This window comes from Schistocerca gregaria, chromosome X (genome assembly GCF_023897955.1).
Source record: "Schistocerca gregaria isolate iqSchGreg1 chromosome X, iqSchGreg1.2, whole genome shotgun sequence".
Lineage (NCBI taxonomy): Eukaryota > Metazoa > Arthropoda > Insecta > Orthoptera > Acrididae > Schistocerca > Schistocerca gregaria.
The window spans coordinates 676,297,941-677,451,373 of NC_064931.1; the positions used below are offsets into that span (position 1 = coordinate 676,297,941).

General features: G+C 43.0%; 3 protein-coding genes, 1 non-coding gene and 1 pseudogene across 5 annotated transcripts; 1 reads left to right on the forward strand and 4 right to left on the reverse strand.

Annotated features, from left to right (window-relative positions):
- Window positions 1-548: 548 nt before the first annotated feature.
- LOC126299763 (5S ribosomal RNA) lies at window positions 549-666 on the reverse strand (annotated as a pseudogene).
- Window positions 667-21,404: 20,738 nt separating this feature from the next.
- Window positions 21,405-56,988, reverse strand: LOC126297869 (GDP-fucose transporter 1). Its single transcript, XM_049989160.1, has 6 exons — window positions 56,711-56,988; window positions 35,647-35,851; window positions 35,423-35,561; window positions 35,265-35,351; window positions 28,222-28,514; window positions 21,405-21,923 (listed from the first exon to the last, which is right to left on the reverse strand). The coding sequence occupies exons 1-6, from the start codon at window positions 56,770-56,772 to the stop codon at window positions 21,717-21,719; spliced, it is 993 nt and encodes a 330-aa protein (XP_049845117.1). The 5' UTR covers window positions 56,773-56,988; the 3' UTR covers window positions 21,405-21,716.
- Window positions 56,989-57,151: 163 nt separating this feature from the next.
- On the forward strand, window positions 57,152-110,660 carry LOC126297870 (carbohydrate sulfotransferase 11). Its single transcript, XM_049989161.1, has 4 exons — window positions 57,152-57,565; window positions 68,280-68,468; window positions 104,642-104,823; window positions 106,565-110,660. The coding sequence occupies exons 2-4, from the start codon at window positions 68,282-68,284 to the stop codon at window positions 107,234-107,236; spliced, it is 1,041 nt and encodes a 346-aa protein (XP_049845118.1). The 5' UTR covers window positions 57,152-57,565; window positions 68,280-68,281; the 3' UTR covers window positions 107,237-110,660.
- A 31,450-nt stretch (window positions 110,661-142,110) lies between these two features.
- On the reverse strand, window positions 142,111-669,408 carry LOC126298749 (uncharacterized). Of its 2 annotated transcripts, none has more exons than XM_049990194.1 (7): window positions 669,182-669,408; window positions 550,870-551,033; window positions 243,582-243,704; window positions 195,370-195,603; window positions 184,095-184,485; window positions 150,100-150,347; window positions 142,111-142,345 (listed from the first exon to the last, which is right to left on the reverse strand). In XM_049990194.1, exons 1-7 carry the CDS (start codon window positions 669,342-669,344, stop codon window positions 142,127-142,129), a joined length of 1,542 nt encoding a protein of 513 aa, XP_049846151.1. In that variant the 5' UTR covers window positions 669,345-669,408; the 3' UTR covers window positions 142,111-142,126. The 2 variants fall into 2 exon arrangements, with proteins under 2 accessions (XP_049846151.1, XP_049846152.1); XM_049990195.1 differs by lacking the exon at window positions 550,870-551,033 and adding an exon at window positions 398,459-398,619 and having other exon boundaries at window positions 669,182-669,393.
- Window positions 669,409-748,833: 79,425 nt separating this feature from the next.
- Trnaa-cgc (transfer RNA alanine (anticodon CGC)) lies at window positions 748,834-748,906 on the reverse strand. The gene has a single exon. It is a non-coding gene; the product is annotated as a tRNA-Ala (tRNA).
- Between the last annotated feature and the right edge of the window lie 404,527 nt (window positions 748,907-1,153,433).

Sequence of the window (1,153,433 nt, forward strand, 5' to 3'; positions counted from 1 at the left end):
CGGGTCATTGATGTGTGTTTCATGTGTAACTGAGACAATTTAATGCTTCATGTTAATTTTGAACGAAGACGTTTCTTTAGTTTTGCCCCAAGTGTGTAGAATTTTCTGAAATAAATGTGCAGTAACTGAACTTCTTTGCTGTCATTTCGGTAGTTAGTAACCTCTGTCACTCTTTGATAACAGGTTAATCAGGGCCATCAGCTATACTTATATATGAAAGACATGTTTCTTTGAGAATTCCGTTGTGCAAAATTTATCCAAATGATAGTGTTTCAATTAACCTTCCGTTGCAACGATGTTTCACTTTTATATACAGTGACACCCCCCCCCTCCCCAAACGTATTAGTAGCACTCCGTCTTCAGGCCACGAGTGGCCTACCGGGACCATCCGACCGCCGTGTCATTCTCGGTGGAGGATGCGGATAGGAGGGGCGTGGGGTCAACACACCGCTCTCCCGGTCGTAATATGGTATTCTTGACCAAAGCTGCTACTATTCGGTCGAGTAGCTGTTCAATTGGCATCACGAGGCTGAGTGCACCCCGAAAAATGGCAACAGCGCATGGCGGCCTGGAGGGTCACCCACCCAAGTGCCGACCACGCCCGACAGCGCTTAACTTCGGTGATCTCACGGGAACCGGTGTATCCACTGCGGCAAGGCCGTTGCAACCTATTAGTAGGGACGTTTCATTTAAACTGCCAGGATATTTATTCCCTATTAATAGACATTCGTTTACCTCACCCTGTCAGGATTGTAATGATTCTCTGTTAACAGATATTTTTCAAATGTAACTACAAAAATATACTGTCTGAATCACAGTTTGAATTCTTGAAGTGTTTCATTTTTGAAAAATTAAGTTTTACTGCGAGAATGTACGTACCTCATTACATAGCAAATTACATGCTACTGGAGTTGATATGAAAGGTTTTAATCATATAGGCTCAAAGTTGTGGCGACATCGGGTGTGACGAGACCTGCGACACCTTTGGTGCGGCTGGAATCTCCTAGTGACCCGAGTGTCGCTGCATCTGCTGATACGCAAACATCTGACCGGTCCGTCCACACTCAAGTGTGGGTGGCAGGCATTGGTGAGTTCGTGTGTTACTGGGTGGAAGGTGAAAGAAGGAGTAGGTCGCGCAGCTGGCTCCCTACACCATAGCAGTAGGTACGAGGTGCTACTCAGTGTTGGTGATAACTCTGAGCCAGCACAGAATGCCACTCTTGTTGGGCCAGTGGCCGATTTTCCTGCCCACTCCAGACATGTTCAAATGGGACTCAACATCTGAGGACATCAGTACCCTAGAACTTAGAACTACTTAAATCTAACTAACCTAAGGATATCACACACATCCATGCCCAAGGCAGGATTCGAACCTGCGACCGTAGCGGTCGCGCGGTTCCAGACTGAGTGCCTAGAACCGTTCGGCCACTCCGGCCGGCTCCGGACATGTGCAGAGGGTGGGTGCGCTTGTCATTGGGAGCCTAAATGTTAGGCAAACTTTATCCAAATAGCATGCAGGGCGGGAAAGAATGTCAGTGTGCACTCGGTATGTTTACGGTGGGGGGGGGGGGGGGGGAGAAGGGGGCTCGTCCGTGATGTGGGAGGATGCCCTGCCGGGCAGCTACCGAGCGCACTGTGCGCAACCGGTTGGATACACATAAACACATATATCGCTTTAGTACTGAGGGCATCCTCGGCTCCTTTCAGCGGACGGCTGATTTGGTGAATCATGTACTGTGCGGCTGGTCCCGGCGGAGGTTCGAGTCCTCCCTCGGGCATGGGTGTGTGTGTTTGTCTTTAGGATAATTTAGGTTAAGTAGTGTGTAAGCTTAGGGACTGATGACCTTAGCAGTTAAGTCCCATAAGATATCACTCACATTTGAACAATTTGATTTGGTGAAGGCAACTAGCATCACACGCAGTGTGCAGGCTAAGCTGCTTATTTGTGGCATCGTACCCAGTGTTGATGTGATGCTCTGGTTTGGAGCAGAGTGGAAGGTCGACACCAGAGGTTCAAACGACTCTGTGACTGTATCGGAAGCGGATTTCTCGACCTCCACTATCGGGTGCAGAATTGTAGGGGTCCCCTTATTAGGTCAGGCGTGCACTACACGCAGGAAGCGGCTAATAGGGTAGCAGAATGTGTGTGGCAGGCACATAGGACTTTTTTAGGTTGGAGAAACACTCCCTTGCGATCAAAGACGATTTGCCTGATAAATTAGCCACAACGTCCTCAGGGAATGTTCGTCGTCGCAGGTCAGAGATGGGAAAGATAAATATGATTTTAGTAAACTGCAGGAGCATCCAAAGAAAGGTCCCAGAGTTAGTATCACTCGCTGCAGCTTATAATGCACCGATAGTATTAGGATCAGAAAGTTGGTTTAAACCGGATGTTATTGACAACGGAATCCCAAGTTCGGATTAGAATACACTCCTGGAAATGGAAAAAAAAACACATTGACACCGGTGTGTCAGACCCACCATACTTGCTCCGGACACTGCGAGAGGGCTGTACAAGCAATGATCACACGCACGGCACAGCGGACACACCAGGAACCGCGGTGTTGGCCGTCGAATGGCGCTAGCTGCGCAGCATTTATGCACCGCCGCCGTCAGTGTCAGCCAGTTTGCCGTGGCATACGGAGCTCCATCGCAGTCTTTAACACTGGTAGCATGCCGCGACAGCGTGCACGTGAACCGTATGCGCAGTTGACGGACTTTGAGCGAGGGCGTATAGTGGGCATGCGGGAGGCCGGGTGGACGTACCGCCGAATTGCTCAACACGTGGGGCGTGAGGTCTCCACAGTACATCGATGTTGTCGCCAGTGGTCGGCGGAAGGTGCACGTGCCCGTCGACCTGGGACCGGACCGCAGCGACGCACGGATGCACGCCAAGATCGTAGGATCCTACGCAGTGCCGTAGGGGACCGCACCGCCACTTCCCAGCAAATTAGGGACACTGTTGCTCTTGGGGTATCGGCGAGGACCATTCGCAACCGTCTCCATGAAGCTGGGCTACGGTCCCGCACACCGTTAGGCCGTCTTCCGCTCACGCCCCAACATGGTGCAGCCCGCCTCCAGTGGTGTCGCGACAGGCGTGAATGGAGGGACGAATGGAGACGTGTCGTCTTCAGCGATGAGAGTCGCTTTTGCCTTGGTGCCAATGATGGTCGTATGTGTGTTTGGCGACGTGCAGGTGAGCGCCACAATCAGGACTGCATACGACCGAAGCACACAGGGCCAACACCCGGCATCATGGTGTGGGGAACGATCTCCTACACTGGCCGTACACCTCTGGTGATCGTCGAGGGGACACTGAATAGTGCACGGTACATCCAAACCGCCATCGAACCCATCGTTCTACCATTCCTAGACCGGCAAGGGAACTTGCTGTTCCAACAGGACAATGCACGTCCGCATGTATCCCGTGCCACCCAACGTGCTCTAGAAGGTGTAAGTCAACTACCCTGGCCAGCAAGATCTCCGGATCTGTCCCCCATTGAGCATGTTTGGGACTGGATGAAGCGTCGTCTCACGCGGTCTGCACGTCCAGCACGAACGCTGGTCCAACTGAGGCGCCAGGTGGAAATGGCATGGCAAGCCGTTCCACAGGACTACATCCAGCATCTCTACGATCGTCTCCATGGGAGAATAGCAGCCTGCATTGCTGCGAAAGGTGGATATACACTGTACTAGTGCCGACATTGTGCATGCTCTGTTGCCTGTGTCTATGTGCCTGTGGTTCTGTCAGTGTGATCATGTGATGTATCTGACCCCAGGAATGTGTCAATAAAGTTTCCCCTTCCTGGGACAATGCATTCACGGTGTTCTTACTTCAATTTCCAGGAGTGTATTTATAGTTAGGATAGGTCAGTTGCTAATGGCGGCGCCGTGTTTATTGCAGTAAAGAATTCGATAAAGTATAGCGAGGTTATCACTGATTCTGATCGTGAATTAATCTGGTTGAGGTTAAGTATCAAAGATCGGTCAAAAAATGGTAGTCGAATGCTTTTATAGACCATCTGGGTCAGGAGCTCTAGTGGTAGAACCCTTGGGACAGAACTTGCAGAATCGTTAGTAATTTTCCTGATCAGGCCGTTGTAATAGGGGGTGACGTCAACTTGCCAGGTATGGATTGGGAGTGTCATGCTATCAAAACTTGTGCCAGACATAGGGATTCAGGTGACATTTTTCTGGGTGTGCTGACTGAAAATTACTTTGAGCAGATAGTTAGAGAACCAAATCGTGATGGTAACATCTTAGACCTCCTGGCAACAAACAGACCTGAACTTCACTAATCAGTTAACGTACAGGAAGGCATCAGTGATCATAAGTCTGTGGTACCTTTTACGACAGTGGATCTTACAATGAATGTTAAGAAAGGCGGGAAGATATTTTTGCTTAGCATAAGTGACAGACTACAGATTTCAGATTATCTGAGCACTCATCATAAAATATTCGGTGATAAGGACGAAGATGTGGGAAACAAATAGAAAAAAATGCAAAGAAATAATGCAACACGCTCTAGTCAAGTATGTTCCGAGTAACGTCTTAAGGGATGGGAAAGACACACCATGGTTTAATAGCTGTGTTATAAAACTGCTACGTAAACAAAGAGAACTTTATCTCTGATTTAAGAGAAGTAAAAACCTAGCTGACAAACAAAAAAAGCTGAACGAAGCGAAAATCATAGGAGGAGAGCAATGAGAGAGGCGTTCAATGACTTTGAAACTAAAACTTTGTCAACCGACCTCAATAAAAACCCTAAGAGGTTTTGGTCGTATGTAAAATCAGGAAGTGGGTCAAAATCGTCTATTCATTCACCCAGTGACCATACTGGCAGCAAACCGGCAGATGACAGAAAGAAGGCCGAAATGCTGAATTCTGTCTTCGAAATTGTTTCACCGCGGAAGATCGTTACACAATCCCTCTCCCCAATCATCGTACGAACGTCGAAATGGTAGATACTTAGGTAACCGATCATGGAATAGAAAAGCTACTACAATCGCTTAGTAGTGGAAAGGCGTCAGGACCGGACGAGATACCTATAAGATTCTACACAGATTATGCGAAAGAACTTGCTCCCCTTCTAGCAGTTCATCGTAGAATCACTTGAGCAACGGAGGGTGCCTAGCGACTGGAAGAAAGCGCAGGTCATTCCCGTTTTTAAGAAGGCCCGTAGGACAGATGCATACAATTACAAACCTATATCGTTGACATCAATCTGTTGTAGAATTATGGAACATGTTTTGGGAGAATGAAAATCTCTACAAAAATCAAGATCTTCGGAAACTCAGCTCGTTTTGTTCCTCCATGAGATCCGCAGCGCCTTAGACAACGGCGCTCAGGTTGATGCCGTGTTCCTTGACTTCAGGAAGGCATTTGAGACCGTCCCGCGCTGCCGTTTAGTTAAAAAAGAATATGAGCTAATCGAGCGTCGGAGCAGATTTTCGACTGGATTCAAGACTTCTCGTAGATAAAACTCAACGCTCGCTCTTAACGGAACAAAATCTACAGATGTAAAGGTAATTTCCAAAGTACACCATGGAATTGTGACAGCACCGTTACCGTTTACAATATATACAAATGATCTAGTATAAAGCGTCGGATACTCTTTAAGGGCGCTCGCAGATGATGCGGTTGTCTATAACAAAGTAGCAACGCCAGAAGGTTATAACGATTTGCAGAATGACCTGCTGAGAATTGATGAATGGTGCAAGCTCTGGCAGTTGACCCTCGCCGGCTGGTGTGGCCGAGCGGTTCTAGGCGCTTCAGTCTGGAACCGCGCGACCGCTACGGTCGCAGGTTCGAATCCTGCCTCGGGCATGGATGTGTGTGATGTCCTTAGGTTAGTTAGGCTTAAGTAGTTCTATTAAGTTCTAGGGGACTGATGACCTCAGCTGTGAAGTCCCATAGTGCTCAGAGCCATTTGGACCAAGTTGACCCTCAACGTAAATAAATTTAACATATTGCGTATACATACGAAAAGCAATCCACTACTGTACTGCTACACTATTGATGACAAATTACTGGAAACAGTAAATACTGTAAAATATCTAGGAGTAACTATCCAGAGCAACATTAAGTTGAACGACCACATAAAACAAATAGTGGGGAAAAGCAGATGGCGGACTCAGATTCGTACCCGGCATGGATGTGCTATGTAAGGCCATAATACTGAGTGAATGTGAGGGTGCTGAATCACCTCCCTACCAAGCTCCTCGATAATAGCTTCCGACATTTAACTGCACTACCATCTTGCCCCAGCACTTAATGCTATCTCCTCTTTTTTTCCCTTCTGAAGCGCTATTAAGATGTCCGAGCTGTTGCCAACAACTGTCAGTTAAGATCACACTCTTAGAAAGCAGTTCATACTACACGACGCCAGTGTTGTACCACCAGACACACTGAGCCCTCTGCAGTGAATGGACCGATATTTTGATATGGGCTGTTGCTTTGTTGTTATTACTCAGCCACTCCCTACTTTTGTTATTATTCGGGGATTAATAGAATATATTTCGACATGAACAATAATGTTCAGGTTGGCTGATGTGAACAATCACTGATTAAAGCGTTCAGAGAATCTACGTCGAAGTCTGACTGCTCACATCAATAGGATCCTCTTTGCAACGATAGTGCTCTGACCTTTCTCCAATAGCATTTCTTGAACCTCAACCTGATAGTTCATCTCAGATGATCATGCTGCAGAGCACCGATTACTGCTGTGTTCTCGGCTGTTACGGATGCAAACAGCAGTATATAATGGTGACAGTTTGCTTTGACGCGTCATAACTCTCATTCCGGGAAAGCTGCGTCAGAGAAAACAGTTTATCCGCAAGGCGTGTCGGACGCAGTTGCGTTCTCCACGGAAGAGCAGCTGCACGTAGTCAGGTGAGCCACCCTTACACAGAAACCATCTCTCCCCATCGGCGTTTCACGTCACTTTATTGCAATTCATCGTACCAAAACACGGCTAGATTCCGAGAGAGTTTCGAAGCACTGGTGTTTTGAAATAGCATATATCCATAAGACGTAAGTTATATTGGTGTGCAAAACTTATAATTTTCGCACGCTTTGTCACTTTACCAAGTAACATGGGTCGATGAAACTTGGACCATGCACGAAAAGAACTACTACATTATAGTACTGAAGATAACTGAAAGAAATACGCAACGAGACGAACAGAAATGAATTTTTTTAAAGAAAATAACAACACTGAATTCACTGCTATTCATTACGGTCCGCTAGACATTACAGAAGGCGGAACCCGGTCCTTAATAGAGTGTGACATCGCCGCGGACGGCAGTGTATGCTCTGTAACGGGCTGCCATGCTGGCATAAGGTTGATAGGGAGTTCTTATGGTACGGAGTTCCATTCGTCCACCAGCACGGTTGATAACCGCTGAATGGTCATTGCTGGCACGTGGATGTCCAGAAATACGTCTCCCCAACATATTCCACAGGTATTCGATGGGATTTAAGTCGGAGGATGATCTCGTCAATCCATTCGCCGAATATCCTCTCGTTCCAAGAGCTTCCCCGCCTGCGCTGTTCCATACGGTCGTGCATTGTCATCCATAAGAAAACCGAACAAGCGCCAATGGGAATTGCGCTCCAGCGGTTATAATTATGTATATAGGTCGTTCATCCATCCCGAGAATATTGGCTGTTCTTGACTTATTGATATCAGTCCCAGGAATACCAAAAGCCGGCCGTGGTGGCCGAGCGGTTCTAGGCCTTGCAGTCTGGAACCGCGCGACCGCTACGGTCACAGGTTCGAATGCTGCCTCGGGCATGGATGTGTGTGATGTCCTTAGGTTAGTTAGGTTTAAGTAGTTCTAAGTTCTAGGGGACTGATGACCTCAGATGTTAAGTCCCATAGTGCTCAGAACCATTTGAAAACCAAGACTTTTGATAATGTTTTAATTTTAAATTTTTTTGTTTAATTTCGAATTCGCTATGGTAATTTTTCATTTATTTCATTAGTTTTGGAGTTATATTAACAGGCAATGCTAACTGGAAATTATAGATACGTTGACTTCATCTGCTCTCGTCCCTCTTGCGATTTCTGGTAAGATTTGACGGGAGGGTCCGGCGAAGATAACGGTACGGCCGACCATTGGGTCATTATTATTACGCTAATATCAAATTGTTCAAAGGAACGCTTTGACGGATATTTTATGGGATATTGGAACCCCATCCCAAACAATGATCTGAAATCCTGCATTCATTACTAGTATTACTTTGTTTTGAAACATAGGCTGGCATGGAAAGTTGGCCATCCTGGCACGATAAATGGGCGGCCTTATGCACAGCTCCGCTGGATGGCAAAGGCATAGTTTTCACAGCAAACGAAATCTTTGTAAATTATACACACAAACCTTCGTTGTGAACCGCTCTACCTATTACTAAAAACCAGATCATAATCATAGTTTCAGTGATTTTTGGCGAATTACGAATGCAATATAAGTTCGTAATAGCAAAAAAATATTTTATGTGATATAATTACAGATTAACAATTTCCTGTTTGTTTTCATGTACTGTTAAACCTTGCTTCTTGCCAAACTTTATGATTCGAGGTCAATGAGAAGTACCCTATAGGTTTTGAATTTGTGAATATCAAAAAATTGCCGTGTCTTTTGATTGCATTGGCTACGAAGCTTAAATCTTTTACGCCACCAAGCGACCATAGACCTTGGTACATAACATAAACTCTAAATTGATACCTCTACTCGTTCCTGAGAAAAAGGAGTCTTAGCAGCTGGACAGGCAGACAAACGGACGAGCAGACAGACGGACGGACAACAAATTGATACTATAAGGGTTCTGTTTTTACCCACTAGGGTACGGAAACCTAAAAATGAAATCAAGGAAGTAGGCCTACAGTGTCACAATAACATTGACAGGTGGGTGTACCGTGTTTAAAGATTTGGAGGTCAGTGTGCACATGCAAGGTTATGCCTACTCACATCGTAGCACCTGGACCACACGTTCGACAGTGCTGGGCATACCCCCATACGGCATTAGTGGGAACACGTAATACACCCACTAACATTGTCGAACATGTCATCTTGCGATGCACTGGCCACGCCCCCTTCACAAAACAATAATATGGCTTGTCTTACTTAGTCCTCTACTCTTCAGAAAGCTGGGTAACATGAAATTACACGTAGTGACGTCACAAAACTCGACCAGCCCCTCGTCCTCGAACGATTTTAAGTCCCGTGTGAGGACAGCTACCTTGGGTATGGCAGCCAGGGCACGTGTTCTGGGCCTGGGCGCCATTTCCATGGTGGTGCAGTTTTATGACAGGCCAAAGGAACGTGGTTGTCAAAAGAAAGGGGGAAAATGAAGTGGCAAATAGGATGGGAAGAAGACAGAGGAGGAGGATGGGCGAAGGTAATAGAGTGGGGCACTAAAATGAGAAAGGGCCGACATATATGAGGGGGAATCTTGAAGAGATTCGAATTGGACTGCGCCGGGCAACAGTTCCACATGTAAAAGTCCGTGTGTATGCGGATATGTACAATAATATTGACTTTGCAGATGAAAGCTTGCACCAATTAGGATATATGTGAGTATATCCGAGAATATCCGCAATACTAATTACTTTTCAGTTAATAGGTAAGCGATGGTGTCAATTTTACGATTTTTGTTTATTTTTGCGTTACAGCCGCGCGGTCTAGGGCGCCTTGCCGCGGTTCACGCGGCTCCTCTCCCCCCCCCCCCCCCCCCCCCCTCCGCTTCCCCGTCGGAGGTTCGACTCCTCCCTCGGGCATGAGTGTGTGTGTTGTCCTTAGCGTAAATTAGTTTAAGCTAGATTAAGTAGTGTGTAAGCCTAGGGACCAATGACCTCAACAGTTTGGTCCCATAGGAACTTAGCACCACACAGACTTTTGCATTACAAGAAATCAATAATAATTTTTATTGTTTCAGTCATTATTACTACAAGTACCCATTCAGGACAGAGTGCCAGTTTACTACTGGCTGGAATGCACGGTATCTTGAAAAGGGTAGATGCGTTGTCGACATCTGCAAGGGCTAAAGATAGCGATTTCCTGCAGAATTGCACATACTTCCTGCTTCCATCACACCAGCAGCTGCCTTATGTCTGGATCATTCCTGTTTAGCTTACACTAACCCTCCGCCACACACCGTTGGGTGGCTTGCGGAGTATGAATGTAGATGTAGAACCGATCACTCACTCAGTCACCAAAAGCTACGTGAAGGTTGTTGTAAGACACCATCTACTGAAACCTTCACTTTATGGTCTGACCCCTGATTGTGTATCACATACATCATCAATAATTTTCAGTATAAAAATCAGTGATGGTATCAACATTTCCCTTAAATATATTTATAGGTACATGATGCAACACTTATTGCACTGAGAAGTGTAGCACATTAACAAGACTGTGAAATAATGTTCATTTGGTAACACAAGAATGAAGTTTCATGCCAGAAACATTGAATAAAATGTTCTCAGGCTCCCAGCAGCAACAAGTGGTCAAAGTGCCATGAGCTTTCAACCAAGTACTCCTTGTCCAATGTTAAGTGGAATGACTGCTGATGGGCTGCTGCTACTCCCTTGCACACTCTACCTGTCAGATGTGACACCATTGGTGCCTGCAGTATCACCATATATGGGAATGCAATGACTCTGCTTTCAATGTGGCTACTTCAACCTTGCAAGGTTGAAGCTCTCTACTTTGATTTATAACTCTGTTAGACAAATGATCTACCTGCCTGACTTGGACACTTCTTCAGTTGCACTAGACTTTAAAAGCTTCAATTCTCTTCTTGCCTATACTGTTAAATGTCCACATCTCACTTATAGGTAATGTTACACTTCAGACAAATACTTTCAGAAAACATTAATTATCGGTACTTTTAATTACGTTCAAAGTTACGCTATTTCTCTTTTCAGAAAATCTTTCCCTTCTGTCAATGGTCTACATTTTATATCCTGTTTAGTTCTGCCGCCTACAGTTACTTTGCTGCACAAGTAGTAAAACTTGTTCCTACATTTCTACCCATGAAAACTGCAACATCATGAAGACAGCATGCAACACGCATCCAACTGGCATGATGTGTAATAAATGCTTGGATGTACAAAGGACCATTTCAGCATAACTGCCCAAAGTATGTAGGACTCATGTTGCCTACATAAATGCATACATGAAATAAAAGTGTACGTACATTCCACATCTCCTTCTAAACCACTGTATCGATTTCAGCGAAACTGGGTACACATGTCATTTGCTGTCTGGAAAGAAACATCGTGGAGATAAGAACTACCTACCTCTCAAAGGGAATGGGATGGGCAAGAAAAACCAGCAAAGCTCACAACATGCAAATAGTTAAGACTATATTCATCCAGTATTGGAGAATGAGAGCACTTAGTGACTTGCAACAAATTTTACACATAATTTCAAACCTTTATGACTCTTTTTCTTTTTCATACTCATTGTATTTCCAATACATTTCACAGACAGTATCCACATACACCACTGGATGTACCTGCAAAATTATATCATTGTACGAAACATAGTTCAGGAGATATGGCATCATAAACATTGAGCCGTGTGAAAACGAAGTTGCAGGGTGAAATTCACTGGAGATGCAAGTGAAATATATGTACAAATATGTGAGAAATATCTTAAATAAATGTGAACTACATGTGACATGCATATGTGTGTGAAGCTGCTGGTAAAAAGCTCCTCCTAAACCTGTAGGTTGATTTCAACTAAACTCAGTACACACGTAACTTACTGTCTGGAAAGAAATATTGTGCGGGTAAGAATTGGAGTGGTGGTGGTGGTGGTAACATGGAGAGAGGAGTGTGGAGGAAGAGATGGATGGACAGAGCATAGGAGGAGGAGATTGGTAGAGAGGAGGAATGAGGAGATGAACACAGAGGGGTGAGCTGAAGATGGACTGAGTGTGGGAGATGGACAGAGAGAGGGAGGAGGAAGAGATGGACAGAGAGAGGTGAAAGAAGGAGATGGACTTTGAAGTATGTAATTGTGCAATCCTGGGTACTAAGCTGATTCTTGGTTTTTCAACTCACAAGTAACATTTGAATGGTGATTAGTTGTGAGAAGATTGTGTTCTGCCTCATGTAGGAAAGAGAAACATCAACCAGCATGTGTCAGAATTTGACAGGGCAGGACTTTGGCCTAACAAGACTGCAGTTTACCATTCCTTGAAACTACCTGCCTGCACTGCTCAGGATACTATGACTGTCATGAGAACATTGAATCAATGGGTTCATGAAGCCTGTATTCAACATCATGCAGATTCTCAATGGCTCCACATGACTAGTTCCTTAGGGGACTGAGATATCATTTGGTGCACCATGTAGGATGATGCAGTTATGTCATGTAGTCACAAAGAAAGTGGACGAACATCTGGAACATCACAAATGGACAGAATGGTGACTATTTTTGCAGGTTTCCTGTCATGATAGTATGTGATATGATGCCATTGGGTACACAATATCACACAACCAGTAATTAGGATACTAGCAGCTCTATTTCTGACATGTTAAGGCTGGTGGCTTGTTCTATCTTTGAGATCATAGTGACATCTTTCAACAGCATTCTACAACATCACTTCTGCTGTACTGACAAACCTCAATACACAGGGGGCTTGACTGCTGCCCTGGCTAGTAAATTCTCTAGATATGTCAGATATTAAAATCAAGATCATTAGTCTCCGAGACACTGGCAGACCATCCCCATTATATTCAGAATTTCAAAGACTGCATTGCAGCTAACACTGTCAAAAACTCTCTCTAAACCTACAAATAACATAAATGTAGATTTGCCATTTTGCAATATGTCTTTCATGATATGACGTAGGGACAAGTTTTGCTTTGGGCATTCCTATAAGTCAATGGAAAATAAACTGATCCTCATCCAAATCTGTTTCTACCACTTTTTCTACCACTTTTTCTATCACTGTTTCCATACTTGGGTAAACAATTCATGATGGTTTGTTAATGCTTTTACATGACAGGGTCTACCTTTCTCTGGTATTTGCCTAATACATTCATCAAGTCAGAGTATTAAGGCTGCTTTGTACAGGGTGTCTCTCCTAAGAGCCGTCAGGCACATTTTCTCTAATGTTTCAACAGATATCTGCAATTTTGTTTTTGCATTATGCAGCTGGAGTCAGCCCAAACAATTACTGTTCATCACGTCTTTCATGTGGTACCCAGTAGTGATGGAAAGTGTTGATTTGTTCCTCATTACAAAGAAATTGGTTTTTAAAGTGGAATTTTCAGTCCTAATTCAATAGCACAGTCCCAAATTAGTTGAGTCCAACATTCATTTTATCAATATGTATTAAAACATTAAGAATAACCAGTACTTTACCAGTGACAACACTGTCCTGGCCTGCACTGACTTTACCGCCAAGCACGCAGCACTAATGAGTCGCTGCTGGATTGCTGTTCCATTCTTCTAATTGCACTGTCCTTGTTAATATATATCAATAAAACACATGTAGGACTATACTAATTTGGAAGTGGTGTAACGAATGGAAATGTAAAATTCTGGTTTAAAAATAATTTTATTTGTAATGAGAAACAGACAGACACTTTCTGTTGGTACAAGGGCTTCACAGAAAAGATGTAACAAGCAGTAATTGTTTGGGTTGAATCCAGCTACACAATGCAAAACAAAATTGCAGATATCTGTAAAAAAAAAAAAAAAAAAAAAAAAAAAAAAAAAAAAAAAAAAAAACCACAAAGAAAATGCACCTGATGACTCTTAGGAGAGAGACAATGTATATACTACCTACCAAATGAAACAGTTTGTCTTGGCTGGTTTTTCCAAAGATCATAATAAATCTGGAGGAATGTCGTCTATTCCAGGTGCCTTGCTTCTATTTAGATGTCCAAGGGCTGTCAAAGTCTTCACACATCATCACAGCCACACCTCATCTCCATCCATTTCCTTATCTGTTTTCATAATGTTGCCTAAAAGTTTCCTTCCTTTATCTAGCCATTCTACATGTTCCTTCCACCATTCACACACCCCCCCCCCTCCTCCTCCTCCTTTGTTTATTACTAGGTTGTCATCTGTGATTTTCATGCTCATACAGCTGCTTCTCTCTTCTCCAAAGGTTTATTTTGTTTCCCTCTATATTGCATCTGTATCTCCTATAGTTATTCATGTACCTAGAGTTTTGTATACCTCCTCTAACCATTACCTTTGACAATTTTATATTTGCTGTTGATCTAATTTTTCTGACATCTATGTTCTCCTTTACTTTCCTTTTTGGCTACATATATTATCCACTGATTCCTACTGGCCATATCTTCTTCGTATCATTGGTTCTCTGATGTCTTCATTATTCCCGTCTCATAATGGTACCCATCCATCTTCACCTGTATTCCTTTCCCCCATTTCAGTCAATTGTTGCCTAATGCTCCCTTTGAAACTCTCAACTACCTTTGGGCCCTTAGATTTTTTTGGGTACCATCTCCTTAATTGCCTACATTTCTACAATATCTTCATCTTTGATCAGCTTAGGTGAATAATTTCTTGCGTCTTGTCATACTTCTTTTTTCTAATATTACCATGTGCAGAGATAGTAAGCATAAGTGCAAGAGTGGTATGTTGCAGTTTTGCATTTTTATGGCTATGATGATCTGTTCACTATTTTGTCCATATAATTAACCTGGGTTCCTATTTTATTTGCTTATTATTAGATCTACTAGTGCATTAACTGTATTTGATTTTGTGTTGATAACCATATATTCATCTGACCAAAAATCATGTTTTCCGGACACCGCACATCACTAATTGTCACAATAACTGGCTTCAGCCTATCTATCTCTCTTTTCAAGTTCTCTTATCTATGTACTCGATTAAAGGTTCTAACATTCCAAACTCCAACCTGTAAGATAAAAAATCTGTTTTTCTTCTGTTAACAAAATCCTCCCAAGTATTCCCCACACAGAGATTGGACTGGGGGATTATTTTCATTCTGGAATATTTTACCCAGGAGGATGCCTTCATAATTAAAGCATTCAGCAGAGCTACATGTTCTCAAGAAATATAACAGCTTTAATTTCCCCTTGCGAGGCCAGGATGGCTAATGTTAAAATGCCAGATTAGTTGATTATCCAAACTTTCCTCTGCAACTTCTGTAAAGGCTGCTGCCCCTCTTCCAGAACTACATGTTAACTAGGGCTCTCATGAGGTATCTCTACATTAGAGCAGTCTGTATCTTTGAGGCATGGAAGCTACCCCACTGCAGTAAGATCTATGCTTAATGGGCAGTGTGATATGGTTAATAAGATTACAAATAATTCCAATGAAAGCCATTTCTCTAACCACAATGACAATGGTCATGGTGAAGCATTCCTAGAATTGTTACAAATATCTGAAACAGTCAATAACTCTCCTCCACTTCTGAAGTGCAATGAGAACACGAGTTTTTGCTCCAGTATCTCTTGAGGATGATGTGGATTTGCAATAAATGGACAGTGGCTTTATTCCAAAGCACAGTTTCTGTTCAGATGTAAATTAAAGTGGAAGGATATGGTACTACAAGTATATTATTCTGAAATGACATTATCTCACATCTCCCACTATTTCATCTTATCTGACAGGAGCAGAGTGAAAAGACCTGATCACAAGATGGGATAGGAATTTAAAAAATATCATAGTCTTGTCCCGCTATTCAATTTAAATGACATGTCACAAGAGGAAGGTGCATAATTTGAAAGAAAATGAATTATGTTTCTCAGGATCAAAATAAAAAGTTTTTCTTTGTGTCAACCATGACAAACTTCATGAGATTCCATTACTAGAAGACTGTGTTTCTAAATAACTTCACTGAAATATTTTTAAATATATCCTCATAATTATCTAATTTACAAATCACAAATATGATTATAAAATTTCTTACCCACACCCAACCATTCCTGTGAATCAAAGTGGTAAATATGTGTGACGATAGTTAAATCGTCCAAAATCAAAACAAACCAAAAAATTTGAATAATAATACTAAAACAACCTTCAGTATAAAATTTATTACTGTGTATCTTAAAAGGTTTTCTTCATAGGAGGAATCTGATTCCTAAGCATGTTTGCTGTAGAGAATATTAAATAAATTGTCTGATGAAAGTATTTTTCACGCAGAGAAGAAACAATTCCTTGTAGCTCACACAGAATGTATCATTTTTGAAGTGCAGCAACAGAAGTAGAGCCTTTTATGGGTTAGTATAAAGAATGGAGTTCACAAAAATTAACTGATTTATGGCAGTCTGTACATGTGCGTGTGACTACTGCTGTAACCGCCCAGAGACTAGACCATCACACCTCGGGCTTGGGTGAGCCTTGGCTTGGTGGGAGATGGGCTGTTCTGTGCCTGAAGGCAGTAATACAACATCATTAACAAACAAACATTTACTGTTCCAAAATACAATGTGTTTTCATTCACGGCTGCCAGCAGTGGTGGCCGGCAGCAGGGTGCTAGCCACCCTGGAATGTGCTGACACATGCATGTGCTGTGTTATATCGGCCATTGCAGTTGTGGAGACACGTATTCAGCACCCTGAAATGTCACAGCACAAGGCCACAGCTCAGCTGGTATTGTTGGCGCTGACTCTGTGCGGAACATTGGGTTACCAGAGAGCTCCTATTGACATCACAGACTGCACTCTGGTAAGCACCCACTGGCCCTGCACAGTGTGCGGCATTGGACTGGGTCACACTGTGTCCTTTAACAGGAGTAACGCAAACAGCGTCACAGTACATCTACGAGAATGGAAGCGGCGGCAGCTGCAGCACGTTCCTCTGCAATGATGATTGTGGACTGCTCCCTGGCCCCATCCATCAGGCCTCCACACGGCCCAATGGCTAATGTCACCCGCAGCTTCCCATCAGTCTTGACTCAAATGGGAGCACTAGAGCTTGCAGTGGCAAAGTCCACCTGGCAGGACTCCTTGTTCCACCAGAGTTTGAAGACATTCTCCACTAACAGAGGATAGGCAGACACTGGTCCTGGTTCAATGATTGTCAACTGTGAAATGTGTACAAGTAATTCAAGCTACTGGATATATATTAAAAACAAAGATTCCATGACTTACCAAGCGGGAAAGTGGATATATATATATATGATTCCATGACTTACCAAGCGGGAAAGCGGATATATATAAAGATTCCATGACTTACCAAGCGGGAAAGCGGATATCTTGTGTGTATTGCTATTGCGAGGCTATGACTACTTAAGTTTTTTGCTTTTCTCAGCTGGTCAGCTTTCTTGACACTTCAGATATAGCTGAAAGGTTTCTAAACTTCACCTTTCAGATGCTGTGGTGGACTACTCTGCAGCATCAGTACTCTGAATAATGTCCAACTTACGGCTTGTTACTTCACTCTGTGTGGTCAACACAATGACAGACTGCATACTCCTGTCTGTATGATGTCATTCTGCTGTGCTGGCACTTAGGACACTCAGTTCTTATGCTATGTAGCAATAACTCCTGTCTTGTGGCTGCACTTTATGCTACATCAGCAGTCCTTCCTTGCTTGAATTCTGCCTGGTGGTTGAATATTGACCCAATTTGCTTGCCTCCTGCGTTACAAAGGGATGACTTCTAAAATTCTACTCCATTCCCAAGCATACTATTTCAGAGCACTTCAGTACTTTATTTTCATCTTGTATTCAGTCCTGAATGTAAAGTTTATGTTTTCTTAATCCATATATTACATATGACGGAAGTTCACATAGTGAACTTTGTTTGTTTCACTAAAATTTCTTATTTTATCTATCAAATATTACCACATGCGCCATCATAAATTTTTGGTTTATTCACTGTTGTAGACTTTTGATTTCATTGGCTTGTATCTCCACACAAATTTATTTATTAAGTATAATTTATGGTTATAAGATCATTCATTTAGTTTACTGGAATAAAATTCCATTTCCATATGACAAATGATTTGGCTGGGTACTGTGCACAATTGCCTCGACTGCTGTTAAACAACTGGAAGCCGATGCAAATAGATGTGTCAGTAGGCTATCCAAAAGAACATACCTTTGATACCAAAACTACCTTAAGTACTGTCCACTTTCATAGATACGGCTTCTTCTTCAGAAAAGTGTATCTTGCAAACTGTATATCCACTTGACTATGACTTTTGTGTCACTAGCAACACTAAATGGTCTGTAAACAGGAAGATGTATCACAGGAGATACCAACCTTACCAAAAACTAAAAAGTGTTGTCAGAAACTGACAGTGGACCAGAGCTGGCGGGTACACTTTTCCAGTTAGAAAGTCTCCAACACTCCATGCCAAGTTAAAGCAAATGTAGAGGAACACAAGTTCTACTGATACAGTGAATAACAGTAGTAATAGACAAATATGAGCAACTGATGAACTGGGAAATCATGGACACTTAGTATATATGCTAGAGGGTCATTCAAAATGTAATATCATCGAACTAGGAATGAAGGTCACAAGATGCAAACAACTGACAATTGTCGTGCACACTGTAACTAAGATTTATGTCATCTGAATTCCGAGTTAACACTTGTATCCTCTCGATGACTCGCAGTGAAGATTGAAATCTACAGAATTTTTTGTGGTATTATGAAAAACCTTAAAGTCTGCAAATGTTGCTCCCAGAAGTGACCATCAATCCCTGGTAATGTCGTAATGATGAAAGCTGGGTTCCCCCTAAATGGCTCAAGGGTTTGTTACACACCAAAGGCAACTATTGGTGGAGCTCACACTGGTGGTGGTCAGGGAAGGGAGTGGGGGTGGGGGTGGAGGATGCATGTAAGTTTTTTTTACTAACACATTAAACAGGATCATGTCCAGTGATGATACTATGGTTCACTAGTATGTAGTTCTGGAATCAAGCCCCAACAACTGAAAGATACTTCACTATCAAACAACTAACTGAGAAAATAAATACTTAAGTGGCAGTCAGTGTCTGTTCCTTCTCCCCCAGCCTCTCCTCAAGACCCATGGACCTTGTTGAGATTGGCTGATTTGTGTTCTTCAATTATACACACAGCCGTACCGTAAGTACAACCACAATGGAGGGATATTTGTGGAGAGGCTAGACTAAACCATGGTTCCTGAAGAGCAGTCAGTAAAGTGTGGTGGCAGGAAGAACAGAATTTATAGTCTGGTCAAGGAATATCAACACAAAATCAGTGCAGGAGGCAGCCTAAAAATGAATAAGAAAATAGGAAGATGGGTAAACTTCTATGAACAGCACAGTGATCATGCTATCACAACCAAGATGGACACGAAGCCAACACACATCACACTACTACACATTTCTACGCCAACTATGTCCACAGATGATGATGATGATGAGATTAAGAGAAAATATGAGAATATAAAAGAAATTATTTAAATTGTTATGGGGGATTGAAATTTAATTCTAATGGCGGACTCGATTTTATAGTAGAGAAAGGAAGAGAATGAAAAACAGTAGGAGAACATGGACTGGGTGAAAGGAATGAAAGAGGAAGCTGCCAAGTAGAATCAACACTTGGTTTAAGAAAAATGAAAGAAGATTGTACACATGGAAGAGACCTTAAGACACTGGAAGGTTTAAAATTGATTATATAATGATAAGGCAGAGATTTCAAAACCAGAATTTAGACTATAAGACACTTCCAGGGTTGGAGGGGGCTCTCACCATAATTTATAGGTAATAAACTCCAGATTAAAACTGCATAAATTGCAAAAATGTAGAAATTAAGGAGATGGGGCCTGGATAGATTGAAAGAGCCAGAGGTTGTCGAGAGTTTCAGAGAGAGCATTAGGCAATTTTGCACTGTAAATTGAAAGCAATACAACTTAAGATTAATGGGTAACTTTGAGAGATAAAATATGGAAGACAGCAGAAATTCTTGGGCATTACAGCTCTTAGGTAAACCTAATGAATTATTTCACAGAACAACATTTTAAGATGATGATTGCCTTCACACAGTTGCTAACCTGTAGCTAGTATGCAGTAGCACATGTTTTGTAATGTACTGGGTTACAGACCATAGTTACAATTTGGTTGAAGATAACCTTGGTCAATGTATTAAAAATTATTTGCAACCAATTGGCTGTGGTATTTCTCCACTGAAACATATGTAGAGTTGCTAACAGACACCCCTGTTCAAAACTGTAAGATTTCTACTGGTCTAGGTATCTAAAACTAAAAAACTTAACTCCGCCCGAACAGGTCTCTGAAGATCCTAATGGCTGACTGCCGTCTTACCCTCAGCCTACAGGTGTCAATGGATGCGGATATAGAGTGGCGTCAGCACATTGCTCTCCTGATCGTTGTCAGTTTTCGTGACTGGAGCCACTACTTCTCAATCAAGTAGCTCCTCAATTTGCATCACAAGGGTTGAGTTGAGTGCACCCTGCTTGCCAACAGCACTTGGCACACCGAGTGGTCACCCATCCAAGTGCTAACCAAGCCCGATAGTGCTTAACTTCACTGATCTGACAGGAACCAGTGTTACCACTGCAGCTCAGCTGTTGGCCCTCCAGGTATCTAAGGCTATATCAAAATATAAAGACATAAAAATAAAATTGTTGTGGTTGTTAAATTTCATTCTGATGAAGAATGATGTACTACAAATTATTTTCAACCTGTTGGCTGTGGTATTTGTCCATTGTAATGTTAGAATGTGAAGATTATGTGGGGAGACAAGATTCTGCTCATGCAGTGCCTAAAATTTTATATTAATACCAACAATGTAGAATCAAATGTTTAAAGATGGCATGTTTCTTCTTTTATGGCACCTGTTCAGGTTGGATATTTTACTATTATGCCATCTCATTCATTCACATTTCACATTCTTTTTAAATAACAATAATAATGCATGACTATGTGAACAAGCACTGTTAAACAATGTGATGATGTGCTACCTGGTGATGCTGCTGGATACCAGACATACATATTGCTGCACTAAATGAAATATGCAGTTATCAGACGGTGTTCCCACGCTATACTACAATGTCTATAAACTGGGTACACACACTGTGACCAGTAGTAAAAACTCTTTTCTCATTCACTATATTAATCTACTTACATGTCACTCCTCAGACCTCTTTCTACTGCCCTTTGGTCATAAGAAAGATCTACAGATGACATAAATAACTACTATGGTTCAGAAAAAACACAGTGTTACTTATATCATATTTATGCAGTAAAACACAACTATGTTTGACCCGACCCATTATATATGGCAAATGGCTGTCAGTCATCAAGGTAGGCGTTGAGAATAAAGGGTAAAAAAACACCAATTTTCCCTGAAAATGTTAACATTTCTTATGACATGTGAAAAGTGGGCCTTCATTCTATCTTTTTTTGCAATAAAATTGAAAAAAGTAGTAACTCACACATAAAGACATAATGACTAAATTGCAGATTTCCTTTTACAAAGAAAAAGGCTAATTTATTTGGTATGAAAGCTACATTACTGTACATATTTTTCACATAAGGAACTCTTACCACTCAGAAATAAAAATTAAAGATTAACACATTTATCTCAGTTTCAACAACTCAGTACAGTACATACATTTTACTTCTTTTGGTACAAGAAGTCATAAAATACTGATAAAGGTAAACTAACACACATTTTCTCTTTAAGTATCAGTTGTGTGTTCAACAAAACAGTTTAAACACAATAACTTTTTAAGTGTGCTAGTCAGTAAAAATAAATAAAAGTCTTAAAGACGTTCAGTTTTCTGAGCCTTATGCTCTTGCTCCATTTCATGCTGCTTAATTCGCGCGTAGCTTGCACTAGCCACAAGCACTATCCAGTTAGATATCCACCACAAAAATGGTCTATTTTCATCATACCAGTATGATGCAATTACTGTTTGTGCACAAGCTTTTGCAGTCCCTGAAATGTTGTGTGTTAGTGGAGATGTCACCTGCAGAAAATCACATAGGATTTACATTCCACACCTAAACAGGATATATTTTCATAACATGTCACCAGGTTAACACACACAGAACAACAGACAAAAAATCTGGTGAAACTGCTGATTACTACATATATTGACATATGCAGGTAAAGAAGGTGTACACACATGTGTGTAATCTGAAATCAGTGTAGCTGTTACTATGAATTTCTTCATCCAACATAACAAATGAGAGCTAGTAAAGTGAAAGGGGAGTGGAATCCCAAGAGAACCAAAGAGAAGAGAAATTCTTCATTATAAATCTGTTTTGCTAGTTATACTGAGATGGCATAGACGACTTTAAACTGAATGCATACTATCTCCAGATGATACACAAAAGAACACAATAATTACACCAGTATGCCTTACATTATTACACAGTTGGGTGATCTGTTGTTCTACTTTGATAATGGAAGCATGTACAAATGATGATGAACTACTAGTGTGGTTACCAGTGACCTGCATAGTGCTGACCTAGCAAGCACCAGAGATAATGAGACTGCTCTACAATATCTGCAAGATACTCTTCATAATAGGCAGGCATCATCACAGACAAACTGCTATATGTTTGCAAACAGTACTGGTATGAATGCAGCGCATACGAGACATTCCTGCAAATATTTTGATCAGTTGCTCATCACCTCTGTTGTTTTCTACCGCTGTTACTTGATTCTCTGTGGATGGCAGTAATTCGTTTCTGGAGCTTTTGTTAGTAGTTCTGTATTAAGAAATATGTTTGTAAATTCTGAGATGGTAACAATTTCATAATGTAGGAATTCTATCATGGTAAAGATGGAAGTTAGTTGCACTGATTGACTGTTCTGTCAGTTCTTGGTAGAATATTTTATAAAGCATGAACGAAAGTACAGACATCACTGGTGGAGTATTCTGCGATATTTATTATTTATCTCTCAATCTTGTTTTCAGTTGTTACGCTATCATCAGGTACAAAAATATTTTTGTATGGTCATAGATTTTTAACTAATGCATCTCTAAGTATCTCCATTCCAAAAGATAAAAATTGTTACTGCTAGATTTAGGATAAAATGAGAGAAATTATTTCAGTGAAAAAGTGATGTACGATTATCTAACTAAGGTAAAATGTGTAACGCATTAACTAATGAACTATATAATAAATTACAACAACTATTCTTAGAAGAAAATAAATTGAAAAAACTTGTTCCAAAGGAGAGGTTGAACAAAATAAATTTGTCTTCAACAAGTCTTAAATTACAAACTGATAGGATATACTGGTGAGATTAAGCAGGCAAGTGAAGCAGCTGTCATTATATGAAGTAATTTTTTTCATAAGTTTTTTCATTTTCACTGAAATAACTCCTCTCATTTTATTCCTAAATCTAAAATTAACAATTTTCATCTTTGGAAAGAGAGATACTTTGCAGAGGCATTAATTTAAAGTCTTTGATCCAACAGAAATTTCAATGCACCACATATTTTATCTGTGTACCTGATGACGGCTTAATAACTGAAAACCAGTCGGTGAAATAAATAATAAATATTGTAGAACATTACACTAGTGTTATGTGTGCTTTCATTCATAATATAGAAACTAGTGCATATGCATTAAGGATAAATAGAGGCATGTGAGTGAAACATGTTATATGGAAAACTATGGCCTTGATTATTGATAGTTTACAAAATTGTTACACAGGTTCAGATGGAAGAAACTAACTGCACATTTTTATACATAAAAAGCAATAACTTTATGAAATGCAATCAACATCATCAGCAAAGCCTCAAAACTCTCCTATTTTCTGAGTTGTTTTCTGATAGCTGAGTGCAAATTGAAATTACATGTAGGACAAATCTGGTACGTATACTACAAAATGAAAAGTTCCAGAAACTTCCACAGATCTTGTCAAATATTCTGCAATCACAGGGACCATTATGTTCAAAGAAAGCTTCTTATGACAAAATATCCACAGCACTTATTTTCAAATGGACACAATTTTATCAAACAATGTTAAATTTCAAAACTTTGTTTCTATTATACAATCTTGTACAGATTTTGTTAATTTTTATTTATTCAAAGTGAATAATAAATTGTTTGTCAACTATCTTAATCATTCTTCCATTTCAGTATGTAATGGTTACAAAAAGGAACTAGAATTTCTTTTGATTACATATTAAATGTGCCAAATCTATACAAAGTCATCTGTTTGAATTAATGACAAATGTACTGAGAGTACCTGAGGTGCCAAATAGATATATCCCTTTTCTATGTATATATTCATTGATAACGGTATGCATTCAGTCAAGATTCCTGTCATACTTATTTACGATCTCCTAAACTAGTAACGCTCAATATTTTACTCAAACCAGAGTCCATAGTCTTTAAAATGTTATTAAGTTAAACCTTTGTTCTTTTATTGGCTGTATTAATTAGACACACATCTACACATCATACACTGCCAGCTGATTTCAGCGACAATGGTCATTTTCAAATGATCACGTGCAGACTTATGCCTAATTAGTACAGTCAATAACGGAACAAGGACTTCTTTTAACAGTAACCCTCAAGCAATAAGTGCATTATTATTATTATTTTTTCTTTTTACAAAAATCAGTCCTGCAGATGTTACACCAACTTTGATATGACTTATCTAAATGTTAAGCTTCAGAGTTCACCGGACACATTAAGTGATTCAAGGAAAACTTTCAAAACATAGCGACAATTACAAACCTAACTAACATGAAGGTAAAACGTTTTCTAAGTTTGCATTTTATCCACAACTCCTCTTACAATACATGTAACCAGAATGAATCTTTCAGTCTGCAGTGGAGTGTGCCCTGTGGGGGCAGGTCACGAGTCATGACTAGACAACTCAGTAGGTATGAGCACAGCTTCAAAAAAAAAAAAAAATAAATAAATAAATAAAATAAAATAAAATAAATAAATAAATATATAATGCACCCAGAAGGAGATGAGGAAATGAAACTTGACAAGTTGAGAGGGTATGTGATCTTATTTCAGTGATTACCCACAACTGTTGTAACTGGTCCTTGATATTATGGATACTGGGACAGAGTTGACATACAAGCTGGACCCAGACATGTTCTATTGGGGAAAAATCTGGGGTTTTGCTGGCCATGGGAGGTTCTCAACATAATTTGGACTATCAACAGACATACATGCCATGTATGGAGAAGCACTGTCTTACTGTAAAATGGTACCAGGATATTGTAGCATGAGAGGTAACACATGAGGACAGGATGTCCTTGACATACAGTTGTGCCATGTGAGTCCCCTCAATCATTACCAGTCATGAGCTGAAATCATAGCCAATGGCTACCCACACCACGACATCATGAGTAATACCACTGTACCTCTCCAAAACACTTGCAAAATGGGACATATTCCCAGGTCATCACAATCCATGCCAATGATGGTTATCTGGGGTAATGTGAAACTACAGTTTGTTGCTGAATACAAAACAACACCCATCATCAGCAGTCCGCACTTCCCGGTCATGGTATCCCTTCAACCGCAGCCGTTTGTATTGTGTTAACAGCAGCCTGTACATGGAACAGTAATTTCTCAGTCCAGCTGTTTCAGGAAGTCATTATCTGTTCTCATATGGCACGGGTAGATATTAATGGGTTGTGATGAGCTTGTGCATAATGCAGCAATCATCCTTACATAGTTGACTGGAACCTGGACAATTAGTATGCTTGTCTTCATGTTCCCAAGCAGACAAACATTGGGTCACTGGTACAACAAAATGCCCCACAAAGGTGGCGATTACACAATTTGGCCAGCTGGCCAAATGGAGGCCCACAATAAAACCCCCTTACAAACTCTGTCAGGTTCTGATAATGCTGTCTCACATGAGTACATGGCACCACCATGTCCCCCACAGTGATTATTCACCATTTCATGCTGTCCATGCCCTCTTATACAGAGGATAGGTACAATAATGTGAACAGTGGTAGTAATGGGATGGTTGTGTTTGATGGTCAACAACGCAGGTAAGGCATGTGTCACGCTGGACTGTGTGTGTTCAGTAGGCATCAGTGCAGGTTGTTTACGAGTAGTGCACACTTCGTATTTGCATTCAGAGGCTGATGTCGACACGCAATGAAAGACCTAACAGAGTTCCTAAGAGGGCAAATTGTGGGGGCCTGATTAGCTGGAGCATCAGTAACCAAGACAGCCAACTTATTGAATGTTTCAAGAGCAACTGTTTCAACAGTCATGACAACTTACACAAGGTATGGAAAGACATCATCATGTAAACGTAAAAGTGGGTGCAAATCAAAACTAAATGACAGAGATCGTCGTATGCTAACACAAATTGTGTCAAAACAACACAAGACTATTGCAGCTAAAGTGACTGCAGAGCTCAATACCCATCTTTGAGACCCCGTATCTATTGACACTGTCTGCCGAAAACTCCATAAGGCAAATACTCATGGACGAGCTGCTATACCATTAAAGACAACAACCACCACAAAGATGCATATAACATGGTGTCGGGAGCATAAATATTAGATGGCAATCAGTGGAAGTATGTCACATGGTCTGATGTGTCAATATTTTCATTATTTCCAACATCAGGTCACGTTTATGTCTGGAGAATGCCAAAAGAAGCCCACAATCCTGATTGCTTAATTCCAACGGTTAAGTGTGGAGGTGGAAGTGTGATGGTGTGGGCAGCCGTATCATGGTATTCTGCTGGTCCCATCATTACTCTCAAAGGCTGTGTTACAGTCAACAATTAAGTGAACATTTTGGGTGATCAGGTGCATCCCATGATTTGAATATTGTTCCCCAACAATGATGCCATATTTCAGGACAATAAGGCACCCATACACAGCCAGAACAGTACAATCATGGTATGAGGAGCATGTGTCTTTGCTGACCAGCACAGTCCCCGGACTTTAAAATTGTCATACCCTTGTGGGTGGTACTGGAGTGCAGACTCCAGAGCAGATTTCCGCCTCCCTTGTCACTACTGGAGATAGAAGAGGTTTTGATCGAAGAGTGGCATAACATTATATGCCAGTATTACAAGAAGAATCACAGCTGCATTATGGCCAAATGGGGGTCCAAGCCCTATTAATAAACTATTCCCAAGTAAGTACAGATGTTTAAGTTTATTTTGCCTATCCTCTGTATATCCTATCAGTCCTGGTAACAACACTAAACACAAACAACACTATTTCACTCTGGTAAATGTTCTATCTGTCAGAGAGAATTACAACACATATCCGCTCATGAGGTGTATGTGTATGAATATACGTTTTCATCCCACCATGTCTTCTGGGTGCTTCACTTTTTTTTCAGGTAGTATGGATTAAATGAGAGGCTAGCTGAAAATTCACTTTGAAGAGCACTGGGAGAACTTCTTTAATGCAGCTATTAAGCACGCTGATATATTAGCATTTTATTCCAAGTTGCCAATTTGAATATTTTCACTCCACAATTCTGAATTACCAAAGAGTGCACACTTAACAAATTGTTATATTTTGTAATGAATTAACCGTAAATTTACACACACACACACACACACACACACACACACACACACACACACACACATTTCCCCCGAGATACTTTTCTTCTAATAAATTTGAAAATACTGTGTGTGTTGTTCACAAGAAAAATATGACAACTAAATGAAAAACTAATCTTGATCATGTTCAGCACCACAGCTGACACTAATGTTAATGATTAATGAAAACCACCTCAGCTGTAATATTTCACATTTCTTGTGTTACAACCAGTTTCATACATTGAAGATCTTCAGGTTGCAACCCGATGATGTCCAATGAACAAAACTAGTCATAAAACAATAAATGTGTAATAAAACAACAAAGTTTCTTACTATCCTTCAATCAAGCCTAGTGATACATGCTAGTTCTATCTAACAGTCATTTCTGCTTCAAACAGTAACTGTTTAGCCCAATTGATAATCCGTACTATCTACCTTGCCCGCTCCCTGCATTCAGTCTAGACTACACTGACCCACAAAGATGTTCTAACCACCTGGGCACTGTACGACACCACCTCTTACACACTGCCTATACATTAGACTGTAAGAATGCCCATTGAAGTTAGTAATTCCCTGGCACACACATCAGGTTTATTTCTAGAGTATAGCTGTATATATAAAAACAAATTACAACAACATTATTATAACATGATGCACTGAAGAAATGCAGTCATATAGGGGGAAAAACTTTTATCACAAATCAGTCAGCACACATTATTTTTTGGAGTAATACAATAACCAGAGGCACCTACCTTAATCTGAAGCGCTGTGACAAAGCCAATTGCAAGTCCAAAAAATCCACCAATTGTCATCAGAAACCAGAATAATGGACTAAGCAATTTATCATATGCTAAAATATTTGAAATTTCACCAGTCAGAGCAATGAATGGTAAAAATATGATACAAGAATAAACATTGTTGAAATAAGACAGCAACCATATCTCTTGATTTACAGCTGGAAGAACTTTCTTGGTGTATATAGAATAAAGAGAGAGGAAAAGTGAGCCCAGTACACCAAACAGTGTGCCCACTAATGAAAATGATCCTGTGAACAAAAAAAAATTATTACTGTGGTGCTTCTAAGCAACAGTAATACTGAAACTAAACAAGTGCTTAGTACTTCTGAAATAAATTGATATACAAATCATTCTTGTGATTGCAAGCATAAAACAATTTAAAAATGCAATTTCTGCTGATATCAAAACAAAACAAAGCCAGTAACAAAGAAATTAAATATTGCATTCTCACTAAAATAGCACCTGTTAAAGGCAAAAAAAAGTGTGTGTCTAACTGTATGATTTACTGTCCCTATTAGGCACACAGAGTGACTCTCCAATCTAGCAATGTAAAAAGCAATTATAGTACTGGCAAAGTAAACTAATTAGATCTACAAACAAATACTCCCAAAACAACATGCAAATATTGACAAAATAACAAGGGGAAAAAATTACATTAGTCAGCGTGAATGTGAGGATGCACATATTCAGAGAAATTACGTGTCTTCATGGAAATATAAAATTCAGTTGGTTCAAGAAAACTTGTGATGATTTTTACAGTATGTAAAATAGAGAAACTACATTACGAGTATCAAATTTTATCTCACATTCATTGCAGTAATTTCCACACATGCAATGACAGGTTCCTAAGAACTTAAAGTAATATTGTACAACTGGAAGATGTAAGGTAATTACATTAAAAAAAAGAGCAGCCATTTAAATACCAAGAATGAACTACAGAACTACCCTGAACAATTGTGGATGAGATAAATTAACTCTTTCAAAATGCCAAACAGAAATTTGTCTTCCCTGGTATGAGGAAAAATAAAAAATGACCATTTAAAATGAACTATTGAGCAACAGATATTTCCCATGCAAGCCTTGCTGCTTAGATTCCACTCCAGAAGACCAAAACAACCTCTAATGCCCACCTAAATTCTTACACCCATCCCAAAGTGGTTCACCTAAATTCAAACATCCGTACTAGCCCATTGTGACAGGTTACTGTGGTGCCACTGATAGGATTTCTGCCATTGTTGACTACTACCTTTACCTTGCAGCCTACAAACCTAATATCCTACATTAAAGATGCCAGTGTCCCCTTTATGCAGTCCTTATTCTTGTATCACCAGCCTTCCTGTTTGATGCGGTTAATGCTGCCTCATTATTATACATTATACATATCCTATGCGTATAGTTTTACTGCCATTACCTTCCCCAATATACTGCCAGCTCTAAATCTACTATGTCCTTTCCTGTAAATGTGACTGATTACATTCTCTAAGATATATACTTTAGCCAGCGCTTTTAATATAAGCATCCTAAACGGCAACTAGTTTATCACATTTTCTGCTAGGGCGTCAATAGCCTTTTGTAGTCCTCTTGAATGAGATCTTCCTCCAAATTAATCCTAACCTCAAAGAGTTTTCAAAATCCACCAGTCTACAAGATCATTGTCTATCCTTATTCATTTCCACTTCAAATCCCTTATACCACATAGCATATCTCTCTGACACTAATGTGAAAAATGTCTAACTGCACTACAGTTTGGAGTCCATGTTAAACTCTATGTTCCACTACAACTGGCTGACTAACTCTATTTCAAGGTCAGGGGAAGGTTAGAGCACACAACATCCAATAAGGTCACGACTGATAAAGCAATGTGGTGTTCAAAACAACTTTCTGGTTGATGACAGCTTTACCTTTAGGATCAGTACATATTGTACATCCACCCACTGCCTGCCTAGACAGCCGAGTGGTCAGTGGGGCAGAATGCCATGCGAGGGCCCCGGGTTTGATTCCTGGCTGGTTTGGAGATTTTCTCCACTTGGGGACTGGGTGTTGTGTTGTCTTCATCATCATGCCATCCTGTTCGACACGCAAGTCACTGAAGTGGCATCAACTAAAAAGACTTGCATGAGGTGACTGGTCTACCTGACAGGAAGCCCTAGCCACTCAACATTTCATTTCATCCACCCACTATCTCCTACTCAACTCCTGTCACAAAAAAAAAAAAAAAAAAAAAAAAAAAAAAAAAAACCTGTCCAATTAAAGATGGGGGCCCCAGTACAAATTGCCACATGATATACCTTTACTGTTACAACTGTATAAAAATTCCTCGTAGATATGGTCACAGACAAAATGCCAACCCCTGACAACTCTAGTCAACGGCAAACTTGATACCCAATTCATTTGTCAATACTTACTGCATGCGTCAGAAGGACAGGTCGAGGAAGTGGGCATCCAGTAATAGTGGTAGTTTGAAATGAGAACAGGTGAATTAGATAAGTATAATGCATTCTGCGTTTCATGTATCTATACAAGAGGCATACCTAGTGAAGGTGGGCAGGTTTCCAGCAGCTAGGAGGAGCTATCAAGGCTAAGATACAATGGGCCATCCATCATGGTTAAGATACAGTGGCCCAAGGTCAGGAGTGAAAATTAGGGCATGTGTTGTCATGTTGGAGGCTGTGGGCAGAGAGAAAGAGAGAAAGAGAGAAAGAGAGAAAGAGAGAGAGAGAGAGAGAGAGAGAGAGAGAGAGAGAGAGAGAGAGTTGTGGGAAATGGTTCCCGAAGTGGAGGGTGGTGGTAGATTTAGAACGAAAAAAAATTGTGATGGGGTGGGAGGGGGTTGGCAGCAGTGACTTGTGTGAATGGACATCATGTTGACAGGATGCAGGTATTCACAGTTTTTTCTTGCCTCAGTATATGACAGGGGGTAAAGTGGTTTATACCGTTATATCTGCTCCTGCTCCTCCCTCCCCCCCCCCCCCCCCCCCTCTCTCTCTCTCTCTCTCTCTCTCTCTCTCTCTCTCTCTCTCTCTCTCTCTCTCTCAATACTGGGCAAACTGGTTAACATGGAGGATGGTGTTCAGTACAACCGATACACAATGGTGTCTGTTCACAAGGATGACCTTCGTGGACTGACCATAGACAGTTTCCACATTTTGAGTTTGCCATGCGAAAGGGAACATCACAGCCATCCCATGGGCAGCTGAACATAAGGTTTCACATCACACGTGAACATCATAACTAACTTTTCTAAGAGGACATTTCCTTGAAAGGCTAAAATGAAAGCACTCGTATCTATTCAATTATCCTTGGGACCTTTTTGTTTGCATTGCGCAAAACATATACTTTGCCATCTGAGATTAACCTGTAGCCCCTTGTCTGCTTGGCATATAAGGTCTGTATGAAAGATAACTCCTTGCACATACAAAGTTTTATGTGGGGTATTAGACACTGGTATGTCACCCAATCATTCACATGCCTGTGCAGCTGACTAGGCCTTAATCAATACTGATCCATTGCAAAATTTTTCCCAATCAGTCAAATTCTCCAAATTTGTCTTGTGTATTCCACAAAATATAATGGTCTTATTGTCACAGAAGTACCTCCATTTGATCTAGGGCACACCAGGTACTGAGTAAATTGTTGTTTCTAGTCATATGCCTAGTCTCTCTTTCCATGGGGTAACCAGGGTAGGGAAAACACCAGATCTGTAACTGTCCACATTGACACATGTAGACCTGTCTGTTGGGATGAATGAATCAGAAAGGCCACTGTGTTGATTCAATTTTATATGTTTCACGTGCAAAATATCCTCGCTGATGCCACCTACTCCAATTGATGGCTCTCCCCAAGAGCACCACCTAGCCATATCAAAGACCATCTGGCACAATGGCTACTGCCAGGAGTCCTGATGCCCCTGTACAGCGGTACTCCTTGACATGCATAAGAATCTACTGCTCAGGCATCAGAAATGTGGTCCCTGTGTTGTCAGGGGCCCCTAACAAAAGGGTACATGATGACCCCACCACTAGCTTTTGACCACATACAGGTATATGAGTCTATGCAATTATTGTGCACATAGGGTCACAACAACACTGTAGGCAGTAGGGAGCAGTTAATGTGTTCTTCCCCAGTTGGTCCACAATGCAGAAAAAAAATTGAAAATGGAGGACAAACCAAGAAGGGGACCAAAATAACTTCACCCGAAAAGTGATTTAAGGTAAATGAATGTAGGTGTCAAAGAATGCATAACCCTGGGAATTGGCTTGGTCGACATCAAAGGCTGCCAGCATGAGAAAGAAAGGGAAGCAAGGATGGTTGGAGATAGTAAATTGCAGCACAAGAATGGAAGCAGGTCCTGCAATAGCTCGAGGTCCCAGGCTTGCCATACACATACTTGCAAAAAGAGTTGTATGATTCCTGGGAGAAATTAATTCTGGAAACAATCCTTAGGTTGAGATTAAACCAACATTGATATCCATCCGTACAGGAAGTATGCAGGACAGCTTCTGTGGAGTATGGCAAGTGGGGAAGAAGTAAAGAGAGAACTGACACTATGAGGGCGAGTCTTGAGTCATTCTTGGATAAATCAGTTGATAAGAGCATGTACTGCGATAGGAGAGGTTCCAGGTTGTAGTCCTGGTGTAGCACACAGTTTTACTTTGTCAGGAAATTTCAAACAGCACACACTCTGTGACAGAATGAAAGATTCACTTTGAAGGATTTTTCATGACTAAAGGAATTCATTTTCAGTGTTGACCAATAGAGATCTGAGAAGGATATACACAGAAAAAGCACTTAGATAAGGACTTGTAATATAGTACTTGGATGAGGAGTAGACTTCAACATTCATATGCATCCCTATACGTTTGTGCTATGATTACCAGTAACTTAGGAACTTCGGCCCATTTCACTGACCTAGGAACTACACTTGTGAATGTATATCTCATCACACACTGCTGTGAAAAACAGTGTTTTGTAAAGCTGTTGTTATTGAATGAAGAATGTTTCTTAGTGCAAATCCAGAGACAATAATATATCACTGACTGACTTAGGGGCTACTCGTAAAATTCAAACAGTTCGAAAGAAAACTACCTATTGTGTAAATTACTAAAATTCATAACAGATGTAGCCAGTGTACAAATTAAGCTTCTAATTATTCCACCTTTAGACATCACATATTCACCCATATACAGCTATGTTACAGAGGACAGCCATTTCAAAGGGAATATTGCAGGCTACAGTTTCCATCAGGCCTAACTGCCAGTTTATACTAGCGTGACTGTTCATGCACTGTTTATGACAGTATACATAGCTGATCATCTCAAATTATGAACAGTTCACCAATTTATCTCTGGCCTTGACAACAACAACACTTGTGGGCATTGCGGTGCAGTAAAGTTCATTTGATGTTAATTATATCATAGTTTTACTTTGGGCAACTTGTGAATGCTGATAATATTATGACATGTACCACATAACTCTGAAGGCAGTAACTGTTTGCAAAGTTTATATATACACTTTTTATATGTAGGTAGTGTTGGTTCTTTCGGACAGGTGTGAAAGAAACATCGTTCCTGATCCCAGAGCCATACAAACGATGAAATGATATAAATTCCGACATTGTCTGCAATTGGGCATTGAAATAAATTTAATGGTGACAAGTGAAAATTTGTGCCAGACTGGTACTCAAATCCTTATTTCCCACTTCACACAATGGTTACCAGCCTGTGGCCTGTCTGCAGCATAATTATTCTCTGACCTCGCTGGCTGTGGATGACCGCCAGGATCCAGCATTAGTGGCAACCAAAAACTAACTCCTTCCATGTGCAGGGGACTGGACTGGCCTGCACTGCCCCACACTCAACTCTCAGGCCTTCCTCCTTCCAAGTGTCATGATCCTCCCCTCCTCATCCATCCTTGGAGCCTGCTTCTCTGTCTGCACCTCCATCTCCTCCACTGGGTGTAATATTGCCTCCTTCGCCCACATCCAGTTTTTTTTTTTTTCCCCTCTCCTCTCCTTCCCCCCATGCATCAGGAGCTGGATGTAGATGAGCTTCAGCACCAACCAGTGGCATCAGATGGTCAGCAGGCACTTTACCAGCTAGTTCTTGTTCCTGTTCCCAAGGCCTCAGATGATGCCCCCCCCCCCCCTCCTCCCCCGACCTGGTGCCAAACCTGAGTGTCCACCTGTGACAGAGCCATCACTGCCAGGGTCATTTATAGCCCTACTGTCCTACTCCCTGGTGGCAGTAAACAGGGATCTTTTGGCTGGTACCTGCTAACAATGTTGCGTTCATTTTCCTGGGTGTCACATGCCATCCTATGTTGCAGTGGAGAGGGGCACTGGAGGTGCACCATCTCACAGTCACCCCGCCAATGAGAGTGAACTGTGGTACCTCACATTACCACATCTACCACATCAGTGCCTCGCCAGCTGTGAACTTAACAAGATGTGAGGTGCTCATCTTGTTAAGATTCAATTCTCCCAGCCCTGCACCTGTGAACAACGGTCTGGCCATCAGGCAGTGGCATGATCAACCAGTGACAGCAACATCACATTGAGGTTGGCATTTGCAGCCAACTGACAGTTTCAACTAGTGAGCTGTACTAGAAACCTATCTATTACAATCCCAAAGCAGAGGTCAATTTTCCTCATTCTGTTCTGGTTCATTTGTGTGGTCGCTTGACTGTCCTCTCAGGATGCTTGTTATTTGTTTGGTCTACTGTTTCACATTAAGTGTGGGTGGATATGTTAAAAACATTACATCAATGTAGTAATGTAATTTTTATGCTCAGATAAATGCTACTATACTTTATTCTCAGTGCAGATGGCAGTAAGTTTTATCAAATTATAAATGATATGAATTCAGGGGCAAAGCATTTTATGCATAAATTTAAATGCAGACAAATGATGTATTAAAATTGTAAGAACAGCAGCTGTTAGTTATTAACTAAAAAAAGAGCCAAAATGTTTTAGGCATAATTTTGTTTCTTCGCATACATACCTATTCCATTTTCTTGATCAATGCCAAGCCAAAAGCCTCCAACAATGAAACCACAGCAAGCACCAACTTTAAAGGATGTTTTCTGACCTTATAGGACAAAAAATACAATTAATTATGATAAATGTTTTTATATAATAAACAAAAATCATTTAACTTACCAAGGATTACATAGCTCAGAAGTACATTGAAGACCGTAGTTAAAGAGCGACCAATGTAATAAAATGACACATCGACATATTTCAAGCATAAATTATTGAATGCTATCATTCCAGTAAACAATATTGACAAAGGGAGTACCTGAAAATTGAAATATTTTACAGTTACATACATTTTTATACATATATACATAAAAATACACAAGTTAAATAGCAATACAACATACTTTTAAAAATACTTCATTTTGAAAGGGGGACCCATTCGGGAAGGACACAATGCTTGGAAACCACTTGCTAAGGGTACTCAAGGAAAAACAGACAAATGATGATACGACACACTGGTACCAGGTGACAAAAAGTGGTGCATTGAGATTCACAGTTTCGCCACTTAGGAGTGACTTGTTGACAAACACAGTTAAAATGGACACAATCCTGTAAAAAAATCAGAGAGACAAATATTTATTAATATTTGGCAAACACTGCAGTTTTAATATTTACTATCTCTGCTATTATAATTATGTTCTACTAAAGTTTTAAACAATACATCACAGATCTTAAACAATTAATATGATGACAAATTTCAAAACTATGAACTTTACTGACCAATAGCTAGCACCACCTACCAGTCAGCCACTCAATGACATATTTAATTATGGTATTACCCTGACTCCACAAATGGAATAAAATACATGGTCCATCATGGAAAGATGAAGTTCTATAATATGAACTACTACTCAGTTCCATTTGAGTCGGTGGCTGTGATGCTTACTGATGAATCCAACTGCCATGTAATTAAGAACTCTATATTTATTTCTTGAGAAATAAAGGCACGCCTTAATAAAAGCTGGTAAAATTGATTACAGTCCAAAGTGGAACTGTTAATGAAGTGTACAATTCATTACTTAATTTTTTATGAAAAATGAATAAATAATCCTAAAAATTAAGAATACTGATAATTTTATCATGTAACATGATACGTACAGTATGGGAAAACAGCTAAATAATATATGTAACTGAGCTATACAGCATGCGTGGGTCAATGTCATGCTTGAATATAAATAAATACCGTGGAAAGCATGCAAACTTTGTCACTGTTTAAAGTTCAACATACCATTAACCACAGATTCCCACAACATGTCAACAACTTTAATAGAGATATGGGATTCACACCGAGCAGTGCACGGAAGGCAGTGCTTGATATCTAGAGTCTGCATAGGAATCTGTCCTGTATTATAGACTGTGATGGATACAAAGATGCCGTGAGTGAAGTTCAATTGTTGGTGCAAATGTAATCTTTAGTTGGAGCAGTACTACTGTATCAGTTTACACAGAACTAACACAAAAAGTGCACTGAGAACAGTTCATACGAAAAATCCACTGGGGAAGACTTTGTGGTTGTCCTAGAATGTCAGCTTGTTACCTATGTGATCAATGATCACTGTTGGGATCAATGAACCAGTCCTCCAGAACTCTATAGCTGCTCCCCCTATGCAGTTAATCTTGGAATCCTTGAGTCAGTTTGTCAGACCTACCAAAAGCCAACCTTTATAAAGTGCTTCCATTTGGACAGTAGCCATTGTGAGTTCTAAGAATTATTTCAGTAAAAGGATGGTGTCAGCCACAGCTGTCCCCCTTACTTCTTCTGGCTGGTGAGATGTTTTGTATAATAGTGGTGTAGACATATCTTGAGTTTGCAGTTCTTTGTTGCTATAAATTCTGTGTCATATCTGTATGCTGACTTAAGTTGCATGTTATATGATATTCATGTTCTAGCCTTTACTCTTAGATTCATAGTGATGTGCCTTTCATAATTATTCACTTTAAAACAAAACATTCATTGATCTTACAATGATCATCCATTAAGTTTAAGCAGATGACCACATGTTTGCACGCATGGTGATTGGTGGGCTGTTTTGGGACCTATCCTGCACACGCTCATTGGGGCTGTTCTTGTACTAGTATCAAAATCAATAATATTCCAATATGTGTATAAACATAAGCAGGTAGCATACCTCAAAAATGTTTACATTTAATATTACAAAACATGCCACACCCATGCAGAATGAAGAGTACATCCCAAGCTACTAAAATATCACTCATAAATAGAACAAATACATACATCAAAAAAAGTTTTGCATCGCCTCTGTTCCGGGAGTTCCAGAACCCGTACAGAAAATTGGAACAGAGATCAACATAAACATCATTTCTTCCCTTTTTATTGCTCGTGAAAACCACACATTGCATGTTGTACCACCATACAGCAAGTCCCTCGTAGATCCCTCAGAGTAGTTGGTGGGTATCATTGTCCATAAACAGCCCATTTCGATCTATCCCAGGCATGTTCGATAGGGTTCATGTCTGGAAAACATGCTGGCCACTCTAGTCAAGTGATGTCATTATCCAAAAGGAAGTCATTCACAAGATGTGCACAATGGGGGCGTTAACTGTCATCCATGAAGACAAATGCCTTGCCACTATGTTGACGATATGGTTGTACTATCGATCAGAGGATGGCATCACGTATCATACAGCTGTTACGGCGCCTTCCACGACCCCCAGCAGTGTACATTGGCTCCACATAATGCCACCCCAAAACATCAGGGAACATCCAGCTCGCAGCACGCACTGGACAGTGTGTCTAAGGCATTCAGCCTGACCAGGTTGCCTCCAAACACATCTCCAACGATTGTCTGGTTGAAGGCATATACGACACTCATCAGTGAAGAGAACATGATGCCAATCTTCAGCGGTCCATTCGGCATGTTGTTGGGCCCATCTGTACTGCGCTCCATGGTGACGTGGTTGCAAAGGTGGACCTCACCATGCACATCGAGAGGGAAGTTGCGCATCATGCAACCTATTGTGCACGATTGAGTCTTAACATGACGTCCTGTGGCTGCACGAAAAGCATTATTTAACATGCTGGCATTGCTGTCAGGGTTCCTCCCAGCCATAATCCGTAGGTAGCAGTCATCTACTGCAGTAGTAGCCCATGGGCAGCCTGAGCGAGGCATGTCATCGACAGTTCCTGTCTCTCTGTATCTCCTCCATGTCCAAACAACATCACTTTGGTTCACTTCAAGACACCTGGACATTTCCCTTGTTGAGAGCCCTTCATGGCACAAAGTAACAATGCAGACGCGATCGAACCGCAGTACTGACTGTGTAGGCATGGTCGAACTACAGGCAACACTAGTCGTGTATGCCTTAGTGTATCACACACAACAAATCAAACCATAGCTGCTCTGTGCAATAGCTAAGAGGAGTGCATTCCTTCCAGAATCAGCCTCACCTAGTTTCCCTTTATTCTGTCACCTCATGTCCTAGCAGGCATTTCCATAGGTGCCAAATAGCTTATAGTAGTGTCCTCCGACTAGTTCGTGGCAGTAAATCGGAATAAAATCTTTGCAGTTTTCAAGCCGCAGCAATTAGAATAAAATTCTTGAGCTTTTAATGGCTACCTCTGCCATTGTTGTCAGGAGTGAAACTACCAACTGCCATGGCTGGCACGATTTCCTGCTTATATACCTATGATTACTGCTATTGGCACTGATGGTGAGTTGGGCAGCTCCAGCCCACAATGAGACCGCAGTGATGTAAGGTGGCACGAGGGGGTCGGTGCCACGTTTCAAAGTGCTGCTCCTACCTCCCTACAAGAATTAAGCAGCCGTTGGTGCTCCCTTTCGACATCCAAAGACTGCCCCAAGCCTTATTCAATGTGTACCCTTGGTGTCTCTTAAAACTGTTGCCATTCATTCTAATCTCAGCAACCTCTTTTGCCACCTGAAAGCATTTGCAGTACATCTTTTGCTATAATCATTCTCTCTGAACACGTCTCTCAAGTGCTGCAATTCAGACTGCATGTGGCCATTGTCAGAAATAACTTTGGCTCTTTGTATTAACACATTCAGGACCACTTTCTTGTCTACAGGATAGTGAAAACTATCGCATTCAAATATCAATCATGTGCATCAGTTTCCCGTATACTGAATGACCAAGCCAGCCTCCTGCCTCGCACTCAACTAAAACATCCAAGAACAGTACCTTGCCATCCTTCTCCATCTCAATGGTAAATTTAATGTTGGGATGGACACCGTTCATGTGATCCACAAACTGCTGCAGTGTGCTTTCACTGTGAGGCCATATCAGGAAGGTCTCATTGACATACCTTAAGAAGCAATGCCGGTTCAGAGCCTACTCCTCAAAGTGCTCTATGAAGAAATTCGTGACTGCAGGAGACAGTGGTGAGCCCACTGCTGTGGCATCCGTTATTTCATAATATTTGTCACAGTACAAGAAGTATGTTGTCATTAGAACAAGATGGAACAACTTGATGGTTCGAGGTTAGAACTGTTGGGCCAAAAGATCCAGCATATCTCGTATTCGCACCCTCGAAAAAACTGACACCACATCCAGACTAACCATTAGCACCAAAACTGGAACACTGTGAACACCATGTTGTAAACTCACATACTTCTGTTTAAATGCTCAAGAAAATGAAAATGGTCCAAAATGATGTAATGGTAATTGATTCATCCAGGGATCATCTCACAATGATACAGGATTTGCCATCATAATACTATGAAAATAAATAGCTCAAAAAACACAGAATATATTAGTACGTTTTATGAGGATAGGACAGGTGGTCAGCCATGGTCTTGATGAAGGACCCTTCCTGGCATTTGCACGAAATGATTTACAAAAAATACAAAAGCCCTATGTTAGGCTGGCCAGATAAAGAAAGAGCCATCCTCTCAAACATGAGATGAGTGTTAACAACTGCAATTTATCACTATATTGGTTCTTACTATACAATGTTCTATGATTTACAAACAATTTGCTCCAGATAACTTATAATACAAAGCACAATTACACACTTCATCATTGCAGAAACTAAGGTCATCCATTGATGACTCCAGGACAAAGGACATGCTACTATGCCCCTTACCCTAACTCCAATCTGTTTGAAGCATCTGCATCTACATGATTACTCAGCAATTCTGATTCTAGGACCATAAAATATGTAACCATACACTATGCATATTTACATGTCCTCCCCTCAGTCCACCTGAAAATTTAAAACAGTATCCCCATATCATGAGTGAGATGTTGAGCTCAAGAGAATAACACACCATTACTACCATGCACTGTAAACTTTGGCACATGATTTTCTAGTAAAAGTTTCACACTGTGATCACATATTGTAATGAGACAGTGTGTTGTTATTAAATACTACTCTAGGTAATATTTGATTATGTAGTATCCATTACCTACATTGATCTACACCTACATGGATAGTCTGCAAATAACATTTAAGGTTCATTGAATCACCTTCACAATTCTCTATTATTCCAATTTTGTATAGTGTGCGGAAAGAATGAACATCTATATTTTTCCATACAAGCTCTGATTTTCCTTACTTTAGCATGGTGATTGTTTCTCACTATGTAGGTCAGCGTCATCAAAATATTTTCGCATTTGGAGGAGAAAGTTGGTGATTGGAATTTCATGAGAAAATTCCTCCACAGCAAAAAACGCCTTTGTTTTAATGATGTCCATCCCAAATCCTGTATCATTTCAGTGACACTTTCTCCCCTATTTTGCAATAATACAAAACATGCTACCCTTCTTTGAACTTTTTCGATGTACTCCGTCAGTCCTATCTGGTAAAGATCACACGCCACGCAGCCGTATTCTAAAAGAGGATGGACAAGTGTAGTGTAGGCAGTCTCTTTAGTAGATGTGTTACATTTCCTAAGTGTCCTCCCAATAAAATGCAGTCTGGTTAGCCTTCCCCACAACATTTCCTATGTGCTCCTTCCAATTTAAGTTATTTGTAATTATAATTCCTAGGTATTTAGTTGAATTTACGGCCTTTAGATCTGATTGATTTATCGTGTAACCGAAGTTTAACAGATTTATTTAGCATGCATGTGAAGAACCTCAGACTTTTTGTTATTTAGGATCAATTGCCAATTTTCACACCATACAGATATTTTTTCTAAATCTGTTTTCCAATTTGGTTTTGTCTTCTTATGAATTTACTAGTAGAGAAACGACAACATCATCTGCGAACAACCTAAGACAGCTGCTCAGATTGTCTCCTAAATCGTTTATATAGGTAAGGAACAGCAAAGGGACTATAACACTACCTTGTGGAACACCAGAAATCACTTCTGTTTTACTATATGATTCTCCATCAATTACTAAGAATTGTGACCTCTCTGGCAGGAAATCACGAATCCAGTCTCATAACTGAGATGATATTCAATAAGTACGCAATTTCACTACATGCTGCTTGTGTGGTACAGTGTCAAAAGCCTTTTGGAAATCTAGAAATATGGAATCCATTTGATATTACTTGTCAGTAGCTCTCAACACTTCGTGCAAGTAAAGAGCTAGTTGTATTTCACAAATGTTTTCTAAATCTGTGTTGACTGTGTGTCACTAGACCATTTTCTTCCATGTAATTCATAATGTTCGAACATGATATATATTCCAAAATCCTGCTGCATATAGACAGTAATGATATGGGCCTGTAATTTAGTGGATTACTCTTACTATCTTTCTTGAATATTCGTGTGACCTGTGCAACTTTCCAGTCTTTGGGAATGGATCTATTGTCAAGCGAACAGTTGTATATGATTGCTAAGTATGGAGCTATTGTGTCAGCATACTCTGAAAGGAACCTAACTGGTATACAGTCTGGACCAGAAGGCTCGCTTTTATTAAGTGATTTAAGTTGCTTCACTGCTCTGAGGTTATCTACCTCTATGTTACTCATGTTGGCACCTGTTCTTGATTCGAATTCTGGAATATTTACTTCATCTTCTTTGGTGAAGGAATTTCAAGAGACTGTGTTTAATAATTCTGCTTAACTAGCACTGTCTGCAATAGTATCTCCATTGCTATCATGCAGAGAAGGCATTGATTGTATATTGCCAGTAGCATACTTCACATATGACCAGGACCTGTTCAGACTTTCTGCAAGGTTTCGACACAAAGTTTCATTGTGGAAACTGTTATAAGCATCTCACATTGAAGTCCGCACTAAATTTTGAGCTTCTGTAAAAGATCGCCAATCTTGGTGATTTTGCGTCTGTTTAAATTTGACATATTTTTTTGTTGTTTCTGAAAAAGTGCTCTGACCCGTTTTGTGTACCATGGGGGATCAGCTTTGTCGTTTGTTAATTTATTTGGTATAAATCTCTCAATTGGTGCTGGTACTGTTTCTTTGAATTCAGGCCACATCTGGTCTACACTTACATTGTTAATCTGGAAGAAGTGGAGATCCTCTATCAGGAAGGCACAAAGTAAATTTTTATCTGCCCCCCCCCCTCTTTTTTTCTTTTCTTTTTTTTTTAAATAAGCATATTTTTCATTTATTTTGGCAGGATTTGGGGGTTACAATATTCAATCTCTCTACAACACCCCTGAGCACGCTAATCCCTCTATCCATTTTGATGCTCGTTATTAACTCAGGATTATTTGTTGCTAATAGGTCAAGTGTGTTTTCACAACCATTCACTATACGCGGTTGCCAAGAATGACCTCTGCCCATACTAACTCACAGGAACTACCTATTTCAATTTTGTGACAAGATAAACTACCTCTAACTGCAACAAACACACCACTGCAAACTGTGTTTAGCCTATCCTTTTAGAACACCATTACATTCTTCACAAAAATTTTGGCTGAACTTATCTCTGGCGTTAGCCAGCTTTCAGTGCCTATCACAATTTGAGCTTCAGTGCTTTCTATTAGCGCTTGCAGCTCTGGTACTTTCCCAACATAGCTACACCAATGTACAACTGTTATACCAATGGTTCCTGTATCTACGTTCATCCTGTGTTCGGCCTGCATTCTTTGTGACTGAGGCCCTTTTCATGTTTTCCAGAGACCCACTAATCTAAACAACTGCCCAGTCCACGGCACACAGCCCCTGCTATCCTTGTAGCTGGCTCCTGCGTGTGGTGGACACCTGACCTATTCAGTGGAGTCCGAAACCAAACCACCCTAGGGTGAAAGTTGAGGAACTTGCAGCCTACATGGTGGCAAAACCGTATGAGCCTCTGATTTGGGCTCTCCACTCGGCTCTGAACCAGAGGTCCGCAATCGGTCCTGTCGACTATGCTGCAAATGGTCAGCTCTGCTTTCATCTTGCAAGCAAGACTGTTACCACTTCTGTTAGCTGCTCCAAACCGGAGAGAATCTTTTCTGATCCAAAGTGATACACATTATTGGTACTGATGTGAGCCACCACCTGCAGTAGACTGCACCTTATGCTCTTCATGGCATCTGGAATGACCCGTTTCATGTCTTGAATGACTCCACCTGGTAAGCACATGGAGTGCACATCTGGCTTTCTTCCCTTTCTTGGCAGCAATGTCCCTAAGGGGGCCCATAATACGCCTAATGTTGGAGGTCCCAACTATCAACAATCCGACATACTGTGATTGCCCAGATCTTGTAGGCTGAGAGGTTTCCTCTGAAACACGACAGGCGACTGTGTCTGGCTGAGTGACAGTGTCAGCCACTGACAGCACCTGGAACCTGTTGGGCAACCTAACCAGGGAAGTCTTTTGCTGCCTGCCATGCTCCAGGGCGACCTCCCACTCACCCAGGGGTCAACCTCAGTGCGAGTAGTAACTGGGCTGGCCAACAGTGAGGACCAATTGGAGGACTCAGACATGCTCAACATCTGTTGGATTCCCATGGTCAGCCCACAATAGTGATGCCCATCCCCTGCAGCTTCAAAGTGTGTAATTGAAGCCATCACAGACTGGAGCTGAGAGCAAAGTGTCACCAACTCAGCTCGCATCCACACACGACAGTCACAGTCCCTATCCATACTAAATACCGTGGATAACTATACTACCGAGATAAACAGACTATCGGCATGTGCTGCAGAACTGCACTGTAGACCCTGACAAAAATGCAGAAACTGTATCTAATAAATTAGATTAATACGCAGGGATTCAAAAAACTAACTACTGAAGCACTCGGGTGAAACTACATTATTTGTCCCTTGTAATATGTCACAAAATTGGTTTACTTTTCAATGCAAATGAAAATCGAGAACTGTGGCAATTAGATATTGATTAACACACAGAAACTCAAGAAACTAAACTATCAAAACTACAGATGAAATTATACAGTTCGCTCCTGCTTAGGAACTTGTAAAAGTCACAAAATCGGTTACTTCCTTGTTGCTGCGTCTGTCTCGGGTGGTCTCTGCTGCCTGACTAACGCCAACATTATGATCACTGCCCAGCACAATGTTGGATGCTACCTTGTGATGTTGCGGAGATATGCTGCAGTAATGAAGGTATGTAAGCATAGTAGAGACAGACGGGGGATCACCCTAGCAAAGATATGGGCTACAAATGGGGAAATCCATTGAGACAAGCAACTTTGACAAAGGGGAGAATATTATTACGCAGAGCCTGTGATCAAGTATCTCAAAATGAGATATTCACTCTGCAGCGGAGTGACGAGGTACTGGCAGAAGTAAAGCTGTGAGGACAGGGCGTGAGTCGTGCTTGGGTAGCTCAGTTGGTAGAGCACTTGCTCGCGAAAGGCAAAGGTCCCAAGTTCGAGTCTCGATCCGGCACACAGTTTTAATCTGCCAGGAAGTTTCAAGTATCTCAAAAAACAGCAAAGCTGGTCAGATGTTCCTATGCTGCTGTCATGAGCATTTACAGAAAGAGGTAGGACAGTGAAACTACCACTAGGTGCTAATGGTTGGACCTCTATGACTCTTCACAAAATGTGAGGTTTGGAGGCTTGTCTGCTGTGTAAAGTAGGATAGATGGTTACCTAGGCATATCTGCCAAAACAGCACAACGTTGGTGCACGCACAAGTGTTTTGGGGCACACCATTCATCGAACATTGTTGAACATGGAGCTCTGCAGCAAACACCCCCCCCCCCCCCCCCCTCCGTTATGTGCTCACATGTTGACCCAACTACAACTTCAATTATGATTGCAGTGGGCACAGGACCATTAGCATTCGACCATCGATCAATGGAAATGTGTCACCTCTTCGGCCGAATTATGTTTTTGCCACATTAGGTCGACGGTCGTCTCCGCAAATACTGTCATTGAGGTGAACGGCAGCTCGAAACATGCACAACACCATGGATGCAGGGTGGTCAGAGCATTTTCATGTTATGGGAGACATTCTCCTGTGCTTGAATGAGACCTGTGGTAGTAATCAAAGACACACTGACAGCCACAAACCACCCCTTCATACTTGATGTCTTCCCCAGAGGCGAGGTCATCTTTCAGCAGTATAACTGTCCGTGTCTCGGAACCAGAACTAAGCTACAGTGATTTAAGGAGCATTATAGTGAAATCATGTTGGTGTCTCAGGGACCAAATTCACATGATGTAAATCCGCTGGAACCCATCTGGATAATTATCAGGTGCCATCACCACGTACGCAAATCAGCAGCCTGTTATTTATGCAAATTATGTGACTTGTAAATAGACATCTAATGCCACATACCTCCACAAACCTACCAACAAGCCGTCAGATCCCTGATAACACAGAATAAGTGATGTATTTTCTTCCAAAGATGGACAAACAAGCTATTAAGCAGGTGGTCATAGTGTTTTAACACATAAGTGTATGAGGAACATTTTAGCAGCCTTTTTGAATTGGTGTACTTTAGTAATCTTTATCATCTCCTTGGACAATTTATTACACAATTTTATTCCCTGGCAGAAAATGCTCTTTAGATCCTTGTTTGTTTTTCCTTGGTAAATGTAAGTTCAAACTGTCTATTGTTCCATGGTTATGTCTAGAACTATGACTGAAATACCAATCTTTTTCCTGATATGCGTAACAAACTGCTAGATGTACTCACTGGTAGACTTCCCATATATCCAGGATTAGCATGTTCAACATAGCATTTTGAAACATTCTCTTACATCTGTCTGTCCCTCAACCAGCCTGGGAGCAAACTTTGAAGTCGATGGGGAGGCCTGGCTACCAGTTCAGCGACAGTCAGTCAATTGGCAACATTACAGGGGCAATGTGGTTATGTTGTTTAAGAGTGTGAAGTAAATCATCTACATGATTGTGATTATTTGTTCTCTGTTTTCTGTCTCATCTTTCAGCAATGGGCGAAAGAAAGTATGTGTGTTTAATGTTGATCTGCAACAGGAATACAAATTTTTGAAAGAGTGTAATGATAGTAACAATTAACTTGTTTATTGCACACTGTGTACTGGAAAATTTTCTGTTGCACGTAAAGGAAAAGATGATGATAAAAACCATCTGAAAACAGCTAAGCAGAGCAGTGCTAAATGTTACTGTTTCACAAAATGTTTTTTAAGCAAGGATGGGAATAATAGTCACATGGAGTGTGCTGCTAGAGAGACTACATTTTCATACCACACTGCTAGACACAAACTCAGTTTCAAAATATCGGAATGCATATCAAGACTAGTTAAAAAGTAATATGACCCGAAACTTTCATTTGTTACAAACAAAATTGAGGCAGTTATTGTTAATGTTATTTCACCATTTATATCTGATAATGTGTTGAGTTCTTTGGAAAACACTAATTACGTAACAACAACAATGGACTGTACAAACAGAAGTGAAGTAAAACGTGTTCTGAGTGCTGCGAGATATTTCAGTCTGGAGGAGCCAATTCAAGTTGACCTTTTAAATTTCAACGAAGTGTCAGGTGAAACTGCCCGTATGTTGACTTAGTATCACTTGTAGTCTGTGAAACTTGTAGAAAAAGTTTGTTTGTTACACTTTCGATACCGAGTGAGGTGGCGCAGTGGTTCGCACACTGGACTCGCATTTGGGAGGATGACGGTTCAATCCCATCTCTGGCCACCCTGATTTAGGTTTTCCGTGATTTCCCTAAATCGTTTCAGGCAAATGGCGGGATGGTTCCTTTGAAAGGGCATGACCGATTTCCTTCCCAATCCTTCCCTAACCCGAGCTTGCGCTCCGTTTCTAATGACTTTGTTGTCGACGGGACGTTAAATACTAAACACTAAATACTAAACACTAACCACCACCACCACCACCACCACCACCACTGTCGATACAATTATGGGAAACATTGTATCTGCAGGATGTGGTATATTTTCAGCACCTGTTAAACTTCTGATAAATGTGAACATTAATTCAGAATGTTCTTGCTGTGCGTTTTACGAGGTAAATAAAACAAATAAATTATTTCTGAAGAAATGCCACGAGTGTGCCTGATAAAGATAATTAGTTCTGCTGTTCAAATATTGTGGATGTCTGTCAAGATAATGTAGCTATTCACCTGAGAACTCTTCACTGAAAGCTGGTTGTTTACTTTTGGCTAACAAAACAAGTAATGAGAAATCAGTTTCTTGTTACAATTGTTAACAAAAATCTTTACTACCTGACAATCTTAACATTTTTTTCATACCAACAAACCACTGATGCTACAACATCTATTTGGTTGCTCATTCCATCCTCCTTAGCAACTGATTTGAAAATTCCACGTATGTTTGTTGACAAAATATATGGGGTATCATAATTTTTTCTAGGTTGTCTAACTACACCATAATAACTTTCAAAATATACACTTCCTGGCAAAAAAGTGAAGTACCCAGAAGGGAAGGAGGAAATGAAATGAAACTTCATGAGTGGTGTTAGTTCTGTGATTGCTAAATTGAGACAATTTTGCAAGCCCACTTATTAGTATGATGTTGCATTCTTTCTGGCCAGGACCAGGTTTGTTCTGATGGGTGTCAAAGTAGTCGTATTCCCACAACTATATGACTACACCTTGATATACTGGACACTGGCACTCCAACAGAGTTTATGTCCAAGCTGCTCCCAAAAACGTTTTATTGGGGACAAAACAGTTAATGGACGCATGTCATATGTAGATAAGCATTGTTCTATTGGAAACTGGCACCACATAACTGTTGCATGAGAGGTAAAAGATGAGAATCCAAGATGTCCATGACATGCCACTGTGCCTTCGAAGATCTGTTTAACACCGTTAGCAATGACCAAAAGTTATACAAGATGGTTACAACACCATGGCATCAGGAGTAATGCCACTGCACATCTCCAAAACATTGGATGAATGTCACCTATCCCCAGGTTGCCACCATACTTGCTGACAATGGTCACCCAGGGTAGTGCAGGACCACAATTCATCACCCAACACAATGCGATGCCATTCATTGGCAGCCCACACTTCATGGTCACTCCAAATGTAGCCGTTTGCCTTGCAGTGGTAATGGCAGCCAATGCATGGGATGGTAATTCCCTAGTACAGCTGCTGCTAGTCTCTGACCTATGGTGGGGGATGACACAGAATGTTGAGGTGAGTCCACACTTGTTCTCGGATGGCAGGCACAAATGTGAACAGGTTACAATGTGTCTGGTGACAATACAGCGCTCCTCCACTGTGGTGGAGAGACATGGGTGACCAAACACTTGCTGACAAATATGCCTGCTGTCATGTTCCCATGGAGTCCAACACTGGGCCAAATGTCAAATCTCAATGCTCCATAAATCTTAATATTGCACGATTGGACCATCAGCCAAAATGGCGACCCATGAAGCCCCCTTTCAAACACTGTCCGATGCTGATAACACAGTTTCAAAAGAGTACATGGTACTTCCATATAGTTTACAGTGATTACTCAACACCTGATGTTGTTCGACCCCTAATATACTCTACCAGGCCTGGCAATAACACAAACACATTCTGGTGGTTGAGCTACTATCAGAGAGAATTGTTACTCAATTTACAAAACTGCTGATGGTATGTGTGTGTAAAAAGTTACAATGACATCCGATCATCTCTTCTGAAAGCTTCACTTTTAATATCAGGTAGTGTATATCCTTGGTCAACAGCTTTGCCGCAATGGTAAAATTGGTCCCCATCAGTTTTCCACAGTTAATCTCTGTCAGGTTGGCTAGCACCGTCCGGGTCTGTTGAGTACTGTTGGCAAGTAGGGTGCACTTAGCCCTTGGGAAGCCATTTGAGGAGCTACTTGATTGAGAAGAATTGGCTCTGGTCACGAAACCTGACAACAGCCAGGAGAGCTGACAACATACCCATCTATATCCACATCCAGTGATGCCTTCTGACTGAGGATGATAGGGCGGTTTGTTGATAGTATTGAGTTTTCTGACACCTGTTCAGACAGAGTTTGAATGTAGGTCTTCAGGTGGTAATGATGGCATTGAAAATCCTGAAATTAATTTTCTATTTCACAACCGACTGTGGATCTGCTGGATTTAGCTGACTTGATCCTGGACTATTTTCTTTAGGGTGCATATCAACACCCACATTTTGGAGCCAATGGTCAGTGATTATGAATAATACTATTCTATTGTACTGTATCAGACTGATAAAATAACTTGCTGAGGGAAATTTGAACTACAAATGGTGTTTGAAATAATGCATGTCTGTGTTACCATCACTCCAGGAGGGTAGACCGAAGCGTCCGATCCCACCCGTCGGCTTTGACCCGTGACGTAAGGCTGTTGTGGTGTGTGACGTCATGACGGTGCAGAGTTTGGTTTGTGAGTGTGGTGTGTTTGTAGGTGTCGTCGTGTTGCGGCTCGTGGTGCCCTCTAGTGGTGTGTTTAAGGGTTTCATCTTGTGTGGTTTAATGGGTTCAGTTTGGTCTTACTGACTAGTGGCTGGTTCACGTTTTGGCTGTATTTTGAGCGGAATTAGTTTCAGTGAGTTAACGGTTCAGTGGTTTTGTGTGAAACTTATTGTAGTGCTGTTCGCTGTAGGTCGTATGTTAATGTGAGTTAATGAATTTGTTGTTGGTCTTGTTACGTATGGATATGACCAATAAAATAAATAGTGTGCAACTCGATGCTATGATGAATGTGACTCAGTTGGAGCTGATCAAATTTCTACAGCTTTTTGGGTTGATTGCGGAGGTGGTCAAGTGCGCTGTCTGTTGGAAGGAAATGACATTGGCAAAAGTTTCAGTGTCTCGGACCAGGGATGGTTATATGTGGTGGTGCCGTAGGGATAACCTATGGCGCTCCATACGTTGCGGTTCCTGGTTCAAGAAGTCTAGGTTGGGCATGCGTGAGATTGTGTTGTTGACGTATTACTCTTGTTATAGATCCTTTCAAAGTTTTTGAGCACATGAGACTGGCGTGAGTAAGAGGAGTGTGCTTGACTGGTTTTCGTTTTGCCGTGAAGTATGTTCTGAGTTTATTAAGTACAGGGGTAAGTTGGGTGGGCCTGGAGTTGTGGTGGAGGTGGACGAGTCGCAGTTTGGGAAAAGGAAGTATGGCAGGAGTAAGTCTGTGGTTGGTCGCTGGGTGTGGGGGGCTGTTGTACAGGGGGGGGGGGGGGGGGGGGTGTTCAGAATTCGGGGTAGTGGAGGGGCAGTTTAAGGTGGAATTAGTGGGGTTAATTGAGGCGTTTATAGAAACAGGCTCCACTATAGTTTCAGATGCTTTTTCTTCTTATATGGGGTTGGGTGAGAGGGGGTAAAATCGTCTAGTTGTTAACCATAGTTTAGAGTTTAAAAATTATGAGATGGGGGCTTGTACGAATACCATAGAGGGGATGTGGGGGGCCGTTAAGTCATTTCTTGGGAGGGGGAAGAGGCGCTCTTTCAACCTTCGGTCTCATTTAGATGAGTACTGTTGGCGGAAGAACGTCCCTGAGGGCTATAATTTTTTTTTTCGGGTTTTTTAAAGGGCTATAGTAAGATGTACAGGATGAAGGTGGTTAGTTAGGGTAGTTTGTGTGTATGGCTGCAGCTCAGGGAGGGGGGGGGATTTAGTTGTTGGTACTGTTTGGGGGAGGGGGGAGTGTGTTGGTTTGTGATTTAGTTGTGGAGGACCTATTTTATCTATTTTGTTGCAGTTTTTGTTGAGTAGTAGTGTGTGATTGAGATTTTTTATTTTGCGTTTGGTTTTTGTTTATGGATATTTTATTTTGGGATGAGGGGGGAGGTTGGTTGTGGTCTTTTAAGTGTTCAATCCACAATAGCTGTTGAGCTATAAAGGTCAAGGGAAGTGTCCGATTCCAGAGGATATTGTGTTTAGTGGAATTTGGGAAGTTTTGTGTTGTCAGTTTTTTTCGTAGTTGTGTGTGGTTTGGTACAGGGATGTGTGTCTAAATTTGTTTTTTTTCCACACCCAAAAACCCCCAATTTCCCACACTTGTCCCATTAGAGTCATTTGGTTTTTTTGTGAAATGTGTGTGTGTTGGTTTTTCAATGTAGTTTCGTGTTTGTTATCATGTTTACGTAATGACTTCATAGGTGCCATATTGGAGTCATGGTGTATGGGCGTTTCCGCCACATTTGTGACGTCATGGGTCAAAGCAGACGGGTGGAATCGGAAGCTTCTGTATTTCCCTCCAGGAACAAGAGAGCAAGGGGATGACAGAGGAGTATGTGTTACAGCCATCAAGATACCTAACACACATTAATTTAGTAAGCAGTAGGCCCTATTGTACCGCTATGCAAAACTTAAGGACAAGATAGACCATGTAACAGGACATATTAACTACTTGGTTTAAATGTTTAAACTGCAGGAGTGTGTTGCCAGAGGTCTCCCAGTTGTGCACCTCCAAAAGTTTAAACACAGCATACTCACTGGTGCCCCCATGAACCATGGACCTTGCCATGGGTGGAGAGGCTTGCGTGCCTCAATGATACAGATAGCCGTAAAGTAGGTGCAACCACAACGGAGGGGTATCTATTGAGAGGCCAGACAAACGTGTGGTTCCTGAAGAGGGGCAGCAGCCTTTTCAGTAGTTGCAGGGACAACAGTCTGGATGATTGACTGATCTGGTCTTGTAACACTAACCAAAACGGCCTAGCTGTTGTGGTACTGCGAAAGGCTCAAAGCAAGGGGAAACAACAGCCGTAATTTTTCCCGAGGGCATGCAGCTTTACTGTATGGTTAAATGATGATGGCGTCCTCTTGGGTAAAATATTCCGGAGGTAAAATAGTCCGACATTCGAATCTCCGGGCGGGGACTACTCAGGAGGACGTCGTTATCAGGAGAAAGAAAACTGGCATTCTATGGATCGGAGCGTGGAATGTCAGATCCCTTAATCGGGCAGGTAGGTTAGAAAATTTAAAATGGGAAATGGATAGGTTAAAGTTAGATATAGTGGGAATTAGTGAAGTTCGGTGGCAGGAGGAACAAGACTTCTGGTCAGGTGAATACAGGGTTATAAACACAAAGTCAAATAGGGGTAATGCAGGAGTAGGTTTAATAATGAATAAAAAGATAGGAGTACGGGTAAGCTAGTACAAACAGATTAGTGAACATTTTATAGTGGCCAAGGTAGACACGAAGCCCATGCCTACCACAGTAGTACAAGTTTATATGCCAACTAGCTCTGCAGATGACGAAAAAATTGATGAAATGTATGATGAGATAAAAGAAATTATTCAGGTAGTGAAGGGAGACGAAAATTTAATAGTCATGGGTGACTGGAATTCGACAGTAGGAAAAGGGAGAGAAGGAAACATAGTAGGTGAATATGGATTGGGGCTAAAAAATGAAAGAGGAAGCCGTCTGGTAGAATTTTGCACAGAGCATAACTTAATCATAGCTAACACTTGGTTCAAGAATCATAAAAGAATGTTGTATACATGGAAGAATCGTGGAGATACTAAAAGGTATCAGATAGATTATATAATGTTAAGACAGAACCAGGTTTTAAATTGTAGGACATTTCCAGGGGCAGGTGTGGACTCTGACCACAATCTATTGGTTACGAACTGTAGATTAAAACTGAAGAAATTGCAAAAAGGCGGGAATTTCAGGAGATGGGACCTGGATAAACTGAAAGAACCAGAGGTTGTACAGAGTTTCAGTGAGAGCAGAAGGGAACAATTGACAGGGATGGGGGAAAGAAATACAGTAGAAGAAGAATGGGTAGCTCTGAGGGATGAAGTAGTGAAGGCAGCAGAGGATCAAGTAGGTAAAAAGACAAGGGCTAGTAGAAATCCTTCGATAACAGAAGAAATATTGAATTTAATTGATGAAAGGAGAAAATATAAAAATGCAGTAAATGAAGGAGGCAAAAAGGAATACAAACGTCTCAAAATGAGATCGACAGGAAGTGCAAAATGGCTAAGCAGGGATGGCTAGAGGAGAAATGTAAGAATGTAGAGGCTTATCTCACTAGGGGTAAGATAGATACAGCCTACAGGAAAATTAAAGACACCTTTGGAGAAAAGAGAGTCACTTGTATGAATATCAAGAGATCAGATGGAAACCCACTTCTAAGCAAAGATGGGAAAGCAGAAAGGTGGAAGGAGTATATAGAGGGTCTATACAAGGGCGATGTACTTGAGGACAATATTATGGAAATGGAAGAGGATGTAGATGAAGATGAAATGGGAGATACGATACTGCGTGAAGAGTTTGACAGAGCACTGAAAGATTTGAGTCGAAACAAGGCCCCAGGAGTAGACAACATTCCATTAGAACTACTGATGGTCTTGGGAGAGCCAGTCCTGACAAAACTCTACCATCTGGTGAGCAAGATGTATGAGACAGGCGAAATACCCTCAGACTTCAAGAAGAATATAATAATACCAATCCCAAAGAAAGCAGGTGTTGACAGATGTGAAAATTACTGTACTATCAGTTTAATAAGTCACAGCCGCAAAATACTAATGTGAATTATTTACAGACGAATGGAAAAACTGGTAGAAGCCGACCTCGGGGAAGATCAATTTGGATTCCGTAGAAATGTTGGAACAAGTGAGGCAATACTGACCTTACGACTTATCTTAGAAGGAAGATTAAGGAAAGGCAAATCTATGTTTCTAGCATTTGTAGACTTAGAGAAAGCTTTTGACAATGTTGACTGGAATAATCTCTTTCAAATTCTGAAGGTGGCAGGGGTAAAATACAGGGAGCGAAAGGCTATTTACCATTTGTAAAGACACCAGATGGCAGTTATAAGAGTCGAGGGGGCATGAAAGGGAAGCAGTGGTTGGGAAGGGAGTGAGACAGGGCTGTAGCCTCTCCCCGATGTTATTCAATCTGTATACTGAGCAAGCAGTAAAGGAAACAAAAGAAATATTTGGAGTAGGTATTAAAATTCATGGAGAAGAAATAAAAACTTTGAGGTTCGCCGATGACATTGTAATTCTGTCAGAGACAGCACAGGACTTGGAAGAGCAGTTGAACGGAATGGACAGTGTCTTGAAAGGAGGATATAAGATGAACATCAACAAAAGCAAAACGAGGATACTGGAATATAGTCGAATTAAGTCGGGTGATGCTGAGGGAACTGGGAGATGAAGCAGCTTGCACAGGATAGATTAGCATGGAGAGCTGCATCAAACCAGTCTCAGGACTGAAGACCAGAACAACAACAACAACAACAACAACACTCCTTTGTAATGTGCATTTTTTTTCAGAGGTGCATTCAGCCCTCACTTAATTTTTATGAATGGAAATGCACAACCACAATGAACAGTGCAAGTGGAGCATCTCTTGGAACAAGAAGATATTCAACAAACAGACAGGTCTGCGGATTCTAATGACTTGAATCACATCAAGCAAGTGTGCAAGGAGACATTCTTCAGCATGTCCACATGCACCACTGACAATCAAGCAGTTGTCAATCACGCTGGTGGAGGAATGGAATTCCCTGCCACAAGAACTGCTTACCAACATTTTGGTCTGCATGAGAATGTGTTACAGAGCACATATTGTCATCTTTCGTGATCATACACCCTATTAAGAACCATGTCCCACTTTTTATAATGCCCAGGAGACTAAAGTGTTATTTCTGTTCATCTCGGTGCATATTTCTTTCAGTTACCTTTCCTACAACTTTTTTGCCAGTTATTTCTATGTATGGTCAACGTTTCATTGAGCTATATCACTTGGCAATGACACACAATGTGGGAGTTACTTTTGTCCATACGTTTTGCACATCAGTATACTATAATATTAGCTGTTTAATCAGGTATCAGTAAGAAACACCAATTATCAATAAATATCCAATTTTGAATTTTTTGCTTGAATAACAAAGGCTCACAAGCAACAGTATTCAGTTTACAGAAAAGCTCTCCTCTGTCAAAATGCATGAGAATCTGAGAAATGATATAGGCATGAAAACGTTTTTCCACTACCATGAATTTAAGATTTTTAATGTTGAAGAAGTAACATGGAAAAAATTAGGTCAAATGCAATAGTATTCTACATGTTCTGTAGGAATAATTACTAATACAAATAAAAGGTAAATCTTTTAGCATTTTCACATTAGGCATTGCAGTGCATAAAATGAATAATCAGAAAAAGTACATGAAAAGAAGAAACTCAGGCAAAAAGTTTGGTTGGGAATGGATGTGGAAGGAGACTGGCCATTCTCTTTCAAAGATGCCACCCTCGCATTTGACTTAACCATTTTACATAAACCACGGAAACCTAATTCAGAATGGCCAGACTGGGGTTTGAACTTAACAGTCTCTAAAATGCAAGTCAATTGAGCCACACCACTTAGTAAACATTAAAGGAGAAAATACATCAGTGAAGTGTTAGCTCTGGAGCTATGCACTGTTGATGGGAAAGTGTTTTTTTGCAAAAAGTATTACATGATGAAACTCGCACTCATGTTTTAAGCCACAGGCAGGCTGATGAAGTGAAAAACCAACAACAATCTCTAAAGTAAATCTGCTGAATGCAGCCGAAAAACATTTCTGCTACACCTAAATGACAGAAAAAATGTGTGAAACAGAGACACCAAACTAGACTTAAATTTATAAGGTCATAAAGCTAAGAATGGTGAACAGGAGATGGCAGAAAATTAGCCAATGCAGCACAAATACATTACAACTCTTCTGGTTCGTTCTTGCTGTACAGTGTCACAGGCTGAGAGACTGATCCACACAATCGTCTCACATAATATGGCATTCTGCTACAGAACTGAACAGTGGCAGAATTTAGGCAGGCTATACAAAACCTTAACATGAAATACATCAGAACCTATGGCTGCATCTAGCAAATAGCATAAATTATAGTTAAAGCAGTATGTGTGAAAAATGACTACTATTACGATGAATGGCATATCAGAAATTGGACAGTGCAACAGATGTTGAACACATTTAATTCACAAGATCTTGGCAATCACGCTGTGGATATATACCGATAATGTAAATTTATTTACTTTATTATTATGTGTGAACCAATAAAGGAAAAAAAATGTACACATAAGCGATTATTATCATCTTCCGAAGAGATCTTTTAAATGATGATATTTTGGCGCTGTTGATAAAATGAACGAAACACTTTGTAATCATACCAATAAGCACAAACAACGAAAAATATCTTCAGATATTGTGCGCACAACACGTTGTCACCCATGGTGCCACGTCCACCGAGCTTGGTCGCTATACACACCCACAATTCACGAATGTAAGCTTTATCGCACACTTGCCGGCTCCATTATCTGTCAGCAAACATCACGACATGAACCTCCCTCCTCCTGCTCTTGTGTCAAAACATTTTTGCAAAGCTCTTCTGCGGAAACAGAGGGCTACCAATGTTAGACATTGAATCTAAGAACCAGCAGAAAGTTGCAATCTACAGCAAACATTTGTACAAAGCTAACCCAATCAACAATATGCCATTACATCAGAGTAAATGTGTCACACGAATCTCATGTTATATATATGAATGAAGTGAGGTGAAACAGAGAATTCACGAGCGTAATTTTAGATGCAGTTGGCAGTTCTGTGCCACAATCAGCGATGTTGGTGGTATGTTTTCAGTGAAAATATGTAGTATATCACAATGATGTTCTGAAAGAAAGTGGAAATAGTGTCGGTCGTGACTTGTGACATTATCGAAAAGTTTGTTTCTGAAGCTACAGTATTTTATATACTCTTTCTACTGACATTGTCTAAACTGTTTACATTCTAACGACTATTGGGAGAAATACCGAACTTCATAGAGTGACCGATCGCCTGAACCTTAGAGATCATAGTAGACTGACAGCTGAACATAAGCTGTTGGATCTGTTAACTTTAGAGAATATGTCAAGAAGTTAATTTTCGAAATTAGAATACATTGTGGAGCATTGGTACCCAGTAAAAATGTTCTACGAATTTTTCTGGCGGACTGTGCTTTGAAAACGTCCGGATCTCCTTGTTCACAGGTAATACGAGCATAATTGCAGTGTGTAGTTTTTGTTTCGACGCTACTGAAAAAATAAATATTTGTACTGGTTGGTTCTATTTCTTCGACACAATGTAACAAAGTGGGACACCATCACTGTATAGACAATTAAAGCAAAATTCGTAACAATTAGTGTTCAGTGTCTTGCACTACTGTTGCCTTTATACGGGGTGACGGAACTTCGACATGTTAAAACTATATGCTTATATGTTCGTCATGCCGTTTTAATCTGTAATTGAGTTTTATGATAGTATGTACACTCCAGTGCTTGACGGAACATTTATTCTCTAAATCTTACAGTTGTTATTATTGGTTTGTGGACCATTTTGAGAACAGTAGGAGAGACTTCAAGAAATGCATTACATAGACGCTTAAATTTAGGTATTTCATACAGGTGTGTGGACAGACTGGTTTCAGGTGCTGCTTTAATTTATTTTTGAAGGCAGACAACACTTTGATATTCTTTGTTCGTTAGAAGTTATTGTAAAAAATAGTACCTGTTGCTTGCGCCTTTACATTACTTTCTATGTGATAGTCATAGTGTTCTACTCTCATATGTCAATTGAAATTGGCTGAGCAGTGAAGCTGTAAGAAAAAAAAAGCTCCTTATATGTACAACAGTGGGACAGAATTAATATCTGGAGCTTTTTAAATTTGCCTCTACAATAATTTATAGGAGAAATTTTTGCAATAGTTTCAACAATCTTTCTACCTGCAGCTCAGTGATCAGGATGCAACAAGCTAAGTATAGGTGAATGAGACCATAGCACATATGTAATAATGTGTATGAGTTATTGGAAGCGTCCGATTCCACCTGTCTATATTGGGGAAAAAAGCTAAACTCCGCGCAAACAGGCCATGGAGGCCCAACGATACCGACCAGTCACCGTGTCGTGGATGCGGGTATGGAGGAGCATGTGATTAACACACTGCCCTCCCAGCTGTATGTCAGTTTATGAGACCGGAGCCACTATTTCTCAATCAAGTAGCTCCCCAGTTTGCCTCACAAAGGTTGAGTGCATCCCGCTTTTCAACAGAGCTCGGCAGATTGTGGATGGTCACCCATGCAAGTGCTAGCACTGCCTGAGAGCGCTTAACTTTGGTGATCGGACGGGAACAAGTGTTACCACCGCATCAAGGCTGCTGGCTCCATCTGCTTTGACCTGTGACATGATGATGATGTGGTGTGTTACATCACTATAGCACAATGTTTTGGAGTTGGTTTGTGTTTGTACATGTTGTGTTGTATTTGATGGTGGATGTGGATGTAGATGTGTTGAGTGTAACATATGGTATTGGGTTCATTTCAGTCTTGGTTATCACTGTGGTAATGTGGGTTTGTTTGAGTCTGGGTATTCAGTGCCCCTATGGGCTTCATTTTAGCTGCCATATAGGTCAAGGGAAATTTGCAGTATCAGATCTTTTTGCCACACCAGGTTTTCGAGTGGTGTGTGGATTCCTGTTATTGGGGGCGTTGTTTCAACTATATGTGTGAAGTTAAATTCACCATACCGGTTTTTTGAGTTGTGTGTGATCTCCTGGTATTGAGGGCTTCAATTGAGGCATATGCATGAAGTAAAATTTATGATACCAGTTTTTGTATTTTTTAAAAGAAATTTTGAAGTTATCCACCTTGGCTATTTTTTACAGCCAAAGTGGATAACTTCAAACTGTCTTTCAACAAATATACGGCTCTGATACTCCACAACAATAACATATGGGGCATCCCTTATTGCATTTACAAAAAAAACACTTGTAGCTCTTTGGGAAAGCTGTGTACAGAAGTGCCTGGTGATCTGTATAACACAAGAATCAAGCATGTAGGTCGCTGTAACTTAAATTCCAGTGCTGCTGCCTCAAAAAATGTTCCTGTAGTGTTTGCATCTGCCCATGAAAGACTTTCCAAAGTATCATTTTTGATGAATATAACAGTACCATGCCCAGTATGTTTCATTTTGCTAAAAGATTCAGCTCTTTGTTAACCAGTTGTTTTAAGCCCTTATTTTCTTTTCTGTCACACCATGGTTCTATGATAGGCTAATGAAAATGTCGGGTGAGTCAGAAACAGTAAGCATGTCTATAACTTCTGCTTTCCATCCAGGATACTGGATATTTTGACGCAAGGTTCTAACGTAACAGACTTGTGCCTTAGTATCCATATTTACTATTTTGCGTTTTTTCCTACTTGTATGTATAAAATGTCATAGTAGAAATAAATATAATGATTTAACTGTTTGAATTGTCCACTAGAAGTGTTTTCAGAGAACTATACCCAATATATAAACATAAACATCACCCAATGATTAGGCATTACACCTAATACAGCTGGACAGGTGCTGTCTACTAGGCAGTACGGGGTCAACCGAAGCGTCCGATCCCACCCGTTGGCTTTGACCCGTGACGTAAGGCTGTTATGGTGTGTGACGTCACGATGGTGCGGAATTTAGTTTGTGAGAGTGGCGTGTTTGTAGGTGTTGTTTTGATGCAATCGGTGGTGCTCTCTGGTGGTGTGTTAGGTGATGTTTTTGGTTTAGTTTGCGAGTGTGATGTCGTGTGTGAATTTTGGTAAATTGCTCTTTTTATGTCTTTGGTAGGTATGGATATGACTGACAGGGTCAACAGTTTTTGGTTGTCAGCTATGGTGAGGGACAGTGTGTTGTCTGTAATAAAATTTCTTCAACTATTCGGATTTTTGGATGAAGCCGTGAACTGTTCAGTATGTTGTGAAGAAATTAGGCTTACTTAAAGTTCTGGCGTCTCGATGGACGGCTGTATGTGGAGATGTCGTAAGGATAACAGGTCAAGGGAAGTGTTCGATCCCAGTGCGTGCCTGTGAATGTTGGTATTGGTATCAGGAGGTTTTTTTTACAAGCTATATAGGTCAAGGGAAGTGTTAGGTCCTAATTTATGGGATTGGGAGCTGCTGTTGAGCTATATAGGTCAAGGAAAGTGTCGGATTCCAAATGATATTGTGTTTAGTGGTATTTGGGGAGTTTTACAATGTCGGTTTTCTTCGTCGTTTTGCATGGTTTTGTCTGTGGGTGGGTGTCTAAATTTGTTTATATTTAGTTTGTCCCCACCCAAAAACCCCCTATTTCCCATGTCTGTCCCGTTAATGTCATTAGGCTTTTTGTGGAATGTGTGTGTGTTTGTTTTTCTATGTATTTTCGTCGTCATAACGTGTACGTAACGACTTTATGTGCCCCATATTGGAATCGTGGTTTATGGTTGGTTCCGCCATATTTGGGACGTCATGGGTCAAAGCAGATGGACGGGATTGGTCGCTTCCGTATTTCCGCAGTATGAGCTGCTATCTATGATCGCAGGACATGTGATCAGCGTGCCGCCAATCTCTCTGGCTGTTGTTGCCAGCAGATGAATCCTGATGATGCGACTGCTTCTTTATTGCAGCAGCTCCCTCATCTGGCATCACAAGGCTGAGTAGGCCTCATTCCAGACCTCCCTACATCAGAAAAAAAAATCATAGGTGGTAACGGGACTCAAACGTGGATCCTTCCGCACCAAAGGCAACAACACTAACCACTCACCTACGGAGATGAGGTGGTGTGTTTTCCGTATACTTCTATACAATTTATTTACTCCATGAGGGAAGGGGAGGTGGAGGGGGTCGTGTTGTTGGGTAGAAAAAGGTTTGCTTTCATGACTTGGTGAACATCACACTGCAAATTTCCAGCTTCGGGTTCAGTCCCGATGCAGTCTGTTTTTATTTGTGGCTTTGCTTTGTGTATGTCAATAATCACACTTATTGCAGTGATTTGGACTCCATGTTAAGCAACTATATTAACTGAAGTGTTTGATACTGTCTCATCTCCACTCACAGCCTGTCTCCTTTCATTCTAACATAGATGTTGGCCAGCGTTGTAGATCAGTATATTACCACGTGTAAAATTTCATATGTGCATTCATTATCCTCACCAACGCACCCCTTGTACTAGCTGTGTTAGCTGTTCAAAGAAGGCTAACTCGAATGTGCAAAGATGTTGAGTTATTTGATGGCTGAAGAATAATTCACTTTTATCCTATAAAAGTTTCAGATGTTAACGTAGTCATAATCTAAAGACCTCTCTTTTCTGCGTAAATGTTGATACAGGAAGTACAGGTAACAGTGGAGACTAAGAAATCCCAAAAAAATACATTCAAACCTCCCTTTGTCCAGAATTTTATTTGCTTTTGCAGTGAAAACACTCGATACTTGTGTCAATTTTACAGCACAAATAAAATAAAATATTGTTGGCAGCAATGTGTGTGTTTTTAAGTGCAGCGAACAAGTTGCATCTATGATGAAGTCTGACATCTTCTCAAAATCCATTGTTATGTTTATTAATGCAAGCATGACCCAGCTAACTGTGTTACTTCTGCTGCCTAACAAGTCATTGTAAAAACTGCAAATTGTTCTCAAAGAGAGACAGAATTTATCAAAACTGAATGCAGAGCCTTAGATTTTACATATTCTGAGATTTCTGATAGTGAAGAATCTACCACATATCTGAACTGAACTGAAAAAGGTGAGTAGTTGAAAACCACTCATATTATCATTTGGGAGTCTCTCACACTCCTCTTGATGAAAGAAAAAGCTATAGTTATGGAGAAGCAAATTGTTAACACGTCTCCCATATTACAGTGGAATGTTTAGTAGTCTCCCATATTACAATGGAACATTAAGTAGATTCAGGACTTGTGGGAAAAATTGAAGCTCCTCCTGGCACATTAAATGCTATTTTATTTCCACTTACAGGAAACTCATTTCAAAGACACAGAAATTCCTTCACTAAGGGGCTAAAACCTGCGCAGAAATGATGACCTTAGTGGAGACAGAGCTAACAGTCAAGTGGCTCTTTTTCCCTTCCTGTGCTGCATATTATTTCTTCCCAGTTCCCCATGCTACAGGGAGGCATACAATGCTGTTACATATATTATTCTAATAAAGCAAATATGTTTGTTATACCTGCCACCACAATGCCGTCTGAGTAAAGTACCACCGTAAATTACTATGATGATGGAACCCCTCTCCCCATTTCTCCTAGTTGATTTGAATGTACCTAACATTTTATGGGACTATTGTATCACCAACTCCTGTACTTGGTTGTATGGAAATTCACCCAGGAACAGTATAGAAGACTTTTGAATTGAGGGCAGATGGCATTTTTGCATAGAAACATGATCATTTTCTATTATATAAATGCTGCTTTTATTCTCCAGTTCTTACAAGTATTACGGAGTGAGAAGTGGCAATATCAAGTGACTTGCAGACAGTTATTCCCCACAGTTCCTGGTCTGCATCCAAAAAGACTGAGACTTCTTTCTCTCTATTAAACCTATTTTTTTGTGTTAATGTTGAAAACATATTTGATGACCTGTCTTCCCATAGCAAACTGCTGAGTAGTTCTATCTTAAGACAGCAAATCCTACTCAGTCCTGGGTGTTATCCTCTTTCAGGCAACTTGGGGATGCTGATGTTAAAATCTTGGGAGAAGACTACTCTGGTGATGCTGAAGGTGCCAGATCCCCCCTCCCCGTTGGACTCTGAATTGATGTTTGTTAGTGTTATGCCATCCCCACCAGTGACAGTGATCCTAGGTCATGAACTGTCTTCCTGGCCCCATTCCGCCTAAGCAGGTCATCCTCAGTGTGATAATTCAATGGAACTGCAATATACACTCCTGGAAATTGAAATAAGAACACCGTGAATTCATTGTCCCAGGAAGGGGAAACTTTATTGACACATTCCTGGGGTCAGATACATCACATGATCACACTGACAGAACCACAGGCACATAGACACAGGCAACAGAGCATGCACAATGTCGGCACTAGTACAGTGTATATCCACCTTTCGCAGCAATGCAGGCTGCTATTCTCCCATGTAGACGATCATAGAGATGCTGGATGTAGTCTTGTGGAACGGCTTGCCATGCCATTTCCACCTGGCACCTCAGTTGGACCAGCGTTCGTGCTAGACGCGCAGACCGCGTGAGACGACGCTTCATCCACTTCCAAACATGCTCAATGGGGGACAGATCCGGAGATCTTGCTGGCCATGGTAGTTGACTTACACCTTCTAGAGCACGTGGGGTGGCACGGGATACATGCGGACGTGCATTGTCCTGTTGGAACAGCAAGTTCCCTTGCCGGTCTAGGAATGGTAGAACGATGGGTTCGATGACGGTTTGGATGTACCGTGCACTATTCAGTGTCCCCTCGACGATGACCAGAGGTGTACGGCCTGTGTAGGAGATCGCTCCCCACACCATGATGCCGGGTGTTGGCCCTGTGTGCCTCGGTCGTATGCAGTCCTGATTGCGGTGCTCACCTGCATGGCGCCAAACACGCATACGACCATCATTGGCACCAAGGCAGAAGCGACTCTCATCGCTGAAGACGACACGTCTCCATTCGTCCCTCCATTCACGCCTGTCGCGACACCACTGGAGACGGGCTGCACGATGTTGGGGCGTGAGCGGAAGATGGTCTAACGGTGTGCGGGACCGTAGCCTAGCTTCATGGAGACAGTTGCGAATGGTCCTCGCCGATAGCCCAGGAGCAACAGTGTCCCTAATTTGCTGGGAAGTGGCGGTGCGGTCCCCTACGGCACTGGGTAGGATCCTACGGTCTTCGCGTGCATCCGTGCGTCGCTGCGGTCCGGTCCCAGGTCGACAGGCATGTGCACCTTCCGCCGACCACTGGCGACAACATCGATGTACTGTGGAGACCTCACGCCCCACGTGTTGAGCAATTCGGCGGTACGTCCACCCGGCCTCCCGCATGCCCACTATACGCCCTCGCTCAAAGTCTGTCAACTGCACATACGGTTCACGTGCACGCTGTCGCGGCATGCTACCAGTGTTAAAGACTGCGATGGAGCTCCGTATGCCACGGCAAACTGGCTGACACTGACGGCGGCGGTGCACAAATGCTGCGCAGCTAGCGCCATTCGACGGCCAACACCGCGGTTCCTGGTGTGTCCGCTGTGCCGTGCGTGTGATCATTGCTTGTACAGCCCTCTCGCAGTGTCCGGAGCAAGTATGGCGGGTCTGACACACTGGTGTCAATGTGTTCTTTTTTCCATTTCCAGGAGTGTATATTACTGTCACCTGCTAAAACTACAACTAATTTCCTCTCATTCTGCAATCTGTGTTGCTCTCCGACAACCATACTTCACTTATGACCATTACCCAACTATTTGAGGTTATCATGTATTCTGACTGTCCCCAAGAGAGCATCTGGAGGGATCTGTACATTGGTTCGCACAAATGTCATCAAAGAGAGGATTCCCCTCCACAGCACGTTGAAAAGAGTAGCACTGTGAAAGAAAGTAAACAACCCTACAATTACCTTTTGTAATGTTTACCTCCAGGCAGGGCATTACTTACCTTGAGAAGACCACCTTAATCCAACAGTTCTCTCTGTTTCCCGTGTCTTTTCTCTTGGCAATTCCAGTATGCACAACCTACTATGTGGAAGTCCACTTCGTCTTGTTGGGGGTCTTCTGATTGAACAGCTTCTTTCCAATCCTTATCTGTGCTGCCTCAATAACAGTATTCCTATCCACTTCAGTGTCATGCATGGTACTTTTTCAGCTATTGACCTTTGCAGATCTTTTTCCCCAAATCTCATGCCTTTACTATATTGGTAGCTCCATGTTGATATTTGCAACAGTGACCACTTCCCAGTGATCTTATCACTTCCTTGTCGTTGCCCAACAGACCAGCTACCACAATGTACTCGTTAAAGAGCCAACAGGCAGTTTCATATGCTGTTACCTTTGCCCATCTCTGTCAGATTGCACTGAGGAGGTTGTTGGAGATATCTCTGATGTGATCACCTGAGCTGCTGGAACTGCTGTAGTCCTTCCCACTTGCAGTCTCATCTACTGACTGGTGCCACGGTGGGTCAAAGTCTTTGCAGCAGCTATTTAGGATGGTTGAATGGCCTTGTGACATCCTTTACAGACTATCCTCCTCTCTTTTAAGTGGCTTCATGCTAAGCCTCACTATCTGATTAAATGCAGTAAGAAGGAATGCTGAAAGAGTTAAATTTCCTCCTTGGAAATGTATGGCCCATCATCCCAGGTGTAGGCCGAGCTCTGTAGTATTCTCGGCTGCCAAAGATCAACAACTGTCTTGGATCTCCTTGTTTGTAGTGCTATCTCAACCAGTGTGCCAGTTCTTGCTGGACACCTTGCCACCCACTTTGTGGCAGTGTCTGCATCCTCTTCTGACCCAGTTATCTTTCAAACACACAAACGACAAGGTGAACCTTCATAACCTATTACTTCAAATTACTTAATGAACAGGGAACTGCGTCAGGTTCTTGACTCATCACATGATATTGCCCCAGGCCCTGATTCACTTCATAATTCGATTATTCAACATCTGAATGTTATTAGGAGACTCCATCTATTCACGGTCTTCTACCACATTTGACTAGAAGGTGTTTTCTCTTACCAATGGTGAGATAGTATCATAATCGCTACCCTTAAATCAAGCAAAACACAATGTTTGTCGACAGCTACTAACCAGTAACCTCACCAACATACTCTGGAAATAGATTGAAGGGTTGCAAGCCCAATGATTATGTTTGGTTCTTGAATCATAAAGTCATTGGTTGACTCTCTATCAGTGTGGTTTGCAGGTGGGACAGTCACAGCTGACCATCTCATGAGGTTGAAAAGAGCAATCCAGCAAGCTTTTTCTAAACACCAAACACTTCATTCCAGTTTTTTTGACTTGGGTAGGGCATACAACACTGCTTGGTGGTATTGGATTTTCATCATCTTTTATCCCACTGGTTGTTTCAGGTTAGACTAGGTACATCACTCAGCTCACCGTGGGTCCAGGAGAACAATGTGCTGAGTTTACTGTCTTCCTCAGCACCATTAATGGACTTGTAGCATCTGTTGGACCACTTGTCACCCCAACATTGTAAATCAACAACTTTTGTGTTTGACAACTTGCAATTTGTAACCTGAGCTGAAAGCTAACTCCACGGTGCCATCCGAAAGGCCTCTGCTTGGACCCTTTCCAAATGCTTTCAGTTCTGTCCTGTCCTGTGAAAGTGTGGGTTGTGAATTTTTGTCGTCATATTACAGTCCATTCTGACTCGGAAGTCTACTCGGGTAACCAGTGCTTGAGCATTATTGCGCTGTCCTGCTTTTTGGGATTCCTGTTAGATAAAAAGCTGACATCATTACTCCATATTCATCAACTAGACTATGTGCATGTGAAAGCTTAGTGCTCTGCTTCCTTGCCCACACCTCTTGGGTGTGGATCCCATTACACTCCTCCATATTTACTGGGCCCTGGTCTTGGTCTTGTCCTGATTGGGCTGTGGCTGCCAGCTTTGTGGCTTAGGAGCACCTTCACCTTGGAAGTAGTAGGAATAGCTTAATGATGATAGCACCCTCTTGAGTAAAATAGTCTGGTGGTAAAATAGTCCACCCATTTATATGTCTGGACAGGGACTACACAGGTGGATGTCATCATCAGAAAAAAGAAAACTGCTATTTTCTTTGGCAGAGCATGGAATGTTAGACCTCTTAATATGGTTGTTGGGTTAGAGAATGTAAAATAACTGGGTAGGTTGAAAATAGATATACTAAGAATTTTTGATTGTGGTGGTGCTGAGTGAGGAAGAACAGGACTTGAAGTCAGGTGAGGGTTCCAAGCTGAAGTTGCTCCTAAGCCATAAAACTGGCAGACATTAGAAATACAGGTGGACTACTATGAACAGAGTAGAGAACACCTTATTGCAGCTAAGACAAACACAAAGTCAACATCCACCACAGTAGTAAAAGTTTATATGACTACTAGCTCCACAGACAATTAACAGATTGAAAGAGTATGTGATGAGAGAAAATAAATTTTTCAGATCAGGAAGGGAGATGAAAACTTTTGATGGGGGACAGGAATTCAATAGTAAGTCAAGTAAGAGGGGGAAGAATAGAGGAGAACATGGACAGGAGGAAAGAAATGAAAGAGGAAGCCGTATGGTAGAATTTTGCAGGAAGCTAAATTTAGTCATTGCTAACACTTGGTTTAAGAATTATGAAAGAAGGTTGTAATTGTGGAAGAGACCCGGGGACACTGGAAGGTTTCAGACTGCCCTCCCATTGACTGCCTCCAACTTGACATAGCAACACACTGTCAAATCTGTACTTACTAAAATATGTTGCTTGCATATATTTCTTTTTTGAACTGTTTCCTACTCCTGTTTGCAGGACTATAGGACTCTTCCCTTATCTCTGCTTTGAACATAAAGGTAAAACATATTACATTCATCCAACAAAGGCCTCAAGCTGACAAATAAGATGCAGATTCTTTTTGTATTTTAATAATTTGTAGAATGATCTGTACAAGTTACGAATTGTAGGGATTTTGATACACTTTTCATTAATAAATAGACTTATTTTTGGGGAAGGTTTGTGTGTGTAATTTATTATTGCTATGCCAGACAAGTTGTTTCGTCATAGATACTTCGTGCTATTCTTGCGAAGCCAGGACAGGTCCCTAGTAACGTATGAGGGAAACTTGTGGTCTCTTATCTAAACTCCCATGCACCTCTCAGTGTAGTAATGAAAGATAAAGGAGAAATAAAGTAAAGCCATTGTGTTCATTAGTTTTATTTTATGAGTAAACTACAGGTACACAAAATTAATAAATGAATTTATCTTTCAGATATGCAAATAAATCTTGGAGGATATACATCATTGGTCACATTACTGTTGAATCCCAGCAAATTATATATCAACAATGAGATGGCACATAATCTACAGATGAAGACACTTCTGCTGTGCCTAGTAACATTAAGTTGCACGAGCATGCTGTTTTATTTTGGAAGCCTGCCTCGTATAGAAAATGCAGCAGGTATGTATGAGGACTCTTGGAGGGTTTTCCCAGACAGGAAAAAAAGGACATAAATAATCATGCAGTCAGCTAATTCATACCTACATTGGTCCTGCCCACACACTGTTGAAGAAAAGGAATAGGCTAGCTCAAAATCAAGTTTTATATTTTGTCAGCAACATCATTTTTGTAATATTTGTAGTACAGTCATCAATAAGACAGCAATCCCTAAATCATTTTCACAATGAAACTGTTGCTGTGCCCAACATAATTAAATAACCGTGGATGCTGTACGTACAAAACAGTTGTGATGCTTTACCACAGCAACTCGATGTGGTGACCACAAACGTTGTACATACAAAGCATGTTCTGATACACTCTCTCCATCCCACCTGGTGTCTCGTCAATTTCTAGTTCATAAGCCAGAACTTGTGTCAGCAGAGCTTCCTCTGTGTCTACAGGAATCTCGTAAATTAAACTTTGCGTACAATCCCACAAGCAGTAGTCCATAGTAGTTAAACCCAGCTATCATGACAGCCTCACAGTTGGACCACCTCAACCTGTCCCTTTTTCACATCATCTGTTGAGATGTCTCCGGACTGCATGTGAAAAATGAGGTGATGCACCATCATGCTGAAATAACATTTCCTGATGGATATTCAGTGGCACAGCCTCAAAGAACAGGTCCAGTATACGTCATCCTGTCTACCGTATCGCATATCAGGAAAAGCAGCTCTGAGACTTTTCTCTTTCCCTCAGCAGATGTGGACGTATTACACATCTGAATAGAAACCTTCATAGAATGGAAACTGTACATTTCTGGACATAGGTTCCTATTAAAAATATTATGTACTCACTCCCTTCTATAAGTCCTAGAAGTTTCTAATGGGACTTTACAAACACCATGTATATAACTACCACACACTGAACATTGACAGGTGTATGGCAGGTTACTTATTTCTTTTCAAGAATTTGTCTAAGATGTATGTAGAGTTGTCAAGGGAAAACATCCTGAATCTTTATTTGAAAACACATGATGTTGATTAGACGTTTTATTTCTGTTGGAGGATTGTCAGAGTTTTAAATTTTTGTATTTTACTCTTTGCAGGACAACTGGTAGATTCACTAGAGTGCAGTGCAGGTCATTTTTCATTGTAACAGTGTGTTTGTAAATAATTCTCATTAGTGTTAAATATAAATGGTTTGTTAATAACAAATTTAATGACTGGGTAAATTTGACGTGCATCTGATGGTCACATTCAAATCAGTAGACTAAAAGAATTCCTGAGTGATATGTGTAATATAATCCTCACAAGTATCAAAAAGTTAAGCATGATCATTATTTACATCGAATTTGCAGCAGAATTTTGTCCTTTCCTAGGTCATATTTATCAAGAATCTATTGTCCAGCGAATACTTCCACATGACTTGGAAAGAGCTTGCATGGGTCACTCCTGTTTACAAAAAATGGTAAAATATCAGGTGCACAGAATTACATGCAGAATTATGAAGTACATTCTAAGTTTAAACATAATGATTTCGTCGAAGAAAGCAAACATCTCTCAAAGAACCAACATGGATTCAGGAAAAACTAGTCATGTGACACTTATCTTTCTTTATTCAGTCATGACATCTTACAAACAGTAGCTGCAGGTGAAGAGACAGATTGTAGTCTTGGATCCTCACTTTTTCACAGCTGCAACGCCTTTTCTTCTATCTGCTTCAGTGGTCCTCAACCCTATGTGCCACCTTCCTGGATTTTGACCTTCACCTCTTCCATCCACACCTCTGTCCCAATTAAACCCACTAACCACCAACAGTACTAACATTTCAGCAGCTGTCATCCCTCCCACTCCAAAAAAATCTCTCTCATACCGTCTAGCTACCCATGGACTGCATAGCTGCAGCCTCAAGAACTTCCATGGCCAATATGCTGAAGATCTCATGAGGGCTTTCACAGACAGGCACTACCTCATAAACCTAGTTAATAAACATATTTCTCATGCCATATCCTCACACGCCCCCAGTTCTTCCACCTCCCCCAAGAATCATCCTCAAAGGGTATCACTCTAGACTGGAACAGCTAAACCATATCCTTCGCCAGGACTTTGATTACAGTATCTGTTGTCATGCCCTGAAATGAGGGGCATGCATCCAAGATCCTTCGCACCCCTTCTAAAATGGTGAGTTGTCTCCCACCCAACCTACACAATATCCTAGTACATCCCTAACCCACTCCCTCTTGCCACAGGGGTCACACCTCTGTGGAAGACCCACATGCAAGACCTGCCCAATTCATCAACCCGGCACTTCTTACTCCAGTCCTGCCATAGGCTTATCTTACCCCATCAGAAGCAGGGCCACCTGTGAAAGCAGCTTTGTCATAAACAACACAGCTGCAGTCACTGCTCAGCTTTTCATCTAGGTATGAAAATGAACCAAATGTTGACCGGAATGAATGGCCACTGCCAAATTATGGCCAAGAACAAAGTTGACCACCCTGTGGCACAACATGCAGCTGAGCACGTGCTCAGTTTCCATGGCTGCTTCTCTTCCTGAGCAATCTGGAATCTTCACTCCACCGATGTATTCTCTGAGCTACACAGATGGGAGTTATCCTTGCAATACAACATTTGCCCCCACAACCCTGTTGGCCGCAATATCCATTAATCCACTGCCCCTACACCCTCCAACCAACAGTTTTCCCTTCCTCTGGTTTATCAGCCCTCCCAGTTCACATCTATACTTCCCCTTCATCGCTTGCTGCTCCCCACCAGCTCCAAAACTTGTGCATCACTTGCTTAGCCCATGCACTGGCTGCCCCTCCCTCCTGCATTCCTAGCCAGCAAAACAGCTACCGCCTTCAGAGCCGGTAGCTACCTACACCCAACCCCTCCTCCTTCCTCATGCCTCTCTCTCCCTTGACCCATCCCACCCCCTACAGCCTCCATCCCAGTGGTGCAGTGGTTAGCACACTGGACTCACATTCAGGAGGACAATAGTTCAAACCCACATCCAGCCATCATGATTTAGGTTTTCTGTAATTTCCATAAATCACTTCAGGCAAGTGCCAGGATGGTTCCTTTGTAAGGGCATGGCCGACTTCCTTCTGATGGGACCAGTGACCTTGCTGTTTAGTCCCTGCCCCCAAATCAACTAATCAACCAACCAAATAGCCTCTACCCCCCCCTCAGTCCACCTGCTGAACTGCAATCCAGGCATTGTGCATCCAGCTGGAACTATGGAGGGGTACTGTTGTGTACTCTAGATCGAGAAAGCAGTCATACTAAAAGCTTGCAGGTTTTCTTTCCTTTATTGTGTCGACCTGTTGACTTGGTGCTTCTGCTGCTGTGCTGCTGTGAGTGGCTGCCTTTAGTCCTAAATTATTTATATTCTACCAGAACTTTCCTACTATAAATGTGCAACTGCAATCAATTAATCATCTAGACCTCTGCACTAGTCTTTCACAGGAGTTGCATCTACTGTCAACAGTGCTCTTGAACCATGTCATGGAGTTGATAACTGTCAAGTGTATGGGATAAAAACATCACATCATTGTCAAGCCTATGTGAGAACTCTGAGTAAAAATATCGCAAATTAATTTTGTTGTTGTGTAAGACCTTTTACTGTGGCTTTCTTTTATATTAGGGTGTTCTGAATCTGTACGTAAAAACTCTTGTAGCTTTTTAAATAAAACAAATGTTGTAAAAATTCGACATCTTTATTCTTCATGTCCGCATATTTTTTCCTCTCATAGTCACTGTGGTGATCAAAGTATTTCTTCTAACAAGAGACCAGTTTGTTGATGCTGTCACTGTAGAATATTTGACTTTGTTGCCAGAGCCACAACCTCACCTCTGCCTGCACCACTTTTTCACTCTCAAAGTGAAGTCCTTAAGGTGACCTTTAAGTTCTGAAAACAGATGGGACCAAGTCAGACTGTGTGGAGGATGATCGATGATGACAGTGAAGCCAAGGTGTCGGACTGTTGCAAGTGTCGCTGTGCTTGTGCGGTCTGGCATTGTCACGCCAAAGGAGAGGGTGCTCCATGTGTGGACGAACTCTTCAACTTCGTGCTCTCAGTTTTCTGATAGTCTCTTACACAGTGACATGTTAAATTCTACAATTCGGAGCCCTCTAGCAGCATAGGGTTCAACTTGTGTCCATGAAGAGGGAAAGTTGACCAAATAATATGAGAGACACATAATACCTCAACCAATGTTGAGAATAGAATAAAGAAATTCTGGTGCGTTACTTTTCAGCACAGGCTTGTGTTCTTACATGCCTCTTCAGTTTCAGAGATTGGACTCTGAAGTATGGACCTAGTGATTAAGCTGTATCTTGTTCTATAAATCCTCCAACCTTAATTTCAGGAAAAATACCCCAGTTTCTTTATATACTTAAGCTTTGAACACTGACGTGATCCTGAGTCCATACATTCAGACAGGAAGTGTCCTTTTGAGAGATAAAGACAAGTGTGTCAGTTGAAAAAGGTACATGTCAACAAAATTGATGAGATCATGAGGTAAAAAAAAAAAAGTAAGTGTTAAAGATCAACTTTGAAAATGTTCCTTGAGACCCTTAGTAAAGTTTGGAAAGTTGATTGACTAATTGAAATAATTTTATGTAAACTCTGTTTAGGGGATAGTGCTTTTCTGCAGCAGAAGAGATTATGGCAAAAGACTCTGGCATGAAAAATGATTATGTTTAAAGATCTGAGCTAATTCTGCAGCAGCAGAAAATGTACCTCTATAGTTCTCACAACCGTTACAGGAAATATGATTACTTCTTTCATATTAAATATAGTAATGACCTACACAGACAGCTGCATGTGTTGGCATACCACTCCTGGGAGTTGGGGAGGCGTACTGGCCCCAAATTGAATGTGCCCTGCAAACTAATGATGAGGGCTGGTGTTGGCCTGCCTGGATACAGTTTTTAGGCAGTTCCCACTCTAACTAGATGAATACCAGCCATGTCCTCATTTACATGATCACAGAAATTCTGGAAATGTTCACACACTTTGAAATGGGATAACACTAGATGCAAACAGATGGTATGCACAGGTTCTGTCTTTGAGGGGGGTGCAACAGGAAGGGAATCTGACCACCCATGTTATAAGGCCAGGAAAAAGATTACTTTTACATATACTAAATTCTGTGAAGTGTAATAATAATCATAAAGGGAATACTAAAGACTTCTTGTAAGATGTGTGAAGCAGAAGTAATCTCCTAAATATGAGAAGGTAAAATGCACAAGGGAAATAAAAATCAGATTATTGGGAAATCTGAATGTTGGATTGGGAGAATGAAACTTTCAATTTAGAATTTGTAACACTGTGAACATGGATGAAATGATAAAAATTTCATAGATAAAGCTGCATTGTGTGTACACTACATCTGCCTTAAAAATATCAAGTTTGAAGATCATGTGCGCTAGACAGATGTTTCATAAAAACAAAATGTTGCACTTAAGACAGAGGACAAATTGTTTTATTGACATCACCTGTTTCCCTGTTTCAGCTAGTTAAAAGCATGCAAATAAAATTTACGTTTTCGTTATATGCCCTCTGTGCTTAAGAAATACTACTACTACTACTACTACTACTACTACTAATACTACTGGCCATTATAAATATGAAATTATAAATTTTACCCTAAACATTTTATCATTATTAACATGATTTTTTCCTGTATGCAATTTTTTGTTTCAGAATGCAGTGTTTGATAATTATTTCCTGAGAATTCTCTCTCTCTCTCTCTCTCTCTCTCTCTCTCTCTCTCTCTCTCTCTCTCTCTCTCACACACACACACACACACACACACACACAGTATTTTTTTAAAGGACAGAAAATATAATTTCTAGGTTTTTTAAGTGTGGTTTTGGTAATGTGAAACGTAGTCACAGATGCAAAACTCATAAGATCATTGATAATTTCTGCAATTGTGTAAAGCAGACTGTCAGAGTTCAAGTGAGTCAAAGCTCTGTTGTCTAATTTCAACAATTTACGTTCATAGATTCACATCAAACTTCTGTACTTGTAAAAAATGGGGCACAATTTTAAGATTGTGTTGTACAAAATGTAGTTAAAGGAATGACTACATCAAAATGAAATCAAAACATGGGGGGTTTAGATTTGCAATTAATCACAGTAAAATGATGTTACTGAAATTTACTGTATCAGTTACTTGAACTTGTTTTTCTGTGGATGAGTGCATCTGTCCTGACTTAAATGGTTTAACTATCTGCAGCAGTGAAGAAGAAATGAGAAGGGGAAAAGAAAAGACGATTCCTATGTTAGCAGTGAGATACGAGTGATGTTCTGAGTCCCACTGCAGATTTTGTATTGAAATGTCAATTAAAATGTCCTATTTTTGATCCTTTTGTAGGGCTATAATTATTTAGAGAAATAAATTAAAAAGTTGTGCATTGTCAAAGATATTTAATCACAGTTCACAGATATGTTGTTTTTGAAATACTTGAGAATATAATTTGTGTGTCTCAGACTAAATGACTGTGTTTTGTTACTTGTTTTTCAGGCAGTCTGTTAAAACAAGAAAAACTGAAAACTCTCTCTGCATGCTGGCTTCTATTTAACACAATGCTAACTGAAGCTCTTCTTTCAGTTAATCCTGGTTGAAAAGCTGTAACCAAGACAAGGAGCAGGGTATGTCACTTCTCTTGCTGTCTGCTATCCAAGTGTATATTATACCACTTTTACATCTCTGTAGTGTAGTAGTATATTTAACTATCTAAATACTGTTAGAAAGTGAGCTAGAACTCTCTGTTGTTGGTTGAGTATCGTGGTTTTCATGTATGAGACTAAAATGTTATGTAGAGTGTTTGTTATATTACTGGATATTTCTCAGAATTTGAGTGAATGGATTTTACATAAATCTTAACACCTCATCTCACCAAATAGATACATAATGCTTGCTTAACATCACTTTTGCTGCATGCAAAAATACCTGTATATGCTACAACATAAAAATGTAATTGCTCCGTATAGTCTGTCAGTAAACTGAAGTGCTAGCAGAGCTTGTGGTGGGGGAAGTACCCTTTCCAGGAAGAATGCTACAGGATGACTCAAGAATCAGTTTCCCATCTGCTGTGTGGTACAGCATAAGGGGATTTACAAAGATACTATTAATGTGCGTTTCTTCCATTTGACATATTAGTTACTAATTCTGTATTTTGTATAGGTTTAATACATTTAGTGGAAAATAAATTCTCTGTGTGTCTGCACACTATGTTGGAACTAATTTAAAGGGTGCTCTGTGGGACCTTCTAAAACAGCATGTAGATGTTTCTTGTGATGTAGTGGGTTACAGATTGGGAAATCACGTGCTCTCTCTTCAGTTTGCAGACAGACTATACTATCCAAGGTATTTCTCTTCCAGGTGTGTCAGTTTGAATGTTTTCTGGCTCAGAGAAGGCACTTCTCTGTGCTTTATCTGATTTACCACCTCAACAGAATTGGTCTGGGTAATATTTGATATTTACAACTTTGGTGACAGATTAAAGTTACAGTATTGTTTGAGAAACTGTACTAAATACATTCAAGATGAAGTAAATACTTAGCTAGTCATGTCAGAAGCCATGCATATTACAGAAGAATGATGTGATCCATTGGTACAACAGTTAATGTTACATATCCAAGTGTTGTTAATTCAAATTATAATTATCAGTTACATTTAATGGTCGTGCTATATTGGTTTTGTTGACTTAACCAATGTGGAATATTAATAAGCTGCTGGAAAGTTATGGACAGAACAGCAACAATGGAATGAGTGAAAAAAGCGACCCCCTTTATTTGGAGACACAGAGGGGTGAGTAGTGACTACCAAAAACGTGCACACATTAGCTCATCTTAAAAATGTGCTATCTTCTTTAGCACACACACCAACACACAGCTGCGTTGTTCAGGTGCTGTAGGATCATCATGCTGCATTGCTATATTCAGGTTAGGCATAAAAATGTTCACTTTCAAAATGCATTGCCTATTCTTTAATATAGGTTTGATAGTACTTATGTAAGAAGTGACCAAATTCTCTCTTTGATGAAATTTGTATAACAACTTTGTTGACTTAAATAATTTGAAGGCATCATCTTTAAACTGTCAATGCGGTCCTTTTTTTTCCCAGAGCATGGAATTTTCAGTGGAAGTACAATGAATTTTGCTACCTGGATTTAGTAATCTTGTGGCAACAGCACTGATTTTGTAAATATACTTTCATGATTATAAGTCTTGAACAGGATGCCCATTTAATATTAGGTCTTACTTTTCCAGCATCTGTGCTCACTTTTATCTAGATTGATGGACCAATCTATGATTCTCATGTATTTCTCTAGCTTTAGAGCACAATGTGGCCAGAAAATAGTACTATTGACAGGTGAAGCTTTCTCTATCCACTACTTCCTCCCAGAGTGAATGTTTCTAAATCATTTTGCCTCAAACCAGACAATGTGGTAATAAATAACATTTGGTTGCTTCTTGCAGAACATTTTGGAACCAGCAGACTGTATCGATTGTACTACCTGAGCTTCTAATGTTCAGGATAACTCTTCCAAAATTCGAGGAAAGTCTCAAGTACATGCACAAACTTTATATCATCCTGACTGTATTCATTTGTAGGTTGATTATTCACTCTGTGCTTCTTGCCTACATGCATTAACCCACTCCCAACATACAGTGTATATGTGACTGTAGTAAGCATAATCAGTAATGTTTTAGAGATTGTGTTTTATGGCCTCTGATCTTAAGTTGAATCTTATTGTTTATTGAGGGAAATACATTGTCAAATTTTCAGACCATGTCGTCTTCAGTCAATGTGAATTCATTATTTTGCTTATGTATCCTTTTGTTACCCGTGAAAACAATATTATATCTCTCAGTTCTTTTCAAAGATAAGTCCAATACTATTCAAGTGCAGCACTAGTGGTGTGCTAATAGACTTGGCTACATTAATTAAATATTTGTCTGATGTTACAAAACAGTGTTAAAGGACAAACTATTAAATCAGTCATAAAAAAAAGGGACAGGAGGCAAAAAGTCAGCTTTATTTATTAGGAGACTTATGAGAAGTTGAGTTATTCTACAAAGGCTCTCGCATGCGAGTCTCATATGCAGGTATTTTTATTTTTATTTTATTTTATTTTTTGCATGTTTGATATCTTCACCCAGTCAGGTAAAAAGAGGAAACAAAGGAATTTAAATATGTGCCACTAACATTTTATCCAACCAGTTTGATCAGTGTGAGTTTGTTTTGGATGTGCTCAGAGGTATTAAATGGAAATTTCATAAAATGATGTTGGAGAAGTGTAAAGAACAAACGTTCAGAACAGATTGTATGATGATTCTGCTGCCTCATTACTTCCCTCACGTAAGAACCACAAGAACAGTATAAAAAGAAATAGAATTGTGTAGAGGCAGGTGTACAGCTAATTTTCCTGTGCTCCAAGACTGGAACAGAAAAGGTAATCATCAGTACTGGTACGAAATATCTCATCATGTGTTGAACAGTGACTTAGGTGCAGCTATAAAAACTTAATTAATTAGCTGCCAAGGTAGAATGTAACTCTTACACACACCTGAAAGAGATGACTTTGTATGAGCTTCCACTTCCATGGCAAGTCTCATCTGCCACTCCTCTCACCTGTTGAACCCATCAAGTACTCCTCAAAAGTTGCCATATAGTACATCAGAATAACAGAAACAGAACTCTTGTGAGTAAGGGCAGGGCTGGTTTAAGGTTGCACTGGGCTAGTAGCTCTGCAGTAAAACAACATGCACCATAAACAACTAGTGCCAACACACAATGAAAATTAAAAATGTGGTCACCTCAACTCGTGTGGTGGTGCTAGTCATTTATGGTTTGTGTTGTTCTTCATACGCCACCTTGGTTTCCTCATCATCGTAGCCCTGCTCCACCCACCAAAGGTTTACATTGTTGTGTACAGTGATTTCTTATTGCATTTGCGCATTGAAAATGACAGGCAGTGAATGGACAATGTATGTAAAGGAACATGGCAATGTAATAATTATGGAGGACTGGAACCCTGTGATGGGTAAGAAATAAGACAGAGTCACAGAAGAGTGTGGCTTCTGTATCGGGAATGATAGAGGAAGAAACTAATTGAGTTCTGAATAAAGTTAAGCTAGTAACAGTGAAAACATTATTCAAAATTCACAACAGGAGGATGTGTACTTGGGAAAGGCCTAGTTGACAGCGGGTACCAGATGGATTAAATTGTGGTGAGATAGAGATTCCAAAGTTAGATATTGGATTGTAAGATGTATCCAAGAGTGGGTATATACTCAGATCACAAATTAGTAATGATGAAAAGTGGGTAAAATCTTGAAAGAATTACAGGAAAAATCAGTGTGGAAAGAAGAGGGATACTGAAATAGTGAGAAATGTTGATGCGTGTTTTATAAAGTTCACTGAGGCTTTAGATACCAAGGTAATGAATACCACAGTATGGAGATCAGTTGAAGAGGAATAGACATCTCAGAAAAGGGCAGTAACAAAAGTTAGAGAGACAAATACAAGTACAAGGAAGGTAACTGCAAAGAAACTTTGGGTGATGAAGAAATACTTCAGTTCCCAGAATGAATTTTTAACTCTGCAGTGGTATGTACACTGGTGTGAGACTTCCTAGCAGATTAAATCTGTGTGTTGGACTGCAGGAGTAGCACTCTTGGAGGAAAGGATATTGTGGAGATGTGACATAGCCACATACTACTACAAGTTAGTGGCCAGAGTCCAGGGCATTGACCACCCCTTCATGAAACTCTTGTGTTAGCCATTGTGTTCATCAACCTGGCAAAATGTGGCAGTGATATCCCTTCCACCTGGTCAGCTGACAGACAGACAGCTCTATTTATACCCCCAGTGGCCAGCGAGTCATTACCAGGACAACTGAGTCGTGTTGGGCCGCCCAAATTGTGCCATTTGCTCCACTGAAGTCAAAACCATACTGATGATGTAGCCACCACTGCCCTAATGGAGCTTCGAACTGTGGACTGCTGCCTGAGTGCCTAGAAACTTGGCAGCTCTGCACTCTGCCACCTCTGTGGGATGATATTGCTGGGATCCCGCTGCTGCCTCATGGTCCAAGGCAAGACTGAGATTCCTCTCAGCTCTGTGTTACTGGGGTCCACCAGCTGCTGCTCTCCAGCAATTGTTAAATGCCCCATCACTGACTGCCACATCACAGAGGCACTGTTCCACCACACTAGAATATGTCACCTGGATGCTTTGCCAAGCCAATCCAAGAGCTGTGTCCACTGTTGCTGATTCAGCATCAGGTCTGGCTACATTCACTGAGTGTGCATGCTGCCTTCCAGCTGTGCTGTGTGTGTACACCGTGGGGGCTGTCACCTGTTTTTGCCACATCTACTCTAGGACAGCACGGAATGATACCAGGCAACAACCAGGATGAGGGCACTCGCATGATATTGCTAAAGTCAATGGAATAATAAAGAATTGTTAAGTTCGCATTCATGTCTGTCTGCAGCCTGTCATCCTCACACAACTGTTTTTCTGTTACAATTTTCTGTAGATGCAGAAATATCACACAAAATCTGGAGAAAAAAGATTGGATACTGCTGTTGCACTATCTCCTTGAAAATGTGCCAGTAGAATAAAATCCTTCCTTTTTCATACTTTCTAAAGTGACCCTTGCATTGTTTAAGATAAGATCCTTGCAAAAAATTATTTTGATACACTTTATATGTATCTGTTGCAACATCATTAGAAGGAAGTACAGTAACACTGAACTGACCTTTTATGAATTTTGTCTCGTAATGTAGTAGGACATGAGGGAGATGTACGGGTCAGTTACACCAAACAATACTTCCATCATTTTGCAATAGTTCATTTATTCACTCCTTTACACAAGCAAGGCTTACAAAGAACTAACATGGCCGTTTCGCCCAAAGATAATCTTACTTTAGTTCGAAGACGATCCTCAAATGGATGCTGGTGTTGACCTCATCGGTGCCACATACCCCCTCCCCCCCCCCCCCCCCCCCCACCTGCAGTACGAAGTACTCTTGAGGCCGGGGAGAAGGGGGGGGAGGGGTGACTGGCGTCAGCAGGGATGGTCCGCGGGAGCCAGACCACGGTCAGCTCGACAGCGTCGTCAGGAAGCTGTGTCGGTAGATGTCGTGAAGGAAGGTTCGGCCACCGAACCTGGAAGTCATTGAAGTGCGTCGGGCGTTGCACTAGGCATGCTGGTCGTGTGGCGACAGAGAGGCCGGCAGGTTGCGGGTGAAACAGAGCGATGTCTCCGGTGGGTGTGGTGAACACACGAAGGTCGACTTCAGGCAAGAGGGGAACACAATTCACATGTGGCAGGGAATGGCGGAGGTTGTGTCATGAGCACCGGATGAAGGGAAATACGCAACGAATAGTGTGTCATCGCGTAGTATTATAGAGAGATCGTGGATTATGTCCAGGGGGACAGGCACAAACACCTCAAGCGAGGGCACGTTCAAGATGGGGGGGGGGGGGGGTGAGAAACCTCAACAGGGTGAGGCAGGCAAGAGGGGAGAGGTCAAAGGGACCAGAGAAGGGCCCGGCGGCGAGGGTGTGATCGTAGGTAAGCTCGACGTGGGGGGCATGTGATCATTCAAGCGGATCTGTTTGTACCGACATGATCAAAATAAAGTTAATTCATTATAAATGAGTGAATACTTACTTTCGGGTTCGGATATTACCGTACATAACATCTTGATTTTCACACTGGTTCGGAAGAACAGGTTGAGTTGAATTCGTTGGGGCACTGCCTGAAACAAGCTGTTGTTGCTGTATATTCCAGGAGTGTTTGCCTCCCTGGAATGTGGCAATGACAGCTGGTTGGGTGGCAGCGTGAAGGTGACGCGTTGTGGTTGAGCTTGATCTGTAGCAACGCGGAAGGCCTACGCAGGTGAGACACCGTAATGTGTTGATAGCGGTTGCAGAAGCTCAACATGTTGCGGTTGTGTTTGGATTGACGTGTCGCGGAAGACCGATGCGGATGAGGCACCGGGATGTGCTGAGAACAGTAGCAGAAGCTTGACTGGTGCCATCTGTCCAGAAGCACATTGTGGAAAATGATGTCAAACGTCGGATGGAATGTGTGAATGTTCACAGTTCGTAGTCACTCCACTCAAAACGGTGTGCGGATAAGGTGAATGTCGTGGCACAAAACACTGAGGCGTAGCAGTGGGAGGGAGATGGAGGTCAGGCACAGATAACAAGTTATTGTTCCTGTTTCAGGCCGAAGTATCGAAGCTGGAAGGCATGTACTGATACTTAACTGAGGCGTGGGTGTGGTCAGATGCTGAGGAGATTGACCTGTTAACAAAGCCCGGCCACATGGCAGGAATCCGCGTGGTACTGCACGGATTGCGGCGTGGCAAATCGTTGTCCTGGTGGTGGTAGGTTGTCCAACAAAGCATTTGCAGAAATTGGCATTGGTCCCGCACTGCACAGAGATCTGTAAGAGGTAACTGCACCGTCGATGAGGGAGGGCGCATGTGGTGGGAACAAAGGCGTCAGATAGCCGAAGTCATGCACTTTCCTAACCTCACTTATTGTTGCAGGCTCGAAAACGTCCGACGAAATCGGCGTAATCGTCGAGTGAGAGGCATCGTGGTACAGTCCTGGCAGGTGTACATTGCCCGCAACACGATGCATGTCGCTCACCAAATTCGGCGTTAGGCGTAAGTCATTGTTAGAGTGCTGTGTCGAAGTAATACACGTGAACATAACCGACGCGGAGGCCGCGGACACAGTAAAACGGCGGAAACGGAAGACGTTACAACTCGGGGTCACCAGTGAGGGAGATGATCGGGTCGGTTACACCAAACAATACTCCCATTTTGCAATAGTTCATTTATTCACCTCTTTACACAAGCAAGGCTAACAAAGAACTAACACGGTCATTTCACCCAAAGATAATCTTAGTTTAGTTCGAAGATGATCCTCAGATCGATGCTGATGTCAACTTCATCATAATCAGACATAAACAAAGAGGTGTAGCACACATCCTAAATTTATTTTAATTCGTCCATTGACTTTTTAGTGTGTCACACCTTTTAATCTTTCTGTAGTTTTTATGAAGCTGTAATTTCTGTTCATTATTGGACATGTCCAATGTTTAAATTTAATTCTGTACAAAATATTCTCTTGTGATTGCCTAGCGCATTCTTTCCTTTCCACCTATCTTATGTGCTTATTTTATGCTTTTTCTTTCTATCACACCTACTAACAAATGTTTAGAGTGAAAAAATTGGAATTCAAACACCTGCACTACCTTTGGAATAGCATTTATACATTCCATATGAGCAGTGGAGCTGTACACATGTATTCCAATTGTTTTTAGTCTCAGTTATGTGTATTTGTAGATTGCATGAATTTTTTACTGTTTTGACCTTTGCATCACTTTTGTGCATGTTTAAAGTATTTTCAAAAATTAGTGCTGCTGCCTCATAGCAATAAGGTGCACAATTTATTTCCTTCATACAGAAAATAGAGGATTTTGTGTAGAATAATTTCAGAGCCAGTAAGAGAAAGATGTCACCAAATAGTTTAATCTTTCAAGAGTGTTTTGATGAGGCATGTGGCGTCATGGTTTAGGAGTTGCTGGTGTGATATTACATCACTCAGGTAATTTGAAAATGTGCGTTGCCATGTTGAACATGTCATAAGTGATAAGACCTTACTTGACTGTAGTAATTTCCTTAAAAAAGAATAGAACAAAAAATCCAAAGCACTCAGAGACGCAAAAAAAGACCGGTGTGTGAATAAAGTGATTTGTAAATAAACAAATAGTGACCATTTTCATAATCATTGTAGAGCCTGCAATGATGCAAACAAGATGGGAGGGAGACTTCTGAAATAGTGATGCAGAAGGAGTGCATAATCTTATAAGCCTAACAAAAGTTAGGGCCAGAGTATACTAAGCAAGGGGGATAGGGGTGAGTAGGATGAAGGTAAGAATTAGCAGAGGTGAATGGTTGAAGAACAGGTTGTTTGCAGGAGTGAAGGGAGTCTCATATGCAGTTTCATCTCTACAATTCAAAGAAGCTAACAGCTATACAAATAACCTTGTCTCTAATGGAAGAGAATATAGCCGTGACAATCACTGGGTACTATCATTGGAGGAATGCACAGAAGAGGTCTTACATCTGCATTTTGAAATGGTTGTGATCCACATAGTAATGCTTTGAGAGCTAACTTAAAGACAACACAATATTTTATGTATTGAATAGTTTGTGGAATACCCTTTTATTAGTGGTTTGGAAGGATTTTGGAGAGATCCTCTTCATTTCAGGGCAGAATGGATGGTGGTCAAAACCATGGGCACAGTATGGGGTTATAGTGTCCCAATCTATCATGGTACTGTGTAATGAGGAGGAGGAAAAGGAAGATGTGTTTTGGGCTATGTGTTGAGGGTTAGTGTGAGGGGAATCAGATTTGGGGAAGGGCTGGGGGTAATGCCTTGTCTGGGAAGGCCTTGGCAGAACCTCAGCATAGTGATAAACTTATTGCTTGTACCTGTAGATGTTTTATCTGTGTATTGATTTGGGGTGGGGGATTCTGGCTTGCAAAGAGGTAGTTACCAATGTGGAGATATTTTGGTGCTTGTTGGGTTCCATATGAACAGAGATTTTTGTGGAACCACATCCCCTCTGACTTGCATGCTACCCTATGTGCTAAAGACATCTCAGGTGCCTCATTATTGTTGATTTCTGTGATCCTGTATTAAACTGACCACCACATACATCCCATTGACTGCAGCCTTCCTCTGTATGTTAGTGATACATATCAATGCCTCCATTGCCTTTACAAAGTTAATGTCCAATTACTGTGCCTCTCTGTTTGCCATTGTTGATGCCACCTGCTTGTAAACTAATATCTCTCATGCCAGTGACCTTGCTGCCATCAAACACTATCTGTCCAAATCTCAAGTGAAATGAAATGTAAGGACCATCATTACATGGTACACCTCTGTCAGTACATCTTAACTACACAATCTCTGTGCTTCATCTATCTTCCATTGTGTTCTGAAATTGTGACCATCCACCTCAGAATCCTTCATACCATTCCCAAAGCTGTCATTTGTGATGGACCTAATTTGTACAAATCTTGGTTCATTCTTATGATATTCCTGCATCGTCTCCTGATGAACCAATTTATCATGAGTGTTCACCGCTAAAGTAGTAAGCTAACAGTCATTCTCACACTGAATTACACCAGCCCTTTACTGGATGTGGCTAGGTGACACTCTTTGCCACCTTTCATTTGCTTTCACCTATTTCCATGATAGATCTTCTAAAGTCCACACCACATAAACTGTTTTCCATTGAAGATATTTGGCAGACGTTCTAACTATAATTCATACATCTTAGTTTAGTTTTCCCTTAGCTTGACTAAATCAGTTTAGTAGAACATTTTCTTTAAATGGGTCATAACCAAATGGTTTGTACATGCTGCTCAGACTGAGCAAGTAATTTGTGATGAATAATTACATGGTCAACAGTGTGTTAATCATAACCAGATTTAAAGTTTGAGTACAGGTTTCTACTGTGCTAGTATAGTGATATGCCCAGCTTTTGAAGTGGTGACTTAACAATATAAACAAAGTGCTTTGGATCGGTGGTTTTTCTTATTTGATTTTAAAATGGTTGCAGTTTTAGCTTAATTGTGGGAAGGGTCTTTTTAAATTTTAATAAGAAGAAAAATACTGTAAACATTATTTGAATTTTGTCTTTATACCTGCATACATTTATCTACTTTTCCACGTGATGCCTATTGTTGTTCAGGTGTTTGTCATTCCACTCAAGAAGTTTTAGAATTCTTACTTAATTCCTTTGGCCCCTATTGTGGGGCGGCGAAGAAGTTGTCGAATGAGTTGTTTGAATGTTCATTTCACGTAACAGACTTGCCGATGCAACATATGTGGGACGGCAAAGAAGTCGTTGTTTAATGTTGAATGAAAGTTGAACATTGCCACCTTAAATCACGCGAGCCTGGCAACTAATTTGGTGGCCAGTCAGAAAGCGAAGGGAAACTTACTGACCTTAGTTCCCAGTCTGCACGGCCACATTCCTGTAGAGCCCAGCTAAACGAAAAATATCCATAGTTCTTCACGGGATTAGGGCTGCTTCAATAAAATTTAAAGTTCCAAACAAGATTTTATTATCTTAAAGGCTCACACAAATTACTCGAAACTTCTGAAAATGCTAAAGACATTAAATATTGTTAATTCAGCCAACCGTTTAATAGTTCAGAGGCGACTTCTACAGCAAGTTCCTCCCGAATAGTTCATTACTCTAACTAACGGTGCTCTATTAATAGTTCGCAATAATGTTAAAAAAAAAAGATTAATGCTCGCCTTAAAAGTGGAGTTAGTCACCACTTGCCACGCGGAATTATACTTCACACGGACGGCACAATAACAGTTTGTTACCGAAGTCTAAACGATCCAGGACGGTGTACAGTCCTCGCGATTTTCAATGTCCGTTTACATTGCTAAGTACGCGCATGTCACAGCCCGCTATGACGTCACCCGAGGCGAGGCGCGATCGGACGTTAAGCTCGCGTGGACTAGGTGTTGGTCTAATGCGGAGTGAGCTTACTACTGCCTCTGCCGCTCTTTTTATATAGCTCCGGCGTGTACCGCCAAGAGAGCATCTGTTCTTTCCGTTCATATGCAGATGCCTGCGGCCTCCAAATGACCGCTATCTCAGGCACATAATCTTAAATATCACATTTAATAATAGCTTTACAAACTTCTCAATTTTTGTATACATACATCTGAGCAGTACAGAAGCACGTAGAAAATCTCAGCCCGCTAAAATTAAAACTTTACTCTCTAGAATTTTTACAATGGAACTAACGGTAGATTGTTACCTCTGAACCATAGCTTTATCAAGACTTGTATCAGCTGTTAATTATGCTACAAGACTAAAACTTGGTGTAGCTTTGTTAATTGTCCTATCTGATCATTGGTCTTAAAGAATTTGTTTTATCATTAAAATTTAAAGTACTTAATCTATAATGCTTATGTACATTTTACTCACAAAAGTAGTTTTTACTAAATTACTAAAAAACTAGAAGAGGTAACTGATTGTGGTATTTCCATTATTATTATTAGGGTGAACTGAAGCATCCTACCAATTTTCAATATTGTAGCTCTATTATTTCGCGCCTCTGATTTTTCCGAAAAACGCGGATTCTGGAGTCAATTTTGGTTTTATGGTTTTGGAAACCAGCACCACTCATTAATGACTTCTTACTGCACCTTCTCACCAAATTTTGGCTTCCTAGCGTCATTATTTAGCGCCTCCTATTTTTCTTTCAAAACGTGAATTTTACGTAAACTACTAATTTTATAACATTAAGATTTGTTACCTGAAACATTATTACATAGAACTATACTTTAACAAAGTTTTACACACAAATCTTAATTTTTACTTTTATGTTAAATGTGGTGCAATACTATATGCAGGCGCGTTACGATGACGTGACGCTACTAGCAGTGAACTAGGGTAAGTCCCGTGCACTCGCTCGCCTCTGTATCTTATACATGATACAGCGCTTGCTTTGCTTCATCACCCCCTTTTTAATTTTCGTGAAAATCTATTTTTGAACAAAATTAAATTTCTAAAAGAACAAACAAGCGATGGATTACTTTAGTATACCTCTTTCAACTTAAGTTGCTTCTTCTTAGGAAATTCCTTATTACTACATACACAAAATAACCATACTCATATACACATAGAAAACCTAGTACAGAAGACATTCACAAATTATTTACATACATTTACATGGAAATATAAATTTTTCAATGGTTACAAAATAGTTATTTTTTTTTTTTTCTTTAAAATCAGTCTCTTCCTGAAAAAGAAAATACACACGACTTTTATCACTGCAACGCACTCACATTTTTCTTTTACTATAATACTCGGCACTGTGGTGGGTGTCCTATTGTAACACTCATTTAATTTCACTGATTGACAAAATTGTGGGAGGAAATTGTATTCACTGTGGTTTGCGTCTCTACTTCCAATCTCCCTACCACTTGTTGTCAGTCATTCATGCAGCCTGCATGTCCCTGAGAAACAGACAATACAGTCTAAGTTTCTGTTTTCAACTTATATCTAAGGTAGGACAAAGTACATTTTATAGTTTATATTCTGGCACTATTTTACTAATTGTGAAGTTGTCAGAAAGACATTTAGCACTAAGTCGTATCTGATACAATAGCTCCTACTTTCTTCTTTCATAAATAATCTTTTAGGTTCCTAAATAGTGAAAATTCTTTTAGCAAATTAATATATTAAGATCTTGCTTCAACTTAGAAAATTGAGTAACCTTTTAGTTTTAATGTACTCTGGCTTAATTATCGTATGGATTAGTTCATCAAAGAAGTCATTTGCTGACCAGCACTTTGCTTTATTGTATGAATTACTAAAGAAATTAGTTATTTTCAGTATACCGATTCCAAATTTCTGCATTTTCCAATATTTGTGTGTTTCTGTTGTCTGTTTAACTATTTATTTGCCTCAAGCAAGGTTTAGCGTTTTTCACCATTTCACGAGACGTGAGGGAATTATTCTTTAATCCTACATCATTTACTTCAATTTACTTACTTCACTTCTTCACCTTATTCATTTTCTCCCTTTTCTTCCAGATTCAAAAATACTTCATTTCTCCACTTCTTTCTCCCTTTTCCTTTTGTCAGCCTATTGACGTCCTGTTTCTATATATTTGGTGCGATCCTCACACCACTTCCACACATCTCCATTTATTTAATTCTAAAACGCCATTGCTTGCCTCTATGAGCATTACCTTCTTACGCTGTTTTCCTTCAGACAACCTTATCTCTAGCAACATACTACCTTCTGCATAATCTCATGGATTATTCATATTCATACCGTACTTCGTATACTGCAAAGTGTCTCTCTTAGTTGTAGTTTCTAACCCTTTACAATTACATGAAATATTTTAATTTATTTATTTTAGCCATGTTTGCCTCTTATTGGTACTCAGACTTTTGTTTTGCCATTCACTAGGTAGATCCTTACTAAGAATACTTAAAACCTAATAGCATATATACAACATGAAGACATATGTGATTCTTACCTGTTATGATAGACCAGAAGAAGGGAATGAAACTTGAAAAGGAAATAAAGTTTCACCCAGCTGGGACTGCACGGTACGCCAAACCGTGTATCCGCCAGAGAGTGGCAGACTCCCTACAGTAATTAATTACTGTTAATTTTAAATTCCTTTAGATCCACAATATTTCTTAGACCTAGTTCTCTCTTACTCTTTGGATATTCCAAACGATAGGCATTTGCATGAGGTTTACTTACTATTCTAAATGGTCCATGATATACATGCATAAACTTTTTAGTTTCTGCAGAAATTTTCTTTGATTTTTCTTTTGTTAACACACTCTTTAACTCTGATCTTTCTTCGTCAGCAATTTGCTTTGTTGATTGTACCTTTTCCTCTATTTCCTTTAGGATGTGTCTCTCTTCAACCTTAGCACTTTCCTCATTCTCACTGAAAACCAAATTTTCCTGCAAGTATCCTTTATTCTTTATTACTCTAATAGACAGTTCCCAAGTTTCATTACTACCGCCTATATGACTTCCTATAAAAGACTCTCTTATCACTTTAGAGTCAGGTAAAGTTAAAATTAAGTTGTTCTGATCAAAATTGATCTTTCCCTGGTACTTTGATAAGAAATCAGTACCAATCAACATATCAACACTTAAGCCTAGCACAATCAAACAAGGATGATCTATTACTACGTCATTTATACCAATGGGTATCAAAGCTTCGTGTTGAACTGGTCTAGAGACTTTTCCAGTAGCACCTATAATCTTTAAGCCACTTACTTTCATAACTGTTAACTTCTCTTTATTGGGTATGGTGTCAAAAAATGTTTGTGATAAAGCACTTGCTTCACTGCCACTGTCAAGCAGACAACGCACAGTGACTCCTGATATGTTTACTTTGATAACAGGGTGAGTTATTTTACATTGAACAGGTTGCTCACACACCTCGTCTAATAAATCTCGTTCTATGTTCTTCCAGCTAAAGTAATTCTGATCAGTTGCAATTACATTTACATTTACATCCTGGGGCTCATCATGCTCTATAATCTTAGCTGCTTTCTCTAATCTGTCCACTAACTTTAAATCGAAGCATCTGACGACTTTTTCTACTTTTGTTTGCTGCACATCAGCCAAACTATCCTCTACCTCTGAGCAACTGCGTCCCTGCGCAATATTGCTGTTCATAAGAATGTCGTCACCTTCAACCATTGGTGGCACGTTTACACAGCTACTAGATTCTTTCACCTCGTTACTATTTCTACCCCCTTCATTCATCATTTCCTCCTCTCTAAAGTTTTGCAGTACTGATTCTACTTCTGCTACTTCTACTTCAGCTTTTAGATTGCCATTTTCATCGAAGATGTAAGCTTTTACTTCATCATTATTCCCATCAGACTCAAACCCATTATCTATTTCTTCCCCATTATCTACCTTGAGTTCCTGTTCTTCCTTGACCCATTTTTCTAGTGTATCCAAAATACTACTCACTATTTTGTGAGAGTGGCTTAACACATCACTGGTATTATCTGTATTTATTTCGTCATCCATGTTGTCTGTCTGTGTATGTTGGCTGATTGTCTGTGTTTCCGTTACTGGCTGTGTTACTGTTACCGCCTGGTGAGCGCCAGTTTCCTCATAGACGGGATTTAGTTTCCCACACGCGGCCTGTTGTGTTCATCTGTGACACCACTAGATATAGTAGCATCATGACTCCCTTCTTGTCTTAATGGCATAGTATTTACTTCTCCACTTTCGTCGTAGTAGTTGTTACGAAAGCGTGGTGAGTATTTACCCCCTCTTCCTCTGCCACGGCTTTGGTTTCGATAGTTTGTTTTGGTGTGCCCAACTTCCATATTTCTAACGTTCACGTTTCCATTATTTTGTACGTGATTGTTAGAAGATTTGTTATTCTGCTGCACCTGCTCCTCAGCAGCAGCTACTCTTTCCACTCTTTCCAGATATTCAATAAATTTGTCTATATTATCTCTAGGGGCGGAAATGATCCTCTTCTGCCAGTACCACGGCAGCTTACCTTCTAAACCCATAATGATCATATCTGGCTTCATCTTTTCTGTCAAATGTGACAGTCTTGAAACCCACTTCCTAGCGAAATCCTTTACTGATTCACGCCCTGGGAAAAACTTCTTACCACTCCAGAATTCCCTTAACACATCATTTTGTTTGTTATGTGACCAGTATTCGTTGAGAAATGCAGACTTAAATTCAGATAAAATTTTACATTTGATCATTACATCCGCTGACCATCGCAAAGCATCACCTGACAAATGACTTCTTATAAATGAAATTTTTTCTCTTTCTGACCAAGTGTTGGGGAGAACATCCTCAAAGTCATTCCAAAATTCAAGAGGGTGAATGTACTTATCAGGATCAAAGCGCAAAAACTGTCGACACCCTATAAAAGCGGCGTCAACTGAAGTCGCATGCTGTACAGTAGAATGACTAGAATTAACAGAGGTTACTCTATTTTCTAGGTTAGCAATGTTAGTATTTAATTCCTCTACTTGTGACTCTACTGCTTCTATCCTGGCAGAACATCTTTGTTCCACTGCACCACGAATTTCGGTACAGGTTTCTTTTACTTTCTCAATGTTTTTCTGACAAGTATCTACTTTAATTTGTACCTCTTTAACTTTGTTAGAGCAAAGTTTGGACTCGTTGCTCAATCTTTCGGACAACCTCACTTCCAAAAGTTCATCTGCCTCTTGATAATTTTTTTGAATTTGATCTATTTCACATTTGAAAGTACTATGCATTTTAGTTAACTGTTGCCCTACTTTTACTTGAATGTCATGATGAATAGCATCTATCTTATAATTCAAACTATTCCATTTTGATTGCAGTTCTTCTTTTAGTTCTTTATTACTAACCTCAATTTTATTCTCCAACTTTTTATTACTATTTTCAATTTTATCCTCAATTTTATTTTGGTTTGATTCGAGTTTGGCAAACAGTATTTGCATCCAATCCGGAGCTTCTACCTTGATACTTTGTATCTCTTGACTTGACTGAGCTGGAGATATATTGAGCTCAGTTTCACTACCTGACAAAGTTAGCAACTCTACTGGCTCCCTTTTGACTTCTATTTCACTTATTGATTGCATCCCTGCACTCTCATTTAAATTAAAGTCATAATTTACTGGTGACAAATTACGTTCTAGTTCAATATTTGAGGGATTAATGGAACCATCCTCATTAAACTCAATTCCTGATCCTGAGGATTCTTGGTCAGAGACCGGTTCCCTTCTGAAATGTACACTACTTTCCATATCTTTTAGTTTGTTAGCAGCAGTTAATAAATATTTTAAAAGTCTTTGACTTAACTTAAATGCTTGATTTCGACGAATGATGTCGTCGCGGTGTACCAGCAATCGTGATGCGACGCGTCGCGACGTATTGAAGGCAGCAGCAGCAGCTGTAGCGTCGAGTACCGCCACAGGAATCGCCTACTGCAATAGCTCCAGGGGGGGGGGGGCAGCAAGGCACCGTTGACCGCTCGGCGCAGCCGGCAGCTGTCTCGCAGATCAGCGCAGCTCCGCGATGACGCACCGTCTTCCTTTAGTCTCAGCGCCGTCGGCAGCCACGATCCAGCATCGTCGCCTTCCTCACCATCGTCACTAACCAACGTACAGCGGTAGACACTTATTGTTATACACTACACCCGCCTTTACTGGTAACACTGTTCCCACACTAGTTCAATTCAGTGTCCTGTTATTGCCTACCGAGTTCGTTAATTTATACCAATCGCTTTCACACATCGAGCACTTTTATTTGCTTTTAATTCAGTTTTCCCGGCCGATAAGCACCATATGTGGGGCGGCGAAGAAGTTGTCGAATGGTGTTGTTTGAATGTTCATTTCACGTAACAGACTATTGCCGATGCAACATATGTGGGATGGCGAAGAAGTCGTTGTTTAATGTTGAATGAAAGTTGAACATTGCCACCTTAAATCACGCGAGCCTGGCAACTAATTTGGTGGCCAGTCAGAAAGCGAAGGGAAACTTACTGACCTTAGTTCCCAGTCTGCACGGCCACATTCCTGTAGAGCCCAGCTAAACGAAAAATATCCATAGTTCTTCACGGGATTAGGGCTGCTTCAATAAAATTTAAAGTTCCAAACAAGATTTTATTATCTTAAAGGCTCACACAAATTACTCGAAACTTCTGAAAATGCTAAAGACATTAAATATTGTTAATTCAGCCAACCGTTTAATAGTTCAGAGGCGACTTCTACAGCAAGTTCCTCCCGAATAGTTCATTACTCTAACTAACGGTGCTCTATTAATAGTTCGCAATAATGTTAAAAAAAAAAGATTAATGCTCGCCTTAAAAGTGGAGTTAGTCACCACTTGCCACGCGGAATTATACTTCACACGGACGGCACAATAACAGTTTGTTACCGAAGTCTAAACGATCCAGGACGGTGTACAGTCCTCGCGATTTTCAATGTCCGTTTACATTGCTAAGTACGCGCATGTCACAGCCCGCTATGACGTCACCCGAGGCGAGGCGCGATCGGACGTTAAGCTCGCGTGGACTAGGCGTTGGTCTAATGCGGAGTGAGCTTACTACTGCCTCTGCCGCTCTTTTTATATAGCTCCGGCGCGTACCGCCAAGAGAGCATCTGTTCTTTCCGTTCATATGCAGATGCCTGCGGCCTCCAAATGACCGCTATCTCAGGCACATAATCTTAAATATCACATTTAATAATAGCTTTACAAACTTCTCAATTTTTGTATACATACATCTGAGCAGTACAGAAGCACGTAGAAAATCTCAGCCCGCTAAAATTAAAACTTTACTCTCTAGAATTTTTACAATGGAACTAACGGTAGATTGTTACCTCTGAACCATAGCTTTATCAAGACTTGTATCAGCTGTTAATTATGCTACAAGACTAAAACTTGGTGTAGCTTTGTTAATTGTCCTATCTGATCATTGGTCTTAAAGAATTTGTTTTATCATTAAAATTTAAAGTACTTAATCTATAATGCTTATGTACATTTTACTCACAAAAGTAGTTTTTACTAAATTACTAAAAAACTAGAAGAGGTAACTGATTGTGGTATTTCCATTATTATTATTAGGGTGAACTGAAGCATCCTACCAATTTTCAATATTGTAGCTCTATTATTTCGCGCCTCTGATTTTTCCGAAAAACGCGGATTCTGGAGTCAATTTTGGTTTTATGGTTTTGGAAACCAGCACCACTCATTAATGACTTCTTACTGCACCTTCTCACCAAATTTTGGCTTCCTAGCGTCATTATTTAGCGCCTCCTATTTTTCTTTCAAAACGTGAATTTTACGTAAACTACTAATTTTATAACATTAAGATTTGTTACCTGAAACATTATTACATAGAACTATACTTTAACAAAGTTTTACACACAAATCTTAATTTTTACTTTTATGTTAAATGTGGTGCAATACTATATGCAGGCGCGTTACGATGACGTGACGCTACTAGCAGTGAACTAGGGTAAGTCCCGTGCACTCGCTCGCCTCTGTATCTTATACATGATACAGCGCTTGCTTTGCTTCACTATGGGGCGTAGGGCATCTAGGAGAATTTGCCATCTATCTCTGTCTCTGGCCATTTCCCTCAATTCCACCCAGGTCTTGCCAACTCTCCGTGCTTCCTCTTCCATGTGCCTTTAGGCCTGCCTGGGGGTAAGAATAGGCCCACGGTATTCCTGCCTGTCGTAAGAGGCGACTAAAAGGAGTCTCAAACGTTTTGGCCTTGTGAGATGGTCCCCTAACGGGTTTGACCTCCATCCTTCTAAATTTTCCGAAGAGCGAGCCGATTGGGGAAGGGCGCCTTACAAGGAGCGATGTGTCCATCATGCATTACCATCTCTAGCCAGGTTTGTCGTCATCGCTTAGCAGTCCCGCTCACCTACCATCTCTTGGGCGTGGATTTGTTCTTGGGTGCAGTTTATTGCAGTCTGCTATGCTGTGTCGCTTTATGCGCCAATGACGATATTGGACTACATCACCTGAAATCCAGCACGGTAGCCAGTCCGTTGTGGTGGGGCCGCCATGTACCCTGTTGGTTGTAGCCCCCTGACTACACAGGGATCGCTCTGCTGATGCCAGCGCCGTTAACTCCCCACGTATGCCAAGGAGTAGATGCCTATCTCCTTGGGGCATTGGGACTCCCGGCAATGGCCATCCTGCCAGGTGGTCATTGCTGAGGCTGGGTGGCGCCCGTGGGGAGGGCCCTTGGTCGGAGTAGGTGGCATCAGGGCGGATGACCGCAATGAAGCGTGGTACATCATCTCTTGCTGGCGGCCAGCCGCCAGTAGTCTCTAAGCGTTCCAGGGCTCAATACCACGCAACTACATATGACCCCAAATCGTTCCCCTCCCTGGCTACACCATGGGAGGAACGAAAGACTAAGGATGCCAGCGAACCATACTCGCCCCGCTACCTGGTGTTTACGAGAGCTGATGGTGAATCCTTTACATCCATGAAGCCTCAGTTCTTCGTCGAGCACTTAGAGGACAAGTTTGAGGAGGTGGAGGGCTTGTCCAAAATGCGCTCGGGCTCGGTTTTGATCAAATCGGCGTCCTCCGTCCAGTCCCGCCGGTTACTCGATTGCAACAAGCTGGGGGATGTTACGGTTACAATCACGCTCCATAAGAGTCTTAATATGGTCCAGGGCATAATATTCCATCGGGACCTTCTATTGCAGTCCGATGACGAGCTTCGCGCCAATTTAGAGCGGCGAGGTGTTCACTTCGTCCGGCGCATACATCGTGGTCCAAGGGATAAGCAGGTTGCCACCGGTGCCTTCATCTTGGCCTTCGAGGGTGATACTTTACCTGAGAAGGTCAAGGTGATGGTCTATCGTTGTGACGTCAAGCCCTATATCCCTCCCCCGATGCGGTGCTTTAAGTGCTGGAAGTTCGGGCATATGTCTTCCTGCTGTACTTCCAGCCTCACATGTCGAGATTGTGGACGCCCATCACATCCCAATACTCCATGTGCTCCGTCTCCCATCTGTGTAAACTGCGGAGAGCACCACTCGCCTTGCTCGCCGGACTGCAGGATCTTCCAGAAAGAGCGCAAAATCATGGAGTATAAGACCCTGGACCGCCTGACATACACTGAGGCCAGGCAGAAGTTCGAACGCCTCCATCCTGTTCGAATGACTGCCTCTTACGCCGCGGCTACTACTGTTATGGCCCCATTAGCTCTCCCTCAGACTGCCACCTCTCAGAGCCGGAATGCTACACCTGCCCCCTTGATGGTGGGGGGCACTTCACTCCCTGCTGCTCCTGGACTACCTGCCTCAGGAGCAGCAACCCCCCAACCATCGGGGACATCAGTCCCCACTTCTAAGCTTGGGAAGCCTCAAACTTCCCTGGCTCGAATAGCACGGAAAGGGTCCCTTGGGTCCCTTCCTTCCCAGGTTTCCGCCTCTGGGAAGGGTGACGTCAGCCAATGGAAGAAAAGCAGACCAGCGGCTGATCGCAGGGCTTCCCGCTCCTCCTCCGTCTCGGAGACTGACTCGCTGGAGCCCTCCCAGCCAATGAAACCCAAGGACCAGAGAGACAAGACGAAGAAGAAGACCTCTAAGGCCAAGGACCACGCGGTGGCATCCACCCCACTGCTCCCTACAGGCTCTGCGTCCGAGGATAAGGTGGAGATCCGGGCGTCCGCTGAGGACCTGGATCTCGCCGGACCCTCAGACACCATGGAAGCAGATTGTACTGGTCCTCCATCGGTGGCAGCAGGTGACCCAGTGGCGTGATCTGCCTCCCCGGCCCCTTCACGCCTTTTTCGGACATGGACAAAGTGATACTCCAGTGGAACTGCAGCGCTTTTTTCCACCACCTTGCTGAGCTTCGCCAACTCATCAGCAGTCACCCTTTCCTCTGCATTGCCCTACAGGAAACTTGGTTTCCGGCAATGCGGACCCCTGCCCTACGTGGGTATCGGGGTTATTACAAGAACCGGGCAGCTTATGAGAGGGTATCTGGTGGAGTCTGCGTCTACATCCTTAACTCTGTCTACAGCGAATGTGTACCTCTTCACACACCTTTAGAGGCTGTCGCTGTAAGGATGTGGACGCCTCAGCCTATTACTGTCTGCAGTTTGTATCTTCCGCCAGATGGTGATGTCTCGCGTCATGTGTTGGCTGCATTGATAGCACAACTGCCTCCTCCTTTTGTGTTACTGGGCGAATTTAACGCCCATAACCCCCTGTGGGGTAGCGCCGCGATTACTGGCCGGGGTAGAGATGTCGAGACTCTTCTCTCGCAGCTTGACCTCTGCCTCTTAAACACGGGAGAGCCGACACATTTCAGTGTAGTCCATGGCACATTTTCGGCCATCGACCTTTCTATCTGCAGCCCCGGACTTTCACCATCCATCCACTGGAGTGTCCATGACGACTTATGTGGTAGTGACCATTTCCCCATCTTTCTGTCACTACCACAGCGTCACTCTTCTGAATGCCCCTCCAGATGGGCTCTGAATAAGGCTGATTGGGGCTTGTTCTCCTCTCTCGCCACTATCGCACCTCCTTCCCATGACACCATTGATGCGGTGGTTCAGTCGGTCACCACCGGCATCGTTTCTGCGGCGGCATCTGCGATTCCCTGTTCATCCGGGTCCCCTCGGCGGAGGACTGTGCCTTGGTGGGCGCCCGAGATCGCAGAGGCGATTAGAGATCGCCGGCGGTCTCTTCAACGCCATAAGCGGCACCCGTCCTTGGAGAACCTCATCGTTTTTAAACAGCTCCGTGCCCGTGCCCGACGCCTTATTCGCCAACGGAAGCAGGAGTGCTGGGAACGGTATGTTTCCACCATTGGCGTCCGTACCTCTGCATCGCAGGTTTGGGCTAAGATTAGGCGACTCCATGGCTATCGGCCGCCTGTCTCTGTCCCTGGGCTTTCGCTGAATGGAGTGGTGTGTACTGACTCCGACACGATTGCGGACCGGATAGCAGCGCATTTTGCTCAGTGTTCCGCATCTACGAATTACCCACTGGCCTTCCGCTCCCGGAAGGAGCGGTTGGAAAGTTGGAGGCTTTCCTTTCACACGCGCCACGCGGAGTCGTACAATGCTCCTTTCAGCGACTGGGAATTCCAGAGTGCACTATCTGCTTGCCCTGATACGGCTCCTGGGCCAGACCGCATCCACAGCCAGATGCTGAAACACCTCTCTGTGAATTGCCAGCGACGCCTCCTAGATGTTTTCAACCGCATCTGGGTTGAGGTTGTGTTCCCGTCTCAATGGCGAGAAAGCATCATCCTACCCGTGTTGAAACCTGGCAAGAACCCGCTGGAGGTGGACAGCTACCGCCCCATAAGCCTCACCAACGTTCTTTGCAAGTTGCTAGAACGTATGGTGAGCCGGAGGTTGAGTTGGCTCCTCGAGTCTCGAGGCCTTCTGGCTCCGTCTCAGGGTGGGTTCCGTAAAGGCCGCTCTGCCGTCGATAATCTGGTCTCCCTAGAGTCTGCCGTCTGTACAGCCTTTGCACGCCGCCAACATCTGGTTGCCGTCTTCTTCAACATGCGGAAGGTGTACGATACGACTTGGCGATACCACATCCTGGCCACACTTCATGGGTGGGGTCTTAGGGGCCCGCTCCCGGTTTTTATTCAGAATTTTCTGTCATCTCGTTCCTTCCGCGTGCAAGTTGCTGCGTCCCATAGTTCCTCCCGGGTCCAGGAGAAAGGGGTCCTACAGGGGTCTGTCCTCAGTGTCTCCCAGTTTTTAATTGCGATCAATGGGCTCGCTGAGGCGGTGGGATCGTTGTATGCAGACAACTTCTGCCTCTACTACAGCTCCGCTGGCATTGCAGTTGCTGAGCGCCAGCTGCAGGGCGCTATCCGCAAGGCGCAGTCGTGGGCTGTAGCGCACGGCTTCCAGTTTTCGGCCGCTAAGACCTGCGTTATGCATTTCTGCCGGCGTCGCACGGTTCACCCTGAGCCACGCCTTTACCTTGACGGTGAACCTCTTGCTGTGGTAGAGACGCATCGGTTCTTGGGACTGGTATTTGATGCCCGGTTGACTTGGCTGCCTCATATTAGGCAGCTTAAACAAACATGCTGGCGGCATTTAAACGCTCTCCGTTGCCTTAGCCACACCGGATGGGGTGCCGATCGGTCCACCCTTCTCCGGCTGTATCAAGCGCTGATCCAGTCCCGCCTTGATTATGGGTGTGTGGCTTATGGTTCGGCATCGCCATCAGCGTTGCAATTGCTGGATCCCATCCATCACTGCAGGATCCGACTCGCCTCAGGAGCATTTCGGACAAGCCCTGTTGACAGCTTACTTGTGGAGGCTGGTGTTCCTCCATTGCGGATCGGGCGCGACAGACTTCTGGCCGCTTATGCTGCCCACGTTTGTAGCTTGCCACGGCATCCCAACTACCGTCTCCTGTTCCCGCACTCGATCGTCCATCTTCCAGACAGGCGGCCCCGGTCAGGGTGTACGATCGCGGTTCGCATCCGGGCTCTACTGTGTGGGATTGAGTTTTTTCCTCTCCCGCCTGTTTTCCGGGCCAATCTCCGTCTGCCCCCTTGGTGTGTGCGCCGACCATGCATTCGGCTGGATTTGGCACAGGGTCCGAAAGACTCGGTCCCTCCTCCGGCCCTCCGCCGCCGCTTTGTTTCTCTTCTTGCCGAGTTTCCCGGATCTGCCGTGGCCTATACCGACGGTTCGATGGTCTCTGGTCGCACTGGTTACGCTCTTACTCTAGAGGATCATTGTGAGCAACGGTCGCTGGCACCCGTGAACAGTGTATACACTGCCGAGTTGGTTGCCATCTATCACGCCCTAGAGTATATCCGCTCCCGCTCAGGTGAGTCCTTTGTCATCTGTAGTGACTCCCTGAATGGTTTACGAGCTCTTGACCAGTGCTTTCCTTGTTCCCGTCTGCTGATGGCCATCCACGAGTCGCTCCATGCTCTTGCCCGTTGCGGCCGCTCCGTGGTCTTTGTTTGGACCCCAGGTCATGTCGGCATCCCGGGCAATGAGTGGGTTGACACGCTGGCTAAACAGGCAGTGAGTTCACCGGCTCTGGAACGTTGCCTTATGGAGTGTGATCTCCTGTCGCTTTTGCGCCAGAAAGTGCTTGGTGCCTGGGGTGACGAGTGGTGCACCCTGCCCACGCCCAACAAACTTCGGGCGGTGAAGGAGACGACCGGAGTGTGGCGCTCCTCCATGTGGGCCTCTCGGAAGGACTCTGTCATCCTCTGCCGGCTGCGCGTTGGCCACACGTGGCTGACGCACGGCCATTTGTTGCGCCGGGAGGACCCACCGCTATGTCGCTGCGGGGCAGCTCTGACGGTGGTCCACATTTTGGTGGACTGCCCGCTTTTAACAGGACTCAGGCAGACGTTTGCGCTGCCTGATACCCTCCCTGCCCTTTTATGTGATGACGTTGCTATGGCGGACCTCGTGTTGAGTTTTATTCGGGCAGGGGGTTTTTATCGTATGATTTGAGTGTTTGTCCTTTTATCTCCTGTATTGACTTGGGCCTTTGGCCTGTGGTTTTAAACTGTGGGTTTTAATGTCATTTGGTGGTTGGCTTTTCCTTATTTTTATGGTCGGCCAACCACCTTCACACTCGGTGTGATTTTAGTTCTGTTTGTCTGGTCTTTGTCTGTCTTTCTTGTATTGTGTCGTCCCTTGTCTCAGTTCTCCGTTTTTAACGACTGACAGTTTTTATTTCGTGTGATTTTATCGTGGAACAAGGGACCGATGACCTTAGCAGTCTGGTCCCTTCAATCCCACACCCAACCAACCAACCTGCCTGCCTCTCTTCCTTGTTTCTTGAGGATTCCATTCCAATGCTGTCTTTTTGATTGATCCATCTGGTTTTCGCAATGTATGCTCCAGCTATCTCCATTTTCTATCACGTATCTGTTCTTCTATTGGTGTCTGGATGGTTTTTCACCAGAGATATTCATTACTTATTTGTTCTGGCCACCAGATGTTCATTATACGCTTGAAGATACCTATTTGTGTAACTCTGCAACTGTGTTGTTATCTTTTTATCAACTTTCCAACTTTCACTGGCATACAAGACAGCCTTCACATTTATATTAAAAATGCAACTGTTAGTTTGCATGTGATGTTTCTGTTTCTCCATATTGGATACAGTTGCATGAAGGTAGGATAGGCCTTCTTTACATGGCTCTTCACTTCTCCAGCTCCACCATCTTCTGTCAACACGATATCCAGACATCGGAATGAATTCACAATCTCCATTTGCTGCTCCGCTACAAGCAGCAATACTTCTACAGTCCCAGAATGTATCCTCATTTCCTTTGTTCTACCTTTATTTATCTTGAGTCCAGCAGTCTCTTCTTCTTTTTTTAGTGAGCTTAATTTAGCTTTCATATGTCAGCCTTTGAGCTAATAAAACTATGTCATCTGTGAAATCCAAATCCTCCATACATTCATGGACTCCCCATCTCCTACCCACAGTGACTCTTCTCATAACTGAGTCAAGGACACATAAGAAGAGTATAAGTATAAGCTGTGATATTATACAGTCCTTCCAGACTCTAGTTATTACAGATATTTGATGAAGATTAGAATCTTCTGTGGTGTACCATACTTCAACACCAGCCACAGCACTTGATGTTTCACATAATCAAAGGCATATTCAAAATCAATTAATTCCATGTACATGGTTGCCTGAAATTCTGTGCTTTGCTGTAATATGATCCGAAGAGCACTAATAAGATCAACACAACTGCATTGTTCCCAAAACCAGCCTGTTTTTTTATGCAGTCAGTTTTCAACTGAATCCTTAATTCTATTTAAAATAAGTGGTGAGGGCCTTATGGGCACTGACAGCAGTGTAATACCATGCCAGTTGTTACAAGCCAACAAATTTCCTTTTTTGGGAACTTTACTACCAATCCACTTTTTAATTCCTTTGGGGATTTCTCTTCCAGCCTAATATTCTTCAGCAAGGGGTGAAGCATTTTAACACTACTTTCGATATCGGCTTTTAACAGCTCTGGTGCTATGTTTTATAGCCCAGTGGTCTCTGCATTTTAGGTTTCTGAAAGGACTCCTAGTTTCGCCCATTGTGGGACTTTGCAGATTATCTTCATCTGCTTTGAGTTCCTCTGGAAGATCCCTCACCTGTTCCTCTTGGTTATCTTTAACAGCTCCTTGAAATGAACCTCCCATCTCTGTAGCTGTGCTTGTTGGTTTGTAATCATCACCCCATCCTTGCTCTTAAATGCTCCTTCACACCTACAGTTCTTCATTGGGAGTTGTTTGATGATGATGTACATTATCACCAAGAAATTAGAACAAGTGGTATTAATCGTGTCCACAGGCACAGTAATAGTAAGTTTAATACCACCACATACTTATTACATTAAAATCTGTACCAGTATTAACAGTCTCCATGTTCGGATAAATAATAGTTACATTAAGGACAAATATCACATGGAAGAGCGTACCCAGAATTGTAGCTGATTTGGGAGACGGTAATGGGTACAACTGCTGGGTGTACACAGCATTGGGAATAGAAATGAAAATGGTGAACTGCTGATAGATGTGTGTACTGAGCATGACCTAGTCAATGGAGGCACACACTTTCCACATCACAACTGCCATAAGGTAACACGGGTTCCACCAGATCATGTTACTGAAAATCGGGGAGATCACAGCCGTAAGCTGCAAGTTTTAGTACTGTGTGCTAAATATCAGAAATAAGAGATGTGCGGATGTTGTAAGTGACCACCAGCTAGTTTTGGCTGAGTTCAGATTGATAATAGTGGCAAATAGAACACAGTTCAATCACAGTAGCAAAATAATAGATGTGGTAAGGGTAAAAGACCAACATATAAAAGAAAGATTTGCCCTTTAACAACAAAACAGCTCCCAAGTTCTCTCTGATGAAAAAGGTTTGCAAAAATGTGAAGACAGCTATCTAGATGTTGAAGAGAACAAGTTAGGATATAAGTCGCATCAAATGGAAGAATGGATATCTAATGATACATGGAATGAAACTGGCTACAGGAAAGAACTAAAACAAAAGATAAATTTTTGTAAGACAAGAGTGCAGAAGATCGAAGGGTATTCTGTGATGTTTCGTGCTGACATTGTCTGTCTGGCTTTCAGTCTTGTTGGCAATGTCTCCATTTCATTGACTGAAGTCGTGTGAGGCACCCAAGTCTTATCTCTTGTTACAATCATCATCATCATCATTTAAGACTGATTATGCCTTTCAGTGTTCAGTCTGGAGCATAGCCCCCCCCCCCCCCCCCCTTCTTATAAGATTCCTCCATGATCCCCAATTCAGTTCTAACATTGGTGCCTCTTCTGATGTTAAATGTGTTCTCAAAATTCATGTCTTTCCTGATTTATTACGTCAAATACAATAAAGTGCAACCAAATTTGTTTCTTTTTTGGTCATCAGAAAGCAGTCTTGGAACCCACCAAGAACATAGCTTTCGATAGTTCAGTTTCTCCAAAACAATGTAGAAAACTGACCTTGAAACCTGTGGAAATTCAATTGATAACTTTGAAATCATGATTTGTCTTGAATTTTGCTGTCCACATCACAAACCAAATCTACATAAATTGGTCACTAAGTGTGTGGCTCATCATGCTTATTAACCCACCCATCCTTGAACATTCTCACCCACTTTCAAACTTTACTGTCACTCATGGCATTACTACCATAAACTTCACAAATCTGACAGTGAATTTCTGCTGCTGCCACCAAGTTTCTTGTAGTCAAGTATCTAATTACTTAAATACTATGAACTTGTACAGTTCAGTTCGCAGACAGAGACTAATGCTGCAATTGACATCTAAATGCATTAAAACATGCTGAGAGCAGACATGAATGCACACTGTGGTAGTTACACATCATTCTCACTCTTGTTCACTGAGGGACCTAATATAAAAAATACTCCTTGTATATAGTATGACTTCTGTATTACTGTATAGCTACTCATTAATTTCAAAATCTGCAGAATATTTGTTGGTGAGTGTTCGTCCTAACCAACACATATGATGTTAAGATCTATTGACATACCTTTTTATTCTGATTTATTGCTATTTCTGTTATGATTAGACTGGTTGCTTCCACTTCCCTCATGTCTATAAGTTATCCTAGTCATACATACTTTTCAGTTATTCTCTGCATATCATAAATTACTATTGCATCAGCTACTTTTGCATGACATGTCGTTTGCATCATTAAACAGTTTTTGTAACTGCATTATGTCTTGGGTAACTTTCTTTGTCAACCCTTTGTATTTTGAGAACATTGTTGAATGAATGTCCAGTTGATTCAGCAGACAGAAGACTTCGTCACTGTTTTGAAGTGTGTTTCAGAACAGTAGTATCTCTCTAGTTATATTTCTACTCACAACTAATATTTTAACTAATTATGATAAATACGTTTGGTCCAAGTAGAGGTAAATGCTTTTATATGTTGCAGAAGACACTACCTTGTCTGCTTGTGCACTGTTAATTTTCGTTGTCATTAGCAGATGAGGTTATGACTGTAAGAATCATTTAATTAGTAATCCTGTCATTAGTATTGCTCTTTATGTCTGTGTTTGCAGTAGGGTTTGTAAATGGAAATATTAAATTTTCAAGCCTGTTACGCGTAAAACTGAACATATGAGATCATCACAGCCGAAAGAGATATTCTCATCGTGAAGAATCTTGAGAATTTCTCAGCAGGCTCTAAAATTATAGCAGATACTTCAGTTACATGAATAAAATGGCATGGGAAGAAAAGAAACATAGTTGAATGTAGCACTGAATATATTAAATAAAAACCAACTTGTAGTGCAAAAAATTGCAGAAACATATTTGGAGAGAAATATGTAAGAAATAATTGTTCTGTAGAAAAATATATAGGTCAGTTTGACATTTGCCTTAATTATAATTATGGGTTCAAACTTCATCTGTTACATTGTTTTTCTTGTTTAGGTGTTAAGATATTATTATTATTAGGCATCTGACTCCCTTAAAAGTAAATTTTTTCATGAATGAGTGTATTTGTACTTCGAAACTGTAACTTGTAATTTTTTTAATATTTCAGATGTTAAACATGAATATTTGCATTATATTTCAAAACCTGTGTCAGTTGATGATCTCTATTTGGAGAGAAAGAGTCATTTAGAGAGAAACTGCCCTGTGCAGCATCCACAGTTGCAGAAGGATCTCCTAGATCATATTTTAGTTGACAAAGTACATAAACTTCTATACTGTTATGTTCCAAAGGTATGTTTACTGACTGTAAATACTTACGAAAGTTTGTGTTGGACATGAAAATATTGTTTTGACAAACAAATTGATTCATTCATTATTCAATAGAGGGTCAGTCTGACTTACTTTTCTTGGTTTTGCTTTGCCAAGTTTGCAGAATACCTCAAAAACCTCTTTAAACCTTCAATGTATTTTAGTGTTGGCTCTAAGTAATTCATATATATGTGGCAGAACTTCATGTGGACATAATCTTGCTTTTTGTGTGTTGGTATTATAAAGGTATTACCTTTTATGAAAAATTACCACCAATTACCAGATTCAATAAAATTCAGTAATATGTTGTACATGCAACTGCCAGGACTTGTGAATCATGGTGAATCATCTAATATGACAATGGCATCAAGCCCCACAATTTATTTAAGGATTTAAAAGCTATGCATGATGACAAGATAAATACTAAAAAATAGTTGTGTAGATTTTACTGTAAAAAGTTCAGTATATTTAATGAATGTAATGCAGTTGTTAAAATGATGGAAATAAATTGTACATAATATTGGGGAATATTCAACTTACTAAAATTTAGTTTCTTTGTTTTAACTTTGAAATCTTCAACAAATTCATCAAATTCTGTACCTCAGGAGTGAGAGTAACTACCTTTTTTTCCAAATACAAATGGCTTCCAACTGTGTAATTTGAGGTCTCAAGAGGCAATAAATTCATAAATGAAAAACCTTCATATGACATTACAGATGCTGCAAAGACAATAAACAATACAATATAGACAATGGAAGCACTGAAAGTATGTAAACTGGAAAGTGTCTCAAAGCAGAAAGAATTCAGTGCATCAGCATCAATGGAAAGGTATTGAAAGTGAATATGTCGTTAAATACCCATCAAAGAACTGTAATAGTTTTGCCATTATTCATTGAACAATAATGACAAGGTAGATGATAGCAATTGTTCTGTAGAAATGCTAACAGATGATGATGATGTTGTGTACAGAAGTGTATTGGTAGATAATTAATGTAGATCACGGGAAGACTATGTAATGAATACTTGATGAAAAGAGTGGCAGCTGATGTCCAACACATGATGACCGAGCAATGTGGTGCAGTAGTTAACACACTGGTTTGCATTTGGGAGGATGATTGTTGGAATCCCTGTCCGGCCATCTAGATTTAGGTCTTCTGTGATTTCCCTAAGTCTCTCCAGTCAAATTTTCAGATGGTTATTTTGAAAAGGACATGACTGATTTCCTTCCACATCCTTTTCTGGTCTGAGCTTGTGCTCCATCTTTTCACAATTCAAGTTTGTGCTTCATCTCTAATAACAATGTTGTCAACAAGACCTTAAACTCTAAATCTTCTTTCCTTCCAGTGTAAGAAATTGACATTTTTTAACATATTTAAGCAGCTTCAAAAGCACTATTGACAGGTACTCCAAGAAATTTCTTTTCCACTTGCCTTTCAGTTGCTATTGATGATATTGCTTTCATTTTAAAGCAATGTTTATTGTAAGTACATATAAATTTAATCCTGCAGCATTTTTCTTTATAATTCATTAGTTATGCTACAGATTAGTGTGCCACATTTGCATTTGAAATATTAGTATGCTTAAAAAGTTCCATAAAAATGATTTAAGAAAATAATCTTTCAGTATTAAATATTTTTCTGCTGATTTTTATGTACTAATTGTCACATCCTTTCCTTCGTCTACTGTGTTTCATGTAATTTAATTACACAATTTTCTTCTGCAGGTAGCCTGTACGAACTGGAAAAGGATTTTTATGGTTCTCTCTGGCAAATCAAATACAACAAATATACTTAGCATACCAGCAGATGCAGCACATGATAAGAATTTGTTATTGAGGCTCAACAGCTTCTCAGATTCTGAAGTGGAGTATATGCTGAAAACATTTACGAAATTCATTTTTGTTAGACATCCATTTGAACGATTGCTTTCAGCCTACCGGAATAAACTGGAACAGCATTATCTCAGCTCCCAATATTTTCAAGCACGTTTTGGTCGGTATATTATAAAGCGTTACCGTAAACACCCATCAGAATATGCATTACTTCATGGTGATGATGTCACATTTGAGGAATTTGTTGCATATGTTACAGATCCTGAGAACAAAGCATTCAATGAGCACTGGAAACCTATTTATAGTTTATGTCATCCGTGTAGTATACACTATGATATTATTGGAAAATATGAAACATTATATCAAGATTCAGATTATATCTTAACGAAAATAGGAATGAAAAACTTAGGATTTCCATATACTTCTAAACCATCAAAGACTACTGTAAATATGCACAAATATTATAAAAATTTGACAACTGAAAGTATTTGGAAGCTCTATAATATCTATGAATTGGATTTTAGGTTATTTGGTTACACATTTCATGATCTTACTGAAAGCTGATGTCAGCTTGTGATATAGTTACTATTTTTTGTACATACAAATATAAACCAAAAGAATGTAGTCAACAAAAAGACATAATCTATCAGGTCATCATTTGCACAGTAATGAGTGATCACATTTATTCACATTGCATTTCTTCTCATGTGTCCATTAATGAGGACTTCAGAACATACGGATGATGTTCCATAGCTTTTGATGAATTCATATACATTGACAATAAAACTTCCCATTGTATTATGAAACTCTCAGATAGTGTGAGAGGAAAAAATTTGTTTTCAAGATTCAGATATTGTATTGAATGTTGACAATATATTTCTGTGGCAGCTGTTTTAACAGATAACTATTCTTTGAGACTGTGATTACAAGTTTCATTACTTGCTAAATGTTAGTGTTTCAGGATTAAATAGTTTTCAGTGTACACTGAATGTAGGTCATTTTTCGGAATTCACTATCGGAAGAGAAAATCATACGTACCCTGTGTATTTTTCATATAACTTTTACTTAACTGCTGTTGCTTTCATTTGTGGATGCAGTGCTGAACTTCGAAAAAGTTTATTACTGTGTTTGATACTTTGTTACTAGAGTGTCTGGATATTGGAATCATCCCAATGGTGTGAATTGCTGTAGATTTAATATATTGTAAGAAATAAAGGTAGAGAAATCCACTTGTTCTTCGAGCATAGCTCGTCCAGTGCAATTAAGGTTTTGTGCAAAGTAGTATTCGTTTTCTTATTTTAAGCTTATTAATTGCAGTTGTCTCCTAAATATGAAAAAGCCCTCCTGTTATTTGTGCAGTTATCCATTCCTCTGTTAGTGTCATATATTGTGTAAGCTATGAATCTGAAATCAGCACGCAGTTAGAACTACTAGTGTTTTTTGAGACTCAACAAGTCGAAAATCCTGATACGACGTGAGGATGTATTGCTTCCCATGCCCTGCTCTGATACCAGTGAGGTAAAGCTGGACTGTCAGCTGTATTTTCTTGCATTCAGTCGCTTTATTGCAGTGCTAGTAATTGTTGCTTGTCTTCATGTGCTCTTCCTACATGAAAATTTAAATATTTTTTTCTGATTCATTCCTGGAAACAGTATCAGCTACTTACCTGGTATAGCAAATTGCTCTGTACGAACTGTCATAGAGAGAATGCCCACATAATATGACTGTTGGCAGACATACTTCATTTGAAGACCTATGTCCCAGCCAGGATGTGAATCATCCCATTTTGTGGACCTGGGTGCCTAATTTTTCTTAGTTCCCTTATACTCTTTCTTAATGTTATGACACTACATCCATCCGAAGACATTTGCATCGAAATTGCAGTCGGGTCTTTAGAACTTTTGGATGTTAATGTTTAGACCTAAATAGTTTACGGTTTGCTCCTCTGAAGTCGTAAGCTTCTACAAATACTAGTTATTGTTATCTCAACATTGTGGAGGTTACTTTGACACCTATTGCATCCAGGCCAAAATATTATTTGCAGTATAATGGTGTGGTGAAGGAATGTCTCTTTGCTTCTGCACAACTTTATCATCTGAAAAGTGTGTTCTGCAATGCTGTCAACAAGTTCTACCCCTCGCTCATCTTTTTTGTAACACTGCTGAGGTATGGGATTGGCATTAGTATTAGGCATAAAAATGTAGTATTGGTGTCTGTTTAATACTGCAGCACCAGTTAACAAATCCAGCTCTGGATGAATTTTGTGAAAACATTGAAAGTAAATGTTTCTTACTGAATATTTTCCTGTTGTTGCTATGTCTCTGATAGTAATTTCTAGCTCATTGCACAATTAATGATTTTTTCTCGATATTAGAGACAACTGTGATTTCTACAAAGTTTTTTTTCCCTAGTATATCATCTAAGCTGTAGATGGTGTTCGTGCAAATTTCTCAGTTTTCATTCATGGCTCCAGAATGCACACTATATCTATCTATAATTCTGCAGCTTCCTTCAAAATCTGTTATTTCAAAGGTACATTGTGTAGCCTTCATCTGCTCCACTTTCGTCAATCTCTTTCTGCAGTCCATCATTGACATCTAATGTGAAGATGGTCTCTTGGAACTGGCTGCACACCTTCCATGCGAAATTGCCAAATAACTGAAAACATGTTATTTGTTTTCTTTTTCTTATTGCCAGTGTCAAGTAATCTACTATTTATTTATCTCATTACTTCATAGAATGTTTTTAATTCTGCTGGTTGGGGGCTCCCTTTGCTTTAATCTGTGCTTTAAATTTCCATTTGAAGCAGTATTTGATGTGTGTTTCCACCACAAAAGTACTTTTGACCTCTTACATAAAGGCGATGCATTTAGTGGGTGCTTGACATTGACAGTTTTTGGTGTCCTTCCTCTGCACATTAGTTATGAAGACTGTTTTCAGTTTACAGAATTTAGCAATATAATGAAGGTTATTGCAGTTGGAGGACTTTTGAATCATGAGTAAATGTTTTCTAGTGATTGCTGTAAAGTCAGTGTAGCTGTGGTTCATCTTCAGTAGTAGCTTTCTCATTTTTTGATTCATTTTTATGATATGGGTGGACATTGTCCTGCTGTCTCACATTATAAATGTGTTTCAACTTGCTCAAATGAATATTCCACTAGCTCAACATCTTTCATCTCAGTTAGTTGATCATAGAGGAAAAAAAGTTGACATCTCTTGTGTGATAGTTGGCATTGTATTTCCTTGTTATAATTTTGAATTTTACATCTTGCTCTTTGTTCCTGTGATAGCACTCTCCTTTGTGTACTGATGATAATTATCTTTAGTTTGTCTCATTACATAAATAATGTGCTTGTTTGTTTCTTTTTTCTGCTAGACTCTCATATTGGTGACTGGCTTCTGCTTAGTATAGGTGACTGCCATTCTTGCATATTATGTTCGTATTTGCCTCGTATTTAACTTTTCTTGTAGTCAGACATTTTCTTTTTCAAGTCGTGAGTACTATTTGGTATTAGTTTCTTCTTTTTGTTTGCTTCCTAATTTCAATTCATTAGTCTAGTCTGAACAATTGTCCATATAGTGCTTCTTAAATTCAGCAAGTTTCTTTCTATACATTTTCTTATTGGCAGTATCCACTGTGAATTTCCTAATCCCATTATAGTTACATTCTAGTCATTAAGAAAGATGTCAGAGTTGTGTATTTTTTCTTCTATGTGTTACTGACTTTCAGTGAGAAGAACCCAGATTATTGACTAGGATTACAGAGTGCCTTTCAGATGTCAGCTATTCCTAAGGCCATTTTTTCTCGTAAGAGCACCTACAGGATGTAGTGCATAATGATCTCACACTCTTCTTGTGGTGTGATGCACTGCTTGTTGAATGTATCAACCATCAGCTATTTGACACCAGTACCCCACCATACAAGCTTGACAGCAAGGACATTACATTTCATGACCTCTCACAAACAAACAGGAAAGAAAGAATGAGTAGCCATAACATTAAAAAAAAGAAAATGCAGTGTCAGTCAGACTCCAGAATACTCCAGTGTAACACCCATTCCACTACTTGGAAGAGACAAGTTAATGATTACTGCTGCAGCACCATTTCTTGCCAGTTACATAACTAATATTGTGAAGACTTAGTAACAGTGTAACAGTTGTTGCTTGGGTCACTTCTACAGAAATGTAAACACAAACACAGTACATAGTCTAACTGATACTGATCATCATCATATAGAGCATGGTCTTCCAATAAGCCCTAAGCAGTTTAACATGAATATTTCATAAATGGTGCTTGAATAACTATTGCTACACTTCATCTACTTTTGGCATAAGTTCAGAAATATCATATGCGATGTGTCGAATATTTGTGTGTCTGATCAAATAATAAGAAGCAGACAAGATGAAATGGGGTAGATCCAAGAAATTGCTGAGGAAGTGCATGGTATGTTTTGAAGGCAATGAATAAAAATAAAAATAAAGTTGAATTATTTCAAAGTAACTGTGAAAGAGAATAATGAATTCTGAAAACTGAATTGTCATACTAGTGGTAATTTGGTTGGGAAAATATTTTTGTTTTATATCAGAGCTGTGGTGTTTATTAGATGCAAATCATGTTCTATTATTAACATTGTGCAATGGTTTGGAAATGAGAGAGGAAAATGAAAACTTCATGCCACTAGTAATGTCGTATGTCATCAAAATACATGCATAAGTACTTTTTTGTGACATGATATAATGATATAATGTAATAGTTATTTAATAGGCTATGTTTCTGTAAAATTACTTGATAATGAAGTAATGTTTACAAGCCATGTCTTATTTATTCAGTTTCTATGTAGGTGATTTCTTTTGTATTAGAAATGTGATATTCATTGTGTCTTTCATGTTTCTAGATTGAAAAAATTTTCATTGTATTCTTAAAACTCTTGCCTAGTGTTGATACATTTTACAAATTGGAAACTTGATTAGCAGATATAGTGTCATAGTTAAATCCTGTTGCCAAAATCAAGATTGTAATGAATTAATGTGTAGGTGATGTCTGTTGCTCATTACGTATTTTAAAAAATAAATATATATCAGCAAATTGTATTCAATTTTTAATACATAAATTTTGTCTTGTGTTCTGTGGGATATTATCCTCTCAGTTATAGTCACAAAATTCTTTGAAATGACATTCAGGAAGTTGCTGTCAGGGCTTCCACACAGCTGTCAAGGACTTCCTTTATATTGTATCATACAGGCTTTTGTTTGTTTGGTTAGAATAGCTCAGTGTCGGTCAGACCGTCATTGAGAGCGCACTGCTAGTTCGTGCTACTAATAAGGCGAGTACACGATTCACTTGTTACATATGTTTGAGTTTCAAACAGGAGCGAATGCAGTAATGGATAGAAACTGTGATTGTTGTGTGCAGATGTGAGCTGAGTTGGCGACCCTTTGCTCACAGATCCAGGCTGCTTTGGCTTCCATCACACAGCTTGAGGCTGCTGCCAAGGGGCGTCACTGTGGGGGATCGAACGTGGGGATGCGAGGGACGTCGAGCACGTCCCACGTGTCCTGCGATCGGTTCACTGCTGTGGCCGCCCCAGGTACTGCATGCACTGGTTGACCCCTCATACGTGGTTGAGTGAGAGATCATTCCAAAGTCTGGCAGGTAGTGAAAAACTTTCCGAGGAGCCGATCATAGGGCCTTCTCGGTTCATTTGACGAACAGGTTTCGGGTGTTATCTGTGGCTCATGATGTCTCTGAGTTGGATGCAGTTGTCCACCCTGTTCCAGAGTAAGCTTCTCGGCCCGCAAGGTCTGCGAATTCACAGAGGGTGGGTTTGCTGGTAGTTGGGAGCTCCAATGTTAGGCGCATAATGGGACCCCTTAGGAATATGGCTGCCAAGGAGGGGAAGAAACCAGTGTGCCCTCCGTGTGCATTCCGGACAGAGTCATTCCAGATGTGGAAAGGGTGCTTCTGGATACCGTGAAGAGTACAGGTTGCAGCCAACTGCAGGTGGTGGCTCATCTCGGTACCAATGACGTGTGTCGCTTTTGATCGGAGCAGATTCTGTCTGCTTTCGGGCGGCTAGCGGAAATGGTAAAAGACTGCCAGTCTTGCTTCCGTGATTAAGGCGGAGCTCATCATCTGCAACATCGTCGATAAAACCGACTGTTGTCCTTTGGTGCAGAGCCGAGTGGAGGGTCTGAATCGGAGGCTCAGGTGGTTCTGTGACCGTGTAGGCTGCAGATTCCTTGACTTGCACCATCGGGTGGTGGGTTTCCGGGTTCCGCTTACTAGGTCAGGAGTCCACTACCCACATGAGGTGGCTACACGCCTAGTGGGGGGCTGTGTGGAAGGGACTGGGTGTTTGTTTAGGTTAGAGGGTCTCGGGGAACCACAGAACGGATGCCCGTCTAAAAGTGGGCAGGTGAAACTCAGTAAGGTGTTTGTAGAAACGATTGGTATTATAGTTGCAAATTGTTGTAGCTGTGTTGGGAAAGAACCAGAGCTTCAAGCCCTAATAGAAAGCATTGGAGCTCAAATAGTTGTAGGTACAGAGCGCTGGCTAAAGCCAGAAATAAGTTCAGCCAAATTTTTTTCAAACAATCTAACAGGGTTCAGAAAGGATAGATTAAATGCAGTTGGTGGTGGAGTATTTATTGGTGTCAGAGGTAGTTTGCCTTGTAGCGAAATTGAAGTAGATAGTTTGTGTGAAATTGAAGTAGATAGTTTGTGTGAAATTGAAGTAGATAGTTTGTGTGAAATTGAAGTAGATAGTTTGTGTGAAATTGAAGTAGATAGTTTGTGTGAAATTGAAGTAGATAGTTTGTGTGAAATTGAAGTAGATAGTTTGTGTGAAATAGTATGGGTAGAGGTTATATCTGACAATCAGACTAAACTATTAATTGGATTGTTTTACCGACCCCCTGACTCAGAAGATATAGTTGCTGAACAGTTCAAAGAAAACTTGAGTCTCATTTCAAATAAGTTCCCCACTCATACAATTATAGTTGGTGGTGACTTCAATCTACCCTCAATATGCTGGAAAAAATTAGACGTTTAAAGCCGGCGGCAGGCATAAAATATCATCTGAAATTGTACCGAATGCTTTCTCAGAAAATTATTTTGAACAATTAGTTCATGAGCCCACTCAAAGCGTAAATGGTTGCGAAAGCATACTTGACCTGTTAGCAACAAATAATCCTGGACAAATAGTGAGTGTTGAGACGAATATAGGAATTAGCGACCACAAGGTGGTTGCTGCTAGGATGAATACCGTAACACCTACAACCATCAAAAAGAAATGCAAAGTATATCTATTTAAAAAAGCTGATAAAAATGCTCTTAACGCTTTTTCAGAGACTGTTTTCACTCCTTCCGATCTGATCATATAAATGTAGAAAAGTTGTGGAATGCTTTCAAAGAGATAGTATAAACAACAATTGAGAGATATATACCACATAAATTAATAAGTGATGGTACTGATCCCCCATGGTAAACAAAACAGGTTAGATCGTTGCAGAAGCAATGAAAAAAGCATGCCAAATTTAAAAGAACGCAAAATCCCCAAGATTGGCAAAGTTTTACAGAATTTCGAAATATGGCGCGTACCTCAGTGCGAGATGCTTTTAATAATTTCCACAATGAAATTTTGTCTCGAATCCGGCAGAAAACCCAAAGAGATTCTGGTCATACATAAAGCACACAAGTGGTAAGACACAATCAATACCATTACTACGCGATAACTATGGTGAAGTCATTGATGACAGTGCCACTAAAGCAGAGTTATTAAACATGGTTTTCTGAAACTCCTTCACCAACGAAGACAAAGTAGATATTTCTGAATTCCAGTCAAGAACAACTGCCAAGATGAGAAACATAGAAGTAGATATCCCTGGAGTAAAGGCAAGGCCTCCGGTCCAGATTGTATACCAATCAGGTTCCTCTTAGAGTATGCTGATAAAGTAGCTCCATATTTGGCAATTATATATAGCCACTCGCTCACAGAAATATCTGTACCTAAAGACTGGAAAATTGCTCAAGTCGTACCAATACCCGAAAAGGGAAGTATGAGTAATGCGCTGAATTACAGGCCTGTATCACTAACGTCGATTCGCAGTAGGGTTTTGGAACATATACTGTATTTGTAGATTATGAAGTACCTCGAAGAAAACAATTTGCTGTCACGTAGTGAGCACGATTTCAGAAAATATCGTTCTTGTGAAACACAACTAGCTGTTTATACTCATGAAGTAATAAGTGCTATCGACAGGGGATGTCAAATTGATTACATATTTTTAGATTTCCCGAAAGCTTTAGACACCGTTCCTCACAAGTGTCTTCTAACCAAACTGCGTGCCTACAAAGTATCACCTCAGTTGTGCGACTGAATTCGTGATTTTCTGTAAGAAAGGTCACAGTTCGTAGTAATAGACAGAAAGTCATTAAGTAAAACAGAAGTAATATCCGGCATTCCCCAAGGAAGTGTTATAGGCCCTCTATTGTTCCTGATCTATATTAACAACGTAGGAGACAATCTGACTAGTTGTCTTAGATTGTTTGCAGATGATGCTGTCATTTACAGTCTTGTAAAGTCATCAGGTGATCAAAACGAATTGCAAAATGATTTAGATAAGATATCTGTTTGGTGTGAAAAGTGGCAATTGACCCTGAATAAAGAAAAGTGTAATGTTATTCACATGAGTTCTTAAAGAAATAAGCTAAATTTAGATTACACGATAAGTCACACAAATCTGAAGGCTGTAAATTCAGCGAAATACTTAGAGATTACGATTACAAGTAACCTAAATTGGAACGATCACATAGATAATATTGTGGGTAGAGCAAACTAAAGACTGCAATTCATTGGCAGGATAACTTAGAAGCTGCAACAGGTCTACTAAGGAGACTGCTTACACCACGCTTGTCCGCCCTATTCTGGAGTATTGCTGTGCGGTAAGGGATCCGCATCAGGTGAGACTGACAGATGACATCAAAAAAAGTACAAAGAAGGGCAGCTTGTTTTGTATTATTGCGAAACAGGACAGAAAATGTCACAGACATGATATGTGAATTGGAGTGGAAATCATTAAAACGAAGACTGGATCTTCTCATGAAATTTCAATCACCAGTTTTCTCCTGCGATTGTGAAAACATTCTGTTGGCACCCACCTACATAGGGGGAAATGATCATCATGATAAAATAAGCGAAATCAGGGCTCGTACAGAAAAATTTAAGTGCTCTTTTTTCCTGCGTGCCGTTTGAGAGTGGAAAGTTAGAGAGACAGCTTGAAGGTGGTTCATTGAACCCACTGCCAGGCACTTTATTGTGAATAGCAGAGTAATCACGTAGACGTAGATGTAGATCTATCTCATTAAGTAATAAGATTCAATTTAGTTGTAAACCATCATAACAATTTATTATGAATTGACATTTTGATTTGGAGAAACAACAAAAGATGATTTATATTCACACAACGAAATGTGGATGAAGCTTCAAGTATGTTGATAACGTACTTTATTTCATATGGAAAGACACTAAAAAAGGAAGAAAAGTTATTTTACTATGTTCTTTTGTAAAAACCGTATGCAGGGGAGTTTTTCTTCCTATTTGCGCATTGAAGTTTTGCAGCAGTGTGATGTGCTGTGCATGAAGGCAAAGTAATTGAGTCACATTAGGAATATGATTACTGTTTAGTCAAATGAGGAATAAATTAACTTTCAAGTATACTATACAGAACTGATCACTGTAAGAAATAGACATTGCCGACATCTGAAAGAAGTGGTTATTTTGACAACCATAATGTATATTTGGGTATCCAGGTGACATGTAATGTATCACTAACATTAAATTTACAGTTTTTTTACTTCATTTGTATTTATTTATTTATTTATCAATTTATTAGCTTTTTGGATGTGCCCATATAGTTGCCTCAATAGTGGAATGTCAGTTACGACAATAAAAAATGTGAGGACAACACAATACTCAATCCCAAGTGGAGAAAATCTCCAACCCAACTGGGAATAGAGTTTGGGCCCCTTCGTTTAGTAATCCACCATGCTGACCACACAACTACCGAGGCGGACTTATCATAGAGTTGTGCTGAACGATGTTCTCTTGATAGAAATTTATTATTCTTTCGTCCAGATCAGCTAAAGTTTTACTAGGTTTAGGTCTTCAGACATTTTTCTGTCACTAGTTTACATAATCTTTGCCTATTAGAAACGAAATTTTGTAATATAATGATGTTTTGAAACAAAACTGAACATGAGGACTGCCTGATCAGGTTTTGAAGCAGGTGTGTATGCGAGATAGAGATATTAAGACAATTTTTGAACTGCATTACTTTCTGTAGCAACAATCTTGTTTAGATTGGAGCAGTGCATATTTGAAGGAGGAAATATTATATACATTACTTATAGAATGCAGAAATGAATTAATAAAAGCAATAACAGTCCCATTGACCAGGGGACTTAACACTTTGAGCACGTTGCCTGTGCGCCATACAGGTGAGTGTCTACCGCTCACCTGAATGTCATTTAGTGTCTCGTGAAAGCCATTTCCTCACTTGGTGTGGAGTTAGTTCATTGTTCTGGTGCCAGAGGGCATCACTTACTGACAATCTCAACCTAGTGGCAACTGAGAGAAGTACAAGGTCCAAGGGTTTCATAGTTCATTCATGCATGTTTACGAAGCTAAAAAATGGCGCATATCAAGCTGACGGAATCTGATATCTTGGATATTTTATATGGGGATCTGGGATCAGAAATTGGAGATACTGACAGGGAGGATTCATACTATCCAGAAGAGAGTACAAATGTCTCTCTTCCAGTTTTCTGTAAAGTGAGTATTTATTCCTACATTTCGTATTGTAAGCATTGCTAACTGCTTGTTTTCCACTTCTGACATTTGGCTATTGATGTACACATTTATTTCATGTAGACATTGGTCCAGACCATCAGTCTGTCTATCAGCAAGGGAAGAGAGCAAGATTGGTCGGAAGCAGATGATCAACCACAAATGCCCATATTCCAGGAAGAAGTCGGTATTGCATTGCATTTACAAGATTTCAGTGATGAGTTTCAGCATTTTAGTTATCTCTTTGATGACTGCACGATTCGACCCATCAAAAGTGAAACAAATCAGTATGCTGGGAACACTATTCAACAATGAGGCGTAAAGGCAGTCTAAAAATAAACTCTGTGTGGCATAAATGGTCTGCGAGAAGATTACATGAAATTCACTGGTTTTTCAGTATTATTTTGCATATGTGCGTCCTCAAATTGCCAAAAATCCATGATTATTGGTCAACAGACCAGTTTTTGCAACCAGGATTTGTGAGCAAACTGTTGAGCAATGATTGATTTTATACTATATTGTCGATGTTACATTTGAATGACAATGCTACATATATCAGTAGAGGCGAAGAAAAGCCTGACCCTCTTCATAAAGTGAGGTCTTCCCCCCTCCCCCTGAAAGCAAATTTAAGAGTAGTTTTCATCCAGGCATGACTCTTACAATACGTGAGGCAATGTCTTCTTTTCGTGGCAGGATTGGCTTTAGTGTGTATATGACAAACAAACCCAAATAAGTATGGGATAAAACTGTATGCTCCCTGCGATTCAGCAAGTGAATTCCTGTTAAACTGTAACCTGTAACCTGTGTACAGGCTCTACAGGGAATGTTGAGAAAAGTATCCAGAATCTTGTACACAGTTTGTGTTCAGAGTACCTGGCAATATATATATATATATATATATATATATAGAGAGAGAGAGAGAGAGAGAGAGAGAGAGAGAGAGATATACTACACCGGCTCCTCTCTCGTGGACTTGCTGTGACAAAATAAAACACTTGAATTGGGAACAGTGATGAAAAACAGGAAAAGTATATATATATATATATATATATATATATATATATATATATATATATATATATATATATATATATATGGTGAATAAAAAAAAAGGGGGGGGGGAGACGTCCTTGGCAGTAAAATGAAAATCAAAACAAGGGATTTATTGTCCATTAACAAAACATTCCAGTGGCAACTATTCCACTGCGAGCCAAGGGAGGAATAGTGTAAGTCATAAAGCCTGTCGTAATCACTGAATACAATGACAATAAATTGTTTTGACAGATCGGATCAGCTCTTCAGCTACTATCCATGTGCCCAAAATACTGTGAAATGATGAGAAAAAACTATTTTTCCACCTTTTTATTATGTCAACAGTCGACAGCTACATCCTATATAAAGAGATCAGGAAGAATATATCTGTAGTAGACTTTGAGTGTAGTAAGAAAGAAACTGGCTGAAAAGGGAGGAGACATTTTTGTGCAATAACCAACTTTATCCTCACAAACGGAAAGGACATTTCCACACCATTTTCCAGAGAAAGTTCCACCTAGTGGAAGTAAGGTGAATACAACTCGATATTGCAAGGTCTGTTCAGACAGAGGGAAAAAGAGTCTGGTAAGTGCATCAGAAAGGAAAGTAAATGGTGGCGCATGATCTGCAATGTTGGCATTTGTGTCCCACAGTATTTCCAGGATTACCACGTGAAAATTAATTACACATGAACAGAAAATACTCGTAGTTACAGATATCTACTTTTAGATCTTGTACTATTTTTGTGACTATAGAATGAGTAGTGATTGGGTCACTCAACGGACAGAAGACGTAAAACTTTTCTTTTTCATGATTCTTAGAGGTTTCTACTTCTAGTTATACCCTTTGTTTGTATTGTATATTCTAAAATAAAATAATATTTGTGCAGTGTTGAAAGTGTTAACCTGTCCTTTTAAAAACCAGTAAAATATGAATTGCAAACAATTACTAGCATCAAAAAAATTTTGCAAAAAAATTTCGTTGACCTCACACACTTGGTAAGTTACTTCAGTGAACCATTCATGATCAAATCAAAATTTTCTTCTGTAAATACAGTCTGTTAGATATATACAGATGAATTCCAATTAAGGTGAATCATAATAATGGTAGTAGTAAGTTTTCCTCATGAAATGTTGAGCAGACAAGACAAAGTAAACTGTCATTGGGACTTTGAGATTTGTCTAAGACTTTTAATTCTTTGAATTGAGCTGTGCGCTTACAGAAACCAGAAACTTTCTATAAGGGAACTAGCATTAGTTTCATTAAATTCTTATGTCTGTAACAGTTCACAATATGCCAAGCTATATTATGAAAGCAAAGAGAGAGACTGGCTGGCCAACATTAACCTTCAGGAGATGAAATTTCAGTACTGCTGATACACACATTTAAAGGTGATAGCACTTCATAAACTTTTACATCTAGATCTATACTCCACAAGCCACCTCACGATCATGATGTATCATTATCATTTTCCCCTTCTGTTTGATAATTGTGTGGGAGTAAATTGCCTGTTGATAAACTCTCCACAAACTCTAATTTCTCTTATTTTCTTGTTGTGGCTGTATTACGTGACATATATGGGAGGAAGTAATGTACTGCTGGACTCTTCTTACAACTTTCACTCTCAAAATTTCAACTGTAAACCTCTTGGTGGTCCAAAATGCCTTGCTTGTAGCACCTGTCGCTGGAGTTTGTTGAGTATCTCTGTAGTGATCTTGCACTTACTTAATGATCCCACAATGAAATATGCTGTTCATTCTCTCTTTCTCATCTGCTAAGTAGCCCAGACTAATGAACAATACTAATCATTCTGAAAGCCATTAAAGAGCTTAACTGTTCTATGGTGGATGAATTATATTTTCATAATATTCTTCCAAAGAATATCAGTCTGCCATCTACTTTCCTTACAACTAGTTTTATAGAGTCATTCCGCTTCAATTTGCTTTGGACGTTACTCATAGAAATTTTACAATTCTCCTCTGAGATCACGATATTTCTCTAATTACAGTAAGTAATCCAACACCGACCCTACAGGGGGTTCTAACATTTTTTTAAAATTTTTTTTATTTATTATAATTATAAAAAGGCAGTGAGTAGGACTCTACTCTGAGGATTCTGTACAAACTTAATTATGTATGATGATGATATGATGATGATGATGATGATAATGATGATAATGATGATATTATGATGATGATGATGATCATAATAATAATAATAATAATAATAATAATAATAATAATTTCATGTGGCTCACTGGCTGAGTGCATGTCGTCACATTGCATGCCACTTTGGTGACTTGCATATCCTTAATCTATCCCAGTTATCCAACTGGTAAAAGAGCCCTACAGTTTAACATGGAATCCAAAGCGCATTTTGTTTCTGTTGACTCCTCACACCATTGAGAGGTAAGGGCCTGGTTAAATCAAAGACTGAAAAGCCTATGGTTTGACCAAGATTCGATATGACGACCTCTTCGTTTCCAGGCACACCCTTTACCCCTGGAACACCAGGGGCGATATTTGTACACACAGTTTCGTGAGTGAGTCTGAGAATATCAAGATGTGTGACAGACATGGACGTAACTTTTGATTGCATTGACATAGAAGCTTAAATCATTTTGACTGCCAAGGGACCATAGATCTTAGTATTTGACTTAAATTTCATCTTTGTACCTCTATCCGTTCCTGAGAAAAAGGGGTCTTAACAGACAGACAGACAGACAGACAGGCAGATGAACAATAAAGTGATTCTATATGGGTTGTGTTTTACCAGCTGAGGTACAGAACCCCAAAAATGTGAAAGCCACACATACTCTGCTAATCAGATAATCACGTTCTATGGGTGTTACACAGCCAACCTATTGAGAGGCCCTCCATCTGATAGCAGAGGTCAAGGAATTCACATCTGAAATTGAAGCAGAATCATCTAAGCCACAGATTAATTCTAAGTACAAGGGTGCAAATATCAAGCCATGCTTCCACCCTCTGTGTGAAGCTAGTGTCTTCACCAGTTCAGCTAATCATCTAAAGGATAGCTTCAGAACCCAGCCAACAGCCTCATTCATGCCAACGCAGGCTACTATTTTCACCTGGTTGCACCCAGTGTATTAAATAGTCACCAACAGAGCCTTCTCCATATATCAGATGAGACCTACAAGCAAGCATCCACATAGCACATTACCCTCCTTTCCTGGCCACCATGTAGTTTCTTGAGGGCCTCCATTACCTGCCCAATGTTACAACTCCTAATAATCAGCATACCAATCATACTTGGCAGGAAAATCAGGTGCTGGCCTAACACCTGCGGAATCCTGTGCTGATTCAGATGTCTTCTCTATACTGGGAAGCACCTTGTGGATGTCACTAGGGTAGAAGGGAACTGCTGTCTGGTCAGTTCCCATAATTTCCTTCTGCCCAGATATATGAACCCCCCCTCCCCATGCATCCTTGAGTGAGGAGAAACTGGTCAGACACTGCTCATTGGAAGAAGCAGTGACATTGGGTTTTCCAAAGATTTCCAGTGGCGACAAAGGTATCGCATATTTTGAAACTAGTGCCCCAACATAACTGCAGCTTAGTGCAGCTGCCAGAAGCCTGTCAGCTGTGGCCAACACAGCTTCTGGACGGCAGCCAGATCACCTGGTCATTGCACACAAGTGTCATGGTGCCTATCCACTTCCAGCTACATAAAAGTAAGTAAAGTCACAGGAAAAAAAAAATTACTGCTAAATCAGTCAGAGATTATCCAAAAAACTAAAATAAAAATGCTGCAAGAGATCATACCACCAATTGTGGCACTGCAGGAGGCATAAATCTGAACTAATAAAATTGCAATACAGTATAGCTCCACTTTTAAGTTCCTGGAATTACTGTTTTCCCCCCATTTACGATTTTTTACCATTCTCGTCAAATTTCGTATGTCCACAATGCTAATCTGCACCGAATTGTGTCAACCTACACTCCTGGAAATTGAAATAAGAACACCGTGAATTCATTGTCCCAGGAAGGGGAAACTTTATTGACACATTCCTGGGGTCAGATACATCACATGATCACACTGACAGAACCACAGGCACATAGACACAGGCAACAGAGCATGCACAATGTCGGCACTAGTACAGTGTATATCCACCTTTCGCAGCAATGCAGGCTGCTATTCTCCCATGGAGACGATCGTAGAGATGCTGGATGTAGTCCTGTGGAACGGCTTGCCATGCCATTTCCACCTGGCGCCTCAGTTGGACCAGCGTTCGTGCTGGACGTGCAGACCGCGTGAGACGACGCTTCATCCAGTCCCAAACATGCTCAATGGGGGACACATCCGGAGATCTTGCTGGCCATGGTAGTTCACTTACACCTTCTAGAGCACGTTGGGTTGCACGGGATACATGCGGACGTGCATTGTCCTGTTGGAACAGCAAGTTCCCTTGCCGGTCTAGGAATGGTAGAACGATGGGTTCGATGACTGTTTGGATGTACCGTGCACTATTCAGTGTCCCCTCGACAATCACCAGAGGTGTACGGCCAGTGTAGGAGATCGCTCCCCACACCATGATGCCGGGTGTTGGCCCTGTGTGCCTCGGTCGTATGCAGTCCTGATTGTGGTGCTCACCTGCACGGCGCCAAACACGCATACAACCATCATTGGCACCAAGGCAGAAGCGACTCTCATCGCTGAAGACGACACGTCTCCATTCGTCCCTCCATTCACGCCTGTCGCGACACCACTGGAGGCGGGCTGCACGATGTTGGGGCGTGAGCGGAAGACGGCCTAACGGTGTGCGGGACCGTAGCTCAGCTTCATGGAGACGGTTGCAAATGGTCCTCGCCGATACCCAAGGACCAACAGTGTCCCTAATTTGCTGGGAAGTGGCGGTGTGGTCCCCTATGGCACTGCGTAGAATCCTACGGTCTTGGCGTGCATCCGTGCGTCGCTGCGGTCCGGTCCCAGGTCGACGGGCACGTGCACCTTCCGTCGACCACTGGCGATAACATCGATGTACTGTGGAGACCTCACGCCCCACGTGTTGAGCAATTCGGCGGTACATCCACCCGGCCTCCCGCATGTCCACTATATGCCCTCGCTCAAAGTCCGTCAACTGCACATACGGTTCACGTCCACGCTGTCGCGGCATGCTACCAGTGTTAAAGACTGTGATGGAGCTCCGTATGCCACGGCAAACTGGCTGACACTGACGGCGGCGGTGCACAAATGCTGCGCAGCTAGCGCCATTCGATGGCCAACACCGCGGTTCCTGGTGTGTCCGCTGTGCCGTGCGTGTGATCATTGCTTGTACAGCCCTCTTGTAGTGTCCGGAGCAAGTATGGTGGGTCTGACACACCGGTGTCAATGTGTTCTTTTTTCCATTTCCACGAGTGTATTTATAATTTTACCACGATTTATGCATTACGAAAAACTGTTCGTGGAGAAAAAAAAATGATGCTGGCATGATGTAGTGCTTACATCCTGTAGTGCTTACAAATATTATGTGGTTAAGTTTCTTATCAGGGTGCTATATTCAGCAGATTTTAATTGGTAAACATGTAAAAGTTGGAACAATTGATGCTATATCTCCTGCAGCTGCCAAGCTCTACTTGGTGTGATGGCTGATGGGAGTAACTGGGTTTGTTCGAATAAAGACATTATGTCCGATCACAACCGTTTCCAAACTGAGCATGTACTGAGTTAGAGTCACAAGTACCAGCCAGTGTCCCATGTACTTCACTTAGCAAACAAAGGCCATAAACTCACCCTGCTGGAAGCCCTGGAAATTAACAAACATCTTGCTCACAGTCCAGATCTCATCCTAAATGACAGCTCAACACTTCCTCTCTCCTAAACTTCATATAAACATCTTTGTTGTTCATTACTTCCCACACTCTCTTTTCATGCATATGCCCATTTTCCTGTATTCATTAAGTTGTTTTGTTTGTTGAAGTTGTCTTATTACACATAGACTGTAGTTTCAATAGTTAAGGCTTTCTTTTAACTGGTACTTGTATTACTGTCCATGTTTAACACCCCTTGTAGTGGTCTCATCAAATACTGTTCATATTTTACTTTGCTCATTTATTTAATGAAAACTGGTACACAGCAACTGCTTTGCTTATAATGTTAATATGCAGTACCACCACACTCTCAAACTGTAGGTTCCCCTCAAACACCTCCATTTTCCTGCATTTATTAATTTCTGTTTATCTTATTGATATTGCTTAAGCTCCTCATGTATTTTGTATTTACATTGATAACTGTCCTTTTAATTGGTTGTGTCTCACTCTCCATGTTTCATACCACCTGATGCAGCCTTGTCTAGTACTAATTTTATTTTAATTTATTAGTTTTGTTTATTAATAGAAACTGTTATGTAGGCATGCTATTCCTATTTTGTGCTAAAGGTTGTCCTGTCTACTCCATTGTTATTTATGTACTCTTCTGTTTTTACTTTTCATTGCAAAGATGTTACTTACTGCATGTTTCTACTTCAGTCTAGATGTGTTACTTCTCTTCCAATGTTGTCTGCTAACATTTAACTTCTTTGGTGATAATAATCAGTAAATGTCTGAAGATGGTCTTGTAATCCGAAAACCGGTTAACAATAAAAGTAATATTGTAGAACAAAAGCAAACTGGTGCTTTTCATTTATTATAATGTTGTTCTACCAAGAACCGATGGAAGATTCTGTTAATATGATTTCCAAACTGTCTTTGCTGCACAAACGCAGTTACACGATTGTTGTGATGATCGTGGCATCTTTATCGAAACATATTTAGTGTGTTTCGGCGTTTGGCCCCTTGTAGTGCTTGTTGATACCGTCATTCACTTTTGGGTAATTTCCAAGAATGTTTTCCTATTGGAGCTGCCGGCTCCAAACGATAGATATCGAACGTGCATTTGTAAATTGAAACTGTGACTTTGGTGGCGGGCATTATAAGCAGTGTTTACAGTGGTCACTACAACAACAACAAAAAAAGACCGTTGACTAAAATACTTGTAATTACAAAGAAAAAGACTTACCTCACTCGCCGTCGATGTCGTCGTCATGAGAAAGTCGATTTGATGTGTATGCTACAGGAAGCATTCATTCCCTTTTTGCCATAACCTTGGTTAGACTTTGCCTATGTCGTGCAAAAATGTGTAGAGTGTCACATGCGTCAACTTTTCCTTGCAACCACAAGTATAGAAATACAGATATTGAAACATCTATGTACATCTACATCTACATGGATACTCTGCAAATCACATGTAAGTGCCTGGCAGAGGTTTCATGGAATCACCTTCACAATTCTCTATTATTCCAATCTCTTATAGCGCGCGGAAAGAATGAACACCTACATCTTTCCGTACGAGCTCTGATTTCCCTGATTTTATCGTCGTGATCGTTCCGTCCTGTGTATGTTGGTGTCAACAAAATATTTTCGCATTTGGAGGAGAAAGTTGGTGATTGGAATTTCGTGAGAAGATTCCGTCGCAAGGAAAAACGCCTTTTTTAAAATGATTTCCAGCCCAAATCCTGTATCATTTCTATGAAGCTCTCTCCCATATTTCGCGATAATACAAAACGTGTTGCCCTTTCTTTGAACTTTTTCGATATACTCCGTCAGTCCTATCTGGTACGGATCCCACACAGCGCAGCAGTATTCCTAAAGAGGACGGACAAGCATAGTGTTGGCACTCTTCTTAGTAGGTCTGTTACATTTTTTAAGTGTCCTGCCAATAAAGCGCAGTCTTTGGCTAGCCTTCCCCACAACATTTTCTGTGTGTTCTTTCTAATTTAAGTTTTTCATAATTGTAATACCTATGTATTTAGTTGAATTTATAGCTTTTAGATTAGACTAATTTATCGTGTAACCAAAGTTTAACGAGTTCCTTTTAGCACTCATGTGGATGACCTCACACTTTTCGTTATTTAGGGTCAACTGCCACTTTTCGCACCATTCAGATCTTTTTTTCTAAATCGTTCTGCAGTTTGTTTTGATCTTCTGATGACTTTATTAGTCGATAAACGACTGCCCCATCTGCAAACAACCCAATACGGCTGCTCAGATTGTCTCCCTAATCGTGTATATAGATAAGGAACAGCAAAGGGCCTATAACACTACCTTGGGGAACGCCTGAAATCACTTCTGTTTTACTCAATGACTTTCCGTCAATTGCTGCGAACTGTGACCTCTCTGACAGGAAATTGCAAATCCAGTCACATAACTGAGACGATATGCCATAAGCACGCAATTTTACAACGAGCGGCTTTGTCAAAAGCCTTCCAGAAATCCAGGAATACGGAATCGAGCTTAAATCCCTTGTCAATAGCACTCAACACTTCATGTGAATAAAGAGCTAGTTGTGTTTCACAGGAACGATGATTTCTAAACCCATGTTGACTGTGTGTCAATAGACCATTTCCTTCTAGGTGATTCATAATGTTCGAACACAATGTATGTTCAAAAATCCTGCTGCATATCGACGTTAACGATATGGGCCTGTAATTTAGTGGATTACTCCTACTGCCTTTCTTGAATATTGGTGTGACCTGTGCAACTTTCCAGTCGTTGGGTACAGATCTTTCATCGAGCGAAAGGTTGTAGATGATTGTTAAGTATGGAGCTAATGCATCAGCATACTCCGAAAGGAACCTAATTGGTATACAGTGTGGATCAGAGGACTTACTTTTATTAAGTGATTTGAGTTGCTTCACTACTCCGAGGATATTTACTTCTACGTTACTGATGTTGGCAGCTGTTCTCGATTCGAATTCTGGAATATTTTCTTCGTCTTATTTTGTGAATGCATTTCGGAAGGCTGTCTTCGATAGTATCTCCATTGTTTTCGCGCAGAGAAGGGCATTGATTTATTCTTGCCGCTAACATACTTCACCAGTATCTGTTTGGATTTTCTGCCAGGTTTCTAGACAAAGTTTCGTTGTGGAAACTGTTATAGGCGTCTCGCGTTGAACTCAGCGCTAAGTTTCGAGCTTCTGTAAAGGATCGCCAATCTTGGGGATTTTGCGTCTGTTTAAATTTGGCATGTTTGTTTCGTTGTTTCTGCAACAGTGCTGTAACCCGTTTTGTGTACCAAGGAGGATCAGCTCCGTCGTTTGTTAGTTTATTTGGTATAAACCTCTTAATTCCTGCCGATACTATTTCTTTGAATTTAAGCCACATCTGGTCTACACTTATATTATTAATTTGGAATGAGTGGAGATTGTCTCTCAGAAAGGTGTCAAGTGAATTTTTATCTGCTTTTTTGAATAGTAATATTTTTCGCTTATTTTTCGAGGATTTGGGGATTACAATATTCAATCTCGCTACGACAACCCTGTGTTCACTAATCCCTATATCGCTTTTGATGCTAGTTATTAACTGAGGATTATTTGTTCCTAGGAGGTCAAGTGTGCTTTCACAACCGTTTACTATTCGCGTGGGCTCATAAACTAACTGCTCGAAATAATTTTCAGAGAATGCGTTTAGCACAATTTCGGATGATATTTTGTGCGTACCTCCGGAGTTAAACATATGTTTTCGCCAACATATTGAGGGTAAATTAAAGTCATCACCAACTATTATCGTATGAGTCGGGTACGTGTTTGAAATCAAACTCAAGTTTTCTTTGAACCTTTCAGCAACTGTATCATATGAAGTGGGAGGTCGGTAAAAGGATACAATTATTATTTTATTCCGGTGGCCAACAATGACCTCTGCCCATGCTAACTCACAGGAAGTATCTACTTCAATTTCGCGACACGTTAAGCTTCTTCTAACAGCAACAAACATGCCACTGCCAACCGTGTTTAGCCTATCTTTTCGGAACACCGTCAGGCTCTTCGCAAACATTTCGGCTGAGCTTATATCCGGCTTTAGCCAGCTTCCAGTGCCTATAACGATTTGAGCATCAGTGCTTTCTATTAGCGCTTGGAGCTCTTGTACTTTCCTAACACAGCTACGACAGTTTACAACTGCTATACCAATGGTTCCTGTATCTATGTTCTTTCTGTGTCCAGCCTGCACCCTTTGTGACTGAAGCCCATCTTGTGTTTTCCCGAGATCCTCTAACCAAAAAAGCCGCCCAGTCCGCGCCACACAGCCCCTGCTACCCGTGTAGCCGGTTCCTGCGTATAGTGGACACCCGACCTATTTAGCGGAACCCGAAACCCAGGCACTCTTTGACACAAGTCGAGGAATCTGCAGCCTACACGGTCGCAGAACCGTCTGAGCCTCTGATTCAGACCCTCCACTCAGCTCTGTACCTGTGTACCAGAGGTCCGCAATTGGTCCTGTTGACTATGCAAATGGTCAGCTCTGCTTTCATCTTGCAAGCAAGACTGGCAGCCTTTACCACTTCTGTTAGCCGCTCGAAACCAGAAAGAATCTCTTCTGATCCAATGTGACACACATCATTGGTACCGACATTAGCAACCACCTGCAGTTGGCTGCACCCTGTGCTCTTCATGGCATCCGGGAGGACCCTTTCCACATCTGGAATGACTCCACCCGGTATGCACACAGAGTGCACATTGGTTTTCTTACCCTCCTTGTCAGCCAAGTCCCTAAGGGGTCCCAGAACGCGCCTAACGTTGGAGCTCCCAACTACCAATAGTCCCACCCTCTGCAATTGCCCGGATCTTGCAGGCAGAGTGGTTTCCTCTGAAACAGGACAGGCGACAGCATCCAGCTCACTTACAGTGACAGCTACAGACAGCACCTGGAACCTGTTTGTCAGACAAACCGGCGAGGCCTTGCGTGCGGCCGCCTGGGAAGTCTTTCGCCGTCTGCTTCGCCCTGGGGCGACCTCCGACTCGACCACAGGTTAGGGGTCAGCCTCAGTGCGAGTAGTAACTGGGTTGGCCACCGGTGAGGACTCTGATGCGCTGGACCCCCACAGCTGGCCCACAACAGTGGTGCCCATCCACTGAAGCCGAGAGCAAAGTGTCACCAACTCGGCTCGCATCCGCATCCGCACACAACAATCGCAGTCCCTGTCCATACCAAATACCGTGGAAAACTAAACTATGCTGATAAACGGACTATCGGTATGTGCTGCGCAACTCTAATGTAGACCTTGACGAAAACGCACGAACTGGATCTAGTAATACGCAGATATTCAAGAATATAACTACCGAAGCACTCAAGTGAAACTAAATAATTCGCCCCTGATAAGGAATTTGTAATATATCACAAAATCGGTTTACTTTCTGATGCAAACGAAAACGCGAGAACTGTGGCTATTAGATTTTAAATTTACACGCAGAAACTCAAGAAAAAAAACTATTAAAGAAAACAGATGATATAATAAAACTTGCTCATGATTAGGAACTCGTAAGTGTTACAAAAGTGGTTTCTAATCTGTTGCGTACGTCGCGGTCGGCTACTACCGCCTGAGAAGTAGATTTGGTCTCTTTCAACAACTTTATTTTGTCCATCGATCGGTACGCTGTCGTTCGTCACTATTACATAAAACACATCTCTGCAAAATCCAAAATAGTCGCACAGGTTATTGGTGGATAAGTCAGTTTCTGATGCTGTTGCTTATAGGGTGGAGTCCCTAATCCAGCAAAATACATGAATTATGTTGCTCTGGATCGATGATTTTTAATAGTCAAACCAAGTATTTTTCCTAATAGTCGTTTGTTTACCACAAATAAATTGTAAAGGTATTTTACTATCAGAGCTCTTCTAATGAACTTTTATAAGCTTCACCCCTTCCTTTCATCACATTACATAAGCAAGGAATTAGGTTCTTCCACGTGAGGCAATGGGCCGAAGAAACGTCTACTACCTCAGACATCCCAACTCACTCCCGTCATAAATTGTGTAGGTTTGCCTAGCAGCTCACAAATAATTTATCATAATGCCCGCCACAACAGTCGCATTATCCATTTAGAATCGCATGTTCAATATCTATCGTTTGGAGCCGACGGCTTCGACAGGCAAACATTCTTCGAAATCACCCACTTTTGCGTCGCTCAAATGTTTTTAGTATAAACAGAGCGCTGGTTACATAGTTTTTTCATGCTGTGCAGAACCTGTTTCAAGAATTTATTCTCATTGTCAAGTTTTCTATTTATGTATGTATTTTTTTGTGATGCTACACAAACAGTGTGAGTGATAATTTGCATGTGTGTGGTTTTCTACATAACTGAGAAGCAGCAGTACTTGATAACCTCAAAAAGATGACTATAGTAGAGAGATGCGGAACAACAATGCAAACACAACACAAAATACTTATCTACATATTCATTATTTTCAATACCATGAAACTTTCAGAGCATGCCAAAGCAGATTTCCTACAGGAAACATGCATCCTTATGCCCTCACCCCAATGAGCATTTTTAAATGCCAGTGCTTTAAGCACACTACTCTTGCATGGAAGGGAGAACCCATAGAGACTGTAGTATCTACCTTGTAGAGAGGAAGACACAGGAGCTGAAAACCAGGAATCATTTCCTGTATTGTAAGGCCAAAAAGATCTATAAAGTCATGCAGCCTCCTGTAGTCACTACTTCCTTCGCTATATCTAAAAGCCTATTTCAAAAGCCAATGCCTATATCAAATGGAAGTTGCTAGTGTCAGTACTACTACCTGCCTTTATCACAGCTTTTGTAAAGGTTCTTTTATGTCAGAGCCTATAGCTACTCCCAGAATGTCAGAAAAAGCCTGGCACTTGCAAAGACAGACCAGCACTGCCACTGCCACTGCCACTGTCACTCCTAAAAGGCCTTCCCCGGTAAAAAAGGGAAGCTTCAGCAACATACACAAACAGGTAGCAAACTGCCAAACCATGTTGACATCATTTGACCTGACAGCTTCAGAGCCAGTGGAATACGAATTCTGTCTGTGGCAACCATCTCGCCCCAAGATTCAGCCTCCACTTGTTGCACGCTCCCCAGCCCAATAGAGAGACTGGGTTAATGGTTGAAAGTACATGTTTGCCTACTACAGTGGAACATCAATAGGTTCAGGATGTGTGTGGAGGAACTGCAGCTCCTAGCACACAAACAGCCTCTGTGTTTATGTTTACAAGAAACATATTTAAAAAGCCCCTGTGATATGGGGCTGTACCCACCACCACAAGGATGACATGACTGGGGAAAGAGCCAAGGGAGGGGTCTCTATGATTGCCAATAACACACACCACTTCTCTGCTCTCTCCTTGGCTACCGACCTACAAGCAGTTACAGTAGAAGTTCATGTGCATCAGAGGATCACTGTCTGTCACTGGATTTACCTCCACAACATGGGATAGCTTCTGAGGCTCTCATACATCATATAGAAGAACTTCCCTGACCATTTCTCCTACTGGGAGAAGTAATGTATTGTGGGGCTTGAACGCTACTTGTCTTAGGGACCTTTTGGAGACCTTCATGGTGTCTCAGGAGCTGTGGATCCTCAACACAGAAAATATCACTCATTTCCATGCTGCCACTGGTTGTCGTCACCCATCGAGCTCTCTTTCTACTTTCCAGCTCTAGCAGATCCTCCAGTGGGAAGCAACTGATGACCTTCATTCCAGTACCACTCTCCTCTCCATATCCACCTACTGGATGGAGCTCTACTTGAAAAGAAGCCACTGAAATGGATGGTCAGTGAAGCTTACTGGATGCCATTCAGCAGCTGGCTGTGTTTGAACACCAAGGTAGCATCCAGGAATGGGGGAACCACATCACATGTGTGATCCACCATGCCGCTGGCCTGCCTATCCTGAAGTCATCAAGTCGTCTTCCAAGGCAACCTGTACCTTGGTGGAATGATGAATGCCACACAACTATCTGGGTCAGGCATGTGACTCTGAGATGACTTAACTGCTGTCCAACAGTAGAAAACCTTACAACCTTTACAGTTCTGAGGGCAAAAGCGTGACGCATAATGAAGGAGAGCAAGAAAAGGTGGTGGCATGCATTCAGATGTTTTGCACAATGCCTGGGGACATTGCACAGGCGAAGACATAGCCTTTGGCTATGACTACTGCTACTGCCAGCGCGGATCCAGCATCGTGCCACTACCGTGTGACCATGGAGAGCACCAAGTCCAACAATTCTGAGTCTTACAACTGCCCTTACTCCATGTGTGAGCTGGATTTGGTACTGTCTGAGGCTCGTGATACAGTGCCTGGTCATGACCATCCATTACAGGATGCTTCAACATTTGAAAGCTGAGTTGAAGGAAATCATTCTTGGCTGTTTTAATTTGATATAGCAGGCAGACCACTTTTCCAACTTGTGTAGAGAGGCAATTCTGATACCTTTCCTCAAACCAGAAAAGGATCAAATGTGTCCCAGTTGTTACTGGAGTGTTCCACCGGAGCTGTGCATCAAAGACACTGGAGTGAATGGTTAACTGTCATCTGGCCTGGATGTTAAAGACCAGGAACTCCTTAGATGCTCTAAGTGTGGATTCAGGAGATGTTGACTGCCAGAGGTGACTGTCTAGCAGGCTTTCCTATCTAAACAGCATTGTATAGATACATTCTTTGACATCAGTAAGGTGTACGACACTACTTGGAGACACAAAATTCTAAGACAGCTGCAGCAATGGGGCTTTTGCAGCCACCTCTCCATCTTCATTTGATCCTTCTTATCTAAAGACTTCTTTGGGTACGGAAGTGATGAAATGCTGTCAAATAGTTTTGAGCAGGAGAATGGTGTTCCCCAGGGCAGTGTTTTAAGTGTTGCCCTCTTGGCCATAACCATGAACAGTATAACCTCTATGGTAAGGAGTCTTGTACAACACTCATTATTTGTGGACAATTTTGCAATTTTGTGTTCCTCCTCCAAACTGCAACAGTGACTCATCAGTTGCAACTTACAGTGCAGAGGTTGGCAGAGTGAGCTTATAAGCTGGGTTTTCAGTTTTCTGCAGAATAGTGTGAGTGTTCATTTTAATCATTCTTGTTGTATTTATAATTTACCTGACTTATACGTGAGGGAAACCATTCTACATCTTAAAGACTGTGTGAGGTTTCTGGGCTTCATTTTTTATTCCAGAATGTTGCAGTTACCACAGTGGAGGACCTGAAAGCCAGGACGCTGTAGGCAGTGAACATCTTAATGTGCGTTAGCCATAGGTCTTGGGAAGTGGACAGGGCATGGCTGCTCCAGTTTTATAGTGCTTTAGCACAATTGTGGCTAGACTTTCTTACCTGAAGATTATTGTTGCTATCCATCATGAATGGATCAGGTTTGCCATGGTTGCTTACAGGACTTGCCCCACACTGGGTTTCCATGCTGACACTGGGGATCCACCACTCACTATCTGTTGGTAACTCCTCCTGGTGCGTCTGGCATGTAAGTTCCTTGCTGCTCCCAGTTCACCAGCAAATCATACTGTTTGCTTGTGTGTGTATGGACTGCCTTTTTTCCAACTGTCCATGAGCAACAAGGCTGTTTGTGGTCCACATGAAGCATGTGCTGGAGTCACTTGGTGTGGACCAATTACAACTGGAAACCATGGCTTTAACTAACTGCTAGCTTGGTTACTGCAGGGGCTCAGAGTAATTTTAGATTTAGTGCAGTATGGAGAGGCTATAATTCTGCATTCCTTTTTAATGCATTATTTTATGACATTTTAACTAAGCATTACAACTATGTTATATATTTACAGACACATTTAAACATTGGGACTCCACTGTTTGCTCTCTTGTTTACTCTGATTGTGCCCTCAGGATCTGACTGCCTCAAGACTTTACTGTCTTTGATGAAGAATTATACACAATCTTACTGGAAGTGGAGCAGAAGAGATGTATTGTGAATGCTAAATTCCTCATCTGCTCCAATTCCCTGAATGTGCTTCACTCTCTAATGATGGTATCCAGCAGATAATATAGTCAGCAACACCCAGGACCTACAAAGACTGGGGTAGGAAATGTCTTTCGACTGGGTGCCAGGGCACATGGGTTTTAATGGGAATGAAATGACAGATTTAGCAGCCAAGGAGGCATGCTGTGATCCTCAGATACTTCAGTGTGCGATCTACCTACATAGTATCACCTTTTGATGCTGATGTAGAGTTATGCATCAATGGGAAGAAGGGCTAGAAACAACAGGCAACAAGCTGCGTCTAGTAAAGTCCACAACACAGCTATGGCATACCTCCTTCCAACCACACAGACAGGATTAGGTCCTTCTTACTCATCTTTGAATGGGACACAGCCCTATGGTACTTAGGGCGGTGTTCCAGTGAGAGGACCCTTCTCATAGCACAGTGGTTAGCACTCGGGACTCACATTGGGGAGGAAGATGATTCAAACCCATGTCTGGCAATGCCAGTTTGGGTTTTCCATGATTTCCCTAAATTGCTTCAGGCAAATGCCAGGATGGTTGCTTTGAAAGGGCACAACCACTTTTCCTCTCCATCATTTGTAATTTGAGCTTGTGCTCCATCTCTAATGAACTAATTGTCAACAAGATGTTCAATACTAATTTCCTCTAACTGAGGGCTCCTCCCATGTGTGTTGCTTGTGGCATGTACATCACAATACACCATATTTTAGTAGACTGTATTTTGTAGTCAAACAAAAGGCAGCAGCTCACTTGCCAACTGATTTGCCCTCTATTTTAAATGACAGTGACAGGAATGTGATACTTTTAAAGTTTTGTACAATGTGTGACTTGTTCTCTAAAATTTTAGAACAACAGTTTTAAGGTGTTGTTAGGGTGGCTGGCTCCTATGTATTTCTTGTAAGTGATCAGTCAGTCACATATTCTTGTGAATCTATTTTAGTTTTCCTGTTGTCTTCCTTGTGTTTTAACTGACAGTTTTAGAGCATGTGCCGTTTTTAAAGCGCTCTTGCATGGTGTGAGTGAGTGTGGTTGTGCGGGTGATCATGGGTTAGACTGAGAGAGTGTGTGTGATTTTTTTTTATATACATTTACTAATCTCCATATGGGTGCTGATAATCTCATCAGTTAGCACCCCTAACCCACAAACACAGACAATCTTTTCACAATCTGTACCCAGTATCTCCCCCCCCCCCCCCCCCAATCCTCCTACCAACATGGTGCTATATCTTCAACTTGTGCCCAGGTAAGTGTGCTGGTGGTACCTCTGCTGTTCCTCTGCCTGCCCCCAAAGTCAGTTTGCTGTGGGATATCTCCTTCCTTAAAGGATCACAGCTCATATGCTGGCAAAAAGACACTTATTTAACTGGTTGCCAACTTATATAAAGAAAATCCATGGAATTCTTTTTAAGTACAAGTTAAAACAGTTATTAATTAGGAGATGTATATACTCAATGATTTCTGAACTCCATTTTCTATGTTACTACTTTACTAGATCAAGTATATTTGCAGTAGTAAATTTACTTAATGATGTTGTTGTTGTGGTCTTCAGTCCTGAGACTGGTTTGATGCAGCTCTCCATGCTACTCTATCTTGTGCAAGCTTCTTCATCTCCCAGTACCTACTGCAACCTACATCCTTCTGAATCTGCTTAGTGTAGTCATCTCTTGGCCTCCCTCTACGATTTTTACCCTCCATGCTGCCCTCCAATACTAAATTGGTGATCCCTTGATGCCTCAGAACATGTCCTACCAACCGATCCCTTCTTCTGGTCAAGTTGTGCCACAAACTTCTCTTCTCCCCAATCCTGTTCAATACTTCCTCATTAGTTATGTGATCTACCCATCTAATCTTCAGCATTCTTCTGTAGCACCACATTTCGAAAGCTTCTATTCTCTTCTTGTCCAAACTATTTATCGTCCATGTTTCACTTCCATACATGGCTACACTCCATACAAATACTTTCAGAAATGACTTCCTGACACTTAAATCTATACTCGATGTTAACAAATTTCTCTTCTTCAGAAACGATTTCCTTGCCATTGCCAGTCTACATTTTATATCCTCTCTACTTCGACCATCATCAGTTATTTTGCTCCCCAAATAGCAAAACTCCTTTACTACTTTAAGTGTCTCATTTCCTAATCTAATTCTCTCAGCATCACCCAACTTAATTCGACTACAATCCATTATCCTCGTTTTGCTTTTGTTGATGTTCATCTTACATCCTCCTTTCAAGACACTATCCATTCCGTTCAACTGCTCTTCCAAGTCCTTTTGCTGTCTCTGACAGAATTACGATGTCATCGGCGAACCTCAACATTTTGATTTCTTCTCCATGGATTTTAATACCTACTCCGAATTTTTCTTTTGTTTCCTTCACTGCTTGCTCAATATACAGATTGAATAACATTGGGGAGAGACTGCAACCCTGTCTCACTCCCTTCCCAACCACTGCTTCCCTTTCATGTCCCTCCACTCTTATAACTGCCATCTGGTTTCTGTACAAATTGTAAATAGCCTTTTGCTCCCTGTATTTTACCCCTGCTACCTTCAGAATTTGAAAGAGAGTATTCCAATCAACATTGTCAAAAGCTTTCTCTAAGTCTACAAATGCTATAAAAGTAGGTTTGCCCTTCCTTAATCTAGCTTCTAAGATAAGTCGTAGGGTCAGTATTGCCTCATGTGTTCCAACATTTCTATGAAATCCAAACTGATCTTTCCCGAGGTCGGCTTCTACTAGTTTTTCCATTCGTCTGTAAAGAATTCACATTAGTATTTTGCAGCTGTGACTTATTAAACTGATAGTTCAGTAATTTTCACATCTGTCAACACCTGCTTTCTTTGGGATTGGTATTATTATATTCTTCTTGAAGTCTGAGGGTATTTCGCCTGTCTCGTACATCTTGCTCACCAGATGGTAGAGTTTTGTCAGGACTGGCTCTCCCAAGACCATCAGTAGTTCTAATGGAATGTTGTCTACTCCTGGGGCCTTGTTTCGACTCAAATCTTTCAGTGCTCTGTCAAACTCTTCACGCAGTATCGTATCTCCCATTACATCTTCATCTACATCCTCTTCCATTTCCATAATATTGTCCTCAAGTACATCGCCCTTGTATAGACCCTCTATATACTCCTTCCACCTTCCACATTTCTGCTTTCCCATCTTTGCTTAGAAGTGGGTTTCCATCTGATCTCTTGATATTCATACAAGTGACTCTCTTTTCTCCAAAGGTGTCTTTAATTTTCCTGTAGGCTGTATCTATCTTACCCCTAGTGAGATAAGCCTCTACATCCTTACATTTGTCCTCTAGCCATCCCTGCTTAGCCATTTTGCACTTCCTGCCGATCTCATTTTTGAGACGTCTGTATTCCTTTTTGCCTGCTTCATTTACTGAATTTTTATATTTTCTCCTCTCATCAATTAAATTCAATATTTCTTCTGTTACCCAAGGATTTCTACTAGCCCTCGTCTTTTTACCTACTTGATCCTCTGCTGCCTTCACTACTTCATCCCTCAAAGCTACCTATTCTTCTTCCACCGTATTTCTTTCCCCCATTCCTGTCAATTGCTCCCTTATGCTCTCCCTGAAACTCTCTACAACCTCTGGATCTTTTAGTTTATCCAGGTCCCATCTCCTTAAATTCCCACCTTTTTGCAGTTTCTTTAGTTTTAATCTACAGGTCATAACCAATAGATTGTGGTCCGAGTCCACATCTGCCCCTGGAAATGTCTTACAATTTAAAACCTGGTGTCTAAATCTCTGTCTTACCATTATATAATCTATCTGAAACCTGTCAGTATCTCCAGGCTTCTTCCACTATACAGCCTTCTTTTATGATTCTTGAACTAAGTGTTACCTATAATTAAGTTGTGCTCTGTGCAAAATTCTACCAGGCGGCTTCCTCTTTCATTTCTTTGCCCCAGTCCATATTCACCTACTATATTTCCTTCTCTCCCTTTTCCTACTACCGAATTCCAGTCACCCATGACTATTAAATTTTTTTCTCCCTTCACTATCTGAATAATTTCTTTTATTTGATCATACATTTCATCAATTTCTTCGTCATCTGCAGAGCTAGTTGCCATATAAACTTGTACTATTGTAGTAGGTGTGGGCTTCGTATCTATCTTGGCCACAGTAATGCGTTCACTTTGATATCTGAACCATAATATTTTATGTGCTATTGTTTCATATATGTTTCATCATATTTGTAGTATGACTTTATTAATAGTGATGTAAATTAAATAAATATGATGACCAAGACTGTAATGTTATTTTGGACAAATAAGGATTATTATTATTTATGTCAATTTAAGAAATTGCTGCTTTATGGTACTAATCATAAGGCTGAAATGGAATCCAAGAGATCAAAATTTTAATCTTAACTGCTTACATAATGAATTATTTTTACAGAAAAATACCCACAGTTCTCATGATTGTATACTGAAGATGTTACACTTTTACATTTTAAGCCAGGTGATGTACTCGGCTGTGCCAAACCTTTGCAGGTTGATGGAATAAATTCTTAAATTCGACATGTTTGCCAAACATTAGATTTTCTTATGCTTTCTTCACATTTTGGCAATTAAACTCTGTAATACTTTATGAACATATGAGTAATCTTACCTTTCGTCCTATGTAATGCAACAGGGATATAAACTTGTCTCTAAGCATACAGATTCTTGTGAATCTTTTTCATTCATGTGTTTCACATGTATGACATTTTTAAACTGGAAACATGGAAGCTGAGATGGGGAAGTCTCAATATAGCGACATATCAGCCTGTGTGTCACTCTGCCTCCTTTTTCCCCCCTGAGTACCTGTGTGCGCGTTTGTGTGTGTGTGTGTGTGTGTGTGTGTGTGTGTGTGTGTGTGTGTAGTTGATTTTTTAAAGTATCCAAAAAATACATTATGCATACAGACCATAAAAATCTAAAATTTCTTCATTTGCTGGAATGAAATAAACCACCTGTTGCCAGTTAGTGCACAAAATAGATTTGCACTATCAGACGCAAGGTTTTGTACTTTTAAGGTCAAAGAGGAAGATGGAGAGAAAGGAGCTCCCTGGCAAATATCAGAAAGTACATGTAGGTCCTTAGGTTAAGAGGGACACAGCAAGAATGTCAAAACTGTAACAGTTTGCCACATATTTGTCTTCTTTTGTCTTTCTCCATAACTACAAAAATAGTATTGTTTGTGAATCCTCAGTAAACAAACTCTTGTTTCTAACGAATAGGTATTTTGTACGTCATCTGTAAGTTGGCAAATTTTAGTGTGGGCCCTTTCTGATGAATTCTAGTAAGCTATAAACTCATGGGAGGGCCCAGCTGGACAGCGGGCGGCTGCAGGTGGGGGGTAGGTGACACTCAAATATAATAACAATGATGTCTGGGAAAAGCCTTTGGAGACCAGTATTCTGGAGGCAGGAGATGGCTTCCATTCTGAGCTCAGCATACTCTGGTGAATGATGGAGCAGATTTGTATTGAGTGAATATATAAGAATATGTGGCAGATAAAACAAATAATAGGGAAATATACCAACACAAAGATGGTAAGAGGACAGAATTGCTGATACTAATGCCTTTACTTTTGAACAATTACTTTAAAAATTACATTATATGAAGTGAACTGGCTCTCGTAAAAGTTACATCTTTATTAATATTAATCAGATTGTGACAAACCAAAAGTTGTTGATTAGCTTCTGTTATGAGCAATCTGTTTAGCTGCACAGCACTTACATGCAATACCTGACACAGGTACCATAGTGTGAGGTGGTAGATTAATAGAATTAATTAGCTTATTGGCACTTAGGGGTAAGGTACAGATTGATGCTTGGCAGCATGCCATTCTAAGACCACAATAACAATATAAATCACAATTAGAAGATGCAGCTGATTCATATTTAATTGGATCAGTTGTTGATTAACTATGATACAGTTAAATATGCAAATTAGGAGAAAATGATGGTGAATAACTCAAATCTGAATACAAGACAAGAAATAGAAGACAATTTCCTTTCAGAACAACACTGAACACTTATGCATATTTTGTCTTGTATGCACATTTAATTTGTTTTATAAATTATGCAATTTCAGAACAAATAGTTAATAGCATTTTGGAATAATCCACTTAGTCTTAATTGTTTTGTTGCATTAGCATGCATGTGTAGTCTATATTAATGAATGATTAACAATTTAAATAATTTATGCTGTACTTGTGAGATGCAAAAAAATGGAAATGAGCGTATGGCGTCAGTGGCTGGGAGTTCCCAGGTGGGAAGTTCGGCTGCCAAGTGCAGGTCTTATTGAGTGCGACATCACATTGGGCAACCTGCGCGTTGACATTGGGGGTGAAATGATGATGAGGACAGCACAACACTCAGTCCCTGTGGGGAAAATCTCCCTCCCCAGCCAGGAATTGAACCCAGGGCCCCGAGCATGGCAATCAAATGCGCTGACCATTCAGGTAATGGGGCGGATTTTGATATGTGATGTCGGGTCTATTGAGAGTCTATGGGAAGACAGAAAGCCATGAGTGCAGCTAGTTGTGGTCAGTGAGGGCAGTTAGCATGAGAGCAGGGTGGTGACCAGTTATGTGGTAAGACAGGTCAGCAGTTTGATGTGGCAGGTGTGTTTTGTATGGTAGGTACCACAGGATGAACAGTGATGTGAGGGGCAAATTGCCCACTTTAATGAACCATATAGAAGTATGGAGATATTTAATGTCAGCGACATTGTGAATTATATTTAGATTTGCAGCTGGTTTGACCAGTGAATTTGGGTGACAGAGTTCTAGCAGCATTATTAGCTGTTCATTGAATAATCTGTGTTGGGTGGACATGTGAATTTGTTTTGTTTTACAAAAGAATAATTCATGCCAGTTTTGTGGTGCACCTGCTCTGATAAGACTCAAGATCTGTTGTCTCAAAGGAATGTGTAATTAGGCTGAACTTCAATTGAACACAATAAACTTTTAGTGAAATATAGAAGATTTCATGTGTCACCTAAATCATTTTATGGACTAATCCACATCTAATGAAATTTCACAGACTTTCAGCAAGACACTGCAGACCTACACTCTAAGGGAACACATAATTAAAGCAGTGTGCAATACCCGTAAGAGCCATAGTATTCAGTATGTTTAATTGCTCTGCTGGAAATATAAGTTTAGCAATTTTGCAGCTGAAGCCAGTGTGTCAGATTATACTTCATAATATTCTTATTTTTATTTTTGTCATTTGCTATTGTGTGTTGATTTGAGAAAACATTGATTCAAATAACAAAAGTCGTAGTACTTTATACTGTAAATAATTTTTGGGGAGATAATAGACTCTTTTTCAAAATCATAGATTTTCTAAAGAAAATGGAGCATTACTACCTTTATGAATAATTGTTGTCAGTACAAGTGTTCAAATACCTAATCAGTATGAAATAAGTGCCCTGAAACTGATCACAGTGGTATTATCAATCCAAACTGTCTCAGCAATAGTATGAATAAATTAATAGTGGTTTAATATAAATTGTGTTTATGATTAAATGTGAATCACAACAAATTATATACATCTTTTTTCACTGCATATTATCTTACACAGCTCAAAATAAAGAAAATACTGACATTTATTCCTCTTTCTCTTTGTGTGCCATTCCAACTCCCTGTTCATCTGGATCAAATTTCATACTGTATGAGAGACTGTGATAACTTGGCATGAAGTGTTAAAACTTGTTCCTTGTAGTTAAGCATTTGTTAAAATGTGCAGGCACTTAAGCTAACTTATTTTTGTTAAAAATTAAAATAGGAACTATTTATTCATCATATTGGAACCATTCAAGATACACATCCATATTTTCATCACAGATTCTGCGCATGAGTTCATTATTATGATGTTTGTTGATCCCCTGGCAGCACCATATCCTGATAACAGCTAGTTCATTGTCCAAGTCAAGAAGATAATGGAGACTTTGGTTTGTAAGCCCATGACAGTGGTCCAGAGTTACATGTGAAATATTCTTCATTGGATTGATCTGAAAAAGAAAAGAAAAGAAAAAAAATCAGCAGCATACTAACCAGTTATTGCTATTGTTAGTTTTTAACCATTCAATGAACTTTCACAGAAACTGTTCTCACAACTGAATGGTAAACAGTCTTTACTGGGGAAAATGTCACTGCAAGCTAAAGGGTGCAAGATGTTAGAAATTTAGTGCAATCTCTGAGAAACAGGTCACCAGAGTCATCTATTGGAGAATATTGTTTATTTTACTACTGCAGAATTTTTGTTTGTACTAGGACTTGCCTTGAACAGCCTTTGTGAACAGTTGGAAATTTCACCTTCCGAAAAAGTAGTATTGTCCATCAGGAATTAAACAATTACATAACATATAAAGAGCAAGTAATTGGCAGAAAGACATGTGGAAATCGAGCTGTTACATAATAAATTTTAGTAGACAGAATCCTCATTTCTAAAATGATTGGATCACATATTATCATATATTCATTATGTAACATGTGAGTTATTTGCTGGACAAGGGAGGATTTTGGTATTTCTGCATGGTGATTCCATGATGATGTTACAAACTTTCACGGATGATGGGAAGGGTAAATGAATCATTTGAGTTAAAGGACCCCGTCCAGAAATGACTGAGTTGAATGTTATAAATGAAAATTGTTCTAATACCTTTACCTCTGACAGTCAAATACTTGTGCCAGTACTGCTGTTGCTAAGACTGGGGGAGGCATCTTTCAGAGTTGGTAGTATAGACCAAAATTAGAAAAAAGTCTTGTAAACATCAGCTCTAAAATGCATACCTTAAGAGCTACTGAGCAAATGCCAATACCTCTTAAGGTAAGCATTTTAGAGCCAATATTTACTGAACTTTTTTCTTGGTTTTGATCCACACTATTTCCTCCAAAACTATGGAAATCAAATAGTTTGTAGCAGAAGTGATGTGTTTCACAATATTGAAGATCAACAACTGCCCATAACTTTTGATGGTGGTAAGTTCCTATGGGACCAAACTGCTAAGGTCATCGGTCTATCTTTGGAGGTATGCATTCTACAGTGCATGGTTACTAGACTTCTTTTTCCATGTTTAGGTCCATCTACCACCTCTGAAAGTTGTCTATCCTACAATCTGAGCCATAACAGTACCGGCACAAGTATTCCACTGTCAGGGATATTACAATGGTTGTCGCTTATAACTTTTGACTTGTTTTTTATGGACCAGGGTCCCTTACCTCAAGTGGGTACAGTTACCCTTCTTCATCTTCTGTGAACGTTTGTGACATCATCACTGACTCAACCTGATATGAACACTGATGGAAAAAAAAATCGCAGAGCCCAAAAGGAGTTGTGCAACATAAACGAAAGTTGGAAGATGTGTGTCTACATCTAAAAGATAATGTTCATTCAAATTTTGCACCAGTTGCATAAGAGTGGCTCTAGTAGCACCACTAGGAAGACACAAATCAGGTTTGCCTTAAATACAATCTATAATGGTCACGAGCACTAGTTACCTTTGACATTGGACATAGTGGGTTGCTGATAGTCAATAATGCTTTTAAGGCAACAAAGACGCCATTATCAACACCTCACTGACTTTGAATGAGGTCATGTAATAGGACTATGAGAAGTTGGATGTTCCTTCTGCAATACCCAGGAAGACTTGTCAGCAATGTAGCCACTGTACATGACTGCTGGCAGCAATGGTCACAAGAATGTATGACTGTAAGAAAACTGGACTCCAGATGGCCACATAGCACTACTGCAAGGGAAGACCATCAGCCTATGACTGTGGCACATTGTACTGTATCTGCAGCAGCAATTTGAGCAGCAGTTGGCCCCACAGTGACACATCAAACTGTTACAAATTGGTTACTTCAAGGACAGCTCCGCGCCAGACACCTTGTAGCATGCAGCCCATTGAGCCCAAACCATGACCATTTGCGTACTTCAGTGGTGTCAAGCGAGAGCTCACTGGAGGGCAAGGTAGAGGTCTGTTGTGTTTTCTGATGAAAGCTGGTTATACCTCGGTGCCAATGATGGCCATGTGTTGGTTAGGAGGAGGTCAGTTGAGGGCCTGCAACCACCCTGTATACATTCTAGACACACTGGACCTACACCTGGAGTTGTGGTCTGGGATATGAATTTGTATGAGACCAGGAGCACTCTCATGGTCATCCCACACACTGGTACTGCATATTTTTGCATCAGTCTGGTGACTTGACCTATTGTGCTGCCATTCATGAACAATATGTCACGGAGTGTTTTCCAACAGGATACAGTGCATCCACATACAACTCTAGGAACCCAAAATGCCCTATAGTGCGTTGATATGTTGCCTTGGCCTGCTTGATCACCAGATCTATCTCCAATTCAGCACATTGGGACATCATTGGAAGACAATTCCAGCATCATCCACAACCAGCATTAGCTGTCACTGTATTGACTGAGCAAGTGCAGCAAGCATGGAACTCCATCCCACAAACTGACATCTGACAACTGTACAATGCAATGCATGCATGTTTACATACTGGCAGTTACACTGGTTATTAATGTACCAGGATTTCACATTTGCAATGGCTTATCTCACCATTACATTAACCTATGATCTTACAATGTTAATCACTTAAAAATGTTACCTAGACAAATGTATGCCTGAAATTTAATTACTCTACATTAACTATTTTTTGGTGTTGCAATTTTTTCCATCAATGTATTTATTTATGAAGTAAATGTACTTAAAAGTAGTTAAATGTTTACTATATTTCTTCCATACTTAATAGAACAGATGTTACATTTACATCATGTGCATATATGTGTATGAAAGTACACATTCTGTCTTCAAATGTAATTTTCTGTTGCTTTGAAAATTTACCAGAATGCTTTTTATACAATATTTAGATTTTGGTTGGAATTCAGTATTGAATATAATATTTTTATTAGTGGTCCATTCTTTGCATGAAACATTATGTGTAGGTAATAACATTAGTACAAAAATGGAAATGACAAAAATTCAAAACACAATATAAACATGACATGGAAAATCATTGCTTACTATTGATGAAGTTAATGAAATCATATCCTAAACTAGAAAGTACTGTGTTCATACCACATAATATGTTTCCGTATAAAACATTGGGGTTTAATTGTTAGTTACATGGTCCAATATCTACACACATCAAAAAAAGTTTTGCATCATCTCGATTCTGAGAGTTCCGGAACTAGTACAAAAAATTGGATTAGAGATCAACATAAACATCATTTCCGCCCTTTTTATTTCTCATGAAAACCACACGTTTCATGTTGTACCACCATACAGCGAGACCTTCAGAGGTGGTGGTCCAGATTGCTGTACACACTGGTACCTCTAATACCCAGTAGCATGTCCTCTGGGACTAATGCATGCCTTTATTTGTCGTTGCATACCATCCACAAGTACATCAAGGTGCTGTTGATCCAGATTGTCCCACCCCTCAACGGCAATTCAGCATAGACCTCTCAGAGTGGCTGGTGGGTCATGTCATCCAGAAACAGCCCTTTTCAATCTATCCCAGGCATGTTTGATAGGGTTCCTGTCTGGAGAACATGCTGGCCACTCTAGTCGAACAATGTTGTTATCCTAAAGGAAGTCATTCACAAGATGTGCATGATGAGGGCCCAAATTGCCATTCATGAAGATGAATGCCTTGCCAATATGCCTGCCAATATGGTTGCACTATCAGCTGGAGGATGGCATTCATGTATTGTACAACCATTACATCGAATTCCATGACCACCAGTGGCTGGGGGAGGCTAATGCAAAGTTATGCTTGTCCATTGTAGGGAAATCTTGACTGTTTAGGACTAAGCAGTAAGAAATAGCTTGGCTAAATTTTGAGTTTATTTTGCTTCATACTTGGAGGTTCTTGTGTATTGCTATGTTTTGCTTTTTGTTTCATCCAGCATCTCAGTCCCACATTCTTACTCAATTACATTCTGTAGTCCTCTTTTTCTTTTAATATTTATTCTTGATTCTCTTTTATTCTTCACCATCTTTCTGGTTTCCTCTCAAAGCCAGTTTCATAATTACTTTGTGTATTTCTAGTCATTTCTAACCCATTAATAGTTACAATTTCATTTCTCACATTTAAGTACGACAATGGACTCATAGTGGTTAAAATGCCCATGTGGCCATCCAGCATTAGGTTTTCTGTGATTTCCCTAAATCCCTTTAATTGAATGCTGGGATGATTCCTCTGAAATTGCATGGACTATTTCCTTTGCCATGCTTGCTTAGTATGAGGTTTTGTTCAATCCCTAATAATCTTGATGTTGATGGTACCTTAAACTATGATCTTCCTTTCTTTGTTCTTTCTAAATTGATTGTTCCAATATTTTAGTTGCAGTGGGGCCACAGCATACATAGATTTTCTGAATGACGATAGTTTGCCACAATTGTTGCCATTACGTGGGTCAAAACACCCCTTTATTTTGTATTTTTCACTGCTGAACATTAACAATTGTGTACTAGTGTGTTTATAGTATTATCAACTTATCAAACAGACATATTTGACTTTTAGTCAAAACTTATATTCTTTATACACTACTAAAATGCAGCAGAGTGTCCAGGCTTTAAAAAAAAAAGAAAAAAAGCATGACACCAAGCTTTTCCTGAACAGCTGTGATGTAATATACCACCTCATAGTTACACGTGCAGCTTTCTCTGTGACTGCAAACAGCAGACTTTTATGGTGTACCCAAATCCAAATGTCCATTGCTTGCAGTTTCCTTTGCAATGCCTTCTCAGGAACTGTCTGAGTGGACCTGAATTCACTGACAGCAGCAATTTCTGTCATATTTGAAACCAGACTGTAATTCAGAAGGTGTGACACTCATCTCCAGTCCCTTTCAGTTAGGCTCTTTCTATGACCACTTTGTTTACACCATGTTAAATGGCTGTGAGTGGTAAGCCATTCCTTGATGACATTTTGTACTATCTCTGATCTGATACACCAACAAATCAGGCAACTTCCTTCATGGTATAGTTGTGGGCATGTCCAAACACTGTAGCTGCGGTCCAAACACTGTAGCTGCGGTCGTGTCACATCTTCATGTTGACCAGTCATACTGCACTGATTCCATACAACTGACTGGCATATATGCACTACTTCACTGCTATGACTTGGGTCATCAGTGGAGGGTCGCATTACTGCCTCATACCAGTTGTACACCATGTACATGGCACCAAAGTGACTAGTGGGCTGTCTGAAGGGGCAGTTTACATTTTGTCCTGTAAACTTACGTAGCTAGCTGAAGATACATTTTGTACTCCATCTTCATAACCTCTTTCACTCATTGTTCTGTAGACAGTATCATAAAGGGCAATCTTCAAGGACATACAAAAATTCAGCACAGGGTGGAAAAAAAATGGAGGAACTTATAAGTTGAATTTTTCAGTTGGCTGAGGAAGAATGCTTAGCTGGTATAAATGGTAGCACATTGCCCGCTGAAAAGGGATTTATATTCAACTCCTTATCCAGTAAACCATTTTAAACTGTCACATAGATTAATAGTTGTCTAAATTTGTTACAGCAGTGGTCTATTTAGTCACCACTGCTAGTTGTCATACGGCTAATGGAATCTTCAGTCCTTGAATTTAGATAATCAGTTATTTGTAGAAGCAGTGGCTAATCGGTTATGTTTGGTTTTCTTCTGAATTTGCAAGTATTCACAGTTATTTGCTTTGTGTCTAATGGAAACTTGATCATGACCATTACAACATAATACAGAATCCAGTGTCAACCACACATAAGAAGACAAAATGCATATAAAAATTACTTTTTGTATTGTAGCTATATAAATTACAGATGCACTGCAACAGGTTTTCACTCTTTGCAAATAGCTTCATGAGGGATTACTGGGAAGGAAATGTAACAATATCAATATCTTGGAAAAGGTCTCGGGAAGATGTGCTGTTGTCTACTTAGAGAGTAGAAATGGGTCCAGTATAAAACCCTGAGAGTCTTCATATTTTACATTCCCCTGTACTGAGTTTAGTTTTATTCATGTTACACATTTTGTCAATGTACCCATCTGCTTTCTGTTATGAAGGTAAGACTCAGTTCATATGGCTGATGCCATTAATATCACAAATTTAATCTTCCATATATAATTTTATGGTCTACACAAGCAAACGCCTTCATAATATCATAGAGTATTACAACAGGCAATTTTCTTATTAACTTCCTTCTTATTTCATTCTGGGAGAATGTCAAATGTAAGAGCATATGTGGGTATCTCCACAGAGAGTCACTGATGCACAGTTATAACAATAATATGAGGGGGAATTGAAGAGTTTCTAGATTAAAAAATAAATGATGACAGAAATTTCATAACAATTTATTTTTCAATATAATCAGTGTTAAATCATCATCCTTTGAGGTATTTTTTTAGGTTTGGGAAAAGAAAAATGTCTGATGGAGCCAAATCTGGAGAATATGATGGATGACATAACAATTCAAACCCGCAGTCATACAGAGTTTCCAGTGTTGTGAGGGCATTGTGTGCTGGTGCATGGTCTTGTTGCAAAAGAATCCTGCGCCTTTTTTTTTTTTCTTCTCTCAAACAGTGCAGGAGGGTACAATGGGACCCACTGAGATGAAACGTTCCGCATTCCCAAAATATCCACAACAATGCCATAAGCATGCCCACAGCAGATTCCAAATGTGATTTCAATGTGCTGCAATCTTGTTTGCTGATCCTGTGAAATTTTGAATTGCAGTCACTGTTTCATCAGTGGCAATGGTCACAGGTCCCACTCCTTGGCATATCTTCCACACTTGTTATTCCATGTTTGAAGTCGGACACCCAGTTTTTCACTGTTGCATAAGACAAAGAAATGTCTTTAAGTGTATTTCACATGTTCTCTGTTGGCATCATTCCCTTCAGATGAAGATATTCAATCATAGCACAGTTCTTGATTCCCTTGATATTCACCATTTTGCTTACACTACAGTATACAACGCATCCTAGCAGCAAAACTAATGAAGTTGGAGCTGCGAAATTTGCCTTGCATACCCACAAAGAGTCACCGTAATAGTGGGTGGAAGTGGTTGTGTGAGACATTACGGTAACTATCTTGGGCTAGAAACTTTTTGACCACTGCACGTATGTCTGAACTTCCTGTGACAGTTCTTTTTCTTCTTTCTTTTAGAACCTTCAAAGCGATTGACATAGCAGCAGATTTTAAAAGAGGAATATATATATTGACTATTGATGCAGCCCAACCTTGTCCTCTTTTGATAACACAATCTCTTCATTTTTAGATATATGTTAAAATATTGGTTGCCTAGGATCTTTCTGTACAGCATTGTTCCAATTCTTCCATATATACATTTGTAAACCTGCCTTTCTGCAATACTGAATGTTACTTTCGATTAATGAATGTTTTTCTTTCTGACTTGCCAATTTTCCTTGTATTTATAGATTCTGTATCTTGAAATAAAATACCATGCTGATGAACTGGTTGTATGGGAAAAATTCTTGGAATGAATATAAGATACACATTTACACAAGAAATCACATAATTTTTAGAAATGGCCATCTTTAATTGGTTATTATTGTCTTTCCAACTAAAAATACCTAGAGTGAACTACTTTGTAATATTAAACTGCCAAAGAAAGGATTGAGAAGCACAAACCACACATGCAGGAACTACAGTTAGTATTGTTAATTCCTTAAGTATTATACCATCAATAGCATAATATTTCTTGGTTTATATAAATACAAGAAATTCTTTACCTGTAAAATCTCATTCAGCAATTTGTCAGTAAGGTTCTCACATCCTTTGAACAATATGTTACGTAATGAAGGGCTGAAGAGCAAGAGTTGCCTAAACAGGTTGGGTCCCAAGTCAGCCTGTGGGTCTGACCAGAGCTCAAGAGCCTGCAGCTGATTGAAACATTCAGGACTGGGAGTTCCAATGTCCTCATATTCTGCGACATTTGAGAGGGCCAGATTTAAGAGTTGTGGGCATGCTCGTCCAATTGCTGAAACCATCAGAACATAACATTAATGTAAAAAGTGGCTGGTAAATATAGTGCTCTGCAGACTTTATATGTTGAAATATGCCTTTTTTAAAAAAATAAACCACTAATTAAGGAAATTATGTCATTTATTAATGTCAAACTAGCACAGGATGGCAGCCAGTTTTCAGTGGCACATAGTTTGCAGTTTATAGCGATAAATTTATATCAGCCACTCTATAGCTCCATAAACTACCAGGAGGTAGAGTGTCCCAGAAGTCCACCAATTAGGTGAGCAACATTATGCATAAAAATGAGTGAGGCCTAATATTTGCTGTATAACTAAATAAAGTTTTAAAAGATACCAAACCCAACTGAGAAACCACCACAACAGGGGAAAGTAATGTAACTGTAAGTAACTGATCTACTGAAGCTGTAATGAAGTAATTATGGTAGAACTACTGTATGATACATAATGACATGCACTACAGCTGGAGTGCAGTGTCTTCTTTCGATCTCTGAACTGATTTACTCAACCAATTATAGGGGGATCTACAGTTTAACATGGACTCTGAACAGTGGTGAAAATTGGCATTTTTTTGCATATACATGCTATTACCAGCTGTGAATAAAGTTACCAGTGGGAAAAAAGAGGCCTTGAAGTGACACCCTGAACAAGACTAAACTTGCACTCTGTATTTGACCTGCTTCAAGGGATCCAATGATTTTCCTCTACAAAACATGGTCCAAATGATAACATCATACTTTTAGGTTTAAAATTGCTACTAGAGGCTAAAACCTGTCTGCAATAAAAATGTGAACATACTGGGTTAAAGTAATGATATTTTTCTCTTTGAATAATATGTCTATTTCAAATAGGCAATAGTCTTTCCTGTGTAAGTAACACAATAAGGCTTCTGGGAAAATGTTGACAGTTGTTTACACTAATTACTCTCTTGTCACTTTCCGTTTTCCTCTTTTGCATGTTACGCTATTTTTTGAACACTAGTACATATTGAGCTTCTCTTTCAATACAATTCATTGAGTGGGACTATCTGTTAAGAATCAGAATTTTATTACCTCATTATGTACACATAGAGATCATTGATTAAATGTACTGGAGACATCAATAAAAGTGAATAATGATCTGAGGCACGATCATGGTGTCAAGGAACCAAAATTAATTGTAAGTTAGTTAGCTACATGTTCCATTGATCAACAGCATGGAAAACCGTTATGATGTGGGGGAACGTGTCCAATGCACAAGAAAAGCGCACAAGGTTTGTGTGTGTGTGTGTGTGTGTGTGTGTGTGTGTGTGTGTGTGTGTGTGTGTGTGTGTGCACTTTTTTTTACATTATAGTGTTATACCTAAATATTTCTATTATCTATCCCATTCCCTTAAATGGCACAAAATGCATATATTATATCTCCAGATTTATTTACTCACATTCAAGAATTCATCTATGGTATATGAGTTGTCACGGAGGTATGATTTCAATTTGCTTTTGAAACTATTACTGCCACCTGTCAGACATTTTATTTCATCTGGTAATTTATCAAAAAGTTTTATAGCAGCAAATTTTACCCCTTTCTGTGCCAAAGATAGGTTAAGTAAAGGATAGAGTAGGTCTTTCTTTTTTCTGGTATTGTAATCATGAATGTTGCTGTTGATTTTAAATTGGCCCATGTTGTTGAGAAAAATTTCATTACTGAGTAAATGTACTGCGAAGCAGTTGTAAGAATTCCTAACCTTTTAAGGAGATGCCTACAAGACATGCAACTATGAACCCCACACATTATTCTAACTACACTACTGGCCATTAAAATTACTACACCAAGAATAAATGCAGATGATAAACGGGCATTCATTGGACAAATATATTATACTAGAACTGACATGTGGTTACATTTTTACCCAATTTGGGTGCATAGATCCTGGGGAATCAGTACCCAGAACAACCACCTCTGGCCGTAATAACGGCCTTGATATGCCTGGGCATTGAGTCAAACAGAGCTTGGATGGCGTGTACAGGTACAGTTGCCCATGCAGCTTCAACTCGATACCAGAGTTCATCAAGAGTAGTGACTGGTGTACTGTGATGAACCAGTTGCTCGGCCACCATTGACCAGACGTTTTCAATTGGTGAGTGATCTGGAGAATATGCTCGCCAGGGCAACAGTCAAACATTTTCTGTATTAAGAAAGGCCTGTACAGGACCTGCAACATGCCGTCGTGAATTATCCTGCTGAAATGCAGGGATCTAATGAAGGGTACAACCACAGGTCATAACACATCTGAAATGTAACTTACACTGTTCAAAAGTGTCGTCAATGCGAAAAAGAGGTGACAGAGACGTGTAACCAATGGCACCCCAAACCATCACACCAGGTGATATGCCAGAATGGCGACGATGAATACATGCGTCCAATGTGCATTCACCGCGATGTCGCCAAACACGGATGCAACCATCATGACGCTGTAAACAGAATCTGGATTCATCCGAAAAAATGACGTTTTGCCGTTTGTGCACACAGGTTCGTCATTGAATACACCATCACAGGTGCTCCTGTCTGTGATGCAGTGTCAAGGGTAACCGCTGCCATGGTCACGGAGCTGATAGTCCATGCTGCTGCAAATGTCGTCAAACTGTTTGTGCAAATGGTTGTTGTCTTGCGAACGTCCCCATCTGTTGACTCACGGATCGAGATGTGTCTGCACAATCTGTTACAGCCATGAAGATAAGATGCCTGTCATCTTGACTGCTAGTGATACGAGGCCGTTGGGATCCAGCACGACCTTCTGTATTACCCTCCTGAACCCACTGATTCCATATTCTGCTAACAGTCATTGGATCTCGACCAACGAGAGCAGCAATGTCGCAATATGATAAACCGCAATCACTACTGTTGAGATGGATAACCATTCTTGAGTACATTACTTTCACAAAGATTTTTGAAAATGCTGTAAGCAAGCATACTGGCCGGTAATCTTTGACATCTGTGGTTCCCCCCCCCCCCCCCCCCTTTTTTTTGTAGATAGGCCTGACAATGGCATATTTTAACCTGCCAGGAAAAATACCCTGAGTCAATGATGCGTTACATATTTCACTCAAAACATCAGTTGTAATTGCTCCACATTGTTTTAATAACTTCTTAGAGATGTCATCTACTCCAACAGAACATTTATTTTTCAAAGATTTAATAATTTTCCTTATTTCACAAGAGGTTGTTAGATGAAACTTAATCTGACTAAAATTTTTCAAAACTGACTCTTCCATGTACTACAGGGCTTTTTCTTTTGAACTATCCTCACCAATTTTTTCTCCTACACTTAAGAAGTGGTTGTTAAATACATTTGCTGCCTGTGTGCTGTTGGTTAAGGTGGTCTCATTCTCTTTAAAGTAATATTACCTACCCCAGTGGTTACTTTTCCTTTCTCCCTTCTAACAACATTTTATATTGATTTGATTTTATTGCTGGAGGTGTTAATTTCTTCTCTAACATATGTATTTCTTGATTTCCTTACAACTTTTCTCAGTATGTTCACAATAATTTTTATAGTGTAAAACTACTTCTGGATCTTTACTAGTTCTTGGTGTCTTATACAGTTTTCTTTTTCTTTCTGAAGAGACTGTAATACCTATAGTAATCCAAGGTTTCTTTGAAAAGTTTGTGGTGTTACATTTAGTAATTTTCTTTGGAAAACAATGTTCAAAAAGGGATATAAATTTATCAACAAATATGCTGCATTTATCATTAGCGTTTGGCTTATTATATACATCTTCCCAGTTTACATTTCCTAAACTTTCTCTGAAGTGATCTATAGATACCTGCTTGAGCACCCTCACACTTTTACTTAATTGTTTCTGAGGTGTACACCCTGTTAGGTTTTGTAAGTTAACCAGTTGTGCATCACGGTCAGATAATCCATTTACCACAGGAAAAGCATGTGTTTGTTCTACATCCTCTTGCTGTACAAATACATTATCTACACTCCTGGAAATGGAAAAAAGAACACATTGACACCGGTGTGTCAGACCCACCATACTTGCTCCGGACACTGCGAGAGGGCTGTACAAGCAATGATCACACGCACGGCACAGCGGACACACCAGGAACCGCGGTGTTGGCCGTCGAATGGCGCTAGCTGCGCAGCATTTGTGCACCGCCGCCGTCAGTGTCAGCCAGTTTGCCGTGGCATACGGATCTCCATCGCAGTCTTTAACACTGGTAGCATGCCGCGACAGCGTGGACGTGAACCGTATGTGCAGCTGACGGACTATGAGCGAGGGCGTATAGTGGGCATGCGGGAAACCGGGAGGACGTACCGCCGAATTGCTCAACACGTGTGGCGTGAGGTCTCCACAATACATCGATGTTGTCGCCAGTGGTCGGCGGAAGGTGCACGTGCCCGTCGACCTGGAACCGGACCGCAGCGACGCACGGATGCACGCCAAGACCGTAGGATCCTACACAGAGCCGTAGGGGACCGCACCGCCACTTCCCAGTAAATTAGGGACACTGTTGCTCCTGGGGTATCGGCGAGGACCATTCGCAACCGTCTCCATGAAGCTGGGCTACGGTCCTGCACACCGTTAGGCCGTCTTCCGCTTACGCCCCAACATCGTGCAGCCCGCCTCCAGTGGTGTGGCGACAGGCGTGAATGGATGGACGAATGGAGACGTGTCGTCTTCAGCGATGAGAGTCGCTTCTGCCTTCGTGCCAATGATGGTCGTATGCGTGTTTGGCGCCGTGCAGGTGAGCGCCACAATCAGGACTGCATACGACCGAGGAACACAGGGCCAACACCCGGCATCATGGTGTGGGGAGCGATCTCCTACACTGGCCGTACACCTGTGGTGATCGTCGAGGGGACACTGAATAGTGCACGGTACATCCAAACCGTCATCGAACCCATCGTTCTACCATTCCTAGACCGGCAAGGGAACTTGCTGTTCCAACAGGACAATGCACGTCCGCATGTATCCCGTGCCACCCAACGTGCTCTAGAAGGTGTAAGTCAACTACCCTGGCCAGCAAGATCTCCGGATCTGTCCCCCATTGAGCATGTTTGGGACTGGATGAAGCGTCGTCTCACGCGGTCTGCATGTCCAGCACGAACGCTGGTCCAACTGAGGCGCCAGGTGGAAATGGCATGGCAAGCCGTTCCACAGGACTACATCCAGCATCTCTACGATCGTCTCCATGGTAGAATAGCAGCCTGCATTGCTGCGAAAGGTGGATATACACTGTACTAGTGCCGACATTGTGGATGCTCTGTTGCCTGTGTCTATGTGCCTGTGGTTCTGTCAGTGTGATCATGTGATGTATCTGACCCCAGGAATGTGTCAATAAAGTTTCCCCTTCCTGGGACAATGAATTCACGGTGTTCTTATTTCAATTTCCAGGAGTGTATTAGAGTACTACTGTCCTGAGCTATAAGTGTAGGGAAATTGATAACTGTTGTTAACAACACTTCTAATACACTTTTCCTATCAGAATTGCTTAGAAAGTTAACATTGAAATCACCACAGATTAATAACTTCTTCTTTTTGTCTCACAGACAGCAAAATAGGGAGTCAAATGTTTTTATGAATAGCTTCCAATCTCCTAGTGGAGGCCTGTACACTGTTGCTAATATCAACACAACATTATCTAGCTGAAGTTCACATGCATAAACCTCAAAGTGCTGATCAACACAAAATTCGCTTACTCCAACAGTTCTGTATTTATACCCCTGTTTTATGAAAATGGCAACTCCTCCTTTATCCATAGTAGACCTACAAGAGTAAGATGCTAATTTATACCCATTTATACTGACATTTTCCATCCCCACAGTTACATAGTGTTCAGACAGACAAAGTATATCAATCTCATTCTTATTTTTGAGATAATCTAAACACATTATCAGCTCATCTACTTTATTTTTTATTCCCCTGATATTTTGGTGAAGTAAGTTGATACCACCCTTAGGTTTATCCCTATTTTCTGTGCGTGAAGTTCCTTTTCTTCTATTTTCCATTGTTGTTGTCTGTCTGGAATTTCGTTTTAACTTTAAAAACCTGTCTGCCTGGTCCCAATAGCCTCAGGGATCACCCCTTGTGTGACTGTGGCCTCCTTTGCAGTATCTGCTAATAGAGAAGCTAACTTATCTTTCCACTTCCTATTAAGGTGCAGGCCATGTGTAGTGTAACCCCACCTACCAATAGCATCAACTGGAACAACAATCATGTGAGACTTTGCTGGTGTCTGGAGCATCCCGTTCAGCTCAGTGTTAACACGTCTTATAGCAGTGTTTACCCAGGGCTGATAATGGTGCTGAAAGACCTCCACAAACCCCACATTCGTGTGCCCAGTTTCTGCTTCTATTTTATCCAGGTCACTCCTAATACTGTATCTTGGATTCATAGCCACGCTGTTTCCTGCTTCCCCACCTATAATTACCTGATCTTTCTTCTCAAAGTTCTTGCATAGCTGACCTAAGTTTTCTGTCACCTGGCTAAGGCTAGCACTTGGTTTCACAAAGTTCTTGCATAGCTGACCTAAGTTTTCTGTCACCTGGCTAAGGCTAGCACTTGGTTTCACAAAACAATGGACCTAGTAGGGGTGTGGAAATTTCGCTTAGAGACGTACGGCACAAGTGACGCCCAATCACCTGACCAAGTTCGAAGTCCGTTAGTTCTGCGGAGCGCCCAATTCTACCCTCTAACAATGTCTAATGACTACTGAGGTCGGTGATATGGAGTACCTGGCAGCACACTGCACCTAATATGAAATACATATGTTTTTGGGGGTGTCCGCATATTTAATCACATAGTACACTTAAGAGTGCGTAGTTAAGGAATAACCTTAAATGTCTGGGCTATGATCAACAGAAAAACTAAATCTTTTTCGGTCTATATTTACTAACACAAAATCGACATGTTCAGTAAGCAACAGTACTTTCATCGAACTTCTCAAAAACACAAAAAAAGGCCGTCTTTCTTTCACCTGCCTTTAAGAGCACGCAAAATATGTTCAAAAAGCACTCATACACGTTCAGCAAATGCCGCAAATGAACGCAATATCATCCCCAAATGAGGAGCATTGTTTGTGCCCCTATCTATCACATTTAATGCATTTGATCAAAACATCTACAATCGGCACTTCGTACCGCTCATCGCATCCTGGGCACAAAATATCCAGCCTGTCTGCTGTCTCTTCAGGTGCAGTAAGCCTATTCCTTCTGGAACAGGATGTCTACAAAGAAGCAATGTTCTTTATGGAATAGGATGCCGTCCCTATAGGAAGATTTTGTCTTGTTCCCAGTAGGTGCTTGCTTTCTGTTGACATGTGTCTACAAAATACAATTTTTATATGGAGAGTCTGTCATGACCTCTGATCGTCTGGCTTGTCGCCTCCTCTTTATAGGTTGTTTAGCATTCGGTAAAGGCAAGATTTTCGCTGGAGACACTGCTGTTTCTGCTGTATTCTCACTTCCCACAGAGATCTTCTACCTGTGTCATCATTAGAGGTGCTGCTGCAGGCTGCCTCTTCGGGTAGAATTTCTTCTGTGTGTATGTTTCTGGGTTAGATTTTCCTGGCATTGGTCAGCTACATTATAAGGAAGAAACACATCCTCTGAGACTGCTTCGGGGTCGAATGGGCATAGTCAGGCCCCTCTTTCCCACTGGGCACGTGCCCACGTCCCTGCGATCGATAGCGGCCTCCAAGTTCCTGCCAGATCACCAAACGATAACCGAAGTTTATTACCGAAGAACAAATTTATTTCGAAAAAATCGAACAATAAAAACTGACTATAATACCTACTTGCTTATTAGCGCTGTGCAGCGCACAGTCCTGCACGGAGCGAATGGCGAGGTAAAATTAAACGTGACCGACCGACTTAAATACACTGACTCGACGGTCGGGAATTCCCCAGTATTTGTCAGTGGTGTTGTGACGTTTGTTTTGTTTGTAGTTCTTACCGACTTTGCTCTGAGGTATTCTTTGATTAAATCTTTGCCAGTTTTGTTTGTAATTCTTACTGACTTTGCTCTGAGGTGTTCCTTTATTAAATCTTCGTTTGCCTGTTTGTTTTTTCTGTTAGCGACTACTTTCGGTGCAAAAAATAAATACTGAATTATAATATAACATGTTGAAACGGTCATATCCTAGTGGATCTGAAAAAGGAAAAAAGCTGTACATCAGAAGGAAATAACTGAAAAGTTACCGAAATCAACAGCATATTTTACTACTACTTCTGGATTAACTTCTGTAAGTAGCAATCAGATAATATATCTTCCACATGATGAATCGTGTTGATCACAAATTGCAGGACTTTTTTGGAATTTTGTAATAAGTTCCAATGGGACCAAACTGCTGGAGTCATCGGCCCCCAGGCTTATACATTACTTAATCTGACTTAAACTAACTTACACTAAGGACAACACAGACACCCATGCCCATGCCCGAGGGGGGACTCGAACCTCTGACCGCGGAGAGGGGGGGGGGGGGGGGGAGGGAGGGGCGCGTGAACCGCGGCAAGAGGCCCAAGCCCGCTCGGCTACCCAGCCCGGCTGCAGGAATTTCCCAATATTTGTGTTGTACACGAATTTCAGATTTCTATCGATTTAGGAAAATAGACTGAATCGAGACTGAAGCGAGTGTCCCTACGACGAAAGTGCAACAACTTCGGTGACTTCACCAACACCGACAACAGTGTCACTTGAACAACAGTTTTCCAACCCAGAAGAAATATCACACGATTCCGCTGATTATTTTGACGAAAATTTTAGAGAAAGGAATCGCGAAATTTTTTTCGTTAGGGACACGTATCTTTTCAAAATGAAGGTTCTGACTTTTCCGAGGCATCCACAACCTACAACGATGGTAAGATTAGATTAGATTAGATTAGATTAATACTTGTTCCATAGATCATGAATACGACACTTCGTAATGATGTGGAACGTGTCAGGTTAATAAAAGATGTCTGTACAAGAAAATACATTACACAAAATATTGCATGACACTAATGATTAAGTTTTTTTTTTTACTTAGTTTATATCTAAAAATTCAACCAATGAGTAGAAGGAGTTGTCATCTAGAAATTCTTTTAATTTATTTTTAAATGTTAGTTGGCTATCTGTCAGGCTTTTGATGCTGTTTGGTAGGTGCCCAAAGACTTTTGTGGCAGCATAATTTACCCCTTTCTGTGCCAAAGTCAGATTTAACCCTGCATAGTGAAGATCATCCTTTCTCCTGGTGTTATAGGTATGCACACTGCTATTACTTTTGAATTGGGTTGGATTATTATCAACAAATTTCATAAGGGAATATATATACTGTGAGGTTACTGTGAGGATCCCTAGATCCTTAAATAGATGTCTGCAGGATGACCGTGGGTGGGCTCCAGCAATTATTCTGATTACACGTTTTTGTGCAATGAATACTTTTCTACTCAACGATGAATTACCCCAGAATATGATGCCATACGAAAGCAGTGAATGAAAGTAGGCATAGTAAGCTAATTTACTGAGATTCTTATCACCAAAATTTGCAATAACCCTAATAGCATACGTAGCTGAACTCAGACGTTTCAGCAGACCATCAATGTGTTGCTTCCAGTTTAACCTCTCATCAATGGACACACCTAAAAATTTTGAAAATTCTACCTTAGCTACAGACTTCTGTTCAAATTCTATATTTATTACTGGAGTTGTGCCATTTACTGTACGGAACTGCATATACTGTGTTTTATCAAAATTTAAAGAGAGTCCATTTGCTGAGAACCACTTAATAATTTTGTGAAAAACATCATTTACAATTACATCACTTAGTTCTTGGTTTTTGAATGTTATTACTATACTTGTATCATCAGCAAAAAGAACTAACTTTGCATCTTCATCAATGTGGAATGGTAAGTCATTAATGTATATCAAGAACAGTAAAGGACCTAAGACCGAACCCTGTGGGACCCCGTGCTTGATAGCACCCCAGTTTGAGGAATCAGCTGTTGTTTTAACATTACACGAACCACTTATTTCAACTTTCTGCATTCTTCCAGTTAAGTATGAATTAAACCATTTGTGCACTGCCCCACTCAAACCATAATGATTTAGCTTATCTAAAAGAATTCCATGATTTACACAATCAAAGGCCTTTGAGAGATCACAAAAAATACCAATGGGTGATGTCCGGTTATTCAGAGCATTTAATATTTGATCAGTGAAAGCATATATAGCATTTTCTGTTGAAAAGCCTTTCTGAAAACCAAACTGACATTTTGTTAGTACTTTATTTTTACAAATATGGGAGGCTACTCTTGAATACATTACTTTCTCAAAAATTTTTGATAGAGCTGTCAGAAGAGAGATTGGGCGGTAGTTGTTGACATCCGACGTATCCCCCTTTTTATGCAATGGTTTTACAATGGCATATTTCAGTCTATCAGGGAAAACACCCTGCTCCAAAGAGCTATTACATACGTGGCTGAGAATCCTACTTATCTGTGGGGAACAAGCTTTAAGTACTTTGCTGGAAATGCCAATAAATCAGTAACTAGGTATTTTAACGAAGCATTATTTATCCGCAAAATGAAAAAAAAAACAGTGACAGCGCCTAAAGTAATAGTTGTTGTACTCGCCTTCCAAAAACACTGTACTTTGTTTTTCATGCCGCTTATTTAACCCTTCTGATGTAAATCTATACTCTCCGAGTGGATGTAATGACTGGAAGCATATTAATCGCATAATTTTTACACACGAAAATAGCCCAGCACATAGGATATCATTGATGACTTATCTGGCACGAAGTAAAGCAGTTGATAGAATAGATAAAGCCTTATTATCTCAGTATGAAAAAGAAGTGGATTACTAGAGAAGTGTACTTCACTGGATTGTAGCTGCTGTAAAATTTTTGTCGTCGAGAGGGCTGCCATTTCGCGGTGACAATGAAAGACTAGTATCTCTCAACAATGGAAATTATATGGAATGTGTGGAATTGAGTGAATTCGATCAATTTCTTGCAGATCACTTACAAAAATTTGGGAATCTTGGAACAGGTAACACTTCTTATTTATCAACGAATATCTGCAATGAGTTTATTGATGTAATGAGAATACAGTTCCCAAAAATTATGAATGAAATTAAATTAGCAAAGTATTTTTCCATGAGCGTTGACAGTACGCCCGATCTGTCTCATGTTGACCAGCTAATCTTTATAATTCGGTCCATAAGAGACAGTGGTTCTGTTGAAAACTTCCTGAAATGTATACTTATTAAAGACCATAAGTGTGAGTATTTAACGGATACCATCTTGATTTTTTTAAAGAGAGTCATGATATTCCCATAAAAGATTGCAGAGGAAAAACCTACGACAGTGCTTCAAATATGTCGGGGAAGAATACTGGTCTACAAGCAAGACTCAAAGAGAATTGTGAATTTGCCACCTTTTTACTATGTGCGAGACATTCACTAAACTTTGTAGGTCTCCAAGCTGCTGGGTGTGTATCAGAGGCAACAAAGTTTTTTGAAACGGTTGTGAAAGTGTACAACTTTTTGTCAAGGTCTACCCACCGATGCAATATATTGATAGAACATTTAGGTTCAGAAAGAGATGTTAAAGGACTTTCACAAACCAGAGAATCAGCCCAAGCTGATGCAGTAAGTGCCTTATATGAAGGTCATAAACAAATTATAGAAACTTTGATGTCCATCGCACAAGATACAGAACAGGCAAGAGAAACTAGAGTCGAAGTCCTTAGCATGTCCAGAAAAATGGGAAAACTAGAATTTATTATACTAACGGAAATTTGGAGCTCTGTATTGGAAAGAATATATAAAAAAAAACAAGTAATTATCTTCATAAAGAAACAATAACACTGCACGTTGCAAATTATTTTCTCGCTCCACTTGGTGATTTTATCATAAACCTCAGGGATAAATTTGATGATTTCGAATCGTCTGCCAAAGAAGGAAATCAGGAATCTGATTACAAGGATCTATGTCAAAGAACAAAACGTAAAAGCTCGCGCCAGAGCTTTAGATGGCTCTGCACCGTCAGTGCAACTTAATGGAAAAGAGAAATTCAAAGCAGAATGTTTCTTCTCACAGCTGGTACTCTGAGCATTCATCTGAAACAGCGATTAAGTTCGTATGAGAATATTAATCAACTTTTTGGTTTATTTTTCACTTGAAAAATGAATTCCGAAGAGCTGAGACAAAGTTGCAAATAATTTTTTGAAATTTATTGTGAAGACATTAACGAGCAAGTGTTGGAAACAGAATGTCTGCATTTAACAGTTCTTTAACTTAAAAATTGGGGAACTAATAGCACATTGGAAATAACCACCTTTTGAAAGCAAAGAAAATTGAAGACACATTTCCAAATGTAAAAAGGAAGTAAAAATATATCTAGAGCCTCGCTTACCTACTTTCTTTGTCTGTTCTAACAAAATAGTGCTCTGTCGCGGTCACAGGGGACCCATTATCCTAATGTGCCCAGAGCCTCCAATAGGTTAAAGACGGCTCTGTATATGCCTATTGCATGGAGTGAGTGGTAACGCCTTCACTGGCATTAGGAAAAACCAGGCGGATGTCATTCTTTGTAATTGCAGTCCCTGGGTGGTTATGCATTCATTTTTCAGCCTCAGCTGCGTATTCAATTTTCAATGGTCCAAATAGGCCACAGTCTATGGGCTGAAGCTTATGACTAGCGTGGGATGGTAGAGATAACAAAGTTATGTGATGATCTCTACAATGGAGGACAGCTTGAAGACTGCAATGTGACATGCGATTGTCGAGTATCAAAAGGACTAGGCAAGCTTGCCAAAGTCACTAAAGTGCTTTAGCCAGTAGATAAACAGACCAGAGTTTATGAAAGCACTGTCTGAGATCGGGGAGAGAGTTGCTTTAGGAGCAACTTTGAAGAGCTCGGGTTTCATTCTCTTTCATCGAAAAATTATTGCTTGAAGAAATCGACAGGATTCGTTGCATTGACAACTGTGACTGGCCTCTATCAGCAGCCGGCCGATGTGGCCGAGCGGTTCTAGGTGCTTAAGTCTGAAACCGCACGCCCGCTACGGTCGCAGGTTCGAATCCTGCCATTTGAACCTCTATTTGCTGACCAACCTTCCTTTTGGTCTCATGTCCTTTGGGATCTTGTTTGGAATAGAAGGTATTTCTATCTCATCCATGTTATAGATGCCATGAGCAAGGTACTGTTTCTCTTCTACTATCTGCTTAATTTTTTTTTAAAACGCTTGGTTTCGGTTTTATTGAATCCAGTACTTCTACCTACACTGCATTTCTCTGGAGTTTGAAGTGTAAGACGGTGCCTTTTGCAGAAATCTTGAGCCGAGTGTTGTCCAGCTGCCTTTGTGTCCTCACTGATGCGGAGATTTAACTCGTTATGAAAAAGTTTATTTAAATAACCGCTACCAGTCACAAAATTTGTTACTACTGTATTATTTATTGAGCAACATGTTTCGGGGAATACCCCATCTTCAGGCTCAAAGGCCTTACAAAAACATATTTTAACATTGTAAGGCCTTTGAGCCTGAAGATGGGGTATTCCCCGAAACATTATTTAAATAAACTTTTTCATAATTTTTGATACAGTCACGGTCGAAATATAGTCATAATGGCTTTAAATTGTTTTAACTCGTTAGCCTTTGCGTGCTCATATGCCAATTTCATGATCTGCTTCCAGCTGATATTGTAGAACCTAGCATCAAGCTCTCTGGGGCGATTTCCTCATTCCTTTTCCATCTCATCCGAGAACATCTTTTTTAAACATCTCAGTGGCGCTGGTAAGTGCTCTAAAAGAAAACGCAGCCAATAATAAGGATATTTTGGTCATAGCCAATTTATTTTTATGTTGGACGTTTAACTAGAAAACGCCAAAAATATATTCTCTAGTCACAACTTTCAGTCTTTTCCTTAAAGCAGACTCCTTCGTTCCAAAAACAGAGGCAACCTTTCGTTTGATTTCTGTATTTTCGATTCGTTGCCCGGAGATCTTTAGAAAAGATGAGCTTCTGTCCGATTTACATACTTAATTTGAGGTCATTCTGAAACAAGATCTACGCTTCAGGCTCCAAAGTACAGCTAAGATGACACATATCTGCAGCTGTGCCGCAAAGAGTACGCACGCACTCTTTGGGAAGTTAAATGCATGCTCTTTCATACAGTAACAATGATTCCAAGCATAGTCAACAGATGGCAGCACACATCACATTTGAGAAACATGTGGATGCATTACAGTAGAGGGGAACCAAGCATTTTATAATGCAGTCAAGAATTAAAGGCTATTGATTGTGTATCTGTGAATAACTTACACAACAGAGCACCAGAATTATACCAAGGTAGCTCAGAAGTGATTATCTGTTTCTCTTCGTGAATACGGGATTTGTTCACACAAATTGTAACTGTCGGCTTTACTACCGACCTGTGGAAGATTTTCCATGTCCTGCTGTTTCCTAAACCCAACAAACCCCTCTCTGATACCTCTTCCTATCGTCCCATCTGCCTCACCTCCATGTTCAGTAAGGTCTTCGAGACCATCCCCTGCCACCTTAACCAGCACCACCTCCTTCCCCTTACCCAGTGTGGCTTCTCCAGGACATCTACGACCATGTCTGGTATCCCTGGCTCCTCATCAAACTCCAGACCTATGCTCTCCCTATCAACTTCGTCCATGTCGTTGCTTCCTTCTTCTCCTGTCGTCCCTCCTATGTACTATCCACAATTCCAACTCCCACACCTTCTATACCTGCACCGGCGTGCCCCAATGCTCCGAGCTTTCCCCTCTTCCCTATGTCCTGTACACTGCTGATATGCCCAAACCTCCCCCGCCTGTTCGTCTCCTCCAAATTGCTGACGACACCGCCTTCTTAGCCCTTTATCCTACCCTTCAACGGTCCCAATGTACCCTACAAACCCACCTTGACCAGTTCACCACTTGGTGCAACCAGTGGTTCCTTCATATCAACCTCTCCAAGATCCAGCTCCATAATTTCTAACTAACCATTTATGGTCGTCCTATTCACCCCACTCCTATCCTGAAATACCTTGGCCTCACCTTCGACTGCCACCTCACCTGGACTCCCTATCTCCTTACATTCCAACACAAAGCCCACAACAGACTCCACCTCCTGAAACTCCTGTCTGGCCAGACATGGGGACTGCATCCTTCCACCACCCTTCACACCTACAAATCCTTGATGCAGGCGATCCTCAGTTATGCTAGTGTCACTTGGATTTCCACCCCTCCCAGGTTCTATTAAGTCCTCCAAATCCTATATTGACATGCACTCCGCCTTCCGTCCTCCATGCACATTTCCTATTACCTCATCCCCTTCCCCCACCTTTTCGTTTATCTTGAACAAATCCGCACCCTGTATTTCTGTATATTGTCCTCTGAATCGATCGCTGCCCCACCCCCCATGGTGTCCCCCTTCCTCTCCACCCCCAGCCCATTGCCATGCCTTTAGCATTGTGTCCCGTCCTCTCCCCATATGTACACCCTCCATCTCCCTTCTCAACCCAACTTCCAGCACCTACCCCTCTCGGATGATGAGCTCCACACTGACGACCTCCCCTCCTACCAACTCCTCCAACCCCTCCTTCCTCCTGCCTCTTCCTCAGGGCTCCCTCTCCTCCCACTCCATTCTACTGAGCGGTTTTCCCCCTCCTACACTGCTCCTCTCCTGTGCTCCCTTTCAATGTGTCTGCACCCCCTCCTGCCTTGTCTTCCTTCTTCATCTCCTGCTCTGCCTGTCTCCTGCCTCTTGGTTTGCCTCCTGATCCCATTTTTACCTCTTCCTCCCACTACCCCAGCCCCCCCCCCCCCAACCGTACCTTCCTCCCCACGTTTTCCCTCCTCTCCAGCCTGCAGTCCTTGGGCAGGTTCCTACCACCGGTTTTTTATTCTTTATGAGTGCTCCGTCATTTCCAGTGGATTTTTAAGTGTCGTGCTCTGAGTGATTTTTATTCTGTGGCTGACTTTTCACTTGTGTTTGCCTCCAGTTTTTTTTAAGTGCCCTTTTATTTGCCAGTTGTGTTCTTTTAACTTTATGTTGACTTTTTAACTGTCCCCCCAGTGCATGTCCCCATCTTAATGTATATTTTAACTCCCATCATCTCCATTTACTGTGTTTTTTTATGTCCCCCTTTTTATCCTCCCTTTTATGTAAATACCCTTCTGTATTTTTGTAAAGCCAATTGGCTGAAGAGCGGTGGATTGTGCTGCTGCCAGCCTTCTCCTGCCCATGTGGGGAATGAAATTACAATAAAGAAAAAAAAGGTGATTAAGCATCCCTTGAAGTCTACAGATTATACTGCCTGGGGTACACTCAGGGTGTAATCTACAGTTTCGAACCACCTGTAGGTGTTGCCTGCCTGCCTTGCTGCCGGCCAGTCTCTGTCATCTGTCCACCATCCGCTGTCGTTCGTCTGCCTGCCTACCTGCCTGCCTGTTAGCCGCTGCCTGGAGCTCACCACCGCCATTGCTGTTGCCGCCAGCCGAGGTTCCTGGGCCACCCTTTTTGCTGTCGTCATCCAGCCTCTGCCCAGAGAGCTTCACCAGACCACCTTCACTGCCTGCCGGAGGCACTGCCATCCCCTCTCGCTGAAGACTCCCTTGCTGCCACCACCGCCATCATCCTTCGCCGCCGCCACTGTCCTCTTTGCCACTGCCATCACCACCATCACCATCTCCACCCCCTACTTGTACACCACCACCACGTCACCCCCCCCCCCCCACCTCCTCCATTTTCACCTCCCTGCTCCAGGAACAATCACATGGAGCTCATCTGCTGCCCCCAGCCCTGTCCTCCCTTCCCTCCTGTCCACCCCACTCCTGCATCGTTTTCGGCTGTCACTTCTCTGACTCTCCCTCACCCTTAGCTGTCGCCCCATCGCCATCTATAGGCTTCCCACCACTTACTGTACCTCCTATGACAGGCTCCCAGCCAGCACGGATTTTCGCTCGCTGCACCACAGTCTCTGTAACACCCATGCCCCAATCCACTGCAATACCCATCCCCAAGGAGGACCTGACACTTACCCAAGCCCCTCTCCACCCTGCCTTGTCCAAGAAAACTGCTAAACGCCCTAATGTTGATGCCGCCTCCACTGTCTCCACAAAGAAAGCCCCTGATCCCTGCGACACACCCACCCCCATGGATGCGACCTCGGCCCCCACCCCTACAATCCCTTCTACCCACACCTTTGTCCTCTCCAATCTTGACCCTCAATTCCTCAATGCCTGCATCCGCACCCTGGCCATGCGTAACTACTTCCCCAATGCCCCAATCTCCCTTTTCATTCAGTCCTCATTAAATCCCCCAATGCTTCCTTCCACACCGATCTCCTCTCCAAAATCCCATATATTAAATTTGGCCCACAAGCCACCCTTACTCCCTACAACACCCCACCCTCTCCCCTACAGCCTCAACCTCCCGACATCCACCAACCTTCACTGCCATGATCACAGAGCTTAGCCCCATGGTCACGGAAGCTGAGGTGTTTTTGGAACTAAATTCCCATCCCAACATGGAAATCTGCTCGGCCTGTCGCATCTTTAACTATGCCGGACTGACTTACCCAATGTGCCTCTTCATTGAATCCGTCTCCTCCATCAATCACCTCCTTACAGAGGGAGCCCTAATATACAATAGACGTCATAAAGTGGACCCCTCTCATTACACCCTCCAATCCTACCACTGCCAACACTGCCTGAAGTACGATGATCATGTCACTGCTGCCTGCAAGAGTCCTCTTACCCATCCCCACTGCAAGGCTTTCCACTTCTTGAAGAACTGGCCAAACCTTGTCTCTCCCCCTCCTTTAATACCTGTAATGAACCTCCTCGAAATGTAAAGCAAAACCTCCTCCCATCACCCTTAGCTCACCATCCCTGTCTGCCCCTTCGATGACTCCATCCATCCAAACAACTTGCTCCACCTTCCACCTACTGCAGAGGACATCATCCGTTTTGTCACCATAGTCCTCCAAAACATCCGCCCTTTCCAAAGCCCACACACCCTTTCCCAAATCGCCCTTGCTGCTCATTCCATCTTACACCTCACCACTTATGCAACATACTCCCACAACCAGGTCCACTTCACCTTCATACCCCTCATGACCCTGGTCTAAATCTCCCCTACCATCGGGTGACAACATTACAGCATCCTTTACCATAATATTCACTCCCTGCCCACCCACGAACTCCTCTTCGTCCACATCCTCCAATGACATCATGTAGATGCCTTCATCCTAAATGCAACCTTCCTTCAGCCCAATATCTCCATCTTCACAGCTCCTTACACCCTCCACTGCACTGATAACCCATTCCCCCTGGAATGTGGCGGGGTTGTTATCAGCCACCTCAAGCACCTACCTGTTTGGCCCCAATCTCTCCTCAACAATCCTGCCAAGCATCCTCTTCTTCCCCACCCTTACCATCACATGTGCCCTTGTACCCCCATCCCATACGATTTCCTGGCCCACATTGACCACACCTTCTGTACCCACATAGTTTCCACAGATCTCAATATCCACAGCCATGCTCCTGCCGAACTCCAGTTGTGGCATCGGCTTATCACCACCCTCCAGCGAGACTTGGTCCCCTCCCCCAACACACATGACCCGAATCCAACTCCACTCCCTCAGTGAACCTAGCATCTCCCAACTTTCTTGGGTGTGTCACTGCACATGTCCTTGACCTAATTGGCAGTGACCATGCCCCTGTCATCACTATCTCTGATGGTCGCCATCCCCCCCCCCCATTCCTTACCCTGACGTTTCTCCTAAATTTGTCCACGACTACTCCTGTGCCAACTGGAATGCCTACTGGGACTCCACACACACCCAGCTCGAACGCCATCACCCTACCCTCCAATCTCCCACTTTCATCTCCCGAACCACTAACTTCTTCCATGACACCTTGCCTGATGCCGTCATCACCCATATCCCTACCAAAGCTATCCACACTCACTGCCCGGCCCTGTCCCCACAGGCCGCCCTTCTCCTTTGTGAATTCCTTCACCTCTACCGATCCTTCCTCTGCTCTCGTGACTGGGACACACTCACCTGTCACCGGCAATTACGACGACACATCCGCAACATGCTTACTGCAAAGAAGTGCCATGCCTGGCGACAAACATGCACACAACTCAACGCCATGCTGCCAATAAACTCTTCCAAGTAGTGTTTGCTTTATACTGCCTTACTGGGAACCGCCCTACCCCACGGTACCCTCTCCTTCTTGATGACCATCCCTTTCCTGACAACCTCAGTAAGGCCAACCACTTTGCCTTCCACCTATCCAATGTCTTTTCCATTCCAGATGATCCCCAGTTTGATTATTCCCTCTTCCCCAACATCATCGAACGCAGGGATACCTCCACTCCTCCCCTTGCTCCTAGCTTCCAGTACTTGGGCCACACACCACCATTAGAACTTAACACTCCCATCACCACAAGACATCAGCTTCACACTCTGCACTAAACGCAACACCGCTCCTGGCCACGACTGCATTACTTACCGATATCACGAACACTGACTTCCTCTTTCCTTGCAGTCCATGCCGTCCTCTACAACATAATCCTTGCCACTGGCTTGTACCACGACCTGTGGAAAACCTCCCATATCCTGATGTTCTCCAAATCCAACAAGACTCTATCTGATGCCTCTTTGTATCGCCCTATATGTCTCACCTTAGTGTTCAGCAAGCTCTTGGAATCCAGCCTTACCCAGCACATCCATCACCACCTCCACCACTCCACCTCCTCCCCAACACACAATGTGGCTTTCGACCTTCCTTCTCTGTGGATGACCAACTTTTACGCCTCACTTATCTTCTCTCCCTCCAGCGTAACTGCTGTCGCTTCACCATTTTTGTCTCCCTAGACCTCAAAAAGGCCTATGACTGTGTATGGCTTCCCGGTCTCCTGTTTAAACTCAAGACCTACACCCTTCCTGTCAACTATGGCCGTCTGATTGCCTCCTTTCTCTCCCATCACTCCTCCTATGTTACCATCCATTAAGCTGATTCCCACACCTTCTACGTCTCTGTGAGTGTGCCCCACGGCTCCGTCCTCTCCCCTCTCCTCTACCTTCTGTACACAGCAGATATGCCCCAAACACTCCCCCCCCCCCCCCCCCTCTGGTCCATCTCTTGCAGCATGCCAATGACGCCGCCTTCCTTGCCCTCACTCCTACTGTTCAATGGTCCCAACGCCTTCTCCAGAATCATCTTGATCTTTCTGCCACTTGGTGTAACCAGTGGCTCCTCAAAATCAATCCTTCCAAGTCCCAGGCAATCATCATAGGTCTTACCACTCGCTCCTTCCAGCTCCTTCATTTTTCCTTTACCATCTGCGCTCATCCTGTCCAAGTCTTCCCCATCCTCATCTACCTTGGATTGATCATCATGTCACCTGGGTCTCTCATCTCTGCTCCAAAGCCCACAACTGCCTCCGTCGTAACTCCTCTCTGGCCGGACATGGAGGTTGAATCCTTCTACCATCCTCCACACCTACAAATTGTTAATCTGTCCCATCCTCTGTTATGCCAGTCCTGCTTGGATATCCTCCTCCAAATTCTATAAGTCCCTCCAGATCCTCGAGCACCATGCACTCCACCTCGCCTTCAGTATACGCCTTCTGTCCACCATACGGATCCCCTATGACCTGATTCCTGTCCCCCATCTGCTCCTTTTCCTCGAACATGTCCATGTCGTCTACACGTCCTGCCAACTTGATCCCCTTCATCCCGTCTACTCCTCTCCTCTCCAATCCCCACCCACTGCAACGCCTTCACCGTTGTGTCCCCCTACCCTCCACCTCTACACCCTTCATCTAGTTTCCTGAGGTGGCTTCCACCAACTCCCCTTCCCAGACGATGCCCCTCTCTCCCTCCATTTATCCATCCTATCAACTATGACCCTCATCTCCCCCTCCATCCCTCTGTCTTTTCCCAGGCCCCCTCTCCCCGCTTCCATTCTGTTTTCTCTCCACCTACCCACTCCTTGACTCCATTCTCTCCCCTTGAGTCCTTTTTCCTTCCCCTCCACTGTCTTCCCCACTCCTTTCTCGTGTCCACCCTGGTCACCAGTTTTTATGTGGCCTCTCCCTCCATCGGCTCCCCCCTTTTCCCCCTCTCACCTGTCTGGGTCCAACACCCCCCCCCCCCCCCACACACACACAGACAGCCATATGCCTGTGTACACTATAGTGCAGTGTTTTCCATGAGTGTTCAGTGTCGTGCACCCCCTTTTTAAAGTGATGCAAAAAGAAACTAGACTGTCGCTGTGTTTTTTAATTGTGTCTGTCTGTTTATTTTTAATCAGCATCACTGACCTCTTTGCCAGCCAGATTGGCTGAGTGGTTCTAGGCGCTACAGTCTGGAACTGCGCGACTGCTATGGTCACAGGTCCGAATCCTGCCTCGGGCATGGATGTGTGTGATGTCCTTAGGTTAGTTAGGTTTAAGTAGTTCTAAGTTCTAGGGGACTGATGACCTCAGAAGTTAAGTCCCATAGTGCTCAGAGCCATTTGAACCAGTTTTGAACTTCACAACTTTTTCACCATGTACCAGTTTTAAACAGTCCCCATTTTATCACCTCTTTTTATTGTTCATCTTCCCATTATGTTTTTTAACTCTTACACTGCTGCCAGCCTGCCCCCCTCTGGGGGGGGGGGGGAATCTAAATACATTAAAGAAGAAAGAAAAAGGTGATTAAAAACTGTCACCCTCCATGACACCAACTCATGTCTCTTTTATCCCACTGCTGACATCCCCCAGGGCTCCGTCCTCTCCCCTTTCCTCTATCTCCTGTACACTGCCGATATGCCCAAGCCACCCCCACCTGTACACCTCCGCCAACATGTTGATGACACCACCTTCCTGGCTCTCTATCCTACTCTTCAACAGGCCCAATGCACCCTCCAAACCGACCTTGACCAGTTCACCACTTGGTGTAACCAGTGGTTCCTTCGTGTCAACCCCTCCAAAACCTAGGTAGTCATCATAGGTCGCACCACCCACTCGCTCCATCTCCATAAATTCTACCTCACCATTTATGGTTGTCCAATCCCAATCACCCCCCACCCTGAGATACCTTGCCCTCACCCTGGACCGTCACCTCACCTGGACCCCTCATCTCCTGACCATCCAGCAGAAAGCCCATTCCCACTTCTGCCTTCTGGAACTCCTGTCTGGCCAGACATTGGGATTCCATCCTTCCACCATTCTCCACACCTACAAATCCCTCATCCGTCCAGCGTTTCCTGGATCTCCACCCCTCCCCCCTCCCAGCTTTTAAAAAGGGCCTCCAAATTCTAGAATGTGATGTGCTCTGCCTTGCCTCTTGCCTTCTGTATCCACCTTCCTTCCCCCAACACGATTCCTCTATGGCGTCCTCCCCTTTCCCACCTCCTCCTTTCCCTCCAACATCTCCACATCCTTTACACTGTCCCCCCCCCCCCCAGTGTCCTCCTTCCTCTACACCCCTCACCCATTGCCACACCTCTATCGCTGTATTGCTCCCTCTCTCCACCTTCACACCCTCCATCTCCTTCATCAGGGCAATTTCCAGCATCTCCCCCTCCTGGATGTTGAACTTCACCATATCTACCCTTCCTACCAACTGTAGCCTGACCTTGTTCTCCCCTTCCACATGGCCCCCCATTTCCTCTCCCCTCCTTCTCTCAGAGGGAAGTCTTCTCCTCCCCCCTGACTCCCTGCACCCCCTCCTCATTTGTTTTCCTCTCCTGTTCCTTCCATCCCCAGCTCCCCTTTGGTGCACTCCCCACCTCATCCCTCTTGCTCTCCCCTCCTTTTCCATTCTTCCTTGTCCCCCATCCCTGGCAGATCTTCCCAGGGTTTTATTCATTATCAAGTGTGCTGTGTTAGTGTTGTGTTCGGTGCCGTTATACACTGTCATCAAGTGATGTGATTTTAATTCTTTGCTCGACCTGTATGTAGTCCATGTATATTCGTGTGATTTTTTATACTGTGGCCGACTTTTTAACTTGTGTTTGACTCCAGTGATTTTTAAGTGCGCAGTGAATTGCCAGTTGTGTTCTTCTAACTTTATGGCGACTTTTTAGCTGTCCCCCTGTGCATATTAGTGTATCTTTTAACTCCCATCATCTCCATTTACTGTGTTTTTATGTCCCCCTTTTATCCCCCCGTTTTTTTTGTAAGCGTTCCCATTTCATGTATTTTGTAAACCCATTCGGCTGAAGAGCGGTGGACTGTGCTGCTGCCAGCTCTCCTCTGCCCATATCGGGCAGGGGAATGAAATTACAATAAAGAAAAAAAAAAGATTAAAAACGTGGCCGTTCAGCCCCTGGATTGGACGGCATTTTAAATGAACATCTTTGAGGCCTTCTGCATACGCCTCTCATCTTGTTCACCAAAATTTTAAACGGTTGTCTCATATCGTGCTTTTTACCCCCTCAGTGGAAGCAAGTCAAGCTGATTGCGATCTCCAAGCGGTTCAAGGACCCGATGGTCTCTACCATCAACAGGCCCATCAGCCTCTTAAATACCATGGCGAAGGTCCTTGAATCCGTGATCCCCCACCGACTTTCCCAACCTCTAGCGGCGGCTGGGACGATCCGAGCTGAAATGTTTGGATTTACTTCACACCACTCTGCCGAACTTCAGGTCCTACGAATCATTGAACATGTCAGCAAAGGCTTCAACACCGCCAAGTCGCCAGCTCCCGTATTTCGGACTTGCAGAACGCCTACGACAAGATCTGGCACTACAACCTAGTGCACAAGATGCTGACGCAGACCCTTATACCGGATACCTATGGCAAGATTGTGGATGACTTCCTCTGCGGCAGGAGTTTCCTAGTGGCTCAACGGCGAATGCGTTCTGGTATTCGCCAATTGTCAGCGGGCACTCCGCAAGGATCGGTGCTGTCTCCCATTCTTTTTAATACCTATGTGAATGATATGCCGGTCATCCTCGAGTGCCACCTGGCACAATATGCTGACATCAGCGCACTATACACCACTGGCCGTATCGCTGACGCCATCATCGCTCGTCACCAGCGACAGGTGGATGCCACAATCACCTGGTGTCAGACAAACAAAATAACTTTTAATGCCGCCAAAACCACGACAGTCTTATTTCACGAAATGGCACCCAGTCCTTTGCCGCAATATTTCGATTGCAGGCGTGCAGGTGCCCTGGTCCCCGACGTCCACCTATCTAGGGGTCCGGATGGACCACAAGTTACCATTCCACTGTCATGTGGAGTATGTCGCCAACAAGGTGCAAAAGCTGACTAGAGCTTTGTACCCCTTCTTCAATAGGGAACTTCACGTGCATACCAAGCTCCGCATCTACTGAGCAGTTATCCTGCCTGCCCTGACGTATGGTTTCGCTGCATGGGCCACGATTAGTGTCACCAGGATGCAGACGTTGCAGCGCCTGAGGAGCAAGGCTCTCTAGTGGAGCCTGCGCGCCCCACCATTCACGCGAATTGTGACTCTCTATGAGGAAACGGATCTCGTCCCCCTCAAGAGGACCATAAGTAATAACGCGCGGTGGCTCTATGAGACAGTGGATGCCCTGCGGGACACTGTCCATGGGACACACTTCCACGCCGCTGGCATCAACGTCCGGTTCCTCTTACCATCCTAAGAGGACTCAGATACTGATCTTGGCTAACGATAGACCTGGCACTCCCACTGCGGCTACATCCTTCAGCGGGACTGGCCCCACGTTCTACAGCCAATACTTTCCCACCCTACCTGCCCCTGTTGGGTACGTTTTCCTGCCTGACTGATGTCGTACTATCACCATTGGAGGGTGGTATAGGACTCCCAGTCCCACCGTCACACATCCAAAAGTGTATTGCAGTGACGCGGCGTTGCTGCCCTGTGGATGAATTTACTGCCTCAGAACACAGTTAGACCGCGAAAGACCGGTGATGCTGTGTGGTACCATGTCACACAGGAAAAACAGGTGATTAAAGTTTAACATATTCAATCAAAGCAAAGTAGGCAATGGGTAAGAAATCGTTCTGCCAGTTAAATAGTTTTGTTAGTTCTTTCTTTTCTGCTTTATAAATTTCAAGCTCGTCTAACAAATTAAGAGCACGGTCTTTTTTCACTATGTGGAGAATACGTATACAATTCTGAATACTCCCTATAGAATAACCAGTTTGAGATAAATGCTGTCCTAAAACAGTTTTGTTCCGTGGCTGTGAATGTTCTTTAAAACTTAAGTTAAAAGAGTGGCCCGTCTGAACGATATAATATTTGTCACAGCTGCTGCAGTCAATCCTGTATACTCTAAAGCCATCAAATTTGTCATACTTCCTTTTCAGTTTATGTTTTATTCGCCATTTTAGGGTGCTGTTAACCTGAAATCCACATATGATATCAGAGTTTTTAAACAATTTTTCTATTTGCAGGTACATTTTGCCATTAAATGTCAAAGAAATGGTTTTCTATCTTTTTTTATTGGTTCTATTGTGTGTATGTGTGTGGTGTGTGTGTGTGTGTGTGTGTGTGTGTGTGTGTGTGTGTGTGTGTGTGCTGTTATGTTATACGTTTCTTTAGCCTACTGTAAGGGCGTGTGACGTTATTTACAGAAAAGCCGTTGGCTACCACAATCTGCTTTAAAATGCTGAGTTCTTTACGTATTTCGCTTTCGTCCAAAGGTAGACGAAGGAGCCGGTGAACCATGGAGGTGAAGAGCTAGCAAATACAATCAAGGATATACATATACCAAATAATGTGACATCAGCATCCTTGGATGTAGAAAACCTCTACAGTAATGTCCCAGTAAAAGAGACTATTGACATCATTGGGCGTAACCTCCTATCCCATAACAAGATTACTACTGCAGAGTGTACAGGACTGATTGAATTTCTAGAATTTGTCTTAGCTAAAAAAAATTTTACCTTCAATGACAATTTTTTTTGGATAACCTACTTGTACAGGTAGTGTCATCACTGGCAGTTCACGCCATCGTCCCCGATATAAAATGGCCTTCTTCACCTCCATGGTTCACCGGCTCCTTCGTCTACCTTTGGACGAAAGCAAAATACGTAAAGAACTCAGCATTTTAAAGCAGATTGTGGTAGCTAACGGCTTATCTGTAAATGACGTCACGCCCCTACAGTAGGCTAAAGAAACGTATAACAAACAGCAGGCACACACACACCCACACACAGAATAGAACCAGTAAAGAAAGAACAAAACCCTTCCTATAACATTTAACGGCAAAAATTCCATGAAAACAGAAAAGTGTTTTAAAAAGCTGATGTCATATGTGGCTTTCAGGTTAACAACACCCTAAAATGGCGAATAAAACATAAACTGGAAAGGAAGTATGACAAATTTGATGGCTCTGAAGTGTACAGGATTAACTGCGGTAACTGTGGCAAATACTATATCGATCAGACGGGCCGCTCTTTTAACTTTAGGTTTAAAGAACATCCACGGAACAAAAGCTGCTTTGGGACAGCATTTATGTGAAACTGGTCATACTATAGGGAACACTGAGAATTGTATGCGTACTCTACACAGAGTGGAAAAAGGCCGTGGCCTTAAGTTGTTAGAGAAGCTTGAAATTCATAAAGCAAAAAGAAAGAACCAACAAAACTACTCAACTAGCAGAGCGATTTCGTACAGAGTGGCTACATTGTTTTAGTTTGACAATGTTTTACTTTAATCAGCGAAGCCTCTGTTATATGTAGTTTGTTGATAGTTTCACCTAGAATAGAGTGCCTTACATATTTACTTCGATTTCGTACGTTGCGAGCATAACTATAGTACTTTATTGTTCCTTCAAATTCTTCACAAGGCTATGAGCGCTATGGGACTTAACTTCTGAGGTCATCAGTCCCCTAGAAATTAGAACTACTTAAACCTAACTAACCTAAGGACATCACACACATCAATGCCCGAGGCAGGATTCGAGCCTGCGACCGTAGCGGTCGCGCGGTTCCAGACTAGCGCCTAGAACCGCCCGGCCACCACGGACGGCTATTGTTCCTTCTCTGTTTATATAATATACTGGATTAACTATATAATATATAATACGCTGCATTAACTAGATAATCTTGTTCATGCACTGGTATCATTCTTTTCTTGCAACGGCGTGACGCAGGGTACGAGGGGCCCTCTGGCGGTCACGATCCACTTCTCGCCTATGCGTAATTCTGGCGTTAGCGCTAACAGAGGGCGCTGATTATGTGTATTACTTTCTAGGCTATTTTACTTTTTAGATTAACAGTCTAACTTTTGTAGCGTTTTATTTCATCGTTTTTGTTACTGTAATGCGTCTTATATCTTATAAGCCCATTCCATACTTTACCGATTGTCCCCCCCCCTCCCCCCTTTATGTTACGGTGTTCAGTTAATCATTGACGACTTGATTATGCTTACATCTACATCTACATGATTACTCTGCAATTCACATTTTAGTGCTTGGCAGAGGGTTCATCGAACCACGATCATACTATCTCTCTACCATTCCACTCCCGAAAAGCGCGCGGGAAAAACGAACACCTAAACCTTTCTTTTCGAGCTCTGATTTCTCTTATTTTATTTTGACGATCATTCCTACCTATGTAGGTTGGGCTGAACAAAATATTTTCGCATTCGGAAGAGAAAGTTGGTGACTGAAATTTCGTAAATAGATCTCGCCGCGACGAAAAACGTCTTTGCTTTAATGACTTCCATCCCAAATCGTGTATCATATCTGCCACGCTCTCTCCCCTATTACGTGATAATACAAAACGAGCTGCCCTTTTTTGCACCCTTTCGATGTCCTCCGTCAATCCCACCTGGTAAGGATCCCACACCGCGCGGCAACATTCTCACAGAGGACGAACGAGTGTAGTGTGGGCTGTGTCTTTAGTGGACTTGTTGCATCTTCTAAGTGTCCTCCAATGAAACGCAACGTTTGGCTCACCTTCCAAACAATATTATCTATGTGGTCTTTCCAACTGAAGTTGTTCGTAATTTTAACACCGAGGTACTTAATTGAATTGACAGCCTTGAGAATTGTACTATTTATCGAGTAATCGAATTCCAACGGATTTCTTTTGGAACTCATGTGGATCATCTCACACTTTTCGTTATTTAGCGTCAACTGCCACCTGACACACCATACAGCAATCTTTTCTAAATCGCTTTGCAACTGATACTGGTCTTCGGATGACCTTACTAGACGGTAAATTACAGCATAATCTGCGAACAATCTAAGAGAACTGCTCAGATTGTCACCCAGGTCATTTATGTAGATCACGGACAGCAGAGATCCCAGGACGCTTCCCTGGGGAACGCCTGATATCACTTCAATTTTACTCGATGTAGCGACATCTGGTGAACTTATACCACAAACATCTTGTGGCTACTGTACGACAGTTTGTTTTGAACAGTAGTGCTGCTGACAAGATGATCCTTGCATATGATGTTATTTATATATATTTGACGATGCTGGTGCTGAATTTGTTTTTAACATTTGACTATGCCACTATGGCTGCAGTACATTAGTACATTACGCCATTTTTGTAAAACAGGTATGCCTCTTCATACTTAAAGCGCACAAATGTATATGTATGTGTGTATGTACGTCAGTAGTACCTTTCATTATGGTCTATTTTATTGTTTTAAAATGTAGACAACCTGCTGATGTATTCATGTTTTCCAATATTTTGCTGCAGATCTGAAGATGGTAATTATAGACCGAAACCGGTAATCTGTTGACAAAAATTTTGTGGACATAGACGTAAAGTAAAGGAAATTTATTCTATATTCGGATCACTGTTTTATTCGCGAAAATGTTGCAGTTTGTGAAACATATGTAAATTGGCAATCTTGAGATCCCTCACGTCATATGCGAAATTTGGTGAAAAAAGCAATGTGATACTAACTACGACTACGTAACGTAAACACTGATAATTCATCCTTACGCCAATTGGCACCAAATATTATCTCTGACCTTTAGAATCTGTAGATGGCCAATGTGCATCTAAAACTGGTTGTGATTGTTATTGTTTCTTAACTGAATCTAAAATAGAAAGAAGTGTCTAATATGTTAATTGTACCACTATGTAAACAGAATGTCATTTTTATCAAAAAAAATTATCTATACTGTGGACATAAGTTTGGACGTGCCTCTCGCACTTTTTTGAGAGTGCAAATAACGAGGAACTATAAGCCTACTTGTGTGTCTTTGTGTTTCAGTGGTAAAGTGCCAGACTACAGACCCACATGCACGGTGTTCAAGCCAGTCCTAGTCATTTATTATCTGTTTCACTCCCGGTAGTTATTGTTAGTGTGAAAAAATGTTCAGTTGTAGCATAGACCTATATCTCTAATGTCGATCAGTTGTAGAATTTTGGAACATGTATTATGTTCGTGTATAATGACTTTTCTGGAGACTAGAAATCTACTCTGTAGGAATCAGCATGGGTTTCGCAAAAGACGGTCGTGTGAAACCCAGCTCCCGCTATTCGTCCACGAGACTCAGAGGGCCATAGACACGGGTTCCCAGGTAGATGCCGTGTTTCTTGACTTTCACAAGGCGTTCGATGCAGTTGCCCACAGTCGTTTAACGAACAAAGTAGGAGTATATGAACTATCATACCAATTGTGTGATTGGATTGAAGAGTTCCTAGATAACAGAACGCAGCATGCCATTTTCAATGGAGAGAAGTCTTCCGCAGAAAGAGTGATTTCAGGTGTGCCGCAGGGGAGTGTCGTAGGACCGTTGCTATTCACAATATACATAAATGGCCTGGTGGATGACATCGGAAGTTCACTGAGGCTTTTTGCGGATGATGTGGTATATCGAGAGGTTGTAACAATGGAAAATTGTACTGAAATGCAGGAGGATCTGCAGCGAATTGACTCATGGTGCAGCGAATGACAATTGAATCTCAGTGTAGACAAGTGTAATGTGCTGCGAATACGTAGAAAGAAAGATCCTTTATCATTTAGCTACAATATAGCAGGTCAGCAACTGGAAGCAGTTAATTCCATAAATTATCTGGGAGTACGCATTAGGAGTGATTTAAAATGGAATGATCATATAAAGTTGATCGTCGGTAAAGCAGATGCCAATGAGAAAAATCCTAAGGAAATGCAATCCGAAAACAAAGGAAGTAGTTTACAGTACACTTGTTCGCCCACTGCTTGAATACTGCTCAGCAGTGTGGGATCCTTACCAGATAGGGTTGATAGTTTTAGTACCTGAGTAGTGTAAATTCGCGTAGTCGTCTGTCTTCTGTTTTCTTTTGAACGGCCAGTGTCGGTTGGTCAGTCAGTGTGCTCCTTGCCGCCGTTGGATAAGCAGCTGCAGCAGCAAGTCGTATACTCCCAGCTCACTCATTTGTTACATAGTTTAATTCTTAATTTATTTGCGTGTTTTTGGTACTTGCATTGTTTAATTAATAAATTTCGGTCGTATTATAGTACTTGAGAGTTGTAGCATCGCGTTTTTAGTACCTGAATAGTGTAAAATCGCGTAGTCTCCTTCCGCCGCCAAGCAGTGTGTCAGCAGTACGCAAGTAGCAGCATTACTGCATTTACTAAGCACTCTTGTATTTTAATAACCGTTTAAATTTTGTGTCGAATTGTTTGTGCTCTCTGTAGATTAATTCAGACGTTCTTTGCACAACAGTTTTTAGCATGGATAGGGACTGCAACTGCTATGTTCGGATGCAGGCTGAGTTGGCATCCCTTCGTTCCCAGTTTCAGGCAGTGTTGGCTTCGGTCACACAGCTTGAGGCTGTTGCCAATGGGCATCACTGTGGGGGTCCGGATGGGGGTTTGTCGGGGACGGCCAGCTCGTCCCACGCATCCCTCGATCGGACTACGACTGTGGCTGCCCGGGATACTGCCCACATTGAGGCTGATCCCTCACTTGTGGTAGAGTGGGAGGTCGTCTCGAGGTGTGGCAGGGGGCGAAAGACATTCCGGAGGGCTGAACGGAAGGCCTCTCCAGTTTGTCTGATAACAAACAGACCCAAACTTTTCGACTCTGTAAGTGCAGAACAGAGAATCAGTGATCATAAGGCCGTTGCAGCATCCCTGAATATGGAAGTTAATAGGAATATAAAAAAAGGGAGGAAGGTTTATCTGTTTAGCAAGAGTAATAGAAAGCAGATTTCAGACTACCTAACAGATCAAAGCGAAAATTTCTGTTCCGACACTGATAATGTTGAGTGTTTATGGAAAAAGTTTAAGGCAATTGTAAAATGCGGTTTAGACAGGTACGTGCCGAATAAAACTGTGACGGACGGGAAAAAACCACCGTGGTTCAACAACAAAGTTAGGAAACTACTGCGGAAGCAAAGAGAGCTTAACTCCAAGTTTAAACGCAGCCAAAACCTCTCAGACAAACAGAACCTAAACGATGTCAAAGTTAGCCTAAGGAGGTCTATGCGTGAAGCGTTTAGTGAATTCGAAAGTAAAATTCTATGTACCGACTTGACAGAAAATCCTAGGAAGTTGTGGTCTTACGTTAAATCAGTAAGTGGATCGAAATAGCATATCCAGACACTCCGGGATGATGATGGCTTTGAAACAGAGGATGACACGCGTAAAGCTGAAATACTAAACACCTTTTTCCAAAGCTGTTTCACAGAGGAAGACCGCACTGCAGTTCCTTCTCTAAATCCTCGCACAAACGAAAAAATAGCTCACGTCGAAATAAGTGTTCAAGGAATAGAAAAGCAACTGGAATCACTCAACAGAGGAAAGTCCACTGGACCTGACGGAATACCAATTCGATTCTACACAGAGTAGGCATACGCGAAAGAACTTCCCCTCTTTCTAACAGCCGTGTACCGCAAGTCTCTAGAGGAACGGAAGGTTTCAAATGATTGGAAAAGAGCACAGGTAGTCCCAGTCTTCAAAAAGGGTCGTCGAGCAGATGCGCAAAACTATAGACCTATAGCTCTGACGTCGATCTGTTGTAGAATTTTAGAACATGTTTTTTGCTCGAGTATCATGTCGTTTTTGGAAACCCAGAATCTACTCTGCAGGAATCAACATGGATTCCGGAAACAGTGATCGTGTGAGACCCAACTGGCTTTATTTGTTCATGAGACCCAGAAATTATTAGCTACAGGCTCCCAGGTAGATGCTATTTTCCTAGACTTCCGGAAGGCGTTCGATACAGTTCCGCACTGTCGCCTGATAAACAAAGTAAGAGCCTACGGAATATCAGACCAGCTGTGTGGCTGGATTGAAGAGTTTTTAGCAAACAGAACACAGCATGTTGTTCTCAATGGACGTCTACAGACGTTAAAGTAACCTCTGGCGTGCCACAGGGGAGTGTTATGGGACCATTGCTTTTCACAATATATATAAGTGACCTAGTAGATAGTGTCGGAAGTTCCATGCGGCTTTTCGCGGATGATGCTGTAGTATACAGAGAAGTTGCAGCATTAGAAAATTGTAGCGAAATGCAGGAAGACCTGCAGCGGATAGGCACTTGGTGTAGGGAGTGGCAACTGAGCCTTAACGTAGACAAATGTAATTATTGCGAATACATAGAAAGAAGGAGCCTTTATTGTATGATTATATAATAGCGTAACAAACACTGGTAGCAGTTGCTTTTGTAAAATATCTGGGAGTATGCGTGCGGAACGATTTGAAGTGGAATGATCATATAAAATTAATTGTTGGTAAGACGGGTACCAGGTTGAGATTCATTGGGAGAGTCCTTAGAAAACGTAGTCCATCAACAAAGGAGGTGGCTTACAAAACACTCGTTCGACCTATACTTGAGTATTGCTCATCAGTGTGGGATCCGTACCAGATCGGGTTGACGGAGGAGATAGAGAAGATCCAAATAAGAGCGGCGCGTTTCGTCACAGGGTTATTTGGTAAGCGTGATAGCGTTACGGAGATGTTTAGCAAACTCAAGTGGCAGACTCTGCAAGAGAGGCGCTCTGCATCGCGGTGTAGCTTGCTGTCCAGGTTTCGAGAGGGTGCGTTTCTGGATGAGGTATCGAATATATTGCTTCCCCCTACTTCTACCTCCCGTGGAGATCACGAATGTAAAATTAGAGAGATTCGAGCGCGCACGGAGGCTTTCAGACAGTCTTTCTTCCCGCGAACCATACGCGACTGGAACAGAAAAGGGAGGTAATGACAGTGGCACGTAAAGTGCCCTCCGCCACACACCGTTGGGTGGCTTGCGGAGTATGAATGTAGATGTAGATGTAGATGTAGATAGAAGAGATAGAGAAGATCCAACGGAGAGCAGCGCGCTTCGTTACAGGATCATTTAGTAATCGCGAAAGCGTTACAGAGATGATAGATAAACTCCAGTGGAAGACGCTGCAAGACAGACGCTCAGTACGGGCTTTTGTTGAAGTTTCGAGAACATACCTTCACCGAGGAGTCAAGCAGTATATTGCTCCCTCCTACGTATATCTCGCGAAGAGACCATGAGGATAAAACCAGAGAGATTAGAGCCCACACAGAAGCATGCCGACAATCCTTCTTTCCACGAACAATACGAGACTGGAATAGAAAGGAGAACCGATAGAGGTACTCTAGGTACCCTCCGCCACACACCGTCAGGTGGCTTGCGGAGTATGGATGTAGATGTAGATATAGATGTAGATAGTTCAGAGTCAATGTTAAACTGTAGGCCACGGCTGCTTAAGTCAGTACTAAAGTCAGAGGAAATGAGTGACGCACCACCTCCAGTAGAGTAGCGCCTGATAACGCACTGTAGTGTTCAAACTGACCTTCGGGTTGATGACAGCGTGACCTTTAAACCTACTTACCCAGGATATCAATGAAGGTGAAATTGGAGAGAATAAGATTCTGCAGGTTTCCGCCTATGACACACAGCAGTGGTAGGACGCCTGCTTCAAAGTCGAGCGTGAGTCCATCACAGTTGGTGAGTGAGAGGGCGCACAGGTTCTCGAAGAGCATGAACTTGTAGAGGGCCTCGGAGGGCAGCCAGGCGTTGGAGAGCGCGACGGTCTTCGTGTCGGGGCAGAGGCGCGTCGCAGAGTCCAGCTGGTGCTCCTGCGCGCGCTCCGTTGCCGACAGCAGCGTGCTGAGGCGAAGCCGCTCCGGCCGCGGGCTGCCCTCCTCCGACAGGCGGATGCCCAACCCCGACAGCAGGCGGTGCTCCAGCTCGTGGTCCCACGTCTCCAGCAGCTCCAGCGCCTGCGCAGTCAAAAAATGTGGCATGACTCCAGTTCGTCGTCTCAGGTCTCCAGCCTGTCCAATCAAAAATACACTATCTGTTCAAAAGTGTCTGGGCCACTAGATGTCACGAGATGTGAATCCGTCAATGTAAGTATTGTGCTGTCAGTAGAGAAGCACTAACAGCAGAATGGGTCCGTCAGGAGAGCTAAGAGACTTCGAATGAGGATGAGTCACTGGATGTCATCCGGGGACCAAATCAATCGGGGACATTTCGACCCTTCTAAAGCTACCCGAGTCGACGGTTGGTGATGCGACTCTGAAGTGCAAACGCAGAGGATAAACCACAGTTAAGCCAAAATCGGGCAGGCCTCTGTACTGACAGACAGGGACTATCGAGCGTTAGGGAGGGTGCTTGCAAAAAATGTCGTGACATCAGTGGTTGGAAACATTTGTGAGTTACAGACTGCTACTAGCAGTCCAGTTAGCAAAACGATTGTGCATAGGGAGTTAAAAGAAAGGACTAAATGGCCGAACAGATGCCCATATGCCACACATTTCTGTAGTCAATACCAAGTGACGCTTGAGGCCATGTAAAGAACGACGCCACTGGACAGTGGATGACTGGAAACGAGGGTTGAGAGTGATGAGTCACGCCATACTCTGGGTCAACCTGATGAAAGAGTTTGGGTTTGATGAATGCCTGGAACACGTTGTCCTCCATCATATGTAATGCCAACAGTGAAATACTATGGAGGTATGAAAAATGAGCGTTTGGCGTCATTGGCCGGGACGCCCCTTGACGGGCAGGTGCGGCCGCCTTGGTGCAGGTCTTATTACATTCGACGCCACATTGGGCGACCTGCGTGCCGAATGAGGATGAAATGATGATGAAGACAACACAACAACCAGTCCCTGAGCGTAGAAAATCTCCAACCCAGCCGGGAATCGAACCTGGGCCCATAGGACGACAATCCGTCACGCTGACCACTCAGCTATTGGGGCGGACACTATGGAGGTGGTGTTATGGTATGGTTTTTCATGGTTAGGTTATCGTCCCCTTGTCACCCTTAAGACAACGCTAAATGCGGAAGAGTAGGAACACATTTCACAGCATTATCTATTAAGTTTAGAAACTTAATCGTTTCGGAAATTTTCCCATCCCTGGCTCGAAAGCCAGTGATCATGCCCTTTTGGAAATCACATAAATTGCTCAGTTTCTGCATTATGACAACGACTACACTGTTTTACGCTCCCCCGGCCCCCTCCCCGATACGCTATATATACATTCCACTGCTAGTGCTGCCACCTCCCATCTGTGAGTGATTATTGCTCGTTCGCGTCGAACACAGGCGGTGGTCGCGTTAACGAGACTAGAGCGTGTAATACTTCTGTGGGATAATTAATGCTAGAGTTGGAAATATCCCCATTTTAGTAGTAGTGCGAACAAAGGGAGAGAAGACTGTAATAAACGAAACGTGACACCAAGGAGATAGACTATGTTATCAAAAGTATCCGGAAACCCTCAAAAACATACGTTTTCATATTAGGTGCATTGTGCTGCCACCTTCTGCCAAATACTCCACATCAGCGACCTCAGCAGTCATTAGACATCGTGAGACAGCAGAATGGAACTCTCCGCGGAATTCATGGACTTTGAACGTGGTCAGGTGATTGGGTGTCACTAGTGCCGTACGTCTGTACGCGAGATTTTCACATTCCTAAACATCCCTAGGTCCACTGTTTCCAGTGTGACAGTGAAGTGGAAACGTGAAGGGACATGTACAGCACAAACGCGTACAGGCCGACCTCGTCTGTTGACTGACAGAGACCGCCGACAGTTGAAGAGGATCGTAATGTGTAATAGGCAGACATCTATCCAGTCCATCAGACAGGAATTCCAAACTGCATCAGGATCCAGTGCAAGTACCACGACAGGCTGGAGGTGAGAAAATTTGGATTCTATGGTCGAGCAGCTGCTCATAAGCCACACATGACACCGGTAAATGCCAAACGACACCTCACTTGGTGTAAGGGGCGTAAACATTAGACGATTGAACCGTGAAAAACGTTGTGTGGAGCGACGAATCACGGTATCCAATGTGGCGATCCTATGGCAGGGTGCGGGTATGGCGAAAGACCGGTGAACGTTATCTGCCAGCGTAAGTAGTGCCAACAGTAAAATACTGGGGCGGTGGTGTTATAGTGTGGTCGTGTTTTTCATGGAGGGGGCTTGAACCCTTGTTGTTTCGCGTGGCACTATCACAGCACAGGCCTATATTGATGTTTTAAGCACCTTCTTGATTCCCACTGTTGAAGAGCAATTCGAGGATGGCGATTGCATCTTTCAACACGATCGAGCACCTGTGCATAATGCACAACCTGTGGCGGATATTTTACACAATAACAACCCTGTAATGGACTGGCCTGCACAGAGTCCTGACCTGAATTCTATAAAACACCTTTGGGATGTTTTGGAATGCTGACTTCGTGCCAGGCCTCACCGACCGACGTCGATACCTCTCCTCAGCGCAGCACTCCGTGAAGAATGAGCTGCCATTTCCCAAGAAACCTTCCAGCACCTGACTGAACGTATGCCTGCGAGAGTGAAAATAATGGCTCTGAGCTCTATGGGACTTAACATCTGAGGTCATCAGTCCCCTAGAACTTAGAACTATTTAAACCTAACTAACCTAAGGACATCACACGCATCCATGCCCGAGGCAGGATTCGAACCTGCGACCGTAGCGGTCGCACGGTTAGAGACTGAAGCGCCTAGAACCGCTCGGCCACCACGGCCGGCGCGAGAGTGGAAGCTGTCATCAAGACTAAGGATGGGCCAACACCACATTGAATTCCAGCATTAGCGATGGAGGGTGCTACGAAGTTGTAAGTCATTTTCAGACAGATGTCCGAATATTTTGATTATATAGTGTACATGTCTATCATAGATTATGTAATAACCAGCAACAAACTAGAAGGAATAGCAAGAGACTCCAGAGTTTTTAGGAGATATGATGTGAGATCTCATCATTTTTTAGTAATAAGCAAAATAGACATGTTCCCAAAATGGAAGAGGAACTGGAAGTTACCAAAAGAACGAAAAGATGATGAAATTTCTAAAGTATGTTTGCTTAACGAAGATGGGGTGTGAGGCCTTTATCAAAGATGACTATACAGCAGAACATATCAAGCGCGAATGGAGCAATATCAGAAAAGCAACAACGAAGGCTGCTGGTGAGGAAAAGGATATGATGAAAAAGGGGCCTCAAAATCAGAACTTCAGACATTGGAGCGAGCATAAAGCTCAACTATAAAGCTTACCTTTTATTATCTTACTAGCCCGGAAAAAGGGGACCAACAGAAGAAAAACTCAAACAGCAGCAACATCTGTCCCAGGAGCATGAGCGACTGCGCCAGGAGGTGTGGGACCAGCAGCCGTAATTACGACAGTGGTTCATAATCCCAGCGCTGCTCTGGCGAGCCATCCGGTGGTGATAACACGGACCACCGTAATTATTCACCCACCCAGAAACACGGTGGATGCTCCCAGGGGAGAGGATGGGCACTGTGTCGCCTTTACGGGCGGCCGCTGTGGACGTGCTGCCAAGCACCGTGCTTCGGCCTCGTGATGAGCCACTTCGCCATTACTGGCGCTGCTCAAGACTCCACGAAACATCGTCACATTGTGGCATGCTTAGCGCTCTTTCAGGGAGACAATTATTGAACTACATGAAAAAAAAAGTAAGTTACTTACAAACTACGGCGTGCACATACTTCATTCAACATGTAAACGTCAATACAGATATCGGATTTAGGTTATGACATGTTCGAGATGCCTGCCATCATTGGCGATGATGTGGCGCAGACGAATAGCGAAATTCTGCATGACCCGCTCAAGTGTCGGAACATCGATGCTGTCAATGAGCTCCTGAATAGCTGTTTTCAGCTCAGCAATGGTTTTGAGGTTATTGCTGTACACCTTGCCTTTAATATAGCCCCCAGAAAGAGGGCTCGCATGTGCTCAGATCCGGAGAGTATAGCGGCCAATCGAGGCTCATGCCAGTGACCTCTGGGTACCTCAGAGCCAGAATGCTGTCCCCGAAGTGCTCCTCCAGGAAATCAAACCCTCTCCTGCTTCGGCGGGGTCGAGCTCCGTCTTGCATGAACCACATCTTGTCGAAATCAGAGTCACTTTGGATAATGGGGATGAAATCATCCTCCAAAACCTTCACGTACCGTTCGGTAGTCACTGTGTCATCAAGGAATATCTCACCGATTATTTCGTGCTGCACACCACACAGTCACCCAATGAAGGTGAAGAGACTTCTGGATCGCGAACTGCTGATTCTCAGCCCCCAAATGCGCCAATTTTGCTTATTGACGAACCCCTCCAAATGAAAGTGGACTTCGTCGCTAAACCAAACCACAGTGCTCATGCTAATTCCCATCATGCCTCGCGGCCAAACGTGCAGTTTGAACGTCCTAACGCAAATCGTTCAGAAGTTATGCGATTTTATTTTATATAGTTCAATAATTGTCACTCTGTAACAACACACATGTATAATTTTCATGCTATACGCCTGACGGCGTGGATCCATGGTTCTACTATGGAAAGGGGAGGGAGTAACAATTTGTTTTTGGTCTTCTCTCTCTCTCTCTCTCTCTCTCTCTCTCTCTCTCTCTCTCTCTCTCTCTCCTCCCTCCCTCCCTCCCTCCCTCCCTCCCTTCTCTCTGTCTACATTCTCCCCCAAAAAGTAACTTCCCGAGACATCCACTTTTAACAAGCCATGAATGCCTATGATTTTAATAATAACAATAAAATACACTGATAGATAAAAAGAAAGTGAAACATTGAGAAGACATGGTCGGATGGCAATGTAATTTCGCACAAGAGTACACATCGGCGGGTATGTAAATGATTAGAATTGCCATTCTGTTTGTCAGGTAGAACAGCCACCAGAGTGCGTTAGCGTTTTTCTTGCATACTGTTGCTACCACGCCTGGAAGGGTATATGTGGGGCGTGAACAGTGTCAGATGTTGAGTGATCACTATGAGAGACACAGAGGCTTTGCGTAACCGTGTAAGACAGCGTTATCAGCACCTGTTACAGTCTGAAAGGCGCCTCATTATAGGTCTCCCGTTTGGCCGGCTGGTCGAATCACGCATTATTCATATTTTTGGGGCATTTGGATGTGATAGTGGACCAGTATCGGACTCCATGCGAACGTGAGGGCAAGGATACTCGTCATCAAGTTTCCAGTCGACTACGTCTGATCACCGCAAGGGAGGACTGCCGTATTTTGCAGCAAGCACATCGCAACTCCTTCACACATACACCAGTCATCCGAGAACAAGTAATGGGCTCCCTACAACGTTCTGTGTCATCCTGCAGCATAGGTCGGAAACTAGCAGCAGCCGGACTAGGGAATTACCGTCCAGCGCGTAGGCTCTCATTAACAATACGGCACAAAAGGCTGCGACTGGATTAACGCCGTGATCGTGAAGCATGTTGCGTTGTCTGCTAATGAGTAGCTTCGCATTGTGTTGAGCGATGGTTTGTGGTTCTGTACCACCCTGGATGACTATTGTTGACTAGTATGTTTTGGAGAAGCACAGCGGTATTACTCCTGGTGATATGATGTAGGGAGACATCGGGTATGACTTCAGGTCATCATCGGGTATGACTTCAGGTCATGTCCGCGGCTCGTGGTCTTGCGGTAGCGTTGTCGCTTCCCGCGCACGGGGTCAGGGATTCCCGGCGGGGTCAGGGATTTTCTCTGCCTCGAGATGACTGGATGTTGTGTGTCTTTCATAATCATTTCATCCTCATTTACTCGCAAGTCGCCGGAGTGGCGTTAAAGAACTTGTGGAGCGGCGGCCGAACTGCCCCGCGAGGCGTCTCCCGGTCACCAATGCCATACGCTCATTACTACTCCAGGTCATGAATGGTACTGATTAAGGGAGCTCTGGCGGTACAACGGTATGTCCCTGACATCCAGCGTCCTCATGTGTTTCCTCTGACGCGCCAAATGTTGTGCTACCTTTCTTCGACTGTATAATGCCCGTCTACATATGACACGTGCCTCTATGAGCTGCCTATTGATTTTAGGGTAATCCCACGTCGAGCAAGATCCCCACAGCCGCCCGCCATAGATAGTGTGTGGGACCACCTCGGACGTCAGCTCCATCCCAGGAAATAAAGGACCATTTACAAGAGTTGTGAGCCAGTTTGTTTCAGGAGAGGATACTACGGCCTTATGACACTCTTTCCAACCGAATCAGATTATGCATCCGGGCCAGAGAGGTTGCAACATCATCCAGATAAGTGTGCTCAAATTGCCAAGTTCTTTGTAAATTTTACGCGCGCGATCTGTGAAGTTTCATTTCATTTCCTCTTCCCCTTCTCGGTGCTTCGGTTTTTTTCTTACCATCCAGAGTAATTATTTAAACGAAAATAGTAAGGAAAACTGAATATAGACATTTCAAAGGTTAAGTGCCCCTGTCTTTTATGTTCTGCCTTGCTATCCGAGCTCTTGATATTCATATACTTGCTTATCTTTCCTCCAAAAATCTTTTTATATTGTCTTTTAAGCTGCCGCTATCTTTTCCCTCGTCATGCGTCTTTATGCAGTCTTGCATTTGTCCTCTAGTCATTCCTATTTAGCCATTTTGCATTTTCTGGAAATCTCATTTTTAAGACGTATGTAGTCACTTTCGACAGCTTCATTTTCTGCATTTTTATGATCTCTTCATCCGTAAATTAAATACAATATCTTCTGTCACATCCACGGATTTCTACTAAAAACTGTCTTTTTATCTTCGTGGTCCTCTGCTGCCTTCCATATTTCATCTCTAAAAGCTACCAATTCGTCTTCTGTTGCACTCCTTTCCTCTATCTAAGCCCAAAGTTGTCTAGTATTCCCTCTGAAACTCTCAACAACCTCTGGTTCATTCAATTTATCCACATCCTATGTCCTTAAGTTCCTATCTTTTTGCACTTCCTTCACATTCGGTCTGGTGTTCATAACCAAGAAATTATGGCCAGAGTCCACATCTGATCCTGTAAATGTCTTACAGTTTAGAATCTGGTTTGAAATCTGATTAAACTCAGTCCGAAACCTTACAGTGTCCCTAGTTTTCTTTCACACGTACAACACTCTTTCCTGATTTTTAAACCAAGTATTAGTGGCGAGTAATTTATGCTCTGTGCAAAATTACACCAGGATGCTTCATCTTTATCATAAGTTAAATTTATGCTGACATAAGCCTGAATGTAGGGACAAAGAGGAAGAGAGAGAGAGAGAGAGAGAGAGAGAAATTTAAAAACTAAATAGTAATTGAGCTCCCTGTAAAGATTTGTTTAAACAGCAAAGGACTGACTGCACCAAGTGAGTATATCTACCAATCCGTTATGCACATCAAGAACATCAGTAATTATCTCCACAACAGCAGCACTCATGATCATGGAACAAGAGCCAAACTAAACTTGCATTTATCAAGAGTAAATACACACAAAAAACGAGTCTTTTCTACGTGGGGATAAAATTGTACAATAAATTTCCCAAGGACGATAAAGGGACAACTAAAATCCAGATATTTGAAGAGTCAGTTAAGGTGTGCCCCTTAAACAATTCAAACTACAAAGTTGAAGATTATTTAGATAACATGGAGTACGGAATGGTGTGAAAGTGACATTATTTAATAACAGATAACTGTCATTCTGCCGTAAATTGTCGTGGCTTAATGACTGTTACTGTAAAATCGTATATCCAGGGTATGTGACGGAAAATTCTAGCATCTTTACATTCTGTAGGGCCGAACATCTCGTTCATTGTGGGGAGGTGCTGATTCGGTTTCTTGAGATGGCCCGAAGGATTAACAAGAAGAATTCGATAGAACTGTTGAAGTGTCAAAAATGGGTCTGAGCACTATGGGACTTAACCGCTGAGGTCATCAGTCCCCTAGAACTTAGAACTACTTAAACCTAACTAACCTAAGGACATCACACACATCCATGCCTGAGACAGGATTCGAACCTGCGACCGCAGCAGTCGCACGGTTCCGGACTGCGCGCCTAGAACCGCGAGACCACCGCGGCCTGACATAGTCATGTGTATTCAAATATAGAAATATGTAAACAGGCAGAATACGGCGCTGCGGTCACCAACGGTTTTATAAGACAAGTACTTGGCGCAGTTGTTAGATCAATTACTGCTGCTACAACGGCATGCTATCAAGATTTAAGTGAGGTTGAACGTGGTATTACAGTCGGGTCACGAGCGATGGGACACAGCATCTCCGAGGTAGCGATGAAGTGGGGATTTTCCCGTACGAACATTTCAAGAATGTACCATAAGTCTCAGGAATATGGTGAAACATCAAATTTCCGACACCGCTATGGCCGGAAAAGATCCTGCAAGAACAGGACCAACGACGACTGAAGGGAATCGCTCAACGTGACAGAAGTGCAACACTTCCGTAAATTGATGCAGATTTCAATGCTAGGCCATCAAAAAGTGTCAGCGTGCAGACCATTGAACAAAACATAATCGATATGAGCTTTCGGAGCCGAAGGCCCCCTCGTGTAGCCTTGATGACTTCACGACACAAAGGTTTACGCCTCACCTGGCCAGATGGACTGTTGATGACTGGAAATATGTTGCCTGGTTGGACGAGTCTCGTTTAAAATTGTATCGAGAGGAATGGACATGTACGGGTATGGAGCCAACCTCATGAATCCACGGACTCTGCATATCAGCAGGGGACTGTTCAAGCTGGTGGAAGCTTTGTAGTGGCGTCGGGCGTGTGCAGTTGGAGTGATGTGGGACCCCTGATGCGTCTACAGGGTCTTACAAAAAGGTACGGCCAAACTTTCAGGAAACATTCCTCACACACAAAGAAAGAAAATATGTTATGTGGACATGTGTCCGGAAACGCTTACTTTCCATGTTGGAGCTTATTTTATTACTTCTCTTCAAATCACATTAATCATGCAATGGAAACACACAGCAACAGAACGTACCACCGTGACTTCAAACATTTTGTTACAGGAAATGTTCAAAATGACCTCAGCTAGCGAGGATACATGCATCCACCCTCTGTCGCATGGAATCCCTAATGCGCTGATGCAGCCCTGGAGAATGGCGTATTGTATCACAGCCGTCCACAATACGAGCACGAAGAGTCTCTACATTTGGTACCGGGGTTGCGTAGACCAGAGCTTTCAAATGCCCCCATAAATGAAAGTCAAGAGGGTTGAGGTCAGGAGAGCGTGGAGGCCATGGAATTGGTCCGCCTCTACCAATCCATCGGTCACCGAATCTGTTGTTGAGAAGCGTACGAACACTTCGACTGAAATGTACAGGAGCTCCATCGTGCATGAACCACAGGTTGTGTCGTACTTGTAAAAGCGCATGTTCTAGCAGCACAGGTAGAGTACCCCGTATGAAATCATGATAACGTGCTCCATTGAGCGTAGGTGGAAGAACATGGGGCCCAATCAAGACATCACAAACAATGCGTTCACAGAAAATCTGTGTTGATGACGTGATTGCACAATTGCGTGCGTATTCTCGTCAGCCCACACATGTTGATTGTGAAAATTTACAATTTGATCACGTTGTAATGAAGCCTCTTCCGTAAAGAGAACATTTGCACTGAAATGAGGATTGACACATTGTTGGATGAACCATTCGCAGAAGTGTACCCGTGGAGGCCAATCTGCTGCTGATAGTGCCTCTACACGCTGTACATGGTACGGAAACAACTGGTTCTCCTGTAGCACTCTCCATACAGTGACGTGGTCAACGTTTCCTTGTACAGCAGCAACTTCTCTGACGCTGACATTAGGGTTATCGTCAACTGCACGAAGAATTGCCTCGTCCATTGCAGGTGTCCTCGTCGTTCTAGGTCTTCCCCAGTCGCGAGTCATAGGCTGGAATGTTCCGTGCTCCCTAAGACGCCGATCAATTGCTTCGAACGTCTTCCTGTCGGGACACCTTCGTTCTGGAAATCTGTCTCGATACAAACGTACCGCGCCACGGCTATTGCCCCGTGCTAATCCATACATCAAATGGGCATCTGCTAACTCCGCATTTGTAAACTTTGCACTGATTGGAAAACCACGTTCGTGATGAACACTAACCTGTTGATGCTACGTACTGATGTGCTTCATGCTAGTACTGTAGGGGAATGAGTCGCATGTCAACACAAGCACCGAAGTCAACATTACCTTCCTTCAAATGGGCCAACTGGCGGTGAATCGAGGAAGTACAGTACATACTGACGAAACTAAAATGAGCTCTAACATGGAAATTAAGCGTTTCCGGACACATGTCCACATAACATCTTTTCTTTATTTGTGTGTGAGAAATGTTTCCTGAAAGTTTGGCCATACCTTTTTGTAACATCCTGTATACGACTCCTGCAGCTGACACGCACGTAAGCATCCTTTCTGATCACCTGCATCCGTTCATGTCCATTGTGCATTCCGACGGACGTGGGCAATTCCAGCAGGACAATGCGACACCTCACAAGTCCAGAATTGCTACAGAGAGGCTTCAGGAACACTCTTCCGAGTTTAAACACTTCCGCTGGCTACCAAACTCTCTAGACATGAACATTATTGAGGATATCTGGGATGCCTTGCAACATGCTGTTCAGAAGAAATCTCCACCCCGTCGTATTGTTACGGATTTACGGACAGCGCTGTACAATTCTTGGTGTCAGTTCCCTACAACACTACTCCAGACATTAGTCGAGTCCATGGCACGCTTGCTCGCGGGGGTCCTACACGATATCAGGCAGGTGTACCAGTTTCTTTGGCTCTGCAGTTTATCTGTACCACTACATCCCACCCCACAAGCAATAACCAGTACGAAAGAGGCCCGCTTTACACTCACTTCGAAGATATTATCGAAGTCGAACTCTGAGAGGCAGGGCAGCGACTGCAGGGCGACTGCGGCGCCGCAGACCGTGACGCTGGTGTCGGCGACGGCGAGACGCGCCAGGCGCTGGCAGAGTCGCGTGCCGTCCGACCCCACGCACAGCCGCACCAGCCCGCGGTCCGTCATCGGCGTCGACACCAGCTGCAGCTCCACCAGCAGCGGGCACTGCAGCCCGATCTGCTCCAGCATCTGCCCGCACACGTTAACTCATCTGTAGTGTTGGTAGGGAGAGCTTTCCGGGACGGGAATTTAATTCGGATTCCACCTGCCAATCCTCCTCCATCACTTCAGTGAGGATGAGAAGACGGCAGAGAAACTGGGGATTTTTGGCCAGGAGAATGGCGGTTAAATGAGCTAAGATGATGTAAGGGGAGAGAGTAGAGCAAGGGGAATCTACATCTACATTCTACATCCATACTCCGCAATCCACCTGACGGTGTGTGGCGGAGGGGGAATTGTGTGGAAGAAGTTCTAACAATACCGCCACTTGCAAAGTAGGTTAGAAATCAGATTTATAATATTGCTCACACAGCATATGTTCGCTTTATTGGGCAACAACAAAGTTATTGACTGTGGATGGTATCGTCAGAATGGAAATAATGAAGTCACTGTAAAAAGTCATTAATTTTGGCACTTATCTTGAATGGATTCCCACGTAGATTTCGTCGAAGTTGTTATGGCTCATCTTGTTGATTCTAGGGTGATTCCACTTTGACTGCTAGAAGGTCTAGATATGTATTTTACCAATATTTGAAGACGTAACAAATGCGTGTTTCAGGAAATTCTTAATGATCAAACAATCCCAGATCAGAACAATGGTATCGTAGAAATAATTTTTGACTTGGTGTTCACGATCCACATTTTTATCAAACTTATTGTAAATTCACATATACTTCTTCTTAATTGTCACATCATCAAGAAAACAGTTTTGTATCAATCTTCATATACTTAATTTCCACTTTAACCAAACACAAGACTTGACTGTTCTTTTACAAAGCGAAATAACAACTTCTGCAAAGTGAAACAAAGACTGCTCTGTGCGCACTCGCGCCAATACGGTTACAAGTAAGTCAAAGATTATTACAGTCTCACAGAAATGAAAACACACAAGAACCATATCACTGTAATATATCGATACATTGGAGTATCTATACATTAATAAAACCAAATGTGAATATTGTCATAAAAATATGTCTGTTACTTCGCAGAAAAGTAGTACGATATTACTGGTATCGAGAACTGGGGTTGAAGTGCCGTAATGGTCACGTAAATAAAGAACCATTACAAAGTCAGTGTGGGCATTTGTGTGTGAGGACGTTACTAGAACGTGTTTTTTTTTGGGGGGGGGGGGGGTGCGGATTGAGTATACTTTTCAGTCTCAAAGATCTGGGAGTTACGAAGTGACGTGGGAAAAAAATTCTTTTTACTGATGACAACAGAGCACCTGATTAAAGTAGGCCGTAGTTACAAGGTTAAGCATGAAGTATTACACCACACCCAATAAGGCAGGAAGATGAACTATCTTGAAATTTTGAAAATTAATAACCACACGTCCATCAACCCAAGCTTAATACTTAATGATCAGACACAGTTCCCTTATTCGCCACTTCCCACTGCAGATACTACTCATAACCCCATCCAAGCCATGTTTTAAATTACTCCTCTTAATCACATGCCCCATTTTACTTTATTTCGGTTGCTATAATTTCTCTCGTTGTGTTAAGCAGTTTTACTTTGTATAATCACAGCTGCTTCACTCACCTGCCTAATATCACTATTATATCTTATCTGTTTGTAATTTAGGACCAGTTAAAGACAAGACTATTTTATTCAGCCACATATCTAAATATGTGATTGAACAAAATAATCTTGTCTTTAATTGGGCACCAAAGTTAACTGTTCAATTATTTTCTTCTATGCACAATTGTTGTAATTTTTCTATAGCTCATTAGTTAATGAGTCACATCTTTTATCTTAGTTAAATGATGTTACATCACATTTACACTGAAATAATCCCGCTTGTTTTGTTCGTAATTCTAACATAACTTTTTCATCTCTGGCGATGGAGATAATCTGTACTAGCTTAAAATCTCTGATTCAACAAAATTTCAATGCACCACATACTTTTCTTTGTACCTGATGATGGCATAACAACCGAAAACCGGTTCGTGTGATAAATAACAAATTTTGTAGAATATTACAATAGTTCTGTGTGTGTTCCATTCATGATGACAGCAACATTGTAATCTCAGATAAAAAAAAGACAGAACCCCTAGTAGGGAAAGCAAATGAAACTTTAACGGTTGTTTATAATTGATCATCATGTAATGAATTACCCTGAAAATAAAGAAAACAGTCAACTTTAATTTCTGCGTAAAGAGTGGAGAATAATTTTGTAAAAGTAAATGTGGATGAAACATTCATGGACAGCACAGCAAACACAAACTTTTTGGGAATTAATTTTGATAGTCACGTGAAGCGGAATAATACACAAATACACGAGCAAAGAAAATGTAATGAGCGTGCTAAACACTTAGAGTCTTGCCATCAGAGTGTAACAGACAATGCGTTATAGTTACATACTATTCCTATATGCACTCCACTTTTAGCTATGTGAAAGTTATACACATTAAGAGAAATGACTGTAAAAATGTACCATAAGAAATATCAATTTGTTAAGAATGATTGCCACAACGAGCGTCTTTACATGCCTGAACACATGAGTGATATCTTCTTTGGCTACCAGAGGTTGTTTTATTATTTAGGAGTCAAGTCGGCCAAAGAGCGCGAGAGAATGTTGTATCATGACAGAGCGAGGAGTTTGGATTACAGATGTGCCTCACAAAGAATGAATTTAGAGTTTGAGATCATGAAATCGAGGACAAAGAATAAATGATGATATTTTAAAAAGTATTTTATAGAGGATCGGCTCATTTGGAAAAAGGTAATCTTCAATAAGTTTTTAATTGCTGTAAGTTCTAGCTCAGTAACCGTTATTGTAGCGTAAATTTTTCTTTGTGTTTAACAGTATTTACGTGCTGGCATCCACAGTGAATTATCAGCCACATGTTCAGTATTCTGATTATCTTACTCTCTACACTGTTAGTTAAAAAAAATTCATTTGGAAGGTGAAGAGTAAACTGTAATGCAAAGTTGTCATTGTGTTTTGTAATATCTACGTATTGGTGTCTAGGTCCGAGCAGGCACACGAGGGGAGGGGTTTATTAGTTATTGGGAGCTCCAACGTTAGGCGGGTGATGGAGCCCCTTAGGGAAATAGCGCAAAGGTCAGGGAAGAAGGCCAGTGTTCACTCTGTCTGCTTGCCGGGGGTCTCATCCGAGATGTCGAGGAGGCCCTACCGGCGGCGATAGAGAGCACTGGGTGCACCCGACTGCAAATTGTTGCTCATGTCGGCACCAATGACTCCTGCCGTCTGGGTTCAGAGGTCATCCTCAGTTCGTACTGGCGGCTGGCGGAATTGGTGAAGGCGGAAAGCCTCGCTCGCGGGGTGGAATCTGAGCTAACTATTTGTAGTATCGTTTCCAGAACCGATCGCGGTCCTCTGGTTTGGAGCCGAGTAGAAGACTTAAACCAGAGGCTCAGACGATTCTGCGGAGATCTGGGGTGCAAATTTCTCGACCTCCGCTGTCGGGTGGAGAACTGTAGGGTCCCTCTGAATAGGTCAGGCGTGCACTACACGCCGGAAGCGGCTGCAAGGGTAGCGGACTACGTGTGGAGTGGACATTTTTTTTAGGTCAGAGAATTCCCTCCCTGGGCCCGACAAGACGCCTCCTGAGACGCGGCAAGGTAAGAGTAGGCAAAATGCAACAGGGAATAACAATATTAATGTGCTAAAAGTAAACTGCAGGAGCGTCTACAGAAAGGTCCCAGAACTGCTCTCATTAATAAACGGTCACAATGCCCATATAGTACTAGGGACAGGAAGTTGGCTGAACCCAGACGTAAACAGTAATGAGATCCTAAACTCAGATTGGAATGTTTACGGCAGAGACAGGCTGGAAAGTGAAGGGGGAGGCGTGTTTATAGCGATAAGAAGTGCAATAGTATCGAAGGAAATTGACGGAGATCCGAAATGTGAAATAATTTGGGTGAAGGTCACAGCTGTTGTGGCTGAGCACCTGAAGGATAATTTGGAAAATATTTCGAGTCGATTTCCCCCAAAAAATGGCTATGAGCACTATGGGACTTAACATCGATGGTCATCAGTCCCCTAGAACTTAGAACTACTTAAAGCTAACTAACCTAAGGACATCACACAACACCCAGCCATCACTAGGCAGAGAAAATCCCGGACCCCGCCGGGAATCGAACACAGGAATAGATTTCCCCACCATGTTATAGTTCGAGGTGGAGATTTTAATTTGCCGGATATAGACTGGGAGACTCAAACGTTCATAACGGGTAGCAGGGACAAAGAATCCAGTGAATTTTTTAAAGTGCTTTATCTGAAAACTGCCTTGAGCAGTTAAACGGAGAACCGACTCTTGGCGATAATATACCTTCTGGTGACAAACAGACCCGAACTATTTGAAACAGTTAACGCAGAACAGGGAATCAGCGATCATAAAGCGGTTACTGCATCGATGATTTCAGCCGTAAATAGAAATATTAAAAAAGGTTGGAAGATTTTTCTGTTTAGCAAAAGTGACAAAAAGCAGATTACAGAGTACCTGACGGCTCAACACAAAAGTTTTGTCTCAAGTACAGATAGTGTTGAGGATCAGTGGACAAAGTTCAAAACCATCGTACAAAATGCGTTAGATGAGTATGTGCCAAGCAAGATCGTAAGAGATGGAAAAGAGCCACCGTGGTACAACAACCGAGTCAGAAAACTGCTGCGGAAGCAAAGGGAACTTTACAGCACACATAAACATAGCCAAAGCCTTGTAGACAAACAGCAATTACGCGAAGCGAAATGTAGTGTGAGGAGGGCTATGCGAGAGGCGTTCAATGAATTCGAAACTAAAGTTCTATATACTGACTTGGCAGAAAATCCTAAGAAATTTTGGTCTTATGTTTAAGCGGTAGGTGGATCAAAACAAAATTTCCAGACACTCTGTGACCAGAATGGTACTGAAACAGAGGCTGACACACTAAAGGTCGAAGTACTAAATGTCTTTTTCCAAACCTGTTACACAGAGGAAGACTGCACGGTAATTCCTTCTCTAGATTGTCGCACAGATGACAAAATGGTAGATATCGAAATAGACGACAGAGGGATAGAGAAACAATTAAAATCGCTCAAAAGAGGAAAGGCCGCTGGACCTGATGGGATACCAGTTCGATTTTACACAGAGTACATGAAGGAACTTGCTCCCCTTCTTGCAGCAGTGTATCGTAGGTCTCTATAAGAGCGTAGGATTGGAAAAGGGCACAGGTCATCTCCGTTTTCAAGAAGGGACGTCGAACAGATGTGCAGAACTATAGACCTATATCTCTAACGTCGATCAGTTGTAGAATTTTGGAACATGTATTATGTTCGAGTATAATGACTTTTCTGGAGACTAGAAATCTACTCTGCAGGAATCAGCATAGGTTTCGAAAAAGACGATCGTGTGAAACCTAGCTCCCGCTATTCGTCCACGAGACTCAGAGGGCCATAGACACGGGTTCACATGTAGATGCCGTGTTTCTTGACTTCCGCAAGGCGTTCGATACAGTTCCCCACAGTCGTTTAATGAACAAAGTAAGAGCATATGGACTATCAGACCAATTGTGTGATTGGATTGAAGAGTTCCCAGATAACAGAACGCAGCATGCCATTCTCAATGGAGAGAAGTCTTCCGAAGTAAGAGTGATTTCAGGTGTGCCGCAGGGGAGTGTCATAGGACCGTTGCTATTCACAATATACATAAATGGTCTGGTGGATGACATCGGAAGTTCACTGAGGCTTTTTGCGGATGATGCTGTGGTGTATTGAGAGGTTGTAACAGTGGAAAATTGTACTGAAATGCAGGAGGATCTGAAGCGAATTGACGTATGGTGCAGGAATGGCAATTAAATCTCAATGTAGACAAGTGTAATGTGCTGCGAATACAAAGAAAGATAGATCCCTAATCATTTAGCTACAAAATAGCAGGTCAGTAACTGGAAGCAGTTAATTCCATAAATTGTCTGGGAATACGCATTAGGAGTGATTTAAAATGGAATGATCATATAAAGTTTATCGTCGGTAAAGCAGATGCCAGACTGAGATTCATTGGAAGAATCCTAAGGAAATGCAATCCGAAAACAAAGGAAGTCGTTCACAGTACCCTTGTTCGCCCACTGCTTGAATACTGCTCAGCAGTGTGGGATCCGTATCAGATAGGGTTGATAGAAGAGATAGAGAAGATTCAACGGGGAGCAGCGCGCTTCGTTACAGGATCATTTAGTAATCGCGAAAGCGTTACGGAGATGATAGATAAACTCCAGTGGAAGACTCTGCAGCAGGGACGCTCAGTAGCTCGGTACGGGCTTTTGTTAAAGTTTCGAGAACATGCCTTCACCGAAGAGTCAAGCAGTATATTGCTCCCTCCTACGTATATCTCGCGAAGAGACCCTGAGGATAAAATCAGAGAGATTAGAGCCCACACAGAAGCATACGGACAATCCTTATTTCCACGAACAATACGAGACTGGAATAGAAGGGAGAACGGATAGAGGTATTCAAGGTACCCTCCTTCACACACCGTCAGATGGCTTGCGGAGTATGGATGTAGATGTAGGGAGAATTATCAGTCTTGATATCAGTTTGCTAATTAGTTTCCCCCATCAAGATTAACTTAAACATATTTGATTAGGAATATAAAAGTGTAAAAATTACGCAGTTTAGAAAGCTTATGTGCCAAACGTAATCTTGATAGTGTATGACAGTAATAGAAAGAAGTTATAGTTCCTGTCAAGGCTCATTTCTGAGTTATTAAAAGTATTTTATGTAATTTCAAAATACTTCACTAATTATTTAAAATCTCCTGAACCTTATTTCCTCTGTTAAGCGAAAGATATACTTCGCAAAACCTGGGCTATCATGTCTTGCACTACTGCGTGGACAGTGAATCATATTTTCAAAAAGAGAACAAAGGCTTAATTTGCTGGTGCACCCTGATAATAAATAAGATAAGAAGGCAAACTGCTGCTCAGTGATTTATTACAGCTCATCATTCAACTCATTTGTAGTGCAGAGTCGAGCCGAGTTATCCGCTGCGAAGGTAAGAAACAATCGTAGGGCCTAAATGAACCCTTTAAGAGAATTTTAAGATCAGTTTTCATTATCAAAATTTCGGATAAGTTCAATAAATACATTTTTTAACAGGGCATATTCACAACACGTAACTGTGTGATGGTCATTCTGAATATTCTTGTGAACCATTCTTTATTTTCAGTCTAATATACAGACAGTCAGATACCTTTCATGTTAATTGAAATCACATACCGAAAAAGCAATTTGCTCAGATCTGTTAGTGTTTAAAGGTAGGATAGCAAAAGCGATTCTAGATCAAAATCTGCAATCGTAATTTTAGAAAACTTCTCTCACATTACTATGGAGTGGTTTAGTTTCCTACACTGTTTCCCAGTTACCAACTAAAAGCATAAAACTTTTGTATGGAACCATTTTTTGAGGTTCTCATACACAAAACATGGACACAACCCTCAAATTATAGAAAAGAGCTATTAGAATGATAACTGAAAATACTAATTGAGCTCCCTGTAAAGATTTGTTTAAACAGCAAAGGACTCTGACTGCACCAAGTGAGTAAATCTACCAATCCGTTATGCACATCAAGAACATCAGTAATTATCTCCACAACAGCAGCACTCATGATCATGGAACAAGAGCCAAACTAAACTTGCATTTATCAAGAGTAAATACACACAAAAAACGAGTCTTTTCTACGTGGGGATAAAATTGTACAATAAATTTCCCAAGGACGATAAAGGGACAACTAAAATCCAGATATTTGAAGAGTCAGTTAAGGTGTGCCCCTTAAACAATTCAAACTACAAAGTTGAAGATTATTTAGATAACATGGAGTACGGAATGGTGTGAAAGTGACATTATTTAATAACAGATAACTGTCATTCTGCCGTAAATTGTCGTGGCTTAATGACTGTTACTGTAAAATCGTATATCCAGGGTATGTGACGGAAAATTCTAGCATCTTTACATTCTGTAGGGCCGAACATCTCGTTCATTGTGGGGAGGTGCTGATTCGGTTTCTTGAGATGGCCCGAAGGATTAACAAGAAGAATTCGATAGAACTGTTGAAGTGTCAAAAATGGGTCTGAGCACTATGGGACTTAACCTCTGAGGTCATCAGTCCCCTAGAACTTAGAACTACTTAAACCTAACTAACCTAAGGACATCACACACATCCATGCCCGAGGCAGGATTCTAACCTGCGACGGTAGCGGTAGCGCGGTTCCAGACTGTAGCGCCTAGAACCGCTCGACCACCCCGGCCGGCGTTGAAGTGTCGTCAAGGTCTTGATTTCAGCCGAAAATGTTTGTATGTGTGTGTGTGTGTGTGTTTGTGTGTGTGATGTGGGCAGTGACGAGTGGTGAGATACAAACGAAGAGTGTCAAAGTAGTCTCTGGTAAGGCAGTATTACAGTATGCATGTGTAATTAGGCTGTTTAGGTTTTTATGTTGGTGACGCCATGTAGCGATCTGTATTAAAATTGCTGACTGCGCTGTGTGCAATCTGTGGCTGGTTGGACTCATTGTTGTAATATTTGGTTCAATTGGCTCTGAGCTCTATGGGACTCAACTGCTGTGCTCATTAGTCCCCTAGAACTTAGAACTACTTAAACCTAACTAACCCAAGGACATCACACACATCCATGCCCGAGGCAGGATTCGAACCTGCGACCGTAGCAGTCGCACGGTTCCGGACTGCGCGCCTAGAACCGCGAGACCACCGCGGCCGGCTTGGAATGTTTGCAAGTGTAGTGTTGGGCTGTTGGATGTGAACAGCGCGTAGCGTTGGGCAGTTGGAGGTGAGCCGCCAGCAGTGGTGGATGTGGGGAGATCGATACCAGAGTTTAGAGATGTTAATATGAGCGGACGATCTGGGCGTGTGTCCATCAGAAAAAGGAATTTGTCAAAATAGCTGTCAAGATTTTATACATCTATTACGACTTTTGAACACTATTATGGTAAATACAGTGTTTGTTCTCTATCAAAATCTTTCATTTGCCAACAATATGCCTATCAGTAGTTAGTGCCTTCAGTAGTTAGAATCTTTTATTAAGCTGGCAGTATTGGCGCTCGCTGTATTGCAGTAGTTCGAGTAACTAAGATTTTTGTGAGGTAAGTGATTCATGAAGGGTATAGGCTACTGTTAGTCAGGGCTATTCTTTTGTAGAGATTATTAAAGGTCAGATTGCGTTGCGCTAAAATATTGTGTGTCAGTTTAGAAATGATCAGAATAAATAAAGAGAAAACTGTGTGAGTACGTTCTGTTTTACTCAGCTGTTTCTGTATCAAATAATGTAGAAGTTTACCAGCACTGTCATTCTTTACATTCAAAGGGGAAGTTTCATATGTCGACCCTTAGCCGAGGATACCTCACTGTAATATTCTGATTTTTTCTTGTAGTTTGAGTAATTAGTGTAGTTATTGTTTATTTCTATTGCGTAATTGTAGAGAGAATCTCCTTTGTAGTTGTAGTTTTTCATTCTTGTACAGAAAACAGTTGTGGCATGCATGTAGATTTGCACCAAAAAATTCGAGGCTGTACTTGCAATTAATTAGATATTATTTTCAGTGCTATGTTAATGTGTTTTCTTATTTTTGCTCTTCAAATTGTGCTTTTCTGTGTTATCGTGTGAAATACGTGATAATTATGGCGTGTGAAAAGCGTAACACTAGGCTCTAAAGCAAATTGAGAAATGATAGTGACGAGCGTAATCTATCAGCACCACCGTGTAATGAATTAACAGACACGCAAAGCAGTAATTTGGTAATTGCGCATAGCGAAATGGGCCAGGCGATAAATAATGGTGTAGACAGTGAAACAGCTAGTGAACAGGGTAGTATTTCGATAGATCGGTCGGCAACAGCTCGCCTCAGGAATCCGAAATGACAGGACAAGATCTGGCGAATACTGTAGATTCAGGTTTTGCATCATTAACCTTTTCTCCCCCATGAACCATGGACCTTGCCGTTGGTGGGGAGGCTTGCGTGCCTCAGCGATACAGATGGCCGTACCGTAGGTGCAACCACAACGGAGGGGTATCTGTTGAGAGGCGAGACAAACGTGTGGTTCCTGAAGAGCGGCAGCAGCCTTTTCAGTAGTTGCAGGGGCAACAGTCTGGATGATTGACTGATCTGGCCTTGCAACATTAACCAAAACGGCCTTGCTGTGCTGGTACTGCGAACGGCTGAAAGCAAGGGGAAACTACAGGCGTAATTTTTCCCGAGGACATGCAGCTTTACTGTATGATTAAATGATGATGGCATCCTCTTGGGTAAAATATTCCGGAGGTAAAATAGTCCCCCATTCGGATCTCCGGGCGGGGACTACTCAGGAGGATGTCGTTATCAGGAGAAAGAAAACTGGCGTTCTACGGATCGGCGCGTGGAATGTCAGATCCCTTAATCGGGCAGGTAGGTTAGAAAATTTAAAAAGGGAAATGGATAGGTTAAAGTTAGATATAGTGGGAATTAGTGAAGTTCGGTGGCAGGAGGAACAAAACTTCTGGTCAGGTGACTACAGGGTTATAAACACAAAATCAAATAGGGGTAATGCAGGAGTAGGTTTAATAATGAATAGGAAAATAGGAATGCGGGTAAGCTACTACAAACAGCATAGTGAACGCATTATTGTGGCCAAGATAGATACGAAGCCCACACCTACTACAGTAGTACAAGTTTATATGCCAACTAGCTCTGCAGATGATGAAGAAATTGAAGAAATGTACGATGAAATAAAAGAAATTATTCAGATAGTGAAGGGAGACGAAAATTTAATAGTAATGGGTGACTGGAATTCGAGTGTAGGAAAAGGGAGAGAAGGAAACATAATAGGTGAATATGGATTGGGGCTAAGAAATGAAAGAGGAACCCGCCTAGTTGAATTTTGCACAGAGCACAACTTAATCATAGCTAACACTTGGTTTAAGAATCATGAAAGAAGGTTGTATACGTGGAAGAACCCTGGAGATACTAAAAGGTATCAGATAGATTATATAATGGTAAGACAGAGATTTAGGAACCAGGTTTTAACTTGTAAGACATTTCCAGGGGCAGATGTGGACTCAGACCACAATCTATTGGTTATGACCTGTAGATTAAAACTGAAGAAACTGCAAAAAGGTGCGAATTTAAGGAGATGGGACATGGATAAACTAAAAGAACCAGAGGTTGTACAGAGTTTCAGGGAGAGCTTGAGGGAGCAATTGACAGGAATAGGGGAAAGAAATACAGTAGAAGAAGAATGGGTAGCTCTGAGGGATGTAGTAGTGAAGGCAGCAGAGGATAAAGTAGGTACAAAGACGAGGGCTGCTAGAAATCCTTGGGTAACAGAAGAAATATTGAATTTAATTGATGAAAGGAGAAAATATAAAAATGCAGTAAATGAAGCAGGCAAAAAGGAATACAAACGTCTCAAAAATGAGATCGACAGGAAGTGCAAAATGGCTAAACAGGGATGGCTAGAGGACAAATGTAAGGATGTAGAAGCTTATCTCACTAGGGGTAAGATAGATACTGCCTACAGGAAAATTAAAGAGACCTTTGGAGAAAGGAGAACCACGTGTATGAATATCAAGAGCTCAGATGGCAGCCCAGTTCTAAGCAAAGAAGGGAAGGCAGAAAGGTGGAAGGAGTATATAGAAGGTCTATACAAGGGCGATGTACTTGAGGACAATATTATGGAAATGGAAGAGGATGTAGATGAAGACGAAATGGGAGATACGATACTGCGTGAAGAGTTTGACAGAGCACTGAAAGACCTGAGTCGAAAAAAGGCCCCCGGAGTAGACAACATTCCATTAGAACTACTGACGGCCTTGGGACAACCAGTCCTGACAAAACTCTACCAGCTGGTGAGCAAGATGTATGAGACAGGCGAAATACCCTCAGACTTCAAGAAGAATATAATAATTCCAATCCCAAAGAAAGCAGGTGCTGACAGATGTGAAAATTACCGAACTATCAGTTTAATAAGCCACGACTGCAAAATACTAACGCGAATTCTTTACAGACGAATGGAAAAACTGGTAGATGCAGACCTCGGGGAGGATCAGTTTGGATTACGTCGAAATGTTGGAACACGTGAGGCAATACTGACCTTACGACTTATCTTAGAAGAAAGATTAAGAAAAGGCAAACCTACGTTTCTAGCATTTGTAGACTTAGAGAAAGCTTTTGACAATGTTGACTGGAATACTCTCTTTCAAATTCTAAAGGTGGCAGGGGTAAAATACAGGGAGCGAAAGGCTATTTACAAATTGTACAGAAACCAGATGGCAGTTATAAGAGTCGAGGGACATGAAAGGGAAGCAGTGGTTGGGAAGGGAGTGAGACAGGGTTGTAGCCTCTCCCCGATGTTATTCAATCTGTATATTGAGCAAGCAGTAAAGGAAACAAAAGAAAAATTTGGAGTAGGTATTAAAATTCATGGAGACGAAGTAAAAACTTTGAGGTTCGCCGATGACATTGTACGAGGGTCGGTCAAAAAGTAATGCCTCCCATTTTTTTCTACTAAAAAAAATTAAGTTAAGTGAAAAATTTTAATTTGGCGCCATTCCTCAAACCTTCTTCTGCAATCCACTGCAGTAGTAACTTTCTGTGTCAACAGGTGGCAGCACAGCAGAAGTTTGTAAGATGGCCGACATCGATGTTCGTTTGAGACAGCGTTGTGTGATTGAATTCTTGAATGCAGAAGGTGAAACGCCCATACGCATTCATGAAAGACTGAAGAAGGTGTATGGTGTTGTGACAGTGGATGTCAGCACTGTTAGACGATGGGTTCGTCGTTGTAAGGAAGCTGAAGGGCAAACACCGTTGACTGACGAAAAGCGGAGCGGCAGGCCGGTGAGTGCAGTGACTCCACACAACATTCAGCAAGTTGATGACATCATTCGTGGTGACCGTCGGGTGACTGCAGATGAAGTGTGTCGCATTATTTCTCTTAGTAAAGGCAGTGTGATCACGATTATTAAACAATTGGGGTACTCAAAAGTTTGTGCACCGTGGGTTCCAAGAATGTTAACCGATCAGAATAAAGAGGCAAGGAAAACAATAGCCTCCCAACACTTGCAGCGCTTCCGTTTGGAGGGAGATGAGTTTCTGAAAAAAATTGTGACCGGGGACGAAACATGGGTGCATTTTTTTGAACCCGAATCAAAGAGGCAGTCAATGGAGTGGCGTCACACAAGATCGCCGAGGAAGAAAAAATTCAAAACTGTGTGATCGGCAGGGAAAGTTATGGCAACAGTTTTCTGGGATACAGAGGGTGTGATTCTGGTTGATTTTTTGGAGCAGGGATGCACAATAAATTCTGTTCAATACGTCACAACCCTCAAAAAACTTAAAGCACGTCTTCAGCGAGTTCGCCCAACAAAATCAATGGCAGATGTTCTTCTTTTGCATGACAATGCAAGACCACACACCAGTCGTCACACCTCTGACGAGATTGTCAAAATTGGATGGGAAGTTTTGCCTCATCTCCCATACAGCCCTGACCTGGCACCATCAGACTTCCATCTGTTCGGGCCACTAAAAGAAGCTCATCGTGGGATTCATTTTGAAGATGAGGAGGCCGTCAAAACATCCGTGCGTCAATGGCTTAGGAAGCAGAGCTGTGATTTTTACCGTGCTGGGATACATGCCCTTGTTCAAAGATGGACCAAAACTGTAGAGATGGGCGGAGATTACATTGAAAAATGACAAAATGATCCTCAATGTTATGGTTTTCAACCTATGTAATTGCATTTAAATTTCCTGACAATTAAACGTAGAAAAAAAAATAGGAGGCATTACTTTTTGACTGACCCTCGTAATTCTGTCAGAGACGGCAAAGGACTTGGAAGAGCAGTTGAACGGAATGGACAGTGTCTTGAAAGGAGGATATAAGATGAACATTAACAAAAGCAAAACGAGGATAATGGAAAGTAGTCAAATTAAATCGGGTGATGCTGAGGGAATTAGACTAGGAAATGAGACACTTAAAGTAGTAAAGGAGTTTTGCTATTTAGGAAGTAAAATAACTGATGATGGTCGAAGTAGAGAGGATATAAAATGTAGACTGGCAATGGCAAGGAAAGCGTTTCTGAAGAAGAGAAATTTGTTAACATCGAATATAGATTTATGTATCAGGAAGTCGTTTCTGAAAGTATTTGTTTGGAGTGTAGCCATGTATGGAAGTGAAACATGGACGATAACTAGTTTGGACAAGAAGAGAATAGAAGCTTTCGAAATGTGGTGCTACAGAAGAATACTGAAGATAAGGTGGATAGAGCACGTAACTAATGAGGAGGTATTGAATAGGATTGGGGAGAAGAGAAGTTTGTGGCACAACTTGACTAGAAGAAGGGATCGGTTGGTAGGACATGTTTTGAGGCATCAAGGGATCACAAATTTAGCATTGGAGGGCAGCGTGGAGGGTAAAAATCGTAGAGGGAGACCGAGAGATGAGTACACTAAGCAGATTCAGAAGGATGTAGGTTGCAGTAGGTACTGGGAGATGAAGCAGCTTGCACAGGATAGAGTAGCATGGAGAGCTGCATCAAACCAGTCTCAGGACTGAAGACAACAACAACAACAACCTTTTCTCCATCAAGTCAAGATACATTTTCTGCTTTTCAAAATGCGAATGTTGCCGGTTCAAATGCGCTGCCGAATAGCACTGTGAAACACGTTTCAGACACCAGTGCATTGTTATTACAATTAGTGCAACAAATGGGACAAAAGCTTCAAAAGTTAGACACGATGGAACAAAATCTTCAAAAGTTAGACACAATGCTTGAACAATCACGCGAATGTTTAACTACTTAGTTACGTAACATCGAATATAAATGTCAAAACGTCTGTAAAGACGTAGAAACACAAATGTGTGAGCATTTCAACCTATTTTTTCTCGGTATGAAAATGCATTACAGAATCACGAGCAGCGAAACTACTGTACATGAAAATCACGACACCCTGCAAACTAAAATTGACTCAGTTTCATCTACCGATTCGGTTACGCAACTTGCGAAACCTCAGGAAAACTTCTGACAATGCGCCACTCGACCCCACTCGGTGACGTAGATCTCAATATTATTGAGCCTTTGTGTTATACTTAGGAGAGAAGGGTGCGTGATCGTAATCCAAATCCACCTCCATCGTCGTAACTGAACTCGGCACTATTTTGAAGAAAAAGTGGTATACGATACCCTTTTAAATCGTACTGGACCTGTATTTATCCATTTCGAGACGTCTGGAAACTGTTTTGAATGCCAACGATCTTCCTGCACCGTATTAGGTATTGTAATGTATTCTGTTTGTGGTGTTTCCATTATTTTTGTCAAACCTGTGCATCTATACAAATTATAAACTCAAGTTTTTCTGTTTGTATGGGAAGGGAAACCACAGCAACTACTGTAGAGATTTTGATAAGGCTTTTACTAATAGGTAGACTGATTCACTAGGAAGGTATGTGTCACTAATGTATTACCGGTGCAGCAGACAACCCTCTCAGATAGCTGCGTGTGTTAGCTTGCCACTTCCAGGAGTCTGGCAGGGGCGCCGGCTTCGAATCGAATCCTCCTGGAGGATTAACAACGATGGTCGATGCGCCGGCGAGCCTGGATATGGTTTTTAGGCGGTTTCCCACATCCGACTAGGTAAATACCGGGCTGGTACCCACGTCCCGCCTCAGTTACACGATTTTCAAGAGTTAGAACACGTTCACACACTTTCATAAGGATGGCATTGTAGGCAGACAGTTGGGGTGCACATATTTCGTCCTGGGGGGCGGGGTTAAAGGGCTTGGCAACAGGAAGGGTATGTGGCCATTCTCTAATATCAACAATGCCAAATGCTATAATAACCATGCCGACCCGGTTGTGGTGACCGAATCATGAAGGGTTGCCAGATAGGAAAATCATCTAGGTACAAATACTAACAGTAAGGATGGTAGGTTAGATGGAGACATTCGGTGTCAGTCGCTTTTGCCAGTCGGGTCTGAGGTCGTACGCATTAATAAACCGCTTATTTCACACTCGCTGATTACGAACTGGAGGCAAAAAGCGACGCAGTCACGCACCGTCTGTAGCAAACAGGTAAGCGGGGCAGAGTTCCAGCCAGTAGCAGGTTTCGACCAGGCCTCGGTTGATATCTACTTACCTGTATGCTTTGGGCTGTGGTTTGTGCTTTATTTTGAACATTTTCATGTATGTACCTGAACATTTTTGTCAGTTCCATTTCGACGTTTAACTCTAAGGGTTCGATTATGGCAACAGAAACTAGTTCCATTCGTGATTCGTGGTCTGAAATACCATCGTTAGACGTTACTGTGTGTTCCATATTCCCAGTATAGTGTTAGGCCGACTATTTGTTATGGTAGTTGCTTAAGCAACTAATAATAGAGTACAGTTAAAAGCCTCGTCTGTGTTTTAGACTTGCGTTAAGTGGGTCTTAGGAGTAAAGTGATAAACCAGTGTCTGTGCTCTTCGGTATGGTCATGTAAACACGTGAAAAAACATTAAAACGGACCAAAAGCCAACCCAGAGACACATTTCCTTATGAACACCGTGTCTACCTACTCAGCCTGACATTCAAGTCGTTTTGTACTGTCTGAAACCTTAGGGATCTGTAAAATGTCAACCTGACCCGTCCGCAGTCTAGTGGCTAGCGTTTCGGCCTCTGGATCTACATCTACATCTACATTTATACTCCGCAAACCACCCAACGGTGTGTGGCGGAGGGCACTTTACGTGCCACTGTCATTACCTCTCTTTTCTGTTCCAGTCGCGTATGGTTCGCGCGAAGAACGACTGTCTGAAAGCCTTCGTGAGCGCTCGAATCTCTCTAATTTTACATTCGTGACCTCCTCGAGAGGTAGAAGTAGGGGGAAGCAATATATTCGATACCTCATCCAGAAACGCACACTCTAGAAACCTGGCGAGCAAGCTACACCGTGATGCAGAGCGCCTCTCTTGCAGAGTCTGCCACTTGAGTTTGAATTTCCTAAACCTCTCCGTAACGCTATCACGGTTACCAAATAACCCTGTGACGAAACGAGCCGCACTTTTTTTGGATCTTCTCTATCTTCTCCGTCAACCCGATCTGGTACGGATCCCACACTGATGAGCAATACTCAAGTATAGGTCGAACGAGTGTTTTGTAAGCCACCCCTTTTGTTGATGGACTACATTTTCTAAGGACTCTCCCAATGAATCTCAACCTGGTACCCGCCTAACCAACAATTAATTTTATATGATCATCCCACTTCAAATCGTTCCTCACGTATACTCCCAGATATTTTACAAAAGCAACTGCTACCAGTGTTTGTTACGCTATCATATAATCATACAATAAAGGCTCCCTCTTTCTATGTATTCGCAATACATTACATTTGTCTATGTTAAGGGTCAGTTGCCACTCCCTGCACCAAATGCCTATCCGCTGCTGATCTTCCTGCATTTCGCTACAATTTTCTAATGCTGCAACTTCTCTGTATACTACAGCATCATTCGCGAAAAGCCGCATGGAACTTCCGACACTATCTACTAGGTCATTTATATATATTGCGAAAAGCAATGGTCCCATAACACTCCCCTGTGGCACGCCAGAGGTTACTTTAACGTCTGTACACGTCTCTCCATTGAGAACAACATGCTGTGTTCTGTTTGCTAAAAACTCTTCAATCCAGCCACACAGCTGGTCTGATATTCCGTAGGCTCTTACTTTGTTTATCAGGCGACAGTGCGGAACTGTATCGAACGCCTTCCGGAAGTCTAGGAAAATAGCATCTACCTGGGAGCCTGTAGCTAATAATTTCTGGGTCTCATGAACAAATAAAGCGAGTTGGGTCTCACACGATCGCTGTTTCCGGAATCCATGTTGATTCCTGCAGAGTAGATTCTGGGTTTCCAAAAACGACATGATACTTGAGCAAAAAACATGTTCTAAAATTCTACAACAGATCGACGTCAGAGATATAGGTCTATAATTTTGCGCATCTGCTCGACGACCCTTTTTGAAGACTGGGACTACCTGTGCTCTTTTCCAATCATTTGAAACCTTCCGTTCCTCTAGAGACTTGCGGTACACGGCTGTTAGAAGGGGGGCAAGTTCTTTCGCGTACTCTGTGTAGAATCGAATTGGTATTCCGTCAGGTCCAGTGGACTTTCCTCTGTTGAGTGAGTCCAGTTGCTTTTCTATTCCTTGGACACTTATTTCGATGTCAGCCATTTTTCCATTTGTGTGAGGATTTAGAGAAGGAACTGCAGTGCGGTCTTCCTCTGTGAAACAGCTTTGGAAGAAGGTGTTTAGTATTTCAGCTTTACGCGTGTCATCCTCTGTTTCAATGCCATCATCATCCCGGAGTGTCTGGATATGCTGTTTCGATCCACTTACTGATTTAACGTAAGAGCAGAGCTTCCTAGGATTTTCTGTCAAGCCGGTACATAGAATTTTACTTTCGAATTCACTGAACGCTTCTCGCATAGCCCTCCTTACGCTAACTTTGACATCGTTTAGCTTCTGTTTGTCTGAGAGGTTTTGGCTGCGTTTACACTTGGAGTAAATCTCTCTTTGCTTTCGCAGTAGTTTCCTAACTTTGTTGTTGAACCACGGTGGGTTTTTCCCGTCCTTCACAGTTTTACTCGGCACGTACCTGTCTAAAACGCATTTTACGATTGCCTTGAACTTTTTCCATAAACACTCAACATTGTCAGTGTCGGAATAGAAATTTTCGTTTTGATCTGTTAGGTAGCTGAAATCTGCCTTCTATTACACTAGCTAAACAGATAAACCTTCCTCCCTTTTTTTATATTCCTATCAACTTCCATATTCAGGGATGCTGCAAAGGCCTTATTATCACTGATTCCCTGTTCTGCACTTACAGAGTCAAAAAGTTCGGGTCTGTTTGTTATCAGTAGGTCCAAGATGTTATCTCCACGAGTCGGTTCTCTGTTTAATTGTTCGAGGTAATTTTCGGATAGTGCACTCAGTATAAATGTCACTCGATGCTCTGTCCCTACCACCCGTCCTAAACATCTGAGTGTCCCAGTCTATATCTGGGCCGGGTTGGGGATTTTTCTCTGCCCGGGGACTGGGTGTTTGTGTTGTCCTCATCATTTCATCATCAATCGTGACAGTGGTTTGATTGGACTGTGTAAACTATTGGCCTGTGTAAAAGAATTGGGACTTTGTACGGGCACAGATGACATGTGCCTGAGACGGATGACCTCAAAGCACACTTCGCCTCCAATCTGATAATGAGATTCAAAGTAACTATGTTGCGACCTAGGCGGGTTGCAAAATCGTTTAGGTACGGGATAAAGGCAAAAAGAAAAGGAAGAAGGCCGTTGCGCCAGCCGTAGATACTTAGTACTACCCATGCGAAACAAAAGCAGGTCGCTATTTAAGTATAATTTAGTAATCTTTCTCATTGCGTACTTCAATCATCATCTAGCCGCGAAGAGTCAAGCAGTGTTATAACTTTTTCAGAGAAGAGTACGGAACAAAGCAAAGTGTGATAAGTGCGATTTGTGTCGACAATTATATACTGTCGGAGGAGGGTTCATAATAAGTTTAAAGTATAACTGACGCCATGTCATAGGAACTGTGAACTCTTTTCTTGCAATACATAAACAAACACCGCTTGGATCGCAACATTTTATTACCGACTACCAGCACAGATTGAAACTGGTTGTCGGTAGTATAAAGCTGTGATCCAGACGGCGTTTGCTTATTTAAGTTTAAAACGATCAAAAATGGCTCTGAGCACAATGGGGCTTAACACCTGAGTTCATCACTCCCGTAGAACTTAGAACTACTTAAACCTAACTAACCTAAGGACATCACACACATCCATGCCCGAGGCAGGATTCGAACCTGCGACCGGAGCGGTCGTGTGGTTCCAGACTGAAGTGTCTAGAACCGTTCAGGCACACCGGCCGGCTTAAAACTATCATTTATACGCAGTGGCATTCAGTAACGAAAGTAACAAGTAACGAATGCTAACGGGAGTATGTCTCGAATATACTCAACGCATACAGTAAAAAATTTAGTCGTTCCTTTTACAGCCCTACTCGAGAAGAACACTAGGATGTTTCCTTTTTCGTGCTTGTCAAACTGAGCTTGTGCTGTGTCTATAATGACGTATACTTGCCCGGGGCGTTCAGCTCTAAATTACCCCCCTTTCTTCTCTAAGCACGACGTCCCCAACAGACGTGTAACGGGATTATAAGTGTTTCTTAATTATACAACTTTTAAGTGTTTTTGCTACGTCCTTCATCAGTGAGAAAATTGTACAGCGTTAACTTCATTCGCGAAGATGATTAATTTGAAGTAGTGTTCTCCAGCTTTCATAACGCGTGTCGGGCCCTCAGACTGCCCTCGGTTCCGCACGACTTTGCAGGAAGAGAACAAACAGTGGTGGGAGCCGAGTGTACTTGGGAATGTAGGATGTGTGAGTCACGCATTTAATTAGCGCGCCCCGCAGGCCCGGGGCAATAAACGGGCAGCGAGGGTTCGCGCCGTTTCCCTACAGCTACCCTGACTGCTCTACGGAGTCACAAGACGCAGTATAGTCATCACCCTTCTGCAACGACTGAAGGAGGGCTCACACTACACACTCACTGGGCCATACGCTCACATTACTCACGCAGTACCTAGGTCACGAATATTCCACACTGGCTAACCCTGTAGAAATATTTGGGAAAGAATTAGAGATTTAAAAAGTAACTAAATTACCAAACCAACTCCACGACCTCACACACACAATCACTGATCAGAAGAATACGGACACCTCTATGAACTGCGGAATTGACCATTAGATGTCAGTAGAGGCGGATCCACCAGTATAATAGGAGGTGGCGAGTATTGTGTTCCTATTAGAGAAGCAGTAACAACAGAGTGGGTCTGTCAGTAAAACTCGGAGAATTCGAACGTGGACTACACTTAGGATTTCACCAGAGTAACAAATCCACCAGGAAAATTTCAACCCTTCTAAAGATGCCCAAGTCGACTATTTGTGGTATTATTGTAACGTGGAAATGTGAAGGAAGAACCACAACTAAGCTAATAGCAGGCAGATTTCATTTACACTGAAGACCTGAAGAAACTGGTACACCAACCTAATATCGTGTAGGGCCCCCAGGAACACGCAGAAGTGCCGCTACAAGACGTGACATGGCCTCGACTTGTAGTACTGGACGGAACTGACACCGTAAATCCTTCAGGGTTGTCCATAAATCCGTAACAGCGCCAGGGGGCGTAGATCTCTTTTCAACAGTACGTTGCAAGGTATTCCAGATATCCTCGATCATGTTCATGTCTGGGAAGTTTGCGGCCAGCGCAAGTGTTTCAACTCAGAAGAGTGTTCCTGGAGCCACTCTGCAGCCTTTCTGGACGTTTGGGGTGTAGCATTGTGCTGCTGGAATTGCCCAACTCCGTCGGAATGCACAATGGACATGAATTGATGCAGATGATCAGACAGGATGCTTACGTAAGAGTCACCTGTCAGAGTCGTATCAGAGATCCCATATCACTCCAACTGCACACACCCAACACCTTTTTAGAGCCTCCACCACCTTGAACAGTTCCCTTCTGACATGCAGGGTCCATGGATTCATGAGGTTGTCTCCATACCCATACATGTCCATCTGCTCAATAGAATTTGAAACGAGATTCGTCCGATCAGGCAACATGTTTCCAATCATCAACTGTCCAATGTCGGTGTTGATTGGACCAGGGGAGGCGTAAAGCTTAGTGCCGTGTTGTCATCAAGGGTACACGAGTGGGCCTTCGGCTCCGAAAGCCCACATCGATGATGTTTTGTTGAATGGCTCGCACGCTGACACTTTTTGGTGGCCCAGCATTGAAATCTGCAGCAATTTGTGGAAGGGTTGCACTTCTTTCACCTTGAATGATTCTCTTCAGTCGTTGTTGGCCCCGCTCTTGCTGGATCTTCTTCCGGCCGCAGTGATATCGGAGATTTCATGTTTTACCGGATTCCTGATATTTGCGCTACGCTCGTGAAGTGTTCGTACGGGGAAATCCCCACTTCATCGCTGCCTCGGAGATGCTGTGTCCCATCGCTCGTGCGCCGACTATAACACCGCGTTCAAACTCTTAAATCTAGATAACCTGCCACTGTAGGAGCAGTAACCGATCTAACAACAATGCCAGACACTTGTCTTATACAGGCGTGGCCGACATCAGCGCCGTATTCTGCCTGTTTACATATATCTCTATTTGAATACACATGCCTATACCAGTTTCTTTGGCGCTTCAGTGCACTAATGGAGAGAGATTGTCGAGCATTTCGCACGGTAGTTGTAAAAAATCGCGTGAAATCATTGGAAAAATCACTTGTTTGTTCCTAAGTGCTTTTAGCAGTCCAGCGAGCATAATGACTGTGCGTCAGGAATTGAAAACACTGGGATAGAATGGTAGAGTAGCTATCCTTCGGGCATGTGTGTGTGTGTGTGTGTGTGTGTGTGTGTGTGTGCGTGTGTGTGTTGTCCTTCGCGTTAGTTAGATTAAGTAGTGTGTAAGCCTAGGGACCGATGACCTGAGCAGTTTGGTCCCATAGAACTTACCACAAATATCCGTTTTTTGTTTTTTTTTTTTTGTTTTACTCTATTGTCAGTGATAAGCGACGGTTGAGGTGGTGTAATGAGCGACGTCATTGAGGGAATGACTGAAAACGAGTGATTTTGAATGATGAATCATGCTGTTCCCTGTGCAATCCGATGGAAGAATTTGGGTTTGGTGAATGCCTGGATAACATTACCTGCCGTTACGTAAAGTACCAAAGTGAAGTATAGAGGAGGTGGTGTTACTGCATGGGGGTGATCTTTGTGGTGACGGTGGAGGTCTCCTTATTGCGCTTGAGAAAACACAGCTTGCAGAAGGATATGAACACGGTTTACAGCACTGTGTACAGAGCACAGCAGAGGAAAAATCGAAGACGACGATTTTGTGTATCAGCATGACAATATGCCCTGTCATAAAGCAGAATCTGTGAGACAATGGTTTGTGTACAATAACATTTCCGAACTGGACTGGCCCTCCACAGCCCCGACGTGAGCCCTATGGGATACTTTTGGGATGGATTAGAATACCGACTTCACTCCAGGCCTCAGCATGCAACATCGCTGTCTTCGCTAATTTCGGCTCTTGAGGCAGAATACGCTGCCATTTCGCCACAGACATTGAGACACGTCATTGAAAGTGTCCAGAGCAGATTTCACGTCGCCATAAAGGCGAAGTGTGGACACACTCCATATTAACCTATAGTCTGCAATACAATTAAAGGAGCACTTCTTCGAAGCCCCAGAATTGTCTCCAATTGTGACATTTCAATTTTGGCTCAAAAGTACCGACAACCTTCCTCTGTAATGGCGCTGCGACGTCAGCCTCGGTCTCGATGACACTTGAGTGCTATTGACAAGGGATTTCAGATCGATTCCGTATTCCTGGATTTCCGGAAGTCTTTTGACACTGTACCACACAAGCGGCTCGTAGTGAAACTGCGTGCTTATGGAATATCGTCTCAGTTATGTGACTGGATTTGTGACTTCCTGTCAGAGAGGTCACAGTTCGTAGTAATTGACGGAAAGTCATCGAGTAAAACAGAAGTGATTTCTGGCGTTCCCCAAGGTAGTGTTATAGGCCCTTTGCTGTTCCTTATCTGTATAAACAATTTGGGAGACAATCTGAGCAGCCGTCTTCGGTTGTTTTCAGATGACGCTGTCGTTTATCGACTACTAAAGTCATCAGAAGATCACAACAAACTGCAAAGCGATTTAGAAGAAATATCTGAATGGTGCGAAAAGTGGCAGTTGACCCTAAATAACGAAAAGTGTGACGTCATCCACATGAGTGCTAAAAGGAACTCGCCATGAGTGCTAAAAGGAACTCGCTAAACTTGAGTTCCACGGTAAATCAGTCTAATCTAAAAGCCGTAAATTCGACTAAATACCTAGGTATTACAATTACGAACAACTTAAATTGGAAAGAACACATAGACATTGTTGTGGGGAAGGCTAACCAAAGGCTGCGTTTTATTGGCAGGACACTTAGAAAATGTAACAGACCTACTAAGGAGACTGCCTACACTACGCTTATCCGTCCTCTTTTAGAATACTGCTGCTCAGTGTGGGATCCTTACCAGATAAGACTGACGGAGTACATCGAAAAAGTTCAAAGAAAGGCAGCACGTTTTGTATTATAGCTCAATATGGGAGAGAGTGCCACAGAAATTATACCGGATTTGGGCTGGACATCATTAAAAGAAAGGCGTTTTTCGTTGCGACGGAATCTTCTCACGAAATTCCAATCACCAGCTTTCTCCTCCGAATGCGAAAATACTTTGTTGACACCGACCTACATAGGGAAGAACGATCACCACGATAAAATAAGGGAAATCAGAGCTCGTACTGAAAGATATAGGTGTTCATTCTTTCCGTGCACTATACGAGATTTGGAATAATAGAGAATTGTGAAGGAGGTTCGATGAACCATCTGCCAGGCACTTAAATGTAATTTGCAGAGTATCGATGTAGATGTATGTGAGACAGCAAGGTGTCGACGCTGCGAAAAAAGGGCACGGCTCAGACGTTCATGTGATGTGTAATATGGGTTAATTATGCCACATCGGCGCCAAATTTCGACAAAACGCCCAACGCCACCGCGAACGCATCGCACCACTGGAAGGTCGTCACACTCCCTCATTCCACCCCTTCTTCTTAATGCCTCTGCGACGAGGTCAGAACCATGACGCCCAGCATTGAAGTAATGCGGTTTTCTTGTGGGTGACCGAAGAAGACATTTCAGACACACCGCCGCTTAGAATCGACACGAAAAGGCCTGCGGGGGTGGCATAAAGGGCATCAATGAAACCACCAATTTCCTTGGGGCGTTGATTCGCTGTGGAAAATCACAGTTCGCACTGCGATGAGCAACAGCACCACGTTCTTGACAACGCTCAACACTGTTAACACCCTCCGGACGGTTCAACTCTTCTGTAAGGCTATCGTGTGGCAGCAGCCTCAGAGAACGTGATGTGAGGTCTTTGGAATGAAGCATGGTCACAATTTTTGTTGTGGTATATAGGGCGGAACCACTGGGGGGGGGGGGGGGGCGTCCAAAAGCATTCGACGAGATTTGAATGTGATCCAAAGCAGCAAATTGTATTTACGCTCTTGCAGCCCTCCTTTTTTGGGCCCTTCTGTGGCATGAGTCCGAGGGGGGGGGGGGAGGGGGGGAGGGAGAGTATGCAACATTGACACATGCGTGAATAAAACGGCAAAGTGTTCCTCTAAGAACTCACAGATCGGCAACAAAAGATAGTTTCAGAATGTTTTAAAGCTCTCTTAAAGTTTTTAATAATAACCTCCTCATCTGTGTTCCATATGTTACATTCAGAAACATCTTTTATGTATTCTATCAGCCCATGGAGAGCACTTTTGAGCACTACAAATTTTGCATCAGTTAAGACCCTTATAAATTTTTTAAAAAAATTTCTTAATGTTTTTATGAAGTTCTCTTAAAATATTTCAATGTTATTAAATTCGGCATTAGTGTTTCGTGCTATGTTCAGGAGCATTTTGTGTGAATTACAACAGTCCGGAATTGGAGGGCGCTTTTCAGCGCCGTATGTGTTGCACCAATCAGGTTTCTTAAAAAAAAATTAGAAAGACGCATCAGGCTAGTGTTGGCTAGTTATGACTTTAAACTATCAGTTCCGTTATTCTGTGACTGTAACAAATGGTATGTTTCTCAACTGTTATAATGTAACTAATTTCTTAAGGATTTCGGAGCTTTCTAAGCACAAATCTTAAACCATTTGTAATTTGAACCATTTTTAATTTGAACCATTTGTAATTTAAATTCTTTTGTAAGAGATCTGAAGATGGGCAGTTGGTCTGAAACCGGTCATGTGGAAATAAAGAAAAGCAATCTGGAGAGTAAATTTGGAGAGATTTGTATAAGTAATGATCTTGGACAGTCTCTGATAACGAATAGGTCTAGTTTTGGTAAATGAAAAAAGTATTAGTACTAACACCAAGCAATAGGAAATAGCCACTCTGCGAAAGACACCATTTAAATTTTTAATTCGTTTATTTATGAAAATAAACTATTCTCTGCCTCAAGCACAATAGTTTCAATACGAAATTACCGGCTTCAGCTGTCACCGGCCGTCTTCACATAATGTCATTTCATATGAACTGGTAATTTTGCATTGAAATTATTGTTACTGTACTGGACAGGTATGCGGAAGCCTAATATTTAATGATATTTGTGATGAAATGTTTTACAATAGAACAGTGATATAGGCGTTCAAAGTAGACGTTGGCTAGAGCAGCTTCTCCCTCATTGCTGTGTAGTTAATAACAAAACCGTGCATGCGAACTCTAATCGTTATGATAAACCCGCAGTGAATTTCGTTAATTTGTACCGTTCACCATAGTGGGTGAGGGGGGGGGGGGGGGGAGGGGGAGCGATAGATCATGAATTATATAGCAGAATTTGATGCAGCTGTGCGATGTGAGTGTTCTTCACAAGTAGCGGTAGATAAGCTTCCTTCTCAATTAAAAAAATATAATTTGCTTACCTTTCCCATTATTTTAAAATGAAGTTGAAAAATAATAATAATAAGGAGCAAGTTCGGTTGTATATTCACACAGATATTACGAGTCCAATAGGTACGCTATTGTAATTTAAGAATGAGACAACATTTAAAAATTTGTGTTCGACCGGCAGTCGGGTAAAGATCTTCGGTCTTCGTATGGGACGATCTCTCGAGCTCACAAATCTCTGAGCATTTCATAATGCGTGATGGATGGCGCACAAACTTAGCTGTGTGTCACCTCAGGGAGAGTATCTACTCGAAAGTCGTTTAAGGAATTATGTGTGCTCTGGGACCGATGCGGCAGTCTGAATGACAGTCTTTGCCATACAGTCAATGAGCAAATGAGAATACTTCGTATTGAAGCCTATTGTTCAAACATTAAAATCGGCCTTAAGTTTGTACATTCTGCATTGCCTGTCTGTTTACTTGACTCGTTCTACTTTATGTATATGCCTGAAAAGGGAACCGCAGCGAAGTAGATTCAGTTAATAGTTCCTGCAGTTTCTATTCGATGGATCCATAACTTTTGTAATAACCCATACATTTTCTATTTCAGAGGTCTTAGTAATTTTTTGAAACATTCAATTCAGAACAATGCAACAGCCTAATTCCTAAGGTTCACATTACACAGAGTGGAAACTATCACAGTTTAAACTCATTTGCAGAAATGCGAGTGCAGGACGTAGACGCATGGTGACATATGGAGGTTTGGGTCTGTTCGACAGACATGCACCTATAGCCGAATGCCGGCACGGTAGCTCAGCGTGTCCCCCCATTACACAGGGCTTACAGGTGGCGCTACTCGCGGCGATGATGTGCGCCTGCGTTGATATAAGGCTTATCATACGCATCTCTCGTCACCGCAAACGCATACTAGAAATTTCGTCTGATCTCGATGCTTCCTGCACGTTTCGAGCGGCCAGAAGTGTATAAAGAACATATAAGAAGCTGGAAATAAGAAAAGAGCCATTCAACCTCTGCTGAGCACCTAATAAAGCATGGACATGAACCATCTAATATATACTAGTGGCCATTAAAATTGCTACACCATGAAGATTGCTACAGAGGTGAAATTTAACCGACAGGAAGGTGCTGTGATATACAAATGATTAGCTTTTCAGAGCATTCACACAAGGTTGGCGCCGGTGGCGACACCTACAACGTGCTGGAATGAGGAAAGCTCCCAACCGATTTTTCATACACAAACAGCAGTTGACCGGCGTTGCCTGGTGAAACGTTGTTGTGATGCCTCGTGTAAGGAGGAAAAATGCGTACCATCACGTTTCCGACTTTGATAAAGGTCGGATTGAAGCCTATCGCGATTCCGGTTTATCGTATCGCGACATTGCTGCGGGTACCCTTGACGCTGCATCACAGACACGAGCGTCAGCTATGGTGTACTCAACGACGAACCTGGGTGCACGAATGGAAAAACGTAATTTTTTCGGATGAATCCAGCATCATGATGGTCGCATCCGTGTTTGGCGACATAGCGGTGAACGCACATTGGAAGAGTGTATTCGTCATAGCCATACTGGTGTATCACCCGGCGTGGTTACACGTCTCGGTCATCTCTTTTCCGCATTGACGGCACTTTCAACAGTGGACGTTACATTTCAGATGTGTTTCGACCCGTGGCTCTACCCTTTATTCTATCCCTGCGAAACCTACATTTCACAAGATTATGCACGACCGCATGTTGCAGGTCCTGTGCGAGCCTTTCTGCATACAGAAAATGTTCGACTGCTGCTCTGGTCAGCACATTCTTCAGATCTCTCACGAACTGGAAACGTCTGGTCAATGGTGGCCGAGCAAATGGCTCGTCACAATACGCCAGTCACTACTCCTGATGAACTGTGGTATCGTGTTGAATCTGCATGGGCAGCTGTACCTGTACACGCCATCCAAGCTCTGTTTGACTCAACGCCCAGGCGTATCAAGGCCGTTATTACCGCCAGAGGTGGTTGTTCTGGGTACTGATTTCTCAGGATCTATGCACCCAAATTGCGTGAAAATGTAATCACGTGTCAGTTCTAGTATAATATATCTGTCCAATGAATACCCGTTTATCATCTGCATTTCTTCCTGGTGTAGCAATGTTAATGGCCAGTAGTGTATCAACGATCAACTTGAACGGATGTCATGACGATCTCCGCCCAGACCAAACGCAACGAACAGTACCGAACAAAATGAAAAAAAAAGGTTCAAATGGCTCTGAGCACTATGGGAGTTAACATCTGAGGTCATCAGTCCCCTAGAACTTAGAACTACTTAAACCTAACTAACCTAAGGACATCACGCACATCCACGCCCAGGGCAAGACTCGAACCTGCGACCATAGCAGTCGCGCGGTTCTGGACTGAAGCGCCTAGTACCACTCGGCCACCGCGGCCGGCCTCACTTAATCGCCCACAGTAATAAGAATAAAAGAACATCAACCAAGATAAAATAAACGGAACTTAGAAATTAACACATGGAACAGATAAACGTTAACTTGGAGTCAAATGTCAGCTGGAACAAAAATTTTGTAGATATCTCCATAGGCTCTGCGATACAAAGGTAAAGAATAGTTCTGAAGAACATACTAGAAGCTGGATATGTAAAACGAGACAATCTGTTTATATATAAGTGAAAGAGCCCAACCGCTCCCTAGCAAATACAAAGAGAGATTTAAAAAAATGTAGCATCCTGTTATTCCAGTATAATTGCCATTTTCAGCCGACAAGAGCAGGGGTAAACAATTAATAAACGACCAGATCAATTTCAGCCCCTAAGCCCTAATAAAATTTTCTACAGATGTTACAAAATGAAACACTTTCAACCCTCCATTTCCTCTTCCTGCCCCCCCCCCCCTCTCTCTCCCTCTCTTTCTCTCTCTCTCTTTCTCCCCCATCTACACACACACACACACACACACACACACACACACACACACACACATTTTCGTGATTTTTTTTGTTCTGCCCCTCTCCTTATGTGCTTCTGTATTCTTGGAGATGTGGTTCGTGTAATGTAACTAAATGGAAGGCTGTTTGTTTTGTGCCATACGCGTTCGTTTCTTTTTATTTGTTAAACACCTTCAGTGGCCTTTAATACATGTTTGTTTTCGTATATAATGATCGCGTTATATAATAATTGCAGATTTGTTACTGTATTAGAGTTTTTTGCTATTCACGTGTTGTTCCATGAGAACCAAGTTTTTGGAACACAAGTTTGATGAGGTTAAATTTCTATTTGTTTCTACATACAATTTGTGATCTTATTAGTGCATATCTGCCGTACTGGAATTGTGCTTAGTTAGTCGGTGTACAGTCCCATTTTCGGCATTTTATTGTCCCATTTCGACTTCCCACCTCACATCCACTATTCACTGTGTTTTGAACTGGTGTGTTTACTGTATGGCATGTTGCCAACCGTCGCTCTTTGATTGTCGTTCATCTTTTTTGTGTCTTGGTGACTGTAAATAGTTTAATGTTCTTTTGTGTGTGTGTGTGTGTGTGTGTGCACGCACCGCCACGCGCTCTTTCTTGGGGGCAGGGGCATACTGAGTTATTATTTAGTCGAGTTATGTTCTACATTTATGTGTGTTACTGTTTTGTTACTTATGTTGATTTGATAATTTATTAGTTTCTCATTCATTACAGAAACTCTTTGTATCTCAATGCTTTCCTGTAATCTTAGGAGTTTTCTGTTGCAATTGTTCACCCTAAATTGTTTTATATCCTGTTGTATATTAGATTGTTTTTCTGTTGTGATTGTTCATCCTAAAAAATTTTATATCCTGTTCTATACTACTGGCCATTAAAATTGCTGCACCATGAAGAAATGCAGATGATAAAAGGGTATTCATTGGAAAAATATATTATACTAGAACTGACATGTGATTGCATTTTAACGCAATTTGGGTCCATAGATCCTGAGAAATCAGTACCCAGAACAACCACCTCTGGCCGTAATAAAGGCCTTAATACGTCTGCGCACTGAGTGAAACAGAGTTTGGATGGCGTGTACAGGTACAGCTGCCCATGCAGCTTCAACGCAACACGATTCCACAGATCATCAAGAGTAGTGACTGGCGTATTGCGACGAGCCAGTAAAAAAGGTTCAAATGGCTGTGAGCACCTTAACGTCTGAGGTCGTCAGTCCCGTAGAACTTAGAACTACATAAACCTAACTAACCTAAGGACATTCATGCCCGAGGCAGGATTCGCACCTGCGGCCGTAGCAGTCGCGCGGTTCCGGACTGAAGCGCCTAGAACCGTTAGGCTACTAAGGCCGGCGACGAGCCAGTTGCTCGGCCACCATTGACCAAACGTTTTCACTTGGTGAGAGATCTGGAGGATGTGCTGGCCAGGGCAGCAGTCGAACATTTCCTGTATCCAGAAAAGCCTGTAAAGGACCTGCAACATGTGGTCGTGCATTATCCTGCTGAAATGTAGCTTTTCGCAGGGATCGAAAGAAGGGTAGAGCCACGGGTCGTAACACATCTGAAATGTAAAGTCTACTGTTCAAAGTGCCGTCAGTGCGAACAAGAGGTGACGGAGACATGTAACCAATGGCACCTCATACCATCACGCCGGGTGATACGCCAGAATGGCGATGACGAATACACGTTTCCAATGTGCGTTCACCCCGATGTCACCAGACACGGGTGCGACCATCATGATGCTGTAAACAGAACCTGGCTTCATCTGAAAAACTGACGTTTTCCCATTCGTGCGCCCAGGTTCGTCGTTGAGTACACCATCGCAGGCGCTCGTGTCTGTGATGCAGCGTCAAGGGTACCCGCAGCCACGGTCTCCGAGCTGATAGTCCATGCTGCTGCAAACGTCGTCGAACTGTTCGTGCAGATTGTTGTTGTGTTGCAAACGTCCCCATCTGTTGACTCAGGGATCGAGACGTGGGTGCACGATCCGTTACAGCCATGCGGATAAGATGGCTGTCATCTCGACTGCTAGTGATACGAGGCCGTTGGGATCCAGCACGGCGTTCCGTATCACCCTTCTGAACCCACCGATTGCATATTCTGTTAACAGTCATTGGATCTCGACCAACGCGAGCAGCAAATTAGCGATACGATAAACCGCAATCGCGATAGGCTACAATCCTACCTTTATCAAAGTCGGAAACGTGATGGTACGCATTTTTCCTCCTTACACGAGGCACGACAAACGGTCATGTGAACGTACTGGAATAGTTCTTTCGTGCGGTTGTTTTGCATAAGCAGCTTCATTATGCCTCCTAGAAGACAGCGAGCGGCTTTCGAGAAGAATAGTTGCCTACAGAGATTGCGCATTATCCTTCAGAGAAATCGGTGATCGTGTCGGATGGAACCAAGCAACTATGGAGCGGGTCTGTAATCGCTGGATGCAGGAGAGTATGACACTCCGACGGGGCCGATTGCACCCATATCGTGATGACAGGCACATTGTGCGCATGGCAGTGATGGATCGCTGAGGACATCACGAACCATGTGACAACGAATTCGGTCTGTTGCGCAGCAACCAGTGTCCGAACGTGCCATTCGACGTTGTTTGCAGCACAGTTCAGTGTCCACAAGGAGTTCATTGCTGCGTTTACCACTGAGTCAACATCATAGGCGTTTGCGTCGGCCATGGTGCGATGAACGACGGACATGGACAACTGAATGGAACGCTATTGTTCTCGGTGACGAATCTCGAGTCTGCTTGCGTCATCACGATGGTCGGATTAGAGTCTGGAGACACCGTGGTGAGAGACTGTTGAACTGCTGCCTTGAGCATCGCCATACTGGTCCTGCACCCGGTACTATGGTTTGGGGTGGTGTTGGATTCCGCTCCGGCAACCCCCTAGTACACTAACAAGCCAGCGTTACATCTCTGAAGTGTTGGAACCTGTTGTCCTCCTTTACCTACGGAGCTTGCCGACGGCCACATTGCAACAGGATTATGCGCAACCACACATGGCACGGAATGTTCAAGACTTCTTCGTCACCTATCGGATCGCATTACTGCCTTGGCCTCTCTGTTCTTCCGATCTCTAGCCTTTCGAAAACGTCTGGTCGATGACTGCGGAACCACTGGCCAGGGATAAAAAAATGGTTCAAATGGCTCTGAGCACTATGGGACTCAACTGCTGTGGTCGTAAGTCCCATAGAACTTAGAACTACTTAAACCTAACTAACCTAAGGACATCACACACATCCATGCCCGGGGCAGGATTCGAACCTGCGACCGTAGCAGTCGCGCGGTTCCGGACTGAACGACTAGAACCGCTAGACCACCGCGGCCGGCGGCCAGGGATACACCACCCGCTGCTACACCAGATCAGCTTTGGTAATATGTGGAAGGATCACAAATCTAGAACCTCTTTGATTCAATGACGAGGGCTGTAGCAGTGGTTATAGTCAGTAGTGGCGGCAACACCCGCTACTGATTTCATCATCTTCCTCACCTCACATGGGGCTGTATTTTCAATCATGCTATCTTTGTACAACGTGCTATCTCCCAAATCAGTTTGGCTGTGATATCTCCAGTTCTTCTTGGTACTGCGTTTTGGATGGCCAGCAGTGTATCTAGTTTTGAAACTTCTGCCTGTCATTCCCAGTTACAATGATTTGCAGTACTGATATTGTAACTGGTATATACCAGCTGTATGATATAAGTCTGGTTTTTCTATTGATGTTTGTAAATGTGACTGGAATGTGTTTCTTTGTTGTGCTTGCTATGTGCATTCCTTGTTTCTTTAGTACATTTGCTATTCTTTGAGCAGATCTATTTTGTATGTTAAATTAATTATTCCTTATCCTCACTGTCCACTAATTTTACTCACAGAAAGTGATACAACTTGAATGTTAAAATGATAAACACGGCAACGGGAGAAACCGTAAGCATATCTAAAATTAAAGAAGGAAACACAGGGCTCAGTCTTTGCATAGCATTGCTATGGCATTTAAATGAAACGTTGTTGTACGTGCTTTCTGTGACTTTTTTTTTAAATACCAGGGATATTTTTTGCAGCGTACGATCCGTCGCGAAATTACAGCCACAGACAAAATCCGGTGACGCTTGGCACAAGTGTGTTGCACAGTGTCTCTAGTATGCACGTCTATCACGTCACGTCTCACTTTTTAGTTCTGAGCACACAGTGTGCACGCAAAGATAGTATTGTTCTAACAATACTATCTCCCGTCAAGTTTGAAGAAAATGCTGAGGGGTTTCGCCTGATTTCATGCAGCCCACATAACGTAACTATCATGTGTTTCCTTCTTCACGGTAGTTCTTGGCTGCATACAGCAGGTACAACGAATATGCTCGTGGAGCGTTTTCGGAGGGAATGTTTGATCACCCACCATATAGACCAGACTTGGCTCCCTCTAATTTTCATCTTTTCGGTCACATGAACCATTGGGTACGAGCACAGTATTTCTGCACAGACAATGAACTGGAGACCAGTGTAGGGAATTAGAACTTCACCAAACGTATCCCACAGGGCTGTGTTTGTGGTCCACAGTTCGGAGATTTTGGTATAGAGCCGTCACTAAACCAATTTCAGAGTATAACAAACAATAGAGGCTGCATCGCCTATGCAGACGATCTGCTAATTGTACTGTCTGTCAACTTAATTGATAATTAGAGGAAAATAGTAAGGTGGTTCTTGAAAGACTAACGAGGGAAACTCCCCGTCGCACCCATATCAGATTTAATGATGAGAGGAGCCATTGGACAGCCCGTCAAAAAATGAACACAGATCAAGCATGAAAAGAGGAAGATAGTGTACTGAACTGTGAAAAAAAAAGCAAAATAGAAACAGTGAACAGTACAAGGTTAACAAGTGCAACATCGAGCATTCTAAAAGAGCCACGGCGTCATGGTTAAGTAGTCACAGTGTTGGATTACGAAGGGAGCGCGCCGTTTTCAAAGCTCTCTCATGCAGTTTTTTTTCGCTGTTCCCTGTATTCAAAATTTTGCCTGTGTCACTGTGTACTATCCGCTTGCAACAGCGAGGTGTAAGGAAGGGGTCTACAATGAAAGCTGATTCTTTCCAACTACTCTATGAGCAGCCGAAAGGAAGTGACTTTCAAATGGGAACCGCAAACGTTTGATGACAAGGCGACAAGTCAGTCGAATCCTCCACTGGAAAACACGTCTGGTGTATCATACATGGCAGTAGTAACAATACGTGGGTCATATGATAGGAATCTCTTATCGACACACCTAACTTGTACGCCTGATGAATGAGTGAGACATGCCTCCTTGCCCGATTTAGGTTTTCTTATGAATGTGAATGTGATCACTCCCAAGAAAATGATGAAAAAATAATGGTTTGTGACATAAGCTGCAAAACATGAACGCAACAGTGCAAATATCACACAGTTTCTTCAAATGGCTCTGAGCACTATGGGACTTAACTTCTAAGGTCATCATTCCCCTCAAACTTAGAACTACTTAAACCTAACTAACCTAAGGACATCACACACATCCATGCCCGAGGCAGGATTCGAACCTGCGACTGTAGCGGTCGCGATCTGTCAAAACATGTCTTTAACGTTTTTGAAGTTGCGTTCCGTTTTCGTAGTTCTGACTCTTTAATCCCTTTGTCGTAACATAGTTCACACCTGTTTATTTATTGTTTTAGCTTCTGTGAGATATCCATGTGGGATATCGCCTGCTCGTACTATTCATCACATTTACTTGCGATGTAAAAAATGTGTATGAAATGTTATGGGAATTAACTGCTAAGATCATCAGACCCTAAGCTTACGCACTACTTAACCTAGCCGGCCAGTGTGGCCGAGCGGTTCTAGGCGCTTCAGTCTGGAACCGCGCGACCGCTACGGTCGCAGGTTCGAATCCTGCCTCGGGCATGGATGTGTGTGATGTCCTAAGGTTAGTTAAGTTGAAGTCCCATAGTGCTCAGAGCCATTTTACGTAACCTAAATTATCCTAAGGAGAAACACGCACATCCATGCCCGAGGGAGGACTCGAACCTCCGCCCGGACCAGCCGCACAGTCCATGACTGCAGCACCTTAAACTTAACTTGCGATGGTAACGTATTCTTACCACATGACTCGTTTCCTATAACCAGTGTATAGTATGACAACTGTCAAGACTACGGAAAGAGAACAAACATTTCAGTAACCGGACGGACAGTTCATAATATTTTGAAGAAATAAATAAATAACACATGGGAGTTTTGATGACGGCTCATCTGCTTTGTAGTCCACCACGTGACCACTTAACGACGACGTCGTGTGTGTTCCAAGTTGCCGGATGATGCACTTACTTTTTATCAATAATTCAATATACCTTCTTCCTATTTTCATACTTGATCTGTGCTCAGTTTTTGACGGACTATTCACTGGGCCATTTTACCACTAAATATGAGGTGGGTGCGATGGAGAAGTTTCCCTTGTAAGTAATTGGTGTGTGGAAAACAAACTAACAATAACAGTACACAAAACAGTTTATATGTTACTAAAAAGAATCATTATCAAGAACGAGAAATCCCACAATCAGAATAAGTGACCAATCTGTGAAAAGAAATGTAGTTTATAGCTAACTTGATGTATATAGGCACATTGACGAAAAGCAAAACTTTCATGCTCATTTGGAAATCGTCTGCAAGAGAGGCATTAAAATCGCAGCAAAAATAGCAAAGAAGTAAGCGCAATAAGAACGTACCACAACACGATCTTAATTGCTGTTGTGTGTCACAGTTCGACCGTTTGGTCTCATAGAGCCAGAAAGGCAAGGATAGCACAGAAAAGTGTACTCCTGTGCGTAACAGGCGCGTATAGAACTGCATAGACTGGGGCGTTGCTGCTGGTACTAGGCATGCTTCGTATGTGCCTAGCAGTAAGAAAGAGATGTTGCAACACAGAAGGGGTAATATTTGGGGAAAATGTATGTTTTAAAATGTTCTGTTCTGCATTCTTTCTCTCTTTTCGCAGTCTGTATTTACTCCAGAAGAAACAATAGAAATATCTATGTTTTTGGATAGGGACGGCCTTTAGCAAAACACAATTTTGTTTTTAACACAAACATGTTTCACTGCAGCCACAGCATCTTCAGTGGGCTTTTATTTTATGGCTGTTAAAGATAAATAATGTTCTTTACTGTTTGTATACATGTAACTATTAGTTTTTAAATCGTAATTACAGATATTTATAAAAACATATAAAATTATTCATACCTTTTTACCATATGGTGTGGCTTTTATGATGTATTGTGTTTCTACAGTGACTATTTTGTTTCACAATTTGTTATCTGCAACCTATTACACCTTAAAGTAGATAAATTGTTTAAGCCAAAATTACGATTTGAAAATTGTTATTTCTACGCCTGAAATTAATTAGTACTATGTGTGTGTGTGTGTGTGCCGGCCGCGGTGGTCTAGCGGTTCTAGGCGCTCAGTCCGGAACTACGCGACTGCTAAGGTCGCAGGTTCGAATCCTGCCTCGGGCATGGATGTGTGTGTTGTCCTTAGGTTAGTTAGGTTTAAGTAGTTCTAAGTTCTAGGGGACTGATGACCACAGATGCTAAGTCCCATAGTGCCATTTGAACCATTTGTGTGTGTGTGTGTGTGTGTGTGTGTGTGTGTGTGTCTATTTACATTATGTTTCTCTTACGTTTTCTTTTTCCTGATCTTCATCACTGTCAAACATTATAAATTGAGCTTCCACTGTCACTTGTCACTTTTTCAAATGGCTCTGAGCAGTATGGGACTTAACATCTGAAGTCATCAGTTCCTTAGACTCAGAACTACTTAAACCTAACTAACCTAAGGACATCACACACATCCATGCCCGAGGCAGGATTCGAACCTGTGACCGTAGCGGTCGTGCGGTTCCAGACTGAAGGGCCTAGAACCGCTCGGTCACTCCGGCCGACTGTTTCATTATTTACCAGCTGTAAAAACACAATACATCAGAAAGACCACACCATGTGGTAAAAAGGTATGAATTCATAATTTTATATGTTTCTTTAAATATCCGTAATTACGATTTAAAAACTCATAGTTACATGTATACAAACAGTAAAGAATGTCCTTTATCTTTAACAGCTATAAAATAAAAGCCCCCGAAGATGCTGCAACTGCAGTGAAACATGTTTGGGTTAAAAAACAAAATCGTATTTTGCTAAAGGAAGACCCTATCTAAAAACATTTGTATTGTTAAAGCAAACACTGAAAAAAGAGCTTCAACCCCGAGATTATTAATAGAAATATCATTCCATACCATTCAAAACAGTTTATTATTAAAATATTTGTCAGTGAGAGAACCTAAGTAAGTCAATCTTTAGAAAATCCACGAAAATTATTCAGCACACTTCCAAGCTGAAGTGTATGTAATCACGAAGTTACATATTTTTTACTGCAGATCACTATGAACACTGAATGCAGAAAAGTTCATAGGTGTTTAGAGTAAGTCGCCCACCCGAAATTATTCAGAGTCCACACACAGAACAATGTTTCAAACTCTTTGCTTCGACACTTGTGAAATATTTACAAATCCAAACAACCATTTACGTGGAGTGAATTTATTCTTCGTCCACAGAAGTCGAATACTTAGAATATATTTCGGTTACACACATGAGACGACTTCCAGTTTCACTTATGAACCGACTGTACGCGAGCCCCGGTACAAAAAACAAAGCCTCGGGCATGGTTGTGTGTGATGTCCTTAGGTTAGTTAGGTTTAAGTAGTTCTAAGTTCTAGGGGACTGATAACCACAGCAGTTGAGTCCCATAGTGCTCAGAGCCATTTGAACAAAAAACAAAACAAAAAATTGTTCAAATGTGTGTGAAATATTATGGAACTTAAATGCTGAGGTCATCAGTTCCTAAGCTTACACACGACTTAACCTAAATTATCCTAAGGACAAACACACACACCCATGCCTGAGGGAGGACTCGAACCTCTGCCGGAACCAGCGGCACAGTCCATGACTGCAGCGCCTAAGACCGCTCGGCTAATCCCGCGCGGCAGCCCCGTTTCAATTGTCTCGCAAAATTCAAGTGCCGCTCAAAAATGGTCGTCGTTACTCATTGCCTCGCACTGGCATGTGTCAACTCAAGTATTTCCGACTTTCAAAAACATATAGAAACTATAAAATTAATGTTATATAGACATATTACACATGAATTTGGGATCAAATTTCGTCAGACTTTCAATGCTGCTCTTAGTTTTCGTGGAGGTTTAATAGTTTTCTCACAAACAGTGCTTTTGCTCATATGCAAGCTTTTCTGAATCGTCATATCACTAATAAATATTAAAAATTAAACTAATTAGTCATATTTCTAATTACCTCTGTTTAATAATGCTGCAACGTCTTTTACTGTTTCGCGTTTTATTCACTACATTCCGCCATGTAATTTGAAATACGAAATATTCACAGAAAATCTATTGAAACAATTCCGTAGTACTCACTGAGCTCTATCCATTGACTCTATGTTGGTCTGAATCGCTTAGGGCGTTAGTGAATGATTAATTTTTATAGCTTATTTTATATATTTTTTTCCTTTATTGAATTCCGATTCCCCGCTGGTAGCAGCTTAGTACACTGCTCTTCAGCCTACAGAATTTTTAAAACATAAGAAGAAGATAAGAAACAATGAAAGAAGGCGACAAAACGGTGACGTAATTGTAAAACGGCGGAAAATTCTGGAAAGTTAAAACAAAACAAAGCATGGGCGATGCGAATAAAATACACGGGGAGCAGACAGGTAAAATAGTAGACAGACAATTAAAAAACACGGCGACAGTCTGTTTTCTATTCGCAAGAGATTTAAAAATCACACTCAGCGACGGTATGATGTCCGTTCGCATTGCTTCGGAAAAGACGCACAACACTTAACAATCACTGGAAACACTGCACTAAAAAGGCGGCACGAAGATGACACAGCACAGCCAAGGGCAATGGGGGAGGGGGGGGGGGGGGGGAGGGACTGGACAGATGAGGGCAAGAAAAGGGGGGAGGAGAGGAAAAACGAAGGGTGGGGGGATATTTTATAGCCAAAACATTTAATGAGTTGTAAACTAAATCGCGTAGCGAGGGCAGGACTTCACTCAACCACTCATCTAATTTTTCTCTTTAAAACTGAATGGTTTCTCTGTCACTGGTTTGGTTCAGTTTAAATAATAACTGAACCAAACCAGTGACAGATAACTAATGAGTTTCCCTTATTTCGTATTTTCTTTATTCAGTTAGTTCGGCGATGTGGCCACCCTCAGCAGTTCCTTCAAACGGTCGGGATTTCCGCACCGCGTGTTCAGCGCGTCACGCTTGCTGGTCTGTAGTTGGGATTTCTCATAAGTTGAGCTCCCAAAGTCATCGCGCGTCAGAAGTGCGGGCCCCAACAGACCACGCCGAAACGCTCGTCAGGCTCGCATGGCCCACAGCTATTAAATCACCCCCTCCAGGAAGTTCCGACACCTGCCGACTCAGCTGCCAGTGTTATGACAGGAAGCGCCCACACAGCCGCGTCTGTTGTTACAGTTTTTCGTAGGCATCTTCGGGATGTATCGTCTCAAGGTGCACAATATTAGCTCAAAAAGGGCGAATATGATAAATTAAAGGAGGTACTGGACATAAGAGCCACATCGAATCAGGAACTAAAGGCTTTCATTCATAGAGAATGGTAAGAAATCTGGGACAGTGCAGAAACAGGGAGAAGAACTTACCAGTTCCTTCCTAACATAAAAGAAAGACCAAGAATGTCACACTTTCTTCCAATCAAGGAAGCTATACGCTACCTCTCGGGACGTGGTTCGCATTGCGCTACTTACTGAAAATATGAGAATGCATCACAGAGACTTGAGTCTGTGGATGAATCTGTACCCGTAACACATCATCAGAGGATGTGCCAGTAGACAAGATGCTACTGACCAAGGAAGGAACATCTTTGGTTATACAACAGTCTATAACATAATAAGGTACGAGCAACTGTTGCATAAGATGAAGTGACTGATATCTAAAATATCAGCTTAGTAGCTGAAAGCCTTGTCCGCCCCTTGTAGCTTAGTGCTCAGCGGGACGGCCTATCATACCTAACGGCCCGGGTTCGATTCCCGGCTGGGTGGGCGATTTTCTACGCTAGGGGAGTGGTTGTTGTGTTGTCCTTACCATCATCATTTCATACCCATCGATACGCAAGTCGCCGAAGTGGCGCCAACTTGAAAGACTTGCACCAGGAGAACGGTCTACCCGACTGGAGGCCCTAACCACACGGCATTTCCTTTTCCAGCTGAAAGCCTTCATGGGTGAGAGACAAGCAAGAAGAGTCCATACATCATGACAACAAGACGTCTAACACCAAAACATCCATCTGCAACAAACTTCCGGAAGCGTTAAGAAGGACCTCAGGGAGGGTCGCGAAGGATTTCCTGAGGCCTTGACAGCCAACTCCCAATTCTACACCTTGGGTAGCACAGCAGCACAGCGCCTGTGTATCCCGAGCTGTGTTTCAGCTCACTTGGGTCTGACTATCCAGACAAATGAGAAATCTAGCTTGGTTCTGGCAGCAAGTTGTGTTGTGCTGTGTTGTATAATTTTGTGGTTCAGAACTATAAATTACAACATTTGTGAACCAGCAATGCAACATTCTGTAACAGATCAGTAACATGTGCCTTCTGAGTTGCAGATGAGTATCTGTGCGCCAGATAGCCAATGAAGTATGTAGACATTTTTATTTTCTTTTTTAAATTACGTTTTCTTTAATGTAGAAGATTTATGTAATTTTTTCCTTTAAAGACCATAATGCTTAGTTATACTAATGCATTTGAAACTAAGTTAAAACACAGAGTGATCAAAAAGTCTGTATAAACTTGAAAACTTAATAAACCACGGAATAATGCAGATAGAGAGGTAAAAATTGACACACATACTTGGAATGACATGGGTTTTATTAGAACAAAAAAAAAAAACAAAGTTCACAAAAAGTCCGACAGATAGCGCTGGACAGCAAAACTGCTACCGTGACGGGTGAGAGGTACGCCGATATGTTACAGAATCGCATCATTTTCAGCCTGGCTGATAAACACCTGCTGGAACGTACGATGTTTATGCAGGATGGCGCTCCACCCCATATTGCTAGACGCGTGAAAGATCTCTTGCGCGCGTCGTTTAGTGATGATCGTGTGCTCAGCCGCCACTTTCGTCGTGCTTGGCCTCCCAGGTCCACAGACCTCAGTCCGTGCGATTACGGGCTTTGGGGTTACCTGAAGTCGCAAGTGTATCTTGATCGACCGACATCTCTAGGGATGCTGAAAGACAACATCCGACGCCAATGCCTCACCGTAGCTCCGGACATGCTTTACAGTGCTGTTAACAACATTATTCCTCGACTACAGATATTGTTGAGGGTGGACATATTGAGCGTTTCCTGTAAAGGACATCATCTTTGCTTTGTCTTACTTTGTTATACTAATTATTGCTATTCTGATCAGATGAAGCACCATCTGTCGGACATTTTTTGAACGTTTGTATTTATATGGTTCTAATAAAACCTCATGTCGTTCCAAGCATGTGTGTCAATTTGTACCTCTCTATCTACATTATTCCGTGAGTTATTCAGTTTTCAAATTTATACTGACTTTTTGAACACCTGGTATTATGTACTATAATCATGCCAACTCTTGTATCTAGATAACAGAGGAAAAGGAAGTAGTAAATAAATAAACAAATAAATACAACAAATGTCGGGAATTGGCGGTATCAAAAGGCGGCTACCTTCAGTGCCATGGGTATTGAAAATTTGGTACTACACTACGGCAGATGTCTGAGTCGGAGGGACAACTGTATAGAGAAGTATCTGGAGGTCCCACAACTGTTGATTATCCGACGCATCGAGCGGCAGGAGCCGTCCGTGTATTTTGAAGTGTACCTTTGTGGTGAGCCATTTTCTACTTCACTGTCCACGGAGATACACTGAGACACGAACATGGGCTGGAGAGAAATATGGAAACACCACAAATTATCACGCACATTATGGTGCAGGAAACCCGATGGCATTGGAAACAGCTTCCAGTCGTGCCAGAATGGATAGAAACATGTCATGTATGGATTTTAACGGAATCTTATACCACTATTCCAGCAAAACAGGGGCAAGCTCAGGTAACGATGACAGAGTTGGAAAGCGATCGTGCACTCTTCTGTCCAAAGTAGACTACAAAGGCCCAATAATATTGAGATCTGGTAACACTAGTGGCCAGGGAAGATGCGACACTTCATCCTCCTGTCGAGAAAACCAGTTTCGATTATATGAGTTGTGTGAACAGCGGCCCTGTCGTCTTGGAAAACAGTATCAGCATTGGGGAAAAACATTGTAGCATGTTACGGACCTGATCAGTACAAAGGACCACATATACTTGGTAATAATGTGACGTTGCTGAGTGACCACGGGGCCCACTGAAAATCACGAAATGGCCGTCCAAACCATCACCGAAGCCCCGGCATGCCTCACTCTCGGGCTGTAATCTCGACCAGATTTTGAAAACAGTGTGAAACAAGATTCATCTGACCAAATGATATTCTTCTATTGCTCCATATTTTAGGTTTTATGGTTTCGGCACCTCGTTGTCCTGTTACAGGCAGTTGCATCACGATGAGTGGTTTTGGTATTAGAGCTCGCCTTGCAATTCATTGCTTACGCTGCTCCCTTCGTATTGTTTTGGTGCTGATAGGGTTCGCGAGTGCTACATTCAGTTCTGTGAGTTTTGCAACTGTCGTCATCTTGTTTTTCGTCACAATCCTCTTCAGTGACCGTCGGTCAACATAACTCAACACTTTCTTCCCTGTTATGACAGAAAGAATCGTACCTAAAGGCTGGAAAATTTCTCAAATCACACCAATACCCAAAAAGGGAGGTAGGAGTAATCCGTTGAATTACAGGCCAAATATCAGTAACGTCGATTTGCAGTAGGGTTTTGGAACATATACTGTATTCTAACATTATGAAGTACCTGGAAGAGAACGATGTATTGACACGTAGTCAGCACGGATTCAGAAAATATCGTTCTTGCGAAACACAACTAGTTCTTTATACTCATGAAGTAATGAGAGCTATCGACAGGGGATGTCAAATTGATTCCATATATGTAGATTTCTAGAAGAAGGCTTTCGACACCATTTCTCACAAACTTCTTCTAACCAAACTGCGTACCTATGTAGTATTGCCTCAGTTGTGCGACTGGATTCGTGGTTTCCTGTCAGAAAGGTCACAGTTCGTAGTAATAGACGGAAAGTCATCGAGTAAAACAGAAATAATATCTAGCTTTCCCCAAGGAGGTGTTATAGGCCCTCTATTGTTCCTGATCTATATTATGAGATAGGAGACAAACTCAGTAACCGTCTCAGATTGTTTGCAGATGATGCTGCCATTTACCGTCTTGTAAAGTCATCAGATGACCAAAAAAAATTGCAAAATGATTTAGATAAGATATTTGTATGGTGCGAAAAGTGGCAATTGAACCTGAATAAAGAAAAGTGTGAAGTTATTCACATGAGTACTAAAAAAAATCCGCAAAATTTTGATTACGCGAGAAGTCACAGAAATCTGAAGGGTGTAAATACAACTTAATACTTAGGGATTACAATTATAAATATCCTAAATTGGAACGATCACATAGATAATGTGGGTAGAGCCAACCAAAGATTGCGATTTATTGGTAGAACACTTAGATGGTTCAACAGGTCTACTAAAGAGACTGTTTACACCACACTTGTGCGCCCTATTATGGAGTATTGCTGTGCGGTGTGGGATCCTCATCAGATGGGACTGACGGCTGATATCGGAAGAGTACAAAGAATGGCAACTCGTTTTGTATCATCGCGAAGTAGGGGAGATAGTGCCACTTCAATTGGAGTGGCAATCATTAAAAGAAAGGCGTTTTTGTTGCGACGGGATCTTCTCATGAAATTTCAATCAACAGTTTTCTCCTGCGATTGCAAAAACATTATGTAGGCACACACCTACATAGGGAGAAATGATCATCACGATAAAATAAGAGAAATAAGGGCTCGCACAGAAAAAATTAAGTGATCGTTTTTCCTTCGTGCCGTTCGAGAGTGGAACGGTATAGAGACAGCTTGAAGGTGGTTCGTTGAACCCTCTGCCAGGCACTTTATTGTGAATGGCAGAATAATTACGTAGGGATGTTTTTTCTGCTTTCCCTGTATGCAGTATAAATCTACGCTAGGCTGTCCCTTGTAACACCAAACACTTTGGCTCCCTTTTTACGGAAGCACCAGCCAAACGAGCAACGGCAATTTTCCCACGTTCGACTTCACTTAGCTCCGACATGCCGGACTCACAACTACACGGAACACTGTTCTGTGCACGACTTGCAAAGTATTGAGGACATTGCACAGGTACCTTTCGTGTCGAAATACAACATCGCAACCTGCAGGCTTAGTTAGCATCTGCAGTTATGTTCAAGTGCGAATTTGTCGCAGTTTTTCCATATTTTTGTGCTACCCCTATAGTAGAGCAATTATTGTCTTAGTCAGGCGTACGCATAGTAAGTATAAGGGACGATCAAAAATTTTCCGTCCGAAGGCCGAACAGTTCAGTATCGGTATGCCGATTACGATAAATCGCCATGAGCATTGAGGTAATCATCCCACCAACGCATCATATTGAAGATACCAGTTAGGTAAACCATCGTGTCCTGCTGCGTGAAGAAGTCCGTAATATCCTGCTGCACATCATTATCGACCCTTAAAGGACTCTTTTAAGAGGCTTAAAGAGTAGTAATCGCATGTAGTGAGATCATGACTACAGGGCGGGTGCTCGAGTGTACCCCACTTGAGTTGGCGTAACTTCTGTGTTACATTTGTTATACGGGGGGCGTGCGTTATCATGAAGCACTAGCACCCACTCCACAACGATGGTTTTCGACGGACTGGCTGTCCCATGTTGTATGTGAACCGGGGACCTAGAAACGACAGAGAGGCTCCGTCCGCGCCGCAGCCGCAGTGATTCACAACCCCACGACGACTACCGCAGTCCACTTCACCCCTCCGCCGCCCTACATCGAACCAAGGGTTATTGTGCGGTTCGGCTCTCGGTGGACCCCCGTGTTCCCGCCCTCCCTCCCAAGGGAAGGTCTCACACCAGACGAGTGTAACCCACCTGTTTGCGTAGTAGAATAATGGTGGTATACGCATACGTGGAAAACTTGTTTGCGCAGCAGTCGCCGAAAAAGTGTAGCTGAGGCGGAATAAGGGGAACCAGCCCGCATTCGCCGAGGCAGATGGAAAACCGCCTAAAAACTATCCACAGACTGGTTGGCTCAACGGACCTCGACACAAGTCCGCCGGGCGGATTCGTGCCGGGGGCCAGGCGCTCCTTCCCGCTCCGGAAGGCTGTCCCATACACTTTCTCCATTATTCGATAGATATCTGCCGGTGTTTGTCTTTCGGCAGCCAAGGAAACAACAAGAGCACGTTGGTCCTGTCGGACGCATCTGATAATAAAACGTCGTCATAGTTAACGTTTCCTCATTTATCGGACGCACGTCGGAAAGACACGAATGCTAACTCAGCCCTAACCTACGTGTCGGTCCTTGTATACTCCATAAGAGTAGCTCTACGTTGCATGTACACTGCAGCAACGCCCTCAAATGTAAACTTTTTGATCGTCTTTATAAACATTTCACTGCATATTTCAGTTCCTTGTATTACATCTACAGTATAATGAAATGTTAGTTACTTTTTTTTTGGAAGGGAAGTTACAGATTATCATCACATCACGGCCGACATCATTACAGACGGTGCACTAAATGAGCTACATAGGGATGAGGAATAAATTCCAGTATCCTTTTCATTTGATTGAAGGAAGCCACGGGAAACCTGAATCTTGATGGACAGAATTTGATACTGGCTCCTCCTTAAAATAAAAAAAACCTCAGTAAATGTACACTACTGGACATTAAAATTGCTACACCACGGCGATGACGTGCTGCAGACGCGAAATTTAACCGACAGGAAGAAGATGCTGTGATATGCAAATGATTAGCGTTTCAGGGCATTCACACAAGGTTGGCGCCGGTGGCGACACCTACAACGTGCTGACATGAGGAAAGTTTCCAACCGATTTCACATACACAAACAGCACTTGACCGGCGTTACCTGGTGAAACGTTGTTGTGATGCCTCGTGTAAGGAGGAGAAATGCGTGCCATCACGTTTCCGACTTTGATAAAGGTCGGATTTAGCCTATCGTGATTGCGGTTTATGGTATCGCCACATTGGTGCTCGCGTTGGTCGAGATCCAATGACTGTTAACAGAATATGGAATCGGTGGGTTCAAGAGGATAATACGGAACGCCGTGCTGGATCCCAACGGTCTCGTATCACTAGCGGTCGGGATGACAGGCATCTCATCCGCATGGCTGTAACGGATCGTGCAGCCATGTCTCAATCCCTGACTCAACAGATGGCGATGTTTGCTAGACAACAACCTCGTGCACGAACATTTCGACGACGTTTGTAGCAGCATGGACTATCAGCTCAGAGACCATGGCTGCGGTTACCCTTGACGCTGCATCACAGACGGGAACGCCTGCGATGGTGTACTCAACGACGAACCTGGGTGCACGAATGGCAAAATGTCATTTTTTCGGATGAATCCGGGCTCTGTTTACAGCATCATGATGGTCGCATCCGTGTTTGGTGACATTGCAGTGAACGCACATTGTAAGCGTGTATTCGTCATCGCCATACTGGCGTATCACCTGGCGTGATGGTATGGGGTGCCATTGGTTACACGTCTCGGCCACCTCTTGTTCGCATTGACGGCACTTTGAACAGTGGACGTTACATTTCAGATGTGTTACGACCCGTGGTTCTACCCTTCATTCGATGCCTGCGAAATCTTACATTTCAGCAGGATAATGCACGACCGTTTGTTGCAGGTCCTGTACGGGCCTTTCTGGATACAGAAAATGTTCGACTGCTGCCCTGGCCAGCACATTGGAAACGTGTGGTCAATGGTGGCCGAGCAACTGGCTCGTCACAATACTCCAGTCACTACTCTTGATGAACTGTGGTATCGTGTTGATGGTGCATGGGCAGCTGTACCTGTACACGCCATCCAAGCTCTGTTTGACTCAATGCCCAGGCGTATAAGGCCGTTATTACGGCCAGAGGTGATTGTTCTGGGTACTGATTTCTCAGAATCTATGCAACCAAACTGTGTGAAACTGTAATCACGTGTCAGTTCTAGTATAATATATTTGTCCAATGAATACCCGTTTATCATCTGCATATTTTCTTGGTGTATCAATTTTAATGGCCAGTAGTGTAAATGCAGTCTTGCGTAACAGAACATCGCCAGATAAATCGTAACAATAACAAGGAAACAGGAAGGAAAGAAGGCGTCTTACCTGGTCGGTGGCCATGGTCATGCTGAGATTGAGGCTAACCAGAGAGTTGAAGCAGGGCATGAGTCCCAGCAGGATGTTCGGTGTCATGTGCCGTAGGTAGGAGATGTTCAGCTTCTTCAGGTTCTGAAACATCCAACAAAAATGTTTAGATAATTATGTCATAATGTTTTCATTTGTTGATTACTATTTGACAATCCCGGCATTGCCCTGGTATTCATTCTGCCAATTTTCTATTAGAAACGAAAACAAAAAAATGAACAGTTTTTGCAGTGAACTATCGAAAAAACTTCATTTCCACGTGTTCATGAAAACACATTTGAAATTCTGAATCAGAAATACAAAGAAGTATGCATAATGTACAATTGCATAAGTAAAGTATCCAAGTTAAGAAACATGATTCCGGGCAGTTTCTGTACGGTGGGCGCAGCTGCTTCGAGTGTCTACAACACGATTTTGTGAACGTATCTATGGCAATGCCTCTTGCATGGCTCAGTAGACTGCTATTGTTTTCGCATACAGCCGTTTGCACTTCGCAGTTGAAAGCTGTCAAAAGCGTAACTAGGTTCCAGGGATTACCTTAAGTTGACTCGACTGCAGGAGTGTCTTCCTAGTACAGAATAAATGTATTAAAACGTCATGCTTGATGTTGCATTTCTTTTACGAATCTTGGAATTTATGACGTCATATCTCTTGGACTGTGTGATACAGTGACATATTTGTGTAGGTGCATTCAGAAGCGTATTTGAATACACTTAGCAAAATGTGTTGCGAATAGAGTTAGTAGCGGAGAAGTTTTAAATTTCATGTGGTAGTATTTTTACGCATCCCATCGTTTATGACGTCATATCTCCTGAAATATGTATGGTAACAATATACCCTTTTATAGGTGATTTGTCAGCACATGTAGACACTGCCTGCGAAATTTATTGCGAATAGAATTAGTAGCGCAGAAGTAGAACATTTAAATGTCATTCATGACGCGGCAGTTTTTCATGCAACATACTGTTTATGATGTCATATCACCTGAAATGTGGTAGGTAGGTGGTTCTCCCCCACCCCCTCACATACTCTCACACACACACACACACACACACACACACACACACACACACACACACACACACAGAGGAATTGTTTGTTGCCCGACAGTAATTGATCTGTGGACCAAGTTTTTTCGAACACACACACACACACACACACACACTCACACACACATTTTTATGACATGTATTGATTTCATGATAGCGGCTCTCTGTATACATGCTCTTCAAAATTTGAAATAATGAAATCCGTTAAAATTAAAATTGACCTGCACTACATACAACGATGTGGGTGGTGACCCGGTTGATAAAAGAAGTGCACTTCCGGAACACTGATGATCAAAGAAACGAAGATACGAGTTAACGTCCCGTCGACAACGAGGTCATTAGGTACGGAGCACATGCTCGTCTCGCTAAAGTATAGGGAAGAAAATCAGTCGTGCCATTTAGAAGGAACCACTCCGACATTCACCTTCAGCTATATAAGGAAAATGCGAAAAACGGAAATGTCGATGACCAGACGGAGGTTTAAACTGGGTTCCTCCCGGAAACGAATGAAGTGTCTTTTATGCTGCGCCACCACTCGCAGTCTGTTAATAAGGGCACTGCCATCGGGAAAAAGCGGCCTTTGGATAGAGAGGTACGTGTAGAGGAATTACATGAATATGATAGTATCGTGAGCCTGAAGTGATATTTGTGGGGCCTTGTCAAATGGAATGCACGTCAAGATTTTTATGGAGATATTATTTTAGGAAGTTAGAGGTAAAGGTTCAGATAAAAGAGACTCGGTTTACCTAAGGGACGGAAGAAGTACAGACTATGGCTGACAGGGAAGATAGAGTCCGACACAGGGTTATGGATCAGGACGGAGGAAGTGAGTTAAGGTTAACAGTTTAAAGTCATGTAGGTTACCTCCGGGCGGAATGCCGAGTCAGTACGGATGAAGAGAAGTAGGCATACACTGATCAGCCAGAACATTATGACCGCCTATCTCATAGGCGGTATGTCCATCTTCGGCACTTACAAGGAAACCTCCCCATCGCGCCTCCCTCAGATTTAGATATAAGTTGGCACAGTGGACAGGCCTTGAAAAACTGAGCACAGATCAATCGAGAAAAGAGGAAGAAGGTGTGTGGAACTGAAGAAAATAAGCAAAATATAGAAACTGAGTAGTCCATGCGAAAGATAGGCAACATCAAGGAAACTATGAACTCAGGCGCACCGTGGTCCCGTGGTTAGCGTGAGCAGCTACGAAACAAAAGGTTGTTGGTTCAAGTCTTCCCTCGTATGAAAAGTTTAATTTTTTATTTTCAGACAATTATTATCTGTCCGTCCGATGGGAGGTAACTGCGCAGTAGTATGGGGCGCTACACCTAAACAAACATCGAAACACACGACGTCAGTCGACTACAGCGCACAGAAGAGAGAGTATTCCTGCTAACGAGGCTCCCTGGCTGGCAGTTGACTGTTCGCTACTTTGGACGAGAGTGCATTAAATACTTGAGGTGTATTCCGTGGGCAATATGAACCCAGCAAATATAGCCCGCGACTTCAATAACAATCGCACGGTTTTGCGGTGCGGTCGCAAAACACAGACACTAAACTTATTACAGTGAACAGAGACGTCAGTGAACGAACGAACAGATCCTAACTTTGTGAAAATAAACTTCAAGCTCGAGGGAAGACTTGAACCAAGGATCTCTCGTTCCGCAGCTGCTCACGCTAACCACGGGACCACGGCGCTCCTGACCTCAGATACTCCTTGATGTTGCGTATCTTTTGGATGGACTACCCAGTGTGTATATTTTGGTTATTTTTTTCATAGTTCCACATAACTTCTTCCTGTTTTTTCGATTGATCTGTGTTCAGTTTTTCAAGGCCTATCCTCTGTGCCAACTTATAACTAAATCTGAGGGGGTGCGATGGGGAGGTTCCCTTGTTAGAACAGCGGCGTGGAAGCAACGAGGCCTTAGTAGGTCGTTTTAGGGAGTTGGCACCACATCTGCACACACAAGTCACCTAATTCCCGTAAATCCCGGGGAGTGGCGGTGATGAGCTGTGACGCCACGTTCAATCACATCACAAATGTGTTCGATCGGGTTCAGATCTGGCGGGTTGGGGGGCCAGTGCATCAATTGGAACTCGCCACTGTGTTCCTCGAACCACTCGATCACATTTCTGCCCTTGTGAAATGGTGCATTATCTAGTTGAAAAATGCCACTGCCGTCTGGAAACACGATCGCCATGAAGGGCTGTAGGTGGTCTCCAACCAGTGTACGATGCACCTTGGCCGTGATTGTATCTTGCAAGAGTTCCAATGGACCAATGGATAACCACGTAAATGTTCCCCAGAGTATAGTGGAGCCGCCGCCAGCTTGCCTCCGTCTTGCAACACAGGTGTCAAGGAGCTGTTTCCCTGGAAGACGACGGATTCGCGCCCTCCCATAGGCGTGATGAATAAGGAATCGCGATTCATCAGACCAAGCAACACTCTGCCACTGCGCCAACGACCAGTGCCGATGGTCACGTGCCCATTTCAGTCGTAGTTGCCGATATCGTGGTGTGAGCATTGGCAGCTGTGTTGGTAGTTGGCTGCGGAGGCCCATCGTTAGCGAGTATTCGGTGCACTGTGTGTTCAGACACATTGTAGCCTGGCCGGCATTAATGTGTGATATTAGCTCCACCACAGTTCGCTGTCTTGTCCCCTATTGCCAGTCAGCCTTGTCTATGACGACATCTGTAATCGGAGGTGGTCGTCCAAGCGGACGACTTTTGGATGTGGTTTCGCCTTGGTTTCGCGACAGCACAGCACAGTTCGAACGCCCGACAAGTCCTGCAGTTTCCGAAATGCTCGTGCCGAGCCGCGGGGCCATCATATTCTGCCCTCGGTCAAACTAAGATACATCACGAACCTGCCCCATTCTACTCACGGACAGCACGCACATTGGTACTAGGTGCACGTGCGTGTGTCTGAATAGCAGTTATTCCTCGCCAGTTGGCGCTGCTATTGCCTGGACGGGTTTATATCGATAGCAGGTCGGTGGTCATAATGTTCTGTCTCATTAGAGTATGTTGTCAGAGGCGCGACAGCGCTCACGTTCATTAGGAAGTGGAGAGAGGCTGGTACTTCTCTGCGAGAAGTCTGGGTTTTACTGGGAAATCTGAAGAAGTGTGCAAACCTAGTTAGCTGTTGAACGACGCATCTGGGAGAGGGTCGGCGTAGGTGAGAGGAGTGACAAACAACGTGACGATAACGGACTTAAGCGAGTGACAGAAATCGAGAAGAGTGAAACCACAGGTAAGGGTATTTGGGGAAGAAGAGATGAACTCTCACACTATCCAAATGCACTTTAGCCAGTGATACACTGTCGGCAAGCTACAAGTATTTTAGAAATGATTTTATTATACCGTGACGTGTTTCGGGCCTCAGCCTATCGTCAGGTGGTTACGTTGATTTCTTGGCAAGTTTTACATTTGTGTCCTACAATATAACTAAGTTTTTTAATTACATGGTTTAGAAACCATTTTAAATTTTTATCCCAAAATATAGCAAAGTTTTTGTGACTAAATAGTTTGCAAAAGATTTTACGTTGTATACAAACTTCATTCACTGAAGAGCCAAAGAAACTGGTACACCTGCCTAATATAGTGTAGGGGCCCAGCGAGCACGAAGAAGTACCGCAACGCGAAGGGGACAGGACCCGACTAATGTCTGAAGTAGTGCTGGAAGGAACTGACACCATGAATCCTGAACGGCTGTCCATAAGTCCGTAACAGTACCAGGACGTGGAGATCTCTTCTGAACAGCACGTTGCAAGGTATCCCAGATACGCTCAATAATTGTCATGTCTGGGGAGTTTGGTGGCCTGCGGAAGCGTTTAAACTCAGAAGAGTTGTTATGGCGCCACTCTGTAGTAATTACGGACATTTGGGGAGTCACATTGTCCTGCTGGAATTTCCCAGGTTCGTCAGAATGCACAATGGACTTGAATGGATGCAGGTGAACAGACAGGATCCTTACGTACGTGTCACTTGTCAGAGTCGTATCTAGACGTACCAAGACGTATCTAGACGTACGCCATATCACTTCAACTGCACACGTCCCACGTTACAGAACCTCCACAACCTTGAACAGTTCTCTGCTGACCTACAGGATCCATGGATTCATGAGTTTGTATCCATACCCATACACGTCCATCCAATCGATACAATTTGAAACGAGACTTGTCCGACCTTGCAACATGTTTCCAGTCATCAACAGTCCAATGTCGGTGTTGACGGGCCCAGGCGAGACGTAAAGCTTTGTATCGTGCAGTTATCAAGGGTACACGAGTGGACCTTCGGCGCCGAAAGCACATATCGGTGGAGTTTCGTTGAATGGTTCGCACGCTGACACTTTTGATGGCCCTGCATTGAAATCTGCAGCAATTTGTGCAAGGGTTGCACATATGTCAAGTTGAACGATTCTATTCAGTCGTTGTTGATCACGTTCTTGCAGGATCTTTTTCAGGCCGCAGTGATATCGAAGATTTGATGTTTTACCGGATTCCTGGTATTCACGGTACACTCATTAAATGGTCGTACGGGAAAATCTCTACTTCATCGCTATATCGGAGATGCTGTGTCCCATCATCGTGCTCCGATTATAACACACAACGTTCAAACTCACTTAAATCCTGATAACCTGCTATTGTAGCAGCAGTAACCGATCTAACATCTGCGCTAGGCACTTGTTGTCTTATATAAGCGTTGCCGACCGCAGCGCCATATACTGCCTGTTTTTGTACCTCTGTATTTGAATACGCATGCCTATATCAGTTGTTTTTTGTGCTTCGGTGTGCATTGTACTACTTCATGAAAATCTCACCTTTACGTACTATAAGAGAGAGATTTGATTGTCTTTTTCGATCCACGCTGATCCACGAGTTAAACAAAATGCAAGTTGGCGGATACAATTGTTTACATCGGCTGCTGACTTGATGTACCAAAGAACGTGATATGTGTACAGATATGGCACTCTTCTGGAGCTACTGCAAACATACTTCTTTTGTAGTAGCTATACATTTAATTATTTAGGTTTGAAAGCTGTTGGTAATATCCAGTGACGAAAGTTCTGTATGTCAGTAGAGTATTATTTATAACATTTCAAAGTAAACGAGTTGTATGATTTTCTTGTAGGTATCATGTTCTTTGGAACATCAAATTTGAAGCCGATGTAAGCAAATATATCCATCATCTTGTATTTACTTTAGCTCATGGATCAGCACGGATCGAGAAAGAGAATGAAACCTATCCATTATAATATGTAAAGGGGAACTTTCATAAAGTAAGTACAATGTGTTGAGCTTATATACAACATAAAATATTTTGTAAATCATGTAATCACAAAAACTTTCGTACATTTTAGGACAAAAATGTGAATGATACCTAGGAATCATCGTTACCGTCTGACGATGGGCTATATACGAAACTAGTAACGGCAGAAGAAAATCATTTTAAAAAGCTTTTGACTGGTTGCAGTATTTCCTACAGTGAAATTTACGTAGCATATACTTTCTGGAAGGCTACAGACAATGTATATAGCATTTTTTTAAAATCTTCACTTAGCTGCTGTATGAGATGCTGTGTTAGCAGAATAACTCTCTTGGAAGTAGTGAGCGCGTCAGATCGTGCGCCTTACGGCTGCCGGCATTTGTATGCCTCGAGGGAACACTGGCATGATGCGTCACCTCATGTGACCGGGGTTGCTGAAGCACGGAAAACTTCATAAGCAACGGACTGGCTTTGCTTGGAAGAAAATTTCTATAAGACGTGGTTGGTCAAATATATTTCCGGAAGGCTTTTGACACTGTATCACACAAGCGGCTTGTAGTGAAATTGCGTTCTTATGGAATATCGTCTCAGTTATGTGACTGGATTCGTGATTTCTTGTCAGAGAAGTCACAGTTCGTAGTAACTGACGGAAAGTCATCGAGTAAAACAGAAGTGATTTCTGACGTTCCCCAAGGTGGTGTTAAAGGCCATGTGCTATTCCTTATCTATATAAACGTTTTGGGAGACAATCTGAGCAGCCGTCTTAGGTTTTTTGCAGATGACGCTGTCGTTTATCGACTAATAAAGTCATCAGAAGATCAAAACAAATTGCAAAACGATTTAGAAAAGATTTCTGAATGGTGCGAAAATTGGCAGTTGACCCTGAATAACGAAAAGTGTGAGGTCATCCACATGAGTGCTAAAATGAACTCGTTAAACTGCGGTTACACAATAAATCAATCAAATCTAAAAGCCGTAAATTCAACTAAATACCTGGGTATTACAATTACGAACAACTTAAATTGGAAGGAACACATTGAAAATGTTGTGGGGAAGGCTACCCAAAGACTGCGTTTTATTGGCAGGACACTTAGAAAATGTAACAGATCTACTAAGGAGACTGCCTACACTAAGCCTGTCCGTCCTCTTTGTAGGACACTGCTGCGCGGTGTGGGATTCTTACCAGATAGGACTGACGGAGTACATCGGAAACGTTCAAAGAAGGGGAGCACGTTTTGTATTGTCGCGAAATATGGGCGAGAGTATCACTGAAATGATATAGGATTTGGGCTGGACATCATTAAAAGAAAGGCGTTTTTCGTTGTGAGAGAATCTTCTCACGAAATTCCATTCACCAACTTTCTCCTCCGAATACGAAAATATTTTGTTGACACCGACCTATATGGCGAGAAACGATCACCATGATAAAATAAGGGAAATCAGAGCTCGTACGGAAAGATGTAAGTGTTCGTTCTTTTCGCGCGCTATACGAGATTGGAGTAATAGAGAATTGTGAAGGTGGTTCGTTGAACCCTCTGCCAGGCACTTAAATGTGATTTGTGATTTGCAGTCTATCCACGTAGATGTAGATGTAGATAGAAACACCTTGAGAAATCGATGCCTGTACAGAAATGCACTGCTAACTAAGCCTGCAGGTTGCGCTGTTGTATTTGACCACGAACGGCACCTTTCCCAAATTGTGTGTGAAATCTTATGGGACTTAACTGCTAAGGTCATCAGTCTCTAAGCTTACACAGTGCTTAAACTAAATTATCCTAAGGACAAATACACACACCCATGCCCGATGGCGGACTCGAACCTCTGCCGGGTTCAGCCGCACAGTCCATGACTGCAGCTCCTCAGACCGCTCGGCTAATCCCGTGCAGCAACGGCACCTGTGCAATGTCCTTAATACGTTGCAAGTGTCAGCCGTGGTCAGAACAGTGTTCTGTGCAGTTGAGAGTGCACTATGTCGGTGATATGTGAAGTCGAAGGTTGGCAAATTGCTGGTTCTCGTATGGTGGATGCTTCCATAAACAAGGTAGCCTAGCCAAATTGTTTGTTGTTACGAGAGACATCCTATCGTAGATTTATACCGCATAGAGGGAAAGCAGACAAATTTAATACACTAAGTTGAGTTATCGTGACTGACGGTCACTGAAGAGGACTGTGACGAAAAATAGGACGACAGCTGTAAAAGACGGTGCAGAACTGAAAGTAGCACTCGCGAATCCTGTCAGTACCAAAACAACAGAAAGAGGACTCTATAAGTTGGAAAATGCAGGACGAGCTGGAATTCCAAACCCTCTCATCGTGATGGAAATGTCCGTAAAAGGAAAACGTGGTGCTGAAACTGTAATACCTGGAATATGGGGCAATGGGAGAGTGTCATTTGGTCGGACGAGTCTTGTTTCACACTGTTTCCACCTTCGGTCCGAGATTACGTCCCAAGGGTGAAACACGGCTGTGGCTTCGGTGACAATTTTGGCAGCCATATCGTGACGTTCCGTCCCATGGTTACTCTGCAATGTTGCATTATTGCAAGGAATTATGCGACCATTTTGGCTGATAGGGTCCAGCCCATGGTCCAATGCTGGTTCCAGAACGATGGTACTGTGTTCCAAGACGATAGGTCCACTGTTCACATAGCTCGCTTCTTCCAGGACTGGTTTTGTGAACACGGGGGTGAATTTTTGCAACTACCCTGGCCACCAAAGTCACCAACTCTCGGTATTATTGAGCCTTATTGATCTACTTAGGAGAGAAGGGTGCATGTTCGCTATCCACCTCAATCATTGTTACCTGAACTTCCCACTGTTTTCAGGAAGTGTGGCACAACATTCCTCTGAAATATTTCAGAGCCTGTATTTATCCATTCCAAGCATACTGGAAGCAATTTTGAATGCCAAAAGGTTTCCTACACCGTATTAGGTACTGTAATACATTGTGTTTTTGATGTTTTCAAATTTTTGTCCACCCTTGTATGTTCGACGACTACCCTGCATATGTTCTACGCTTAAATGATTTTCACATGTAGAGAATCTTAATCTCAGCTAGAACACTAGTTTCAGTAGTGAGAGTCCATATCGGACAGACCCTAAGTGTACTTGACTACGGATGAGAGCGTAACACCTTTTCAAACTAATGTATTCGCATAAAAATTCATTCTCCCACAGAGGCAAGTAGAGTAAACGTATCGTATTGAAGACAAAGTTATATAAAGTTATCTACATCTACATCTACATGACTACTCTGCAATTCACATTTAAGTGCTTGGCAGAGGGTTCATCGAACCACAATCATACTATCTCTCTACTATTCCACTCCCGAACAGCGAGCGGGAAAAACGAACACCTAAACCTTTCTGTTCGAGCTCTGATTTCTCTTATTTTATTTTGATGATCATTCCTACCTATGTAGGTTGGGCTCAACAAAATATTTTCGCATTCGGAAGAGAAAGTTGGTGACTGAAATTTCGTAAAAAGGTCTCGCCGCGACGAAAACCGTCTATGCTGTAATGACTTCCATCCCAACTCGTGTATCATATCTGCCACACTCTCTCCCCTATAACGTGATAATACAAAACGAGCTGCCCTTTTTTGCACCCTTTCGATGTCCTCCGTCAATCCCACCTGGTAAGGATCCCACACCGCGCAGCAATATTCTAACAGAGGACGAACGAGTGTAGTGTAAGCTGTCTCTTTAGTGGACTTGTTGCATCTTCTAAGTGTCCTGCCAATGAAACGCAACCTTTGGCTCGCCTTCCCGACAATATTATCTATGTGGTCCTTCCAACTGAAGTTGTTCGTAATTTTAACACCCAGGTACTTAGTTGAATTGACAGCCTTGAGAATTGTACTATTTATCGAGTAATCGAATTCCAACGGATTTCTTTTGGAACTCATGTGGATCATCTCACACTTTTCGTTATTTAGCGTCAACTGCCACCTGACACACCATACAGCAATCTTTTCTAAATCGCTTTGCAGCTGATACTGGTCTTCGGATGACCTTACTAGACGGTAAATTACAGCATCATCTGCGAACAGTCTAAGAGAACTGCTCAGATTGTCACCCAGGTCATTTATATAGATCAGGAACAGTAGAGGTCCCAGGACGCTTCCCTGGGGAACACCTGATATCACTTCAGTTTTACTCGATGATTTGCCGTCTATTACTACGAACTGCGACCTTCCTGACAGGAAATCACGAATCCAGTCGCACAACTGAGACGATACCCCATAGCTCCGCAGCTTGATTAGAAGTCGCTTGTGAGGAACGGTGTCAAAAGCTTTCCGGAAATCTAGAAATACGGAATCAACTTGAGATCCCCTGTCGATAGCGGCAATTACTTCGTGCGAATAAAGAGCTAGCTGCGTTGCACAAGAGCGGTGTTTTCTGAAGCCATGCTGATTACGTGTCAATACATCGTTCCCTTCGAGGTGATTCATAATGTTTGAATACAGTATATGCTCCAAAACCCTATTGCAAACCGACGTCAATGATATAGGTCTGTAGTTAAATGGATTACTCCTACTACCCTTCTTGAACACTGGTGCGACCTGCGCAATTTTCCAATCTGTAGGTACAGATCTATCGGTGAGCGAGCGGTTGTATATGAGTGCTAAGTAGGGAGCTATAGTATCAGCGTAATCTGAAAGGAACCTAATCGGTATACAATCTGGACCTGAAGACTTGCCCGTATCAAGCGATTTGAGTTGCTTCGCAACCCCTAAGGTATCTACTTCTAAGAAACTCATGCTAGCAGATGTTCGTGTTTCAAATTCTGGAATATTCCATTCGTCTTCCCTGGTGAAGGAATTTCGGAAAACTGCGTTCAATAACTCCGCTTTAGCGGCACAGTCGTCGATAATAGTACCATCGGCACTGCGCAGCGAAGGTATTGACTGCGTCTTGCCGCTTGTGTACTTTACATACGACCAGAATTTCTTCGGATTTTCTACCAAATTTCGAGACAATGTTTCGTTGTGGAACCTATTAAAGGCATCCCGCATCGAAGTACGTGCCAAATTTCGCGCGTCTGTAAATTTTAGCCCATCTTCGGGATTTCGCGTTCTTCTGAACTTCGCATGCTTTTTACGTTGCCTCTGCAACAGCGTTCGGACCTTTTTTGTGTACCACGGGGGATCCGTTCCATCTCTTACCAATTTATGAGGTATGAATATCTCAATTGCAAAAGACAAAAGACAAAAAATGAAAAGCATATGATACGTAAAAAATTTAAGTTTTTCAAGAGGAATGGCCACGCTAAAATCATGTTCTTGGAAGGTTCAAGCAAGATAACAAAAAATAGAACATTTCTTTGCTTGTTTGTACCTTGAGAAGAGGACTATTTCAGCCATCTGAAGATATACAAGAGTGTTCAAAACTAGCATATTAAAGAAAGGGAATGTACGGTGGCAGAATATTCCAGTACAGTCACAGAGTTCACAAGCGAACATGTTTATCTTAAAGTTTTTATGTTAAAAATAGTAAAACATTCTGCACAATGACCAGTGGTACAGACTACCAGGGGTAACAGAAACCTATGCCATTTTTTACTGCAAAGAATAGAAAAGTTAGGTTCGAGCTTAACGCCTTGTCTAAATCGAGGTCGTCTAGCACAGTCAGAGAATGATGGAAGAGAGAACCGAGGCGTTGCCAAGTGAGCCAAACTGGTATTTTCTTTTAGCGATGCAGATAGACGAGGAAAACGTAATTCAGGACGACTACACAGTAATCAGAACTCAAATTCTCCCCAATACAAGCCCACTAAGTGAACCGCTGTGCCAGCTAACACGGTTTTTACTGCAAGAGAACAACAAGAGAGCTATGTGAGAAGCTGTTTCTTTTTGTGCACTTAGCGAGATGTTAATTAATCTTGTAAATGCAATGACTGTGATATATTCTGAACAGACACAGACCTGCCTATAAGAAAGGCAGGAGACCCATTGTCGTTATCGCATCGCAGATGCTGAACATACCGGAGGTGCTTCCTCTCACTGACCTTGGCAGCTCACAGCACAGACAAGTAATAAACTTTTAGCGACGTTTCCTTCTGTTTTGCCAATAACGCTATGAATGGGTGTTCTGAACCGAATATACAGCAACATTGAACCAAATACACTTTCTCCAGTTTCAAAACATTCAAATGATTTCATGCAATATATAGTGTCCTGCATCCGTTACAAAAAAAAATGGTTCAAATGGCTCTGAGCACTGTGGGACTCAACATCGGAGGTCATCAGTCCCCTAGAACTTAGAACTACTTAAACCTAACTAACCTAAGGACATTACACACATCCATGCCCGAGGCAGGATTCGAACCTGTGACCGTAGCAGTCGCGCGGTTCCGGACTGAAGCGCCTAGAACCGCTCGGCCACCGCGGCCGGCGCTTCCGTTACACTAAGCGCTATTAGGTAAGATGTGCTAGGCATACGACTGCAGGGAAACAGTGGGAAAGTGATATTTTTCATTCCTTAAAATATACCTTACATTTCCTTGTTATGAAACGCTGTACATCTGGGGCTATACGCAGCAGATCGTTGATAAGTTTAAAAGGTTGCGTAACGTACGCTATCTGACAAAAAAAGTGATGCACCAGAAGAGGAGAAGCAATATCTATGACATAAATGGACTGAAGGGGAATTTGATAATATGTCAATGATTTTACACTGAATCACTAAAGAAACTGGTATAGGTATGCGTATTCAAATACAGAGATATGAAAACAGGCAGAAAACGGCGCTGGAATCGGCAACACTTATGTAAGGCAACAAGTGTCTGGCGCAGTTGTGAGATCGGTTACTACTGCTAGAATGGCAGGTTATCAAGATTTAAGTGAACTTGGACATGGTGTTACCGTCGGCGCACGAGCGATGGGACACAGCATCTTCGAGGTAGCGATGAAGTGGGGATTTTCTCGTACGATAATTTCACGGGTGTATCGTGAATATCAGGAATCCGATAAAATATCAAATCTTCCACATTGATACGCCTGGAAAAACATCCTTCAAGAACGGGACAAACAACGACTGCAGAGAATCGTTCAAAGAGACTGAAGTGCAACCCTTCTGCAAAATTGCGCAGATTTCGATGCTGGGCCATCAACAACTGTCAGCATGCGAACTATTCAATGAAACATCATCGATGTGGGCTTACGGAGCCGAAGGCCCACTCATGCCTTGATGACTGCACAACACAAAGCTTTAGGCCTCGCCTGGGCCCATCAACACCGACATTGGACTGTTGATGACTGGAAACATGTTGCCTGGTCGGACGAGTCTCGTTTCAAATTGTATGGAGCGGATTGACATTGAAGGGTATGGAGACAACCTCATGAAACCATTGACCCTGCATGTCAGCAGGGGACTGATCAAGCTGGTGGAGGCTCTGTAATGGTGTGGGGCGTGTGCAGTTGGAGTGATATGAGACCCCTGGTATGTCTAGATACGACACTGACAGGTGACACGTACGTAAGCATCCCGCCGGATCTCCTGCATCCATTGATGTCCATTGTGCATTTCGACAGACTTGGGCAGTTCTAGCAGGTCAAATCGACACCCCGCACGTCCAGAATTGCTACAGGAACATTCTTGTGAGTTTAAACACTTCCACTGGCCACCAGACTCCTCAGATATGAACATTATCGAGGGCGTATGGGATGCCTTGCAACGTACTGTTGAGAAGAGATCTCCACCCCCTGGTACTGTTACGGATTTATGGACAGTCCTGCAGGATTAATGGTGTCAGTTCCCTCCAGCACTACTTCAGACACCAGTGGAGTCCATGGTACGTCGTGTTGCGGCACATCTGTGTGCTTCCGGGGCCCTACATGATATTAGGCAGGTGTACCAGTTTGTTTGGCTCTTCAGTGTAAATCTAGACAAATTTACAAAGTACCTGGCAGTATTAGTTCACTTGTCAGTATGACATTCCTTTTCGTCTGGACTGGATGCAGGCACTGGTTCGGTTGGGAAGGCTGTCATAAAGTTGTTGTTCCCTCTCCTGAAGCAAGCTGGTCTGTGATATCCAGCATACTGGCACTGGGAGAGAGTTGGCGTCCTAGCTGGTCTATCGGGGACAGATCTGGGGATCTTGCTCGACACGGCAGTACCTCAACAGCACAGACAGTTCACAGATACACGTGCCATGTGTGGACGAACATTATTCTGTTGAAAAAAGGCTCCACAAAACTGTATCACGAAATGTTACACATGAGGACTCCGGATGTCCATGACGTACCTTTGTGTCTTCAGAGTTCCCTCAATCAGTACCAGCTGTGACGTGAATCTATACCCTATGGCGACCCATCCCACCGGAGGTTCGAGTCCTCCCTCGGGCATGGGTGTGTGTGTGTGCGTGTGTGTTGTTCTTAGCATAAATAAGGTTAAGTTAGTTTAAGTAGTGTGTAAGTCTAGCGACCGATGACCTCAGAAGTTTGGTCCCTCAGGAACACACACACACACACACACACACACACACACACACACACACACACACACACACATTATACCCTACGGCTCCCCACACAATGAAGGGAGGAGAAACAGCGCTGTGCCTCTCCAAGGCATTGGAAGAACGGGACCTCTTCCGAGCTCGCAGCCATTCTTGTCCACGATGGTCACTGCAGAAGTGCAGAACCGAAATTCACTACTGAAAATAATTCGACACCATTCATCAGCAATGTATGCTTCCCGGGCATAGCATCGCACCAGACACAGTCGTTTGTGTTGTAGGTTAACTGCAGGCCACGCTTGGGACAGCAATTCCCGTGTCTGGCTGCAGCTGGTCTCCAACCAATGGTGCAGGCAGTCCATTAATTACTCTCTGATGGAAAGTGCAGATGGGAAGGGGTTACGATGTGCTTGGCGCACAATAACAGCGATCCTCCTTTGCGGTGATCAGATATGGCCGAGCGGAACCTTGGCGAAGAGTGTGGCTGCCTTCATGTTCCCAACATTGGGCCATTGTCACTTACGAATACTCCACAAATCTGGATATTGTATGATTCGATGACCCGGCCAAATGGACGCCCACGATAAAGTCTGTGTAGTTAACGCAGTCTCACATGAGTACGCGGCATGTCAGTGGCCTTAACATAGATCACTCAACATCTGACGATGTTCACGTCCCTTATACGTCGCATCAGGCCTGATAACAACACCAAACACGAACAACAGTAATGAACTCTTGTTGCCGTTCTACCTGTCACAGAGAGTTGTAGCTCCAATCATTTACGTACTGGCCGATGGTGTGTTTGTGTACGAAGTTAGATTACCATCGGCCCATATTTTCCGGGTGCTTAACATTTTTTTTTATCAGGCAGTGTATTTACTTACCTATTCCGAATTCAATCAAGTTGGTCGCTTTAGCGTTTATTTACGCAGCTGTCATGAAATGGTTGTGAATGTCTTGAGAGTTTAGACCACGCTTTAAGAAAATGCATTTATGCTTTAATCTGAATCTTGTACTGCTCTGAACTGCAAACCACGATTCGAATCTCTGATAACTGTTTGGTTAACATGTTTAATGCCATGTTCTTCTCCAGAAGAATCAGTGAGCCCGAACTAAAATATAAACGAAGAAATAATTGTCTGAGACGGTTAGTTCAATGAATTAGCTCTCCTTAAGGTGCAGATGGTATCGCGAAATTTTTAAGTCCCACTAACTCAAATGCTACAAACTGGTATCACAAATCACTATACTTTATTGAGGTGTGAAAATTTATTGCCATGGAATGCTTAACCGTCTAATTTAGCCGCCGCTTCTCTCAAAATAATTACTGGTACACGACTTTAAAAGGTGTGAAAAGTTAAAGTTCAATATTAAGGCTGTAGAGCGCACACATCCTACCCTTCCAATTTCGGTGTGGTAGTGGAATTTTTCTAAGGTCTTTCGTCAACCGAGGCGAGGCGGTCAGGAAACAGGACGTAACTGGCTACCGCCTGTTATTTTCTGCTGCGACTACGTTTATGAGCTTCGTGGCCCATTACTTATAAGAACTCACACTATAATCTGATGATTCCTAGCTCCAGAATTTATGGAGAATCTCTCTTACAAGAGCCGCCGATCAGATTATAGCACTCTTCTTAGCTCGTTCCGTCTGAATAAAAACACCTCCGCCTTTGTAACGCCTGATCTTACCAAACGTCTACAATTTTGATATTAACTCACTTGCAGCAATCCAGTTGGTGTATGTACAACAAGATGAAGTTGGACAAGGTGTGTCTCTCTTGCTTGGAGACTGTTAAGTATACGAGTTTTTAAAGCACTCACTTTTGCTGCATGAATGCTTTGAACAAACACGTAATTAATTTCCTGTATCTGCAGTTCTTAAAGCACTCACTTTTGCTGCATGAATGCTTTGAACAAACGCGTAATTAATTTCCTGTATCTGCAGTTCTTAGATGACAAATCTAAAACTTGGTAGAGATTCATTAAATGACAAAAAATTAACGTGCTGAAGTTTCACGGTCACGGATTTACTATTTTTAATCTACTTAGTGCAGGCAAAATGTATATAAAAAACAGAAAAACAAGAATAACTTCTTAAGTGTTTTAGATATCTCAAAATGGTCGGTTGTGGATGTTTCTGTTATGAAAACATATCGTACTGCAAAATTTCACTTTATAGAAGTAGTTTTCAGCAGGCTTGGAAACTCTGATTTTTGTGAAGTAACTGAAAAGTATTTGGCCAAAAGCTATGAAATTGTACATAATAGATGTTTTAAATATAGCTAAAAATCTGGTATGGGAAAAGCAGTAGGTCACACATGAACAACAATTTGCGATGGCGATTGCATAACATCACGTCAACCGCTTACGCACGCGCTAAGTGGGCGACTGCCTACAATGCGGTGGTTAACCTAATATTGGTTGGTGAAGTTACGATGTGCTTCCTGTGAAATGCAGATTATAATGAAAAGGTCCGCGAACTGAAAGAGGTGGTGCAATGATATTTTGTTCATTAAGAATAACTCCTTGTAATATTTTCCGATTTCTAACCAGATGTTGCTGAATACCACTCAATATTTCCCCCGAAAATAAGTATTCAGCTTGTGCATACATCTCCATCTACATGGTTACTCTGCAATTCACACTTAAATGCCTGGCAAAGGGTTCATCAAACCGTATTCATACTACTTCTCTACCATTCCACTCCCGAATGTCGAATGGAGCGTGATAAAAAAGAACACCTAAATCTTTCCGCTCGAGCTCTGATTTCTCTTATTTTATTATGATGATCATTTCTCCCTACGTAGGTGGGTGTCAACAAAATGTTTTCGCATTCGGAAGAGAAAGTTAGTGATTGAAATTTCGTAAATAGATCTCGCCGCAAAGAAGGCCGCCTTTGTTTCAGTGACAGCCACCCCAATTCGCGTATCGTATCAGTGACACTCTCACCCCTATTGCGGGATAACACGAAACGAGCTGCCCTTCTTTGCACTTTTTGGATGTCCTCCGTCAATCCCACCTGGTAAGGACCCCACACCGTGCAGCAGTATTCCAGCAGAGGACGGACAAGTGTAATGTAGGCTGTCTCTTTAATGGGTTTGTCGCATCTTCTAAGTGCTCTGCCAACAAAGCGCAGTCTTTGTTTCGTCTTCCCCACAACATTATCTATGTGGTCTTTCTAATTTAAGTTGCTCACAATTGTAATTCCTACGTATTTAGTCGAATTGACAGCCCTTAGATTTGTGCGATTTATCGTATACCCAAAATTTATCGGATTTCTTTTAGTACCCATGTGGATGACCTCGTACTTTTCTTTGTATAGTGCCAATTGCCACTTTTCGCACCATACAGATATTCTCTCTAGATCATTTTGTAATTGGAATTGATCGTCTGATGGTTTTACTAGACGGTAAATTACAGTGTCATCTGCAAACAATCTAAGGGGGCTGCTCAGATTATCACCTAGATAATTTATGTAAATCAGGAACAGCAGAGGGCCTATGGCACTACCTTGCGGAAGGCCAGATATCACTTCTGTTATACTCGATGATTTACCATCTATCACTAAGAACTATGACCTCTCTGAGGGGAGATCACGAATCCAGTCACACAACTGAGACGATACTTCATATGAACGCAATTTGATTAATAGTCGCTTGTGAGGAACAATATCAAAAGCCTTCTGGAAATCTAGGAATATGGAATCGATCTAAGATCCCTTGTTGACAGCACTCAATACTTCGTGGGAATAAAGGACTAGTTGGGTTGCACAAGAACAATATTTTATGATTCAAAATGGTTCAAATGGCTCTGAGCACTACGGGACTTAACATCTATGGTCATCAGTCCCCTAGAAATTAGAACTACTTAAACCTAACTAACCTAAGGACAACACGCAACACCCAGCCATCACGAGGCAGAGAAAATCCCTGACCCCGCCGGGAATCGAACCCGGGAACCCGGGCGCGGGAAGCGAAAACGCTACCGCACGACCACGAGATGCGGGCAATATTTTCTGAATCCGTGTTGGTTATGTATCAACAAGTTCTTTATTATTATGACTGCAGACACATCTGTGACAGATTGGACATACAGAAAACTAGATGAGAACATCAAACAGCGGGTTACAAGGACCTCCTCGCCTTTGGGGGCGTTGGCTCTCTCTTGAAGAGTACCTCTCGTAATATCTGTGAGTTGTTTCTATGGCCAGATGTCATTCCTGATGATACAACACTAGATGAATCTGTGTTGGGGAGAATGACATGTATGTCATTGGTCTGCGAAACGCACCACTTTTTTTCCAAGTATTTCCATATTTCAACCTTCAATGTGTATTGTTTCTGAGGCCGGAACGGGTTACCAGCCCGGTGACGTAGTGACATGAGACAATGATTAAGACACTGCACTCATACTTGAGTGCCGGCCGGAGTGGCCGTGCGGTTCTAGGCGCTACAGTCTAGAACCGAGCGACCGCTACGGTCGCAGGTTCGAATCCTGCCTCTGGCATGGATGTGTGTGATGTCCTTAGGTTAGTTAGGTTTAATTAGTTCTAAGTTCTAGGCGACTGATGACCTCAGAAGTTAAGTCGCATAGTGCTCAGAGCCATTTGAGCCATACTTGAGTGGAGGGTGGTTCAAATCGTCGTTCGAACATCCTGATACATTGATTTCTGGTTCCCCTAAAGAATTTTAAGCGAATGCTGCGGCAGTTCCTCAAGAAAAGTCGACTGCCGAAGTCCTCCATATCTGGAAAACACTGCTTGTCGACTCTAATGATTCCATAGTTGACCAACGTTAGAGTGCAATCTTCCTTCGTTCGCTTTTTCGACAAGCAATTTATGGGAAAATAGCCTTTTTCGAGGGTGCCTATTGAAATATGGAAACATGTCATCAACAGGAAAGCCTGGCACATAAATAAAATGGAAACAGAACACGTGCGTCTCCACCTGTGAAATATTGCGCTAATGGAAGTTAACGGCTGCAATATTTCAACGGCCATTTTAACTGTGCTGGAAACTAGCTTCAGCAAAATTTCTAGGATCGGCAGATCCAAGGCAGATAGTAATACGTTCTGAACGGAACAACATTAAATGATTGGATTTTGCGCCAGCGATTTTGGTGTCGCAACCAGTTCCGCACGTTGAGTTAACGGGTAGCCTGATTAACAGGCGAATCCCTCTGCCGTTACAAGGAAGCAATACAGGGAAACGCGTTCATCTGTGTCTCAGCAATCGGGATCTCCGTTCATCCGGGTCATTTTTTAAGCACGACGACTGTACAGTATGTCAAACAATCGACGACAACAATCATTAAATTTAAACTGAGCGAACTGCTATACACAGACCGTGTCTTGGTCTTAATCAACAAGTTAACTGAGCTGCAAAGTACTGCAGTGCCCCGTTTGTTGCGACTGTAAAATGAAATAAAAGAGAAAGTAGGCGGTATTGTCCATAGACAAAGAGCTATATGCGCTGCGTAGGATGGGCAGAGGAGAAATGTTGAAAAATGTTGCTGAATTTAGTGTTGGAACGCCAACGGTGTTATATTGGGAGAAAATCCGGAAAGAAACTGAAGACTTTTGTTTCAAAAAGATGATTCCTGATGATAAAATCATCGGCATTTTTTCATCTGCAGGCAATGACGCTAGTTATAACGGATTCTCTGACGAAGCTGGCGCTCACTATGAATTGCGAAACGTACGCAGGCAACAAGGCAGCTGGACAAAGTGATGAAATTTGAAATCACAGGTGGAAGCAGCTTCGGCCGAACAAATGCTGATGAAACGCCTGCGTGACCGTACTGCACATTAACGACGTACCTGGCTCAAAACTCAGTGTTTTTTGAAATATCTTATGGAAAATTACAGTATAAATAATGTATAATTTCCGTATTTACGTGTAATTAGATTTAACGTGTGAGGTTAATGGCATTTAACTCACGTCATTCAAACTTCTAGAATATCCGGATTTTCAGCAACCCGAGTGATCTACTGTCCAACCTAGACTGTATACGCGAAGTTCCATTGTATTAGGGATTAATCGTATGTTGACAACAAGGTCACTATACCTAATGAGATTTTCACTCTGCAACGGAGTGTGCGCTGATATGAAACTTCCTGGCAGATTAAAACTGTGTGCCAGGCCGAGATTCGAAGTCGGGACCTTCGCCTTTCGTGGGAAACTGCTCTACCAACTGAGCTACCCAAGTACGACTCACGCCCCGTCCTCATAGCTTTACTTCTGCCAGTACCTCTCTCTTACCTGGCACACAGTTTTAATCTGCAAGGTTACTATACAATTTGCACACGCCCAGGTAGGACACGATGTTGTCATCGAGTAACGATTTTAGGAGTACACGAGATGTCTTAGAATTTCAGGTTGATTTGATGAATGGAAAGTAAGTGTAAAAAAATGAGTAGGAAAAATAAACCTTTAACGTTCGAGTGCGGCATTAGTAATGTGCTGCTTGACACAGCCACATCGATAAAATATCTAAGCGTAACGTTGCAAAGCTGTATAAACTAGACAGTAGTGAAGGCAAATGGGCGTCTTCGTTTCATTAGGAGAATTTTGGGAAAATGTACCTCGTCCATGAAGGAGACAACGTTATAGAACGCGAGCGCGACCCCTTCTTGAGTCCTGTTCGAGTGTTTGGAATCCCCGCCAGTCGGATTAAAGGAAGATATCGAAGCAGTTCAGTGCTGCTAGATTTGTTACTGGTAGATTCGACCGGCATGCAGCTATTACGGAGATGCTTTGTAAACTCTAATGGGAATCCATGGAGGGAAGAAGCCGCTCTTTTCGCGAGGCAGTATTGCGGAAATTTAAAGAACCGGCGCTTGAAGCCGACTGCAGAACGATTCTGATGCCGCCTGCGTACATTTCACGAAAGGATCACGAAGGTAAGATGCGATAAATTAGAGCTTGTACGAAGGCTTCTAGATAGTCGTTTTTCTTCGTTCTATTTGAGAGTGTAACAGGAAGGGAAATGACTAGTAGTGGTACGTGGTACTCTCCGCCAAGCACTGTACGGTGGCTTCCGGTGTATTTGTGTAGATGTAATGTAGATCTAGATGAAGACAATGATAGGGGGAATTCGGCCGCGTTCATTTTAAAGAAAATTTCGTGGTATTCGCCTTAACCGGTTTAGATCCGGGCCGGCCACGGCCCGCCATGCCGCACGTGAACCGCACACACGGGCCGAAGCTCAGACGGTCTCGGCTTTGCTCTATTCTACTCGGAAGTAACCGGTACAAGGCGACATTTCATTTAGTATTGCTGTGACATTTTTCAGGTGGCAGGACTCTCTTCAGTTCGGTAAAATCGTGGTGTCATCGCTGTTGACCCTTCGTTATTTGTTCGTGGCATGAAGGACGTTCATAGGTCCTGTGGCTGTTTATACAAAAAAAGACAATATAGCGATGTACCGTCACCAGCTTTTAAAACTGAATGAGAATGACAGACGAGAGGGATGAGAACTCTCAATCTCTATTATGCAGTCGCATAACTGACAGGTACTGCAAATTTTCTGTGAAATGACATCACAATACCGTGCAGAAACAATTTAAAGATTTAGTTGACAGTGAAAGAAGAAAAAATTACAACAGTCTACCGACGGGATTCATAGCTCTGTTCATAAAAAAGTCCTTTGTGCCGAACTTGCAGGAATGGAGCACGTGAAGAAATCTGTGGTACAAATAGTAAAATTTCTGAAGTGGCATGCATTATTCCACTGCCAGTTGCAACAGTTTTTGATGGAACTGAACGAAGAACATGTAGAGTTTAAATATTACTGCAAAGTACGTTGGTAAAGTCAAGGAGCTTGCCTAGACGATTTTTCGATTTAAAACTCGCTATTGTTGAATTTATGAACGAAAAAGTAGTGCTGGAACGAAAATTGAAACATTCGGAATCGATTGCAGACCTCGCATTTTAATTGGACTTGACCGTGGACTGCCCACAGAAGACACTGCAAGGCGTTAAACGACTTATTTCGCATTTGATGCGTGTGCCTTTAAAAAGAAAATCGCATTTTAGAAGGAACAAATTCTGACAAACACGACCCAGTTCCCTTAGCTCAGTAGCGTTAAAGAAAATGCGAGGTATGAAAAATTCATTGTGGCCTTCAAAGAATTACAGGGATAGTTTTATAAACGTTTTGACGCCACTGCCATTCTTAGATCTGTTTTCGAGACCATTTGCCCTTTCAGTTGAAAGCGTCCCGGCGCCTATACAGGTATAACTTACCGATCTGCAAGGCAATTCTCGTTTTAAAGTCATATGTTTTAGGTCTGCCTGATTAGCTGAGTGGACAGCCGACACGATAGCTCAGCGTGTTCGGTCAGAGGGTTAGCAACCCTGTGTAATAAAAAAAAAAAACTGAGCTAATCGATCAACAACGAACTTAAAACGGATGTCTTACGACGTCCGTCCCGAACAGATGCAACGAACAATAGTCAACAAAATGAGATTTTTTAAAAAAAAGTGGTAACGTGCTCGCCTCTCATGCAAGCGGGCCCGGGTTCGATTCCCGGCCGGGTTGGAGATTTTCTCCGCTCGGGGACTGGGTGTTGTGCTGTCCTCATCATCATTTCATCCTCGTTGCCGGCACGCAAGTTGGCCAATGTGGCGTCGAATGAAATAAGACTTGCACTTGGCTGCCGAACTTCTCCGAATTGGGGCTTCCCAGCCCACGATGCCATACGCTCATTTCATTTTTTCATCTTTTTACGTTAAAACTACCCAGAACGTCTATATTGTTTTACTCAGGTACAGTTTCCACGTCTCCATAATGAGGTTGCAAAAGTGCTGCCATATTTCTATCAACATATGGGTGTGAAAGATCTTTTGTCGATTACGAAACTAAATAACTCGCGATTACGTGGCAACCTGAGTGGGAAAGTATGTGAAACTGTCTGCGTCTGTGCGTATGCTGCCACTTTGTTCCACATAAAAATTGTATTATGTCTTTGCGCACCAGAAATAACGAAATAACGTTGAAAATCTGTTTTCTTTGTGTATGTGTTGTTGAGAAATTTGATATATAAAACTAAGGCCGTATGTAGTGCGACTGCACTGCCATTTAAAAGCGACTCGTTCGCGGTTTCCCCATCCTCCCGCTTCTCACGCTGAGACAGTGTGCTGCCGCGGTGGCAAAAATGTGCATCTAGGATGAGAACTATGGCACTCGTGTCAGGACATGGGTCGCGAGCCGATTTCTTGCCCAACAACTGGTTTAAAGGAAAATCTAAATACAAATGGACGGACCGGGGTTTCAAAGCTTTTTCTTCAAAATGAGAACCCAGTGCGTTAGCCATTGCGTCATCTCACGCGGTGACCTTACTACACTAAATAAACGATTAATAGAACATTAACAAATCATTTGCTTGATAAGTAAGGTAACTTGACAAATGAATATCGGTAATATCTCCAATGAGTCCCAGATATGTGAAGTATGAAATAACATATCTGTGTTGCTATTGCACTTTTTAAAAATTCTATTATAAGTAAGAAAAAGATCTTGACCATTTACGCTCCAAATCTGCCCCCGTTAATTATTTAAGAAATGAACGGTATTTCCTATAGGATTATTCCAGATTTTTGTTCCAGTACTCTAAGATTCGGCTTGTACACCTGGGCAGAGACTTTCATTTTTTTTTATCATTTCCATGAAAGCTTTTTCTCATTACAGATGACTTAACCAGGTTTAATACTGAGTTTTAAGACTAAAATAAAACCGAGTTCGTGCACGCTTTTCGGAGAAATTTCTGACATCGTTTCTGGTGTCCTTCAGCTATGAATAGCAACGATAAGGCGAAATGTGCCGACTAATCCAACTAGTGCCGAGAGGAAGTGGCTAAATCGATTAAACGCCGCCCGGGCTGACCGCAACGGCAGAATCACATTTCCACAGCATCACAATGTGTCTCTCCGCAAACCTCGAATTAAAGGTTAATGGAAAACGAAGACCTGAGAGGAAGCATTATTGCTGGGCAGCGGTTCAGAGTGACCGACCAGGAAGAGAAGGAGGCTGTTACCAGCTACAAGCGCGGTGCATTAGCGCCGTGTTTGCTCGCAACCGTGGCCACAGAAAACACCGCGCCACATCCCATCGACCTACATCCTACGCTCTCCCGCCCCTGCAAAGCCATTGACGAGGGCAGTGTGTGTGGGGCCCTTCTGCTCGGCCTTTTATGCCCCGAGATTATCAGACGGGGTAAAGCACTAGCATACCGGCTTAGTGTCTCTGCACTCGCTCACAAAACCGATTGCTTTCTCACTTGTTTTAGAGTATGCTCATTCCTGCGTTCTATTGGCAAGACACTTAGAAAAGTAACAGACCTACTAGGGAGACTGCCTACACTACGCTTGTCCGTCCTCTTTTAGAATACTGCTGCTCGGTGTGGGATCCTTGGATCGTTACCAGATAAGACTGTCGGAGTACATCGAAAAAGTTCAAAGAAAGGCAGCACGTTTTGTATTATCCTGAAATGTGGGAGAGAGTGTCACAGAAATGATACAGGATTTGGGCTGGACATCATTAAAAGAAAGGCGTTTTTTGTTGCGTGGGAATCTTCTCACGAAATTCCAATCACCAACTTTCTCCTTCGAATGCGAAAATACTGTGTTAACACCGACTTACATAGGGCGGAACGATCATCACGATAAAATAAGGGAAATCAGAGCTCGTACGGAAAGATACAGGTGTTCGTTCTTTCCAGGCGCTATACGAGATTGGAATAATGGAGAATTGTGAAGGTGGTTCGATAACCCTTCTTCCAGGCACTCAAATGTGATTTGCAGAGATGTGGATGTAGATGTAGAAGCCATACAGTCGAGCATCGGTATACCAATTAGGCAAAATTGCCGTGAACATTGAGACAAACATCTCACGGGCCCACAAGGTTGAAAATAACCGTTTCGTAAACATCGTGCCTTGCTACGTGAAGATGTTTGTAACTTATCCTGCACATCCTCGTCCAATATAAATAATCGACTCTTCAGGACATTTCTTAAGGAACCGAAGGCGTGATAATCGCATTTGGAGAGAGATCAGGACTATAGGGCGGGTGCTCGAGTTTCGCTCACTTAAGTTGACGTAAATTACGCCTTAACGATATTTGCGTTATCATGAATTAGCAGATCCCCTTGCTGTAGTTGGTTTTCTTCATTCTCGGAAAGGGGTCTACCAGTGTTTGTCCTTCGGCAGCCAAGAAAAGTATGCCGGACGGTCTGGCCGAGCGGTTCTAGGCGCTACAGTCTGAAACCGCGTGACCGCTACGGTCGCAGGTTCGAATCCTGTCTCGGGAATGGATGTGTGTGATGTCCTTAGGTTAGTTAGGTTTAAGTAGTTCTAAGTAGTTCTAGGAGACTTATGACCTCAGCAGTTAAGTCCCATAGTCCTAATATATATATATATATATATATATATATATATATATATATATATATATATATATATATATATATATATAAATAAAAAGCACGTTCGTCTTGTTCGGGCGCATTTGGTAACAATGTCATCATAGTTCACGTTTCCGCATTTATGGCACGCCACGCTGATTTCTTGCCTATATGTAGGTGTTTATACATTCGGATCGGAGTCGCGCTATCATGCATATACACTTCAGCAAAGCCCCCAAAAGGAACCTTTTGATTGCCCCCTTACAGTATAGGAGCAACGTGAAATATCTTAACTTGAATAACAACTTGTTTTGTTGTAATAACCCGTGTTGCGCAATAACGCAAGTCAAGTGACAACTTCGTCTGCAAAAGAACGTGGGGTTAACCCAAACTCGAAGTTTGTTAAGCGATTTTTTTAAAATTATTTTGCTATTAGCAACCCGTCTTCTCCAGTGACCCAGTGCAGGGTAATTGTATATTGTTAGCTTTCTTACTCTCATTTATCTTCCTATATGTTTTTCACTGAAGATACAGTGTGTTGTAGCACCTAAACTAATAAATATATTCACACCATGTGTGGCTTGTATGTCAGACAAACTCACGAAGCTTTGTATATATGTGTTCCAGGCTGTCGCGAGTGAAGCATAATGAATACGGTTCACGAAAAGGCTCAGGGTGTGGAATGGTTTATTGAGACGAAATCGGACACGCAGGTTCAAGGTAAATTCAAAAAATGGTTCAAATGGCACTGATCACTATGGGACTTAACATCTGAGGTCATCAGTCCCCTTTGAACTACTTAAACCTAACTAACCTAAGGACATCACACACATCCATGCACGAGGCAGGATTCAAACCTGCGACTGTAGCGGTCGCGCGGTTCCAGACTGAAGCGCCTAGAACCTCTCGGCCAAGGGAACTTCCAAACATGGTACAGGAAACAACCACCCTCGCGGACGTCGACACGCCGGTGGAACGGGAATTTTATGCAGACAAAAAGCGCTGATGTGAAACGTCATACTGGACGACCTGGAGTAGTGAAGCCGACACGAAACGGATATGGTTGTCCACCAAAGAAGTCTGTTCGGAGAGCGTCGCAGAAGATGCAAATCTCTAGGGCGGCCTTCCACCGAGTGCGTCGGAAACGTTTACAAATGTAACCATACCGACTGAAACTGTTGCATGGATTGAAACCAGACAGCAAGCCACAACGTACGCATTTCACTGTGGACGTCCTTCACCATTTAGATATTACACCGTTGGACTTAATTCCATGGGGGTATATCGAGGACAGAGTCTACAAAACGCCTGTCAACCACAACAATGATTTAAAGAGGCGAATCGTTGCTGCCATTTTCACAACTGATGCGGTATGTTGCGCCGGTTACGGACTGAGCTTGAATATAGACTGGATGTTATGCATGCCACCAGAGATGAACAAGTTGAAACTGAGTGAATGGCATAAAAACTTTGTGGGTCACATAAGCCAAACATGGCGTGAATGTTTTAAATAGTTTGGATGAGTACCGTACCTATCGAGATTGTACATCAACGCAATTGTCAACGGCATGCGCTCTGTGTCTTGTTTGGAAACAAAACAGTTCCATTCACTCACGGTACTTGCCGTTGATTAAGGTAATACCCACTTTACTCTTCGCCTTGAAGCTTGCAATCAGTACATCTCGGTTCTGTCTCGGCTTTGTCTTTCCAGCAATGTTTACCGTAAGTGATACACAGCAGTGTGCTGATGAAGTTTTGCTCGATATGCATCTTGTGTAAGGGTTCACTGAATTGAATGGCAGAGCAATACAACGAAGCTATTCTGAGCTTTTACCGCAGCGATGACAGCTTCACCACAGTCTCGTCTGCTGGTTGTTGCATTACTCTGTATCTTGTGCTACATTTTTTGGCGATTTATATAACAGACTTTTTCAGTGTCGTGAAGGTACTTTCAGAGAAACAAAGGTAAGTGAGTAACAGATCGTAATAACATTATTACTTTGTAACCAGCCACCGGAGACCTTAGGTCCTTTGTACCAAAATACTCAAAAAAATACCGAATAACCTCATTTCATCAGTTGAGTCCGGGTTCATCCGATACAGTTTTTTTTTTAAAAGTAGTCTTTCTGTACGTGCTTGATTGAAACGCTTAAACTGGAGTACGATGTTGTCATAAAACTCTTTATATTTACTGGTTTACCGCCAAGGAATATTCATTCATAGTTTTTTAAGGTTTAGAAGGTGACAGTTCCTTCACATTTTCAACAGTTCAGCAATGGACCATGGACTCAGATGTAGTCATATTTCTCTCCAAGGATTTTCTAAACTTCAACCACAGATGATAACATAGAGAATGAGCGCAGTATGGGATTGGATGATTTGAGATGGGCCGTGTATTAAATAACTGAGGCTACAATCATTTTACGTGAAGAATTAAGTATGAGAAACCTTCGTAAAAGCAGGTGCCACATTTGATGAATTTCCACTAAAAACTAAGACAGATTTATCACCAATGTTTTTACTGTCGGAAAATGAAGCCAGCCCACTTTGTGTACTGATTTGTTACTGTCGATGAGTCAGCTAGATGCTGGGCTTATGTAGTTAGTTAACTGTAGCATATCGTTCGAGTAGGGTTGTACCAAAGAGATGGCCACATTACATTGCTTGAAATAATCGTTGGAAGGTTTCCACCAGTAATCTCATGTTTCTGACTAAATATTCGTCAACAGCTATTTTCTGGCTGTATGTTCAAAAGTTCAAATGTGTATGAAATCTTATGGGACTTAATTGCTAAGGTCAGCAGTCCCTAAGCTTACACATTACTTAACCTAAATTATCCTAAGGACGAACACACACACCCATGCCCGAGGGAGGACTCGAACCTCCGCCGGGACCTGCGGCACAGTCCATGACTGCAGCGCCCTAGACCGCTCGGCTAAACTCGCGCGGCTTCTGGCTGTATTAGCAACAAATAATCCTGAGCTAATGACGAACATCAAAACGAATATAGGGATTAGCGAAAACAGGACTGTCGTAGCGAGAATAAATACCATAACTCCCAAATCCACCAAAAGTTAACGAAAAAATGGCTATTCAAAATTGCAGATAAAAATTCGCTTCACGCCTTCCTAAGAGACAGTCTCCACTCCTTAGAAAATTAACAATATAAGTATAGACCAGATGTGGCTTGAATTCAGAGAAATAGTATCGGCAGCAATTGATAAATTAATAAAAGTCGGAGTTGATTCCCCGTGGTACACAAAATGGGTCAGAACACTGTTGCAGAAACAAAGAAAAGACATGCCAAATTTAGACGAACCCAAATTCCCCAAGATTGGCTATCTTTTACAAGAGCTCGAAATTTAGCTTGGACTTCAATGCAAGATACCTACAATAATGTTCACAGCGAAACTTTGTCTCGAAAGCTAGCACAAAATCTAAAGATATTCTGGTCGTATGTAAAGTAAGACACTATCAGTGCCTTTTATGAACGACAGTAATGGAAATATTGTCGATGACAGAGCTGCTAAAACAGAGTTACTAAACACAGATTTCGAAACGAAATTCCTTCACCAAAGAAGTTCAAAATTCGAATCACGAACAGTTGCCACCATGAGTAACTTAGAAGTTAGTGAGTAGTGAGGCAACTTAAATCACTTAATAAAAGCAAGTCTTTCGGTCCAGACTGTATCCAATTAGGTCCCTTGCAGAGTATGCTGATGCAATACCTCCATACTTAACAGTCATATACGACCGGCGGCTTGGCGAAAGATCCGTATCTGAAGACAGGAAATTTTCGCAGGCCATGCCAATATTCAAGAACGGCAATAGGAGTAATCCATTAAATTACAGGCCAATTCCATTAACATCGATATGCAGCAGGATTTTGGAACAGAAATTGTGTTCGACCATTATGAACTGCTTCGAAGAGAACGGTCAAAAAATGGTTCAAATGGCTCTAAGCACTAAGGGACTTAACTTCTGAGGTCACCAGTCCCCTAGACTTAGAACTCCCTAACTAACCTAAGGACATCACACACATCCATGCCCGAGGCAGGATTCGAACCTGCGACCGTAGCAGCAGCGCGGTTCCGGACTGAAGCGCCTACAACCGCTCGGTCACACCCACCGGCGAGATCGGTCAAACGACACATAGTCAACATGTATTTGGAAAACATCGTTCTTGTGAAACACAACTGAGTGCTATCGACAAGGAATTTCAAATTGATTCCGTATTTCAAGATTTCCAGAAGGATTTTGACCACATACCACATTAGGTCTTCTAACTAAGTTCGCAGCTCATGGTCTAGTAGCTAGTGTTGCTGCCTCTGGATCACGGGGTCCCGGGTTCGATTCCCGACCGGATCGGGGATTTTCTCCACGCGGGGACTGAGTGTTTGTGTTGTCCGCATCATTTCGTCATGATTGATGAAAGTGGCGAGTATGGACTGTGTAAAGATAGAAACTTTGTACGGGCACTGAAAACTGCGCAGTTGAGCGTCCCACAAACCAAATATCATCATCATCTTGTAACCAAATTGCGTGACTGTGGAATATCGGCTCTTTGATGCGACTGGATTCGTGATTTCAGTTCGTAGTAACTGACGGAATGTTATCGAGTAAAATGTAGGTGGTATCTTGTGTACCCCAAGGTAATGATATGGGTCGTCTGCTGTTTCTTATCTATATAAACGATTTAGGAGAGGACGTGAGCAGCCGTCTTATATTATTTACAGATGATGCTGTCGTTTATTGTCTAGTAAAGATCAAAACCAATTGCAAAACAATTTAGAAAATATATAGGCACAGTGCGAGAAATGCAACTCATCCTATATACTAAAAAGTGTGAGGCCGTCCACAGGAGTGCTAACAGGAACTTCGGTTACACGATAAACAATCAAATCTAAAGACTTTAAATTCAACTAAATACCTAGGAATTACAATTACGAACATCGTAAATTGGAAAGAACACATACAAAATGTTTTAGGGAAGAGAAGTTGCAGCATTAGAGAATTGCAGTGAAATGCACGAAGATCTGCAGCGAATAGGCACTTGGTGCAGGGAGTGAAAACTGACTCTTAACATAGACAAATGTAATGTATTGCGAATACATAGAAAGAAGGATCCTTTATTCTATGATTACATGATAGCGGAACAAACACTGGTAGCAGTTACTTCTGTAAAATATCTGGGAGTATGCGTGCGGAATGATTTGAAGTGGAATGATCATATAAAATTAATTGTTGGTAAGGCGGGTGTCAGGTTGAGACTCATTGGGAGAGTCCTTAGAAAATGTAATCCGTCAACAAAGGAGGTGGCTTACAAAACACTCGTTCGACCTATACTTGAGTATTGCTCATCAGTGTGGGATCCGTACCAGGTCGCGTTGACAGAGGAGATAGAGAAGATCCAAAGCATAGCGGCGCGTTTCGTCACAGGATTATTTGGTAAGAGTGATAGCGTTACGGAGATGTTTAGCAAACTCAAGTGGCAGACTCTGCAAGAGAGGCGCTCTGCATCGCGGTGTAGCTTGCTGTCCAGGTTTCGAGAGGGTGCGTTTCTGGATGAGGTATCGAATATATTGCTTCCCCCTACTTATACCTCCCGAGGAGATGACGAATGTAAAATTAGAGAGATTCGAGCGCGCACGGAGGCTTTCCGGCAGTCGTTCTTGCCGCGAACCATACGCGACTGGAACAGGAAAGGGAGGTAATGACAGTGGCACGTAAATTGCCCTCCGCCACACACCGTTGGTTGGCTTGCGTAGTATAAATGTAGATGTAGATGTAGATGTAGATGTAGGGGAACCAAACACTGCTACTAAAGAGACAGCCTACACTACGATTGTCCGTCCTGTTTTGGAGTGCTGCTGCGCGGTGTGGGATCTTTACCAGATAGGAATAATTAGTACGTCGAGAAATTTCAAAGAAGGGCAGCACGTTTTGTTTGATCGAGAAATAGGAAGAGAATGTCACGGACATGATACAAGATCTAGGGTGGAAATCATTAAAACAAAGACAATTTTCTTTGCTGCGAGATCTTCTCACGAAATTTCGATCAGCAGCTTTCTCCTCCGAATGCGAAAATATTTTGTTGACGTCAACCTACATATGAAGAAACGAACATCATAATAAAAGAAGGGAAATGAGAGCTTGCACAGAACGATACAGATGTTCGTTTTTCTCTTGCGCTGTTCGAGAGTGGAATAATAGAGAATTAGTGTGAAGGTGGCACGATGAACCCTCTGCAAGGCACTTAAGTGTGATTTGCAAGTAGCCATATAGATATCGAATTTCTTTTGCAGGCTCTTTGACGTTAATAACCAGTCTCTCCCGATCCTGAGTGTTCGATGACTAGGCAAGGAATTAAGGAATCAGTTCATTGCTCCTCTTATTTGGAAGCTTTGGCATCTGCTTCTACAAGAATCCGTAGAGAGTGAAAGAGGTGTGTGCTGTGGTGTGTTGACAAATTGCACAGTCCACTGTCACAACCTACATTTTCAATGGGAATTACAAGCAAATAAGCAAATACTGGTGACAATTGTAACGCCACTTCTAGGAGCTTCAGTCGGGAACCATCCAGCTGCTACGGTAGCAGGTTCGAATCCTGCCTCGGGCATGGATGTGTGTGATGTCCTTAGGTTAGTTAGGTTTAAGTAGTTCTAAGTCTAGGGGCTGATGACCTCAGATGTTAAGTCCCGTAGTGCTTAGAGCCATCTGAACCATTTTGTAACACCACGGAATAAACAAGTGCGATATTAGAAGACCTGGCTTGTAAATTACTTATTTCAGAGCAGCAGTCCGCACAAGACCTGAGCAGAGACCACTGAAAGGCCAACAGAGCGATGTACAATGTTGCGCGTCACACACTGCCAACGGCCAACGTCGCGCGAGAGACCACTAATGTTTACTGCCACCAGTGGGATACACACAGTCGAGTTATGGTATTTATACAGAGTGTAAACGATAACTATTTAGAATGTACCACTGTGGTGTAGGTGAAACCGAACTAACAAATTGCTGTAGAACATTTGTCGTCTATCAAGCCTGGAAACAGCCTATAATCGGCCTACAAAAACCACCCAAGCAGCAGCGCATGTGAAACTTTGGCTAAAAATCGCCCTTTAAAATCAAAAATTCCTTGTTATTGCACTTACAAAATAAAAAATCGACGTTTGTGTAAATTTTGCCTCAAAAATTGTGAATTTTAACAGCATAAAATTAACAATTAAATCGTTTTCTTTGTCTGGTCTTCTTACTGCAAACTAATGAGCTTGTAAGGGTTAAGTTCAGATCGCTTACAAAAGCCTTTTTTTCTTTCATTATTCTCATGGGAAAATTTAAATTAAGAATGTTAACTAAACAACCGACTGAGCCGGTGGCGTAAGTGAGGGGAAGGATATTGCAAATCTAGCGCGGCGCCATTGCACTGTAGCTTTAAGCTGGCTTATGTAGACCAATTGAGTTTATTTCTCGGCTTGATAGGCCGCAAGTGTCCGGTAGCTTCGACCACAACACTGCCATTCGATATATCTTTGTGTGTCACACAGTAGGGCTAAATCACTTGAGGCGAATTTTGGGATCTGAATCATATACTGAAATCCTCTTTTCCGTCTTTTTAGTCATGTCTCATTTTAGTTTGACACACAACTATACCAGAGTAAAATGTTATAAAAATAATCGGCAGCTCCCAGGTAAAAGTATCAAACGAAAGCATGGCGTGAAGATCTGGGGCACCATTGATTATCTTGACTTATTATGGGTGTTCCAAGTTCTCGTGTACTGTCAACACCGGATCCGTCAGGGAGCTTGTAGAGTCGGAAATGATATCTGTCTCTAGCGTATTCTACAAGCTGTATTCCAACACAACAATCGTAGTCCTCATGTTGTGAGGAATTCTCGAAACATCTGTATTGCGTATGCCGTTTCTACCATGAGCTATACATCCACGTAACTTCTTACTATTAAAAATATGTGAGATTTCGTCGATCAGCGAATCACTCGTATCTCTTTTCCAATTAAATTAGGATTCGTGCAGAGGCTGACTGAAACGCCAGTCTTCAGGATTAGATTTTAAAGCTCGTTTAATTCGATTCCGTCACATGCGGCGCCTAGTATTAAACGCCTGGTATAATCGTCATTTATTAGATTCGGACAGAACAGTATGACGAGCTGCCTACTATCGGTATAAACCCGTCCAGGCGATAGCAGAGTCAAATGGTTCAAATGATTCTAAGCACTATGGGACATAATATCTGAGGTCATCAGTCCCCTAGACTTAGAACTACTTAAACCTAACTATCCTAAGGACATCACACTCATCCATGCCCGAGGCAGGATTCGAACCTGCGACCGTAGCAGCAGCGCGGTTTCGGACTAAAGCCCCTAGAACAGCTCGGCCACAGCGACCGGCGATAGCAGAGTCACCTGGCGAGGAATAACTGCTAGTCACAAACATTCACAATGCATGTAGTATCAGTGAGTGTTCTGTCCGTGCCGGCCGCGGTGGTCTCGCGGTTCTAGGCGCGCAGTCCGGAACCGTGCGACTGCTACGGTCGCAGGTTCGAATCCTGCCTCGGGCATGGATGTGTGTGATGTCCTTAGGTTAGTTAGGTTTAAGTATTTCTAAGTTCTAGGGGACTAATGACCACAGCAGTTGAGTCCCATAGTGCTCAGAGCCATTTGAACCATTTTTTTTGTTCTGTCCGTGTGTAGAATGGGGAAGGCATGCGATCTGTCTGAGTTGACCGAGGGCAGAATGTGATGGCCCGGGGGCTAGTCAAGAGCGTTTCGGAACCTGCTTGATTTCTCGGGTGTTCGAGGAGTGCTGTGGTGAGTATCTTTAACAGGTGGCGAAACCAAGGTGAAACCAAGTCCAGATGTCGTCGAGTTGGGCAGCCACTCCTCATTACAGATGTCGGACATTGTAGGCTGAGCAGTCTGGTAAAACAGGACAGGCGACGAACAGTGTCGGAACTATCATCAGACTTTAATGATTGACAGACTACAAGTGTATCTGAACACACAGTGCACCGAACACTCCTAACGATGGGCCTCTGTAGCCGACGACCCATGTATGTGCGAAAGTAAACACAACGACATTGGCAACTGCGACTGAAATGGGCATGTGACCATCGGCACTGGTCGTTGGCCCAGTGGCAGAGCGTTGCATGATCTGGTGTGTCGCGATACCTTCTTCATCAAATAGATGGAAAGGTGCGAATCCGTCGTTTTCCAGGGAACAGCTCCTTGACACCCGCACTGCGAGACGGTGACAAGCTGTCGGTGGCTTCATTATGCTCTGGAGATCCTTCACGTGGTCATCCACGGGTGCAGTGAACCTCGTGCACGGCACCATGACGGCCAAAGGGTATCGTACGTTGGCTGCAGACCATGTACACCCTTTCATGACGATCATATTTCCCGACGGCAGTGGTATTTTTCAACAAGATAATGCGCCATGTCACAAGGCCGGAAGTGTGGTGGAGTGGTTCGAAGAACACAGAGGTGAGTTACAATTGTTTTCCTGGTTCCCAACTCGCCAGGTCTGAACCTGCTGGTACACATCTGAGATATGATTGAACGTGGAGTCAGAGCTCACCGCCCCCCCCCCCCCCCCCCCGCACCCCCCACCCGCACCCCTTGAATTTAATGGGGAGGTGACTTGTGTGTGGAGATGTGGCACCAAACCTGCCAAGACGCGTCGCCCCGCTGTTATTCGTGCCAAAGGTGGACGTACCGGCTGTTAGGTAGGTGGTCGTAATGTTCTGGCTGATAAGTGTAATTTGAATGAGATGGGAGATATGATACTGCGAGAAGAATTTGACAGAATACTGAAAGACCTAAGTCGAACAAGGCCACGGGGGCAGTCGACATTCCTTCAGAACTACTGAAAGCTTTGGGAGAGCCAGCCATGACAAAATTCTTCCATCTGGTGTGCAAGGGAAACGAAAGAATTTCAATCCGAATGAAACCAGTTACTGACACTAGCGAAAATTATCGAACTATCAGTTTAATACGTCATTGTTCCAAAATACTAGTAGTAACCTTTTACAGAAGAATGGAAGAAAAAACTGGAAGAAGTTGACCTCGGGGAAGATCAGTTTGAATTCCGGAGAAATGTAGGAACACGCGACGCAATACTGACCCTATGACGTATCTTAGAAGGTGGGTTAAGGAAAGGCAAACTTACGCTTACAATGTTTGTATACTTAGAGAACGCTTTTGACAATGTTGACTGGAATATTCTCTTTCAAGTTCTGAAGGTAGAAGGGGTAAAATACAGGAGCGAAAGGCTATGTACACAACTTGTACAGAAACCTGACTTCCGTTGTAGGAGTCGAGTTACATGGAAGGGAAGCACGGGTTGAGAAGGGAGTGAGACAGCGCTATTCCTGATGTTATTCAATATGTGCATTGAGCAAGCAGTAAAGGTAATCAAAGAAAAATTTGGAGTAGAAATTAAGGTTCAGAAAGAATAAATAAAAACTTCCAGTTTTGCCTATGGCACTGTAATTCTGTCAGAGACAGCAAAGGAGTTGGAAGAGCACTTGAACGCAATGGACAGTGTCTTGAAAGGAGGATATAAGATGGACATCAACAAAAGCGTCCGACCCCGGTAGCTGAGTGGTCAGCGCGACAGAATGTCAATACTAAGGGCCCGGCTTCGATTCCCGGCTGGGTCGGAGATTTTCTCCGCTCAGGGGCTGGGTGTTGTGTTGTCCTAATCATCATCATCATTTCATCCCCATCGAGCGCACGTCGCCGAAGTGTCGGCAAATCGAATGACTTGCATCCGGCGAACGGTCTACCAGACGGGAGGCCCTAGTCACACGACATTTAAATTTTCATCAACAAAAGCAAAACAAGGACAGTGAAATGTAGTCGAATTAAATCAGGTGATGTTGACGGAGTTAGATTAGGAAACGAGATATTTAAAGTAGTAGATGAGTTTTGCTATTTGGGCACCAAAATAGCTGATGATGTCGGAAGTAGAGAAGATAAGCAAAGCGTTTCTGAAAAAGAGAAATTTGTTAACATCGAATATAGATTTAAGTGTTAGGAAGTATTTTCTGAAGGTATTTGTATGGAGTGTAGCCATGTATGGAAGTGAAACACGAACGATAAACAGTTTAGATAAGAAGAGAATAGAAGCTTTTGAAATGTGATAGTACATAAGAATGCAGAAGATTACATGGGCAGATCACGTAACTAATGAGGAGGTACTGAATACAATAGGGGAGATAGGAAATTTGTGGCGCAACTTGACGAAAAGAAGGGATCGGGTGATAGGATGCATTCTGAGACATCAAAGGATCAACAGTTTTGTATTGGAAGGAAGTGTGGGGGGTAAACACTGCAGAGGGAGACCAAGAGAGGAGAACAGTAAGCAGATTCAGAAGGATTTAGTTTGCAGTAGTTATTCGGAGATGAAGAGGCTTGCACAGGATAGAGCAGCATGAAGAGCTGTACTAAGTCAGTCTTCGAGCTGAAGACCACAACAAAAACAGCTGAAGTTTTCTTTATTTTAATAAAGGTGGTATGTGGACTAAATTTAGAGCACCCAAGTTTCGAGTTTCTAACATTATGGAAGTATTTAGATATGTTCCTTTCAATTAGTTTTTTTTTCAGAACATATTATGTCATAAAGAATTTTCTGACCAGTAAAAAATATTTGATGAAATGGTACTTTGCTGTGATAACTAGTTTAACGCGCCATTTTGATAAGATTCGACTTTCTGATATGGGGGCACAACATTGTTACCTTGTTTCTGCCGTATACATGTGTACAAATGAACACCATTTCAAATGATGAGTTACTTTGGACGAAAGTGTCTAATTAAATGTAGCCATGAAACGTCTTGGTCTCTCTTACCTTCAGAATTCAGACTTCATAGTGAAGGCATTTACTAGTCTGAATGCATGTGACCAGCTGACCTAGTACGTAGCCAGCTGAAGTATTCTCTTGGATGTGTGAAAACCCCAGGTAGATTATGTTTTGCCTGTCAGCGAATTACAGGAATTGAACTTTGCCCATTAGAGGAAGAGTCCCTGTTGCGTGCATAGCGATACAATCAAGATCGTGCCAGCTGTCGGATAAAAGTTTGTCTTTTGTCGCCATGCACTGCTATGTACAAGTCTGAGACGCACTGTTATTTCCAAGCTTAAATTTGAGCAGCTGAAGCAACAACCAGAGCGTCGCGGAACTGCACTCTGCCTGAACAAGCAAAGTGCTGTATACATAAGGAACCTGTCACGAAGCACATACACTTAATCAAAATAAGCAGCGAAATCGACCTCTGATGTGTCTTAGTCTCAGATGTGTAACCTCCCACACTTACTGCTAATAGGAACAGCTAACTGAACCCTCCACACGTTCAGGACACAATAATTTCGCAAGTGGTTATGGACGCCGTCGCAAAATGATAAAAAAGCCGCGCACAGTTAAGGAATAGGAATCACCTCCAGAAGAACATGAATTTAAATCGTGTGTAGGCATAAATTAGGCTATGGTTTGGTACCCTACATATAATGGTGGCAGTTAAAACTACAGCACCTAGGAGGCGACATGTAACAAACGTCACACTGGCATGAAGTGTACCAAATAGTTGGAGCCCGCGTGGCTAGTCGTGCGGTCTAACGCGCTGCTTCCCGAGCTGGAAGGCGTGCCGGTCCCCGGAACGAATCCGCCCGGCGGATTAGCGTCGAGGTCCAGTGTGCCGACCATCTACATCTACATCTACATGACTACTCTGCAATTCACATTTAAGTGCTTGGCAGAGGGTTCATCGAACCACAATCATACTATCTCTCTACTATTCCACTCCCGAACAGCGAGCGGGAAAAACGAACACCTAAACCTTTCTGTTCGAGCTCTGATTTCTCTTATTTTATTTTGATGATCATTCCTACCTATGTAGGTTGGGCTCAACAAAATATTTTCGCATTCGGAAGAGAAAGTTGGTGACTGAAATTTCGTAAAAAGGTCTCGCCGCGACGAAAACCGTCTATGCTGTAATGACTTCCATCCCAACTCGTGTATCATATCTGCCACACTCTCTCCCCTATAACGTGATAATACAAAACGAGCTGCCCTTTTTTGCACCCTTTCGATGTCCTCCGTCAATCCCACCTGGTAAGGATCCCACACCGCGCAGCAATATTCTAACAGAGGACGAACGAGTGTAGTGTAAGCTGTCTCTTTAGTGGACTTGTTGCATCTTCTAAGTGTCCTGCCAATGAAACGCAACCTTTGGCTCGCCTTCCCGACAATATTATCTATGTGGCCCTTCCAACTGAAGTTGTTCGTAATTTTAACACCCAGGTACTTAGTTGAATTGACAGCCTTGAGGATTGTACTATTTATCGAGTAATCGAATTCCAACGGAGTTCTTTTGGAACTCATGTGGATCATCTCACACTTTTCGTTATTTAGCGTCAACTGCCACCTGACACACCATACAGCAATCTTTTCTAAATCGCTTTGCAGCTGATACTGGTCTTCGGATGACCTTACTAGACGGTAAATTACAGCATCATCTGCGAACAGTCTAAGAGAACTGCTCAGATTGTCATCCAGGTCATTTATATAGATCAGGAACAGTAGAGGTCCCAGGACGCTTCCCTGGGGAACACCTGATATCACTTCAGTTTTACTCGATGATTTGCCGTCTATTACTACGAACTGCGACCTTCCTGACAGGAAATCACGAATCCAGTCGCACAACTGAGACGATACCCCATAGCTCCGCAACTTGATTAGAAGTCGCTTGTGAGGAACGGTGTCAAAAGCTTTCCGGAAATCTAGAAATACGGAATCAACTTGAGATCCCCTGGCGATAGCGGCCATTACTTCGTGCGAATAAAGAGCTAGCTGCGTTGCACAAGAGCGATGTTTTCTGAAGCCATGCTGATTACGTGTCAATAGATCGTTCCCTTCGAGGTGGTTCATAATGTTTGAATACAGTATATGCTCCAAAACCCTACTGCAAACCGACGTCAATGATATAGGTCTGTAGTTAAATGGATTACTCATACTACCCTTCTTGAACACTGGTGCGACCTGCGCAATTTTCCAATCTGTAGGTACAGATCTATCGGTGAGCGAGCGGTTGTATATGAGTGCTAAGTAGGGAGCTATAGTATCAGCGTAATCTGAAAGGAACCTAATCGGTATACAATCTGGACCTGAAGACTTGCCCGTATCAAGCGATTTGAGTTGCTTCGGAACCCCTAAGGTATCTACTTCTAAGAAACTCATGCTAGCAGATGTTCGTGTTTCAAATTCTGGAATATTCCATTCGTCTTCCCTGGTGAAGGAATTTCGGAAAACTGCGTTAAATAACTCCGCTTTAGCGGCACAGTCGTCGATAACAGTACCATCGGCACTGCGCAGCGAAGGTATTGACTGCGTCTTGCCGCTTGTGTACTTTACATACGACCAGAATTTCTTCGGATTTTCTACCAAATTTCGAGACAATGTTTCGTTGTGGAACCTATTAAAGGCATCTCGCATCGAAGTAGGTGCCAAATTTCGCGCGTCTGTAAATTTTAGCCCATCTTCGGGATTTCGCGTTCTTCTGAACTTCGCATGCTTTTTCCGTTGCCTCTGCAACAGCGTTCGGACCTTTTTTGTGTACCACGGGGGATCCGTTCCATCTCTTACCAATTTATGAGGTATGAAACTCTCAATTGCTGTTGCTACTATATCTTCGAATTTGAGCCACATCTTTTAGGAAGGCTTCTAGTGGCACTTTATCCGCTTTTTTAAATAAAATTATTTTGCGTTTGTTTCTGATTGATTTGGAAGAAATGGTATTGAGCCTAGCTACAATGACCTTGTGATCACTAATCCCTGTATCAGTCATGATGCTCTCTATCAGCTCTGGATTGTTTGTGGCCAAAAGGTCAAGTGTGTTTTCGCAACCATTTACAATTCGCGTGGGTTCGTGGACTAACTGCTCGAAATAATTTTCGGAGAAAGCATTTAGGACAATCTCGGAAGACGTTTTCTGCCTACCACCGGTTTTGAACAAGTATTTTTGCCAACATACCGAGGGTAGGTTGAAGTCCCCACCAACTATAACCGTATGAGTGGGGTATTTATTTGTTAAGAGACTCAAACTTTCTCTGAACTGTTCCGCAACTGTATCATCGGAGTCTGGGGGTCGGTAGAAGGAGCCAATTATTAACTTAATTCGGCTGTTAAGTATAACCTCCACCCACACCAATTCACACGGAGTATCTACTTCGACTTCACTACAAGATAAACCACTACTGACAGACACAAACACTCCACCACCAATTCTGCCTAATCTATCTTTCCTGAACACCGTCTGAGACTTCGTAAAAATTTCTGCAGAACTTATTTCAGGCTTTAGCCAGCTTTCTGTACCTATAACGATATCAGCTTCTGTGCTTTCTATTAGCGCTTGAAGCTCAGGGACTTTTCCAGCGCAACTACAACAATTTACAACTATAATTCCGACTGTTCCTTGATCCAAGCACGTCCTGTAATTGCCAAGCACCCTTTGACATTGCAGCCCATCCCGCACTTTCCCGAGGCCTTCTAACCTAAAAAACCGCCCAGTCCACGCCACACAGCCTCCGCTACCCGTGTAGCCGCCAGCTGAGTGTAGTGAACTCCTGACCTATTCAGCGGAACCCGAAACCCCACCACCCTATGGCGCAAGTCAAGGAATCTGCAGCCAATACGGTCTCAAAACCGTCTGAGCCTCTGATTCAGACCCTCCACCCGGCTCTGCACCAAAGGTCCGCAGTCGGTTCTGTCAACGATGCTGCAGATAGTGAGCTCTGCCTTCATCTCGTAAGCAAGACCGGCAGCCTTCACCAAATCAGATAGCCGCTGGAATCCAGAGAGAATTTCCTCAGATCCAAAGCGACACACGTCATTAGTGCCGACATGTGCCACCACCTGCAGCTGGCTGCACCCTGTGCTCTTCATGGCATCCGGAAGGACCCTTTCCACATCAGGAATGACTCCACCCGGAATGCACACGGAGTGCACACTGGATTTCTTCCCATCCTTAGCCGCCGTATCCCTAAGGGGCCCCATTACGCGCCTAACATTGGAGCTCCAAACTGCCAGTAAGCCCACCCTCTGCGATTGCCCGGACCTTGAAGGCTGAGAATGATACTCTGAAACAGGGCAGGCAGCTGCATCTGGCTCAGCCAGAGACAGTGCCTGAAACCTGTTTGTCAGACGCACCGGGGAGGCTTTCTGATCAGCCTCCGGGGACGCCTTTCGCTGCCTGCCACGCCTTGGAACGACCTCCCAATCAACCACAGGCGAGGGCTCAGCCCCACTGCGGGCAGCAACCGGGGCAACCACAGCGGCAGACCGATCTGGGGACAGACGGGACGAGGTTGACATCCCCGTGATACCCGAGTCCGGCTCCCCACAGTGGTGCCCATTGGCAACAGCCTCAAGCTGCGCGACCGAAGTCAGCGCCGATTGCAGCTGTGAGCGAAGGGATGCCAAGTCAGCCCTCATCCGAACACAGCAATCGCAGTCCCTGTCCAGCCTCTGGATTTTCCATCTGCCTCGGCGAATGGGGGCTGGTTCCCCTTATTCCGTCTTAGTTATACTATGTCTGCGATAGCTGCGCAAACACTGTCTCCACGTACGCGTACACAATAAATACCACACAAACATTTGGAGTTACACTTGTCTGATATGATACGTTTCCGGGGGAAGGGTCCACTGGGGGCCGAACCGCATAATAACCCTGGCTGGCTCTGAGCACTATGGCACTTAACTTCTGAGGTCATCAGTCCCCTAGAACTTAGAACTACTTCAACCTAACTAACCTAAGGACATCACACACATCCATGCCCGTGGCAGAATTCGAACCTGCGACCGTAGCGGTCGCACGGTTCTAGACTGTAGTGCCTAGAACCGCTCGGCCACTCCGGTCGGCGGATGGAGCAGAGATCATAATACGATTTACATAAGCGATCTGGTTGATGGTACTGACAGCGGCATTAGACTAGTTGCCGATGATGCTGTAGTCTACAGGAAAGTAGTATCACACCAAAGTTGTGAACAAATCGATCAGGATTTGCAGAAAATAAATGCGTGGTGTAATGACAGGCAGTTATCTCTCAATATTAGTAAGTGTAACCTACTGGATGTAACAAGGCGAAAATTCCCATTAATGTACGAGTACAAAATAAATGTCCAGTTTTTGGGAGCGGTAATATCCGTCGAGTATCGAAATGATTTCAAATGGAATGATCAGATTACACAAGTAACGGGCAAGGCGAACTCTTAGACTGCGGTTTATTGGTCCTGAAGCGATGCAGTATTCAACAAAGAAAATTGCTTACAATACGTTACTTCGTCCAGTCTTAGAGTACTGTTCGTCTGTATGGGACGCTTACCATTTGGATCTGATTCAAGAGATTGAGAAGGTTCAACGAAGAGCGGCAAGATTTGTGAGTGGTACATTTAGCCATCGTAAGAGCGTTATAAATCTCATTGAAAGTTTGAAGTGGGACACACTTGCAGATAGACGGCGCGCTAAACGGAAGGTGCTGCTCCCTAAATTCCGAAATCCGATCTTCGCTGAGGATGTAGAGCATATTTTATAACCACCAACTTTCACATCGCGCAATGATCACCATTCAAAGATAGGGGAAATTAGAGCTCGTACTGAGGCGTTTAGATAGTCGTTTTTCCCTCGCGCGATCCGCGAATCGACCAGATGGAGGGAAACATGGCTTTGGCGCTAATTGTGCCCTCCGCCACACACCGCTTGCTGGATAGCGGGGTATAAATGTAGATGTAGACCGGCAAGTGTACAGCATTCAAAGATTTGGATGTCAGTACGCCCATGCTATATTATGCCTTCCCACACCGTAACACCTGGACCACCAAAAAGATCATGTTCGGCAATGTTACTGGGTGCATCACTTGTTCCCTTCTCTCACCGTGTGAGGTTACGTCCAGAATCACTATTCAGACTGAATGTGCCCTCGTCCGAGAAGAGCACGCGACGCTACTCCTCTTTTTCCAGCCCCTATGCTCTTGGCCTCATCACGGGCGATGCTGGGAATGTGCGGGGTCAACAAAACACAACGTATTGATCGTCGGGCAAAGAGACCACTGTGGAGCGCGAATTTCCGTGCCTTGCAGTAACGTTCAATATGGTTGCAATCACACTCGCCGTTTGGCGTGGGTCGCTTCTTGCCTCATGCGCTGTTAACTGATCCTGGTCAGTCACCCACTCTGCTTCGCGTGGCAGTGCCTGTGGCTCGCAACATTCCCCTTGCACGTGAAACAATGCCGTGAGCATGCATGCAGCCTCCCACCACCACCATCCTACTCAAAAGAATTCGGCCCTGCAAACTTTAACTAAGAGAGCCTACAGGATCAGCGACGAACACAACCTGCAAGCTGAACTACGGAACCTCAGGTCCATTTTTGGAGCTATAGGCTGCGGCATGAGGACGATACTCAAAACCATGGCTCCGAAGGAGGAGGGCAACAGGGAAATGCAGGACGAAGCGCAGAACACCGTTGTGCTACCATATGTACAAGAGATTACTGAACGTCTGGGTAAAATTCTCCGTCGAGCTGGTATTAAGCCAATTTTTCGCTGCAACAACAAAATAAAAGACATTCTGGGCACGACGAAAGATACAATTGACAAGCTTCATGCCGCTGGAGTTTAGGAAATCGCGTGAGAATATGGACTAGTGTACGTAGGTGAGACTGGGCGTCAAATAAGCACAAGGTAACTGAGCACGAAAGATATATCCACCTCAAACAATACAACAAATCAGTGGTGGCAGAACATCATTAACAGTGCAGGATGGAGATAGAATTTCGAGAGGCCCGAGTAGTGGCCAAACAGCCGTTTAGTTTGAGGAGGAAGTTTAGTACGTGACCGCATCAAACAGCGCAGGGCCTGGAAAGAGAGCCTATTCGGCGAATGGGCCCGCCTGCCCGCTTTTCCGACTTGAATCCCATGGAGCACGTGTGGGATGCGTTGGGGAGACCTATTGCAACACGTCCACATACACCATCGACTTCCACCAGTTGTCAACCGCTGGTGGAGGAATAGAGCGCCCTACCACAAGAACTCCTTACCAAACTTTTGGCCAACGTGGGAACACGTGACAGACCATGCATCGTCGTCGTTGATCAACCACTCTATGGAGAACTATGTTCTATGTTTTGTAATATAAAGGGGTCTATGAAAAACCGCGATGACTTCAGTGTAGTTACTACCTTTGAATAAAACTGTCAGTTCCGTTCGTCTCATTGCGCAATTCTTTCAGTTACCGTATGTACTATACCGTACCAGCTCTTTCTATGTATAGTCCAAATTTCGTCGAGCTATGTGACTTGGCAATGACACACGTGAAAGCTACTTTCGTGATTACGTTTTGCACACCAGCGTACTTTCTGCACTCGCTGCGTGCCACTCCGCTACCCTGCTGCCTAGAACATCTGATGTGTCCATTTTTGAAAGCGTTGAAACATGGCCCGACCTATTTGTGTGTGAATAGTGTGGTTCATGTTCCCTTCACCCTTTCATGTTGTGATAAGCTGATCTTGCGCTCTCCCAAATTGTTGTGTAATATGAAATACTAGGCAGAATGCTTGAAAACCTGAATAGACTAGTCATTTATGTAATTACGTTGGCCGTAAACCGAATTATTGATTAAATTTGCTGCAATATAAATTCTGGCCTACTTTAAATTTGTCTTTGTCCTGTATAGTAAAATTCCTTTGTTCTACCTGCTCACTCGGCAGTTTCTCTCGCCTGTGCTTTAAAAAAACTGCACTAATCTTGGTTTGGCTAGTTTAGTCCACCACTCTACACCGGTACTGATTCTGGTCTCTGTCAAGGTATTCACCCAGGCTCTTTGTAAATGTTCTTCCATCCCTGCATCCTTGACAAGTTCGCAATTTAAACGCCAAAAATTGTGCCTTCGAAAAATCTTCCATTGTGAATGCTTTAAAAGTACCTGGTATGCTGCATAGTCCGAGAAAACTCACTGTCCACCAGTCTGTTAATTACGTCGGCTTGCACATAGCTTCCACGTAGCATCTGACTAATCCACTAGTTACCTGATCAGAAACTTATGAAAAAGCTATTGTTCCCAAGTGCTTTTAGTTCCATGTATCAATTACCTGCAAGCTTTGGGCCATTGTTTGGAGGAAGATTACAGAGGCTATAGGAATAGCCAAGCGACCCGACAATACGAAGAGAGAAGACGGGTACCGACTTCCAGCGTCTTGGCTGCCAGCTGTGACGGCAGCTCGCGCAAAGCAACAGGCGCGGTAGGCCATAGCGGTGGAGGGTACACAGAGCGTTGACGCGGCCTACTCAATGCTAGGCAGCTAGTAAACAACGCTCCGCTGTAGTCGCCTCTAAGTCTCCTATTCGCCCATTGCCACCAATGACAAGCAGTAAAGGAAACTCCAATGGAAAACGCCTATTTCTGCCAATAACAACACGCAATGCAAGGACCAATACCCTCCCTCCTCACCCTCACATCCAATGACAGCACTCCTCCATAGTATATAAGTATCCACACTAGTGCTGATTCAGCACTTAGCGACACACCCAGAGGAAGGCGCCTTGCAACAGTCGCCGAAACGTCGGAATTTTACAGATGACAATGCGGACTCAAACTCAGAAGAATTTTATTGACGATAATCTCTGGTTGGCATAGACGGTAGTTTAAAGAGCAGTCTTTGCATGTCGGATGTCTTAAAGCAGGTAGCTGTACGCAAATGTCTGAGGTTTCCGTGACATCATTTTTTTAACAAGATAATGTATGGCTGCGTGGTGGCCTGTACTGTACTGAACGATCACAATGTAGCGGATGTTCTACTGCTTCTCTGGCAGCCAGTTCTCTAGATATCTCATCCATTGCAAATATCTGGTCACCGGTTTCTGAGACACAGGTACGCCACCACCTGCGAGCCACTAAAATTTATTATCTCTGACGTAGAGTTGCAGCACCGTGGAGTGACGTACCCCGTATGTAATCGAAGCTCGATTGGATGCTAAGCTGCGTCAGAGCCGTTATTGCTTCCAGAGGTGGCAGCTCTGTCAACTAATATTTGCATCGCGTATGCCCCCAAATTTAAAAATTTATACGAATAATGAGTACAATTTCCTTATTTGTATCCTTACTTATGTTGGTATTTTAATGGTCCGCAGTGTAATCTCTGGCGAACTTTGCGCTTCTTTATCAACACCACCATGTTCCTTGGAAAATTAAGAACCTCGCAGGTATGAGCTGTTATATTCTCAAAAATATTTAATTCAATAGTGGTACAATTACGTTAGTTAGTTGCCGGCCGCGGTGGTCTCGTGGTTCTAGGCACGCAGTCCGGAACCGTGCGACTGCTACGATCGCAGGTTCGAATCCTGCCTCGGGCATGGATGTGTGTGATGTCCTTAGGTTAGTTAGGTTTAAGTAGTTCTAAGTTCTAGGGGATTAATGACCACAGCAGTTGAGTCAAATAGTGCTCAGAGCCATTTTTGAATTACGTTAGTTTTCCCGGCGTATTTATAATTTGCAAAATTCCCGGTTTACCAGTAAACCTTGTGCTTATTGGACGTCCAGTCTCACCTACGTTCAACAGTTTATTTTGTTGTTGCTACGAAAAATTGGCTTAAAACCTGCCCGACGGAGTAACTCCTTGTACATATGGTAGCACGACGGTGTTCTGTGCTTCGTTCCGCATTTCCCCGTTGCCCTCCTCCTTCGGTGCCATTGTTTTGTGTATCGTCTTCATGTCGTAGCCATTAGCTCCAAAAATGGACCTGAGGATCTGTAGTTCAGCTTGCAGGTTGTGTTCATCGCTGATCCTGTAGGCTCTCTTAGTTAAAGTGACCTCGTATGTTCTCCATGATATTTTGGCAAACAGACTCCTTGCCATCTTTACATAGTTTGTGATACTGGAGACCGTAGTTCGCAGCCGGTCGTGGTCACCGCCACCACTGATACCTCCCACCGTGGCAGCTGCACGCATAGCGACAGGAGCGGAGTGATGCAGGGAGCAACGGCCAACGTATACAAGGTGGTCCATTGATCGTGACTGGGCCAAATACCTCATGAAATAAGCGCCAAACGAAAAAACTACAAAGAACGAAACTTGTCTAGCTTGAAGGAAGGATCCAGATGGCGCTGTGGTTGGCCCGCTAGATGGCGCTGCCATAGGTCAAACGGACATCAACTGCGTTTTTTAAAAAATAGGAACCCCCATTTTGTTACATATTCGTGTAGTACGTAAAGAAATATGAATGTTTTAGTTGGACCACTTTTTTCGCTTTATGATAGATGGCGCTGTAATAGTCCCAAACATATGGCTCACAATTTTAGACGAACAGTTGGTAACAGGTACATTTTTTAAATTAAAATACAGAACGTAGGTACGTTTGAACATTTTATTTCGGTTGTTCCAATGTCATACATGTACCTTTGTGAACTTATAATTTCTGAGAACGCATGCTGTTACAGCGTGATTACGTGTAAGTACCACAGTAATGCAATAAACGCTCAAAATGATGTCCGTCAACCTCAATGCATTTGGCAATACGTGTAACTAAACTCCTCTCAACAGCGAGTAGTTCGCCTTCCGTAATGTTCGCACATGCATTGACAATGCGCTGACCCATGTTGTCATTCGTTGTCGGTGGATCACTATAGTAAATATCCTTTAACTTTCCCCACAGAAAGAAATCTGGGGACGTCAGATCCGGTGAACGTGCTGGCCATGGTATGGTGCTTCGACGACCAATCCACCTGTCATGAAATGCGCTATTCAATACCGATTCAACCGTACGCGAGCTATGTGCCGGACATCCATCATGTTGGAAGCACTTCGCCATTCTGTCATGCAGTGAAACATCTTGTAGTAACATCGGTAGAACATTACGTGGGAAATCAGAATACATTGCACCATTTAGATGGCCACCGATAAAATGGGGGCCAATTATCCTTCCTCCCATTATGCCGCACCATACATGAAACCGTCTAGGGCGCTGATTTTCCACTTGTCGCGGCTATCGTGGATTTTCCGTTGCCCAATATTGCATATTATGCCGGTTTACGTAACCGTTCTTGGTGAATGACGTTTCGTCGCAAAATAAAACGCGTGCAAAACATCTGCCATCGTCCCGTAATTTCTCTTGTGCCCAGTGGCACAACTATACACGATATTCAAAGTCATTGCCATGCAATTCCTGGTACATAGAAATATGGTACGGGTACAATCGATGTTGATGTAACATTCTCAACACCGACGTTTTTGAGATTCGACCTTCTCCGCAATTAGCAAACGGTCCATTTTAAAACGGGTAATGTATCACGAAGCAAATACCGTCCGCACTGGGGGAATGTTACGTAATACCACGTACTTATGCGTTTGTGACTATTACAGCGCCATCTATCACAAAGCGAAAAAAGTTGTCCAACTAAGACATTCATATTTCTTTACGTACTACACGAATATGTAATTAAAAATGTGGGTTCCTATTTAAAAAAAACGCAGTTGATATCCATTTGACCTATGGCAGCGCCATTTAGCGGACCAACCATAGCGCCATCTGGTTTCCCTCTTCAAGCTAGACAAGTTTCGTTCTTTGTAGTTTATTCGTCTGATGCTTATTTCGTGAAATATTTGGCCCAGTCACGATCAATGGACCACTCTGTATAGCATGCTGACTCGAGGAGAGCAGCAGTCACCAGGAACCACCTGACGATGGCTGCGAGGTTGGCTGGCGAAACATCGTGCAGGACTTACGTGTCCCAGGCAGACACCCGGGGAGAGTTCCACACATTTATACTTATTGTTAAAGATGAAGTAAGAACTGAAAAAGTTACGCATACAGCTTTGAAGATAACTCATCGAATCTGTCTGTTAAATATATTTGTGGCCGCAGGTTATTAGCATAAGACCCATTACAATTTTTTTTTGAAATTGCATAAAGTTATGATGAACGCCTTGTGCATCACAATTGTGCTATGAATTCTGCGTTATTCGTGGCATAAACGAGATCCTTGTCCAGGTCGTGAAGACCCAAGAGATGTCCATCGGCAGCCGTGTCATCCTCTGCCTTGTGGCATCGGTATGGAGGGACATGTGGTCAGCACACCGCTCTCCTGGCCATACTGCAGACCTTCCAGACCGTGGAGCCCCTACTATTCAATCAAGTAGCTCCTCAGTCGACATCGGAAGGGTGAATGCACCCTGTCCCAGTCCTCTCACCAAGGAAAAACCATTGGCAGTATCGGGATTCGATCCAGGGTCCTCGAATGGCAGCCATCTACGCTGACCACTTGCCTAAGGAAGCGGACTATTTGTGGCATCCTTTAGGCTAATGGAGATCGTCTACACAATCTGCACATAAGTATACAATTTTAAGTGTGAGAAGTAATTTGTGATTAACCGTGCAAGCATTCACGTTTTTCTGTGTGAGTCAGCTAGGTTGGCAGGTTGTACGATATATAGGCACTTAACAGAGTGGAATCAAGCAGCTATATCATCTTTTGGAGTGAGAGAGACTAAGTTATACATACTAAAGATGTCTGGCCGGCCGGTGTGGACGAGCGGTTCTAGGCGCTTCAGTCGCGAACCGTGCGACCGCTACTGTCGCAGGTTCGAATCCTACCTCGGCCATGGAGGTGTGTGATGTCCTTAGGTTAGTTAGGTTTAAGTAGTTCTACGTTCTAGGGGACTGATGACCTCAGATGTTAAGTCCCTTAGTGCTCAGAGCCATTTGAACCATCTGAACTAAAGATTTCTGCAAGAGTCCCGATCCGTCTTCGGGTTGCAAAAAACTTTTACCAGTGGAAGTAGAACTGAATATGTTATAGTTTTGAATCATTTTTTTCTCCAACTGCTCGTAAAGCTGAAGCCACAGTGCACTAGCTTGCAACGCAGAAAAGTGTGACAGATCCTGGACCGAATTAGTGCGGCGTATTAACCACCATTCGTCTGGCACACAAGCCAGCCTGAGTGTTGTTCCTAGGCGGTTTTTCACTCTCGTTTAGACAAATGGAGGCCTTGGCCCCAATCTACGTCTCAGAAAATGTGGACAAACTGTTAAAATACCATAACTCACAGACTAAAGTTAATGCGATGCCCCGACATATGGTGCATAGTACACCACTCTGTTAGGTTAATTAACGTCTTTGGCGATAAGAAGGGCATCAAGCAGCAAAGCTAAAATAACATAAAAATTTCCCACATGACGAAAACAGCGGGCCTGTATGATGCAATGAACGTTAGGGAAAGGGGAGAGATATAGAGAGGTAGATAGAGAGTGAATGATAAGTATAGACATATACAATATGTGATCAAAATTATCCGGACACTACCAATACATACGTTTTTCATATTAGGTGCATTGTACTGCCACCTACTGCCAGGTACTCCAATCAGCGACCTCAGTAGTCATTAGACATCGCGAGAGAGCAGAATGGGAATCTCCGCGGAACTCACGTATTTCGAACGTGGTCAGGTGATTGGGTGTCACTTGTGTCATACGTCTGTACGCGAGATTTCCACACTCCCTAACATCTCTAGGTCCACTGATTCCAATGTGGTAGTGAAGTGGAAACGTGAAGGGGCACGTACATCACAAAAGCGCACAGGCTGACCTCGTCTGTTGACTGACAGAGACCCCCGACAGTTGAAGAGGGTCGTAATGTATAATAGGTAGACATCTATCCAGACCATCACACGGGAATTCCAAACTGTATCAGGATTCACTGCAAGCATTACGACAGTTAGGCGGTAGGTGAGAAAACTTGGATTTCTTGGTCGAGCGGGTGCTCTTAAGCCACACCTCACAGCCAGTAAATGCCAAACGACGCCACGCTTGGTGTAAGGAGCGTACACATCGGACGACTGAACAGTGGAAAAACGTTGTGCAGAGTGACGAATCACGGTACACAATGTGACGATCCGATGGCATGGTGTGGGTATGGCGAATGCCCAGTGAACGTCATCTGTCAGCGTGTCTAGTGCCAACAGTAAAATTCCGAGGCGGTGGTGTTATGGAGTGGTCGTGTTTTTCATAGTGGGGTCTTGCACTCCTTGTTGTTTTGCGTGACGCTATCACAGCACAGGCCTACATTGATGTTCTAAGCACCTTCTTCCTTCCCACTGTTGAAGAACAATTTGAGGATGGCTATTGCAACTTACCACACGATCGAGCCCCTGTTCATCATGCACGGCCTGTGGCGTAGTAGTTACACGACAATAATATCTCTGTAATGGACTGACCTGAATCCTATAGAACACCTTTGGGATGTTCTGGAACGCCGACTTCGTGCCAGGCCTCACCGCCCGACATCGATACCTCTCCTCAGTGCAGCACTCCGTGCCATTCTCCAAGAAACCTTCCAGTACCTGATTGAACGTATTCCTGCGAGGGTGGAAGCTGTCATCAAGTCCAATACCATACTGAATCACAGCATTACCGATGGAGGGCGCCACGAACTTGTAAGTCATTTTCAGCCAGGTGTCCGGATACTTTTGATCACATAGTGTATATGGATATAGACAGATAGTTAAGGATAGGGAGAGGCAGATAGAGAGGTATAGAGAGAGATAGATACAGATAGATAGCGAGAGAGAGAGAGAGAGAGATAGGATGAAATGGGGAGAGGGAGAGAGAGAGAGAGAGAGAGAGAGAGAGAGAGAGAGAGAGAGAGAGAGATAGAGAGAGAGAATTATAGTCCTATCTGAGCTTGAACTCCGTCGCTAATCATGTCGTCGTCAATGGGGAATTAAAATCTAATTTTCTTTCCTTTCCTCGTTCTGTGATTCACAGAAATGTTGCGTAACAATACCGTGTACACTTTGCAGTTAGCCCTGGCAAGCAGTCGCATAGAACTCTCTACTGTCTATAAGTTCAGCAAAGTTCATTGACATATTATATAATAGTTCATGGTGTTCAGAATCCTTAACTGCAATTGTTATATATCTTTGACGTAAGAAATTATGATATAACGTTCGCAGCTCGCGTATCAACAATTTAATTGTACTAGGTCTCGTTGCTATTCAAGCAGTAATTATAACATTAATTCTGAGGTGGGTGCTATTGCTGAGAGCTCTCCAGCCTCGCAGTTACTCTCCGCCCGGTCACTACGCGAGGTGAGTCACAATTGAGGGAAAATATTCCGGGGATGTGAAGTCACTTTGCATGCAGTGCCCGTCCGAGGCTATTTCCGCGCAGGGGCAATCTCATTTCATCGCCGCCTCCGTCTACCCACGTGCTTGCAATCACGGGCTTCGGCCTCCCTCTTCAGTTTTTATCACCTCCGAGGTCGCCTGGTCTGGCCATTTTTTCTTTGCTGCTTACATCATTCGAAAACGCTTCCATTTCCATACGAAACACAATATGTTGGAAGGGATATTATGGATTTTAGCACTATTGGCTGTTAGAACCAGAGGGGCTAGGTTGCATTGCCTAATCAGAAAGTTTTCTTGTTTTCTTCCCCCAAAAAGTACGGCACCTATTCTTCCTGAATCTGGGAGCTGTATATCAAATGTTTAACATCTGAAAATAGATTCTAGTGATGAGTCCATCTAGAATGATGTGTCAATGTTATCGATGACGGAGCGGGAATAGAGAATGAAAGGCGAGCGGAACGAGATCAACAGTGTCACATACCGCCGCTCAGTGTGGCTGTACAAAGTGGTTTGTTATCGAAGTTCGGGCATTGATTTGCAATTTCCTCCAGAAACGGCATCACACGCGAACTGATAGAACGTCACTGGCTTATCGCGACTTATTTATTGACTTCGACTACAGAGGTGAATATGGAACAAGAAAAATTCTCACTACTAAAATGAATTATATGATATACGGGACAGGAAAATACCTTCCTCGTAAGGAGACAACCACTCCCAGACAGTTCTGAATCACACAGCGCACCATTGCGCAAACATAAATTGACGGAAGACACAGAAGGGCGCCGTGAAAGCAGCAGGAAACCAGAGAACATGAATCACGTGTTTATTGAATGGTAGCGTGTTCCGTCACGACGATACAGGCCGCGATGAGACGAAGCATTACTACACCCATTAAGGTGTCGGGTGTCACGATCAGTGTCTGGCAAGCCGGCCGCTGTGGCCGAGAAGTTTTAGGCGCTTCAGTCCGGAACAGCGCTGCTGCTACGGTCGCAGGTTCGAATCCTGCCTCGGGCATGGATATTTGTGATGTCATTAGGTTAGTTAGGTTTAAGTAGTTCTAAGTCTAGGGGACTGATGACCTCATATGTTAAGTCCCATTGTGCTTGGAGTCATTTGAACCATTTTTGAAGTGTCTAACATGCTAGCTGAGGATTGAACAAATGTTTTGCCAGTACTGACGATTTCAAGCGGAATCCGCTCTAGGGATAGAGTACTATTACAAATGATGTCCATATCTGGCAATGTCTCAAGCTGTGCGCAACAAGATGGACTGAGAAGTGCGTTTTTGTGGTGGACTATTATGCTGTGTACAACTCGTCGAAATGGCGTGATGCTGTACTAAAGAACGCCCTCGGTCTATCACTTTGGTTTCCGTAATAGTCGCGTGCTGATGGAACCTACCTGTAATAAATCTAGCAGCACGCTTGCGAATTGCTTCGACGTCTTCCTCCAATCCAACCTGGTGAGGATTCCAAACATTGGACTCTAACTGATGACTGAATCGCGTAGGTGTTCTGCACGCGGCCTCCTCAATAGATCAGGTACACTTTTCTAGTATTCTCCTACTAAATCGAAGTCGGCCATCGATATTTAGTAGACGTGACTGTGTTAAGCAGCACACCACTAATGCTATTTTCGAACATAAGATGGTTGTTTTCCCTACCCATTTCGGACAAGCTGTCCTTCATAACACCAAATAAAATCTCTGTCCAAGTCATCTTGTTTCCTTTGACAGTCACTCAATTACGACACGCTGCCGTGCTCTACAGCATAATCAGAAAACCGTCACAGATTGCTGCTCACCTATACGTCAGATCTTTCATGCAGAGAGAGGACGAGAACCGTTACATCACACTTCCCTGGAGCACACCTCCCAATACTCTGACGAACACTCCACGTCAAGGGTAACGACTGGGTTCTATTACATTAATGTTCAAGCCACTCGCATGTCTGAGAACATATTCCGTATGCTCGGAGTCTGCATTGTGTCACTATGCCAAACGCTTTGTTGAAATCTAGTGATATGTAATCTGCCTCTTGCACATTATCCGTGGCTAGCAATATATCGTGCGAGAAAAGGGCAAGCGGAGTTTCACTCAGCGATGCTTTCAAAATCTGTGTCAATTTGTGGATAATAGCTTTTATCGCTCAAGGGACTTCATTATAATCGAACTCTTGCACCCATGCTAATCTCTTGCCCTGTAACGTACGATGAGCAGCGGCACACATGTGGTATTTCTGGCTTCTGTAACCCAATAACGAAGAGCTGGTTCGGAACGATAACGCTGTTCAGTATTTGTTATTCTTGTTGGCCAACAATGAATTGAAGAGGCACTATATTGCGACCCGTCGATCTGCTGTTAAAATCCGCGAAAGTGATCCGTTACCAGCACCTTGTTACCCTAGATGTCTTTTTTTGCTCTGGAGGCGGTACGCTTCTCCGATGGTACTCACTGTAGGTATGCACTGAAACGACACGTGAAAAATTCAGTGCTTAAACGACCTCTGACGTGGAGTGTTTCACGCGACGGGCGCTTAAGCTATGACAACGATAAAGTGCACTTATTTAGTGAGTCTTGTCAGTTCTGCGGTCGAGTATTACGCCGACAGCCAGTATCAGGTTTGAAGAATTTCTCTCACGCGATACTACTAAATGTTCCATTCGCTGGGGTAGTGGAAGCAATCCCTTTCTCTCCAACAGAGCGACTTCATTTACTTCAGTTGATCGTTAGACTGTGACTGGGTGGAGTAACCAACTTGGGTATTTATACGTAGCCGTATTGCACCAGTGGTCAAAGCTCGTAGTCGTTGCTTTCTTTGCGAAAATAAAAATACCCATCTCATGCTTTAATTTCTCAAGGAAAGGTGACTCACTCGGGTGGTATATAGGTTTCATACGTCGATGTTGAGTCAGTCCGTATAGTTACTTCATTTACAACTGTCAAACCGAAAAAGATAAAATACTGTCTTCATGGAAATGCGTCGTAATTGTATTTTGAGGTTAATGAAGTGTGGTCTTACTTGCTTCGTGTAGCCATGTACATCAGTCATATCTGAATTTTCTTACGCCTAAGGACGTCTCTTGTAAACATAAACTTCGACCATAGGTCCTGGCGAGAGTATCGACACCGACCAACCGCCGTGTCATCCTCATTTGCTGCGGAATGGAGGGGTGTGGCTTTAGCACAGCGCTCTCCCGGCCGTTGTCAATTCTCATGAACTACAGCTGTTACTAGTCGGTGAGGCAGCTCTTCATTGGCATCACAAGACTGAGTGCCGTCCCTTCAAGTCCAGCCATGGAAAAATCCCCGGCACTCTTGGGAATCGAACCGGGCTCCTTCGCATGGCAGGCAACAGCGCTCACCACTCGATTGCGGAGGCGGACAAGAATGTCTCATCATCAGCGAATGATTGTTGGGAGCGGATGCAGCAATCCCAGATTATCATCCTGCGCTGGTGGAGGTGGTTTGCCGTTGCCTTCTTCCAAGCTGTTATCAAGTGCCAAGTATCCGTCTGTAGTGTGGATGACTGATCAGATTGCTTGTCCAAAGCAGTGTTGTTTGCGTTACGGATGAAGGGAAGGGAAAAGGTGAATCCCGGTGCCTGTACATCCTTCCGAATTGTACGAAGAGTTTTTCCGAGCTTGAAGAACCCATCCGACGGACAGATCACCATCAACAATGTCGTATGCCCCACTCCATGAGACCCTCTGGAGGGGTTTGGAATACGACCCATAACATTGCCTCTAAGGTTGCTGGCCAGTGATTGTACTCTACCATATCTCCTCCACATTCCGGCCAGATACTAGCAATGAACAGTTCTTTCATCACCAGGGCTCGGACCACCTACGTCAGAGTCATGCACTACTGCACCAGTGTGCGTTTGCGATCAGGGCTACGGAGCCGGATATTTGAAATTTACTCGAAATAATTTAGAGATAGAGACGTTCCATTCAAAGCTGAGAAAATGTAATGCTGAGATTTCGACTTGTCTTGTTTAACGATAACGTCCATCCACGCACTACAGCACGCACCGTCCACGCGATTTCGAACTACTGAGTGATAACTTTTTGAGCTGCCACCCGTCCAGCCATTTTGTCGCTTCCAGTGACGATAAACTATCCTAAACCTCGAGAAACAACACCAAGTGAGGCCGTGCACTGGTTAAGATACTAGACTCGTATTCGTTAGATGCAGTGTTGGAATCCTCTACCGAATATCGCGATTTAGGTTTCCCATGCTGTACCAAGTCTCAAATGAAATTAATCGAGGGAGGCAGGTCAATGTTTAACACGATGCCATTGTATTTACGAGGTGGGGTTGAGTGGGTAGGTTAGGATCAAATCTCGTCGAACAAACTAGATTCATGGTTCCCCTGCTTTCCCTGTCCGCTCAAGTAAGCTGCTGGGCATTAAAATTGCAAAATCTGGGAAGACAGCAGTTAACGAAATTTCACTTATTGTGTGTACGCGATGCCCCAGGAGGAATGGTCAGTATTTAGAGGAATGATAGGAACGATCATTCGAAGCAAAAAAGTTTAATAAACATGGGCTTTCAAATGCACACCTCAAGAGTTGTGAGCATTTCTTCATCTTCCTTCCTGTGAAACAAATCTTGGGAGGAGTAGTGTGCACCAAAAAATGACAAAAATCTTCTAAACACGGATTCTAAAACGAATACCTTTAGCACTATGAGCACTTGATCGGAAAAGAGATGTGTTTCACTTTAGCGCAAACGAAAAAGTGCACATAGCTCTTGGGGTATGCACTTTAGAGCCCATGTTTACTGGATATGATTTTCTTGTTTTGATTTATACTACCATCTCTCAAAGTATGGAAAGCAAAGTTGTTGTATCGAAGATGAACAGGTGTTCATAGGTCTTAAGGTATGCATTTTGGAGCCCATATTTACTAGGCTTTTATGCTTCGCATTCATCCTGAGACATTTTGTTTACAGTGTAGTAAGAAGAACATATGATCACAATTGTAGGTAATCTGGGGGTGTACAGAGTACGAAATTTAGTACACCGAGCTACCACCTATGGTAGAAACACTGGCTTTAATCCAGCTGGACATAGTGGAACTGAGCTTGGATGACAGATGTGGGTACGTCATTCCATGCTGCTTCTACTTGATGCCAAAGTTCAGTAACCGTAGTGGCTAGCGAGTGGTAACGTGCCAGTCTCTGGGGAAACCATGACTCGATGGTTTCAGTGGATGGAAAGTCTGCAGAACGTGTTAGCCACGTTAACCGCCGATCATCGTCTGTACCCAGATAGGTCAGGAGGAACTGGGCAAAATATGGCCTTGCGTTATCTTCTTAAGATGTGTTACAACCTCGAAGACAGGGAACAGTCACCGACCCTAAACGTCAGAAATGTAACGGCTGCAGCCCAAATTACCAGTTATGCGAACAAGGGGTTACTACGTTGCGTACACAGTAGCGCTCCATACCATCATGCCAGATTCTAGGCCCGTATACAATCTGACAGTGTACCGGTACATTCTCTTCGGACACTCCGCATATTGATAAGCACACCATGATCCTATACACAGAACTGAAGGTCGTGTTAAAAGGCAGTGTAGTGCCACTCCTGTGTACAGAGTTGCCGTTGGGAACACTGCTGTCGGAGCGTCTCTCTGCTGATGCATCAAGGGAAGCTACAACAATGCTGCAAATGTCGTCTGTGTGTATAGTTGTCTTGCAACGAAAAATCCCATACCATACTCAAGGTGCGAGACATAGGTGTTCTGTTCTGGACATCATAGCAAAAAATATCTGCCCTCTCTGGCGCTAATCTCTTGGAGCCGCCGATATCCTGCATGACCTTGAGTATGGTCCTCCTATACCCATCGATTCCATACTTGCTTGACAGTTCTGCGATCTCAACCAACACAGTTAACAATATCGCTCAATTCCTTACGTTCCATAAATATATTTAAAAAAAAAACCGAAAAAGCCGCCAGCAGTGTATAATGCTTCGACAGGACGGGCGATTTCCTGAAATGTGAGATGTGCTCTGTCTTTAACGACGTAGTTGTCGACGTAACGTCAAACCTTTATCTTCCTTCTTTTATGTTTCGTTTCGATGAGACACAAATTGATTACTTTCAGGGTTCTGAAAATAATGAAGAGTTGAATACTATAGTTTGGAACTGGCTGAAATCCCAGCATGGAGCTGCAGAACTCTTTACAAAAGTTTTAAAATTGATTGAATGGTGGCTGTAAAAGTACATAGAGGGTGATAGCGACTCTGTAGGTCTCTCATTTCTAGTGACCATGCTTTCTTTCATCTAGGACAATTTTAGTGATTAATTTTAAGCTTGATGATATTTCTCTTTGAATTTTCGTTCTGTATTGAATTTTGTTCCTTGTCCTCTATTGGTTCCATAACACAAAACTTCAATAGCAAGGAAGAGTGCACTGCGTAACTGTCATACTCAGTATCTGATTTTATTTGACGAAGTAGTTTTTTTGAATATTTGACGATGATGCTTGGTTTGTGGGGCGTTCAACAGAGCGGTTATCAGCGCCCGTACAAAATCACGATCTTTACGCAGTCCAGTCTCGTCACTTTCCCGAATGATGATGAAATGATGAGGACAACACAAACACCCAGTCCTCGAGCGGAGAAAATCCTCGACCATGACGGGAATCGAATCCTGGACTCCGTGATCCAGAGGCAGCAACGCTATCCACTAGACCATGAGTTGCGGACTGTAGTTAATATTTTAGGGTTTTCGTTTGTCTCTGTACTTCACATAAGGGGCGGTCAAAACGTTTCCGTTTGAAGGCCGTACAATAATGAATCGATATGCCAAGCAGGCAAAATCGTCGTGAGCACTGAGACAATCGTCCCACCGGCACACCAGGTTGACGATACCGGTTTGGAAAAACACAGTCTCCTGCTGCGTCAAGATCTGTGACTGCCTGTTGTATATCATCGTCCGGCAGTAATCACCAACCGTTCATGGTATTTTTTTAAGAGACTGAATGCCTGATAATCGCAGTGGGAGAGATCAGGAGTGCAGAGCAGGTGTTGGAGGGTATCCCACTTGGACTGGCAAAACTTGTTCTTTACGACATTTGCGACATGGGGACGGGCATTATTACGAAGCAGCAGCAAGCAGCTTGGCGCACCATTCCACAACGGTGGTTTTCGATAGACATGCTGCCCCATACACATTCTTAATTCTCTGATTTATGTGTGCTGGCGTTTGGCCTTCGGTAGGCGAGAAAATATTAACAGCACGTTGGTCCTGCTTGGATGCATTTCGCAATAACGTCGCCATAGTTCACGTTTCAGCATTTACGACACGCACGCCGGAAAGAAATGAACGTCGCTCTGTCTCCTTGCCTACATGCCGGTACTAATACATCCGCATCGGTGTCGCGCTACATTGTATATACGCTGCAGCAACGCCCTCAAACGGAATCTTAGTGATAGCCTCTTATGTTACTGTGTGGTTAAAAGCTTTTACATGTTATACTGACAATATTCTAGCTTGGGTAGGTAATTCCTTAGTTTGGCAGCTGCTGCCTGCTAATCTGCCACCAATGGTGCGGAATGACACGAATGCCGCAAGGAGTCCGCTACTTTTTCTCGAATGGCAGGCACAGATGTCAAGGGTTTGCGGATAGTATAAGGGTATCCCGGCGCTTTTTACTCCGTCTGTCTCATTTTATACTTTAGTGTAGTACGAGTCTTGATGATACAGATATTAACATTTTATGAAATGGAAGGAATACAGCTATAACGCTTACACCATAAACGAAAACTGTAACTTAACTCGAAAATTTTTGCCGAGATTAATAGGTTGTGTTGTATTTAATGCGAATGACAGTCTCCGCTTGATACTTACGACGCTGGGAAACTGCTGTCTGCCCAGGAAAGGGATTGCATATAGAACCCCTGTACGACCTATAAATGTTTATGAGTCATAAAGCGGCGAACTAACAGGGGGCGTCGCAGGTGCACAGGGTGGATCACCTAAAGCTTTTACCACTTTTATTTCATGCACCGTTCAAGGTAACGAAACCAGGTTTTTGGCAAATGATAGCAGGCAGAGGAGGACGTAAATATGTTGGATGAGTATTACTCTTAACTCGTGTGTTAACTGAAGTAATGAAAGAAGAATAGTTTCTTTAAAGGAATGATCTGCTTTTTTAACGGCGTTGAGAATCTCTTGAAAAGACGAGTCCCGTGATATTGTAACTAACCTGTTACTACGGGTTATTACGTTATTATTGGGAATGTAAATACTTATTGAAACTTCCTGGCAGATTAAAACTGTGTGACAGACCGAGACTCGAATTCATATAAGCGCACACTCCGCTGCAGAGTGAAAATCTCATTCTGGAAACATCCCCGAGGCTGTGGCTAAGCCATGTCTCCGCAATATCCTTTCTTTCAGGAGTGCTAGTTCTGCAAGGTTCGCAGGAGAACTTCTGTAAAGTTTGGAAGGTGGGAGACGAGACACTGGCAGAAGTAAAGCTGTGAGTACCGGGCGTGAGTCGTGCTTCGGTAACTCAGATGGATGGAAGTTCTCCGCCCCCGGTAGCTGAGTGGTCAGCGCGACAGAATGTCAATTCTAAGGGCCCGGGTTCGATTCCCGGCTGGGTCGGAAATTTTCTCCATTCAGGGACTGGGTGTTGTGTTGTCCTAATCATCATCATTTCATCTCCATCGACTCGCAAGTCGCCGAAGTGGCGTCAAATGGAAAGACTTGCACCCGGCCAACGGTCTACCCGACGGAAGACCCTAGTCACACGACATTTACATTTAAAGACAAAGTACAAGCTTGGATTATTTAAGCCGACACGGTAGCTCAGCGTGTTCGGTCAGAGAGTTAGGTGCCCTCTGGAATAAAAAAAAAACTGAGTTAATCGATCAATAACGAAATTAAACGGATGTCTTACGACGTCCGCCCCGAGGAGATGAAGCGAACAAGCAACGAACGAAAGCGAACAAAATGAGATTTAAAAAAAAAAAAAAAAAACAAAGATGGTAGGGCACTTGCCCGCGAAAGGCAAAGGTCCCGAGTTCGAGTTTCGATCGGGCACACAGTTTTAATCTGCCATGAAGTTTCATATCAGCGCACACTCCGCTGCAGAGTGAAAATCTCATTCTGGTAAATACTTATTGCTTGTGAAGTTAACTTGAGAAGATTATGGTCGCCACCGACTCTAACCATACAACTAATCGAAGGTTTGGTCGAGTCGGAAAATAAATTAATTTGATCCCAGACCAAAAACTCACAAAAATGCATACGTTGTGAGGTCGCTGATAGTGGATACGATGCAATTAATAGTATTGCCCTTGCACTGTTCACGACAATCAAACATTTAAAATGAAATAGAAAATGCATGAACACTGCATAAGAAAATGAGACTTAATCTAAAGCATTTGTTATAAAATACAAGGGGAGACTAATCATTGGACCTGTGCATAAGGAAACGCATTGGATGTGCTAACGGGAAAGCTACGAGGTGAGTGCCTTAGGTGCAAAAACGTAATCTCGGAACACAAGAGAAAATTGTAGATAAAATCATTTATTCCCTGGATAAGGATGTGAGGCATTTACACGATTCCTGATAACACGTGATTTGAGGAGAGACAATTTCTAGGTATAGTGCCCAAATTCCAACAATATCACATCAGACAATCATGTTAACATTATCTAAAACAAACATGCGATCTGACAGTTAGTGATGCCGGTAGCCCAACAACTATAACGTTCTACCACGTGGTTGGCTCCCCACGGACGAAAGACACATAAGGCAAGAAAAATTTACTAGAAGGCAAATCTATAAATATTTAGAAAGAGGAAAGCTTATACAGGCACGGCTGAAGGCAAACAGACATTCATACAGAAGCCAGTGCTCACTTCTCATGCTATAGAAATTTACTAAAAGGAAAATCTACCAAAGTTTTGCATTCCTTGCTGCGACAAGGCAAAGCAATCTTTCAGATTTGAAAAGCAAGTCCAAAAGCTAACAGGTCTCCTCTCGCCAAGTAACAGCGCGCCACGGGGTCAGTCTAACTGGAGCACAGCTGTGGACGCTTCCCGTACCGGCGGTAGACTGCCTTCCCGCTTCCTTTCAGCCTCTTCCACGCTCCGCGTGGCCCGGACACCCAAAGATGCCATTTCCGCCACCAACCTAACGCAGGTGGATTTCTCACAAGTAGCGAAAACCTCTTTGGCTAATTGACCACTACGCGAGTTGGCTATTCTGTACACTACTGCTGAATCTGTACGACTACGCCACCGTCTAGCAACATGACACACAACCACATTCATTCAATCACGCCACTATGACAGTAAAGAGAAAGGAGAAACAAGGAAAAGAAAGAGAAATGGTAAAGAAAATGGGCTACCGGACTAATGAAAAGTGGCTACAGGACCCTTTCAATATAACGCAGAAACTTTTCACAAAATAATCCGAGAACTGTGGAAAAGTCTATCATACCAGAACGAGTTTAAAAACTATTTCAAATGTATGTACACTCCTGGAAATGGAAAAAAGAACACATTGACACCGGTGTGTCAGACCCACCATACTTGCTCCGGACACTGCGAGAGGGCTGTACAAGCAATGATCACACGCACGGCACAGCGGACACACCAGGAACAGCGGTGTTGGCCGTCGAATGGCGCTAGCTGCGCAGCATTTGTGCACCGCCGCCGTCAGTGTCATCCAGTTTGCCGTGGCATACGGAGCTCCCTCGCAGTCTTTAACACTGGTAGCATGCCGCGACAGTGTGGACGTGAACCGTATGTGCAGTTGACGGACTTTGAGCCAGGGCGTATAGTGGGCATGCGGGATAACGGGTGGACGTACCGCCGAATTGCTCAACACGTGGGGCGTGAGGTCTCCACAGTACATCGATGTTGTCGCCAGTGGTCGGCGGAAGGTGCACGTGCCCGTCGATCTGGGACCGGACCGCAGCGACGCACGGATGCACGCCAAGACCGTAGGATCCTACGCAGTGCCGTAGGGGACCGCACCGCCACTTCCCAGCAAATTAGGGACACTGTTGCTCCTGGGGTATCAGCGAGGACCATTCGCAACCGTCTCCATGAAGCTGGGCTACGGTCCCGCACACCGTTAGGCCGTCTTCCGCTCACGCCCCAACATCCTGCAGCCCGCCTCCAGTGGTGTCGCGACGGGCGTGAATGGAGGGACGAATGGAGACGTGTCGTCTTCAGCGATGAGAGTCGCTTCTGCCTTGGTGCCAATGATGGTCGTATGCGTGTTTCGCGCCGTGCAGGTGAGCGCCACAATCAGGACTGCATACGACCGAGGCACACAGGGCCAACACCTGGCATCATGGTGTGGGGAGCGATCTCCTACACTGGCCGTACACCTCTGGTGATCGTCGAGGGGACACTGAATAGTGCACGGTACATCCAAACCGTCATCGAACCCATCGTTCTACCATTCCTAGACCGGCAAGGGAACTTGCTGTTCCAACAGGACAATGCACGTCCACATGTATCCCGTGCCACCCAACGTGCTCTAGAAGGTGTAAGTCAACTACCCTGGCCAGCAAGATCTCCAGATCTGTCCCCCATTAAGCATGTTTGGGACTGTATGAAGCGTCGTCTCACGCGGTCTGCACGTCCAGCACGAGCGCTGGTCCAACTGAGGCGCCAGGTGGAAATGGCATGGCAAGCCGTTCCACAGGACTACATCCAGCATCTCTACGATCGTCTCCATGGGATAATAGCAGCCTGCATTGCTGCGAAAGGTGGATATACACTGTACTAGTGCCGACATTGTGCATGCTCTGTTGCCTGTGTCTATGTGCCTGTGGTTCTGTCAGTGTGATCATGTGATGTATCTGACCCCAGGAATGTGTCAATAAAGTTTCCCCTTCCTGGGACAATGAAATCACGGTGTTCTTATTTCAATTTCCAGGAGTGTAGATGCTCTCGTTTATGTGAACAGATACAGTAGTTTCGAAACAAGTGGAGAGTCGAAATGCTTGATACAACGGCTGAGCCGCCAGCCCCCACCTTCCCCCAATTTGACCGTTGCCGGAATTTACACCACAATAACCGATCCGGCCATCCGGCCTCCCCCCCCCCACCCAACCCCCTCATGAACCATGGACCTTGCCGTTGATCAGTGATACAGATAGCCGTAGGTGCAACCACAACGGAGGGATATCTGTTGAGAGGCCAGACAAACTTATGGTTCCTAAAGAGGGGCAGCAGCCTTTTCAGTAGTTGCAGGGGTAACAGTCTGGCTGATTGATTGATCTGGCCTTGTAACATTAGCCAAAACGGCTTGCTGTGCTGGTACTGCGAACGGCCGAAAGCAAGGGGAAACTACAGCCGTAATTTTTCCCGAGGGCATATAGCTTTACTTTACAGTTGAATGATGATGGCGTTCGTTTGAGTAAAATATTCCGGAGGTAAAATAGTCCCCCATTCGGATCTCCGGGCGGGGACTAGTTAGGAGGACTTCGTTAACAGGAGAAACAAAACTGGCGTCCTGCAGATCGGAGTGTGGAATGTCAGATACCTTAATTGGACAGGTAGATTAGAAAATTTAAAAAGGGAAATGGATAGATTAAAGTTAGATATAATGGGAATTAGTAAAGTTCGGTGGCAGGAGGAACAAGACGTCTGATCAGGTGAATAAAGGGTTATAAGTACAAAATAAAATAGGGGTAATGCAGGAGCAGGTTTAATAATGAATTAAAAATAGGAGCGTGGGTAAGCTACTACAAACAGCATAGTGACCGCATCATTGTAGCCAAGATAGACACTAAGCCCACACCTACCACAGTAGTACAAGTATATATGCCAACTAGCTCCGCGGATGACGAAGAGATTGACGAATTCAGATAGTGAAGGTTGGCGAAAATTTAATAGTCATGGAGAAATGGCATTCGATAGTAGGAAAAGTAAGAGAAGAAAACGTAGTAGGTGAATAAAGAATGGGGGTAAGGAATGAAAGAGGAAGCCGACTGGTTGAATGTTGCACAGAGCATAAATTAATTACAGCTAACACTTGGTTTAAGAATCATAAAAGACGGCTGTATGCATGGAAGAGGCCTGGAGACACTGGAAGGTTTCAGATAGATTTTATAGTGGTAAGACAGAGATTTAGGAACCAGGTTTTAAATTGTAAGACATTTTCAGGAGCGGATGTGGACTCTGACCCCAATCTATTGGTTATGAACTGCATATTAAAACTGAAGAACCTCCAAAGACACGGGAATTTAAGAAGATGGAACCTGGATAAACTGTCAGAACAAGAGGGTGTAGAGAGTTTCAAAGAGAGCATTAGTAAACGATAGAAAAGAACGGGGGAAAGAAATAAAGTAGACGAAGAATGGGTAGCTTTGAGAGATGAAATAGTGAAGGCAGCAGAGGGTCAAGTAGGTAAAAAGATGAGGGCTAGTAGAAATCCTTGGGTAACAGAAGAGAAATTGAATTTAACTGACGGAAAGGAGAAAATGTACAAATGCAGTAAATGAAGCAGGCAAAATGGAATAGGAACATCTCAAAAATTAGATTAACTGGAAGTGGAAAATGGCTAAGCAGGGATGGCTAGCGGATATATGCAAGGATGTAGAGGCATAGATAACTAGTGGTAAGATAGATACCACCTCCAGGAAAATTAAAGAGACCTTTGGAGAAAAGAGAACCACTTGTTTGAATATAAAGAGCTCAGATGGAAAACCAGTACTAAACAAAGAAGGGAAAGCAGGAATGTGGGAGGAGTATATAGAGGGTATATACAAGGGCCATGTACTTGAGGGGAATATTGTGGAGATGGAAGAAGACGTAGATGAAGATGAAATGGGAGATATGATACGGCGTGAAGAGTTTGACAGAGCAGTGAAAGACCTTAGTCGAAACAAGGCCCCAGGAGTAGACAACATTCCATTAGAACTACTGATAGCCTTGGGAGAGCCAGTCCTGACAAAACTCTGCAATCTGGTGAGCAAGATGCATGAGACAGGCGAAATACCCTCAGACTTCTAGAAGAATGTAATAATTCCAGTCCCAAAGAAACTAGGTGTTGACAGGTGTGAAAATTACCGAACAATCAGTTTAATAAGTTACGACTGCAAAATACTAACATGACTTCTTTACAGACGAATGGAAAAATTGGTAGAAACCAACCTTGGGGAAGATCAGTTTGGATTCTGTAGAAATGTTGGAAAACGTGAGGCAGTACTGATCCTACGACTTACCTTAGAAGACAGATTAAGGAAAGGCAAACCTACGTTTCTAGCATTTATATACTTAGAGAAAGGTTTTGACAATGTTGACTGGAATATTCTCTTTCAAATTCTGAAGGTGGCGGGGGACAAATACAGAGAGCGAAAGATTGTTCACAGTTTGTACAGTAATCAGATGGCGGTTATAAGAGTCAAGGGACATGAAAGGGAAGCAGTGGTTGGGAAGGGAGTGAGACAGAGTTGTAGCTTATCCCCGATGTTATTCAGTCTATATATTGAGCAAACAGTAAAGGAACAAAAGAAAACTTTGGAGTAGGAATTAAAATCCATGGAGAAGAAATACTCCGTCCATGAACCATGGACCTTGCCGTTGGTGGGGAGGCTTGCGTGCCTCAGCGATACAGATGGCCGTACCGTAGGTGCAACCACAACGGAGGGGTATCTGTTGAGAGGCCAGACAAACGTGTGGTTCCTGAAGAGGGGCAGCAGCCTTTTCAGAAGTTGCAATGGCAACAGGCTGGATAATTGACTCATCTGACCTTGTAACAATAACCAAAACGGCCTTGCTGTGCCGGTACTAATAACGGCTGAACGCAAGGGGAAACTACGGCCGTAATTTTTCCCGAGGGCATGCAGCTTTACTGTATGATTAAATGATGATGACGTCTTCTTGGGTAAAATATTCCGGAGGTAAAATAGTCCCCCATTCGGATCTCCGGGCGGGGACTACTCAGGAGGACGTTGCTATCAAGAGAAAGAAAACTGGCATTCTACGGATCGGAGCGAGGAATGTCAGATCCCTTAATCGGGAAGGTAGGTTAGAAAATTTAAAAAGGGAAATGGATAGGTTAAAGTTAGATATAGTGGGAATTAGTGAAGTTCGGTGGCAGGAGGAACAAGACTTCTAGTCAGGTGAATACAGGATTATAAACACAAAATCAATTAGGCGTAATGCAGGAGTAGGTTTAATAATGAATAAGAAAATAGGAATGCGGGTAAGCTACTACAATCATCATAGTGAACGCATTATTGTGGCCAAGATAGATACGAAGCCCACACCTACTATAGTAGTACAAGTTTATATGCCAACTAGCTATGCAGATGACGAAGAAATTGAAGAAATGTATGATCAAATAAAAGAAATTATTCAGATAGGGTGACGAAAATTTAATAGTAATGGGTGACTGGAATTCGGTAGTAGGAAAAAGGAGAGAAGGAGACGTAGTAGGTGAATATGGACTGGGGCAAATAAATGAAAGAGGAAGCCACCTGGTAGAATTTTGCACAGAGCACAACTTAATCACTTGGTTCAAGAATTTAAAAGAAGGCTGTATACATGGAAGAAGCCTGGAGATACTAAAAGGTATCAGATAGATTATATTATGGTAAGACAGAGATTTAGGAAACAGGTTTTAAACTGTAAGACATTTGCAGGGCAGATGTGGACTCTGACCACAATCTATTGGTTATCTACATCTACATGACTACTCTGCAATTCACATTTAAGTGCTTGGCAGAGGGTTCATCGAACCACAATCATACTATCTCTCTACTATTCCACTCCCGAACAGCGAGGGGGAAAAACGAACACCTAAACCTTTCTGTTCGAGCTCTGATTTCTCTTATTTTATTTTGATGATCATTCCTACCTATGTAGGTTGGGCTCAACAAAATATTTTCGCATTCGGAAGAGAAAGTTGGTGACTGAAATTTCGTAAAAAGGTCTCGCCGCGACGAAAAACGTCTATGCTGTAATGACTTCCATCCCAACTCGTATATCATATCTGCCACACTCTCTCCCCTATAACGCGATAATACAAAACGAGTTGCCCTTCTTTGCACCCTCTCGATGTCCTCCGTCAATCCCACCTGGTAAGGATCCCACACCGCGCAGCAATATTCTAACAGAGGACGAACGAGTGTAGTGTAAGCTGTCTCTTTAGTGGACTTGTTGTATCTTCTAAGTGTCCTGCCAATGAAACGCAACCTTTGACCTGTAGATTAAAACTGAAGAAACTGCAAAAAGGTGGGAATTTAAAGAGATGGGACCTGGATAAACTGAAAGAACCAGAGGTTGTACAGAGTTTCAGGGAGAGCATAAGGGAACAATTGACAGGAATAGTGGAAAGGAATACAGTAGAAGAAGAATGGGTAGCTTTGAAGGATGAAGTAGTGAAGACAGCAGTGTATCAAGTAGGTAAAAAGACGAGGGCTAGTAGAAATCCTTGGGTAACAGAAGAAATATTGAATTTATTTGATGAAAGGAGAAAATATAAAAATGCAGTAAATGAAGCAGACAAAAAGGAATACAGACGTCTCAAAAATGAGATCGACAGGAAGTGCAAAATAGCTACGCAGGGATGTTTAGAGGACAAATGTTAGGATGTAGAAGCTTATCTCACTAGGGGTAAGATAGATACTGCCTACAGGAAAATTAAAGAGACCTTTGGAGATAAGAGAACCACTTGTACGAACATCAAGAGCTCAGATGGAAACCCAGTTCTAAGCAAAGAAGGGAAAGCAGAAAGGTGGAAGGAGTATATAGAGGGTCTATACAAGGGCGATGCACTTGAGGACAATACTATGGAAATGGAAGAGGATGTAGATGAAGATGAAATGGGAGATACGATAATGCGTGAAGAGTTTGACAGAACACTGAAAGACCTGAGTCGAAAGAAGGCCCCCGGAGCAGACAACATTCCATTGGAACTACTGACGGCCTTGGGAGAGCCAGTCCTGACAAAACTCTACCATCTGGTGAGCAAGATGTATGAGACAGGCGAAATACCCTCAGACTTCAAGAAGAATATAATAATTCCAATCCCAAAGAAAGCATGTGTTGACAGATGTGAAAATTACCGAACTATCAGTTTAATAAGCCACAGCTGCAAAATACTAACGCGAATTCTTTACAGACGAATGGAAAAACTAGTAGAAGCCGACCTCGGGGAAGATCAATTTGGGTTCCGTAGAAATGCTGGAACACGTGAGGCAACACTGACCCTACGACTTATCTTAGAAGCTAGATTAAGGAAGGGCAAACCTACGTTTCTAGCATTTGTAGACTTAGAGAAAGCTTTTGACAATGTTGACTGGAACACTCTCTTTCAAATTCTGAAGGTGGCAGTGGTAAAATACAGGGAGCGAAAGGCTATTTACAATTTGTACAGAAACCAGATGGCAATTATAAGAGTCGAGGGACATAAAAGGGAGGCAGTGGTTTGGAAGGGAGTGAGACAGGGTTGTAGTCTCTCCCCGATGTTATTCAATCTGTATATTGAGCAAGCAGTGGAGGAAACAAAAGAAAAATTTGGGGTAGCTATTAAAATCCTTGGAGAAGAAATAAAAACTTTGAGGTTCGCCCATGACATCGTAATTCTGTCAGAGACAGCAAAGGACTTGGAAGAGCAGTTGAATGGAATGGATAGTGTCTTCAAAGGAGGTTATAAGAAGAACCTCAACAAAAGCAAAACGAGGATAATGGATTGTAGTCGAATTAAGTCGGGTGATGCTGAGGGAATTAGAATAGGAAATGAGACACTTAAAGTAGTAAAGGAGTTTTGCTATTTGGGGAGCAAAATAAGTGATGACGGTCGAAGTAGAGAGGATACAAAATGTAGACTGGCAATGGCAAGGAAAGCGTTTCTGAAGAAGAGAAATTTGTTAACATCGAGTATAGATCTAAGTGTCAGGAAGTCATTTCTGAAAGTATTTGTATGGAGTGAAGCCATGCATGGAAGTTAAACATGGACGATAACTAGTTTAGACAAGACGAGAATAGAAGCTTTCGAAGTGTGGTGCTACAGAAGAATGCTGAAGATTAGATGGGTAGATCACAAACTAATGAGGAGGTACTGAACAGAATAGGGGAGTAGAGGAATTTGTGGCAAAACGTGACTAGAAGAAGAGATAGTTTGGTAGGAGATGTTCTGAGTCATCAAAGGATCACCAATTTAGTACTGGAGGGCAGCGTGGAGGGTAAAAATCGTAGAGGGAGACCAAGAGATGAATACACTAAGCAGATTCAGAAGGATGTCGGCTGCCGTAGGTAATTGGAGATGAAGAAGCTTGCACAGGATAGAGTAGCATGGAGAGCTGCATCAAACCAGTCTCTGGACTGAAGTCCACATCAGCAACAACAACAACAACAACAACAACAACAATACTAATAACCAATCCGACCGGGTTCTGTTTCGATAATAGCAAATTTCTCGGATATTTTTCCAAAACGTTTCGTCGCCATTATCAACAAACATTATACCATCTTACTCAAATCTTCTGCAGCTTTCGATTGCTGTTCCACACATATTCGTTGTAAGACAATTCAGCAAATTATACCGATATTAAAAACTATATATGCCGTTTATTTTCTAGGCCCAATTGCATGTTTTTACAGTATAACTACTCTCAGTCTTCCTGGATCATCATCTACATCTATACTCTGTAAACCGTCGTGAAGTGCATGGCAGAGGGTACGGCTTATTGTACCAGTTATAAGGATTTATTCCCGTTCTTTTCACTTGTGGAGCACTTGGAACGTCTCTTTGGGTGCAATAATTATTCTCGTCTTATGCTTACGATTCCTATGTGAGTGATACGTAGGCGGCTGTAGGATATTCCTACAGTCATCATTTAAATCCCGTTCTTGAAAGTTTGATTTTCTCGGGATAGTTTACAATTAACTTCAAGAGTCTTCCAGTTCAGTTCCTCCAGTATCTCTGTGACACTCTACCACATATCAAACAAACCTGTGACCATTCATGCTGGGCTCCTCTGTATACGTTCAGTATCCCCAGTTAGTCGGGTGATTTGTAAGTGATCTCATTTGTATATTGATTGCACTTCACCAGTATTCTATCAATAAACCGAGGTCTGCCACCTACTTTACCCACGATTGAGATGATATGAACGTTCAATGTGATATCCCTACAAAGTGTTGCACCCTGGTATTTGTATGAGTTCCAGCAGTGACTCATTGATATTATTGTCATTGCGTTCTACGTTGTTCGTTTTGTGAAGTGCACAATTTTGCATTTCTGAACATTTAAAGCAAGTTACCAGTGTTTGCAGCACTTTTAAATCTTATCAAGCTCTGACTGAGTAATTATGTAGCTTCTTTGAGACAGTACTTCATTACAGATAACGGCATCATCTGCAAAAAGTCTGCGGTTACTATTAATATTTTCTGCGAGGTCGTTAATATACAACACGAACATCAAGGTTCCCAACACACTTCCCTGTGGCACACTTGAAGTTACTTCTACATCTGACGATGTCTCTTCATCCAAGATGACATGCTGCGTCCGCCCTGACAAAAGGTCCTCAATCCAGTCACAAATTTCACTTCATAAAAAAGCTATAAAAACAAAGTAATCCGAAATACGTACTGTCTATTATTTTACAAAAGATATAAAAGTATTGTACATTACTACTGAACTGACTTATGTAATTGCATGAGCAGCCTGTTGTGTCCGTCTCGGAACTACACATTAGAATACTATGGTATGCAGCTGTTGTCTATGTCTTAAATAGGTGACTGGTGGAAGGAGGGGAGAGGGAGGGGAAGGAGAAAAAGGAGATAATGGAGAAAAAGTGGAGAGAGTAGGATTGGAGAGGAGAAAGAAGGCAGCGAGTGGGCGTGGGGGGTGGAAGGAAGGGGGAGGGGGAAAGCAAGCTTAACGGATTTGGATTCGGAAAAACATTAGAGTAATCTGCACAATAGGAGACATTCAAAAATTATGAAAAGTAAAATTATGTAAAAAATAAATCGTTGCAATAGTACGAGTGTAGAACGATGGAAGTGTAATGTAAGGAAGCTATAAAATAGTAAAGTTATAAAATTGGAATTATGTGAAGTAGCTAAAATGAAATGAATTGCCTTAAAACATTAAAACTGTAAAACGCAGGAAGTATATACTATAGAAGTAATAAAACAACAAAATTATGAACCGAACCGTGTGAAACAAGTAAAACTGCAGGAAACAAGATGTGACAGTTATAGTCAATTGTATTTGGTTCTGCTTGATGGCGTCGTATGTTACACAGGTTTGACACTGTGTGCGGAAGCCATTCTGCACGGCGGCTTGTTGCTAAGACGTTGTGTGGGCCGATGCACTGCCGTTTTCCGTTCCCCGTGAGTGGAGCTGTTGTTTATAAGGGACTTATATCAAGGTACACAACTGAAAGAAGCCTTCGAAGATTTTTTTTAAAATCCAGAGGTAATAAAGTCGTTCAGCTGATTTAATGCAGTGTGTAAAAAGCTCAGTTTCTTCCAACATTGCCACGAGGTGTCCCTTAGTTAGATTCTGCTGCACTTCCAAATGCATGTCAATGGTTCCAATAAAGTGCTTCGATGTTACAAGATGTGCACCAACCGCTGTTTTTATTATGCCTGTTATTTTTAAACATCGCTTACAAGATCCTTACATTAAACCAGTAGAACGATTTTATTAGCACTGCATTTTTTAGGTCCTGTATTGTTCCTGATATATGTAAAGGATCTTCCGTCTAATATACAACAAGCAGAAGTAGTTTTTCAGCAGATGACTCGAGCATTGTAATCAATCCAAGCATATACAGGGTGTTACAAAAAGGTACGGCCAAACTTCCAGGGAACATTCCTCACACACAAAGAAAGAAAATATGTTATGTGGACATGTGTCCAGAAACGATTACTTTCCATGTTAGAGCTCATTTTATTACTTCTCTTCAAATCACATTAATCATGGAATGGAAACACACAGCATCAGAAAGTACCAGCGTGACTTCAAACACTTTGTTACAGGAAATGTTCAAAATGTCCTCCGTTAGCGAGGATACATGCATCCACCCTCCGTCGCATGGAATCCCTGATGCGCTGATGCAGCCCTGGAGAATGGCGCATTGTATCACAGCCGTTCACAATACGATCCTACATTTGGTACCGGGGTTGCGTAGACAAGAGCTTTCAAATGCCCCCATAAATGAAAGTCAAGAGCGTTGAGGTCAGGAGAGCTTAGTGGGCATGGAATTGTCCGCCTCTACCAATCCATCGGTCACCGTATCTGTTGTTGAGAAGCGTACGAACACTTCGACTGAAATGTGCAGGAGCTCCATCGTGCATGAACCACATGTTGTGTCGTACTTGTAAAGGCACATGTTCTAGCAGCACAGGTAGAGTATCCCGTATGAAATCATGATAACGTGCTCCATTGAGCGTAGGTGGAATAAACTAAAATGAGCTCTAACATGGAAATTAAGCGTTTCCGGACACATGTCCACACAACATCTTTTCTTTATTTGTGTGTGAGGAATGTTTCCTGAAAGTTTGGCCGTACCTTTTTGTAACACCCTGTATATGGAGACAGAAGAAATGGTAAACAATGTTCTTAAAATTATCATTGAATAGCTTTCAGAGAATGTTTTCTCCCTCGATTTTTAAAACGCACAACATATTCCGTTCTGAACATCTAGGGGTGCTATACCAATAATAAATTCAACACATGTTGAGGAAATGATAAATAGGTTGGAAACTTAAAAATTCTTAGGTGTTCGTATTTATGAGAATTTGAACTGAAACAAAAAACCCGTTTTGGAATTCCTAAAAGAACTTAGCCACATTTACACTAAGAATCACCGAAAATCTCTGGAAGAGACACATCAGAAAGCTGAGATATTTTGCACAGATTCAATCAGTAATGTCATATGGAATAAAGTTCTGGGGTAATTCATCTTTAAGAAAGAAATTATTCATTACTAAAAAAAGTGCTGTAAGAATAATGTGTGGTGCTCTTGGACGATCATCTTGTTGACATCTGTTTAAGGAATTGGTTATTCTGATACTGCTTCACAGTATATTTATTCCCACATGAGTTTGTTGGCTAGTTCATGTGGCCGAGCGGTTCTAGGCGCTTCAGCCTGGAACCGCTATGGTCGTAGGTTCGAATCCTGCCTCGGGCATGGATGAGTGTGATGTCCTTAGGTTAGTTAGGTTTAAGTAGTTCTAAGTTCTAAGGGACTGATGACCTCAGATGTTAAATAGTGCTCAGAGCCATTTGAACCATTTTGAGTTTGTTGTAAATCATCCACTGCAGTTCAAAAGGAGCAAAGATGTAGATAATTACAATACCAGACGGAAAAATGACATTGATTGCTCCACATTGAGGCTGTCTTTAGCACAAAAAAGGCTGCACAATACCGCAACGAATATTTTTCATAAATTATCCCGTGATATAAAATGTCTAACAGACAGAAAACTAAAATTTGAAAACAAACTGAAAAAGTTTCTCCTTGACAGCGCCTCTTATTACTGTAATGTGTAAAAGGTGGTGGGTAGAAATTTCTAACTTTCATCTGTGTATTAAATAACAATAATTTTAAAAAAATCAATGTCCAGCATGTAACCATGTTTACAAATTAATTTGCGATGTGAATGTGAAATTACTCGTTCCACATCATTACAATTTGTCGTGCAAATGATCCGTGGAACATGGAACTAGCCAACTAACTAACTAGAAACTTCGACGGCTTCTTCCAGTCGTGTACCTAGACTGCAATGACCATATCAGCGTAAGACTCTTTTTACACAAGTTGCTATAATGTTTTACCGGTTATAAATTCGTTATGTTCATGACATCCCTCCCACTTCACCTGCCTGCCTTATCTCTCGTTTCCCAGGCCCCCTCGTTCCACTATTTCTCCCCTCCCCATCTTCCCCTTTCCCCCTCCTCTCCCTCTCCCCTCATCCTACCAGTTACCTATGTAAATCATACGTGAAGTTGCGTACTACAATATTCTGATATGTAGTTCCGATACAGACACGACGGTTTGCTGGGAACTACATAGATAAGTTCAACAGTTATGTACAACACTTTTCTACAGTTTATAAAACAATAGGCTTTCAATATTTAGTTTTAATTGGTTTTTAGGTGATAAAGGGAGAACGGAGCTAGTAATAATTTAAAAATAAGCAACTGAGCCTGGAAAATAAAGGGCTTATAATTTCTTTTAAGTATATTGCTCCAGTAAATGATTCCAAAGCAGCAAACCAGTTGCTACGAAAGGTGGTTTTATTCAGCCTTTTACCATGGTTTCGACGGATGTCTTCTTCAGAAAAACAAGTAACCTGAAGACGAGGTAACAGGAACAATTACAAGCTCGCAAACATGAATGTCAAAATTACGCGTCGTACAGAGACTAGATCCTCACAAAGGGATGAGAATATCACATGTATCATATGACATAACCAAGAGTATAAGCTAGTACTTACAAACTTAGACATTCGAAACCCAAAATATAAAGCGATCTGACCTTTGTCCAATGAAAATATGCTGTCAACTCACATCATTGCATACAATATAAAATATGCTGTCCACTATGATCACGGCTTGTCAAGTAAACATAGCTAAAATCCAGAAATAAACCAATCAAATAAAATGTCAGGTCATATTCTGAGCCCCAAGCCGACTAAAAGGAAACGGAGATCACGAGGAAAGCAGGACAGGGGCCAGAGCGCCGGGATCGATGTACGCTTTCGGCATAAACGGCCAATAAGTGGAAACCCATTGAGGGATACGCTAACTTACATTAAAACCTTGCAAGACCACAAGTACATTATCCAACAAAAAGTAATAAAGCTGTGATAAAAGTACGTGACGATGAAAAACATCATATAGTTCACGTAGTTCACCTCATAGTTCATAATATAGTGAAAAACATATAGTAGCAAGAGTGGCTAAAATCAATGTCTTCACAAAATATAAAAAGGGGGAAACGAATATGTATGTACAAACAGTGCATATTAGAATCTTGAGGAATGGACAGCTCGTAAAAGCTACCGGCAAAAGTATGAATATTTTATCCCAGATGTCCAGTTTGCTCCCTTTGACTTCTCTGTGCAAAATAACTCTGTCTTTCAAATTATTCAGGGTATGATTAGCAATCAGTAAGTGTTTGGAAAAAGTAGAATTATGCACATTCACTTCATTCTTTCCTAGCAGATGCTCTTTGCATGTTGTCTTTACAGCTCTGCCTGTCTTACCGATGTAATAACATGGACAATCATTAGAAGTCAGTTTATGGAGGCTTGAATTGGAAAACCAATCACCAGTATTTTAGATTGTATGTGCAAGTATTTTCTTTTAATTTTTGTCTGTAGAGAGGGAAACATTATAGTTATAATTTTCTACTAGAAGGCACATAATCCTGTAAGAAACATTTCCCAAGAATGTACAGCATCTTGTTATTTCTGGAAGAAGTGTTGTTGCTCAAAGTCGATCTGTTTTTCGAGGTTTTCTTATTGACGATGTAATCTACCATGCCCTGCTCATATCCATTGTTGTCTGCGACAGATTTAATCACATTTAGCTTATTTTTCTGATCGTCAGGCGATTAATGGGTGTACTACTCATAACCCAACCATAAGGTGGAATGTTGTTTTGCCTTTGAACGTGATGTAGTTATATTTGAGAACAACTTTAAGTAAACTGATCAGTTCAGCAATCTGAACTGTATTAATTGTTTTATGTCTTCGTAGATTCTCCTCTATGAGAGCTAGAGTTGCATCGACAGGAACGTTAGTGTATAAACCAGCAACATCACAGGAAATCAGTCTAGAGTCGGCTGTGCACTGCATCACTTGACTTTCATAATTAAGTCTTTACTATTTGTAATGAAAAAGTTATGTTCATATACAATGTAAATGTAAATATTCTACGTTTTCTTAACATGTACTAATTGCTAACCATATCCATAAGAAACTGGAAGTCACAGTTGTTCTCATTACAGAAGCCAAAGGGCGCAAATTGTATTTTCGGGAAGAACTACTGATATTTAAATATTTAGAGCTCAGGATCGAAAATTTACTGAATAACGAGCTGCGTCTGAATGCAGACAATTTTTTGAAGCCTTCAGACATATATTGTGCATAAAATCTTCTTACGGTTGCCGGTAGCCTTTGCGAGTTGTCCATTACTCAGGATTCCAGTATGCATTATTTGTTCATATGTGTTCGTTTCCCCCGTTTTATATTTTGTGAATACATCGATTTTATCCATTCTTGTTACTGTATGTTTTTCACCATACGATGACCCATACACTTACCTCTTTTATTACCTTACATTTTATTTGATTTGTTTCTTTCTAGATTTTAACTATTTTTACTTAACAAGCCCTGATCATAGAGGTCAGCATATTTTATAATGGATGCTATGATGTGCGCTGATAGCATATTTTCATTAGACGAATGTCAGATCGCTTTATTATTTGGATTTCAAACGAGAATTTTTGTAAGTACTAGTTTATGCTGTTGGTTATATTTTACGATATATGTGATCTCTTGAGCCCCTTTGTGGGGATCTAGTCTCTGTATGACGCATAATTTTGACGTGTGTATTTCGAGTTTGTAGTTATCGCTGCTACACTGAAGTGATCTCTAATCGTTGCTGAAGCGCAGCCTTGATCCAAATATATTGCTCCACTTATATGTATATTCTTGTTTCAGTACGTCGCATATATATATATATATATATATATATATATATATATATATATATATATATATATATATGGTGGTCCATTGATTGTGACCGGGCCAAATATCTCACGAAATAAGCGTCAAACGAAAAAACTACAAAGAACGAAACTCGTCTAGCTTGAAGGGAGAAACCAGATGGCGCTATGGTTGGCCCGCTAGATGGCGCTGCCATAGGTCAAACGGATATAAACTGCGTTTTTTGAAATACAAACCTCCATTTTTATTACATATTCGTGTTGTACGTAAATAAATATGAATGTTATAGTTGGACCACTTTTTTCGCTTTGTGATAGATGGCGTTGTAATAGTCACAAACGTATAAGTACGTGGTATCATGTAACATTTCGCCAGTGCGGACGGTACTTGCTTCGTGATACATTACCCGGGTTAAAATTGACCGTTTACCAATTGCGGAAAAGGTAGATATCGTGTTGATGTGTGGCTGTTGTGATCAAAATGCCCAACGGCCATGTGCTATGTATGCTGCTCGGTGTCCTGGATGACATCATCCAAGTGTCCAGAACGTTCGCCGGATAGTTACGTTATTTAAGGAAACAGGAAGCGTTCAGCCACATGTGAAACGTCAGCCACGTCCTGCGGCTAATCCGCACATCAATAGCAGACAAATTGAGCGAGAATCGGGAATCTCAAAAAGTCGGTTTTGAGAATGCTACATCAACACCGATTGCACCCGTACCATATTTCTATGCACCAGGAATTGCATGGCGACGACTTTGAACGTAAAATTAGCAAATAAGCACTAACAAGGCGCAAATCATGTTTTCTTTATTTACTTTTGCAAATCTATTTCAACTGATTATCAGCCATCATCGGTGCTTTCAACGAATATGTGCCCTATGGGGGTTTCTATTTAAGAAAAACGCAGCTGATATCCGTTTGACCTATGGCAGCGTCATATAGCGGGTCAACCATAGCGCCATCTGTTTTCCCCCTTCAAGCTAGACAAGTTTCGTTCTTTACAGTTTTTTTTAGTTTGACGCTTATTTCGTGAGATATTTGGTCCGGAAATGATCAGTGGACCACCCTGTATATTATTCTCGCTTCAGTATCTTGGTACTGTCCGTGCGACAGGATTAGATGCTCGTCTCCCTTCTATCATTTGCCGGAAACCTCGTTCGACATCTAGAAACGTTTACAAAATAAAAGGGTGCAAGTTTTACGTGATTTAAGCTGTATGAACAGTCAGAAAAAGTCTGGAAAATATTAAAGACTGAAATTTGAGGCAAAAGACATATTGTAGACATCCGCGTAGAAAATGCCACTATCTGTTTCTGGGAAAAATCTAGGAATATTTTTAACCCTTTTATTATATCATAGAGACGATTGAAAGAAATTGTGCGGGACGTATTTTTTGGTGTCTTTTATTCTCGGTTAGAACGAGAGAATACTTCAATGCATGGTAAAGTAAGTAAAGTAAGACGAACTCTCCCAGGCACTCGACTGTGAATTGCGCAGTATGGGTGTAGTTGGAATTGCCGCCGATGGAGAAACTTGGCCTCTATTTATGAACTATGTGCGTGTATGCGGTGGAGCATGCCTGAAAGTAACAAGCGCCAGGAAACCTAATCCACGCGGTCGGATGAAACCGTCATAATACCTGCCCCAAAGACAACTCCTGCCACTCGTGAACTTAACAGAAGAATTTATGGCAAGGGTACAGACACTAAAAGCCTTACGAACATAAAGAAACAGCAAACGCCAGGTAAGGGTCGGAGCATAGCTTTGAGACAGTTATTCCCTTACTGCTGTGTTACATCAATAATAAGACTTAATACAAAATGTATGTCGGGATGAATGATTCTGTACTTGTTGGAGTTAATGTCGACAGCTCGATTTCAACAGCTGTCGCAATGTTTGGCGCAGACTTACGGCAAAGCTGCGTGTGCGTGTGATTGCTGCCGCAGGGGAGAACCCTTGTAATAACGCACAGACTACGCTTCCCCTCGCCACTCGGGGCACGTGCGCACTACGCATCGGAGTTTCAGCGCAGCGTTATGCGTGCACTCGGCACGTCGCAGTACTGCACCCAGCTTTAGTCTACTCCTGAAACGCAAATCTCCCATGATATGATTCAGACAACTAAAACAAGCTATCGACTTCGTGGGATTTCTTCTGGCAGTCAAACACTCGTGTGATACTTGCGAACTTCTAAGATCTCTCTTCGGCGTTATGACTAATAGATGAGTCTTGTGCTACACAGGTGGAGATATCTCAGCGTATCGACATTTTGCCAGGGGAGAAATGTTATTCATAAATTTGCAAGCATTCAAGTTCTCTATGGCCTCTGGATGTGACATCTTTGGTCACAGATACGGCGAAAAATTAGGTTGATAATATGTGTAATCGCAAAAATAAGTAGAATTATTTAGCATAAAAAGAAAGAGTAAAGAACAGTTACCTAAATCCCTGTCTAAAAATACTAAACACACAGTTCCGTACTTGTGATAATAGAAATCTGTTTAGTCTACATATGGAGGATGGTTATAAGGTTTTAGCTATACCTCGAAGCTGTAAAGTTTCGCAGTTAATTTTTTGTTTGTTTGCACTTACGTGTCTTCAGGAGGGAAAAAAGTGCAGCGCATCTCCATTCTGTGTGCCGTACTATTTTGTTTGACGTGTGGATACTTTTCTTTAAGCAAAGTCCTCTGAAAACAAATTATTTCTACAGAATAACGCATCTCTAAAATCTTTCGAGTTAATACGAAACGAGGCGGATCGCACACTTAGGAGAACCCAAATATGTAACTCAGTCCTAAGAAAATTTCGTTAATTTCTTTGTTTATACGAGTAGGATCTGGCACAAAGATAACAAAAAAACGATATAATATTAAAACATAAAGGCTATTTTTACACAAAATGTAGTCTATAATTTGGGAATTTCCTATATTTGATTTACTTAAACAATACAGCCATATGTGTATTAGTAACTCATTTGCATCTTTGCGTGGGCATATGTGTTCAAATTTAAAGTTAAATAATGTATACTTACGTATATGTTCTTGACTGAAACAGTTGCAATTGAATGTATGATAGTACTTTGAGTAGCAGTAGCAGGAATGAAATGTAGATACACTATAATTATTTTAATTGTGGTTACTTTTATTATGATTACTTTAACTGTAATTACTTTCACTTCCTATGAGTAATTTGCTTAAAGCTACAACTAAATCTGATTATGGCTAGCCGTTACAAAAAATCACAATGTTAGATATATTACTTTTACAATACAATTACAATGCAATAATGTTAAACCTTTCTCTCTGTGAATTCATGATTTTATCCATTATTTCCTAGATATTAAACACTTATGACTAAAAAAAGAATCGGAAACCTTGGCAGGGGGTTCCATGTAGTCTAAATTAATGCCTGGCTCTTCTTGTGTCATAGTAGGTAGGTTACTGTTGTGAACCAGTCTCTGCTAGGCTATGGCTGATACATGGGATTCAAGCAACCTGTACTGAACACAGTGGCATTAGCCTAGCCGTGATCTAACAGCCATGTCGCCAGTATTTACTTTCAAAATCTTGAGTTAAGTGTCAAGCAAGAGGTTCCAATAAGTCTAAGGAAGATGTCTTCTGATGCAACAGTATTTCTCTGTCGTGCCTTTAGGAAACACTGCACAGGACAAGAACTACATTTAAGTAACCAGCTTGTGTTTCCAGTCCCGTAAACGAATTATTTGTTAAAAACAAGTGTGACGTTATGAGATGTCTATATCCGATTACACACTTAAGCTCATTTAATCGAAATGATTCACAAGTTTCACACACTTCAACATGGACACAAGCTCTGGGAGAATAAAGTTTAGTCAGCTCATAGTCTAATGGCTGACAAACTCAGAATCCCAGTTGTACTCTGTTTGCCGACACTAGGAGCGATATCGACCGTCATGTTGTCATCCTTTGGTATACTGATGTAAACTAAACCAAACTTGATCATTGTTTTTTGACGAGACATACCCTTCTCTGTATTCTGATTTGGTCTTTGTAAGCACACATTCCAGTATGTCATATTTCAATTATTGCTGTTGTTTTTATTTGCCAACTTTTTAATTTTGTGTGTAATTCTCTGCTGCTGTATCTTAATATTTTCCACGAAATTAACACAAAATTCCTTTAAAAGACTTTCTTCTTTTGGTAGAGAAAGGAAGTTGCATACAGCTGTATGTAATATCATTTTGTTGCGACCTATTTGCCTTTTGTAACTACACTGGATAGTGAATATTAAATTTACAATAGAACATGAAACGAACTGACCATAAATTTATTAGATCTTAAAATTAGTGCCATACTTGACAGGTATTGTTCTGATATACACAGTAGTTCTGCAGCTACGAACATTCTATGCCCATTACACGAAGCTGAATTTTTCAAAGGAATGGTACACATATTTATAAATTTTAAGAATAGGCAGAAAATTTAGGAAGTCAAATAATAATTAGTAAACAAATTACTTAGAGGAACCACAAATTCCATTTACCATATTAATTTTCAAAGAATTACATGTTTTTGTTTTGTCTTAAAGTTGTGACAGGAACAGAGAGCCGAACATAGTCTAAAATTTATTGACAGTATCTCGTATAAAATTCCTAACAAGAATATTAACTTCAGCTCAAAAATAACTCGTCCTTAATACATTACATATTTCAATAATTTTAAAAAGTTAACATAAAATGGATTGTATAAAATCACTGTCACATCTGTAAGCAGTTGATAATCAATCCAAGAGGACTACTTATTTATTTTAAATTGAATGATATAACGCGAAAATCATGGCACACTCATTTCACATGACTCTGGTCTATTTACACACAATGTCATACCCTCCCATGATTTCAATGAAACCATTTATTTGAGAAGAATTAGTTTTCTCAGTATATATGTAAATTAAAGGTACGTACCTAATCACATATGTCTGAAATGTTTTTCTCCATGTTTGGTTTTATCCCTGAACTATCTGCTTCGTTAAAATGAATTTTATACATATGTAGTTAAAATTTTGTATTTTTGTCACAGCTTATCTGTAGAGAAAAGGTTGTTTTCAATTAATCTGAAGAAATGGAGAAAATATTCAGAAAATGACGTTGTATGGGTGGTTTTAAAATGCCCCATTTTAGGGACCCCATTATATTCTGTTTGATGCTTAGTCCTCATTCTAAAATTGTACAGTGTTTGATTTGCTTTGACACCTTCTTGGGCACCCAATTTATGTAACGTTCCATTTATTAAACAATCGTATGCCTTGTTGTGTAGCTGATCGTGTGACGCTACTGTACTATATCACATGCGATACAATTACTGCAGAGTGTGACATACAGCAACTACTGATGCTGTACATGGTTTCGACATTTTCCCGCGGCAGGGGTGTGCTGCCTCGAGATGTCCATACTGAAGTGGGCAACATACACAAGTCTAACAGTGATATATAAGAGCCATCTCATCAGAGCTATTGGCAAAAAGCTTTAGCTGTCTAAGCAGGAGCCCGACAGACTAATTATTTATTAAAACGGCCATCACATTTAACGATCGTCAATCCAGATCATGTAACCGATCTAAATTTTTCCAGTGATTTCCTTCTTTTCCGTGCGTCAGTAGTGAGACTCTAGTAAACCGATAACAAAAAATTATCATCAATTCAAAAGGGAATTAGGTTCACCCTATAAGTAACTTAGCATGTTGCGAGCGTACTGAAAGCAGTGTATGTTCAATAGAAATATTTACTAACTGTTATGATCAAAGTGAATGTGCTACTCGAACTACCTGTGATCGAAAAAAATCTTGATAATCGATGTCTACTGAATCGATCATTCTATTCGCGATCTTTCGGACAAACAGATAGTGCAGTATCACTAAGTAACTCACCAATTTTTCCTACACTGAATTTTCAAACATAAAAACATTTGGATATCTTAAACGGTTTGTAAAATTTCTTGGGTATCCAGGTTACACAGGGCATCTTGTGTATAACGAAACCAAAATAAAAATATTTACTGTCTTAATACGTTCTATCTAGGAAACGCATATTTTGTATCGCGAGAAGGTACTGCGTGACTATTGATCCAGTGTGATACGTTAAGAATAAAACTGTGAGGTGTATTTGACAGTTGGTTTGAAACATTTTTTATTTTATTTTATTTATTTATTTAGTTTCTTTTTTACTGTTCTATATATGATGTGAGCTCAAACCATAGCGTAGCTGAAAAAGAGGAGAACGTGTATGTTTTCTGCAGCTTGTGTTACAGAAAGGCAGAGCAACTCATTCAAAGTAGGACCTGCCTTCTCTGAACTGTCCTGTTTTTGTGCTGGTAGATTCAGCTGGAAACCCGCCAACCCTCGGAACATTTCATCTTCACTAGAGAGGAACAAACGAGTTTTGGCAAACAGCCGAGTGTAGGAGTGATTCTTTATGGGTAAAGCTCATTTCGAAACACTTCACGCACACGTGACGTCGTTTTGACGGCATACGCAGTATCGAATACAATAGGAACCGCTATCGACTTTCCCTAATGTTCGATGTGTGATTATTGGTACTCGCCAAATTCGATTTCGTATGAACACTTGTGTGTTTCCATGCGTTTCAAGGCCAAGGCTCATAGAAGATTTATAAAAACACCTTGTTCTTGGTGCGATTTATGTAGTTATCGCCAGTTTAAGCTTTCATGAGTTCTAAGTTCAGCATGAAGTGTGATACTCTGTCATGTCATCGTGGGAAGTGTGATACTCTGTCATGTCATCGTGGCGGGTTCGTGTCCAGCCGTTTCCAATTTATTTTCGCCTTAGCATTTCTGAAAGAACCTATTACTTCCTTATTAATTTAAAAGAAGTATGCTCTGTAATACTTGATATTATATACATATAAGAGTGTTCTCGCAGGAGTGAGTTGTCATTTTCAATAATTTACAAATAAAGATTGAAACGCGCAAATCGAGTAAAAATTCTAATCACGTTGATCACCTGGTGAAACAAACTACCACTCCGAATAAAAGCACAGGAAAGACTGACACATTTGGAAAATACTTAAAAGGTAACTTAGTCTCAGACATTTATAAAACAAAGAGAATATTATCTAGTTCTTTTAGGATACTTCTTTTTCAAACAAGAATGTCTTCAATTAAAGCGCGTCTTTAACCAACAATATGATGTTTTTCATCGTTTTGTTATAATAAATTGTAGCGATATCGACGTGTTTTCGGAAGATCCCCAATATACTGATGTTTTAAACAGCATATATCCATAGAGCATAAGTTACGAGACCTGCAGCTTCAATTCGTCTGCTAGAATTGCTGTCCGCCCTTTTTAATTACTGCCCAACTCCTGAAATTAGATTTTGCAGTGTCTAAAAATAAAATTACGCTGTCGAGACAACCCAATGAACAATATTGAATATACAGCGTACATTAAATGGATTCTGTGCTGGCTGGCTTTCGCTTGCTTTTTGCCTGTAAATCAGCAAGTTGTTTCACGTTCAGGGTTGGTGAAGGCGTATTAGAAAAAATAATTAATACTACTTTTTCACTACGTCTCGGAATCTGTTCTTGCAAACACCTCAGTGTCTCCCTTATCCACTGTACAGTCTACTTGAATGCAGACTTTTGCACACTTATAAATAATGTAGATTCTAGGTTAATGTACGCTGGAGTAAATAAAACCGTAACTTCCAGTTCTCTCTAACTGAGATGAAGGTTATTGTTTTGAACGTCATGTACATCTTACGTGTTGTGAACTGTACAATGCAGATCACGAAAGTCGACAGACAACTCTTTACTTCTTCGATACAGCGTGTGGCGTCAAAATGACGTCAAATGTGCATGAAGTCTTGTGAAGTGAGCGTTACCCATTCTTTATTGGGAAAGTGGTTGAGGAGTGCTAGGAGAAAACGACAAGGCGCTGGACCAAAACAGGCATGGTGACATTTCTGATGAGTTACCGGGCACTCAGTGTGTACCCGACTCTACAAAGCATCAACTGTGGTAGAAGGATGGATGAATAGGATATGACGTCCCTTCGACGAAGAGGTCGTTAGTGACGGAGCACATCATCGTACTGGACAACGATAGCGTAAGAAATCTGCCTTTTTCTCTTGAAATATACTATCCCGGAAAATCCAAATCTGATCTTACACTAACTCAAAATACCCACATATTCGGTGTGCTGAGGCAGCTTTTTGAATATACGTATATTTACCTATGTATTTAACCTCTTCTGTGCTAATTTTAAGCCCTTGAAAGTTTTGTGGAAACTGTTTTTCGTCATAGTGGTAAATACATGCTTTGCACTATGTTTTGTGAAAGTAGGAATAATGATAACGACAAAGAATATCACGGAATAACATCCCGTCAAGCAGTTTCCAAACTGTCCAATTTTTGAAAATTGTCTCTAAAGAATTTGTAGGGCAAACACTAGATACGTTGTTTATAATCGGGGCCAGGGATTTTCTCTGCCTAGTGATGGCTGGGTGTTGTGTGTTGTCCTTAGGTTAGTTAAGTTTACGTAGTTCTAAGTTCTAGGGAACTGATGACCATAGATGTTAAGTCCCATAGTGCTCAGAGCCATTTTTTTGTTTATAATGTGCTCTTGTATTATGAAAATATGGTCCCTGTAGGCCTAAGAGTAATTTTCCCAAAATAGGTTCCCATAACTCGTTAATGATTGGAAATTAGCAGCATAAACTATTTTACATATGCACAGACGGAAAAAAAATTGCAACACAAAAAAATTAACTTAGAGTAATGAAATTTCGGGAACACATTTGTCGAGAAAACATTTGTCAGTGATTAACACTGCAAGATCGCAGGTCGACCCCTTCATGCCTGAATAAATTTCTGAATGAAAGATAAAAATCAAAACTCGTGGTGCTGAGGAGGTACCCGAAACACTCGGGAAAATGCAACACTTGTCAGAATCGTTGGTGGCTTCATGAAGAATCAGCATCTACTGTCTCTGGCGTTCAAAAAGGTAGAGTTAGCACCACAGCATTGGTATGACGCGAATTCGCGACACTCAGCATTCAGGGGTTAGTGTAACTGCGATTTGATGTTCGGGTGCATTAATCGCCAGAATGTTGAATGCAAGCATGCAAACGTGCTTTCATTGTGTTGTACAAGTGACGGATGTCAGTTTGTGGGATGGAATTCCATGTCCTTTACAGCAGGTGAGTTAATACAGGGACTGTCTGAGGATGACGCTGGAGTTGCCGCTCCATGATGTTCCATATGTGTTGGATTGGGGACAAATCTCATGATAGACCAGGCCAAGGTAACACATCGACACTCTGTAGAGCACGCGATATGTGGACGAGCGTTATCCTGTTGGAAAAACACCCACTGGAATGCTGTTAATGAATGGCAACACAAAATGTCGAATCACCAGACTGAAGTACAAATCCGCAGTTAGGGAGCATGGGATAACACGGGAGAGCTCCTGCTGTCATACGAAATCACACCCCAGACCGTAACTCCAGGTGTATGTCCAGTGGGTCTAGTACGCAAACAGGTTGGTTACAGGCCCTCAGCTGGCCCGCTTCTAACCGGCACACGGCCATCATTGGCACCGAGGCAGAAACAGCTTTCATCGGAAACACAACAGATCTCCACCCTGCCCTCCATTGAGCACTCGCTTGACACAACTGAAGTCGCACACGATGGTGGCTTCCGGCCAGTGGAATGCGGGCTGTAGGACGTCTGGCTCGGAGCTATCCTTCAAGTAACCGATTTGTAACAGTTCGTTGTGCCACTGCGGTTTCAACTGCTGACCAAATTGCTGTTGCAGATGCAGTGTGATGCACCAGAGCCATACGCCGAACACGATGGTTGTTTCTCTCGGTAGTGTCACATGTCCGTCCGGAGGCCGTAGTCTTCTTGCGACCGTACAACCTCGTGACCACGGCTGACAGGAGTCGTGTACAGTCCGGTCAAGTTTTATCGCAGAAGGGACATCCACCTTCTCGTAGCCCCATTTCACGACCTCGTTCAAACTCAGTGAGGTGTTAATAATTGCCTTTTTGTCGCCCCAACGGCATTCTTGACTGTCATCAACTAATCACGTCTAACCTCAAACGTAACCAACGCTCACGACCGTTATAGCGTGTATTTAAAGCAAACCTGATTTATATTCTGATAGAGGTGCTACTAGCGCCACTCTTATGCAAAAAAATGGCTCTGGGCACGATGGGACTTAACTTCTGAGGTCATCAGTCGCCTAGACTTAGAGCTACTTAAACCTAACTATCCTAAGGACATCACACACATCCATTCCCGAAGTAGGATTCAAATCTGCGCTCGTAGCAGCAGCGCGGTTCTGGACTGAAGCGCCTAGAGCCGCTAGGCCACCGCGGCCGGCCACTGTTATGCGACCGGCGCGAAACCTGAATAGACATCCTCTTTCAGATGTCGAAACAATCCTACCAATATTCGTTTATTTCGCAAAACTCCTTCTTGGTGTTCCTACTATTTTTCCGATAGTGTAGTTTGTGGATTTGTGTGGGGCATTGAAGTATATGTGCTGTATCTTTCCAAATTTTTATGGTAAGCCATTTGCTTTGGATAATCTGTTGATCTTTTCAAATATTTCGTCAACTGCTGTTTGGCATCGGTAAATGATATTACTTTTTATTCCTGTCACTGTATCACGCGCAAAGAGGAACCAAAATTATTTTCCAATAATGATCACTTATATATATGTTAAACGATTGAGGACCCAATACAGCACACTGGTACACACCTGGCTTAAAAAATGGTTAGAATGGCTCTGAGCACTATGCGACTTAACATCTGAGGTCATCAGTCCCATAGACTTAGAACTACTTAAACCTAACTAAACTAAGGACATCACACACATCCATGCCCGAGGCAGGGTTCGAACCTGCGATCGTAGCAGCAGAGAGGTTTCGGATGGAAGCGCCTAGAACCGCTCGGCCACAGCGGTCGGCTACACCTGGCCTAATTGGTTCAAACTGAGAGTGCTTATTGCTTTGTGATTGATATGGAACTTACACAAACTGAGTTCTGTAATGCATAGAAGATAAAAACTGTGTATCTGCTATACATATTATTACATAATGCCGGCCGGACTGGCCGAACGGTTCTAGGCGCTTCAGTCTTGAACCGCGTGACCACTGCGGTCCCAGGTTCGGATCCTGCCTCGGGCATGGATGTGTGTGATGTCCTTATGTTAGTTAGGTTTAAGTAGTTCTAAGTTCTAGGGGACTGATGACCTCAGAAGTTAAGTCCAATAGTGCTCAGAGCCATTTGAACCGCATTACATAATACTGTAAATCTGCGTAGGATAATGTAGTTCACACAATTAAATACCATGTCACAAAATAGTAGCAATAATAATAATTAATGATGTACTGATACTAGTATAGCTGTCACGGTAAATATAGTCTTCTCAGTTAAGTCCTTTTTGAAGTTAAAACCGTTTCTTTTTCTGGGAATATTTTCCTGTGTTTAACGTTGAAAAATTTTATTGTACATAATTTCCTCGAAAATACTGGAAATAATGAAATGAATCAGTAAATCCCTACCTTTCTTTATAATTTCTGGTTTCGTGAAGTGGCAGGGCAGCAGCGAATTTAAGTATATTTTGAAAAATACCGGTTTGAAAATAAGCGTTAAATAAGACCTTGGTGTATTGTAAAACCCAATTGAATAACAACTGATAATTTTGCTAATGATTTCATTGTAAACACTTGAGCATTTTTCATTCACAAAATTACGAGTGTAGCATTCAACAATCATAGCACTCACTCGATCACAGATAATGTGTGCCTTTGGATCACGGGGCCCCAGGTTCGATTCCCGACCGGGTTGGGAATTTTCTCCGCCCAGTGACTGGGTGTTTGTGTTGTCCTCATCATTTCATCATCATTCATAGAAGTGGCACGATTGGACCGAGTAACGATTGGCAACTTGTACGGGCGCTGATAAACGCGCAGTTGAGCGCTCTACAAACCAAACATCACCATCATCATCATCATCATCACAGATGATGTCTATGAGGAGATGATCTCCATTTAACAACTTGGTATGAAGCTCTATCGAAAACGAAAAAAAACATTGTTATCCACTACTGTATTATTTTTTCTTCACAACATGTTTTCGTGTATGCACTTACTTTCTATTTGATGTACGTGCGCTCTGCACTGGAACACATTTTGCTGCTCTGATTTGAGTGGTTTTCGGGTAGAATCTGATAGATGGTTAATTAATAATCATGCTTGAATATGCCGACAGTAAATAATACTGACTTACAAGAAGACTTTCGCATCTGTATATGAGAAGTCAGTGACACCGCGTCTGTCTACTGCAGGGAGATCTCGGGTTCATTTCCCATACCACCAAAGAGAAATGAGGAAGAACTTGAAGAAGAAACATATAACATGGTGAGTTACAAATTATACTCAAACTAGTGGAGGTAAAATCGACTTCTATAGTTTTTATTCCTGTGTTAAGCAACAACCTTTTATGACATCCGTAATATTATATGATTTGAGTAAGATAAATGTTGCATTTGTAAATTCTATTATCCGTTACACACTTTTTTTTATCTTTTCAAACTACTACAAGGCTAGCACGCAGATCAATGTGATAGGCATAGGCAGTGTAGACTCCTGTGCATTTTGTAAGCAGCCAGTGAAAAGTAATACGCGATCTAACACCAGACACTGGATAATAGTTACAAATCTTTGTCGCTTGCCTATCAAAAATTTCTAAGCTGTTAATTAAAGAATATTTAAATTTTGGAAATAAAGTCATCGCGATCGTATGGTAGAAATGTACACGGTGTGGAACAATCATTCATTTATAACTCATAAACAAAAGGTAATACAGCAGCTATCGATTACATTTGAGTCCCGTCATAATTACAGTCGCAGATACAGTTTGGAAAACAAATGGCGGCTAGCGTTTAGTACCATATATCTTTGCAAATGAAACAGAGATGAAATAAAACGCCAGACGATTGTCCATTTCGTCATAAAACATTTCCAGCACTTCATGAGTGCCGTTGCTGATGTTGTGGGATGGTTAGTTTAAATCATCGAATGTTTCACGTATCATGTCCAGGTCCGAGCTAACTGTGTACGAAACTGTAAAGGTAATAATTAGTTGCAGCTGCCCAGTTTCCCTAAAACTAATATAGCATAGGCTAACACAGTGTAAAAGCTCAATGAATGGATGTATTATAGTCTTAATGAAACGAAAAATCCAATATGATGATGGTTACAAAATAGAAGCTGTTATGGTGCATTGTGATCCTGAGAGAATAAATACACTGTTATAACGATTTCTTCTTACGCACTTTTCTTCCCCTGATAATTCTGAAGTATACCTCACTATCATCTTCTGAGTGAACTGTCGAAATGTCAGTGAACTAAATAGAGTTCGATCAGTTTCATGCCTTAAATATAGTGGAGCACTTAAAGATGTTTACGATGTTGTTTCAGTTGTAGGATAAATAACACAAAGTTAAAGATTGTATGTTCAGGTAAATACCTAGAGATCTCAATTACCGACGACTAGAAATTAGAACGACAACATTGAAAATATTGCCTGGAAGGCGAACTAAGGACTGCGTTTTATTGGAAGATCTCATACAAGATGCATCATGTCTACTAAAGAGGCTGCATACACGACACTTGTCCGTCCTCTCCTGGAAGATTTCTGCGATGTATGACATCCTTACCTGATAAAGTGACGGAGGACATCCAAAAAGTTCAAAGGAGGGTAACCTGTTTTTTACTATTGCAATACAGGGAAGAGAGTTTCACGGACATGATAAGCGAGTTGGAGTGGTAATCATTTGGTTGCGTTGAAATCTTTTTACGAAGTTTCTGTCACCAACCCTCCTCTTAAAATGCGAAAATATTTTGTTGACGAGCACTTATAGGTAAAAAATGATCATCTTAATTAAGTAAGAGGAATCAGAACTCGCACTGAACGATTTAACTGCACGTTTTTCTCGCGTGCTGTTCGAGAGTGGGACGGTAGAGTAGTAGTCTGAAGCTGATTCGATGAACGCCCTGCCAGGCAGTGCCTGTCGATGTACCACTTAGTTCCAGATACCGTATGTTATTGTGTGTTATACCGGACTCAGTGGCAAACAGATATTTTTCCCTTTATTGTTATTTCATCGCTCCCGCCCCATTTGGAGAGGGGGGGGGGGGGGTTGTCACCGGATACAATTTACCGCCCGTCAGCAACATGAGAGTAAAAAATAAAAACGTAGTATAAAAACTAGACAGGGCGAATGACAAAAACGAATCTTTTGCACAAGTAAAAAAAGACAGATCGTCAGTTGCATATGTAAAAATATGAAAGGCTGACTGTGTGATTAATATACAGGGTGGTCCATTGATCTCACGAAATAAGCGTCAAACGAAAAAACTACAAAGAACGAAACTTGTCTAGCTTGAAGGGGGAAGCCAGATGGCGCTATGGTTGGCCCACAAGATGGCGCTGCCATAGGTGAAACGCATATCAACTACGTTTTTTTTTTTTTTAATAGAACCTCCATTTTTATTCGTATAGTACGTGAAGAAATATGAATGTTTTAGTTGGACCACTTTTTTCGCTTTGTGATAGATGGTGCTGTAATAGTCACAAATATATGGCTCATAATTTTAGACGAACAGTTGGTAACAGGTAGGTTTTTAAAATTAAAATACAGAACTTAGGTACGTTTAAACAATTTATTTCGGTTGTTCCAATGTGTTACATGTATCTTCGTGAACTTATCATTTCTCAGAACGCATGCTGTTACAGCGTGATTACCTGTAAATACCACATTAATGCAATAAATGCTCAAAATGATGTCCGTCAACATCAGTGCATCTTGGCAATACGTGTAACGACATTGCTCTCAACAGCGAGTAGTTCGCCTTCCGTAATTTTCGCACATGCGTTGACAATGGGTTGACGCATGTTGTCAGGCGTTGTCGGTGGATCGCGATAGAAAATATCCTTCAACTTTCCCCACAGAAAGAAATCCGGGGACATCAGATTCGGTGAACGTGCGGGCCATGGTACGGTGCTTCGACGACCAATCCACCTGTCATGAAATATGCTATTCGATACCGCTTCAACCGCACGCGAGTACATCGCTATTCTGTCATGCAGTTAAGCTTCTTGGAGTAACATCGGTAGAACATTACGTAGGAAATCAGCATACATTGCACCATTTAGATTGCCATCGATAAAATGGAGGCCAATTATCCTTCCTCCCATAATGCCGCACCATACATGAACCTGCCACGGTCGCTGATGTTCCACTTGTCGCAGCCATCGTGTTTTTCCGTTGCTCAATAGTGCATATTATGTCGGTTTACGTTACCACTGTTGGTGAATGATGCTTCGTCGCTAAATAGAACGCGTGCAAAAAATCTGTCATCGTCCCGCAATTTCTCTTGTGCGCAGTAGCAGAACTGTACACGACGTTCAAAGTCGTCGCCATGCAATTCCTGCTGCATAGAAATATGGTACGGGTGCAATCGATGTTGATGTAGCATTCCCAGCACCGACCTTTTTGAGATTCCCAATTTCCGCGCAATTTGTCTGCTACTGATGTGCGGATTAGCCGCGACAGCAGCTAAAACACCTACTTGGGCATCATGATTTGTTACAGGTCGTGGTTGACGTTTCACATGTGGCTGAACACTTCCTGTTTCCTTAAATAACGTAACTGTCCGGCGAACGTTCTGGACACTTGGATGATGTCTTCCAGGATATCGAGCAGCATACATAGCACACGCCCGTTGCGCATTTTGATCACAATAGCCATACATCAACACGATATCGACCTTTTCCGAAATAGGTAAACGGTCCGTTTTAACACGGGTAATGTATCACGAAGCAAATATCGTCCGCACTGGCGGAATGTTGCATGATACCACGTACTTATGCGTTTGATTATTGCAGCGCCATCTACCACAAAGCGAAAAAAGAGGTCCAACTAAAACATTCATACTTCTTTGCGTATTACACGAATATATAATAAAAAGTGGGGGGGGGGGTTCCTATTTAAAAAAACGCAGTTGATAACCGTTTGATCTATGACAGTGCCACCTAGCGGGCAAACCATAGCGCCATCTGCTTTCCTCCTTTAAGCTAGACGAGTTTCGTTCTTTGTAGTTTTTTTGTTTGACGGTTATTTCGTGAGATACTTGGCCCGGTCATTATCAATGGACCACCCTGTATACACGAGGAATAGAAAATGGGCGTTACACACAAATATACAAGATGAGGGAGACAGTTGAATGAGGTAAAATGGAAAAGGCCGATATGTTGACTGATTAAAATAAATACGTGGGCGAGTGAAATGATGAGTAGATGTAGACTGCCAGGGATAAAGGTATCATTGGAATGTAGCATTCAGGGGTAATGGATTATGGGGACGGATGTTCGGAGGAGGAAATTGGGAAAGTGAAGAGGAATGCTGTGTTCCCCGACCAAGCCTTAGGATGTGGGTGGATGGGTGGAGTGGAGGAGGGAGGCCCTGACCAGGGCAGGTGGGTTGTGTTCTTTTCGATCTGCGAAGGGTACATGTCACAGCGGATTTCATGGTCGGATAAGGGAAGGCGCTTAAAGTTTCGTTGCAAGAGGACGTGGAAAGTGTGGAGGTTTAGGTTGCGAGAACCTGGTGGTAGAGGCGCTGCAGGGTACCAATATTAGAGGGCAGGGGGGAAACTATGGAGTGTGCAGTATCGAGTTTGCGAATAACGTATATTAGAAGATGTTCATGATGGATGAGGAGGGTGAGGTATCTTATAAGTTGGTAGAGGATGCAGATGGTGGATGGTAAGCGGATCTGAAAGACTATGCAGAGTGCATGGCGATTCGAGGATCTGTAGGACGTTATAAAAGGTTGGAGTAGTGGAAGTCCATACCACATTTGCATAGCAAAGGATGGGTCGTATCTGCGGTTTATAGGTGTGGAGGATCGTGAAAGGGTGTAATCTCAGAAACAGATATTTCGACGATCAGTTAAATATGACTACTTTCTGTGACTGAGTTCAGACATATTTTGATTGGTGTTCTCTATTTCTATGGCACTATTATTTCGTAACAAAACGATGCTGTTCTACTACGTCTATTGACAGACTCGTGTAAGGAAAAACAAAAAATTTGTCAGCCTGGCACAGAGATGACGTTCATAACACTGAAGTTGCGCGATAACTTAGGGCAAGTGTCAAACCGATCAGAGGAATAGTTTTGTTTATACGTCTTTTTGAAGCTGTCTTGCAGCATCTGTTTCGTTGAATGGACAAATTGGAATGACGAGCCATCGTAAATCTTCTTTGTTAATCGAGAACGAAAATTCATTCGAAGTTCACAGTGGTTTATAAGTTGCCGGCTTCTTCATCTTCGCCGAAATTCAAACGTTTACCTTTATAGAATGATGGCCAAAACCAAATTTAAAAGCGAAATATCAGCGCTCTTTGAACGGTTTCCTTTTGAATACAACTGATTTTGTGTTCAGATTTGTTACTGTGGGTGAGAAGTGGGTCAAATAAGCCTACTTCACGCTTGGGACGAAACAACAATGAAATCAGTGGATGGAAGCCGATGACCCGTCATCAATAAAGGCGAAGGTTGTTTGAAATCCAAGAGGAAGTCATGCATATGTTAAAACAATAACTGGCGAATTCTTCACTCATGCTCATAAATTAAGGATAATGCTGATACATGGTGAGACAAAGCTCTGGGGGGTAGTTTGTGGGTTTAAATCATCTCGGGGGATGACGAAGTGGTTCATTTGACTTGCGGTCGTCGCACGGTGGCGCTGGCAGCAGGTCACATACACAGAAGTGTGTTGGTGACTGTGTGTTGGAAATGGCTCAAAGAACACATATTGATGACATTATGAGGGGTAGAATACTAGCGCGTCTGGAGACTGGTCAAACAGCAGGTCGTAGCACGGGCCCTCCGTGTGCCACAAAGTGTGGTCTCAGGATTATATCAACAATTAAGGCACCCAGTGTCCAGGCGCTACAGTACGGGTCGTCCACAGTTTACAACACCACAAGAAGACCGATATCTCACCATCAGTGCTCGCAGACGGCCACGGAGTATTGCAGGTATCCTTTCTCGGGACCTTATTGCAGCCGCTGGAACAGTTGCCTCCAGACACACTGTCTACAGACGACTGAACAGACATGGTTTATTCGCCCAGAGACCTGCAAGGTTCGTACACTGACTCCTGGTCACAGGAGACACCGTAAAACCTCGTGTCAAGAACACAGTACATGGTCATTGGAACAGTGGTCCCAGGTTATGTTCACAGACGAGTCCAGATATAGTCCGAACAGTGATTCTCGCCGGATTTTCAACTGCCGTGAACCATATACCGACCTCTTAATATCTTCGAAAGGGAACTGTATAGAGGTCGTGGTTTGATGGTGTGGGGTGGGATTATGACTGCTGCACGTACACGCCTGCATGTCTTTGACAGAGGAACTGTAACAGGTCATGTGTACCGGGATGTCATTTTGCACCAGTATGCCCGTCATTTCAGGAGTGCAATGGGTCCCAACTTGCTCCTGATGAATGATAACACACGGCCCCACCGAGCTGCCATCATGGAGGAGTACCTTGAAACAGAAGATATCAGGCGAATGGAGTGGCCTGCCTGTTCTCCAGACCTAAACCCCATCGAGCACGTCTGGGGTGCTCTCGTTCGACGTATCGCTGCACGTCTTCACACCCACACGACACTTCAGGAGCTCTGACAGACACTGGTGCAAGAATGGGAGGCTATACCCTAGCAGCTGCTCGACCACCTGATCCAGAGTATGCCAACCCGTTGTGCGGCCTGTGTACGTGTGCGTGGTGATCATATCCCAAATGGTTCAAATGGCTCTGAGCACTATGGGCATTAACTTCTCAGGTCATCAGTCCCCTATAACTTAGGACTACTTAAACCTAACTAACCTAAGAACATCACACACATCCATGCCCGAGGCAGGATTCGAACCTGCGACCGTAGCGGTTTTAAACAAAGTTTGAATCACAATAGCATCTTGCGTTACATCACTATACGCGTCTTTGCCAGAGCGTTCGAATGATGGTAAACAAGTATGGCGTCCCATTTAAAAAACGTGTACTTGCTTCATTATCTCGGTCGATATAAACGTTGTGATTATTGTGCATGTACCAACGTATGTGCCCCATAGTCTGCTATGATTCGCCGAAAACTGCATGCCGATACGTGCAATCGCCTCCGAAATAAAGGGGGTGTTACGTCTTACGCGACTCACCCTGTATATACTCATTCACTTTCTACACGGTTCACCGATTTCTATTTCTAGGGGAATCTAGTAAGACACTGATAATACGCGTAAACAAAGCGGTCAGTACAAGGTAAAATCCGATAGGTATACAACACACGTCACGTACAGGTAACGCGCGTACGATCTTAGCTGACCAAGACTACTACGAGCCGGCCGCGGTGGTCTCGCGGTTCTAGGCGCGCAGTCCGGAACCGTGCGACTGCTACGGTCGCACGTTCGAATCCTGCCTCGGGCATGGATGTGTGTGATGTCCTTTGGTTAGTTAGGTTTAAGTAGTTCTAAGTTCTAGGGGACTTATGACCACAGCAGTTGAGTCCCATAGCGCTCAGAGCCATTTGAACCATTTTTTTGACTACTACGAAAACTACCATAGTCTTACGCTTACATATGGTAGTTTACGGTAGGCTACGGTAGTTCTACAACTTCAGTCGTATGTAATGTGTTGAAATTCAAAGAAAATTAATTTTGGAACTCTACAAAGAAAAAAGGAAATCTGTAAGGGGAAGCTAGCCACTTGGGAAATCATCGTTAAGGGTTTGGCGAGTCTCGGGTAAACGTAGCGGGCGGAAGCGGATTCGGGTGTCGGCGGGCACTGAGGGCGTACTGGGTTGCACTGTTGCCAGGGGACTCGGAGGACGTGCTGATGGAGGCTGGCGGTAATTGGTGCGCCGGTCGATAGTGCAGCGCTAACAAGCGCAGCCGCCACTCGTGCTAATCTCTGCTATTTGTTACCGCGTCAAGACCGCCCGGGCCGCTGCTAACCGCGTTCAAGGTGACGGCACAAACGCTAATCAAAGGTATCCGATCTCAAAATTTTATTTAATTGGCTTTAATTTTACACTTGGGTCACGTGAAAGATAAGTGATCGCGGAATAGAAAAGCAACTTCGATCGCTTAGTAGTGGAAGGGCAGATCAGATTAGATACCTGTAGGATTCTACAGAGGTTATACGAGAGAAGTAGCGCCCCTTCTAGCAACTGTCTATCATCGGTGGGTCGCTGTAGTAACGAAGGGTACTTACCGACTGGAAAAAAGCTTACGCAATTTTCGATTTCAAGAAGGGCCGTAGGTCAGTACAAAGGAAGCAAGGTAAAATGAAAAGAAAATATCTCGGAACTGATGTGACCATCGGAGGGACACAAGTGGGCAAAGAGTCTCAGGTCCTCAGACTGCGTAAAATTCCAAACCCCTGTTGTTGTTGTTGTTGTGGTCTTCAGTCTAGAGACTGGTTTGATGCAGCTCTCCATGCTACTCTATCCTGTGCAAGATTCTTCATCTCCCAGTACCTACTGCAACCTACATCCTTCTGAATCTGCTTACTGTATTCATCTCTTGGTCTCCCTCTTCGATTTTCACCCTCCACGTTGACCTCAATAGTAAATTGGTGATCCTTTGATGCCTCAGAACATCTCCTACCAAACGATCTCTTTTTCTAGTCAAGTTTTGCCACAAATTCCTCTTCTCCCCAATTCTGTTGAGTGCCTCCTCATTAGTTTGTGATCTACCCATCTAATCTTCAGCACTCTTCTGTAGCACCACATTTCGAAAGCTTCTATTCTCTTCTTGTCCAAACTATTTATCGTACACGTTTCACTTCCATACATGGCTACACTCCATACAAAAACTTTCAGAAATGACTTCCTGACACTTAAATCTATTCTCGATGTTGACAAATTTCTCTTCTTCAGAAACGCTTTCCTTGCCATTGCCAGTCTACATTTTATATCCTCTTTACTTCGACCATCATCAGTTATTTTGCTCCCCAAAAAGCGAAACTCCTTTACTACTTTAAGCGTCACATTTCCTAATCTAATTCCCGCAGCATCACCCGATTTAAATCGACTACATTCCATTATCCTCGTTTTGATTTTGTTGATGTTCATCTTATATCCTCCTTTCAAGACACTGTCCATTCCGTTCAGCTGCTCTTCCAGGCCTCCAAACCCCTACTCACCAAGGTGTTCAAAAATGGTTCAAATGGCTGTGGGCACTACGGGACTTAACATCTGAGGTCATCAGTCACCTAGAACTTAGAACTACTTAAACCTAACTAACCTAAATACATCACATACATCCATGCCCGAGGCAGGAGTCGAACCTGCGACCGAAGCGGTGGCGCGGTTCCAGACTGTATCGCCTAGAACCGCTTGGCCACTCTGGCCGGCCAGCAAGGTGTGACATGCGCCATTACTTTCTTTGTTTCCAAACCCCTACTCACCTAAAAACAAAGGAAGTAATGGCGCATGTCACACCTAGTGGCACAGCCAATTTGACACAGCTGACAGCTCAAACGGTGCGACAGCTATTCTGCTGCCAGAAGAATACACGTGGATGCCAGCATCGTTGTTAGCTCGAATTGCAGCAACGCGGACTGCAACTGTTCGTAAGCATTTTCCTGCACCGTCTCACTGACCGATATGAAGTTTCGCTCCGATGAAGTAATTTGCAACATATGGGCTTAAGATGCCGCCTAGCCTGCCAGATTCCATACTTGAATTACTGATACGAAAATAGTTTTAGTTGCAGCTGACAAGGAAAACTCCGCATGTCATCCCCCTCAGAATTAGTGGTGAAGACAATCAGACATCAAAAAAGGAAGAACGTGTACTGAATAATGCAAATTAAGCAAAACCGAAACAGTGAACAGTCCAACCTCAAATGCAGAACATCTAGCAAATTGTAACAGCCATGCCGTGGTGGTTATGTGGTCACGGCGTTGAACTGCAAAGAGGGAGATCCACTTTCGTATTTCCTTCGTGTCACAAAATTATGAACTGTCAGTCTGGTCACTGACGTGTCTGTTCGCTGTATAGACATATTTGTCGTGGTGTAACGTCCGTTTGCAACGAGTTGTAAGGAAGGGACCTCCAGACGTACTTATCTCCTATTGTTCTACACAAGTACCATATGGTATAACTCTTGTGTTCCGTTTTGGAAGTTTTGACGCTTTAATTGCTTTGTTGTAACGTAGTTCACACGCGTTTATTTGTTGTTTTCATTTCTGTGACGTCTATGTGACACCTCGCCTGTTCTCACTAATCAAATGGTTCAAATGGCTCTGAGCGCTATGGGACTTAACGTCTGAGGTCATCAGTCCCCTAGAACTTAGAACTACTTAAATCTAACTAACCTAAAGACATCACACACATCCATGCCCGAGGCAGGATTCGAACCTGCGACCGTAACAGTCGCGCGGTTCCCGACTCTAGCGCCTAGAACCACTTGGCCACTCCGGCCGGCTCTCACTAATGACCACATTTACTTGCGACGGTAATATATTCTTACCATATGACTGTCCGTCCCCGGTAGCTGAGTGGTCAACGCGACACAATGTCAATCCTAAGGGCCCGGGTTCGTTTCGCGGCTGGGTCGGAGATTTTCTCCTCTCAGGGACAGGGTGTTGTGTTTTCCCAATCATCATCATCGACGCGCAAGTCGCCGAAGTGGCGTCAAATCGGAAGACTTGCACCCGGCGAACGGTTTACCCGACGGGAGGCCCTTGTCACACGACATTCACACCATATGACTTACTTTCTATAAACAATGTATGACTATTGCCTAGACTAGACAAGGAGAATAAACACATCGATCACCGGACGGAAAATTCATAGTTTTGTGGGAAAAATAATAGGCATGAAGGGGATTTGAACACAGATATCCCAAGTCGCAATCCAACGCCGTGACTACATAACCATAACACCGTGGCCATTATACCTCGTTCAGAGTGACACATCTTGAGCTTGGACCGTTCACTGTTTCTATTTTGCGCCTTTTTTTCACAGTTCAGTACATCTTCTTCCTCTTTTCGAGATTCAGATGTGTTCAGTTTTTGTCGGGCTATCCACTGGGTCATTCCTCCACTAAATTTTAGGGGGATGCTCTGGGGAGTTTCCCCTGTAAGATCCACATCTCACCAGTATGCAAAAGCGGTTCTTTTGCGCGGCCGCCAGTGTCACTGTTATCAGACAACGTAGTCAGCATCTTTGGTGACACAGGAGTTCCACTCGTTTGGCAGCAAACCAGCACGAATTATGAAGTGATATTAGAGGTATCCGTCAAGAAGCTTGTTCGTTCACACCATCACGCTGCACGACTAGTAACGGGTGACCGTCCAGCTTATTATCAGTGGTCAGCATTGGCGCGTAGCTGCTTTCGTTTTAAAGATTACCAAGACACATCACATGCTTACTCCACCTGTGGGAGACTTCACACATACCGAAGCCCAATCATACTAGCGGAAGTGCTCCCTTATTACAGTATGACTTTACGTCAACTGCCGTGGTGGAAATGTAGTAACGTACATGACGGACAGACAGTTGGAAAAACAATGAAATGGGCTAGTGGTATGTGTATAGTCGAGTGGTGCCTTAATCACATGAGTGTTTGTACAAATACGTAGAGTATTATCGGTTTTTTGGGTTGTATCTAATGTATGTTGTATATTTTTTTAGTGTGATTACGGCCAGGAATACCCGATACCCAGCTTGAAGGTTACACAGAGAGCTCATTTATATACTAAGGACCTGCCCTGACTTAGCACAGGCAGCACTAAATATCTACAACCGGGCGACTTGTCCAGCGTAGCTGTAATAAACTATATACACAAACCTTCGTTGTAAATCAGTCTATCTATTAGCGAAAACAGGATCAAAATTTCTACAGTAGTTCCTGAGATTACCCTTCAGATACAGACAGACTTTAATTTATAATGGGTACACATATTTCAGATGGCATGAGACCATGAGAGACAAAGTTACTTGGTCATGGAACGAATCAGTACAAAGTTTACAGAATGCTGATTAGAAAATTTACAAAAAATAAGTTTTAAGGGATCAATACTACACGACAAATATGGTGTGAGAATTTACAAATAACTAACAATCTTCTGATATATTGCGAAGAACTCCTCTACAGGACAGAAGGAGTTTGGCACAATGAAGCCTTCCAACTTGAATTTGTGTACACGGGTTTTATCACTTACTTTTTCAGTTCAGCTGGAAGTTCATTGAAAATGAGACATGCTGATTAGAGTACACCTTTCTGTATAATGCTTAAGCAACTCTTATACAAGTGCATATCGTTTTTCCGTCTAGTAATGATGAATGAATATTGCAGTTTCCTTGAACGAATCCCGGGTTCGATTCCCGGCGGGGTCAGGGATTTTCTCTGCCTCGAGATGGCTGGGTGTTGTGTGTTGTCCTTAGGTTAGTTAGGTTTAAGTAGTTCTACGTTCTAGGGGACTGATGACCATAGATGTTAAGTCCCATAGTGCTCAGAGCCAGAGCCTTGAACGAATCAATATTGTCGACAAAAATCCCATTATGGGCAGTGTAGCGGCCAACCACGTGAATGTAATGACCGTGAGCACCAACGACGGAGCAGAATAATATCTACTAACACGCAGCAGCCACTAAGTCACCTAACACCCGATATCACGTTATTGAAATGAGATCAGCGCCCTTCAAAAACATTCACTAGGTTCTTGTTGACGGTAAAAGCATCGTTTAGTCTAGTGTTTCAAGATCACGTTTGGTCCAAACTGAGGGCATGAACCCTGTAATCAGTATGTCACTGTACAATGAGATGGCCGTTTAGCAATGTAATGATTTGGGTCCTAAAGAGAAAGTGAACTCAACATCGAGAGAAAATCGGTACATTCAGTTTCTAGGCTACAATGTAAGCCACTTCACGGACTTAATGTGCCCTGCTAGCAACAGCATTTGACAGAATGTCTAAGTGTCATTATGAAATGACCTCGAAGATGTTCGAATATTTTCAGTGAGTAGAAGGCCTCCATATTCGAGATAGTGTACTGGTTGTCCGCGCTGAAGATCGGAATTAGTACTAACAAGGAGACAACATGGCACTCGGATTTTTGTAACTTTTTGTATCTATGGTAAAAGAAGTTCAGAACTCAAATATATCCCTCCCAAACCAGTTCGATGCCACTCTCAAAAATACTCCAAAAAATCAACTTTGACCATTTTCGAGCATTTTTAAGCAGTATGACTATATAAGATAGCGCTCAATTGACGTGTGGGGTGGGGGATTGGTACGAATTTAGCGAAATGAAATTTTTATGCAAAGATCTATGCACTACGAACATTTACGTGAAGTATAAAATATACAAAGATAAAATTCAATTTGTAATTTTTTATGTTATACAATATTGATTAACTATTTTTTATTACGGTCGGTAACTAAGAATTTTTGTTTGACATGAAAACTGGATTTTTGTGTGCAATATACACACATCAAAAAAAGTTTGGCATCACCCCGGAGCCCAGAACTCCTGAAGATAGACGTTGACTGTGAATATTTTATCAGAGACACAGTCCCTTTGACTGTTCAGAGATGTCACTAAACAACGATGCATGAGCAGCGCCTATTAGGCAGAGGGGGTCCGACAGCCGATCAGTTCCCGTCATTCCACGAGGAAGGAGGTACACAGCTCGTGTTGTCTCTAGTTCCACCATGCCCAGACGATCAATACTGCGGTTCGATCGCGTCCGCATTGTTGCTGTGCCAGGAATAGCTTTCAAAAAGGGAAGTGTCCAGGCGTCTCGGAGTGAACCAAAGCGACATTGTTCGCATATGGAGGAGATACAGAGAGACAGGAGCTGTCAATGACATAGCGTCGCTCAGGTCGCCCAAGGACTATTACTGCAGTGGATGACCGCTACCTAAGGATTATGGCTCGGAGGGAGCCTGACAGCAACGTCACCATGTTGAATAATGCTTTTCGTGCTGCCACAGGACGTCCTGTTACGACTCAAACTGTGCGCAATAGGCTGCATGATGCGTAACTTCACTCCCGACGTCCATGGCGAGGTCCATCTTTGCAACCACGGCACCATGCAACGCAATATATGCCTTTAACCAGACAATCGTCGGAGTCGTGTTTGGAGACAACCCGGTCAGGCTGAATCCCTTAGACACACTGTTCAGCGAGTGCAGCGAGGTGGAGGTTCCTGCTGTTTTGGGGTGGCATTATGTGGGGCCGACGTACGCTGCTGGTGGTCATGGAAGGCACCGTAACGTCTGTACGGTACGTGAATGCATCCTCCGCCCGATAATGCAACCATATCGGCAGCATATTGGCTAGGCATTCGTCTTCATGGACGACAATTCGTGCCCTCATCGTGCACATCTTGTGAATGACTTCCTTCAGGATAACGACATCGCTCGGCTAGAGTGGCCAGCATGTTCTCCAGACTTGAATCCTATCGAGCATGACTGGGATAGATTGAAAGGGGCTGTTTATGGACGATGTGACCCACCAAACAAACTGAGGGATCTACTCCGAATCACCGTTCAGGAATGGGACAAGTTGGACCAACAGTGCCTTGATGAAATTGTGGATAGTATGCCACAACTAATACAGGCATGCATCAATGGAAGAGGATGTGCTACTGGGTATTAGAGGTACAGGTGTGTACAGCAATCTGGACCAACACATCTGAAGGTCTCACTGTACGGTAGTATAACTTGCAATGTGTGGTTCTGATGAGCAATTAAAAGGGCGTAAATGATGGTTATGTTGATTTCTATTCCATTTTCCTGTACAGGTTATGGTATTCTCGGAGCCGAGGCGATTCAAAACTTTTTTTTATGTGTGTCGAATTAGAAATAAGACGTGCAATTTTCATAAAAATGACAATTAGACGCACTAATAAGCATATAATTGAAGAATTTTATACATGAATGACGGACGTAATCGACATGAACGGAAATAATGACTGGAACGATACTCGATGTAGCGATATCAGTCTCATATACTGTATGTATTCTACACTTCATCGAAATGCTCGTAGAACATGCACCTTTGTTTAAAAATTGGAATCGAATACAGGCCATCCAAACAGCGAGCAAATTCTCTACCACAGAACCACCCTGCTCATCCAGAAATACAAATATCATTTTAGCATATTAAATATGGTTGAAAAACTTTGAAGTCTATTTTCTCTAGAATTTTGGTGTTGCATCGAACTGCTTTAGGACAGGTACCTGGTGGATATAATTAAAGTGTAGCTAGTCACAGAGATCCAGTATGAGCTGTGATTATCGTATGACAGTGAAACTTGGAAATATACTAATGCGTTAATGCGGAACTGATTTACGCTGCCAACAAATTGATTCCAATTTTGGCCACCAGGCGCATATCTGGCCCTGTGAATGTGAGAAAGACGTATGGAAATATTTAGATATGTATTGGGTTAGGAACTGGACGTGGACAGAAAAGTTGAAATAAACGTGAAAGCCATAATGTTCATTTTATTATTAATCGTTATGGCTCGTCAAATGACAACGTGTATGTCATACCGTCAAACAAACAGCGCACAACGCCAGATTTGCAACTGGTGGCCAAAATCTGAACTAATTTTTTCTAGCGTAAATCGGTTCGCATTTACGCATTAGCGTATCTGCCAAGTTTCGCTGCCATACGATAATCACAGCCCAAGTTGGACCTCCACGAGTGGCTGCACTGTGAATATAACCATCCAGTATAATTTAGTTGTGTACTGCACATACCATAAATATAAAAAATTACAAAAATCCAATTGTCGTGTGGTCCCCTTGTGAGTCAACCGACGCCTTTGCAGAGTGAGAAGCCAGGAAAACGCGAGTAAGTGGAGCTATTGTCTGGAAAAATTCGCGTTTGCTAAAAACATCCCCGGCGGCTCTCAAGAGGAATAAAGGGCAGTAGGCCGTGAGATAAGATAACGCCGCTGATTCGGACGACTCGCAGAGCAGCAGCACTGCGCCACGGAGCAGCGAGACTTTCCATTCTGAATGCAAGTTTCTATCTCGATATATTGAGTATCTCTAAGGGGATGCCGATTCCGCAGCCCTAAAAACTGGCACCACCGTAGCTGAATAAAATACGGCTATTAAGCTACTAGTAAGCCCGCGAAAGGCAAAGGTCCCGAGTTCGAGTCTCGGTCGGGGACACAGTTTTAATCTCTCCGCTGCAGAGTGAAAATCTCATTCTGGAAACATCCCCCAGGCTGTGGCTAAGCCATGTCTCCACAATATCCTTTCTTTCAGGAGTGCTAGTTCTGCATGTCTCGCAGGAGAGCTTCTGTAAAGTTTGGAAGGTAGGAGACGAGGTACTGGCAGAAGTAAAGCTGTGAGTACCGGGCGTGAGTCGTGCTTCGGTAGCTCAGTTGGTAGAGCACTTGCCCGCGAAAGGCAAAGGTCCCGAGTTCGAGTCTCGGTCGGGCACACAGTTTTAATCCGCCAGGAAGTTTCTTATCAGCGCACACTCCGCTGCAGAGTGAAAATCTCATTCTGGAAACATCCCCCAGGCTGTGGCTAAGCCATGTCTCCGCAATATCCTTTCTTTCAGGAGTGCTAGTTCTGCATGTCTCGCAGGAGAGCTTCTGTAAAGTTTGGAAGGTAGGAGACGAGCTACTGGCAGAAGTAAAGCTGTGAGTACCGGCCGTGAGTCGTGCTTCTGTAGCTCAGTTGGTAGAGCACTTGCCCGCGAAAGGCAAAGGTCCCGAGTTCGAGTCTCGGTTGGGCACACAGTTTTAATCTGCCAGGAAGTTTCATATCAGCGCACACTCCGTTGCAGAGCGAAAATCTCATTCTGGAAACTATGAAATTATCAACGTGCAATGACAAATAATTCCGATGAGAATTGAAGAACCGTCGATCGGAAAAGTTACTCAATGAGGTGGAGTTGTTTAATAATCTCGCATCTGACTATATGTATTGCCACCTGGCAATATGACGATTACAGTGACTGTTTGTCTGAATCAAGAACCGAAGAATTTCAAACATCTGAGAATGCACTGACGGACATAAGACAGTGAAACCCATCATAAATTTGAACTTCAAACTTTAGCTCATCCTAATATGCCGGTGCTGTAAGCGGCGCTCACCGTAATCTTCGGTGTAATAGGAGCATACTGAAGACACCGCGCCTCGTTGTTATCAAGTTGGGTACTCGAACACTGGACCTCAGACGTCTCCTCCAGTTGAGATCGCAGCCTTCAGAGCGCCGATTTGTTTACCTCCAAGTCCCGCGATGAAGTCTCTGCATTGCAGATCCAAAAAGTGCTGCTTGTCCCCTCTTCCCGCCAACAAAATGTGACCACCAATCCCATGAAAATTTACTGATTCTTTGACAAAAATCCCGCAAGAAAGGCGAAACGTCAACAAGCCGATGAATTGAATTTCCTACCCTTCTCTCTCTCTCTCTCTCCCTATATATATATATATATATATATATATATAACAACTTCGTTCTAAAAATTTATCCATGACACTGGTCGCTGACTCTGCTGCAACTTCTAAATCTTTAGTAGGTCAGAGCTGTTTTGACATGTTTTTTTCTAAACCTGAGAGATGTTTATCTTTTGAAGCATTTCTGTTAACATAATCCGTGTGCCTACCACCTTCTGACAGAGTTCCGTCCTCTGGAGTGAATGCTTTTGTCCCGGCCGTCCACACCGGATCCGTGCTACAATCAGTACAATATAGCCTCTGCGAAAAGACGAGGCGGCTGGATACGTGAAAATATGAAATTTGCACCCAACTAGAAATTTGTGAAATTTGCACCAGTTTACCTGGAACCTGCCTGCTCACTGCGTCACAGCCTGTCTTAGAGCTCCTACATAATGGGCTGACTCGTCCGCCATGTTTTCCACAACTCCGAGGATTCGGCAACGTTTACCTTGTGGGTGGTTAACCTAGTCACGTATTTTTTTACACTGCTTCTCATAAAATATTTGATATTGCGTGTATGAACTGTATGGATCAGTAATTACTGATTAGAGAGATATCTAGAATGTCCTTTTCATACAACAGAAAAATTGAAATGTAATATTACACGGCTGTAGAATCGTAGGCTCGGAACTTGGGTGGTAGTCTGTAAATATTAAATGTAATGAGTTAGGAATACGGGTGTTATGCAGTAAGAACCTGTGCCTATTCATTAGTTTTTGCCTGTATACGGGCACTTGTATAAGTTGTTTTTATTTTTTAATCATAACTAGGTACTTTAAAAATGCGCCATTTTTGTTGTACAGAGGGGGGAAAAGTATAGTTTCATGTTACAGTGAAACGAATTTTTATTAATGGTTTCATCTATATTTAACCAATATTCATTTTGTATACTTCATGATAGGTTTGTTGCTTGCTGAGTTCTGGTAAAAAACGTTTCTTTGAAGGCTATGCTACTATCGCGCAGATTCCTTCAGAATGACCAATCCACTATAAAATTATCTTAATTATCACTCGTCCTACCGTACCTATATAAGAAATGGGTTTAAGTATGATTCAGTTTGTATATGTATATTTATGATAACGACATATAAACACATCACAAATATTCCTCTCCACTTTAACAACTGTGAGAATATTTCAGGAATCGAACAATTTTGAGGTCAACTGCTTCAGTACAATTTTCAGCTGGGGGAAGAAACGCAGTCGCACACAACTGGTTACATATTTCTAACTACTTTTTAAACGTATATTTACAATACATAATTGAGCGCCATTTCCTGGTTCCCAGTTGTCTCCTCGGCAGTTTATGGCCATCTTTTTGTTCGTTGAAGGTGACTTGGAAATCTAAACATACGAAAACCATTTTTGCAATAGTTAGTGCAGTTCACAGCTGAGTAGTCATCCATATTTACGATGAGTTCTTGAAATCACTTAATCAGAAATCTCCACTCGCATCGTGACTCGTATGTTAGCAACTACAATATCCTATACTTTGGGGAAACCATGGCGCACAGTTCAGCTCAGGTTATAGGAGTCTTTGCTCGACCGATCCCTCCGTACACAGAAGCATGTTGGGCGGTGTCGACCGAGCAGCGTCGACACCACCATGCAGATGATCAACGTGAAATGGTTCAAATGGCTCTGAGCACTATGGGACTTAACTTCTCAGATCATCAGTCCCCTAGAACTTAGAACAACTTAAACCTAACTAACCTAAGGATATCACACACATCCATGCCTGAGGCAGGATTCGAACCTGCGACCGTAGCGGTCGCGCGGTTCCAGACTGTAGCACCTAGAACCACTCGACCACTCCGGCCGGCGATCAATGTGAACAAAATATCCTACTGGCGGAAGAAGAGCAGGAGAGCCACCAATTGTCTACATAACGCTCTACGATATTCTGTCTTGTGTACACATATAACACTGGTTCTACTTGTTTTAGCTTATATATACTACCTCTCCTTTTTATGAAGAGTATCTACATCTATATCTACATGACTGTTCTGCAGTTCACACTTAAGTGCCTGGCAGAGGGTTCATGAAACCACTTTCACACTATTCTGTACCGTTCTGCTTTCGAAAGCGAGCGGCAAAGTCGAACATCTAAGTCATTCCGTAAAGGGCTAGCTCTGATTTCTCTTATTTTGTTACGACGACCATTTATCCCTATTTAGTGGACCGTCAACGAAACATTTTCGCAGTCAGGCAGAGAGTTGGAAATTCAAATTTCGTGAAAAGATCTCGCCGCAACGAAGGACGCCTTTGTTTTAATGATTCCCATCCCAACTCGCGTATCACATCCGTGACAGTATCACCACTACTTGGCAATAATACGAGAAAAGCTTCCCTTCTTTGGACTTTTCAGATATCCTCCATCAATCTTATTTCGTAAAGAACCCATACCATACAGTAATGCTCTAGCAGAGGACGGACAAGCGTAGTGTAGGCAGTCTCTTTAGTAGACCTGTTGCATCATCCAAGTGTTCTCCCAATAAAACGCCGTCTTTGGTTTGCCTTCCTCACAACTTATGCGTAGGTACATATTTAAACTGACAGCCGTTGGCTCTGTGTTGTTTATAGTGCAACTGAAATTTAACGGATTCCTTTTAATACTCATGTGGATGACCCCACAATTATCACTATTTGGTATCAATTGCCTCTTTCGCCCCATACCGATATTTCGTCTAAATCATTTTGCACTTAGTTTTGATATTCTGATGAGTTTACCAAGCAGCATCTACAAACAACCTAAGAGGGGCTGCTCCGATTGTCTACTAAATCATTCATATCGATCAGGAAGAGCAGAGGGCCTGTAACACTTCCTTGGGGAATACCAGACATCACTTCTGTTTCATTCTACATCAATAACTTCGAACGGTGACCTTTCTGACAGGAAATGAAGAACCCAGTCTCACAACTGAGACTATATTCCACAGGCACGCAATTTGATTAGAAGTAGGTTGTGAGGAACGGTGTCAAAAGCGTTCTGGACATCCAGAAATATGGAATCAATTTGAGATCCCCTTTCGTTAGCACTCATTACTTCATGAGAATAAGCAGCTGGTTGTGTTTCAAAAAAACTATTATAAAGAATCCGTGCCGACTATGTGTCAGTGATTCGTTTCTTTTTTTTTTTTTTTTTTTTTTTGAGATAATTCATAATGTTCCAAAATCGTACTGTAGATCGACGTCCGTGACATGAATCACTCATGTTTTCTTCCTTGAATATTGATATGACCTGTATTTCCCCTTTTTTGGTACGCATCGTTCGTAGATCGGTCGATTGTACATGATCGTTAAATATGTGGCCGTTACATCAGTGTACTCAGAAAGACACCAAAATGGTGTACTTTCACGATCGGAAGGCTGATTTGAGTTGTTTCGCTACACAGAGGATATCTACTTCTGAGTTACTCATGTCGGCAAATGTTCTTGATTCGAGTTCTGGAGTATTTATTCCCTCTTCTTTGGTGAAGGAATTACGTAAAATCGGATTTAGTAACTCCCTGTTAGTGGCATTGTGATCGGTAACGTTACCTTGCATACTGCGTTCTAATATGAAAACCCTTTATGCTTTGTCAGGTTAATTTTTTCTTTTGTAACGTTGTAAGGTGGCTAAAATTTCGCACCTTACAAGCTCTCATTTACATTCTTTGCCGTGATTTACAACCAGAATTAGGTATCATTTGATAGGTTGTAGATCTTATATATGAATATTTAAAGAAGGCTGACATTGTCATGTACACCTTGTAAATAGTTGTTAAAGTTTATTGCATGAAAGGTGATGGGGTGTCTTTATTATCAAAACGGCTTAATGAAAGATTACTTACATTAGTAGAGGTTGGAACGCCAGTGGATATGAAAAGGCAGGTGTAACTGAGGCCCTGGGTGGAAAAGCCCGGACAGGTGTGTTGGTCCAGCTTAACAGAGGAAGTAGCCCTCAGCGGACGGTCGGGGCACCTGAGCGCTGAAGCATAATAGAGTGGCGGCTGGCCAGTATTGTAGCTAGGCCAGAAAGATAACCGGAAACTCTGAAAATCTTGGACACAGCAGAGAGGAACAAGGAAGCGTTACTTCAGAAGTCACGCAAGCGGGATTAACTCCGAGGGTATTTACTCTGAGAAGCGTACCATTGTATGAATTCCTAATTAACGGGGATAGGTATTTCCTCGCAAACGTTCCGCGCTGGACTACAAAAGACTAAAATATGGTTGGTCGGCGTTCGGAAGAATCTGTAGAGATTGAGAATATTCTGTGGTTTCGAGAATATGATTCGCCTTCTGCAGTTACGAGTGAGGGGAACCAAGCTTTGCTGGGAAGTCAGCGGTGGGGAGAAAGAGATCTTCCGTTCTCAGCGCCCGTGTTTGACGGTCGCTCAGTATCAGCTTTTGTTGGTACAGACGGACTTGCTGTCTTTGCTCTCAGGAGATTTTTATAGTTAGAACGGTTAGACACTGTGCTGTTGGGAACTTAATACGATTCTGGACTTCGCCTCCGGGTAGGGAGTCGTCGTTGAGTACGCAGCGTTCAGTGATTGACAGCACTTCTTCTGTGTGTACTCACGTAGAGACGTTATCTAAATTCCGTCCTTGTGGCTGGGAGTTCGCGTTTCTTGCCTGTAGAACACAGAGAGAAGAAGACAGTATTAGATTATACTAGTCAGAGGACCGCCTTTTGCCGTCCTAGTGTTTGAAAGAGTTTATTTTGTGGCTGGAGTTCTTCCATCGTCGCAGACATGTATGAGAACCATCACCCCGACGCATCAGACGCAGTACATACAGTGATATCGCTAACTGCTTCGTCTTATTAAGACTATAAAGGTAAACAGCTGTGATCCCGTAAATTTTATTTCCACTGAGGTTGCACACCACTGTAGATCATCTTTGAAAGTAGTATCTTCTTGAGTTTGGTACGTAGACGATGTCAGTCATCTCGCATTATTTATATTACATCGTGTAGCCATAGAAAGAGGCAGATTTGGACGACTGAACAATCATATTAGTTAGGAAATCCATTTGTATCTCTTTATGTCCATTGGACATTAATATATAAACATTTGTAATATAGAAAGTGTTTTTAATCTACAATAAAGGTATAAGCAGAAACAGCATTTATCATTTGTAGTTACTAGTTTCCTTAATCATTCATTTATGTTCATGTTATAATTTATATGTTAAAGAGCAAGAAGGAGGAGATAATATCACCATAAACAAGTCAAAACGCATTGGTCTACCGTTGGCCCTTACGCAAGCAATTATTTGGCTTGGCATTAATTGACGAAGTTGATGGACGTCTGTCCAATTGGCGCATTAGATATTCATAATCCCGTGATAATTGGAGGACCCTGCCCATAACGCGCTCCCAGCTTTCTCAGTTGGGGAGAGATCTGGCAAACCTTCTGGCCAAGGTAGGGTTTGACAAGCACGAAATCAAGCAATAGAATCTCTCGTCGTTTTGGGTAGGCATTATCTTGCTGCAAGCCCGGACGGATTGCAATGAAGGGCAACAAAACGGAGCCTAGAATATCGTCAACTTACTGCTGTGCTGCATGAAGGTGCCGTGCGTAACAACCATAGGGGTCCGTACTGCTATGAAAAGAAATGGCACCTCAGACCGTCACTCGTGGTTGTAGGACTGTATAGCAACCGATGGTGAGGTTGGTATTCCGCCCCTGTTTAGGGCTTCTCCAGACACGTCTCCGCTGGTTCTCGGAGCTCAATTCGAAGCGGGACTCATCACTGAAGATAATTCTACTCCAGTCAATGAGATTCCAGGTTGGTCACAGCCAGTGTGCTCCCTGCCGCCGTTGGATAAGCAGCTGCAGCAGCAAGTCGTATACTCTAAGCTCACTTATTTGTTACATAGTTTAATTCTTAATTTCTTTGTGTGTTTATGGTACTTGCATTGTTTAATTCATAAATTTCGGGCGTATTATAGTATTTGAGATTGCAGCATCGCGTTTTAGTACCTGAATAGTGTAAATTCACGTAGTCTCCTTCCGCCGCCGAGCAGCATTACTGCATCTATTAGGCAATCTTCTATTTTAATAACCGTTTAAAATTTGTGTCGAATTGTTTGTGCTCTCTGCAGATTAGTTCAGACGTTCTTTGCACAACAGTTTTTAGCGTGGATAGGGACTTTAACTGCTGTGTCCGGATGCAGGCTGAGTTGGCATCCCTTCGCTCCCAGCTTCAGGCAGTGTTGGCTTCGGTCACACAGCTTGAGGCTGTTGCCAATGGGCATCACTGTAGGGGTCCAGATGGGGGTTTGTCGGGGACGGCCAGCTCGTCCCAAGCATCCCTCGATCGGACTACGACTGTGGCTGCCCGGGATACTGCCCACATTGAAACTGATCCCTCACCTGTGGTAGAGTGGGAGGTCGCCTCGTGGTGTGGCAGGAGGCGAAAGACATTCCAGAGGGCTGAACGGAAGGACTCTCCAGTTTGTCTGACGAACCGGTTTCAGGCTCTGTCTCAGGCTGATACTGATCTTCGGCCGGACATTGGTGCTTGTCCTGTTCCAGAGATTGCCCCTCAGTCTGCAAGATCCGGGCGGTCGCAGAGGGTGGGCTTACTGGTGGTTGGGAGCTCCAACGTCAGGCGTGTAATAGGGCTCTTAGGGATATGGCAGCAAGAGAGAGGAAAAAAACCAATGTGCACTTCGTGTGCATACCGGGGGGAGTTATTCCAGATGTGGAAAGGGTACTTCCGGATGTCATGAAGGGTACAGGGTGCAACCATCTTCAGGTGGTCGCTCATGTCGGCACCAATGATGTGTGTCGCTATGAATCGGAGGAAATCCTCTCTGGCTTCCGGCGGCATCTGAGTTGGGGAAGACTGCCATTCTCGCTAGCGGGATGAAAGCAGAGCTCACCATCTGCAGCATCGTCGACAGGTCTGACTGCGGACCTTTGTTACAGAGCCGAGTGGAGGGTCTGAATCAGAGGCTGAGGTGGTTCTGCGACCGTGTGGGCTGCAGATTCCTCGACTTGTGCTATAGGGTGGTGGGGTTTCGGATTCCGCCGGATAGGTCAGGAGTCCACTACACACAGCAGGGGTTGTGTGGCGTGGAGTGGCCGCTTTTTAGGTTAGATGGTCTCGGGGAAGTACAGAAAGGGCAACAGCCTCAAAGGGTGCGGGGGAAAGTCAGGACATGCGGGGAACAAGCAGTAATCGGTATTGTAATTGTAAACTGTCGAAGCTGCATTGGTAAAGTACCGGAACTTCAAGCGCTGATAGAAAGCACCGAAGCTGAAATCGTTATAGATACAGAAAGCTGGCTGAAGCCAGAGAAATTTTTACAAAGGCACAGACGGTGTTTAGAAAGGATAGACTGCATGCAACTGGTGGTGGCGTGTTTGTCGCTGTTAGTAGTAGTTTACCCTGTAGTGAAGTTGAAGTGGATAGTTGCTCTGAATTATTATGGGTGGAGGTTACCCTCAACAACCGAGCTAGGTTAATAGTTGGCTCCTTTTACCGACCTCCAGACTCAGTAGCATTAGTGGCAGAACAACTGAGAGAAAATTTGGAATACATTTCACATAAATTTTCTCAGCATGTTGTAGTCTTAGGTGGATATTTCAGTTTACCAGATATAGAATGGGAAACTCAGATGTTTAAGACGGCTGGTAGGGACACAGCATCAAGTGACATTATACTGAGTGCACTCTCCGAAAATTACCTCGAGCAATTAAACAGAGAACCGACTCGTGGAGATAACATCTAGGACCTACTGATAACAAACAGACCCGAACTTTTCGACTCTGTAAGTGCAGAACAGGGAATCAGTGATCATAAGGCCGTTGCAGCATCCCTGAATATGGAAGTTAATAGGAATATAAAAAAAGGAAGGAAGGTTTATCTGTTTAGCAAGAGTAATAGAAGGCAGATTTCAGACTACTTAACAGATCAAAACGAAAATTTCTGTTCTGACACTGACAATGCTGAGTGTTTATGGAAAAAGTTCAAGGCAATCGTAAAATGCGTTTTAGACAGATGCGTGCCGAGTAAAACTGTGAGGGACGGGAAAACCCGCCGTGGTTCAACAACAAAGATAGGAAACTACTCCGAAAGCAAAGAGAGCTTCACTCCGAGTTTAAACGCTGCCAAAACCTCTCAGACAAACAGAAGCTAAACGATGTCAAAGTTAGCGTAAGGAGGGCTATGCGTGAAGCGTTCAGTGAATTCGAAAGTAAAATTCTATGTACCGGCTTGACAGAAAATCCTAGGAAGTTCTGGTCTTACGTTAAATCAGTAAGTGGCTCGAAACAGCATATCCAGACACTCAGGGATGATGATGGTTTTGAAACAGAGGATGACACGCGTAAAGCTGAAATACTAAACACCTTTTTCCAAAGCTGTTTCACAGAGGAAGACCGCACTGCAGTTCCTTCTCTAAATCCTTGCACAAACGAAAAATCGCTGACATCGAAATAAGTGTCCAAGAAATAGAAAAGCAACTGGAATCACTCAACAGAGGAAAGTCCACTGGACCTGACGGGATACCAATTCGATTCTACACAGAGTAGGCATACGCGAAAGAGCTCCCCCCCCCCCCCCCCCCTTTCTAACAGCCGTGTACCGCAAGTCTCTAGAGGAACGGAAGGTTCCAAATGATTGGAAAAGATCACAGGTAGTCCCAGTCTTCAAAAAGGGTCGTCGAGCAGATGCGCAAAACTATAGACCTATATCTCTGACGTCGATCTGTTGTAGAATTTTAGAACATCTTTTTTTGGTCGCGTTTCATGTCGTTTTTGGAAACCCAGAATCTACTCTGTAGGAATCAACATGGATTCCGGAAACAGCGGTCGTGTGAGACCCAACTCGCTTTATTTGTTCATGAGACCCAGAAAATATTAGATACAGGCTCCCAGGTAGATACTATTTTCCTTGACTTCCGGAAGGCGTTCGATACAGTTCCGCACTGTCGCCTGATAAACAAAGTAAGAGCCTACGGAATACCAGACCAGCTGTGTGGCTGGAGTGAAGAGTTTTTAGCAAACAGAACACAGCATGTTGTTCTCAATGGAGAGACGTCTACAGACGTTAAAGTAACCTCTGGCGTGCCACAGGGGAGTGTTTGGGGACCATTGCTTTTCACAATATATATAAATGACTTAGTAGATAGCGTCGGAAGTTCCATGCGGCTTTTCGCGGATGATGCTGCAGTATACAGAGAAGTTGCAGCATTAGAAAACTGTAGCGAAATGCAGGAAGATCTTCAGCGGATAGGCACTTGGTGCAGGGAGTGGCAACTGACCCTTAACATAGACAAATGTAATGTATTGCGAATACATAGAAAGAAGGATCCTTCATTGTATGATTATATGATAGCGGAACAAACACTGGTAGCAGTTACTTCTGTCAAATATCTGGGAGTATGCGTGCGGGACGATTTGAAGTGGAATGATCATATAAAATTAATTGTTGGTAAGGCGGTTGCCAAGTTGAGATTCATTGGGAGAGTCCTTAGAAACTGTAGTCAATCAACAAAGGAGGTAGCTTACAAAACACTCGTTCGACCTATACTTGAGTATTGCTCATCAGTGTGGGATCCGTACCAGATCGGGTTGACGGAGGAGATAGAAAAGATCCAAATAAGAGCGGCGCGTTTCGTCACAGGGTTATTTGGTAACCGTGATAGCGTTATGGAGATGTTTAACAAACTCGAGTGGCAAACTCTGCAAGAGAGGCGCTCTGCACCGCGGTGTAGCTTGCTCGCCAGGTTTCGAGAGGGTGCGTTTCTGGATGAGGTATCGAATATATTGCTTCCCCCTACTTATACCTCCCGAGGAGATCACGAATGTAAAATTAGAGAGATTAGAGCGCGCACGGAGGCTTTCAGACAGTCGTTCTTCCAGCCAACCATATGCGACTGGAACAAAAAAGGGAGGTTGTGACAGTGGCACGTACAGTGACCTCCGCCAGACACCGTTGGGTGGCTTGTGGAGTATAAATGTAGATGTAGATGTAGCTTGCAGCACAGCGGTACGTTGACAGTATTCTACGTCCCGTTTTTTGCCCTACATGGAAAGCCATCCTGCACTTACATTTCAGCAGGATAATGTCAGACTATACACTGCGAGATTTTCTACTGCTTGTCTTCGTTCTTGTCAAACCCCACCTTGGCCAGGAACTCCGCCGATCTTTCCCCAGTTGGGAACGTTTGCAACAGGGCCCTTCAACCATCTCGGGATTTTGATGCTCTAACTCACCAATTGGACAGAATATTGCACGATATCCAACAGAAGGTCATCCACCAACAGTATCTGCATTTACATCTACATATATACTCCGCTAGCCGCCAAGCGGTGTGTGGCGGAGGGCACGATTCGCAACAAAGTCGTATTTCCCCCCCTCTGTTCCACTCACGGCACGCGCGAGGGAAAAACGACTGTCTGAACGCCTCATTACGAGCTCTAATTTCCCCTATCTTTGAATGGTGATCATTGCGCGATTTGAAAGTTGGTGGTAATAATATATGCTCTACATCCTCGGTGAAGATCGGATTTCGGAATTTAGTGAGCAGCCCGTTCCGTTTAACACGCCGTCTATATGCAAGAGTGTCCCACTTCAAACTTTCAGTGAGATTTGTAACGCTTTCGTGGTGGCTAAATGTACCAGTCACGAATTTTGCCGCTCTTCTTTGGACCATCTCAATCTCTTGAATCAGGCCCAACTGGTAAGGGTCCCATACAGAAGAACAATACTCTAAGACTGGACGAACTAACGTATAGTTAGCAAGTTCCTTAGTTGAAGGACTGCATCGCTTCAGGATTCTACAAATGAACCGTAATCTAGAGTTCGCCCTGCCCGTTGCTTGTGTAATCTGATCATTCCATTTGAGATCATTTCGAATAGTCACACCCAGATACTTGACTGACGTTACCGCTTCCAAAGACTGGGCATTAATGGGGATTTTCGCCTTGTTACACGCAGTAGGTAACACTTACTGATATTGAGAGATAACTGCCAGTCATTACACCACGCATTTATTTTCTGCACATCCTCATTGATTTGTTCACAAATTTCGTGTGATACTACTTTCCTGTAGACTACAGCATCGTCGGCAAACAGTCTAAGGCCGCTGTCAAAACCATCAACCAGATCGTTCATGTAAATCCCAAAAAGCAGCGGACGTATTACGCTGCCCTGGGGCACACCTGAATTTACGCTTGTTTCTGTTGAAGTCCCCCCTTTAAGGACGACATACTGCTCTCTGTCTGTTAGAAAACATTCTATCCATCTGAATATGTCATCCGATAGACGGTAAGCGCGTACGTTTTGGAGCAAGCGACAGTGCGGAACTGAGTCGAAAGCCTTTCCAAAGTCGAGAAATATCTATGTGGCAGCCGGCATCTAGAACCTGTTGTATATCATACACAAAGAGGGCCAGCTGTGTCTCTCATTTCTTAAAATCATGCTGGTTTCTCCAATTGAGCTTCTCAGAGTCGAGAAAGGTCATTATGTCTGAACACAAAATATGTTCCATGATTGTATCAACCACTGCTAAGCAGAATTACTGTTTTCATAAGGGCCAGAGGTGGACCAACGCGTTTTTCGCTTGCTCGGTTTCTGAAGGTCTTTTATTTGAATAAATCATCCAATTTTTTTGATATTGTAATCATTTATTTGCTATACTTGTACATAACAGCTGCCGACTTCCATCTCATTCGGCTAATTCCTACGTGGTGCGTCGTTTTTCTGTTTTAGAGTGTATCCTGAGCTCAATCGTAATGCGGTCTCTCCTCCATACAGCATGGATTACAAAAACATAGACCATATGAAACCCAACTCGCAGGTTTTTCACATGATATCAAATGGCTCTGAGCACTATGGGACTTAACTGCTGTGGTCATCAGTCCCCTAGAACTTAGAACTACTTAAATCTAACTAACCTAAGGACATCACACACATACATGCCCGAGGCAGCATTCGAACATGCGCGATTCCAGACTGTAGCACCTAGAACCGCTTGGCCACTCCGACCGGCTTTTCACATGAATGATAACCTGAGAACAATGGATCAATCTGCATTTGCAGATGCAGTATTTCTCCATTTTTGCAAAGCATTTGACTCCGTACCACACCTACGATTACTATAAAAGTACACTGGTATGGGATATTAAGCGAAATTTATTACTGATGTGATTATTTTTGATACGGAGGACGCAGGCAGTTATCCTGGCCTGAGAGTCATCGACAGATGTAGAAGTAGCTTTCGGGTTGATCGAGGGTAGGCTATTGGGACTCTTGTTAATACTGTATACTAATGACCTTGCGGACAATATTTTAGTAAACTGAGATTTTTGCAGATGATGTAGTTATCTGTAAAGAGGTACTATCTGAAAAAAGAAACTGCACGTATATTCAGTTAACCTTGATAAGATTTCAAAATGGTGAAAAACCTGACAGCTTGCTTTAAAGGTATAGAAATGTAAAATTGTGCACTTCACAAAACTAAAACAGCGTGGCATCCTATGACTACAATATCAACGAGTCATAATTGGAATTTGTCAACTCACACTAATACCTAGGTGTGTCACTTTTCAGGGATATGAAATGGAACGATCACACAGGTTCAGTCGTAGATAAAGCAGTGGGGAGACTTTGGTTCATTAGTAGCACACAAAATCAATATACAAAGGAGACTGCATACAAAACATTCGTGGGAACCAACCTACAATAGTGCTCAAGTGTGTGGAACCCGTACCAGATAGGACTACCAGGGTATATTCAACGAAAAGAGAAAGACAGAATTAATGCAAAGAATTGGTAGAGGCATCTACGTGCAAACTCCCACTGATCCAAGAAACATGTGACCTACTATGTACATTGAAGGAGGGGGGAGGGGGGTAGGAAAAGAAACGGAAGGGACTATTGGTTTCAACTGCATCAGAACTCTGTGGGGGATCAGCTGCGACGAGTGAAAAATAGGGTCGGCCGAGAGGCGTGCAGAGATAGTCCACACGGTATCCGAATAGTGCAGTGGTTAACGTAACTGGCTCGGAAGTAGAAGATGCTAGGTTTGAATGCCGGTCCGACACACATATTCGCCCATCGCCGCAGATGCCGCACAAAGTCCAGATGTCCAGTAGTCACATTCCTTTCCTTTCCTTTCTGCCCCCCCCCTCCCCCTCCTCATTCAGTTGACATATAATGTATCACAGCTGTGGATTCCGTGATGTGTCTGTTCTTTCGGATAGTCCGAAAGGACAAATACCGCGGATTCATATAAACCCGTGACCATTAGTGCTGCCATAGGTTTCTTTATTGTGGGACCTGCAGTGTATATTATGTCACAGAAGGACATTATGCAAACAATTGGTAGACAGTAGGCTGCTTGATATTTTATTTTAGTATTTAAGCTTATTTCGGCCTTATTCCCTACTCCTACAAAAATAAACAAAAAACTGACAGACAACGCCGTAGCAGCCAAACCCGTTTTAGTAATAGTACAATTATGGCTGACTATAATGATTAGTTAAAGTAAAAAAATCCTTGAAAGCAGTAGCATTACTGATGACTTTTAATTTGTGGGGTGCTCAACTGTGCGGTCATCAGTGCCCATACAATGTCCAAAAATTTTACCGAGTCCAATTTTTTTTATAAAATACAATACAGCCACTGTCACTAAGGATAATGAGGATTATGAAATGAGAAGGACAACACAAACACCTAGTTCCCTGGCAGAGAAAATCCCCAACCCGGCCGGGAATCGAACCCGAGACCCCGTGATCCAGAGGCAGCAACATTAGCCACTAGACCACGAGCTGAAGACTATAACATTACTGAACTACACAGAAATCCAGCAAATAACTCTGCAGCACAAATCAGGGAAAAATAAAAAATTTCAACACAATATTGTCGGAATTAAAAAGAAAACAAATATCGTAATGAACCCAAAAACCTCAACACTTTATGGGTAAATAAAGAAACATAAATTTTTAACTATTATAGGTCCTATTGGTAACAGTATTAACAGACCAACTTACACAGTTAATAAAACACTCAACAAACTGCTGAGAGAATACTTTAAGTATGGGATAAGCTACACTATAAGAAATTCCAGAGTACTTCCAAATATACACTACTGGCCATTAAAAATGCTACACCAAGAAGAAATGCAGATAATAAACGGGTATTCATTGGACAAATATATTATACTAGAACTGACATGTGATTCTATCACGCAATTTAGGTGCGTAGATCCTGAGAAATCAGTACCCAGAACAACCACCTTTGGCCGTAATATCAACCTTGATACGCCTGGGCATTGAGTCAAACAGAGCTTGGATGGCGTGTACAGGTACAGCTGCCCATACCACACTTCATCAAGAGTACTGACTGGCGTATTGTGACGAGCCAGTTGCTCGGCCACCATTCACCAGACGTTTTCAATTGGTGAGAGATCTGGAGAATGTGCTGGCCAGGGCAGCTGTCGAACATTTTCCGTATCCAGAAAGGCCCGTACAGGTCCTGCAACATGCGGTCGTGCATTATCCTGCTGAAATGTAGGGTTTCGCAGGCATCGACTGAAGGGTAGAGCCACGGGTCGCAACACATCTGACATGTAAAATCCACTGTTCAAAGAGCCGTCAATGCGAACAACAGGTGACCGAGACGTGTAACCAATGGCACCCCATACCATCACGCCGGGTGATACGCCAGTATGGCGATGACGAATACACGTTTCCAATGTGCGTTCACCCCGATGTCGCCAGACACGGGTGCAACCATCATGATGCTGTAAACAGAACCTGGATTCATCCGAAAAAATGACGTTTTGCCATTCGTGCACCCAGGTTCGTCGTCGAGTACACCATCGCAGTGTTGCAACCGCAGAAAAGCCAAGTCTAAATGCAGTTGTTCTCAGACGATACACCAGAAATCATACGGGGAGATAGAGTTAACAGGGGACGCCAGGCGTGTCAGAGGGGTCACAAAAGATAACGACGCAGCCAGATAGCTGAGGCGGCGGTCCAAGCGGCCAGGCAGCTGCGCGTGATAAGCAAGGAAGCAGACTCAGCTATTAAGGGGCTCTGGGCAGGTCCCTTAATAAACAATAACTTGCAGTATCAACACTCTTGGCTAGAGGGAGAAGTCTGGGAGCGGAGAGAGAAAGAAAGAGGGCCCTAGGTGGGGACCGCACTACGTCATGAGGAGCCAATGAAGGGCTCAGGACGCAGTGCGTGACCATATAGGGAGAGGCCCCTCTACCCCTCCACCCAGCTTCTGAAGAAAAGTACTGAAGTTAATACTAAAACAATCCCTAATAAGGAAAAGTTGCACTCGACGCTACGTCATGCCAAGCGCTGGCGGGGTCGAAGGGGAAGAGCTAACAAAACTCGGAGGCACGCCGCTCCGGGGATCGATCTCTCTCTCTCTCGGGTTTAGGCAGCGACGGTAGTCAGCGTGAGTAGCAGCCGACTTGGGCTGAGGGCGGGCTGCAGGCAGACAGTTGGAGATAGTCGCCGATGAGCGTTTAGGCAGCGACCGCGGGACTCTGACGTAGGGTGCTAGTGTGGGCAGCAAAGTGCTGGAAAGTTCTATCAGGCAGCCAGAACGGTGGAAGTCAGTCACCGTCTCTGTAATGGGCTTGGCTATTCTGTAGGTACAATCACTACGCAGTTAGGGTGATCTGTATTCTTTATGAATAAATTAGAACTTTTATAACGTCCATACGAGTTTACTTCTACCAACATCCTAGCCTTGTACCTTCACACCAGGGAATTTAACATCTTAGCCAGATCAAAAGTCTCCCTCTCAATTAGGTCAACCGGCTAATTCCCGTTTACGAACCGTGTCGCTCAATCCCTCGCAAAACCCACGCTTGGGACGCGACATAAATAAAAGTTTTTTGGTGTCAGATGTGGGGTACCACAAAGGCATATAGGCAAAAAGGAGATAGGAGCCAGTAGATTTTTCTACAGCGACTGTGGCAATTAGCAGGAAGTTGTGGCGACTCGCAACTTTCAGCATTAGTAGCCCCACTACGACAGAGTCCAGAGAAGTAGTCCTCGCGGGTGCAGGGCAACGCAGGATAGCGGCAGCACGACGCGGAGCGACGAGGCACAGAGGTGCCTAAGCAGCCAGCGTTCGAGACCGGGGGTCCGGGCCGAGCAGCGGCAGCAGCCGTAGCAGCGGCAGCCGAGGCGAGCGACGGGGTCGGCACAGCCCAGCAGAGCGGCGGCCGACGCATCGCGGCAGCGCGGAACAGCGCGGGCATAGAGAGCACAGAGACAGCGCGGAGCAGCGCGGCACAACGCGGGACAACGCGGATCAGCGGAACAGACGGCGCACCACAAGAGAAGCGGTACATATAAAATTATATTAAGAATTTTGTATCTTGTATTTTAAAGTGCTAACATAGTTAAGTTGGTAAGATGGCCCAAACTAACGAAGTTCCGTCATCCTCCAGTAGCGGTAAGATATCAGTGAAAGAAGCCTTGTGTATAGTTCCAAAAGTGTTCGAAGGAAATAAGAGAGATCTTAGGGAGTTTATTGAAAATGTAGACGCTGCATTTGAACTTGTGAAACCGGAGGAACACGAAACGTTACTGAAGTTTGTTAAAGCCAAAATAACCGGAGAGGCCAGATCGAGGCTGCAAGTAAGGGAACGCACGGGGACATGGCAGGAAGTAAAACATGTTCTAGAGGAAAATTATGCGAGTAAGCGTACCATTGACTACTACGCGTGCAAGATATTTCAATCGAGACAGGGACAAGGAGAGCCAATTGCGACATGGGCAAGCCGAATAGATGAAATGCAAAGGGATTTCAGGGAAGCAGTAAGCAGAGTTACGGCTAGGGAGAACTTAAAGGGCGCAATAGAACTGGTTGATTCACTAGGAAGAGCATGCTTTATACAAGGGTTAAGCAATGATAGAATACAGACGATAGTAAGAAGTAGAGGCGATGAAATCACGCTAGCAGCGGCCGTGGAACTAGCATTGCAAGAAGAAAGTGCAATACTGTCAATGAAAGAGCGGGGACTAGCCCCAAGAGTAACTTTCAACCGGGGAAAGGAAACGGTGAAGAATACCAGAGATATTAGAGATTTGAAATGTTTCAATTGTGGATTGAGAGGGCACATGGCAAGCAAGTGTAGAAAGAATAGGCCAGAGGGAAGAGTACGGATAATGACGGGCAAAGAGTTTACGAATTTTTGTTACGGGTGCGACAAGCCAGGACATACAGACGCGGAATGCCGGGTAAGATTAAGAAAAATTCAGCCGATAGATACAATAGACTTTAGAGGAAATCATAGGGAAGCTGATGGAGGGTTACGAGAGTGGAGGTGCCCACAATGTAATCTACCAGGGAACTGTGGAGTTCCGTGTACGAGGGTAAAAGACGTTGCTTGTTTCAAGTGTAAGCGGCCGGGACATTACGCGAAAGATTGTCACGCAGGGCCCTGGCACGCATGGAGAAAAGGCAGGGTGCCAGTATCGAGCAAAACCGGTAAAGTGGTGCAGGGAAACTAAGAGGCGGCAAGGCCGCACAGTCGGGCCTTGTTGCGATAGGTAAACCCTCAGTTAGGGTAATCGACTGTGCAACAGAAAATGACGTTTTGGTTTTATACTGCATAGAATTAAAAAGATATTTGAAGTTGCTAATAGACACTGGAGCACAGTTGTGTCTGCTCAAGAGAACGAGTATTCCGATAAATAGTACACTTGCAATTAATGAAGCGGAAAGGCTTCGGCTAAAAGGTGTAACCAGTGAGGCCGTCAGCACAATAGGTACGGTACAGGTACACTTAAGTGTGGACGGTTCTGAGCAAGTAGGGCAAAAATTTCACGTGTACGGGAGAGGATTAGATATTCCGTACGACGGACTGATAGGCAGAAATTTCTTGACAGAGCATAGAGTTAAGTTAGACTATGCAGGTAAAATAGTGAGACTAAAAGGGCGAGATATACCCTTAGTAGTAGAGGAAGAGCCAAAGGGACATGAGAACGAACAAGATTCAGAAGTAGGCGGGGAAATAGGGCCCCGAGAGGAAAAAATAATGTTATTAAAGGTGGAAGGAAATGTAAAAAAGGGAATCGAAAAGGAAATGATTATTCCTAGGCAGGAGATTGCACAAGGGGTACATGTACCTGAAGCGTTAGTAAAAGTGCGAAATGGGAAATGCATAGTAAGTGCATTAAACTTGTCAGAAGACAGAGTGCAGTTAGGAAACGTCAGGTTAATGACGGAAGAATTAGAAAAAGTAGGGAAAATACGCGAAGTAAAATGTTGTACTAATGTCATAGGAAAGACAGAAAGTCGTACTAGTGTGTTGCGAAGGCAATTAAGAATGGATCATTTGAACGCTGAAGAGAAAAGAGCTCTAGCAGAGGTTTGCGCGGAATACGGAGATGTATTTCATCTACCAGGGGACAACCTGTCCTATACTTCCGCTGTGAAGCACAGAATACTGATTGCACCGGAACACGCGGGAAAGGTAGTAAACGCTAGACCGTACAGGATCCCGGAAGCGCAAAAGGAAGTGCTAAGGGAGCAAATAGAGCAGATGCTAAGAGATGACATAATTGTCGAGAGTAAGAGCGCTTGGAACGCACCGTTACTGTTAGTTCCAAAGAAGCTAGACGCTAGTGGCAAACAGAAATGGAGAATCGTAGTGGACTACAGACGATTAAATGATATCACTGTAGGCGATGCATTTCCACTACCGAATATCTCCGAGATACTGGATCAGTTAGGGCAAGCTAAGTACTTCTCGACGCTTGACCTCGCAAGCGGGTACCATCAAATATTGACGGACGAGAAGGACAGAGAGAAAACGGCATTTAGCTCAAACTATCAGCATTACGAATACAAACGAATGCCGATGGGACTGAAGGGAGCCCCAGGATGTTTTCAGAGACTGATGAATACAGTCTTGGCAGGTTTACAAGGAGTGAAATGCTTTGTATATCTAGACGACATAGTATGCTATGGGAAAAACCTGCAGGAGCATAACGAAAAGCTCCGGGAAATATTTGACAGGTTGCGAGAGCACAATTTGAAGCTGCAACCAGACAAGTGTGAATTCCTGAGGAAGGAAGTAATCTTCCTAGGTCATTGCATCACTGACAAAGGAATATCACCAGATATGGCGAAGGTGGAGAAGGTGAAGTTCTTCCCACAGCCAAAGACAACTAAGGAACTAAAAGGGTTTCTCGGATTGATAGGTTACTACCGCCGTTTCATTGCTAACTTCAGCAAGATTGCGAAACCTCTCCATGAGCTCTTAAAAAAGGGAGTGGAGTACCGATGGAGCGAACGTCAGAACAATGCGTTCGAAGAACTAAAAGAGAAATTAATAAACCCTCCGTTACTTCAGTACCCTGACTTTACGAAACCGTTCATCATTACAACGGATGCGAGTAACGCAGCCTTGGGTGCAGTGTTATCGCAAGGTAAGAAGATTGGCGAAGACTTGCCCGTCGCATATGCATCCAGAGCATTGAACAAAGCCGAACTAAATTATAGCACAACGGAAAAAGAGTTGTTGGCTATAGTTTACGCAGTAAAACAGTTCAGACCATATGTATATGGCAGAAAGTTCACTGTAGTGACAGACCATAAGCCACTAACGTGGATATTTAGTGTCAAAGATCCGAGTTCGAGACTCCTGAAGTGGAGACTGAAACTCGAGGAGTATGATTATGAAGTAATATACAAGCCAGGAAAGTTAAATAGTAATGCGGATGCGCTGAGTAGAATAAGGCATGAAGGGAAGGAAGAGATAGATGCGAAGCAGAAGGTGGAGACAGAGATCTCGGCAGCAAAAGCAAATGGGGAAGAAAGTTCCGTAAACGTGCGGCAAGCACAAGTGTCGAGTGAAATAGAACAGGAAACGGATAGTGGTGAGGAAATTAGTCCCGAAGAAAAAGAAAATATACCAAAGGAAATGCATGACAATCCCTTGGGAGGTCACCAAGGAATGCACAGGACACTCGAAAGAATTAAAGCATACAAGCAGTGGCGCGGAATGAAGCGTGACATTGAAAATTACATTAGGAAATGCCCATCGTGTCAAAAGAATAAAAACACGCAAATGAAAACTAGGATGCCCTTAGAAATTACAGACACAGCAGAAACAGTATTCGGAAAGTGTGCGATGGATATAGTGGGTCCACTAGATGTATCTAATACAGGAAAAAGGTACATGTTAACATTCCAAGACGATCTGAGTAAATTTACCTTAGCAATCCCAATTGACAAACAAGATGCCGAAACAGTAGCTGAAGCATTTGTGGAAAACGTAGTATTAAGGTATGGAATTCCATCAGTATTATTAACAGATCAAGGGTCTAACTTTCTGAGTGATGTATTTAAAAGTGTATGTAAATTGTTGAAGGTAAAGCGTATAAATACTACAGCGTACCACCCTGAATCAAATGGTGCACTAGAAAGAAGTCATAGAACTATTGTAGAGTATCTCAGACACTTTGTAACAGGAGATCAAAGTTCTTGGGACAAATGGGTACCGTATGCAATTTTTGTGTTCAACACTACACCACACAGCAGCACAGGATACACACCATTTGAATTACTATACGGAAGAAAGGTTAACATACCAGGAGTACTGCAGCAAGAAACACAGCAGGTAAGTTACAATTATGAAATGTATGTAAATAAACTAAGAGCGAGAATGCAGGAAGCCCACAGAGTGGCCAGAGACTCGATTATAAGAAGTAAGAAAATCAGTAAGGAACAGTATGACATGAAACAAAATCCAAAAAACTTCAAGGTAGGAGATAAAGTATTACTGCACGATGAGTCGGTGAGGCGGGGTAGATCTCGGAAATTAGATTCACAATGGAGAGGTCCATTTGAAGTAGTAAAAGTGGAAGGTCCTAACGTAGTAATAAAAGTTAAAAGAAATAAGGAAACAAAAGTACATGCCAACAGGCTGAAACAATTCTTTTAAAATTCAGGTATGGCACTCAAGTGGCAGGTCGTGAAATTCGTCATAGTGATAACAGCATACTACATCACTGCATCAGAGCATGCAACAAATGAGTACCAAGTGACGCCATTTCCGAGTTCATCAGGACTATATTACGATAATAGAGGACAGGTAGAAATATACAGTACAACATGGAGAATAGTCACATACGTAAATCTAGATATAATAACAGAAAGGTTTCAGAATGCAGAGAGGTATGGTAGGGCAGCGGTACAAAGGTGCCGAGAAACACTAACACAATTAAATGTAGGATTAATAGAATGCAGGGTACTAGACCAACAAGTAACCCATCATGTGGAAAAAATCACAGGATTGCAACTTTTAGTACAGCAGCTAACGAAACACGAGACCAGAAGGAAGAGAGGAGTATTCAACTTCGTCGGGCAGGTAAGTAAAATACTGTTCGGGACGTTGGACGAAGCAGATGCAGCATACTATAAGGAAAGAGTAGACGCTATGGAGAAAAACTCAGAAGGGTTGTTGAGGCTAACAAAGGAACAGGTGGCAGTGGTAAGAGCCACATTGGCGGGAGTAAACAGGACGGTATATACACTAGAGTCAAATGAGCACGTTCTGAAGACAGGTATGCAAAGACTAGAACGATTCATGAAGGAATACGTGAAGGAAACCGATATAGGGTTTAAACGTGTAGTGTCCTTCGCCACAGTAACAGAGCAAGTATTACAACTATCGGCAGTGTTTGGTCAGATCGAAGAGGAATACGAACAAATGATAAATGCCATTGTAAATGCTCAGAAGGGAATACTACAGCCTCATATAATTAATCCAGTCCAAATTGTAAAATACCTAAGTTTAATACGGGAAGAACTAAAAGATGTAAAGTTTCCTGTTCCTCTTACGGAGTCCTCAGGTTGTCTATTGTTAAGAATAATTGATTTAGATGTTTTCATCTCGGGTAGCATACTAGGGTATGTAATTAATATTCCATTAATAAATAATAACAATTTCAATTTGTATAGAGTACTCCCACTACCAAAAGAAATTCCAAACATGAAAGGTAAATATGTGTACATACAGCCAGAGAAAGAATTCTTACTAATAGATGAATCCAAAAGGCAGTACGCGAAACTTTCTGCGGAGGAACTAAAATGCTAGGAGCTAAGTAAAAATAGGAGACTGTGCAAACAAGCATTCGCCTTGCTGTCAACATTCGACCACGAAGAGTGCGAAGCCAAATTGTTGCAACCGGTAAGAGAAATTCCGGAAGATTGTGTGCGAAAAATAGTCGCACTGAATCAGAGCCTTTGGACTCATCTAAACAGTAACGAATGGCTATATGTAGCACCGAAGGAAGAAGGCTTAACAGTATTGTGTGGAAGGGAACCACCAAAGGACCTAGTAATAAAAGGGGTAGGAAAAATTAGTTTTTACAGTAAATGTAAGGGGTATGGCACTAGAGTGTTCATACAAACAGATAGAGTGATCCAGAGTAATGTGACGAAGAAAGACATAGTTCCGCAGATCAATCTAGAATTCGATTGTTGCGTGGTAAACAAGGAAAAAAGGAATGTCTCAACGTTAGCATTAGATTTGCCATTGGACCAGGTAATAACACAGTTAGACGACTTGAAAGTCGCAGGAAAAAGACTGGATGATGTCCAGAAGATGGTAGAGAGACAAGAGGAGGAAATGAAGTACTCCAGGTACTTCACACATTACTCCATAACTACGTATGTAGCCATATCAATAGTTATTCTAATCATAATAACATGCTGTTGTAAAAACTGTAAATGTTGTAAAGACTGTTTTAAAAGTATATGGAAATATTTTGAAGACAGTGATTGTTGTGGAAAAGTATGTATAAGAAATACCATAGTGAACCAATACCCAGAGACTAGTTCAGCTAGAAGACACAGTAATAAAGAAACTGAAGAGATAGTAATATATGAAAGATGTGGAAAAGACCAAGGTGATACGGTCGCTTTCAGAAACAGACGTTAAATAACTGTATTTGAAATATGTAATTGAAATGTAACTGTATTTGAAATGTGTAATTGAAATGTAACTGTATTTGAAATGTAATTCTAATTGAAATGTGAATGTATGTATCAATGAAAGTGTCTTTTGATTTTAATGCAAATGCTTTTGACATAACTGAATGTTAGGCATGTATAATGTAATTGTATTATTGTGTGTTTAATGAATTTGACTTTACTAAATGAAAATGAAAAATATAACATATCAGATGCTAATGTAATAAACAAATCAGTAAAGCATGTAATGGAAAAAAAATAAAAGAGTCACAATTGACGCTACTCTGAGGAGTAACGCCAATTTCCCTGGCGGGGGAGGTGTTGCAACCGCAGAAAAGCCAAGTCTAAATGCAGTTGTTCTCAGACGATACACCAGAAATCATACGGGGAGATAGAGTTAACAGGGGACGCCAGGCGTGTCAGAGGGGTCACAAAAGATAACGACGCAGCCAGATTGCTGAGGCGGCGGTCCAAGCGGCCAGGCAGCTGCGCGTGATAAGCAAGGAAGCAGACTCAGCTATTAAGGGGCTCTGGGCAGGTCCCTTAATAAACAATAACTTGCAGTATCAACACTCTTGGCTAGAGGGAGAAGTCTGGGAGCGGAGAGAGAAAGAAAGAGGGCCCTAGGTGGGGACCGCACTACGTCATGAGGAGCCAATGAAGGGCTCAGGACGCAGTGCGTGACCATATAGGGAGAGGCCCCTCTACCCCTCCACCCAGCTTCTGAAGAAAAGTACTGAAGTTAATACTAAAACAATCCCTAATAAGGAAAAGTTGCACTCGACGCTACGTCATGCCAAGCGCTGGCGGGGTCGAAGGGGAAGAGCTAACAAAACTCGGAGGCACGCCGCTCCGGGGATCGATCTCTCTCTCTCTCGGGTTTAGGCAGCGACGGTAGTCAGCGTGAGTAGCAGCCGACTTGGGCTGAGGGCGGGCTGCAGGCAGACAGTTGGAGATAGTCGCCGATGAGCGTTTAGGCAGCGACCGCGGGGCTCTGACGTAGGGTGCTAGTGTGGGCAGCAAAGTGCTGGAAAGTTCTATCAGGCAGCCAGAACGGTGGAAGTCAGTCACCGTCTCTGTAATGGGCTTGGCTATTCTGTAGGTACAATCACTACGCAGTTAGGGTGATCTGTATTCTTTATGAATAAATTAGAACTTTTATAACGTCCATACGAGTTTACTTCTACCAACATCCTAGCCTTGTACCTTCACACCAGGGAATTTAACATCTTAGCCAGATCAAAAGTCTCCCTGTCAATTAGGTCAACCGGCTAATTCCCGTTTACGAACCGTGTCGCTCAATCCCTCGCAAAACCCACGCTTGGGACGCGACAGCAGGCGCTCCTGTCTGTGATGCAGCGTCAAGGGTAACCACAGCCATGGTCTCCGAGCTGATAGTCCATGCTGCTGCAATCGTCGTCGAACTGTTCTTGCCGGTGGTTGTTGTCTTGCAAACGTCCCCACCTGTTGACTCAGGGATCGAGACGTGGCTGCACGATCCGTTACAGCCTTGCGGATAAGATGCCTGTCATCTCGACTGCTAATGATACGAGGCCGTTGGGATCCAGCACGGCGTTCCGTATTACCCTCCTGAACCTACCGATTCCATATTCTGCTAGCAGTCATTGGATCTCGACCAACTCGAGGAGCAATGTCGCGATACGATAAACCGCAATCGCGATAGGCTACAATCCGACCTTTATCGAAGTCGGAAACGTGATGGTACGCATTTCTCCTCCTTACACGAGGCATCACAACGACGTTTCACCAGGCAACGCCGGTCAACTTGTGATGGTACTTGAATTACGTAACCATCACGGCACCTCAACTGAACCTCTCGATACCAGCAATATTCTACTGTTTTTCTGTAAAGTAGTTAACATATTTCCGAGACAACATTCAGATTTGATTTCATTAATGTAGAGGTACTTCGATACATGGATATGTTTATGTTGCAATGATATTATTCTTATGTGTATTCTTTCTTTTCTCACTATGATCTTTGTCGTACTTTTAACTCTGATTTTTGGGCGCGTAAGCGATTATTAGTTAGTTGTTACAGAGTCGGACGTTGACAAGGTCAAGTCATGGACGTCAATATGAAAAGATGCATATTGTAGTCAGGTTATAAAATGTGAACTTTAACAGTGAGGAAGATGTTTTCTGGTATGTTTTGTACTGTGAAGTGATTTTTTGTATGTTACGTGATATTGCAACAAAAGCAATAAAAGGGAAGTGTAACATAAATTCGGAGTGCTGATTACTTTTTTACATCACCATTGTGCTAACTTTGCAAGGTTTAATCTTCAAGAATGGTTTGTGAAACGTATCTACAAAACTTTTGAATGTAGCAGAATAAAATCTAGTCCTCTTTGCATCCGAGCTTGGAATCATCACCACCTAGATTTTCGACGATTGAGCCATGATTTTACAACGAGACCAGCGTAAGAAATACGAAAAGATGAGTGCCTAGTTTATTTACTATTTCATGAAATGACTTTATTAACTGTGCTCTAATGATACCTGCCACTTAATAACTTTGTTGTTGCCCGAAAATGCAGTATCTAGCAGCGTGAGCAACGCCACAATCATTATTAAATTTTGACCTTTGTTGTGGTAGGGTTGTTATAAACTGCTGTTCGTGTATGAGAAATCAGTTGAAAACTTTCCTAATGTCAGCACGTTGTAGGTGGCGCCAACGGCGCCAACCTTGTGTGAATGCTCTGAAAAGCTAATCATTTGCATATCAAAGCATTTTCATCCTGTCGGTTAAATTTCGCGTCTGTAGCACGGCATCAACGTGGTGTAGCTATTTTAATGGCCAGTAGTGTAACAAAGAACATACAGATCCCACGCATTGCCAAACTTGTTTCTCTGGACACAAGAAACTTCTACACTAACATACCTACAGAAGAGACATTAGATATTATAGAAATAATCCCATGACTCATAAAAAACTAACAAATGAAGGCATATGTGAAATTATACAACTTGTCAAACTAACCATTCCGCAAAACTATTTTTAGTTTAACGAAAAAATGTACATACATCCAGATGGTGTGGCTGTGGGGAGTAATATTGCTGGAACTGTTACGGCGCAAAGTCAAGCGCTGGCACGCTAGTCGGGAACGAAAGAGAAGAGACGACTGAGAGAAGAAGACAGCCAATAGCACGCTAACCTACCCCCTTCCAGGACGACAACGCTACAGTAGCGGGTTCTTGGTGAAGAGGACATAAGCGTCGCGCCAGACTGATGGCACAGCACTTGGATGGCAGCTTTAACGTTAGCAGTTCAGGACAGACTTTTGTCAGTTAGAGATCAGCAGTCACTGCAAAGACTGATTATTTCGTATGTCGTCCTTTGCTTGTGACACATCTGTGTTACTGCCAAAGTTAAGTTTCTGTAATTCTCCTCGTGTAATAAAACTTATTAATACGAATCGTTTGATAGATTAACTAGCGAACCGATTAGGCACGATTCCTAGACACAACAGGAACCATAGCAAATATATTCCTCAATAAAATCGCAACTAAATTCTTTAGCTCACGACAACCATTTCTAAGAAAACATAATTTACTACTAATGCTATGTCGATTACACATTGCTACTCATACAAGGAAATAATCAGGACATGCAAAAATACACCATGAATTCAATAACTTACATCCTAACATGAAATTCATGATAGAAATAGAAAAAAAATCGATAAACTTTCTGGATCTCACAGTCATGAACAACTATAAACACACTTTTGAAATCTGCAGAAAACCAACCACTACAGATGAAATAATTAATCATACATCTTCACATCGAAAACCTCACAAATAAGCATCCTTTCATTCCACGATTAACAGAATCCTAAATATGCCATTTCAACACGAGGCCATACGTAAAGAAATAACTACACTACAATACATCGTATACAAGAACAATTATGGCCTTAATGTGGTTCTACAACTACACACCAAACAAATATCCTAAAAAAGGCCCCATAAATCATGAATTGCACTAATGAGAGAAACTGCATTAAGAAAGATCATCTACGTACCAACAAACCACATGGGAAAACTATCTGATAAAATAAACGCTCTACTAAAAAAAATACAAACGTGAGATTAGCTTTCAGAACGACAAATAAAATCAGCATAAAACTACGTCCAGGAAAAGCCCTACTCCCGAAACACTTACACCCTGAAATATACATTATTCATAAAAAACACGAGAGAAACATATAACAACATATTCACCTTTTGTACAAACCTGAAAATGAAAAACGTTAAGTTGACAACATTGAAAACGCGCTACAAATCCTGCACAAAATCCCATAAGGTCCAGTAATGAATATTTTGGAGGAATTTGAAATATACATACATACCAAGGATTTCTCTACGACATACTAAAAGAAAAAAAACGCTTTCAAGTAGTTTAAAAAAATTTCTGAAATTTTACATAAGGACAATGTGTAACCAAAACACCAGAGGATACAAACACATCAATAGCAGTTCCGTAGATACACGAACCACAACAGCAAAAGTATCTTTGAGTAAACAACTAGGTATCGAACTAGAATTTCTACGACTATGAAATAATAAAAATATATTGAAACATACAAACAACAGCAAATTGCCGAACAACTTCATACATCACAGAAAGAAATATTGCATCCAACAACTACAGATAAACCGGGCGAGTTGGCGCAGTGGTTAGACACAGGACTCGCATTCGGGAAGACGACGGTTCAATCCCGCGTCCGTACATCCTGATTTAGGTTTTCCGTGATTTCCCTAAATCGCTCTACATCTACATCTACATTTATACTCCGCAAGCCACCCAATGGTGTGTGGCGGAGGGCACTTTACGTGCCACTGTCATTACCTCTCTTTCCGCCGGCCGCGGTGGTCTAGCGGTTCTAGGCGCGCAGTCCGGAACCGCGCGACTGCTACGGTCGCAGGTTCGAATCCTGCCTCGTGCATGGATGTGTGTGATGTCCTTAGGTTAGTTAGGTTTAATTAGATCTAAGTTCTAGGCAACTGATGACCTGAGAAGTTGTCGCATAGTGCTCAGAGCCATTTGAACCTCTCTTTCCTGTTCCAGTTTCGTATGGTTCGCGGGAAGAACGACTGTCTGAAAGCCTCCGTGCCCGCTGTAATCTCTCTAATTTTAAATTCGTGATCTCCTCGGGGAAGCAATATATTCGATACCTCATCCAGAAACGCACCCCCTCGAAACCTGGCGAGCAAGCTACACCGCGATGCAGAGCGCCTCTCTTGCAGAGTTTGCCACTTGAGTTTGTTAAACATCTCCGTAACGCTATCACGGTTACCAAATAACCCTGTGACGAAACGCGCCGCTCTTATTTGGATCTTTTCTATCTCCTCCGTCAACCCGATCTGGTACGGATCCCACACTGATGAGCAATACTCAAGTATAGGTCGAACGAGTGTTTTGTAAGCCACCTCCTTTGTTGATGGACTACATTTTCTAAGGACTCTCCCAATGAATCTCAACCTGGTACCCGCCTTACCAACAATTAATTTTATATGATCATTCCACTTTAAATCGTTCCGCACGCATACTCCCAGATATTTTACAGAAGTAACTGCTACCAGTGTTTGTTCCGCTATCATATAATCATACAATGAAGGATCCTTCTTTCTATGTATTCGCAATACATTACATTTGTCTCTGTTAAGGGTCAGTTGCCACTCCCTACACCAAGTGCCTATCCGCTGCAGATCTTCCTGCATTTCGCTACAGTTTTCTAATGCTGCAACTTCTCTGTATACTGCAGCATCATCCGCGAAAAGCCGCATGGAACTTCCGACGCTATCTACTAAGTCATTTATATATATTGTGAAAAGCAATGGTCCCCAAACACTCCCCTGTGGCACGCCAGAGGTTACTTTAACGTCTGTAGACGTCTCTCCATTGAGAACAACATGCTGTGTTCTGTTTGCTAAAAACTCTTCAGTCCAGCCACACAGCTGGTCTGATATTCCGTAGGCTCTTACTTTGTTCATCAGGCGACAGTGCGGAACTGTATCGAACGCCTTCCGGAAGTCAAGGAAAATAGTATCTACCTGGGAGCCTGTATCTAATATTTTCTGGGTCTCATGAACAAACAAAGCGAGTTGGGTCTCACACGATCGCTGTTTCCGGAATCCATGTTGATTCCTACAGGGTAGATTCTGGGTTTCCAAAAACGACATGAAACGCGACCAAAAAACATGTTCTAAAATTCTACAACAGATCGACGTCAGAGATATAGGTCTATAGTTTTGCGCATCTGCTCGACGACCCTTCTTGAAGACAGGGACTACCTGTACTCTTTTCCAATCATTTGGAACCTTCCGTTCCTCTAGAGACTTGCGGTACACGGCTGTTAGAAAGAGGGGCAGCTATTTCGCGTATGCCTACTCTGTGTAGAATCGAATTGGTATCCCGTCAGGTCCAGTAGACTTTCCTCTGTTGAGTGATTCCAGTTGCTTTTCTATTCCTTGGACACTTATTTCGATGTCAGCGATTTTTCGTTTGTGCAAGGATTTAGAGAAGGAACTGCAGTGCGGTCTTCCTCTGTGAAACAGCTTTGGAAAAAGGAGTTTAGTATTTCAGCTTTACGCGTTTCATCCTCTGTTTCAATGCCATCATCATCCCGGAGTGTCTGGATATGCTGTTTCGAGCCACATACTGATTTAACGTAAGACCAGAACTTCCTAGGATTTTCTGTCAAGCCGGTACATAGAATTTTACTTTCGAATTCACTGAACGCTTCACGCATAGCCCTCCTTACGCTATCTTTGACATCGTTTAGCTTCTGTTTGTCTGAGAGGTTTTGGCTGCGTTTAAACTCGGAGTGAAGCTCTCTTTGCTTTCGCAGTAGTTTCCTATCTTTGTTGTTGAACCACGGTGGGTTTTCCCGTCCATCACAGTTTTACTCTGCACGTACCTGTCTAAAACGCATTTTACGATTGCCTTGAACTTTTTCCATAAACACTCAGCATTGTCAGTGTCGGAACAGAAATTTTCGTTTTGATATGTTAGGTAGTCTGAAATCTGCCTTCTATTACTCTTGCTAAACAGATAAACCTTCCTCCTTTTTTTTATATTCCTATTAACTTCCATATTCAGGGATGCTGCAACGGCCTTATGATCACTGATTCCCTGTTCTGCACATACAGAGTCGGAAAGTTCGGGTCTGTTTGTTATCAGTAGGTGCAAGATGTCATCTCTACGAGTCTTTTCTCTGTTTAATTGCTCGAGGTAATTTTCGGATAGTGCACTCAGTATAATGTCACTCGATGCTCTGTCCCTACCACCCGTCCTAAACATCTGAGTGTCCCAGTCTATATCTGAAAAATTGACATCTCCACCTAAGACGATAACATGCTGAGAAAATTTATGTGAAATGTATTCCAAATTTTCTCTCAGTTGTTCTGCCACTAATGCTACTGAGTCTGGAGGTCGGTCAAAGGAGCCAATTATTAACTTAGTTCGGTTGTCGCTTCAGGCAAATGCCGGGAGGGTTCTTTTCAAAGGGCACGGCCGACTTCCTTCCCCAATCCGATGAGACCGATGACCTCGCTGTCTGGTCTCCTTCCCCAAAAACAACCAACAAACCAACTACAGATAGCAATAATAGTTTACTCAAAGTCGACATACGTCCACCTACAACGTCAGGACGTGAGTACATCAGATGTAAAAACTATAAATTATGTAAATTATAAATAAATGCGATTGTTTGCAGATGTACTGATGAAGGCAATAAAGCCGAAATAAGCTTATAGACTAAAATAAAATATCGAGCAGCATACTGTCTTCCAATTATTTGCATTATGACCTATTGTGACATATGTGTATATGCTGCAGGTACCACTGTAAAGAAATTTATGAGAGCACTAATGCTCGCAGGTTTATATGAACGTGTGGTGTCTGTTCTTTCGGACGTATCCGAAAGAACAGACAACGCGCGGAATGCACAGCTGAGATACATGTTGTTTAAAGTGAAGGAGGAGAGAGAGAGGGGGGGGGGGAGAAAGTAAAGGGAAGAAACTATTGATATGAGCTGCATCAGGACTTTGTGGCCGAGCCGTTCTAGGCGCGTCAGTCCGGAACCGCGCGACTGCTACGGTCGCAGGTTCGAATCCTGCCTCGAGCATGGATGTGTGTGATGTCCTTATGTTAGATAGGTTTCAGTAGTTCTAACAAGGGAACCTCCCCATCGCACCCCCCTCAGATTTAGTTATAAGTTGGCACAGTGGATAGGCCTTGAAAAACTGAACACAGATCAATCGAGAAAACAAGAAGAAGTTGTGTGGAACTATGAAAAAAAAAGCAAAATATACAAACTGAGTAGTCTACGCGAATGATAGGCAACATCAAGGAGAGTGAGAACTTAGGAGCGCCGTGGTCCCGTGGTTCGCGTGAACAGGTGCGGAATTTGAGGTCCTTGGTTCAAGTATTCCCTGGAGTGAAAAGTTTAATTTTTTTCATCACTTTTTGGGAGTGATTATCACATCCACAAGAAAACCTAAATCGGGCAAGGTAGAAGAATCTTTTTACCCATTCGGCAAGTGTACAAGTTAGGTGGGTCGACAACATATTCCTGTCATGTAACGCACATGCCGTCACCAGTGTCGTATATAATATATCAGACGTGTTTTCCTGTGGAAGAAACGGTTGACCTATGACTTTGCGATCAAATGTTTTCGGTTCCCATTGGAGAAGCACGTCCTTTCGTCTACTAATGGCACGGTTTGCCGTGCTGTCGCAAAACACAGACACTAAGCTTATTACAGTGAACAGAGACGTCAATGAACGAACGGACAGATCATAACTTTGCGAAAATAAAGAAAGTAAACTTTTCACCCGAGGGAAAACTTGAACCAAGGACCTGTCTTTCCGCAGATGCTCACGCTAACCACGGGAGCACGGCGCTCTTGAGCTCATATTCTCCTTGATGTTGCGTATCTTGCGCATGGACTACTCAGTTTGTATATTTTGCTTATTTTTTCATAGTTCCATAAAACTTCTTCCCGTTTTCTCGATTGATCTGTGTTAAGTTTTTCCAGGCCTATCCACTGGGCCAACTTATAACTAAATCTGAGGGGGGTGCGATGTGGAGGTTCTCTCGTAAGTTCTAGGGGACTGATGACCTCAGATGTTAAGTCGCATAGCGCTCAGAGCCAGTTGAACCATTTGACAACGTCTGAAACTTTGTCGGTGAAGGTCTGGTTCACCCATGTAAAATGACATTTTCTGTAGAAGGATAAAGCATCTTATGCACAGCACATATATATGTTGATACACGGGTATAGGCCATATTTGATTTTGAAGTATACTGTGTATAAGAGATACGATTTTTAAAATCCGTGTTTATAATTCGATTTTAATGTTTTCCATTGTATTTTCTGAAGATCTGGAGGTAAGTACAAAAACTTATTGTTGGGTCTGAGAGACAAAAAGGATATTACAATCACGGCCGACTGGAAAAAATGAGGCATTACAGTTGTTGTTGGAGCATCTCTAGTCCTCTTCATCACCACACCACGAAAAGCCGCCCATTCGCATCCCCGATTGGTCCGCCGACCCGTCCTACTGTGCGGACGCCGATGACTGCTTGACTGCACTGACGGATTACGGCGGACCTTGGCGGGCCCTCGGCTCTTATACCTCACAGCCAGTCGCGGAGTTGGGACGGGGGGATTAGTGGACGCGTCTTCTACCTTTTTTCGGTGTAAATTTCTCTGGGTGCAGTTTACAGGGCACCGAGGCGGCTATTCCTGCCGCTCTCTTCCCCTATAATTCCGCGAAAGCCTGCGTGCCCTCACTTCCCAGGGGTTCGAGCCCTCAGTTCCCTGGGGTTCGCTTTCGCCGAGCCTCGCTGCAAGTAATCTGTCTGATATTCACAGCACTCCTTATTTTTGGCTAGCCCATAAAAGGAAACTGATGCAGTCAGTATCATGTAAGATTACAGGACGTTAAAAAGCAGAAATGAAATCAGCTCATATAAGCAATGTAAGCTCATTAATCCCATTAAACAAACTCAGCTCCCTACTGTCGGTTTAGTAAATATAAATAAATGAAAAGAGACGATCCGGAGGGCTTATTGCTTTTCAGATTATAAGTGGCTATCGATAAGACATATACAGAGTTGTTTGCCGAGGAATTTCACCGCTTAGCGGACTTCTCTCCACTTGGAGCTTTTTTGGTTCGACAGGATAAAAAAAGATTTTGATGATTTTCGCGTCAAAGACAAGGTGAACACAAAGAAGGTTTTCTTGATGTTGGGTGCAGGTGTGAGATAAATTAATATGAGTAACAAATAATTCAAAGAAATTGTTTTAAGACTGATATGAAACGCTCTAGCTTTCTGTTTAGTTTCCCCTCCATGGCGTATGGAAATGTTCTGGATCGCCTGTACATCTGTGGTTGTTGATTTATGTTGTGTACTTATCTAATGACTTACCAGCTTCTCAGGTGCTATTTGGTTCATGCATAGCAACAGCTGAAAATTGACTAAGGGTATTAGGAAAAACTGTATCTACTGTCATGGCTGCTCAGATTTTGTGGAAATTAAGGGTTTTATGTAATTTTTTTTAGAGTCTATGGGAAACTGAGTCTAACCTACTGGGTTACAGGACGAGTCACTACACAGAATGCTGAAAAGGATACATCAAAATATTTAAACACGAAAAAAGCAGAACAAACGATGTAGATAGCTAGCCATTAAAACTGCAACACCAGGAAGGATAACAGATAACGAAGTTTTACTTGTTCTTCGTGAACATTGTAATATGAGAAATATATGATTAAATTTGCAGGAGATTTGGTGTTGTACACGGTGCGAAATTTTGTACATAGAGCTGCACCCTCTGGCACCAACAATGACTGGAAGTCAGCTTGGGTGGGAAATGACGAACCCGCCCCTGTCGAATTCCTGACACTCTCTGACAGACGTTTTTCTTTCTGACACGAGATATGACGACACCTTCAAAAACAGCCAACATTAAAATGCTACTTTTTGATGGGAAATTTCTGCGTAATCTTTCCTTGTATACAGAATATATTGAGTGGTGTAATTAGAGTGCAGCTATTCACAGAGGTCCAATGTGGGCCGTAATTATCCCATGGCAATGAAACTTTGTAGATTTTCAATGCTCCAATGCGGGATAGGTTGCTAATATAATTCGTTCAATATGAACGCGAGAAGACGTCGAAGAGATGCTGTAGAGTGCCTGATTTGCACCTGGTGGACAAAATTGGAGATTTTTTTCAAGCGGTACTGGTTCCGCATTAACGCATTAGCATATATATATCAATGCCATACGATAATTACAGCCGACATTGGACATCCGAGAGTAGCTGCACTTCAATTACAAACACGCGGAAAATGGCGTTAGTGCCAACTACTTTGTGTGGCTGCATGGAAGTGCCAATCAGTTGCGTAACCAAGGATGTGGTACACTTCACACCAATTCTGTGTCTGCTGTGCACTGTTTTCATGTGATAGCAGTGTTAATGGCGAGCAGTGTGTTTGATATAGAATATGGAAATACCAAACACATTGTAGCCAAAACCTACGAAGAAGAACTCTTGTATACAGGTGACTCACTAACTATTGCCACCAAGAACAGCTCCGGAAGTATAATAGGAGATGAAAAGTTTGTGGGACAAAAGTTGCATGGGACAACGGGGGTCATAATATGACGTTGGTTTTTTGTTGCTAAGTGGGGTCGCTTTAGAGATATAAAAGTCAACTTTTTTTTAATGATGCTATAGTTTTGTACTTATTTTCTGATAGCGGCTATCGAGACCAATCCAATGATTTGTAGCAGTAACGTCTTTGAAGGTCAACGATGGTTGCAAAGCTGGCATAAACGTCAATTTACAGAATGTGTTCGAAGTGATGACCATTGGTATCAATGCAGTGTTGCAATGTTCTTATCATGGCTTAAGTGGTATTCCTTATCACATCGGCGACCCCACCTAGCATCAAAAAATCAACGTCATATTATGGCCCCGTTGTCCCATGCAACATTTGTCCCATAAACTTTTCAGCTACTATTATCCCATGTAACTATTCTAGGTGGCAACAGTTAGTGACTCACCCAGTGTAACAAAAGCAGTGTGTTTAAATACAGTCCATCTTAGATGAATCCATTTTGTAAAGTGCGAAACACATGAACGCATAGAGTTAAATATAAGGATAGCAGAGTCAGGGACACTTGCACAAAAGTCTGCAACAAGTTCACAAACTGTTAACACGGGTCGTTCTGATCGTCCTTTTCTGGGCTTGGAATATTTTTTAAAAATGCACAGATTCACCGAAAAAAAGTCGTTGAACATGACAGACAACGAATGGACATTATGTAGTTTTATATGAGAAATAGAGGCGTATGGATAAAGATTAAACTGCTTCTTAATCGCGCTTTGGAGATGTATGTGCTGAGTAAGTGGAAAAAAGGACGGGAAAGCCCAACTGGGTTTAATGACAAAATTCGGAAAATGTCGAGGAAACAGAGGTTGCTGCACTATCGGTTAAAAAATAACGTAGATGTTTTGACTTGTAAAAGTTAATAGAAATGTGTTCTTCTATTAAAAAAATCGATGCTCAAAGCATGCAACTTTCAATCATACGTTAGCAAACGATCTTGCTGAAAACACTAGAAAATTCTGGTATTATGTAACATAGTTAGGGAGATCGAAGGCTTCCTTCCATTCAGTCATTCGTCAACTAGTCTACACAGCAAAATAAATACTTAAGTTCTAACTTTCGCAGTTTGGAAAATAAAAAAAAAATCTTTCACGCAAGAGTCTCATATTCACATTCGATTGTGGGACCGCCGCTCAAACTCCCGTATGGAGGACATAGAAATTGGCATCCCTTGCGTTGAAAAGCAGCAGATAGCGTTGAAAAACGAAATAAATCACCAGGTCTAGATGGTTTTACAGAAGGTTCTCTTCAGCATTGGACCTCTACTTAGGTTGCATTTATCGCAATTCTGTCGCCCGAGTGGAAAAGGGCGCAGGTGGCTCCCGTATACAGGGTGTTACAAAAAGGTATGGCCAAACTTTCAGGAAACATTCCTCACACACAAAGAAAGAAAATATGTTATGTGGACATGTGTCCGGAAACGCTTACTTTCCATGTTAGAGCTCATTTTATTACTTCTCTTCAAATCACATTAATCATGGAATGGAAACACACAGCCAACATAATGTACCACCGTCACTTCAAACACTTTGTTACAGGAAATGTTCAAAATGTCCTCCGTTAGCGAGGATACATGCATCCACCCTCCGTCGCATGGAATCCCTGATGCGCTGATGCAGCCCTGGGGAATGGCGTATTGTATCACAGCCGTCCACAATACGAGCACGAAGAGTCTCTACATTTGGTACCGGGGTTGCGTAGACAAGAGCTTTCAAATGCCCCCATAAATTAAAGTCAACATTACCTTCCTTCAATTGGGCCAACTGGCAGTGAATCAAGGAAGTACAGTAAATACTGACGAAACTAAAATGAGTTCTAACATGGAAATTAAGCGTTTCCGGACACATGTCCACATAACATATTTTCTTTATTTGTGTGTGAGGAATGTTTCCTGAAAGTTTGGCCGTACCTTTTTGTAACACCCTGTATAAGAGAAGCAGGAGAATGGGCCTGCAAAATGATAGGCGTGTGCTTTGGTTTGCTGCTAAATTCTTAAGCATATTCTAAGTTTGCATATAATAACTTACAAGCTTCTATCCACAAAGCAACACGGATCTAGAAACCATCGCTCGAGCGAAGCTCAGCTTGTCCTGTTTTCGCGCAATGCCCTTAGAACTATGGATAAAGGGCATCAGGCATTCCTATACTTCTAGATTTCCGGAAAGTGCTTGACACAGTGCCACACTGCAGGCTGTTAACGAGGGTCCCAGCAAAAGGTATAGGTTCTCGGATATGTGTGTGGTTTGGAGACTTTTTAAATGATAGAACCCAATACGTTGTCTTTGTGGCCCAGTGTTTATCGGAGGAAACTGTATTGTCACGAGTGCATCAACGAGCTCGTAAGGTCGGTTGTACGGAAGGCGAACGATCTACTTCTGTTTGTTGGGAGATTTCTAGGAAAGCGTACCTTATCTAGGAAGGAGATAGCGAACAGAACACTTGTGACTCATTCTTGAAAACTGCTGGAGTGTTTGGGAGACATAGAAGCAATTGGAGGGAAGACGTCGTTCCTTTCGCGAAAGACTGTTGAGAGAGTTTAGAGAACCGGCATATGTGACAGACTGCAGAACGGTCCTTGTGCCATGAAATGGTTCAAATGGCTCTGAGCACTATGGGACTTAATATCTGAGCTCATTAGTCCCCCAGAACTTAAAACTACTTAAACATAAGTAACCTAAGAACATCACACACATCCATGCCCGAGGCAGGATTCGAACCTGCGGACGTTACAGTCGCCGTTACTCGAATCTTTTCAGTGACAGTCCCTGAATTTGGACGTCTGTGTCAGAGCTATGGTTTGGCTATAGTCCATTACCTGCAATACCGTCAGGCAATGTTCTGCGAATGCCGACTTGTTAGGCTGCTACAATCTGGTATGGTGCTGGTGTTCTCGGTAACGATCTTCGACTGTACACACCGTCTGACCTATGTAAGTCATGCCACATCGTCAGGGTATCTTAGATATTCCGGATTTCCGTAGTCCAGGGTCATCTATCACCCTACCAACTAGCTCCTGTGTCTTGACTGGTGGGAGGAAGACCGTCTTCACTTGGTGTTATCGAAGAATTCGTCCTATTTGCCGGATAACGCGACACAAAAAGGAATGAATGCAATGGGTGCGACCTCCTGAGGATCCTCTTCTAGCTCCGCCGGTTTAAAACAGGGTGTAGGACATAGGCCGCTCCGAATTTGCCACTCTCTGTAGCAATTCTTCGGAAAACTACCTTCAGATGTTCAAGTTCTTCGTTGATACTTTAGTTGTCAGAGATATTGCTAGCCTATTTAATAACGTTTTGAACAAGTCACCCTTCTGAGAAGGACGGGCGCAGCTGTCAGCATGTAAGTGCAGGTTGGTGCGCGTCTTCTTTCGGTACACGCTGTGGCCCAAATTACCGCCCTCTCTTCTTTAACCAGGACATCCAGAAACGGGAGCACTCCCTCCACCTCGACTTCCATGGTGAATTTGATGCTCTGGTGTGTGGAATTGATGTATGTAAGGAAATTCAGCTTCACTCTTCCTTGTGACCATATGACGAAAGTGCGATCTACATATCGGAAGAAACAGGTAGGTTTCCACTGTGCTGATTCCAGGACTATCACCTCGAAAAATTCCATGTACATATTGGCGACAACTGGTGAAAGAGGACTAAATGGTTCAAATGGCTCTCAGCACTATGGGACTAAACATCTGAGGTCATCAGTCCCCTAGAACATAGAACTACTTAAACTTAACTAATCTAAGGACATCACACACATCCATGCCCGAGGCAGGATTCGAACCTGCGACCGTAGCGGTCGCGCGGTTCCAGACTGTAGCGCCTAGAACCGCTCGGCCACTCCGGCCGGCGAAAGAGGACTCCCCTTGGCTACTACTCTCGTTTGCTCGTAATGGACACCGTCGAAAAGAAAGTATGTCGACGCCAAGACGTCCCTAAAAAGGTTGGTCGTCTCTGCGTCAAATTTCTGGCCAATAAGTTCTAAGCAGTCTTGTAAAGGCATTCTGGTAAAAATAGAAACGGCATCGAAAATCACTTGGACGTCGGTATCTAAGCTTGAAGTTGTTATGGCGTCCAACAAAATCCAGTGAGTTGCGAGTGTGATGTGAGCACTTCCCGACGCAATGGCCTAGCAAATCCTTTGGATACTTAGGAAGCCGGATTCTTTGAGAAGCGCCATGGCCTTCCTCTCCATCCTCTTGGAAATGTCAGTGTCGAACTTCCGGTATGCACTGTCTTCTAGCAGGCCCCGCATTTCTCCAAGTACTTCTGGTGAGATAGGACCACAGCTTCGTTACCCTTACCGGCTGGTAAGATCACAGTTTCAGGATATTCTCTTAGTTCCCTTATGGCTATCCTTTCCCTGCTAGAGATGTTCGGTTTCATAGGTTCTGTTTGCTTGAGAGCACGACAGGGTTTGCGACATACTTCTTTTGGTGTTTCAGGAAGAAGCCGTGCTGCTGCCTGTTCAACTGAACTGATTATATTCGTGATAGGTGCGGATTTAGTAGCGGGTGCAAAATTCAGTCGTTTCTTAAGAACTGACATCGCACCCTCATTCAGCTGCTTGCCCGTGATATTGATGGTAGTCTTGCAGAGAATATCATGAGGTTGCCTCTCAGATATACAATCGAATTTCGATGTCTGGTGTCCGGTGGCCTTTCCTTGTGCAGAGTCTGCTATGACCAATGTGACACCATCAATCCAGTCCCACGTCCAAGAACTGAACTGGTTGGCCAGCTGTAGATGTACGTTGTAAAGTGCTTTGTTGGTCAGGTGCAGGGACTAGCGAGTAAAGCGAACTCTCTCACGTACGAAGGCTGGGCTGGTACGTCTCCTGATTCTTCAGGCTGCCGCTGAGTCGATATTATGCCAGAGTCCTTATTTTAAGTTCCTCCAGTAGAGCTCAAGACATCATCAAATAGTTCAGATGTTCAAATGTGTGTGAAATCTTATGGGACTTAACTGCTAAGATCATCAGTCCCTAAGCTTACACACTACTTAACCTAACTTATCCTAAGGACAAACACACACACCCATGCCCGAGGGAGAACTCGAACCTCCGCCGGGACCAGCCGCACAGCATCAAATAGTGCAATTGCAAGTAAAGCTAGTTGTCTTAGCCTTCAGTCCTTAGGTTAGTTAGGTTTAAGTAGTTCTAAATCTAGGGGGCTGATGACCTCAGTGCAATTACAACTGCATGCTTCCTAAATAAAAGCAGTATCAGCAGTATCAGATCAGAGAAAACGCTTACTGTCCTCAATTTGTCTGTGGCATTTGAGTAACGCTTCGTATCCTGCTGTTCTGCACTTAACGCCTCACAAGACTAAAATTATTGCTTTTAGCCACCATCTGAAATTAAAAATAGCGTTGTTGTATATTCGTTTTGTTACCATTTCAAAATAATAATGCAAGTTTTCCGAAACGAGAAAGCAGCAAGACAAAAGCGTAGACGACAATATTGTGTTGATTATTCCCATAATGGTCCAAGTCGAAAGCTGGTGGACAGTTTCATCGGTAAATAAGAATTGTTATTCAAATTATCGATGAAATCGAAGGAAAGCTTTTTCTAAAAACTGTTATCAAATTTTATTTTGCCCTTGAGTTCATGTTTTAGCATTTCTTTAACACAATGTCTAACGATATGTTCGCTCCTTTGTCCGTATTTCAACTTTTTAGCTTTATATTGAATCGAAATAACTTTATGAAGGTAATGAGTCAAAGAAATCCACAAGTTTTTATTATTTTAGCATGCTACTGTTCAGAAACTATAATAATTCTGAAATAAACTAATGGACTCTCATTTCATATGGTTGTGAGAGTCAACGAAAAATCTCTAGGAAAATTCAATAACATTGGTTTGGGCACCTCGTTCACCTGACATTAAAACATTAAACAACCAGCAACTTGAAATTATCGCAGCTGGAGCTACCCCTGCTTATTCCGAGTCTGTTCAGTAGAAAGTACGTCTCCTCAGTTAACTTTCTCAGAACGTCCTCCGTCGAGCGTAGCATTATGACAACAGTCGATTGTCAACGATCTCACGAGCAATACACGCACAGTGGGACGTTGATGGCTTGCTGCACCGGACGTCTGTCCTACTGCACGCCATGGTTGCGAGTATGCGACGAGCTTACGAGTGCGTCTGAAGGATAAGACAACTAGCTTTACTTGCAATTGCACTACTTGATGCTGTGCGGCTGGTCCCGGCGGAGGTTCGAGTTCTCCCTCGGGCATGGGTGTGTGTGTTTGTCCTTAGGATAAGTTAGGTTAAGTAGTGTGTAAGCTTAGGGACTGATGATCTTAGCAGTTAAGTCCCATAAGATTTCACACACATTTGAACATCTGAACTATTTGATGATGTCTTGAGCTCTGCTGGAGGAACTTAAAATAAGGACTCTGGCATAATATCGACTCAGCGGCAGCCTGAAGAATCAGGAGACGTACCAGCCCAGCCTTCGTACGTGAGAGAGTTCGCTTTACTCGCTAGTGCCTGCACCTGACCAACAAAGCACTTTACAACGTACATCTACAGCTGGCCAACCAGTTCAGTTCTTGGACGTGGGACTGGATTGATGGTGTCACATTGGTCATAGCAGACTCTGCACAAGGAAAGGCCACCGGACACCAGACATCGAAATTCGATTGTATATCTGAGAGGCAACCTCATGATATTCTCTGCAAGACTACCATCAATATCACGGGCAAGCAGCTGAATGAGGTTGCGATGTCAGTTCTTAAGAAACGACTGAATTTTGCACCCGCTACTAAATCCGCACCTATCACGAATATAATCAGTTCAGTTGAACAGGCAGCAGCACGGCTTCTTCCTGAAACACCAAAAGAAGTATGTCGCAAACCCTGTCGTGCTCTCAAGCAAACAGAACCTATGAAACCGAACATCTCTAGCAGGGAAAGGATAGCCATAAGGGAACTAAGAGAATATCCTGAAACTGTGATCTTACCAGCCGGTAAGGGTAACGAAGCTGTGGTCCTATCTCACCAGAAGTACTTGGAGAAATGCGGGGCCTGCTAGAAGACAGTGCATACCGGAAGTTCGACACTGACATTTCCAAGAGGATGGAGAGGAAGGCCATGGCGCTTCTCAAAGAATCCGGCTTCCTAAGTATCCAAAGGATTTGCTAGGCCATTGCGTCGGGAAGTGCTCACATCACACTCGCAACTCACTGGATTTTGTTGGACGCCATAACAACTTCAAGCTTAGATACCGACGTCCAAGTGATTTTCGATGCCGTTTCTATTTTTACCAGAGTGCCTTTACAAGACTGCTTAGAACTTATTGGCCAGAAATTTGACGCAGAGACGACCAACCTTTTTAGGGACGTCTTGGCGTCGACATACTTTCTTTTCGACGGTGTCCATTACGAGCAAACGAGAGTAGTAGCCAAGGGGAGTCCTCTTTCGCCGGCCGGAGTGGCCGAGCGGTTCTAGGCGCTACAGTCTGGAACCGCGCGACCGCTACGGTCGCAGGTTCGAATCCTGCCTCGGGCATGGATGTGTGTAATGTCCTTAGGTTAGTTAGGTTTAAGTAGTTCTATGTTCTAGGGGACTGATGACCTCAGATGTTTAGTTCCATAGTGCTCAGAGCCATTTGAACCATTTAGTCCTCTTTCACCAGTTGTCGCCAATATGTAAATGGAATTTTTTGAGGTGATAGTCCTGGAATCAGCACAGTGGAAACCTACCTGTTTCTTCCGATATGTAGATCGCACTTTCGTCATATGGTCACAAGGAAGACTGAAGTTGAATGACTTCCTTACACACATCAATTCCACACACCAGAACATCAAATTCACTATGGAAGTCGAGGTGGAGGGAGTGCTCCCGTTTCTGGATGTCCTGGTTAGAAGAAGCGTGTACCGGAAGAAGACGCGCACCAACCTGTACTTACATGTTGACAGCTGCGCCCGTCCTTCTCAGAATGGTGACCTGCTCAAAACATTATTAAATAGGCTAGCAATATCTCTGACAACTAAAGTATCAACGAAGAACTTGAACATCTGAAGGTAGTTTTCCGAAGAATTGCTACAGAGAGTGGCAAATTCGTTTCGGCCTATGTCCTACAACCTGTTTTAAACCGGCGGAGCTAGAAGAGGATCCTCAGGAGGTCGCACCCATTGCATTCATTCCTTTTTGTGTCGCGTTATCCGGCAAATAGGACGAATTCTTCGATAACACCAAGTGAAGACGGTCTTCCTCCCACCAGTCAAGACACAGGAGCTAGTTGGTAGGGTGATAGATGACCCTGGACTACGGAAATCCGGAATATATAAGATACCCTGACGATGTGGCAAGATTTACATAGGTCAGACGGTGTGTACAGTCGAAGATCGTTACCGAGAACACCAGCACCATACCAGATTGTAGCAGCCTAACAAGTCGGCATTCGCAGAACATTGCCTGACGGTATTGCAGGGAATGGACTATAGCCACACCATGGCTCTGACACAGACGTCCAAATTCAGGGACTGTCACTGAAAAGATTCGAGTAACGGAATCGTTGATAAATTGTGATAGCGGGTAGGTACTTTGTAGGTCATGGGACCCCGTTATTGGAGAAGTCAAGAAGAGGAATAAGACACTAGACAACGAACTGACTTTGGGGGCAGGCGGACGAAAAGCAGAGGTGCCGCAAGCACGCGCACCTGGGCGCGAACCTAGGACGGAACACTGGGTCTGTGGGAGCAGTGGGGCTAGGGATGCTGGCCGCGGACGGCCGACGGAGAGGCCGATCAGAGGGGGAGGAGATCAAAGCGCGGCGACGGCCCCCCATCAGTCAGTTCATCAGCGCACCTGATGATGGCCACGTGGTCGTTTGCCGAAATATTGTGCCCGTTGGCTCTGGCTCTGAGCACTATGGGACTTAACTTCTAAGGTCATCAGTTCCCTAGAACTTAGAACTACTTAAGCCTAACTAACCTAAGGACATCACACACATCCATGCCCGAGGCAGGATTCGAACCTGCGACCGTAGCGGTCGCGCGGTTCCAGACTGTAGCGACTAGAACCGCTGAGCCACACCGGCCGGCTGTGTGACCGTTGGACATCGACGCCCGGCAGTTCAGCAGTAAACTATTTCGACATTAATTACTCCGGGGGAAGCTGAAGGATTAAAAATATCTTCATTATCCAACATAGTGTATGGCGAGAACGCAGCTGCATGTCGTATTAGCAGTAAATAAAATATAGTCAGGCTGCAATTATAGTGTTACAGGTCTTATTGCACGATCGTTTTCGGGAATTCACGTCTCATAACACCATAACTGCGGCATGAGGCTATTTTATTTATTGTGATCTACAAGTCTTGCAAGCGAATCACCTTGAGAATGATTGAAAGGTTGTCAGCCGAAATATCGGAACAAAAACTAATAATATCCCGGAGGCACGACCGAAAGATTATGGAATAAAGATTCTAGTTGTCAGTGTAGGAATGGCAGCCCACTCTTTTTCAAGAGCCGAAACCAGAGAAGTTGAGTGATGTTGGACGCTGGGGTCTGCAGAAAAGTTGACGTTCTAACTCATCCCAGATGTATGCAGCTGGATTCAGGTCAAGATGTCGGTCAGGCCAGTCCGTTTCAGAAATTTTGGTGTCCACAAATGATTGTCTCACAGGCGCTGCTTTATAACCGAGTGCATAGTCATGCTGGAAGCAGTCATCGTGTCCGAACTATTCCTCTACCAAACACAGTACACCGGTGTGCTGATCACACGTCCCTCCTATCCGCATCCTCAACTGAGGATGACACGGTGGTCGGATGGTCCTGATGGGCCACTTGTGGCCTGATGACGGAGTGCTAACACAGTACACAATTTTGTACAGTGTGTTCATATTCTTCAGAATTTAGGTTTTCTTAAACGCAATAAGGAGAATACACCCTAACTCCGAGAAACACCTCTACATCGTAACACAACTGCCTATGCAGTTCACTGTGGCCACTACACATGATGACTGGTAACGTTCTCCAAGCGTGCGCCAAATTATACGCCTCGCATTACCACAGCGAATAGCGTCATCCGTCTCATCAAATCACTCGTTACACGTAACCCACTGTCCAAGAGCATCGCTGTTCCTACCACTTCAAGCGCCACTTAGCTTTGGCTACGGTTCAAATGGTTCAAATGGCTCTGAGCACTATGGGACTCAACTGCTGTGGTCATTAGTCCCCTAGAACTTAGAACTACTTAAACCTAACTAACCTAAGGACATCACACACATCCATGCCCGAGGCAGGATTCGAACCTGCGACCGTAGCAGGCGCACGGTTCCGGACTGCGCGCCTAGAACCGCGAGACCACCGCGGCCGGCTTTTGGCTACGGAAACGTGTGGCTTACGAAGAGCTGCTCGACCATTGTACCCTATTTTGTATAACTTCCTCACAGTCATTGGAGCCGGCCGCGGACGTCTAGCGGTTCTAGGCGCTCAGTCCGGAACCACGAGGCTGCTACGGCTGCAGGTTCGAATCCTGCCTCGGGCATGGATGTGTGTGATGTCTTTAGGTTAGTTAGGTTTAAGTAGTTCTAAGTTCTAGGGGACTGATGACCACAGATGTTAAGTCCCATAGTGCTCAGAGCCATTTGAACCATTTTTTCTTCCTAGCTGGATTGCTGGTGGCTCTTTGGAAAACACGAGTGATTCCTTCCACTGATTTTATACAATTTTTACAACCACCCTCCGCTATACTCGACGGTCTCTGTCCGTCAGTACACGATGTCTGTCTGATTTTGTTGCCCCTTCGCGTTTCCCCGTCACCAGCACATCGACAACAGTTCAAATGGTTCAAATGGCTCTGAGAACTATGGGACTTAACTTCTGAGGTCATCAGTCCCCTAGAACTTAGAACTTCTTAAACCTAACTAACCTAAGAACATCACACACATCCATGCCCGAGTTTGGATTCGAACCTGCGACCGTAGCGGTCGCGCGGTCCACACTGTAGCGCTAGAACCGCCTGGCCACTCTGGCCGGCCCTGGCCAACAGTCGACTTGGACAGCTTTGGAATGGTTGACATGTCCCTGATGGCTTTGTCAGTCAGGTGAGATCCAGAGTGACTAGACCACACTCGAAGTCACTGACCTTCTGGATCACGGCGTCCTGGGTTCGATTCCTGGCCAGATTGGGGATTTTCTCTGCCCAAGGACTGGGTGTTTGTGTTGTCCTCATCATTTCATCATCATCATCATCATCATCATCATCATCATCATTCGTGACAGTGGCAAGATTGGACTGCGTAAAAATTGGACTATGTAAAATTTTGAGCGGCCCACAAACCAATCATCATCATCATCATCATCATCGAAGTCACTGAGGCCTACTGACCGACCCATTCTGTTGTTACAGCTTTTCTGCTCCAAACCCAATACTCCCCACCTCTCGTGACGTATAGTGGGTACTTCCGCATTACTTAGGGAAGGCCGTATACTTTTGATCAGTGTATACAGTACATGCACTATAAGTGGAACATCATTGTGTGCTTTGTTGCTGGTGTTGCAGCCTGAATGGGTAGCAGCCCCCGCGCGACGTACCTTGCAGCGCAGGGCGAGCAGCGGGAAGGCGACGAGCAGGTCCCCGACGCCGTGCGCGCGCCACGACGTGAGCGGCGGCGTCAGCAGCAGGTGCAGGTGGTGGCGCCGCAGGTGCGTCACGTGCTTCACCTCCTCCGCCAGGTCCTCCAACAGGCTCGCCGCTGCCACCACACCACACACTACACTCAGTTTGCGCGCCACGCTGCATTCTCGTGTTACAGGAGCGGGGCTTGTTTCCTCGTTTCTTGCGGAGGCCGCACAAATAAGCTCACTGGACAAAATATTAGTTACCCCTTTGAAAGAGCTCACTGGTTCCATTTGGAGCGCTGTAGACGGTGTGGAATTGGTACCAGGCGGTCAAGGCACTACCCCCGCCGACGTCAGTCGTGACAGTGAAGAGGTGTGTATTTGCTAGTCGACTGTATAGAATCATTGCAAACGTGACAGAATGTACGAGGGGCGTTAAATAAGTAATGCAACACGTTTTTTTCTCGGTCATTTTCGGTTGAAAATTGTGGAATTTGTTGTGGGACATGCAGTGAACAAAAGCACGGTGAGTCGTTGGACGAGGCGTCTGTCATCATCGCAAGTGCCGACACACTCGTTCACTATTTGGGTTAATCCGAGGTGTGTGCCTGTTGGTTTTCTCGCCGACTAACAGCAGACCATAAGGAGCAACGGAGGACCGTCTGTGTTCAATTGCTTGCACGTTACAAGGCTGACCGTGACCATTTTCATCGAAAGTTTTCACAGGCTATGAAACGTGGGTTCATCACTTAGAACTGGAAACAGAACGGCAATTGATGGAGTGACGTCACACCTTCGAAGAAAAAGTTCAAATAAGCACACTCAGCCTGTCTTCTGGGAGTCTGAAGAGGTTATTCTGTTTGATGTCCTCCTTCATGATGCAACCCTTGGGAAACTGAAAAAAAGATTTCAGTGTATCCGTCACCACAAAATGCAAACGAGCTTATCCTTCTCCATGACAACGCAAGGGCTCATACAAGCCTGAGAACACTGGAGGAGCTCACAAAACTTCATTAGGCTGTTCTTCTTCATCCACCCTACAGCCTGGATGTCGCACATTCGAAGCTCCATATGTTTGGCCCAATGAAGCATTACGTGGATGATGGGTAGGTTATTGCTGAAGCAATACGTTGACCTCATCGTCGACAAGCAGTGATGGAAATGGAAGTGAGCGTTTGGCGTTATTTGCCGGGAGGTCCCTTGCGGGGCAAGTCCAGCCGCCTTGGTGCAGGTCTTATTATATTCGATTGGGCGAGCGGCGCGCCGGATGGGGATGAAATGATGATGAAGACAACACAACACCCAGTCTTTGAGCAGAGAGAATCACCGACCCAGCCGGGAATCGAACCCGGACCCGTAGGACAGCAAGCCGTCACGCTGACCACTCAGCTATCGGGGCGGACAGCAGAGTGATGCCAGGCGAGTGTATACAGGGGGCACTGAATGGAGATTACGTTGAACAATAGGGTTTTGTAGCCAAAAGAGTGGGGAATAATATGGTGTATTGAAATTTTGAATAAAAGCAATCTGCTTTCAGAAACAAATTGTGTTGCATTACTTATTGAACGACGCCTCTCGTAGAATGGAGCTATCGGTTCGAAAGTGTCCATGACCACACACTGAATGAAATTTGTTGGTGTATCGGTGGGGTTTGTCCAACGTGCCTGCATGCAGTTGTGTGTCTCTCGCTACCGTTCAACACGGTGTAAGAGCAGTTGTCGTAAAAGGTGCTAACCATGAGGGAACGGAGGCGCGTGTGATGCCTTGTCTGTGACAATCGGTGCCAAACCCGACAAGAATTGCTGCCGTGAGTGACCGTAGGACCATCTCAACCAGTTTCCGAGTGAACTTTGTGAAGGGAACTGCATGCAGTGAAACTTTTGGATTGGGGTACCTCAGAAAAAAACATTTGTCTTAGTAGCATACAATGCTGCAGCTCTTCAGTGGGACGATCAACACAGAAACTGCACATCAGCTAACTCGAGACGTATAGTGCGGTCCGGAAAGTTGAGATTTTGCCACTTTTCAAATGATGCAAGGCATCGGGTGCACCTGCTGCCCAAAGAGGCGTTCAGTTAGTGCTGTGTGGCGTGTGGAGTTCAGGTTTGAGATTGCTCTGTGATGTTTGGGGTTGTTTTTGAACGTGAACAAGAGCCAGGTTGTTTACATCAACATTCTCGTTCTCCAGGTGTTGCTTTTTCTTCTGCACGTTCATGATTAGTATGGTATGGACACTCCCGTATTTGAAGATGACCTCAGCCATGCTCACACGGCAGCACGCATGCGTTCCTGGTTTGGCGAGCAATGGGACTTCCTATTGCGCCACGGTTGGTCTGTAAAATCTCCCGATCTTAACAGCACAGAAAATATACTATTAGAACAGTGAGTGAAACGGAGCAATTCACTGGTTGGTTATAATTAAAGTGCAACTGCTCACAGTGGTCGAGTGTGGGCTGTAATTATCGTATGACACAGAAACTTGGTGGATACGCTGATGCGATAAAGCGGAACCGATCTACACAGGAAAAAATTAGTTTCAGTTTTGGGCACCAGGTGCAAATATGGCGCTGTGATTGCGAGAAAGACTTATAGAAATGTTTCGATATGTAATAGACTAGGAATGGGACATGGGTAGAAAAAGTCAGACAAGAGAGACCGCCGTAATGTTGATTTTGTTACTAACCGTCGCTTATTCAACTTGTTCAATATGAGCACCGAAGACGTCGACGAGATGCTGTATCCGTAAAACAACGAGACCTAGAGCTGCTCGCAGCATTTCCGATGGAATTTGAGCAATGTGTCCCTGTGTACTAGACTTCAGAACAGGTAGAAACCCGATGTGTCTCTGGTAAACCCGTCCTTTTAGATATACCCTGACCAAAAGTCACATGGATTCACATCAGGTGATCTTCCATGCCATGCATCTGAAAAACTTCCGCAGATAGCACGTTGGTGGAAACTTGCATTAAGCAGTTCTTTCACTGGGCGAGCGACATGAGGTATTGTCTCATCTTCAATGAAAACATTGGATTCCATGCAGCTGCGCTCTTCCAAAGTAGAAATCACACGCTCTACAAGGATTAATACTCTGACATCACGGTACACCTGACAGGCCTTCTGGGCGTATTATTTTCAAGGAAGAACAGACCGAGAATAAGCTTTCTTGTGAATCTACACCACACAGTCACATAGGGCGAGTACAGTGGCTCTTCGTGCTCAACACGCATTTTAACATTAACCCAAATTTGGCAGTTTTGTGTATTCACTGCACCCTGTAGTGTACAATCTGTCTCGTTATTCCATGGAATATTGCCCGGCTACATGCCACCATCAAATTAGATCCGTGCCGGAAACCGATGAACACATTCCGAATGTTGCTGCGGATCATGAGGTTTCAGATTCTGCACTGTCTGGGTCTTTTACGGGTACCAATGCAAAGTAGACCGCAAAACTTTCCATGCTACTGACCATAGGCTGGACAATTCTCGTTACACTGGACGAACACTGGCACAACCTCGGGCATATGCTGCATGGTCTGTTACAGGTCACGGTCAATAACTTCCACCGGGATAGAATATCTTCCTCTTCCACGTGCCACAACAAGCTCACCCGTGTTTTACATTTTCATTATCATCGTTTATAAACCATTCAATGGCATCGGGCCTATCCTCAGACCATTCAGTTGGTTATACTCTCTCAATGGAGCACTGTAATTGCTTCCGTTAACACAAAATAGTTTCACTAATAGCACACGGTCTCTCTTCTCTATAGCCATTCTGTTCACCCACGTTATAGCGTGTCAATTGACAGCGTGGGTGTCATACAGTCATACAAACAGTATACAGCGCCATATTTGTATCTGGTGGCCAAATTTGGAACAACTGTTTTTCCGGCGAATATCGACTCCGCATATCCATCAAGTTTCGCTTCCATACGAGAATTACAGCTCACGCTGTAACTTCGTGAGCAGTTGCACTTTGATTATAATTACCCGATATGTCTCCACGATTTGGGAGCTCTACGGGGTCTAATCACTAATGAGTGGGGTTAGCTGGGTACGACATACCGTTTGAATCTTGTGAGTTCTCTTTCTCGTCTAAGTGAAGCTGTCAAGGGTAGAGGCGGTGTTACGCGGTATTGGATTGATGTTTCCTAGGGAGGACTAATTATTTGTCCTGTGTGCTTATTAGTTACAATTAGGGGTATGAATGGTGTAATAATGATAACTATAACAGACAAGCAGCTATGGGAACGGAAACGTTGATGATATGAAGGAAATGATGGATGAATACTACCACTGTACCTCAATCAGATTTCATCTCGAGAGGATGAGTAACCTCACGCCCAGTTATATTGCAGACCGATAGCTCAAGGAGTTACTTGGAGAGGTCTCAATGGTCAATCCTCTCCGACTGACTTCTTACCTATGCAGGCCTGCACTCCTAATTGGAGGGCAAGCAGATACTAGTTCGAACGCAAAGATTACCAACCTGCTTAAAGTTGCCTGATGTTCCCGTGAATCACGCTATGGGAATGTGATTCCACGAAACAAAGTTACGGAGCAGTCAGTATCGCAGTCTCGTCAAATCTGAGCAAGTGTTCCGTCTCTAAGGACCTCGCTTTAGCTAAGGCGTTAAATTATAGTAATAAAAGGAAGAGATACACACACGTGCACACACAAACACGTAGGTTTAATCTTATTCATTAGGTCTGAAATGACTTTGCCTGGGGTAAATGAACCACACAGAACACTTTATGTTATATTTTCAGGTTCCAAGGATCAATTTCAGATGGTTAGTCTTCATCATTTGGCTTTTGATGCTCTAACAGCAGTCGCATTTGCAGACTAAATTTTGGGAGTAGGATTGCACTTGATTTTGCAAACAACACAGTCTGTTCTTATTGCCCAAATAGGTTTCAACAGTTTCGTGCCATCATCAGAAGTCTTAGACTCTAGAATGTTAGGTCTTGCAGGAATTTCTTTAAATTGTCGTTCAGCAAGTCATATTTACTCTCGTTGTCTTCGTCCTTATACACTCCTGGAAATGGAAAAAAGAACACATTGACACCGGTGTGTCAGACCCACCATACTTGCTCCGGACACTGCGAGAGGGCTGTACAAGCAATGATCACACGCACGGCACAGCGGACACACCAGGAACCGCGGTGTTGGCCGTCGAATGGCGCTAGCTGCGCAGCATTTGTGCACCGCCGCCGTCAGTGTCAGCCAGTTTGCCGTGGCATACAGAGCTCCATCGCAGTCTTTAACACTGGTAGCATGCCGCGACAGCGTGGACGTGAACCGTATGTGCAGTTGACGGACTTTGAGCGAGGGCGTATAGTGGGCATGTGGGAGGGCGGATGGACGTACCGCCGAATTGCTCAACACGTGGGGCGTAAGGTCTCCACAGTACATCGATGTTGTCGCCAGTGGTCGGCGGAAGGTGCACGTGCCCGTCGACCTGGGACCGGACCGCAGCGACGCACGGATGCACGCCAAGACCGTAGGATCCTACGCAGTGCCGTAGGGGACCGCACCGCCACTTCCCAGCAAATTAGGGACACTGTTAATCCTGGGGTATCGGCGAGGACCATTCGCAACCGTCTCCATGAAGCTGGGCTACGGTCCCGCACACCGTTAGGCCGTCTTCCGCTCACGCCACAACATCGTGCAGCCCGCCTCCAGTGGTGTCGCGACAGGCGTGAATGGAGGGACGAATGGAGACGTGTCGTCTTCAGCGATGAGAGTCGCTTCTGCCTTGGTGCCAATGATGGTCGTATGCATGTTTGGCGCCGTGCAGGTGAGCGCCACAGTCAGGACTGCATACGACCGAGGCACACAGGGCCAACACCCGGCATCATGGTGTGGGGAGCGATCTCCTACACTGGCCGTACACCTTTGGTGATCGTCGAGGGGACACTGAATAGTGCACGGTACATCCAAACCGTCATCGAACCCATCGTTCTACCATTCCTAGACCGGCAAGGGAACTTGCTGTTCCAACAGGACAATGCACGTCCGCATGTATCCCGTGCCACCCAACGTGCTCTAGAAGGTGTAAGTCAACTACCCTGGCCAGCAAGATCTCCGGATCTGTCCCCCATTGAGCATGTTTGGGACTGGATGAAGTGTCGTCTCACGCGGTCTGCACGTCCAGCACGAACGCTGGTCCAACTGAGGCGCCAGGTGGAAATGGCATGGCAAGCCGTTCCACAGGACTACATCCAGCATCTCTACGATCGTCTCCATGGGAGAATAGCAGCCTGCATTGCTGCGAAAGGTGGATATACACTGTACTAGTGCCGACATTTTGCATGCTCTGTTGCCTGTGTCTATGTGCATGTGGTTCTGTCAGTGTGATCATGTGATGTATCTGACCCCAGGAATGTGTCAATAAAGTTTCCCCTTTCTGGGACAATGAATTCACGGTGTTCTTATTTCAATTTCCAGAAGTGTATATATGTATGGAGGAGGAGGAGGAGATTAGTGTTTAACGTCCCGTCGACAACGAGGTCATTAGAGACGGAGCGCAAGCTCGGGTGAGGGGAGGATGGGGAAGGAAATCGGCCGTGCCCTTTCAAAGGAACCATCCTGTCATTTACCTGAAGCGATGTAGGGAAATCACGGAAAACCTAAATCAGGATGGCCGGAGACGGGATTGAACCGTCGTCCTCCCGAATGCCGATGTATGTATGTATGCTCATCTCTAGCAGATAGGCACAGACATAGACCATATGTAATTTTAGTGAATAGCATACTTCTTAGGGCACTGTGCTTACAAGGCACGATTTTTATAAACCACCAGATCTGATCCGTTGATGATGGCACAAATGTGCTAGAACATGTTCGGAGCATAAGAAGAGATTATGTTGTTCAAGTAGAATCAAAATTCCACACTACAGATGGATAGATTTTTAAAGCGTTTGCAAGTATCTTGTTATGTGTTGTCTTGGGAAGGTTGATAACGAAATTGACTTTGTGTACAGTATGTATTGTTAACGTTAGAGGCATCCCTTGGCAATATGGAAACGTAAAAACAACCCCAGAAACCTAAGTACGTAATACCATATCGGCACTATGTAACATCATTGCTCATCATAGCACTTAATACAAGGACTCTATGAAATATAAATAATACGCGTGAACCAATCAAACACAGAAATTTTTTAAAGATGTTATTATGAAGCTGTGTACTACATGTAATGGTATAAGCTTTTACGTATTGCGGCACACGCTTTCTTGTTAATTTTAGAAGCTAGATAGTTTTATATATCTAACTAGCATTCTTGTTATTTGTCTGAAATGGCTAAATGTAACAGATGTGCACCAAAAAAGTTGCTGTGAAAGTCATGTTTGCAAAATGTAGTTTTTTCATTCAGGAAATTTGCAATCTATGGTATTGTGTTGATTATGAAATTATCTTTGTTTCTGAAACTATTTTACGTCGACACATTTCCAAGGAATGACCTTATTATTAAGAGTAAGCTGCTTTAGTCGTATCTTTATATCCGATTTATGTGACGCCGTTCCTTTGTTAACACCAGACACAAGAAATCATACAAGATCGGGTAAGAATGACATTTTCACTCTGCAGCGGAGTGTGCGCTGCCAGGAAGTTTCAAGATCGGGTAAGTTTTGCAAAAACCAAAGCAACCGAAGTTAGGCTCACAAGATCTATGTCAGAGTACACAATATTAAGTAAAATTATAATGACTGTAAAAGGAATTTGGAGATACATTCATCTGAAACATATAAATATAAAAAGAACTGAACACTATTCGTACTCGGCCAGATTCAGTTTTAAAGTTAGATTCAGTCGTACTAATTCAGGTTCCTGTTACCAAAAGAAAAGAAAGTAGTATCTACTGCAGGATTAAATGAGATGAGATGTGGACTCCGTTGCTATCCTGAAGGGATGTCGCAATAGATATTACAGTAGCGGCCATATTCACGTAGGTACTTAGCTTACCCATCAACACATGTCCCAGAATGTGCAAATCCGGAATGTGATGCGTATAAGGGTGTATTCGCTCTACACGTCATGTCTCGTCACGTCACGTCAAATCGCTTAGCCCAGTACCGAACGGTGAAGGAGAGATTACAAGATACTATCCATGACACAAAAAGTCAGAGTATAGTACAGAATTTGAGAAACTAATAACAATAAAGTTTATTAATGATCAAAGCAAGCTTCATAACGGATGTTCTTGATCAATTTTGCGCAGGAAAGTGCTGAGAAGTGAAATAATATTTCAGAACACCGACATTTCTTCGCTAGTGAAAATATATAGATACAAGCGCGTCAAACAATAAATAAGGGAATAAATAGAGCTTGCTTACCTTATACATTATGTGTTTTTCTTAATACTAAACAACGTCATAAACAAATGAATTTTTCTCCTTCAATAGAGTTGAGTTTTTCTCACGAAAAATGTAATTTAATGAAAATTGATTCATCAACTTATTTTCTTATTTACACACAGTGTAGGTGTCAGCTATATTTTATTATTGTTAAACCTAATACATTTTTCACTTTAAGATATCTGGTCTCGCTTATGGAAAGAAACTCAATGGAAAAAGTATCCAAGTCATCATTGAACATCTGGAATTTGTCTCAAAAATAAAAGTCAAATAATAAAATAAAGACTAAAAAGTTACACAAACACGAGTGTGCATGTTGATAATAGGTTAACGTTTGGTGTGAGCAGACGACTACAGTTTCCCCAACGCTCGTCTTGTATTGTCAACGTTTTATTTTATAAGGAGTATTGCACTTCCGCTCCTAGATTCTGAACTAGAAATGGGACACAACTTTCAACATGTTACAGAATCTCTACGTCCTCACACTCTAAAATTTGTATGGCAGACTTTCAAACTTTTTGGAAGCAATATAAAGTACATCCAAACAATGAGCGATTGTAATGTGGCTTTGCTGCAGACATCACACTTCTACATCCCGAAGAGAGTACTTTCGGGATGCACTGGAACACCGTCAATGTCCAGCACCTGCGAGTTGCTTACAATTTTAAAGAAGATTGATGGAGCCTACCATAGGACGCTACTGATATACGATATTATTACTATTAATTTAAAGCCAGCCGCTGCAGCAGAGCGGTTCTAGAGGCTTCAGTCCGGAACCGCGCTGCTTCTACGGTCGCAGGTTCGAATCCTGCCCCGGGCATGGATGTGTGTGATGTCCTTAGGTTAGTTAGGTATAAGTAGTTCTAAGTATAGGGGACTGATGACCTCAGACGTTAAGTCCCATAGTGCTTAGAGCCATTTGAACCATTAATTTAATGGTTACCATTTTTATTCTTACAGAAATAGATGAAAGTAAGGTAAACTTCCGCTTTCTGTCCCTGACGGGCCAATCGGGACCAGCTGAATGCCGTGTGATCCTCTGTCGCTGGCGCCATCGGATGTGGTATGCAGGGGCATGTGTTCAACACACCTCTCTCCCAGTTGTTGTCTAGTGCTTTGGCCTTCGAACTACTACTAATTGGCCAAGTAGCTCCTCAGTTGGCCTCATGAGGCTGAGCGCACACCGTACCAGTATTCCTACCAAGGAAAAATCCCGCCAGTGCCGGGAATCGAACTCAGATCCCTCACAGGGCAGTCAGCGGCGCTGACCATTCAGTTACAGCGGCGGACTGTTAACAGAAATCACATCTCATGAACTGGCCCAGTAGTTTGTTTACAGTGAACGTGTAAATAAAAAGTGTTGTAAAAAAATAGGAACTTCACCTGAACGTTATGGTGCGACGACTTTTTGTGATTTTCATAATTATCTCACTCAATACTAATGTCTCGAATCGATATATTTATCTTTTAATAGTCAGATTCCGAAAAAAAACTATTTTCAATGGTTTACTAAATCCCGTCGTGGTCATGCTGCAGTCAGTGGTGAATTACGAGAAGGTTAACGAGAATCGCATGTTTTTTTCCAAAAAGCATACAAACTGCGCAGCATGATTAAAGAGAATCGTCATGTGACTTACCACGAGATAAATGTAACAGTAGGCTTATCGAAATGTTAAGTATATTCGATTTTGCATGAAGACTTATCTGTGAAAAGGATCTGTTCTGATAGATTCCACTCAGTTTGACGAAAGCTTAAAAGTGGACTCGCGTCAGGTAGTGCTAGGATTTTCTCAAAAAACTCGAGCGAGAAAATAAACAAGTCTTAGACAACGAATAACAGGCGACTTAGACTTACGTATACATCCTGACCAAAAAAAGAAGAAAACTGTGCCTCCTAGAAGGCACCGTCAAATGTCTGTGTAGCGTCCTACATGCACACATCATCGGTGGGTGTGTAAATGGTTACAGTTCTCATTCTCTGTGACAGGTAGAACGACCACTAGAGTGCATTAATGTTGTTCCTGATAGTGATATTACCAGGCTTGGTAGGCTATATAAGGGGCGAAGAACGTCAGACGTTGACTGCCTCCTGTACATGGCAGATGTGTCCCAATCCCCCCTCCAGTACACCTCCTGCAATATGCCGATGACACAGCATTCCTTGCCCTCGCTCCTACCCTCCAACGGTCCCAACGCCCTCTCCAGAATCACCTTGACCTTTTTGCCGCATGGTGTAATCAGTGGCTCCTGAAAATCAATCCTTCCAAGACCCAGGCAAACATTGTAGGTCATACCACTCGCTCCTTCCAGCTCCTTGATTTCTCCCTTACCATCTGCGCCCGTCCTGTCTGCCTCTCCCCCACCCTCACCTACCTTGGCCTCACCATTGACCGACACCTCACCTGGATCCCTCATCTTTGCTCTATGCAATCCAAAGCCCACAACCGCCTCTGACTCCTCGAACTCATCTCTGGCCGGACATGAAGGTTGAACCCCTCTATATTCTCCACACCTACAAATCTTTAATCTGTCCCATCCTCTGCTATGCCAGTCACGCCTGGATACCCGCCCCCGCCAAATTCTATATGTCCCTCCAGATCCTCGAGTACCATGCACTCTGCCTTGTCTTCCATATACGCCTCCTACCTCCTGTGTGGATCCTCTATGACCTGATTCCTTTCTCCCATCTGCTCCTTTTCCTCGAACATGTCAGCATCCTCTACACCTCCTGCCGCCTTGATCCCCCTCATCCCCTGGTTGCTCCTTTCCTGTACAACCCCTGCCATCTGCCGCGCCTTCACCGTTGCGTCGCCCCTTCAACTCTACACCTTTCATCTCCTTTCCCAAGGTGGCTTCCATCGACTCCCCCTTCCGGATGATGCCCTCTCTCCCTCCACTTATCCCTCCTATCAACTCTGATCCTCACCTTCCCCTCCCTTCCTCTGTCCTTTTCCCGGGATCCCTCCCCCCCTCCCTTCCATCCTGTTTTTTCCCTGCATACCGTCTCTCTGCCTCCCTTCTCTCCCCCGAGTCCTTTTTGTTCACGCCTCCATTGCCTTTCCCACTCTTTTTTCATGTCTGCCCTGCCCCCCTTTTCTATGTACTCTCCCTCCACTGGATCCCCCTATTTTCTTTTCCTCTCCTCCCCCTTTTTCCCCTCATCGGTCCAGGTCCTCCACCCCCCCCCCCCGCCCCCGCCTACCTGCCGCCATGTCATCTGTATAGTGCTGTGAGTCCCCTGTTAGTGTTGCGAACAGCCACCATACTGTCTCTGGTTGTGTTTTTTATCTTGTGCGAACAGAAACCAGCTGTAGCCTCGTTTTTTATAATTGTTCCTGTCTGCTTATTGTGTGTCTTCATCCGCAACGTCACTGCAGTGTTTTTATATTTTAAATTCCACAACTTTCCGTTTTCTTGTTTGTTTATTCTCTCATTATGTTTTTTAACTTTTCTGTAGGCTGTAGAGCAGCATATTATGCTGCTGCCAGCCCGTCCCCCCCCCCCCCCCCCACCACCTCTCCATCTGGTGGGCGGGGGGGAATCGAAATGTAATTAAGGAAAAAAAATCAGACGTTGAGTGATAATTGTGAAGGACATGGAGACATACTCGTGTGCGAAAGCGTTATCAACACCTGACAAGGTTTGAAAGGGGCTTCATTGTGGGTCTTCATTTGGACAGCTTGTCGAATCATGCAATTTCCAAATTCCTGGGCCATTCGGATTTGACAACGACTCGATGATGGACCACTCAGGAACTTGAGGGCAGACGTATTTGTTGTCAAGGTTCCAGCTGATCCCGTCTCACCACCCCAATGCAGGATCTCCGCATTGTGCACCAGGCATATCGTAGCCCCTTCACATCTGCGCTTGCCGTCCGAGAGCAAGTAATGGGTTCCTTGCAACATTGTGTGTCATTCCGCACCATCGGTCGGATGCTAACAGCAGTCTCACTAAGAAATTACCGTCCGCCATGTAGACTGCCGTTAACGCCACAACAAAAACGGCTGCGTTTGGATTGGTGCCGTGATCGGGAAGCATATTCTCATGGTGAACTTCATCACGTTTTGTTGAGTAATGGATTGCGATTCTGCTGTTCCCCAGATGACCATCGTCGGCGATTATGGTGGCGACTTGGGATAGGTCCCATTTTTGCAATGTTTTGGAGAGGCGCAGCGGTGTTAGCCCTGGAGCTATGTTGTGGGAAGCCATCAGGTATGACTTCAGGTCGCGGCCGGGAGAGTGGTGTGCTGACCACATGCCCCTTAATATCTGCATCTAGTGACGTCTTTTTTTGAGGATGACACGGCGGTCGGTCGGTACAGTTGGGCCTTCATGGTCTGTTCGGGCGGAGTTTAGTTTACTTTTTATCTAACTGCACCCAGAAAGATTCCGAGATCCAAACACTGGACTGAAAAACGTGCAGCCATTACACCGACTCCAGCTGGTTCCTTACAACGTCCAAAGAAATTTTAACAAAGATAAGATCGTAAAAATGCTACATCGACAAAACCAGATCAAGCAGACAACGCAGTTGTGAATTTCGAATGCCATTCTCCAAGAAAACGTAGAAATCTTATAAACAGTACCTTCTGAACACATGAAGACATACGTGCTGACGGGAATATGATGATACTTATGCATGTTCAGATACTGAAGTTTCGCCTTCACCTGCTGTACTAGCCACTTGTTCCTTTTCATCAGAAGTAATGAATATTCTTCGACTACAGCAATGAAATCCTCCTTAGAAAGAAAAGATGAAGATACGATGACATCGATATCAAACTTTTGCAGTTAGAACAGTAGAAATCGAACCTTTATCTTTTCTATTTATTTTTTTAAAGAGGATTTGAATGGTATACTCGAAGAATATTCATTACTTCGTGTTGAAGGAAAACCAGAGGATTACACAGCAGGTCACACCGACTAGTCGAAATCTTGACATGTATTGGCTACTTAATGACACGTGCCTTTTCATTCCTCCTGAATCTGCAATACGCATTGTATTTATCACTTGTTTGGTCCGGTTGTCGATCAGCGTGTCGACTGCATAGCGCGGGAGCTGTATCTTTGCTAGTGTGACTACGTGATGGTCTCTTCTGAGATGCTAGTGTATCTGAACCTTGGTAAGTCAACTGAAACGCGAGGCAGTACTTTTCGCTGGTTTTCCGGTCACGCGGATCCGAGCACACAAGGCACTCTATGTTGTTCTGCTGCTGATGGTCGATCGTTCGGGGCTGACGTGCTGGCTAGGAACACGCCATATTCAAGCAGTTATTCATGTCTTTTGTCTAATGTACAAGATGGAACATTTGAACAGCCTGTTGTGGTTCAATGTGATAATAATTCACACTGCTGCTCGTCTTGAGTTTAAGTTTCGTTTCAAATGAACTCTTGATTAGCGGGTTGTAATTTCGTCTTGTAAATATAGTCTTCATTGTAAGACTGTTCATATGACTCTGAGCACTATGGGACTTAACATCTAAGGTCTTCAGTCTACTAGAACTTAGAACTACTTAAACCTAACTAACCTAAGGACATCACACAACACCCAGTCATCACGAGGCAGAGAAAATCCCTGACCCATCCGGGGATCGAACCCGGGAACCCGGGCGTGGGAAGGGAGAACGCTACCGCACGACCATGAGATGCGGGCTTCTCGGTCCAGTCATATTAATGTGACCACCGCCTATGTTCGATATCAGCGTGCAAAACCACTCACAGACGGCAGGTGACCGCAGTAGCAATGGACGGTATATAATCTTAGGGGACTGCGATATGCACTTATACAGATGGCGATAGTATTGCGTACACAAGGCATGAAAGAGCAGTGCACGGGCGGAGCTATCATTTGTACGCAGGTGATTCATGCGAAAAGGTTTCCGATCTGATTATGGCCGCGCAACGGGAATTAATAGACTATGAACGCGGAATCATAGTTGGAGGTAGACGCGTGGGACATTCTGTTACGGAAATCGTTAGGGAATTCAGTATTCCGAGATCCATAGTATCAATACTGTGCCAATAATACGACATTTCAGGCAATATCTCTCATTACGGACAACGTAGTGGCCGACGGCATTCACTTAACGACCGAGAGCAGTTGCCAGTGCTAACAGACAAGAAACACTGCGTGAAATAATCCCAGAAATAAATGTGAGACGTATGACGAACGTATTCGTTAGGACAGTGAGGCGAATTTGGGTATAATAGGCTATGGCAGCGGACGATCGACGCGAATGCCTTTACTAACAGTATGATATCGCCTCCGGCGCATCTCCTTGGCTCTTGACCGTATCGGTTGGATCCTAGACTATTCAGATGGTTCAGATGGCTTTATGCACTATGAGACTTAACATCTGAGGTCATAAGTCCCCTAGACTTAGAACTTCTTAAGCCTAACTAACTTAAGGACATCACACACATCCATGCCCGAGGCAGGATTCGAACCTGCGACTGTAGAAGCAGCACGGTTCCGGACTGAAGCTCCTAGAACCGCTCGGCCACAGCGGCCGGCGCTAAACTATTGGAAAAACGTGGCTTGGTCAGATGCGTATCGATTTCAGTTGGTAAAAGTTGATGATAGGATCCGACTGTGGCGCAGACCCCATTAACCCATGGACCCAAGTTGTCAACAAGGCACTGTGCAAGCCGCTGGTGGCTTCATAAAGAATGTGGGCCGAAATGTTTCCAAACAACAATTGGATTTTTATGGATGACAATGCGCCATGTCACAGGGCCACAGTTATTTGTGATTGGTTTGAAGAACATTCTAGACAGTTCGAGTGATGATTTGGCCACCCTGATGGCCCGACGTGAATCTCACCGAAAATTTATGGGACATAATCGAGAAGTCAATTCGTGCACAAAATCATGCCCCAGAAACACATTCCCAATTATGTATGGCTATACAAGCACCACTGTATTTCTGTATTAGACTTCCAACGACTTGTTGAGTCCATGCCACGTCGAGCTGCTGCACTACGCCGGGAAAAAGGAGGTACGCGGAAAATAGTGCAGTCTTTGTCGTAATACAGAAATGGAGTGACTTCTCTGACGTCCAAAAGAACATGATCACTGGCCAAGAATGAAAGCCTTTTCGAAATGGCTAAGTTTGTAAACCTTCACGTGCCGCAGTGGTTAAAGTATACCATGTATGGTAAACCTGCACTATCCAAAACCGGCACCAAGGCAACTGTGGTGCACCTCTCTTCATAGATGACGATGGCTGTGGAGGTGTGTATGGGCGAATAAACGTGCAACTGTTGAGAAACTGACCCACCAGATGAGCAATGGGCCTACCAACAGTGTCTCCTCAACGGCCGTTCAGCGAATGTTGCTGCTTATGGGCCTCCACAGCAGTTCCCTGGTTCATGAACCCATGCTAACTGCTGTTCGTCGTCGACGGACCCTGGAATTTGCACACCAGTTCTGCAACTGGATGTCCACAGAGTGGCGACAGATGACCTTTTCAGGTGAATCACGTTTTCAGATGAATCACTTCATCGGGCAGATGCCCATTGGCGTGTACGGCGTGAAACGTCTGAAAGCAAACACTCTGCAACAATCTTCAGAAAGGAAGGAAATGGCATTACGGTCTGGGGAGTGTTTTCGTAGCATTCCCTTGTTGATCTCATCATTCTGGACGACACAGTGGTTACCACAAGTATGGATCTATCCTTGGGGATCATGTCCACCCCTATATGCAGTTTGTTTTTCCTCAGTACGATGGCATCTACTAGCAGGACAATGCACCACACCACACACCTCGCGGTGTAGGTGAGTGGTTTCGAAGAACAACAGGATGGGTTTACTGTACTCATCTGGCCACCAAAATCCCCCAATTATAACCGAATCGAGATTCTGTGGGACCGCCTAGATCGGGCAGTTCGCGCAGTGGACCATCAGCCGAGAAACCAACCACAGCTGGCCACCTCTCTTGAGTCAGCAAGGCTCCACATCCCTGTCGGTACCCTCCACAACCTCAATGACTCTTTTCCTGGACATCTCACAGTGGTCTGCAGCGCTAAAAGGGATTATTCCGTCTTTTGACACGTGGTCACATTAATGGTGAGTGTATTGTTAGCCTTACTTAACCATGCAAGGAGTTAATTCTTCTGACTGGGCACCGCATCTGCAACTTTGTTAAGAGATACGTGGGCAATGATCCACTAGGATAACTGCGATCTGATGTTAAAATCAAAGAGAGAATTTATGGCAGCGCTACCAACAATCACGGAGCGGCTCCAGACAGGACACATTAACGTTTGCTCCTGGGCCTCACACTCCACAGTTTTCGAGAACATAACGTATGCGTGGTGTAACAGCTGTAAGTGCAGATATTATTATATGTGGCTTCTTAATATTTTTTCTCTGCTTCGAAAAGTCTACCCACAAATACGTCACAAACTTTACGACCTGATGATTTCTGCGCGTTCGTACTGGAACACTCACTAAGTGGATTATGCCTGTCAGTATAGACTAACCGGTTTGAATCCATGTGTCCATAATTTAACACCTGACCTTCTGCCCAGGGGAAGTTAAGCATCAGTGGCTTGCTGTTGCGACATGTACCTGAAGGTACTAACCGTCCTAAAAACATACGACTTGTACTGGCTATAACTACCAGTGTGCAGATGACGTAAATAATTATGAAATGTTATTCATTACACCGTCCTCAGTCTTCAGCAGAAATATCTGCACTTATACCCGGTTACACCCTGTATATGAATGGTGACGAAGTGGACCCCTAATGCGATTCCACGGGCACAAGAGTTCGTGCGTCACCCTTCTACAGAGTGTGTGCGTGGGCGCCACTTGCGTAACCTTGCCGTGAGGAGAGACGATTTTCCTTTGTGCGGCCTTACAAAAGAGGCCCCCGCTAACCGCGGGGCGGCTGATTGCCCGTCTCTAACAACAGCTCCTCTCTAGATGAGAGTAGGAATCTCCTTCCCATACTGCATGTATAAAAATTTTCTCATGAAATGCCTCTACTGGGAAATTCAACTACATTACGACGACAAAAAGAAGGTCAGAGAGGGGTAGATACGCCAGATTTGAAAACTGTCTCTGTTAATGTTCGAGTATCATTTTTATTCCTGTTGCCCGAGTGTCGCAAATTTGTATCATATAAAGAGAAACTGAACTTGGTAGTCAGAGAACTAACTGACGCCTTTCGAGGGTAATCCACCACATGAGCGTACTGCCGAAGTCTCCTGACGGGGTAAAGGGAAGGTGTTAAGACGAAGCAGTCCAGGGGGTGTTTTGCTCTACGACAATGCCCCAACTTATTGTACAGAGGAAATAGTAACACATGCTGCTCCTTTGGGCTATGAAGTTTTGCCATGTTCTCCGGACATGGCTCTTTCCTCGGATGAAGTAACTATTGCGTAGGTGGCGTTTTAAGAATGACAACGAGATAATTTTCTAGATGGAATGCTTCCTGAACAGCTACAGCAAAGGTTTCCACCAAATCATCCACCGCTTGGAATAACCCGTAAAAATGAAGAGCGAATATGCAGAGAATGGCCAACTATAACGGTCGTAGTTTGGTTTTTCGAGATGATAATTAAAACTATATGACTATCCCTCACAAATAAGCACGGGGTGCCCACAATTAAAATTATATTTTGAAAACGCGATAGAAATAGAGCCATTGCACAGAATGACGTCAAATTTCTACAGCACGTTATTGACACAGGGGAAAAGTCATGAGAAAACGTATGGAAAATTTCATCAATAGCGTTTTAACGTAAATGAGGTCGGCTACAAATGACAGATGAACCACAATATGTATGACGTCTATGGTTTGAATGGCACATCCATACTATTCAGTATGCATGACAGCACAAGTTTGGCAGTCAACAGTTGTGATGTTGTTAGTTAGCCAAGCCCATCCACCACGGCAAGGTCGTACCACATCGGATGTGAAAAATCGGTTCATAATTATCCTGAGGTATAAAACCACATAAAAAACAAAATGGCATTGGTTTCTAGCAATCGTGAGACTGGCGCAAGACATGTTCACACCGCATTCTGCTACAAGTTAAAATCGAGAAGCAGCATGTTCCACAACACATAGGAGTGTCTCCGGGGTCACGTTCAGAATATGTTGCGCAATACGTACCTTTAGTTCAGCTAGATTCGTAATTGGAGCACTGAACACAACATGTTTCAGATGACCTCACAGCCAGAAGTCACACGGGTTAAGTTCAAAAAATGGTTCATATGGCTCTGAGCACTATGGGACTTAACTTCTGAAGTCATCAGTCCCATAGAACTTAGAACTACTTAAACCTAACTAACCTAAGGACATCACACACATTCATGCCCGAGGCAGGATTCGGACCTGCGACCGTAGTGATCGCGCAGTTCCAGACTATAGCTCCTAGTACCGCTCAGTCACCCCGGCCGGCCACGGATTAAGGTCAGGTGATCGGGACTGTAGGGAAATGACGGCTGATAATTCTAGCATTTCCGAAATGCCCCTGCAGCAGTTGCTTTACTGGCTGTGCAGTGTGCAGAGAAGTGCCAACCCGCATAAAAATTATCCTACCCACATATCCACGCTGTTGAGGGGTAGGAATGACGTTGTTGGGCAACAGATTCTCGTAGTGTTTACCAGTGACGGTGCAAGTAAGATGACACGCAGGACTCAAGTCTACGAAACAATATGGCCGTAAACAATGCCGTCAACCCGCACCACACAGTCACTGCAGAGGAATGAAGTGGTACCGGTTGATGCGAGAGCGGACTTAGTTCCTGTAGGTCTGCGTTTTGACATGCCCTTGAAGAAGAAAATGGATTTCGTCTGTACACAGCATTTTCCATGGCCATTCATTGTCTTGATCCCTCGTGCAACAGCCACATCTTCAATTGCTTTCCTCCCTCTGCCACAATGAACTTCAAAAGAACCTGTTTTTTTTTCAATTTCTGCGATTATTTTCTCCAAATCTTTAGCAGATATCGGATCAATGCCTTTGTCCGGAACTTCTGCACGGCTGCTGGCGCACAGTCACTATTCTTGAATAAGAGCTTTACCAGCTCCGTCATGGAGACAGTAATTCTGGGCGTTCCGCACAGAAGCTGAGAAAGAGCTTTTTGACACTCGTTTGTTAGTGTGTATATTCTGACGTTTCAGTGGTATCTGTTGGTCAAATTTTAGTTAATTTTTTTGTTCCATGATGTTTCTGCCTGCATCAATAATATGCTGTTCACATTTGACGTCATTCTGAGCAGTGGTTCTCTTTCTACAGCGTTTTGAAACTAGAACTTAAAATACGGATACCCTGTATGTCATGATGTTCGTTAGATTCGGTCGACCATGTCTGAACTACACGTTGTCGATTTACGATCTTTAATTCGCTGTTTGTGGGGCTCGGAAGCGAGATATAATTTACGAGTGCACTTGAAAAAGTAAGTTGCACATTATGATGGCAGGTCAACTAATTTTTACTGTCTGTTGCGCTACAGTTCAAAGCGACGCAGGTATATTGTACTATTTTTCAGCAGAGTTATTAAGCCTCTCTAGACAACCGTCGGGATGTTGTACCAACCATTAAATCACCGACGATAGAACTCCGTGGTTTGGTCGCTGAGCCATTCGAGAACCCCTGCGTGAACGACCTCATCGTTGGAAAAATCACCTCCCGCCTTCCCGCAGATGTGATTCCAGCTTTCCGAAAAGATTTAAGTCGCATGCATGATACAGACTTCTTGACATTCACCCACGCCTCGGTCAGTTTCTTGGCACCATGTCGCTACGGATGGACGCTGTATTTCAATTAGTCCACATACCAACAACCTTTGACCGTGAGTCTGTGTATAATTTAGACGTTTTGACCACAAGGGTCGTACTATTCCGCGTTCTTCGTCTTTGGAATTTTTGCACCATTTCTACCCTCACGTGTTATCTGTGCCGCAGCAGAAATGTGTGTGCGGGAAACCCGGAACATATACTCTTCTGAAAAGGCGCCACTCTTTTTGCGCAAGTGTATTAGCGTCGGACGGGATGTGTAGCTTACTTTCTGAAGTCCCTATGTACGAGGGGTAGTCAGTAAGTAATGAAAAACACTTTTTCGCTGAAAGCAGGTTGGGTTTATTTAGGACACCAATACACCGTATTATTTCCCACTCTTTTGGCCACAAAACCCTACTTTACAACAAAATCTCCGTTCAATGCGACGGCCTTATCTCAATTTACTGGTAGGGCCTCTTTGCCCCCATAGTGCCACTCTATTCGTCGACGTAGGAGCGAACCTATTGCTTCATCAATAACCTCCCCACCATCCATGTACTATTTCTCACGGAGTGTATCCTTCATTGGGGCAAACACATGGAAATCAGAAGGTGCGAGATCCGGGCTGTAGGCTGGGTGAGGAAGATCAGTCAAACGAAGTTTTGTGAACTCCTCTCGAATGCCCTGACTTGTGTGAGGCCTTGCGTTGTCATGGAGAAGAAGTTCCCATTTTTGTGGCGATGAACACTCTGAAGTCGTTTCTTCAATTTCCCGAAGGTTGCACAATAGACTTCAGAGTTGATCGTTGCACCATGAGGAAGGACTCCAAATAGAATAACGTCTTCAGAGTCTCAGAAGACCATCGACATGACTTTACCTGATGAGGTGCGGGTTTGAACTTTTTCTTCGGAGGAGAGTTGGTGTGGCTCCACTCTATGGATTGTAGTTTTGTTTACGGTTCGAAGTGATGAAGCAGTTTCATCGCCTATGACGATGTTCGGCAAGAAAGTGTCGCGATCGACATCGTAAGGCGCAAGCAATTCCGCACAGATTGTTCTTCGTTGTTCTTTATGGCCTTGCGTTAAGCGGCGAGCAACCCAGCGGGCGCACACCTCTGAGTACACCAACTGGTGGACGAGTGAGCAGCGAGCAGTGAGCAGCGTGGTGTTTGATTGTGATCTGTTGATCACCTCGAATGAGAGTGTCCGCACGTTCCAACACTGCAGGATTTACAGCTGTGTGCGGCTGCAGGCACGCGGGAGATCGGATTGGTTTGCGCGAGTTTCTTGCGATGAAGACAGACGTGTCGCCCAACGACAGAGGATGACAGACTAAAGGCCGAAATACTAAATGTCTTTTCCAAAGCTGTTTCACAGACGAAGAGTGCACTGTAGTTCCTTCTCTAGATTGTCACACAGATGACAAAATGATAGATATCGAAATAGATGACAGAGGAATAGAAAAACAATTAAAATCGCTCAGAAGAGGAAAGGCCGCTGGACCTGATGGGATACCATTTCGAACACGTATTATGTTCGAGTATAATGACTTTTCTGGAGACTATAAATCTACTCTGTAGGAATCAGCAAGGGTTTCGAAAAAGACGATAGTGTGAAACCCAGCTCGCGCTATTTGTCCACGAGACTCAGAGGGCCATAGACACGGTTTCCCAGGTAGATGCCGTGTTTCTTGACTTCCGCAAGGCGTTTGATACAGTTCCCCACAGTCGTTTAATGAACAAAGTAAGAGTATATGGACTATCAGACCAATTGTGTGATTGGATTGAAAAGTTCCTAGATAACAGAACGCAGCATGTCATTCTCAATGGAGAGAAGTCTTCCAAAGTAAGAGTGATTTCAGGTGTGCCACAGGAGAGTATTGCAGAACCGTTGCTATTCACAATATACATAAATGACCCATTGGATAACATCGGAAGTTCACTGAGGTATTTTGCGGATGATGCTGTGGTATACCGAGAGGTTGTAACAATGAAAAATTGTACTGAAATGCAGGAGGATCTGCAACGAATTGGCGCACGATGCAGGGAATGGCAATTGAATCTCAATGTAGACAAATGTAAAATGCCGCGAATACATAGAAAGAAAGATCCTTTATCATTTAGTTACAATATAGCAGGTCAGCAACTGGAAGCAGTTAATTCCATAGATTATCTGGGAGTAGGCATTAGGAGGGATTTAAAATGGAATGACCATATAAAATTTATCGTCGGTAAAGCGGATGCCAGACTGAGATTCATTGGGAGAATCCTAAGGAAATGCAATCCGAAAACAAAGGAAGTAGGTTACAGTACACTTGTTCGCCCACTGCTTGAATACTGCTCAGCAGTGTGGGACCTGTACCAGATAGGGTTGATAGAAGAGATAGAGAAGATCCAATGGAGAGCAGCGGCTTCGTTACAGGATCATTTAGTAATCGCGAAAGCGTTACGGAGATGATAGATAAACTCCAGTGGAAGACTCTGCACGAGAGACGCTCAGTAGCTCGGTACGGGCTTTTGTTTAAGTTTCGAGAGCATACCATCACCAAGGAGTCAAGCAGTATATTGCTCCCTCCTATGCATATCTCGCGAAGAGACCATGAGGATAAAATCAGAGAGATTAGAGCCCACACAGAGGCATACCGACAATCTTTCTTTCAAAGAACAATACGGGGCTGGAATAGAAGGGATGACCGATAGAGGTACTCAAAGTACCCTCCACCACACACCGTCAGGTGGCTTGCGTAGTATGGATGTAGATGTAGATGTAGAATCTCCGTGCTTTTGCTCACTGCTAGGTCTCTGTAGACATTCTGCAAGCGCCTATGAATATTTGCGATGCTCTGTTTTTTCGGCAAAAGAAGTTCAGTATAAACTCTCCGCTTGTAACACACTTCCGTTACAGATGTCATTTTGTAAGTTACATATAGGATCGCCACCTATCGGAACTTCATGGAACTATAGGATGAAGCGGGAATATTTCACGACGTCCCACAATAAATTCCACATTTTTTTCAACCAAAGCTGGCCGAGAAACAAAATGTGTTGCATTACTTATTGAAGGCCCTCATATTGTGGAGCCGGAAAGCTCTGTCTGACACGGCAGTACGGTGCAGTGTAGCCTCAGTGGCAGAGAGAGCGAAGCGCGGCATTTTGTATATTTTTTGCTTCCCGCTGAGAGCGACAGCGTCAGTCGTATTTGACTGTGAAGCTTTTGGTGCGTAAGGCTTAGTACGGTATCGACGGTGCCTAGGAATACCGCACACCCTGCGCCGCGCGCCGTTCGCAGCTCCACAGAGGAAGCTGCTTTTAAACGCGTCGCCATCAGCTACTACCCTGAGCCCCGCTAGTTACGTGCTCCGCCGTATTCAGATTGCGTTTCAACTCTCTGCATGCAAATGTAACCCTGCGCTCGTCTTTTTGAGACGCCGACTCAGAGCTCGCTCCGAATCTAGAAAGACCTGCGGTGAGCCACTACTTACTAGCACGACGCTATTAATATTAGAACAGCTCTAAAGTGATAGTAATTATTAACAAGTGATTTACCTTATTGTATCAAAGGCAGTTCAATTATCTGATGGAACAGAGACTTGGCTGAAGCGAACTCAAAGGATGCGAAGTTGTAAAATTTTATCATTCTGTACATATTGTGAATATCCGTATTGGTTCTTGTGGACCCTGCGGCTGTTAATGACAGTTGATGAATGACTTAACCAGCCTCATGTATTTTTTTTAATGTTTTATCTTACTGCCATAATTGGTTACAGGCTACCACATCCGTCTTCAGATGGCTGATATTTTCAGCTTTATAGATGTCTCGATCAACTGCAACGTTACATTATCTACAGCACCAAAACCACCAGCCTAGGCCTTCAGAAGTCAGCACTTTACTGGACTGTTTGTGGCAATTGCCTCAGCTTTTATCTCGAACAGACTTGCAAAAGCTTCAGTATAAGATATCGTGAACACATGGGTGCCTTTAGACTAAAAAAATCAAATAAATCTGCAATAGCCACTCACATGAGTCAATATGGTCACTCAGTTTCTAACATTGACATCTTACAGATATTACATACTACTAACAAAGGGAAGAAAACAGACTTCTTAGAGTAACTATAAATATATATTCACACCCTCAGTTCACCCCCAACACATTATAAAATTCTAAATGAGCGGCTGGAGCATCCTTTGACTGTTCGCAGAACTCAAACACAAATAGGACCCATAAAGTCACAACTGTGTGCAAAAGTCAAAAAGTACCCCCTGTAAGATATAAGTAAAAATTTAATAAATATAAACTATTATGGGGAACGAATGTGTTGCTCTCATTCCACCCTCCACCTTTTTAATTGCAACGAACTTATATACTTTTACGATAAGTCTATATATGTAAATGTGTGTAGATGTATGTCTAAATAATAATATACACTAGATTAGCTTTGAAGTATTTCGTCGAAATTTACGCTGGCAGTTAAAAGAAAATATAGTGTGAACAATTTGTCCTATTGTCTTTTAATAGTAGGTTTACTCTTAGAGTGCAAATATTTTAATGGTATTAAAGTGTTGCATTTTTCAACATATCGTCTTTGCTCTGTTTACATCGTAGGTCAATAGGAAATGAATGATATCTTTGTATCTTTCTTTAATGATAACCTTTGCACTGTATACAAAAACGTCAAGTTTATAGCACGTGTGTGACCCTTGACATTGACAAGGAATATTATGAAGTGTGCCATAGTAATTTATTTACAATATGTGTGCTGTTTCCAATGGAACAAAATATACAGTGACCTGGAAAGCCACATGGAACGCAACAAAACAAATCGTCATCTACTGGAATTTATGCAAGGGAATACAACTATTCCACGATTTATCCAAATAAATACAGGTACTTTAGCGTGTTTTTGTTAATGAAAACTCATGAAGTAGAACTAAATATTCAAATATTGCCGGCCGCAGTGGCCTAGCGGTTCTAGGCGCTTCAGTCTGGAACCGCACGACCGCTACGGTCGCAGGTTCGAATCCTGCCCCGGGCATGGATGTGTGTGATGTCCTTAGGTTAGTTAGGTTTAAGTAGTCCTAAGCTCTAGGGAACTGATGACCTCAGATATTAAGTCCCATAGCGCTCAGAGCCATTTGAACCGTTTATTCAAATATTTTTCTACAGTGTAGGAGTTGTCGACATGCTGTTGATCACAACATTCGTGTAACTGAAAATATTAGCCACTTGAAGATGGGCATGGTAACCCGAAACTGTTTATGACGCTAAAACTAAACATTTTAAAAAGTATATATCGCTGGTTACAAGATTCATCAACAATATTTATTAAATATTTGAGAGTGTCATAGACCTGCCACCTCGTATCAACTACGCACACAATACACAGTAAACGTTTTGTGTGTGGAGGCGTTCCACGGTGCACTTAGAATCTTTAAAGATTTGGAAAGTTGTTTACAATTAATGTCGTGCTATTTGAATTTCAGAGCAAGAGATGTTGCAATTATGAAGTTTGACGGTTTTGGGAGACTTTTGTTGAAAGATATTTTGAATATATTCCGTTGGCCATTGATTTTGTGGAATTAAAGGTACATTTTCGATGACAGGACCGACCTTTTTTGAATCCATAGTATTTATTCCAAAGTCTACGTTTTGGCGATTATCAACAATTTTTAAAGGACTGCATAAACCTTCTGTGGATGAAACAATCATTTTTTGTGATAGAGAATGCTACGAACTGAGGTTATTTCATAATGGTCATCGTCATATCCGAAGTAAACAATTGTAAAAAAATACGCACAAAAAATGATACGTATATGAGAAATTCTGTTTACATTTCAGTTTTGTAAATCTGGCCCTCGTCATGACTTTCTGTATTTCCGGTAGCCACCACATGAAAATTTGGCAAGAATCCGAATGAAGGAGGTATAGTGTTTACCTTCCGTCAGAAATTATAGCATCCAACAATCCCTAATGAGACTGCCTAGTACAAGCCCCTCCTAGAGATGGGCAACGATAACGAATTACATATTAATACCCTCACTCCTTCCCTCCTCCGAGCGAGGTCATAACCACATGTCAAATGAATAATTTTTCGTCAGGTGAGCATAATTTTACGATGACATTAGGTAAGTTCTTATCGTATACTGTGAGTGTTTCCCTTTAACAAACAAAGTTCGTGACCTCGAACCTCAGAACTGTACTAAAATGACCTTATAAGTCATATATCCCTAGAACAGTGGTAGGAAATGTTTGTATTCTAAACTGCTCATCTTATCACGTGAGACATTTGAATGATCACATATTCAAGATGAAAGAAAGGAATGTCCTTAGCTCGTGGTCGTGCGGTAGCGTTCTCGCTTCCCACGCCCGTGTTCGATTCCCGGCTGGGTCAGGGATTTTCTCTGCCTCGTGATGACTGGGTGTTGTGTGATGTCCTTAGGTTAGTTAGATTTAAGTAGTTCTAAGTTCTAGGGGACTGATGACAATGGATGTTAAGTCCATAGTGCTCAGAGCCATTTGAACCAAAGAGATGAATTTTGGCAACGTGAAGGCACAAAACATCGGTATAGTAGAAACAAACACACGTAAACGGACAGAATAATGAAGACATCCTGATGTGTACAGTAAAAGCTCTACACGAGAAGCATCGTTCATTATGTAAGATGAAAATGTATAAAACCACAAATAAAGTTGCACCATCGTCACTTCACCATCAACTTCACTCTGTGCAATACAATCAACTGCCACTAATTCCAAAACTTTTGTACAATATGCTTGACAAAAGGCAGGTTATGACTTTGACATACAAATATCATCGTTAGAAAATGTAATTAGCGTGACCATTGACAATGGACTCGTTGAATACAGAAGTGATATTGATAGTGAAAAAGCGGCTTTAGTCAAGTGTACTTACTGTTCTATTCCACTTCGCTCTGCTTCACTTCATAGAAATCCTACACGTGCAAAATGAAGAAAGGAATTTTGGCAACGTGAAGGCAAAAAATATCGGTATAATAGAAACCACACGCAAATGGGCAAAATAATGCCAAACTCTTGATGAGTATGTGATTCTTTAGACAGTAAAAGCTCTACACGACAAGCATCCTTGATGACCTGTGCAACACTATCAGGTCAGAATAAAAGGTTTTTCGTTCAGCTATCGTAATTATTTTCAGCAGAGGGAAATATATCCATAAGTCAAGCACAGGAATATGCGTGTTTTTGGTCCTATTATATAGATATTATGTTCCTTCGGGTTCCCGAAGTTCTCTTAGACTTTGAATAGGTGATCGTTCATTTAGCGATTTATATTCTAAGCACATTTTCGTGCTGTACCTGGGGGTTCGAGATCACGCGCTTCCTTTACAAGAAACACTGACAGATTTCTGCGGAGCAGCTCTACATGCAGAACAGCGACGAGCTCAATTACGGCTTACTTAAGGATATTGGTTGTGAGACTAAAAAAGCCGGCAGAGTTTATGGACGCCGACCTCACGCAGGCAGCGCGGTCGCAAAATTCGATGCGTCCTGCCGCGTTACGTGGGACACGCCCATTGCCCGATACCGGAAATACACAGGAACCCACTACTCTCTACCACTCTGGCTCAATAGCCTCCACTGCGTGCTCTCAGAAAGTTTCACTGCTGGATTTCATTACCATCTTCGCTATGAACTCAGTAGACTGCATTTGGTGGATGTACAGTTAATACAAACAAACCTGAAGACCATAAACATGATGTGCAGTCGACCTGTCTCAGTTGTTCTCCAGCATCGGAAGTGTTACCATAGTGTCAGGTGGAATCCTCAGCTAGTAAATACCGTGGAAGAGCACATTCGAAATTGAAAATGCCACCAGTAAACGGGCAAAGTTCTTCATAGTAAAACCCATAAAGTGGCGCAAACGTGTACCAGGTTATGAAGAAAAATCTCTGCTACGTGCTCCACTGAAACGAAAATGCACATTGAAACAACTGGCCGAAGCAACTGGTGTATCGTTTACTTCTGTTAGGCAAATCAACCGAGAGCTGGAAAGCGTCTATGCAGGTGAATCCTCGATACATCTTAAAGAAAGGCTCAGAAAATCTTAGAAGGCTACAGTAGTTCGCCACGTGGCGAATAATTTCTACACTACAGTTAGAAGACGAACCACTTTACAGAAAATTAATAAAATTTTACAGAGTTTAATAAAGTTTGAAGGAAGTGTAAACACACTTCGTAAAATTTTTCGCAGTGTTGAAATTACGTTGAAGATGACCAAAAAAACATTGGAAAACAGACTTTATATAAGATAATTGATGTAATTACATGAAAAAGAAAAGAGCCTTTTGCATTATTCACCCTCTCCTACACTCCCACCCAACCCATCAACCCCACCCCCTCCCCATCCTCTCAATTTCATTTCACTTCTTGCTCACCATCTTCCTCCCCTTAACACACATTCCATCACACTACTATTCGCTTATGGTTTCTCCCTTCTGCACGGAAAAAAAAGAAGCTCCATTTCTATTCCCTCCCTACAGTTCCACAGTATATAAATACCCAGCGACAGAAGTAAATAAGATTACACACATACAATAATATAAAAAAAAGAGATTGTAGGTCAAAGACAAACTAGTGGAAAGGTTATCTTGGCAACAATACAAATCACAACACATACTTAGAAGTACAAAAATAAACATAAAACAGTGAATGCGTAGTACTGCGGAACAACTAAAAATTAGACCACCACTATCAGTGCCTAAAGAAGTAAAACTTCAAAGATGTGCTAGCAGATGGCATTTCTCGATCTAAGGAAGAAGTCAAGCGCAAATCATACGTACAAACCAACTTGTTGTTAACGAACTGTTTTTCGGTCTTCAAGCAAATCCAAATGTAAATAAATTTATTAAAGACCACTGATGATGCTTTACCTCAATAAAGCGAAACGCGTCTGGTGAAAAAAAAGAAAAAACACACATTTTTGTAGTTGCAACGACGAAAGGACGAATGTACCCTCAAGAATTGTGAATCAACTATGGACAATATGGCCTCACAAATGCTTGCTTAAAAAGTATTCAATAGTAGATACATGAGTGTTGTCCAGTCTGTATGGGTGAGACGTTTGTTGACAGTCATCACAGAGCATCATACGGATGGAACGGCAATGCACAACGGGTCTACTGAACCCCCTTTCAAAAGTAAGATGTATAATGTTAATAACGTTGGTTTTATTTTAAAATATTTAAGAATTTTCATATGAAAAATTCGGAAGCATTACTTTTCCTCACACCTTTGTATCTCTAATTACTGTAAAGATTGACGAAGTCTTGCTAACAGTCTACTGTTTACGACGAAACTGTACGTTTCATATAACTGTGATTTTAAAATAAACCCCCACACACTCTCCTATGTATGCCTGTACCGCGCCTAACCCTTTCGCTCGTCCACTGCACCGCAGTACTCATCCCTTCCTTGAATTTCCCCTCCTGCACATACGGGTGTCGTTCTCTACGTGCATGAACTGTGAACTATTGCCTATCTTCTGCTGTTATAATGAAATGTGAGTAGTATAACAGTTGCATTCGGTAGCAAATATTTGTGGATTTCACCCTTAAAGTTAAAATTTTGTCACTAAGAATCGTCGGTAAAATCTTCCGCTTAGTTCTTTGTACTGAGCTGGAACTAATTGATGTCCTCCTGGCCCAGTGATTAAATGAAGCCTAGCCCGGACAACCAGATTCAGGGCCTTCGTGTTTTCCTTAAACAGTTAATGGCAAATATCGGGATCGTTTGAAAACGACAATATCATTCCTTTCCTATTCTTGTCCTACGGAGCTTGTGCTTCGCATCTACTGGCTCCATCGTCGACGAGGCATTGAATTATAATCTTGCTACCTACTGAGTGAGGTGGTGCAGTGGTTAACACACTGGACTTTAATTCGGAAGACGACAGTTGAAATCTCTGTCCGGCCATACAGATTTAATTTTTTCGTGATTTCTCTAAATCGTTCAGGCAAATACCTGGATAGTTCCTATGAAAGGGTACGGCCGACTTTCTTCCCACGTCTCTATCTGCATCTATATCTACATACATACTCCGCGAGCTACCTTATGGTGCATAGTGGAAGGTACATTATAACAATATTAGTCATTTGCTTTCCTATCCCACTCACAAATAGAGCGAGTGGAAACTGACTGTCTACATGCCGCTGAACGAGCCCTAATTTCTCTTATCTCATCTTCGTAGCCGCTGAGCAAAATGTACGTTGGTGGTAGAAGAATCGTTCTGCAGCCAACTTCAAATGTCAGTTTCATAAATTTTCTCAATTGTGTTTACCGAAAAGAACGTCCTCTTCCCTCCAGGGATATCCATTTGAGTTCACAAAGAATCTCCCTAATACTCGCCTATTAATCGGACACACCGGACTCAAATCTGACAGCCCGCTACTGAATTGCTACAATGTCTTCCTCTAATCCGACTCGTTGGGCATCTCAAACACTCAAGCAGTAATCAAGAATGGGTCGAACTAGTGTTCTGTATCCGGTGGCCTTTACTAATAACCCACATTTTCTAAAAATTCTGCGATTAAACCGAAGTCGACCATTCAGATTCCCTACTACCATCCTTATGTGATAGATTTCACATCGCCTTGCTTCGTTACGCCTAGATATTTAATCCATGTGACTCTGACAAACTGCACACTGCTAATGGTGTGTTCGAACATTATGCGATCGTTTATTCTATTCGTCTGCACTAACTTACATTTTTCCGCATTTAAAACCAGCTGACGTTCTCACACCAATTAGAAATTTTGTCAAAGTCACCTTTTATCCTCCTACAGCCGCTCCACGACGACATCTTCCCGCACACCACAGCAACATCAGCAAATAGCCGCAGATTGCTGTTTATCCTGTCTGTCAGATCATTTATGTATACATAGAATAACAATGGTCCTATCACACTTCCCTAGTGCTCTCCTGTCGATACCCTCTTCTCTCATAAACACTCGCAGTCAAGGACAGTACTGGGTTCTATTGCTTAAGAAGTCTTCGAACCACTTACATATTTTGGAACCTATTCCATATGCTCGCACCTTCGTTAACAGCTGCTGTGGGGCACGTGTCAAACGCTTTCCGGAAAGCTAGGTGTATGGACCCCGAGCTTGTAGTGGTAAGTTCCTGTGGGACCAAACTGCTGAGGTCATCGGTCCCTAGGCTTACACACTACTTAATCTACCTTAAACAGCACACACACACCCATGCCCGAGGGGTGGACTCGAACCTCCGATGGGAGGTTGTGCTTTGTCTCTTATGATTTTGTTATCGACAGGAATTGAAGCTGTAATCTTCCTTCATTCACACTTTTTCTCTCTTTCCTAATGAATCCTAAGCGATCTTTATATTTGTGCATTCATGCACCCCACTAAATCTGTGAGATGAAAGGTCTATCAAACTACAACAGAGAAGTAGCGGCGGAAGCCATGGACTCGACAGCGGGTATTCTTCAATTAAAACTGGGACAGATCAAACTCCTAATGCAACAGCAACAAACTCAGGTAGCGCTCCAGCTCCTGGAACAACGGGAGCTGCGACAGCAGGTACTGAAACCTGGGCGCATCACAGCCATGTGCGTTTATGTTGTTCCGGGAAGCCAATAAGGACTGCGAGTCGCACATCACACTTGCTCCTTATTCGCAGGGCTGTAAAGTGACAGATCTCCAGATCCTGGAGGCGCTATTCGTGACGATGTCAGCCCCGTAGATGATCCGTCTTTATCAAAAGCTAGTGCCATTGAGCGACTTTACGTGAAACGTATGAATTACTTAGATAGCCTTTCGGGAAGGAGACTATGCTGTGACAGCCAAAATGAGCGCATAACCAAACAGGACACTTGTGTGAATAGAATGTTCCACAATTCCTTTTACAGGCTTCTAGGATCTGTTGCGGGCGTTTAGAAGACTAAGTTTTGATAAGGAAACCACGTTGGGAGATGTACCACTTGGATATAAAGAAGCTTGAAGATCGAATCTCTTCCAAATCTCATGCTTCATTGTGAGCTCACAAACTGAGGACAGGCTGCCGTCGTCAGTCTGGTTGTAATTATAACATCACATTTACCTGTTACATTGTAGCCTGCTACCTAAAATTTACGTGGGTATTGAAAAGTAATGCCTCCGAATTTTTTATGTGAAAGCTCTTAAACCTGTTTAAATAAAACAAACTTTATTAACATTCAACATCTTTATTCTTCATGTCTAGATATTTATTTTTAATAGAGTCACCCTGGCGACGAGCACATTTCTTCCAACGAGAGACGACCCTGTAGAATATTTGACTTCGTTGACAGAGCCACAACCTCACCTCTGCTTGCACCGCTTCAGCACTATCAACGCGAAGCTCTCGAAGGAGTATTTTAATTTTTTGAAACAGATAAAAATCAGATGGGACAATGTCGGGACTGTATAGAGGATGATCGATAACAGTGAACCCAAGGCGTCGGACTGTTGCAGATGTTGCAACGCTCGTGTGCAGTCTGGCATTATCGTGTTGTAATAAAGGGTGCTCCATGGGTAGACAAACTCTTGGAATTCAAAACTCGATTACAACACGCCGTTTCTCACGCACCAACACAGTTACGTTGCACACAGCCATTTTGCACGCAACTATTCGGAGCCCTCCAACGGTAGAGAACTGCAAATCGGTAGACAGGAAGCAGAAAGATGTACAATGTTAGTAACGTCTGTTTCATTTAAAAAGCTTTAAGAGTTTTCACTTAATAAACACAGACTTTATTCATTCTTACGCAAAATATTACTGTCAACAGCAGTTTTGTTTTCCTAAGCACTGGCAAAATTATCCAATTTTACATCTAACACAGTACCACTTCCCATCACCATAACTATTTTTGCTATTAATGAAGACTACACAAGCTGTCATACCTAACTATGTCTATGATTGTTGTTCCCATACAGCTTATTACCCTCCTACTGCATGTATCATTAGTATACACTGCATCACATATATCTCATAATTTTGGTTCGACTACAACAATGGTTGCGAGAAACTGGTACGTTCGCATCTAGGGGGGTTAACTGTGGATATCCGTGGCCGCGCGGCACTCTCTCCTTTGAAGGGGACACGATTAGCCACGTAAAAGAGATCATGACGACGAGCACTCGAAACAATGCCCACGCCATGAGCTCCTGTAGAACACATACGTCACACCTTATTGTCTCCACCTTATGCGTACTGTGAAGTATGAGATTTGTAAGTGATACTATCTTCAGATTTATTTTACATCCAAACGATGCATTTCTGGATATGGGTCACTTATGAAATTTTTATGTAAAACCCCTGGAAACACGTAATAGGAATTGTGAAACACCCCATAGATCATTCAGTGTGGACTCCATAGGCTGGACACGGGCGAGGATCCAAAGGGACGGTCATGGGGGTAATGACATTCTGCAAAGAATAATCTACTAAAACTATTTATATTTTTACATACGCTACTGGCCATTAAAATTGCTACACCGCGAAGATGACATGCTACAGATGCGAAATTTAACCGACAGGAAGAAGATGCTGTGATATGCAAATGATTAGCTTTTCAGAGCATTCACACTAGGTTCGCGCCGGTGGTGATACCTACAACGTGCTGACATGAGGAAAGTTTCCAACCGATTTCTCATACACAATCAACTGTTTAACGGAGTTGCCTGGTGAAACGTTGTTGTGATGCCTCGTGTAAGGAGGAGAAATGCGTACCATCACGTTTCCGACTTTGATAAAGGTCGGATTGTAGCCTATCGCGATTGCGGCTTATCGTATTGCGACATTGCTCCTCGCGTTGGTCGAGATCCAATGACTGTTAGTAGAATATGCAGTCGGTGGCCTCAGAAGGGTAATACGGAATAATACGGAACGCCGTGCTGGATCCCAAAGGACTCGTATCACTAGCAGTCGAGATGACAGGCATCTTATCCGCATGTCTGTAACGGATCGTGCAGCCACGTCTGGATCCTTGAGTCAACAGATGGGGACGTTTGCAAGACAACAACCATCTGCACGAAGACTTCGACGACGATTGCACCAGCATGGACTATCAGCTCGGAGACCATGGCTGCGGTTACCCTTGACGCTGCGTCACAGACAGGAGCGCCTGCGATGGTGTACTCAACGACGAACCTGGGTGCACGAATGGCAAAACGTTATTTTTTCGGATGAATCCAGGTTCTGTTTACAGCATCATGATGGTCGCATCCGTGTTTGGTGACATCGCGGTGAACGCGCATTGGAAGCGTGTATTCGTCATCGCCATACTGGCGTATCACCCGGCGCGATGGTATGGAGTGCCATTGGTTAGACGTCTCGGTCACCTCTTGTTCGCATTGACGGCTCTTTGAACAGTGGATTTTACATGTCAGATGTGTTGCGACCCGTGGCTCTACCCTTCATTCGATCCGTGCGAAACCCTACATTTCAGCAGGATAATGCACGACCCCATGTTGCAGGTCCTGTACGGGTCTTTCTGGATACAGAAAATGTTCGACTGCTGCCCTGGCCAGCACATTCTCCAGATCTCTCACCAATTGAAAACGTCTGGTTAATGGTGGCCGAGCAACTGGTTCGTCACAATACGCCAGTCACTACTCTTTTTGAAGTGTGGTATCGTGTTGAAGCTGCATGGGCAGCTTCACCTGTACACGCGATCCAAGCTCTGTTTGACTCAATGCCCAGGCGTATCATGGCCGTTATTACGGCCAGAGGTGGTTGTTGTAGGTACTGATTTCTCACGATCTATGCACCGAAATTGAGTGAAAATGTAATCACATGTCAGTTCTAGTATAATATATTTGTCCAATGAATACCCGTTTATCATCTGCATTTCTTCTTGGTGGAGCAATTTTAATGGCCAGTAGCGTAAATCACTTTCCAGATTTTTAAGCCACTTTCGAGGAATAATGCAACATTGTAGCTGTGGATCTTAATGGCAAGTAATTCCAGTTTCCAGTTGCCTGCCTTTGTTTACGTTGATGGCTGTTGGAAACATTCCGTTCTGCTAAAGACACAACCACATAAAGATTGAGCTTTCCCAAACGTGGGGAGAAACGTTCGAAAAAATGGATATCCCACACATATACAATTTTACATAGGAATAGTGTGCAGACCTATATCCTCAGTCGTAGAGCTAAGTGAAATACTGATAATGGCGAGTGTATATTTTATTTCCATATCGTGTAAATTAGGACGTCGTCAAAGTTATAAAAGCTTTTTGCTGTTACTGTTCTTTAATCAATTGCGTAACACATGTATTTCTCAAACTTTGGGATGAGTGTTTTGAGAATCTTGTATTTCTCTGACTTTCAGTATCATTGAAGTTACTTTGTAGTGATGTACTAAGATATGACGTAAATAAATTATTACATTAAAATACTAGGCATGTGAGAAAATTGGGGTAAAGGCAAACTATATTCGTAGGATGGGGAGGGGGAGAGGGGGAAAGGGAGGATAGTAGCTGTAGACAAATAATCTGCAGTGAAAGTAATCTGCATACTGGAAAAGAATGAGAAATCTGTGAAGGGTGCATCCCTCCTACGCTGACAGAGACGCTGAGGATGAAATATGTTTTGAAAATCCTCCTAAATCGCTAACAAATTGATTACCCTCCTCAGACCCGAGCCCTGGATCCTCGCCTGCGTTGAATCGCAAGTATAACTTAACCTGTCTAAATTGTTAACAGTCGCCCACAGAATTCCTGATGACACAGTTAGTAATCCATTTTCTACCAAAAGCAAAAGCGGGCCGCGGGTAAACAGTTGACGAACTGTTGCGAATCATTCAGACACACGAAAAAATTCAAGCATCTGGTAAGTATCTCAATTACATACATCCATTCATCTTCCCCTCTGGCTTTCTTCTTCATCCCCTGGAACAAAGTACAACGGAACTAAACCGCATCGAAGTCTCACAGTTTTGTGTTATACTTGAGCCGTGGACATTGTACTGAGAGGCATCATGAGGAAGAGCAATAGTCTGCGAGCCCACAACAAAAAAGTGCAACAATTTTATTCTGCTTGGCGTTTTAATAAGTTGTTACTGACGGCTTAACCAGCAAAAGCCTATTATTAAAACTTTTGGATTCTAGGACATGTGATGCCCACGCACTTTTGAGCGTGTCGTAACATGTAATGTTTGGAAACTGCTTCGTACTATGTAAGACTCGCTTTATTCATTATTAGCAATGTCAATTGTTGATAGGAAAAGAATCTAGCAGCGACTAACGCAGTCAGGAACGTTCAAAGCCGTTAACAAAGTATACTCTTTGAAACCTTTGTCTTTTGCTTTGTTTCTATACGAGATGTAGTGCATTGATGTATTTGGTCAAAAAGTGCGCCAGAGCGGAAGTCAGTTGCAACAGAGCCGGCTGCAGGCAGGCAAGATTGTTATGCGTTGCGAAGCAAAACACTGCCGAGAGGCGAAGAAAAGCAGAGCCAGCTGTGCGCGGTATAGCAACAGCCGATGCTGCAGTACGCTAGCAGAAGGACGTAAGCCTTTACTCACTTGCCACCTCGGGCCATGAAGTAATTGTTCAAAATTATCCCCATTTGCTTCAATGCATAAAGTTAGTCGTTTGCGAAAGTTGTCCACAGTTTTTAGCAGCACATCCTGTGGTATGGCTGCACACGTTCTTCGAATGCATTGCTCTATATTGTTTCGGGTTGTGGGTTGTCTGTCATAAACAATGTTTTTTAAATAACCCCACAAGAAAAAATCAGGAGATGTTAGGTCTGGTGAACGTGGAGGCCATTGAATTGGTCCCCCGCGTCCTATCCACCGACCAGGGTACCGTAAAGCTAAAACGCTCCACACACTTTTACAATAATGGGGAGCTGCTCCGTCATGTTGGAACAACATTCGTTGCCTAGTTTCTAAATGAACATCTTCCATTAGCTCCAACAAATCATAGCGGAGAAGTTGTAAATAAGATTCCCCAGTAATATTTCGGTGAAAAAATACGGTCCTAACATGTAACCGCTTAAAATTCCACATCAGACCATTAATGACCATTTGTGTTGATTGTCAATAGGTCTGTGCGAGTGTGGACTGACAAAGGACCAATAATGACAATCATGACGATTTAATTCGCCATTGTTTTTGAATGTGGCGTCATCGGTGAACATCATTGGCAACAAGGCAGAAGCGACTCTCATCGCTGAAGACGACACGTCTCCATTCGTCCCTCCATTCACGCCTGTCGCGACACCACTGGAGGCGGGCTGCATGATGTTGGGGCGTGAGCGGAAGACGGCCTAACGGTGTGCGGGACCGTAGCCCAGCTTCATGGAGACGGTTGCGAATGGTCCTCGCCGATACCCCAGGAGCAACAGGGTCCCTAATTTGCTGGGAAGTGGCGGTGCGGTCCCCTACGGCACTGCGTAGGATCCTACGGTCTTGGCGTGCATCCGTGCGTCGCTGCGGTCCGGTCCCAGGTCGACGGGCACGTGCACCTTCCGCCGACCACTGGCGACAACATCGATGTACTGTGGAGACCTCACGCCCCACGTGTTGAGCAACTCGGCGGTACGTCCACCCGGCCTCCCGCATGCCCACTATACGCCCTCGCTCAAAGTCCGTCAACTGCACATACGGTTCACGTCCACGCTGTCGCGGCATGCTACCAGTGTTAAAGACTGCGATGGAGCTCCGCGTGCCACGGCAAACTGGCTGACACTGACGGCGGCGGTGCACAAATGCTGCGCAGCTAGCGCCATTCGACGGCCAACACCGCGGTTCCTGGTGTGTCCACTGTGCCGTGCGTGTGATCATTGCTTGTACAGCCCTCTCGCAGTGTCCGGAGCAAGTATGGTGGGTCTGACACACCGGTGTCAATGTGTTCTTTTTTCCATTTCCAGCAGTGTATTTGTCCAATGAATACCCGTTTATCATCTTCATTTCTTCTTGGTGGAGCAATTTTAATGGCCAGTAGTGTAAATCACTTTCCAGATTTTTAAGCCACTTTCGAGGAATAATGCAACATTGCAGCTGTGGATCTTAATGGCAAGTAATTCCAGTTTCCAGTTGCCGAAAATATCTAAGAAAATCATTACCTCTTATCATTTCCATGGCCCACTGGAAGAAATGCACGTGTATTTGCATATCTTTCAGCGTTAATGCCTGTGTCAGTGTGATATGATACGCATGATATCGATGTGCCTTCAAAATCCTGCAAACAGTTGATTTCGGTGTTCCAGTTTGTCTCTGAATCGCACAATTACCCATTTCGGGATCCAGTTGAACACACAGGCGAGAACGGTAAGGGTATGAGCGTCATTTTCATTCTATTCGCAATGGCAAGCTGGACGGTGCATGTATCCATTTAGAGTTCGTTGAGTACAATATCGAATAATGCTTTCACTTGGATGTCGTCTGTTTAGGAAATGATCTGCATACAATTGCGCAGCTGCAGCGTAATTGTTATGGCATTCGCCGGCCTTAGTGGCCGTGCGGTTCTAGGCGCTACAGTCTGGAACCGAGCAACCGCTACGGTCGCAGATTCGAATCCTGCCTCGGGCATGGATGTGTGTGATGTCCTTAGGTTAGTTAGGTTTAATTAGTTCTAAGTTCTAGGCGACTGATGACCTCAGGATTTAAGTCGCATAGTGCTCAGAGCCATTTTTTTTTTGTTATGGCATTCACTTAAAATTAACATCATATTAACAATCTCTGTAGGAGGATAGTGAGCCATGTTTCGCTAAATTGGTTCAAATGGCTCTGAGCACTATGGGACTTAACTTCTGAGGTCATCAGTCCCGTAGAACTTAGAACTACTTAAACCTAAGGACATCACACACATTCATGCCCGAGGCAGGATTAGAACCTGCGACCGTAGCGGTCGCGCGGTTCCAGATTGTAGCGCCTAGAACCGCTCGGCCACTCCGACCGGCTCATGTTTCACTAAAGAATAATTTACTTTCGTCAGTTGATGTTTATGGCGCACAATCTGAAAGTGAAGTGACGTCTGATAGCAATGCACCGACCTTTATACTGAGCCATAGTTCGCAGTTTGGCCATGGTAGTGCCAGAGTTGAGTGAGTAATGCAGTTGTGAAGAGTTCCCTAACGAGATTTTAATACCATTCCGCCTCCCTCCATCAAAACCTGTGGCGGGTGGGATACATTTTATGAAAAAAATTGCTTAATTTGGCGTAATGAAAGAATTAGAGTACATTTTGTATCGATTTGATGCGTCCTTCACGGATCATTCTAAATAAATCGGAGTTCTTCCCCAATTTTAATTTTTCTCGATATCAGCGCTGTCTGTTAATGGTTTAAAAATGTTTCAGACAAAAACTTGATTACTTTTTTTATGGAGAATCCGAACCTGCAATAAAAAAAGGGGTGTTTCCATCTCCCCTGTCCCACCCAAGGGAGCGAGGGCTGGAGGTCACGTGTAGTATCATTTGCTGTCCCCCTTCGAGCTTTAGAAATTGTCTTACCCACTATTTTTACCCGATGAATAATTTTCGAGATAATCTCATCCGAAACTTCAGATGGACCACCCTGTATATGCCACTATTTTTGACATAGCCATAACGTCTCTGTAAACAACGATCGGAACGTTCTTTCAATCATTCAGTTTCTCGACGATAGAAATTCGATTCTTTGTCACGGAGACATTCGAGAACCGCTGTCTGAATGTCCTCTGCCCCCCCCCCCCCCTCCCCTCAGATCTTCTTTAGTTTAGATGGAAGTTGGCCTTGACCGAGTTGTTACTACCATTTCACTACGGCAGGACGCGACATTGAATTTGGCGCCTATACCGCCAGATCTTCGTGGTGAAACTGTGTGCAATTTAGTCGTTTTACCAACAAGAATCGAACTGTCCCGCGACTTTGAAGTACGTTTCTACTTGCCACGCCATTTCTCTTCAATAGTGCGACGCACCTGTTATTCGTAACGCAGCAGAACTATGTCTGCAGTTAACCTAGAACATGTACTCTCTTCTGGCAATGCACCACTTTTACTGCCCAATGGTTTTACCGTGGGACGACATGCGTAACTTACTTTCTGATGTACGTACTTTATTATGCTTGATAATGGAAAGCAGTAAATTTCTTTCTTTTATGTCAGCTCTGTCTCCAGCTCAGAACTGCCTCGCTGCGTTCATTAATAAGGGATTCCGTTGAAAGGACTACAAGCAAGTCGCTCACTCGATTTATTTCGTGGTGGTAAATCATTCAGTAGCCACAGATATGTTTGTTATAGATTATTTTTTCCAGTGTTGGCGTTTCAGTACAAGAGTCAGTGAACATCGACTCGGAAAATATTCGATTTTATATTGTGAGTTTGCGTTATTTTTTTCATCTGATACAAAGTGAGACACCAACGATGCGGCATAAATATCTCTACAACGATGCTGTTATATGGTCCACAGCAGGTACTGTTTTGCTTTGAAGCTGGCAGTTAACGAATTAGATCGGCTCAGATTCTTTGGCATTATCAAATGCGTCTCTCCTATCTTTAGCCAACACATTTGGTAACAATCAACAAGCGAAACGGATATCTAGCTCCTTGTGAAGGTTTTGAGTCTTGTATTACCCATAGTGGGTTTATTTCCATTTTGGAAGCCCGAGAAAGTGATTGCAAAATTTAACTGAGTTAGTTCTTTTATAAAATTGTTCCAGTAGCTGTATACTTTACGCTGTTAGGGGTATAAGTGCAAATATTGGGGTCATTGTCATACTAATATCTAACCACTTCAATAGGTTAGTTGCTTTTGTTTGCATCAAATGGTCTTCCCGTAAACACGTCATGTAATTTACCACCTGATGTTTTCTCTACGGTCGTAACTGCACCACTACGTGGACTACGACTGTCAGTATAGGGTAGCCGTTTTGCGTCCACGCGTCCACATTTCAACAGCTGATCTGCTGTCCAGGGGAAAATAAGCAGGGCTGGCCGCTGTGGCCGAGCGGTTCTAGGTGCTTCAGTCCGGAACCACTCGGCCGCTACGCTCGCAGGTTCGAATCCTGCCTCGGGCATGGATGTGTGTGATGTCCTTAGGTTAGTTAGGTTTAAGTAGTTCTAAGTTCTAAAGGCCTGATGACCTCAGCAGTTAAGTCCCATAGTGCTCAGAGCCATTTGAATCATTTTTTTTCTCTCAGTACCCTTTAGAGACAGTGTCACAGCCAAATAAGGATACAAATACACTGTTAGGTTTATAGCGCTACAAGAAGAATGCTTTCGACGTAGCTAGTACTTCGGCGAACTTTCAGTGACACGTATGTAGACGCATGGCAGTCATTGTTCTACGAAGTACGACGAGGACACAACTACACCAAGGACCACACAACAACATCTAACTTCTGCATTACAGCTTCTACAAGATTACAATCTAAAACTGAATATATGGAAATGGTAATTATGCCAGAATTTCATAGAGTACTTGGTCCGTTTTATGATTAGGACAGGAATAAACTTCAGGCAAAAGGGTAAGAAATTCAAGGTCTCTGATATCTTATTACCCGCCTTCGTAACCGAGCCTGTGCGGTGGCTCTCGACTCGGAGGTAAGTTGGTTCGAATCCTGGCGATGGAAATTCTTCACTGCCTGGATTTGGCCGGAAAGGAGGAGCCCAGGTGGTATAATGTTCTTGACCACCACTGTTTGAGGTAAATTCCTGGATCAGATTCCAAATCTTCTCCGTAATGTCTCATGAAGTGAGGTCATGTCAAACTGTTTATAGTGGTCTGACCACCGGATGAGAATATTGAGCTCAGCGGCAGTCTTGGAGCTATTCGAGAGGATTAGGGTACTTGACAGTATCTCGTTTCACCCTTTCCCTTCGCTTAATCCATAACAACAGAAAACCCACACTACACTGTACACGCACTCATCACTTTCATCCACAATCTTTAGAAACACAAAAGAAACTTCATAACAGGTCGGAGGAAGGCAAAGGCGAATCACCTTCGCTAGGTCCTTGAATGGAACGGCGATGAAGGATTCCTGCTGCTGCCTCTGGATCACGGGATCCCGGGTTCGATTCCCGGCCGGGTTGTGTTTTTCTCTGTCCGGGGACCGGATGTTTGTGTTGTCTTCATCCTTTTATTACCATTCGGGACAGTTGCTAGATTGGATGGTGTGAAAAAAAATTGGGCTGTGTAAAAATTGGGACTTTGTATGGGCGCTGATGACCGCGCAGTTGAGCGCCCCACAAACCAGATATCATCATTATCAAGGATTCCTGCATCTGCCCCCTTACTCTCATTCCCTGAGTGGGGCAATGTAGCATAAGACTGGCTAGTACGGTGAAACCGGGTACCGTGTTTCTGATGTCATTATTTATGCCCCCTGGCGGAGAGACACAGAATTCCACTCCACTAGTCAACGGTATTGGCGCGTTGTTGCTGTTCAGTTCACCGCGTCTGTGAACTTACGGTTGTTTTACGGTATCAACTGAGTAATGTCCTTTTGCTTTTAAACTGCGATTATTTCATAGTCATTACTCTTATAAAAACGCTGTTTAGGCAGGAATATTACATAATTGTAAGTATTTATACATGAGCAAACAACAGGGATTTGGTTCAACAACAACGTGCTTTCGTTTCGTTTTTATAACCTCTGCACTCGGGGTACATTGAGTGGGGGCAAGACTGGGCAGTACCCAGTCATTCCTTCGACAATGGCTCTATGGATGAAGACGATAAAAACAGTTCAGACGTCAGTTGCTTGTATTCTGACGAAGTATTTTCAAACTCAGAAGGAGAAGATTTAGTTTAGTGCGAAAAATGTCTTTCCTGGGCCCACAAAAGCTGCAGTGGAGCAGATGATTGTGTTGTCATTTTACATGTGAATTTTGTTAGTAACATTGTTAATTAAATTATATTTCAATAAACAATTCTGATGATTCCCCACTAAAAATCTTGGTTTTCAATATTCAATAAAGCTATTGTGTGTGCCTACGAGTGCGGTAAAACCAGATGGTTTGACGTTTCCTATAAAAACCTCTCATTAAAAAAAGTACTGAAGGTACTTACTTATGCTAAATCTGACAATTTATGGGTTAAATAGTTGAGCTCCAAAGGACTAGGAATATTAGCTTCCCGACCTTATCCCACTTTCCCCTTTGGGTCTAGTTCTTTTCAATATCTCATTACAGTGTAACTGATATTATTTTGATTTTCCTCTCTGCTCGTATTGTGTATATACACACATCAAAAAAAGTTTTTCATAACCTCGGTTCCGAGAGTTCCGGAACCGGTTCAGAAAATTGGAATAGAGATCAACATAAACATCATTTCCGCCCTTTTTATTGCTCACGAAAACCACACATTGCATGTTGTACCACCATACAGCGAGGCCTTCAGAGGTGGTGGTCCAGATTGCTGTACACACCGGTACCTCTGATCCCAAGTAGCAAGTCCTCTTGCATTGATGCATTCGTTTTCGTCATGGAATACTACCCACAAGTTCATCAAGGCAATGTTGGTCGAGATTGTCCCGCTCCTCAGCGGCGATTCGGTGTAGGTCCCTCAGAGTGGTTGGTAGGTCACGTCGTCCATAAACAACCCTTTTCAATCTATCCCAAGCATGTTCGATAGGGTTTATGTCTAGAGAACATACTGGACACTAGTGGAGCGATGTCGTTATCCTGAAGGAAGTCATTCATAAGATATGCACGATGGGGGCGCGAATTGTCATCCATGAAGACGAATGCCTCGCCAATAGGCTGCCGATATGGTTGCACTATCAGTCGGAGGATGACATTCACGTATCGTACAGCCGTTAAGGAACCTTCCATGACCACCAGTGACGTACGTCGGCCCCACATAATGCCACCCCAAAACAGCAGGGAACCACCATCTTGCTGCACTCCCTGGACAGTGTGTCTAAGTCGTTCAGCGCGACCGGGTTGCCTCGAAACACGTCTCCGACGATTGTGTGGCTGAAGGCATATGCGACACTCATCGGTGAAGCGAACGTGACGCCAATCATGAGTGGTCCATTCGGTATGTTGTTGGGCCCATCTGTACCGCGCTGCATGGTGTCGTGGTTTCAAAGATGGACCTCGCCATGGACATCGGGAGTGAAGCTGAGCATCATGCAGCCTACTGCGCACAGTTTGAGTCGTAACACGACGTCCTGTGGCTGCACGAAAAACATTATTCAAAAATGGTGGCGTTGTTGTCAGGGTTGTCCGAGCCATAATTTGCAGGTGGCGGTTATCCACTGCAGTAGTAGTACTTGGGCAGCTGAGCGAGGCATGTCATCGACAGTCCCTGTTTCTCTGTATCTCCTCCGTGTCCGGACAACATCGTTTTGGTTCAATCCGAGACGCCTGGACACTTCCATTGTTGAGAGTCCTTCCTGGCACAAAGTAACAATGCGGACGCCATCGAACAGCTGTACTGATCGTCTAGGAATGGTTGAACTACAGACAACACGAGCCGTGTACCTCGTTCCTGGTGGAATTATTGGAACTGATCGGCTGTCGGATCCCCTCCGTGCAATAGGCTCTGCTCATGCATGATTGGAAATTTGGAAATGTGTGGTAAGGACTATGGGACCAAACTGCTGAGATCATCGGTCCCTATGATTACAAACTAATTAAATTAACTTGTTGTTGTTGTTCTGGTCTTCAGTCCTGAGACTGGTTTGATGCAGCTCTCCATGCTACTCTATCTTGTGCAAGCTTCTTCATCTCCCAGTACCTACTGCAACCTACATCCTTCTGAATCTGCTTAGTGTAGTCATCTCTTGGTCTCCCTCTACGATTTTTACCCTCCACGGTGCCCTCCAATACTAAATTGGTGATCCCTTGATGCCTCAGAACATGTCCTACCAACCGATCCCTTCTTCTGGTCAAGTTGTGCCACAAAATTCTCTTCTCCCCAATCCTGTTCAATACTTCCTCATTAGTTATGTGATCTACCCATCTAATCTTCAGCATTCTTCTGTAGCACCACATTTTGAAAACTTCTATTCTCTTCTTGTCCAAACTATTTATCGTCCATGTTTCACTCCCATACATGGCTACACTCCATACAAATACTTTCAGAAATGACTTCCTGACACTTAAATCTATACTCGATGTTAACAAATTTCTCTTCTTCAGAAACGCTTTCCTTGCCATTGCCAGTCTACATTTTATATCCTCTCTACTTCGACCATCATCAGTTATTTTGCTCCCCAAATAGCAAAACTCCTTTACTACTTTAAGTGTCTCATTTCCTAATCTAATTCCCTCAGCATCACCCGACTTAATTCGACTACATTCCATTATCCTCGTTTTGCTTTTGTTGATGTTCATCTTATATCCTCCTTTCAAGAGACTATCCATTCCGTTCAACTGCTCTTCCAAGTCCTTTGCTGTCTCTGACAGAATTACGATGTCATCGGCGAACCTCAACATTTTTATTTCTTCTCCATGGATTTTAATACCTACTCCGAATTTTTCTTTTGTTTCCTTTACTGCTTGCTCAATATACAGATTGAATAACATCGGGGAGAGGCTACAACCCTGTCTCACTCCCTTCCAAACCACTGCTTCCCTTTCATGTCCCTCGACTCTTATAACTGCCATCTGGTTTATGTACAAATTGTAAATAGCTGTTCGCTCCCTGTATTTTACCCCTGCTACCTTCAGAATTTGAAAAAGAGTGTTCCAATCAACATTGTCAAAAGCTTTCTCTAAGTCTACAAATGCTAGAAACATAGGTTTGCCCTTCCTTAATCTAGGTTCTAAGATAAGTCGTAGGGTCAGTATTGCCTCACGTGTTACAACATTTTTACGGAATCCAAACTGATCTTCCCCGAGGTCGGCTTCTACTAGTTTTTCCATTCGTCTGTAAAGAATTCGCCTTAGTATTTTGCAGCTGTGACTTATTAAACTGACAGTTCGGTAATGTTCACATCTGTCAACACCTGCTTTCTTTGGGATTGAAATTATTATATTCTTCTTGAAGTCTGAGGGTATTTCGCCTGTCTCATACATCTTGCTCACCAGATGGTAGAGTTTTTTCAGGACTGGCTCTCCCAAGGCCGTCAGTAGTTCCAATGGAATGTTGTCTACTCCGGGGGCCTTGTTTCGACTCAGATCTTTCAGTGCTCTGTCAAACTCTACACGCAGTATCGTATATCCCATTTCATCTTCATGTACATCCTCTTCCATTTCCATAATATTGTCCTCAAGTACATCGCCCTTGTATAGACCCTCTATATACTCCTTCCACCTTTCTGCTTTCCCTTCTTTGCTTAGAACTGGGTTTCCATCTGAGCCCTTGGTGTTCATACAAGTGGTTCTCTTATCTCCAAAGGTCTCTTTAATTTTCCTGTAGGCAGTATCTACCTTACCCCTAGTGAGATAAGTCTCTACTCCCTTACATTTGTCCTCTAACCATCCCTGCGTAGCCATTTTGCACTTCCTGTCGATCTCATTTTTGAGACGTCTGTATTCCTTTTTGCCTGCTTCATTTACTGCATTTTTATATTTTCTGCTTTCATCAATTAAATTCAATATTTCTTCTGTTACCCAAGGATTTCTACTAGCCCTCGTCTTTTTACCTACTTGATCCTCTGCTGCCTTCACTACTTCATCCCTCAAAGCTACCCATTCTTCTTCCACCGTATTTCTTTCCCCCATTCCTGTCAATTGCTCCCTTATGCTCTCCCTGAAACTCTGTACAACCTCTGGTTCTTTTAGTTTATCCAAGTCCCATCTCCTTAAATTCCCACCTTTTTGCAGTTTCTTCAGTTTTAACCTACAGGTCATAAGCAATAGATTGTGGTAAGAGTTCACATCTGCCCCTGGAAATGTCCTAAAATTTAAAACCTGGTTCCTAAATCTCTGTCTTACCATTATATAATCTATCTGAAACCTGTTAGTATCTCCAGGATTCTTCCATGTATACAGCCTTCTTTTATGATTCTTGAACCAAGTGTTATCTATGATTAAGTTGTGCTCTGTGCAAAATTCTGCCAGGCGGCTTTCTCTTTCATTTCTTTGCCCCAGTACATATTCACCTACTACGTTTCCTTCTCTCCCTTTTCCTACTACCGAATTCCAGTCATCCATGACTATTAAATTTTCGTCGCGCTTCACTATCTGAATAATTTCTTTTATTTGATCATACTTTTCTTCAGTTTCTTCGTCATCTGCAGAGCTAGTTGGTATATAAACTTGTACTACTGTAGTTGGTGTGGACTTCGTATCTATCTTGGCCACAATAATACGTTCACTATGCTGTTTGTAGTAACTTAACCGCATTCCTATTTTCCTATTCACTATTAAACCTACTCCTGCATTACCCCTATTTGATTTTGTGTTTATAACCCTGTAGTCACCTGACCAAAAGTCTTGTTCCTCCTGCCACCGAACTTCACTAATTCCCGCTATAACTAATTTTAACCTATCCATTTTAAATTTTCTAACCTACCTTCCCGATTAAGGGATCTGACATTCGACGCTCCGATTCGTGGAACGCCAGTTTTTTTTCTCCTGATAACGACATCCTCTTGTGTAGTCCCCTCCTGGAGATCCGAATGGGGGACTGTTTTACCTCCGGAATATTTTACCCAAGAGGACACCATCAACATTTAATCATACAGTAAAGCTGCATGCTCTAGGGAAAAATTACGGCCGTAGTTTCCCCTTGCTTTCAGCCGTTCGCAGTACCAGCACAGCAAGGCCGTTTTGGTTATTGTTACAAGACCAGATCTGTCAATCATCCAGACTGTTGCCCCTGCAACTACTACGTTTGTCTGGCCTCTCAACAGATACACCTCCGTTGTGGTTGCACCTACGGTACGGCTATCTGTATCGCTGAGGCACGCAAGTCTCCCCACCAACGGCAAGGTCCATGGTTCATGGGGGGAAGTAAATTAACTTAAACTAACTTATGCTAGGGACAACCCACACACTCATGCCCGAGGGAGGACTCGAACATCCGATGGTCGGGCGGGGGGCGGGGGGGGGGGGGGGTATATGGGGATCCGCACATACTGACAAGACGCATCAGACCGCATGGCTACCCTGGGCGGCCATGCATGATTGTTTACATCTTTGGGCGGATTTAGTGACATTTCTGAACAGTCAAAGAGAATGTGTCTGTGATACAATATCCACAGTCAACGTCTATCTGCAGGAGTTATGGGAACCGGATTAATGCAAAACTTTTTTGATGCGTGTATTTGATTCTGAGCAAATTAATTTTCAAGTGCCTATGATTTCAGAACTAGAAGGTAGGAAAGAAAATTAGGGCATAACGGCCTGTCAACTGCTACGACAAGAGACATGGAGCACGAATTGGCGAACGATGGGAAAGAAAGTTGGTCATGTACTTCGTATTGGAACCACCCCGGCATTCGTATCAGCGCTTTAGGGAAAGTTTGGAAAACCTAAATCAGGATGACTGGTCTGGAAGTTGGACCACCGTACTCTCGCACGGGAGTCCATCGCCTTACTCAAACTCCTGATCGATTTCAACACTATTGGATGACACACTCTTTAATGATATGGTGTGAAATACGACAAAGATGGTCTGTATATGAAGAGCCTAGATTAAGATACACCTGCCAACATTTCAATGGACTTCTCACACATGCTGAAAACGTGATCAAACTCTAGCATATTGGAAGGTATGAATGTAATCACCGTACAACCTGCCAGAACAGTGGCGTTGGACATTTCTGACAGGTACTTCAAAGACATAGTCGTATTTTGCAGAAATGAACTGTCCAATGTGGACTTCGACAAAAGTTTTATTAGCCACAACATTTTCCGACTTGGCTCCAGAATCTACCAGAAATTGTCTAATTTGGGGTGGTATAACAGGCTCAAAATAATCAACTAACAAACCCACAATAGGTTACTCAGTAAAAACGTATCGGATCCTTCTATCGGTAACCACTTGCTCCCTTTTTAACCGTATTTTATGGTTGCAGTAGTAAACGTTAGAGTAACAAGTACACTACTGGTCATTAAAATTGCTACACCACGAAGATGACGTGCTACAGACGCGAAATTTAACCGACAGGAAGAAGATGCTGTGATATGCAAATGATTAGCTCGTCAGAGCATTCACACAATGTTGGCGCCGGTGGCGACACCTACAACGTGCTGACATGAGGAAAGTTTCCAACCGATTTCTCACACAAAAACAGCAGTTGACCGGCGTTGCCTGGTGAAACGTGTTCTGATGCCTCGTGTAAGGAAGAGAAATGCGTACCATCACGTTTCCAACTTTGATAAAGGTCGGATTGTAGCCTATCGCGATTGCGGTTTATCGTATCGCGACAATGCTGCTCGCGTTGGTCGAGATCCAATGACTGTTAGTAGAATATGGAATCGGTGGGTTCAAGAGGGTAATACGGAACGCCGTGCTGCATCCCAACGGCCTCGTATCACTAGCAGTCGAGATGTCAGGCATCTTATCCGCATAGCTGTAACGGATCGTGCAGCCACGTCTCGATCCCTGAGTCAAGAGATGGGGACATTTGCAAGACAACAACCATCTGCACGAGGAGTTCGACGACGATTGCACCAGCATGGACTATCAGCTCGGAGACCATGGCCGCGGTTACCCTTGACGCTGCGTCACAGACAGGAGCGCCTGCGATGGTGTACTCAACGACGAACCTGGGTGCACGAATGGCAAAACGTCATTTTTTCGGATGAATCCAGGTTCTGTTTACAGCATCATGATGGTCGCATCCGTGTTTGGCGACATCGCGGTGAACGCACATTGGAAGCGTGTATTCGTCACCGTCATACTGGCGTATCACCCGGGGTGATGGTATAGGGTGCCATTGGTTAGCCGTCTCTGTCACCTCTTGTTCGCATTGACGGCACTTTGAACAGTGGATTTTACATTTCAGATGTGTTACGAGCCGTGGCTCTACCCTTCATTCGATCCCTGCGAAACCCTACATTTCAGCAGGATAATGCACGACCGCATGTTGCAGGTCCTGTATGTGCCTTTCTGGAAACAGAAAATGTTGGACTGCTGGCCTGGCCAGCACATTCTCCAGATCTCTCACTAATTGAAAACGTGTGGTCACAGGTGGCCGAGCAACTGGCTCGTCACAATACGCCAGTCACTACTCTTGATGAACTGTGGTATCGTGTTGAAGCTGCATGGGCAGCTGTACCTGTTCACGCCATCAAAGCTCTGTTTGACGTAATGCCCAGGCGTATCAAGGCCGTTATTATAACCAGAGGTGGTTGTTCTGGGTACAGATTTCTCAGGATCTATGCACCGAAATTGCGTGAAAATGTAATCACATGTCAGTTCTAGTATAATATATTTGTCGAATGAATACCTGTTTATCATCTGCATTTCTTCTTGGTGTAGCAATTTTAATATCCAGTAGTGTATTTGAAGAGATGCCCCACTATGTGAAACCTCACTATCAACTAAGCGAGCCAGCACTGGAATCGTCGTTCGGAGGAGATCGATTGAAATCGCCATCCAGTTACTCTGGCTCAAATATTCCTCTAATAAAGGCTGTACATAAACGTGTTAAACGTAAGCGGGACTGCGACGCAGTAGCGGGATTTGCAGAGGCCGGCGAGGGAGGCGTGCGCGTCCCCCACGCGGCAGACTCGCCATGCCCTTTCACTGGCTCCCCTCACAGCCAGACCCCTCGTATTGATGAAGGGGGCGGCAAGCAACACGCGCTTACAATAAATATTTACTCAGCCGCTGTGCCCTTAAAACCATTTCTTCCCAACTAACCTGCAGCGGAAATAAGGAACAGCAAACGAGAAAACATGGCTTCATTCGTGGTGAGAGGTAACAAAAATCTTCTGTTTCTTTTCGTTGGCGTTTATCCAGTCCAGTTACGAGCTCCACGGTACTTAAGTTATGGCAAATTTATTTTACTTACGTTTGCGGTCGGTGCTGTTACTGTCGTCACAGTCGTCAAAGCAAACTGAGCCAGTGGAGTCTGAGAATTCTGTAAACGTACCTCTGTGTGTGGTCGTATTTGAAGTGTTAATGTATCATATTTTCTTACGCAGGAAATGAGGACCAAACAATAATTTGCCTAAACGAGCGCGGGAAATGCCCAAAAAACTGCACTCAGGCTGGCCAGTGCAACAGTCACTGAAAGGCTGAAGTTAGATATAGAGGCAATTAATGGACCTCGATGGCAAGATGAACACGACTCCTGGTCAGATGTTTACAGGGTTATATAAATGCAAAATAAGACGTAATGCAGGAGTAAGTCTAATAATGAATAACAAGATACAGGGCACAGTCACATTAATGTGACCACAGCCTATTTTCGACGTCAACGTGCAATAACTACTCATAAAGGGCAGGTGGCAGCAATAGCAGTGGAGGGTACTTAATGCGTGTCGAAGGGGGGGGGGGAGGGGACGCAGGAAACAATGCAGTCGTTGTTGTTATGCAGAAACCGAGCGATTTACCTGACGTCCAAAATGGTGTCATTGGTTTTCGGACCAAGGGTGGAAGCAATTCCTAAACAGCTGCGCAGTGGTAAGACACTGGACTCGCATTCGGGAGGACGACGGTTCAGTCCCACGTCCGGCCATCCTGATTTAGGTTTTCCGTGATTTCCCTAAATCACTGCAGGCAAATGCCGGGATGGTTCCTCTGAAAGGGCACGGCCGACTTCCTTCCCCATCCTTCCGTACACCGATGAGACCGATGACCACGCTGTCTGGTCTCCTTCTCCAAAAAACAACCAACAACAACCTAAACAGCTAAGTCTGTAAACTCTTCGTGTCGTGGTTAAAGTGTACCGCGTATGGGAAAATGGCAGTATCCAAAACCGGCGCCGAGCCAACTCTGGTGCATCGCGGGTCATAGATGACGGTGGTGACAGACAGCTGCAGAGATTGTACGGGCGAATAGACGTGCAACTGTTGAGCAACTGTTAAGCAAATGATGCTGCGTATGATCTTCCGTAGTAGGTGCCTGGTTTTTGCACGCATGCTAACTACTGTTCGTCGACGAAGAAGGCTGGAATTTGCACACCAATACCGCAACTGGACGTGGCGAAAGATGGGCTTTTGAAATGAGTCTCATTTATTGCTCCATCGAGCAGAAGGCCTTTGCGTTGTACAGCGTGAAACGCCTGAAAGCAAACAACCCTGTATGTGTTGTAGTCTACGGAATGTTTTCGTGGTGTTAATTGCAAATCTCGTAATTCTGGAAGGCACAATGCAACAATGCAAGTATGCATCTGTAGTTGGAGACCATGTCAACCCCTACGTGCAGTTTGCTTTTTATCGGCAGGACTACGCAACGTCTCGTATAGCTCGCAGTATACGTGCATGGTTCGAATAGCATCAGGATGAAGATACCGTACTTACATGGCCACCTAATGCCCCGGATTTAAACCCAATCGGGAACATGTAGGACCATGTCGACGGGCTGTTCACGCCATGGATCCTCAACCTCGGCATGCCTCCACATGCCTGTTGCTACCTTCCAGAACCTGACCCTCTTCGTGCAGGCGTCGCAGCGGTGCCCGATGTGAAAGGTTCCTATTCAGGCTTTTGACAGGTAGTCACGTTAATGTGCCTGGACCGTGTAGGAATATGGGTGAGCTACTGTGATCAGCATAGTGAATGCATTATTGTAACCAAGACGGAAACAACGACAACATCCGCCACAGCAGTATAAGCTTATATGCCAACTAGGCCCTCAGATGATGAAGATATCGAGGAAATGTATGAGATAGGAAGGAATTATTCAGACAGTTAAGGGACAGGAACATTTAATGGTGATAAGTGACTGGAATTCGGTAGTACGAAGAGGACGAAAAGGAAATATAGTAGGAGAACATGGACCGGGGGGAAAGGAAGGAAATAGGATGCCGCTAGGTAGAATTGTAAACAGAGCATAATTTACTCATAGCTAACAAAAATGGTTCAAATGGCTCTGAGCACTATGGGACTTAACTTCTGAGGTCATCAGTCCCCTAGAACTTAGAACTATTTAAACCTAACTAACCTAAGGACATCACAGACATCCATGCCCGAGGCAGGATTCGAACCCGCGACCGTAGCGGTCGCGCGGTTCCACATAGCTAACACTTTGTTTAAGAATGACGAGAGATGGTCGTATACGTGGAAGAAATCTTGAGGCGCTGGAAGGTTTCAGACAAACGAAGACAGAGACATCAGAACCAGATTTCAAACTATAAGGCGATTTTTAGGGGCAGATGTGGATTCAGAACATAATTTATTGGTTATGAACTGTAGATTAAAACTGAAGAATTTTTAAAAAAATAGGATTATTAAAAAAGGAAGGAAGATGATAGATAAACTCCAGTGGAAGACTCTGCAAGAGAGACGCTCAGTAGCGCAGTACGGGCTTTTGTTGAAGTTTCTAGAACATACCTTCACCGAGGAGTCAAGCAGTATATTGCTCCCTCCTATGTATATCTCACGAAGAGACCATGAGGATAAAATCAGAGAGATTAGGGCCCACACAGAGTCATACCGACAATCTTTCTTTCCACGAACAATACGAGACTGGAATAGAAGGGAGAACCGATAAAGGTACTCAAGGTACCCTCCGCCACACACCGTCAGGTAGCTCGCGGAGTATGGATGTAGACGTAGAAGATTTGTGTTCAGCGTCCCGCCGATATCGAGGTCATTACAGACGAAGTACAAGCTCGGATTGTTTCAAGGATGGGGCAGGAAATCGGCCGTATCCTTTCAAAGGCACCGTCGTAGCATTTGCCTGGGGCGATTTAGGAAAATCATGGGAAATCGAAATCTGGACAGCCGTACCCGGGTTTGAACCGTCCTTCTCCCGAATGCGAGTCACAGTTTGTTGACAGGTACAAAGGGAGCATCACTAAAATATTGACTGAAACAGGGGAAAGGAATACAGTAGAAGAGAAATGGGTAGCTTTCAAGAATGAAATCGTGATGTCAGCAAATGATCAAATTAGTAAAAAGGCAAGGCCTATTCCAAGTCCCCGATATCACAAGAAATACTGAATTTAATTGATGAAAAGAGAAAGTATAAAAACGCAGCAAATGAGACAGGAGGAGGAGAATACAAACGTCTAAAAAATGAAATTGGTAGAATGCGGTCGCCTGCCGCAACTTGATTGAAATGCAAACGCGGACAACAATTTTCTGGAAAAATTATCACGGGTGATGACACTTGGTGTTATCGATACGATCTTACCACAAAATGACAAAGTGTAGAGATTCATATGAAGGGTCGACACTATGACGACATAACCGACATTCAAGCCAACGACCACGCGAGTTCAGCCACATCCCAGAGAAGCACTTTTCTGACTGTTATCGTGGTTATATGAACTTCCTGTGAGTTATACTCATGTTGGAGGGAACTGTGTAGAACACCTGAAGCCACGCGGACTGGCCGTGCGGTTAGAGGCGCCATGTCACTAACCGTGCGGCCCCTCAAGCCGGAGGTTCGAGTCCTCCCTCGTGCATGGGTGTGAGTGTTGTCTTTAGCGTAAAGTTAGTTTGAGTAGTGTTAAGTCTAGAGACCGATGACCTCAACAGTTTAGTCCCTTCGGAATTCACACACATTTGAACATTTTTGACCAACTGAAACATTAAAAAAGATTTCGGGCTTGCAGCCGGTAGTCGTTAGCTTCCATCCACGATATTTCGACTGGACAACTGCCAGCTATCCTCAGGTGAGCCATCGAAGACTGACGAAGACGCCCTCCGTTCCGTAATATATAGCGTGCAGCGAGTATTCCGCGCATACGTCAAAATCATATGGAGAGACGAACCACACCGCCCGCCAGCAGCGCCCTCGCTGGTGGAACTGCAGAACTCAGCTGTCTTCGGCGTTGTTAATTGCCGCGGCCACCGGAGTACTTTGACGTCTTCGTCTGGAGCAGATCTTAGAGATGACGGGGTTCCACGCATTACCTACCTGGTAGCCATTGTCACGGTTGATAAGATTGTCTGTCATGCGAATTTCCACTGATTCTTTTATGACGGAGTCCCAAAAGGATGTTGCTGTGGCCAAAATTGTTGTCTTGTCGTACTCCATTGAGTGTCCAGTGGAAATGCAGTGCTCAGAAATTGCAGACTTGCTAGGTTGCAAAAGGCGAGTACAGCGCTGATGTTCAGTGCAATGTTCTTCTACTGTTGGCAATGTTAGTCCTATATATGACATGCCACACTGACAAGGTATTTTATAAATTCCCGCCAGATCGTCTTTCACTGATCCCAGCAGGTCGGAAATCTTCGATGGTGGACGGAAAATTACTTTCACTTTGAAACCATGGAGGATTCTTGCAATTTTGAAGGAAATGTTGTCAACAAAGGGAAGAAAAGCTAAAGATTTAGTAGACGTGCTCTCTTCTTTCTCCACTCCGTGTTTCTTCTGCTTAATTGCAAGTGCCTTGCTAATCTGCCGGGTAGTATATCAATTCTCTTTGAAAACCCTCTTTAGATGGGCAAGCTCTTCAGGCAAACTATCAGCACCTGACACTACATAAGCTCTGTGTACAAGTGTTTTAAGTACACTCATTGTTTGCGATGGGTGACGGCAGCTGGACGAATTTAAATACAAATCAGTATGTGTGGGCTTTCGATAAACCGAATGTCCCAGAGAGCCATCGCTCTTCCGTCGAATTAGCACATCCAAGAAAGGGAGGCAACTGGCAGTTGTCCAGTCGAAATATCGTGGATTGAAGCTAACGACGACCGGCTGCAAGCCCGAAATCTTTTTGAATATTCGGTTCGCCGGGAAAATTTTAAATTTCACAACTGAAACATTACAACTATCATTTTTTTATTATACAGACTCGAAACTATTTGGGCTTTTGGGGTATACAGGGCGGTCAGGAACAGTCTGAAAAGCTTGTAAGGGTGTTGCAAGGTAGACCCTGCTGAGAAATAATTGTTCAGAAAAGAAATTAGACACGGTGTGCCGCTTCCGATTTAATTAGCAATGACTTTAGGTAGTCAGGACTTTGCGGGCGCAAATTCAAGAACTTGCACGCGCTCTACAATGTAGTAATGCACAGGCATCTTTGGGTCCGTGAGTTATCACTTGTTCAAATGCTCATTACCAGTTAAGATGTGTCTTTTCCGGAAGTGATATACGTAAGTTAGGTGAGCAAAAGCTTCTTTCGTTCGGTTTGAGGAAACAAAACGAAGAACGCGTTTGACGACACTGTCTCTGGCAGGCTAGTTGGGTTTGCGCTTGCAACGGCCTGATTCGCTAACTCCAATGCTAATTAAATCGGTAACGGCGCAACGTATCGAATATTTTTCTTAAGAATTATTTCTTGGCACAGCTTTCTCTGCAACACCGTTACTAGCTTTTCAGACTTTTTTCTGATCATCCTGTATTTTTATTATGTACAGTGGCGAAATTCTCGTGATGTTACGTAACAGTTCATAAGGATTGAAAAATTAAAAGAAAAGGTCGTAGCCACTTAGATTTATTGTACAATGCTATTAAAAGACGTAGCGAGGCTCTGTTTCACCACTTTAAGTAATTTTTGGGGCTGGCATTTATATGATAGTGTCGGCACGTTGCCTGCCCAATCTTAGGAGGAGCGGTATAGGAGTATAGCAGTAGGGGCGGCGGATGACGTCAACTGCGGCGTCTCTCCCTCCTGCCACCGCGCCGCAACAGGCGACCGCGTCTTCTGCCTGGCCTCGTATTACGGTCCCACCCACACGAGGCGGAAGTCGTGTCTGCATAAAGGTCTCTGACCCCTGAACAACGTTCGCTATTACAGCTGCCGACCTCCGCAAACACTAGGCCGAAGCACGGGTGACTATGAACGGCTCAAGAAGCACGCGCTGCTAGTCAAGAACACTACAATGAACAGTCTGCGTTAGCGATATATCCTTCATAACTAACAACTTCAAATAAAGCTACACTACTGGCCATTAAAATTGCTACACTACGAAGATGACGTGCTAGAGACGCGAAATTTAACCGACAGGAAGAAAATGCTGTGATACGCAAATGATTAGCTTTTCAGAGCATTCACACAAGGTTGTCGACGGTGGCGACAAATAGAACGTGCTGACATGAGGAAAGTTTCCAATCGATTTCTTATACACAAACATCAGTTGACCGGCGTTGCCTGGTGAAACGTTGTTCTGATGCCTCGTGTAAGGAGGAGAAATGCGTACCATCACGTTTCCGACTTTGATAAAGGTCGGATTGTAACCTATCGCGATTGCGGTTTATCGTATCGCGACATTGCTGCTCGCGTTGGTCGAGATCCAATGACTGTTAGCAGAATATGGAATCGATGGGGTCAGGAGGGTAATACGGAACGCCGTGCTGCATCCCAACGGCCTCGTATCACTAGCAGTCGAGATGACAGGCATCTTATCCGCATGGCTGTTACGGACCGTGCAGCCACGTCTCGATCCATGAATCAACAGATGGGGACTTTTGCAAGGCAACAACAATCTGCACGAAGAGTTCGACGACGACTGTACCAGCATGGACTATCAGCTCGGAGACATGGCTGCGGTTACCCTTGACGCTGCATTACAGACAGGAACGCCTGCGATGGTGTACTCGACAACGAATCTGGGTGCACGAATGGCAAAACGTCATTTTTTCGGATGAATCCAGGTTCTGTATACAGCATCATGATGGTCGCATCCGTGTTTGGCGACACGCGGTGAACGGACATTGGAAGCGCGTATTCGTCATCGCCATACTGGCGTATCACCCGGCGTGATGGTATGGGGTTCCATTGGTTAGACGTTTCGGTCACCTCTTGTTCACATTGACAGCACTTTGAACAGTGGACGTTACACTTCAGATGTGTTACGACCGGTGGCTCTACCCTTCATTTTATCCCTGCGAAACCTTACATTTTAGCAGGATAATGCACGACCGCATGTTGCAGGTCCTGTACGTGCCTTTCTGGATACAGAAAATGTTCGACTGCTGCCCTGACCAGCACATTCTCCAAATATCTCACCAATTGCAAAAGACTGGTCAATGGTGGTCGAGCAACTGGCTCGTCATAATACGTTAGTCTCTACTCTTGATGAACTGTGGTATCGTGTTGAAGCTGCATGTGCAGCTGTACCTGTACACGCCATCCAAGCTCTGTTTGACTCAATGCCCAGGCGTAGTAAGGCCGTTATTACGGCCAGAGGTGGTTGTTCTGGGTACTGATTTCTCAGGATCTATGCACACAAATTGCGTGAAAATGTAATCACATGTCAGTTCTAGTATAACATATTTGACCTATGAATATCCGTTTATCATCTGCATTTCTTCTTGGTGTAGCAATTTTAATGAGCAGTAGTGTACTTTAAGATAAAGTCACCGTTTTTACGATTTAGGATATACTATTATGTGACCAGTCATTCTGAACGAGCTGTTCACCATATTGCTCCTTGTAGTATCGAGATTTCGCCCATGCTCCACGAAGAACAAACCCATGGAGCACTTGCAACAAGTCTCATTCTGCCTCATATAGCGGTGACTCAAATTACAGACAACAGTCGCAGTTCAGTCTTCGGTACGCGAATAAACCTTCTCGTGCCCAGTTCAGGAATTGAGAACAAAACAAATAGCAAAAAAAGTCCAAAATACTGACTAAAGGTCTCCTATATATAATGAGGATCTTCTTTTTTCTGGCCTTTTTCCTGTGTCTTCACGGTGTCAGGGTGTTAATTTCTCGGATTTGGCAATGTGGTAAATAGTGGCCAATGCCTTTCTCTTCCTGTCGCTACTCCTGCCCCAACCCCTCTCCTCTCGTCTCTTCCCAGAACAAAATTTCTGTTTTCCATCACCGCGTGCTGTGGTATTCCACGAGAAAGTTTGCGAACGTTTTCTGAATATATGCGATTCCTGTAACTGAGGCGGATCGTGGGAATCAAAGCGGTATTCACCTATTCGGATGTGGTAAACCGCCTAAAAACCACATCCAGGCTGGCCAGCACACCGGCCCCCGTCTTTGATTCTTGGGCCGATTCGATCCGAAGCAGGCGTGCACCCACGAATCAGGCAGCGACTTGCTAATGTGCGCATCATTCCTATCGGGTCTCTGTATGTAATGGAGATAATGATAACTGCAATCAATTTAAATTAGGTTTACCCATTTACCAGTAATAATTACGAACTAAATAAACACGAGCAATCCTCAATATATCCAATAATTCAATTGCAACCCAACAATGAGAAATAAACACAATGAAAATACACATCAGTACAATATAGTCTTTTTATTTCTTTGCTTTTCCTTGTCCCTCGTTTCTGAGGACGATTGACTGAGCGCTATTAAGACGGTACTCTGATACGGAACATTTCACTTGTAAGTCGAATTTAACATATTTTCTCAAAGAAAAAAAACTGTTTGCAATTACTCCTTAATTCAAATAGACTTAACTTCCGTGTTGCATCTCTACGAAGTTTCTGGGACCATATTTGTGGTAAATGTTTGTGGTTCAAAGTTTTTGTGATCTGATGTCTGTCTGTTAATTCAGTATCGCACAGTAGTTATCTGCAGTGCTTGAATTACAGAATCGACATCCGCAGAATGCATTGCGAGACGAAAATACTAATTCTATTTCCAGGTGCGACGGATCGACAAACTTTGTATCAGATTTTGGTAGTCAGCTTACTTAGAACGTCTACATTGTGACCAAAATCTCGTAACAATATCAATGTTGGCTAATGACGGGACGTTCGGATGATACGAGGGATTTATAATTTACAGTTACTTCTCCCAGAGCGACAGTTTCATCTTGACCACATTAACTTTGTCACTTAAATAAATGATGACCACCTATTTGCCTTTAGTGACCCTCCAAAGTAGCGTACGTGTCATGTAGCACCAGTTAAATGACTATATCATACAGTTCAGGAAGATTCCTTCCCTCTCCAGGAATAAAGATTTCTCTTGAGAAAGTTCACAAAACGGCTGAAATAATATCATTGATAATCCCTAATTCGCAACTGAAATCGTCAAAAAATGCCTGGAAATGCCAGTGATAAATTCCTTTCACACTTTTGTATTACCACTTTTCACAACTAAGCTCATTCAATTACTTAGTTTTTCAATATCTGAATGTAGAATTTTACAGCTGAGTCGTACAATGTATAGCAGTAACCGACAGGTCATAATTCCCCATCTCTATTTTCACGCGGCTAACCCAAGGATTTCACCAATCATGGCTGGAGTGCATCTGTTGCCATTCCAGGGAACGCCAGACTTCGTTACAACTGCATCAAGAGAATGAAACACATCTTGTTGTGTCCTTCAGTCCAAGCATCCAGAGACAAAGAAAGTTCAACAGTGTTGCTGATATTCGTTGTTAGATGCGCCTCCATATCTTCTGCAAAATCATCTTTTCTTTAGGCACAAAGAAATGCTGGCCAACGCCTCAAGGACTTCACACTGTTCCAACTGAAATGATTCGCAATCAGAAGATAAACAGAATGAACAAAGACTTCTCAACCCTGCAGAGCACAATCTCCAATTAAACGATACACCATCACTTGTTGTGTGAAATGTGGGAGCCGCATTCACCGAACAACATGCCTCGTATCTTGCCTGGCCTGTCTATTAGACTGAAATGTAACCAACTAAATATACTCGGGCGAAGCCTGTTGGCTACGGTACTTTCGTAGATCAGCGCTCAAAAAAATACAGTCTTGTATGTAATACCTCAAACACATCGAGTAGTTCGATAATTTGATGATCGCACATAAATACGCTTTACTGGAGATCTAAATGACGACAAAAACAGAAAATTTTGGAGCAATAGCTTCGTGTCAGTCGGAAATCATTTTTTCGTAGCGTTATTCGTTGGCGATGCCTTATCACGAACCGTAAGTAAAGAGGAAGTCATTAATTACAGTTCCATTCTTTACATAGACTTACACATTACAGACTGTATAATTTCTCCAAATAATTTAACGGCTGTGATTAGTTTGGGTTTGACTTCACAGTAAAAGACATTTGATGGTTTCCGTAAATCACTCCAGACGAATGGCAGAAAGTTTCATCTAGCAAAACAACGTCCCTTGAACCTATCTCACCCTATCTGAGACAGTACTCTGTCTCAAATGACACTGGTTTCGATGAGACCTCAAAGCTAAACATTCCGTCATCTTGTTTCATCTGAAAGGAAGATTATCTATCCATTCCATGAAAAGTCAATGTTTGTTAGCTTCTCACTTTCATTGTATATTTTGAAATTTTTCTAATGAAAATTAAAAATATATTTTATAAAATTCAGTAGAAAGATCTGAATGTTGTAGAGTGTAGAGGAAGCACAATTTCGATGTATCAAAACTGGACGGTGCACTGAATGAAACCATTGAAAAAGTAATAATGACATTCTTATAATCGTAATATTGCAATAAAAATATATTTCACTGTCGTATACGACGCATTGCACTACTTGTGGAACAATTTCAGACCTAATTTTGTTTGAAATTCGGTAACATATTCTAGGAACGTTTATTATGTAATGTTGTTTTATAGCGTTTCAATCTACTTTTAGTTTAGAAGCTACGGACAGTATTTCCAGAGCGAGTAATGACGAACTTATCTCACGTATGTATTGCATTTTTGATACGAATATCTTGTTTGTACATACTGGAAGTAATCAGACTATGCATTAAAAATTTATCACCAGAACCAAAGGTAAAGCATTTAGCTTATTGTTGGAAATCGTAAACAATTCCTTGAAGTTAAGAAATACGATGATCATGGCTGAATTGAAACCTCCATTTTTCAAATAATAAATGAAATAGTAAAATACATCTGTATAAACTTTTCATAGTCGTAAACTAATGTTAACAATTGCAGAGCGAGGTGTACAACAATCAGTGGTTTCGAAGCAAAATCCGTATGATGGCTACATTATTTGTTCCTGGTCTTTTCAGCTTGGATGATGTGGTATCCTCGTAGTGATTGGCTGTGACCAGCCCAGTAATAAAGTGGACGATAGAACATCATAGAAATGAAGGTTAACATTTTAATTTGTATGTGATATTTGTTGGCGGTAGCAAATCGATTACTAAATCGTTTAACGCCAAATAAAGTATACTTAGTTTGTAAGCGTTATTTACGGGGCTTTCGTAGCCAATAACGTTGCCCTCGCTATTAACCTTTCCCAAGCGTTCTCTGCCATACATTCTACTGCTCTAGCGTTGCCACGGAAGCCGCACGGCCGGCATTTCATTAGGGCACCTCTGTTCCGGAGTAGCTAGTGAATCACGTGGCCCTCTTTGTTCTTGTTAGTGATTAATGCCTCGCCCAACGAGAACTGCTTCTCCAGTATTCATGAGACGTCAGGCCAATCGCGTCTCCCGTAGCCTTCGTGGCTCCAGATGAATTGCCGCAATTTCTAGCGGACCTCCATACCACGGAACGAGTGCCAACATCAGACACAAGCCAAGCCACTGTTTCACGCTACGTGTACCCTGTATTAAGTTATATAGACCATTATTGTGCCGTTAGATCATAGCTGATAGCAAACGTGCTACGCCTGTCTTACTCTGTATCAGTGAAGCGACAGATGAAACTTCATTACATAACAGCATAGCGGACAGAGAATAAAATCCTGATGTTGGCCAGTGACAAGCAAAACTCTTACGGTCTGGATTATCCAACCACAACCCACGAACTGCCATTCAGCTTCCAAACTTTTACAACTCTCTCTTGCATACCTAGCCTTGAGAGATGGTTTACCTAAGATGAATCTTTCTTTATGCAGCAAAGCGTAGGTCATTAAGAAACTTCCTGGCAGTTCAGTATTTTTTCAACTGAGTGGAATCACCACAGAAGCTTACAATTAACTCCAAAGTAAAAGATTCGTCCTAGAGTTGGCAGTAGATCTGTAAAAGACAGAGAAGATACTTCAAGCGAACGGAGGTATATAGTTCGAAAATACTGTGACTTACAAGCGATGACTTGAAACATAAGCACTACAACGCCTGCTATTTGTTCAAGTGAAAAATAGAATAGGAAGAAAATTTGGTAAGAAGCTACAGTATAGTTCTGCAGTTCTCAAAAATACTTTTTGTTTTCTTCGTAGTTGGTATCACAGCAAGCAATTTATTAAACGAAGGTGACTTTTTCAACTTCTGCTGTATGAAAAAACAGATTTACAGAACAGAAAGTTCTCGATAGCTTCAGTGACAATGACCAACGACCAATTAAAATCGTCCATACAATAAATGAATTTTAAAATTTAATCTCCCCCCCACATATATTTTAATACTATTTTTTATTTAATCTTTATTTTCGGTATTAACTTTCCTCAAATACCAGAAATAAATATGTAGTCATAGTAACTTTATTCTTTGGCCAAAGTAACAGCTTTGCAAATTTCGTGCCTTATTAAAATGTCAAACTGTCAACCCAACAACACAGCATATGTGTAAACTATAACGAACAGTCGACATAAAAGTTTTGTGGGTACGGTAGCGCGTCATAATGTAGAAAACTGTTGCTGCTGGAGAAAAACCAACGTTTCGACCACGGTTGCAGCGGCATTCCTTTGGGTCTGGGTCTAGACCCAGAAGAAGGCCGCTGCAACCGCGGTGGAAACGTTGGTTTTTCTCCAGCAGCAACAGTTTTCTACATTATGGCGCGGTACCATACCCACAAAACGTTTATGTAGACTGACTCTGGCAGCTTCCGCCTACGTAATTACACATAACGAACAGATCACTTAAATTTAAAGACACAACCATGTTAATGCTTGGCACATTTTTTTGTTGCAGGTAACTAGCTTTCTATTGAGTTTCCGATAAATTGCATTCATATCATTACATTTCAGTTCATAGAGATAATATAGTGTGTTCTCTTGTATGTGGAAAATCACTTGAAAATGGCATAAAAGGCAGAAACAAGTAGTGGTCCAATAAAATAAATACAGCAGAAGTGGAAATGATTTTTGTGTTGTAATCGCTTACATTCTTTAAAATAAAATGAATAAAGATTCCAGTTGTTTTTATGAACTTCAAGTGCTTTGTGAGTCATTCTAGGAATAACTCCTTGAATGGAACGACTCTCAACAGACACTGGTTAGTTAAGAATAAAAAATACACTAGAAGACAAGGAAAAAAAACGACGTACCACGAAGGAATTATCCAAATGGAACTGAAATTTTTAGATGTGATGTACGTGTACAGATAAACAAATGATTACAGTTTCAGAAAAATTGGATGATTTTTTCACGAGGAAAAGCTTCACAGATTGGGAAAGTCAATAAAACGTTGGTACACCTCTGGCCCTTATCCTAGCAGTTTTGCAAAATTCTGGCCAAATGGGGCTTTAGTTCATCAAAATCCCTAGCTGTTTGGAGGGCCCTGTCCATAATGCTCCAAAGTGAGCAATTATCCGTTGGCTACCTCCAGTAAAAAGTAGTAAATATGTCAACACGTCTTACGTTACATTTCACTCTCGTCATTAATACAAGCTACGACACTGTTCGCTCAAAAAAGGATGAAAGTGAGGTCACTGCAGTTAGTGAATCGATTTACCCACCGTCTGTCGTTCTGCGAATTCAAGATGCAGAAGTGTACCTTTCTGCTCAGCTGAATCGATTAGTGATCAAGGCTACGTATGTACATATGCTAGGTTGGAGAAAAAATAAAGATTTATTTCAAAATCAAACAATTGGTCCGAGATCAAAACTATTTTTTTTCAGTATTGAACATCTATATCTGTTTCTCTACTAACAATAAAACTGTAAAACCGCCGTGTTTGTCTATTTGTCTGTTTGAGCACGTCAATCTCCAAACCTGCTAGACGAACCTTCATGGGGTTTTCACACGTAACTTGAGCGTAACTTGGGGCAAAATATTGGCTTTATTTCACAGAAATCTCGTCATGGGAAGAAGATATCCATTCATATTATAAAAATGTGTATATGTATGTTCCACATCTGCTCCTAAAACACTGGATAAGTCTGAGCCACACTTAGTAGACAAATCACTTGCTGTCTGGAAAGAATCGCTGTGGGGGTGAGCCATGTACATGCCAAAGCAGTTGGAATGAAAAAAAAAGTGTAGCCCATGTTGTGCGAATACCCAGGCTTTATTCATAGAATATTTGAAAATGAGAGCACTTGGGAATGACTTGCAAAAAATTTTACACATTCTTTGCAAAGATTACAAAACTTGTCACTGACAACCCTCACAAAATAAAGAAAGGGGAAAAATATTGCTTAATACATTTTCGTTGTTCATAGTTTAAAATTGCCACACCAAACATGAAGCTTTAATTTATTACTTCTTTACTACTAACTCTATTCACGACACATTTTTCAGACAGTATACACATATACCAATAAATGTATCACATCCTATGTAGGCAGCTGAAATTTGATGTTTAGGCCTACACTTGGTGTAGGCCACAGTGAGCCCTCAAATTAAATATTTCTACATGTAAATTGTCCTCTGTTACTTGTCAAGCGTCAGAATGTCAATTCAACATCTAAAATGTCTGCAAAAATACGTCAGCATCACAAAAATACAATGTTTATATATAGCGTAATGAAATTATTTTCCTGTTTCAAATGTTCATCAGATAGGCTACTATTGCTATTTCTTACATAAGGTTTAGGCATTTCTGAAGTTACGCGTAACAACAAAATTTAGAGGAAGCATGCAACATGTAATGATTAGAACTATGATGTCGTGACTCTCTAAAATGTTTACAGACTATGTTTCCGTAATCAACTACTAAAAAAACACCAAAAATGTGATCATAATTCTTCAAGATATGAGACGTTAAGGCACACAAAATGACTAAAGACAAAAAACTGACCAAGCACAATTTTACGATGTATCTTCATTGGATTGTAACACAAACTACATTTTATCATGATACTCCAGTATAAATTCACAGTGCTTTGGATCCAAGATGTAAACATGACCAAACACAATGATGGAACAAGACAGGGATGAAAGGCCGAGATCTCAATAACACAACTGTTGCGTCAAAATGGAATTAATTATCTAAATAAGTAGCCACCCACATTATAGTGAACCCATATGCTACGGTATTTGCTTCATCTTGTAGTTAAAAAATATTTGCCACGTTTTGCTAACAATGGTAAATCATACTGTCACACAGTGGAAACTACATGATATTTGAAGAATTAGCATAGTGAAAAGTAGTAGTTCACATTCGTATAGGTGAGAAATGGAGGCTCGATACGCTTTCAGTTATCCACTTTCAGTCAAACTCTGTAGCATTCCAATCCTAGATCATTAACTTTATTTTGCAGTACATAGGTTTGTCATCTTCTTGTATCACACAGTGGACACTACATGACACATTACTCAACAAACCGTCATTTTATAGCAAAACTGTACCACATTGCCTCATATATCACTATGTTGTTGTTGTTGTTGTCTTCAGTCCTGAGACTGGTTTGATGCAGCTCTCCATGCTACTCTATCCTGTGCAAGCTTCTTCATCTCCCAGTACCTACTGCAACCTACATCCTTCTGAATCTGCATAGTGTATTCATCTCTTGGTCTCCCTCTACGATTTTTACCCTCCACGCTGCCCTCCAATGCTAAATTTGTGATCCCTTGATGCCTCAAAACATGTCCTACCAACCGATCCCTTCTTCTAGTCATGTTGTGCCACAAACTTCTATTCTCCCCAATCCTATTCAATACCTCCTCATTAGTTACGCGATCTATCCACCTTATCTTCAGCATTCTTCTGTAGCACCACATTTCGAAAGCTTCTATTCTCTTCTTGTCCAAACTAGTTATCGCCCATGTTTCACTTCCATACATGGCTACACTCCATACAAATACTTTCAGAAACGACTTCCTGATACGTAAATCTATATTCGATGTTAACAAATTTCTCTTCTTCAGAAACGCATTCCTTGCCATTGCCAGTCTACATTTTATATCCTCTCTACTTCGATCATCATCAGTTAGTTTACTTCCTAAGTAGCAAAACTCTTTTACTACTTTAAGTGTCTCATTTCCTAATCTAATTCCCTCAGCATCACCCGATTTAATTTGACTACATTCCATTATCCTCGTTTTGCTTTTGTTGATGTTCATCTTATATCCTCCTTTCAAGACACTATCCATTCCGTTCAACTGCTCTTCCAAGTCCTTTGCCGTCTCTGACAGAATTACAATGTCATCGGCGAACCTCAAAGTTTTTATTTCTTCTCCATGAATTTTAATACCTACTCCAAATTTTTCTTTTGTTTCCTTTACTGCTTGTTCAATATACAGATTGAATAACATCGGGGAGAGGCTACAACCCTGTCTCACTCCTTTCCCAACCACTGCTTCCCTTTCATGCCCCTCGACTCTTATAACTGCCATCTAGTTTCTGTACAAATTGTAAATAGCCTTTCGCTCCCTATATTTTACCCCTGTCACCTTTAGAATTTGAAAGAGAGTGTTCCAGTCAACATTGTCAAAAGCTTTCTCTAAGTATACAAATGCTAGAAACGTAGGTTTGCCTTTTCTTAATCTTTCTTCTAAGATAAGTCGTAAGGTCAGTATTGCCTCACGTGTTCCAACATTTCTACGGAATCCAAACTGATCCTTCCCTAGGTCCGCATCTACCAGTTTTTCCATTCGTCTGTAAAGAATTCATGTTAGTATTTTGCAGCTGTGACTTATTAAACTGATAGTTCGGTAATTTTCACATCTGTCAACACCTGATTTCTTTGGGATTGGAATTATTATATTCTTCTTGAAGTCTGAGGGTATTTCGCCTGTCTCATACATCTTGCTCACCAGCTGGTAGAGTTTTGTCATGACTGGCTCTCCCAAGGCCGTCAGTAGTTCTAATGGAATATTGTCTACTCCGGGGGCCTTGTTTCGACTCAGGTCTTTCAGTGCTCTGTCAAACTCTTCACGCAGTATCGTATCTCCCATTTCGTCTTCATCTACATCCTCTTCCATTTCCATAATATTGTCCTCATGTACATCGCCCTTGTATAAACCTTCTATATACTCCTTCCACCTTTCTGCCTTCCCTTCTTTGCTTAGAACTGGGTTGCCATCTGAGCTCTTGATATTCATACACGTGGTTCTCTTCTCTCCAAAGGTCTCTTTAATTTTCCTGTATGCAGTATCTATCTTACCCCTAGTGAGATAAGCTTCTATATCCTTACATTTGTCCTCTAGCCATCCCTGCTTAGCCATTTTGCACTTCCTGTCGATCTCATTTTTGAGACGTTTGTATTCCTTTTTGCCTGCTTCATTTACTGCATTTTTATATTTTCTCCTTTCATCAATTAAATTCAATATTTCTTCTGTTACCCAAGGATTTCTACTAGCCCTCGTCTTTTTACCTACTTTATCCTCTGCTGCCTTCACTACTTCATCCCTCAGAGCTACCCATTCTTCTTCTACTGTGTTTCTTTCCCCCATTCCTGTCAGTTGTCCCCTTATATTCTCCTTAAAACTGTGTATAACCTCTGGTTCTTTCAGTTTATCCATATCCCATGTCCTTAAATTCCCACCTTTATGCAGTTTCTTCAGTTTTAACCTACAGGTCATAACCAATAGATTGTGGTCAGAGTCCACATCTGCCCCTGGAAATGTCCTAAAATTTAAAACCTGATTCCTAAATCTCTGTCTTACCATTATATAATCTATCTGATACCTTTTAGTATCTCCAGCATTCTTCCATGTATACAACCTTCTTTTATGATTCTTGACCCAAGTGTTAGCTATGATTAAGTTATGCTCTGTGCAAAATTCTACCAGACGGCTTCCTCTTTCATTTCTTAGCGCCAATCCATGTTCACCCACTATGTTTCCTTCTCTCCCTTTTCCTACTGACGAATTCCAGTCGCCCATGACTATTAAATTTTCGTCTCCCTTCACCACCTGAATAATTTCTTGTATCTCATTATACATTTCATCAATTTCTTCATCATCTGCAGAGCTAGTTGGCATATAAACTTGTACTACTGTAGTAGGCTTGGGCATCGTGTCTATCTTGGCCACAGTAATATGTTCACTATGCTGCTTGTACTAGCTTACGTGCACTCCAATTTTTTATTCATTATTAAACCTACTCCTGCATTACCCCTATTTGATTTTGTATTTATAACCCTGTCTTCACCTGACCAAAAGTCTTGTTCCTCCTGCCACCGAACTTCACTAATTCCCGCTATAACTAATTTTAACCTATCCATTTTAAATTTTCTAACCTACCTTCCCGATTAAGGGATCTGACATTCGACGCTCCGATTCGTAGAACGCCAGTTTTCTTTCTCCTGATTACGACGTCCTCCTGAGTAGTCCCCTCCCGGAGATCCGAATGGGGGACTATTTTACCTCCGGAATATTTTACCGAAGAGGACACCATCATCATTTAATCATACAGTAAAGCTGCATGTCCTCGGGAAAAATTACGGCTGTAGTTTCCCCTTGCTTTCGGCAGTTCGCAGTACCAGCACAGCAAGGCCGCTTTGGTTAATGTTGCAAGGCCAGATCAGTCAATCGTCCAGACTGTTGCCCCTGCAACTACTGAAAAGGCTGCTGCCCCTCTTCAGGAACCACATGTTTGTCTGGCCTCTCAACAGATACCCCTCCGTTGTGGTTGCACCTACGGTACGGCCATCTGTATCGCTGAGGCACGCAAGCCTCCCCACCAACTGCAAGGTCCATGGTTCATGGGGGGATATATCACTATGTTAAAGCAAAACCGTAAAAAACTGTATCATGTTTGAGCGAAATTGTATAAACTGTGCTATATGTCACTATGTCACAGCAAAAAAGTAACAAAACGCTGAACATATAATCGTGTTGCCACAAAATTGCAACAAATTGACCCATATATCAGAAATGTAACAAATTTCCCTATGTTACAGCAAAAATGCAGGATATAGCCCTATGTTACAACAAATTTGTAATAAACTGCCCCCTATATACACATGTTAGAGAAAATTTTTAACAATTTGTCTCATGTTACCATAAAATTATAACAAACTGCCTCATGTTACAGAAAAATTGTAAGATATTACCCCTTAGACAGCATAAATGTAACATTTTGGCCGATGTTGTAGCAAAATTGTAACAAATTGCCATTGACTGACATGTTATAACAAAAGTGTAACAAATTACCCCATAAATTCTATGATCATGTTGCAGTATTTGACAGAAACATGTGTGTGCGTATGTGTGTCTGTGTGAGTGTGTGCGCATTTTTTTAAATTTCCCGTCATTAATATCTTAAGTTTTAAATATCCTATTAACATTATCTTGCATTATTAAATTTATATCTCAATGGCATCTTGATGAAGTAATGCATTCAGAGTCTTTGATTGTCTCATGCATGCATGTGGTGGACACATTATAATCTTCAGTAGATGCTTGAAAGTAAAAGAGTGCAAGAACACACATAGCATTGTAAGTGTCTTGCTGTTTCTCTGAATGACTTATGTTATGGAGCAATTCATTTGGGAACTCTTTGTGCGCAGAATCGTGCAGCAGTAAAGCCATTGCCATCAACTTTTCTGTATACAAGAAGCCTACTGGTCATTTCGCTACTTTTGTGCTGGTACTTAGTGTAATGATGTCTACAATTACTGAATTGGTAGACAATAAAACTAAACAATTATGACAGGAAGCAAGAAACATCCATCGACATAGCCCATGCACAGGTAAGATATTATGCATTCTTCGTGCATTCACTAATGGCTAATGGATTTCATAAGTAACTGGGATACTAAATATAATTCAAAGAAGCTTGAAGGCTCCAGATGTGGGTTGCCTCTTGAGAAATGGTAAGTTTGCCATCCTGCAGAACATACTAAATGTTGGAATCTTTCTGTGCATGGAGTACGTTCCCTAAAAGTTAAACGTTGGCAGGTATACGCGAGAAGCTAAAACTGGCCATTTTTTGTTTGACTTCCTGATATGGCTTGAAAACAAATCAGGCACACGTGTTTATTCGTAGTGTACTCACCTGATGACTGTCAGCATCAGACTTCCAACTGAATAGGATCAAAAGTTATAACTGGGTAAGTATTGAACACAAATCTACTAATGATAATCAGACGGTCTTCAGACTTTTCATTTGCCTCACAGTATGGCAGAATTCTTAAATACCACAAAAATATTCTAAACTAATCAAGAACTGAATGAGTACCACCCCAGTTGGAGAGTGACGTGTAGTGCAGTCCATTTCCAATTAAAAGTATACTTAATATCAGTTTTTGCAACTACCAAGTGTGCTGTTGCAAGTAGGAAGCTATGTATTATACCAAAATATGAATATCAGCAGCATCGTAGTGATTACTAACTAGGAAAGAAAAATAGATTGAAGAAGTGATTTCTGCAGAACGAATGGAAATCGTTTTGGACATGGTGGAAACAGAAACATTATTGTTAGCCTCAAGATCAAATAAAATGTGTGTTTGGTCACAGATTAAGGTACAGATTCAAACGCTCGCCCCAATGATAGTAGCTTTGTCCTGTTTACATATTTTGTTCTTTATATCTAGTATGGAGGGGTAATATAAATAATTTTGTTGATGGTGGTACATTGTGTTCTGTCGAAAAGCATTAAAGAGGCTGCCAATTTAAACGACAGCACAGTGAACTACGCCCCATTGAACGAGTCATGGTAAGACTGGTGGTGGTTTGTTATAGAAGGGATCTGAAATGATTAGTCTGTTTTTGTATCAGTGTAGAGTTACAGCTAGCAACTTTAGACCTGAAACTGACGCTTCGATAATCTCTTGTGTATAACTGTGGACTCCAAATCTAAGGCCTGTATTTAATAATAATTGTAGACATAGATTGGGTGAAATTGTAGAGCTGTAAGAGGTACTGGCTTAGACGAAGGCTGCTTACCGATGGTTGTGTTTCTCTGGGTACACGTAACAGAGCAGCTTCCATTTATACCGCTCTTTCTGCCCACAGTATGCGACGGCGTCCGCAAATACGAGGTAGCAGAGAGAAGGTAGCAGATCGAGACAATTGTACTATCGACCTACAGCGATGTTTCACTCCATTTGTCGTTGATAGTGTCCCCTGCACTTTGGTGTAGGCGTCGCCATTACCAGGAGCTTTATTTTTACTTTTCCAGACCTACCTTACAAAGTTTGAGCCGTTTTGTATCGATCCTTTTTTTCCGTAAAGACAAGTTCGGCAAACAGTAATCCGCATTTTTCGTTCTTTGATAACTTCCTTTTGTAAGACATCCTCTTAGGTGCAATCTGAACTAAAATTAACTCATCTCTACAGACGAAGAAGATGACATTCTGTGCGTCAAAGAACGTGAATATTAGATACATGCAAAAACTTACTGAGTTATCCGTCAGTTGAAGCAAAGGTTGGTTCCATATTGTAAATGAAAAGAGATCCCTTGTTTTGGCCCTTTAGCGCTACGTAATTTTACGTAGTTTTGTGGAAATATTTCTAGTGCAACTTTTTATGGATTAGTACGAAAAATTATAACATTCACACCATACATACAAAAAATGACAGAATACATAGCAAAATTTCTTTATGTACTGTTTGGAAAGTGAAATTTTTTATAAGACCTGTGCACCATTTGCAAATAACTCTTATTGGAGGCAGTGATTTTATACGTTGATGAAAGCGTGTGAATGGTTTTCCATATTTGCTTGCTACACAGCAAAGTGAAATGATAGTTGTTTTAATAAACATTCAAAGTGTTTGTGAGCGATCGAATTAGACAAGAAATAAATATATGGTTGTTGTTAGACCAGATCGACTGAGTACTACAGATACGCCAATTGAGGTTCAAGTTTCTGTCTGCAGCCATTACTTATGATCTGATCGATTATGGGAGCATCTTGAAACTTACTGAATTTCCAAATGTTTAACATTTAACTCGTAATTAGCCGAATTCATTATCTCTAAAAAATTGAGTAAAATCCATCTATATTGTAAAAATGTATGTATGTATATTCAACATCTCCCTCTAAGCCACTGGAGCGATTTAAACCAAACTTGATTTACTATATGGAAAGAATCGCTATGGGGATAAGAACGGCCTACCTATAAAAGAGACAGGGGTGGGAGTGAAGGAGTAGTGTAGCCTACAACGTGCGAATACCCATCCTTTTCTCATGCTGTATTTGTGAATGAGAGCACTTAATGACTTGCAACAAACTGCATACATTATTTCAAACCTTTACGAACTTTTTCTCGTTGACATTCTCCACAAAATGATGAAAGAAAAAAAAAGATTTTAGGTTACTGCAGTTTGGCTGTAGATGGAGTACAGCTGTTGCATGAAGCACGACGTTTCAATTTTTTGCTTCTTTATTGCTAACTGTATTCGTGACACATTTTGCAGACAGCATTCACGCACATGACGACATGTATCACAAAATTATATCATTGTACGACAAATAGTCCAGAAGATACGATGTCACGTACAAAGAGTTGCGTGAAAATGAAACTGCAGGGCGAAATTTGCTTGAGATCCTTGTTAAATATGTGTACAAGTATGTATGAAATATGTTAAATATATCTGAAATACATTTGACATGTGCGTCGGTGGGCAAAGCCAGCTAAAATGGTCAGCCTAGACTCCTGGGACGAGTTCAGCCAAATTTGATACATAGATTAGCTACGATATGGAAAGAAATGCCGTGGGGTTAGAACCATCAGCCTCCTACTGGGGTGGGGGTGATAATGTGAAGAGATAAGGGAAGAGGAGAAGATGGACACACAGAGAAGGAGAAGGAGGCGATGGACAAATGAAGGAAGGAGGAGGAAAGGAATTAGAAGGGGGAAGAGGAGTGGGAGAGAGAGGAAGGAGCTGATTGAAAGAGGGGAAGTAGCAGTTGGACAGACAGAGGGAGAGGAACAAATTGATACAGAGAAAGGTAGAAGAATATGGAGAGAGAGAAAGTGGCAGGAGGAGATGGACAGAGAGAGGGGATGGAGGAAACAGATGGAGGGTGGGGGGGAGGAGAAGATAGACAGAGAGAGGGAAAAGGAGAAGATGGACAGATAGATGGTGAGGAGGAGATGGACTAATAGAAGATTGGAATACATACGTCTGGGCAATGCCAAATACATAAAGTTGACGTCAGGCTATGTGAATGGTGCATCATTTTGTAAAGGAGATGTGAAGCCGAGAATTAGTAAATGGTAACTGACATAAAAATGAGTGCCGTGTTTTATCCCTGAAGGAAAAAAGCTCTGTCTTAGGTCCAAAGTACTTATAACGAGGACTAGTTGATGGTGTTAATGTTACACTGTGTGCAGAGGTCGATCTCGTGTGCAGTAAAACTATAGAGAGCCAATGGAACTGACTTCATTCGCAGTGCGATGGTATTCTGTTTCGTAGTGGATCAACTGTAGAAGTTTATTGTGACATTTGTGTGTGTGTATGTGTGTGTGTATTTGTAATTCAGCGCGTGTTGATTCTCTTAATTATACGCAAAATCGTGTAATCATTGACAACTGATTGTGATACAATGTTCCGTGACAGAAAACTTCCGAGCAAGCGAACGCAGTGATCAGGACGCAGGACTCGCATTCGGAGAAATGGATTAAGGTTCATGTGATTTCCTAAATCGATTAAAGACAACGCCGGGTTGCTTCCTTCGGAAATGGTAAAGTCAATTTCCTTCCTTATTTTAGTCTGATGTACGCATTTGTTGCATTTGTGATTACCATGTTGCCGATGGGATGTTATACCCCAAACTTCTTTTGTTTTGACAGTTTGCCTTAAAAATAAGAGTGGCTTGTATGGACTCCCATTTTGAGAAAGGAAAGGTCAATGAACTGATTCATTTCGATGTAGCTGTTTCTTGAATGACATCGCGTTTACAGTAATTTACGTAGCCCACAAGCAGGCAATAAACTGAAACAGCGGCTGGGAAAAAAATCAATATTGCGAAAACTATTGCGCAATAAAAGTGAGTTCTAAAGGTTAACAGCTGCGTCTATAAAACTAAGATACATCTTAATAATCGAGTGCAGACATATTAAGGGTTATTAGTGTCACTAAGTGCTCATTCGTAATGCACGTTAACCAATAATCGAAAGCTGTAATGCAGGGCATAATTAGCGCCGGGGTCGTTTAATAGTACTTAGCAGTACATTGTGCTGCTAATTGCGTTGCCTGTCATGCAGGAGGGGTGTGGCATTATTTGATTGCAATCTGCCGGGTTCCCATGTGGGGGCGGGATGAGTTGATCTATAAGCTGTTTTCCACATTCATTTAGGCGAACTCTGTGATGGCGAGGGTCCCGTACTCGTGCTCATTCTCAAATTAAAATCTGCGTTTCAGAGAGGTTTTCAATCTCGCAAACGGATGAGCTGCATTGAAAGTTATCTTTGTCCGGCTGTAATCACAGGGAAATGTATTCTGAGCTAAAACACTGCCTGGTAGATAAGGCTTTACATGAGATCTATTGTACAGTCAGAGCATTGGACATGCCGTGCTATCCAGGAATGGGAGGGAATCGTATGCAAATTTTTTCACAGAACCATTTCGATGTTCCCTTATTGAGAGACACGGCACTAAATTCATGGCGATCACATTGTGGTTTGAGCCCGGTTCCTACCGAGTAGGAGTGTAGCACGGTCGTCTGCATACAGAGAGACCTAAGCCATGCTGAAGCCGTCCTCTCACGCTACGGGAAAACGTACGTGGACGAGGAGCTGGTGACGTCACAGCCTGGAATTCCACGTTCCACTACACTGCGAAGCGTGAAATGAAGAATCTGGTCTGTCAGATTTTCGTCTCATGGAGAGGCATGCGATGAAATCATACCGTTTCAATGCTATGACACAATGAACTATCAAAAGCGCTTCGTCTTTGGTAAAGTTTGTCATAGTTAAATATCAAATAATGACATTTGTAGAAACAGCTGTTCCACAGTGTATTCCATGTAACTGACATGCTGCTGCCATATGGAAGCCGTAGTGCAGTTGATAGCGTCGGGAACTATTAAGAGAAATGTAGCAGGTTTTCGTCTAGCTACTTCCAATTTTTTTGTCACCTGTTGTTTTTAAGAATATTTTGAGTTTTTCTTATCAATTTAATAGAAGTATAACCTGCAATAGTCGATGTAAGTAATGTATACGTTGCAACTTTTGCAGAAGTCAACGACTGGAATGTTTCTCCTATGGACAGATATCTTGACGTGACTGCCGCACAGTGGGTCAACTCGCTTCAAAACCAGGACATAACAGATAAAATATATGTTAAGTCCTACAAAGCTGTTTTCTTTTTAGATTTTTCGGGTCGCTGATTACGAAACCGATCTGAGTCTATGCCAGAAAGTAAACACAGATCACACATGGGAAGTATTTGCTATTATGAAATTTTGTGTAAAATACACAGTACATACGTACCGATTAACCAGTATGGCGAGGTAATGTTGATACAATGACTACATCGAAGTGTAGTGAATGCAAAAAAAAAAAAAAAAAAAAAAAAAAAAAAAAAAAAAAAAAAAAGTTTCACAAGGCGGCACGTCGCGAGTCACGTAGCCGTTTTATTGATGTTTCTCGTTAAAATGCTATCGTATTAGTTTTCGTTCCCTCTAATCAGAGTAATCCATCATGGATGATCCTAAAAATCCGCCTAAAGAGAGAGAAAAACACTTACGTGCGCATCATAAGAAACGGGAAGAAACTTATTCATGGGTTACTCTGGTAAAAGGTAACAGTTATAAAGCGTCTTACTCCCCTTGAAAGCGTGTGTTCAGCATGGCACATAGTGACAATACTGACAGTCGCTGCACGGCAAAACCGAAGGACACAATAACAAAATTAGTGGAATTAATTCATGTTATAAGCTATCCAGCTATTTTCAGTGCACAAGTGATAGTCCTGATAGTGTTGAATCCGTTAGTGGTGTTCAACCATACAGTGAAATTTTAATGATTTTCATTACACGCTTACTCATATTCAGCTGGGCATAAACGAGGATAGTTTACATGGTGAATTTTGTTCTTTGAAAGATATAACTATAAAAATTTCCATTGATGGTAACGCAGTGCAAAAGTAGATATCTGTAATGACTGAAACAGACAGAAAAGGTATTAAAGCCCAGGAGATAATTAGGCTCCTTCGCTTTGTCCTCGTATATTGCCATCTAATGCTCACACAGAAATAACTCTTTCTTTGATTAACAGTAAATGGTGTGATGATAGGAACCGTTCTAATCCAGATGTAAAGAAAGCTGAATTACAATTGAGTGTTCATTTTGGTTACACATGTCAAGAATTTGTTAAATTTGTGAAGAATGATCGCAAACTTCAGGATGCTACCAAAATTGTAAGCAAATATAGTTTTAAGTAAAACAGTCTGAAGACCTTCAGTTTGTAACTTTTAGGAAGACGTTTTTGGTTGGTTGATGCAGTAAACCTGTTTTAAGATTTTTAAAAAAATGCGTTAGCCTATTTATTTTGTCGGATCACAGTCTTCCTAATTTTGAAAAAAAAAAAGAAAAGAGTGGGCAACTCTAGCTGCACCTGCTGGCTTTGGACGGGCATTAAACTTTGCACTGGAGGGCTGATGTTAGCTGATAATTAGTTTTCATCAAACTTAGATAACGAAATGATTACGATGGGAAAATGAGACATTAGAGCTAATAGAGCTCATACGGAGCCATAGCGACAGTAGTTCTTCCAAGGTACCATTTCCGCATGGACCATGAAAGGGAGAGATCATAGCTATACCGGTGGTATCTTCTTCTTTTTATTCTACCTTTGTACTGCATCGGCGCTGGGTCGGTACTGTTAGTCTAAGCCCTAAGGGGTTGCTGGCCGCTGTTTCTGTCGCCTACCCGTTACCCCACAGTAAACTGTGCCTCACAAGTGTCTGCGTGTAGTGTCATTCATGTGAAAGTGAGCTATAGTTTTCTAAGTGTTTGCGAATCGTGTAACTGAAGCGGGTCTTAGGTACCATCCCGGTATTCACCGAGTGGGATGCGGGAAACCGCCTAAAAACCAGACCCAGCCTGGCCGGAAAATCTAACTTGATCGATTCGATGTGGGGCCTGCACATCTCTCCCTACCGGATACGGCGCTTTAACACGCGCGGATGTTTGGGGAGGTGACGAACGTGTCTTCTTATGACATCAAGCTTTGTAATTCTGTTAAGCGATATATCGTAGTATTGTTTGGTGTGAAGAATGTTCCAATACGATCTCCAGAGAAAATTATATTTTTACAAAAGCTTATGTGTCCAATACTACACTACCCTCCCCTACGTAGCACACTTTTCTTCTAATCTGCAGCCGCGCGGGGTTAGCCGAGCAGTCTCAGGCGCTGCAGTCGTGGACTGTGCGGCTTGTCCTGGCGGAGGTTCGAGTCCTCCCTCGGGCATGGGTGTGTGTTTTGGGCCTTAGGTAATTTAGGTTAAGTAGTGTGTATGCTTAGGGACTGATGACCTTAGCAGTTAGGTCCCATAAGATTTCACACACATTTTCTTCTAATCTGCAGGCGAACGGACTTCCTCGTGTAATGCATGGGCAAAAATCGATCAAAAGTATGAAGTTTAAATTTTTTTTCCAAACGGCTGAGTTACTGATAGGAGACTTTGTGACTTCTTAATAAATACTGTGAGGCATAGTAATTCGAGCAACTATTCATTAGCGAAGCAAGTATTCATTTCTGAGTAACTACTAATAACTATAAAATATGACGTCTACCCTTGGGAATATTGCCAATCTCGCCTTATAATTCTTTTCTTTATGGAGTCTTAGTCAATATTCGCTAGTATAAATGATTAACTGTAAAAAATGTAGCACTAAAATGGAACCTGAACTACGCTAACCGTTACTCGAGCTTAAAATGGACCTAACATGGACCAGAAAGAAGCGAAGTGTGCAGCGATAAACATCCTTGCCCATTTACAATGCGATCTGAAGTTTCTAACTGCTAATATAAATAGAATTAAAATATGAGTGTTTGACAGCTATCTCTACGCCATAGAAGATTTTTTTTAACAGATATTGCTATGATTGAAATTTTTCCATATGCCATGGAACTGGATGAGGTCCGTGGCTGTCATACTAAGTTTGTACACATTGTGTTATAGCCACGTTTCATATTAATATTTAGTTTGACGCAACGCGTTTCGATAGTATTCTGCTGCCATCAAGTGCCTATTTACAATATTTTACCTTTTACATTTTCCTTTCCACATTATCCGTCACAATACGCCAGTCACTGCTCTTGATGAACTGTGGTATCGTGTTAAAACTGCATGGGCAACTGTACCTGAACACGCCATCCAAGCTCTGTTCGACTCAATGCCCAGGCGTATCTAGGCCGTTATTATGGCCAGAGGTGGTTGTTCTGGGTACTGATTTCTCGGGATCTATGCTCCCAAATTGCGTAAAAATGTAATTACATGTCAGTTCTAGTATAATATATTTGTCCAATGAATACCCGTTTATCATCTGCATTTCTTCTTGGAGTAGCAATTTTAATGGCCAGTAGTGTATGTTGACTATGCTACAAATATAGGACCATTCTTATCCATCATCTGTTAGAGATCACTGGAACAGCGGAAAGTTCCACGGGACTGGAAGAAGGCCCAGGTCATAGCAATCTATAAAAAGGGTAGAAAATCGGATGCTCATAATTACCGACCAATTTCACTGACATGGATTTGTTGTAGAATCATTGAAAATATTTTATGTTGAGACATAATGACCTTTCTAGACTCTGAGAAGCTCATCTACAGAAACCAGCACGGTTTTATGAAACAGTGGTCTTGCGAAACACAGCTGGTCCTCTTTGTGCATGATATACAACAGGCTCTAGATACCGGCTCGCAGGTTGATGCCATATTTCTCGACTTTCTTAAGGCGTTCGACTCAGTTCCGCACTGTCAACAAAAATGGTTCAAAAGGCTCTGAGCACTATGGGACTTAACATCTATGGTCATCAGTCTCCTACAACTTAGAACTACTTAAACCTAACTAGCCGAAGGTCATCACACGACACCCAGTCAATACGAGACAGAGAAAATCCCTGACCCCGCCGGGAATCGGATCCGGGAACCCGGGCGCGGGAAAGCGCGAACGCTACCGCACGACCACGAGCAGCGGACTCCGCACTGTCGCTTGCTCCAAAACGTGCGCGCTTACGGTCTATCCGAAGACATATGCTGTTGGATAGAGAGTTTTCTAACAGACAGTGAGCTGTGTGTCGTACTGAATGGGGTGACTTCAATAGAAAAAAGGGTAACTTCAGTTGTGACCCAGGGCAGCGTTATAAGTCAGCTGCTTTTCACCATTTACATAACGATGTGGTTGATGGTATTGACAGCGGCATTTGACGGTTTGCCGATGATGCTGTAGTTTACAGGACAGTAGTATCACACGAAAGTTGTGAACAAATCAGTGAGGATTTGCAGAAAATAACAAGACGAAAATATCCATTAATGTAGGAGTACAAAATAATTGCCCAGTCTTGGGAAGCGGTAACATCCGTCAAGTATCTGGGTGTGGCTATTCGAAACGATCCCAAATGGAATGATCAGATTACACAAGTAACGGGCGAACTCTCGATTGCAGCTGGGTGTGACAATTAGAAATGATCTCAAATGGAATGATCAGATTACACAAGTAACGGGCAAGGCGAACTCTAGATTGCGGTTAATTGGTAGAATCCTGAAGCGGTACAGTCCGTCAACAAAGGAAATTGCTTGCAATACGTTAGTTCGTCCAGTTTTAGAGTATTGTTCGTCTGCATTGGACCCTTACCAGTTGGGTCTGATTCAAGAGATTGAGAAGGTCCAAAGAAGAGCAGCAAGATTCGTGACTGGTACATTTAGCCATCGCGAGATGGTTAAAAATCTCATAGACAGTTTTAAGTGGGATACACTTGCAGATAGATGACGCGCTAAACGGAAGGGGCTGCTCACTAAATTCCAAAATTCGATCTTCGCCGAGGATGTAGAGGACATATATTAATCACCAACTTTCAAATCGCGAAATTATCACCATTCAAAGATAAGGGAAATTAGAGCTCGTACTGAGGCGTTCAGACAGTCGTTTTTCACTCGTACGATCCGCGAGTGGAACAGAGGGGGGGTGGGAGTTTAAAATGACTTTGGCGCGAATTGTGCCCATCGCTTCACACCGCTTGGTGGCTAGCGGAGTATATGTATAGTTGTAGATATTCGCCCGTACACATCTCCGCAGCCGTCGTTCTCTATGACCCGTGGTGCACGACAGTTGCCTCGGTGCCAGTTTGAGATATCGTTGTTTTGCCATGCACAGTGCACTATAACCACAGCGGCACGCGAACAGTTTACAATCTTAGCCATTTCGGAAATGGTTCCATCCTTAGCACGAAAGGCAATGACAGCGTCCTTCTGGACATCAGATAGATCGTTCCGTTTCCGGATTGAGGCGACGACTGCTCTGTTTTGCGCCCCCCCCCCCCCCCCTTCCCCCACTCCCCCTATACACTTCATAAGCCCTGCACTGCTAGTGCTGCCTCCTGCCGTCTGTGAGTGGTTATTCCACGATGACGCCAAACATAGGCGGTGGCAACATTAATGTGACTGAACAGTGTAAATTATTGTAATTTCTTGCTAATCTGTGTTACCACAATTTCTGCCCCACAGTTTGCCAAAACCTATTTGACTTTGTGATGAGGCTGTATAGTTGTGCGTGCAAGCAAGTCATCTCAATACAGCAACTACACTACTGGCCATTAAAATTGCTACACCAAGAAGAAATGCGGATGATAAACGGGTATTCATTGGTACTGACATGTGATTACATTTTCACGCAATTTCGGTGCATAGATCCTGAGAAATCTGTACCAAGAACAACCACCTCTGGCCGTAATAACGGCCTTAATACGCCTGGGCATTGAGTAAAACCGAGCTTGGATGGCGCGTACAGGTACACCTGCCCATGCAGCTTCAACACGATACCACAGTTCATCAAGATTAGTGACTGGCGTATTGTGACAAGCCAGTTAGTCGGCCACCATTGACCAGACGTTTTCAGTTGGTGAGAGATCTGGAGAATGTGCAGGCCAGGGGAGCAGTCGAAAATTTTCCGTATCCAGAAACGCCCGTACAGGACCTGCAACATGCGGTCGTGCATTATCCTGCTGAAATGTAGGGTAGAGCCACGGGTCGTAACACATCTGAAGTGTAACGTCCACTGTTCAAAGTGCCGTCAATGCGAACAAGAGGAGACCGAGACGTGTAACCAATGGCACCCCATACCACCACGCCGGGTGATACGCCAGTATGGCGATGACGCTTCCAATGTGCGTTCACCACGATAACGCCAAACACGGATGCGACCATCATGATGCTGTATACAGAACCTGGATTCATCCGAAAAATGACGTTTTGCCATTCGTGCACCAGGTCCGTCGTTGAGTACACAGGCGCTCCTGTCTGTGATGCAGCGTCAAGGGTAACCGCAGCCATGGTCTCCGAGCTGATAGTCCATGCTGCTGCAAACGTCGTCGAACTGTTCGTGCAGATGGATGTTGTCTTGCAAACGTCCCCATCTGTTGACTCAGGGATCGAGACGTGGCTGCATGATCCGTTACAGCCATGCGGATAAGATGCCTGTCGTCTCGACTGCTAGTGATAGGAGGGCGTTGGGATCCAGCACGGCGTTCCGTATTACCCTCCAGAAGCCACCGATTCCATATTCTGCTAACAGTCATTGGATCTCGACCAGCGCGAGGAGCAATGTCGCAATACGATAAACCGCAATCGCGATAGGCTGCAATCCAACCTTTATCAATGTCGGAAACTTGATGACACTCATTTATCCTCCTTACACGAGGATTCACAACAACGTTTCACCAAGCAACGCACGTCAACTGCTGTTTGTGTATGAGAAATCGGTTGGAAACTTCCCTCATGTCAGCACGTTTTAGGTGTCGCCACCGGCGCTAACCTTGTGTGAATGCTCTGAGAAGCTAATCATTTGCATATCACAGCATCTTCGTCCTGTCGGATAAATTTCGCGTCTGTAGCACTTCATCTTCGTGGTGTGGCAATTTTTAATGACCAGTAGTGTACTTTCCGTGATAGAGGGTTCTGTTTCTGTCACATTTATTTTGGACGCAGAAAGCAGTTGTTCAAGGCAACTGACACTGAACAAGGAAAATAATGACACTGAGTAGGAGATGCATTTGAGGTGTGAAGCGGGATGAACGAATTATAATCGGCGGAGGAGAAATAAATCAATTAATCTGCCGTCACAGCACAAATTGGGGCAAGGCCTCAAATATCAAACAGATTTCATTTCATGAGTGGCTTTAAAATCGGAATATGAGTAATCTATTATGAGCCTTTATAGTGGGAGTAGGCAGGTCCGTCGAGGCCAGGACGCGGGTTGTTGTCGAGAGTTTTGGGTCTAATAATAAATAAACTACAAAATCAAAGTGTTTGTGTTCGGCGTGACTTTCTGATTTCATATCTTTTTCTCCCGTAAAATTTCCCTCTTTGATATCGCTAAGCGTACAGCAAGAGACCAGTTGGAGGTTAAACGGACAGCCGGGTTCGTTGATTAAGAGGTCCTTGGGTGACAAGCGCGTGAATAGCATGAGTCGCAAAGTTCATAGTAACCTATGATGTTGCTTATCTTGCGCATGGAATACTCAGTTTGTATATTTTGCTTAATTTTTCATAATTCCACACAACTTCTTCCTGTTTTCTCGATTGATCTGTGCTCAGTTTTTTAAGGCCTATCCACTGTGCGAACTTATAACTAAATCTGAGGGGGGTGCGATGGGGAGGTTCCCTTGTCAGAGCCATTTGAACCTTTTTTTGTTGTCCATTGATCCCACAAAAATTTCACAACCACACATATTTATCATTGTGCATTATATCAGTATCGTGTTTCCATTCATAAAAATTCCATTGCGCTGAAGAGAGGATGATAAAAATCTGTGTATTAGGTAAATCAATACTGAATTATGAAGATTTTTTAACTGGCTGTCTATGAGACTGTGTCGGGCCTACGTTTCCAGTTACATTAGCTTGCGGGCTTTGGGAAGAGAACGCCAATTTGCCACGGCGCAGTTCATTCGAATCTCGTTCCGTCGTCTCCGTGGCAGCCGAGCTGTAGTTGCTTGCAGCACCACCTAGCTACAAGAGCTCCCTGCACGTTACTACCAGACACGAAAACATCCGCCCACAAACGTCACCCCTGCAATAAGAGGATTTAGAAGCGACCATCGGTTGTCATTCTTCTCGCACGTCTGCACAACATGTATGTTATGGTCTCTGAAGCACAAACTGGGAACATTTCTTTCTATCTCTCTCACATACTCACTTCCAAGTACCAAAGACCTGTGTTAGCATTGTCTCTTGTTTCTCCGCATTTTTAATTGTTTGGGCACTTGTCCAAGTTGATTCGGTTGTTATATACAATAGAAAGGAGCTTTCCTACGTCTGCATTCATGTACAAGGTGACTACTTTGGGAACTGCCGTCAACCAGTCCACTGGAACTTAAGATTTGGCCTAACCATAATCTACTCGCGAGTATAGCCATTTACGTTTGAATCATACCACTCCTGTAAAACAGGGCTACAATAATTTATTTATGTACTCACGTCTGCTGGGTGACTGAGACCCTGTGTATGACACTGCTGCTCACTGTTTTATGACAGCCGCATTAGTTGTTGTCAGGCGTTCCACTGTTGTGGTATTTTGTTTTTCCCGCATAAAATTTAAAGCTTTGCGACTAGCGTATCATATCTACACGGGACAATCTTTAACTCCTAACGCTGATACTCACGCGAGTCTTAAGTCTATACTTGATAAGATAAACCCTCTCACTTCCCATATTGCTGTAATGTGGCCAGGAGAATTACTATCAACGTTCTACAAGTGTCCTCTGAAGCGTCTTTCCTCTATGGCTCCTGAAGGATCTAGAAAAATATGTTTGACCCACCTTTGATACTTCATCCAAATTTGCATTTGGAATGAGCAATATCTTACTATATAACATCAAGTACTTTATGACAGTAAAGACACCTCCATCATTGGTGTCAAGCTTATCAATGTGATGTATATATTGTGATCAGAATTTAAAATTCGCTGCCAGTCACTTCCGGTTCCAATCAGCCTTCTGTTCCTAATATTATGTGGGCATATTACGTAAATGAGTGGTGGAGGGGAAAGAAAGGAAAGGAAAGAAAATGAACCGATGATATCAGCTGTATCAGGACTTTATGCGGAATCTGTGGCGACGAGTAAATACGTGTGCCGAAATGGGACTCGAACCCGAATCTCCTACTTATGATGCGGTTGTGTAACCCACTGCGCCATCCGGACACAGTGTTTATGGTAAATGCACGGACTATTTGGCACGTTCCTCGGCTGACCCACAATTCCACCCAGCGCCGCGTACCTCCACTTCCCGTTCATGTCCTCCACTCTCACTATTTTAGACACCCATTGGAGGTCGAACGATAATGTACACCCACACTGACGGTTGTGGATTCATTGCTCATCTAGGCGAATTACTTATCTGAATGGGTGGTGTCTGTTCGTTTTGACTTGTCCAAAACAGACATCATGTTTTCATATAATGATGTTGGTCTTTTTCATGTCAGTAACTGAGTCCAATTTTTGGGACCTCCCCTTCTCCTTCCTGACTGTCCTTGCCAATCTCTTTAACGTCATCCTCTCTACCTGCTTCTACCCCGACCTGTGGAAGACTTCCTGCTTCCTCTTATCCTCAAACCCAACAAACCCCCTTCCGTCACTTCTTCCTATTGTCCCATCTGCCTCACCTCCGTCTTCAGTACAGTCTTCGAATCCATCCTCTCCAATCGTATCCTTCAGCACCTTAATCAACACCACCTCCTCCCTCTTACTCAGTTTGGCTTCCGATCCTCCTCCACCAAAGACCAACTTCTTAACCTCGTTCACCTTTTCTCCCTCCAGCTTAGCTCCCATCGCTCCGCGATTTTTGTTTCCCTCGACCTCCAAAATGCCTACAACTGCATATGGCATCCCAGTCTCCCCTTTAAATTCCAAACCTACGCCCTGTCTATCAATTTTTTCCGTCTGGTCTCTTCCTTCCTCTCATGTAGTCCTTCCTATGACACTCTCCACAACACCAACTCTGGTATCTTTTATTCCATTGCTGGCGTCCCCCAGGGCTCTGTCCTCTCCCTGCTCCTTTTTCTCCTGTACACTGCCGATATGCCCAAGCCACTCCCTCCTGTCCACCTCCTCCAATGTGCTGACATTGTCTTCCTGGCTCTCTATCCTACCCTTCAATGCACCCTCCAAACCCACCTTGACCAGTTGGTGTAATAAGTGGTTCCTTCGTATTAACCCCTCCAAAACCTAGGCAATCATCATAGGCTGCACCACCCACTCCTTCCGTCTCCACAATTTCTATCTTACCATTTATGTTCGTCCCATCCAGCTCACCTCCACCCTCAGATACCTTGGCCGCACCGTTGACCATCACCTCACCTGGCCCCCTCACACCTGACCATCCAGCAGGAAGCCCATTCCCAACTCCACCTCCTGAAACTCATGTCTGGCTGGACATGGGGATTTCATCCTTCCACCATCCTCTACACATACAAATCCCTCATCCGTCCTATCCTCTGTCATGCCAGCGTTGCCTGGATCTCCACCTCCCAACTGTTTTACAAGGCCCTCCAAATTCTTGAAAGCCACATGCTCTGCCTTGCCTGCTGTATCCACCTTCCTTCCCCCACATGACTCTTGTATGACCTCATACCCTTCTCCCTTATCCTCCTTTTCCTCCAATATCTCCACATCCTTTACACTGTCTGTAGGCTTGATCCCCCCCCCCCCAACCCCTGGTTTCCTCCTCCCTCTCCACCCCCCGGCCATTGCCAAACCTCTATTGCTGTATCCCTCTACACTGTCCACGTCTTTCATAAGGGAAATTTCCAGCACCTCCCCCTCCCAGATGTTGAACTTTGTTGTGACATCTACCCTTCCTACCAACTGTAGCCTGGCCTTGTTTCCTCGCCCCCTCCCCAGCGCCCCCCTTTTCCTCTAGCCTCGTTCTCCCAGAGCGGATATTCCTCCTTCCCCCTTAGTTCCCTTCTCCCTTGCCCCCCCCCCCCCCACCCTCTGGCAGGTCCTCCCAGGTTTTTATTCATTATCAAGTGTTCTGCATTAGTGTTTTGTTCAGTGCCATTACACTATTCATCTAGTGATGTGGTTTTCATTGTGTGCTCGAACAGTATACAGTCTATGACTGTTTGTGAGCTTTTTATATTGTGGCCGACTTTTAACTTGTTTTTGCCTCCAGCGTTTTTTAAGTGTGCTTGAAATTTCCAGCTGTGTTCTTTTAACTTAACGTCGACTTTTTAACGGTCCCTGTGTGTATTTTAACGCCTATCATCTCTATTTACAACGTTTTTTGTCCCCCTTTTTATCCCACTTTTATGTAAGAGTTTGCCTTTCTGTATTCTTTTTTGTAAAGTCCTTTGGCTGAAAAGTGGCGGACTGTGTTTCTGCCAGCCCTCCCCTGCCCATGTGGGGCTGGGGAATGAATTTACAATAAAGGAAAAAACATTTGGGGCCTTATGGCGAAGGCTATTGCAGTTGAGTAATACCATATTAACAATTCCGCTTTTGTGACTCACAAGAAGGAATGTTACCATCCATAATCTATGTGGTTGCTGTACTCCACTCTGCAAATACGTTACTTAACTGAACATCACACATGTAGAAGGATTTCTATAGCCTCAAAATCCTATTTGTGCACGCCACATGCACTCCGTTATCCGAGTAGCCGCTGTTTGTGTCAAGTGCATGTGTTATCGGTTAAGAGACCCCAAACTACTCATTAGATAACAAGGTCAATGAAATCGCACTGGAGGTAGTCACAAAATAGTGTGAGCCTAAGATGTAAGTCCTTGGCTCGACTCTCAATCAAAGGAGAGCAATTGGTTCAGTGAATGGTGTAAATCGCAAGCTGTGCTTCCAAACTGCGTGTGAGGCTGCCTCCCTGCATGCCTTCGTTCAGCCAAAGAAGGGATCTGAGGATGGGCTCTGAATGTAGGTCGCTGGTGACGAATTGGCGATAAAAGTCGCTGTCTGCAGCTGGTGCGCTCAATAACTGGCAGTAGAACCTCCTACGTATCAAAGACAAAACCTTGGAAAATCTACCAGATGCACTGTGGTCATCTTTCATATTTCTCAAGTTGCGAAAATTTACAAACAGGTTCTCCATTGTCTGCCTAACGTTTGAGGTTCCATTGATCAGCACATTCGCACTTCTCACTTGTTCGGACCTTCCAGTACTGTCGCCCCCATTCCCAACAGTTTAAGCGTCCCTTGCTTAGATGTAAATCCAGTAATGGGCAGCACCTCATCTCCGTTCTTATTACGCAATTACACAGTTACGTAAACAGTACCCGCACTCGTCTTTCGCCCAGGGATTCGCTACACCACCAATTTCTACCATTGCCCTTCCAATGAGGGCGAACCATTCAGGTCTGGAACTGCCACATGAGGGATCTCAGACGACTCCAGTTTCAGCCCCAGGTGCCCTAAGGACGCGGCAGCAGCCTGAAACCTGCCGATCAAAGCCCATGCAGCTTCTAGATGTTTCCGGACAGGTATCGCTACACCACCAATTTCTGCCATTGTCCATCCAATGAGGGCGAACCATTCAGGTCTAGAATTGCGACATGAGTGATCTCATACGACTCCAGTTTCAGCCCCGGGTGCCCCAAGGACACAGCAGCAGCCTGAAACCTGCCGATCAGAGTCCATGCAGCTTCTAGCTATTTCCGGACAGGAGCCAAATCCTCCGCATCTGTACGCAACATGCTTAGCCACCGATAGTCACCTCGAATTAGCTGTCGGATCGTAAGATCAACATGATTCGATATTTCAGCGATCCATCTGTCCGCCATCTTAATTAGAATGCTGCTACTGCTGAATCCCGGTGAGAACTGATGCCGAGGTTGCACGTCGTCGTCCTGTATAGGTCTCTGCATCACACTCGGCGTGCTGCGCGGATGGCCGCGCGGTTAGAGGCGCTATGTCAATAATCGCGCGGCGCCTCCCGCCGGAGGTTGGAGTCCTCCCTCGGCCGGCCGGAGTGGCCGAGCGGTTCTAGGCGCTACAGTCTGGAACTGCGCGACTGCTACGGCCGCAGGTTCGAATCCTGCCTCGGGCATTTATGTGTGTGATGTCCTTAGGTTAGTTTGGTTTAAGTAGTTCTAAGTTCTAGGGGACTGATGACTACGGCAGTTAAGTCTCATAGTGCTCAGAGCCATTTGAACCATTTTTGAAGCCCTCTCTCGGGCATGGGTGTGTGTGTTGTCCTTAGCATAAGTTAGTTTAAGTAGTGTGTAAGTCTAGGGACCGATGCCTTCAGCAGTTTGGTCCCTTAGGAATTCACACACATTTGAACATAAGAACACTCGGCGCATGCGCCGCCCACAATAGCTGCTACCCTCCAAGACTGGGTTAGTGGCGCCGCCCTCAGTAGAATACCTGCAGAAACGATATGTCGCACTCAGAGATTATTTTCAAACACCTGGGCTGGCCGCACGGAAGAAGGTTGTGTTTCGATGCGGGATAGTACAGGTTTCCACGTCCTACTAAGAGGAAAACCATTGTCTCTGTTAATGAAATTGTCTGGCAACCTAATTTCAATTGTCTGTTTATAAACACTGTTCCAAAAACCGAAGTAATTGTAACTATCAGATTATAGTCAAATTTCATTCCGTGTCCGTCGTTTAGGGAATGTTCTGTTACTGACGATTTTTCCGGCTTTGTAGCCTCCTGTCACGGGGATATTCCGTGCACCTATCCTGAACTGTGCGAATCGAACGGCCGATTTAAGTCTTCCCACATTTTCACGGTATTTTGTATGTGCCATGCTTCCTAACAAGGAATCCTCCCAATCGCACCCCCCTCAGATTTAGTTATAAGTTGGCACAGTGGATAGGCCTTGAAAACCTGAACACAGATCAATCGAGAAAACAGGAAGAAGTTGTGTGGAACTATGAAAAAAATAAGCAAAATACACAAACTGAGTAGTCCATGCGCAAGATATGCAACATTTAGAGCCCGCATCTCGTGCTCGTGCGGTAGTGTTCTCGCTTCCCACGCCCGGGTTCCCGGGTTCGATTCCCGGCGGGGTCAGGGATTTTCTCTGCCTCGTGATGGCTGGGTGTTGTGTGATGTCCTTAGGTTAGTTAGGTTTAAGTAGTTCTAAGGGACTGATGACCACAGTAGTTAAGTCCCATAGTGCTCAGAGCCATTTGTACCATTTTTTTTGCAACATCAAGGATAACGTGACCTGAGGAGCGTCGTGGTCCCGTGCTTAGCGTGAGCAGCTGCCGAACGAGAGGTCTTTGGTCCAAGTCTTCCTTCGAGTGAAAAGTTTACTTTCTTCATTTTTGCAAAGTTATGATCCGTCCGTTCATTCATAGACGTTTCTGTTCACTGTAATAAGTTTAGTGTCTGTGTTTTGCGACCACACCGCGAAACTGTGCGATTAGTAGACGAAAGGACGTGCCTCTCCAATGGGAACCGAAAACATTTGATCGCAAGGTCATAGGTCAACGGATTACTCCACAGGAAAACACGTCTGATATATTCTATACGACACTGGTGACGGCATGTGCGTCACATGACAGGAATATGTTGTTGACCCACCTAACTTGTACACTTGGCGAATGGGTGAAAAGATTCTTCAACCTTGCCCGATTTAGGTTTTCTTGTGAATGTGATAATCACTCTCAAAAAAGTGATGAAACATAAGAGTTTGTCTCATAAACTGCAACAAATGAATGCAACAGTTTCACAGTCGCACAGTTTTCCCTATGCTCTGTCAAAACATATATTTTTAACGTTTTCAAATTTTTTAGTGTGTAGACCGTAAAATCCTGCACATGTCCAAGCAAATCTGAACATGTCCTAGAATTTTGGAGAGCGAAATTGATTATGTGTGAGTGCCTGAACTTTGATAATTGACACACGATCACGTAAACAATACTGCTCTGTGTACCTGTGCAGCTTCGCAAAATAATTGTCTGAAAATAAAAAAAACTGAACTTTTCACTCGACGGAAGACTTGAACTAAGGACCTCTCGGTCCGTAGTTGCTCAAGATAAGCACGGGACTAGTGAGCTCCTGATCTCATGTTATCCTTGATGTTTCTTATCTTGCGCATGGACTACTCAGTTTGTATATTTTGCTTATTTTTTTCATAGTTCCACACAATTTCTTCCTGTTTTCTCGATTGATCTGTGTTCAGTTTTCATCTTTCACAGAGCCATGTAGTGTCCTAATCTTGGAAGGTGGACAGAACAAATGTTAAAATGCATTAAAATTCTTCCAGTCTTAAAACGATATGCCACCCAGCATAAGGAAGAAAGGCCACACATCTATCTACATCTACCTACATCTACATTTATACTCCGCAAGACACCCAACGGTGTGTGGCGGAGGGCACTTTTCGTGCCACTGTCATTACCTCCCTATTCTGTTCCAGTCGCGTATGGTTCGCGACTGTCTGAAAGCCTCCGTGCACGCTCGAATCTCTCTAATTTTACATTCGTAATCTCCTCGGGAGGCATAAGTAGGGGGAAGCAATATATTCGATACCTCATCCAGAAACGTACCCTCTCGAAACCTGGCGAGCAAGCTACACCGCGATGCAGTCTGCCACTTGAGTTTCTAAACATCTCCGTAACGCTATCACGGTTACCAAATAACCCCGTGACGAAACGCGCCACTATTCTTTGGATCTTCTCTATCTCCTCTTCATGGTCCAAACTCCATAGCCCGACGAATTTGCTTCTCACAGTATCCGTTTTCCTTAAACACAGCCGTCAAATGATGCATATACTTGGGTTGAACTGCCCGCGTAGGAAGTGGCATATGCTCTCCTTAGGAGAGTCCTCAGGACGCCATTTCGTAGGTACGGTGAATGGCAAGTCTCAAGGTCGGCACCACCAGTCCAATTATGGAGGGCGGCAACTGTGGTGAGCGGCACATGCGCCGTGTCCGGTACGGAAGCCTACGTGCAACGATTATTTGCAGCCCTAGTATCAGTTTTCAGTGGGACTTAGCAGCAGCAGTCGCAGCAGGGTTATCCTGAATATGTTGGACAGATGGTCTGCCGAACTATCGAATCATGTTGATTTTACGATCCGGCAGCAAACACGAGGCGATTATAAAGAATTCTTACGCGGGGAAAGCTTAAGAAGTCACATGCTTAGACCCTATTTCACTATTTGTAACTATATATTAAGATGGAGCAGGAACTAACATAAGTAATGTGGGACAAGCAGCAGCTTACAGTGAGACGGCAACAATAAGATATTATATAATTTGAATATGACGCTGCAGGTGGTGCAAGGCTATAGGTTCTACTACTATAATGCAAACAAACACCGTCCGAAAGGCCTTGTAGGGTCAAAGGTACCGACCGGCCGCCGTGTCATCCTCAGCCCTTAGGCGTCACCGGATGCGGATACGGGGCGCATGTAGTCAGCAGACCGCTCTCCTGGCCGTTGTCAGTTTTCGTCACTGGTGCCGCTACCTCTCAATCAAGTAGCTCAATTGGTCTCACAAGGTCTGAGTGCAACCCGCTTGCCAACAGCATTCGGCAGACGCCGATGGTGACCAATACAAGTGCCTAGTAAGCCCGACAGCGCTTAACTTCGGTTATCTGACGGGAACCGGAATTACCACTGCGGCAAGACCGTTGGCCTTCTACCACAATAAACACTGGAATAAGAATGAGGGCAAGAAAAAGAAACGAGCCCCAAGGTTTCTTAGCGGTGATCAGTACTAACCAAACTTCTCTCAAAGGCAAGAATACTAACTAGTGGGTTAACTCTAAGTACTGAGTCAAAGATCAATTGAACTGCACACGGCAAACACTCAAATTAGAGAAACGGCTTTATGATACCCAAACTGTACGATTTTCGTACTGTGGTTGAGGCAAAACGTTGAACTACGAAGACCCAAGATTAGCGGTCGAGTATTTTTTGTCCTGTAACACGTTGAACCTTGCTGCGACTATTGTCTGCATCAAGACTGAAGGGAGAATCGTTGCTTAATTCTACAGGTGGCCATTCCTACGTGCAATTGTAATATTTAATGCACTAGTGACAATGTCTCTTAAAATATTGAGATTTCTGTGTAAAGAATGATTAAAGGCTAGGCTTCTTTCACATGCGACAGCAGTGCGGGCTCTGCTACCCGTAATGTCATTCTGAATAAGGGGCCGTTGGCTAGTATTGCACGCCGATGGATAGAACAGTTTCAAATCTTTGTGTTGTCTTTGGGCTGCATGATGTATGGCATCGCTCTACGCGAGTGTGAGAGAGAGCGACGGAGAGGAGAGACTGGGGAGAGGGGGGGGGGGGGGGGAGAAATCGATTCTATTGTTGATGGGGAAAATTTCAAGGGTCATTACACCGACAAATTCCAGGTGTTGTCTTTCTTTGCGCATATTGTAACGCTCCCTAAGTAACGCATCCGATGTGTGTTGTCTTTGACTGTTGATACTCGTACTGGCACACGCCTTTCTCCTCGGGACGCCGCCGAACTGTTTAAGATTTAACAGAAGATTTTGTCTTACTATCTGGTGATCATGAAGTGTCCGTCCCCGCACTTCACACCCTTTATTAAAATTATTTTGTAAGATCCGGTTTCGAAGTGATGACCTCCAGGCCGATCCCACGCCTCTAGCTTGCGTTAGCGACTTCGACCACAGAGCGTTGTTCCATTGGTGGTGTTAAGAACCGAAGAAACGCTTTAATACCACCCAGCTATTGACATTGGTGTATACTTACTGCATGATCCCAGTGAGACTTTTGACTGCTTGTGATCCGTGTGGCGACACCGTTGCATGCGGACAGATGTTGACCTTAAAACGAGCACTGCGCAGTCTGTTGCTCGTCTCCTTCAATAAGTGGGGATGGGAAAAGTGGCCATCGGTTCCCTTTGGTAATTCACACATTCCCATTAAAGTATGGTCTTGAACTAGCTGTGTTTAGCGTAATTTCCGTGTCCACCAGTGAAGTTATATCTGTTTCGCAATTAAAAATACTCCAGACATCAGTTTCTTGTAGAAAAGATTTCTTGCATTAAGTTTTGTTCAAAAATGGTTCAAATGGCTCTGAGCACTATGGGACTCAACTGCTGTGGTCATTAGTCCCCTAGAACTTAGAACTACTTAAACCTAACTAACCTAGGGACATCACACACATCCATGCCCAAGGCAGGATTCGAACCTGCGACCGTAGCAGTCGCACGGTTCCGGACTGCGCGCCTAGAACCGCGAGACCACCGCGGCCGGCATTAAGTTTTGTACGAGAGCTTTTTCACGTATGTTTATGCTTCAGTCGCTCTTACACGAAGTGCCTCCTTTGAAAATATCACGCTCACGATTTTCGGGATTTTTTGTATCTCAGTGGAAGTTACTCCATACTAAACTATCAGTAAGTTCAAAACTACAGATAATTTCTTCTTAAAAGCAATCTCTAATTATTAGTAGCGCCATTTATTTTCAGAAAACCAAAGTTCCGTCGTTTCTAAACTTGAGAGGATTGCCTTCAGAGGGCAATAAACTATTTATACGATGTCTTTTTCATTCTGTTATTGACATTAGGTTGGGAGTTCACTTTTGCAATACCGTCGCACCGCGACTTACAATGTCTAGAGTGGCGATACCGTGGAAAATTACTATCTTAGAGAGAAGTCGTCGCAGTGTTGAGATAAATATGGTGCTCTGTATCGCGTGTAAAGACAAGTGGAATAAGTGGTTCTCGTTTTCTTCTTTTTTCTTACTTACTGCAACTGTACGGTCAGAAACATCACGAAGCCGATTGCCTTTCAGTCTCTCAGCGGCGCCACAGAATTTTCCGATACAGCTCAGTATTTTTATCACCTTAGAACGAAATATTCAGAACGGGCTCACCTTCCACTGCCAAAAGCATAAAGTAGTAGCATTGTGCAGAACGTATGATGCATGTGTTCAGCGTCATAATCGATAGCAAATTTCGTACGGGATTTGAAAGGAGGACAGCAGGGAGGTACATGAAACTAACAAAATAACTAACTCCGTGGAAAGTAATACTTAGGTGCTTCGTCTGTAAGCCCTGAATTTTTAGCGATAGAAGCTGGAAATTAATATCACTACACCTGAGTTGCGATTTCCTTTATATCATCGATATTTCCACATCATTTGAAATCTGAAGTTGTGAAAATTATATATTTTTAACCTATTCAGGGCTGTTTTCTTACCACACACAACCCCCCCCCCCCCCCCCCCCCCCCGAACACACAAAATAATGTTTACCACACCGACATAGCGGATAACGCATGGATATCTAAAATAAGGTAAATGACCGGTTTTGCATGATTTTCTACATTAATTAGGAAAATTAGACGAGTAAATATTACGAAAATCGTGTAGCGAATTGACAATTATTTACGCAGTCAAAGAGATAACGCTGAAAAGCAAAGAAATTTAATATTATATGTTTTAAATATGCTTAATATTTTTAAAGATTAACTTACACTTCTTTAATTAAAGAAAGCGCACGTAACACGCTGTTCTGAGCTTACGAGGTGAGGCTGGTCCCGGCGGGGGTTCGAGTCCTCCCTCGGGCATGGGTGTATGTGTTTGTCCTTAGGATAATGTAGGTTAAGTAGTGTGGAAGCTTAGGGACTGATGACCTTAGCAGTTAAGTCCCATAAGATTTCACACACATTTGAACATTTTACAAGGTGAGGATGCTCCTATGAATGCATCAGTGGCCCAATGAAACTCGATTGTGTTCACATACCTTCGAATATGAAGGCTTTTTCGACCTAAAACAGACGTGCGTGGCCGCCTCCACACTACAGGAGTATATGAAGTGACGTGCGGCAAAGCATGTATCGTCTAAACTGGAATGACAGTAAAAGAACGCGTTATAAAGGAGGAACGTCACATATGTTTAAGACCAAAGATGGGGTCAGCGGTAACGGAGCACTAATTAGAGTATGATCAGGATATGGATTTTAAGAACTCAGGCGTGCTCGCGAGAGAGAGTACCCTACTATTTATATAAGGGAAGTCTGTGAAGTAGCCGAAATTTCGAATAACGAGTACAATTTCAATAGAGAATACGACTACAGGCTTTCGTCTTCGTGGCTACCAGCTATCACAGAAGTCAACAATCAGCCACGGTGAGCGAGGAACGTATAAGTCGACCACAATATTGTTGCTCCTGGGAGAGAGGGCGCTTCTGTCGGCTTATCGGTAGTCTTTATCCTGGTATTGCACGAGGGCACGCTGGAAAACTTGATAGCTGCCCTTTAAGCCTTCACAGTGCGATGCGTTTTGTTTAGTCACCCGTATACTTGTTTACTTTGTCATCTCCGCAAGTTTCCGATATCAACCACGGGAGACCAAGTACAGAAATATTGTGGTAGGGTAGGAAACAGCTATTAGGAACCAACCGAGGCAGTACAACAATAATATTTTGGATGCCCCTCTCTGTCAGTATCTGCTTTTAGTATACATCTAATGAAGATGGTCCACCAAGAGCAGCAGTAAGATTTACATCCACTAATCCCCCTTGCCCGAAAGAGTGCTAGAATTTAGCACTTTGTATGCGAATGCGACACTGTCTTTCGACAGTGCTTAGCCACACAGCGATGCCAGTGGAGTCCTGAAGAGGATCCCAGTAAGGGGATCGAAACGTCGAGCAGTGAAGAATTCTGAAGGGGCACATTACAGCGATCAAAAACTCTGAAGGTTTTATCGTCAATGACATAGGCCGCAAAAGCCTGCAGAGTTATATACACAATGAGGTGACAGAAGTTATGGGACAGCGATATGCTCATATACAGATGGCGGTACTATCGCGTACATAAGGTATAAAAGGGCAGTGCGTTGGCGGAGCTGTTGTCTGTGCTCAGGTGATTCATAGGAAAAGGATTCTGACGTGATTATGGCTGCTCGACGGGATTTAACAGAATTTGAACGTGGGGTGGTAGCTGGATCTAGACACATGGGACATTCCATTCGGAAATAGTTAGGGAATTCAATATTCCGTGATTCACAGTGTCAAGATTGTGCCGAGAATACCAAATTTCAGGCATTACCACGAACGACGTAGTGGTCGTCGGCCTTCACTTAACGACCGAGAGCAGTGCCGTTTGCATAAAGTGGTCAGTGCTGACAGACAAGCGACAGTGCTTGATATAACCGCACAAATCAATGTGGGACGTACCATGAACGTATCCGTTAGTACAGTGTGATGAAATGTGGCGTTAATAGGCTATGGCATCAGACGATCGACGCGAGTGTCTTTGCTAACAACACGTCATCGCCTGCGGCGCTTCTCCTGGGCTCCTGGCCATATCGGTTGGACCCTAGACGACCGGATAACCTTGGTCTGGTCAGATGAATCCTGATTTCAGTTGGTAAGAACTGACGGTATGGTTTGAGAGTGACGCAGACCCCACGAAGATGTGGACCCAAGTCCTAACAAGGCACTGTGTAAGTTGGTGGTGGCTCCACAATGGCATAGGCTCTGCTTACATGGAATGGACTGGGTCCCAACTGAACCGATCATTGATTGGAAATGATTACCTCCGGCTACTTGGAGGTCATTTATAGTCGTTCATGAACCCAAACAACGATGAAATGTTTGGAGTTATTAGCCTATATGCCGTTTCACTGGGTCATAACTGTCCGCGATTGGTTTGAAGAAAGTTATAGTCTATTCTAGCGAATAATCTGGCCACACAGATATCCCGAAATGACTCCTATCGAACATAATCGAGAGGTCAGTTCGTGCACAAATTCCTGCACCGGAAACGCTTTCGCAATTGTGAATGGCTTTAGTGGCAGCGTGGCTCAATGACATCCTACAAAGAAAAACTTCCTGGCAGTACCCCTAATCGAGCCTGGGTCCGCCTCATGGCAGTGAACCGCGCTGATCACCCAGCTACGGAGGCAGACAATAAGTGTAAACCGATGAAGAAAATCGATATCGCCTGACTACACGGTCGACCGTCAGTCAGTGATACCAGTTTCAGCTGTTTAGTATGTAGTAGCATCTGTCCGTGGCGATTTGAGGTGCGGTGTTATCCAAACCTTACGTTCCGAGTACAGTGTCCAAGCTGCAATATGGGGTCGTAAACACATCTTGCATAATTATTAGCACGATATAATTGTAGAAATTCGTGCTCATAAATAGGGGTACTGGCTATAGCTCTACCTGCATACCAATCGCGAAAGCAGTAGGAAGGAGGGAAAATTATCTTGACGAATTGCATTCTCTCTGCTACGCATCAAAAATGGTTCAAATGGCTCTAAGCACTATGGGACTTAACATCTGAGGTCATCAGTACCCTACTCTTAGAACTACTTAAACCTAACTAACCTAAAGACATCACACACATTAATGCACGAGGCAGGATTCGAACCTGCGACCGTAGCAGCAGCGCGGTTCCGGACTGGAGCGCCTAGAACCATTCGGCCACTCCGGCCGGCTGCAATACATCATACGGAGAACAAGTGTACAGTGATCAGTAACTGTCTTAAAAGCGTATAACGACGTTGCAGTCGAGGCTAACTAGGAAATAATTGTCAAGAAAAAAATTAGATACGTTGCGCTGTTTCCGAGTTATTTGGCATTGAAGTTAGTGAATCAGATCGCTGAGCGCGCAAATTGAAGCGGCCTTGCAGAAACAACTAGTGTCAGTTGTCCTCACAGCGTAGATGATAACGCACGATACTGCGCAGCCTGTTGCTTGGGTTCGATTCTTACTATTGTCCCCTGTCCAATTTTCGTGGCACTCTCCTGTTCGGTTTCAGAAAAGCAAACGAAGACGATATTTTGTGACACCGTTTCTGGCGAGCCGCTGGAATTTGTCCGCGCAGCTACTTGATTGGCTAACATCAACATTAATGTACTCGGAAACGAAGCCGGCCGGAGCGGCCGAACGGTTCTAGGCGCTTCAGTCCGGCACCGCGCGACCACTACGGTCGCAGTTTCGAATCCTGTCTCGGGTATGGATGTGTGTGATGTCTTTAGGTTAGTTAGGTTTAAGTAGTTCTAAGTTCTATGGGACTGATGACCTCAGAAGTTAAGTCCCATAGTGCTCAGAGCCATTTGAACCATTTTTACTCGGAAACGGAGCAGCTTATCGAATTGTTTTCTTGATAGATATTTCGTAGCACAACCTCCCGTGCAACATCCTTACAAGCTTTTCAGACTGTTTCTGACTACCATGTACATGTACACGGATGAGACAACACATTATGAGTACCTGCTTATACTGTGTTGGTCCACAACACGGTAGCGATTCTGCGAGGCATGGATTCTGTACGTCCTTGCTCGGTTTCCGGAAGTAAGTGATTACAGTTGTCTACGCACAGATGACGCGATCACCGTAAACTAGGGGTCGGAGTTTGTGTCGCATAGATGGAGCCCAATTGCGACCCAGACGTTCAGATGAGGCGAGTATGGTGGGCAAAACATCAGCGTGAGTTCACTGAAATGCTCCTAAGACCACTAGAGCACGATTATTGTCGCGCGAGCCCGACAGTTATCCTAGTGGAAAACGCCCTCAGCATCGAAGAAGATATTAATCATGAATGGGTGCCTTCGAATACTGCCACTAGTCATATGGAAGCCCAGGTTAATATCGCCCATAGCATGCATCCAAAAATCTGTGTCAGAAGCGTGATGGATGTTTCGAGCAGCTGTTCTCCTGGTGACAGCCTATCCTGACACGACTATCGACGTGGTGTAACAATGAACGTGCTTCATCCGACCAGACGACACGTTTCCGTTGATCTATGGTCCAATCTCGAACAGTCCGTGTCCACTGCAGTCCCAGCCGACGTTGTCGTTGGGTCAAAATGGAAAAACATGCGGGTAGTCTGTTGCGGAACCCCATGTCTTGCTCCAGGAAAATGTAATTTCATACAGGGAAACGGTGGTGTTTTGATGTCTGGAATCTAGCCATAAGTGTTTGCATAATTTGGAGATGTGAGCTGTACTTACACATCTCTTACATTTCAATGTAAATTCGTCTGATAGCCGGTTCCGAGTTTTGGGTCGAGTGAAACTGATCGTGGAGACGAACTAGACTCATAACGAGAGTCAATAACTTACCAGCGGAAGAGCGAGTGACCAAGCACAAGCGTGATTTACAACAGAGCATGAATATTTGACTGGATTTTCGTGGGTGCTATACTTTTCCAATTACACTTTACGCAGCGAAGCTTACTAATAAAATTGACGGTGCTCTCGGTTGTTCTACAAAACACTGAAATTTTCAGTGGACTATAGGAGAAAGATTTAAATTGCTTAGATAATATCGTCGAAACTCCTACGTTCGGCGGCACTCACCCAGGAAAAAAATCTCTCTCCTTCTCTTCCAATGATGATAGTAAGAACTGCAATTAGAATGAATTGACGAAGGCGGTCCATTAGAAATTCGTCATCTCTGAAATTAGTGTAACATTATATTCTCTCTACCCAGCAAATTGGAGAGTGCATATATAAATATGCAGTCATCCTTTCAGGACAACTGTGTTGTTCCAGCAAATGTTCGGTGGTACAAGTTTTATTTCTGTCGTGTATGCGTTGGCATACGCAGCGGGGCGTTCCTTATTTTCGGGTTCAGCTGTTTAGACGCTTTGCTGCCAGTACCGCTGTTCCACAAAAATAGCCGGGACCCGCGCCCGAGAAATTTGCGTCTGTTGAGGACTTGGGCGCAAAATGCATACTCCACGGTCGAGTTGATTTATGGCAGGAGCATCTGTTTGTTTTTCTTTCGTTACTAAAGGTGTGTTGTAATCAACAATACGAATTCGCGCTGAAAAAGAAGTGTCCCAGGCATCTCAACTGTTATTCAAGAATGATCATAATTATCTGGACAGTCGCTCTGGACATGGGCTCGCCATCTACATTTCACTGCACTGCATTATCATCCTTTTTTTTACAACAATACCGTGCGCGACGCCTACAGTTGATACGGCAAGAGCGGAAACCTAAGATTTAAACTGGGCTTTGCGCATCTGCCATGGCCAGTCACGTAACACGTTTTTGTTTATGTTTCTGTGTCAAAGTCACAGAGTGATACAGTGTCAGGCAACTAAGGCTTTTGGTCTGTGTTGCGTGAGATGTTTTCGCTTCGTGACTGACAGCTGACATCAGCACTGCTAGCTGTCAGGGACGTTCTCCCGATGTAATGAATGTAGTAAATTTTGCTCCCTGTTGCTGTTTTTTCTGCTATTTTTCTTCGTTACATGACCTCACGAATTTTTATGTTTTTCTATCTACTCAACATCGAAATGTACATTTTCAGTTTATTAAGGAATACACGGACGAGAGCATTTATTATTGTATTCATCATCATCACACATAAATCTGTCAAAAGAGGCGTTTCAGCTGAACCTCCTATGAAATGATCGATTCTTTTCGTTACTGGTCAGATATTCCTTCGTTAAGATAGTCCGCATGTCACATTTCTACCTGTTCTCCTTTTTCCTTCTGTTCTTCCTTTAATGACAAATTTTTGCAAACAGTGTTTTTTTGTAGAATGTGTTCAACGCAGTCCGCTTTCCTCTTTCCACATGGTAACGGAGTATCCCATTCAGTTCAAACATTTAATAATTCAAGACTGGAAGTAGGACAGCATCGATCGTAAATTTTTAATTTGTGTGCTCCAGATAGAGTTTAGCTACTGTGTAGCTATCTTCAGTGCAATTATATACAAGTGTAAATATAATAGCATGTGGTACCACATGAAATTAGTTTAACCGGTTTTTGTTATCTTTAATGTCAAGTGGCGTCATCTTCTATTATATTTACGATGAGTCATAAAGCCTTGGATATAACATAACTGAAGATAGATACACAGGAACTGAAATCGATCCGCAATAAACAAATTAAAAACTTACGACTGCTGCTGCCCTTCTTCCTATGTCGGATCTCTTTAATACGGTTGTGGAACGCGCTGTTCCTGATGGAAAGGAACCTGAAGGGTAATTAATAATTGTTTAACCTATTGATCCATTTAACTTCCTCCATTCTTGTCTTGTATTTTTGACGCGTAGTGAATAAATACAGAACTTCCTCGCAGCCTAGTAAATCGGATTTTGTAGATTAAAACTGATGAGGGTCTTGCACAAGAACGATAATGTCTGTCAAATGACACTGCAGTTAAATTGTTTCTTGAAGACTTCCCTAGCGCGTCGGTAATGAATATTGGCATTGGTGGGATAAAATACAAGTACACTACGCTTTGCGACTTCGTGGTTCCTGTCAGCAATGCGTTTGAATTAGGTCGTTTTGCCTAATGGAAAGTACAGATACAGCTTCTACTACTACGTACAATTATCGTGTTATCTAAGCAATAGTTAGAAACATGTTGTGCAAGTTGCGTGTGTGTGTGTGTGTGTGTGTGTGTGTGTGTGTGTGTGTGTTTGTGTATGTTTGAGTGGCTTGGTGAGTGACTGTGTGTAATATGTGCCCTCGCACTACTGAACAGACGCTTAGTCACGAATGTATATCTGTCTGTCTATCTGTCTATCTATCTATCTATCTATCTATCTATCTATCTATCTATCTATCTATCTACAGTTAAACACTTGGCCATATGTGAGATGTTTCTGTTTCTCGAAAGATAGTACATAAAGTTACACCAATAATCGTCTCATCTGTACAGAAATGAAGGAACATGCGCGATGTTAACCCTCTAAATCAGTGGACTTGTTCAGAGTAGAGACAATTGTGTCATGTATTATAATTATGCTTTGAATAAACAGAAAAAAGACCAGAGTCCTACATATTATTCAATCGTACGCAGCGTGTTCTGCTCCACCTCAGGTATACCTCTAAAGCGATGATAATACAAGCGATCTTGACTGTACACTGATCTAAATAAGATTAGTACCTGCAATATGACTTTAAGAGGAAGGAGTTATGGTTTTCTATAAGAGTGCTTACAATCTGTAATTAATCGAATACCAGGTTCTCTAATTGAGACAGAAAGTGCAAAATGGCTCTGACCACTATGGGACTTAACATATGAGGTCATCAGTCCCCTAGAACTTAGAACTACTTAAAGCTAACTAACCTAAGGACATCACCCACATCCAAGCCCGAGGCAGGATTCGAAACTGCGACCGTAGCGGTCGCGCGGTTCCAGACTGAAGCGCATAGAACCGCTCCAGAAAGTGCAATTCTCCGTCATCCAATGTATGTAACCTTAATTTTTTTTCACAAAAGTACTCTTTATTATCATTGTAAGCAACGGAAACTAGAAAACATGGACAATAAGTAAACAATCAATTGTTTTGAGGAGGTTATTTCACTGTGGAACCACAAGGACACACAATTTTTAACCAGCTGTCATCTCGTGTGATATATTTGAAAGCAAATTCGCATTTTTCCGACACACTCCCACATATCTAAACTTTTATGAACTCATAATTCCCAAACAGCTATAGTCCTAAATAACAAGGAAAATGGGCCTAAAATTTAACAAATTTTATATCAAAACTACGTACTTCCCTAGTGGTATGAAACCACTCATAACAGTGGTACCACAAACTCAAATTTACGCTACAATAGCTTTAGATATGCTTACTTTCACTTTCAATGATCTCTTCGATATGGTCACCATAAAAAACCCATGTTGTAGTATCCTTCAATCATGTTGCTTTGAACGCGGCATGTGACTGACTGCCACAATACACTTCATTCGCAGAAGTAGCTAAGTGTACCACTAGACGTTTCTGTCTTACAACAGCATAGCATCAGTGCTTTGATGCTAAAGGCAAGTTAACAAATTTTGGTTTCAAGCCGAAACCATCGGTACGCATACGGTTAAAGTGCAACAACAAAGGTGCCTCCGTGAGCAGCTTCAAAACGCCCCTTCCGAATCGGCCATGTTCTTGTAGTAAACTAGAGAATTTCTCTAAGAATTTTATTGCTTGGTAGGTCTCAGTTTATGATGATAAACTGCTGTCTTTTTACATGCTGGGATATAAGTATGTAAACGATAAATATATTTATAGCTGACACAGCAGGATGTGTCACGTCAAATTAGAATCACAGACTGATTTACACCACTATGTTAGCTCAGAGTGGGCATCACCACTATGTTAGTTCAGAGTGGGCATGGTGGTCTAGCGAGAAAAACACTAGACTGTAATCCCGGATGTCCCATCCCGGGCTCAATACACGACAAGAGAGAGTACTTTTGCATATTCCAGTCCCTCCAGGATGGACCCACGTCCACTCAGCCTGCTATCATACGAGTAGCCGGGATAAAAGGCGACCAGAACGCTGAATTCACCATCTTGTATCAAATTATACGACTGTGTATAAAACAAAAAGAAATATACACTATGTGATCAAAAGTATCCTGACACCCCCAAAAACATGCGTTTTTAGTATTAGTTGCATTGTGCTGCCACCTACTACCAGGTACTCCATATCAGCGACCTCAGTTATCATTAGACATCGTGAGAGACAGAATGGAGCGCTCCGAGGAACTCACGGTCTTCGAACGTGGTCAGGTGATTTGGTCTCTCTTGTGTCATAAGTTTGCATTCGAGATTTCCACACTCCTAACCATCCCTATGTCCACTGTTTCCGATGTGATAGTGAAGTGGAAACGTGAAGGGACACATACACGACAAAAGCGTGCAGGCCGACCTCGTCTGTTGAATGACAGAGACCGCCGACAGTTGAAGAGGGCACTGATGTGTAATAGGCAGACCTCTATCCAGACAATCACACAGAAATTACAAACTGCATCAGGATCCGCTGCAAGTACTATGAAAATTAGGCGGCAGGTGAGAAATCCTGGATTTAATTTTCGAGCGGCTGCTCATAAGACACAAATCACGCCAGTAAATGCTAAACGACGCCTCGCTTGGTGTAAGAAGCGAAAACATTGGATGATTGAACAGTGGAAAAACGTTGTGTGGAGTGACGAATCTCGGTACACAATGTGGTGATCCGAAGGCAGGGTTGGGTATGGCGAACGCCCGGTGAACGTCATCTGCCACAGTGTGTAGTGCCAACAGTAAAATTCGTAGGCGGTGGTGTTATGGTGTGGTCGTGTTTTCATTGAGGGGGCTTGCTTCACTTGTTCTTTTGCGTGGCACTGTCACAGCACAGGCCTACATTGATGCATTAAGCACCTTCTTGCTTCCTACTGTTGAAGAGCAATTCGGAGATGGCTATTGCATCTTTCAACACGATCAAGCACCTGTTCATAATGCACTGCCTATGGCGTAATGCTTACACGACAATAACATTTCTGTAATGGAATGGCCTGCACAGAGTCCTTACCTGAATCCTGTAGAACACCTTTGGGATGTTTTGGAACGCCGACTTCGTGCCAGGCCTCACCGATCGATATCGATACCTCTCCTCAGTGCAGCACTCCGTGAAGAATGTGCTGTTACTCCCCAAGAAATCTCCCAACACCTGATTGAACGTATGCCTGCGAGAGTGGAAGCTGTCATCAAGGCTAAGGGTGGGCCATCATCATATTGAATTCCAGCATTACCGATGGAGGCAGGCAGGTGTCCGGATACTTTTGATCATATAGTGTATGGTACGACAATCATTGGTCTCCATAGATGGAAAGTCGTTTTTCCAAAGACTGCCCATACATGCAGTCTAATATACACTATCTAATCACAATAATGTGAACACCTGGCAAAAGCCTGAATAACCACCTTTTGTAGAGCGGATCACTGAGAGACTTGCAGGAAGAGAGTTAATGAGGTTCTGGAAAGTACCGACAGGGATGTAGAACCACGCCGACGCCAGTGCCGTGGCAACCTGTTCTACCTTACTCAGTTGAGGATCGACGGTGCGAACAGTCGGATCGAGATGGTCCCAAGATTTTCGATTGTGTTTAATCCGGAGAATTTGGTTGCTAGGTGAATATGGCAAACTCATTTCTGCTGCTCTTCGAACCACGCACGTACACTGCGAGCTGTGTGACATGTTGCATTGTCCTACTGGGAGATGTCATCGTGCCGAGGAAAAACAAACTGCAGTTAGGTGTATACATGGTCATCAAGGATAGATGCATAATTGTGTTGATCGACTGTCCCTTCCCGAATAATGAGATCACCCAAGGGTTGCCACGAAAACATGCCAATAACGCTCCTCCTCCCTCCAGGATCCTCCTGGAGCATAAAACGTGATTCATCTGAAAAGGCCACCTGTCGGCACTCATGTGACGTCAGGGTGCGGTATTACCGTGCAAATTACAGCCTTCATCGCCGATAAACAGCAGTCAGTATGGATGCATAACCTAGGTTCCTGCTGTGGAGGTCCATACGCAGCAACGTCCTTGAACTGTTGATGAGGATACACTGTTGTTAGCCCCTTTGTTCATCTTGGCTGCCAGCTGCTCAACAGATGTACGTCCATTCGTCCATAAACTTATCAGCAACCGTCATTCACCCCTGTTTTCTGGGGCCCATGGTGCATTCCAGTTGCCTCGGTACCGATTTTGGATACTATCATTTTGCCATGCACTGTGCACTGCTAAGCCAAAACACTATGTCTACTGCTAACCGCGATGGTGGATGGCACCTGGTGGTGCTGCGGGCACGTGACACGGTAACTAAATTATGTAAACGGAGTAGACACGGACGGGTGATCACCCTAGCGAAAATATGGGCTGCAAATGGGGAAATCCATTGAGATAAGCGACATTGACAAAGAGCAGTTTATTACAACGCGGAGCCTGTGAACGAGTATCTCGAAATCGGTGAAGCTCGTCAAGTGATCACGTGCTACTGTTGTGAGCATTTAGGGAAAGAGGTAGAAGAACAGTGAAACTACCGCTAGGCGCTAAATGACTGAACGTCCACGACTCTTCGCGGGACGTAGGGTTCGGCAGCTTGTCTGCTCTGTGAAGGAAGGTAGATAGTGATCTGTGGCACCTCTGTCGAAAGAACACAATGCTGATGCTCGCAGAACTGTTTCGGTGCACACCGTTCATTGTACATTGTTGAATATGGAGCTACATGGGAGATCAGATCAGCTCTAGTTGTTCACATGTTGACCCAAAGACATTGTCAACTACGATTGCAATGGGCACGAGACCATGCGGATACGATCGTCAATCAATGGAAACGTGTCGGCCCTTCCGGTGAACCCGATTTTCGCTTCACTATGTCGATGGTCGTCTCCACAAACGCCATTATCGAGGTGAACGGCGGCTCGAAACGTGCAGCGCGCCACGGAAGAAGGCTTGTGAAAGCAGTATTACACTATGGGAGACATTTTCCTGCGCTTGAATGGAACCTGTGGTAGTAATCGAAGACAAGCTGATTCTGCGAACCACCTGCATCCCTTCAGGCTTGATGTCTTCCTCGACGGTGACGTCATCTTCAAAAGTATAACTGTCCCTGTCTCGGTACCAGAACCGTGCTACAGTGGTTTGAGGAGCATTATAGTGCACTTTCGTTGATGTCTCGGCTACCAAATTCGGCTGATGTAAATCTTATGGAGCCCATCTAGGTCGCTATCGGGTGCCATTACCGCGTACTCAAAACAGCGGCCCGTCATTTACGCGAATTACATGAACTATGCGTAAACATCTAATGCCACATACCTCCACAAAATTACTACCAAACAGGCGGATCCCTGATACGCAGAATCAGTGACGTATTTCGTTCCAAAGACGGACAAACAAGGGTTTAAGCGAGTGGTCATAATGTTTTGGCTCATCAGTGTATACTTCAACCACGGCACACGGGAACAAACTTAGTGATTTCGGAAACACTTCCACCATTGGCCACAAAGACAATGATGATAGCCTTTTGGATGTCAGCTAAATCGCTCCATTTCTGCATCTCAACAGCGGCTGCACTGTTTTCCAGCTCCCCCCCCCCCTCCCCCCTCCTCTTCGATATGTTTCATACACCTCCTACTGCTAGTTCTACCACCTGCCGTCTGTTATTGGTTTTGCATGTTGACTATGAACATTCGCAGTACTCAAATTAATGTCACTGGTCCGTGTAGCTGTCACATCGCTGGCCATTGGAGCTCAGTTCGAAGCGGGACTCATAACTGAAGAGAATTCTACACCAGTCAAATATGTGCCAGTCAGAAGATGTGACTGGCAACTCTCCAGACACCGGTGGGATACCATCCTGAATGTCAACCGCCACACGCCCGTCAACCACGCTCTTGGGTGTCATTTCTGTTCATAGCAGGGTCTCTTTGGTTGTCATCCGCGCCACCCCAACGAAACAGCGATATGACGACGATATTCTACACCTCGTTTTGTTTCCCTTTATGGCAAGCCTATCTTTTTCAACATTTCACGGCACGAGTTCCTACTGCATGTCTTCGTACTTGCCCAACCCTACCTTGGCCAACAAAGTCGCAGGATGACTCATCAATTGAGAACGTTTCGAGCATTATGAGCAGAGCACTCCAACCAGCTGCGGATTCTGATGATATAACACGCCAATTGGAGAGAATTTGGCAAGATAACCCAATGGCCGAGCGGTTCCGGGCGCTTCAGTCTGGAACCGCGCTGCTGCTACGGTCGTAGGTTCGAATCCTGCCTCGGACATGGGTGTGTGTGCTGTCCTTAGGTTAGTAAGGTTTAAGTAGTTCTAAGTCTAGGGGACTGATGACATCAGATGTTAAGTCCCATAGTGCTTAGAGCCATTTGAACCACTTGACACCCAACGACTCTATCAATCAATGCTGGGCCGAATAACACCTTTCATAAGAACCAGAGGTGGACCAACGGTTATTGACTTCCTCAATTTGTGATGTCCTATCTCCTCAATAAATCATCTAGTTTTTATGAAAGTGTAATCATTTGTTTGTTTGTACATGTGCATCACGTCTACCGATTTCCATCCCATTCTGCGTCACTTTTTGTCTTGGAGTGTATATGACACACGCGTACACCGGTGAAACGATAGGTATAAAGCGAGTATATTATAGAAATGTATGTATATACACTGGTGAGCAGAACGTAAGGACGAAAGTAACTTTTGCACGATGCGTCACTGCAAGTAACAATAATTACACTGAAGTCACCGCGACTTATAATGGTCCCCTGGACATTACAAAAGGCTTGACATGGTTCTTAATAGAGTGTGTGATTAGAATCACTACTCAGACTGAATCTGCACTCAGCCGAGAACACGCAACCCACTCCTCACTGTTCCAGTTCTTGTGCTGTCAACCTGACACAGCAAATCCCTGGTCTGCACGCGTGACACTTCGTCCTCCTTCCATTTTCCCAATGGTTCTTCCCCGTGTGAAGTCATCCAAATGTTATCTCCGGGCGTGTTTCACTGAAGAATACCACCACAGTGCATCGTAACTGCTTTTCGATTGACACAGTTTTTCCCGTTTCTTCAACTGCCTCGTGTTGCGAGTTCAGTGCCATTTGGCGCTATGGTCACACTGACCTCACGCCATGCGATGTCTAACTTCCAGTGCACGACGAGGGACCTCTGGCAACGTGCTCCCGCATTTTCATTCGTTTCCACGTCGTTGTTAAGTTATTATGTTACTTCACCTATTTCGTCCTTTAGTTTTTCAGAGTAGTGTATGTACTACACTCCTCCTAAACCTCTGCACCGATTTTCACCAAAGTGGCTATACAAATAACTCACTGTGTGGAGTGAAGTACTGTGAGAGTAAGAATCCCCTACGTCCCATTTTGGTTGGTTGGAAATGGTGTGGCAAAGCAGATGGACAGAGAGAGGGAGCGCAGAGATTGGAGACAGCGAGGTTAGGGGATGAGTAGGTGGAGACAGTGAGAAGGGGGACGAGGAAATTTGGAAATTTGTGGTAAGTTCCAATGGGACAAAATTGCTGAGGTCATCGGTCCTTTGTTTATACACTACTTACTCTTACTTAAAGTAACTTACGCCAAGGACAACACATTCACCCATGCCCAAGGGATTACTCGAGCGTCCGACGGGTGGAGCAGCGCGAACTGTGGCAAGGCGCCCCCCCCCCCCCCCAGACAGCAAGGGGGACGAGGAGATGGAGATGGGGAGAGAGAGAGGGTGGAGAGGATATGGACAGAGAGAGGGGAGGAGAAGATGGGCACGAAGGAGGGGGAGGAGGAGGAGGTGTAGGTGGAAGTAGAAGACGGAGAAGGCTAATGAACGGGTGGAAAAGGTTGTGAGGAGGCAAGTGGAAGAGGGACTGGGTATGAGGACGCAAGTGGATGAGGGACAGGGTTTGGTGAAGCAGGTGGAAGAGGGGAGAGAGGAGTAAAAAGGGGAAGATAGCTTAAGGGGGAGATTTAAGTGTTTACTGATTATTTTGATGAAACAATAGCTAACTTCCATTATCATGCAGGCAACTGGCGTAGGTTCCTTCGATCACTTGGTACTGTTTTCCTGTATGAAGTTCAATTTGTCTATAGTTTGCGCTGTTCATGCTGTCAACCAGATCATGAGAATGAGCTGATAATTTTGTCAACTAGTTTAGGGACGAAAGATCTTGCCGCACAGCTTAATACCACAGATAAATAAGGTGTCAAATATCCGAGATTCAGACGTGTTTGTAAAATTTGTGACATACGTGTACCTGGGCAAAGCTGCGAGTAAAAAGAATGTACAAAATAAAAGGATGGTGTAATTCTAACAATAACAGCATGGCAAACTGATGTTATCCAAGCAGTTACTTTGGCTAAATGAAAGTACCGTTTAACAGTTAACTTTAATGGCGTACAATACTAGAGGAAATTATTTCAGAAATAGCTGAACCTCAGTTGCAGTTTATCGAACAAGTGTTTTAAGAAATTTCTAAGCATAGTTGGCAACTAAATCTAACAACATATGTTAGTGAAAATTACACACGTGCGCAGGTCGGACGTACTTATGAAAAGAAGGAAAAAGAAAAACAGTTTTGGGATGAACGGTGGTAGTAACGAGTAGAAGCGAGCTTCCTTTATGCCAGAAAAGCTACACACTATTGTCTTTGCTGCCTGTCCTTATTCACTTTGAAACTGCCCATTATGCACCACAATCAGAACACGCAACTGTCAGTCGGCCGCTGTGGCCGAGAGGTTCTTGGTGCTTCAGTTCGGAAACGCGCTGCTGCTACGGTCGCAAGTTCGAATCCTGCCTCGGGCATAGATGTGTATGATGTCTTTAGGTTAGTTAGGTTTGAGTAGTTCTAAGTCTAGGGAACTGATGAAAAAATGGCTCTGAGCACTATGGGACTTAACATCTGAGATCATCAGTCGCCTAGAACTTATAACTATTTAAACCTAACTAACCTAAGGACATCACACACATCCATGCCCGAGGCAGGATTCGAAGCTGCGGTTCTGGACTGCAGCGCCTAGAACCCATTGTAAATCGTTGCGCAAACAAAGTAGGTGTTCACTGACTACGTAACTTTGTGCAAACTCTCTCGAGTCAGATTGCGTTACTAATTTGATTTCTAGATCACAAAATTGTGTTTAACAAGGCTTGTTTCTTAATTCAGGGCATATCCAGACTTACCATCATAGCTATTTAAAATCTAACAGGAAATTTACAAGGTGTAAATAGCCAATAGCTGACTTTTATCAATGTGCAAACAACATAGCAGAAGATGGGCTTCAGCAACGTATAGTGTGGTTAGATGAGAAGTTTGTTGCACCATTAAAAAACGGCGCACTGCGAGAAGGAGATCTGCCATGAAACTGCAAAAGTCTATTACACTACGAATGTTACATAAAACAATAGACTACAGACACTTCATCAGCGTAGTATCGCGTTGGTTGTGCTTGTCGTTGCAAAAGTAGCGTCTCGAAAAGTCTTGCCAACTATAAAGGTGATAAAAAGTGAGTGATATTTTTCAAATTCCTTGGGACCTCCTGAGCCAAAGCTGCATTTTCGTGGAAAGAAAATTACACATTGTTCACAAAATAATAGCGGTATATGCTGTGTACTTCTCTGTTAGTTATTATTACAAGTACCCCCAATAAGAGTTACAACTTTCTACTACTATTAAAGCATAAGAATTTAAAATGTTTGAGTTCTCTGATTGTTTGCTCATCTTATGATAAAATGTCATTTAAAATGTTAGATTTCAGCGATTATTTGGTCATCTTAAGATAAAATGTCGCTTTTACAAGAGTTCTGTGTCAGGGCCAGTGTATAATGAGTTTTCTTATAATGAATAAGGTCACCGGACGTAAACTTAGTCACCCGAGTGCGCCCACACAGATGAATCGTTTAGGCTTTACAGATGGCGCAGCGATCGAGTCACGTGCTTGACCGCGCGCGCTTTCTCACTGTGAGTATAAAGCAGTAGCGATTAGCGAGACATTTATGATTTATGTTTCAAGTGGACAATGTACGGAAACACGGGTAAGTGTAAGAGCGTGATAGAGCGGCAAAAAGGACAATCGTGTTTCGTCGTGCCTATTGCCATACGGTGTGTGAAGTACTGCATTTGTTGCTGTTTTCCGGCGTACTTTTCAGCGGGTCTACAAACTGTTGTGTAGCAGACGTGGCCACAAAACAAGACGTCAAAATTGTAGTCGGAAAAAGATCCTGACTGAGAGGGATCGGAGACGCGTTTCACGGCTTGTGAATGAAAATCGCTTCCAAACCCGATAGGAATTGCTGCAGGCACTGAATGAAGGTCCATCCCAAGCTGGTAGCGAGAGAACATAGCGACGAGAACTGGATGCAATGAACATTTGGAGTCGGTCACCTCGCAAGAGGCCATTGCTCGCATAGGCACATAAAGACGAGAACAGGGAAGTTCATGGGACTGGGAGAATATAAGACTGCTTTTATGAACACTCCCCATCAGTTTACATCTCGACCTGCCTGCAAAATCACCTGACTTGAACCTCGAAGAAATTCGGTTGGACACTTTGGAACAACGTGCAAAACGCCGACATCAGCATCCCCGCAATTTGTTGGAATTGCGCGATCAATTCTTCAGCGAGTGGCTTAACCTGGTAGCGATATATCCATACAGTCTAACCTAATGTAGCAGGTTATCAAGCCCACGGGTGGTATTAAATGGTGATTGTAATGATTTCTCTAAGGATGTCTAATTTTTTGTCTAGTGTACTTATAATCTGTACTGTGGATGCCTTGTAGTGATATTTCTCACAATCCTATCTGATAAAACAGTTACATTACATTTCATGTCTCTCACAAGGACGGTTATGTCATTTATTTTGATTCCCTGTCAACGTTGTAGTCATCATGATATCCTGCCGATACACTCCAGTGAAGACTCGTCATTGTCGTGCAGTTTGGTTGAAGTTGTGTATTTCTTTCATTCCCACCGCAATTTCCACTTCACTTTTACCTAGGTGGACCAACAAAAAACTGAAAAATTAACTTTTTACAGCACTAACACCAGAGAATCAAAAATCCCTCCTACAAGGCCTCTTAAGAAGAAGAGACGTTGGACAGAAAAATTTGCCCTAGAACACGGTCAGAATCACGAAAAGCGCCTACACAAAGAATGTAATAGTAATCTGTGAAATATTACATTTTGTGATAATACATTAACAACAGAAGAGGACTCTTAAGATAAACATATGAAATATTATTTGTGAAGACTAAGGCAAAACTCTGATACTGACTCAACGGAATATTAGTGCTGTTTTACTATAGTATCTCCTGTACCCATTGAAAGAGATATAAAATGCAAGGAGCGTGTGAATCATTTAACGGCAGACAGTTTCTCGAAAGAATTGCGAGGAGGCGCAGTTTATCACGAAACTGGTAGCTAATAAAATTCTTATGAAATCCTCGTTGCGTAGTTTTTGCTTATCTAGGATCCCAGTCACTCCTAAGGGTCCAAAAAATATGTTATATTAAGAAAAGAGCGACATTATTCGTGTCTGGTTTGTTTAGTCAACATAATGATGTATTCCAAAAATGCTCCGTCGGGAAACATTATAGAAGAACCAGTAGGCCTTGCTCTCTGACGGTTTCCTACAAATTTAATTATATATGTAGATAATAATCATAGTTTCATGTGGCTCAGTCACATGGTGCAAGTCTTTCTACTGGGGGTCACTTAGGTGAGTTGCACATCCGTAATCTACCAAGTCTTTCTACTGGGGGTCACTTAGGTGAGTTGCACATCCGTAATCTACCACAGCTATCCATCCGGGAAAAGAGGACCTGTAGTTTAATGTAGAATCTGAACCACGTGTTGTTTCTGGCGAATCCTCTCATCTTCGAGAGGTGAAGGCTAGGTTAAAACGAAGACGAAAAGTCCATGCTCTGACCGAGATTCGATAGCGCAACCTCTCGGTTTCCAGGGACGCGCTTTAGCGGTTTTTATTTTCTACTACTGTGTCTTATTTTCTGTATCCTTTACCACATCCATATCAGAATAGAAATTTCTTGTTACCATCTGACAAACTACCTCAGGCGTCTATTTGCTTCAGTGTGAACCATAAAATACCACCTCATATCTCTGCACAAAAGGAAATGGGCATCTAATGAATAAATGCGATGGTGACTACATGCACCTTAAAACAGAACCGGTTCATTCAAATTCATCATGAGCATTACAAATCTAGTACTACATTGTGCCTCTCAATTAAAATTTAATTTTGTTTCAGGAGACAGAGGTGTACAAAAAGAAGAAAAGTGCTTACATGTACTGATAATCTTCCTTCTCGTGCATCACCTTTTACCCACAAGAACATATAAGATGTGCAAAGGAGACCTGTTGCTGCTTATAAGGTGCCTCTTACGTGAGGAAGACGTTTTTACCAGTTTTAATAAATTATTGTCTTTTATTAATGTATTCACGATAGTTAGGAAGTGCTGTAGTCCATAGCTTCCCACGCTGGCTGGATAGGTGACGAAGCGATCATATGTCGCGCGTAGTGGGGTGGGGCTCGGCGCTGAACCGTAGCAACAAATGTCAGCCAGGGAAATACACATGACGGGAAGTACCACAATCTTGGCGCCAAAGTCACTGATTTTGTTTATTTATATTTAATAATTAAAATCATTTATGACAACATGAATACTAGGAGGAGCCTCTGGATGTTTAAAACTATTTATCATAATTTTGCCTCGTTAAAATTCACACCCGTTCATTAACAAATGCATATCTTAGTAAGTACGAACTTGATCGGAAATGCACGAACTGTGACGAAACTAGTAAGAGATACGGAGTGCGCGCCAAAGTCGGCAGTCGGCGTTAAGAGCTCTTCTTGTCTTGTTAGATGGGAGCCATGCTCTCGGTTACGAGTAGTTTGTGACATGAGTGTTTCATTATTGATCTAATAGGAATAAAAGTGATATTACGGCATTATGAATGTTAATTTCGAGTAAATAGATACCCCAAAGTTGATCGACAGCAATTTCAGATAATTAGGTTCCACCGATAGAGACATCCAATGCTCCAATGAAGAATGTGCACGGGACGACATTTACGAGAACTGCACCGCGCACAGGTCGGAGGAAATCCGTCGACACGACCCACCAAGGCGCATCAAGGAAGGTCCGACTTACACTCGCAAATTCCGGGTGTAAATGCTGAGCAGTTATAGTGTACGTCACATATACCACTCTCTACCGACTCGCGGCTAAGCTGAGTAATAACAGTATCAATTTAGAAGCGAGGGGATGTTGCATGCATAACGCTACTCTGATGCCTAAGGAACAAATTAGCTTTACCATGCCATCTGTTAATCAGTCTTTTTGGTATCTCCCTTAGAAGGTTTATCTTTACCACATAATGATGAGTTGCTAATTTTTGTGTTTCCAATCATCTTGTAAAGCACCACAAAAAATATGGCAATGATCATTGTACCAATCATAAAGTAGACTATAGGGCCAGGAGTGAGGAGTGAAGTAAGGTGCAGCCAATTGGTACAAAGACAACAACTGCCCTGGATAGAGTATTCAACAAACTGCAGTACCAAATGAAACTATGTGGTTCCAGAGATATTCACAAGCCTGTAATATCTATTATATTTCTGTGCAGACTGAAATGACGAATGAAAATTTGTACCAAGGCCAGGATTCGAACGTGGGTCTCCTGCTCGTTAGGCAGATGAACTAACCACTACACCACCCTGGCACATTGGCTTTACACAACTGCACTGACTACCCTAAAACGCCTCCCTTCTCAGTCCCAATTCACAACCATGCCACACCCCACTTGGTATTCCTCTTAAACTAGAAGAGCATTGCATAGGCTCTCCAAGTGTATTGGAATAGCACTTCAGCAACAAACGGAAATGGTAGATTCCGCCTGAAACACAGGCAGAGGTGCTTTAATCAAATGAAACATATGGTTTCGGGGCCCTTTTCAAGCTACAAACTTCTACACTATTGGTCATTAAAATTGCTACACAAAGAAGAAATGCAGATGATAAACGGGTATTCATTGGACAGATATATTATACTGGAACTGACATGTGAATACATTTTCACGCAATTTGGGTGCATAGATCCTGAGAAATCAGTACCCACAACAACCACCTCTGGCCGTAATAACGGCCTTGATACGCCTCGGCATAGAGTCAAACACAGCTTAGATGGCGTGTACAGGTACAGATGCCCATGCAGCTTCAACACGATACCACAGTTCATCAAGAGTAGTGACTGGCGTATTGTGACGAGCAAGTTGCTCGGCCACCATTGACCAGACGTTTTCAATTGGTGAGAGATCTGGAGAATGTGCTGGCCAGGGTATCAGTCGAACATTTTCTGTATCCAGAAAGGCCCGTACAGGATCTGCAACATGCGGTCATGCATTATCCTGCTGAAACGTAGGGTTTCGCAGGGATCGAATGAAGGATAGAGCGATGGTTCGTAACACATCTGAAATGTAACGTCCACTGTTCAAAGTGTCGTCAATGCGAACAAGAGGTGACCGAGACATGTAACCAACGGCACCCCATACCATCACGCCGGGTGATACGCCAGTATGGCGATGACGAATACACGCTTCCAATGTGCGTTCACCGCGATGTCGCCAAACACGGATGCGACCATCATACTGCTGTAAATAAAACCTGGATTCATCCGAAAAAATGACGTTTTGTTATTCGTGCACCAAGGTTCGTCGTTGAGTACACCATCGCAGGCGCTCCTGTCTGTGACGCAGCGTCAAGGGTAACCGCAGCCATGGTCTCCGAGCTGATAGTCCATGCTGGTGCAATCGTCGTCGAACTTCTCGTGCAGATGGTTGTTGTCTTGCAAATGTCCCCATCTCTTGACTCAGGGATCGAGACGTGGCTGCACGATCCGTTACAGGCATGCACATAAGATGCCTGTCATCTCGACTGCTAGTGATACGAGGCCGTTGGGATGCAGCACGGCGTTCCATCTTACCCTTTTGAACTCACCGATTCTATATTCTGCCAACAGTCATGGGATCTCGACCAACGCGAGCAGCAATGTCGCGATACCATAAACCGCAATCGCGATAGGCTACGAGCCGACCTTTACGAAAGTCGGAAACGAGATGGTACGCATTTCTGCTCCTTACACGAGGCATCATAACAACGTTTCACCAGGCAACGTCGGTCAACTGCTGTTTGTGTATGAGAAATCGGTTGGAAACTTTCCTCTTGTCAGGACTTTGTAGGTGTCGCCACCAGCGCCAACCTTGTGTGAATCCTCTGAAAAGATAATCATTTGCATATCACAGCTTCTTCTTCCTGTCGGTTAAATTTCGGGTCCGTAGCACGTCATCTTTGTGGTGTCCCAGTTTTAATGGACAGTATTTTAATATAAGTATAATGACGTAACCAAGGCCCACCTATGTCGTTAACAAACCTAATCTTTTCACGGACGTCTGTCTCGTGCAATGCTCGCTTCAAAAAATTTCGCGGAATTCGGAAAATTCCACTAGCGTGGAGGCAATCTTCTTCTCCAGGCACCGTCTCTGAGCTACAAACTCAGGGCCAGAAGCGTTCCAGCATGCAACATGTGATGGGCTTCAGGAAAGGTAAAAATAAAAAATAAAAAGAAATATGCTGATAACTTGAGAACAGCCAAAGTGAAGGGGGACTGTCCCGTGTTCCTTAAAGAGGACGGCCAGGCTGGAAAGTGAGGCACGCTGCTAAAGAGCGCAAACGCAGATGTGGGGCGGATGTTTTCAGGACGCTTGGCAGCGGCGCGGCTATCGACCCTAACCACAGCATCTACGTCTCGTCACATCCCACGCCGAGGGGACCAAAGCAAAGCGACGGGCCACAATTCCCGGCACGCCCGCAGGGCTGCTCGTTTACTGCTTTTATCTTACAACAATTTGCCACACTCCACGGAAAAGAGGCCGACGCCGTAGCAGAAACGCGCCCAGAGAAATTTCTGCGGCGGTGGCGCTGGTGAAAGAAAGTCATTTGGGAAATGCGACGACTGTTCTCTCTTTTACTGCCCGTTTCGGTGTCAGAGTTATATTTCTTTATGAACTCAGCTCAGCTCGTGGAAGGCGTTGACTCTTTTCAAGTGCTCAGACGGTCTCCAGTTCAGTACCGACAGAGAATATTGCTGCTCATCGTCATTAGCTGATTTAATTATCTCTCTCTAATCTTTCTTCTGCCTTTCCTCTCTTTTGGTGCTGCAGACGATTCGCGTCCCATATCTGCTAGAAACGATTTCCGTTCCATATCTATTTCTATTATCAAAGATTCTTTTACTCCTCAGTTCCTTTACTGTTAGGTTTTTATGATCAGTGATCTGGCAGCGTGTTAGCTGATTTACCTTTGTTTTTCCAGCAGAATTATTTCAGGAGGTCCAATTCAAAATGGAGCAGTTATTTTAACAATTATTAAAATCCCTTGCCGGCCGCTGGTGGCCGAGCGGTTCTGGCGCTACAGTCTGGAACCGCGCGACCGCTACGGTCGCAGGTTCGAATCCTGCCTCGGGCATGGATGTGTGTGTTGTCCTTAGGTTAGTTAGGTTTAAGTAGTTCTAAGTTCTAAGGGACTTATGACCTCAGCAGTTGAGTCCCATAGTGCTCAGAGCCATTTGAACCATTAAAATTCCTTGTAATACGGTAGAATGTATTTTAATTTATTACATCTGAGATTTATTCTCCAATTGAATGCTTAAACCTTTATGCGCCAGAGATTAATGTATAAATCCACGTTTTTATGTTGACCAACATGCTTACCAGTAGTCTGTTAGCAGAACCAAGTCTTTTACTGGTACCTGCTGATATCTAGTAGCCACCCACAGTGCTCGGTTTTGCAATAGCACACGTTTTCTGCTATCCCTGGCTGTGAAATTACCGCTGTAACTCATGCTTGTTATGTGCTCCGCTGTCTGTAAGTTCTTTCTTGTTTCTGATTATACGGTTCAGAGGACTTCAACGTTTATTTGATGGTAAATATTGATGTTGCTCTAAACGAAGTGGCCGAGCGGTTCTAGGCGCTACAGTCTAGAACCGCGCGACCACTACGGTCGCAGGTTCGAATCCTGCCTCGGGCATGGATGTGTGTGATGTCCTTAGGTTAGTTAGGTTTAAGTAGTTCTAAGTTCTAGGGGACTGATGACCTCAGAAGTTAAGTCCCATAGTGCTCAGAGACATTTGAACCATTTTTTAAAAACGTTTCGCGTGCTGTCAGTCATTACTAAAATCAGCTTTCGTACTGAAAAAATAATCACTTTTGTTTTCAGTGCATAACCAATGGCTGGTAAGAACCGAGTTTTCTCCTCTTCTCAGCCACGTGATCTTCGAATTTCTGTGATTTTGACTAGACTATTAACAACCTATATAAGTTACTAATGAATTACCAAATGAGGTGTACACAGTAAAACCCAGAAATTGCATTGAAAGTGGAATTGGAGACACGCGCAATGTGGCATTTTCTTGAAGTGGCTGTGGCCAATGTTAGCGTAGCATTCAATGAAATTAATGCAGGAAATAGGATGAGTTTGAAGTTTAGAGTTGCTGTGGTTGTAAGGTTTTGTGGCGGCATAAACATGTTCTACAGCACCAAAGGTTAATAAAGCACTACACTGAAACGTCTGTGAAAGGAACATCAGGAAGGTGTGCATTGGGTGGTAGAGTGAGACACCCCATTGCACTAAATGGACGTCACATAGGTGGTTTTGGTCTCTGCATGAGAAATAAGAATTGTTTTCCAGAGTGTCATAAAAAGTGGACAATCCCTGGCTTACTACTTCTTTACATAAAAATGCCGTGTAACTCTATTTTCTGAAAGTACTTGTACTTACGTTGATTTGATATGTACATGATTCTGTACATATCAAGAAAATAATAGTTCTAACAAATGTTTTGTTTAATGAAGACGGAGAAAGTCTGAAGGAGGAAGATAATAGTTTAACATCTCGATGATATCACAGTCGTTGGAGGCGAAAAATAAGTTTAGGCAGATATGTATGCGTGGGGAAGCGACTGCGCCCTTTTTGAAGTAACTATCTTGAGATTAGTCTGAAATTTCAGATATTGAGAAACAAAGTAAATCTTAAAATAGTGTGGTCAGCCGAAGACTTAACCCAGCCTGTCTAGAAGGCAAGTTTGTTTGACTCGCCCCGTAACTGAAACGTGGAAGTTATATTAAAGTGAGAAGTGCATTATACTTGTGTAGCCACATCCAAGTTTCGTGTACTGAGAATTAGCAAATTAATCATTACACGTATTTGTATTAGCAATACTTAGGGCAAAATATTTAAAGTGTAAGGCTTTATATTTCGAAACTGAGAAGCAGTATTTCGATTTTTAAGCTCAGTTTTGCTTCGTTGTGTGTGTTTTAAGTCGCCATACGCTTATGAATGCACTAGGAAGTAAAGTGTGTATATCCTATAAAATGTCAGTAGAAAATAAAATATGGAACTCTGAGATTTAAGAATATACTTTGAGAAGCTAAACGTATAACACAAAGGTTAAAATTGAAGGCCACATTTATTTTGACGGGACACTCCAGCTTACAGGCATCCGATGCTGGAAGTATTCGTTATCGTACTGTCGAAGTAAGAAACAACGAGCAGAAATATTTTCATTTCATTTTCTGATTTTTTTTAATTCTCAAATGAACGTTTTGAACATAGCTTCAACAACGATACTGCAACAGTTTAAGGTTTTCAGTTATTTTAACAAACTCAAAAACTAAGGAGTTAAGTTATGAAACTATGTTAAATAGTTACTGTAAACAAAAGTGGGCTTCGTGTAAATGTAGGCTTCTGCGGCCATTGTCACAGTCAGCACGTTATCACAGTTAGCAATACACACTGAGGAAGTCGTCTTGCAATAACGCCGAAACGTAGAAATTTTATAATTGACAATGCGGCCTCAAACCCAGAAGAATTTTATTGAGAGTCAGCTTCTACAAAAGCATTTATTGGAACAATTAGTTAAGGATACAGCAGGTGTAACAAAAATATTTTCAGATTGTTGACAGTGGGTCGCTAACGCATTCCTCCGAGCGGTGAACGACGTGTGAAATGTGTATCGAAAGAAATGCTTGAAAATAAGAATACAGTTATAAACGCAGCATCCCCGTCCATTGACAGTTTGATATACCTCAACGCCTTAGGGTGGACAGAAGAGGTTAGGAAAGTAATCCAGGTGCTAAGACTATGACAGACAAGGCAGAAGCTATATCACACGAGAACACATTGACTTTGAAACACATCAGCCAGTGACTGTGTTCAGAAAACGTCTACAAAGTAGTGCTGTGGAGGGACTAGATATTAACCAAGAACATTGTTCTATATACACCTTGTTAGGTACATTGATAGAGTCAGTATTGAAGGTATATTGACTGACAGTTATCTTACTTACTTTGCGTATCTCGCTCAGAGATAATACTGTAACAGGAACTACAACAAGCTCCGCATACGGACAGTAAATTTTTCATTACTGAGTGTGCGGTTGGAACAGGACAAAAAGTCCCTAATGCTAGCTGCAGGTTTCCACCGCCATGTACTGTACAGTGGCTTGCGGATTATATATGTAGGTGTAAGGTGACGATCTTCTTAACTCGGCAACTGATTTCAACACTGCAGTGCTTTATCAGACGCGATCCTATTACAAGATATATGTCCTTGCCTTCCAGCCACGTTTGAAAAGACTTACCACATCACCCACTTGTACGTCAGCAATGTGGCACGTGACGTTCACAAATAATCTACGGCGGAATTAGTTGGCCACCAAGTAGAGAGCCTGGTGGGAACAGAAGTAAACCCCGGAAGGGACAGGGGACTTATAACACTATCGGTTATCACTGCCAGAATAAGTCCCATATAATGGTACTGCTTCGACAGGAATTAAAATTTGACCTTGATTGTGTGCTAGTGGAAAGTACTTGGGCGAAATTTCATCACCAAAAATATTTTTTATTGAAAGGGAATAGCAGTTATTTTAGCGGGAATCGAATCAACGTTATCGAAGCTGGAAACTAAAATTTTGGCTCTGTAAATCAAAAACAGTCGCAACCTAATTAGGCAAAGTAATTGCAAGTAAATATACTGCTAATAAAGAAAACTAACTGCTGTATGTAACTTTACTTGGAACATAAGGCTGTTTTGTAAGTCGGACACAATAACAACAGCACACTCTAGCTTGTATTGGTAAAGCAGCTAGCTATGAGCAACACGGATAAAAGCTTTAACTTTATTGGTAACAAACTATCTCTGACTAACGAACACTGTTTGTTTTAAAGTATGAAAGACAATGGTTTTTACAAAGTGCTACTTAATATGGGATAACCACAGATAAATTGGACGTGAAGTGGCTTTAGTACTTTACTATTGAAAGACAGTAATATTGAAATTGCTACCAATTCGTTATTGTAACTAACATGAGCACTATTTGTTCTCAGTGGGTTCGTATTTCTCTTTGCATTTAAGCAGAATGTAAGTGAAGCGTGAGGGACCACGAATCTGTTATGGTTTTAATAAATTATTGCTAGTTGTATACACAAGAGAACAAATGTATCTAGAATGATTGCCAAACTACATAAACACATTCACTATAACATTTACTAAGCTACTAGCTCAACGTGTGGTGGATGAACAAGAAACTGTTCTGTCTATTAATTATGTTTGGGCTAACACTTCCAACATGACGCTATACTAATGTACTCATAAACACAAAAATATGAATGAAAGCAACATTATTAACCTGTAAAGCAAATAAGAAGTCTGTGCCCTCTGAGCTCTTACGACCTGTATTTGGTTTTACAATCATTGTTCTGTTATGTCACTTTTAGTATTGAGCGAAGCTTTTGATAAGTAATGAAAATAGTCACTGCAATGACGACTTTTTCCTTGCACTCATTCTTTTGAGAAGCTTTAACTATTCACTTGACTGACCAAGTGGAGTATTTCATTCAAGAGGCTAAATAAACACTTGAGAAAATTATTACTGCACTAAAGTTCATACACAATTTTGAACAGTAATGATTCTGAAGTCCAGTAATTCAGAAGCTCGGAATATTTCAACACTAGGTTGACATATCCAGGTAAATGACTGAGGTTAAATCAGTGTTCTCGACAAAGAATTGAAATTGGGGCACTTATTATTTGAACAGTAAGCAGATTACTGGTCCGTGTTAAAATGTACAATACTAAACTTTACTTGTACTGAAGGTGCTGACCGTGGTGGTCTTTTGTGACAAACGTATGAAGTCGTCACACACAATCATGGCTCTTAATCTAAAATGGTCTGTAAACAATGTTCTTGGCTTCGGAATGTCACGATTCAGAGCAAAACTATAAATGCAGTGATATAAATGCCAACAAACATCCACATCCGAGGCATAACTAATCCACTTTAATTGCAATCTTTGCCTCAATGAGCATTTCGAATATTAGCAGTTTGGACTCTGGCCATCGACTATAGCTGTCACGAAGATCTATTGCGCTACTGCGCTCCAAAACACCTTTTACACTCCCGCACAAAGCTTTTCGTTGCGGAGGGATTTCCCTTCACGTTTTACATTTCATACAACTCTACATTCCCTAAGCATGAAACAGTCATAAATATAACTCTTTAACACGTTTATATTATGAGAGAACTTAGTTTTAAAACATAAACTCAAAAATTAATTCTGGTGACATAATTTTATAGGAATAAGAACAATTACTTCCATATGTGTTGAGTCAAAGCACATTACGACACATGTATTACAGCATTCACAGAAAACATCAAATTTGCATAAAATAGGTACAATCGATATGGTACATCAGTGTTACAAACTCTCGTTCCAAACAGTTGCGCTTATGAGCTGTTCCGAGAGCTTCTAGAATTCAAGTTTATGACTATTGGTGCCCACACGACGAAAAGAATCCTTTGTCAACATGACGTCTCGACAAACACGCATTGGTAAATACATTAACATTTACAAATTTTAGGACAGAGATGAGTGATCTATTTGGCTCGAAGACATTCTCCGAAAATACTTAGTATTCGGCACCCAGTACCTTAATAGTCATCCTGATGTTACTGTTGTTTTAGACATAGTTCTTCAAGACAAATATATTTTCTGTAAAGTTGGAAAGTAAAATTTTCTTGCATTCGTCTTCTCGGTTTTATTTGTCTAACACTCTGAGCAGTTTATTGGTCTGCTGACCATACTATATCATTTAAGTTGACATTTCATGGTTTTCGAATTTTAGCAACTACTAAAGCACACAGTTTCGTAAGAACAATACTGTGATAGTTGAATTTTGCAGGTGATGCCGCCTTTCGTCAGTCGTCACAATAACTATAACAAGAAGCTGAAATCTATTAATTACGTTGGTTTCTTTACTATTCCAGAAATATGCGCTCCAATTTACAAGTCACAAACTTATGCCTGCTCTTAGAATAAATCAACTAAGGCAGGCCTTGATCCAGTTTCGCACAGCCTCTTTTACATTCTTACCATTCGTAAATTTTTGACCCTCTCAAACGAGTATTGAAATATTAAAACAATTCCATGTCCTGTGGGACAAAGTCAATACTCAATTTTATGTGTATTACTGCCTCAAATTGTAGAATTCGTTGTCCAACAGCTGGGTGTTCGATCATATTACAATTTACGTCGTCATGAACCACAAATGGCTCGATTATTGATTTCCGTTTCATCTTTCTCAATTATGTCTGGAAATAAGAGGTGTATAAGTCCTAAAAGGTACTTGTCTACCGAATGATCAAAAACAGTCTCAACAACTTGTAAGGCTATCGCAGGGTAGATTGTGTGGAGAAATAACTGTTAAGAAACGATTACAATACGTTGCGCCGTTTTCGAATTAATTAGCACTGAAGTTAGTCAATCATAGCCGTTCAGCGCGCAAATTCAAGCAGCTCGCTACAGACTGTGTCGCCAAACGTGTCCTTCGTTTGGTTTCCTAAAAGCGATCAAGAGAGCGATACAAAAATTGAACATGGGTCGGCAGTATGGATCGAATCCTAGTCAAAAGCTGAACAGTCTCGTACGCAGTCATCTACTCTATGAGAACAGCTGACACTTGCTGTATCTGGCGACCGCTTAAATTAGCGCGCGCAACGGCCTATTGGCTAACTCCAACGCTAATTAACTCGGAAACAGCGCAAAGTATCATTTTTTTTTCTTATCAATTATTTCTCAGTTAAAGCTCCCATGCAACAACCGTACAAGCTTTTCAGACTGTTTTCGATCACCCTGTGTACTACTAAGGGACTATCCCGGAACCTGGAACCGTATACTAGTTGCACGTTGCGCATCTAATGGCTTCCAGGGGAAACAAAAATGTAATTTTCAATATTTCGTGTAATTATTATTGACCGAATTTAAAATGCTGACATAGTCTACTCATTAAGAGGTATAATCTTATGTCATAAGTTAAAACAATAACTCAGGAGTTGCAGTTAGAAACTGTGTGTGTCTTAAGCCAGCATAACTGACGGCACAAATACACGGACTTCATTCACCCAGTATTTGAGAATTACAGCATTTAGCGACATCGAACAAACTTTACACATGATTTCAAACAGTTATGGCAACGGCCTTGCCGCAGTGGATACACCGCTTCCCGTCAGATCACCGAAGTTAAGCGGTGTCGGGCGTGGCCGGCACTTGGCTTGGTGACCGTCCGAGCCGCCATGCGCTGTTGCCATTTTTCGGGGTGCACTCAACCTCTTGGTGCCAATTGAGGAGCTACTCGACCGAATAGTAGCGGCTCCAGTCAAAGAATACCATCATAACGACCGGGAGAGCGTTGTGCTTACCACACGCCCCCCTGTCCACATCCTCAGCTGAGGATGACACGGCTGTCGAATGGTCCAGAGGATGAAATGCTTTGGTGCTCAAACACTTATGAAACTTTTTTTCCCTAGTAGCTCCCACAAAAGATGGAAGTAAAAATGGTTATCTCTTACATTTCCGCTCTTCATGCAGCACGACTTCAGCTTGAGACATGGCGTTTTAGTTTATTATTTATTTACTACCGACTCTATTCGCAACACAGTTTACAAGCAATATTCACATATACCACTGAATGTATCTGCAAAATTATATGGTTGAACGACACATAAGTCAGGAGATATGACGTCATAAACACTGAGATTCGTTAAAAACTTGCCTTTGTTTAAAACTGAGTGCAAATTACCCAGACTATATTTATACAGTGCTTCATAATGAGAACCTTAGCGACTTCCAAAAAATGTAAAGCATAATTTAGATTTTCTAAACTTTTTCTCGCTTACATGCTTAAGATCAAATATTTAACATAATAATTCATTTGTAATCAGATGTTCGAAGCTGTTTTATACATGGACTTCTATTCTTTAAGGAATCGTGGGTTTATTGGTACGCCCTAAACATATAGTTTTTCTCGAGGGCACGCCTCTAGCTAGAATTTAATGTATGAGAGATGAGATGCACTTCCACTATACGTGGTGAGTCACCAGCCCCTACCGCAGTCGTTTTATGCAACAATGCGCGAGATTTTCACATTCTCTCGCTCGCTGCGCGCAAACTATTAGTTCTACAGAAAAAATTAAGGGGACTTTTCTGCAGGAAATTTAACGTAGTCATATTTTGTACTGGGATACGTCTTAGCTAGAGGGTTTAGTTTTCGAGTTATTAAAAAAAAAACGCACCGCCACACCCACAATCAACCCACACCGGTCAGGATTTCTAGTATGTTGTTCATAGGACTCCCTCCTACCACTGTACAAATATTTGCAACTGCAAGAATTATTTCCCACACTCGATCGTGTTTGATCTTCACAGACTGGCGTTATTACGTCGTCGGATTAGTCGGACACTTACAAACGGTATAATTGACTTTTGTGTACATTTTACCTAACAGCTTTGTGAATATTCAGAGCATAAAATAAACTATTACATCGTTGTATACGTCATGCTTTCTAACTACGAAACTGCTGTGCCTGTAAGGGTTACGTTTATTTGGGTGGAATTGTCAACGGAATTAGTTACAGTGTAGCGTTTAAAAATGTCGTTTTCCTTTCATTACCCTCACGGGCATTATTAAATTAATAATCTTAACGAAATAGCCGACTATACTGGTGGCGAAAAAGCCTAATCATTGTTGTTGTTGTTGTTGTCATCAGTCTGGTTTCATGCAGCTCTCTATGCTGTACTCATTTCTTGTTCTCCCTCTACGATTTCTCTGCGATTTTTATCCCCTACACTGCCCTCCAATACTAAACTGGTGATTCCTTGATCTCGCAGAATGTCTCCTATCAACCGAGCGCTTCCTTTGGTCAAGCTGTGCTACAGATTTCTCGTCTCCCCAATTCTGTTTAGTACTTCCTAATGAGGTACGTGATTGACTCATCTGATCCTCAGCATTCTTCTGTAACACTACATTTCGAAGGGGGCCCTATTATCTTTTTGTGTAAACTGTTTATCATCCATGTTTCACTTTCATACATGGCTACATTACAAAAAAGTACCTTCACAAAAGACTTCCTAACATTTAAATGTATATTCGATGTTAATAAATTTCTGGCCTTCAGAAATGCTTTTGTTAACATTGCCAGTCTACGTTTTATATCCTCTCTACTTTGATCACCATCAGTTATTTTGCTGCCCATATAGCAAATCTCACCTACTACTTTAAGTGTCTTGTTGGCTAATCTGATTCCCTTTGCATTACCTGATTCAATTCGACTACATTCCATTATCCTTGTTTTGTTTTTGTTGATGTGTCATCTTATATCCTCCTTTCAAGTCACCGTCCATTCTGTTCAACTGCTCTTCCAAGTGCTTTGATGTCTTTGCAGAATTACTTCATCGGCAAACCTTAAAGTTTTTATTTTTTCTCCCTGAACTTTAATTCGTATTCCAAATTTTTCTTTGGTTACTGCTTGTTCAATGTACAAGTTGAATAGGGTCGAGGATAGACTACGACCCTCAATCCTTTCTCAACCGCTGCTTCCGTTTCATGCTCCTCGACTCTTATAAATTCTGTTTTGTTTTTGTACAAGTTGTAAATAGCCTTTCGCCCCCTGTATTTTACGCTTGCTACTTTCAGAATTTCAAAGAGAGCATTCCAGTCAACATTGTCAAAAGCTTTCTATAAGTCTCAAATGCTATAAGCATGTGGTCTATATTGCCTCAAGTGTTCCTAAATTTCACCGGAATCCAAACAGATCTTCCCCGACGTGTAGAGAATTCATGTTAGTATTTTGCAACCATGACTTATTAAACTGATAGTTCGGTAATTTTCACACCTGTCAGCAACTGATTTCTATGTAGTTCGAATTACTACGTTCTTCTTGAAGTCGGAAGGTATTTCGTCATACATCTTGCACACCAGATGGCAGAGTTTTGTCAAGACTGGCTCTTCCAAGGCTATCAGTAGTTCTGACGGAATATCGTCTACTCCCAGGGCCTTGTTCGACTTATATCTTTCAGAGCTCTACAAAATTGTGAAGGATTTCGTGGCCACTTGTTGACAAACTGCCTATTGGCTTCTGTCTCAGGTTCTTCGGCCGACGTTCATCTAATGATTTTTCTGACGTTTCGCCAGCACGAGTGCCTGGCATTGTCAAAGCTTCACCCTCAGTTCACCACCGGCAATGGAGGGTGAAGCTTTGACAATGCCAGCCACTCGTGCTGGCGAAACGTCAGAAAAATCATTAGATGAACGTCGGCCGAAGAACCCGAGACAGAAGCCAATAGGCAGTTTGTTTTCAGAACTCGGTCAAATTCTTATCGCAGTATCATATCTCTGATCTCATCTTCATCTACGTCCAGTTCCTTTCCTATACTTATCCTTTCAAGTTCATCTCCCTTGTATAGATTCTCTATATACTCCTTACACCTTTCAGCTTTACCTTCTTTGCATAGGACTGGTTTTCCATTTGAGCTCTTGAAATTCATACATCTGCTTCTCTTTTCCCCAACGGCCTCTTCAATTTTCCTTTTGTCGGTATCTATCTTTCCACTGGTGAAATATGCTTCTAATTCCTTCCAATTGTCCTCTAGCCACCACTATTTAGCCGTTTTGCTCTTCCTGTCAGACGCATTTTCCGAACGTTTGTGCTCACTTTCGCTAGCTTCATTTTCTGCATTTGTAAATTTTCTTCTTTCATCAATTAAAATCAATACCTCTTGAGTTATTCAAGGATTTTTACTACATCTCGTCTTTTTACCTATTTGATCGTCTGCTGCCTGCACTATTTCGTCTTTTAAAGCTACCGATTCGCCTTCTACTGTATTCTTCCCCCTGTTCTACTCAACTGTTGCCTAATGCTCCCTCTGAAACTCTCAACAACCTCTGGTTCTTTCACTTTTCCATGTCCTATAGCTTTAATTTTCCATCACTAATTAAAAAGTTACACATTATAATTTCAAAATATATTGGTTGACAATTAACATTTAGGAGAAATTAACTAATATCAGTGAAAAAATCTCTTAATGAGTTTCCAGTACACTTAGGATTTTAAAACTTTGACATCTGCTATATGCCACCTTGAGATGTTGCAGTTTATATGGTGTTACCTGAATTATCTGGTGACTTTTGTTGTATATTAAAGAGTTCTGAAATATTGAGTTCACATTTCATGGAACCATACAGCAAAGAACAAAGATTTTAATTACAAGAAAACAGAGATGGAAGACGCCCACAGTTCATCTTTTCATAATTCTTTTACCTCTGCCAAAGATGTTGTCTTTCAACAGTTGATATTGTTTGTATTGAGAGCAGTAATTAAAAATTACATATTTTAATTAAAAAATATATTGGTTAACAATTAACATTTAGCAGAAATTACTGTAATATATCTGTCATTTGCTAATATTACTGAAAAAATGAGCTCTTAATGACTTTCTAGTACACCTGGTATTTTAATCCTTTTTGACAGTATAAGCAGGTGCTTATCGACAACCTAATAAGACTTTCAACACATCTAGCCAATAGAAATGTTAAACAATCTCTATAATATCTGAAAACAATGTATAAAACACCAAGAGACAGCTTTATAAATTTCGACATGAACATTACATGTATAGAGGATAAAATAAACTATGGAGCTGATAGGCTGCTTTTATAGCAGGGATAATTCATAATAATGAACATATATTCTTTATTATTGTGGCAAACCATAAACAGTAAACAAATAAGACATGAATTATTGGCATACAGAAATCGAAGAATTAACGATAATAATGGAAAACTGAAATTTTACCAAATATAAGTTCTTTTTTTAACACAGAAGATTAAATAAAGGCTTATTGTATGTACTGCCATGTAACAACAAAAATGCACTGTGATTATGCTTGTTTGTCACAGCAACAAATGTATTAATAGTAAAAGAAGCTATAACTTATTCTGACGCCAGAATGGTAGAGCATCGCCAAAAAAAATTTGTGATTAATTACACTGTAATGCAAATAATATTATCAAGCTTCGCAAACTATTGGTGAACAGAAGCTTACAACAACTAACTTCGTAATTGTGAAAACTATGTGTGAAGAACTTAAATGGTACTTTGAACAAGAAGGTGAAGACCATATAAAGTTACACAGTGGTGATGACTAAATGTAGCTTCATTACAATCTTTCAGGAACAGTAAATGATAAAGGAACGGTGCCAATGTTTCTTATCAAAATTGGAAGTGTTTCACATATGGTGATATGTAGGAACTGTAGTGGTAACCCTGCTTGTGCATCTAAACTCACATGATTTTACAGCAATTTGCACGTAATCCACTAATAGTCTAGGGATTGTTGACAGACAATGCAGCCAGACAAAAGTACATTAAACCCTTTTACACTTGATTTTTCTCTAGAGGATGGAAAATTTTCCTTTACTCTTAGGTGTTTTTTAAATTATATTTGAAGCAAGATTTATGCAAAAATATACACGTGTTTTCAAAACATGCTTTGTACACATGGATTAATTTTATGGCCTAAAATAACTAATTACGAAATAAGTAGTAAAATGATCATTCAATAACTACCATGTAAAGTAACAATAATAATATTCAGTTATACAGTGGAATATAGCGAACCAAACACATCCATGGATTTTGGTGGTCACGAGCTGCTGCGAACTGCTACATTGACTTGCTGACTTTTTCATAGAGATTACCACAAGTTGGCAGCATTTATGCATGATGAAAAGGTAGAACATTCACATATGTGTACCTGAGGTTCCATTGGGAAAAAAGTACTTGTATTGCAGCTAAGACAAAGTAAAAGTAAATGTATATAATTGTAGACAGAGGGTCTAAGAAGCATTATTTTACTACCGTGATATGGCTGGTTGCGTTCTCGCTCAGTAATGCTCAACTGAATGGCGATCCAGGATGGATAAAATAACTCCAGAAATGTACTTGTTTGGAAAGTTCTTTGTTGATTATACTTCACACACTGTCCAAAGCGACATATTTGAGTGCTTATAGAGACAACTGATTTGTCATGAATGTATTATCATAATTAGGACTAATGCATCTGTAACTAACGGTATCAAGGCTATGGTGATTAATTTCTATCTTTTTATTCTATTTCTCCAATACTTCTTACATGTTTTCATAATATTTAGGTTTCTTTTAACAAGATTTACAATAATCTTATGCACTGACAGAGAAATGAAATTCAAGCACATTCCTTCTGTTGTATTTTATATATGTTGTGAGATTCTTATACAGTTTTGTCAGCATACATTTTAGAACTTATTTTCTAATTCCTGTATTTCTAATGATATGTCACCAATTGCTGAAATGTTCACATCTATAGAGAATAATTATAAGTACTGATTTTCCAGAGCGATTTTGAGTGACTCCTTTGAAGCAAGCAAAAAATTATTGACTATGATATTATATGCTTCTGCAGTTTATCGCTAGTTTTACACGTATATAAAATTACCCATAGTTTCATTTTAATGTTTTTTTTGCAATTAGGTACAGAAATCCTTTAGACTGTGTCTTGTGCTGAATGAGCCGGGGTATTGTTGTGAACACATTCCTGCTATACTTTATCTTGATAAGCTCGTCAGAAGATTTTGGTTGCATGCACCTGCGATTGTTTGCCCCTTACGAGCACAATCTGTTGACATCACATTACGGCAGTCCTATGCTTTTTAAGCATGTGTGAATCAACATGATTATACTGCTTGATTTGCTACTTTCTTTCGAAGTTATGATACACCCAGCACTCGTACATGGTGATAAGACCACTAAATAAATCATCAGAACTGTCCTGACGCAGCTGCAACATTTTCTCTCCTGCCTCGGTTGAGCAGCGTGAGACAACCTTTGTCCTGTTCAGGATGATGATCCACCACTGACTTTTACTGTTTACACGATCGCCTCAGTTGTGATATGTCGGTGTTCACGTACCTCCACGTTTCCTGTGATTCGCAGTTATTCTCAAGACATGGATCAGCCACTTCATTCTTGGCCATTTAGATTCCTACACGATGGAAGCATGTTCACCGCCTACAGTGCTATATTACGGAGCTTTTTGTCATACATTTCCACCAATTCAGCGCAGACTACTGAAGCGATGTTTCCCCTTGAAAGGCACTATACGTAACGTCTATCAAAGTACAGCAACATTTTCATTTGACTCCTCAAGCAGCGTGCTATAGTACTGTGCGAGGAGGATTTCATTTATAGATTCAGTGAATAACATAATTAAGTGAAATGTAACTTCATCACTGTGGTTCATAAAACTGTTAGTAATATAAATATTTTCTATCACGATAGCAAAGTATTTTTATTAACAGACGTCCAGTTTCAGTGCCTTATGTATCATCATTAGATATAAATACTTAACTACAAATAGCACGAGATTGTGAATTGTAATCATAAGCAGCTAACTGAAAACAAATTATTATGACTGAGAATTTTCTTCTGTCTAATAGTACTGCCAAAAGTTTCAAGGTCCAGATATAAAACGTGTTTCTTTCTTCTACAATTAGGTGATTGTGATACTACTGTTCGCATTAACATTCTATTCATATACAAGAAATGTATATTTGATGATGTTGCATAGAATGCTGAAGCTGGTCAAATGTTAATGAAAATACTTCTACGTCGAGACAGAAAATAATTTATATTACTAACATAATTCCATTCCTGTTTGCTTCCTTTGAAATTTTATAGTGCCAAATTCATTTACCAAATCAGTCAGTACAACCCATAAAATCAAAAGGAGTTTACTTATTGGGTTTTAATTTCTGTTTGCTTTATATTTTCTATGTAGTAGCTCTCTGAATAGTCTTGTTAACTTTTTAAACAATTTAGTGCAAAAGATTGTTCTTTTTATCATTCTTCTCATGCAGTACTACACAGGGTGATCCCGTGATGGTGATACGAATTTTCAAGTATGATGGAGAATGCTAAATATGTGATTTTGAGGTAAGGGGCTTTGGTCTGGACATGATCGAGTAGAAAATTATTACCGAAAATCGTTCTATATCTCCGACAGTGGATCTCTTCTACTTCGGTTTCTTTACTTTACATAATTTCGGAGGGGGTAGTATTGACTAAAGCAAGAAAAAATTGCCTAGTAAACATTGGCTCTAAAATGCATACTTTAAGAGCTATGGGCACTTTTTCGGGAGAAGACCTGTGTTCCACTCCAGTGAAGTTCAGCAAGTGATCATAGCTCTTAAGATATGTACTGTAGAGCCCATGTTCACTGGGCAGAAAAAAAAATGCTCTGAGCACTATGGGACGTAACTTCTGAGGTCATCAATCCCGTAGAACTTAGAACTACTTAAACCTAACTAACCTAAGGACATAACACACAGCCATGCCCGAGGTAGGATTCGAACCTGCGACCTTAGCGGTCGCGCGGTTCCACACTGTAGCGCCTAGAACCGCTTGGCCACACTGGCCGGCTTACTGGACGTTTTTTCCTGTTATGGTCTATACTACCATCTCTCAAAGTACACTTGCAGTAGAAGATGTCCACTGTCAGAAATATCAGAAGGAATTCCGCTTATAACTTTTGACCTGGGCCCTTGCAGAGTAGGGGTACCTTACCTCAAATTCATACGTTTACTCTTTACTCCATCGTCCCTAAATGATTGTAACATCATTGTAGAATCTCGCTGTATACACTTCACACACAGCTATCAAATTTTTATTATATAGTTAAAACCTAATTAACGGTACTGCTCTACAAAATGTAAAGTAAGCCATTGAAATAAGCCAATGAAATGCTGTAAAACAATAAAAATTTTAATCTGACATTAAATGAACGAACCACATTCATGCCAGATATTATGTTATTATGAAAATAAAATTAGAATAGTAACATTTTTATTGTCACACGATAAAAAATGTTTACAAATCAATCGAAGGACTCCAGTGTGAAGGGTATACAGACAAGGGTATAAAGATAATACAGCAATTTTCATACAATTAGTAAGCTGGTTCCTCTTTCTAAAAGCCAGCAAAATATTCTGATTAGAGTTCGAGATTACAACCTTCTGCCGGCCGCGGTGGTCTCGCGGTTCTCGAATCCTGCCTCGGGCATGGATGTGTATGATGTCCTTAGGTTAGTTAGTTTAAGTAGTTCTAAGTTCTAGGGGGCTGATGACCACAGCAGTTGAGTCCCATAGTGCTCAGAGCCATTTTACACCCTTCTGTTTCCACCCAAAAACATAGCACTGTCTTATTTGTAAAGCGATTTGCTCTTGCAGTGGATGTCGTTGGTTTGCTGCATTCACCCATGATTTACCTCGCTTAGGATTCTCAAAATATATCCTTTTCTCATCATCTGTCACTATTAGATGGAGAAACAACTTTCTTTCGTATCTGACGAGCAGCATGCTATATTTCATTCAGTTCACGCGGAACCCATTTTCCCACTTTCTGCACCTTTGCCATAGCTTTCAACCGAAGAGAAAGGTCTTTCTCCTTCACATTCAATTGTTCCGTGACTTCCGATTGAGTCTGAGTATGATCTTCATCCAATAAATCCTACAATTCGTTGTCTTCAAGCTTTTTCGGTGGTTTCCAGCGCTTGTCGTTTCTCACGTCAAAATCACCACTTTTGAATTTCTTGAACCACTCGAAATACCGTGAGCATGATCGCCGAATGCTTCGACAAGCATTCGATGCTATTCTACAGCAGTTCTCTTCGAATGATAACGGAAAACCAATGCTGTCCGCAAATCTTCGTTCGTAGGCACAAAACTTGCCATGTTTACGGGTTTGAAACAGAACCGATGTATGGAACTTGGGTTACTGTGTGCTGACATTCCTCGTCCGCCATTACAGGAAGCAGACTGTGCTGCAGACGCGGTCTCACTGGCCCTACACTGATGGTTAGCACCATCTATAGGGAAATTCCGGTTTCATACTTCTACATCTGGTATGTACCAAAAAATTGCCGCACCAGTTCTTTTACTAATTGAACCACGTCAGTGTATGATAGATTGGTTGGAAGACATAATTTACGTAACAGCACTAGTTTTGTGAATGATTAATTCCTTCTGTGCGTACAGTTTAACACCAGACCTTATTTTTCATCCACACTATTGTCAAATGAGAGCGGAATGGAGCTGAATAAACATTATGTTATTTTCCGTTAATTGTTGAAATTTATCTGCTCTGCACACAGACACTACGGTGGTATCCACAAAAGAGGGTGTTTCAGAAATACTCTATTAAAATAAGCCCCTTCTCTTTTTTCTTTTCAGTTTCAAGGTTGGAAAATTTCCTATCGCCCTGTTGAAAGTAGTTTTAGTGGTATGGAAACTTTGTGTAACTTCTCTTCCAAAACTGAAATTTCATTATCTGGTGGAAGGTATAACATTTAAGTATGTATTTTTTACGTAGTAACATAAGTTGAATCAGCACCATGTTCATTAAAAAAACTGAGACAACACTGAACTCGCACACACATACACACACACACACACACACACACACACACACACACACACACACACACTGATATTTACGCTCACAGACCATAGTTTTACTGTTAGTAAGAAGCTACAGAAGTAATTAACGTATCGAATTATCATCTTTGGGCGTTGATTTTGGATGTTTATGTACAGAAATTTTTGTAATTGTATACCTGGAATAAAATTGCTCTTGATATTCACATTATTAGTTTTAGCAGAAGGCACACTCCCATCTTTATAACTAAAAGGTATTGTACAATCTAAATTTACAGTCACTCATTAAATGTCAAATTTGCGTTAATGACTTCGATAACTCACCATAAGTGTGCAACAAAACGGGCATTCAGTGATTAAGTAAAATTGCGTATTTGTGCTAACTACGCTGCAGGACAAAAAAAAAAAAAAAAAAATAAAAAAATAAAAAAAAAATGGAGCACCGAGAGAGAATGGAGGAAACGAAATGAAACTTCACGGGTTGTGAGGGTAGGTGTGTTACTTCAGTGATTATAAAATTGAGTCATGTGTACGAGGAGATTGGAAGTAGGAGCCCACATATCAGTATGCAACTGTGCATGCTTTGTCCTAAATGCAAAACTGGTTTGGTTTGAAGGGGCGTCATAAAACCGCAGTATCCTCTCATGGGGATAACTGACCCACAGCTGTTGTAACTGAGCCTTGATATCCTGCATACTGGCACTGGGATGGAACTGACGTCTGAGCTGGTACCCAAACATGTTCTGTCGGGGACAGAGCTTGGGATCTTGCTGGCCACGCGAGTACCTCACCATCACGAAAACGGTTCATGAAGACATGTGTCATATGTGGACGAGCATTGTCCTGTTGAAAAAACGGCACAACGAGACTGTTGAATGTTAGGTAACATATGAAGACGCAAGAGGTCCATGACGTTGTGCCAACAATTAACCAAAAGCCATATCCGTTGGCCTCCCACGCCGTGACACCATGGATAACACCTCTGTGCTCTACAAAACTTTAGAAGACTGTGACCACTGCCGAGGCCGCCGCCATATTCGCCAATGATGGTCATCCGGGCCAGTGAAGAACAGCGATTCATCACTGAACACAATGCAACGCCATTCAAGATAGTTCATGCTTCTCGGTCACAATACGCCTCCAAACGCAGCCGTTTGTATTGTGATCTTAACGGCAGCCACCACAGGAGACGGAAATTCCCTAGTTCCGCTACTGCTAGTCTTTGACCAATGGTGTGGCATAACATAGAATGTTGAAGTACTTGCTCTTGGATGGCATGCATAGATGTGAAGGGATTAATATGTGTCTAATGTACTACACGGCAATCCTCCTTTTTAGTGGTCAGACTTGGTCGTCTGGAACCATGACGACGAGAATGATTACCCTCAGGTTCCCGTGCAGTTAATCGTTGGGTCACCATCAAATCCGAATACCCCACAAATCTCAGAATTGCACTATTCGACCAGCTGGTCAAATGGGGACACACACTGAGGGCCGTTTCAAACTCTGTCAGGTGCTGATAACGCTGTCTCACACGAGTAAATGACAGCTCTGTGTCCTTTACGGTGGTCACTCAGCATCTGACTTTGTCATGCACCTTATATATCCCACCAGGCCTGGTAACCACACTAAATACGAACAACATTAATGAACTCTGGTGGCCGTTCCACCCGCACCAGAGAACTGCATGGCGCTAATGATTTACACACAAGCCGATGGTGTGTACTTCTACGAAGTTACGTTGACATTTGACCATTTCTTCTAAGTACTTAATTTTTGTTAGTTCGGGCAGTGCATAAGGCGTTGTTACTACTACCTACTTTGTACGGTTGCGCTGAAACAACAATTATTTGAATATTTAACTGTACGGTGTACATTGTGCCAGTTTGAAATTGGTTGCAGTTTTAATAGCCAACAATGTATGCGACAGTTTTCCATTTCCTGTACCAGTGTGTTACGATCCTAGTAGCGTGTCTTTGAAGTTCTTAAAAGGCTGCTATCAGGCCGACTTGTCAAGAACTCAAAAAACTGGAGCAGTACTCTGAAACAGGTGCTCCAGAAACTTGCGTGCATTTACGTAACCTATTATCTGCACTTTTCCTAGAATATTCCGAAGACATCTAAGTCTCCCGTTGCCATTGCCTGAAATTCATTTACGTTATAACTGCATTTTACCTCGCTCTTCAGCATTACTCTTTGATATTTGAACAATGTGGCAGAATCCAGATATTTACCACTAACGTCTTATTGGGTAATACATGGTTATTGCTCTTGTTTTATCTTGTATGATTTCACATTTAAGTAGAGCCGCCAGTCGTTGCACCAAGTAGAAATGCGTTTTCTTACAATCATCCAGTGACTAAATTGTCCTTTCAGCAGAAGCGTTGTCAGACAACTATCTGAGAAAATTGATAATCCTATTCGATAAGCTCCTAATGTGTATTGTGAACATTGATAGCCGAATTGTGCTTCCTTAGAACATAGCCGCTATCCGTTTCGTTAATAGAAAAACGTTTGAGCTTTGGGTCATTTTAGCTGCCTACAGTTCTCTTTATACATATGTACATACATACATAAATACTTGTTCCATAGATCATGAATACGACATTTCGAAATGATGTGGAACGTGTCACTTTAACAAAAGTTTCCTTTACATAAAACAGTATTTTTTTATGTTACTGCTTCATACCTAAAACTTTATCTATTTAATAGAAGGAATTGTCATTCAGAAATTATTTTAATTTGTTTTTAAATGTTGGTTGCCTACCTGTCAGACTTTTAATGCTATTTGGCAAACGACGACAGATTTTTGTAGCAGCATAATTCACGCCTTTCTGTGCCAAAGTCAGTTTTAACCCAGAATAGTGAAGATCATCCTTTCTTCTAGTGTCTTAGCTATGTACTTCACCCTTATTTTTGAACTGGAATGGGTTATTAAAAACAAATTTCATAAATGAATGTATGTGTGAACATCCCAAGTTCCCTAAATAAGTGTCTGTAAGGTGATGTTGGGTGGGCCACAGCTATTATTTTGATTACACGCTTTTGAGCAATGAATAATTTTTCTCTTAATGATGAATTACCCCAAAATATGATGCCATATAAAAGCACTGCATGAAAATAGGCATAGTAGGCTAATTTACCGATATCTTTATCACCAAAATTTGCAATAACGCTATAGTATCCTAACCATTTCAGCAGACCATCGATGTGTTTTTCTAGTTCAATTCCTCATCAGTGCACACAACCAGAAATTTTGAATATTCTACAACAGACTTCTGTTCATAGTCTATATTTATCAATGGTGTTATGGCATTTACTGTACAGAATTTGTATATACTGTGTTTTTTCAAAATTTTGTAAGAGTCCATTTGCAGAGAACCACTTAATAATTTTCTGAAAGACATTATTTAAAATGTCCTCAGCTCATTCTTGTTTGTTGGGTGTCATTACCATACTTGTATCATAACCAAAAAGAACTAGCTTTGCATCTTCACGAATACAGAGTGGCAAGTCATTAATATATATTAATAACAATAAGGGACCCAAGACTGAACCCTATGGGACACCATTCTTGACACTTCTCCAGTTAGAAGACTCTTCTGATTTTTTCAGACTATCTGTACTGTTAATTTCAACCTTAAACTTCCAGTTAAATATAAATTAAACCATTTGCGCACTGCTCCACTCATACCATAATACTTGAGCCTATCTAGCAGAATTTCATGATTCACACAATCAAAAGCAATTGAGAGATCACGAAATATCCGAATGGGTGATGTTTGGTTATTCAATGCATTGAATTGATCAGTGAAAGCATATATAACATTTTCTGTTGAAAAGCCTTTCTGAGAACCAAACTGACATTTTGTTAGTACTTCATTTTTACAAATATGTGATGCTGCTCTTGAATACATTACTTTTTCAAGAATTTTGGGAATCTGTCATAAGTGAGATTTGGCGATAGTTGCTAGCATCACACCTATCCCCTTTTTATGCAATGGTTTAACAATAGCGTATTTTAGTCTATCTGGAGAAATGCCCTGTTTCAATGAGCTACTACATATGTGGCTGAGAATCCTACTTATCTGTTGGGAACAAGCTTTTAGTACTCTGTTGGAAATGCCATCAATTACATGTGAGCTTTTACTTTTGAGTGAATTTATTATTTTCCTAATTTCAGTAAGAGAGGTGGGTTGAATTTCAGTTTTATCAAATTGCATAGGTACTGCCTTGCATGTTTTAAAGAATAGTTGGCTCCTATTTTCTCTACAACACTCAAAAATGATTATTAAAAATGTTTTATACTTCTGACTTCTTGTTAACAAACTTTTCAATGCGTTTGATAGAAATACACTCTTCCTGTGCTGTTGGTTGCCCTGTTTCCGTTTCAACATTATTCCAAATTGTTTTAATTTTATTATCAGAAATGCTAATCTCAGACATAATACACATACTTCTGGACTTTTTGATAACTTTTCTTTATACAGTGTAGTAGTTTTTATAATGCTTCACTGTTTCTGGATCTAGCTATTAGATACATTTTTAAATAAGTTATACACAACTGCAACCAGTCACTTTTTTTCCAAAAATAATGCTTTATTACATGAACCGATTTTCGAACCTTTTCGCGTTCATCTTCAGATGGTTTCGGGAGGATCCGGGAAGTTACATCATTACTGGTAGTAGCATAATGCTGGGTGCTGATTTGCGACAGTATAGGAGCCTTTTTTCGTATCTGTCTGCCTTCATTTTGATGTCCAGAACACTTTCACACGAACTATATTAGTTTAGTCAACCGAGCTGACGTCCGAGCTGGTACCTCACATGTTCAATCGGGAAGCAATTTGTGAGTCTTGCTGGCCCTGGAAGTACATCAACAACATGCAGACGGTTCGAAGGGCCACGTGCCATTTGTGGAGCCCCGTTGTCCTGTCGACAATGGCACCACGATTTTGTATTGATTCTTGAAGACAATGTGAAGACATTCGTCAACACGCTCTGCTGATAAAGCTGACTCACACAAATCCGTGGCATCTCCATGGGATTCACAGTGATTACTCAACATCTGACTGTTGACGCCCTTTAAACATTCCACGAGGCCTGGTAAAAACACTAAACATGAACAACGTTAACGCACGCTATGGCCGTTCTGTCACAGGAAATTAAAACTTTAATCATTTACGCTAAAGAGCCACAGAAACTGGTACACCTGACAAATATCGTGTAGGACCCCCGTGAGCACGCAGAAGTGCCGCAAAATGACCTGACATGGACTCGACTACTGTCTGAAGTAGTGCTGGCGGGTATTGACCCCATGAATCCTGTAGAGCTGTCCATAAATCCTTAAGAGTACCAGGAGGTGGAGGGTCTTCTGAACAGCGCGTTGCAAGGCATCCCAGATATGCTCAATAATGTTCATGCCTGAAGAGTTTGGAGGCAAGCGGAAGTGTTTAAACTCAGGAGAGTGGTCCTGGAGCCACTCTGTAGCAATTCTGGACGTGTGGGGTGTTGCATTGTCCTGCTGCAATAGCCCAACTCCGTCGGAATTCACAATGGACATAAATGAATGCAGGTGACCAGACAGGATGCTTACGTACGTGTCACCTGTCAAAGTCATATCTAGACGTATGCACACGCCCCACACCATTACAGAATCTCCAACAGCTTTAAGAGTTCCCTGCTGACATACTGGGTCCATGGATTCATGTGGTTGTGACCATACCAGTACACGTCCATCCATTCGATACAATTTGAAACGAAACTCGTCCGACCAGGCCAAATGTTTCCAGTCATCAACAGTCCAATGCTGGTGTTGAAGGGCCCAGGCTAGGCCTAAAGCTTTCTGTCGTGCAGTCATCAATGGTACATGGAGCCGAAGGCCCATATCGATGATGTTTCGTTGAATGGTTCGCACGCTGACACTTGTTGATGGCCCACATTGAAATATGCAGCAATTTGCAGAAGGGTTGCACTTCTGTCACGTTGAACGATTCTCTTCAGTTTGTCCCATTCGTGCAGGATATTTTTCCGGCAGCAGTGATGTAGAAGATCTGGCGTTTTACCGGATTCCTGATACTCACGGTACACTCGTGAAATGGTCGTACTTAAAAAAAACCACTTCATCGCTACCTAGCAGACAGTTGTAGTCTTATATAGGCGTTGCCGACAGCATTCCAGGGTATTCTGCCTGTTTACATACACTATGGGATCAAAAGTATGTGGACACCCCCAAAAACATACGTTTTTCATATTACGTGGATTGTGCTGCCACCTGCTGCCAGGTACTCCATATCAGCGACGACAGTAGTCATTAGACACCGTGAGAGACAGAATGTGTCGCTCCAGGGAACTTACGGACTTTGAACGTGGTCAGATGGTTGGATGTCACTTGTGCCATACGTCTGTATCCGAGATTTCCACACTCCTAAACATCCCTAGGTCCACTGTTTCCATATATGATAGTGAAGTGGAAACGTGGAGGGACACGTACAGCAGAAAAGCGTACAGGCCGACCTCGTCTGCTGACTGACAGAAACCGCCGACGGTTGAAAAGCGTCCTAATGTGTAATAGGTAGACATCTAACCAGACTGTCACACAGGAATTCCGAACTGCATCCGGATCAACTGCAAGTACTGCGAAAGTTATGCGGGAGGTGAGAAAACTTGGATTTCATGGTAAAGCGGCTGCTCATTAGCTACACATTGCGCCGGTAAATGCCAAACGACGCCTCGCTTGGTGTAAGGAGCTTAAACATGGGACGACTGAACAGTGGAAAAACGTTGTGTGGAGTGACGAATCATGGTACACAGCGTGGTCCTCCGATGGCAGGGTGTGAGTATGGTGAATGCCTAGTGAACGTCATCTGGAAATTTGGGGGAACTGCTGAGGTCATCGGTCCCTAAGCTTACACACTACTTAATGTAACTTAAACTAACATACGCTAAGGACAACACACACACCCATGCCCGAGGGAGAACTTGAACCTCCGACGGGGGGAGCCGCGCGAACCGTGACAAGACGCCTGGGACCGCGCGGCTACCCAGCGCGGTGAACGTCATCCGCAAGAATGTGTAGTACCAACAGTAAAATTCGGAGGCAGAGGTGTTATGGTGTGGTCATGTTTTTCATGGAGGGTGCTTTCAACCCTTTTTTGCGTGGCACTATCACACCATAGGCCTATATTGATGTTTTAAGCACCTTCTTGCCTCCCACTGTTAAAACAATTCGGGGATGGGGAAAGCATCTTTCAACACGATCGAGCACCTGTTCATAATGCACGACCTGTGGCGGAATGGTTGCATGACAATAACATCCCTGTAATGGACTGGCCTGCACAGAGTTCTGACCTGAAGCCTGCAGAACACCTTTGGGATGTTTTGGAACGCCGACTTCGTGTCAGGTCTCACCGACCGACATCGATACCTCTCCTCAATGCAGCAATGCGTGAAGAATGGGCTGCCAGTCCCCAAGAAATCTTCCAGCACCTGATTGAACGTATGCCTGCGAGAGTGGAAGCTGTCATCAAGGCTAAGGGTGGGCCAACGCCATATTGAATTCCAGCAGTACTGATGGAGGGCGCCACGAAGTTGTAAGTCATTTTTAGTCAGGTGTCCGGGTACTTTTGATCACAAAGTGTATGTCTGTATTTGAACATGCGTGCCTATATCAAGTTTTTGGCACTTCAGTGTAGATTCCCGGCGATGGTGTGAACGTGTACGAAGTTACATTAGTATCCGACAGTGTCTTCTGGTTGCCTCACTTTTCTTGTTAGGCAGTGTATTTCTTTCACAGTTGGGATATCGGTCCTTTTGTTTGACTTAGTTGTCTGGTAAAATATTTTGTATTGCTATTATTAGTGTTCGCGGTTTTCGCAGTCGACACTAGGCAGACTAAAGTTACGCTTACTTATGGCGTATGACTTGGGTGTTTCCGCGCTATCGCTCTTACACTGTCACTGAGTGATACGCCGAATGATGTGCTGAATCTGGCGTTCAGTAGCGCTGTCTTGTAATTAAGTTCACCTGCTCTAATCCCAGGTGTTATTGAAGACGACGTTATTTTCCAATAATGACCACGACATCGACAAGAGAAGATCGAGTATCCTATAATCCAGTTTCATTCAAGCCAGCCTGATCCACGGTATTGCCAGCAAAGATGTAAATTTCACCTACAGCCGATTTAGTGGGCCGTAAAAGGCAAGTAAGCTATTGCTGTGCCACGCAATGCTCATAAATCATGTTGTATTTTGCTTGCTTTATACTGCTCGGTTGCGTGGTGGAAATGTCAGCAGCTAAGGGATACAAATGGTCGACAGTAATATTGACGTACTGTGGTCCACAACTTTCACGCTGTGTGCTGCAACAACCATATGTCGCAGGGAACCTCTGGAGAATGTTCCTTATAGCATAAAAATGCCACTCGCCGTCCTTGCATATTTGACGGTGCACTTGTCGAGTAACGCACCCCATGAGGACAGCATATGCTGACAAGTCCGTTGATGTGATGTAATGGGAAGAAATATTTGTTCGCTTCTCTAGCCGTCATTGCACCTCCGCTGTGAACTGCGCCACCGGTTGTCGTCTAGTTTGCCGTACAGAGCATCCAAGTTTCCAACGATCACTCTGTAACGTGGTTCTTGATCATCGAACACCTTGTTTTCTTTGAGACGTTTCACCACCATTTATCCACCGCCACCAAGGGCTGTTGATGGCATTATTTGGACATCCGACACGCCTTACTGCAATACTTGTTCCAAATCGTAGAGTTATCAGTAGCTGCTTTTTGTCAAAGTCATGTACATCAGTAGCTTTTCAATTATCTCTACATAAAGCTGAAAGAATGAATTCGCTACATATAGCAGAACAATTATAAAAGTTCATGCCACGTTATGGAATGTCCAGATGCTGTGGAGGGATGGCCATAATTTTCTGAGTGGCCAAAGTAAATACAGAAAAGTGAAACAGTCTCATTTTGTGTCTTCATTCTTAAACTGTGCTTTGAATGCATCAGTTAATCTCAAACTGCTGTAGAGTAATTTGCAGGAGTCATTTAGGTGTTCCATAAGGGAATACTACATCTTTGTATTTTAAAACAAATTCAAAATATTCTCTCCACAAAACACTTTCTATCTTAATTTAAAGCTAATTTAATAGAATGTTCACTACGTATTAGTCGTTCTCGAAAGTTTTTCCTTTGGAAATATTTGTTTTTTCCTTTCTTCAAAATAAAGCATGTCGTTCTTCAAAGTACCTTCTAATGCTTGTAGCTGGATACAACTTCAGTCTTCTACGAGGGTTAGATAAATGAAAACCTTAAATTTGTAATAACAAATCGAAATTTCGCGCCGTTATCCTGTAAGTTGGTAAGCGTGCTACAAACAGCGTGCAGCATGGCCGGTAGGTGGCAGCATAGTGCAGATATACACATACTCTCGCAGTATCAGTATAAAGATGGCCGCCCCGCTTGCGACTTGCACCAGGGACGAACAGCGTTCTGTTATTCGGTTTTGGCGTAGTGAAGGTGTGAAACCTATTGAAATTCATCGACGAATGAAGGTTCAGTACGGTACTGCATGTTTGTCACAGCAGCAAGTCTAGGAAGTTCGCAAATGGTGTGACTTCAGTGGAAGATGCTCCTCGTCCAGATCAGGCACAACGAGTTGTGACTCCACAGAACATTGCAGCAGTTGAAGCCATAGTGAAGGAAAACCGCCGAGTGACACTGAATGAGAGTACGACGTGTTGATGCTTGTGAAGAACTTCTTCTGCGCTTTGAACGAGGTGATGGCTTCCTTGCAAGAATCGTTACTGAGGACGAAACCTAGGTTCACTTCCACCAACCGGAAACGAAGAGAGCGAGCAAGCAATGGCGCTATTCCTCATCACCAAAACCAAAGAAATTTCGAACAGAATCATCAACAGGGAAGGTTATGCTGACTCTCTTTTGGGACGAAAAAGGCGTCATTTTGGAGCATTACATGCCTAGAGGGAGGACTATCACCAGAGCATCATACACAGATCTAAAAAACCATCTACGGCCTGCAATCAAATCAAAGCGACGTGGAATGCTGTCAGCAGGTGTCCTCTTGCAACATGAAAATGCAAGGCCTCACACTAACCGTACAACAGTTGCAACAATTACAGACCTGCATTTTGAGCGTGTTCCTCATCGCCGCGCGGGATTAGCCTAGCGGCCTTAAGGAGCTGCAGTCATGGACTGTGCGGCTGGTCCCCGCGGAGGTTCGAGTCCTCCCTCGGGCATGGGTGTGTCTGTTTGTCCTTAGGATAATTTAGGTTAAGTAGTGTGCAAGCTTAGGGACTGATGACCTTAGCAGGTAAGTCCTGTAAGATTTCACACACATTTGAACATTTCTTCCTCATCCACCATACTCACCAGACCTTGCCCCAAGTTATTTCCATATGCTTGGACCACTCAAAGACGCAATGCGAGGAAATAAGTTCCGTTCTGATGAAGAGGTACGGCACACGGTGCATGAGTGGTTGCGCGGACTACCAAAAGAGTTGTTTTCTAAAGGAATTTATGCACTTTGTAAGCGCTGGAGGACTTGCATTGAGCGTGGGGAAGATTATGTTGAACAGTGATACAGCTTTGTACCACTTCTGCACAAAAAGTAATATTAAAAAAAATATATGGTTTTCATTTGACTCACCCTCGTACATTTTAAGTTGCAACTTATCTTCAAGTATCACTCCTCATTCTTGTAAAGCACAAGTCCCGTCAGTGTGACCATAACCGTAGCCGAAGGCAGAAGCTCTGTTATTTAAAATATACTGGGAACATACATTTCATGACAACTACGAGTAGAAGTGAATGTGCATGCGATCAGACGAAGACCGCTAAAATAGCAACACGAGTCATAAAATATTTCTAGAACAGACATATAAGAGAGAATCACACAAACGATTTATTTATGTAAGAAAATGAAACACCTACAGCAGTCCTTATGACGTCAATTATTGAGTGGCCACCAGTTTCGGCGCTTTGGTGCAACATCTTCAGACTCTAGCAGATGCTGAATGGGTTAACACCATTCGTATACACGATGCATCAGTGGCGAACGTCACTCGTTTACGCAGACTACTTGTAACTACGATGTTGTCTCTCCAAAAAACTTGACAGTTGATGGTTGGAGAGACATCGTCACAGGTACAGGTAGTCTGAGTAAACCAGCTATGTTGGCCAGTGATGCTTTGTGTATACGGATGGTGTTAAACCCTTCAGCATCAGCTAAATCCTGAAGATGGTGCTCTGAAGCGCCGAAAGTAGTAGCCACACAATAAATGACATCATAAGGACGGCTGTAGCTGTTTAATTTTCTTACATAAGTGAACGGCCGAAGTCCCCCAGAAGTCCAGTCACAAAGATGGACATACAGAAACTATTTTTTGACTCACAAACAATTTAAATTGGTGACGAATGAGAAAATGAGAATGCAAAAGATGAATCAAAGCAAATTAGTTTCCTGTGCTTATATCGGGAGTGGACTGTTACCAAAAACGTTAATATTACCATTATTAGAGACTGGGGGGGGGGGGGATGCACAACAAGGATGAACTGAGCCTCAAACAAATTTTAACTTACTTATGGGTCATTTAAGATGATGCACGCTGAATCAGGGTTTTGCACATAAAACCTAATCCGAAGAAATTATTTGTTTACCGAAGACCATATGTGACTGGAGACTGAGTAACTTGATAGCTCAGGACTACACACATCATCTCACAGTCTCAAGCTAAAAACGAAGCTACGTAGGAATACCATATTAATTGATCAAATATTATAAATAATTAACATCTTCCTGCAGCATTAGGTCTCCATAACATTTGTAGTAGACACCTTAAAAAATGAGGTAATGTCCAGTGATATCCAGTCAATAATTTTCTGCTAGCTTTAAAACCAAAAGTTGTGTGAAATAATGTTACTGTTGACAGTGATAAATAGCAACGAATAATGGAACTGAACGAACAAGCTAGATCAGAATATCGTCAACACGAATAAGCAACATGATAAGTTAAATTGTATCGGCAAAAACGAAAACATACGTGTTTGATTTTAATTAGAAAGCAATTATTATAAAAGGGCATTTTACTGGGTAAAAAAATAAAAACAATAAAGCAAATTGTGAAAATATCCTATAACAACAAGAAAATATGATCACCATTGAAAGTAAACGTTCTCAAGAAAATTGTTCAGTGGTGTCAATAAATGGTCTGTAAGACGTAAGAAAATAGTACCTGCATCTTGAGAAAAAAAATTATATTTTGCATAGAAGTTTGAATAACTCAGATTCTGATCCCACTCCATTGTCACTGGGCCATCTATCTTCACTCGACCTACCTTTCCCTAAATTTATCCACTTTTTTTATATTTAATTCAACTTTACCCGTCCCTACTCATTTCTGTCAATCTTGTTCATACGCCCCTAATGTGTTCCTCTTTATTCATTCTCTTTTATTGGTGACTGGAATGAACTATAAAGGGTTATTCAAAAGAATGAAGAGCAGTCAAATTAAATCCGAAAACCCGCCACAACAGGACAATGGGATGGTTCCATTCAAAATCAGTCACCACACACGCTAATACAGTTACCTCACTGGGTGACAACACGATCAATTCATGTTTCTTAGGACGCGGTCAGCCGGCTGAGGGATCTACAACCGCGTCCATTGTTGCACTTCCTCATCCGACTGAAACCAATGTCTACGCATGTCTTTCTTCTGGGCACCAAAGACGTGAATTTTCACGATGGAATATCCGGGCTGTGCGGAGAATTTTGCAGTGTTTCCCTATCAAATCGCTGAAGCATAGCCTTCATCCGATTGGCAGTATGGCACCGGGAGTTATCGTGGAGCAGGATGGTTTAGCCCTACAATATTCCTGGTCGTTTTGAGTTTACAACGTTTCGCATTTTCTGCAAAGTGTCTTCATACTACTGCGCATTGATCGTGGTTCGACACTCGAGAAACTCGACTTGCAGAGGGCCCTTACAATCGAAGAAGAACTTTTGTGAACAGTTTCGGGTTTCTTGGATGGTGGTGGTGGTGGGGGAGGGAGGGGGGAGATGTTGGAAGTTTCCGGTGTTGGCTTTGTGATTTGCCCCGGGCTCTAAATGGTGGTACATACACGTATCGTCCCCTGTAATGATGCGGGACAGAAACACATGCCCTTCCTCGTAGTACCACAGCAGATGAATCAGACTTGACGCCTTTCTGTTAATCTTTTGTGCCTCCGTCAGGTTATGTTGCACCCACTGCACTCAAATTTGGTGGTAATGCAACTAGTCTTGGATGATGGCATACGCGGAGCGATGGCTAATGCCGAGCTGAACACGTATTTCTTCCTCCGTGATTCGTGGGTCTACTCGAATAAGGCTATCAATCCGCCCCATCAGATCAAGGAGTAATGGCTAGATGGGTGTCTCCTGGGCGCCGATCGACTTGCATTGAAGACCCCATTCTCGGAAACTACTCTGCCACTCGTGTATACACGTCAGAGACATGCAGTGTCCTCCGTACACAGCGGACATGCGACTGTGAATTTCACTTATGCCAGCAAACTCAGCCACCAGAAAACGAACCACACCTCACTGCTCTCCTTTGCTTGCCTCAATGTCAACAGATGGGTGGACACGATAGACTAGTCCGCCAACAATCAACATGACAACCGATCATCTGTATGCACCGGTGATGTGGCACTATGCCGTTCCCCAACCAGAGCGGTGACAATATCGAAACGAAACAACAGTGGGACCATCTATAGTGCGGTATATGTATTACGGCGGGAGTTCCATTTTCATTTGACAGCCCCTTATACCTCTGGGATTTCAGAAGAAGCCTGCATAAAAACTACGAGACATACAGAAAAATGACACCAGTCGATACAGCATCTCTCCAAGTCTCGATTCATAATACTCTCCGTAATGACATACCTACAGTGCGTACCACTAAAAGTATGCTTGTAAGAACATGTGAAAAAATTATTCGATCCATATTGTTACAGGTAATTCGCTTGAACCTGCGGATAGACAACCCAAGGAACAGATCTCCAAAAGCTGGCGGAGGGAGTCAGCATCAACAGCGATTTCAACAAGTCGCACGCATATATTGACGTTTATCGCACCACAACCCTTATTGAGCTCCTGTAATATGAGTTAAAAACTTGGAAAGATGCTCTGCCCAATGATACGCATCTGTTATCTGCAGGTCTTGTAATTTTTGCGTAATCGTCTTCTCAAACCCCAGAGGTCCTTAACGAATAAGGGTGTGTTTATCAAGAAGCCGATGCGCTGATTATTACTGAAGCAGCGTCATTATTGTTTCTGTCTTTCCTCTGTGTTCGCAGCTTATTTATACCATCGTTTTTCCTCCCTAGGTCCACAAACATCAAGAAATTATTTCCCTAAACTTTCTACGGAAGTTTTATAAGAGGCGATCAAGAAGTTTACACTTGAGGTCGTTGCTGCAGTGTATATGCAACGCAGCGCGACTTCGATGCGAGTATATACGCACCGACATATAGACAAGGAATTAGTGTGGTATTCGTATCTTTCGGTCGTGCATGCGATAAATGCGGAGATGTGAACGATGGCGACGTTATTACCAAATACGTCCAAATAGGACCAAACTGCTGTTATTCTTTCCTTGGCCGCCGAAAGACAAACACGGACAGACATCCATTGGAGAATGAAAAATTTGTATGCAGTAGCATGTCTGTCGAAAACCAACATTGTGGAATGGTATACCAAGTTCCGTGTTGGGCACGATTCGACACATAGAGCTGGTCAATACGGACGGTCTCAAGTGGGAGCCATGCGAGCGCCCAGCCTATAGTACTGCTCTCTCCCCATGCGACTATTACGCCTTTGGTCCTTTAAGGGGAGTAGGACGTCAAACGGGCCGACTTGGAGCAATAGATGCACCACAGGACATTTTAATTTCCACTGTCTATACTTTTACAAGTAAATTCATAAACCTTTGTCAGCATGACAAGGGAGGATTCAGGATTCACACTAGTAGCAGCGAAAGTTCAAAAACATAACAAAATATTTTTTTTTACATGTGAAATTTCATCAGTTTTTCACGTTCTATTGGCTGCATTTGTTGCTATAGGTACACTTTTCTTCATAAGTAAGAGAGACTGTTCGATGAATTTTGCACAGCATACAAACCATACTTACAGGTGTCTGAAACTCTAGAATCTATTTATTTTATGAAAAAATGAATGAGCTGTTACCTTTCAAACTTTATGTTTAGAAAAAACTCAAATTTTGTTGTTAATTATCTCAATTTTTAAAACAGTTTTTAATAGATTAGGAAAATTCTAGAGTTTCATACACCTGTAACTATGGTTTGTATGTTGTGCAAAATTCATCAAAGAATGTCTCTTACTTGTGAAGAAAAATGTACCTATAGCAACAAATGCAGCCAACAGTAAGTAAAAAAAATGATGAAATTTCATATACAAAAAAAATTGTTTTGTTATGTTTTTGCACTTCCACTGCTACGAGGGTGAATTCTGTATCCTTCCTGGTCATGCTGACAAAGTTTTATGAATTTATTTGTAAAAGTATAGACAGTAGAACATAAAATGTCCTGTGGTGCCTCTCCTGCTCCAAGTCGGCCCGTTTGACGTCCTACCCCCTTTAGAAAGTCCTTGAAGGGTCGGTGATTCCTGTCAGACGAGGATGTGCAGCAGGCTGTTACAGACTTCTTCAAGCAGCAGGACACGGTATTTTACCAAACGGGTATCTTCAACTTGGTGCCTCGGTGGGATGGTTGCGTCAACGGTCACGGCTATTTTGCCTGATTGGCATACTGATTCTGGACTGTACGGGCCTCCGGACTAAAATTTTTTAATCGCACATTACATATCTCTGACAACCTCCTTGCGAAAATATTACTTACCACATGAGTGTCTCCACCAAATTGTAACCAGCAGAATATCGTCGCTGGCAAACTATAAGTAACGGCTGACTACTTTCTCCAATTGAAAACTATCGCCCACTTCGCGCCAGCAGCGTCTCAGTGCCTGTGGCGGAGGGGCCGTGTGATGCACACGTTCACTGCCTCCGTCCCTGCACGGGAGTGAGCTGTTACCTGGGACGTACCTTGCAGCGCTGGAGCATGAAGCGGAAGCCGGAGAGCGTGTCGCCGGTGCCGAGCGACAGGTCGAGGCTGGTGATGGCCGGCGTGACGAGCATGTGCAGGTGCTTGCGGTGCAGCACGTGCTCCTCCGCTATGGCGGCCAACAGGTCCTCCAGCAGCTCCGGCGCTACAACACAAACCGTGCACGCCGTCCACTCCCGTCCTGTCGCTCGCACCATCAGCTGTCATTAGCAACGCTGCCGTACCAGCCAGACGGCACTTCCCAAACAGCGACGCTCTACAGCCTGCACGTAGTTCTATATCGATCACATTGTGCAGATCATCGCCAAAACCCTGACACTGTTCTATGGGTACTGATGCCAAGAGGAACGAACACTGATTGGTTACTGGATTACGAACACGTTGTCCACCCATAAATACACTACTGGCCATTAAAATTGCTACACCAAGTAGAAATACAGATGATAAACGGGTATTCATTGGACATAACTGACAAGTGATTACGTTTTTACGCAATTTGGGTGCATAGATCCTGAGAAATCATTACCTAGAACAGCCACCTCTGGCCGTAATAACGGCCTTGATACGCCTGGACATTGAGTCAAAGTGAGCTTGGATGGCTTGTACAGGTACAGTGGCCCATGCAGCTTCAACACGATACCACAGTTCATCAAGAGCAGTGACTGGCGTATTATGACGAGCCAGTTGTTCGGTCCCCATTCACCAGACGTTTTCAATTGGTGAGAGATCTGAAGAATGCGCTGGCCAGGGCAGCAGTCGAACATTTTCTGTATCCAGAAACGCCCGTACAGGACCTGCAACATGCGGTCGTGCATTATCCTGCTGAAATTTAGGGTTTCGCAGGGATCGAATGAAGGGTAGAGCCACGGGTCGTAACACATTTGAAATGTAACGTCCACTGTTCAAAGTGCCGTCAATGCGAACAAGAGGTGACAGAGACGTGTAACCAATAGCACCCCATACCATCACGCCGGGTGATACGCCAGTATGGCGATGACGAATACACGCTTCAAATGTGCGTACAGCGCGATGTCACCAAATATGGGTGCGACAATCATGATGCTGTAAACAGAACCTGGATTCATCTGAAAAAATGACGTTTTGTTATTCGTGCACCAAGGTTCGTCGTTGAGTACACCATCGCAGGCGTTCCTGTCTGTGATGCAGCGTCAGGGGTGCCCGCAGCCACGGTCTCCGAGTTGATAGTCCATGCTGGTGCAATCGTCGTCGAAGTCTTCGTGCAGATGGTTGTTGTCTTGCAAACGTCCCCATCTGTTGACTCAAGGATCCAGACGTGGCTGCACGATCCGTTACAGCCATGTGGATAAGATACCTGTCATCTCGACTGCTAGTGATACGAGGCCGTTGGGATCTAGCACGGCGTTCCGTATTACCCTCCTGAACCCACCCACTCCATATTCTGCTAACGGTCATTGGATCTCGACCAACGCGAGCAGCAAAGTCGCGATACGATAAACCGCCATCGCGATGGGCTACAATCCAACCATTATCAAAGTCGGAAACGTGATGGTACGCATTTCTGCTCGTTACACGAGGGATCACAACAACGTTTCACCAGGCAACGCAGGTCAACTGATGTTTGTGTATGAGAAGTCGGTTGGAAACTTTCCTCATGTCAGCACGTTGTAGGTGTTGCCACTGGCGCTAACCTTGTGTGAATGCTCTGTAAAGCAAATCATTTGCATATCACAGCATCTTCTTCCTGTCGGTTAAATTTCGCGTCTGTAGCACGTCATCTTCGTGGTGTAGCAATTTTAATGGCCACTAGTGTATAAAGCGTGTTGGGGGACGTGAACAACAGTGCAGTCGTCGTCGTATTGCGCAAACGGAGCCAGTTATCTGACGTCCAAAAGGAGATGATTATGGTCTTTAGGGACAAGGATGGAAGAAGCATTTACGAAAAGGCTAAGTTTTTAAACTGTTGGAGTGCCGCCGTGGTTAGAGTATACCGTGTATGGCAAAATGGCGCTATCCAAAACCGGGATCCAGACAACTATGCTGCAAATCGGACCATTGACGAGAGGGGTGAACGACGCAGCGGAAATATGTACGGGTGAATAGACGTACAACTGGCGAGCAACTGACGGCCCAGATGAACCAAGAGGCTACGTTCAGCGAACGTTGCTGCGTATGTGCCTCTGCAGCAGGCTCCTGGTTCATAATGCACTTGTGTTGACTGCTATTCATCGGCGACGAGCGCCGGAACTTGCACGGCAATACCTCAACTGGACGTCTACGCAGTGGCGATAGGTTCCCTTTTCAAATGAATCATGTTTCATGAATGAAACCAAACATCCTGTAACAATTGTCGTAAGAGGGAGCATATGGCCTGAGGAATGTTTTCGTATCCTTGGAGACGTCCACACCTACACGAAGTTTGTTGTACCTCTGCATAATGGCATCTACTAGAAGGACAATTCAACATGACACACAGCTCGCAGTATACGTGCATGGTGCTAATAACACCAGGACGAGCTTACCATACTTCTCAGAACACCAGAATGTCCGGATTTAAACCCAATTGAGAATCTATGGCACCACCTCAGTCGGCGCCATGGATCCTCAACCAACAAATCTAGTGCACTTGGCCACCGCACTGGATTCGGCATTGCTCCACATCCCCGTACCTTCCAGAACCTTATTAACTCTCTTCTTGCACTCGCGCAGCGATCCGCGCTACAAGAGGTGGTTATTCAGTCTTTTGACAGATGGTCACGTTAATGTGACTAGAGTGAGGACGGATGTGAGACACTTCAATGTCTTCTAAGAGGACAAGACTTAGGCTCTGAGTGTATTATACTTCCACTTAGCCGGCCGCGGTGGTCTCGCGGTTCATGGCGCGCAGTCCGGAACCGCGCGACTGCTACGGTCGCAGGTTCGAATCCTGCCTCGGGCATGGATGTGTGTGATGTCCTTAGGTCAGTTAGGTTTAAGTAGTTCTAAGTTCTAGGGGACTGATGACCACAGCTGTTAAGTCCCATAGTGCTCAGAGCCATTTGAACTATTTGAACTTTCACTTAGTCATTGCTGGGAGACGCCTGACCCAGTTCAACCCGGCTGCCATAACGCACACAGCAGCAGCCGCCTGGAATATGCATTCCTACGACTCTCGGGACGTCAACGCCATCGACATATTGCCTGGTAATGGTGTGGAAAGAAGCAATCCATAAAAGATCATTAGCAACTGTTCGGTTTGTCTCCAAGTAGCAACATACACCCAGAAAAGCAACTATAAGGAAACTGTAAATTTGATAATCATATTATTGCTTTCATTTTAGTGTTGTGATGGAAATCCGATTATTGTTTCAGAAAAGGTTTGATAACAGATACCTATAATTAATTTAGAAATAACATACATTTTGTGAAGTAAAAGCAGTTATTTCATGTTTTAAATACTGTCAAGTGACTGACCAACTTATTTGGTACTGACTACAAATGTCCCACGCAAATGCAATTTCATCTCTAATAAAAATAATTATATAAATTACACCGAGGTGACAAAAGTCGTGGGGTAGCGATGCGCAAATATGCAGATGGCGGTAGTATCGCATATACAGGGTATAAAATGGTAGTGCATTGGAGAAGCTGTCATCTGTGCTCAAGCCGGCCGTTGTGGTCTAGCGGTTCTAGGCGCGCAGTCCGGAACCGCGCGACTGCTACGGTCGCAGGTTCGAATCCTGCCTCGGGCATGGATGTGTGTGATGTCCTTAGGTTAGTTAGGTTTAATTAGTTCTAAGTTCTAGGCGACTGATGACCTCAGCAGTTAAGTCGCATAGTGCTCAGAGCCATTTGAACCATTTGAACCATCTATGCCCAGGTGGTTCTTATGATAAGGTGTCAATGTGATTACAGCCGCACGACGGGAATTAACAGACTTTGAACGCGGAATGGTAGTTGGAGATCAGGAGCGTTTGCGCAGAGTTGGCCGTGCTAACAGACAAACAACACTGCCTGAAGTAACTGCAGAAACGTATTAGTTAGGACCGTGAGGCGAATTTGGCTTTAATGGGCTATAGCAGCAGACGACCAACGCGAGTGCTCTTGCTATCAGCACATCGCCTGCTGCGCCTCTTCTGGGCTCGTGACCGTATCGGTTGGGCCGTAGAGGACTAGGAAACCGTGGCCTGGTCAGACGTCTATCGATTTCAGTTGGTAAGAGCTGATGGTACGATTAGAGTGTGGCACCGAACCCACGAAGGCTTGGACCAAGTTGTCAAAAAGTTACTGCGCAAGCTGGTAGTGGCTCCATAACGGCGTGATCTGTGTTTACATGGAATGAACCGGGTTCTCCGGTCCATCTGAACCGATCGTAGATTGGAAATGATTATGTTCGGCTTCTTGGAGACCATTTGCAATAGTCTGTGGCCTTCGTGTTCCCAAACATGTCACCGGGCGTAGTTCGCGAATGGATTTAAGAAACTTTTTAACAGTTCGAGTGAATGATTTGGCCACTCAGATTGCCCGACATGAATCCCACCGAGCATTCATGGGACATAATCGAGAGGTTAGTTAGCGTACAAAATCCTGCACCGGCAACACTTTCGCAATTATGGACGGCGATAGAGACGTAACAGTGCAGGGGACATAAAGTGCAGGGGACTTCCAACGACTTGATGAGCCGATGCCACGTCGAGATGTTGCACTGTGTCAGAGAACGGAGGTCCGACACGATATTAGGGAGGCATCCCATGACTTTTGTCACCTCAGCTTCTCAAGCTGTTAGCTATAATACGAGCGTTCGAACTTTAATTGTGGCAATTATTTATTTACAGCTGGTACAAAATAGATATGTGTTTCAAAGTTTTACTGGCCTTCAAAGTAGTCACCATCATTGTGTATAAACCGTTGCTAGCGATGTGGAAGTCGTAGGATACTCTTAGCAGTGCCAGTTGTGTTGACAGTTCGAGCGGCGCGGTCTATTGCCCGACGAATTTGTAGCGTTTCTGAAGCGAATGCCGTGAAATGTTTCCTTCAGTTTAGAAATCGAATTGAACTTACGAGGGCCTACGTCAGGGGAGTGCAATAGTTGGTATATCACTTAGCAAACAAATCAGTAACAGCTTGCCCTTTACATGCTTGAGCATTGTCCTGTAAAATGATGGTCAGGTCCTGCAGAAAGTGTCATTACTTCTGTCTTTAAGCTGGTCGTAGGTTGTGTTCCCAAAATGAAGAGCATAGAGATAGAAGTGATGACACTTTCTGCAGGACCTCACCATCATTTTGCAGCACAGTGCTCAAGCAGGTACAGTGCAAGCTGTTACTGATTTGTTTGACTGATGGGGCTGCTAAGTGCTATGCCACTTATTGCACTCCCCTGACTTATGTCATCGTGAGTTCAACTCGATTTCTAAACTGAAGGAAACAATTCACGGCATTCGCTTCAAAACTACTACAAATTCGTCGGGCAATAGGCCGCTCCGCTCGAACGGTCAACACAACTAGCACTGCTAAGGATATCCTACGACTTCCACATCACTGGCAACGGTTTATACACAATGCTAGTGACTATTTTGAGGGTCAGTAAAACTTTAAAACACGTATCTATTTTTTACGAGCTGTAAATAAATATTTGCCACTATTAAAGTTGCAATCCTCGTAAACCCACCACTGTATAAATAAGCTTCCCTCAGGAGACCCAACAAACTGCTCACTAACAGTAGCAATGGACGAAATATCACACAGCGCTGCATCACTTAGACACACAACACTTTTCTGAAAAAATTAGCGTTTGGTCTGAAGGTTATTCAGTGACAGTGGCAAATTTCTGAAACAGTAGGTCTTGTAGATTTAGACTGAATCTAAGTCACACAAAGAGTATACTCGTAAAGTGTTCTAGAGCTGTAACAGGTACAGTATGCTGAGAGTTTTGTAAGCAGTGAAACAGTCAATAATCAACACTAGTTTGGAGGGCAGCGAAATGCTCATACTTCTTGCAACCATCCAATAACGTGCCTCTGACAATAATACACACGCAAACCGTATAGGGGTTGGATAAAAATATGGAAACACTATCAGAATTATCGTCATTTTTAACTGTTTTCCGTCTTATCCTTTAGTTGCTTTAAATTCGTGGAGGTATGTGCCGTCTATGCAACTAAATGAAGGCAGTTTGTTTGTTGGCAACAAACTGCCTTCATTTAGTTGCATAGACGGCACATACCTCCACGACTATCAGAATTGTATGCTTGAACATAAATTCAGACTCTAGCCAAGCCGTCAGCTTGCGCGGTTGTATTTGACGACGAACGGCACCTGTGCAATGTTCTCAATACGTTGCAAATGTCAGCCGTGGTCAGAACAGTGTTCTATGTAGTGGTGAGTGCGTCATGTTGGAAATAATTAAATGCGAACGTGGGCAAATTGTTGGTACTCGTATGGTGGGTGGTCCCTAACCAGCGAAGTTTGGTGCTTCAAGGAGCACGAAAGTCGAATGTTTATACCATATACAGCGAAAGCGGGAAAATGTCACCCACCACGTCACAGCGCAACCGAAGGTATATGTTGAGAGACGGTCGTTGAAGAGGACTATGACGAAAAATATGTGGGCGACAGGTGCAAAAGTCACTGCACAACTGAATGTCGCACGACCAGGTGGAATTTCAAAGCCATACATCAGTGATGCAAATGCCCGTAATTAGAAAATGTGCCGAAGGCATAAACCCTCCACTACGGAGCAATGGAAGAATGTTGTCGGATGAGATTTATTTCACACTCTTTCCAACTTTTGTTCAGGTTTACATCCCAAGAGTGAAACGTGGCGGGTTTCGGTGATGATGTTAAGCGGCCATATCGTGGTATTCCATGGGTATCGGTACCCAGCAAGGTTACATTATTGCCAAGGATGTGGTCATTTTGGCTGATCAGAGCCATCCTAAGGTACGTTTGTTCCCCAATGGTGATGCTGTGTTCCAAAACGACAAGGCCGCTGATCACACAGCTCGCATAGTCCAGGACTGGTTTGTGAGTACGAGGATGAAACATCGTATCTTCCCTGGCCTCCACAGTCAGCAGATCTCAGTATTATTGAGTATTTGTGGTCTACGGTGCACACAGAACCGGGAGACAACGTGGAGACCATTCTGTGTCCATTGTCTGTGGTGGCATCACGGTCGGCACACATCCTACCGCTATCACGTCAAGGGAAGCCGCAACATTTGTCACCATGGTGCTACAGCATGTGGTCTACTACTTGTACGTAATCGCTATCCACCTCCATGAGCTATGCCACTAATCACGTCCTGCTGCGTTCCTCGATCTCTACGTCTGCAGCTACATGTTTACCCGGCATGCCATTATTCAGTATATGGTTCATGTTATCTCGTACGAAACTGAGCGGTTCACTGATCTATTCCACTCGCGTAAAGGGCGAGAGGAAAGTGACAATTTGTATCTCTCCGTACGCAAGATGATCTCTTTTATCTTATTTTCATGGGCCCCGTGGGAGACATACTATGTAAGCACCAGTTGCAGTTACGTCGAATGTTGGTTTTATAAATTTATCCTATAGGGTTTCGTGAGAACGACATCTTTCATTCAAAGATTCCCGTTTAATCTCTTTTGTTGTAAGTTCATCAGGATTATAGAGACTTGTTATAATCTTGATTTTCTTCTACATTTCAGAATTTGAACTATTATCAATCACACTAGTCTCTAGTATGCTGTTTGCGTAACAGATTCATCGTTTTTCTCCAGATACTGCTCAACAGATCTGATTTATATTCGACGTACTTATTACTGACTTCATGGATATGTTCCATTTCGTATCACTTACTGCCATTAATTTTAATTATTCAAGCTATGTGACAAGCTCCGGAAGGCTACCATCAATCTTAAAATCTACCGTGCTGCTCATTAAAATTAAGAATTACCAGGAAGGATAGCAAATAGGGAAATTTTTGTACGATAGGAAGAACACACGATTAAATCTGTAAGTGATTTGGGATATACAGGGATCGAAATTTGGGAAACAGAGCTAGATTCCTAACAGCAACAACGCACTGACATGGCTGGACATCCAGTCCAGCTGAGCTTCAGTGATATATATGGATACGTCATTTCACGCTGCTGCAACTGTCTCTCGTAGTGGTGGACGAGGGGCGGTATCCCAATCTCCCGGCAACCAAAAACTAGATATCTGTAATGGCTGAGAGATCTGGACATCTGGCTGGCCAGGGCAACAACTAAACGCTCTCTATATGTAGGAGGACAGCACGTGGCATTGCTTTATATTACTGATAGATAACATCACGGAGGCCTCGAAGAGAGGCATTAACACGCCAGAAATGTAATACTTACTGTCCAAATTATCTGCTACGTGAACCAGATGTGATCATGTTGTGTACGTAGTGCCACCTCATAGCATCTCGCCAGGTGTTTGGCCCACATGAACGCTGACTCAAGCCATCTGGCCACGTTCATTCTCTTTGCAGCCTCCACATACGGCACCTTAAATAGTGACGCTGCACACACAACCGGGAGACAACGTGGAGCCCGTTCTGTGTCCATTGCTGTCTGTGGCGGCATGACGGTCGGCATACATCCTTCCGCTACCACGTCAAGGGAAGCCGCAACAGTTGTCTCCATGGTGCTGCAGCATTCGACACACTGTCCGTGTGTAGACTTGTCTCTCTGAAAATGAGCCCAATTCTTGACTCAAGGTTCATTACGTGGGTGTACGATCCTGCGCGGCAGAGGGAACAAAATGTCTGTCCTCTCGGGGGTTAGTTAAGTGGCGCCTACGTGAGATCGTCACCAATGGGAACAGCACAATAAACGGCAATTTCAGTCGCCCATGATCCTGAGACTGTCGAATTCCGACACATGCTGAGAGATGGTTCTCCTTCTTACACGACCCATAGCACGATTTCTCACAAAAAAACCAAGTGACCTCTGAATGAGAAACCTGCTGCATTATCTTCCGTTATACACAGAATCTAGATGATGTTACTTCTACTTCGTGTGGTTGTGCTGAACATTTGTATATCCATGTGTGTAACATATTTAACGCCGAACTGACGCTTGTTACACGCCACCTTCATAATGCTAGAATCTTAATGGCTGGTAGTGTAACAAACGTGCATTCCTTCTCTTATTCATGGAGTGAATGTGCGTTCATAATCGAAAGCAAACACAGTATTGCATGTCTATTGGAAGGCTTACAGCTGGGAATAAGATCCCATTTTATATTTCTCATTGAATGGACAAGTACATCCTGGTTCCACAAAACACACGATGTCATTGCTCCAGTGGCAACTTCTGCAAAAATTCAGTGTGCCACAATGCGATGGCATAGCCTTTTGACTTACAAGGATGGTAATTGTAACCTAACTGAATATATTAATTTTATGTATATACACTGGACTGTTTAAATACATTTAGATGTTATAATTAATAGTTAAACATTTCGAGGAATATAAAAAAGTTCTGGCAGTGGGAATCGAACTGGAGCTCATAAAATTGCCGGTAAGTTCTTTTTTTTACCTTAATTTTGTTGGTCATTATATTCGACATGTTGTCTAGGAGGACGCATAAGATACCCCTTCAAGTTCATCGTTGAATACCACACTCAATTCCCAGCCTTCTGACTAAACACGCTGAGCTACCATGCCGGCATGCACTTGACCACAAGACCATGGCACCATTATGTCAACTGCTACTCAAAAATCTCTCATATTCTAGCCTTGTACTCTCAAAGAAAATACTGACCTGGTGCTGTGCATGTCGTTGCATCAGAACGTGTCCACTCAGAAACACACTTCTGTGTCCTTTCTCTGAGTTGATCGTAATGCGACTGACCAACATTTCAGCCCTCGACACTGGTTTGTAGTTATCGCAGAGAGAGCGTTACAAAACATGTTTTCCTCCGCTTTATTTCCATATCAGCCTGCAGTCGAAGAGAAGTGGCATAACTTTAGTACGATTAGCAGCTCGCATTCGAATAGAAATACCGTAATTTTTGTGCTATTACCAATTCGAATTCGAAGAGAAAGAGCGTAATTTTAATGAGATATTTACAGTGTGCTGAAGCACATTACCACATGATACCCTGTCACCGTTGCAGTGTTCGAATGAAATCGGGTACATGTATAAATGGTAATCGTGAACATATCCACAGTAGACTACACTTTTGGTTTATAGTATTCCAATAAAGTTATGGCTGAAAGCATCTGCCAATACTGCATTTTTTCCTAGCTGGTGTACTTATATTTTAGAACAACAAAGCCCATGTCTGCTACCCACATCTTGATCACGAATGTTTCTTGAAACACAATGGCTTCCATTGTTTGTTGTGGAGCCTGATGCATAGGTCTCCAATCTACAGAGTACTTGTGTAGCTCTTCAAAATATTACCACAAAAGATCACTACAGTACGTAATACGACATAGGGCTCAAGAATGTTTTAAACAGCTGATCATAATTTCTGATCACTCAATTTCATTATGCTCGTACGGCGCGTAGTGATTGGAGCACCCATTAGAGGACTTCCATCATTGAAATGGAAGGTACTGTTTTGAGCACTTACCGGAGATTACATCTTCCATAATGTTTCTACCTAGATTATTTCTACAAGTGGTCAATTGAACTCAATTTTCATATAGAGCAATATGATCGCACATTTAAGAGAAAACGAATATGTGCCTATGATTAAATAATATTTCTTGACTAGTAAATGTCTTTCAAGACTACAGAATATATGGTCTCAGGAACACCGTAAATAGAATCACAAATTTTGAATAACGATGCGGAAAATACGCACTTGAAACTATGGAAATTAACAGCTTCTGTTTCGTATGAATCCTACAGTGTGAATGCTCTTACTGACACCTGATTAGGTAACAAATAAAAGCCGTCATTTCTGAAGTTCAGATTTTTCAAGTATTATGCTGCATAATCTAATACGACATGTCACTAATGGCAACAGCAAACATTACTTATAATAAAATCAAATTCTCATGTCTGTGAACAGCTTTTCACACTACAGAAAGCTCCTTAACAATACAAGCAAAAACAAAAGGGATGAGAATACTTCTTAAAACAGTATATAGGAAAGTATTTTCATTGATGTAAGACAGCCAGGTAGAATGTTTAGGATGTGCAAAAATGAAATTCGGTCTTATGAAACTACCGACCGTATTATTGGTCCAAGTGACTACTGCGTGTATCACATTTTGAAATTTATGGCTCCTCCTTGAAAAAGACACTTTATTTGTTCTTCCCCAAATACTTTTTGGCGATAGTACACAACACTCGTCGGTTTTCTTTTATTCTGTACTACGTTAATAGTGACTGTTGTAAAGCTGAACATCTTATTTTTTAAAATACTGCTATGAATCACTTTTCGCTAAAGCGCGAGTTAACACATAATATGCTCTCTTAAGTGTCAGCGAACCTTCTTATTACAGCGGTAATTTTATGGTTTAGGAACATAGATGTTATGTTAAGTGATAAACAAATTTCATTAGTAGTAAGAAGCTCATGTTGCAGATGGTTTGCTGTTTGAGGAAGACGTAACAGACCACCAAAGTTGTGACATAAATAAATCCAAAAAGTAAAAGGAACTCTGTTGAACATTAGCAAAAACAATTCATAGCAACAATAAAAAATTAAGGTGTTTCTCTATGTGGAAATTTACACTAGTGATCCGAAACATCATGACCACTTGTATAGCAGTTTGTTTCTCCGTCTTTGGAACGAAATACATCACAGATTTTACGTATCAGGGAACCGACAGTTTGTTGGTAGGTTTGTGAAGGCATGTGGTATTAGATATCTATGCACATGTCATATAATTCGAATAAATAACGGGCCGCTGATTTGGGTACGCGGTGTTGGCGCCCGATTGCGACCCAAATGGGCTCCATAGGATTTACATCAGGCGAATCTCGTCGCCGAGACATCTGAGCGAATTCATTGTAATGCCCCTCAAACCGCCGTAGCGCGGTGCTGGCACCGAGACGCGGACAATTATACTGCTGAAAGATAACATCGCCGTCGGGGACGACGCTAAGCATGAAGGGATGCAGGTGGTTGCAGCTGTCAGAGTGTCTTCGATTACTACCATAGGTCCCATGTAAGTGCAGGAGAATATGTCCCATAGCATATTACTGCTCCCACCAGCCTGTGTGCGTGGCGAGCTGCACGTTTCGAGCCTCTGTTCACCTAGATGACGGTGTTTGTGGAGACGACCATCGACCTAGTATAGCAAAAATGTGATTCGCCCGAAGAGACGACATGCTCCCATTGATCGATGGTCGAATCCTGATGGTCCCGTGCAATCGTAACTGGCAATATCGTTGGGTCAGCAGGAAACGCGTAGGGGAGCTCCATCTGTAACTATGTACGATGAACGGTGTGTTCCGAAAGACTAGTGCGTGTACCAGCATTGTGCTCTTTTCGGCAGAGATACCACATATCAACATCTGTCCAACTTTACAGGGCAAACAAGCCTGTGAACCCCACGTTCTGTCAAGGATAGTGGACGTCCAACCATTTAGCGCGTAATGGGAGTTTCGCTGTCCTTCTACCCCTTCCCATAGATGCTCACGTCAGTAGCACGTAAGCATTCGACCAGCTTCGCCGTTTACTCTGCGTAATAATAATCTGCCCTTTGTCAAAGTCGGTCATCTCAATGGATTTCCCCATTTGCAGCACATATCTTCGCTAGGGTGATCTCCCGTCCTTGTTTGCACCGCTTACATATTTTTGCGCGTCACGAGCCCACAACGCCACCAGGCGGTACCCATCACCTCGGTGGACAGTGGTCATAATGTTTTGGTTTATCGATGTATATTCATGTTTTATAGGTTCAAAACAACACCACTGATGATGGTAAGCTGTCGCTATCTTGGTGTAAATGAACAAAGTGTTTGCATAAATGCGAACTCACGAATTTCTTATTGCTTTTGTACAGAAATGGATCATTTTCAAAAGTGGTTAAGTGTACAGCGCTCGTCTATATACTACACATATTGGATTTCGTATATTGTCAACACTGTAACCTTATTTCGCAGATTCCGACTACTAACTTGTCTAAAATAAGTGTGTGTAATTGGTGGTAGGCGACGCACATGAGAAATGCACTTAGAAAACTGAAACGAGCATAAAAACTTGGCCATGTCTATATCAGCACAGACTGAGCAACCATAAGAGCTTCACGTACCTTTAATTTTTGTGGCCCTATTAGAGGCTTTTAATATGGACGAATGACCTGGTGGAATGTGCTATAGCTAGCGAAGATGGTGTTACGATCACTGACGTGGTTAACAGTTTCCATGGTTGTTCATTGAATACCCCCATAGCGTAAAACTAACACTGCTGGCAGTATAGGTCGCGCTGGCCTTGTGTAAAGTGGGCATTGTCCCGGGAGACAGCGTGTGTTACACGACCACCAACATTACCTAACAGCAAGTGTGACTCTGCTGACGAGGAATCACATTATCATTGAATCATAGTCTTATTGCGACGTATTTCTGTCATTGCAGTCATAACTGACGATGGCATTGGCTCGAAATAGTAGAAATAGAGCCCCATCCTGTATAATGTGTGATAAGATTCATACTCCGGGAAATTCTGCATTTATGGGGGCTATTTTTTTCAACCCCCGATCGGTTGTGAAATAAAAAATACGGTGAAAATCCGGCGAAGCTTTGCGCAGGTGTGTTGCACATTGTCTTTAGTATGCCAGTCTGTCACTAACGCCGAAGTATTCGGTCCTGGGCACACGGGGAGCACGTAAAGTCTGCTAAGAGGTTTATCTGTTTACATGCATTCCACGTAACATAACTGTCATGGCAATTCTCAGGCGCATACTGCACGTGCAACAAAGACAACCCTGCAGAGTTTTGGATGGAAAGTGTTTGATCACCCATCATACAGTCCGATCTTGGCTCCCTCTGATCATCTCTTCGTACACATGAATCAGTGGTGGTGGGGATAGCATTTTGGCACAGATAACGAGCTGCAGACCAAAGTAGGAACTTGGAGGAAATCACTGCCTTCTATGACTATATTGGAAAGTTCGCACTATACTATTGAAACGGAACTTGGTGTCACGTTCCATATTTTTCTCAATAAATTCCGGTACAGGAGAATTATAGCGAGTGTTTTTAGTCTGCAGCAGTAAATCTGTGGGTAACAGGCATGAGAGAATGGACAAAGCAGTGTTTACTTGTTTATTCATTGATTTATTTTATTTCATGTGTGCCACGTTTATTTGCATCCTTTCCCTTAGCGACCTTGGACTGTATGAGTGAGATATTATGTGAAGTAGCAGAAAGCTTTGGTCAGAGGTCGTAGCATTGCATGAGTAGAGTGGTTCTGTGGTAGGATAGCACCAACCTCGTAAACGAGAACAAATTTGGCAAAGATAGTGTGCAAGTCAGGTCAGAGAGGTCACGAAGGCACGAGTATTAGCTCTGTCATGTTGGCGAACCATCCTCTCCGCCACCTTTTCAACGAACAACGGTTAGGCGAGGTGTTCGCAGGCGCACTTGTTCCTGGTTAGCGGCGCCGGACAGACGTGGAGACAGCTCTCGATTTTGGTAATGTTAACAAAGGTATTAGAACGTCGGAAAACCGCTAATAATAAAGTCCAGATGTTGATATCAGGTGTGAGATTACCACCAAACCCTCATAAGGTAGTTTCATTTCATAATTTAGCCAAATTTCAGTAATAACTTTGCGTTTATGCCTTGGTCAGGCCATGCACTATGCCCCTTAAGCTCATGGTTGTATTATTGCTCTGTGTTTAACGGAAGTTCACTCATTTAATGTACTTTAATGTGGTCTTTCTTTTACAGTAATATATTGGGGAATTTTTAAATTTTTTAAATATATTTTCGTTGTATACTTGCTTTCACACCACGTGCCCGTCCTCTGAAATTAAAACGTCAGGTATTGTTGAATAATGTGTTATAAAGTGTAAAAACTGAGTTTTACTGTGATTTAACATTAGTTTATTTTCTTCAAGCCATGAACTTAGGTCATGCACTGCGCTATTTGAAACCGAGCCAATGTTTCACACAGCATCATTTACTACCAAGCTAATGTCATCAGCAAACAGAAATATTTTAGGGCTACCCGTAGTACTAGAGGGCATATCATTTATATAAATAAGGAATAGAAATGGCCCCAACACTGATCCCTGGGCACCCCAACTTGACAGTACCCCACTTAGACCCCACACCACAGCCATTATCGACATTGTGAATAATGAGCTTTTGCTGCCTGTTGCTAAAGTGAGAGGTTAATCAATTGTGAGCTACTCCCCGTATCCCATAATGGTTCAACTTCTGGAGCAATGTTTTGTGATCAACTCAATCAAATGACTTAGTTAACCCAAAAAATATGCCAAGCGTTCGAAGCCTTTTGTTTAGCCCATCCAATACCTCACAGAGAAAAGAGAATATAGCATTTTCAATTGTTAAACTGTGGTATCATGTCGATCTTAAGTAATAGCAACGAGACATTATGGCTGCTTAAGCGTTTCTGTTCGGCACTGAATCGCCAAGTGACTCTCTGCACAGTGGCGCTTCGATACACTACAGCGAGGGTGGCCCAGAACGTAATGCACCACATTTTTTTTTTCTCAGCCGAACACGATACTACGAATGCGAAATGTTACATATGTATTGTTTGAAGTCCACTGAGTGAGTGCGCCAAGTTTCCGTCACTTCTGACAGTGGACGCAGCTGAAAGATCGTTTCAAAGTGACGCCTGTAGGCGATGTAAGTTACAAGCAACGTGCCGTCATTGAATTTCTCACTGCAGAGAAGGAAGCTGTGGGGAGTATTCACAAACGCTTGTGCAAAGTCTATGGAGCATCTGCTGTCGACAGAAATACAGTTAGTGGCTGGGCACGGAGTGTGAGGTCATCAGAAGGCGGTTCGGCGGACCTCCATGATTTGCAGCGGTCTGGAGACCATTCAGGGCTGTCACACCTGACATGTTACAGCGAGCTGATGATGCCATTCGCAAGGACAGACGCATTACGACTCGCCAGTCGGCACTGCATCTGTCAATCAGCAAAGGAAGTGTGGATGTAATTATCCGCACTCTTGGAAATTCAAAAGTGTGTGCAAGATGGGTCCCGCGGTGTCTAATAGTGGATCACAAATAGTACAGAAAAAACGTTTGTCTTTATTTGTTGGAATGTTTTGAAGCTGAGGGGGAGGCATTCTTGACCCGGATTGTGAAAGGTGATGCAACCTGAGTCCACAATTTTAAGCCGAAAACAAAACGACAGTCGATGGCGCAGTTCCCACTCCCCACAGAAGAAAATATTGAAAGCAACTGTTTCCGCTGGTAAGGTCATGATCATCGTTTTCTGGGACTGTGAAGGAGTGATTCTCATTGATGTGATGCGAAGAGAAGCATATGTCAACACATTAACAAAACTCAAGACTTGCTTCCGGCGACTTCTGTGTCACAACAATCCAGGAGATGTTTTGCTGCAACACGATAGCGCCAGGTCCCACATAAATCTGAGGACTGCTGAACACATCGCAAACACGGTTGGACAGTGTTACCCCATCCACCATTACAGCCCTGACATAGCCCCCTCTGACTTCCACTTGTTTAACACATTAAAGGATGCCACTCGTGGAAGACTGTGTGAATCTCCTCCTCATCGTCTTCAAACTGCCAAGCATTGGCTCCACCACCAGGAGAAGGATTGGTACCGGCAGGGCATACACGCCTTTGTTTCGCGCTGAAGGAAGGTCATAGAACGGGATGGAGATTACGTGGGAAAATAGGTTGTGTAGATAAAACTCCATTCTTTTCTGGGTGCGTTGTATAAAGAATTGTTGAAGAAAAAAATGTGATGTATTACTTTCTGGCCGCGCGGGATTAGCCGATAGGTCTCAGGCGCTGCAGTCATGGACTGTGCGGCTGGTCCCGGCGGAGGTTCGAGTCCTTCGTCGGGCATGAGTGTGTGTCTTTGTCCTTAGGATAATTTAGGTTAAGTAGTGTGTAAGCTTAGGGACTGATGACATTAGCAGTTAAGTTCCATAAGAATTCACACACACACACACACACACACACACACACATTACTTTCTGGACAACCCTCGTGTAATCCTAGCTAGCCACAGGTGGCCCTTATCATCTACACACTGTATGCCACACCAGTTTAGCCTAATGGCCACTTTGTGGCGTGTAAAGGCACACCACATGCGTGACTTTCCAGGTGAGTTCTCCCTGTACGTTATCTACACGACCTGCCGCTCTGAGAGCTAATGTTTTCCCCGCTGCCATTGCGACTGCCAGTGAAGTAGGCAGTGAAGGTCTCGTGATATGACGGTCACGCAACACTTCAATGTACTGCACTCGCAGTGGGAGAGTTGTAATTCACTTACTCGTAAGAGTATAAGTATAAATTTTAATACAGAGCAGCAACTAGGACACAAGATGTACACATCTGAAAAAAGAACGTACTGTTCATAAATAAATAAATTAGGAAAAATGGCCGTCTTGAACCAATCACAAAAGTTTGAACTGATTTATACAGTTTTTTTGTTTTAGTACAGAGGTAGTTTCACCTCTAGTTATTTTAAAAATACCCTGTGTCGTTTCGAGAAACAACAGCTGGCCGTTGTGGCCGAGCGGTTCTAGGCACTTCAGTCTGGAACCGTGCTGCTGCTACTGTCGCAGGTTCGTCTCCTGCCTCGGTCATGGATGTGTGTGATGTCCTTAGGTTAGTTAGGTTTAAGTAGTTCTAAGTCTAGGGCACTGATGACCTCAGATATTAAGTCCCATAGTGCTTAGAGCCATTTGAACCACTTTTTTTGAGAAACAACAATTATTTATCTGGAAATCACGATAAAACTAAGTCACTTGTCAGGGATTCTTGTTACCTGTTTTTCACGTTGTATGTTACTGTTCTGATTGCTCTTATAGTTTGGCAGCATAAAGTCGTTCCTGCTTGCATTGTATGAAGAGTGCGTGTTTAACTGACTATTCTGTAATATGACAGAGGCCAAAATCTGTTTTCAGATAGCTATTTGGACAAATGATACTATAAAAGGCAGTATACTACGAAATATGCCCATTGAAATAATTTTTGTTCTTTTATGCTGTGACAAATATTTCACTTTCCACCCACACCAAGCAAGCGCCCTACATACAAAAATCGAAGTGAGTCAAAGTCTTTGTTGAATAAAACGTACCCAGGTTAAATAATGGTTTGTAACATTATGAAAAAGAGCTAGAAACTAAATTTTATTTATTCTCCATATGCCAGCAATCCGGTGCTCATAGTAAACAAGCTACATACTGAATTAGGCCTACATTGTTACTAATTTCGAACGAGCATTCCAAGAAACTAAAAAACAAGTAATCCAATACCCCCGCCAATGACTGCCGTCATCTGTTTTTCTATTTGACAGTGGTTTAGTGTTTCTTCGACAGAGAATGAATCTGGTGTATAGTGAACTATCCAGGAGGGATATAGGAAGGAGAGGTAGTGTCAGCAGTTGCTAAAGCGTTGAAGTCCCATTGAGTGTAAGACGTGTTATGTACACCGGAGACTAGAGTAAATTAGACAAAAATTAATGGATAATTAAGCACTTTTAACATGGATAAACTGTGAGAGCTAAAGTCTACGATAGTCACGGCCAGTGAGACTCGCGAGAAGTAATATCTGTTTAGAAAGGCGGACTCAGGCGTGTATGTCAACGCGAATAGATTTACACCTCCGTTAACCAGCGGTACCATCAGAGTCAAGTGTACAAAAATTCAGTGTCTTGCATCTCTGTCCTCTTTCCCACCCTTCATTGTACGGTTTGAAAGGAATTTTTGCACATTAATATATGCAGATACTGACAAAGTGCAAATTTATAGTCCTCTTATTATCCCATGATAGTGAAATGTCTTGTAAAAGTGGCTCAGAAAAATTAAATACACTCAAAATTTCTTGCAATACCCCATAGAAACCTAAGCACTAGCACGATTTTTACAAAATTGTTACAAACCTGTTCAGAAATTTTGCAAAAACAGACATAATGTCTGATGAGATACCGCAATCACTGTTTATAAAATGTTACTTATAATCCGTCTTGATTGCAATTAACACGGATTATAAGTAACCATGTTTAGAAAGATCAACGAGACAAATGAAATCGAATACTGCAGTCTCCCAGTCAGATGTTCGAGGGATGCTTTAGATTGAGGTGAGAAAAGTCATAGGATAGTAATATGCACATATACAGATGGCTGTAGTATAGGGTACACAAGGTATAAAATGGCAGTGCATTGGCCGAGCTGTCACTTGTACTCGGGTAATTCATGTGAAAAGATTTACACCTTAATTATGGCCGCACAACAATAATTAAGACTCTGAGCGCGGAATGGTAGTTAGAGCTAGACGAATTGGACTTTCTGTCTCGGAAATGGTTAGGGAATTCGCTTTTCCGAGATCCACAGTGTTGACACACGTCGGCCGCCCATACACTACTTAACGCCCCCTGCTCACATCGACTTGGTCAAATGCACGTCTGTTCACAGTTTCTCGTTAAAGCTGCCACAGTAGTTACTGTGATGATGTCGCTTATACGTTAGGAAGAAAATTAGTCTCGGAATATTTTGGACGGATGGTGTATAAAACATCGTTATTCTGGTAGAAATATTTTGCGCCTGAGTATATGTATTAATCTAGATTGGCCTCTGTACGAAGCAGCCGACGCACAACTTAAAGGGTGATTGCTAAAAATACGACAGTGCCATTAATATTCATATAATTATCATGAGCTGGCCGCGGTGGCCGTGCGGTTTTAGGCGCTTCAGTACGGAACCGCGCTACTGCTACGGTCGCAAGTTCGAATCCTGCCTCGGGCATGGATGTGTGTGATGTCCTTAGGTTAGTTAGGTTTAATTAGTTCTAAGTTCTAGGCGACTGATGACCTCAGAAGTTAAGTCGCATAGTGCTCAGAGCCATTTTTTGGACTACGCAGTGGCCGACGGCCTTCACTTAACGACCGAGGGCAGTGGCGTTTGCGTAGAGTTGTCACTATTAACAGACAAACAACACTGTGTGAAATAACCGCAGAGAGCAATGTCAGACGTGCGATGAACGTATCTGTTAGGAAAGTGTGGCGAAATTTGGTGTGAGTGGGCTATGGTAGCAGACGACCAACCCGACTACCTATGCTACTAGCACGACAACAACTGTAGCGCCTCTACCGAACTCGTGACGATATCGGATGGACCCTAGAGGACTGGATGAAGTTGGCCTGGTCAGATGAGTCGCGATTTCAGTTGGTAAGTACTGATGGTAGAGTTCGAGTGTGGCGCAGACACCACGAAGCCATGAACCCAAGTTGCCAACAAGGCAATGTGCAGGCTGGTTGCTGCTCCATACTAGTGTGGGCGGTATTTACATAGAGTGGACTGGGTCCCCTAGTCCAAATGGACCTACCATCGACTGGAAATAGTTTTATTCGGTTACCTGTAGACTATCTGCAGTTATTCATGGATTCATGTTCCCAAACAACGTGAGAATTTTTATGGATGACACAGTTGTTCGCGATTGGTTTGAAGAACATTGTGGGTAGTTCGAGCGAATGTTTTGACCACCCAGATCACTCGACATGAATCCCATCTAACATTTATGGGACGTAATCGAGAGATCAGTTCGTGCACAAAATTCTGCACCGGGAACGCTGTCGTAATTATGGACGGCTATAGAGACAACATGGCTCAGTACTTCTGTAGCAGACTTCCGACGACTTGTTGAGTCCAAGCCACGCCGAGTTGCTGCAGTATTCTGGGCAAAAGGAGGTCCGACACGATAAAGGGGGTATCCCATGAACTTTTTCACCTCTGTGTAAGATAATTCTCGTGGCAGGATATTCTTATACTGCCAAAGAAAACCAGATGTAGTGCAAATTAATTTGTTGGGTCCAAGTGTTGTCTACTGAATATAACGATTTCGATTTCGTAAGGAAATCTAGCCTTTATACGAGGGCTATCCAGAAAGTAAGTTCCGAACGGTTGCGAAATGGAAACCACTGTAAAAATCCGATGAAGCTTTGCACAGATATGTTGACGCTCTTCGATCGCGTCACATCGCTCTTTTCAGTTTTGAGCGCATAGTGACACGTAAATGTACCTAGAAAATAGTATCTCCTTCCAAGTACGAGGGCCTGGTGAGAAATTTCGCCTGAAGCTATGCAGCCCACGTAACAAAACTGTCACGCCGTTCCTTCTTCATGACAATTCTCAGCTGCACTCTTCACGGGTAATGAAGATACTCCTACAGCGTTTTCAGTGGGAAGTGTTTGATCACCCACAATACAGACCGCAATTGACCCCCTGAGTTTCAGCTCTGCTCGCTCGAACCGCTGACTATGAAGACAACATTTTGGCGCAGACAACGACCTATAGATCTGCCTAGAGAATTAGCAGAATGCACTGGCGGCTGGCTTCTATTACAAGGGTATTGAAAATTGGTACATCGCCACAACAAATGTCTAAGTCGGAGCGGCGATTATTTAGATAATTAGCTGGTAGTTGTGGCTAGCTGTTGCAAATAAAACATTTTTGATTTTTACAGTAGTGCCCATTTGCGGACGATCGGAAACTACTTTCTGGATAGCCCTCGTACTTGACGTGTTAAGAATCCATGTCCCTAACGTAATTGTGTAGATACTTAACATTTTTAGCTCTGAAACATACATACTTTAGTCAGATAAACATAAATAAACATTAGTGACGCATACGTAACCGTGTTTTACGTCAGTGCATAGGTAGTGTTGCAAATCAATGAAAAATGTCGAAAATACCTGCAGCAAATGCGAGAATACCTGTAAAATGTCCATGCTGACGACACCTTCTGGTGTAAATAGAATAAATACACGTTTTTAGTAGTTACAAAGAAGGATCTGAAATTCCTTAAGTAATTATACGGTAGCTACCTGCATCATGACCAAGTAAATGAAGAATTTAGTGATTATTTAGGTTAAAACAAGCAACTTACGTTTTATAATAACAATTTCAGCACGTAGATGCTGTTAAAACTGATGACCATTAGTTTAAATGCATGCACTACAGTGTCGAATGATGTTCATCAGTCTCTCTGGTGTCTGTTGTGCAAGGAGAGACTTAGCTAGGGCCCTATGAACTTAGTCTTCTTGAGGTCTTACTGTGCTTTGATTCACCAAAGACACAACTTGACCCCATAAGAAAAGAATCTGTGCTCGACACAACACAAAATATTGTGAAAGGCTTTGAAAGGTAGCGATACGAGAGTCGATTACAAACAAGTGCCACACTTGCACTATTTGTTCAAGACCTGAAATATTTATTTCCGACCATTGATTCCTAATCTCAAAATATTCAAAGAGCGCTATCACTAATCCACCAAAATCTGCTGTAGTGTGTATTTACACTCCTGGAAATGGAAAAAAGAACACATTGACACCGGTGTGTCAGACCCACCATACTTGCTCCGGACACTGCGAGAGGGCTGTACAAGCAATGATCACACGCACGGCACAGCGGACACACCAGGAACCGCGGTGTTGGCCGTCGAATGGCGCTAGCTGCGCAGCATTTGTGCACCGCCGCCGTCAGTGTCAGCCAGTTTGCCGTGGCATACGGAGCTCCATCGCAGTCTTTAACACTGGTAGCATGCCGCGACAGCGTGGACGTGAACCGTATGTGCAGTTGACGGACTTTGAGCGAGGGCGTATAGTGGGCATGCGGGAGGCCGGGTGGACGTACTGCCGAATTGCTCAACAGGTGGGGCGTGAAGTCTCCACAGTACATCGATGTTGTCGCCAGTGGTCGGCGGAAGGTGCACGTGCCCGTCGACCTGGGACCGGACCGCAGCGACGCACGGATGCACGCCAAGACCGTAGGATCCTACGCAGTGCCATAGGGGACCGCACCGCCACTTCCCAGCAAATTAGGGACACTATTGCTCCTGGGGTATCGGCGAGGACCATTCGCAACCGTCTCCATGAAGCTGGGCTACGGTCCCGCACACCGTTAGGCCGTCTTCCGCTCACGCCCCAACATCGTGCAGCCCGCCTCCAGTGGTGTCGCGACAGGCGTGAATGGAGGGACGAATGGAGACGTGTCGTCTTCAGCGATGAGAGTCGCTTCTGCCTTGGTGCCAATGATGGTCGTATGCGTGTTTGGCGCCGTGCAGGTGAGCGCCACAATCAGGACTGCATACGACCGAGGCACACAAGGCCAACACCCGGCATCATGGTGTGGGGAGCGATCTCCTACACTGGCCGTACAGGTCTGGTGATCGTCGAGGGGACACTGAATAGTGCACGGTACATCCAAACCGTCATTGAACCCATCGTTCTACCATTCCTAGACCGGCAAGGGAACTTGCTGTTCCAACAGGACAATGCACGTCCGCATGTATCCCGTGCCACCCAACGTGCTCTAGAAGGTGTAAGTCAACTACCCTGTCCAGCAAGATCTCCGGATCTGTCCCCCATTGAGCATGTTTGGGACTGGATGAAGCGTCGTCTCACGCGGTCTGCACGTCCAGCACGAACGCTGGTCCAACTGAGGCGCCAGGTGGAAATGGCATGGCAAGCCGTTCCACAGGACTACATCCAGCATCTCTACGATCGTCTCCATGGGATAACAGCAGCATGCATTGCTGCGAAAGGTGGATATACACTGTACTAGTGCCGACATTGTACATGCTCTGTTGCCTGTGTCTATGTGCCTGTGGTTCTGTCAGTGTGATCATGTGATGTATCTGACCCCAGGAATGTGTCAATAAAGTTTCCCCTTCCTGGGACAATGAATTCACGGTGTTCTTAGTTCAATTTCCAGGAATGTATTTATGGAGTACGAGTTCCGGTCAAACAACTATCTGCAAGTCACACATGGATTAACAAAAATATATAATAAATAAATATATAAAACACTCCAGCTTTTGATATATAGTATTTATGAAACCTTTTCGGTGATATCTGCGAGACTTGGAGACAGTCACTTGGCAGGATCTGTTCGTGCGTAAATATATACGCATGAAAAGAGCTTTTGGTGGCTTCGTTAATCCGTTCTTTATGTACAGTGAAGCTGTGCTACACAGTTTACAGAAAATATCAAAGTACACAGTTTGGGATCTTCTACCGTATGTATAATTTTAACCCTTAAGGGTTAGAAAGACCAATACAGATCTGTTACTAAATACGTCTTCTACGTACAACTCTGCCACCTTATCACTACAAGCTATTTTAGCTGTGAAAATTAATGTTAATGTTTTCGTTTTAGATATACTGTTTTATTTTTATACCAAAATATGTATTTATTGTGCACTAAAGTCTTTATCACTATTGTGAAACACTAGCTCGGATTTCGTTAGAGGAAGAAATTAACTGTAACTTTGTTAAAGAAATCGTTCGCTGTTAACCATTTAGTGAAACTGCATAAAAATCGGAGGAGAGTAAACGAATCGTGATGTAACTGAACTTTATATAAAACATGGACCAGATTTTCGTCTCAGTCGTCAGAAGATCCTATGTCTGTACGAGCACTGTAAGTACCATAACTGTGCTGATGTGGCTGTCTATTTCATTAATTACTTTGCAGTTACACATTTGTCTACAATATCGCAGACGGACAATGTAATATTTACTTATTTCCTTGTCAACGAATAACACTGACTTATAGATGGCGCTGCTGCCAAAAGTAATACACAGGTTGTTATGGTAGTTGAGAGCTTGCCTCATTCTAGTTTCTCCTTGTTTTGGATCTACTCGTTTGAGGTATAGTCGTAATATTGGGCTGTACATTATTTGCAATCCATATTTCATTTTATTCTTGTAATTTGGGCCGAAATCTTCTATAAATTCTTTAATGACGTAATTTTCAGATTTTGGTTGTCACTGATTCTATTGTGGAATTTTGATCTGCACACTCTTGTTCTCCTAGTAAGTTTATCTTGACAAACTGTATTATATTTTTGTAAATGCTTTACAGTGTCACATAAGCAAAAATGTAAATAACACAATGTTAACAATCTTACTCTGGTAGTAGCTGGAACTGTAGCTCAGCGTGTTCGGTCAGCGGGCTGCGTGTTCTCCGTAATAAATAAAAAAAAAAAAAACTGAGTCATGGAATCAACGATCAACTTCATCGGATCTCTTGTGACGTCCACCCACACGAAACGCAACTAACTATAACGAAAAAAATAAAAAATAAAAGAACCAGTGGTGTAATGGTTAGCATTTCTGCCCAGCACGCAAGGAGACCCTGGTTCGAGTACCGGCCGCAGCATAAATTTTAATCCATTTTTTCTACTTCAATCATTATCGCAGATAAAGAACAGACTTAAAATGTCTCAGGGAAAAAAGGTCATTATAAGAACAATAAAAACAGTTACAGCCAAAAGCGAAAAATGATGAGATATTAACCTTGATTCTTTGTTTCATTGGTCAAATAAAACAAGCTAAGTGGTTTTCAAGATGTAGATCTAGTTCCGTCTCACTATTCATAGTCATTGATAACAGCTTACTATCACACTCAAAATCTTTAACTGGCCCTCGAACGAGAATTGGTCTTCAAACCTCATTTGCTAATATTAAAAAGGACTACTGCAGTGCATCAGTTGATAACGGGCCGAACGTGGAGATAATTTCTTTCTTCTTTCTACACATCTCTAACCTTCTCATTCTGTGTATCATTATCTTCGTTCGCTTCGCATGGGTGATCGCCATTTCTAAATTCAACCACTCCCTACATGTACATAACGGCAATTCTCTGCGGCTCACTTCCCTCTCCGACTTACCTCTTCCATATGTATCCTCTGCCAGTTAACGAAGTTTTTTCCACAACTCAAATTTCAGCAAAACCTCTGAAATAGCTGTACCTCTCTTAAACCAGAACAGAAAAACTACATCTTCCCCCCAGTCGAATCATATCCTGCACCGCTGCAACGCCCTACGCCGACGTAATCTCCTCATCCTTATCTCTATACAAATCAACTGCCCTGTCCTTGGAATGCATTCGCTTCAGCAGTGGCCCTACATTACTTCCGGTACTTGAACACAGTTTCATACGTAATGTCAGTTTCACAGCAATTTCTTTCTCCTTAAGAACTAGTGTGACCAGCGGTGTCATTAGTGTAGCAGAAGTAAGACGCTTTTGGCAAGGAGTGTCGAAAGAAACATCGGTGACCTTCTTGAAATATTCGTACGATATTTTCCTGAAATGAGTTAAAGAAATAATTAAGAAAGTAAATTGATTCGACTATGCGTGTTTTTTAACTCAATCCGTCAATTAAGCGACCCCAATATTTCACTTCTGTGTCTCCTTTCACTATTTGCATTACCCTATCACATCCAGGTGGACTATGTGACAAATGTATCCGGACACCAGGCTGAAAATGACTTGCAAGTTCATGGCACCCTCCATCGGTAATGCTGGAATTCAACATAGTATTGGACCACCCTTACCCTTGACGACAGCTTCCACTCTCGCAAGCGTACGTTCAGTCAGGTGCTGGAAGGTTTCTCGGGCAGCCCATTCTTCACGGAGTGCTGCACTGAGTAGAGGTATCGATGTCAGTCGGTGAGGCCTAGCAAGAAGTCGGCGTTCCAAAACATCCCAAAGGTGTTCTAGAGGATTCAGGTCAGGACACTGTGCAGACCAGTCCATTACAGGGATGTTATTGTCATGTAACCACTTCGCCACAGGCCATGCGTTATGAACAGGTGCTCGATCATGTTGAAAGATGTAATCGCCATCCCCGAATTGCTCTTCAACAGTGGGAAGCAAGAAGGTGCTTAAAACATCAATGTAGGCTTGTGCTGTGATAGTTCCATGCCAAACAACAAAGGGTGCAAGCTCTCATCTATTCATTCACTCTATGTCACCTTCAAAGTATATACCATTTGATTCCATACACGTCTACATTCGTTTCTTCCCCTGAGTAAATATGTCTGTGCGTTATAATCCATGATGCTGCGTAAGACCACCTCCTTTTTGTTTTATGATGCAACTGCATTTGCAGTTGAAAAAAATATTGTGTCTATTAAGGTCCAATTTTGGTGTGACAGTGAACAACAGGCCAAAATGAAATCAAGTTAATTGTTAGATTTTTTACGGCCACCTGATTCCACTGTGACAGGTTTAGAGTCATTCAAGGAAAGTCTACGGTCAGTATCACGAAAATGAAATATTAGTTGGGGGTGACTTAAACCTACAGAGTATAGACTGAAATGTCTATGGAATCAATGCAGGTGGTACGGACAGTGTTGTGAAATAATTTTGAACACGTTTTCCGAAACTAGCTCGAGGAAATAGTTGGCAACCCACACGCAATGGAAATATTTTAGACCTTGTAGCTATAAACAGGCCTGAGCTTAACGGTAGTTTTAGTATATAAACAGATATTAGTGATCGTGAGGTCATCATAGCGATGATTTTTACTAAAGTTAATAAATCCGTCAAGAAGGCCAGAAGAGCGTTAACGCAGACAAGTGGTTGTTAACGTCACACTTAGACGATGAGTGGACATCATTTAGCTCCAATATGACGGACGTAGAGGAATTATGGGCAAAGCTTAAACTGGTTATAAATCGCACTCTGGAGACGTATGTGCCAAATAAGTGAATTAAGGACTGATCCGATCCTCAGTCGTTTATTGATCAGATTCGGAAAACAGTGACAAATCAGTGATTTTTGCACATTAGTTTAAAAAAAGAGCGCTGAAATGCTGAAAGTCCAAAGTTAGTAGAAATTCATGCGTCCGTAAGAAGAGCAATAAGTTAAGCATACAATAACTTCCACTGCCATACTTTATTGAAAGATCTTGGCGAAAATCAGAGAAAATTCTTGTTATATGCAACCCCCTGCCATGAGCCATGGACCTTGCCGTTGGTGGACAGGCTTGCGTGCCTCAACGATACAGATAGTCGTACCGTAGGTGCAACCACAACGAAGGGGTATCTGTTGAAAAGCCAGACAAACGTGTGGTTTCTGAAGAAGGGCAGCAGCTTTTTCAGTAGTTGTAGGGACAACAGTCTGGATGATTGACTGATCTGGCCTTGTAACATTAGCCAAAACGGCGTTGCTATGCTGGTACTGCGAACGGTTGAAAGCAATGGGGAACTACAGCCATAATTTTTTCCGAAGGCATGTAAGCACTTGTTTCTCTATGCTGTTCATTTTTGGAGCACAGCCTACAACCAGCTTAGAGACAGAAGTGATCACACATTCTCCAGGACCTGACCATCATTTTGTAGGACAATGCTCAAGCACGTACAGTGCAAGCTGTTGCTGATCTGTTTGACTGATGGGGCTGCTATGTGCTATACCACATACTGTACTCTCCTGACTTAAGCCCTCGTAAGTTCAACACGATTTATAAACTGAAGGAAACACTTCACGGCACTCGCTTCAGAACTGCTACAAATTCGTCGGGCAATAGACCGCGCCGCTCGAACTGTCAACACAAATGGTATCCTACGACTTCCACATCGCTGCCAACGATTTATACACAATGCTGGTGACTACTTTGAAGATGAGTAAAACTTTGAAACAAATATCTATTTTGTACGAGCTGTAAATAAATAGCCGGCCGCGGTGGTCTCGCGGTCCTAGGCGCTCACTCCGGAACCGCGCGACTGCTACGGTCACAGGTTCGAATCCTGAATCGGGCATGGATGTGTGTGATGTCCTTAGGTTAGTTAGGTTTAAGTAGTTCTAAGTTCTAGGGGACTGTTGACCACAGATGTTAAGTCCCATAGTGCTCAGAGCCGTTTTTTGTAAATAAATAGTTGCCACTATTAAAGTTGCAACCCTCGTATCTAGGCATAACATTGTAAATAGAGTGAGCACGTCAGGTTGGTAGTACAGAAGGTGAATGATCGACTTCGTTTTATTAGGAGACTTTGTGGAAAGTGTAGTTCATCCATAAAGGAGACGGGATAGAGAACGCTAGAGCGACCCATTCTTGAGTGCTGTTAGAATGTTTGGGATCCCCACCAGATCGGATTAAAGGAAGACACGATGCAATTCATAGGCGGGCTGCAACATTTGTTACCGTTAAGTTCGATCAGCACGTAAGTATTGCGGAGATGCCTCGTGAACTCAAATGGGAATCCGTGGAGGGGAGACGATGGTCTTTCCCCAAGGCACCATAGCACAAATTTGGTGAACCGACGTTTGAAACCGACTGCTGAAAGATTCTATTAACGGCAACGTACATTTCACTTAGGGATCCTAAAGAGACAGCCTACATTACACCTGTTCGTCCTCTGCTGGAATATTGCTGCACGGTATGGGATCCTTACCAGTTAGGATTGACGGAGGACATCGAAAAAAAGCAAAGAAGGGCAGCTCGTTTCGTGTTATCGCGCAATAGGGGTGAGAGTGTCACTGATATGATACGCGAGTTGGTGTGGCGGTCACTGAAACAAAGGCGGTTTTCTTTGCGGCGAGATCTATTTACGAAATTTCAGTCACCAACTTTCTCTTCCGAATGCGTAAATATTTTGTTGACACCCACCTGCGCAGGGAGAAATGATCATCATAATAAAATAAGAGAAGTAAGAGCTCAAATGGAAAGATTTAGGTGTTCCTTTTTCCCACCCGTCATTCGAGAGTGGAATGGTAGAGAAGTAGTATGAAAATGGTTCGAAGAACCCTCTGCCAGGCACTTAAGTGTGAATTGCAGAGTAACCAAAAAACTATATACATAGGAATTAGGGCTCGTTCGGAGGCTTTCTTACTGTCGTTTTTCCCTCGCTCCATTCGGGAGTCAAACAGAAGAGGAAATGACTTGTAGTGGTACAAACACCCTGTGCCATGCGCCTTACGGTGGTTTGCGGAATATGTAGATGCAGCGCAAGAAAATGTCCGTAGAGAACTTCTCGACCACCGATTTTGTTGATAACTGTCCCAACGTAAGTACACAGTTGGAGATCGGAAAACACTCGCACGCTGAGATCCTTATACTCTCAGCTGTCTTCTCTGACAATTTAGTAGTGTGTGTATCTCGCTTAGTTAAGATGGCTATCGTGATGGACACCCCAATCGCAACTGGTTGTCACAAGCGAGACAACCACTGTAAACTGATTTATTGCAGTAGGACCACTTATGAGGTCTGTTATAAACCACCTGTCTCAGGGTATGCTGTAGCCCACAGAAATACACTGGTGAACTGAGACGTTGTGACCAGTGGTCGTGCTAGACTAAATGTCGCCTGGTGGCGTTGCAGGTACGTGACGTGATAAGGAGAGCACATGGGGGGGGGGGGGGGGGAGGGGGGAGGAGGGGGGAGCAATGGCGAATGGGGAATCATTCTAGCGATAATACGAGCCGCAAATGAGGAAATCCATTGATGTAACTGACTTTGACGAAGAGCAGATCATTATGGCTCGGCGCCTGGGAATTAGCATCTCGGATATGGCGAAGCAGGTCTGGCCGCCCACATGTTGCCAAAGTCGTTTCGACTACGTTGCAGAAGTTTCGCTGGGAAGCTCTTACACATCCTCCATGCAGTTCCGATCTCTGCTCATGCGATTTCCATATTTTTAGAGCTACGAAGAAACAGATTCGTGGCCGTCGATATGCTTCGGACGAAAAGGTGTACGCCCGGGTACAATCATATTTCCGTTGACAAGCCCAAATATTTCCCCCTGAAGGCACTGACAGTCTAGTCTCACCGTGGGATAAATGAACTAACAGTTATTGCAATTACTTTTGAAATAATGAACTGTTTACTTACTTTTTTCCATATGTCTCGTTTTCATTTGACTGCCCTTTGTATGTCTGTAGCACGTGAAAACACGTACCTAGCAATTTTCTTCGTAATTACCTGACATAACATCGGAGCAGCTTTTGTACCCTGAACTGAGAGAGAAGGTCTATAATGAGGCCATCGAAGACAGAGCACTAGCTCAATCAGATGGGGAAGGATTTTAGCCGTGGTTTGTCAAGGAAATCATTCAGTCATTTGCCTGATGTGAGTTATGGAAACCACAGATAACCTAGATTATGATGACAAGGAGCGGAGCTAAAACCGATACCAATGTCTAATCACTGTGCAAAACTTAATTTAGCAATAATCAATTTAGCGTTGTACAGCTTACCGCAGTTGCCCAAGGAAGACTGCTTTGATAGGAAACAATAAGAGGTCCAGAAATTATTTGGAATGTAGTGCTCATAGCAGAGGACAAAATAATACCGAGTATTGATGTGTTGGATTTCACATTTTTGTAGTATGAAGTTTCATCATTGTTTCCTTACAATAAACGAGATCTTCAGATTTCAATCACAGTGAAAATCAAGAACATTTTACACTGAGGTAACATAAGTCATGTGATAGCAATATGCACATACACAGATGGAGGTAGTGTCGCGTACACAAGGTATACACTGATCAACCAGAACATTATGACTACCTACCTAATAGCCAGTATGTCTACCTTTGTCATACAAATCTGAAGGCTGTAAATTCAACGAAATACTTACGGATTATAATTACAAATACTTTAAATAGGAACGATCACATAGATAATGTTGTGGGTAGAGCAAACCAAACACTGCGATTCATTGGCAGAACACATAGAAGGTAAAACAGGTCTACTGCTTACACCACACTTGTCCGCCCTATTCTGCAGTATAGCTGTGCGGTATGGGATCCGCATCAGATGAGACTGACGGATGACATAGAAAAAATACATAGAAGGGCAGCTCGTTTTGTATTATCGCGAAGTAGGGGAGATTGTGCCACAGACATGATACGTGAGTTGGAGTGGCAATCATTAAAACAAAGGCGTTTTTCGTTGCGACGGAAACTTCTCATGAAATTTCAATCACCAGTTTTCTCCTCAGATTGCGAAAACATTCTGTCGGCGCCCACCTACATAGGGAGAAATGCTCATCACGATAAAATAAGAGAAATCAGGGCTTGCACAGAAAAAATTTAAGTGTTCGTTTTTCCCGCGCGCCATTCGAGAGTGGAACGGTAGAGAGACATCTTGAAGGTGGTTCATTGAACCCTCTGCCAGGCACTTTGTTGTGAATAGCAGAGTAATCACGTAGATGTAGATGTATGTAACAGCTGCGACGTGTCGTGGTATGGAGACGGTGAGATCTTGCTAGGTCGCCGAATGCGGATAGCACCATATCTGCAAGGACGAGTGGCCTAATTTCCGTAAATTCAGGGAAGTGGCAGATGAGCTCTGACGCCATCCTAGATGTGTTCGACTGCGTTCAGATCTGGCGAGTTGGGGGCTCAGCACATCAATTGGAACTCGCCACTGTTTTCCTCTAACCACTCCATCACACTTACGGCCTTGTGACATGGCGCATTATCTTGTTGGAAAATGCCACTGTTATTGGGAAATATGATCGTCGTGAAGAAGAGTACGTGGCCTGCAACCAGTGTTTGATACTCCTTGGCCGCCATGATGCCCTGCATGACCTCCCCTGGACCCATGAATGCCCACGTGAATGTTCGCTAGAGCATATTGGAACCGCCACCGGCTTCTCTTCGCCCCGCAATACCGATGTCAAGGAGCCGTTCTTCTGGAGGACGGCGGACCACTCCCTCCCATCGGCATGATGAAGAATTCATCAGACCATGCAACGCTCTGCCACTGTGCCGACATCCGTGCTGATTGTCACGTGCCCATTTCAGTCGCATTTGCCGATGTCGGGCTGTCGACCGCGGAGGCTCGTCATTAGGAGTTTCCAGTGCACCGTCTGTTCAGACACACTTGTTCTCTGTGCAGCATTTAAGTCTGATTTTAGTTCCGTCACAGTTCGTTGACTGTCCTGCCCAGCCTACGACGTCCGACATCTGTAATGAGGGGTGGCCACCCAATCCCACGACGTCTGGACGTGGTTTCACCTTACATTTGCTACATGCTGAAGATACTCGCCACAGCACTCCTCGAACGCCCAACAAGTCGTGCAGTTTTCGAAATGCTCGCGCCAAACCTCTGGGCCAAAGCAATTTGCCCTCGGTCAAACTCGGATCGCGTGCTTTCCCCATTCTACAAGGACAGCACGCTCACATGCACCGCGCGTGTGTCTGTCAGTCATTGCTCACCAGGTGACGATGCTATCTCCAGGGCGGGTTTATATCGACAGTAGGTCGATGATCCTAATGTTCTGACTGATCAGTGTAAAAAGGCAATGCATTAGAGGAGCTGTCGTTTGCACTCAGGTGATTCATTTGATTATGTTTCCGACGTCATTATGGCTGCACGACGGGAATCAACAGACTTTGAACACGGATTCATAGTTGGCGCTAGACGCGTGGGACATTCCATTTAGAAAATCGTTAGTGAATTCAATATTCTGAGATCCAGTGCCAAGAGTATGCCGGAATACCAAATTTCAGGCATTACCTCTCATCACAGACAACGCAGTGGCCGACGGTCTTCACTTGACGACGAGGACAGTGGCGTTTGCGCTGAGTTATTACTGCTGACAGACATGCAACACTGCTTGAAGTAACCACAGAAATAAAATAGTGGGGTACGACGAACGTATCCGTTAGGACTGTGCGGCGAAATTGGGCGTTAATGGGATATGGCAGTAGACAACCGACGCGAATGCTTTTGCGAACACGACGACATCGCCCGCTGCTCCGCTCCTGGATTCGTGACCATATCAGTTGGACGCTAGACGACTGGAAAACCATGGCCTGGTGAGATGAGTGCTGATTTCAGTTCGTAGGAGCTCATGGTGAGATACGACTGCAGTGCAGATTCCACGGAACCATGGAGCCAAGTTGTCACCAAGGGACTGTGCAGCATGGTGGTGGCTCCATAATCGCGTGGGCTGTGTTTACATGGAATGGACTCAGTCCTCTGCTAGGACTGAAGCGAACATTGACTGGAAATGGTTGTGTTCGGCTACTTGGAGTCCACTTACAGCCATTCATGGTCTTCAAGTTCCAAACAACGATGGAATTTTTTCGATGTCAGTCCGCGTCACCGGGCCACAATTTTTCGCTACTAGTTTGAGGACCGTTCTGGACAATTTGAGCGATTGATTTGGCCAGCACTCGAACATTTATGGGACTTAATCGATAGGTTAGTTCGTACCCAAAATCCTGCACCTGCAAAACTTTCGCAATTACGGACGGATATGGAGGTAACATGTCTCAATATTTCTGCAGGGGACTTCCATCGAATAGTTGATCCCATGCCACGTCGAATTACTGCACTACGGGAAAAAAGAGGTCAGATACGATATTAGGAGGCACCCCATGGCTTGTTTCACCTCACTGTATTTGCAGCATGTAGCTACAGATTCTAGATACTTCTCTACTGTGTCGTCGCTAAGACCTACACACTTGTCGTAGCGTTGTACCAAATTTCAGTGCCATCTCCACAGAAGTCAGCCGCCTGTACTTTCCGCCAATTCTTTACATTGGTCTGCAGCTCGTTTTCTGAGCCAAAATGCGGTCCTAAAAGTCAGCGGTTCATGTGAGCAAAGAGCTGAAAGTCGGAAAGAGCCATGTCTGGGCTTTATGGTGGGTGATCAAACGCATCGCATCGAAAACGCTACAGAAGAGTCTTTGTTGCAGCTGAAGTGTGCTGCCGAATATTGTGATGAAGGGCAGTGACCGGTGCCAACATTCCTCTTCGCTTTTTGTGAACGGTCCTTTGAAGACGAACTGGAAGTGCGGAAAATACGATCGACGGGAATACTGCAGACACTGCCCAACACATCTGCACTTCATTGAATTTTTACAGAGTTTTAATTTCACGCCCGTTTGGATCTAGAAAAAAATAGCCCTTGTAGTTAACATTCTGCTAAGAAAAAATGTTTAAATGTGTGTGAATTCCTCTGGGACCAAACTGCTGAGGTCATCGGTCCCTAGACTTACACACTACTTAAACTAACTTATGCTAAGAATAACACACACACCCATGGCCGAGAGAGGACTCGAACGTCCGGCGGTAGGGGCCGAGAAATGAGTGAGATGGCGCCTCTAACCGCGCGGCCATCCTGCAAATGATGAAATCCCATACTCCGAGGAGCGTAGGGGACGATGCGGGAGACCCGTGCCCTGTACTAGACAAGGTCCTAGTGGAGGTGGTTTGCCGTTGCCTTCCTCCGACCGTAATGGGGATGAATGGTGACGATGAAGACGACACAACACCTAGTCATCTCGAGGCAGGAAAACTCCCTGACCCCGCCGGGAATCGACCCCGGGACCCTGGGGCTGGGATGCGAGAACGGACATCCTGCTAAGAGATGTAGTTGTTCAGGTACTGAAGAAGAAGTCGAGAGGAGCAGGTTATAAATACCATTCAGATTTAAGTTTTCTTAAATCACTTAAGCTGAAGTAGGGAAGGCTCTTTTGAAAAGCACTCATGAATCTCCTGACCTATTCTTGCACAGCGATATCTTGTGCTCCGTTTGTAATGGCCTTATCGCCATTGGGAGGCTATACCCCAATTTCCCTGCCTCTTTCCTTCGCGCAATTGATGGCTTGATTGGTCTAAAGTACCGTCATCAGGGATACAGTAAATATTTAAATCCGAACATAAGTTACTAAAGAGGAAAGAAGAACGAACGCATAATACAGACACAGTAACAGTTTCTAAATCAGCAGTCTCAAAAGTGATTAACTTTGGAAGCAGCTTCTTCTCGCGATCGTGATCAACATCGTGGAAAAAACGCGCTGGGGTCTAAGCCGTTAATTTCTATGCGGGATTTCTTAATATTGTAGTAACAAGCAGTTTTAAATACTTGTAAAATGTTCAGTTCAGAAGCTGTGCATGTTCGCGAAGTTTAGAGACTCCGCCAGCAGAGAAAAGTGATCTTGAAAGCGGTAGCTGCGACAGTGACTTGTTGGTGCGGACGCGTCGGTTTATTGGCTGCTGCCGATGGAGGGGCTATTTGAGGCAGCGCCTTCAGCTTCCACGCCGCCGGTCAAAGAGGCGCCGCAGTTGCGCGCAATCTCTCGTGTAGCCTGCATACAAAACCACCAGCAAACCGCCTCGGTGACCAGCAGCTCGGGTGCACCAGTTACAATACGAGACACAAAAATTTAATTCACACCATTTTTTGTTAATTTTGCTAATCTATATCTACATGACTACACTACATTTCACCCCTAAGCTACTGGCAGAAGGTTCATTGAACCACTTTGACTATTTCTCCACCGTTTCGACACAAAGACTGCGTTTTATTGGAGGAACACTTAGAATATGCAACACATCTATTAAATAGACTGCCTACACTACGCTTGTCCGACCTCTTCTAGAGCATTTCTGCATGCTGTGGGATGCTTAGCAAATAGAATGGGTAGAGGACATCGAAAAAGTTCAGCGAAGAGTAGCTCGTTTTCTGTTACCGGGAAATATTAAAGAGAATTAACACAAAGGTGTTTTTCATTGCGGCGGGATGTTTTTAAGAAATTCCGAATACCACCTTTCCCTCCGTTGTTGCCACGGGTCTTCATAGGGATGAATGACCATTGTAACAAAATAAGAGAAATAGGAGTTCCGACGTGAAGATTTAGGTGTTAATTTTTCCACGTACTACTCGAGAGCAGCAGCGTTAAGTTGATGCAGGTGACGCTGTCATTCACTGCCTAGTAAAGTCACCAGAAGTTCAAAAACAATTGCAAAACGATTTAGAAAAGATATCTGTATGGTGAGATATTTGGCAATTGTCCCTAAGTAATGAAAAGTATGAGGTCATTCACTTGAGCGCTAAAAGGACTCCATTGAACTTTTGTTACACGTTAAATCAATCAAATCTGAAGACCGTAAGTTCAGCCAAATACCAAGAGTTATAAGTATGAACGACTTAAATTGGAAAGAACACACAGATAAAGTTGTGGGGAAGATGAACCAAAGACTGTGTTTTGTTGGCAATACACTTAGAAGATGAAATAGATCTACTACGCTTGTTCGTTTAGAGTGTTGCTGTGCGGTGTGGGAGCCTCACCAGATCGTGCTAATGGAGTACGTAGAGAAAGTTCAAGGAAGGGCATCATGGTTTGTATTATCAAGGAACAGGGGAGAGAGTGTCATGGATATCATACAGGATTTGGGGCAGATATCATTAAAAATCATTTGACCATTTGACCATAACCTACATGTGTCTGTATGAGCAACATCTTTACATCTGCTACGTCTAAGTTCTTTGACCACAGCCCACATGTTTGTATATAAACACAGTGCATCTCACGATTGCACATCGTAATAGTGAAATATGAAGCTATACTTGGTTAAACTGAAATATGGACGTGAAAATGATAGTAAGTGTATAACTAAGTGGCAAAACTGTCACCACAGCGTAACTGCAATAATGTTGCTTCATCTTTATGTAAGTACAGATATATTTTCGTCAAATGCTGCCTTGCCACTTACAATTGTCCCACTTGTATCTGTGTAGTAAGCTGCAAATAATTTATTTTTTTGTATTTATACAGTGACCTCCAACAGTATAAACATGTGCATGAATGTATAAACACCTGAGGATGGGCGCAAGTCCGAAATCGGTCGTGTCACAAATAAATAACCTTTTATTGTGACTGGTAGCGGATATTCTTCTACACCTTATAAAGGAACAGTCACGGAGTTCGACAGCGTCCACTGTGGAAAAAATTCATTTAATCCGGTAAAGCTTTGCACAGATGTGTTGGGCAGTGTCTCTAGTTGCCCGTCGATCGTGTCTCGTCGCTCTTTTCAGTTTTGAATGAACAGTGAGCACGTAAAGATGCGTAGGGAATAGCGTCCCCCACCAAGTATAAGGGCCTGGTTAGAGATTTCGCCGTGTCGTGCAACCCACATAACACAACTATCGAGCAGTTCCTTCTTCATGCCAACTCTCGCCGCACACTGCAGCGTTTCCGATGAGAAGTGTTTGATCACCAAAAATACGATCCGTAATTGGCTCCCCATGAGTCTCATTTCTGCTCACAAGAACTTCTGGCGATGAAGACAAAATTTTTCCACAGACAACGAGCTGCAGACCAGTGCAGATAACTGACTGAAAGCACTGGCGGCTGCTTTCAGTGATGAGGATATTGGAAAGTTGATACAACACTACGAAAACACTCGAAGTTGGAGCGACTATGTAGAGAAGTAGGTGGAAGGTGTACCTAACTGTTGCAAATAAAACGTTTCTGGTTTTCACTGTGGTTTCCATTCCGCGACCGTTCGGAACTTACTTTCTGGACAATCCTCGTATCACTACCAGACAACATGTTCGCGTCCAAATGGTTCAAATGGTTCAAATGGATCTGAGCACTATGGGACTTAACTTCTGAGGTCATCAGTCCCCTAGAACTTAGAACTACTTAAACCTAACTAACGTAAGGACATCACACACATCCATGCCAGAGGCAGGATTCGAACCTGCGACCGTAGCGGTCGCTCAGTTCCAGACTGTAGCGCCTAGAACCGCTCGGCCAATACAGCCGGCTTGTTCGCGTCCCTGACATTCCTTATGTCGCATGTGTCCTCTGGGTAGTGCTAAAGATCAGTCACTTCGAGCTAAATACCTAAGGCCGAGAAGCAGAAGCAACTAGATAATCTCAAACATCTCCTGGCTAAAATAAATTTGTCACACGGCTATTTTCAGGATCCTCCACCTTTAACCTTTAGAGCAGGCCATACATTATTTCCAAAATAGAACTGGAATACCACTGGCTATTATCCATTTACACGAATAACGTCATAATTAAAAGGGGAGATCTTACTCTGGACGATTATTGGCAATATTTAACAACTGAGCACAACACGTTAATACAAAAACCCATTAAGTATGATTCATAATAGTAACAATGCCACATTAAGACAAAATATTAAACTCAAGCTGAACACCGGTTTGTACTACTGGAATAGACAATATTGCATAATATAGTAACAACCAGATACAGGAACTTTAAACAGAAAAGAATAAATATCAAAGAGTAACATTTATTCACAAATAAAGTAAATTCACAAATATGTTCATATTCAGTTATTCCCTATATCCACGCTTTCCTTATCTTTATTTATGCTACAAGATGTCCAAGGAGATTTTGTTTACGTTATCACTGTTCTATTTTGCTTGATATGAATTATACTATAGAGGCCAATTAATGAAGGCTGTGAGTCCAAATCGATCATTGTTTGCGTTAACAGCGTTTCTCTTTACTGACAACAGTTGTTGCATAGAATACTGACAAAGAAGATGTCAAATCGTAGAAAGTTTGTCAACGTTGACACCGTTTCTTTTTATAGGAGACAACTGTGGAATAGACAGTGCAAGTCTGGGCTGTAAGAGAGAGGAAGGAGGCCCCCGGAGAAGATGCCCTTGAAAGAGAGAATCTGCGTTAGAGTTCCTGTCCGGCACACATTTTCAGTCTGCAACGACGCTTCAGTGAAAAATCTAGTTTTCTGTAAGTGTTTTATAAACCTCTGATGTTGAAACAGGTGTACTTTGGAGGAAAATGAGTTTGATTGTGTTTTACATATTTGAGAACCTTGGATCCTTATTTAATCACGACATTCATAATTAAAAGGATTGTCAAACCAAATAATAGCTACAGGATACGCAATGAAAGAGGTACTGAGTACCACGCTTAGAAATAGACGCTGGTGTTTATAAACAGCACGGGTATTTGAAACAGGAAGGCCACTGGCTCTGTTCCAGAAAAACACATCCCACGCTTCTTAAATCGGATTGCTGCACTCTAATAACAAAAGCGGTAGTACAGACGTCTGAAGCACTAATTACAACCACTAACACTCTAGCTGTAGAAATATCACGCAAGAATGACAACAAAACACTCCGCTGTACTCGGCCTAGTGCTACCTTTCTAAAAAAGATAATTACGCCCTTTACCCTGAATTCCAGATTATAAGCTTTCAAGCCCACAGTGAGATATTCCACCGTGTGCGCTCTGCAACGAGCTCGTATGCTGGAAGCAGGGCTCGTAACGATTTCTTGCGGTAGGTCGTCCCATTGTTGCACCAGCGTGGTAGACAACTGTTCGATGATCACTGGTGCATTGCACTGTTCGATACGGTCGCGCATTGTCATCCATAAAAAGGAAGACGAACCGATTGTACACCTGAAAGGACGCGTGTGGATAAGGAGTAAATTGCGACATTAACACTGACAGGCCAAGTGTACCTTTTCCAAAGATTTGGAGGTCACTGCGCCCATGCAACGTTATACTTCCCCAAATCATAACATCTGGAGCACCAAAACGATAATGTTGGACAGTATTCCTGGGTGCATTACGTACCCTCATATGGAGAGAGGTGGGAACACGTAATTCACCCAGGAATGTGGATTAACATGATCGTTTTGGAGGTCCAGTAGTTACGGTGTGTTCATAATGTTGCGTGGACATACTGACCTCCAGCCGTTTGAACACGGTACATTCCCCGGTCAACACTATTGTGGCACGGGACTTCTTCCCCATTCTCAGAGGTGCACTCGGCCCTGGCTTACTTTTTATGGATTAGAATACGCGATCGCAGCGAACAGCTGCGATGGAGCAGCTCTAGGAACGAGAGGATATTCGGCGAATGGACTGACTTGGCGGCGGCTTCAGTTCCACTGAGCACGTGTGCTACGTGGTGGGAAGACTTCTTGCAGTACGTCAACATGCACCAACGGCCATTCAGCAATTAAAAATCGCGCTGGTGGAGGAATGGAACGCCCTAGCACAAGAACACTTTACAAATCTTGTGGCCAGCTCGTTAGAGAACATGCATTGCATCCGTGGTTCACACATACTTTAATTATAACTATGTCCGTAAGCACTCCATCTTCAGGCCACACGTGGCCGATAGGGACCGTCGTGTCATCCTCATTTGAGGATGCGGATAGGAGGGGCGTGCAGTCAGCACACCGCTCTCCCGGCCGTTATGATGGTCTTCTTTGACCGGAACCGCTAATATTCGGTGGAGTAGCTCCTCAATTGGCATCACGAGGTTCAGTGCACACCGAAAAATGGCAACAGCGCATAGCGGCTGGATGGTCACCCATCCAAGTGCCGGCCACGCCCGACAGTGCTTAACTTCGGTGATCTTACTGGAACCGGTGTATCCACTGCGGCAAGGCCGTTGCTTAGAACTAAGTCCAGCCTTTTGCAATATCCCGGAGCCCATCACGAATCGCAATGACTTCAGTGTAATTATTGTCTTTGAATTAAAATGTCATTTCTGCTCGTGCCATTGAGTATTTCTTACCGTTACCTTCTGTACTAGACTGCAGCAGTTCTTACTGTTTGTGGTCCAAGTTTCATTCGAGCTATGTCACTTGGCAGTGGCACATCATAAGAAAGTTACTTTCGTCATTAAGTTCTGCACACCAACGTAGCTGCAATGTTAAATGTAAAATAAAAAAACGCTATTGCCGCCACGGCAAATCGTCGATTAGACGTATTGCGTCTCATTCTAAACCAGGACAGGTAATACGCGTGATATCAATGTTAGATCCTGAGTCCCCGGCAAGTGGTGGCCGCGCGGGATTAGCCGAGCGGTCTTAGGCGCTGCAGTCATGGACTGTGCGGCTGATCCCGGCGGAGGTTCGAGTCCTCACTCGGGCATGGGTGTGTGTGTTTGTCCTTGGGATAATTTAGGTTAAGTAGTGTGTAAGCTTAAGGACTGATGACCTTAGCAGTTAAGTACCATAAGATTTCACACACATTTGGCAAGTGGTGAAACGCGCCAGTGGTGAAACTTGAGCACCTGGATTCGTGAAAAACAGTTACTGCAGAGGCAAAGACGTCTTGATGACAGCGTTCGCCGTTGACTACGGCAGATTGTAACAGCCAGTATAGCCCCCACTGTGCAGAAAACCGCTCACCATTTCAATACTGGACAGTACCGGAGAGTCCAAAAAAATTTGAGACCGGATTAATACAAAGTAGAAGAAAATTAAGAAGATGGTTATAATGTTTCAGCTGTTTTAGTCTTCCCCCACATGTGCACAACTCACAGTATGTTCATTCAACCATGTGAAACTCTCAGAAATGTCCTTCTTCGGGATGCTGTTCAATTGGCGCATCACATTGCCTTGAATGTCGGTTATGTCGTTAGCGCGTTGACCCCGCATATGAGTTTCTGCTCTTTGTTGTTTTGTGGGTAGGTTGGTAATGATAACAATAAATCTCATCACCCGTGACGATTGTTTATAGCAAATAATCGTCCGCGTTTTGCATTTATATCAAGTCGCGGCAGGAAACCACGCGACGTTGCTCTTACTCGAGAGTCAAGGTGTGCGGGACAAACTTTTCACACATTTCTCTTCCTCAAAACATTCCATAGTACGTACTGAACACTTAATTTACAGACGTTGCACTATTGTGATTTGTGACACAACAATGTTGACACACTTCGGCCGCCCGTACACTACTTAACGCCCCCTGCTCACATCGACTTGGTCAAATGCACGTCTGTTCACAGTTTTTCGTTAAAGCTGCCACAGTAGTTACTGTGATGATGTCGCTTATACGTTAGGAAGAAAAGTAGTCTCGGAATATTTTGGACGGATGGTGTATAAAACATCGTTATTCTGGTAGAAATATTTTGCGCCTGAGTATATGTGTTAATCTAGGTTGGCCTCTGTACGAAGCAGCCGCCGCACAACTTAAAGGGTGATTGTTAAAAATACGACAGTGCCATTAATATTCATATAATTATCATGAGCTGACCGCGGTGGCCGTGCGGTTTTAGGCGCTTCAGTACGGAACCGCGCTACTGCTACGGTCGCAAGTTCGAATCCTGCCTCGGGCATGGATGTGTGTGATGTCCTTAGGTTAGTTAGGTTTAAGTAGTTATAAGTTCTAGGGGACTGATGACCTCAGATGTTAAGTCCCATAGTGCTCAGAGCCATTTGAACCAATTATCATGGCCGGGACGTCACAGTGTGAACATTCAATTACACCGTGTGATTCGTTACAATTTCATTCATTAATCAAACGTTACTAACGCGTAAGATTAGAACGATACTACAGACTTCGAATCTTTGAATATTTGTACGTTGCTGGTAACAACAGTACTTTTCAGTACTGGAATGTATTAAAGCAGTTTTTATGTCTATAAGACTTGTCTCAATATTGAGCTTCTATTTCTCTTTATAAACTTTAATTGTAATCGTTCATACATACGGACAAACATCTCACAGCTGTAGGTGAAATATAAAAAGTGGTTAAACTTTGCTGGCAGAAGAGAGTTTCAACATCGCTGGCAATAACGAAGACAGCACATCACATACCTATCACCTGCAGTCCTAAATGTCCCTGCTGGAGGTGAACGGCACTAAGCCTAGATAAGAAGTTAAGTGTACCACGTCTCGACTGGAAGTGATGACAGCGAATCATGGGTCTATGCTACCTCCTGGTAGGGAAGCACTTCTTCTGAAGCGCCAGCCTTAGGAAGGCTGTTCCCCTCCACCCCCAACCCCACCCCCTCCACCCCTCTACCCCTGCTGCCAACGTTTGATAATACTTTTCAGTACTGGAATATATTAAAGCAGTTTTTATGTCTATAAGACTTGTCTCAATATTAAGCTTCTATTTCTCTTTAGGAACTTTAATTGAAATCGTTGATACATACCTCCAACTATCTCTGTTTTTTTATTATTTGCTGCGACAGTTTTTGGCACTCATTCTCGCTTCGTCTTGCAGTAAGCACCGTTCCGTGACTTGTCGCCCACTGATGTCCGTCGGCCTCAATATTCTGGCCTCTTGGGGGGCGAGTTCCGCGAATGTGTACGAAACGTCGATCTGTAAGCGATCCATCGCGTCGCCCGCCTCCCCCCCTCCCCCCGCCCGCACTCGTAAACAACGCGCTAAGAAAAACAAACGCTAAGAATCCAGGACCATTGCATTATTAATACACACTGAAGCGCCAAAGAAAGTGGTACTGGCATGCGTATTCAAATACAGAAATATGGACACAGGCAGAATACGGCGCTGCGGTCGGCAACGCCTATACAAGACAAGTGTCTGGCGCAGTTGTTAGATCGGTCACAGCTGCTAAAATGGCAGATTATCAAGATTTCAGTGAGTTTGAACATGGTGTTATAGTCGGCGCATGAGCGGTGGGTCATAGCATCTACGAGGTAGAGATGAAGTGAGGATTTTTCCGTACGACCATACGACCATACGACCATTTCATGAATATCAGGAATCCGGTAAAACATCAAATCTCCGGCATCGCTGCGGCTGGAAAAAGAACCTGCAAGAACGGGACCAACGACGGCTGAAGAAAATCGTTCAACGTGACAGAAGTGCAACCCTTCCGCAAATTGCTGCAGCTTTCTGTGCTGGGCCATTAACAAGTGTCAGCGTGCGTACCACTTAATGAAACATCATCGATATGGGCTTTCGGAGTCGAAGGAATACTCGTTTACCTTTTATGACTGCACGCACGACACAAAGCTTTACGCCTTGCCTGGTTCAAAAAAGGTTCAAATGGCTCTGAGCACTATGGGACTTAACATCTATGACATCAGTCCCCTAGAACTTAGAACTACTTAAACCTAACTAACCTAAGGACATCACACAACACCCAGTCATCACAAGACAGAGACAATCCCTGACCACGCCGGGAATCGAGCCCGGGAACCCGGGCGCGGGAAGCGAGTACGCTACCGCACGACCACGAGCTGCGAATGCCTCGCGTGGGCTCGTCAACACCGACGTAGGACTGTTGATGACTGGAAACATGTTGCCTGGTCGGACGAGTCTCGTTTCAAATTGTATCGAGCGGATGGACGTGTACGGATATGGAGGCGACATCATGAATCCATGGACCTGCATGTCTGCAGGGGACTATTGAAGCTGGTGGAGGCCCTGGAATCGCGTGGGGCGTGTGCAGTTGGAGTGATATTGGACCCTGATACGTCTAGATATGACTGTGACAGGTCACACGTACATAAACATCCTGTGTGATTACCTGCATCCATTCATGTCCATTGCTCGTTTTGAGGGACTTGTGCAATTATGGCAGGGCAACGCGACACGCTCCACGACCATAATTGCTACAGAACGGCTAAAGGACACACTTCTGAGTTTAAACACCTCCACTGACCACCAAACTCCCCAGACATTACCATTACTGAGCAAATCTGTGACGCCTCGCAATGTGCCGCTCAGAAGGGATCTCCATCCCATCGTACTCTTGCGGATTTATGGAGAACCCTGCAGGATTCATGGTATCAGTTCCCTCCAGCACTTCTTCAGAAATTAGTCGAGTCTATGCCACGTCGTGATGCGGCACTTCTGGTGTTCGCGGAGGCTCTACACGATATAGGTAGGTGTACAAGTTTGTTTGGCTCTTCAGTGTATATCCACTGCCTAATAAAGAGCGTGGAGGACTCAGAAGCGGAGGACGAGACGAAATGAAACTTCGTGGTTTGTGAGAGTGTTGTTGTTGTTGTTGTTGTCTTCAGTCCTGAGACTGGTTTGATGCAGCTCTCCATGCTACCCTATCCTGTGCAAGCTGCTTCATCTCCCAGTACCTACTGCAACCTACATCCTTCTGAATCTGCTTAGTGTACTCATCTCTCGGTCTCCCTCTACGATTTTTACCCTCCACGCTGCCCTCCAATGCTAAATTTGTGATCCCTTGATGCCTCAAAACATGTCCTACCAACGTGACTTTATTTCAACGACTGTAAAATTGAAAACAAATTTACAAAGAACTTGGAAACATTAGTCCACTTAACAATATGGCGTTGCACCGCGTCTGGGGAGGATATATACACTGGTGTTGAGACGGGTGTCACAAAGCCGATATATCCTCTCCTGACGTAAGTTAAACTAGTCCTTTATATCCTGCATATTGGCATTGAGACCGAATCAGCAACCTAGCTGATTCCACACTTGATTTATTGCTACAGAGCTTGCTGACCACCCGAGTACTTCAACATCATGCAGACAGTACGTAGAGACACGTACCGTGGGTAGGCGATCCTTGTACAGTTGAAAAATGGCGCCAGGGTTCCCTTTGCCTCACCAAGACATTGGAAAAATCGCTCTCCTCAGGGAGTCGCCATAATGACCAACGATGGCCATCCGGGGTAGCATTGTAACAAAATTTGTTTAAACTGCTGGTTATACGTATATGTCAGTGATATTGAGGGTGCTATTCATACTCTATACAGTGCACTGTGACTGGCTGTATAGATGTGTAAACAGCAGCCTCAGATCGAATTAAACTATGTACATGCTAAGGTCGTGTAATGACATGTGCAGTTATAAGCCTGTTGAGGCTACGTGACTCACTTCAGACGGTGTGTTATTCACTATGGAGTCTCCAGTTCTGTATACTGTGATACTGATCTCATTTTGTGCCATTCACTGTCTCATTCCTATGTATTTCTTATCTTTTTAGCACTAGTGATAGCTATTCTGTAGCTGAAATCTAGATCTGCCTTAAAGTACAGATTGAATTGCGACAGATTGCAGACTTCCTCCCTGTTCTGGTTTAAATCACAGTCGTGGAGCACAACGGTTCTAATGGCATCCACCCTGATTAATGATTTCAGCTTTTTCTCAACGTCACTGGCACTAACATTATTTTCATTCAGTTTTACAGTTGTACGAGAGTAAAATTAAGGCAGTTCTTCTGGGCTTTTCTTTGTAAAGCAGTATTTGATAACGGAGTAATGCATTGCTATTTCTGATTTGCTGCCGTGAATTTCAGTTCCTTTCTCATCCAAGAGTGACTGGACGTTAACGTCGGTGCCACTAACAGTGTTTACATAGGACCAGAATTTCTTATGTGTTGAGAAAAATCATTTGACAATATTCCACTACGTTAGTCATCGAAGGCTTCACGCATTGCTCTCTTGACAGCCAAACGCGTTTCATTTAGCAACTCTCTAGCTCTATGCTTTGTTTTACACATATTATGCAGTCCCCTACTGGTATCCGACTAATGATGCGGAATGACGTAGTAGGTTGCAGGGAGCGCATTACATGTTTTGGGATGGCGGGCGAGGATGTGAAGAGGTTACGACGGGCTTGGTGCACAATACGGCGGTCCTCCCTTGTGGTGGTCAAGCGTGGTCGACCTGGAACCTTGACAACATGTATCCCTGCCCTCACGTTACCAAGCGGTCGAACAACGGGCCACTGCCACATCTGAATGTCCCCCAAGTCGGGATATTGTACAGTTCATGCAGAGGGTGTGGTTTGATACAGCACTCCACCTTCGTTTATCCTGCGCAAGCCTCTTCATCTTTGCGTAGCTACTGCAACCTGCTAACCATAGCCAAACCTTTGTTTCCCTCTAAAATTTTAACCTCTCGCGCTTCCTCCCAGTACCAAATTCTTTGGTACTTTGATGCCTTAGAATGTTCTTGTTAACCAATCTCTTCCTTTGTGCCATAGATTGCGTTTCATTCCAATTCTGTTCAGTAGCTCCTCATTAATTATCCTATCTACCCATCTGTTCTTCACCATGATTCTGTAACATCACATTTGAAAAGCTCCTATTCTCGTCTTGTATGTTCTGCTTATTGTGTAAGTTTCACTTCCGTACAAGGCTACACTCCAGATAAATAGCCGAGCGGGGTAGACACGCGGTCTTGGTCGTATTGTCACGGTTCGAACGGTTCCCCCGTCGGAGGTTCGAGTCCTCGATCGGGCATGGGTGTGTGTGTTGTCCTTAGCGTAAGTTAGTTTAAGTTAGATTAAGTAGTGTGTAAGCCTAGGGACCGATGACCTCAGCAGTTTGGTCCCATAGAAACTTACCACAAAATTAAAAAAAAAAATTCCTGATTTATACGTAGGGCTACACTCCAGATAAATACCCTTAGAAGAGACTTCCTAACCTTCAAATTTATATCTGCGTTAATAAATCTCTCTTTTTCATAAATGTATTTCTTGCTATTACGGATCTACAATTGACATCCTCTCTACTTGCAGCATCGTCAGTCATTTTGCTGTCTAAATAGCAAACCTCAAATATGTTTAGTGTCTCAATTCCTGATGCAGCTCTCTCAGAACCGTCTGATTTAATTCGGCTGTATTCCATTACCTTGGTTTTACTTTTGTTGATATTCATCTTGTAATCGCTTTTCAAGAAACTATCCGTTTCGTCGACTATAATTGCAGATTGTTGTCTCAATAATAGTACTGTTAGTAAACTGAGATGTAGCTTCAAACGTAGATTAAAGTAGATTGTAAAATCCGATAGTCGCAGAACTCCTCGTTTATGGGGCACAAAGCTCGTTTTTCGTTATTTCATAATATTGGGCTACCACTTTGTGACTGCGTGCAGAAAAGCGTAAATGTAAGAAACAGTCGGCAGAGACGGGAAGAGTCCAAAGATAAATGATTAGGAGTGTTAAAAATCTTTACGGGCTGCTAATTCAAGTTGACCTCTAGCATTCAGCCTAATGAGCTCTGTGAGAATGCCTCTCAGCGCAGCGAAGAATTGTTTTTTTTTTTTCCTCACAACACGTCACCCGTTCCTTGTAACAACATACCACCCACTTCATTAAATGCCCCCGTCTTTGCGGTACTGGAGAAATTGCAGCAGTGTTATTTCAGTGCAGATTCCATTGATAAGAAAGAAAAATCTGCCTCACGAATGAATGAGCAAGAATAAAATTTTGCTCAGTGTCCTTTATGTACAGTCCGATCAAAAACTTCCCGTTTGACGGCGTTGGTGCAGCGTATAGGGCGATGTTATTACCAAATCATCCAACAGGACCAACGTGCTGTTATTCTTTTCTTGGCTGCCGAAGGACAAACACTGGTAGACATCCATCTGATAATGAAGAGTATGTCTGCGGCAGCATGTCTGTCGAAAATCACCGTTGTGAAATTGTGTGCAAGAAGGGGTGCTGATGCTTCGTGATAACTGACGTCCCCATATCACAGGTGTCGTAACGCAGAAGTCACTAACTTAAGTCGGAGCCACATGAACACACACCCTAAAATCCTTATCTCTTCCCACACGATTATCAAGCCTTCGGCCCCTTAAAAAAGGCCTTGAAGTGTCGACGTTTGCTGTCGGACGATGATGTGCAGCAAGTAGTTACGAACTTTTTTGCGCAGCAGCACGCTGTGTTTTATCAAACGGGTATCTTGAACCTGGTACGTCAATGGGATGATTATCTCAATGTTTACGGCGATTTTGCCTAATTGTCGTGCCGATTGTGGACGGCCTTCGAGAGGAAACTTTTTAATTACCCCTGATAATTACAAAAAGAAATACTGATGAAGACTCTAATATAGAACGATAATGACAGATGTAATAAGAAGGAGACTTTATATGGTAAAATAGTAGCTGTTCCCAGAGCAGTGGAGATGGAAGATGTGTATAGATGACGAAATGTGGTGTGAGGTACCTGTGACAGATGTTACATTCGGTACCATTCACGTGAGAAAGACCGCCTGCATAATGCTACTGCTCTGTGATGGGTTACTGTGTTAGGACCAAGGGCGGCAAAACGTTAAAGTATAGCTATTATTATTAGTTAAACTACTCATTGGAATGACTTCACTTTTTAATATAAATATCTCTCAACAGCTGACTATCAATCAGTCATTTTAGAATTATTAAAAACAATTGAAATCAAAAACAAAAGACTGACGAAATTGTAGACGAAGCACTTCGGAAGCGTTTGGGTCACGCCTTTTCTGGTATGGCGCGCGAAGTGTTTTGGACTGTTCGTCACTCTGGATTAGGCAGTCAAGAAGAACAGACATGTTGTCTGTCGTAGGATTTGTTTCCAATTTTTATTTAAGTTCCTGTTCGTCACTCTGGATTAGGCAGTCGAGATGTACAGTCATATTGTCTGTGACAGGATGTGTTTGCCAGTATTCAGTATTAAAAAATTCACTCCGGTAGTCATGAGGCTCAGACACGTGCCACAAATAGTGTAAAGATACATTGTCGTAAACATTGTGTTTGATCATGTACTTTTCTGTATCAGTAGGTGTTGTATTAAGATCATGTAGTCTTCTCGTGTGGATAAATTAAAATACGCGAGTGGCATCCCAAAGATACAATAATTCAGAACAGAACCTCGCTAATAGTCAGTTTCAGCCTAAGGATACAGAACCTACGACCTGAGTACTGGTTTCTGCGCTGGGAACATCAACTTGAAGACAGCGGGTTAATGAACTATAACAGAACCTTCGTATTCCACACAGTGCAGTGGAAACAACTAGGCGCCTCACGTGTACTGCATGCACAAAACAAATGTGGTCAGTGACACGTCATCTGCAGTAATGCAGAAGAGGTAAAAGAGGATGATCGTTATTAACACCAACAATCATTCATTCTTCCTTTCTTGCCGTAGCGTCTACTACTGCAACGACGTTCAACCTGACAAAACGTTAATTACCACCTCAAAAGATCCCAGTATTCACTAGGAGGTGAATCGGTGGTATCAGGCAGTCCTGTAACACTCCACCGCTGACTAAAGTCATGACAATGAAATGTGTGTCAAGGCCAGTCGGTCGCATAGATCAGCGCAGTAAGATGAGTCGTGTAAACGTGACAGAATGGCAGAAAGGGTCTTTAGCGTTTGGAGGTGCCCCTGACCACACTGTGAGTAAAGTTGCCCAATTTGTTGATGTATCACCGCGCACTGTCCAACACCACAAGGAATGGTGTACCTCTGAGAACCATGCAATACGGCGTCATATCAGTGGACGTATGCATATCCTAACTGAGAGCAGACTGAAGACAAATGTCATCCCTGGAAAATGACAGTCGGTTTCAAACCCTCCTGTTAGTGACTCAATCAATTTTAGAGCAAAAACTTCGATGGAACCTCCTTCCGATGCACATTTAGAAGAGGGTACCTCGCAAAAGGCTGCTGCTTACAGTGGCAGACAGGGCTGCACGTCTTCAGTGGGCCAAGAAACAAATAACATGGGCAGTAAAATGGATGTAGTGTGGTCATAAAATTCACGATTTTGCCTCTTTTCAAATGATGCATGGCGTGGAGTGTACCGACACTCCAATGAGGCGTTTAACCCTCAGTATGACGGGGGTTTAGTTCAGGGCAGATGTGGTTATGCGATGTTTTGGAGGTGCTTTCCGTACCATAAATTGGGCCCACTCGTGAAAGTTACCGTGAATATGAACTTGGAAGTTAATTTCAAGATTCTCCCTCCTGTGAAGACACGTCAGAGGTACACATACAGCAGGTCTCCGACAGTAAAGAGCACTCTGTGGAAGCCTTTTGTACACCGTTTGGCTCTATACAAGACGTCCAGTGGATGCTGTGAGGTCAGCTGCCAGTTGCCGTTCAGTACTAAGGGGATACTGTCTTGCCCTTACAGGAAAATAACGGTCCTCTCTTTCAGATGTCACACGAGATCGGCCATGTCCTGGTCTACGGAATACAGTTTCGGTCATGTAAACTGTCGCCACATACGAGAAACAACAGAACGATTCTCATTAAGTCATCGTGCCACATCAGGTTGCGACTTTCCTGCTCCCATGCTTCCTATGGACTTCCATTGCACAGAGTTTGGTAGGCGTCTTCTGTGTGTCATACGGTACCGTCTGTGGTTGTGTACACAGCGATTGTGGATGTGGGACTATCAGGCAAACACCCACGTTTGGAAGATGTCCTGACGTCATCGATGACGTGGCTGTGCGTTGACGGGGATACCATCTTCCTTGCAGAACACCACCATACGGACATATATTGACAGTTTGTATGATTGTATCGTGAATTAGACATAGGACGGGGAAATAGCGGTTTGCTGCTTTATTTTTGGACACCAATGTGCCTCACTGGCTCTTGCGGAAGCTTGTGACATGCCTGCTGCGACTTGCTTTCAGAGATTTGGTACTAGATGCTAGTTGAAGTTTTCTCCTCGTGTACTTTCAAATATGCTCTATGAGACAATGCAGGCCAAGGTAGGAAAAACAGATAATGGCAGAATTTTCCGAACGTACAACGGCAACTTCAGTGTTCCAAGTTACATCGTGTTGGTGGGAGAGTTCACTTTGGTCTTCTGTGAGTCTTCTGTATACACGATTCTGAGGGCTATGTGCACGTACATATGAAACCAGTACAAGCGAGTGAAACGACAAGAGTGCGCCTTCGTGTGTTATTCTGTGTCACTCAAAGCCGCCCAGATATTCATAATTGCTATCACGTGCCCATTGTTCTAAATTCTGTATAACATATTGGTTTAAACCACCAGTTTCTGCAAGAGCGATCGAGCTTGGTAACTGAGCTTCCGAGTGTTGCTCGATCTTTCTGAGGAACACGAACTTTTTCTGTGGTCCTCGTATACTTTTACTACATCACTCCTTATCATGGTATCATAAATGATACAGCTGCCGAAAAGTTCTTGTTACTTTTACTCAAATGATGATATGTGGTGATTATTATTACACTAGTGGCCATTAAAACTGCTATACCACGAAGATGACGTGCTACAGACGCGAAATCTAACCTACAGGATGAAGATGCTGTGATATGCAAATGAGTAGCTTTCCAGAGCATTCACACAATGTTGGCGCCGTTGGCGACACCTACAACGTGCTGACATGAGGAAAGTTTCCAACCGATTTCTCATACACAAACAGCAGTTGACCGGCGTTGCCTGGTGAAACGTTGTTGCAAGGAGGAGAAATGCGTACCATCAAGTTTCCGACTTTGATAAAGGTGGGATTATGGCCTATCGCGATTGCGGATTAGCGTATCGCGACATTGCTGCTCTCGTTGATCGAGATCCAATGACTGTTAGCAGAATATGGAATCGCTGGGTTCAGAAGGGTAATAAGGAACGCCGTGCTGGATCCCAACGGCCTCGTATCACTAGCAGTAAAGATGACAGGCACCTTATCCGCATGGCTGTAACCGATCGTGCAGCCACTTCTCGATCCCTGAGTCAACAGATGGGGACGTTTGCAAGACGACAACTATCTGTACGAACAGTTCGACGGCGTTTGCAGCAGCATGGACTATTAGCTCGGAGACAATGGCTGCGGTTACCCTTGACGCTGCATCACAGACAGGAGCGCCTGCGATGGTGTACTCAACGACGAACCTGGGTGCACGAATGGCAAAACGTCACTTTTTAGGACGAATCCAGGTTCTGTTTACAGCATCATGATGGTCGCATCCGTGTTTGGCGACATCGCGGTGAACGCACATTGGAAGCGTGTATTCGTCCTCACCATACTGGCGTATCACCCGGCGTGATGGTATGGGGTGCCATTGGTTACGCGTCTCGGTCACCTCTTGTTCGCATTGACGGCAGTTTGAACAGTGGACGTTACATTTCAGATGTGTTACGACCCGTGGCTGTACCCTTCATTTGATCCCTGCGAAACCCTACATTTCAGCAGGATAATTCGTGACCGCATGTTGCAGGTCCTGTACGGGCCTTTCTGGATACAGAAAATGTTCGACTGCTGCCCTGGCCAGCACATTCTCCAGATCTCTCACCAACTGAAAACGTTCTTACGGCCAGAGGTGGTTGTTCTGGGTACTGATTTCTCCGTATATATGCACCCAAATTGCGTGAAAATGTAATCACATGTCAGTTCTAGTATAATATATTTGTCCAGTGGATACCTACTTATCATCTGCTTTTCTTCTTGGTGTAACAATTTGAATGGCCAGTAGTGTAACTTAAGCTATGGACAACACACGCACCCTTGCCCGAGGGAGGGCTCGAACTTCCCACGGGGGGAGCCGCACGGACCGTGACAAGGCGCCTCACTTGCGAGTTCCATAGTGCTACTGACAGGCCGTCTAGCACAGTGACTAAGCGTAGGCAGGTAAAAAGTATGGGCAACAGTGGTCGAGCAGCTCCTCATAAGCTACTCCAGTCAGAGACGCGTAAGGTGGCATTAATGGCGACGCCACTGGATAGTGAATGACTGGAAACGAATGATCTGGAGTGATGAATCACGCTATACGCTGTACAATCAGATGGGAAGGGTTAGATGTGGTGAATGCCTGGAGAACGCCACCTGCCGTCGTGTGTAGTGCTAACAATGAGGAACAGTGCAGATGGAGTTAAGGCGGCCACACACATAACTGCATGCTTGACAATCACTCTTGCGCAAGCATTGATGAGTAAGCGTGCATAAATTCCTCGCACTTCCACACGATTCAGGCATGCTTCTACAAGCGTTAGTCTGTTTACCAGGAAACGTCGAGCTCAGATGACGATGTGCTGGCTTTGGTTAGCCTTCCTGCTTGTGTTACGAAAAAAAAAAGCGAAGGTGGAAACCTGTTATGTGGAGTAAAGAGTGGTAAAAGAAACGAAAATATTACTCCCATATTAACTACTCCCGGCAGACTCACTACGGAATCTGTCATGGTATCGTTGATTATCCCTTCTTTATCTCGATGTAATACTGTATTTTTTGACTTGTGCTACATTACTGTACAACTTTTCTACATAATGTAATTTAAGAGGTCCAAATAAAAATTATATCAAATCGAAATTCTTGTACAAGCCTATACACGATTGAAGCTTCTACAAGCATGCATAATCGAAATTCGATGAAGCATCAAGTTGCTTGTACAGTTCTAACGCTCGCGCAAATTTATTCTTCACATACTCAAGCATTCTTGGACAAGCAGACCTGGGCAAGCGCGCTTGTCAAGCATGCAGTTACATGTATCGCCACCTTTACAGCATAATTTTTTTTCGTGTTTACGGTGTGGTTCCCTTATTGTGGTGAAGGAAACGCTAAGTGGGAAACGATATGAACATATTTTATAACACTGTTTTCTGCTTACCGTAGTGAAACATTTCGGAGACGATGATCTACTGTAACATCATGACAATGCACCCTGTCATCTGTGAGGCAATGATTTTTGAACAAAATTACATTCGTAAAACGTACTGGGCTGGCCGGAATCCCTACCAGGACGCAGTGGAAGACATTTCACATGAGTTATAATGTCGACTCCGCTTCAGGCCCCAGAATCCATCAGTGCCTTCTCTGGTTTCGGCTGTTGTGCAAGTATGGGCTGCCACTCCTCTAGAGAGACTCAGGCACGACATTAAAATTGTTCATACGTAAAGTTCAAACCGTCAGTAAGGCGAAAGGTGGGGACATCCCATATTAATGTCCACTAACAGGTGTCCGGTTACTTTTGGCCAGATAGAATACAATGTATTTTAAGTTATTATAAAAAGTTTAGGTTTATCATGCAGGAATATATTGTATCTTCGACACAGAAGGAGAAGTGTTGGGTGGGTGACATTACTGTTTCAAATTACAGGGATCATTTTGTGATTATTCATAGGCCTGCTGTGTCATTGATGAAGTGTTTCTAACAGCTCCGTGTTGCCTCTGGGAAGGAGACAGAAGCTAGACGCACAAAACGGAAATATAAGCTGTTACGGTAGCCCCACATAACAACAGATCTGAAATACTGTGGTAGTGACCTCTTGAACAATGGGTTAAAATAGCGTCGGAGGAATTCGTCGATATCCTTTGCGAGCCAATTTCCTTAAGTGTTTGGTATCCGACATCGTCCGAGAATAGATGACAAGCTTACCTTTCATTTGTATTCTTGTGTTTGGTGTTTATTTTGTGGTTGTAGGCCTGACGTAACGCTCTGCGATGACATATTCCGATAAAAAGGAACGGTCCCTACTGTTATGAAAACATTCACTATAGTTACGACGTGCCAAATTAATGATTGAATACACTTACATCACCAGGAGCAATACTTATCTCTCGTACAGTGTTCGTATTGTGACAGAATAGTCATCTTCATTTACAGCCGTTTCATTAAGTCCTGCCCTGCCGAATTTCCTTAGTGTTCATTGTACAAGATTAATGCTTCTTTTACAATAAGACAAAAATATTTAAAATAATGCAATAACTCTCATACATAATATGAAATAGAATTAACATAAATCCACTTCCAATTAAAAAGGACACTCAGATGATGTGAATACTTTATATTTTTTACTGTTCTAATCACACTGAAGGCTCCTAGGGTATCTTTAAAAGACTTTCAAGTTTTGCTATTCCTTTGGCATATGTTCAAACCTTAGTGACTATTCCTAAATTTCTGGATTTCTGCCACTTTCCTCGTGTGTCGAAGCCACGTGAATCTTCATTTCCATGAAAATTGATCGCTCTAATTCTAATCTACCAAGTATATTAAATTTGTGGTCAAACCAAACACGTATATTCAAATTAAAAGTAAAAAAAATTGTTACAAGAAATATTAAATGATTAATGGGTTCAAGGAATGCTGTGAATGCTATGTCTCTATGTTGCGCTTGTCTTTCTCCTATCATCAGGTGTATCAGTAACATGCATTCGGAATCGGCCTCATTATTGTGGCTATTAAACGCGATTCTTACTGGTATAGGCACTTAAAGTAAGAGCTCGTGCACGAACTTAAGGATCTCTAATGTCGATAGTATGTATTGTCACATCGATCGACGACACTAGCATTGCTTCCGTTATAAGGTGGTACACAATGCATAAAAGGACTAATTTCCTAGCGTATGTAGCCGATGCACTATATTCGCACAAGTCCCGACCACTGCGCATTGTTGCGTTTATTTCCGAGCGCTATATCTTTACCCTAAAAAGTTTTGAGGAGACGGATCAAAGTCACTGATAAGATCAAAATTCCATAACTTGGATGCACCTGTGCCAGTTTTAATGTTTTCTTAATATCTTGCAATATACAGGGTGGGGCAAATAAAAGCGACCCGGAGAACAGAGTTCCAGGGTACAAAGAAACACAGAAGAGGAAAGGAGATACAGTACTAAAATGACTATAGTAGATGGTGAAAGTGACCACCGTTCATCTCTTGGCACTTCTGGATTCTGGTCAGCAAGCTGCTGAAGGCGGATCGAAGCTGGACTGCTGGAATTGCTGCAGTCTCATCCGAAATGTTCTGCTGCAGTTCTTGAAGGCTATGAGGTTTTTGCGATACATCTTAGACTGAGGGCTCCCCACACAAAGTAATCGACATTGACAGATCAGGTGACCTGGGTGCCCAACTAGGGCTGCAACCAGACTGACCTCTGCTCACGACTCTGACAGGCGTGAGGATTGTATAAATGTGCTCCAAGGTTCGGCCGGCTGTATGGGCAGTTGCTCCATCCTGTTGGAACTAACTGTAGGTCTTTTCTTCGTCCGCTAATACTCTCACAAACGTTTTCAAAATGTTGGCAATATAACGCGCCTAAGTCAGCGTCTGATGAAAGAAGATGGGACTGTGGCGGACTCGAGTGTTATGTTTGTAAATTACATCTCTGAACTTTGTTTACATTCTTATTACTTAGAAACTGTTATCATCTCTGAAATTGTTCACATCTACAATGATTTGAGTGCTCTTTAATCGTATAAATACATCATTTCTTGCCTTTTATGGTTCTTCTACAATAAACCATAAACTATTTTGGTAACCCCGACTCGATTAATAAGAAGCGGAACGAATTTGTGGTTAGTGAAGTGTAAAAATACTCGGCAACAGCAACGACGCAAATCCAACGCCCGCATCAGTACGGAACGAAGCGGATATTGCTCGTGTTTCAGTGAAGATTCCACCCGTCTGGAAGAAAAACATAAAGGTATTGTTTCTTCAAGTTGAAGCACAGTTTACCACGTTGGGTACCACTAACGAAACGACGAAATTCAATCAAGCCGTTGCGTCTCTGGAAGCGGATGTTGTAGAATAAATTTCCGAATTTTTTTACTCTACCATTATCTACAACTCCGTTCACAGATCTTAAAACAAGACTAATTCAGGAATTTGAAGAATCAAAAAATAGAAAAGTAACGAAATTATTAACAGAAGTGGAATTAGGTGATAAGAAGCCAATTCAGCTCTTATGTGAGATGCGAAATTTAGCTGGTACGCAAGTCAAGGACGATTTTTTGAAAACCACATTTATGCAGCGGCTTCCTATCACCACGCGTTCATTACTAGCTACAAATTACACCACAGCCACTATGACTGACAAAACCGTCGAATTTTCACAAACGGGGTCGAATATATGTGCTCAAACCTTGCTGGCATTATCCACTTCTGCAGTCAGTAAAGTAAATGATACCAGCAACGATAGAATCTCAAAACTAGAAACGCAGATTGCTGAATTAACGTTGACAATCAATGAACTGAAAACATTGTCATGCTGAAGAGGCAGTTCACATTCATCTCTCTCCTCACCGAGTAGATCACGAGACAGATCACGGTCAGTGTTTTAATCCTAATGGAGCACTATGTTGGTATCACTTTAAATACCGCCACAGGGCAAAGAAGTGTCAGAGCCGATGTTCGTTTAGACCATCTTCCACCCAAAATTTCAACAAACAGTCAAATTTAAACGCTCCACACTAGCAGCGGCAGGTGATCAGAGCCATCTTTCATGCCGTGTATTTCTCACATACAGAAGTACCGGAAGTCGTCACCTAATTGACACAGGAGCTGATATTACTGTGAGGCCGCCTTCGAATACTGAACGCCGAAAGAAACCAGATCGTAAACTTTATGCTGCAAATGGCACTGGTATTAATATTTACGGAGAGCGTCTATTATTACTCAACTTGGGTTTACGGCGCAACTTCACATGGAATTTCGTAATTGCACATGTGCAATCGCCGATTATCGGAGCCGAATTCGTTGACCATTATTATCTCTTAGTAGAACTCAAGAATAGACGACTCACTGACCCGTTAACGTCAGCAGCAACATATGGAACATTGATTTTGGTCCCGGGCATAGAAACAGTTCATGTAATGTCACCAGATGAAAAATATGCTGCCATTCTAAAGAAATTTATCAACTTGCTCCAAGAAAACATCCCTTTTGACATCCTGTAGCAGCAAAGGCGCGACGATTACCACCAGATAAACTTAAAGCGGCTAAAGTAGAGTTCCAACAGATGATTAACAAGAAAATCTGCCAGCCGACGAAGAGCGCCTGGGCAAGCCCCCTCCACTTATTTCCCAAGAAAGACGGATCCTGGAGGCCTTGCGGAGACGCTCTCAACAAAATCACCAAGCCTGACAGGTATACTATTCCTAACCTTCAATGTTTTAACAGCCAACTGCATGGAAAACAAAAATTTTCAAAGATCGATCTAGTCAAAGATTATCATCATATCCAGAGTATATACCTAAGACCGCAGTGATGTGGTTTCTTTTAGTTTTTGCGCCTTCCGTTTGGTCTCCGAAACGGAGCACAAACTTTTCAAAGCTATATCGATAATATACTGAGAGACCTCGATTTCGTGTACTGTTATATAGATGACATTCTAGTGGCATCACAAGATGAAGAATGGCACAAGAAGCATCTTCAATTGCTTTTCGAATGCCTCAGTAAATTCAAAATCAGAATCAATCTGAACAAATGCATTTTCGGTTCAATAGAAGTACTTTTCCTGGGATATGTGGTGACTGCAGAGGGAATTAGACCACTACCAGATCGAGTATAAACCATTGTTAACTATCCGCTACCTACAACAATAAAAGAACTGCGCCGATTTCTTGGCCTCATTAATTCTTACCGAGGAGCAGCCAGTAAAGAAGCAGAGCTTTCGACCCTACTCCATGGGACTAAGAAAAATGATAACAGGAAAATTAATTAGACAGAAAATATTCGACAAGCCTTTAATAACCTAAAAAGAACTTGGCCAATTCAGCACTTGTGGCTCCTCCATCTTCAAATTCATCTCTAATTTTAATGGTTGACGCCTCAGATTATGCTACTGCTGAATCTATACAACAAATCAAAGCCAATATTCTGCAGCCATTAGCTTTCTCCTCCAAGAAACTGACTAATGCAGACAGGAATTACTCAACCTATGACAAGAACTTCTCGCTACCTACTCTGCAGTGAAGCGCTTTCAGTGCAAGCTTGAAGTAAACGATTTTCCAATTTACACCCACCAATAGGCCACTCAACTTCAAGTTCAATCAACGTTTAGACAGAGCTCCTCCACGTCACATCCGACACATTAGTTTCATCGGACAGTTCACCACAGACATACATTACACTACGCGGAAGGAGAACCTCGCAGCCGACTCTTGTTCACGAATTGCTTCAATCAATATACCACCAACTGTTACTATGGAACAAATTGCGGAAAACCTACGATGTGACGATGAGCTTCCACACATCCAGAATACGACGTCCCTTGCACTTCAAACAATAAAGTTGCCAAATGATAAAGAACTTGTTTGTGACATAACTGGATATATGATTAGCCCATATGTACGTCAACAACTACGACAAGCAATTTTCAACTCTCTATACAATCTAGCTCACCCTAGTGCTCAAGCAGCCATGAATTTGGTGAAAAAGCACTTCATTTGGTGATAATTTAAAAAAAGACGTGAAGGCTTGGACATCATCATGTATTCCTTGCCAACGATTTAATGTCTGGAGACACATCAACAGCGCAGTGGGACGTTATCCTCAAACGACAACAAGATTCGGTCACATTAACGTGGACGGTCACATTAATGTGGGCACGGCTGGCTCCCTATCACCATCACAAGGATATAGCTATTTGCTAACAATTATTGATCGTTTCTCCCGATGGCCAGAAGCAGTTCCATTAGCTGACATCACAGCAGAAGCATTTTCATTTGCCATAGCCTCAACACGGATATCCCGTTTTGGCGTGCCTCATATCGCAACTACTGATCGCGGAAGGCAGTTTGAATGTCAGCTTTTCAAATGTCTCACAACCACACTGGGCATTGTCCACATTAAAACTACAGCCTATGAAGGGCTTATTTCAATAGTGGTACAAGTCCAATTTTGTTCATTCTGAGATACAGAGTCCTAAAGTTAAATGAGCGCTGAAAAATCTGCAGTTGAGATACCAGAAATATTCAAGTATATAGCTTGTTGCTAGATACGAACCTTTCTTTCTACTTGTTCAGATCATTAATTTCAGCAGCATTATAGGCAGAAAAGTGGAGGTAATGGAGCTGTACCACTATTGAAATAAAATAAATTGAACAATGTATATAAACCTGTTAATGTGTGCCTTTAAATCGTGTTACGGCAATGTTTATGTTCCTGTTTTGACCACCACACGTGTCACTGTACGCAACTACCTGTTTTTGAGAAGTGACACACTTTTCAATATGTTTCAATAAACAGATACCAATTTCCTGTGAACCCCTTGATTCAGAAGTTTCATCCCAAAAATACATATGAATTTTGCCGTCAGTTAAATTGTGGCAACCAAAATTATACAAGTACATGTTTCTTTTGTAGTACGATACCGATGTTGTTAGTTTAGGAAATGAAAGTGCTTTTGCAGGTCAAAGGTAAACACGAACACCTGGGAATCTGCCTCTTCACTACATGCTATGTCTGTAGCCATTGCTGTTCTTACAGCTTCAGCCCTCCTAAGGTGAAGGTCCTCTTCAGTTTGAAGCTTTCTTTTTTCTTCTGCATTGGTAGCATTGTCAATTTCAAAGCTCAATTTGTCACAAAAAGAGCTAGTGTCTATACTTGGTGGTCGATATGACAGGTTGAAGTCTTTGTTAAAGATTTTTCGATAGAAATGCTCCCCCACAATTTCTTTATTCTGAGATATGCATTTATCTTTGTACAAATCGTACATTTTGGCCACACAAAGCTCAAGATTTAAAAACTTTTTGTGGGGATTATCCTTCCTTGCATAATAGCTCTCGGAAACTGGAAAGCTTTTAATGTATTCCTTTAGATCATTGATCAGACCTTCCGGTACAGAGAATTTGTTCTGATGTTTGCCCCTTCCATGAAGGTGAGGTGTACCTTCTTCCTCGTTTTTTGTTCAAAGCCTAGAGTCGTCCATTAGAAATGTCAAAAGTATCCAAGAAAACCTTCTTGCATACTATTTCACAGTTTCCGTTCACATGTAATCGGTATTCATAAATACAGCTTTTCTGAGAACCAGAGCCATCTCTTGGTTGTCGGCGGTTAACCGAATGATACGTGCATAAACCATTCACATAACTATTTTGGCGATTAATATCACCCATAGCCCAGAAATTCTCAAATAACGTCTTCCTCATCCTCTGAAATTTTATTGAAACATTTACGTACACACCTGAAGTCCACTTTGCGAAATGTTTTTGGAGGAATTATTTTACCAGCTGCTGTGACGTATAACTCCCCAGTGTTTCTTTTTTTCTTTGGAATATGCTTTTTATATGAGCCCGTTTTCCTTGCACTCTCCTTGTTTCGAGTACGCTTCCTTTTTGTGTGCATATTTGCGGCTGCGACATTCGCACAGGCATAAGTAACAGTGTCTCCTGTTCCGTCATTTTTAGCACTTTCACAGGAAGTTTCATCGTCATCGGTAGTGGTATCTAGATAGAAAGTATATGTGTGTGTGTGTGTGTGTGAAATACATTAAGATGGACACCCTCATTTTCCATTGTTATTGTCAACATGACCTTCATCCTCGCATATTCCTTTTTTTGGAACAAAATTTCTATAATGCTGAGAGAAAAGTAAGTAAATTCTTTTTACCTGCAAATCCATCATCTTCGCAAGAAATAGCAACTCTGCAATGCACAAAAGCACACTGACTTGTGTCACTACTGAAATAAATTCCTGCTTGCTTTCTCTAATGCGTCAGCATTGAGGTGCTTTCTGTTAGCAACAGGACGACGCTGTAGCTGTCCCACAATGCAAATAAATTAAAAACGACTTGTGTGAGTACGTACGTGAATGAAGCATAATGTTCCATGTTCTTTAAAAGATTAAAAATGGAAGGAGACACAACAAACTTCCGGCATCTTATAAACAGAAATTATCCACAATAATCCTTGGAAGAATAGGTGAATTTGATTCATACACCAATAATTTTATTGACGTGCTATAAACTTGGGATAATAACAGAATTTTTAACTTTGGGGTTGTTTTAGAGTGAAAATTTTATATGGTACAAAAATGACGGCGCAGGAAAGTTATCAACTTGTGGCCTTTCTCTCTCTCGCTGTCGCCGCATCCGTCTCCGTCATCTTCGCCATCTTTACTGGAGGCACTCTGGACGATTTCTGACACAGCCTCAACCTCACATCGATCGAGCTCTCCTACTCCATGTCCTCCATTAGAATTTCTAATTCCAACTTTTGTTCGAAATATATGTTTACTGCTAGAACTAATAGCAATAAAAACCCGAAAATTTTGAGGGACCCTCCTCCCCCCGTCATGAACGCTAGTTCCTAACTAAGCTTCAGAGTGGAAAATAATATTTTGAACGCTTTCATTTTCAAAATAATCAAAGGTAAATAATAATCAGTTTTGTAGGTGTTTTATGAGTTAATGAAGCAATTGGTAACGCTTATTTCTCTCAAACGTTTTTATGAAATGGTGAAGCAATTACCAGAGCACAGCTGCCTACAACCCCTCCCCAGAAAATTTAAGGAGAGCAGATAACTGTTACAAAATATACTTCCTCTGGACCAATTCTCTCGCCAGTGAACCTTGCTTCATCCTCACCCTACCACTCATCAAAACTAAGCAAGGTAAGATGCGTGCACTATGCTTACTGTTTTTAAATTAGTTGATTACTGGATTCCTTACATCGGAACTGGCGCAAACTGGAAGTCTTTAGGCTGCCAATATTTTGTGTCTGACCACTGCCAATAATAATAATAATAATAATAATACATATGCCCTATATATGGCCTACAGCTGTTGATAACCATTATATCAGGGCTTCACAGCAAACGTACGGAGCAAGATAGTGTAGTGGTTAGCACAATGGACTCGCATCCGGGAGGACTACGGTTCAAACTGCGTCCGGCCGTTCTGATTTAGGTTTTCCATGATTACACTAAATCGCTTAAGGCAAATGCCAGACTGATTCCTTCGAAAAGGCACGGCCGCTTTTTTCTCTATCCCTCCCGAATCCGAGCTTGTGCTCTGTATCTAATGACTGTGTTGTTGACGGGACGTTGAACGCTAATCTCCTCCTCCTCCACAGCAAACGCAGTGAGCGCATGCCAATGAACAGCGGGTACTGCATCTCGTCGATCGTTATGCCCGTTTTACACGATGAACGAACTTGTAATCGATTAACAACCAGTTGCGTGAATGGCAGCCGTCAGTCGTGTGAACAGCCTGACTGTTATGATCGCGTTAGTAGCAACGCGCGATAATTCCAGGGATAAAGGAACAGGGCCAGTTCTAAATTCGGTACTAGTGGCCTCATTGACCATGCGCGAGCTAGTAGCTGTCTGCTGTGGTCACGTCTCTGCTGAGTGCTGAGTCTGCCATATTGCTTTCTGGTGCACTGACCGTTATGTTGACTTTTGTTACTTCAAAAATGGTTCAAATGGCTCTGAGCACTATGGGACTCAACTGCTGAGATCATAAGTCCCCTAGAACTTAGAACTACGTAAACCTAACTAACCTAAGGACAACATACACATCCATGCCCGAGGCAGAATTCGAACCTGCGACCGTAGCGGTCGCGCGGTTCCAGACTGTAGCGCCAGAACCGCTCGACTACCAGCGGCTACCAGCGGCCAGCTGACTTTTGTTACTGTTTAAGGTCGTTTCGTTATCACAATGAAGTTTCTGAGCAAGTGAGTATAGTGAACTTTTCACGGAAATTTTTAAATATTTGTAAATTTCATAAATATTTAAGATGTGTGTGTGAATTCCTAAGGGACCAAATTGCTGATGTCATCGGTCTCCAGTCTTATACACTACTTAAACTAACTGAAACCAACTTATGCTACCCTTATTCTACCCTTCCATGGTCCAAACGTACCCACCAAACCCACCATGACCAGTTCACTACCTGATGCAACCAGTGGTTCTTTCGTATCAAGCCCTCCAAGACCCAGGCGATCATTATAGGCTGCACCACCCGTTCCTTCCATCTCCATGATTTCTACCTAACCATTTATGGCCGTCCTATCCACCTCACTTCTACCCTCAAATATCTTGGACTCACCCTCAACTGCTACCTCACCTGGACTCCCCATCTCCTTACAATCCTACACAAAACCCACAACAGACTTCACGTCCTGAAACTCCTGTCCAGATGGACATAGGGGGTGCATCTTTCCACCATCCTTCACACCTACAAATCTTTTATCTGCCCCATTCTTTGTTATGCCAGCGTCACTTGGATTACCGCCCCTCTCAGGTTCTATAAACCCCTACAAACCCTAGAACGCCATGCACTCTGCCTCGCCTTCCGTATCCACCTTCCATCTCCCACGTGCATCCTCTATGACCTCATCCTCTTCCCCCACTTTCTCCTTTTCTTTGAACACATCCGCACCCAGTATGTTGTCTGCTGAAGCGATCCCTCCCACCGCCTGGTGTCCCCATTCCTCTCCATCCCAGCCCGTTGCCGCACCTTTCCTATTGTCTCTCACCCTCTGTCCAACTCCACACCCTCTGCTTCCATTCCCAACGCCACTTCCAGCAACTACCCCTCCTGGATGATGAGTGTCGCCCTGACATCTACCCCTCCTACCAACTCTAGCCCCACCTTCCTCCTCCCTCGCCCTCAGGGCTCCCTTTCCTCTCCCTCCCTTCCCCTGAGCAGCTTCCCCCTCCTACACCCCCTCAATCACCTGTGCTCCCCTTCTGTGTCTGTGCACTCCCTCCTGCCTTGTCTGCCTTCTTCATCTCCCGACCTGCCCATCTCCTCCCTCTTGGTGCACCCCCTGTGTGCCCCTTTTCCTCTTCCTCTCGCTCCCTCCCCTCTTTTTCTCTCCTTTCCGACCTCCAGACCCTCAGCAGGTCCCTAACAGCGCTTTTTATTCTTTGTGAGTGTTCCATCGTTTCCATTGGTTTTGTTTTTTAAGTGTCTCGCTCTGTGTGGTTCTTATACTGTGGCCGGCTTTTAACTTATGTTTGACTTCCGTGATTTTAAATCCACAACCGATTGCCAGGTGTGTTCTTTTAACTTTATGTCGACTTTGTAACTGTCCTCCCTGTACATGTCCCCGTGTTTGGGTATATTTTAACCCCCATCATCTCCATTTTCTGTGTTTTTTATATATCCCTTTTATCACCCCATTTTTTGTATCATCTCCCTTCCATGTATGTTATACAACCGTTTGGCTGAAGCGCGGTGGACTGTGCCGCTGCCAGCTGCACAATAAGGAAACGAAAGAAATTTGTGCTAAGAACAACACACAGACCAATGTCCGAGGGAAAACTGGAACCTCCAGCGGGAGGGGTCGCGCAATCCGTGACATGGCGCCTCCAAACCCGCGGCCACTCGGTGTGACAATAATTAATGATTCGCTAATGTGAAATCACGTCTTTGGCAGTGTTATGTTAGTAGCGGTACGCTGTGTTTACGTTTATCATTTAAACATGCTGCGAGAAGATTTTGTACGAGTTTACAGTGCGGGCCTACTAAGCTTAGAGTGAAGTAGATGAAAATCTTCCATGAACAGTTCCGTTCACCGTTGAAAAAGGGCTTTGCAGGGAGCAGTGTTGGGAGACTTGTGTAAACATGATAATCGATTCTGAAGGGAATGCTTTGATAAATCTCTATCTTTTTATATTCCTTGTCACCCAGCAGATTAGTTACTTCAAGCTGAAGACCAATGCGAATTTCACACTAGAAACTTTTCATTTTTCCCTTTCTGTTGTGCCACAACTCCTTATTCATTTCCGAACATAACTTGTACTGTCTGTACACACATAACCCAATAAATTCCATGGCGACCTACGTTTTCTATACGTTCTTTAACGCCATAGTGTCACATCCGGCTGTGTGCCTGTGATATCTACATTTTCATAGAGTTCTAAAGAATGTGCGTGGCCGTGCGGTCCTAGGCACTTCAGTCAGAAACCGCGTGACGGCTACGGTCGCAGGTTAGGATCCTGCCTGGGGCATGGATGTGTGTGATGTCCTTATCTTAGTTAGGTTTAAGTAGTTCTAAGTTCTAGGGGACTGATGAGCTTAGGTGTTAAGTCCCATAGTGCTCAGAGCCATTTGAAAAAATGTGCAACAAACTCTTAACAAAGATTTTGCAAGTTGGCACTGTACGTTGGCTGCCACAACCCTTGTGAGACGCTTGACAGACGTGTTTGATAACGGTACCACGTGGAATCGTCCACTTGAAGTGGACATAAATGTTCAGTTGCAAATAAACCGAGTGTTATTTTATTAATTCACGTTCTATGAAAAGGCGCAAGGGCTTTGCTAAAAGTACTGCAACTTTACAGGCTGACTCTTGCAAGCTTTACGCCTCAGTAGTGTGTTTACACTACTGGCCATTAAAACTGCTACAGCACGAAATTGACGTGCTACAGACGCGAAATTTAACCGACAGGAAGAAGATGCTGTGATATGCAAATGAATAGCTTTCAGAGCATTCACACAAGATTGGCGCCAGTGGCGACATCTACAACGTGCTGAGACGAGGAAAGTTTCTAACTGATTTCTCATACACAAACAGCAGTTGATCGGCGTTGCCTGGTGAAACGTTGTTGTGATGCCTCGTGTAAGGAGGAGAAATGCGTACCATCACGTTTCCGACTTTGATAAAGGTCGGATTGTAGCGCATCGCGATTGCGATTTATCGTATCGCGACATTGCTGCTCGTGTTGGTCGAGATCCAATCACTGTTAGCAGAATATGGAATCGGTGGGTTCTGGAGGGTAATACGGAACGCCGTACTGGATCCCAACGGCATCGTATCACTAGCAGTCGAGATGACAGACATCTTATCCGCATGGCTGTAACGGATTGTGCACGTCTCGATCCCTGAGTCAACAAATGGGGACGTTTGCAAGACAACAACTATCTGCACGAACAGTTCGACGACGTTTGCAGCAGCATGGACTATCAGCTCGGAGACCATGGCTGCGGTTACCCTTGAAGCTGCATCACACACAGGAGCGCTTGCGATGGTATACTCAACGACGAACCTTGGTGCACGAATGGCAAAACGTCATTTTTTCGGATGAATCCAGGTTCTGTTTACAGAATCATGATGGTCGCGTCTGTGTTTGGCGACATCGCTGTGAACGCACATTGGAAGCGTGTAATCGTCATCGCCATACTGGCGTATCACCTGGCGTGGTGGTATGGGGTGCCATTGGCTACACGTCTCGGTCACCTGTTGTTCGCATTGACGGCACTTTGAACAGTGGACGTTACATTTCAGATGTGTTATGACCCGTGGCTCTACCCTTCATTCGATGCCTGCGAAATCCTACATTTCAGCAGGATAATGCACGACCGCATGTTGCAGGTCCTGTACGGGCGTTTCTGGATACAGAAAATGTTCGACTGCTGCCCTGGCCAGAACATTCTCCGGACCTCTCACCAATTGAAACCGTCTGGTCAATTGTGGCCGAGCGACTGACTCGTCACAATACACTAGTCACTACTCTTGATGAACTGGGGTATAGTGTTGAAGCTGCATGGGCAGCTGTACCTGTGCACGCCATCCAAGTTCTGTTTGAATCAATGTCCAGGCGTGTCAAGGCCGTTATTACGGCCAGAGGTGGTTGTTCAGGGGTTTTGATTTCTCAGGCTCTATGCACCCAAATTGCGTGAAAATGTATTCACATGTCATTTCTAGTATAATATATTTGTCCAATGAATACCCGTTTATCATCTGCATTTCTTCTTGGTGTAGCAATTTTAATGGCCAGTAGTGTACATTTTGCGGCGTGCAGTTGCAGCTGTAGCGGTTATAAAGCTAAGTACTGACAAAGTTATTTGCATACTGTTATACATTTATTGAACTAAATATTTTTCAGCGGTGCTTCGTGCTGTTTGTGGCGAAATAACGATTTAATAAACTTTTGGAAACGTTGTCGCTGTTTTTTATTTCTTATTTTTGGGTTTTCTGCGCGTTGAAGTCGTTTAATAAATTTCTCGCTTTAGTTTTCAGGTGACGTTTCTTATTGTTTCTAGTGAAATATTTCAGTAAAATTTTCATTCGGTGTTTTAACTTCAGTGTTCCAATGGCCGCTTGAATTTTCGGTTTTAGCTAATAATGTTGTTAATTGTTGTTGGTATTGATATTAGTTGTGGTATAGCAGCATTAATACAAGTTGTTGCTTTCTTAGTAGAGAGAGAATTTCGAGACCGCTGTTGCTAATTCTATAAATAGTTCTACTGGTGTAAGTGAGCTAAGGTAACGTAGATGTATAGGTTTTTCAGTAACTGTAAAATTTTACCACGTGTAAGAAGCGTGGGCTGTGTCGTAGGTTTGTGAGTAGTGGTTTACAGTGTGGGTTTTGATCAAAGTATTTTAATTGGGGGGAATGCAGTGGGGAAGCCAGTGGGCAGTCTTGCGAGATCCTCTCCTGGGAATGGAGAATCTGTAGTAGAAATAATTTGAAAGAGGAGCTGGAACGTAAATCTGTGCCCTTCATGTGCACTTACAACACGCAAAGGAGGAACTAGATGGGTTGAGGAGAGTGAAGGATGCTGGGGAATGGGAACTGGCAGTTGGCAAGAAGACAGCTAACTGGATGAGGTATTCAGATAGTTATACTTTGCGTATATGCAATAGATTTGACCAACTGTCATAGTTGAGTGGAAAGGCTCCTCTTGTAGGTGTAGGTTTAGTGAAAATGCATCAATCATCAGCAGTTAGGAGGCCTAGGTCAGTTGCAAAGTCTAATAGAAAGATGAAGGTTCTGCTGCTAGGTAGTTCACACCGTAGAAGCGTGGGCCAGCATTTGCAGGAAGTGTTGGAGGGTGAGCACCAGATCACCAGCATTGTGAAGTCTAGTGCATCGTTGGCTCAGGTGACTGACAGCCTAGGAGAGTTACGAATATGTAGGAATTTTACGAAGGAAGGTCAGGCAGTGATAGTGGGTGGCACATGAACATTCTTGATAGGGACGGGGAATATGATGTAGATAGTGGCCTGGTAAAGATAGCTACACAAACTGGTGGCACTAATGTGCATTTCATGCAACTGTTTCAGCGTCATGATCGGCCCCATCTTAAGGTGGCTGTTAAGTGCGTTATTATGGGGCTGTAGAGGGGACTGATGGCAGTGGGCATGGATCACATTTCAGTGGTGTCAGTTGAGTCTACCAGTAGATAGGGTTTCACTAGGCATGGCCAGCACCTCAATTGTTTTGGGACGGGGAGGCTGTCAAATCTTATAGGTGACAGTGTAGTGGGTGGTGGTGGGATCACTAATGGAAAAACTCCTGTAGTAGTTGGTGTTAGAGCTGCACCATTTTTAGATTGAAGTCAGCTGATAGAAACACCTACTTAAAGGAAGTCCTTCTAACTAAGGGCTCACCTTCAGAGGACGTCATGGTTCCAAGTAGAGAAGGAATTAGCATAATTCATCAAAATATAAGAGGTATTAGAGATAAAGTTAGTGAACTACTAACAGATGTTAACTCTGAAATTATTGGTATATCGGAGCACCACTTAATTAATTAGACGATTCAGAGGCTTCCTTTACCAGAATATAGATTAACTGGCTGTTTTTCAAGTAGTTCCTTGCGGTGTGAGGGAATGGCCATCTACGTAAAAAACAGTATTCCATTTGAGTCCAGTCATGTATCACGACACTGCACTGAATCTTGTGCAGGGGCAGTTGAATTTAATGAAAGCAAACCTTAAATTGTTGTTGTTTGTAGGTCCCCTAACTCTGACTTCAGAGCGTTTCTGTTCAACCTAGACAGTGTTCTTGATTCACTTTATAGAAAGTACCAGAAATTAGTTATATGTGGTGACTTCAATATAAATTTTGCATATGGTGGTGCAAGAAAAATAATGTTGGTAGATCTCCTAAATTCATATTATCTGATGCAGAATGTCTTTTTTCCAACTAGGGTGCAGGGGAACAGTAGCACAGCCATAGACAATATTTTTATTCGTTCTTCATTACTAGATCGGTATCTGTTAGTAGAAGAGTGAATGGCCTTTCAGACCATGACGCACAAATTTTAACATTAAAACACTTTTGTACTCAAAGAAATGTCACATATACTTACAAACTATGTAGGAAAGTAAACCCAACAGTAACAGAGAGTTTTCTAAACCTCATCAAGGAACAAGAGTGGCTAGATGTTTATAGTGCTGATAATAAATATGACAAATATAATGCTTTCCTTAACACATTTATCATGCTATTTGAGAGTTGCTTTCCATTAGAACGTTCTAAACAGGGCACTAGCAGTAAAAGGCTGCCTGGGAGGCATTCTACTGGGATAAGGATATCATGTAGAACAAAGCGGAAATTATATAAAAATGTTGGAAGTAGTCACAATCAAGCTACATAGCCCATTATAAACAGTACTGTAAGGCGCTTAAAAATGTTATTACGGGGGCAAAGAGTATGTGGTATGCAAATAAAGTAGCTAATTCACAGGATAAAATTAAAACCATATGGTCAGTTGTGAAGGATGTATATGATCAGCAGAAACAAGGTCGACCATATAAAGTCAGTTCGTAGTGAAAATATTTCTGTTGCTGATAAATCAGATATATGTACAGTATTTAACAATCATTTTCTGAGCATTGCTGGTGAATTAAATAAAAATTTTGTTTCTACAGGGACTCGTATAACTCTATTGGCAAAGGCCTTTCCGAGATTGGTGCCTGAAATTCTCCTCTATGATATAGACAAGGGGGAGATTGAGTCAATAATTAAATCACTGAAGACTAAGGACTCTCATGGATATGATGGAGCGCCTAGCAAAATATTAAAATACTGTGCTGCACATGCTAGCCCTGTATTTAGCCATATTTGTAACTTTTTCTTTAGGAATGGTCAGTTTCCTGAACGATTAAAGTACCCAGTAGTAAAGCCGCTTTATAGATAGGGAGTAGTGGATAATGTAGACAATTTTAGAGCTATTTCTACGCTATCGGTGTTTGCTAAAGTTATTGAGAAGGCTGTGTAAGTAAGGATAATTGATCGTTTTATACGAGTATCACACGATTTGCTATAAAATGTGCATTTCGGCTTTAGAAGTCGTTTAACAACTGAAAATGCTATATTATCTTTTCAATATATATATTCCTTACTGTCATTTCTTGTTAACAATATTAGCTTATTCCCAAGAATAAGCAGCTTTCCCCCAGTTAATACTTGAAATATTAGTTCATTCGCAAGAATAAGCAGCTTTCACCCAGTTAATACTCGACAGAAGCCAAACCCCCATTTGCATCGGAATTCCTTAACTCTTGTGCAGAAACGTGTGCAATACACTGCTGCATCTATTTTCAGTACGCTACCACTAGAATACAAAAATCTTAGCACTAATCCACGCGTTTGAAATCGAAATTGAAGAGTTTCCTCATGGGTCATTGCTTCTGTTCTGTCGAAGTGTTCCTTGAAAGCCGGCCGGGATGCCCGAGCGGTTCTAGGCGCTACAGTCTGGAACCGCGCTACCGCTACGGTCGCAGGTTCGAATCCTGACTCGGGCATGGATGTGTGTGATGTCCTTAGGTTAGCTAGGTTTAATTAGTTCTAAGTTCTAGGGGACTGATGACCTAATAAGTTAAGTCCCGTAGTGCTCAGAGCCATTTGTTCCTTGAAAAATTAAGCTGATTCTTGTTGTATTGTTGATTGCGTTTACTTAAACTGATGGCTTGACATTTTTCCGGTTCATAAACATTTTATTTTTCTCTGTTTTTACTTTTATGTTGTAATTTCATGTACTGAGACATTCCATGACCTTGGAGATTTGCTCCTCAGGGAACTTGACGTGCAAATAAAAATAAAAGAAAATAGCAGACAGACACTTTCTACAACGCTATTTCTTTATTTAAATAGTTCTGTTACCTGTTTAGAACTAAAAGGCTCATCTTCAGACAGCTATTTCACGTTACGATACATTTAAGATCTTAACGTGACAAAGAGTCTGAAGATCAACCTTTCGGTTCGAAACAGGCAACGGCGCTATTTAAATGAATAAATAGCATTGTAAAAAGTGGATGCTTGTTGTTATCTTCTCTGTAAGAGTCAACCTGTATTTTGTACACAGCCACAGGCTTAGAATGACATTTTTCGACAAAATAGCATATTGCAATATTGTATTTCATCCGAACGTAACACTCATGTGATTTTAATTCTCTTTCATACGAGAACTACCTTTTAAGTTTTAAAATCTCTTGTACACGCTCAGGTCCTTCACATTTTCCGTTTCCATGTAGTACCTGTTTTATAATGTACTAAGCATTTTAGGAACACATCTTTTTGTGTAAACAAATAAAGTTCCTCGCATTGCAGATTTAAATGCGAAAACATCGTCGATGTTACATAAGGCCGACTCGCCGTTGCTGCTGTAAAAGGACACCGCTGTCAAAGCAGACCCCGTATTTCACACTTAGCGCTTCCCCCTTGTCATCGCGACAACAGATGCGCGCACATTTCCCTCACTCCTCACCACACTGCAACTGCTCTGTTCGCAAGCAAGAGCGTGAACAGGCGTGAGTGCTCGGGCTCAAAATAAGCGAATTGTTAAGCCATGCATCATATAATTACTGTTATGTTGTGTAGTATGTTCTTTTATTGTTACGAAGTGAGTACTAAACTAATTTCTGGTCTGTTGCGGGAACTACTTACAACTCGGACAAGGATTTGTCACGAGATACACGTATATAAGCATATGAGATATACACCGAAGCGCCAAAGAAACTGGTATAGGCATGCGTATTCAAATACAGAGATAAGTAAGCAGGCAGAATACGGCGCTGCGTTCGGCAAAGCCTATAGGATGTATAAGACAACAAGTGTCCGGCGCAGTTGTTAGATCGGTTACTGCTGCTACAGTGGCAGGTTATCAGTATTCAAGAGCGTTTGAACGCGGTGTTACAGTCGGCGCAGGACCGATGGGACACAGCATCTCCGAGGTGGCGATGAAGCGCGGTTTTTCCCGTACGACCATTTAACGAGTGTACCGCGAGTATAAGGAATCCACTACAACATCATATCTGCGACATCGCTGCCGCCAGAAAAAGATCCTGCAAGAACGGGACAAACGACGACTGAAGAGAATCGCTCAATGTGACAGAAGTGCAACCTTCCCCCAAATTGCTGCAGGTTTCAAAAAAAAAAAAAAAAAAAAAAAAAAGTTCAAATGGCTCTGAGCACTATGGGACTTAACATCTATGATCATCAGTCCCCTAGAACTTAGAACTACTTAAACCTAACTAACCTAAGGACATCACACACATCCATGCCCGAGGCAGGACTCGGACCTGCGACTGTAGCAGCAGCGCGGCTCCGGACGGGCGTTCAACAAGAGTCAATGTGCGAACCATTCAACGAAACATCGTCGATATGGGCTTTCCGAGCCGAAGGCCCACTCGTGTACCATTGATGACTGCACGACAGGAAGCTTTACGCTTCACCTGGGCCCGTCAACACCGACATTGGACTGTTGATGACTGGAAACATTTTGCCTGGTCGGACGAGTCTCGTTTCAAATTATATCGAGCGGATGGACGTGTACTGGTATGGACACAATCACATGAATCCATGGACCCAGCATGTCAGCAGGGAACTGTTAAAGCTGTTGGAGATTCTGTAATAGCGTGGGGCGTGTGCAGTTGGAGTGATGTGTGTGGTGTGCGTACTGTAAGACCTTCAGAACACACACCAACAGATTATTTGACTAGTCGCTCTAACGAAGTAGGCGAGTGTCAGCAATATGTCTCGTGATCTTATCGTGGCGTGTTTATCTTCTTCAGATGATAGAAATGCCATTGCACGCTTAGAGTAGCACATTGACGGTGACCAACTTTAAACAGAACTTGATTAATTTTTACACACATTTATGAAGATAATAACAAGCATAAAAATTACTTATCTTGGTTCTGGATGCTATTTACAATTGACAATCTGAAGTTCCTTTGGTATTGGTACGTTAATCTTATTCTCACATATATCTCTGACACTTGACAAAAGTGTCTATACATTTATCTTCATGGCTATGTACAGGAATATGGTAATCTTATTAGGCACAGACTCAAACTTGACTATAGACTGGTACAGACAAATGTAGAACTCGTACAGACTGGTGCAGACAAATGTAGACTGACTAATCGGAGTTCTGTACACTCGTTATAATACATCGCGCATTCATGTACCACTGCGCGAGTGTGATCCGCGAGGAGAAAAGGTTCTACGTTAGCATCAATCTCATTGGCTGTGTTACATATTAATACGCGGATCGGCGGAAGCAGAATTTGGCCTGTCTCTATGGCAGCGCCAACTCGTTGTGCGGAGACGGACGAGCGCTGCGCCTGCGCTGTTGTACTTAGTGGGGCGCGCTCTAGTGGGAAAGTTGTGTACACGCTGACTATGCGAAACTATGTACACAACAATGTGGAAGCGCTGATATGTCTAGATATGACTCTGACAGGTGACATGTACCTAAGCATCTTGTCTGGTCACCTGCACACATTCATGTCCGTTGTGAATTCCGACACACTTGGGCAATTCCAGCAGGACAATGCGACATCCCACACGTTGAGAACTGCTGAAGAGTGGCTCCAGGAACACTCTTCTGAGTTTAAACATTTCCGCTGGCCACCAGACTCCCCAGACATGAACATGATTGAGCATATTTGGGATACCATTGCAACATGCTGTTTAGAAGACATCTCCACTCCCTCGTACTCTTACGGATTTATGGACAGCCCTGCAGGATTCATGGTGTCAGTTCAACCCAGCACTATTTCAGACGTTAGTCAAGTTGATGCCACGCTGTTTTGGGGAACTGCGTACTCGTGGGGCCCTACACGATATTGGGCAAGTGTACCAGTTTCTTTGTCTCTTCAGTCTATACGTCTCAATTTTACTGTCACAGATTCATCGTACAGTGTACAGGGGATGTGTGTAGTGGGAGAACTATGTAAGGAAGATGTCCATATATTCCTTTCACAAGCTCTGACACACACCACATTCTGTCATGAGTTAATGCTAGTATAGAAAAGAAATGTTATTGCTATATAATCAGCATTACATTCTTAAGAAATAGTGATTATCCTAATGATATTCTAAAACTATTTTGGTTTCGTGACCGGAGCACAATAGAGCCCTTTTGTTTTTACTCCTCAGGGGATAATTACCCCCAGGTATTGCTAATTACTGCTATACCTGTAGAGCTTCCTAGAGCTCAGTCTGCAACAAAGTGCGTGTCAACACGCCACGTTACAGGAACCTATATCACATCAATGTTGCAGTTTACATTACCATTCAGTCTCGACTATTGCTGGTGACATCATGTAACTTTTACGATTAATTTCTCATTCTTGCGACTCATGCTTTCTAATCACTCATAGCACTTAAACATTCCATCCGGGTCGTCGTCATCCGTCGAATACAGGAGACGCGAAATGTACGAGGCGTAGTAATAAAGTTTTAATTGCTGCCTAGAGAAAATGAAGTAACATAATTAATTTTTGTTTGTTTACTGGTACATGTCTGCAGACCAGGTATGCAATAAAATCCACGCTTCACAGTGCTGTAACACGCAGCTAGAACAAGGAAAACAAAACAGCACAACCCATTCAGATCGTGCAATAATCTGTTTTCGGAAACAACGTTAGGGCTGAAGGTCTGCCCAATGGATAAAGAGGTCACATAGGTTGGCCCGGCACAGCTGTGAAATTTCCGCTGTTGCCGAAAACGAATTACCGTACGATATTGCGCTTTAGCAACGGCCTGCTCCAATTTTTTTCGGCTCCTCTTGCTGCGTGGTATGGTACAATGGCGCAGGGATTTCAATATGCATGAAGACAACAGGTATGTACATTCAAAGAAACAAAAAATTAACTATATAACACTTTTTTGGGATAATAACTAAAAATTTATGATTATCCATTGCGCATTTTCCGCTCTGCAACCGTGACCCTACAGTAAGCGGTTTACGCTACTTTCACACCCACACAGCTCTTTACGGTAACCGTAAGTATTGTGATTAACAGTGGTTTATAGACTGTACCAATGACCTTCCTCCGACCCACGATACATGGACATTTAGTTCCATAACTTTAATAAAAACGAAAAGACTTAGCCTATTTTGTATTTTGATAGTGTAAAAGCGATGTGCTGTTTCTTCTGTTTCATGGTACGAGAGTTCGGCGTGGCAGTGGCGGCAGTAACATTCTTCCTGTCGTAACGCAGCCATCGTTGCTGAACTACATTGCCGCCGAACCAATGGCCGTGTTCAAAAGAAAACATCCTGAAGTGACTCGCCCAACTCTACGCTAATAATGATGACAAAAGAAAATTGTAACTTCGGATTGTAATACACTAGTGGCCATAAAAATTGCTAAACCACGAAGATGACGTGCTACAGCCGCGAAATTTAACCGACAGGAAGAAGATGCTGTCATATGCAAATGATTAGCTTTTCAGAGCATTCACACAAGGTTGGCGCCGGTGCCGACACCTACAACGTGCTGACATGAGGGAAGTTTCCAACCGATTTCTCATACACAAACAGCAGTTGACCGGCGTTGCATGGAAAAAAACGTTGTTGTGATGCCTCGTGTAAGGAGGAGACATGTGTACCATCACGTTTCTGACTTTGATAAAGGTCGGATTGTAGCCTATCACAATTGCAGTTTATCGTATCGCGACATTGCTTCTCGCGTTGGTCGAGATCCAATGACTGTTAGCAGAATATGGAATCGGTAGATTCAGGAGGGTTATACGGAACGCCGTGCTGGATCCCAACGGCCTCGTATCCCTAGCAGTCGAGATGACAGGCGTCTTATCCGCATGGCTGTAACGGATCGTGCAGCCACGTCTCGATCCCTGAGTCAACACATGGGGACGTTAGCAAGCAACAACCATCTGCACGAACAGTTCTACGACGTTTGCAGCAGCATGTACTATCAGCTCGGAGACCATGTCTGCGGTTACCCTTGACGCTGCATCACAGACAGGAGCGCCTGCGATGGTATACTCAACGACGAACCTGGGTGCACGAATGGCAAAACGTCATTTTTTCGGATGAACCCAGGTTCTGTTTACAGCATCAAGATGGTCTCATCCCTGTTTGGCGACATCGAGGTGAACGCATATTGGAAGCGTGTATTCGTCATCGCCATACTGGCGTATCACCTGGCGTGATTGTATGGGGTGCCATTGGTTACACGTCTCGGTCACCTGTTGTTCGCATTGACGGCACTTTGAACAGTGGACGTTACATTTCAGATGTGTTATGACCCGTGGCTCTACCCTTTATTCGATCCCAGCGAAACCCTACATTTCAGCAGGATAATGCACGACCGCATGTTGCAGGTCCTGTACGGGCCTTTCTGGATACAGAAAATGTTCGACTGCTGCCCTGGACAGCACATTCTCCAGATCTCTCACCAACTGAAAAGGTCTGGTCAATGGTGGCCGAGTAACTGGCTCGTGACAATACGCCAGTCACTACTCTTGATGAACTGTGGAATCGTGTTGAAGCTACATGAGCAGCTACACCTGTACACGCCATCCAAGCTCTGTTTGACTCAATGCCCAGGCGTATCAAGGCCGTTATTACGGCCAGAGAAGGTTGTTATGGGTACTGATTTCTCAGGATCTGTACACCCAAATTGCGTGAAAATGTAATCACATGTCAGTTCTAGTGTAATATATTTGTCCAATGAATACCCGTTTATCATCTGCATTTCTTCTTGGTGTAGCAATTTTAATGGCCAGTAGTGTACATTAAAATTTGTATTCAGTTCTTGTTCAGAGTTGGCCACGTTCCATTGAAATCTGTTAATATACGCTGTTAACGTTCGAGACGTGTGTAATGTTGCAGTAATAAAGTTTGAAAGAGTGAACGAAAATATGTTTGAAGAATTTGGAATTCTGTTATATGAATAACTTGACGAATTATTGATTTGGAAAAAATTTCTTTTAGTTTGAGTGAAGTGTTCTTGGAGCTGAAGTGTTGTTTCGCACGTTTCGGAAGAACTGATGGGCGATAGCAAGAGCTCTGTTTTTTTGCAATTAACTAAGTTACTGATTTTGTGATGACTTCATTTGATGATAGCTGAGTGGAATTGATAGTGAGGAAAATTTTTCGGGCCTAACCAGGCGTGGTAATCATCCTGGAAAGGATAAATATAAAGTTACCAGTGAATCAATTATCCAAGTGACGGTAAGTAAATAGGTAAGTAGAGATAACTTTCGCGACCGAAGCGAAACTGAAGTAAGCAACAAAAAAATGGTTCAAATGGCTCTGAGCACTATGGGACTTAACTTCTGAGGTCATCATTCCCCTGGAACTTAGAACTACTTAAATGTAACTAACCTGCGGACATCACACACATACATGCCCGAGGCAGGATTCGAACCTGCGACCGTAGCAGTCGCGCGGTTCCAGACTGTAATGCCTAGAACCGCTCCGCTACTCCGGCCGGCCTGTCCGTTATAAATAACGACAAATGCAACATTGTTGTGTAACGTCAGCGTACTCATGAGCGAACTATGATAATTTTTTTACAGTCAAAGCATCTATTAAAACCGACTGTACAGATTAATTCAGTTTATAATTCCTGAATTAATTACAGACTGTTTCAGAATTGAGTATTGGAGAACCAAAGATAGTAAACTGTCTCGGGCTCGCATGAAGTTCATAACTGTGAGGTAGTTTATCAACACAACAAGACCGTAATATGGGATCTTAAAATCTCAAATACTACAATGCTGTTAACGATGAAAAGCTTAAACCCCCGATGATCAATCGTCAAGATAGAACCTGCGACCTAATTAAATATTTTAGCAACTCGTAATTGACAGTTGACGCATTCCGTTATTGCTTAGGAAGTACGTCGGAAGCGCTTCACTATCCAACACTCTAGCTCTGGCTAGAGGTCATTCAAACGTCAGCTTATTTGCACAATGAAAAATAAGGTCCGGTTCAGCTCTAACAACAAGTCTAGGAATTGTTGGCTGTCATTGTCATCGTACTGATGTCGTTTTTCATGCTTCCATTATCACTTCAGTACTGCCTTGCAGTGGCCAAAGAAAAACATGTTCCAAATACGTATGTTGACAATCAAGGAGTAAATCTTTTTTATCTCCGTGCAGTCATATGTCTATTGCTTCATTGGCTACACATTCTAGAATAATCACAAACAAGACTTCATCCAATATTGTTCTAAGACTACGATGAATCATAGGAGGATGGTCAGTGAGGTCCTATAGCTCTCTCGGCGTTGTTGTATATTAGCTCCAGAACGGTCTACGGCATTAAAGATGACATTATGAAATATGTACAAAGTGTGCAGTGGTGCTTTGAAATCTCCAATGCTGTCACGGGCAATCATGTGCTTAGTTTTCACTATATTCTGCGAAACTGTAGCTTTTTGTTCTATAATTTGGTTTTACAGTTGTAATAGCAGGCGTGAATGTTTGGTATTACGAAGGCATGTTGAAAAGTAATGCCTCCTAATTTTTTATGTGAAAAACCTTAAGGCTTTTGAAGAAGAAAAGTTGTTAACATTCTACATATTTATTCTTCATGTCTACATATTTAATTCTCAACACTGTCCTACTGGCGGCGAACACATTTCTCCGAATGAGAGAACCATTGGTGCCATCACTTAGAATGCTTGAGTCTGCTGACGGAGCTAAAACTTCACCCCTACTTGCACTGCTTCATCACTATCAAAATGAAGTCCTCGAATGTGTTCTTTAAGTTTTGGAAACAGACGAATATCTGACAGTGCACAGTCCAGACTGTATGGAGGATGAATTATTGCAGTAGTGGGGTTGTTGCAGATATCGCAGCGCTCGTATGTGGTCTGTCATCGTCATATTGAAGAAGAGGGTGCTCCATGTGTGGACGAAATCCTCGAATTCGAAACTCGATTATAGCACGAAGTTTCTCACGCACCAATATAGTTAAAGCTACATACTCCATGTTACACGCTACAATTTGGAGCCCTCTTGGGGCAGACGGCTGCAAATATGTGGACATGAAGAACAAAGACGTGGAAATGTTAATAACGTTTGTCTTACTTAAAAAGCCTTAAAAGTTTTCACATAAACAATTCGCACGCTCTTGTGCGTAGCGTGCAACTCTCATGGGAGTATCCTCGACGATTCCCGTACCTAAATGTACATATGTTAACTAGAAAATTTTGCAAGAATATAAATAAAATTTGAATATTTTTAAAGAAGCAACTTTAGGTTACGTTCGCATATGGAAATCGACGTAATGAATTGACTGTAAATTATCGCTGTCTTAAACATCACCAGCTTCGGAAAGATCACTGTTCTCTTATCAGCGGTTCGAGAGAGAAGAAATCATTGCTGTTACGTCCCAAAGAAGCCATACGATGTACAATCAATTAAATCAGTCAGAGAGATTAAGTATCAAAAGGTGCTGCATAACTTCAGTTTACAAAATTCGGGAGAATGAGATACTATGTACTTAGCTCCATCACATAAACTGTACAGAAAGTGCATAAACCGTTTCATAGAATCATGAATATAGCCTTTACAAAGAACTTAAATGTGGAAAAAATGGCTAGAGCATGTGCAGAAGCGTGTAAACACTTTGCTTGTTCCTTGTTTGTGTAGAAGCTGCATCGTCTGGTACTTCGTACCGTCAGTCGTCTACCGACGGATGATTCACAGGGATAAGACTCAGCCGTAAATTTAGATTGCGAGTTGGCAGCCGTATGCTGGCAGCGCTGTACGCGCTCTGCAACCTTCGAAACTTCTGACTTCACTACATTCCTCCCCTTCCCACAGTGTATACAAGTTCTCACAGGAAAGCACATTTTGCTACACTATTAGTTTAACAAAACATGCAGTGACAACAACGGAAAGTGTTATACAATGAACGCCTTGATCAAACGCCGCCAAACTGATTCTCTTGTATTTCCATGCCTGCGGAAAAAAATTGAAGAATACTTTGAGTACATGGTGGTTACTGTGTGTCGTTACTGGAACTGCTCATGTGGAAATCACAACACAACATGCCCAGTGGACGTGCACGTACAGTTCACATTTCATAAAACCGCAAATGAAAAGGAGACTTACTGATTACTTCATGGGGATAAACGATTGCAGCCACGAAAAATTCTGTCTAAAATGTGTTACTTGCAATACTAGCAAAGCGGCCTTCATGCGTATCAGAGCAGCATCTGCTGGACATGATGACATCACAGTGCAAATGATGAACCTTATTACTGAGCCACTACTGCCCGCTATAACAGTTTCTTCAACCACTCCTTAACCACAAGTGTTTTCCCTGCTGTCTAGAAAAAGGGACTAGTTAAGCCACTATCCAAAAAGGACGTTGCCACAGCACCCTCTGATTGGCGGCCAATGTGCAGCCGTCCGGCGATGTTTAAGGCATTAGAATATATAATCTACGACCAACTCACCAACTAATTAATTACAAACTGCGTACTAGACAAACACGAATAAGGTTTCTGTAAACATCGCGACACAACATCTGCCTTAATAAGGGTGCCAGACGACCTGAAGCATGCCAGGAATAGACAAGAGGCGGGTGACTGTTCTTGGTGATCCGTCCGTAGGATGAGGACGTTAAGCTCGGTGATTTCTTTGGTGCTGTTCGAGAGGAATGGGCTACGTGCCGGCATTAGATTTCGCCCTCTCCCTTATCTCATCACCATCATACAACGCAGACGTAAAACTACACTATACACGCATCCAGTACACTCATCTACACTCTACAAACACACATATGACCTACGTCTCACATTTAGCAAAGAAAGAGGCCGAAGAATGCCATTTCCGGCAGGCGTCTGAGCACACTCGGTGGGATATCCCACCCAACAATTCCATAAGACATTTACATTTTCTTGTAAACACTTCATACTTAACCCTCGTTTCAGAGTGCCGATAACATTCACATACAATCAGAGCCTCCACAGTCAGCAGGGATTCTTCGTTCACCAACAACTCATCAAGTGCGTCTCAACACGAAAGTCATGAGGCTTCATTAGTTTAAATTAAACACATTTTTAGAAAGAATCATATGTGTTTTAATTTTTTGTGACAAGTGAAACTTCGAATATTTGCTGCGAGGTATGCATTTCTGTTGTTTAGGGCTGCGGTAAGAACAATATATTTGGGTTACTTGTTTGTTGACATATCGCAAACATAAAATTTACTGGTCATTAGAGCTAGCTTTTCTCCTTTGTGCCTTATGGGATCATATGCTGAAGAGTTTATGGGCTGACTCACGCAGTCATAAATACGATAGTGGTGGAAAAGAAATTCTCTTCGAACAAAGCTCACGGATGATGCAGTTAAAATGAATAATTTTACTTACAATAATCCCCAAAAGGAATATAAATAACACACTTCTTTATAACGCCACTACGAGTTTCGATGGTTCACACCATATTTTAAAGGTGAAGAATTAAGTAGTTGCATTCTTGGTATTACTTCAAAGCACGCACACTTGTTCACAGCAGCAGGCTAAGTGAAAACTGGTTAAGTTTCGACTTTTGAGGGGACGTATAGTCAAAAAGAGGCTCCATACTGTTATTTTCGTACCTGTTCTTCACTTTATATGAGATGTTACACTGTTACTGCGCACACTAATGCAAAATGTTACTGTGACAGTTACACTTTCGGGGATAATCCACGAAAAAATAAACTTGTCTTCTACTTTCCGGATTTCAGCTGAATTTTAAAATCATGTCTATTATGTAAAGATGTACTAGTGCCCTAGCTTTGAAGTCTGGAGCTATATTGGTTCCTGACCTTTAAATTTTTGATATGATTTTAGTCGTATTTTTGAAAAGCAACTTTGGGTACTCAGACCTCAATTTTCACGTTTGAGATTTTTAAGCACTTCCACAACACCTTTTTCAACACCTCTAAGCATTGATTTTATGAAAAATATTAATGATTTACTTTCAGTAATTTTTGAAGTTTCGAACATAAATTTTCTTAATTACCGGTTGATAAATGTGATAATAAAATACACAAACTACAATGTCGATCATATTAATACCTCAAAACTATTTCCTACAAAAATGACATTGAGATTGGTTAATATTTAGGATGAAAAAGTGGGCATTGAACTTAGAACGACAAACTTATGGAAAAATAGATTTTAAAATTACATTAAAATGAATGCGAGGACAAGACACATACCCATAAAAATTCACCAGCACCATCAGTTTTCCCTTCCTGGTCCTGTAAGGCTTCTTCTTGCAACTTCAAGACCAGTGCAGCATTTATCTTGAATTTTTCCTTCTTCGGGGAGCATTTTGTAGACTACTTGATCTGTCGTTGATCTCTGGATAAGCAGACTTTCTTCTGAGAGAGTAATAAGGGAATATTGCAACTCCTGCTTTCTTCAGTCATCAAACACGCCACACTCAACTGAGAAATTGTTTCTGCAAGACCCACAAGCAGATTTTCTTCTGGGAGGGTGATAAAGGCATACTGCAACTCCTGCTTTCTTCAGTCCTCAAACATACCATACTAAACAGAGAAACAGGTTCTGGGAGACCCAAAAGTATCTTTTTTCTTTATCTTTAGGAAACTTGTACCAAATGACTCTATGCAAACTTTCATTTGCATTTTGTGTCTTACCATCAGAACATTTTGCCAGCAGAACATCAGATGCAAGTCTCTAATAGACATGAACTATCTCGATCACTTTGGCAGCAATTGTCAGTGTGCCACGGCCCCTCACACAGTCCATATTTCAAATATTTATTAGACGTAAGTCGAATACAGCCACATCGTTTTGGGATCTAAGATTAAATAGTCCAAAGACTTGAAATAACCATTAACATTTTTTTGAAATAATTGTAGTTTTTGGGGTAGAGCCTCCCCTTAAGGCACCTCACACGAAAGCTGACGAAGATGCTTCAATAAGAAATGGAAGTCAGTAGAGACGGAGCACAGACTCGGAATACCTAAGAACATCGACCATTAGATTTCCAGAGGAACCATCCCAGTGTTTTCCAGAAGCAATTTACGGAAACCGTGGACACCTAAATCTGAAAATGGGGATACGGAAATGTGAGAAGCTGTTTGAGTCCTACAGTATATGAATAAAATACCCATTTTCCTAACGTGTTAAGTGCGAAGGCGGAACTGTTCAATTTCTGAGAGTAGGTAATCGTTGCATATTTACATTTATTGGGCTGTTTTTGTATTACATTTCATCTGAAACTATATTGTCTCAAAATGAACAGCTGTATAATTCCCATAACTACCTTCAGCAAGACTAAAGCAGATTGATAGCTAAAAACTTGAATGCAGCCTCGAGAATGGAGTTAGGTTCCTAATTGTGACAGACATTGAAGAAAAAAGTAGAGTGGATGGAAAAAGCTTGAAAGTGGCCTGTAACGTACGTCATCTTTCAGCTTCTCATATGTTCTGCGTCTGCTAACTCGTGAGCACTGGGCCCAGCCAAGCTGGTTGGTCTAACGACGCTCTTTGCCGAGCTGCGTGTTTTTGCGATTAGGAAACAGCGTGGTCGCTATTCGAATGGGACACAAAGTGTCTTCCGCTTGGTCTGTGGCTGGTCTGATGTATGTAGTCGGACAGGTTGACTGACGAGAAGACTTACGAGATTTCCTTCCTGCATTCTGTGGTTGCGAACTGCATGTTACTAGGTTTTTTATATTGCTTAGAGCAGCTTGGCGTGTTATATTAGTGCAAAGAATTCACGTCTGTACAGAGCCATTACGAATTATACTAATCAGTATGTTTTGTAACGCAGGGCATCCAGTCTCGATTCACGCAGACCAGAATTCGTCCCCTCTATATTGTGCTGTGTTATAGAATGCCACTTGGTTCAGATAAAACCAGCAATGTTCTTCTTCCATGTACTGTGAGCTGTGTTATGAGATGAAATAATCAGTAATTTTCACACGATCTCTCTGAATTTATTTACTCTCCTTGTCATTATTAAATTTATAGTATTCATTTAACGATTACATTCAGTAAGCCATGTGTTCATGGACTTTATAAATTATACTTTACTGGGGATTCTACGATGATCAGCTAAGGTATGTATTCACTAAGACTTGCTAGCGTATACGACACTCATTTACCGAGGACAAGATTGCCAGTAACGTTTCCGTAGAATTATTTCAGGTTGCAGAAGATTAAGTTTACTTAGAGATCTTCGGGGCAGTTAATGATACTCCAGGATCCATTCGGTGTTCTGTTATTCAATATTTTCAGTCTTTGTGTGGAAAGGTAGTTAAGACAAAATTGTGATTCAAGCATGCTCATAGCACATATTTCGCCTGTAAGCTGGAGCATTTATAAGTTTCGTAAGAAAAGTGATGAATTCATTGATAGGAAACTTGATCAATAAAATCTATTTAAATATTCATTTAAGCCCATTGACTAACTATTGTTCAAGGTAAGTAATTCCTGTGTTAACTTGTTCTTAAAGTCAACGACATCAAAATAAGATTTTCATGGGTAAATATTCTCTTTTTATAAGTAAGCATTTTAATTAGGGTAATTTCCTGTGGGCAGTCTTACATTTACTCAGAATTTAAGAACAACCAGAGCACTTACAAGTTTATTGTTATTACATAATAACTTATTCTACAAGTTGAAATCGTGGTATGGACCCAGACCAAAACGTCAATTGACCTTTTCACTAAATACAATAATCATTAGTAATAGTTTTAAGGCAAATGTTGTTATTAACACAACCAGTGACAATAAGGACAAAGATCAGGCGATTGAGACAAAAGCCTTACTTACATTGAATTATAATAATAATAATAGTAATATTTAGAAGTATTATTATTATTATTATTGTAGTAGTAATTGTTAATGTTATCAGTAGTAGCAGTACTAATCAGTACTAGTGGTAGTCATAATAGCAGCAGCAGTAGTAGTAGCAATAGTTTAAGGTAAATGAGGTATGGCAGCACAAGTCGTGAAGAGAGGCTGAAGAAATTGGAGAAACAGAAGGATGCAAAAAAAAGCAAGCGATAGAGAATGCAAATAAAGTGTAATAACTAACTGACGATAAAAGAAAAGGACATAGACACATGTTAACTGAAGGAAGTACTTTGCATGTAACCTGGTGTTGAATCAAATGACTAAATGCACATAATTCAAAACGACTGCAATAAATAATGAAGCCAATTTCCCTATACTATATACTGCGTTTCTGATAATTCAACAAGCCAGTACCACGCAGATATCTTAATAGAACTTAGAATTCTGAGGCACTACTGCGTGGCTTAATTTTAAAGCACTGAATATATAAATTAATAAATACAAATTAACTAATAAGTAGGCAAATAAATTATTAATTAAATGTTGAATGCCTTATTCGCAGGATTTACAGAGCTTCTGAAAACTGTCAATGAAGACGTCTTTCGGAGTAGATTGTAGTGTAGATGTTGCATTTCTTCGGATGTCCTGTATCTCTGCAAAGTTTGAACCGTTTTGAAACATGTTGAGACGAGGCACAAAGAGAAATCTACATATGCCAGCAACAGAGAGTACGGTGGTTGCTGGAGAAGAGTAATGTGCGAAGATGAAGAGTCATACAGTAGACGCCTTTTCCCAATCCATCATCAGTCTTGTTGACTCAGATGAATAGAAGCAGCTGTTTCATGCACCCCTGGTATAACTTGACAAGAGTATTCGACTTTCAAATGCGCACTGGCGATCATGACACTGATTTCGAGAAAGGGTGTCAGCCTGGTCTTGATTCCGAGCTCTCTCGTTTTCTGCAATGATGGTTTCCAGGAACACTGCATTTCTGTGAACCCTATCAATGAAATCTCCAGAAGTCAATTTTTGTGATTTCCACTTTCCGAAGCACTGTACTCGCTAATTCCTTATTTCTGCGGTACCATTCTCAGAGACAATCATCTGCTTTGTGTCAGTACCTATCGCACTTGCTCCATATTGTCTATCAATATTTGTTGTAACGATCGATTCGAATTTCACTTATATCATCGACCATCTTTGTCACGGAGAAGTTTCAGCCTCATGTAAATTCATTTACTGGTCATAGTTAATGCCGCACGTACTTACAGAAACATCGCATGTGTTCGTTAACCGGAATGTTGGTTGGAACATCGCAATGCTTTGCAAGTTATAATCCGATCGGAGGCGGTATACCCCTGCATTCCTCTTACCTTTTAACTGACACACCTAGCCAGTATAGGGACGTACAGTTTAATGCTGAATCTGAATCACAGTGCTCCTTAACAAATGTTGCCCGAGATGAACAAAAGCGATAAGCGACAGAAACAACTGAGTAATCAACCGGGGAATGATCCATGAACGTATGGCTTTGTAGTCAGGTACTTTTCCACACTGTCATCAAACCACAGATCTGTAGCATATGGTTGGGGCACATATCTGGAGGCAATCTAGCTCAAGAGTTGTTAACCTAAAGGCTAGTTTCAAAACTTTATAAGGCATGAAAGTGGTATGTCTTTGCCCTCCTCCGACACATGGTAGTTACCTATTGTGTAACGTAATGTGCCATCTGAGGCCTGTACGTAATACCTTAGCGCATAGAAAGTACTACCACGGCTGGATCCAAAGCTAAATTCCAGAACAAGTTCTACAACAGATTAAAAGCCAAGGACTTTCGTTTATTAAAGTGGCAGTCTTTTGAGTAACAACATGATGCAATCTACGAAACTGATACAGAATTTATGTAGATCGACTTGGAAGTCTTGCAAGGCAGGATGGACAGTTTAACGCAGAAACTAATGTGAAATATGGGTTCAGCTTACGGTAGGTGTGATGTTACACCCGCCTGAAGTTGGCTGTGCTCCACCTCTACGAGGAAGATGTACTACATGACTGGATTTTTGCCTATGTAACATTATCAATGCCCATTTGTCTCCATGAAAACTGTTCCATTATGATGTTTTCATGAATGGAGATAGCTTCGAAACCATTAGCAACGAGCACAAATTTCTCTACAAAGATCCAGTTGCCCCTTTTTAGACACTAACGCTATATACTGACGGACCAAAATGTTATGATTGCTATCCACCAGGAGACTGCATACAGCGTGGTGACGTTGCGGGCATTTGAAACGGCAATGAAAGCGTATAAGCAAAGCAGAGACAAATAGGGACTCAGTCTAGCGATGATGCGGGCCGTAAGTAAGGAAATCCAGTGCACAAGCGACTTTGACAAAGGGCATATCGTTGCTGCCCAGTGCCTGGGAACAAGCATCTCGAAAATGATGAAGCTGGTCAACCGTTCACCCGCGACCATCGTATTTGTGGACAGTGGCTGAAGGACAGCGAAACCACGAGTAGGCGACAAGGTACTAAGCTTCCCGGTCTGTAAAGTAGGATTGGCAGCCATTGTGGCAGATCTGACGACAGACAACACTGATGCACACCATTCGGCGCAAGTTGTTGAACAGGGGCTATACAGCTGACGATCGCTACGTAATCCCCTGTTAACCCAACAAATTCGTGAATTACGATTGCAGTAGACACGGTTAGTCGAGATTGGACTGTTGATCAATGGAAACTTGTCGCCCATCGGACGAATCACGTTTTTTGTTACACTAAGTCAATGGTCGTGTCCGGGTACCCAATCCTCCAGGCCCGAGGCTGCTCAAAACATGCACCGCGCAAGCAACGGACGCAGGCCGATGGGGACAGTATTATGCTATGGGGAACATCCACATCGGTTTCCTTGGGACCTGTATTAGTAACCGAAGACACTATGACAGACGTTGACTACGTGAACATTATTGCGGGTTGCCTGCATTCAATTCCTTCATGCATGATGTGTTCTGCGACAGCGATGCCATCTTCCGTAGGATTGAATGTCCTTTCCGTGACACCTAAATCGTGCTCCAGTGCTTTAAATAGCATGATAATTGTGGTGTGCGTACTGTAAGACCTTCGGTACACACACCATCAGATTATTTGACTTGTCGCTCTAACGAAATAGGCGAGTGTCAGCAATATGTCTCGTGGTCTTATCGTGGCGTGTTTATCTTCTGCCGTTAGGTCAGACGATAGAAATGCCACTTGGACGCTTAGAGTAGCAGATTGACGGTGACCAACTTTAAACAGAACTTGATTAATTTTCACACACATTTATTAAAATAATAATAATCATAAACCTTACTTAACTTGATTCTGGATGCTATTTACAATTGACCGCCGGCCGCGGTGGTCTAGCGGTTCTAGGCGCGCAGTTCGGAACCGCGCGACTGCTACGGTCGCAGGTTCGAATCCTGCCTCGGGCATGGATGTGTGTGATGTCCTTAGGTTAGTTAGGTTTAAGTAGTTCTAAGTTCTAGGGGACTGATGACCACAGTAGTTAAGTCCCATAGTGCTCAGAGCCATTTGAACCATTTTTACAATTGACAATCTGAAGTTCCTTTGGTATTGGTACGTTAATCTTATTCTCACATATCTCTGATACTTGACAAAGTGTCTATACATTTCTCTTAATGGCTACGTGCAGGAATATGATAATCTTATTAGGCACAGGCTGAAACTTTACTATAGACTGGTACAGATTAATGCAGACTGGTGCAGACTGACTCATCAGAGGTCTGTACACTCGTTATAATACCTCGAGCGTTCAGGTATCACTGCACGAGTGTGATCCGCGAGGAGAAAAGGTTCTACATTAGCAGCAATCTCATTGGCTGCGAGACACATTAATACACGGATCGGCGGAAGCAGAATTTGATCAAAGACAGCGCCATCTCGTAGTGCGGAGACGGACGAGCGCTGCGCCTGCGCTGTTGTGCTTAGCGGGGCGCGTTCTAGTGGGAAAGTTGTGTACGCGCTGACTACGCGGAACTATGTACACAACAATAATGTATTCATGTTGAATGTTTGGCCACTAAATTCATCAGATCTAAACCCGGTGGAAAACATAGGAGGCGATATCAGGCGGCAACTCCGTGTCACCGACCCGTAATTTACGGGAAGTGAGTGACTTGTGTGTAGATATCTGATGTCACATATCTACGGAAACATAGTAAGGACTTGTCAGATCTCTGCCACACAGAAACGCTGCTGCACTGCTTACCAAAGGTGGAGCAACATGTTGTTAAGCAAGTGGTCAAATGTTTTGCCTAATCGGTGTACGTTATTTGTAATTCTGTCGTATCGACAATCACTTTGACCGTGTCTTTAGTCTTACGAGTCTCACCAGATACAACCAGCCGGATGAGCTTCCATAATCTTTGGAGTACACTATATTCGCTGCAAGAGCTGTCGCATGCTTCCAGCCTTAGTATCACTTAGGAATGTCATGGGGCAGGCCAGTCAAAGCTTACATTCGCCGCAAAACTGATCGACAGTAGTAGTTATTATCGTTGCGCAGCGCTGTTCCCGTCTATTACACAACAGGAATTTCGTACACAGATGTGGATGAATAATAACGTCCTTAGAGTTAAGGTCGACACGATTGTGTGTTTCGCTCGAATAATGAACATTGTTCAACTTGTAACAGAGCGCTTAGAATCACTAGGCGTTACTTACACTAGAACTATTTAATATTTTTGAAGTTTGTGGTGGTATTTCGAAAGAAATATTTTAAACTTTTGGAAATTTTTCATCTATTTTCGAAACAGAACATTCATTTTATGTAATCTGAGGTACGTTTTAGAACGTTTCGTTTAGGGTACAAAGCTATATGTATTCAAGTTTCCTCATGTGTTATTTCATTAAAGATCGTTTACTGTGCTGTTTCTTAATACTGCTCTTGTTGCAAAATTAACTTGTTGGAAAGATTCTCAGACGAATTAAAATACTGCTTATAACGGAACGGAAATGAAGCACCAGTACGTTCCATGTAGTTTAATTACGTACTGTAAGGCTTCATTCACCAGTGCGCAGCCAATAAACAGGTATTGTTTGCCACTGCTTTCTTTCCTGTTTCCTGATTCTTATAATGTGTACAGATGATATTTTGACGGAGGGCACTATTGTCTTACGGATATTTCTACAGATTACGTTAACTGAAAAGAAATAGTATTATGAGTAACAGCAAATTCACCTGAATATGTTCACAGAATAAAATCGTGCAATTCACTACGCCAAACACCAAGAAAATTAAGAAAATTTCGTAACAAAACTAATGTACAACTGTATACACATTTCTGTCGTGTTTTGTGACGCTGTTTCTGTAATTTCACAAAACTCCTTATACTTTTAAAGTGAACGTTTTAAGACGAAGGAAGTGTGTTGTGAACATAATTAAAATATTATTTGAAATATGCACTTTTTTTACAATGCTGTGACAAAAGTCATAGGAAACTTCCTACTATGATATGGGAGAGAGCGTCACAGAAATGATGCAGGATTTGGGCTGGAAATCATTAAAAGAAAGGCGTTTTTCGTTGAGACGGAATCTTCTCACGAAATTCCAATCACCAACTTTCTCCTCCGAATGCGAAAATATTTTCTTGACACCGACCTACATAGGAAGAAATGATCACCACGATAAAATAAGGGAAATGAGAGCTCGTACGGAAAGATATAGGTGTTCATTCTTCCCGCGCGCTATACGAGATTGGAATAATAGAGAATTGTGACTGTGGTTCGATGAACCCTCTGCCAGGCACTTAAATGTGATTTGCAGAGTATCCATGTAGATGTAGATGTAGATGTAGATGTAGATGTAGATGTGTCGGACATCTTTTTGCGGGAACTCGACGTGGTATGGACTCAACAAATCGTTGTGAATCTCCTAAATAAATATTGAGCCATGCTGCCTCCATAGCCGTCCGTAACTGGTAACTGCGAAAGTGTTCCTGATGAAGGATTTTGTACAAGATCTGACCTTTCCGGCTTCCCCCCCCCTCCCCCCTTCGAAGGTTCGAGTCCTCCCTTGGGCATGTGTTTGTGTGTGTGTTGTCCTTAGCGTAAGTTTAAATTAAGCTAAGTAGTGTGTAAGCCTAGGGACTGATGACATCAGATGTTTGGTCCCATAAAACTTACCACAAATTTCCAATTTTCTGACCTCTCGATTATGTCCCATAAATTGTCAATGGGATTCATGTCGAGCAATCTGGACGGTCAAATCATTTTCGCGAATTGTCCAGGATTTCCTTCAAACAAATCGCGAAAAATTGTGGCCCAGTGTCATGACGCATCGTCGTTCACAAAAATTCCATAATTTTTTGGGAACATGAAGTCCATGAATGGCTACAAAACGATACCAAGTAGCCGAACACAACCATTTCCAGTCAATGATCGCTTCAGTTGTAGCAGAGGACCCTGACCATTCCATGTAAACACTGCCCACACTGTTATGGAGCTACCAACATGTTACACAGTCCCGTGGTGACAACTTGGCTCCATGGTTCCGTGGAACCTGCGCTACACTCGCACCCTACCATCTGCTCCTACCAACTGAAATCAGCACTCATCTGACCAGGCCACGGTTTTCCAGTCGTCTAGGGTCCAACTGATTCGGTCACAAATCCAGGAGCGGAACAGCGAGCGATGTCGTTCTGTTAGCAAAGGCACTCGGGTCGGTCGTCTGCTGCCATATCTAATTATGGCCCAATTTCACCGCACTTTCCTGACGGGTACGTTCGCCGTGCGTCCCACATTGATTTCTGTGGTTAACTTCGCTGTTCCCCGACGTTAAGAAAGGCCGTCGGCAACTGCGTCGTCCGTGATGAGAAATCCGAAAAGTGGTATTCTCGGCACATTCTTACCACTGTGGATATCGGAATGTTGAATTCCCTGATGACTTCTGAAATGGAATGTCCTATGCGTCTAGCTCCCACTACCATCCCACGATCAAAGTCTGTTAATTCCCGTCGTGCGGCCATAAACAGGTCGATAACCTTTTCACACGAACCACCTGAGTATAAATGACAGCTCCAGCCATGGACTTCCCTTTTATCTCTCATTTACGCTATACTACAGCCATCTTTATACATGCGTATCGCTTTCCCATTATTTTTGACACCTCAGTCTGTAACACTATACGCTACTGAAATGAGCATTAAATTCTAACAGTAGTATTCGTTCTCTGTTATTGACATAACATGGACCTAGCACCGAGTTTATCATTGATAAAACCATAATATTCATAAGAAAATAGCCGTTGGTAGTAGCAGTGATTGTCAATCAAGCAACGACTGGGACCAAGCGTTGAGCATGGTCAGAGCACAGCGATATTCTACGCTGAAATCCGCTCCCATCGTGGCAGCTGAAGAAGACGAGGACGCATTGTTCCCAAACCGGCGGAAACAGTGACCGGCTGCGGCGCGAGTGAATACCCTGTATCGAGAGCTGACGCCGCGCTTCATGGAGGCTCCGGGCGAGGGGAAGGGATGAAAACGCGGCGTGCAGCACAGAACAATCAGTCATCAGGAACGCCTGAAGATGTCAATACTCCACCCGAACAGGCCATGAAATCCCAACGGTACCGACCGGCCGCTGTGTCATCCTCAGCCCACAGGCGTCGCTGGATGCGAATGTGAGGGGCATGTGGTCAGCACACAGCTCTGCCTGCCGTATGTCAGTTTACGAGACCGGAGTCCGCCCCCGGTAGCTGAGTGGTCAGCGCGACAGACTGTCAATCCCAAGGGCCCGGGTTCGATTCCCGGCTGGATCGGAGATTTTCTCCGCTCAGTGACTGGGTGTTGTCGTAATCATCATCATTTCATCCCCATCGACGCGCAAGTCACCGAAGTGGCGTCAAATCCAAAGACTTGCACGAGGCGAGCGGTCTATCGGACGGGAGGCCCTCGTCACACGCCATTTCATTTCATACACTCCTGGAAATGGAAAAAAGAACACATTGACACCGGTGTGTCAGACCCACCATACTTGCTCCGGACACTGCGAGAGGGCTGTACAAGCAATGATCACACGCACGGCACAGCGGACACACCAGGAACCGCGGTGTTGACCGTCGAATGGCGCTAGCTGCGCAGCATTTGTGCACCGCCGCCGTCAGTGTCAGCCAGTTTGCCGTGGCATACGGAGCTCCATCGCAGTCTTTAACACTGGTAGCATGCCGCGACAGCGTGGACGTGAACCGTATGTGCAGTTGACGGACTTTGAGCGAGGGCGTATAGTGGGCATGCGGGAGGCCGGGTGGACGTACCGCCGAATTGCTCAACACGTGGGGCGTTAGGTCTCCACAGTACATCGATGTTGTCGCCAGTGGTCGGCGGAAGGTGCACGTGCCCGTCGACCTGGGACCGGACCGCAGCGACGCACGGATGCACGCCAAGACCGTAGGATCTTACGCAGTGCCGTAGGGGACCGCACCCCCACTTCCCAGCAAATTAGGGGCTCTGTTGCTCCTGGGGTATCAGCGAGGACCATTCGCAACCGTCTTCATGAAGCTGGGCTATGGTCCCGCACACCGTTAGGCCGTCTTCCGCTCACGCCCCAACATCGTGCAGCCCGCCTCCAGTGGTGTCGCGACAGGCGTGAATGGAGGGACGAATGGAGACGTGTCGTCTTCAGCGATGAGAGTCGCTTCTGCCTTGGTGCCAATGATGGTCGTATGCGTGTTTGGCACCGTGCAGGTGAGCGCCACAATCAGGACTGAATACGACCGAGGCACACAGGGCCAACACCCGGCATCATGGTGTGGGGAGCGATCTCCTACACTGGCCGTACACCTCTGGTGATCGTCGAGGGGACACTGAATAGTGCACGGTACACCCAAACCGTCATCGAACCCATCGTTCTACCATTCCTAGACCGGCAAGGGAACTTGCTCTTCCAACAGGACAATGCACGTCCGCATGTATCCCGTGCCACCCAATGTGCTCTAGAAGGTGTAAGTCAACTACCCTGGCCAGCAAGATCTCCGGATCTGTCCCCCATTGAGCATGTTTGGGACTGGATGAAGCGTCGTCTCACGCGGTCTGCACGTCCAGCACGAACGCTGGTCCAACTGAGGCCCCAGGTGGAAATGGCATGGCAAGCCGTTCCACAGGACTACATCCAGCATCTCTACGATCGTCTCCATGGGAGAATAGCAGCCTGCATTGCTGCGAAAGGTGGATATACACTGTAGTAGTGCCGACATTGTGCATGCTCTGTTGCCTGTGTCTATGTGCCAGTGGTTCTGTCAGTGTGATCATGCGATGTATCTGACCCCAGGAATGTGTCAATAAAGTTTCCCCTTGCTGGGACAATGAATTCACGGTGTTCTTATTTCAATTTCCAGGAGTGTATTTACGAGACCGGAGCCCGCTACGCTACTTCTCAATCAAGTAGCTCCTCAGTTTGCCTCACAAGGGCTGAGTGCACCCCGCTTGCCAACGGCGCTCGGCAGACCGGATGGTCACCCATCCAAGTGCTAGCCCAGCCCGACAGCCTTTAACTTCTGTGATCTGGCGGGAACCGCTGTTACCACTGCGGCAAGGCCGTTAGCGAAGATGTTAATAAGCCGCCGTAAAATATCGCGCCTTCTAGACGACGACGCCCGAATGAATACTCGAGAGAAATTCAGGAGTTAGATTTCCTCTGGTACGACTCAACAGCAACAATCCAAAAAATCCATTTTAGAACGGAGAAAAAGAGCAATGGCCAGGTTATTTTTCTGGATGTTTCAGTAATCTAAAAGATGAACAGGACTTAAGGTGCACAGGAAAATTACTCTCACTGATCAATACCTCCATAAGGAATCGAGACAGCATTCAAGACAAAACAACGAAGATGTCATACAATTTTGTTGGTCAGGGTTAATAAAATTTACTATCCGGTTTATTTACAAGTTTACTCCCTTTTGTTTATAAGATTACGGATCGCATAGGTAAAGTGTTGGACAAGTACAAGGTGGTCATAATTAAACTTTCGCTGCTTGAGTCAGTGAAGATGAACAACGGTTTACCGTGCCCAACTTTATACTAATGATATTTACATTGTGCGTAACAGGATTTGCTTTGTTAGTTGTGTTCGTGTCATGACTTACCATTAGGTACTGGTACTTGTACGACGGCATAGGGGAGCAACACAAGCGTCAGTGTGCGGTACAGCTGCAGAGAACGTGGCTCTGGACCAGGTGAGCAGCGGTTTACTCTTAAAGCTGTTTAATCAAACAGAATAGTGCTGCTACTCTTGGGGAATATTGGTACATTAAAGGAATACGGCCGCCCGTTGTGACCGAGCGGTTCTAGGCGCTTCAGTTCGGAACCGCGCTGCTGCTACGGTCGCAGGCTCGAATCCTGCCTCGGGCATGGATGTGTGTGATGGCCTTAGGTTAGTTAGCTTTAAGTAGTTCTAAGTCTAGGGGACTGATGACCTCAGATGTTAAGTCCCATAGTGCTTAGAGCCATTTGAACCAAAGGAATACGGAGAGTTCCTCTTTCCGCACCGGGATTGAAGAACACGATTCGGTAGTTCAAATTAACTGGCAACTTGGGAACTCCTCTCGTGAGTGACCTACGGCCAATTCCGCCGAAAAGCGTTGCCATGGCTGGGAATGCTGGACACACTGTGCGATCTTTAAGTAGTGCACGAGCTGTGTCCCGACAACTGAACATTCCATGGTCCATCGTTCCAAAAGTGTAACGAATAATTGTGAAATGGTATCTTTAGTGCGGTTCCACTCTGTCGTGGATGCAGTTAACAAATGTTACCCTCTCATGTGGAAATTAAAATGTGTTTCTTTCATTGGCTTATTTGTCTTTTCTCTTCCGCGTATCCTTACGAATGTTTCCACAAAGCTTCATTGTCCTTCGATCTCTCGTTCGTCATGGGACGCCTCTCACGTAGCGAAAGTTTAATTACAACAACACTTTATGGCATGGAAACGATCTTTAGACCCACATAGAAAACAAAAGAACACTTGACAATGCCAAAAGATGTATGACGTTCACTAGAGACACGAGTGGTTTGTTGAGTTCCACGTAGTTGTGAGCAAGTGTACATCGGAGCCACACGTGAAAGCAACACCCACTCAGCCGCAAGTGTCGCCTGATACAAACTGACAAATCGGCCGTAATGGAACTCGTAATGACTGAAAATAAAAATCAGTGAGAGTAACGTTTAGCAAAGACAACGCACTATTATGCACGCTTGTGTAGGCAACCATAGTGGTTTACAAACACCATGATAATTTTAACAGAAAGGAAGAGGGTGTTAAGCGAAATAAAATGTGGATGCCGACTTAGTTTCATCAGAATATAGATCGATTACCTTTAATCGATTACGATGACACCAGCCGCAGTTACTCATGAATTCGGCGACGCATGGCTATGAATTCGGGTCCCCTCAAGTCGTTGATTCAGTTGCTATTTAACTCCGAAGATGTCTCCTGCAGTCGGAAACGAAACGTCAGGCTAGAGTTTTGGACATCGAACATAGCCTCGCAGCCTGGACGTTTTAACTGAAGTAAACATCGGGCGTGAAAACCTCTATTGTATTTTTCCGAGTTATTTTGTAAAATGTGAAATATGATGGAAAACAGCAAAACTCTATATATTAACCACCCCTTGGTTTTAATTAGATATTAAAAAAACTTATCACCATATTCCGCACATATAATAATAAAGCAGTCCCAATTTACAGTTTTGTAGTGTAGGCAGTACTTCATGGTTCAGAGAGCCTTGAATAAGCAGATTCGGAAATACAAGACTACATACTACCAGTTCCCATTTTAAAATCACAATATTCGCTTTTGAGTAGAAACTGCAGTTTCATTCAGCTTATCTGGAGAACGATTTCCTGCAGCAGAACTATTTGACATTTGTTTAGAATCCCAATTCGAAGTTTTTCAAATTATGTGTTGCAGGAAGGGACTGTTTTAGCCTCTGGTCGACTTCCTTTTGTAAGAAAGTTACGCGTTCTCTCCTCTGTCCGCAACACTGGGCGCGCAAGAAGTCTGTCGAAAAAGTGTCAACAGTCTCTCGAAGAAGCAGATCGTTTCAACGGCGGGAGCAGTTCAGTTATCCGTGATCGGAAGTAGAATAGCGTGCATCGTATGACTATGTTGGACAACTATGGTATCTCGAATGAGACAATTTTAACGTATTGTGAAGATTCACAAAAATGACTGTTCGAGTGGTGTTTGAAAGAAATATAAAATGACTGGTGTATTAAAATATCCGACAGTTCGGGATTTCGTGTATGTTTTGTGAGCCATCATGAGTTCAATACGGCTTGGCGCATGGATTATTGGAAACTTTTAACAGATCTAACCGGTCAGTAGTTTATAAAATTCGTAAATATGAACATGGACACGTATGTAGACTTTATAATCTGAAGAATACAAGGTACCGTGTGTCACTTCGTTGTAAAAGAGGTTGCTTTCGACGAGTGATTTAGAGGATTTAATATATACTGACTCCATGTCATTTATCACAAAACACGCCTTACTGTCACATACCTTACAATAATCAGGGTTTTTCAGCACATGGCGCTTCAGTGTCAACAAGTGAAGGAAAATTACAAGTAATGCTTTTAGTCTATTTTCAGATTACGTAATTGAGTGATCGACAGGCCCCTGTTGCCTGGGTGAAATAAATGCGGCTGATAAGAATTTTAGGTAACTAATAATGTGTTTTAAATTACCTCTAATTACATGACAAAATATAGCAATGGTTAGATTTCGTTGTGAATATATGGTTCCTAAACAACATAAGAAACTTCACTAAGCCGACGCTACTCAACAGTGAAGTTACTTTCTCGAGGCAAGAATTCCTGATAGAACGAACCAGGTTATTTAAGCTCTCTGTAATCTCGAGACCCTTCCTCTTAATATTTTCCCCTGTTTTCACTAGGCCTGGAGAGATGTAAAGTTGACGTAACAGCTCTTAATTTGACCTTCAGTAATTTTTTGTGACATATTTTAGCATTGTATTTCAGCTATTGTCCTCCTTTTTAGGACGAAGTGACTTAAGTCGTCCACCAGTGATACGTCTAGTATCCCTATGTATATATTAATTTCATCACTATGCTGAAAGTACTTGTATACGAGGTATCATGTGCGGAAATTATAGATTCTCCTGCAAGCACATGCTCACCTCACGTGCAGCTCTCAGAGCTCCACTATAGGTGTCGGTTACTACTTTGGAATTTCTCCTGCGTTAGTGACTTGTAAAACTTTTGACATCAGATGGATTTTTTCTGGTTTGACGTATGTATTCTGTAAACAGATTTCATTGAATCTCATCTTCTCGACCAGCATCCCGATTTCACACTTTCGGCATGTTGCTCTTGACACTGACCAGTGCTGTGTGTATCCTAATTACTTCATTTTATATACTGTGTCGTGATTGCTGTGGTCTGAAACCTACTTTACTGTGGCTAGCTACCAACTTGTTATAGATGCTTTCAATGTCGAAATACTTCTGTCTTCTGTTAAGGTGTAAGGTGGCTATAATTTCTCACCTTACAAGCACTCACTACATACTTTGCCGGATATAGGTATAATTTAATAGGTTGTACATCGTATATATGAATATTTAAAGAAAACTGACATTGTCACTTACACCTTGGAAATAGTTAACACTAATTGCATGAAAGGTGATGGAGTGTCCTTATTATCAAATCGGCGTAATGAACGGTTGCCCATACTAGTAGAGGTTGGAACGCCAGTGGGAACGAAACGGCAGGCGTAACTCAGGCACTGAGTGGAAAAGCCCGCACAGGTGTGTTGGTCCAGCTTAACGGAGTAAGTAATCCTAGCCGAACAGTCGGGGCGCATGAACGCTGAAGCACAATTGAGTGGCGGCTGGCCGATACTGTAGCTAGGCCGGAAGGATAACCAGAAACTCTGAAAATATTGGACGCAGCATAGAGTTACAAGGAAATCACGCAGGCTGGGTTATTTCCGAGGATTTTTACTCTGAGAAGCGTGCCATTGTATGAATTCCTAATTAATGGGGATATGTACTTTCTCACAAACTTTCCGCGCTCGACGACAAGAGTCTAAAATATGGTTGGTAGGCGTTCGGAAGAATCTGTAGAGAGGGAAAATATTCCGTGGTTTCGAGAACAGGATTCGACTTCTGCAATTACGTGGGAGGGGAGCCGGGCTTTTCTGGGAACTCAGCGGTGGAGAGGATGAGGACTTCCGTTCTGAGCGCCCGTGTTTGACGGTCGCTCAGTGTGCTTTTGTCGATACAGACGGATTTGCTGTCTTTGCTCTCAGGAGATTTTATAGTTAGAACTTCGTCTTCGGGTAGCGAGTCATTGTTGAATACACAGTGTTCAGTGATTGAGAGCACTTCTGTCTAGACTCACGTAGAGACGTAATCTGAATTCCGCCCTTGTGGCTGGGAGTTAGCGTTTCTTGTCTATAGAACACAGAGCGGAGAAGAAAGTATTAGATTATACTAGTCAGAGGACCGCCTTCTGCTGTCCTAGTGTTTGAAACAGTTTATTTTGTGGCTGGAGTTCTTCCATCGTCGCAGACGTCTACGAGAACCATCACTCCGACACACCGGACTCAGTACATACGTTGATATTGCTGATTGTTCGGCTTATTAGGGCTATAAGGCCAAACAGCTGTGATCACGTAAGTTTGATTTCCACTGAGGTTGCACACCACTGTAAATCATCTTTGAAAGTGGTTGATATTGCTGATTGTTCGGCTTATTAGGGCTATAAGGCCAAACAGCTGTTATCACGTAAGTTTTATTTCCACTGAGGTTGCACACCACTGTAAATCATCTTTGAAAGTGGTGTCTTCTAGTTGTGGTGCGTAGATGATGTCAGTCATCTCGGGTTATTTATATTAGTCGCCATAAAAAGGGGCAGATTTGGGCAACTGATCAGTAATATTTGTAATATAGAGAGATTTTTAATCTACAATAAATGTAGAAGCAGAAATAAAACATTTATCATTTAGTAGTAACTAATTCCCTTAATCGTTCATTTATGTTTAGGTTGTAATTTATATGTTAAAGAACAAGAAGGAGAAAATAATATCACAATTAAGAGTTGCTTTAGGGGGTAGTCAGACAGGGCCAAATCTTGATTTTCGCCTTCACTATTTTGCGTTGCTCACATTCATTTTACTCCCGCCTGGAGTAGCATCGTGGCCTTTAAATAAAGTTTGCTGGGCGGCAGATTCATCGATTTCAACTGATTTCTGCGCCCAGTCAATGGGGCAAGTAATTTCATGCTTCCTGGGCTCTCCATTTTTATAGCATGTTTGTTAATGTTACGACCCATTCCTGTCTAGAGAGCTTAAAGTCTTACAGGTTTGTAGAGCAGATTTTCCCCGCTTGCCTACATGTAGAAACATCATACACCCATGTAAGGTAACTGAAATTTAATACAGCACATATTTGAAAAAAATTCTGATTTGGCGATAAAGGCTACTTAGCCTCCGGCTACCCTTTTTTTATTCAGATGAAATGCAGATGTGCTCGTAATCTGGTTTTCCTGAACCTCTCCCAGCAGGGACTTCTTGATTTGGGAATTGTATCACTGGACGGTATCACTTCTGTCCGACCAGTGTAAGTCTGGGATCTAAGTATCTCTTTAATCTGAACTGGCACGTAGAAGGTGACACTACTATTGCATCGAAATTACAGTTTCAGATCAAAGGTAGTAAAGGCAGACAGTGAAGTTGGCGCAAGAACTTCAAAATCGTCGATCGCCGAAGAGGAATGTGGATAATATTTTATCTGAAATTGAAGAAACTGTTATCAGGCACATCTTTTATACGGACTAGCACTGAGATTCAATGTAGGTGCTGTCTATAGCAACAAAATTTGTTTCTACGTTTAAAACTATGGAAGCTACAGTTAATGTTTGAATCCATGGATTCGATGAGAACGTGAGCTTGCAGGACGACTGTTTGGACAAGTTACTAGGTATTTTGCCACACTGGTCCTAATGAACAACCCGCAGTAACGATAACATTGGACCATACTCCTTGTCAATTTCAGGCAAAGAATGAGTAAGTGCAACAAAGTAGAGAAAATCGTCGATCTCAGATTTGGTGAATTTGCTGTAGCCTTCTTTGAATACATAATTCAAACACCGGGATAATTCCAGAGGCACGCTCACGAAAACAAGACACGTGAAAGAATTAAAAGACGGTTTTACATAGGAAAGTCATGTTGACTTTGTTTAATTTTTGTAGGGCTTCTAATTACACACCAGTAACTTGCTTTCGCTTTTTGTTACGACTCTAAAACCATTTGTCATGTGAAGTCTGTTTGCACTCTTGGACTTTTAATTAGTTGTAACAGACATAAAAGCGGAGACAGAAGAAAAAAGCCTACTAAGTACTCATTTGTCAGCTTCAGATGTCGTTCCTGGCTGAGAAGCCTGTCGCGTGCGAATGCCCGTCCATCACGCGTTGCCTTTGTAAACTTTAAACTCCATATAATTAGCTGTTGGAGTAAAATTACACTTCAACACCTTTTGAGCTTCCCTCTCGTCTTTATTACTGTGCTGATTAGAGAAAATACGGAATTTCATTCTTCATTTAAAAAGATCTGTTAAATATTTTCTCGTGAAACAGTCAAGTATTGACAATACTTTGCTCTAAGTTCTCTAACAGAGATTACTAGATGCGTTTCATTACCTCTGTCTACTTTAATTACTTTCATTGTCGATGTGTGACTGTGAAAGTATTGGCATAGTTACTAGCTTGTATAACTCAGACTATAACAGAAGGTATTTTCTTTCCACGTAGCCGAGAGTTTCTGCAAAGTAGACAGTGATCGGTGATATAAATTACTTTCATTTGCCACCACGTTCCAACAGTCAAAACACAAAGCTGACTTTGAAGTGTCATTAGTAGTTTGAAATAAGCAATTAACTGTACACCATTCAATTTCGACAAAAAATGTCCAGGATCAGGAACAGACTTCTGCAACTTACGATATCAAAAATATATAGTGTAATGTTTGTAGTTTACGTGTTACGGAATGTTCAGCGTTGATATGGGAGGCAAGTGCAAGCACCTTAATGCGGAACGGGATAAACATACGATGGTATATTGAAAAATCATGCCTCCAAAATTTTTTATTCTGTGCTCAATATCGGCTGAGGTATTCCATGCCACGCGGCCGGCCGCTGCGGCTGAGCGGTTCTAGGCGCTTCAGTCGGGAACCACGCTGCTGCTACGGTCGCAGGTTCGAATCCTGCCTCGGGCATGGATGTGTGTGATGTCCTTAGGTTAGTTAGGTTTAAGTAGTTCTCTGTCTAGGGGACTGATGACCTCAGATGTTAAGTTCCATAGTGCTTAGAGCCATTTGAGCCATGCCACGCATATTACTCGGTGGACTTCCATGCTTTGCTAACGCAAGTTGCAACTCTGTTTCGCTAGATGGCTCCGAATAGTAACGTGTAACATGACAGTGCGTAACGTAGTGTCGGTACGAGGGAAACCCTCAGAAAACTGAAAGCACGAATTCAAAGAATTCGTCCACGCATGAAGCACCCTCTCCTTTAGCATGACAGTGCCACACCACACACGAGCGCAGCCACATCTTCAACAGTCGAATGACTTGGGTGCACTGCCATCGATTACATACCATACAACCCCGACTTGACCCCATTTGTTTTTTCATCGTTTTCCAAAACTTAATGAGCACCTTCCAGGACTTCACTTCCATGCGGCTTTTCGCGGATGATGCTGTAATATACAGAGAAGTTGCAGCATTAGAAAATTGCGGCGAAATGCAGGAAGATCTGCAGCGGATAGGCACTTGGTGCAGGGAGTGGCAACTGACCCTTAACATAGACAAATGTAATGTATTGCGAATACATAGAAAGAAGGATCCTTTATTGTATGATTATATGATAGCGGAACAAACACTGGTAGCAGTTACTTCTGTAAAATATCTGGGAGTATGCGTGCGGAACGATTTGAAGTGGAATGATCATATAAAATTAATTGTTGGTAAGGCGGGTACCAGGATGAGATTCATTGGGAAGGTCCTTAGAAAATGTAGTCCATCAACAAAAGAGGTGGCTTACAAAACAATCGTTCGACCTATACTTCAGTATTGCTCACCACTGTGGGATCCGTACCAGGTCGGGTTGACGAAGGAGATAGAGAAGATCCAAAGAAGAGCCAAAGGCCGAGCAGTATAGTGCGCTATCATCTATGCCATGAGAACAACTGACACTAATTGCATCTGGCGGGCTGCTTAAATCTGCCCGCGTAACTGCCTGACTGGCTAACTTCAACGCTAATTAACTCGGAAAAGGCACAACGTATCGAATTTTTTCATAATAATTATCAGCGCTACCTACCCTGCAACACCCTTATAGGCTTTCTAGACTGTTCCTGACCATCCTGAATGCAACAAATAACTGAGGATGTCGATTGTAAGTGATGGATTAGCAAGAAGAAAAATGAGGAACGGTACACACATGACAGTGATTTTTTTAACATTATTAGTGTTACTGGCACTCCGTCATCAGGCCACAAGTGTCCCATCGGGACCATCCGACCGCCGCGTCATCCTCAGCTGAGGATGCGGATAGGAGGGGCGTGTGGTCAGCACACCACTCTCCCGGTCGGCACGATGGTTTTCTTTGACAGGAGCCGCTACTATTCGGTCGAGTAGCTCCTCAATTGGCATCACGAGGCTGAGTGCACCCCGAAAAATGGCAAGTCCATGGCGGTTCGGGTGGTCACCCATCTAAGTGCCTGCCACGCCCGACAGCGCTTGACTTCGGTGATCTGACGGGAACCGGTGTTTCCACTGCAGCAAGGTCGTTGCCCCAGTATTACTGAGGAAAACCAAAATTTTTGTTGAGACATGTATTCGTCCCGGCGGGCTTAGAAAATCCCTGCAAATTTCCCCATCTCTAAAAATCTGCATTTGCGCTTCTGATCGACTGACAAAGTAAATGCGATATGCGAGTGTGTGGTCGTGGTAAACACTGAGGGCGCTCCGTGCGCTGGTGGCAGGAAGCAGGTCCGCGTGCCGTCCACAGCCCACAGCTGCTTGGCCAAGAATAGCGCCACAGCTGCCGCTTCCACACATCGATTCGCTGGGCTCCCAGCTTTAGCTCACCCCTTCACATTTTGCGCCGCGCACTCTTCCCTCATCGGAAACAACGCACCGGCAACTGCAAATCGGGCTTTTACTAGACAGCGTACGAACAGCCGCTCGGGCGAGCTCCAGAATATTTGGCTTTCTCTCTGACCGGACTGACAGCACGGGATAGCGAAGGCTCAAGCGTATCGGTACATTTAAATAGCGGAATAGTTACAGTGTTCGAATTGGGGCCTGAAGTCATCAGCTACCAGTGGTGATACCGCACCAACGCCTTCATATGGTCACAGTTTCTTGTTATACGTACGCAATCAGTCGGTGACGAAGTCAACATAAGCAAATGATTGACCGCAGTTACCTGACGTACCAATCCGGGTATAAGGTTAGATAGAGGGTTGCATTAAAGTTGAAAGACAGTAAGTTATCAAAAAGAATCAGTTCTCAATAGATGAAAAATTATTTCACTTGTTTCTCAGAGACTTAATAGGACCAGTACTGGTCATGAAATACAGGGTGGACAAAGCAGAATTAGCCCGGAAAATACAGGGTGAGCTCAAAGTCTTGCCTTGATTATAAAGACGTATGACAGACATTACGCCCCTTGACCTTTTTTCTGGGGATATATCTTCGTCATAGCAGTTGCTGACGTCGACGAACTGAAGGCTAGGATACAAGCTGTTGTGGGTACTGTGACAGAACACGTTAGGAAACACCTGGCGGGAACTGGAATACCCTCTCGACATTCTCAGAGCTACCAAGGGAGCAGACGTTGAGGTGTAACACTAACCTATGTAACGGCATCAAATGTAAATTATTATGTCAAACGGTTATTCCGTAATAAATTTGCCAGACTTTGTGCTCACCCTGTATTCCACACACGTTAAGAAAGGCAATCCGCACCCATGGCAAATTGTGTAAGTTGAGCTGCCTGTCTTGAGGGACATAAACAATTTCTGGGCCCGTTTTGTTTTTCCCACCCTAAACATGCCGTTAATAGCCAATATTTTCGGAATCGTTGAAGAATGTAGTGCTACGAAGAAGAATAAGTATTTTTTGGTTCAAATGGCTCTGAGTACTATGGGACTTAACATCTGTGGTCATCAGTCCCCTAGAACTTAGAACTACTTAAACCTAACTAACCTAAGGACATCACACACATCCATGCCCGAGGCAGGATTCGAACCTGCGACCGTAGCAGTCGCGCAGTTCCGGACTGAGCGCCTAGAACCGCGAGACCACCGCGGCCGGCTAAGTATTTTTTGTTTTTATGTAATCCATGAACTCCGCTTTTAGATGTTGTTGTTGTCTTCAGTCCAGAGACTGGTTTGATGCAGCTCTTCATGCTACTCTATCCTGTGCAAGCTTCTTCATCTCCCAGTACCTACTGCAGCCTACATCCTTCTGAATCTGCTTCGTGTATTAATCCCTTGGTCTCCCTCTACGATTTTTACCCTCCACGCTGCCCTCCAATACGAAATTGGTGATCCCTTGATGCCTCAGAATATGTCCTACCAACCGATCCCTTCTTCTAGTCAAGTTGTGCCACAAATGTCTCTTCCCTCCAATTCTATTCAATACCTCCTCATTAGTTATCTAATCTTCAACATTCTTCTGTAGAACAACATTTCGAAAGCTTCTATTCACTTCTTGTCCAAACTACTTACCGTCCATGTTTCACTTCCATACATGGCTGCACTCCATACAAATACTTTCAGAAATGACTTCCTCACACTTAAATCAATACTCGATGTTAACAAATTTCTCTTCTTCAGAAACGCTTTCCTTGCCATTGCCAGTCTACATTTTATATCCTCTCTACTTCGACCATCATCAGTTATTTTGCTCCCCAAATAGCAAAACTCCTTTACTACTTTAAGCGCCTCATTTCCTAATCTAATTCCGCAGCATCACCCGACTTAATTCGACTACATTCCATTATCGTCGTTTTGATTTTGTTGCTGTTCATCTTATATCCTACTTTCAAGACACTGTCCATTCCGTTCAGCTGCTCTTCCAGGTCCTTTGCTCTGTCTGATAGAATTACAATGTCATCGGCGAACCTCAAAGTTTTTATTTCTTCTCTATCGATTTTAATTCCTACTCCGAATTTTTCTTTTGTTTCCTTTACTGCTTGCTCAATATACAGATTGAATAACATCGGGGATAGGCTACAACCCTGTCTCACTCCCTTCCCAACCACTGCTTCCCTTTCATGCCCCTCGACTCTTATAACTACCTTCTGGTTTCTTTACAAATTGTAAATAGCCTTTCGCTCCCTGTATTTTACCCCTGCCACCTTCAGAATTTGAAAGAGAGTGTTCCAGTATTTGATATTGAAGTATTAGATATTAAAGATTATATGTATTTTTAAAGAAACCACTTACTTTCTAAAGGTGTGGAGAGAACTTGAAACTATGAATCCACAGACATGATGCTTTTTGTGGTTGCAGCTAAACTGATCGACAAATTATGACATTGTTTTGTATACGATGGCTAATACAGTACAGTTTTGCCTTCTCTGAAAAGTTGACATTAGATCGGTGGACGGAAGCCGTTTATCTTCGCAATTTTGACCTTCATATTTAGCAAATTACCAACCTGTTTGTATGTAAAAGATTTCACAGCAAACCGTAACAAACGACATATTACTATACATGTCATTTTATATGTTCCCGAACATCTTTGAAAAAAGTAAGTTCTTCCATTATAAAAAGAAGCTGCTGCAGTACGTTAGCGTATGAAACAGTTACTGGCGTTGTCTACCCAATTAAAGACTCATCCCACTGCGTACTATGATTTATCGAAAAGTCTTGTTTCATAATCTTCAACGGTTTCGGAAATAGTTATGATGTTTCACGCACACAGTACTTTACCACTATGGACAGTGACATTGGTTGTAACGTCAAAAATTTGGCGGACGGTGGGCTTACCTATACGGAGCAGTGTCCAAAAACACACGGTACAACCTAAGAAAGGCCAAGGCCTGTTGGGAGTTTTATGCAACGTTTCACAGCTGGCTGTAATTTCTTAAACGTCTCTCTGTGCACGGTAATTAGTCTAATCGTGTCTTCGCGATATCTACGGGTCCGATATGTAGGTAGTTTTAATTCCAAGATTCGTCATTTAAGTTAATTTTAGAAATTTCCTAAGCGTTTGCCAGTTCAGTTCTTTCAGCATTCCCCTGTCACTTCCCGATAGGTTAAACAAACCTGTGCTGCTCTTCTCTATACACTGGTGTCCAAAATTAAAGCAACAAACCGTTATTTCCCGGCCCTGTGTCTAATTCACCGTATAATCATACAAACTGTCAACCAGATATCCGTACTATCGTGTTTTGCACGGAAGATGGCATTTCGGTCAATGGTCAACCATGCGAACGATGCAGTCAGGGCACCTATGAAAGGAAGTAGTGTTTGCCGGGTAGCCCAACACCCACAGTCGTTGTGTACACAGTCACAGACGGTGCAGTATGGCAGAGAGAACATGCCTACCAGACTCTCTGAGGTGGAGGACCATAGAAAGAAAGGCAGAAGGCCAGTCGCAAACTGATGTGGCCCGATGGCTTAATGTAAATCGTTCTGTTGTTTCTCTGATGTGGTGGCGACAGTTTATAGAGACAGAAATCGTTCAAATGGCTCTGAGCACTGTGGGACTTAACATCTGAGGTCCTCAGTCCCCTAGAACTAAGAACTACTTAAACCTAACTAACTTAAGGACATCACACACATCCATGCCCGAGGCAGGATTCGAACTTGCGACCGCAGTAGTCGCGCGGTTCCGGACTGAAGAGCCTCGAACCGCTTGGCCACTGCGGCAGGCATAGAGATAGAGATAGAAAGTGTATCCCAAAGACCAGCGCAGAGCCGACCAAGTGTGACTTCAGAAGAGAGGGCCGTTATTTGGATGTGAGGGCACGACAGTACCACCTTAGTACTGCATAGCAACTGGCTTGTGAGCTCACAGTATCGACTGGACATTTTGTATCGAGCCAAACGGTGTGCTTTGGGTTGTTTGGGGGGGAGACCACACAGCAAAGTCACCGGTCTCATCGGATTAGGGAAGGACGTGGATGGAAGGCGGCCGTGCCCTTTCTAAGGAACCATCCATGCATTTGCCTGGAGCGATTTAGGGAAATCACGGAAAACCGAAATCAGGATGGCCTGACGCGGGATTGAACCGTCGTCGTCGCGAATGCGAGTCAGGGGTGCTAGTCACTGCGCCACCTGACTCGGTGCTAAGCGGTGTGCCGAAGGCTCCGGCAGAGTGGCCTTTATTCTCGGATACTTGCTGTATGTCTACGTCTCACGCGTCTTCACATAAGGGAACGTCTAGAGTGGGGTCATCAACACGCCACTTGGAGGATCGAATAGTGGGCCAATGTTCTTTTCGCAAATGAGTCCTGATATAGGCTGGACAGCGATTCTCGATGGATTCGCTTTAGCATCTGGAGGGAACGTAGAACACGATTTCGGGACCCAAATATTGTGGAAAGAGTCCGATATCAAGAAAGATTCCTGATGGTGTGAGTATCATTCACATAACTCTTCACAAAACTTTACAGGTGAATCGGCAATGTTTAGCTGCTGTCAGGTATCGTGTCGAGATCTTGGGACCTCATTTGCGGTTGTTGCGAAGTGCTGTGGGCCCAGACTTCGTATTGATGGACTATGATGCTCGACCTCATAGAGCACGGGTGGTTGATGTTTTCTTGGAAACGGAAGGTATTGCACGCATGACGGGGCCTGCTCGCTTTCCTGATTTGAATCCTTTAGAACATGTCTGGGATGCACTAGGGAGACGGCTTGCATCACATCAGCATCCACGTCCGCAGCTCGTGGTCGTGCGGTAGCGTTCTCGCTTCCCGCGCCCGGGTTCCCGGGTTCGATTCCCGGCGGGGTCAGGGATTTTCTCTGCCTCGTGATGACTGGGTGTTGTGTGATGTCCTTAGGTTAGTTAGGTTTAAGTAGTTCTAAGTTCTAGGGGACTGATAACCATAGATGTTAAGTCCCATAGTGCTCAGAGCCATTTGAACATTTTCAGCATCCACTGATCACTCTCCAAGATTGCGAGCAGCTCTGCAGGAAGAGTGGCCATTATTACCTGAATATGAGTCTGATAACATCATTCACAGCATACTCCGTCCTTGTCAGGCGTGTATTGCTGTCACAGGTGGCCACACCCCATACTGAGCACATTAACCAGTTGTCGGAATGTGTGTGCATATCCATTAAGTTGGAAAAATAACGAAGAAAGTTTTGTCTATAATGCTTTATGGCAAAATAAACGCAACCTTGCAAAATTCCCCTTTGATGCTTTGATTTTGGACACCATTATATATTTTCAATATCCCTTGTTAGTTCCATTTGGTGTGGGTCCCGCACACTTGTACAGTGTTCGAGGATGGGTCACATGAGTGTTTCGAAGGTAATCTTCTTTGTAGACTGATTGAATTTCAGTAGTATTCTGTCAATGAACCGTTTCAACAATGTAATAAGTTAACTACTTTAAATGGAAGCTATATTGAGTAGTAACTTCGCATGAAAGAAGAATCACTCCAAATATTTGGGCAATTTGAGAGATGAGGTGTAGAGAAGCTATCACCACTTTTGTATTTCTTTTGACACAATACACGTTTAAGGAGGCATTCGTAAAAAGGAAGGAAAGAAGCAAAGAAAGAAGGAGTATTAGGGTTTAACATTTCCTCGACGACGAGGTCGATAAAAACAGAGCATAGAACTTGGTTTGGGAAAGGACTGGGAAGGAAATCGGTCGTTCTCTTTCAAAACGAATCATCCCGACAATCATCTTATGTAATTTAGTGAAGTCAAGGAAACTAAAGACATCACACACATCCATGCCCGAGGCAGGATTCGAACCTGCGAACGTAGGGGCCACGCGGTTCGAGACTAAAGCACCTAGGGTTCCTACTTCGTGACAATTCTCGGTGGTAATCTTCAGGGACAATTAAAATGCTCCTGCAGCGTTTTCGATGGGAAGTGTTTGATCACCCGCACTACAGCCGGTAACTGGCTCCCTCTGCTCCATTAACATTAGTAGGTCTGTTACATTTTCTAAGTGTCCTGCCAATAAAACGCAGCCTTTCGTTAGCCTTTCCCACAACATTTTCTATGGGTTCCTTCCAATTCAAGTTGTTCGTAATTGTAATACCTAGGTATTTAGCTGAATTTACGGCTTTTAGATTACACTGATTTATCGTGTAACCGAAGTTTAACGAGTTCCTTTTAGCACTCCTGTGGATGACCTCACACTTTCCGTTATTTAAGGTCAACTGCCACTTTTCGCACCATTCCGATGTTTCTTCTAAATCGTTCTGCAGTTTGTTTTGAACTTCTGATGACTTTATTAGTCGATAAACGACAGCGTCATCTGCAAACAACAGAGCCCGGCTGCTCAAATTGTCTCCCAGATCGTTTATATAGATAAGGTACAGTAAAGGGCCTACGCTACCCTGGGGAACGCCAGAAATCGCTTCTGTTTTACTGGATGACTTTCCGTCAATTACTACGAACTGTGACCTCTCTGACAGGAAATCACACATCCAGTCACATAACTGAGATGATATTCCATAAGCACGCAATTTCACTACGAGCCGCTTGTGTGGTACAGTGTCAAAAGCCTTCTGGAAATCCAGAAATACGGAATCGATCTGAAATCCCTTGTCAATAGCACTCAGCACTTCATGTGAATAAAGAGCTAATTGTCTTTCACGAGAACGATGTTTTCTAAACTCATGTTGACTGTGTGTCAATAGACCGTTTCCTTCGAGGTAATTCATTATGTTCGAACACAATATATGTTCTAAAATCCTACTGCATATCGACGTTAGCGATATGGGCCTGTAATTTAGTGTATTACTCCTACTACCTTTCCAGTCTTTGGGTACGGATCTTTCGTCGAGCGAACGGTTGTATATGATTGTTAAGTATGGAGCTAATGCATCAACATACTCCGAAAGGAACCTAATTGGTATACATTCTGGACCAGAAGGCTTCCTTTTATTAAGTAGATATTTTCGTAGCGTTGTACCAACTTTCCAGTACCTCTGCTTTCTGCCAATTCTCAACATTGGTATGAAAACTCGCTGCCTGTGCAAAAACGCTGCCCTCATAGCGAGCGGTTCATGTGAGCAAAGAGATGAAAATCAGACGAAGTGAAGTCCGTTCTGTATAATAGATGATGGTACGCTTCTCATCGAAAACGCTATAGACGTATCTTTGTTGCAGCTGAAGTGTGAGGTGAAGCACTGCCACGTAGAAGGACGATGTCTGATGACGACACTCCTCTTTGCTTTTGGTGAATTGTCGTTCGTAGCCGATTATCTCGAATCGTCTGATCCACTAGTTTAACGAGATCGTCGGCTGACACTTCCTACCCTATCAGCCTGCACCCTGAACATCTATACGTCCTCCTTCGAAGTTCTTGCACAGTTGCCACACTTTTGCTGTCACAAATGACAGTTACGTTATGTCGGCTGCATGAAATCAGGAATAAACCCTCAGCATGAAGAAATTCAATAACAGCTCGCACTCACGATTTTTGTGGGAGACTCTGTTCTAAGCATCTTTACATGCTCACTATGTTCTCAGAACAGAAAAATGTGACATGACGCGATCGATGATCATATTACAGAGAGTCGTATTTCCCAAAATCGAAGTTGCTGTGTTGGCTGTACGTTCCTTCCTTACTTGCCACTCGAATGCAAATATGAAAATTCAAAAAATGGGTCAAATGGCTCTGAGTACTATGGGACTTAACTGCTGAGGTCATCAGTCCCCTAGAACTTAGAACTACTTACACCTAACTAACCTAAGGATATCACACACGTCCATGCCCGAGGCAGGATTCGAACCTGCGACCGTAGCAGCAGCGCGGTTCCAGACTGTAGCGCCTAGAACCGCTCGGACACTCCGGCCGACTATGAAAATTCGATGAAATGATGAAAACAAAATGGGATGGATCAATAACAAGGGAAATATTTGGCCTTCCTACAACAATTCGGTGTATTCGCATTGCAGTTGTCCGAACAAAAAGGCACAGCATTCATTTCAGATGATGCAACAGAAATAGTAACTTTGTAACTAGTCATTTGCCATGCGGTGTTAATAGAGCTCTGTATCTCCATGCAGGTATTTGGTTGTACAAGGGGCGATCAAAAAGTTTGCTTTCGAAAGACATACATTCCAGAATCGGTATGCCAATCGGGCAAAATGTCCGTGACCATTGAGGCAAACATCCCACCAGCGCACAAGGTATTGTAAAATACCTTGTCCTGCTGCTTGCCTTCTGCACATCCTCGTACGACAGGAATCGTCGACCTTTCAAGGCCTTTTTTAAGGGATCGAGGGCGTTATAATGGCATGGGGAGAGATCAGGACTATGGGACAAGTGATCGAGTGTCTCCCACTTGTCAGTAATGGCTGGCCTGGTAGGTCGAGAAGCGTCTTGTGTCGAATCTCGACCAACACAGAACTTGGCGCACCATTCCACAACGGTAGTTTTCGCCGGACATGCTGCCCGATACAAATTTTTCATTCTCCGATTGATTTCTTCCGGTGCTTGTCTTTCGGCAACCAAGATAAGACTAATATCACGTTGGTTCTATATCGGCGCAATTGGTAATAAAGCTGCCAAAGTTCACGTTTACGCATTTACCACAAGCACGTTGGTAAGGCACGATTGCCAAGCTCATCTTTGCCTCCATGTCGGTGCTTAGATACCCGCGTCGGTGTCGTGCTACGTTGCGGAAAGGACGATAAAATATCGATCATGTACGGAAACCAGCGCTTCGCCATTTTGCAGGTGTGGTAAATCAAAAACATGTCTGCGATAAAGCTTGTACAGCTTGAAAAAAATATGTAATTGTCTGTATCCGGTTTTGTTTCTGAACCATCTGCGTTTCTCTATTCTTGAGATCGTTTATCCTTCGGACGTCTGTTTTCTGCAAATGCAGAGTTTTACAGATAAATGATCTTGATGACTGATAGAACAGACACACCACCTTATTTTAAAATGATTCTCACTCGTTGTTAGCCGATCGAGCTTCGGTACTTCAGTTCTCAGTGAATTAGAAGCCAAATAAAGTAGATCTCGAGTGCTCCGTAGCAAAACAGTCCTAGCGACATTTTCGGTGACCTGTACTCTGCGCTAAAGTGCAGCGGTCACGTTAAGGATTCAGTTGGGAACTGGGAAGGGAAGGAAGTAGTTGAGCTTCCAGTAGAGCATTGACAGGTCCATATCACGTGATTTACGTAGCATAATAACAATGTGAAGCTACTGAGAACAGAGTGAGTGCATAGTTTGGAGTCCTGAGGCGCGTATTTCTTTCCATGTCTTCTCCCAATAATTGTCTCTTCATCCAACAATTCTGTTCCTTGCTGATTTTTTATCAAGTGTTTTTGAAAACCATTAGTTATTATTCTCCGTGAGTTGAATAATAAGGAAAGTTAAATCCAAATTACTTTCATTTACTTACTTTTATTGTTCCAGACCATCAGCAGCATCAGTACGCATCGCCAGATTGTGTACATTTAGGCCTGCGGTGTCAGTCTAATTACCGTAGACAAGTCGTATAAGACGTTCATAGAGCGTCCACAAAATTTGTAATCAGGAATTCGTGCTGTTTTATGGTATGTACTTCGAAAGACAACAAAGATTATGATGTTTATATGGATGAGCAAAAGCACAGAACTGGTTTCAAAGCGCGTTTTTGTGGTCGTTCTGTAACATGTGATGACAAGAACTCATGTGTTTGGCAGTCTCGGGAATTTGGCATTCATTCCGTAAACAGTCTTGGAGGAATGGCTACAATAACCATCTGAAATTAAGTACAATACTCTGCTGGTGTTATTATATTTCACAGCTAAAGTTGTGTTGCGGTCGTTTCGCTTGATTGAAGAATGTGCTTTATAATGCCCGTATCACAAAGCTGCGAGGGCTTACCCTAGCCACTATCTGATTCCTAAAAAATGTAACTTTAACTTAATTCCCTTTTGTAATCATGTGTAGAATATAAGATGAGATCGTGCCATCGACGACCATTCGTACCATCTGCAGATATGGAAGATTCATTGCCGACAGTGTATGTTTACGAAGCATAAGCAGTTGCATACATCTTAAGCGGTTACTGTAAGCTGGCTGAACCCAAATCACAAATTTGATCAAAATGTTGAGAAATATTAGATATAAACCGATCAAAGGGACAATGTAAGAGAAAAATATACCCTGAAATGTATAATTAGTCATTTTCATTTATAAAGTGTTTCATTTACATTAGCGTTCTAACTTGAAAAACATAGGTCGAACCTGCATCGCTGTGCAGTTGCCATGGCCATTAATTTTGAAAAAGTAAAGAGGTGGAAGATACAAACAGAGCTCATAGTTAAAGGAATTATGTGATTATTAGTTCTGGACACAATCTGCGGTCTAACGGACGTTGATAATCTTCATATTTTAGTTATAAGTTTTCCTGCGGTAGGACAACCAGTTGCAATATCTAGGGTATGATAAAAGTTGTGTTGTGGAAGCTGTCAACAACAATGCCAAATGCAGAATTTGGTGAAACAGAGCTTGCGTTCTGTATGTTTAATATAAGTGAGTCGCGCTTCTACATAGAAAGGCACTGGTTCCCAGTTCTCTGAACAGTCCTGTGTTTCAGTAGTTCAAGTAACAAAATGGAATCCCTTGCACACCTACAGTTGTTACCATTTACAGCTCAGGCACCTCCAACTACAAACTGACCCAAAGTAAATCACGGCCCTAGGCCACACTGCAGCCACAGCAAAGTGAAGCGCAGACTGTCACCCTGCCGTATTTCTTACAGTTAGAACATCTGCCGTAATTGAAGAGACTACTGTCTGAATATCCGAAAGGAATAATAGAAATTTCATTGCTGATAAGAGCAACATTCAAGTACATTCATCAGTTGCATGGCCTTGGTATCCGTAGCTTCAATATAAGTACTTTGTTGTTGCTAATACTATCCTGTCGTCATCTGCGTGGTTTATCCGTCACTACACGCATCTCATTGGGTTTTTTCCTGTTAAGCTGTAATCTGCATTGACGTTTCCTCGTCCCTTTCTGTTTACATGCTACATTATTTTCAGTGTGAACATTTGATAAGAATTGTCGCTTCTAGCACTAGTCACTGGTTTTCTTGCTTGTTTTTTTATTTTCTGCAATATACATCTCCCACTTTATGCTAACGTTAAATTATTATACCACGTCCACACGACTGCGTTTGTTTTGTAATTGTTGTGTTTCGTCAGTAAACAAAAACATCAACAACTCTAACATGACCTATTGGTCACTATGCGGTATTGAAACATGAGAATCATGTGGGCTGAAAAAAAAAAAGAAAACGGATATATGCACGCAAATACATCTCGCCGTGGAAACAGAAAGAGGCGACGACCACTCACATCTTACATTGGATTGAATTGATAAAATGAAATGCATGTGGTAATGGAGAAACAAATTTGGGAGTTGCGTAGCCAGTTTCAGCGTTAATACAGCAGTTCAGATAAAACTTTGTACTAATTCTTCCGGAAATTTAAACTTATTAATTTATGAGAAGTGAATTAATATTTGCATAACTGTATGCTATTTGAATGTTCTTGACATTGTAGGGACAGAATTTTAAGCAAAGTGAATAATAGCATGGAAATTACATGGTACTTCTGCGCCACTAATTCTGTGTTTATGGATAGAGGACATAAAGTGCTTAACTAATCCTTAGAGACGGTCACAGTTTGCTCAGATTGACAACAACGAGAAAGTCCCTTATATTAAAAGGCTCTTCCAATAACTCCATTAGGTTTCTGAATATTACGTCTGTTTATTGCAGAGGAGTATGGTTAGTGATGCGGAGTTTGTCAAAGACTAAGTACACTTGATGTTTAGGTCCACGGAATTCGGAATAGCACTCAGCCGGGAGCTTCAGCTGCAGAATTAGGATATTTGAACAACGTTTACTTACGTTTTGGAGTCGAGACATGTTTTATTATTTATGATTCACGTTTGTCTCTCTGTGAATACTATAACTGACGACTTTGGAAGTGTTGTTTTGTATTTACTTTGTCACAAAATGTTTCACGAGTTTTTTTCAAGCGTTCAGTAAATTGCTGTTTCTGTCTTTCTTTCTTTACAGTAGATGCACTCAAACGTGGTATATACGAGTTCGTCTAGAAGAGGACGACTCCTTACTACAACATACTCTACACGGATATTTTATGAAAAGTGGCATATTCTTCTACAGAAATAGATATCAGTAAGAACTACTGCTCAGAATGGAGGAAGCAACTGCTGAAACCTGAAGGAACCAGGTGAAACACGTGTACGTAAAATAAACACACACAATTATTTATTAGTATCTCACCGAAGAAGAGTGTCAAATACATTTAATGAGATGATGCATGAAATATGATGGGTCATATGGTACTCTCACTGTGTCTTATTTTTGATTCGTTAGTACTTGGACTATTCGTGTAACGTCTGTTGCTGTGTGTCAAGGGCAAGGGCAACGGCTCGCGGACGCTCGTATGTTTGGGAGGAGGAGCCAGCCGTGATACTCACGGAAGTGCTGGAAGGGGCCGTCGATGTCGAGGTAGGCGTCGGACTGGATGAGCTCGGACATTTCCTTGCTGTTGCGCACACCGTAGCACAGCAGCTCGAAGTGACTGGCGATGGTGGACATAGCGGCGCGGCGGAGCGCGGGAGGCTGGTTCCGGAGGGGCATCTTGGGGCCGACTGGCGCACTCCGCGGCCGGCAGCCCGCAGCTATTCCCGGACCACCTACCACCTGCCCCGCCGCTGCGGCACCAGTCTCAGCCACCAAACGTCACTGAGGTCACTGGCACACTCTTACGACGCCATCATAATCCCTACTGGCACTGTTCACCACTAAAACTGCAACACCAGGAGAGGATGCAAACGACGAAATTTTACTTACTTTGCGTATACAGTACAGCTCATCAATGGAGCCTACCATAAACTTAGCAAGAAGGAAGATGGGGATTTAAAGTCCCATTTGCATCGACGTCATTACAAACGGAGGACAGGTGCTCATTGTTTTAAGGCTGAGAAATCGTCAGCGCCCTATCAAAGGAACCATTCGGGCAATTGCCTGGAGCGATTTAGGGATATCACGGAAAATCTGAATCAGGGTGGCCGGACGCGGATTTGAACCGTCGTCCTCATAACTGCAAGTCTACTGTGATAACCACTGCACAATTTCGCTCGATAAGGTGAAAACTACCATGAGCACTTAAACAGAGAACCGACTCGTGGCGATAACATATTAGACCTTCTGGTCACAAACAGATCCGAACTATTTTAACAGTTAACGCAGAACAGTGAATCAGCGAACATAAAGCAATTACTGCATCGATGATTTCAGCCGTAAATAGAAATATTTAAAAAGGTAGGAAGACTTTTCTGTTTATCAAAAGTGACAAAAAGTAGATTTCAGAGTACTTGACGGCTCAACACAAAAGTTTTATCTCAAGTACAGATAGTGTTGAGGATCAGTGGACAAAGTTCACAACCATCGTACAATATGCATTGGATGAGTATGTGTCAAGCAAAATCGTAAGAGATGGAAAAGAGCCACCGTGGTACAACAACCGAGTTAGAAAACTGCTGCAGAAGCAAAGGTAACTTCACAGCAAACATAAACATAGCCAAAGCCTTGCAGATAAACAAAAATTACGCGAAGCGAAATGTAGTGTGAGGAGGGCTATGCGAGAGGCGTTCAATGAATTTGAAAGTAATGTTCTGTGTACTGATGTGGCAGAAAATCCTAAGAAATTTTGGTCTTATGTCAAAGTGATAGGTGGATCAAAACAAAATGTCCAGACACTCTGTGGCCAAAATGGTACTGAAACAGAGGATGACAGACTAAAGGCCGAAATTCTAAATGTCTTTTTCCAAAGCTGTTTCACAGAGGAAGACTGCACTGTACTTCCTTCTCTAGATTGTCGCACAGATCACAAAGTGGTGGATATCGAAATAGATGACAGAGGGACAGGAAAACAATTAAAATCGCTCAAAAGAGGAAAGGCCGCTACCAGTTCGATTCTACACAGAGGGCCGGCCGCGGTGGTCTCGCGGTTCTAGGCGCGCAGTCCGGAACCGTGAGACTGCTACGGTCGCAGGTTCGAATCCTGCCTCGCGCATGGATGTGTGTGATGTCCTTAGGTTAGTTAGGTTTAAGTAGTTCTAAGTTCTATGGGACTGATGACCACAGCAGTTGAGTCCCATAGTGCTCAGAGCCATTTGAACCATTTCTACACAGAGTACGAGAAGGAACTTGCCCTCCTTCTTGCAGCGGTGTACCGCAGGTCTCTAGAAGAGCGTAGCGTTCCAAAGGATTGGAAAAGGGCACAGGTCATCCCCGCTTTCAATAAGTGACGTCGAACAGATGATCAGAACTATACAACTATATCTCTAACGATGATCAATTGTAGAATTTCGGAACACATACACTTCTGGAAATTGAAATAAGAACACCGTGAATTCATTGTCCCAGGAAGGGGAAACTTTATTGACACATTCCTGGGGTCAGATACATCACATGATCACACTGACAGAACCACAGCCACATAGACACAGGCAACAAAGCATGCACAATGTCGGCACTAGTACAGTGTATATCCACCTTTCGCAGCCAGGGTAGTTGACTTACACCTTCTAGAGCACGTTCGGTGGCACGGGATACATGCGGACGTGCATTGTGCTGTTGGAACAGCAAGTTCCCTTGCCGGTCTAGGAATGGTAGAACGATGGGTTCGATGACGGTTTGGATGTACCGTGTACTATTCAGTGTCCCCTCGACGATCACCAGAGGTGTACGGCCAGTGTAGGAGATCGCTCCCCACACCATGATGCCGGGTGTTGGCCCTGTGTGCCTCGGTCGTATGCAGTCCTGATTGTGGCGCTCACCTGCACGGCGCCAAACACGCATACGACCATCATTGGCACCAAGGCAGAAGCGACTCTCATCGCTGAAGACGACACGTCTCCATTCGTCCCTCCATTCACGCCTGTCGCGACACCACTGGAGGTGGGCTGCACGATGTTGGGGCGTGAGCGGAATACGGCCTAACGGTGTGCGGGACCGTTGCCCAGCTTCATGGAGACGGTTGCGAATGGTCCTCGCCGACACCCCAGGAGCAACAGTGTCCCTAATTTGCTGGGAAGTGGCGGTGTGGTCCCCTACGGCACTGCGTAGGATCCTACGGTCTTGGCGTGCGTTCGTGCGTCGCTGCGGTCCGGTCCCAGGTCGACGGGCACGTGCACCTTCCGCCGACCACTGGCGACAACATCGATGTACTGTGGAGACCTCACGCCCCACGTGTTGAGCAATTCGGCGGTACGTCCACCCGGCCTCCCGCATGCCCACTATACGCCCTCGCTCAAAGTCCGTCAACTGCACATACGGTTCACGTCCACGCTGTCGCGGCATGCTACCAGTGTTAAAGACTGCGATGGAGCTCCGTATGCTACGGCAAACTGGCTGACACTGACGGCGGCGGTGCACAAATGCTGCGCAGCTAGCGCCATTCGACGGCCAACACCGCGGTTCCTGGCGTGTCCGCTGTTCCGTGCGTGTGATCATTGCTTGTACAGCCCTCTCGCAGTGTCCGGAGCAAGTATGGTGGGTCTGACACACCGGTGTCAATGTGTTCTTTTTTCCATTTCCAGGAGTGTATTATGTTCGAGTATAATGACTTTTTTGGAGACTAGAAATCTACTCTGTAGGATTCAGCATGGGTTTCGACAAAGAAGATCGTGTGAAACCCAGGTCGCGCTATTCGTCCACGAGACTCAGAGGGCCATAGACACGGGTTCCCAGGTAGATGCCGTGTTTCTTGACTTCCGTAAGGCGTTAGATACAGTTCCCTACAGTCGTTTAATGAACAAAGTAAGAGAATATGGACTATCAGACCAATTCTGTGATTGGATTGAAGAGTTACTAGATAACAGAACGCAGCACGTCATTCTCAATGGAGAGAAGTCTTCAGAAGTAACAGTGATTTCAGGTGTGCCGCAGGGGAGTGTCGGAGGACTGTTGCTATTCACAATATATAAAAGTGACCTTGTGGATAACATTGGAAGTTCACTGAGGCTTTTTTCGGATGATGCTGTAGTTCATCGAGTGGTTGTAGCAATGGAAAATTGTACTGAAATGCAGGAGGATCTGCAACGAATTGACGCATGGTACAGGGAATGGCAATTCAATCTCAGTGTAGACAAGTGTAATGTGCTGCGAATACATAGAAAGAAAGGTCCTTTATCATTTAGCTACAATACAGCAGTTAATTCCATAATTTATCTGGGAGTAGACATTAGGAGAGATTTAAAATGGAATAACCATATAAAATTAATCGTCGGTAAAGTAGATGCCAGACTGAGATTCATTGGAAGAATCCTAAGGAAATTCAGTCCGAAAACAAAGGAAGTAGGTTACAGTACACTTGTTCGCCCAATGCTTGAATACTGCTCACCGGTGTGATTTCCGTACCAGATAGGGTTGATAGAAGAGATGGAGAAGATCCAACGTAGAGCAGCGCGCTTTGTTACAGGATCATCTAGTAATCGCGAAAGCGTTACTGAGATGATAGATGAACTCCAGTGGAAGACTCTGCAAGAGAGACGATCAGTAGCTCGGTACGGGCTTTTGTTGAAGTTTCGAGAACATACCTTCACCTAGGAGTCAAGCAGTATATTGCTCCCTCCTATGTATATCTCGCTAAGAGACCATGAGGATAAAATCAGAGGGATTAGAGCCCACACAGAGGCATGCTGACAATCTTTCTTTCCATGAACAATACGAGACTGGAATAGAAGGGAGAACCGATAGAGGTACTCAAGGTACCCTCCGCCACACACCGTCAGGTGGCTTACGGAGTATGGATGCAGATGAAGATGTAGATAAGTCAGCAGGAAGCGAACTCCCTACCACAGCAGGTACTTGCTGTATTGATGTGGCACGCTTGCACGCTACAATTGTCTGGTCACAGGACAAAGTATAACTACTCCATAAATAGTGTTTTAATACGATGAAATACAAATAACAATCATTTATTAAAATAACATGTACACAAATCAATGCTCAGCCTCAGTTTGATGAGAAAGAATCGCACTGATGTAAAATTCGTCAAGACAGGTCTAGCCTAACCCTGTGAACGCTGGATAACTAACCTGTTTGTAGTTCAATCTGAACTGCTGTCGATGACAGTATAGATGTTCATGCCCGCAGTAGATACATACAATGGTGGTATTTTGCATTATTTTAAAATTATTTTCTTATTAAATTTATATTACTCTTAAAAACGACATCATGTGGTAACAAGGTATACATAATGATTCCTATTAACGTTTAAAAAAAATCCTTAACGGAGTAGATAGCGCTGAGAGAGGTAACTTAATACAGTGAAGCACCAGAAACTGGTTAGGCATTCCTATTCCACTTCAGAGTTATGTAAGCAGGCAGAAGACTGCGCTGCGGTCGGCCACGCCTATATAAGACAACAAGTGTCTGGCGCAGTTGTTTAATCGGTTACTGCTGCTACAATGGCAGGTTATCAAGATTTACGTAAGTTTGTACGTGTTATAATAGTCTGATCACGAGTGATGGGGCACAGCACATCCGAGCTAGAGATGAAGTCGGGATTTTCCCGTACGACCGTTTCACGAGTGTACCGTGAATATCAGGAGTCCGGTAAAACATCAAATCTCCGACATTGCTGCGGCTGGAAAAAAAACCCTGCAAGAACGGGACAAACGACGACTGAAGAAAGTCGTTCAATGTGACACAAGTGCAACCCTTCCGCAAATTGCTGCAGATCCCGATGCTGGGCCATCAACAGGCGTCAGCGTTGGAGCCATTCGACGCAATATCTTCGATATGGGCTTTCGGAGCCGAAGGCCCACTCGTGTACCCTTGATGACTACACGACAGAAAGCTTTACTCTTTTCTTGGGCCCGTCAACACCGACATTGGACTGTTGATGACTGGAAACATGTTGCCTGGTTGGACGAGTCTCGTTTCTAATTGTAACGAGCAGAGAGACGTGTACTGGTATGGAGACAATCTTATGAATCCATGGACCCTGCATGTCAGCAGGGGACTGTTCAAGCTAGTGGATACTCTGTAATTGTGTTGGGAGTGTGTAGTTGGAGTGTTATGGCACCCATGATACCTCTATATGCGACTGTGACAGGTGACACGTACGTATCATGTCTGATCTCCTGTATCCATACATGTCCATTGTGCATTCCGACGAACTTGGACAATTCCAGCAGAGCAATGCGACACTCCTCACGTCTACAGCGTGGCTCCAGGAACACACTTCTGAGTTTAATCACTTCCGCTGGGCACCACACTTCCCAGACATGAACATTATAGAGCATATCTGGGATACAATGCAACGTGCTGTTCAGAAGAGATCTCTACCCCTTCGTACTCTTTCGAATTTATGGACAGCTCTGCAGGATTTATGGTTTCAGTTCCCTCCAGCACTACTTCAGACTTTAGTCTAGTCCATACCATGTCGCGTTGTGGCACTTCTGCGTGCGGGGGACGTACACGATATTAGGCAGGTGTACCAGATTCTTTGGCTTCCCAGTGTACAGGGTATGACAAATGTTGAACCTGTGACGTCACCTTCAAATTACGGGCGGTATTTTCTGGCGCGCAAGTGAATGGATGATTGACCAATGCAATGCTGGCGTTAATCAAACGGTGCGAATTTCTAATACCTTTTGTAAATGTTATCTATTGTAAACAAAGAAGTTAGAAATTATTGTCCTCGCTGTTACCAAGCGGAAGCTGTTCTTATGTTTCGTTTCTTTCCCCCCCCCCCCCTTTTTGTAGATATTATGCAGAAAAGAAAACGTAGGTTAGTTATTGCTAATGACGCAATTCAGAAGCTGATACTCAGTTACTTGTGACGCAATACGGTAGGTCTTCGTTGTACTGTACTTTGCAATAAACCAGCGGAGACAGAGTGACCAGTAAATAAATTCACACCTCAATGTAAACACATACACTGATGAGTCAAAAACATTATGACCACCTGGTTAACAGCTTCTTTGTCATTCTTTGGAACGAAATACATCACTGATTCTGCGTATCAGGGATCCGACAGTTTTCTGGTAGGTTTGTGGAGGTATATGGCATTAGATGTCTACGCACAGTTCATGCTGTCCGCGTAAATAACGGGCTGCTGATTTACGTACTCGGTTATGACGCCCGAGAGCGACCCACAGGGTTTACGTCAGGAGACTTTGGTCGCCATGAAATCAACGTGAGTCCATTATCATGCTCCTCAAACCACTACAGCACGCTTCTGGCTCCGAGATACGAACAATTATACTGCCGAAAGATGACAGCACCGTCGGGGAAGACATTAAGCACGAAGGGATGCTCGTAATTCGCAACTACCAGCGTGTCTTCGATTACTATCACAGGCCCCATGCAAGCGCAGGAGAATGTCCCCCATAGCATAATACCGCTTCTACCAGCCTGCGTCCGTAGCACGCCCCACGTTTCGAGCCGCCATTCACTTTGATGACGGCTTTTGTGGAGGCGACCATTTGACATAGTGTAGCAAAAATATGATTCACTGGAAGAGCCGACACGTTTCCATTGATCGATAGTCGAATACCGATGGTCCCATGTCCACTGAAATCGTAATTGACGATGTCGTTGGGTTCAAACATGATTCATATGGCTCTGAGCGCTATGGGACTTATCATCTGAGGTCATCAGTCACCTAGAACGTAGGACTACTTAAACCTAACTAACCTAAGGACATCACACTCATCCATGCCCGAGGCAGGATTCGAACTTGCGACCGTAGTGGCAGCGCGGTTCCGGACGGAAGCTCCTAGAACAGATCGGCCACAGCGGCGGACTGGCGTTGGGTCAACTTGTGAACATGTAGGGGTGGTCTGCTGCGGAGCTCCATGTTCAACAGTGTACGATGAACGGTGTGCTCCGAAACATTTGTCCATAAACCAGCATTGCCCTCTTTCCGTACAGATACCACAGATCACTATTTATTCTACTTTACAGAACAGACAAGCCTCTGAACCCTACATTCTGTGAAGAGTCGTGGACGTTCAGTCATTTAGTGCCTAGTTTCAATGTTCTACCACTTTCCGTAGATGCTTACGACCTCACGACAATAGTACGCAAGCATTCGACCAACTTCACAGTTTTCGAGGTACTCGTTCACAGGCGCTGCTCAATTATAATCTGCCCTTTGTCAAATACCTTATCTCAATGGATGTCCCCGTTTGTAGCCCATATCTTCACTATGGTGATCCCCGCCCGTGTCTGTTCCTCTTACATACTTTCGTTACCGCGTCACGCGCCCGCACGCCACCAGGCGGCATCCAAACTCGCGGTGAGCAGTGATCATCATCTTTTGGCTTATCAGTGTAATTGTCTCACACAGTTAAAAAACTACTGCCTGCTAGATGCATGACTCGAACTCTGAGTCCCATGCTCTGAAGTCATGTACGTAGGTACGGAGCCACACTGAAGTGAATACTTGACTTGGGTTGGGATGATCGGGTGCGGTACATGTTCAGCATTTGTCGTCTTCTTTTGGGGTATTTTCCGACATTTGCGACCCCATATGTGTTATACTAAAATACTTGTCTGAGGGTCATCCACCTAACTTTGGAAGTTTTTAAACGTTAGTAAGAATCACCCACTATATAAAACACTTGTCTGTTTTCAAATTTGTTAATACTTTCTTAAAACTCAAATTTATATATGTACTGGTAGCAAAGAGCGCTTTTCCTATTGTTTAATAGAAAGAAAGTTAATCCCCATCTATAAACGAAACCACCTATACAACACTAGCGAGACCCATTCTTAGCACTGCTCGAATGTTCATCCTGAGATTGAAGCTCTTCTGTCCATGTTATTTTACGAACAAATTTGTTTCTGGACGGGATACGCCTTAGGCAAAACACAACTTTTTCTTCTTTTAATGAGAAATGTTTCGCTGAAGTTACAGCATCACTCCCACATTTAGACCAAGCTGCCATTAAACACATTAAATAGAAATTTTATCTATCGTCAGTATGCTCCAATAGCCACTCAAAGGGACACGTTCCGGTACGCTGCGGCGTCATCAGCAAATATCCGCAGATCGATGCTCACACTATTCGTCACATGGTTTATGAATATAAAAAACAAGAATGGCCCTATCACATTTTCCAGGGCACTCCCGACATTATCTGTCTATCTGATGAAGACTTGCCGTTTAAGGCAACGTTCTGTCTTCTATTTTTTTAAAGATTAAAGCCACTCACATATCTGAGGACCTTTTCTTTATGCTCGGTCCTTATGTGCAAGTTGATTTTCGCATGAGCTATACTTTCTACAAGGGGCAGTCAAAGGAAAACGAGATAGACGGAAAAAAGTAAGAAAACTGTTGATTATTTAAAAAGCAATCGTTCTAGGCACTCAGTCCGGAACCACGCGACTGCTACGGTCGCAGGTTCGAATCCTGCCTCGGGCATGGGTGTGTCTGATGTCCTTAGGTTAGCTAGGTTTAAGTAGTTCTAGGTTCTAGGGGACTGATGACCACAGATGTTAAGTCCCATAGTGCTCAGAGCCATTTGAACCATTTTTTAAAAAAGTAATCGCTCTAACTGTTGATACAATTATCCTATTCTGAGTCAAGACTTTCAATGCCTTCATGGAAAAATGTTTGTGTTTGCTGAACGAACTATAGTTACACCCAGGCGGGCAGCTCTTCGTCCGAAGCAAGTCGACAGCCACGAATGCCTTTCTTCAGACAAAATATGGAAAAAATTTGGAAACCGCACGGAGAGAGATCAGAACTGTGAGGAGGATCTATAAGAGCTTCCCAGGGAAACTTAGCAGCGTGGCCGAAAGAACCTTGGTAACAAGTAGGTCTTATAACACTCAAGGAAATTACATTCGAACTTAGAATATGCTAAAGAACACTGCAGCAAACCTGGGTTAAGGATATTGGTTTGTTTATTCTTCTTATACACGGCAGTTGCCCGAGCTATTTTCCCGTCGCAAGGATCTTTCCCCTTGGGAAGATATTCACGATAAATGCAAGCTAAACAAGGGGCCAGTGTGAAACCGTTTTGGGATTCCGTCTTTACCTGGGCGCTTATTTGTATTCAACTTTTCATCGCTAGCGTCTGCACCTCGTGGTCTAAGGGATATTGTTGCTGCTTGTGGATCACGGAGTCCCGGGTTCGATTCCCGGCCGGGTTGGGGATTTTTTCTGCCCGGGGATTGGGTGTTTGTGTTGTCCTCATCATTTCATCATCATTATCATGTGTGAGAATCGCTAGATTTGATTATGAAAAGAAAACGGACTGTGTAATAATTGGGACTTTGTACGGGTGCAGATGAACGCGCAGTTGAGCGCCTCACAAACCAAACATCATCTGAAACATTAACGCCAGCGATACCTCTTTCTACGTCCGTCATAAAGGATTTTCTGTTGAAGTCAGACGATGTCTGTACAATCCTCTCGCATGAATGATTTCCTAAACACGAGATATAAGACTTCAGCGTTCGGTTTGCTGCCTTCTCTTGCCATACCTGGCCGGTCTACGAGTGACTGAATAGAAGCCTTCGGCCAGATTAGTAATTTTGGTACGACAAGGATTTTCTAGGATTTCGACAAGTTCTTTCGCTTACGTATGTCGTTTAATGCTCCACGCATCGATCATTTTACGTTCCCAGGAACTTCTTCCAGCTTTTGCCTGTCGACATTTCAGCCCCCCCTTTTTTTTAATTTAAAAAACCGAGAGTGTAACAGTCCCAGTTTATCAGCATTTTAAACCACCCGTCCTCCTGCCTGTGTCGTCCCTGTCGTACCAATGGACAACGGCATAAACAGGCAATAGCTGGAAATATACTCTACAAGTGCTACTACTATTTTCATCTGTTTTCTCCTTGTTGTGAAATGTTATTGTACTGATTTAACGATCTGTTCGGTAATCTTAAATTTATGTATATTTGACCTAAATATTAATAGTGAATTTGTATATTTTAGGCTTTTGAAAAATTAATACTATCTTATAGAGGACGCGCACATCTAGCGCAAAGAGGGTGAACAAAATCTAACAAATTTTTGTATGTATATAAGATCGGTGTTTTACTTTTTATAGCTAGTTTGACAACGCATAAGCTTATGTTCAGTGTATGCCGCCTTTAGGTATGAACTGTATATATTTCGCATAAATTCAGTTAGATCACAAATAAGCGTGGTTAAATATTGCACTTATTTTTAGGTTTTAATATAAATTTTCTTTTGTATTGTTTTAGCATCTGAAGATGGTCATTGTATGGCCGAAACTGTGTGATAAACATGTGATTTTGTCTATAAATAAACAAAAAAAGTTTTCTAATAGACTCCGTTTGTCACAATGCCCCGCCAATACTCTCCGCCATCAGTGGTGGCCGACGTGGTGGCGGGGCAAGGCAGCCAGTCGGTAGCTTCTGGCAGTGCCACTGGCTGCCCTAGTCTAATAAGCTCCATAACAATCTGTTCCCAATGACGACCAGCGCCAACGGTGGGGTGGCTGGCTGCACCACCTGGCGGCTTAGTGTACGAATGTCCTAAGAGATCAGATTTCGCTCCCTGCATATTGATTGGCGACCGTTCATCACAGGAGCTAGCTTACTGCCGCCTAGTCTAACAAAAAAAAAAAAAAAAAATCATGCGCAATCCGCATGAAATCTGCTACCCGACTTGCTGCTTCCTCTGCATAATGCATGCCTGGCCCATCTAAGAGAATCCTACAATTCTCCACCCAGAAAGCAGGTCCGGAATTCTGCATCTACTAGGGCGTGCTGAAAAGTAATGCTTCCGAATTTGTTATTCTGTTGTCAATATCGGTTGAAGTATTACGTGTCATATGTATTACTAAATCCACTTTCCCGCTTTGTGGACGCAAGTTACAACGCTAGCCGCAGAGGGCTCCTAACAGTAGCGTATAACGTGACGGTGTGTTAGCGTAACTGCGTCTGTGCGTGAGAAACGGCGTGCTGTAATCGAGTTTCGAATTCGAAGAGTTCGTCCACACATGAAACACCCTCTCCTTTAGCATGACAATGCCAGACCACACACGAACATTGCGACATCTGCAACAATCCGACGCCTTGCGTTCACTGTCTTCAATCATTCCCCGTACAGTACCAACATGGTGCCATCCGATTTTCACCTTTATTTAAAACTTAAAGAACTCCTCCGAGGACTTTACTTTAATGGTGATGAAGCGTTGCAAACAGAGGTGAAGTTGTGGCTCCGTCAAGAAAGTCAAACACTCTACAGTGACGGTATCTAGAAACTGGTCTCTTGTTGGCAGAAATGTGTTCGTCGCCATTGAGAAATAAATATGTAAACATGAAGAAAAATTTGTAGAATTTTTGTAACATTTATTTTATTTAAAAAGCTTTAAGAGTTTTCACACAAAAAAAATCGAAGGCGTTACATTTCAGCTCGTCCTTGAAAGATCGTTACAGAACCGACGAGGGCTCTGGTCGAGACTCTCCGCTGGGCTCTATGTCGAAGGATCCCATCGATTCTGGGAACTGGAAATTGTAAGCTCTGCTTACACTCCGCGATCAAGGCCAGCAGTGTTCACCATTTCCTCCAGCCGCTTGTAGGAACTGACGATGGCATCAGAACCCAAGCGATAGGAGTCATTAATGCCGGCGTGAGCCACAACTTGAAGATAACTGCAGCTTGCACCCTCGATAGCCGCAGGCAGGGACTCTTCCACGTTTCGAATGATGTCTCTTGGCAGAAATACAGAGTGCACATTGGATTTCTTTCCAGCCCTCGACGCTATCTCAATAAGAGGTTCCATAGCGCGACTAGCATTTAGCTCCTGATAACTAACAAGGCACGGGGCGAAACACAATCTTCTCACGAACAGCCAACATTCAAATGCCATTTATAAAAGAGAAACCCGCTGTGTAATCTTTCTTTATACACGGAATGTAAGTGGTGCTGGTCGTACCTACTTTGTGCAGGTGTGCTAAACTTATAATCATTTTGATACCGAGGTCCGTAGAACACGTCATGGCTACAAGCCATTATGGCACAGTGATGCAATTTTAATGGCCAGGAGTGTATATCTCACACGAACAACTGTGCTTTGCTCGGAGGAGGAGAGGGGGGGGAGGAGGGGGAGACTCAAGAGAAAGGTCACAGTCTCCCGAATGATTTGATGAAGCCCCGTTACCACTTTCTGTTCTCACTGTTAATATAATTACTTTTCTTGTTGTAGATTGATTTTCCGCGCGAAATAACTTCACTGCATCAATTAATCAGAGTAACACTTATTTCGATCGTTCTCAATTATTTGTTGAATATATTTCGGTCTCCGACTTTTCCTACAATTTTTGTCATCTGTGGCTTCCTCTAGAACCATAGAAGTTATTCCCTGATGTCATAACACAAGTCCCATCACCTAATCCCTTTTTCCAGTCAGTGTTTTCAATACATTATTTTCTTCGCCAAATATGAGAATCTCACACTACTTAATTTTTAACATGTTTCTGTAACACCACATGTAAAATACTTCGGTTTCCTTCTCTTCTGGTCTCCCCGCAGTCAACAATTCGCTTTCACGCGATACTGTGTTCCATAATAACATTTTCAGAAATGCCTCAAATTAAGGCCTATGTTTGACGCTGACAGATTTCTTTTAGCGAGAAATGCCCTCTTTGCTTGTGCTAGTCTGCTTCTTATATCCTCCTTTCTTCGTCCGTGATGGATCAATTTGCTTCCATGGTAAAATAATTCCTTCTCTTCGTCGAATACGTGGTCCCCGATTTTGATTCTAAGTTTCAATAACCAAGTCTTTGCTACTCCTCATTATTCTATTATCTCTTTTTTTCTTTTGTTAATTTCATTTCGTCACTTTCACTGAGTATATCAATATAATCATCGAATCTTATCATTGATATCCTTGCATCCTGAAATTTAGTTCCACTCCTGACGTTTTCCTTTATTTCCATCATTGTCTCTTCGATTCTTCGATGTACATGTTGAACAGTAAGGTGGAAAGACTCAACCCCTGCCTTACGTTCGTCTTAATTCGAGCACTTGTCGCTTAGTCTTATGTTTTTAATAGTCCAGCTTGATTTTTGTTGTTAACCGTATTTCCGTGTATTTTTCTCAGAATTTCGAACATATTGCATCATTTTACGTCGTCGAACACTTTGCATAGGTCGAAAGGTCCTATGAAAATACACTCCTGGAAATTGAAATAAGAACACCGTGAATTCATTGTCCCAGGAAGGGGAAACTTTATTGACACATTTCTGGGGTCAGATACATCACATGATCACACTGACAGAACCACAGGCACATAGACACAGGCAACAGAGCATGCACAATGTCGGCACTAGTACAGTGTATATCCACCTTTCGCAGCAATGCAGGCTGCTATTCTCCCATGGAGACGATCGTAGAGATGCTGGATGTAGTCCTGTGGAACGGCTTGCCATGCCATTTCCACCTGGCGCCTTAGTTGGACCAGCGTTCGTGCTGGACGTGCAGACCGCGTGAGACGACGCTTCATCCAGTCCCAAACATGCTCAATAGGGGACAGATCCGGAGATCTTGCTGGCCAGGGTAGTTGACTTACACCTTCTAGAGCACGTTGGGTGGCAAGGGATACATGCGGACGTGCATTGTCTTGTTGGAACAGCAAGTTCCCTTGCCGGTCTAGGAATGGTAGAACGATGGGTTCGATGACGGTTTGGATGTACCGTGCACTATTCAGTACCCCCTCGACGATCACCAGAGGTGTATGGCCAGTGTAGGAGATCGCTCCCCACACCATGATGCCGGGTGTTGGCCCTGTGTGCCTCGGTCGTATGCAGTCCTGATTGTGGCGCTCACCTGCACGGCGCCAAACACGCATACGACCATCATTGGCACCAAGGCAGAAGCGACACTCATCGCTGAAGACGACACGTCTCCATTCGTCCCTCCATTCACGCCTGTCGCGACACCACTGGAGGCGGGCTGCACGATGTTGGGGCGTGAGCGGAAGACGGACTAACGGTGTGCGGGACCGTAGCCCAGCTTCATGGAGACGGTTGCGAATGGTCCTCGCCGATACCCCAGGAGCAACAGTGTCCCTAATTTGCTGGGAAGTGGCGGTGCGGTCCCCTACGGCACTGCGTAGGATCCTACGGTCTTGGCGTGCATCCGTGCGTCGCTGCGGTCCGGTCCCAGGTCGACGGGCACGTGCACCTTCCGCCGACCACTGGCGACAACATCGATGTACTGTGGAGACCTCACGCCCCACGTGTTGAGCAATTCGGCGGTACGTCCACCCGGCCTCCCGCATGCCCACTATACGCCCTCGCTCAAAGTCCGTCAACTGCATATACGGTTCACGTCCACGCTGTCGCGGCATGCTACCAGTGTTAAAGACTGCGATGGAGCTCCGTATGCCACGGCAAACTGGCTGACACTGACGGCGGCGGTGCACAAATGCTGCGCAGCTAGCGCCATTCGACGGCCAACACCGCGGTTCCTGGTGTGTCCGCTGTTCCGTGCGTGTGATCATTGCTTGTACAGCCCTCTCGCAGTGTCCGGAGCAAGTATGGTGGGTCTGACACACCGGTGTCAATGTGTTCTTTTTTCCATTTCCAGGAGTGTATATTGATTTTTGCCTCCATTATCACGCAGAACATCCGAATTGCTTCTCTGGTGCTTTTACCTGTCCTAAAGTCAAAGTGATCTTCGTTTAACAAAGCTTTTCTACTGAGTCATGAAAAAGGAAGTGTTTTAGGCCTGACTATATTCCATCTTCAACAAGTGTGACGTCCTACGAGAAGCTACTACTTTCTGTGCCTTGACTTCTCCTTGAACTTCCACGTTTGATACACAATCGACTCATCATTCTGTGTCCACCTTACTCCTTTCTTAATACAATATCTCCGTAATGTTCACTCCAAATCCACTATTATAAAAAAGTATGTTCGTTCCATCACCTCTCAATCAATCACAACCCTACTTATGACTACACAAGCAACATTCATGAGATACTCCAACTATTTCCAGCCTTGATTACTACTCGGATTGGGATATGCGGAAGGAGTGAACCGCAGTGAATGCCAAAGAAAAATTAACGTAACAAAGTCACTAAAAGTAATAAAATATGATCATGAAAAGTACGAAGCAAACCTCCATCCAATGACATCAAAAGAAAACAATGACCTCTTGTAAGCAGAGGGCTATGCGAAAAGTTGAAATGAAACGTTGCCTTTAAGCAGGGACTAATGTCATTGAAGATTGTTAGATAAGGTATATTGCTATAAAAATATCAAGTGGTACTCTGCACACATCAGTTCGTGAGACAACTACGGCAAAATTTTTGTTCATGTTGTTAGCTCAGGACAATTTAATATTTCATCTTTGACTGTAAATAAATATAATTGCATTACAGCAAAATTAAGACTGCTCATTTACTTTTTTCCTGGTTGTCACATATTTTGAATCCTCCAACGAATTATTTAGCCGCAAAATTGTATTAATGCCATAGGGACAATCAAATGGAGGAAGAGAACTATATTATATGCTATATGTTCGGGAGTCGGTAAGAGATGAATTAGTTTCAATGTTGGCGTAACCTCAGGTGGTTTGAATAGTCTACAGACGGGTGCTAACCTTGCTCGCATATGGCGAGATTATTCATCTCTCATAACCCTTGAGCTGTGGTGACTCCAGAACGGTGATCTGAATGTGAATAATACCGGTTGAATCATTAGTTGGTGGTTTTTAAGTTTTGTGATCAGCCGTTTCGTAAATTCATAAAGATTTCAGTATGGTAGATGCGCAATAATAATTCGTCAGTCCACGAAACACAGTTTAATGATGTTAGGATTCTTGACGACTGATATGCGAAACGTAAGAAAGAAAGAAATTATTTTCTGTGTTGTCAGGAAGTGTCCAGTGTACTCGCAGACAAGTAAATCACGTTCTGTAGATAAGAGCTAAAGAGTCTCGACGCTTTAGACAATAATACCTGTCTTTTTCAAGACCTAGGAAATATTGAATATGACCGTTAATACAATGTGCTTTAGCGCAATGGTTGCCTAGTAGTGCCCTGCAAAATTAACATGCCAATGCTTGACATCGTGCACTTGTTTGAATTTCTTTACGTGGTTACCTGGCAGACAGTTTGCTTATCCCCGGGTAAGGGAAGTTGTTGAACGAATTGTGCCAATCATCACACCATTTCAAAGCTTAGTTTTTAAACTAAGTTTGTACTTCCGCATCGCTGTGCGTGTGAGTGAGCGTCTCTCTCTCTCTGTCTGTCTCTCTCTCGCTCTCTCTCTCTCTCTCTCTCTCTCTCTCTCTCTCTCTGTGTGTGTGTGTGTATGTGTGTTTCTGCGTACATCATATGATATGTATGGCAGTGGCACATAAATTCGTTGCTGCATGATTAATTTCTTTGGGTTTATCTGCGATTGTTGGTGTACGTTCGTAAACCGACGAGCTTCGCAGAAATCAGTACAACTTCGCAGGATGCAACTTATGTCATAAAGTTGTTATGTTTTGATTCTCACTTTTATATCTTTAATATCTGTAATTGTGACGCGCCAGGAAAGCTGAAAGCCTAACGCGCTGCTTCCTGGACTCGGGTCGGCGCGCCAGCCCCAGATCGAAGCCGCCCGGCGGATAACGACGAAGGCCGGTGTGCCGGCCAGCCTGGATGTGGGACGGCCGAAGTGGCCGAGCGGTTCTAGGCGCTGCAGTCTGGAACCGCGCGACCGCTACAGTCGCAGGTTCAAATCCTGCCTCGGGCATGGATGTGTGTGATGTCCTTAGGTTAGTTAGGTTTAAGGAGTTCTAAGTTCTAGGGGATTGCTGACTTCAGAAGTTAGGTCCCATAGTGCTCAGAGCCATTTGAACCATTTGAACCTGGATGTGGTTTTTAGGCGGTTTTCCACATCCCGCTAGGAGAATACCGTGATGGAACCCCACTTTCCGCCTCAGTTAAAAATGATTCAAATGGCTCTGAGCACTATGCGACTTAACTTGAGGTCATCAGTCGCCTAGAACTTAGAACTAATTAAACCTAACTAACCTAAGGACATCACACACATCCATGACCGAGCCAGGATTCGAACCTGCGACCGTAGCGGTCGTTCGGCTTCAGACTGTAGTGCCTAGAACCGCACGGTCACTACGGCCGGCCGCCTCAGTTACATGGCTTGCAGACATCTGAACACATTCGCACTACCCCATGGATTACACTAGCCACAGACAGTTGGGAGTTGGGGTACACTAATTCCTTTCCTCCCCTCCCCCATTCCCCAAGGGGGGGGGGGGGGAACGGGGTGGCGACAGGAAGTGAATCCAGCCGAATGCCGGACATTTACCGCGCTAGACATTTGCCACACCGGACATTTGCCACTTCACCAGATAGCTTGAGTAGCGATCCCTCAGGTAAGGGACGCCCTTCGTCGTACTACTTCTGTCCACTTTCAAACCGCCGTCTCCACATCTTACCCGATACAACAAGTATGCAAGGGACCTTCTTCTTCGACATCTTCGCGAAATACAGAGCTTCTTTTCAGAAATCGAAATATTTATAACTTTTGGGAAACGAAAGCATTTCTGACGATTATGTCAGTATGTAATTAGTTTTTCCAAGTATAAATATAGATACCTCTGTCTGTATGGTATCTTCCTTTCACGCTTACTGATTGCGATAGAAACAGTCCATCGCCATGGGAACAACATAAAAGGAACTGCATTTGTGCGTACTTTAATTACTACAACTGCATGCCCAAAAGACAACTAGGAAAGAAGAAATGGGTTTGTGAATGTTCGCAAAGAAGAACGACATACTCCGTATTAATTTACTCTCTAAAATCCGATATCCCTTGCGGAGAAGCATTAGTTAATAAAGTGTAGCGGGACAATGTTCAAAACATGACTCAAAGTACGTTCATAAAAAAAGATAAGAACATCTATGATTGACATGTCATCTAAATTCGACATACAGTTTTAAAATGTTAGAAATAAGGAAATGAAGTAATACAGAATGCTATGCTTGTAACGTACGTTGTTGTTCTACATTGCCTAGCTCTGGTATTTACAGGGTCACAAAGAAAGCATCCTAGGTTTTGGAGTGAAAAGCCGTAATTGTAATGATCTCCACAACAACATAAACAAGAAGCACAACTTAAGGAAAAATAATGTAATGTGTGTTCCAGCTCACAAGCGGCAATGAAGCATGTAGTTCCTGTGAGTTAGTATGGGCAGAGGTTATATTAGACAACCGGAATAAATTAATAACTGGCTCCTTTTACCGACCCCCGGTCTCAGATGAAACAGTTGCTGAACATTTCAAAGAAAACTCGAGTCTCATCGCAAATAGGTACCCTACTCATACAATCATAGTTGGCAGTGGCTTGAATCTATCTTCCGTATGTTGACAAAAATACATTTTCAGACCCTATAGTAGATAGAAAACAACTTCCGTAATTGTTCTAAATGCTTTTTTTAAAATTATTTTGAACAATTAGTTCACGAGGACATTCAAATTGTAAATGGTTACGAAAACACACTTGACAGCCACAAATAATCCTGAGCATCACGACGGATACAGGGATTAGTGAAGACACAGTCGTAGCAAGCCTCAATTCGGTAACAGAGAAATTCACCAAAACTAAACGCGAAATATATCTACTTATAAAAGCAACTGAAAATTCGGTTGATTACTTTCTAAGAGACAGTCTCCAATCCTTTCAAAATATGCAAGTGAAGACCATATGTGGCTTAAGTTCAAAGAAATAGTATCAACAGCACTCGAAAGATTCATACCAAATAAATTAATAACAGACCGAACTGATTCCCCATGGTGCACAAAACACGACAGAAGGCTGCTGCAGGAGCACCGAAAAAGGCACGTATAATTTAGACGGGCGCAAAATCTCCAAGATTGGCGAAGTTTTACTACTGAGGCTTGAAATTGTATGCGGATTTCAATGCGAGATGCATTTAATAGTTTCCAGAACGAAACTCTCTCTAGAAATGTTGCGGAAAATCCATAGAGATACTGCTCCTATGTTAAGTAAACCAGCGGAAAGGCTCAGTAAGTACCTTTACTGCGGGTTGGGCGGCGGGTGAGGAGGAGAAGGAGAAGGAGGAGGGGGAGATAAGGGAACCAATCCTTCGGAGCAAGTAAAGTCGTGGCAAATGTCCGCCGTGGCAAATGTCCGCACTCCGCATCCAGCCACCCCTTACAATTAACAGGCCACATCCAATTAACCAGCAGACCTCGCCAGTCGGGATTAATTCTTGGACAAAGAGAATATCTGAAATTGTAATTTCAGTTTCGGGGTCTTCCATACAGACAAATATGTAGTGATTTGGTAAAGTGCACATTGCGACTAGAATTTCTAGAATAATTAATTCATATAGGATTAGTTTATGCTTAAAGGGTTCAATTACTTCATTGATCTAGACACAAGGCTGGTTATTACAAGCAAGTTACAACATGCTACAAAGTGCTTACTATCATGAAAGAGAAGATATTAGGAATGTGATAATACCAAAATTGGGATGTCAGGTAACGAAACATTAATTTTCTGAAGGGGGAGGGGCGTTCAATAAGTAATGCAACATGCTTTTTTAAAGCAGGTGGGTTTTATTCAGGATTCCAATAGACCATATTGGTCCCTACTCTCTTGGCTACTAAACTCTAATTTTCAACATAATTGTCATTCAATGTGACGGCCTTACACCAGCTTATTGGGAAGGCCTGTAGCCCACTCAGTACCTATCTAATCGTTGACGTCAGAGCCACCATGTCGCTGCATCAATAACCACACCCTCATCCACGTACTGCCTCCCGCGGAGTGCATCCATCATTGGACCAAAGAGATGGAGATCTGAAGGTGAGAGATACGGGCTGTAGGATGGATAAGGAATAACTGTCCAATGAAGTTTTCTGAGCTCCTTTCGGGTGCGCAGACTTGTGTGAGGCCTTGCGTTGACATGGAGAAGGAGAAGTTCATCTGCATTTGTGTGTCGACGAATATGCTGAAGTCGTTTTTTCGGTTTCTGTAGGGTAGCAAAATACTCTCCAGAGATGATCTTTGCAGCATGAGGGAGAACATCAAGCAGAATAACTCCATCAGAGTCTCAGAAGAGCGTCGCCATGACTACCGGCTGAGTGTGCGTCTTTGAACTTTGTTATCGGAGGAGAGGTGATGTGGCGCCACTCCGTGGATTGTTGTTTTGTTTCCGGTCAGAAGTGGTGAACAAATGTTTCATCACCTGTGACAACGTTTGACAAAACACAGTCACAATCCTCATAACTCGCAAGTAATTCCGCACACAAGGTCCTTCGTTTTTAATGGTCTTATCTCAGGCGGCAAGGAATATAGTGGGCACGCATCGTTGAGTATCCCAACTGGTGGAAGAGTGTGTCAGCAGTACCAATAGAGACGTTCAGTTGAGCAGCGAGGTGTTTAATTGTGACCCGTCGATAAATCTCGAATGAGAGTGTCCGCACGTTCCAACATAGATGTGTGCGGCCGAGGGGCACGAGGCTGATCGGGCAGGTTTCCCGCGACGTTGTTGCGATGAAGGCGAAATGCCTCACCCAACGACTCGCCGTCCTTTTTTCACTGCCAGGTCTCCTTTTTTGTAGGCAAGCGCCTACCAACATCTGCGATGCTCTGGTTTTCCGCCAAGAGAAACGCAATGACAGCTGTCTGCTCGGTACGCACCTCCGTTACAGGGCTACGTATAGCACCGCCACCCATGGGAACTCCATGTAACTACAGAGACGAAAGCGGGAATATCCCACGATGTCACACAACAAATTCCACATGTTTTCAACCGAAACTGGCCGAGAAAAAGTGTGTTGCAAGACTTATCGAATGCCCCTTGGGCAATGTTTTGATCATGAGAGTAAGCGTACGCTATGGTCGCAGGTTCGAATCCTGCCTCGGGCATGGATGCGTTTGATGTCCTTAGGTTAGTTAGGTTTAAGTAGTTCTAAGTCTAGGAGACTGATGACCTACGAAGTTAACTCCCATAGTGCTCAGAGCCATTTGAACCAAGTAAGCGTAAACAGCACGACAAAACTTCTACAACGAGTGACTGGATGAAAAAAATTTCGATTATTGGCCTACTGTTCAGAAATAAAAATTCTCTCTGTTTATTTAGGCTGGGTAATAGTAAAACAGTAAAGACGAATGTTATATAGCACTAAACTATATGATCTACATGGGGACACCGAGCGAGGTGGCGCAGTGGTTAGCACACTGGACTCGCATTCGGAAGGAAGACGGTTCAATCCCGTCTCCGGCCATCCTGATTTAGGTTTTCCGTGATTTCCCTAAATCGTTTCAGGCAAATGCCGGGATGGTTCCTTTAAAAAAGGGCACGGCCGATTTCCTTCCCAATCCTTTCCTAACCTGAGCTTGTGCTCCGTCTCTAATGACCTCGTTGTCGACGGAACGTTAAACACTAATCACCACCACCACATGGGGACAAGGCTTATAAAAAGTCAAAGGATTACAGAATCAGGGACCGATCGACGTTTAGCCAAGCGAAGGTACAGGGGTCGTACAAAAATATGTAAACACCGCGAGAAACGCGTGCTTGAACATAAATGTAGATACTAGCCAAGCCTACAGGTTATGCTGTTTGACCAACAGCGGTACCTGGGCAATGTCCTCAATAAGTTGCAAGTGTCAGCTGTGGTCATATCAGTGTTCTGTGTACTTATACACACAACATTAAATTACTCTAGAGCACTACTGCAGATCTAACTTAGAGATTCTAGTGATACCGTACTACTTATGGTCCAGTATCTGACATCCATCTGGCATTAGAATACTATTTAAGTCTTAGTAACACCTATCACCTAATGCCAAACGCCTAACGCTATCGCCACGTAGTTTAAGTGCGAAAATAGTTAGTTTTCTTGCAAAATTTGCGAAATATTACATTCGATAAAAGTTTATTTTGTAGAATTTTCATATAGATCTTGCATATTGGAACTGACGGTCATGTTTTAGACACAAACTTAACGAGTATTTGTGTATGTGGAAAATAACTTGCGCTACTTGATATAAATATAGCACTTTTTTGCACTGCTGATGTATTTTTGCAGACATTTTACAACTGGAAGGAACATTGTGACACTCGACAAGCTTCATAGATGTGGAAAATAATTAATTTTCGGCACTGCTGCGTCTTAAACAAAGCGTAGTACTTAGACTGAACCAGAGCAGGTAACTGTTACTGATTGGAAGCAACTGGAGCATACAGCAGTTGATTTTATTTCGCGTTTTTCATGGTTTACATAATGATATTTAAAGCAAGAATCACCTTCAGCAACTACATATTACTAATTCATTAATTACAATGGATAAACAGATGCTGATTTTTACCTGTTTATGGAGAGTACCATTGGAATTTTCCATAGCAAATGACACATACCTTCTGATGAAATTTATCAGTGCGACAGAGGAGCTGTCCTATAAAAGATTTTTTGAAGTCAATAATGAAAACACAGTTGACAACATTTTCGCCATTTTACGCAATTCAAATATTTTTGTAATACTTTGAATTATCTATTACCGAGTGGGGTACCATTACACTGCAAGTACATTACAACGAATTTTATTTTCTTTCGTCATTTACTTAAGCTCAATACTAAATTTCATTATGATTACTCGGACCGGAACACCGCAGTCCTAAGCATAACTTATACCATATTTAAGAAATTAAAACTTTACCAAAGTGATTCACTACGTAGTAAAATGATTGCTCATTCTACGTATGACTTCAGTGTCGCGTCTCTTTGTTTGAAATATTTATGGATTTGATGCAAACTCTGAATATTAATAGGAAGGCTTACATGTACGTCATGGAACTACATCCCAAGTGACACCAACTATACCGTGACCCTGAACTAGCTGCTCTGTTGCAACTAGTTTTTGAAGCCCATATGCGTATGTTTTTGCTATTATGTTTTCTTGTCCATGTGCTTATCTGATCTGGGCAACTCGCTTGCTTTTGTTGTATTCTATTTGCATCACATGCACATAATGATGAAATACGAAAAGAAACCTAATCCTGCGAATCTGGAGGCACTTGGAGGATGGCAAGTGGATGGAAAGCACATTAGTAAATACCTGCTGTTCTTTTATTATTCATAATATGGAGGTAATATAACATGGGCCGCATGACGGTAAAAAAAATTTAAAAAGGTTAAGAAAACTATATGAGGATTATCTGTATTGGAGCAATGAAAGTGAGATTGTACAAGCGACGATTTTTCTAAACAAGAACTGAAATAAGCCTTACCATTATAGGCCTGAAGTTCAGGCAAGTGTCCTGTAGGCATGGTGAGTACAAAAACCATATGAAAACTTTTCAGAAGTGACATGAACCTCTAACATTTTATATACATTTAAAGTTAGATATAGACAGAAAAGATCTGAAGCTCTGGAAGCAGTGATGAAAATAGACTCTCTCTCTCCATCTCTCCTTCCCTGTCTCTCTCCCTCTCTTTTACACAGTGAACCAGATTGTTAGTAAGCTAACCGACTCTCACACCCAGTCGTTCCTTTCAATAAATTTTAGGAAGCCCGACGCACACACCCAGTCTCTCGGTTCAATAAATTTTAGTAAGCTCGATTTATTAAATTTTCGAAAACGACAAAAATCATCGGAAACAAATGATCGGACAAAGTACGTTAGTATTCCGCGCGATACTAGACACCTTGATATGTGCTGTGATTTTGTGTGCTGTACGATATTGCCAGATCCAGGACGCGAACCCACATTCCTTTACCCGCACTGTGATAGCCATGCACGTGCTGGGAACATAAGGCAAAGATAACGGAGTACCGCTGTACCACTGTACCGCTTCAAACAACTTATTACCGCAGCGTTCAATATGTTCCAGACCAAACAAAGAGAGAAACCATCAAACTAAAATTTATGTGTATGACGAACAACGTGAGAGATGAGGAAAGGAGATATAAAACACTCCTTTCAACTTTTCCGTTTACATTGTCTAAGGGATTAGGCATGTCGCGTCCGGTAATCCGGGCCACACCCATGAGTGACGTCTAAGTATCAACTCATTAACGTTGTGGCCGGCCGAAGTCCCCAGGGAAAACAGTGATGGTTACTTTGAAAACGCCGCAGCTAACTTCCTTTGTCATTCTGACGCAATATGAGCTTGTTCTGCGGCTATAATGACCTTATCTATCGTACGTTACACCCTAACCATCCTTCTTTTTCAATGTTTCGGCAGTGTTAAAATCACATTCACGTGCTACAGAATCTGTATGATGAAAGCTATTACTCAAAATGAACGAACTATGATGCATCTTTGTCATACCCATCCAGTATGTTACCAAAAGACTGTAAAACATAAAGCTGGCCGGTGTGGCCGTGCGGTTCTAGGCGCTTCAGTCTGGAACAGTGTGACCGCTACGGTCTCAGGTTTGAATCCGGCCTCAGGCATGGATGTGTGTGATGTCCTTAGGTTAGTTAGGTTTAAGTAGGTCTAAGTTGTAGAGGACTGATGACCACAGATGTTGAGTCCCATAGTGCTCAGAGCCATTTGAGCCATTTGTAAAACATAAGTTTCCAGTCCGTAAGCATATTTTTCAGGACTGGTATGGGGACAGGAAACTAGTTAATCAGTGTCATACTCGCGGTTCCTTTCAAAGGAAAATAGCATCTCCCATGCTTTTTTTCTTCTCCCTGAATTTAGAAGATGGGGTTTTTCAAGGAAAGTGTCTGGGCTTCGGGCTCTGTTGTCTTCTACAGTTGCCGCTGCGTTAATGTCTATTTGTGAACAGCTGCGGTCTCTTACACAGAAGCCAGCCGGAGTGGTCGAGCGGTTCTAGGCGCTTCCGTCTGGAACTGCGCGACCGCTACGGTCGCAGGTTCGAATCCTACCTCGGGCATGGATTTGTGTTATGTCCTTAGGTTAGTTAGGTTTAAGTAGTTCTAAGTTCTAGGGAACTGATGACCTCAGATGTTAAGTTCCATAGTGCTCAGATCAATTTGAACCATTTCTTACACAGAAATATCTTTCCTGTTGCTAGACCGCACCTGGTCCACTTTTGAAGTATGATTGAGAAAAGACAGGCAGTGACCTAGACAATATGTCATTTGTGTCTGCGTCTCGATGTAGATGAGTGTTGTTTTGCCTATCACATGAAAGCAAACTGAAGTTTTTGTTTGGACCGCGACAGTTCTGTTGTTAGGAGTTAGTATGAAACGCTTATTTTAGCCTTTTATCCATCCTCCTTGTATATATGGAAATAATCAGCAACCAGTTGCATAAAAGAAACCGGTTATTTATTCCTCCTGTATTTTATTTGGACCACTGCATTTTACTGTATGCATCTTATTGTTGACATTCGCAAGTAATGCGATAGGTATAACCTTTTGAAGAAGAGCACTAAGTGCCCGAAATCGGTTAAGAAGTTAAATTTCTTTTATACAACTGGTTGATGACTATTTAGATATATGAAACGCTGATGTATTTATAGTACACATATCGTTAAGGAAGTACTACAGAGATCTAATTACAGATAGTCGCTCGGGGTAGCCGCGCGGTCTCGGGCGTCTTGTCACGGTCCGCTCGGCTCACCCCGTCTGAGGATCGAGTCCTACTTGGGCATGGGAGTGTTTGTTGTCCTTAGCGTAAGTTAAAGTTTGATTAAGTAGTGTGTAAGTAGGAATCGATGACTCAGCAGTTTGGTCCCATAAGATCTTACCACAAATTTCAAATCTCCTAATTGTAGATAGGAATACTGCATTTCACTTTAAGTAGAAATAAATATCGTCTGGGCTGCTGATAAATTGTATAGATTTATAGAATGTACATACTTCAGGTACACGGTGTCCAGCGAAGGAGTGCCTGATTTCAAAAATAAATATCTCGAAAACTAAGATCTTACGACAAGTTCAACAAAAGATACGTTAATTGCGAAAGCTGTAAGAATTTTATACAGAAGTTTCGAAATAGTCCGAAAAACTGCTAACAGATGACGCCTTACAGTATCAGACTGAATAATTAAACTTGTCCTCTGCATCCAGTCTTTGCAATTAAATTACAATCTTTTCGCAATGTCCACCACTCGCAATATGGAGGTGGTGTAAACGATCAATGACATTTTGCGTTTCATCCTGTAGTGTCTGAACGGGAATGGTTTCAGATACCACACGCACCGCCGATTCAAGTGCGTCCAGCATGGCTGGATAGTTCGGATAAAAAGTGTTTTCCTAAGTGCCCCACAAAAACTAGTCAGAAGGAGTCAAATCGGGTGAATGTGCAGGCCAATCCACCCTTATAATTCGCAATACATCAACGCAGTGAGTCTATTCCCAAAGTATTCACCGAGAAAGTGTAACACGTCTTCGGTTCGATGTGGTCTGATCCCATCTTGCATGTACCACTTTGTGCCTGGTCGGTCCTTCAACGCTGTGTCGCGACAGACAAACAGTAACTTTGGGAGAATACAGTTTTTTCGTTTCACACAAATGGGTATTTTTGGAACCCAAAATCGCCAATTTTGTTTGTTCACTACTCCATTAACGTGGAACTGTACTTCATCTGTGAACCACGCACAGCCGATATCAAACCCTTATTTATCAATTACTGTGAGAACCCGGTTCGCAGACTCAACCTTCTGTCCAACAGCTGGTACAGGTATGGCCCGGTGGCTTTGATTTGGATTGGAAACGTGTGTAGGCTCTGTCCCAGTATTTACTGAGTGCTGGAATGTTTCAAACCAGTCTCTGCTGCAATTCTTCGGACGGATTTCTTTGGATTTTACTGAATAATTCCAGAAACTGTGGCGCCATTTTCAGGAGTAACTAAAGTTTGTCTGAGGCCAACATTTTCCGTAAGATCACTAGCCACGCCCCCATGTCATTTGGAATTTGGCAAAGAGTTTGCGAATGGTCTTCGTATCGAGACCCTTTTGGAACATTAAAGCGTTTTTGAAACCAGCATCTTATTGTCGTTAGACTGTTTTCTAACCTGTGGCATTCGAGTACTAGAAAAACACGTTGTTCAACGGAAAACATGATTTCAACGTCTTCCTTCGGTACGATAATCTCCTTTCACTATTCAACAGTGGAGCTGGTCGCTGTGAAGTGCGGCGCATTATGTATAGATCCCACGTATTGCGGCTAGAGCGCCAGAACTAGAACTACTTCGAATTATAGAACTACTTTGAAACTTCTGCGCAGCTTCTGTATAAAATTCTTACAGATTCCAAGCTTCCACAACAAACATACCGTTTGTTCTACTTGTCTGTCAATCTTAGTTTTCGATATATTTCGTTCTGAAATCAGGGACAGGCTCGCCGACCATTCAGTATATAAGAAGGCGTGCTATAAAGTATTGCCACAAATTTTTTTACATGAAAACTCTTAATGATTTTTAATAAATCAAACTTTATTAACGTTTTACAGCTTTCTTCTTCAGGTCCCCGTATTTAGTTCACAACATAGTCACAGTGACGACAAATGCATTTCTCTCAAGGAGAGATCACTTTGCCGATACCGTCACTGTAGAATGTTTGACTTCGTTGAAGGAGCCAAAACCTCATGTCTCTTGCAGCGTTTCATCACTATCAAAGTGAAGCCCTCCAAGGTGTTCTTTAAGTTTTGGAAACAGATGAAAATCGGATGGGGCCAAGTCGGAACCGTACGGAGGATAATCGAAGACAGTGTACCCAACGCGTCGGATTGTTAAGACGTCGCAGCGCTAGTGTGTGGTATGGCATTCTCAAGCTGAAAGAGAGGATGTTCCATGTGTGGACGAACTCTTCGAATTCTAAAATCAATTAAAGCACTCTGTTTCTCACTCTCCGACATAGTTACGTTACACACCACACTGTTAAGTGCTACAGCTTAAAGCCGTCTAACGACAAACGGTTGTAACTTGCATCTGCGAAGCATGAAAAGCGACCGAGTAATATGCGTAACATGTAATACCTCAGCCGATATTGAGAACAGAATAAAAAATTCGGAGGTATTACTTTTCAGCATGCCCTCATTGTCACTGGAATCAGTTTTCAATACTATTCGGTGCAGCTGTAACAAAACAGGTCAACTAGTATTGTGCAGACAAAGTAATAGCTTACGAACAGCGTCATCATACAACACGACCGTCGAAAAATTCTGAAAATATATATGTTGTGAATACTTTCAAAAACCTAGATTTTTAAAATTTTGATTTTTTTGTCTCATCTTTCAATGAACATTGACAAAAAATTACTCAGTATTATTGTACACAATTTGCAACAAATGCAAATACATCACTGAGAACAATACTTTTCATTAATAAAAATTTCATCCTGCAAGATGGTTTTACCTCTGATTCAACAAAACATTTAGCAGGTATAAAGTAGCTAATTGGGAAAAATCTACGAAATAATCCATTTTTATTTTTCGAGCGTTGTTTCTCACAGATAATGAAACTCTAAAGTAAAATAGAGGTAAATCTATAACACCACTATAAAGGGTAAGTTTTGGAAAAATTGAATACTGGAATTACTTTTCACCGCTTGCCATGTTACGTTCTCTGGTATCGCACACTGGCGATCGCCCCAATGCTGCCGTATAGCGTGTGATATATGTTGCATGGCTTCTCCGGGAGGAATCTTTTTTTATCGCCTTCCGTAGAATTCAGTGCATCTTTCCGCTGTCGTATATCGATTACTATATATCACGTACCACATACCGCTTTAGACTGAATCGGTTCCCGTGAGGTCGTGAGCAGCATAATGTATCTGAGTTTACTGTAGTCTATCAGCACATACAGAAAGGAAGGGAGGGAACGAAATGCAGTACTGGCGCATAGTATTAAGGCGGGTGCTGAGTTACACATTCCCATCCAGAGTCAGCAGTCAGCTTACACGCTTACACCAGGGGATGCTGCAGAGAACTTCGGAATCGTCGGATAATGTAATCACTAGGGAATATATACTGCGACATTCTTTTATTTTAATTAAAAAAATTAGTTTTGCGTTTCCTTTCACGCCAGGATTTGAACTAGCGTCTGAGTCTAAGACTATTCCACGTTAACAAGTGTTACAGATCTCCAGACTGCGGCGGATCGGAAAATTATTCGTTTACGGAAAGGAATCCACGATTTTGATACGAGGGCTGTCCAGAAAGTAGGTTACGATCGGTCGCGAAATGGAAACGACTATGAAAATACGATAAAGCTTTGCAAAGATGTGTTGGGCTGTGTCTCTAGTATGACTCTAGGTAGAATTATGTCGCTCTTTTCATTCCTGAGCTCTTAGTGAGCGCGTAAAGATGTTATAGAAAATAGTGTCTCCCGCCAAGTACGAGGGCCTGGTGAGGATTTTCCCCTGAAGTTATGCAACCAACATTACATAACTGTCGTGCGGTTTCTTCCTCAAGACAATTCTCAGCCTCATTCTGCAGAGGCAATGAAGATGTTCCTGCATAGTTTCAATTGGAAATGTTTGGTTACCCGCAATACAGCCCGTAATTGTCTCCCACTGAGTTTCATCTCTGCTCAAACGAACCGCTGGCTATGAAGACAACATTTTGGCACAGACAGCGAGCTTTAGGCCAGCGTAGAGAATTGGCGGAAAGCACTGGCGGCTGCCTTCTATGATGAGGGTATTGGAAAGTTGGTACAACGCTACGACGAATGTCTGAGTCAGAACGGCGACTACGTAGAGAAGTAGGTGAAAGGTGTAGCTAACTGTTACAAATGAAACATTTCTGATTTTCTCTGTGATTTTCATTTCGCGATCAATCGTAACTTACTTTCTGGACAGCCCACGTATATTGTTGATTAAAGTGTGGTAGTTTTAAGAGTAACCGACTTTTATGATTTATTTAATAAATTTAAACTGAGGCCGGCCGCATTGGCCGAGCGGTTCTAGGCGCTTGAGTTCGGAACCGCGCGACTGCTACGGGCGCAGGTTCGAGTCCTGCCTCGGGCATGGATGTGTGTAATGTCGTTAGGTTATTTAGGTTTAAGTGGTTCTAAGTTCTAGGGGACTGATGACCTCAGATATTAAGTCCCATAGTGCTCAAAGCCATTCGAAGCATTTTTTAAACTGAGTCTGGAAGTATTTCCGGCAGCAACAGTTACGAGGGATGTTCTTATACTTTTAATCACTACTTTGAAAAATTAAGTTACATAAATAGTTTTTTGTTCGTTAGCACGTAAATATCTGCAGTTGTGGCAGTCGTCTCTAAAAATTGCGCAGCTTATTTATAAAATGAAGATAGGGTGCGCCATTTTGTTTTGGCTTCCCTACCGACGTGCTACGGTACTGTGACGCAAAAATTCTTAATTCCGTTTTCGAACGTTCCTTCACAAAGGAAAGCCCAAGAGTACTGCACTAATTTAATTATCGTACCACTGAAAAGATGAGTGAAATAGATATTAGTGTCAGTGGCGTTGGGAATAGCAGAAATCGTTGAAACTCAACAAAGCCCCAGGACCAGATGGAAATACTGTCAGATTCTATACCCAATTTGCAGCTGAATTTGCCCCTCTGCTAACTATAATCAATCGTAAATCGCTTGAACGAAAAACCGTGCCCAGTAATTGGAAGAAAGCACAGGTCACACCTGTCTACACGAAGGGTAGGAGCAGTGATCCCCAAATGTACCGTCCAATATCCCTGACATCTGTTTGTTGTAGAATCTTAGAACATATTCTAAGCTCAAACGTAATGAGGTATCTCAAACAGAACGACCTCCTCCATACCAACCAGCACGGATTTAGGAAACATGGATCATCTGAAACCCGACTCGCACTTTTATCATGTGACATGCTGAAAGTCATGGACCACGGGAACCAGGTAGATGCGGATTTTCTCGATTTCCGAAAAGCATTTGACTCAGTACCACACCTATGCTCATTATTAAAAGAGCAACCATGTTAAAAGTGCAATTGTATGGGATATGTGACTGGATTGTGTATTTCTTGGTAGGGAGGTTGAAGTATGTGATCGTGGATGGAGAGCGACCGACACATGTAGAAGTAACTTCGGAAATGCGGCAGAGAAGGGTGTTGGATCCCTTGTGGTTTATGTTGTATGTTAAAGATGTAGTGGACAATATTAATAGTAACCTCAAACATTTTTGCAGATGATGCAGTTATCTAAAGCGAAATACAGTTTGAATGAAACTGTGCAAATATTCAGTCAGACCTTGAGAAGGTTTCAAAGTGGTGCAAAGATTAGAAATTTGCTTTAAATATTCAGAAATGTAAAATTGTGAACTTCACAGAACGGAGAAACATAGTATCCTACGACTATAATATCAGCGAGTCACAACTGAAATCTGTAAACTCATACAAACATTTGGATGTAACACTTAGTAGGAACATGAAACGGAGAAACCAAATGGTCTCTATCGTGGATAAAGAGAGAGCAGATTTAAGTCTGCAGCTACAGTACTAGGGAAATGCTATTAGTCTACAAATGAGATTGTTCCAAATTACTCGTACGACCCATCGTAGAATACTGCTTAAGAGCGTGGGACACATATCAAACAGGACTAGCAGCAGATATTGAAGGTATACACAGAAGGGCAGCACGAATGGTCACAGGTTTGTTTGACTGTCGGGAGAGTATCACAGAGATGATGAAAGAACTGAATTGGCAGAATCTTGAAGAAAGACGAAATCTAACCGGCTTTAAATGATGACTCTAGGAATACACTAAAATCCACTAAATCGTGGGGATCGTGAGGAAAGCATTAGTTTGATTATACACAAAACAAAAAAATGTTTTGCATCACCTCGGTTCCGAGAGTTCCCGATTCTGTACAGAAAATTGGAATAGAGATCAACATAAACATCATTTCTGCCCTTTATATTGTTCATGTAAACCACACATTGCATGTTGTATCACCATACAGCGAGACCTTCATAGGTGGCGGTCCAGATTGCTGTACACACCGGTACCTCTAATACCCAGTAGCACGGCGTCTTGCATTGATGCATGCCTGTATTTGCCGTGGCATACTGTCCGCATGTTCATCAAGACACTGTTGCTCCAGATTGTCTCACTCCACAACGGCGATTCGGCGTAGTTTGCTCAGAGTGGTTGGTGTGTCACGTCGTCCATAAACAGCCCTCAGCCCTTTTCAATCTATCCCAGACATGTCTGGAGAACATGCTGGTCACTCTAGTCGAGCGATGTCGTTGTCCTGAACGATTTCGTTCACAAGATGTGCACTATGGGGACGCGAATTGTCGTCCACGAAGACGAATGCCGCACTATCGGCCGGAGGATGGCATTCACGAATCGTACAGCCGTTACGGCGCCTTCCATGACCACCAGCGGCATTCGTCGGCCCCACATAATGCCACCCCAAAACATCAGGAAAACTCCACCTTGCTGCACTCCCTGCACAGTGTGTTGGTTCAAATGGCTCTGAGCACTATGAGACTTAACTTCTGAGGTCATCAGTCCCCTAGAAGGTAGAACTAATTAAACTTAACTATCCTAAATACATAATACACATCCATGCCCGAGGCAGGATTCGAACCTGCGACCGTACCGGTCGCGCGGTTCCAGACTGTTGCGCCTAGAACCACTCGGCCCCTCCGGCTGGCGAAAGTGTGTCTAAGGCGTTCTGCCTGTCCAGGTTGTCTTCAAACACGTCTACGTCTCCGATGATTGTCTGGTTGAAGGCATATGCGACACTCATCACTGAAGAGAACGTGATGCCAATCCTGAGCGGTCCATTTGGCATCTTGTTGGGCCCGTCTGTACCGCGCTGCATGGTGGCGTGGTTGCAAAGATGGACCTCGCCATGGACGTCGGAAGTGAAGTTGCGCATCATGCAGCCTATTGCGCACAGTTTGAGCCATAACACGATGTCCTGTGACTGCACGAAAAGCATTGTTCAACATGGTGGCGTTGCCGTCAGGGTTCCTCCGAGCCATAATCCGTAGGTAGCGGTCATCCACTGCAGTAGTAGCCCTTGGGAGGCCTGAGCGAGGCATGTCATCGACAGTTCCTGTTTCTCTGTATCTCCTCCATGTTTGAACAACATCGCCTTAGTTAACTCCGAGACACCTGGACACTTCCTTTGTTGAGAGCCCTTCCTGGCACAAAGTAACTATGCGAACGCGATTGAACAGCGGTATTGACCGTCTAGGCATGGTTGAGCTACAGAAAACACGAGCCATGTAGCTCCTTTCTGGTGGAATGATTGGAAATGATAGACTGTCTGATCCCCTCCGTCTAATAGGTGTGCTCATGAATGGTTCTTTACATCTTTGGAGGGTTTAGTGGCATCTCTGAACAGTCAAAGGGACTGTGTCTGTGATACAATATCCACAGTCAACGTCTATCTTCAGGAGTTCTGGGAAACGGGGTGATGCAAAACACTTTTGATGTGTGTAGCACGCCAAGAGGCATTTAAACAATCATTCTTCCGGTGATCGATATGTGAATTCTTTCTTTCTTTCGCTTACTCCATAGTCCCACAGCAATCGCAGGATCGGCGTGGTTACAACGGATTTGGGAATGTTAGTGTTAGGGATCGCCGGATGCCCTTCCTGCCGCCACCCCATACCCCACAGGACGGAATCAGCGTACCCCAACTGTCTGCATCTAGTGTAAATCGTGAAATAGTGCGGACGTGTTTCAAGTGTTTGCGACGCGTGTAACTGAGGTGGAACGTGGCAACCATCCCGGTATTCACCTAGTGGGATGTGGAAAATCGCCTAAAAACCACATCCGGGCTGGCCGGCACACCGGCCCTCGCCGTTAACCCGCCGCGCGGATTCGATCTGGGGCCGGCGCGCCTACCCAAGTCCAGGAAGCTGCGCGTTAGCGAGCTCGGCTACGCTGGCGGGTGGTGATCCATATGTGAATGGAACCGGGAAAAGCCCTAATAACTTATAGAGTGAGACCTCTGCCATGAGCTTCCCAGTCATTCGCAGAGTGTAGATGTGGGAATAGATGTACATATAGATGTACACTTGACAGTAAAAAAGTGGGTCACTGCCAAATACAACCAACATAATGTAGCTGTGTTGCAGGTCCTCTAAACACCAAAACCCCATGGGATACAGTCGTTGGACTACGCACAATGGGTACAGCAAGAGAATACTGGAGACGAAAGGTCATTATGGCAGTCAGTCTAAGCGTCAACTAATATCGTCATACAAAACGTATTAGAAAACACGTTCTTAGCGATGAGACATCCCATAACACTCATAAACTAACCTTAATTACAACAAGTGACATTCCAAAAGTTCTGAGAAAAAGGAATATTTTACATATATCGTACAGTAATCCTTAGTCAAAATTAAATATTTGAGACAATATATGGAGTTAAAAAGCTGTACCGCAATTGGAAAAAAAGTTTTTCGCTCTCGAAAAGGTTTTCCATCCACGTGCTAAACGTCGCTCAACGGCGAGTGGCTCTGGGAACTGGATATTGGACGAACCAGTAAAAAATCGCGATTAATGGCAACAAGCACTCTGCGGAAATCTCAACATTAACAGCGAATCACCAGTAATATCATTGTTCTAGTAACACATCAACAGCTACGTGTACACAAATTTGAACTATAATGACCTGACGAACGTCGTCGTTCTGGACCTGGATTCAAACCCAGCACCTATAGCCACTGCTAACTAAGCTAAGCTTTGTTTGTGCCTTATTGAGACCCGATCACTAGGCATAAAAAGACGTGAAGTATAGACATTTGCACCAGTATCAGTTATCAATTCAGATCCTGAAAATAAAAAAAATGGTTCAAATGGATCTGAGCACTATGGGACTCAACTGCTGTGGTCATCAGTCCCCTAGAACTTAGAACCACTTAAACCTAACTAACCTAAGGACATCACACACATCCATGCCCGAGGCAGGATTCGAACCTGCGACCGTAGCAATCGCACGGTTCCGGACTGCGCGCCTAGAACCGCGAGACCACTGCGGCCGGCCCTGAAAATAATAGACGACAATGTTTGTACTGAACTGGGAATCCTGTCATAACAGTTATCTTCCTGGGAACTACCCCCAACGATGTTTAATATGATGTCATTCACAAGGAACAAGGTATGCTCATGTAAAGCCTGTGACAAGGATGCGAACCCAGCACCTAATCGGATTGTTAACGAAGTACGTATAATCAGAAGTTAAATATCAAATGATTTCACCAATAGCGAGATATTGGAACCTTAAATGACGATATAATTGTTTTTGCCTGACTGGGATTCGAACCCAGCATCTAGCGCCGTCGTTTTCTTGCCAGGAACAGACGATAAATAGCTATTGTTGGTTCACCAGTAGCGAGATGTGCGCATGTTTATCTAGACATCAGACGACGAAAAGTTCTGTGCTGAATGGAATTCAAACCCCTCACACGTGGTCATGAAGACACTTTAACTATCAAATTCTTTTCCAGTAATAGTTAGGAGTGGCATGTTTGTACTTTCAATGATGTGATGGAAAATACTTTGCTGGCTAGAAGTTGAAACCACAACATATCGTCGTTGGTGATCACAACGAACACACCGTCAAACCCAAATCCGTTTTCGCCAGTAGAATGGAGAGGAATGTTTGAACTTGAAAAGATGTAAGGAAACTTTTGATCTTGTAATGTTCTGATAAAAAAGCTCACCATGTGGCTGTAAGTTGAAACGAACACGTTACAGATGACAACGCACGAAGAGACGTTGATAATGCAACTATTTTTCACTAGTAGTTCGGAGTGCACATGCTAGGGCTTGAAATGAAATAATGAATATTTTGTGCTGATCAGGATTCGAAACCAGATAGGTGCCTTTCGAGGAGGCCCAGAAGAGTTTACAATCTTGGGGAACACAGTGAAATTGAATTCGAATCCCAGTCCAGCACCACAATTTTCAACGTCTCAGTTTCAAATAAATTAAGAGTCTTGTGAACTTACATGGCCATTGGTTCATTAAATGAAATACGTTTTCTAGTTTACTATGGCTTTCTGGTGACAGTCTCTGCCTTCCGGGGTTTCTCCATCTGTCACAGCTCAAAAGAATGCCGCTCTGCCCCAGCTGGCAGCGAAGGGATTTTATCTTTACTGCGGATATTGAACTACGGAGATTACTGGCGTTCTGAACTTGGCGTCACTAGGGGTGAAGGAGAGATTCTTGTATGTGTTAAAAATTTACGCCTGACGTGAGATGTGAACCTACACGTTTTACACATCAATACAAGATTAATCCACCAGACCACAGAACCCCTGCCACGCACATAATTATGAATTGCAGAATATTCATTTAGATGTAGATGCAGATGTCAAGGGACGGGTAACAGGAAGGAGGGCGGGAACTGGGAATGGATAGATTTGCAGAAGTGCAAAATATAAGCGTGAAATGCTTGCAAAGTACTGCTTACTTAGATGTGTGCGACAGTTCGTTTTATCTTAAGACCGACAGATAAGGAAGGACTGTTTTCAGAACTAAGAATGGGTTATAGGGAAGGGGAGATCAAAGAATACGGTTTCATAGGTGTTGAGAGGAATGATGGAGAATAAAGACAGTAGCAATTAAAAGAGAAAATGTAGCGTCAATGGAAACCTCTAGATTTGTTTATAAAGTTTTGGGGGAATGAAATAGAAGGGCACTTGCGGCGATAATGTCAGAGAGAGAGAGAGAGAGAGAGAGAGAGAGAGAGAGAGAGAGAGAGAGTGAGATAATGGAGGAGATATTAACAACCAGTAAACAAAATATGAAATCGTTTGCGTATTGTGTGGAGGACGGAGAGTGTATTCATGGATGGAGGGGAAGAGAGAAATGTATTTGAAATAACAAAAACTACTGTGACAGAGTCCATCTTCGCTAATTAATTTGTAAGTATCTACACGTGGCATAAATGAAAGCAAAATAGAATATTTAACAAACTGTCTATTCAAAAGAAACCCACTTGAATTAAAAAGTCAACTCAAAGGAAAACTAACCTATATTGTATCATTCCTGTTGCCACGCGATCTTCCACTACCTCCCAATGAGGAAAAATGACGAAAAAGAAGATACAACGAAACATTTTAAGGACTCTAATATTTTATCCAGAATCCTTCATTATTTTGTACTTCTACCATGCGTCTTGGCATAGAATGATGCGCCGTCGGACGTAACAGCCTGAATAAACAACTTCCTCCGAGGCTTCCAGGACGCAGTCCCAAAGAGCGTCCGCAGTAGTTGGTTGGTTTCGAGGCCAGTTCTCTGTAAATGTTCTGTCGACCTCAGCCCACATGTTTTCCATGGGGTTCATATCAGCCGCCCGTGGCGACCAGTCCATGACGTTGACGCAATTCGTGAACAGCCGCTGCTGAACAAATACAGACTTGTGAGTGGAAGAATACTCCTCTTACAATGTGACGTCCCCTTCTGCGTACAGCATTCGCACTGACGGAAGCATCACATTTTCCAACATGTGGGCATACTGCACGCTGTCCAGACAGTTTGGAACTGCGCGACCGCTACGGCCGCAGGTTAGAATCCTGCTTCGGGCATAGATGTGTGTGATGTACTTAGGTTAGTTAGGTTTAAGTAGTTCTAAGTTCTAGGGACTGATGACCACAGCAGTTAAGTCCCGTAGTGCTCAGAGCCTTTTGAACGCCGTTTAAAGTTCCTTCTATCTTGTGAAGAATTCCCGCCCCTCTCGCAGAAATCCAACCGCAGCAGGTAACATATAGCCGGCCGCTCCTTCTCGTCGTGGTTACATATTCGCGTCAATGGCGATTCCCTTGCGGCCTGGAAACGATTCGTGGACCGTCGTTACTGGTGGAAAACACCTTCTCATCAGTGAAAATGACGATGTCCCACGGCGCCCTCAGATGAAGCTCCGCAAATGCTAGCCGGTCTAAAACTTTGTCCTCGCTGAGCTCTTGTTTCACGGTGGATCGTCGTGCATTCAGTCCAGCGTCCCTCAGCCTTCGGCGAATCGTGTCACTGGAGCCGGGGAAGTTGGTCTCCCGCCGCAACTGCTTCGCGTTCAGAAAGGAATTTTCTCTGCACCTAGACACTAGGTCCCTGTCTTCCTGTTGTGAGCTCACTCTCTTCCCGCCTGAGTGTGGAGCCCTGTTGGTGGTGCCTCTTTCAAGGCAGATCCTCCACCATGTCGTTGCAGTGGTACGTGGTACGCCATACCGTCTGTCAGCTTCTCTGATGGAGCATCCTCCTTCTTCAATGAGAGCGACGTCTCTATCTCGAATAGACCTCTCCCAGTGAGCCATTACGACAGGCAGCCTGACGTGTATTTATTTCTGCTTGCCGCTCTTAGACTGATGCCAGGAGAGGAGGTAAACATATTTACGACAAACGGAGCGGCAGAGGCAGAGGCATGCGGCGCAGCCGTGCTGGCTCGTCCCGGGCTGTTGCCCCACAAACGCCACCGCCAGCTCGCTCACTTCCGTCTCGTCTCGGTCAGCGTGGCTGGCCTGTAGCTCACGAGCCGCGGCTAGTACAGACCCTGGCCGCAAGGCCACGATTACCCCTTGAAGCACCAAAGTTACACCTAACCTACCCAAGTCTGTAGTATAAAGTAACGCAGCCACAGCTATTATGCTATAACATGTGCAGGCACACCTACAGTTGACGATTCATTCAAATATTTGACGAACAATACGTTCAAAAATACATTCATTTTAAACACAGCTACCACAAAATATTTCACCTAGCTAGCAATAGCATGACGCAGGAAACTATTCTTTCTTGTAAGCGCTCTGCATTAGATGTTGCCTTAAGAAAACGTGTATCCAACTAAACGGAATGTAAAAGTAATTAGGTTTGGCGGCAGCTTCTCCAAATTATAGTATATACGTAGTATATAATACACGTTTTGTGCACTTATAACATGTACTGAGTGTCTCTGAAACAATACGTGCTGCACGACGGAAATTACTTTCTGCTGAGGCACTTCATTTACATCTCAATGATACACGACTACTAGAGAACATTGCTCTTTACGGCAGTCAGTCCACTTGTAAATTAACACCATAATATCGCAGATATTAGGCAACACGTTGCTAGGGATGAGAAAGGCCTTAAGGTTTGCCACTAAACATGCTACTCCTAGCTACTGCTGAATAAGAATTTGATTATTAACGTGTCTTCATAACCATGTGTGCGGCGTTCGACTCTCAGTCAGCATAGACGTTTTCGTCGCCTTATTTCTAGTTAAACGTCCGCACATCTCGCTAATAGTGGACCAACATTGGACATTTTTCGTCTGTTCCTGGTTAGACAACGACGGCGGTAGGAGCCGGGTTCGAATCCCGGTCAGGCAAAACAACTTCAGTCGTCAATTAAGGTTCCAACCTCACTACTGGTGACAAGCTGTGATATCTAGATTCTGATTTTACGTACTTATTCAAAAATCCGATTAGGTGCTGTGTTCGCATCCTTGTCACCAGCATTACATGATGACATTTCAATTTTAAACATATGCATCCTTTGTTTCTTGCCAATGCAACAATATACAACGTCTTTCGAGGTTAATTACCAAGAAGGTAATTGTCACGTTAGGGTTCCTGGTGTCGTACAAACATTATCGATATTTACGTTCAAGTTGGGATGTGATAACTGATACTGGTGCAAACGTCAATATTTGACGTCTCTTTCTGCCTAGTGATCGAGTCTCGATAAGGCACAAGACTTTACTTTACGTTCTGGGTATGGGTCCGGATCCAGAATGAAGACGTTGGTCATGTCATTTAAAGTACAACTTTGTGTACAAGTAACTGTTGATGAGTAATGCGAACAATGATATTACTTGTGATTCGCTGTTAATGTTGGGATTTGCGTACAGTGCTTGCCGCCATTAATCACGCTTTCTTTTAACTGCTTAGTATAATACACTCCTGGAAATGGAAAAATGAACACATTGACACCGGTGTGTCAGACCCACCATGCTTGCTCCGGACACTGCGAGAGGGCTGTACAAGCAAAGATCACACGCACGGCACAGCGGACACACCAGGAACCGCGGTGTTGGCCGTCGAATGGCGCTAGCTGCGCAGCATTTGTGCACCGCCGCCGTCAGTGTCAGCCAGTTTGCCGTGGCATACAGAGCTCCATCGCAGTCTTTAACACTGGTAGCATGCCGCGACAGCGTGGACGTGAACCGTATGTGCAGTTGACGGACTCTGAGCGAGGGCGTATAGTGGGCATGCGGGAGGCCGGGTGGACGTACCGCCGAATTGCTCAACACGTGGGGAGTGAGGTCTCCACAGTACATCGATGTTGTCACCAGTGGTCGGCGGAAGGTGCACGTGCCCGTCGACCTGGGACCGGACCGCAGCGACGCTAGGATGCACGCCAAGACCGTGGGATCCTACGCAGTGCCGTAGGGGACCGCACCTCCACTTCCCAACAAATTAGGGACACTGTTGCTCCTGGAGTATAGACGAGGACCATTCGCAACAGTCACCATGAAGCTGGGCTACGGTCCCGCACACCGTTAGGCCGTCTTCCGCTCACGCCCCAACTTCGTGCAGCCCGCCTCCAGTGGTGTCGCGACAGGCGTGAATGGAGGGACGAATGGAGACGTGTCGTCTTCAGCGATGAGAGTCGCTTCTGCCTTGGTGCCAATGATGGTCGTATGCGTGTTTGGCGCCGTGCAGGTGAGCGCCACAATCAGGACTGCATACGACCAAGGCACACAGGGCCAACACCCGGCATCATGGTGCGGGGAGCGATCTCCTACACTGGCCGTACACCTCTGGTGATCGTCGAGGGGACACTGAATAATGCACGGTACATCCAAACCGTCATCGAACACATCGTTCTATCATTCCTAGACCGGCAAGGGAACTTGCTGTTCCAACAGGACAATGCACGTCCGCATGTATCCCGTGCCACCCAACGTGCTCTAGAAGGTGTAAGTCAACTACCCTGGCCAGCACGATCTCCGGATCTGTCCCCCATTGAGCATGTTTGGGACTGGATGAAGCGTCGTCTCACGCTGTCTGCACGTCCAGCACGAACGCTGGTCCAACTGAGGCGCCAGGTGGAAATGGCATGGCTAGCCGTTCCACAGGACTACATCCAGCATCTCTACGATCGTCTGCGTGGGAGAATAGCAGCCTGCATTGCTGCGAAAGGTGGATATACACTGTACTAGTGCCGACATTGTGCATGCTCTGTTGCCTGTGTCTATGTGCCTGTGGTTCTGTCAGTGTGATCATGTGATTTATCGGACCCCAGGAATGTGTCAAGAAAGTTTCCCCTTCCTGGGACAATGAATTCACGGTGTTCTTATTTCAATTTCCAGGAGTGTATATAACTTGATACAAAACCACTCCCCGTTGAACATTGAACGACGTTTAGCATATGTTGGGTAAACCTTTTAGACAGCAAAAAATTTGTTTCCAATTGCCATACATTTTTATAAATCCATATACCGTCTCAGATATTTAATTGTGCCTAGGAATTACTGAACTATTTATGTGACAAAATTAGTTGTCCCATAATGTTTGAAATGTCACTTATTGTAATTAAGTTTAGATTACAAACGTTAAAGACTGTCTGATCTCTTCTGTACTATCGTGGTGTTACTTTACACCTGGACAGACTGTCATAAAGATTGGTGTTCTCTAGTAGTCTCTAGCGGTACCCATTGTGTATGTTACAGTGACTGTACTGTGGAGGGTTGCTACTATGTGCAACACGGATGTGCTATGTTGGTTGCATGCATTCAGGTGCAGCCTACACGTTGGAATTCAGGCGTGACCCATTTTTTTGCTGTCGAGTGTGCATTTCAGTGTGTACCAGGAGTACAGATATGTATCAGCAAACAAACAAGAAATTAATTACATAACTTTACAATTTAAGCCTTACCATTAGCCCTTCTCTTTCGATTTTTCGGCTGCGAACCTTGCAGCCATGATGGGGACTTGGTAACTGAGTTCCGAGTGGCCAACCGTGCTTATTTCTAGGCTGAAATGCTAACACTACGTGATCGGGAGCTATACTGTGGGGTAACCTGTGCATGTGCCACAGATAATACAACTGGCACAACAGCGCCTGTCATAGATCGAACTTATGTGTCAAAAAGGGAAGTGTAGCAAGCGCTGAGTTCAAACAAATATAGAGGAGCGGCAATTCCACTGCGTCTGCCAAACACGTAGTTAATCACTGAAATTGTTGGCAGCTGTTGTACTGCTGGGAAAAAAAGTTTCAGAACAAAAATTCTTTTGACAGTGCAGGCGTGAGATAAAAGGTTTCCATGAATTGCCGAGAGCAAAGTCCTCGTTTCGGATGAGGCAGATTGTCTGCCAGTTGTATTTCCACAGCTTCCTTGACCATTGAATCCCAATACAATGAGGCTATTCCAAAATACTATTTCTTGCATCAATTACGAATTGACGTATTGAAATACAATGTCTGCCACTGCAGATTCCTTACGAAGTTGGACGCATGTGTAGGTTTATTATTGGCGATCGGTGCACCGTTATGCAAAACCTCTCGCAAAAGTTAAATGCGAGATCCGTTCAGTTCTGAATATTAGGTTTCTTCAATAGTTGCGAAATTACATTTGTAATACTCACAGTCAACGACATTCTGTGACCTAGGTCCCAACTCTTTGGAAGTTTAGGCAGTTTCCTTGGGGGCTCTGAGCTACGAATTTTGCAACAATTGTGTGCTCTGAGTTGTAGCAGTGGCTAGGAGTGATAAAAAAAAGTAACGCGGAAGAAGAGGAAGCATCGAGAGCACATGGTTCCAGCCAGCAGCGGCATCTTCGACAGCGGTTCATCGCGCAGCGTCGGCTTTAACTGCAACGTGGGCAGCAATACCATGGCAGAAGGCTCCAGCACGACAAAGCTAAATACCTGTTCTGATAGCGATTTTATGTATGATTCTGTATTTTAATCACCAACAATTGAGGTCGCTAATATTGAGCTGTCGGCCAGTTTGCGTGGCTCCGAAAATACTAGCGAGCAGCTTAGCCCGAAGTCGGAACGGGAGAGCGTGATGGGCGGTGAATTTACTAGGACAAATAGTCCGAAATCAGGCAAGGGAAATGAATTTGGGGAAGACATGATGTCACAATTAATGCAAATGATAAGAGGATTGGGATCAAAAATTGATTCTGCTAAAACTGATATGGCTGACGTAAATTAAAAAAAATGTATTCTGTTCAGTCCGAGATAGGTAAAATGGCTAGTGGAATCCAGGAATTGATAGACAGAAAATTAAAAACTATTCAGGATGAAATGAGCAAAATTTCTAATGAACTTAGGATACTTGACTCTAAAGTAGATCAAACGGAGAAAAATTTCAGTGATAAGGTGGAGAAGCTTCAGGCAGATCTGGGAGGCAACGTAAGAAATTGAATGAGCAGGAAAGATGCTGTAATGGCTGAGACGACTGTTCGCAACTTATCCGTTTGAATAGGTAAAGGGGAGAATGTAGTAGATAAAATAAAGGAACAAGTAGAATATGGCATTAAAACTGAAGATAGTGAAGTTAAAAAACAAATCAATGAAATAAAAGCGAACCGAATTATTTAGTTGCACATCAAACCTTTACAATGATCAGTGTTCCGTGGAAGCCGAGCGTTCTAAGGCGCTGCAGTCATCGACTGTGCGGCTGGTCCCAGCTGAGGTTCGAGTCCTCCCTCGGGCATGGATGTGTGTGTTTGTCCTTATGATAATTTAGGTTAAGTAGTGTGTAAGCTTAGGGACTGATGACCTGAGCAGTTGTCCCATTTTTTTTTTTGTTCCGTGGATGAACTCTAGGTCGGTCAAATGTTTTCGAGACGACGAGAAATATCACCCATTAATTTTTCTAGCAGCATGCTCGCATGGTTTTATAAAGGGAATGTCCGACAAGGCGAAGATAAAATTCGTGAAAAGACATTTGGAAGGTGAGCCATAATCGTGGGCAAATATACACAGTGATACGTTCACTGCCAGCTAGAGTGGCCGAGCGGTTCTAGGGGCTACGGTCTGGAATAGCGCAACCGCTACGGTCGCAGGTTCGAATCCTGCCTCGGGCATGCATGTGTGTGATGCCCTTAGGTTAGTTAGGTTTAAGTAGTTCTAAGTTCTAGGGGACTGATGACCTCAGCAGTTAAGTCCCAAAGTACTCAGAGCCATTTGAACCATTTTTTTTGATACGTTCACTACCTACGAAATATTTGAAAGCAATGTCCTGAAGAAGTTCCGCAGTGAAGCAAACCAAACGCGACTCCAAAATGAGTTTCTGAACGGGCCAACATTTAAATACGAGAACTGGTCGATGCGAGAATTTTGTAAACATGAACTTGCAAGATTAATGCATGTGAAACGTCCATTCGGAGTGCTTACTGAAATTACGACACTGAAAAGGCGGTTACCGGAAAATTTGCAGTGTGATCTACTTGGACAGTCCTTGCGACTCAATAGAGGAATTCTTGGACTTTGTAGAAAAATTAGAACGGGCGTTGAAATGTAAACCGCAAAGTAAGCAGAGACATAATTTTCAGAGTGGAAATCATAACTACAGTCCGAGTAATTACTGTGAGAGACATCCGCGAAGTTATCAGCGGAACGCAAACAAAAAAATGGTTCAAATGCCTATGAGCACTATGGGACTTAACATATTAGGTCATCAGTCCCCTAGAACTTAGAACTACTTAAACTTAACTAACTTAAAGACATCACACACATCCATGCCCGAGGCAGGATTCGAAACTGCGACCGTAGCAGTCCCGCGGCTCCGGACTGCAGCGCTAGAACCGCACGACCACCGCGGCCTGCCGAACGCAAACAACAGTTTTGATAGGGGAAGCGATAACAGGAACACATCCAATGATAAATTTCGAAGGGATAATGGGAACGGATACATTCGTGACAGGGACCGACACCAAGAACATACATTCCTGGAAAATGAAATAAGAACACCGTGAATTCATTTTCCCAGGAAGGGGAAACTTTATTGACACATTCCTGGGGTCAGATACATCACATGATCACACTGACAGAACCACAGGCACATAGACACAGGCAACAGAGCATGCACAATGTCGGCACTAGTACAGTGTATATCCACCTTTCGCAGCAATGCAGGCTGCTATTCTCCCATGGAGACGATCGCAGAGATGCCGGATGTAGTCCTGTGGAACGGCTTGCCATGCCATTTCCACCTGGCGCCTCAGTTGGACCAGCGTTCGTGCTGGACGTGAAGACCGCGTGAGACGACGCTTCATCCAGTCCCAAACATGCTCAATGGGGGACAGATCCGGAGATCTTGTTGGCCAGGGTAGTTGACTTACACCTTCTAGAGCACGTTGGGTGGCACGGGATACATGCGGACGTGCATTGGCCTGTTGGAACAGCAAGTTCCCTTGCCGGTCTAGGAATGGTAGAACGATGGGTTCGATGACGGTTTGGATGTACCGTGCACTATTCAGTGTCTCCTCGACGATCACCAGAGGTGTACGGCCAGTGTAGGAGATCGCTGCCCACACTATGATGCCGGGTGTTGGCCCTGTGTGCCTCGGTCGTACGCAGTCCTGATTGTGGCGCTCACCTGCACGGCGCCAAACACGCATACGACCATCATTGGCACCAAGGCAGAAGCGACTCTCATCGCTGAAGACGACACGTCTCCATTCGTCCCTCCATTCACGCCTGTCGTCACACCACTGGAGGCGGGCTGCACGATGTTGGGGCGTGAGCGGAAGACGGCCTAACGGTGTGCGGGACCGTAGCCCAGCTTCATGGAGACGGTTGCGAATGGTCCTCGCCGATACCCCAGGAGCAACAGTGTCCCTAATTTGCTGGGAAGTGGCGGTGCGGTCCCCTACGGCACTGCGTAAGATCCTACGGTCTTGACGTGCATCCGTACGTCGCTGCGGTCCGGTCCCAGGTCGACGGGCACGTGCACCTTCCGCCGACCACTGGCGACAACATCGATGTACTGTGGAGACCTCACGCCCCACGTGTTGAGCAATTCGGCGTTACGTCCACCCGGCCTCCCGCATGCACACTATACGCACTCGCTCAAAGTCCGTCAACTGCACATACGGTTCACGTCCACGCTGTCGCGGCATGCTACCAGTGTTAAAGACTGCGATGGAGCTCCGTATGCCACGACAAACTGGCTGACACTGACTGCGGCGGTGCACAAATGCTGCGCAGCTAGCGCCATTCGACGGCCATCACCGCGGTTCCTGGTGTGTCCGCTGTGCCGTGCGTGTGATCATTGCTTGTACATCCCTCTCGCACTGTCCGGAGCAAGTATGGTGGGGCTGACACACCGGTGTCAATGTGTTCTTTTTTCCATTTCCAGGAGTGTAGATTTGAGGGACCGGTACCTGGCGAAATGAACCAGCGTAATGGGAGACCGCGAAACTAAGTTTCGCCGCATGTCAGGTCCGGAGATGGCAAAATAAACCGGCGATGAATAGGACGCGAGTAAACGGAAATGTGATAGGTGTCAATAAATCGGCTGCAAGGCGCCAGAATATTGAAATGAAATTAGTAAGAGATGAGAATGAAGTAGGTAAATTTTCAACTCAGATCATACGTAAAAGGCGTAATCCGAAGATAATGAAAGACAACGAAAAAGGTGATGAGGACGATTTAGGGCTAATCGTTGTATGAATGTGAGACAAAAGATGTGTGAATGTTAATACAATGGGAGATTCTATGTGCCAAAAGGAGGCTGAGTTGGAGCCGAATTTGGTGGAGTTAGATGGTATAGAAAATTCTAAAGAGATACTAACGAGCGGTGACGTTTATAATGATGAATTTGATGATGTTCCAGATGTTATTGTGACCGCGAAAGTTGTTAAGGAGGTTAATAAGGGCTGCGTAGCCTTAGTCTCGTCAGCTGTTGATGAATTTGTGTATGTATCGGCTGATACTGGTGAATTATTTTTGATGGAAGGTAGTAATGATGTCTTATGTGATGAAGTTACGAAAGTTGAAGCTGCTGGTATTGATACTTCAGAGGAAGAAATCTGTGCGTGTCTTTCTACTAATGGAGGTGAGCCCGAAATTCTGGATGGATCAATGGATCTTGAATGTTTGTTTGAGAATGAATGTGGATCTGAATTTGATGTGCAATCTGCTATTAATGTGACGCAGGAGCGTGTTTAAATCAAAACGCAGTGGAATGTAATGGTACTGTTGGTTTTGAAATTGCACGACGCTGTAGCTACAATTTATGTGATGCAACGCAGAGGATGGTGAAACTATGAACGGTTCTTATATTGGTGATTTGTCGACACAGGTAAATGAGGTTTTATGTAGCGAGTTGCATGATATATCAGCAACTGTTGAAAGTGCTGTTTGTGAAGATGTTTGTAATGGCGTGGAAGTAAAAAGTGATGCTTTATTTCATGATAATGATGTTGTAGCTACTAATGTCGATAATTTTAAGGGAGAATACAGTGAGTTTTATTCTAATTTTGAAAGTGATATTTGGACAGAATGGTATCTTAAGGAGGAATGTGATTGTACTGTATGTAACTGATTGGCGTGGGACGTTGGAATATTACGATCGTTATTGCCTCATTTGTGGACTCGAGAGAAGTTAAAGATAGCGAGAGGTTTAGAAGGGAGAAAAAATGAAATTGGGGCGTAAGAAGCATTTAATATATTATTTTTGGACGAGTACGAAATTTAGGGGTAATCGAACAGGATATGTGTACTCTAGAGATGGAAGAGAAGGGGACAGTAGGTTAAGAAATAAGTGCATCTGTGTTTAGATTATAAGATTATTTGGAGGGGTAATTTGCAATGTTTTATTTCAGGATTTATTGTAGCTTGTTTGTTGGTTCGTTGCATAAGGATGGGTAAGGATGGGTATATGAATAACTATAAAGAGGTAGTTTAGACAAACATTTGGGTGCGAGGAAGTCGGAGAACTCAATTATTTAGTGATCGGTATTAAGTCAACAATCAGTGCAGAGTATGCATATAAATTAGGTTTTTGTGGGTATATAAGGGATTTTTTTATATGTATGTATGTGTTAGGCTTAAGTGTTTGGATGTTTTTATGTTTGCTGTAATTTTCAAAATATAAGTTTTGGTCACCCCAATTTGGGTGCATGGAGGTCGGAGATATCCTGAAAATGAAAATTAATAATTCTTATCTAGGAAGATGGATGTATGTTTATCTAATTATCTGAGAATATTTCGGGGGAATAATTTATTGTTGTATGGGGTAACGATTTGTGTACGCAGCTTCACTGTACGGAATTAACAAGATGTGAGATTTGTTCATATTTGTTGTTGGCTGATTCAAATGGCTCTGAGCACTATGCGACTTAACTTCTGAAGTCATCAGTCGCCTAGAACGTAGAACTAATTAAACCTAGCTAACCTAAGGACATCACACACAGCCATGCCCGAGGCAGGATTCAAACCTGCGACCGTAGCGGTCGCCCGGCGCCGGACTGTAGCCCCTAGAACCGCATGGCCCCTGCGGCCGGCATATATGTTGCTACGTTTGAGTCTAAGGGAGTTATTTAAATTGGAAGAAAATATTAATTTGCCGATGAAGTCTATTGGGAATCTGTCACGAGATGCATGTCTATAGCGGGACGTGAATAACGTGTCAGAATCATTGAAGAATTTACGAGTATCTTGCAAAACGCTGTAAATCGATGATTTACTGTGTAGTTTCGATATGTTTGTATCGAGTCCACTGGGAGAAGTGTTCAGTGCAGATCCTGGATGGTTTCGGAAAGCGTTTGTTTTCTGGTATCTACACCCGATTCGAATTTCAACAGATTTGATCCCGAAAAACGTTGGCGATGGAATGCAGAAGCATACAGAATTTCGGCGTGTAATCTGTGCAACGTCGCTGGAGACTTCGTTTGTGATAAAAAGTTTGTGTGAAAGTGAGCGCAGTGGTGCTGATATTTCTGCGGCATTTCAATAGACAGTTGCTTCTGATAAATAAATAGTTGTATTTGGTATTTAATTAATATGCCGCATTTCATAATTTATGTTAGATATAAGTTTCTTTAAATTTAAAGTATGTTGCATCAACACCACTACAAATAATTACACTATTGATCTGGCGCTTAGGATATTTATGTTATTGTATTATGAATTTGTGTCTTGTAATTTGGGTGCTACTTCATAACATATGTGCCACGCCAACATGTTATGAAGTGTAGGTGTGTGAGTTAACGAGCATTGCACTCTCCTTTAAATATATCTTCGGAAGAGTCAGCCCACAGGAATTGTGCAACGAACCCTGTCGTCCACGACCGCGCGCCACGAAGGGCGCAGATTCACCACGAGATGGGAAACTCATAGGCATCTATTGTCTATTAAGGCTTACGCAGTGTAGTGTGCGAGTGAGACAGACAAGAACCTACGTTACAGGGAAATCCAGTAGAAGCCGTTTGTGGCCAAGGAGATGTAACAGTGTTAAATATGGCGAACCTGAGTTCGGCCATTTATGAAACCTATTTAATTCTGTAGCAATTCAGGGAATTTTAATTTACCATCCGCCATAAATTTTCATGGTGATCCCCATAAAAGCTGAATATTGGTCATATCTATAACAGTTTAGGATTTACTGTTAAAATGGAATTTACAAGTTTTAGAACATAGACCTTAATGCTAAAATCTGAACGCTTTAGTCGATCTTAACGATGCACATTTCATATAGAAGCGCATTATTAAAATGACAGATGTTGTAAATATCAACTCTGTAACTTCATTTATTTAACAGATATAGTACATTTAAATTACCAGTATTTTCAGTTAAGCATCAGATCATCATTTCCTTCATACAAAACACTTTGAAAGATTACAGCATGATACCTTATTGACTCATTAGGTAATACAATATTTTTTGGAAAGTTTAGTGCATAACAGTTACTTTTGTTCTTTATATATTTAGCAGAAAGCACGTTGGTGCAAGGCTACTGGCCGTGACATTCAAAGTTAAGAATGAAATTGTATTGGTTTTATGTAAAAGAATTTAACAGTGGATATTATTGTTACTCTTATTTAGAACATGTAAGTGGTCAAGCTTTGATTATTTAAATATGTTAAAACGTGAAATAATGTAGAATACGCCGGAGCCAATCAGCTGGACGGCTTCAGGAATGGGAACTGCGCTAGTCAGTTGAGCGAAGATGTTTGGCGCGCGGGAAGCGTGGCCGGTGACGGGCAATGGGACAGTGCTGGTGCAGACGCCAAAGCGGGCAGTTCGGCTGGAGACACCAAAGGGTACAGTTCAGATTGAGACGCGAAAGCGGACAGCCGGTCTTTAGGCAGCTAGGAAGTGAAACGACTTAGAAAATTTCGCGTAGTGTGGTATCGCTGGACTTGGTCTCTGAGCGGTGAGCAACAGCGCGCCTGATGTGAACTCTTTAACTTTTCGAGAAAATGAGGAGATGTTTCGCGATGAGATAGTAGATGATCATACTGTGTCAAATGGATATGTGCTCGAGAGTAACAGTAACTCTAAATACGACTACTTTCACTATTAGTTTGCTTTCTGAACAGACAGTATTCTAACCAAATGGCAACTGAGTGGCCTACATAATTTAATTTAGTTCCCGATATTATTATTACTGTTGTTATATGTTATATTAACTATGTATTTCGCAAACTTGCCATCAGCCAGACAATTTAATCAAAGGCACACAAGTGTCTAATTTAGAGCATGTAATGCGACACGCGCGGTTCAACCCATAGACGAGTTTGAGCCAAGACATTTCGTTGAAGGGGAACCGCATCTGAGCCGGAACATCTTTGGGATGTTAGCTCGCATGTGGTGTACAGTGTTTTCCAGTAAATTAAAGAGACTCACATAGTGCACATCCAAAAATGTGTTAATTTAAAATTCGTAACAAAAACACGGGGTGATTTCTTTATGCAGGATCATACAGCTCGTAAGTTCGTCCTATGTTTCACTGATTATAAACTTTACAAACTTTTCATAAATGTTTAGATAGAGGTCAGAAGAACTAAATCACTGTTAAATTTTGCCGAACTATGAATATAATACTTCCTGTGTATCTTAGTGCAGCAAATCAATACTGAATATAAAACGAGGGCCCAGCAAGAAAGTAAGTAAACTTGTAACAATCATCTGAAGATGGATTTCTAAGAAATCCATGGTTCGATTCAAGCAGACCTTACCCCTTGCAGGTCTGGGGGTTAGAATAGGCCCGAGGTATTCCTACCTGTCGTAAGAGGCGACTAAAAGGAGTCTCACACTTTTCGGCCCTATGGCTTGACCTGCCACTTACCAAATTCTACAGAAGTGCGGGCCATATGAGGAAGGACGCCTTACTTGGTGCCCAGTTATCCATAGTGCTATAAGAATCGATCTCCTGAACCTCTTCTCATCATGGCTTTGCATCTCCACCTGCAATTCAACTAAAAGTATTTGGGCGAGGACACTTTCCAGAGTACATCATATCCTTTGGTTGTCTCCTGTCCTCTTTCACCCACATGACATTGTTGGATTTCTCTACGCCTAATATCCAGCACGGTAGCCAGTCCGTTGTGGTGGGGTCGTCATGTACCCATTTGGTGGTAGCTGCATGACAACACAGGGATGTCACTGCTGATGCCTGAGTTGTAAACTCCTCACGTATGCCAAGGAGCAGATGCCCATTTTCTTGGGGCATCAGGAGTCCTGGCAATGGCAATCATGTCAGGTGGACTTTGCAGTGGCTGGGTGGCGCCCATGGGGAGAGCCCCTATCGGAGTGGGTGACATAAGGGTGACCCACGATGAAGCAGACTAAATTATCTTTTGCTGGGGACCAAATGGCCCCAGCAGTCTCTAAGAAAGGTAAGGTTGATTGTCATGCTGACAGGCATGACCCTAAATCATTTCCCTCCCTCGCAACACCTTGGGAGGAACGTAAAGCTTCAGAGCGACAGGATCCATATTCGCCACGTTACTTAATGTGCAGCAGAAGTGATGGGTACTCCTTTCTGGAAACGAAGCCTCCGTTTTTTGTTGAACACCTGGAGGATAAGTTTGGGGAAGTGACAGCGCGGTCCAAAATGCGCAGTGGGTCGGTTCTGATTCAAGTGGCGTCCCCATCCCAGTCCCAGGCGTTAATCGCCTGTGACACGCTGGGTGATATTCCTGTTTCTGTCACTCCCCACAAAAGCCTCAATATGGTCCAGGGTATTATTTTACATCTCCACCTCCTGTTATAGTCCGATGATGAGCTACGTGACAAATTAGAACAGCGTGTTGTTAATTTCGTCCGGCGCGTTTACAGGGGACCCAAAGACAGTTGAGTTGCCACTGGTGCCTTCATCTTGGCGTTTGAGGGTGATTCATTGCCTGAAAAGGTCAAGGTGATGGCGTACCGATATGACTTCAAACCCCATATGTCTCCCCCTATTTGGTGCTCTAAGTGTTGGAGATTCAGGCACATGTCCTCCTGGTGCACTTCAAGCGCGACATGTCGAGACTGTGGATGTTCGCTGCATTCGAATATTCCATGTGTGTCCCCTCCCACCTGTATAAACTGTGGACAGTATCAGTCCCCTTGCTCGCCGGACTGCCTGGTACTCCAAAAGGAGCGCAAATTATGAAGTACAAGTCGCTTGACAGGTTGTCTTACCACGAGACTAACTTCAAACATGAAAGACTAAACCCTATTCCCATGCTATCCTCTTATGCTGCCGCCACGACGGCGTCGCCGTCGATGACACTGTTACGCTATTCACCTAAGGTTACTCCAATGGACCCTCAGGACCGCCCATCTTCCTCCTCTCTCCAGTAGGCTGTTGCTCCCAAAGCTTTTACTTTGGGAGTATCGGCCCCCAAAATGGCGGAGACATCGGTCCTCTCCCCCCAGCTGGAGAAGCAATGGCCTCCTCTGGTTCGTCTTATGCAGAAGGAGTCCCTTGGGACTCTATCTTCCACGGTCTGCCCCAGTGGTCGAGTGGACACCAGCGAGTGGTTGAAGGAGCAACTGATTGCTGGTTGAAGGGCTTCAAGGTTTTCTTCTGTCCCTGAGACTACTTCTGAGAAGTCCTCCCATCCAGCCCCTAAGGAGCGGCGAGAGGGCAAAACTTCCAAGAAGTTGTCCACACCAGCACTCCCCCATGGCCCTGTATCCAAAGACGAGGTGGAGATTCTGGCGTCCCCTGATGACCTAGATCTCTTAGACGCCTTGAATGCAATGGTACTGGATGCCAACACTCAACCAGTGGCAACAGGTGATGCTGAGGCCTAATTTGCCTCCTTGGTCACTCCATGCCACAACAGACGACAGAAAGTATCATTCCCCAGTGGAAGTACGTCATTTTTTTTTGTCCCACCTGCTGAATTACATCAACTTTTAAACAGTACACCTGCTTTTTACATTGTCGTAAAAGAGACATGGTTTCCTGCAATGCAGATACCCGCCCTTCATGGCTATCAGGGCTATGACAAAAACCGTCTGCCTGTGACAGACTGTCAGGAGGAGTATGTGTTTTAGTCCTTACCTCTGTCTGTAGCGAAACCGTGCCCCTTCAAACACTTTTAGAAGCCGTGGCTGTCAGGGTGAGGACAACTATCTGTAACATCTACCTTCCTCCAGATGGTGAACTACCACCCCATGTTTTGGCTGCACTCATTTCACAACTCCCCCCACCTTTTCTCCTTCTGGGTGATTTTAACGCCCGTAACCCTCTGAGGGTGGAGCTAAGGTTAATGACTGTGGCAGAGATGTTGAGGACATACTCACCTTGAACTTTGCCTCCTAGATACAGGTGCCCCCACACATTTCATTGTGGCACATGGCACATATTCAGCCATTGATCTTTCGGTTTACAGTCCTGGCCTTCTACCATCTATCCACTGGAGAACACATGATGACTTGTGTGGTAGTGACCACTTCCCCATTTTCCAGTCGCTCACCCAGCATCATACCCATGGAGCATCTAATAGCTTTTAAACGGCTCCATCACCGCATTTGCTAGCTAATAAAAAGACGGAAATAGGTGTGTTGGGAGAGGTATGTCTCGACCATTGGGTGCCATACGTCACCTTCCCAAGTCTGGCCGAAGATCAGATCTGTTTTTGGGTACCAGATCCCAACAGATGTCCCTGGCGTTAACATCAATGGAGTGTTATCTACCGACGCAAACGCGTTTGCAGAGCACTTTGCTGAGCACTATGCTCGAGCCTCTGCATCGGAGAATTACCCCCCCCCCCCCCTTTCGCACCCTCAAACGATGGATGGAAAGGAAAGTCCTCTCGTTGACTACACGCCACAGTGAACCTTATAACGCCCTATTTTCAGAGTGGGAGCTCCTCAGCTCCCTTGCACATTGCCTCGACACAGCTCATGAATCCACATTCAGGTGATTAAACATCTCTCGTCCGACAATAAGCGACATCTCCTTGTCATCTTCTACTGGATCTGGTGCGATGGCGTCTTTTCATCGCAATGGCATGAGAGCACCATCATCCTGGTGCCGAAACCCGGTAAAACCCACTTGGTGTGGTTAACTGTCGGCCCATCAGCCTCACCAACGTGTGTCGGCAGTTGGGTTGGGTTCTGGAATCATGTGGAATATTGGTTCTGTGCCAGGTCGGTTTCCACCAGGGTCGCTCTACCACTGATAATGTTGTGTCTTGCGAGTCTGCCATCCAAACAGCCTGGTTACCATGGTTTTTGATTTGGGAAATGCTAATGACACTACCTGGCGACATCATATCCGTGCCACATTATATGAGTGGGGTCTCCGAGGCCCGCTCCCGATTTTTATACAAAATTTTCTGTTGCTCCGTACTTTCCGTGTCTATGTTGGTGCCTCCCATATTTTCCACCATATCCAGGATCATGGGGTCCCACAGGGCTCTGTATTGAGTGTATCTCTATTTTTAGTGGCCATTAACGGTCTAGTAGCAGCTATAGGGCCGTCCGTCTCACCTTCTCAGTATGCAGACGACTTCTGCATTTTGTACTGCTTCTCTAGTACTGGTGTTGCTGTGCAGCACCTACAGGGAGCCATCCACAAGGCGTAGTCAGGGCTTCGACCCACAGCTTCCAGTTTTCCGCCACAAAGTCGTGTGTTATGCACTTCTGTCGGCGTCGTACCACTCATCCGGAACCAGAAATTCACCTTAATGATGATTCACTCACTATAGTGGAGACACTTAGGACTGGTTTTCGACTTACGATTGATGTGGCTTCCCCACCTTCATCAGCTTAAGCGGAAGTGCTGGCAGCAGATGAATACCCTCCACTGCCTGAGCAACACCAAGTAGGGTGCAGATCGCTGTACACTGCTGCAGCTCTACAGAACCCTAGTTCAATCCCACCTTGACTATGGGAGTGTGGTTTATGGTTCGGCGACGCCCTCAGCATTATGTTTACTCGACCCAGTGCACCACTGTGGCGTTCGACTAGCGACTGGAGCTTTTAAGACGAGTCTGGTGACCAGCGTCCTGGTGGAGGCCAGAGTACCCTAATTGAAGGTTAGGCGTGCGTAACCGCTCGCCAGTTACGTTGCACACATTCGTAGTTCCCCTGAGCATCCAAATTACTGTCTTCTTTTCCCACCCATGGTGGTTCATCTCCTGTATCAGCAGCCCATGTCAGGACTTATGATCGTGGTTCGTGTCAGATCCCTTCTGTCTGGAGTCCTTTCCTTTACCACCTCCCCTCTTGGTCCATCTGCATACACCTCCATAGTGTATATCTAGGCCGCGGCTTCGTCTGGACATTTCACATGGCCCTAAGGACTCAGTTCCCCATGCTACTCTTTGCTGTCGCTTCCTTCCGATTCTTGCCATGTCCCGGGGTTCTGACGTGATTTACACCGATGGCTCGTTGGCTGATGGTCATGTTGGCTTCGCCTATGTTCACAGAGGGCATGTTGAACAACACTCCTTATGAGATGGCTGCAGTGCTTTCACTGCAGAGCTGGTGGCCATATCTTGTGCTCTTGAGCACATCCGCTAATGCTCTCGCAAGTCATTTCTTTTCTGAACTGACTCCTTGAGCATTGTCCAAGCTATCAACCAGAGCTATCCGCGCCATCCCTTGGTAGCGACCATCCAGGGGTCCATCTGTGCTCTAGAACGGTCCAGTCGTTCAGTGGTGTTTGTCTGGACCCTGGAACATGTCTGAATCCCCAGCAAGGAACTTGCTGACAGGCTAGCAAAACAGGCTATGCGGAAACCACTTCTGGAGATGGGCATCTCTGAACCTGACCTGCATTCCATATTACGCTGCAAGGTTCTTCGACTTTGGGAGACGGAATGGCATAACAGTCCGCACAACAAATTGTGTGTCATTAATAAGACTATGAATATGTGTAACTCTTCCATGCAGGACTCTCCCAGGGACTCCGTCGTTCTCTGCGGGCTCCGCATTGGCCATACGTCGCTAACACATGGTTACCTCCTCCATCGCTAGGACCCACCTTGGTGTTACTGTGGCTTCCCTATGACTGTCGTCCACATCTTGCTGGACTGCCCAATTTTAGCCGCTCTGCGGCGGACTTTTTAATCTTCCCAGCACCCTACCTTCAGTGTTGCGCAACAGTGGCTCAACAGCAGATTTAGTTTTAAGTTTTATTCGTGAGGGGGGATTTTATCATAAAATCTAAGGATGGGTTCTTGGCCTTCTCTCAGGGGACTCCACCCTCCCTCCATTTTAACACTCTCTCGCCCTTTCTTTACATTTGTTTGTCTTCGTGTTAGTCCTATCCCTTCATGTGTTCATCTCGCCTTATCTTTTGTGTTGGACATTTTAGTGTGTTGCGGAGCTGCCTCATCCTCTTTCATTCATGTTATCAGTCAGTCCAGACCTTCTGCTCCATGGTTTTAATACCTTCTTCTAAGAGGTGTGATTGAAAAGTTTTAAGAATGAAAAGAATGGATCCACTACTGCTTACTGGTTTGGCGTGTAAGTACGTGGGGGTTTGGGAGTGATTCATTGCCTTGTCCTTGAACGCCCTCAAACAGGAACTGCGTTTCCTTTATTCAGTTCGTTGTGCCAGGTGATTGAGTGCAGGTCTGTTAGGGCTTGTTGCTAGATACTGTCTGTATGAAAATGGACGTAAAAACGAAGCAACGAGTTTGTTCGACATTTTGTTTTAAAACTGAGAAATCTGCTTCTGAGACTTATAAACTACGAAAAGCAACTTTTAGAGACAATTGTATGAGCCAGTCGAATGTTTTTGTCTGGTTCAACAGATTTAAAAATGGCCGCGAATCGTTTGAAGATGAACCACGGTCCGGTAGTCTTTCCACCTCAGAAACGATTGAAAGTGTTGTGAAAGTTCGCGACTTAGTGCGCTCTGAACGTAGACTTACAATTAAGGAGATAGCTGATAAACTTAATTTAAGTTTCTGTGCAGTTCAGTCAATTTTAACTGAAGATCTGAACATGTGTCGAGTGTCCGCAAAATTCATTTCAAAAGTGTTGTCAAGTGAACAGAGACAATTACAACTTGAAGTGTGCCAAGAACTGACTAATCGAACTAAAAATGACCCAGATTTGTTAAGTAGGGTAATTATAAGTCACGAATCGTGGGTATATAGATATGATCCTGAAACAAAAGTGCAGTCTTCGCAGTGGAAGACTCCATGTTCACCAAGACCGAAAAAAGCACGGCAAAGTAGGTCGAAGGGGAAGACAATGTTGGTGATTTTTTTCGATTCTGCCGGCACTGTGCGTCATGAATTTACCTCTAGAGGACATGCAATTAACCAGGAATACTAAAAATGTGTCCTTGAGCGTTTACGCGAAAAGATGCGGAAGATAAGGTCTGCATTGTGGATAGAGAGGAGTTGGGTTCTTCACCATGACAATATTCCGGCTCATGGTGTCTTCTCCATCGTTTCCAAAAGTGGATACATTGTTGAAGTCGGTGTGTCCAGTCAGAAGGGGACTATTTTGAAGGAGATGCATCGCAGTAGCATGTAAGTACCACCATTGTACCATTACAGGCCCATTCTTAAAACTTTCCAATCACATCTCGTACTTTTGCTTGTAGTGCATGTTTTCCCCGATTTTTATTGGTTTCATTCGTTTTCTTTGTGGGTGTGGTTCTGCATTCCTTTTCCCCCTGTTACTTTCCCAAACGTACTTTTGGGTGTTGTCTTACCTTGAGCCTTGTTTACGTCAGGAAAAAGGTACTGATGATCCTGTAGTTTGGTTTCTTCATACCACAAACCAACCAACCAAGTAGACCTTTTTTACCCTACTTGTGGATGATTGCTGTTTAAATTATAAACCTTATAGTAATACAGCCATGATCGTCAAAATGTCAAGGTTCAACAAGATAGCGTTAAGCTTAGCTAGCCAGATTATGAGAATATTACACGCTTTCAGGAAATGCAAGACTACTGTAGCGAAAACAGTTCTTAACATAAAATGAAGAAAAAGATGGCTGTTAGGGGAAGTGATCTCAAGTTACGTTTAAGTCAACGCCCCAACCCAAAGCAGTTAAGTTTGCAAAAGCAAAATGTGAAACTGTTCGGTTAAAAAACAGAAATTAAGTCACAATATGAGAAGAAAGAAAAGCTAAATAAGTCTATGTAGAAATTGAATTTACAGTTAGGAAATAGCCTCTCACTTCTACATTTCACATATTTAGTCCACCATATTGCTTGCACTCTCAGCAGGGAGCAACAGAAAATCTTCTCTACATTTGTTCGATAGCATTTACTTTGCTTTGTAACACACGCAACTAAAAAGCTGTTTTCATTATAACATACAGTCTGCTTTTCTTAAGACATCGTTCATCTGTATTCTTGTCACTATGTGTAAATATTTATCTTTTAATTGATCATCTGACTTAAGCAAGATTACGATTCTCAACCCCTTTCACGAGGAGTGAATGAATTACACACTAGTTTTCAACCATTTTGCTTCATATGTCAGGCTACTGACTTCGCTGCTCCTTTTTCTCCCTATTTTCATTTATCCACACATTTCACTTTCCTACATATTTCGACATTTCTTCCTCTCTTTTATGTTCGTCATCCTATTAGCCTCATTATTCACATTTTTTGTGTGATCCTCCTTCAATTAACATCAAAACTCTTTGGCTTACCTTTATTGGCAACATATTATTACTCTCACTTACCTACAGACCTCACTTCCAACAAGAAAATTATTAATTTATGTAGAGTTTATTCTTTCAGATTTTAGGAATTTTCAGCTTTTTACATCTCTTAATGCAAAGTGTCTGTATTTTGTTGATCCTAATCTTTTGGGAGGATCTTATTTATTATTTGTTTACTTTAGCCATTATTTTTATTATCATTGGTGCTCATAAGCTACCCATTGTTATTTTAACATCTAGAATTTACTATTGCAAACTACTTCTTATATTCTCTTAAAAGTCATCATTCGGGTAGAGTCATTTTCGGGATCATTCTTACTTACTAGGAAGATATTACAAACTAATAACATATACACAACATGAAGGCATATATTCCTTGCTTACTATATACAGAATAAAAGAAGAGAACGAAACTTGAAAGGGAAATGAAGTTTGATCCAGCGGGAACCGCACAGAACACCAAACCGTATATCCCCCAAAGAGTGGCAGACTCCCTACAGAATCTAATCACTGTCAATTTTGAAAGGCGTCGGAGCTACAGTGTTTCTTAGACCTAGTTCTCTGTTACTTTTTGGGTATTCCAATCGGTGTACGTGTACATGAGGCTTAACTATTATCCTGAATGGTCCTTGATAAATATGCATAGCATCTTGCACATTACTCCCGAATTCAGTATATTCCTGCAAGTAGCCCTTATTCCTCATTACGCTAACAGGCAGTCCCATGCTTCATTATTACTGCCCATATAATTTCCAATAAAGGGCTCCGTAATCACCCCAGAATCTGGCGAAGTTAATACTTCAGTGGCTCTGATCAAAGTCGTTCTTTCCTTAACATTAGTTGAAAGGATGACATTGGAAGTTCACTGAGGCTTTTTGCAGATGATGCCGTGGTGTATCGAGAGGTTGCAACAATGGAAAATTGTACTGAAATGCAGGAGGATCTGCAGCGAATTGACACATGGTGCACGGAATGGCAATTGAATCTCAATGTAGACAAGTGTAATGTGATGCGAATACATAGAAAGATAGGTCCCTTATCATTTAGCTACAAAATAGCAGGTAAGCAACTTGAAGCAGTTAATTCCATAAATTAGCTGGGAGTACGCATTAGGAGTGATTTAAAATGGAATGATCATATGAAGTTGATCGTCGGTAAAGCAGATGCCAGACTGAGATTCATTGGAAGAATCCTAAGGAAATGCAATCCGACAACAAAGGAAGTAGGTTACAGTACGCTTGTTCGCCCACTGCTTGAATACTGCTCAGCAGTATGGGATCCGCGCCAGATAGGGTTGATAGAAGAGATAGAGAAGATCCAACGGAGAGCAGAGCGCTTCGTTACAGGATCATTTAGTAATCGCGAAAGCGTTACGGAGATGATAGATAAACTCCAGTGGAAGACTCTGCAGGAGAGACGCTCAGTAGCTCGGTACGGGCTTCTGTTAAAGTTCCGAGAACATACCTTCACCGAAGAGTCAAGCAGCATATTGCTCCCTCCTACGTATATCTCGCGAAGAGACCATGAGGATAAAATCAGAGAGATTAGAGTCCACACAGAAGCATACCGACAATCCTTCCTTCCACGTACAATACGAGACTGGAATAGAAGGGAGAACCGATAGAGATACTCAGGGTACCCTCCGCCATACACCGTCAGGTGGCTTGCGGATTATGGATGTAGATGTAGATGTAGAAAGGTCTGTACCAGTCAACATTTCGACACTTAACCCGAACACGTTTAAACAATGATGATCTATTATTATTTTACCTGTGCCAATTGGTATCAAACCCCGTGCGGTATTGACTACAAACTTTTCCATTAGCACCTACTGTTCTTAAACCACTCACTTTCGTGACAGTTAACTCATTCTTATTAGGAATAGAAACAAAGAATGCTTGGGAGAAAGCACTTGCTTCGCTAGCACTGTCAAGAAGACAATGCATTGGTGTTCCTGAGATGATATTTTTTATAATAGGGTGAATTATTCTTGATTGAACAGGTTCCTTATAAAAATCTGTAATAACTCTTTTTTGAATCCGTCTCGAGCTAAAGTAATTTTTTTCAGTTGCAAGTACATTTACACTTAGTTTCACTCAACCTCTACATCCGCAGCTGTCTTTTCCAACCTGGCCACCAATTTTAAATCAAAGCATTTGACGACATCCTCTACTTTCGTTTACTGCACATTAGATAAACTACACTCAACCTCCGAGCAACTGCGTCCATGCACAACATTGCTATGTATAATACTGACGTAAGCTATTGCACTTCGTGGCATTTCAATACAGCTAATAGGTTCCCTGACCTCATTATTATTGCTATCTCCTTCATATAACAACTCCTCCTCCTTAAAACCTTGCCTAATCGACGGTACTTCCTCCACCGAAACTTTCACATTCAGACTGCCATAATTGTCGAAGATGTAAACCTTTACTTCATCTTCTTCTTCGTCTGATTCAAACCAGCTAATTTGTTGCTTCCTATTATCAGTGGCGTTTTCCTTCTTGTCCCATTGTTCTTATGTGTCCAAAATGCTGTCAGCCAGATAATGAGAGTGGTTTAGTACCTTACTGGTACTGTCTGTTCCTATTTCGTCACTCCTGTTATCGATTTGCGTGTGCTGACTGACTGTGGTCTGTGTTCTTGTCACTGGCTATCTCACTATTCCCGCCTGGTGAGCAGCAATTTCCTCATAGGCGGGACTTAGGTTTTTACACACGGCTTACTGTGTTTATTCGATTCATAATGAGAGGAGGTAGCATGATGCCCTCCGTTGTCTCAATGGTACGTTCATTCATTCATTTCGTATAGGCCATCTGTAGACCACGTTATTTCAACTGTCTTGCTTTACGTGATCTGATGTTTGCCCACTTCTCCCGCATTCGTTCTCGGTGTTGCTCCTTCCTCTTCTGGGTCCAAGCCTTTCCTGTTTTTAGTTTTGGCTATTCTTTGAAACCCTGCTACGCAGTAAGTGTCTCCTTGAGTGGGGCACGCTCCAAGATGTCATTCTTTAAGGTCTTTCTCCATCTCTGTGAACCAGGCCCGTGTTGTTTCCTTCTCCTGAAAGTAGGTGATCATACAATTGGTGAGTCTTCCAGGGCTCATTCGGGTCCTATACCAATAAGACATAATCCTTCTTTTCCGGACGGTGTCGGTTATTTTCTCTATGTGGGAATACAGTTCATGATTACGACGTCTTCTATTTCCCCATTCTCTTTGATAGGACCTAAGATCTTTCTTCCGCTGGCCTCCAGTTTTTCGATTAGGCCTTTTTTGTTCATTACTAGGCATTCAGAAGCGTTCAAGACCTCCGGACGGATTGAACGATATTGATCTTTTGTTGTAGATGTTTTTGGTTAAATGGAATGCCATTTCCATTTTGTTCACGCATGATATGAAGGCCTTTTTCTCTGATAAGGTGGCTGTTATCCATTCTCCGAAATATTTAAACTTTTCAGCTCGCACGCCCTCTACAAGCTACCTTGGTGGTGAATTTATGTTCGTTATAAACTCGGTTTTCTCAAATGAAATTTGGAGCCAGTCTTCTTTGCTTGTACGTTAAGCTCATTAATCTGTCTCTTAGCTGTTTCCATGGAATCAGAAAAAATTGAAAGATCATCTGCAAAAGCGAGACAATCGATTTCAAGATTTTGTTTCTTGTAACCCGGCCTGATACCATTTTTAATTCCTTGGTTTTCCAGTTCTTTACGCTACTCACGAATCACCTTCTCGAGGGCACAGGTGAAGAGTAGAGGTGAGAGAGCCCTTCTCCTTGCCTCACTCCAGTCTTTATTTCAAAAGCTTCTGATGTTTCTCCTCTAAATTTCACTTTTGAGGTTGTGTTGGTTAGTGTTTGCTGGATTATCGCTTTGGTCTTCTTGTCTAGGCCAAGTTCTTCTAGAATTCTGATCAGGGCTTTACGATCAAAAGAGTCGTATGCCGTTTTGAAATCCACAAAGGTCAAAAAAAATTTTTATTTCTGATCTTCAGGTACGAAAGGATAGATCTGAGCTTCATTATCTGTTCGATGCATGATCGCCCCTTCCTAAAACCCCCTTGATACTTTCCGAGCTGTGGTTCTAGCTGTTCTTCTGTCCAAGTTTGCAGAGCTTTCGACAGAATCATATAGGTTGTTGAAATGAGAGAGATACCACGATAGTTATGAAGAGGATGATGAATTAGAGCAGAATTACAGCCATGTGGGAGTCTTTCCGTTTCCCAAATCTGGCTGATAATTTCTGTTAGTTTATCTACTGCCTTATCCCCTGCATACCTCTAAAGCTCAGCAGTGGTACGTTATTGATATTGCTGCCTTGTCATACAAATTATTGCGAAAGCGCAGTGGCTGTCTACCTCTTAATTCTCTACCACAGCCTTGACCACGCTAATTAGACCGTGTATTTTGAACTTCCACAGCTCTAACGTTCATCTTCCCACTGTCATTATTTTTGTTGTTTACATGACTGTTACAGGGCCTATTATTGTTCTGCACCTGCTCCTGAACGGCAGCTACTCCTTGCACTCGCTCCTGGTACCCAGTGCTCAATAAACCTATCCATATGACCTCTAGGTGCGAGAATGATTCTTTTTCGGTTTCATCTCTTATCAGATGTGGTGGCTATGAAACTACTTTCTACAGAACTCCTTAACTGATTCACGACCTGATGTAAACTGTTTACCACTCCAAAATTCTCTCAAAAACATCATTTTGTTTGCTGTGTGACCAGTACTTATTAAGAAACGCGGTTTTCAATTCAGAAATATTTTTAAGTCTAATCATTACACCAGCTGCCCATCGCAAAACAACCCCTGACAAATGAATTGTAATGAAAGTAATTTTCTCGCGTTCACAGCATGCATTTGGTAGAACATCCTCAAAATCATCCGAGAACTCTGACGGATAAATTTGATTCTCTGGATCAGAAATGAAAAATTGGCGATATGCGATAAAAGCTGGGTCAGCTGAAGCTACATGTTGTACAGTAGTACTGCAAGAGCTCTACAAGAGGTTACTCTGTTTTCTATGTTAGTCATAGTAATATTTAGCTCTTCTACTTGTAATTCTACTGCCTCCATTCTGTCAGAAAAATTTTGTCAGCGTCGTCACATAATCTCACAAGTCAGATTTTAGTTTCTTAATATCCTTCCGATAAGCATTTACTTTAATAGTTACTTCCTCAAACCAATTAGAGCAACACTTGGATTCATAGCCCATTCTTTATGAACTTCACCAATTTCGGCTATGAAAATACTATGCAATTTAATAAGTTGTTGCCCTATTTTGAATTGAAGATCATGGTGGTTAGAATCAATTTTATAATTTAAACTATTCATTTTTGAGGTCTTTTCATCCTTTAGTGTTTTACTACTACATCCAGTCTTATTGTCCAGTTCTTTATGATACGTTTCAAGTTTAGAAAACAGTAATTGCATCCAAATTGGTGCCTCTTCCTTGAGACTTTACATATCAACCGGTACTAAAGGAGTGTCTAGCATTCCCTGACTTGGTGGAATTTCAGAAATACTGAACTCAGTTTCATTATCTGATGACTCTATTAGTTGTACTTTTTCTATTTTAACTTCAGCTTCAACCACAGCATTATAAGAAATTGGTTACAACTTCTCAGTAACACTGAAATTTACCTTCGAGCCTACTTCATATTTTGGATTTATTACTTTGACACAACCATCTTCGTTAGTTTCAATTTCCAATTCTGAGGGTTCATCGTCAGACCTGGTTCCATCTTAACTTTCACACCATCCTTGTTAGTACATTCCATTTTAATAGCGTGTTAGAAACAATTAACAAATACTTTAAATATTCTTGACTTAACTTAATTGCTTGACCTCGACGAGGGATGCCGGTGCGGTGCACCAGCAAACATGATCCATAGCGTTGCGACGTAAATGGAGTCAGCAGCAGCAGCTATGGCGGTGGGCATCGCCTACTGCAACAGCTCCAGGTGAGCCTAGGCACCGTTGAGCGCGAGCAGTAGCTTGCAGGTAACTGCAGGTCCACGCAGCTCCGCGACGATGCACCGTCTTCTTCTAAGCTTAGCGACGGTGGTAGCCGCGATGTATTGTCGTCTTCTTACCTCTTTCCGTCACGTTCAACATTACTGCGGCTAACATTCACAATTTAGTTTTAACACTCGCGAGCAAATCTTAACACTGTTCTCGTGCTAGTTTCGGCGTATTTCACTTCGGTATCCAGTTAGTGCTTACCGAGTTCCCTATTTTGTACCGATCACTTGCCCAGTTCTGCTTCTCAGCACCGATGTACCATATGTGGGGCGGCGGGTAGAAATCATCCGGTCTGATGGCTCTGAGCACTACGGGACTTAACATCTGATGTCATAAGACCTCTAGAACTTAGAACTGCTTAAACCTAACTAACCTAAGGACATCACACACATCCATGCCCGAGGCAGAATGCGAACCTGCGACCGTAGCAGTCACGCGGTTCCGGACTGAAACGCCTAGAATCTCTCGGCCACAGCGGCCGGCATCTGGTCTGAGTTTTTCGTTATGTCGTTATGAAAAGACTCTTAAATTGTCTATGCGTGTTTTCCACCTACCTTCGCCGTCTACTATAGCCTGGAAACTATCTCTGCAGTCAACTAGAAATTGATGGAGAACATACTTACCATAATTTTCCAGTCTGCAAGCCCACATTACTCTCTGTGCACACTGAAAGAAAATGTTCCTACTTTTTATTTACTCAGCGGTATCAGAAACTATAACTAAAAATATAAGTTTTGAGTTTTAAGGGGTTGATATGTTCTCTAAAAGCTGACACGCACGAAAATAAGTCTTAGAATTGTAACTAATATCCTTGCCGGAAATAGCACTATTAACAGTTCAATGGTGGCCTCTACGGGACGTTCCAAATAAACTGCTCTATCGTCCTGACTTCTCATCACCAAAAGTTAAGTGCTCACCTTAAAAGTGGAAAATAATCTTACCACTTGCCACGCGGTTTTGCCAACATTGCGGGCGACACACCAACAGTTACTTTCGTGAAATCTAAGCGATTCAGGGCGGTGAATAATCCTCGTGAGTTCGCTTCCTACTTTTACCGAGAACGAATTTAAGTCTGCCCAGTTCTGTTGTGAAGGGGTTATTTCAATAGTGAGTGGTACAAGTCCATTTTTGTTCATATTGAGATACAGAGTCCTAAAGTTAAATGAGCGCTGAAAAATCTGCAGTTGAGATACTAGAAATATTCAAGCATATGGCTTCTTGCTAGAGATGAACCTTTCTTTCTGTTTGTTTGGCTCATTAATTTCAGAAGCGTTATAGACAGAAAAGGGGAGGTAATAACTTGTATCACTATTGAAATAAGCCCTTCATGTCATTTGAGGCATAACGCACGCGAGCGTTTGAATGACGCTGGCAGTTTGATATCTCAGTGCGAAGTGTGTCTACCACTGTTGCTGCTGCTCCATGACAGGGACAGATGGGTCGCCGTTGTTCGATAGAGTCCAAGCGGGAGAGCTATGCCTCCAAACTGACGAGTGTGTGGGTGTGATACTGGCATCGTGATTGTGTCCTATCGGTCGGCTGGAACAGTGCCGTTCTGGAGTACTTGCGGCTTAGCGGTCACAAAGCAGGTGGGGGCCATCTGGTAGCGTTGAGACGGTGCACCCGATGGCCCAGAGTTCGAAGAAGCGGATTTGTGGACAGGGCGGTCTTCTCATAGAAGAGCTGAGCAGCCTGGTGGAACCGATCTCGGACAGTACGTAAATTGGAGACCCTGACGAGGTCGGCCGACGGGAAGTTCCGAAGCAGATGTAACGCCAGCCGCAGGATCCGGTTCTAAAGGCGTTGTAGACGGTCGACGTTAGTCGCTGCGGCGTTGCCCCAAACCACAGCGGCGTATGCGAAGAGTGAAGGGAGCGTAGTCGATGGGTTGAGGAAGGTGAACAGTTGGGTCATTCGACCCCTGGACTTTCGGATGACGCCGTCGACGTGCTGTCACCACGTTAGCCCCTGTCCAGCGTCACACCCAGATACTTAGCTGTAGTGACCCAAGGTACGGCGGTTCCCCTGATTGTGATCTGTGGAAGGTTGGCCGGGATGTGCCCCATTGAAGCTGAGACGCCGCCTCCTCGCCCACTGCCTGTGTGTGTGAGCCACTGCCTGCATGCGTCGGTGGAGCAGTGCTGCATTCATGTTTCTGGTGGAGAGCGCCGTGTCATCAGCGTAGAGGGCGAGGTGGACTCTGTCCACCCGAGGGATATCTGAAGTGTAGAGAGTGTATAGTATGGGACCAAGGAAGGAGCCTTGAGGAACTCCGACCCCGACACGCCGGCGAGTCGACAGGTCGTCTGTCCGAACATGGAAGCTTCTGTCGGCGAGGTAAGATTGCAGGAGACGGACATGGGGCAGGGGTTTACAGAGGAGCTGTCTACCACTGCGTCTCTGGCTGTATTTATATAGAGGCTCACCAGACCGCTATACGGAACATCTGCTGTCAACGGCCCTAGGCACAGGTAGTAGTACCTAAATGTCCCATTTCTCGGACATGTATTAAATAATAACACTGTCATTTAACAATTTACAGTCTTCTTAATTTATATATAACTGCAGTTCAGTTTCTTTTAGTTACCGAAAAGGTTTTAGCTTGACTACATTTAAACTTTGCTTTCTAGGATTTTTAAGACAGGACCTCTGAACTGCCTCTTTAAGACTCCACGTACATCTATATCTACATCTACATCTACATGACTAAACTGCAATTCACATTTAAGTGCTTGGCAGAGGGTTCATCGAACCACAATCATACTATCTCTCTACTATTCCTCTCCCGAACAGCGCGCGGGAGAAACGAACACCTAAACCTTTCTGTTCGAGCTCTGATTTCTCTTATTTTATTTTGATGATCATTCCTACCTATGTAGGTTGGGCTCAACAAAATATTTTCGCATTCGGAAGAGAAAGTTGGTGACTGAAATTTCGTAAAAAGGTCTCGCCATGACGAAAAACGTCTTTGCTGTAATGACTTCCATCCCAACTCGTGTATCATATCTGCCACACTCTCTCCCCTATTACGTGATAATACAAAAGGAGCTGCCCTTTTTTGCACCCTTTCGATGTGCTCCGTCAATCCCACCTGGTAAGGATCCCACACCGCGCAGCAATATTCTAACAGAGGACGAACGAGTGTAGTGTAAGCTGTCTCTTTAGTGGACTTGTTGCATCTTCTAAGTGTCCTGCCAATGAAACGCAACCTTTGGCTCGCCTTCCCCACAATATTATCTATGTGGTGCTTCCAACTGAAGTTGTTCGTAATTTTAACACCCAGGTACTTACTTGAATTGACAGCCTTGAGAATTGTACTATTTATCGAGTAATCGAATTCCAACGGATTTCTTTTGGAACTCATGTGGATCATCTCACACTTTTCGTTATTTAGCGTCAACTGTCACCTGACACACCATACAACAATCATTTCTAAATCGCTTTGCAACTGATACTGGTCTTCGGATGACCTTACTAGATGGTAAATTACAGCATCATCTGCGAACAATCTAAGAGAACTGCTCAAATTGTCACCCAGGTCATTTATATAGATCAGGAACAGCAGAGGTCCCAGGACGCTTCCCTGGGGAACACCTGATATCACTTCAGTTTTACTCGATGATTTGCCGTCTATTACTACGAACTGCGACCTTCCTGACAGGAAATCACGAATCCAGTCGCACAACTGAGACGATACCCCATAGGTCCGCAGCTTGATTAGAAGTCGCTTGTGAGGAACGATGTCAAAAGCTTTCCTGAAATCTAGAAATACGGAATCAACTTGAGATCCCCTGTCGATAGCGGCCATTACTTCGTGCGAATAAAGAGCTAGCTGCGTTGCACAAGAGCGATGTTTTCTGAAGCCATGCTGATTACGTGTCAATAGATCGTTCCCTTCGAGGTGATTCATAATGTTTGAATACAGTATGTGCTCCAAAACCCTGCTGCAAACCGACGTCAATGATAAAGGTCTGTAGTTAAATGGATTACTCCTACTACTACCCTTCTTAACCACTGGTGCGACCTGCGCAATTTTCCAATCTGTAGGTACAGATCTATCGGTGAGCGAGCGGTTGTATATGAGTGCTAAGTAGGGAGCTATAGTATCAGCGTAATCTGAAAGCAACCTAATCGGTATACAATCTGGACCTGAAGACTTGCCCGTATCAAGCGATTTGAGTTGCTTCGCAACCCCTAAGGTATCTACTTCTAAGAAACTCAAATTCTGGAATATTCCACTCGTCTTCCCTGGTGAAGGAATTTCGGAAAACTGCGTTCAATAACTCCGCTTTAGCGGCATTGTCGTCGGTAACAGTACCATCGGCACTGCGCAGCGAAGGTATTGACTGCGTCTTGCCGCTTGTGTACTTTACATACGACCAGAATTTCTTCGGATTTTCTACCAAATTTCGAGACAATGTTTCGTTGTGGAACCTATTAAAGGCATCTCGCATCGAAGTCCGTGCCAAATTTCGCTGCTATTTACAATACAGTCTGGAAACTTGGTAGAGCTGTATTATTGCAAGAATATAATCATATGCTGTACTTAGAACTTTGTACTATAAATACAAATTATACTAAAACTACCATGATAAGGTAAGTCTCGATTTCAAATTTGGGTTTTAATAAATAACTGGTATACTAATAGAGGTAGCTTATTTTTACATGAATCTGAGGCTGCGTACGAATTTTTAGCTTTCCGAGTTTAATATTTAGCTCTACAATTTTTCTTAAAATAGCCGATTTTGATCCAAATATTGCTCTCATCAATTTGCGACTTGTAACTGTAAATAGTGTCATACATTTGCATATTCTGAACAATTTTTAGCTTTGTAGTTCTATTATCCTGCGTTACTTTTTTTTCTTAAAATCGTATATTTTGTCTAGCATATTCATTTGATCATTGTGAGATTTTTCACTATTAACATCTTAGGCATGCACTGACGAAGTTTTGGAAAGTTATTTCAATCTTTGACTCTTAAATTATGGTGCAATCCTATGTATGTTAAGCACAGCCGCATTATACGCATTTGCAGCCATCTGCCGCTAGAAGGCTCCGAACTCTAGCGTGTAACTTGGCAATGTGTAACGAAATTATGTCGGTGCGTGAGTAATAGCTTTGTGTTATCGAGTTTAAATTCAAGAGTTCGTCTGGACATGGAGCACGCTCTCCTTCAGCATGCCAATGCCAGGCCACACACGAGTGCTGCTACAGCTGCAGCGATCCGATGTCTTGTCTTCACTGTCATCGTTCATCCTCTATATAGTCCCGACTTGGCCCCATCCGGTTTTCATCTGTTTCCGAGCCTTGAAGAGCGCCTTCGAGAACTTCCTTTTGATAATGATGAAGCAGAGGTGAGGTTGTGCCTCTGTCAACAAAGTCAAACATTCTACAGTGACGGTATCAACAAACTGGTCTCTCGTTGGGAGATACGTGATCGTCGTCAGGGGGACCTATGTTGAGATATAAATTTGTAGATATGAAGAATAAAGATGTAAAATGTTAATTACGATTGTTTTATGTGAAAATCTTTATGAGTTTTGACATAAAAATTTCGGAGGCGTCCTCGTAACGTGAAGAAGACATTTGAAAGTGCCTGGCACGTAAGTGATATTTGCAGAGTATCTATGTAAATGTTGGAAGGCTTTAGTAATATGAAGAATACATTTCAAAGTGCAGTATCAAAGTCTGTAGCAAATTGGTGATGATCTCTGCCTGCGCTGGAGGTAGGCTGGTAGTGTGCGGAACAGGAAAGTGGCCCTCCCACGTGTCAGGTAACCGGAAGCACACCTTTATCTCGCCACTGGCGGAAGTTCTTATCCATACCTGCACAGGACGCATGCTGTGTATGCCCAGCTCCGCAGCACTGCACCTCTTGAATGAGGACAAGGGAAAACTGAAGCACTAATTTCAAAAATAAATGTCAAATCAAACGTAGACTTGAATCTAGCTTACGAATTTTTTTTCTCTGAACAGAAAGTTTTTTCAAATCAGATAGCGCCTGTCACATAAATGAGCAAATGATCAAGCAAATAATATTGGTTTCCTTATTTAGTGTGACACCTTCAGAATCGGCTTCGCCATTTGCTAGTCTTGTGGTGATCAGTTCGAAGATTGCTTTGATGCTCCTCTCCATGCTAGCCTATCGTGTCCAAGTTACTTCATCTCTGCAGAACTAGTGCAGTCTTCGTCTACTTAGACCTTTTTGCTGTGTTCAAACCTTCGTGTCAGTCTACAATTTTTACCCCAATACTTCCCTCCATCAAACTGACTATTACCTACTGCCTCAGAATGTGTCGTATCAACCTATCCCTTCTCTCAGTCGAGGTTTCTTTGGCCCATGGGGGTGAGTCACGGAGATACAACAAAATCGGAACTGACATACAACTGAATGTGGGCACTAACTCCCGTGAAATCTTAGTTACGAAGTTTCAAGTTCCATTTTAAGTGAGAAACCTGGGATATCGGTGCTTACAGAATGGCTTCCCAACCCAAATCCTGTACAGTGTTTATTGTAAATCTATAAATGCGGACGGGCGTTATCGTGTAATACCATAACTTCACGCAGTTTTCCTGGTCGTTGTTCTTGGACTGCAAGACGTCTCAGTTGGTGAAAATAAATGTCTACAGTGATGATTACATCTCGGGGAAGTAATTTTTAGTACACCACACCCTCGCTGTCACACCAGATGCATAACATTATGTTTTGTGAATGAGCGTAGGTCTTGGTACGGGGAGTTGATGCTTTGTTTGGACTCAACCATTCATTTCTTTTCCTTATGTTAGCATTAAGACACAATTTCTCGTCACCAGTAACGATACAGGATAGGAATGGGTGGTGTTGTTTATAAGCCAATTGATGACGGGCAAGCAGAGCTGCATATATGGCCACCTCCTGATTCTTGTGAGTCTGGCTTAAAGTATGCGGCACCTATACATCTGATTTTTGAACCTTCCCACTGCATGCAAATGTCACATGATGGTGGACTTATCACATGTCGTCACGTTGTCAGTTCTCGAGTTCACTGACGTGGATCATTGTGGGTTAGTGCGTTTAAACGATCTTCATCAAACGCCGAAGGTCTTCTCGAACGTAGAGGGTCACCAATGCCACAGCGATCCTCCTTAAAACGAGAAAAGCATTTTCTTTGCCGTGCTTTGTCCAGTGGCATTATCCTGATGCACGGTGCAAATGTTTCTGGCTGCCACTGCTGTTACCCCTCTACTGAACTCTAACAGAAGACTGTGTCGGAAATGTTCCGATTTCTGTACTTGGCACTTCATTTTCTATCGACCAGAGCTCCACTCATTACCTCCAAATGAGCAAATGTCAGTCTGTCAACTCAAATACAACAGTGAACTACAAATAAAAAGATAGCAATTGATAAGTAAACCTATAGCAACCGGAACGCCAACATGAAAAACCAAAACGCAACGTACTTATGCAACGACCTAATACAATCACTTACTTTGTAGGGAGCACATTGTGCTCATGCGGAAGCGATCTAGATGCTTCTAAAACAATAAACTGGTAGCCAAGATCGCAGGAATTCTTTTTATTCCATGATTAACGGTTACGGCGAAACTAAAGCCGCCATCACCGGATCTAGGGAGGACAGAAAACACTATAAAAGTGGGCTTGGATTCCACTTATATAACATGTATACATATAAATTTAGTTACATATCTTAGGACACATACAGGTTACAACATTAAGGCAAACACTGGTGATATTAGTAGTTGCCTATAACACGCAGGCCTTACAAAATTGTCGTAAGTGGCACATAGGCGTCCAAGAGAGATGACATTATAAATGTTAAGTGTCTCCATCACATACAAGTGCAAGCTAGGTACTGCCGCAACTCCGGCTCTGTTCTTACACTACAGGCCGCGTCGCGAGATGGCGCTAGCAGAAGAGGCACCAATGAATGTCACAACTCGCGTCATAACAGGCTCTGCGTGTGTGGTAACACTACGTCATTAGGGCTTGTGCATAATACGTGAAATCCTAGTCCACTTTTATAGTGTTATATGTCCTCCCTTGATCCGATGATGGCAGCTTTAGTTTCCCCGAAACCGGTAATCATGGAAGAAATACAATTCCTGCGATCTTGGCTACCAGTTTATTGTTTTACAATCACCTACGTATCGCTCCACTACAGAAGCGTTTAAGAGATCATTCTTCACCGTTCCATACGCTAACTAAACGGGAAGATGATTCTGTAATCCATCATTACTTATCCTATCTCCATATCTAATCTTCATGAGTCTCTGTCTTTTAGAGAACGTTTCGCCTGAAGCGATATTAATGGTATTTAAGCAAAGACTATTGCAGAATTCCTGAATCGAAATTAATGAACCCCTAAATACCCAAATAAGTATGGCCGGGAGAAAGGTCTTTTTACCGTGGTAGTAAGTCGTCCTATCCAGATTTTAATTAGAGCAGTGTTTTGATGCACATGGGACACCCGCCTTCATAGACGAGGTTAGTCACGCGCGGCTGTGCGCGTGGAGATAAGTCGGTTCGAAACCTGCTGATGAAAGAAATTTTCACTGCCAGTATTTGGCCGGAAAGAGGAGGAGTGTTCGCGGCGTAAGGTTACACAGTGCCTGTGTTTGCGCCAATATCCCGGATTAAATTTCAAACCTCTCCGCTGTGTCTCAGAAAGTGAGGACGTATGGCACCGTTATTCGAAAAGAGTAACCTATGTGACGGCACCAGATTTCATCGTTTCCCTTCACTTCATCCATGGCGACACAAACCCAACACTGTACTATAAAAGCACTCATCACAGCAACAAACACGACACAAAGACACTCCTGACTCTTCATAGCAGGCAATGGCAAAGTATTTCCACTACGATCTGCTCCCCTACACTCACTCCCTGAGAATGACACCAAAAAATGATTTGAATGTATGCAGAGAAAATGTGAATGCATAATACTGACTAAGAACAAATAAAGCTAATACTATCAGCACTTCTGCTGCTGCCACTAATAATAATACTAATAATAATAACAATAATAATAATAATAATGAAACTAACGGTATTGATATCAGCAGGTACAAAAATATTCAGAGGCGTACTAAAGTATTTTCTGATGTATCGAGTTCTTAGGGGGGAAAATTAAACAGACTGCACCAGCTAAGAGCACTGGGAAATGAGTAAGATCTGGATGGGAAAGAAGGATGCAATGGGGTGACGACTGCGTACAAGGACAAAGGCAGGCATTTTTGTTGTTTCAGAAAGTACAGGGTAACAGTTATTGAACTATAAGAAACAAAATCGTCATACATCCTGAACGGTTTGCATTAGGACGTTCAAACTGCACGCTTGGCCGAGGGGCATGATGGGAATTAAAATGCGCATTACGGTTTGGTTTAGCGACTAAAGCCACTTTCATTTGGATGAGTTCGTCAGTAAGCTAAATTGGCGCATTTGGGGGACTGAGAATCCACATTTCTCGTTCCAGGAGTCTCCTCACCCTCAACGGGTGAGTGTATGCTGTGCAGTGTCCAGTCACGGAACAATTGGCGCGATATTCCTTGGTGACACGGTGACTACCGAACAGTAGGTGAAAGTTTTGGAAGATGATTCTATCCACCCTTATCCAAAGTGACCCTGATTTCGACAAGATGTGCTTCATGCAAGACTGAGTTCGATCCCATCGAAGCAGGAGAGTGTTTGATTTCCTGGAGGAGCACTTTGGGGACCGCATTCTGGCTCTGGGGTACCCAGAGGCCACTGGTATGGGCCTCGATTGGTCGCCATATTTTCCGGATCTGAACACATACCACTCTTTTTTGTGGGGCTATATTAAAGACAAGGTGTGCAGCAATAACCCCAAAAGCATTTCGGAGCTTAAAACAGCCATTTAGGAGGTCATCGACTGCATCGATATTCAGACACTTCCGCGGGTGATGCAGACTTTCGCTATTCGTCTGCGCCACATGATCGCCAATGATGGCAGGCATATCGAACATGTCGTAACCTAAGGCCGAATACCTGTAGTGACATATACATGTTGAATAAAGTGTGTGCACGCTGTAGTTTGTAATTAATTTAGGATTTTTTCATATAGTTCAATAATTGTCATTCTGTATGACATTAACTGCCTGTTCAAGCTGGAGATGTTATCCTGTTCAATAATGAGGGAAGGTATTCCAAAATCGGGATCTTGCTTCTAAAAAGAAAGACTTCGAAAAATCTGCTGAGTGATGGAGTGGAACGAAAAGTATCGTGCTCTAGTGGGAACGAGTGTTTTTGCCATGTTGTTCAGATAAGACGGATAAATTCGAGGAGACATATGATGCATAAGACAGTAGAGAAGACAAGAGTGAATGGTCGTCTGCACGTAACCAGGATAGCTGTGCAATAGATAGTGCAATATTATCAAAGAGTCGAACGTCACTGATATACACACATCAAAAAATGTTTTGCTTCACCCCTTTGACTGCTCAGAGATGTCACTAAACCCGCCCAAAGATGTAAACAACCATCCATGAGCAATGCCTACTAGACGGAGGAGGTCCGACAGCCAATCAGTTCCAGTCGTTCCACCAGGAAGACCGAGCGAGGTGGCGCAGTGGTTAGCACACTGGACTCGCATTCGGGAGGACGACCGTTCAATCCCGCGTCCGGCCCTCCTGATTTAGGTTTTCCGTGATTTCCCTAAATCGCTCCAGGCAAATGCCGGGATGGTTCCTTTGAAAGGGCATGGCCGACTTCCTTCCCCATCCTTCCCTAAACCGATGAGACCGATGACCTCGCAGTTCGGTCTCTTCCCCCAAAACAACCAAGCAACCATCCACCAGGAAGGAGGTATTCGGCTCATGTTGTCTGTAGTTCAACCAAGCCTAGAGGGTCAATACCGTTGTTGGATCGCTTCCGTATTGTTCCTTTGTGCCAGGAAGAGCTCTCAACGAGGGAAGTGTCCAGGTGTCTCGGAGTGAACCAAAGCGATGTTGTTCGAACATGGAGGAGGAAGAGAGAGACAGGAACTGTCGATGACATGCCTCGCTCAGGCCGCCCTAGGGCTACTACTACAGTGGATGCCCGCTACCTACGGATTATGGCTCGGAGGAACCCTAACAGCAACGCCACCATGTAGAATAATGCTTTTCGTGCAGCCACAGGACGTCGTGTTACGACTCAAACTGTGCGCAATAGGCTGCATGATGCGCAACTTCACTCGTGACGTCCGTGGCGAGGTCCATCTTTGCAGCGACGACACCATGCAGGGCGGTACAGATGGGCCCAACAACATGCCGAATGGACCGCTGAGGATTGACATCACATTCTCTTCACTGCTAAGTTTCGCGTATGCCTTCAACCAGACAATCATCGTTGACGTGTTTGGAGGCAACTCGGTCAGGCTGAACTCCTTAGACACACTGTCCAGCGAGTGCAGCAAGGTGGAGGTTCCCTGATGTTTTGGGGCGGCGTTATGTGGGGCCGACGTACGATACTGGTGGTCATGGAAGGCGCCGTAACGGCAGTACGATTCGTGCATACCATCCTCCGACCGATAGTGCAACTACATCGGCAGCATATTAGTGAGGCATTTGTCTTCATGGACGACAATTCGCGAACCCGTAATGCATATCTTGTGAACGACTTCCTCCAGGATAACGACATCGCTCGACTGATATGAACCCTATCGAACATGCCTGGGATGTATTGAAAAGGGCTGTTGATGGACGACGTGACCCACCAACCACTCTGAGGGATCTACGCCCGTTGAGAAGTGGGACAATGTGGATCAAAAGTGCCTGGATGAATTTGTGGATAGTATGCCACAACGAATGTGAATGCATTAATGCAAGAGGATGTGTTACTGGGTATTAGAGGTACCAGTGTGTACAGCAATCTGGAAACCACGTCTGAAGGTCTCGCTGTATGATGGTACAACATGCAATGTGTGATTTTCATGAGCAGTAGAAAGGGTGGAAATGATGTTCATGTTGATCTCTATTCCAATTTTCTGTATAGGCTCCGGAACTCTCGGAACAGAGGCGATGGAAAAGTTTTTTTGATGTGTGTATCTTAACACAGGCGTTCATAACCAATTTCAGACACAGTAAACTTCCTGAGAAAGGCTTTTCAGGGCAACATCGCTGTAATCAACGATTGGCGGTATAAGCGTTTGTACAAGTTTCTTTTTCAGACCAAGAGGAACAATTTTTTATATTTTTGTTCAGCATCGAGAGATGGTGATGTCTTCTTGATCATTGCAGCTATGTGCTGAGTCCAATTAAGATTTTAATTTATTATTACTCCGACGCTATGTGCTGCGGGAGAGAGGATGGTATTTGTCCCATTTAAGAACGAAGATTGTGGGTTTTCCGGACATTTAGGGCTTAAGAGTCTTGAATGTCCAACCAGGAGCGCTTGGGTTTTGGATGGGCTGAGCTTTAATCCATTACACAGCGCCCATTTAGATAGTACCAATTTAGATAGTGCCCAAAGGTAAAATATTGAAATTCTCGATAACTATCTCTACGTTTATTAGCTTTGCACTTAGATACAACTGGATGACATCTGCACATACGTGGTATTTACAGCAGGATAAAACTGTTGAAATGTCATTGCGAAATACTGAAAAACATATGAAAAGAGCACAGGATCTAAAACAGAACACGGGGGGCGGCTGATACTACCTATCTCCATCGTGACTTTACTGTGCCGTACAAAATCCGAAAAGTGCTGCCAGGAGACAGATAACAGCAGTTAGCAGATCTAATGGCAATAGCTGTTACTTAGGATAAAGTTCTAGAACCTGGGCTGCATCAACTGATTAGCTGAACCGCCTAAATCTTCAACAGTTTTCTGCGGTTGTTCAGAATTCAAAATATGAGGGGATGTAACGTCATGAAAAGCCAAGTGAGTCCGTCGCGGACCATCATATATTGCGGAGGAAGGCTAGTCCGTTCTGTAGGACGCAGGATTGAGGTTACCATTTTTCGACGATACGTGGTGACAGGGTTCTAATAATTGTGATTTCGAAAATCGAGTGTGTTGTGGTTTAGGTCAGGCTGATGTAACTATTCAGTGGCAGACTTTTGTCAACTAACAGCTAGATGAATGTGACAGTTGTCGAAAAAGGGCCTTGTCAATACTTGTTAAAACCATATTAAACTGTGTACTTTCCAAGCAAATTGAAGATTTCAGTTTTGTGTTCTATTTGAACCTCTCATTTTTAAACTATTATTGACAGATTTTCTACGCTCAGATTCCGGATAAATTGCATGTCATTAGTCTGGAGGTTATGTGAAGACTTGTCGTAGTGTATTATTTCCAGTCTAGCGTTTCTATCGGGAGTCTGAGTGCAATTATATTATTGTAGGGGTGATACATGTGGTGCAATTAAGGCAAGTAACCTTCTCTCGGATGTCAAAGTGAGGCTGGCGACAGTTTATCGATATTTCATAAATGCAGGACTGCGTGAAGTTGATTTGAATCCGCAAATGACTGTTTCATTTAGTGTTCATTGCTTAATGACATAGCGGAGTCGCTTGTATCGCGATTCCCTAGCATTGCGTCGACGACGGCAATGGGTGTTTCGTACGAATTAACGCGCCAGGAAGAGGCAATCTACCTCCGGGACTATGTGATAGAAGAGGACATTCAAACTAGGGTCCAAGAAAGTCTAATTAACTAATATGGCGGCCTACAACCTCCACTGAATCGAGAAGAAGCAAAGTATTCCCGATGACGAGTGCACGCTTCCAATGTGCGTTCACCTTAATGCCGCCAAACACGGATGCGACCATCATGTCGCTCTAAACAGAACCTAGATTCATCCGAAAAAAATGACGTTTTGCCATTCGTGCAGCAGGGTTCGTCGTTGAGTACACCATCGCAGGCTCTCCAGTCTGTGATGCAGCGTCAAGGGTAACCGCAACCATGGTTTCCAAGCTGATAGTTCATGCTGCTGCAAACGTCTTCGAGGAGGAGGAGGAGGAGATTAGTTATTTAACGTCCCGTCGACAACGAGGTCATTAGAGACGGAGCGCAAGCTCGGGTGAGGGAAGGATGGGGAAGGAAATCGGCCGTGCCCTTTCAAAGGAACCATCCCGGCATTTGCCTGAAGCGATTTAGGGAAATCACGGAAAACCTAAATCAGGATGGCCGGAGACGGGATTGAACCGTCGTCCTCCCGAATGCGAGTCCAGTGTGCTAACCACTGCACCACCTCGCTCGGTCGTCTTCGAACTGTTCGTGCAGATGGTTGTTGTTTTGCAAACGTCCCCATTTGTTGACCCAGGGATCGAGACGTTGCTGCACGATCCGTTACAGCCATGCGGATAAGATGCCTGTGATCTCGACTGCTAGTGATACGAGGCCGTTGGGATCCAGCACGGCGTTCCGTATTACCCTCCTGAACCCACCGGTTCCATATTCTGCTAACAGTCATTGGATCTCGATCAACGTGAGCAGCAATGTCGCGATACGATAAACCTCTATCGCGATAGGCTACAATCCGACCTTTATCAAAGACGGAAACGTGATGGTACGCATTTCTCCTCCTTACACGAGGCATCACAACAACGTTTCACTAGGCAACGCCGGTCAATTGCTGTTTGTGTATGAGAAATCGGCTGGAAACATTCCTCATGTCAGCACATTGTAGGTGTCGCCACCGGCGCCAACCTTGTGTGAATACTCTGAAAAGCTAATAATTTGCATATCACAGCATCTTCTTTCTGTTGGTTAAATTTCGCGTTTGTAGCACGTCATTTTCGTGGTGTAGCAATTTTAATGGCCTGTAGTGTAAGAGTTCACACGGTGCCGGCCGTTGTGGCCGTATGCTTTTAGGCGCTTCAGTCTGGAACCGCGCAAGCGCTATTGTCGCAGGTTCGAATCCTCCCTCGGGCATGGGTGTCTGTGATGTCCTTAGGTTAGTTAGGTTTAAGTAGTTATGTTGTAGGGTACTGATGACCCCAGATGTCAAGTCCCATAGTGCTCAGAGCCAATTTTGAATTAACACGGTAAACCATAGTAGATGTTGCATCAAACTTACGTTCAATTAATAGTAATATGTGTAAGAACTGGTCTGGGTGCAATAGCACCGTTTGAACTACTTTCTAGAGCTGTTCTTAATTTAAGAGCATGAATTCTAGCATTCGATAGACTGTCAGTAATTCTTAAAAGCAGAGCGTTTAAATCTAAATGAGCACTCACAGTATTTAATCCATCAAACAGCTCGCCGAAGATTGCATTCATCTCCCCACGAATAGTGTAGAAACATTTAATAAACTGCTTTATAATTTGTTCTATAAAACTGAGTGATTAGTAATGGTTCCTTGCATATTTCTTAATACAGTTATTTCATTAGACAGGTTAACTGAATTCGTTCTAGACTGTTGTTGAAGGGCTAAAATTTTCTCTTTAACGTCAAATAGATCTCGGCTTCTAGAGTACCAAATACAGTAAGAAGGACACTTCCTGCAAACTCAAAACAGGCGCGGTGGTCTAGCGATTCTAGGCGCTCAGTCCGGAACCGCGCGACCGCTACGGTCGCAGGTTCGTACCCTGCCTCGGGTATGGATGTGTGTGATGTCCTTAGGTTAGTTAGGTTTAAGTAGTTCTAAGTTCTAGGGGACTGATGACCACAGATGTTAAGTCCCATAGTGCTCAGAGCCATTTGAACCATCAAAACAGGCACGTTTGAGGTTAGTCAAGGTTTTGTGTGGCAAATGGTTTAAGAAACAGTTAATATCTTTTTCGTAATTATCAAATGTGGACACTACCTTCGTTTTAGCGATAATCCAACTGTTATACCAAGACATTCCTGTTTCCAAAACTGTGTCATTATCTTTGATTGAACGATGGCTCTGAGCACTATGGGACTCAACATCTATGGTCATCAGTCCCCTAGAACTTAGAACTACTTAAACCTAACTAACCTAAGGACAACACACAACACCCTGATTGAACGAAACAAATCTATTTACTTCTTAACAGTACTGAACTGTTGCTGAATTTCACTCTAATTGTATTTACGTGTACGTTTAGCATTGTTTGTTGAAACTGCCATGTCTGATTGCGGTTCAAACAAAACACCTGTCATCTGTATTGCTACTGCTATAGCACTAATGGAATACATTGTTATAGTAAAAATTAGAATTACAGCAAACGTGGTTAATTAGTTTTAAATACTAGTGTTAAACAATGAATATAATGCAAATGTGTCTCTTGTTGTAACGCCGGCCGCGGTGGTCTCGCGGTTCTAGGCGCGCAGTCCGGAACTGCGCGACTGCTACGGTCGCAGGTTCGAATCCTGCCTCGGGCATGGATGTGTGTGATGTCCTTAGGTTAGTTTGGTTTAACTAGTTCTAAGTTCTAGGAGACTGATGACCACAGATGTTAAGTCCCATAGTGCTCAGAGCCATTTGAACCATTTGTTGTAACGTGTGGAATAAGATTTAGTTCCACTTTCGCACTTTATTTAATAGCAGGCATCTATATTTTGCACAACGCATTCTCAGATACACATGGTTGAGAAATAAATACTCGTTTTACGCTCACTAACTCTGTACGCAGACACGAAGATTTATAGGGGTGTCTGGGACTGGATCGCTCGGTGTGTGACGACGTCTCGGCCTCGAAATCTGGACTGCGACCTCGAGCTGCTTGTGTCCTGGATTTAGGAACAGCTGGTCGGTTCCTCGGTCGGCCCGCGAAACTACAGGAAGTCTACCCAGAAACGGCTTTACACGATTGACATGGACGACACTCGAACGAAGGGGCAGTTGGAGTTTAAGAGTGACTTTTCGGGAGCACATCCAAGATCGGATACGATCGTTTCCTAAACTTCCTAAGCTTTGTGACCTGACTCTTCTTTAACACTACGTTGCTCAACTAGACAAGATCTGCGACTCGATCGATACTGTGGCCCAACTACATGGCGATCGTGTTGTTTCGCTTGCTGCAGAAAAGATTGATGATTTCGCCGTTTCACTTCCTTCCATGCCTCCTTTAGCTTGCGAGCTAATTCCTTTAGGTGTTCATTGCTGATTCCAGCGGGCGATCGTGGAAGGTGCAAGGGTGAATGCATCTATCTTCCATATACAATTTCATATGGACTTAGGCCAGTTGATATGTGCCTTTTTGGCATTCTAAAGGCTCACGACGTACGAATGACACACATCCCAATGTTTCATGTTTACTGCTTACATAGTGGCAAAACATCTTAATGATGAACTTGGTGGCCGAGCGGTTCTAGGCGCTACAGTCTGGTACCTCGCGACCGCTACGGTCGCAGATTCGAACCCTGCCTCGGGCATGGATGTGTGTGATGTCCTTAGGTTAGTTAGGCTTAAGTAGTTCTAAGTTCTAGGGGGCTGATGACCTCAACAGTTAAGTCCCATAGTGCTCAGAGTCATTTGAACCATCTTAATGATTGTTGTGTGAACTTGCTCAACGTGTCCATTTCCTTCAGGGTGTGCTGGTCTAGTTTCTAGTTGCGCTATCTGCATTAGCTTACACGTCTGTTTAAGCAATTCACTCATGGAATTTGGTCCTTGGTTATGATTATGCTTAATGGTGATCCAAACTTTAGAATCCACTCTCGACACTCTTATCAAATATTGGTATCATGAGAAGATATCTGGATAAATGATCTAACATGGTCAATATATATCTATTCCCGTCTTTAACCTTAGGCAAAGGCCCAATGACATCAAGTCCTACTCCTTCGAATGGTTCACTAATCTCTGCCAGTTCTTGTAATGGTGCCTTAGTTTTTCCCAAATTATTCCGTCTGTTGCAGCAATCACATTGTGAAAGAAGCTCAAAAACGTCAGCTTTACGAGTCGGCCACCAATATAACACAGCTGTTTTAATGTTTGTTGCTGTTTTACCGCAGTGTCCAGATAATCTAGAATCATATTGTTCCAATATAATTTGCTCTCTCATGCTTTCCAGGTTAACTAAGCGGTATCCTTCACTAGTAATCTTGTACACCAATCCGTCTAGTCCGACAAAATATTGATCATTTTTCCATATTTTGCATTGTGGAACCTCCTCCTGAGCTGATTTCAACTCTTCCTCTCGGCTTATTTTAACACAAACACGCACCTTTCGGCTCATCGTGCCAGCATTTACATTCGGCTTGTCAGGTCGATGAATAACTTTAAACTGAAACTCAATCAGTCTCGCAGCCCATCTTTTTAGTCTCCGACAAACAGCTATATCTAATGTCAAAGGAATAATAGTTACTTTCGTACTACTTAAGCAATCGAGGACGGTGCACTCTCCTCGAGAGTTCACTTCCTACTTTTAACGAAAACGCACTTCGTCTGAGGCACAAAGCAAGAGGGCAATTGATGACACTGATAGTTTGATATCTCGGTAGGAAGTGTGTCTATCACTGTCTCTCTGACTGGTATTTATATAGCGGCGCAACGGACCGCTAAACCGAACATCTGCTACCAACCATCCTAGGCACGGGTAGCAGTATCTACATGTCCCCTTCATCGGGCATGTATTAAATAAAAGCTCTTTCGTTTAAAAATTTACGGTCTTCTTAATTTAATTCTAATTAGAACTTTCTATTACAAATACAATGATGCTTAATCTACCATGAGTAAGGTAAGTCTCCATTCCAAATCCTAATTTCGTTATTAGTAAATGACTTCAAAACTAATTGAGGTAGCTTACTGGTGCCACATAGTTAATGTTTTACATTAAACTGAGGCTACATAAGAATTTTCAGCTCTTTTGAGTCTAATATTTAGCGGCTTCTATTTTTCGTAAAAAGGTCCATTTTAACGAAAATATTGCTCTGATCAAGTTGAGACTTGTAACTTTTAATTTTCACATACATTCTGAACAATTTTTACTTTGTGATTTTATTATTCAGCACTACATACTTTCTTCTTAAGCTCATATACTTTGCCTAATATATTCATTTGATAATTCTGGGTCTTTGCAATGTTAACATCTTCTGCATACATTGACGAAGTTTGGAAAGTTATTTTAATCTTTAATTTCACTCTTGAATTATGGTGAAGTCCTTTGTATGTTAAGCACAGGCGCATTATGATGAAGTGGCGCTGATAGTAGCTAACTGGGGTAAGCCCCAGCACACTGGCTCGTCTCTATACCACTTACAGTGATTCACTCATCACAACCTATTTATTTTTGTGAAATCATTTATTTTTTTAAAAATTAAATATTATATCAAGTGATATTACTGTAGCTGATATCTTTTAAATTAAATTGATTGTAGCTACATTTTTCATAATAATACACCAACAAAATTAACCATATATGTATGTACATAGAAAAATACAATATACTGGATTCTCACAAATCATGTACATACAGTGACATAGAAACACGAAATTTTCAGTTGTTACAAAATTAGATTTGTGATTTAGAATTTTCAGTCTCTACCTGACAGAGAAACATACAAAAACATTTCGCTCTGTAATAGCTTTTCTGTATTCAATCATTTAATCACAACTATAGGCACTGTGGTGTGTGTCCTTACGAACCATTTTCACAAAGACATTTAAGGGAGAGAATGGGAAATCACTGTGGTTGGTGTCCTTCTCGCCTTTCTATTACAAAAAGAGCAGGAGTTACTGTGGTTCGTGCCCTTGTCAATTCCTTCTCCATACAGCTCAGAGCTACCTTTCATGAAGCCTCCATATCTCTGAGAAACAGACAACATAGCCTAAGCTTCTGTTCTCAAGTTAAAATATATTCTTGCTATATTTTCCTTCTATAATTTAAATAATAAAATGATGAGTAGTCACAAAGAATTTTTCTTTTTAAAATTTAGTATTCTGAAAGCTGTTATTAACTTTTTCAAAATTATTATTGACATTAGGCCGCTTCATAAATACGTGACATTACTCTAGCTCACTTCTACTAGTTACTTCATTACAAAGCTTGAATTACGAACTTTGCAATTTTTTTATAAACTGTAGCTAACATTCTATGAAAGACAACATAGCTTATTAAAATAATCACATTTTGAGATAGTTTGCAATTTACTTCATTAACATAGATGGTGCTTTACTTAGAAAATCAAGTAACCTTTCTACTCTCTTTCTTAATTTGGCTCAATTATCGTTCGGATTAGTATGCTAACGGAGTTATTTGTTCAGCAGTCACTTTGCTTTGTAACACACATAACAAAATGCTGTTTTCATTATAACATACGAATATTCAACAGTCTACTTTCCATTATACTTCGTTTACCTGTATTCTTGTCAATATATGTCAATATTTATCTGTTAATTGATCATCTGCCTTAAGCAAGATAGCATTTCTCAACACTTTTCACGAGGCGTGAAGGAATTAGACACCAGTTTTCTACCAGTTTATTTTATATGTCAGCCTACTAACTGCATTACCTCTATTTCTCTCTATTTTAATTTATCCATACATTTCACTTTCCTACATATATCGGCGCTACTTCCTCTCTTTTATCTTCGTCATCCTGTTGACCTCATTATTTACACATATTTTTGGTGTGATCCTCACACCACTTTTACACATCTCCTTTAATTCGCACACACACACCCACCCACACACACACACACACACACACGCACGCACACAGATATATACATCACGAATAGAAGTTGCTTTTGAACATATACTTCGTTAGGTAGGCAACATGTAGGTAAAAAAACCAAAGAGGAGGCAACACACAATGAAGTTACAATATTTACGTTTTTCGAAGCACAGTGTTCGAACAAATAGCTATATCTAATGGCAAAAGAATAACAGTGCACCACAAAAAGAAGGAGAAACATGGTGAACAGTGTGAAAAAGTTCGGAATACAAACTTGTGCTTATGTTTCGGAAATAGTGGTAGTGCGACCTCGAGACCAGAGGAAAGGAAAAGCAGATTACAGCCGACTGTAAGTAATTATTTATTTACACAAAAAACGAGACGTGATCTGTTTGATAATCTATAAATATCAAAACAGCAAAATGTGTGTGAGTGCCTAAGTGACCAAACTGCTGAGGTAAATGGTCCCTAAACTTACCCACTAGTTAAACTAACTTATGCTAAGAACAACACAAACATCCACTCGAACGTCCGGCGGGATGAGCCGCGCAGTCCGTGACATGGCGCCTCATACCGCAGGGCCACTCCGCGCGCCAACAAAACAGCATCGTTACAGTTCCCACTGAAGATGCCTTAGAGCAAGAAAAAGGCGAAAGGCGTCTGGGAAAAATAAATTAAGTTGCAGCAAGAAAAGGCGCTTTTATTTACAAAACAAGTATTTCTGTGCTTGCTGCGGAGGATGGCCACGCAGACAGACTTATGTAAATAATACTAGATGGATACATACATTTTTTTCTGTTTTGTTATTACATTTCCTCACAATGACTGCAGGTTGGTAGTGGATAAATCCGCTTTACAGGCTAAGTGTTACATGTTTTATGAAGTTACATAACATAAAACAACTAATACGACAATTTCGTTTCTGAAAACTATTCACAGATAATAATTTGATGTATTTTCAATTCGAAAGACGCTTTGGGTGACAGTTGAATATATATGTACCTGATGATGTCGGCGCATAATGTGAGCTGCTGATTTTGAAAAAAAGTTATGTTCTCGATGGGAAGGAAAAGTTGTTTACGATAATGCGATCACTGAGAAAGACTGCGGGTGTATGATATTGAATTGGACGTGGCGGTGAGGGGGTAGAAGGGTGGACAGGGAGGTAAGGTAGAAAGAGGAAGAAACGATCGGATATGTTAAGAATGAATGGTTCGAATGGCTCTAAGCACTATGGGACTTAACATCTGAGGTCATCAGTCCCCTAGACTTAGAACTACTTAAACCTAACTAACCTAAGGACATCACACACATCCATGACCGAGGCAGGATTCGAACCTGCGACTGTAGCAGCTGCGCAGTTCCGGACTGAAGCGCCTATAAGAACTCGGCCACCGCGGCCGGCGGATACGTTACAATATGGCTGGGATGGAGCGTGGCGGTCTCGATAAGATGTTCGCAATTAATACCGCCTTGAAAACCTCAAAGAAGTATTCAAAAAACTCGCCTCACGACTATACAGCAACACGAGACACTCGAACAGTCCTTTCATCCTTACTCTGAGAAACTATGATCACAGCCATAGGTGGAAGCATAAGCGGCCAAAGACACTGCTAGCTATGGCATAACCACCTATGGCGAGCCAACATACCCTCACAAACGACAACATTGGTAAGCCCATGTCAATTAGCGACATTGGCTGGGTATGCGAACTGCTATCAAAGCCGACGAACAGGCTACAGAAGGACGCCTAAAAGCTCGCACACTAACGCACAAACAAACCACCAACACTACCCGGCACTGTGAATCCGATATATGACTTATCGGACACTAAACGATGATGAACACATCTGTTACAGGTATGCTGATACTGACAGCGAGGCCAACATCGGTACCCAGCTGCAGCCGCCGAGTAACACCGCTGCATAACATCAAAGGTATCCGCTTGCATAATACCCACTACTAACAAAGTCTACCCTTGCATGACCTGTCGTAGGCAGCAACAAAACCGCTACTGCTCTTACAAACGGACCCAACTACCGCAAAGTTTTTTTTCCCCTTGTCTCTTACCTTGCCACTTGTTTTCCTCTGCCCTTCAAACCACTACCCTTCTTTCGCCTTTCGAACCCAATCTACGAGGCGTGTTTTTTAAGTAAGTATAATTTTGAAAATAAAAAAAGACTGTGCTAAGATATCTCAATAATTTTATATATACATGAAAGCCTGCACCTTAATCTACGCACTGACGCCATTACAGGCTGATTCTTCCATGTTTACGTTGTGTATTAAGTGTTTAAGATGCCTCCGATAATCGTGAGTCCCGCCGACTGTGAAGTACGGGCTGCTATAATATTTCTTATAACAGCGATCGATATTCATGGTGAGATCTGTGCTGTTTACGGAGAAAAAATTATGAGTGACGGAATGGTAAGAAAGTGGGTAAGAGCATTTGAAGATGGCCGCACAAATGCGCACGATGAACAACGGAGTGGGCGTCCTTCGGTCATTAATGAAAGTTTGGTGCAGGAAGTGGACAATAAGGTGAGAGAAAACAGACGCTTTACGATTTCTTCCTTGCGGGACGACTTTCCTAATGTTTCTCGTAGTGTTTGCTTTGGCATTGTGACCGAGCACTTGAGCTACCGAAAATTGTGCGCACGTTGGGTACCGAAAGTGTTGACGGATGTGCACAAAACCAAACGTTTAGACAGTGCACTGACTTTCCTTGAGTAGTACCACAACTACGGTGATGATTTCTTAAGCCAAATAGTTAGGGGCGATGAAACATGGGTGGCCTACGTCACACCAGAATCAAAGCAACAGTCCATGGAAATTGAGCAAGGGCATCGTTTTGCTGTAAGACGAAGCCCGTCCGCATCTGGCGAATCAGACCAAAGACCTCATTACATCTTTTTGATGGGAAACTCTAGACCATCCTCCGCACAGCCCCCATCTTGTGCCCAGTGAATACCATCTGTTCCTGCACTTGAAGAAGCACCTGGGCGGTCAGCGTCTTCAAGACGATGAGAAAGTCAAAACAGTGGTGATGCAATGGTTGACAAGTCAGGTGGCAGACTTCTATGAGGAGGCTATTCAAAAACTGGTACAACGTTATGACAAGTGCCTCAATATTGACGGAAATTGTTTACAAAAGTAGAATAAGGTACAGGCTTTCACGTAAAAATAAAATTATTGAGATATCTTAGCACGTCTTTTTTTTTAATTTGAAAACGGTACTTACTTAAAAAGCACACCACGTATCTCCAGATGAGCGCGTATTCATGGTTAATCATAAACAGACATACGCAAACATAACAGTGCCCACATCCCGCGAGACCTCAGTTGTAAAAACTAACCAATATGCAGAGATGGCAGTAGACCTTTTGTGTTGGCCATCATGGCAGTGTGGGCGTGGAGGGGCTCCAACCTATATAAAAGATATGATGTGTGTATGTCGAGGCGGATTTCAATGTTGAGAAGTGGGAGTTGTTTGTGGTGGACAAGATAAGAGATGCATGGAAGGTGGAAAGTTGGTTTAACGGAGATGCAAAGGACGTTGATTGGAGGTGGTAGGATGAAAGGTGCTTGAAAATTGAGTTTTCCGGTTCATTAGCGAATTCGAAGGTGCTATAGGAAGAGTAAAATGTGTGAAAAATTGAATAATTTGCAGAGGATGTTGTTTGGGAAAGTCAGTAGACTTTGACAGGAGAGGTGGAATGTATGTGTCTCTAGGAAACGTAAAAAATTGTAGAGAAAGAGATCGACATCCATCCGCTCTCAATGCTCATGTAATATAACGTATAGTCGCCGGTAGAAGAAAATGCATATTAAAATCGCACCAACGCGCACGACTCTTCTGCTACCGTCCAGTCGCCCTAGCGAGCAGTGTTATCTGGGTCGGCAAATCCTTGAAGTTTGAGAAGAAACGTTCCGCCTGTGAGAGCTGGAACGTCTGCCTGCGAAGACTGCGGACATAACCCTGCCGCAGAGGAAATAAATTTTCTCGCCGGCACGAAGTGTGGCGTGCGGCGCTCAGAGCAGAGCCGCATTCATGACTGGGAATACTTGGCTCACCGCCTCCGGGAAGGAGGCAACTCATTACGGCGCGGCTGCGCGCTTTCTCACGGCCTCCCCCAAAATTAATGCTACAGAAATGACGCGCTGAGCCTTAAATTCCCCGAGCACTTAACTCCCTCCGCGCCCCGGGTGACAGTTCTGAAACGCTTGACACCCACCGACTAGATAGGTCAACCTGCTTTGGCCTGGGACTTCGAAGTTTTGGGGAAGATTCTGCAGTGTGGTTTGTGCATATTGTGTTACATCTATTATGACGTTACATCTCGTGCTAGGTGTTCTCGCTGGACACTGAAAAGTAGAAGACGGCTTCGTGTGATGGCGTTCTACAACAAATGACTACAGAAACAAAAAAAAGTGAATGAGAATGCAGAGAGACGAGAATAACAATATACAGCTGTTGTTTCTTGCTACGAAACCAACAAGAGCTCCATCACAGATTTAAGCGAAGTCAAAATCTAGTTTGCAAACAAAAGCTGAACGAAGCAAAAATCTACATCTACGTCTGCATTACTACTCCGCAATTCATACTTATGTGCCTGGCGGAGGATTCTTCGAACCACCTTCAGACTATTTCTCAAGCATTCCTCTCTCCAACAAGACTGGGAAAAATGAACACTTAAATCTTTTTGAATGAGCTCTTATTTCTCTTATTTTGTTATGATGATCATTTCTCCCTACCTAAGTCGGTGGCAATAAAATATTTTCACACTGAGAGGAGATAGTTAGTGACTGAAATTTCTTGGAAAGGTGTCACCGCAACGAAAAACGTCTTTTTTTTAACGATTGCCACCGCAATTCACTTCTCATATCCGTGACACTCTCCCCCCTATTTTGCGATAATACAATAATAATGAGCGTAAGGAAAGCAATGAATTCGGAAGTAAAAATTTGTCAAGTGATCTGATTAGTAATCCTAACAAGTTCTGGTCATACATCTAGTCAGCAAGCGGATCGAAATCTCATTTCTTTCGTTCATTGAAAATACTGGTACACTAACGGAAGATGACAGAGAGAAATTCAAAATACTGAATTAGATTTTCCAAAATTTTCTCACAGGGGATGTAAGGTGTCAGTCAAATCCAACACCTTCCATGAAAACCCTGACATGATAAGCAAATCCAGTAGTATGTCACATAAATAAATCGTGACATTAAATTAACCAAAGTAATACGAGTAACGAGTGAGCAAATCGAATACCACAGACTAACACAAGAATGCCTAAATGCATGTCATACCTTCCCACCGTAAGACAGATGCAGTTGCGAGGGGAGAAACGAGAACAGAAGCCGAGAGCAGAACAGTGTTAAGCTAGAAGGCCCTACGATATGGGACGGACTGGACACTCACGTCGCCAGTTAACCACTAGTACAACGCCAGCTGCAAGTTTTAGCGTGAGACTCTTTCGCGTCTCTGTTACGTTGCAAACTTTGAAAACATTGCCCCACCACGAAAAGTATAACGTTTCTCATTGGATAGACAGAATTTTTGTAGGCGGAGCTTAAGGTTAACATTGAGACCCTGATTGGTCAGATGAAAACACAGCCAGATAGTTTTTTTTAAACCAACTTCGCTAAATGGTAGTAAGGAGAAGTTAGGAGAAGTAAGTTAGTTCCGAGACAGCGAGCTGGATGGCTGCTGCGCCGGCCGCTGCCCCCCTGAAGCTGCCTAACCAGCGACAAGGTAATGAACGCACGCGATGCCGCATAACAGCGCATAAAGCTTCACTCAGAACTGCAGAAGTCTCATCTGTTACACCCCCTTTTTGCGTAATACTAGTGTCGATCGTAAATGAAAGCTCATGGTGTTCACATTTGCCACTTGAAGTAAAAATCTGAAACGCGATGATTTTTCTGTTATATAATTATTGAGAAGCCACATCAGCCACTGTAATTTACGACAGGTTAGATAAGTAATTAAAGATAATTGAGGGTCACTGTAGACCATTTTGATGAACTTATCTGCTTTTTCGACGTTATTTTACCAGCTAACTAAAAATAGGAAAGCCTTGAACCCCTTCCACTAAATTTAGTTAGTATTAAGATTCTTTTACAGGGAGTGCATTGGAGCTGACGCTAAAATCATTAAGTATTTGGTTATATCTTCGCTAGTCTCACTGAACTCTTCTGAATTCTACATGTCGTGTGTGTTCTGGCGTCTCCTTACCAGCAACAGGTCCCAGGTTCAAACTAGTCAACTCCCTAAAAAACACGCTCAGAGCGTCGTTGCGCGAAAGTGGTAGAGAGACACGATATATAACAAACAGACACCACCATGAATGTTATAAGGGAACATGGTAATATGGTTCCTCTTTTCAAGCATCGTGAGAACGCCGAGGTGGCAGGTGTTCAGATTAGTGATCGCAAAATAGAAAATCAAATAAAATCCCTCAATAGTGGAAAGTCATCCCGACCATGTAAGATACCTGTGTCATTCTACATAGATTGTACGAGAGAACTTGCTGCTCTTCTACCAACAGTTTATTGTACGTCGCTTGAGCACCAAAAGGTGCCAAATAATTGGAAAAAGTGCATGTGATTCCTGTTTCAGGGAATTTCGAATAGATGCCTATGATTTTAGTCATATATCGCTGACGTTGCTATTGCATAACTGTGCGATTGTATGTCGACCTACTACAAGATACATTTTGGAATCCAAAGAAGGCAACCCCATATCATCCCAAGGCCCGCCCTCCATCCCGGTGACGTCATTACCCTTAATCAGTGACGTCAGCCGCCTTCTGAATTACATCATCATCACGTGACAAGTAAATCTCCTTTCTCCCTCTCCTCCCTCTCTCCAGCTATTCTCAACAAAGTATTAAAATGAGGCAGCCAATGAAATGTAGCTGTCAAATTGTGCACGCTTCTACTGAACTGGGGCCAGGTTAGAAGATACTCTCGGACAAAATTACCTAACCTTCAGTTCAACAGGCCCCAAGGTGAAAGATATTTGCGTAAATTAGTGCTATGTTCAAAAATATTTGCCTCTGAAGTGCGTATACACACACTCACTCACTCACGCTGCATAACGTTCCACTATTGTAAATGCTGTACTGTCTTCTCATTAAATTTTATCTTACATGCGTGCACAGAACATTTCCTATCTCTCGTTCTCTCTCTTTCTACTCCTGTCTCGTCAATAATTTTATCTCACATGTGTGCGTGATTTCCACATCTGCTTCATAATCATCGTTTCTATGATTTATACACCATAGTGAATTTCATATGTCTTTCTTTCCATCCCTGCCTCTTCATTGAATTTCATTTCATGTATGTGTGCACACAGCATGAAAAAATTATTTCCACATCTGTCTCATCACCATCATATTAATATATTGCAGAGGGAATGAAAGGAAATACAAATAAAATAACATACGTACATACAATAAATCACAGTGAACTTTGAGTTGCTGTCACATCCAGTGGAAACATACAAATTTAAGCATCGTCTTCCTCACTTTTCAGAATGTTATCTATGGCAAGTAATAGGCTATCACACTTTGAGTAAAATACTTGATACTTCTCCGTTAGATAGTCATGTTTTCACTGCTGTATCTGCCTTAATAAATTCGAAATGGCATTGAATTGCATTTTGCAGGCAAACTGTGTACAATAAGAGTAATACACCTTTAATGTAGCAATCAACCAGTTTACCATACTAGAACAGAAAAAGTTCACTGTAATAAACACATTCATATCTATTGTAAACTTAAGAAACAACGAAGTGTTCAGAATGCGCAAAGCACTCCCTCTTAAGCGAGCGTATTATTTTTGCATACACTTTTGAAAAAGCATTTAGACTACACCCAAAACCAGTGATTTATATGTGGGAACCAAGCACTCTTCCGAATTAAACAAGAGGCAACAATAATCTTCTTTTAGAGATCTAGTATTTTGTATTTAGGTACAGTTTTTTTTTCTACTACGCACAAAAAATTACGTATCGTTATTATCGAAATCGACTATACCCACGTTCACTCTTACGCAATATATCGTAAACACATTTCTGCTGGTGAGGAAGTAAAGTTGATCAGCACTGCTGGATGAGAATCTTCATCACAGATACATTTTGCAGTCTTTCGGGTGGACCAGAATCAACACACCAAAACTGGTGTTGATGCACCTCGAGCTCGGCATTGGATAGTTCCACCCTTTCTCGAAAGCCTATATTCTTTCATTGTGTATTGTGCTTCCCAGCTGCAACAAAGAAGCAGAAAAATCCCTGCTTTTTGTATTACAACAAGTGCTTGATTAGCAAAATATGTAGAGTCCATTAGAAAAAATGTGTAGTGCGTGTTGTACTTACATTTTGTAAAGAAAGTAGGGACAGTCATAGCGACTACAATGATAACAGAATCTCTGACTGTGCGGCAACAACGACAAGGCTACTGGAGTGAATCATCCGTCTTTTATAAGACACCACCATGCTGAGACAGCAGGCAAAAATGTGATTATTATGCATTATTCGCCAGCTTGTAACTTGTTACCGTAAGCATCATATTTTGGATTTCCCACGTTTGTGAGCAACATGATCTGAAAGGAGTGCCTAATCAAAGAAACTCAATCTCGGATGTGCGTGTTGAAACTCTGAAGTGGGAAAGAGTTAAGTATATTCAAGGAACTCTATATTTCTCTGCTGTGACTGAACAAAATTTTGCAGTAAAATTTTTTATCTCTCTTTAAGTCGTGTGTAAAAACATGGGCATGGGTGCACCACGATATTCGTCAGCACTCATAGATCTCCACTCTGATACAGGCGTGCAGCTGGACGTAGTCCCAAGATGGTGCACTTTGTTATGTAGATGTAATATTGGCACTGCAGTTCGGTCCATATTTTTCATTCTCCTGTGGGATTCAATACGATCTCTCACCCTGTTCCCAAGATCTAAAGCATGCTACCAGACATAATTCAGTGATTATGTGATCTGTTTCCAAATCTGCGAAACTAACTTTTCCAGGACATTTTTCAGCTGAATGTTCTCACATGCACTGTCCCATTCTGTACTTAAGTTTTTCACTTTACTATAGTGTGAATTATTGCCTATTAATTTAGATTGGTTCATGTTGCAGCAAAACTGTAACACTGAATATCAATACTGGGTGTGTGTCCGCCTCTCGCCTTTATGATGCACTGAACTCTACTGGGGATGCGGTTGCACCACTTTTATATAACGCAGGCTTAACGATTTGCACACACACACTCACACACACACACACACACACACACACACACACACATATATATATATATATATATATATATATATATATATATATATATATATATATATATATATATATATAATCTTTGTACTTACTTAGCTGTAGAGAATTCTACCACAATTTTCAAGTTCTTGAGCTGAGTAACTCCTAATAGAAGTTCATTTTAAACGACAGATAATATAAACCTCTCAGTCCTGTGTATTTTACAGTGTGAACTATTACATCATCTCCTTTGATAGTTACCTACAAATTACCAATCATCCACACATGCTATTGGATCCAATCTGATGCCTTATTGAGTATCACGCATTATGTCTGTTGGTTTACTAAAAAGTGATATTGCCAGCCTGCACCCTTTCTCTGCTATAATATTCCGTCATGACTCTTGTTCTCCACCTTTTGCTTTGATAAACACATTTTTTTTCGTTAGACCTATCTCCTTCATCTCCTTCATCTTCTAAATCTTTTACAATAGCTGCAGCAATGTCTCTAGTGGCTGAGATGGGAAGTTCAAGTACATGCTTCTTGAATTGAATCTTTTCCTCTGATAAAACCTGGTGAGATCCTTTGTGTCCAACATCAAACACAGCTGGAGAACCCTATCTTGCCAGACGAGACTTGAATGTTCCGCCGACTTTAACAACAAAGAGTTGAAAATTCATGTACTAGCGTCCTGTCAGGACGTTTGCGTGCCTCTGCCGGTTTCGTATTTTTTTAGTTAATGTAAAGTGGTATTACTAACACACGAAGTACATAACCCGATCACATACGATGAACATATTCCGACAGGTACCGGAAGTCCCACTTGTATTTTACACATAAATTAAAAAATACACCGTTTACAACGAAATATCCTGTTATTAGTCACTTTGGTAACATTCTCCGCAAATATTTAATGGTTTGGTACCGTTTTTCGTACTTTTGGTAGGTCTGAAACTGAGAGTAATATACTATTTCCATTAAGTGATGGTAAGAGGCTATATAACTATTGTATTTAACGTTCTTTTACGTATTAATTAACTGTGTTTGTTGTGGATGACTTAATCAATTTTAAAATTAACTCATGTTAAAATGTTCGTTACATCATATAACATAATGTTTTCAAGCAAATTAAACTGCAGAATTGTGTGAAGCTATATGTACTATTGTCAACAGAATTAGTTCTCATATTTTTTGACAGTAGCGCTGTAGCATATTCAAGCTTCTGGTGTCTCACTATATGTTTCTTTTTCTGTTGTGCCTTTGTTTGACTTTTTTTTTGTAATTTCTCGTTATGCCTTCACAAGGAACATCAGGTTGTTACACCATAACAAATCACGACAAAATGAAACGAACTGTCCATACATAATCATTTTATAGTTGGTTAAGGATAAGAATTGTCCCACATGTCACCATTTTTGCTATGTTACAGCACAAATTGCAACATTGTAATATTAATGAGGGATGTTGCCACCCTTAACCTTTATGATGGCTTGAATTTTGCCTCTGAGTGCAGTTTGTAAGTAATACATTTTCTCTAGAAAATAACTGGTCAAATCCAGACCACCACAACTTCCTCAGCATTATTTTCTGTCAAATAAAATTTAATGCAAATTTCCTCCTCTGAGAGCTGGAGGGAACAATTGACGAGTAGCAGTGTCCTTCAAAGCTCTAGCGTGAGGTAAGGTAGCGTTGTCACAACCTGTGAGATTTTCTTGTACGCTAGAGAGAATAAGGAACCGTGCTAAATGCACTATGAAATAATAATTATTGCAAGCTGATATAATGCTTGCAGTACAAAAATGAGAAAGCAACATCATGTTTCTTGGATATACGGAAGATAAAGATGTTAACAAGAGAAAGAGTTATCCAATTTTTGGCTGTCAGAACATGCGCGGAAACTAGCAGAAATTCGGATTTTCGGATAAGATACGAAATTATGCGAATGCACAGGCACAGACTCTTTCCCTGCTGATTCACCCAGAATTGACAAGAAAGAAATTCCATTAAATCCCCTCCCCATCACTTTTTGTTTCAGGATACTTATTCGGAACTACTTAGAAATATTTGTTTGGGTAAAAAAGAAACCCCAAATGAGTGAAAAAGTGAATTTCTGGTTTCCAAGCTTCTTTTGACTGAGTAATGTACAGAAAGCGAATTGAACGCCATCCGAAATTAGTGATGACTGGTATTCAATTAACGTCATTCATAAGGTGTTAAAGAAACTTGAGACTTTTCACTAGAGAAATTCCAGTTGGGCATTGAAAGAACTACTTAAATTGTATGTTAATGTTAATGAAAATAAGTGATTTCTGCAGAAGTATTCATATAACTGCTCGAAATGATTGCAAATAAACACACAGTAATAAACCTTCAGCCATATGATAAAAAATGTTGTAATTCATCAATTGTGGCAGTTTTATAGCGCGTAAATAAGAATACAGAATATGTGTCTAAATATATTTCATATGCAAACAAATTAAACTTTTGTCAACGTACTGTTTCCTACTGAACTGAAACATGTTCACATTTTCGAAAAACAGAACAAAAACATCTCTGTAAACAACTAAGGTATCCAATAGTCTGAATATGAATGGATGATGATGGATAACAAGAGAAATGATAAAGAATTCGCATCTGTACTGCTAAATATTCAATCTTCCATTATGAGAAACACATAAATCTGTTAATGTTACTTGTTTGTAATACTGATAACTGCGTTTCTGTAACGTGAAAAACTTTTTTATGTGTGCTCTTAGCAGCGCTAATCGCTCTCAATGTTGTATTGTATTATGTAAACACTGTCTGAGTTATTCTCATTTCAAATAAAAATTAGATGCACACTCAGTTGAGTATGCACAACGTAAACCAGTCAACAGAATACCGCCTAGTGGCATGGACGAATTTGTAAACTTTACAAAGTTGAGTAACAAACTGAACCAACGTTTTGTAATTTATGCTAATATGGAATGTGTGTTACAACCACTTGCTACTTGCGGTCGTAGAGGTGACTCTGGTTCGTTTTCCTACGAGATTCATTTGCATAAACCATCTACTTTTGCCTACTTTAGCACTAGGGCTATGACCAGAGATATTTCAAGTTTAAATTGTACAGAAGCTGTATGGATGCTCCGCTGAACAGCTGCGTGCAAATCACTGAAACGCGAATGCTTTTTATTGCAATATAAAAAGATGGGAACAAGTCCTAAAGAAGAATTAGTGTTTCTCTTGACAGAGGTTTGCCATATTTGCAGGGAACCATTTGAGGAAGGTGATATTAAATATAGTGTAGTTGTTGTGTTCTTATCTTCAGTGCGGCCGATTTATGCTTTTCGATGAAAATCTAGTGTGCGTGTGAGCCACCGTAATTCCTCAGAAGGAACACCTTGAGTGCAAGGTCACAAGGGACCAGTGATGTTTACGGTATTCGACGCCCCACATACTGTCTACTGTGCAACCAAAATATTGGCCGCTAATGGGAGCAGGAAGCAGGAATGAAGATATCCAATGGTGAGCAGAGTATGAGGCAACGGAGCTTACTTGAAGTACTTAGTCGACGCTTCATTCACAACACAACTACAATCCTAGTGGCGCCAACACAAATCAGAACAATGGCGAAGGTAAACAAATAAAATATTGCATTACATCTGCAACAACAGTTGCCGAACCCAAGGAATTTCGCAGTGTGAGAAAGAAGTGGTACATGCAGTATTAGTGTTTTTGCAAGGTGATTCAGTGGAGTGTGTGGTGTCATATTCGCTGGACCTTGCGGACAATGCACATGAGGAATACAATGATGACGACACCTGCTTAAGAAATGAAAGTGATATCGAAAAACGTTTGAGACTTTTAGTTCGTCATCCTTGTCGAACGGGGGGGGGGGTTTACAAATCCCATCTCCAATGAAACGTAGTAAATAAAAATCGTTGTCCAAGGAGCGGGTATTTAACACAGTTACGTGCGTGGAAAATCATCCGCAGCATAATAAAACTCGTTACAAACACCGGTGCTTGAGAGTTTCGAGGATGCTCGATACATTTTACAGGATGTGCATGACCTACTACGTTATGCACATCAAATTACTTGCGACATAGATTACAGTGATTTCAAGTGAAGTATTGGATGGCTGCATAGCTTCAAACAGTCCTATCGAATTGTAAGAGTAAGATAACGAAATTTCAAACAAAGCGCCAACCTGTCGATGCACAGAAAACTGCGGAATCGGTCCGAAAATTTGTAAGTGAGGTAAAGAAACTTATCTCATCTTTTCTAAGGAGTTTGTTTTCAACCCCTTACCTATCAATATTTGAAGAGGTAATGCACATGAAATTAAAGATACCAAAAGAGCTGTGTCAAGATCACCTAACATCACTGCCTCAAAGCATTCATATATAATCATGCCGACTGTTAATCTGGATGCTAAATTGCTGGGAAGTTACAGTATTTGTGCAGCGAGAAGTTGGAGGCGCTCTGCATCCTACGATTCTTTCTCGTGTGTGTGATCTCGCGAGGGCAGTAAGGAATATTTACATCACAATAATCAAGAGTCAGGAAACGGTCGTAAGAGAACTACCATTATGGTATAAGCACTGCTTTTGGCCAATATCTGGTCAAAATATCTTGCTTTTGCTTGATTCCTGGTCTGCGTATAAAAATCATACTCTTTTAGAGCAAACTATCCCTCCTGAAAGATGTGCGACATTCCGGTTCATATCATCTGGAACCACTGGACAAATTCAGCCTCTGAGTGTTTGTGTGTGATATGTTTTATGCACACGGGAAAAACAGTCTGCAGAAACGCTTTAAAGGATAGCCAGTTTCACGACAGATTGTTTCGCATTCAGTTGATTGCCACCATATTCCATCAGTTCACACCACCCCGTTACACCAATATGATTTTATATGCATTCTGTCAACTTGCTAATACTATGAGTACCACTGTTGCATGAAACTCAAATGACACCGAGGGAATGGGAAGGAAAAACAACTCAGAAGACACTATAGATACAATGGAGATTCAAAGTTCAAATTGCACAATGTTTTAATTTTTCAGTATCTCGCAAGGACCCCCCTTGAGTGCGAGATCGCAAGTTCACTAGCTAAACGTCCTGCATAATTTATAACTCTCAAGAAGTTCGCCATCGATCTTGATGGTGCGAATCTTTGTGATCACTGTGGCTCTCCATTTTTCATTCGGTGTCGACATTTCTTGAATGTCGGCGACGTCGACTTTGTGAAATGTATTACATACATCCCATAGAAGATCGATCTCTGCATCTCAGGCACACTCATTTTCTATCTCACTTCTGATGGACATGGTGAATCATTACCAGCTAATATTTTTCCTGTCATAATTGTTAACACAACACTTTCAAATGAGCCTTACTAAAGAGTGAACTTGCGATCTCGCACTGAAGGGGGATCCTTGTGAGATACTGAGTTGTTTTTCCTTCCCATTCCCTCGGTGTCATTTGAGTTTCATGCAACAGTGGTACTCATAGTATTAGCAGGTTGACATGCGTTGTGTCTCTTAGCAGGCTGGCTTGGTTGTGTATTATCAGACACCAGAGACGTGATGACAAAATGGTTCAAATGGCTCTGAGCACTATGGGACTTAATATCTGAGGTCATCAGTCCCCTAGAACTTAGAACTACGTAAACCTAACTAACCTAAGGACATCACACACATCCATGCCCGAGGCAGGATTCGAACCTGCGAGCGTAGTGGTCGCGTGGTTCCAGACTAAAGCGCCTAGAAATGCTCGGCCATCCCGGCCGGCCCAGACGTGATGACATATCCCTATCTGTTGCACTGGATAGACTTGTTCTCGCAGTGCAGTGGTTATTGTAATACTAATATTCAATCACTCATCTAATTTATAAAAAATTTTTGCTTTTAAGCTTTGTCGTAATACGGTATAACAGTGATACGCAAAGACTAGATGGAAAGTGCGATATATGTGATGTTAAAATTATTTGCTTATGTATGTTTGTAACTTACGTAAAGAAATATGTGAAATGTATAATTCAGTAAATAATAGTTTGTCATGGATTAATGAAATGAAAATATACATGTATATAATTTTATATATTGTGCAAGTTGTCGTTTGTATAAAATAGTACACGATTATGGATGATGTGTAGGATATGCGTTTTAAAAAAAATGGAGTGTTTTTGTACTGTGGGAAGCATGAAAGGTTTTTGGTGCGCTACCTGTAGAGCGAGCGTGAACGGGAGGACACAGTCTGTGGGCAGTAGTGAAAGAGGCAACACTCAGACGGCGCAGGCGATGCCTTGCCTAGAAATTGTTGCACAATAGCCTCGGATGACAACCAATGAATCATTACGGCTTCGGCACAAGTTTTTCGGCTATGTTATGGACAATAAAACGACGCCAAGAAGAATTAATTAGTCCATACTTCAAGAAACTTGTGCGCGTACCATGGGTAGTGTAGCCACCATTACTATCTGCACACCCAACAAATACAGCCAACAGGCTACGAAATGCATAATTAGAATTTTAAAAGCGTGAACAATTAACTCAAAACTATCTTTTTTCGATAATTATTGTGTTAAACATAAAATGTGGTTCACCCTGTTATTTTATTCCTAATCATTGACCTATAAAGGGTCTTTACTGGTGTTTTATTATTCCGAGTAAACCTTATAAGACTAACGTGCTTTTAACAAACATGCTGCTTTCATTAACGTATTCATATTATAATAATTTAAAATTTCTACATATTCTTTTGCTTTTTTCATATATACATTATAAAACTCTGATTTCCTTGCCACACATCAAGGAGTTCAAACAACAAATTATTCACACTTCATAAATGGCAGATACACAGTTGCTTAAAATAAACCTACTCCTAATCGATATTAGTGTTACAACCTGTTATAAAAACATTTGAAGTACTTTATTCATTATCTAGAAGCCCTAATATTCACCTTTGAATAAATATCTGGAAATAATTGTTGTGGACTAGCTTTTAAAGTGCAGGTGAAAGTACTGTATAATTTATGTAGTAGAAGTGTTGAAGTGAAATTTTGCTGAAGTAATGAAGTAGATGTTATCAGAGAAATTTAACGTTCAAATGGTTCTGAGCACTATGGGACTTACCTTCTGAGGTCACCAGTCCCATAGAAGTATTTAAACCTTACTGACCTAAGGACATCACACACATCCATGCCCGAGGCAGGATTCGAAGCTGCGACCATAGCAGTCGCGCGGTTCCGGACTGAAGCGTCTAGAACCACTCGGCCACCGTGGCCAGCGAAATTTAACGATTTTAATATTCTTACTCTCTTTGTGGTAATAAGTAATGTGAAAGTGAGTAGGTAAGTTTTGCTAAAAAGATGAAGTTGTCATGCATAAACACCGAATTTTTTGCGAGTTTAAGTTTTGAATAAAGTAAAGATAAAATTCTTTCAGTTATAAATGAAATTCAGTAAAGTACAAAGAGTTATAAAAAAATTGCTTATGTGGCTCTGTAACACTGAAGTAGGGTTGCATAAAAATACTGAATGACAATACAGAATGACCATACCATACCTTCGGCTTTTGACAGATCATTTGTTAAGAAAAAGGTATAAACAAAGTGTATTAATAAATTTAAATTTGTCTATTATGCAATTTGAATAGTTAAGTATTTAATTTGTTGGTTCTACAAAATGCGAGCGTAAAATTCCTCCCTGGCAAAATCTGTTTTAGTACATAGCCATAAATTTGTAGCCTTTCTAGTGTTATACATGGCTTTTCCCGTGACAGGACTACTTGTTCTGTTTGGGTATAGTGTTATAGTGTCAGTTTCTGGTGAAAATTGTATTCTGCTCAATCCCTCTGTAATGCTGTTATACTTTTCTAGCCACCCATGTGTTCTAGACCTGTTTCAGTACTGTAGTCGCCTCAGAAAGATCCTGCTAGCTGGGGAAAGGGGTTTTTGTTCGGCCTGAAAAACAGGCACTGAGGAGACGTGGAGATTTTACCTAGGTGGAACCAGAGGTGAGACAAAAAGCGACGGGCTTGTCTCGGGTATCTGAATACCGATAAACTGAATTTGCATTCGATCAAATCCGAGAGAGGTGTTTCTTAGTGACTTTTTTTCACGTTCATATTGAACTTCAGAGTGAAATTTTAACTCTGCAGCGGAGTAAGCGCTCATATGAAACTTTAAAAAAAAAAAAAAAAACGGCTCTGAGCACTATGTGACTTAACGTCTGTGGTCATCAGTCCCCTAGAACTTAGAACTACTTAAACCTAACTAACCTAAGGACATCACACACATCCATGCCCGAGGCAGGATTCGAACCTGCGACCGCAGCGGTCACGCGGTTCCAGACTGAAGCGCCTTGAACCGCACGGCCACACCTGCCGGCATATGAAACTTCCTGCCAGACTAAAACTTTATACCGGACTGAGACTCGAACTCAGGACACAGGACAGAAGGTACTGTCGGATGCAGATGTGTTAGGACGGGCCGTGAGTCGTGCTGGGGAACTAAATCGGTAGAGCACTTGCCCGCGAAATGCATCGGTTCCGAGCTCGAGTCTCGGTCCGGCACACGGTTTTGGTTCAAATGGCTCTGAGCACTATGGAACTTAAGTACGAGACAGTACAGATTTACAGAGGTTAGACGTTATGCAGTGTGTGTGTGTGTGTGTGTGTGTGTGTGTGTGTGTGTATGTGTGTGTGTGAATCAACTTGTTCCACAGCTTCTATTCTTTTAAACACTCTGTGTGTTCCGGTCCATGCCGTTTTTAATACTACGCTATGTTTGGCTGGACGGGGAGTGTGATGGGAGGGACAAACGGGAGAGGGAAAGGTGTTTTGGATTATCATATATTGATGAAGATGATGATGATGGCGAGACTGAGTGATAGCGTCACTAATAGGGAACTGGCCCTACTGACGTCTAGGAATTGCGTTCCTTGCGTTCCAAAGTGGTGCGGTTGTAATTACATTCACTACTTGTGGCATATGTTTAATACTCACTCATTATGAAATTTTTAAGGAATTAAGTTACAGGATGGTTTAAAAAGAACGGACGGATTTCAATTTGTTAATTACAGACAAACTCTGGAACACAGAAACACATTGCGCATGTCACTGGATAGAGAGAGGTTCAACTATGTCATACACTCAACATGAGCACCATGCGTTACTCTAGAAACATTACATCAGTAGTTCATTTCATTCCACATAAGAATCAACAGGTCCTCGTTTATTGGATAAACAACTTCAACAATTCGATTTCTCAGCTCTTGAAGAGTAGCTGCCATAGATAGGACAAAGACTCTGTCTTTTATGTACCACCACAGGAAAAAATCGCAAGGTGTGAGGTCTGATGACCCGGAAGTCCGAAAGCGGTGAAGAAGATATTGTTGTCCACATCATCCAATCCATCGTTGTGGGATGGTGCTGTTAAGATAACGCCGCACCTTAAAGTGAAAGTGAGGCGTTGCGCCGTCATGCACAAAAATGAAATCCTTGGAATGTTCGTGAAGCTGATGCTACAAAATTGATTGTTACATGTCCAGGAATGACGTTCCTGTCAGTTCCCTCTACAAAAAAGAAAGGTCCATAAACAATGTGTCCAGAAACGGTACAAAACGCATTATTTTTCATACTGGACGACAACGCCACGATTTTGTGCGCTCCAAATTCTTACATTATGGCGGTTTGCTTTACTCGATTACATACCCGGTTCACCCGAAATCATGGGTCGTACGGAAAAAAGTGTTCTCTGTCACATCCTGGAAAACTGAAATTCAAACTTTGTACACTCTTTTATAGTCGCCAAGACGCGGTTGCTGTAGTAACTGCGGCTTGTAATACATCATACCCAGGCGTCGATTGAGAACACGCCACACTGTTGCTTGAAAAAGTTGAAGTTCCTGGCAAGCCTGTTTGCGGACTTCCAAGGGCTCCGTGTGAATGCATATCATCAGACGTGCGCATTTTCATCAGACGTCCATGGCCGACCAGTGTTGCTCCCTTTGCATATGCAACGAACTTCCGAGAATTTTGTGCATCAATCATACACTATGTGATCAAAAGTATCCGGACACCTGGCTGAAAATCACTTACAAATTCGTGGCGCGCTCCATCGGTAATGCTGGAATTCAGTATGGTGTTGGCCCACCCTTAGCCATGATGACAGCTTCCACGCTCGCAGGCATACCTTCAATCAGGTGCTGGAAAGTTTCTTGGGAAATGGCAGCTCATTTTTCACGGTGTGCTGCACTCAGGAAAGGTATCCATGTCTATCGGTGAGGCCTGACACGAAGTCGGCGTTCCAAAACATCCCAAAGGTCTTCTATAGGATTCCGCTCAGCACCCTGTGCACGACAGTCTACTACAGGGATGTTACTGTAGTGTAACCATTCCGCCACATGCCGTGCATTATGAACAAGTGCTCGAACGTTTTGAAAGATCGCCCCGAAAGATCCCCCCGAAAACAATGGCAAATAGGAAGGTGCTTAAACATCAATTTAGGCCTGTGATAGTGCAACAAGGGTTGCATCTCCCCCCATCCCCTCCATGAAAAACACGACCACATCATAACACCACCGTCTCCGAAGTTTACTGTTGGCACTACACACGCTGGCAGATGACGTTCACCGGGCATTCACCATACTCACACCCTCTCATCGGATACCCACATTGTGTACCGTGATTCGTCACTCAACACAACGTTTTTCCACTGTTCAATGGTCCAATGTTTACGCTTCTTACACCAAGCGAGGCGTAGTTTGGCATTAACAGGCGTGATGTATGGCTTACGAGCAGCCGCTCGACCATGAAATCCGTTTTCTCACCTCCCGCCTAACTGTCGTAGTACTTGCAGTGGATCCTGATGCAGTTTGGAATTTCTTTGTGATGGTCTCTTCAACTGTCGGCGGTCTCTGTCAGTCAACAGACTGCGGCGGCGTGGTTCCTTCCGTCACATTTCGACGAACCTGCACCTACCTGTGAACACTGAATCAGCAAATCATCAGTTGGAAAGCCGAGCGAAACTACAGTACTTCGACGTGAACCAGGCTGCAATTAAAGTCACTAATCTACACTACTGGCCATTAAAATTACTACACCATGAAGGTGACGTGCTACAGACGTGAAATTTAACCGACAGGAAGAAGATGCTGTGGTATGCAAATGATTAGCTTTTCATAGCATTCACACAAGGTTGGCCCCGGTGGCGACACATACAACCTGCTGATATGAGGAACGTTTCCAACCGTTTTCTCATACACAAACAGCAGTTGACCAGCGTTTCCTGGTGAAACGTTGTTGTGACGCCTCGTGTAACGAGGACAAATGCGTACCATCATGTTTCCGAATTTAATAAAGATTGGATTGTGGCCTATCACGATTGCAGTTTGTCGTATAGCGACATTGCTGCTCGCGTTGGTCGAGATCCAATGACTGTTAGCAGAATATGGAATCGGTGGGTTCAGGAGGGTAATACGGAACACCGTGCTGGATCCCAACGGCCTCATGACACTAGCTGTCGAGATGACAGGCATCTTATCCGCATGGCTGTAACGGATTGTGCAGCCACGTCTCGATCTCTGAGTCAACAGATGGGGACGTTTGCAAGACAACAACCATCTGCAAGAACAGTTCGACGACGTTTGCAGCAGCATGGACTATCAGCTCGGAGACCATGGCTACGGATAGCCTTGACGCTGCATCACAGACAGGAGCGCCTGCGATGGTGTACTCAACGACGAACCTCGGTGCACGAATGGCAAAACGAGATTGTTTCGGTTGAATCCAGGTTCTGTTTACAGAATCATGATGGTCGCATCCGTATTTGGCGACATCGAGGTGAACGCAGATAGGAAGCGTGTATTCGTCATCCCCATACTGGTGGGTCACCCGCCGTGATGGTATGGGGTGCCATTGGTTACATGTCTCGGTCACCTCTTGTTCGCATTGACGGCACTTTGAACAGTGGACATTACATTTCAGATGCGTTACGATCCGTGGCTCTAACCTTCATTCAATCCCTGTGAAACCTTACATTTCAGCAGGATAATGCACGACCGCATGTTGCAGGTCCTGTGCGAGAGTTTCTGGATACAGAAAATGTTCGACTGCTGCCCTGGCCAGAACATTCTCCAGACCTCTCACCAATTGAAACCGTCTGGTCAATTGTGGTCGAGCAACTGACTCGTCACAATACACCAGTCACTACTCTTGATGAACTGGGGTATAGTGTTGAAGCTGCATGGGCAGCTCTACCTGTACACGCCATCCAAGCTCTGTTTGAATCAATGCCCAGGCGTGTCAAGGCCGTTATTACGGCCAGAGGTGGTTGTTCTGGGTACTGATTTCTCAGGATCTATGCACCCAAATTGCGTGAAAATGTTATCACATGTCAGTTCTAGTGTAATATATTTGTCCAATGAAAACCCGTTTATCATCCGCATTTCTTCTTGGTGTAGCAATGTTAATGGCCTGTAGTGTACGTTTCGGGAGAAAGTTTTCACATGAAATAAAAGGGTGGAAATTTTGTCCTTAATTAATATATTCTGAAGCTTGGGTTAAGAAGTATCACTGCCAAGCGCGTGCTAGTCTCAACACAGTCACTCACAATCCCTTTCACTCACGTTAGCAAGTTTATGGTGTTGCATTTCCCGAAAATGTAATAGCTACAAAAATACGAATTGTTTTTGGTTGAGAATGCTCGCCAAATATTAAGTCTTTCGGTACCTAATGCAGTTACAGTTTTTAGCCACCGACCTGTTCAATACGCCACGCGGAATGTCTTTTCTCGTCACAAAATTCTCTTAAAAATTCTGAAATTTTTACCCGCCCATTGCAATAATTATGCCGTCACTTTACCACACTTTTGATGTATGAAACACTGCTAGATCCGGCAATTTACCATTTCCATCGTAACTACTACTACACACGTCCGAACTGTTTCATGGCTAGGCTCTGACTCTTCTCTAGAGTACTCTAAGTGTTCTCTACCAGGAGACAAAGGCGCGCGAAGAATATTGCTTTACCATTGGTCACTTTACTCAACAGCCAATACAAAAAAACATTCCCCCGCGTCAGTCCCCGCTTTTCATCAAAAACCAATCGCAAAATAGTAAACCTAACGGCTGCACTTTTTACCGACGTAATTATCTAATATGCTGAAGTTTTGTTTATGCATAAATTTATTTACTATTGTTATTTATACCTGAATTAATTTTCCCTTTACCATAAACTTACCCTACAAATCTATTCTACAAAAATCCCCTTTGTCCACATCCATACTTCCTCGAAACCTTCCCACACTAAATCCCACTAGGTAACTCGTTAAACAATCATCTTCATATTAACCTTAAACTACACTCACGCATCATTCATACTGCTAAAACACATTTATAACTTTTACCTTCACAGAAAGACACAATAACACTGTATGAAAATACTAGAACAGTTTATGAAAAACATTCAATTACTTTAGTGCACTCTGGTGGGCACAATCGAAACTAAATCAGTCCCCTATCCAATATTGTCCTCTATCGGCTGATACATAAACTATGTGCGCGTCCAGTGTCGCGTCACCATCTGTCACTATCCCGCTCTGAGACGTATCTCCGTCGCGCGGGATTAACCGAGCGGTATAGCCGGCACGGTAGCTCAGCGTGTTCGATCAGAGGGTTAGCTGCCCTGTGTAATAAAAAAAAACTTAGTAAGTGGATCAATAACGGACTTCAATGGGCGTCAGGGAACGTCCGCCACGAACAATTGCAACGAACTATAACGAACAAAATGAGGGTAAAAAATTCAATAAAAGCGGTCTCAGGCGCTGCACTCATGGACTGTGCGGCTGGTCGCGGCGGAGGTTCGAGTCCTCCCTCGGGCATGGGTGTGTGTGTGTTTGTCTTTAGGATAATTTAGGTTAAGTGGTGCGTAAGCTTACGGACTGACGACCTTAGCAGTTAAGTCCCAAGATTTCACACATTTTTTTGAGACACATCTCGCACTTAACCGCCCCCAAGGCAGGATCGGTATACGGTGCTACCCGTCAAGATGAGCTCGGCCTGTAAGCTTTTGTGCGGCACGTGTCCGTTCACGTTTCCACTTCACTATCCTATCGGAAACAATGGGCCTAAGGGTGTTAAGGAGTGTGGAAATCTCACGTATAGACGTATGACACTAGTGACACCCAATCACCTGACCAGGTTTTATTTGTGTTCATAGTTCCTGATACCGCTGAGTAAATAAAAATCAGGAGCATGTTCTTTCTGTGAGCACAGCGAGACGGGCGTTGTGACCGAGTGGTTCTAGGCGCTTCAGTCCGGAACCGCGCTGCTGCTACGGTCGCAGGTTCGATTCCTGCCTCGGGCATGGATGTGTGTGATGTCCTTAGGTTAGTTGGGTTTAAGTAGTTCTATGACTAGGGGAATGATGACCTCAGATGCTAAGTCTCATGGTGCTCAGAGCCAACTGAACCATTTGAATCACGTTCGAAGTCTGTGAGATGCGCAGAGCGCCACATTCAGCTCTCTCATGATGTCTAATGATTACTGAGGTGTCTAATATGAAATACGTGGCAGCAGGTAGCAGCACAATGCACCTAATATGAAAAAGTATGTTTTTGAGGTTGTCCGGATACTTTAGATCACATAGTGTAAATCTGGTTATGTAGAGGAGGTTCCTTGCTGAGTTGATGAAGGGATGCACGTTGTACTTGAACAATTAATTGACTTTGCGCAATCCAACACACAGAATGATTTCTCTTGTACGCTCGAGGTATGAATTAAAAAAAGAGAACAAACAAAGCATGTATTAAGACGAATTACACCTGAAGATAAACCCACAGGGGCCGAAATGCATCGTATACTGAATAAAACACGAAAAATTGTGACTGAAGGCGATTTTTTTAAATTTATACCTCGAGTGTATTGAGTACAGTCACGTGTGAAGCTGTAAAATGTGGATAAAATTAAAATAGATTTCTCTTGTGGTGTAGTCGCCATGTTACTAAAAACAGCGCAGCTGCGGCAAAACTTTAATTATACCTCTATCCACTGACGTGCGCAATGAATTTCTGTGTTTTGTAGTTTGTCTGTAAGGAACAACTGAAATCTATTCTTTCTTTTTGATTCACACAGTACATTCCGGAACACAGAACTTGCGAAACAAAGCTCATTCAGTTCGTCCATGAAATCTAAAGGGCCATGGACATAGGCGCCCAAGCTCATGCCGTGTTTCTTTAATTTTGGAAGGCATCGTACACAGTTCAGTACTGTTGTTAACTGAAAGAAAAAAAAAATTACTTGAGTTTCGGACAAGATTTGTGAATTGATTCATGACTTCTTAGTACATAGAAGTGGACAGATTATTCTCAGCGAGACGAATCGTCAGATGTAAACGTAATTCTGGGGCATAACAATGGATTGTTTTAGGGCCGTTATTATTTGCATTATAAAGGATGGATCACCAAAACTTAGCACCCCTTTTATTTCTTGAACCGTTCTATATACCGAAACTACGTTTTTGGCATTTGAAAGAGGTACATAATTTTGTATCGTGTGTAAAATAATTAATTTTTGTATCATATAATTTTTCCAGTGAAACAATATACCTTTTTCAACGGATTAGAACCTGCGACCGTAGCAGTCACGCGGTTCGAGACTGAAGCGCCTAGAACCGCTCTGCCACAGCGGCCGGCCCCCACCAAAAATGTCTGGACTATTTGAAATAGCAGGTGAAACGAAGCAGCAGCAATTTGGCACCTCTGCTGGCTCAAATCATTAGTGAGTGAGTCCGATGCATATGGCATACCCGAAGATACTTGTGGACTCCCTCTCCGAACACAGGCCATTATCAAGGCTGGAGGCAGCGTTACACGGCATTAGCGCCATCTCTCCAAGAGGTGATTTATTTTTCTGTTTTTGTGTGTATTTCACTGAACAAAATGTCACATCCACTGTTTTTGGGGAAAATGGGCAGAATGATAGGAGTATGGTACCCAGTATACAGTGCGTCCTATGGGGAATGGCCAATACTCAGGGATATGAGAGGTGCGATAATTCGAAGCAAGAAAGTCTACTAAACATGTGTTCTAAAATGTGCACCTTAACAGCTGTGAGCACTTGTTCCTTTTCAATACTATCAAACAAATGTCTTCTATTGCAAGCTCTTTGCTTTCCATATTTTGTAATATGAACCAAAACAAGAAAAAATTGTCTACTAAATATGGACTCCAAAAGACATGAGCAATTATTCAGTAGAAGAGATGAGGTCCACAGTAGATGAGCAAGTACTCATAGCTGCTGAGGTATACGTCTTGGAGCCCATTTTTACGTGTCTTTTTTGGTTCGAATGATTGTTCCTGTCACATCCCTGAATACTTATCATTCCTTCTGGTACACGCTATGCAGGGTGACGCACGTAAAAATTTGCTCCGCAAATACTGCGAAAATGGAAAGCGCTTTTGATGTGTGGTTTTCACAGAAGGGAGTGACAGTCAGGAGGTCGTATTGTTAGCCAATCAACAGACTGGCAATTTTCCCCATTCCGGAAGCGGTCCCGTTAACATGTGCTGCTACGCGGTCTCTCAGTTAAAATCGATTACACTATTATTTTTAGTTTGTTAGCTGTTAGCTGCTCTGAATGCTTTCAGATTTACGAAGTTTTTATAGTACGCATTCCCATATGAATTCTATAGGCAAATCAACACAGAAAAAGAAGAAATTTCGATAAAACCAGAATGAACCCTTATTTACAATGAATATAGATGCACTAAATATATCTTCACATTTCGACGATGGTCGTCAAAGCATCTGAAACCAACCAATGAACAAAAATTAAGATATAGTAACTAACTGTTGAAAATTCTTTCATCAGTTCCATCGATAGTTCGTTGGTCCATCTTCGACACGGGAAACACTTGCTGTCACCGCAGCATAGAAGGCACGTAGAATGAGATAGGTGCTAAAATATAGTTTCTATAAACTACGAGGCCAATTCCGCTAGTTCTCAGCTGGCCTAATATACGATTAGTCTAATGGAATACGATGATTTCTACGTGAGAGAACATTGGCTGGTTCAAATAGCTCTGAGCACTATGGGACTTAAAATTTGAGGTCATCAGTCCCCTAGACTTAGAACTACTTAAACCTAACTAACCTAAGGACATCACACACATTCATGCCCGAGGCAGGATTGGAAACTGCGACCGTAGCAGCAGCGCGGTTCCGGACTGAAGCGCCTAGAACCGCTCGGCCACATCGGCCGACGAGAGAATATTATCCAACTGGAACATGCCACGTACACTGGAGGAAACATCGGTCACTTTACCTTCTGTAATACGGCGGCGTGCTGTAAGATAATGTCCCCGAATTTTTTCATGTGAAAACTCTAAAAGCTATTTAAATATTGTTTATGTATTTATTTCTTAACATAGTTATCGTGGCGTCAAACATATTTCACCCAACGAGAGACTAGTTTGTTGATACCGTAACTACAGAATATTTTACATTGTTGACGGACCCACAACCTCACTTCTGTTTACAACGCTTCATCACTATCAAAGTGAAGTCCTCGAAGGTGTCTTTTGAACTTTGAAAACAGATGAAAATCGGATGGGACAAAATCTGGATCATATGGAGAATGGTCGATGACAGGAAACCCAAGGCGTCGGACTGTTGCAGATGCTGTGTGGCGTCTGGTATTGTCATGCTGGAGGGGAGGCTGCTCCGTGTCTCGACAAAATCTTCGAACAAGAAACTCAATTACAGCACGCTGTTTCTCAAAAATGGTTCAAATGGCTCTGAGCACGAAGGGGCATAACGTCTGAGGTCCTCAGTTCCCTAGAACTTAGAACTACTTAAACCAAACTAACCTAAGGACATCACACACATTCATTCCCGAGGCAGGATTCGAGCCTGCAACCGTAGCGGTCGCGCGGTTCCACACTGTAGCCCTTCGAACCGCTCGGCCACTCCGGCATCGTTATGTTACAGTCGGCCATGTTACACGCTATAACTAGGATTATTCTAGCCGCGGAGGACTCCAAATACCCTACTGGCCATTAAAATTGCTACACCAAGAAGAAATGCAGAAGATAAACCGGATTCATTGGGCAAATGTATTATACTAGAACTAACATGTGATTACATTTTTATGCAATTTGGGTGCATAGATCCTGAGAAATCAGTACCCAGAACAACCATCTCTGGCCGTAATAACTTCCTTGATACGCCTGGGCATTGAGTCAAACAGAACTTGGATGGCGTGTACAGGTACAGCTGCCCATGCAGCTTCAACACTATACCCCAGTTCATCAAGCGTAGTGACTGGTGTATTGTGACGAGTCAGTTGCTCGGCCACCATTGACTAGACGTTTTAAATTGGTGAGAGATCTGGGGAATGTTCTGGCCAGGGCAGCAGTCGAACATTCTCTGTATCCAGAAACGCCAGTACAGCACCTACAACATGCGGTCATGCATTATCCTGCTGAAATGTAGGGTTTCGCAGGCATCGAATGAACGGTAGGGCCACGGGTCGTAACACATCTAAAACGTAACGTCCACTGTTCAAACTGCCGTCAATGTGAACAAGAGGTGACCGAGACATGTAACCAATGGCACCCCACAAAAAAAAAAAAAAACTGGATTCATCCGGATAAATGACGATTTGCCATTCGTGCACCCAGGTTCGCCGTTGAGTACACCATCGCAGGTGCTCATGTCTGTGATGCAGCGTCAAGGGTAACCGCAGCTATAGTCTCCGAGCTGATAGTCCATGCTGCTCCAAACGTCATCGAACTGCTCGTGCAGATGGTTGTTGTCTCCCAAACGTCCTCACCTGCTGACCCAGGGATCGAGACGTGGCTGCACGATCCGTTACAGCCATGCGGATAAGATGCCTGTCATCTCGACTGCTAGTGATACGACGCCGTTGGGATCCAGCACGGCGTTCCGTATTACCCTCCGGAACCCACCGATTCCATATTCTGCTAACAGTAATTGGATCTCAACTAACGGAAGCAGCAATGTCGCGATTCAATAAACCGCAATCGCGATAGGCTACAATCCAACCTTTATCAAAGTCGGAAACGTAATGGTACGCATTTCTGCTCCTTACACGAGGCATCACAACAACGTTTCACCAGGTAACGCCGGTTGACTGCTGTTAGTGTATGAGAAATCGGTTGGAAACTTTCCTCATGTCAGCTCGTTGTAGGTGTCGCCTCCGGCGCCAACCTTGTGTGAATGCTCTGAAAAGCTAATCATTTGCATATCACAGCATCTTCTTCTTGTCGGTTAAATTTCACGTCTATAGCACGTCATCTTTGTGGTCTAGCAATTTTAATGGCCAGTAGTGTATGCAGACATGAGGAACAAAGATGCAGAATGTTAATGAAGTCTATTGTATTTAAAAAGCTCTAAGAGTTTACACATAAAATTTCGGAGGCATCACTTTTCGGCACACCTTCGTAACTTGAGGTTCCAGGAAGGCGCTTGCGAACGTTTTTTTAGCATTAGCACTAGTGTGTACGTTGCGTTGTGCATGTAGCAACCGGGATTTCTGTCTGGCACAGCCACTGACTTGATACAGCAAAGAATTATTCATACGTCTTCAGTCTAAAAAGTTTTCAGATTGCATTAATAGAATGTAGTGCAAATATATGGTACCAGTTTTAATGCTTCATGTGTTATACGCAGTCCCCTTACACTTGAATACAACGCATGGTTTGTCAAAAAAAATTTTCTTTGAGTAGTTGTTCATGTTGTTTTGGGCGTCGGTTATGTAGTCAAGACGTTGACTGCACTTTGCCGTTTTGTGGTACGTTCGTTTTGATAGTACCGAATCTCGTCACCCGTGATGATTCTTTACACAAAGAATTGTCAGTGTTTTGAACTTCAATTATGTCGCGGCAGGCGTTTACGCGTCATTTTTGCTTTTCAGTCACGGAGCGCAGTACAAGCGGAACGGATGGTTCCTTCTAAAAGGCACGGCCGCTCTCCTTCTCCATCCTTCTCCAATGCGAGCTTGTGCTCCATCTCTAATGACCTCGTTGCCGACGGGCCACTAAACACTAATCTTCTCCTCCTCTTCCTAGAATGAAATATGAACCTCCAGTGTGTTATTATGCACTAGCAATTTCATCGTCGTCATCCATTTCGACAGATCCAAAAGGCCACAGTAGATGGTTTTTGTCGGACTTTATTGCCCAACTTCTTCGTATTATAACCTGCTCTTTACTGTAATGTAATGGTATCCTACATACGTGTGCAGACATTTTCGTCAAGTGTCACTGATTAACCCTTCCACACCTACCAGGCGAGTAAGCGTGCCTGCTACAGCCTTAGGGTCATACAGGGTTACCCCCATAAAATCGGTACGACTCACGCCAGAGATTCGAGTAATAATGAACTAACTAAAAAAGAATAGATAGTAGTAACGTCCAAACAAAACCCTGCACTCAACTTTGCGAGAAAATGCAGCGTTGCCAACTTCCCAGATAGTGTCGCCACTTCACAAGCAATTCGACCAGAGATGATTAAATCGGTGCGTGAGTTCTACCTGTTTTATGTGGAACACCCTACATTACCTTTTAAATTATTTTGATATATCTTAATTCTGTTGTGTCGTATCTAACCTAATGCGGCTACTATGGCTATAAACGTAATCAGAACAGGTACGAAATGTTTGCTGCCTGAAATATATAGTTCTCAAGTAGCGTTCCACTGAACACGCTCTATCACCATGAACTTAACTGCAAAATATCAGTTGACATCAACGTTATATAAATGCTTAGTCACCTCCACGACACACTAAAGTTTAGTACAATGCAAAATGCAAATTCGGAACACTGTTCTTTTTAAGTAGCTGTGGCCTAAAAAACCTACATTTGTCGCTTTTAAGCCGTTGAATCCAGCGAGCCTAATGTACAATTACATGGCTGTTTCTAAAGCACATAGACAATGTAATTTAGACTGCTCACCCGTATAATACTTCAATTGGGTACTGCAGAAATGCAGTGCCAGTAATCATAACCTAGGCAGCGGCCAGTACAACTAACCTTTACCAATTCCACCTGTGAGTGTCTTGTGATATTTTAATCACAAGTCGCCAGTTCCAATAGGATGGTTACTTACTTTATACATCCTTTGCTCAACTTTTCTGCTTTGATAAAGCTCAACATAGTGAAACAAGCAGTAACTTGAGTTTTTGTATCAGCGTCATACATCTTTCCTCATTAACAAAGTTAATTAAAATTTTATATTTTGGGAGAATGACTCAATCAGTGCAAATGTTCTGCACAGATCATTCGTGATGAAGTGACAAATAAGAGCATTCATTCTACTGTAGCGTTCATGAGATGACTGCTGAAGATTGTGGTACTCGTGGTTCAAGAGTAACTACACACGAATAACAATGCTAAGTTTAACCTTAGTTGTCACATTAAAATTACGTAAGTTGATGTCGTGCTAACGAATTAGACAAGAAATTACAACTCACAAATGAAATTCTTCTTTATTTTTCTTTTAAAGAAAAGAAAAAGAGAAAAAGGAACCAGTGCTCAGAAAAGGAATTCAGTGCTAAACCTTAATCTTAACACTCATAGAGAGCAGGAAAGTATCGATATTATTTTCGGAATTATCATCAACACAGTTTTGATGCCGAGTGTCCGAGGAAAAACCTCCCTTTGAACCAGCACGACGATGTTACATCTTTTATGTTAGTGATCCTTTTTTTAGCCAAATACAAATGAGGCCTTGATGTTACACATTTATATCGTCGAATAATATCAGCATGTTGTCTGCAGTTCAATACGAAAAATCTTTTCCTCTGAAGCTGTAACTGCAGCTGTACGCTGGTATGATGCTAGAGCAGTGCGTTGGCAACCATGCAGGTTGCAGAACTACAAGGCGCTGTCCATCGTCGATCCAGAGACAGGTCGGAGAGACGAGCTTATTCCAAGTTAGTTGGAAGTACATAACGGTGTTAAATCTGTGCTGCTTGTGCGCGATATGTTCTTATTAAAAATGGTCGTGGTTTGGAACGCTAAAATCCTCTGAATATAGATCCTGTTCAAATTTAAAGTTCTATAAACACATTGGTCGTTAGACACTAAGCATGAACAATGATGGGGAAGGAAATCATTTTTGCCCCGGTTGTAACAACCAATCTAGCATTCACCTTACATGATGTAAGTTAACAACAGAAAATTTAAATCTGAATGATCGAACTTCTGTCTGATTTTCCACTGTCCCAGAGATGAAACCACATCCGATTGCTCATTTACAAGGCCGTGCTCAAAAATAGTACTTCCGAAATTTTTTTTGTGAAAACTCTTAAAGCTTCTTACACAAAATATACATTATTAAATTTCTACATCTTTATTACATTATTAAATTTCTACATCTTTATTTTTCATGTCTACATATTCGCAGCCCTCTTCCGCTAGAAAACTTCGAAATGTGTGTAACACGGCGGTATGTAACGTAACTATGTCGGTGCGTGAGGAACGGTGTTCTGTAATGGAGTTTCGAATCTCGTCTACACATGGAGCACGGTCCCCTTCAGTACAACTACGCTAGACCGTATACGAGCGGTGCGACATCTGCAACAATCCGATGCCTTGGGTTCACTTTCATCCACTATTCTCCATACAGTCCGACTTGGTCCCATCCGATTTTCATCTGTTTCCAAAACTGAACAAACACCTTCGAGGGCTTCTCTTTGTTAGGGATGATGCAGTGCAAGCACATGTGAGTTGTGGCTCCGTCAATGAAGTCAAACATCCTACGATGATGGTATCAACAAGCTGGTCTCAAGAACAATAAAGATGTATAATGTTTGTAAGGTTTGGTTAATTTTAAAATCTTTAAGAGTTTTCACATAAAAGAATTCGGAGGTATTAGTTTCAGCACGCCCTCGTTCATCTCTCATTTATATGTGCATAGGTACGCAGCGGGGCACAACTCAGCACTTAGCAACGATAGACCTCTACCAGCATGCAAAATTACCATCAGTGCACAGTTTGCGGTTCTTACCTTCTCTACCAGCTCAGTCAGTAGATTGTCAAGGATGCTACAGTCTAATGAGGCATCAGAACCAAGCAGATCTCGTACATGAAATAAGGAAAATCTCAAACTGACAAAACAGTTCAAGAGAAGTGCAACAAATCTGAATTATTTTGACAGTCTGAGACAACAATGCTCCAACGAACTGTGGACCTATTGCCTAGGTGGGGTGGCTTTCACGTCTCAGCGATACAGACAGCCGTACACCAGTCAACTACAACAGAGGGGTACCTGCGGAGAGGACAGATATAAATATGCTTTCTGAAGAGGAGGAGCAGCATTTACAGTAGTTGCAGGGGCAACAGTCTGAATTATTAACTGATTTAGCCTTGAGACATTAGCCAGAATGGCCTTGCTGTGCTGGTACTGCAAACGGCTGAAAACAATCTTTTATTTTTTCCGAGCGCATGCAACTCTATTGTTTGGCTTAATGATGATAGAATCCTCTTGAGCAAAATATTACTGAGGTAAAATAGTCCTTCTTTTGAATCCCCGGGCAGGGACTACTCTGGAGTATGTGATTATCTGGAAAAAGAATATTGGAGTTCTACGGGTTGGTGCGTGGAATGTTGGATCCCTTAATTAGGTAGGTAGATTAGAAAATTTAAAAAGGGAAATAGATAATTTGAACATTTTTAGCATGATGCAGCAGAGTCAGCAATTCTAAAATATAATTAAATTAAGTTTCAGCCTCCAGTTGCATAAGCATATAAACTTTACCTAGGTGTCGGCTACAATAATGAGTTACGACTCAGTGCCCGGGGCCCACTTGTCTGGCCCGTAGGTGTGGCCTAACGGCAAAACATCAGTGAAGTGACGCAGTCTTATGAACATGTACTGTATCACCAACATTTTAAGTTTGACAAGGCGAATATCTGCCATATTTTAATTCTAATTTTATATTGTGACATTCTGAAGAAGACTACATTATTATAGCCGAAAATAGGTAAAGTTTATTTGCTTATGCAACTGAAGACTGTAATTTAATATAATTAATAAAGAATTTATAATGATATGAAGGAAATTGTGTAGATACTTAAGGAACTCGAAAATTAAGTTGTGATGGGCAACTGGAATTTGGTAGTAAGGAAAGGAAAAGAAGGAAAAGGTAGAATTTTGCATACTTAATCATTTGGTTTAAAATCCTTAAGGAAGGCTGTATATGTGTAAGAGGCCTGGGGACACTGGAAGGTTCCAGATTTATTGCATAATGGTAATACAGAGACTTCAAATTCAGATTTCAAGCTGTAAGAAATTTCCAGGGCACATATGGACACTGACCGTAATATATTGGTTATGAATTGCAGATTACAACCTAAGAAATTGCAGAAAGGTAGAAATTTAATAAGATGGAACCTGGATAAATTGAAAGAACAAGAGGCTGTTGAGAGTTTCTGGGAGAGCATTAGACAATAACTGACTGAAACAGCTGATAGGAATATAGTAGAAGACAAATAAGTAATTTTGAGAGATGAAATAATGAAGGCAACAGAGGAGTACATAGGTAAAAAGACAATACGTGGATAGCACAGGAGATATTGAATCTAACTGACGAAAGGAGAGAATAAAACGCAGTAAATGAAGTAGTGAAACGAAATACCAAAGCCTAAAAAATGAGACTGACGGAAAATACAAAATGGCACAGCAGGAATGGTTAGACGACAAGTGTAAGTCTGTAGAAACATGCATGGCTAGGGGAAGGACATTTATTTATTCGCTGTTTTCATTTAGTTTTTTATCTAGATACAAGAACAGACCAAAAGTTGCACATTGATTGGTGTATATGAGCGTAATGCATAATATTTTATCATAAAATTTCAGTTATAGTAGTTTAACTCAGCAGTATGGCGTTCAGTAAAAATATACATAACTATTTACTTAACAATTTATAACTAAATTTAATAATTTAATAGTTAATAATAATAATAAATAAATCTTGGTATTATATCCCAATGCTACATCACAACTGTTGCGATTTATAGTTCTAGATTACACAATATTATACAACACTACGCTACACACTACACAGGACTACACTGCACTACTATGCTGTACTTGGTACCAGAGACAAAACTAGATTTCTACATTTTGTGCGAACTGTGGCCGTCCGGTGCGCTGGGACGCAACTTAGGATTCAAAGTGGCTGTTGCTACCATGTCACCCAAGGTGTAAACACTGGAAGGTGGGTATGAGGGAGTCATAAAAACCTTTCTGGTCCTCCCAGTCGCTGCTCCCGAAAGATCGTTGTGGTTGAATGCACTAGAGTCGTGCGTCTAGTTGGCATGATGCATTGTTTCTTCTTTGTTGTATATCCGCCGTTTGGGCTTGCAGTTCGTAAGCCAATATTTTGGCTGTCAGCTCCTTATTCCTTAATAGTGTACACTACTGGCCATTAAAATTGTTACACCAAGAAGAAATGCAGATGATAAACGGGTATTCATTGGACAAATATATTATACTAGAACTGACAAGCGATTACATTTTCACGCAATTTGGGTGCATATATCCTGAGAAATCTGTACCCAGAATAACCACCTCTGGCCGTAATAACTTCCTTGATACGCCTGGGCATTGAGTCAAACAGAACTTGGATGGCGTGTACAGGTACAGCTGCCCATGCAGCTTCAACACTATACCCCAGTTCATCAAGCGTAGTGACTGGTGTATTGTGACGAGTCAGTTGCTCGGCCACCATTGACCAGACGTTTTCAATTGGTGAGAGATCTGGAGAATGTGCTGGGAAGGGCAGCAGTCGAACATTTTCTGTATCCAGAAAGGCCCGTACAGCACCTACAACATGCGGTCATGCATTATCCTGCTCAAATGTAGGGTTTCGCAGGCATCGAATGAAGGGTAGAGCCACGGGTCATAACACATCCGAAATGAAACGTCCACTGTTCAAAGTGCCGTAAATACGAACAAGAGGTGACCGAGACGTGTAGCCAATAGCACCCCATATCTTCACGCCGGGTGATACGCCAATATGGCGATGACGCATACACGCTTACAATGTGTGTTCATCGCTATGTCGCCATACACGGATGTGACCAAACGGCTCTGAGCACTATGGGACTTAACATATGAGGTCATCAGTACCCTAGAACTTAAAACTACTTAAACCTAACTAACCTAATGACATCACACACATCCATGCCCGAGGCAGGATTCGAACCTGTGATCGTAGCGGTCGCGCAACTCCACACTGTAGCGCCTATAACCTCTCGGCCAAACCGGCCGGCGGATGTGACCATCAAGGTGCTGTAAACAGAACCTGGACTCATCCGAAAAAATGACGTTTTGCCATTCGTGCACCCAGGTTCGTCGTTGAGTACCCCATCGCAGGCGCTCTTGCCTGTGATGCAGCGTCAAGGGTAACCGGCAGCTATGGTCTTCGAGCTGATAGTCCATGATGGTGCAAACGTCGTCGAACTGTTCGTGCAGATGGTTGTTGTCTTGCAAACGTCCCCATTTGTTGACTCAGAGATCGAGACGTTGCTGCACGATCCGTTACAGCCATGCGGATAAGATGCCTGTCATCTCGACTGCTAGTGATACGAGGCCGTTGGGATCCAGCACGGCGTTCCGTATTACCCTCCTGAACTCACCGATTCCATATTTTGCCAACAGTCATTGGATCTCGACCAACGCGAGCATCAATGTCGCTATACGAAAACCGCAATCGCGATAGGCTACAATCCAACCTTTATCAAAGTCGGAAACGTGATGGTACACATTTCTCCTCCATACACGAGGCATCAGTCCAACGTTTCACCAGGCAACGCCGGTCAACTGCTGTTTGTGTATGAGAAATCGGTTGGAAACTTTCTTCATGTCAGCACGTTGTAGGTGTCGCCACCGTCGCCAACCTTGTGTGAATGCTGTGAAAAGCTAATCATTTGCATATCACAGCATTTTCTTCTTGTCGGTAAATTTTCGCGTCTGTAGCACGTCATCTTCGTGGTGTAGCAATTTTAATGGCCAATAGTGTATAATCTGGTGTATTACTAAAGACGTTCCGGTCCTGGTCTCTATCATCTTGTCTAATGGTACACTCTCAGACGATGTAATACAGGGAGCCGATTGCTCCCAGCCACAAGTGTCTGTCGTGCGTTGACGTATTTTCAGTAAGTAACTGGGATATGGACCACGACTCGAGAAGTAGTGTATTGCTTTCTTGGCTGGAAAGAAGCATGACGTTCCTGATCTTTCTTTCACATTAGAAAGGAAATTGTAAGTCTCCTCCCTATTTCTGCCTTGTCCAATGCTTCTTGCCATTCTCTATCAATACATACCTTTATTTCCTTTTTCGATGTGGCCATTGTGCCCAGTATATCATTTACTGTGCCATATTTTTCCTATCTGAGCCAATATTGTAAACCACTCTTTCTCACAGCTAGATCCAGAGTTGATGTTGTTCTATACGCAAGTGTCTGGTGCCGGAATATACTTCTCTGTGCTCGTCGAAGAGCCTGTACTGCCTTTACCTTGTTCATGATTTTGAAGCATATCTGGAAAACGACTTCCACGTGTACGGAAGTTTTGACTTTCGTTGATGTTGTTACCTCTTTTCTCTTTGCATTTTGGCCATGTATTCTGACTGTAGTGTTTCTCGATTTTGGTAATGTTCATTTTAGTATCATATAAACTGTTTTGTCTGCTGCTATCATTAATGTATTTTCTACACGCGAGTTGCTAAGTGTTTCAAGAACTTCCACATAATCTTCCTCAAATTTAGCCCTTTGTTCGCACATAATTTCATTAGCAGAACGTCTGCTTAGGTGATGCAGCCTTTAGTGCTTCTCATATTGTGAAGCTGGTTCAGTAGGACGTCTATACCAACATCCCATAACTCTGGACCATAAACAGAGCCCTGTGGGCTGCGTTTGGTGATGATTCCCGCAATTTTCTTTGTGGAGCATTCCAAATTCACATGCATGCCTGTGCAATAATCTCATAGGCTGTTATACAGACACTTGTGACAATGCATTTGCTTGAGTCCTTTGAATAGTACTACCCATCATAACTTACATCGGTTATTACGTCTATAATGTGCTTGTCGTCTGAGGTGTTCACAAGATTCATTGAGTGATTTACCGCATCCTTGGCGAATTTTTCCATCTGAACACCGTACTGCAGAGATTTCTCGTCAACTACCTGTTTGTGTTCCCACAGGTGGTGGCACAGAAGCTTTCATGTGCTTTGTTTAGAGCATTTATCAAAAAAATCATCCCCTTTCTCAAGAAGGGACGTCGAACAGATGTGCAGAACTATAGACCTATATCTCTAACGTCGATCAGTTGTAGAATTTTGGAACACGTATTATGTTCGAGTATAATGTCTTTTCTGGAGACTAGAAATCTACTCTGTAGGAATCAGCATGGGTTTCGAAAAAGACGATCGTGTGAAACCCAGCTCGCGCTATTCATCCACGAGACTCAGAGGGCCTTAGACACGGGTTCACAGGTAGATGCCGTGTTTCTTGACTTCCGCAAGGCGTTTGACACAGTTCCCCACAGTCGTTTAATGAACAAAGTAAGAGCATACGGACTATCAGATCAATTGTGTGATTGGATTGAGGAGTTCCTAGATAACAGAACGCAGCACGTCATTCTCAATGGAGAGAAGTCTTCCGAAGTAAGAGTGATTTCAGGTGTGCCGCAGGGGAGTGTCATAGGACCGTTGCTATTCACAATATACATAAATGACCTGGTGGATGACATCGGAAGTTCACTGAGGCTTTTTGCAAATGATGCTGTGGTGTATCGAGAGGTTGCAACAATGGAAAATTGTACTGAAATGCAGGAGGATCTGCAGCGAATTGACGCATGGTGCACGGAATGGCAATTGAATCTCAATGTAGACAAGTGTAATGTGATGCGAATACATAGAAAGATAGGTCCCTTATCATTTAGCTACAAAATAGCAGGTCAGCAACTGGAAGCAGTTAATTCCATAAATTATCTGGGAGTACGCATTAGGAGTGATTTAAAATGGAATGATCATATAAAGTTGATCGTCGGTAAAGCAGATGCCAGACTGAGATTCATTGGAAGAATCCTAAGGAAATGCAATCCGACAACAAAGGAAGTAGGATACAGTACGCTTGTTCGCCCAATGCTTGAATAGTGCTCAGCAGTGTGGGATCCGCACCAGGTAAGGTTGATAGAAGAGATAGAGAAGATCCAACGGAGAGCAGCGCGCTTCGTTACAGGATCATTTAGTAATTGCGAAAGCGTTACGGAGATGATAGATAAACTCCAGTGGAAGACTCTGCAGGAGAGACGCTCAGTAGCTCGGTACGGGCTTCTGTTAAAGTTCCGAGAACATACCTTCACCGAAGAGTCAAGCAGTATATTGCTCCCTCCTACGTATATCTCGCGAAGAGACCATGAGGATAAAATCAGAGAGATTAGAGTCCACACAGAAGCATACCGACAATCCTTCCTTCCACGTACAATACGAGACTGGAATAGAAGGGAGAACCGATAGAGGTACTCAGGGTACCCTCCGCCACACACCGTCAGGTGGCTTGCGGAGTACGGATGTAGATGTAGATGTAGATGTAAAATTGGCATGAAAGATTTCGGTTTTCTTGGATCTTTGCCTCCCCATTTCTTTAGTATAATAATATTCGAGCTTTTCCAGATTCCAGGCAGTCATACCCGCAAAAGACATTCACTTAATAACCATACGAAATACGAGACAATGTGGTTAACTAGCTGATGCAACGCTGCTGCCATAATTTTATCTGGTGCTCGTGCTTTCTTCCCGTTTAGCTTTAGTATTGCATCCTTACCTCCTTGTGGGCATGTGAAAACACAATTCTATTACTCACATGAAGCTCTAGTTGTTAAGAGTGAAGATACTGATCATATTCTCTGTTTTCTACCTTCCTAACATCCGGCAACGAAGTTTTAAGTAGGTACTTTAGATGTCTATCAGTCTGTCGTCATCGTGTCATCAAATTGTCTCAAGGCTGATAACACAGTTGCTTTAACATATTAATGTTAATAATCATAAGTCAGGAGGAAACTGAAATTGTTATAAATATTGTTAGCCGTCTTTTACGACAGCCTGTCAACTATTTTTGTGGTCAGCCAGAAAGCGACGAAGAACATACTGACCATGGTTCCCAGTCTGCAAGTCCACATTCTTGTTCTACCCACTGAAAGAAATGCTTCTGTTCTCTATTTGCTCAGCGGGATCAGGACTATGGTTATAAATGAAGATTTTGAGTTCTAATTGATACATAAAGTATCACACGCACAACATTTTAATATTGATTATGTTCATACTGACAGTAACTCACTCTATTCTAAATAGCACTACGAGCAGTTCAGAGGCGACCTCTACGGTAAGTCCCTACTAAATTGTCTTTCGCCCTGACTACTGATAATCAAAATAAACGCTCGCCACAAAAGTGGAATATAATTGTCATCACTTGCCACGCGGATTTGTTAACATTACCGGTGGCACACTAACACTTACTATTGCGAAATCTAAGCCAACCAGTACGGTGTACAGTCCTCGCGAATTCACTTTCTATTATTACTGAAAATAAGCGTTTTGTAACAGCCTGTCTCTGACTTCATCGGAGGCAGCGCTCACTCCGGCGTTTGACTGACACGGATGTTATGGTGGCTGGGTGCGAAGCTAAGCCTAGTTTTGCCTCTCGGGCGGTATTTATGTGTGGCACAGCGGACGGCCAAGGGAACACCTACTGTCATCTGCCCTATGTAGCTGAGTGGTCAGCGCGACAGAATGTCAATCCTAAGGGCCCAGCTGAGTCGGAGATTTTCTCCGCTCAAACTGAGTGGTCAGCGCGACAGAATGTCAATCCTAAGGGCCCAGCTGAGTCGGAGATTTTCTCCGCTCAAACTGAGTGGTCAGCGCGACAGAATGTCAATCCTAAGGGCCCAACTGAGTCGGAGATTTTCTCCGCTCAAACTGAGTGGTCAGCGCGACAGAATGTCAATCCTAAGGGCCCAGCTGAGTCGGAGATTTTCTCCGCTCAAACTGAGTGGTCAGCGCGACAGAATGTCAATCCTAAGGGCCCAACTGAGTCGGAGATTTTCTCCGCTCAAACTGAGTGGTCAGCGCGACAGAATGTCAATCCTAAGGGCCCAGCTGAGTCGGAGATTTTCTCCGCTCAAACTGAGTGGTCAGCGCGACAGAATGTCAATCCTAAGGGCCCAGCTGAGTCGGAGATTTTCTCCGCTCAAACTGAGTGGTCAGCGCGACAGAATGTCAATCCTAAGGGCCCAGCTGAGTCGGAGATTTTCTCCGCTCAAACTGAGTGGTCAGCGCGACAGAATGTCAATCCTAAGGGCCCAGCTGAGTCGGAGATTTTCTCCGCTCAAACTGAGTGGTCAGCGCGACAGAATGTCAATCCTAAGGGCCCAGCTGAGTCGGAGATTTTCTCCGCTCAAACTGAGTGGTCAGCGCGACAGAATGTCAATCCTAAGGGCACAGCTGAGTCGGAGATTTTCTCCGCTCAAACTGAGTGGTCAGCGCGACAGAATGTCAATCCTAAGGGCCCAGCTGAGTCGGAGATTTTCTCCGCTCAAACTGAGTGGTCAGCGCGACAGAATGTCAATCCTAAGGGCCCGGCTGAGTCGGAGATTTTCTCTGCTCAAGGACTGGGTGTTGTGTTGCCCTAATTATCATCCTTTCATCCTCCCCCACGTACAAGTCGCCGAAGTGGCGTTAAATCGAAAGACTTGGACCCGGCGAACGGTCTACCCGACGGGAGGCTCTACTCACACGACATTCATTTATTATCCACCCTATGCACACGGTACCAGTCTCTAAGCCGTCGCTTTCTCGGACACACAATATTTGATAACAACGTTACAAACTAATTTAGAATCTTCGTAATTTTGTACGAATGTAGGTAAGTTGGTTAAAATCATAGAAAAAGTTTTAGCTCCCCTGCATTAAAACTTTGCCTTCCAGAATTTTTGGAACGGAAATGACAGTAGAACATACCCTCTGAGCTATTAATATCAAGATCCTAAAACTTGTTATTGCTGTATTATGTAATAGGTTTCATTACATGCTGTAGCCAAAACTTTTTAGCATAAGTATAACAGTTACTTTATCTACTACAAATAAGGACGTTTTTGTTCCAAATTTAGTTTTCAGTAAATTACTCGAAAACTATTAGAGCTAGAGTAATAGGGTCACGTATATTTAATTTTATGTTGAACTGAAGCGCCATACAAAATTTCATGTTTCTGAGTCTAATATTTAGCGCCTTCAATTTTTCTTAAAAATGTGGATTCTGACCAAAATATTGCTTTAACCACATTGAGACTTGTACCGGTTAGTTCTGGCATACATCTGCACATTATGTCCAATTTCTGACTTCCTAGCTTTATTACTTTACACCACTAATTTTTCTCTTAAAACGATGTATTTGGATAAAAATATTGTCCTAATGAATCTGAGACTTGATAGTTTAAACATTATTACACTAAAGCATATGTTGACAAAGTTTGAAAAAGCAACTTTAACCTTTAATTTCATTCTTAATTATGGTGCAATACTTGTGTGCTACGTACAGACACGTTATGGTGACGTGACGCTACTAGCAGTGAACAGGGGTAGTTCGCGGCACACTCGCTCGCCTCTGCATCACTCAAACGGTACAAGTGTGTGATTGAACCTTATTTGTTGCAAGTTTGTATGGAAAACCCTTCTCCTGTTGGGTGTAATAGCTCTTTACACTGTTTTTGCCTGTTCGATAGAAATTCAGCTCACTTTGTCGTTTGTCGCCATATAGATCTCTAGTAGTATCTTCTGGCCTGCTTTGCTCTGAGTCTTAAAGACTACAGGGCGGTACTCCGGTGGCTTTTGAACTCGTCTGACTTCATAAAAAACGTTGGGATCGCTTTGCCTTGTGGCCTCTTCAACGCTCGCACAATTTGTTGGCTCAATGATTTCAATATTTGTTGCCACAAGTACGAAACTTTGGAAAGCAGGCGAGTTAAAACGCTTATTCCTGACCAAAACGAAAGTTCTTGAATAGGATGTTGAAGGCAAAGCTCTTACATCATTTACTCTTCGCCGGCAGGAGTGGGCGAAAGGTTCTAGGCGCTACAGTCTCGAACCGCTAGACCGCTACGGTCGCAGGTTCGAATCCTGCTCACGCATGGATGTGTGTGATGTCCTTAGGTTAGTTAGGTTTAAGTAGTTCTAAGTCCTAGGGGACTGATGAACTCAGAAGTTAAGTCCCATAGTGCTCAGAGCCATTTGAACCATTTACTCTTTTGTGACAGAATGTTTATTTCGCATTTGCATCTATTATGAGAACATGTCTGTTGTGCTCTGGTTTTTGACTTCTCTAAATCTTGCTGTATCTGTTGACTGTATTGAAAATGTTGACTGGTTGTATGGAATTTCCCCACAGCATCCATTATTTCTATTGACAGCACGTGTTTGTTCACCAGTTGATGTATCTTTGTTACTGTTTGTTACATACCAACCCTGTGTCCCACAGAATTTCATAATTACGAGACCTCATTCGCTTTGTGTTGGTTGGATGGTTGGTTAGTGGGGGTTGAAGGGACCAGGCTATAAAGGTCATCGGTCCACTCACTTTGTGTTCTTTGCGGGAGTGTCAACAAGCGCAAAACGAAACGGCAGCATTTCATCACGTTAGTAGGTGAGGTGGAAAGCAGGACATCAGCACTTTGCATGAACTGGGTAACAGCATCAGCAGGAGCTTAGTAAATCAATACAACTGAGAAGTTGAGAGAGAATAAGTTACTCTCTCACCTATTTTTCGTATACGAAAAATTAGTAAAGAGTTTTGTTACAACCTATGCACCTTTAGTGTGACTAGAAAGTTAACGACCTAAGCAGACGGTGATGGAGCCTGGTATGGCGCTAAAAGCATGAGGTATTTTTATGGTTCTTAGTCTGTAGAGCTGGAATGTTGAAAGTTGAAAGGAAGTGGTGGCGAGCCCATCCCTTAGTAAATATTGCCGGACAGGCCCACCGCCATACAGGGCAGACAGAGAACCCCCTTGTTGAGACAGGTCTCCAGCAGGACAATGCCGCTATACCTGTACTGGCGCAAGATGAAGGCTGGGCTGGGGGCGACAGACTGAAGGGATGCGTCTACACAGTGGAGTCGTAAACCAAGCATTGAGTGCAACGCCACGCGTAATAAAAATTCACAAGTTTTCATGTTCGCAGATACTGCAAATAGGCCTGTGACCCACTTCCATCAGCCGCCTTGGTCGTATAAGAAACCTTGGCATCTGAGAAACGTTTAGAGAAAGAATCTTTATGACACTTCATAGCTGTGACTAACATGTTCCAAGGCACAGTCAATTTAGATAAAGATCTTTAAGATTGTACCTGTTCACTTGTCGTCGGGGGAAGCGATGCGACTTCATAGAAAAACATCTTCTCCCTCCGCAAAAACTTAAAAAGGCCAGTAATTGGCGGTTTCTTTTTTTTTCAGAGGCGCAGATTTCTTAACTCTTGCGCTGGTTCGACAGGAGCTTGTGCTGTCGCGTAGGAGGGGAGATTTAGCGCCTCTAAAGCCCTGTGACTGGCTCAAGACGTCGAGAAGGCGGTGTCGTTCATGCACTTTGCCGAAAAACGGATTTTTTTTACCTGCAGAGTTGCGAGGCACTCGGGTTCCGGACGTCGGGCTAGAAGCGTCTTCTGGTCAAAGCTCTGGCATGTGTGGCTGGTCCAAAGACCTGTCCTGAGACTGACTTCACTTGCAAGTAGCTAGACTGGAGAGCCTGTGGTGATGTTATTACTGTATCGACAGTGTGACTTCAAGCATCTCAGGCTACTCGTTTGCCGAGGGCACACTTATTCCTTCTTAGTTTACCTGTCTTGATGCTTGGTATCCTTGTGTACTCTGTCGTATAAGTGAGACAAATTGGTCCTTGGTACAACCAGCGAATGGGTGTGTCATGCACTGAAATATACCGTGATTTCAGGGATCTGGTAGAGAGTAAATTGCGATCCGTCTGCCTGATCGCTAGACTGTGAGATTTTGCATTTCTTTCTTGGCCGTGATCGATTCACAGGTGCCGCCTCACGTCTCGCCTCTGCCGCACACATCTCCCCAGCTGCAAGTTACATCGCTGCGCGAAGCAAACAGGGTAATGTACTGCTGCTTCGGCCTTGTCAGGGCGTACACATCTCAATCGGCACTTGCTCTCAGCGGCACCTATGTTGATAAACTTCTGTAGATTATAAATCAATGTCTGCTCAGCGTCGGATCAATTCATATTGCGTTATCCACAGGCCAGAGTACTTGACTCACTTCCGCCAAGCAGGATTCTTGTCCATTGTGGTCTTAAACGAAATGTTAGTTGTTTACAATGTTCCGCCATAACGTGTTTAGCATAGTATGATATTTTCACCGTGCAGTGGAGTGTGCGCTGATATGAAACTTCCTGGCAGATTAACACTGTGTGCCGGATCGAGACTCAAACTCGGACCGGGTGTCAGTTGCGCTTGGGTACCTCAGATACTAGAGCACTTGTCTGTGAAAGGCAAAGGTCCTGAGTTCGAGCCTCGGTCCGGCTCACAGTTTCAATCTGCCAGGAAGTTTCATATCAGCGCATACTCCGCTGCAGAGTCGAAATCTCATTCTGGAAACATCCCCCAGGCTGTGGTTAAGCCATGTCTCCGCAATATCCTTTCTTCCAGGAGTCCTAGTTCTGTGAGGTTCGCAGGAGAGCTTCTGTGAAATTTGGAGAGTAGGAGACGAGGTACTGGCGGAAGTAAAGCTGTGAGGACGGAGTGTGAATCGTGCCTGCGTAGCTCAGATGGTAGAGCACTTGCCCGCGTAAGGCAAAGGCCCCGAGTTCGAGTCTCGGTCCGGCACAGTTTTAGTCGACCTGGAAGTTTCGTGTTTAGCATAAATTATGTCTGTCTTTGTTGTTGGGAAAATAAATGTTGTCAGTAAACTAAACATTCTCAATCATTATTTTTATATAGCCCCAGACGTGTTAACTTTCAAAGCATCACTTCACCTTGTTACATGAAGTAGGAAACCTCGTAGTTAACGCAAGAAGGCGTACTGAATATTGTTACGGACCATTCTGTTGGTATAACAAATGCGTTGTGTAACAAGTGCGTTAAGAAAATAGAGCGCGAAATGAATCGCTGATACATTAGTATTAGGAAAGCCTATGCGGTCATTACAACTGACATTGGGTCAACACCATCCGATATTGCACAACAAATACTCCAGAATTTAAGTTCAGAAGTGAGTTGATCAGAAGGATTGACGGCGTACGGGACGCGCGTACTCGATTCCCTGACACGGTATTAACGCTGGCTATAAGTCTGTTGTAGATATCCTGCTCGTACTTTAGTACCGCCAACAGCCGCCGGAGAGATGTTTTCCTCTCCGTAAGCACCAGTCACGAGTTCGGCGCTGGTGACAGCTTCAAATGCTGATGGGAAAGCCTGGGGGTTTTCCGTGTCGACTTGGGCCAGGACACCAGCGTTCCTGACACTTCAACGGAACCACGGCGCCTACCTGCACGGCAGGCCAGGGTCGGTTCACTTCTCAACCACACAGCAACCGTCATCGTGGTTCAGAGAGAAGAGATGAGCCTCAGTTACGGGAGGGGATCGAGGACCTCCTAGGCCGGAGTGTGTAAGCCACATACGCACGCTCCACCTTCTTTGAGTGCTGACGGTGGAGACGCAGCATGCACTTCCTGAGTAGCTGCCAAGCGCTCGCGGCGCACCCGGACAAGCAGCGGCAAGAGGATCGCCGTAGCATCGCTAAGGGAGAGATGTATTGGCAGAAATAAATGGGTAAAAGTCACTCTTTTATTACTGCGTACACAGGTTACAACCACCTCCTCCTCCCCTAGGAACCGGCAAGTGGCGAACTGGGGGAGTGCCTCCTGACACACCATCAATCTTCCACGCTTCCCAATAGTCGCCACCCACATGTTATATTGTTATCTGTCACGAGAATGGCGGCCATTTGAAGCTGACTTGGTGTTACGACTCGTGCCCTACCTGCTATATGGAGCAATATCATATTTCTGGAATATGGCTGCTGAATACATTGTATGTTTAGATCCATCTCTTTTAAGATTTGCCCTAGTTCTTGCATGAACATGGCGCTGTGCATGACATTTATATGGCCAATGTTAATAATTTGTCTACCTTCCATCGCCGATATGCTGCGAGCTGATTGTATGTGAATGCTATGGGAACTTAGAGAAAACATAGCTATAGAACGATTATAGCCCGCAATTACATACAACTCCACCATGTGTCATCACTAACTGCTTGTACAGACGCTCAGTATCGAGGGTCTTCTGCCTTATTCTAAAGACGACGTTAAGCATGGTCTGCGGTTGCTCTCTGTTTTGTATGCAAGTTACTGACACTGAGCTGAATATGATCAGCTTCCTCGGTCACAGGAAAGTTTATGGTACAGCCTACTGGATGATAGTGCATCATAAGTTGTCTTGTTGCTGTGCTTAACACATTCATATCCTTACGTTTACGAGGGCGAGCTGAAAAGTAATGCCCCAGATTTTTTATTCTGTTCTCAGTATCGGTTGAGGAATTACGTGTCATTCACATTACTAGACCGACATCTCCGCTTCACTGACACATGTTTAAACCCTTCGCCGCAAAAGATCTTCAGACTGCAGCGCGTAACATGGTCGTGTCTACGTAACTACGTGGATGCGTGCGTAACCCACTTTCTAACCGCAGCAAACTTCATCCACACGTAGAGCACCCTCTCCATACACATGACAATGCCAGACCACACATGAGCGCTGCGATATCTACAACAATCCGACGGCCTGAATTCACTGTCATCGATCATTCTCCATAGACCCGACTTGACCCCTTCCGATTTTCAACTGCTTCCAAAACTTAAAGGACTTCACTTCGATAGTGATGAAGCGGGACAAGCAGAAGTGAGGATGTGGCTCCGTCAACAAAGTTAAACATTCTACAGTGGCGGTATCAACAAACCGGTCTCTCGTTGAGAGAAATGTGTTCATCGGCATGGTGGCTACATTGTGAAACAAACAGCTAGACTCGAAGGATAAAGATTTAGAATGTTAATAGCGTTTGTTTTATTTGATAAGCTTTAAGACTTTTCATACAGTCAGCTTACCCTGTGGATTTTGTTTCTTCTAACAACTGCTCCCTATCTACAGTTCTCTCCAAGTTCTGTTCGTATATTCACTCAATTAATTTGCTTCCTGGCATGATTAGCGAGGAATCGTATACCATCACTACCGGCCTCCATTTCCTCAGAGGCTCTCATATAATTTCTTTATTTTGTTCCAAATTTTGTGTCAGTTTTTGGTTTTCTTCTTCTGTTTGTTTCTGTTTCAATTATGAGTACATTATTTGCTGTCTTCATGTTGTTGGTTATGATCTTTTATTTCTTCGAATGAATTAGAAATCACGTCTCTGTTTCGTTTGAGTCTTTCTTGTCCTTATATTTGATGAATAGGGTGCTACTTTTCGTACCCTGTGTCGTTTCATCTTTGATTTTGTGGCGGCCGTCCGAGTCAGTGGAGCAGTAGCCGTGGCCGAGTCACCCTGTTTCTTTTTTTAGCTGTTTATACACCCAATCAGTCTTGCGTGTGATTTCCCGAACGGATGAATTTACATTTAACCCTTTTATCTTTACGGGAGTAAACTTCGTGGTACGCCGGAATTGATCATCAATGTGTTTCAACATGTCCTCCAGTCCGCGGTGTCAACATTACTTGTTTCTGAGAGATCGGAAGTTTTTGCTGTGGTAGAAGGCCTTATTGCACTCTCTTTGATGCTTTTTGCATCATCATTGTTTCGTACTGCGTGGATGAGATGTCTATGCCTTGCTATGGAAGCACTTAGCGTGTTGGTGCTCAAGTCCACTATCTTACGGAAAGTATTCGGGCACTCATATGTAATGCGGAATCGACCGGTAGATGTGACGAGAGACGGACCCGCTAGTATAAAAGGAGACGTTGAGTATCGCATTGTCAGTAGAGAAGCAGTAACAACAGAATGGGTCGGTTCAGAAAGCTCGGTGACTTCAATCGTGGGCTAGTCGTTGGACATCACCAGTGTAGCCCGCCCCATTAGCTGGGTGGTCAGTGCATCTGACTGCCATGCAGAGGACCCAGGTTATTTTCCCGGTTAGTTCGGAGATTTTCTCCGCTCAGAGACTGGGGTTGTGTTGTCCTCCTCATCATTTCATCATCATCGATACGGAAGCCGCCCAGTGTGGGGGTCAGGTGAAAAGACTTGCAAATCTGCGACCGAACTTGAACTCCCGGTGGGGACTCCCGCCCTTGAAGGCCATACAATCACTTCACTTCACCTGAGTAATAGATCCATCAGAGATATTTTAACCCTTCTAGACCTATCTAGATCGTAAGTGTTCCCAGCGGAGTTCAAGGCATGGTCAAGGCGAAGGGTGGGCACACTGTATTTATATCCGCTAATAGCAGTCCGGATACTTCTGACAGTGTATGCGTACTGACGCCGCTATTGCTGTCGCTTCTGCTGCCTTCGTCGTTGCTGACGTCACACAACTCCTCCGCAGGCGAAGGTGATGTCTCTCGTGGCAGGCGGTGTGTCAGCCGGTGGCGGTGCTGCTGCTGCCGATCTTAAGGTGCTCTCTTCTCGGCGTAAAAGCTGACGCTGAGGCTTAGCAATCCGATGCCACGCGAGAGGGTACGGGTCGCGGAGACGGACTGCTACACACTGGCGAATTCACTAAGAGTATTTACACGTCTGTTATTATCATAGTACCTTCCATGCGGATCACATTCACTCACAGCAGCATTAATGCTATTACAATGACGGAAAATAAAATTGCAGCAAAAAAAGTAATTAATGAAGAGTAGTGAAATTTCTGGAACACATTTGTCTCGATAACATAGTTAAATTATTAACATTGCAAGATCACACCTTAACGTAAGCATGAGATAAGCCATTGCAAATGTGAAATGCTGGTACATTAACAACCAGTGTAACCGCCAGAGTGTTGAATGCAAGCATGCAAACGTGCAGGCATCGTACTGCACAGGTGTCAGGTATCAGTGTGTGGGATGGAGCACCATGTCTGCTGCACTTGGTCGGTCAATACAGGGACGGTTAATGATGTTTGTGGATGACACTCGAGTTGTCCTCCGATGATGTCCAATATGTGATCGATTGGAGCAAGATATGGTGATCGAGTAGGCCAAGGCAACATGTCGATAATCTGTAGAGCATGTTGGGTTTCAACAGCGATATGTGAGCGAGCGTTATCCTGTTGGAAAATACTCCCTGGAAAACTGTTCAGGAATGGCAACACAGTAGGTCGAATCACCAGACTGGCGTGCAAATTTGCAGAGTGCGTGTGATAACCAGGAGAATGCTTCTGCTCTCATATGAAATCGCACCCCAGATCATAACTCCAAATGTAGGTCCAGTGTGTCTACGCTGCAGGCAGGTTGGTTGCAGGCCCTTAACTGGCCTCCATTTAACCAATAAAAGGCCATCACTCGCATCGAAGCAGAACCAGCATTCATCGGAAAATACAACAGGCCTCCATCCTACCTGAACCGTGAGGAAATTTCACGGCTGGTTCTCTGCGTTTCCTCCTTGTCTGTAGCGCTCTGCTGGTTTCTTACCCTAGCCAGAGGGCGCTGTGGCGTTGCTGCGGCTGGCTGCCTGCCGTGTTTGCAGGAGAGCGTCGGTCGGGAGGATTACCGGTTGGCGGACGCCTGGGAGTGTACAGGAGACCACGCCGTTTCTTTAGTGGTTGGGCGTGACTCGTGTCAGGTGTGATGCATCGTTAAAGCTGTGATAGCAACCAATGTTACTGCCAAAGTGATGAGGCCAGGTTGTCCACGGAAACGCCTATCCTACAAATGTCATCGGACTTAAAGTAAGATGTTTTGACCATTATTTGCGTCATTTGCAAGCAGTTGGGGATTCCAGCGTCTGCAGTAATTCGGCGAAGACTATTTGTTTCGTCGGTGTGTAAATGATTGAACAAGGCGCAGTTAATTTAGCTCTCACCTTATGCTCGTGTTCTGCGTGTGCTGCTTGCGACTGTAAACTTGACTCTCGGCTTTGTCTGTTGATTTTAAGCGCATTGTCAAATACTGAATCCAAGTAGTGACTTTCAATTAATTAGCTGGATTCTTTCTTTCGTCGTCACCTCGCGTGATAATGGAAATGTAGAACTGTAGAACTTAATCTTCTATCTCATTTGCTTGGCATCAGTAACAGAGCCTAACCTGTTAATTAAATAAGGCTTGTGGTAAACAAAGGTATTTAAGTTTGTTGTTTTAAAATGTTATCTGAAATTTGTCACTGATTTATGTTGCGCTAGTCGATTCTGGGGTATGAACGGAAATGTTGGTACGTCTGCCGTGTAAGGGAATCCTGCGAGTTTTGATTGTTTTGGAAACTTTAATTGTGAGAGAAACTAGGGTGCTTTTAGACCTCGCTTGGGTTAAGGCTACATTCGGGCTGTGTCATTTGTACTGCAAACTGCAGCATCATCCTGTTGTTTCATGGTTGTTTTGTTCTCAAACTAGGTGTTTGCGCTAAACATTCTTTGGGGTGGGCGTTTCGCCCTTCAGCATTATACTTGGGTTTCAGCTGAGTGTTCAGTCTATTGGCTGCCCATCGTACGCCACATCGGTAATGGTCAACCTGTCATCAGTTGATATCAATGCCGTAGTTAGTTGTAAATTAGTACTGGTTCCATTCCCTTCTGACCAGGGTCCTTGCTCGACGCTCGTCTTTAAATACGCCGCTAACTGGTTAGCGTATGTTGTGGCTAGCTTAAATTAATCACTGCTCAATAGCCCAACACAGTTTGTCGGCGGTCAGAAGCCGTGTAGATGTTATTTATTCCGTTATTTTAGTCAATCTATAAGAATGATATTCTTAATTTTGTTATTTTTTCTTTATTGTAATTTTAAAGCCTGTACAACAGGCAGGCTGTCAGCAGCGTTCTATGCTGCTCTTCAGCCAGAGGATACAAGATGAGAAACAACAGATAGATTACACATAGGTTACAGAACGGTGGGCAAGAAAACAGTTGACACAGAAAGGCAAACACGGAGCCGTTCACACTTGACGATAGTCCACACTTAAAACTGGTGACAAGACGCACAAACATGGAAGACGGCGATGGCACAGGTGAACGATGGAGTGCGACGGTGAACACTGAACACTAAACACGACGGCACACACGAGATACTGATGGCGATGATCTCCAGCGCGCGAAAGTCCACGTAGCGTGTGCGAATCCGGGGACCTGCCAAGAGGGGAAGAAGGGCGGGGGGGGGGGGTGGAGAGGGGAGAACAAAGACGCCAATGGCTGAGGACATGGGAGGAGGAGTAGAGGGACAGGGGAGGGGAAGCCTGGGGGAGGAGTGGGGAGAAAGGGATGAGGTAGGGAGGATGCCCAAAGGAACAGAGACAGGAAGAGGGAAGGAGGATCAAAGTTGGTAGGAGGGGTATATGGAGGGAAGGAGGACATCATCAGGGAGAGGGAGCTGGCGGAAGCCACCTTGGGAGAGGGTAAGGAGGGTAGAGAGACCGGGTGGGACGTGGGAATACAGGCGCGGCAGCAGGCGGGGGCGGGAGAGGATGGGTGAGACAAGCGGGTGAGGAGGATCGAGTTTGCGTGAGGTGTACTGGATCCATAGCCTCTCAAGGAAAAGGAGGAGGTGGGGGAATGGAATGAGATCATACAGGATCCACGTGGGGGAGGGGAGACGGATGCGATAGGTGAGACGGAGAGCATGGCCTTCAAGGATTTGGAGGGATTTGTAAAAGTTAGTGGGGGCAGAGATCCAGGCCAGATGGGCGTAACAAAGGATAGGGCGGATGAGGAATTTATAGGTGTGGGGTATGGTGGAGGGGTCTAGACCCCACATACGACCGGAAAGGAGCTTGAGGAGATGGAGACAGGAGAGTGCCTTGGCTTGGATTGTCCAGAGATGTGGGGTCCAGGAGAGTCGACGGTTGAGGGTGACGCCAAGGTACTTGAGGGTGGGGGTGAGGGCAATAGGATGGCCATAGACGGTGAGATAGAAATCAAGGAGGCGGAAGGAAGGGGTGGTTTTGCCTACAATGATCGCCTGGGTTTTGGAGGGATTCACCTTGAGCAACTACTGGTTGCACCAAGCGGTGAACTGGTCAAGATGGGATTGGAGAAGGTGTTGGGAGCGCTGCAGGGTGGGGGCAAGGGCAAGGAAGGCGGTGTCATCGGCAAACTGGAGAAGGTGGACGGGGGGTGACGGCGGCGGCGTGTCCGCCGTATACAAAAGGTACAGAAGGGGGGAGAGGACAGAGCCTTGGGGCACACCGGCGGAGGGAAAAAAGGTGTAGGAATCTGTGATATGGATGGTGACGTAGGAAGGACGGCGGGAGAGAAAGGAGTCGATCAGACGGTCGTAATTAATGGGAAGGGCGAAGGTTAGGAGCTTGAAGAGGAGACCAGAATGCCATATGCGATCATAAGCACGTTTGAGGTCCAGGGAGAGGAAGATTGCAGAGCGACGGGAATTCAGCTGTTCAGAAAGGAGATGAGTGAGATGAAGGAGAAGGTCATCGGAAGAGAAGGATGGCCGAAAGCCACACTGGGTGATGGGAAGGAGGCGGTGCTGGCGGAGATGCTGGTGGATGCGGCGTGTGAGGATAGATTCCAGGACCTTGCTGAAGACCGAGGTAAGGCTGATGGGACGGTAGGAGGAGACGACAGATGGCGGTTTACCAGGTTTAAGGAACATCAGGATACGTGAGGTTTTCCACAGGTCAGGGTAGTAACCGGTGGACAAGACTACATTGTAGAGCCTGGCCAGGGTGGAGAGGAAAGAGACAGGAGCTTCACGAAGGTAACGATAGGTAACACGATCGTGACCAGGAGCGGTGTTGCGTTTGGTGTGGAGTGTAGCAATGAGATCCCGTGTAGTGATAGGGACATTGAGTTCTGTGTGTGCAATGGTGTCCAAGTACTGGAAACCAGGCGCTAGGGGAGAGACAGAGGTGTCAGTTCGATCGCGGACATCCGGGAAGAGGGAGTAATCGAACTAGGTATCGTCGGGGATGGAAAAGACATCGGAGAGGTAGGAGGCAAAGTGATTGGCCTTACTAAGGGTGTCAGGGAATGGGTGATCATCATGGAAGAGAGGATAGTAGGAGGAGGGTTTAGTTCTGGTAAGGTGACGGAAGGCTGACCAGAACTTGGACGAGTTGATAGGTAGGGTGGCATTCAAATGGGTGCACGTCTGTCGCCAGTCCCGGCATTTCTTGGCCGCGAGCAAATTATGAATGTGTAGCTGGAGTTGCCGGTGGCGTCGGAGTGTGTCCGGGTCATGCGTGTGAAGGAAGGCACAGTAGAGACGACGGGATTCACAGAGGAGGAGGACGGCCTGTGGGGGTAAGGTAGAACGGTGGGGGTGGATGGCGACAGTAGGGACGTGGGCCTCCACAGCCTCAGACAAGGTCTGCTGGAGAAAGGAGGCGGCATGGGTTACATCGTCAGGGTGGCGGTAGGTGAAGGAGTGGCTATCGACCTGGGTGGAGAGGGTATCCCAGTAGGCATTCCAGTTGGCATGGGAATAGTTATGGATATACTTTGGGGAGGGTCATTACGAGGGTTGGGGCGGGGGCGACGACTGTCGGAAACAGTGAGGAGGACAGGGAGATGGTCGCTACCAATAGCTTCCAGGAAATCCACCGTTATGCGGCCAAGGAGGTTAGGGGAGGAAAGGATAACATCGGGAGTGGAGTTGGATTTGGGATGGGTGTGCTGGGCGATGGGGATGAGGTCCCCTTGAAGGGAGGAGAGGAACCGATGCCACCGCCGTAACTGGGCGGCGGAACAACTATGGATGTTGAGGTCGGCGGCGATCACGTAGGAGGAGAAGGTACGGTCAATGTGGGTGAGGAAGTCGAAGGGAATAGGGACGTTAGGGCGGACATAGTTGGTGGCGCAGGTGATGGTAAGGCCAGGGAAGAAAAGAGTAAGGATCAGGTGTTCGGTGGGGTCAGGAAAGAGTGGTTGGAGCCGTACTGAGATCTGGCGGTGGTGACCAATGGCAATTCCGCCACGCGCAATCGGGAGGGGATTATCGGAGCGGTGAAGGAGGTAGGGCGACGTGTGGACGGTGTGGTGGGGTTGGAAGAAAGTTTCATTGAGGAGGAAGGCATCCATGCGGTGGGTGGCAAGGGTGTGCAGGAAGAGGTTCTTGTTGGTGGGAAGGGAGCGGATGTTGTTGAAAAGGATACGGTACTGTCGCGCCAAGACAGGGATTTAGATAAGGGTGTCAAGACGGGAGAAGGTGAAATGGGCCTGGTTGTTGGAGTAGGTGGCATACATTTTCAAGTGGAAAATGGAACGGGCGGCGAGGGAGACCTGTTGAAGGGTGTGAGGGCGTTGGAAATGGTGGACGTTTTGTAAGACAATGGTGAGGAGCCTGATGATGTCCTCAGCGGTGGGGGGGGGGGGGGGCCGAGGGGAATTGCCAGGAGGGGTGGGAGAGTCCAGAGGACGGACAGGTACAGTGAGTTCAGGAGTGGTCGGAGGGGTACACTTTTGGGAGTAGGTGGGATGGGGGAGATTGCAGGTATTGCAGGAGGGAGGGGATTGTAGGTTAGGGCACTGCCGGAGGAAGTGCGTTTGTTTACAATGCGGGCAGGTGGGGGCCTCGCGGCACTCAGCTGTTGGGTGTGCGTTATAGTGCAGACACCTATGGCAGCGCAGGGATTGAGGAGGAGAATGGGAGGGGTCGACCTTATAGCGCTGGTGGAAGAGGAGGGCACCCTCCTTCAATAGACGGTCAATGGAGGGGGCATCCTCGGAGAAAACCCGCATAAGGCGGGTGGGGCTGGACGAGTTGAAAATGCAGCGGACCGCCAGCACCTCCAGTGTGGGATGCGACTTGAGCTCCGCCAACACCTCCTCCTCCGTGATCGTCGGACTGAGCCGAGTGATCACAGCGGTGAGGGTCAGCGGGTGACGGGGGGGTTGCTGTTGCCGGTTGGGGGATGGAGAAGGAGCAGGGGTGAGGGAAGCGTTGGGGCAAAAACGGGTGATGGGGAGGCGGGAGAGGATGTCAGTATGGAGGGTAGGGCTGGGGGAGGAGATGAGAATGGAATCCTGTCTGGGAGTGAGGAGAGAGATGGGTATTACCAGGGACGTGTTGACGGAGGAGGAGGGAGAGAGTCCGGGCCTCAGGAAGGGAAGGATCCGGATGGGAGAGGAGGTATTGGTATAAAGAAGGGGGGGAGGAGGAGGAGGAAGCGGAGGGAGCAGGGGCAGGTGGGGCGACATCCATGGCATCCTGGGAGGGGGAAGGAGGACGGGACGGGGCCTTTTTGGGAGCAGAGGAGGTAGCGGTGCCACTAGGGCGTTTAACGCGGCAGAAGGGTGGGTGGTGACATGAGGGATAGGAGCTATAGGGAGGTGGCGGGAACGGGCAGGTCCCGGCGTGGACGCAGCAGACGGCGCCGGAGATGGTGACGGTGAAGGCGACGGCGGTGGCGGTGAGGGCGAAGGCGATGGGGAGAGTTGGGCGTGGGCAGTGGCCCGACGGGCGACCACCCTAGCTGGAGCTGCAGTAACAGGCTGGGGGAGTGGGGGGAAAGGATCAGAGGGAGAGGAGTGGGAGGAAGAAGCTGGAGAGGGGGCGACAAAGAGCGAAGGCGAAGGGAGAGTGAGAAGAGGCGGGATGGAAAGAGGGAGGTGTGACTGGGCACAACATGTAATGGTGGTGGTGGTGGCAGAGGGGGACGAGTAGACTATGGCTGTGGTAGTAGTGGTCGTAGTGGTGGTGGGAGCTGACATGATGACAAGGATATAGAAAAGTACACAGGACAAAATGGAAAGGGGAAGAAGAAGAAGAAAACTGGGGACGGACGAAGACGAAGACGGACGAAGACGAAGACGGACGACGACCAGAGTCCCACACTGCTGGCGCGGAAGCTGAAGCTGACGCCGACTGGCAGGAATGCCGCAGCTGGCGCGGCTGCAGCGGACAGGGCCGGGGCTGCTGCTGCTGCTGCTGCTGCTGCTGCTGCTGGAGGTCGGGGCTGGCTGGCTGGCTGGCTGGCCGGACCGCTGTTGCCGGAGGGGTGGCTGGCTGCTACAGGCTGGACCGTGATGCCGGTCGGGACCGCTGCTGCTACTGCTCCACCTCCTCGTACTATTACGAATTTATGGACAGCCCTGCAGGATTCATGGCGTCCATTCCCTCAAGTTCTACTTCAGACATTAGTCGCGTCCATCACACCTCGTGTTGCGGCACTTCTGCTTGCTCTCGGGAGCCCTACGCGATGTTAGGCAGGTGTGCCAGTTTGTTAGGCCCTCCAGTTTATTTCTCCTAGTGTGGAAGATACATGAGGCAGGGGAAATACTCTCAGACTTCAAGAAGAACGTAATAATTCCAGTTCCGAAGAAGTCAGCTGCTGGCAGGTGTGAATACTACCGAACCATCAGTTTAATAAGTGGTGTTCACAAAATATTGACAGTAATTATTTACGGAAGAATGGAAACACTGGTAGAAGCTGACCTCTGAGAATTTCAGTTTGATATTAGACACGCGAGACAAAAACTGAACTTACGTATTGTCTTAAAAGATAGGTTAAGCAAAGACAAACATACGTTTATAGCATTCGTTGATTCAAAGAAAGCATTTGAGAATAGCCGATGGCTATTTACAGCTTGGAAAGAAACCAGACTGCAGTTCAAAGAGTCGAAAGACATTAAATGGAAGCAGTAGTTGATAAGGAAGAAAGATACTGTTGAACCCTATTTCCCCTGTTATACAACCTGTAAACTGAACATGTAATGAAGGAATCCAAGTAGAAATCTGGAAAGGGAATTAAAGTTCAAGGAGAACAAATAAAAACTCTGAGGTTTGCTGCTGAGATTGTAATTCTGTCACAGGTGGCAAAGAACTTGGAAGAACAGGTGATCGAACTGGACAGCGCCTTTAAAAGAAACTAAAGATGAAGATCTACAAAGTAATACAAAGGCAAAGGAATGTAGCTGGATTAAATCAGGTGACGCTGACAGATTTAGTTTAGGAAATAAGACACTAGAAGTAGTAGATCAGTTTTGCTATTTGGACAGGAAAATAGCTAGCAATTCCCGAAGTAATTTCTGAAAAAGAGAAATCTGTTAACAATGAATATAAATTTAAGTGTTCGAAAGACTTTTCTCAATGTGTTTTCCTTAATTGTAACCTTGTACGGAACAGAAACGTGGACTATAATCGGTACACACAAGAAGAGAGCAGAAGTTTTTTAAATATGATATTATCGACGATTGTTGAAAATTAGATGGGTTGGTCGAATAACAGACAAAGAAAGATATGAGTAGCTTTCTACGACGGATCGTGGGTAAGAAAAGAGGAGGAAGGGTAAAAAAAGAAAGGCAAAGCACGATTCAGATCAATCCCCTAAAGGAAACTAGACAGAAATAGGCAAAATGAATCGGCCAAGTTAAAAGAAAGGGAATAGAAAGACTACTAAGAAGATCTCAGGGATAGACAGAATCTGGAAGAGGTCTAATTGGAAAGACACGAACATTATGGAGAGACCATATTAATGATGTGAATCGGAGAGGACTACATTGGGAGAAAATGTTCAACAACAGATTGTGGAGAGAAAAAAAAGATTGGAAGCGGTATTGTGAACAACCTGCATGAGCAGAAGCGTTTCGGGGAGGAGCAAGAGCAATAGGAGTAATAGGAGGCAGATTTCAGACTACCTAACAGATCAAAACGAAAATTTCTGTTCCGACACAGACAATGTTGAGTGTTTATGGAAAAAGTTCAAGGCAATCGTAAAATGCGTTTTAGACAGGCACGGGCCGAGTAAAACTGTGAGAGACGGGAAAAAACCACCGTGGAAAACTACTGCGAAAGCAAAGAGAGCTTCACTCCAAGTTTAAACGCAGCCAAAACCTCTCAGACAAACAGAAGCTAAACGATGTCAAAGTTAGCGTAAGGAGGGCTATGCGTGAAGCGTTCAATGAATTCGAAAGTAAAATTCTATGTACCGACTTGACAGAAACTCTTAGGAAGTTCTGGTCTTACGTTAAATCAGTAAGTGGCTCGAAACAGCATATCCAGACACTCCGGGATGATGATGGCGTTGAAACAGAGGATGACACGCGTAAAGCTGAAATACTAAACACCTTCCAAAGCTGTTTCACAGAGGAAGACCGCACTGCAGTTCCTTCTCTAAATCCTCGCACGAACGAAAAAATGGCTGACATCGAAATAAGTGTCCAAGGAACAGAAAAGATACTGAAATCACTCAACAGAGGAGAGTCCACTGGACCTGACGGGATACCAGTTCGATTCTACACAGAGTACACGAAAGAACCTGCCCCCCTTCTAACTGCCGTGTACCGCAAGCCTCTAGAGGAACGGAAGGTTCCAAATGACTGGAAAAGAGCACAGGGAGTTCCAGTTTTGAAGAAGGGTCGTCGATCAGATACGCAAAACTATAAGCCTATGCCTCTGGCATCGATCTGTTGTAGAATTTTAGAATATGTTTTTTGCTCGCGTATTATGTCATTTCTGGAAACCCAGACTCTACTCTGTAGGAATCAACATGGATTCCGGAAACAGCGATCATGTGAGACTCAACTCTCTTTATTTGTTCACGAGACCCAGAAAATATTAGATACAGGCTCCCAGGTAGATGCCATTTACCTTGACTTCCGGAAGGCGTTCGATACAGTTCTGCATTGTCGCCTGATAAACAAAGTAAAAGCCTACGGAATGTCAGACCAGCTGTGTGGCTAGATTGAAGAGTTTTTAGCAAACAGAACACAGCATGTTGTTCTCAATGGAGTGACGTCTACAGACGTTAAGGTAACCTCTGGCGTGCCACAGGGGAGTGTAATGGGACCATTGCTTTTCACAATATAAATAAATGACCTAGTAGCAAGTGTCGGAAGTTCCATGCGGCTTTACGCGGATGATGCTGTAGTATACAGAGAAGTTGCAGCATTATGAAAATTGTAGCGAAATGCAGGAAGATCTGCAGCGGGTACGCACTTGGTGCAGGGAGTGGCAACTGACCCTTAACATAGACAAATGTAATGTATTGCGAATGCATATAAAGAAAGAGCCTTTATTGTATTATTATATGACAACGGAACGAACACTGGTAGCAGTTACTTCTGTAAAATATCTGGGAGTATGCGTACGGAACGATTTGAAGTGGAATGATCATATAAAATTAATTGTTGGTGAGGCGGGTGCCAGGTTGAGATTCATTGGGAGAGTCCTTAGAAAATGTAGTCCATCAGCAAAGGAGGTGGCTTACAAAACACTCGTTCGACCTATACTTGAGTATTGCTCATCAGTGTGGGATCCGTAAGAGGTCGAGTTGACAGAGCAGATAGAGAAGATCCAAAGAAGAGCGGCGCGTTTCGTCACAGGGTTATTTTGTAAGCGTGATAGCGATACGGAGATGTTTAGCAAACTCAAGTGGCAGACTCTGCATGAGAGGCGCTCTGCATCGCGGTGTAGCTTCCTGTCCAGGTTTCGAGAGGGTGCGTTTCTGGATGAGGTATCGAATGTATTGCTTCCCCCTACTTATACCTCCCGAGGAGATCACGAATGTAAAATTAGAGAAAAGATAAGAACGCACGGAGGCTTTCCGGCAGATGTTCTTCCCGCGAACCATACGCGACTGGAACAGGAAACGGAGGTAATGCAGTGGCACGAAAAGTGCCCTCCCCCACGCACCGTTGGGTGGCTTGCGGAGTATAAATGTAGACGTAGATGTAGAAAGGGAGAAGCAGCCCGAATTACTGATGTGGAGGTAGTGAATCGAAATGGGGAGAAAAGAAATTGATGGCACAGCTTGACTAGAAGAGGCATCCGAGACGAAGACACGAACATACACTCCTGGAAATTGAAATAAGAACACCATGAATTCATTGTCCCAGGAAGGGGAAACTTTATTGACACATTCCTGGGGTCAGATACATCACATGATCACACTGACAGAACCACAGGCACATAGACACAGGCAACAGAGCATGCACAATGTCGGCACTAGTACAGTGTATACCCACCTTTCGCAGCAATGCAGGCTGCTATTCTCCCATGGAGACGATCGTAGAAATGCTGGATGTAGTCCTGTGGAACGGCTTGCCATGCCATTTCCACCTGGCGCCTCAGTTGGACCAGCGTTCGTGCTGGACGTGCAGACCGCGTGAGACGACGCTTCATCCAGTCCCAAACATGCTCAATGGGGGACAGATCCGGAGATCTTGCTGGCCAGGGTAGTTGACTTACACCTTCTAGAGCACGTTGGGTGGCACGGGATACATGTGGACGTGCATTGTCCTGTTGGAACAGCAAGTTCCCTTGCCGGTCTAGGAATGGTAGAACGATGGGTTCGATGACGGTTTGGATGTACCGTGCACTATTCAGTGTCCCCTCGACGATCACCAGAAGTGTACGGCCAGTGTAGGAGATCGTTCCCCATACCATGATGCCGGGTGTTGGCCCTGTGTGCCTCGGTCGTATGCAGTCCTGATTGTGGCGCTCACCTGCACGGCGCCAAACACGCATACGACCATCATTGGCACCAAGGCAGAAGCGACTCTCATCGCTGAAGACGACACGTCTCCATTCGTCCCTCCATTCACGCCTGTCGCGACACCACTGGAGGCGGGCTGCACGATGTTGGGGCGTGAGCGGAAGACGGCCTAACGGTGTGCGGGACCGTAGCCCAGCTTCATGGAGACGGTTGCGAATGGTCCTCGCCGATACCCCAGGAGCAACAGTGTCCCTAATTTGCTGGGAAGTGGCGGTGCGATCCCCTATGGCACTGCGTAGGATCCTACGGTCTTGGCGTGCATCCGTGCGTCGCTGCGGTCCGGTGCCAGGTCGACGGGCACGTGCACCTTCCGCCGACCACTGGCGACAACATCGATGTACTGTGGAGACCCCACGCCCCACGTGTTGAGCAATTCGGCGGTACGTCCACCCGGCCTCCCGCATGCCCACTATACGCCCTCGCTCAAAGTCCGTCAACTGCACATACGGTTCACGTCCACGCTGTCGCGGCATGCTACCAGTGTTAAAGACTGCGATGGAGCTCCGTATGCCACGGCAAACTGGCTGACACTGACGGCGGCGGTGCACAAATGCTGCGCAGCTAGCGCCATTCGACGGCCAACACCGCGGTTCCTGGTGTGTCCGCTGTGCCGTGCGTGTGATCATTGCTTGTACAGCCCTCTCGCAGTGTCCGGAGCAAGTATGGTGGGTCTGACACACCGGTGTCAATGTGTTCTTTTTTCCATTTCCAGGAGTGTAGTAAGGCGGTTCATGTAGGTGTAGGTTGTGGTAGACACGGAGACAAGGAGAGGCTTGCTCAGGATAGACTAGCGTAGAGAGCTGCTTCAAACCAGACTTCAAACTGAAGACCACAACAGCAAAAAAATTATTATTCTAATTTATTATTTACACAAATATATCACTTATACTAAAAGCAAACAAAGGATTAAAACGACAAGCTCACTAGGTGTCAGTATGCTAACAGGAGATGCGTCTAGAAATGCACTTCCAAGCTGCTTAGGACAGTTAGTAACGTGTCAACAGTGGTGGAGAGGTTTGCTAACGTGTTGGACTTTGTATGAATGGTGAAGGTAGTGTGCGCCAAGTCGTGCAGATCAGCAAGTAATATCAGAGGTTTGGATACTCACAGAATGTAGCAAACAAGCTCAGTCAACCATTAGAGACATAAGAGTCAGACTTACAGAGAGGAAGTTGCTCACCGAGCGAGGTGATGTAGTGGTAAGACACTGGATTCGTTTTGGGAAGGAGAGGGGTTTAAGTTCCCGTCTATCCATCCGATCTCATTCCCTGTCCTTATGCAATCCGAGCTTGTGTTCCGTCTCTAATGACCTATTCGTCGATGGGACGTTAAACTCTAATCATACATTCTTCGGCTTCCCCTTTTCCGTATTCTTTCTGGTGGCAGCGTACAGGATTCTGGTGCTGTTTCTCTGGAATATTTTATATTTTCCTGAATCATCCAGAGTAACAGACTGTTGACGAAGGTCCGGGCATACGGATTTGGTTCCCAGATATGCGAGAGGCTTGAAGACTTTTTAAGTAATAGGGCCCAGAGACAACGATATCGTCAGGACCGCTTCTCTATGTACGAAGGGCGTTCAATAACTACTGTAACACATTTTTTTGTGGACTAATTTAGGTTCACAAAATACGGAATACGTTGCGGGACATCGTGGAATATTCCCGCTTCAGCCCCTATTGCTTCATGATGGCGCTATCGCAGCATTCAAATTGGCGTGTTTAACGGAGGTGCGTCCCAACCAAAGAGCTATCATTGCGTTTCTTTTGGCGAAAAACCAGAGGGTCGCAGATATTCACAGGCGCATGCAGAATGACTATGGAGAACTGGGAGTGAATAAAATCATTGCGATTCGTTGGACGAGGCGTCTGTCATCATGGCAACAAGGTCGCGAAAACCTGTCTGATCTCTCGTGTGCCGGTCGTACACAGCTGTAATTCTTGCAGTGTTGGAACGTGCGGACACTCTCATTTGAGATGATTGATGGATCACAGTCAAACACCTCAATGTACAACTTGACGTCTCTCTTGGTAGCGCTGACCCACTCGTCTACCAGTCGGGTGCCCACTGGCTTCCTCGCCGCCTAACAAAAGACCACTAAGAGCAACAAATGACCATCTCTACTGAATTGCTTGCCCGTTGCGAGGCTGATCGTGAAAATTTACTGTCGAACGTCGTAACAGGTGCTGAAACATGGGTTCATCACTCAGAACCATGGAGTGATGCCACACCATCTCCCCTCCGAAGAAAAACTTCAAATCCAAACCTCAGTTGTAAAGTCATGGCGATGGTCTTCTGGAACTATGAAGGGGTTATTCTATTCGATGTCCTCCCTCACGGTGCAAAGATCCACTCTGAAGCGTATTGTGTTACCCTCAGGAAACTGAAGAGACGACTTAATGGTTTCGTCGCCACAAAAATACAAATGAACCATTTCCATGAGAACACAAGGCTTCACACATGTCTGTACAAACGAGAGAAGCTCAGACTGTTCTTTCTTATCCACCATAGAGCCCGAATCTCGCACCGTCCGACTTCTATCTGTTTGGTCCAATGAAGGATGCACTTCGCGGGAAGCAGTACGTGGATGATGTGGAGGTTACTGATGCAGCAAGACGCTCGCCCCGACTTCAACCAGTGGAGTAGTACTACGCGGACATACAGGCCCTGCCAGTAACGTGGCGTAAGGTCGTTGCGTTGAGCGGAGATTGTGTTTAAAAATTTTAGCCAGGACAGTGGGGAATATGGTGTATTGGAATCCTGAATAAAGCCAACCTGCTTTCCGGAAAAAAGTTGTGTTCCATTAACTATTAAGCGGAACCTCGTACCCTAATGATTTGACGGAAAGGGTGATCAGCGCTTTACGGCTGTTTACTGATGACGTTGAGGTGCACAGGAAGGTGTCGTCGTTGACTGACTATAGGAGGATAACCGATGACTTAGACAGAATTTGTAGTTGGTGTGGTGAATGGCAGGCGGCTCTAAATTTAGACAAGTGTAAGATAATGCGGTTGAGTAGGAAAAACAATCCTGTACCCTTCGAATACAGCGTAAGTAGGGTGGTGCCTGACACAATCACATCGATTAATTATCTAGGTGTAACGTTGCAAAGAGATATCAAATGGAATAAGCACGTCGGGTTGGTGGTAGGGAAGGTGAATGCTCGACTTCGTTTAATTGAGAGAATTTTGGTTCAAATTGCTCTAACCACTATGGGACTTAATATCTGAGGTCATCACTCCCCTACTTAGAACTGCTTAAACCTAACTAACCTAAGGACATCACACACATCCATGCCAGAGGAAGGATTCGAACCTGCGACCGTAGCAGCGAATCCAGACTGAAGCGCCTAAAACCGCTCGGCCATAGCGGCTGGCGAGAATTTTGGGAAAGTATGGGTCATCTATAAATGAGAAGGTGTATATGACGCTGGTGCCATTCATTTTGAATACGAGTGTTTGCGATTCCAACCAAGTCGGATTAAAGGAAGACATCGGAGCAATTCATGGTCATGCTACTAGATTTGTTGCCGGTTAACACAAATATTCTCTGATTTTTCTTCTTCATTACGATCCCTGATAATTCTCTTTCGCCGTTAGATTAGCAACATTCACCTATACTACTGCAAACTCTCTAAGCTTGTTAGGCATTTCATTCAAGTTTAAAGCACACGAAGTAAGGTCTTTTACTCGTTACTGTGTGTAAATCTTGCTAATGGCACAGAAGCAAAGGTCACTTCCGCAGAAATTTCTTTGAGTCTTCCAGGAGGAGGTAATTACATGTCCTTCCGCTTGTGTCGATCCCGATTTTCCTCGAAGAAATGATCTTACTAGTTGGTGAACTCAACAAAGGATTTAAATCCAATTATAGAGTACTGGGAACTTCCAGTCGCCGTAAGCGGCGTTTCTTTGACGTGCAAGTATTCCGCAAAGGATGGGATTCGGCGGCGAATTCCGGATCTTGACTGCCAGCATTTAGCCCGTCTTCCATTACCTTCCTTTGTTCCCTCTTTGCTTCAGTTCATTTTCGACATGTGCTTCACAGACAATTGAACTTTGCTATACGCTTCATACAGAGTGACAATTATTGAACTACATGAAAAAAAACGTAAATTAGTTACAAACTACGGCGTGCACACTCTTTATTCAACATGTAAACGTCATTAGAGATATTCGGATTAATGTTATGACATGTTCGATATGGCTGTCATCATTGGCGACGATGTGGCGCAGATTAATAGTGAACTTCTGCATGACCCGCTGAATTGTCGAAACGTAGACGCTGTTGATGACCTCCTGTATGGCAGTTTTCAGCTAAGCTATGGTTTTGCGGTTATTACTGTACACCTTGTCTTTAATATAGCTCCACAAAAAGGAGTCGCATATGTTCAGATCCGGAGAATATGGAGGCCAGTCGAGGGACATGCCAGTGACCTCTGGATACCCCAGAGCCAGAATGCGGTCCCCAAGGTGCTCCTCCGGGACATCAAACAATCCCCCACTTCGATGGGATCGAACTCCGTCTTGTGTGAACCACATCTTGTCGAAATCAGGGTCACTTTGCATCATGGGGATGAAATAATCTTAACCTTCACGAACCGTTCGGTAGTCACCGTGCCACAAGGAATATCGCACCGATTATTCTGTAACTGGACATTGCACACAACATAGTCACCCGTTGAGGGTGAAGAGACATCTCGATCGCAAAATACGGGTTCTCAGTCTCCAAAATGCGCCAGTTTGCTTATTGACGAACCCATCCAAATGAAAGTGGGTTTCATCGCTAAACCAAACCACACTGCGCGTACTAATTCCCATCATGGCCCCCAGCCAGCAGCGCAGTTTGAGCGTCCTAACGCAAATCGTTCAGAAGTTACGACGACTTTATTTTATATAATTCTATAACTGTTGCCCTGCACTTACCAATCATTCGTCTCCGACACAACATACAGTCAATGAGGAGTCATCGATCCTGACTTACGCTCGTAATGAACAGCAGTGTGGCGAACTGGGCGGATACAAACGTAGCATGGATAAATAAATATCTTCACGTATTAGCTAAATCCAGTACTGAACCCAAGCAGTCCCTTTCTAAACAACGTTAACGCGTTGGCCTAGACTTACAATAACTATGTCCACTTAAGTGATTAACTAACTATTTTATAATTAAAATAGGAAGACGCTTTTCAGCAACAGTCTAGCATACTCAAGCCAGTTAGTAATGCCTCACAATGTTCCACATGGCAGTATACACACTCTGTTGCCACATTCTTTTTTTCAAGTCGATGGTGGTTGCAATTATTACGAAGTGTTTCTACCTTGTCACTTTACGGATTTGATTCACGCTGTATAATGTGGAAAAAGTTTTTAAAATGCCATACACGCCCTTCATCCACTTTTTATTTAAAATATAACCCTTCAATAAAAACTGACAATATAAATTACTATGGTGAAGTAGTGAAAAATTTCTGACAGAGAAAAACGTTCTTGTGGACCCACCGTCTATTTCCAGGACGTGTTAATATCAAGTAATGATCATAAAACAGTCGAAGAATGGGACTATACAGAAACTTTTTCATTTTCGTATTGAGCAAAATTGTGTAACAGCTTTTGGAAGACGAGAGCCACTATCACGTGGTGAAATAAATAGTTGGTTCAACAGCCTCTACATGTAACTATAGGTCGATGATAATATTTGTCGTTTGCTCTGATAAAGCAGATCTACACACAGAAGACAAAAACGGTCATATCGTATGACTATTTTATAAACATTACAAACATATTTAGTAATATTTAATGTTTACGAGAGATCACAAATAGTGGCTGCGTTACACTTTTAATGCAAAGAGTTAGTTTTAACATGTTTGTCTGTAAGTATTTTGAAATTACAAATACGGTACCTTATTCTTCCCCAAAAAGTCTCTTGAGTTGTATGGAAGTTAGTACAAAAAAAAATAAACTTTCTTTATGTACTGAACAGTCTGCAACTGGAACTGTTGCTGCAGAAACAGCGCACCTTCCAATTACTAGTTCAGAATGCTAACTGCTGAGTCAGCTCTATTGCTCCTATTCAGTTAGTGATGTGATTAATATTTTACAAGCAAATATAGGCATCGACATTCGTGTCTGTGTTATCCACATTGCCCTTATAGAGAAAAGGGATACAAAAAAAGTGAAGTTAATGAGATTTATTGAAAAAGTTACAGACTTGCACAGTTAAGCAGCTACCAGGGGAAAAGTGCAGGTTCTGAGACAAAAAGTAATCTGATGTGTGTTAGTATGTGGGTATTATGAGTGGAAATTGTTCATAAAAAAAACTATCAAATTTTGTCCGTAACTGTGAAAAATTATGACGTTAGAGATCAATCTTGTTCCAATCTTCAAGAATGTTGTGATACTTTTCTTGGGCCCTTTTCAAGTCGATTGCGAAATTTGCCTTCTTCCACAACGCACAGTTATTAAATTATTAAATACTGAAAACCGTGATTTATATAGCAAACTTACAAGCTGACTAAGGAGGTTCCTCCCCTCCGCCACCACCGAAAATAGATCTGAAGGTGATAAATGTGCATAATGATAGTAACAGCACTTATTACATTTAGAATAATCACTCAGCGAAGTTCTGAGATGATGTGGAATCTAAAAGTGCTTGGCATAAGTCTGCTATTGAGAAGTCTTGTTGCGCCATCACGATAGACCATCAAATAGTAGGCTGCCATAACAGATTCATTCCAGAAGCTCTTATTACGGTTTTGATAACCTCAAGACCCTGGTAACATCTTTCGCCCATCTTGACACTCGTTTCAGCAAGCCATCGTACGGCAACTTTTGAAGACATGCAACACATATCTCTTTTCCAGGCTGAGTACTCTCTGCATAATCAGGAGATTTGGTTTTTCTCTAGAAGGTAATACAGACCCACAAGAAGCTGTAAAAAGCCCTCACGTAAATATCTTCCAAATTTTCTCACTTATGCCTGGTCAAATGAACTCGAATTCTTGCAGTTCGTCTGATGAAATCGTGAAAAAAAAACTTTCTCGTAACGTATCATAATCCTGTTGTATCCTTCTTTCATACTGGTATAAAACGTTTGAGCCAAGCCAAGCTTTATCTAGAGTGGTGGATAAACAATGGGACGAGATTGATATCTTCTACAGCATTCAAGAGATGTGCTAACTTCTAGTTTTACAGTCTGATTCCCTTATATTGCAACTATTCCTGAAAGCTGGAGCTAAACGTAAAAATACATGTATCGCCAATAGCATGTCAGCCCGCCCGGCTATCCGCGCGGTCTAACCCGCTGCTTCCCGAGCGGGAAGGCGTGCCGGCCCTGGCACGAATCCGCCTGGCGAATTAGTGTCGTGGTCCGGTGTGCCGGCCAGCCTGTGGATGGTTTTTAAGGTGGTCTGCCTCGGTGAATGCGGGCTGGTTCCCCTTATTCGGCCTCAGTTACGCTATGTCGGCGATTGCTGTGCAAACAGTGTCTCCACGTACGCGTACACCAAAATTACTATACCACGTAAACATTTGGGGTTACACTCGTTTAGTATGGGACGTTCTCGGGAAAGGGGGGGGGGGGTACTGGGGGCCAAACCGGACAATAACCCTGGGTTCGGTGTGGGGTGGCGGTGGCGGTGGGGTTGGTGGACTGCTGTGGCCCGTTGTGGGGCAGTGAACCACTGAGGGCTATGGTGGGATGAAGCCTCTCCGTCGTTTCTAGGTCCCAGGTTCAAAACACAATACACAATAGAACGTCAAACACAGTGTCCATAGATGGAATTAATTCCAGCACTATGTGTCATATCATCGTAATTTACTTCTAAGTCACCAACATAAGGAATGGATATTGATAATTTCATGTTTCCATTGGACAGAAGTCATACCAGATTGCAGATGACGCTTATCTGTAAATTTAGAAACTGGAAGTTTGGCTTTGTCTTTTCAATGGGACTGACGACATCATTTATTTCAAACTGTGAAGATCACCGCGGTTCACTACCGTACGCTTCAAGGATTTAGTCAGAGAAAGGACATTATATTTATCCGCTAACTGTGTCTATACCACTTTAAATTTCCTACAAATGGGTTTCAGTAACTGGAGAACACGAAATTTACTGGTGTTATCACGACGAACCGCTCTTGTGACAAAATTTATGTTTAGGTAATTTTGTTCCTTTGGTTGATATTTTTTCCTAGATTGTCATCAGGATTATAAAGCAGATCATACGCTGCACAATAAGTTGTATATCTATATCACATAATATATATATATATACAAAAATTACACGTATGAAGTTTGTTAATATATTTAAGCACTAAGATGTTTAACGAAGGAAAGTAAAATAAACACGAGAGTAGAGGAACCGAGAGGGAGAGAGAGAGAGAGAGAAAGAGGTAGACGGTGAGAGAGAGGGTGAGAGAGAGAGAGAGAGAGAGAGAGAGAGAAAGGGACAACAAGGGTAGTTAACAGGAAGTATGAATAATAACGCTTTCAGCCAAGTTTTTTTCGTGTTTTGTTGGATTACACGATGCATTTCGGAACCTGTGGGCCCATCTTCAGGTGCAAATCGTCTTAATATGTACATTATTTACTTTTGCTTTTGAGTGAAGTGATGTAAAATGCAGATTCCTGTTGTGAGAAGATTGAGGTTAGGTTTAGTAGTTCGTGAATCAAATGATGGAAAATGTGATGAGAAACAGTGAAAAACTATGAAAAATGTACTGAAAAATGAAAGAAGGAAATTTTAACGTTTTAACGCAAGTAGCCGTTGATCTATACTTTCTATAATCACATATGAAGTCATCAATGGCGCACATTTTTAGGGAGGAGGGGGGGGGGGTAAATCAGAAAAAATATATGTAACAAATTACCCCAAAATTGTAAACAGCAATGGAAGTGGTCATATGCTGTAATGCTTGCAGAAAATGCCATTATTTTTAACACAATATGATACACATTAGTAATGTAGGGACAAGGTGCAAATCGTACACTGAAATGTAGACATGGTACTTAGCAGGACTTTTATTAAATTAAATTAAGTTTTAAGTTTTATTAAATTAATCCGCCGTGAAATTAAAAGTATTTTATTTACATGCATGTTTGGTTGAAGGTCCTGAAAGGTGGAGGAAACTGATCAAAAAATTGTAAAATGCAGTGGGAGGGTGTCAAACATTCGAGTATTTACAGAAAATTCCGTTGCTTTGAATACAGTGAAACGTCACACATTAATACAAGAATATGTTCCTTACAGTGATACGTAGACTTCCTATATAGCAAGAGTTTATTTGTTTAAATAAAGCACTGCAGGTTGGAGACACTCATTTATTTCCTTTATTTGTAATATTAGCTAAAACTGAAGGGTATACATGTATGTAAAAATACGCACGTAATTCCGTAACTCCGTCAGTTAATGATGATGCACCATACATACTCCGCACATAAAAACAACACTCATCGAAATTCTTTACATATATGTCCTCTGAAGTGTTGTGATGGGTAAGCTTCATAAGTGTACCACATCCTAAAACCCGCACACATACTCACACCACCACACACGCTCATTCACAGCACACTAGATGGTTGAGCTACCACACATCAAGTTTCCGAACATTGATTCCAGAAAGTGAGGCACTCACTGGTGTTTGCTATTGATATACAGGGTGTTAGGAATATAAATGCAGCCGACTGAGGACATTGTACACTGTTGAACCGAAACATTATGACCACTTCCCACTGCGAGGCTGAATGCCTACTGGCAGCGCTGCAGGCACGTGACGCAGCAAGGAAAGAATATAAGAGAGACGAATGGGCAGTAATTATAGCGAAGATAAGGGCCGCAAATGATGTAAGCTGTTTTGACAAAGGGCGCTATTGTCTTGATCCTGCGGCTGAAAACGAGTATCTCTGAAACGGCAAAGCCGGTCGGCTATTTGCGTATCACTTTCGTGAGCAGCTATGGAAAGTAAGTGAAGGATGGTGGAATAACGCGTAAGCCGTATGCGTGTGCTACTGGACGTACACGTCTCATCACAAAACGCAGAGGTCGGAATATCTCTCACTGTGTAATTTAGGACAGACAGCGATCTGTGGCAGATGCAGGTCGGTGAAAGCAGAATTATTTATGGGGTGCATTGAGTTATACTTCTATGGGAGCTATGGTAGTACACGAAGATACCATGACAGCAGCGAACTACGTGAACATTATTTTGGACCATCTGCATCCCTTCATGGCTGAAGTCTTCTTTGATGGCGATGACATCTTTCATAAGATTAACTCTCCGTGACACAAAGCCAGAATCGTGCTGCAGTGGTTTGAGGAGGCTAGTTTACACGACGACATTGGCTTGCGCCACTCGTTGCTTGGAATGCGTTGCACGCAAGTGGTTTCATGTATGACTGTAGACACGGAAAAACCAGTATACACTTCAGTTTCGTCGTTTTAAGGGGCCCTGAGTTGGGTCTGAAATGAAGGTTTTGGCAGCTGCACGTCGCACGAGTTGTGATGGAGTTAAAGCTTGTTATGCGGGATCGCTGCATAAGAAAAAAAAAAGAAACGTGTGTCGATTTGTGACTGGATCCTTGCTCAAATAATTTATAACGGAAGATCCAAGAAGTTCTTTTATTGTCTTAGAATGTCACCAGAACTGTTCACGTTACTTCTAAATAGAGTTAATTATGCGATAAGGAATAAAGGTACTGTGATGCATGAAGCACTGTCGCCAGAACTGAAATTACATATCATATTGCGTGCATTACAATTGAGAACACTCGGCATGCTATAAGATGCGGTTTTAGTTGGTGATGACGCTATTTCATTAACACCAATAATTATTAACATTAACAGTAATAATTACTAACATTAGCAACAATAATTATTCGAAGCAGGTCGCATTAAGAAGAAAATGGTTTTTAAACTACTCTCTTGAAGATAAAGCTGTACAGTGGCAATATTTCAAAATTATAACATATGTGAATGGGGAGCAATGCAGCGACGTTTTAATTAGGTGAATATTGAATAATGAATGCAGCGTCTTCAATTTGTATAGCCTTTCATCCTGTCATCAATATTCCTTAACAATGAGTTGGCCAACTCGAACGATGGGATTTTAGTCTTGTAGACGAGAGCGTTGCCACAGCTAGAATTACACTTGCTTGTATTTTTCTTAATTCAGTTGTATATGTGCACCTAACTCAATAAACTTTGCCCTGCAGCTCAGATATTGTCAAACAATCTATGTTATGATCGCACACCACGGTCTTAGCGGCAGCAATATGTTGCTTATTTTTGTAATCAGCAACACTGAAATCCCACAAACACCTATGCAAAGCATAGGTATCCAAAAAGCAAACATTATTCTCCGTTTCCCAGTCCACATTTCAGTTTGCCTACACTCTACGAACACACAAAACCTCAAAACTCATGCAATTAGTGTCGCCAAAGTTGGAAAGTGTAGTTTCACTGAGTTGCCCAAACGCGCGGCTCACATGCGCAGTGGCCGGTAGCGCAGTTGCCTGCAACCTAGTGTCGTCGTGTAAACTAGGCTTTACGCTGATGTCTCAGCCAGCAAATTCCCCTGCATGACCTTTAACCATTGGAACACATACGAGTCTCCAGCTACATGCTCACAAACCACCGTCCCGTAATTTGTGAGAATTTAGTGACCTCTGAGCAAACGTCTGGTGCCCCATACTTCTGGACAAATACGCGATTAAACAGGGGTCATAACGTTTTGGCTCAGCTGCGTATTTGTGATACCATTTGAAATATCTGCTCACATTCGTCCTTTGTACCAAAATTATTCCTCCACTTTGACAGTGAACTATCTGACTCGCTGACGTTCCCAGGCCACATACATTCGGTGACTGTTTAATCACACACTCTCCATTTCCAACGGTAGCCCTGCCAAATTCACACAAGTTCACATTTTTATCGTCAGTGCTTAACCTTTGTGCCATAATGTCTGCCTCTGCTGTGCTCCTGCCGTCGGTGGTGAAGTTGCCGCCGCCTCTGAAGACGTTGTCTGTGCCGACGGTGAAGTTCTCGTAGTCACTGCCGTGGCCCCGCTATGCTGCAGCCTATACCGCAGTCTGCTCCGCTGTGTCTCTTTTGCCAACTATCGTGATCTAGTACGTGTTGCCATTTTTTTTCGATACCGCTTCATGTCTATTTTTCCCCAAGCCTAACTTCTGCTACATATGAAGGGCTTATTTCAATAGAGGTACAAGTCCATTTTTGTTCATCTTGAGATACAGAATCCTGAAGTTAAATGAGCGCTGAAAAATCTGCAGTTGAGACACCAGCTTCTTGCTATGGATGAACCTTTCTTTCTGTTTGTTTGGATCATTAATTTCCGAAGCATTATAGGCAGAAAAGTAGAGGTAATGGACTTGTACCAATATTGAAATAATCCCTTCATGCACGCAACTGCTGCGAAATCTTCAGCTCGCAGATTCCATTGCTGCTGTGCTCATAATCCGTCTCTATATCATGAAATATTAGTAGTTCTAATTAAATTAACTTTGCAACTGCAAAATAGGTTGGATTACAATCCTGGACGAGCCCATATTTGCAACATAACAACTGTTAATGAATAGGGGTAGATTTTATAATCGGGTTCCGTGACGAGAATCATATTTGTGACGTACCAAAATAAAGTGATTCGTGGGCAATTGGTATCTGGGCTATGCATTGCTCTTTTCAGAAAATGAGGCTCGACGTTGTCATAGTGTAGAGCCACGCACGTTTGTTTCCATACACGTTAGCTAAGATAGCTGAAATAACTGTTACAGATAACAATCCTCCTGTCAAATAACTAAATTAATGGCAAGTTAAGCGAAATTTTAAGTAAACACAAACTGCAAATAAAAGATACAAATTGACAAATATTCAGTTGCATTTTAGATTGCGTAAATCTGTGTAATCAGAAGCCGCCAGGGTAGCCGAGAGCGCTAAAGCGCTGCTTCCTGGATTCGGGTAGGCGCGCCGGCCCCGGATCGATTAACGACGAGGGCCGGTATGCCGGCCACCCTGGATGTGGTTTTTAGGCGGTTTTCCACATCCCGCTAGGTGAATACCGGGCTGGTCCCCACGTTCCGCCTCAGTTACACGAGTCACAAACATTGGAAAACGTTTGCACTCTTTCATGACTGGGGTACACTTATTTTGTCCTGGGGGGTTCAGGGTGGCGGCAGGAAGGGCATCCAGCCACCCTCTGCCACTAACATTGCCAAATCCGTCATAACAAGGCCGACCTTGCGTTCCTGCGGGATAAAGTCCTACAGGAAAAGAAAGAAAGAAATCTGTGTAATCAGTATGGCAGTAGACTCCCCATAAATCAATAAATGATCACAATATCGCCAAACTATCGAAGTCCCATGCTTTGAACTACGCACAAATAATCCCAGAATGGTATGTAAATCATGTCAAAGTTCCTTGAGGCACATCGTGTGTTGATCGCTCACTATTAAAGCTCGTACTAACTCACTGAATCAAGTCCCACTTGTCTCGGAATTTTACTAAGTGTGATAAAATTTTAAAGTATTCGCAAACCGCTATCCGCCAAGAAACTATAACTTTACCGATCTAGTTGCTCTGCAACGCCACGTCTCCGCTCTGTACGTCTGGACACCAAGCCTTCCCTCTTCTCATCTCGACACGAAATTCACTGTATCACACCTCTATGCGAAGTGCCTCCTACCACATCTCTACATGAAGGGTTTCAACTTTCTACCCCTCCCCGATATCCCACTTTGCTTCCAAGAGCCACTCCACGAATCAGAATGTCTGAGAGCCTTACCGGTCGCGTAAACGAAAAACATTCGTTCCCGCACCAAGTAGCATGATTTACTGAAATCTATAAAACGGACCACCATGTGCAGGGAAATTAAGTTACAGATTAGATACAAGACTTAAATTAAAGAACATTTTCTCCCGCTTCTACAGAGACCCAGCATGGTTTACTGACTTACTTTCTCCACGGCACTACAGTCCTCTGAGGACCTTGGCCTCGTCAGTCACAGACTTCCAGTCGTCTCGGTCTTCAGCACGCCTGCGCCTCCTCTCAGGTCGGCTTCCACATCTTCCAGTCATCTCACACGTGGTCGTCCTCTTCTTCTACCACCAGGATGTCCCATCATCAGCTTCTTTGGGATCCTTTTTTTTCTGTCATCCGCTAGACATGTCCTAACCATCTTAGCCTTCCCATTTGACTGAGGTTGCCAAATCAGGTTCTTTGTACAGAGACCTTATTTCTTCATTAGTCCTAGTTCTCCATACCTCTTCTTCTTTTACAGGGCCAAAAATCTTTCTCTGCACTTTCCTCTCCAAAGCCTCCGTCAGTACCCATACCTCACTGCCATACACAAGAACTGGTTTGATCATTGTTTTGTAAAGCGTCAGTCTACTTAGTTTCTTACTTTTGAGCATGTAGTATAGCGCTCTATATGATCTGCCGGCAGCCTTAATTCGCTTTACTAAATCTGCCTTCACTTTATTTTCTGATGTTATTACTGAACCAAGATATATAAAACGGTCTACTCTTTCGAAGCTGTACCTTTCTGACTGGAGATCATCTATGGTTTCTCTGACTCTTTCAGTTACCATGTACTTAGATTTTGTCTCACTAATTTCTAGAGCAAGATTCTCGGCAGCAGCTTCAAACGCTTTGAAAGCTTATGGAAGCGCCTCCGTACTTCCAGCACTTATTACCACATCATCTGCATAGGCTAAAATTTGAATAAGTCTATTGTAAATATTGCCTCTTGAGTTTGTGGTTATTGTATTTACTGCATTCTCTAATACCAGGTTGAGTAGTATTGGAGATAATAGGTCTCCCTGTCTCAGGCCTTCTTCCGTTGGAAACGATCTCGACAGACATCCCTGAACTTTAACCTGGTGTCTGCTGTTTTCCAGGGTCATCTTAGTTAATTTTATTAATTTCTTAGAAAATTTGAATGGCTGCATTGTTTTCCACAGTGCTGATCTTTTTGCTCTGTCATAGGCCTGTTTAAAATCTGTAAAGAGATGTTCTAATCGTACATTATATTCGTAGGTCTTCTCCAGTGTCATACGTACTGTAAAGATATGTTCAGCTGTAGACCTGGTTCAAATGGCTCTGAGCACCATGGGACTTAACATCTGAGGTTATCAGTCCCCTAGAACTTAGAATTACCTAAACCTAACTAACTTAAGGACATCACAAACATCCATGCCCGAGACAGGATTCGAATCTGGGACCGTAGCAGTCACGCAGTTCCGGACTGAGGCGCGTAGAACCACTCGGCCAGCGCTTCCTGCGGCTGTAGACCTCTCAGATCTGAAGCCTGCATGTTACTTGCCTAGAATCCTTTCTGCTCGTCCCTGAGACAGGGAGACCTATTATCTCCAATACTTTGTTATAGTAGTAGAAAGGAGTTTGTAGACTATGCTCAGCAGAAATATTCCTTTGTAGTTCTTACACTGCATGCGTGATCCTTTCTTATGTATCGGGCAGATGGTTGCTAACGTCCAGTCCTCTGGCATCTCCTGTTTCCAAGGCCATTGTAATTATTTTACGTGTCCTCCTTACTAATATTTCACATCCGTGTTTTATCGTTTCTGCCGTTATAGGTCGTATCCAGGAGCTTTGTTATTCCTAAGTTGCTTTATAATTTCTCGTCGCTCTTCTATCGAGGGTGGTTCTGTGTCTGCTATATCATCATCTCCATCCACATCTTGTAATTCTTTAGTTTCTTCTCTAGCCCCTCCATTTCTTTCTTCACTTACGATGTGTCTGTTTGACTGTAACACTTCAAAATATTGTGCCCATGTTTCCATTATTTTCTCCTTTCCAACTATCAAACTGTCTGCCCCATCTTTAAGAATGTCCACCCTTGGCTGCTATCCTCTCTTTGTTTGTCCCACACCATAAAAGAATTTCCGCCCTTGCTTATTTTGAAAGTTCTTCTGTATTTCATCCATCCATTCCCTTTCCTGTACTCTCTTTTTATTGCGCACTAAATTCTTAGCTATCCTTCTCTTCTCTTTAAACATAACCAACTTATTTCGTGCGGGTCTCCGTAACATTCTTTGTCGAGCTTGATTTCTATCATCCAGCGCATTTGACATCTCCTCATAAAACCATTCGTTTCTTTTCTCTATTCCTCTTTCTCCGAGCACATCTTGAGCTGTTGTATTTAATGCTAACTTAGTTTCCTCCCACAGTACGTTGATATTCTTTCCCTCCATCGCGCTGTTCTTTTGCAACTTCTCTTGCACTTTGTTCCTATACCCTTCCTCTTTATTCTGGTCTTTAAGCATCTCCACGTTGTAAACCCAGTATGATATTGTCCATATAAAAGCATGTACATAATAAATCAAACTTGATCTAGCGCATATTCGCTTATAAAAATAATAAAGAATACATGTTAAAAGATGTCAACTGTAATTTAGTCTGCTCAACTGATGCGTGTTTTCGCGCTCGGTCTATTTATCGTATCAAATTTTACGCAAAATCTACTGTTTTTAAGTTACAAAGTTCTTAATACTTGCCAACATAACATTTAGTTATTATTCAGAAATTTAATTCTGGCCGATTTCTCGAGCATACGCATCGTGTTACAGTGGGAATCAAATCCCCACCCTGCAATCCAGATTCACGTTCTTTCCGTAAATCGGCATTGGTGAATGCCATCATGATTCCTTTAGATTTTATTATTTATTTAGCCTGAGAAGATTCGGGCCATCAAGCCATATCTTACATCTAACCAGGCATTCTACATATTTTACGTTACACTCAATGTGTTACTTTTGTTATAATTAGGGGCCTGCTACACTGCAGAAGGAAAGCACAGTTTACATTCAACCATGAGAAGTACTGGTTCAAATGGCTCTGAGCACTATGGGACTCAACTGCTGTGGTCATTAGTCCCCTAGAACTTAGAACTACTTAAACCTAACTAACCTAAGGACATCACACACATCCATGCCCGAGGCAGGATTCGAACCTGCGACCGTAGCAGTGGCACGGTTCCGGACTGCGCGCCTAGAACCGCGAGACCACCGCGGCCGGCGAGAAGTACTATAATAAAGAGAAATTATAGGCAGGTTAATTTACCCCCCCCCCCCCCCCCCCCAGATAGCTGCACTCGCTAGCAGTCCGCTTCCGGGATTCGTGGAGTAGCGCCGGCCCCGTATCCGATTCGTCTGGCGGATTAACAGGGAGCGTCGGGGTGCCCCGGCCCCCGGTATCTGAGAGGTCAGCGTGACAGACTGTCAATCCTAAGGGCCCGGGTTCGGTTCCCGGCTGGGTTGGAGATTTTTTCTCCTCTCAGGGACTGGGTGTTGTGTTGTCCTAATCATTATCAATTCATCCCCATCGACGCGCAGGTCGCCAAAGTGGCGTCAAATCGAAAGACCTGCAACAGGCGAACGGTGTTCCCGACGGGAGGCCCTAGACACACGACATTTCATTTCATTTTTGTCGGGGTGCTGACCAGCCTGGGTATGTTTTTTAGGTAGTTTCCCACATTCCACTCGGTGGTACTGGTACCCACGTGGCACCTCAGTTGCACGATTCGCAAACATTTCAATCACTTTCACATGAAATAACACTGGACGAAGGCAGATGGGGTGCACAATTCATTTCCATAGTGGGGGATGGGAGGGGGACATCCGGCCACCCTGTTCCACTAACACTGCCAAATTCAAATTAAGATGCCGACCCCGTGAAGATACGAGTTAGGACCAGTAAACAGAAGATGAAGAATCCAAACAACAGATTTAAACTACAAAGTGCAGTCAAACTATTATTTCAAAAGTAATTGCTGTAACTGTCAATAGGTTTATCCCACTGTGAGACAAGACAAGCAATGCCTCAATAGAAACCGCGATTTTACACTGGCATGCACCTCTTCATCCGAAGCAAATCGACGGACACGACTGTCTATCTTCATGGTTCCAAAAGTATGGGAATGACACGGAGAGAAATCGGAACTCTAGGGGGATGTGTAAGCATACTCGAAACAATCTGTCAAGAAAATACCCATCCGCATGTTGCTACGTTTGTTTCTCCTATGCTGCAGAAGTTTCGTTGGAAAGCCCCTACACATGCTCTTTAAAATCCCGATCTCTCTACATGTGATTTCCAAATATTTTGAGCCCTCAAAAAGACGTTCGTGGCCGTCGATTTGTTTCTGACGACGAGGTGCACGCTTGGGTACAATCATGGTTCCGTAGGCAATCGCAAAAAGTTTTCCTTCAGGGCACTGACCGTCTTGTTTTATAGCGAGATACATGTGTTGCCAGTTGTGGGTTACTTTGGAAATAATGCGTATTTTACTTAGTTTCTTTCCATTTGTCTCGCTTCCATTTGACTGCCCCTTATATGAGAGGTAACAACGAAAGATGAAAGAGGGTGTGAAAAAGCAACGTGATTAAACACAATCAATATTGACGTGAATGAAAAGAAAGTGGCGCAACTTAAAGGCTAATTAAATCACAAAGAAGTCTAGCTGGGGGGAGATGGGAGCATTTGCTTCATTACTCGACAGAGGGAAACTAACCTCATTCGTTATTTATTTCGGATACGTTAGGATTGGTAGGATGAAATGTTTCGGTTTCTTCTTAAAAGCAACGAGGTACTGAATTTTACACCATGTGCAGAGTAGCTTGTTCTAGAGGAGGTCAGCAGTAACAGTTAAAGAGTTTGCCAATGTTTTTGTCTAATGGATGTGCTCAGCTAGGATACTAGATAAGTGAGGCAATGTGTTTAGATTTATTATCAGATAACACGTACTTAACGGGGTGCATGCGCACTAAGGAGTCGCTCACGTAAACTATCAGGACGCAAACAACCTAACTGGCCGTATAAACCGTTGGCATGTTCAAACAAATTGATGTGGAAGATGTAACTCACGCAAGCATTCATAGTTAGCTCTAAAAGTCTAGTGTTATCACTACTCGAGTGGTGTTGCATTACATCGCAATATTGAAGGTTCGTTAGAAAGAGAGATTTAACAAGTTTACGTTTGACATCTTGTGGAAATATGTTCCGAAATTTCTGGATGGCACAGAAGCAAGGGGTAATCTTGCAAATGTCGACAGTATCGTCTGCTGAGATGAGGTGCTCATCCGGAGCTACACCAAAGTTCTTCACTGTGTTCTGATATAGTACTGGAGGACCATCGAGCAGAATAGGTTGCAATTGTTCGTGGAGCTCAGTGCTTAATAATTGGATTCTTCATCGCATTTAGTTAAAGTTACAATTCTGCTCCCATATTACTAGTGAAGACAGATCATCATTAATATAGCATTTAGGTAGGCTAGAGGTCATCAGCATAGAAATTGTTTTTACAGGAAGACAGATAAGATGAGATGTTATTGATATACAAGGAGAAATATAGTGGGCCCAGGGACTAACCCCTGTGACACTCCTCTGAGAACATGCTTCCAGAACAACTCTTCATTCCCACAGACAACACTTGCTGTGTGTTTCTCAAGTTGCTTTCAAATCGCTTAACGGTATTATCTGATAATTTTAGCTGTCACATTTTTCTGGGCAATATGTGAATGTCGACGGTATCCACAGATTGGCTGAAGTCTAGAAGTCTCAATATTGTGGTCTCACGGTTGTCCACAGCATATTTCAGGTCTTCAAGTGCCTTAATTATTGACCTACAGTTTAAAAGTTGGCTGTCCCGTCCCAAGTACACACATGCCGCGCCATTTCCTTTAAGAAAAGGGCAACAGAGGTTTCACTAGGTTCTCCTATAGCTTACAACAGTGCACACGCATTTGTTAAGTTAAAGTGCTCACCAGACTCACATGAAGGCACAATGTGTGATTAAGAGCCGTATAAAAAGTTGGTCATACGTAATGGTTCTTGGTAGCTACATGTACAATATCTGCAAATATTTATTGGTTGATTCAGAGGAGGGGACCATCGGCGAGGTCTTCGGTCCCATCGGATTAGGGAAGGATGGGGAAGGAAGTCGGCCGTGCCCTTTCAGAGAAACCATCCCAGCATTTGCCTAAAGCGATGTAGGGAAATCACGGAAAACCTAAATCAGGATGGCCGGACGGTGTTTGAACTGTCGTCCTCCCGAATGCGAGTCCAGTGTGCTAATCACTGCACCACCTCGCCCGGTCAATTTTTTTTAATTACACACATTTAATTCTGTTTGATTTCAGTAAATGAACAGGTCAATATGACATCAATAGCAGTAACTTTACAGGTCATAGATACCCTGTTTCACGAATTTATAGACATCTACTTACGTATTACATAAGGGAAAGTTATTCACATTTCGCATAGCTCAACAGGCAAAGGTGATCTCTACAGCTTTCCGTACCTATCCCAATCCCAATAAAACTCGAGACATTTTAAACACAGCAAGAGTATGCCTGTTCTCCGTTGGTATAGTTGCACACACGCCGTCTGTTACATTGTCTACTCCTCACATTGTGATCACGAAACATAACAGGATCTTAAGACTGTGAAACGATTTTAAGACCATAATTTTCTTAGTCCTCCACTGATGCCTTGTGTTCATTTTGAGTAAGAAGGGGATTTACAACCAACAACATCTCATAGCAAAAACTGACGCACGGTATGAAAGGTTGTAGGGGCGCAATGAGTCTGTTGAAATGCAGTTCACACCAAGAAGTCTTTTTAAATGAAAACAATGTTTCATTACTAACGTGTGTATGCTCATTTAACGTACGTTATGTGTATTTCGAAAGATTTATTTCACAAAATGATTTCGAACTATTGTACTCAGTCGAGTGGTATAGCAGTACAGTAAATGCTTTAAGTACAAAAGGTCAGCTAGGTCGCGAGATCGACCTTTAACATAACCTTCAAAACTCAACGATGAGGGGATTCGTGAGAAACGACACATGGTTCAAATTTCACATTAACCTATAGGTCCCACGGATTGGTAACCGAAGGAGTCCGGGGTCCGTTTACCGGCTAGCTCGGAGATTTTCCCCACTCTGGGATTATTGCCCTCGTGTTGGTGTCGTCATAACTGAGATTCCACTATTGAGACTGCTGTAATGGAACGTTTCGAAATCCAATAAATTAAAAGAAAATTGTAGGTCCCCTTTGCCTGGTTGGATGACGTGGTAGATTAGCGACACGCAAAGTGGCGAAGTGGCGTCCAGATGAAAGACGTGCACCCGGACATAGAGCCACACGAAATTATTATTACCGTTTTGTTGTACGTGAGTTCCGCTTAAGACTGTCGTGCTTGATTGCCATAGTGACGTGAGGTGGAAGTAATCTCAACAGAATCGAGACGGCTGGGATTGGCGGAGACATGCTGGCCATGTGGCCAGAGCAATACAATGGCGCTTTCAGGTACGCCACGACAAAAGCACAGACTGGCCCACTTCTGCGGGCCGCACCCGGAATATTCGCCGACGCATTAAGCCGTCTGTGCGTCTAATACGTTACGTAACGACAGTCCCAAATAAACTTTACGAAGCACTACAGCAAATGTGCAATGCAGGCTTTCGTGGTCGATATTTTCAAAATTGATGAAATAGATTTTCAGGCAATTAGATAGCAGTCTAATGTACACTATTTGATCAAAACTGTCAACACAGTAGACGTTAATAGGGGCTGTATCCATCTTCGCCTTAATGAAGGCTTTTTCACGTCATTTTAATCATTGTATTAACTTTTTCATTTGCTCTCATTTTTCTCCCTTTTATTCTTTTTCCACCTGGAATCTTTGTTCATGTGATTTTATTTATTTTTATGAATTAACTCCTGTTTAATTTTTCCGTATTATCATCCTGTTTTTTCGTCCATGTTACTGCATTTATTAGCTCTATTCCTGGTTTGCTTGAGTTTCATTTTTCTTAGTATCCCTTCTTTTGCTTAAATCTTTTCCGCGTTGTTTTTTCCATAGTCCAATAAGAATTTAGGTTTTGAGGTTGTTTTTTTTTTTTAAGTACTGTGTCACATATTTACATTCATGGCATGCACTACACATTTTAAGTAACAACTAATGCAATAAGGTGGCTTAAACCATTGTAACCCTTATCCGTGAAAATGGTCCAAGACCGAAAGCGGTAGATATTTGGGTTTAAAATAAAAGCAACTGATGGTTCAAATATGCAATTTATACATCTAATTAAAAAGTTACATTTCAACCAAATAACTGAATACAATAATGATGAAAGTCATTTCGATAAAGATAAAAAAATAAAAAGTGTTAAAGCAGGTGATGAATTTTGAACCCACAATATTTTGCATACAAGGATTGTAGTTTAACCATCGCGTTACTCAAACACTCTGTGGAATATACCTGTCTAAAAGCTCTAGAGCATCAGGCGAAATTTCGAAGAATTTTTTCTTCTATTATTCACGAACGAGGGCCCACCAGGGTGAATGGCTGTAGGCCGTGATACCTGGGAACTTAAACTACATCACCGTGTAGACAATTTCAACAAGTTGATCCCACGACTGGGGATCTCTCCTCGTTAAAGCACTTCCAACAGGGTTTCACATGCATTTGACAAAATTCTACTCGTCGTGCCAGCAGAGAGTTAGCCATTCGTCTTGCGTCTGTATGGCAAGTTCGTTTGTGAGGTTTGTATTTCAAATCATACGGCATTCAACGTCTACAAGCCCTTTAACGATGTGTATAGTTTTGTGAATTCATTCTGTGTGAGGAGGTGGAAAATAGCAATTTCCTTTAAAGGAACACGACGTAGACTCTCCAAAGCTTCACGCTTTTTACGCTGTTCCCTGAAAAAATATTACGACCCGTTCTGTTTTGCAGTAAAGACTTCTGCAGGAATTACGTATCTGGATATGTTGGATCTGTATATCACCGGGACTGCGAGAACATGCCGGAAATTTCGTTTTCCTAGAGGAGGCAGCATCACTGCACTGATAGCTGCATGTACACTGATGAACCGAAACATTCTGACCACTGCTAACCGCGAGGTTGAGTGCTTCCTGGTGGTGTAGTGAGGACGTGACGAAATAACGAAACAATGTAAGCGGAAGAGAGACGAATGGGAAATCATTATAGCGAAGGGACGTACCGTAAATTCGGAAATTCATTGATATAAGCGGTTTTGACAAAGGGTGCATTGTCGTGGCCCTGCGGCTGCAAACGAGAATCTCTGACAGGGTGAATGTGGTCACCTGTTTGATGCTACTGTCGTGAGTACCTGTGGAAAGAGTTTGATGGATGGTGGAATAACACGTTCTGGACATCCATCTCTCTTCAGAAAACGTGGAGGGCAGACGATCTCCGGCTATACATTCCAGGACAGGGAGCGATCTGTGAAAGATCTGACGACAGAGTACAATGCTGGAGCAGGCACAAGTGTTTTCGATCACACCATTCAAAGGTGTGGAGCTCCATATCACACGACCCCTACTTGTTCCTGTGTTGACTCAATGATATCGTCAGTTGCGACTGCAGTGGACACAACATCTCTGAGTTTTCATCGTGGATCAATAGAAACATGTCACCTGTCGAATTAATCGCATTTCTTGTTACATCAGGTCGATGGTTAGGTCCTTACACGACGTCATCCAGACGAATGGCTGTTTGAAACGTGCATCGCGCCACAAATGCAGGGCGTTGAGAGAAAAATTATGTTATGGGGTACTACTCGAAGATACCGTGAGAGCAGTAAAGTACGTGAACATTATTGTTTACTACTTGGATCCCTTCATGCTTGAAATCTTCTCTGATGGCGAGTACAACTTCCAGCAGGATAACTGTCCGCGACACAAGGGCAGAATGGTGCTGCAGTGGTTTGAGGAGCATGATAGTGAATTCACATTCATGTCTTATCCAGCAAAAACCTCTGATCCGTACCCATTGGAACACATATCAACGTCCACCTGCGTGCGCCCAAACCACTGCCCCGTAATTTGTGGGAATTTAGTGACCTGTGAGTATGTATCTGGTGCCACATACTTCTGGAAAGTTCGCAAGGATTTGTAGAATCCACGCCAAGAATCGCTGCTGTATTGTGTTCGAAATGTGGACCAAAACGCTATGAAACAGGTGGTCATAATGTTTGGGCTCATTGGTGTAAAGTCTGGCACAGAGAGTATGGTATCTACGAGTAAACGTTGAATCAACTATGAAAGAGGAATTTCAAATCCGGAAATCAATTCTGATTTTAAAACTATTGATAAAAAATTCGATTTGATAGGGGAAATGATAGGAAATGGAATCGATGGATTACAAGATGGGATTTTTAGCGGTGTGGAGGCCGGCGAGCCTAAGCAGGCTACAGGTGAAGTAGCGGACATGGTAGTTGATTTTGAGAATACAGTAGCGGAAAGTAAAAATGACGCTGAGGACGAAGGCAGTGGCGTAGCGCAGTGCAGGAGGAACAGCAAGTAGGAATTACGAGCTGCACTGGGAATCAAAACTGTGATAACATATAGCATATGGTAATGGATTTCCAGATAAATGGTAATAAGATGATTGACTGCTTGATTAAAATTGTAAAATGTAAAACTAATTGTGTGTAATTCAGTAACGAAGCAACGCAGCGAGAACGGGAAATAAAATCTAAGTACTTGGCTCATGATCAGGTTAGTGATAAAATTAAGAATTTTAAAGATTATAAGAGTTGTAAATTTAGATATAGGGATCGTAAACATGTGTTCGAGGAACCGGCGAATCAGAGACACAAGATCAAAAAACTGATTTTCGGCGCATCTCAGGTCAGGGAGTGGCAAGATAAATCGGCTAGAAAACCTATACGTAATGGAAGGAATTTGGTTATATATTATAAAGAGATAGATGAGGTTCAAAAGTCTGAGATGAACACCGTTAGGAAGATAGACACATTTTGGATCAGTGTGAAGTGGCACAGCATAAAACAGAACGCACAGAGGCTAGGAAAGAGAAATTCTGATTTAGATAATGAAGATGTGGGGCTGAACATTTTATTATATCCGGGAGAAGAAAAAGACAGAATTAGTGTGAGTCTGGTGGAATATTCTGTGTTCGGAAGAGAAGTAGAGGCGGTGGATTTTGGATGTATGGAGTATTTAGATGTGGTACTATATAGTAGCAACAGTTTTAATGATATATGCGGACGTATTTTTGTGAAGATATTGGTGAAGGTGGCATAGCAGTGGTCTCGTGAGCTAAAGATGAAATTTATCAACTATCGGCGAAAATGAGTGATTTATTTGTAAAGGAAAGTGTAAAATGATGTTTTAGATTATGAAGTTGCAAAGGCTAAAGATACTGATATAGGTAATTTGGAGGGAGAAATTGGTGCGTTAATCCCTGTTGATGAAATTGAAACATGAATTATGAGTGGATTTTGAAGGATGAATGTGAGAACATTGTGATAGATGAGAGGTCACTCATTATGAAGCAGGAAGATATTTGATTTTCATGGGAAAATAATAAATGTAATGTAACGTTTCTGAGAAGACAGAAGATAAAACGGAGACAAAGGTAGGTCCCAAACGGCGGAAATACAGTATATCCTGAGTTCTGATGAGGTTTGATTCAGAAGTGACAAATTTTGTGTTGTAAACGGCGTATTATTAGACAGAAACATATGTGAATGCGGCGTAACTATGATCAGATCAGCAGGAGATAACACGTCGGCGAAAGCAAGCGGAATTATTTGTGATGAATTTGGTAAAAGTGTTTGTGGAGAAGTTTATGTTGTATCGGCGGAAGTAAGTAATGAATCGTTAAAGGAGGATGAATGTGATGCTTCATGTGGTGTAGTTAAGTGTGAGGATGTTGCAGGTACAAAAATTGTTATGTTGGAAGAAGGAATCAGTGTATTCATTTCTCAAGAGGAAAGTGAACTAACAGTCTTGACGGAGGCGTAATTTCTGAATGTACACTACAAGAAGCTGAAAATAAGATATTTGAACTGAGGCCATGTTCTGTAAGGGAGAAAGATTACAGTTCTTATTTATAAGAAAAGAAGGGAGATGAAGTCGCAAAGGAGCTTGAAGGGCAAGAAAATGATGTAGGGACGAAGTATGTATTTGTATATGTGGTTGATGGATACTGAAAAATATCTGTCATTAATATGTGTGCTATTAATGCTGAAAATACAGGAAGAGAGGCAGTAGTTAATACAGTGAAAGAGAAATGTTTGGGGAGGGAAGAAATTGAAAACGTACAGCCAATCATAGAAAATAATGTTTGTGAAGAAAGAAAGTGTGTGTGTCTCAATTCAAAACGTTCTGTCCCAGCAGTATTTGAAAATTGTGTGTAAACGTGCGAATCAATTGTTGGAAGAGAAAAGAAGCCTCAAATATGAGCAAGTCAAAAAGCAGAAAAGGTGACATTCCAAAGAATGAAAGATGGCCGTATTGAAACACTTCATTATTCTGTAAGCGTCGATGTTTTCCAATATAACAAATCCGAATCAGGATCCTTGCGGCATTGCGGCGCATTTATTAAGGCTTCCATATTATAATTATCACAAAAGCTGTAGAATTCAGCTGAACACAGAAAAGAAGTTTGTTATCGTAGGCACTGCAAATAAATAACTGCTGAACGGTTCATGCGATCTTTATAAACGCAGTACTGGGTGATAGCTCAGGACTCCAACTACTGTCCCTGAAAGTCACATATTGACAATTATTTTATTTATTGAATTACTGCGTTTTACGAGGGATACTCGGAAAGTAAGGAACGATAGTTTGCGAAACGGAAAGCACAGTGAAAATCGAAAATGTTTTATTTGCAACGGTTAGCTACACCTTCCAGCTACTTCTCTACACAGTCGCCGGTAAAACTTAAACATATGTTTTAGCGCTGTACCGACTTTTCAATTCCATCGTTACAGAAGACAGCCGCCAGTGCTTTCCGACAATTTTCTACTCTGGACTGCAGCTCGCTGTCTGTGTCAGAATATTGTCTTCATAGCCAGCGGTTCATCTGGGCAGAGATGAACCTCAGGAGTAGCCAATTATGGGCTGTATTGTGGGTGATCGAACACTTCCCATCGAAAACGCTGCAGGAGCATCTTCATTGCCCCTGCAGATTGCGGCCGAGAATTGTCGTGTAGAACGAACCGCATGACAGTTATGTTATGTGGATTGCATAGCTTCAGGCAGAATCTTTCGCCAGGCCCTCATACTTGGCAGGAGACGTTAATTTCTAGCCATCTTTACGTTCTCACTATGAGCTCAGAACTGAAAAGAGCGATATGATGCGGTCGACGCGCGTACTAGACACAGTGCCCAACGCATCTGCTCAAAGCTTCATCAGATTTTCACTGTATTTTCCATTTCACAACCGATCGTTCCTTACTTTCCGAATAACGCTCGTATATCATTTTATTATGTAAAAGTCAGATCGTAGTATCCTCAATAGCAAATGAAAGCAGTATGGAAACTCCCAGGTCTAGCCACACTTGATCATGTTACGTTTATCTAAATTATTAACTTTTTTGAACGATAACTAAAAGTTATGTTGGTCAGTATCAAAACCATTGTCACTTCAAAACGGTAAAAGCTCCGAAAGATTTAATACCACAAATCTAATGACGGACAAAAACTGCAACATCAGGAATGAGTTGTGCGGCATAAACGAAAGTTGGTAGCCGTGTTTCTACATCTGAAAGATGATGTCTATTCAAATTTCACTCCAGTCCCATAATAGTGGCGCCAATAGAGCCACTATGAGGATGCAAATCAGGTTTTCTTTAAATACATGCTGAACGGTCATGAGCGTTAGTGACCTTTGAGACTGTACGAGGTGAGTTGATGTTAGTCAAGAATGCCTTTGAGGCCACAAAGACAACGGTGTCAGCAAATCACTGAGTTTGAACGAGGTCGTGTAAGAGGGCTACGAGAAGCTGGATGTTCCTTCTGCGATATTACAGAAAGGCTTGACAGGAATGTAGCCACAGTACATAACTGGTAGCAGCGGTGGGCACGAGAATGCACTGTCACAAGAAAATTGATCTCGGGACGGCCACGTGGCAGAGAGGGAATGCCATCGTCTTCGGCGCATGGTTCTGGTGCATCATAACGCACCTCCAGCAGCCATTTGATCAGCAGGTGGCGCATCAGTAACATAACGAACTGTTATAAATCAGTTACTTCAATGACAGCTCCGAGCCAGATACCCTCTAGCGTGCATTCCACTGGCCCCAAACCGACATCGTTTTCGACTTCAGTGGTGTCAAGCGAGAGCTCATTGGAGGGCAGGGCGGAAGTTTCTTACGTTTTCTGGTTCTGCCTCAGTGCTTGTGATGGTCGTGTGTTTGTTGGGGGGATTAAAGCTGAGGACCTTGAAAGGTCTCTGTTGGATTCCTTTCATGTTAATTTCATAAATCTGTTGTCATTTACGGCATAAATTCCTCTTCTTAATTTACTGTGGTGTTTCTGACTACCTGGGAGGAGACTGAGTGGTGGAACGTGTTACTTTTACACATAAAGAAGAACGATCTGTCACGCTCCTACACTTTAAAACACAGTTTATATGTAATTCATGTCACACAGTCTCATACGGAACCTACATCCGCTTTCTTTTATATACTGTATATGGTAAGATACTGTCATCCCCCTTCCCTTCTGTGAGAGAGGATGAATGAGCAAATGTATTTCTAGTTGCATGCTTGATGGTAGCAGACAAGCCTGTCTGCTAGAGAACAGTAGGACCAACGTCGGAACAGGTAGCTACGCTTTCTAAAAGCAGAGAGGTTTCTATTCTTAGTATGGTCCTGTCCGTCCCTTGCTATGTTGGTATAGGAAGCTGCCTCTCTGGTCACTTCTGTTTGTATCTGTTAAGCACGCTCGGTAGGGTTCCAGGGCAGTCTGTCCGCGGTGAGCGTCTGAAGTGGTAAGATCTCCGGCTAAGCGCATGTCTGCTAAGTACGTAGTACAATGGATTTCTTAAGTTCAGCCTAACTGAAAATTTAATCACCTTTATTTCAGGTTTAGCTCTAAAATATCTAATGTTATCTTAAATTGCAATGCAGTGTATTTCGAGTGTGAAGTTCAGAATATCTTCCAGTAGTTGCTTTGTCACTACTTTGTGAGTAAAGTGGAACCACGTGTTGATCAGTAACTCTAACTAAGATCATCAATCTTAAATGCTAATGTGCGTGAGATTATAACGTCTCGCCTTGACAATATTTTTCAATATAGCAACTTTTCTTTATGTTCAACCCACGTGGGCTGTACTTTGTGAGACCAGTACCATGTGCTTATACAATTGTTTGACACATCAGGTTAATAGTAAGACGATAGTAACCAGTTGGAGGTTTTTCTTTTGTAAATTGCTTTTCGATCTAATTTATTTTAATTATCTTTGTGTAAACCAAGTTGAACATGTGAAGCATGTGGTGTAATCAACAAAGTAGCCCTCAGCTGTCCTTTTCGGGAAGATTTCACACAGAGTTAGTATGAATTTAGTATATACATGACGGACAGGATTGCGCTACGAACATAACTTCATTGGGTGAAAATTGAGTTGGTTGGTTGTGGTTAATTTCCTCTTGCATATGTTTCAACGTTCTTCGTGTGTTATTTTATGAATGCAGTGTTGTATGCAGTCTCCCAATCTTGGCTCCATATTTGATGTGTTCCATAAGATTACAAACTCACATTTTCACAATCCTAAATGAGGCACCAATTTAGTTATGAATCAAGTTTAATATGCTGAAATTTCAATGATCAATGTTAATATAAATTTCCAAATATAAACTGATTTATTTCTTTTTATTTAAATTCGGTTGTCGTATGACGATTAAAAGATTATAATTAATGTTAGTCTGGTTGGGAATTTGGTAAGCTAGACTGAATACCTGGTGGAACAGTTGCTCAGTGATGCAAGGTTAACTTCCCCAGACAGCTCACAGCTTTAAATCCGCTTTTATTGTCTATCAGCACCGCTTTCATAACAAATTAATGCAACAACATTACAACTTGCACCCAAGCAGTCTGCGTGCTAGACAGATTGGACCTACTCCAGGAATTATGGTCTGAGGTGCGACTTCGTCTGACAGCAGGAGCACTCTCGTGATTATCCCACGCACACCGAGTGTAAAACTGTACGTCAGTCTGGTGATTCAACCTATTGTGCTGCCATTCATGAACAGTATTTCGAAGAATTATTTTCCAACAGGATAACGCTCGCCCACATTCAGCTGTCGTAACCCAATATGCTCTACGGGGTGTCGACATGTTGCCTTGGCCTGCTCGATCACCAGATCTGCCTCCAGTCGAGCACATATGGGACATCATAGGACGACAGCTCCAACGTCATCCACAAAGAGCATTACCAGTCCCTGTATTGACCGACCAAGTGCAGCAGACATGTAACTCCATCCCACAAAATGACATCTGAGACTTGCGCAACACAATGCATGCTCATTTGCATGCTTGCATTCAACATTCTGGCGGTTACACCGGTTATTAATGCACCAGCGTTTCACAGATGCAGCGGCTTATCTCGTGCTTACGTTAACCTGTGATCCTGTGATGCTAATCACTTAAATATTTTACCTAGACAAATATGTTCCCGATATTTCATTACTCTACATTAATTATTTTTCCGTGTTGCGATTTTTTTCGTTATTGTACGAGGGTTATTCGGAAAGTAAGGAACGATCGGTCGCGAAATGGAAAATACAATGAAAATCTGGTGAAGCTTTGCACAAATGCGTTGGGCACTGTGTCTAGTACGCACGTCGACCGTACCATGTCGCTCTTTTCAGTTGTGAGCTCACAGTGAGAACGTAAAGATGGCTAGATATTAGTATTTCCCACCAAGTATGAGGGCCAGGCGAAAGATTGCGCCTGAAGGTTTGCAATCCACAAAACATAACTGTTATGCGGTTCGTTCTACACGACAATTCTCGGCCGCACTCTGCAGGGACAATGAAGATGCTCCTGCAGCGTTTTCGATGGGAAGTGTTTGAGCGCCCACAATACAGCTTGTAATTGGCTATCCCTGAGGTTCATCTCTGCTCAAATGAACCGCTACCAATGAAGACAATATTTTGACACAGAGAACGAGCTGCAGTCCAGAGTAGAAAACAGTCGAAAAGAACTGGTGGCCGTCTTCTATAACGAGGGAATCAAAAAGCTGGTACAACCCTACGGCAGATGTCTATGTTTGAGCGGCGACTGTATAGAGAAGTAGCTGGAAGGTGTAGCTAACCTTTGGAAATAAAAAAGTTTTGATTTTCACTGTGGTTTCCATTTCGCGACCTATACTTTCCGAATAACCCTCATAGACTGAGCATGAAAAGACAAATCAGCTGTGTAGGCCTAACTTACGTTTCATACGTTTTAACTTGTGTACTTTATTAATTGTTATAAGCACGTATGCTCTAGATCATGTTTAGTTAAATGTGTCTTTGCTTTTATATGGACATTATCGTGTTTGGTCTCTACAGAAGCAGGAGAAATGTTCTTTAATTTCAGTCATTTGTCTAACTGTGACTTTATTGTTATGCTTTTTATAGATTTTAGTAAATCGCCCTTTTTAACCTGTCTGGAAAATTTTCCTGTGCTAATAATGCGTTACATATATAACTAAGGACATTAGTTATGAAGTTAGAACAACTTTTTATAATTCCTTTTGAAGGTAGATTACCACCTTATGACCTTCTGTTTTTTTAATTTATGTCATTCAGTTAATCTCAGTGAAGGATGTTGGTTGTACTTCTAATTGTTTAAAGCATTATGGAATGTCGTTTTTAATATATTCTCTTGCTTCTTCTTCAACCGACCCATTTAATCCTACTTTTGCTGCTATATTAAGCAAGTCACAACACTGTAATTTAGCTTAACTGTTATCGTATCTTGTACACTGACTTGCTGTCCTGCCTCCCGTTTGACGATGCCCCATATAGTTTTACTCTTATCATCTGCATTGTTAATTTGTCAGAACGTGCATACTTCAGGACATTTTAATGATTTTTCTTAAGATATAACGGTATTTTTTTTTTTTTTTTTTTTTTTTTTTTTGGCTGCCAAGTAACCAGTAACTTGACTTATACCGGCCTTTATATAAATTTCCCTCTTCGTGTTGTATGGGAATTTAATTCCCTTAGCTATTCATGGCTTAGACGTTCTTTTAAGCATTTACTAGATAACTGTTTTGGAAAGTTACTTTAAAATTTTGACACAAATTTACTATGAAACAAACTGAATTTTACATTAGCATACCTTTCTATATACATCTCATTCCATACCACCCCTTGTAATTTATTTTTAAAAAATTGTATCCTGTTCTCATTAATGAACCTCACTGCTTTGTATGAACCTGCCTCAGAGCTCTGAGATGCTATATTTTTTTTATTTCCATTAACAGTGCATCATGATCAGGTAGTCCATCAACTACTGGGTACGCATTAATTTTTTCAGCCTGAGCATTGTCTATAAAAATGGTATCAACTATCTTGCTGCACACAAGGTGGAAAATTAACTACTGAAGTTATAATGAAACGCCTTAAATAATGACCTCAGTTCACTTTTCTATCCGTAACTTTCACGAAATGCTACAGACTACAAACTGTTTTCTCTTGTCCAATAGGTAGCTCAGTAATGCATCTATATTTCTTGTGAGTAGCTTGAAGTTTCCTAAGGGATCTGTAGATTGTCACAGTTACGAGAGTGGTATTCTGCAGTAAATACTCACAAGCACATTCTTCTAGGTTCTATTCTAGAAATAATGTTTGTTTCAACATTTTTTACTTCATGTCCAACTTTGACATATGTTGTAACGCCTACCATGTTTACTCTGCACGGAAATAATGCTTGATCTTTAGCGTCTCCTTCCTTGTGGTTATATGGTGTTCAGAGAAGTACAAAACATATATCGTTGCAGAATTTCACGTATCCCAAGATATACAAGAAGCTCATTCATCTTATTTTTCAGCCCCCTAATGTTATAATGACAAAAATTAATTTTACTCTTCTGGAAACTGTTACATATACGTTGGCTGGAACTTAAATAGTGGCAACACTGCTGTAGAGACATATATGTAATGGCATCTATTATTGTCGCTGAAAGCACACGTGGTTGTCATGTGAGGGTTGTCTAGAAAGTAAGTTCTGATCGGTCAAGGAATGGAAACCACTGTGATAATCTAATAAAGCTTTGTACATATGTGTACGACAGTGTCTCTAGTATCCCTGTCGGTTGCATCACTTCGCTCCTTTCAGTTCTGAGCGCATGGTGAGCCCATAAAGATGCGCAGAAAATAGTGTCTCCCGCCAAGTATGATGTCCTGGTGAGAGATGTGTTATTCAGCCCACATTACAGAACTGTCATATGGTTCCTGGCAATGAAAATGCCCCTGCAGCGTTTCCGATGGTACGTGTTTGATCACCCGCACTATAGCCCGTAATTGGCTCCCTGTGTGTTTCATCTCTAGTCACATAAACTACTACCTATGAAGACAACATTTTCGCACAGACAACGACATATAGATGAGAGTAGAGAATTGGCGGGAAGCACAGAGGGCTGACTTCTATGACCAGGGTATAGGAAAGTTGGTATAAAGCTACGACAAATGTCTAAGTCGGAGAGGTGACTATGTAGAGCAGTGGCTGGAAGCTGTAGCTAACACTTACAGATAAAACAATTCTGAAACTTCCTGGCAGATTAAAACTGTCTCGAACTCGGGACCTCTGCCTTTCGCGGGCACACAGGTTTAATCTGCGAGGAAGTTTCAAATCAGCGCACACTCTGCTGCAGAGTGAAAATCTCATTCTGGAAACATCCCCCAGGCTGTGGCTAAGCCATGTCTCCGCAATATCCTTTCATTCAGGGGTGCTAGTCCTGCAAGGTTCGCAGGAGAGCTTCTGTAAAGTTTGGAAGGTAGGAGACGGATACTGGCAGAAGTGAGGCTGTGAGTAGCGGGCGTGAGTCGTGCTTCGGTGGCTCAGATGGTAGAGCACTTGCCCGCGAAAGGCAAAGGTCCCGAGTTCGAGTCTCGGTCAGGTACACAATTTTAATCTGCCAGGAAGTTTTAAATCAGCGCACACTCCGCTGCAGAGTGAAAATCTCATTCTGAAAACAATTCTGATTTACACAGTGGTTTCCATTTCGTGACCGATCGGAACTTACTTTCTGGGCAATCCTCGTAACTACCATACCTCCGAGCAAATAGACTCACCCGTCCCACGTCACAATCGAGGGAAACACAGTCACTTGTGAGCGAGCAGTTTAAGGTAACAGTGTCACTATGGTTTCGAAACAGGAACAACGGAAATGGATCAAGACTGAATGTGCCAGAGGTCGTACAGCACGACAGTGTCAAGAACGTCTTCAAGAGGCGCGTGGGAAATCGGCATTGCCGTACAGAGCAGTGGAACGCTGGGCAAAAGCCTTCAACGAAGGTCGGCAAACTGTGGCAGACATGTGTCGGGCAGGTCGTCCTAGCGTCTATGAATGAGAAGTGCATGCTGTTGCCGCGTTAGTGGACAGCGATCCACGGCATACAATTCGTGAGCTCGCCCATGAAACCGGATTAGCGCATACTACTGTGCTTCGCGTCCTGAAGGAATGCCTGGGCATGTGAAAAACTGCACCCTGATGAGTTCCGCGTGACTTGACGGAAATGCAGAAATGGATGCGTTAGGACGCTGCTCAGACGCACTTGGAGCGCTATGAGCGCGAAGGAGAGGCTTTCTTACGCTGTATCGTGATACTGAATGAGACCTGGGCCACATCGTACGAGCCAAAACTGAAATCCAATCCAACGAATAGCGTCATTATGGGTCATCGCGAAAGTCGAAAGTGCGTCATAGCCCCAGTTGGTGAAAGTTATGGTGATTCTCGTGCACGACGGTGATGCTGTTATCCTAACGCATTACGTTCCTCCACGGCAGACCGTCAATGCACAATATTACTGTTCGTTTTTGGAGCATCACCTGCGACCAGCTTTGCGGAAGATGCGATGACACTTTCTGCGCAACCCACCCATCATTTTGCACGACAATGCGCGGGCGCATACAGCGCAAGCTGTGGCTGCTCTGTTCGGTCGATGGGACTGGGAGGTATTTTACCATCCACCATACTCCCCGGACGTAAGTCCTAGTGACTTTGATTTGATTCCGAAGATGAAGGAACCACTTTGTGGCATTCGCTTCAGAACTGTTCCAGAGATTCGACAGGCAGTAGACCGCTGCATTGGCACCATCAACAGAACATCCTCTGCTGACGATATACTATGCCTTACACATCGCTGGCAACGGGTTCTACACAACGCTGGTGACTACTTTGAAGGACAGTAACAGGTACAAACATGTAACTCATTTGTATCGGTTGTGAATAAATAGTTGCCACTATTTAAGTTCCAACCCTCATATTATGTTCCGTTTTTTTTCTAATTTCTTTTAAACTGCCTTTCTATAACCCGACAGAAACATAAAAAATGTACCCCAAAAATTACAGCAATCACAGGGATTTTGCCTTGTGTACTTGTGGCACCTCTTACACTTCCAGCAAGATGCGCAGCTAATCGGTCCTTTCCCCTTCTATTAAGGTGCAAGTCATGATTTATGTATCCCCATCTCCCAATTGCAGCAACAGGTGCAGCACAAATGTAAGACTTTATTTCAGTCAAAAGCAATCCACTCACCTCTTTGTTTACATGGCTGACAGCTGTGTTAACTCAGATCTCCTCATGGCCCTACAAAACCTCCAGAAACCCCACACGATTGTGTGTTACTGGTGCTCCTACGAGGGCGTGCCGCAAAGTAATGCCTCCGAATTTTCTAGGTGAAAACTCTTAAAGCCTTTTAAATAAACCGAACTTTATTAACAGTCTACATCTTTATTCTTCATGTCTACATATTTATTTCTCAGCTTATACACCCTGGTGACGAACACATTTCTTCCAACGAGAGACCAGATTGTTGGTAGCGTCACTGTTGAATGTTGGACATTGTTGACGCAGCCACGGCCTCACCTCTGTTTGCACCGCTTCATCATTATGAAAATGATATCCTCGGAGGTGTTCTTTAAATTTTGAAGCATATGAAAATCGGATGGAGCTAAGTCATGACTGTATGGAGAATGATCGCTGACAGTGAACCGAAGGCGTCGGATTGTTACAGATGTGGCAGAGCTCGTGTGTCGTCTGGCATTGTCATGCTGAAGAAATGGGTACTCCACGTGTGGACGAACTCTTCGAATCCGAAATTCGATTGCAGCATACAGTTTCCCCTGCACCGTCATGGTTGCTTTACACACCACAATGTTACATGCCACAAATCGGAGCTCTCTAGCCGCAGAGGGCTGCAAATATGTAGACATTAAGAATAAAGTGTAGAATGTTAACAAAATATGTTTTATTTTTTAAAAAAGGAAAAGGTTTTTCACATAAAAAATTCGGAGGCATCGCTTTTCAGCACACCCTCGTATTTTCTCCTGCTCATCTTTAATACTACACTGTAAGTTACTAGTCAGACTGTTTCCTGCTCCTCCTACTATAAATACCTGATCTTCTTGAGCAAAATCTCTGCACAAGGCATCTATGTTTTCTGTCGCTTGGTGAAGCTTGGTACTAGGTTACACAATGCTTTTTACCTCATATTTACACCTACATTTTTCTGTAGCAGTTGGCCTACATCCATCTCGTGGCTGCTACCTACTTAGCAGCAGGGCTTTTGACTTTCTACCTGACTTTTCTGTCGACCTACCCTTAAAGTTGTTCCTACGAGTCTGCTACACTCTAGTGTGCCCAAGTACTAGTTGCAGCTCTTCTTCTCTTTCAGCTAACATGCCAAACTAATTGGTAACCGGAGCCGGAAATGTGATTTACCAAGTGTTTTCTTTTTCTTATTACTCGTTACCTTTCCTCACTTCTCATTAGCTCTTTCGACCATTATTCTATCTAATCCAAAATACGCTATTTTTAATTCTGCCTGAAGGTTTCGAAACATTCTTCCCTGTGAAAGCACCAAGTCCAATTTATCTTTAAAAGTGAAAGTATCCAACCCAAAATTGTTTCCTTTTTAATTACTGAAAGCATCAAAGATAAAATTATTCCAAAATAATTATTCAACAAACCGTCTGCGAACTTGTTTTGTGCATTCCTCCATTTTTGCCAGTAATGAAATATCTATTTCACTCAGCAATCAAGTTTAAGAGAATAATGCCGTTTGTGCAATGGCATTAAGATGGTACTGAAAAATTAACTTTTGGTCCTGATGGTTACTTAATGAAATTTTATCTTGACTTGAATAATGTCAGTTGTGCAATGGCGTAAATTTAATTATTTTAAATAACTTTGCTCTGATAACTTTATTTATACCAAAATCGATTTCAGACCATGAACTGTACATATATATTGCATAGAGGCCTCATTTTCTTTACGTTCTTTCATTTGGTGGGTAACTTTACTTTACTACTCATTTTCATATTCAGTACAAACAAAGGATGTGGATTATCATTCAGGCTGTTAGATTTAAACACAATGTTGATCTCACTATATATATATATATATTGTTAAGAATTGAAGTCATATACAAAAAGTACCATTTCCAACATTTTTGTAGCAAGAATCACTCTTAACAAAAAATTTTACAAAACGCTTACTGTGTCAAAACTTGGACATACAAATCCTAACTCTGAACATTATCTAACAAAAACCATTTTGAAATCATTTTATAGCTTCTCCCATTAACGTGCTAACGTTTGCTCAGTGTACAACCTGAAAACTGCGTAGCACGAGTCCTACGTCTGCTTCCTCCGGGCACCTGGAGTAATCAGAAAAGTAAACCTTAAATGTGTTTTTAACTCAAAAAAATATATTTTATTTTTTACAAGTGTGTAATACATACGTCAGTCTGAACGTATGCACAACAGCAAGTAACAATACACACCTCATGTAAATAAAAAAAAAGAAAATCCAAATATGCAATGGGGCAAAAATATTCAGACACTCAGCAGTCAGAATTTGGTAATGTTTCCCTTTTTCTGTATAACAGTCCTCAGTCTCTGTGCCAAACTGCACACATTTCGTTTGTTTAGTCTCGTTTTAACAGTTTATTCCAGATGTTTTCGATGGGGTTGAGGCCCAGAGACTGCAGTGGGGTAATGAGACTATGAGGTGTATTGTGTAGGATTCACAGTTTGACAATTTCCACCGTATGCTTAGGATCGTTGTCTTGTTGGAATTAAAATTCACCTCCAAGATCCATATTCGCAGCACTTTTCGTCAGATTTTGTTTGAATATGTCGAGATAGATAAACTTGTTCATGGTGCCTTCAATAAAGACAAACTCACCAACACATCTGGAAGACATGCATCCCCACACCATCACCGCCTCCATGTTTGATGGTTGCTTGCATGTTTTTGGGCTCCCACTCTGTGTTTGTTTGACGCGACAATAAAATGCGGCCATCCACATGGCTCAAAGTAAATATGCATTCATAGCTCTACAGAATCTTGTCCCAGAAGGTCAAGTCCTTGCTGACAAATTCTTCTGCAAAAACCATCCGCTTTTTTGTGTTACATTTACTGACGGACAGCTTGCGCCTTGGCACTCTGGCATTCTACCCAGCACTATTTAGGCATCTGCGCATTATTCTAACGCTAACTTCGGTACCAACGCCTTCTGCTGTTATGCCGCTATAGCAGGGGCCGTTGAATGCGGGTCGTTTTTCACCATTCGAACTATCTTCCTCTTGTCTCTGATCGTGAGTTTCTGAGGATGCCCCTGTCGTGGACGATTTACGATAGTTTTTTCTTCTTTCCATTTCTGAACGATACTAAATATATTATTTCGGCTTCGGTTGACGACCTTGCCATTTTCTGCATATGATTTTCCCTCACTATGCAGCCACGCCATAAGCATTCACTCTTTCACTGTTTTTCCCTACCTTTACGGGGCATGGCGCTTCGCTGGTCTTTCTTTGACGAGACCTGTGCTTTCCTGTAGTACGAGGCATCTGCCTTGCGTACACTGCTTGCTACCACCGAATTGTGCCTTTAGACTTTGGTTACCTTGTCAAGCGGAGCGGTGTCTGATTAGCCGGCCGCGGTGGCCGTGCGGTTCTAGGCGCTGCAGTCCGGAACCGCGGGACTGCTACGGTCGCAGGTTCGAATCCTGCTTCGGGCATGGATGTGTATGATGTCCCATAGTGCTCAGAGCCATTTGAACCAACCACATTCCGTGTATGCATCAGTCATAATTGACCGGGAAATATGCATGTAACCTGTGTCTGAACACATTTGTCCGCCTCTGTAACTCTTAGGCGGTAGGCATATGTAAAACATGAGAATGTAGACATAACACAGATATTCACAGAACAAAAGTTTTATAAGCAAAAGGCACGAAATGAATCAAAGTTAAAAAGCGCGATATTTTAAAAAAGACTATGTTAAACACACACTACTAGGAAATTATGAAAAGCATTGTAATGCAGTACTTGCGGTACTTGAGCGGCCTCCATAAAAAAATGACAGGGTAATGATTGTTAACTGCGTACCATGTTTACGTATCAGGTTACAAACGTTGTTCAAAGTGATGACCATCTATATACACGTCAGCGTGGAATCTCACTAAAGATACAATTCCACAATTGTTCGCAGCTCCCTCCCAGGAGCAATTCCCAAATCGACAGTGAATTCGAACATACGAATCATGTTCTTCAACCACGCCGGCCGCGGTGGTCTCGCGGTTCTAGGCGCGCAGTCCGGAACCGTGCGACTGCTACGGTCGCAGGTTCGAATCCTGCCTCGGGAATGGATGTGTGTGATGTCCTTAGGTTAGTTAGGTTTAAGTAGTTCTAAGTTCTAGGGGACTGATGACCACAGCAGTTGAATCCCATAGTGCTCAGAGCCATTTTTTTTCTTCAACCACGTTGCGGAAAGAGGACCTCTCCATATTCCTTTAACGGGCGGGTACTCGCGAAGAGCAGGAACACTTATTGCTGTTGTTTTAATAAAACAGCTATACGAGTAAAGCAATGCTCTCGCTGTCCAGAACCTTGTTGACTGTCCGCGACAGTAATGCACACGTATGTTGTGTTTCAGCCCTGCATCGCAATACCAGTACCGGCGCCTAACGGCAAGTCATAACACTAACGCTACTAACAACGCAAATCCTGCAGCGCAGTCTCAACATCATTTCTATATAGTGGGTGCTCATATAAAACACGCTCAAATGGTTCATGGAGTAGTTCATTTGGTATTGGAGGGGATTGTGCATGTGGATGGGGGGAGAGGGATTTTAGAGGAAGACAATGGCTTGATTACAGCGAATAGATTCGATTGGATGACGGTTGCAGTAGTTATGCGGAGATGAAGAGGCTAACGTGGAGGACTGCAATAAACCACTCTGAAAACAACAACAATAACACCTGCAACTCTGACCTATATATTGTCTCCTGCGGTAACCTGACTATGGACAAAATTTGACTGGGCTACAATCCGTGTTTCATATGTAGAGTTGTCAATGGGATGTCGGAAATCTTTTGCATCTCAGATGGCTCTGAGCACTATGGGATTTAACATCTGAGGTCATCAATCCCCTAGAACTTAGAACTACTTAAATTTAACTATCCTAAGGACATCACACACATCCATGCCCGAGGCAGGATTCGAACCTGTGACTGTAGCAGTCGCGCAGTTCAAAACTGAAGCACCTAGAACCGCTCGGCCACTGCGGCCGGCATAGTGAAAGAAGATCTTGGCTCAACTATCCAGGTCATGAGACTGAAACAAGCACGTATTAAAAAGAACTAAACTTCATAAGGTCAGTAAAGAGGATTAGCAGCTAAATTTAACATTCGTTAATGGGCATCTCTAGGACGTCTTCCGCACCCCTATGCATTAGGCTTAAGTGGATCCCTCTCGGGACCAACTTTTATTTATAAAGATATTTATTTATTTATCTAGACGCTAGTGAGGACTCGATGGTATCAAAATCCATCAATAAAGCTCTCTCAAAGGGATGAGTGTACCTTTTGGAAGAAACAACACCCACTGAACAAAAAGTGTTTCTAAGCACATGTTAGGAGAACCAGCTCAGTAACGTATTTAACTAACATTATACAGACTGTTGTTACAGTAATATAAAGAGAAATGTATTTTTTCGATAATTTTTCGTCCACAATGGCTTGAGGTGCATAGTACATTTGCCGAAGTCTGTGAAGCGTTTGATGAATGGCACTATTTTGGTAGTAACAACTACAGCGCAGTGGGGCGGAATTTCTGCTATACTACAAAATTGCACAAGAGTCTTAAATCTGGCAATGATATTGTCTCATACAGAGAGTTTATGGATGTAAATGAAGAATAACATTAGGAATAGAGGAATTAAGAGAGCGTGAGTATGGTATAATATTTTGAAGACTGTGAACTGTGAATTATAGAAGCTAGTCGCATTTGCACTGACTTTAAACTCTGCAACATATAATGACAGGGTTAATCCTCCATAAAGAGAGTTCATATGTTCCGAATCTGATGCGCTGCCTTAATCAACATAAGACGCTCCGCTACGGTCGCAGGTTCGAATCCTTCCTCGGGCATGGATGTGTGTGATGTCCTTAGGTTAGTTAGGTTTAAGTAGTTCTAAGTTCTAGGGGACTGATGACCTCAGATGTTAAGTCCCATAGTGCTCAGAGACATTTGAACCATTTCTTTTACTATGCCATTGTCACCAGCACCCAGTTCAGGAAATCCTTTTTCACCAAAACTGTATGTAATACCCATATTCACTCTTGCATATATATTTCATACTGCTGTTGGAAAATGAAATTGAAATTGATTATACTGCATTTTTTTGTTTCTGTATCCACTGCGTCTTTGAAAATTAAAGATTCTGTTGTTTTAACTTTTAGTAAAGAAAATTTGGATTTCAGATATTAAATGAAGCAGACAGGTAGCAACAATAGCTCATACTGACTGTGCCTATATTCACGATAAACACACAACATATTTCCTGGCAATCTTTAGTACTATTAGAACATTTTAGGGGAAAGTCGCCTAATTGCGATGGAATTTTAAAGTAGGGTATAGAAGGAAATTTATGTTAATACAAACACTAAATATGCTATATTTAACATTTTAGAATCATGATGGATGTTCAATTTCTGTCGTTTTTATACGTTTACATTAAATATGCTGCAAAACAAATAATGTTGCAAAACTGTCTCTCTTGAAAATGTGTTCATAATTTGAGGAGATTTGTGACCATTGTACACTCCTGGAAATGGAAAAAAGAACACATTGACACCGATGTGTCAGACCCACCATACTTGCTCCGGACACTGCGAGAGGGCTGTACAAGCAATGATCACACGCACGGCACAGCGGACACACCAGGAACCGCGGTGTTGCCCGTCGAATGGCGCTAGCTGCGCAGCATTTGTGCACCGCTGCCGTCAGTGTCAGCAGTTTGCCGTGGCATACGGAGCTCCATCGCAGTCTTTAACACTGGTAGCATGCCGCGACAGCGTGGACGTGAACCGTATGTGCAGTTGACGGACTTCGAGCGAGGGCGTATAGTGGGCATGCGGGAGGCCGGGTGGACGTACCGCCGAATTGCTCAACACGTAGGGCGTGAGGGCTCCACAGTACATCGATGTTGTCGCCAGTGGTCTGCGGAAGGTGCACGTGCCCGTCGACCTGGGACCGGACCGCAGCGACGCACGGATGCACGTCAAGACCGTAGGATCCTACGCAGTGCCGTAGGGGACCACACCGCCACTTCCCAGCAAATTAGGGACATTGTTGCTCCTGGGGTATCGGCGAGGACCATTCGCAATCGTCTCAATGAAGCTGGGCTACGGTCCCGCACACCGTTAGGCCGTCTTCCGCTCACGCCCCAACATCGTGCAGCCCGCCTCCAGTGGTGTCGCGACAGGCGTGAATGGAGGGACGAATGGAGACGTGTTATCTTCAACGATGAGAGTCGCTTCTGCCTTGGTGCCAATGATGGTCGTATGCGTGTTTGGCGCCGTGCAGGTGAGCGCCACAATCAGGACTCTATACGACCGAGGCACACAGGGCCAACACCCGGCATCATGGTGTGGGGAGCGATCTCCTACACTGGCCGTACACCTCTGGTGATCGTCGAGGGGACACTGAATAGTGCACGGTACATCCAAACCGTCATCGAACCCATCGTTCTACCATTCCTAGACCGTCAAGGGAACTTGCTGTTCCAACAGGACAATGCACGTCCGCATATATCCCGTGCCACCCAACGTGCTCTAGAAGGTGTAAGTCAAGTACCCTGGCCAGCAGTATCTCCGGATCTGTCCCCCATTGAGCATGTTTGGGACTGGATGAAGCGTCGTCTCACGCGGTCTGCACGTCCAGCACGAACGTTGGTCCAACTGAGGCGCCAGGTGGAAATGGCATGGCAAGCCGTTCCACAGGACTACATCCAGCATCTCTACGATCGTCTCCATGGGAGAATAGCAGCCTGCATTGCTGCGAAAGGTGGATATACACTGTACTAGTGCCGACATTGTGCATGCTCTGTTGCCTGTGTCTATGTGCCTGTGGTTCTGTCAGTGTGATCATGTGATGTATCTGACCCCAGGAATGTGTCAATAGAGTTTCCCCTTCCTGGGACAATGAATTCACGGTGTTCTTATTTCAATTTTCAGGAGTGTATATAAACCAAGCAGTCGGATATTTGGCACCTGTAGCACCTTTAACGACATGTGTCACAAACATATCTCATAACTGTAGAGTCAGCACATGCTGTGTTCACGCATCTCATGCGTTTTGAGCACCGAATCCAGGTCTCTCCATTGTGATCTTCTGAGAAGAGCCGTGCACAATAGATGCACTCCGCATCTTCATGACCGTCGGAATGTTTGCTTTCATCGGACATTTCAGTTTCATCTGCTTCGGACTCTGATGAAGATACAACGAACCTCCATTTCTTGCCAGTCGGCTGGCACGTCCAGGCTCCTGGTTTGATGCTCCGCGTTTACCACGTCCTGCATTCCCAGTTTACTCCGGTGTTACTACTCTTTGTTCTGAGTTCACAAACTAATGCTTGTAAGGAGACCCTTGATCAGCTGAGCAGAAACAGTACGGGATCTTCTGGAACCTATTTGGCTTCTAATTTTTGAAAAGAGGAGTGATGCCAGGTTCCATGAAAAATCTGGATCTTGGAGTTTGAGAAACAGCACTTTCTTCAGATTTCAGTGCTTCAGAAACGGAATTTTTTGTGATTCCTCCGAAGTTCCTTCTTTCGGATCCTCATTTGCAGATAGTCTGTTCTCAGGAGGATCTGCCAGTTCTTATACAACAACAAATTCATTGGGTCGGAAATTCTGACTGTTGCATAGGAAGATATCTGCCTTTCGGGAACTGTTTGGTGCTATTTCTTCTGTTGCTGCCTGTACGTATGCTCTTCGAAAAATGTCACTTACTTTGTACACAGTCGTAATACGACCAGCGTGGAACTTAATCCAGCTCTCACTGTCCTGAGCATGAAATGTCTTCAGTGGCCCCCAATGGTTGCATTTTATGGGTGCTATGAGGTGGCAGAGACACAATGGAGACATGGTTACTCTGGGCAAGTTATTCATGTCAATTTTATAACATGGGTGAAGTGTCCATCCACAAAAAGAACCGCAGGATCATCTTTCGATGGTTTCACATGAAGCAAAACGTGGCGAAACCAATGCGTAAAAATGTCTGTTTGAATCAACCCTGAAAGATGCTATGCATAAATGGAACCTAGAGAAGCACCATCCATTAATTCCGTCTTCATATTCCTCTTAGGATCATCATCAGAGGCAATATGAAGTGGCCCGAAGGGCTCATGCATGTCACTACAGCAATGAGTGCACCCCTTTCAATAACCTGCAAAAAAGTGATTGCTTCTTCCCCTCCATTGCAACAATTTCAGTGTGTTTATGCTGCATAAGTGTGATACCTGTTTCGTCACAGTTAAACAATCTGGATGGGTTGCTTTTGACTGAATCTAACGCCGGCTCATAAACGTCAAGAAACTTGCTGACAGCTTCGGCTGAGAAATTCTTAGCTCTGGCCTCGGGGAGACCTAACACAGAGTTCTAAATTCCTTTTTAGGAAGCTGCGTAACCATTTTTACCAGCTTTCAATTTTTGTTTCGAAAATGGGTTTTCAGTGTTATTTTTTATAGTAAGGTGATAAGCAAGTCTACGGGCATCGTTTCTAGAGAGACCATAGAATCGCTGTTCCAATTGGATGCAGTATTTCTTCAAGTTCTCTTCCAGGTCTCGGCGAAAAATAACATTCCTTTCTATTTTGGTGTCCATAGATTCATATGGGCGTTTGTTATCTTTAACATAGCATTCCAACGGTGTCTGAGTAACATTGGACATGCGAGATGCTTTGTAGCCCCATTTCTTCGCTGCGCATAGCTGAAATGGCAGCATTCATTTGGCATAGACTATTATCAGGGACTCTTTCTCTGTTTGTATTAAAGTACTTACTTTGGTATGCCATTCGACATAAAAAAGAAGGATTTCTCTAAAATTAATTTTGTATAAAGCAAATGTGATTGAATAATTATAGACGAACTTGCAATTACGACTAATAATTTGGGTTCGCAAGTTGGGGACTCACATATTAGGAATCCTAGAATTCGCCAAACTGAGGCTCCTGCACGAGCTAACAAAACGGGTTCATTAGTGCACTTGGAAGTTCGTGAACGAAACTATTTATGTCATTGCAGAATTAATGCGGTGTAGTATACTTATTTAATCATGTACTCATATCTCAGAATACATTTACAGCTTTATGATAACGCAGTAAACCTTCAGGAATGTGAGTAATGCTTTCCTGCTTCTATCAACACAATAAGATTGCGCTCTATTGAAAACGTGGGCTTCCAAGATCAGACACATGCCTGTCCTCTAGTTCTAATGTCTATCGCATGGTGGCACGAACTGCTTGACAGAAATATATTACCTCCTCAAACTGAGGGCTCCCTAAAATAGGGGACTTTCCCCTTCTTCAGTTTATCATTTCTTTCTTTAATAGTGTGAGATCTTCTTTTTTCTGATATTATCCGTAACTGTCGGCACTTGGATCTGGCTTTGAAGGTGTTAGTGGTAGAGGGTTATCGCCTTCCCCCTCCCCCCCAACCCACACCCACACCCACACACACACCCACACACACACTGGGACGAAATTTGTGCAGTCAATCCGTCTGTGTGTGGTATTTTCTATGTGAAAGAGTAAGAATGTTTTCTAAATGTTTGCGAATAGTGTAACTGAGACAGGATGTGAATACCAGACCGGTATTCACCTAGTCGAATGTGGGAAATCACTTAAGCCCATATTCAGGCTGGCCGGCACACCAGCTGTCATCGTGAATCCGCTGGGCCGATTCGATACTGGGCTAGCTAGCATCTCCGAATCCAAGAAGTGGTATGCTTAAGGGCACTTATCCGAACAGGTCTTTAATAGTATCGGATAAATGGAATAATATACAGTAATAACAATATCCGCTATTTTAATACGTTCATTCATGCAATGAAAAGGAAAATTAAATTATTTAAGGCTGTTGTGGTGCTGTGTCATATTCAACACTGAATTTAAATATAAGTACGAATGGAAATGAAGTCCCGTGCTTCTTGACAGAGCGCATGGGAAGGATGCGGGAGACCCGCACCGCCGTACTAGGCACTGTCCTAATGGAGCTGTTTGCCATTACCTTCCTCCGACCGTAATGAGAATGAATGATGTTGATAAAGACGACACAACAACACCCAGTCATCTCGGGGCAGGTGGAAATCCCTAACCCCGACAGGAATCGAAACCGGGACCCCGTGCTTTTTTTTTAACAGTATCATAAAACTTTATTTCTTGTAACGAAGTACAAAGATAACAATGAGGCATAAAATTTGTGTGTTGCATCTGTTATTTCAATTTTTATAAGTATTAAATGTGCCTTTTATATTTTAGTTTTGTTGTTTGACTTCATGTGAAGAGTTGTCGGATAGTTCTTCAGAGTTATTTGCTTGTATTCTGTTTCAGGTACACAGTTTGCTAAAATAAATGCCACTTTTGTTAATTTTGCGGCATGGAAGTGAAAACGGTAATAATAGTGGCAAATATACAGTAAAAATTATTACAAAGAAAGGGTATTAGGTTTAGCAAAGGTCACATAAGTCTTGGAGCGAAGAAACACAACACATATTAATGTCACCAAGAAAAGCAGAAAAAGAAGAAATTTAAGTACGAGAGCACTAATATACACAAGAAGGGATCAAATTTAGTGTGAACGTAGATGGTAGGGGTAGATGGGTTCGGCACGATTTTGAGTTTCGTCGAATCATAGAATCCAGTACGTTGTCCTCGATGGTGAGTATTCATCGGAGGTGAGGGTATCATCTGGAGTGCCCCAGGGAAGTGTGGTAGGTCCGCTGTTGTTTTCTATCTACATAAATGATCTTTTGGATAGGGTGGATAGCAATGTGCGGCTGTTTGCTGATGATGCTGTGGTTTACGGGAAGGTGTCGTCCTTGAGTGACTGTAGGAGGATACAAAATGACTTGGAGAGGATTTGTGATTGGTGTGAAGAATGGCACCTAACTCTAAATATAGATTAATGTAAATTAATGCAGATGAATAGGAAAAAGCATCTCGTAATCTTTGAATACTCCGTTAGTAGTGTAGGGCTTGACACAGTCACGTCGATTAAATATTTGGGCGTAACATTGCAGAGCGATTGGGACAAGCATGTAATGGCAGTTGTGGGGAAGGCGGATAGTCGTCTTCGGTTCATTGGTAGAATTTTGGGAAGATGTGGTTCATCCGTAAAGGAGACCTTTTATAAAACACTAATACGACCTATTCTTGAGTACTGCTCGAGCGTTTGGGATCCCTATCAGGTCGGATTGAGGGAGGACATAGAAACAATTCAGAGGCGGGCTGCTAGATTCGTTACTGATAGGTTTGATCATCACGCGAGTGTTACGGAAATGCTTCAGGAACTCGGGTGGGAGTCTCTAGAGGAAAGGAGGCGTTCTTTTCGTGAATCGCTACTGAGGAAAATTAGAGAACCAGCATTTGAGGCTCATTACAGTACAATTTTACTGCCGCCAACTTATATTTCGCGGAAAGACCACAAAGATAATATAAGAGAGATTAGGGTTCGTACAGAAGGATAAAGGCAGTCATTTTTCCCTCGTTCAGTTTGGGAGTGCAACAGGAAGAGAAGATGGTAGTTGTGGTACGAGGTACCCTCCGCCACGCACCGTATGGTCGATTGCGGAGTATGTATGTAGAATCAAGTTTAATGGGAGAGAATGGCACAGATTTAAGATTAGCACTTCTGTGGGTAGAAATCACTGTGTATCACTTTTGTATGCACAATCACTGGGGCACAGTGATTATTTTTGCGCACTTCGCTAGGTCACTGTTACTGATATGCGAGCGGAGAGCGGTTGACGGGGCGTGGCTGGGAGCGAGGGTGGCGGTTGCGGTCTGTGGTTTGGGAAGCGAGAACGCTACTGGGAGACCACGAGCTGCGGACATTTTACAATATATCACTACTAAACCAATTAGAAATGCAATGAAACTTCGACGTGAACTCTGCTTCCCCATAGTCATATTCCCTATACATTACCCTTTCATTTCAGTTTGTTTTAGCAGTTAGAAGTATAGTATAGCAATGCTGTTAGCAACAGCGGTAGAAATGCTGTCAAGTACACCCTGGATGTAACTACCAAGAGAAATACATCACGCACAAAACAACGCAAGATAATGTACGTATTTCGAGTTTCACTTTCAAGTATTTTCCAAGATTTTTAAGACTAACTAATTACTTTCTGCAAAACGAAGCAAACGTTTTCTTGCAATACAGCGAGAGTGCCCAAAATCATTAACTTTACTGCATTGTTCTCTGAGTAGAAAATCTTTTTATATTATTCACAAAATTTTAGTATGGCACTTTGATAAGCAGTCTTCTAGTTTTACTTCATATACTTTTATTGTTACGACGCTGAAGTTCAGATCTGATATCAGAAATCTATCCCAGGTGTCGTGACAGATGTTAGCGAATACTTGACCAACAATTTGAAATATTACTTGACAATTATTGAAAAGCAAAACATTGAAACATACATATATAAATCTAGACGTTGCTTTATCCGAAGGTGGAGAGAAACTGCGTCTACTACAATGTATATTGAATACCAGTTCCATATAGTCTTTCCATATTGATAATACCACATGGCATTCTTATTGCACAAAATATTAGTCATCCTGCTTAGTGCAATATCTCGCAACGTACCATGGAGCTTAGAGTGTCTTACTATTGCAACATACCCTATGTGACGGCTCGGTTCTTTCCGTCCCTTTACGACGAACCTGCACCTACCTGTGAACATTGTCTCAGCAGATCATCAGTTGGAAAGCCGAGCGAAACCTACTGTGCTTCGACGTGAACCAGGCTGCAATTAAAGTCACTATCTACGTTTCGGTACAAAGTTTTTACAGGAAATGAAAGATTGGAAATTTTGTCCTTAATTAATATATTGTGAAACTTAGGTGAACAAGTATCACTGCCAAGTCCGTGCTAGTCTCAACACAGTCACTCATAATCCCTTTCACTCACGTTAGCAAGTTTATGGTGTTGCATTTCCCGAAAACGTAATAGCCACAAAAATACGGATTGTTTTTGATTGAGAATGCTCGCCAAATATTAGCCACCGATCTGCTCAGTACGCCACACGGAATTTATGTCTTTTCTCGTCACAAAATTCACTAAAAAGTTTCGAAATCTCTACACACCCATCTGAATAATTATGCCATCACTTTACAACACTTTTGATGTATGAAATATTGCTAGATCCGGCACCTTATCATTTCCATCGGAACTACTACTACACACGTCCGAACTGTTTCATGGCTAGGCTCTGAATCTCCTCTAGAATACTCTAAGTCTTCTCGTCTGGAGTACAGCATTGTATGATAGTGAAACATGGACTGTGGGAAAACCTGAACAGAAGAGAATCGAAGCATTTGAGATGTGGTGCTATAGACGAATGTTGAAAATTAGGTGGACTGATAAGGTAAGGAATGAGGAGGTTCTACGCAGAATCGTAGAGGAAAGGAATATGTGGAAAACACTGATAAGGAGAAGGGATAGGACGATAGGACATCTGCTAAGACATGAGGGAATGACTTCCATGGTACTAGAGGGAGATGTAGAGGGCAAAAACTGTAGAGGAAGACATAGATTGGAATACGTCAAGCAAATAATTGAGGACGTAGGTTGCAAGTGCTACTCTGAGATGAAGAGGTTAGCACAGGAAAGGAATTCGTGGCGGGCCGCATCAAACCAGTCAGTAGACTGACGACCAAAAAAAAAAAAAAAAAAAATTAAAAATAAATGCATACATATACACACAGACTTCTCTTGGTTTTCCTCCCCTACCATTACATTACCAATACTGCATCTAAATACCCTCCATTGACTTGCACTGAGAGCGGCGCTAGTGGTGGCTGCGGTTTAATACTCGAGGACGATATGAACAAATATATCTTACACTACAGTATATTAAATATTAAAAGTCAAGTATACTGTACCAAGTGGTTAGTGGCACAGACTACTATGTTCTATGTTAGAAACTGGTAAATACGATGAACAGGCCGAAAAGGGTGGGGGGAGGGAAGGGGGCGGAGAGGAGAAGGGAGAAAGGATTCTATGAAACGTGGGTGTGGAACAGTCACAACAAGCACATTATCTAACGATGACAGAAATATTAACTGACGGCTGTTAATTCACTCAGGATGAGTAATGGGGTAGTGTTTGTTCATTAAATACCCTGTCAGGATTCTTTGCTTGGTGCTTATTAATGACCATAATCTCGAGTAATATCAGTTTCCCGTCTTTAGTTCCTCGATGGAGAACATCACATTTAATATCGTATGAATGAAATTCATTCGGAGCATGTTTAGCAAAGATGGAATTTTTCTTTTTCAGTCTCCAACTCCTTTCATTATACACTCATACGGAAACAGCAGCAACCAGTTAATTATTTTCTTACCATTAGATAATACGTTTGTTGTATGTGTTCCACACCCACGTTCCGTAGAGTCCTTTCTCCCCTCTGTCCACCCACCTCTTCCACCCATTTTTCGGCCTGTACATCACATTCACCAGTTTTTACATATAACATAGTAGTTTATGCCATTACTCACTTGTAAGACATATTTGGCTTACACATTCGTATACTTTTAATCACTTAATGTATAAGATTTATTTGCTTAGAGCCTCTTTAGGTAGTGCATTATGCTCGTATTTTTGTATCGATATAGTCGTAAAATGTCACATATCCTCGGAAAACAATAATTTTTATACAGCTATGAACTCTCGTTGAAATCACGAACTATTAAATAAATACAGTTGTGCAACATTAATACTGTGTATTCAGCTTTTTTACTATGTATATAGCCGGCCGGGGTCGCCGAGCTGTTCTACGCGCTACAGTCTGGAACCGCGAGACCGCTACGGTCGCAGGTTCGAATCCAGCCTCGGGCATGGGTGTGTGTGATGTCCTTAGGTTAGTTAGATTTAAGTATTTCTAAGTCTAGGGGACTGATAACCTCAGATGTTAAGTCTCATAGTGGTCAGAGCCATTCGAAACAATTTTTTTTTTTTTTTTTATTTTTTTTTTTTTTGGGAGGGAGGGGGAGCACGTATGGCTTATCCAATGCCACAGACACGGCAAGAATTACCTCCCAACAGCGAGTAGACGGGGGACAATGGAAAATCACTCTCCAGTTTATGGTTGTCCAATAACAACTAGTTAGCAACCTTACCATATGGAATCACCTCCTCGCTGTGTGGTACAGAAACCACCGACCCACAAAACGACTCTCTGCTGTCCGCATCTCGTAGTCGTGCGGTAGCGTTCTCGCTTCCCACGCTCGGGTTCCCAGGTTCGATTCCCGTCGGGGTCAGGGATTTTCTCTGCCTCTTGATGACTGGGTGTTGTGTGATGTCCTTAGGTTAGTTAGGTTTAAGTAGTTGTAAGTTCTAGGGGACTGATGACCTCAGATGTTAAGTCCCATAGTGCTCAGAGCTGTTTGAACCTTTTGACTCTCTGCTCATCGTACGTCACAGTGTTACCTCCCTTTTACTAATCGGCCTATCCTGCTTGCGATATAAAATATGACCGTGGATCGCGTGTATGCCTAATGGATTTTTTTGTAAATGTATAAGGCTATCTTTCCTGAAGATGTGATACCGATAAGTAAGAGGAAAGTGTACAACTGACCCTTCTGGTGGAAAGTCTACTAAAAATAAAAGTAATTAAACCGAACAGGGCTATAATTTGGAAAATGAAAGTTATTTTGTGCATTCACTCCCGAATAACACTGGACAGGAAGGGGTACCACTGATCATGAATCCAAAAGATACACTAATGAATTTACATCCAAAATCCTGTACATGGGAAAGGAAAACGTGTATTATTAAACACTGACGTGTCTACTACGGGTTGCCAGGTTCTTTTTTTAGTTTAACTGATTATTATTTAAATAAATCCTATCAATCAAATCACATTCAGTTGTGCTGCTGGGTTAGCCGTTACTACTTTCTACCAATGAACAGCTTTACTTCAGTGCTGTGCATACGACAAAACTCGGAGCCAACGAGGAAACTGTTTTGCTGGAGCTGCTGCTGTTGTTGAATCGTAATTAATAAAGCCTTTTCCGCCCGTCCACTGTCCGCACTCCTGCTCCAGACATCTGGCCGGCGCGCGTACATGATGCCACCGAAAATGGTACTCTCTACTGCGAGAGCGTTAACACTACACGTCCGCACACTACAAGCGCTGGAACCCGTCCCTCTCTCTCTCTCTCTCTCTCTGTGCGCTCTGCGCAACAACCCCCTACCAAAAGATTTTACAACTCACAAGCACTGCTATTATCGTTGCTAGTCGATGCAAATAACAATTCCTTTAGCTTTTTCCCCAGAGCTTATAAGCTTCACAGTAAAACACAGATAAATACAATTAAACGTCAACAGACTTCTACCTAAATGTACACATACAGTGAAGCAATGTCCTTACTTATTAAAAGAAAGCATTTAAATTACAAATATTTACGCACAATTCAAAAAAAAGTTATATATCGGTAGCAGGTGCCATGTATCCGGCATTTTCGGTGTTACAACAGGACGCAGACGTTACCGTATGTGCAACAACCCCACCAGTTGACGCTTTAAGCTTCGGAAAACGTCTCGCGCACTCGTGAGTAGAGGCACACGTTGTTACACGCAGATGGCAGGACGTGAGTTCGCCGAAAACCACACGATGCATCACTCTTGTCAACAGGGCACGGTTCACGCAAGTGGTCGATAACATTATACGAGGCGTTATTAGGCCCGTAAAGTATTTGCCGCTACCTGTCAGCGATACACGAACCAATGGTTCGTCATGTGCATCCATTTGTTTCACGTAGGAGACTACACGTAAAGAAAATCAATGTAACAAGTAGTTCAAATGGCTATAAGCATTATGGGACTTAACATCTGAGGTCATCAGTCCCCTAGACTTAGAACTACTTAAACCTAACTAACCTAAGGACATCACACACATCCATGCCCGAGGCAGGATTCGAACCTCCGACCGTAGCAGCAGCGCGATTCCGGACTGAAGCGCCTAGAACCGCTCGGCCACAACGGCCGGCTCAACGCAACAGCTCACTTCATCATCACTAGCTAATATAGTGTCAGGATAATTTATGGAACACACAGTGGGTGTCCTTGTACCAATCTAAACCTGACTTCAACCGTATGGAACACATCTAAAATCTATCGAGAGAGATTTAAATGTCCCGGGTCCAACTCTCACCAGCACCCAAGAGTTGCATGCGATGACTGAGTGGTTATGAGTCAAGATGGCTCTCCAGTGCTTTCAGTGCCTTGTTTAATCTCTCTGTAAGATGTGGATGGGGCGAAAGGAGGTGCTGTTCGCCACTAGGTAGAAGTATCTAACCCAATTACTCGTCTTCCCAGTATTCTCAGATTCCCCAATTTATATTTCTGCTTTCACTGGTTTCGAACGTTCGAACCTGTTTCCTGCTAAATCTGAGCTACCTAATGAAAAGGAGAATGTGGGGAAGGCTAACACGTGGATAACGATAGCTGATCTCAGAAGTTCGTCGGGCATCATTAGCACTAATTGCATTCTGCCGATTCGGAGTATCGCCGATGCCTAGCGCGGGTTCCAGCCTTGCCTCGGTGATGAGTGTTTGATAATGGGAAAAATGTAAACAAAGGGTAAAAACTGTGTTAATACTGGTAAATGTATCACAAATGTGCATGGCTGAGTTATCGAAACAGATGAAATGACTGTGTGGCCTGGTACCCGTATGTCTGTAAACAAAAGAAAACCAGCTGGGTTGGGAACAGCATTACACCAGCCGCGAGTCGCGAGGCAAAGGGAAGGTGGCTACGCAGAGTCACAAAACGTGAGTTATAGGAGTGACTATCCTGGCGCCAACGCTTAGAGAGCCCGTGCGACAGCGGAAGTAAATATTCACAGGCACCGCACCCAGGGAGACTGGTGCTTCCAGTCTAATGAAAATTACCTTGGAGTGCCGGACGTGCGACCACGCCCAACTGAAATTCCCTCATTTGTCAACTGTGGAAAAATGTGGCTAATAAGCATCAAAATATCGGCATGTTTGCAAACCCAGCGTGTTGGCTTATTCTTCCTACACTTCCCAACTGCTCACTCACTTGACAGTTTTCACCATAATCCACTACTCGTGCCATAAACAACATTTTCATGGCTTCAGACCATCTCCGGCAAGAAGATCACCATACCTTTTCTTCATTTTGTGAAGCTGAGGCAGAGACCGCCAATAATTCCTTCGTCGTGGGTGAGATATTACACTAGTCAAAACTTTACAATATCGAAAAATGTAGAGACTGGTCAGTGTGTCAGATCTGACTGTAATTTCAAAAGTACACTACTGGCCATTAAAAAAATGTTCAAATGTCTGTGGAATTTTATGGGACTTAACTGCTAAAGTCATCAGTCCCTAAGCTTACACACTACTTAAGCTAATTTATGCTAAGGACAAACAAACAAACCCATGCCCGAGGGAGGCCTCGAACCTCCGTGGGGCCATTAAAATTACTACACCAAGAAGATGACGTGCTACAGACGCTAAATTTAACCGACAGGAAGAAGATGCTGTGATATGCAAATGATTAGCTTTTCAGAGCATTCACACAAGGTTGGCACCTGTGACGACACCTACAATGTGCTGACCTTAGCTAGTGTAACAGTGCATTTAAAGTGTTCCGCAGCCTTACGGCATGGACCGACCTTGGTGCTCTTCGCCGATTAATCAATTTTCTCATTTGATATTATGGTGAACTTGACCAGTTTGTGCATACGGATAGACGAAAAGTCGTGTTCACATTTGATTAGATCTCGTCAACACAAGTACAATGTTAACGTATGGAATAGAATAATTGGTAACCAGGTATTGTGGCGTATCATTCGTCCAACAGACAACGATAAGTTGCGTACCTCGCTTTGCTAAGAGATATTTTACCTGCACTCTTTGATGTGGTGCTACTACCGTTTCATCAACTAAGGTGGCTGCAACACGAAATAGGTGTATCTCATTCCTGGCAAATGCCCGGGGCCACCCCAATGGACTGGTGGAGCTGCCTGTTCCATGGCTGCTAATATTGCCACGACCCATATTTCGTTATTTTCTGTTATGTTACACCAAGAATGTTGTCTACGCTATTCTGTAGTACTAGAGGAGTCGTTATTGTCCCAGTTCAAGTAGCAACAGAAATAATGACTTTACAGCTGAGCTTCATCAAATAAGTGCGTGTAACTTTGAAAGGTCCACGTTCGGTATATATTAAAGAAGAAAGCTAAAGGTTATAGCTCTTTTTACACGATGTGTTGCTCCTTTTGTTTCCTCACAAGATCTGAAATACTTGCACACCAACACATCCTAGCCAGTCTCGAACTTCGAAGCCCCACGGTGCTCAAAACATGCATTTTCGGACCACGCTTTCCCTCCTGGAAACGGTAGTATGATTTGTCAGGGTGGTTTTCCTTCCAGCTTTCACATAAATTCCTATTTCATGGTAACTGAATAAATGTGTGGCTACCGATCCAGTGTAAGCCTTTCGAATTGACGCCACCGCGACGGCTTCTTTCTTTGTTTACTGAAATAGCTTCTCACTCGGCCTTATGAAGCTACGTGGATTGTAATCCTAAACTTCTCCATGACGCAAAAATGCAAAGAGGCCACCAGGAATCGAAACAAGTAACACTCCCACTACATCACAATGCGGTTTTATGCAACAGTGATCACATCACACTACGAAGTGAACTCACTGCTCTCCGTACGGAAAGCCCGATGAAGAGACAGGTTTGTATGGAAGCCTTGGGTGATAATACCAGTCCCAGACTAATTCTATAAAATGTTTATAACACTAACAGACATACGACAGTGGAACAAAAATATAATCCTTGAAGATACTATTGTCAACTGCGGTGACTCGTTAACAGAAACATTAGCTGTATTTGTGCCAATCTAAATCACGTGATGACTGACGTAAGAGAAGTGTATACGACACCTGGACACCTATAATAGAAGATCGTCTTTGAATTAGAATTTATATTTAACCCTATCACAGCGCAGTTTGTTAGACTATAGTCTTGATAGTCTAAAGGTATTTTACACTCCTGGAAATTGAAATAAGAACACCGTGAATTCATTGTCCCAGGAAGGGGAAACTTTATTGACACATTCCTGGGGTCAGATACATCACATGATCACACTGACAGAACCACAGGCACATAGACACAGGCAACAGAGCATGCACAATGTCGGCACTAGTACAGTATATATCCACCTTTCGCAGCAATGCAGGCTGCTATTCTGCCATGGAGACGATCGTAGAGATGCTGGATGTAGTCCTGTGGAACGGCTTGCCATGCCATTTCCACCTGGCGCCTCAGTTGGACCAGCGTTCGTGCTGGACGTGCAGACCGCGTGAGACGACGCTTCATCCAGTCCCAAACATGCTCAATGGGGGACAGATCCGGAGATCTTGCTGGCCAGGGTAGTTGACTTACACCTTCTAGAGCACGTTGGGTGGCACAGGATACATGCGGACGTGCATTGTCCTGTTGGAACAGCAAGTTCCCTTACCGGCCTAGGAATGGTAGAACGATGGGTTCGATGACGGTTTGGATGTACCGTGCACTATTCAGTGTCCCCTCGACGATCACCAGAGGTGTACGGCCAGTGTAGGAGATCGCTCCCCACACCATGATGCCAGGTGTTGGCCCTGTGTGCCTCGGTCGTATGCAGTCTTGATTGTGGCGCTCACCTGCACGGCGCCAAACACGCATACGACCATCACTGGCACCAAGGCAGAAGCGACTCTCATCGCTGAAGACGACACGTCTCCATTCGTCCCTCCATTCACGCCTGTCGCGACACCACTGGAGGCGGGCTGCACGATGTTGGGGCGTGAGCGGAAGACGGCCTAACGGTGTGCGGGACCGTAGCCCAGCTTCATGGAGACGGTTGCGAATGGTCCTCGCCGATACCCCAGGAGCAACAGTGTCCCTAATTTGCTGGGAAGTGGCGGTGCGGTCCCCTACGGCACTGCGTAGGATCCTACGGTCTTGGCATGCATCCGTGCGTCGCTGCGGTCCGGTCCCAGGTCGACGGGCACGTTCACCTTTCGCCGACCACTGGCGACAACATCGATGTACTGTGGAGACCTCACGCCCCACGTGTTGAGCAATTCGGCGGTACGTCCACCCGGCCTCCCGCATGCCCACTATACGCCCTCGCTCGAAGTCCGTCAACTGCACATACGGTTCACGTCCACGCTGTCGCGGCATGCTACCAGTGTTAAAGACTGCGATGGAGCTCCGTATGCCACGGCAAACTGGCTGACACTGACGGCGGCGGTGCACAAATGCTGCGCAGCTAGCGCCATTCAACGGCCACACCGCGGTTCCTGGTGTGTCCGCTGTGTCGTGCGTGTGATCATTGCTTGTACAGCCCTCTCACAGCGTCCGGAGCAAGTATGGTGGGTCTGACACACCGGTGTCAGTGTGTTCTTTTTTCCAATTCCAGGAGTGTAGTATTTTTCCAAGGACAGTAGTGAGAGCGAGATGAGAAAAGACGAAATCGTTCGCGTGTAATGATATTTGTTTATGTACGATAGGGCCTGCAGTGTAGGGTAAGTCAACAAGTGATATATTGATTAGGAGTGTCCAGACTCGCTGTTGTGTGATATTATTTTCATTTTTTCCCTTCCACTACAGATCTGTTTCGGCAAAACTGCCAGTATCAAGTGACGTACCGGTACATATTATCTAGACGAACTGACACACATATAACATCTTTGGCAGGTGTATTTTAACTTTCGTTCTGTATACACTGACTTAATTACCACATTAATTCCGCAAATACAGAATGACAGACAAAATGCAACTGCCAACGATGTTATCTGTTTGCAAGTCCATCTAGACGGTATACATCGAAGCGCCAAAGACACTGATACAAGAATGCGTATTCAAATTCAGGGATATGTATAAGACAACGAGTGTCTGACGCAGTTGTTAGATCGGTAACTGCTGCTACAATGGCAGATTATCAAGATTTACGTCAGTTTGAACTTGATGTTATAGTCGGCTACATCTCCGAGGAAGCGATGAAGTGGGGATTTTCCCGTATTACCATTTCACGAGTTTACCGTGAATATCAGGAATCCGGTGAAACATCAAATCTCCGACATTGCTGCGGCCGGAAAAAGGTTCTGCAAGAACGGGACCAATGACAACTGCAGAGAATCGTTCAACGCGACAGAAGTGCAACCCACAGAACCGTCAGCGTGCGAATCCTTCAACGAAACATCGTCGATATCGGCTTTCAAATTCGAAGGCCCACCCGTGTACCCTTGATGACTCAATGACACAAAGCTTTACGCCTCGCCTGGGCCCGTCAACACTGACATTGGGCTGTCGATGACTGGGAACGTGTTGCCTGGTAGGACGGGTCTCGTTTTAAATGGTATTGAGCGGATGGACGTGTACGGGTATGGAGACAATCTCATGAATCCATGGACCGTACATGTCAGCAGGGGCTGTTCAAGCTGGTGCAGGCACTGTAATGGTGTGGAGTGTGTGCAGTTAGAGTAATATGGGACGGCTGATACGTCTAGATACGACTCTGACAGGTGACACGTACTTAAGCATCCCGTCTGATAACCTGCATCCATTCATGTCCATTGTGCATCCCGACGGACTTGGGCAATTGCAGCAGGACAACGCGACACCCCACATGTCCAGAATTGCTACAAGGTAGCTCCAGGAACACTTTTATGAGTTTAAACACTTACGCTGGCCACCAAACTGCGCAGACATGAACGTTGTTGAGCATATCTGGGATGCCTTGCAACGTGCTGTTCAGAAGACATCTCCACCCCCTCGTACTCTTACGGATTTATGGACAGGCCTGCAGGATTCATGGTGTCAGTTCCATCCAACACTACTTCAGACGTTATTCGCATCCATGCCAACTCGTGCTGCGGCTCTTCTGCGGGCTCGAGGGGGCCCTACACGACATTAGGCAGGTGTGCTCATTTCTGTGGCTCTTCAGTGTCACTCGATAATGACAATTTAGCCAAAACAGATCTGAAGTGGAAGGGAAGAAATAAAGATTAACATCACGCAGCAACGAGTCTTTCCACTCCTAATAAAACGATATTAATTTTTTGTTTATGATTTTGACGTCAAGGGAACTTTCTCAGAATGTGGTAAGAACGAGGACCTGTTAGGAAATGGTTACTTACATTTTTACTACAATATTTGTGAACCAGTGTTACTCACTCATAAATGCAGCAACAGGTAGTATGAGAGCAATGTGAATAATTATTACTTTTTACGTCCATAAAAGTTCGTTTTTCTTCAACAACTGCGAAGGAAAAAAGTTAACTTTAGGTCCCACCAACATCATCGTCATTAGTAATATCTTAAAATGGAATATAAGGTAGCGTTCGCAAAGGAAATATCACAGCTCTCAGCTAATATTGCTGGATGACAATAGAGAACACTTAAACTTGTACGACAGGATGGAGTCTTGATCTGTAGTTCTCCCAGTTCAGAATCCAGTGTACTACCCAGAATGTTCACTTCTAATGACTTCACTGTTGTGATCATACCTAACTCGTTCATGCTGCTGAATTACCCTTCTAAATACACCACTGGCCATTAAAATGCTACCCCACGAAGATGACGTGCTACAGAGGCGAAACTTAACCGACAGGAAGAAGATGCTGTGATATGCAAATGATTAGCTTTTCAGAGCATTCACACAAGGTTGGCGCAGGTGGCGACACCTACAATGTGCTGACATGAGGAAAGTTTCCAACCGATTTCTCATACACAAACAGCAGTTGACCGCCGTTGCCTGGTGAAATGTTGTTGTGATGCCTCCTGTAAGGAGGAGAAATGCCTACCATCACGCTTCCGACTTTGATACAGGTCGGATTGTAGCCTATCGCGATTGCGGTTTATCGTATCGCGACAGTGCTACTGGCGTTGGTCGAGATCCAATGACTGTTAGTAGAATATGGAATCGGTGGGTTCAAGAGGGTATTACGGAACGCCGTGCTGGATCCCAACGGCCTCATATCACTAGTAGTCGAGATGACAGGCATCTTATCCGCATGGCTCTAACGGATCGTGCAGCCACGTCTCGAACCCTGAGTCAACAGATGGGGACGTTTGCAAGACAACAACCATCTGCACGAACAGTTCGACGACGTTTTCAGCAGCATGGACTATCGGCTCGGAGACCATGGCTGCGGTTACTCTTGACGCTGCATCACAGACAGGAGCACCTGCGATGGCGTACTCAATGACGAACCTGAGTGCACGAATGGCAAAAAGTCATTTTTTCGGATGAATCCAGGTTCTGTTTACAGCATCATGATGGTCGCATCCGTGTTTGGCGATATCGCGGTGAACGCACTTTGGGAGCGTGTATTCGTCATCGCCATACTGGCGTATCACCCGGCGCGATGGTATGGGGTGCCATTGGTTACACGTCTCGGTCACCTCTTGTTCGCACTGACGGCACTTTGAACAGTAGGCGTTACATTTCAGATGTGTTACGACCCGTGGCTCTACCCTTTATTCGATCCCTGCCGAGCCCTACATTTCAGCAGGATAATGCACCACCGCATGTTGCAGGTCCTGTACGGGCCTTTCTGGATACAGTTAATGTTCGGCTGCTGCGCTGGCCAGCAAATTCTCCAGATCTCTCACCAATTGAAAACGTCTGGTCAACGGTGGCCGAGCAACTGGCTCGTCACAATACGCCAGTCACTACTCTTGATGAACTGTGGTATCATTTTGAAGCTGCATGGGCAGCTGTACCTGTGCACGCCATCCAAGCTCTGTTTGACTCAATGCCCAGGCGTATCAAGGCCGTTATTCCGGCCAGAGGTGGTTGTTCTGGGGACTGATTTCTCAGGATGTATGCATCCAAATTGCGTTAAAATGTAATGACATGTCAGTTCTAGTATAATATATTTGTCCAATGAATACCCGTTTGTCGTCTGCATTTCTTCTTGGTGTAGCAATTTTAATGGCCAGTAGTGTAGTACTACGTAGGGTGCGTCTTTACCTGTGGTCACTCTTGCTTTAGGTACTAGAGTTATACACGCTCCTATTTAAAAAGAATAGCTCGAATTAGTCGTAGGGTCGAGCCACGCACGTGAATGTTCATGTCCCACAGCTAATTCGCTGCAAATAATAATCTGTAACTGTAATACTACGGTCAAACAGTATCTGCATTGGCTAGAAATGCTAGTTAATAAAATACACAGAAATATAAAATAAAAATTAAATTAGTAATTTAATAACAAGGGTTCTATACCAGCGTCTGTAATTGATGTAGACAACAGAGAATGATGTAGAAGAGTGTTTATCCAAGAGATGACATCTCAAATAAATGGGAAGAAGGCCTGCGACATTCAAATACAGTCAAAAATACCCTTATCAAATGCAGTAAAGTTGCTTTAAAATTGTAATGAGAATTCACTTTTGCTACCGATCCTCAGTCCTGCAACTGCTGAAATATCATATGCTGACAGCCCCCACACAAGGTGCCTGTCATGCAATGGTCTTGGACCCTGGATCACAGAATATCGTAAAGTTGTAATTCTGAAGGGATTAAATTCATATCTCGGACGGACTTACCGGTTTTCTGCTGCTGAGTTGCTCTTCTAAACAGCATCCAATACGGTCAACCTAGTTGCGTCTTTACCTGTTGTTATTCATACTTTACATACTTAGGCTACGCATGGCTCTGTTTAAAAAGAATAGCTCAGTGTAGTGGCAGGGTCGAGCAGCTTAGTTGCGTCTTTACCAGTGGTTATTCGTATTTTAGATACTGGGGCTACGCATTGCTCTGTTTAAAAAGAATAGCCCAGTGTAGTCGTAGGGTCGAGATGCACACATCTGCTTTATGACCCACAGCTAATTCGCTGCAAATAATAACCTGTAGCTGTGATCCTTCATTAGGCTAGAATTTCGAGTTAATAAAATATACAGAAATACAAAATCGAAGTTAAATGAATGATTTAATAACAAGGGTTCTACTCTAACGTGTGTAATTGATCCAGACAACAGAGAAGGATGTAGAATACTGTTTATTCAATAAACGTTACCTCAAATAATCTCCGGCCAATCATTCCTTGTCTCTGCACCTGGCCGCATGACATCCTCGTTCCGCCGACTCTCACCCAGTCAAGCAAGCAAATTGATCTCTGCTCATTACCATCTCTAGGTGGTACACACGTAATGGTACACTGTCGACGGGAAGTTAAACTCTAACCTCTCTCCTGAATGTTTATTGCTGTGAATAGGTCCCGTCTTCAATGTATGTAAAGTTTGTTACAGGAGATTTACCGTGACTTTTTTCATTCATATCAACTGAAATCTTCATCTGCTACTCGCGTGTTGCTCTTATTTATACTTACTTGACCCTCTCCGGGGCTCCTCGAAATACTAATACTCACAGCATGTAAAGTCTACCTCGTAAAAGCAAATATACATTTTGAATGGTAACCAAAAGCGAAAACTGACATGGGTAAAAGTATACGACCATAGGAGCAAAAACGCTCCATTAATCGACTTGCTCCGATTTGAAGTTCCTCGTGACGTTTTTTCCGTATTTGTGAATTAAAGATTTTTTTAAACTTCGCGGCACTAAATATGGGTATACAAACGATCTGTTTGAGATGTGGATGGGAATGCGTGGTTACGAGCCACCACTGACTGCATAGTGAAATAGTAGAGTATTGTACAGTCGTACATGGAAAAGTAGGTTTTCTACTGGTCGTCCGTGCATTTAGACGCAATACGGTACTCGTCTCTGCAGTGAGTAACGAATGCTTTCAAACACCACCGGATCATATAGCGAACTTTTATAAGACTGTTTAATTCGCTGCTCAAATTCTTCAATCGTACCAAAGGAAGTGCTGTACACTTCACTTGTGAGATGACTACGGGTAGAAAAAGCAGAGGATTGAGATCATTATTATTCAGAACGTAAGGAACTATCGGTTGTGAAATGGAAAATACAGTGAAAATCTGATGAAGCTCTCCACAGATGCGTTGGGCACTGTCTCTAGTACGACAGTCGATCGCATCATGTCGCTCTTTTCAGTTCTGAGCTGACAGTGAGAACGTAAATATGGCTAGAAATTAGCGTCTCCTGCCAAGTTTGAGGGCCTGGCGAAAGATTTCGCCTGGAGCTATGCAATCCACATAACATAACTGTCATACGATTCGTTCTACACGACAATTCTCAGCCTCAGTCTCCGCAACTTTTTCGATGGGAAGTGTTTGATCACCCGCAGTACAGCCCGTAATTGGCTACCATTGAGGTTCATCTTTGCTCAAATGAACCGCTGGCTATGAAGACAATATTTTGACACAGACAACGAGCTGCAGTAAAGAGTAGAGAATTGTCGAAAAGCACTGGCGGCTGTCTTCTATAACGAGGGAATTGAGAAATTGGTACAACGCTACGACAGATGTCTAAGTCTGAGCGGCGACAGTGTAGAGAAGTAGTTGGAAGGTGTAGCTAACAGTTTCAAACAAAACAGTTTTGATTTTCACTGTGGTTTCCATTTCACGACCTACCGTACCTTACTTTCCGAATAGCTCTCGTATGATCTTGATCCTGCGTCACGTATCTATCTTAAATCATACTGATGTGTTAGATGTTACCATACGTCAGCAACAAAATGTGCCCATTATGCATGTGCCACATTCTCCAACGTTAAGCAAGGGTAGCACTCTCAAGCAATCCTGGAAGATATCGACGCAGAAGGTACTTCCATTCATTAACTTTTCTAGTAAGAATGTATGACACAAAAAGATTGTCCTAACCACATATTCGATGAGAATCGTTGCTGATCTCACTCATGTGCATCATGCGAGTTCGCCGGTACGTTACTCCAAAAACGTATTACGGAAATTAAAAGTACCATCGTGTGTGAACCCAGTTTCGTCTGTAAACGAAATGTTACTTGTAAACTGATGATTGAGTGCTACCTGTTGTAACATGCACTGACATTAAATCTCTCTTGGACCAAAGTCACTTTCACTGGGACATTGAACTAATTGAATCTGGCACAGGTACAGTGAACTGCATTGTAAAATTCTCTAAATATGAGCGTTGTATAATGCAGTAACTTGTGTAGCGTCGAAGTTCATGGAGAGATAGGGACTGCTTCTTCTCAAATTCGCGAGAAGTCGAGCAGGCTTTTCTGCTTCCCCGCCACGTGCGAAGCTCCTCTGTTCTCGGAGAGGATGAGGGATACTTGTATATGTAGCACGTTCCACGTGTGCTCAGTCAGGGTATTTTTGCCGGTATGGATATGCAGCTCCACGATACATTGTCTACAGCTCTACCGTACATGAAATGCATGTCTGCAGACTTTTAGTTCCTATAATGTTCAAGTGACGCGACTGCAACGGCTTCGCAGTGTATTCATCCTGTCCGACCTGTACGTATGATCTTATTTATATTCCACCTCTAGATAACGTTCATTTCTGTACACATCACATCATGGATCGCTTCTTGTGTGTAACGAGTAAACCGTAACGATGATAACAACGAATAAAGTGAGGGGCATCTCGTAAGCTAACATTCACAATGATCTAACAAACGGCTCTTTTTGCTCCCATTATCGTAAGAGGAAGTGACTGAAGATAAGATGGGAGATATGATACTAAGAGAACAACTCTGAAAGGCGTAAGTCGAAGCAAAACCCCTGAAGTAAACTACATTCCCTCAGAATTACAGAGATCCTTGGGAGAGCTAGACATGACGCAACTATTCACCCTCGTATGAAAAAATATGAGACAGCGACATACCTTCAGAGTTTAAGAAGAATGTAGTAATTCATAATCCAAAAAGGTAGGCGCTTACCGAACCTCCAGTTTAATACGTTGAGGTTAGCAAAATACTAATGATATGAATTTTTTTAAGAAGAAAAGAAAAACCGAAAAGGGTACACGTACCGTGAATTTCAGTGTAAAATTCTCCAAATATTAGCGTGGTATAGTGCAGTAACTTGTGTAGCGTCGAAGTTCATGGAGAGATAGGGACTGCTTCTTCTCAAATTCGCGAGAAGTCGAAGAAAGCTAATATACATTTATAGCACTTGTAGATTTAAAGTTTCTGACAGTGTTGACTGGAATACACTCTTTGAAATTTTCAAGGTAGTGGAGATAAAATACAGGACACCAAAAGTTACACAGAAACGAGACTGCATGTATAAGAGTCAAAGGACATGAAAGGGAAGCTGTTGTTGAGAAGGGACTGAGACAGACAGCGTTGTGGCCTATCGCCTATGTTGTTCAACCTACAGAAATGAGCAACCTGTAAAGGAAATCATGGACATATTTCAAAAAAGAATTAAACTTCAGAGAGAAAAAATAAAACTTTTGCAGTTTGCGAAGACACTGTAATTCTGTCAGACAGCAAATGATATGGAAGAGCAGCTGAACGTAACATATAGCGTCTCGAAAAGAAGTCATAGGATAAACATAAATAACAGTGACACAAGGTTATGGAATGTAGTTAAATTATAATTTCAGATAACATTATTGAGAACAGCAATCTGCCAGTAACGTAAAACTAGTAAAAAATAGTCTTAATCGCACAGTCATTTATTAAAAGTACGACTAGAAGTACGCCATCTTAAGATAATGCACAATCGCACAATCCGGGTGACGATTATGACGCTTGGAACAGCTGTGATGACCCCAGTCGTCAGCCCGATGGTACATTATCTGGAGATCACCCACTACTAGAGACGTTTCGGTCTCTAGTAGTGGGTCATCTTCAGATAATTCACCATCCGGCTAACGACAGGGGTTATCACAGCTGTTCCAAGCGTCATAATCGTCAACCGGATTGTGCAATTGTGCATTATCTGAAGATGGCATACTCCTAGAGGCCGGAACAAGGCATGTTTTTAATAAATGACTGTGCGATGAAGTCTGTTTTTTACTCATTTTTGTAGTTAAATTAAATAACGTGAAACTGATAAAATTAAATTAGAAAATGTCACACTAACAGAAGTTGATCGGGTATGCTATTTGGGCCTCAAGTCAACTGACGACAGCTCAAGCAGAGAGGACGTAGTACGCAGAATTGCAATAGCAAGAAAAGCGGTTCTAAAAATAACAATAATAATAGTAATAAATTTCTTAACATCGAATATAAATTAAAGTTTTTGAGTCGAACTAGGGGAAAAAGAAATTTATGGCGTAATTTGACTTACAGAAGGGATCGGTTGATGGGACACATCCTGAACTATCAAGGACTCGTCAGTTTGGTCACGGAAGGAGGGTAAAAGCTGCAAAGGATGCTAAGGCTAGAATGTAGTAAGCATGTTAAAAGGCATGTATGTTGCAGCAGTTACGCTGAGGTGAAGAAGCTGGCACAGGATTGACTAGCTTGACGAACTGCAACAAACTAGTCATTGGACTGAACAACAACGTATGTTTTCATCCGAGTCATTTTTCTTAATTAATTTTGTCACACCCTGTGACAAACGCAGTCGGCAGAAATGGAGCCTCTCAGAATAGGACGAGGCGGTAATGCTCAGCCGTCCCGCGTCAGTCGGTTATTGGGCGGTAATAATGGAATGTGAGTGGGGCGCTGACTCACGCATCTGCCTGGCGCCACACGCCGCACGCCGCACGCGGCTCATCTGCGCTGTTGCCGTACCGACCGCCCGACACTCGCTGTCGCTCAACTGGAGCAATGTTAGGAGCTAGCCAGCGGTGCACATACATTATCAATCACGGAAGTAAAATATCTCATCGGAATCCCTCCACAAACTGTTTTTCGTTCTTCACTTTCTTATTATAGTCAACAGGAACACTAATAACACGATGTTTCTCTCTCACACGCTGCCATATAATACCGAAGTTCTCCGTTAATTATGCGCATTGACTCTTCCTCCTATTCGCCTTTTCACATCTGGTTCAGTCCTAGCAGATCGTGCTTTCTCTTTCGTCGATCGCCACTCGCAATCCACACGTACACTACGTGATCAAAAGTATCAGTACACCAAGGAGTGGACATTAATGTGGGCGTGTCGACCCTAGGCCTTACACTGAGGTGACAAATGTCACAGCGAACCTCTTAATATCACATCGGACCTCCTTTTAGCCGGCATAGTGCAGCAACTCGGCTTGTCATGGACTCCATAAGTGGTTTAACGTCCCCTGCTGAAATATTGAGCCGTCTATAATTCCGAAAGTGTTGCCGGTGCAGGATTTTGTGCACGAACTGACGTCTCTGTTACGTCCCATAAATATTCTATGGGATTCATGTCGGGCGATCTGGATGGCCAAATCATTCGCTCGAATTATCCAGAATGTTCTAACATGGCGTATTGTCATCCATAAAAATTCCGTAGTTGCTTGGGAACGTGAAGTCCGTGAATAGCTGCAAAATCGTCTCCAGGTAGCCAAACATAATCATTTCCAGTCAATGATCGTTTCAGTTGGACTAGAGGACCCAGTCTATTCCATATAAACACAGCCCACACCACCAGCTTTCGCAGTGCCTCGTTCACAACTTGGGACCATGGGTTCGTGGGATCTGCAACACTCGCGAACTTTACCATCAGCTCTTACCAACTGAAAACGGGATTCATCTGACCAGGCCACAGTTTTCCAGTCTTCTAGGGTCCAACCGACATGATCACGAGCACAGGTGCTTGAAGTGATGTCGTGCTGTTAGCAAAGGCAGTCGCGTCAGCTGTCTGCTGTCATAGCGCACTGACGCCAAATTTCACCGCTTTATCCTAACGTATACGTTAGTCGTATGTCCCATATTGGTTTCTGCGGTCATGACACGCAGTGTTACTTGTCTGTTAGCACTGACAACTCTACGAAAACGCCGCTGCTCTCAGTCGTTAAGTGAAGGCCTTCGTCCACTGGGTTGTCTTTGCTGAGAGGTAATGTCTGAAATTTGGAATTGGCAGCACACTCTTGACACTGTGGACCTCGAAATATTGCATTGTCCTACGATTTCCGAGGCAACGGCGTTGCAGCAGTGGATACTCCGGTTCCTGTGAGATTACGGAAGTTAAGCGCTGTCGGGCGTTGCCCGCACTTGGATGGGTAACCATCTGGGCCACCATGCGCTGTTGCCATTTTTTGGGGTGCACTCAGCCTCGTGATGTCAATTGAGGAGCTACTCGACCGGATAGTAGCGGCTCCGGTCAAAGAAAACCATCATAACGACTGCGAGAGCGGTGTGCTGACCACATGCCCCTCCTATCCGCATCCTCAGCTAAGGATGACACGGCGGTCGGATGGTCCCGGTGAGCCACATGTGGCTTGATGACAGAATGCTTTTTTCACGATTTCTGGAATGGAATGTCCGATGCATCTAGCTCCAACTACCATTACGCTTTCAAGGTCTGTTAATTCCCGTTGTGTGAGCATAATCAGGTCGAAAAATGAAAGTTCCACCAATGCTCTGTTCTTTCATACCTTGTGTACGCGATAATACCGTCACCTGTATAGGTGCATATCGCTATCCCATGACTTTTGCACCTCAGTCTATATGACGGCTTCTACTCTGCTGAGGTAGTTAACTGAGGTGTCTGAACGTCTGTGGAGGAATGCCGACCCGTTCTTGAGGAACAGTCGAAACCACAAAAGGTAGTGATAGGGGACGCTGGGGTGTGGAGAGAAGTCGACGTAATAACTCGTACCAAAAGCGCTCCACTGGGTTCAGGTCGGTACTGTGGGTAAGCCAGTCCATTTGAGGAATGGTATTACCCACAAAACATTGCCTCACAGATGAAGCTTTACGACAGCGTGCAGTGTCGTGCTGATGCAATTATCGTCTTCGAACTGTTCCTCTACTATAGGCACTACACAATGCTGCAACGTTTGTTCATATCTTTTCGCATTTAACGGTTTGTTAAGTGCATTATGGAGACCACAATGTAACTATGAAAGACTTCCCCAAACCGTGACACAACCTCCACCATACCTCACTGTTTGCACTACACATGATAGCAGTTAACGTTCTCCAGGAATTCGTCAAACCCAAACCCTTCAACGATATGCCACAGGGTATAGCGTGATTCATCACTCCAAACCACTTGCTTTATTTATTTATTTAATCGTATGGCTAGGGCCCCCCGTCAGGCAGACCGTTCGCCGCGTGCCGGTCTTTGAATCTGACGCCACTTCGGCGACCTGCAGTCAATGAGGATGATAGGATGATGATGAGGACAACACAACACCCAGTCCCTGGGCGGAGAAAATTCCTCGACCCAGCGGCGGATCGAACCCGAGCCCAGTGGATTGACAATCCGTCATGCTGACCATTGAGCTACCGGGGGCGGACAACCACTTGCTTAGAGTCATCCACTGTCCAATGATGTCGCTTCTTACACCACTTCAAGCGTGTGGCTCATGATTAGTTTCTCGACCATTCTGCTCCATTCTGTTCAATTCCTACACACAGTCCTTATGCTAACTGGATTGCTGGTAGCACGTCGGAACTCACGAGCGATTCCTTCCGTTTATTTCATGCAATTTTTTACAACCACCCTCCGCAATGTTCGACGGTCGCTGACCGTCAGTACTTGAGGTTTCAACGGTCTTGGTTTAGCTGCCGTTGTTCCTCCGCGTTGCCACTTCACAATCACGTCACCAGCAGTTGACCGGGACAGCTTCAGAAAGACTGAAATGTCCCAGATGGGTCTGTTAATGAGATGACATCCAATGACGAGTCCACGCTCCAAGCCACTGACCTCTCCAGAACGCCAAATTCTGCTGTTACTTCTCACAATATTCCCCGTCTCCTTTTATAGTGGCGGGTCCGTCTCTCGTGACACCTATGGTCGATTCCGTCTTATATGGTGGTATCCGGATACTTTTCATCGGGTATTGTATCAATTAAATAAACTCTAAATTGTTGTTGTTATCGTCTTCAGCCCGAAAAGTGGTGTTATTCTACTCCATCCTATGCAAGTCTCTTAATATCTGCGTGGCTACTACAATCTAAATCCACTTGAACCTGTTTACTATAGCGAAGCCTTTGACTTCCTAAATAATTTTGATCCTCCAAGAATTCCCTCTATTACTAAACTAATCATTCTTGGATGTACCCCATCAATAATTCATTCTATTAGTCAAGTTGTGCCTTAACGTTATCTTCTCCCAAATTCTATACAGTACATTTTCTTCAGTCATTCGATCTACCAATATAATTTGCAGTATTCTTCTGTAGCAACACATTTCAAACGTTCCTGTTCTCTTTTTGTATCTACGTTAATCCTGCTCATTTCTCCTCTACGTAAGATGACACTCCAAAGAAATACTTCTAAAAGTGACTTGTTTACACTTACATTTACATTAATCCTTAATAAATTTCTCATTTTCAGAAACGCTTTTATTCCTATAAGGCTTAAAATTGATACTGCAACCAGCCACAAGCATGGTTTAACAAGCTTTATTTGGCGCAGACCATGTCCGGTTTCGGATTTTTCACAAATCTATCTTCAAATGGTTGTTACACGTTTCGTTTCCTTATCTTGCTGGGGCTTCGTTTTGTATCCATTATTGGTTTGCTGCAGTAGGACACTTAGAAAGTTTTTTGTTCCCTATATTGAAAGTTTATGATAGATTTACTTCTTATGATCACCATCAAAGCATTTATGAAAAGGTTTTAAACTTATTAAAACGTGAAACATGGTGAAAACCAACGAGCTGTACGTTTCTGCGTGACGAAATCGCCCTGTGTTTTCGTTGTGAATCTTGAAATTAACACATTTGTGGCCGTGCACTATGCAAGTGCTGTTCAGTTTCTTGAGAAACACCTCACACCCTATCATTCTCTGTTTAATGGCCGAACATTCGATAAACATTTACAAAACGTGACCCAACTTCATAGGAGCATCATAAATTATGTTTTCAAAGATTTTACAGTCTTCAAGATGTTAGGTTACCGATGTTGTTGTATTTTCAAATACAACATGCACAAGTGGGGATTTTCAAGTACAGTGTGTGTGACTGTGGTGATACCCAAACAATGAGCCACATCGTGAATGAATGTCCAATCAGACGATTCCCTGGTGGCATTGAGAAGCTCTATCAAGCATCCCACGAGGCACTCCGCTTAATCGAGTCCATCAACATCCGAGTGCAATCTGAGCCGTTTTAAAACTTGTGTACTGTATATAATTTCCCATGTTCATTTTTATATATATTTCTTTGGTTTGCTAAATGTGTATTACTGTAATTGATGCATACGATAATAATAATAATAACCGATGTTGTGAGAGTGTACGCTCTTAGTAAACTATGTCTTGGCTAGTGCAATACAATTAATTTAAAAAAAAACAAGTAAAATTATTTGCAATAGTTTCTAATATGCTGAATGGTTAGGATTACACATATAAAGGTTGCATATAGACAACGCCAAACAATGTGTTCAGTACGTAAGCACAATAAGATACGTTTTCTATTATAGTGATAAAGCTAAGTTTGGTCTGAACACTGAATCTATGGTTTGATTTTACATCATAAATAGTAATGAATATTTTATTACATCAGACTATGATATCATTTAGAAATCACTTTAGCAGCAAAGGTATAATTTTCAGAGTATTATGGCCGACTTGAACATTCGCTTACACGATGAGGGACCTCTCGGAAATTATTTTGGAACGAGCTGTTGGAAGACTGTTCTTCATTCAGGGTGAGGTCAGGAAAAGTTCTTATATATATGAATTTCAGTCTCCTCCAGAAGATTCATTGTGCCACCCTTATCTGTTGGGTGTATGATGTGGAGGTTGTTTTCTGTAATGTCTACTTTGTGATTATTTTCTACAAATTCGGTGGAAAAGGCTGCTTGCTTAAGTTGATGAATCATAGGGCATACACATGTTTCTGAAATCTTGTTTCAAATGATCAGCCTGTTTGGCCAATGCAGAATTTGGGACAGTTATTACAGTTCAATTTATAGATTACTGATCTTTTTGGGGGGGATATTAATGTGATGAAGTGTGTGTACAATTCTCCGTTATAATACGTTATAGGCGGAAAAGCTGACTTTAACATGCTTCTCTTTGACTAGGTTGAAAATTTTATATGAAAGTGGGCTAAATGTGGCATGACAGCATACTTTGTTGATTTTGTTTCCTTCGCAGTTGCTGTAGATATTTGTTCGCTAGAATTACGGTCGCCAATTCATTTTTTTTTATTTTCAGGGAGAGCTTATTTATTATTGAAACATCATATCCATTACTGTTGGCAACTGATTTAATTATGCTAATTTGCTTTTGCTGTTCGTTAGGGCTGTGGGGGATTTTGTGCATACAATGAACCATTGACCTTAAGTTAGCCATCTTATGCTGGGTCGAGTGACATGATGTGTGATGGTAACATCCATGGTTTTTGCCTTACGAAATAAGTCAGAATGATGTTTATTATTTATGATGGGTATTTCAAGGTCCAGGAAGTTTATGCAGTTGCTTATTTCATGTTCGACAGTGATTTTGATGTTATTATGTACTTTGCTCAGATCTTTGCCTAGGACATCACCCTCCTTTTGTAAATCTTTAGCAACTGTTCCACCATTAAAAGGAGATTGGTGTGGTGTAAGATGTATTTCAACGAGCTGAACAGCGTTCACATAGTGCACACCCACAAACGTGTTAATTTCAAAATTCACAACAAAAACACAGGGCCATATTTCGACACAGAAACATACAGCTCGTAATTTTTCATCGCATTTCACGTTTTAACAACTTTAAAACCTTTTAGTTACTGCTTTGATAGAGGTCATAAGAAATACACTCCTGGAAATGGAAAAAAGAACACATTGACACCGGTGTGTCAGACCCACCATACTTGCTCCGGACACTGCGAGAGGGCTGTACAAGCAATGATCACACGCACGGCACAGCGGACACACCAGGAACCGCGGTGTTGGCCGTCGAATGGCGCTAGCTGCGCAGCATTTGTGCACCGCCGCCATCAGTGTCAGCCAGTTTGCCGTGGCATACGGAGCTCCATCGCAGTCTTTAACACTGGTAGCATGCCGCGGCAGCGTGGACGTGAACCGTATGTGCAGTTGACGGACTTTGAGCGAGGGCGTATAGTGGGCACGCGGGAGGCTGGGTGGACGTACCGCCGAATTGCTCAACACGTGGGGCGTGAGGTCTCCATAGTACATCAATGTTGTCGCCAGTGGTCGGCGGAAGGTGCACGTGCCCGTCGACCTGGGACCGGACCGCAGCGACGCACGGATGCACGCCAAGACCGTAGGATCCTATGCAGTGCCGTAGGGGACCGCACCGCCACTTCCCAGCAAATTAGGGACACTGTTGCTCCTGGGGTATCGGCGAGGACCATTCGCAACCGTCTCCATGAAGCTGGGCTACGGTCCCGCACACCGTTAGGCCGTCTTGCGCTCACGCCCCAACATCGTGCAGCCCGCCTCCAGTGGTGTCGCGACAGGCGTGAATGGAGGGACGAATGGAGACGTGTCGTCTTCAGCGATAAGAGTCGCTTCTGCCTTGGTGCCAATGATGGTCGTATGCGTGTTTGGCGCCGTGAAGGTGAGGGCCACAATCAAGACTGCATACGACCGAGGCACACAGGGCCAACACCTGGCATCATGGTGTGGGGAGCGATCTCCTACACTGGCCGTACACCTCTGGTGATCGTCGAGGGGACACTGAATAGTGCACGGTACATCCAAACCGTCATCGAACCTATCGTTCTACCATTCCTAGACCGGCAAGGGAACTTGCTGTTCCAACAGGACAATGCACGTCCGCATGTATCCCGTGCCACACAACGTGCTCTAGAAGGTGTAAGTCAACTACCCTGGCCAGCAAGATCTCCGGATCTGTCCCCCATTGAGCATGTTTGGGACTGGATGAAGCGTCGTCTCACGCGGTCTGCACACCCAGCACGAACGCTGGTCCAACTGAGGCGCCAGGTGGAAATGGCATGGCAAGCCGTTCCACAGGACTACATCCAGCATCTCTACGATCGTCTCCATGGGAGAATAGCAGCCTGCATTGCTGCAAAAGGTGGATATACACTGTACTAGTGCCGACATTGTGCATGCTCTGTTGCCTGTGTTTATGTGCCTGTGGTTCTGTCAGTGTGATCATGTGATGTATCTGACCACAGGAATTTGTCAATAAAGTTACCCCCTTCCTGGGACAATGAATTCACGGTGTTCTTATTTCAATTTCCAGGAGTGTAATTCTGTGGTAAACTTTACCAAATAGGGAACAAAAAACTTTCACCTGTCCTAGTACAGCAAACCAGTAACGGATACAAAACGAGACCCCATTAAGAAAACAAAACGAAACGTATAACAACTATCAGAAGATAGATTAGTAAAAAATCCTAAACCGGTCATGGTTTGATCGAATAAACCTTGTTAAACCGTACTTGTGGCTGGCTTCTATTTATATTATAAACCTTATAGTATTACAGCCACGGTTCTCAAGATGTTACTTCTCGACAAAATAGCACTTTTATTTCTATTCACAATTTTATCCTCGTTCTTCTGCCGTCGTCAGTTATTTTGCTGCAAAACAGTAAAACTGGTCTACTCATTTTAGTGCCTCACTTCCTACTATGATTCCCTCTGTATCACCTGAAATAATTGCACTACATTCCATTACCATTGTTTTACTTTGTTGATGTTCATCTTACATCCTGTTTTCGAGATACTATCCATTCCGATTAGCTGATCTTCGATGTCGTTTTCCATCTCTGATGGAATCACACCGTCATCTACAAGCCTTCCAATATGGCCACAGAGTGAAACACACAGGAATATCATAGATTTTTAATGGTAAACAGTCATACAATTAAAATTATTTGCGTTGCATGCTTGCTCCAATGTCTGTTATTGTTGCACAAGTGAATATTTAGCGTTTCTGTAGCACGTATTCTTAAAAGCAACTCATATTGTTCGAAATACAGATAGCAGTGACCTAGACCGAAATTTTACCTATAAAAATCGATTAATCTATTTAAGATTTCTTAAAACTGTAAATTTATTAAAATGGCTACTAGTCTAGTAGTGTGAACTTTCGCTATAAAAGTGTTTCTAAATTGTATTCCTGAACACATTTCGGGTTGTTAAATACTGAAATAATCAGAACTGTCGTTCCACAAATGTGTTTACTTTATATTTTATCGCATCCCGGCTTTCGGCTAGTTTTTGGTTGGATAGACGCGTCCTAGCTGTAGTTCCCCGATTCACTAGAAAAAATGAGCAGCATAAAACACGTTAGTGTCGTTCTTGTTTATATACACCATTTCTCGCGCCCTTGACATACTTAATATTTTCTTTCAAGTTATACCGACAGTAAATTCTTATTCCTAAAATATTTTGACAATGAGTGAGAAGTGTTGGAGCATTTGTAGGATAGCATGTAGGGGGATTTTATGTAGAACGTGTAGGATACTTTTTCATAGAGGGAAAGGTGGTGTAGTTAGGAAAGCACTTGGAAAACTGAAGAGTGCCTCTCCTCTGAAACTGCAGAGTATACAGGAGAAGCAGCAGAAACATCGGGGTGCACGAAGGATATTTCCGTGCCCTAAAGGCACAGTTTGAGGAAGCCAGGAAGTAATAGATCAGGATCAAGGAGAACAGAGAGGAGGAGGGTGGTCTGGAATTCGCAGTTGATAGAAAGGAATGGAGAAAGAGAGAACAATATAATAGTTTCTTATTAAATACTAAAAACGGGTATCAACCACTGCCATGTGTAAGTAGAGAAGAGTCCCGGGCAAGAATAGGAGTGGAAATGTGCAGCACACTCGAATCGTGATCAAGAATCTTAGGAGAGCGTAAAATGTTAGAAACAAATAAGGTCTGTTGATAGGTAATAGCCACAGGCGAGGTGTAGGCCCTCAGTTGCAGGATAGCTTAGGGGCAGCGCACGAGGCCACCAGCGTATTCAAACCTAATGCAGAGCTAAGTCAAAGGAGAAAGGATGTAGGGCCTTATTAAGGATTTTACAAAATAAGACCATGTAATGCTAACAGATGGTCCAGAAAGAGTTTGGTCATGGATGGGGCACATTACTAGATGGTGGCACCTATGTACACTTTGTCGAATTGTGTAGGCGTCATGACCGAGCACGCCTAAATGGAGCTGTGAGATAGACTGATATGGGGTTGGAATTGACACTGACGGCAGCAGACTTTTCGCATGTTGCTGTGGTGCCAGTTGAGACCATCGATAGCTGGAGTTCCGCTAGGCATGGCCTACATCTAACCAGGACTGGGAAGAGAAGAAAGATACCGCTGATTAATGGAAGGATAGCGGATGGATCTCGGACCACGCATGGTCAAATAGCTTCCGCCATAGGCAGGAGAAGTAGGTCGTTTTTAGGATAAACCCAGACATTTTCCCTTCCTACAGAATATCTCCAGCAGTTTAAAAAATTCTGCAATAAACACTCAGAAAATAGATTCTCACACTCAAAATGGTACACTTACTAGATTTCACAAAGAATAAAAGCCGTTGATACAAACAACAATGGACATTTCACATCTAAACGATCTGTCATCCAAACTTACAATGAATAAAAATAAAATACAGCAGTTTGACATCGTGGTACAGTATTTGAACTGGAGATTTGTGTCACTGTGCGCTGGTTTAGAGATGCCGAAACAAAAAAAAAAAAAAAATAATAAATACCTCATGTAAAAGCATAAACTCTTACTGCAGGACTTCTTCAACGGGTAGAGGATCATCTTTTTTTTACTAGAAAAGTAACAAGTTGAAATCAAGACATGCCTTAGTGCAGGAAGTAAAGACAAACACTTCGAAATATCAGCTGTTGAATTAAAAGTGCTTGACATCAACAAAAAATGATCATTTTGTGTGTGTGTACCGTTCGCGCTGTGCCACTGTGGGTGCTTTTTAAATATAAATTAACGAAAATTCTAGATAACGTATCAACTACAAAAGTTGAGACATAAACATAAACAAAGGTATCTCTGATTAAAGTAATAGTGCCATAATAAACATCTCACCCAGTATCGGCAAGAGCCCTGCTGGTCAACTGTCCAGGGAGGTTAATACAACGACAACATCAGTATTCGTCTATGTGCTATACCTATGGACCTATGGACAGCAGAGAGTGTGATGTAACTGTAAATCATCACATACTTTCAAACCATTTCTGCCAAATAATAACAGTAGCATCACACATGGCAAAAAATCCCTAAACAGCAGGCCTACGAAAAACTCTTCTAAGAAGCCAAAATAGCCGACCGCTGTGGCCGAGCGGTTCTAGGCACTTCAGTTCGGAACCCCGAGGCTGCTAAGGTCGCAGGTTCGAATCCTGCTTCGGGCATGGATGTGTGTGATGTCCTTAGGTTAGTTAGGTTTCAGTAGTTCTAAGTCTAGGGAACTGATGATCTCAGATGCGAAGTCCCATAGTGCTTAGAGCCATTTGACCCATTTTTAAGAAGCCAAAATGCGTGTTTTTTCAAGAAAACTAGCAAACCAATGTTTAGAGAATCGTTGAAAATATGCTTCCAAAGTTACCCACATCATTAACAATATCTCACACAACGAATGGATAACAACAGATATTAAAAATGTCTCCAGACCATTAAGTGGCTAGGCTCCACGAAAAAATCATAGTGAGTCACAATCCTTTAATTCACGCCTTAGGTGAAGAAAGGTTTATAGAGGGTTCTTGTTGCTGCAAGAAAGACGATTTATGACAAAGTAATACAGAATGCAAACAATAAAATCAAAACAGTCCAGGCAGTCATTAAACAAAATACAGGGAGATACAAACATAATTTTGACAATTTACTGACAAGGAAGAAGGAGAAAGTAATAAATGATCCACACCAACTACCAAACTATGTGAATGATCAGTTTTCAAGAATTAGCGGGAAACTGTAACAGAAATTCCCCAAAACAAATGTAACATCTGTAAACAATTGTCAACTAAAAACAATGACGACATTACCGACTACAGAAAATAAAGTTAGTAAAAATATGCAAAACTTAAATAATAACAAGTCAGAGTGCTCAGATAAAGCACTAATATGTGTGCTGACACAACTCACAGAGAGTATACAAGCGCCCTTAACAAACGTGATAAATGTGTCTTCCGCAACGGGGAATTTAACAGATTATTTAAAACAAGCAAGGTTTGTGCCTTTATAATGTTACTTAAAATCCGTCTTCATTGCATTTTTTTAAAAATTCATATGACCGGTTTCGGTTCATTCAGAACCATCTTCAGATCTGTAAAAATAATTATACTAATTTACTATTTCACGGAAGCAAATCTTTTTCATTTTATGTAATCAACATCAAATGTACCAGAACGTACCTGATATTTCAGTTACAGGAGTAACCCGTCCAAATCCAGCAATTTTCACATGCTACGTCACATAAAATTGGTTGGCAGAGTGCACGTCATTTATATTAATTATAACACTATTACCGACAGGTGGCGTCTGGTACATTTGTTACATTCCATTTGCACATACTGTATTCAGTAGATCTTTTTTATATTAAAAATACTTAATTAAAATATGTAGATGTCTAGGTTAAAATCTGTACTTTTCAGAATTAAAAAATAGTAAAATTATCATTTCTATAGGATCTAAAAAACTTAGGGCGATTTATATATCTATGGTGCTGGTGTGAACTTGTTTTCCTCTACGGTCTGCTTCCGTGGTTCCCGCCATTTCGGTGTTGTGCCGCGGTCCGCTCAGTCGTCTGACGTCCATCGCCGCGGGCAAAGAGGGCCGCACAGGAGGGCCCTGTCAACGACGCCAGGCACTGCACGCGTCTTCCGGCTTCTCCACCGCGCACCATCTCTCATCCCTCGGCCTGGATCTCCACACGCAACAGTTGTCATCTTAGCAGGTCGTCATAAATGCTAAAATAGGCGTTATGATTGAATTCGCTTTGCTCGTTGAGGATTAAATCCGGATCTTTATTTTTGTTGGTGTATATTTCAATTTCTTCCAAAATGTTAAGAAACCGTCCCTTATCAGCTCTATGCAGGATGTCTAAATTGTGTTCAATGTTCGTGACTGAGTACTTTGTCGTAGCCATATGCGCCCCAAAAGCTGTTTTATTTTGAGAGTAGGTGTGCTCCCTGAATCTGGTTTCAGAGTTCCTACCAGTCTGCCCTATATATTGTTTACAGCAGTCATTACATTTGATCTTATATACACCTGAAATTTTTTCCTACTATTACATATTCTATGCCGGAGCTTCAATTTGAACGTGTTATTTGTTCGGAACCCTATTTTAACGTCGGATTTACGAAAGCACCTTTCAGTTTTATCTGTAATTCTTCCATTGTAACTGAGAGCTACATATTTTTTCTTGTTGTTCTCTTAACTGCTACTTGACTTCCTTCTATTTGTTCTATTTGCCTCTTCTTTATCTTCCTATAAATATTCATCACCTGCTTACACGTATATCCGTTCGCTACGGCCACTTGTTTTAAAAACAAGAAGCCGGAAGACGCGTGCAGCGCCTGGCGTCGTTGACGGGGCCCTCCTGTGCGGCCCTCTTGCCCGCGGCGATGGACATCAGACGACTGAGCGGACAGCGGCACAACACCGAAATGGCGGGAACCACGGAAGCAGACCGTAGAGGAAAACAAGTTCACACCAGCTCCATAGATATATAAATCGCCCTATGTTTTTTAGAACGTATAGAAAGGATAATTTTACTGTTTTTCAATTCTGACAAGTACAGATTTTAACCTTGACATCTACATATTTTAATTAAGTATTTTTAATATAAAAAAGATCTACTGAATACAGTATGTGCAAATGGAATGTAACAAATGTACCAGACGCCACCTGTCGGTAATAGTGTTATAATTAATATAAATGACGTGCACTCTGCCAACCAATTTTATGTGACGTAGCATGTGAAAATTGCTGGATTTGGACGGGTTACTCCTGTAACTGAAATATCAGGTACGTTCTGGTACATTTGATGTTGATTACATAAAATGAAAAAGATTTGCTTCCGTGAAATAGTAAATTAGTATAATTATTTTTACAGATCTGAAGATGGTTCTGAATGAACCGAAACCGGTCATATGAATAAAAAAAATTTGCAATCAAGACGGATTTTAAGTAACATTATAAAATCACTGATTGCTGTTATCCCATAAGACATTATGTCTGTTTTCGCAAAACTTGTGCCTTTGCTAAATAAATGTGGTGCAGAAGGCAGCCTGACTCCCTGATATCATCGTCTCAGAAATAACAGAATGAGTTATGAAAGGCAGACTAGTGAATTACTTGAATAAATGCAAGTTTGTAAATGAATCACAGTTTGAGTTCCGAAGTGGTATCAGTGAAGTATTAGCCGTAGTAGAATTCACAAAAATCGTACTGGATGCTCTTGACAGGATGATTGTGTCACAGACATATTCTTAAAACTTTGTAAAGCTTTTGATGCTGTTGATTCTACTAAGATAGACTGATTAGGAACAAGAGGCGTAACTTGTATTACACCTGCTAAAGTGCAAAAAACACTGTTTATTAATTGTTGTTGAAAGTTCACAAAACCAGTACCTGGCCAGTTATTGTAAAGTTGTATACAATCACCAAACAGTGTGTGGTCACGCAGCTTCCTTTGGCGCACAAAACTATGCGGTCCTCATCGTGGCATTGTAACTTATGTGATGTTGGCTGAAGAGGTGGAGAATCAAATTGAGCATGGCTTAACCACAGCCTGGGTGATGTTTCCAGAATGAGATTTTCACTCTGCAGCAGAGTGTGCGCTGATATGAAACTTCCTGGCAGATTAAAACTGTGTGCCCGACCGAGACTCGAACTCGGGACCTTTGCCTTTAGCGGGCAAGTGCTCTACCAATGTCTCCGCAATATCCTTTCTTTCAGGAGTGCTAGTTCTGCAAGGTTCGCAGGAGAGTTCTGTAAAGTTTGGAAGGTAGGAGACGAGATACTGGCAGAAATAAAGCTGTGAGCACCGGTCGTGAGTCGTGCTTCGGTAGCTCAGTTGGTAGAGCACTTGCCCGAGAAATCCAAAGGTCCCGAGTTAGAGTCTCGGTCGGACACACAGTTTTAATCTGCCAGGAAGTTTCATATCAGCGCACACTCCGCTGCAGAGTGAAAATCTCATTCTGAATACTACACTCCGTGCGACTGCTACGGTCGCAGGTTCGAATCCTGCCTCGGGCATGGATGTGTGTGATGTCCTTAGGTTAGTTAGGTTTAAGTAGTTCCAAGTTCTAGGGGACTGATGACCACAGCAGTTGAGTCCCATACTGCTCAGAGCCATTTGAACCATCAAACACTCTATATTACACAGTAAGGATGGACAAACAATATCACTTTACTGTTCACAAAACCAGATGGTGCTGGGTCGTTGTAAAGATATAGATCCACACCAAGAAAAGAATGCAGATAGTCCACGATCATATAAGTCCATCGGCATCTATGTATTTGCAGTGAAAAGAGTTGTCCAAGTAACATGCAGTAAGCAGACTGGTCACATACGCACAGCATCAGCGAGGTAAATACTGAAGCACAGCACGATACGAAGTGAGTTAATGGCAGTCAGGCATCCTTCTTCAGGATGGGACAGTAAATCCACAACTAGCTGATCGCAGTATTAACCCAGGTATAGTCGTTAGGTGTGATACATGGTTCGGCTTCTCGTGTCGTCTTGGGTGCATGTCGTATTTGAGTTTAACTCAATGTCGGAGGGCACTGCCAACCAGAGAAGTAGCGTCGCTGGCCGCTGCTAGGGGTCACAGTCGTCGTTCCTCCTACAGAGTAGGCAGTTCAGGGGGCTCTGGGAAAATCTGAACATGCCCTAGAGACTTCTCCATACATACTGGCGTCCATCCCCAGCCACGTTATGCAGACAGTGTATCGGAAAATCGTAGGGCACATGAAACACTCGCCCCGGATTTTGTTCTGGAGAGCCTGTGGTCGCTTGCTATGGGCTTCATTTCTCCATACCACGCCGACGTAGTTGATGACGGGCCAAATACTCAGCCTGTAGATATAGAGATCACAACTGACTGACAAAAAAGATCTCTCGTTGAGCACTGGATATAGCATGTCAAGATGCTGTATTGCTTGCTTCTACACATGAATAATGTGCTCCTTCCATGTGAGCTTCTGATCTAAGAATACACCCAGGTATTTTGAGGATTTGTTCCATTCAATTGATTGCTGAGAGAGCACAACATTGGCGTCTGCTGGCGGAAAGTGCTTGGTCAGGATCATGACTTAGATTTTGGCGGCATTGAAATCGACCCTTCACAGCCCTTTCTTCAAGCTGGTGGCAGCCAGCGATGAACAGCAACCAATTACCTGTTGTGCATGAGTAGCGCTGTATTATCGGTGTACATGGTGACTCTCAGCGACTTTGGGCGGTCTACTGTGTAGACAATATACAGTACTGGAACTAAAATGGAGCCCTGTGGCAGCATGGCCTTAACATCCCATTTGGTAGACATCCCCTCACCAGCATGAACAACGAAGGTGCAGTATTCATGATAACTGTGGATGAGTTTGACAAACACTGGCAGGAGGTCCTGAGAAAAAGAGCTCAGACAGCAGGCCACGATGTAAGACGCTGTCAAACGCCTCTGACACATCAAAAGGTATGGCTTCACGATACTCTTTATTGTTAACAGCTACTGCGTGGTTGAGTGCTGCTGGCGGAAGCTAAATTGCTCATTAGGTAATATGCCACATTGCTCCATTTGCAGGTTGAGTTTTGGAAGGAAGATACACTCTAAAAGATTGCTAATCATTGGGAGGAGACTTGTAGGCCTATTACTCGTAGGGTCCTTCGTGTTTTTCCCTGTCTTTGGCATCACTGTTTGGACTATATATAATGATTGAGAATGTATGCAAAATTTAGTTTACTAACAACATTTATTTTCCCGAAACAAAGACAGACATAAATTATGCTAAACAAGTTTTTATTGTAACAGTTGGTTTAAAACCGCAGTGGACAAGGATCCTGAGTGGCAAAAGTGAGTCAAGTAGTCTGGCCCTAAAAATGTGGATAACGCTATCTAAATTGATCTGACGCTGAGCAGACTTTGATTGATAATCTACAGAAGTTTCTCAGTATAGGTTCATCTGAGAGCAAGTGGCGATTGAGATCCGTATGTTCTGATAAGGCCAGAGTGACAGTACATTACCCTGTTTGCTTCGTGCAGCGTTGCAACTTGCAGCTGGGGAGATGTGTGCGGCAGAGGCGAGACGTGAGGCGGCACCTGTGAATCGATCACTGCCAAGAAAGAAATGCAAAATCTCACAGTCTAGCGATCAGGCAGACGGATCGCAATTTACTCTCCACCAGAGCCCTGAAATCACAGTACGTTTCAGTGTGTGACACACTCGTTTGCTGGTTGTACCAAGGACCAATATAGCTCACTTATACAACACAGTGCACAAGGTTATCAAACGTCAAGACTGGTACACCAAACACGAATAAGTGTACCCGTGGTAACGTGTAGTCCAAGACATTTGAAGTCACACTGTCAGTACAGTAAGAACTCCACAACAGGCTCCCCAGTCTAAACTACTCGCAAGTGAAGTCAGTCTCCGGACAGGCCCCAAGCACCAACCACACATGCCAGAGATTCGACCAGAAGTCCCTTCTTACCAGACCAAAGCCCAGCACCCGAGTTCCTCGCAACTCTCCAGATAAGAAATTACCGTCTTCCCGCAAAGTACACGAACTACACCGCCTTCTCCCCGTCTTGAGCCAATCACAGGGCTTTAGATGCGCTAAATCTCCCCTCCTACACGACAGCACAAACTCATGTCGTACCAGCGCAAGTGTTAAGAAATCTGCGTCTCTGGAAAATGAAGAAACCGCCGATTACTGGCTGTTTTTAGTATTCATGGAGTGGGAAGATGCTTTTCTCCGAAGTCATATGACTTCCCACAGCAACAAGCAAACAGATACAATCTTAAACATCTTTGTCTAAATCGCCTGTGCCTTGGAGCATGTTAGTCCTAGCTATGAGGTGTAATAAAGATTCTGTCTCTAAACGTTTCTCAGATGCCAGAGTTTCTTATAGAACCGAGGCAGCCGATGGAAGTGGGTCACAGGTCTATTTGCTGTATCGGCGAACACGAAAACTTGTGACTTTTATTATATGTGGCTCTGCACACAATGCCCGGTTTGTGACTCCACCGTGTAGATGCATCCCTTCAGTCCGTCGGCCCAAGCCCAGCCTTCTGCTAGCACCAATGCAGGAATAGCGGCATTGTTCTGCTGGAGACCTGTCCTGACAAGGGGCTACTCTGTCTGCCCTTACGGCTGTGGGGCTGTCCTGCAAGATTTACTGAGGCATAGACTCACCGCCAACTGATTTCAACTCCCAACATGCCGTTTCTATGAGCTAAGAACTACAAAAATACCTCATGCTTTTAGCGCCCTGCTAGGTTCCATCAATGTCTGTTCAGGCCATTAACTTTGTAGAGTCTCGCTCAAGGTGCATCAGCTTGTAATACAATCTATAATAATTTTCTGTATACGAAAAATAGGTGCGAGAGTAACTTGTCCTCTCTCAAGCTTTCATAGTTGGAAGGAGTTGCATGTGATGCTGCACCTCTATCTCAGTTGCTGGCCTACAGGAGAGTCATCGGCGTAAAAGACATGAAGGATGTCTTCAACCAGCTGCACATGTTGAAGGTTGATTGGTCACTTGAGAGGTAGAAAATGGTTTTGGAATACATTAGACACTACATTAGCTTTGGTACTTGGGACATATGGGGTGCCCTGTGTCATAACTATGGAAGGAAGTCGAGGTCGTTGTTTGGTGGAGTGATGACCCACTTCCTAAGGTTGGATATTGGGTTCAATAGTGGCGAATTTATCCTGGCTATGCTAGCTGTGATGTTCTGTTAGGGTAGTTTTCACTTGTTGACACTGAAGATTGATCCACCTCTCGGTGACAAGATCTCTGGTTAGGTGCCAGTCACAATTTAGCCTACTATGTTCGCTGACGAGTTGTGATATCACTGGAAGCAGGAGTGGTAGAGTGTCCCCTCCCCATCCCCTCTAACCACAGAATAATAAGTTAGAGATGCTGAATGCAGGACGCCAGCAAATCACTTCTTGGGAGAGCAGAGCAGCATCTCTGACTTTGGAGTCGACGACAGGGTTGGCACCCACAAAGCAATGTGTGATGCTCTACTGATACTGATGCCAGTACATTTGTCTTGTATTAAGCACTGGTTGTGTTTAAATAAGCTCAGTAACTAGATTGTATGACCTCCATAGCAATGAACCAGTTGAGTCCTTTAGCGATCTCAAAGGCGATGACATCAGGGCGGCCTCTCAAGTGTGGGTATATTGTGGGCTCTGCTGGTCAATAGACTTGTCCTGAACTTTTTCCACATCATGGAGGAGCCTCTGGTCACTGATATTCGTGATGTGTGAGTTCCACACTCAGTTCTTTGCATGGAGGTCGCTAGCAGAAAATAGTTTTCCTTGTAACTCCAACAATTCCATGGCATTTTCAAAGCTACTACTTTCCTTGACTGCTACAAAGGCGATAAACCCCTGGACAGTTTCCTCCACCACAGTAGTGGCTTTGGTGTTGGTGAGCTGTGGAGTAGGGACTTGGTAATGGTGAATCAGTGTTTATATATATCGGCGTACCATGCCCAGCTGTCAATCTATCAGTGCAGTAACATTGTTTTGTCATGAGAATTTACATGAAGTCCCAGCTTGAGGTGAGTTTCACTGACCATGCAAATGTCTATGCTTTCCTTGTGGAGAAAATGCCTAAATGCAACAGAGATGGAAAAATGTCACAGCATTAAGTTCATGGGCTCTTATAGGCTGATCCGTTAGCAGACTGTGTTGGCGCTGACTGGATTGTGGTATCACATCTTAAGACTCCAGCGACTGCGCTAGTGATGGCCTGTGGAAGGTTCCTCGGTGTCTAGTTGACGATTGCAAGTGTTTCCGCCACTGTGTGGAGCAGGGCCATGGTATCAGCTACCTCAGGCACAGAGGGAAGAGCAGGGCGAGGAGGTTACTGCTTCAAAGCCACTGGCGCTAGGCGAGGGTGCGTGTGTGATAGCGGGTCTGCTGGTTGGCTAGGTCCATTGCTGCTGGGACAGTGCCTCAAGTGCCTCTGCCAAACACAGAGTATGATAACGAGCATCAGAGAGTGTGCATGCATTTTTGCGCAGGTTACAACAATAGAGGAGCATCAGGTAGTTTAGAAGCACGGTCTGGGCGACAACGGGTCATCGCTGAGCGTCCAGAGGCTGCAGGGTTATTGGAAAGCGACAGGAGGCGTCGCTCCTGGCTGCTATCATTTTTGTGAATAACACAGCACCTGTAGCTCACCAGATGAGCTTGCCCACATAGAGAACAAATAGCAGGTTTGTCCTGGGGAAGTTTGCACCTTCTGATATCGTTTGCTCCCACACTTCACACACCATGAGAGCATAGTACAGGGCCTAGCAACATGTCCCAGCTCTTGGCAATTAAAACAGTGAGCTGGACCGCGCCTGGCAGCGAAGTTTCTCGACTGCGATGGCGAGTGAATAAAACCTCTCCATCTGGAAGACAGTGCGATTGTTCGTGTGATGCTGACTCCCTGGTTACTTCATCCAGACAACTTTGATAGCGACAAAGCCATTGTCGCATATCCCATCTTCAGTGAAATCCCATGGATAAATAATTTGATCAGCTTTGGCTTGGCAATGTTCGTGCCCATAACGTAGTCCTTTTTACAAGTAAACGTCAATTTCAAGCGGTCCCCACCACGGTGCTTCACTGGACGACGTCTTGTAGTGGTTCTTGAGCCATTTATATAACGTCTTATACGTCTCAGGATACTGGAGGATGAAAGGCGGCAGCTTCTGCTTCGGTTCTTATTTTTGATGGTGCTGCCACTGCAGTAGGCTGATCCTATGCACAATAAATGGTACTGTATCTATGCTGCGTCTCTATAAGCTGAGGCGGTGGAAATTTCTGTCACTTTGCAACCATCTTCCGTGGTGGTCTGATGAAGCCACCCTTACTCGCAGCTGAAGAAAGCTATGTGTCAATTGTCATGCGTAAACACGTTTGGGCCTGCTCTGGATTGGTTCCTGCTTCATACACTCCTCTGCGCATGAGTCCGTTGATTCATCCGAAATATCAGACCTCTCATAGTCCATTTAGGAGTCCAGGTCCGTTGTCAGAGGAGCGACTGATGGGGCCGGTGGTGAGACAAGCCAGGTCGGCTGGCGATCGGCCGACTCCAGCGCGGGCGACGCAGCTGTCTCGGTTGCCAGCAGAAACGCATCCTGTTGCTTAGTCATCGCGCGATCGACTTCGCTAGTTAATAATGGCAAAGTAGCCGGTTTCTTTCCTGGACGATATCGGTGGTCAAGCCCATGTGACTGACTGTGGGCACGTCGTACTGGCCACAGTTGAAGTCTTTGGAAACATGTATTGCAGACCTCACCATCTGAGGACATACATGTAGCAACGTGTTGCAACCTTAGCTAGCACATAGAGCGCAAAGAGTAGAGATAAGAGTAATCTCAAATAGTGCTAATCTCATAACGAAATACTTATCAGAACGAAAACATATTGATCTAAGTTCCCCAGAGTGGCACACTATGGCCAGTACTGCTCATAGTATACATAAGTTGCTTCCCCAGTAGTGTTAGTCATGGGGAAAAAATTCTCTTTTTGATACATTACATTCACTGAGAAAACAAGGAACTTCTGCTCGAAGCAGCCTGTCATCATCGTATAACAGCCAGCGTCTTTTACCTACATACAGTGAATATTTTTGCTGAGTTCTTAGCTATGGAGTTCTATTCTGAGGAACAAATGTACGAAATATTAACATAGTTTTGAGACTGCAGAAAAGGGCCCTAACAATAATAAGCAAAAATGGTAACCGGTCTGTGGTAAAGATCTGTTCGGAATTTTAGGATTTTAACTACGCTATGTGAGCACATTTAACAATCCGTTATGCATTTCAAAAATAATCTTGATAATTACTGCACAAACTTGGAAAGATATACAGATTAAACCTATATTTACTAAAAAAGAATGAACGTAAAACTCAAAACAGCGTATTCAACCGAAGGATAAAATTGCGCAATAATTTGCGAAAAGAGATTAAAGAGGTTAATAAAACGAGCTCATTTCCAAAGGCAGTTTCAAAGTACTTGTGAACCAATACATTCTAATGTGAAGGATTTTTTATATAACGCAGTGTAGGTGTTTGTTAAAAAATGTAACACAAGTAAATAATAATAATAATAATAATAATTAAAGGTATCTGTTGCTTCACACAACACTTTTGCATCATAATGTGGTTTTCTTCCTTTTTGTTTTTCATTTATGGACAGCCTTCCTCCCAATCCTGTGCAATGTATAATTCTAACACCTTAACATCTTTCTCAGCACAATATCTCACTTGTTATGGAAGTGTACGGGTAGGAACATAACCACAATGGTGGTGAGTGAACTGGGATGTGGCCGTGCGGTTCTAGGCGCTTCAGTCTGGAACCCTGTGACCGCTACGGTCGCAGGTTCGAATCTTGCCTCGGGCATGGATGTGTGTGATGCCCTTAGGTTAGTTAGGTTTAAATAGTTCTAAGTCTAGGGGAACTATTTTTTTGAACTGGGATGCTGTCAAGTCAAGACAGAGTGCTGGGAGGTGTATGGGTAGAGACGTAACCCCAATGGTGGTGACTGAATTGGGCTGCTTTCAAGTCATGATGGAATGCCATTCCCATGCCTGCACGTGGGTGCAGTGGTAGTGGTGGCTATAGTAGGATGACTGATCATCGGTAATGCATGATTGGTTAAGAAAGTCGTTTATTATTTATAGTTAAAGAGACAGAATCGTAGCTGGTCTCTTTGATGTAGTCAGCCACGGTCGCTGGAATGTGCCACATAGCACTTTTCTGACAGGTAGGTAGCATGTTCGAGAGTCAGCACAGTCAAAGAGCACCGACTTATGGTGGTGCATCGTCAGCAATAGATGACAGGGGCAGTCCTGACTGCTTGGCTACTCCCACAGTAGGAGCTTATAACAGACCGAAACAGGCGGAGTAACGCATCGTCTACAGCATGACTGAAGATGATGTCGTGCACCTACTTCGGGTGCTGGGCAGCAACAGTGTGGCCCCACATGGGCTGGTGGACAGCAGCAGTGTATCTGGGCAGGCAGGTGGTCCAGGCTCAAACCTAAAGCTCACAAAGGAGATGGCAGTCAGCAGAAGGTAGTCACCCACCTGGTGACTCGACGGTGCAAAAGCACCAAGTTTAATGGATACAGACTTTAGCTCAGCCAGAGGTCTCCTCCATCTAATGGCAGTAAAGTCTGTCCACAGTTGCTGGCCACTTCATCTTGAACTGCAATTAGTCTTCTCTTTGTACGTATCAGTTGGCATTGGCTCAAATGGCTCTAAGCCCTATGGGACTTAACATCAGAGGTCATCAGTCCCCTAGACGTAGAGCTACGGTAACCTAACTAACCTAAGGACATCACACACATCCATGCCCGAGGCAGGATTCGAACCTGCGACCGTAGCAGCCACGTGGTTCCCGACTGAAGCGCCTAGAACCGCTCGGCCTCAGCGTCCGGCTCAGTTGGCGTTGATTTTGTTGCTCAGCATATTGTACACATCTGGATACTACTGAGACTGAGGGTCTCATTTTGGTGGTATAGATGCGAGCATGTCGGCTAGTGCTTCTCCAATGGTAGCGCTCCCAGTATGGAAAATATAACAGCTGAAGCAGCCAGATGTCATGGTTGGGCAATGATCCTTTATTTGCCCTGGTTTTCTTGTCTGGTCAGCTCCTTCAGAATCCCTGCCACAGCCGTAAGGTGTGACAAGTTTGGCTATCAGAGACACTGGCTGTCGCCTTCTGTATTGTCAGAATATTGAATGAGTTTCTTACATACAAAATAAACTTTCACTTTTTGTATTTTATGCCTAATAACGACATAATTTGAAAGTCTATTTTAGATAACTTTGTCAGTAGTTTTTCCTCAATAAAGAACTTAAATAAATGGAGATTTACCTTCTTTACATCTCTCTCCTAAGATGCCATGCCTAGGGTCAACACTGCTATGTGTGTTCCCGAAATTCTCCAAAACCTAAAGTGATGTGTTCCCGTGTCAGCATCTACCAAATTCCACAGTCTTCTATAGATAATTTCAACCACAAATTAGTAAACTGATGGTTTGGCAATACTCACTTACGTCAGAACTTGGCTTCAACTTAATCATCACAAAATATCAGTAATGGTGCAGTGTCCTGCGTGAGGTAGTCGGCCAGACTGAAATTTTAGACATGGAGGAAGACAACAATGGATATCTACGTTTTTAGCGGTATAAACCACGTTAACACTAAATTTTCTCTGCTTACCTGTGTAATGCCTAAATTCCCTTGTCTCCATAAATTCAGTGAGTGCAGTTGTAACTTTAGCAGGGACTGGTGCAAGTCACCTTGCGAAATTCTGCATGTACATCTGTTATCTTTAAGACTAGTATCCAGTCCCAGTGAGACAGCTATTTTTTTATGCTCTAACCAATTTGTATCTGTATTTTCTGTCGTGCAACTTTTCTGATTTAGTAAAGAGTCGGATGATGGAACAAGCAGGAGATCCCTGTCTTTATGTCTACAGCAGAGATCCTTCCACGTTAGAAATCTTCTTCAACTGTTGTGTATTACTAGAATGACTGAACGAAGTTCCTACACAAATCGTCCCTGAAGTAATAATGGAGAGGAGCATTCCTTTTACTAAAGCATTCACAAGGACACTGCTGCAGTTTTTGGCTCTCATAGTTTAATCATAACTAAATAAAACTAGTAACATTCATTTTTACTTTTATTGTACATTAAAATAAAATAAGTCATAACTTTAAAGTAATACAGACTCAACAGATAATATATCCCTATCGTAGCTCAAGAATAATATTCTTAGGCCACACAACATTCCCAGCATGAGAAAAGAAAGAATAATGTGGGCTATTCAGGTCACATTTTACAGACACACTTATAAGCACATAATAAATACGTGTATCGTCATTTTCAAGCAAGAAGAAAGAAAACATACCTCTCTTTAAAAAACAAAAGTTAATTATGTATGACCATGTATTATTGCAATTGGGAAGTGGTATTCATCATCTACTCAGTAAATAACAGCATGTATAAAATCTCCAAACCTAGCCAAGCCGTAGTTTAAAGCGACCATTCCACGATTTCCAACTCGTATTTAGTATGGTCTTTCATCACCAAATCATGGAGCAAATTTAAACATGGTCTGTTTGCTTTCATATACTTCCATCACAGCAAATTTAATAAAAGTAATCAGGTTTTAAGTGCTTCGTAACACTTCAACCATTTGAAGCTGACTGACCTAGACAACAGCCAAACGGAGACTCCTCTGCTCTCCTGACGCGCACCAAGGCACGACATGTCAAAATCATTAGTCTACTGGTGTGCAACACATAAGGACGAAAGTAACTTTGCCATGATGAGTCACTGTCAAGCGACATTGCTTTTTTTTCGGAACCTGGAACATACCAAGACAGAACTGCTACATTATAGCACAGAAGGTAACCGGAAGAAATACGCAATGAGATGAACAGAAATGGCACTTTCATTCAAAGACAATAATTACACTGAAGTCATCGTGATTCATGATGGTCCCTTGGACTTTACAAACGGCAAGACATGGTTGTTAATATGGTGTGCGATCACGAAGGGAGGCAGTGCATGCTCTTCTACGTGCTACCATGCTGTTCATAAAGATGGTGCAGGACATGCCATTCCTCCACCAGTGCGGTTGACACCTGCGTGGCCATTTTAACCATGAAGCGGCTGCAGCCGAATGGTGCCGGCACGGTAGCTCAACTTGTTCAGTAAGCTACCCTTTATAATCAAAAAACTAAGCGAACGGATTTTCGACAAACTGAATGGGTGCCATTGGACGTCCACCCTGAACAAATTCAAGGAACAATATAAAACAAAATGATTAAAAAAATGGGTTTGGCGTTCAAGCCACTGGATCGCTGGATCGAGTTGCGTTCGTCAGTTTTTTTTTTCAGCACAGTCATTTTCTTTATTATTTATATTACAACTGATATAATGGGAAAAGTACGTGTAATCTGATGAAATTTTATTAAATTTACAATGTTATTTGGCAGTCTACTAATTTTTACTATCACAAATAATGTAATATTCATAACTATCGACTAGTAAACGACCAAATTCATGAAGTCATACCAAAAATGTATGCTTATCCGTGATTTGAGAAATCCCATATACCTGGAAGGAGCCCGAAACGACTTGTTACCTTCAAGTTTTGACCGGCACAGACGGCTTTCGAAAGATGTACAATTAATCGTCGCTTTCGACATTGCGAGTACAAGTCGCAGGATGGTATTTTTCGTAAAAACATGGAAGACATAAAGTTAAACGGCACCAGCTCCATTGAATAAATGCTACGTTTCCGCATACGCAAGGCCTTTTGACGTGTTCTGTGGAAAAACAAATCTTGTTAACATTTTCAAAAACCTCTCTTTCAGACAATAGTTTGGAAGCAAACCATGCATAACGAAGTATTTCCTTAAAAATCGGCGCTGATAATTGGTTATGCAGTATCGAGTGTATTTTAATAGCGTCATTTTGTTTTACATTCTTCGCTGTATTTGTTAAGGGTGGACGTCCCTTGACACCCGTTCAGTTTGTTCGTTCAGTTTTTTTTTTTTTTTTTTTTTTTTTTTTATTAGAAAGGGAAGCTAACGCTCTGACCGAACACGCTGAGCTACCGTGCCGTCACCACACGGCTACAGTCGCTTCATGGTTAAAATGGCCACGCAGATATATACAAGGTGTTACAAAAAGGTACGGGCAAACTTTCAGGAAACATTCCTCACACACAAATAAAGAAAAGATGTTACGTGGACACGTGTCCGGAAACGCTTAATTTCCATGTTAGAGCTCATTTTAGTTTCGTCAGTATGTACTGTACTTCCTCTTTCACCGCCGGTTGGCCCAATTGAAGGAAGGTAATGTTGAATTGTGCAATCAAGTCATCAACACAGATTTTCTGTGAAAATTTGGGCAGGCATTGTTGGTGATGTCTTGATTGGGCCCCATGCTCTTCCACCTACGCTCAATGGAGCACGTTATCATGATTTCATACGGGATACTCTAGCTGTGCCGCAAGAACATGTGTCTTTCCAAGTACGACACAACATGTGGTTCATGCACGATGGAGCTCCTGCAGATTTCAGTCGAAGTGTACGTACGCTTCTCAACAACAGATTCCGTGACCAATGGATTGGTAGAGACGGACCAATTCCATGGCCTCCACGCTCTCCTGACCTCAACCCTCTTGACTTTCATTTATGGGGGCATTTGAAAGCTCTTGTCCACGCAACCCCGGTACCAAATGTAGAGACTCTTCGTGCTCGTATTGTGGACGGCTGTGATACAATAAGCCATTCTCCAGGGCTGCATCAGCGCTTCAGGGATTCCATGCGACGGAGGGTGGATGCATGTATCCTCGCTAACGGAGGACATTTTGAACATTTTCTGTAACAAAGTGTTTGAAGTCACGCTGGTATGTTCTGTTGCTGTGTGTCTCCATTCCATGATTAATGTGATTTGAAGAGAAGTAATAAAATGAGCTCTAACATGGAAATTAAGGGTTTCCCGACACATGTCCACATAACATATTTTCTTTCTGTGCGTGTGGCCGTACCTTTTTATAACACCCTATATACTTGTTAGTCGGGGGGAACGGGCAGGGCAGTCCATTCGGCGGCTCTTCTCTGGTTCCAAAGACTTCTCCATCTGTGAAGCTCGATGCGACCGCGGATTATCATAAAGGAAAATGAAGTCAGGTCAGAATGCAACCCTGAACAGGAAGTAGTTGAGCGTCACAATAACTTTGGCCAGTAACTGTACCATGTTCAGAGATTTGGAGGTCATTACGCCCGTGTAACATAATGCCTCCCTACACCATAACATCTGGACCTCCTAAACGATTATGTTCGACATTGCAGGACATACACTCATACGGCGAGGGGTGGGAACTCGTAATGCACCCAGGAACACTGTTGAACATTATTGTTTTGGTGGACCATTGGACTGCATGCATTATAATTCCGGGGCTTGCACCAATGAGTTCCAAATGTAGAAGACATTCTTACAAGACATGCATTATTAGGCACCAGCACATCTTGTTGTGGATGCAGAACGACATCTAACACACCAGTGAGGCTAAAGATGGATATGTGGACGGTAGTCTGCATTTTGGCTCCAAGGTCACATAATCTGAAACTGTTCTAACCCAAGAACACTGTAACTTTGTTACATGAAAAAGCATAAACACATGAGAGACGAAGTACACACAACAGATAAGGCACAAGTGATCGGTGGAACCTTACGCTCCAGCCTATATAGTGATTAGTCCTAACAGAGGGTGCAACCGGTAGGCTCTGCATTGAAGTGTTGTCTTACCAGCAGGCCGGGTGGCCTCTAGAAGCTGATTCAAGCACAAACTTCAAGCCCGAACTGCGAAGCCGTGCAAACACAAATTTGGTAGATACAGCACTCCTCACCCCTCGCGAAGAAGTTGAAACGTCTTTGTGGAGTCGTTTCATAAGACTCTCGTCTCACTGGATTCTGTGCATCATATTCTGTCCATCGCCTGATTGCGGTTTAATTTATAAACTCTCCCAGAAAGACTGAGCAAACAAACTAAGGCTTATTAAATGATATTATGTTTGATTTTTTGGTGTTCCTGTATTTATTACGTTTTTCCCTTCCCCCTACCCTATGTGTGCGTGAATGTGATTGAAGTGTTTTACGTGTAGTTTCGGGTTTCTTTTGTGGCGGACGCTGAGTTGGTTGTCGTCTGCTACGAGCAGGTGATGTTTGCTTTTCGTTTGAATGGTAGCACAGGATGACCAACTTTGGATCCCAGTACCTGGACAGAGAGGTTTACCCATTTTAGTCTGAGGTTAATTTTGTCTGTCAGGTTGGTTGCGGAAGCCTACCCCTCTGGTAGCTTCCGTTGCACCGGTAGTCAGGCGAAGTTCGGTGGAGAAAGAACACTCTGCAGCTGGCGGTTGGTGAGTACAGTTCGTAGCTTCTAGAGAGGGTTTCTAACTTGCCGAGTTAATTTTATTTCGTGACGGCAAAATCATTCTGCTTTTGCACCATTAAAATTTCTTACATTTGTGCCTGGTTTAATGTCTAATTTCTGAACAGTTAACTCGGAATCAAGTTTACCACGTGCTGAAGTTCGGCCGTTCATAAGCGGCAGGCGCGGATTCCATGGCGTATATCTACTTTACAAACCTTGCGAATCGGATAAACCTCTTCCCAAGCTAGTCCATGAGCACAATGATGATAGGCATCTCTCTGAACTATTTCTGTCGCGGGTATGGTGTTCCACTTCCCTTTTGTGAGTTTTTCCTTTTTTAATTGCGCTTTTCCACCATTTTTTTTGCGAATTATTTAGTTGAGCCTTTTTTTTCAGGCACCAGTCATGTGTATTCATAGGATGTGCATCAAATTCAGTGATGAAATAAATGTGCTACGTAAAAGATAAACTCTGCGTCCTTTATGTTTCTCATTGATATCAGTTTTCAAATTAATTTTCTATTCTCTGATTTTTTTATATACGACATTCAATGCTGTTCATCTTGTTAGTTTCTTTTAAAAAACATTCCATTCTTATAATTATTCTAAATTTAATTAAACTGATAATTTCCAGTTCGGTCTTTTATTACTTGTTAGGAAGGGCTTGGGCTGGTGGTGATCCTGTAATTTTTAAATTAATGATTGTCCTTGTGAAGTGGATAACCAGAAATTCGGCACAAGGGATACATCCCCATTATTCTTGGAACGTAACGTATGTCAAGCCTTAACTAGGATCCGTTTACAGTTCTACATACATATTTTACAAAGTGAGCTCTTTGCTCAAGTCCATTTCAACCGTCGTCGACGTTGTTTGTTGAGTCATGCGATACGCTATTACCGGTGCGTAGAGACAGAAGTGGCAGACACGTGCGGCGCTCGATCCCCTTTGAGAGACCATATAGTCGAGTCCAATACCGGTGAAGGAGGCTGCGGCGAAGGCGGCTGAACAGGCGGTGCCGGCTGAGATGGAGGTGTCGTCTTAAGCGGAGGAGACAGTTGTGAAGGCGTCGGCAGCGGCAGCCAAGAAGCCGAGGGTCCCGTCCGCGATGTAGGAGTCGGATGGGTAGACGGAGGACGCGAGGGCGGCGGAGGTGCTCCCGGTGCACAGCCGCCCACGCGGGGTCGTAGCTGGTTCAAGTGTCGCGACGCCTTCCCCTCAGCAGTGCGGACGAGGCAGAGGCGTCGACCACGGTGACTCGATGGCCGCCGCGCGCTATTAGCCGAGCGGTCTGAGGCGCTGCAGTCGTGGACTGTGCTGCTGGTCCCGGCTGAGGTTCGAGTCCTCCTTCGGGCATGGGTGTGTGTGTTTGTCCTTAGGATAATTTAGGTTAAGTAGTGTGTAAGCTTAGGGACTGATGACCTTAGCAGTTAAGTCCCATAAGATTTCGCACGCATTTGAACAATTTGAACTCTCGATGACCGCCATCACCCATTTCAGTCGGCCGCCAAAACCGTGAACATAAACAGCTGAGCCAGACCGGAAGCGATGCTGCGCCAGTTTCGGCGGATTTCCTGGCGTCGATTGAAGCAGATGTAGCACAGTCCGGCGCTGACGAGCGTGCAACAACTCCGAAGACCCGGTCAAGAGCCACTTGCTGTGACACATCCGAAACGCAATTTTTCATTTGAGTCTTAAATGTTCGTACTAGTCGTTCTGCTTCCCTTTTTTATGAAGGGTGGAAAGGAGGAGCTGTGATATGGCAAACACCACTTTTTCAACAAAAACCTTCAAAATCCTGAGATATGAACTGGAGCCGTTGTCTGTAACTAACGTATATGGAAGACTTTCGGTTCCAAAAAGTTTTTACAGAGGTGAAACTATTGTCGCCATCGAAGTTGACAGACAACGCACGACGTACAGGAACTTAGAATATGCATCAACTACTCAACTACAACAAGCCAGCAGAAATTCAAAAAAGGTACCACCGGGAATTCGTTCCCAAGGCCGCTGTGGACAAAGATGCACGGGAGGGGGAAGCTCCCTGATGGGTGGCACACTGTGGACAGGTTGCAACAAAGTTTGCCGTTTCCCCATCAATGCCCGGCCAAAAAACATGTCTGCGTACTAACACTTTTGTACGTAGCACACCCCAGTGGTCCACATGTTGTTGTTGTTGTGGTGGTTTTCAGTCCAGAGACTGGTTTGATGCAGGTCTCCATGCTACTTTATCCTGTGCAAGCTTCTTCATCTCCTAGTACCTACTGTAACCTACCAGTACCTACTGTAACCTACATCCTTCTGAATCTGTTTAGTGAATTCAAATGTAATAAACTCATAACCTCACGCCGAAGGGCGGACAGAACTACAACCTGGGTACTAGTGTCCTATGTAGCTAACAGCAGAACGCCGCCCAAATAGAAAAACGATTTTGTAATGTAAAATACACTCCTGGAAATTGAAATAAGAACACCTTGAATTCATTGTCCCAGGAAGGGGAAACTTTATTGACACATTCCTGGGGTCAGCTGCATCACATGATCACACTGACAGAACCACAGGCACATAGACACAGGCAACAGAGCATGCACAATATCGGCACTAGTACAGTGTATATCCACCTTTCGCAGCAATGCAGACTGCTATTCTCCCATGGGGACGATCGTACAGATGCTGGATGTAGTCCTGTGGAACGGCTTGCCATGCCATTTCCACCTGGCGCCTCAGTTGGACCAGCGTTCGTGCTGGACGTGCAGACCGCGTGAGACGACGCTTCATCCAGTCCCAAACATGCTCAATGGGGGACAGATCCGGAGATCTTGCTGGCCAGAGTAGTTGACTTACACCTTCTAGAGCACGTTGGGTGGCACGGGATACATGCGGACGTGCATTGTCCTGTTGGAACAGCAAGTTCCCTTGCCGGTCTAGGAATGGTAGATCGATGTGTTCGATGACGGTTTGGATGAACCGTGCACTATTCAGTGTCCCCTCGACGATCACCAGAGGTGTACGGCCATTGTAGGAGATCGCTCCCCACACCATGATGCCGGGTGTTGGCCCTGTGTGCCTCGGTCGTATGTAGTCCTGATTGTGGCGCTCACCTGCACGGCGCCAAACACGCATACGACCATCATTGGCACCAAGGCAGAAGCGACTCTCATCGCTGAAGACGACACGTCTCCATTCGTCCCTCCATTCACGCCTGTCACGACGCCACTGGAGGCGGGCTGCACGATGTTGGGGCGTGAGCGGAAGACGGCCTAACGGTGTGCGGGACCGTAGCCCAGCTTCATGGAGACGGTTGCGAATGGTCCTCGCCGATACCCCAGGAGCAACAGTGTCCCTAATTTGCTGGGAAGTGGCGGTGCGGTCCCCTACGGCACTGCGTAGGATCCTACGGTCTTGGCGTGCATCCGTGCGTCGCTGCGGTCCGGTCCCAGGTCGACGGGCACGTACACCTTCCGCCGACCACTGGCGACAACATCGATGTACTGTGGAGACCTCACGCCCCACGTGTTGAGCAATTCGGCGGTACGCCCACCCGGCCTCCCGCATGCCCACTATACGCCCTCGCTCAAAGTCCGTCAACTGCACATACGATTCACTTCCACGCTGTCGCGGCATGCTACCAGTGTTAAAGACTGCGATGGAGCTCCGTATGCCACGGCAAACTGGCTGACACTGACGGCGGCGGTGCACAAATGCTGCGCAGCTAGCGCCATTCGACGGCCAACACCGCGGTTCCTGGTGTGTCCGCTGTGCCGTGCGTGTGATCATTGCTTGTACAGCCGTCTCGCAGTGTCCGGAGCAAGTATGGTGGGTCTGACACACCAGTGTCAATGTGTTCTTTTTTCCATTTCCAGGAGTGTAGTTTCTTAAAGGATCAGAAGCATGGCCTGGAGGTTCGTCCGGCCAGCCGTGTGGCAGGAAAGAAACAACTTTACTTATAACAGGATCCGTAGCTACCACGGCAGCAATTCTAGTGCTAGTAATAAGAAAACCATCAACACCATTTTGAGTTTCCACTCCTAAATAAAAAGAAAAGCATTTCCTCTTTATCAAACTCTGAATCCGGACAAATCGGCAAAGGCGATAAGGCGTCACCATTTGTATGTTGCGTCGTAGGTCAAAAATTCTTTGTCCAACAATCCAACAAGGACTCCGAAGGGTTAAAAAGAGACACCAGGGGCTTGTGGTCTGTGATCAGGTGAAACAGTCTAACCGTATAGAAAAACGTGAAAGTTATTAGAGAACATACAGTTTCTAAAGCTTCTTTCTCTATCTGATAATAAAGCTGTTAGGCTAAATTTAAGGTTTTAGAAGCACAGGCAATAGGACCTTCTTATCCGTCCTCATAATTATGAGTAAGGACGGCGCTTAGGCCGAACTGAGATGCAACAGAGGCTAACACAAGGTGCTGGCCTGGCTGAAGAATGACCAGACAAGGGATCGACTGCAGTTTAGATTTCAGGAACGTGAATGCCCACCCACAAGCCGGGGACCACTGGAAAGGAACATCCTTACTGAACCATTGGTTGTACAACAGTAGCTGCATCCGATATGAATTTGTGGTAGTGCGCAATTTTGCCTGTAATTCCTTGACGGACGTTGGGTGTGGCAACGCAAAAATAACATCAATATACAGTCACAATGGTTAACGCCAGCATGCAACACTTCAAAACCCAAATAAACGATAGATAGTCAAAGAAACTATGTCTTTTCCAAACTCCATTTTAACTGTGCAGACTGTAAAACAGAAATTAGAGTACCAAATCTCTGCAAATGTTCCTCTGTAGAGGCACCATAGACTACTATGCCATCTAAATAGTTGTCGCAACCTCGATCTGACACAATAAGTTGTTCTAAGAAGCGTTAAAAGGTAGCTGGTACGCTTGGCTCACCAAAAGGCAAACTCTGGTACTGCAAAGTCCAAATGGTGCATTGATAACTATAAGGCGTTTATATTCCTCGCTACTGGCAGTTGTAAATATGCATCTGCTAAGTAAATCTTTGAAAACTAACGCCGCTCGTCAGGGTGCGGTACAGGATATGTATGAATGATTGCCACTGGAGTCAGAGGGCGAGAACCCAAATTCATATAAGACTGAGAATTCATCAACGTTGCTGGTGCAGCCGTGTCCAGCCGCATTCTCAATCGTTTGTTAAACAAACGCGGTTCAGTGTATAACTTGCTTAAAGACACCGTTACTGCAGATAAACTGTCCACATCCATGTTCGTTTCATCCTCATTCAAGTTCCGAAGAGAGTTACATACAGAAGCAATGTATCCCTTTTATGACACCTATTACACGTTGTCCAGTGCCTGGGGAACGCTGTCCATTCGTGTTGAAGAACAGTATGGGCAGTGGAGTACGAGACTGTTGCTGCTGTGTTGCGGACTGTTGTCGCGAACGACGATTACCTATACGACGCTGAAATGTCTGAAATGTCTGTTGGACTGCTGTAATGGCTTCAGCGTTCCCTTGTTAAGTGGCTTATTGCTGGGAAGAGTAAGAGGGACTGCTTTCTGAAACTTCATGCTTCTATCTGACTGCCTGCAGCCCACTTGAAACGACTGAGCTATGTTTGATACAGTATTTCCTTAAGTGTAGAATTTTCACACTGTAGCGCTCACTCTCGAATTTCCCTATCAGAAGCAAAACGTATCATGGCGTCTCGAACCACCTGATTTGCGTAGAATTCCTTACGAGCACATGTCACGACATTACAACGACCACGCCGATATCGTTCTTCTCCCCATGCCCTGTATGGCTGTTTTGACAGCTTTTGGCAACGGTAAAACTCAACACGAGCAGCAATAACGTGAGCACGTTTACAGTGATGGGTAGGAAATAACTCGCACATCTGATCAAGAGAAAGACCAGGTTCTTGTAACGGGGCGAGCTGACAAAACAACTGAGACACATGGGGTGATATCCAAGACAAAAAAGGGACTTGTACAAGTTTAAATCTGTTTAACGAAATGCCTGGAAATGATGTCGCAGACGGTTTTCGTAAGCTTTCCAGCCTTCTGCCGCGTCGTCGTCCGCGGCGAACGGCGGCGGATATGATGTTGGCGGGGCTGCACGTTGTGGGAATGTAGTCGTTAACTTGGAAGTAGCAAATCGCAGTGCGTGCTGTTGCTCGAGAAGAGATTTAAGCTCTGCCTCCATGGAAAAGACTCAGAGTACCAATGAGCGAAGTGGAACAAGCGGAATCGAATATCGTACTCATCACCAAAGTGTTATAATCAAGAACACTCTAACTAAACAAGAAAAACCATAAACACATGAGAGACAAAGTAGCGGGTGATCAAAAACTCAGTATAAATTTGAAAACTAAATTAACCACGGAATAATGTAGGTAGAGAGGTAAAAATTGGCACACATGCTTGGAATGAGATGGGGTTTTATTAGAACCAAAAAAAAAACTAAGTTCACAAAATGTCCGACAGATGGCGCTGGACAGCAAAATGTCAGTAACTGCGCATGTCAATCGTGTATAAAAGGAGCTGTAATGAGAGAGAGTATCAGATGGGCCAGCAGTCGCATCATGTTGACGTTACCTGAAAATGCGCTTTTAGTGAAGCTGTATTACCGGAATGTGGAATGTGCTAGTTCAGCGTTACGATCCTATCGCCATAGAAAGGGGATTCGAACGGGCAAAGCTCCGTTGTCAAATGCAGCTGTGGCGAGAATGATTTTGAAGTTCGAATCCACGGGTTGTTTAGACGATAGACCCCTTAGTGGCCGACCTAGCACAAGGCGTAATGCTGCTGAGACAGTTCAGGAAGAAATGGAGACTGTGGCGGATTCGTCTATGCACGGGGAAGTCAGCGCTCGTGTAGTCGCACGTCGCACCGGCATTCCATACACTACTGTTTGGTTGGCATTAAGGCGTACCCTCCGATGCTATCCGCACAAAATCCATCGGCATCATAAACTGTTACCTGGCGATTTAGTGAAGCGGAGGGCATTTGCGGTGTGGGCGTTTCAAAAGATGGCGGAAGATGACGATTGGTTGAGTAACGTGTTGTGGACCGACGAAGCTCATTTCACGCTCCGAGGGTCTGCCAACGTCCACAACTGCAGAATTTGGGCTACCGAAAATCCTAGAACTGTCGTGGAAACTCCATTGCACGACGAGAAAGTCTCGGTATGGGTTGGATTTACCACATCTACCGTTATCGGGCCTCTTACCTTCGAGGAAATGTGTTATTCTGGTTTAATAACTGCTACCGTGACGGGTGAGAGGTACGCCGATATGTTACAGAATCGCATCATCCCCAGCCTGGCTGATAAACAACTGCTGGAACGTAAGAGGTTTATGCAGGATGGCACTCCACCCCATATTGCTAGACGCGCGAAAGAACTCTTGCGCGCGTCGTTTGGTGATGATCGTGTGCTCAGCCGCCACTTTCGTCATGCTTGGCCTCCCAGGACCCCAGACCTCAGTCCGTGCGATTATTGGCTTTGGGGTTACCTGAAGTCGCAAGTGTATCGTGATCGACCGACATCTCTGTTGTTGTTGATGTGGTCTTCAGTCCTGAGACTGTTTTGATGCAGCTCTCCATGCTACCCTATCCTGTGCAAGCTTCTTCATCTCCCAGTACTTACTGGAACTCACATCCTTCTGAATCTGCTTAGTGTATTCATCTCTTGGTCTCCCTCTACGATTTTTACTCTCCGCGCTGCCCTCCAATGCTAAATTTGTGATCCCTTGAGGCCTCAGAACATGTCCTACTAACCGGTCTCTTCTTTTTGTCAAGTTGTGCCACATACTCATCTTTTCCCCAATTCTATTCAATACTTCATAATTAGTTATGTGATCTACCCATCTAATCTACAGCATTCTTCTGTAGCACCACATTTCGAAAGCTTCTATTCTCTTCTTGTCCAAACTATTTATCGTCCCATGTTTCACTTCCATACATGGCTACATTCCATACAAATACTTTCAGAAACGACTTCCTGACACTTAAATCTATACTCGATGTTAACGAATTTCTCTTATTCAGAAACGCTTTCCTTGCCATTGCCAGTCTAAACTTTATTTCTTCTCTACTTCGACCATCATCAGTTATTTTGTTCCCCAAATAGCAAAACTCCTTTACTACTTAAAGTGTCTCATTTCCTAATCTAATTCCCTCAGCATCACCCGACTTAATTCGACCACATTCCACTATCTTGGTTATGCTTTTGTTGATGTTCATCTTATATCTTCCTTTCAAGACACTGTCTATTCCGTTCAACTGCTCTTCCAAGTCCTTTGCTGTCTCTGATAGAATTACAATGTTATCAGCGAACCTCAAAATTTTTATTTCTTCTCCATGGATTTTAATAACTACTCCGAATTCTTCTTTTGTTTCCTTTACTGCTTGCTCAGTATACAGATCGAATAACATCGGGGAGAGGCTACGACCCTGTCTTACTCCCTTCCCAACCACTGCCTCCCTTTCATGCTCCTCAACTCTTATAACTGCCATCTGGTTTCTGTACAAATTATAAATAGCCTTTCGCTCCCTGTATTTTAACCATGCCACCTTTAGAATTTGAAAGAGAGTATTCCAGTCGACATTGTCGAAAGCTTTCTCTAAGTCTACAAGTGCTAGAAACGTAGGTTTGCCTTTCCTTAATCTTTCTTCTAAGATAAGTCGTAAGGTCAGTATTGCCTCACGTGTTCCAACATTTGTACGGAATCCAAACTGATCTTCCCCGAGGTCGGCTTCCACCAGTTTTTCCATTCGTCTGTATAGAATTCGCGTTAGTATTTTGCAGCTGTGACTTATTAAACTGACAGTTCGGTAATTTTCACATCTGTGAACACCTGCTTTCTTTGGGATTGGAATTATTATATTCTTCTTGAAGTCTGAGGGTATTTCGCCTGTCTCATACATCTTGCTCACCAGATGGTAGTGTTTTGTCAAGACTGGCTTTCCCAAGGTCGTCAGTAGTTCTAATGGAATGTTGTCTACTCCCGGGGCCTTGTTTCGACTCAGGTCTTTCAGTGCTCTGTCAAACTCTTCACGCAGTATCGTATCTCCCATTTCATCTTGATCTACATCCTCTTCCATTTCCATAATACCGTCGTCAAGTACATCACCCTTGTATAGACCCTCTATATACTCCTTCCACCTTTCTGCTTTCCCTTCTTTGCTTAGAACTGAGTTTAGTTCTGAGCTTTTGATATTCGTACAAGTGGTTCTCTTTTCTCCGAAGGTCTCTTTAATTTTCCTGTAGGCAGTATCTATCTTACCCCTAGTGAGATAAGCCTCTACATCCTTAGATTTGTCCTCTAGGATCCTTGCTTAGCCATTTTGCACTTCCCGTCTATCTCATTTTTGAGACGTCTCTATTCCTTTTTGCCTGCTTCATTTACTGTATTTTCATATTTTCTCTTATCATCAATTAAATTCAATATTTCTTCTCTTACCCAAGGAGTTCTACTAGCCCTCGTCTGTTTACCTACTTGATCCTCTGCTGCCTTCACTACTTCATCCCTCAGAGCTACCCATTCTTCTTCTACTGTATTTCTTTCCCCCATTCCTGTCAATGCTCTCCCTGAAACACTGTACAACCTCTGGTTCCTTCAGTTTATCCAGGTCCCATATCCTTAAATTCCCACCTTTTTGCAGTTTCTTCAGTTTTAATCTACAGTTCATAACCAATAGATTGTGGTCAGAGTCCACATCTGCCCCTGGAAATTTCTTACAATTTAAAACCTGGTTCCTAAATCTCTGTCTTATCATGATATAATCTATCTGATACCTTCTAGTATCTCCAGGATTCTTCCATGTATATAACCTTCTTTCATGATTCTTGAACCAAGAATTAAGTTATGCTCTGTGCAAAGCTGTACCAGGCAACTTCCTCTTTCATTTCTTAGCCCCCATCCATATTCAGCTACTATGTTTCCTTTTCTGCCTTTTCCTACTCTCGAAAACCAGTCGCCCATGACTATTAAATTTTCGTCTCCCTTCACTACCTGAATGATATCTTTTATCTCATCATACATTTCTTCAATTTCTACATCATCCGCAGAGCTAGTTGGCATATAAACTTCTACTACTGTAGTAGGCGTGGGCTTCGTGTCTATCTTGGCCACAATAATGCGCTCACTATGCTGTCTGTAGTAGCTTACCCGCAAACCAATTTTTTATTCATTATTAATCCTACTCCTGCGTTACCCTTATTTGATTTTGTGTTTATAACCCTGTATTCACCTGACCAAAAGTCTTGTTCCTCCTGCCACCGAACTTCGCTAATTCCCACTATATATAACTTAACCCTGTCCATTTCCCTTTTTAAATTTTCTAATCTACCAGCCCGGTTAAGGGATCTGACGTTCCACGGTCCGATCCGTAGAACGCCAGTTTTCTTTTTCCTGATAACGATGACCTCTTGAATAGCCCCCGTCCGGAGATTCGAATGAATGACTATTTTGCCTCCGGAATATTTTACCCTAGAGGACACCATCATCATTTATCCATACAGTAAAGCTGCATGCCCTCGGGAAAAATTACGGCCATAATTTCCCCTTGCTTTCAGCCGTTCGCAGTACCAGCACAGCAAGGCCGTTTTGGTTAATATTGCAAGGCCAGGTCAGTCAATCATCCAGACTGTTGCCCGTGCAACTACTGAAAAGGCTGCTGCCGCCCTTCAGGAACCACACGTTTGTCTGGCTTTTCAACAGATACCCCTCCGTTGTGGTTGTACCTACGGAACGGCCATCTGTATCGCAGAGGCACGCAAGCCTCCCCACCAACGGCAAGGTCCATGGTTCATGGGGAAGGTCGACATCTCAAGGGATGCTGAAAGACAACACCCGACGCCAATGCCTGACCATAACTCCGGACATGCTTTACAGTACTGTTCACAACATTATTCCTCGACTACAGCTATTGTTGAGGAATGATGGTGGACATATTGAGCACTTCCTGTAAAGAACATCGTCTGTGCTTTGTCTTACTTTGTTATGCTACTTATTGCAATTCTGATCAGATGAAGCGCCATCTGTCGGACATTTTTTGAACTTTTGTATTTTTTTGGTTCTAATAAAACCCCATGTCATTCCAAGCATGTGTGTCAGTTTGTACCACTCTATCTACATTATTCCGTGATTTATTCAGTTTTCAAATTTACACTGACTTTTTGATCACCTGGTACATACAACACGCAAGTGGCCGACGGAGCCTGGCGCTCTGGGCTGTATAGTTCCTGCTGCGCAAGCCGGGTGGCCTCCAGTGGCCCAATCAAGCACGAACTTCACCCGCGAACTGTGAAGCGACACACACACACACAAATCTGGTAGTGACAGCAGAAACCTCTGGACATTAATGTCTGTTGAAGTATATAGTACTCCTGTTAACACACTTGAAGAATAGGAGCAGCGACTTTTGCTGTCTTGTCACGGATCTGGGGCCGTTCGAAAAGAATCATAACTTAGTGCACGGATGAGTGCAGTACGGCATCCAACTGCGAAGACAACTTGTGGTACAACGTGTTTATCATGTACTCGTATGAGTGTGTAGTAACTTGTAAAACGTTATGAACTGAAGCAGTATTATACCAGGTGTAATGGGCGTAACTGCAGATGTTTTCACATGTGGTATACACACCAGTCTATTGGTTGCTATTTCTCTGTGTCAAACCATCTTTCCACGAACATGTCACATAATTTACTGCGTAACATTTTCTGCACTGTCATAACAGCACCGCTAAATAGATTACACCTAGGCTAACTGTTATGCATCCACGCATCCACACTTCAACACCAGATCTGCTGCACACGGGAAAATGGATAGCTCTTGTAACATGTGCTTGGAGGTACTAACCAACCTAAAGAAATACTGCTGCTAATAGCTTTAATTATTAGTTTGCACATGAAGGAAATACTGATGTAATTTTGTTCAAATGGCTCTGAGCACTATGGGACACAAGAGCTGAGATCGTCATTCCTCTAAACTTAGAACTACTTAAACCTAACTAATCCGAGGACATCACACACATCCATGCCAGAGGCAGGATTGGAACCTGCGACCGCAGCAGCCACGTGGTTCCGGACTGAAGCGCCTAGAACCGCTCGTCCACCTAGGCCGGCTGTAATTTTGTTCAGTATACTGTTCTCAGTAGAACAGTTTACATTTCACATACATTCGTACCAACTAGAACAGTATTTTATAATGAAGTCATTGGCGTTTCATAATTGCATGTCCGCAATTATCTATCAAACGGCTCTCTTGCAGACTCTTCCCTAGAGGAAACTTTTTGAATCTATTATGGAATACTTTCACCCGTATCAGTTTTCGCTGTTAATTGTGATAGATATTATACACGTAAGTGTAATTCTCTTACGTTACAACTCACTGAAAAATCTCAGTGTTGTACAACGATCCAGGCAATGTAGTTATCGCTACATATCCATACGATATACGATGGTTAATTTCTTCGTAAATAATTTTTTTTTATTCTGTGAGAGTCTTTTTCACACTGCCAGAAATATCCAGTATTGATTCTCATTACAAAAAATACATAGGTAACACTATAACCCGTTACACTTTCCATCGAAAGTTTATTGACTTTGTTGATTTGTAGAATAATGTGATGATGTGTGTACTAATAAGCAGCGATATTCTAGTCTCTTATACTAAAGTGTCCAACGTTGCCAGCAAAATTATCGAACAGTTATGCACATGAGAACTCCTACATTAAAAATAATTCAGCTCGGTACAGTTCCGTTGACGATGTTGATGATATTGCATACAGCGAATGCGTCTTGTCGTATTTCTGAATTTGGATTCTTCGTTATTACACACTGCAAGGGAGCACTGTCATCGGTTCTCCACAGACTGCAGCAGCCGGCTATAAAAGTGTAATGCGATCTTTAATGCCTGCGGTTTCTGAAAAGAACTGCGATTCATCACTCTTTTATGGCCGACCATAATTCCAACGTTGATATGACCCGAAGCAGCGTTTAATGCTGCGCTTGCGAAGTGTTTGCTCTTTTTTATTGGCTACAAATCGCCCCCGATTTTGCCAGCCTCTGGTGGTTGCGTGCAGAGACGGTAGCGTTCGCTACAGGTGCTGTGGAACAAAACGTCGTTGACCCATTTGTTGCTGCCGTAAATTATTCGCCACTGGCGGCATCTGACGGCCAGTTGCCGGGAACCCAGTCACGCAACAAGGCCGCCGAAACGAAAGTACGAAACAAATTAGAAAACTAATTTCGGTTATTTCGGAAATATTTCGGAGAGGCTGTACAAGAAGCTTATAAATTACATGGCAATCGCACTAGCGCAATCTTAGATTCATAACGACAACATCCAAAAACCTTTGCAAACATTATGACCAAATAAACTGAAATAATCGATATGAATCGCCTATGACCTCACTGTGTAATTGAGATCGTGCTGAATATTTTACGGAAATAATCAGATATTTCACCCTAATGCAACTACTACCAATAATACTTCTTGATATTTACCGTAAGTAATTTGTTAAGCAATTTATTTTTCCTATTCAGAATGACCCATGTACCTACGTAGACTGTTAGAGAGCTTAACAATAAAGTTTATTTCAGTAAAATACGCACACAAGTTCTTCGACCGACCAGAGTCAGAGTGTGTGAAAAAGTTCACCGGCTTCCATACACAAAATTTTAAGTACTGTAAAACTGCGCAACTTTTAATTTTAAGTATCGTGAAACTGAGCATCTTTGTGATGCTTTTAGCACTTTTTCTAACACAACCTTATACAAATACGTTGCGACTTTTAAGTCTGTCATATAAGGAATTTTATAAGCTTTATTCTTTGATTTCGAAAGCAGTAAAGTTTTATGTGCAATGAAGTATTCGGAATAGGGAATATTAATTGTCACAAAGTTACCCCCCACCCCCTCACTCCCTCAGTTCAGTGGTCTGAGGAAAGACAAATCCATCATACATTTAATACCATGTTCTGAGCAACTGTATGTTATAGGCCTATGCAGAAATAAAGTTGAAACTTGAAAGAAAACTTGTTCCTTATTTCATTAATGAGAGTTGTTTTATAAAATTTCAATTTTTACACTTGTTTCTGCAGGTATTAGTCCCGTCTCAAAAGTTACTCCTGTAATGTACGGCAATAACGTTTTTCGCTTTCCAATGACTGAGGGACATTTGCATCGAACTACGCAAGTACTATAAAACACAGTCACTACAGTAACTGTATTGCATGTCAAAGAAAGTCAAACGTATCACATGTGTGAGCAGTATGGGACGAGACATAAGGATGTTCAGATCGGTTCTGAAGAGGCGGTTGGATAGACGCATTGGTTCAGGCGACTGCTCGCAGTAAGCGGGAAATCTGGGTTCGAGCCCAGGTTCAATATAAATTTTCATGTGTTTCTAGATAATGGTACAACCGACGTAGAATCGTTTTCGAAACCTGCGTACACATTTCAGGGGAAAATGATTGTCTCCTTGAGGTCTAGCGTCCCTTGTTTTCTTTTTACCGTTCTTATGGGAGTTGAACTTCGGAAATAGCAGAATGGTTCTGCAGTATGTCACAGACGCTGGTTCTCTAACTTTCCCCAACAAACTACCTTGAAACTATTGCTTTCTTCTCTCAGCGGAATTTCGTCTAAACTCACGGAGTATTAGCGTAACACTTTTGTACTGAAATGAAACTTTATTGCTCTAGAGACCTTTCCAATTGACAAACATCTATGAGATATACAGGGTGTCCCATTTATCTTGACCACCCTAAATAACTGTTTTTCCAGATGCAAATTACAAAATGTTTCAAGCAAATGTTCTTTAGCCGTCAGAGGGGCATCAATCAGCATGATTGCCTTGGTTGTAGATTTTTTGTTTTACAAAGATATGAACAGCGGAAAGACTTTTTTAAATGGCACCCTGTATTTTTTATTCGGTAATTAATTTCCTCTGTTAAAGACATATTCAAAAATGTGTCACAGTGTAACATTCACTGATACACAACGTTATTAATTACATAACATAATATTGACTTTGAGCCCGGGATCACAAACTCGCCCACTTGCTGGAGTTGTCAGAAAACAAATGAAAACCAAGTAAAAAAATAACACAAAATTGACTTTGAATCTCCTGTACCACTGCCCAGAAGTAGAACATACGAAGATGCTCAAAGTGGTGACCCTGGACACCGATACACTGGTGCACTCGTTGAATGAAGGAATTATTTACTGCTTCCATTGTGGCCTGCTGCAGAGAATAACAAGCAAGCACGATACGTTCCTGCATGAGCTCTGGAGTTTTTGGAATATCGCGATAAACAACATCTTTAATGCATCCCCAAAGAAGAAAGTCCAGAGGATTTAAATCAGGAAATCTAGCAGGCCAAGTAACTGTTCCTCCTCGACGAATCCATCTGGTAGGATACCTTCGGTTCAGAACACGGCGTGTACGCAAAGCATTATGTGCTGGACATCTATCGTGTTGATACCACATAAGCATTCTGGTTCTTAGCGGCACTTCATCCAGATGAGGAGGAAGCATTCTTCTGAGGAAGTTGGCATACGCTGTGCCGTTTAGACTACCATTGATGAAATAAGGGCCAATAATAGTAGTACCAAGCATCCCACACCAGACGTTAACTCTCCATTGACGCTGATGTTCCATCTGTTGGTTGGTTGTTTGAGGAAGGAGACCAGACAGCGTGGTCATCGGTATGTTCCATCTGTCTAATCCATTGTGGGTTGTCGCTGAACCAATAATGCTCGTTCCTTGTATTTGCCTGTACTTTCTTTGAGAAGAAAAATTCATCGGTAAATAAAACGTTGGAGAAGAAGTTCGGGTTGGCGAGGTTTTGCTGCCGTGCCCACTGACAAAACTGTACACGATTCTGGAAATCATTCCCATACAAATCTTCGTGTAAGTGTACATGGTAAAGATGGAACCGGTGACGCGTAAGAATACGATGTACCCTGGTTTTAGGAATGCCAATCTCGTGTTCAAACTGTCGTGTGCTTACATGTGGATTCATAGCAACTGAATCGAGAACAGTAACTTCGGAAGTTTCGTGTGTGTGAGTGCTACGGCGATTGCGTTGTCGTGGGTTGAAACTTCTTGTTTCCTGCAGCGTCGCAACAAGACGAGGAAACGAGAAAGTGGGTTCTTGTCAGAATATCGCTCTCTGTATAGTTCCGCTGCGTGCGTAGCATTTCGCCTACCTTCAACAACAACAACAACAACAATAAAAGAAACGTTATGTCGATACAGTTTGTAGGAAGGACAGCCTTTACTGTATGCCTACTCTAAACAACAGTATTTAAAAGGACTAAACTGCTGTAATAAATGTACCAGCACATAATAAAATTGTATTGCAGTTACGGTTCTGCTAGTTTACTTTCTCCATAGATGAGTAGCATTTCTACCTTCTCTTCGGTGGTGTACATTCTACTCACAAAACTCTTCAACAGATGATGGTTGACGGAATGACGGGTGTGCATCCTACTTATGTTTACATTTGTCCTTTGTCAACGTCAACACGTGAATGTGTTCCATTACCCCGAGTACCTTCACTAAGCGTAATTAATAACGTTATGTTCCAGTGAATGCTACACTGATACATTTTTGAATAGGTCTTTAGGAGAGGAAATGAATTACCGAATAAAAAATACAGGGAGCCATTTGAAAAAGTCATACCGCCGTTCACATCTTTTTTAAAAAACAAATCTACAACCAAGGCAACCATGCTGATTGATGTCCCACTGACGGCTAAAGAACATTTGATTGAAACATTTTGTAATTTGCATCTGGACAAACAGTTATTTAGAGTGTTCAAGATAAATGGGACACCCTGTATATGAAGACTGAAACGACGGATGAAAATTTGTATAAAGGTCGAATCCAGGTCTCCTACTCACGAGGCACATGCACTAACCGTTACACCAGTCTGGGAGAGTGGCTTTGCACAACTGCACGGACTAACCTAGCATGCATCCCTTCTCAGTCCAAATTCCCATTCACGCCTCAGCCCACTTGGTATTCCCCTTAACTAGAACAGCATTGCAGAGGCTCTTCAAGTGTATTGGAATTTGTATTGAGGGAGGCGTGCTAGGGTTGTCCGTGCAGTTGTGCAAAGCCTCTGTGCGAGGGTAGTGGTTACCGCATCTTCAGGAGAGCAGGATTCAAATCTGGACTTTGTACAAATTTTCATTCGTCGCCTCCGTCGCAGATTTACATAATACATGTCTGAGACTTGAAAAGATCTCTGGAACCATATAGTTCTATTCGATTAAAGCACCTATACCTGGATTTCTGGTGGGCTACCCTGTTCCGTCTGATGCTGAGACGCTATTCCACTATAGCTAGCGATCCTCTGCAATGCTGTTCGATTTTATGGGAAATACCAAGTGAGGTGAGGCCTGAATGAGAATACGGATTAAGGAGGGGGGCGTGCTAGGATAGTCTGTGAAGTTCTGTGCAGCTAGTATGGCAGAGCAGCATAATGGTTAGCACATCTGGCTAGTGAACCGGAGACCCAGGTTCGAATCCTGGCATTGGTACAAATTTTCATTGGTCGCTTCAGTCTGCATATACAGGGTGCCCATTAATAACACCGAAAAACTGCAGGGACGGATTCCTGACTGGAAATTGACGTATAAAGGTCCAATGAACATGTGTCCGGAAATGGACGATGTGCGTGCAGAGACAACAAATCGTCCCAGTACACAGTACAGAACTGCATCACATCTACATCACAACTGATATTCAAAGTGACCTCCACGAGACTGCAGGCGATAGGGATAATAGCGGTTTCCTTGCAGGATACACATTAACGTGCGTTGGTTAAACCATGTTGGCTGCCCACTCTGCTGGAGCTTGTATTAGGGTTCAATATCCTGTGGAACACTGTCTACCAAATCTGGTGTACGCACAGCCCATCAACTCCCTGCAAGTCCATCAGTGTGGAAGGACCCATCATCATACAAACGCTCAACAAGGGCTTGAAATGTTGTTTGATGTGACTGGTGTCGTCCGGATACTGTTTTGGTATAGCTGTGCTGCCTCTCCAGCGTTTACATATCTGCTTGGCCGTACCCAAACATCATCTCTGCTTGTTCCTGACATGAATACCATACTATTCTGCTGCTTACAGTATGCTACGTCTATCACACAGCCTGCGAGTCCCACGAGAAAGACAGGCTGCGGCGAGTATGTCACGAAGGTAATCCTGAACTCGCTCACTCGCTCAGCTCAGCAGACAAAATCTGTTTCTAAACCTGTTAACTCGCAGCTTGGCGTGTAATTACTAACGATAATTTCATCTTCGGCTGGAATCTTCTATTATAAAGTGTTGTGTACATAGTTCCCCATAGTACACAACTTTCCCACTAGAGCGCGCGCCGCTAAGCACAACAGCGCAGGCGCAGCGCTCGTCCGTCTCCGCACTATGAGTTGGCGCTGCCATAGAGATGGACCAAATTCTGCTTTCGCCGATCCGCGTATTAATATGTAACGCAGCCAATGAGATTGCTGCTAACGTAGAACCTTTTCTCCTCGCGGATCACACTCGCGCAGTGATACATGAACCCGCGAGGTATTAAAATGAGTGCACAGACCTCCGATTAACCACTCTGCATTTGTCGGCACCAGTCCATACGAGTTCTACATTTGTCTGTACCAGTCTATAGTCAAGTTTCAGTCTGCGCCTAATGAGATTACCATATTCCTGTACATGGCCACGAAGATAAATACACTCCTGGAAATTGAAATAAGAACACCGTGAATTCATTGTCCCAGGAAGGGGAAACTTTATTGACACATTCCTGGGGTCAGATACATCACATGATCACACTCACAGAACCACAGGCACATAGACACAGGCAACAGAGCATGCACAATGTCGGCACTAGTACAATGTATATCCACCTTTCGTAGCAATGCAGGCTGCTATTCTCCCATGGAGACGATCGTAGAGATGCTGGATGTAGTCCTGTGGAACGGCTTGCCATGCCATTTCCACCTGGCGCCTTAGTTGGACCAGCGTTCGTGCTGGACGTGCAGACCGCGTGAGACGACGCTTCATCCAGTCCCAAACATGCTCAATGGGGGACAGATACGGAGATCTTGCTGGCCAGGGTAGTTGACTTACACCTTCTAGAGCACGTTGGGTGGCACGGGATACATGCGGACGTGCATTGTCCTGTTGGAACAGCAAGTTCCCTTGCCGGTCTAGGAATGGTAGAACGATGGGTTCGATGACGGTTTGGATGTACCGTGCACTATTCAGTGTCCCCTCGACGATCACCAGAGGTGTACGGCCAGTGTAGGAGATCGCTCCCCACACGATGATGCTGGGTGTTGGCCCTGTGTGCCTCAGTCGTATGCAGTCCTGATTGTGGCGCTCACCTGCACGGCGCCAAACACGCATACGACCATCATTGGCACCAAGGCAGAAGCGACTCTCATCGCTGAAGACGACACGTCTCCATTCGTCCCTCCATTCACGCCTGTCGCGACACCACTGGAGGCGGGCTGCACGATGTTGGGGCGTGAGCGGAAGACGGCCTAACGGTGTGCGGGACCGTAGCCCAGCTTCATGGAGACGGTTACGAATGGTCCTCGCCGATACCCCAGGAGCAACAGTGTCCCTAATTTGCTGGGAAGAGGCGGTGCGGTCCCCTACGGCACTGCGTAGGATCCTACGGTGTTGGCGTGCATCCGTGCGTCGCTGCGGTCCGGTCCCAGGTCGACGGGCACGTGCACCTTCCGCCGACCACTGGCGACAACATCGATGTACTGTGGAGACCTCACGCCCCACGTGTTGAGCAATTCGGCGGTTCGTCCACCCGGCCTCCCGCATGCCCACTATACGCCCTCGCTCAAAGTCCGTCAACTGCACATACGGTTCACGTCCACGCTGTCGCGGCATGCTACCAGTGTTAAAGACTGCGATGGAGCTCAGTATGCCACGGCAAACTGGCTGACACTGACGGCGGCGGTGCACAAATGCTGCGCAGCTAGCGCCATTCGACGGCCAACACCGCGGTTCCTGGTGTGTCCGCTGTGCCGTGCGGGTGATCATTGCTTGTACAGCCCTCTCGCAGTGTCCGGAGCAAGTATGGTGGGTCTGACACACCGGTGTCAATGTGTTCTTTTTTCCATTTCCAGGAGTGTATATAGACACTTTTGTCAAGTATCAGAGATATAGGTGAGAATAAGATTAACGTACCAATACCAAAGGAACTTCAGATTGTCAATTGTGAATAGCATCCAGAACCAAGTTAAGTAATTTTTATGCTTGTTATTATTTTAATACATTTGTGTGAATATTAATTCAGTTCTGCTTAAAGTTAGTCACCGTCAATGTGCTACTCTAAGCGCGCAAGTGGCATTTCTATCGCAGAAGATAAACACACCACGATAAGACCACGAGACATATTGCTGACACTCGCCTACTTCGTTAGAGCGACAGGTCAAATAATCTGATGGTGTGTGTACTGAAGGTCGTACAGTACGCACACCACATAAAATCTTACTGATTAACAGTACTACAGAAAATTTAATTTAAAGCCAATACTCGATATAAATGGTATAACAGCTTGTTTACAGCATTTAGTCTCTTCTACTTAACAGTACTCATTACATGCTTTAAGTGGTGCCTTATGCAATTGATAATCATTTTAGTATGATTTTGTTTTACTGTACGCCAGTACAGCCGTAAAAAATTATGAGTAGGCCCATGGACTTCTCGTCATTATAGGACTAAGAACAGTAAGATTCCATAATAGCGGATTCCAGCAGAAGATTCAGTTTTCGTTTGTACGGATACGCATAGTTACGAGTTAACAGGTGTAGAAACGTAGTTTGTCTGCTGATTTGAGCGAGCGAGCGAGCGAGCGCAGGACTACCTTTGTGGCGTACGCGCCGCGGCCTGTCTTTCTCGTAGGCGTCGCACAGCCTGTAACGCACGAGGAAACCACGGCACGTGGTCAGCGGAACTGTCATTCATCAGCACCACCTACTGTGGCAATGATGAATTTCCAGACACAAGTTCATACGACCTTTTGTCCTGCATTTCTAGTCAAGAATCCGTCCCTGCAGCTTGTCGGTTTTATTAATGTTCACCCTGTATACTCTCATACTGATCCAAATTAACATATAGCAGCGTCTCTCTGAGTTGCTTGAATTTCTTCTCTTAATCTGGCCAATTTGGGTTCTAAATATTAGAGTAGTACGCAAGAACGAATCGCACAAGCCTACTAAAGGTGGTGGCCTTTGTAGCTGCACTTCGCTTTCTCAGATTTGAGGCTAAAATGAATGGCTTGATGAGAAATCAACTGTCTCTTACTACGTTCTAGGTTTCCACTTCTGAGTCAAAATGCTTAAATTTTTCTTAACAGTCTCCTGATAAAACATAGCTAATCCTCCTTTCCTGCTACTGACATTGTGTGCCCGATCCATTTCATGGATTGTGTTGAGCAGTCGATAGAGGTATTCTTGAACAGAAATAATTAGTAAATTACAGACTTCTAAATGGCCGACATATGTGTTGCGGGAGCAATAGTAGACACTTTAGGAGCTTGTAGTTTATAATAATTTGAATAAAACATGCCATCAAACATGCATCCAATTTTTTTAGATGTTACTCCAATTGCAATAGATTTTTATTTATTGATTGTCATTTTTGTTTGAATTGCAAGATGTGATGTTGCGGTTCAGTTCACGTAATTGAATTTTTTAGCTGTGATTGTGATTGTGCTTTGTTGGCCAGTTTTATTGTATTGTTTAAGTGCGATGTACGTATTTACTGAGTGTAAAGATATGGTAATTACGTAGTGGTTTGGAATAGAAACGAAGCTGCTGCTTGTAAAGTACACGGTAGACACTTCCCTAGCCGCAAAGTACCACATTTAAGAGTGTATGTTCGTGTTTTCTCTAAGTTGCATTAAAAAAAATTGTTTAAATGGCTCTGGGCACTATGGGACTTAACTTCTGAGGTCGTCAGTCCCCTAGAACTTAGAACCACGTAAACCTAACTAACCTAAGGGCATCACACACATCCATGCCCGAGGCAGGATTCGAACCTGCGACCGTAGCGATCGCCCGGTTCCGGACTGTAGCGCCTAGAACCGCTCGGCTACCACGGCCGACTAAGTTTCATTAGACTGTTGCAGTGTCCAGCAGTCATATTTCATCTGAACGTGTAAATGAACTGAGTGGTTGTGACCTAGAATACATTTTTCAGTTGGTAATACGTAATCCTTCAATATTCACACTCAGAATTTTTAAATACTTCAGTGTTCCATATTCAAGAACATACTGGATATTAAGTATGCACAGACTCTATCCTTACCATTTACTGTTGATTCATTCCCTTCGAGGATGAAAGGAAGGTAGACGATAGGATTTTGTCACTGACTATTTGGAAATTTCATTTATACTTTTTGCTGATGAGGTCACTTTCATTCCTGATGGTATACAACAACACTCGTAACTCACATCGGTTGTTCGACGAACATCCACATGCTACTGACGAAACATTTTCAAGAATTCTTCTCTCTAAATGTCTGGGGTGGTATGACGGACGATCAGCTGATTGGGCCTGCTGTGTCACCACATAGTCTTAACAGGAGCCCTTTTATCTATACTTTCTTGAAAGCCAGCTTCTAGCAGTTTTGGAAGAGGGTCCTTTCGTGACAAGAACGGATATATTTTTCCAGCACAATGGGGGCACTTCACATTCTAGTCATCAGCTGACATCATCAAATCTACATGGGTTGGATAAACAGTAGTGGCAACACCGTTATAATTTATACAAAACGGCATTGACAGACGCGTACTGTATTACATGCCCTTAATATAATCGCAACGCATCTCGATCACCTTTCCTCACACAGATGGAAGGCGTCGTACACTGTCAGCAAGTCAATCTCGCAAGAACTAACATTTATTTAGGGATAACAAAAGTTACAGTGTGGGATAAAGCATTGACATTTACAAAATTACTAAGAAAGAAAAATTTATAAATACATAAAAGGATCTTAGATCGTGGCTGAGGCCATTACAGCCTAAATGGAGTGAGTAACAGTGCCATCAGAGGAATCTGGGGTTACCACAATAAAACACAAAAAATCGCCTATAAATAACCAAGAGTGGTAAAGATAAAACCATGTAAGAAAATAACAGTAACTTATTCACATGAAGATGATGTCGTCTCTCGTGTTCCAGTGCATGCTACAAAGAGCTTCCATTGTTTGGGAGAATAGGTCGTAACCACATAGACCTACATCGGGTGAATACAGTGGATGTTCCAATATCTCTCACTCCCACATATACAGGAGCTCCTGCACAGGGTTTGCCTTGTGGCATGGTGCATTGTCATGATGTGATGCAGTTCATTGGCACTCCACGTAGAGCATGGAGCGAAAGAGATCAGTTCTGATTATTTCCATTGGGGAACATCCAGAATGGAGCCTATCTTGAATGATATCCCTTCCATCCCAAAAAGCCTTCACCTGTCTCTACCATGCAACATAGCAATGCTGCACCACCACACATCTCATGCAGTCCCTGAAAAGATTGTTTCGTGATCTGATCACATACCACTTCAGTCTTGATCCATGCGTGTTGCTCAATGTCCTTAATATGCGGTTAGGGCAGTTGAATTAGCCTCCCACACTTTCAGACAGTACACACTGCAATTGATTCAAACACAGCTGAACCGATCACTGCACTGCTCCACCTGACCTCCTGCTGTCAGCTATGGATAGAACACATGCCATTGGATCCACACCCTTCATGTTATGGCAGTGTTGCCACTACTTTTTATCGAACATTAGTAGTATTAGTAATACGGATAGGCAGAGCTTATTACGTTTCTCAGCCACCAAGATCCCTGGAACTTACACCTTAAGATTTTTGCCTGTGACGATGGTTGAAAGTAAAAAAGTGCGAGGAAAGAGATTATGATTAGCGATGTCTTCATAAAAAAAAGTCAAGACTACCTCACAAGAGCCACATGTCATGTTGCCAAGAGAAAGTGGAAGGTAAAATTTATAAAAAGACTAGTTTAAACTTTGGCTTTGTGTAACACTTTCTGTGACTACTTGTTTGGATGGATGATGTGATACAAGGCTTACTGTAACTGGGAGTCTTGGAGAACTGGAGACAGATAGTAGAAGACAAAAGCAGATGAACAGCCCTAACTCTGTCATAACGTAATCCTCTAGGCCTGATTGCCTAAAGTAAAGTAAGTTAGTATCTGTGTAAGAAATAAAAATTAAACAGTTGTTATATATAAATTTTTACTCGAACTAGTCTATTCTAGTGAACTGGTGAGGTCAACTCAACACTTGACAGAGGCTCACAGCAGCACTAACACACGTAGGCGAACTGTTTTGGTTACCTCAGCACGTGTCCGGAACCAACTCTGCGTACCTCGTCTTTTGTGCTTTAAATAAACCAGAGATTCTCCCACAACATGTGTGGAAATGTTATCACTTTGAAAAAAGATTTGTTGGAGGACTGGAGCATACTCTTCCAGAGAGATATAAATCAACTGAATTTAATTCACTGTAATGAAATCAAATCAATTGTATCTAATGACTAGAAATGATACAAGTAGTAGAAGGGCAGTGTGTGTTCTGGATCAAATCGCTAACTCGGTGTCATGCTGGTGCAACTCTAGTCTTGCGATGTTCCTCCTATCAGTTGGATACTTGTTTGAAACAATAATTTGTTACACAAACTGATCAAAGGATCTTCTCACTGCAGAGCACAGAACTCGAATGAGAGCAATATATGGGGTGGCTGTAAGGAGCTCGATTCACACTGGAATCTTCCCTCTCTACCCCTCTCCCTACTCTCTCCACCCCTACCTTGTCGCATGCCAACAGCAACCTTCAGTAAAACTGTCATATGATACTGGTCAAAAACTGATAATGGAGGCTGAGTCAGCGATTTGGGCCAGAATATATATTGCCCCTCTACGATCAGTCTTCACTGTGCTCTATTTCATTTTGTGTTCATCAGACTTTCCCCCAGAATTTATCATTTTCCGCTAGATCACCTAACATCTTCTGTGGATTTGAATCTTTCATAGCACTGTTAGTGCAGATTGTTTTTGTAACGGTGCTACAAGCCTCCAGGAATGATGGAGAGTGGTTCAAATGGTTCTAGGCGCTACAGTCTGGAACCGAGCGACCGCTAAGGTCGCAGGTTCGAATCCTACCTCGGGCATGGATGTGTGTGATGTCCTTAGGTTAGTTAGGTTTAAGTAGTTCTAAGTTCTAGGGGACTGATGACCTCAGATGTTAAGTCTCATAGTGCTCAGAGCCATTTGAATGATGGAAAAGGATGAATACCGGGCGTTTATCTACTTTCAGGGCATAAATTTTATCTTGTGCACCAAAACTAAAAATTTAGCTTGTTGCCACTTGTTAAGCTGTTGGTTTGTGCGGTTGATGGGATAGGTCTCTCTGGTGCATCTAGATCGCTCACTCATTTCTGTGCCTTTTTTCACAGTTACGAGAACATAACAGAAAATTTCATTTTTCAACAGGATGGTACAGCATTGCACAAGCACCTACATGTAACACCACTACTGAAACGTCCCCTTAGAAAAATTATACAAGACTGTGCTTAAACTGACACACAATATTTTTAGCGCAACGCAGTCTGACTTTCAAAAATCCCTACAAAAGAATAGCCCTGACTAACATTAACCTATACCTTTCACAAATCACTTACCTCACCAAAAATCTTCGTTACTCTAACTACTGCAATACAGCGAGCACCACTACTGCCAGCTAAATAAAGATTCAAACTATGGAAGGCACTGACTACTGATAGGCACAGTTAGCAAATGAAAGATTTTAATAGAGAACAAACAATGTATTTACCTTAATAATCAATATATATATATATATATATATATATATATATATATATATATATATATATATATATATATATATATCAGTTCATGGCATCAATTCTTACAAATTTCAAAACTCCGCCATCTCTCTCCCCACGTCCACCACTGCTGGCGGCTCAACTCCAACTGCGCAACGCTACGCGCTGTTAGCATCCAGCTGCCACTGCCCAACACTACGATGGTAGACAACAATGCAAACCAGCCACAGACTGCACACGGCACAGCCAGTGATTTTCATACAGAGCGCTACGTGGCGGCGGCGTTACCAATAAAAAAACCTAAACAGCCTACTTACACTACTTAACAGTGAGCCATCTCAGGGACGGATTGGTTCTAAGGAAGGTACAAATTTCACATTGCACCATTGACCTATTGGCCTCCATGATTGGCTGATCTCATAGTATGTATTTTATTTTTGTGTGTGTGTGTCGTGGGGGGGGGGCAATATTTGGGATTGTGAAAGATTTTTCTATGTGTCTCCACTTGTGACACTTTTGGGTGATCTGTGACACTGCATAACAACAGCAGTGAATGCATCAATTCCAGAAATGCACTCAGAAGTGTGGGATTAGGTTAATCAACGTCTGTAACTTTATTGGGCATCCGGTAGAGCGCAGATTGGAACTTGCGGCAAATAAATTAAAACAATGATTGTAGACGTAATTGTAGAAAATGTACGTGCCTGGATGTAGGAGATATACTCTCACAGAATCGGCTGGGTCTTTAGAAAATAAAAACTCTGTACTAGCATATATATGTTATCATTTATCCCAAGTTACTATTTTCATCCACGTAGAAGGTATAGTCTATGTTTTCAAAACGTGCTGGATATTAATCTGAAGTCATGTCTGAACAGCTGAGCTGACAGCACGTGTTGTGGTTTAACTCAGGTAGTACGTAATGGTTTTGACTAATTAGCCCTATGCTCTGGATCTGCAAAGTCTCAAACATGGCTCTGGTTTATTCGGAGAGACTTATTCCAGTCAAATAGTGTGGTGTATGACAACTGTAATGTCGTGAAATATAGGATAAATTCAGCTTTGTGACGTATACTGCGTTGTAATCACGCACCAAGAGCATGGTCAGTCATGCCTGACAAATAAGTTTTCTCGTCTCCCATTGCCTGTCCTGAGCACGCCCTTATAAGCAAGCATTGCCTTTTCTGGCCTCTGATCGGTTAGTTTTGAGAACAGAGGCTACATACTGACCTGACACGAAGGGGTGGCCTCAGTCTAAGCGTGAGTGTACATGCAGAAAGACGTACATAGAGTGAGAGTGTGCTGTATTTTACTTCATTGTATCTCATCATTTTTGCAAGCACTAGGTGATTGTAATTAAAGTGCAGCTACTCACACAGTTCCAGTGTGAGCTATATGGTAATGAAACTTGGTAGATATGATAATGCGTTAATGCAGAACTGATTTGCATTGGAAAAAAATTAGATCCAATTTTGGCCAGTAGGTGCAAATCTGGCGCTGTACAGTGTCTTGTTGACGTCTCCGGTGCCCCTGTTGAACAAATTGTGTAAGGGGTGATAAAATCAACATATGCCTTTCTCACTTATTTGACCTTTTCTGACCACATCCCGTTACTAATCTGTTATATGTAGAAAAAATTCTATATATCTTTCTTGCAATCACAGACAAATGGAGAAAATTGGAACTAATTTTTTCCAGCTTAAATCTTTTCCACATTAACTCATCAGAGTGTCAACCAAGATTCACTGTCATACGATAATTACAGCCCACACTAAGTCTCTGTGAGTAGCTGCACTTTAATTATAACCATCCGACACTTATGATTATGAGTGTTCACATTACACAAGAATAGTTCTTGTTATAGAAAGTGTCATGGAATTCCTTAACATTTATTTAAAAACACATCGTCATTTTTTTCAGTAAAGGTAGTATAGGTTACAAAACTGTTTTTATTAATACCAACTAGGGGTTTTGACCTTGTGAGGCATCATCATATTATCTGAAAAGAATAGAAGAATTTTTTATGTAACAAACTGCAAAGTAATGAAGCCCGATTCTGAACTGTGAAGCCATGCATACAAGAGAAAATGATACATGTTTAAACACACATAAAAATATATCTGAAGAAACTTCATTCGTCGACTGCCATAGCAGGGCATAAAATAAGAATAAAAATCATCCGGCTAAGGCATCCACTCGTCAAAAGTTATATCGGAACCGAAAAGAATCTAAACGGGAATAAAAATAAAAACGTATAATTAAAGGGAGGCAATAAGAATGTAAAACGAATAACATACGTAAACGGTTAGATACGCTGTATGTGTTGAGACTGGTGTACACAGCACTAAAGCACGTGTACAACATATATGATGTGGGGTAGAGAGCGTTCCGGTGAAACAGGTTGCATAGCACTACGGTAAAAGCTACTATGAGATGTGCAACGAGAGGTGCGGGCTAGATGGCGCAGAGAGTCAACCACCGCTGAATACACCGAATGTATTGCTTAGCGGAAGCCAGAATTAAAACTTATTAAAATACATGTAATCATATTTGCAAGGGGCAGAGTCAACTTACATTATGAAAATGACAAAAGGTTATAAAAATTAGCTAAAAAAATTAGGAATAACAAAACTTACAGTGTGGGATAAAACATTGCCATTTACAAAATTACTCAGTAGGAAAAATTTATAAAAAATGGTTCAAATGGCTCTGAGCACTATGGGACTTAACATCTGAGGTCATCAATCCCCTAGAACTTAGAACTACTTAAACCTAACTACCCTAAGGACATCACATACACCCATGCCCAAGGCAGGATTCGAACCTGCGACCGTAGCGGTCGCGCGGTTCCAGACTGAAGCGCCTAGAACCGCTCGGCCACAGCAGCCGGCGAAAAATTTATAGATACATAAAAGGATCTTAGATCGTGGCTGAGGCCATAACAGCCTAAGTAGAATGAGTAATAGTGCATCTGAAGAATCTGAGGTTACCACAACAAAACACACAAAAGCGTCTATAAATAACCAAGAGCATGAAGAAAAACCCATGCAAGAAAATAACAGTGGCTTACTCACATGGAAGAAACGAGTCACTTTATACAGTCATCAAAATTGTAAAAGTATTTTTTCTTTCTCTTTTTTTAATTAACTGGGAACAATTAAAGATTACAGAAAAATCATTACCATTCGGTAACATGATGAAGATGAAGAGTTTTAAAATATGTTATACGATCTTAAAACGTGACTCAAGCCATCACAATCTGTACAAAGAATGAGTAATGCATCTGTCAGATGATTTCGAGGTGAATATAATAAAATACATAAAAGAACCTTTAAGTGACTAAGAGTACTTAAGATAAAAACAAGGAAAGAAAGGAAAGAAACGCTGTGAAAAATATTCTCTTTGAATGATATTTTATTAAAAAGTCTAAAAAAACGCAATTAGCGGAGGAAGAATGAAAAAAGTATGTTAGCCCTATCTAAAAGAAAATGAGAACCTACGAATTATTGTTTAGACGATGTAATAAACGTTGTACGAGGTTGCAAACATTGTAGGAAAATAATTATATTTGCACTTCCGGATATTGCGGCGCAGCGGGGAAGTATTACAAGATAAAATCCCATAATGCGTTGAGACCCGACCCTTTTGTACCCTCTCTTCCAATTTACAGCAACTGTCGCTAAATACGACAGAAGGCGGATTGGCCCTTGTAACAACGGGAGAGAGGTAGTTCGGTGCCTGAACAGCTGGAGCAGAGCATCCGAGGAATTGCAGGCGGCGGATAGGAGAGGCGCTGATTACCTCGTCTGCCACAGCCAGCGGCGGTAGGGGGCGGCCACATCAAAGCTACACCACCTCCTCCGCGCTCAGTCGCTCTCCTCGTGAGGAAACGCCCGAGCGTCTACACGGTGGAAACACCAAACACCACCAGTCTGAGCTTCACATGTTAAGTCAGCAATTACTTATTAAGGAACAGAATTTTCTTCCTTAAAAATGCTACAAATAAGATCAGCGATGAAAGAAATAAGCGGATAGAGATTTAGAATCGCTTGTTGGTCTTCTAAAAACTCCCGCAATTCGGAAACAATATTTCATTGTCTCCAGTCACACCGTCAAGCGAGCTGCTGGAAATAATTCAGAGTTTAATGTCCACAGACGTTTACAAATTTGGAGGGGATTCTTCTCACCGAGGAAGAAAAGAAATTCAGCTAAACATACAGGGTGTTTCAGAAAAGATGTTATTCTCTGTAGCTTATAGAATATTAAATGAAAGGCAAACGTGTTTACAAAGCTAACGTAAAAAGCGTTACGCTTTCTGTGAAGATACGAAGTTAGTGTATTTAATTTTTTCCAAAGAGTTAAAGCAACGAATTATTTATTAGTTGTCCGCCCCCGGTAGCTGAGTGGTCAGCGTGACAGGCTTTCAATCCTAAGGGCCCGAGTTCAATTCCCAGCTGGGTCGGAGATTTTCTCCGCTCAGGGACTGGGTGTTGTGTTGTCCTAAGCTTCATCATTTCATCCCCATCGACGCGCAAGTCGCCGAAGTGGCGTCAAATCGAAAGACTTGCACCAGGAGAGCGGTGTACCCGACGAGAGGCGCTCGTCACACGCCATTATTATTATTTATTAGTTTATGCGTAGAACCTTTATTCAACATGTATCTGATGCAATTAAACCAATTATTTACAAATAAATTTAAATGAAATCCTTCAGTTTAGTTAGGGAGTTACAAACGTTGAAAGTTTTAGGGGTGGATGCATCATGTTGTTCGGTCAGAATGTAGGATGTATCCTTACACTGCCAAAACAAGAGAAGGAAATGGGCACTCGTTGCAATACTGAAAGCAAATAAACATTCCATTAACCGAACATCCATACAGCTAATTATGTACGGCATGATACCGTGTCTAGATGGATGTTCTGGTAGCGGAATGTTCATTTAAGTGGGATTTTTTTCTGAATCAACAACTCAGTACATCATGCTGCGCCTGCTGACGAGATATAAAACTGTTGCTGTCACGAAGCGACAAGCTTCCTCAATGCGCTGCTTGAAGTCATGTTCGATCAGAATGTAGGATGTATCCTTACAATGCCAAAACTAGGCAAGTCGGAAAGGACAAACGAACAATGTTCCATCCGCCGCTGATATCGGAGTAAACTAAATGTGACATATGCATCCAATTAGTAATCTGACATTTTTCTGATGCTTAGTGAATGCCCAATTTAACATCAGTACAATTTTTGGGGGCACAGCTTAACAACTGTGTTTATGTCACCGAATCTACAACCCAGGATGACTTCAAACAGTGAGTCGGGGAAACGTGTCATAATATAATGGACTTTTACAAATCATTTACATGAATTATGTAGAAACATGAAATAAAATTTTCGGTAGTTAAAAAATTATTTCTTACATAAATTTTTCATTAATTACCTGAAAGATAAACACACTTTTTTTTCACTTTTCAGTACTGCCGGCCACGAACCCATGGACGTAGACCAGCATGAACCTACTCCTAAGGACGTTTGTAGTGTTATGCATTTTTTTTCTCAGGGGCAGAAATGTCGTAGCGGCTCATTATTGTTAGAGGGCCCACAAAACCAACACAAAAGATGGGTTGCTAAGCCTTTTTCAGCAGCGCGGAGAGAAACATCGCCAGCGGACAGAAACAATAACAGACTTTCCAAATAAACACGGAACTACTTCACCAGACAACATGTGACAGTGTTCCACCAAACGTAACTCATATGACTGATGTAGCAATCCGCTGAGGTGGATTATAAACAGGCCTAGACGGCAGTGTTTACCAACCACTAGGAACAGCTCCGGCCAGTACTTACGCCGGCCCTAGTCTTGTACTCACATTTCGTAGTCTTGTAGTAGCACGTTCTACTTTGTACAGTAGTTTTGGGCAGTATTTTCTTCCGTTGTCTTGTTTCCGTATCTGTTTTTCTGCCACAGAGTTGTGAGTCTTTTCTCTGTTTGTTCTGCATTTAAAACTTAGTGTATTCCAAGAATGCGTCTTTCCTTTTAATTGTAATAAAGTGTGTTCAAACTGGTTATTAGTTCTTTCCTGCCGTTCGCAGGACGTTAAAAAAAGAAAAGGGGATGATTCACTGAAGATCATGTCGTCCTTGCTTCCTTTTCCACCACAGCTTGTAGGCTGCCTTTCATGAAGCCTTCATGTTACTGAGAAACAGATAACATAGCCTAAGCTTTTGTTCTCTACTTGACACGTCACCTATACCAACCGTGCGACTGCTACGGTCGCAGGTTCGAATCCTGCCTTGGGCATGGATGTGTGTGATATCCTTAGGTTAGTTAGGTTTAAGTAGTTCTAAGTTCTAGGGGACTGATGACCACAGCAGTTGAGTCCCATAGTGCTCAGAGCCATTTTTTTGAACCTATACCAATGGGTAGCAAAACGTCGGGCTGTACTGATCTAAAAACTTTTCCAGTAGCACCTATTATTTTCAAACCACTTACTTTCATGACAGTTAATTCACTCTTGTTAGGAATATAATATCATAGCTAACACTAGGTTCAAGAATAATAAGAGAAGGTTTTATACATGGAAGAATCCTGGAGATACTAGAAGGTATCTGATAGATTATGTAATGGTAAGACAGAGATTTAGGAACCAGGTTTTAAATTGTAAGACATTTCGAGGGGCAGATGTGGACTCTGACCGCAATCTCTCTGTTATGAACTGTAGATTAAAACTGAAGAAACTGCAAAAAGGTGGGAATTTAAGGAGATGGGACCTGGATAAACTGACTAAACCAGAGGTTGTTCAGAGTTTCAGGGAGAGCATAAGGGAACAATTGACAGGAATGGAGGAAAGAAACACAGTAGAAGAAGAATGGGTAGCTTTGAGAGATGAAGTAGTGAAGGCAGCAGAGGATCAAGTTGGTAAAAATACAAGGTCTAGTAGAAATCCTTGGGTAACAGAGGAAATATTGAATTTAATTGATGAAAGGAGAAAATATAAAAACGCAGTAAATAAAGCAGGCAAAAAGGAATCCAAACGTCTCAAAAATGAGATCGAGAGGAAGGGCAAAATGGCTAAGCAGGGATGGCTAGAGGATAAATGTAAGGATGTAGAGGCTTATCTCACTACAGGTAAGATAGATATTGCCTACAGGAAAATTAAAGAGACCTTTGGAGAAAAGAGAAATTGTATGAATATCAAGAGCTCATATGTAAACCCAGTTCTAAGCAAAGAAGGGAAAGCAGAAAGGTGGAAGGAGTATATAGAAGGTCTATACAAGGGCGATGTTCTTGAGGACAATATTATGGAAATGGAAGAGGATTTAGATGAAGATGAAATGGGAGATACGATACTGTGTGAAGAGTTTGACAGAGCACCGAAAGACCTAAGTCGAAACAAGGCCCCAGGAGTAGACAACAGTCCATTAGAACTACTGATGGCCTTGGGAGAGCCAGTCTTGACAAAACTCTACCATCTGGTGAGCAAGATGTATGAGACAGGTGAAATACCATCAGACTTCAAGAAGAATATAATAATTCCAATCCCAAAGAAAGCAGGTGTTGACAGATATGAATATTACCGAACTATCAGTTTAATAAGTCACAGCTGCAAAATAGTAACGCGAATTCTTTACAGACGAATGGAAAAACTGGTAGAAGCCGACCTTGGCGAAGATCATTTTGGATTCCGCAGAAATGTTGGAACACGTGAGGTAATACTGACCCTACAACTTATCTTAGAAAATAGATTAAAGAAAGGCAAACCTACATTTCTAGCATTTGTAGTCTAACATTCTGCGTCGTGTCTGTTTGTTCTATATCGTGTCTCCCTACCACTTTCGCGCAACGACGCTCTGAGAGTGTTTTTTTAGGGAATTGACTAGTTTGAACCTGGGACCTGTTGTTGGTAAGGAGACGCCAGACCACAGATGACATGTAGAATTCAGAAGCGTTCAGTGAGACTAGAGATGATATAACCAAATACTTAATGATTTCAGCGTCAGCTCAACAGCACTCCCTGTAAAAGAATCTTAATACTAACTAAATTTAGTGGAAGGGGTTCAAGGTTTTCCTATTTTTAGTTAGCTGGTAAAATAACGTCGAAAAAGCAATTAAGTTCACCATTGGAAGTTTTATTCTACTCACAAAACATTGTTTATAAATTGCACTATTGATAAAAGGAAATGTTTTAGTACAGGATGGTAAAAACCAACTGCGTTCAACAAAAATGTGAACGAATATTCCCTGAATGGGTTTCCAAGTTCTACAATGGATCGAAGGATGACCTATGCCATATCACATCTATAATCTAGGTTTAAATTAAGTTTCACAAAAGAGAAAGCTATCAAAAATGGTCTACAGTGACCCTCAATTATCTTTAATAACTTATCTAACTTGTCGTAAATTACAGTGGCTGATGTGGCATATCAATAATTATATAACAGAAAAATCATCGCGTTTGAGAATTTTACTTCAAGTGGCAAATGTGAACACCATGAGCTTTAATTGACGATCGACACTAGTATTACGCAAAAAGGGGGTGTAACAGATGAGACTTCTGCAGTTCTGAGTGAAGCCTTATGCGCTCAAAAATGTGGCATCGCGTGCGTTCATTACCTTGTCGGTGTTTAGGCAGCGTCAGGGCAGCGGCGGGCAGCACAGCTCCGCTCACCTCGCCATCTCGGAAGCAACTCTCTCCTAACTTCCCCTTACTACAATTTACCGAAGTTGGTTAAAAAAAAGTATCTGGCTGTGTTTTCATCTGACCAATCAGGGTCTCAATGTTAACCTTAAGCTCCGCCTACAAAAATTCTGTCTACCCAATGAGAAACGTTATACTTTTTGTGGTGGGGCAATGTTTTTAATGTTTGCAACATAACAGAGACGCGAAAAAGTCTCACGCTAAAACTTGCAGCTGGTGTGGTCCTTTTAGCATTATCGTAAGATCTATACTGTTTTCTGGAGGGCTCTATCTTTTAACATGGGCTGGGGGGTTGTCCTAACGTAACAGAGACGCGAAAAAGTGTCACGCTGAAACTTGCAGCTGGGGTTGTCCTAGTGGTTAGCTGGCAGCGTGGTTGACCAGTGTGTCCCTTATCGTAGGGCCTTCTAGCTAACCACAGTTCTGCTCTCGGCTTCTGTTCTCGTTTCTCCCCTCGGAACTGCATCCGTCTCACCATGGGAAGGTATGACATGCATTTAGGCATTCTTGTGTTAGTCTGTCGTATTTGCTCACTCGTTACTCGTTAATGGCACGATTTATTCGGAGCTATGTGACATACTAATGGATTTGCTTATCGTGTCAGGGTTTTCATGGAAGGTGTAGGAGTTGCCTGGCACCTTACAGTAGACTTAGAAAAGCTTTTGACACTGTTGACTGGAATACTCTCTTTCAAATTCTAACGGTGGCAGGGGTAAAATACAAGGAGCGAAAGGCTATTTACAATTTGTACAGAAACCAGATGGCAGTTATAAGATTCGTGGGACATGAAAGGGAAGCAGCAGTTGGGAAGGATGTGAGGTAGGGTTGTAGCCTGTCCTCGATGTTATTCAATCTGTATATTGAGCAAGCAGTAAAGGAAACAAAAGAAAAGTTCGGAGTAGGTGTTAAAGTCCATGGAGAAGAAATAAAAACGTTGAGGTTCGCCGATGACATTGTAATTCTGTCATAGACAGCAAAGGACTTGGAAGAGCAGTTGAACGGAATGGGCAGTGTCTTGAAAGGAGGATATAAGATGAACATCAACAAAAGCAAAACGAGGATAATAGAATGCAGTCGAATTAAGTCGGGTGATGCTGAGGGAATCAGATTAGGAAATGAGACACTTAATGTAGTAGATGAGTTCTGCTATTTGGGGAGCAAAATAACTGATGATGGTCGAAGTAGAGAGCATATAAAATGTAGACTGGCAATGGCAAGGAAAGCGTTTCCTGAAGAAGAGAAATTTGTTAACATCGAGTATAGATTTAAGTGTGAGGAAGTCGTTTCTGAAAGTATTTGTATGGAGTGTAGCCATGTATGGAAGTGCAACATGGACGATAAATAGTTTGGACAAGAAGAAAATAGAAGCTATCGAAATGTGGTGCTACAGAAGAATGCTGTAGATTAGATGGGTGCCGGCCGCGGTGGTCTAGCGGTTCTAGGCGCGCAGTCCGCAACCGCGCGACTGCTACGGCCGCAGGTTCGAATCCTGCCTCGGGCATGGATGTGTGTGATGTTCTTAGGTTAGTTAGGTTTAAGTAGTTCTAAGTCCTAGGGGACTGATGACCACAGATGTTAAGTCCCATGGTGCTCAGAGCCATTTGAACAATTTGATTAGATGGGTAGATCACATAACTACTGAGGAGGTATTGAATAGAATTGGGGAGAAGAGGAGTTTGTGGCACAGCTTGACAAGAAGAAGGGACCGGTTGGTAGGACATGTTCTGAGGCATCAAGGGATTAAATTTAGCGTTGGAGGGCAGCGTGGAGGGTAAAAATCGTAGAGGGAGACCGAGAGATGAATACGCTAAGCAGATTCAGAAGTATGTAGGGTGCAGTAAGTACTGGGAGATGAAGAAGCTTGCACAGGATAGAGTAGCATGGAGAGGTGCATCAAACCAGTCTCAGGACTGAAGACAACAACAACAGGAATATAATTAAAAAAATGGTTGGGACAAAACACTTGCCTCACTGCCACTGTCAAGAAGACAACGTACTATTACTCCTGAGATGTTAGTTTTTACAATAGTGTGAGTTATTTTACTCTGAACAGGTTTCTCACAAACAACTTCTAATAAATCATTCTCAATTTGTTTCCAGTGAAAGTAGTTTTGTTCAGTTGGAAGCACATTCACACTTAGATTCTGGGGCTCATTAACCTGTACATTTTTAGCTGCGTTTACCAACCTGTCCACCAATTTTAAATCAAAGCACTTGGCGACTCCCTCTACTCCCATCTGCAGCACATCAGCTAAATTATTCTTTACCTCTGAGCAACTGTGTCCCTGCGCAACATTGCTACCTATAATACTGTCGTCAGCTTTTACAGTTTGCGGCAAGTTAGTACAGGTATCGGGCTCGTTGACCTCATTATTATTGCTACCACCTTCATTCATCAATTCCACCGCTTTAACACTTTGCAAAAGTGAATCTGCTTCCTCTACCACAACTTTAGCCTTCAGATTGCCATCACTGTCGAAGATGAAAGCTTTTACCTCATCCTAGCCCATATCAGACTCAAACCCGTTAATTTCTTCCTGCCTATTATCTGCCTTGCTCTTCTTGGACCCATTTTTCCATAGTATCCAAAATACTGTCAACCATATTATGAGAGTGGTTTAACACATTACTGGTACTTTATGTTCATATTTCATCATCCCTGTTTTCTGTTTGCGTGTGTTGGCTGACCGTGGTCTGTGTTTTTGTTACTGGCTGTGCTACGGTCGCATGTTCGAATCCTGCCTCGGACATGGATGTGTGTGATGTTAGGTTAGTTACGTTTAAGTAGTTCTAAGTTTTGGGGGACTGATGACCTCAGCAGTTAAATCCCATTTGAACCATTTTTTTGTGCTATTGTTACTGCCTTGTGAGAGCCAGTTTCCTCACGGAATTTAGTTTCCCACACGCGGCCTGTTATGTTCATTTGATACAGCATCAGATAGGGTAGCATTTTGCTCTCCGTCTTGTCTCAACAGTACAGTATTTACATCTCTGCTTTCGTCATAATAACTGTTGCGAAAGCGTGGTGACTGTCTACCCACTCTTCCTCTACCGCGGCCTTGATTAAGATAATTAGACCTTGTATTCCGAACCTCCACACTTCTAACATTTACGTTCTCCCTATCATTACTTCTGCTGCTTGCGTCATTGTTAGAAGATCTGTTGTTACTTTGAATCTGCTCCTCAGCAGCAACTACTCTTTCTACTCGCTCTAAATATTCAGTGAACCTATTCACATTATCTCTAGGTGCTGAAATGAATCTTTTCTCCCAGTACCAAGCAACTTACCTTCTTGACCTATAATAATTGTTGTGGTGGGCAGGAGAGCCAACACCGTGTTACTAGAGGAGGCCGAAAGGCACTCGCTTTAGCTCACGCAGGCTGGCGTGAGGTCTGGAACAGGACAAGGAAATTAGAATTTAGAAAAAACGGATGTTGCTGGTGGAGTACTTAACTTTAATCCATTAATGATGAACGTCGCTCTTGACGGTACATGATTCACAATATTAATGGTAACTGAATATGGCGCCTTGCTAGGTCGTAGCAAATGACGTAGCAGAAGGTTATGCTAAACTATCGTCTCGGCAAATGAGAGCGTATTTTATCAGTGAACCATTGCTAGCAAAGTCGCTTGTACAACTGGGGCGAGTGCTAGGAAGTCTCTCTAGACCTACGGTGTGGCGGCGCTCGGTCTGCAATCACTGATAGTGGCGACACGCGGGTCCGACGTATACTACCGGACCGCGGCCGATTTAAAGGCTACCACCTAGCAAGTGTGGTGTCTGGCGGTGACACCACAATAATCATTTCCGGTTTAATCTTTTCTGTCAGATGTGACACCAATGAAACCCACATTCTAGAGAACCCTTTAGCTGACTCCTGTCCTGGAGTAAACGTTTTACCACTCCGAAACTCTCTGAAGACATGGTTTGTTTGTTGTGTGGCCGGCACTCGTTAAGAAATGCAGATTTAAATTCAGAAAGATTTTTCATCTTATCATTACGTCAGCTGACCACCACAAAGCATCTCCTGACAAATGACTTCTTATAAAAGAAATTTTCTCTCGCTCAGACCATGCATCAGGTAAAACATCCTCAAAATCATTCCAGAACTCTAATGGATGAACTTGTTTGTCTGGATCAAAAAGTAAAAATAGATGACATCCGATGAAAGCGGCGTTAACTGCAGTCACATGCTGTACAATAGTAATACTAGCACTACCAGATGTTACTCTATTTTCCATGTTAGTAATGCTAGCACTTGGTTTTTCTACTTGTATTTCTACTGCTTCTGTTCTGTCAGAACATCTTTGGTTCACGTACTCACATGATTTCTCACAATTAGATTTTCCTTTCTTAATATCTCTTTGACAAGCATTTACTCTACTACACTCATGCCCATATATTAAGGATAATTGCAGAATGTGGTGCATTACACTACACAAAACTGGCCCTAATAGCATAGGCACATAGGGAACACACGCGACACAGATCTGTAAGTCCACGGTATTGGTGATAAATTGAGAAAACCTACCCGAAACACATGTACTATAAAACGCCACGGTTTCCTGCGCATGTACCCCAAAATCATTATAGGATATGATCACCATGCACACGTGCACAGGCCGCACAACGGGTTGGCATACTCTGGATCAGGCGGTCGAGCAGCTGCTGGGGTATAGCCTTCCATTCTTGCACCAGTGGTATGTCGGAGCTCCTGAAGTGTCCTAGGCGTTTGAAGACGTGCAGCGATACGTCGACCGAAGTGCCCAGGCGTGCTCGATGGGGTTTAGGTCTGGAGAACAGAGAGGCCACTCCATTCACCTGATATCTTCTGTTTCAAGGTACTCCTCCACGATGGCAGCTCGGTGGGGCTTTGCGTTATCATCCATCAGGAGGAAGGCGGACATATTGGTGCAAAATTACGTCCCAATACACCTGACCTGTTACAGTACCTCTGTCAAAGACATGAAGGGGTGTACGTGCACCAATCGTAATCCCACCCCTCATCATCAAACCACGATCTCCATACAGGTTGGTATCTGGTTCCTGGTTCACGCCAGATGAAAAACCGGTGAGAATCATTGTTCAGGCTATACCTGGACTCGTTCATGAACATAACCTGGGACCACTGTTACAATGACAATGTACTGTGTTCTTGGCACCAGGCTTTACGGGCTCTCCTGCGACCAGAGGTCAGTGGAATGTACCTTGCAGGTCTCCAGGCAAATAAACCATGTATGCTCAGTCGTCTGTAGACTGTATGTCTGGAGACAGCTGTTCCTGTGGCTGCAGCAAGGTCCCGAGCAAGGGTACCTGCAGTACTCCATGGCCGTCTGCGGGTACTGATGGTGAGATATCGGTCTTCTTGTGATGTACACTGTGGACGTCCCGTATTGTAGCTCCTGGATACGTTTCCTGTCTGCTGGAATCGTTGCCATAATATTGAAATCACACTTTGTGGCGTACGGAGGGCCCATGCTCCGACCTGCTGTGTTTGACCAGCCTCCAGTCGACCTAGTATTCTACCCCTCATAACGCCATTCTCAGCACACAGTCACCATTAGCACGTCTGAAAACGTCTGCACATTTACTCGCTGCACCGCACTCTGACATGTACCAACACACTTCTGCGTATGTGGACTGCTGCCAGCGCCACCGTGCGACGACCGCAGGTCAAATGCACCGCATGGTCATACACTGAGGTGGTTTAAACCCGCAAACCGCCCACCAGAGCGTTGTTTCACCATGTATCAGCATTATCCTTAATTTATGAGCATGAGTATAGTTACTTCTTCAAATCGATTAGAGCAAAGTTTCGATTCGTTGCCTATGCTTTCTGACAACCTCCATTCCAGCAGCTCATCTGCGTCTTTGAAATCTCTGCGAACTTCGTCAATTTCGCTTTTGAAAGTACTTTGCAGTTTATTTAACTGTTGCCCTATTTCAATTTGCAGATCATGGTGATTAGCACCAATTTTATGATTGAAACTGTTCAGTTTCGAGGTCATTTCATCCCTTAATGCTTAATTACTATCCTTTAACTCTTTACTACTTGATTCAGTCTTACTGTTTAGTTCTTTATTACTATGCCTTAGCTCTTTACTACTGGATGTAGTTTTACCGTTTAGTTCTTTATGATGTGACTCTAGTTTAGCAAACAGTAATTGCATCCAATTTGGAGCCTCTACATTTCCACTTGGCATTTCCACTGATTTTAAAGGAGTTTCTCGCATTTCATAACCTGGCTGAGTTTCAGACATATTCAGCTCAGTATCATGATCTGCTAATGTTATTAATTCCATCTTCTCCTTTTTGACCTTTTTTTCCATTACTTCGTCAGCAGAAAATGGTTTTAACTTTGCAGTATCATTGAAATTCAAATCAGATTCTACTTTTGACAAATCACAATCCGCTTCTCGATTTATTGGTTCGACTTAACCATCCTCATTAAATTCATTTTCTGATTCTGAGGATTCATTGCCAGAGACTGGTTCCGCCTTAACTTTCACACAGTTCTCCATTTTTAATAGCCTGTTTGGAACAACTAAGAAATACTTTAAACATTCTTGCTTGACCTCGGCGAATGGGGCCAGCAAACGTGATGCGACGCGTCGCGACGTTATACAGGCAGAAGCAACAGCTGTGGCGGTGAGGATGGCGGCGGGTATCGCCTACTGCAGTAGCTCCAGGAGGGGGGCTGGGCACCAGTTAGCGCGCGTAGCAGCTTGCAGGTGTCTCGCAGGTCCACGCAGCTCCGTGACGACGCACCGTCTTTTTCTAACCTATCGAATATAGATTTATGCATCAGGAAGTCGTTTCTGAAAGTATTTGTTTGGAGTGTAGCCATGTATGGAAGTGAAACATGGACGATAACTAGTTTGGACAAGAAGAGAATAGAAGCTTTCGAAATGTGGTGCTACAGAAGAATACTGAAGATAAGGTGGATAGATCACGTAACTAATGAGGAGGTATTGAATAGGATTGGGGAGAAGAGAAGTTTGTGGCACAACTTGACTAGAAGAAGGGATCGGTTGGTAGGACATGTTTTGAGGCATCAAGGGATCACAAATTTAGCATTGGAGGGCAGCGTGGAGGGTAAAAATCGTAGAGGGAGACCGAGAGATGAGTACACTAAGCAGATTCAGAAGGATGTAGGTTGCAGTAGGTACTGGGAGATGAAGCAGCTTGCACAGGATAGAGTAGCATGGAGAGCTGCATCAAACCAGTCTCAGGACTGAAGACAACAACAACAACAACATTGCCGGTAGCAGCCCTGATCTAGTGTCGGCATCTTCTTCCCCCCTTCCGTCACAATCAAGGTTACTGTGGATGATATTCACAGTTTATTTACCACACTCGCAAATAAATCTTAGCACTGTTCTCGCACTGGTTTCTGCCCATTGCACTTCGGTATCCTGTTACTGCCTACCGAGTTCGATGTCTTCCACCGATCACTTTCACTGTTTAAAATTACCGGACGATACACACCATGTTTGGGGTGCCGGGTTGATTATCGTCATAACAATCAGTCATTATTCATTAGTCATAGGAGGAAATTGGATATGTTGATAATGTTGTTCGCTGTCTTTTACGAGAGACTCGCAACTATTTCTGTGGTAAGCGAGAAAGCGATGGAGAACATACTGACCGTAGTTCCCAGTCCGCAAATCCACATTCTTGTCCAGCCCACTGAAAGAAATGTTTCTATTACCTATTTGATCAGCAGGATCAGGACTATGATTATAAATGAAGATTTTGAGTTCCAATTGATACATATATTTGGTAAAGTTTCACACGCACAAGAATGTAATATTCATTATGTTCATACTGGCAGTAAATATCTCTATCCTAAACGGCACCATGAGCAGCTCAGAGGCGATCTCTGCAGTAAGTTCCTACTAAATTGTCTAACGCCATGTCTACTGATAATTCACAAAAGTGGAAAATAATTGTCATCACTTGGCATGCGGATTTGTTAACATTACGGGCGCAACACTAACAGCTACTATTGCGAAATCTAAGCGATCCAAGACGGTGTACAGTCCTCGTGAGTTCACTTTCTGTTATTATTGAAAATAAGCGTCTTGTAAGAGGCTGTCTCTGACGTCATCCGAGGCAGCGCGGATTCCGGCGGTTGACTGACGCCGATCTTACGGTGGCTGGGTGCGAAGGGAAGGCTAGTCTTGCCTCTCGGGCTGTATTTATATATGTGGTGCAGCGGACGGCCAGGGGAACACCTGCTCTCATCAGCCCTATGTACACCACAGCAGTCTCAAACGGCCACTATCTCGGACACACAATATTTAATAACAAGGTTATGAATCAATTTAGAATCTTCGTAATTTCAGTTGGTTAGAATCACACCTACTGTCGCCCTAACACCCTATCTCCCTAGGTAACACGACAGTTTTGCCTTGCGTCTCTACAGAGACACACTCGAAGCGCCTCAGTGCTGGTAGCGGAGTGAGCGAGCGCTACGGCTGCCAGGGCGAGACTTGCCTGGTTTTGCCTCTCGGTCTGTATTTATGTATGTGAGGCAGCGGACGGTCAAGGGAACACCTGCTGTCATCCGCCCTATGCACATGGTACCAGTCTCTAAATGTCGCTTTCTCGGACACACAATATTTAATAAACATGTTATGAACTAATTTAGAATCTTCGTTATTTTTGCACACATGTAGGTAAGTTGGTTAAAATATAGAAAAAGTTTTAGCTCACTTGCATTAAAACTTTGCCTTCTAGAATTTTTAGAACGAAACTGACAGTAGAACATGACCTCTGTACTTCAACTTTAAGACACCTTGTAGTGGTTGTTATTAACATCAAGGTCCTAAAACTTATTATAGCTGTATTATATAATAGGTTTTATCACATGCTGTAACAAAAACTTTCTAGCATTAATATAACAGATACCTAATCTACTACAAATAAGGGCATCTTTGTTCAAAAATTCTTTTTGATTAAATTACTGGAAAACTATTAGAGGTTGTTTAATGGAGTCACATAGTTATTACTTTTATGTTAAACTGAAGCGTCATACAAATTTTCTCATTTACAGCTCTAATATTTAGTGCCTTCAATTTTTCTTAAAGCCATGGATTCTGACCAAAATATTACTTTATCCTGTTGAGACTTGTACCATTTAATTTTGACATACATCTGTACATTAAGGCCAATTTCTGGCTTCCTAGATTTATTATTTAGTGCCACTTTAAAAAAAACATATGTATTCAGGTAAAATATTGACCTAATCAATCTGATTCTTGACATTTAAGCATTATTACACTAAAGCATATGTTGAAAAAGTATGAAAAAGCAACTGTAACTTTTAGTTTCATGTTTAATTATGGTGCAATACTTGTGTGGTATACACAGATGCATTATGGTGACGTGGCGCTACTTGCAGTGAACTGGGGTAGATCACGGCACACTCGCTTGCCTCTGTTTCTCTCAAACGGTAGAGCACTTGTTTCGCTACAGTCACTTAGTATTGATTCAACAATCCATTGCGTAAGTGCGGGGCTCAATAGTCAAAAATTAGAAAGAAAGAACCAGTTTACTGAAAAATTGCGCTTTCTCAGATATTTAGTTCTCACTAAGACGGAAATGTGGAACATAAACAAGTTGGAAACAGCCCACTTCCTCTCTATAATACAATGAAAACTAATGATAAAACAAGGCAAAAAACAGATAGTACTGAAGTAAACAACTTGAAACAGACGTTAGATCTTTCATCATGTTGCTGAGATTTTTGTCACAAGTTCCAATCTTGTGTTGGTGAGAAAGCAGGCTGTGTGAAGAGCAAGGTGACAAAAAGATATGATGCAAGGAAAATAAGAAGTGCATTTCATATTCTGCATGCTTCGAAGAAATTATTTTAACAAGTGATTTGAAACCGAGCCTGCAAAGTAGAAGCAACTGTACGTGTTAACTTTGAATACAATCTGTGAACAGAAAACTGTATTGTGCAATATCGATGGCAAAAAGTGAAATAACACGAACCAGACAAGGAACATCACAGTGATTCTTTCCTTCCTCAGAACCACTTACAGAAGTGTTTGCAAGATGTCATTCCCTAATGGGAAGGTTGAGCATGACCTATTTAATGCACAATGCTGCAGAGTGGTTTAGCAGTAGAATAAAAGAATTCGATGAACAAGTAACAGGCAATAAATGAATATGTAATAGGCACATCGATGGTTGAAAAACTGGAAAAGTCAAAACCGAACCAAATCCATCAAGATCCTACTCGTCATGCCCTAGCCACCTACAGCAACCTAGCAGCCTAAATGTAAAATACCGTAAGGACGTGTGCGTATGATGCACTTCGTAAAGGAGGCTTCATAAAGCAAATGCCATAACGGCACATCAAACTAAAAATACCATATCCGACAGTCTGGATGTACCGGAAGACACACAATTAGCTACTGATTTTATTCCCAGATAACAGGAATAATCTAGATCGAAACAGTATAGAAGTGGACCTGCGCCTATACAAGCTCTAATACAAAGATATAGCTCAGGCTAGTTGAAAATTAGTAACAGCAAAAGTCAACGCCATGTGGATAGACTCTACACTGGTGTGCAAAAATTTACTACGAAAGTGCCTTATATGATGTACCACTGCCAGGTAATACAGCCCAATGAAACTTGGACTATACACAGAAAGAACTGTTACAGTATAGTACAGAAGGTAACTGAAATAAATATTCACTGAGATGAACGGAAATGACACTTTTATTAAAATACATTAGTCACTATGGAGTCACCCTGGACACTGGGTAAGCCGGCACAGGGTTCTTAATAGGATGCGTGTCCACAATGAATGGCACTGCCAGATCTGTAATGTTCTCCCATGCCTGACACAAAGTTGAAAAGGAGTTCTCGTGGTAGTGTGTTCCATACCTCCACCTGTGCAGTTGATAACTGTTGGATGGTCGTTGGTACATGGGAACGTGCTACAGTATGTGCTATCTCCACATGTGCTCGATGCTATTTAAGTCAGCCAAAAGGGTAGGACAGTCCATTCGCTGAATATCCTCTCGTTCCAACAGCTTAGTGTACCGTGTTCAGAGATTAGGATGCGACATTATGCTTCGCCACACCATACTACTTTGTGCATATGCTGAGTGGTGAGAGCACATAATGCACCTAGGAACATTGTTGAACATGATTGAACTGAAGATTGAATGTGATTTTATAGCGTTCCTCAGAAATAAACCATTCCAACTCATTAGGAGATTCTGTGCAAGTGTAACTAGTCTTCCGTTTTTTTGCTAGATACATTATTAAATTCATATATGGGATAACATGGTATGTCATGTTTATGCTCATACAGTACACTACAGTAGACTTTCAGGTGTCGATTTTTGGACCAAAGAAAATGAGCTACTTCATCTCCTTGGCAATTAAATCAATTTTGGGATTGAAAACAATTTTTCATTCTGAAGCAGAACATATGCTGTTGTGAATCTTTCGAGTCATATGTCTGATGCCTTTTATCCGCGTATGTTAGCCCAGGGAGGTAACAGAGTAGCGAAAGGAAAGACATTCACCCACCCAGTAAATTAACCATGCCAAATATGTTAATAACCATGATGACCCTGTGCCAATGTTGGACAAAGGCCAAAGAAGAAGAAGAGTGAAGATCTGTTTACAAGGTACTGCAAAATAAGAGCGTTTTCGAGTATAAATTATAAGCATGGTGTTAGTATAATGATTTTGCTGGTTCTGGACCACTTAAACCAATCTTATATTTTCTAAGTATTTAACAGATTTTTTAAAAATTCAATATATTTAATTAACTAAACCGATTATAGAATTTTAAAAACAAAAGTACATTATTTTAAAAAATCACAAACTGAATGTAAATAAATTAATTAAAATGTATTAGTTAAAACAAAAGTATATTGGTTTAAAAATTTTACATTGTGAATGTAAGTAATTTACTTAAAATTTATTAGTTAACAAAAGTAAATTAATTTAAAAAAATCATATTTTAGTTAACAAAAGTATATTATTTTTTAAAAAAATCATATTTTGAACATATGTAAATAATTAAAATGTGTTAGTTAACAACTAATTAAATTATATTAGTTAACAAAAGTAAATTATATTTAATTTTTCAGTTTTTTATTGTTCTATCTTTCTTAAAATCTTTCAGAAATGTATATATACATCAAGTTAACACTTTTATAGGTTATTTAAGATTTTCATTCATTTATATAGAAGCAAATGTTAATAATTAAAAATTTTCAGGAACAAACTTATGTTGTGCATCATAGGGTAAATTCTTTATTACCATACATAATTACATAAACAAGTGTATCAATTGAAATTTATCATTAAAAAATCAACAAAGTTTCATATTTGTTTTTTTGTGTAGCTATAACATTTTTCTACATGTCACATTGCTTACGTAAATTGGATAATTAGTTATTAAACTAAATGGATTAACATCAAAATCTGATTTTATTACAGTAATTCTTTCAATATCTAGAAATGAATCATATGTTTTAAGGTAATTATTTGGTGGATTAATATTCCACATTTCTAGAAGAAAAACGTCATTTTAACAATTTTTAAATATATATTCTGTAGTTTAACATGAACAAATAATGATGAATCAACTAATTGATTTGTTTTTACGATTTTTCTGAAATATAAAAAACAAAATATAGCATATCAGATTCTATAGAGTTATAGTAATTTGTTAAATCTACTTCAAAATTATTTTACCAGATAATCCAGCAATTTCTTCTGTTTGAAGCTCATAAGTAGAAAGAGTGATTTTAGGATTTTAAAAAATATTTTAACGTTGTTCAAGTTCATAATTTAACTACTGGTACCCAAATGTCTATAGATTCTACAGTAATTATTCTTTCTTTAGCAAGAATATCTTTTATTTCAACACCAACATCATTGTTATCAATCCAGCATAAAATTGAATCTGCAGAAGATGAACTACTAGTAAAAACTAATGTTAAATTTGTTCCAAATATAATTTTTTTATAATCTTTAAAAAATTCGCCAAGTAATGATAGTACTTCTATTGTTTTAACATTTATTATTCCTGTATAAAGAATATGTCTTTCTAAACTTTTTTGTCAGTAACAAATGAAGTTAAAAGTAGTAAAACTGTTGATGAAATAAGAAGATATTCGGTTCTAGATAATATATTTACTCTTTTAATTGTTATAAAATCAGTCAATTAAATTACATAATTATAAATTCATTTTTATTTGATTTTCAATCATAAGTTGATTAATTTGTACCATCATTTCTAATACTACTAAAATTCATGTATAACTGTGCATGATTTGGAAAAAAGTCAACAATCACCAATATCTATTTCAATTTCTGATAGGAAAATTAAGATTATTTTTAGTTTTTTCAATAACAGGAAATGAACAAAACTGATAACTTTACAATTTTATTCATGATTTATTAAGGAAAAATTTATTAAGAAATTTCAAAATAACTGTTGCAGTATCACCATTAAAGTCCTTAAAAGTATCATTTTCATTAGTCATAGTAACTTCTGAAACTTGAATTAAATTAAAAGTAGGAACTTTTACAGTATAATTGGGTTCATAAATTATTGGTCCACCAAATGTTGCATTGTGTTTAAATGAAGCAATATTATTAGTTTCTTTATGAAAATGTTCATTATGTTTTATATACATACCATGAGCCATAGTAAAATTTAATTTATTAATTCAAAAGGAATTATTTTAGAAACATCTTAAGCTGTTACTTTTTGATTAACTCAAAAACAACTTGAATATTAAACCCAAGTAAACATCCAATACTATCTTCTAAATACATACACTTTCAATAACAATTCTGTTTAAAATGTCATCAGCTTTAATATATATTATTTTTTTAATGTCTTATTTTTAAGTTTCCTATATTATATCGACCTACAGCAATTTCTATTGTTTCTCCATCTCAATATAGAGTATTATTTCTTGTTCTAATATTGGTGTTAAATTAGTTGAATAAAAAACGACTAATGTAACATTAGTATAACAATATAACCATTAAATAAAAACATTAACAAGAAAATAAAAACACGAAACATGAAACATAAACATAAACACAATCATAAATATAAACTTTATCTCTAAAATTAAATAACATTAAACATAAATGTAGTTAATGTGTTTTCATCATTACTAAATCCTTTGAAAGTATAATGAAAAGGTTGTAAAAGAGGCTAAACAAAACATAAAGAGAGCTGAAGACATAAAGAAAAATTTAACTTTGGAAAAAACATCCAAGCACAGAATTTGAAAAATATAAAATGGCAGATCAACCTGTTATTGAAGCTATTGAAAAAGTCAAACAAGGTACTGAAGGTTTACGTGATAATGTTTTAAAAGCAATTGAAGCAAATAGGGAAGTTGAGAAACAAATAATTCCATTAGTTAACATATAGAAGAATTTGAAGATTAATTACAAATTAAAAATATAGCAGATTGGTTTGAAGATGTTCCTGAAAAATATAATTATTCGTTATTGAAACTGAAATTAATGTTATATTTAATAAATATGAATAAATAGAAGTACTACAAATGAAATTAAAAAATTAAATTTAGCTAAAGAATGTTAAGATACATCAATCAGAGAGACAATACAGTATTTGGATTAAAATATGTTGGTATGTTTAAATATGTTGGTAATTTACCTATACAATTCAATGGCAATAAATCGAAAAATGGTGAAAAAACATATGAAGGTATATATGGATTGATGAAACATGTAACTGAAAAACAAATTACTATAGATGATTTAGATGGAAAGATAAATGATGAATTTTGATCTAAGTATAGAAAACATTATTAGATTCAGCAGAGTTAAATTCTGATAATAATCCTAATAAAATAAGATCAAGTACAAGAAACAAATATTTATACATAATATTATTTTCAAAATTTCAGGAAACAAACCATACATGCTTTAGATATTATTTCTCCTGAAAACCAAAAAATTGGTGAAGGTTTATTTAAAATTCTACAGATAAATCAATTAAATATGTTTAGTTAAATGATGTTAGACAATTAATTGATAGATTAGCAGTACTAGCTAGAAATAAAAATTATCAAAATAAAAAAGATAGTATTACTTAAAATTAACAAATAATTTTAGTAATTTCATAATTGATAATCCGAAAGGGTTTCCATATTCAATTAAATTTTTCAATAATCTTTTGCATAAATAAAGGAAAAGGGATAAAAAATGGAAAAAGGTGACTAAATACTTTAATTAACAAATTACCATTTGAAATGCATCTTCCAGCAATAATTATCGTGGTCCAGGTGCAAAATTGTTGAGTTAAATGTGATAAAGGTATAGTTCCATTTGATGAGGCTTGTAAAAAACATGATACTAGTTATATAGATGTTAAGATTTAGAAAAAAGACATAAAGCTGATAAGGAACTTAGCTGCAAATGAATAATGTATGCAAATGATGCCTTATTTGGTGAAAAAGTAGCAGCAACAGCAGTTAGAGGAATAATGTAAAAAAAAATGTTAGTATTGATAAAAATGTTTGGCGAATATAAAAATGTAATTAAATTTTTAAAGTATTTAAATCAATCTTTGTAAAATATTTTACTATACAAAACATCACCATACATTTTTAAACGATATAGAAATTGGTATACATTTTTAAATACTTAAATTTTAAATTATAAAAATAATTATAAATTTGTAAACTAGATAAAACATCATTATATATTTTTAAGTTTTTTAGATCCTGATGTTTTGTGAAATTTAAGTTTTAATGATGTTTTTTATATAATAAATTGACATTTTTGGAAGTATGATGGATCTAAGTAGACAAAATAAACAAATACTAAATACATCAACATTAAATTTAGAAAGAGATATAAAAATCGAAAATATATTTAAACAACATCAGTTACCAATAGATTCAAAGATTACTAATGCAATTAAACATATTAATATAGATTTTAATGCAACTTTTAAAATAACTTGGTGTTATATTGGTTTTAATCATAGAAGACTTGTTCATGTAAGTAATCCAATTGACGAAAAAGATGTTATTTACAAACGTTAATTTGTTAATGAAACATCAAATTTTGTTACTAAACCAAAATATTCAAGTACATTAATGAAGAAGAATGTAACAAGTTTCTTTTAGATTTACGTAAAGAAATGAATATATGGGTGGTATTATGGCATGGGTGGTATTATCATAAAGAAATAAATGATTTGAGAAAAGATCTTATTATTAAATATAAAGATTCAGTAGAAAGTTATGTTAAATCATTGGAACATGTAATTTATAAAAAAAATCATAATAAAGTAGGTAAGCTCTACATGTATTGAAATCATTAAATTAAGTTTAATCTATATAAATTTTTGTGTATATAAATGGAAAATCTTACTTCACATGACTATCCTAATTTCTGTTTACAAAGTAAAAAGTTTACTGAAGCCCATAATACACATAAAGTAACAATTAAAAAGGGACGACAAAGAATTGAAGGTATGTGTACAATTATCAGACCTTAAAAGAGAAGTTTTTTTAAAAAGATCTAGTAATAATAATAATAATAATAATTGTGAAGAAATAATTAATGAACTACATAAACCAATAAGAAAAAATTGTAAAAGATGATTTAGTTAAAATATATTCTGGATATTTCACAGGAATTCCAAAAATATACGAAGGTATAAATATTTTTAACAATTATTGATGTTTTTTCAAAATATGTGTTTGCGGTTCCTATTACAGATAAGATATCTAAAAATAAATTTGATGCTTTAATAGTAAGAAAGCCAATTAATTTACGAACAGATAATGGTTAAAAAATTTATAACAAAGTATTTAAGGAATTAATGAAGAAATCTAACATTAATCATTATTAAACTTTTGCAGATTTAAAAGCATCTACTGTTCGACGATTTAATAGAACACTTAACGGTAAAATTTGGTTAAAATTTGCTTTACAAAGAAATTATAAATAATTAAATTTAGTTAAAAATGTAATCGATCAATTCAGTAATTTAATTGTTTTACAGTAAAAAAGAAGCCAATAGAAGTTAAAGAAAAATTATAAAAATAAGTAACATTGTATTTACTGAAGTACCAAAACGGTGAAAATATAATAATTGGTAAAGTTAAAAGTCATTTGAAGAAGGTTATACAGCTAAGTGATCATCTGAAAATACTACAGATAACAAAATATCCATGTGTGTAACTAGTTTAAAAAATTTAAAAAAGAAAGACAATCAAGTTTACTTTAAATGGTTAGGATTTGATTATTAACATAATAGTAATTTTATAAGAAACTACTGTAATATTTAGCTTAACAATTATTTAGTTGTTAAATATGTATCATTTGTTTCGACCATATTTTGCATTTGAACCTCTTGTATATTAATTATTTCATCTTTTAATTGAATTACTTCATCATTCAATTGATTTATTTCATTGTTTAATTTATTCTATCTTTGTAGTTTTTCTATATAATAATCTCTTGCTTTCTTTATCTATGAAAAATTTTATTTGATCTTTGGAAAAGATTCTATTTATATAGAAAAATGATATATATAAGATATTTTATTAATTTTATATAGAAATAATTTTATTATATTTTAATAACTTGTATTGACCAGTGGAAAAGTTCTTATTATATTTTCCACTAAATATCTTTTATTATCATAAGGACTTAGTGCTTTTTTGTTTACTTGAATTGTATATAATTCAAGTTTTTCTATTTTAATTAAATTAAATTTTTTGTTTTGTTCTGTATTGTTAAACAAACAGTCTTTGTAATCTTCTATACTAATTTTAGCAGCGTATTTTTAATTCCTTTAGATTTTTTCCTAATGTCACCAACTTTATAAGCATACATTTTTGTTTGTAAACCACAAAAATCTTCAATTACTATTACATTTCATTCATCTATTATTATACCCTCAACTTTTTTGTTCACTTCTGGAGTATTATAAATATTATCTGCTAGATATTCACTTGTATCAAAATAATCAATCACTGGTTTTATATCTTCCGTTTTTGTATTATAAATATAATTATCTGTAACTTGCTAACATAATTCTGTATTTTCTATATATTTATGTTTCATAGCTCAATAGTGAAAATCATACATAAAAACTTAATCCAGAATAAATAGGTTTACCAAATGTTATTTTAGTTTCATTCATATGAATAACAGCGAGATGTTCATTAAATAAAATTCTGCATGTAAAGTTTGGTTTAACTACAAGTTTATCACATATTTTAGTATTTGAAGCTAACTTTATAGTTTTTCTATTTCTTATATTCACCTTTGTTTTACCAAAAACAGAATAATTTATTAATATGTAGAAATCTTTTTCAAAATAATTTGTAGCATTGGTTCTTTACTATATATTATATCTATATGCTGTTTTAAGCAATCAGTTTGTTTAATCTTTAAAAATTTTATCTTCTTTTGTAAGATGCGTTGTTAAAGATAAATATTGTTTAAGATTTCTGTAATGTACAACATAATTATTTTTTTCTAAAGTAGTTAATAATTTACTTTCATTTGTACTTGGAACAAGTTTTAATTCAGGAACTAACGCTAAATATTTATTTAAATCATGTAATTCGTTGGTATATTAAAAATCTACTTCAGATAAATAACGTATTTTACAATTGTTTGTAATCTCGTCTATTCTGTACAATTAAAATTATTTGGTTCATCCCATTGAAATCCATCATATTTTAAATATTGGTTCATAGCATAACCATATAAATTATTTGCATTTTGATTGATTATTAACTTTGATATTTGTTTATTAAAAAATTTTAAGTAATCATTATTTTCTTTTACATATTTTTTCCAACATTGTGAAATCCCTTATTTTATTCCTTTTTCAACCATTAAAAGCATATTGTAATCATACAGGGTGATTCAAAAAGAATACCACAACTTTAGGAATTTAAAACTCTGCAACGACAAAAGGCAGAGCTAAGCACTATCTGTCGGCGAATTAAGGGAGCTATAAAGTTTCTTTTAGTTGTACATTTGTTCGCTTGCGGCGCTGTTGACTAGGCGACAGCGTCAGTTGATGCTAAGATGGCGACCGCTGAACAGAAAGCTTTTTGTGTTATTGAGTACGGCAGAAGTAAATCGACGACAGTTGTTTAACGTGCATTTCAAACGAAGTATGGTGTTAAACCTCCTGATAGGTGGTGTATTAAACATTGGTATAAACAGTATACAGAGAATGGGTGTTTGTGCAAAGGGAAAAGCTCTGGATGGCTGAGAACGAGTGATGAAAATGTAGCACACATCCAGCAAGCATTTGTTCGCAGCCCAGGAAAATCGACTCACAGAGCTAGCAGAGAGCTGCAAATTCCACAATCAACTGTATGGAGAGTCCTACGAAAAAGGTTAGTTATGAAACCTTATCGTCTGAAATTGGTTCAAGCACTGTCTGCAGCCCGTGACAGAGCACTTCATCACTGGCCTCCAAGAAGCCCTGATCTTACCCCCTGCGATTTTTTCTTATGGGGGTATGTTAAGGATATGGTGTTTCGGCCAACTCTCCCAGCCACCATTGATGATTTGAAACCAGAAATAACAGCAGCTATCCAAACTGTTAAGCCTGATATGCTACAGAGTGTGTGGAATGAGTTGGAGTATCGGGGTGATATTGCTTGAGTGTCTGGAGGGGGCCATATTGAACTTGTTTTGGAGTGAAAAAAAAACCTTTTTAAATACTCTTTCTAATGATGTATAACAGAAGATTATATTATTTTTCTTTCATTAAATACACATTTTTAAAGTTGTGGTATTCTGTTTGAATCACCCTGTATAATAATTCAACTTTTTGTTCAGTAATTTTTAATATTCCATTCCAAGACAAACCTGGTACTGTATAATACCAAGAAGGATCCAGACTATATGTTTGCCAAAATGTTTTTCTACAATTCTCAAAAACATCACTTAACGTTAATACATCGCTATTAAGATTTAAATCATGATATTCACCAAGATTTTTTGTTTTGCATATTTCCCACACAAAATTTGCATGTTTATAATCTTCATCACTTATATCACAACCATTTAATTTACTATAAAAATTTTCTATTGTTATTAAATGTGTTCCTTCGAATTTTTTCCAAGTATCCATATAATCATAAGGATAAACACTTTTTCTAATTACTAAATTAAATATTTCTGGAGAAAAGTTTTTGATAGTTTTTCTCTAAATTTGATGGAAGTGAAGAAGCCATAAATGTAAATGTATCAACAAATCGCATTTCTAAATGTTTTGTATGTTTACCAAAATTATTGTTTCTATTTTTGTAGTTTGGTTTTATTTTTTTTTTTATTATCATAACCAAGTTCTTTTACGATTAGATGAGAATCATAACCAGATATATAATGCAAATAAATAGCTACATAATCAGGTAGTTTTAGTCTTAAATTAGTTTTGTAGCATAATGAAGAAATATATTTTCGAGTTAGATCATAAAGATGATGACCTTTTTTATTATATTTGTCTAATAACATTTATACAATGTACAAAATTTATAACTGTTATCCATTTTATTTTCTTAAGTTTTAAGTGATTTCATTTCATCAATTTCAGAATACATTTCTCCTATCTCTTCAACAACTTGTTTTATACATTCAACAAATTTTTATGACAATTTGGTTTTCTATAAACAACAGGATTTTTATAAATTCCATTTATACATTCAATATTATAACAAAATTAACTTGGTTAATGTTTTTGATATTTCTCTATGTATGGTTTTTCTGAATTTGGTTCCAAATTATCTATTTGTAAAAGTAAATTTTCAATATCAGCATAAATAGCAAATGGAATGTTTGGTGCATATTGATAATAATTTTTAAAATACGTGTAATATTATTTGGCATTTCAATGGTTTGTTAGTTAAACAATTTAATGTATGATTATCTAATTTATCTTTATTACTAAAATGTTGTAACATAAATCAGAAACAAATCTTACTTCTTTATGTATATTAATGAGACTTACAAGTCTACATAAATTTTTTATGTAACAATAGTGTGAATTATTATCTTTCTTGAAATAAAGTGGATTTACATGTTTTTAATTTTGTAATTTTTAATAGATACACTCAATGTTTTTCATATTCATTATCATCAGATGAATAAACTTTAACAGATACATTAATTATGTTTTCTAATTTTTGGAATATGATCAACTAGTGCAGAACTTCAATATTTTCAAGTTCTTTTATCAAGATCTTTATATTTTGTGATACAATGAGAATGGCCGTTTACAGGGAATAAAGATGCTTTTATACACCATAGAGTTTTTACAATAATACAAACTTTCTGGGTTTATATTATTTTAGGTTAATTAATATAAGATGATCCTTTTGGTGGAATATGTTTATTAACTGCCAGTTGTTACCCTATAATTCTATTTAATGACCATCCACATTCTTGTGCTTAAAAATTAGAATTTTTTTCTAAAATATCTCTTTTACCTTGTTTACATTTTTTACTTATATCTTTTTCTGTTAAAATAGTATAATTTCCAGTTTGTTGTCTAAATTCTTGGACTTTTTAATTAATATCATTTGTATGTAGATTATATTCACAATATAAATTAAAATTTATCTTTAAATCATGATGTACTTCTAAATAGTCTTTAAAAGTTTTAAATTTTTTTGTTCTTACTGCAGTTAAAAATAATTAGGATCAAGCATATCTAATCTATTTAAAAAATTATCGTTTGTAATCTATTTTAGTGCTCTTTTAGTCTAAGTAATCATAATTGTTTTTCTTTATCTTGGTTTTGGTTTTACAATTATGTGTGTACAAAGTTGAAATATTCTTTTTATTGGTTTATCTTATTTAGTTAGAAAAGCATCATAAATAACATACTATTGTAGCTTCTTCCAATAATATTTGCTTACTTCAGATTTTTTTGACAATATTTGTTTGATTTTCACTTACTGCTTCAGTTATATACATTTTAACAATATTTCAATAACTTTTACTTACTTCAGTTATATAATTTTTATACTTTTCACTTACTTTAGTGACAGCTGTAGCAGCCTTAGAACAGCATTCAGATTTATTATAATTTTAATAATATTTGAATTATTTTACTTACTTCATGTTTATATTATTTTCACTTACTTAAGGTGTATTATTTCTAACAATATTTCTATTATTTCTAATAAGAAATTCTTTTAACCAGCTTTATGTAAATTTGAATACCCCCAAAAAATATTTATACGAATTTCATGAAGTATATCAAGAGTGAAATGTTCTAGTAGAGCAGCAATATATTTTTCCAATATGGTCTTTCATTTATTACTAAAAATTTCGTTAGATTTGTAAAAAGTAGTTTTAATAAAATTATAAAATTATAATTATTTAATAGATGGAAAAGGATTATTAGGTAATAGATAATTAATAAAAAAGAGCATTTTTTATTATTTAGTTTGACAATTAGTTTTTAAATGAATTAGTTTACTACTTAGTTTAACAATCAATTATTTTTAATAATGAATTAGTTTTTAAAGAATTATTTTAATGAGTTATTTAATTAATCAAAATGAATTATTATTATTTACTACATAATTAATAATAAAATTTAAGATGCTTCTTCTTCTTTAGCTTTCTTATTCTTAATATATTCTAAAGTAAATTTCTTACATTTATTATTACGGTTATCTTTATGTGAAGGATTTGTATAAAAACAATTTAAATCTCTTGACAACATTTAGAATTCTTTGTTGATATAGTTGTTTCTTCAGTTACAACTTCTTCATTATTCAATGTAGATTTAGATTTACCTTCATTATCCATTGTTTATAATATTTTTCATAAATGTTCTTTGAAATAATATTTAGCAACACATTTTCCAGATACAAAGGAATTCGATTTTTATTATACTTTTGTACTTGTTATTTATTTATACATGGCCTACATATTGTGCTATAATCATCTTTTGTATATTTTTATAAAGTAACATTATCAATTGATTTCTGTATTACAATATCTCCAAAATTTAGTTTTTACAGAAGAATCTTGTTGAACTTGCTTCATTTATATATAAAAAATTTATGAGATTTCTGAAAAGTAAATGTTTATAATTTGTATAATTTTTAAAATTTTAATTTCAAACTATTCATATAAATTATTTTAAAAATAAGAATCGACAGAATCATCATCAGATTCATAATACTGATTTCTAAATTGTTGAATTCTTTCAAACAAATGTTCAAAGGAATATGTAGTTACTGGTAAAGAATGAAAAAATTGAGCAAAAGATTTAATTATAGTTACTGGTAAAGAATCAAGTGTTGTCAATATGTCAACTGATGTTGGTTCTTTATTTTTAATGATACTTCTACAAAGTGGACAATTGTGTTTCTCCTTTAACCATTTATCAATACATTCTGTCTGACAAATATGACTGCAATTTGTTTAAACAAATTGATTATTTTTTCATCAATTAAACAAATAGGAGAATCAATATAATTTTCACATATCTCAAATATTTCATAAGTATCTTTTTCTATATCTTGGATTTCTTTTTGTTCCTCATTTATAAGTAATAATGTTTATTACATTTATAAAATTAAGAAAACAATGATTTTCAATGAATCATTTAGCTATAAGTTCAAAATTACAATTTCTTAAGAATATGTTTTATACAAAGTACAAATTTATTTTTGTAAAACAAATAAAAATTTTCTATACAAATGGTAACTAATTTAATCAAGAAGCTAAATAATTTAAGTATATCTAAAGAAATTAGAAAAGTAAATCAGCTAGAGATAAATGTTTTATATAATATTACAAACTGTGAATAGCTACATCACATACCGTGGAAAGGTCTAATAGTCCCCTTTCATTACCACTTTATTTGCTTTCCAGTGCACTTTGCATCCTACAGAACAATTCTGGTGTTTTGGTTGCTACATTTTGTACCAGACTTGCAAATGGGGCAATAACGCCATTATAAGTCTTCCATGTTTTTATATGTAACCCAACTCACGATTATGATTCCACAAAATGTTTATCCCTTGTTCCAAAACTCTTTATCTATTCAAATATGTCCTCTCTAAAATGTTAATTGTTAGCAGCTGTGTGGTATAATGTTGCTAAAAGTTGGCCTCAGTATGTACAAATTGTGTTTTCGCAAACGACATTGCCATGTGAGTTAACTGTTAGCCTAACTCTCCTATGGCCCCCTGTCACTGCCCAAAGGATTACTTATTGCTCTGATTTTGTAATATTAAATATATCCTGTCTGAATTATTCAATTGTATTTGTGGTTCGTGATTTCATGTTAAGTGCATAAGCATGTGTGTGGTCCTCTTTGAGGTGGTTTCTCCAAACTGAGGTTAAACTTTAAATACAACTGTCATATTCAGGTTCACTGTTTTATTTAGTTATTTATCAACACAGTGGAACAAACATCCTAGCTTCGTTGCATGTTGGTGTTAGGGCTGTCCTTGCTGTTCTCTGAGTGAATGTGGGTCTGAATGTGAATATTAAACCTTTCCCATCCTCCTATAATTACGACAGCAATTCTAAATTAATAGATTCTGTTGTGAATCGTGTAGTATTTCACAAGCAATCGTACGTAGTTACCAGGCAACAGCAGCTATATAGATGTCTTATATCAATGTCTTAAGGAATAAATAATTTTGTTTCAACTCTTAGCCAATGTACCGATGTTATATCTCCCTTACCTAAGCCATTTACCTTGTAGTTTCCTTGTTAGTCCATCCATAGCATATCCATGCACACAGATCCAATAATTAGAGTTCACTTTTTATTTAAAACAAATTCTTTAGAATAGATTTTTTCCAGGAATTTTGCTGCAAGCTGCTCTTATTCAAGTATTCATGAACTTTTTACTTTATTTTAATATTTGATTCATGTGAACAATCCTTGTATCATATTGACAGTTGCATCCTATTTTTTATGAGTAACATTATGATGAATGTTCTTTCAGGAGTTCTTTCTTATGACTAAATTAATTAATTTTCCATCTCAGTCGAACCTCTTGTTTGCCGTGTGGCTAGAGTTGGTAGCGATCCAATATTTTACTTTGATTTTAATGTCAGATAGCATTTCCATTTGCGTCTGACTCTTCTATCCATTAGGATACTGTGGTATCAACGTTCGATACCACACTTGTTAGGGGTTGCATTTATCGACTGCTGTCTGATTAGTATCCTTTGACCCGCGAGTCGCGACCAGCGCCGCTTGAATCAAGTTTCTAGCGAGCTCTCGTCCACTCTTGCTCGGGACGTCAAGTAGTAAAGTAGCAGAGTCTTCAGCTGATAGGAAGCAACCTCTAACAAGGTGCTTAGTAACGTATGGTCTAAGTGAGGCCACCATAGCTATCTGTTTATAATTATATGTATGTAGCCAAGAAGAATCCTATGCAGTAAGTTAAGTGCAATGTATATTATTTTTTACCAACGACTTCTAATTATTTTAGTCGTTGCAGATCCAGACCATGCAGCCAGCACCTTATCGACGTTATTTGCAAACTTGCTATGATTTATATGTTCTATTTAGCATTGGCCACCAGTCAACATTGGCGACGACTCGTTCGTCGTCATCGTAACAGATATAGCTCAGGCCTCCACTCATTTCATAAGCACCACATAAGTGGACGTCACTTACACATAGCGACCCTTTACCTACGCCACTTACAACCGCCATGTTACACGTCACAATGCGGAGCTCTCTAGTGGCACAGGAGTTAAAATGTGTAAAATGAAGACTAAAGATGTAGAGCATTAATAACGTTTGTTTTATTTAAGAAGAAGAGCTTTCACATAAAAGATTAGGAGGGATTACTTTTCAGTCAGCCCTCGTATACAAACGTAAGTGGCAAAAGTCACAGGATACCTCTTCATATCGTGTCGGACCTTCTTTTATCTGGTATAGTGCTGCAACTCGAAGTGGCATGGACGCAACAAGTCGTTCGAAGAACCCTGCACAGATATTGAGCCACGCTTCTGTAATTGCTAAAGTGTTGACGGTGCAGGTTTTTGTGCATGAACTGACCTCTCTATCATGTCCCACAAATGTTCCATGTGCTTCATGTCTGGCGATCTCGGTGCCCAAATTGTTGCCCAAATTATTCGCTCAAATTTTCTGGTATGTTTTCCAAATCAGTTGCGAACATTTGTGACCAGGTGTCGTGGCGCATGGCCGTTTGGGAACATGAATGGCTGAAAGTGGTCTCCCACTGGCGGAACATACCGTTTCCAGCCAGTGATAGGTTCAGTTGGAACAGAGGACCCAGTCCATTCCAACTAAAAGAAGCCCACATCATTATGGTGACACCATCAGCTTGCATCATGCCTTGTTGACAACTTAGGTTCATGGCTTCGAGGGGTCCGCGCCGTACTCGAACCCTACCATCAGCTCTCACAAACTGAGATCAGGATTCATCAGACCAAGCCACGGTTTTCCAGTCGTCTAGGGCCCAACCGATATGGTCACGAGCCCAGCAGAGACGCTGCAGGTGATGTCGTGCTGTTAGCAAAGGCGCTCTCTTCGGTCGTCTGCTGCCACAGCTCATTAACGACCAATTTCGCTGCACTGTCCTAAAGCATACGTTCGTCGTACGTCCCACATCGATATCTGCGGTTATTTCACTCAGTGTTGGTTGTCTGTTAGCACTGCCAACTGTACGCAAACGCCGCATACTCTCGGTCGTTAAGTGAAGGCTGTCGGCTACTGCGTTGTCCGTGGTGGTAGTGCCTGAAATTTGATATTCTCGGCACAATGATGATGCTGTGGATCTCGGAATACTGAATTCCCTAACGATTTCCAAAATGGAATGTCCGACGCGTCTAGCTTCGACTACCATCCTGCGTTCAAAATCTGTTAATCCCCGCAGTGCGGCCATAATCACGTCGGACAACTTTTCGCATGAATCACCTGACTACAAACGAGAGCTCCATCAATGTGTTGCCCTTTTATATCTTGTGTAAGCGATACTACCGCCATCTGTATTCGTGTATATCGCTATCCCGTGACTTTTTCTCACCACAGTGTATACACAAAGTTACTTCTAATGTCACATATGCGAAAGTTATAGAAATGAATGTATGTCTCACAGTGTTTCCAGGAGACAGTGAATTAAGTGACAGGCATGATGCGTAATTGTGTGAAAGTCAAGATTTCTTTTGGTTATGAGGCTATCAGTTTTAACTTTTCTCACGTTCTTTGTTGTGCAAAAGACTGTAATTCGAATGAATATCCAGGCCTTTGCTTGCGTCTTTGTAAGTGAATGCTTCAGTTCTTTCTGTCACCACCCACTGCTGATGGTACGAACTCAAACTGCATAGTGCAAGCCGGAGATAAGAATAACTTTTAGCACTCCTCAGTCACATTGCTATATATCAAAACTACCTCGCTTCATTTTCTTCAGTATGCATTTCACGAAAAGGAGGATTATCTTATGTGGAATTGTAACAATTTTGAAGCTTCTGTAACTTTGGGACCCAGAGTATGAAGAAATGAGAAAATGATCGTCTGCACAGGTTTCCATTCTCGTGAGATCATATTCGACACTCCCTTACTGTCCGTAAAATACAAACAACGCAATGATAGAATTTATGTACGTAGCTTTCTATTCAGAAAACATTTTGCCGAAGTTTTTGCAGTAAGCGGATTTGACCTCTGTCATACGATTCTGGAATATCTAAAAATACGATCTATAGCTGCCACAACATCTTAATTGGAATTGAAACGTTTTCGAGCCCACATTGGTTTAGTAGCAGAATTAAGTGGAAATCTGAGGTTACCAGAACTTATGAAATAGGTGGACGTTCGTCCTTCAAAACCTTCGGTTTTCTCATCGTCTAAATATACGTGCGGGCATATGCATTGTTCTGATGAAACATTTGTTTCCTATTGTAAATAATGGCTGTACTCACAAATTTTTGCATCTACTGGGTTCTGAACACTTGCATAATATTCGCCAGTTATTGTTTTGACCTATGAAAAGTAAACAGTAGCAACAGTCTTCTTTAAATGTTTTCTGCGGATTGAAACTAAGACGTCGTTTTGATGCGAAGTCACCGATTTCACGTACTGCTTTGACCGCTGTTGAGTGTCTGGCGTGAAGCCCTGGATAAACATCCCACTCACACAATCGAACAAACGCACAGAATAAGTTGATTTTTTTAACGGCCGGAACATTGCTGTCAAATCCGCTTTAACATTTCCTTCTGGTGAAAATGTGGTGGCCCCCATCTGGCACAAATCTTTCTCGTCGTTGGTTATTCATGTAAGATGCAGTGTACTCTTTATGCATTTGCTCATTTTTTATTCCTACGGGAGCGCAGTTTCAGGACGATTTTCATGTGCATTCCTATTATGAGAGTCACGACTACGTGCCATTTCAATCGTCCATTAATTAACAACGGAAAGAAAACAGTAAACATCTTATACATCTTCACCAACTATAAACTACCGATAAACATTTGGAAGGAAATAATTTAATGACGGTACGGCTTTCCAGTTTATCCATATGATCGACGTACGCAGTGCACGCGTTCTCTTAATGAGCTGATTATACGAAAGTATAACGTGGCGCACGAAATGTGTTGCCATTTTGTTTTTGAATATAAACTTTATTGTAAATACAATCTGAAAGGAACATATACTACAATGAAGAGCCGTCCATGTAGATTTGTTCTAACTCAGCACATGCTCAATACGTCCACCATTTCGTTTCCTAACTTCCTTCAAACGAACACTGGAGTTAATGATTACCCTACGGCACATGTCTTCCGTAATTTCACTGCAAGCTTGAATACTGAGTCTTCTGAGCTCCATTAAATCACGTGGACGTTTCGGGAAAATTTTTTCCTCTAGGTACCCCCAAAGAAAAAAGTCACATGGATTGAGGTCTGGACTATTGGGTGGGGGGGGGGGGGGGCAACTTTGTCCGTCATTGAAGCGACCTGGAGACCTGAGTGAAATGATCCACATGTCGAAATGCTCGTGTAAAAACTCCAACACAGTGTTTGCAGTACGTGGCCTTGCTCCATCTTGCATGAACCACTGCGTGTTGAAGGGCAAGGCAGTAGCAAGAAGCTGTGGAATGAAGCTATTGCGAAGCATGCTTAAATAACGCTCGCTGTTCACAGTTTCTTTAAAGAAAACGGGTCCAATAAGTCCGTGACTGGAAATTGCTGCCCCCGCTGTAATCCTAGGAGCATAATAGCATAATGTTGTCGTTCATGAAGCACTTGTGGGTTTTCAGTGGCCCAAAAGTGTACATTTTGTTTGTTAACCACATCGCCTAAATGAAAATGCGCCTCGTCTGAAAACCAAACGTTGTTGAGAGTTTCTTCCCTATCCGTCGCCCACTGAGCAAACAGCAGAATCTGCTGCCTGTGTTCTTCAGTGAGCTTCTGTGCACAGGTCATCTTGTATGGGTACATATGGAGGTCACTTTTAAGAATGCATTGAACGGAGCGTCTGGATATTCCCAGTTGCACTGCTGCCTTTCTACACGATTTCCCGGGACTTCTCTGTACAGCAACTCGTACCGCTTCAATATTCTCCGGCTAACAAACAGGCTTAGGCCGAGGTCTCTTCGCATCCAATGCTGTTCCTTCCTGTACAAATTTATCGTACAACCTGTGGATAGTCTTCTTGCAAGGGACCCATCGTGTGTTAAACTGTTGTCGAAAACACCTCTGAGTTACAACAAGGCTTTTCGTTTCATGAAAAGGTTACACAACTGCCGATCGTTGCTGTGTCGTCTGTCTTCCATTGTCAGCCATTGCTGCTTACTAGTCTCCTACCGCCAGTATCGTGAATTACGCGTCATTTCCTAACTCATTTGTTTTTCCAAGCTCTGCTGGTACTGCTGTAGAGATCCCAGCGGGATATCTAATGTGCGTCGTAAATTGTGAAAGAAACAATTGGTAACACATTTCGTGCTCCACCCTGTATTTGGTAAATAAAACTGACGCTTGACATACGTTAAACAGTGCCATTTATATGGAAAGCAGGAAAGATTTCTTCTTCGCAAAACGTTCTAAAGTTTCAGTGCAGCCGACAGGCTACCATTGAGTATGCTCTTTTGCAGATGTGTCCTTTGGCTACGCGATAAGGACGGTGCCAATTGGCTTCATCAGAGTATTCAGGCGGCACTGACGCAGGAAGGAGTTACAGAACAGCTCAATAGACAGTTGACGGCGCAGGAAACAGCTCGCTGCTGTGATCTAACGACCGTGAAGCGATAAAGGACAAAACGAAATCTCTCTCGCTCTGTGTGTGTCTCTTTCTCTCTGACAGTCGGCAGCAGAAAACGCTACCGCACTGCCTTTGAAGAACAGAGTAACCGCAGAACGAAGGTAATTTGAGGGCAAGAAGTCAGAATGCAGAAATACAGCAGAGGCTTCGAAATCCTGCAAAGCAGATCAACTGTCGCAACTTAGTGACACGTTAAGTCACATACATTTAGTTTTATCATATAGGACACGATAAATTACCTGCCCCGAGATCCGCTGTCAAATAATTAAAACGTCACTAAGCTTAACTAAAGATGCGTTTAGAAAGCAACAGCTATCTGAATTTGAGTATTGACATTTGGCATTAGTATTCTGGAACCCTCTGTTCCTAGAAGTCAGTTCAATGAAACTAATTTTACAGCTTCTTTCAACATACGAGATTATCTGTTGCACTACACCCCGGACTAAAAATGCCCGAGTTTTAAAACAGTGGCAAACATTTAAATTTACTTGTATATGAAAGAATATTAACTTTATTCGATTTCGTATTGTTAATAGTAATTTCACCCACTTAACGTGACGTGAAGAAATATAATTATACTGCATTTTTGCTTCAAAATTAGAAAATCGTGCAATTCAAGGCACTCACAGGCCTGTGAAAAAGGGTAGATTCTAAACCTCTGAGACAAATTCGTTTCATTGCTTTCGTGGGCAACGCTCTGCCAATGCAACCGTCCGAGAACGCCTGAGTATGGTCTCACAGGACTGCAACATTTGTCATCGATAGATAATTGATTGCACGCACACTATGGTTCAACATACCGTTTTACACTTCTCAGCAACTGACTCCAGCCAGTACATTTTATACTGCGAATAAAGTGATCATGTGTCTGTGACTGCTCTCTAGGATTTACGCAAAGCAAATTCTAGGAGTAAAATTCTACAAAACCTCGTATTGTGCTAAAAACATAACTACAAATTAGAAAAGGAATTAACATCTGTACAGACGCTATAGAAATACGGAAAACTCTTCCATTTTAACATAAAAGAATTAACATACGATTCAACTTCAGTAATTTTTGGGGACGTTTCTCGGAGAAACAGTGGTCTGGCTAAAAGTATTTTAAAAGTGGACACAAACAATCTCGATCACAAAACCAGTTATTTCGATAGTAACCGGTTTAGGTCAATTTTTGACCATCCTCATACCATGATGGTAGGTGTTCTGAGGATGCTCAAAAAATGACCGAAATCGATTACCATCGAAATAAAAGTTTTTGCGGTCGATGCTGTTTGAGTCCACTGTCCACTTTTAAAATGCTTCAGTTTCAGTTATTGATTACAGCGATATTGCCGTAGAAGGACATTCTCAGCAGAACTTTCGGTACTTGGAGCTGGTGATAAATGCCTACTGATGAAGTATCTCTGATGTTCGTCATATTGATCTTATTTCACAGTCTCACGAACACCTGTTGCGGCTACATGCAAAGAAGATCAGAAACACTTAATCTGCCTTATTACTTGCTCGACATATATGGTCCCTCCTGTCTCACCACGACGTTAAAGCTTTAGTCTGAACTGTATAGCGGAAACACTCGTTCCCACCAGAGCAAAATCCTATGTGTTCTATTCCATTACACAGTTATTTTGAGTAAACCATTATCCTTAGCAACAAGTTTACTTTGGAATGACCTAGGAAAACCGTCCCTAACAGAATTATTAATACATACGACATTACCAAAGTTTTCTTATTAATCGTAGTGTAGCAGACCCGTGGGTGGCATGGGCGGCTGCATTGTCAGGATGATGGGTGGACGAGAGGTGAGATTGGATGGAAAGTCAATGAGGCCCAGGAAGAAGCGGTTGTCCAGATTAACACTTATTCCCAACTTATGCATTGGTTAGGGTGCGTGATGGGGAAGCGAAATGATCGTACCCCACAGGGGTGGATCCGTAGTCGGTCAGCCGGCGGCTAACATCCCTCTAGCTGGCTAAATACATGCAGGCGTCTTTCTTTGCTGACATCTTCACTCGGCGCTAGACCCAAGGCTGGACTGTGGAAGTCATAGCACTAACGTTAGCAGCTTGTGCTAGCATCTTGCAGAGGTAGACATTCTTTGATGAATCACCACATTCAGGTGTCCAAGGCGAATGGCAAGAGGTACACTGACTGCATTGTTGGAAGGTCTCTGCTGTGCCTGGGGACCGAGCGAGGTGCCGCAGTGGTTAGCACACTGGACTCGCATTCGGAAGGACGACGGTTCAATCCCGTCTCCAGCCATCCTGATTTAGGTTTTCCGTGATTTCCGTACGTCGTTTCAGACAAATGCCGGGATGGTTTCTACGAAAGGGCACGGCCGACTTCCTTCCCAATCCTTCCCTAACCCGAGCTTGCGCTCCGTCTCTAATGACCTCGTTGTCGACGGGACGTTAAACACTAACCACCACCACCACCAAATGTGCCTGGGGTATGACCCACTTCCCCCTGGCAGGAGTTCAGCTGTTGCTGGAGTGGACTGGCAAGCCTGCTGCGTTGTGGCACCAAGTCCGGTGGGTGGAAATAGTGCAAGAAGCAGGTAGCTTGAAGGAGACACGAAACCGTGGCTGACACTCTTGGCTCCATGTTGTTTCCTCATCTGGCATAGCTCCTGTTAGTGGTGGTACTGCTGAACTGCAAATGAATCTGCCACAAAATCAACGTTTATTTATACCAGATAGCAGCACAGTTTTTGTGCGAATGCTCCGTTCCTGGTCGTGTATTTAGTAACACCACTGAACCCCAATGATGAAGACATCGCCTTCCCTGCCTCATGCAATACTGCTGTACTGGCAACTTATACAGAGAGGGAATAGAACATCTTGCAATATAATTTCACATGCTCGTTGTCTTAACTCAAATGTTGACAGGCTATGCTCATCAGCCACTGGCAGCTAATGCAGTGTTTATTGCAACTTATCACAGATTTTACATTTAACCTGGGAACGACACTACTTTGTTCCTCTCTATATTGAAGTTAGTTTACTTACAACACTATGACCACAATGACCTGCTATCGATATAAACCCGTCCAGGTGATAGCAGCGCCATCTGGCGAGTAATGACTGCTAGTCAGAGGCACGCCCGGTGCATGTAGTATCAGAGAAAGTGTCGACCTTTTGTAGAATGGGGAAGGCGCGCCATTTATCTGAGTTTGACCGAGAGCAAATTGTGATGGCGCGGAAGCTCGGCATGAGAACTTCGGAAACTGCACGACTTGTCGGGTGCTCGAGTGGTGCTATGGTGAGTGTATTCAATAGCATAAATCTACGTTACTGAATTCGCCACGGGACCTACTGTTCGAAGCTATTTAATCTTCTTCTACTACTACAACTACAACCGATAGCGATCTTTACCAGCTGAGCCAGAGCGATACAGACGTCTGTATGAACTGTTATAGCACATTTCCCTGTACAATCAACCTTACAGTTCTTGAGATATCATATATAAATCACCTCGAAATGTTTCATGTATACATTATGAGAATCGTTTACCTATACTGAGATGTAGGAAATACGCAATTTCTGCTGAGCTACAAACCGATATCTTATAAGTGCGACTATGTGAACTGCATTTCTTTACGTTAGATACAAACGACTGGAAAACGAATTTCAAATTAAAATTCCTTGTCGTAGAAGACTTTCACGCTTCTTCTGCCTAGATACAAAACTATCTCTGACGGTGTTCGTCAGAAGTTATTAGAAACCCCTCGGAGTCGTTCGATGTCTTTTTGTCGTTAAAGTATATTGCTACCTGGGGCATTTACAGTCCTGTATAGCGAACTGTATTCTGTGACCTGCGGGAAATGCCCTACTGAGTAAAGCTATAACAAACTCCTACGTAGGAGGGATCACAGCAGGCTGATGCAGTACTGCTCTATTGATTTTACTTTAACATAAAGACCTAAGGTCTATTGGATGGCGGTAAATCATCAACAAGTTAACCTTGTGTGTTCTGAATTCTCACCTTGTGCAATATTGTAATTCAGTAGGAAGCATTTTCATCTGAATATATTTCACTCAGTGGAAATGAGCGTACGGCACTGTGGGCCGGGAGTCCCCCATTCGAGGACAAGTACTTGTTAGTGACTGTTTTCTGTGCTGAGAAGCTGTTCATGCGAAGGGAGAAGACTGTTGCTCTCGTAAGAATTGCTGCTTCGTGACATACATTTACTGTCGATGACGTTCATTTTATAGGAATCGTGTGAACATAGCCTAATTTCTGAACTGTCTGATCTGTACTCTGCAACATTGATCACTATGGAGAGTCAATCTCTGGTTGACATATCTTAAACTGTTATTAAGTTATGTCGTCAATACGTGTTGGAACATATAGTGTTCTTGACTTACGGTCGGCATTAAATACAGTTTCGAAATGTCGCAACGGGAGCAAAATACGGAATATTTCCTAATTTCATTGATTGCAGTTCTATATTCGCTATTTTCAACGCAAAATTCAGTGTTATCTGTGGCGGAAGCAGAGCGGACCGGCAAAGGGTTATGCCGTATGAACTATCGGCAGCCAGCCGGAGTGGCCGAGCGGTTCTAGGCGCTACAGTCTGGAGCCGCGCGACCGCTACGGTAGCAGGTTTGAATCCTACCTCGGGCATGGATGTGTGTGATGTCCTTAGGTTAGTTAGGTTTAAGTAGTTCTAAGTTCTAGGGGACTGATGACCACAGCAGTGCTCTAAGCCATTTGAACCATTAGCTATCGGCAATTGGCTGGATGATCTGGAACCTTTTTGACTTGAGCTATTGTCTTCGCTCCCTATTGGAGCAAATTTCCACTGCGCTCGTGACGCATGATATAGCCGCGTGATTTCCCATTAGGCCTCTGGTTGAGCTATAGAGATATAGCACTCACATTCCTTTCACGAAATGGAGGTAGCGACCTGTGCTATGTCGCCGATTATAGCTACAGCCATCTGGCGTCACTTGCCGCTGCACTCTGTTGTGATGGTAGCTGAGTTTTTTCATCATGGAATATCCCGCACAGAAATGGTTACAGACCGCTACTCTCGTTAAAATACCTTCTTTTCACATCTCATGTAAATGATGACAATTATTGAACTATATGGACTAAAATAGTAATAACGTCCGAACAGTTTGCTTTAGGACGTTCAAACTGCACGGTTGCCCGCGGGGCATGATGGGAAATAGTGTGGTTTGGTTTAGCAACGAAGCCCACTTTCATTTGGATGGGTTCGTCAATAAGCAAAATTGGTGCATTTGGGGGGACAGAGACTGTGTTGAGATCGAGAAGTCTCTTCATCCTCAGCAGGTGATTTTGTGGTGTGCAATGTCCAATAATCGATGCAATACAAAATTGTTAAGGCTTTCGTGCCACTTGTTGACAAACTGCCTATTTGCTTCTGTCTCGGGTTCGTCTGCCGACGTTCGTCTGATAATTTTACTGACGTTTCGCCAGCACGAGTGGCTGGCATTGTCAAAGCTTCACCCTCAATTGCCGGTGGTGTACCGGAGCCGAGCTCGCGACCGCAGATTATACGTACCTGGCGCGCCAAACTCCGAGGGCTTCACCGCGGTCATTTCCGGTGCGGTTCTCCTCTTGCTACCTGCGACGGTCGTTCGCTGCAGTACGGGAAGCCAGGATCCGTTTACCTCAAGGCATTCTTCTTTCTTGTTGAAGCTATTCCCGTGTTGTGTATTTCTACAGATTCTCTGAACAAGCGGGCGTGATACTGCCAGAACTTCAGTGAATTTTATTACGTGGCCGGTCTCACTTACCGCGTGCTCTGCCCCGACATTGCAACTGGGTCCCTTTTGTCCTTTGCCGATCTAATACATTCTTTGATTTTCCTTGTCGGTTTGAAAATTGTCTTTACGCCGTGTTTGTGCAATATACCGCCGATTCTGTCCGTCACTATAGGAATGTATGGCAGAAAGACCGTATCCGATATTTCTTTTTCTGATTTCTTACTTCGCCGAGTGTTTGGCTCTGTTACACTTCTAATATAATTTGTGGAGCACCCATTGCTCCATAGAACATTTTCCAGGTGTTGCATTTCGCGTTTGAGGTGCTGCGGCTCACATATTCATCCTGCTCGCGTTACGAGCGGATGAATCATGCCTCTTCTCTGGCTCGGGTGGTAGTTTTATGGTGTGTACAGGTATCGGTCCGTATGTGTCGGTTTTCGGTACACGCTATGTCCCAGGTTTTCGCCATCCCTTGTGGCCGGCACATCTAGAAATGGTAGTTTTTTGTCATTTTCTACTTCCATGGTAAATTTTATGTTGGCGCGGAGGCTGTTCAAGTGCCTTAGGAAGTCACCGAGCTGTTCTTCACCATGGCTCCACTCAACGAAAGTATCATCAACGTATCTGTATCACACCTTAGGTTTACAAGTCGCCGAGTCCAGTGCCTGTGTTTCGAAATGTTCCATGAAGAAGTTGGCCACCACTGGACTAAGAGGACTACCTATGGCAACGCCTTCCAGCTGTTCGTAGAAATTGCCATTCCACTTGATATAGCTCGTGGTGACACACGCATGGAAGAGCTTTGTGATGTCTTGCGGGAAAATGGAACCGATGTGCTCCAGAGCGTCACTGAGTGGCACTTTCGTAAACAAAGAGACAATATCAAAGCTGACCAGGATGTCGTTTGGTGCAAGTTTCAGTTTCTTCAGCTTCCCAATGAAATGTCCTGAGTCCTTTATGTGTTTATCGGTCTTCCCCACGTGCTGCTGGAGCAGAGAGGCCAAGTGTTTTGCCGGTTTATGCGTCAGTGATCCAGGAGCGCTAACGATCGGTCTTAGTGGAACGTTGTTCTGATGGAGCTTAGGTAATGCATACAGCCGAGGTGGTAGGGCTTCTGTGTTGCGCAGGTTTCTCTGTATGTCCGCTGGCAGAGAAGACGCCTTGTTTAACCGATTCGTATTCCGTGTGATGCGCTGCGTGGATCTGCGCTTACTTCTCGGTACGTTGCCGGGTCTATTAGATCCGACAAGGCCTATTAGATGCCCCCCGCCCCCCCACTCCCTTTTCCACTCTAATCTATAGATCTCAATACCAGTTACCACTCTCTCCCTGTCGCACATGGCCACCCTGCCTCATCGCCACCTCTCACCAGTCCTTAGTCCTCATCACCACTAGTCTACTGTCTCCCCCCATACTCACACTTCTTTTGATCTACAGTCTAGTGCCCCAGGACAGGTCTACATCTACATCTACATCCATACTCCACAAGCCACCTGACGATGTATGGACGAGGGTACCCTGAGTACCTCTATCGGTTCTCCCTTCTATTCCAGTCTCGTATTGTTCGTGGAAAGAAGGATTGTCGGTATGCTTCTGTGTGGGCTCTAATCTCTCTGATTTTATCCTCATGGTCTCTTCACGAGATATACGTAGGAGGGAGCAATATACTGCTTGACTCCTCGGTGAAGTTATGTTCACGAAACTTCAACAGAAGCCCGTAGCGAGCTACTGAGCGTCTCTCCTGCAGAGTTTTCCACTGGAGTTTATTCGCGGTTACTAAGTGATCCTGTAACGAAGCGCCCTGCCCTCCGTTGGATCTTCTATATCTCCTATCGGGTATGGATCCCACACTGCTAAGCAGTATTCAAGCACTGGGCGAACTGCTGTACCGACAATCAACTTTATATGATCGTTCCATTTTAAATCACTCCTAACGCGTACTCCCAGATAATTTATGGAATTAACTGCTTCCAGTTGCTTACCTGCTATTTTGTAGCTAAATGATAAGGGATCTATCTTTCTATGTATTCGCAGCACATTACACTTTTCTACATTGAGATTGAATTGCCATTCCCTGCACCATGCGTCAATTCGCTGCAGATCCTCCTGCATTTCAGTACAATTTTCATTGTTAGAACCTCTCGATACACCACAGCATCATCTGCAAAAAGCCTCAGTGAACTTTCGATGTCATCCACAAGGTCATTTATGTATATTGTGAATAGCAACGATAAGTACAGGTGGACGCGAACAGGCGACTATAAGTTTTGAATGCACGACGATTACCACTAGACCACGGGCTTCTCCAGTTTTGGTGAAAGTGCACAGTGCTCCGTTTTTAGTGGTCAATTCATCTTCTGTCGTGTTCAGTGTTTTTCAAATGTTTTCTTCAAATATTCAGTATTCTTCAGGTGTTTATCGACTGTTTTTAATTTTGCTGTCTGTCTGTATTTTTAGAACAGTTTTGAAAAATTCATAAAGCCAGTGTTATATTATTTATATCACTTCACCATTTAAAATTGTTTTATATTCATCGTTCATAAACCTTCTTGCTCGTTGCTGTAGCATCTAAGTTACAGTTAAGTTCTACTGGCTGAGGAGCGGTTTATTTGTATCACTTCGAGATCACCCACCCCCCTCCCACGTCCACATGCTGTGAGGGGGAATAAAATAACAATAAAGAAAGAAAAATGGCTCTGCAGCGGGTGGCTACGTTATTGGTGGAGAAGTAACCACCATCCAATGCACCTAAAGTATGAAGATGAATTTAAAAGCATAGTATCTGAACCATTTTTCCCCCTTTTTTGCCGGCCGCGGTGTTCTAGCGGTTCTAGGCGCTCAGCCAGGAACCGCGCGACTGCTACGGTCGCAGGTTCGAATCCTGCCTCGGGCATGGATGTGTGTGATGTCCTTAGGTTAGTTAGGTTTAAGTAGTTCTAAGTTCTAGGGGACTTATGACCACAGATGTTGAATCCCATAGTGCTCAGAGCCATCTGAACCATTTTTTGAACCCCTTTTTTGCCTTTGAGCCACTGCACAATTGTCCACCATCAGGAGGATGAATGCGCGTCTCCTGATTTTTCAATTTCCAGGCAGCATGTATGTGTGGGCTAGAGGTTATTTTATCGTGTTATCACGGACGTCTGGTGGTAAGGAACTTTGCCACGACGGAAAGGGGGCTCGCCACAGTTTTTCCTTGAAGAAAAGTGCAGTTGTTGCTATCCCATTCCCAGCAGTTGTTTTAAACATAGCATATGTGGATTTAAACTTAGGACGAGGGGCTGTGACTGCAGCGCTAACACAGTTTGGGGAGACATGTCAAGTAGGCTAACAGACTGATATCCTTTTTCTAATGGACAGGCTGCAGGGGCAGCAAACATCCTTTGTCTCAGGTGGTAATTGATGTAAGTCAGTATAAAGCACGTATTAAATTCTGACATCATAGAGCCAGGTCAACCATCTTGAATTCGTGTGTCATAGTCTGTGTCAGTATTGCAGGGCAGGTTTCTTGAATTCCAGCATGACAATGCACTATCTTGGATTTTTTATTTCCTCTCCCCCGGCCCAATTTATACTTAGGACAACAGCCTTATGTCATACTTTGTTCGCCCTTCGTGGCAAGCCATCCTGGGCTTACATTTCAGCAAGATAATGCCCTTCTGCACTACTTGTCTTCGTGGTCGCCAAACCCTACCTTCACCAGCAATGTCGCCGGATCTCTCCCCAATCGAGGACGTTTGGAGAATTATGGGCATGATCCTTCAACCAGCTCGGGTTTTGACGAGCTAACGCGCCAGTTTAACAGAATTTTGGACAATATCCTCCAGGAGATCCAAAAACACTATCCATCAGTGCTACGCCGAATAACTAGTTGCATAAGGACCAGAGGCGGACGAGTGAGTTACTGACTTGCTCAATTTGTCAAGCTCTTTCTCTTGAATAAATCATCCTATTTTTCTGAATTTGTAATCATGTGTTGATCTGTACACGTACCGTACATCAAATCTACCGATTTTCGTCTCATTTGGATAATTCGGTTTTTTAGATTTTATTTAGAGAATGGGTAATCAAATAAACGGGTCAGGAAATGGATTGGAAGCGAAGATATAATTATGAGTACAATGAAAATAAAACGGACGTCTAGTGAAACGAGTGGATTAGACATAGTCCAGGGAAGTTTCTTTTTGGATTCCAAAAGATAGGGAAAGATCAAAAAGCTGACCTAATGGTAGGCTGGTAGATGGCATTAGAATATATTCAATAAAAATAGTTGAAAATACCAACTTGTGGAAAGGTCTAGAGAAAATTGGGGGTGTCGGATTACATGTTAATGATAATGGAATGTCCTATACATGCAACAGCACCATAAATATGTGCAAATATTTGGTTAAAGAATGGAAAACGCAAATATACATCAGAAGAATTTTAACAAAATGGAAATTATCGTCCGGTACCAGTGATCATAGCATGATGTAAACACCAATATCAGGATAAGAAAAAGCAGTAAGTTATGATTTTTCAAACGAGCAGCAGTTTTCTTCTTTCAGCTACTCATTTTAGAAACAAAGGGCGGACAGGGTGGTCTAAATGAGTCTTGATGAGAACATTATGCAGGTTCACTTACAGAGAGGTACTCGGTGTGTGCTGGAGGCTTTAAGGGGTGTCTCAATGACCAGAGTCACCGCGAAATGGTAAAATTAAATGAACGTAGCTGCTAAGGGTGACAGTTTACGTCAGCTAAAAGGGATAGTTTACAGATACTGCAAGAAGTTTTTGCAGTCAGTGACAGAGTCGGTCGGCCGCAGCAAGAGACAAAAAACGGAAATTGCGTGATGAAAAGGCGCATGGACTTCATAGCAGTTGTGGAGACTGGTGTGCTAATTACGGCTGCAGTTGTTACCATCTACAACAAGCTGGTTTATGGAGGCGTTTGGTAAGCTCCTGGTGTAGTTTTGCATCAGGTGTGCTCTCAATGCTTGTGTATAGTTTATTCTTCGGCGGTAGCGGATAATAGCTGAGGCTATGCCATTTTGCGGGCACGTTGTACCTTCAGCTGCTAAAAGGATTATTTGCGCTACTTCAAATTTTTGCTGCAATAAATTGCTTGCTGCGTGCAAAATTTCGAACGCTTGAGTTATTTTACTTGTTGTAGTGATGGGTTTGTTAGTTTCATTAGTTTTCGGTGAGTGTGTATATTTGGTAACTTTCATTCACTCCACCCATGCACATCCCGATTTACAAATTCTGGGGTTGTTAATTGGCCATATAAATGGTCCCTCCTACTATCAGAGATGCTCTGTCGTGAACTCAGTCAGTATCCTGAGGCATTTCTCCATCAGTCTTGCCTACTCCGCGGGGTTCACCTGTACTGCCTGACCTGCAGGTTTCTTTTTACTGTTCCGTATCTCAGTCGGAAAAAGGGAACCCTTATAGGATAAATTTGTTATCTGTCTGTCTCTCTGTCTGACTTTTCAAACCTTTTTCTCTGAGTACCGGCTAGACCTATCAAGTTGAAATTTGTCACATATCAAGGTCTATGGTCCCTTGACGATGTAGAAAAGTGAAGCTTCGAAGACAATGCAATCAACAGACACGGCCATTTATGTCATATGTCATGATATTCGCAAACCCACTCATCAAAAAAATTTAGAAAGTATTCTGTAAGTCGAGCAAAGCAGCGATCGACATAAAAATGTTAAAAAACACATAAAAACAGTATCGATCTCGTTTTAAGCAATGACATCCTTACTTCTACGGATCGCGCTCCGTCTGCCGCCCTTATCAGCCATATGAGCCATAATGGTGGAAAGAAGCCTGAAGATGGTCTGAGGAAACGGCCGAAACCCGTTGCTAACAAATAAAAGTCTGAAAACGCGATCGAGACTGCTTTCATTTGATGTTTATCACTCATAAAAACCTGCAGGATACGTCTCGTTCACCTACAATCATGAAATTTGCCAAGAAGCAAGCTTTCACAGTGCAAAAAAAGGAAAAAAAATCTGAAAGCTGTTAATGTGTGATACTATCACACGAGAACTTTTTTCATTTGTCTGCCTGTCTATCCGTCTATTAAGACCCCAATTTCTCAGGAACGGGTAGGGGTATCAACTTGAAATTTATGTCACATATCAAGGTCTATGGTCCCTGACGATGCAGAAAAGTTAAGTTTCTAAGCGAATGCAATCAAAAGAATCGATCATTTATATCATATATTTTAATAAAATTTTCTCGGGATTCCAGACGCGTCAGGTGGTTAAAATCCCACGAACTTCCAACCGAGCTCTCCTCGGTCATTGTCAAATGGTAAGACTGACTGCTGTGTCTCGCGTGGATCGTAATGGAGATAACTTGTCCTCCGTTGAGTGATAGAGTTCGCAGCAGTTATTGCTTTGCCTCCCATGCATGCTGATGTAATGCGTCCTCACTTGTTGATTGTCTTCAGGGGTGTTTCCTCAGCAGAGTTCTGCAGTGCTAACTAGACAGCGAGCAGGTGTGGCCATCGGGTAGTGACGCTGCGCGGCAGTTTGCGGCCCAGCGTCCGGATTTGGGCGTTGTGTGACCGGCCAGCACGTTCGTAAAAGGTGCGGGCGGTCGTGGAGAGGTCACGGAGCAGAGGTACTTCCGCGATGTCGTGAAGATGAACGATGGGGAAATCTTAAGGCAGGTGTAAGGCCAAGCGAAGTATGCGATTCTGCAGTGTCTCCAGGTTCTGCAGGTTGGTGTCGACAGCGTTCCCCCAGACGATGGCGGCGTATTGGAATACAGGGCGGAGGAGCGCCTTGTACAGAATGATGCCCAGCCGTGGTGGTAGTTGAGAAGCGGGGTTCAGCGCCGGGTAGAGGTTGCGGAACCTGTTCCGCACTTTGTTCTTCACTTCGCGGATGTGCGGACTCCACGTTAGTCGGCGGTCGATGGTGACGCCGAGGTAGTGCGCCTTTGGTCGCCACGGGACAGGGCTGCCACCGATGGTGAGCGGTTGCAGACCTGCAGGAACGAGTCTTGGCCCCATTGAATTGTAGACGCCACTTGACTGCCCAGGCTGCCAGGGTGTCAACGGCGAGCTGCAGACGGCAGCGCATGACGGCGGCATTGAGGCTTCTCCTATATACAGCCGTGTCATCCGCGTACAGGGCGAGCCGCACACGGTCGATCTTCGGTGCATCAGAAGTGTACAACGAGTACAGGAGTGACCCCAACACCGAGCCCTGTGGCACACCGGCGTTCATGCGGTGGACGGAGGACAAGCCATGCGCGGCCCGCACATGGAAGGTCCGATCTTCAAGATAAGAACGGATGAGACGGACGTGCGACGCTGGTACGCCAAGTTCAAAAAGTTTGAATAAGAGGCCACGGTTCCACACACTGTCGAAAGCAGGCGACACGTCCAGGAACACCGCGCCGAAGAACTCGCGCTGCTCGAGGGCGACGAACTCATCTTCCACTAGCCGAAGTAATTGGTGAACTGCCGAGAGGCCCCTGCGACAGCCGAACTGCTCTTCGGGCAGGCGGCCTTCCTCGTCAACGTGGCGCTGCAGTCGCCGTATGTACACCCTTTCAAAGACCTTGGAGACTGCCGGCAGTAAACTAATAGGGCGGTAGTTCGCGGGCTGGCACAGATCCTTCCCCATCTTCGGAATCGCCACGATCTGTGCATGCTTCCAGGACTGAGGAAAACTGCAGGACCGGAGGATTTCATTAAAGACGTTGGCGAGATGAGTAACAGCTACTAGCGGTAACTTCTTGAGAAGGGCGTTGGAAACTTCGTCTGGGCCCGTAGCTCTTCCGCCGTCGTCTCTTCAATGACGACATCGTCGTCGTGTGCCTCCAAGTACCGCGGGAGCCGTTCAGCAACCAGGTCGTTTTGGACAGCGTCGGTTGGGTCTTCTATCGGCGTAAACGCAGTCTCAAAGACGCCTGCAAGGGCATCAGGTTTCGCAGCTGGTTCGCAGACAGCCTGACCATTGACCATCAGCGGGGGGATACCTTGCGTGCGGCGTAGGAAACTATTCTTAGTTCGCCAGGCCGTGCCGTCGTCAAGGCAGAGGGTAACGACCTTGTTAGTCCAATCACGATGGCGATGGTTGTCAATGGCGGCCCGGATGTCCCGACGCATCCTGTTGGTGTCGGCATTTCTTGTCCTCTGCCACTGCCGGTAGACCCGGTTCTTCTCAGTGATGGCCGCAAGGATGTTCAGCGGCAGCTGTCGAGAGTAGTCCGGCGGAGTGCGTGGTAGGGGCGGCGTTGCTGTTTTAGCTGTGTCAATCGTGATTGCCGCGAAGTGCAGATGCTGCGTCCGCTCCAGCGTCCGCAGGGGGCGGTGCGGCGGCGAGTGAGTCCATCATGGCTGCTTGAAACCTGTCCCAGTGATGCCAGCAAGAGAGATGCCTCTCCTGGGCTGTTGTATGGCGTCCAGATCTATATCAAAAATCACAGGGATATGATCGGAAGACAGTGACGTCATCGCAGTGGCAGTTATCTGATGTGGGATGACCTTGACGACCGAGATGTTGATTGTATCTGGGTGGCCACGGGCAGGGAAGATAGTCGGGTCGTACGGTCCCACCACAAATGCGTGGTGACGTTCTGCTACCCTGAGCAGGCAGCGTCCAGCGGCATTGGTGATCCTGGAGTTCCAGGTGACATGTTTGCTATTGAAGTCCCCGGCGACTTACACCTGCCCCCTCAAGGAGAGCAGAGCATCGATGTCTCCAGTGTTCAGTGGACGGGACGGCGGTCTATAGGCACCGACTAACTTGATGGCGCCCCCCCCCCCCCCCCCCGAAATACGAACGATGACACGGGTGGCCTCCAGCGTTGACAGTGGTGGAAGTTACATCACGTGATGACGAATGCCATTGCGGATCTAAACGGCTGTCCCGCCGCCCGCCGTCAGTCGATCGGTGGGGTATCTGGAGTAGTTTGCCACCCTGACGTCGACCCCAGGCTTCAGGTGGGTTTCGTTGATAAGACAGACGTCGACGGCTTCGTCTCGAAGAAATTGGCGAAGTTCGCCGGCTTGGGTGCGGACGCTATTGGCATTCCAAGCGTCGACTGTGAGCCCTCTAACGCTTCCCAGGGTCCAGCTGGTGAGGGTTGACAGCGGTAGGGACTGGTGTGGCCATCGGCACTGCAGTAGTGAGTTGCAGCAACAGGACCTCGATCAACTTCGTGGCACTGGTCACTAGGACAGTGAGCTGCGCTAAGAGGTTGGCCAGGTCAGTGGTGGAGGCAGCCAGCACGGCCCCGTCGCTGGAAGGAGGGACGCGGCTGCCTCGCAGTGAGAGTCCACCCGGGGCTGCTCGACTGACGTTGCTGAGCTCTGGGTACCCTCGGGGCGTCGACCCCCGCGCCGTCGGTTGGCGGGGCGCGGTCCGGCCGACGCCACGGGAGAGGCAGTTCCCGGTTCCGCCCCTAGCGGCTGTGGTGGAGGCGCTGGGGCCTCAGGTGTCGGTACGGCCTCGGATGCAAGAGCAGGAGCGGCCGACGCTGTCGGGAGGGCGGAGGGCGCCCCTGACGCTGCTGCTGCTGTGAAAGAGACGCCGGGCCGTCTCGTTGCTGGCTTCTTCGGACGTGGTGCGGGTGTTTGGCCACGTTGGCGAGCGATGGCACGCTTCCACACCTCACACTCACGATAACTGGCCACGTGTGCACCGCCACAGAGTGCACATGTCAGCTTCTCGGTGGGCGGTCGGGGCCACGCTCGTCCGGCGTGGGCGCCGGCTTATTTAACACATCTGTCCGGCATAGAGCAGTGGCGCGCGACGTGATTTATCCCCTGTCAGCGGAAGCACGGCACTGGTCCTCTCCGGGAGCGAAGATCTTCGGTCCCAACCGGGACGTCAGTTGGCAGAGCCTGCGGTTCTCCACGGTGTCGGAGCAGACGACCAGGAAGAGCGGCATATCATCGCGTGATTTAGGCGACTTCATCTTCACGACTGCCCGGATGTAGAAGCCCAGGTCAGCGGGTTCACGATGCAGGTGATCGGCCGCCACGTTGAATGGGAGGTCGCGGATTACAATCTTCAAGACCTTGTCAGTGTGGAAGCGTGGGTATAGAAAGGGATACCACGCTCAGACCCCTCCTGAGTGACTCGGCAATAATCGTCAGCAGTGCAGAGTGTGACCCAGTACAAGTCACCTCCTGCAGGCTTCACGATGTACACGACCGTTGTCCAGCTGCGCAACAACTTCTGCAGTTCAAAAAATGGTTCAAATGACTCTGAGCACTATGGGACTCAACATCTTAGGTCGTAAGTCCCCCAGAATTTAGAACTACTTAAACCTAACTAACCTAAGGACATCACACACACCCATGCCCGAGGCAGGATTCGAACCTGCACCGTAGCAGCCCTTGTGCGGTTCCCCATACTGCGGCCGATACTGGAGGACCACCGGCGGAAGATGTGAGTCTTTCTTCAGCGCAGGATCGCGCGGCATGTGTTCCGGCGCGTCGGCGAGCGCGTCGAATGAGTTGGCGACGGCGGCTGGAAGTGCCGTCGATGTCTGCATGCGTCTCGCAGTTCTCCGGGCCAGGACGTAGCCGTCGGCGTCAGGGGCGAAATCTTGTTTTGCCCTCTTCTCATTTGGCGAGCTGCTAACAGCGGACGTCGTGGCTGTTGCTCTCCTCGTATTGTTCCCGCGTCTTCCGCGTGGCTGAGGCGTGGTGGAGCTCTCATCTTCGGAATCGGGGAGCGGAGCAGAAAGCGCTGTCTTCAAGGTTTCCGTAGCTGTATCCATAAAATCCATAACCATACTGCTGGGGGACCAGATGGGGCCGCCGACGGCGAAAGCGCGGCCGGACAGCGATCTGCCACACCCTTTGCGTCGCTAGCAAGCGCAGGTACGTCCTTCTTGCGGCTGCACATCTCAGCGACTCAAATGTGCGTCCGTCCGTGACTGCTGTGTCGCCGTGGCCGCGTCGTTATATAGCCGCGCTGCTGGCTGTGACATCACTGGTGCTCTCTTCCTCGCCATATATGGTAATGTTTTCATTCCGCGTCCGTCGCGCCAGTTTTAACATCGCGATAGCCGGGTCTGAGGCTGTGCTGAGCTGCAAACCTCCGTCCTTGTTGATGATGTTTTCAGAGGTTTTTATTTCAATAGCTTCTTTCATGACGCTATCCCAAAATCCCTTCCTCTTCAGAACGACGGGTGTTTCGTCGAATAGAATTCGGTGTCCATTTTCTAAGACGTGTTCTGCCACGGTTGTTTTTTCTGGATAGCGGAGGCGTAAGCACCTCTAGTGTTCCGTCCGGCGTTGCTCCACCGTGCGTACTGTTTGGCCGACGTAGTAACAGCCACACTGACACGGTATCTTGTACACTCCAGGCGTTCTAAGCCCTAGATCGTCCTTCACAGGCCTCATGAGCTGAAGAATTTTTGCTGGGGACCTGAACACCGATGAAAGGTTATATCTCTTCAGGAGCCGGCTAATCTTTCCCGACACTGTACCACAGAAAGACAAAAACACACGTTTCTTGCTTTCTCCCTCTGAAAACACCATCAAAAAGGACGGAGGTTTGCAACCCAGCACAGCCTGAGACCCGGCTATCGCGATGTTAAAACGGGCGCGACGGACGCGGAATGAAAACAGTACCATTTATGACGAGGAAGAGAGCACCAGTGACGTCTCGGCCAGCAATGCGGCTATACACGGTGTTACAAAAAGATACGGCCAAACTTTCAGGAAACATTCCTCACACACAAATAAAGAAAAGATGTTATGTGGACATGTGCCCGGAAACGCTTATTTTCTATGTTAGAGCTCATTTCTAGTTTCGTCGGTATGTACTGTACTTCCTCGATTCACCGCCATGATTTCATACGGGATACTCTACCTGTGCTGTTAGAACATGTGCCTTTACAAGTACGGCACAAGATGTGGTTCATGCACGATGGAGCTCCTGCACATTTCAGTCGAAGTGTTCGTACGCTTCTCAACAACAGATTCGGTGACCGATGGATTGGTAGAGGCGGACCAATTCCATGACCTCCACGCTCTCCTGACCTCAACTCTCTTGTCTTTCATTTATGGGGGCATTTGAAAGCTCTTGTCTACGTAACCCCGGTACCAAATGTAGAGACTCTTCGTGCTCGTATTGTGGACGGCTGTGATACAATAAGCCATTCTCCAGGGCTGCATCAGCGCATCAGGGATTCCATGCGACGGAGGGTGGATGCATGTATCCTCGCTAACGGAGGACATTTTGAACATTTTCTGTAACAAAGTGTTTGAAGTCACGCTGGTACGTTCTGTTGCTGTGTGTCTCCATTCCATAATTAATGTGATTTGAAGAGAAGTAATAAAATGAGCTTTAACATGGAAATTAAGGGTTTCCCAACACATGTCCACATAACATATTTTCTTTCTTTGTGTGTGAGGAATGTTTCCTGAAAGTTTGGCCGTACCTTTTTCTAACACCCTGTGTAACGACGCGGCCACAGCGACACAGCAGTCTTATCACTTGACAATGACCGAGGAGAGGTCGGTCGAAAGCTCATGGGATTTAAACCACCTGACGCGGCTGGAAGCCAGAGAAAATTTTATTAATTCATATCGCCGCGAAACTATGCATTCATACATAATATATTTTGATACTCGCAAACCCTACAGAGTACTACCCATTGACCTAGGATCACGAAACTTGCCAATAAGCTAGGTTTAATTAGGAAAATAAAGGAAAAAAATCCGATAATGGTTAATTCGTAATAATATCACACGAAAAAATAATTTGTAATCCGACTTCAAGTTTGAAATTAACACATTCTAGAAAATCTTAGTATCCCTGGGACCGATATCTTGGCAGTATCAGTGTAGATAACAGGCAAAAATCGTCGAGATTCTTGATTGCCGAAACGGGTGAACGATCTTTACGCATAATTATATTTCTAAGGAACCGTCAGTGGGCGAATCCTACTTACACCTGGCCAGTTTTTACGTTTAGCTTCTGTTTCATCTTCGCCTGTCACAAGTCTTAACCTCAAAACATGAGACTGTAAAATCATTTCTTTAAAAAATTTAGAACCTTCTGCCTTCCTTGCTACTTTAGCTTGGAGACGTTTACGTGTTTTCACAGTTCCCTTTCACTCGAGATCCGTACATAGCGATGAAGAGAAGTGAATTACGAGAAACTGGGCGTTAGAGTTGCATTAGTGGTATTAGTGTTTTTCCACGTGAACATTCTAACGATAAATAAACCGTAGCTTAGGCGTTCCAGTGTACGTATGTGAAGTATGTGTATGTGTAGGAAGTTGCTAAATCGATGGCTTTCAAGTGTAATGTTTAGAGGCGGGATTAGATAAGCAAGGAGTATAAGACAGTTGTGCTACTGCCCGAATGTTATCAGATAATTAACATCGGTGGAAGTTACCAGAGAGGTCGCAAGAAAGACTCTCGACTCACGAGGTCGACGCGGCAATTTCTTTAATGGACGTCTCGTATAGCTGCGTCGAGACGCAGTGTTGCCGATCGGTGCGGTACACACCACGGTGTGCCAGCACGGCACACCCACACTGAGCTGTAGCTCTAGACAACTGTGAGTGGTTACGCATCTCACAGTCATCATCAGTAAACCATCAGCCCCTGCAACATACAGATACTCCACAAACACTGATTGCAGCGTCATCAACATAACGTTTGCAAAGCCAATACTGACTGCGAGATATCATGTAAAAAGTGTGAGCCAAAACGTCCACATTCATCTAGTAAAGGGAAATATATGTTGCAAGTTACTATTATTATGGACAACAGCAGGAGTGGGACGATGTGGAGCAGGTATATAACATAAGATGAATGCGTTAGCGCTACCGGGGCAGCTGGAAGTGACGTTTTGGTTCCCTGTCAAATAGAGACGACGTACCAGCTGCCTTTTGAATATGCAGTACGCCGTAAAACAAGAAGAAATGTAGGAAATAATGGGCTGCCTTTTGACTATCACCAAGTAGTGTGTATTCTCGGAATCAGATCGACTGTTCATTTTGAGCCACGATCATAATGCTACTGAACAAAACATTACAACAACTTAAAGGAGTCATCACAAAAGCATAAAACTTTGAACACAAATGTCCTTTCGTGATGCAAATCAGTGATTTAAGTTTTAGATTGATCCAGAAACATTATTTATAAAAAGACTGGTATTCTTCGACGTCCCCTGAATTGGAGCAAGAAATTCTTTGCGGCAACGCCTCATATCAGAGATGCTTTCGACTAGCCGAAATGGTAAGGGCCCCACACTTCCGATCCGTATCTGCTGCGATTTCTTACTTCCCGGGATACCTTATCGCCCATGTGAGATCTCAGTTTCTTCTGGCGTATACAATTTTCAGACAGCTTACGGGAATTCAGCCAAGTAATATTAACAGCGACCGCCGATATTTCGGCGGGAGCACACCCCGCCATTTTCAAGGCAAACTGCGACGTTGCCTTGAAAATGGCGGGGTGTGCTCCCGCCGAAAAATCGGCGGTCGCTGTTAATTTTATCTGGATGAATTCCCGTAAGTTGTTTGAAAACTTAACGGCCATGTTTACAATAAACTAAATTTTGTCTAGTGAAGAAACCAGATAACAAACGTAAAACGAAAGCCTGGAGGTAACTAACGGATACAGAAGTGTACGTTAGACACTACTTTTCTAGACCTCATGACTTAGATATTTCATTTAACGTTGAAAATGCATCATATTAACTAGAAGTCTTCTTATTTAGAAATGTTAAATGGTAAATTCATACTGTCCAGATTTGTCCACCACAAATTTTTACTTTTATGCATATTATATTTTCTGGATCAGAAGCGAGTAGTGGTGAATCTCTCGTCAGAAGTACACGATGAAGCAGCTGTTTCAGTTCTGGGCAAAGGTCTGAATTTCGTAACTACACCGAAGAAATAGTAAGTGCCGTCGAAGCATCCTTGTTTCGTCTTCCGAAGGTGCAGGCGGAAGAAGGAAGACAAGATGTGTCGAGAGTTGTATGGAAATCGAAACCTCCGAAAAGCAACATACCGGCGCAGGAAAGGAAATCTCTTATTGAACTCAGGAGAAACGAAAGCATCGTTGTAACAAAATCGGATAAGGGGAATGCTACTGTTGTTTTGGACGCTATGGATTATCACAGGGAGATGGAACAAGTAGTAGCTGATCCTGTGTATCGCAAGATAAAAAGTGATCCGACAAACAGAATCGTTGAGAAAGTGAAAAACCTGATAACACACTCCAAACTGGACAGCTCTATTACAAGGAATCCAACACCTCGAATACCTCTCTCACCCAGAATGTATGGACTACCGAAAATATATATAAAGAAACGGTTCCTTTGAGGCCTATAGTCAGTGGGATTAACTCGCCGACTTATTTTTTAGCACGTCATTTATCTGGCAAACTGAGGCATCTAGTTGGTAAAACAAATAGTTTTATAAAAGATTCGAAACATTTTTTTAGAAATTATATGCACACTGCAGATATCTGCATATGACAATCTTGTTAGCTTCGATGTGACATCGTTATTTACCAACGTCCCAGTATCAGATAAAATTGAGATCATAACGGAGAATGTTGCTCCAGATGTTTGTGACTTAATTGAATTATGTCTTCTTTCGAGCTATTTTAAATACAATGGTGAATTCTATGAACAGGCTGACGGCCTTGCTGTGGGCTCACCCATTTCGCCAGTTGCAGCTGACGTTTTTATGAAACATTTTGAGCAACAAGCTTTAAGTAGTGATCCTTTGAAGACTTCTTGTTGGCTCCGCTATGTGGACGATACATCTGTCATATGGCCACACGGGGAAGGAGGACTTCATGCGTTCCACAACTTCCTGAATGGAATTCACCCCAAAATCAAATTTACCTTGGAGGTTGAGAGTGAGGTCGGTCTCCCGTTCCTAGATGTGTTGGTATACAGAAGATCCGATAACACTCTAGGACACAGAGTGTACAGAAAGCCGACCAACACAAACAGGTATTTAGATGCCACTCATCACCAACAAGCCCAGAAGCAAGTAGTACTCACCCTACGACTTATCTTAGAAGCTAGATTAAGAAAAGGCAAACCTACCTTTCTAGCATTTGTAGACTTAGAGAAAGCTTTTGACATTGTTGACTGGAATACTCTCTTTCAATTTCTGAAGGTGGCAGGGGTAAAATACAGGGAGCGAAAGGCTATTTACAATTTGTACAGAAACCAGATGGCAGTTATTAGAATCGCGGGGCATGAAAGGGAAGCAGCGATTGGGAAGGGAGTGAGACAGGATTGTAGCCTCTCCCCAATGTTATTCAATTTGTATATTGAGCAAGCAGTAAAGGAAACAACAGAAAGTTTCAGAGTAGGTATTGAAATCCATGGAGAAGAAATAAAAACTTTGAGGTTTGGCGATGACATTGTAATTCTGTCAGACACAGCAAAGGACTTGGAAGAGCAGCTGAACGGAATAGACAGTGTCTTGAAAGGAGGGTATAAGATGAACATCAACAGAAACAAACCGAGGATAATGGAATGTAGTCGAATTAAATCGGGTGATGCTGAGGGAATTAGATTAGGGAATGAGACACTTAAAGTAGTAAATGAGTTTTGCTATTTCGGGAGCAAAATAACTGATGATGGTCGAAGTAGAGAGGATATAAAATGTAGACTGGCAATGGCAAGGAAAACGTTTCTGAAGAAGAGAAATTTGTTAACATCGAGTATAGATTTAAGTGTCAGGAAGTCGTTTCGGAAAGTATTTGTATGGAGTGTAGCCATGTATGGAAGTGAAACATGGGCGATAAATAGTTTGGACAAGAAGAGAATAGAAGCTTTCCAAAATGTGGTGCTACAGAAGAATGCTGAAGATTAGATGGGTAGACCACATAACTAATGAGGAGGTACTGAATAGAATTGGGGAGAAGAGGAGTTTGTGGCACAACTTGACCAGGAGAAGGGATCGGTTCATAGGACATGTTCTGAGGCATCAAGGGATCACAAATTCAGTATTGGAGGGCAGCGTGGAGGCAAACATCGTAGAGGGAGGCCAAGGTATGAATTCACTAAGCAGATTTAGAAGGATTTAGGTTGCAGTACGTACTGGGACATGAAGCAGCTTGCACAGGATAGAGTAGCATGGAGAGCTGCATCAAACCAGTCTCGGGACTGAAGACTACAACAACAACAACAACAATAAGAATGACGAGGAACCGCCTTCTCCCTCCGTCAGGTTACCGCTCGTTTCTGGGGCCACTGACCGCATAAGCAGAGTTTTAAAGAAAAATGGTATTCAGACATCTTTCTTTAGTCAAAACAAAATAAAAGACTTTTTCCGACGGAAAACGGATGCACCTGTTGCCTCCACAATGCAGATGTCTATCAAGTGACATGTGGCTGTGGCAAATTGTATATAGGCGAAAGTGGAAGAACTGTTAAAGAACGGATTAAGGAACACGAACGGCACATGCGGCTAAAAAGAAGTTCGAAATCGGCACTAGCGGAACATCATGAGAACTGTGGCTCTTGACATCGATTTTAATAACGTACGTGTACTGGCTAAGGAAACAAACGTTTATAGAAGGAAGGTCCGAGAAGCGGTTGAAATTTCTAAGAATGTATCTGTGGTGTCACCGCCAGACACCACACTTGCTAGGTGGTAGCGGTCCGGTAGCATACGTCGGACCCGCGTGTCGCCACTATCAATGATTGCAGACCGAGCGTCGCCACACGGCAGGTCTCGAGAGACTTCCTGGCACTCGCCCCAGTTGTACAGCCGACTTTGCTAACGATGGTTCACTGACTTCTACGCTCTCATTTGCCGAGAGGATAGTTAGCATAGCCTTCAGCTACGTTATTTGCTACGACCTAGCAAGGCGCCAGTATTGATATTGTGAATCATGTACCATAAAGAGCGACGTTCTCCGTTAATGGATTAAAGATAAGTATTCCACCAGCTACGTCCGTTTTTCTCAATTCTAATTCCCTTGTCATGTTCCAGACCTCACGCCAGCGTGCGTGAGCTAAAACGCGTGCATTCCGGCCTCCTTTACTAACACGGTTGCCTCTCCTGCCAACCACAACAGCATCTAATTTCAATGAGAGGACGGCTATAGGCTTCCGGCATCGTAGCTCCCCGCCATCAACGAAGTAAATACGCGACTGCGGTGTGTGAGTGGCATAAACAAAGCGCTGCAAGTTAACTCGGCGGACAATAATATTGTGGGTAAACATTCCCCCCCTCTTCGTCTGTCCATTTCGAATCTAGCCAGTGATGACGACCAGCCAGTAGCGGTAGCAGGAATTTCAACTAATAACCCTATCTCCATCGTAAGTGTGGAATACTGCCTTTCTATCGAATGACGATGGGCCGTCCATGGTATCCACTGGAGATTAGCTAACAAGGTCCCTTCTTCTGCGTCAGAGCGGGAATATTAGCCTATGACTATAGCCCACCAATTGTAGCTATATGAATTTTAACTAATACTATCAATTTTCCAGCACGAACGCCTGAAAACTCCCCCTTTATAAGAGGACGCGACACTCGTCTCTGACATGCGCCGGAGATCGTCGCCAGTGTTCGTATGTGTCTTCGCGTCAGTGCTTCGTGTCTCTCCGTTTGTGCTCCTCCGTTCACGTGTGTAAACTCGTTCTTCCCCGTTGTGTACAGTGATGAACTTTTTTTATCCATTTACTTTAATATGTCTGTCTCCCGTTTCTGTCCACCATGTTTGTTTTGTTTTTCTGTCTTTCTGTTTCTTCTATGTGTTCACTGTGGCCTAAGAGCGGCATAGATAGGCCGCTGCCGGTCTACCTTTATTGTAAAGGTATTAAAATAGCAATACAGAAAACTAAATCGTCTCTGACAGTGTTCTAGCAGTAGTGGACACCAGAAGATCCTGGGGAAGATCCCAGCAGAGGGGTCGAAACGTCGATCATTTTAGAAGAAACATGACGCGGCCTAAAAACACAGAAGATTGTAACTTCAGTATATTTCTATTGTTTCTTAATATCTGTGTTGTTAATTAATTTTAGTTTCTGTTATCAGGCCATCGTATACATTCAAACAGTGTAACTCAATATTCTCATTATAGGGTTACTATTTTTATTTGGACTCCATCACTGAAGGATCGCAGTTTTGAACCTTTAGCTTTTATTGTGCTCTCCTCCACCGCCCACACAGTCTACCTCTCTTCTTACAGGGTGATACATATCATAGCTCACAAACTTCTTAAACGTAGTCTGTGTTTCGTCATCTTCTGTAACGTCTAATTCTAGCACATCTTTAGTCGTTTCGGCTAAGCCAATGTTTGATCTTTCCAGATTCGCTATAAGTGATTTGCTTGATATGAGACCTCCCTGAGATGTATCCACAAAAGGTCGTATATCTCTTCCTGATCCTGTAAGTTAAGTAATTTACCAACATCCTGTACCGCACCTGTTAAGATCGTACCTTACAAATGTTTGCTCATTCCTTAGTCTGAATATCTTCTTGTCTTCTCTCCTATATTCGCATTTTCTGGTCATTGTTTATCATTTAAGGGCTTAGAGCGCTTAAAAAGCAGATGACTGTGTGGTGATGCCTGATTTTAATGTTCAGTTCTAGACATATCGTACAGAAGGCGTTTCTGGCCATTCGGTACTCAACATTTACTTTACTCTTTTCCCAGTTTTTATTGCCACATTTTGTGAAAGCTTCGGTCATACTTGTTCTTCTCAGTAAGTGAACGTTAGGGCTCTCGTAATGTTGCCCTGTGCTGTAGTTCATTGGGGGGACTTAAGTTGCAGGCCGGCGGGGTGGCCGAGCGGTTTAGGCGCTACAGTCTGGAACCGCGCGACCGCTACGACCGCAGGTTCGAATCCTGCATCGGGCATCGATGTGTGTGACGTCCTTAGGTTAGTTAGGTTTAAGTAGTTCTACGTTCTAGGGGACTGATGACCTCAGAAGTTAAGTCCCATAGAGCTCAGAGCCATTTGAACCATTATGAACGTAAGTTGCAGCTGTAGACGTATTTTCGTTTCCTTTCGGACAGCTCGGAGAACAAGAACGCTGAGCAACTATTTCTCTTCAACTCTCTCGGAGTGAAAAGTTGTTATATAGTGCCAGACTACCCACAATAAATGGCCTCCCTCATTTGCACCGCAAATCGATCTCTCTGGCATGGTTATTTTCAGGCAATTCCTTCCGCCATTGTATGAGAAATTTCTCCACCAAAATTCTAAAGACAAACGTTATTTCTTTGTCTAACACCAGAATTTAGCTTGTGATATGGTTTTACTCAAACAATGTTCAAATGTGTGTGAAATCTTACGGGAATTAACTGCTAAGGTCATCAGTCCCTAAGCTTACACACTACTTAACCTAAATTATCCTAAGGACAAACACACACACCCATGCCGGAGGGAGGACTTGAACCTCCGCTGGGACCAGCCGCACAGTCCAGGACTGCGGTGTTACGCAGTTCCCTATGGATGACGTAGTGTGTTTCACTGCAGGTAACTTTTTCTTGTACAATTTCCATTAGAGTAGGTCTCTCAACATCAGCGCGTCTTTTTAAAGCTGGAAAATTTCATACATAATATGTACTATTTTGACTTGATTTGACACTGACGTCATTCTTACTATCTGTTTCGTACTGAACGTCCTTTCCACCCGCCACCCCTTATCTGCTCCCGTTGACAAATCTTCTCCTTGTGCCGCTTTGTTTCAAGGACCAGATGATGAAGTCTCTCGTTTCTTCTTTCGTAGTAGGTCTGTTGACTGGGACCCTTCTTCCCATTAAAAGTAAGTTTCAGGGGACTGAAAGCTGAGTTTCTCAAAGTACATGGGCGGGAGGTTGTAGTTCCACCATTCGTTATGGGTTATTTTCCAGTCTGGTTATTTAAAATGGAGATGATGTGACGAGACGAAAGAAAGAAGACTGGGGATTAATTTACCGTTGTCGATGAGGCCAACAACACGGGAGCACAAGATGGGATTGGAAAAGCTTGGAAGGAAATCGGCCTCGTTCTTTACAAAGTAACTATCCCGGAATTCACTACAAATTATTTAAGGAAACATCAGAAAATCCCTTAAACTTACCACTGTTCGTACAGGAGTACGAAGCGTTTTTGACAGTTCGCATTGAAACAACGACTGATACCGGAAGAATAGGCAAGAAGAATCTAAATTACATATTCGTCGGGAAATTTTCTGATCACATATCCAGTACCTTTACTGTGAGATATAACTGATGAGACATGACTGCTCAATGAACTGTGACCTGCTTCATTGGTTATTTCTTGAGTTGCAGCTGGCCTTTCACTGGGCATTGCCCAACGTTAGTATTTTCTGATTCACTTAAAGTGTAAACAATAAACTGAATAAATTACCAAATTTTAGAAACGTATTATAATACTGGTCTCTCGCCTAACCAGAATTCATGACATTCACAACGTAAGCACTGATGTCGAAGTTAATTTCATTTGAAGTTTATCTATATGGTGAACTTACAGCCGTTCTTCAACGCTCTCATGGTGCTATGTCACAATAACCCAAAACTCGCTCACCTGTTCCTTCAAATGTTGCAGTAAGCTTGTTTCCAGATCTGTCCGTTTGCCTGGTAGAGTTTGCCCAGCTGTTGTTCCAAGAACGTTCTCAAGAAAAATTTAGCATGACAGACAACTTCAGTTATAAGTTTCGTGATTCTGCGATGATTATTCATCATAAATTGTTTTCTTTATCCGGTAGCATCCTAGTCAAAAGTTTATATTAATCTTTTATATACGTATTATTACTATTCAGCAGGCCTGGCAACATTTCGCTCCTGACAAGCCAAAAATTTGAAAGTTACATCCATTGAATGTGAAAATAAAAACTAAATAACTCGCCGATGAGTCCGAGAGGACCTCGCAATGATGACTGGTCACCCTGTCATCATATGCCAATTGGTGTAATTTAGATGCGGTATGGAGGATCATGGAGTCACCTCAGTGTTCTCCCGTCCGTTGTCAGCTTCCGAAACACTGTAGTCGCTAATTCTCCCTTAGGAAGCTTCTCAGTTGGATTATGAGTCTAAGTGCAACTCGTTCTAGGTCTCTTATCAAGGAAAACTCCATTGGCAGAACCGGGAATCGAACCCGAGACCTCCTCATGGCAATCAAATGTGCTAACCGCTCAGATATGGAGACGGACACTGAACGTGAAAACTCCCGAAAAAAAGCTACTGAACGTCTTCGGCGTCGTAGGCGAAACCTGTATGACCAGGAACATCATAAAAAGTAGATAGAAGGCATCACTGAATTTATCATTTTTACCTTTTCAACATAACAGCTTTATTTCACAATATTTACAAGCAAATGGTGGAAATGTCCCAGCACATCAGTCGCAGTTTTATCCATTATAGATCACTACGAGCGCTACACGCTTAGCAGAAAGGAATTTAATGCAAAGGATAATTTATTACGTTACCCAAATGAGCGTGTTCCAACCCCAAATTGTATTTCAAATTTTACTTTTCGCATGGTTCTTAAAATTAACAGCAGATATATACAGGAATAGTCCTTTCAACGAAGCCAATAACAAATCATTCAACGATCTTCTTCCGGCCCACGCCACTTCTCAAAGCGTGCGTTATTGAAGAGTTTAAACTAAAAATAAAAACAAAGTAAAGTTCTCAAAAAGTGAAGGAAATTTTTCATTCTCAGCAATTATGGTATTCGTCCCTGGGTAGGCCGGCTGCTGTGACCGAGAGGTTCTAGCTGCTTTAGTCCGGAACCGCGCTGCTGCTACGGTCGCAGGTTCGAATCCTGCCTCGGGCATGAATATATGTGATGTCCTTAGGTTAGTTAGGTTTACGTATTTCTAAGTCTAGGGGACTGATGACCTCAGATGTTAAGTCCTATAGTGCTTAGAGCCATTTGAACTTTTTTTTTGTCGTCCCTGGATAGTTTTCAGTGCTAATGAAAATAAAAGGTCCGAAAATTCGAATTCAACGTTGCGTTAATGACATAGTCACTACTGACGGAACAGCAAGCTCAGATAAGACGGAAAACGAAAACAACTGAGTCCCTTTTGAAGGAACTAGGCCTTTTATTCACTCTAATCGAGTCCACACGGGAATTTGAATCCAGGTGCTCCTCAATGCTCTTCTGAGGGAGGGAATGGGCGCGGGGGCGAATGATTGGCCACAGAGATGACAACGTTCGTCGCGGTAGTGGGAGGTGGGGTTTCTTACGGAGTAGTTTGAGGGCCGTATTTGGAAAAACTGCTGTAAGAAGGATTGCGTAGCCGTTGAAGTTTTGTATATTGGCTGGCTCGTATTACTTCCTTTGAATTCTGATGCTGGGTACTACCGTCCTGGAATTCTTCGTGACGTTGTATTTCTATGGTTTTCCAAAGAGAACACCATTTTCAATGCAAAAAATTGGATATTGTTGAAGGACATCTAGGAATTGGGGCTATCTGAAAGAAAGGGAGAAAGGGAGAGAGAAATCCATGTACAGCTCAACAATGAGCGGAATTCGGAATTCTAACTTATGGGGATCCACGATGGGCGGGAGCATTTATTAAAAGTTCGGGCTACACAAACAGCGTGAAAGATTATTTGCGAATGTCCCACTAAAGATAAGTACACAAGATAGAAAGTTTTACCACTGGAACTCTGTTCTGTACAAGTACGAATCTCAAGTTGTTACTCCAATGTTTCAAATTTTCCATACGTCCTATTCCCCTTGAAATGTAGTGTAGAATACTGAAATGCTCATGGGCTGAAGTGGGCACTACAGAAGTGGCGCCGAGCGATATGGCGCAGTGTTTAGCACGCTGGACTTGACTTCGGGAGAACGATGGTTCAAATCCTCATCTTGCCATCCAGATTTGGGTTTCCCAAAATTCTCACAAATGGCTTAAGGTAAATACTGGGATGGTATCTTTGAAAAGGGCACAACAGATTTCCTTCCCGATCCTTCGCCGGCCGCTGTGGTCGAGCGGTTCCAGGCCCTTCAGTCCGGAACCACGCGGCTGCTACGGTCGCAGGTTCGAATCCTACCTCGGGCATGGATGTGTGTGATGCCCTTAGGTTAGTTAGGTTTAATTAGTTCTAAGTGTAGGGTACTGATGAGCGCAGATGTTAAGTCCCATAGTACACTCCTGGAAATGGAAAAAAGAACACATTGACACCGGTGTGTCAGAGCCACCATACTTGCTCCGGACACTGCGAGAGGGCTGTACAAGCAATGATCACACGCACGGCACAGCGGACACACCAGGAACCGCGGTGTTGGCCGTCGAATGGCGCTAGCTGCACAGCATTTGTGCACCGCCGCCGTCAGTGTCAGCCAGTTTGCCGTGGCATACGGAGCCCCATCGCAGTCTTTAACACTGGGACCGGACCGCAGCGACGCACGGATGCACGCCAAGACCGTAGGATCCTACGCAGTGCCGTAGGGGACCGCACCGCCACTTCCCAGCAAATTAGGGACACTGTTGCTCCTGGGGTATCGGCGAGGACCATTCGCAACCGTCTCCATGAAGCTGGGCTACGATCCCGCACACCGTTAGGCCGTCTTCCGCTCACGCCCCAACATCGTGCAGCCCGCCTCCAGTGGTGTCGCGACAGGCGTGAATGGAGGGACGAATGGAGACGTGTCGTCTTCAGCTAAGAGTCGCTTCTGCCTTGGTGCCAATGATGGTCGTATGCGTGTTTGGCGCCGTGCAGGTGAGCGCCACAATCAGAACTGCATACGACCGAGGCACACAGGGCCAACACCCGGCATCATGGTGTGGGGAGCGTTCTCCTACACTGGCCGTACACCTCTGGTGATCGTCGAGGGGACACTGAATAGTGCACGGTACATACAAACCGTCATCGAACCCATCGTTCTACCATTCCTAGTCCGGCAAGGGAACTTGCTGTTCCAACAGGACAATGCACGTCCGCATGTATCCCGTGCCACCCAACGTGCTCTAGAAGGTGTAAGTCAACTACCCTGGCCAGCAAGATCTCCGGATCTGTCCCCCATTGAGCATGTTTGGGACTGGATGAAGCGTCGTCTCACGCGGTCTGCACGTCCAGCACGAACGCTGGTCCAACTGAGGCGCCAGGTGGAAATGGCATGGCAAGCCGTTCCACAGGACTACATCCAGCATCTCTACGATCGTCTCCATGGGAGAATAGCAGCCTGCTTTGCTGCGAAAGGTGGATATACACTGTACTAGTGCCGACATTGTGCATGCTCTGTTGCCTGTGTCTATGTGCCTGTGGTTCTGTCAGTGTGATCATGTGATGTATCTGACCAAAGGAATGTGTCAATAAAGTTTCCCCTTCCTGGGACAATGATTTCACGGTGTTCTTATTTCCATTTCCAGGAGTGTATTTAGACCTATTTCCACCATCCCCATCCTTCTCTTGTACGAGCTTGTTCTCCGTCTCTGATGGCCTCGTTGTCGACTTGATGTTAAACTCTAACCTTCCATCCTTGCTTGTACAGGAGTGGTGCTGTGGTAAGACATTGGACTCCCATGCAAGGAATATGGCAGTTCGAACCCCTAGCGACCATCCAGATTTAGGGTGTCCACGGTTTCTTAAATCACGTAAGGGAAGTGCTGGGACGGTTCCTTTTAGAAGTCCACGCCTGATTTAATTCTCCAGCCCATTCCTACCCAAGCTTGTACTTCGTACCTACTTATTTCATCATCCGTGGGACGTTAAACACTAATCTCCTTTCTTCCAGCTTTCGAAGTGGGCTATGCTCCACTCATATTTTAAGCTCGACTCCAGGCTGCGTTTTTCAGTATCATCTAAAGTCAGGGTAAGTGAATCTTGTATTGTCGGAAACACGTTATCAAATATTTGTTAACGATAGGATATCAACTGAGTAATCTATTTTAACATGCGAAAGAGCTTCAAATACGTCTTCGGAGACGTGGTATGGTCCTGAATAAGAGTATTTGAAGCGATTACTTTGTTTTAAAAACCTTGCCGTTTATTTGGGTGACAGAAAAAGTTCAACCCTACCCTAGTGCTTAATTGTTCATGCTATAGACGGCTTGCACCGATTGACTTTTCCTATTCAGTTTTCTAAACACGGATTTCTGGTTCTGCGGGAAGATGTGATCGTCGTTACTTCGACGTCTTCTCTTCGTGCGCTGTGTATTGTATACATTTTTTCTTGGGATGTCGACCACTATCATGCTATGACTGGAGGTGAATGGAAAAGAATAATGTCTTTGCATAGAACTCCAGACTCCCTTAACCCGTTAAACAATCTGGTTTGAAATGGCTCTAAGACAACGTTTACTGCAAGTATCCAAACACAGTCATTGCCCTAAACACATTGTATTGTCACGCACATCCACGATAATCGCTGAACCATACATGTTACTGGTGAAGGCTCGTACACTTGGCGTAAGAGTTGTATGCTTCTAATGTGATCTACGTTAAAGGCTTAGCTATTCTTAGGATAGTATTTGCTTATTCTGAATAACAGTGTACACTCACTGGTCTCACATTTCAATTAAAAATAGCTCAAGTTGTACCAAGGTGCAGATTCTCCTGTTTTTTGACGATGTGTTTCTCGCATTGTCTTATAAACATAATTTCTGCCTGCAAATAAAGGAGTCTCTTCATGCTACCAGCACTATTTCACTATTGTAGTGAATCATATTGAGCTCATCATAAGCCCCACTTGACGTTACGGCTTCTTTGGGTATCGTTTGCTAACCACACCCCAAGAAAGAAGTTTAAAAAAAGATGATGAATCGCGAAGGAACAATCCGAACGAGACGGATATCAGCAGATGTGATGTATATCCACAGGCAAATGATTACAGTTTCAGAAAAATTGGATGATTTATTGAAGACTTGAGCAAGCCATTAATAATGTGTTGGTCCACCTCTCGCACTTACATAAGCAGTTATTCGGCTTGGTATTAATTGACAGAGTTGTTTAATGCCCTCCTGAGGGGTATGGTCCCAAATTCTATCTAATTCACGAGTTAGCTACTCAAAATATTGAGCTTGGTGAAGGGCCCTGTCCAATACGCTCCAAAAATTCTCAACTGGGGACAATTTCCGGCGAACTCGCTGGGTAAGCACGAAGAGAAGCAATAGGAACTCTCCCCGTGTGCAGGCGGGTATTATCCCGCTGAAAATTATGCCCAATGGCTTGTCGAGAATAGTAATGAAACGGCGTGTTGAATGTTGTCGAGCTACCTCTATGCTGTGAGGGTGCCGCTGGTGATAACCGAAGGGGTCCTGCTATGGCGGGCGACAGTCGTGTTGGTATCACACCGCTGTCTGGAGTGTCACCAGACATGTCTTCGGCCTCGAGTCTCATTGACTGGAGTAGAATTGCCTTCAGTGTCGAGTCCCGCTTCGAACTGAGCCCCGATGACCAGCGATCATGAGGACGTCTGGTACACGGCTTTTTCGTTAGATTAAAAATGGATTACCAGCTCGAGTCTAACTTCTACATCTACACGATTACTCTGCAATTCTCAATTAAATGCCTGGTAGAGTGTTCATCAAACCACTTTCAAGCTATTTCTACAGCGTTCCACTCTGGAAAAGAGTGTAAGAAAAAAGGAACACTTAAATCTTTCCGTGCGAACTCTGACGTCTATTATTTTATAACGATGATCATTACTCCATACATAGATTGGCGCCAACAAAATATTTTCACACTCCGAGGAGAAAATTTGTGACTGAAACTACATGAGAAGATCCCGCCGCTGCCGGCCGATGTGGCCGAGCGGTTCTAGGCGCTACAGTATGGAACCGCGCGACCGATACGGTCGCAGGTTCGAATCCTGCCTCGGGCATGGACGTGTGTGATGTTCTTAGGTTAGTTAGGTTTAAGTAGTTCGAAGTTCTAGGGGACTGATGACCTCAGATGTTAAGTCCCATAGTGCTCAGAGCCATTTGAACCATCTCGCCGCAACGAAGAACTCTTTTGTTTTAATGATTGCCATCCCATTTCAGGTACCATATCCGTGGCGCTCTCTCCCCTGTTTCGCGATAGTACTAAACAAACTGTCCTTCTTTAAACTTTTTCAATGTCCTGCGACGGTCCTATCTAATGCGGGTACAACACCATACAGCAATACTACTCAAGAGGACGTAAATCGTAGTCTAAGCTGTCTCATTAGTAGACCTGTTGCATTTCCTCGGTGTTCTGCCAGTAAGTCGTAGTCTTTGGTTTGATTTACTTGCAACATTATCTATGTAATCGTTCTAGCTTAAGTACTTAGTTTTATTTGCAGCCTCTACATATGTGTGATTCATCGTGTAACAGAAATTTAGCGCATTCCTTGTAGTACTCATGTGAATGACTTAACACTTTCCTTTATGTAGTGTCAATTGCCATTTTTCACACCATTCAGACATCTTGTCTAAATCTTTTTGCAATTTGTTTTGATCATCTGATGACTGTATAAGACGTTAAATTACAACGTCACCTGCAGCCAATCTCAGAGTGCTACTCAGATTGTCTCCTAAATCGTGTAAGTAAATCAGGAACAGCAGAGGGCCTATAACACTTACTTGGGGAACGCCAAATATTTCTTCCGTTTTTCTCGATGACTTTGTCTGTTACTACGAAATGTGATCTTTCTGAAAGGAAATCACGAATCCAGTCGCACAATTGAGATGATAACCCATATAAACGCCATTTGATTAGAAGTCGCTTTGAGGTGCGGTGTCACTAGCCTTCTGAAAATCTAAACATTTGCTATCAATTTGACATCTCCTGTTCATTACTTCGTGAGAATAAAGAGCTAGTTGTGTTTCACAATAAAGATATGTTCTGAATCCGTGTTGCCTGTTTGTCAATAAATCGTTTTCTTCGAGGTAACTCATAACGTTCGAACATAGTGTACAGGCTGTTTGGAAATTCCCGTATAAAATTCTAGGACTTTTAGAGAGGAGTGAGTGCATAATATTATGAATAGGAACCTATTTCCGGAAACGTACCGTTTAACAACGGTTTAAATTCAGATCTTTAACTCATCAACTTTTTATGTTAACTGAATCTTCCGTCGGTTCTTGGTAGAACAACATTATAATAAATGAAAAGCGGTAGTCTGATTTTGTTCTACAGTATTAATTTATTGTGTTAACCTTTTTTTTTTTTTTTTTTTTTTTTTTTTTTTTTTTTTTTTTTTTTTTTTTGCTGACACCGTTGTTCGCCTGATAAGTCTCAAGGGTTTCCCATTTTTTTACCACTTGACTGATCATGTTTCCGTACGGTCGGAAAGCCGCACTTAGGACGTCAGTCGACACCTCAAAGGGGAATTGAATGAATCTAAGTGTGTGCAAGCCCAGGCCCGCGTGGTCCACTATAGCCGCCCCGATGTGATCACTGGAGTGTTTGAACTAAGTGAGATCGCGAATTGTTCACCACGGTTGTGCACACTTCGTCGTTTGTCATCTTGTTGTAAACGACGTCTCCGGTACTCATATGGAACAACTGTGTAAGAGGTGGTTAATGATAAAATCGACGGCCGGCCACAGTGGTCGAGCGGTTCTAGGCGCTTCAGTTTGGAACCGCGTGACCGCTACGGTCGCAGGTTCGAATCCTGCATCGGGCATGGATGCGTGTGATGTATTTAGGTTAGTTAGGTTTAAGTAGTTCTAAGTTCAAGGGGACTGATGACCTCAGATGTTAAGTCCCATAGTGCTCAGAGTCATTTGAACCATTTGATAAAATCAACATTATGCCTTTCTAACAATTTGACCGTTTCTGCCCACGTCCCGTCCTAATCCATTAGAAGCTGAAATATTTCTGTACGTTTTTCTTGCTTTCACAGCGCCAGATATGCGCCTGGTGGTCAAAATTGGAACTATTTTTTTCCAGCGTAAATCAGTTCTGCATTAACGCATTACAATCACCAAGTTTCGGTCCCACACGTTAATTGCAACCCACGCTGGACCTATGTGGGTAGCTGCACTTTAATTGTAAGAAACCAGTACATCTCTGAAACAGAAATCTTCAAAACCTTGCTGGTCCACTCCGTGAATTGTATCATGCTTTGGCCTTCCTTGACATATTGTCCACAGTGAGGTCGAGACGTTGATGTCCAGACCTGTCCCACTCCTACTTCTTGCGACGATGGACTGCAGTTTTCAACTTTTCCCAGGCATCGGATTCATAACAGCGTATACCACAGGCCATCCCATTCGCTTGAGTACGGTCTCTTGGAGAAAACTGACCATGAGTGTATTAGTACATTATCTTGAAAGACGAACCCTTCCCAGTAATGTTGACGGTAGGGATGGATGGTATGTGATGAGAGACTCTAGACATTCATATGTGACACCGGCCCAAAGCATGATCTACCCATCTCTCTGACGAATTCGTGACACTGTGTTTGAGACATGCATCAGTACATGGCCGTCTCTAAATTCTTTTACGCTGATGACCAGGTGTGCGAGAAACACTACACTGTTCGGCCAACGTTGCAGTTTCCAAACTCAATTTTCCTTCGTCCACTTTCTTGGCTAAACATAGAGCTAGGAGTTTCTTACTGTTCTCCGTAGTGGGTTCTTAGTGGCCCATCTGATCCCCCTTAATTACGAACCGCTGATTTGTGGACTCGTAGCTGGAGCCCTAAGGCGTCCCATCCTTTCCATCGGGTTCAGATAATTCGAATTTGGCTGGTCAAGACATGGACGTGAGTTCATGATCACACTCCTCAAACCACAACACCATGATTCTGGCGTTTTGACATAGTCCGTTATAGTGCTGGACTATGCCATCGCCACCAGGTGAGAAATGAAGCATGTAGGTGGTGTGCTAAATGTTCACGTAGTCCACAGCTGTCATGGTGCCTTCGATTTCTATCACAGAAACCATAATAACCCTGGTGAATGTCCCCCACAGCACAATACTGCCCTGCCCTCGTGTCTCCGTTTCGTGGTACATGTTCCGAGCAGCTATTCATCTGGATGACGCGACTATGACCGTGGAGTTGAAAGTAGCGTCATGCATCCGGTCAGATGGCAAGTTTCCTCTGATTAACGGGCCAGCTTTTATGATTCTGTGCCTACTGTAGTCGAAACTAACGCTGTCATTGCGTCAACAGGAGAACATAAAGTGGTCGCCTGTCACGTTGACCATGTTGCACAGCGTTGTCCTCTGCCACCAGATTTTTCACAGATCGCCACCTACCCGGTTTTACAGGGTGGGCAAGTCTCCGACATCCATGTTCTGTGATGAGACAACCCTTTGTTACCTACTCGTAGTTGCACAGTCCTTTAACCACATGTCATAAATGTTCACGACAACAGCACGTCAGAAGCCGATCAGTTTCGCTGTTTCCGTGGTGCTCGTTGCCAGGAGCTGGGACGTAACAATTTGAATTTGGTAAAAATCCCTTACGTCAGTGGATTTCCCCATTTTCGTCTTGTATCTTCGTTAGAATAATTCGCCATTCGTCTCTGTTGTGCTTACATGCTTTCCTTATCTCGTCACGAGCGTGCAGCGCCAAAAGGCAACCGAGCGAGGTGGCGCAGTGGTTAGCACACTGGACTCGCATTCGAGAGGACGACGGTTCAATCCCGTCTCCAGCCATCCTGATTTAGGTTTTCCGTGATTTCCCTAAATCGTTTCAGGCAAATGCCGGGATGGTTCCTTTGAAAGGGCACGGCCGATTTCCTTCCCTAACCCGAGCTTGCGCTCCGTCTCTAATGACCTCGTTGTCGACAGGACGTTAAACACTAACCACCACCACCAACAGGCAGCTTTTAGTCCCGCAGTGGGATATGGGCGTAATGTTTTGACTCATTAATATAAACAGAGTGATTCCACTGCCCCTCCCTACGGGTTTCATGTAACCCTCAACGCCTAAAATTCCCGTTACAGACTTGTAGGACTTTTTGAGGAACTGAGTAGACAATATTCTGAATTGGAAACCATGTCCGGGAACGTATCTTTCCCTTGCTACAGCCGTTTGAAAACATGCTTGCAACGTAGGTATGTAATAGCATAGTCATGGTGGTGGTGGTGGTGGGGGGGGGGGGGGGGACACTTACTTCCGTTCAGTTGATGTCATCTGACGTCTGTCCTACCTCTCTGATTTATTTCGAGACTCGTTCATGTGTCTGTGAGTGCTAGAGCAACGCGTTTGAGTACACATTTGCAGAATACACTGACGTCATTATTCTGTATTGGGAAGCTCACGGCAATGGAAGAAGTGCTAATCGCCTTTATCAAGATCGTTATCCATAACGTCCGACTCCATCGCATACCATTTTCGCGACAATTACGCAACTGCTTCGAGAAAGGAATACCTTCACCGCGAGCAGGTGTGACTTTGGTGCTCCAAGCACGCGGCACACTATAATTGGAAGAGGCTGCAATGTAAACAGTACTTGTTAAAACTTATTAAATTTTTCATCCGTTATTAATCAGTGGAATCGTAAAACAAGCGATGTACTGGGACACTGCTAATAAATTACTTGTCAAATTAGTCGCGTTATGAACATTTTTTCAAATGTCTGCAGCACGGAAACGGTACTTTTCCGAATATGGATTCAAATATTATCTACCTCCGTCCTCTCTACAAGGCCTAGAAGTTAATAAGAGGAATTTTGGAGCGCTATCCTCCAGTATATAGTTGTTCCCATATCGTATTTTATTTTTGTGTTTCAAGTGAAATAGCGTGTCGGAGTGACCGAGCGGTTCTACGCGCTACAGTCTAGAAAGACACGATCGCTACGTTCGCAGGTTCGAATCTTGCCTCGGGCATGGATGTGTGTGATGTCTTTCGGTTAGTTAGGTTTAAGTAGTTCTGGGGGACTGATGATCTCAGAGGTTAAGTCCCATAGTGCTCAGAGCCATCTGAACCATTTGAAACTTACTGGCATCCTCTAATAACGAATACGTCCTTGGCGCATCTTATAACAGGAGGTATATATACTAGGTATCCTGGTCGACGTCACCAAAATAAAATTGTTTCGCCTTCCAGACCTTCTACTTCGAGAGACAGATACTCTCCTTCCGCCATCATTGAATAGCGATCATCCACGGACTAACCGCGTTCCAGTTAACGAAGAAGTCGTTCTAGAAGAACGCCAGCGAAGTACGCCTAAGGTTGCAAGGTAACTAACTGAATGTCTCGCAACATATAGTCGTTGACGTGTTACACAATGAAGGGCTGTACTACTATCATTAATCGTTAACGCAACACCAATATCCTGAAGACCACTTCCTGCAGACACAGTTTTACGGATGGTTTCAACATCAACAGGAAACCAACGAGGACTTAAAAAATATTATGATATGATCTGATGAAGCTTGGTCCCTCTTGAGAGTATCTTCAATATGCACAACGGACACCGTCGGAGTGACGTTAACCCGCACGTCATCGGCAATCATGGATATCAAGTCCGCTTTAGCATCAACGCACAGGCTGGAATATTGGGAGATAGTATCTCGGACCCCCTACACGTTGCCGTATTGGTTGACTAAGCGAAGGTATCATGAATTTCTCTCTAACAACAGGTCTGAAGCACTAGAAGATATTCCACTTCATGTTCGGCAGAGGTTGTGGTCCCACCTTGATGGTTCATCTGCGCGTTTTGGGAAAAATGAGTGACCAGAAATGGGTCGGTCGTGGACGTTCTGTTTTGTAGCCTCTGCCTTCATCTGACTTCAATCCCCTGGATTTCTTCCAGTGGGGACACGTGGAGTCCGTCGAGGGCTTATGGAAAGGATGTTTTTGCAACCACACGATTCCACATTATCTATACTACCGCTCATTAATTTCAGTACATCCTGGTATTTCAGATTTACAACACAAATAAAATGTTATTCCTCACAAAAAATAATTATATTAATTTCCACATGTATAATACCATCACAATCATTACATTTTACTTTCATCAAAGTATCCTCCTTTGGATTTAATGACTGCATCAAAAACTCGAGGCATCCAGTCAATCAGTTTTCGTAGGTATCGTGAATCTATATGATTCCACACATCCATAACAATATTCCAGAAATGTTCCTTGCTGGATATATTAACTTTCCTGATACGTCTGTTCACTTCATCCCAAACCATTTCAATGGGATTACAATCGGGGCTTTAGGACGGCCTTACCATATTATTCAGTACTTTCTGTTACTCCTTTGATGCAGTGTAGTTCGTACAGTATGCCGACCTATGTTTTACGACATTATCCTGTTGTACGGGAACCCTTTCCCTATTAAGCGCAATCCACTTCGTACTGGATGATACTGAAGTATGCTGTGGTACTCCTGCTGATCCATGCGTCCTTCTGTTTTCACAATGTCGCCAACTCTACCTCCGGCAAAACATTCCCAAACCATAACAGAACCTCCACCGTATTTAACTGTAGGTAGAACACACTGCTGGGCTACCATTTCCCCTGCAAATCGGCGAACAAATATTCTCTTTCTGGTTCCAAAAATCCCGAACTTCGATTCATCGGTGAATAATACCTTCGTCCACTCTTCCGATGTCCAATTACGATGTTTTCTAGCCCATTCAAGTCTCTTCTGTTTATTTATGGGTCTTAGAAGGGGCTTTCTTGCTGTGACACATCTTTTCAAGCCGGCTTCAGTCAGTCCCCATTTTACAGTTACAACAGATATTGTTGTGTTCATTCATACCAATTCCGCACGAATTTGGGGCGCTGTGTTGAATCTATTTCTCTTACCGGTATGATGATATATTTATCGTCACTTTTAGTTGTTTTACGAGGTCGTCCTGGTCGTGGTCTGTCCTTATTGCTACCTGTTGTCTTCTGGCGGTGAAGGTTTTATTGCACTCCCCATATAGACACACAACACTGTTCCGCAATTTGCCGAATAGATAAACCTGCTTCGCTAAGTGCTAAAATTGCAGCACGCTTTTCTATGTATATCTCCACTTGTGGAGCCATAATAGCGATGTTCTCACTTCAATGTCACGAAGGAACTGACGTGCAGGAACCACATGTTATATATCGTAACAATTCCTGCCGTTCGGAGTGGACAGCACATCACTATAGGAAACAACACAGGTGCACCAAATGCGGCCTCCGTCGGCAAATAGGTAAACAAACATATCAGATAGGTACATAACGTTTATGTACACAACATTGTTTTTTAGATACTATTGTATCTCGATGGCCACAAACAAAAATCATGACATGTGTACAACTGTTGTACTACTCCTTTGCTTCCTCAACCGTACCCACGGTATTAGACCTTATCTACAGAGAACTAGATGTCATTTATTGGATTTATTTAAATTAATGTGCGGTACATTTCGAGGGCTCAATCGTGACCAGGTGATACAGCCGCTTTTTTTTTGTTGTAACATTTCGTAATAGTACATTGAGGAATAAAACTGAGTACCATTGAGACAGAAAATTTCCTCCGCAATATGTATAGTTTGGTAGATATCTGACAGACTTCTTGGTGATAACAGAGTAACAACTGTTAATGTTACTGTTCTCGTTACATGCCAGCAGCAGTTATTTCCTTCTGTCCTCCATTAAAAACCATTTTGATGGCAGTAATCTCCATTTCTATAAAAGCAACAATGCTAGACATGTGGACTCTGCTATTTGGGTGAATTAATGACGACCTTTACTTATTGTAGAGATCGGGTCACAAGAATGAATGCGTACAAGTCCCTGATATTTTTTACACTTCCAACCAAAGCCCTGATCATCTCTTCTGTGTACAAACCGTTCCTTCCAACGTCTCTTCTGTGTACAAACCGTTCCTTCCAACGTTATTAATGACAATCGGTTACTAAAGTTGTGAATAATGTCTGTGATTGGGCTCCCTAACATAATACAGTGGCTTATTCTTCACATACTTCATTGTTGTTTCAGTATATAGTCTCTATTCAACTCCTTTGACACTTTTTCTCTGGCAGGTTTAATCAGCCATTTCCTATGATAACACAGATCTCACAAAATACAATGAAGCGCCAAAGAAACTGGTATAGGCATGCGTATTCAAACAGGGACATATACGTCGCTGCGGTCGGCAACGCGTATATAAGACAACAAGTGTCTGGCGCAGTTTTAGATCGGTTACTGCTGCTACAATGACACGTATCAAGATTTAAGTGAGTTTGAACGAGGTGTTATAGTCGCCGCATGAGTGATGGGACACAGCATCTCCGAGGTAGCGATGAAGTGGGGAATTTCACGAATGTACCATGAATATCAGGAATCCGGTAAGACATCAAATCTCCAACATCTGCGACCGGACAAAGATCCTGCAAGAACGGGACCCTCGATGACTGAAGAGAATCGTTCAACGTGACAGAAGTGCAACCCTTCCACAAATTGCTGTAGATTTCAGTGCCAGGCCATCAAAAAGTGTCAGCGTGCGAAGCATTCAACGAAACATCATCGATATGGTCTTTCGGAGTCGAAGGTCCACTCGTGTACCCTTGACGACTGCACGACACAAAGCTTTACGCTTCGCCAGGACACGTCAACACCGTCATTCGGCTGTTGATGACTGGAAACATGTTGCCTAGTCGGACGAGCCTCGTTTCAAATTATATTGAGCGTATGGGCGAGTGCGGGTATGGAGAAAATCTCTTGAATCCTTGCACCCTGTATGTCAGCAGGGGACTGTTCAAGCTGGTGGAGGATCTGTAATGGTGTGGGGCGCGTGCATTTGAAGTGATGTGGGACCCCTGATACGTCTAGGTATGACTCTGTTAGGTGGTACGCACGTAAGCGTCCTGTCCATTGTGCATTCAGAGGTACTTGGACAATTCCATCAGGACAATACGATATCCCACACGTCCAGAATTGCTAGAGAGTGGATCCAGGAACAATCTTCTGAGTTTGAACACTTCCGCTGGCCACCGAACTCCCCAGACATGGACACTATTACACATATCTGGGATGCCTTGCAAGGTGCTGTTCAGAAGAGATTCGCACCCCTTCGTACTCTTACGGAGTCATGGATAGCCCTGCAGGATTCATGGTGTCAATTCCCTCCAACACTACTCCAGACATTAGTCGAGTCCATGCACTTCTGCGTGCTCCTGGGGGCCCTACACGATATTAGGCAGGTGTACCAGTTTCTTCGGTTCTTCAGTGTAGAAAACATCATGCGGTATCGGGTGTGCTTTCTCCGATCGCATTCGGCGCGTCACGCGCCGCTCTCTTCTATGCAGAAGAAACATTATAATCGGTCTGCGCGATCCGCTGCAAGAGAGGGCTCGCCAGACACCGCTAGGTGGTGCTATGCACGCCACTAAAGAACGCCAAATTCGCATCTCCTCACTGCCTGCAATTCTGGCTGTTCCGTGCGTCTTTCTTAAGCCGCCACCATCAGTTCCGACTCAGCTTGTCTTCAGGTTTTCGTCAGACCGCTGGCTGATCACACAGAGCGAACGGACGGCAGTGAAGTCAGAGCGACACGGCACTAGTGATACCGCAAGGGCTAAATTGATAATCAAGATTAGTGGAACGGAAAGAGAGAGAGACTGACTACAGGACACGACGTTATGTGTACTTTATAATGATTATATTGTAAACAAATACGAGGACTTGCGGTAAAGCAGTGTCTCCGAATTATTTTACTCTGCTCTCAGTATCGATTGAGGTATGACACATCAAGCATACTTTCTCACTTCGCAAGTTGCAACCCGCAGCCGCTAGAGGCGATGTGGAATGTAAATGTCGGTGCGTGAGAAACTGCGTGGTGTAATCGAGTTTCGTGAACTCGAATAGTTCGTCCATACATGCAACACCCTCTACTTCACCATGACTATGCCAGGCCACACATTAGCGCTCAGACATCTTCTAAATCACACGTCTTGGTTTCACTATCATCGATCATCCTTCATATAGTCCCGAATTGGCCCCATCCGATTTTCATCTGTTTCCAAAACTTAAAGAAACCCTCGAAGACTTCACTTTGATAGTGACGAAGTGGTACAAGCAGAGTTGCGTTGCGATTCGGGCAATAAAGTGAAATATTCTACATCGACGGTATCAACAAACGCCTATCTCGTTGGGAGAAATGTATTCGTCCCCAGGGTGACTACGTTGAGAAATAAATACACTCCTGGAAATTGAAATAAGAACACCGTGAATTCATTGTCCCAGGAAGGGGAAACTTTATTGACACATTCCTGGGGTCAGATACATCACATGATCACATTGACAGAACCACAGGCACATAGACACAGGCAACAGAGCATGCACAATGTCGGCACTAGTACAGTGTATATCCACCTTTCGCAGCAATGCAGGCTGCTATTCTCCCATGGAGACGATCGTAGAGATGCTGGATGTAGTCCTGTGGAACGGCTTGCCTTGCCATTTCCACCTGGAGCCTCAGTTGGACCAGCGTTCGTGCTGGAAGTGCAGACCGCGTGAGACGACGCTTCATCCAGTCCCAAACATGCTCAATGGGGGACAGATCCGGAGATCTTGCTGGCCAGGGTAGTTGACTTACACCTTCTAGAGCACATTGGGTGGCACGGGATACATGCGGACGTGCATTGTCCTGTTGGAACAGCAAGTTCCCTTGCCGGTCTAGGAATGGTAGAACGATGGGTTCGATGACGGTTTGGATGTACCGTGCACTATTCAGTGTCCTCTCGACGATCACCAGAGGTGTACGGCCAGTGTAGGAGATCGCTCCCCACACCATGATGCCGGTTGTTGGCCCTGTGTGCCTCGGTCGTATGCAGTCCTGATTGTGGCACTCACCTACACGGCGCCAAACACGCATTCGACCATCATTGGCACCAAGGCATAAGCGACTCTCATCGCCGAAGACGACACGTCTCCATTCGTCCCTCCATTCACGCCTGTCGCGACACCACTGGAGGCGGGCTGCACGATGTTGGGGCGTGAGCGGAAGACGGCCTAACGGTGTGCGGGACCGTAGCCCAGCTTCATGGAGACGGTTGCGAATGGTCCTCGCCGATACCCCAGGAGCAACAGTGTCCCTAATTTGCTGGGAAGTGGCGGTGCGGTCCCCTACGGCACTGCGTAGGATCCTACGGTCTTGGCGTGCATCCGTGCGTCGCTGCGGTCCGGTCCCAGGTCGACGGGCACGTGCACCTTCCGCCGATCACTGGCGACAACATCGATGTACTGTGGAGACCTCACGCCCCACGTGTTGAGCAATTCGGCGGTATGTCCACCCGGCCTCCCGCATGCCCACTATACGCCCTCGCTCAAAGTCCGTCAAGTGCACATATGGTTCACGTCCACGCTGTCGCGGCATGCTACCAGTGTTAAAGACTGCGATGGAGCTCCGTATGCCACGGCAAACTGGCTGACACTGACGGCGGCGGTGCACAAATGCTGCGCAGCTAGCGCCATTCGACGGCCAACACCGTGGTTCCTGATGTGTCCGCTGTGCCGTGCGTGTGATCATTGCTTGTACAGCCCTCTCGCAGTGTCCGGAGCAAGTATGGTGGGTCTGACACACCGGTGTCAATGTGTTCTTTTTTCCATTTCCAGGAGTGTATGTAGATATGAAGAATATAGATGTAGAATGTTAATAATGTTTGTTTTTATTCAAAAAGCTTTAAGGGGTTCCACTTAAAAGAATTTGGAGGAATTATTTTTCAGCACGCCCTCGTATATTTCTGTTTAATCCCTCTACAGTGTTCGATGTTTTCTAGAGTATTCATCCAGCTTGTTACATCGAAGGACGCAACACATTACAACAAGCATTCCACTGAAAATGTACAGCGTGAACGAGAATTCCACTGACAAACTTTCAGAGGTGGTAGTGAGAACTAAAACAAGAAAAAAAGTCTAGTAAACATAGGTTCTGAAATCCATACCTCAATAGCTATGAGTACTTGTTGATCTAAGGTACTGCGAAACATTTCTCTTCTAGCACCTGCCGCAAGCTCTTTACTTTTCATATTTTCTAAAGGGATAGTATGGACCAAAACAAGGAAAAAAGGGTCCATTAAACACGGGCTCTAAAACGGATATCTTAAGAGCATTGAGCCCTTGTTCAGTAGACGAAAAGTGTCTCTCATACCTCTCGGAGTACGCACTTAAGAGCCTCTGTTTACTGGAACTTTTTGTCTTGTTTTGGTTCATACTGTTAACTCTAAAATTTGTCGGTGGAGTTATGGTTCCCCCTGTATAGCTCTTCCTAATATGATATCATTAATTCGTTATTATTGGCCCCTGCAGGTAGCGTTTTCCTCTCACCTAAGACACTAAAAATCTGTTTACTGCTCCTCCTTTGTTGGTCGTTCTTTGCGTACAGCTGTTTTGAAATTTTTAGGAAAGGAGAAAAGTTTCATGTGCTTTACAAGAGCATGAATATCTCATCGAACTCAGAGCCTTTAAGACGGACGGTGTCAACCCCCTCCTCTATCCGAGAGAGTCAAATTTTTACGCCTTTTAAAACTTGTCGGCCGGCTTTTGTGACCGAGCGGTTCTAGGCGCTTCAGTCCAGAAGCGCGCTGCTACTGCGGTCGCAGGTTCGAATCCTGCCTCGGGCATGAATGTGTGTGATGTCCTTAGGATAGTTAGGTTTAAGTAGTTCTAAGTCTAGGGGACTGATGACCTCAGATGTTAAGTCCAATAGTGCTCAGAGCCATTTGAACCATTTGAACCATAATTTCGAATCTGGTCATGCGAATTTTTCATTAAGCGGAAAGCAAGGCCAGGGCGACATTTTCAAGAAATAGTGCCAAACAGCGCTAAAAATTACATAAACAGTGTTGATGGAGAAGTTTCGTGTGCTAAGAATATAGCACATTCAAGGCCGTGAGAAAAACGACCACGGGGAATATTGGCGCGGTTGTGGAGACTAGACTGCCATCTCGGTGCCGTTGCGCAAAACGCAGCGTCGCTAGCCGTTGCAGCAACGTGCGGAACTTTACGCTCCTAACTTGCGGGCAAATCCGTCAACAGAGAGAGATGCGCTAGGAAAACAATCCTGGCCACTGTACGAGATTCAGTAGTAGTGTTCTGTCTTCCTCACTGTAGTCGAGTGCAAAGGAAATGCTACATCCGGCTGCGAGGGGGTCGTTGCTCCGTGGCCTGCCATCTGAGACGCTTCTACTGTTCCATCCTACAGGAACGCGCAGGCTGCGAATTCCACTCTTGTCTGCGCCGACGTTATGTTGTGAAGGCACTGGTTTCTTCGTCTCTTTCTCTCTCTCTCTCTCTCTCTCTTTCCTTGTTCCATGCCCCCATAATCTATCTTCTACCCTCCACACCATATTTACTGTCAACTCCAGCAAGTGTACGAGTTATGATGCTCCGGGTACTTCAATCATAGTAAAACTCAAAGTAAATTTTGTGTTGCCTTTTTAACAACATAATTTTTACGTGAATGTTACAACGCGATATGTGTTTGAGTAGAGGAAGTGGATTATCGAATTTAAAGTACAGGCTGCTATTTAACTGTAGAACACTAAAGGGGGGAGAATGTTACATTGTTACTAAACCATCGTAAATTTTACTACTCTATATTTTATTCAGATGAGGTCATAATTTATAGTTTATCTACAATTATAATGTAACACACAAATTAAGTACAAGATGTTCTGTTTTACACCCTATAATGACATACCAGATTGTTGGGAACGGCGAATTGGTACCAACTGCAAGCCTGAGTTTTATGATCAGGAGGCCTCCCCAGGTCTTCCAGGTCCGTCCAACGAGCAGCTTTCGGGTGCTGTCTGTGGCTGAGGAAGTCCCTGAGTCACATGAAGTTTCTCTCTCTGTTCTAGACGAATCCTCTCGGCCTGCTATGTCAGGGCATTCACAGAGTGTTGGGAGCTCCAAAGTTAGGCGCGTAATGGGGCTCCGTAGGGATATGGCTGCGAAAGCAGGGAAGGAATCCAGTGTGCATTATGTATTAATAGCGGGAGGGATCATTCCAGATGTGGAACGGGTGCTTCTGGATGCCATGAGACGCATAGGGTGCAGCCAACTGCAGGTGGTGGCTCATGTTGCTACTAACGACTTGTGTGCTTTGGATCTAAAGATATTCTCTGTGTTTTCGGGCGGCTAGCTGAAGTAGTAAAACTTGCCAGTTCTGAGTGCGGCATGAAGGCGGAGCTCACCATCTTTACCATCGTCGACAGACCGACTGTGGTCCTTTGGTACAGAGCCGAGTGGAGCCTTTGAATCAGAGACTCAGACGGTTCTGCGACCGTGTAGGTTGCAGATTCCTCGACTATCGCCATAGGCTTGTGAGTTTCCGTGTTATGCTAAATAGGTCAGGCGTCCACTACAAACACGAAACAATTACACGAGTAGCGGGGGCTGTATGGAAGGGGCTGGGCGGTTTTTTAGGTTAGAGGTGGTAGGAAAAGGGCTTCAGTTTCAAAGGGTGCAGGACGAATACAGGAGGAAAAAAGACATAGAAACAATCAACACTATAGTCGCAAACTGTTGTAGCTGTGCTGGTAAAGATCCAGAGCTTAAAGAGCTAATAGAAAGTATTGAAGCTTAAATTACTATAGGTACGGAGGGCTCGTAAAGCTGGAAAAAAGTTCAGTCAAAAATTTTACAAAGGGCCTAACCGTATTCAGAAAGGATAGATTAAATACAGTTTGTGCTGGAGTGTTTATTGCTGTCAGAAGCAGTTTACCTTGTAGTGAAATTGAAGTAGTTACTTCCCGTGAGTTATAGGTAGAGGTTATATTTCACAGCCAGAATAAATTAATAATTGGTTCCTTTTACCGACCCTGATGATGCAGTTACTGCACAATTCAAAGTAAGCTTGAGTGTCATTTAAATAGATAGCCAACTCACACAATTATGGTTGGTGGTGACTTCAACCTACCCTCGATATGTTGGTGAAAATACATATTTTAAGTCGATGGGAGGCATAAAACGTCGTCTGAAATCGTAATGAGCTCTGTCTCGAATTCTGTTAGGAAACCCAGGGTTTCTGGTCGTATGTAAAGTACACCAATGGCAAGACGTAGTCAATATTTTCATTGTGCATAATAGTGGCGATGTTATTGATGACAGTGCCATTGAAATAAAGTTATTAGAAACGGTTTTATGAAATTCTTTCACAAAAGAAGACGAAGTGAATATTCCTACTTGAGTTACTTAGAAGTTGATATCGTCGGTGTATCGAAACAGCATAAATCACTTAAGAAAGGCAAGGATTCCAGTTCAGATTATTTACCACTGAGATTCCTTCAGTATACGCCGATACAATAGCTCCATACTTAGCAGTCATATAGAACCACTCGCTCGTAGAAAGAACCGTAGCCACAGACTGGAAAGTTGCACAAGTCACATCAATACCCAAGAAAGGAAATAAGAGTAATCCGCTGCATTAAAGGACCATGTTACTAACGTCGATTTGCCGTAGGATTCTAGAGCATATGGTGTGCTCGAACATTATGAATCACCTCGAGGAAAATAATTTATTGACAAATAGTCAACACGGTTTAAGAAAGTATCGTTCTTTTGAAACATTACCAGCTCTTTGTTCTCAGGAAGTAATGAATGCTATCGACAGGGGACGTGAAACTGATTCTTTATTTTTACATTTCCAGAAGGCTTTTCACGCCGCTCCTCATAAGCAATGTCTAATTAAATTGCGTGCCTTTGGATTATCGTCTCATTTGTGTGACTGGATCCGTGATTTCCTGTCAGAAAGTTCACAGTTCGTAATCTACATCTACATCTACATGACTACTCTGCAATTCACATTTAAGTGCTTGGCACAGGGTTCATCGAACCACAATCATACTATCTCTCTACTATTCCACTCCCGAACAGCGAGCGGGAAAAACGAACACCTAAACCTTTCTGTTCGAGCTCTGATTTCTCTTATTTTATTTTGATGATCATTCCTACCTATGTAGGTTGGGCTCAACAAAATATTTTCGCATTCGGAAGAGAAAGTTGGTGACTGAAATTTCGTAAAAAGGTCTCGCCGCGACGAAAAACGTCTATGCTGTAATGACTTCCATCCCAACTCGTGTATCATATCTGCCACACTCTCTCCCCTATAACGTGATAATACAAAACGAGCTGCCCTTTTTTGCACCCTTTCGATGTCCTCCGTCAATCTCACCTGGTAAGGATCCCACACCGCGCAGCAATATTCTAACAGGGGACGAACGAATGTAGTGTAAGCTGTCTCTTTAGTGGACTTGTTGCATCTTCTAAGCGTCTTGCCAATGAAACGCAACCTTTGGCTCGCCTTCCCGACAATATTATCTATGTGGTCCTTCCAACTGAAGTTGTTCGTAATTTTAACACCCAGGTACTTAGTTGAATTGACAGCCTTGAGAATTGTACTATTTATCGAGTAATCGAATTCCAACGGATTTCTTCTGGAACTCATGTGGATCATCTCACACTTTTCGTTATTTAGCGTCAACTGCCACCTGACACACCATACAGCAATCTTTTCTAAATCGCTTTGCAACTGATACTGGTCTTCGGATGACCTTACTAGACGGTAAATTACAGCATCATCTGCGAACAGTCTAAGAGAACTGCTCAGATTGTCACCCAGGTCATTTATATAGATCAGGAACAGTAGAGGTCCCAGGACGCTTCCCTGGGGAACACCTGATATCACTTCAGTTTTACTCGATGATTTGCCGTCTATTACTACGAACTGCGACCTTCCTGACAGGAAATCACGAATCCAGTCGCACAACTGAGACGATACCCCATAGCTCCGCAGCTTGATTAGAAGTCGCTTGTGAGGAACGGTGTCAAAAGCTTTCCGGAAATCTAGAAATACGGAATCAACTTGAGATCCCCTGTCGATAGCGGCCATTATTTCGTGCGAATAAAGAGCTAGCTGCGTTGCACAAGAGCGATGTTTTCTGAAGCCATGCTGATTACGTGTCAATAGATCGTTCCCTTCGAGGTGATTCATAATGTTTGAATACAGTATATGCTCCAAAACCCTACTGCAAACCGACGTCAATGATATAGGTCTGTAGTTAAATGGATTACTCCTACTACCCTTCTTGAACACTGGTGCGACCTGCGCAATTTTCCAATCTGTAGGTACAGATCTATCGGTGAGCGGTTGTATATGAGTGCTAAGTAGGGAGCTATAGTATCAGAGTAATCTGAAAGGAACCTAATCGGTATACAATCTGGACCTGAAGACTTGCCCGTATCAAGCGATTTGAGTTGCTTCGCAACCCCTAAGGTATCTACTTCTAAGAAACTCATGCCTGCAGATGTTCGTGTTTCAAATTCTGGAATATTCCATTCGTCTTCCCTGGTGAAGGAATTTCGGAAAACTGCGTTCAATAACTCCGCTTTAGCGGCACAGTCGTCGATAACAGTACCATCGGCACTGCGCAGCGAAGGTATTGACTGCGTCTTGCCGCTTGTGTACTTTACATACGACCAGAATTTCTTCGGATTTTCTACCAAATTTCGAGACAATGTTTCGTTGTGGAACCTATTAAAGGCATCTCGCATCGAAGTACGTGCCAAATTTCGCGCGTCTGTAAATTTTAGCCTATCTTCGGGATTTCGCGTTCTTCTGAACTTCGCATGCTTTTTCCGTTGCCTCTGCAACAGCGTTCGGACCTTTTTTGTGTACCACGGGGGATCCGTTCCATCTCTTACCAATTTATGAGGTATGAATATCTCAATTGCTGTTGCTACTATATCTTTGAATTTGAGCCACATCTCGTCTACATTCGCATAGTCAGTTCGGAAGGAATGGAAATTGTCTTTTAGGAAGGCTTCTAGTGGCACTTTATCCGCTTTTTTAAATAAAATTATTTTGCGTTTGTTTCTGATGGATTTGGAAGAAATGGTATTGAGCCTAGCTACAATGACCTTGTGATCACTAATCCCTGTATCAGTCATGATGCTCTCTATCAGCTCTGGATTGTTTGTGGCCAAGAGGTCAAGTGTGTTTTCGCAACCATTTACAATTCGCGTGGGTTAGTGGACTAACTGCTCGAAATAATTTTCGGAGAAAGCATTTAGGACAATCTCGGAAGACGTTTTCTGCCTACCACCGGTTCTGAACAAGTATTTTTGCCAACATACCGAGGGTAGGTTGAATTCACCACCAACTTTAACCGTATGAGTGGGGTATTTATTTGTTACGAGACTCAAACTTTCTCTGAACTGTTCCGAACTGTATCATCGGAGTCTGGGGGTCGGTAGAAGGAGCCAATTATTAACTTAATTCGGCTGTTAAGTATAACCTCCACCCATACCAATTCGCACGGAGTATCTACTTCGACTTCACTACAAGATAAACCACTACTGACAGACACAAACACTCCACCACCAATTCTGCCTAATCTATCTTTCCTGAACGCCGTCTGAGACTTCGTAAAAATTTCTGCAGAACTTATTTCAGGCTTTAGCCAGCTTTCTGTACCTATAACGATATCAGCTTCTGTGCTTTCTATTAGCGCTTGAAGCTCAGGGACTTTTCCAGCGCAACTACAACAATTTACAACTATAATTCCGACTGTTCCTTGATCCAAGCACGTCCTGTAATAGCCAAGCACCCTTTGACATTGCAGCCCATCCCGCACTTTCCCGAGGCCTTCTAACCTAAAAAAAACCTCCCAGTCCACGCCACACAGCCTCCGCTACCCGTGTAGCCGCCAGCTGAGTGTAGTGAACTCCTGACCTATTCAGCGGAACCCGAAACCCCACCACCCTATGGCGCAAGTCATCAAGTAAATCAGAAGTAATATCTGGCGTTCCCCAAGGAAGTATTAGGGGCGCTCGGGTATTCCTGATCTGCATAAACGATTTCGGAGACGGCCTGACCAACACCCTTAGATTTTTTGCAGATGGCATTGTCTTTACCGTTAGGGAAAGTGATCAGATGATCAAACCGAATTGCAAAATGATTTAGGTGAGATATCTGTATGATGCGAAAAGTGGCAATCGAGTCAAAATAATGAAAAGTGTGTAGTCATCCACAACTAAATACCTAGGGATTAAAATTATGTATAAATTAAATTGAAACGATAGCATGGATAATACTGTGGGGAAAACAAACCATAGACAGCGATTTATTGGCAGAACACTTAGAAAATGCAACACCTCTACTAAAGAGACTGTTTTTACTACGTTTGTCCGCCCTCTTCGGGAGTATTGCTGTACGGTGAGGAAACCGCATCCAGTAGGATAGACTGAGGACATCGATTAAGCTCAAAGAAGGGCAACTCATTTTTTATTATCTCGAAATAGGGGAGAGAGCACCATCGATATGACATACGAATTGTGGTGGTAGTCACTAAAACAAAGGCGTTTTTCGCTGCGGCAGGACCTTCACGCAAATTTCCATCAACAAGTTTCTTCTCAGAGCGAGAAAATGTTGTTTTTGGGGCCGACCTATATGAGGAGAAATGATCATCATAACAAAATAAGAGAAGTCAGAGTTCGCACGAAAGATGAATGTTCGTTTTCCAGTGCGCTTTTCAAGAGTGGAACGGGAGAGAAATATCTTGAAGGTGGTTCGATGAACCCTCTGGCAGACACTCAACTGTGAATCGCAGAGTAATCATTTATATGTTGATGTACGAGGGCTTAGTAATCTATGGTTAGAAGAAATGTACTGCTGTTCATATCTTCGCAACTAACAAGATTACAAGATTGGCACTCGTAATGATTAATGTACCCCTGGTACCTAATTAACATTCGCTTGAATTATTTTTTATTTTAGTTCTGGACAGAAAGTGATTTTGGGTGGTGAAGCTAAATGGGACAGATAGTGTAGCCGGCCGCGGTGGTCTCGCGGTTCTAGGCGCACGTTCGAATCCTGCCTCGGGCATGGATGTGTGTGATGTCCTTAGGTTAGTTAGGTTTAAGTAGTTCTAAGTTCTAGGGGACTAATGACCACAGCAGTTGAGTCCCATAGTGCTCAGAGCCATTTGAACCATTTTCAACAGATAGTGTATACGGGTTGAACCAGCAGTTCACCGACAGACTTTCATAGGTTTTTGAGGAATATCGTCTGAGTATTTTGGTGTAAGGGACACAGTCTCCGGTGGTTTGTTACAGTGATAATGTAATTACGATTTACTCAGTTCGCTACCTTCATTTCTGTGCAAATACCGTTACAACAATGAACAACACTACCATGAATTCTCCAAGTCGTACAAAACATCCTGTTTCTCGTAAAAGCCTATGTACAGACGGAAAAGGACTGTGATGTGGTTGTCCTCCGTGCAGGAACAGTTCGGTATATGTCTCGTTGCGCTGATCCTACACCGCACGAAGAGCACATCGGCCAACGCGTCATGAGAAACCTATCCATACTGCTGTGTGTCACTGCTTACGCACATCTAACACTGTCGTTATCATAATCCCGAAAGAGAATTGTGTAGTACTGAATGCAAGTTTGGAGGTGAAATATAAGGAGGACATTATTGTTGTGAACAGAAAACGCCTTGAGAGAATAGAACAAGTTCGTTTACAATGAAGATACCCAGCACATACAATCTACGTTTGCACGGTTGTGCCTATTTGCAGTGCAACACAATCACAAGACTAATTCGGTCAAGAAACTAAATGAAATGTAAAAACTGTGTAACAAGTCACCGCAGACTGTGGGTTCCTTACACCAAAATACTCAGAAAGTATCCCAGAAAATACTCTGGAAGTTTGTCTGTGGAGTCTTGGTTCACCCTGTAAAAGTGGGCGGGGGGACATAAAACTAGTACGGAAGATATTTAATACGCTACCGTGGAAATGCAGTAGGAAAGGTCTAAAGAAACGGAGGCACAGGAGAATAAAAGGTACCGATTGCTAAAAGTGTTATTAGAACCGTATGAATACCAAGCAGAAACAATTAATTCTACGAGACTAAGAGCTGATAAGGGCCAGAAACTGCTTAAAGCAAGAACATGGTAAAATGTGGATAGGCTTACAAGTCATGCCGTCATTAGTGGTCTGCTTTCAGATGGGAACTCTCCATGCTCTCCTGCCTTCTTTCATCCTCTTCAATTGCGCGCAATTTCCGCTTTCTTTTAAGTCGTATATTACCTTGTACACACCTGCAAATGGAAAAAAGAACACATTGACACCGGTGTCAGACCCACCATACTTGCTCCGGACACTGCGAGAGGGCTGTACAAGCAATGATCACACGCACGGCACAGCGGACACACCAGGAACCGCGGTGTTGACCGTCGAATGGCGCTAGCTGCGCAGCATTTGTGCACCGCCGCCGTCAGTGTCAGCCAGTTTGCCGTGGCATACGGAGCTCCATCGCAGTCTTTAACACTGGTAGCATGCCGCGACAGTGTGGACGTGAACCGTATGTGCACTTGACGGACTTTGAGCGAAGGCGTATAGTGGGCATGCGGGAGGTAGGGTGGACGTACCGCCGAATTGGTCAACACGTGGGGCGTGAGGTCTCCAAAGTACATCGATGTTGTCGCCAGTGGTCGGCGGAAGGTGCACGTGCCCGTCGACCTGGGACCGGACCGCATCGACGCACGGATGCACGCCAAGACCGTAGGATCCTACGCAGTGCCGTAGGGGACCGCACCGCCACTTCCCAGCAAATTAGGGACACTGTTGCTCCTGGGGTATCGGCGAGGACGATTCGCAACCGTCTCCATGAAGCTGGGCTACGGTCCCGCACACCGTTAGGCCGTCTTCCGCTCACGCCCCAACATCGTGCAGCCCGCCTCCAGTGGTGTCGCGACAGGCGTGAATGGAGGGACGAGTGGAGACGTGTCGTCTTCAGCGATGAGAGTCGCTTCTGCCTTGGTGCCAATGATGGTCGTATGCGTGTTTGGCGCCGTGCAGGTGAACGCCACAATCAGGACTGCATACGACCGAGGCACACAGGGCCAACACCCGGCATCATGGTGTGGGGAGCGATCTCCTACACTGGCCGTACACCTCTGGTGATCGTCGAGGGGACACTGAATAGTGCACGGTACATCCAAACCGTCATCGAATCCATCGTTCTACCATTCCGAGACCGGCAAGGAAACTTGCTGTTCCAACAAGACAATGCACGTCCGCATGTATCCCGTGCCACACAACGTGCTCTAGAAGGTGTAAGTCAACTACCCTGGCCAGCAAGATCTCCGGATCTGTCCCCCATTGAGCATGTTTGGGACTGGATGAAGCGTCGTCTCACGCGGTCTGCACGTCTAGCACGAACGCTGGTCCAACTGAGGCGCCAGGTGGAAATGGCATGGCAAGCCGTTCCACAGGACTACATCCAGCATCTCTACGATCGTCTCCATGGGAGAATAGCAGCCTGCTTTGCTGCGAAAGGTGGATATACACTGTACTAGTGCCGACATTGTGCATGCTCTGTTGCCTGTGTCTATGTGCCTGTGGTTCTGTCAGTGTGATCATGTGATGTATCTGACCCCAGGAATGTGTCAATAAAGTTTCCCCTTCCTGGGACAATGAATTCACGGTGTTCTTATTTCAATTTCCAGGAGTGTATGTTCTTCGCGATTAGACGTTCACTCAGCTGGTGCCGTGAAGTTTGTGAGACCCCTCAGTAGATGACAGTAGTAATCTCCCAGTGTGGTAACGATCTTGGAAGAATATATGAAGATACCATCTTTATATAGTTAAGGTTAACCGACCATTGACCTCCTTCTTCTGTGCGGATGCACACGTATTGCCCGAACTCTTACGGGACTCGGTAAGATTGTCTGCAGCGAGTAATGAGTGTAATGGGCAGGGGCACTACGAATGTAGTGTGTGGGCATTAAGTTGGGAATGTGGGTCCCACGGGGAGCATTTAACTAGCAAGATTTAACTAGCAAGAATGGTTTCCGAGGAAATTTCTCTGCATAAACGCACCCCATACGTAAACGTGCGCTTGCCGCCTCTACATACGGTAAATACACGTGCGTATGTCTCTGTGCCTGTTCCTTTGTTTGTGTTTGTTTGTGTGTGTGTGTGTGTGTGTGTGTGTGTGTGTGTGTGTGTGTGTGTGTGTCTAGGTTGTAGAGGGGAAGGAGAGGTAACAGATATAGATTGGAGAAAGTTTTATGTGTGTGAAGCAGTCATCAACGCAAAGGTTAGTTTTAACGCCACAGTGCTTTGGTAGACCTTGTTTCTATTGAAACTGTATGACATCGCCTTTCTCACACTTAAGGGCATCCAGTCTGTTAACATTAAAGTTTGATATGGAATCCAGTGGCATGATTCATTTTGCATACACTCAAATCATTGCCAGAAATGAATAATTCACGTACGTGATTTTTTCCACCATGTACAAATTCTAGGTATTGGTCGATTAGACGATACGAAACAAAAATGGTCTAATGAACTTATGTCCGGAAATGCATGGATTCCATGCTAGAGACCATTTATTCAATCGTACATAGTTACATAGGCTGCAGTCTAATACGCACAGTACCATGCAGCCACAGTTAGAGTATGTATGGTTTCCTCCTAGATGGTGGTACTGTTCCTTATACGTCATGCCCTAGCGCCCTCTCCTGTCATAGTCATTGGCAATGTTGTGTCCGATTTACTTCTCATCAGATACAGCACTTCAGCTGGCAATTCTATGTGAATCTAGAAGTATAAATCTAGCTATACACTGAAGCGCCAAAGAAACTGCTGTAGACACGAGTATTCAAATACAGAGATATGTCAACGGGCAGAATATGGCTATGCGGTCGGCGACGCCTATATAAGACAGCAAGTGTCTGGCGCAGTTGTCAGATCGGTTACTGCTGCTACAATGACAGGTTATCAAGATGTTAGTGAGTATGAACGTGGTGTTACAATCGGTGCACGAGCGATGGGTCACAGCATCTCCAAGGTAGCCATGAAGTGGGGATTTTCCCATTCGACCATTCCACGCGGGTACCTTGAATATAAGGAAACTGGTAAAACATCAAATTTCCGACATCGCTGAAGCCAGAAGAAGATTGTGCAAGAACGGGACCATCGACGACTGAAGAGAATCGTTCAACGTGACAGAAGTGCAACCCTTCCACAAATTGCTGCAGGTTTCAGTGCTGGGCCATCAACAAGACTCAGCATGCGAACCATTCAACGAAACGTCATCGACATGGGCTTTCGGAAACGCAGGCCCACTCTTGTAGCCTTGGTGACAGCACGATACAAAGCTTTATTCCTCGCCTGGGCCCGTCAACAGCGACATTGGATTGTTAATGACTGGAAACATGTTGCCTGGTCGGACGACTCGTTTCAAATTGTATCGAGCGGATAGTCTCGTCCAACAATATAACAATGTGGAGATATTTTTTACTTAGGGGACCATACACCAATACTATACCGCGTTTTCGTTGTCCCATATTTTCAAAACACTTTTGCTCCATAAAAAGTAATTAATAATTTTGCTGCGTCGGATTACGTTTATATATCGCAAATGGTTTTGAACGGTCACTAATGGTTCCACAGCAGAGTAATAATTGTGGTCGCACTGCATTGCGAAAGTGTGGGATCGCATTAAATGGCGTTGCACGATGTTCTTAGAGAGAGGTTGAGTCAACCGAGAGATGTCAACACTGTCAAATGTTGTCAAGACCGTCGTCCTGTCGCTCGTCACACTGCAACCGTCGTTTTCGACCGCGAAAAGTGTGGCAAAGAAAGAGGCGATTTGACATCCTCTATGCCACACCGTGAGGTCATTTTGTGTCGATTCTGAGCAGCGATGTGTCTGAAATGTTTTCTTCGGTAACCCAAAGGAAAACAGTGTGATTTCAACGCTGGGCGTCGCGGTTAAGACCATCGCAGATGCCTCAAAAGGAGGGGTGAAATGAGGTAAAAGCGAGTGTGGCGAAATTCCCATCGTGTGGCACGTCCACGGTGGCGTTGGGAAGATTTGTGGTGAAATTTGGTGCCAGTGTGCCAACATTAACTCACCTTAAACCTCACATGTACTTCTGAGCTCGGGCCTCTTTTTCGCATGGCTTGACATCACGCTATCTGAAGCGTCGCCGCGTCCGGGGATGACGTCGCAGAGTACCACGCGCTCGCACCATTACAAGAAAAGGCTGTACGCACCTTAGGGCCAAATTTCAAACTTTTACGTCGTAGTGGTAGTCAATTACGGCGTTTCGAAAAGCTGGTCCTTTAATTATGTTGCACAGTGTATTTCATAAATGAATATTGAAACGTCCCCTCAGAAAAATTATGAATGACTGTGTAGTAAACCTCTTACGTTATTTGATTTTCAAACAGCTGAGCAAAACTCAACGTACTCAAAAAGTTTTCTCTTTACTTATTCTGATCATCACTAAACTGACACACAATATTTTTAGCGCAACGCAGTCTACAAAAGAATTATCCTGACTAACAATAACCTGTACCTTCCATGAATCACTTAACTCACAAAAATCATCGTTATTGGAATTACTGCAATACAGCGAGCGCCAATACTGCCAGCTAAATAAAAGATTATAACTACTTAAGGCACTAACTACTGATAGGCATAGTTAACAAATGAGAGATTTGATAGAGAACAAACCATGTACTAACCTTAACGGTGTTCAAAAGTCATCATGACATCCATCTTTACAGATTTCCTTTTTCTGGCGGCCACAGATCCAGATCGTCCGTTTATAGCAACCTCTCAAAACTCTGGCATCTCTCTCTCTCATCCACCACTGCTGGCGGCTCACCTCCAACTGCCCAACGCTACCCTCTGTTCACATCCAGCTGCTCAACACTACACTAGTGAATATTCCAACAATGAGTCCAACCGGCCACAGACTGCATAGAGCACAGTCAGTGATTTTCATACAGAGCGCTACCAACATAAAAATCTAAACAGCCTACTTACATTATCTAAATAAACTGTATCTGCATGTGGCTCTATTTATCAAATTTTGTTTCAGATTTAGATTTTTAAAAATTCCCGCCAACAGATCTGCTATCATGGCGGGCTGTCATGAATATCAAGCGCGGAACACGCAAAAGCCGGCCGGAGTGGCTGAGCGGTTCTAGGCACTACGATCGCAGGTTAGAATCGTGCCTCGGGCATGTATGTGTGTGATGTCCTTAGGTTAGTTAGGTTTAAGTAGTTCGAAGTTCTAGGGGACTGATGACCTCAGAAGTTAAGTCCCATAGCGCTCAGAGCCATTTGAACCATTTTGAACACGCAAAAACCTTAAGGAAATAAGCTCAGCGGTATCACCTCTATGTACTTGTACAGCCACTTTAGTGGGTGAAGATGTGTAACGGTCTGTGCATTCTCGGAAACGTATACAACCTTCTTCTCCCTTCCCCCTACCCCAGATACTTATACACACGTCTCGCTGTCTGATGTATGATGACAGGAATCGATTTGATGCAAAATGAAAGTATAGATCTATCGGTTGTCACTCTGAAGACAAACCAACGATCATACGCGTAGATGTGTACATCTGCATCCAGATATATACTCCGCAAGCGATCGTATGGTGCATGGCAAAGGGTACGTTGTACCACTGATAGTCACTTTGGTGTGATAAACTCATGGGCTAGCGACATACAGATGTGTAGATGGCGGTAGTTTCACATACACAAGGTGTAATAGGGTACTGCATTGGCGCTGCTGTCATTCATACTTAGGTGACTCGTGTAGAAAATATGAAGATGGTATCTGTCCTTTCGGACATGCCGGAAAGAACAGGTACTATCTTCATATAGATAAGACTAACCGGCCATGGACCTTCTTCTTCTGTGCTGGACGTACACGCATCGCCCGAACTCTTACGTGACTGGCCGGCCAGTGTGGCCTAGCGGTTCTAGGTTCTTCAGCCTGGAACCAAGTGACCGCTACGGTCGCAGGTTCGAATCCTGCCTCAGGCATGGATGTGTGTGATGTCCTTAGGTTAGTTAGGTTTAAGTAGTTCTAAGTTCTAGGGGACTGATGACCTCAGCAGTTAAGTCCCATAGTGCTCAGAGCCATTTGAACAATTTTGAACTTGCAACACGAAATACGTCTTCGTAGGATTTACAGGAATTAAACAGGTCGATTAACACTACTGTAGTGCTTTAAAGCAGTGATCGTCAGCCTTTTTTTGCAAAGATCGAATAATGGCATTGTGGCCCGTCACCTCGGGCCCTGTATGTACCGATCATGTTATTAATTGGCAAGCTTCATAAATTTTGTATGTTATGAGCCCCCAAGAAACTAGCTATGGTAACGGGACGGAAACTTGACCAGCGGCCCCCTAGTACTGATCATTAAAACTCGATACCCAAGATAATGTACACTGTTAAGGTAGGCCATTCCCGGCGCGTCCGCGGCCAAGTTTCCCGCGTTGCGTTCACGCTGTAACGTTATCAGGCAGACAGCCAGCAGTGTGCGAATGGCGGGAGTACAAGCTAGAACCAACGTGATCCTTAATAATTATTGTAATAGGGTAACGAGAGAGCAAAATACACGAGTAAAATACGAGTAATTGTCCAGTTGCGTACTGTAACAATTGTGGTCGTAAAACGAGTGGTGTAACATCTAATCGATTCTCTGAAAATGCAGTACATAGGAAGTGGGTAGCTCGTTGCAAGCGAGCAGATAAAATCAATGTTAACAATATGCGTATCTGTTAAATTTATTTTCTTCCGGAGGATTCGGGGCGTGGTTTAAAGAACGAGATCCTTGGTTTGCCATTAAAGAAGAAACTGAAAGTAACTTCAGTTGCATTACAGCTCTTACCTAACTAGCAATGAGGTGCATGCACAGCTGTAAGCAGCAATGAAGCTGCCGATGAGTTAAGTAAGCTAAATACATTGGCATACGTTTTTGAACTGATTTGAGTTACAGTGTTGATTTCGTTAGCTTATATCTTCTCAAATGGCATATATTTTATGTGTAGGTACATAGTTATTGTCCCTCACGTATTAGTAATAAAACAGAAAACATGAACCAAAAAATTAACCACGTTGTTTGTTATTCCTGTAGGCTGTACGTGAGCGAGCTCTACGCTATGGGCGGCCGGGGTGGCCGAGCGGTTCTAGGCACTACAGTCTGGAACTGCGCGACCGCTACGATATCAGGTTCGAATCCTGCTTCGGGCATTCGGGCATGGATGTGTGTGATGTCCTTAGGTTAGTTAGGTTTAAGTAGTTCTAAGTTCTAGGAGACTGACGACCTCAGAGGTTAAGTCCCATAGTGCTCAGAGCCTTTTTTATTCTTTTATTTTTTTAAATTTCTTCGCTATGAAAATAGGTATGTGCGAAAGAGAGCAGGTGGAGCCTTGGGGTCTGTATCCCCAAAGAAGAAGGAACTGGACCAAGCAACAAATACAGTGCCCATCTGTGAACTTCGCCATTTTAGGCCTAAGGTCGAATAAATCAGAAGACTGAATACGGAAACAGACGTTTTGAAGAAGAAAACTGTAGTGTTAGAAATGACCGTCAAAGAATGTTTGCAGCCCCGTAAAGCGTCAAAGCTATCAGGCGCGTGTTGTTCAAAAAGAGAAAATTAAGTACAACTGTGAAAGAAAGTGTAGTAAGGAGGAAGGTAGAAAATGTATTATCTAAATGTTTTGCTCGAGGCCAAATTCGCTGCTTTTTAAAAGGCAACAGACGGGTGAAATGAAATTCCTAGAATATTGCCACTGCACCAATTGTAAAGGCCCTTTCTCGAAAAACTTACGTGGATTTGAGAAAGCGCAGCATTCCTTTGTCCGGTCGTGCAACGTTTAAAAATTGGACTAGAAATTTTAAGCGCAGTCCAGGCGTTCCGGAAGAAATTTTGACAATGTTGAGAGCAAAGACTCATCATTTACTGTGTTAGAAAAGAAAACTATACTGTGTTTTGACGAAATAAACATTGCCGGCCACATTTGCTACGGTGCGCTGGAAGACAAGGTTTTAGGACCTCACAGTAATGTACTAGTTGACATGATCCGTGGTGGATGTAAATCTTAGAAGCAACCAGTTTTGGTGAGACAATGAACGGTAACCTGCTCGACGATGTAATAATGGCAGATGAACGTTCAGGGCGCGTGATATTGGAGGAAACAGTTCTAGAGTGTGGAATGAGCTTTGCCTCAACAAATCCAAAATATTTTTCATCAATCAAGCGGACAAGGCAAGGAAAATCTGGGTTTTCTACGAAGTGCCTCACTTACTGAAGCTTCTTAGAAACCACTTTTTAGACGAATGAGTAGTTCTATCTAATAAAACTTGAATAACGAAGAAGTTACTTGCTGGCCGGAGTGGCCGAGCGGTTCTAGGCGCTTCAGTCTGGAACCGCGCGACCGATACGGTCGCAGATTCGAATCCTGCCTCGGGCATGGATGTGTGTGATGACCGTAGGTTAGTTAGGCTTGAGTAGTTCTAAGTTCTAGGGGACTGATGACCTCAGAAGTTAAGTCCCATAGTGCTCAGAGCCATTTGAACCATTTTTGAAGAAGTTACTTAGCCTTGTAGACAGTCGGGAAGGTGATCTGAAAGTAACACACCAAGCATCAGAAGCTCACATCGGTGCCATAGGTAGAGTTGAGTTCTAGAGTTCCCTTTGAGCATGAGACGCCGCTACGTAGTGGGTTAGGTCTGAATTTTCCAAGTTTAGAGATGTTTGCCACGATATGCGCCTTGGAAACAGAAAAGGTTTGTTGCCGCTTCAAAAGGGTTTTATCGTCTACGTCACATGACTTCTAGGTCTATTCGCAGAAGTAAAGTAAGGTATATCCTGACAACCCGACTAAATCATGACTGTCTGGAGTATTATTTTTCGAAAATTTGAGGTCTTTATGATTCCTATAACAACACTACAGCAGTGGAAGTCAAGAGCAGAATTCGGCTTCTTGTTTTAACAGGAAATGTAGACGACGTACCGCATTTCAAGCAGTGCATCAGTTGCAGACACCGAAACGCAGAACGACGAATTCATGAAATTCATTATAAGTGAACTTTGTATTGACGTGACAGAAGAAAACCAAGTGGGAGTTCCATGTTGTGGGGCGGCGAAGAAGTTGTCGAATGAGTTGTTTGAATGTTCATTTCACGTAACAGACTATTGCCGATGCAACATATGTGGGACGGCGAAGAAGTCGTTGTTTAATGTTGAATGAAAGTTGAACATTGCCACCTTGAATCACGCGAGCCTGGCAACTAATTTGGTGGCCAGTCAGAAAGCGAAGGGAAACTTACTGACCTTAGTTCCCAGTCTGCACGGCCACATTCCTGTACAGCCCAGCTAAACGAAAAATATCCATAGTTCTTCACGGGATTAGGGCTGCTTCAATAAAATTTAAAGTTCCAAACAAGATTTTATTATCTTAAAGGCTCACACAAATTACTCGAAACTTCTGAAAATGCTAAAGACATTAAATATTGTTAATTCAGCCAATCGTTTAAGAGTTCAGAGGCGACTTCTACAGCAAGTTCCTCCCGAATAGTTCATTACTCTAACTAACGGTGCTCTATTAATAGTTCGCAATAATGTTAAAAAAAAAAAAGATTAATGCTCGCCTTAAAAGTGGAGTTAGTCACCACTTGCCACGCGGAATTATACTTCACACGGACGGCACAATAACAGTTTGTTACCGAAGTCTAAACGATCCAGGACGGTGTACAGTCCTCGCGATTTTCAATGTCCGTTTACATTGCTAAGTACGCGCATGTCACAGCCCGCTATGACGTCACCCGAGGCGAGGCGCGATCGGACGTTAAGCTCGCGTGGACTAGGCGTTGGTCTAATGCGGAGTGAGCTTACTACTGCCTCTGCCGCTCTTTTTATATAGCTCCGGCGCGTACCGCCAAGAGAGCATCTGTTCTTTCCGTTCCTATGCAGATGCCTGCAGCCTTCACATGATCGCTATCTCAGGCACATAATCTTAAATATCACATTTAATAATAGCTTTACAAACTTCTCAATTTTTGTATACATACATCTGAGCAGTACAGAAGCACGTAGAAAATCTCAGCCCGCTAAAATTAAAACTTTACTCTCTAGAATTTTTACAATGGAACTAACGGTAGATTGTTACCTCTGAACCATAGCTTTATCAAGACTTGTATCAGCTGTTAATTATGCTACAAGACTAAAACTTGGTGTAGCTTTGTTAATTGTCCTATCTGATCATTGGTCTTAAAGAATTTGTTTTATCATTAAAATTTAAAGTACTTAATCTATAATGCTTATGTACATTTTACTCACAAAAGTAGTTTTTACTAAATTACTAAAAAACTAGAAGAGGTAACTGATTGCGGTATTCCCATTATTATTATTAGGGTGAACTGAAGCATCCTACCAATTTTCAATATTGTAGCTCTATTATTTCGCGCCTCTGATTTTTCCGAAAAACGCGGATTCTGGAGTCAATTTTAGTTTTATGGTTTTGGAAACCAGCGCCACTCATTAATGACTTCTTACTGCACCTTCTCACCAAATTTTGGCTTCCTAGCGTCATTATTTAGCGCCTCCTATTTTTCTTTCAAAATGTGAATTTTACGTAAACTACTAATTTTATAACATTAAGATTTGTTACCTGAAACATTATTACATAGAACTATACTTTAACAAAGTTTTACACACAAATCTTAATTTTTACTTTTATGTTAAATGTGGTGCAATACTATATGCAGGCGCGTTACGATGACGTGACGCTACTAGCAGTGAACTAGGGTAAGTCCCGTGCACTCGCTCGCCTCTGTATCTTATCCATGATACAGCGCTTGCTTTGCTTCATCACCCCCTTTTTAATTTTCGTGAAAATCTATTTTTGAACAAAATTAAATTTCTAAAAGAACAAACAAGCGATGGATTACTTTAGTATACCTCTTTCAACTTAAGTTGCTTCTTCTTAGGAAATTCCTTATTACTACATACACAAAATAATCATACTCATATACACATAGAAAACCTAGTACAGAAGACATTCACAAATTATTTACATACATTTACATGGAAATATAAATTTTTCAATGGTTACAAAATAGTTATTTTTTTTTCTTTAAAATCAGTCTCTTCCTGAAAAAGAAAATACACACGACTTTTATCACTGCAACGCAATCACATTTTTCTTTTACTATAATACTCGGCACTGTGGTGGGTGTCCTATTGTAACACTCATTTAATTTCACTGATTGACAAAATTGTGGGAGGAAATTGTATTCACTGTGGTTTGCGTCTCTACTTCCAATCTCCCTACCGCTTGTTGTCAGTCATTCATGCAGCCTGCATGTCCCTGAGAAACAGACAATACAGTCTAAGTTTCTGTTTTCAACTTATATCTAAGGTAGGACAAAGTACATTTTATAGTTTATATTCTGGCACTATTTTACTAATTGTGAAGTTGTCAGAAAGACATTTAGCACTAAGTCGTATCTGATACAATAGCTCCTACTTTCTTCTTTCATAAATGATCTTTTAGGTTCCTAAATAGTGAAAATTCTTTTAGCAAATTAATATATTAAGATCTTGCTTCAACTTAGAAAATTGAGTAACCTTTTAGTTTTAATGTACTCTGGCTTAATTATCGTATGGATTAGTTCATCAAAGAAGTCATTTGCTGACCAGCACTTTGCTTTATTGTATGAATTACTAAAGAAATTAGTTATTTTCAGTATACCGATTCCAAATTTCTGCATTTTCCAATATTTGTGTGTTTCTGTTGTCTGTTTAACTATTTATTTGCCTCAAGCAAGATTTAGCGTTTTTCACCATTTCACGAGACGTGAGGGAATTATTCTTTAATCCTACATCATTTACTTCAATTTACTTACTTCACTTCTTCACCTTATTCATTTTCTCCCTTTTCTTCCAGATTCAAAAATACTTCATTTCTCCACTTCTTTCTCCCTTTTCCTTTTGTCAGCCTATTGACGTCCTGTTTCTATATATTTGGTGCGATCCTCACACCACTTCCACACATCTCCATTTATTTAATTCTAAAACGCCATTGCTTGCCTCTATGAGCATTACCTTCTTACGCTGTTTTCCTTCAGACAACCTTATTTCTAGCAACATACTACCTTCTGCATAATCTCATGGATTATTCATATTCATACCGTACTTCGTATACTGCAAAGTGTCTCTCTTAGTTGTAGTTTCTAACCCTTTACAATTACATGAAATATTTTAATTTATTTATTTTAGCCATGTTTGCCTCTTATTGGTACTCAGACTTTTGTTTTGCCATTCACTAGGTAGATCCTTACTAAGAATACTTAAAACCTAATAGCATATATACAACATGAAGACATATGTGATTCTTACCTGTTATGATAGACCAGAAGAAGGGAATGAAACTTGAAAAGGAAATAAAGTTTCACCCAGCTGGGACTGCACGGTACGCCAAACCGTGTATCCGCCAAAGAGTGGCAGACTCCCTACAGTAATTAATTACTGTTAATTTTAAATTCCTTTAGATTCACAATATTTCTTAGACCTAGTTCTCTCTTACTCTTTGGATATTCCAAACGATAGGCATTTGCATGAGGTTTACTTACTATTCTAAATGGTCCATGATATACATGCATAAACTTTTTAGTTTCTGCAGAAATTTTCTTTGATTTTTCTTTTGTTTTGACCAGCACTAGCTCACCAATTTTAAAACTAGTGGGGGAAGCCCTTGCATCATGCCTCTTTTTCCTATCTAAAGCTCTTTTGCGTATATTTGCCCTGGCCTGTGCTTTCTTCTCATCCAATGTACTCTGACTTAGAACTGGAAAGTCAATCATACTCGGAATGATATTATGTGGTTCCTGATTGAACATCAGCTCACATGGAGCAAAACCTGTGGCATCGTGTTTCAGATTATTAATTATCTCTTCAACCTTAGCACTTTCCTCATTCTCACTGAAAACCAAATTTTCCTGCAAGTATCCTTTATTCTTTATTACTCTAATAGGCAGTTCCCAAGTTTCATTACTACCGCCTATATGACTTCCTATAAAAGACTCTCTTATCACTTTAGAGTCAGGTAAAGTTAAAATTAAGTTGTTCTGATCAAAATTGATCTTTCCCTGGTACTTTGATAAGAAATCAGTACCAATCAACATATCAACACTTAAGCCTAGCACAATCAAACAAGGATGACCTATTACTACGTCATTTATACCAATGGGTATCAAAGCTTCGTGTTGAACTGGTCTAGAGACTTTTCCAGTAGCACCTATAATCTTTAAGCCACTTACTTTCATAACTGTTAACTTCTCTTTATTGGGTATGGTGTCAAAAAATGTTTGTGATAAAGCACTTGCTTCACTGCCACTGTCAAGCAGACAACGCACAGTGACTCCTGATATGTTTACTTTGATAACAGGGTGAGTTATTTTACATTGAACAGGTTGCTCACACACCTCGTCTAATAAATCTCGTTCTATGTTCTTCCAGCTAAAGTAATTCTGATCAGTTGCAATTACATTTACATTTACATCCTGGGGCTCATCATGCTCTATAATCTTAGCTGCTTTCTCTAATCTGTCCACTAACTTTAAATCGAAGCATCTGACGACTTTTTCTACTTTTGTTTGCTGCACATCAGCCAAACTATCCTCTACCTCTGAGCAACTGCGTCCCTGCGCAATATTGCTGTTCATAAGAATGTCGTCACCTTCAACCATTTGTGGCACGTTTACACAGCTACTAGATTCTTTCACCTCGTTACTATTTCTACCCCCTTCATTCATCATTTCCTCCTCTCTAAAGTTTTGCAGTACTGATTCTACTTCTGCTACTTCTACTTCAGCTTTTAGATTGCCATTTTCATCGAAGATGTAAGCTTTTACTTCATCATTATTCCCATCAGACTCAAACCCATTATCTATTTCTTCCCCATTATCTACCTTGAGTTCCTGTTCTTCCTTGACCCATTTTTCTAGTGTATCCAAAATACTATCCACTATTTTGTGAGAGTGGCTTAACACATCACTGGTATTATCTGTATTTATTTCGTCATCCATGTTGTCTGTCTGTGTATGTTGGCTGATTGTCTGTGTTTCCGTTACTGGCTGTGTTACTGTTACCGCCTGGTGAGCGCCAGTTTCCTCATAGACGGGATTTAGTTTCCCACACGCGGCCTGTTGTGTTCATCTGTGACACCACTAGATATAGTAGCATCATGACTCCCTTCTTGTCTTAATGGCATAGGATTTACTTCTCCACTTTCGTCATAGTAGTTGTTACGAAAGCGTGGTGAGTATCTACCCCCTCTTCCTCTGCCACGGCTTTGGTTTCGATAGTTTGTTTTGGTGTGCCTAACTTCCATATTTCTAACGTTCACGTTTCCATTATTTTGTACGTGATTGTTAGAAGATTTGTTATTCTGCTGCACCTGCTCCTCAGCAGCAGCTACTCTTTCCACTCTTTCCAGATATTCAATAAATTTGTCTATATTATCTCTAGGGGCGGAAATGATCCTCTTCTGCCAGTACCACGGCAGCTTACCTTCTAAACCCATAATGATCATATCTGGCTTCATCTTTTCTGTCAAATGTGACAGTCTTGAAACCCACTTCCTAGCGAAATCCTTTACTGATTCACGCCCTGGGAAAAACTTCTTACCACTCCAGAATTCCCTTAACACATCATTTTGTTTGTTATGTGACCAGTATTCGTTGAGAAATGCAGACTTAAATTCAGATAAAGTTTTACATTTGATCATTACATCCGCTGACCATCGCAAAGCATCACCTGACAAATGACTTCTTATAAATGAAATTTTTTCTCTTTCTGACCAAGTGTTGGGGAGAACATCCTCAAAGTCATTCCAAAATTCAAGAGGGTGAATGTACTTATCAGGATCAAAGCGCAAAAACTGTCGACACCCTATAAAAGCGGCGTCAACTGAAGTCACATGCTGTACAGTAGAATGACTAGAATTAACAGAGGTTACTCTATTTTCTAGGTTAGCAATGTTAGTATTTAATTCCTCTACTTGTGACTCTACTGCTTCTATCCTGGCAGAACATCTTTGTTCCACTGCACCACGAATTTCGGTACAGGTTTCTTTTACTTTCTCAATGTTTTTCTGACAAGTATCTACTTTAATTTGTACCTCTTTAATTTTGTCAGAGCAAAGTTTGGACTCGTTGCTCAATCTTTCGGACAACCTCACTTCCAAAAGTTCATCTGCCTCTTGATAATTTTTTTGAATTTGATCTATTTCACATTTGAAAGTACTATGCATTTTAGTTAACTGTTGCCCTACTTTTACTTGAATGTCATGATGAATAGCATCTATCTTATAATTCAAACTATTCCATTTTGATTGCAGTTCTTCTTTTAGTTCTTTATTACTATCCTCAATTTTATTTTCCAACCCTTTATTACTAACCTCAATTTTATTCTCCAACTCTTTATTACTAGTTTCAATTTTAGCCTCAATTTTATTTTGGTTTGATTCGAGTTTGGCAAACAGTATTTGCATCCAATCCGGAGCTTCTACCTTGATACTTTGTATCTCTTGACTTGACTGAGCTGGAGATATATTGAGCTCAGTTTCACTACCTGACAAAGTTAGCAACTCTACTGGCTCCCTTTTGACTTCTATTTCACTTATTGATTGCATCCCTGCACTCTCATTTAAATTAGAGTCATAATTTACTGGTGACAAATTACGTTCTAGTTCAATATTTGAGGGATTAATGGAACCATCCTCATTAAACTCAATTCCTGATCGTGAGGATTCTTGGTCAGAGACCGGTTCCCTTCTGAAATGTACACTACTTTCCATATCTTTTAGTTTGTTAGCAGCAGTTAATAAATATTTTAAAAGTCTTTGACTCAACTTAAATGCTTGATTTCGACGAATGATGTCGTCGCGGTGTACCAGCAATCGTGATGCGACGCGTCGCGACGTATTGAAGGCAGCAGCAGCAGCCGTAGCGTCGAGTACCGCCACAGGAATCGCCTACTGCAATAGCTCCAGGGGGGGGGGGGGGGCAGCAAGGCACCGTTGACCGCTTGGCGCAGCCGGCAGCTGTCTCGCAGATCAGCGCAGCTCCGCGATGACGCACCGTCTTCCTTTAGTCTCAGCGCCGTCGGCAGCCGCGATCCAGCATCGTCGCCTTCCTCACCATCGTCACTAACCAACGTACAGCGGTAGACACTTATTGTTTATACACTACACCCGCCTTTACTGGTAACACTGTTCCCACACTAGTTCAATTCAGTGTCCTGTTATTGCCTACCGAGTTCGTTAATTTATACCAATCGCTTTCACACATCGAGCACTTTTATTTGCTTTTAATTCAGTTTTCCCGGCCGATAAGCACCATATGTGGGGCGGCGAAGAAGTCGTCGAATGAGTTGTTTGAATGTTCATTTCACGTAACAGACTATTGCCGATGCAACATATGTGGGACGGCGAAGAAGTCGTTGTTTAATGTTGAATGAAAGTTGAACATTGCCACCTTGAATCACGCGAGCCTGGCAACTAATTTGGTGGCCAGTCAGAAAGCGAAGGGAAACTTACTGACCTTAGTTCCCAGTCTGCACGGCCACATTCCTGTACAGCCCAGCTAAACGAAAAATATCCATAGTTCTTCACGGGATTAGGGCTGCTTCAATAAAATTTAAAGTTCCAAACAAGATTTTATTATCTTAAAGGCTCACACAAATTACTCGAAACTTCTGAAAATGCTAAAGACATTAAATATTGTTAATTCAGCCAATCGTTTAAGAGTTCAGAGGCGACTTCTACAGCAAGTTCCTCCCGAATAGTTCATTACTCTAACTAACGGTGCTCTATTAATAGTTCGCAATAATGTTAAAAAAAAAAAGATTAATGCTCGCCTTAAAAGTGGAGTTAGTCACCACTTGCCACGCGGAATTATACTTCACAAGGACGGCACAATAACAGTTTGTTACCGAAGTCTAAACGATCCAGGACGGTGTACAGTCCTCGCGATTTTCAATGTCCGTTTACATTGCTAAGTACGCGCATGTCACAGCCCGCTATGACGTCACCCGAGGCGAGGCGCGATCGGACGTTAAGCTCGCGTGGACTAGGCGTTGGTCTAATGCGGAGTGAGCTTACTACTGCCTCTGCCGCTCTTTTTATATAGCTCCGGCGCGTACCGCCAAGAGAGCATCTGTTCTTTCCGTTCCTATGCAGATGCCTGCAGCCTTCACATGATCGCTATCTCAGGCACATAATCTTAAATATCACATTTAATAATAGCTTTACAAACTTCTCAATTTTTGTATACATACATCTGAGCAGTACAGAAGCACGTAGAAAATCTCAGCCCGCTAAAATTAAAACTTTACTCTCTAGAATTTTTACAATGGAACTAACGGTAGATTGTTACCTCTGAACCATAGCTTTATCAAGACTTGTATCAGCTGTTAATTATGCTACAAGACTAAAACTTGGTGTAGCTTTGTTAATTGTCCTATCTGATCATTGGTCTTAAAGAATTTGTTTTATCATTAAAATTTAAAGTACTTAATCTATAATGCTTATGTACATTTTACTCACAAAAGTAGTTTTTACTAAATTACTAAAAAACTAGAAGAGGTAACTGATTGCGGTATTCCCATTATTATTATTAGGGTGAACTGAAGCATCCTACCAATTTTCAATATTGTAGCTCTATTATTTCGCGCCTCTGATTTTTCCGAAAAACGCGGATTCTGGAGTCAATTTTAGTTTTATGGTTTTGGAAACCAGCGCCACTCATTAATGACTTCTTACTGCACCTTCTCACCAAATTTTGGCTTCCTAGCGTCATTATTTAGCGCCTCCTATTTTTCTTTCAAAACGTGAATTTTACGTAAACTACTAATTTTATAACATTAAGATTTGTTACCTGAAACATTATTACATAGAACTATACTTTAACAAAGTTTTACACACAAATCTTAATTTTTACTTTTATGTTAAATGTGGTGCAATACTATATGCAGGCGCGTTACGATGACGTGACGCTACTAGCAGTGAACTAGGGTAAGTCCCGTGCACTCGCTCGCCTCTGTATCTTATCCATGATACAGCGCTTGCTTTGCTTCAATGTGTAAGTAGTTGTGACATTGCACACGTTATGGAAGATGAGGAAGAATCCCTGCGAACAATCCACGAAATAGAGGGAAAAAATCCTGGTGCAGAGGACGTTTCGCCTGACTCCGTTTACTGCAAGGAAGACTGTCTTGCATTTAAGTGTCGATCCTTGGGATCACGAACTGAAATATGCTCAATACCTGGAACTAATTTTTATACTTGGATATCTACTATGTCTCGAGGGGCTCCTTTAGATGTGACAACAGACTGGGAGAACATAGTAAAACAATTCGTAAGTATTTTTTCTGGGTTTCATGGACATACTCTTTCTAAATTTGACGAAGTAGTTAAAACTCTGACGTCAATCATTAAAGCAAAGTTTCCTCTGGTACACAAAGATATAATTAGTTTGTATTCGTGGACGAGAACATATATTCGCATTAGGCATTAGAATTAAGAAAAGCAGTTGCAAGCATGAAAGAAGAATGCGGCAAAGAATAATTTGCTGTGCGCAGCATCTAGATAGACCATGTAAAAACTGAAGATTCGCTTCCCTTTACTCACAACACCCAATTCATAAATTTAAAAATGACAGTATGCAGGTATATTCGTTTACCGAAATGAATTATTGCATATAGTTAAAGATAATTTTTAGTTCTACACTACTGCCCATTAAAATTGCTACACCAAGAAGAAATGCAGATGATAGACGGATATTCATTAGACAAATATATTATACTAGAACTGACATGTAATTACATTTTCACGCAATTTGGGTGCGTAGATCCTGAGAAATCAGTACCCAGAACAACCACATCTGGCCGTAATAACGGCTTTGATACGCCTAGGCATTGAGTCAAACAGAGCTTGGATGGCGTGTACAGGTACAGCTGCCCATACAGCTTCAACACGATACCACAGTTCATCTAGAGTAGTGACTGTCGTATTGTGACGAGCCAGTTTTGCTCGGCCACCATTGACCAGACGTTTTCAATTGGCGAGATATCTGAAGAATGTGCTGGCCAGGGCAGCAGTCGAACATTTTCTGTATCCAGGAACATGCAACATGCGGTCGTGCATTATCCTGCTGAAATGTATGGTTTGGCTGGGATCGAATGAGGGGTAGAGCCGCAGGTCGTAACAAATCTGAAATGTAACGTCCACTGTTCAAAGTGTCGTCAGTGCGAACAAGAGGTGCCAGAGACGTGTAACCAATGGCACCCCATACCATCACGCCTGGTGATACGCCAGTATGGCGATGACGAATACACGCTTCCAACGTGCGTTCACCGCGATGTCGCCAAACAAGGATGCGACCATCATGATGCTGTAAACATAACCTGGATTCATTCGAAAAAATGACGTTTTGCCATTCGTGCAGACAAGTACGTCGTTGGGTACACCATCGCAGGGGCTCCTGTCTGTGATGCAGCGTCAAGGGTAACCGCAGCCACGCTCTCTGAGCTGATAGTCCATGGTGCTGCAAACGTCGTCGAACTGTTCGTGGAGATGGTTGTTGTCTTGCAAACGTCCCCATCTGTTGACTCAGGGATCGAGACGTGGCTGCACGATCCGTTACAGCCATGCGGATAAGATGCCTGTCATCTCGACTGCTAGTGATACGAGGCTATTGGGATCCAGCACGGTGTTCCGTGTTACCATCCTGAACCCACCGATTCTAAATTCTACTAACAGTCATTGGATCTCGACCAACGCGAGCAGCAATGTCGCGATACGATAAACAGCAATCGCCATAGGCTACAATTTGACCTTTATCAAAGTCGGAAACGTGATGATACGCATTTCTTCTTCTTACACGAGGCATCACAACAACGTTTCACCAGGCAACGTCGGTCAACTGCTGTTTGTGTATGAGAAATCGGTTGGAAACTTACTTCATGTCAGCACGTTGTAGGTGTCGCCACTGGCACCAAGCTTGTGTGAATGCTCTGAAAAACTAATCATTTGCATATCACAGCATCTTCTTCCTGTCGGTTAAATTTCGCGTCTGTAGCACGTCATCTTCGTGGTGTAGCAATTTTAATGGCCAGTAGTATATATTTGTTATGGCCTATTGATACATTTGTTTCTTTAAGACATTTAAAAAGCGTTTCAATCACTTACGGAACCCACAGGCTATCTATGCCTACCAGCTACCTTGTTTCCACACGACAAGCTGCCTGACACGGAAGGCTGTTATCTGGCGGGGCCAACGAGATATACGGGCCCCGGAAACGAGCTTGTGACGTCACACCTGTCGGCTTGTATTCCACACTTCGCGAACGCTCGGCTCCTTGCAGGGCATCCTGGAAATCAATATTTAATTGAAACAGTACAGGCTAAAGGTCTTAGTTTTGTCGTGTGGTGTCGAGAACGTGCATGCATTTAAACAGGCAGTCAAGAATTATTAAACTCGCTCCCCGCTTGAGATGGATGCTGCCACTCGTAAGACCTGGGGTGTCACGTGCTCTGGCGTAGGCGGAGCGGCAGGTATTTCTCATGGGCCTCGGGTTATCTGCCTGCTGACGTGACGTGCGAGTGATCAACCACAGTTTCTTTGTGGGACTGCTACCTCCTCCCTCTCCCCTGCCCTCCTCCCCCCGTCGACACCATTCGGAACACTTTGTGTTGACTGTTCTCTGTTTCAGATTCCTGATATCCACAGCGAATACTAAGCTGCGAATCTGTAACTGCCTGACGACCTGAGCCGCGCGTTCTGGAGCGCATTGCCACGGTCCGCGCGGCTTCCTCCGTCGGAGGTTCCGAGTCCTCCCTCAGGCATGGGTGTGTGTAAAACTTTGAACATAGCTGCTAAGGTTCAGATTTATATTAGAACAAATAAGTCCTCGGTCACAAATATTAAATCAAATCTGTCCAGGTTTCAACGCTACTATGAGCGTCGTCTGCAGAATTAGACTAACTGTTCTAAAACATATTTGTATATAATACATTAATAAAATTAAAGTTTGTACTGACTGGAAGAAGATGAAGTACTTACAAGTCACATACTAAAAAAGATCTAAGCCGGAAAGGCGACGTCATGAATAGTTAAGTAAGATGGCGAGCCGCTAATGAGTCTTGTTGCAACCCTTGTTCACTAAAGTACGAGCAGCCCTTAGCAGCTCGCCATCTTACTTACAACTATTCATGACGTCGCCTTTCCGTCTTAGATCTTTTTTAATATGTCACTTGTAAGTACTGCACCTTCTTCCAGTCAGTACAAACTTTAATTTTATTAATGTATTATATACCTATTATGTTTTAGAACAGTTAGTCTAATTCTGAAGACGACGCTTATAGTAGCGTAGAATCTTGGTCAATTTTGACTTAATATTTGCGACCGAGGGCTTATTTGTTCTAATATAATGGGCGTGTGTTTTGTCCTTGGCGTAAGTTAGTTTAAGTTAGATTAAGCCGACGACCTCAGCAGTTTGGTCCCATAGGAACTTACCACAAATTTTCAAATTTTCCTGACGATATGTTGCTGTGTTGTCTGTGTGAGCGGATGATTAAACGGTTAATGACAGTAATTGTATTTATATTTATATGCACTATGCAATATGATCCACTATCGCAAAAGTTTACTAAGCGTTTTGAATGTCAATTTTCTTCTACACATTGCGTTTTATTACAACATTAATTTCATTTCATTTTCGTTGCTACAAATATCTACTACATTTGAAGATTACCATACTTGTAATGCGCATCTACGTATCCACCTTATTTCCGTGTCAAAATGTATACTGCAGCAGCTAATCGATACGAGTTGCGCACGCCCGAATTTGTCAGTAGTGGAAGACAAACAATAAAACTTCCTCCCTTTCACATCCTCTAAGGCTGCGGTCACAGTGACCTCCGCCGCCTACCGACATAGACCAAAGATCTCCAGTCTTCTCAAATCAGTAAGCCACTATGCGCGTAGTCACAATGTAGCCGATCTCATCGCCCGAACGTACAGACTTCAGACAACAATCAGTGACATTCAAATCATTTAGTTTTCTTCGGTAATACTGCCCTATAAAACACGAAACATGGAATGTGAGAAACCGATAGATATAGTCAAAGAAGGAGTTTGTGGGTCCTGAGAGTGAAAAACATAATCGGAATATAGTTCGGAATCTGTGGAATGAAACTGCAGGTTTATTGCAAACCACAACTAGGCAAAATCTGCACCGTAAATTTTAGGCGTAAATCATAACCTCAATAAATTTATCATAGTGAGAAGGATGGTGTATCTTATGCTTAAAGCTACTGTAGTGGCTACTTTTTTGGGTTGTGGTAGGTGGACATTAGCTGTCTACAAATTATTATTACTGCTTACTGGCATTTTTATGCCATTACGGTGGTGATTCTGTTACGTGAAGTGATTCGCAGATGTTGTGTATGTTTTTCCACTTCTAACTGATTTAGGCGTTCAGAGAAACTTATTCTAAACTTTATGTTCGTTTTTCACACGTTTGATGGTTAACTGACGTATGTCTGTACAACTTCAAATAAATTCAGCAAAATAGTGTTTGTAATCGTGTTTTTCAAGGTAGGTACAAATCATATCGAGTAACAGAGCGTTTATCCCTTCATCTCATGTATTCGTGTGTAACAGAACGTTTCTTCCTTCATTTCATATTGTCTGGTAATTCCAATAATTGAGGACAGAGTATACAGTACACGTCACGTTCTTTTCGAGACAGATATAGCTTATTCACACGCATTCGTCAGCTTTTTTAATAGAAAAAGCCACATTGTACCACTCACCTCCAAGCACAGAGGCGGTGTGGTATCCACCCCATACTTGGGGATTAAAATTGTACCTACTTCATACATAGAATAGATTCTAACCTAACCCTCTTAACCCCGCCAAAAACTGACAGAGGGTATCGGACGCATTGTGACAAAGTTGCTGGCAGATTTGATCGGGCGACCTCTAGCGACAGCATCTGACGACCGTTGTGGTGTGTGTCACCGTGAACGCAGTGTCACAGTAACCGCGCTAATAGCCTCTCTGGCCCGAAGTAAGCGGCCAACTTCATTTAGCTCAGCCCCAGATTCACGAATGACAATTAAAACTGAGCACTTCTTAAAATATTACTGTCTCTTTAAGTATTTTTGTTTATTATGGAAAATGATCAGGAAAACTACGCACTTGGGAAATTCTAAACGTTAGTTGACGTCTTTGCATTCGGTTGCTATATCTGGATTAGAATATCAGTGTTTGACAGCTAGTGGTCCAAAGGCACCTACCGAAGCAACGACCAGAGAATGAATTGACCAGGCTTTCTGGTGTGTTCGCCGTTGTCATATCCGTAATCCGTTTTCGTTGTTCACATTGTTTCTCTGTGCAGGGCGCTTATTTTCCACCACAGAATGTCTTGAACCAATTGGGAAAGTGTGCAGGAAACTAGTACAGTATGACTATTACTACCCCGCTAAGCAAACCCAGTGCTGCACGTCACATTGCTGTGACAGCCATACTGTGTGAGCAGGAAAGCGTGAACCGGCAACGTCGACCCTCCCATACTCGACTGTCAATCACTTTCTTATTTTGATACTGGTGCAGTTGCTAGATACATATGCACGAACACTTGATTCGTTTTGCGGCCTGTGGGCCACAGTTTGACGACCACTGCCTTGAAGAATCTATAATTGCAATAAGCGTAATTTAACGGATCAGTCTTCAGCTATGTCGAGGAAAAAAGGGAAGAAAATTCCTCAATTATGCACAAATGCCAGGCGATATGTAAAACTGGTACTTCTTTAGATGAAGAAGATGAGAACATTTTAGTTGTGAACATCACAGCAGATCTGAAGACACTCGAAAAACATTACGTGAGGAACAACTACAAACGGAATACAGACATCGAATTGTGCGCGATGTTGGAGTAAACTATTTTTCGCTGCACGTAACTTAAAGCCAGTAGAGGAGAAGCCACATCCGGCCATGAACCCACTTCTGAGAACAGCCAAGAGCACACGCTTCTGCAACAGAGCAAGGAACCCGAGCGCCGGCAGGAGCGACGTCCGCAGATAATGGGGCGCTACACGAGAATGGAGTCGTTGAGACGCAGCAGGCGCACAGATAACGGTCGCCGCTGGCCTTGGACCGCCGGTCTGCCGGTGCTGCGCCCTGGCGGCCGTCGTGCGGGCAAAAAATAACCGCAGTCGGACGCGCAGCCGACGTCTGCCAGAATTCACTTTGAGAAAAAATTCATTTGGTAGTAAATGGGAAAGCTAGACAATCGGTTGGAGTCGAGATTCTACGACAGCTTAACAATCGTTTGATTGCACTGACGTTCTTCACGACTGCCTCACATAAATCTTTTTTTTATATTACAAATAAAAAGATGGCTGGTTCACAACATAATAAACGTCTAAATAACATATTGCGGCTAGTTTTTCTTTCTTTTTTTTTTGTCATGAGCCTTCTGACTAGTTCGATGCGCCCCGCTACGAATTCCTGTGTTGTACCAAGGAATCCTTGATTGCTACGCCACAAGTTCAGTCGTTAGTAAGGTACATTTGAAACTGTTGAGTTAACTGTTATGACAGAAAAAATATTAGTTGTTAATGATTCACCGTGTGCATCAGGAGGGCCACAGAACATGAGTATCAGGGACGTGCAGAGGTCAATCTTCTATAAGATTTATGTACTACACCTCACAAAATGGACATCGTGGACATTCAAGAAATGTTCAAGGCAAACCATTAAATTGTACCTCTAACACTGAATGAAAAATGGTGCGCCAGTGACCACAAAGGTTCGCACCCTCAAGATCGAGGAATACCTCCTTGGCAATTACATACCATGCAGGACGTTCAGCTGGGTATTGATGGTTCAAATGGCTCTGAGCAATGTGGGACTTAACTTCTGAGGTCATCAGTCCCCTAGAACTTAGAACCACTTAAACCTAACTAACTTAAGGACATCACACACAAGTTAGTTAGGTTTAAGTAGTTCTAAGTTCTAGGGGACTGATGACCTCAGAAGTTGAGTCCCATAGTGCTCAGAGCCATTTTGACATCACACACACCCATGCCCGAGGCAGGATTCGAACCTGTAACCGTAGCGGGCTATTGGTGTAACGGGGTGATTAGAACAGATGAAATTTGATGGCATGTAACCAAAAGCAAAACAGTCTGCCGTGGAGTTTCTCGTGAAGCAAAACAGTCTGCCGTGGAGTTTATCGCGAAGGCGTAGCTGCAGATGGTGCTATAATATGGTTTACAGGGACGGGGAAAAAATCCAGGGGCTGTATTTGTCAGATGGTTCAAGGTGGTATGAACGGCAATGCCACACACTTTTTACGATGGATAGTTTGCTCTCAAGGAGCATGATTTTTACACGCAGTCCATGAATCAAGCAAAAGCAAGTTATTTTGAGCAACTATTGGCCAGAAACAGTGCTCATACCATAGTTGTTGTTCCCTTACGCCCATTGTCCCACTCTTGGTTGCTAAGTTTCCCTAGTAACCTTGCAAGATCACGCAAACGAGAATAAATCGTAGGGGACAGGGCAGCCCCAACTTCTCACAGCACAATAAATAACCTTCAGCCAGTTTACCACCTAGATTAACAGTCGGTATAATTGCATACGAATGCATTAAGGTATTTATGTTATCTGAACTCGGTAGAACTCTCTTGGTACCTCTAATTTCCATGGTTCCTTTCATAAGCATTTCGCCCGCATCTCGTGGTCGTGCGGTAGCGTTCTCGCTTCCTACGCCCGGGTTCCCGGGTTCGATTCCCGGCGGGGTCAGGGATTTTCTCTGCCTCGTGATGGCTGGGTGTTGTGTGATGTCCTTAGATTAGTTAGGTTTGAGTAGTTCTAAGTTCTAGGGGACTGATGACCATAGATGTTAAGTCCCATAGTGCTCAGAGCCATTTTGAACCATAAGCATTTCCTCTTCAAATGCCGAATGGAAGGAGATAACAACAAATTCCTTACTGAATGATGGGATAAGCTTCTCATCTTCAAGTTTTCGGAGCGATTCCGCAGTCTAATGTGCATCGCCAAGTTGACGCTTCGTTTGAAATTTCGTTATCTTACGCCTTCCAGTTTTGTAGCACTGTTTGAAACTATGCAGCCATCCTCTGCTTCCCTTGAAATCACTGTAATCAGTGTCACTCGCAGTTTGATGCACAGGACGTAGCAGGTCTCTATCATGCACATCCTGTAAATTTCATCGAGCATCCTTGAAACAAGGGTGCCGTGAGGCCTTCAATATCCGTAGTTTTTATTAGGGGCTACACAACACGGTCATATTGCTTATCTTGCAGAAACGCTAATATTTGATCTGCCACTTCTTTCTCACTGCAAAATTCCTTGGGTTCCTTTCTGACGAAACGCCAACTTTGATAACTGCTGTAGATACGAGGGTTGGAACTTTAATACTGGCAACAATGTATTTACAGCTCGTACAAAATAGATACGTGTTTTAAAGTTTTACTGACCTTCAAAGTAGTCACCGCATTGTGTATAACCCGTTGCCAGCTATGTGGAAGTTGTAGGATACTCTCAGCAGTGCCAGTTGTGTTAACAGTTCGAGCGGCGCCGTCTATTGCCCGACGAATTTGTAGCAGTTCTGATGTGAATGCCGTGAAGCGTTTCCTTCCTCCTCACGAGAGCTTAAGTCAGGGGAGTGCAGCAGGTGATATAGCACTGCAGTCACGGACTGTGCGGCTGGTCCCAGCGGACGTTCGAGTCCTCCCTCGGGCTTGTGTGTGTGTGTGTGTGTGTGTGTGTGTGTGTGTGTGTGTGTTCGTCCTAAGGATAATTTAGGTTAAGTAGTGTGTAAGCTTGGGGACTGATGACCTTAGCAGTTAAGTCCCACAAGATTTCACACACATTTGATCATTTTGATATAGCACTTAGCAGTCCCATCAGCCAAACAAATCAGTAATAGATTGCACAATACGTGCTTGAGCATTGTTCTGCAAAATGATGGTCAGGTTCTGCAAAAAATGTCATCACTTCTGTCTCTAAGCTGGTTGTAGGTTGTATTCCACAAATGAGCAGCATATAGACAGAAGTGATGACACTTTCTGCAGGACCTGACCATCATTTTGCAGGACAGTGCTCAAGCACGAACAGTGCAAGCTGTTACTGATTTGGCCGGCCGCGGTGGTCTCGCGGTTCTAGGCGCGCAGTCCGGAACCGTGCGACTGCTACGGTCGCAGGTTCGAATCCTGCCTCGGGCATGGATGTGTGTGATGTCCTTACGTTAGTTAGGTTTAAGTAGTTCTAAGTTCTAGGGGACTAATGACCACAGCAGTTTAGTCCCATAGTGCTCAGAGCCATTTGAACCATTTTTTTTGTTACTGATATGTTTGACTGATGGGGCTGCTAAGTGTTATACCACCTACTGCACTCCCCTGACGTAAGCTCTCGTGAGTTCAACTCGATTTCTAAACTAAAGGAAACGTTTCACAGCCGTCGCTTCAGAACTGCCACAAATTCGTCGGGCAATAGACCACGTCGCTCGAACTGTCAACACAACTGGCACTGCTAAGAGTATCCTACGACTTCCAGACCTCTGGGAACGGGTTGTACACAATGCTGGTGACTACTTTGAAGGTCAGTAAAACTTTGAAACACATATCTGCGTATCTGTTTTGTACGAGTTGTAAATAAATAGTTCCCATTATTAAAGTTCCAACCCTCGTATAATGCAATGTCTCCTTTGTTCATCGTTTCCATGTTCTACTTTGCATCAACACCACTGGCACTGTAGAACTGTAGTCAGTTACTCGTCGACTAAGTAGTTCAACAACGCTCTGTAACCTCGAACAGTGCGTATCATTGGATACCTCGAGTCACGCCGCTTGTTACCATTAGTAGACAATATTGTGGATGCATTGTGGGACGTTGAATGCCGTACATATCTTAGGCCTTTTGTGACCTCACACTCAAGGGGTTCCTTGTCAGAGTGGTACCTGCACCCTACCTCGCAAATTATTTATTGGATGTACTCCAGTATTTGTCTTTCCTTACAGTTTTTACCGTGTACAGCTTCCTTAGTAGCATGGAAGTTATTCCCCGATGTCTTGGCACAGCCGGACGGGGTGGCCGAGCGGTTCTAGGCGCTACAGCCCGGAACCGCGCGACCGCTACGGTCGCAGGTTCGAATCCTGCCTCGGGCATGGATGTGTGTGATGTCGTTAGGTTAGTTAGGTGTAAGTAGTTCTAAGTTCTAGGGGACTGATGACCTCAGAAGTTAAGTCCCATAGTGCTCAGAGCCATTTGAACTATTTTTGTCTTACCACATGTCCTACAGGATAGCCCTTAGCTATACGTAATTTTCTGAAACTTAGAATTTCGGTTCTCCCACACCCCACTTTTGTTCCAATTGTAAAAAAAAGAAAAACCTCTGTGAATAATTTTATCTCAATCCATCAAATTTTAGGTGACTCTAGAACACCATGAAGTTAGAACATAGCACAGACAACACTTATTTCCGTTAAAACTCACTGTATTCTTCATTATCTCTTCTGAATACATGTCTTTCGTGAGAGTAATGTATATGCCACATTCAAACAAACCTAGCACTTGTTTAAAAATATTTTTGACTCGTATTACTGAAAAGTTCATTCGAGGAATTCAAAAAAGCAACACGAAAAATTTAAGAAATATAAAGTTTATTTTCGAGAATGTAAACATTTTAAATTTGAGAATCTTTATTTATAATAATCATTTTACAACATTCTTTCTCTACCACCAAAAGACAATTTGATTGAATGAGCAGTGAACTTTTTTATTCCTAGGAGAAGATTTAGTAGCAGTGGGGTATTTTTATGGTCTCCAGCAACAATCTGTAAAACAAATTGTTTCTCAATTTCGTCTTTTGTGAGAATGTTACTGCAGATCTAAATGAGTAGGACATCTCTTTCTGCAACATCATTCACAAGAACCATCTTCTCAAGTTTTTGAATTGCACTTTCGTAACGGGGGTCGTCTTTCCACGTTGAAAGGTCTTTGTGGAGAAAATCGCTACAGATAGAAACCTCGTGAAGAAACTTTTTGTAATAAGAGTTACAAAAGATGCGAAGCCCATATTTGTAAAAGGAGTAAAATCATTTCTGTTTATAATGTATCTTTCCACCTGAATTTTTCTTTTTCGTCTTCTTCACCTTCCTGTAATTCTAAGAAAACTTGAGCTATATTCGCCTTGACCATTGTTGGAATATTGTCATCAAACAAAGCTAAAGCCACAGTTTCTGGAGGTAAGTCCAAGAAATGATCTTTCTTTTTTTTCGTAGCCTCTCTGATCAGAGGTGCTGTTAACTCATGAATAGGAAATAATGGTAAGGCGCCTTAAATGCTTCTATTGACAGAAACAGGTTCGGAAGCACATGCGTACGAGAAAAATAGATATTACTGCTGATGAGTTCTTCTCCATATCATAGAAGTGAAACAGATCTTGAAACGTGTGTAACTTGAGTGTATGTACGGCCTTTGCCATCCACCTAGAATGAGTTACAGTGCCTGGGATGCGAAATAATATCCGATTCTTTGGAATGCCGCCAGCAAAGATCAACGTTAACTCCAGCAGTTCTCGGTATTAATCTCGAGGCTGTTTGTGTGTTGAAAGTTGGTTTTCAAGAAATCCGAGAATAACAAACCTTACCTCTGCAAGTACTTCATTGCGGCCGCTTATGTAAACGTTCTTGTCAAGTATCGAGCAAGTGATTCCAAATTTGTTGAGAAGTTCCACATTCAGCCCAGAAGTTGCCCCCATAGGTGAGTCGAAACAGGTGCTGAGTACCTATTTAGACGTGTGGTGTCGACGAGGAAGGTACAGCAGGTAACGAATGAACAATCTGTCTGCAGTTTTACAGCTGCCGTTTATTCGACCTGTATTGCTTGTTGCCGTCTCACAACACAGTGCCCGAATTTTGTCAGTTATACGCTACTTCTGCCGGCCGCGGTGGCCGAGCGGTTCTAGGCACTTCAGTCTGTAACCGCGCGACTGCTATGGTCGCAGGTTCGAATCCTGCCTCGGGCATGGATGTGTGTGATATCCTTAGGTTAATTAGGTTTAAATAGTTCTAAGTTCTAGGGGACTGATGACCTCAGATGTTAAGTCCCATAGTGCTCAGAGCCATTTTGAACCATACCCTACTTCTCTACTGTCCGGTTAACAGTCATGACTTGATCTTCTCCAAAAGATGTTGGGATTTCACGCACTCCCAACAATTATTCCTTGGTTTCAAAGGTTACTTAAACTATCAGTGTATCTACCTTTTCAACACCTTTGAGCACTGGTAGCAACGATCAGTGCTACACTATGTCTTGGCAATTATTTAGATTCAATTTGTGCTGAATTTTTGCGTATCTCGCTTCTCTGATTCTTTTGAGACGTTATAAGAAATTTGGTTTATAGCCACTAGTTCAGTCTCATGTCCGAAAGCTATGTTTTGCACTTTAGATTTTGAGAAACAAGATAAATACACTGCAAAAATGTGGCAACTTTTCCATGACGATCATTCTCAAATGGATTGCATTACGCTAAATGTTTTCGGAATGCGAACTCTCATTACCCAAACACTTCACAAAAAAGTTGCTAAGGTCTGAATATAACGTTTTACTAGTACTGTAGCAATTAACTATCACAATATTTATTGTAAGACGAAATATTTCTCACTTACTTACGCTGAGGTGACAAAGGTCATGGGATAGCAATATGCACATATACAGATGGCGCTAGTATCGCGTATGCAGGGTGTAAAAAGGTAGTGCTTTAACTGTCATGTGTACTCAGGTGATTCATCTGAAAAGATTTTCGACGTGATTATGGCCGCACGACGAAAATTAAAGAGAATTGACGAGATATGGGAAATTCCATTTCGGAAATCGTCAGGGAATTCGATATTCCAAGATCTACAGTGTCAATAATGTGCCGCGAATACCACAGTTCAGGCATTACCTCTCGCCACGGACAACACACTGACCGAAGGCTTTTACTTAACGACCGCCAGCAGCGGCATCTGCCTAGAGCTGTCAGTGCTACAGACGAGCAACACTGCTCAAATAATCGCATAAATCAATGCGGATCTTACGACGAGCTTATCAGTTACCTCAGTACGGCGAAATTTGGCGTTAATAGGCTACGGCAGCAGAAAAAAAATGGTTCAAATGGCTCTGAGCACTATGGGACTTAACATCTGTGGTCATCAGTCCCCTAGAACTTAGAACTACTTAAACCTAACTAACCTAAGGACATCACACACATCCATGCCCGGGGCAGGATTCGAACCTGCGACCCTAGCGGTCACCCGGTTCCAGACTGAAGCGCCTAGAACCGCACGGCCACACCGGCGGCTACGGCAGCAGAAGCGAGTGCCTTTGCTAACAGCACATCGCCTGCAACACCTCTTCTGGATTCGTTACCATATCGGTTGCATCCTAGACGACTGGAAGACCGTGACATCGTCAGATTACACCCGATTTCAGTGGGTAAGAGCTGATAGTAGGGTTAGAGTGTGGCGCAGACCCCACAAAGCCATAGATCCAAGTTGTCAATAAGGTGATGCGCGAGATGGTGGTGGCTCTATAATGGTGTGAGCTGTGTTTACGTGGAATGGGCTGGGTCCCTTGGTTCAACTGAATCGATCATTGACCGTACATAGTTACGTTCAGCTACTTGGAGACCATCTGCAGCAATTCATGGACTTGATGTTCCCAAATAGCGATGGGATTTTTATGGTTGACAATTGTCATTGGCGGGCCACAATTGTTCGTGATTGGTTTGAAGAACATTCTGGACAATTCGAGCTAATGATTCATGACCCAGATCGCCCGACACGAATACCATCGCACATTTATGGGTGAGCGGTCATTTCGTGCACAGAATCGTACAGCGGCAACCCTTTCGCAATTACGGACGACTATAGAGATAGCACTGCTGAGTGTTTCTGCAGGGGCTTCCAATGACTTGTTGAGTCCATACCACGGCGAGTTCCTGCACTGCAGTGGGAAAAAAGAGGTACCACACGACATTATGAGGTCTCCCATGAATTTTGTCACCTCAGTGTCTCTTACACATATAGGGAACTGAAACAATAACACAGCAGACGATCGCATGCAACTATCGCCGCTAAACTGACTTACAGCACCACAGCAGTCTCTTCGTTTGGTTATCAGAGCTTGTCACTAGGCTGCAGTACGCTTAGAATCAATACTAGGAAGAGGCTGCTTTTATCCTCGCGTGGCTGCGACTGCCGTCTGTACTTACACTATTAATGTTTTACTAAAATTGTGATCTTTATTACATATGAACATTGAAGTCTTAGAACAGGGTTATTAAAAATAAATATCTGCAATAATAAGGCCTAATTTAGTAATACCAATAATAACAAAAGACACACAGCAAAAATTCGAAACTCGATAGCCGATGCTAGTCCTTTGTAGTTGTCCGATTCCGCTAAAATTTTCATAATTCTTTTTTTGTAGATTGGAACTGAATAGAAGGGTGAGAACTAACTTTTAGAAAGTTGCAAAAAAAAAAAGAGCCACGCTAATTTCCTATCATCCCATCTCTTCTTCTTGATACTGTTTCCGTATGATCCTTTCTTCGCCGGTTCTGCAGAGAATATCCTCCTACCACATCTTATCACTCCAGGTAATTTTCAAAATTTGTCTACAGCGCCTAATTTCAAATGCTTCGATTCTCTTCTTTTCCAGTTTTCTCACAGTCAGTGATTCACTGCCATATAATGCTTTGCTCCAAACGCACGATATCAGAAATTTTTTCCTCAGATTCAGGCCGATGTTTGATACCAGAAGACTTCTCTTGGCCAGGAAAGCCCTCTTTAACTTCGGTAATCTGCAATTTTATGTCCTCCTTGCTTTGACCACCATGTGTTACTTTGCCTTCAAGATAGCGAACTTCCTTCACTTCATTTTCTTGATGTTAAGTTCATCGCTAATCTCGTACTTGCTACTTCGCATTATTTTCCTCTTTGTTCATTTTACTCTGCCGGAAGGAGTGGTCGTGCGGTTCTATGCGCTACAGTCTGGAAACGAGCGACTGCTACGGTCGCAGGTTGGAATCCTGCCTCGAGCATGGATGTGTGTGATGTCCTTAGGTTAGTTATGTTTAATTAGTTCTAAGTTCTAGGCGACTGATGACCTCAGAACTTAAGTCGCACAGTGCTCAGAGCCATTTGAACCATGTTTTTTTCATTTTACTCTCAATTCATATTTTTGTCGTTGTGGTCTTCAGTCCACAAATTAGTTTGATACAGCTCTCCGTGCTCTCTATCCTGTGCAAGCCTCTTCATCTCTGAGTAACTGCTGAGACCTACATACTTCTGAATCTGCTTAGTGTATTCATCTCTTGATATCTCTCTACGATTTTTACCCTCCACACTTCCCTCCAATACTAAATTGGTGATCCCTGGATGCCTCAGAACGTGTTCTGCCTACAGATCCCTTCTTCTAGTCTACATGTGCCGCAAATTACTCTTCTCCCCAGTTCTATGCAGTACGTCCGAGTTAGTTTCATGATCTACCCATCTAATCTTCACCATTCTTCTGTAACACCACATTTCGAATGCTTCTATTCTCTTCTTGTCCAAACTATTTATCGTCCATGTATCACTTCCACACAAGGCTACACTCCATATAAATACTTTCAGAAAAGTCTTCCTGACACTTAAATCTATACTCGATGTTAACAAATTTGTCAACAGAAACGCTTTTCTTGCCATAGCCATTCTACATTTTATATCTTCTCTCCTTCGCCCATCATCTGTTATTTTTCTTTCCAAACAGCAAAACGTATCTACTACTTTATGTATCTCGTTTTCTAGTCTAATTCCCTCAGCAACACCTGATTAAATTCGACTACTTTCCAAGATCCTCATATTGTTTTTGTTGATGTTCATCTTTTATCCTCATTTCAAGGCACAGTCCCTTCCTTTCAATTGCTCTTCCAGGTCCTTTCCTGTCTCTGACAGAATTACAATGTCGTTGACACACCTCTAAGTTTTGATTTCTTCTCCATGGATTTTAATTCCTACTCCAAATCTGTCTTTCGTTTCCTTTACTGCTTGCTCAATATACAAACTGAATAACATCGATGATGGACTACCACCATGTGTCACTCGCTTCCCAACCACTGCTTTCCTTTCGTGCCCCTCGACTTTCATAAGTGCCATCTGGTTTCTGTACAAATTGCAAATTGCCTTTGGCCCCCTGCATTACCCCTGCCACCTTCAGAATTTGAGAGTATTCCAGTCAACATTGTCAAAAGCTTTCTCTAAGTGTACAAATGTTAGACACGTAGGTTTGTCTTTCCTTATCCTATCTCCTAAGATAAGACGTAGGGTCAGTATTGCCTCATGTGTTCCAATATTTCCTCATGTGTTCCATATGGTGGAATCCAAACTGATCTTCCCCGCGGTCGGCTTCTATCAGGTTTTCCATTCGTCTGTAAAGCAATCGTGTTAGTAGTTTGCGACCGTGACTGTGGTAATGAAATCAATAAGTCGCTTTTTAAGATAAGAACAGCAACTTCATTTAAAACGTATTTATTTGCTTTATATCACTACGTATTAATACAAAATTAATAAAAACTGATAGTTTAGTAATTTTTACAGCCAACCGGAGTGACCGAGCGGTTCTAGGCGCTGCAGTCTGGAACCGCGCGGCCACTACGGTCGCAGGTTCGAATCCTGCCTCGGGTGTGGATGTGTGTGATGTCCTTAGATTAGTTAGGCTTAAGTAGTTCTAAGTTCTAGGGGACTGATGACCTCAGAAGTTAAGTCCCATAGCGCTCAGAGCCATTTGAACCATTTTATTGTCGTATAACCACTCCGCCACAGCCCGTGCAGTATGAGCAGGTGCTCGATCGTGTTGAAACATGCAATCGACATCCCGCATTGCTCTTGCAACAGTGGGAAACAAGAAAGGACTTAAATATCAATGTAGGCCTGTGCTGTGATAGTGCCACGCAAAACAGCAAGGGGTGCAAGCACCTTCCATGAAAAACACAATCACAACGTAATATCACCGCCTGTGAATTTTACTGATGGTAGATGATGATCACTGGGATTCGCCATACCCACACCCTGCCATTATGTACCGTGATTCATCACACAAAGTTTTTCCACTGTTTAATGTTCCAATGTTTACGCTCCTTACATCAAGCGAGGCGTCGTTTGGCAATAACCGGCGTGATGTGTGGCTTTTGAGCACCCGCTCGACCATGAAATCCAAGTTTTCTCACCTGTCATAATGCTTGCAGTGGACCCTGATGCAGTTTGGAATCCCTGTGTGATGGTCTGGATAGATGTCTGGCTATTATACATTACGACTTTGTACTTGAAGTGTGGTGAAAAGCAATATGAATTCATAAGAGCTAGATACAGGGTGTTTCAAAAATGACCGGTATATTTGAAACGGCAATACAAACTAAACGAGCAGCGATAGAAATACACCGTTTGTTGCAATATGCTTGGGACAACAGTATATTTTCAGGCAGACAAACTTTCGAAATTACAGTAGTTACAATTGTCAACAACAGATGGCGCTGCGGTCTGGGAAACTCTATAGTACGATATTTTCCACATATCCACCATGCGTAGCAATAATATGGCGTAGTCTCTGAATGAAATTACCCGAAACCTTTGACAACGTGTCTGGCGGAATGGCTTCACATGCAAATGAGATGTACTGCTTCAGCTGTTCAATTGTTTCTGGATTCTGGCGGTACACCTGGTCTTTCAAGTGTCCCCACAGAAAGAAGTCACAGGGGTTCATGTCTGGCGAATAGGGAGGCCAATCCACGCCGCCTCCAGTATGTTTCGGATAGCCCAAAGCAATCACACGATCATCGAAATATTCATTCAGGAAATTAAAGACGTCGGCCGTGCGATGTGGCCGGGCACCATCTTGCATAAACGACGAGGTGTTCGCTGTGTCGTCTAAGGCAGTTTGTACCGCCACAGATTCACGAAGAATGTCCAGATAGCGTGATGCAGTAATCGTTTCGGATCTGAAAAATGGGCCAATGATTCCTTTGGAAGAAATGGCGGCCCAGACCAGTACTTTTTGAGGATGCAGGGACGATGGGACTGCAACATGGGGCTTTTCGGTTCCCCATATGCGCCAGTTATGTTTATTGACGAAGCCGTCCAGGTAAAAATAAGCCTCGTCAGTAAACCAAATGCTGCCCACATGCATATCGCCGTCAGCAATCCTGTGCACTATATCGTTAGCGAATGTCTCTCGTGCAGCAATGGTAGCGGCGCTGAGGGGTTGCCGCGTTTGAATTTTGTATGGATAGAGGTGTAAACTCTGGCGCATGAGACGATACGTGGACGTTGGCGTCATTTGAACCGCAGCTGCAACACGGCGAACGGAAACCCGAGGCCGCTGTTGGATCACCTGCTGCACTAGCTGCGCGTAGCCCTCTGTGGTTGCCGTACGCGGTCGCCCTACCTTTCCAGCACGTTCATCCGTCATGTTCCCAGTCCGTTGAAATTTTTCAAACAGATCCTTTATTGTATCGCTTTTCGGTCCTTTGGTTACATTAAACCTCCGCTGAAAACTTCGTCTTGTTGCAACAACACTGTGTTCTAGGCGGTGGAATTCCAACACCAGAAAAATCCTCTGTTCTAAGGAATAAACCATGTTGTCCACAGCACACTTGCATGACAGCAGGAGCACTCTCGTGGTTGTGCCACACATCCTGACCGCAAATTTGTTTGTCAGTCTGGTGAACCGAGCCGTTGTGCTGCCATTCATGAACAGCGTTCCAGGGAGTGTTTTCCAATACGATATCGCTCGCTCATACACCGCTGTAATCCAACTTGCTCTACAGAGTGTCGACATGTTGCCTTGCTCTGCTCGATCACCAGATCTGTCTCCAATCGAGCACACATGGGACACCATCGGACGACAACTCCATCGTCATCCGCAAACAGCATTATGTCCTCACGTACCTCCATACAGAGTTTGTTAGAGTGGATCACACCCTAACCATGTGTAACACTCCCATGTTCTAACACCGTCTCCTCCATACTCCACTGTTGGCAACACATGATTCTTGGTAGTTTCTCCAGACGTACACAAAACCTAAACCCTTCCACCGTACTGTTACATGGTATAACATGATTCATTACTCCAAATACTCGTTCTCAGTCATCCACTGTCCAGTGACATCGCTTTTTACACCGCCCCAAGTGTCGCTAAGTGTCTGCTACAGAAACTTATTTTACGAGGAGCTACTCAACCTTTCTACCCAATTCTTCTCAACCGCATATGCACAGTATTCTGCTGGTTGCACCTGTGGTGGCACTATGTAAAAAAAAATACATAAACTCAATAGAAAGAATCACTCATGAGCTCCAATCACCCTCCGCAATGCTCAAGGGATCTAGTCTGTCAGTACTTAAGTTGTGTGGTCTAGGTTTAGCTGTGGTTGTTCCTTCATATTTCCACTACACAATCACACATCAACAGTCATCTTAGGCACGTTTAGAAATGTTAAAACATCCCTGACTGATATGTTATTCATGTGACATCAAATTAATAGATCACATTAAGTCAATGAGATCTCCTGAACGACCCAGTATGATGTTACTGCTTCTCTACTGACAAAACACAGCACTCATCACCGCCTTTTATACTGGCAGGTCCTCCTCTGCTGCTCAATTCTGCATTCTATAGGGGTGTCTTGATACTTGCGTGGTGTGTGTGTGTGTGTGTGTGTGTGTGTGTGTGTGTGTGTGTGTGTGTGTGTGTGTGTGTGTGTGTGTCCATTTTTTGACTATGTCTTCAAATTCACAATGTTGTTGCATACTACACGACAAAGTAATTCAGCATGTTATGCATCTGCGTCATAATTGGATAGTCTCCAAGGTAGTTTAAATGCAATGTGATTTTTTGTGCAAAACAGCTGAGGACAGAAGTGTCCAAATCAGTTAAGTAAGGTGGGTAACTGTGTAAGAACTAATGACTGTAAAATTAGAACACTACTTCAATAGCAACAAATATTGGAGAGGAGAAATTAACAATTAAAACTACACTTTTGAGAGGCTATTGGTGAAGTGTACAACACTGGATCAGGACACGGAACACTGTCAGTGGTCAATTACAGGGTTGCCACTTGAGGATGATGGAAAGCCTTCCAAGCTGTAGAAATGAATTTAATATCCCTGACTTTGATCCTATGTAGACACGACTAGTGTTTGTGACAGAACAACAAAATCTTCCAGTGTGTAGCAATGCACAGATCATTTGAGGGGACAAAACAGATATTATGACTGGGTAGTAGAATTAAAATCTTAGCAGCAGCATCAGCAGTTTTAAGTTCTGCCAGCATGTCAGTGAGCCATATTGCTCCCACTTTGGCACCAAAAATTAATGAAGGAAATCCTGGATTCACTCTACAAAAATGCAGAATGGTTATAGTACACAACATTTAAAGGAATCTGAGTATACAACAATTAGAGAAACTGTGTCACTGGATGTAGAGTGTAGTCTAATGAAGAACAAAAGTGTTTGCAGTAAAAATCAAGTACTGATCTCGAAGACAATACCTAAAATAGCCTTTGTAAACAAAGAGGTTGCATCCCACACCAGTCATTCCTAGAGCAATCAGTATACATGAAGGTGCTGTTCACAAGCTATGTGCAATGCAGTAGGAATATTGTACAAATGATTGAAGTTGGAGTACTGTTCTTCAGAAGCTAAGTTGTACCCAGATCTCCGCAGAAAGCCAAGGTGAGAGAAATGCTCTCACCCCTCAGGAATGTAGCTGACAACATGAGATGAAGTTACGAATACCAAAGCTAACCCAGGAGACCCCAAAGAAGCAGAAGGTACCTCATGTTGGTGGTCAAGGGAGTTATCAAAATTGAAAACATAATATAGGTGGCTGGACAGTAGAACAGACAGGCTTTTCAGCAGAATAGAAATCAGGCCACATTGACAGCAGTAGTTTGGCAGCTGCCTCAGGTACTCTGGCCGGACTGGTTAGGAAATGCACCAGTTGCCAAACAGATTTTGCAGTGATGTATTGTGTTTAATAGTGGCAGTTGTTCAGATTGATATACTATACGCTTACAGTCCAGCTTCAATCAGAATAGGGGTCTATAACGAGGCCAGTCCAGTCCATTCCCCACAATGCGTCACTTAGAATGACTAGGACACAGCATGCCACCAGGTAGGATTTATGGGAATACTAACAATGTTTTCAATCTACATAATCACCCTAATTCTTGCTTTCGACAAATGGAAGTGAAAGGGGACCAAGATGGAAGGCTGGTAGACAGAACTATTTTCACAGATTAATACATAATTTTTTGTCTAATGTGGAAGAAATTTTAGACGAGTGGAGATGGTTAAGTCAAAACTGAATGTTACCTACTACGTAAAGGTCCATGGTTCATGGGGGTCGGGGGGGGGGGGGGGTCGTGTGTTTGTTGCTGAAAGATACGGAGCAGCCGCCAGCCTTTACACGTCAGAAACTCAACAGCTACAGCACAAATTGCCAGCTGTGTATACCAAAGGGTGATCCTGTTGTGTATCTAACGGCACCCCATACCACACAGCAGGTATTGAGACCCCATGTAATGAAGCAAAGCACAATCACGCAATGTTCGTTCTCTTCGGAGCCTCCACACAGGGAAAAATTTATTATAATTCTGTACACAGAACGCGGTGACGTGGTGCCACCTCTGAGTCCAGTTTTCTTATTGGCCGCAACTCTGTCTGTGCACTTTCTTCTGATGCCGAGCAATGGTCGTTTAACAGACAGTCCGTTGTGCCCTAAAAGTAGGCACGCTGTCTGTATAGATACTTGTCTTGCTTCAAACAAACCAGATTACTGTCTCCAAGTACGACACATGGAACGTTCCCGTACGGCCAAGTGAACAACGTCTCTGTCTTCTAGAGCGTTTGTCATGATGAGCCCTTTAGATCCTGCATGGCATTGAGTACGACCATTCATAACCCACCGATTACGAAAATAGTAATGTAAGCGGCCACAGAGCAGGCAGTAGTCAGGTTATAATGCTACCGACCGTTAATACCTTTGTTAGATGTAAAGACAAGTATAACGCTTCTCTCTAACACTACAAGATGAAGTTTCCGATAATGTTATCCTATGAAAGGCATTTTTAAATAAACGTGATTGTGTACTAATGAAAAAGGATATCGGACTGTTTTTAGTTATCCAAATGATTATGTTCTCAAAGGGAAAATTCGCTGAACTAGCAGAACTTGAACTAAGGCTATAATAGTTTGAAAGTAAACTGTAATTACGTAAAGGCAAAGTGGCACCAAGTATTTACACTCCACATTAAAAAGGTTAACTACTGTACAGTATATGGCTTTACTTGGTACTAAAATTCTGTTTTTTACGGACGCGAAACAGTGGCACAATTAAGCAAGTATTGGGACAGTTTGTCATGAGCAACACAGACATAAACTTAAAATTTTCTGGCCACAAACTGTCTCTCACTAACATATTCCTTCCGTATTCAACACAAGAAAGCTTAAGTGCATTACACAGTGTCTCTACAGGAGGGAAGAGCGTAAATGATTTAGACAAGGGGAATTTTTACACAGTAATTATGGAAAAACACTGACTTGAAATTAATCTTTGCATGACTCTGTTTACTAGTATCATTACTGTACGTTTCCTTTGTTAGCGTTTACTTCTTTGCATTAAATAGATCGTAAATGAAACATGGGGTGCCTGAATGTGGTATGACCTGAACGATTGCAACTAGATGATCTTCAGATAACACAAAAGCTATTGAGCTTTTACTGTAATAATGATTGTATTACTGGCTCAATATTTAGTTTGGGGGCTCCAGAAACGATACTGTTATTTGACTGAGACCAGAACTGAACACATCTGGCAAGACAATATGAAAATATTTTTAAACACACATACAGGAATATAAACACTTTTACTAGCCTGTGAAGAAGCCATTCTTTAAGTTGGCCCTTAAACTGCAGTGACCAATAATCACTTATTGTAATTTCTGTTTTATTCGGTTACTTTTAATACTGATTATAGATTTTAGTAAGAAAGGGTTTTAAGAAAGTAATTAGCTCTTTTCTATAAATCTACACTTGCGCAAAACCGAGCGAGGTGGCGCAGTGGTTAGCACACTCGACTCGCATTCGGGAGGACGACGGTTCAATCCCGTCTCCGGCCATCCTAATTTAGGTTTTCCGTGATTTCCCTAAATCGTTTCAGGCAAATGCCGGGATGGTTCCTTTGAAAGGGCACGGCCGATTTCCTTCCCAATCCTTCCCTAACCCGAGCTTGCGCTCCGTCTCTAATGACCTCGTTGTCGACGGGACGTTAAACACTAACCACCACCACCACTTGCGCAAAACTGTAGCTATTTTCTTATGAAAATTTACGTGGAGTCTTTCAGTAATAAAACTAACCGAACGCTTAAGGAATTTACTGCTCCACAACAGTTACTGTGCTCGATTGAAGCAATAAATACTTTGCAGTTCAGTTAAACAGGAAACTCGGGAATATTGCATCACTAGGAAAAGGATCCTGTCTAGGTAACATGACAAAGGAATAATTCGAGATTATTAACACCATGCTGAACTTAAACTGATTATTATTTGCAAATAAAGCGATTAACTGGTCCATGTTAGTAAATATAGTTCGAAACTATTACTTGAGATGCAGGGGGTGGCGGTGGCGACATTCTGTGGCTAAAGTAAAGTCGGCAAAACGCACTGCTCTTGATGTACAAAACCTCTAAAAATTATCTTCTTGGTGCCGGATCCAGACCAACCAGTAAGTGCGATAAATAATTAGACAGTAATCTCCCACATCCAAGGCATTATTAGTCAACCTTGCTGCTTTCCTTACCTCCTTCAATGTACAAGATGGGAACATTTAGTATGCTAGCCACCAGCTGACTGTGTCAGATTTCTTGCTGCCCTACCGCCAAATCCACCTTTTCTGTTCCCGCCATTCTAGTTTCACAAAGGAGGGAATTCGCTGCAGGTTGGCTCTGAGCACTATGGGACTTAACTGCTGTGGTCATCAGTCCCCTAGAACTTAGAACTACTTAAACCTAACTAACCTAAGGACATCACACACATCCATGCCCGAGGCAGGATTCGAACTTGCGACCGCTCGCTGCAGGTTTTACAAAATTACAAGCGTGTGTGCCCTATACATGAACCAGTTCAACAAATATTATTTTCACATAACAGCATTCAAACAGTACATTGATTTGAAAATTACATACACAGATTAATTAACGTGAGATAAACTGACAGGAAATATGAATAAACATATGCATAGATGCTTAACCAAAGAATATCGTAACACAGATGTCACATTGGCATAATAAAACAAAGAAATTACGTTATACGAGAATAGTCGATGTTGTACAAAAGTGTTACAAGTTCTCTTCAAGCAGCCGTCTCAAGCAGATCACTGCCAGTCAACGTCGTCTCACCGCCAGTATCTCTGGACTCGGAAACATTTCCCACGTATATCTGTGCTACCGTGGCGTGTATCGCGTCGAACACGCTGATCTTGTTTACTTTATCACCACGTGTCGCCTGCTGCATACTGTGACAGAAGCTGAACTTCTGGAATTACAAGTTATTTTTATTTTTATTGTTATATTTTTACTGTAACTCATGCCGGCTACATGAATCCGGTGACTGAAGTGGCATAAAGTTTAATGGCCAGTAAAAAAACGTAGCTGCAAAAATTTTTATATTCTGTCGGCCCACTCTAATTTACGGGAATCGCGTGACCTGTGCACAGACAGCTACGTACCTCTGGAAATCTAACAACGACTTTCCGAATCCATACAACTCAGAATTGTTGCTCTATTACGTTGAAATAGGTGAACCAGCACACTATCAATAGGTAGTTATAATGTTTTGGCTCATTAGTATATCTTATATCCGTTACACCTTGGAGCGATTGCGAATGTTTTCCCACTGAAAGCTACGTACGAAATGGCTGGCTTTCCTTGCCTGTGTGAACGCATTCGAGAGTCGGTGGACTTCTTTTACCGGAAGACGCTCAACTTACACAATGTACACTGAAGAGCCAAAGAAACTGGTACATCTGCCTAATATCGCGTAGGGCCCCCGCGATCACGCAGAAGTGCGGCAACACGACGTAGCATGGAATCGGCTAATGTGTGAAGTAGTACTATGAATGCTGCAGGGCTGTCCACACATCCGTAAGAGTACGACGGAGGGGAGACCTCTTCTGAACAGCACGTTCCAAAGCATCCCAGATAGGCTCAATAATGTTCATGTCTCGGGAGTTTGGAGGCCAGCGGAAGTGTTTAAGCTCAGAAGAGTTTTCCTGGAGCCACTCTGTAGCAATTCTGGACGTGTGGGGTGGCACTTTGTCCTGCTGGAATTTACCAAGTATGTCGAAATTCACAATGGACATGAATGGATGCAAGTGATCAGACAGGATGCTTACGTACGTGTCACCTGTCAGTTGTATCTAGACGTATCAGGCGTCCCATATCACTCCAACTGTACACGCCCCTCATCATTACAGAGCCTCACCAGCTTGAACAGTCCACTGATGACATGCGGGGTCAGTGGAATCATGAGGTTGTCTCCATCCATGTATAAGTCCATACGATCGATACAATTTGAAACTAGGCTCCTCCAACGAGGCAACATGTTTCCAATCAACAGTCCAGTGTCGGTGTTGATGGCCTCAGGCGAGGAGTACAGCTCTGTGTCGTACAGTCACCAAGGGTACACGAATGCTTCTTCCGCTCCGGAAGCCCATATCGATGATGTTTCGTTAAATGGTTCGCAGGCTGACGCGTGTTGATGGCCCAGCATTGAAATCTGCAACAACTTGCCAAAGGGTTGCACTTCTGTCACGTTGAACGATTCTCTTCAGTCGTCGTTGGTCCCGTTCTTGCAGGATCTTTTTCCGGCAGCAGCGATGTTGGAGATTTGATGTTTTACCGGATTCCTGATAGTCACGGTACACCCGTGAAATGGTTGTACTGGAAAATCCCCACTTCATCGTTACCTCGGAGATGCTGTGTCCCATAGCTTGTGCGCCGACTATAACACCCTGTTCAGACTCACTTAAATCTTGATAACCTATCATTGTAGCAGCAGTGACATATCTAACAACTGTGCCAGACACTTGTTGTCCTATATGGAAAAAAATGGAAATGAACGTTCGGCGTCATTGGCCGGGAGGCCCCTTAAGGGGGAGGTCGGGTCGCCTTGGTGCAGGTCTTATTACATTCGACGCCACATTGGGCGACCTGCGCGGCGGATGGGAATGAAATGATGATAGAGAAAACACAACACCCAGTCCCTGAGCAGAGAAAATCTCCGACCCAGCCGGGAATCGAAGCCGGGCCCGTAGGACGGCAATCCGTCACGCTGACTACTCAGCTATCGGGGCGGACGTTGTCTTATATAGAAGTTGCCGACCGCAGCGCCGTATGCTTCCTGTATTTGAATACGGATGCCTATACCAGTTTCTTTGGCGCTTCAGCGTAAATGCACTGGTGTGCAAAGCATAAGGACGAAAGAAAATTTCCCATAATGTGTCACGACCAATTAACATACCTCGATGAATCTTGGATCATACATATAACAATTCCTATGCTACATACAGTACAGTACAGTTCAGTATGGAAGGTAAATGAAGAAATTCGCAGTAAGACGAACAGAAATGAATTACTGAAAGACAATAATTACACTTAAGTCACCGCGATTTATGATGGTTCCTCGGACATTACAGAAGGCAGGACATTGTTATTAATAGGGTATGTAATGGAACGTGCTCCAACGCTGGCCGCAAGGTTGGTAAGGAGTTGTGTTCATTCGCCAAATATCCGTTAATTTAACTATTAACTGTATTTTTCTTACTTGTCACTTCTTCTTCCGTGTGTTTTTGCTTTTAGGAAGCTTTAATTGTCGAGTGCCAGTAATAGTGTTCCATAGATTTCGTGTTTGTTTTGAATACTGTCAGAGAGAGTCCCTTTAGTCACGCATAGTGCCAGCAGTGCTAGGGTTTGTTTTGAATACAGTCCAGAGACAGGTAGTGCTATTTTCATTGTTTTCTACAAGAAGTGTCTAGTAACCACAGTTTAGTCAACTAACAGCCGCCTTTAGTGAATTAGCAGTCTACTTAAAAGTTGATTAACTCTCTACAGTAAATTGATTTCTTAGGATGGATAGAATGTGTGATTGCTGTGAGCGGACGCAGGAGGAGCTGGTCACTGTTCGCGAACAGCTGAACGTGTTGATGGCAGCGGTCAGCCGTCTTCAGGCTGCTGCCTCGGAGTATAGCGACAGTGGGGAGTCTGGTGCGTCGCATGGTATATCCCAGGTGTTACATGCTTCACCCACTGTCCCTGCTGTCGAGACATCTTCGCGGGTACGGGGCGCGGTTGGGCCACCCTTTCCCCACGGGGAGAGCGGGTTCAGCGGCGTTCGTGGCGCACGAGGCGGAGGGTCAATGTGGAGGCTGGCCGTGTGCCATCGCCCACTCTTCCTGTGAGTGGACATGTGGCCGCTCATTCAGCAAGGTCCGAGCAGGCACACGGGGGGAGGCGTTTATTAGTGATTAGGAGCTCCAACGTTAGGCGGGTGATGGAGCCCCTTAGGGAAATAGCGGAAACGTGGAAAGGTCGGGGAAGAAGGCCAGTGTTCACTCTGTCTGCTTGCCGGGGGGCATCCGAGATGTGGAGGAGGCCCTGCCGGCGGCGATAGAGAGCACTGGGTGTACCCAACTGCAAATTGTTGCTCATGTCGGCAGCAATGACTCCTGCCGTCTGGGTTCAGAGGTCATCTTCAGTTCATACAGGTGGATGGCGGAGTTGGTGAAGGCGGAAAGCCTCGTTCGCGGGGTGGTCCTCTGGTTTGGAGCCGAGTGGAAGGCTTAAACCAGAGGCTCAGACGATTGTGCGGATATCTGGGGTGCAAATTTCTCGACCTTCGCTATCGGGTAGAGAAATGTAGGGTCCCCCTGAATAGGTCAGGCGTGCGCTACACGCAGGAAGCGGCTACAAGGGTAGCGGAGTACGCGTGGAGTGCACATGTGGGTTTTTTAGGTTAGAAAATTCCCTCCCTAGGCCCGGCAAGACGCCTACTGAGACGCGGCAAGGTAGGAGTAGGCAAAATGCAACAGGGAATAATAATGTTAATGTGGTAATAGTAAACTGCAGGAGCATCTGTAGAAAGGTCCCAGAACTGCTCTCATTAATAAACGGTCACAACGACCATATAGTACTAGGGACAGAAAGTTGGCTGAAACCATTTTTTAACCATTTTTTTAAGTGCTTCATCTGAAAACTACCTCGAGCAGTTAAGCAGACAACCGACTAGTGGCAATAACATATTAGACCTTCTGGTGACAAACAGACCCGAACAGTTTGAAACAGTTAACGCAGAACAGGGAATCAGCGATCATAAAGCAATTACTGCATCGATGATTTCAGCCGTAAATAGAAGTATTAAAATAGGTAGGAAGACTTTTCTGTTAAGCAGAAGTGACAAAAAGCAGATTTCAGAGTACTTGACGGCTCAACACAAATGTTTTGTTTCAAGTACAGACAGCGTTGAGGATCAGTGGACAAAGTTCGAAACCATCGTACAATATGCATTAGATGAGTATGTGCCAAGCAAGATCGTAAGAGATGGGAAAGAGCCACCGTGGTACAACAACCGAGTTAGAAAACTGCTGCGGAAGCAAAGGGAACTTCACAGCAAACATAAACATAGCCAAAGCCTTGCAGACAAACAAAAATTACGCAAGCGAAATGTAGTGTGAGGAGGGCTATGCGAGAGGCGTTCAATGAATTCGAAAGGACAGGTCTATGTACTGATTTGGCAGAAAATCGTAAGAAATTTTGGTCTTATGTCAAAGCGGTAGGTGGATCAAAACAAAATGTCCAGACACTCTGTGACCTAAATGGTACTGAAACAGAGGATGACAGACTAAAGGCCGAAATACTAAATGTCTTTTTCCAAAGCTGTTTTACAGAGGAAGACTGCACTGTAGTTCCTTCTCTAGATTGTCGCACAGATGACAAAATGGTAGATATCGAAATAGACGACAGAGGGATGGAGAAACAATTAAAATCGCTCAAAAGAGGGAAGGCCGCTGGACCTGATGGGATACCAGTTCGATTTTACACAGAGTACGCGAAGTAAATTGCCCCCTTTCTTGCAGCAGTGTACCGTAGGTCTCTAGAAGAGCGTAGCGTTCCAAAGGATTGGAAAAGGGCACAGGTCATCCCCGTTTTCAAGAAGGGACGTCGAACAGATGTGCAGAACTATAGACCTATATCTCTAACGTCGATCAGTTGTAGAATTTTGGAACACGTATTATGTTCAAGTATAATGACTTTTCTGGAGACTAGAAATCTTCTCTGTAGGAATCAGCATGGGTTTCAAAAAAGACGATCGTGTGAAACCCAGCTCGCGCTATTCGTCCATGAGACTCAGAGGGCCATAGGCACGGGTTCCCAGGTAGATACCGTGTTTCTTGACTTCCGCCAAGCGTTCGATACAGTTCCCCACAGTCGTTTAATGAGCAAAGTAAGAGCATATGGACTATTAGACCAATTGTGTGATTGGATTGAAGAGCTCCTAGATAACAGAACGCAGCATGCCATTCCCAAGGGAGAGAAGTCTCCCGAAGTAAGAGTGATTTCAGGTGTGCCGCAGGGGAGAGTCGTAAGACCGTTGCTATTCACAATATACATAAATGACCTTGTGGATAACATCGGAAGTTCACGGAGGCCTTCTGCGGATGATGGCGTGGTATATCGAGAGATTGTAACAATGGAAAATTGTACTGAAATGCAGGAGGATCTGCAGAGAATTGACGCATTGTGCAGGGAATGACAATTGAATCTCAATGTAGACAAGTGTAATGTGCTGCGAATACATAGAAAGAAAGATCCTTTATCATTTAGTTACAATATAGCAGGTGATCAAATGAAAGAAGTTAATTCGATAAATTATCTGGGAGTACGGATTAGGAGTGATTTAAAATGGAATGATCATACACTCCTGGAAATGGAAAAAAGAACACATTGACACCGGTGTGTCAGACCCACCATACTTGCTCCGGACACTGCGAGAGGGCTGTACAAGCAATGATCACACGCACGGCACAGCGGACACACCAGGAACCGCGGTGTTGGCCGTCGAATGGCGCTAGCTGCGCAGCATGTGTGCACCGCCGCCGTCAGTGTCAGCCTGTTTGCCGTGGCATACGGAGCTCCATCGCAGTCTTTAACACTGGTAGCATGCCGCGACAGCGTGGACGTGAACCGTATGACGGACTTTGAGCGAGGGCGTATAGTCGGCATGCGGGAGGCCGGGTGGACGTACCGCCGAATTGCTCAACACGTGGGGCGTGAGGTCTCCACAGTACATCGATGTTGTCGCTAGTGGTCGGCGGAAGGTGCACGTGCCCGTCGACCTGGGACCGGACCGCAGCGACTCACGGATGCACGCCAAGACCGTAGGATCCTACGCAGTGCCGTAGGGGACCGCACCGACACTTCCCAGCAAATTAGGGACACTGTTGCTCCTGGGGTATCGGCGAGGACCATTCGCAACCGTCTCCATGAAGCTGGGCTACGGTCCCGCACACCGTTAGGCCGTCTTCCGCTCACGCCCCAACATCGTGCAGCCCGCCTCCAGTGGTGTCGCGACAGGCGTGAATGGAGGTACGAATGGAGACGTGTCGTCTTCAGCGATGAGAGTCGCTTCTGCCTTGGTGCCAATGATGGTCGTATGCGTGTTTGGCGCCGTGCAGGTGAGCGCCACAATCAGGACTGCATACGACCGAGGCACACAGGGCTAACACCCGGCATCATGGTGTGGGGAGCGATCTCCTACACTGGCCGTACACCTCTGGTGATCGTCGAGGGGACACTGAATAGTGCAAGGTACATCCAAACCGTCATCGAACCCATCGTTCTACCATTTCTAGACCGGCAAGGGAACTTGCTGTTCCAACAGGACAATGCACGTCCGCATGTATCCCGTGCCACCCAACGTGCTCTAGAAGGTGTAAGTCAACTACCCTGGCCAGCAAGATCTCCGGATCTGTCCCCCATTGAGCATGTTTGGGACTGGATGAAGCGTCGTCTCACGCGGTCTGCACGTCCAGCACGAACGCTGGTCCAACTGAGGCGCCAGGTGGAAATGGCATGGCAAGCCGTTCCACAGGACTACATCCAGCATCTCTACGATCGTCTCCATGGGAGAATAGCAGCCTGCATTGCTGCGGAAGGTGGATATACACTGTACTAGTGCCGACATTGTGCATGCTCTGTTGCCTGTGTCTATGTGCCTGTGGTTCTGTCAGAGTGATCATGTGATGTATCTGACCCCAGGAATGTGTCAATAAAGTTTCCCCTTCCTGGGTCAATGAATTCACGGTGTTCTTATTTCAATTTCCAGGAGTGTATTAAGTTGATCGTCGGTAAAGCAGATGCCAGACTGAGATTCATTGGAAAATCCTAAGGAAATGCAATCCGAAAACAAAGGAAGTAGCTTACAGTACACTTGGTCGCCCACTGCTTGAATATTGCTCACCAGTGTGGGATCCGTACCAGATAGGGTTCATAGAAGAGATAGAGAAGATCCAACGGAGAGCAGCGCGCTTCGTTATAGGGTCATTTAGTAATCTCGAAAGCGTTACGGAGATGATAGAAAAACTCCAGTGGAAGACTCTCCAGGAGAGACGCTCAGTAGCTCGGTACGGGCTTTTGTTGAAGTTCCGAGAACATACCTTTACCTAGGAGTCAAGCGGTAGATTGCTCCCATCTACTTATATCTCGCGAAGAGACCATGAGGATAAAATCAGAGAGATTAGAGCCCACACAGGGGCATACCGACCATCTTTCTTTCCACGAACAATACGAGACTGGAATAGAAGGGAAAACTGATAGAGGTACTCAAAGTACTATCCCTCATTCATCTCCTATTCCATCAGCTCAACAATAATTCCGCTGTTTATCTTCCCATTGACCTAGATGAAGTGTACGACTGTGTATGGCAATCTGGTCTCCTATTCAAACTCCAGACATACACACAGCGTAGTGTCTGCTTAAATAAAGATCCAATTTTTCCTGTCCTATGGCAGTAGTGGTGGCAGTTGTTTAAATATTAAATATGAACATAGTAGTTGAATTTAAGGCAAGTGAACTCTAATGCTACAGGAGAGGGAAACCCTATTATTTTTTAATTTCCTGCAATTTTATACTTAGTACAAATATGAAATCTGACAACAATGCAGGCTGTGCTACAGTCCACCATATTGGACTGTGATCTCATATGGCTATGGAAAATCCAGATAATCTGACAACTTTGCAGGCTTTGCTAAGGTCAGCCATCTGGGATTGTGATGTCATAGGGCTGTGCTAAGGTCAGCCATCTTCGACTGTGATGTCTGACAACCATGCAGAATGTGCTAAGACTCACCATCTTTGGATTGTGAGATCTTTGGATTTGGACTGTGTCCAAGTCATACATCTTAGATTTTCAAGCAATAGAAGAATTAACCATCTTAGATTTCCAACCAATTTATGCTTACGACAACAGGGCTATGTCTGCCACCTTGTATTGTGCCATTTTGTAGTATGACAACTGGACTATTTTTAAATTTCGCATCATTGTATACATATGGCAATTGGCGTATGTCAGAGGAAGGTGGTTGGGGGAAGGGGGAGGGAAGAAATCTCGGAATAGTGCACGACATCATACGGGAAGGGGGAAATCTTGTAACCATGCAGGCTGTGCTGAGGATAGCACAGCCGAACTGCTACCAGATACAAATGCTATTTTCTGTCACTGACTAACATTGCTACAACCAATTATCTTCCATCATTCATCCCTTCATTCGCTCACAACATCCCACATTCGATCTCCAATGTCCGAAAGAACAGACACCACACATGTGTATATGTACATACAACTGATGGCCATACGGTATCTTCAGTGTGAATGCATTCTCTCTCCTGAACCCTTGCGAGAATCCAGCAAATGCCAACGAGCAACGAGACCGATGGACGAGGGTACTATGCCAGTAGTGTGTAACACGATGGGAATTTGGGACGGTATGGGATCATGTCCGGATAGCCGAGGCTGTCAAGGCAACCGTTCGCAAAAAGCGTCAAACGAGCGTTTTCGAGTCCTGGTCCAACACAAACTTCCACTTATCGCCACTGAACTATTTCATTGCCTAATTACAGTCGAGTAAGAAACTATCGCATTTCATATCATCGCTTATGTTAACACTTTTTTTCTTTTTCAGAGATGCTGTCCTTCCTATAACCAGTCTGCATTTTATATCCTCTTTACTTTAATATCACACGTTATTTTGCTGCCCAATTTTGGAAAACGACAGCTCTAATCACCATCCGCCCACTGAGATTTAGTTTTTCCGTTATTTTCGTAAATCGCTTAGGGCAAAGGCCAGGACGGATTTTTTGAAAATGGCATGGCAAATTTCTTCTCATAACCTTCCCCAGTCCCAGCTTGTGATCCGTCGCTAATGACCTACTTGTCGATGGCACGTTGAACATTGATGTTCCTTCCTTCCTTCAATGTACAGATTGAATAACATCGGGGATAGGCTACAGCCCCGTCTCACTTTTCTCAACTCCTGCTCCCCTTTCAGGCCTTTAGAATCCTATAATCGTTGTCCGGTTTCTGTGTAAAACATGTAAAAAAATATGCCCTTGCGGTCGATTTTCAAAACAATCCTCCGATCATGTAAAAGATGCCCTTGTAAAATTGAACCTTTCTTAAATAAAAACTTTACAGTTGTACCGGGTGATCAAAAAGTCAGCATAAATTTGAAAACTTAATAAACCACGGAATAATGTAGATAGAGAGGTAAAAATTGATACACATGCTTGGAATGACAAGGGGTTTTATTAGAACAAAAAAATTGTTAGATGCATGAAAGATCTCTTGAACTCGTTGTTTGATGATGATCGTGTGCTCAGCCGCCACTTTCGTCATGCTTGGTGGCCTCCCAGGTCCCCAGACCTCAGTCCGTGCGATTATTGGCTTTGGGGTTACCTGAAGTCGCAAGTGTATCGTGATCGACCGACATCTCTAGGGATGCTGAAAGACAACATCCGCTGCCAGTGCCTCACCATAACTCTGGACATGCTTTACAGTGCTATTCCCAACATTATTCCTCGACTGCAACTGTTGTTGAGGAATGATGTTGGACATATTGAGCATTTCCTGTAAAGAACATTGTTATGCTAATTATTGCTGTTCTGATCAGATGAAGCGCCATCTGTCGAACATTTTGTGAACTTTTGTATTTTTTTGGTTTTAATAAAACCCCATGTCATTCCAAGCATGTGTGTCAACTTGTACCTCTCTATCTACATTATTCCGTGATTTATTCAGTCTTCAAATTTATACTGTGAAAGGTGTGTTGGATTCCTTTCATGTTAATTTCTTAAAACTGTTGTCATTTACGGATACATTCCACTTCTAAATTTACTGTGGTGTTTCTATCTGGGAGGAGACTGAGCAGTGAAACGTGTTACCTTTACTAATAAACAAGAACGATCTGTCGCGCTACTACACTTGAAAACACAGTTTATATGTAATTCATGTCACACAGTCTCATACGGAACCTACATCCGCTTTCTTTTATATACTGTATATGATAAGAATGATAAGAGTCATCCCCCTTCCCTTCTGTGTGAAAGGATGAATGAGCAAATGTATTTCTAGTTGCATGCTTGATGGTAGCACACAAGCCTGTCTGCTAGAGAACAGTAGGACCAGCGTCGGAACGGGTAGCTACGCTTTCTAAAAGCAAAGAGGTTTCTATTCTTCGTATGGTCCTGTCTGTCAATTGTCATGATGGTATAGGGAGGCTGCCTCTCTGCTCACTTCCGTTTGTATTTGCGAAGCACGCTCGGTAGGAGCCCCGCAGGTCAGTCTGTCCGTGGCGAGCGTCTGAAGTGGTAAGATCTCCGGCTAAGCACGTGTCTGCTAAGTCCGTAGGACAATGGATTTCTTAAGACCAGCCTAACTGAAAATTTAATGACCTTTATTTCAGGTTTAGCTCTAAAATATCTAATGTTATCTTAAATTGCAACGCAGTGTAATTCGAGTGTGAAGTTCAGAATATCTTCCAGTAGTAGCTTTGTCACTACTTTGTGAGTAAAGTGGCACCACGTGTGGGTGATCCGTAACTCTAACTAAGATCATCAATCTTAAATGCGAATGTGCGTGAGATTATAACGTCTCGTCTTGACAATATTTTTCAATATAGCAACTTTTCTTTATGTTCAACCCACGTGGGGTGTACTTTGTGAGACCAGTACCACGTGCTTATACAATTGTTTGACACATCAGGTTAATAGTAAGACGATAGTAACCAGTTCGAGGTTTTTCTTTTGTAATTTGTGTTTCGATGTAATTTATTGTAACTATCAAAATTATTGTGGAGTTACACTCTTTGCGTAAACCAAGTTGACCACGTGAAGCATGTAGTGTAATCATCAAAGTAGCCCTCAGCTATTCTTTTCGGGAAGATTTCACAGAGAGTTAAAAAATGGTTCAAATGGCTCTGAGCTCTATGGGACTCAATATCTGTGGTCATCAGTCCCCTAGAACTTAGAACTACTTAAACCTAACGAACTTAAGGACATCACACACATCCATGCCCGAGGCAGGATTCGAACCTGCGACCGTAGCAGTCGCGCGGTTCCGGACTGAGCGCCTTAACCGCTAGAACACCGCGGTCGGCTCACAGAGAGTTAGTATGAATTTAGTATACCAGTGAGTGGTAATTTCATGACGGACAGGATTGCGCTACGAACGTAACTTCTTTGGGTGTAATTGAATCGGTTGGTTGTGGTTAATTTCCTCTTGCATATATTTCAACGTTCTTCGTGTGATATTTTATGAATGCAGTGTTGTATGCAGTCTCCCAATCTTGACTCCATATTTGATGTGTTTCGTAAGATTACAAACTCACAAACCTAAATAAGGCACCAGTTTAGTTATGAATCAAGCTTAATATGCTGAAATTTTAACGGAACAATGATCAATGCTAAAATAAATGTACAAATATGAACTTATTTATTTCTTTTTCTTTAAATTGTCTATATATATATATATATATATATATATATATATATCACCGGTTATCGTAAGATGACCACTAAAAGATTATAATCAATGTTAGTCGGGCTGGGAATTTGGTAAGCTAGACTGGATACCTGGTGAAACAGTTGCTCAGTAATGCAAGGTTAACTTCCCCAGATAGCTCACAGCTTTTAACCCACTTTTATTGTCTTCAATATCAGCACCGCTTTCAGAACAAATTATGCATCAACATTACAACTGACTTTTTGATCACCCGGTGTGTGTAAGTTAAAATTCACCCCAAGTTTCTATCCTATATCTCGTAGAAGATTTAATCTTATGACATGTGATATATCTTTTTGAAACGTTCTGTACTTTACTTTGTCATATTATCGCCACTTTTCTCTCCTTACGTTTCACGTAAGGTAATGTCACCTACGAGTAAATTACGTAATTGAGAACAAGAGACGGGCCCTGTTCTTTTCAGAAAATAGAGAAGCTATTGGAAGTTGATACTCCCCAAAGACCTGGCCAGCTGCTGCTGTGGCAGGAACGAAAGTAATGTTCGTGACGGGACTCTAGGGACGGTACGTGCGACGAGCTGAGGGGAAGGCAGCCTTCCTGGTGACTCACCAAGTCAATAAGGACACGCAGCCGACCATGTGTCACAGGACGACGTAAGGCCTCCCACAGACTGCATCAAACGTTTAATCTCGTTACAATAAGGGGGACGTGTGCTTCTCTTGCAAATCATTAAACTTAGAGAGGTCAGTAACTCAGTGTTTATTGTTTTGTGCTTTTCCATCCGAAGACTGGTTTGGTACAGCTCTCGACACAAGTCTATCCTATACAAGCCTCTTCCTCTCTGCATCACTATTTTAATCTAAATCTAACTGAAATGCTTACTGTACGGAAATGTCCTACTCTACCAATGTCCTAATGCCTGAAGATGTGTTCAATCGACCGATTCCTTCCTTAAGCTACGTTTCGCCTTAAACCTCTTTACTCTCCAATTCGATTCAGTACCCCTTCTCTGGTTATGCGATCTACCCATCTCGTGTTCAGAATTTCTCAGTTGCACCCCATCTTAGAAACTTCTGACTTCTTCGTGTCTGAACTCTGTATTGTCTACTTTTCACTTCCGTATCGGACTATATTCCAGGTAAATACTTTCATAGAATACTTCCTGACACTTAAATCTAGATTAGATGTCTAAATACTACTCTTTTCTTGTAATTGCCAGTCTGCATTTTATGTGTACCCTGTTTCGGCCATCGTCGACTATTTTCCTACCTAGATAAAAAATCGTCTACTACTTTTAGCGTCCCGTTTCCTAATCTAACTCTCAGCACCGATTCATGTAATTCGACTGCACTTCATGACTCTTTTTCTACTTTTCTTGATACTCATCATATAGCTTGTTTTCAAGACACTGTTCTCTCCGTTCACCACACTTTTCTAAGTCCTTTGCTATCTCTGACAGGATTACGATGTTTTCGGTAAATAATTAATTTTTATTTTTTCTCCGTGAACTTTCATTTCCTTTCGAAATTTCCATTGGTTTCCTTCAGCGCTTTCTCCAAGTACAAATCAAATAACATTGAGGGTAAGGCTATAAGCGTGTCTCATTCTTTTGTCAGCTACTGTTTCCCTTTCATGCCTTCCAACTCTTATAACTTCAGCCTGATTTATGTTCACCAATTTTAAGAAACTTTTCGCTTCCAGTATTTTAGACCTGGTACCTTCGAAATGTCAAAGAGTTTTGTTCAATCAGCATTGTCAAAACTTTCTCTAAATCTAGAAATGCTGTTAATGTTGGTCTATCTTTCTTCAGTCTATCTTTAAGATAAGCCGCAGGGTCAGAACTGCCACGCGTGTTTTCACATTACTCCGGAACCGAAACTGACCTTTCTCGAACTCGATTCATACCAGTTTTTAGAAGTCTTCTGTAAATAGTTCGTGTCAGTATTTTGCAACCACGACTTATTAAACTTATTCTGAATTGCGGTCACTTCATTTATTTACGAGGGGCGTTCAGTAAGTAATGCAACACTTTTTTCTCGGCCAATTTCTGTTGAAAAAATGCGTAATTTGCTGTGGGACATCGTGGAATATTCCCGCCTTAGCCACTAGAGTTCCATGAAGTTCCGATAGGTGGCGGCGCTATAAGTTGCCTTCAAAATGGCATCTCTAACAGAAGTGTGCTCCAAGCAGATAACTGCCACTGAGGTTGTTTTGACGGAAAAGGAGAACATCGCAGATATTGATAGGCGGTTGCAGAATGTCTTCGGAGCCCTGGCAGTGAACAAAAGCACAGAGAGTCGTTGGCCGAAGCGTCTGTCATCATCGGAACAAAGTCGCGCAAACCTGCCCGATCTTCCACGTGCCGGCCGGACATCCACAGTTGTGACAAATGTAATGTTGGAACGTGCGGACATTCTCACTGGAGATGATCGACGCACCGCAATCAAACACCTCGTTGACCCACAGGACATCTCTGTTGGTAGTGCTCACAAACTCTTCTATCAATTGGAGTACTCAAAAGTGTGTGCCCACCGGGCACATCATGCCTAACAGAGGATCATAAAGATTAGCGAAGGACCATTTGTGCGGAATTGCTTGCCCATTGCAAGGCTGATATTGACAATTTTTTGACGAATATCGTCACAAACAATGAAAGATGGGTTCATCACTTAGAACCCGAAAGAAAACGGCACTCCGTGGAGAGGCGCCACGCCACCTCTCTTTCGAAGAAAAGTTCAAAGTCGCATCCATAGCTCATAATGTCATAGCGACGGTCTCCTGGGACTCCGAAGTGTCTATTCTGTTTAATGTCTTCCCTCATGGTGCAACGATCAACTCTGAAGTTCAATGTGCTAAACTGAATAAACGACTTCAGCGTGTTCATCGCCACAAAACTGCAAACGATCTGTCTCTCCATGAGAACGCAAGGCCTCACACAAGTTGCACACTCGAGAGGAGCTCAAGTGACTTCGTTGCACTGTAGTTCCTCATCCACCCTACAGCCGGATCTCACACCTTCCGACTTCAAACTGTCTGACCCACTGAATCATACACTCCGCGGCAAGCAGTACGTGACTGATGGGAGAGTTCATTGATGTGCATTATATTGGCGTAAGACTGTTGTATTGAAAAGAGATTATGTTGAAAAATAGGGTTTTATAACCGAAAGAGTGGGGAGTAATAGGGTATATTGGAATCCTGAATAAAACCAACCTGCTTTCAGAAACAAATGCGGTGCATTAGTTATTGAACGCTCCTCGTAGAAGTCTTCCAACTTTGACCTGTCTGGCTCAACGAATTATACACTCCGCGGGACGCAGTCGGGTTAATCAGGGTGATATGGTGAACAAAAAATTTGGGCCTCGTAGAAGACAAGAAATTGTTTATTTAAACAAAACAAAAACACTCTCCTTTCACAAAATACAGAAGTAACACATTAACAGTATCGCATCCTCTTTAAGCAACTACAAAAGTTTAAAAAATATACTTATTTGTATCAATTTCACCATTTCGCCCATGTATATGAGTGAAATGGCGAATGCCCTTTGTGTGAACTTATTTCCCCTGCTTTTTGCCACATACGTCACACATAGATTCATATTTTGGACAGTCTTCATGCAGCCAACCTTGGCAGCTAATACATCCGATACAATCCACATCCTTTTTCGTGCAACTGAACATTTCACTGCACCCTACACAACAAGACTCTTCATTATCCGCGTCGTCATCATCGTCTTGCAATTGGATATCCAGCGACGAGTCGGATTCGGTGTCAGTGTTAGACGCTTTTCGTTTCTTAGGCTGCTTCTTTTTGATAATTGCTTTGGTAGTCTCTTTGGTTACTGTTTTTCCTTTAGTTACGGTTTTTCCTTTGGTTACGGTTTCTCCTTTGGTCCTCTTTTTAGCATTTGCTGTACTCTTCACTGACTCATTTTGTCGTTTTCTGTTTCGCAGGTTGTCGATGTTTTCTGGAGAAGTCGAAACCTCAGCTCTGGACTTCTTCCTTCCACATGCAACTTTATCTAGGATAGGTATCGGCGAAATATGGTCCAAGAGTTTGTCAGGGGTTATTTGAGATTCTTCTGTTGTCTCTGCCAAGTTCATATCTGTTGCTTCTGATGAAGACTGCATGGTTTCCTGTGGATTTTCCTCCCGTTGCAAATAGCCCAGTTGTGGTGAAGCTTGTCTGTATTCAAGTCCCTGATCGTTATCTACGTCTGCTTCTTCCGAGGGATTAGGTATCTCCTGCCAGTGCGAACAGCTTGGTCGAGGTGAAGTAGGTCTGTTTTCATGTCGTTCGTTGTTTTCCTGATATTGATCTGAAGCTGATGTTAAAAACGCGCATTCGGGGAACACATCAGGATTAAACGGGATGGTTCCTGTGCTTCTGAATCCCGATATTGCATTCTCTGTCGTAGCTGCTTGTACCCATGCCTTTGTAAGCAGTCCCCCGAACACTAGTCTGGAAATTTTTCTATTTGGATTCATTTTAGTGTAAGAATTGCAAGCATTGTAATAATAGGATTTCAGAGATTTAAAAAATGCTCTGTCTAGCGGCTGCAGATAGTGTGTGGTGTGGCTGGGTAGATGGAGCAAAATTATGTTTTTTTCTTCTGCAAACTCTGATGTATCATCGCTGCTGCAATGAGAGCTATGTCCATCCAAAATAAGCACCACTGTTCCCTCAGGCTTCCTCGGTGCAAAATGATTCTTTAGCCACAGAAGAAAAATATCAGTTGTTACGTACGCCGACTTTTTTGAGACGTGAAAATCGTGGAACCCGGCGGCAAACTGTCCTTGGCCTTTTCATTTTTTCCCTTCAAAACACAAGCTGGGCGTAAAAACATGCCCTCTCAATTGCAGCAAGCGATTACAGATATGGCTCATCCTTTTCACCGAATGTTATCGCTGGAACGCTCTTAGACCACTTTGCTGCCAACACGTAACCTGATCTATTATTCAGTTAAATTCCAGACTCATCTAAGTTGAATATATTTCCCGGCTCATCAAGGAGGTTATTCTCTACCAAGAAGTCCTGCAGCAATGAAAAATAGTCTGAAACGTTTTTCGTACTTAAACCCGTTGACCGTGCTTGTGAAACTCCTTCCGATTTACGGATTGAGAGTTCCGGACATCTTTTTAAGAATAAATGTAGCCAGTCCATTCCAGCAATTTCCTTTTCTCGGTTAAATTTGTGATGTTGGTTATATTTCTCAGCTAGTTTATATGCCATGGTACGTACTTCTGTCCTTGTCGGTGAAAATTAGAGATGGGTAGTTCGCGAACGAACGGCTGCAAATGAACGGTTCACCTCCGACCAATCAGGAGCCAAGAAAATCCTTGCTACCTTCTCATGGCCGACTTCACTCATCCAATAGGAAGCGAACATGGTGTATCCAGGTGGAATGTGACCCCTGAACTCGCCACCAAGATGTCTCGACCGCACAACAGGCTCCCCAACAGAACAGTTTGCTACACATTGCACAATATTACAGTTTGACTGACGTTCCATAAATGTTACAAGCTGAAGCCACACTTTGATGATTGGATGCCACAGAACTATCAAATTTGCCGTTCGTTGATTTCTACATTTCAATCGCTGTTCCAAATGCCGCCAGATATTTTATATAGGATTAAAATCGGGTCAACTCAGGGGCCTATCAAAGTGTGATAGGGTGCCTTTCAGTGAACGTAGTAGGCTCTCTAGGCATATCGACTACGGGAAGGAGGTACATGTTGACATTTCAGGACGATTTAATTACCTTTACACTACCTGTACTCTTGGAAAGTTAAGATGCCGACACAGAAGCGGACGTGTTTGTGGAACACAGCTTTAGGATATGGAATTCCTTCAAAAATGGTTCAAATGGCTCTGAGCACTATGGGACTCAACTGCTGTGGTTATCAGTCCCCTAGAACTTAGAACTACTTAAACCTAACTAACCTAAGGACATCACACACATCCATGCCCGAGGCAGGATTCGAACCTGCGACCGTAGCAGTCTCACGGTTCCGGACTGCGCGCCTAGAACCGCAAGACCACCGCGGCCGGCATGGAATTCCTTCAGTACTTTTAACTGACCAAGGGGCAAATTTTTGAGTGTACTGATGAAGAGAGTTTATACACTCCTGGAAATGGAAAAATGAACACATTGACGCCGGTGTGTCAGACCCACCATACTTGCTCCGGACACTGCGAGAGGGCTGTACAAGCAATGATCACACGCACGGGACAGCGGACACACCAGGAACCGCGGTGTTGGCCGTCGAATGGCGCTAGCTGCGCAGCATTTGTGCACCGCCGCCGTCAGTGTCAGCCAGTTTGCCATGGCATACGGAGCTCCATCGCAGTCTTTAACACTGGTAGCATGCCGCGACAGCGTGGACGTGAACCGTATGTGCAGTTGACGGACTTTGAGCGAGGGCGTATAGTGGGCATGTGGAAGGCCGGGTGGACGTACCTCCGAATTGCTCAACACGTGGGGCGTGAGGTCTCCACAGTACATCGATGTTGTCGCCAGTGGTCGGCGGAAGGTGCACGTGCCCGTCGACCTGGGACCAGACCGCAGCGACGCACGGATGCACGCCAAGACCGTAGGATCCTACGCAGTGCCGTACGGGACCGCACCGACACTTCCCAGCAAATTAGGGACACTGTTGCTCCTGGGGTATCGGCGAGGACCATTCGCAACCGTCTCCATGAAGCTGGGCTACGGTCCCGCACACCCTTAGGCCGTCTTCTGCTCACCCCCCAACATCGTGCAGCCCGCCACCAGTGGTGTCGCGACAGGCGTGAATGGAGGGACGAATGGAGACGTGTCGTCTTCAGCGATGAGAGTCGCTTATGCCTTGGTGCCAATGATGGTCGTATGCGTGTTTGGCGCCGTGCAGGTGAGCGCCACACTCAGGAATGCATACGACCGAGGCACACAGGGCCAACACCCGGCATCAGGGTGTGGGGAGCGATTTCCTACACTGGCCGTACACCTCTGGTGATCATCGAGGGGATACTGAATAGTGCACGGTACATCCAAACCGTCATCGAACCCATCGTTCTACCATTCCTAGACCGGCAAGGGAACTTGCTGTTCCAACAGGACAATGCACGTCCGCATGTATCCCGTGCCACCCAACGTGCTCTAGAAGGTGTAAGTCAACTACCCTGGCCAGCAAGATCTCCGGATCTGTCCCCCATTGAGCATGTTTGGGACTGGATGAAGCGTCATCTCACGCGGTCTGCACGTCCAGCAAGAACGCTGGTCCAACTGAGGCGCCAGGTGGAAATGGCATGGCAAGCCGTTCCACAGGACTACATCCAGCATCTCTACGATCGTCTCCATGAGAGATTAGCAGCCTGCATTGCTGCGAAAGGTGGATATACACTGTACTAGTGCCTACATTGTGCATGCTCTGTTGCCTGTGTCTATGTGCCTGTCAGTGTGATCATGTGATGTATCTGACCCCAGGAATGTGTCAATAAAGTTTTCCCTTCCTGGGACAATGAATTCACGGTGTTCGTATTTCAATTTCCAGGGGTGTAGATTGTTACGTATTAGCCTAATACACACAACGGCATACTATCCAGAATCAAATGGGACATTAAAAAAATCATTGTACATTGATAGAGTATTTGAGACACTTTGTAACAGGCAATCAGAGTGCATGGGATACGTGGTTGCCATATGCAGTTGTCGTGTTCAGCACCACACCACACAATTGTGCTGCGTATACACTTTCTGAGTTAATGTGTGGTAGGAAGTAAACATACGGCGAATACTGCAACGAGGACCAGTAAAGGTAAATGATGACTATGTGTCATATGCCAATAGACTGAGAGCTAGGATGCAAGAAACATACGAATTAACAAGGATGTTCGTAGTACAAAAGAAAGTCTAACAAAGAACAGTAAGATAGGCAGCAAAATCGCAAAGAATTCAAGATAGGTGATCAACTATTGTTGTACGATGAGACTGTACAGCGTCGTTGATCTATAAATCTGTAGTCACAATGCCGAGGGCCATATGAAGTAGCAGAAGTAGATACTCAGAATGTAATAATAAAACTGAACAGAAACAAATAAACTAAGGCACATGTAAACAGATGAAATCAGCATTTTTAAATTTTATGTATGGCACAGACAGGAAGAAATAATTCCTACTACTAGTAATCACAGCAATCGCCAATGCAGAGCAATGGACAGACCATTTCAAAGTTTCCAAGCTAGAGTTGTTTTCTGGGGTGTACTACGATAATTTAGCCGAAGTAGAAACCTAGAGTATCCCATGAAGAATTGTACCCTATGCAAATTTAGAGGCCATAATTTAATGTTATCAGAAAGCTGAACGATATGGATGGTTACCCCTACAGAGATTTAAAGACACATTAAAGGGACTTCATGTAGTTTTGATAGAATGTCGCTTGGTAGACCAAAAAGTAAGGAGACATATGGAAAAGGTAACAGTTTTACAGAAACTGATACATCATTTAACAAGACACGAGACAAGAAAGAAGGAAGTCCTGTTTAATTTCATCGGTGAGATACGTAAAGTACTGTTAGACACACTAGATGAAGCTGATGCTACATATTACAAAGGACTCATTGAAAACATTGAGAGAAATTCAAAAGATCTATTGAGATTAACCAAAGAACAGGTAACAGTGTTCAGAGCAACGATATCAGGGATAAACAGAACAGTAAGTTCGATAAACCACAGTAAGACACACTAAATTCGGCATGGAGAGATTAGAAAGAATTATTAAGATATAAGTTAAGGAAACAGTCATAGGACTGAAAATAGCTGCCACCTTGTATAGCTAACGCACAGAAAAGAAAGGGTTCAAATGGCTCTGAGAGCTATGGGACTCAACTGCTGTGGTTATCAGTCCCCTAGAACTTAGAACCACTTAAACCTAACTAACCTAAGGACATCACACACATCCATGCCCGAAGCAGGATTCGAACCTGCGACCGTACCAGCAGCGCGGCTCTGGACTGGAGCGCCTAGAACCGCACGGCCACCACGGCCGGCTAACGCACAGAAAGGCATTTTGAAACCTCACATAATAAACCCACAACAAATTGTAAAATTTCTCAGACTAACACGAGACGAACTAAAGGATGTAACGTTCCCCGTTCCACTAGCTAAATCATGAGGATACCTCTTGTTAAATCTGATCGACATAGATGTATTTGTATCAGGAAGCCTATTAGGATACGTCATAAATATTCCCTTAGTAGATAACAATATGTTTACCTTATAGAGAATGTTCCTCTTACCAAAACAAATCGCTCAATCAAACAGAAAGTATATGTTTATTCAGTCCGAAAAGGAATACTTGATTATTGATAATGCGGAACGACATTATGCTAAACTGTCTTCAGAACATTTAGTCTGTAAGGACAGAAAGAGCACCAGGCAAACATTTGCACTGTTACAAACCTCTGATCAAAGCAAAACTGCTTCAGCCGATGAACACTGTACTAAGTAATTGTCTTAAGAAAACTGTATATTTAAATCAAAGCATTTGGACATATTTAAACTCTAGTGAATGATTAGATATAGTTCCCAAGCAAGAAGGTGTCGCCGTGGTTTGTGGAAAACAATCTCCCCAGGATATATCAGTAACATGAACTGGCAAAAGAAGTTTTTATCGTAAAAGAAAACAATACACACAAAACCGACTAAGAAGTATGTAACACCACAATTAGAGTTGGACACTGAGTATTTCACAGTGAGTAAGGAAAAGACAAATATTTCATTGTTAAATTTAGATCCATCCCTAGATCATGTGGTCGCGCAACTTAGTGACTTGAAAGTCACAGGGAAGCGTTTGGATGACGGAAAGATTGGTCAGTAACCAGCACAGAAGGACACTTGCTCCGTATTTAACGGTCGAGTGGACACGCCTATGTATAAAGTGCGCCAACGACAAATAACATTGTGATACACTTGAAGGCAATATTATGGAGATGGAAGAGGACGTACATGAAGACGAAATGGGAGATATGATACTGCGTGAAGAGTTTGACAGAACACTGAAAGACATAAGTCGAAACAAGGCCCCTGGAGTAGGCAAGATTGCATTAGAACTACTGATAGCCTAGGGAGAGCCAGCCATGACAAAACTCTACCATTTGGTGAGGAAGATGTACGAGACAGGCGAAATACCCTTAGAATTCTAGAGGAATATAATAATTCCAAACACAAAGAGAGCAGGCGTTGACGGGTGTTAAAATTACCGAACTATCAGTTTAATAAGTCACGGATGCAAAATACTAACACGAATTCTTTACAGACGAATGGAAAAAATGGTAGACGCCGATCTTCGGGAAGATCAGTTTGGATTCCATAGAAATGTTCTAATACATGAGGCAATTCTGACCCTAGTTTCTGGCACTTTTAGACTTACAGAAAGCTTTTCACAATGTTGACTGGAATACTCTGTTTCAAATTCTGAAGGTGGCAGCGGTAAAATACAGGGAGCGAAAGGCTATTTACAATTTGTACAAAAGCCAGATGACAGTTATAAGAGTCGAAGGGCTTGAAAGGGAAGCCATGGTTGGTAAGGGAGTAAGACAGAGTTGTAGCCTATCCTCGATGTTATTCAATCGATATATTGAACAAGGAGTCAAGGAAACAAAGAAAAAATTTGGAGTAGGAATTAAAATCCATGGAGAAGAAATAAAAACTTTGAGGTTTGACGATTACATTGTAATTCTGTCACAGACAGAAAAGGACCTGGAAGAGCAGTTGGACGGAATGGACAGTGTCTTGAAAGGAGGATATAAGGTGAACATCAACAAAAGCAAAACGAGGATAATGGAATGTAGTCTAATTAAATCAGGTGATGCTGAGGGAATTATATTAGTAAATGAGGCGCTTAAAGTAGAAGATGACTTTTGCTATTTTGGGAGCAAAATTACTGTAGATGGTCGAAGCAGAGAGGATATAAAATGTAGACTGACAGTGGCAAGGAAAGCGTTTCTGAAGAAGAGAAGTTTGTTAACATAGAGTATAGATTTAAGTGTCAGTAAGTCTGTTCTGAAGGTATTTGTATGGAGTGAAGCCGTGTATGGAAGTGAAACATGGACGAAAAATAGTTTAGACAAGAAGAGAATAGAAGTTTTTGAAATGTGGTGTTACAGAAGAATGCTGAAGATTAGATGGGTAGATCACGAAACTAATAAGGAGGTACTGAATAGAATTGGGGAGAAAAGGAATTTGTGGCACAACTTGACTAGGAGAAGGGATCGGTTGGTAGGATATTTTCTGAGACATAGAAGGATCACCAATTTAGTATTGGAGGACAGCGTGGAGGGTAAAAATCGCATAGGAAGATCAAGATATGAATCCACTACGCAGATTCAGAAGGATGTCGGTTGCAGTAGGTAGTTGGACATAAAGAAGCTTGCACAGGATAGAGTAGCATGGAGAGCTGCATCAAACCAGTCTCTGGACTGAAGACCACCACAACAACAGTTGTTTTCTGTCATGTACTGTGGCTGTGGTGTTCAATCCTGTATGTGGTATGTTGTCCAAGTACTAGAAGCTGGGAGGCAGGGGTAAGACGGTGGTATTTGTGCGTTTATGGATAGGGAGTAATCAAAGTGATGGTCTTTGGGATTGAGAAGATGTCTAAGAGATCGGATGCAAAGTGGCCAGCTTTGCTTAGGTTGTCAGGTAAGGTATGGTTGCTATTGAGGAGCGGGCGATGAGGAATGGAATTGTGGTATCGTTGAGATATCGTGATAGCACACCGAAGTCGGCAACGCTAATCAGTATCGCAGACATTAATGAGGGCTCGCTGCAATCCGAAACAAACAGGTGAAGGCACTCCAGAAGACATTCACTCCCTCCCTATCAGATCAGTATAGCAACGCCCACGAGCTGAGGTCAGAATAGTGTCGAGCATGCAACAGCTCAGCCCAGTTAGAGGTCTCAGCTACAGCAGTCAACGTCATCGTGTAGGGCAGTGACAGTTAAAGTTTCTGATGAATTACACTTTCGTAAATGTTGTATTTTGTCCTGCTTTCATAGTCAATGACATTTATAAATTGTCAAGAAATCCTGAAAATTAGATCACAGTTAATTTTTTATTCATTTATGTAATAAAGTGAAATAATAGTTAATGTGTTCTAGTTTGATGAGCCTTCTCCCAGGGCACTCCAAGAAGCCACAATACAGCCAAACGTCTGTAGTTTCGCCAAATCATAACAGGAATGTGGACTGCTTCCCAATACTTGAAAGAGTTAATGGGGAGTGTAGCGCTGAGTCTGGTGTACGTTCGTTTACGATATACGTGCTCCTTAGGGTCTTATTGCATGGTTCCTGACTTCATTCGACATCTGTTGTCATGCTTACTTGATAAAAACTCCAAACAAACCTCTGGAACTGGTCATCCATTCTAGCGTCGTCTATGCTATTTCCTTACAGTGCATTGCATTTTCCGAGAACCATTGCAACAAATCTAAGTCTGTGTCTGACAATTAACTCACTGTACCTCTTGTGCAACGCATCCGAAACGGCATACTGCACTGCGAATTATTTTTGTTCGTAAACATGGGACAAGTCTCCTTTCACCTAATACGTAGCGGGACTGGACTTTCATCAATCGAAAGGTTTACTCTACCAGGTATAGAGCTGTTTGCAGCGCTTGTGGGTACAAGACTATCACGCTACTTTTGTCAAGCTGTTTCTGTCAAGCTACAAACTGCTATCTTATAAATATCCAGTGACGGAAATCACGAACAGCACATCGCAATCTCACTGATTCCACTGCCCTAGCAAGACAATACCACAGAACTACTCTCGCGAGATCTGTCTGCAAAGTACAGCCGCGTGGAGTGGCTGCGCCGTTTAGGGCGCCATGTCACGGATTGCGAGGCCCCTCCCACCGGAGGTTCGAGTCCTCCCTCGGGCACGTGGGTGTGTGTTGTTCTTAGCATGAGTTATTTTAAGTAGTGTGTAAGTGTAGGGACCGATGACCTCAGAAGTTTGGTCCCTTAGGAATTCACACACATTTGAACATTTTGTAAAGTGCATATGTTCGTCTTTCTGGTGATGCCACTGAGCTCCATGAGTCACAGGTGTAGCTGATGGTCAACCTCAGAAGACAGTACAATTATAAATCCGATGGAGATATTAAATCTCCCATATACAATACAAAATATTTACAATTTTTATGAGAAATCGCTCAAAAAATACTGCGGTACCCAGGAAACAAGATCGCTTTCTGTTTATAGGAGGGATGACTGGAGTTTTGGAGAAAAAGTGGTAGCTCACACAGACCATAGTATAAACCAGTACTGAGTTTTTTTAAGGAGCCACATTGTCATAGCCGTCACATCCGTCTCATGAGAACACATTTGGCATGCTACTGGACGTCGCCAAAAATCGCTCGAAACGTGCAAGCTCGCTAGAAGCACACCCTGCTAGCAGCATGTTTCAAGAGTGTTTTCTGGAGTTCATATGAAGTAAGCAGAACAACAGACATCGTACGAAACTAGAGACGCCCTGCTAAGATCATAATAGGTACGCATAGTTCAGACGGTAAGGAGTGGGTTTGTATCACATAAATGAGATGGCCACGTAAAACGTGCATTAGGAAAGGGGGATGGAAGACGGATTTGTTGCTGGTGCGAGCACGTCGTGTTGAAAAGTAATGCCTCCGAATTGTTTGAGAAAACTCTTAAAGCTTTTTGAATAAAACAAACGTCATTAACATTCTACGTCCTTATTCTTTTAAGTCTACATACCTGCACTGAAGCGCCAAGGAAATTGGTATACGCATTAAAATGGAGAGATATGTAAACAGACAGGATACGGCACTGCGGTGCCTGGCGTAGTTGTTAGATAGGCTACTGCTGCTACAATGGCAGGTTATCAAGATTTAAGTGAGTTTGAATTTGTTGCTATAGTCGGCGCACGAGCGACGGGACACAGCATCTCCGCGATAGCGATGAAGTGGGGATTTTCCTGTAGGACCATTTCACGAGTGTACCGTTTGTGTCAGGAATCCGGTAAAACATCAAATCCCTGATATCGCGGCGGCCGGAAAAGGATCGTGCAAGATCGGGACCAAAGACGACTGAAGAGAATCGTTCAACGTGACACAAGTGCACCCCTTCCGCAAACTGCTCCAGATTTAAATACAGGACCATCAACAAGTGTCAGCGTGAGAACCATTCAACGAAATATCGTCGATATGGGCTTTCGGAACCGAAGGCCCAGTCGTGTACCCTCGATGACTGTACGACACAAAGCTTTACGCCTCGCCTCTGCCCGTAAACACCGACATTGGGCTGTTGATGACGGGAAACATGTTGCCTGGTCGGACGAGTCTCGTTTCAAGTTGTATCGAGTGGATGTTCGTGTACGGGTATGGAGACAATCTGATGAATCCATGGACCCTGCATGTCAGCAGGGGACTGTTGAAGCTGGTGGATGGTATATAATGGTGCGACGCATGTGCAGTTGGAGTTATATGGAACCTCTGATAGGCCTAGATACGACTCTGACAGGTGACACGTACGTAAGCATCCTGTCTGATTATCTGTATCCATTCAGGTCCATTGCGCATTCCGACGGACTTGGGAAACTCCAGCAGGACAATGGAACACCCCACACGTCCACAATTGCTACAGAGTCGCTCCAGGAACACTCTTCGGAGTTTAAACACTTCTGCTGGCGGCCAAGCTTCATAGACATGAACATTATTGAGCATATCTGGCACGCCTTGCAACTAGCTGTTCGGAAGAGATCTCCACCCCCTCGTACTCTTACTGATTTATGGACAGCCCTGCAGGATTCACGGCGTCGGTTTCCTCCAGCACTACTTCAGACATTAGTCGAGGCCATGCCACGTCGTGTAGTGACACTTCTGCGAGCTCGCGGGGTCCCTACACGATATTTGGCAGATGTACTCATTTCTTTGGCTCTTCAGTGTATTTTTCAACGCAACTACACTGGCGACGAACACATTTCTCCCAACGAGAGACCACTTTGTTGATACTGTCACTGTAGATGTACGACTTCGTTGGCTGAGCCACAACCTCACCTCTGCTTGTACCGCTTCATCACTATCAAAGTGAAGTACCTGAAGGCGGTCTTTAAGTGTTGGAAATAGATGAGAATCGGACTGGACCAAGTCGAGGCTGTATGGAGGATGATCGATGACAGCGGACCAAAGGTGTCAGATTGTTGCAGATTTTGCAGCACTCGTGTGTGTTCTGACTTCGTCATGTTGAAGGAGAGAGTGCTTCGGATACGAAACTCGGTTACGGCACACCGTTTCTCTCGCACCGACATAGTTACGTTACACACGGCCGTGTTACACGCTATAATTCGGAGACCTCTGGTGTCAGAGGGCTGCCGGTCCAAGTGGCCCGAGCGGTTCTAGGCGCTGCAGTCTGGAGCCGCCCGACCGCTACGGTCACAGGTTCGAATCCTGCCTCGGGAATCGGTGTGTGTGATGTCCTTAGATTAGTTAGGTTTAAGTAGTTCTAAGTTCTAGGGGACTGATGACCTCAGCAGTTAAGTCGCATAGTGCTCACAGCCATTTTGTCAGAGGGCTGAAAATATGTGGGCATAATAATAAAGATGTAGAATATCAATAACGTTTGTTTGATTTAAAAAGCTGTTGAGTTTTCGCGTAAAATATCGAAGGCATTATTTTTCAGCACGGACTCGTAGTTCAAAGATGATGATGATGATGACGATGATTGCTTTGTGGGGCTGTCAATTGCACGGTTATCAGCGCCCATACAAATTCCCAACCTTTGCTCAGCCCAATCTCGCCACTTTCATGAATGATGATGAAATGAGGAGGACAACACAAACACCCAGTCATGTCGAGGCAGGTGAAAATCCCTGACCCCTCCGAGAATCGAACCCGGGACCGCGCGCATGTTCAAAGAGAACACATGGTTACACAAGAAACGAAATTAATCAAATAAATACATAGCCATTCACGCCGACATGGACACATTTCAAGTTATCACTCCCGAAGACTTCTATTCATGCTTCGCGCGTCCATTAGCGACCATGGAAATCTCTGTGACATGTGACGTGGGGTGGCAGATGTGGAACGGTGCCTTCATCAGACAGCGGTAAGGAGGCAGTTATGGTTGATAAGCCTGGTAACTCATTGGTGTAGTCTTGCTTCGGACAGGAAAGAGTTGTGCAGCTCTGCAAGTCGTCTGTCAGAGCAGAAACCTATACATTTTCTGCTGCGGAGTGACTGGCTGTGGGAAGGATCAAGAAGCTCAGCAACGGCGTCAGTACAGTACAGTAAATTCAAATGACAACAGAGGAAAAGAAATTTCGTCACTTTGGGGAAGGAAGTGGAACATAACTGCACTGTGGCGCTGTGCCAGGATGGCAGGAAGAGGTGGCGCCGCCGGGTTCGCAACCGGAGGTCGTTACGGTTCCTCTTCCTTTTGCGCTGCCCGGACAGGACGTGCTGACTTTTTCTGGCGTCTTTTGTAGAAAAAATACTTTAGCTGTCTTCGCTGAAGTTACCGGCTGCTACGGAAACAGACATCCGTTCCAACATGGCTAAAGGCCAACTCATTCCGAATTGTGCACCAAACATCAACTCATAATAATAATCTGTAATAATCATGTGTCTGTAATCAAACATTTTAATAATAAATGTAACAGCCGAGATGGGCAAAACGGCGATAATACTACGTTTATCTCATTTACTATCTTGCGAGGATCCAGGTAAGCTCCGACTAATGGAGGCGTAGATACTGCGGCACTTTGAGGTTTGGAAGCGTGCACAGATAGCCATGATGGATAAACCGACCGCTCGCGATAAGCAGTATATCCAGGTCGTGTTCCGGAGCGGTACAAATTTTCATGTGCTTTCCATGCCTAATGCAGCTGATGCCAAAAATATTCGTAACTGCGACAACTTTTCCCAACTTCTAAAGTGTTGTTGTCGTGGTACAGTCACTCCGGCTCCACGGGTACGCTGGTACATGGTGCCGGCTGCGTTTTTATATGTGGTAGCATGGAGAGATCTGCTGGTCAACTAGAGACCTTAATCTGTATTTCTGGCCGATAAAAGACATTTAACTACTAATCCCTATTGTCTTTTTTATTATTCCACTGATAAAATTGTCGCACCCCATAAGTACAATAGCAACACTGCAGTTAATTGAAGTTGGAGGAATTTCTTTGGCTTGATGTAAAAGAAACAAGCCGCACGGTAAGGCCTTATGGAGAGGAACCCGATGTTTAGCCGTACCTCGTATATATATGGGATGGTCCATGGATAATGACAGGGCCAAATATTTCACAAAATAAACATCAAACGAAGAAGCTACAAAAAACGAAACTCGTCTAGCTTGAAGGGTGAAACCACATGGCGCTATGGTTGGCTCGCTAGATGGCACTGCCATAGGTCAAACGGATATCAACTGCGTTTTTTTAAATAGGAACCCACATTTTTATTACATATTCGTGTAGTACGTAAGGAAACATGAATACTTTAGTTAGACTACTTTTTTCGCTTTGTAATACATGGCGCTGTAATAGTCACAAACGTATAAGTACGTGGTATCACGTAACATTCCGCCAGTGCGGACGGTATTTGCTTCGTCATACATTACCCGTGTTAAAATGGACTATTTACCAATTACGGATGTGTATTTCTATTGTGATTAAAATGCCCAACGGGGGTGTGCTATATATGCTGCTAGGTATCCTGTTCGAGATCATCCAAGTGTCCGGACCGTTCGCCGGATAGTTACGTTATTTCAGGAAACAGGAGGTCTTCAGCCACATGTGAAACGTCAACCACGACCTGTAACAAATCATGATGCCCAAGTAGGTGTTTTAGCTGCTGTCGCGGCTAATCCGCACACCAGTAGCAGACAAACTGTGCGAGAATCGGGAATCTCAAAAACGTCTGTGTTGAGAATGCTATATTAACATCGATTGCACTCGTACCATATTTCTATGCACCAGGAATTGCATGGCGACGACTTGGAACGTCGTGTACAGTTCTGCCACTAGGCACAAGAGAAATTACCAGACGATGACAGATTTTTGCACGCGTTCTATTTAGCGACGAAGCGTGGTTCACCAAAAGCGGTAACGTAAACCGGCATAATATCCACTATTGGGCAACGGAAAATCCACGATGGCTGCTACAAGTGGAACATCAGCGACCTTGGCGGGTTAATGTATGGTGCGGCATTATGGGAGGAAGGATAATTGGCCCCCATTTTATCGATGTCAATCTAAATGGTGCAATGTATGCTGATTTCCTACGTAATGTTCTACCGATGTTACTACAAGAGGTTTCACTGCATGAAACAATAGCGATGTACTTCCAACATTATGGTTGTCCGGAACATAGCTCGCGTGCGGTTGAAGCGGTATATTTCATGACAGGTGGATTGGTCGTCGAAGCACCATACCATGGCCCGCACGTTCAATTGACCTGACGTCCCCGGATTTCTTTCTGTAGGGAAAGTTGAAGGATATTTGCTATCGTGATCCACCGACAACGCCTGACAACATGCGTCAGCGCATTGTCAATGCATGTGCGAACATTACGGAAGGCGAACTACTTGCTGTTGAGAGAAATGTCGTTACACGTATGCCAAATGCAGTGTGGTTGCCGGACATCATTTTGAGCATTTATTGCATTAACGTGGTATTTACAGGTAGTCACGATATAACAGCATGACGTTCTGTATTTTAATTTAAAAACCTACGTGTTACCAACTGTTCGTCTAAAATTGTGAGCCATGTGTTTGTGATTATTACAGCGCCATCTACCACAAAGCGAAAAAAGTGGTCCAACTAAACCATTCATATTTCTTTACATACTACACGAATGTGTAATAAAAATGGGGATTTCTATTTTTTTAAAAAACACAGTTGATATCCGTTTGACCTATAACAGCGCCATCTAGCGCACCCACCGTAGTGCCATCTGGGTTCCCCCTTCATGCTAGACACGTTTCGTTCTTTGTAGTTTTTTCGTTTCACGCTTATTTCGTGAGATGTTTGGCCCGGTCACAATCAATATATCGGGTGGTTATAATTAAAATTTCCTTATTTAACACGTTATAGGACGGAACTAATTACCGTAATTACCGTACGATTACGTAACTTGGTGGCATTACTGTCAAGGACAAGGGAAAGAGAAATCACGCGGGTCAGTCTAGTTGAAGCGCGTAATGTGCTGCTACGTTACATCATATCATTACATAGCGGTCGGTACCATTAGTGTTACAAAAGGAGCTAAGCATGGCGCCCATCAGTGTCCAGAAGAGTCTGAGAGCGCAGGATTGCATTCTGTACAGCAGAACGAAGCATCTCCGCAGATATGCTAGCTACCTCTCTTGATATGCTGCACTTCAGATCAACACATGTGTGAATTTTCCTCTTGTAAGCCATACAACCAGAAATCACAGAGAGTGAGTTCAGGTGATTATGCCAGGCAAGCATTTGGAAACGATCGGCAGATAATTCGATCGTTTCCAACTGTGTTTCGGAGAATCAGGTGAACTTCACGAGCGATGTACGTTGGGGCCCCATCTTGCATGAAAACTGTTTAGTTCAACGCGTCTCTCTCCTGTAAGCCGGGTATGGCACGCTGGCGAAGCATATCACAGTAACGGTGGCCAGTCGCACTGCACGTCTCCGCTCCTTCAGCGAAAACCTGTTCAAAAAAGAATGGGTCAATGATGAATGTAGCCGTGAAGCCACACCATACGGTGACACGTTCACCATACAGAGGAACTTCATGCACAGAGACTGGAGGTGAAGATCCCCACATCCGGCAATTCTGTGTGTTCCACTCACCCGTCAAAGAAAAATGAGCTTCGTGTGTTTATAGGATGGTCCAGGGTCAGCCCTCGTCAACTTCAGTACTTGCGAGAAAGTGGAGAGCGAAGTCAACACTTCGTAGTGTGTCCTGTGGTGCAAGCTGCTATACGAATGGTTCTTGAACGGATACCATTTGAGAATGGTTCGAAGCACTTTCCGTACAGTGGACGACGAAATTTTCAGCTGTCGTGACACACCACGCCCAGTGTCTGACGATCGGGAATTGCGCGTATTATTGTCTGCCATATCAACAGCGATTTCATCAACCATCTGTGGTGCAACCGGTCGTCGACCTCATCCTGGACCGATGCCCAGTTCTCCAGTCTCCAGTTGATTCGAACTTCATCATGCTCAGCACAGCAGGTGGAGAAAGAGGACCCTTCGATATTCTCAAAGTGCAGCTGCAGCACTACTGTTGTTTTGATACTAGAGCTTCACCAATAATGACCTCCTCCTTTTGTCCAGGCTCATGTTGACTCGTGATAAGTGCACTGCGACTGGTCAGGTGTGTGAGACTATGAAGCAGGATGACTGATCACGGCACCTGGTGGTCATAGTTGGAACTGGACGGTGGCGCTGTGTTGCATGGAAATCAGGCACACCATGCTCTGGACATTAATGATACCAAATTTGGTACTCTTGTGGTAATTAGTTTCCATGTTATAACATGTTAATTATGGAAAGTTTAATTTTAGCCATCTGGTATATACACTACGTGATCAAAAGTATCCGGACACCCCCAAAAACATACTTTTTATATTAGGTGTATTTTGCTGCCACCTACTGCCAGATACTCCACATCAGCGACCTCAGTAGTCATTAGACATCGTGAGAGAGCAGAAGGGGACTTCAAACCTGGTCAGGTGATTGGCTTTCACTTGAGTCATACGTCTGTACACGAGATTTCCACACTCATAAACATCCCTAGGTCCACTGTTTCCGATATGATGGTGAACAAACGTGAAGGGACGCGTGCAGCACAAAAGCGTGCAGGACGACCTCGTCTTTTGACTGACAGAGACTGCCGACAGTTGAAGAGGGTCGTAATGTGTAATATGCAGACATCTATCCAGACCATCACACAGGAATTCCAAACTCCATCAGGATCCACTGCAAGTACTATGACAGTTAGGCGGGAGGTGAGAAAACTTGGATTTTGTGGTCGAGCGGCTGCTCATAAGCCACACATCACGCCCGTAAATGCCAAACGACACCTCCATTGGTGTAAGGAGCGTAGATATTGGACGATTGAACAGTGGAAAAACGTTGTGTGGAGTGGCGAATGACGGTACACAATGTCGTGATTCGGTGGCAGGGTGTGGGTATGGCGAATGCACGGTGAACGTCCTCTGCCAGCGTGTGTAATGCCAACAGTAAAATTCGGACGCGGTGTTGTTATGGTGTGGTCGTGTTTTTCATGGAGGGGGCTTGCAGCCCTTGTTGTTTTGCGTGGCACTATCACATTACAGGCCTACATTGATGTTTTAAGCACCATCTTGCTCCCCACTGTTGAAAAGCAATTAGGGAATGGCGACTGCGTCTTTCAACACGATCGAGCATCTGTTCACAATGCGCGACCTGGAGCGGAGTGGTTACACGGTAATACACGGTAATAACATCCCTGTAATGGACTGGCTTGCACAGAGTCCTGATGTGAATCCTATAGAACACCTTTGGGATATTTTGGAATGCCGATTTCGTGCCAGGTCTCACCTATCGACATCGATACCTCTCCTCGGTGCAGCAATCCGTGAAGAATGGGCTGCCATTCCCCAAGAAACCTTCCAGCACCTAATTGAGTGTATGCCTGCGAGAGTGGAAGTTATCGTGAAGGCTAAGGGACGCCAACACCATATTGAACTCCAACATTACCGATGAAGGACGCCGTCAACCTGTAAGTCATTTTCAGCCGGGTGTCCGGATACTTTTGATCACATAGTGTATGTATATAAAATCCATTGACTGATGAATCTGAAAATGGTCTAGGAGGCTTGGAGTAAAAGACTGTATTGAAACCTTTGGATGTATTACAGTTGTTTCTTGTGTATAGTTATTATAAGTTTAATTGTGTAAAAAATAATGTTCTTTAATGCTATTGCCCATAACGAAATGAAGATTTGATGTTAACTTGGCACATGACGTGGTCAGCATAGCGGATGCGTCTATGGCAACAATGAAAAGGATTTTACAAGCTTGGTGTGATCCAACACGCTGCAACAAACAAAGTTTGGCAGTGGTCAAAGAACTGGAGGAAAGTTGTTATTACTCATTGCGATGCTAGTAAAGGTAAAACTTCGTTTAACGGATCACGCGGGACCACTGCAAGAGAACAGACCGACAGCAAAAATGGATCCTCTTTTGTATGTGAGGTAGTGCATAGATTAAACAAAAGGTTTCTAACGCTAGGCATATTTTTTATGTAAGTAAGGCGTTTGACTGTGTTGATCACAAAATATTGCTCAAGACGTTGGACCATTATGGAATACGGGGAGCAGCTCACTATTGGTTCACCTCTTACATTAACAACAGACAGCGAAAGGTCATTATTCACAGTGTGGAGAATGGCTGTGATGCAGGGGCTGAGTGGGGTACAGTTAAATCGGTGGGGGGGGGGGGGGGTGGCGGTGCCCCAGGGATCAGTGTTGGGGCTACTCCTGTTCATTATTTACATAAATGATAGTTATTCTAAAATATTCTTGTTTACTGACGGACAAATAACACTGCGTCAAATAACCGCAGAAATCAATGTGGTACGTACGACGAAAGTATCCGTTAGGACAGAGGCGAAATTTGTCGCTAATCGGCTATGGCAGGAGACGATCGACTGCAGTGCCGTTGCTAACAGCGCGACATCGCCTGCCTCCCCTCGACTCGTGAGCGTGTCGGCTGGACCCTAGACGACTGGAAAAGCGCGGTCTGGTCAGATGAATCCCGTTTCACTTGGTAAGAGTCCTTGGCACGTTTCGAGTGTGGCGCAGACCCCACGAAGCAACTGACCCAAGTTGTTAACAAGGCACAGCGCAAACTGGTGTGGGCAGTGTTTGCAAGGAATGAACTAGGTCCTCTGGATGTTAGACTACTTAGACCATTTGCAGCCATTCATGGACTGTATGTTCCCAAACAGCGATGGAATTTTTGCGGATGACAATGCACCATGGTATCGAGTCACAATTGGTCGTGATTGGTTTGAAGAACACTCTGGACGATTCGAGCGAATTATTTGTTCAGTCATATCGTCCGACATGAAGCCCATTGAACATACAGGGTGTTTCAAAAATGACCGGTATATTTGAAACGGCAATAAAAACTAAACGAGCAGCAATAGAAATACACCGTTTGTTGCAATATGCTTGGGACAACAGTACATTTTCAGGCGGACAAACTTTCGAAATTACAGTAGTTACAATTTTCAACAACAGATGGCGCTGCAAGTGATGTGAAAGATATAGAAGACATCGCAGGCTGTGGGTGCGCCATTCTGTACGTCGTGTTTCTGCTGTAAGCGTGTGCTGTTCACAACGTGCAAGTGTGCTGTGGACAACATGGTTTATTCCTTAGAACAGAGGATTTTTCTGGTGTTGGAATTCCACCGCGTAGAACACAGTGTTGTTGCAACAAGACGAAGTTTTCAATGGAGGTTTAATGTAAACAAAGGACCGAAAAGCGATACAGTAAAGGATCTGTTTGAAAAATTTCAACGGACTGGGAACGTGACGGATGAACGTGCTGGAAAGGTAGGGCGACCGCGTATGGCAACCACAGAGGGCAACGCGCAGCTAGTGCAGCAGGTGATCCAACAGCGGCCTCGGGTTTCCGTTCGCCATGTTGCAGCTGCGGTCCAAATGACGCCAACGTCCACGTATCGTCTCATGCGCCAGAGTTTACACCTCTATCCATACAAATTCAAACGCGGCAACCCCTCAGCGCCGCTACCATTGCTCCACGAGAGACATTCGCTAACGATATAGTGCACAGGATTGATGACGGCGATATGCATGTGGGCAGCATTTGGTTTACTGACGAAGCTTATTTTTATCTGGACGGCTTTGTCAATAAGCAGAACTGGCGCATATGGGGAACCGAAAAGGCCCATGTTGCAGTCACATCATCCCTGTATCCTCAAAAAGTACTGGTCTGGGCCGTCATTTCTTCCAAAGGAATCATTGGCCCATTTTTCAGATCTGAAACGATTACTGCATCACGCTATCTGGACATTCTTCGTGAATTTGTGGCGGTACAAACTGCCTTAGACGACACTGCGAACACTTCGTGGTTTATGCAAGATGGTGCCCGGCCACATCGCACGGCCGACGTCTTTAATTTCCTGAATGAATATTTCGATGATCGTGTGATTGCTTTGGGCTATCAGAAACATACAGGAGGCGGCGTGGATTGGCCTCCCTATTCGCCAGACATGAACCCCTGTGACTTCTTTCTGTGGGGACACTTGAAAGACCAGGTGTACCGCCAGAATCCAGAAACGATTGAACAGCTGAAGCAGTACATTTCATCTGCATGTGAAGCCATTCCGCCAGACACGTTGTCAAAGGTTTCGGGTAATTTCATTCAGAGACTACGCCATATTATTGCTACGCATGGTGGATATGTGGAAAATATCGTACTATAGAGTTTCCCAGACCGCAGCGCCATCTGTTGTTGACAATTGTAACTACTGAAATTTCGAAAGTTTTTCTGCCTGAAAATGTACTGTTGTCCCAAGCATATTGCAACAAACGGTGTATTTCTATCGCTGCTCGTTTAGTTTGTATTGCCGTTTCAAATATACCGGTCATTTTTGAAACACCCTGTATATGGGACATAATCGCGAGATCAGCTCGTGCAAGAAATCCTGAAACGGCAGCACCTGCGCAATTATGGACGGCTATAGAGACAGTATGGCTCAATAATTCTGCAGGGCACTTACCAACGACTCGTTGAGTCCATGCCACGTCAGATCACTGCACTACGCCGGGCAAAAGGAGGTCCAACACGATATTGAGAGTTATCCCATGACTTATGTCGCCTCAGTTTTATAAAAGCTTCCTAGCTCAAGCGCACAATTCCCTAACCACCGGGGATCATTACCCTATGAGTTGGGGACCGAGAAAAATGATATCTTTGTGATTTTTCACTTAAAATTTATTGTACTGTATTTTTAAAAATATTTTAAATATGTTACCTTCTGACATGCGTAACCACACGGTAGCGTGCGCGAATTAGAACCAGGGAGCCGGGTTGCAGTCCTTATGGAGGAAGGGAAGGGCAAGAAAGGTTGTGTCATAAAATTCGAGATCAACGGAGGATGCGCCGATGCGTGTCTCGTAAAATGGTGATCCTCTGTTATAAGGACATAAACTCGGCAGCTCCCTTCGTGCCGTTTGAGAGGAACAGGCTATATGCTGGCACTGGGCTTTGTTTGCTTCCTTTCCTTTCATACTCACCCACGACGCTGCACTGCAACGCACTGTCTTACACCACGGACTTCCATATGATATATGTGAGGAAGCAACTACGACAGGTCACCCTAAATATGTACATAATGAGTAAATACATCCAGTCGCAGTTTTCACCTATTTTATAGCTGACAATATGGCGAATTTTCTGACGTTCAGGAGTAATTTTTATAGGTTATAGTAGCCGAATTACGACATCGGCTTTTTTTTTATTGGAACTATGTACTTTTTCTGAGGAATTTTAAAGGAGCTTCCAATAGAACTTGAGAGCCATTACTTGTATGGGACTTGATCAAATAATGTCAAGATAACAGCGCCGCAAACCACTGCCCCCCGTTAGGAGAAGGCTTTAGCAAAGTCTGCTCTATTACATCAAATGTAAGCAAACACCTAACTCAGGTATAGTCCTTTTGTTTACCTCTGAGCTCGAAGCCCATCAACCGTGTTCTGCAGCTGTAGGAATCACATAACTTTCCCGTACAGCTGTTGAGAGATTCACAATGTATACGGCAGTGGAAAAGTGAATAGTGCTTACTGCGAATGCCACCAAATTATTAGAGCAGCAGTGCTGTTGTACGCTGGAGAGTATCCAGAACGTGCCAAGCACTCACGATATGTCTTTTCAAGCATTATAAAAAAGATTCTGAAAACTGCAAGTGTGCAGAATAAAATAAGCTAAGGAAAAAGGAGAGCAGCTGGCGAAAAATGGAACTATTATTTTAACAGCAGCAACTAAGTACGAGAGAGATTACCCAAACAAGTGTTCTGCAAATACTGCATTCCATCGCATTTCATTCTTAACACATTTAATGTAACTAAAGCTTCATGGCAATGACTTCCAAAATTGGTTACAGTTCTATGAATGTTATGTACGGAAAGTTTTGCGGCATATCTATGCAAAATGTTGTTTAAGAAAGATGCATCGTTTAAAAACCATGGGCAAGTCAATCTTTGCAGTATGCACCAATCGTCAGTTAAAAATCCAAGCTGAGTCAAAGAAATGGATGTGTATCAACGTTTGGTGGGTATTTTACAAGACCCGCACCACTAGACCCTAGTGTTTTGATAGGACTCCAAATGTACTCAAGTATCTTCTTTCCCTGTCGGCGGGATACTGGTTTGAGGCGCAGTTACCTTGATACAGCGCTGCCGGAAAAAAAAAATCGCAACACCAAGAAGCAGTTGTGCGAGATAAACGAAAGTTGGTAGGCATGTTTCTACATCTTAAAGATGACGTTTAGGCAAATTTCACGCTAGTAGCTTAAAAGTGGTGCTAGTTGCGCTCCTATGAGAATGCAGATGGCAAATGGCTCTGAGCACTATGGGACTTAACATCTGATGTCATCAGTCCCCTAGACTTAGAACTACTTGAACCTAACTAAGCTAAGGACATCACACACATCCATGCCCGAGGCAGGATTCGAACCTGCGACCGTAGCAGTAGCGCGGTTCCGTACTGAAGCGCCTAGAACCACTCGGCCACGAGAAGCTGAATGTTCCGTGTTACTGCAGAAAGATGTAGTAGGAATGTAGCCACTGTAAATGATTGCTAGCTCCAATGGTTGCAAGAAGACCGGGCTGCGAACGGGAACATGGCATTACCGAGAGAGAAAACAGTCGTTTTTGGCGTACGGCTGTGGTATTGTATCTGCAGCACCAAATCGACCAGCAGTTAGCACCACAGCGATGCAACGAACCGCTACAAATCGGTCACTTCAAGGAAAGCTCAGAGCCAGACGCCCCGTAACGTGCAGTCCACTGACCCAAACCCACCGCCATTTGCGACTTCTTTGGTGGCAAGCGACAGCCCATTGGAGGGGTGTAGATTCGTTGTGTTTTCTGATGAACGTTGGTTCTGCCTCGGTGCCAGTAATGGTCGTGTGTTCCTTAGAAGGAGACTAGTAGAGGACCTGCAACAAACCTGTGTGTCGCTAGACACACTGGACATACGCCTGGAGTTATGGTGTGGGGTGTGATTTCACAAGACAGCAGGGACTCTCTGGTGGTTTTCCCTCGCACACTGACTGCAAATTTGTACGTCAGTATATTGATTCGACCTGCTGTGCTGCCATTTATGAACAGCATTCCAGGACGTGATTCACAACAGGGTAACGTTCGCCCACATATCGCTGTTGTGGTCTATAATGTGTCGGCCGGCCGCTGTGGTGGAGCGGTTCTAGGCTCTTCAGTACGGAACCACGCGGCTGCTACGGTCGCAGGTTCGAATCCTGCCTCGGGTACGGATGTGTGTGATGTCCTTAGGTTAGTTAGGTTTAAGTAGTTCTAAGTCTAGGGGACTGATGGCCTCAGATGTTATGTCCCATAGTGCTTAGAGCCATTTGAACCATTTCATAAGGTATCGACATGTTAACTAGCTCTGTTCGATCACCAGATCTCTTCAATTGAGCAAGTATGGGACACCATCAGACAACTCCAGCGTCATTATCAACCAGCCTTAACCGCCCTTGAACGAGTAAGTGCAACATTCGAGGAACTCCATCCCACATACTTACATTCGACACCTGCACGACACAATGCACGCACGTTTGCATTCAACATTCTGTCGATTATAACGGTTATTAAGGTACCAGGATTTGACATTTGCAATGGCTTATCTAGAAGTTACGTTAACTTGTGATCTTGCAATGTTATCACTTAAATATGTAACGTCACAAATGTATACCCGAAATTTCATTACTCAACATCGATTATCTGTTGGTACTGCGATTTTTTCCGTCAGTGTATTAGATCAAGTCTCATAAATTGTGTGTGTTCAAAGTTCTCTTAGAAGCATCTTTCAAATTTCACAGAAAAAGGGTACAGTTCCATTAGTAGAAAATATCTGTGCCGTAATTGTCCGGCTGTAAACGATAAAAATTATTTGCGATCGTCAACAATTCGCCATATTTTTCGCTGTACGTGGGTAAGACCGCATCTAGACATATTTATTCATTCGGGATATTTTTAAGGTGGCCTATCTTAGCTGCTTCAACCTGTACATACAAATGCACAATCAACTCTTCGTAACAGGTCGAGGTTATTAGCAGTTTTTTTATTACAACTCAGCAAGTGATTAGGGCCTACAGTGAGGACTAGAATGACCTCAACGAAGTGCAAACAAGTGCTCCAAAATATAAGTTGAAATTTACAGTGAATGGGGCGAGAGGAAAGTGGGCAAGGGTCTCTGCAGCATTTTAATTTGAAATACGAAATTTCAGAAATCCGGTGAATAAAAAAAATTACATGACTCATTATAGAAATAAGAAATTTGGAAATAAATAATTAAAAGATGGTAGAAGTGAAGGTCTCTAGCATGAGCGAAATCTGGTAGGATTTGCAGTGTCAAGATAAAACATATATGCGACCTGAAGTTTTCCCGGCGTATTTCCAATTTGAACAGTTCTCGGGAATCAGACCGGGTAGCGTCGTCATTTCTCCACAATATTTCGGCAAACGTACACGCTGCCATCTTCAGGTGGTTCCTGACGAATGCTGTGTTGTTCCTCTCGGCGCCCTTTTTTTACTAGCCATTACTCCCTCCACCGTTCCTCTCCTGGTGTCTTTGGTGCGGCCGCCGCGGCGGCCACTGTAGGTGGTGGGGGAAGCGGCGCCTGGATCTGAACTGGGGTCTGCAGTCTCCCTGCTGCCGCCGTCGGGTGCAGTCCTCGATCTCTGGGACCGCATCTTTCTCTCCAGGCTGAATGCAGGGTTCGAAGCCTGACTAAGTTAAAGACCGCTGTCTTTATTAATTAGATAGTCCTGTAGTCGGATTTCGATGGCCTGTTTAGTAACGCAGTCCCATAAGTAGGAGGATTGACAGAATATTTTTGTTTTTTCATAGTCCATAATATGGCCAGTCTTTATACAATGGTCAGCTACGGCTGATTTAGTGGCCTGGCGTAATTCGGTATGGCGCTTGTGTTCGCGGCATCTCTCTTCTACACTGCGGACTGTCTCTCCAATGTATAATTTTCCACACTAACAGGGACTTTGATAAACGCCTGGTTTTCAGAGGCCTAGGTTATCTTTCACTGAACCCAGTAGAGTCAAGTTTTTTGCAGGGGGTCGGAATACATATTTCACATTGTGTTTCCCCAGGATTCTATCAACTTCTGTTTCTTCTTCTTGTTCTCTTGGCGCAGTCTGTCTGAGTGCGTGTCTTATTTTCTTCTGGTTGTACTCATTTTTCCGAAATGTTGTCTCGAAGTGCTGCAGTTCTGCTGGAAGGCTCTCCTGATCGCAGACCGATCGTGCCCTGTGAACAAGTGTGCACAAAACGCCTTCACGCTGGGAGTTGCGGTGGCAACTGAAGGCATTTAGGCACAAATCGGTGTGTGTAGGTTTTCTGTATACACTGTGTCCCAGCTTACCGTCAGGTTTCCTTTTCACCAGGACGTCAATAAACGGTGGGGCACCATTCTGCTCCACCTCCATCGTGAACTGCATGTTGGAGGGGGAGGAGGAGGAGATTAGTGTTTAACGTCCCGTCAACAACGAGGTCATTAGAGACGGAGCACAAGCTCGGGTGAGGGAAGGATGGGGAAGGAAAGCGGCCGTGCCCTTTCAAAGGAAGCATCCCGGTATTTAGGGAAATCACGGAAAATCTAAATCAGGATGGCCGGAGACGGGATTGAACCGTCGTCCTCCCGAATGCGAGTCCAGTGTGCTAACCACTGCGCCACCTCGCTCGGACCTGTATGTTGGAGTGCCGTGAGTTGAGGTGTTCGAGAAATTCATTTAACCTGTCCCGTCCATGTGGCCAAACAACGAACGTGTCATGCATGTAGCGGAAGAAACAAGTTGGTGTTTGTTTGGCCACATGGACGGGACAGCTTAAATGAATTTCTCGAACACCTCTACTCGCTGCACCCCAACATACAGTTCACGATGGAGGTGGAGCAGGATGGTGCGCTACCTTTTCTTGACGTCCTGATGAAACGGAAACCTGATGGCAAGCTGGGACACAGTGTATACAGAAAACCTACACACACCGATTTGTGCCTAAATGCCTTCAGTTGCCACCGCAACTCCCAGCGTGAAGGCGTTTTGCGCACACTTGTTCACAGGGCACGATCGGTCTGCGATCAGGAGAGCCTTCCAGCAGAACTGCAGCACTTCGAGACAACATTTCGGACAAATGAGTACAACCAGAAGAAAATAAGACACGCATTCAGACAGACTGCGCCAAGAAAACAAGAAGAAGAAACAGAAGTACACAAGTCATTGGAATGCATTCTGTTTATCGGAAACACCTCAAGAAAAGTCGGTAGAATCCTGGAGAAACATAATGTGAAATATGTAATCCGACGCCCTGCAAAAAACTTTACTATTTGACTTTAAAAATTGTCATTTTGCCATTTGGAGACAGTGAGTGAGCTATGGACTTTCGAGAATGGAGTATCAAGAAGAGAAATCAGAACATCTACGATATTTTATCGTTTTTGAGTACAGTGGAGGGATGACAGCAGCGGCAGCAGCCAGAAACATTTGCGCCTTGTGTGGAGATAATACCATTCAACAGAGCACGACAAGAGAACGGTTTTGTCGTTTTAAGGAGTATCGTATTGACATTAGTGACTCCCCACGTTCAAGAAGATATTCAGGGTTTGATGATCGTTTAAACCAATTAATCCACATAGATCTATGATAATGTACTCTAAAACTGACAGATGTGATGAACTGTGAACGTTCCACCATTGTGTGACTCTTGCATGCAATGGAGAAAGTTCGGAAGACAAGTGTGTGGGTACCGCATGCTCTAACAAGGGGAAGGCCTCAGACACGGCCAACCGATTCGGCTCAAATTTGGCAAGTCGCTTGTGTACAACCTAAAACGAAGGAATCTAAGATATTTTGGGTCAACACCCCCGCGTTTTTGAGAAAATCACCCCTAAAGGTTATGACTAGCAATCGTTTCAAAATTGGCGGGATCGATAGAAAATTGTAAATAGAGCGTACTTCATCATCAGGAAAGGGGTCCGAAAACGTATACTTTTCCAGAAATCGAGGTAAGAAACTTTTACAACTGCCACTTCTGTATCCAGATGGTGAACGCTTTACGCCGCCAGCAGCGATAGCGCAACGGCCAAGGTAACACAGTTCGGCGCTAGCGGCCGTGCGAAGCGGAGGTCAGATACTTCCGCCTGTGCGGCGTGTGCGAGTGTTTGTTTACTTGTGGACTTAGTCTGCGCGCGGGCTAGTAACAACGATCATGGCGAACAAGTACAGGAAAACTACATTACGATTCAATTTCTGCAAAGACTACGAACGACCAAAGCCTTTAGCAGTGGAACGATTCATTCGAGAGGAAGTCAAGATACCGCCAAACGATATTCTCGGAATTCACCTGTCCATCATTAGTCCCTCGGTGTATGTTAAGATGGTAAATGACGCGGCGTGTGAGAGAATTCTACACGCGACAAAAGCAGGTCTCCGATTTCGTCATAGTGACGGGAATGTCGGCACAGTAACTGAGGAACATGCTGGTCTGGGTGTACGGACAATACGTGTTTTTGAGCTGCCATTTTAAGCCATACGGCACGGTACATGGTCACACGGCAGAACGCTGGACACAATTCGCCACGTACCCCGTTCTTAACGGAGTGCGACAGATCACAATTGATCTTCAGAAGCATGTACCGTCCTATCTGACAATTGGTGGTTGTGGGCGGTGGTGATTTACGATGGTCAACCACGTACATGTTCTGGCTGTGGCCAGGAGGAACACCTCAGGTCGAACTGTATGCAACGGCGGATTACGGAACTGTCTTCAGATGTGCGGGAGCCGTCGCCGGCGATAACAGTACTACCGATCACCTATGCCAAAGCCCTCACTGCGTCCGCTGATGACCGAAAGGACACAGCCTCGGTGGAAGATCAAGATGGCACTCTCCGAAACCTTGTCGCAGACGTCGGGATGACAGAGGATGCTGCTCCATCGAGCATACAATCTACGGCAACAACATCAGATGAGACCGAACTTCCACCAAGCACACCGATAGTACACGAAGCAGTTCCAGCCACTACGGATGCTGTTCCGTCTGGAACGCACTCTGAGTCGGCAACGTCAGTACCGCCAAGTAGAAAGATGGGACTCGAAACACTTCCAGTTCCTACGGATGCTTTTCTGTCGGACAGCCGTGATTCCCTACAATCTGAGGACACGGAAGGAAGATCACGCAAACAACGTTCCCCGAAAAGGAGGAAACGGCGGTGTCGCACGATATCCCCCCGGGATGACTCCCCTTGCTCCGATGACGATTTGCCTGTGGACCAAGACGACACAACAGCCTTTACGAAACAGGATGAAGCAATGGGAACTGTTCGATCAGACCCACAGAGGTCTGTCACATTGACGGTACACGGACATGATGATGCTGAAGAGGAATCACAGCCAGTTGGCTCTCCAGACGCAGATGCTGAGGCTATGGACACGAATATATCACTGCCTGAAAAGATGTGCTATGACGATATCGAGGAGGCAACGGACGTCATACAGAGGCAGCCGGCACTCACGAAGACGGCCTAATAATTGCTGAAGGTGAAGGGAGAGGGGTGAGAGAACGTCTTATAACTCAGCCCCCAGCGCCGATGCAGGGAGATGTTGTTGCGCCTCGACAGAGTGGGATTCAACGTCATGCGAACCATATTGAGACATTAAATATAAATGACGTGCGCTCACCGGCCAAAATACACCTACTGAAGGAAACCAATTGGGGCATCTGATGTGGATATTGCTTTGCTGCAGGAAGTACACATAGCTGTACTCCCATACATCGCAGGCTACCAATCCTATTCATCACATGGATATCACAATGGGATTGGGGTGGCACTTTACGTGCGAGATGGCTTCCCAGTGGAAAACGTGTGTTATCTTCCGTCGGTCAGGGGAATGGCTTTCACGACGTTTGGGACACGCATCATCAATCTTTATGCACCGTCGGGAAATAATCGGCGGCGGGAAAGGACGCGATTTTATGCAGAAGACATTGCCCCACTATTCCATGGACGTTATGAATGTGTAATAATTGCTGGAGATTTCAACTGTGTTCTCAGCCAGAAAGACCAATGGCCGCAAGAAAACATTAGCCAGGAGTTGCGAATCGTTGTCAACGACCTTGTACTTAGTGACACGTGGGAATTACGACATGGAGATGCACCGGGATACACCTATGTGACAAGTCATTCGGCGAGCAGATTAGTTCGCATTTATACCTCACGGGCTCATGCGAATGATGTCCAGGACGCGGAACGCTGGCCATCGGCATTTTCCGATCACAGCGCTTACATCTGTGCGGTGCTTCTTCCCCGTAGAGAGGTGTGGAACAGTAAGGCCCCGTGGAAATTGAACATTCAACATCTACATGATCCTGAATGCCGTCAACGAATCCTTGAGACATGGACGATGTGCCAGCGAAGGGTTGGAAGGTATACGACGATGCTTGATTGGTGGCTGACTTGTGCTAAACCGGCGCTTCGCCGTACGTTCACCTCATATACCAGGGAGATGGCACAATGGCGCCGCCGTACGACCGACTTTTATTTTGCAGCACTGCGCGACCTAGATGATGGTCCGCCGGGACAGGACATCTGGATCGAACGAAAAAGGATAAAAGCTAAACTAGTGGCTTTAGCTCGGAAACATCTTCAGGGAACCATGGTGGGCGCCAGATGCCACGATACGATAAGGCACGAGATTCCTTCCATGCACCACGTCGTGAATGAACGAAAGCACCGACGACGCTTTTTGGTACGGGAATTAATTACCCGCAAAGACCGAAGGGTGACGCTTCAAGCGGACATTGTCTCAGCATTTGTCGACCATTACCAAACCATCTATCGGGAAGAAGCAGCCCCTGTCGATGACCTCGACCGTACAGCCACGCACGTCTTCCGTACACTGACGGTGGAAGCCGCGGGAACCTTACTGAAAGCCAATAGCTGTGAGGAAGTACATGATGCGATCGCACAAGGTGCGTTGAATCGGTCCCCAAGCATTGATGGGCTTCCTGCTGAATTTTATCGAGAATTTCGCAACGAAATGGCACCGCGATGGACGGAAATGTACAACAATATGTTAAATTCCGATGCGCCTATTCCACCGGCTTTTATGGAAGGCCTCTTGGTGCCAGTATGTAAACCGAAGCCAGGAATTACGGTCACACATTATCGCCCCATCAGCCTGCTTAATGCCGACTATAAGATCTTTGCACGATTGCTAGCGTCCCGATTTCGTATGTTAATTCGTAGCGTTCTCTCTCCAGAACAGACGACACCGGGTGGATCGGTGAATGTGCAAACAGCTACTGGCGAATGCCGTGGTGTGATAGCGGTCGCGGAGGAGTGCCGGCTTAAAGCGGCGATGGTGGCGGTTGATTTTGACAGTGATTTTGATAAGGGGCGCCGCAACTGTCTGTACGCTGTACTGGAACAAATGGGATTTCCAGATCGTTTTACTGGTCTCATTAGAAGGATTTATGGGGGCGCACAATCCTTAGTACAGGTTAATGGGCGTATAGCAGGGCCCATTCAAGTGCGACGATCCATTCCCCAGGGCTGCCCTATTTCGATGCTGCTGTTCGCGATAGCGTTGGAATCATTTATTGGGAGGATAACCGATTCACTTTCTGGGATGGAACTACGGGGCTACACCTTCAAATGTCGTGCCTATGCGGACGACCTCCTGCTGCTCGTTTGTTCAGAGGAAGAGGTGAAGACGGTCCTTGAACTGTTGTTGGATCACAGTGTGACGGTGGGTAGTGCAGTGAACATGAACAAATCGGCGGCAATGCCGGTTGGAAGGGGCCTTACGCCGGAAGAAATCAGTCCGTTTCCTTATGTGCAACGATTCCGCTAACTCGGCATAGACTTTACCTCATCTGTAAACTACCGACGTATTTTACAGACAACACGTACGATGGTCCGGCAACATCTCCTACGGCGCCTTGATCCTTTGCAGCGAGTCGAGTATCTGAACACTTATGTGGTTTCTCGAATGGTGCACATTTCGCAGATCCTGCCCCTACCACTCACGCTCGGACGTCGACTTCAATCAGCACTAGGCTACTTAGTGATGCTTGGATCGGCCCTCAAGGTACGATACGAAACGCTCACGCTCCCTACGGACAAGAGGGGACTCGGACTTACGAATGTTCACTGCCGAGCGACGGCGCTCATTCTAGCCACGATGTACAAGCAATGGCGTATCGGGGGTGATTCCCTTGCATCCCGCCTACTGGATCTCCTGGTTCCATCGTCTCTCACACCTCCGGTGGCGGTGGGCAACATTACGCCACATTTTGCGCATGTATCAACATTTATCGTCGAACTTAGTTATAACAGAGACGAGCTTCCGCGCACGAGACCGCCATGCGCGAAGGATTTTTATTTTTGGCTGCTACGACGGATAAGTCGTAATGTCATTGAACTCAAACACTCCAGGTTGCATTGGCCGAAGATTTGGAGACATGTGCACCAAAAATTCCTTCCTACCTTCGTTCGGGCACTGTGGTTCTCTGTCGCCTGTGGCAAGTTCAACACCAACCAACGGCTCCATGCAATTGGACTAGTGAACACTCTACTACGCCAGAAATGTCGCCAAGTGGATGACGACCATCACCGCTTAACTTGTATCGCGGTGGAAGACGTCTGGCTCCTAGGAAGATAGATGGTGGCTTGCTACCTCCGTGTGACCCCGCAACATATTACGCCTGCTTCCTTCTTACATCCGGAGAGTGACTACTTTCCGGCGACTAAATCACAGTCGATCATATGGGTCAAAGATTGGACGATCGCGTACCTCTATGGGGATGCTGCCAAGTCGCGACTTGACTTTTGGTATTTCTTGCAGCAAGCCCACAATGAGGTTCATAGATGGTCACACTATCGGAAAACCTATGCCAACTATCTTCAGGCAGTTTTCCTCGACCCCCCAAGCAGTTGGGATGTGCCGGGTGCAGTCGGTGTGCTCATTTGACAGCTGATAATGAACCTCACGCGTCTCTCACGACTCAATACGTAATGCACATACTATACGATGCAATGATCTACATGTTCCTTTTAACAGAGTGATGTTTATTGCAGATAAATAAATAAATACATAAAAAATATCCCTGTTCCTTTAAATTTGTGATATGTTTTAAAATGATTTTTTTAATATTCTTTTTTATTTATATATTTTTTGGTTGCAGAGTATGCATTTCATTTAGTGTTTGTGAACTGCCTAATTTTGTTTCCAAATAGAATACCAATAAACAAATGTTAAAAAAAGGTCGGTAGAGCATTAGGCAAAAAAAAATTAAAAAAGGTAATTGGCTGGGAATCGCAGAACCCGGGTTCGAATCCCGAAGAAAGCTAGAACATGTTATTCCTTTCGTTTGTATTTTTCCATGTCTCAATTGATACTGATAGGAGGCTTAATAAGGTAAGTAAATCAATAAGGAATGAGAATAATAAGGTAGGCAAATAAATTTGTCAAACCTCTTGGTATAGTAAACAACTAAAATGTTACTCCAGGTCACTTTACAATGGCTCTTCCAGTCACTGTTACGTGTCCTCACTTTTCTTCGAACAACTAGATGGATGGACTTGTCATATAAACATTCGATACAAAGATACTCACGGCACCAAGAACATCTAATGAATGGCGCAAATGGCTCTGAGCACTATGGGACTCAACTTCTGAGGTCATTAGTCCCCTAGAACTTAGAACTAGTTAAACCTAACTAACCTAAGGACATCTATGCCCGAGGCAGGATTCGAGCCTGCGACCGTAGCGGTCTCGCGGCTCCAGACTGTAGCGCCTAGAACCGAATGGCCACTCCGGTCGGCAGCAGTTCTGGACCTGTGGCTTGTCGCATTGTCCTGCTGGGATTTTCCAAGGCTACACTGTTCCGAAGAGTCTGCGGAAAACAAACTTGGTTTACATTTAAAAATAGGTCTTTTTTGGGAATTAATTTTGACGCGTACCACGCATACGATATCATTGCTTGAAAAATCGGTGCTAAAGGTTGGTTGTGAGTTATGCTGTGAATAGCTATTGCATCCGTGTGGTTGTGAAATTTCCGCTGGGCTTCCAGAAGCACACTGAAATTCTGAAGACTGTAAATAAAGTTTTTAACTTGGCGATAGAAATAAACATCACACGGCTGGCACACAGGTGTGCAGTTTGGAGGTATTACTTTTACTGCGCACGTCGGCTGACCCTCGCTATTTATAAAAATTGTGTCATATATTGTAGTATTAATTTGCCCAGTCCAGGAATCCAACATTAGACAAAACTTGTTATCAGAAAAGTATGGTTTTAAAACATTCTCAAGAAATGTTCTGTAAATCGAATTCGTCAGTTTCCCGGATTTAGAGCATCTAATGTAAACATTTTTCAACGAGTCGGTTAAACGATTGACCTGTTCTATAACCCGAGGACCAAATGTAACATTCGTTTCTTGTAAACACAGGAAAACCTTATTCAACAATTTTCCAGAGGCTGTGATGGCATATTGCACACAGTACGAATGTGTTAGATTGTTTTTACTACCAACTGCGACAAGGGTTCGTTTTTCTCCCTTATGCGATAACGTGCGTCGAATGTTCACCCGATACTCTCATCCTGTTTGATCGGTGTTGCTCACGTAATCACGATTAAAACCGGTCGTAAGTGAATTCGTTTGCGTGCTGGAAAGAGCCGCCACTTTCTGTGTATCTTCTATATTTTGTACCTCCTTATGAGAGACGTATTAAGTGACGTGCCGTTGACGAATTTTATACTCCGATTTGAAATTTATTGTCCAAGATAATGATGAAGGAAACGTAAAATCCTTGTTGGCCGTATATTGAAGCGCTGCACCTGCAGCCCACTCCTGAAGTATTCTCGTTGTTATATTCGCGTTACGACAACGAGATTCGAAAATCGGTCGTATTTCCACTTTTTTATCGCCTGGTATTTGTCGTATCTTGTGCCTCCTTTAACGATGTCACTTTCCCACAATTTCAAGTCCTTCTTCCTTTTCAGGGCTGTTGTTGCTCCATTCTTTCGCATAGTTTTTAAGTTCCAATTTGTATGATTCCTGGCTAGCGTTACCACCTTTACTTTTACTTCAAGGGGTATAGCGCCATAGTTCAATCGTTTAGTAACCGGTTCGTAATACTCATCGGGAACAGTTGAAGCACATATTCACAATGAAGTGGAGATTTCCAAAGTGTTATGACCATTTTGCGATTCACTAGTCGGGATATCTTCCAACATCTTCCACTGAATCACCTTCTGCTTCGTCTGCATGATATAGTACTTCAGTATCAACAAAAGTCATTTCATTCGTCAGTTCGACGATAGCCGCTCATGTCAATCTGGAACGCCGAGAAACAGAACTGCCTACTTCCGGTAGTGCATTGATAATGCGTCTGTCTTGCAACACTTCTACAAACCATAATACAGCGTTTCTAACTTCCCTCTTTCCATCGTCTGTGACAGGCTCCCAACTATATATTACAGGGCTAGTCGAAGGGTGTACACCTTCCATTATTCAGATTATGCACCTGAAAGATATGACACAGCAAACAATAAGTAGTTACTACGGCATACACAGACTAGTTAATTACCAAAAAATACACACAGTATTCGTCGTATGTTATTTACGGAAGAACACTGTATTCATTAACAAAACGTATTTAATTTGGCGCATTAACGATAGAAAAATCACTCCATATATCCGCGAGTTTCACGGCAGCCTAATGACGGGAAACAACTCTTTCCCATTGACTTCTATAAGGCTCATGCTGGACACCTTCACTCTTCGAGATTCACAACTATGACATGACGAAGAGGCAACCGGGACAACATAACTATCCCTGCGTGCATTCTGTCCCGTGTCTCATTGTAAACGAGCGTCGCGCGGTTTGCTATCTGTGATCCCTCGTGAGGAACTCGCGGCACTCTTACTCGGAGTCGTTTTCATGTGACAAGGCTAAAAAGTTTAAAATTTTACTAACTCACTATGTTTGGAAAATTAGTTTGCTTACCTTATTATTATCATTCCGCATTGATTCACTTACCTTATTAGCTCTCCTAGCCCTATCAATTGAGAAATGGAAAAATACAAACGAAAAGAATAACATCCCCTACGTTTCTTCGAGATTCGAACCGGGGTTCTACAATTCCCAGCAAGTTACCTTTTTTTCTTTAGTATAGTTCGTTGCGTTTGGTCCGGGCGGAGGTCACAAGACATCCGTTCAAGTTGCGTTGATTCCTTGATTCATTTTTTTTATTACAGAGAGCACACAGCTCTCTGGCCGAAACCGATTCCCAGCCAGTTATCTTGGCCGTTGCGCTATGGGCACTGTTGGTGAAAAGCGTTTACCAAGTGGGTACAGAAGCGGCAGTTGTAAAAGTTTCTTTCCCACATTTCTGGAAAAGTTTGCGTTGTCGGACCCCATACCTTATGATGAAAAACACTCAATTTACAATTATCTATCGATCCCTCCAATTTTGAGTCGATTGCTCGTCATAACCTTTAGGGGTGATTTTCTCAAACTTGCAGGGGTTTTGACCCAAAATATATTAGAGTTCTTCGTTTTAGGTTGTACACAAGCGACCTGCCAAATTTGAGCCGAATCGGTTGGCCGTGTCTAAGGCCTTCCCCTTGTAAGCCAAAATCACAAAAATCAGTAGGTGGCGTCCGCCCGCGGTAACTGAGTGGTCAGCCCGACAGAATGTCAATCCTAAGAGCCCGCGTTCGATTCGAGGTTGGGTCGGATATTTTCTCCGCTCAGGGACTGGGTGTTGTGTTGTCCTAATCATCATCATTTCATCCCCATCGACGCGCAAGTCGCCGAAGTTGCGTCAGATCGAAAGACTTGCACCCGGCGAGCGGTCTGCTCGACGGGAGGCCCTAGTCACACGACATTTACACTTACATTTTAGTAGGTGGGTGTATGCGCTTATCTGCTTTCTCGTCGTCAATTGGCTCGTGAACAACACCGCCCGTTGCTATCCCGCATCGTTACTGGTGACGAGAAATGGTGTCTTTATGCCAACGCAAAAAAAATAAAGGAACGGTTGAGACCAAACAAAATAGCAACTCCCCTTACAAAGATTTGCGCGCATCAACAAAAGATAATATTACGCATCTGCTGGAACAGAACACCCTTCGCGAAGTGTAACCATCACTGCTGACGCTTGTTCTTAACAACTGAGTTGTCTTGCAGACGCAGTCCAAGAACAACCAGGAACACTGCGTGAAATGATGCTACTGCTCGATAATTCCCTTCCGCATTCTGCTAAACTGAAGAGTGGGATTGCGAAGTCATTCCGCACCTACCTTATTTACTTGATCTTGCACCCTCAGATTTTCACCATTTTCGCTCTCTATCGAACAACGTTCAAGGAACTTCCTTTCTGGTTGAAAATGCGCGTCTAACGTGACTCGACCACTGTGTCGACTCAAAATTACTTGATTTCTACAGTCGTGGAATCGAAGTTACCCCATCGTTGGCAGACTGTTGTGAACAGTGAAGGAGAATATAGTATTGATGACAAAAGTTTCAGCTGTGTGTATCCGTTGTGTTGATTAAACTTATGAAGAGATTCTACGAATTTATGCACCAACCAAATAAATTTGAAAGTTTAACAGATTGCAACTGGACTGGTAGTGAGTGCGTAAATGAAGAATTGATTTACGTTTATTTCAATAAAATTTAATCACCATTGATATTTACACACATCCTAATCAATGTTGAACATAGAAGTACATTTGGCTGATAATGACTCCAGAATCATATATGACTAAGCTTGATTATTTAAGCACAAATGGCTCTGAGCGCTATGGGACTTAACTTCTGAAGTCATCAGTCCCCTAGAACTTAGAACTACTTAAACCTAACTAACCTAAGGACATCACACATATCCATGCCCGAGACAGAATTCGAACCTGCGACCCTAGTGGTCGCGCGGTTCCAGACTGTAGCGCCTAGTACCGCTCGGCCACCTCGGTCGGCCATTTAAGCACATGTGACTGTTGTCCAATACACAAACTCAACAGATGGATAATGAATGGACAAGCGCAAAGGCTGAATATGCATCTCAATATAATGAATATGTATGCGACTATAATGAATATTTAAACGCAAAGGAATTAATTTACTGTTATCTAAATAAAAATACGTATACAGGTAACGTTTCTGACTGCATAAGACAACGCTACCATCTGCTCTATTGGCCTGCATCGAATCACACTTGAAACATTCTAGCAGCCCCTTTGGAGTTAGCGGACAAGTATCCACGTGCCTGTGACCTTAATCGCAGTGCGCCTGATGCATAACAAAAAGCTTAAACAAAGCGAACTATTAGCTTGCTCATTCAACGGCTAAATCATCGATTAATCTTCAGACAGAAGATTCGTTTTTTTTTTAAAAAAGGAATCGAAGCTACGGGCATAGGCGGCATGTAGTCACCGAAGTGCGACACAAATCTTCCAAAATGGTTAATGAAACACAATAGGTGAGAAATACTAGGGGATTATTATATATATGATGTTACTTTAAACTTCTCGCTCAATATTCGCCCCAGGATAACGCATTCCAGAACAAGGGAAACCTCTGATCAAAGCTCACAAAGTCTTTTATCATTTAAGTTGCGTATTCAAAAAATTAAGTCAACAACAAAAATTGCACGGTACATAACGTACAGACAACACTACAAGTCGACCCTTCACAGTTATACTTGTCATGAAGCCATCGGTTTACACAGTTAAAATAAAAACTTCTCGAATCTGTCTGAAATAACCATACATTTCGATGTCATTTCAGAGAGCTTCCCTACTTTGTAAAAACTGCATGTGTTGTCTTGTCACGCTGATTTGCAAAATATTATTCGCTGATGGAAAAAAATGCAAAACAAAAAAAGGAAAAAATTAATTCCGGGAATATCTGGTGATTATAATTAAGCTTCCCCTACTTAATACGTCATAACACGGAAACTAATTACCATATGAGTACCAATCTTGGTAGCATTAATGTCCAGAGTATGGGGTGCATGATTTCCATGCGCCACAGCGCAACCGTCCAGCTCCAACTACGACCACCAGGTGCCGTGATCACTCATAATGCTTCATAGTCTCACACATCTGACCAGTCGCAGTGCACTTCTTCAAGTGTCAACATGGGCCTGGACAAAAGGAGCAGGGCATTATTGGTGAAGCTCTGTTATCAAAACAATAGTAGCTGAAGTTCGAGGATACTTCCGGCTGAAAGGATTAAGGTAGGGTCCTCTTTCTCCACCTGCTTTGCGGAGAATGATGAAGTTCGAATCAGCTGCAGAACTGGGCGTCGCCCCGCATAGTAGGCGACGACCGGTTGCACCACAGGTGGTTGATGAAATCGCTGTTGCTATAACAGACAACGCTGAGCGCAATTCCCGATCGACGGGCAGAACATGCTGTGCCAGGATAGTTGACCATCCCGTGGTCCACTATACGGAGGGTGCTTAGAACCATTCTCAAATGGTATCCGTACAAGATCCATATGGCACAGCAGCTTGCACCACAGGACGCACAGCGACATGTTGACTTCGCTCTCCACTTTATCGCAAGGATTGAAGTTGACGAGGGCTGGCCCTGGACCATCCTACGGACAGACGATGCTCATTTGTCTCTGACGGGTGAGGTGGACACACAGAATTGCCGAGTGTGGGGATCTTCACCTCCAGTCTGTGTGCATGAAGCTCCTCTGCACGGTGAACGTGTCACCGTATGATGTGGCTTCATGGCTACGTTCATCACTGGCCCACTCTTTTTTGAACAGGTATTCGAATACCGCCGGCTGAAAGGATTAAAGAAGGGTCCTCTTGCTCCACCTGCTTTGCGGAGAATGATGAAGTTAGAATCAACTAGAGAACTGGGCGGTACCCCGCACACGCTCAAGGACCGGAGACGTGCAGTGCGACTGGCCAGCGTTACTGCGATAAGATTCGCCAGCGTGTCATATCTGTCCTACGGGAGGGAGACGCCGCGCGGGATTAGCCGAGCGGTCTGGTGCGCTGCAGTCATGGACTGAGCGGCTGGTCCCGGCGGAGGTTCGAGTCCTCCCTTGGGCATGGGTGTTTGGGTTTGTCCGTAGGATAATTTAGGTTAAGTCCCATAAGGTTTCACACGCATTTGAACATTTTTTTTGGAGGGAGACGCATTGAACTCCACAGTTTTCATGCAAGATGGGGCCCACCGCACATCGCTCGTGAAGTGCCCCTGCTTCTCCGAAACACAGTTGGAAAAGATCGAATTATCAGCCGATCGTTTCCAAATGCTTGGCCGGTACGATCACCTGATCTCACTCCCTGTGATTTCTGGTTGTTGGGCTACATCAAGGAGAGGATTTACCAGGGGAACATTCACACATATGTTTATCTGAAGTGCGGCATATCAAGAGAGGTAGCCAGCATACCTACGTACGTGCTTCGTTCAGCTGTGTAGAATACAATCCTGCACTTTCAGACTCTTCTGGGCACTGATGGGTGCCATATTGAGCCTCTTTTGTAGCAGGTGTGTAATGGTATGACGTAACGTAGCAGCACATTAAATGTTTTCAATTTAATTGATTCTGCATTATTTCTCTTCCCCATGCCCTTGACAGTTTGGTCTCGTACGGTAGCTAGCTCCCGTGCTATAACGTGTTAAATAGAGAAAGTTTAATTATAACCACCCGATACATTTATAAAGGTAAATATTTAAGTTTTCAACATATTTAAGTTTTCTAGATCACAGGTTGTTGTAAGCTCGAGATAAGCCGTTGTAAAAGCGAAATGCTGGTTCATTAATAACAGGTGTAATCGCCAGAACTTGAAATGCAAGAATGCAAACGTGTTATGTACAGGTTCTGGATGTGAGTTTGTGGTACGGAGTTCCATGTCTGTTGCACTTCGTCAGTCGATACAGAGACGGTTAATGTTGTTAATGGATGACGTTGAAGTTGTCATCCGATGATGTCCCGTATGTGCCCGATTGGAGACAGATCTGGTGATCTAGCCGGCCAAGGCAACATGTCCACAATCTGTAGAGTATGTTGGGTTACAACAGCGGTTTGTGGGCGAGCGTTATTCTGCTGGAAAACACCCTCAGTAATGCTCTTCATGAATGGTAACTCACCAGTTCGAATCACCAATTTGACGTACAAATTGGCAGTCAGGTTGCTTGGGATACCCACGAGAGTGCTCCTGCTATCATTACGAGATCGCCTCCCAGACTATAACTCCAGATGTAGTTCCAATGTATCTAGCATGCAGACAGGTTGGTTGGAGGCCTTCTGCCTACCACCTTCTAACCAACACACGACCATCATTGGCACCGAGACAAAACCAGCTTTCATCAGAAAACACAATAGGCCTCGACCCTGCCCTACAGTGACCTTTCGCTTAACACGACGGAAGTCGCAAATGGCAGTGGTTTGCTGTCTGTGGACTGCATGCTACAGGGCGTTTGGCTGTCAGATGTCCTTGAAGTAACCGATTTGTAACAGTTCGTTGCTCAAATTGATGCTGCAGATGCCGTACGATGTACCACAGCCACACGTCGAACACGACGGTCTTTTGTCTCGGCAGTATCATGTGGCAGTCAGGAGTCCTGTCTTCTTGCCGCCGTATGTTCTACTGACCACCGCTGCCAGCAATCATGTACAGCGGCTACATTGCTCCTAAGTCTTTCTGCCTTACCGCAGAAGCATCCACCTTTTCGTAGTCCTATTACACAACCTCGTCCAATCTCAGTAACGTGTTTATAATGGCATCTTTTTCGTCTTAAAAGCATTCTTGTCGAACATCATGGCACCAAGTCAAATTTTAAAGGCATATAACGCTCATGACCGTTACAGCGTGTGTTTGAAGCAAATCTGATATGCAGCCTCATAGTGGCACTGCTAGCGCCACTCTTATGCGACTGGTGTGAAATTTGAATAGACGTCGTCCTTCAAATGTAGAAACACGACAGAAACTTTCTTTTATGTCGCACAACCCTCTCCTTGTGTAGCGATTTCTTTCCAGTCAGTGTACGTACATCAAGATAAAACACAGTAAGGTAAAACATATGCGTATTAAGTGAGCAAGGTAATATTAAAACTAATAGTTCGCTGAGGACCACGAGTGCTTTGAAGAATCTTACTTCAGAGAAGTTTTTTTATATACGCATCAAAAAAAAAGTTTTCCATCACCTAGGTTCCGAGAGTTCCGGAACCTGTACAGAAAATTGGAATAGAGATGAACATAAACATCACTTCCGCCCCCTTTTACTGCTCATGAAAATCACACATTGCATGTTGTGCCACCATACAGCGAGACCTTCAGAGGTTGTGGTCCAGACTGCTGTACACACCGGTACCTGTAATACTAAGTAGCACGTCCTCTTGCATTGATGCAAGCTTGTATTCGTCGTGCCATATTATCCTCAAGTTCATTAAGGCACTGTTGGTCCAGATTGTCTCACTTCTCAACAGCGATTCGGCATAGATCCCTCAGAGTGGTTTGTGGGTCACGTCACCTGTAAACAGCCCTTTTCAATCTATCCCAGGCATGTTCGATAGGGTTCATGTCTGGAGAACATGCTGTCCACTCTCGTCAAGCGATGTCGTTATCCTGAAGGAAGTCATTTACAAGTCATTCACAAGGTGGGGGTGCGAAATGTGGTCCATGAAGACGAATGCCTCGCCAATATGCTGCCGATATGGTTGCACTATCGGTCGGAGGGCGGCATTCACGTCTCGTACAGCCATTACGGCGCCTTCCATGACCACCAGCGGCGTACGTCGGCCCCACATGCTGCCACCCCAAAACAGCAAGGAACGTCTACCTTGCTGCACTCGCTGGACAGTGTGTCTAACCCGTTCAGCCTGGCCGGGTTGCCTACAAACACGTCTCCGACGATTGTCTGGTTGAAGGCATATGAGACACTCATTGGTGAAGACAACATGTTGCCAATCCTGAGTGGTCCATTCGGCATGTTGTTGAGCCCATTTGTACCGCGATGCATGGTGTCGTGGTTGCAAAAATGGACCTCGACACGGACTTCGGGAGTGAAATTACACATCATTCAGCCTATTGCGCACAGTTTGAGTCGTAACACGACGTCATGTGGCTGCACAAAAAGCATTATTCAATATGGTGGTGTTGCTGTCAGTGTTCCTCTGAGCCATAACCCGTAGGTAGCGGTCATCCACTGCAGTAGTAGCCCTTGGACGGCCTGAGCGAGGCATGTTATAGCCAGCTCCTGTCTCTTTGTAACTCCTCCATGTCCGAACAACATCGCTTTGGTTCACTCCGAGACGCCTGGACACTTCCCTTATTGTGAGTCCTTCCTGGCACGAAGTAACAATACGGACGCGATCGAACCGCGGTACTGACCGTCTAGGCATGGTCTGAACTACAGACAACACGAGCCGCGTACCTCCTTCCTGTTGGAATGACTGGAACTGATCGGCTGTTGGACCACTTCCTTCTAATAGGCGCTGGGCACGCATGGTTGTTTACATCTATGGGCGTGTTTAGTGACATATCTAAACAGTCAAAGGGACTGTGTCTGTGATACAATATCCACAGTCAACGTCTGTCTTCAGGACTTCTGGGAACCGGGGTGATGTAAAACTTTTTTGATGTGTGTATTATCGCGAAACAAGGTAGAGTACCACGCATAGGCTCGAGAGTTGGAGTGGCAAACATTAAAACGTTTTTTCTTGCTGCATGATCATCTTATGAAATTTCTGTCACAACCTTTCTCCTCCGAATTCGAAAATATTAGGTTGGCGCCCACTTTCATTGGCAGGGACGACAATCATAACATAATGAGGGAAATCAGATCTCGCATGGAAAGACTCAAGCATTCTTTTTTACCATGTGCTGTTCGAAAATGGAACGGCAGAGAAGTAGCTTGGAGGTAGTTCGATAAACCGTCTGGTACGTCCTTAATTTTGAACTGCAGAATAATCATGTAGGTGTAGATGAACATGTAGATATTGTGTTGCAGGCTGATATATTAATTCTGGTAACTATATGATGCACTGAAGCGGCAATTTTGGTCATTCAGCATTTTGCAGTTAATTTTCTATATTGTCGAGATGACTCCGAGGTACCTTCACGTCTTTCTGGTTCATCGAGAACATCTGACTCACTACAACCCCGGCGATTGTCATCAGCTGCAGCAGTGAGCTCTCAGATGAGCTAGAGAGTAATCACGTTGATACTTCCATGGAATCAGCCGTTGTTTTCGACAAGTCAATGAATATTTACATCGTCATTCCAAGTTAGGCTACAGATATTGACAGGCAGACAACAGTAAAAGACACAGAGATTATAGACAGTTATTCAGAACAATATTAATAAAGCTGAGTATATTTTTTTTTTTACATTAAAACACAGAGTCTCTCAGCAGTCGAATACTTGGCAGTAGCGTTTAATACTAGTACAGGAATTGAGCTGTCTTGCAGAAGAAGCGTAAATTATTCAAAAATAAATATCAGGATTTGTAATTTAACTTCGTTCCTATTTTGAGGAGATCAACTTGAAAGTGACGTTCACATTAAAATATGTTAATGAAAACTGAAAATGTCATTACAGTTCTATACACTGCAGTAGTAATCTGACGATAGACGTTTCTGTCAAAGCCGAAACGTAACTTACCTTTCTAAATAGTTACATCAATATCCATGTGCTTTGATATTCGTGACTGTTTTATCTAAGAGTGACTGTGGGTATAAATGTGTGGAATTAAGTCACCTGTCACACCTAAGAGCAGAAGTGGGACTGAAGTAGTTTCAGTGAAAGCAATATTTTCAGTACTGATCTATTTGACGAAACATTAGAAGGCTTGGAGGTAGCATTTCGCGTGTTGGTTATCGATAGTGACAGTTTGCTCCGTATCAAGCATTGCTTCCTATCGATATCAGTGAAACAGCAGCGTTCAAGCATACTTTAGAACAATTTCAAGAGTGCTAGACCAGCATTCCAGTGTTATTTAGGAAGGCAGTCAGGCGTATCATAGCATATAGGCAGATCGGGTAACTAATTAGAAGGTTCTGAATCTAAATGGAAAGAAAAGAAATTTAGGGCATAACTTGACCAAAAACACTGCTCCGTTGATAGGAAACATCCCAAGACATTGAGGAATCCTCAATTTAGTAATAGAGGGAATTGTGACGGGTAAAAATTACAGAGGGGAACGAAGGCGTCATTGCGTTAAGCAGCTGCAAATGGATGTAGCTTGCAGTTGTTATGCAGACATGAAAGGACTTGCGCAAGATGGAGTAGCGCGGAGATCTATACAAACTCAGTCTCTGAAGTAAAGACCAGAAGCATGGCGAATAAGAGATGATTACGGTTCAGTGCCGGGTTGGGAAGTAAAGGAGATAACCAAGGGCGCCCGTACGATAGTCTGTAGACGGCTATACCTTGGTGATGTGGAGTATTTTTAATATTCCGTGACACGAATGGCAACTTTGTTAAACGCCTGTGTAATAGCAACTTTCAAATCATTTACTTCAAAGAAAAAAAAACGAATGCACTATACATTTTCCTTTCCCTGAGAGGTAGGGGTGCGAGGGCCGTCCCACAGTCCACAGTAATGGGTGCCCTTGCAGATAACCAAATGGTGGAAGGCCGCAGATTCAGACTATACTGCTAGATGGATGCAAATATAGACTGCTATATGTGAAAATGAAGGAAGCATGTAAATGAAATGAAACTACGTGACATTCACGTTAAAGAAGGGATGTTGTAGCGTTGGCTTAATCCAAGCCCATGGGCTTTAAATGCAAATACAGATGACTAGAGGTTCGTTGGCCGTTGCGTAATATTGTCCGATAGCGGTAAACGTTGCGTGAGACATTATTATGCATCGTTGGAGTCAACAGCCCGTATATTGAGGTTACCGAGAGCCAGCTACGGAAAAAGGCCGATGCTTGTGAATGTAGTTTGACATGATGAGTGCGCAGAAGTTTAAGAGAATCGTCAGGGAGTGTCAATGTGTAAAAAGGAAGGGCACTAAGAATTAAAGGATAATGATTTGCGGCTGTAGTTTTATGTGGCTGTAGGTACTGCAATAATGAATAAAACAGTTCGCTTGAAGAGGAAAAGATATCCTTAAAAAAAGGGCAAATACAAAAGACGGATAAATCTAAATACAACGAAGATAATTGTGAAGAAACATTGGATACCAGAAGATATACTCCAATCCATCAAATTTTGACGACCTAAGGCGCCAGTTGGACGGAATATGGCACGACATCCCTAAGGAGGACATCCAACAATTATCAGTCAATGCCAAGCCGAGTAACTGCTCGCATGAGAGCCAGAGGTGGAACACCACGTTATTGACGTGCTCAGTGTTTGAAGATCTTTCTCTTGAATAAAGCATCGCATTTTTCTGAAATTGTAATCATTTGTTTGCCTGTTCATGTATATCACTTCTACCGATTTCCGTCTTCTTTCTATAGCTACACATGTTGAAATCTGGCAGTCAAGGGAAGGCAGGATTCGGTTACGACTATGTACGGGGTCGCAATTATTTACTATTGGTTGCCTTTTACAGTTACACACATTTATTTTTTTAAACAGTAATTGCAAGGTCAACAATAAATAAAATGCCACACGTCATTAACGAAGGAATAAACGACTGTATAAATAATAGTGTTTTCAGTGCGTTACAATTTAGTAAATCACCATAGAATGAAGATACAGATAATTTAAAAAAAAAGCCACTGTGATCACGGCTGAAGGCCTTACACGCCAAGAATGGCAACAAATGTTTAAGAACTCGCTGCAATTACAACTTAAAGGTATTGAAATATTAAAAGGTAAATGGTCACAAACACAGCAGAAGGTATCAAACGCCAGGAATGGCAGTAAATAAGGTTTGTAGGCTCAAATGGCTCTGGGCACTATGGGACTTAACATCTGTGGTCATCAGTCCCCTAGAACTTAGAACTACTTAAACGTAACTAACCTAAGGACATCACACACATCCATGCTCGAGGCAGGATTCGAGCCTGCGGCCGTAGCGGTCACGCGGTTCCACACTGAAGCGCCTAGAACCGCACGGCCACAACGGCCGGCTAAGGTTGCAATTATATAAAAAAATTAGAAAGCTGCTGTAAAACAGCAAATACAAGCAAAGGTTAATTAAAAGAAACAAGCAACTGACCACCAAACGGATGAAATAAGATCATTGTAACCTTGTAGCACAACCCTTACACTGCTAGATTTATTCGAGAAGGTGACCGGAACTATTAACTAGACATACAGAACCCTTAATGTACGCATTACAAGGTGTGTTAATAAATAATACAACAATAAAACACAAGGACCAGTCACAGACGCTGTGCCAGGAATCAACCTCTGAGAAGGTCCGCCAACAAACACTTTCGCGAGCGATGAGATAGGCAGCCATGAGTTGCATTCACTTCACAAGATGGTAACTCAGCCTAGTGGCAGTCAGACGAATGACAAATGATAATCTTGCTGAAGCTACCTGACGTCCAGTGAACCAAATGCAAGAATGGAACAACATGCCCACGCCGGAACCGGCGGACTGCACTACGCCCCCAGAATACTGTGCTTAGAGCGCCCGGAAAGAGAAAGGAATTATTACCACCAGAGTAGAAAATCGCGAACGGCCTACAGTCAAGAAAGCTGTGAAAACTACACGCCTTACCGGAAAGCAGCGGCAAGACGAGGAAACGTACACTGCCGTTACATACACTAACCCCTAGGGCAGGTAACTGGGGCGTTAACGGCCACCAGGTAGGACAAATACCGCTGGTTGAAGTTAAAAAACTGTAACAAGTTGAACGCAGTAAATAGTAATAAGAAGTCGAGGAAAGCTAAAGAGATTCGCTTTCCCCAGGCACTCCACTCGCTGCTCTTCGCCTCAGCGACACTACGAGCAGCAACACAAACCCAAGTCACTGGAGAATCGCGAGATGTCACAATGGTGGAGGTTTTCTACTTGACTGGAATGCACTCATCTTGAAGCCTGCAGGATCTGGTGTAAGATGAGGTCGTGCACCCTCGTGACCATAGCTCTTCCACCCAGCAGTCCATGCGCGCCGCCAGCGGTCCCGGCGCGTTCCTGCACTGCGCAGACCTGGCTCCTCCTGAGTCCCCAACCCAACTGGTCCACTCACACGACATGGAAAAACAACGACGTCGCCCCAAAGATAGGGAAACAGTTACTGCATATCGATAACCACCGCTGCTGCCACCAGAGGCCGGGCAACGCTTACGAAACGAGTGGCGCCAGTCAAGACGAGAAAAAAACAAACAACCGCAACCATGCCAACTAAAGGATAGGGACTGACCTCCAGCAGAGGCCGGAAACAGCACCAACACGAGCCGCAGCACGGCTCACATATCTGACAGAGAAGTACACTAGCGCTTCATCTTGTGGCTTGGCACAATATTGAAGAAATGATGCAGATTTGCTAACGACTTCCTCCTCACTTCCCTATTCATCAGCGCAATCTAGGCTGTGGACCACTTGCACGTATTCCTTCACTAAAAAGTTGTCGCCATACAAGCAAGACCTCTGGCTACAATAGGTTAGTGCAAAACAGTAGGTGCCAGTTGCTATTAATCGTCTTTTCTAGTAATAATTGCTTCAATTTGGACTGCAGCGCTCGTCAAGTATTCATGCTGTGGTACACCCTGCATATATTCAATCAGTACGTTATTCAGTGCTATTCTCGCAAAATGATTCGCATCATCGTCTGCAGGGATGAAAGAAACCCTGTGTAAGCCCACCATCTACAACCGGCCGCGGTGGCCGAGCGGTTCTAGGCGCTTCAGTCCGGAACCGCGCGACTGCTACGGTCGCAGGTTCGAATCCTACCTCGGGCATGGATGTGTGTGATGTCATTAGGTTCGTTAGATTTAAGTAGTTCTAAGTCTAGGGGACTGATGACCTCAGACGTTAAGTCCCTTAGTGCTTGGAGCCGTTTGAATTTTTTATTTGAATCCCTTCATTCAACATGACAAGTTCAATGTCTCAACCACTGAGTATGAGAGATGAAGGAGCGTCTCCTTCAGTGTTCCAATAATGCAGTGAAGTTTTACTATATTTATATGTCGGATCAAAGACAGTTTCGAACACCTACGAAAATAGTAATAGTGACGTCATGTTGCTGCGTAAGGTACAGCCCACATGAAAAAATTACGGATTGTGGTAAAAAACAGAACTGTTCAGAAACAAGTGACGGTTGTGTTAACAAAGCAATATAACTGTAAAAGGTAAAAACTTTCGTGAAATTTGTGATTTTAAGATGTGCTGTTATAAAAATCAGTCTAGCATATCTAGTCAAGATTATTTTGATAGGTAATGAGAAAGAAGAGAAATCGTTGAAAGTGTATACCAGCTGGAGATTCTAAACTAAAATGTGTGTTTTCTAAGGAAGAAAATGCAGATTAATGACACAACATGTCTTGCAATATATGTAGTGCTTATGTTCAACGAATCTCACAGACATAAAACTGGTAAATTATTTCCATCCACTTTTCAGAACATGAGAAGATCTGACGATCTGCAGAATATGTAGATCATTCTATCCGAATTTTCTTCTGATAGTAAGGGTAGTGCCGCATCACTAGAGTTCTCAAGCCCATTTTTTAGGAGATCAAAAAAAATGCATCTCATACTTTATTAGGATCGTTTGTGCGGGATGGTCACTTCTCTCTGTCTCGCTCTGTTCAACCTTTAGGTTTAAGTATAAGTATAAAGTAATTGTCTCATTCTTTTTAGATATGATACGAGATGTGTGATTGTTTTCGGGCTAGAGCAGGAACTGTTAGTAAGACAATTATTTGAACACTGTAAGTCAATATGAACATATAAAGGTATCAGAGTTAATACATAACACGTATTACACTGAAAAACATCAATTTACTGAATCAATGATTTATTTGTATTTTATTTTATTTTAAACATCACTATGCTAGGTAAATCTAAAGAAAAATAAACAAGGTTGGCTGCCCTGAACGAGGCGAGAGGTCGAGTATTAGCGCTCTCGTAAAAATATCTTATTTAGACTGTAATAAGAGTTATTTTAGTACAAATTTCTCATTAAATACATGTATTAGTGCGTTTCTTATGCTGACTATTAAAGGTATCGCTTTCCTTTGCATAACAGTACGGGACCCGCGAAAAGATGGGAAGGTAGGGTTGAAGTCATATATTTGTTTATGTTTTGGCACAGTTAACTTAGAGAACCATATTTAATTCTTGTGTTATTCTTTCCAACAATTAAATTTGAGAGTTCCCATTCATTATTAACCTTACATTTCCGGAAAGTAGCGTAAATCTTGAGTTGTTTGATACAGAAACTCTCGCACTAGCCGTTTGCTTACATACATTTTGTGTACAGTAAAGTTACATTCTGTTATGATTAAGTTAATTAATAGACACTGCAATTAAGTAAGTGCTAAGTTATTGTTGCAAACGGAGATAAATAACTTCTTACATCATATCACACATCTGCAGCTCTAGCTCGTAGGCCTAATTTTTGTGACTCATGAATAGCGAAAATTCGTGTGTTGAGTGATTTAATTCTACTTTTAAACGTGTAATGTGTGTTTCAATGCATGATAAGTATGGATTTTGCAGTAGGATAGGCAAAGAAAGAGTTTTATGTGTGAACTGTGGGGTGGAATTTCACTGGGGAAAGAGGAAATCAGGGAAGTTCTCCCGCGGAACTGTAGGATCTGGAAATATGACAAGAGAATCGCTGTGCAGGAGGTAAAGATTTGTGTCTTTCAATGCTAAGTAATATTATGCGCAATTTGAACTAGATAGGTTGAAGGGGGAAAAAGATCGTAGTAACTGGGTAAAGGTAACAGGCAATGGACGGAAGGGGAACACATCTTCAGCTTCATATACATTTGAGCTAACAGTATCGAATAAATTGACTTGTTACCTTAAGTAGAAGAGGAAGAGCCTCATTCAGTTGTATGTTAGTATGTTACAGTGAGGCGGAGCATACTTCTAGCAAAGAAAGTCAGTGTAGGTCAGTACCAAAAGAGAGTGGGAAGTGACGAGTCTAGCTGCTAAGTAGTAAAGATGGGAGGGGTGTAGGCCAGATGGAACAGCACAAATTAGGAACAGAGTACTAGGTCACTTGAAGTTAAGTGCTAGACTTAGCCAGGTGACAGAGGAAATAGGCAACTTGTCCAAAGATTTTGACAAAGTGGATCAGTAGCTTGAGCAGCAAGTAACCTGGCTAAGAACCGTAATTAGAGTATTAGGGGTGACCTGGATGAAATAGCATAGCAACTACATACACAAATGTGAGTTTTGTGGAAGTCCTACAGCGTCATGACCAGCCCTGAGTTAACATTGCTGTGAACCGTGTGAGCACTGAGTTCAGCAAGTCGTTGCTGACTGAAATTAAATGCTATGAGTGTAGTGCCTGTTGCTACAATTGGGAAATACTGATATGCTAGACATATCCTACACCTGAATAGGTTGGGTGAGCTTCTTGCAGATGATGTATGTCGGGTCATCATCACACAGAGCAAGGCCCCTGTGGTCACTGATGTCAGAGAGGCATCTTTTTTTAGACTGGAATCAGGATTCAGATACCTGTTTTAAAATAAGTCAAAATAACGGAAGAGCCCCAGAAAATGTTCAAGAACGCACAGAAAAGTAAGATTAGCTTATTTCATCAAAATGTTAGAGGACTGAGTAGTAAAATGGAAGAGCTTCTTGTTCGTCTCGAAAATTTAGGGAGCTCTCAAAACATAGATATCTGTTGCCTGTCACAGCACCAGACCTGGATTAGATAAGATACATATAAAAGATTACACTCACGCAGCTTACTGATGAAGAACTAATATGGGAAAAGGAGGAGTTGTTACACATATAAAGACAGAACACAAGTTCAAAAACAACGAGACAACTTGATTTTGTAGTGACCAAACATAAGAGTATGTGCATTTAAAATAATAGTGAAAAATTGTTGACTTTTAATTGTGACTGCATATAGATTCCTACTTGGAAATTTTGAGCTGTTTATTAGGAATATGGATTCCTTACTGTGCAATATGTCAGACAGCAACAAGCAGCTAAAAGTCCCTGGCGACATCTGTGTAGATTTTTTAAAGGATTCTGAAAGGAAAACCGATCTGTAAACCTTATTCGGATCCTACAGTTTTATCTCAGTAGAACACCTTTCCAGCACAGGTAGAGAAAGACAGTAGGACACTAACTGATAATGTTTTCTTCATTGAAGCTTAAAGCAAGAATTTAACTGTTTACCCAGTAACAAATGATCTCTCTGATCAAAATGCGCAGTCAGTTAGGATAAATAACATAGTGTCTTACAGTATGATTGGGCCCCTTAGTGGAAATAAGTTAGAATAGTTAATGACTCCAAGAGAAATGTTATTTACGAATAATTTAAAAGAGATGACCTAGGATGAAATTCACAATGAGCAAAATGCTAACAGAAAATTAATGTATTCCATAATAAACGCATATTATTTGAAAATAGCTTTCCACATAAGCTAATCAGTAAAATTCATTAAACCGCCACGAAACAACACAATGGATCACTAGAAGGATTAAAGTATCTCGTGAAAGGAAAAGGTAACGGTACACTACTGGCCATTAAAATTGCTACACCACGATGACGTGCTACAGACGCGAAATTTAACCGACAGGAAGACGATGCTGTGATATGCAAACGATTAGCATTTCAGAGGATTCACACAAGGTTGGCGCCGGTGGCGACACCTACAACGTGCTAACATTAGGAAAGTTTCCAATCGATTTCTCATACAGAAACAGCAATTAACCGGCATTGCCTGGTGAAACGTAGTTATGATGCCTCGTGTAAGGAGCAGAAATGCGTACCATCACGTTTCCGACTTTGATATAGGTCGGATTGTAGCAAATCGCGATTGCGGGTTATCTTATCGCGACATTTCTGCTCGCGTTCGTCAAGATCCAATGGCAGTTAGCAGAATATGCAATCGGTGGGTCCAGGAGGGTAATACGGAACGCCGTGCTGGATCCCAACGGCCTCGTATCACTAGCAGTCCAGATAACAGGCATCTTATCCGTATGGCTGTAACTGATCGTGCAGCCATGTCACGATCCCCGAGTCAACAGATGGGAACGTTTGCAAGACAACAATAATCTGCACATACAGTTCGACGACGTTTGGAGCAGAATGGGTTATCAGCTCGGAGACCATGGCTGCGGTTACCCTTGACGCTGCATCACAGACAGAAGCGCTGGCGACGGTGTACTCAACGACGAACCTGGGTGCACGAATGGCAAAACGTCATTTTTTCTGATGAATCCAGGTTCTGTTTACAGCATCATGGTGGTCGCATCCGTTTTTGACGACATCATGGCGATCCCATGTTGGAATCGTGTATTCGTCGTTGCCATACTGGCGTATTACCCGGCGTGATGGTATGGGGTGCATTGGTTACACGTCTCGGTCACCTCTTGTTCGCATTGAAGGCAGTTTCAACAGTGGACGTTACATTTCAGATGTGCTACGACCCGTGGCTCTACCCTCCATTCGATCCCTGCGAACCCTACATTTCAGCATGATAATGCAGGTCCTGTACGGGCTTTTCTGGATACAGAAAATGTTCGACTGCTGCCCTGGCCAGCACATTCTCCAGATCTCTCACGAATTGAAAACGTCTGGTCAATGGTGGCTGAGCAACTGGCTCGTCACAATACGCCAGCTACTGCTCTTGATGAACTGTGGTATCGTGTTGACGCTGCATGAGCAGCTGTACCTGTACACGCCATCCAAGCTCTGTTTGACTCAATGCCCAGGCTTATCAAGGCCGTTATTACGGCAAGAGGTGGTTGTTCTGGATACTGATTTCTCAGGATCTATGAACCCAAATTGCGCGAAAATGCAATCACATGTCAGTTCTAGTATAACATATTTGTCACATGAATACCCGTTTATCATCTGCATTTCTTCTTGGTGTACCTTTTTTAATGGCCAGTAATGGTTCTTTTTGCAATAACAAGTAGAGATCCTGCAGTAGTTGCACATTAGGAAAACTATTCAAAATTACTAAGAAAGGTTACTACGAAATCAAGGAATACACACATAATGTCAGAAATCAGTAATTCTGACAACAGAATTACGGCAATAATGATTGTAGTGAAATGAGGCAGGAGAACCACCCACAGAACAGGATAGCATTGTTATTGAATTGAAGGGAAGGGCAATAAATGATGATACACAGGTAGCGAATGCATATAATAATCATTTCTTACATATAGTAGAAAGCATAAAGACAAACAGTTAATGAGAAAAATCACAACAGTACGTTGAAAAAGTAACTCTCATAAAATTCACTCATATTAATGTATCACCAACTTCTCCTTCTGAAATTAAAAACATTATTCATATTCTCAAAAATGCTCTTACGGATTTATTGATAGTCCTGCAAGATTCATGTTGTCAGTTCCCTCCAGCACTACTTCAGACATTAGTCGAGTCCATGCCAATTCGTGTTGCGGCACTTCTGCGAGTTTTCGGGGGCCATGCACTGTATTAGGCAGATTATAACCGACACACAATGCTTCGAACCTAAGTGTTGATTTGTAACATAAAATATTGAGTATAAATTTCATACACAAAAATACAAGTTACGTTGAGCTATCATCAAATATTGAAATATGTTCTGACTGCTGGGGAATAAACTTTGTCACCAATAAAATCATGCGAAACAATTCGAAGTGTCACGACCGCTGACGCTAAAAATGTGAGCGGCTGGATTACAGCTCAGACAAACACAGATTTTGCCACGTCAAGTTCGTTCGAGACTGTGGGAGCGCACAAGAGGACCGCCGCCGTTTCAAGGCTTCGGTCCTCAGCGCCACGGAGGTGGGTAGATCACATAACTAATGAGGAGGTATTGAATAGAAGTGGGGAGAAGAGGAGTTTGTGGCACAACTTGACGAGAAGAAGGGACCGGTTGGTAGGACATGTTCTGAGGCATCAAGGGATCACAAATTTAGCATTGGAGGGCAGCGTGGAGGGTAAAAATCGTGGAGGGAAACCAAGAGATGAATACACTAAGCAGATTCAGAAGGATGTAGGTTGCAGTAGGTATGGGGTGATGAAGAAGCTTGCACAGGATAGAGTAACATGGAGAGCTGCATCAAACCAGTCTCAGGACTGAAGACCACAACAACAACAACATAAGGCCTATGTCACTTAATGACTTCATACTGTCACCAGCCTTATTTACAACTTTTTATACATAAATTATTTCCTAAACAAAACTAATACATCACACTTAATTTTACGTGCAGTAATTTACCCAAATTTAATGTTAAACAAATGCAAACTTTTTTGTAGTGCTAAAAACCAGTTCATGATCTTTGTGCTGTCAATTAGTACAATAAATATAAACATTGCACCACTCTCTTATAGGAATTTTCTCGCTCTTTCAATTTCCATTCTCAGAATTAAGATATCCTTAGTAGTTTTCAAGTTAAGGGCGAAAACATGTAAATTAATTCTCAATTACTTAAAAATGCAATAAAAATACAAATCTTACCAGCTAAATGTTGCATGTGGTCAATGCATGCTCTTTGATAATTATGTATGTGTATTGTATAAAAAACGATAAACTGGTTTCCGATTAAAGTTCAATCAAAAAGTGCCTCACAGGTTAATTAATTGCTTGATCTCTCTTGTACCACGAATATTCTAAAACGTATTAATAATTTACTGAATTGCAGTCAGATAAATTTTCCTGATGCCGTAACTCCTGACACGCATCAATTACAAAGCATACCTGCATACTAGCACAATCCTATTCATGTCTTCTGTAATCTGACGCACGATTCTCCCCTGCATCTATCACAGCTTGTGCGTCAGGTGTGTTAACGCGAACAATATGAAATATGTGTTCGTGCGCACTATCCATGGAAGTGACGTCATGTCCGCTAGCGTGAATCGGACGGGACCATTAAAATTGCTACACCACGAAGATGAAATGCTACAGATGCGAAATTTAACCGACAGGAAGACGATGCTGTGATATGCAGATGATCAGCTTTTCAGAGCATTCACACAAGGTTGCAGCCGGTGGCGACACCTACAACGTGCTAACATGAGGAAAGTTTCCAACCGATTTCTCATACACAAACAGCAGTTGACCGGCGTTGCCTGGTGAAACGTTGTTGTGATGCCTCGTGTAAGGAGGAGAAATGCCTACCATCACGTTTCCGACTTTGATACAGGTCGGATTGTAGCCTATCGCGATTGTGGTTTATCGTATCGCGACAATGCTGCTCGCGTTGGTCGAGATCCAATGACTGTTAGCAGAATATGGAATCAATGGGTTCAGGAGGGTAATACGGAACGCCGTGCTGGATCCCAACGGCCTCGTATCACTAGCAGTCCAGATGACAGGCATCTTATCCTCATGGCTGTAACTGATCGTGCAGCCACGTCTCGATCCCTGAGTCAACAGATGGTAACGTTTGCTAGACAACAAACATCTGCACGATCAGTTCGACGACGTTTGCAGCAGCATGGACTCGCGGCTCGGAGACTATGGCTGCGGTTACCCTTGACGCTGTATCACAGACAGAAGCGCTGGCGACGGTGTACTCAACGACGAACCTGGGTGCACGAATGGCAAAACGTCATTTTTTCTGATGAATCCAGGTTCTGTTTACAGCATCATGATGGTCGCATCCGTTTCCGACGACATCATGGTGATCGCACGTTGGAATCGTGTATTCGTCGTCGCCATACTGGCTTATCACCAGGCGTGATGGTATGGGGTGCATTGGTTACACGTCTCGGTCACCTCTTGTTCGCATTAACGGTAGTTTCAACAGTGGACGTTACATTTCAGATGTGTTACGACCCGTGGCTCTACCCTTCATTCGATCCCTGCGAACCCTACATTTCAGCATGATAATGCAGGTCCTGTACGGGCTTTTCTGGATACAGAAAATGTTCGACTGCTGCCCTGGCCAGCACATTCTCCAGATCTCTCACGAACTGAAAACATCTGGTCAATGGTGGCCGAGCAACTGGCTCGTCAAAATACGTCAGTCACTACTCTTGATTAACTGTGGTATCGTGTTGAAGCTGCATGGGCAGCTGTACCTGTACACGCCATCCAAGCTCTGTTTGACTCAATGTCCAGGCGTATCAAGGCCGTTATTACGGCCAGAGGTGGTTGTTCTGGATACTGACTTCTCAGGATCCATGCACCCTAATTGCGTGGAAATGTAATGACATGTCAGTTCTAGTATAATATATTTGTCCAATGAATACCCGTTTATCCTCTGCATTTGTTCTTGGTGTAGCTTTTTTAATGGCCAGTAGTGTATGAGCAGCCGAGGCAGGGTGAGCAGCCGAGCTCCTGCGCACTCGTGGCTCGAGCCAGAAACGCACTGGCCGGAGTCCGCCCTACTGCACACACAAATCAAGCGCACATCTCGACCGAAGTGAATCACCCACACTCAGGTATAGTAGACCGTGTCAGAATACTTCCCCTTACATTATCTTCCACTCAACGATCAAAATAAGCAACGCCAAGATTTAAACCAATTTATCAAAAATGACTCGAAGCACTATTGGACTTAACATCTGAAGTCATCAGTCCCCTAGAACTGAGAACTACTTAAACCTAACTAACCTCAGGACATCACACACATCCATGCCCGAGGCCGGATTCGACACTACGACCGTAGCACCAGCGCGGTTCCGGACTGAAGCGCCTAGAACCGCTCGTCTACAGCGGCCGCCACCAATTTATCAAAGAAATTCATATAGTTATCACAAAAAATATAAAATATATAACATAAAAGTGTAACTTTTGTAAATTGGCAGGGTCAGCATGTGCGGTGCGTATTTGGCATCCTAAACAAAACGTATATAACTTCGTGAGTGGAACAACATCTTCACATATAAAAAACATAAATAAATAAACCAATGTCGTCTGTATCTGTTCGTATGCGACAGTGACAGTTGTCAGACTAATATAACGTTTAAATATAAAGACTCTGCATCAAATTTAAGTAATCAGTGCATGTGCTCCAAATTGAGCCGATCAGTGACGGCCATACCTACCTACCTACTAAAATTTCACATTAATTTCTTATTTTGTAGGATTGTTTAAGTGAGTAGCTGAGACTCCTATTGAATGGGTATTGAGCGGAGGCTAACAGGACAGGGGAGGGAGAGCCGGTGACGGGCCAGTAGGGGGCTGCATATAGTTTCAAAAGAAACGCTCTGCTGCTACGAGGGGAGGAAGAGAATCCAGATGCAATATACTGGGCCCATTATATAGCCGAGTGGGCCGAGGTCCGCTCAACATGCGCCGTCTGTGTTTGTGCCAAAACGGCAGGAAGGTACTGAGTGGCGTGTCCACTGGCGCCAGGGTGGCGTGTTGGAACTAGCGGCAGCAGGACATACAGCATCGTAATGCTCTATACTCGACACGTAGGTAATCCTTTGGGAGCCACTGTACATGGGACGGTTCAGAAATCACATTTATTTATTTGTTTACGAGTCAAGTTCTGTAGGACCAAATTGAGGAGAAAATCTCCATGGTCATGAAATGTGTCAATACACGAAATTACAACATAAAAGTAATAACAGATAAAAATAAAAGATTTATGAACCTGAAAAAAGTCAAGCCATAAGTTTAAATAAAAGCAATCATCAACACAACAAGAATCAGCTTAATTTTTCAAGGAATTCCTCGACCGAATAGAAGGAGTGACCCATGAGGAAACTCTCCAATTTCGATCTGGATTACTGCTAAGATTTTGGAATTCTTGGGGTAGCTAATTGAAAATGGATGCAGCAGTATACTGTACACCTTTGTGCACAAGCGTTAAGGAAGTCCGATCCAAATGCAGGTTTGATTTCAGCCGAGTGTTAACTGAGTGAAAGCAGGTTATTCTTGGGAATACGCTAATATTGTTAACAAGAAATGACAGTAAAGAATACATATATTGAGAGGCCAATGTCAAAATACCCAGACTCGTGAACAGGGGTCGACAAGAGGTTCGTGAACGTACACCACTTATTTCCCGAATCGCTCGTTTCTGATCCAGACATATCCGTTTAGAATGGGACGAGTTACCCCAAATTATGATACCATATGACATAAACGAATGAAAATAAGCAAAGTAGACTAATTTTCGTGTCGAACGATCACTTACTTCAGATACCGTTCGAATAGTAAAAATTAGAGCATTAAGTCTTCCAAAAGGTCCTGAACGTGGGCTTTCCACGACTGTTTACTACCTATCTGAACACCTAGAAACTTTAACCGTTCAGTTTCATTAATCATATGCCCATTCTGTGAAATTAAAACGTCAGGTTTTGTTGAATTGTGTATTAGAAACTGTAAAAACTGATTTAGCGTTAGTTTATTTTCTACAAGCCATGAGCTTACGACATGAACCGCACTATTTGAAACAGAGTCGAAGTTGCACACAACATCCTTCACTACCAAGCTAGTGTCATCAGCAAATACAAATATTTTAGAGTTACCCGTAATACTAGAGGACATATCATTTATGAAAATAAGGAACAGGAGTGGCCCCAACACTGATTCCTGGGGAACCCCCAATTTGACAGTACCCCACTCAGACCCCACATCACAGCCATTCTCAACACAGTGAATAATGACATTTTGCTGTCGTTGCTACAGTAAGAGGGGAACCAATTGTGAGCTACTCCATGTATTCTGTAATAGTCTAACTTCTGGAGCAATCTTTTACTATTAACACCATCAAACGCCGTAGTTAAATTAAAAAAATATGCCTAGCGTTCGAAACCTTTTGTTTAACCCATCCAGTACCTCACAGAGAAAAGAGAATATAGCACTTTCAGTTGTTAAACGGCTTCTAAAACCGAACTGTACATTTGATATCAAATCGTGTGATATAAAATAATCAGTTTTCCTTACATACACAGCCTTTTCAATAACTTCAGCAAAAGCTGATGGCACAGAGAGAGGTCTAAAACTGTCTACATTATCCCTTTCTCCCTTACTATAAACCAGCTTTACTACTGAGTACGTCAATCGTTCAGGAAACTGACCATTCCTAAAGGAAAAATTACTAACATGGTTAAATACAGAGCCAACATATGCAGCACAGTACATCAATGTTCTGCTAGTATTCCATCATATCCATGAAAGTCCTCAGTTTTCAGTGATTTACTTATTGAGTCAATCTCGACCTTGTCTGTATCACAGAGGAGTATTTCAGACACCAGACACTTGGCAAGTGTGTTATATGATTCCCTGTAGAAACAAAATTTTTATTTAATTCACTAGCAATGCTCAGACAATTATTGTTAAAAACTGTTCATATATCTGATTTATCAGTAACAGAAATATTTTTACTACGAACTGACCAAACACTTCCTTCGCAGCTGACCATATGGTTTTAATTTTATCCTGTGAATTAGCTATTCTATTTGTGTACCATATACTCTTTGCCTTCCTAGTAACATTTTTAAGCACCTTACAACACTGTTTGTAATGGGCTACTACTGTAGCTTGATTGTGACCACTTCTAACATTTTGATACAGTTCCCGCTTTGGTCTATATGATATCCCTATCCCTCTAGGCAGCCACCAAGGATACCTTTTACTACTAGTACTCCGTTTGGAACGTTTTAATGGAAAGCAGCTCTCAAAGAGAATGAGAAATGTGTTAAGGAAAGCATTATATTTATCATCTATGTTTCGGCACTATAAACATCCTGCCACTCTTGTTCCTTGACGAGGTTTAAAAAACTCTCTAATACTGTTGAATTAAGTTTCCTACAAGGTTTGTAATTATATGTGACATTTGTTTGAGTACAAAAGCGTTTCAGTGTTAAGAGTTGTGCGTTATGGTCTGAAAGGCCATTCACACTTTTACTAACAGAATGCCCATCAAGTAATGAAGAATGAATAAAAATATTGCCTATGGCTGTGCTACTGTTCCCCTGCACCCTAGTCTGCATCAGATCATATGAATTTAGGAAATCTACCAACATTCTTTTTCTTGCACAATCATACACAAAATTAATATTGAAGTCACCATATATAACTAATTTCTGGTACGTTCTATAAAGTGAATCAAGAACCCTCTCTAGCTTGAGCAGAAATGCTCTGAAGTCAGAGTTAGGTGACCTATAAACAACAAAAATTAGAGTTTCGCTAAATTCAACTGCCCCTGTACAACATTCAAATATCCGTTCAGTGCAGTGCCGTGATACGTCTATGGATTCAAATGGAATACTCTTTTTTGCATAGATGGACACTCCCCCACCCCGCAAGGAACTCCTTGAAAAACAGCCAGCTAAACTGTATCCTGGTAAAACAAGCGTCTGAATTGTCAAATTATTAAAGTGGTGCCCTGATATACCAATAATTTCAGAGTCAACATCTATAAGGAGTTTTTTGATGAAATATGCTGATTCCTTCTGTACTTGGAAACATGACGTCCTCTCAAGGTGAGCCCTTAGTTAGAGGGACTTCCTTTAAGCAGGTATACCTATCAGATGACTTCAGTCTAAAAAAGGTGCAGCTTTAACACCAACTACTATATGAATTTTTCCGTGAGTGATCCCACCACCACCCACTACACTGTCACGTGAGTGAGAAGAGAGCATCCAGTTGTTTTGTGCTTGGGAACGAGGCACTTGCAGCGGTCAGGCTGGCACCAATCTAATTGAATTGTTATTGATTCTGCTAAGACTCTGTAACATCAGCCACCATTGGCTAATATAAATAAATTCTGGAGTGGGAGAGCAGAATTCGCTTTTGTATACATGTAGAAGGCCTTATTGGCTAAAACGCGAAAAATGGCAGACAGTGGGAGTCAGGAGTGTCCTGTTTCTGAGCCCAGCCCTAAAAATGGTCACTTTTGGTTAATAATATTAAAACTGAGTAGCCGGCCGGGGTGGCTGAGCTGTTGTAGGCGCTACAGTCTGGAACAGCGCCACCGCTACGGTCGCAGGTTCGAATCCTGCCTCGGGCATGTATGTGTGCGACGTCCTTAGGTTACTTAGGTTTAAGTAGTTCTAACAAGGGAACCTCCCCATCGCACCCGTATCAAATTTGGATATAAGTTGGCACACTGGATAGGCCTTGAAAAACTGAACACAGATCAATCGAGAAAACAGGAAGAAGTTGTGTGGAACTATGAAACAACAAGCAAAATATACAAACTGAGTTGTCCGTGCGCAAGATAGGCAACATCAAGGTTAATCTGAGGAGAGGAGTGCCGTGGTCCCGTGGTTAGCGGGAGTAGCTGCGGAACGAGGGGCCCTTGGTTCAAGTCTTCCCCCAAGTGAAAAGTTTAATTTATTTATTTTCGCAAAGTTATGATCTGTCCGTTCGTTCATTGACGTCACTGTTTACTGTAATACACTCCTGGAAATGGAAAAAAGAACACATTGACACCGGTGTGTCAGACCCACCATACTTGCTCCGGACACTGCGAGAGGGCAGTACAAGCAATGATCACACGCACGGCACAGCGGACACACCAGGAACCGCGGTGTTGGCCGTCGAATGGCGCTAGCTACCCAGCATTTGTGCACCGCCGCCGTCAGTGTCAGCCAGTTTGCCGTGGCATACGGAGCTCCATCGCAGTCTTTAACACTGGTAGCATGCCGCGACAGCTTGGACGTGAACCGTATGTGCAGTTGACGGACTTTGAGCGAGGGCGTATAGTGGGCATGCGGGAGGGCGGGTGGACGTACCGCCGAATTGCTCAACACTTGGGGCGTGAGGTCTCCACAGTACATCGATGTTGTCGCCAGTGGTCGGCGGAAGGTGCACGTGCCCGTCGACCTGGGACCGGACCGCAGCGACGCACGGATGCACGCCAAGACCGTAGGATCCTACGCAGTGCCGTAGGGGACCGCACCGCCACTTCCCAGCAAATTAGGGACACTGTTGCTCCTGGGGTATCGGCGAGGACCATTCGTAACCGTCTCCATAAAGCTGGCCTACGGTCCCGCACACCGTTAGGCCGTCTTCCGCTCACGCCCCAACATCGTGCAGCCCGCCTCCAGTGGTGTCGCGACAAGCGTGAATGGAGGGACGAATGGAGACGTGTCGTCTTCAGCGATGAGAGTCGCTTCTGCCTTGGTTACAATGATGGTCGTATGCGTGTTTGGCGCCGTGCAGGTGAGCGCCACAATCAGGACTGCATAGACCGAGGCACACAGGGCCAACACCCGGCATCATGGTGTGGGGAGCGATCTCCTACACTGGCCGTACACCTCTGGTGATCGTCGAGGGGACACTGAATAGTGCACGGTACATCCAAACCGTCATCGAACCCATCGTTCTACCATTCCTAGACCGGCAAGGGAACTTGCTGTTCCAACAGGACAATGCACGTTCGCATGTATCCGGTGCCACCCAACGTGCTCTAGAAGGTGTAAGTCAACTACCCTGGCCAGCAAGATCTCCGGATCTGTCCCGCATTGAGCATGTTTGGGACTGTATGAAGCGTCGTCTCACGCGATCTGCACGTCCAGCACGAACGCTGGTCCAACTGAGGCGCCAGGTTGAAATGGCATGGCAAGCCGTTTCACAGGACTACATCCAGCATCTCTACGATCGTCTCCATGGGAGAATAGCAGCCTGCATTGCTGCGAAAGGTGGATATACACTGTACTAGTGCCGACATTGTGCATGCTCTGTTGCCTGTGTCTATGTGCCTGTGGTTCTGTCAGTGTGATCATGTGATGTATCTGACCCCAGGAATGTGTCAATAAAGTTTCCCCTTCCTGGGACAATGAATTCACGGTGTTCTTATTTCAATTTCCAGGAGTGTAAGTTTAGTGTCTGTGTTTTGCGACCGCAGCGCGAAACCGAGCGATTAGTAGACGAAAGGACGTGCCTCTCCAATGGGAACCGAAAACAATTGATCACAAGGTCATAGGTCAACCGATTCCTCCACAGGAAAACACGTCTCATATATTCTATATGACACTGGTGACGGCATGTGCATCGCATGACGGAAATATGTTGTCGGCACACCTAACTTGTACACTTGGCGAATGGGTAAAGAGATTCTTCTACCTTGCCCGATTTAGGTTTACTTGTGGATGTGATAATCAATCCCAAAAAAGTGATGAATACATAAGAGTTTGTCACATAAACTGCAACAAATGAATGCAACAGTTTTACAGTCGCACAGTTTTCCCCGTGCTCTGTCAAAATATATGTTTTTAACGTTTTCAAATTTTTCCGTGTGTAGACCGTCAAATCCTGCATATGTCCAAGCAAATCTGAACATGTCCTGGGATTTTTGAGAGCAAAGTTGATTATGTGTGAGTGCCTGAACTTTGATAATTGTCTGAAAGTAAAAAATTAAACTTTCCACTCGAGGGAAGACTTGAAGCAAGGACCTCTCGTTCGGCAGCTGCTCACGCTAACCACAGGACCACGGCGCTCCTGAGCCCAAACTATCCTTGATGTTGCTTATCTTGCACATGGACTACTCAGTTTGTATATTTTGCTTATTTTTTCATATTTCCACACAACTTCTTCCTGTTTTCTCGATTGATCTGTGTTCAGTTTTTCAAGGCCTATCCACTGTGTCAACTTATAACTAAATCTGAGGGGGGTGCGAAGGGGAGGTTCCCTTGTAAGTTCTAGGGGACTGATGACCTCAGAAATTAAGTCCCATAGTGCTCAGAGCCATTGAACCATTTGAAAACTGAGTATGGGTGGGAGACTGCTGTCTTATTAGAACGCATCTGATTGGTCGGAACATTGAAGAACCACTGTCATTGGTGATAAAAATCATTCACAAAGCTCAAATACACAAATGAAGGGTGAAAATTGACGAA

What these genes read in the sequence shown, in the direction of transcription:
- LOC126297869 (XM_049989160.1), bottom strand. Translation starts at nt 56,772, where the DNA reads ATGGGTGACAACGTGTTGTGCGCACAATATCTGAAGATATTTTTCGTT. An exon ending in TTCGTTGTTTGTGCTTATTG is followed by an intron (nt 35,852 to 56,710) that starts GTATGATTACAA and finishes ATTTTTTTACAG; the next exon opens with GATTGTGTCCATTTTAACTG. An exon ending in TCACAGCGCTTCAGATTAAG is followed by an intron (nt 21,924 to 28,221) that starts GTAGGTGCCTCT and finishes GATTTTCTGCAG; the next exon opens with GTGACATCTCCACTAACACA.
- LOC126297870 (XM_049989161.1), top strand. Translation starts at nt 68,282, where the DNA reads ATGCAAATAAATCTTGGAGGATATACATCATTGGTCACATTACTGTTG. An exon ending in TCGTATAGAAAATGCAGCAG is followed by an intron (nt 68,469 to 104,641) that starts GTATGTATGAGG and finishes TTAATATTTCAG; the next exon opens with ATGTTAAACATGAATATTTG. An exon ending in TATACTGTTATGTTCCAAAG is followed by an intron (nt 104,824 to 106,564) that starts GTATGTTTACTG and finishes TTTCTTCTGCAG; the next exon opens with GTAGCCTGTACGAACTGGAA.
- LOC126298749 (XM_049990194.1), bottom strand. Translation starts at nt 669,344, where the DNA reads ATGCCCCTCCGGAACCAGCCTCCCGCGCTCCGCCGCGCCGCTATGTCC. An exon ending in CGGCCCCTTCCAGCACTTCC is followed by an intron (nt 551,034 to 669,181) that starts GTGAGTATCACG and finishes TTTGTGTTGTAG; the next exon opens with CGCCGGAGCTGCTGGAGGAC. An exon ending in CACCTTCATTGATATCCTGG is followed by an intron (nt 150,348 to 184,094) that starts GTAAGTAGGTTT and finishes TGATGGTTTCAG; the next exon opens with CAATTGGACGAGCATGCCCA.